This window comes from Schistocerca americana, chromosome 7 (genome assembly GCF_021461395.2).
Source record: "Schistocerca americana isolate TAMUIC-IGC-003095 chromosome 7, iqSchAmer2.1, whole genome shotgun sequence".
In the NCBI taxonomy this organism is placed as follows: domain Eukaryota; kingdom Metazoa; phylum Arthropoda; class Insecta; order Orthoptera; family Acrididae; genus Schistocerca; species Schistocerca americana.
This window is the reverse complement of record NC_060125.1, coordinates 329000696-330154128: the sequence shown is the minus strand read 5'-3', so window position 1 is coordinate 330154128 and position 1153433 is coordinate 329000696. Positions and strand designations below refer to the sequence as shown.

The 1153433-nt window shown below is 42.6% G+C and overlaps 1 protein-coding gene and 1 pseudogene across 1 annotated transcript; one reads left to right on the top strand and one right to left on the bottom strand.

Annotated features, from left to right (window-relative positions):
* Positions 1 to 361565: 361565 nt before the first annotated feature.
* LOC124622915 (protein O-mannosyl-transferase TMTC1-like) lies at positions 361566 to 1036655 on the top strand. Its single transcript, XM_047148705.1, has 18 exons — positions 361566 to 361585; positions 362041 to 362272; positions 362467 to 362681; positions 658229 to 658406; positions 692167 to 692240; positions 808214 to 808345; positions 814929 to 815001; positions 818239 to 818342; positions 831139 to 831328; positions 872805 to 872926; positions 883456 to 883629; positions 900568 to 900681; positions 932848 to 932988; positions 981072 to 981283; positions 1003682 to 1003817; positions 1010226 to 1010373; positions 1027989 to 1028255; positions 1036563 to 1036655. Exons 1-18 carry the CDS (start codon positions 361566 to 361568, stop codon positions 1036653 to 1036655), a joined length of 2625 nt encoding a protein of 874 aa, XP_047004661.1.
* On the bottom strand, positions 433828 to 433945 carry LOC124623504 (annotated as a pseudogene).
* Positions 1036656 to 1153433: the final 116778 nt, after the last annotated feature.

Here is a 1153433-nt window from a genome sequence, read left to right as displayed (position 1 = left end):
CACTTTCCCCACTGACTTTAGAAATTCTGATGGAATGTTATCTATTCCTCTCACCTAATTTGATCTTAAGTCTTCCAATGGACTTTTGCATTCTGTTTTTAATACTGAACCCTCTATCTCTTCTATATCGAACCCTGTTTCTTATTCTATCGCCTCATTAGACAACTTTTCCGCTCATGAGGCTTTCAATGTACTCTTCACAGCTATCTCCTCCCTCCTCTGAATTTAGCAGCGGAAGTCCCATTGCACTCCCAATCTACTACCCTTACTTTCAATTGCGCCAGTAGTTGATTTGATCTTCCTATATCCTGCGTAAGTCCTTCCAACAGTCATTTCTTTTTCGATTTCTTCACACTTTTCCCGCAGCCATTTCGCCTTGGCTTCCCTGCACTTCCTGTTTATTTCATTCCTAAGTGACTTGTTTTTCTATGTAATCACTTCTTCTGTTTCCCATTGTTTCTTTGCAGTTACCTTTCTTGTACCTACGTTCGTCTCCTTTTCTAAGGATCATTCCTCTTCGCCTTAACTACCCACTGAGCTATTCCTTATCGCAGAATCTATAGACTTAGGTAACTTCATGCGTATCTCTTCATTGATCAGTACTTCAAAACCCCACTTCTTTGGGCATTGATTCCTTTTGATATTGTCTTAAACTCTAGCCTTCTCTTCATCACTACTAAATTATGGTCAGAGTCTATATTTGCTTCTGAGTATGCCTCACAATCCAGTATATGATTTCGTAATACCTGATTTCGGAATCTCTGCCTAACCACATTGTAACGTGATGTGATGTACTGTGTTTGATTAGCATCGGTAAGAGTGGGCAGAGAGTGTGGGGAGCAGAGACACAGTATTAGGGTTAGGAGCGGAGGGAGGTAAAGGCAACTTCGTACAAGAAAGAGGAGAAGGGAGTGGGTGTCAGCTTTGTATGTGTGTTTTCCAACAAGAGAAAATTCGTTCTTGTGTTTATATCTAATGTTACACTGAGATCATAGTTAACTTTAAAATATATATACATTCCTAGTATTTACTGTCGTTTTCTTCATTATTTGTAATGTGAGGACCTGATTCCTATTGCTTATCCTAAACGTCTATCAGATGGAGGAACTATCTATCTGGAACTGAGTCCTATTGCTTATTCTGAACGTCTATCAGATGGAGGAACTATCTAACTGGTACCTGATAATCGCTTGTTTTGCCTCTGTATGTGAGGATTTGGAACTGCGTCAGGTCTGTGTATTTTAGCCGTTCTCCTTCTTCGCTGTCCGTCTTCGTCCCTTCACCGCATGTGTTCCTGTTTCTATTCGTTTGGGTGCTGATGACCATGCTGTTTAGCGCCCGAAAACCTCAAATCACACACACACACACACACACCTGATAATCAAGCCAAACACCACACACCGTTGTTCTGCGGGTTGCCGCCCTTTCAGGTCCCTGCTTTCAATCCTCCTCAACTTCACTGTGACATCTGTTGCAGTAACCAGGGCACCACGATCACCGGACACAGCCGGCGCGAGCCACATCCGTGGACCCCGTGCCTCCAGCCATCTCCTCCGTATTCATACGCCGGAAGGCCCCTATACGACCGCCGCCGGTCACTCGTGACCAGTGAGAACCCGAGTGCAAATAGGAATGTGAGTCTGCCCTCAGTCATAATGTGACTACGAGTCTCCAGATCCAGCGCTATACATGAGGAACCGAGACTACACAAGTGTAGCCGGCCGCAACCCTGCCTACGGCAGTGTCTCGCTATTACGACGGACTGCGTGTTAGAGTTGCACCTCCACAACTGCAACGTTAAGTGCTATTTCCTCTGTTAGATCAGTATGATCTTCGTGTTCCTTTCACTGGGAACCTGTTTCTGTAGTTTAATGCATTTGTATGCTTCTTTGTACAAACAAGTTCTGTTGTTCATTGCTACGTGGGCGCCATCTTGCATTCTGTGAGCACCATCCCACGACGGGGTACGTTACTATAACTGCTGGGTATACGTCGAAATAATAATATACCGGGAAACATCCAATGCATACTATGATCCAGATGTGGCGTAGCGAATTCATTACCAAAAGAAATGAAAGTTTGCATTTATTTATACAAAACGACGAGACGTATATTAAATAATGAAACGGTAGTTAAAAATTATCACCATTCAGAGCGGATAACAACGGATCTGTTTTATATCACTGCCCTCAGCGATTTCAACACCAGACACACTGCTGTGTTACACATTCCTCCGAAGCAATAATTCTGCTTGCACTGCCTTCGACAGCATCGTTTCTTTCGGGTCGAGAAATGTGCGTTCACAGCACATGTGGGAAAATACTCCGGCGTTGTACTTTTTTTTTTTTTTTTTTTTTTTTTTAAGATTGATCAGTCGCTCTGATACGTAATAATGTACCTCCTCTCACTCCGTCGAATGGGTGATTCCTTACGACAATCAAATACTACAATGAATTTGTCAACAATATCTTACCCACAATAAAACTGGGCAACATGGATTTCATGAAAGACTGCCTTTTCGAAGATGTATAACAGGTTGGTAGTGTATTGTTAGTCTTATCTCACACATTGGTGAAAAATTAATGAATTTTAGTTGCTGTGACATCAAGAAACCTCAGTAAAATGCAAAACATTTAACACTGAGGATATGATGTTAGCATCGTAATGCTGGAAGAAAAATACTGTGTTACAAATTCTGGCTATGTTGCAAACTGCCGCATTAACACGTAACTGATGCCTAAACGCCGCATAACAAGACCTCAGTCGCTGACGTGTGAGGAAATGTTAGCAATATCGATGAGTCACCACATACCAAACGATCCTCGATGTAGGTCGATGAATGAAAGCAAGTGAGACTGAAGTGATGCCAAATGGTTAAATGTTCATCTTTATGATATTCGTAGACCTTCAAAACATTTTATATCCACATCTATAACCAGCAATGAACCTTACTGTGTGTGTTCGACGTTACCTCTGGTATCAAAATAGTTTCCCCTTTCATTTTCCAGTCGCGAATAAAGAGCGCGAGGAATATCTGTTCGGGAGCCTCCATGCGAGCTCGAGGCTTCGTGCCAGGTCGTCGCGCCTTAATTTCAGCCCTAAAATATTTTCGCAAGCGATATGGAAAAGCTATGTTGGTTGCCTCTTACGGGCTATACGCTCTCAGATGCGGAGTAAATCGCATCGTTGTAGGCGCTGTCTCTCTTTTATCAACTGTAGTTGACGTTGGATGAAAACCTCCGAGACAGCTTCGCGCTTATTATACCCAAATAGGGGCGAAATGTTCTGCCCTTTTTTGTATTCTTCCTGTTTACCGTGTTACTTATTAATGGTCTCGGTCCGAGAAACAATACCAAAGTATTGGTCGAAAGTAGGATTTATAATCTAGTTCCTTCCACGGCTGCCTACACTTCCTGAGGTATCTCACGATGAATCACAGCCTACGCCTTTCTTTCCTAAAGGCAGTTGTATATGGTTTTTTTACTTTCAATGACTCGGTACATACAGTTCCAGATATTTAACAGGCGTAACTATTAGCAAAGTTTGAGGGGAATTACTGTATCGACACAAGGGCGTTTCTTTCCGCTTACTTATGCGCAATAGTGCAATTTGTTTTGTTGATGGTCAGCTGGTAATTCTTACTCCAAAATCCAATCCTATGTAAGCCTATTGTGATTACCCTATTGAAAATAAAAATAAAAATAAATGAAAGAAACGACGCATCACTAAGGAATTATCTAAATGGGAAGGAATTCGGTAGATGTGCTGTACATGTACAGACAAACAAATGATTACAACATTTGAAAATGGATGATTGATTCCAGAAAAAGAGCTTCACAAATTGAGCAAGTTAGTAATGCGTTCGTCCATCTCTGGTGCTCGTGCAATCAGTTCCTCCTTGTGGATATCGTGCCAAGTTTTGTTCAGTTCGCGTCCTACGCCGTTCAAAATCTCGAAATGGTTGGTGGGCCCTGTCCATAACGCTCGACGCATTTTCAACTGCGGGCAGATACAGTGAACGTGTTGGCCAGTTGGCGACGGTAGGATTTGGCATGCATGAAGACAAATAGCAGAAACTCTCGCCTTGTGCTGGCGGGCATTATCTTGCTGAAACGTAAGCCCAGGGAGGCTTGCCATATAGGACAACAAAACGGGCCGTAGAATATCGTCGACGTACCGCTGTGCTGCGAAGCTGCCGCGGACGGCAATAAAAGGGGTCTTGTTATAAAATGAAATTGTGTATCATAGTATCTCTCCTTTCGGACCGTACGGGGGGGGGGGGGGGGGGAGGGGGGCAATCAGGTTGGTATTCCAGCGCTGTCCGGGTCGTCTCCTGATAGGTCTTCGCTCGTTATCTCTATTGCATGTTTATTGCATCAAAATATTGGAGGACTGAGAAATAAAATGAATGAATTAATTATCTGCATAGGTGAATTAGAGTCCTCAAACCCAGCTGACATTATCTGCCTCTCTGAAAATCATGTTACCACTGGTATAGAACTCTTAAGTGTTACAGGGTTTAGGTTGCCACCTCACTTTTATAGAGCAGAAATGGAGAAAGCAGGAGTTGCCACATTCATCAGGAACTGTCATAAATTTATGAACATAGACATTCATAAGTTTTGCCAGGAACAGCATATGGAAACATTTGCTTTTTTTTGTTGACATCTCATTTTTCCCTATTCTCTTATTTGCTTAGTTGCTTAGCTCTTATTCGTTTGTGGCTCATACTATTGTGCTCTCTTTCAGCCATTCTGATTATTTTGATTTACTCCCAATTTAGAAGTGCTCATTTTGGCATTTCACTTTTGCATATTTCTCATTTTGCTACTAATATGCTCCTTAGCTCTCATGTACTGTTTGTTCATCTCCCCCTGTTCATATTTTGATGTTCTGTAAATAGTGTAATAATTATCGGAAGCATTTCTTCCCTTAAACTTGTGTAAAGTATTCTCGATGTAGCATATGTTCTGTGATACAGGTGTAAGGTTTTGAACATAAATTATATACGAAACTGTGATTTAAAGGGAATTTAATTTTTCAGTTTGTGCTACGTCAGACGACAGTTTTGTGATATGAGGGAGAAATTTGAGCGGCGAACCCATGGAAATAGTCTTAAGTGATCCCCTTTAAAAATAAAAATTTGTGTGACACTGAAAGACGTGACACAGTAGGCACCGAAAATTTATATATATAAAGTAGAATTTCACAAAAAATCCTTCATAATATAAAGTGTATAGCGAGTGGCTGCAGGTAACTTTAATCTGCTCATAAACCACTTTGAATCTGTACTGGATTATTTAACAACCAAAAACAAAGAAATAGTGGTTGCTGGTGATTTCAATGTAGATTTCCTTAAAGACGCTCCCAATAAGAACTTATTTGAGTTAGTAACACTATCATTGAACTTAATTCCCGCTGTAAAGTTCCTCACAAGTGTAGCCAATTGCTCACAAACAGACGTTGATAATATCTTAATAGAAAAGTCCAATGAACGAAATTATATTACAAAACCAATTGTCAATGGCCTCTCACATCATGGTATGTAGTTCCTTCTGTTAAATGTTAATATTGAACGGGATATAAAATCTGTTAAATCTGAGCTGAAGAGGGTAATCAATAAGCCAACAATTGGTTATTTTGGGAAACTCATCATAGACACTCACTGGACTTATGTTTACAGTGCTCATGGCGTGAATGAAAAATATAAAACTTTTGCTAATAAAGTGCTTACGTTATTTGAACACTGTTTTCCCCCAAAACTAAACAAACTTAGAGCTAAGTCTACAAAGAAGCCCTGGATTACTTGAGGAATAGAGGTATCTTGTAAAACAAAAAGAAAACTCTGTCAGTCCGAAACAGCTCTGATGTTGATGCTAAAACATATTACAAGAAATACTACAAAATATTAAAGACTGTAATATGAACAAAAAAGCAAATATATTACAAGGAAAAGATAGTCGTATCAGATAACAAAGTAAAGACAATATGGGAAATAGTGAAGGAGGAGACCTGTAGAACCAGACATGAAGAGGTACAAATAGCATTAAGCGTGAATGATACATTGGTGAGAGATGTGTATAGTGTTGCAGAACATTTTAACAAACATTTTATAACTGTTACTGAAAAGATGGGGTTGTCAGGTTCTGTAGATGTTGCTATGGAATACATTAGACCAGACATTTCAAGTAACTTCCATAATATGAATTTGACCCTCATTACCCCATCAAAAATAATGTCCATCATAAAATCTTTGAAATCAAAAACATCCAGTGGGTATGATGAATTATCAACAAAGTTCATTAAAGAATGTGATTCTGAGTTAAGTAACATATTGAGGTATCTGTGTAACCAGTCGTTTATCAGTGGAAAATTACCAGAATGGTTAAAATAGGCTGAAGTTAAACCACTATTTAAGAATGGAGATAAAGAAATAGCATCAAATTTCCGCCCATTTTCACTCTTGTCAGCATTATCGAAAATTTTTGAAAAAGAAGTGTACAATCGGCTTTATAACCATCTTATCTCAAATAACACAGTTCGGATTTCTAAAGGGTTCTGATACTGAGAAAGCTATCTACACTTACAGTGAAAATATGCTTAATTCCCTAGGCAAAAAATTGCAAGCAACTGGTATATTTTGTGATGTGTCAAAGGCATTTCATTGTTTAAATCACAACATTCTTTTAAGTAAATTAGAATATTATGGTGTAACCGGAAATGCTGCAAAATGGTTCAAATCTTATATCTCTGGCAAGAAACAAAGGGTGTTATTATGAAAGAGACATATATTAAGCTATCAGGCATCATCCAACTGGGAAATAATTACATGTGGGATACCACAAGGTTCCATTTTAGGGCTCCTACTTTTTCTTGTGTATATCAATCACCTTTCATCAGTAACATTACCAGATGCCAAGTTCATTTTGTTTGCCGATGATACAAACATTAAAATAAATAGAAAATCGAGTGTAGTCTAAGAAAGATCGGCTAATAATTTGTTTGTCGACATTAATCACTGGTTCCTAGCCAATTCTTTATCCCTAAACTTTGAAAAAACACACTACATGCAGTTCAGAACTTGTAAGGGATGTCCCACTAGTATATACTAACATACAATGAGAAGAAAATAGAAGAAGTGGATAGTGTTAAATTCCTGGGATTACAGCTTGATAATAAATTTAACTCAGAGGACCACACCACAAAAGCTGCTGAAGGGTCTTAACAAATCTCTATTTGCAATGCGAATTGTGTCAGACATTGTAGGTATAAAAATGAATTAGCTGTCATACTATGCTTACTTTCATTCCATAATGTCAAATGGAATTATTTTTGGCATAATTCATCAAGCCAAGCTAAAGTTTTCTTGGCACAAAAACGTGCTGTAAGAGTTATATGTGGTATGAACTCAAGAACAGCCTGCCGAAGCCTGTTTACGGAACTAAGGATTCTAGCTACTGCTTCCCAATATATTTATTCCTTAATGAAATTGTCATTAAAATATATCACTTTTTCAAATCGACAGCTCAATTCATGGAATCAATACTAAAAATGAGAATAATCTTCACAAGGATTTAAAGTCACTTACTCTAGTACATAAAGGTGTGCATTATTCAAGAACACACATTTTCAATAACTTGCCAGCAGCCATAAAAAGCCCAACAACCAATGGCAGTCAGTGTAAGAGAAGACTAAAGGATTTATTGGTGGCCAGCTCATTCTACTCCACTGATGAATTTCTCAGTGGAACCAACTGATTTCTGAACCATTGCAGTGCAGTAATGTGTTCATTGTAAGTAAGTATTGTAGAAGTTCTATTACATGTTTATTGCCTTATAAACAAAAACAACCTTTTTATTTTAAATTCAATGCATTAGTGTTTGTAAAATGATTCTTTCATGTAGTGTTCATTAGAGAAAATGACGATCATTCCACTTGCGATGGTACATTAGGTTATTTGTTTCAGTTGTAAATACTTGTCATGTATTATCGCTTTTCTGACATGTTCTACATCCTGGAAGACCTCCTCACCACGGATCAATTGGAATGAAACTAAATCTAATCTAATCTAAACACATTCTTACAGTTGTGACTGCCACAAATTAAAATGTGTCACACTTAACATACGTACTCGATAGGTGACAACACAAAGGAGTATATGATTAAATGGGGGTGTCGAGAATTCAAATAAGCGTGTAAAACTAAGTAGTAATTTTTGGTGTTTGTGGTAGAGGTGTGTTCTTTGTTTGCGATGAAATTATAGCACGAGTACTGAAGAGTGTGCTCTCAAGCGGTAACTTAACCCAGTACTTCTGAATATTACAGTTTACTTTCCGACGATACAAAGACGTACAATTATGATTTCAGATGAAGATACTCTAAAATGTGTTTTGAATACAAAAGGTAAACGGACTGGCGCCTACAAAAGCCAAATTGATTGTAGTATATGATATTGTGAAAGACAATTCCGCATTTGTGTTGGAAATTACACTGTTAAAAAAATTAGAAATAACTTCGCTGTCACTACAGGGAGTCATAGAGGGGGAAATCTTAGGGGAAGAGCGAAGTTGGAATACAAACAAAAAACGGATGAAAAGAGCTGTGGATAGAAAACTTTGACTGTATAACCAGTGGAAAGACGAAAATAAAAATAAATAAGATCAGAGGACAGTATTCTGAATTTATGAGTTGCTGTCACAGTTATTGACTATGTTGTAGGAGGACAGCCAAGCCTTATCACTGATCAGAGCTACGAAGAGGCAACTCAGCACGGCGAATACCCTCTTCCCTACCACAAAAAAAGAACTCTCGAAGCATATGCTTTCAGGGAGATACCTGGATTCCACAGGGGGAAGGGGGAGGGCGGTAAAAGACGTGTTTCTTACTAAAGTAGCTCAGAAAAGCTCCGAACTTTGCCTTTTAGGGGAAGCAGCTTCCTAACACGGGCTAGGGGCACTGCCCCTCCACCCATCGACCTGATCTCATATCCTGGCCCGTACTCCCGCGTTGTTACCGTTGCAAAATATATACCAAGTGAGTGTAGAGGAAAAAGCTGAAACACGATCAAATGTGCGTATCATTAATGGCCATCATCTAACGAGTGACGTTTTCCATTTCGTAATTCGAACAAAAGAGTTTAATCGTCATCTCTCAAATCCAAACTCAAGTTATTCATGTTCTGTTATTTTGAAACATTACTACCCCTCTTTTGGAAAAAACTTGCAACTTTAAAATTATAGATCTGAAGTACTGAACACTTGCAGGACTGATGAAATTATTCAACGCAAAGCTGCACTGCAAGTTGATAAGCTTAGGCTGCCAATTGTCCCACACATATTTCACATTTACAGTACATCAAATTGACTTCTTCACCTGCCGTATTTTGCATACTGCCTATTACTTTATTCCACCTACAGTATGGAGTTCCTACAGTTCTTCCTCCTCTGAATTTATAATTGACAGTCTTTGATATGAGTATCTCTCCTCCTGTATGGCCTACCATTTCTTCCGTTAACCCATATTTCCTTTTACTTTTTGTTTGGTTATAGATTCTCAAATTCCTCTTTATATCCGCATTTGTTGTATGATTTTTTTCTTGTACATTAATCCATTCCTCGTGGAAACCTCATTCTGTAAGTTTGTATTCCACTTTCTTGCTGTATTGCTTCACGCATGCTTTACTTCCATGCTATGATTTTGTAAAATTCCGGCTGGTTACCTTTCTTTGCTTTATCCTGCAAGATTTCTGCAAGGAGTTCCACTTATGGAAGTATATGCACTTAATTTTTGGTCCATGTCAGAACTGTGTTTATATGTGATGTCGCATCCTGTATATGTAATACGTATAACTTCCTCCAAGATTTTGTCATTGAGGACTAATTTTGAACTTTCTGTTCATATACACTATAATGCCATCACTATCGTTATATCTACAGAAATTTTTAGGTTGTATTCTGAGACTCTGTGCTGCAACATGCAGACTGTCATCTGAGGTTCACCTTAAGTCTCTGAAATGGGTGTTGAGTCAGCAGCCTGTAGCCTATGTCATGACCAAAAATACTCCTTTCGTAATTGGAACTTTCCATTTACTAATAACTCCTTCTGTGTGCATGTTGAAGAGTGACAAGGGAAAACCTTGTCTTACCACTTTGTGATCACTGGCTTTGTAATTATGTTTCCACATCTAGGACAATTTCGGAGTTTGTTTATAGATTTTTAATAGAATTTACTGCAGGCATGGACTGTGCGCTGGTCTCAGCGGAGGTTCGAGTCCTCCCTCGGGCACGGGTGTGTGTGTTTGTCCTCAGAATAATTCAGGATAAGTAGTGTGTAAGCTTAGGGACTGATGACCTTAGCAGTTAAGTCCCATAGGATTTCACACACATTTGAAAATTTAATAGCATTTATTAGGAAAAATGCATAACCTTGTTCGACAATTATACTCTATTGCGTTTTTGTGTTCACATTATCAAATTCTTTTTCATATTCTATAAAAACAAGATGGATATCCCTGATAATTTCTCGCATCTATTTAGGAACTTTTTATAGGATAAAAGTTATTGTCAATAGTCGATAACCCTTTTCTAAAACGTTAGTTTTTCCATAATTCTTTAGTCTGGCGTATAATTTATATGATAAATCCAGGAGACCTTTACCTCCACGGTTACTTAAGTTAATTTATATTACTTTTTCTAAAAACTAATATTCTTTTGGCTCTTAGCCAGTCTTTTGGAGCCTTTACATCTCACCGAAGACTTTCGTCGTCCAGATTTCCTAAATTCAATATTAACAGCACATACCTTTCAAAGCTCCGTCTGTTCTCGCGCCTGGAATGCTTTTATGTCATTCAATTCAGGTGACGTCTAATTAAAATATCATTAAATTACAAATTTTTATAATGGTCAGTCCGTTTGTCCTCTCCTACATTGACGACACGTATACAGTCCTCATCTTGTCTGTGCAGTGTTCTCATCAGTTTATAAGTGATCGTTTGTAAGCCATGTAAATCAAGTTCTATATGGTTGATAAACCTTTCCCTCGATCCTATGTCTGTTTTCCGAATTTTGTGTTTCGTATTTTTTTTCTTTTTCCCTTATATCCGTTATCATCTGTGGTATTATTTACATGGGTCTTGAGGGCTTCTTTTTTTTTTAATGACTGTTTCCGTTTTTTGTGTACAAATTGTTACACCTCTACGGTTCCTGTACTTCCGTTTCTTCCCCAGAATCTCATTACATCCCCCTGTTCTAGCTATTTTTAACTTCCGAGGCTTCTACGGTTTTTGTCATCAAAGACTGATACAGTTGTAAACAATAAGTAATTTTTCATTCAAAATCGTCTCCCCAATAAACTCTGGTATCTCTAAACGGTCGAGGAAATCTCTCGTTTATCAGTGTACGATTTATAAGAGACCTAGTTCCTCTTGTTCATCAGGTAAATTTGTGTGTGTCTTTTTCCTAATGAAGCTATCGGTAAATTTTAAGTGATTAAAGGTAGTAAAGTCACTTAGCAATTTTTGCCCGTAAATATGTTTTCAACTGTAACTACATGTGTGTACTGTCACGACATGATCTTTTTCAATCGGGGTCTATTGTTGGTTTTTCCATTGCATTAATGGTTTAATAATCTTTTATGGATAAAAGTTTTTGTTTCTTTCTGATGAAGACACTCGTAGTTGGTGTCGAAATCAGGTCCAGTTAAATCTCGTTGCAACCGGTTGGCTGTATTATACAAAACATACGCTGAGCAGCCGTCTTAGGCTGTTTGCAAATGACGCTGTCGTTTATCGACTAACAGAGTCATCAGGAGATCAAAACAAATTTCAAAACGATTCAAACAAAATATCTAAATGCGGTGAAAATTGGCAGTTGACCCTAAATAACGAAAAGTGTGAGATCATCCACATGAGTGCTAAAAGGAATCCGTTCAACTTCGTTTAAACGAGAAATCAGTCAAATATAAAGGGCATAAATTCAACTAAATACCTAGGAACTACAGTTACGGACAACTTGAATTGGAAGAATCACATAGAAAATGTGCGTTTTATTGGCAAGACAGTTAGAAAATACAATCCTGGAAATGGAAAAAAGAACACATTGACACCGGTGTGTCAGACCCACCATACTTGCTCCGGACACTGCGAGAGGGCTGTACAAGCAATGATCACACGCACGGCACAGCGGACACACCAGGAACCGCGGTGTTGGCCGTCGAATGGCGCTAGCTGCGCAGCATTTGTGCACCGCCGCCGTCAGTGTCAGCCAGTTTGCCGTGGCATACTGAGCTCCATCGCAGTCTTTAACACTGGTAGCATGCCGCGACAGCGTGGACGTGAACCGTATGTGCAGTTGACGGACTTTGAGCGAGGGCGTATAGTGGGCATGCGGGAGGCCGGGTGGACGTACCGCCGAATTGCTCAACACGTGGGGCGTGAGGTCTCCACAGTACATCGATGTTGTCGCCAGTGGTCGGCGGAAGGTGCACGTGCCCGTCGACCTGGGACCGGACCGCAGCGACGCACGGATGCACGCCAAGACCGTAGGATCCTACGCAGTGCCGTAGGGGACCGCACCGCCACTTCCCAGCAAATTAGGGACACTGTTGCTCCTGGGGTATCGGCGAGGACCATTCGCAACCGTCTCCATGAAGCTGGGCTACGGTCCCGCACATCGTTAGGCCGTCTTCCGCTCACGCCCCAACATCGTGCAGCCCGCCTCCAGTGGTGTCGCGACAGGCGTGAATGGAGGGACGAATGGAGACGTGTCGCCTTCAGCGATGAGAGTCGCTTCTGCCTTGGTGCCAATGATGGTCGTATGCGTGTTTGGCTCCGTGCAGGTGAGCGCCACAATCAGGACTGCATACGACCGAGGCACACAGGGCCAACACCCGGCATCATGGTGTGGGGAGCGATCTCCTACACTGGCCGTACACCACTGGTGATCGTCGAGGGGACACTGAATAGTGCACGGTACATCCAAACCGTCATCGAACCCATCGTTCTACCATTCCTAGACCGGCAAGGGAACTTGCTGTTCCAACAGGACAATGCACGTCCGCATGTATCCCGTGCCACCCAACGTGCTCTAGAAGGTGTAAGTCAACTACCCTGGCCAGCAAGATCTCCGAATCTGTCCCCCATTGAGCATGTTTGGGACTGGATGAAGCGTCGTCTCACGCGGTCTGCACGTCCAGCACGAACGCTGGTCCAACTGATGCGCCAGGTGGAAATGGCATGGCAAGCCGTTCCACAGGACTACATCCAGCATCTCTACGATCGTCTCCATGGGAGAATAGCAGCCTGCATTGCTGCGAAAGGTGGATATACACTGTACTAGTGCCGACATTGCGCATGCTCTGTTGCCTGTGTCTATGTGCCTGTGGTTCTGTCAGTGTGATCATGTGATGTATCTGACCCCAGGAATGTGTCAATAAAGTTTCCCCTTCCTGGGACAATGAATTCACGGTGTTCTTGTTTCAATTTCCAGGAGTGTATAACGGATCTACTAAGGAGGCTGCCTACACTACGCTTGTCATTCCTCTTTGGGAATACTGCTGCACGGTGTTGGATCTTTACCAGATAGAACTGATGGAGTACATCGAAAAAGTTCAATGAAGGACAGCACGTTTTGTATTATCGTGAGATATGGGAGAGAATGATACAGGATTTGGGCTGGACATCATTAAAAGAAAAATGTTTTTCGTTGCGACGGAATCTTCTCACTAAATTCAAATCACCAACTTTCTCCTCCGAATGCGTAAATGTTTTGTTGACACCGACTTACTTAGGGAGAAACGATCACCACGATAAAATAGGGGAAATCAGAGCTCGTGCGGAAAGATTTCCGCTCGCTATACGAGATTGGAATAACAGAGAATTGTGAAGGTGGTTCGATGAACCATCTGCCTGGTACTTAAATGTGATTTGAAGAGTTTCCTTGTAGATGCATATGCTGGCTGACAGCCACGTTAAAAATTTTATTCGTTTCCTTATGAGGTATGCGAAGACTTCCACATTTATTATCCGTTTTATTTTCAGCAACCTGCTCTACCCCACATCTCAAACGCTTCAGTCCTTTAATTCAATGGATTTGTCACGGGCCATGATTCATTTATATACAATTATGTGCTCCGAACGTACATTCTCTAGAATTTGTTCCTCAACCTAATGCCTATGTATTATACTAACCGACCTTATGTGGTGAAATATGGCCTCTTTGCCTGTAGTATTGCGCCTCTCACATCTTCCTTGCTCGGATCATTATTATTTATTTCGTTTCCAAAATAGCAGTAATCCTTACGTGACTCTGTTATGTGGCCTCCAATACCGGTGCTACGAATGTCGCTAATCTCATTAATGCTGCTGCTTAATACTTTGATTTTTCTTTTGTCTGCTCTGAAATCACATTCTACCTTCTCACTTGCAGCGTAGGAGAACAGAAGAGGTTGTGAATTTATAGTTAGTACAGCTCGGTACCTGCGCGTTTAGTGCAAAGGATTAGTAATCGAAGGGACCCAGGTCGTGTCAGAGGCTTCCTCCGCTCAGCATTGGTACCCATTTAATCTGCAGCTGACCAGTTCGTTTCGTGAAGAAACAATGCACCCATCCAAGAGCACAAGGTTTTTCCACATCTTCGAATGTCGAGGAGGTTAACACTCCTTATCATTGCTAATTGTAGGTATGAAACTGTTGTAATGATATAACAGATGGCAGTTCAATAAGTACTGCAACACATTTTTTTCCTGAAACAGGGGTTGTTTTATTCAGCATTGAAATACACCAGGTTATTCCCCAATCTTTTAGCTACACAACACTATTTTTCAACGTAATCTCCATTCAGTGCTACGGCCTTACGCCACCTTGAAATGAGGGCCTGTATGCCTGCACGGTACCATTCCACTGGTCGATGTCGGAGCCAAAGTCGTACTGCATCAATAACTTCTTCATCATCCGCGTAGTGCCTCCCACGGATTACGTCCTTCATTGGGCCAAACATATGGAAATCCGACGGTGCGAGATCGGGGCTGTAGGGTGCATGAGGAAGAACAGCTCACTGAAGTTTTGTGAGCTCCTCTCGGGTGCGAAGACTTGTGTGAGGTCTTGCGTTGTCATGAAGAAGGAGAAGTTCGTTCAGATTTTTGTGCCTACGAACACGCTGAAGTCGTTTCTTCAATTTCTGAAGAGTAGCCCAATACACCTCAGAGTTGATCGTTTGACCATGGGGAAGGACATCGAACAGAATAACCCCTTCAGCGTCCCAGAAGACTGTAACCATGACTTTACCAGCTAAGGGTATGGCTTTAAACTTTTTCTTGGTAGGGGAGTGGGTGTGGCGCCACTCCATTGATTGCCGTTTTGTTTCAGGTTCGAAGTGATGAACCCATGTTTCATCGCCTGTAACAATCTTTGACAAGAAATTGTCACCCTCAGCCACATGACGAGCAAGCAATTCCGCACAGATGGTTCTCCTTTGCTCTTTATGGTGTTTGGTTAGACAACGAGGGACCCAGCGGGAACAAACCTTTGAATATACCAACTGGTGAACAATTGTGACAGCACTACCAACAGAGATGTCAAATTGAGCACTGAGTTGTTTGATGTTGATCCGTCGATCATCTCGAACGAGTGTGTCCGCACGCTCCGCCATTGCAGGAGTCACAGCTGTACACGGCCGGCCCGCACGCGGGAGATCAGACAGTCTTGCTTGACCTTGCGGCGATGATGACACACGCTTTGCCCAACGACTCACCGTGCTTTTGTCCACTGCCAGATCTCCGACATTCTGCAAGCGCCTATGAATATCTGAGATGCCCTGGTTTTCCGCCAAAAGAAACTCGATCACTGCCCGTTGTTTGCAACGCACATCCGTTACAGACGCCATTTTAACAGCTCCGTACAGCGCTGCCACCTGTCGGAAGTCAATGAAACTATACGAGACGAAGCGGGAATGTTTGAAAATATTCCACAAGAAATTTCCGGTTTTTTCAACCAAAATTGGCCGAGAAAAAAAATGTGTTGCATTACTTATTGAACTGCCGTCGTACTTATGTTCGTATCGTGATAACTGACACTCCACTGCTGACGTAATTGTGTATGTGTAACACAGTAATAATTACTGGAAAGACGGTTCTGAATCATTTATAACTTCATTGCAATTTTGCATCTGTACAGGGCTACGCTCTCTAGAAAACGTATGAAGGAAATCATGGTCCGTAGCGGGTTGTATTGTTTTTAATTTTTTTATTTTTAGTAGCAGAAAAATGAAACAATTCAGGCTACTGCGGACTTTGCCTTCTTTCATCAAATTATAACTGCGTTTAGTTCTGTACCATCTTAAGTTTCTTAAGGACTGTGAGGTTACTTTAGTGCTGGTAGTACTGGATTATGTCTCCAACGAAACTTTTTTGGTATTCTAAAAAGATATGTTAGGAAGATTACTACCATGAGATTGTAAATTGTGTCAATATATCTTAAAAGTTGATGTATCGGTTTCTGAAATCAAGTATTGTGAATTTATTTACCAGAAATTACGAATTACGGAGAATATGTATAAATTGAGGGAAAATACGCCGAAATGAGTAAAATTGACAGACTACTTGCATGTCCTCTGGTTGGTGCAGAACAGTTTCTGTACGACAGCAAGAGGATTACGAGAAAACGTCGACATGGGAGCATTTTGAATGAGGGGAAGAGTCTCTTTTTTTTCATGAGGCAATATTCTACTGTATGCCTGTTGAAGTAATAGTGATACACGCTAGGTGACTGCTGTCTTTGACGCTTTCCTGCAAAAAAGAGAACCATCTGCCTCTAAACTTACTTGAATACGCGTTAAATGATGACAGAGAGTGGATGTACTGATCGGTTGAGATGGAGTTGTAACGAGGGGGAATATAGTAGTAGACTGATGATGCATTCTAGAGGGAGAGGGACATATTGATGCAGGTCATTTTACCATTTTTTTCCGTTGTTCTATCGGGATGCATCAGTTGTGTGGCATAACCTGCGTTCGACTCGCATACAACCACGTGTTACGTGTGTGACTTAGAGCTCAGTCTAGTTGCGATCGTTAACAGCAAACCTCTCGGTCATCAGAGGACTTCCGTCCCAGTGATGAAACATTACGATCCTGCTTCAATACATTCCTCTAGACAAACGAGGGTTCATCCGACGTGCTCCATTTCCCTTCCGCATATTGGGCATAAAATCGAGTCTTCAGTTCCATAACTACAGTGGTCCTAAGTTAACGACGGGTGTTTGTGAGGTTCTGCAATCCTCTGCTTGACAGATGTCTCGTTTACGGAGTTAGTGGCGGAACGATGTGTAATTTCACATGTCAAACACCGCTGATATGCGTTCGTCTCTTTCTTTGTAAGAGGCATTCTCTGTTCCTAACTATCATTTTATGTAGGACTTATTCGAACGTAGTATAATTTCTGAACCGTGATCGGATGTGAACAGTTGGCGCTATACACCTCTGGATGCTACATTGTATATGTATCACAAGGAAGCGATGTTTTAAGGAAGTAGTTTTTCATTTTACATTTCGGCATCATATTTTATCGTAGAGAAACCTGCAAGGATTACCTCCATGGGAATAGTAACAGCGTTCCATTCAACACGAATAATAGGTTGGAAACCGCAACAATCTAACATTGTAACACGTTTCAAGTGCAGAACCCTTTAGCCTTAGAAGTGCACGTGTTTATGCTATCTCTTACCCATACCTCTTGGTACTAATGCAAGACACTAGACCAATAGTTTAGAATTGATAGCGCAATTGATTTACGTAAAATGCTTCAAACTCCGTCCATCTGGAGCTCCATCATATATAAAAGCCACCCGGTTCTTAACCATCTGTTATATCATTACAACAGTTTCATACCTACAATTAGCAATGATAAGGAGTGTTAACCTCCTCGACATTCGAAGATGTGGAAAAACCTTGTGCTCTTGGATGGGTGCATTGTTCCTTCACGAAACGAACTGGTCAGCTGCAGATTAAATGGGTACCAATGCTGCAGGGAGCGTTGGTGATAGACAATGCAAGTTCTTTCGGACTCTAACTTCAACCTAAGAATGCTAGAATACCCTGTGACTCACTTCCACGTAGAGAAAGATGTTAAATTACGAACTATGATCGAATTGCTACAAGTATGTAGAACTCTGTAAGGTATACTTTGATGTATACGTTCGAGAACTAATAATGAATGAACATACTGCACAGTCATCTATCTTCATTCACAATGGTACTCGCAAAGTAGTGGAGGGTCTGTTTAGCGATGATACAGAAATTGGGAAGCATTCAGCGGCGTCAGTGGTCGGTGTTGAAATTACGGGGAAATTGTCTGCAGTATCAACTGTGATGCTTATTATTACAGTACATCGACGGTGTCTTTTCTGTCCCATCCATCCACAGGTACACTGTTGGTACCACATAATGACTGACTGACAGCGCTTGTTTGAGATGGAGAAAGGGTCTTGGTGCCTGGGCAACACCTTCTGCGGATGGCTACCACCGAAACAGTAATTGTGTAGATGACTGCAATATGAGAATTCAGTCAAAACGGAACACAGTGTCATCCGCTACCTGGCCACTGTGAATGGTGAGTTTAAATTTAGAGGTCATTAATTACCTTCAGACAGCAGTTTGGAAACGCTCCGCAATGCCTCAAAACACTTATAGTTTCCTTACATTGCGACTGTCTTCCACTTCATTCACCCAGTGTGTGTTGTGGGAGCAGCTGTTACAACATAGTTTACACCATGCAATGTCTAGTTTTCTGTGAGAGCCAACGGATCAAAACGTGCTAATGACCGTTTAGAAAATGACACAAACCTCGATGTCGTGGTGAAAAAAAAAAATGAATGGCACTGTACAAAGCATGTTACAGTAGAAAGGCAGTTTGTCGAATCACAAAACAGGGGCACCCATGGTGGGATGTGGTCCTCATACAGTACAGGTGATGAAACTTTAGATTGGTTGTCGCAAACGACTTCGATCCCCCTGGCCACCTGCTCCAGTGGATCAATAACTGTATACTTGCATGAAGTTAGTCGAGCTTTTATAGTCAATAGGTTTTCTCTGTCGGTGCTCTGAGGCATCAAGGGATCACCAATTTAGTATTGAAAGGTAGGGTGAATGGTAAAAATCGCAGAGGGGAACCAAGAGATGAATACACTAAGCATATTCAGAAGGGTGCACTAATTACTTGGAAATGAAGAAGCTTGCACAGGATGGAGTAGCATGGAGAGCTGCATCAAACCAGTCTCTGGATTGAAGACCACAACACGGCAATGTTACTTCATGAGTCTCACATGTTAGTAATAAACACGTGATCATCTGTGATCAGCGGCGGTGCACTTCGCTGGATGTCGCAAAATAATCTACATCTACATCTACATGATTACTCTGCAATTCTCATTTAAGTGCTTGGCAGAGGGTTCATCGAACCACAATCATACTATCGCTCTACCATTCCAATCCTGAACAGCGCGCGGGAAAAATGAACACCTAAACATTTCTGTTCGAGCTCTGATTTCTCTTATTTTATTTTGATGATCATTCCTACCTATGTAGGTTGGGCTCAACAAAATATTTTCGCATTCGGAAGAGAAAGTTGGTGACTGAAATTTTGTAAATAGATTTCGCCGCGACGAAAAACGTCTTTGCTTTAATGACTTCCATCCCAACTCGCGTATCATATCTGCCACACACTGTGAAACTCGGACTTGTGTTGCGAAGTGAGTACCTAGGTGCAACAAGAGCCTTAAATTGAAAATTAAATATTGAGACAAAGGGCCTAAAAGTTTTGAACGTGGAGCAATCATTAACTACAGCACTAATGCACTGAGAGACAGCGTTACTATCAAGAACTGCTAATGTCTAATGTTTTGGCGTAACTTGCAATCATTTTTAATGATACCATTATAAATATTGACATTTATAGAAACTAAAATTATTGCATAAAATATATACTGTTCAGCTTCTTTGGTTTACAAAAGTTCTAGCTCTAATATTTCTATCGTTACTGCACAATTTTTAGTCCTCAGATTTTGGTTCAAAATCAGCATGTTATTTGTGACATCATTAATCGCACATTCCGAGTTTGAAACACAAGTAAGCCACTCAAAATTTCGCAGCTTCTAAAATTTACATGATGATAATAAATTTCTTTTTTAGCAAGATATAGTCCCAGTTTAGACTCATTTCCCAAATTAAGGTAAGTGGAACTTAGAAAATGGGAACTATAATTGAAAATAGTAATTTTTCGATATACTGGAATATATGAATGTGATCCTCACGCCACACCCGTTCGATAGTAGTGTTGTTGTTGTTGTGGTCGTCAGTCCAGATACTTGTTTGATGCAGCCCTCCATGCTATTCTATCTTGCACAAGCTTCTCTATCTCCAAGTGACTACTGCATCCTACATCCTTCTGAACCTGCTTAGTGTATTCATCTCTTGGTCTCCCTCTATGGTGTACCCTCCACGCTGTACTCCAATACTAAACCGGTGATCCCTTGATGCCTCAGATCATGTCCTACCAACCGATCCCTTCTTTTAGTCAGGTTTTGCTACAAAGCCCTCTTCTCCCCTATTCTCCTCAGTACCTCCTCATTAGTTGCGAGATCTACTTCTTCTATAGTCTCACGATTCGAAAGCTTCTATTCTCTTCTTTCCAAAACTAGTTACCGTCCAAGTTTCACTTGTGTGCATGGCTACACTCCATACAAATACTTTCAGAAATGATTTTCTGACTCTTAAATCTATGCTGGATGTTAACAAATTTCTCTTCTTCAGAAATGCTATTCCAGTCTACATTTTATACCCTCTCTACTTCGACCATCATCAGTCATTTGCTCCCCAAATAGCAAAGCTCATCTACTACTTTAAGTGCCTTATTTCCTAATCTAATTCCCTCAGCATCACCTGATTTAATTCGACTACACTTCATTATCCTCGTTTCGCTTTTGTTGATGTTCATCTTATATGCTCCTTTCAAGACACTGTCCATTCCGTTCAACAGCTCTTCCAGGTCCTTTGAGGTCTGTGACGAAATTAAAATGTCTTTGGCATACCTCAAAGTTTTTATTTCTTCTCCATGGATTTTAATTCTTAGTCCCAATTTTTGTTTTGTTTCCATCACTGCTTGCTCAGTGTAGAGATTGAATAACATTGGGGGTAGGCTACAACATTGTCTCAGTGCCTTCCCAACCACTGCTTCCCTTTCATGACCCTCGATTCTTATAACTGCCTTCTGGTTTCTGTACAAATTGTAAATAGCCTATCGCTCCCTGTATTTGATACCTGCTACCTCAGAATTTTAGAGAGAGTATTCCAGTCAACACTGTCAAAAACCTTCTACAAATGCTAGAAACGTTGGTTTGCCTTTCCTTACTCTGTCTTCCAAGATGAGTCGTGGGGTCAATATTGCCTCACGTGTTCCAGCTGTAGCGGTAACACCGTTTAAGATAAGAAAAAGATGTAGTGCAATATTTCTGAGTGCACAAGTCACAGCCAGGTATGGGCCTGTTGACAGTAAGTTATGCTTACCAGCGGTTGCGAAGTTGAATGGAGGCCACAGGTCCGGAGAACCGCTGGAAAGAGTAAAGGCAGTGGTTGGCATGGCGCGAGTGACAGGCAGAAAGGGCCCACTGGCCTACCTAGGTGTTATGAGCACATGACCTAGAGCGGTACGTTAGAAAACAGAGGTGCACAGCCGTGGATAAATAGGTGTCAGTTTTCTAACGAGAGGGATTCAAGTGTGGCAGCTCTCCTAGACGGTGGGGCGTCTCCAACCACCGGCTACACGCAGCAGCAGATAGGGCGCCAGCGATCCTGTCCATGGCGGGTCGCTGTTTCGACCCTCTGAGCCCGATGTGGGGTCATTTGCCTGTCAACCAACATATGCCTGGGGCGAAGGCTGCTGATGCGGCTGCCGGCTCATCCAGGCGTCGTCAAAAAACCGTGGCTGTACATGGCTGGCACGCCGCAATACATTGCATGGGTCGCTGAGGTAGTCCTTCCGTACCAAGCTGGTTTGCAGACAGCAAAGTGGCGTCTTCGGCTTCGTGGGACCCTGTGATGCAGACAGAGAGGAACACAGTACTGTAGCTGGGAATGATAAAGCACTTAAAGATCATAGTCGAGTTTTAATACGGCTCATCCTGACAGTTTCCATACTCGTTTAACATTCCTCTTCACAGCATTTCTATGGAGTCTGAATTAATCCTCCCCAAGGTAGGCTTCTACCAGTTTTTCCATTCATCTGTAAACAATTTGTGTCATTATTTTGCAGGCATAACGCATTAATCTGAGAGCTTTGTAATTTGGACACCTGTCAACACCAGATTTATTTGAGATTGGAATTATTTTATTCTTTTTGAAGTCTGAGTTTATTTCGCCTTTGTCATAAATCTTGCCCACCAGATGCTAGAGGTTTGTCTCCCAAGGCTATCAGTAGTTCTAACGGGATGTTGTCTATCCCAGAGCCTTGTTTCGACTTAGGTCATTCAGTGTTCTTTCAAATTCTTCACGCAGTATCGTATCTCCCATTTCATCTTCATCTACGTCCTCTTCCATTTCCATAATATCGCCCTCAAGTACATCGCCCTTGTATAGATCCTCTATATACTCCTTGCACCTTTCTGCTTTCATTTCTTTGCTTAGAACTGGTTTTCCATCTAAGCTCTTGATATTCATACAAGTGGTTCTCTTTCCTACAAGCGTCTCTTAAAATTTCCTAGGGCAGTATCTATCTTACCCCTAGTGAGATAAGCCTTCCTGTTGAGAGTAGTGCAGGCGACAGTATTTCTGAATGCTAAATCTGTAACCGTTGGCATGTGGGATCCAGAAAAACATTGGAACGAGAGCCTTTGACCAATCCTTTATCAGAGAAACAGCAATAATGGCATTGAATGGTTTGGGGTTCTCTCTACATTCTTCCATCATTTTCACATATTCAGTACGAAATTCTATATTTTCAACCCTTTTCATCAGCGATACATATTTTCCTAAATTTCGGTCACATTTGTTGTAGGAGTGACCCCTAACAGGGAAGATATGTTCAGGTTCAACCTGAAGATGTTTGGACAGCCATGATGAAAACATAATGACAGTAATATTTTTGATCTGTCCACCACAAGAATCGGAAAAAGAAAACAATTTTCTTCACATTCACATAAATGGCTAACATTTTCTGAATAAAATCATGCAAACATGAACATACTTACTGTGGGTTTTCTCTTTCTTCTATTTCCAAGAAATAGTAGACAGGGTGGTACCATCATTATGGCAATGAATAATAAAATTATACGAACAAAGAAGTCGTGTGTAAAATTGCGAAATTACATTTAATTTCGCTACAGGCAGGTTCTGAGCATAATCAAATTCTGGAAAAAAAAATTCTATCGTCAGAAACAGATTTAATTTCTTTCATTAAATCAGCCTTCAAAGACTGATACAGGTTGGCACATGCCTTATTTGGGTTATAGTTAACTTTACATTGGTCATCTGGATATTTTGCCAAAATCACATCTCATTCAATACAAAAACCACACCGATGTGACCTCGGTTGCCTAAAAGAAAATTGACTATGTTCCCTCTAATATCTGTGGTAACTGCTCCACTTCATTTGAAGTGTTATCTCCTGTAACTCATTAAAATCCTGTATAAAGCATGTATAAAATTTATGAAAAGTTATTTCAGGATTATCAAAATACATCCTTTTGATTCTGGCACTGCTGTAGTGGGACTTATAATGAGGGAACTGGGACCAATGTTCTTCAGCAATATGCCAAACTTATTGCGCCAATTATGGTGTTTACCCCTTTTGTCTTCAGGAATAGCACTTGGAACGTAGCATGAACATAACAAATAATTTTTATTGAATCCGATTATTGGTGAAAATATTACAGACCTTAAAACAATATTTGTGACATCGATCAGTCAGTGTCAACATAATATAACTATCTTTATTCTCAAGCTCATTTCACAAATCTGCAGCACAGATCATAAATATTTTTGGCAAATTATTTTTACGAATCCATTATATTTTATGGCATACAACCAATTATAGTTCCTTTTTAGTGCTTCAGAATTGAGAGATGTAGTTTATATTTCTTTTTTTTTATATGTACGAGGTGCAACAATAAAGTAATAAGACTGACTTCCTTTGCAAGATGTTGCAATCCTGCAGACTTGTGTAGGCACAATATCTCTGACCCTGGTCCATAAGCTGCTTCTAGTCCAAGTGGCAAATCGATTAAACTGCTCAGTCGTGAGTTGTGCTGTAATACGTTAACGCGTGTTTGCGTCTCTTGTCATGGAAATGGAACCGCATAATATTTCGCAATGGTATGTCATTTTTTTGCGTTAAATTGGGTGAAAACGCGACAACAACTTACAGTAAGCTTCTGAAGGCTTTTAGAGAGGAGGTTGTGTCAAGAGCTCAAGCTTTTCGTTGGCATAAAACGTTTAATGAAGGCAGAACGAATATTGAAGACTATTGTGGACTACCATCAACCTCAAGGACGGATGTCAACTAGGCCAGAATGTGTGAACTCGTACGATCTGATCGAAGATTATCTGTGAAAAAGATTGCAGAAGAATTGAACATCAATCGAGAAGATCTTGGTATGAGAAATATTTGTGCAAAAATGGTCCCATAAGGTCTCACACCACAACAGCGAGAAACACGGAAAAAAAGAGGCAGCCAATCTGTTAGAGCAAACGGAAATCAATCCACAATTGTTGAGCCGTGTTATCACTGGTGATGAAAATAGACTTTTTCGGTACGATCCAGAGACAAAACGACAAAGTTCGCAGTGGTGCTCAAGGGGATCGCCCAGACCAAAAAAAGCTCGCATGTCAAAGTCAAAAGTGAAATGCATGCTTGTGTGCTTCTTTGATTCCAAGGGAATTGTTCATAAAGAGTGGGCGCCTCCTGGGCAAACAGTTACTCAATGTTACTACAAAGAAATTTTACAAAGACTTCGTAAAAGAGTTCTTCATGTCCGTGCCAACATTGCTGATAATTAGATTCTGCATCACGGTAATGCACTCTCTCGGTACAGCAATTTTTAACCTTAAAATAAATTTCAGTACTACCACAGCCACCTAATTCGAAAGACATCCCTCCGTGCGACTTATTCCTATTTCCAAGAGTCAAAACGGCTGTCAAGGGACACCATTTTCAAACATCAGAAGATGTCTATAAAGTTGAGACGAGGGTCTTGGAGGACATTACAGAAGATCAGTTCCATAAATGTTACCATCAATGGCAGAAACGCTGGAAAAGGTGTGTGCAATCAGAAGGGAACTACCTTGAAAGAAACAACACACATCTTGACTAAAACGGTAAGCATCAATTTTTTTCACATCAGTCTGATTACTTTATTGTCGCATCTCGTATCCCATCAAGATCGCATCCTGACATACTTCGTCAGTAGTATCCCAAAATGCAACAAACAGTTGCTTCTGTTGATCGATTTGAGAACTCTGACAGCACCTAGAATAGATTGCAACAAATATAGACTATGATACAAAAATAATCAGAACTGTATAACACTAAACTTTGTCCACTTGAAGATATTGCAGAGAAAAATGAACAAATAAAGTACATACCTCTTCTTGCAACACGATTCAACTGGTTTGGACGACTTGTCTGGTATTTTCTTTTCTGTGCATACAGATACATAAATTTTGGTAGAATTTCATAGTTTATTAGCAACACTATGTTTCTACTCTTCCGCATTGCGTTGTCCTTTTAACTCTACACCATTACCGCCATTGTCATTAACGATAATTTCTTTTTCCATAGTAACAGATTTATCGTTAGCATCCATCATCACCATGTGACGGCGCTGCGCATGTGAACAATGAACGGACATGGGTGCAAGGAAGGCATTGCAAGTGATCTTCTTCCCAAAGAGCTGCTGCCATCCAGCGACGTCTTATCGAAATCATTGCTTTAAAGTCGATAGTCGGATGTTTGAAGAATGGAATGAGCGCATTTCCGCAGTAACAGCGTTAGCAGTTATCACTCTAGTTGCACCTGTGTACTCAATTGTATCCAGATTTGAACGTAAAAATTATAATGATTTTGCTTATAAAACTGTACTGTGCTTATTTTCGTGAAAAGAGGACGTATATTATCGTCGCTACTGTGTTTTCCTTTTTCAATAATTGCTTTATTTTAGGAATCGCATTGACGTTAAATAAAATGTTAAATTCCAATGCTAGGACTGGCGTTGTGGCCTAGTGCCGTAAGAGGTCGTGGCTGTCTCTTAGACAAACAATCCGTGGTCGGGGTAGCCTACGATTATCGCGGTTTTGTTCTGAGGGATGATGGCTTCGCACTGTATTGCATGTGTAGCTTTTCTTGGCATCTATAATACTGACCACCCAGCAGTGTGCTCTGCAGGGTGCATTGTGTTGTAGACCCTGTGGTGTAAGCCTTTGGTCGGTTTAGGTGGAAGGCTTCTTGTTTCCAAAGCAGCTGACTTTCGAAAAAACCATCTGTTTTGTTCTCTAGAACTTCGTTGTTGTTGCAGAAGGGTGTTGTACAGGTATTCTGAGAAATATGTTTAACATTTTGCAAGAAAGTGTTGCTCTTCATCACAGAACTGTTGGCTGCTTGGGGCGAGTGTGACTTGTTTACCGGACGCAGTCACTCTCTGACCAGGGGGTGGTGTGTGGGAGCTGTGTCGCTATGTTTACGATGAACAAGTTCCTCTTGAGGTGGAATATACATGCTATTGTGTTGGTGTTGGACCATCGTCTCAAGTGAGACAATGGAAAGCACATGCCGTGTGGCGTTTGGTGGAGCAGCTGGCCATTTACAAAGCCTGTGTCTTCCTTGTAGGTGGATGGATGGAGGGCGGCAGGCAGGGGTGGTATGAGGGGGGGGGGCTGGGTAAGAGCGCCTTGATTTTCGGCAGTTGTGGACGCTTCTCAAAGAGAATACATTTTCAATTACCACCCCCTCTGCAGTCTTTTGGGAAGACGATTTTCCCTAGTACCTGTTCATTATGAGTGATAGTTTTTTCATTATAACTTTGAAGTGTAATTAGAACTGTGATGCAGTCCTTCCATCAGTTGTTGTAGCATTTATTGGTTTCGGTTATGTGCGTTGCAGGGTGGTTTTTGAGCAGGCGGCTGTAGTGAGCTCTGATGTCAAACAACGATAGACACTACGAAATTGGAATTATATTAATACCGTTAGCTGCGCACTGGCGTTGATATAGATCAACGGGGACAGGTGAATATGTGTGCCCCGTCTCGAACCTGGGATCTCCTGCTTACATGGCAGAAGCTCTATCTATCTTAGCCACCGAGGGCACAGATGATAGTGCGACTGCAGGGACTATCTCGCGCACGCCTCCCGCGAGACTCACATTCTCACCTTGTATGTCCACTCACTACATTCGTGTGGTAAGTTCTTTTGGGATGAAACTACTGAGGTCATCGGTCCATAAGATTACACAGTACTTAACGTAACTTAAAGTACCTTACGCTAAGGACGACACCCACACACCTATGCCTGAGGGAACACTCGAACCTGCGACAGGGGGCAGCTGCTCAGACTGTGACAAGACGCCTTAGACTGGGTGAAGGGTAAAGTTCGAGTGTGTCTGTCACTAGTTTCAGGCGGTGGTGAGAAATTTTTTCCCATGATGATAACACCAAATGTATGGTAGCATCCACTTTTAGCTGTATTGAGATCTTAAGCTATCTTTGTGTAGCACTATATATGTCGTTGTGTAATCAAGCCCAATCTTCATGATTAGTTATGCAATGAGGACCTAACCTTACTTCATTTTTCCAACCAAAATAAATGAAGTACACTATCCTAACCTTTTCCGGTCGGGGAGGAGTGCCGGTCCGCGACACGAATACGCCCGGGGGATTTGTGTCAAGGTCCGGTGAGCCGACCAGTCTGTGGATGGTTTTTAGGCGGTTTTCCATCTTCCTCAGCAAACGTGGGCTTCTCCCCTTATTCCGCCTCAGCTACACTATGTCGGCGAGTGCTGCGCAAACAAGTTCTCCACGTACGCGTACACCACCTTTACTCTACAATACAAACATAGCGGTTACACTCGTCTGGTGTGAGACGTTCCCTGTGGGGTCCACCGGGAGCCGAACTGCACAATAACCCTCGGTTTGTGTGGGGCGGCGGTGGGGTGAAGTGGACTGCGGTAGTCGTCGTGGGGCTGTGGACCACTGCGGCTGCAGCGAGCACTTAGCCTCTCCGTCGTTTCTAGATCCCCTGCTACCATAACATAACATAACATCCTAACCTTCCTCTCCTGCATCTAGACAGTTTCCATGTGTTGGGGGCAGCACTTGGGTTTTCTATCTAGTAGAACAGGAGTTTGAGTCCCATTTTTAATTTCTAGCCAGTTCCAAGCGCCTGTGGTGGTATAGTTGTGTTAGGGGGTGCACTTGGGCTTTCCATCCTGGAGGACCAGGCTTCAGATCCCAGAAAGGGCATTGCCGATTTTAATTTCTCGCCAATTCCCGTGAGGGGGTTGGAGTGGGACGTCAGCACAGCCCTGTGACAAGGAAATTTCCACCAAAATTCGAAGTTCCTGCCAATAAGGTAGGTTGTGGGAGGTGGAGGGCGGTGGGTGAGGGGAGAGGGGGGAAGGGGGCTGGGGGCCCACATGCAAGATGAAAAAAAAAGACGTGATATCATCCAGGGGTGGGGAGGGCATGGTCGGCGGCGGGACAGGGCATGGCCGGGGGCGGGAGAGATTAATTCATCAGTTTAATTAATTTGATTCTCAATTTGGATATCAAAAGTGTCTTCATGGCGCAATCTCCCAACTACTAAGACTTATACACATTCACAACAAACTGTTGCGTTTGGTGACAGCATGTGCTAAGTAATATCTTCCAAAACGTCACACATATATACATAAATTTTCTGGGGCTCATATCTTGGGTTATATTCGTGATAGAATGGTAGGGTCAAGTGATTTGAATAGCATGTGGGCAATGGACCATTTGTATACCTAACTGAAGGATCCTCTTATTGTGCGTATCCTGCAGTACAGGGTCAAAGTTTGAATATTTCACATTTCCTGCAGATTAGGCAAAAGGAGCGAATCAATTGGTTAGATGTATACTTTAAGGGGCTTGTGGAGGCGACATTTAGTTTATAAGTCGTTCCTGAGAAAATCGGAAAAATGTGTTTTCCGCCAGTTTTTCACCGTCAAAAGCGGATATATAAATAACTAACCGCAACCAACTGTTTAAATTTTAAGTGTGTGTTCACTAGGCGCTTGTCTTGAATTGAGATCTTCCGGTTTTCAGAAATCTGCTCAGTTATCGAGAAACGTCCCTTAAACTAGGTTTTTATATATAAAATTCGAGCCGCGGGTTCCAAGACGCTATGCACAGCAAAATCCAGTAATTTCTACAAAATATTCCTAAGATCTCGATCTCGAAAAAAAACCAAAATTTTCTTGATATCTTTATACGTTTCAGAGATTCATAGCTTCAAATTTACCCTACTTGCAGACGTAAAATACATACGTAAAATCCAGTGTGAGGCGGAAAAATAGTTTATAAAGTGACGTAGCACGTAGAAATGTGTTATAAAGTGCCTATGATCTATCGGAAGTACTGAACCATGTGCAAAATTTTAGGGCGCATAAAATTCGGTGTAAGGATTAAAATTGGTTTTGAATTTTTTCTGAGCCGTACATTTCTCTTCATATTAGTGAAATGGTCTACTGTAGCAGAGAAAAGAAGGGACCCAGCAGATGAAATGTTCCTATCAGCGTACAGCAAGGTAAGTAAGGTCCTCTTCAAAGGTCTGTGACTGAGAATCATGTTACCGGCTGCCTCATTCTATCTTCCCAAGCTATTTTAAAACTTCTCCCAAAAATTTGGGTATGCGACCATATTCGTGATTTTTTATGCTGAGGGAGGAGATAGTGATAGTGGGAAAGAGACGAAGAAGTAATAAATACTGGAAGATAGTAGACTGTAAAGAAAGAACGAAGCGGTGGAAGTATGAGAGAAAGAGAGGGACGCAGTGGCCGTCGAACTTAGCTGACTGTGGCGGGGTAGTTCTAGTGAAAGTGGCAGGGTAGTTCTAGGAAAAGAATGAAGTAGATAGTGACTCTGGAAGAGGAATAAGGAGAAGGAGAAACTGGAAGTGGGTAAGAGTCAGTGATAATGGCACTGTCTGTGCGTTACAACGAGGAAGAGAGAGATATGACAGTGAGAAGAGACAGCAGCAGTGGGAAGGAATGAATGAGATAGTAGCAGGAAGAGAGAGTGTGAGGGAAACAGTGGCAGTGAGATGTGACAGTAGTAGCAGGGCAGAACGTAGAGGTCTGTTGCTGTGGCACAGGAGACAGGGACAGAGAGATACAGACAGCTAATTACATGAGTGTAGCTGATGCATGAATGAGAAAATGCAACTGGGAGTGGATGGGTGGGAGCGACTTACAGCCACGAACAAGTGCGTATGAGCCAGTTACAGTGAGGAGAGCTTGTGGCAGTGATAGGTGAAGTGCATGTTAGAGTGTGAGTATGTTCGAATGCCAAAATTTTTGGGAAAATTTTTGAAGTTACTGAGAAAGGGAGAATGAAACAACTGGTATTCCACTTTTCAATCAGATTCTTCCAGAGAAGAACATGTTCAGCCGGCCGGTGTGGCCGTGCGGTTCTAGGCGCTTCAGTTTGGAACCGCGCGACCGCTACGGTCGCAGGTTCGAATCCTCCCTCGGGCATGGATGTGTGTGATGTCCTTAGGTTAGTTAGGTTTAAGTAGTTCTAAGTTCTAGGGGCTCATGACCACAGATGTTAAGTCCCATAGTGCTCAGAGCCAAGAACATGTTCACAATTTTTGTGCTTGGAAAGGAGCGTTGCAAACTTATAATCGTGATGTTACATTTTCATTGTTTATACCACTACAAATATCAGTAGATATCTCTCATTAGGGAGACTAGCCGATGCTTTTTAGAAACACACACAGTTTTCAGAAGTTAGTCACGTAGTTAGCTTCAGTCGCGAGTCGAATGTATGAATTGCATAGGTGATTGTGTCTAATCATCGTTTCTCGTAACACAATCGTACGTTTACTATGTGAAACAACTATACTCGTTTTTTGATATATTGAAAGTGTTCTGTAAAATACTTCTCTTTTCTTGGAGCACATTCACAAATCTCCCAAGTTCCAAGTGTCTATCACCTCAGAAATAACATCACGTAACCAAATAACTCTTAGCTGCTACTGGACGAACGTTCCCGCCTCTGTTTGCTCGTCCTGAAACTGCTAGCAGTTCACAGTCAGAAGTAAGTGTCGTGTTGTGAATCTTCAGGTTTTGGCGGTGCAAGGACTTTTCCATGCCGGCCGTGGTAGCCGAGCGGTTCTAGCCGCTTCAGACCGGAACCGCGCAACTCTTACGGTTGCAGGTCCGAATCCTGCCTCGGGCATGGATGCTTGTGATGTCCTTAGGTTAGTTAGGTTTAAGTAGTTCTAAGAATAGGGGACTGTTGACCTCAGATGTTAAGTCCCATAGTGCTCAGAGCCATTTGAACCATTTGACTATTCCATTAAGTTTAGAGTCTGCAGCCGCAGGAATTTTCCTCCTTCTTCTAATATTTCGGCTGTATAGCGTTCAGCCATTTTCAGAGTGAGCCGTAAGACTGTCAGTCTTGCGGCTCACTCTCAAGATGGCTGAGCGTTATAGAGTCGAAATATTAGAAGAAGAAGGAGAATTCTTGTGGCTGCACACCCGAAACTAAATGTAACAATAGTCGTGTTGTTTGGCTGATATTAGAATAGCAACGCCACAGTCATCAGAACAAGCAGAGTCTCGGGGTGTTTGTTTCTTATCCGTCTTGTCATGTTTTTCGCACTATGTTCCGTCTGGTCCTTTCTCTGTTAGTCTGTTTCTTCTCTGTTTTACTGAGTTTAATCTATGGCAGTATCTCATCCTCCGTTAAGTGCAAATGTAAGACAGTGTCATCTCTTCAGAGACAGTGCCATATAGAAGACAGGTAACACATCAAAGAACTTTATCAAATTAACAATCACCTTGTGATGTACCAATCTGTGAAGCACTTCTTGATGGGGACCCCTCAGCAATTTGTCTCACAGAAGCACTAATGAAACATGCTCCGTAGCGATAATTTCCGCAACACCTGCTTCTAAAAACTGTAGAGTCTATAAAGAAATTCTAGCACCGAAGCAACCCCGCACTACCGGATCCAGGATAATTTATGCGGAACAGGAAGTTCTCGCTTCCCTTCCTCAGAGGGGTAGAAAGAGTAGCGGGAGCTTCAGGTGCACCGGTTATGAGTTTGAGGGTGGTAAGAGGGGTAGTGGGAGTGGATAGAAAAGGGGTGAGGCACGGCATCTGTAGAGGGAACTTAGCTGTTTAAATAATAGACACACTATGGCTTGGAGGAAGTTAACGATGGATGCGCGGGTGAATAGGGCTTTAGAAAGCTACAGAGTGAGAGGGGGGGGGGGGGAAGGAAGGAAACGGGTCCGCATGGGACCTAGGAGGCGGGCAGGAAGCACCGAAACACAGCATACAGCAGCACATGGGTGTAAATTAACAGCAGCGCCCGCTGGTCGCTGTTGCCACGCGTAGTAAGTGAGAATGCGGTGAGGGTAGCTTTTCGACGAGTATCCGAATATTCCGGCCCTTGTCGGGTGCAGTTTACTGGGCAGGGACGGCGGTGGTCGCGGCGCGGGTGTGGATCGGGACACTCGTTCCAGGCGGCAGTCGGACAAAGCCTATTATGAAGGCCCGGCTGGTTGGTTGGCGGCCGCGGCGCATTGTGCCGGCCCAAACAGAGCTATTCTGTCGGCGAACAATGCCCTGTCCGACGCGCTAACGAAGGAGCGCCCAGCGGCGCAGGAATGGCCGGACCTGCACGGAGGGTGGCAGCAGCAGCCCTGCATGTCTCAGAGGCGCAGCGGGCGACGCCCGCAATCGAATCCATTACCTCGGCGCCGGCTGCCTCCGCGACGCCGGGACCTAGCACTGTGTTCTCAGCCTGTCATCAGACAAGATCCCTTTGTCGACAACGGGACACACGTCTATTGCTAAGGGTGTTGAGTTATAGGAGAAACTGCAATGCATTATTTCTTTTACTCGCATTCGCAATGCAGTCTACATCCAGGTATACAGCGTTAATATAAGTACCAGTGTATTTCTTAAAGTAAAGATTCACCGTACGATAGAGGAACAGAAGAGTTTGACGAGCAAGTTGGCAGCATTGGTGTTAACCTTGAGCCGTTAGCTTTCTCCTCGCGATCGTTCGGCAATTGAACGTTGCTTCTGGTTGGGGTAGGTCGTGTTTAAAATGGCTGCGCCGATTCAGAATCCCGCCAACGGCGAAGTGCGCTCCGTCGTACGGTTTCTTCATGCAAAAGGTCAGCGACCAGCGGATATTCATAAAGAATTTGTTTCTCTTTATGGGAACATTATGAATCGACAAAATGTAACGAATTGGTGTCGTCATTTCTCTGAAGGTAGGACCGATGTTCATGATGAACAAAGAACATGTCGGCCACCTGTGATCTCTGATGCCCTTCTTTGGAGAACGGAGGAAGCAATTCGTGCGAATAGACGTCTCACATTGAAAGAATTGCATCAGATCCTGACGGCCGTGTCAGTGACAACTCTTTATGACGTTGTGACTGTCAAGTTATGGTACAGGAAATTGTGTACGTGCTGGGTTCCAAAACTGTTAACGGAAGAACACGAAAAGAAAAGGATGGGCTTTGCACTCGACTTCCTCACACGCTATGCTGAGGTAGGTGATGAGTTCCTTGATCACATTGTGACAGGTGACGAGACGTGAGTTTATCACCATACACATGAATCAAAGCAACAATCAATGCAATGGCGCCATTCGAATTCACCAAAAGCCAAGAAATGCAAAACGTCGATTTCAGCGAAGAATATCATGGCCTTTGTTTTTTGGGACAGACAAGGCATTCTTCTGTTGGAATTTATGCCTCCTGGAACGACACTTAATGCTGCTGCATACTGCAGGGCTTTGAAACGTCTTCGAAGGGCAATTCAAAACAAAAGCAAGGGAATGCTGACAAGTGGAGTCCGCTTGCTTCATGACAGCGCTTGGCCTCACACAGCGTTCGTAACCAAAGCACTACTCAAACATTTCAATTGGGACGTATTGGACCATCCGCCATGCAGCCCGGACCTTGCGCCCACCGACTTCCACGTCTTCCGTTACCTGAAGTCACATCTTGGTGGAAAATCATTCCGCGACGATGAAGAGGTCAAAGATGAAATAGAATTGTGGTTCCGACAACAGGTGGCAACCTTCTATGACTGTGGGATACAAATGCTTGTGCACCGACTTAGCAAATGTTTATATAACGGGGGTGATTATGTCGAAAAACAACAAATAATCCAGTTAATAAAATGTAACTGACGTTTTCTGAAGAAATGTTCTATTTAAGGACTGCGAGCCATTGTATCTTTAGTTTTCGAAATGCCCTCGTAACTCATTAGTTTTCAAAATTACGCACACAAAGACGACAGACGCAAACAAGATGTTTGGAAGTGCCCGTTAAAAACTTCTAGGACTCGTAGAAGGGAGTGAGCAGATAGTATTTTGAATTGGAGCAAATGTGCAGAAACCATCTGAAAAAATGATTAAAACGCGTCCAGTTTTACAGAAGGAATTACACGCATTGGCTGAAGGTCGATATTGATTGAAATAAGTGGAGAAAGTTAAAAATTTGTGCCAGACTTAGAGTCTTTGGACATGTCCGATATTTGTGTAAATGCACATCAGGCTCAGACTCTTGCGGGAATCAGCGAAACGCTGCAGGTAATAAGGATAATGAGCAAGGGTCACTACATCACTTGCGTGTAGACTAACTGAGAATTTGGCACTGACGGGAGGCGTGGTAGGGTGTCCGTGCACTTGCAATGACCATTGTATCTGGATGGCTTAGTGGTCAACTGCAGGAAGAGCGTTCTCCAGTTTTGGACATGCGAGAACGAACGACACTGTATCATTGTCTGTAATCCGAAATACAGGCAATACTATTCCATGTTTCTTTAGAGTGCTTTCTACGTTCAGTCATGTAGTGGTATATACATACATTGAGCAGCTGATTTGATCTGATGCTTTATTTTTGGACCGAAGGTAACCGCTTATCTTAGAGATGTCTTGCATGGATTTCTCCACGGCTACCAGCGGCTTCACGCACTTCAGTCCACGGTTTTCTTTTCTTTTTTAACCCTATAGAAAGCAATAATTCCAACACAAGAGAAGCAACAAGAAAAAAATACTTCTTCTCTGTTATATGCACAAGGTACCCTCTCTCCCCTTTGCTTACCTTCTTTCTTATTTTAGGTACAACTTATGGGATGCTCGCTGTTAGCGGACAACGCCTGATGTGGCAGAGATAATATTCCGATCTTTCAAGAGTCAAAGTGGCGGTGGCCAATAGATATTTTGTATGGGTCCCTTTATAAGCAGGAGAATGAGAGAGGAAAAAAAGTGGGCAGAGTATCTGCCCAGAGCACCTGCCTAGTAAGCAGGAGACTCGGGTTCGAATTCTGGTCTAGTACAAATTTTCAGCTTTCCTCAATTTCTTTCAGTCAGTGCCCACTCGCAGCCAGCGTCCTTTGTGTCATAACTGAAAAAGGCTGCTGGATCAAAATTATGTTATTTCGGACATGTCCGTTTCTGAAGATGGGTTCCTGTTCAAAATACTATGTACTCACTCTACTCTGCAAGTCCTACATCTTTCTAACGAAAATTTCTGAACATCTTTCAGAACGTAAACTCGCCGAGATTTCATTGTGCCAACCAGCTGACGTAAGTGTTGTATCTGGCGTGGTCGCAACAGCAATTCTTAGACTAAAATGCAGGTAACAGACCAGACCAGCTGGACACACCACAGTGACGCGTGCGTGGCTCGTGTTGGTGCCATATCTCATTTGACATCCTGTTTTTACTCATTTGCCGTCTTGCCCGCCCGTGAGCGACAGCAACGGCGCTTATCGATACAAGTCCTGGCGTATCATCTTCGCTGACTGCTATTACCTCCTGGTTGTCGTGTGTTCGGGGTTAGTTCGGATCTGCCGGTGAATTGGGAGGCCCTAGCAGTGCAGTTCAGACCTAGCAGTGTTAGAGTTAGGACGCGGCAGAAGTTCAGTCGGGTCTCGACAGCCATGAACTCGCCCGTCGTTTGCCGATACATATCACTTGAGTGCGGACCACCTTGGTTGGTCGTCGGTCGGTCGTCTTGTCGGACGACATGTATGTTGGCCGGCGATCGCTTATGGGATGCCAGCATGTGCCGACTCGTGATTCCTCCATGTTATTGCACAGTCGCTGCCGTTATTATTGTCTAGTCCTTCGTGCAAATGTTCGTGAAACTGTGTGTAGCTTGTGATGCCGACTGGACAGTTATTTTAGTGCTGTCTCCGTGCTGATGTGTGGGAGTCGGTCGGTTGGCGTGGAGCAGCTAGGAAATCTCCGCGGACCGTAGTTTGGCCGGGCCCTCTGGCGGTCTGTACGCAGTGTCGGAGTGTGTGGAGGTGTTCCCACTGCTCGAGGTCCGTGGCTCACCGACCCTGGACACGAATTTGGATCTAATTTATCAGAAAGTCAAGACTGTTCACATTGTGCTGTCTGGTTCTCATTGTTGCCTGTTGGGACATTCCCGCGAGCAACAATTTGTGTGTTCGAGTTGGCGAAGGTTTAGCCACCGTCCGGTGAAATCTATTTGCAATCGAAGTGCATCAGCGGAATTTTCTGCCTTGTAACCGCTAACGTTTCGGTTACCTGCCCTGGCCGTTGACTAAATTTAGGCAGTGCCCTTTTCTCACCGTGTTGTCGCTGTCCAGCACGGTGTGTAATTCGACAGCTTGATGTATGCTTGGTTGTGGGCGTCCATGCCTTTTACATTAGCATTGAACTCCCGGTTGTGTGCTGGTCGATTGGAGCGCAAGTTACCTTGTCGGTGGGTTGTCATCGGATCGAGAATGTTTGGGCCGACTGCCTGTCTCACCTAAGTGAATGTTGGTATTTCAAGTGCTGGCCGACCCCCGTGACTTCTGAATGCCGTTAGCTGCACTGCCTTTTCTTATTTTCTGTTGTGTGTATTTGTATGGCTCGTAGCCGATGGTTTTGAATTTTAATTGAATTGCTTTTAATGCTGTTTTAAGTCATGGGCCTTCAGCCATTTTAAAATTAAAGATTTCTTGATTGTCATGTATTAGATTGTTTAGGCCTTCTGCCTAATAAATATTATTTTAGTTGTCTTTTAAATCACGAACGTTTAGCAGTTTTTAAATTAAGGATCTTTGACTTTCGAGCATCAGACTGCTTTTGGCCTTCAGCCTAATTGAAAATAAGGCGTTCTGTCTTGTGTTTTTTATTTAATTTTACCTTGAGTCTTAAATCATTGGCCTTCAACCGTCTTTAAATTAAGGTTGTTGCTTTTCAAGTGTTAGATTTTGGGCCCTCAGTCTAATTATAGAACTCACTTAACTTGTGGCCTTCTGCCTACTAAATATTCTCTTTGCAGTTTGTATTTTGAGTTAATGGCTTTTAGCCATTTTTTTTAATTAAAGTGGTTGTGACCTTAAAGCATAAAATAGTGCGGCCTATTCAGCCGATAACTAAGTTCAGGACTTTTTACTGTAATGTTTGGTCAAATAACTAAAGTTATATCTGTTCGAGTGTAGCTGTCAGCCGCTCATTTTGGCCCCATTCCACAATTCCAACTACCTGTACTGTCCTGCGAGTTCAGCAGGGCGTTTCACACAGAATATCAATAGACAATGACATAACTGAATAAACAATTTACTGATCTTTTGAGAAGAAGTCACGTAGAAGTAAAAAGCATTTCCTGTGTCTCAATAAAATCTTTTGTCAGTTCAACAGTAAACTACCTTTTCGGCTTCGCTGGTTCCCTCTGAGGTGTCGAACTCAGAAGACAATCTGCGCTCGCGAACATAGAGTATAAATATCTATGGAGTGAGCATTCGGATGCGCAGAACGAGAAATCTGTCCGCACCATCTCCTGCTGCTCAAGCCACTTGGTACTGGGACGGCGCATTTTAGTCCGTATAGCGTTTAGCGTATTTTGAGTGTTATTACTTCTCTAGAACAGATAGATCACAGTGAGATGTATCCTGAAACTTTGTATATGCGTTTCATAGTCATCTTAACAATTTTATACCTGGAAATGAAATAATTTTAAACCTGTTAAGAGCAAGGTTATTGTGCTCTTCCACCACAGTATCGAAGCTCAGTTCCACTTTACTTACTTTTTTTCGGGTGCGGGAAATGAAGGGATAGCCTAAAATACCTTTATAGGTTTTCTGTTGCACTTATTCATGTTGTCAAATCTCCGTTCTCATTAGTTGCATCACAATAACACTGTATTGGGCGCCGATGCATCACAGGAAAAGGGGAGACGGAACGCATTTGTAGCAATGAAATTGTTGCTGTAAATAACAATATAAACTACACGCTTTATTTATTTGCCGGCCGGAGTGGCCGAGCGGTTCTAGGCGCTACAGTCTGGAACCGCGCGACCGCTAAGGTCGCAGGTTCGAATCCTGCCTCGGGCATGGATGTGTGTTATGTCCTTAGGTTAGTTAGGTTTAAGTAGTTCTAAGTTCTAGGGGACTGATGACCTCAGAAGTTAAGTCCCATAGTGCTCAGAGCCATTTATTTATTTAATAGACAACAATATTTTTATAGGTTTTCTATTGCACTTACTCATATTGTTGAATCTTTGTTCCAATTAATTACGTTACAATCACACTGTACTGGGCGCCGATACATCACAGGAAAAGGGAAAAACCCATTTGTAGCAATGAAATTGCTACAGTAAATGAGCAGTTGACACCATCTCCCTGCCTCACATCAGTATGATATTCACTATTAGAGATTAGTTGTACGTACCTATGAAAAGTAACAGGTCCTCCTTTCACGTACTTCTCTTTACATCCGTAGCGACAACAATATTCCACCATGCCTGTTATTACTACTAAAACGTATAGAAACGTATGTAGAAACATGTGAATACATATAATATTAACGGTTCACTGTTACCACAAACTTCAGACAAGCAGCGACGTCATAATACCACGTGAGAAGCCCGCTTTGAAGTTGAGAACAAGCGCAGTAGGCTATGCTCACTGCATAGATATTTACACGAACTGGCCCCCAGGCGCAGCCATCGGAGGCCTTTACGCCGGCGCCGAGGAGGGCATTGGTGTCTTGTAGTCTTCCGTGAGAGAGGACGTGTGGCGCCGGATTTGCGTGTACTGCCACGCTGACGCCATTTCTTGGGGTCCGTAGCCATTGACGTTGGCGCTGGCAGGCTTTTGACGGCCAGCACACGAGTGACGTCTCACGATGGCACAGCAGTAACGAATGCAGTTCCTTGAGAAAATGGTGAAAAAGCAAGAAAATAGTTTCCATATGTTGGAATATGCGAGATACTGCTCTGTTCCTACAGTGCAGCATGCACCCATATGGGACTGTGGATAACAATCACTATATTAATAGAGCATTGTTCATTAGTATCGACAATTTAGGGGCACTATCTGTCCCTGTAAACCAAGAAGTAGTGATCGACCATGTGTGCCGGGTGCAACCGTGGAGAGAGCGAGGGAAGGTTTCGTACGCAGTCCAAATGATGAACGACCATTGATAGCCACGAATTTAGAATACCGAAGCAAATTGTTTGGAAGATTTTGCAACGGCTGCTGCTTTTCCAACCGTACCGTCAGCATTTTATGCATGAACTACAACCGAATGATTATGGCCGGCGCCTTCTTCAGTCTCGCACCACAATGCAGGAAGCACTTTAGGATGAATATTAAGCCTCTAAACTGATATTCAGCGGGGACAGAACCTTACGTGGAAAGGTTAATCACGACTACGGGAGTGAGTGGGAAGCTGAAAATTCTCATGAATTTTTGGAGCATGAACGATATTTGTCGAATGTTAATTTTTTCAGTGTAACGTCACAGTCGTTGCCGTTTGGGCCGTTTTTCTTCTGTGAGCAGACTTTGAATTTGTGTACATTCTGTGTATGGATATGGATTTGATTAATTACGTAAGAAACATTCAAGGACAAAAATATATTCATAATTTTTTCCAGTGTTACCATATGAGATAATGAAGAAATTATACATTCATTACAATAGATTGGATAGGTTCTCAGGTGTATGGCTGCAGTAAATCGATTACACCGATTTCCTAACATCACTATGCTACCGCGAGGACAAACAGCAAGTAAGCAGTGATTGAAAGGCAAGAGGTAAGTGAAATACGTGAAGGTAAGTATATTACTGGGGCAGGGCCACCGATAGAGGGTTCACTATATCCATAAAGTCATCTAGTTAACACGCCTGTCCACAGCGTCACCCCTAGGAGGCCCTTCTTCCCTCTTCTTCTCCTTCGAGTATGGATTTAAAGTCTCCTCCCCCTGTCTACGGAGCTAAACCTGTTACTATTGTGGCTGTCTGCACAACCGGCGGCTGACTACGATAATTTGCTGTATAGGGTGCGGACCAAAAATGACACCGCTCGGAGGTGTGTTGCGTGATCTGAGAGGCACTCGTGGAGGGAAAAGCAAATTAACTGAGTTCACAGTTCCGTTCACGCATCAGGTACATTTGTAGACGTAGTAGTTTGGAAGAATATAGAGCTTTGGAAACGAATGAATCATTTATACTACACCACGAGCCCTGCATACACCACAAGCCATTGTACTGAATATAGAGGAGGCTATGTGGTACAAATTTTATCGACTTGACCGTCGGCAACACAAAAAAACCAGTGCATCAAAACAAATGCTCAGTTCCTAGTGCTGCGAAATGTGGGAAAAAATCCGGAGATGGCATTTATGTGAAGAGGCACGGTACCAAAAATGGAACAGAAGCGTAATATGTAGAAAATCGTCCACGCAACCTGCCACTAACGATGCCTTGCACAGAATAAAGGCTAAACGAGTACGGCACGAAAATTGTGATTCATTCAGTTGTAGTCAGACGGTCCAAAAAGTAAAACTTTCAACATACTGTGACATTCTTGTTAGTTTCGATGTGACATCGTTATTTACTAACGTCCCAGTATCAGATACAATGGAGTTCATAAGGGAGAAAGTTGCTCCAGATATTTGTGACTTAACTAAGTTACGTCTTCCTTCGAGCTGCTTTAAATACAATGGTGAATTCAATGAACAGGCTGACGCCTTGCTATGGGATCAACCATATCGCCAGTTGCAACTGACATTTTTATGGAATATTATGAGCAACAGGCATTAAGTAATGCTCCTTTGAAGCCTTCTCGTTGGTTCATCTATGTGGACAACACATTTGTTATATGCCCACACAGCAAAAAAGACCTTCATGCGTTCCATAATTTCTTAAATAGAAGTCACCCCAAAGTCAAATTCACCTTGGATGTTGAGAGTAAGGTCGCTCTCCCGTTCCTAGACGTGTTGTGAGTTTAGCCAATAACGCTCTAGGTCACACAGTGCGTAGAAAGCTGATCAACGAAAACAGGTTTTTAGATGACACTTCCCACCACCACCCGACCCAGAAGGAAGTACTGCTCAACACTCTGTCTTCACGTGCCGTCCGTATAAGTGATGATGACAACCTGTAATCGGAACCTGATTTTTTAAAGAGGTCAGTGAAGGCAAATGACGTGACAGTTGTTCAACCGACAGGGCTTTTAGACAGAATATTAATGACGCTGATAACAACGACGAGTAACCGCCTTCTCACTTCGTTAGTTTATGGCTCGTTTCTTGAGTCACTCACCCCCTAAGCAGAATTCTAAAGAAAAATGACATCCCGACAAGATTTTTTCCAACGAAAAACGGATGCACCTGATTGCCTCCACAATGCAGGCGCCTATCAAGTGACTTGTGGCTACGGCAAAGTGTATATAGGCGAAACAGGAAGAACTGTTAACAAACGCATTAAGGAACAGGAACGGCACATACTGCTAAAACAAACCGTAAAATCAGCAGTAGGGGAACATTATGAAAACTGTTGCTCTGACATCGATTTTAATAACGTACGTGTGCTTGCTAAGAAAACCAACATTAATGGAAGAAAGGTCCGAGAAGCTGTTGACATGTCCAAGATTACATTTCATTTCAGTAGAGAGGACAGCTATAGGCCTCTGCCGTCGTGGCTACCCGCCATCAAGGAAGTGAATATGCGGCCGCGGTGTGCGAGCAATACAAACAACGCGCTGCAGGTCAATTCGACGTACAAGTATATTTTGGGTAAACATTCCCCCCTCTCTTGCTGTGTCTGTTTCGCATCTAGCCAATGATGATGGCCAACCAATAGCAGTAGGAGGAATTACAAGCAATAACCCTTCGCCAGCGTAAGTGTGGAATAGTGTCTTTCTATCCAATGATGATTGCCAACCAATAGCAGTAGGAGGAATTACAACCAATAGCCCTTCTCCAGCGTAAGTTTGGAATAGTGTCTTTCTATCCAATGACCATGGGCTCCAATAGTGCACATACGAGTTTAGCCAATAACGCCCTTTATTCTTCATCAGCGCGGGAACATTAGCCTATGACGGTGGCCCACCAATGGTATTCACAAGAGATTTAACCGATACTCCCACTTATCCAGAACAAACGTGGGAAAACTCCCCTTTATAAGAGAACGCGACACTGGCCTCCTACAGTGTTGCACCAATAGTGGACACCAAAAAATCCTGAAGAAGATCCCAGCAGAGTAGTTAACAACCCAGAAGATGTTACAACGAAAATCAAAATGTGTTGTCAGTGGGATGTGACCACTGTAGTAGAAACAGTCTTATCATGACTTAGCCTTATTTATTTGGAGTAAGACACCTGGTGGTGACATTGAACGTTTCATTAGAGCTGACAGATAATATTACACATACTGTGCGGAGATTGTTGGGTGTATACATTGTGCAACAACACCAACTGTTAATCCCCTGGTTTCCATGGGCTATGGAATCAACTCGCACAAGCACAACACAACAATAACATTTTAAGACAATGCACAAGCCTTAAGCCTTATATAAACTTCCTAATATTATAAGCAGCACTGAGAAACAGCATTGTAGTAAAATGGTCTACATGAAGTAGAAGGTGAAATCTCATGTCCATACAGTGATATTTTTGATAATACGCAGAAAGCATGAGAAATGTTTGGTAGAGAAGTAAATGGCGTAAAGCCGATGGTGAAAAGGGAACCAGCTACGTATTTCATTTGAATTCGTTTTTTCTAAAATGAAAATTTTGGCAACAAATGCTCGAAATTTCTGTCTCTAACTTGGTTACAGCGTCTACGTCATTGAAGAAATGATTGCAGCATCCTCCGAAAGTTCGTGACGTATTGCACATAGTACTGCCGGACCTTAGTCTGACAAAAAATGTGCTGCTGGACGCACCCAGATACTTCCACTTAAGAGACAAACTTCTGCCCACACATCGCCGACTGACTGTTGTTCCATGGTCGTAGCTGCACACAGCTGGATGTCAGACCTGTTTTTGTTTGTAAATGTTGATGGTTCGACGTATTCCTGCACTGCTCTGACTTTATCAGCGGATGTTCTTCTCCAACTCTGTAAGCACTGTACTCTCTCTTACCCCATGATCACTAGGTCACTAGGCGAGATGATCCTACGGTCCAGGCTACCGATAACAAGTTCTTCGAATAAAGCTTCTCTAAATTCACCTAAGAGAACTTCGCATGATACACCGTCTTTCTTCCAAAGAATTCCAAATTTATTTTCCGATAATCCCAGTTACACTTTCCTGTAGGCTATGCAGACTTGTTGCGATATTAGATCGCTAGATGTCTGTTGCCAGGCCTACTTAATACGTTCCTTAAACAATGGAACAATGGAATTGTTCACACTATCAACTTTTACGCAATTTCTTTTACATTTCAATATCCCGAAGTCTTACCAACAAATACAAATCTTCAAGTCATTAATACCGATTTCACTTGATCCTCCCATTTCACGATGTTTTTTGTGTTAAACACTAAATAGTACTAATAGAATGTGACGTGCTCAAGTTGTTGACCACAAGGTTTATAATAGGACACTGCAGGTTCTTTATGACTTTTATATGCAACTTACACTTATCCACATTGTAATAATATCTGAAATGCAGACGTCATTAAAAGCCAGGATGGCCTCTATTTGTAACTTCACATAACTCCCAGAAGCGTGCTTGATTTTTGGGAGTGCGCGTATATTATAGGCAGTGGTTCTGGCTCAGCAGAACACTTTGCCACAGTGTATGTGAATAGAAAAGTCATCGTCGGATGCCCACCTTCGAAACCAGTAGCCCTAGAATCACCTGGAACGCCTCACAAAGAGACCCCAAAGGTCATCTTCTTTGAAGGCTCCAGCACCAGCACGAGACCCATTTCCATCCCATCTAGCGGTGTCTTGCTCGCCTGTGGCTAGGCTGATAACGCTGCTAGCCCGGCCGACAATTTGCTTTGATCCCCATCGGCTGGCGTGGAGACTGGTACGGCGTCGGTTGTAGTCGGAAGTTCTGGAAGCTGTCGCAGGGGGAACAACAGTGCTTCTAAGAGTAGAGTGACTAGTATTTATAGCAGCTATGCGCAAAAATGTTCAGACCGAAATCCATTCCCGGTCAAAAATATGTGACCACACAAGTGTAGTGCTGTGCCAAGGCTTGCGGAAGTCCGACCCGGTATTGAGCGGTGCTGTGTCAGAAGAATGTTGGCACCCTGTAGTACAACTTGTAAGGTGTCAGGAAAATCCAACACCTTCCATGAAAACTCTAACATGATAAGCAAATCCAGTAGTATGTCACATAGCTCCGAATAAATCGTGACATTAAATTAACCAAAGTAATACGAGTAACGAGTGATCAAATGGAATACCACAGACTAACACAAGAATGCCTAAATGCATGTCATACCTTCTCACGGTGGCACAGACGCAGTTCCGAGGGGTGAAACGAGAACAGAAGCCGAGAGCAGAACCGTGTTAAGCTAGAAGGCCCTACGATAAGGAACGGACACCCACGTCGCCAGCAGCCGACAGGACCACCCCCCAGCCCATGTTAGAAGCTAGAGCCCTCCAGAAGAACAGAATAGATCTTACGATAACACTAAAAGGGCCACACCAGCCGCAAGTTTTAGCGTGAGACTTTTTCGCGTCTCTGTTACGCTGCAAACTTTAAAAACATTGCCCCACCACGAAAAGTATAACGTTTCTCATTGGATAGACAGAATTTTTGTAGGCAGAGCTTAAGGTTAACATTGAGACCCTGATTGGTCAGATGAAAACACAGCCAGATAGTTTTTTTTTTTTTAAACTAACTTCGGTAAATTGTAGTAAGGGGAAGTTAGGAGAGAGTTGCTTCCGAGACGGCGAGATGCATGGAGCTGCGCCGGCCGTCGCACCCTGACGAACACCGACAAGGTAATGAACGCACGCGAAGCCGCATTTTTGAGCGCATAAGGCTTCACTCACAACTGCAGAAGTCTCATCTGTTCCATCCCTTTTTTACGTAATACTAGTGTCGATCGTCAATTGAAGCTCATGGTATTCACATTTGCTACGTAAGTTAAAATCTGAAACGCGATGATTTTTCTGTTATATAATTATTGAGAAGTCACATCAGCCACTGTAATTTACGACAAGTTAGATAAGTAATTAAAGATAATTGAGGGTCACTGTAGACCATTTTGATAGTTTTCTCTTTTGTGAAACTTCATTTAAACCTAGATTATAGATGTGATATGGCATAGGTCATCCTTCGATCCATTGTAGAACTTGGAAACCCATTCAGGGAATATTCGTTCACATTTTTGTTGAACGCAGTTGGTTTTTATCATCCCGTATTAAAATATTTCCTTTTATCAGTAGTGCAATTTATAAACAATGTTTTGTGAGTAGAATAAAATTTACAATGGTAAACTTAACTGCTTTTTCGACGTTATTTTACCAGCTAACTAAAAATAGGAATGCCTTGAACCCTTACCACTAAATTTAGTTAATATTAAGATTCTTTTACGGGGAGTGCAGTGGAGCTGACGCTGATATCATTAAGTATTTGATTATATCATCGCTAGTCTCACTGAACTCTTCTGAACTCTACATGTCATGTGTGGTCTGGCGTCTCCTTACCAGCAACAGGTCCCAGGTTCAAACTAGTCAATTCCCTGAAAAACACGCTCAGAGTGTCGTTGCGCGAAAGTGGTAGGGAGACACGACATAGAACAAACGGAAACCACTCAAAATGTTAGAAACTGCGTATTGTCACGTCCCAGCACAGTTTTGTAGTGGAATAGGAACGTTGACGACAATCTGAGGGTTGTTGGGGTGTCCACATTCTTTGTTGGAAATGAAAGGGAGAAAGCTCTCCGTGGTGGAATTGGGTGGTTATTGGTTGCCGTGGTAGTCTTTTAGGATTAATGGCAGGATGGATATGCTGAAGAGTTCAGTATTTATTTAAGTACTTCATTTATTATCTCTCTCATAACTCATAAAGGGAGTGCCAGTTCCTAGCCCCTTCTTTAATAAATGTCACACTCAATTTATTCTTATGAACAGGCTTCTCGTCTAAGCTAACAAGAGACAGTTACTATTCCGTAAACAGTTCTTGTTAATTACGAAACTACTAATGCCATCTATTCCTTGAGACTAAGACATATCGTCTATGTTCAAAGCTATTCCCCAGAATAGATAATGATTACTTATATTGCAGTTCATCTGCGTGTCACCAGATCTGATCACCGACTTCTCGCTGAGAAATATTCTACATTCTTCTGCTGCTGCTGCTTGGCGTAGCTGCACGGTGGCCCCTCCACTCATTAGTCGATCATACAACTGCTCTCTCAATCCTCCCTCAGAATTTCTTGCTTATATACCGTTCTAAGTCGAGGCTGACCTTCCTTAATAGCCGTTAGGAATATATCCATCAGCTGGATCCTTCGACAAGTAAACACTTTAATGTTCGATTTCTCTTATAGTTTTCCACTAGATGTTACTACTTACATATACTGGACAGCGTGCTTTAGCATCAGGGCTTGTGTCTCTTGGCGCAACCTCAAACAGGTCCATCACGTGTTTAATCCGTGATCCGACTTGCTACTTGATGTCCCTACTTTACGTAACATGTGGTAAAATCCTGTTGACTTCTCACTGCAGTTCAGATATTGTCTTAATGCACGTGTAGTGATCTTACGCGTCTTATCTCTCTTCCCTTCACAAATATCCTCTACTATGGTTTCCCAATTCTTAAACTCTGATACTTCTAATTTCATGAACTTACAGTTTTTCTCCTTTCATTTGATCTGACAAATATTGCTTATTAAAAAATTTTTGGGACTGGACAGTATGCAGCACGAATGTATTCCTCAGAACAGGCTGTAAAAGCTGAACTGCAGCTCTTGCCACCACTACACTCAGTCACACTGAAAATAGCGCACCAAGCGGGGAGCATTGGATCTACATGAGATATATTAGACATGATTTACTTATTTCTAAATCAAGACATGTAAACAAATAGAGTGAGTACAAGCAGACAAATGCAATGAGATGACAAAAGCCATAAAATACCCGCTAATACCATATCGGAGTCCCTCTTGTTTGATGTAGTGCAACAACTACAGTGTCTCGAAGTGGCAAAGACTCAACAAGTCTTTGGAAGCTCCTGCTGAAATATTGAGCCATGCTTTCTCTATAGTCGTTCATAACTGCGAAAGTATTGCCAGTGCAGAGCTTTGGGCACGAATTGACCTCTTGATTATACCCCATACATTTTTCGACAGGATTCATGTCGGGTGATCTGGGTGCCCAAAACATTCACTTGAATTGTCCAGAATATTCTTCAAACCAATCACGATTAATTGTGGTGCTGTGTCATCCACAAAAGCTCCATCGTTGTTTGGGAACATGAAGCAAATGGTCTCCAAGTAGCTGAACATAGCCATTTTTTGCCAATGAGCGCTTCAATTGGACCAGAGCACTGAGCCTATTCCATGTAAACACAGCCCACATGAGCCACAACCAGCTCGCAGAGTGCCATTGTTGGCAACTTGTGTCCATGGCTTCGTGTGGTCTGCGCCACACCCGAAACTTAAGCATCAGCTCTTAACGTCTGCCGTTGGGACTCAGCTGACCAAGCATCGGTTTTACAGTCATGTAGGATGTGTTGAGCCCAGGACAGGCGCCGCCGACGACGTCCTGCTGTTAGTAAAAATATTCGTGCCGCTCGTCTGCTGCCATAACTCGTTAATACCAAATTTCACCGCACTGTCCTCCCTAATACGGTAGTCGTACCTTCATTCCTGCAGTTGTTTCACGTAATATTGCTTGTCTTTTGGGACTGGCAACTCCACGCAAACGCCGCTGATCTCGGTTGTTCAGTGAAGTCAATTGGCCACTGTGTTGTCCGTGGTGAGGGGTAATGCCTGTTATTTTGTAATCTCGGCACATTCTTGACGCTGTGGATCTCGAAAAATTGAATTCCTTATGAATTTCGAAAATCTAATGTCCCGTGCGTCTAGCTCTAATTACCATTCCGCTTTCAAAGTCTGTTAATTCCTGTTGTGTGGTAATAATCACGTCGAAAACCTTTTCACATGAAGCAGATCCGCCAATTCACTGCCCTTTTATACCCTATGCAAGCGATTCTATCGTCATCTGCAGATGTGCATATTGTCCCATGATTTCTGTCACCCGAATGTAGAATGAAACCTTGGTAATTCGTTCGACCATCTATTACTGCAATAGACACGCGGTGCGGTACCTAAATGATTAGACGTCGGAGGCAAATTCACGCGTATTTCTTTAACAACAACGACCAAATTAAATATGAAGGGACAAGGAAATTTTTGGTGTTTAGCTGGTTCCACACATACTCTGTAGGGGACAAGTTAGGGGAGCAGACCAGGCATGTAAGAATCGGTACGTGATATAGGAACTCGGCCTTTATGCAGACTATCATTATCTTGTTGGAAAAGTACACTGGTAGCTAATGTAGGAAATGACCCATATGAGATCGAAGAATGTCATCAACATAACGCAGGTCCGTTAAGGTTGCGTATGCCACAAATAGACAGGACTACTGGCAGTCGGAGGCTATGGAGTGCGACAACGTACCTGGAGCTATACTATTCACCATGCAGCCTTCACTCCCGTTTGCGGTTATCGTCCGTCCCCAAAGCGAATTGTGATGCATCACTAAACACCAACTTTGGTCAATCTGCAGCAGCCCACGTCGTTCCGGTTGGCACTATAGTTGATGGAGTCAACGATGCCTCGGTGTTAACCGACGGGGCGTGGATTCCAAACTCGTATCCGCTACGTCTCTGGAAATGGTATGTGAAACAACTGGAACCCATGCATCTTCTTGTAGCGTGAAGCGAGAAATTGCAGGATCCTGATAGCCTGCTGCACAGTTCTTCTACCCTCTAGCCTCATCGTCTACCTGATCGGTTCAGACACGGGTGTCGTCTCGTGTCCATTGCTCCCAACATCGTTTGACGGAACACTTCGAATGATCGACCTGGCGAACCACACGGCGTGTCGACCAGCTGCGGTTTTGGTCTCTCTCAATCTTCCTTAGGCGTGAGAAAGTTCGCGTAAGATGTCTACCTGATTTTCTTGCACCTATTATCCTCCTCCTCGATTCTGGATGTGATGGTACGAATGGTACGAATGGTTCTGAGCACTATGGGACTTAACTTCTGAGGTCATCAGTTCCCTAGAACTTAGAACTACTTAAACCTAACTAACCTAAGGTCATCACACACATCCATGCCCGAGGCAGGATTCGAACCTGCGCCCGTAGCGGTCGCGCGGTTCCAGACTGAAGCGCATAGAACCGGTCGGCCACAACGGCTGGCTGGATGTGAATGTCACATGTATGACGCACTATCCGTCTTTGAAATAGGGCTCTCTACCTGATAGAAATGCCCTTGTGGATCTATGGGCATACGCATTGGCACCAAACTTGGAATATTGCATATCTAATCTACACGTATTGGCGAAAGTTCGCGTTTCGCTCTGGGTGCGCTATTTTCAGTGTTCTTTAATGTGTATTTCATGATAACTGCTCTTCATTACACGAAGTGAAAATTTTTTCCTCGTATTTCCGTTGTTCCACATAATCATCCTACGACGTTATTCTCATGTACACAAGTGCGTCGCCAGTGAATCGTCTTTTAGTGCTGGTGATCGTACCTGGTACATGGTTATGAAACCTGAGAGAATTTGCAGTCCTCTTCCACACATTTGGAGCACATTCAGTGTCATTTTCTCTTCTGTAGAACGTTAACCATCCAGTATAACGCACTCGGTTCAACTGATGAAATAATAATCGTGTCAGTTACATATTTGCGGATATACTGGTCTGTAATCGATGAGGTAGTAAACTGTGGAGCACTTTTGGTAATATCAGCAGACATCATTGCCTGATACTAATGTTTCTGGTAATTTCAATAAGTACAATGAACTTTTCGAACCAGGTTAAGAAGGGCTAAGGATTTCGTGGAGCACATTAATGTTATAGACAATGCGCAACCACGATTTTACCAAGCTTGGGCTATCCCCGATGCAATACGTGAGCAGGCTGCTTAGGAACTACAACGATGGAAAGACTATGGGGTGCTACAACCAATTTCTGCAACTCAGTGTGCATCCCCTTTGCCATTCTCAAAAAACCATCATGAGATTTACGTATGTGTGCTGAATTCACAACAACCATAAACAGACAAACAATCATGGAATGATCTCTCCCACGACCGGAGGGAGTAATGGACCGACGGGAACAGTACACGTTCTTACCTAAATCCCATTTACCTTAGCTATACCCACAGTTACCACTAGACAAGCAGTCAGTTACCACTAGACGAGCAGCTCAAGCAATATTTTGTGATCAACACTAACTTGCAGTTACTCCACTTTCAAAGACTACCGTTTGGAAGTGCTTCTGCTCCTGCTATTTGACAATGCTACGTGGAACCATTTACAGCAAATGTACCTTCATGTGCAAACTCTCTGGACGATATTGTTGTCATGGGTTGTATCGATGCTGAACACTTGACCAACAGTTTAAAGTGATTTCAGCAGCTGGCTTGAAGTACAACAGGAAAAAGTGCTTCTTCTGTCACGAGGAACCAGAACCTTTAGGACATATCTTAAACGCGCAAAGCATTCACCTGGCTTATTCGCACTTGTCTGCGATACAAGATATGCTGGTGTCCCGTAAAATCAACGAGCTACAGGGCATCATGGGCTAGCTCACAAGTTATGTTAAGTCTCTTCCAAATTCTGCGCAGATAGCTGTTACGATGAAGGAAATGTGTTCCTTTTGTGTGGTCCCAAGATTGTCAGGGCGTATTTCAACAGCTAAGTCTGGTTCATTTTGATCCAGATAAGCCTCTTTTGTTAGCAGTGGATACATCTTCTTACGAGATTGAAGCAGTGCTCTCCCACAGAAATATTTTAGATGATTGATCCATTTCTTTTGCCTCGAAAACTCTAAACAAAACGCAGTGCAATAATTGTCAACCTAACGCAGTGCAATAATTGTCAACTTGAAGAACAGTCGCTTGCCGTTATCTGTGGTGTTACCAAGTCCCACTAAAATGTGCACAGTCGAAATTTCTATTAGATTACAGATCATTGGAATTTAACAGCTTGCGAGGAGCTGAGGTGGAGAAGAGTTTGTACCTCTTTAATTCCGGCGAATTTTGCATGAGAACTATACATGCACTCTGGCCCCTCCTTACCTACTAACTAATCTATTATGTGCACAACGGTAACCAAAGGAACTGATGGTGGACATTCACAATAATTTAATAAAAATCACTATTACTGAGTAAAGGAAAGGAGAATTTTATCATAATAAGCTAGAGGAAATGGTAATCTGCATCTGCCTATGAAATGATATGCGGATTAAATATTACAATGTGATTTATTATAAATCAGAACAGAAAGGTACTTGATTGTCAATAAAAAGAGTAGGCTAAAGGGTAGGTTACACTCAACTATTATGAGAATAAGAGTTGGCTCGAGAACAAGGGGCTCCTACTCTATGTGATTCAATGGACTGACGATAATGACTGGAGGTCCTAATGAATTAAATATTGCTCCCCCAACGATAATGCAGTATTGTGATTAGTAGTGAGAGCTGAAATGGGATCACATTGGGAAACAAGCATGGTGGTCTTGTAGCAAAGGAAGCGCCCGTGCTGTTGAGGATTTCAGTATAAAAATGATAGGTCCTACACTACCGGAGTCGTAAAATACTGTACCAGTTCTGAAACTTGCAGCACTTCGTCGGTACGCAGCGTTCTGATGACGTAGGCGCCGACTTCTGCTGTGCAGAAACTCTGTTTCAATGCCTGGCCTTGAAGGCAGTCTGAGGATTCTAAGTTCTGGCGAAAAAGTGCGACTAAGTTGCAAGACCGTCTGACTCCAATGAAGATCAGATCCTGGATGTCCTGCGCCCACACAATGCAAGAGCGCTGCCAACGTTACTCAGCTCCCCACTACCTCGAAAGCCGCGAATCAGCATTCAGTGCTGAGTCCAAATTCCCCCAAACTATCTCAGAACATCATTCCTGCCAATAGCGACCGTTCCCTTTAATTTCGAGCAGGGCTTTATGACGCCAACTGGCCTAAGTTTAAGTTGACCAATCATGCCTTTGCTATTTAACTTGGGGCACTGAACTTGCGGCTTAACCAGCTACGAAAATAACGTGCCTAGACTACCGGCGACCTGGCGCCAGACACTCGTGCCCAGCAGGGCAGGGTCCACATGTATTCTCAGAATAATGAGGACAATGCAGTCAGTTGGCGCCAGCAGTCCTCGTTCCAGACGCTCCGGAATGGTAAACACATAAACTGCAGTGATACTCAGACAGCTCGCATGTCGTTTCGCCTTGCCTACAATAGGTGAAACTCGACCTAAGTCTGTAGTTCCGCCGGGCACTCAAGCCCACTGACGTACGACCATCTCAATATCTGCAGAAGTGCAGCCACCCCCCCCTCCCCCTCCACCGGAAATGCAGTGTGCTGCGTCTCCTCCAGTGCTCACTCGTAACAGGCCACCCAGGGAAAAACAGAGAAAACTAAAGGCAAGATTACATACAATTCCCAACTTGCATAGCAATCAAGTGAAAAGTACTTTGAGCTCTCAGTACAAATACTCTTATTGGAGTAACATTATTCGGCTTTTACCACCGTGCAATGACATAAAACATTAATAAAATTGATTAAAATGAGATGCGACATGCAAAAGATGGCATGGAACCTCTCAAGCTTTATTTAATTCTTCCTAAACTGTAGCACTATGGACAGCACAAAAAATGCAGTGTTTGCTCTGTTACTGTCGAATCGCCAATGAGAGTTGTGAAGGTCCCCTGCACAACGTTCAAACACTGACTTGTAGCCACGGTTACTAATCAGTGCCAAAGCAGCATTCGATTCATCTGGGGAATTAAGTCAACAAACCGATACATAGAATACTGAAGTTCTTAAAAATTTTCCACTCGGTTTTGACATACTGCTGGAGCAACTATTTCTCGCCCAGCTCTCTGGGTAGTTTTGTATTATGTGGACCAGGGGTGACCATGTTGTTTTAAAGAAATTTTGTATCCAGTGGCACGTTGCTATTATCGCATTGAAACACAGTGTTTATGCAGTCACTTGTTCTGCTGTTGCACACAGAGAATAACGGTGCACAGGCTGTGTTCCTACTCCATCCAGCGCAGAGTTTTGTCATTGTTGAATCGAGGTCATTGGGGAGTACTTCGCAGAAAGAAGCTCAACAGACTTTGTTGTACTTGGCAGCACATGGGCGCCCAGAATCAACAAATGACCCCTATTTGCAATGCTTGAGCACGGCATCAATCCGCGCCGCCGCAATGCTTCTCTCAGTAGCCAACAGAACATGGCGGCGCATCCATATCGAATTTGCGGGTCGTTTCTGGAACACTCGATGGTACTCGGTGATGAATGCATACAGTACATTTCCTTTTGTAGTACCAATGACATCAACTATTACTGCAAGTACAATATTGGCTTTGTCTCCTATTTTTGGGCTTGCAGGACGCAGGACATCCTAAGGTCATTGCGTAAGAGAATGAGCAGTTCTTCAACAGTTTTGTGCTAGTAAATTATGAGAACATTTCTCAGGTAGAATGCCAGGTGTCTTAATGAAATGTTTTAAAACCGCATGGAAACAGCCTTGAAGACAACGAAATATTTATTGAAAATGGTAACTGGTTCCTGTCATTATGGCCTGAATATGGTCACATTTTAAATGAAACCGCTTGCCACTGACAATAAATATTTTATTGTGGTCACGACTGATTTTAATTCGGTTTTGTCATATGAGGTAGTCCGAGGCACGATCTTAAGTCGAGTTTCAAAAGATACTATTTAGCGTAAGTAAAGCGTTCGCGTATCATTCTGCAAGTAAGTGTCTGCTAGTCCCTACAAATCATGTGTTATAGACGTAAATGCAAATAACTTTCGCTACGTAATTTTGGTAGTTACAGAATTTTTAATACAAAGAAAACAAAAAAGACGCAAGCAGCAGAATTTTTAGCTGCTATTTGCGTTACTGCCTACTGTCATTTTTAAGCACGATTTGGGCGACTGAATGAATGTAACAACGCAAACTGTTATTTTCAATACATTTAATCTGTCATAGATAACGCGCGTTTTATTAAATTACAAAAGTACAGACAGAAACACAAGCAGTTTTGTGCTAGCAAATGCTCGTGTAATTAACACTCAGTCTGACATGACAGTTTTAATGCGCCTCGCCGATATATCAGTCGTGTCGTTCAAATTTTCTGTCCCATTATTATTTAATTCTCTCCTTCGAAAATTGTCGCATAACATTTAAAACAGAACGCACGTGTATCGTAGTGGATTCAATATCGTACTTTCCTTCACACGAGAGTTCACTTGCTCTTATTAAGAGACAATAATGAGTAGGGAAAGAACTTTTACGTAAATATCTTTTTTTATTTCTAGATAAGGAACTGTAACAGAGATAAATTCCCGAAACAACACACTCAGTGGTATACAAAACTTTATTTCACAAAAGAAGTCATATTTATCTATCATTTTAAGCAAATAAATATTTTAAAATATTTGCTAAAACACATAATTTGTCTCTTTTCATTGTTGTAGTTTATAAATTCACCAAAAAATTTCCTAAATAGTCATATTATGAGAACGGAATCTGAATAAATTTCTTTCGTAGACGTAGTGAGTTGTCTCCTCTGGATGTTCTGCCCTGTTATAGGAAAGAGGCATTCCTTATTTATGATGTGGACGGCTGACGCAGTGTACAACAGTCTTCAATCATCGCTCTCGTCATGTCTGAAGCAGAGCGTTTACACGGTACGATATCTTATGTGAAGTGATTGGCGATGTATTGCCGAAATAAAGTGTTCATTCCTGTTTGCAACAACATGTTGCAGGATTTAGAGCGATCTTTACAAGTGATGGAAGAATTCTATTTTGCCGAAAATGTGGGAAATCAGTAAACACATGTAAAGAAATATTAGTATAGAATCATCTATGAATGACTCGCATATTCAATGAACATCTGCAGTTGTTGGACTGAGGTGAAATTTGATAGTTTTTTTCCCTCTTTCTTACAGATGTTGCCTCATTTATGAAGAAGCAGCCGAAGGCCTTTCTGTAAGCTTTCCACAAGTTATATACCTAACTTCTGAAGTACATGTTTCGCATAGAGCGTATGAGCGGTTACAAACACTGTATCCTGAAGTAAGTTAATTGATCGCTGGTGGCAAAGCGGTATTTGTGAAAACGCAGACAAGAACTGATTTGCTGAGAACCACAAATGTAGATCTGACATCCCGCCAGAGGTCACGGTTGGAAGCGGCGGTGTATTATGAAAACAATTAAAAAATTTTAAATCAATAATAGATGAACTGAATAAGGATGTCGCTTGTTCAACTGAAAATCTTGAGAGCTTACTCAACTGCAGTACACTAGAAAATGAATTGTGTTACAAAAATAAAAATTTCAATTTTTTGCTTAGCTCTATCGTAAAATTAGAAACGTCAACCAGCTTTTTTACTGACACATTGAATGAAGTGCATGACAATGAGAAAAAAACTCATTCACTCATAAATCCACCAGTGGAAGCTATTAAGTAGAAATTTCAAAATGTATTAGAATAAATACGGATTTCAGACAGCGCATAAATTTGCCAAGAATTTAGAAATCGAAAGAGACTCTGGCGAAACGGACAACGTATGTGCCAGTGACATTACTGTGGTGAAATATTCAATACTATCACCATGTGACGCTGAAAGGTCCTTCTTCCGGTATCGTGCATTGTTTCGGACAAGTGACACTGGTTCGTGACGGAGAACTTGTAGAACGTTTGCTTCGTTCATGCAACAGCGAGTTGTTTCAATCTACCACTGCATTAGCATGACTGGTGATTAATTTTGTATTTTTGAAAAGAGACACTGTCGCATTTTTACGTATATTTTCATATTTTTCCTACATAAAAAATTATCTTAAGAATTTAGCACAGAAAAATCTACTCTCCAATGATGAGTGAGTAACATGTACGAGGAAGTAACGGGATAAATTGCTAGTATGAATCCTTCTCGAGATCGGACTTTTTATCGTAATACGTATTAGCTGAAACATGCTCTGTGGCTCTTTCACCACCAAGCAAATAGAATACAAATCATAATTTCGTGCTGTGAATTGTTTCTCAGTGCTGCGACTATTATCAACATAATTAATAGAAAAGGTAAACTGATTTTCAATTAAGTTGTAATGTGTGCGTGGGGGCACACAATACTCGTTAAAGCCTGTACCATGGTAAGTGAGCGGGGTTCATCTCATGAGAAAGGATTTTCGTATAGATATCGACCGCGTGTACCTGAATGGTGGCAAATCAGACTTACACCCACTCTGTAATAACAATGATCCGTCAAGCAAGTCCGAAATGCAATTACACGTCAGTATGGACCAAAAGCAACACTGAAGATGCTACCAATTTGATAATAATACGGTCGCCAGCCTAATTAGGCATTAACTGACTTTCTTCCCTGTACAAGTTGGTATATATTCATGCAAAACAATAAGTTGTAACACTGCATAATATAGTAGAATTTTAGAACCAGAAAATCTATTGAACTGATAGTTTCATGTTCTGTACTGATATGGAAAACCATGAATACATAACACAACACTATAATGTATACTACAAAACTTTATACTGTCTATTAATCTGATTAAAATCGGGTATAGGTTACTCTAGAAATTGCGCTTTCATGCCACACACAAAATGTCAATTTTGATAAAGATAAAACACTGATAAATTTTGACTTTTATATTGACTTTAACTTTTGCTGGTCAAACCAATTTAGAGCACTTCAGAATTCAAATGAAAAAAAGGGGGGGGGCCTGAAACTGTTATGATCACTTTATTAAAAAAATTATTACTGAATTTATTATGCGTTCAAGATTTCCAGTATATAAGTTACTACTCTTTTCATCTTATTTACTGCTCATTTAAATACCTTTATATCTGTCTCGAAATAATGAAACTTCATTACTATATCAATATTAAAGTTATCTTTCAACTTCGTTAGATCTTCGTTATACATTTACTGGTTCATTAACAAAACACTTCTTTAAACACCATTCTAACATAGCTAGCACTGCAAATATTTATTATTAACACAAAATTTAATTTTCATTTTGGGACACTGAATTGCACAACATTTGGAAAAGACCCTGTCTAGGTTAGTTGAGGGGATAATTAAATGATGGGAAAGTTCTGGTAAAATTTAGGTTATTGTTGCACAGTTCACTCTCTGATCCATACGCATACAGTACGAAAAGTTTCAACCTGCTTGTATCGATGCGGTGGTTGGCGGGCGGCGAGATGGCGAGGCACAGAGCACACATGCAACCACAGCTATGGCTCTTGACGTATCGGCACTTTAATTCTTCTTAGCGTCGCAATACTTTTCCATATAGTGCCTATGGAATTTTGCCATGCTGTGTGGGCGTTGGAACAGCATACCCGAGGCTCAGTGAAACTACGTCTTCCAGGAGAGCCTCCTCGCTCCAGAAGGTGTTGCTCAGACCAATGCCAAACTCCACCTACTACTGCTGCTGAGCCCGTTGTGCCGTGCAGTGCCCGCGTGCATTTTCCCGCGCTCGCCTGCCATCCACCTTTTACCGCTCTCTGACAGGCCGGGTATTCACCCGAGGATTTGTATTCTACATATCCTAACACGTTGCCTACGTATGGACCAGATCCACAGTTACAATTTTAAACATCTTACAACAGTTTCAACATTTGTTACATTTCAGTTCAATCACAGTATTACTTGACATTTTACATAAACATTAATATTCACATTGAAACTTGTTTACAGTTTTCTTAACATAATGACATGAAACAAAAAAGAAATGAAATCAGAACATCAGTTATACAAGTTTATCGAAGAATCAGAAGAAAAAATTACTTATATGTACAATAGTACAGCGTCGTTGATGTTACAAAGTGACGCCAAGGCTGGCGTTCAAGTTGGCATCGAAGCACACCAGCAAAGACTCTTTACAGACGATAAATTTAATTCTCTAATAATGCATGGCCATTCGTTACTTATTAAATTTATTGTCATACAATCCCTGAAATACCTGAGGTAAATTTATATATAATACCTCATAACATAAAGAAGTGACTGAATATTCTCTCAGATTTCGCAGAAATATGCATAAAAGCGGTACATGTAGCCCCCAATACTCAGTAAGTCGCAGCTCACAACCACTTTAACAAACAACGACACACAGGAACTCGGGAAGTAAACCACAATTACAGACACACATTATTATCTTCGCTATGATACTACATTCATACCTAACATTAAAATACTACACCTAACAATAACTTTTGAAATGAATTTTAAGCTAAGGGCTCAATTTCTATTCCGTAATATTAATCAAGTGATCAAGCAGCGATTATATAGCGCTTCTCCGAGCATCTGGTACTTTTAGAAAGTTATTTATATACAAGATCTTAACGATATGAAAGTAAGTAAAGCGGCCTTCAGTTCAAAGTTTGTTTTGAACGCTACAGTGATTTACTAGGTATGGTCGTGTTGCAGATGGTATGCCGTTGCTTTCCTGCGACGTTTGAACTGATTTACCAGGCGTAAGAGAACCTACAATTTCAAGTGGATTCCAAACTGCGAGCCTACTCGTTATTTGTCACATCAGCAAATAGTTTCAGAGGTGAAAGAATCGGTATGTCAATGAGAAGAATCCTAGGGTTGATCTGGGGTCGAACCCGAGACATTTGTTTCTCTAGTCTGACCTTTTGCCACATTTTTTGTCTTGTTTCTGTAGTTTTGTTTATTCTACGTTTTTTCAACAGTGGTTCTCGGCGGAATACCACTGATACACCGAATTATAAATCTGCGAATGAAGTACAAATATCAATTTCATTTGACTACCTACTAGTAGGCAAAGTGCGTGTTGCTTCTGAAACGAGTGTAGCAAAACATTTGAGCAGTCTGTTAAGGTACGCCAACGTCGGGTAAAAGGTATTGCATATTACCAGCAATACGTCCCAATAATGTTGTCCAGAATCATTTGGGCGAGAGACATTGCAGACACATGTACTTCAACATTACCAGCCAATGTTGTCTATCTATGTTTGCAGCAAAAGGTTTCCGGGCTAGATGTGGCCTGTGATGAGATCGTACGGCAAGGAATTCCCGAGGGGATACCTGAAACCAGTCAGAAGACTGATGACCTAAATGAAAAATCGCATCCATGTTGGTAACATGTTGACACTGTAATGGCGTCATTAGTGTTGCATCGCTCTTTACAGCCACTAACGTAACTTCTGGTTGTATTTATGATGCGCTCAGCGTTCGGGAACATCAGTGTCTTTAATAGTTCGTATGAATAATCGTTGAGATGTTTTAAGCCACAAAATGTTTTGACGTCCGAGTCAACTGAGAGATCGTCAATAAAGCTTGCAGTTATACCTCCACATATACACGGTATTTAAAAAGTAAATATCCCATTTTCGTATGGGTGATACTACTGGTAAGAGGTAAGAAAAAGGTCCCATAATGATATATCTGAAATATGGCTACAGAATTCTGGCAAGGGCATTCATCCACAAGCGTGGCTCCATCAATTCTCTCATTTTTTTTCCTCCGAACTGGTCATTAGAGCACAGATTAGAATTTATGTGTGACTACTTAGAGAATGAACCAGTTGAAAGACATATGGAAAAGTCTCATCGTAGATATCTTTCAGGTTGTAGACAATATGAGAGGTGCTCAGTATGGTTATTACTCATTTCTGTACACCAGTCCTTCGCAAATAATGCTTCGTTGCCTTAAGACATGGTACATATGTGGGGCACACGTTCCTGTAATGTAGGGACTATGTATTTTGTCTATGAACGAGGATTTCCAATGCCTTTCGCCATGCCTTTTGCCGGCCGACCACAACCGGCTCGGGCTTGACATGCCTAGCGTTGCGGTAAACACCCTTTCCACGTCCAACGAGAAACCAGTGCTAAGTAAACTATTGCTAAGTGCTGTCAGCAATGTTTTCAAGTCTCACATACGATAAGCAAGCCCTTGTCATAACGAACAATGTTATACCAGCGACAGGCGTGACAATGTTGTCGGTATGATCACAAACATTTAGGCAGGAAAGATCATGTATTCGCGCTTGTACAAATGCAGCCACAAAAGTGAAGGTAGTTTTTCCAAAACCTTGTAAGTAGGCTGTTTAGGTTTTTATACTGGTAACGCCACGTAGTGCTCTGTATGAAAATCACTGGCTGTGCTGTGTGCTGTCTGCGGCTAATTCGCATTGTTGTCTGCCATTATAGTGTTGGGCAGCTGGATGTGAACAACGCGTAGCGTTGCGCAGTTGGAGGTGAGCCGCCAGGAGTGGTGGATGTGGGGAGAGAAATGGCGGAGTTTTGAAATTTGTTAGACTGGATGTCATGAACTGCTATATATATTGTGACTTTTGATGACTATTAAGGTAAATACATTGTTTGTTGTCTATTAAAATCTTTCATTTGCTAACTATGCCTATCAGTAGTTAGTGCCTTACGTAGTTTGAATCTTTTATTTAGCTGGCAGTAGTGGCGCTCGCTGTATTGCAGTAGTTCGAGTAACCAAGATTTTTGTGAGGTAAGTGATTTGTGAAACGTATAGGTTAATGTTAGTCAGGGCCATTCTTCTGTAGGGATTTTTGAAAGTCAGATTGCGTTGCACTAAAAATATTGTGTGTCAGTTTAAGCACAGTCTTATATAATTTTCCTATGGGGACGTTTCATATGTCGACCCTTAGCCGAGGATACCTCACTGGAATTTTCTGATTTTTTCTTGTAGTTTGTGTAATTAGTGTAGCTATTGCTTATTGCTAGCGCGTAATCATAGAGAGAATTTCCTTTGTAGTTGTAGTTTTCATTCTTGTACAGTAAGACAGTTGTGGCATGCATGTAGATTTGCACCAAGTATTTCGCAGCTGCGCTTGCAATTAACGAGGTATTATTTTCAATGGTAAGTTAATGTGTTTTCTTATTTTGCTCTTCAAATTGTGCTTTTCTGTGTTGTCGTGTGAAATATTGTGACAATAATGGCGTGTGAAAAACGTAATACTAGGCTCCAAAGTAAACTGAGAAATGACAGTAAAGACGAAAGCAGTGTGTTAGCGCCACCGTGTAATGAAGTAACTAATGTTCAAAGCAGTAATTTGGTAATTGTACATAGGGAAATGGAGCGGGCTGCAAATAATGGTGTAGGCAGTGAAACAATTAGTGAATCGATCGGTCGGCAACAGCTTGCCTCAGGAATCCGAAATGACGGGACACAATCTTCCAAATACTGTAGATTCAGGTTTTGCGTCCTCGCCGTTTTCTCAAATAAGTCAAGACACATTTTCTGCTTTTCAAAATATGAATATTAGCTGTTCAAATGCATTGCCGAATAGCACTGAGGAACACGTTTCAGACACCAGTGCATTGTTATTACAATTAATGCAACAAATGGGACAAAAGCTTCAAAAGTTAGTCACAATGGAATAAAATCTTCAAAATTTAGACACAATGGAACAAAATCTTCAAAAGTTAGACACAATGGAACAACCCCAGAGACAAACACAGCAACAGTTAGACACAATGGAACAACACCAGAGACACAAACAGCAACAGTTAGTAACAAATGAAAAAAATCAAGACAAACACAGCAAAAGCTTCAAAAGTTAGACACCACACTTGAACAAACAAGTGAAGATTTAACTGCTGAGATACATAACATTGAATTGAAATGTCAAAAAGTCTATAATGACGTAAAAACACAAATTAGTGAGCATTTTCAACCTATTTTTTCGCGGCATCAAAATGCATTGCAGAATCACAAAGCAGCCATAAAAGAACTGCAAACCATTGTTCATGAAAATCATAAGACCTTGTCGGTTTAAATTGACTCAGTTGCATCTACCGATTCGGTTACGCTACTTGCAAAAACTCAGGAAAACTTAAAGAACACAGTAGATACGATTTCAACACAAATGGACACTCTGAAACTTGGTTCAGAAAAACACACTGAGGAAATATGTAGACTATCGGAGAAAGTAGCCGAACTTTCGGATCAGTTCACTAACTTATCTGCAGAGGTAGATGATGATCTGAATGACACAAGACCTGTAGCCATCACTGACACAGATGAGTATGAACAAATTAAAGAATTGAAACAAAATCAGAATCAAATTAATACGCAATACAAAAGAGAAATTCGGGAAGTACAAGACCAGTTGGCACAAGTGATTCAAAAATTACATATTTCAGAGGAAACTCGTGCTCCAAGACGGGAAGAGGAAAACCCACAAAATAATAACACAATGCATTTCGGAAATTATGAAAGAGTTTGGCAAGGTGCACCGAATTTTGAGATGGAACCGCCGACACGACGTAACAATGACCGATATGCTACTCGCCGACACGATGATTTCGACTATAAGCTGTTCATTACTACACATAAATTCAAAACATTTAAGAATTCTGGCAAGGGCATTCATCCACATGCGTGGCTCCATCAATTCTCTCATTGTTTTCCTCCCAACTGGTCATTAGAGCACAGATTAGAATTTGTGTGACCACTTAGAGAATTAACCAGTTGAAAGAATGCGATCGGTCATTCACGATTGTCACAGTGAAGGAGAATTTTATCATGCCTTCCTCTCGGCATATTGGTCTCAAGCTACACAAGACCGAGTAAAACATATCATCATAATGATGAAACATTTCCAACAATCTGAATTTTCCAGTCTTGTGAAATATTTTGAAGACATGTTGCACAAGAATCAGTACCTGTCAAACCCATACTGCCCCTCAGAACTCATCCGCATTTGCTTAATCAAACTACCTGAACATTTACGACATATTATTTTGGCAGGACGTTGCAAAGATGACATTGAAGCTTTTCAGGGACTGTTACAAGAATTGGAAATTGACGCTGAAATTCGCGGTACGCGAAAACAGGAACACAAGAATTACAGGTCACATCCGTCACAATTCCACGATCACAGAAATAATAAATGGACACGTCAAGGCTATTCTTACAACGTAAATCGTGAGCAAAACAGACACCACCCATATGACAACCGTTGGCAGAGTAGTAATAATTACAGGGAAAGATCACCTATCCGCAGTAATGACTATCACAGAGACAATCAGAGAAACAGACAATATGGAAACCATCATTATCTAGGGAGACAGAATAACTTCAGACGCAACAGTCCACCTCGCAGTTACGATTCAGGGAGAAATTCTCCACCACTTAACCGACAAGATGGAAACTACATAACTACCGACATGACGACAGACGATATAATGGTAACGACAGACTTGAATTGCATCAGAACTGGTGAGATTCAAACAGAGCAGGGCACTCTCGACAAGGTGAATTTGTAGAAGTTAGGTCTCCTAATCCCAATACCGACGCGTGCCAACAAAGAGACAATAGGCAATGACTCATACCGCTGGCAGCCACAAAACGTACTTCTGAAACTGACGACGCAGCTGCCGTAGCTAGTAATTACGTAAAAATGGAAGACATTAGGGACATCTTACTCCAGGAACACGACGTAAAACATAACAACATTGCATATCCTGTGATTCACATTACAGTAAATGACGTAAAATTTACGGCAGTACTTGACTCTGGCAGTCCCATTTCAGTAATTAGTGAAACAGCCTTTAGCAAATGCAACAAATCGAACGATTGCCCCACACTTCCCTTACGTAAGATTAAATTACAAGGTGCAATCTTTGGAAAAACTGTAGATGTACGCCAACAAACCAACTTAGAATTATTTTGTCAAAGCCACAGCTTCTCTATGAACTTTCTTATTGTTCCAATATTGTCGACGGAAATTATATTGCGAGTAGACTTTTTGAATGAATACAAAGCAATCTGAACCTTTCACGATGCTGAAATAAGGTTAGAGAAAGAAGGTAAATCAATAGGTTTGAAATTTGAAGATTGGCTCTCAAACCATGACGAAGAAATTAATCGGCTTTACCTCCTGTTAGACAACAGTTCGGAAGTTTCGACGGAACTTGACGCTAATAATCACTCTGCAAGTACTGACAGGGATGATTTGACGCCGCATTTGGTACTATTGAGTTAATTCTGAATAAAATTCAAACAATTGAGAATTGTAATGACACTGATAGGCAAGACCTTTTTGAGATTTTACAAGCACATTCCACAGTTTTTACTCAAGAAACAGGAACAACCAAGGGATTTCAATACCAATTTCGTGTTCGTGAGCATACTAAATTTTGTGTTAGACTATACGTAATTCCGGCGCATTATAGGGACCGTATTAGAACAGAAATACAATCTATGCTTCACGAGGGCATTATTGAGCCTGCAGTAAGCTCAGACAACAATCTATTACATGTTGTTGAGAAGAAAAATGGATCGATCAGGCTTGTCTTAGATTCGAGGCAAATCAGTACTATCATCATTCCTGAAACAGACAGTCCGCAAACGTTGGAAGAACTTCTTCAAAATTTTAATTGTGTGAAAGTGTTGTCTTCTATTGATCTCAGATCCAGCTTTTATCAGATCGAACTGCATCCAGAGTGTAGAAAATACACAGCTTTCCTTTGTTTCGGCGTTTGTTATCGGTTTCGGAAACTTCCTTTTGGTTTGAACATTTCTTCGGCAGCATTCATTCGCGGGCTAAATTCCATTTTACCTAAGTGCTTAAAACGTCACATCACCTTATATGTGGACAATATTCTGATAGCAGAAGCCTCATGGGAACAACAGCGTGTTACATATTTTTGCAGAATCTAGAATTACAGTTAACTTGGAAAAGTCTGAATTCGGTAGGACAAAGGTGAAGGCATTCAGCCGGATCCTGAAAAGTTAGAAGCAATCAGAGCCATTCCAGTTCCATCCACAAAAAAAAACGAGTCCGCAGTTTTCTAGGTCTCGTAAATTTTTACCGTCGTTTTCTGAATATGCAAATTCTAGTTACACCAAAACTTTGTTCTCTCACTGGAAAAATACTATTTGGAACTGGGACGAACAAGCAAGGTTGGAATTCAATTCTTTGAAAGAAGCGTTACTTAACGCGCCAATACTAGCTCATCCAGATCTGTCACAAGATTTCTGCCTTAGCACGGATTCTTCTAAAGTCGGTCTTGGTGCCCATTTATTTCAAGAAGCCATAGAAAATGACACTACTTTTCAGAAAACCATTGCTTTTGCTATCAGAGTGCTAACAAAATCTGAAAAAAATTATTCCATTACTGAATTAGAAGCTTTAGCTATCGTTTGGGCATTTAACAAATTCCGTTTCTTTCTTTCCGGTAAGCACGTAAAAGTATACAGTGATCATCGTGCATTACAATTTCTTATGTTTTCAAAATTAAATCATGACAGGTTAAAACGTTTCTGCAAGAATTCCACTTCACAATAGTCTACATTCCCGGTAAGGAGAACATTGTTGCGGACGCACTATCACGTGCACCGGCTGGGCTTGAGAAAAGTAACACAGAAGGCAACTTCGAGAAAAATTTCAGTATTCTTTACATTCAGAAAGTCGCCTTTGAAAACTTCATCTCCACATCTTTAAAGGACATTGCTCATGAACAAGATAAAGATCCGATTTGGAAAGACATCAAAAGCAAATGGCATGAAAAGACACACACACAGATTTGGCATTATTATCTGGTTAGAAATAACATACTGTTAAAACGCTGCACTGTTGATAACAAGCTATGGGTACTTTGCATTCCTGACGATTTTGTTAATAAGCTCATTTGGTACATTCATTTCAGCTATGCACATTTTGGCCCACGAAAATGTTATCATATTCTTCGGACGACTTGTTATTTTAACAATATGGAAAAGAGAATTCGAAGAGTCTTGTCTATTTGTAAACTTTGTCAAAAGGTGAAACCATCTACTATCTCACATCGTGCTCCGTTGATTCCTATCATTCCTTCTAAATTAAAAGAATTTGCTGCTGTTGACCTCTTGGGACCCCTTGTCATAACATCGAATGGATTTTCGTACGTTCTAGTCGCTGTTGAACTTACTTCAAAATTTGTTTCTTTCACTCCGTTACATAAAGCCACTGGACGGTCTGTATCCAACGCCTTTGTTAAAAATTTCTTACGTGAAGTTGGCCACGTTGCTAAAGTCATTTCATATAACGGACCGCAAATCAGATCTGCTGTTTGGTCACGCATGCTTTGGAATCATAAAATCATACCTGTGTTTATTTCATTGTACTCACCACATTGCAACCCCTCCGAACGGATTATGAAAGAAATCAATAAGCTTTGCAGACTTTATTGTCACAGAAAGCATCAGCATTGGGGCAGATATTTACACTTATTTCAAAACGTGCTGAATGAAATGCCTCATAACTCCACTGCTTTACCACCTACTCTTGTACTGAAGAATGAAGAACCACCGAAGAGAATCAGAGAGCATGTACCTTTCCCGAATACACGTAGATTCGACACACAGCATAATTGATTTGGCTATTAAAAATATAAAATCTGCAGCAGACAAAAGGAGAAAACTACACGGTAAAGCAAATGCAAAGAAATTATATATTGGTCAGAAAGTTCTCATTAAAGCTCATTCATTGTCACATGAGAAGAAACACTTGAGTCACAAATTCTTTCTAGTTTACAATGGACCTTACAGAATCCGACATATACCACATGATATTTGCGTTGAAGTTGAAACTCTGCGTACTAGGAACAGTAAAGGTTTACACCACATTTCACATGTAAAACCATTTGTTGAAAGATAATCTGCTTTTTAACTTTGTCTTTGCCATATAACGTTTCTCTTTACATTACTAGTATGCTTTGTCAGACTTAGAACATTGACAATGTTTGAAGTTAAATATGCAGTCAAGAACCAAGAGAACTTATTTCAACAGAAATTAGGAATGCATTGTTATAGTGAACAGACGACACAGTGTTATTGTGTGTGTGCATTCTTGCTTGTTAGTTGCACGATTACGTAAGGACTATAAGGCTCACGTACTCAGAACATTTACCAGTACTGCTAATGACATTTTAATGCAAAATTTTGGTTTAGTTGATAATACATTCTGGATTTAAAGTACTTTCTGTGAGATACCAGATGACACAGTGGTTAGTTTATGTGACAGCTACATGATTTTATCACGACACTACTAATGACTGACAATTTACAATGGTGCTTTTGCGGTGTTTCTGTTTTATATCTGCACAGTGTTTCTGAATTATTCCGGAAAGTAAAACATGTTTTAGTAGTAACTTTTGTGGTGTAGCTATAATGAGACAGCCTTTTCCGTAGCACAACAATACGTTACAGCACAGGACTTTCTTTATCACGGCAATAAGCGTAATAACTAAGATATCTATACGCAAAGCATTTCACATTTCTTTATCATTAGGTAAGTACATTGACTTTTGCAGAACTTAGCTTTCGGACGACGATAACTGCGACACTTCCACAGAGATTATCTTACAACAAGACGCACAGTGTAGCGCTACAGTACACGTATTTGAGTGATTAATTTAGTACTTAAAACATTTATTTTTAAAGATATTTGAAGTACAGTGATACAAAGGTTTTCAGTGATACATTTGATTCCATTGCTGTAGTCTGTAACACCTGAGGGTATTATTCATTAAACCTCAGGAGGTACACGCCTACATTGTGTACTATGTGTCTGGCAAACACAAGGAGCCCTAGCTAATATGGTATTTGCTTATACAACTTTACACATCGGTACCATATTTCTGTAACACAGATTACACAGCTATCTGATCACTTAACTGAGAGAAACAAGCATTTTTCTTACTACGTCTGTGACAGATGTTTACGTAATTACACAGTTGGATAACTTCACACTTATGAAATTGTATTTTGTCTGTACTTTGTGAACTGTTCGAATTTGTTTTTCGGAACCATTCTGATACTATGAGAGCTATATATATTTGGTATGGGATCACAATTTTTAAAGTACGTTTGAGGTAGATGCCACTATTGAAATGAGCAGAGAATTTTTTTTAGGTTTTGAAATTATTGCAGAAAGCTACGACGTTTTTGAGATTTGACTGAGGTGTTATGATATTATTACGACGACGATGTGCATTATGCTGTTGAGGTATGTTTATGATCAATAAGCTGATGCTATATGAGTAATTTGATTATGCTATGTATTTATTATGATGAAATATTGAAGTGTCGTCGCAAGATTGACGTGTCGACGAATATGTACACGTGTAATCAGGTAAGGAGTAATGAATAGGGGTTAGGGACTCTGACTTGTGAAAAAGGATTTTGGAAACCTAGAACCGTACTTTAAGAGTTATGAAATGTGTGTAAATGCTTGAATGTATCACAATGCCAGCGAAAATTTTTTGCACACTGTTATGTTCATAGGATTTTGTTTCTACACATTTGCAACGCAAATTCTCGACCTGTGAAATTTTTTATATGAGACTGTCACTGTAGTGCAAACTTGCGTTGTAAATATTTCGGTAAGAAAGTTAAGTGACCTTCATGTAATGCGTCGTGGGCACCCAGCTGCGTGACAATAGCCTAAAAAATGCCGTTAGTGTGTGCCTTTCAGAGGCACAGGTGGAGAAAAAAGGAGGCTATTATGCTTGCTATTGACATTTCTTTGTAGAAAGCATCGCAAATACGACACGTTCAAACTTGAAAATATATGAATACACTGTGGAGCTCTTAATTTATGATATTTACTAAAATTCCTAATGAAATTATGAGAAACAATTTACATCTATTGTCTTTCTAGTTGAGAGATTTTTTTTGACTTTGGAGACGCCATTTGCCTAGTGAATGACGTTTCATAAGTTGTTTTATATATATATTTGCTCACTTCGTTTAATATTTAGTTTCTAGCTGCACTGCAGCATTGGTTAAAATAAAATTTAAAAGATGTACTAATATAGATATTTTATGCCTACAGACCCAGTAAATAACCATTTTATGATCTACTTCCAAAAAAAACGAGGGAGCACAAAAAGACATTTCCCTTCACAAGAATTGCGTACATAATTTTTGTCAATGATGGGTAACTTACATCGTAGATAAATCAAGATGATGCATCACTCTAGTGTTAAGATGTGACATAGGTATTAAACATGGCCATTTTTACTGTAATATTTTTTCTGCTTGAGCTTTTTCATGTTTAGATATAAGTTATTGCATTTGCTGCTGCTGTTTGCCAGGCATAGTGCTACTAAAATTCACTTTGTATTACTCTGTTAAGCTAGTTTTACTACAGATTTATTTATCTTGTTCGCTGCACAGTGTCTTATGTTAGTTGTAATGTGGCATTTGCTGGGTAATTTAGATTTACTGTAGCTTGCTTTGCCAATTTCCATTTTTTTTTTTTTTTTTTTTTTTTGTCACTGCTCTTGTGTTAATCGTTTCGTGCTGCTGCATTGCCTTGTCCCTTGGTTTAACATCTGAGCTCAGTAGATTTAAGTTAGCTTAAGATGGGGTAGGCTATATGTGAGAATGAGTTGTGATGAATTGGAAGAAATGCATTGAGAAGCTATAAGAAAATGGTTTGGCCAAAAATAGAATTTTGAAAGAGGATGTGAACAGAATATAGAAAGCATGCTTGGATATGATTTTTTTGGTGGAAACAAATGTTGAAATAAGAGGAAAGATCTACGGAATGAAGTTTTGGGTTGGACTGCAGTACCAAATGTCACACTGAAAACGAACCCTGTCTTTCCTTTTGTATTACTCCACTATGTGTTTATGTACCCTTGTGTATTTGTCTTTTTCCTGTCTTTAAGTGTTTAGCTAATAAGATTTATGTTGCAAAATTTTTCAAATAATATGTTATTTACTTTGTAAAGATGTTTAGACATTATATATTCTGTTTTGTTTTAAAGCTCATGTGTGTGTTTCGAAAGTTACTCTGACCTTTTATGTATTTACTTATGTCATAATTCCTATAACACTGATGTATGTGTTTATTTCTATTCTTTTGTAAAGCCTGTGTTATTACAAATGTTATCTGTATTGTTATGTTCTTTAATGATGTATTTTGTACTTTTGTAATGGTATTCTAATGTTGTAAATTTATAATTGTATAGACACCAGTTCCTCAACTTAAGTTACATTTCACTGCACACGTTTCTGTCGGTCATAGTATATGCACAATATGTGGGAAGTTGGAACTGTTAGTGTTTGCACGTGGGTTAATAATTCAGCAAGGGACAGGGTAACAGCATTGCTGGTTCTAAGGACAATTCCAAAAACTTTGTGTGCGCAAGTGGTGGTTTATGGACTTGCTATATTCTCCGAAAGACTCTTCGATGGTGATTGCGCACCTGCACAGTCGCAACAGATGGCTGCTAGCCATCTCTACAAGGACTACAGTGGGTCTACACCTTTGATGACTCACCAACACCATTATTTCTACAAGGACTGCAGTGGGTCTGCACCTCTGGTGGCCCACCAATATCGTAATCTCCAACAAGACTACAGTGGTCTGCTCTGTGATGACCTACCTACCAATATTCTTCATAACTTCGACTGACTCTGCTGTGGGTTTGCTCTGTTGTTGCCCATTCCCTGTCTGCATGTCAAGGACGCACTGTCTTTCCGTTGGAAGGACAACACTACTTCTTCAAGACTGCATGAAAATCCACTACTTCCGTGTGCATTTTCTTTTATTGCTCAGACTTTGAGATGAATGATCAGGACTGCCTTTATGGACTGTGAGAAAATTTTAGCTTTTGACCAACATTGTATCAATAAGTGTGGGCATTTGATTTCTTTGTTATTGTAATTATGTAAATTTTTTTAAAATCTGTATTGGCCACTGCCCAAAACAAATTTGTAAAATTTTTTGTGGGGAGCATGGGGGCTATGTAAGTAGGCTGTTTAGGTTTTTATATTGGTAACACCACGTAGTGCTCTGTATGAAAATCACTGGCTGTGCTGTGTGCTGTCTGCGGCTAGTTCGCATTGTTGTCTGCCATTGTAGTTTTGGGCAGCTGGATGTGAACAGCGCGTAGCGTTGCGCAGTTGGAGGTGAGCCGCGAGGAGTGGTGGATGTGGGGAGAGAAATGGCGGAGTTTTGAAATTTGTTAGACTGGATGTCATGAACTGCTATATATATTATGACTTTTGATGACTATTAAGGTAAATAAATTGTTTGTTGTCTATTAAAATCTTTCATTTGCTAACTATGCCTATCAGTAGTTAGTGCCTTCCGTAGTTTGAATCTTTTATTTAGCTGGCAGTAGTGGCGCTCGCTGTATTGCAGTAGTTCGAGTAACCAAGATTTTTGTGAGGTAAGTGATTTGTGAAACGTATAGGTTAATGTTAGTCAGGGCCATTCTTTTGTAGGGATTTTTGAAAGTCAGATTGCGTTGCGCTAAAAATATTGTGTGTCAGTTTAAGCACAGTCTTATATAATTTTTCTAAGGGGACGTTTCAACCTGCTGGTGTAAACAGTGTTGAAATACAACCTAATTCAGTGTTTAAATCAATGTCACAGTTTCCAACATCACAGAACTCATCTCTCATTCACAGGCAGCGTAATAAGTTGTTTTTGTTACTAAACATTTTACATCAGGAAGCGTGGATGCAGCTTGACACCGAAGCTCCTGTAACAATTTTGCACAGATGCACTTATGAACGGCCAGGTCGTCCTGTACCGTATGAATCACAAATAGTGTTGTTGACGTTTAACAGAGAAGACATTCCGGTGCTAGGTTTTTGTAGCTTTGCAGCAACATACACAAAAATGTGACAAAAACAGTTTCTTTTGTACTTCTTCCGTCAAAATACGGTGCGAACATTTTCAGTATGCACGCATTTTATCTGCTTGACTTACAGATACAAGATATTTGTTATCAGTATACGCTTTACTGTCACTAAACGCTTTTGTGGATGATGACTGTGTTTCTCAATTTTATAATGAGTTTAGTAAACTAGTTCAGGACACGTTAGGCAAGGTAAACTATTTTTAGGTGCATACAACTCTGAGAGAGAATGAGCAACCGAAATTCTTTCGCGCCAGGCATGTGTCATAAGCCATAACAAGCAAAGCACGAAGATAACGGGAGATGTGGCAAGAGCAAGGTGTTATTCGACCAGTCGCTGCAAGCCAATGGGCTTCTCACCTGGTAATTTTGACCAGACCGAATGCAGATTTACACTAATGGGCAGATTTCAAGTCAACTGTAAGTCTTCAGGCGTTTGTTGGTTTCCAACCCCTTATGTGGGCTGGAGGCCGCTGAAAATGTTGAAAATGAATACAGGTGACATGTTAAGTCAGATGCATGGGTTCTAGGGCAGCACACACAAAATGAAAGTAACACAGAATAGTGAATGTTAAAATATATCACGCAACTTTGGTGACTGTGGTAGAGCAATTGTAGAACGCACGTTTAGCCCATCTGTCCTGCGTTGAGTACAGTTCCATCAACATAAACTAAATAATGCTCTCTGAACTAAAGTCAAAAGAAAACTCATATTCGGTGATGTACTAATCGAAGAACGGTTCCAAACCAACGGTACTCAGTTAAATCTCTAGACAGGCTGTCTCTGTCCATACACGACCATTCTATTCAATGTTCTCTTTCTACTGTGGACTAACCACTGTCTATCTATTGGCAACTGTTTCCAACCCAGTAGACAACTTGAAGACTGGAAGACGAGACGAACGTTCAGCAGGGACTCACTAGCGAGATTCGGAATGATTTACAACTTGCCACTGACAACCCGCACGTCTCTCTTCGTGGTGGCACTACAGCCTCTGGGCCGTGATTCTCGCTGCGGAATGATTGGTTTGGTCGCAGCCATGTTCCTGCTGTGGATGGACGTCCACGTTAGTTTTGGTACCAGGCGACACAAACTCTTCTTTTGTGATTTCTCAGTACAGCACATGTCTAAAGCCCTGTTCATCTGGGAATATCCCTAACTTTACTGTCATGTTAAATATTCAAACTATACGCTTTAGAACGTAATACATTTCTTTGAAAAAATGGGATAGTGGGAATACAGAGTATTCTCCTCAATGTAGAGCATGTTAAGTGTTCCTTCATCCATTAACGTTTGGCAGGCATTCATGAGCAATTTTCGCACTTATTAAATGCAAAATACACACTAACCGATCAAGAGTATCCGATATCCCAGAAAAACGTATGATTTTCATATTAGGTGCATTGTGCTGCCACCTACTGCCAGGTACTCCGTATCAGCAACCTCAGTAGTCATTAGACATCGTGAGGGGGGAGAATGGGTGATTGGGTATCACATATTTCATACACCTTTACGCGAGATTTCACACTCCTAAACGTCCCTAGGTCCACTATTTCCGATGTGATAGTGATGGGGTACTTTAAGGGACATGTACACCAAGGAAGCGTACAGGCCGACCTCGTCTGCTGACTGACAGAGACCGCTGACAATGGAAGTGGGTTGTAATATGCAATAGGCAGACACCTATCCAGACCATCAAACAGTAATTTGAAACAGCATGAGGATCCACTGCAAGTACTGTGACAGTTAGGCAGAGACGCCTCGCTGAGTGTAGGGAGCGTAAACATTGGACGATTGAATTGTAGGAAGACGTTGTGAGGGGTGACGAATCACGGTACACAATGTGGCGATCCGATTGCAGGGTGTGGGTGTGGCGAATCCCCCGTGAACGTCATCTGCCAGCGTGTGTAGTGCCAACAGTAAAATTCGGAGGCGGTAGTGTTATGGTGTGGTCGTGTTTTTCATGGAGGGGGCTTGCACCCCTTTTAGTTTTGCGTGGCACTATCGCAGCAGGGGCCTACATTGATGTTTTAAGCGACTTCTTACTTCCCACTGTTGAAGAGCAATTCGGGGATGGCGATTGCCTCTTTCAACACGATCGAGCACGTGTTCATAATGCACAGCCTTTGGCGGAGTGGTCCTATAGAACATCACTGGGATGTTTCCGAACGCTGACTTCGTGCCAGACCTCACCGACCAACATCGATACCTATCCACAGTGCAACACTCCGTGAAGAGTGGGCTGCCATTCCGCAAGAAACCTTCCAGCACCTGATTGGACGTATGCCTGCGAGAGTAGAAGCTGTCGTCAAAGCCAATGGTGGGTCAACACCATTTTAAATTCCAGCGTTATCGATGGAGGTTCCCACGAACTTGTACGTTATTTTCGGCCAGGTGTCCGAATACTTTTGATGATATAGTTTACTAATCGCGTTTGCATACAAACAATCTGATTCCCTAACGTAACTTTTCCTAATTAATAAAACGTATCTCAGTAAGGAAATGAAAGAATTATCCAAGGAGATATACAACGGGTGGAGAAAATATGGAAATGTCAAAAATATAAACACATTATGATGTCTATTACGGTGTAGGAAATCCGTTGCATTCAAAACAGCTTCTAGTTGCCTCGAAATGGATAAATATTCATGTGTGATTTTTAAGAGAATTTTATAGCATTGTGACAAAATAAAACCATTCATCCTGCGAAATAGAGGTACGTTGAGGTAGCAACGATGGAGCTGGATAGCGATCACGAAACCTTGTCTCCAAAGCTAACCACAAACGTCCAACAATATTGACACCTGGTGAGTAGGATGGACAGGGTTTTGTGAACAGGGTTCGTGTCGTCCTGGAACACAGATCACGATTGAGGAACATATATTTTTTCATGGGATGGAACTGATCAGGCGAACGAGTCACAGAACGCGACCTTCCGGACTAACTAAGGGGTCCGTAGAATACCACTGTGTGGCTGCGCAAATCAGTACCAAACCCCATCCATGTTTCACTAAAAATTGTTGAAATGGCTCTGAGCACTATGGGACTCAACTTCTGAGGTCATCAGTCCCCTAGAACTTAGAACTACTTAAACCTAACTAACCTAAGGACATCACACACATCCATGCCCGAGGGAGGATTCGAACCTGCGACCGTAGCGGTCGTGCTGTTCCAGACTGTAGCGCCTAAAACCGCTCGGCCACCCCGGCCGGCCATGTTTCACTCCTGGGACGTAAACTCGGCCAGAATTTGGAAACGTTGGGAAACATTACTGATCCGACGACATTTTTTAGTTGTACCATAATCCACATTATGTAACTTAGATACCCTGTTTTCCTATTGCGGGCATTTGCTTTACCGACGGGAGGTTTTAGGATTCCAGCTAGCCGTGCAATTCCCTACTTATGGAGCTCCGTGTTAATTACATGCCGACATGGTTCAGGTGTGCCTCTTGAAGCACTAAACACTTCAGCTACCTTGGTTACGGAAGCCTCCACCGTATGAATCTACGTTCGATTTCACTTAGCTCCGACATAATGCTCTCACAACTAGACAGAATATTGTTCAGACCACGACTGACGCTTGCAACATTACACAGATGAATTTCGTGGTTAAATAAAACAGTACTTCCTGCAGGCTAGTCTGTCATCCGCACTTCCAGTCAAGCACACATTTCTCGCGGTGTTTTCGTGTTTTTCCCCGACTCCTGTATGTCCTGTATGTCGTTCAGAGCGAGACAGTAACTCGCTTACGCCTTCCGATTTGGCCATTGAGGGGTATTTGTAATATTTCTGGGTTTTTCAGGCATCATATTAGGCTCCAGAAAGCTATTCCCAGGGCAGCGGAGATGCAAGAAGCATAGAGATGACGCAATGTGGTATGAGGTACCGGTGACAGGTGTTAGATTCGGTACCATTCCCGTGAGAAAGACCGCCTGCATGATACTGCTGCTCTGTGATTGGCTGCTGTGTTCGGCGGTAAGGCGCCTAAACGTTAAACTTTAGTTGCTATTATTAATTAAACCTGTCATCCAAACTACTTCAGTTTTTTTGAATAAACATCTCTCAACAGCCAGCTATCAATCAGCCATTTCAAAATTATTAAAATCAAAGTATTACTAAAACAAAAGACTGACGATATAACTGCCGATGCACTTCGGTGGAGTCCGGGTCACGCCTTGCTGGCTTGGAGCGTGAAGTGTCTCGGGCAGTCCGGCTCTCCAGTTCTGACCGTTCCAGTGGACAGACATGTTGTCTGTTATAGCAGTATTTGTTTCATGCAATTTTATTTACTACAGTTCCAACCGTCGCTAGGTACAGACATGTTGTCTGTAATAGTAATATTTGATTCATGTAATTTTATTCTCCATCTCTGATGGTTCCAGTAGACAGACATGTTGTCTGTGGCAGGATGTATTTCACGTTATTGTAGCTAGATATAAGGACTGTGGAAATATATGTTCAATACGTTGTGATCAAGAACAGTTTCTCGTGTCTATATCAATAAAAAACGAGAGTGGCATCCCAAATTAGTTATAGTTTATTCGTAGCAGCAGTTCCTAGCGAAGTTAATTTCAGCCTCAAGAAAAAGAATCCACGACCTGCGTGCTGTTTTCTGAGCTGGGGACATCATCATCATGAAGACAGCAGGTTAGTGAAGTGTACAAGAGCTTATGTATTCCACACAGGGCAGTGGAAACAACTAGGCACCTTACGTGTACTGCATGCACAGTACAAAGGTGCTCAGTGACACGTCATCTGCAGTAATGCAGAGGAGGTAAAGAAGGATGAAAGTATTAACACTATCTCTCTTTTATTCCTTTTTGCTTGCCGTACACTTACGGCTTCTGTCTCACACTGGGGACAAAACCATTTTTTCGTTCGACGAAACACTTTTCAGCGATAATAGTCGGAAACAAGATGAAGGTGGGAGAGGAAATAAATAATTGAGTGAAACTGACAAGTAACATTTAATAACGCTCTCGCCGTTTTCAATTTCGATTCTGGATTAGCTGGTGAACGTAATTAGCAAAGGCTCGGTCCAAAGATCGGGGGTATGGTATTATGAAGGAGCGACGTGAAGCTTCACAGAGAGTGTGAAAAACATGTACGGGCTCAATATGTGCCTATTGGGAGCTGTCAGGGCCCGTGGAGCTCGTGTTCGCAGTTAATTAGCAGAGCCCTGCGTCCGATGTCAATTTTGCCCTCTCCTTTCGTTGTGACCGCCGCTCTCAGTGCCGCAACATCCGCTCCCCCCTCGAAACCCCTTCCGGCAACGCTTCAGCCAGTGTTTGCGTATTCAGCGCTGTAGACGGACAGGGTATTCTGTCCTGCAGCCGTAATACTGTCGGGCCGATTGGTGAAAAGGGGGAGAGGGGTAGAGGGGAGTAGGAGGGGTGAAGTGCGGGGTGTGACAGCGCAGCAAGCGGAAAGAGGGGACAGGTGTGGCGGTTAATTGTGTCTGCTGGTGGCTGTCGCTACGGAACTGGTAGTATTCGTGCCGGCACCGTTCTGTTTTATATCCGCTGACACAATGGGACTGTAGCCATATACTTAGGTCGTTGGCGAGCAGTCAGACCATAAGCGACATCGTAAAAGAGACCTCTAGAGTCCTTTGTGATGCACTCCTTAACGTATATATGCTGTTATAGCTCGTTCAATGTGGAATTATGGTAGTTACATCAGGTGGTATTTTAACAAGAGCGCTTCTCGACAAGTCAGTTACATTACGACAGACTTAAGGTACTAACATAGTAATCGCCTGTTATTGCCACCTCGTTGAAGTGGGTATGCACTACAATATGGTGTACTGGACGCTCGGTGTTTGATGCGCATTTTCCGCCAGCTTTTGGCCAGCTACAGGTGATCAGAGGTTTGATTAGGGTTGCTAGATACTGCAGTATCACGTTACCTCATTTACAGAAACGTTTCAGAGTCAAGTAAGTGACTAACGATATTAATCAAGTTTCTCAGAGATAACCGCAGTTTCTCTTTGAAGCATAACGAACAAGAGATGATTACATCATGCATGTTCCCTTTTTTCATCGACTCCGGCAAGTAGCTCATTCAGTTTGGACACTGGTGTAGCAGCACAGTTTTGCTTTGTATAAAGAAAAATTTAAGAAGATACACTGCTTCTAACATTATGAAGTTTGGTCAGAAACTGAATTTCTATATTCGGATTTATGTAAACGTATGTCTGTGATCTGTAAAGTGTAACGATATACATGTGTTCCAAACTTTTAAGATCAGGATGTAGTGCAACGGTATCCTACTCTGAGTAGTTTGAAATGAGAGAAGAAGTTTTCTGAAACGAATTTTCAAAGGAGAGCAGTGTCTTGAACCAACTGGACGGTGCATGAGAGTCATGTATTTCTTAATCCCTTATGTTTCTGCATCGACGTTTATACAGTTATCGAGAAACAGAATACAGCGTAGTTTCTGATGTGTTAATTTTGTATGTTTTCGAGCGGTTAGATGAGGTTCTCGACATTTAGAACCTAGTCGGGGATTGTAAATCTTTCGCTTTCTATCAGCCCTATAATAGAACTTTAACAGATTTTCCTAATCCACCTTTAAGTGTAGTCATTCACTTCTTACACGCTTCAATCTTTTTCTACAATTACAGAACCTATTCCACATAATTAACTTTTTTCCGAATGCGGACACGTGTTCCAAGGTACAACATGGTCATGTGCCTACGAACAGCTATTCTACAAACTTTACAACCATTGCAGTATAGAAAATCTTCTCATTACTGTATTTAATCGTCTGTGTGTTATGATACTACTCTAATACACACCAATCACAAATAAATTAAATAAAATTAAGCAGCAGTACTGTCAAAAACCAGTTACAAGTGAAATTCATTTTGAAATAGAAGCACTTAAAAATATCTCAAATTTCCATTTTCAAGGCGGATAAAATTGTTAACACATTAAAGATACGCTTTTCATTTGCAAGAATCACGTGTTCGATGCTGAAAGACTTTGTTTCAAGATATGATACCCGACTGACGAAGTATGTATTAACCATCACATTACTCACATTGTTTTAACACACACACGCACACACACACACATATATATATATATATATATATATATATATATATATATATATATATATATATATATATATATATATATATATACGTCGACGTCGCAAGCTGAAGATGAACAGATAGAGAAAGTGTATGAGGATATTGAAAGGGTAATGCAGTATGTAAAGGGGGACGAAAATCTAACAGTCATGGGCGACTGGAATGCAGTTGTAGGGGAAGGAGTAGAAGAAAAGGTTACAGGAGAATATGGGCTTTGGACAAGGAATGTAATAGGAGAAAGACTAATTGAGTTCTGTAACAAGTTTTAGCTAGTAATAGCGAATACCCTGTTCAAAAATCACAAGAGGAGGTGGTATACTTGGAAAAGGCCGGGAGGTACGGGAAGATTTCAATTAGATTACATCATGGTCAGACAGAGATTCCTTAATCAGATACTGGATTGTAAGGCGTACCCAGGAGCAGATATAGACTCAGATCACAATATAGTACTGATGAAGAGTAGGCTGAAGTTCAAGACATTAGTCAGGAAGAATCAATACGCAAAGAAGTGGGGTACGGAAGTATTAAGGAATGACGAGATACGTTTGAAGGTCTCTAACGCAATAGATACAGCAATAAGGAATAGCGCAGTAGGCAGTACAGTTGAAGAGGAATGGATATCTCTAAAAAGGGCCATCACAGAAGTTGGGATGGAAAACATAGGTACAAAGAAGGCAGCTGCGAAGAAACCATGGGTAACAGAAGAAATACTTCAGTTGATTGATGAAAGGAGGAAGTACAAACATGTTCCGGGAGAATCAGGAATACAGAAATACAAGTCGCTGAGGAATGAAATAAATAGGAAGCGCAGGGAAGCTAAGACGAAATGGCTGCAGGAAAAATGTGAAGACATCGAAAAAGATATGATTGTCGGAAGGACAGACTCAGCATACAGGAGAGTCAAAACAACCTTTGGTGACATTAAAAGCAACGGTGGTAACACTAAGAGTGCTACGGGAATTCCACTGCTAAGTGCAGAGGAGAGAGCAGATAGGTGGAAAGAATACATTGAAAGCCTCTATGATGGTAAAGATTTGTCTGTTGTGATAGAAGTCGATTTAGAAGAGATAGGGGTTCCAGTATTAGAATCGGTATTTAAATGAGCTTTGGAGGACTTACGGTCAAATAAGGCAGAAGGGATAGATAACATTCCATCAGAATTTCTAAAATCAATGGGGGAAGTGGCAACAAAACGACTATTCACGTTGGCGTGTAGAATATATGAGTCTGGCGATATACCATCTGACTTTCGGAAAAGCATCATCCACACAATTCCGAAGACGGCAAGAGCTGACAAGTGCGAGAATTATCGCCCAATCAGCTTAACAGCTCATGCATCGAAGCTGCTTACAAGAATAATATACAGAAGAATGGAAAAGAAAATTGAGAATGCGCTAGGTGACGATCAGTTTGGCTTTAGGAAAAGTAAAGGGACGAGAGAGGCAATTCTGACGTTACGGCTAATAATGGAAGCAAGGCTAAAGAAAAATCAAGACACTTTCATAGGATTTGTCGACCTGGAAAAAGCGTTCGACAATATAAAGTGGTGCAAGCTGTTCGAGATTCTGAAAAATGTAGGGGTAAGCTATAGGCAGAGACGGGTCGTATGCAATACGTACAACAACCAAGAGGGAATAATAAGAGTGGACGACCAAGGACGAAGTGTTCGTATTAAGAAGGGTGTAAGACAAGGCTGTAGCCTTTCGCCCCTACTCTTCAATCTGTACATCGAGGAAGCAATGGTGGAAATAACGGAAAGGTTCAGGAGTGGAATTGAAATACAAGGTGAAAGGATATCAATGATACGATTCGCTGATGACATTGCTATCCTGAGTGAAAGTGAAGAAGATTTAAATGATCTGCTGAACGGAATGAACAGTGTAATGAGTATACAGTATGGTTTGAGAGTAAATCGGAGGAAGACGAAGGTAATGAGAAGTAGTAGAAACGAGAACAGCGTGAAACTTAACATCAGGATTGCTGGTCACGAAGTCAATGAAGTTAAGGAATTCAGCTACCTAGGCAGTAAAATAACCAATGACGGACGGAGCAAGGAGGACATCAAAAGCAGACTCGCTATGGCAAAAAAGGCATTTCTGGCCAAGAGAAGTCTACTAATATCAAATACCGGCCTTAATTTGAGGAAGAAATTTCTGAGGATGTACGTCTGGAGTACAGCATTGTATGGTAGTGAAACATGGACTGTGGGAAAACCGGAACAGAAGAGACTCGAAGCATTTGAGATGTGGTGCTATTGACGAATGTTGAAAATTAGGTAGACTGATAAGGTAAGGAATGAGGAAGTTATACGCAGAATCGGAGAGGAAAGGAATATGTGGAAAACACTGATAAGGAGAAGGGACAGGATGATAGGACATCTGCTAAGACATGAGGGAATGACTTCCAAGGTACTAGAGGGAGCTGTAGAGGGCAAAAACTGTAGAGGAAGACAGACATTGGAATACGTCAAGCAAATAATTGAGGTCGTATGTTGCAAGTGCTACTCTGAGATGAAGAGATTAGCACAGGAAAGGAATTCATGGCGGGCCGCATCAAACCAGTCAGTGGACTGATGACCAAAAAAAAAAAAGAAAAAACAGTACTCCTCACTTTGATAATTTATCTATAGAAGTGTAGCTTGTCTGTGCCTTCTGCATACTCGGTTACCACCAGTTTGTTGAACCACACATTAACGAATTCTTTAATTTCATCATCACTTCCGTATCATTCTCAAAAAATCTTTTAGTTTGGGGAACAAGTGATAATCACTTGGAGCTAAGACCAGGCTGTATTCTGGGTACTGAACAGTTTCTCACAGAGACCGCTGAACCAAGTCCTGTGTCACTCCATTTGCACGCTGAATTGCATTTTCGTAAAGGACGAGGACTCTATCAGTTAACATTCCACACCGCACGTTTTTAAGGGCGTGGCTAAGCCAGCTGCTTTTATGACGTCACCTATAGGCATGTGGTCGTTCAGCGGGACAAACTTACGATCCCAAAACACCGTACCGATTATGTTTACGGAGCTCAGAATCCGTTTTCCATTTTTCGGTCTCCTTGGGGATTGCGAATGATGTTATTCCATTGACTGGAACTTGATTCTGGTGCGAAATGTGATTTCCTAATCTCCTCACCAGTGACCATGTGAATCAAACATTCATCATCACACTTTTTATAGCGACTGAGAAATGTCAGCGCAGCTGCCATTCGTTTGGTATTGCGTGCACCTGACGAAGTTGAGGAACCTACCTGATATAAATTTTACCACAGCCAAATTCTGCAATAAAAATCTCTAAAAATGTCTTGAAAGAATGAGTGCAGTCCATTAATTGTGGACTACCTACCTTCTTGGATTTTTGTTTCAATTTTAAAGGCACAAAGCCAAGCAGTAGGAACTAAGCAACCGTACTCTTACGTAACTGCCGCCAAACAGAAGCGGATGAGTACCAAGGTCAGTGGTCTGTTTGCGGCGGTGTTGGTGGTGGGGAGACACTGTTACGTGTCAAAAGAAAACGTTTTTTACTTTTCAAATGACCCCTCTGATAAGTCAAATACCTGACGAATTTGGTAGAAACTACTGCAGAAGTTCCTGCGTTATGCTTTTCATTCTCACCCCTGTGATATGTAGAGGGTTCTTAACCTCCAGTGTTTCTGTGTAGTTAGTAAGTAGCCAGTAAAGCCCGGTTTATTTAAAGAATCCTGATCCCCTACATGAAACACCTACAAATTTCTTATTAGAAATGAATTAAGGTGTTAAATATTTGTCTTTAAGCAGGTAAGGGAGGAAAAGGTCTGAAAAGGTTTAAAATTCTATTTAAAATTTGTTGAAGTTTGCTAAGTGCTCTCATTATCAAACACTGAATGAGTTTAGTCTGAAAAATTGGGTACCGTTTAAAGGTGAAATAATTTTGCATCCACCTCAGAGTTTATGACGCCATATCTGCTGAACAACGTGTCATAAAATTATAAATCCAGTGGTATATATGGAAACTGTATGCCAAATGTTTTGCGAATCTATTTAGTAGTGAAGGAGTAATTTTCACTCGTTCCTATGTTTACGATGTCACATCTCCTGACTTGTGTGTCGTACGGTGATACAATTTTGTAGACATGTTTAGTGGTCCACGTCGATAATTTCTGCCAGAAGAAATAAATCAAAATGCTACAACTGATTATGTTGTTGTATTGCATTAACAACGCAAATTTAGTAACTGATAACATTTCTCCCTTTAGTTATATTGTGGCTGGAGGTAGCAAGAAAAAGTTTAGAAAAAGGTCTGAAATTATGTTTGAAGGTTGTTACAGTCGCTAAGTGGCCCAGTTCTTAAATACTAGATGAATATAGTCTGAGTACTTACGCGCGGTTTGTTATGCTTCTTTATAGACACCACCCCACGACTTTGAGAGGTAGGGGACTCTTAACACCAAAAATCCTTCACTCCTGACAGCAACTCATATGTGTACCGGTCAAGTAGCTTAGAAGGGACGTGTTGAACATACATAGATACACTATGTGATCAAAAGTATCCGGACACCCCCAAAAACAAACGTTTCTCGTATTAGGTGCATTGGCTGCCATCTAGTGCTAGGTAATCCGTATCAGCGACCTCAGTAGTCATTAGACATGGTAAGGCAGCAGAATGGGGCGCTCCGCGGGACTCACGGACTTCGAACTTGATCAGGTGGTTGGGTGTCACTTGTGTCGTACGTCTGAACGCGAGATATCCACACTTCTAAGTCCACTGTTCCCGATGTGGTAGTGAAGTGTACACGTGAAAGGACACGTACAGGCTGACCTCGTCTGTTGACTGACAGCGACCACCGAGTGTTGAAGAGGGTCGTAATGTATAATAGGGATACATCTATCTAGACCATCATACAGGAATTCATAACTGCATCAGAGGCCACTGCAAGCATTATGATAGGCGGGAGGTGATAAAACTTGGATTTCATGGTCGGGCAGCAGCTCCTAAGCCACACATCACGGAGGTAAATGCCAAACGACGGCTCGCTTAGTGTAAGGAGCGTAAACACTGGACGATTATACAGTGGAAAACATTGTGTTCAGTGACGAATGACGTACACAATGTGGCGATCCGATGGCAGGGTCTGGGTATGGCGAATTTCTGGTGAAAGTCATGTGCCACCGTGTTTAGTTTAAAATGGTTCAAATGGCTCTGAGCACTGTGGGACTCAACTGCTGAGGTCATTCGTCCCGTAGAACTTAGAACTAGTTAAACGTAACTAACCTAAGGACATCACAAACATCCATGCCCGAGGCAGGATTCGAACCTGCGACCGTAGCGGTCTTGCGGTTCCAGACTGCAGCGCCTTTAACCGCACGGCCATTTCGGCCGGCACCGTGTTTAGTGTCAACAGTAAAATTCGGAGGCGGTGGTGTTATGATGTGGTCATGTTTTTCATGGAGGGGGCGAGGGGGAGGGTGGGGCGGCACCCCTTTTAGTTTTTCCTGGCACTCTCACAGCAGGGGCCTACATTGACGTTTTGAGCGCCTTCTTGCTTCCCACTGTTGAAGAGCAATTTTGGGATGGCGATTGAATCTTTCAACATGATCGAGCACCTGTTCATAATGCACGGCCTGTGGCGGAGTACTTACACGATAATAACATTCCTGTAAGGGACTGACCTGCACACAGTGCCGACCTGAATCCTATTGAACTCCTTTGGGATCTTTTGGAACGCCAACTTCATGCCAGGTCTCAACGACAGACATCTATACCTCTCCTCACTGCAGCAATCCGTGAATAATGGGCTGCCAATCCCCAAGAAACTTTCCAGCTCCTGATTGAACATATGCCTGCGGGAGTGGAAACTCCCATCAAGGCTAAGGGTGGGCCAACACCATATTGAGTTCCAGCATTACCGATGGAGGGCGCGACAAACATAAGTGATTTTTCAGCCAGGTGTCTGGATACTTTTGATCACATAGTGTATACAGGTAGATATATTTTTATTTATGTATGAACATATAAATTACTTTGAATAAGGAACTGCAAATCTAGTAACTAGTGGTATTATTGAGTGGTATGAGCCCTCACCTTTATTAGAAAATTTTTAACATTTAGCTTCAATTTGGTTAGGTTTAACCTTCAATCTCCTTTCCCGGTGACCTATAACCTATTATATATATATATATATATATATATATATATATATATATATATATATATATATAATGTAAGAAAACTCCTATTCATGAAGCATTAAGGTAGAAAAGCTGTCAGAAGCTTTCTCTTGATTGTCTACAAAACAGAATAACAGGTACTTCCCATTAATGACATAATTAACGACTCCCTTCCTAGGCCATATCGTAAGTTCTTTGTTAGCGGTTATTCAGATTCTTGCAATATGGCTTCCATTTCTTCTATGTCAGTGTATGTATTGATAATCTACTATGGTATTTCCATAAACAATACATTCTAAAACTTACTTTAAAATTCTGTGTGATTGACATTGAAATGCTGAACCAAGGTTAAAATGAAATCGTCCTGGCATTTTCCTGTGCCAAATTAAGAATTCACGCCGTCAAATTCTGGCACAGAAGCTGAAATTAGGAATCTAGTTTACATCCAGTTTATACTGTAATCTTGTAATTTCAGGTTTACACGATTTAAATTTAGTAAACAAATCTGTTAAATAAGCAATGTCTGGTTTCCATCTCTTAAATTTTCTTTTAAATTGGTACCTGTGGCATTTAAAAACTCTTAAGCAACCCAAAAACATGAGAAAAATCTTGTCAGATATAAGTCTTATGACAACAAGTGGTGTGAAGGAGCTGTGTGTATGAATAATCGAAGTACCGGTTATTTTCTTCACATGACTGTGCGAATCACCTAGAATTCTAAGCGATGCCTCGAAATTTGGTTACTGCATTAAAGCCTTTTAGAAAAAACTGGAACAACAGTTTTTCAGCAAATGGATGTTGTCGATGGATGACGGCTTGTACTACAAACGTCCCTTGTACATTTTTGATTAAATAACTTATACACACACGATATTGCCCAAACATAGTAGATGCTCCACCTGCTGCTGGTGATATTATGCTGGATGAAGGCACTGCGTTTTCCAAGAAATAATCCATCAAAACAAATGTTGATCATCTTTATCTTCTTCTGTTGCCGCTCTTGCGATGAACGGTATCCTGGTCCATAATAAAATGAAAATATGGCAGTAATAATTCTTCATCAACTGAGAAACGTCATTCATCCATTGCTATGGTGAAATGGTCCGTTTACGGGAAAGTACACGAAAGGCTTTCAGCATTATAGCTGACTTCACGAATAAGACTTTGAACTGTTTTATAAAACAAAGGACTTCTTTAGACGATATTATAAGAAAGTTTGTATAGAACAGTTTTGAAAGCCTCTTCAGTGGTTTGCAAAAGTAATTTTTCCCCGATAGTATGAGGTTTTCAAGATTCTGCTCAAGTAGCGAGATATCGTAAGACATCCACAAAAGATCATTATCTCCTTGTGACATCGAAGCGAACATACAGTCCAGCGTGGTTCTCTTTTCAAGTGTGTCTTTAAGTATCTGAAAGTATTTCACTTTCTTACCTGTATTATCGGAGTGACACCTCATACGATGCTGTAGCTTGGATGGTTTCGTAGCGCGATTACTTAACATTTTGTTGCACAAAATGGACATAGGTAACTGTTTGTTCAACAATGATGTAATGAAGCCAAACTCAAAATAAACCACATTGTATTGTCTACGGTTCCTTCTAGATTCGGCAGTGTTTAAAGGCAGTTATCTGTCGACCAAAATTATTCTATTTAAGTGAGTATGATGAAATGCAGCAGTCAAACCCAACCCTCTGAAGCTTAGGTGACGATCGGCGCATCTGTATCCAATGAAAGGGACCACAAAAAGAAAATATGACAGAAAATACATCTCTCATTTTTCTGCAGTACACCTGTATGACATGAAATTGAATCACTTCAATTTGTATGGTAACTAATTATAATCCATTCGCAAACAGATGAACAAGGGTATTTTAGTTCTGGATCGACAGCAGTCAGTCAGTTGCGACCCGTTCATGTTCTTTGTCCGGCCGCAGTTAACCTCAACGATGTAACACAGAAGGCTGCGTATGTAGCCACTGCAAAAAGATAGGACTTCACTGCCGTCGTCATGGCAACGAGAACTACCCAGTCGCTCGGCAGTTCCCATCTCAGTGCGCGGAATTGAATATAACCGTATCCAGCGGATTCGTGGGTCTGACGCCCACCAAATTTGCAGAGAGGGCTCCCCATTACGGCGTGAACTTACTGCCGTCTGTGGCGTCTAGACCCCGGCGGCTCTCCGTTAGCGGCCCATCGTAAAACGCAGCAGTAATGCGTAGATATTCAGGCCTGCAGGTTAATGATTCTGGTCTGTTGTACCTCCTGATCCAGACAGCATACTCCAATTTACAATATCGGCAACAGTTTTTCTAAACTTGATCTAAGTATGGCGCCCCTACGTTGTCATAAAATGCAGTTCAACCTAATTTATATGAGACAGAATGAAGGTAGTGGAACACGTCATGTGGACGTATGGTCAAACCCATTATCAAAGATAATTAACTTTGTAAAACTTATTACTGTACTGAATCACAGACATATTGTGACAGTTGTATCAGCAAGAGTTATTACGTACCATTTTTCTATATAAAGAGAGAACAAAGTGCGCTCCATTCTCTTGTTCACCATCTGTCTTGTTCTCTGGTTCTCTTAGTCTAGTAGATACGATAACAGCTTACGTAGAAATATCAGATTGAATTTAAAACTTTTTTATTTCCAGCAGCGCTCATATCAGTGCAACAAATACTAATACATTCTTTCACGATACTAGTCGGACCTGGCTCAGCCTGTATTTCCAGTAAACAGGCGAAGGAAATTTTTTTTTGAAAAACTTTATTTACTTTGATAGCTGATCTTCATAGATTTTTATGAACTGAATCCAACTCTAGCCTTAGTTTTTTTTGTATGAACCTTAGTTTCGGAGCAATATGCTTTTTATTATATCGTATAAAAAGCCTATGCTATACGGTAAAAGGGGCTGTTTTCTTTGAAGCTTCTTGTGTAGCTTTTTCTACGATGAGTCGCAGGCTGAACTTCTCGGTGAAGTAACCAAAAGTAGTCCCCCATTATGCTGGTGTTCCAGCGTCCTTGGCAGCGTTTTCGCATCACTTTAATGTCCTGGAGGAAACGCTCTCCTTGCTCCTCACTATCATCTCCCATACTGTCCGGGAAGTAATCAAGGTGACTGTTCAAACAGTGAACTTTCAGGTTCATTAAACATCCACAGGTTTTAAACTTCTTTACTATTGTAGGTATAAAAGAAACAGATTATGGGTCTTTTTAATGCTCTAAGAACATTGTAACGACTTGCTTGAATGGTGGTCAGGCTTCTTTTTCATTAAGGGTCATTGTGGGTTCAGAGTTAACATCAAACATCAATTTTCTAATATCAGGTCCGGCAAAGACTTATTGCTTTAGTTTAGCTTCTGAAAGGTGTGGAAACTTTTGGTAGAGATACTTAAAACACGGTCCATCTTTGTGTAAAGCCTTTACAAACTGTTTCATTAGGCCTAACTTTATATGTAGAGGTGGTAGGAGTAGGTTTCTTGGATCTACGAGATTTTTGCGTAGAATGTTCTCGCCAGGTTTTAAAGACTCTTTCACAGGGCAGTCCTTTCGGCACCAGTGTTGATCCCTAGCCCTACCGTCTCTTTCACACAAGAAACAAGGAAATTTGGTAAAGCTACCTTGCTGACCAAGGAGCATGCATGTTACTTTTAGATCGCCATATATCATCCAACCATGAGCAGAAGTATTTTTTTATTTAGCACTATTTCTTTTAAGCTAGAGCCAAGCAATTCAAAATTTTCTTTCGTTAAGCCAAGATACCTAACCAAACCGCTAAGCTCGGTCCGGGTGAACAATTTGGGCTCTAGACTTTCTGTATTATAATGGAATTCATCACCATCTGGTTCATGTAGATCAGATGGTACATCAGAAAATACTTGTGTTGGAATAGAATTTAATCAGGTGGTTCTGAAACTGGCAAATGTACACCATGCCCTACTAGTCGGATGGGAGACGGAAGGTTATGGTAGCTTATAACCCACTCGTTTTTCGAATTATGGCTAGTAATATTAACACTGCAAAGGCAGGAATCATTGGAATGATGTCTTGGTTCCCTCCATATCACAGAAACAGCAAATCTAAAGGCTTTTTTCTATTTTTTGGGCCATTTTCTCAGATCTCCAACACATACATAACATACCTTATGTGGCACCCAAGATTTATCTCGATCAGCAAGTTTAGATCCAAAGTACGATAGATAAACCTTTTTCAAAGTCTGTAACGTTTCTTTGGTGTCTTTGAATCACAAATTCACCACAAATATAACAGAAACTGTAAGCAGAGATTTTACAACCACGATTAGACATTGTACTGAGCATATGGACAGGAAATGGGAAAGTGAGGTTAGATTGCCAGTGAACAAAACACCATCTGTTAACATAAAAATAGAATAGACCTTTTTTCTGGCAAATGTTTTTCAGCAATGCTACTAAAGTCCTCTACATTCATTACACCTCCTTTTAAATTATTTCAACTATATAAAAGCTGTTAAATGCTTTAAAAATCACTTAATTTAATAAATTTATCTGTAAAATGTGAAGAAATGGTGGGTGATTCAGTTTTTTAAGCATCATATTACGATTCCCACCCTAAAAAACACAAGAATAAGGTTTTTTCAGCAAAAATGTTATTGCATCGTTGGCCTGTGTAATTTTTGGCGTCGCTGGCCAGGTTATTGTAACGAAGAGTCATTGTAGTTATTTTCTCAGCTAAATAGTATGAGAGCAACTAAATGAGAACTCAAGTTAATCCAGACTGTTTGCTCTTTAATTTCGATGAGACAGTTCACATGAAATTTTGTGTTATAATATCTGTCTGTGTTAGGACTAGCCGCAGATGTGTGTCAGATGTGTGTTACCCTCTTATGCTAGCCAAAGCAGAAAGTAATAATTACAACAATTCAATAAAAGAGTCGGTGAAATAATCCTTTGGCAAGTTAGTAAACGGCATGTTACGTATATAAACACGAACATAACGAGAATAGGCCGCACGGGATAGCCGAGCGGTTTGAGGCGCCTTATCACGGTCCGTGCGGCTGCCCCCGTCGGAGGTTCGAGACCTCCCTCGGGCATGAGTGTATGTGTTGTCCTTAGCGCAAGTTAGTTTAAGTTAGACTAAGTTGTGTGTAAGTTTAGGGACCGATGACCTCAGCAGTTTGGTCCCATAAGACCTTACCACAAATTTCCAAAAAAATTTCCTACCAAAGGACTTCATCTGCATTTTCTATTAATGATGTTTAACTCATAAAAACTAAAGTGCTAAATAATAACCAAAAGCAATAATGAATAGAAATTAATATATTCTCTAAATAACAATAACATTTTAGATGCATTATATAAGCCAAAAATTACGTTTTCTTAAGTAGGCAAAATAAAATGTTTTTCTTACTCACACATGCTTCGCAAAAACTAACCTTCTCTTTACATCCCTAAGTTTCTATTGCCCTCTGTGATTTATACAACTGAGGTAGCAAAATTGTTTCACCTGCTCAGTTTTAACGTCATCAATTTCTACATTATATCATTCTTAAAGAAACAAGTTTGTCAAGATCTCTAGTATTTCCGTTCATTACAGTTACCGGTTTTCACTTATCTATCCCGTCGTCATCGGATCTTGTAATATTATTAGATGTACAGATTTTTTACAAAACTGAAATTCACTTAGTGATCTTGCATCTAATTGTAATAAAAAGTGACAGGAAACATCAGTTGTGCTGATGTCTCAGCATGCACTAATCACCTGATACCACGGTTGCTAGCGATCTTGACAAACTTGATTCGTCAAGTACGATAAAACTTTCAGAGCGGCAGCAACGGCTGACGTAATTCCAAAAGCTTACAAGTTTGATTGTGGTTTTAATTTCTTCCATATTTTTCCGTACTATCATTACGTTCGTTTCTGGTTCATTCACTTTTAACTCCATAGGTTAAGAGCGTCTGATATTACTCGCAACATTCTATTCACATCTTTTTCGGAATTTGCAACTATCACGACGCCATGAGCTAACTTCATACAATGCATCCTTTCACCACTGGCTTTTATTCACTTTGCCTTGTCCAACATCATCTGAACTGTTTCTCAATGAACGCGTTAAATACTTATGATGATAAGGGACATCCTTGTCTAACTCGTTCTCAACCGGCAAACATGTGAACATAGTTGACAGAAAATCCCTTCCAAATCATTTTCATGAGGTACGCTGTTAATAGAAGTGGTAGTTGGATGAATTGGAAAAGAATCGACTTGGACCTGCTGAAATGCAGATATGGTGGAAAATGAGAAGAACGGGCTGAATGGAAAGCAAAAGCGACTTGGAAGCCAACTAAGAGAAAAGATTGTTAGAGGAAATAGGAAAGAGAAAAAAAAATTATTTTACATGTCATCAGACACAAAATGTCCATAAATTAAAATTCTTGAAGGGAAACCAAGAAAGAGGATGGCCCGCGATGAACACTGAAGGATGTTTTCACTTCGCCATATGCCCAGTCGGTTCCTCTGAGAACCATTTGTTTTTCAGTTTCTTCACATTTATCATGCAACCATTTCGTCTTAGGTTCCCTGCACTTCTGGTTCAATTCATTCGTCAGAGACGTGTATTTCTCTATTCATGAACATTTCTGTGCCTCCTTATTTCATTCAACCAACTGAAGTATTTATTGCGTAACCATGGTTTCTCCACAGGTACTTTGTTTGTACCTACGTTTTTCTTTCCAGTTTCTGTGATTGTTCGTTTCAGAGATGTCCGTTCCTCTTCAAATGTACCACCTACTGAGTTATTCCTTATTGCTGTATCTATAGCCTTAGAAGACTTCAAGCTTATCTCATCATTCCTTAGTACTTTCGTATCCCACTTCTTTGCATATGGATTCTTCTTGACTAATCTCTTAAAATTCAGTCTTCATCAATACTACATTGTGAGCTGAGTCTATATCTGCTCTTGGGTACAACTCACTATCCAGTATCTGATTTCGGAATCTTTGTCCGACCATGATGTAATCTAACTGAAGTCTTCCCATATCACCCAGCCTTTTCCAAGTATAACTCCTTCTTGTGATTCTTGAACAGAGTATTCGCTATTACTAGCTGAAATTTATTACACAACTCAGTTAGCTTTTCTCCTCTCTCATTTCTTGTCCCAAGCCCATATCCTCCTGTAACCTTATCTTCTACTCCTTCCCCTACAACTCTTTTCCAGTTCCTCATGGTTAATAGATTTTCACCTCCCTTTACGTACTGTCTTACCCCCTATAGATATCCCTTTTAATATACTTTCTCTGTACCTCCATCTTCAGCTTGCGACGTCGGCATGTACACCTCAACCATCGTTATCGTTGTTGGTTTGCTGTCGGTTCTGATAAGAACAACCCTATCACTGAACTCTTCGCAATAACGCACACTCCGTCCTACCTTCCTATCAATAACGGATCCTACTCCTGTTATACCGTTTTCTGCTGCTGCTGATATTACCGATACTCATCTGACAAGAAGTCCTTGTCTTATTTCCACTTCAATTCATTGCCCCCTACTATATCTAGCTAGTTTGAGCCTTTGCATTTCCCTTTCCAGATTTGATAGCTTCTCTACGACGTTCAAGCTTCTGACATTCCACGCCCCGACTCGTAGAACGTTATCTTTCAGTTGATTATTCAGTCTTTTTATCATGTTCACATCCCGCTTCGCAATACTCTCTCGGAGATCCGAATGGGGGACTATTCCGGAATTCCGGAATCTTTTGCCAATGGAGAGATCATCATGACACTTTCTCAATTACAGGCTATATGTCAAGTGGATACATGCTATGTGTCTTTAATCCAGTGGTTTCCGTTGCGTTCTGCATCCTCATGCCATTGATTATTGCTGGATCTTCCACCTTTAGGGAACTTTTCGAACGCCAAGGACAAGAGATTCCCCTGAACCTCTGTCCGCTCCTCCACCCTCTTTGACAAAGCCGTTGGCAGAATGGAGGCGTCTTCTTACGCCGTAAATCTTCGGCTGCCAATGATGATTATTAATCAAAATTTAAACAGTGGCACTTTTAGAACTCGGGACCGAGGACGTATTGCTTAACAAACAAAAACGCAATCCCAAGAACACAAAGGCATATCTGTTTTCTCGCTAGTTACTCTTGAAACTTTATTTCTTTTTGCCCTCCCTACCCAAGAAACACGTCCCCCTCTAACATCTATAACACTGTCGTCTCACCACTTGCGGTGGTGCCCTCTCCCATGCCCCATCCCTTCTGTTTCTTGTCAGCCCAGGCATTCTTTTCCTGTAAAGGAGAAGAATGAAGCTAGTTTACTCTGACGTACTTGTAATATTCCTAAGAATCAAATTGATATGCTTCCCCGTAGCAGACATAAGCAGTATTTGTAATTAAACGTAAACTCTCTTCACGGAGGAGTTCAAGTGAGATCAATCATGGTGTCCCAGAACAGACACAAATCTTACACTTACACCGTTCAAGCCTGACACTATCTTTTCCAGTTCTGTTGAATACTTAGAATATCTGTCTGTGGCATGCTTAGTATCTCTGCCCTGTGACGATGTCCTGTAAATGATCTTGTATTCTCAACTAAGACCAGAACTACGTTTAAATATGTTTGTGATCTGATACTCTGCATCAAGATAATCCTGAAGCAGTTGCTTAACATTTCTATACGGTGAACTTACTAAAGCGCTCCGAAATGATAGATTGGGAGTTGAGTAGGATTTAGAAATTTTCAATTGTTGTTGCAGGATGTGTGCATTACAGGTCAGTACACAACACCCAGGCGGAATGTCAACAATGAAAGACATCTGATGTTATAAATGATACGGCGAAAATTCATTGCTACACACCATAAGAGCTGGGTAACCAAAGCAGCAATAGAGCAGAATAGCATTATAAACAGCATAGGATGTTGTCACTGTTTTGATCACATAGAACGAAGTAATAAGGCATAAGTCAGACACAAGTACTGTTATTCAGAGTACTGACACTGCGGAATACGTCCACTACTGCTTCTGAAAGGCAAAGATAAGACACCTTTCAGCTGCATCCAGAGAACTTAAGTCATCGTCGCCTTGTAATAGCGGAGTATGCAAGACAATTCCTACGTAAATATTACTGCGGTGCTGTCTATGATGTCAGTGAGAGAGCTCTGGTAACCGTCTATCCTGACCAAAAAGGGCTGAGACAATTGGAAAACTGCAGACTGACCTGCAATCAACATACCCTTGTGTCGCAACTCTACCGCTGTAGCCGAGACATTGCAGTGTGCACAGGTGGCAGTGCACTCTGGCGTGGTGAGTGCCCACCTGGCCGCCTCTACTGATAGCAGCCATAAATGAAGACAAGAGTATGTTTTGTGACAATAAATGCTTGTTTGTTAATGCAGTTTTATTTGCCACTTCAGGCAATGAGAAGGTCCTACGGTTCACCCATACACAAGGGGTGACGCTGCAGGCAGATCCTGACTCTGACAAGCTAACACTGTCACGTAACATAGTGTACAATCTCTGGGTGGAACATACAAAATGATATTTTTCTTTCTAATTAAAGCTTTTTCTAACCTATTCCTTATCCAATTCTTTTTGAGAGAGTTTATTTCTCACAGGGGCAACTGCTCAAATAAATTTTCCACAATAATGGCAACACTGAGAGAGTCTTCCGCCTGATAGCTCTGTTAGTAGTAGCCACTCCACCTGTCTTTAATGTTCTCCCTTCATAACCTGTCCAGGTCATTCCTCGTCTTCTCTATTTACACTTGAATGGTTGCAGTCTTGGCCCACTGTTTCACTATTTTCTGATCACATCTACATTGCCTAGAACAATACTGCAGATGGTAATTTATTTTACCCTTTGCTACGCCGCTACAGTCACCCTAACGGATATAGCTACAGCAGCTATCATACCACAGACCACAATTATGGCACGTCAAGCGCTTCCCACTAATGGAAAACCACGAACGTTTTTGTGGGGACTGCTGGGTACAATGTCTTAATAAAATTAACATTCTGCATGTGGCTGTGAAAAAATTGTACTTTTTGTGATTGCAGTTTCTACACGTAGTCATCTGGAAGCATTCTATAAGCAGTCACCATACATAACACACCAGCGTTAAAAATGAGGTACCAGACCAATAAAACTGAAAACATGAGAGTACTTGTGTGAGGATGTTAAAACTCAATCTGAAATATGTGGCCACCAAGGTAATTCAGTTTTCCTATCTGCTTAGCTGAGTGGCTACGTGCTTGCCTACCATGCAGTGGGCCCAGGTTCAACTCCCGGCCTGGTTGGAGGCATTCTCCACTCTAACACTAGGTGTTGTGTTGTCCTCATCCTCAGCTCATCACGAACGTGCAAGTCACCCACTGTGACGTCATCTGAATTAAGATTTGCACCTGTCAGCTGAACTCCCCTGAGTGGGGACTCCCGGCCAACAATACCGCACGAACATTATTTTTGCTATATGTGGTGTCAGCTAAGATTAGATGTACGTGTACTTATGTCTGTAGGTATACTCACTTTTATTTACATTCTTGGTTTATTTGTTTGCTCCTTTTAAATTCACATTCACATATGTCACATTTGTTCTTTTCACGTACACATTCTGCAAACCACATGGTACTAACTTCATATGCTAACAAGTTTTTATTCTCATGCTCATACTCTTTTTAAGTTTACATCTTCGTTATTTTACTGCCACTGTAATCCTTCCACCATTTTGGGTAGACGACCTTTGGAGTTCTGTGGATATTCTGAATATTTTAATTACTATGGTATTAGCTGTACGCTGTTACTGTATTATCCACATGGCGTACTCGCACATGGTGAATGTGTGGAAAAATTTATACTTCCTTATGTGTTGGGCTTCACGCTGCTATGAACTATGTTCCCGCATGTGACAACTTAGTGATATAGATTGTGTTTCAACACGTCACGTAAGCTCTGTCAGGCTATGTGTTTCATATACAGGCGTATTACTTAATTTTTAACCCTAGTGGACTTTCTTTGATATTCATTTGCTTTCAGAAAGCTTGACAGTGTGTATCGAAATTACAATCGCAATACAAAAAATTTAATATCCACATGCAAAACCTCTATATTAAATAATTATTCAAATATAACTAGGAAAATTTGACAGAGAACTGAATAAATTGGGAAAAACAATAATTTAACCTAAAAATACGAAACAATTAAATTTTCTGAGTCTGGATATGTAAATTTTAATTATGTCCTTTACATTTCGTTCCATATTCAATGGTTAACACTATTTAGTTACTATGAACTGAATACGGAAGAATCGAGATGTAGTTTTAAAGGCTCGTTGACAATGGTTTGGTTGTTTTCTCATTTGAAGATGAATGCCAGAAATATACTGTGTCTGATCATATCAGTGGAGCTCCCAGGCATTTACTTGAAGTAATTTAGGGAAAATAGCAGAAAACAAAGCACCATGGATAGAGAGACAGCTGAATGCGGTTACTGGAACTACAGACACCTCTATCTATAGACCCTACATGAAATTTTGTTAGACTGCTAGATATTATTACAAGCGAACTCCTTCTAATTGCTTTTTTTCCCTTTCCTTTTTTTTTCACTCATACATTTCCCTCACGTCACTGCAAACGTTAAGATATTTTCATGTTACACACCCCGTAAGAGAAAGCTAGAATGTAGCAGCTACATCGTGAAATGAGAAAAGTTTTTCGAGACGTTCCATGGAGCAAGAGAATATGTGCTTTTATGCTTTTATTTTAAAACGCGTAAGGAGCTCACAAAACGCGAAATTAGGTTTCACCATGGTTTCTAGGTATATCTGAGAAGTCACTCATAAATTCACTATTAATTTCGTGGTACCGCAGTTGTGCAGGAAATTAATAGTGGAGAATAACTCCGTATAAAGTGATATTATACTAACTGTGAAGTCGAACACATTACTTTCTAAACATTTCCCTGAACTATCATTGTTAGCAACATCGACGGCTAGGTACTGCCCGCGAAAACTTGTAATCGGTGTTGGGCTAGAGCTGTGTAGTTTGCAGTGCTCTTCAGTTCGTTGACAGAGCGTATGAAACAATATGTAGCATAGCATGTGTAGTGTACTCCACAAGTTCCATACATATCTCACAAACATATATTTTTGTTGGACACGTCACGCATCACCCATTACAGTACACTGAGCTACTATCATAAGCCTGAGGAAACTATGAATCCATCATTATTGCATACAAAACAGTGAGCAACTGTCTACTAATATCTGTTTAACTGTCAGACAGTCAAAATGATCATGTAACATATTAGGTAATTCCAAGTATAAACCTTAAAATTTGGTTGGAGATTTAGTTTTTGTGCGTTTTCTGAAGGAAAGGATGGTTGGTCAATAACGTTTGGCGGAATCTAAGTCAGTACAGACTTACTACAATCTAGGAAAAGCGTTCTATGGGGAATGAAATCAGTGCGTCATTTACAGATTAAAGAGGACCCCATTTACTAATATCAGACCTCGCAGCGTGGCCACCACTCTCCTAGATTTCCTCTTGAAGCAGCAGCTCTGGTAAAACTTTAAGCTACTTTGCAATGATCATTATCTGCGTTACTGGCCAGTAGTAAGAGCCTTCGTGTTTCGAAAAATGGACAAAAGTCTATTCAGCATCTTCATTTGCCCGATACTTGTGATGAGTTCATTTCTCAGCAACATCAATTGATACAATCCATCTTCTTCGGCCAAAACAATCTGCCTCTTCTTCTCTTTGATCATCAGTCTTTTGGTTGGTTTTACAAAACTTGATAAGTTATTTCTTTGGATAAATTTCAATCTCTTTCGTGACGTAGAGTTTTTGTCCACTGCTGCTCTTTCTAGTGCAGAAGTTATTTATTTATACCTTAATTTATTTACTATGTTCCTATCCTTTCTTGTAGTTGCTCTTTTTCACATATTCGTTTACTCGGCGCTTCTGCAGAGAGCCGTCTCGTTTCTTATCTCATCAGTCTATATAAGTTTCAACGTCCCTCTGTAGTACCAAATATGAGACGCTTCTATTTCTTATGGATTTCCCAGTCTCAAACGAAGAACTACTTTTTATATTAGTAGAATGATTTTAACAAGGAACGCTCTCTTTCACTGTGCTCGTCTGATTTTTATGTCTTCCTAGGACAAGAGAATCTCCGACAACGAAAACGTATCGGCACCTTCATGGTAATAAGTGTAGGCTACAGTCAACTAAGTAATAAAATAAATGTAATAGCACTTAAATTATAAATATGTGTTACTATTATTCACAGTATAAAAATATATGTGACAGAAACCTTCACAAAGAGACAATTCACAAAAACTCAGTCTACGACAGAAAAAAGTCTCACCGCGAAAGAACATTCCAAATAGAGTGGAAATTGTAGATGTGATGAACATGTGCAGACAAACAAATAATTTCAGTTTCAGAAAGATTGGATGGTTTAGTCGCAAGAAAGAGCTTTACAAACCCTACCTTGGCCAGCAAGGTCACCGCATCACTCCCGAACTTGTTTGACTAATGTTTTTACTGCTGATATCAACTGAGATACTGACGTAAGTACATTTTTTGAAACTGAACCGTATACTTCTTAAAAACTCATTCGATTGCTCTTGAGAAGGCTAGATATAGTTGTTTACAATGTCGACGTTGAGACTTTCCGAAAAAATTTCGAGGAATATCCAAGAATTAGGGAGCACGATGGCAGGAGTCGGCATTACCGGTGCAAATACTGCCAAGCAGACGTCTCGGACCAGGCTGCGTAGTTGTATACCGTAAGGTAGACATGCACTACGAGATTAGAGCTTTATTTCCCTTGGACCAAGTTACGACCTAGATGCAGATTCACCTACGAATGTTGTATGTGCATATTCGACATATGCTAGAATGTAGCGTATCACAAAGCGTTTAGGAAAACTATTTCACATTTATTTGTCCTCCCAGATTACGAGAGCCGAAACAGAGAAATCAGTTGTTCATTTTTCAAAAATAAAAAGGCCTTACACACTGCAAAATGCAATTACTGTATTAAATAACTAAATATTAGAAGGAAGATTTGACCTCTCTTTTTGTGTACCTGTCTACGTTATTCTTAAACGTAAAATACATGCGGTTCTACACTGTTCTAAATTACACTCCTGGAAATTGAAATAAGAACACCGTGAATTCATTGTCCCAGGAAGGGGAAACTTTATTGACACATTCCTGGGATCAGGTACATCACATGATCACACTGACAGAACCACAGGCACATAGACACAGGCAACAGAGCATGCACAATATCGGCACTAGTACAGTGTATATCCACCTTTCGCAGCAATGCAGGCTGCTATTCTCCCATGGGGACGATCGTAGAGATGCTGGATGTAGTCCTGTGGAACGGCTTGCCATGCCATTTCCACCTGGCGCCTCAGTTGGACCAGCGTTCGTGCTGGACGTGCAGACCGCGTGAGACGACGCTTCATCCAGTCCCAAACATGCTCAATGGGGGACAGATCCGGAGATCTTGCTGGCCAGGGTAGTTGACTTACACCTTCTAGAGTACGTTGGGTGGCACGGGATACATGCGGACGTGCATTGTCCTGTTGGAACAGCAAGTTCCCTTGCCGGTCTAGGAATGGCAGAACGATGGGTTCGATGACGGTTTGGATGTACCGTGCACTATTCAGTGTCCCCTCGACGATCACAGTGGTGTACGGCCAGTGTAGGAGATCGCTCTCCACACCATGATGCCGGGTGTTGGCCCTGTGTGCCTCGGACGTATGCAGTCCTGATTGTGCCGCTCACCTGCACGGCGTCAAACACGCATACGACCATCATTGGCACCAAGGCAGAAGCGACTCTCATCGCCGAAGACGACACGTCTCCATTCGTCCCTCCATTCACGCCTGTCGCGACACCACTGGAGGCGGGCTGCACGATGTTGGGGCGTGAGCGGAAGACGGCCTAACGGTGTGCGGGACCGTAGCCCAGCCTCATGGAGACGGTTGCGAATGGTCCTCGCCGATACCCCAGGAGCAACAGTGTCCCAAGTTTGCTGGGAAGTGGCGGTGCGGTCCCCTACGGCACTGCGTAGGATCCTACGGTCTTGGCGTGCATCCGTGCGTCGCTGCGGTCCGGTCCCAGGTCGACGGGGACGTGCACCTTCCACCGACCACTGGCGACAACATCGATGTACTGTGGAGACCTCACGCCCCACGTGTTGAGCAATTCGGCGGTACGTCCACCCAGTCTCCCGCATGCCCACTATACGCCCTCGCTCAAAGTCCGTCAACTGCACATACGGTTCACGTCCACGCTGTCGCGGCATGCTACCAGTGTTAAAGACTGCGATGGAGCTCCGTATGCCACGGCAAACTGGCTGACACTGACGGCGGCGGTGCACAAATGCTGCGCAGCTAGCGCCATTCGACGGCCAACACCGCGGTTCCTGGTGTGTCCGCTGTGCCGTGCGTGTGATCATTGCTTGTACAGCCCTCTCGCAGTGTCCGGAGCAAGTATGGTGGGTCTGACACACCGGTGTCAATGTGTTCTTTTTTCCATTTCCAGGAGTGTATTTCTTGTGGGATACATTCGTTGATCTAAACATTTCGTTAAAAATACTTTGGTAACAACCTGCGCATCGCAAAACAAATATTCTTCTCAACGAAACGTCGTTTCATGCTGAACGTAGACGCTTAATGACAGTGTTACCACCTACGTCCAGTACACACTATCGACTTAACTGACATTGCAATGCAATTTAGTACACAGGAAATGAAGTAAATAGTTTACTAACAGTGATCTGGTAGCCACTCAAATCACAAAACATAAATTTGTCTACGACATAAATAAGTTTATCCTTTTTTTAAGCGTGTTTCCAAACTGTTGACCATCGACTGAAAGACATATTTTCAATCGCCGTTCGAATGAACGATGAAAAAGTCATTAAAGTGAATGTTGCGATAAAGCATCCACCAGCGATTCCACGGCACATGTCGTCTGGCGTAGTGGGTTGGGGCTTTGTCATACACTGCTTCTTTGAGTGCTCCCAAACAAGGAAATCGAGATGAGTCAAATCACCAGGCCTCGCAGGCCATTTGACAATAGAATTTCGTCCTACCCAACATTCAAGAAAGTCCTCAGTCAGTATTTGCGTTGCAACACGGGACGAGCGAGCTCGACAACCATCTTGTTGCAGCCACTTGCACTACCTAATATGCAGTGGTACCTCGTCTAGAAGAGCCAGCAGAGCGTTCGTCAGGAAGTGTGCCCACGAATGTCCATTTACAATGCCTGAGATGAAATACGATCCCACAATGTAGTTTTCTATGGTGCTGCACCACACGTTTACATTCCACGGCCGTTGATGCTGCACTTGACGAAGCAACTGCGGATTTGCGGCTGCCAGTAGCACATGTTATGCTCATTTGCATTAAAATGGCTAGTAAACGTTGCTTCATCAGTAGAGACCACACAACGGAAAAACGCAGGGTCGACTCTCAGTTAATTAAGGACAAACGGACAAAATTCTGTACGATTTTCGAAACGACGGTCGTCGAACGTCTGACATAGAGGCAGGTGAGAGGGATGACAATGCTGTCGACGCAGGGAGCGAATGAAACGTATGGCTGATTCCACATTCCTTGGCAATATTTTTCGTACTGCTGTGCGGATTCATTAGTGTCGAGCCGGAAGAGCTTCTTCGTGTTCCGTCATTTACAGTATTCTTTCTTGTTCTATTTTTGATGTTCAAGCGGCCTATCCGCATTAGCGTCATAATAATTCGGGTAAGTGCACTTCGGACATTGGCGATCCGGATAGATCGCCCTGCACCGCTGTACTCCTTTTACGGCATTTCTGTTACATTCACCATAAAAAAGTAGCATATTCAATTTCTCTTCATTGGTTTACAGGTCTGCACGCAACGAATGTTGAAGAAGAAATCAGCAGCTTGCAGTTTAGACAAGTACACAGGCCAATCTGTCGACACATTGTGACACAAGGTAGCGCGAGAGTCTGCTTGGCGATGTTTGCACCGCAACGACCGATTCCGGTCACCATGCTCTCTAATTCTAGGAAATTTCTCGATTTTTTTTTGCGATAGGTTTCCAGGTATATAAAAAAAACTTTATGTCTTCTCAGGGGCTATCTAATGCAGTTATAATGGTATACGGTTCCATTAAAAAAAATTTACTTCCTTCAATATCTCTATTGATACCAGAGGTAGAAGTATTAACCCAACAGAAAAAAATGTGTACCTGGACGCTTGAAGACTGCGTTTCTATATGTATAATCATCCACGATATAAAATGTGTATATTACATAAAGAAATTATTTTTCATCTGTAGTTTGTTGGGAATGCTACGGAGGGCCGGAAGTGCCGTTCTTCTAGTGGTCACGACAGCGATGGCTCTCCCACCTGCACACTGGAGTTTAGTGGGTTGGCAAGGGCTGCGAGAGTCAGTCGGAGGTGAAGGTGAATGCTCTGAGACAGACGGCGCACAAGTAAACACTTCATTACTCAAACTATTTCCTGCAGTTACAGGAGTGCGCTCCCACCCGTAGGTGCAGTCCAGCATCAATTCAGGGCGTCCATGTTCCACGGCCGTGGTCGGGCGTCGATTTCGCGGACTACTGGGGAGAGAAGAGGTGTCATAAGAGAACGAGCGGTGATAGCTACAGCCCAAGCCTCTGAGTAGTCGGCTTACCTAGGTAGCTCTGCGTCTGATGTGGCGGCTTTATTTTGATACGCTGCCGGCTAGGTAGGTGTGTCTCGCACAACTGAGGCGAATGTAGAGCGCGGGCAGGGTAATCTCGATGACTGGGAGAACATCGGTTCGGCCCTCTCTCCCACTCGGCGGCGGCCTGCAGCAGTCAGAACGTTAGTAGCCAAGTTTCGGAAACCACAGACAACAAACGCTGATCCGAAGGCTGGCTGTGCCGACATATCGGCGTGGCCGGATGGTCAGATTTTGTGCAAAATGTACGCTGTCCGCCAGATGCCATCGAAACGTCTCGAAAAGCCGGTTGCTATCCCAGCACTTGGGACGCGATTACAGAGCTGCTGGCATGGCGTAACAGCTGGCCTCGAGGGTGTGGACGTGCCTTCTGATTGCGGCGTCGGGTCCTGTCTGCTGCATATAATTTGTGTTGTTACACTCTGTCACATTCTTAATTACATTATTGAATTCTTCTACTATTTTCTAAAATATTTAGGATGCTATTAGGTAGGCTTCATTTTATAACCAATATGACAACACACATCAAAATATTCGTTAATAAATTTTAAAAGTCATTTGTTTTTAAGTGCATGCACAAATTTATTTTAAACTTCTTGCACAAGGTTTTCTCCTTTAAGTGTATCCTACATGGCGACATTTGGAGTCATTTTTCGCCTCTGTATACTGGGGATGTTTATGAACGTGTTTCAGGTCTTAAGGGATGGGAGAGACCTACTATTATTTAACACCCATGTTACAACGGTGCACCATAAACAAAGGGAGCTTCATTGATTCAAGAGAAGTCAAAACCTACCCGACAAACAAAAGCTGAACGAAGCGAAAATGACAATTAAATTTTGCTTCACATATTTGAATCTGAACTTTATTTACGATAATAATAGAAGCTCGAGAAATTAAATAAATTTGTGCCATGGCCAGTACTCAAACTCGGGTCCCTTTACTTTTTAGGCATTTTTCTTAGCCATTACACCACCACAACAGCATACCAGATAAAACTACATGGACTAGCCTAGTCCATTGCTCTCCATAACACTAACTTCAATTCACGTCTTGATCGTCTTCTCCCCTCCTTTAGATAGTCAGTATTGCCGAGACTCTCCGGTGCTGGAATAGCACCCCAGCGTTGGACGTAATGAGGAAATCCCGTCTGTACCTCAGCCAATCGAGTTTCGTCTTGTCTGCGATAATGACAGAAGCTCGAGGTCTATAGATCACCTACACCTAGGGTACAGGCAGAATTTGCCCATTATGTCCAAAGCTGAAGTGCTATTCAAATACCGAAGTGTGTCTGCAATACTGACGATGTGAATTCAAGTTGTCTTTGGGAGAGTGTTGGACTAGCGTACAAGATGTCTTAGTTAAGCTAATGTGGTTCTATTACGGTTGATACACCTGTCCACTAAGCAAGGAGACTCGGGTTCAAGTCCCGGCTGTATCGAAACCTTTGATTCATTTCCATAGTTCTATCATTATCATAGAAGCGAAAATGAGTGCATGGAGAGGAATGCCAGACTCATTCAGTGATTTTAAAAGTAAAATCTGGTTAATTAATAAAAACACTAAGAGATTTCGATGTTACGTAAATCAGTAAGCGGTTCAAAATCCCCCATACATTCACTCAGTGACCACAAAGGCACCGAAATGCAAGATAAAGAGAGAAAGTCGAAATCCTGAAATCGGACTCCTGCGGTGGTAATTAATTGGGCTCCTCCTTTCAATCAACGAACAAACGTCGACTTGACTGGTATTGAGATAACCAAACGCGGAATAGAAAAGCAATTACATTCGCTTGAAGTAGAAAGGAATCAGGACCAGATGAGATACTCTTAAAATTCTGAAACGATTATGAGAAAGAACTTGCTTCCATTCTGGCAGCAGTTTATTGCAGATCGCTGGGGAAACGAAGAGTACCTATTGACGAGAAATAAACGCCGGTCTTTCCGTTTTCAAGACACATATAATGATAGGGCTGTATCGCTGACGTCAGTCTGTTATAGAATTATGAAACATGTTTAGGGGCAATTATTATCACGTTTTTGGATTCAGCAAACAGACATCTCACTATTTCTCCATGAGATCCACAGCGCTGTAGACAACGGTGCTCTGGTCCATGCCGGCCGGGGTGACCGAGCGGTTCTAGGTGCGCAGTCCGGAACCGCGCGACTGCTACGGTCGCAGGTTCGAATCCTGCCTCGGGCATGGATGTGTGTGATGTCCTTAGGTCAGTCAGGTTTAAGTAGTTCTAAGTTCTAGGGGACTGATGACCACAGCAGTTAAGTCCCATAGTGCTCAGAGCCATTTGAACCATTCTGGTCCATGCTGTGTTCCTTGACTTTAGGAACGCATTTGACACCGTCCCGCACTCTGCCGTTTAGTGAAAACAAAAATTACGAGCTTTCCAAACATCAGACCTGACTGACTGTGGGTTCAAGATTTGCTTGCAGCAGACAGAACTCAACATGTCTCTGTCTTAACTGAACAAAATCGACCGGTGTAAAGTTAATAACCGTTGTGTACTGTTTATAGTGCATATAAATAAAATAATATAAATGATGTAGTAGAAAGCTTCAGAAGCTCTTTAAGACTGTTAGCAGATGATGCGGCTATCTATAAGAAAGTAAAAATAGCAGAAGGCAGAACATATTTGCAGAGTGACCTGCAGAGGACTGCGGAATGGTGCAGGCTGTGGCAGTTGACCGGAAGGTAAATAGATATACTGTGAATACATAGGGAAATAAATCCAAAACTCCACGACTAGGAAACTGACGAAAAGGCACTGTCTACTATAAACTATAGAGGATTAACTATCCGGAACGAATTTAAATGGAAAGTCCACAAAAACAAACAGTACGAAAGGTAGAAGCCTGATTGCAATTGATAGCATGAATTTTCCGGAAGTGAACACATCCCCGAAGAAAGTGGCTTACGAGACTCCTGTTTGGCCGATCTTGAGTACTGTTCATCAATCTGGGCTCCTTATGAACTACATCATAGAAGAGATGGAGAAGATCCAACAAAGTGCAGGTCATTTCGTCATGGGTTCGTTTATTCGCTGCGAAAGCATTGCACAGATGCTCAACTAATTCCAGTGGTATGTATCACAAGAGAGGCGTTGTGCGCCATGGAGAGGCATATTTTCTGTGAAAGTTCAGACAACATATTTTCTCCCACATACGTCACGCGAAATAACCACAACGAAAAATGCATTACCCTCAAAAGATCGCAGCGCCGCAACAAAGACCACTTCACACCGATTTCACCGAAGATAGCAATGTCTCGTTAGTATTAGGGTATTGGGGTTATGAGCACGATTTTGATATCAAATTGATAAGAAAATTAATTTAACTGATCAATTAATCATCCCCACCGCACCACCCCCGCCCCAACCAACCCCGCCTCTGTCCAAGTCCGCCCCTCCCCCATCCACGCCCACCACCACTCCCAGATAATATCACGTGTTTTTCTCACTGTGCATGTTGGTGCCAGTCCCCTTCCCCTCCACCACACCATCGTCACTCCCCTGTCCCCCAATCTACCCTATTAGCAGGGAGTTTGAATATTGGGGGGAATTTCGAATTTTGGCGTGTATTTCTTCGGCGCATGGCGGTTTCGACGTCCCACCCCATCTCCCCGCCCGGAAATTGGCGGGAAATTAACACTGGTTGTGCCCTTTCAAGGACTCAAACCCTGGTCAGGAACGGGGCAAGCGTGGATGGGGACAGGGGTCGTCGGGGGTGTGAATGATTCGTTGATCAATTTAATTAATTTTCATATCAATTTGATATCAAAATTGTGCTCGTAACCCCACTAACCTACTACTCTCGTAGTGCACTGCAACGAAAAATGGCATGCACTGGCACAGCCACATCCTCTCTCCTAGCTCCGCAGCACCATCAAACGGCGGCCGCTACACAGCCAAGCTGAAGAAGGCAAAATACGTGACCTCTGATCAAGAAGACAACATCGTCTAGTTAGGACACATGTGTTACTCATGTCTTAGATTGATCTCTCATTCTGAACCTCATGGACGTTGTCCTTGAAGGGAAGAGTTGAGTAAATATGTGCATCAATAGATGCTTTAACATTCAAAGACAGTGCTAAATATACAATACATTCCCAAGGCGATCGATTGTATAAGGTTCAGTAAGTACTTTTATGGCTGTTGTAATAAAGGGAACTTATATTTCATATGATGTCATTCCACTCCACCATCTCTCGTAGCAGTGAAAGAACTCATAGTTACACTGGACAGTTGTAGCTCCGTCAGGTCATAACAAGAAAACTCAGCAAGCTGGAGCTAATACGAAGGCTTACGGACAATCATCCTTCCAACAGAGCATTCGGGTGGAGGACAGTGTAAGGGCAATCAGTTACTTGTACTAGAACGACACACCGCCACACACACCATTAGATGGCTCATGGTGTATGATGTAGATTTCCGTCATCACTTTCGATATTTTTTTAGGAAAGCATGCAACTGTGTCACTCACGATTTAAATAACTAAAACTGCACCAGTTATTCAGTTTTTTATGCTTAGTACAACGCGAGTTGCGAATTTATCCTCACATGCAAGTGCATTTGTACGAATTAATATTTTGGGTGATGAAACGAGGTACTGCCGGAAGTACAGCTGTGAGGACGGGCCGTCAGTCATTCTTGGGTAGCTCAGATGGTAGAGCACTTGCCAGAGAAAGACAAAGGTCCCTAGTTCAAGTCTCGGTCCGGCACACAGTTTTAATCTGCCAGGAAGTTATATATCAGCGCACACTCCGGTGCAGAGTGAAAATCTCATTCTGGATTTTTGGTGATGTTGGCACGTGTAGTTTTCTGGCCCTCTTTCGTCGTGTTGAGGCTATACTGCAATCAGAAAATAGCAAAAACAGAGTCACACCGTATTTTAAAATGTTAATATTAGAAATGGTATTTTTTTGTCTACATACAGGTACAGAGACTTCTCCATCATACACAATATCAGACATACGCAAATCAATTCTCAGTTTGTTTTAGTAATCAAAATGTTCTAAAAATATTTTACGATAGTATGGTTTGACGAAGTGTTTGTACCCAGTCAGAGGTGTTACAGTGGTTTTAGATGTCAAATATCAAGTGTTCTGACTACTGAAAAGTGCTGAAGAAACGTTTTGTAATTTTATAATTGACAGCATTAATATACATGTAAAGCAATTTAAGAGCACTGTAACGCCTATGACTGTACAAAAACAGTGTCAAACCTCAGTGTCCAAATACCTTTGTAGCATGCTATGAATATTAAAACAAACTATTTAACATGATTTGCGTGTGTGTAATAGCCTGTATAATGAAAGAGGCACAATACCTGTAAGTAGAAAAACAGAAATACTATTTCTGACATTAGTATTTGCAAATATTTGCAAAAATCTTCAGAGAGATGCAAGAGAGGTGGAAAATCACACATGCATACAGCACTATAAACATTCATGTAAAGTAATGCACTTGAAAATGAGAATACATTCTCGAACCGCGTTGTGCTAAGCATGAGAAACAAAAAGTAACTTATTCAAATTATGATGCAAAAGTTGTGTAGGATTTAGCACACACGGTCTAGGGTAACGCCTTTGATTAGGAACCTGGGACCTGGGTTAGAACCTCGCCACTGCCTAAATTTTATATAAAGGTAATCAGCAATGGCGACAAAACCTTCCGGTGTAAGAAGTCACCCTCGTTTTGCCAAAGAGAGAGGAGGAGCGGAAAGCGGTTCAGAATACCCTCTTACCCTTGGTGTGGGACACTGCCCATAAATGATGGAAGTATCATCAATAACAAACAGCACAAGGATGCAGAACGCACTGGAAAGCAATGCATTAAATACACATAATGTGTATCAACAGGATATGTCGCCCGAAACCGAAAAAGTGTGATGATGATCTTTCCACTGGCACAAAATTACGGACTAGTCTACCGTTCGGATCTTCGGGAGGGGACGGCCAAGTGGAAGGTGACCTTGAGAAAGAGACTGAATAACCTACGAAATAGAAATGTTTTGCGAGTCGATGCATGTAATATCAGAGGTGTCAACGCGGTAGGGAAATTCGAAAATCAGGGAAGGGAAATTCTTAGGCTTAATGAAGAAATAGTGGGGGTCAGTTACGTGAAATGGATAGAATACATTTTTTGTCAGACGTATACAGGGGAATGTCAACAGCAACGGAAATTTGTATAAAGACAATGGGACTCGTTTTGAATAGTAAGATAAGGTGAAGAATGAGTTACTGTAAACAGTTCAGTGAAAGAGTGGTTCTCATCGGAACCTAGAACAAACCAACATCGACAGTAATAGTTCAGGTAAACACGCTAACGTGGGAAGCACAAGACAGAGAGATAGCGAAAGTGTATGAGGAACTGCACGGGTAATTCAGTGTGTAAAGGAAGATGAAAATCTAATAGTCAGGGCGGACTGGAACGTAGAGGAAGGAGCAAAAGAAAGGGTAACGGAATGAGAGTGGAATAGGCTAATTCAATTCTGCAGTAAGTTTCAGTTAGTACTAGTGAATACTGGTTCGAGAATTAAAGGACGGAGGATATGGGAAGATTCAAGTTAGATTAGCTCATAGTCAGGCGCAGATTCCGCTGTGAGACATTTTATTGCAATAATTATCCAAGAGCAGTTATACTTGGAGCACAATTTGGTAATGATGAAGAGTACGCCGAAGTTTAATAAAACCACCTGAAAGAAGTTTAAGAGACTGATTAGGAGGAAACAATCCTCAAAGAAGTACGAAACGGAAGTTCTAAGGAAAGGAGGCATACCCTTGAATTTTTCTGAGGCTATAGATATTGCGATAATAATACCTTAATAGGTGATGTGTTGGTAAATGTGCCAACACCTTGTAGATAGAGGCGGCCTAAATGCACGCTATCTAACGCAGACGGGCGTGAATTCTGGAACAGGATAAGTAGTGAATTCTAATAAGTAAAGTATGCAGCTCCTCGAATACTTAACTTTATTCTATCCTTGTGGTACATCGCTCTTGATAATACAAATAAGACTATCTTCAGATACGGTTAATGGCGCCTTGCTAGGTCGTAGCCATGGACTTAGCTGAAGGCTATTCTAACAGTCTCTCGCCAAATGAGAGAAAGGCTTCGTCAGTGTAGTCGCTAGCAAAGTCGTCGTACAACTGGGGCGAGTGCTATTCTGTATCTCGAGACCTGCCTTGTGGTGGCGCTCGGTCTGCGATCACACAGTGGCGACACGCGGGTCCGACATGTACCAAATGGACCGCGGCCGATTTAAGGTACCACCTAGCATGTGTGGTGTCTGGCGGTGATACCACAATAGGCAGTTCAGTTGAAGAAATGTGGACGCTTCTGACAAGGGTGATAACAGAAACTGGAAAGATCGTCGTGAGTACCGGGAGAATGGCTTCGAAGGGACCGTGGGTACCAAAAGAAATACTTCAGTTGATTGATGAGATAAGGAAGGATAAAGACGTTCAGGGAAATTCCGGATTACAGAAATAAAAGTCACTTCGGAATGAAACGAAAGAGGAGGGGCGACGAAGTTAAGGCAAGATGGCTGCATGAAAAATATAAAGAAGTCGAAGAAAAATAATTGCCGGAAGGACTGACCCAGCATATAGTAATGTTAAATTAAAAGCAATGGCCTTACCATTAAGTGTGCAATAGTAATTCCACTGTTCAATGCAGAGGAGAGAGCGGATAGGAGGAAATAGTACTTTGAGGGCCTTTATAAGGGGGAGACTTGTCTGGTGATGTGACAGATGAAGAAACAAGACTGGATAGGGAAGAGACAGCGTATTCTGTATTAGAATTAGAATTTGAAAGAGCTTTCGACGACTCAGGATCAAGTAAGACAGGAAGAATAAATAATATTCCATCGTAACTTCTAAAACTATTCTGTGCGGCTGGTCCCGTCGGAGGTTCGAGTCCTCCCTCGGGCATGGGTGTGTGTTTGACCTTAGGATAATTTAGGTTAAGTAGTGTGTAAGCTTAGGGGCTGATGACCTTAGCAGTTAAGTCCCATAAGATTTCACACACATTTGAACATTTTCTAAAACTATTGGGTAAATGTCATCAAAACGCCTATTCACGTTGATCTGTAGAATCTACGAGACTGGCAGTGCGCCATCAAACTTTCTGAAAAACAATTCCGAAGATCGCAAGAATCGACAAGTGCAACAATTATCGCACAACCTTCTCCCTTCTCAACACATCATATATCCAAGATGCTGACAAGAATAATATACAGAAGAATGGAAAAGAAAATAGTGAAAAAGTTGGATGACGGCTAGTTTGGCTTTAGTAAAGGCAAAGGCACCAGTTCTAACGTTGCGTTTTATAATGGTAGCAAGATTGCAGAAAAATCAAGACACATTCACAGTATTTGTGAACCTGAAAAAAGTATTTGACATTGTAAAATAGTGCCAGGTGTTTGAAATACTGAGAAAATTAGGGGTAAGCTATAGAGGAAGACGGGTAGTAGACAAGATGTACAAGAACAAAGAGGGAGTAGTATGACCGGAAGACAAAGAACGAAGTGCTCGGATTCAAACGGGTGGAAGGGAGGCATGTAGTCTTTCTTCCCTACTGTTCAGTCCACACAACGAGGAAACAATGATGGAAATAAAAGAAAAGCGCAATTAAAATTCAAGGTGAAAGGATATCAATGATACGATTCGCTGATGACATTGGTATCCTCAGTTAAAATTAAGATTTTCAGGATTGGTTAGTTGGAATGTAATGGGTACAGAATATGGATTGAGAGTAGATCGAAGAAAGACGAAAGTAATGAGAAGTAGCAGAAGGGAGAACAGCAAGAAACTGGTGATGCCGAAGTAGTCAAAGATAAGGAATCCTGCTACTTAGGCAGCAAAATAACTCAGGACGTATGGAGGAAGGTGTACATAAAAAGCAGATTATCCGTGGCACGGGCCATTCCAGGCCAAGAGAAGCCTGCTAGAATCAACATAGGCCTTATGTCGAGGAAGAAATTTCTGAAACTTTGCATTCGGGACAGATTACTGTGCTGTAGTGAAAAAAGGACAGTGGGAAAACCGGAATAGTAGAGATCCAAAGCATTTGACATATGATGCTACAGACGTATCTTGAAAATGTAGTGGACTGATGAGGTAAGGAATGAGGGACTTCTCCTCCATAATCGACTGGGATAAGAGTATGTGGAAACCACTGACAAGTTTAATGGACAGGGTAGTAAGACCTGTGTTCAGATATTAGGGAATGACATTCATGGAAGTAGTTTTAGATTTTTGGATGGCCTCTGACACGATACTTCATTGCAGGCTGTTAACGAAGGCAGGAACATATGGAATAAGTTCACACTTGGGAGAGTGGCAAGAAAACTTCTTAAGTAATAGAACCCACTATGTCGTCCTCGACGGCCAGTGTTCACCAGATACAAAGGAGTGTCCCAGGAAAGTGGATTAGGACCGCTGTTGTTATCTATATACATAAATGCTTTGACGGGCGGGGTGGGCAGCTACATGCAGTTGTATACTGATGATGATACGGTGTACGGTAATGTGTCGAAGTTTAGAGATTGCAGGAATATACACGACGACTTATACAAAACTTCTAATTGGTGTGATGAATGGTAGCTAGCTCAAAATATGGAATAGCGTAAGTTAATACGGATGAGTAGGAAGAACAAACCTTTAATGCTCTGAGACAGTATTACTAGCGTCCTCCTTGACAAAGCAAGTCGTTTAAATATCTGGGCGTAACGTTGCAAAGCGATATGAAATCGAACGAGCATGTGAGAACCGTGCTAGAGAAGACGGTTGGTTGACTTCGGTATATTGGGAGAATTTTAGAAAAGAATGGTTCACTAGTATAGGCGACCGCTTATGGGACACTGGTGCGAACTTAATACTAGAGTGCTTGATGTGTCGACAGGAGTGCCGACACAGTGTGGTTTGAGGAGACCGAAATGCACGCTATAAGCTCACGCAGGATGGCGTGAGGTCTGAAACAGGATACGTAATGAATGCTATAAAGAAAGGTACGTAGCTTCTGGAATACTTAACTTTAATCCATCATTTGTATACATCGTTCTTGATGAGACATGCTTCATACGATAACTATCAATTGCTATGGCGCCTTGCTATGTCGTAGCGATTGACTTAGCTGAAGGCTATTCTAACTATTTTCTCTGCAAATAAACGAGGCTTCGTCCGTTGCATCGCTAGCTAAGTCGTCCGTACAACTGGGGCGAGTGCTAGTAAGTCTCTCGAGACCTGCCGTGTGGTGGCGCTCGGTCTGCGATCACTGACAGTGGCGACACGCGGGTCCGAGATGTACTAATGGACCGCGGCCGATTTAAAGCTACCACCTAGCAAGTGTGGTGGCTGGCGGTGACACCACAGTGCTACTCGAGTGTTTGGGATCCGTACCAGGTCGGATTGAAAGAAAGCATCGAAATACACTCCTGGAAATGGAAAAAAGAACACATTGACACCGGTGTGTCAGACCCACCATACTTGCTCCGGACACTGCGAGAGGGCTGTACAAGCAATGATCACACGCGCGGCACAGCGGACACACTAGGAACCGCGGTGTTGGCCGTCGAATGGCGCTAGCTGCGCAGCATTTGTGCACCGCCGCCGTCAGTGTCAGCCAGTTTGCCGTGGCATACGGAGCTCCATCGCAGTCTTTAACACTGGTAGCATGCCGCGACAGCGTGGACGTGAACCGTATGTGCAGTTGACGGACTTTGGGCGAGGGCGTATAGTGGGCATGCGGGAGGCCGGGTGCACATACCGCCGAATTGCTCAACACGTGGGGCGTGAGGTCTCCACAGTACATCGATGTGGTCGCCAGTGGTCGGCGGAAGGTGCACGTGCCCGTCGACCTGGGACCGGACCGCAGCGACGCACGTATGCACGCCAAGACCGTAGGATCCTACGCAGTGCCGTAGGGGACCGCACCGCCACTTCCCAGCAAACTAGGGACACTGTTGCTCCTGGGGTATCGGCGAGGACCATTCGCAACCGTCTCCATGAAGCTGGGCTACGGTCCCGCACACCGTTAGGCCTTCTTCCGCTCATGCCCCAACATCGTGCAGCCCGCCTCCAGTGGTGTCGCGACAGGCGTGAATGGAGGGACGAATGGAGACGTGTCGTCTTCAGCGATGAGAGTCGCTTCTGCCTTGGTGCCAATGATGGTCGTATGCGTGTTTGGCGCCGTGCAGGTGAGCGCCACAATCAGGACTGCATACGACCGAGACACACAGGGCCAACACCCGGCATCATGGTGTGGGGAGCGATCTCCTACACTGGCCGTACACCACTGGTGATCGTCGAGGGGACACTGAATAGTGCACGGTACATCCAGACCGTCATCGAACCCATCGTTCTACCATTCCTAGACCGGCAAGGGAACTTGCTGTTCCAACAGGACAATGCACGTCCGCATGTATCCCGTGCCACCCAACGTGCTCTAGAAGGTGTAAGTCAACTACCCTGGCCAGCAACATCTCCGGATCTGTCCCCCATTGAGCATGTTTGGGACTGGATGAAGCGTCGTCTCACGCGGTCTGCACGTCCAGCACGAACGCTGGTCCAACTGAGGCGCCAGGTGGAAATGGCATGGCAAGCCGTTCCACAGGACTACATCCAGCATCTCTACGATCGTCTCCATGGGAGAATAGCAGCCTGCATTGCTGCGAAAGGTGGATATACACTGTACTAGTGCCGACATTGTGCATGCTCTGTTGCCTGTGTCTATGTGCCTGTGGTTCTGTCAGTGTGATCATGTGATGTATCTGACCCCAGGAATGTGTCAATAAAGTTTCCCCTTCCTGGGACAATGAATTCACGGTGTTCTTATTTCAATTTGCAGGAGTGTAGTTCAGCGGTGAGCTCCTATATTTGTTAGAAAAGGCATTTGAAGTCGACTGTTGTAGATTCGAAGGACAAACATGTACGGGGTGTCATCCGCATCTGATAGGAATGACGCAGTACATCGAAAAACTTCAGAGAAGGGCAGCTCACTTTGTATTTTCGCGAAGCAGGGGTGAGAGTGCCACGTATATGATACATGAATGGGGGTGTAAATCATTAAAACAAATGCGTTTTTCTTTGAGGCAGGATCTTGTCATGAAGTTTAATTCACCAATTTTCTCTTCAAAGTGCGAAAATAGTTAGTTGGCACCCAAGTATTCAGGGAGAAATGATCACATTATAAAGTAAGAGAAAGCAGAGCACTTATTGAAAGACTTTTTTTTCTCGACCGCAGTTTGAGAGCGGAACGGCAGACAAATACCTTGAAGGTGGTTGATGGATCCTCTGCCACGCGTTTCATTGTCAATTGCAGAGTGCCCATGTAGATGTAGATGTAGACTTGGATGTAGATGTGAAATCACGAATTGAAGAGGCCACTGATGACTGACTAAGAACTGAAAAGCGGGCGTGACACTCCCTGTGTGACCCGAAACTGAAAAATAGTATAAAAGAATTTCGAGCGCTTTTATCCGTAACGACTTAATTACAGAGTTGAATATTTTACCTACCATCCTGTGAAGCATACCGGATGACTCAGCACTTTGAGTAAAAGTTCATTAGCGTTTCCGAGTGGTATATATTTAAAAAATACGCAGAATTTTACTTTACAACCAAAAAGATTGAGTTGTTATGAAATTTATGTTTGCTCAAAGACAAGCTCTCTCGCTGTACGGAATTACACCGAGGATTGTTATTTCAGAATTAAGCGTGCGTGCGCGCGCGTGTGTGTGTTTTTGTGTGTGTTTCTGTGCTTGTGTGTGCTGCCTTTATTTCCTGAGCAGCCACTCTTGTTGCATCGAGTGAGCACTGCATGTGGGACAGGTTACATTTGTGTGACATACTGCGCAGTGCGTGTCGTATCTCTGATTACCTTTGACATCGATATCAGCAACGCGAATCAAAAATGTCTGCTGTATGGTAATGCCAGCCGCCACAAAGGGTACACGAGTGGAGGCTTGCCCAGTTTCGGAGGTGGAGGTACATCGCTGCAGGTGGTACTAGCCGAATCGACAGTGGTGAGTGCTCGCGTTGACAATGAAAAACTTCGCTGGAGTCTGACATCGGAAATATTAGCCTCTTGTCAAAGGGAATCGCAGCAGTAAATTCAGTTGCCTCGCACAATAGTCCTGGGAAAAATAAAGCGAAAAAATGATTGTAACGCGACAGAGCTAAGTACTGGGTTTACTGACGTGATTGATAAACAGCTTCACAGTAAAGTGATTTTACTGAATTACTGTGTATGTGTAACACTCCATGTTGTACTAAGTAATTCTTTAATTTTTAAATCTAGACAAAAGTAAGCTAATTGATCTGAAATGATAGACGAATTAGGTACGATTTGTTTCACATATGCCACACGGACGAGTTCTTTAAAACACACCCCTACGTTCGCACACGCACACGCAGACACACACACACACACACACACACACACACACACACACACACACCACAAATACAGACACTAACTCACTTGCAATGACGAACTGTTTACACTGATATAAAATGATAGCTGCAGTTTGGTCCAACATATTCCTTTTGCTTACACTTAGTAAATTGTTTACTATGACGAGTTAAAGACAGTTAAGTCACATTACAAAACATTCTTACTTACATATCAGATGTGCAGTGCAAAAGGTGCTTATACGATGATTATGTTAAAGTTTAGTTTATTTAACTATAAGAAACATTCTTTCAAATATATGTTAAGGTGTCCCCTGCAACCGAAAATTCCGCACTGGTTCTCCTGCAGACTCGTCGTGTCTAAAGCCTCTGGAGAGAGCTACGTTTCCTGAAATTAGAAGTGATTTCAAACGGCTCAATCTGTAAAATAAATAAATTAATTGCCCTATTGCATATATCTGTCAATGCTCTGGTAGACCTGGTGGATGGCATTGAAACTGAAAGCAGCCGTTCAGTTTAGAGGATCCATAATTAACCTGTCACGAACATTGGTTGACGCGAATAACCCAGGCTATTTAGGTTATTTTAGAGCTCAATCTGTTATAGAGCACAGTCGCAGGAGAATGAAGTAGGGAGAGCGATGGCAGTTCCCAAAGGGAACTATTATGGAGGGTGTTCCCTGTTCTGTTGTTTGCCTTGCAACCAAAATGAAGCTCCAGAGAAGAACGAAGAACTGCTATTTTAATTATGGCAACGAGAAATCGTCACGTTCAGCAATACATGAGCGTGGAAACATTCGATACGGATTTGTCATGCCTTAAATTCTGTATAGGTTTCAAAACCGTATCACGACTTAAGCGGTTGCCATTAAATTTTGACAGTAACTTTACATTATGGTCTTAACATTTCACCAAATTATGTATCCTAGTTTGTGTGCATGTAGCTGTTCTAGTCAGTGCTGATGACCTGTTCGACATGCACTGAAGTGTACTTGCCTCTATGACTTTTTCCTCACGTCTTTCCTCTAGAGACGGAACTACTTCAATTCTTGATTGAACATGCACTAAAGGCACACTTAAAATAAAGCCAGTGATATTTACTGCATTATTACCATGAAATAATTGTTTCACGATAATAATGCAAAGGCATTCCATTCTTAGTTTGAAGGAAGGACTAGAGGGACATGTTGGATCAACAAGTAATAATGTTCTCATCTAGAAAATAAATGAAAACCGACACTGTGATGTGGTTTGTTATTGAAAATAAGGACTTCCAGTCCTTGTAAAGAACTCCGCGGAAGACCACGAGACCGAAAACTGATGCGTTGAGGACGGGCTGGTTTGTTATTTCTGGCCGTCATTGCAAGGGGTGAACAAATTTTCCAGTTATCCCTGACGGAAGAACGAAGTCCCAACACAACGTGCTCTCTGTATCATCCGTCACAGTAGAACTTCCCGTGCAGCCTACCTGAGATGCATCAAGTTCATTTAAGAGACTCCCAATAGAGACGATAGTCTAGCTGCTCTTAAAGGAAAATTAATTATCCGTTGTTTTATAAAACTCGAGAAAGAAACAGCTCAAGCGAGGTCGGACGATGAATACTGAGGAAGCGCCCCAAGCAGTCGCATACTATATTGAACAGAAAATTGCCATTCATACGAGAAAGTTTCTTTGTGCATTTTACAAATCTGGAACAGTCACCAAAAGGCAGACGATCAAAAGGCCACTTTTAGACAAGCCAGCAGGTTACAGAAGGGATGATATGAACTGCAGTCAGAAGAAATAACGTCTGCCTAAACATGACATAACAAAAGAAAGGTGACAGAAAGAAATTGTGTTAATGCAGAATTGCTAAAATACCAAGGAATGAGGCTACAACTATGACTGCTACATCTCTTAATGGAATGTCAGAAGAGCAATTGTGTTCACAAAGACTGGAAGATGGCTAGTGTGTTACCAGTTTTGAGCAAGGAGATAATAGCCTATGCAATAGCTACAGAGCAGTAAGTTTACTTTACTCATATTGGAGGACATAAAACCGTAATGGAAGTAGTGCCGCATGAGGAAAAAATGCGTTTCAGGAAAGGACATTCCACAGTAGATAAGGTTTTTACTTTATGGCAGATCGCACAAAACCCACACATTATAATAAATAAATACACATCGTTTTTGTTGATTTTTAAAAGATTTTGACAATGTCAATAGTCAGAAAGTTTGGCAGATAATGACGAATCACAGCTATACGAAACGTCTAATACATGTGATAAATAGTTTATTTCAGGACACGACTATAGCTCTAGATCTCAATCGGAAAATGGGTAATGAGATACCAGCTAACAAAGGAAGAGACTGCTGTACCTCCTCAAATTTGTGCGACATTTATGTAAATGAAATGATGAACATAAGAAAAACATAATCTCAAAAAGCTATGTATCTAGACATAAGAAATTTTTGAAGTAACTTACTATTTGCTCATGATTCAATGATCCTGGCAGACAAAGATGATGACGTTAGAAAGTGAGTAATTTACAGAAAGAAATATCGGGAAAATATGACATGGAGGTCTTGTAAGGTGCCAAACAGATAACACTACTTACATAGAATTCCTGATACATTTCCTGTTAATTCATACGTCACATGATATTGTTATTAGGAATTGAACGAATGTTATTAAAATGCTGATGTAATAAGTAATCCAGCATTTCGTGAATATAAACCAGTAACACTCACATTAGTAATTGGTTGCAAGTAATTTCCCTGACCTGAGCTACGAGATGCAGTTCTGAGGGAAAGAGAATTTTACTACGGAAATGGCGATCCCACGTAGGCCGACAAGTTTTGCCGTGGGCATCCAGTGGACACAATGAGACGCCCATCGCCACTACGCAGGATGTCGCCAAAAGCTGACCATTGTCCCTGCTTTTAACGATGACCCTACGGAAAGCGTTTTTACAGGAACACTGCAGGAGGTGCCAGATAAAACGTCCAGAGACCCCGAGACATGGTCATCAACCATCTTAACTTTAAGGAACCATATAATAGTTAGGAATTACGCTTCACAGTTGTGAGTGAACACCAAATATCAAAATTTTACCATCCTGTATGTAATTTTTCTAACATTGCTATGTCATGAAGTCATACTTAGAGTAAAAATAAACCATAATAACGAAAGTCTAAGATTTTCCTTTCTTGCTAACATATATTTACACATGAACCCAAACACTAATTTCTGTTAGCGATAACGTTTCCTTTACAGGGAGTGTAGTGGAACCCACATAGAGATGATTGTCTGATTACATCACTGTCCATACTACTGCACTCCCCTGGACTCTGCATGTGTGAGAAGTTGTGTTCCTACCTTGCAGGCTGTAGGTTCAACACCAAATTCCTAAACCACTCGCAGAGTGTCCTTGCGCTACTTTCAGAACCAGTTACACGTGTGTTAGAATCTCAACAGAAAAAACTAAGACAATGACCTTCACGTGGAAGGAACACGTGGGCTTGGTTGGATGTGTTAGTAGAGGCGAAGCAGCGTATTACGGTTGGACATTAGAGAGAAATCAACGTGTTAAATGAAGTCGAGATCGCCTATGGTGTAGGTTGCTCGCAGGTGTTCAGTGGGAGTGAAAATAGGCGGGAATTTGATTGAAATTTGATGAGCTGGTAAAAATCCATGTAGGAGAAGGTAAACGAACGAAGAAAGAGAGGAGGACTGCATGATATTCCACAATATGGGGGAGGGGTAGGGGACTTATAGATATGCGTTCAGCATCGGCATAGGAGGGGATGGTTCATATCGACGTTTTGTAGCTGTGGAGGGCAGATGAGTGATGCAATCTCACAGTTTGACCTTTTAGTAATTTTGTTGTATTGTGAACATTCTGCTGGCTGATTTGTAGGTGAAGTTTCCCTGTAGGCACCAGTCTATGAGTCTAAGATACACTCATGTTCATAAATTAAGGATAATGCTGATACATGGTGAAACAACGCCCTGGTGACCGGTTTGAAGGTTTAAATCACCTCAGGGTATGACATTCGTTGCATTTGACCTGCGGTTGTGACACGGTGGCGCTCGCAGTAGTCCACATACGCAGAGGTATGTTGGTGCATGTCAGAGTACGGTGCAGCGAGGAAGTGTGCAGACGATTTCAGACGTGCTAATGGTGACTGTGTGTTGAAAATGGCTCAAAGAACATATAAGTTGATGAGTGGTAGAATACCAGCGCGACTGGTGGCTGGTCAAAGACAACAGGTCGTAGCACGGGCCCTCCGTGTGCCACAAAGTGTGATCTCACGATTATGGCAAAGATTCCAGCATACAGGAAACGTGTCCAGGTTCTACAGTACGTTACGTCCACAGTGTAAAACACCACAAGAAGAGTGATATATCACCATCAGTGCCCATAGACGGCCACGGAGTACTGCAGGTAGTCTTACTCGCAACCTTACCGCAGAAACTGGAACAGTTGTCTCCAGACACACGGTCTACAGGCAACTGAACAGACATGGTTTATTCGCCCAGAGACCTGCAAGTTGAATTCCACTGACCCCTGCTCACAGGAGAGGTCGTACAGCCTGGTGTCTACAACACAGTAGATGGTCATTGGAACAGTGTTCCCAGGTTATGTTCACAGACGAGTCCAGGTATAGTCTGAATAGTGACTCCCGTTGGGTTTTCATCTGGAGTGAACCAGAAACCAGATATCAGTCCCTTTATGTCCTTGAAAGGGACCTGTATGGAAGTCGTGGTTTGATGGTGTGGGTTGGGATCATGATTGGTGCACGTACGCCCCAGCATGTCATTGACAGAGGCACTGCAACACGTCAGGTGTATCAGGACGTCGTTTTGCACCATAATGTCCGGCTTTTCGGGGTTGCACTGGGTCCCACCTTCCTCCTGATGAATGATAACGCACGGCCCCACCGAGCTGCCATCCTGGAGGAGTACCTTGAAACAGAAGATGCCAGGTGAATTTAGTGGCCTTCCTGTTCTCTAGACCTATACCCCATCGAGCACATCTGGGATGCTTTCGGTCGACGTATCGCTGCACGTCTTCAAATCCCTATGACACTTCAGGAACTCCGACAGGCACTGATACAAGAATGGGAAGCTGTACCCCAGCAGCTGCTCGACCACCTGATCCAGAGTATGCCAACCCGTTGTGCGGCCTGTGTATGTGTGCATGGTGATCATATCCCATATTGATGCCGGGGTACATGCGCAGGAAAAAGTGGCGTTTTGTAGCACATGTGTTTCGGGACGGTTTTCTCAACTTATCACTAATACCGTGGACTTAAAGATCTGTGTCGTGTGTGTTCCTTATGTACCTATGCTATTGGAGCCAGTTTTGTGTACTGCCACACATTCTGCAATTATCCTTAATTTATGAGTATGAGTGTATTTTATTGTGTTAGCTAACTGGATAGGACAGTCGTGAAAGGTAGGCTAGAAGTCATGGAGGAAGAAGGTGTGAGTAACTCGTTGTGTAATTATCGCCTTGGTTTTGGAGATGTTGGTCCTAAGGAGCCTTTGGTTAAATTACGACGTAAACTAAATGAGGTGGAGAGATCACTGGGTGTTCTGGATTGTAGGGCACAAAGCAAGGAAAGTGGTGTTATCATCATGTCATCATATTAAGCTATTGAATGTGATTTGAGCATATCGGCAGTATGGAGGTGCTAAATGAACGCACCTGTAGTGGAATGCAGGGTCTGAGAATTGGTACTATTAATAGTGACAAAGGATAAGTGGCTAGATAGGAAATGTGTGATAAGGGGGGCATAATTAACTGGGACTGTGTAAGTCTGGAGACTGAAAAGGCAATAGGAATGCCTTAAATGCTCGTAGACCTTCTTTGTGTCGAAGAAGACGAAAACAGGTGATTTATGGATATTGATGAGATGGATATCAGATGAGAAATTGGGAAGTAAGCCACATTACTTAATGGTGAGAATGTCGAGGTGGGTCACTTGTTGATGATTGCGTCTGCAGAGAATGGATTCTAAGACGTTTGTGTGTTCATGATTTGTAGGGACCAGGGAGTAATCGAAATGAGGAGCGTCAGGAACTGAGAAAAAGTCAGAGAGGTAGGATGCGAAGTGGTCAGTTACACTCTTGTTATCAGGTAAGGGGTGGATGCTGTGGAGAAATGCTATGATGGACGGATTATCTACCACTGAGTCGAAGGGATGCTTTCGAGTGCTTAAACGAGGTAATTAGGAATTTAGCGTTTAATTAATTCCTCATATACATGTTAAATTGCTAGTGACACATCAGTATATCCCAGTCAAAAGTCTATATACACTCCTGGAAATTGAAATAAGAACACCGTGAATTCATTGTCCCAGGAAGGGGAAACTTTATTGACACATTCCTGGGGTCAGATACATCACATGATCACACTGACAGAACCACAGGCACATAGACACAGGCAACAGAGCATGCACAATGTCGGCACTAGTACAGTGTATATCCACCTTTCGCAGCAATGCAGGCTGCTATTCTCCCATGGAGACGATCGTAGAGATGCTGGATGTAGTCCTGTGGAACGGCTTGCCATGCCATTTCCACCTGGCGCCTCAGTTGGACCAGCGTTCGTGCTGGACGTGCAGACCGCGTGAGACGACGCTTCATCCAGTCCCAAACATGCTCAATGGGGGACAGATCCGGAGATGTTGCTGGCCAGGGTAGTTGACTTACACCTTCTAGAGCACGTTGGGTGGCACGGGATACATGCGGACGTGCATTGTCCTGTTGGAACAGCAAGTTCCCTTGCCGGTCTAGGAATGGTAGAACGATGGGTTCGATGACGGTCTGGATGTACCGTGCACTATTCAGTGTCCCCTCGACGATCACCAGTGGTGTACGGCCAGTGTAGGAGATCGCTCCCCACACCATGATGCCGGGTGTTGGCCCTGTGTGTCTCGGTCGTATGCAGTCCTGATTGTGGCGCTCACCTGCACGGCGCCAAACACGCATACGACCATCATTGGCACCAAGGCAGAAGCGACTCTCATCGCTGAAGACGACACGTCTCCATTCGTCCCTCCATTCACGCCTGTCGCGACACCACTGGAGGCGGGCTGCACGATGTTGGGGCGTGAGCGGAAGACGGCCTAACGGTGTGCGGGACCGTAGCCTAGCTTCATGGAGACGGTTGCGAATGGTCCTCGCCGATACCCCAGGAGCAACAGTGTCCCTAATTTGCTGGGAAATGGCGGTGCGGTCCCCTACGGCACTGCGTAGGATCCTACGGTCTTGGCGTGCATCCGTGCGTCGCTGCGGTCCGGTTCCAGGTCGACGGGCACGTGCACCTTCCGCCGACCACTGACGACAACATCGATGTACTGTGGAGACCTCACGCCCCACGTGTTGAGCAATTCGGCGGTACGTCCACCCGGCCTCCCACATGCCCACTATACGCCCTCGCTCAAAGTCCGTCAACTGCACATACGGTTCACGTCCACGCTGTCGCGGCATGCTACCAGTGTTAAAGACTGCGATGGAGCTCCATATGCCACGGCAAACTGGCTGACACTGACGGCGGCGGTGCACAAATGCTGCGCAGCTAGCGCCATTCGACGGCCAACACCGCGGTTCCTGGTGTGTCCGCTGTGCCGTGCGTGTGATCATTGCTTGTACAGCCCTCTCGCAGTGTCCGGAGCAAGTATGGTGGGTCTGACACACCGGTGTCAATGTGTTCTTTTTCCATTTCCAGGAGTGTAATACGAAGAGTAGAGCTTGTGGGAGAAGGGTAGTATATGATAACTGCAGGATTGTGGCTGAGTGTAGCGTCTTGCGAGGTTTGATGCAGAAAACAAGAGCATAGAGAATATCATCAGATTGCTGTCAGTTTATGGAGTGGTTTTCAACATCGGTATGTATGGATGCCCAATAGACATACTTGTTTGTGGAGATGTATCTTTGATAACTTTTCGAAGCAGACTTGGATAGAATGCATGGGGAGCAGATATTATGGAGGAAATTGTGCTGAAAACAGGAATGTGGTCACTTGTAATTGGATCAAAGACTGCTACACCGAGGCGTGCAAAGAGGTTGGGAGATTTTAGGACGACATCTGGTGTTGGTTTCAGAATGGGTGTGCTGTGAGTCAGAGACAGTTTTACCTTCAAGAGTGGCTGCAAACTGACGTAACTGGAGGTTTTTCTGCTAGGCTTCTATTATGGATGCTATGGTCAGTGGCTAAAATATAGGTGGAAAAGATGATGTCCGTGTGGGTGAGGATGACAAAGGGTATGAGTTGACAAGGTTAGAAGTTGATGGTGACATGAGCAACATAAATTTTTTTGAAGTTGCGTGTGGGGATAAGATGTTTACGTGGAGTATTGTGTATTGTTGGTGGTCGACTGCGGTGCAACATACAGATAGAGGAATGGGATTATCTGTTTGGTGGAGGATATAGGGAGATGTTCAGATGGTGTCATAGGGTTGGAAGAAAGGTTTCATTATGGATGAAGGTATGGATGTTATGTTGTGAAATGGCATACATTAAAAGAAGCCAGAGATAGTGAGTAGATGTTTAGACACAGAATGGTGTATTGCTGTCACACCATAATGAGAGGTTAGGGAGTGTTCTGCATATGAGAGACCCTGAAAGGTTTTAAACAAGGAAGATGTAACTGGAGAGTAAGAAGTGAATTTATTTTTGGGGGTAGGTGGCTTGGATATTGAAGTGGAATATGGAGTGGGCAGCAAGGGAGATTTGTTGCAGGGATTGTGGTAATTGAAAGACGTAGATAATTTGGAGGATGATGATATCTTCAGCAGTGTGAGGTGGGGAGGAATGTTACTGAGATAGACAGGTTTATCTGTAGGTTGTACAGGTACAATTAATTTTGCATGGTCTTCGTGTTGCATTTAGCGGTATAGTTAGGGTGTATATTGTTACTGGTCTTTTAGGTAAGAGGGGAAGTGAGATTTGGAAACTGAGGAAGCAGGTGGTACAACGAGCACAGTTGGGTAGATTTTTGCAATTGGGAGTGAGGTGGTCATTTTGAAGGATGTACTTTTGGCACTTGTTTGATTGGGGTAGGGATCTGGAGGGTTCGACTTCGTCGCAGTGGTAGTAAATCTTGGCTCTCACTGTAAGGAAATGACTGATGGTATGAGAAGATGAAGTGAAGATGCACATGAGGAGAATTGAGCGGATTGCAGAGTAGGAATCCATTTGAGAGACCACATATCTCAGCACTAATCTTCATTATCACAGAATTGAAGCTGGGAAGACATCGAAGAGGTATTTTGGATAGAGAGGCAGTGTTGAAAGGAGGTATGAGGGCTGAAAGGGATGTATGACATTTTGAGAAGAAGGTCTGACTGAAATATGGAGTTCATGGCTTTAATGGGTGAATCTTTGTGGAGTACGATTTGGGCACTGTGGTTGTGTCTGACATATTTCTTTGGTACCAAGGAATTTGCAGCCGGCCAGTATGGCCGAGCGGTTCTAGGCGCTTCAGTCTGGAACCGAGCGATCGCTACGGTCGCAGGTTCGAATCCTGCCTCGGGCATGGTAGTGTTTGATGACCTTAGATTAGTTAGGTTTAAGTAGGTCTAAGTTCTAGGGGAGTGATGATCTCAGATGTTAAGTCCCGTAGTGCTCATAGCCATTTGAACCATTTTTGAAGGAAATTGCGATCAAGGCAGGATAGGATGAAGTTGTGAACATCGTTATCCGTCTGTTCAGCTATTTTGTACATTTGTCCCAGCGGGAGAAGATGGTACAGCATCCTGCTGACAGAGTGATACTTCTGGCATCGCCACAGTAGCACAGCGACACGCTACCGTAGCTGGCGATAGAGCACAGAACTTGGTCAGTGTGGGATAATTCGGAAGTGGGGGATAGAAAAGGAAATGATGGAAAGTAGAGAAGAGATTATGGTAATAGTAGGGAAGAAGAAGACTGCAGGTGGGTATAAGGCTCAGGGAGGGGATCATGGTCACAGGGTAATAGATAAGAGGAAGAGCTCCATGTAGTGATCGTGGGAGCAGGGATGAAATGGCATAGGTGGCGAAAGTACGTAGTAGCAGTCGCTACATTGAGGTTAGCGGACAGGGAAAAAGCTGGTGGGTGATGATTACCAGCGGCGAAGTGTCGCAGAGGTGATGGTAGATGACACCAGTGATGCGACGGTGACGACAGACACTAAATGAAGGCGGCTATGGCTGCGTGTAGACAACTGCAGCAGAGGTGGTGAGATGACTACTGCAGTGGAGGCGGCGAATTGGGGGCAGCGAGACGACAGTCTGCGTAGCATGTGGGTGTGTGAATAACGAGCTATTCATCTAGCACTAGAGAGTAGCCTGGCCATTCTAGACAATACTCAATGTGGGTGAGAGAATCCAACAAACAATAGAGTTGCCTCTATTGTACCGATTCTTAATTTGAATCACTGCTATGAAATTAGTATCTCGCTTAGTGCGGTCAGCATGAACTGTCCCTTTTGGGACCTTAGGGTTATCAATGAGCTCTGAGTGCTGAGGGACGGATCGTTTGATAATGTGTTTATTGCGCTGTAGTTTTTATCTACCTTGTGAGGAAGACAATTATAGCTACAGGGTAAGCGGCAACATTATGTTTAATTTATGGTTGAATATACACTACATAATCTTAGTTTTCAGACAGTCATGAATCTTTATTCTGTGTGATTCGTTTAAAGGAAACTGACAAACAGAAAAGGGAGAAGATTCCTACGATATACCTTTATAAGTTTCACATATTACACCCGTAAAATTTGAGAAACTTGCTCGTATAGTGAGCTTTTAAAATGAGTTTATAATTATTAGTGTAACTTGTTATAAATAATGGGGTGAACTTTCTAATGTCTTCTTAAATATTTAATTAGTAATATTTATTTTGTATTACAGTATGGAAAGTTAAGAAAGAGGTTAAAGAAACTGAAGCATTGATAAATTACATTTATTTGTAACAGTAAAATATCCTTAAGCCAACAATTAAGAGGCATTCTCAAAATAGAATGGAAAACGCAAATCAAAATATAAAAATTTTTGGCCATAGCGTTTTATAGCGAACTGATTCCATATTTTTAGGTATCTAGAAGGCTTTCGACACCGTTCCTCACAAGCGCCTTCTCATCACATTGCCGTCTCAGTTGTGCGATTGGATTTTTGAGTTCCTGTCAAGTAGGTCACAGTTCGTAGTAACTGACGGAAAGTCATAGAGTAAAGCAGAAGTAATACCTGGCGTTCCCCAAGGAACTGTTATAGGACCTCTGCCGTTCCTGATGTACGTGAACTGCGTAGGAAACAATCTGAGCAGCCCTCTAAGATAGTTTTCAGATGATGCTGTCATTTATCGTCTTGTAAAGTCATCAGATGATCAAAATCAACTGCAAAATGATTAAAACAACGTCTTGCATGGTGCAAAAAGAGACAACTAACTCTAAATAGTGAAATGTGTCAGGTTATTCACATGAGTACTAAGAGAAGTCCGCTTAATGTTGGTTACATGATTAATCACACAAATCTAAAGACTATAACTAAATGCTTAGGAATTACAATTATGAATAACTACAGCTGGAACGATCACACAGATAATGTTGTGTGTAAAACAAAGCAAATACTGCGGTTTATCAGTAGAACTCTTAGAAAATGCCACATATCAACTAAAGAGACTGTGTACAAAACGCTTCTTCGGTCTCTTCTAGAGTATTTCTGTGCAATGTGGCATCCGCGCCAGATGGAACTGACAGAGGATATCGAAAAATTTCAGCTCGTTTTGTATTATTGCGATATAGGGAAGAGAGTTTAATGGACACGATGCGTGAATTAGGGTGGCAGTTATTAAAACAGAGGCGCTTTTCGCTGCGGCAGAACCTTCTCGACAAATTTCAAGCACCAACTTCCTCCATCGAACGCGAAAATATTCTGTTGTCTGACACCTACATAGCGAGAAATGATTATCATGATAAAGTAAGAGAAATCAGAGCTCACACAGAAAGATTGAAATGCTCGTTTTTCCCTCCAACTGGTAGAGGAGGAACCGTGCAGAAATACATTGAAGGTGGTTCGACGAACCCTTTGCTTCGCACTTAATTGTGAATTGCAGAGTACTCATGTAGATGTAGACGTAGAAGTTGGAAATGAGTCCAAAAGGATATTCTTACATTTGAGACATGACTTTCGGTTTAAGCAAGTTGGACAGAAGAAAAGTTGCGTTCGACATCACAGAAAGGTACGGATATCTCCCTAATTTCAATGCATAAGATACCATGCCAAGCCAAAAGTGGGCAGAAGACCTCAATCCAAGAAATTTCTTCGAATCCGAGGGAAATGGTGAAAGTTCCAAACCATTTTGGAAGTCTAGCCAAAGAACCATTGAGGTGAGATGCGCTGCATGCTAAACACATGCTAACCGAAGAAATGGTTCAAATGGCTCTGAGCACTATGGGACTCAACTGCTGTGGTCATAAGTCCCCTAGAACTTAGAACTACTTAAACCTAACTAACCTAAGGACATCAGACACATCCATGCCCGAGGCAGGATTCGAACCTGCGACCGCAGCGGTCGTGCGGTTCCAGACTGTAGTGCCTTTAACCGCTCGGCCACTCCGGCCGGCGCTAACCGAAGACAATGAGAGGAAATCTAGAACTACAGGTCTGCCTGTCATAAGGAAATGCTTTTGAGACCCTGCGAGGAAGCTAACACCGATAACGCAATCGCAAAACAGCTGGATGATTAGCGATTTACGAGTGGAAAATGAAATGCAAATATGGATTCATAGAAAATGTGCAGGAGTGGGGAAAGAGGGAAAAAGGTATATGGCAGTTAGTTCAAATAGTGATGTAAGAACCAAAACTAGGAACATTACTAAGTGCAGAGTCTTAATTTTTCTAAGAATTTTAAGCATTTACATTATTAGGTCCACAAATTTGCTTCCGCCGTTTTGCAGTAGACGGCCTTAGTGGAAAGTAGTGGTGCATGTCGTTGGTCGTAAGTGTCATACAGTAATCTTACGAAATTAAGAACATAACGCCATCAGAATATTAGTCGATTTTTGATTGCATCTTAAAGTTATTCTCGGCTGAATATGTAATCCTTTGAGCCCAATTATCGTCATCTGCGGGAGGATTTAATTTTCTGCTTTCATATGAAGAAATCTGCTGCTGAGGCTCATAAAAAGCTGGGTAAGATCTATGATGGGACCCACGATAGTGACAGAACTCAGCAGAAAATGGTTTCCACGCTTCCAGAAAGTTGAAGGCCATCATGGCTGTGAAAGAGAAAAAGCTTTCGAAGCTACTGCAACCGACAAGATCAATCACATGAGATCGTTATCGAAAGTAATTGATGTGTTTGAGCCGATTACTGAAGACTAATGGCCACAGTACAACGATATACACGAAAAGACGATTTTGCCGCATGACAGTGCTCGACCCCATCTCCTAAAATCCGCCGTAACATACCTGGAGACGATGAAATGGGAAGTCCTACCCCACCCACCGTACTCTCCAGACATTGTTCCCTTTGACTATCAACTTTTCAGTTCAATGGCTCACGACGTAGCTGACCAGCACTTCCCGTCATATAAACAATTGCAAAATTTAATCGCTGCATGGATCTTCTCGAAAGTCGTCCAGTTCTTCCACCACAGGATTCGTATGCTGCCCGAAAGATTGGAGAAAGTAGTGACCAGCCGTGGCTCACAATAAAGCTTCGAAGTTTGAGAAAAAACGACGGAAGGAAATTTTTAGGCCCAGTAGGTGCAATAACAACATCCAGAAGTTGAGGTTGGCATTGTTTAAATTATTTTGTAACTTATTGTTTAGGCAATAATATAAGAAGCTTTCAAAAAGTGTCCGTTCGAGGGCCGTACAGCCCAGAATCGGTATGCCAATGAGGCAAAATCATTGAGATAATCATCCCGACGATGCACCAGGTTGAAGATACCCTTTTGATAAAACACCGTGTCCCGATGCTTGAATAAATCCCTGGTTGCTTGCTTAACATCCACTTCCGACGCCAATCGTCGACTAAGCAACGCCTCATTTTTAATTGACGGAAGGCTTGCTAGCCGCATGATGAGAGTTGTAGGTTATAGGTTGGGTGCTCGAGTCTCTCTCTCACTTGAGTTGGTGTAAATTCTGTGTTACGGCATTTGCGATATGTGGACTTGGGTTACCATGAAGCTGCAGCACCCCTTGTCGCCCGCCACGCCATTCCACAACGGTGATTTTCGACGGACATGGTGCCCCATACTGATTCTTCATTCTCCGATATATGTCTACCGGGATTTGTCCTCCGTCAGCCAAGAAAAGGACAACAGCTCATTTGGTCCTGTTTGGACGAATTTGGTACTAACTTCGCTATGGTTCACGTTTCTTCCTTTATTACACGCTCGTCGGAAAGAGGAGAAAGCCACACTAGTGCTTACAAGTCGGTGCGTATATATCTGCATTGGAATCGCGTTACGTTTCATATACCTCCCAGCAGCACACTCTGATAGGAACTTTTGATTGCCCCTTATAAATGAAATCTCTAAGATACATCACCTCAGTCAACTCTCCGCTACAGTCATTTTGATAATGCTCGTACAGGCAGGAGAATAAGGCTCCTCCCTGTAGTTAGCTAGAAAGTTAGCTGGCAGGCCAACAGTTACATACATGTAAAGCCAGAGCTCAGGAAAGCTGAACTTCGTCTTAACTTAGGCAGTATCAGCCTTTTCCTGTTAGTTTTATTCCGCAACGCAATTTGTTGTTTCATTTTTCACCTACTACATAATCCCAACCTAAAGGACTGATCTACATTACTGCTAAGAATAAGAGTCGTAATCGTAATTTGTAAAGCAATACGCTCCAGGAGACGAGAAAGATACGGCCAATGCCTTTGCTACAGACACATTAAAAGGATGAAGAAAGCATGTGTTACCTTAAAAATCTGAGGGATGATTAATGGAGGACACGTATTTTTATGGATGAGGAAAGGTAAAGTATTTTAATTTCAGTCGTCGAGGATTCCAGCTAAATGCCATCATAATCGTCCGCAACTGAAGCTCCAGACGGATAACTGACTGACACAGCTGAGAACGACAGAGATAACTTGCTAAGCATTGCTCCCTTTTTCTTATGTGTCATTCGTAGTGTGTCATTAGTTGCCTGTCTAGTTGTCTAATTTGGATACATCCATTTTATTACTATCCATGGCCTCACCTTCTGGGATCATAATAAAATAAACCTAAAAACTATCTTTACTACATAAAAAGCAGATGTTAGAATAGTTACGAGTAGTTCTACACTCATACCTCCAAATAATTATTTCAGTTTTACCCCTACGTACAAACAGGTATAATTAGTGCAAAAAGGACAATTGAAAGCCTCAGAGCTAACTCAGAACGTTATTATTACAACAAAGGTATGCGCATGCATCAAAGAGGAGACAAGACTTTGTCACAAGAAGAAACAAAAATCCAGTGTACTAGACTGTACAAAAAATTTCTGACACAGGTAAAAGAACCAATACAATTTTCTTCATTTAAGAAATCAGTACTCAAATGCTTAATGACGAACTGCTATTGTAGTGTAAATGGATGCATGCAACAAACCACGTACACTACATGAAATAACTTTTTCATATGTTTTTGTAATGAATCCCATGCAATGCATGTCGTTTCTGTACGGATAAACTACTATAACTATTACAAAAGTTTCTCATTTTGCACTCTGTCACGCGAGTGATAAGTTGTTTTCCACCCACAACAGGACTGCCATTAGGGGTGTGTGTTGGCTAGAAGTATTTGTCGTATAAGTTGCAGAAGACGCCACTGTAGAAGACGGATCCAAACTGAAAAAAAAGAAACCTCTGAACAACACAACAACACCGAACCGAAATTAATTGGCGTCTACAGTAAGAAATTCAGAATGAAAAATGAAAGTTGAGCTATGGGGCGTGATTTTTCGACGAAGCATGTGCTCTTTATCGGTAAGTGGATCTTCGGTGGTTGTCACCAGGAGGCAGGTGGGAGATAAGGGATATAGCGGCACGCATCCCGGGATAGGACTCTCTGATGGCAGTGTTTTTGTAGCGGTAATAGGTTGTAGTGCTTTGGGATACGATTTTGGAGTGCCTGTGTTGTTAAGAATGATACGGCCGAAGGAACAGGCATTGCGGCGCAGATGCGAATACGGACAACCATCAGCTGTATAATGGAATGATGGCATTGAATATTTGTGTCGGGGCACTCGAACCCAAGTTTCCGCTTTATGCCAGCAGTAGCCTTAACCACTTTGGCTATCAGGGCGCGGCTCACGCAAGATGAAAACAATGTATGGAAGTTTGGGTGAGGCTGTGAGTCATACACGGGTAGCCAAATTTGTTGAGGCGACTGTTAGCCTAAAGCGAGAACATCTTCTAGTCCCGGTCAGACACAAATTTTGGTTGTAGTCATTCCATTACACAGCAGATGGTTGTCCGAAAAAATGGCTCCAAGCACTATGGGACTTAACATCTGATGTCATCAGTCTCGTAGACTTACAACTACTTAAACCTAAGTAATCTAAGGACATCACACACATTCATGCCCGAGGCAGGACTCGAACCTGCGACGGTAGCAGCAGCGTCGTTCCGGACTGAAGAGGTTAGAACCGCTGATCACAACGGCCGCTGGTTGTCCGAATTCGTAACTGCGATTACGTTTCATTTTCCTTCAGGTTGTGCTATGGATGAGCACGATTCACGGAAAGAACAAACAGCTGTGTTTCCGGGTTTGGCCTAGTGCAGGGGATTAGTGCAGCGTGGAATGCTGTTGATAATCGGCAGTGCGCAACAGAGCTCAGTCTCCTGTGAAGAGATGTTATTTTCCACTGGGTACGTACATAGCGGACGGGTGTAGCTATACCGCAGTGTGCCTTGGGAGGAGCCGTTGCTAGTACAGAACGCCATTTGGGCCGTATATTAAAAGTAGCAATCGGTCTGACTGTGGTTCCATCTACGGTATTTGATCCGATTTACTTTGAGCGGATTGCGTCTGTGTTAGTATGTTGAGCATCTGTCTTACTACGTTTTTCAAGGAGTTACCTTATTGGTTCTAGGGAATCCACCATATATCATCCTGTTTTCCAATCTGTTTTATTGTGTTACACTAAGAGGTCACTGACAGTTGAGCGCAATTTAAAATAAAATGTAATATCAAGTAATATGTTTTCTGTCGCCTTAGACGTAAGAAATCGTTGTTATGTATCATAAAATTGCAGTATAACTCTGATTTGACTGACAGGCGAGTGCTGTCGTTATTTAATGATTTTCCTTTGCTGCGGAGCCACAGACATATAACGCTTTTTGAAAGATGTAAACATCATTTCACTGTAGAACAGGTTTCGTTGCACATTCTAATTTCCGTCTTAGGCCACTTACTACAAAGTGTTACAACTATCAAAAAACATTAGACTTGAGCAAAAAGAGACGTCACCGTCAAAATATGGATTTCTGATTATATGAACGAGTTTTGTCAAAATCCGAGAACATTTTGGATAATAGGCTAATTTATTAGCGGTTAGAATGGCTTCTTCACTTGATATGGTTGTGGAATAAAATAGGTAACCAAATCACAGATTTTATACTTTCGCTATACTGTGTCTAAGCAGCCGCTGAGGAAAACACTACACGGAGAAGGGGCAGGATGATAGGACATCTGCTAAAACATGAGGGAATGGCTTCCGTGGTACTTGAGGGAATTGTAGAGGGCAAATACTGTGGGGGAAGACGGAGATTGGAATACATCCAGGAAGTAGTTGAGGACGTAGGTTGGAAGTGCTACTCTGAGATGAAGGGATTGGCACAGGAGAGTAATTTGTGGCAGACCACATCAGACCAGTCAGAAGACTGATGAATCAAAAATAAAAAAGCCTGTAAACCTGTATTTGGTTTTTAGAGGACGTGTTTAGAACGTTTATTTATTATTTTACAGTTTATGCACTGTTAGCATCTCCGGCGGTAATCCGGAAGGATACCACCCTTCGATTGTGCCTTTCCGGTTCTAATCCAAGCGACAGGGTTACGGTGCCAGCCAGCCAGCCAGCCAGCCAGCCAGCCAGCCAGCCAGTCGAACAGCAGCAGTCCAGACGAGCAGCAGCAGCAGCAGCAGCAGCACCGGCAGCGGTCCCGACCAGCAGCAGAAGTCCCGGCCAAAAGTAGTGGTCCAGCCAGCCAGCCAGCCAGCCAGCCCTCCCTCCAGCAGCAGCGGCAGCAGCGGCCCCGGCCCCGTCCGCAGCAGCAGCAGCAGCAGCTGAGGCGTTCCTGCCAGCCGTCGCCAGCGCCAGCAGCGTGGGACTCTGGTTTTCGCCCGTCTTCGTTCGTCCCCAGTTTTTTCCTCTCGTTTTCGTCCTGTGCTTTTTGTTCATCCCTATCGTCATGTCAGCCGCCACCACCACTGCCACTACTACCACCACTGCCATTGAGTACACGTCGCCGTCCGCCGCCACCACCACCATTACATGGTGTGCCCAGTCACCCCCCCATCTTTCCATCCCTCCTCTTCTCACTCTCCCTTCACCCTCACTCTTTGTCGCCCCCTCTCCAGCTTCTTCCTCCCGCTCCTCTCCCTCTGATCCTTCCCCCCCCCCCACTCCCCCAGCTTGTCATTGCAGCTCCAGCTAGGGTGGTGGGCCGTTGGGCCACTGCCCATGCCAAACTCTCCCCATCGCCTTCGCCATCACCGCGACCACCGTCGCCATCGCCGTCGCCTTCACCGTCAATGTCACCATCTCCGCCGGCGACTGCAGGGCCCACAGCGGGGCCTGCCACTTACCGCCACCTTCCTATAGCTCACGTCCCTCATGTCACCACCCACCCTTCTGTCGCCATTAAACGCTCTAGTGGCACCACCACCACCTCCGCTCCCAAAAAGGCCCCACCCCATCCTCCTTCCCCCTCCCCCCCCAGGATTCCATGGCTGTCTCCCCGCCTGGCCCTACTCCCTCCGCCTCCTCCTCCTCCTCCTCTTCCTCTTCCATCCGGAACCTTCCCTTCTCGAGGCCCGGAATCTCTCCCTCCTTCTCCGCCAACACTTCCCTGGTGCCCCCATCTCACTCCTCACTCCCAGACGGGATTCAGTTCTCATCTCCTCCCCTAGCCCCACCCTCCATACTGACATCCTCTCTCGCCTCCCCATCACCCTGTTTGGCCCCAATGCCTCCCTCACCCCTGCTCCTCCTCCACCTCCTACCCACCAACACCCACCCCCATGTCACCCGCCAACCCCCACCGCCATGATCACTTGGCTTAGTCTGACGATCACGGAGGAGAAGGTTTTGGTGGAGCTCAAGGTGCATCCCATGCTGGAGGTGCCACATTCTTAACACAGCCAGCCCCACCCGCCTTATGCTAGTTTTCTTCCGAGGACACCCCCTCCATTGACCATCTCCTGAAAGAGGGTGCCCTCCTCTTCAACCGGCGCTATAAGGTCGACCCCTCCCGTTCCCCTCCTCAATCCCTGCGCTGCCAGAGGTGTCTGCACTATAACGCGCACCCAACAGCTGAGTGCCGTGAGGCCCTCACCTACCCGCATTGTAGGCAAGTGCACTTCCTCCAGCAGTGCCATAGCATTCAATCCCCTCCCTCCTGTAATACCTGCAATCTCCCCCATCCCACCTACTCCCAAAAGTGTAAAGCTCGACCCCCTCCGACCACTCCTGAACTCACCATCCCTGTGTGTCCTCTGGACGCCCCCACCCCTCCTGGCAATTCCCTTCGTCCCCCCCCCCCCCACTGCTGAGGACATCATCAGGATCCTCACCATTATCCTACAAAACGTCCACCCTTTCCAGCGCCCTCACACCCTCCAACAGGTCTCTCTCACCGCCCGTTCCGTCTTCCACCTGAAAATGTATGCCACCTACTCCCACAACCAGGCCCATTTCACCTTCTCCCGTCTTGACACCCACATCTAAGTCTCTGTCATGGCGCAGCAGCACCGTATCCTTTTCAACAACATTCACTCCCTTCCTGCCAACTAGAACCTCTTCCTGCACACCCTTGCCACCCACCGCGTGGATGCCTTCCTCCTCAATGAAACCTTCCTCCTACCCCACCACACCGTCCACACGTTGGCCTACCTCCTTCACCACTCCGATAATCCCTCCCGATTGCGCGTGGCAGAGTTGCCATTGGTCATGACCGCCAGATCCCAGTTCGGCTCCAACTCTCCTTCCCGACCCCACCAAACACCTGATCTTTAGTTTCTTCTTCCCCGGCCTTACCGGCACCTGCACCACCCACTACGTCCGCCCTAACGCCCCTATTCCCTTCAACTTCCTCTCCCACATTGACCGTACCTTCTCCTCCTACGTGATCGCCACCGACCTCGACATCCATAGTCGTTCCACCGGCAGTTATGGCGGTGGCATTGGTTCCTCTCCTCCCTTCAAGGCACCCTCATCCCCATCCCCCAGCACACCTGTCCCAAATCCCACTCCACTCCCGATGTTATCCTTTCCTCCCCTAACCTCCTTGGCTGCATAACGGAGCCTATTGGTAGCGATCATCTTCCTATCCTCCTCACCGTTTCAGATGGTCGTGGCCCCCACCCCGACCCTCGTAATGACCCTCCCCCAAAGTACGTCCATGACTATTCCCATGCCAACTGGAATGCCTACCGGGATACCCTCTCCACCCAGGTCGATAGCCACCCCTTCACCTACCACCACCCTGGCGATGTAACCCATGCCACTTCCTCTCTCCAACAGACCTTGTCTGAGGCCATGGAGGCCCACATCCCTACTGTCGCCATCCACCCCCACCATCCTACGTTACCCCAACAGGCCGTCCTCCTCCTCCATGAATCCTGATCTCTACCATGCCTTCCTCCACACGCGTGATCCGGCCACACTACGACGCCACCGGCAACTCCAGCGACACATTCGAAATTTGCTCGCAGCTAAGATGCGCCAGGACTGGCGACAGACATGCATCCATTTAAATGCTACCCTACCTATAAACTCGTCCAAGTTCTGGTCAGCCTTCCATTGCCTTACTGGAACTAAACCCTCCCCACACAATACTCTTCTCCTTGATGATCACCCCTTCCCTGATACCCTTAGTAACGCCAATCACTTTGCTTCCCACTTCTTCGATGTCTTTCCATACCCGATGATCCCCAGTTCGATTACTCCCTCTTCCCGGATGTCTGCGATCGAACTGACACCTCTGTCCCTCCCCTCGCACCTGGTTTCTACTACTTGGACAACATTGCACACACAGAACTCAATGCCCCTATCACGGAATCTATCCTCACCTGCCGCATCCACCAGCATCTCCGTCAGCACCGCCTCCTTCCCGTTACCCAGTGTGGCTTTCGGCTGTCCTTCTCTTGTGACGACCTACTCCTTCACCTCACTCATATTCTTTCCGAACAGCTTAATTCCCGTCGCTCCGTGATCTTCCTCTCCCTAGACCTCGAATGTGCTTATGACCATGTATGGCATTCCGGTCTCCTCTTCAAGCTCCAAACCTTCGCCATCCCATTAACTATGTCCGTCTGATTGGCTCCTTTCTCTCCCACCGTCCTTCCTACGTCACCATCCATAACATGGATTCCTACACCTTTTTTCCATCCGCCAGTGTACCCCAAGGCTCCGTCCTCTCCCCCCTTCTGTACCTTTTATATATGGCGGACGTGCCGCCGCCGTCGCCGCCCTGTTCATCTTCTCCAGTTTGCCGATGACACCGCCTTCCTTGCCCGTGCCCCCACCCTGCAGCGCTCCCAACACCTTCTCCAATCCCATCTTGACTCGTTTACCACTTGGTGCAACCAGTGGTTGCTCAAGGTCAATCCCTCCAAAAACAGGCGATTATTGTGGGCAAAACCAACCCTTCCTTCCGCCTCCTTGATTTCTATCTCACCATCTATGGCCGTCCAATCGCCCTCACCCCCACCCTTAAGTACCTTGGCTACACCATTGACCGAGGCCTCTCCTGGACCCCCCATCTCCGGACAATCCAAGCCAAGGCACGCTCCCAACTCTGTCTCCTCAAAATCCTTTCCAGCTGTATGTGGGGTCTGGACCCCTCCACCATACTCCACACCTATAAATCCCTCATCCGCCCTATCCTATGTTACGCCCATCCAGCCTGGATCTCCACCCCCCCTACCTTTTATAAATCCCTTTAAATCCTTGAACGCCACGCTCTCCGTCTCGCCTATCGCATCCGTCTCCCCTCCCGCACGCGGATCCTGTATGATCATTCTGTTCTCCCACGTCCTCTTTTTCCTTGAAAGGATACGGATCCTGTACACCTCCCGTAAACTCGATCCTCCTCACCCGCTTGTCTCGCCCATCCACTCCCACCCCCACCTGCTGCTGTGCCTGTATTCCCACGTCCCACTCGGTCTCCATCTCTCCACCCTCCTTACCCTCTCCCAAGGTGGCTTCCGCCAGCTCCCCCTCCCTGATGATGTCCTCCTCCCCTCCATCTACCCCTCCTACCACCTTTGATCCTCCCCTCCCATATCCTGTGTCTTTTCCTTTGGGCACCCTCCCTCCCTTCTCTCTCCTTTTCCCCCCATCCCCCTTCCTCCACCCATCTTCCCCCAGGCTTTCCCTCCCCCTTCCTCCCTCCCCCCCTATCGCCCCTGCCCATGGCATCTCTGCTCTCCCCGCTCCCTCTCCCACCCCCAATCCTCCTCTCTTGGCAGGTCCCCGGAATCATGCATGCTCAGTGAACATTCGCGCGCCGGAGATCAACGGCTCGTGTTTCTGTGTGTGCCGTCGTTTGTGCTTAAGTGGTTCAGTGTTGTTCGTTTTGTGCACCTCCGTTCGCGTGTGACAGTTTTCGTCTATGGATGTGTCCAAGTGTCTGAACAAATTTTATCTTGGACTCTACGCCTGTGAACGGCTACATGTATTTTAAAAAGTGCTTATCTCCGTTTATATGTCCACCACGTTTTTCTCTAATTGTCTTCATTTGTCACTTTTGTGTTTCTCTATGGCCAAAGAGCGGCGAAGTTTGCTGCTGCTGGCCTGCCTGTAAACAGGTTTAAAATAACAATAAAGAAAAAAAAATGCACTGTCATTTTCTGCAGAATTTATTTAAATACCATAAGGATTTTAATAGTAAGTTTGAGAAGTGGCATGCCACTCCCTCACTAGTACGACATTGTCAGTAACATTAACTCTCATGTTTTGGATCATGATATCAGTATTCCCTGTTACTACACTGGGAAGGTGTGGCTTACGACGTCTTAACGTGGGGAAATTGTGATTAGAATGTTCTACCAATTCCATGTGTCACCAGCAGAGAACTGATACCGAACAGGCTGGAGTGGAAATGACGGAGAATAGGGAGAGGGAAGGATTGGGGGCCATAAACACTGAGTGCAGCGACCCGGCTGCCTAAGTACTTCTGGGAAGCAGCCCTCAGTGGATTGTATCCACAGAGGGAGTTATAAGCAAATCTCTCTCCTTGTTCTGCTTAGAGTCAGCCAGGAGGCCGCCAGTTGGCAAAACTTTTTACCGGGGACATCTGTCAGTGGGTCACGAAGGGGGTAGTTGATGGAAAGTGGGTGGAGAAAGGCATTTAGGATAGACTACTGTAAACGGAGCTTTTGTGAAACGGTGGTATGGTCATAGAACTACATGCATTCACATGCTAGAAGGTAGAACAATTCGGACAGAGCGGATGGTGTATGTGTTTAGTGGAGGCAAGACTGTATCACGTTCCTCCCTGGCCCCAGGAACTCATGAATGTGTTGTAGCAAGTGGCGAAAAAAGATATTTCACAGGCATAACTTGAGAGGTGGCATGAGCCCCCTCTCATATTTCTATCTTACGATTTTCCTCTCTAATTGCATGCAGTGAAAAGTTGCTATTCCTTCACACGCGGACTTCCCCCGCAGCGTCTCTCGTCACCCGGGTGGTCCGGTGACAGGTGGGCTCCGCTCATCTGGAAAAGGTTAAGCCGACGGGTGTGAGGAAGTCGAGTGAATGCTTTGCAGACGCCGACATTGTCAAAAGACACGCCCGGAGGGGTCTGAAGTAGCAGCTGGGCTAGAGGTTCCGTTACTTCGCAGAATCTTAGCGAAAACACTTTCTGGCGGGCTACCAGAGAGGCGTGGGAATGACTAGTGTACCCAGGCAGTAGTGGCGGGAAAATTCCCGCACTTTCTGCAAAATAGTAACTGTGATTGGCTTGCTCAGGGCATAGCTCCGTGACGTAGCAAAATCAGCGCAGAAATTGGCGCCAAGAATCTCCATTGGTGGAATGGTAGTGCTCCAGCAATGGAGTGGAATTTTCCGCCGGTTTTCGAGTTGCTGATTGGAACGTTTAACCACAGCCACTGTCGTGAGGGCGGGAATGTTGTGTGTTCGGCCTGTACGGGTGCTCTAGGTAGTCGGCTCTCGCCTTTCAGTCGAGGACGTCGAAGCAACCAGCCATCGCCTCTGGTACGGCAGATCGTGTTCTGCCAGTTAAGAAGACAGTTTGGTAATGAATGTCGGCAGCACCGGCAGATAGGGATTTTCCTAGGTGATAATCAGAGCTCAGCAGAGCGTGCCATTCGTCTTTTTATAACTTTGTTCTGTCTTGAGTAGCAGCAATCAATGTTGGGTTAGCTGTGTGTCTCTCTTAAGATTTGAGTGGCAAGGAATTGGCTCCACATACCACTTCGTCATGAACCTCACAATCTAGCTTAGGGACAACTTCACCTTCACAGCGTTTGTTTGAGTATCCAATTTGAGCCAATTTGATGTATTATAAATGTTTCATGTGTTTCTGTTTATTATTTTGTGTTTAGTCTTAATAAATCATATTGTTATTTTGGACAGAACTTTCATTCTGTTAATCGGTAGAGCAACCCATCATTTCTCACTACGTTAATGAAACCTTCCTTTATTTGACTTATTTATCAAATTAAATTATTGCAGGTGCCAAACTCTTTTCTACTCCACTTGCAGGGTTGATTACAGTCAGTTCGCATATATTTTTACTCCATGTGCAACAGCAAAAGTCGGAGTTAGAATAGGGGGGGCTTAGAGCATCATTTACATATGTAGATTCTAGAATAATTTAGTGTTAAATACACTGCTTGCCCTGGCACCTCGCATAAAATGGCGACCCTTAGCCTCGGGTCTTTCCTGTGAATCTTCTGATAAGCAAGCAATAATATTAGTAGGGACACTCAGAATTTTTTTTTTGCTTAATTTTTTATTGATTAATACCCAAATTTTTTTCTGGTAGTTCTGCATTTAGTTTTAAGAAGCGGCGCATGATTACAGTTTTTGTTTTCGGTGTATATATTCTTTTGTTCTTTGTTTTTGTGTTCCTTTGATGGGGTGTCCGTATCACATCCCACTTTGTCGGGTTTGTGTGCAGTTTCTGCACCACAACAAATCGTGCGTATAATTACAGCGTTGGAGAGGCGCTGTTGAAATTTTATGTCTATGTGTAAAAAATATATGGAGTAGGTTAATTTTATTGTGCCTTTTAGATAAATTTGTTTTTTCATGAATGATCACGAGGAGTAAGGCACGACTATCATTGAGCGAAACTGAAACAAAAGAGAATAGCATAATGGATAAAAGGCAGGTTACTGACGAGGATGGGTTCGGAGATGAGATGGGCACGTTTTTAGCAGCACAGGACGACAGGGTCATTGATGAGGAAGGTGATTTGGACGCGATCTTAGAGCAAAGTCGCGACCATGATAGTGAGGTAGAGGATGAAACGGCGACAGGCACACAGGTCGAGACGGCAGCAGAAGTTTATTATCAAACGAACGAGTGCAGACAGAGGCCAGCTCGGTCACGTCAGAGCTCTAGCGCCCAGGTGTCCAGAGTTACATCACCCATGTGTGACGAGGATCAAAATGATGACCTTAACCCAATACTGAGCTTCTTACGATCAATGAAAGAAGAAGCTGACGAACAGCGTAAGAAGGAGAAGGAAGAAGATGAGAAACAACGCAAGAAGGAGAAGGAAGAAGCTGAGAAACTGCGTAAGAAGGAGAAAGAAGAAACTGAAGAACAGCGTAAGAAGGACACTAATTTCGCATATAGGAGAAATTCGAGGGGAATTACTAACAATAAAGAAAGAATGTTGAGAAGCAAAACAATTGTCAATGGTAGCACAAAAAGTAGCAGGCCTAGCCAAAACGGCAGCAACAGGGGCAATGAAAATCGCAAAAGTTACTTCTCAACTTGCAGGTGGCTTGCGACGTGCGACACAAGCCCACTCAAAATCCCTAGCGTTCTTAAAAACCCAAGGTAATATTGCGCTTACGAACATCACGAAACGAATGAAAGAAGTAGAGAGTCGGATAGCAAAACTAGAACGAAACGGGCACACGAGAACTGCGCGTTCGGATACCAATGATGGAGTACACAGAATTGTGTCTCCGAGGAAACGCCCGCCGTGCTCTAGCCCAGTGACAGAGTGCGGAACTAACAATGCACACGCAGAAACACCTAGTAATAGCTCCAATAATTGTAGCCCCCTTAGGAGAGTGAATTCTGAGTTCCACTGCCACTGTGATACAGAGGTAGCACATCACAGTTATCAGCAAGATAGATCAGGACACTCAGCAGACGTGCAAGTATCGGAAACGAGTGACAACACCAGTGCGGGGATCGGACAGGATTTTAATCACAATCACTTCCTGTCGATACTAAAATTCCAAAAGTTCAGAGATAATGGAGGGTCGATGCGTCCCAAGAGCTGGGTGATGCAGTTTACAAATTCATTACCGTCATCATGGCCAACCCTGGCAAAATTAGAATTCATGTGTGGACACATCGAAGGCCAAGCCGCGGAAACGATGCGGGGTGTGGCAGCGACGTGTCAGACTTATCAGGAATTTGTTGATGCGTTCCTGGGGATCTACTGGTCAAAGGAAACGCAAGACAGGATTAAAGAGGAAATAATATTTTGTCCTGAACTGGATGTGTCCGGGAAAAGGAGCGCAACCAAATTTTTTGATGATTTACTCAAGAAGAATCAATTTTTAGATAGTCCATATAGCAAGGGAGAAATCATCAAATTTTGTTTTTCCAAATTGCTTGTTAGGTATCAACAGACACTTGTCGGCAAGTGTGGATCTGACATAGAAGCATTCAAGAGTCTATTGCGCGAACTCGAAGTAGTCTTCGATAAACAAGACGCAAAGGACAGGAAGAAGGCGCAAAATAACAAATACCACGGGCCAGCAAGGGCAGACGACAACAGATCGCATAATCGCGCTCGTCAGTTAGGAAACCAGGGTTACGGAAATCAAGGTTACGCAATTCAAGATTATGGAAACCAGAGACACGGAAACCCGAACGTCAGGGAACAGGGTCAATCTAGACAAGGAATCTGGGACAGGAGGAATAACGAACGGCAAAGCGACCGTAACTGGAGAGAGCGAAATCAAGGACCACAGAAGAACCAGGAGATTGAAATTAGACCTGCAAATCCTAATGCACGTCAGAGGAGGGGGAGTCTGACAAGGGATTGGCGCTAGTCCATAGGACTCCACCACATCTCTCACACAAAGAAGTTCGTGAAATAATAGTAGTTTAAGTGGTGTACATAATAGAATAGGCAAATATATGAACCTTTCTTCGGGAAACAATAATCGTTGGATTAATAGATTAAGATTGTTAAAGTATTAACACGCTGCGTTTTCTCGCATAAGAATTTACTGCTGTTAACTTTTTTTTGTCTATGTTCGGGATCTCCTCTGTCGTTGCGATAAGAGGCACTACCTTTCCATGAGCAATGTTTTTGTTCTTTCCTATCTGGTGTACATGTTAAGGGATAAAGATGAGTGACGAGATGTCGCACAAACGGGCGCATACAAGAACGTGCTCTTAGAAGCGTTCTGAGAAGTCGTGATACGCTCCTTAGCGGCCACAACCAGTTCGTGAGACGTTCATACCAATGCTTGCAGGCACGCGTCAATGCACTGCAAGATTGTGGTATATTGCGTGATTTCGAGGATGAATATGGGCAGTATAGTTTTTTGCAGAGCTGCGCCCGCATCGTTGTCTTGCAAGTCGGGGTGAACCTGTGAGCGTTTGACTCCAATGGTGCCCTAGACGAGAGAAATGCGGGCATAAAGCCTACCATGCCAGTGTGCTGGTTGGGGCTTTAGCGTGCTGCTCGTGACTGTCACAGATGAATAACCAGGGACTTATACTTGGATATTCGTGACATACTGTGTAGCTGGCGTGTGTTGGGCGACTGAATCCTCAACAGGAACCAGTCCTGGCTTGGTCATATTACATTGCCTCTGGAAAGGTGTACTTTGATCGCGATAACCGCATCACATAGAGAAGGAAGTTGCAACTATAAATTTATTGTCGTGTATAGCCATGGCTAACCCAGTCTCTTTCAGTGAGGCGTAATGAAAACTCGGAGGTCATGTCGTACGGCGCGCAGATCACTATCGTCAATAGCGGCGAGCAGCGAGACATCTCAACGTAACAGGAATTATGTAAGAGTATTGTATAAGGTAAACAAACAAAAAAAAAGGTACGATATACTAGGATAAGTTAAACTGTAGGGTTTAACAATAACTAGATTAATATTGTGGGGGTTTTCTACCACAAGTGTTTGGCGCGCGCCTGTTGGGATGTTATTTTTCAGGTCATCAAATCACAAACCCAAGATGGAGGGACGACCGGCGAGCGAACGTAGAATAGTTGCTTGTTCTTCATAAGCTCAGTAAAACTTCGACCTGCATAATAACATAATTTATTCAAAAGACATAGAATGTAGATCGTTGGCAAATGGTAGTTAATTCTTGAGCATGTCTACTGTCGATCTATATAATTAATAGTAATATTAGTGCGGGCCCGCACATTTAGCTGTTCATCCAGTGTAGCGTCACACACCATGTACAGCAGTGAGACCGGTCTCTACACAAAGATCAAGATAAATTATTTCCATGTCTAAATTTGATACACCAAGATTTTGTTAAAATGATAGCCATAGATTAATAACTATAAAAGTAAAATAAGAGTGTCTGAAATGACAGACCATCAATGTGTCATTATGTAAATTTATTATAACATAGAAGGTCATGGGAAAAAGATAGGCATAAGATTTTTGTCAGAACTGTGCAGATGACGGGTATCGTGGCAATGCAGAGGCCAGCCAGCGCAAAAACAAGAGGTCTTCGGCTACCTGCAAGAAGGCGAGCGCCCGGTCCTGCAAGCTGACAGTCACCAGGCCGTATACCTGCGGGATTAGGCGGGATCCTCGCCGGGCCACAAGCGAAAGTGAGGCTGGCCGTTGACACTGACACGCGACCCACACGCGACAGCCTGCTAGCTCTCCGGACGCGGCAGCCGTTTGGAGGGATTCCCTGCGGCAGACCACGTTGTCGTGAGTACACGAAGAAGATCACATATCGTGTCAGAACCTGCGCCTCATGTGCCTCAGGACAGAAAGGGACGCTATATACTCACCTGTTTCGGTTTTTACAACTCACTAGCATTGGCCGATCTGCATACACAAAGCAGTATTGTGCCACACTAACAAATGAATGGTCTCATTTCTAACTTCTCCTCTCTATTAGAGAGCAGTTTTAGCAATCGTCGCACCTAGTTCGATCCTGTATGGATGACCTCACACACTTGTGGAGTCACTCCACGTGCCATCATCCCTCGTCGAACTGCAATATTGGGAAACGTAAAGTACTGTCCAGCGAGAGAAGAGACCTAGACTAGTGATGAATCCCAATAAGTAGACCTCAGAGACAATTAATCGACGTGAGGAGAGCCTATCACTGTGTCTTCCTACTGTACTGCCGTGATCATATGCGCGGGTCTTGGTGCGATCTCAACAGGGTACTGCAGATGCTCCAGCACACCCTATTGCCGTTGCAACAACGTAGCAACAACACCCGGCGTTTAGCCCTATGTGATGTCAGTACTGTGGAATTTGTGAAGTGCTTCGAATATTTCTAACAATGTGATTTAGTGCCTCACTCTCAGAACAGTCGTGAACTTTCTGCAATGTGCACGCACAACTTGATGCCCCATGAATCTTGTTTTTTTTTTCTTAAATTTCTTTCTCTTGTGTTGTTTTTGTAATGTATGTTATACCTTGTATGTGTTTGTGTTTTACACTGCAATTCTTATTACAAATTACTGTATTGTTCTCCACACCGTGTTTTTCTTGTATTTTGTATTTATTGTTGTGTGTATGCAAACAGTATGCCTGAAGTCCACATAAACTGAAGCAGATACCACCACTGTCATTGTGAATGGACCATCAGTTCAGGGAACATTTTGTAATGGCAACCTGATGCCCCATGAACCTTGTTTTTTTTCTTAAATTTCTTTCTCTTGTGTTGTTTTTGTAATGTATGTTATACCTTGTATGTGTTTGTGTCTTACACTGCAATTCGTATTACAAATTACTGTATTGTTCTCCACACCATGTTTTTTTTTTGTATTTTGTATTTATTGTTGTGTGTATGCAAACAGTGTGCCTGAAGTCCACATAAACTGAAGCAGATACCACCACTGTCATTGTGAATGGACCATCAGTTCAGGGAACATTTTGTAAAGGTTATTCTCGATGCAGGGAGACAGAATGAATTGGAGGTTGTAATTAGATTCTGAATGCTCACAAAGAAATTGTTAACTTAAAATAGTATCATGTGTGAGTGAGTTCAGGTTAGTTTAATGATTAAAATTGTTGTAACATCTTGGGCATTTAACTGCGGAGCACTCCAACTCTGATTGTAAAGAATAAATTGCTCCATATTTGGCTCACATGCCCGGGCCATTTTTAGAGAGTGAATGTCTGTGTGAATCGGTGTTTGGAAGGGGCTCCCTGGGTATGGATGTGTGATGTGAGTGTTAGTGTTCCATATTAAGAAGATGAAGTTGGCTACATCATAAATAATCCTCCCTCTATGAGCTGCATTTTTCAGTTGCAGTGATTTTCTTTATAGAGTGCAGCATGTGCAGCCAGTTTGCGAGATTGTTCTTGGGCGATTGACTCACTACCTTGCTCCTAAGTGAGCCAACCGCTCACCAATTACAATCTAAAATGCCGTAGGGGCTATGAGAGGTGGCATGAGCCCCCTCTCATATTTCTATCTTACGATTTTCCTCTCTAATTGCATGCAGTGAAAAGTCGCTATTCCTTCACACGCGGACTTCCCACACAGCGTCTCTTGTCACCCGGGTGGTCCAGTGACAGGCGGGCTCCGCTCATCTGGAAAGGGTTAAGCCGACGGGTGTGAGGAAGTCGAGTGCATGCTTTGCAGACTCCGACATTGTCAAAAGACACGCCCGGAGGGGTCTGAAGTAGTGGCTGGGCTAGAGGTTCCGTTACTTCGCAGAATCTTAGCGAAAACACTTTCTGGTGGGCTACCAGCGAGGCGTGGGAATGACTTGTGTACCCAGGCAGTTGTGGCGGGAAAATTCCCGCGCTTTCTGCAAAATAGTAACTGTGATTGGCTTGCTCAGGGCATAACTACGTGACGTAGCAAAATCAGCGCAGAAATTGGCGCCAAGAATCTCCATTGGCGGAATGGTAGTGCTCCAGCAATGGAGTGGAATTTTCCGCCGGTTTTCGAGTTGCTGATTGGAACGTTTAACCACGGCCACTGTCGTGGGGGCGGGAATGTTGTGTGTTTGGCCTGTACGGGTGCTCTAGGTAGTCGGCTCTCGCCTTTCAGTCGAGGACGTCGAAGCAACCAGCCATCGCCTCCGGTACGCCAGATCGTGTTCTGGCAGTTAAGAAGACAGTTTGGTAATGTATGTCCGTAGCACCGGCAGATAGGGATTTTCCAAGGTGATAAACAGAGTTCAGCAGAGCGCGCCTTTCGTCTTTTTATAACTTTGTTCTGTCTTGAGTAGCAGCAATTAATGTTGGGTTAGCTGTGTGTCTCTCTTAAGATTTGAGTGGCAAGGAATTGGCTCCACATACCACTTCGTCATGAACCTCACAATCTAGTTTAGGGACAACTTCACCTTCACAGCGTTTGTTTGAGTATCCAATTTGAGCCAATTTGATGTATTATAAATGTTTCATGTGTTTCTGTTTATTATTTTGTGTTTAGTCTTAATAAATCATATTGTTATTTTGGACAGAACTTTCATTCTGTTAATCGGTAGAGCAACCCATCATTTCTCACTACATTAATGAAACCTTCCTTTATTTAACTTATTTATCAAATTAAATTATTGCAGGTGCCAAACTCTTTTCTACTCCACTTGCAGGGTTGATTACAGTAAGTTCGCGTATATTTTTTAATCCATGTGCAACAGCAAAAGTCGGAGTTAGAATAGGGGGGGGGGGCGCTTAGAGCAACATTTACATATGTAGATTCTAGAAGAATTTAGTGTTAAATACACTGCTTGCCCCTGCACCTCGCAAACTGTCTGGGAGCTTAACATCCTTCTTTCGGAAATTGGAAGAGGTTGACCCACAAAGATTGGGATCTCTCTGTAAATGAGGGACTATGGTCCCATGTAAGTAGAAGTTTGTTTGATAAAACGTGGCCATGCTTACTGTGGGAACAACGCCTCCCCGGTCTAAAATCTTCTTTTTTCAGTCAAGAGAGTTGTGGAGTCGCTGATTGGCTGCTCTCCCAGCGTCGAAACCCTGGTGCTGCGTCTGGAATAGCTATGACGCCAAAAGAACAGTTAAGAGCAGACATTGAATGAGTAGAGGATAGTACAATTGGTTTGCGCAATGTGGGAACAGTTTTGATGTTGCTAATTCGGCTCCAGTACTGGCGGCTAGTGGAGAATGGTTGTGTTTCTTTGCCCTCTTCTTCTGGTCCTCCCCTGGTAGAGAACAATAGGTCTTTTTCTAGGGGGTGAGAGTTCTTGTCTGTAGCTTGAGTTGGTCTAAGAGCCAGTGGGAGTTTCCACCTGTACTGACACTGGTACTGCGTATCTTCTCTGACATATCTAGTGTAACGAGGGTGAACTTATTCGCCCTGAGTCGGTCATTTGACGTTCGACAATTCCAGCATGCACTGTCGTGCCTGTGTGTCAAATTGGTTTGATCAGACCAGTGAATGGGTGCACCTAACAACGAAATCTGCCGGTTTTTGGGGGATTTTATAGGGAAGTTTCCTGCGTTCTGATAATCAAAACGAAAGACGGCGTAGATTTAAAATTTTCGTAGACGCGTCAGAACATTATAGCTGCCGCAAAGCGCCACTCCTCGCCTCAGCGCACCGTTTTCTGCTGCCGCCTGAATCAAGGTGTAAGGGTAAAATACAGCTGACCCGATGTAGGGCTGTTAAACGATAATAAAGCCTCCTGTTCTAAAGTGAACCCTAGTTTGTGGTATACTTGGTCGCAGAATAGAGTTCGGCCTCACAGTGGATACATGTAAACAAAGTCATATTGCATTGTAAAAGGGATTAATTCAGGGAAAGGTTTATAGAGCTTCTACCTCAAGGTATTCTTTGACAGTCAGACACCATTACTTTCCTAATCTTTGTTTGTCATTTCTGTGTAAGATTTATCAGCTAGTCGTGGTTACAAAAATATTAATAAAACTTCTCATTATTTTGTAAACTTAAATACGTTACTGTTCTCATTCGTTCTCCCTCAACTATTCTCTGTTTTTTATTTTATTGTCCTGGTACATGGGTACACCAGATGTTCACAAATTAATTTCAGTAATCTGATTATTAATTTGAGTGTCATGAGTAAATTCACAAATTTTTATATTAAAATTTAGGGTGTAGCTCACAGTGTGAAGGTCAGTGAGAAAATAATACTTTTTTGTGCACAAATAATAACATTTAGCATCACCCAGACATATGTTTATGATGAAAGCAAGCGATGGCTTACAAGTTTAGCAACTGCTGTTAGTTGTAGTTGTTTGTAATTGAATACATTCTCATCAAGATAATTTTTTTATATTGTATATGGCGGACGTATTTTACTTTATTACCAAACAAATTTTCAGATTGTTTCTACACTCTGGGATTTTAAATACTGAATAAATATTTGGTTTCTATTAAGATCCAGCTCCTTGCCACTGTACCACTTAGCTTCCTACCACTTCAAAAGTCTTTCGTCAGACCAATGTGTGGAACTCACTTACAGTTCAAACTCTCTACTGAAATTTCCACTTCTCGTATCTCTTCTGCTTGTCTTTTTTTTCCCCAGTTTCCAGCGTTCGTCTGAAACGTGTTTGGTTCTAATGACACAGACGCCCTTGGGCGATACCGCCTAGCCACGTGGCTCGAGAGGAATGCCCTCGAAAAAGTAGGTGAGCAAAAAGTCCGGAATGCCGTGAAGCGGCTCCGAGCGCCCGTCTGGCGCAGCCTTGCCGGTACGAATGCAGGGCGCATTCCGCAGCCGGCAGCACGGAGCGGCTCGGCGCGGCGCCGACTTAAGAACTGCGCAAGCATCATCAGCCGGCAGCTCGTTAGCCTGCGCGCGCCGCGCCGCACTTGACACGGCGGAACACACACACACACACACACACACACACACAAGGCAACAACGCTACCCGCCCTCTGGCTCCGTCCGTATCCAGACTGCCAGTGCGCTGCTTCGCCTGCCCCGTCTTAACGTCACAGCTGCAGTACCAATAGTAATAAGACAGACGACGAGATATCATCTCCGCTCGGCGATCAGGAATGCGAGTTAAAGGCTCCGTTTGTGCACTGGCTGGTCACGATATTTTGATCATCTTGCTAGGTGTGTGTTCTTCGTCGAATAATTCATTAATTTTGACATGTAGTATCCACTGGAAACTCGGATAAATACAGTAGTTACTTCATTCCGTACATTCGTTGCGAGCAGACTTTACAACCCGTTACGAGGTAGAGAGGTAGCTGCCTGCGTAATTCTGCTACAGAGGCCGGAATATTGCTGAGCAGGTGTGGTACAGGGACTCGGTCTGCCGCAGTGGCGAGCTGATTACCTCACAATCAGTTCGACGCCATTCTTACTGTCACGGATTGGAGCAGTGCACTGGTAAACCTGGAGAAGCAGAAATGTTGTTGCAATAATACTAACCACTGTGTGCTAAATATACTGAAGTCAATCTTCCAGGCTTGAAGTCAACGTAAAAGTGTCCAGTTCTTATGTATCAAGGGACATTCTGGTAACTCACGTAATGATTTCACGAACCAACCTTACCACACTTGCCTTCCACGTAGAGATTTTTTTTTCTTGCTGGCGTAAAGAAAAAGTCCATCAAGGATGGTCACAGACGTGGGAGAACTCGCAACAGTCCAAAGGAAAACATTTTGCTGCAATACAGCAGCAGATGACGAAGAAATTGAAGAAATGTATGATGAAATAAAAGAAATTATTCAGATTGAGAAGGGAGACGAAAATTTAATAGTCATGGGTGACTGGAATTCGAGTGTAGGAATAGGGAGAGAAGGAAACATAGTAGGTGAATATGGATTGGGGCTAAGAAAGGAAAGAGGAAGCCGCGTGGTAGAATTTTGCACAGAGCACAACATAATCATAACTAACACTTGGTTTAAGAATCATGAAAGAAGGTTGTATACATGGAAGAACCCTGGAGATACTAAAAGGTATCAGATAGATTATGTAATGGTAAGACAGAGATTTAGGAACCAGGTTTTAAATTGTAAGACATTTCCAGGGGCAGATGTGGACTCTGACCACAATCTGTTGGTTATGACCTGTAGATTAAAACTGAAGAAACTGCAAAAATGTGGGAATTTAAGGAGTTGGGACCTGGATAAACTGAAAGAACCAGAAGTTGTACAGAGTTTCAGGGAGAGCATAAGGGAACAATTGACAGGAATGGGGGAAAGAAATACAGTAGAAGAAGAATGGGTAGCTTTGAGGGATGAAGTAGCGAAGGCAGCAGAGGATCAAGTAGGTAAAAAGACGAGGGCTAGTAGAAATACTTGGGTAACAGAAGAAATATTGAATTTAATTGATGAAAGGAGAAAATATAAAAATGCAGTAAATGAAGCAGGCAAAAAGGAATACAAACGTCTAAAAAATGAGATCGACAGGAAGTGCAAAATGGCTCAGCAGGGATGGCTAGAGGACAAATGTAAGGATGTAGAGGCCTATCTCACTAGGGGTAAGATAGATACTGCCTACAGGAAAATTAAAGAGACCTCACAAGATAAGAGAACGACTTGTAGGAATATCAAGAGCTCAGATGGAAACCCAGTTCTAAGCAAAGAAGGGAAAGCAGAAAGGTGGAAGGAGTATATAGAGGGTCTATACAAGGGCGATGTACTTGAGGACAATATTATGGAAATGGAAGAGGATGTAGACGAAGATGAAATGGGAGATATGATACTGCGTGAAGAGTTTGACAGAGCACTGAAAGACCTGAGTCGAAACAAGGCCCCCGGAGTAGACAACATTCCATTGGAACTACTGACTGCCTTGGGAGAGCCAGTCCTGACAAAACTCCACCATCTGGTGAGCAAGATGTATGAAACAGGCGAAATACCCTCAGACTTCAAGAAGAATATAATAATTCCAATCCCAAAGAAGGCAGGTGTTGACAGATGTGAAAATTACCGAACTATCAGTTTAATAAGTCACAGCTGCAAAATACTAACGCGAATTCTTTACAGACGAATGGAAAAACTAGTAGAAGCCAACCTCGGGGAAGATCAGTTTGGATTCCGTAGATACACTGGAACACGTGAGGCAATACTGACCTTACGACTTATCTTAGAAGAAAGATTAAGGAATGGCAAACCTACGTTTCTAGCATTTGTAGACTTAGAGAAAGCTTTTGACAATGTTGACTGGAATACTCTCTATCAAATTCTGAAGATGGCAGGGGTAAAATACAGGGAGCGAAAGGCTATTTACAATTTGTACAGAAACCAAATGGCTGTTATAAGAGTCGAGGGACATGAAAGGGAAGCAGTGGTTGGGAAGGGAGTAAGACAGGGCTGTAGCCTCTCCCCGATGTTGTTCAATCCGTATATAGAGCAAGCAATAAAGGAAACAAAAGAAAAATTTGGAGTAGGTATTAAAATTCATGGAGAAGAAATAAAAACTTTGAGGTTCGCCGATGACATTGTAATTCTGTCAGAGACAGCAAAGGACATGGAAGAGCAGTTGAATGGAATGGACAGTGTCTTGAAAGGAGGATATAAGATGAACATCAACAAAAGCAAAACAAGGATAATGGAATGTAGTCGAATTAAGTCGGGTGATGCTGAGGGAATTAGATTAGGAAATGAGGCACTGAAAGTTGTAAAGGAGTTTTGCTATTTGGGGAGCAAAATAACTGATGATGGTCGAAGTAGAGAGGATATAAAATGTAGACTGGCAATGGCAAGGAAAGCGTTTCTGATGAAGAGAAATTTGTTAACATCCAGTATTGATTGAAGTGTCAGGAAGTCATTTCTGAAAGTATTCGTATGGAGTGTAGCCATGTATGGAAGTGAAACATGGACGATAAATAGTTTGGACAAGAAGAGAATAGAAGCTTTCGAAATGTGGTGCTACAGAAGAATGCTGAAGATTAGATGGGTAGATCACATAACTAATGAGGAAGTATTGAATAGGATTGGGGAGAAGAGAAGTTTGTGGCACAACTTGACCAGAAGAAGGGATCGGTTGGTAGGACATGTTCTGAGACATCAAGGGATCACCAATTTAGTATTGGAGGGCAGCGTGGAGGGTAAAAATCGTAGAGGGAGACCAAGAGATGAATACACTAAGCAGATTCAGAAGGATGTAGGTTGCAGTAGGTACTGGGAGATGAAAAAGCTTGCACAGGATAGAGTAGCATGGAGAGCTGCATCAAACCAGTCTCAGGACTGAAGACCACAACAACAACAACAACAACAACAGCACAGCGAGTATTCCGCAAAATGACTTATTGTCCAAATCAACCTACCTAGACGTTATACCACTACCATAACGCCCATCCCGCTTAGTCGCGGCTCTTACCATTCATGTCTTTATAGGATGAAAGTGCAGCCATGTGCGTACTGCGAAGTCCACCCAACCGAATTTGCAGATATTGACCATATGACACTAGGATGTTCATTTTATGACACACAACGCCCAAATTTCTCGTGGTCTTCATCGGGCCACAAATTTGCCAACCTACTTCTGTGAAAAATATATTTCGGCAACTGTCTACAACAAACTGTGTCAATATTGCCCCGTTTCTGCTTGAAGCGGGGAATCCAGTTAAAGTCAGAAACAAAAGATTCAGCGGGAGAAGTTGTGAGGTATGGGCTGTGTTGAGTATGTAAATGGATAAAGTGTACCATGGAACTTCCTGGCAGATTAAAACTATGTGCCGGACAGAGACTCGAACTCGGGACCTTTGTCTTTCGCGGGCAAGTGCTCTACCAACTGAGCTGCCCAACCACGACTCACGCCCCGTCCCCACAGCTTTACTTCTGCCAGTACCGCGTCTCCTACCTTCCAAACTTTAAAGAATCTCTCCTACGAAACTTGCAGAACTAGCACTCCCGAAAGAAAGGATATTGCGGAGACATGGCTTATCCACCATGGCGTTTAACTGCTATTAATGTAATTTGCAATGCCTGTGCTATATACATCATGTTGTGCACCACATCTGTAATTACTCGCTTCTCAGCTGATACTATCAATACCAAAGGCCGATAAATAAATAAATAAATAAATAAATACGCTATCTCATCTGTAGCCTGACTCCCCTATGTGCCCAACGGAGGAGCCCGACTCCTCCTACATTACCTAATGGATTTTCTGCTGAGTTGTAGTTTTTGTAACAAGCATTCCATAACAATAGCGACTCCACTTGATGTTGCGCGCTCGTTAGGTAATTTAGCTATACATGGCACTGTTTAATAAGTAAAGCCCGATAATATGATAAGGTCAAGCCGTACGTGTCTGCTTTCATTCCCAGGAGCTAACTCGCTGCAAATTATAACATGTAGCTATGATCCTACAGCCAAATAGTCTATGTATTTCGTAGAATTACGAATTAATAAAATAAACAGAAATTTTAAATAAAAGATAAATGAATAAAACGGACTCTATTCTGACGTCAGTAATTGATGCAGACAACACCATAGAATTATGTTTAATATTGTCTATTGAAGAATGTAGATCTGAAACAAACAGAAAGTGATCCTAAAGATACCAGTCATAAAAAAAAGAAAGATATTAAATGCAGTAAAGTTACATTGAGAGATTTCTGAGTGGTAAAAGTCTCCAAACGAAACAGTCATCCAATATGAGTGAAAAACAAAGTCCATTTCGGGATCGCAGTACACTGAATATTCGTCAGCTGGAAATAATTCAAAATTCAGCATGACGATTGGCACAATAACACGTGAGAGACTGGGACATAACGAGTCGTAAATCATGCTCTGTCTATTTTCATTTCTGTAATGCATGCAGAAAAGTAAACAGTTTTGACTGGAGGACAGGCAGATCTAGTGACAGTTTAAGTCCTTTCGAAACTTAAGTAATAGTAGGGATCGCTGACCACCCAGAATCAATCACCCACACGATTGAATAGCCCACGTTATCACCGACAGGTCATAAGTTAGATTAAGTAGTGTGTAACCTTAGGAACCGATGATCTCAGCGGTTTGGTCCCATAAGATCTTACCACAAATTTCCAAAAATTTTGGCACTCTTTTCAACGATGGCACCAACAAAGGTATACAATTTACCACTTCTAAAATTATCATGGGTTTTTATAACGACTGTAATTATAACTAAAGATACTTGCAAAACAATAAAATATTTAGTAAATTAGTACACAAGTATGAAAAAATGAGAGACTCATTCTGCATTCATATACTGTGTTACTGTGGAGGGTATAAAGTTCTGACAAATCAAAAAGGACTAAAAACGTTATAAATAAAAAGTAAACTCGGTACAGATACGTAATTGTTAGTTGGTTTTAGTGCATTACTAGCATCTGAGATATCGTCTGTTGAAATCGCATGAAGTGTTTGAAAGTTGTTAATTGTAAGGATAACTGTGGGAATATTTAGTCACCATAGAGTGTGAATTCTATAGTCCTTAAGATATTTAAAATAGTGTTTCATGGATGCATCTCAATTTTCTGAGAACGCAGGTGTATTATTTCATTCGCTCTACTATTTAAGTGTGATTTATTACATATTTTTCTAAGAGATGTAAAAACCTGTATTTCAGACTGCCTTACAGTTGTTACGTTATATATATATATATATATACAAAATAATTATGAATTTTTCTTTTGTTAGAGACTGATTCTTTCTCTCAGGGATATTATCTTTTCTTATGACTTTTATTTACGTGCATAAGTAAATACGACACGGATTCTTGAAGGGTCGCTGTTATTCATGTACCAGTTTTGAAGGTGGTGACCAAAATATAGTTGCCGTTATCTGAACTGAATGTAATTTTTGTCAATTTCTATTTATTGACTGCAAAGCAAGGCTCGACAGAATTTCGATTGTTGCCGTTGAGCGGCCAAGATAAAACTTACTGAACTTATGGAAAAAATGAACTTTAACGTAAATTAATTATTTGTCGCAATTTAAAAGGGTTCTTACAATGAAATCTCTCGCATTTACAGTTACTGTTAACGCTCTGCAAGATAAATTAATACTTCGGAGCGTAATGGTCGACCAGAGGCTGCATCGGAAGATGAGCTTCCCGTAGCGCAAATTACTGAGAAAAATGCTTATTAAAATAATTAGCCGCTGCGACCATTTGAGGTGACAACTATTACAAAGAAATTCATTTTGTGATAACAATAATTAGTTTATTTTAGTATAATACCGATTAACTTACATAAAATATGTGTAGCCGCTCAATGGCTGCCTTCAGTATCACGAAACAAAACAATGTGAGTACCATAAAGTACGTCCTTCCTCCTCGGCCGTACAATCGCGTCTCCTTTCGATCCTTTTTTTTCGTGTTTTAAATAAAGATGCTACTTTTACATTATCGCTGCATTGTTTCAAGAACATTAACTGTATCTTTTATACTAATTATGTCACTAAAATACTTAAGTGTTTACAAATAGTTTTTAGTTCACCCTTCACAATTCACAATATTGTTCACTGTTTACAACCGATAAAAATGTCAATATTTATGTGACGTACCGTCACACACTCCACCATTTCTGGCGCATCGTTTGCTCTTTGGCTAAGTGATCAACTGTCGTCCACATTCCCCACAGTCAGTTTTACCCATTTCTGGCCATCACTGTCCACCTACGTAGGTGGGCAGGCAGGTACTGGTCACTTTGTTGGGTCGGCTTGTAGTCAACCGCTCAAACATATTTTCCTTACCTCCTACCTATTCTAGCTGACCGAATAACTTGCTTGTACACGCTTAACGCTGCAGCTCTAACAAAGCGGGACAAATCAACTAAAAATTCTCGCCACTGCAACCTAGCAGTACGCTAGTCTTCGGCTACTGCCGACGATGCGACATCACAGCAGCCAACGTTCCGGCATGGGCCAACCAGTTTCGCCTAATGAAGCCGTAAGCTACGGGCCTTTGAGCTGCCGTCGGACGAGATGATTCCTGGGCTTCAAGCCATAGTGCGGGAGGTGCCTCTAGGGTGACTTTATCTGGTCCATGGGCACATTCAAGGGTTCTTACGTTCAGTCTTTCCTCCAGTCCATCTCACACCTGACCAACTGTCCGAGCCACTGCCTGTCTAGCAAACTTCAGGTTTAGTACTGCATCTACATCTACATCTACATCTACATCCATACTCCGCAAGGCACCTGACGGTGTGTGGCGGAGGTTACCATGAGTACCTCTATCGGTTCTCCCTTCTATTCCAGTCTCGTATTGTTCGTGGTAAGAAGGATTGTCGGTATGCCTCTGTGTGGGCTCTAATTTCTCTGATTTTGTCCTCATGGTCTCTTCGCGAGATACACGTAGGTGGGAGCAATATACTGCTTGACTCCTCGGTGAAGCAGCTCCTGAGCGTCTCTCCTGCAGAGTCTTCCACTGGAGTTTATCTATCATCTCCGTAACGCTTTCGCGATTACTAAATGATCCTGTAACGAAGCGCGCTGCTCTCCGTTGGATCTTCTCTATCTCTTCTATCAACCCCATCTGGTACGGATCCCACACTGCTGAGCAGTATTCAAGCAGTGAGCGCACAAGCGTACTGTAACCTACTTCCGTTGTTTTTGCATTTACTTAGGATTCTTCCAATGAATCTCAGTCTGGAATCTGCTTTACCGACGATCAGCTATATATGATCATTCCATTTTAAATCACTCCTAATGCGTACTCCCAGATAATTTATGGAATTAACTGCTTCCAGTTGCTGACCTGCCATATAGTAGCTAAATGATAAGGGATCTTTCTTTCTACGTATTCGCAGCACATTACACTTGTCTACATTGAGATTCAATTGCCATTCCCAGCACCATGCGTCAATTCGCTGCACATCCTTCTGCATTTGAGTAGAATTTTCCATTGTCACAACCTCTCCATATGCCACAGCATCATCCGCAAAAAGCCTCAGTGAACTTCCGATGTCATCCACAAGGTCATTTATGTATATTGTGAATAGCAACGGTCCTACGACACTCCCCTGCGGCACACCTGAAATCACTCTTACTTCGGAAGACTTCTCTCCATTGAGAATGACATGCTGCGTTCTGTTATCTAGGAACTCTTCAATCCAATCACACAATTGGTCTGATCTGCCAGGTCCACACATTCACGTCCAGAAGGCTGGTGATGCAACATCCTAGGCTAAGGCTGCTTGTCAGGCCTCCAGCCATGTCCCATCGCTGCCAAACGCAGCACCTCATCCTCCGCTGAGTCAGACACTGCTGCTAGGGACAATGCACGCCTTGGAGTCGCTGCCGTCAATATTGCGTGAGTACTTTCGTCAATAAAGACTGTATTTTTCATTTCAATTCTACTTTTTCCGTGACTACCTCTTTCGGTTTTCTGCAATCCACCATCCGGCATTCAGGGTTAATGATAGCTGTCCTGGCGAATGATCATGGTTCACATCATGCAGTCCCATTGCGCTAAACACACTTTGGATTCCTACTCTAGAAGGCTAGGAGTGGGCCAAGAGATTCCCACTTACCTACCGGAAGATCTGAGTTGAGGAATTTGCCTGATAACTGAGGAAAACCTACCAAGAACTCCGGTCGGATAGAGTGAACTCGAACCAGTTTTATTTTATTTCTTGGACAATATCCAATATTTTACAATTCAAAAAAGTATATCTGAGTTTTGGTGTAAGATGTATGTTTTGTTTTTGTTTCCCTTGTGTTTCTATGCAGTCATTTCTGTGTGTGCATGTTTTCCTTTGTACGATACTTGGTGGTGAGTGAGGTGTAAGGCTAAAGTTCTTCTATCTTATTGGTTTATTTTAGGCCATCAGTCTTCTGATTCGTTTAATTATCATCTTAGACCAGGAATTGCACCTGACATCCTGAACTATTTCTGATATATTCCAATCTCTGTCTTTCTTTAGAGTTTTTACAATATAAAACTCCCTTGTCTACAACAAAAGTTTCTCCATGACATGTAAACATACGTCCTATCCTCCTGTGCCTTCTTGTTAAAATTTTCCGCAGTGTATCTCATTGCAGATTAAGCAAAAACATTATCATTTCTTATCACTCCAACTAACTCCCAGTAACTTTCTATAGCATCGCATCTCTAACGTATCGATTCTTTTCTTTTTCAGCTTTCCCATAGAGCTTTCAAACAGTGCTGTATTTCAAAAGCACATTTCTAGAAATTTTTTTCTCAAGTTGAGGCCGAAGTTTGATATTAATAATCTTCTTAGCTCAGGAATGCCGTCTTCGCCAACGATAATCTCCTTTTCATGTCCTGGGTAATTTGTGAAACAGGATGAATAAAATCTGCTCACTGTCTGTGTGTGTTGACGAGAGCTGTCAGGCTTCCATGGCAGTAACTTAAAAAAAAAAAAAGCACTGTGGCTCGACTAGTTCTTAATGCGACGTAGCGTGTGAACTCACGCCGCTTTTTGTTTATTGCCTTGCTACGTAAACTGTTTAGGGTTTAGCTCACAGTGTTGAAGACTTTAATCTTTATTTAATTCAAAACATTCGTTCTGATGATGCTTGAGTGCCTATGCGTTTGTTATTTAACTTCTGTCTCTACAGTTCTGATTTAAACTATTTAAGCTGAGGCCGTGTGAGTGCAACTGTATTCATTAAAATTGCTAGGGTTTGAAAACAAATTTTTGCTAGGTGTTTCCTACATACCAGATTTGTTCAGAAATTTAAAGCGAGCGTTCCAGCTCTAGTCTCCAAACCGATTGATAATAGTGGTTAAAGTGTGTAACCTGCACGTTGTTTGAACAATTGTGCCCTGCAAAAGAAAATCTTTGGACTTAGTTGCAGTCAAGAATAATTCAGTTTAGTGATCTATTTACAGTGAATAAAGTGTTAATTTTGTCTATTGTTATTGTATCTGTTTCAATGCAGTTTTACGTCTGTGCCTTAGAAAGAGATAATGTCTGAATTCCTTGGCCAGTCTAGCGTCCCGATTAACTTACCTTTTAGATCATGGTTAATTTCTACTTTGGGAAGGAACTTGCTGATGGAATGAAGAGTATTTAAAATTTATTTCTGTCACGAATAGTGTCAAACCCATCTTTGCCCGGAAATTCAAAATTAATTTCTCTCGCGAATAGTGTGCAACCCATGTTTGCCCAGTCGTTCCATCCCCTAGGCAGCCAGGAAGGAAGGCGTATTTGCCCTGTCTTTTCCTTTATCTTATACACACATTCCTTAGAATATGAAATACACTGAACTAATTTACATTGTCTAGTAGTTTATCTTACAGTACTCCGTGTGTTATTCCTTATTCTCTCTTAGATGATGTAGCTCATACCTGCATAGCATAAGTAGAAGCCACCCAGTGTCTGAGATCTATTGCAGTGATGTTGTTTCGATTACTTTTTTTGTGACAGTGCATTGTTATATCAGATATATTTAAGGCACGATGTGATTACTCTAAGCGACGTTATCGATCCCTTTCGTTTATTATTTGGTTTTTTAAATACTCATTGTATTGATTCTCACTATGTTAGACTATTTTACGCCTCATCACAATTTGCCATTAAATGTTGCAGTAATGAAGATTTACTCTAAACCGCAGTAGTTTAGGTCACCGCGACGTGATCTCGGTCATCCGGACACAATTGGACGTATATCTGGTGGTAGCTGACGTGAGCTTCAAAGTTAACTGGCGTTTTGTACAGTTACATTTCGAACATCAATCACTAATCAGCCACACTAGCCACGATGCAGACGTCCGCGTACTGAATCGTAGTTGTGCAGTGTCGGATCCGCTACCAACTGTTGACGCGCCTCCGAGCGTTCTGATTAACAGCGTGAGCGTCAAACCCCGCCCGTTGTGGAGACAAAACCCGGTCTTGTGGTTCGCACAGCTCGAGAGTCAGTGTGAGCTAGCCCAAGTCACCGCTGATGAAGCCAAACACAGTTACGTTGTCACCGCGTTGCATGAAGACATTGATTTACCACCAGCCATCGACCAGTACCCGACGGCGATGAACTCTCTGATCATTAGCATCTTGCAGCCCGAAGCAAAGCGTTTACTGCGTACTGTGGAGTTAGGTGGCCGTACTCCCTCGAGGTTACTGCGCCAGCTATGGACTATAGGAAATAACCTGTCGAAGAAGAGATCCTACGATGAGATTAAACTTACCGTATACTCCGGCGACTTTGACACACTTGCACAATCTGGAGACCGTGTTGCAGAAGTATGCCCGTCTGTAACACGCCCGAGGGTACAAATGGCGGGGGTCCCTTAAACTGGAATCTCGCTTCTGCTTCCAACCGCTTCTTAACCGTGCGCCCTGTCCACACCACGTACCTGATAATCCTGCGGCGGTCGTACTGTTCTGCTCTACACTGCTGCTGGCTCGTCTGAAATCATGTATCGAACTATGCAAGCGGGTTTAGGAGAGCCACACAACGTTAAAATACAACACTGTCCTGCGTCTTGTATGAACAACTATATTCTGAGACGATAAAAGAAAATAGCAGGTTGCAGTGTTTACATTCTAAGTCATAAGTGTTTATCCCAATTAATGAATGATTACCAGTCCACAATATCACTCAAACGAGCGTACGCGTAACCAACACGACGCGGTTGATAGTTGAAAGATACGGAAGTCGAAAGATCGGACGAAAGTTCTTACGCTCGTTACGCATACACACATATTTGGTACCAGTCCTCCTTGACACTAGTAATTAATTTAACACAGTTCACAAAGTTAAAATCTTCAGTTCTCACTTCTTCGAGCGTGCGCGTAACCGTCGCGGCGCGACTCATTGTTGAGCATGCGTAAACGCTGTGCCCAAACGATCGTTCTCACGCTCGCTACAAGACACTGGCACTTGAATGCTCTCTTTTGCGGTAAACAGTATTACCGATTAACATTAGTTCATTCTGGGAAACTGAACACGGTGTGGATGATTGATGTTGTACTTCAGGACACGCAACGAGCGAATATTCGATCACCTTATCGGTGGCACTGCTCATATTTCATCACTACTTTGCGACTCTTTTCACTGCATTCACTCCTATATATCATTACTTCACTGTAATAGCACTTGAACTTACATAATAATACATTTTCATGCAGAGTTACTCCCAACACAACATACCAGTTCCGTGTCCCGCGCTCGACTCTATGCAGACGCGGCTGTCCACAAAGGCACTCCACATCTAATCCAGCGATATGACAGTCCACTTACACGTCCACAGGCGTAGCAACTAATGAATCGGAGTCGGATTACACTATCGATTCATCACAGGGGCAAATTGCTGAACTCATTTCGCAAATCGCTACTCTGAAAACACAGCGTTCCAGAAGCCAGACACAGCGCCGCCTTTCACCGAGAACTCAACCGAACGCCCTCAGCCTGGAATTTCTGCTGGTACCACACGCAGTTTGTCTTTAAAGCGCGGAAATGCAGTCCTCTGTGTGAGATGGGAAACACACCCGGAGATCAACTAATCACTGTTTTTCAAGTGAGTTCAGTACGAAACTCCAATCCTTAATGGACGCAGCATCCGATGTGTCAGTCTATCTATCTCCCCATCTGCCTCGCTGCAGTAATGATGACTGTCGTACCTTTGCCGCCAACGGTTCAGCAATCCAAAAGTATGGTTGCGTGAAACTGTCGCTAAACCTAGGCCTACGCTACAAGTTTGTGTGGCCTTTTATTGTGCAGATGTGCACCCTATTCTTGGGGCCAGCTTCCTGTGATTTTATAGCCTACTACCAGACGCTCGTCAGCATCGTCTCCTCGACAACACCACTGATTTGGTCAGCCATGGAACTGTGCAAATGATCTCTGGTGATTTTCCATACTCATAACTTCTTACGCAGCTCTCTTCGAAATTATGACGGTAGTGGGGGTAAAATACAGGGAGCGAAATGTTATTTACTGCTTCTACAGGAACCAGACGGCAGTTATGTGGGTCGAGGGTCATTAAAGGAAAGCAGTGCATGAGAAGGGAGTGAGATAGGGTTGTAGCCTATCCCTGATGTTATTCAATCTGTGTACTGAGCAAGCTGTAGTGAAACAAAGGGATAATTTGGAGTACGAATTAAAGTCTAATGAGTACAAATAAAAACTTAGAAGTTAGGTGAAGACATTTCAGTTCTGTCAGAGACAGAAAAGTGCTTGGAAGAGCAGTTCAATGGAGTGGAAAATGTCTTGAAAGGAGGACATAAGACGAACATCAGCAAAAGTAAAACACGGATAACGGAATGTAGTAGAATTAAATCAGGTGATGCTGAGGGTATAAGACTAGGAAACAAGAGACTAAAAACAGTCGATAAGTTTTTGTATTTGGTAAGAAAAGTAACTGATGATGGTCGAAGTAGAGAAGAAATAAAAAGTATACAGGCAATGGCAAGAAAAGCGTTTCTGAAGAAGAGGAATTTGTTAACATCGATTATAGATGTAAGTCTCAGGAACCCTTTTTCTGAAGTATTTGTATAGAGTGTACGTATTTGTATGTAGCCATGTATGGAAGCGAAACATAGAGAAGGGAATAGAAGCTTTGAAGTGATGTGCTACAGAAAAATGCTAAAGATTAATTGGATAGATCACGTAACTAATGAGGAAAGGTTGAATGGAATTGGCGAGAAAAGAAATTTGTGCCACAACTTGACAAGAAGAAGGGATCGAAGGATCGGTTGATATGATACATTCTGAGACATCAAGGGATCAACTGTTTGGTACTGAAGGGAATCGGTGCAGGGGAGAGGGGAGAAGGGAATAGTGGAATGAGGCTGAGAGATCCGTACAGTAAGCAAATTCAGAAGCATTTTGATTGCCGTAATTATTCAGAGATGATGAGGTTTACACGAAAAAGTATACCACGGGGAACTGCGTCAAACCATTCTGCAGTCTGAAGGCTACAAGAACAGTCACTTCCTGGAGATAAGTTGCATCTAACTACACTATCGCCGGTACGACATTTCGCAGTACATAACATACAACATCTGGGCAGCCAATTCGCGTAGGAATTCGTCGCCTAACACTAGACAAGTTGAATTTCGCGAAACAAGAGTTTTTATTTACGTTTGCGCAAGATATCTGCCACTTGTCAAGCGGTAGCTGGGCCTCAGTGCTACTCTTAAATCCTAAGACGACGTATGGATGGCATCCATGGGGTGATTACCGGCATCTCAGTGCTAGAACAATTCCTTATAATGCCTTTTGGACTATGCTATGCTATGCAGTCGTGTCAGCGTTTTATGGATGAAATTACAACAGATCTTCACTTTTGTTACATGTATAATGAGAATGTCTTGGTGATGTCCAGATCCGAAACTTAACACTTGGAGCATATATGCGACATCTCGCTTCCATTCGAATGGAGTACTCATATATCCGTTAAAGTGCATCTTTGGGGCATCCCAAATCTGCTTCTGTGATACAAAAACAAGGCCCGAAGAAAGTAAGGAGCCTAGGGTATAGGACGTTTTTAACTGTTAATCAAAGCCCTAGCTAACCTCATGTGGGCAGTATATCCATTACTTTTCTTACGAGGCCTAATGGACTGTTACTGTAGTCCTCGTATGTAAATGAAATCACATCCCTATTGCCTTTCTGTAAATAACGGGTGGGCTTAGTTCTTAGATAGGTGTTACTTTTAATGTAAATGCGTTCCCAAAAGTGGCATAATCCAGAAAATATTGATATCATCTATAACTGACTGCTAATAATTGGGAAGATCTTTTACTATCTGATCAGAACTGAATCAACACTGATGTCCTAGAACACTTAATCTTAGTCTTCTTGATGTTTCCGCCATCTACCTAATTAGAAAACACAGAAGAATCAGGATGTGCTTCTCAATAGTACAGAAAACATTGGCACAACTCACTCTAATATTTATGCACTCTCTCAGTATCCCATTTCCTTAGAAAGTACGGTTGCTTCAATACCTTTTGCGTGAGTTACACGTGATATGTCTACTAGATCGTTCTCTCAATATCGACACCTTTTTGCACCCAAACGAGTTGCCTGTAAACTCACTACAGTACGACACTTTCCCATCCTTATAATTTCCTCCCAAATAGCTAAGAACAGTGGCATAGTTACCCTTCTTTGTATTTTCAATATTTAGCTACCAACGCTCAACTTCATGCCCCAGTAAACTATAGATATTATTCCATCCCCCAGTAAATTATAGATACTATTCTACCCCTTACAAACAACTATAAATCGTAGTAGGTTTCTTTCTGATGTAGGTCTTACTATTTTTCTATTCCCATCATCACCATTAATAAATGACATAGTTAATGCTCAATGTATCACCTTCAGCTACATTAGATTTAGGAAATGGGCTGATACATTACGAACAGCGCCTATTGCTACAGTCTTATAGACATAAACAAACGAAATTAAATAAAATTTAAGCAACGCTTAGTATATAACTCTACTTCGGAAAATCATACGTTAAGATTAGTCGGGATTAGAGTGACAAATTTCTAATGCTATAGTGTGTAATATGAAAATTAAAATTTGCATAATAGAGAGAATGGCAGCTGCACGACCTTTCAACCAATTTGGTTTGTTTGCGTGAGCATAAAAATGTAAAACACCGTTTGAGAGGGTGCACTGTATTGAAAACAAAGCTGAAAATTCTGATGATGCGCTTTATCCTACTTGCGATCATGAATATATTACTTTACTTTTATCTAAACTGTTTGTGTGATAAATGAAAATTGCAAAATTTATCATAACATTCGCAATTTTTAACACAATAAATATTGCAATTTTTAGTACTCTATTCTTAGTGGTGCAATGAATATTTTACCCACCATATTTCATTGTTTAAGATCAATTGTGAACATACTGTTTCTTATTTACCATTTGAAGTTTCTTTCGCATCAATGAGAGTTGAGATTCAAACTAACAAATTTGTTTTTTAGATAACTTTCAATTGAGCTCACTCTAACAACTTTGTTCTCAACTCTCAGACGCCCAGTTCTCAGGAACAACTGAACGTATTTTCTATCTGGAATTCCTTAGAAGCGTTTTAAATAAGATTATTTCATGAATGTAGGGGACAATATTCTTGTTCCTATTTCTCTGTTTTGCATTCTTCGTTGTCTGTTAAAAACAATGAACGTGCGAATCGTAACTACATTAGCTGCACTACATTTCACTTCCATTAATTTTCGACCATTGTGCTTTACTTCGACGGCGCTTAGTGTTTCACTACATTTTTGCGGTCAGAAACAATACACATGAAGCATGTATTAAGGTACTTTATATCAGACATCAAAGACAGGGGCAATAATTGCTGTACTGGGCACGCAAGAAATATTCTTCTATGCTTTTCGTAGACGTAATTTTCTACATGTTTCATTTTAGAATATATCTGCTATCAACCCTCGCTGCAACACAAGAGCTGCTAAGCATATTTACCAAGTTAAGCATGTAGTACGCCAAATGGTAACATCGTGTGCAGCATAAAGCGTGAAGGATCAAAGTAGAAGTACGCGCACTAAGTAACCTTTTAGACAGTACTGAAAATTACTCTGCAGTGGATAGCAGCTTATCTGTAGTGATGTCCCTGCATAATCCATAGAAAGAATGACGTTTGCGGATTGTGTTCTTACAGGGACTCCACATCTGTGTTTGTATGCATCGGCCCCCAATCCAGAGACAATGGTCGTTTGAGGGAAGCTCCTCTGTCAAGCAACGACGCGTAATCAATATTTCACAGCGTTGTCAGAGCGTTTTTGTATACCCGTATCAAAAGGATTCTCTAATGTCGTCATGATTGCTGTTGCGTGGCAGAAACCGAGGAATATCGTTGGACATTGCTCGTAGCCAATGCACAGAGGAATCCTTAGGTAGCACCAACCAGACGCTCCACAACAAACAGTTTGAGATATTGTGGTACAAACTTCCCGTAGCTTCAATATTTGTACATGTAACAATCTGAGAAAATGGCTTGATTGAACAACAAATATTCCTATTGAAAGATGTAGCTGACCTGTTAAAGGAAAAGATCAGAATTTGTTATGGAGTTAACGTTCTTTCTCCTCATATTTTTTCTGTAGTCATATATTTCGGTACTGTTATATCTCCAACATCTCTCTCAGAGTAACACAGAAATTGCAATATATCTAACGCTGAAGCAGTGTCCGAGAGAATATTCGGAAGTTTGTCTTTGATCATTTGTATACTTCTGCATCTACATAGTACTGCGCAAATGAGGGAAATTTATATAATAACTATCCACGCCTGATAAAACTGGCACTGTCTTGTGAAATGGAGTGTTATAATCTACACCTGGTAAGTCTTCGTGAGTGCTCTGTCTCACTAACATTACCTTCCTGATGCAGATAGCAAGCCGTATATACATTAACTGTTCTAGGAACGTACAGTCTAGGAGTTCGAAGAGCAAATCACACACTGATATAAACTGTCTCTCGTTCATTGTCTCGCACTGGAGTTGGATGAACATCCCTTCGACGCTTCGGGGGATACCGAACCAATCAATGACAAAACGCGCTGCTCTGTATTGCACTTCTTTCAGTTCCCTGTATTCTGTCTGGCAAATGCCCCAGACTAAGGAGCAGTACGCAAGTTTTGTCGAACGAATGTTCTTAAAGCTATCTCCTTTGTGGATAGGCTTTCCTGACTGTTCTTTCTATGATTTACTGAGTGACGTCTCCCATTAGTACGATCAATGTTATGTGGTGGTTCTACTACAAATCGGTCTGTTCTCATAATTTCTAATATTTTATGGATATGACTGCTTTCGGTGATGGTTTGGAAATCGTCTAACCATATAATAACTGAGCTTTCTTCCTGTTTACACCCAGTGGATCACATTTATTTATGTTGAGGGAAAACTGTCAGTCACTGCACTAAATGATGATAACTCTGTCAGGTCAGTCTTCCTGATCCAGACCTACATGGATTCAAATATACGGGTCATGATTGGTTCCTGGATGCCATTTCCTCCATGTGTTAATTTTCAAGATCAAGCGATCTGTCTAAATACTAAGATACGGTAGCCACTTTTGGGAAGACCGAGGTACAGGTTGGGTTAACATATTTCCAAGAGCCCTTTTCTTAGATTACTGTAGTTTGTAACACTATATCATGCAATTCAGCCGAAATGCATTGCAGTTACAGAAAGTACTCCATCGTATTATTTAACAGCTATTTTCATTTTTGTTTTGTCCATTCTTTTGCCTGAAATACACTACTGGCCACTAAAATTGCTACACCAAGAAGAAATGCAGATGATAAATAGGCATTCATTGGATAAATATATTATACTAGAACTGACATGTGATTACATTGTCACGCATATTTGGGTGCATAGATCCTGAGAAGTCAGTACCCCGAACAACCACCTCTGGCCGTAATAAGGGCCTTGATACGTCTAATCATTGAGTCACACAGAGCTTGGATGGCGTGTACAGCTTCAACGCAATACCACAGTTAGTCAAGAGAAATTACTGGCGTATTGTGACTACCCAGTTGCTCAGCCACCATTAACCAGACGTTTACAATTCGTGAGAGATCTGGAGAATGTGCTGAGGTCGTGCATTATCCTGCTGAAATGTAGGGTATCGCAGGGATCGAATAAAGGGTAGAGCCACGGGTCGTAACACATATGAAATGTAACGTCCACTGCTCAAAGTGCCGTCATTGCGAACAAGAGGTGACCGAGACGTGTAACCAATGGCACCCCATACCATCACGCCGGGTGATACGCCAGTATGGCGATGACGAATACACGCTACCAATGTGCGTTCACCGCGATGTCGCCAAACACGGATGAGACCATCATGATAGTGTAAACAGAACACAGATTCATCCGAAAAAAATGACGTTTTGACATTCGTGCACCCAGTTTCGTCGTTTCGTCGCAGGCGCTCCTGTCTGTGATGCAGCGTCAGGGGTAACCGCAGCCATGGTCGCCAAGCTGATAGTCCATACTCCTGCAAACGTCGTCGAACTGTTCGTGAAGATGGTTGTTGCCTTGCAAACGTCCCTATCTGTTGACTCAGGGATCGAGACACGGCTACACGATCCGTTACAGCTGTGTGGATAAGATGCCTGTCATCTCGACTGCTAGTGATGCGAGGCCGTTGGGATCCAGCACGGTGTTCCGTATTACCCTCCTGAAACCAGCGATTCCATATTCTGCCAACAGTCATTGGATCTCGACCAAAGTGAGCAGCAATGTCGCGATACGATAAACCGCAATCGCGATAGGCTACAATCCGACCTTTATGAAAGTCGGAAACGTAATGGTACGCATTTCTCCTCTTTACACGAGGCACCACAACAACGTTTCACCAGGCAAATCCAGTCAACTGCTGTTTGTGAATGAGAAATCGGTTTGAAAACTTTCCTCATGTCAGCACGTAGTAGGTGTCGCCACCGGCGCCAACCTTGTGTGAATTCTCTGAAAAGCTAATCATTTGCATATCACAGCATCTTCTTCCTGTCGTTTTAATTTCGCGTCTGTAGCACGTCATCTTCGTGGTGTAGCAATTTTAATGGGCAGTAGTGTACTTCCTGTTTGGGTTGCAGGGAACTGTAGAGAGAAACAGAACGATAGATCTGAACAATTTTCACTTAGCCTGTGACAAAACCCAGCGTAAAATTCAAAGCTTAGAAATCTAAAACTGTGTTTCAGTGGAGAAGCAGATCTGCCAACCGGTACACGGTATACGTTTTATGCAGTTTCTCAAGCAATCACTCTACAATCTGTGGGTAGTAATGTAGGTCAGTAACAGAACAAAGCCAGTCCTATGACAACCAGCACTGCTGCCAACTCAGCCCCTTACTGCTATAATTTATGAATCATATTGCGATAATATATTACCCATTTATCTTCCAAGGAGTTGAGCGCTTAATGCCTTGCATGATGATAGATTTAAAACTTAAAATAAATTCAACGTATATTCATTCAGGAATGTTTCTGAGGCAATTTAGTAGTATTATATTGAAAAACCTGCTGTAGAGTTTGTGAGCACTCTGCTAAATATGAAATGCAAGGTACTTCAGATCGTATGAAGTACTATAATATTGTAGCATTGTTAATTCAGAAGACTTTTAAGGAAACACAACCACTTTGCCTGCAAACCCGAACATTACCACTAAACATTAAACGTTTTCTGAATCATCAGTCGAACGTTGGATGCCGACCACCGACAATCCATAAGGATTGTCTCCTCAACAAGCCTTTGCTACACATCTCTCATGGTACGCCAGATATGACCACACTATATCAACTGACTCCGTCGCCCCCTTCCCCACCCAGTCGCCTATATCACCCTATTCATGTCCAAATACTTATACAGAGCATGTTCTTCCTACCATGAGACGGCAGCACACCACAAATACTCTATAAGGAAATCAATGCTCACATGGAAAAATGCAACTGTTTAAGACATGAATTCTCTACGTAGTATGTACTGTATACCAATATCAGCCATTCTCCATCTTGAATTGCACAGTTAAAACTAACAGCCCTTCATGGGTGAGATTAGGGAAGAGATCACAAACTCAGTCGGAGTATGCGACGATACTGTTATTTAAACAACTGGCGTGAGAATCAAAATGTGTCATTATTGAACAGACATATAACGGTCACTAGGAAGTGAATTTCTGCAAAGGTGAGCGATTAATTTATTACCTAATTATTACTCTGACGGTTGCCATTCTTTTCCAAGGCCACAAAACAGAATCTCCCTAGGTAGCGAATAATAGCCTAGAGGCTTTAGTTGTCACGTGGATGGGATTAATGGGCACTTGTCTGGTATACAGGCCAGCGTAAAGTTCATAGGCAAATCCTAGGTTGTTTTCAGGTCCCTAAGTAACAGATGGTATTGCATTATTTTACCGTGTCGCAAAGACCCATCCAGCGCACTTTAAACTGTAAGTTAGATCAGCAGTAGTGCTGTGCAGCCTCCATCTGTTTAGTAGGAACATAAATGTGATTTCATGAGAGTAAGACAATGTAGCTCTCGTGTACAACTTGCATGAGAAGGAGATGATGTAGGGTGCATCACAATCGCCACCAGACAGTCAACAGACGCACTCTATGTAAGATATTAAATTGCTATCGGTATTTAAAAAAATATTTTACAAACAAACCCATTACATATAATTAACACCCACCCACCCACACACACACACACACACACACACACACACACACACACACACACACACACACATACACATTGAAAGGCAGACGGTACACAAAATTATGTCCTATGTATTTAATGTCTTTGGATTCGAGTACATCTAGCAGAACATTGTTCACTTGTAGGATAATTGGTGGCTTCTCCTTGAAACCATGTCTTGAAGGGATGTATAAATTACCACTTACGTAATTGCTAAAGGCACAACAACTTTTCTTTTCGAGAAAATGCTATTAAATGTGTACCACCCCAGTGCCACGTTACACTGTGTGGTGCAGAGTACTTGCATCATTCAACATCAGTTTGTGCTCCAGCCGCGTACGACATGTGTAGTATCGCTTGTTGGTAAACTTTGGAATTAGCTCTAATTTTTCGTACTTGGTGCCGAGTACTTGCGTCGTTCAACATCAGTCTGTGCTCCAGTTGCGAATGACACGTGTAGAATCGCCTGTTGGTAAACTTTTGAATTAGCCCTAATTTTTCGTATTTCCTTACCGCAGTAATTTTCCAAGACGTATATTGGAGAAAGTAAATGTTGCTTGAAACGTAATTTCTCTCTCTCTCTCTGTCTCTCTCTCTCTTCCTTTTTTTAACGATGGCCTCATAACCTACATCTGAGGTTGGCGTCTTAGACTAGTAATCACACCATCTTGTGTCCCGTTTCGAACCCAACCAAATTTTGAATAGAATTCATCGGCAATCGTAGCCGAAAACTTCCAGCGTAAGAAGTCACCCTAGCTCTGCAAACAGCAATGACAAAGAGGAAGGAAGATGGAACACAGGTTCAGGGCACTTATTTGTGCTTGGGCTCGGAATCTACTCTAAAATGACGTAAGATTCAGCAACGATAAACTGCCTGGAGACCAGTGCATTGAAGACACGTAGTGTGTATGCACAGAACCTGTGAACTGTATGAGAAAGAGTGTCATTATGATCTCTCCATTTGCAAAAGATTCCGGATTAGACATTCATTTGTACCTTCGGGAGGAACGGCCAAGTGCCTCGTGACTATAAGAAAAAGATGGAATGCACAACGAAAGAATAACATTCTACCAGTCGGAGCAGGGAATGTAAAATTTTGAAGGGCATACAAAAGCTAGAGAATCTGAAAACGGAAATTCATTGTTTAATCAAGATTCAGCATCGTTGAAGTAAAACAGACGAGTATAGGGTAAAGTCAACAGCAGCAGAAAATGATGTAACAGGCGTACCATTCATTATGGATAGGCAATAAGGGACGAGAGTCATCTACTGTGAACAGTTCAGTGATAGAGCTGTTCTCAACATATTGCACTGCAAACCAGTTAGTGTGAGTAGTTTCTTGGCGGCACACGGACACTCGTGCACTTAGTTGTTTGATGGTGGTGGCACATTAAGAACGTGTTATCGGAGTATATGAGTATATGAGGAAAAGCCTCCTCAGCTCTTAGTAACAAAAGCTTAGTACTAATATCTATAGAGACTAAAACTGCAAAATATTCGGAAAATTCTCAGATCGAATGAGAGTAATTCGTTTTCTTTTGCGTAAGAACCATTCTAACCTTACTAACGAAAGGAGGTCAGTAGGATGTTACAAAAGAATTTAATCAGGACAAATTAGTATATTTGAGACACTAGATACGTGTTAACGATTAACTTAAATGAAATACCAATGTATACATAAATAATACATCGTTAAGACTGAGTAAAACGACATATCTTTGCCTGCTTGTTTATATTGTTAAGTAAGAAAAGACAGAGTCAAGCTATTCAGTTTTGCGGCAGCGGGAATAAGCAAGAAAATCGTTAACATTAAAATTCAGCAATCACTTAGCGTTTTACACCCTAAGTTACGGAGTCTTATTTTTATGTGTCTTGATGGCTCGTCAATTTGATTTCGAGTCATATACATAGTCAGTGATGTAAAGCTTAGTTCACGACCGATATTAAGACAACTCTTACCTACTGTACTTACTTAGGCGATCAGTGGTTGACTGATAAGTATTTGTAAATGGTAAAAAAATAATAAATTACGGAGAATGAATTTCTGGAAAAGGTATATCAAAGATAATAAAATTATGTGCATTCGGTGGCCAACAAAGCCTGAGATTCGAACTTACGTAGATACGTTGTACTGCGGTGCTATATTGAAATACGAATACTGATTTACTAATTGAACTGACACACAGAGAATATCTTTCATTACCTTTAGACTAACAGCAATGACAAAAGAATTTATACCAAGCCATGAACCATGGACCTTGCCGCTGGTGGGGAGGCTTGTGTGCCTCAGCGATGCAGATAGCCGTACTGTAGGTGCAACCACAACGGAGGGGTATATGTTGAAAGACCAGACAAACGTGTGGCTCCCGAAGAAGAGGAGCAGCCTTTTCAGTAGTTGCAGGGGCAACAGTCTGGATGATTGACTGATCTGGCCTTGTAACAATAACCAAAACGGCCTTTCTGTGCTGGTACTGCGAACTGCTGAAAGCGAGGGGAAACTACAGCGGTAGTTTTTCCCGAAGGTATGCAGCTTTAAGGTATGGCTAAATAATGATGGTGTCCTCTTGGGTAAAATATTCAGGAGGTAAAATAGTCCCCCACTCAGATCTCCGGGCGGAGACTACTCAGGAGGACGTTGTTGTCAGGAGAAAGATAACTGGCGTTTTACGGATCGGAGCGTGGAATGTCAGCACCCTTAATCGGGCAGGTAGGTTGCAAAATTTAAAAAGGGAAATGGTTAGGTTAAAGTTAGATATAGTGGGAATTAGTGAAGTTCGGTGGCAGGAGGAACAAGACTTCTGGTCAGGTGAATACAGGTTTACAAATACAAAATCAAATGGGGATAGTGCAGGAGTAGGTTTAATAACGAATAGGAAAATAGGAATGCGGGTAAGCTTCTAAGAACAGCATAGTGAACACATTATTGTGGCCGAGATATATTCGAAGCCCACACCTACCAGAGCAGAACAAGTTTATATGCCAACTAGCTCCGCAGATGACGAAGAGATTGATGAAATGTATGATGAGGTAAATAAATTATTCAGATACTGAAGGGAGACAAAAATTTAACAGTCATTGGTGTCTGGAACTCGATAGTAGGAAAAGGAAGAGAAGGAAACGTAGTAGGTGAAATTGGAATGGGAGTAAGGAATGAAAGAGGGAGCCACCTGGTAGAATTTTGCACAAAGCATAACTTAATCATAGCTAACACTTGGTTCAAGAATCGTAAAAGAAGGTTGTATACATGGAAGAAGCCTGGAGATACTGGAAGGTCTCAGATAGATTATATAATGGTAAGAAAGAGATTCAGGAACCGGGTTTTAAATTATAAGACATTTCCATGGGCAGACGTGGACTTTGACCACAATCTATTGGTTACGAACTCTAGATTAAAACTGAAAAAACTGCAAACAGGTGGAAAATTGAGGAGATGGGACCTGCATAAACTGAAAGAACCGGAGGTTGTTGAGAGCTTCAGGGAGAGCATTAGGGAGCGATAGACAAGAATGGGGAAAGAAATACAGCAAAAGAAGAATGGCTAGCTTTGAGAGATGAAATAGTGAAGGTAGCAGAGGATCAAGTAGGTAAAAAGACGAGGGCCAAAAGAAATCCTTGGGGAGCAGATGAGATATTGCATTTAAATAATGAAAGGGGAAAATATATAAATGCAGTAAACGAAGCAGGCGAAAGGAGTACAAGCGTCTCAAAAATGAGATCGACAGGAAGTGCAAAAAAGCTAAGCAGGGATGGCTAGAGGACAAATGTAAGGATGTAGAGGCGTTGCCCACTGGGGATAAGATATATACTGCCTACAGGAAAATTAAAGAGACCTTTGGAGAAAAGAGAACCACTTGCATGAATATCAATAGCTCAGATAGAAACCCAGTTCTAAGCAAATAAGGGAAATCAGAAAGTTCGAAGGAGTATATAGAGCGTCTACACAATGGCGATGTTCTTGAGGACAATATCATACTACTGGCAGCCTTGGGAGAGCCAGGCCTAACAAAACTGTACCATCTAGTGAGCAAGATGCGTGAGACAGGCGAAATACCCTCAGACTTCAAGAACAATATAATATTTGCACTCCTAAAAAAGCAGGTGTTGGCAGATGTGAAAATCACCGAACTATCGGTTTAATAAGCCACGGCTGCATAATACTAACACGAATTCTATACAGACGAATGGAAAAACTGGTAGAAGCCGACCTCGGGAAAGATCAGTTTGGATTTCGTAGAAATGTTGGAACACGTGAGGCAATACTGACCCTACGGCTTATCTTAGAAAATAGATTAAGGAAAGGCAAACCTACGTTTCTAGCATTTGTAGTCTTAGAGAACGTTTTGACAATGTTGACTGGAATACTCTCTTTCAAATTCTCAAGGTGGCCGGGGTAAAATACAGGGAGCGAAGGGTTATTTACAGTTTGTACAGAAACCAGATGGCAGTAATAGGAGACGAGGGACATAAAAGGGAAACAGTGGTTGGGAATTCTGTCAGAGACACCAAACAACCTGGAAGAGCAGCTGAATGGAATGGACAGTGTCTTTAAAGCAGGATATAAGATGAACATTAACAAAAGGAAAACGAGGATAGTGGAATGTAGTCGAATTAAATCGGATGATGCTGCGGGAATAATATCAGGAAATGAGACGCTTAGATTAGTAAATGCGTTTTGTTAATTGGGGAAGCAAAATAACTGATGATGGTCGAAGTAGAGAGGAAATAAGATGTAGACTGGCAATGGCAAGGAAAGTGTTTTTGAAGAAGAGAAATTTGTTAACATCGAGTATAGATTTAAGTGTCAGGAAGTCGTTTCTGAAAGTATTTGTATGGAGTGTAGCCGTGTATGGAAGTGAAACATGGACGATAAATAGTTTAGACAAGAAGAGAATAGAGGCTTACGAAATGTGGTGCTACAGAAAAATGCTCAAGGTTAGATGGGTTGATACATAACTAATGAGGAGGTACTGAATAGTATTGGAGAGAAGAGAAATTTGTGGCACAAGTTGACTAGAAGAAGGGATCGGTTGGTATGGCATATTCTGAGGCATCAAGGGATCAGCTATTTAGTGTTGGAGGGCAGTGTAGAGGGTAAATATCGTGGAGGGAGACCAAGATATGAATACACTAAACAGAGGCAGAATGATGTAGGTTGCAGTAGGTACTGGGAGATGAAGAAGCTTGCACAAGATAGAGTAGCATGGAGAGCTGCATCAAACCAGTCTCCGGACTCAAGACCACAACAACAAAAACACCCTACCATTCCAATATGTAAGATATACTCTGATTATGGCCATTATACAGCAAGTCTTTGGACAGAGTCTGTCTCAGTATTAGAGAAAGATGACGATATCTTTATGGCATGCTATCGTTTTTTATTTTAATTTATTTCTGAAACTTTTGAACTGAAATCACTTGAACTGGATACTGCTGTAGATACGTTGTTGCTGAAGTGATAATGACCGCTTGGCAATAATCGGTATTTGGGATGCACTTCACTTGTCGATTAAGGGGAAAATTCACTTTCTTCATATTTCTTGATTTTTGCATAACGGTACCCTGTCATGATGTATTCTTTGACACAATTACAGAAAGTGTTGGCCACTTACGAGATTTTACAAAGCGACAGGGTATGCGTATGCCCGTCGCGTACTTCTGTATCATCTAGCGATTAGGCAACTCTCAATCACCTGAGCACTGATTGTTAGGAAGGACGCACATGACTCCATATGTAGGCTGTTCTATTTGGTATGATTATTTTTGAATATTTTTGTAGTACTTGATGAATTTGTGTAGAAAGCATGTACTTATGACTTTCTACTTTTCTTTATCACATGTTCTGAAGATAGGCTGCGTCCAACATGCGTCAACATAAAAATTTTTGAACAGCAAGTGTTCAGGTCATTTACAATGACCTATTCAGCATTGACACGAGTCTTCTCAAACTTTTACGGCATTGTGAACTTGTGTTCAGCGAAGGAACAGTTCGAAGACGATAACTGAGGAAGTTACTCCTTACAGTAATTATTAGTAACTCTAATGAAGGATCAGCTCAACAACATGTGGATAAAACAGTATTTAATTTTCACTCCTTGTACGACTGACTCGGTTTACGTTTTAGAGGCAAGCTTTTTACATGGATATGCAAAGAAGTTTAATTACCATGAAATTATGGTCCATCGGACGTTCGGGTCATCGTTACTCCTTGGTGCATCGCAGACGTCTCTTTGCTGCCTTTTGGGTGACATCAGGCGCAGCTCCACCAAACTTGGCGTCGCGCGAAGCCAATAAGGAATACCTCAGAGAGGCAGACCACAACAACAACAACAACAACAACAAAACGTAATATCAAGAAACTACGATCCCAGCCAGAGGTAAATTCGCTACTCTTGCTTATTTCTGTGTTACTACAGTACGTGACTTTTCCCATCAATTCATTACATCCATCAGAATTATTGTTTGATAAATCTTGTGGCCTCACGACTTAAGTGATACTATTTCTCCACAGACAGAAACTTAATTGAAAATATCCCAAGTGGAATCCTAGCTTTCATAAAGGCGAATAGTGGACTTACCCGACATAAATTTGCAGTAACAGGTGTCTCGAATACTTCTCATCATATGTCGTACGTCCACGATTTTATCTAAGTGCAGCAAATATCCTTTGGTCGTGCAACAGTTAACTCCTGCGCTGTGGGAAGAGTAAAGCTACGAAAGTAGCTGCCGCGTGATCCTATCAAACAGTACGCCTCTTTTAACTATATACAAAAAATGTATTGGTAATGGTCTATTTTCATTCCTCGCTGAATACTTTTTGTCAGCAGTGTCAACTAGCACAATTGGTAGAGGAGAATTCATTTCGTCCGCTTTCCCATCGGCGGCGGTACAATAGAATAAGATGTCGCTGAGTCGGAGTGTGGGCGAGGAGGAGCTACCGACTAGCGACCGGCAGCTCTTTAATTAGTGTCGCTGTCACCTGATGAAGTTCACCGGCTCTCTTCAGGCAGCGGACCGGCGAGCACCGCGCTGGAGGCGCGGACGAGCCAGTAATTTTGGTCCTCTGAATTATAAACTACAACCGCCGAGTAGACTCCGTATCCTCTCTTGTCCGAATAACGCAGTGGAAGCCTCTCGTGACTCGGTAATATAAACGGTAAAGGATTTCTTACAGAAAAGGCATCTTTAATTATGAATACTCCGCGACTAGTTGAGTCTAGAGGACTCATTTATTAGCGCTCATTGTGAAACGCCACTTACAATATGAAGCCATTAATTTATCTGCGAATTTATCAAGTTGCTAGACGTGTGCTACAGTCGCAGACTGAAGGCAAAAGTCTTGTTTCCGCAGCCGAGTGTTAAGAGCGGCTGGTTGCTCTACTGGAGGTCCAGGTTCGATTCCCAGACACTTCGGACATTACATCCGCACGAGGACTCTGCATTGTGTTCCGCTCATTATCATCTCATCATCAACGACATACAAGTAGTCAAAGTGGGGTCAGATATAAAGACTTGTACTAGGCGGCTGAACAAGCCCATATGCGGTGTCCCCGCCAACAATACTGTATGATAATTTTACTATACTGAAGGCGAACTAGTCTTTAATATATTTCGCTCATCTGTGTGAAATGTGTTCTGATGTAAAAGCAAAGAATAAGCCCCTAGAGGGGCACTGCACAGTAATATCTCTACTGGTTTTATGGCTGGAAACTGACTACTGAAACGCCTATCACTATGTCTGTTTAACTATTTGTTACACCGTTCGCGTTCTTAGACCCACGTTCATCTTGAATGCTGTAGCGATACATTTCCTTAAGCCACACATCGGAAAGTGAATTAGTATTACTCAGAGCTATTTGTTGTGAAATGACTGCACTGTTGTGTGACAAATGCAGTTATTAATGATGAATACAGTGTTGTGTTCCAGTCGCAGGAATTTAAACAGATTTCCTTACAGTCATTTTATTTTCTAAAATATTGCACTATTTTGTTACCAATCTGAAATTATTAGAAGGGTGTACCAACCTATTTTTCGTATTTTATTAAAAATATACATACTCTGCATCCACCAAGTTATTGTACTTAATAGTTTGTTAACACTTCTTTTCCAATATTAATTAATATTTTAATACTACGTCTTGATATCGGTTACAGAGAAAGTTCCTTTACTCTTATCACCTTTCCTTTGCACTAAAAAGGAAGCAACGATCTAGTGACATTACTCTAGTCAGAGATAAATCGCTCTATATCCGGTTTCTGCTGTACAATGTTGTTTAGTAATATACAAGATGATATTTCCTTACGGGAAATTATTTCTTTTAACTAAAGAAAAGCACTAGGTTTGTATGTAGGTGCATAACTGTTTTCCACTATTATATAAAATAATAATCCTCGTACGATACTTCAGTTAATACATCTAAAGTATAAGTATCCCATTTAAGAGGGGAGTGAAACACACATTTTGTTTATTTTCTTTTATAAGCAAATATCAAATCCAGTGTACTGTAAGAACAAATGCAGTTAACTCGACACACTTTTAGATTTTTATACCAAAAGCGAATATGCTTCTCATTTGCTTTGCTTTCGTGCACTTGGTGCCCTTGAGTCGATACTGTTCTCCGCATGAACCTATTCTTGAGCATCCCACATAATTAAAAAATGAACTGCTGTTTACAGACAGCTTAGCTACTATTATCAGATTCTGCCTGACACCTTACAAGACAATGATCCGTACAATTACTTACCGAACCACTTTCCCATTAACATGTTGCGATGTCCCTTGACGACGTTCTCAGCTTCACGATAGAATTAGAATCAGTATTTTTCCTTAATATAGTATATTTTACGCAGATTAACATACTTGTAATAAGTAATATCCTTGCTCACCTCTGTCCGAATCTGACGTAAACTTAAACGGAAAACTACATTAATCGTAAATAAACTAATGAACACAGCAAGAGGAACACATTTCCAGTACACCCCCACTTCCCCTCAAAAAAATGATTCCTTGTTGCCATTTGGATGCTCATATTTCGCCAACCAACACAGAGACTCCGACAAAAGACTCAGCAGTTGTAAGGAAAAAAATTCTTGTCCTGATCACGAAGTATAAATAAGCAAAGAAACCACGTTATTTTCACTTTTCAACAATGGCTGATGATTAATGATTTTACAGCAGCCTCCTTCGATGCCGAAGACATCCATTGTCATTCACGGCGCATGCTCTAGGACACTTGCATCATTCACCGTATTTTACAACCGGGGATTTCTCCCATCCCCTGTTACGTCTACAACGTTTTAATAAGATTTTCATTTTAATTCACAAAACAAGAAAAAAAATACACTTAAGTATTGGTAGGGGGTCCATTAAACGACTTACATTTATCTACCAGTCCATCCTCGAAGAGCAAGCAGCAAATACAAACCCTTCAATCTTTCTATGCGAGCTTTGACTTTTCTTATTAATTTAATTGATCATTTCTTACTGTGTAGGTACGGATCAACACAATATCTTTCCATTCGGAGCAGAAGATTAGTGACTGAAATTTCGTGAGAATATCGAGGCAAAACGTATCAGGCTCTTGTTATAACGATTCCCATCTCAAGTAAAATATCTTTTGCTTTCTCTGCCCTATACAAAACGAATATCTTTTTTGAACTTTTTCGATACCACCAGTCAGTCCCTCAGCTGATAAGGATCCCATAGCGAGTAACACTGCTCAAGAAGAGGACGGACAACCGTGGTACAGGTGGTCTCTTTGGTAGATCTGTTACTTTTCCCGAGTATTCTTTGGGAAAATGCAGTTCTTGTTCCGCCTTCCCCATAATATTTTAATGTGGTAGTTCCAATTTTAGTTATTCATGATTGTAATGCAAGGTATTTAGTTGAATTGAAAGAATTTAGATAACCTGAAAAACAGTTTTTGTATTACTATCCAGTCTCACACTTATCTGTACGAAAGGCCTTAACTTCATACTTATTGCTCATTTTAATCAGTCAAAGCAGCCTCCTTGGAAGCAATCCTCAATGCGCTTGAATGCTATGTAGTTTCTCAAATATCTACAGGTAACGTGTCCTGCTGAGACATTACTTTGCAAGCTGTTATCAAATAATCTCCATTGTACTGTTTGCTTTTGACCTTGGTGGCAGAGACACACGCTGGTTGCCGTCCCGTCCATTGCAATGTACAATATTCGCCATTAAAACTGCTACACCACGAAGATGACGTGCTACAGACGCGAAATTTAACCGACAGGTAGAAGATGCTGTGATGCTGTGATTAGCTTTTCAGAGCATTAACGCATGGTTGGCGCCGGTGGCGACACCTACAACGTGCTGACATGAGGAAAGTTTCGAACCGATTTCTCATACACGAACAGCAGTTAACCGGCGTTGCCTGGTGTAACGTTGTTGTGATGCCTCGTGTAAGGAGGAGAAATGCGTACCATCACGTTTCCACCTTTGATAAAGATCGGATTGTAGCTTATCGTGATTGCGGTTTATTGTATCGCGACATTGGTGCTCGCGTTGTTCGATATCCAATGACTGTTAGCAGAATATGGAACCGGGGGGTTCAGGAGGGTAATAGGGAAACCGTGCAGGATCCAAAAGGCCTCGTATCACTAGCAGTCGAGATGACAGGCATCTTATCCGCATGGCTGTAACGTATCGTGCAGCCCCGTCTCGATCCCTGAGAGAACAGATGGGGACGTTTGCAAAACAACAACATCTGCACGAACAGTTCGACGACGTTTGCAGCAACATGGACTATCAGCTTCGAGGCCATGGCTGCCAGTACCTTTGACGCTGCATCACAGACAGGAGGGCCTGCGTTGGTGTACTCAACGACGAACCTGGGTGCACGAATGGCAAAACGTCATTTTTTCGGATGAATCCAGTTGTTTTTTACAGCATCATGATGGTCGCATCCGTGCTTGGCGACGTCGCGGTGAACGCACATTGGAAGCGTGTATTCGTCATCGCCACACTGGCGTATCACGCGGCGTGATGGTATGGGGTGCCATTGGTTACACGTCTCGGTCACGTTTTGTTCGCACTGACGGCACTTTGAACGGTGGACGTTACATTTCACATGTGTTACGACCCGTGGATCTACCCTTCATTCGATCCCTGTGAAACCCCTTATTTCAGCAGGATAATGCACGACCGCATGTTGCAGGTCCTGTTCGGTCGTTTCTGTATACAGAAAATGTTCGACTGCTGCCCTGGCCAGCACATTCTTTAGATCTCTCAGCAATTGAAAACGTCTGGTCAATGGTGGCCGAGCAACGCTAGAGTGGCGGCTATTTTCCGAAACGCCCTACTATGTCCTTGGGTTTGTCGGTCTCCTGAACATCTCAGAGTCTTTGTACATCAGTAGATAAGTTGCAGGTTTATCGTTTCTCGAAAATTCCCTTGTGGTTGATAATCTACATCTACATCTACATCCATAGACCGGAAGCCACCTGACGGTGTGTAGCGGAGGGTACATTGAGTACCTCTATCGGTTCTCACTTCTATTCCAGTCTCGTATTGTTCGTGGAAAGAAGGATTGTCGGTATGCCTCTGTGTGGGCTCTAATTCCTCTGATTTTATCCTCATAGTCTCTTCGCGAGATATACGTAGGAGGGAGCAATATACTGCTTGACTGTTCGGTGAAGATATGTTGTCAAGACTTCAACAAAAGCCCGTACCGAGCTACTGAGCGTCTCTCGGGCAGAGTCTTCCACTGGAGTTTATCTATCATCTCCGTAACGCTTTCGCGATTACTAAATGATCCTGTAACGAAGCGCGCTGCTCTCCGTTGGATCTTCTCTATCTCTTCTATCAACCCTATCTGGTACGGATCCCACACTGCTGAGCAGTATTCAAGCATTGGGCCAACAATCGTACGGCAACCTACTTCCTTTGTTTTCGAATTGCATTTCCTTACGATTCTTCCAATGAATCTCAGTCTGGCATCTGCTTTACCAACGATCAACTTTATATGATCATTCCATTTTAAATCACTCCTAACGCCTACTCCCAGATAATTTATGAAATTAACTGCTTCCAGTTGCTGACTTGCTATAATACAGCTAAATGATAAGGGATGTATCTCTCTATGTATTCGCAGCACATTACACTTGTTCAACACTGTGATTCAATTGCCATTCCCTGCACCATGCGTCAATTCGCTGCAGATCTCCTGCATTTCAGTACAATTTTCCATTGTTACAACCTCTCGATACACCACAGCATCATCTGCAAAAAGCCTCAGTGAACTTCCGATGTCATCCACAAGGTCATTTATGTATATTGTGAATAGCAGCGGTCCTATGACACTCCCCTGCGGCACACCAGAAATCACTCTTACTTCGGAAGACTTCTCTCCATTGAGAATGAAATGCTGCGTTCTGTTATCTAGGAACTCTTCAATCCAATCACACAATTGGTCTGATAGTCCATAAGCTCTTACTTTGTTCATTAAACGACTGTGGGGAACTGGATTCAACGCCTTGCGGAAGTCAAGACACGGCATCTACCTGTGAATTCGTGTCTATGGCCCTCTGAGTCTCGTGGACGAATAGCGCAAGCTGGGTTTCACACGATCGTCTTTTTCGAAACCCGTGCTGATTCCTACAGAGTAGGTTTCTAGTCTCCAGAAAAGTCTTTATACTAGAACATAATACGTTCAAAAATGGTTCAAATGGCTCTGAGCACTATGGGACTTAACATCTATGGTCATCAGTCCCCTAGAAGTTAGAACTACTTAAACCTAACAAACCTAAGGACATCACACAACACCCAGTCATCACGAGGCAGAGAAAATCCCTGACCCCGCCGGGAATCGAACATAATACGTGTTGCAAAATTCTACAACTGATCGACGTTAGAGATACAGGTCTATAGTTCTGAACATCTGTTCGACGTCCCTTCTTGAAAACGGGGATGACCTGTGCCCTTTTCCAATCCTTTGGAACGCTACGCTCTTCTAGAGACCTACGGTACACCGCTGCAAGAAGGGGGGCAATTTCCTTCGCGTACTCTGTGTAAAATCGAACTGGTATCCCATCAGGTCCAGCGGCCTTTCCTCTTTTGAGCGATTTTAATTGTTTCTCTATCCCTCTGTCGTCTATTTCGATATCTACCTCTTTGCCATCTGTCCGACAGTCCAGAGAAGGAATTACAGTGCAGTCTTCCACTGCGAAACAGCTTTGGAAAAAGACATTTAGTATTTCGGCCTTTAGTCTGTCATCGTCTGTTTCAGTACCATTTTGGTCACAGAGTGTCTGGACACCTACCACTTTGACATAAGACCAAAATTTCTTAGGATTTTCTGCCAAGTCAGAACATAGAACTTTACTTTCGAATTCATTGAACGCCTCTCGCATAGCCCTCCCCGCACTACTTTTCACTTCGCGTAATTTTTGTTTGTCTGCAAGGCTTTGGCTATGTTTATGTTTGCTGTGAAGTTCCCTTTGCTTCCGCAGCAATTTTCTAACTCGGTTGTTGTACCACGGTGGCTCTTTTCCATCTCTTACGATCTTGCTTGGCACATACTCATCTAACGCATATTTTACGATGGTTTTGAACTTTGTCCACTGATCCTCAACACTATCTGTACTTGAGACAAACCATTTGTGTTGAGCCGTCAGGTACTCTGTAATATGCTTTTTGTCACTTTTGCTAAACAGAAAAATGTTCCTACCTTTTTTAATATTTCTATTTACGGCTGAAATCATCGATGCAGTAACCGCTTTATGATTGCTGATTCCCTGTTCTGCGTTAACTGTTTCAAACAGTTCGGGTCTGTTTGTCACCAGAATGTCAATATGTTATCGCCACGAGTCGGTTCTCTGTTTAACTGCTCAATGTAGTTTTCAGATAATGCGCTTACAAAAATTTCACTGGATTCTTTGTCCCTGCCACCCGTTATGAACGTTTGAGTCTCCCAGTTAGTCGTTGCTGACTAAATCATCGACTTTTAATTTCACTGTACATCGATGAGTAATCTTCATCTTATTACGAACAGCAGACCAAAGCCTGTGTTCTTTCAAATCAACAGGTCTCATGTTAGTTATTCTGTTTGTTCATTTACTGTACTGATTTACTAGGTCGTACACTATCAGCTCTGTTACGGCACAAAGTAATAGGGCTCCAAGTTATAAGATTTTTAACGGAGTTTAACCACCTAGACGTAAGATAGGATAATTATGCCACGATTAGCGGCGTACAAGGAAAGCACGGTGATGCCAGACAGACGGGCAGCACAGTCGGCAACTCTGCAGTAACTGAGTGAGAAAGAGCATACGCAGCGGGAAAACAGAAAAATGGTTCAAATGGCTGTGAGCGCTATGGGACTTAACATCTGTGGTCATCAGTCCCCTAGAACTGAGAACGACTTAAACCTAACTAACCTAAGGACATCACACACATCCATGCCCGAGGTAGGATTCGAACCTGCGACCGTAGTGGGCTCCCAATTGCGACTCCTTCTGTTTATTCATAGTATGCTCCATTAAAGAGAAAATACGCGCAGGTCGGAACGTGTTTGAAAAGGTCGGTCATCTTCTCGTCAAATTTCTATGCAATAAGCTCAACTGACTTTCGAAGAGGCACCCTGGTGAAAGAAGAAACAAAGTCAAAACTCACCAGGACATCTGAGTCTTTCAGCTTGAAGTTATCAGGACGTTTTACGAAATCCACAGAATTACGAACGTGATTAGGGCATTTACCCACATAAGGGCTTAGTAATTCTGTCAGGTACTTGGTCAGCAAATATGTTGGTGCCCTAATGTTGATGACAACTGGGCATCACGGCACCCCTTCTTTGTGGACTTATGACGAATATTGAGGAAACACCGAGTAGGAACTTTTTACCCACCAAATAAAAAGCGAGCATTATTGGTAAGTGTCAAAGACGATCTCGGTTTCCAGAAGGGCGGCATATATCAGATTCCGTGTCAATGTGAGAAGACTTACATTGGACAGACAGTGCGCACCATCAAAGGTCGTTATCGAGAACATCAGGGGCAAACTTGACTTGGGTACCCCAACAAGTCGGCGGTCGCAGAGCACTGTTAGTCCGAAAACCACGAAATGGACCACCAACATACAAGGGTCTTGGCACAGACATCTAGATACTGGGACAACGTCGTTAGAGAGGCTATCTAAATTCGTTCCAGGGACGGACTCAACAACCAAGATTGCGGCTACAACCTCAGCATGACATGGGGACCAGCATTGAGTCTAATTAAAAAGACTCTAAGCAAAGGAAACGAGCGGTCGACTAGGGCGGACGAGGCAATTACACCGACGCCATCACAGACGCCGACGCCAGCGTCTCACCTACAGCAGACGCGAGGGCACGGACCGCGGATAGAACGCCTCGCGAGAGGAGGGGATTTAAGATGGCCGCCCGCCCGCAGGAGCTCAGTTCGTCAGCGCACCTGGCGATGGTGACATGTCTGATCGCCAAAATATTGTGCCCGTTAGACACTATGAACTGGTAGTACACCTGTGGACTGTTCGAGCAAGAAATATGGCGAGAGAAACAGAAGATTCAATCTTATCTTGGATTTTGTTATTACTTCTATAAATTTGTGAGGGGTTTTTCTGAAATTAGCGGGCTTTCAAATAAAAAATTTACCCTCAACTACGTACCCTCAGACTCAGAGTTGAGATATGACAGGTTTTGGCTGGTTTCGTTGTCTAGGGAATGGGATTCGTATTTGCCGCATTAAAAGCCAAATACTGCTGATTCTACAGTATATAATGTTAATGTACACATGAACCAAATGGTCCAAGGTTCCTATAACTCGGCAGTTACGAATTTTGAATGTAACTTAGAAAGTTATAAATGTAAGATTGCAGTTAAATAAAAACTGCAGATACTATTTTAACGACTTTAAATGATGTGTACAATAGCAGAATTACCTTTAAGAATGCCGTTTATTACTGCAAAATAATTACTGGTGTCGATGGTCCAGCAAATAAATAAAATGTAAGTTCAATAACAAGGAAACCATGTATTCCTAGTTCACGTAATTAGTTATGAACAACAACATAGCTTGTAAGATACTCACTTCTAAACACATACTACGTCTTCACCGCAGATGCCACGGAAATCTCACCAGTGCACAAGTCGACACTACGAAATATTTCTGTCTCCCACGACCAAGCGCAAACTGCCCAATTTTCCAAGTATTTCTCGCCATCGTCCGTCTTGCCTTCCCGTCCAGTACTCCCACATGTCCTGTGCGACCCAAGTTCCTCCCTTACTTCCATACATTCTCTCCATCCTTCGGTAGTCACCTACCGTAGTAACGAGCGCTGTGATTGCCTAGAGCGTTCCCACGACGTCTCCAAGCCAACACACACTCACAAACATAATTGAAACACATATTAAATACTGGATTTATTTTTAAATAACTTGAAATTAAATAAATATTCCTACGGCTAGACCATAAACACGCTCTAACACACATTATTAAATATATAAATAAATAAAATAAACATATATCCAAGCTATAGAAATAATAGTAGGCTAGTAGCCTAATGTCATAGTGTATGTCGGATATAAACAAAGACATAGACGAATAAATTTATTTGTAAGCATGCTGCTACCGTTTTTTTGTGTAACTGTGGGGTACTTATTGCCTGACGTGATCAATAGTAATCAGCCTCTTTGACTATTCAAGTTACTTGCCTGTAATTCATACCAATTTAGGTTTACCCTAATAGCTTTCTAGAGACATGTCGACCGAAAAAATTTGATGAACCGTTTAGATTTAGGAAATTCGTTGCTGGGTGTTACTTGTATAATTCACAGTCAGATACTAAACTCTGAACTGATAAAGGTGTTGAAAACCAGATTACACCATCAGAATTGTCGTGCAAGTAATGGTAATGTACATGTATCCTTTTAAGGTATCATGATGCCTCTGGCTATTATTAATTTCTACATGAACTGTGAAATGTTTGCCATTATGGTTTTACAAATTCTGCCATCTTCGGCACTCCCTGCATACAAATCTCCTTCATCGACACAAAGCACAGTCCTCAGCACAGGGTGAACATGGAATTCCCGGCCACACGGTCGGCCTGGATCGTGCCCTGGGGCTACCCTCCTTGCTCCGGCTAACCTTCGGCACCACGTGGTCGTTGACGAGCCCCAGCTTGCGGAGCAGCCCATGCAGCCACGCCAACTCCGAGCTTAGAATATTTTCAGGGCGCTACATCTCGCTAGTTACCTCAAAAATTGCGCGACCATTAATCAGGTTGCTTAAGAATGGAGTTGGTGTCCAGTAGTCACCACAGCTTCAAGATGGTTTCGAGAAACTTAAGAAAATTTTAATGTCAAAACCTGTGTTACTGTTTACTGATTTTGAATGTCATTTCATTTGCCTTGTGAAACATCTAATATAGCGCTGAGTTGTGTATTAGGTGAAAATATAGATGGGAGTGAACATCCAGTGGCGTATGCCTTCAGTTTGTTAAATAAAGCAGAAACAAATCATTCCACAAAAGAGAAGGAAATACTAGCGGCTATACATGGCATTTCATACTTTCTTTGTTATTTGTATGGATGGAAATTCAAAGTCGTTACAGACTGTGCTTCTCTCATATGGTTACTAGTGTTGAAGGACCCATCAAGCCGATTGGCGAGATGGGTACTGAAATTCAGGGAATTTGAATATGAAGTGATTCATAAATTGGGCACTTCAAACAAGAGTTCTGACTCATTAAGCAGAAATGTCGCAGCTTTACAAGTAAGAGGCTTTTTTTTTTGATTGCCTGGATAAAGGTACAATTCTCTGACAGGGAGTGCCATTGTTTCACATGCAGCCACAGTTGAAATACAAGACTGTTTGCTGTGCAGAACTACTAAGAGTGGACCATGCATTGTTGTTCCTGCAGCGCTCAGACAGGCAGTCTTATGTCAGGCTCATGACCATTTTTATCAGGTCATAGAGGTAAACATACAACAGATCGAGGAGTAGCTGAAAGATTCTGGTAGTGGACACATCGCAGTAATGTAGTGCAATACGTAAAACACTGTGTTCTGTGCACACAATGACCATATTTAAGGCATCAAACGATTGAAGCAGATAGACCGTTTTATTTTTTAGAATTAGACATTCTGAGACCATTTAATAAAATATCTGCTGGGAACTAAGATGTTTTAACAATTTTGGGCCTATTTCATTTTATTTCATTATCGTAGCTATTCCTGATCAGAAGGGTAGTACAGTAGCACAAGCAATGGTGAAAAATTGGCTATTGAAGTACGGTGTACCTGAAACTATCATTACAGACCAGGAAAAAATTTTGCATCCGAAGTACTGAAACAACTATATTGGTATGCGATCTAACACCTATGTTGGTTATTACAAATTAAGGAGTTACGTACCAGTCCATTTCATCCCCAAGCAAATGGGAAAACTAAACGGGTTCACTCTATGTTATCTGAGATGTTGAGCCATTACAATGACTCAAAAAATTTAAATTGGGACATCTATTTGAACCTAGTCTTCTGTGCCTACAATGCAAGAGTTTATTCTGGAACGGGTCTCTCGCCATACAAAATTGTATATGGTGAGAAAATGTTATTACCTTCTGGTGTGCTCCAACATTAAGTGGGTCCACAAGGTAAACCAGTGAAAGAACTTCCCAAAACTTTAAAAGGAATTTGGAAAATGGTGAAATGCGCCAAAGTTTCAGGAAAACAAGAGCATATTTCGCAAAGAACAAGTAAACTACCACAGTATAGAATAGGACAATGATTATTGTCAACTAATTCTTACACTCTGATGGTCCAGACTAAGAAATTTTTTTACTAAGTATCAACGACAACACCAAGTTGTTGAAACGACTTCACCGGTCTATGTAAAATTGCAGTTACCAACAAGGACTTTGATAGCACTTGTCAGGTGAGTCAAACCATTTAAGGGCGTAGCTGAAGCATTGCCACAAATCTCTTCAACCAATCCCGAAAGATCAGATGGATGAAAGCAGCAACTACCTAAGAAGGACATACCTTATTCGCTTTGATATAGGAGTAAAGTAAAGTCGGATTCACCAATGTAATCCAAGTATCATGATTGTTGTTACTACGTTAGTATCAGTTTTTCTTCTATTATACTGTTTTGTCTTTAGTTAGTTCATTAAAGCAGGGAGGGTGTGATGATATTTACCTTTCTCTCAGGATATGTGCCGAGATGCCGGCCAGAAAAATTCTTCTAAGCGTAGCACAGCTATATTGCTGCAAAGGAGATATACAGCAGCATCAGCCACTGCACAATGGTATCCTGTTCGTTAGAAAAGCAAATGTCCTACTAACAAACCACAACGGTTCAGGTCAATGGAAACGATGGAGTCCGTGTCGACGACATTCCGTTCCATGACCATGTTGTTGTCTCAGATGAACTAGCGCAGTACCAGCCAGTCGCGGAGTGCCGCTGAGCTACACTCAACTATCGAACTTCATTCTGTGTCACTCCAACCACTACTGGTGGGAGAGCTGATGAACTACCATCAGCAGTGCAGTACCAGGTGCTGTACTCTCTGAGTGTGGGACAGAAGGTGACGACCGTCCCGTACGCCTAAGCGCCTCCGGATACTGGGCTTACCAAGCCGGCAGGACTGGATTCAAACCCTGCCTCCTACACCACGCCGCAGATGGGGTGGTCCACGGAAGAAGAGGCATGGAGTGGGATCGAGTATACTCCCTCGGCCGGTAGCAGCTATGCATGCTGCACCAGACTGGTCTAAGCATCAGTAGCGACCCAAGAGGAACGACTTATCGCCAGTACGCAGGCGCACGAACTGTCGCAGCGTACGACACCGAGAGTCTGTCCGTCACCAGGGTAGGAGGAAGCTATGGCCAGCAGTGCGCCACCCTTTGTAAAAGTTCACAAAATAAACGATTCACTGAATAATCATGTTTTCTTAACGCCACGAGCGCTTCCAGACTATTTTTGACATCGTGTGAGGCGTCATCCCCTCGGCTATGCTGTAATACATTTGAATGAACCTTTTGCAGTGAAATGTTTAAACAGTTTTCGTTTAATAGTTATATTTAATAACTCCACCACTGAAGCTTTGAAGCTGCAAGACGATGAGTAGCAATTAGCCTTATGTTTACTATTAGATACTTGAACTGGAAATGTAAAATTCCTTATCTAGGTCCTTTCACAAATGGTTTGGATTACTATTACCTCTTCAGAAAATTTTTTTCTGAACGCACCTATTTTAGTCTTCAGAGCTACAACCTTTGCATATTGGGATTACAGATCACTAATTATTAATGAACTTTTATAGCCTGAACTTTATTTTGAGCATGCAACCTTGTTAAACAAATCAGATGAAGGTCACCAATTCCTTTCGTAATAACCATTCGCCTCAGTTCAACTTTGTGTGTTTGGCGGAATAGTCCTCTCAAGGCAGTAACAAGAGCAATATCTCGTCAGAATCATGTGTCAACAACAATGCGTTGCTGTATGTATTATGTTACTAGAGAGAAAAAACAGGGAACAAAGAAAAACATCTCTGGTTTAAATTTTATTAGTTAAAAACATTCCATTTCATTCATTGTTCAACCAACATCTGGCTACTGCTGATGGGCATAAAATAGGGGATGTTTGAAGTTACTATCATGCCACCTATGTACCAACAAAATTACGTTTAACTCCATAGGAAATAGTTCGTATTTGTTGACATGCGTTTTCGAACGGAATGCTATAGGTAAGCTGCAGCCCTTGTTCTCAGTATTATGTACGTCATATTCTGGCAACAATTCTCTAATCCACTAAACTTTTCCAAGCTCTTTGCGTGATCAGGCGACTCAGGCGGAATTACTGCATGAGTATCATTCAATACCATCTAAAACAGTACACCAGCTGAGCTCATTCTGCGATCGTAGTGATATTTCTTTGCAGAAGCTATATCGAACTGATACTGGGACATTGTCCACTCTAGAATGAAGCAACCAGAAGCTACCTCTTTAGATTGAATACCACCCATCAGACGAAATGCAAGTTCCTTTGGAACAAATCTATTATCTGTGATGCGTTACCCTTGACAGCAAAGAAGACATCGTCAGCGGTTCCCGAGAACCAAAACCTAAAAAAAGTAATGAGTAAAACCATGAAAAATCAAACTCTCTTCCTAAGTATTAGAGACTTGTTTTCTTCTTACCTTGAGTAAGATGTCTGAAAAATTAGAGATCATTTTTGGCTCTCAAAGCAAAGTACATACTCTTAAGATCCAAGATGGCGGCATTTCCGAAAACGTGACCGTGACAACACTCCCGATCGAGAAAATTGCGAAACTCTTTTCATAAGTACAGTATTAATCTACCATATATGTGTATGCCTTGCTGAAATCGTTGAAATGTTTATAAATATAATACAGTAGTAAATAACCATGTAGTATGGTATCATATTTTTTTTGGAACGGTGACTTTGTTCACATTTCAAATCTCGTGTGAATTATAGATGACTTCAGTGCCTCTTTATATTGACGATAATAGTCGACGAAATTTATGGGGTACATCTGGAACTCTGTATGATACATGATCGGATTTTGCCATAGTTCTTTCTCCACAGAATGGTGAATGAAAATAACAGTTCATTTCATACACTAACGGAGTATAAATTGACTGAATAGTTCTCTTCAGGATATTTAGATGGATTCAGGTATACCTTCAACTCTGTTATATCTATTGCATAGAATATACCGCAGTCATTGGAAACTGAAAAGCCTTTACACTAAAACTAAAATTTCATACGTTGCTGTTTCGACTGCTGTACTGAATTTACCTTACCACGGTCATATAATAATTTCTGATGCAAGACATTCAGCTAAATGTCAGTGAAGGAATGCTATAGTCAGGCTTACATTATTTCTTAAGATGTTCTACAGTGATCTCTCCTCTTGCGCTGACATTGTTTCAACAGTTCTTGGTAGAATATTTTATACCTTTTGAATGAAACACGCAAAACCCTAAGTAATATTCTACAATATTTTGCAGATATGAAAGATGTTAATGTTATAATCCTATAGTTAACATTTATCAAATCTGTAAATGGAGATACTCTGTAGACGCACTAGTTTAAAACCTTAGATTCAACAAACTTTGAGCACACCACATACTTATATTGGCACCTGATGATGGTATAATAGCCGAAAACCGGTACTGTGTAACAAATAATAAATATTGTAGAATGTTACACCAGTATTGTATTTGTTTAGTTCACTGTAGCTGGTCCTTCTTGGACACTCTTATTTCTGACATTTCCAGTAATTTTTTTCAATCACAGCTTGCCCATTAGTGTCTGCATTATATAAGGAAATACGTTTAGCAGGAGATTCCGGTTACCGATCAGTTTGACTTGCTACGTGAAATAGGAAAAGACCATCAATCAATCATTCGCCAATTAGAGGGCAGCACGATCGTAGTAATAACTTTAACGCTAGATCGGTTGAAAAGTCAGGGAGAAAGAAAGAAATTCTGCTACTACGTGGCAGTCACAGGAAAGGAGAACACCAAATTGTACAGGAAATCTAGGTGCAGAGAACGAGCCCACAAGCACCGTGAAACCTATTGCCAAGCTTAGCCGATCATAGTGGCTTTGTGCACAGATTTTTAACTAGAGGATACGGTACTTATAGTGGGGCAAGGGGGAGGGAGTGTTAGAGCAAAACACAGCTTGACTACCATGCCAACTCAGGGTACAGTAGTAAAGGTGACCTGGATAAAAAGGTGCAGCAACAGCACAAACTGGAGTGGGATTTGTGAAGTGACGTGACCAGTCAGGGGTTAACTCAGCCATCAGCCGTGTAAAGAAAGAGCTGAGTAGACTGTTTTCGACCGCAACGAAGTCTCGTTTCTGCGCTGTATCTTCTTCTGTAGTCAGAAGTGCAGGATACAATAGCCATGGCCTGCACCTCAATAGGAGGGCGAAGAACATATTAGCTGAGAATCTTCTAAAATGTGTAAAAGGGTGGAGGGGGGGGGGGCACATGCAACTAGAAAATTCTTGTGTTTACTGGACTTAGGAGGGGCACATTATTTGAGTAAAAAATCAGACTATAGACGCAGTCTCGAATGGAATTAGAAAATAACATGATCAAAATATACACAATATATGTAAACATAACATATATAACATATTTAATTATTGTTAGGAAAGTAAAATTTCTTTCATTTATAACGACATTGGGGGCTGAAGAACAAGATAATGAATTTCATGTATAGCTAGAAGACGTGAAAAATTCTGAATTATGAAGGCAGCAGAGGATGAAGTATGTAAAAAGATGAGTGCTAGAAGAAATCCTTGGGTAACAGAAGAAATATTCAATTTAACTGATGAAAGGAGAAAATATAAAAATGCAGTAAATGAAGCAGGCAAAAATGAGTACAAATGTCTCAAAAATGAGATCGACAGGCAGTGCAAAATGGCTAAGCAGGGATGGCTAGAGAACAAATGTAAGGGTGTAGAAGTTTATCTAACTAGGGGTAAGATAGATACTGCCTACAGGAAAATTAAAGAGACCTTTGGAGAAAAGATAACCTCAAGAGCTCAGATGGAAACACAGTTCTAAGCAAAGAAGGGATAGCAGAAAGGTGGAAGGAGTAGATACAGGGTCTATACCAAGGCGATGTACATGAGGACAATATTATGTAAATGGTAGAGGATGTAGATGAAGATGAAATAGGAGATATGATACTGCGTGAAGAGTTAGACAGAGCACTGAAATACCTAAGTCGAAACAAGGCGCCAGGAGTGGACAACATTCCATTAGAACTACTGACAGCCATGGGGGAGCTAGTCCTGACAAAACTCTACCCTCTGGTGAGCAAAATGTATGAGACAGGCGAAATTGTTCAAATGACACTGAGCGCTATGGGACTTAACATCTGAGGTAATCAGTCCCCTAGAACTTAGAACTACTTAAACCTAACTAACCTAAGGACATCGTACACATCCATGTCCGAGGCAGGATTCAAACCTGCGACCGTAGCGGTCGCGCGGTTCCGGACTGAAGCGCCTAGAACCGCACACCGGCCGGCACACGCGAAATACTCTCAGACTTCAAGACGAATATAATAGTTCCAATCCCAAAGAAAGCAGGTGTGACAGATGTGACAATTACCGAACTATCAGTTTAATAAGTCACGGCTGCAAAACACTAGCACGAATTTGTTATAGACGAATGGAAAAACTGGTAGAATCCGACCTCGGGGAAGATCAGTTTGGATTCCATAGAAATGTTGGAACACGTGAGGCAATACTTACCCTACGACTTATCTTAGAAGATAGATTAAAGAAAGGCAAACCTATGTTTCCAGCATATGTAGATTTAGAGAAAGCTTTTGACAATGCTGACTCTCTTTCAAATTCTGAAAATGGAAGGGGTAAAATACAGGGAGCGAAAGGCTATTTACAATTTGTACAGAAAGGGACATGAAAGGGAAGCAGTGGTTGGGAAGGGAGTGAGACAGTGATGTAGCCTCTCCTCGAAGTTATTCCATCTGCGTATTGAGCAAGCAGTAAAGGAAACAAAAGAAAAATTCGGAGCAGGTATTAAAATCCAGGTAGCAGAATTAAAAACTATGAGGTTCGCCGATGACATTGTAATTCTGTCAGAGATAGCAAAGGACTTGGACGAGCAGTTGAACAGAATCGACAGTGTCTTGAAAGGGGGATATAAGATGAACATCAACAAAAGCAAAACAAGGATAATGGAATGTAGTCGAATTAAGTCCGGTGATGCTGAGGGAATTAGATTAGGAAATGAGACACATAAAGTAATAAACGAGTTTTGCTATTTGGGGGGCAGAATAACTGAAGATGGTCGAAATAGGGAGGATATAAAATGTAGAGGGGCAATGGCAAGGAAAGCGTTTCTGAAGAAGAGAAATTTGTTAACATCGAGTATAGATTTAAGTGTCAATAAGTCGTTTCTGAAAGTATTTGTATGGAGTGTAGCCATGTATGGAAGTGAAACATGGACAAGAAGAGAATAGAAGCTTTCGAAATGTGGTGCTACAGAAGAATGCTGAAGATAAGATGGGTAGATCACATAGCTATTGAGGAGGTATTGAATAGAATTGGGGAGAAGAGGAGTTTGTGGCACAACTTGACTAGAAGAAGGGATCGGTTGGTAGGACATGTTCTGAGGCATTAAGAAATCAACAATTTAGTATTGGAGGGCAGTGTGGAGGGTACAATTCGTAGAGGGAGACCAAGAGATGAATACACTAAGCAGATTCAGAAGGACGTAGGTTGTGGTAGTTACTGGGAGATGAAGACCACAAAACACCAGCAACAAAGCAGAGATGGTGAAGTAAATATCAGAGATTGTAGACCAACATTATTTTATTGCAGAGTTTTTATGGAATACCGAATTACTGAAACAAATAATTTTTCTTTACGTCATAACCTATAGACATGTTGTCGTGAGTTGTTCCGACAGAAGACTAATAACTGTAGTAGTCTGCAGACCTTTATAGGGAACTTTCAGCTACATTATTGAGCTACCTGTCAGGAAAGAAAAGAACTGAAATCGTTATTTGGGTATTTCAATCTCACTCTAGTAGCTAGGCTTACAACCCAGTGCATCAGCACAGTTATGGACAATGCTCAGGCTGATACGATCATGATTTGCCCAATTGTTAATGAAGTAACTGACATCATGCACAATTAATGGAAACAAGCAATGTTGCTCTTCTCAGTCTGGAGACAGGTTCGTAAAAGCAGTGATTCTTATCAACGAGACATGATATAATATGAGGTAAATATGGAAGTAGATGCTAATCTCAAATTCAATTTGTGAGTTTCCTAAACCTATCCAGATAATCCATTAAATAAGCAATCCACAGACAAGTAACGGAATTGAAATTTCATCTAAGAAGCAAAGGGAAATATTTATATGAAAGTCACATCTGGTATTACTTGCATACTATAACAGTACTATAGTATTTTCGGAAAAACATTAAAATGTCCAGAAGCATACACATCGTGGCGGAAATAAATAATACAGAAAATAATATTAAAACTGTATGGGATAATGTCAAACAGATGGTGGGACAGGCAGTCAGTGTACAAGTTACTGTAATTGTTATTATCGAATGATGACTAAATGAAACCCTCAGCTGCCGTCAGGTGTAGTCAACATACCTCGATGTGGACAGCTGAAAATGTGTGCCCCGCCCGGGACTCAAACCCGGGATCTCCTGCTTACATGGCAGACGCTCTATCCATCTTTTTTTTTTATCGATTAGCTCAGTTTTTTTATTACAGAGGGCTGCTAACCATCTGACCGAACACGCTTTTTTTTTTACCTTTGCCTTTCGCGGGCAAGTGCTCTACCATCTTTTTTTTTTTTTTTGTAATCTTTATTATTGAACAAACGGAGAGTACATATATATATATACACAAAGCAAAAGTTCTTCAAGGTACCAGTTAAACTTATACAAATGAGTGTTAGGTAAACAAATTATTAGAATAACATGAAATACAACAAATTAGAACATATCCTGTTTTCCTTTTTTTTTGTTTTTTTTGTTTTTGTTTTTGTCTAAAATTTGTATTGAACAAACTAAAAGTACATATATATTCACTATGCAAGAGTTCTTCAAGGTACCATTTAAAAATATACAAATGACTGTTAGTTAAACAAAAAAAATATTAAAAAGGAAAAACATTAAATACAACAAAATATAACATATTCTGTCTTCTTCCTTTTTTTTAAAAAAAATTGTGTTTATTTTTGGTCGATGCATGAGAACGTGGATAAGGGTGTTGCATCATGTGACAGGTAGGCATGGTACACCCCAACTTTGAGGGGGGTCAAGGAAGACACTGCGGAGATAACCGGCAAAAGCTTGTCGGTAAGATGGTTTTCGGGTGAGGGTGCTATGCGCAGTCACAACTTTGTACCAGAAGTCAAGGACTGTAGGTGGACCACTCCGAACGAGATATTCTAAGGCCTGTCCTCGAAACCAGATTAGGGTATGGTGCTTAGCAAGAGGGTAGTGAAATGTCTGGGGCAACAACAGGAAATCCGGGGTTACCGTCGTTGGCGGGGCACGGAGGTAAAAGCCCACGATTCGTTGGATGAGGAGCCATACGTTTTGTTTCAGGGGGCACGTAAGACGGTGCTCGTCGGTGTCTTCGAGGTGACAGTCAGGGCAGAGTGGGGAGGTGGCCAGTCCTATGCGATAAAGTCGACTATTAGTCGGGAATTTTCCATAGACTAAAACATACCAGAGTGCAGACACAGACGACGATAAAAAGGGTGCATGCACACACCCCCAAACCGTGCGCCAGTTAATGTCAGGATGCTGTAGCACCATGGGGTCGCAAGGGGTGGACAGCATAAACAAACGATAATAATCTTTTGTACGGGGAGGACGGGTGACTGGAAGATCGGCCCGAACGTAGCTGAGTTCTATGAAACAATTGGCGACGTAGTACAACAATGGAGAAATAGGTGCCACATTGATCGGTGGATCGAGAGAAGCTGGTTGGAGGATATCTAAGAGACTGCGTGTTAAAGACGGGACCGGCCCCTGCCAGTGCCGCAACAGAGTGTGGACAAAGAGTGCAGAAGAGCGTGCCCGCACGTTGATGAGTCCGAGGCCACCTTTTGCAGGAGGCAGTGTTAGAGTGTTGTAGCGGACTTTAAAAAGTGCCCCTGCTGACACGAAATATCCAAAGGCTGATTGGATGCGGCGGCCAAGGAGTAACGGCATTGGGAGGATCTGGGCGACGTGTACCAGTTTAGGGGCGACATAGATGTTGACATAGGACACACGTTGGAGTTGGTTTAAGTTACGGTGCACTTGACCGCGGACATGGTGCCGAATCGACTGCAAAAGCCGCCGGTAAGCCAGGGCCACTGTGCGGTGTGTGGAGCTCGTAAATTCGATACCCAAGTAACGAAGGGTGGCACTAACTGGGAGTGGGGTCGGCACCATAGCCGGGAGGCCGCGCCCAATGTGCATCATAGTCGATTTACGGACATTAAGAATGCTACCAGAAAGACGTCCATACTGGTGGATCCATTGGATGGCGTCATTGAGTTCCGTGGAGGAGCAGGTGAGAAAGAGGAGATCGTCCGCATAAGCCCTACAGTGAAAGGTGTGGTCACGCAAAGTGAGGCCCTGCAGTCTAGAGGTAAGTCCAGTGATGAGGGGCTCAAGTGCAATGGCATATAGTAAAGTAGACATAGGGCATCCTTGACGCACAGAGCGGCGTATAGGAATCGGTCCTACAAGCATCCCATTGACTTGTACCATCGAGACCGCGGGAAGGAGTAACCGGCGAATGGCATCGACAAAAAGCAATGGGAACCCCATACGTGTCGCCACCATGAGGAGGAATGGGTGTCGAACGCGATCAAAGGCACTCGTGAAATCGACGGATACCAGTGCTGCACGAAGGCGACAAACTGACGCCAGTGCAATGAGGTCACGGCATTCTCCTAGGGCTGTTTGTAAGGTGGCCCCAAAACCACGTGCAGTCTGCTCAGGTGAAAGGACCGTAGGTAAGACGGTGCGTACGCGCGCTGCTAAGAGGCGTGCATAGATTTTATAGTCTGTATTCAGTAGTGTAAGGGGGCGATATGCAGAGACATGAGACCCTCCATTCGGTTTAGGCACAGGTAGAAGAATGCCAGTGACGAATTCAGGTGGAATTGGGAAGGACGGAGTAAAGAGTTCCTGAATCATTTCCGTCCAGCGAGGAAGCATTAACGTGGTGAACGCCAGGTAAAACTCCACTGGGAGACCATCTGGTCCGGGTGATTTGTTCTTGGCCCCTTTGTTGATCGCATCGACCACCTCTTCTGCGGTGATTGCAGTCATCATGGACGTTGACTCCGCTACGGTGAGGGTCCGATCAGGGGAAGGACGGAGATCATCAAGAATAGGCGTCGCCATTGGTTCATCATCATAAAATTGGCGATAATGTTCAGCAAAGGCGAACACGACCGCCGCCTGTGTTGTGTGGTGAACACCATCGGAGGTCGTGATGTTGGGGACGAAAAGCCGACGTCGACGACTATGGTCGGATGCGGCATGGATTGTGGATGGGGTTTCGTCGTGGAGGAGGTCTTGTCGTCGGGAACGCACCAAGACACCATGCAGTCGTGCACGTTGAAGAGAGAGGAGACGAGCTTTAGTACGTTGTCGATCCCTGTGGGTGTCAGGTGATGGAGGGAGCGCATCGAGCTCACGGAGGACGGCGTAGTGAAAATTTGTGGTGTCTCGATGCCATGCCGCTGCTTCCTTGCCACATTGTATGAAGGCCTTTCTGATCGCAGGTTTGGCACATTTGAGCCACCAATGGAACGTGGATGTGTACTGCGGAAGGCGTCTTTCGAAAGACGCCCATGTAGTGGCAATACATTGTCGGCAGTGTGGATCATTAAGGAGGGAGGTATTAAGCTTCCAGTAGCCTCTGCTGCGCCACACTGACTGAGGTGGCAGAGCCAGGGAGCAAATGACGGCGCAATGGTCCGAAAATGCAAGGGGCCATCGTTCAGCTTGGGCGACTTCATTGCCGAGGTGAGCAGAGACATAAAACTGGTCCAGTCTGCTCGCAGAATGTGCTGTATAATGGGTAAAACCGGGGGTATTGCCATGAATTTTCTCCCAAATGTCCACTAGATGAAAATCTTCGATTAAGGTGAGCAGCGCCGGGCGTGGCGAAAACCAGGTACTTGGTCCTACGGATGGAGGACGCAGTTGAAATAGCCTCCCATGATAAGGCGATCATAGCGTCCAGAAAACAGGGGCGCCACGTCATGTCCGAAGAAAGTGGACCGCTGCCGACGGTTCGTGGAGCCAGACGGAGCGTAGATATTGATGACGCGCGTGTCGAAGATGGTAACAGCCATGCCTCTTCCACAGGGAAGGATTGTCGTGTCCGTGAGTGGGATTCCTTCGCGTATGTAGAAAGCCACTCCACGCCCTGATTGATCACATGTGGACGTGTATGAGTCGTAGCCGTAGACTGGTGGTAGTGTGGCAACGCGTACTTCCTGAAGAAGGGCGACGTCGACGTCAGAGGCCCGAAGCATGTCACATAGGAGTTGCAGCTTGGGTGCAGTGCCGATCATGTTGATGTTCAGTGTGGCAAACCGGTATGTTTGTTTCAGTGGTGGTGGACGCGCATCTACCATCACCAGGGGAAGTAAGAGGATGGCACCGACAGGAAGTCCCGTCCCATCAGCTGCAATGCCTCACTTTTGATGTTAACAGGCAGCCTCGTCCGGCGGAGGTAACTCATCTGGAGGAGGGGGCGTACCTTCCTCAATGTCGTCGGCCCATGCTCCTGTGCCGTGGGTCTGTCCAATGTCCATGGGAATTGCGTCGTGGTGAGAGACATCTGGAGTTGTCGGCGGGGATACAGGCGTCTCAACCGGCGCACCGATCGTTACATTGTGCGTGGCGACCTCCATAGTGGTCCCGTCCTGCGAAACGTCTTGTTCATCGTGAAAGTTGTCCGCCGACCTCTGCGTGGAAATGTCTTCTGCTTGGGTGTCGTCTTCGTCGTCGCGGGTGGCAACGCTCTGAGAGCCCGTGGGTGAACGGCGACGGCGTTTGCGCCTACGTGGCGAGCGTTGTTTGCGCACGTGTTCCTCAGTGTCGGACAACGGCAAGGAGGAGCGTCGACCTGGTTCGAAGGCGTCGGTGGGTACAATGAAATTGTCAAACAGGTGTTGTGAACATGTACTGGTCTCCTCAGCGTCCGGTGCGGGAGCCTGTTCGGCGGCAAGGTTGTCAGGTGGGACGTCTGTACCGTACGTTGGTGACTGGGACGGTGGGACGTGCCGATCGGAAGGACCGGGCGACGGACTGGACGAAACTGTAGACGTGGCAAGAGCCGCTGCGTAAGTGACCGGTAGGGCGGTCATCGTGGGTGTGACGGACGCTTCCGACAACGGGAGCTGCGCGACACGTCGTTGAATGCATTCAGACCGTAGGTGACCTTCTTTCCCGCAACCGGAACAGGTCCGAGGTTGGCCGTCGTACATTATAATGGCACGGCAGCCTCCGATACGTAGATAGGAAGGCACGTGTTTCTGCAACTCGATGCGGACCTGTCTAACACCGTTTAAAACTGGATAGGTCTGAAATTGGACCCATCGTTCGGCAACATGTTCCAGAACGTTGCCATAGGGACGGAGCGCCTAGATGACGACGTCTGCAGGTAGTTCGAACGGCAGTTCGAAGATCCTTATCGTCCGTGTGCCGAGACCTGCGTGATCGACGGTAACGGGTCCGGCGTTGCCGTCGGAATGACAGAAGCGCAGTCCACGTTTTGCCTCTTGAAGCACCTTGTCGCACGCCGCATCGTTGATCATTTTGACGTAGACGGTACTGCTAACTATGGACAAGTGGATACCAGTTAGATCCGTTGGCGGTATTTTAACTTCATCGCGTATAAATCGTTCTACCTCCAGGGCCTTGGGTCGGGCGAAGTCAGAACAAAAGTTGAAACGTAATGTCTTCTTCCGATAGTTGTGCGCCATGGTGGTCTAGAAGGAAAACGGCACTTACAGCGGCCGAAGTAAACACAAACACACCGTGCGCGCCTCGCCCGCGGCGCTCTGCCCATCTGAGCCACCGGGGACACAGATGAATAGCGCGACTGCAGGGACTTATCCCTTGCACGCTTCCCGTGAGACTCACATACTCAACTGTCCACAATTCTACATATGTAATGTACCTTATAGACATTTGCCCATTCACTCATTACTCGCGCACGCTTTGGCGATCATCGTAACAATTTGGGCAACTTGTGCGCATTCGCACAGATGAAGGTCAATGGCTGGGTACCCTTTAACTATATATATGTGAATACAGTAACTGTTCTCGAAAGAACAGATTACTGTTGTTGACCGTGCAGCTTTTCCCTGGAATAAATTATGACTAACTGAAACCCTCAGCTGCCGTCAGGTGTTGTCAAATGTCTGTAAGGTACATTACATATGTAGAATTGTGGGCAGTTGGGAATGAGTGTCTCACGGGAAGCGTGCAAGGGATAAGTCCCTGCAGTCGCGTATTCATCTGTGTCCTCGGTGGCTCCGATGGATAGAGCGTCTGCCATGTAAGCAGGAGATCCCGGGTTCGAGTCCCGGTCGGGGCACAAATTTTCAGCTGTCCACATCGAGGTATATCGACAACACTTGACGGCAGCGGAGGGTTTCAGTTAGTCACCATTTATTCCAGGGAAAAGCTGCACGGTCAACAACAGTAATCTGTTCTTTCGAGAACAGTTACTGTATTCACATATATATTATTATTATTGTAAATGACTATATTGTGATTGGTAATTCACAAATTGGGAGTATTTTTGTCAATCATTTTCTAAATATAGCAGCAAGAAAAGTATTAAACAGTTGAGCTGAAGGAACAAAAGAATATATTGAAAATGTCATTCCATAAATCTTTAACCAAGTAGAAGTTGCGCCAGTATATTCACCGAAATCAATAGAAATACAAAATTTCTGAGAAACGAAAGCTAATATGTGTTGATGGAATTTCGAAGAGAATTATGAAAAGTTGTTCTAACTTACTATCTAATGTCCTTAGTCACATATGTTATGCAACTTTAGCACAAGGAATTTTTCTAGATGCGTTAAATTAAACGGTTGTTAAACATCTTTATAGGAAGGGTGATAAAATGTCACCAGTTAGAGTTTTTTGGAATCTGTAATAATTGTTAGAATTCGACTTCATTGCAGTAATTGTCATCCAGTTCCTTAGCGACATACTTTTCCAAAATATTCCAAAAAGTAAAGTATTCAAGATAAACTCAAATTTAAGTAGAATCAGTTTAATTTGCATATCGCAAATTGGATTTCAGAAGTATTGCTCGACTAGTAACGCAATTCATATATTCACCCACCAAATATTACGAACCTTAAATAATAAAATGTCACCAGTTAGTGTTTTTTGGAATCTGTAATAATTGTTAGAATTCGACTTCATTGCAGTCCTACACATAGCTCAGCTGGGGCCCATCTTTTCAGAAGATGTGGCTGACAGTCTTATCAAAACTTAGAAGACCAAGATGTATAGCTTGACCAAGCCAATACGAGTAAAACCCTTTATTATAAAGGTTACGTAGACGATACTTCTTTGGTTACTGGCTGTTCCGATGAAGACGTTGCTGATAAAGTAAAAAAGTTCGCCGTGGGGCACAAAGTTGACACTAGTGTAGAGTTTTCGATTAGCACATTAAAAAGCACGGTAGTAAGCACATAAAACCGACAACAACCGATACTGTGTTTCGTAATTGTTCATTCCAGCCACAGGCTTATGCAGAAGGAGTCTAGCCAACAGGGAGATCAATACATTAATGAGCAGGAAGCATAGAGTGACGGCACTAAATAACATTAACGACAGCGGCTAACAGAGGATGCAAAGTAGATATCATTAATAAATTGCAGTGTGAAGGTAACAACCCCAGAAAGAGATAGATGAAAATGATTAGAACGTTGTCTATGGACTAAAAGATCGCGAACATTTTTAAACTGCACTTTTAAAGCAGTATTCTAGACAAATAATCTACTGAGATATAATCTGAAGTAAGATGTCGGTAAAAATATATACAAGTTTTAAAGCTTTGGAGATAACAGATTCATTGTGCGTTCTGGGATGCAAATTATACTGAACAGAGAAGAAGAAAATTTTCATTCTCATGCAAGTAATATAAACATGCATTCAGATTAAGTCCTGGCAAATCAGCCATTGCGATATATAAGATACAGGCTATCCTGTTAAGAGAAAGGTAGAGGAAACGTTGCACATCGAAAAGAAAAGAAGGACACTCGACTTCCTAGAAGAACTGGGGATGGTCGTTCATGAAAAGATACATGGCATGTTCTAAACACACAAGTGAACGACAACGAAAAGAGTTTTCTTTCCGGCTTTCTAGAATTATGTAAAGGCAAATAAAGAACGACAATTTTGTAGTACCTCCTTGACGAAATAGTTTGATGCTGACGATTGTAACCTTAGGAAATGAGGAAAAGGCGACCAACAGAACAGCATTGTGGATGACTCAACAGCTGCAGTTATACAGTAGTACCATGCACGTGTCACGTCACAACAACTGCCAGACATCTGAAGAAGCGTCAACCTCACATTATTCGAGAAGTCAGGAGAGTAGTAGGATGCGGTCCGATGTTGTGAGTGGTGTGATATGAAATTGAGTGATTTCGGCGATTTTAATGTAAGACGAAGACTCATAGTTCAACGTGTTCTTGTTCCACTTTATCTTAAAGACGCCATTATAGTTTTTGATTGCGGATTTTTTTTATAGTCTAACTTCATGAGCTATGAGTTTCCTTTAATTTACGTCTATGGTCATAAGCGTTTTGTTAACAGATTGCCAGTTTCAGTCTATAATGACCATCATCAGATCTCTTTTTCAAAACAAAGTCCTAATGTACTGCAGCCATTGTGGCATCGTCAAATGTTAAATGCAAAAACAGCCCAAGCATTGTCAAATATATTTGAATAATATCATGAGCTACGTTTCCCAACGTGATAAGAGCACTGCCTCTCGGAACGCGTTGTTGAGCTGTGTGTACCACAGAAGTACGGTTAAATGCTACTATAGAGGTCCGGTCCCAGTGACCTACAGTCGTCAGGATTGTGCCGAGCGATGCGCGGTGATGAGAATCGTTTTACGCTAGAATGCGACAAGAAAACATTACTCACAGCGACATATTTAGCGTTCAGAAATATAGAATTGTCGTCCCAGAGTGCTAGCAGCTCAGTCGGGCGGGTGATATATGGACCCTATCAGCGATAGCAGGCACGCGTCCACCTGGCAGTACTGCTGCGTAGTGGATGGTTCATGTGACAGCCGTTACGTCATGGTCGGTGGGTTGCCCCCCGCTGTCGCACCTGGCGCACCAGTGCTGGACAATGATGGACAACAGCTCTGCGAGCTGATCTCCGAAGCGCTCTCGTTGATATCAAATACTTGCGCCCAGGAGGCTCGCCCTCCAGCCCAGCCTCCAGTGTTCGCATCACTGTAGATATCGACCTGCAGCCTCCAGTTAGAAGAGAGAGGCAGGCAGCATCAGTGTAGACAGCAGACAGCTAAGATGGCCCCTTTCCATGATGGCTAGGAACTAATTACACGTGGCATCCCACAACATTCCATCTTAGGGCCCTTGCCTTTTCTTGTGTGTATCAATTACCGTTAATGAGTAACTTTGTCAAATGCCAAGTTTGTTTTCTCTAGCCCTCGCCTCCCACCGTGATACACACATAGCAGCAAGTAGCAAATCGCGTGTAGTCTTAGAGTGATCCGCTAATAATAATTTCACGGACATTAACAAATGGTTTCGATACAATTTTCTGTCACTAAAATTTGAAAAAACACACTACTTGTTGTTCAGAACATGCAAGAGGTTTCCCACGGATATGTGCCTTCAGTATGAAAACAAACAGATAGAAGAAGTGGACAGTGTTATATTGATGGGATTACAGCTTGATAATAAATTCAATTACGAATGTTACATCACAGAACTGCTGAAGCACCTAAATAAATCTCTGATCACAGTGAAAATGTTGCCAGAAATTGATGACATACAAGCTTTCTTATTTTTCAACTTAATATACACGAGGAAAAACTATATCAGATGTAAAACGTAATCACGCAAATGAGCCTTCTGTAGTAGACAATCTGTTTCTCACAAACCGCTTAATTTACTCCTGCCCCTCTCTTATCACCTCCATGCCATCACTTGCTCATCGTGCACTTTATTTGCGCATGGCGCCCCGATGGCTCGGTGACTCCCAGCGTCCATCTTTGGTTACGAACATACTCAATGGAAAGAATTTCCACTTGCTCCAAATTTGATGTCGGCGTAGCACAAGTAGCCAATCTATAGACCTCCGCAAATTCCCCATTTCACACAGGTAACCACTGTGTTATATCTTTGAATTACAGCATTAAGGAATTCCAAAAGATGTCCAATCGGACCCCCCCCCCCCCCCTTTCCCCTTCTTTCAGTTGAGGCACATATCTTTCCACTTTCTAGGCGGAGGCTGAGCCAGAAACACAGAATGCCACAAAAACACAGTTTTGCTGTGAAATCTTACAGGACACCCGGAAGCAGTTACAAACAAGGGGTCGGCACCCACAAATAACACAGGCTAAGAGTCAGGCTGGGTGCACATCCAACAAGAACTTGTTCACACTATGCTCACCACAAACTGTAGACATTCCGGCCGAACATCCGCTTGCGGTGTCTGCCAGAAGGACGAGGCAACCAACAGGCCCACGCCGTGGTTCTCACACAGGCACCTCAATTTTAACAAACATCTAGGCCATCACCAACAGTTTATATGAAATGCCTTCCAGGCAACCAGTAAACTCCGCAGGAGTTTCACGATTAGCAAACAGCTCCAGCGTAACAGACATCACACATTTGCTTACGCCCGAGCCACAATTCAGCCAGTCTCACCGGCCGCCCAAACCGAATGCCTCTCGCCGTCTCGCGCACCCAAGCCGAAAACGCAAATATGCTCATGCCCGGGGACGCGCCAAAGATAAAATCCCGATCGCTGATGATCGACCAGCGATCTGGCTCACACTGTTCAATACGTTGTGCACCAGCGGTCATTCGAAACACGGGCGCCCAACCACTGGGAGTGCCGTTAACTGCAAACAGCTCGAAATTCAAATACATACATACAGCAGACCTTAAGAACCTGAATAATTCCCACCGGTTGATTGTGTAGCATATTCGATTGCAAGGTGAGACATTCGAAAGCCACTTTCACATGTTCACTTCGCTTTGCAGTGCAGACGAGATCGACGCCCTCTCACTAGACACCGTACACATTCCCCGACCGCAAGCACGCCTCCGTACGCAGCCCCACTGCCCACGTGACAGACATAAGCCGAACATGCGCAAAGAGCGACCGCCGACAACCAGACTACACATCGGAGCGCCAACAAAACCACCAAAACCAGCGCCCTGCGCTTAAATAGCCTTAAAGTGACCGAAGAGGAAAACCACGGCCACGCGATACAGAGTCGAACGCAGATCTTAAATGAATACAGAGAAGCGACTGGCGCCAACAGCGCCTCGTATAAGCCATTTTCGATTGTTTTATAACGATCTGAAACTGGGTCTCGGCCCACTACTAGTCACCGAATGAATAAAAAGTAAAAATTTCGGACATGGACTGGTTTTCTGTGTTACTGGACCACCATTGGTTGTTCAACTAGCACCACTCCGTGCCACACTATCATATCCCAGTGAACTTTCTTGAGTGCTGGCCGCCAAACGACGCACTGCTGTCCACTTGGTTTCGTGCATGCAACTCCACCTTAGACCTCATTCACCCACCAAAAATGAGTCGAGGCAGCGTCAAATACGAGAATAGGTACTGACCAAAGACCACTGGACCGCATGCTCCGTGGCTGTCGGCGGCTGCTTTCGTTGTCAGAGCCGCATCTCCCAGTCTGTTGTTAACATCTTAAGCCCCATCGTACTTCCAGAACCTGGGCCATATCCCAGTCTCGTTTAGAACCCGCATTGCCCACCAGTGACACCCTCAGACTTTCCAGGCTCTCCACCACGTCCCAAGCCCCTGTCCCAAAGAGCTATTGAACACTGGTAGTGGAACTGGTCTCTGACTTCCTCCACCTCGCACCACGCCAGTTCACCTTGGAGTGGCACTGCCTGCAACTTAAACCATCACTACCGCACTACTGGCGCCGGAGCAGTGTTGCCATCCTACTGGCTGTCTGGGCGCAAAGGCAGAACAAATTGGCGCGACTTAAAATTCACAACATAAATTATAGGAATTTGTGCTTAGAAATCAAACGTACTAATTCGCTTTTCTGTTGAAACAATTCTTATTAGGGAGTTACATGTATTAAAACGAGATTTGAACCGTATATGATACTCACTAATAGCTAACTTTTTGTTTGTTTGCAACCTTCTTCGTGTCATTGAATAATGAATGAAATATATTATCAGTAGTATATGACCTCCTCTTTATGTTCTAATGAGTCTCAAGTGAGTTTGCTATAGTCTGTGCACGAGCGATGTGACACAGCATCTCCGAGGTGGCGATGAAGTGGATATTTTCTCGTACGATAATTTCATGTATGCACCATGAATTTGAGGAATCAGGTAAAACTTCAACTCTCGAACATAATCCATGTGGGCTTTCGGAGCCGAAGGCCCACTCGTGTACCCTTGATGACTGAATGGCACAAGACAACATCTCGCCTGGAACCGGCAACACCGTCACTGGGCTGTTGATGACTGGAAACATGCTGCCTGGTCGGACGAGTCTCGTTTCAAATTGTATCGATCGGGTGGACGAGTACGGGTATGTAGAAAACCTCATGAATCCATGGACCACGCATATCAGAACGAGACTGTTCAAGCTGCTGGAGGCTCTGTCGCGGTGTGAGGCGTGTGTAGTTGGAGTGATATGAGATCCGTGGTATGTATATATACGACTCTGACAGATGACATGTACCTAAGCATCTTGTCTGATAACCTGTATTCATTCATGTCCATTGCGCATTCTGATGGACTTGGGCGTTTCCAGTAGGACACTGCGACACCCGATACGTCCGGAACTGCTACAGAATGGCTCCAGGAGCACTCTGAATTTAAATACTTCCGCTTGCCACCTAACCACCCAGACATAAACATTGTTGAGCATATCTGAGATCCCTTTCAACGTGCTATTCAGAAGAGATCTCCACTCTCTCGTGCTCTTATGGACCTATGGACAGCCCAACAGGGTTTTTGTGTCAATTCCTCCAGCACTACTTCACACATTAGTTGAGTGCATGCCACGTCGTGTTGCGGCACTTATGCGTGCTCGCAGGGCCCTACACGATATTGAACAGGCGTACTAGTTTCTTTCGCTCTTCATTGTAAACGTCACTCTATATAAATGTGTCGAAATGTACAAATGAGCTGTCAAAACGTTACTGCTATGCAGAGTTCCTATTAAATAAGCAGCAGTCCCTGCTGTAATAGGCAAAGATGAAAACTAGCGGATTAATGCTCCTGTCGGGGACCGTAAAAGGCGAAAAGTCCCTCTTTAAAAAAACGCTGACAGACATGGGTAAACCAGCCGTCTCAACCTTCATTCCGCCTTCTCACAAAACAATTGGAATGCGAACATATCTGCAGTTTTTTGTGCTTGAAGAGAGTAGCAGAGAGACAGTGATGGCGGGAGAGAGAATTTGGCAGTGGAGGAGGAGAGATAAATGAAAGTAACAGCAATGGGAGCCGAAGAGGGAGAGGACAAATTGATAGTGAGGCACACTGGCAGTAAGTAAGAAAGAGAGCGGAATGGAGATAGGAGCAGTGGGAGTAAAAGAGAAAGGAGACACTGAAAATGAAAAATACACATTAGTGGAGACCATATGTAAGGCGAGTGGGTCTGGAGCCTCCCAGAGTGGCAAACTTCAACACGTAGTTGTAGTGAAGAGCACATTATGGACCGAAATATTAAACATGTGCTTATAGGGGAAAATATGTTTGACCTCCCATAATGTTTGAGCTGCCAGGGTATAGTAGAGAAAGTAGCAGTGGGAAAGAAAGGAAAAAGGAGACAGTGTAAAAGAAGACAGTAGCAGCCGGAAATCCTGTAAATCAGTGGGAGAAAATGGAGAAGCGAAAGATACATATATATAGAGAGAGGCAGTCAGAGGGGAATGCTGAGTATGAATGCTTAACCACAAAAAGGGACTAGGTAAAAGAATTTAGAATGTTTTGAATTGAAAGAGCCTCAGTAAGCTCGAATGCCGATATGTTTGGCGAGGAAATCTAAAGTCTGTTTTACAATGTACACACATGAAAGAAGAATTCCATCACCTCGGTTCCGAGAGTTCGGAACATGTACAGTAAACTGGAATGGAGATCGACATAAACTTCATTTCCGCCCTTTTTATTGCTTATGAAAACCACACATTGCATGTTGTACCACCATATTTCGAGACGCTCAGAGGCGGTGGTCCAGACTGCTGTTCGCACCGGTACCTCTAAACCCAGTAACACGTCCCCCTAATGAATGCCTGTATTCGTCGTGGCACTGTTCGTCCAGATTGTCCCGCTCCCCAACATCGATTCGGCGTAGATGCCTGAGAATGGTTGGTAGGCCACTCGTCCGCAAACAGCCCTTTTCAATCTATCCCAGGCATGTCGATAGGGTTCATGTCTGGAGAACATTCTGGCTACTCTATTCTAGCGATGTCATTATCCTCAAGGACGTCATTCACAAGATTTGCACGATGGTGTCGCGAATTGTCATCCATGAAGATTAATGCCTCGCCAAGATGCTGCCGATATGATTGCACTATCGGTCGGGGGACGGCATTCACGTATCGTACAGCCGTTACGGTACCAACCGCGGCGTACGCCGGCCCCACATAATAACAATCCTAAACAGCAGAGAACCTCCACCTCGCTGTACTGGCTTCACAGTGTGTCTAAGGCGTTTAGCCTGACCGGGTTCCCTCGAGACACGTCACCGACGATTGTTTGGTTGGAGGCATATGCGACACTCATCGGTGAAGAGAAATTGACGTCAATCCTGAGCGATACATTCGAACATGTTGTTGAGCCCGTCTGTACCGTTGTGTATGGTGCCGTGGTTGCAAAGATGGACCTCGCCATGGATGTCGGGAATGTAGTTGCACATCATGTAGCCTACAGCGCACAGTTTGCGTCGTAACACGACGTCCTGTGGCTGCACGAAAAGCACTATTCAACATGGCGGCTTTTATTGTCAGGGTCCCTCCGAGCCATAATCCGAAGGTAGAGATCATCCACTGCTGTAGTAGCCCTTGGGCGGCCTGAACGAGTGCTGTCCTCGACAGTTCGTGTCTCTATCGGCAGCATCTTGGCGAGGCATTGATCTCCTCCATGTTCGAACAAGATCGCTTCCCTTGTTGAGAGCCCTTCCTGGCACAATGTGGACGCGATCGAACAGCGGTATTGACAATCCATGGTTGAACTACAGACAACACGAGCCGTGTACCTACTCCCTGGTGGAATGACTGGAACCGATAGACTGTCGGACCCCCTCTGTCTAATAGGCGCAGTTCATGCATGATTCTTTACATATTTGGGAGGGGGGGATTTAGTGACCTCTCTGAAGAGTCAAAGGAATTGGGTCTGTGATAGAATATCCACAGTCAACGTCTGTCTTCAGGAGTTCTGGGAACCACGGTGATGCAAAACTTTTTTGATGTGTGAATATTACGTAAAGGCATTTGATATCAGGAGAACTAAGTTCCATCCGAACAGGCCTCGAAGCATTAATGGGCAAAATTGGGAGAAGATCCTTCTGTAAGCTTCCATTCACGTCGTTCACTATTAAAAATACAGTGAGTTACAGGATTCCGCCAAAATAGCGCCAGAATTGGCGATTTAGTTTAGTCCTAACTGTCAACTATTTCTCATTTGATGAAACATCAGTTATGAGAAAAGACTTCATTCCTCTTGTTGACGGGTTTGATTTTCCTTTCTTTGTAAACGGATCAAACTTACCCTGAAATCGTCAAACAGTGTGTTTCATTGAAGGGCAATATGGGACTGGGGTGGTCAATAGCTTCTGGAAAACCTCATAGTGTCGGTTTGCTGTAAAATAAGATCAGAAATATCACTTTTATTTTCATACTAGCAAATTATTTTCAAGAGTTGTCTTAGACTCTTAAAAATTACAGTACTAGATAGAAAAAATAAAATAAAAGCCACTACTTTCGCTATCTGGCAGTAGATTAAAAAGTTCTTTACGTTAATCATATAACAAAATACTCTCCTTTTTGCATGCTATCACGTGCGAAAATGTCGTATCGATATCTCTAACGGTTTAGGAGTTGTGAAGCAAGTTATGAATATTTCATTCCTGTTCGCGGGCGATCGAAGTGAATGCGCTACATAAATTCCGTTTTCTCGAGTTAGGAGACAGATAGAGACCTCCTCTCAAGTCTAAACAAGAACTCATCATCTTAGCTAAGTTTCATTCGCAGTAACATGTGATGTAAAATACACCAAACGCAAAATCTCAGGGACCCATATTTTTCATTGCAAACGTCTTCGAATTCCGCGCAGCGTCGTACTTGGATGCGAATATCACGATAAGTATTACCATCAACCAAATTCTGGGCACTTCATCACGAAGATCACATCTAAATGAATAAGAAACGCAAAATCAATTTTTTCACCAAGTAGTTGCTGTAAAATCATTTGAGAAACACTGCAGGGCGTGCGCCTCATTGTTTCAGCGCAACGCGTCGTCAACCGTTGCGCCGAAAGCGGGTGTAACATGTCTCATTCATTCCTGCTCGCCGGCAGAGGCGGGCATCACACGTCTGCGCCGCCACCCAGCTACCAACGTGTGTTGCCTTTTTTAGATAACAAGGGAATACTTGGAGCGGTGTGTAAAACCGTCTCGCAGTGGAACCCCTGCGCAGGAAACCCGCTTTATTCCTTTGCGCACCATTACTCCCGTGAGCATTCGTCGCTATGGGGCGAGCTTGGCACGGGCAATCCCCTGGAGATCGAGGAACGATTCCGTCTGGGGTAGAAGATGGTCCTTTGAGGAGGAGACTGTCATCGTGCCAGGACGCTTCTTCCGAATGAGTTCGGTGTTCGTTCACACATTCAGCGAGCACGCCGGGCGTGTGGAACGAGAGGGCAGAGTGCAGGTGGCCGAGCGGAGCAGCACGGGGCGGTCCACAGGGGCAGTCCGCCCTCAGCAGCCGAGGCGTCTTTTCCGTCTGAGCATGGACACGCAGTCTGACTTGTCATCGGAGTGTTGCTGATTACATCGACGCCTAGAGCACACCAGATCAGCAAGTCCCGTCGTCCGAGGCGAGGACGGGCGTTCGCGTTGGGAACACCTGTTGGAGGAGGGAATCAGCAGCTGTGAGAGACCGGCAACCATACCTATGCGAGTCGGCTACCATCGGCAGGCCCTTGCCAAAAGACTGCAGCGGGTGAGCGCGATTTTGAAGTGATTTAAATTACAGTCACTCGGCTGTTTTCGTGTGAACCGGAATGAAGTAATTATGGGTTGGTATATAGTTTTGGTGGGCGTGCTGTGTGACTGACATCAAGCAACTTTTCAGAAGTGCACCCTTGTTTCAACCACGTCAAACTGCGACTCTAAGTGTTGCTTTGCTAAGTCAGTATTAATTTTAAAGGAGTCAAAGATTTAGTGTTTTGATCAATAGCATTCCTCAATCTTCCGTAGTGCAAGTTTGTTAATGAGTTTTATTCTTGTTTGCTATGTTTAATAATAGTTTCTTAGGGTTATACAAGTTGTGTTACCATTCTACGCCAAATATTAATTTCCCTTCGTTGTGAACCATTACTTCTGGGCCGAGATTACTTTGTGTGCTATTAATGATATGTTCCGTCAATGATGGTCTGCTGCTTGACCAGCAAATTGTGACAACATTAAGAAGTTATTGTTCAAGTTTCAAAATGGGGCTCTCCACAGTAGTTTGGATCATTTCGTGCGTTTTGATGTAATATCTCTTTTTACAAAGGTACCTGTCGCTGAATCCTTTGTACTACTTGGTAAACAATTTATCTGTATCTTTATCTACATGGATACTCTGCAGATTACTTTGTGTGCCATTAATGATATGTTCCGCCAATGATGGTCTGCTGCTTGACCAGCAAATTGTGACAACATTAAGAAGTTATTGTTCAATTTTAAAAGTGGGGCTCTCCACAGTAGTTTCGATCATTTCGTGCGTTTTGATGTAGTATCTCTTTTTACAAAGGTATCTGTCGCTGAATCGTTGGTACTAATTGGTAAACAATTTATCTATATCTTTATCTACATGGATACTTTGCAGATAAATTTAAGTGCATGGAAAAGTTTCATGAAACACCTTCACAATAATTCTCTATTATTCCAGTCTCCTATAGCGCCCGAAATACGATCAATTCTATCGTTTGGTGCGGGCTCTGATTTCCCTTATTTTATTATGATGATCGTTTCTCCCTATGTATTTCGGCGTCAACAAAACTCTTTCTCAATCGCAGGAGAAAATTGGTGACTGAAATTTCGTGAGAAGATTCTGCGCAACGAAAAACGCCTTTGTTTTAATGACGTCAGCCCCAAATGCTATATCATTTCAGCGACAATCTCTCCTTTGTATTGCGATAATACAAAACGTGTTGCCCTTCTTTGAACTTTCTCAATGTGTTCCATCAATCCGATCTCGTAAGGATCCCACAACCCTCAGCAATATTCTAAAAGAGGAGTGACAAACGTATTGTAGGCATTGTCCTTAATAGATCTGTTACGTGTTTGGTTAACCTTCGCCACAACATTTTCTAAGTGTTCCGTCCAATTTAAGTTGTTCGTAATTGTAATTCCCAGGTATTTAGCTAAATTTATGGGCTTTAGGTTTGACTGATTTATCGTGTAACGAAAGTTTGACCGTTTCCTTTTAGCACTCAGGGAAATTACTTCACACTTTTCGTTATTTGGCGTTTATAGCCAATTTTTGCACCATATAGGTACCTTTTCTAAATCGTTTTCTAATTTGTTTTTGTCTCCTGATATATTTACTAGTCGATAAACGACAGCGTCATCTGCAAACGACCTAAGGCAGCTTCTCATATTGTCTCCTAAATCGTTTATACAGACAAGGAACAGCAAAGGACCTATAACACTATTTTGGGGAACGCCAGAAATCACACCTGTTTTAATTGATGACTTTCCGTCAATTACTGCGAACTGTTACCTCTCTGACAGGCAACAACGAATCCAATCACATAACTGAGGCGATACTCCTGAAGCACACAATTTCACTACAAATGGTTCAAATGGCTCTGAGCACTATGGGACTCAACTGCTGAGGTCATTAGTCCCCTAGAACTTAGAACTAGTTAAACCTAACTAACCTAAGGACATCACAAACATCCATGCCCTAGGCAGGATTCGAACCTGCGACCGTAGCGGTCTTGCGGTTCCAGACTGCAGCGCCTTTAACCGCACGGCCACTTCGACCGGCCAATTTCACTACAAGCTGCTTGTTTTGTACAGTGTCAAAAGCCTTCTGTAAATCTAGAAATACGGAATTCCTCGTCAGTAGCACTGAACACGCCATGTGAGTAAAGAGCTGACTTCTCTCTTCGAGGTAATTCATAATTTTCGACCACAATATACGTTCGAAAATCTTCCTGCATATCGACATTAATGATATGGTCTTGTAATTTACCTTTGCATAATGTTGGTGTGGCCTGTGCAACTTTCCTGTCTTCGGGTACGTATTTTTCATTGAGCGGACATTTGAATATGATTATTACGTACGGAGTTATTGTATCAGCATACTCTGAAAGGAACCTACCTGGTATACAGTCTGGACAGGAAGACTTGCTTTTGTTAAGTGATTTAAGTTGCTTCACTACTCTGAGGATATCCAGTTCTGAGTTACTCAAGTTGGCAGCTGCTCTGGATCCTAATTCTGGAATATTTACTTCGTTTCCTTCGGTGAAGGAATTTCGGAAGGCTTTGCTTAGTAACTCTGCATTGGCAGCACTGTCGATAGTATTCCCATTGCTATCGTACAGACAAGGCATTGATTGTGTTTTGAAGTTGGCTTACTTCACATACGAGCAGAATCTGTTTGGATTTTCTGCCAGGCTTGGAGACAATGTTTCGTAGTGGAAACTATCGTAAGCATCTCGCATTGAAGTCCGCGCTCAATTTCTATCCTTTGTAAAAGATTACCATTCTTGGAGATTTTGCGTCCGTTTAAATTTCGCATGTTTTATTCGTTGTTTCTGCAACAGTGCTTTGACCCGTTTTGTGTACCAAGGAGGATCAGCTCCGTCGTTTGTTAATTTAGTTGGTGTAAATCGGTCAATTGTTGCCGATATTATTTCTTCGATTCAAGCCACATCTGGTCTACACTTAAATTGTTAATTTGGAAGTAGTGGAGATTTTCTTTCAGGAAGGCGTCAATGAATTTTTATTTGCTTATATTGAATAGGTATATATTTCGTTTATTTTTGGAGGGTTTGTGGATTACAATATTCAATTTCGCTACGACAACCCCGTGTTAACTAATCCCTGTATCCATTATGATGCTTGTTATCAGCTCCGGTTTATTTGTTGCTGAGAGGCTAAGTGGGTTTTCACAGCCGTTTACTATTGGCATCGGCTCATTAACTAAGTGCTCAAAATAATTTTCAGAGAATGCAATTTGCGCAATTTCAGATGATGTTTTATGCGTACCTTCGGATTCAAACATGTATTTTCGCTAACATATCGAGGGCAAATTAAAGTCACTACCAACTATAATTGTATGAGTCGGGTACGTGTTTGAAATTAAAGTCAAGTTTTCTTTGAACCTTTCAGCAATTGTGTCATCTGACAGGGAGGTCGGTAGAAGGATCCATTTATTATTTTATTCCGGTTGCCAAGATTGACCTCTGTCATACTAACTCACAGAACGATCTATTTCAATTTCGCGACAATCTACTTCTAATAACAACAAACACGCCACCCCCAACTGTGTTTAGCTTATCCTTTCGGAACACTGTTAGAGTTTTCGCAAAACATTCGACCGAACTTATCTCCGGCTTTAGCCATCTTTCAGTGCCTACAACGATTTGAGCATCAGTGCCTTGTATCAGCGCTTGGAGCTCTGGTACTTTTCCAACACCGGTACGGCAATTTACAACCGTTATACCGATGGTTCTGTATTTACGTGATTCCTGAGTTCGTCCTGCGTCCTTCATGACTGAAGCCCTTTTTGTGTTTTCCCGAGACTCTCCAACCTAAAACACCGCCCAGTCCACACCACATAACCATTGCTACCCGTGTAGCCGCCTCCTGCATATAGTGGACTCTTCACCTATTCAGCGGAACTTCACTGTTTCGTTTCGGCACGCTCTCTCCTCGACATATTTTATTGTTAACCAAGAATATTTTGAACATACTGATGGCGCCGCCATGGGCAGCCCCTTGTTTCCTTCGGTGCTAACCTTTTTATTGAAGATTTTGAGGATGGAGCACTAGAATCAGCAGTTCTTAAAGTATCTGTTTTTTTGGAGGTATGTGAGTGATATTTTCATAGTGTCACCCAACACAGAACATAAATTAATGGAGTTTTTACACATTCTTAACTCCATTCATGATAACATTCTATTTATTATGGAACTGTAGAAAGATGATGTTCCTCCATTCCTGAAAGCTTGTGTTAGACAGAAGCGTGACGGCTCTCCGGGGTATTCTGTTTGTCGTAAGTCGACTCACCCTGATTTGTCACGTTACCATCACCCATCTAAAACCATGAGTGTTCTTAAAACGTTTGTACACAGAGCCCATAGAGTGTCGGGTCTAGATAGTTTGCCTACGAGCTCGCACATTTACAGTCATTGTTCCGAGAAAATGGATACTCTACCTGTCTAATTAATACAGCTTTCTGACTAAAACCAAGAACCGGAAACTGAATAAAGATGAGAATGCGCCAGCAAAGTCCCTAGTCTTCTCTTTCCTTCATTCGAAATGTTCCCTTCAAAGAAGCAAGAATCATTAAAAATTATCAGTTGAAAGCGATTTGCCACGCACCATCTAAAATTGTGGACCTGCTGGGATCAGTAAAGGATAAATTGTTATTACGGTAGGCGGGAATTAACAAAATACCTTGCAAGTGTGGTGTGGCCTTAGGACAACAACACTCATAGTGGAGGGACGCTGCACAGAACTTACACCTTGCATTCGCCTTCTGCAACCCAGCAAATCGGCAGTTGTGGAATATTGCGTCTCCAACTGACGGTCAATAGAGTATGACAAAACGTTAATTTTGGCAACAGTAACATCTTTTGGGACTCCATTATAAAAATAAATCTAATGAACCGTGGCAGCGGCTACCACATGGATAATGTGTGTGATCCCGTCATCTACGAGATTTGGTCCAGATGAAGATGCCAGAAATCTCCAACGACCTCGGCGAGTGACAACGGCGAAGGCAGCTGATCTTTGCTGTTCCACCAGCGAAGGCGTTGCTGCCGGGTGGTGTGCTCCTTCTGTCACTGTAACTCTGACCCATGAGCGAAAATACAGTCAGCACGCCATGTCAGGCGGTGGGGAGACTTCTTCGTCAGTGTTGTGTGGCTCACCAGAAGATGACTGGTAGGTGTCCACTCGAAATATCGTAGCGCGAAGTTGACGACTATCGGCTGCAATCCCTAACTCTCTTCGAATATTCAATTCACCTGCAAACTTTTAAATTTCACAGTGTTACCATTAATGAACACATCGTTATTTTATTCCTACTAATTTTTTTCTGGGGTATGATTCTTCTGACTGGTTTGCTGTGGCCCTCCACGAATTCCTCTCCTGTGCCAACCTCTTCATTTCAGAGTAGCACTTGCAACCCATGTCCTCTATTATTTGGCGGATGTATTCCAATCCCTGTCTCCGTCTACAGTTTTTGCCCTCTACAGTTTTGCATTCTACAGTTCCCTCTAGTACAATGGAAGTCACTCCCTAACGTCTTAATAAATGTCCTATCATCCTGTCCCTTCGCCTTATCACTGTTGTCAACATAAGCCTTTCCTCTCCGATTCTGCACAGAACCTCCTCATTCGTTACCTTATCACTCCACTTAATTTTCAACATTCGTCTGTAGCACCACATCTCAAATGCTTCGATTCTCTTCTGTTCCGGTTTTCCCACAGTCCATGTTTCACTACAGTACAAAGCTGTACTTCAGACATACGTTCTTAGAAACTTCTTTCTCAGATTCGGGCCTATGTTTGATACTAGTAGACTTCTCTTGGCCAGGAAAGCCCTCTTTGCCACTGCTAGTCTGTTTTTGATGTATTCCTTGCTCCGTCCGCCATTGGCTATTTTACTGCCTAGGTATCAGAATTTCTTAACTTCATCTACTTTGTGACTGAAAACCCAGATGTTAAGTTTCTCGCTGTTCTCATTTCTGCTGCATCTCATTACTTTCGTCTTTCATCGATTTACTCCCAATCCACATTCTATACTCATGAGAGTGTTCATTCTGCTCACCTGATCATGTAATTCTTCTTCAGTTTCACTCAAGATACCAATGTCATCAGAGAATCATATCATTAATATCCTTTCACCTTGAATTTTAATTCCACTGCAGAACCTTTCTTTTATCTCCATCATTGCTTTCTCGATCTACAGATTGAACAGTAGGGGGGAAAGACTACATCCCTGTCTTACACCCTTTTTAATCCGAGCATTTCGGTGTTGGTCATCCACTCTTATTATTCCCTGTTGGTCCTTGTACATACTCGTACGTATATTACCCGTCTTCCATTATAGCTTACCCCTATTTTTCTTAGAATTTCGAACATCTTGCACCATTTTACATTGTCGAAAGCTTTTTCCAGGTCGACAAATACTATTAACGAGTTTTGATTTTTCTTTAACCTTTCTTCCATTATCAACCGCAACGTCAAAATTGCCTCTCTCATGCCTTCACCTTTCCTAAAGCAAACTGATCGTCTACTAGCGTATCCTCTATTTCCTTTTCCATTCTTCTCCATATTATTCCTGTCAGAAACGTAAATGCATGAGCTATTAAGCTGAATGTGCGATAATTCTCGCAGTTGTCAGTTCTTGTACTTTCCGGAATTGGGTGGCTGATATTTTTCCGAAAGTCAGATTGTACATCGTCAGACTCTTACATTTCACACACCAACGTGAATAGTCGTTATGTTGAGACTTCCCCAATGATTTTAGAAATTCTGGTGGAATGTTATATATCCTTTCTGCCTTATTTGATCTTAAGTCGTCCAAAGCCCTTTTAAATTCTGATTCTAATACTGGGTCCCTTATCTCTTCTAAATCGACTCCTGTTTCCTCTTCTATCACATAAGACTATTCTTTCCCCTCATAGAGGCTTTCAATGAATTCTTTCCCCCTACCCGCTCTGTCATCTGCATTTAGAAGTGAATTCCCGTTGTACTCTTAATGTTAACCCACTTGCTTATTTTATTAACACCGAAGGTTGCTTTGACTTTCCTGTATGCTGAGTCTGCCCTTCCGACTATAATTTCTTTTTAGATTTCTTCACATTTCTCGTGCAGCCATTTCATCTTACCTTCCTTGCGGTTCCTGTTTATTTCATTCCTCAGCGACCTACATTTTTGAATTCCTGAGTTTCTCGGAACATTTTTATGCTTCCTCCTTTCATCGACCAAATGAAATATTTCCTCTGTTACTCATTGTTTATTCGCAGTTACCTTCTTTGTACCTATGTTTTTCTTTCCAACGTCAGTGACGGCCCTTTTTAGAGATGTCCATTCCTCTTCAACAGTACTGCCTACTGAGCTATTCCTAATTCCTGTATCTATAGCCTTAGAGAACTTTAAGCGTATCTCGTCATTCCACAATACTTCTGTATCCGACTTCCTTACATATTGATTCTTCCTGACTAATGTCTTAAACTTCAGCCTACTCTTCATCACCACACAATTGTGATCTGAGTCAATATCTGCTCCTGGGTACGCCTTACAATCCAATATCTGATTTGGGAATCTCTTTCTCACCATGATGTAGTCTAACTGAAAACTTTCCGTATCACCCGGCCTTTCCCAAGTATATCTCCTTGTCTTTGGATTCTTGAACAGAGTATTTGATATTACTAGCTGAAACTTGTTGCCGCGCGGGATTAGCCGAGCGGTCTCGGGCACTGCAGTCATGGACTGTGCGGCTGGTTCCGGCGGAGGTTCGAGTCCTCCCTTGGGCATGGGTGTGTGTGTTTGTCCTTAGGATAATTTAGGTTAAGTAGTGTGTAAGATTAGAGACTGATGACCTTAGCAGTTGCGTCCCATAAGATTTCACACACATTTGAACATTATTTAAATTTTTTTTTTTATACTTCTTGCAGAACTCAGTCCTTCTCCTCTCTCATTCCTTGTCCAAAGCCCATACTCTCCTGTAATCTTTTCTTCTACTCCTTCCCCTACAACTGTATTCCAGTCTCCCATGTCTATTACATTTTCGTCTCCTTTTACGTACTGTATTACCCTTTCAGTATCCTCATATACTTTATCTATCTCTTCATCTCCAGCCTGCGACGCCGTCATATATACCTGAACTATCGTTGTCGGTGTTGGTTTGCGGTCGATTCTGATAAGAACAACACTGTCACTGAACTGTTCACAGTAACACAATCTCTGCCCTACCTACCTATTCGTAACGAGTCATACTCGCGTTATACAATTTGCTGATGCTGTTGATATTACTCTATACTCATCTGTCCAGAAATCTTTATTCTTTCCATTACAATTCAATGATCCCTACTACATCCACATTGAGCCGTTGCATTTCCCTTTTAAAAATTTTCTAGTTTCCCTACTAAGTTCGAGCATCTGACATTTCACGCCCCGATTCGTAGAGTGTTATCCTTTCGTTGATTATTCAATCTTTTTCTCATGGTAATCTCCACCTTGGCCGTCCCCTCCCGGAGATTCGAATGTGGGATTATTCCGGAATCTTTCTCCAATGGAAATATCATCATAACACTTTTTAATACCAGGCTACATGTCCTGTGGCTAAACGTTACATGTCTTTTCATTGCCTTCTGTATCCTCTTGCCGTTGACCACTGCTGATTCTTCCGCCTTTAGGGCCAGTTTCCTACGACTAAAACAAGAGACTGCCCTGAACCTCTCTCTCTCCTCTCCCCTTTTTGAGAAGGCCGTTGGCAGAACGAGGGTGACATCTTATGCCCGAAGTCTTCGGCCGCCAATGCTGATTGGTGTTATGCTATTCAGTCCAGGGACTGGTTTGATGCAGCTCTCCATGCTACTCTATCCTGTGCATGCTTCTACATCTCCCAGTACCTACTACAGCCTACATCCTTCTGAATCTGCTTAGTGTATTCATCTTTTGGTCTCCCTCTACGATTTTTACCCTCCACGCTGCCCTCCAATACTAAATTGGTGATCCTTCGATGTCACAGAACATGTCCTACCAACCAATCCCTTCTTCTAGTCAAGTTGTGCCACAAGCTCCTCTTCTCCCCAATTCTGTTCAATACTTCCTCATTAGTTATGTGATCTACCCATCTAATCTTAAGCATTCTTTTGTAGCACCACATTTCGAAAGCTTCTATTCTCTTCTTGTCTAAACTATTTATCGTCCACGTTTCACTTCCATAAATGGCTACACTCCATACATATACTTTCAGAAACGACTTCCTGACATTTAAATCTATACTCGATGTTAACAAATTTTTCTTTTCAAGAAACGCTTGCCTTGCCATTGAGAGTCTACATTTTATATCCTTTCTACGTCGACCATCATCAGTTATTTTGCTCCCAAAATAGCAAAACTCCTTTACTACTTTAAGCGTCAATTCCCTCAGCGTCACCCGAATCAATTCGACTACATTCCATTATCCTCGTTTTGCTTTTGTTGATGTTCATCTTATATCCTCCTTTAAAGACCCTCTTCATTCCGTTCACCTGCTGTTCCAGGTCCTTTGCTGTCTCTGACAGAATTACAATGTCATCGGTGAACCTCAGAGTTTTTATTTCTTCTCCATCGATTTTAAATCCTACTCTGAAGTTTTCTTTTGTTTCCTTTTCTAATTGCTCATTATACAGATTGAATAACATCTGGGATAGCCTACAACTCTGCCTGACTCCCTTCCCAACCACTGCTTCCCTTACATCCCCCTCGACTCTTATAACTGCCTTCTGGTTTCTGTAAAAAGTGCATATAGCCTTTCGCACCCTGTACTTTACCCCTGCCACCTTTAGAATTTGAAACAGAATATTCCAGTCAACATTAAAAAAGCTTTCTCTAAGTCTACAAATGCTACAAACTTAGGTTTGCCTTTCCTTAATCTATTTTCTAAGATAAGTCGTAGGGTCAGTATTGCCTCACGTGTTCCAACATTTCTACGGAATCCAAACTGATCTTCCCCGAGGTCGTCTTCTACCAGTTTTTCCTTTCGTCTGTAAAGAATTCGTGTTAGTACTTTGCGGCCGTGGCTTATTAAACTGACAGTTCGGTAATTTTCACATCTGGCAACACCTGCTTTCTTTGGGATTTCAACTATTATATTCTTCTTCAAGTCTGAGGGTATTTCACCTGTCTCATACATCTTGCTCACTAGTTGGTACAGGTTTGTTACGCCTCGCTCTCCCTAGACTGTCAGTAGTTCTAATGGAAAGTTGTCTACTCCCTGGGACTTGTTTCGAGTTAGGTCTTTCAGTGGTGTGTCAAACTCTTCACGCAGTGTCGTATCTCCTATTTCATCTTCATGTACATTCTCTTCCATTTCTATAATATTGTCCTCAAGAACATCGCCCTGGTATAGTCCTTCTATATACTCCACCTTTCTGCTTTCCCTTCTTTGCGTAGAACAGGGATCCCATCTGAGCTATTAATATTCATGCAAGTGGTACTCATTTCTCCAAAGGTCTCTTTAATTTTCCTGTAGGCAGTATCTATAACACTCCTAGTGATATACGCCTCTACATCCTTACATTTGTCCTCTAGCCATCCCTGCTTAGCCATTTTGCACTTTCTGTCGATCTCATTTTTGCGACATTTGTATTCCTTTTTGCCCGATTTATTTACTGCATTTTTATATTTTCTCCTTTCATCAATTAAATTCAATATCTCTTCTCCTAGCCAAGGATTTCCATTAGCCCTCGTCTTTTTACCTACTCTCCCTGAAGCTCTATACAACCTTTCAGTTTTCCATGTCCCATCTCCTCAAATTCCCACATTTTTGCTGTTTCTTCAGTTTTAATTTATAATTCTTAGCAAATAGATTGTGGTCAGAGTCCACATCTGCCCCTGGCAATGTCTTACAATTTAAAATCTGGTTCCTGAATCTCTGTCTTACCATTATATAATCTATTTGAGACCTTCCAGTATCTCTAGGCTTCTTCCACGAATAAAACTTCCTTTTATGACTCTTGAACCAAGTGTTAGCTATGATTAAATTAGCTTTGTGTAAAATTCTACCAGGTGGCTTCCTCTTTCCATATTTCCATATTTACCTACTACGTTTCCTTCTCTTCCTTTTTCTACTATCGAGTTCCAGTCACCCATGACTATTATAAATTTACGTCTCCCTTCACTATCTGAATGATTTCTTTTATCTCATCATACTTTTCATCAAACTCTTCGTCATCTGTGGAGCTAGTTGGCATATTAACTTGTACTACTGTGGTAGGCGTGAGCTTCGTATCTATCTTGGCCACAATAATGCATCCACTATGCTGTTTGTAGTAGCTTACCCGCATTCCTATTTTCCTGTTCATTATTAAACCTATTCCTGCGTTACCCCTATTTGATTTTGTATGTATAACCTTGCATTCATCTGACCAGAAGTTTTGTTACTCCTGCCACCGAACTTCACTAATTCTCTCTGTATCTAACCTTAACCTATCCATTTCCCTTTTTAAATTTTCTAACCTACTTGCCCGATTAAGGGATCTGACATTCCACGCTCCGATCCGTAGAACGCCAGTTTTCTTTCTCCTGTTAACAACGTCCCCGAGTTGTCCCTGCCGTGAGATCCGAATGGGGGACTATTTTACCTCCGGAATATTTTACCCAAGAGCACGCCTTCATCATTTAACCATACAGTAAAGCTGCATGCTCTCGGGAGAAATTACGGCTGTATTTTCCCCTTGCTTTCAGCCGTTCGCAGTTTCAGCACAGCAACACCGTTTTTGTTAGTGTTACATGGCCAGATCAGTCAATCATCCTGACTGTTGTCCCTGCAACTATTGAAAAGGCTGCTGCCCGTCTTCAGGACACACGTTTGTCTGGCCTCTCAACAGATACCCCTCCGTTGTGGTTTCACGTATGTTACGGCAATCTGTATCGCTGAGGCACGCAAGCCTCCCCACCATCGGCAAGGTCCATGGTTCATGGATGGGGGGGGATGCTTATTATTAATCAAAATTTGGGCAGTGGCGGTATTCGAACAGGGGTCGAGGACGTTTTCCTTTCTAATCCGAGACGCTACCCCTTTTTTTCCCTCTTTGGTTGATCTCAGTTTGTTCGCAATGTTCGCAGTATTTGTTCGGGGCGGACGTCCCATGACCCTTGTTCAAGTGCATCGTTAGTCCATTAACTCAGTTTTTTTATTACAGAGGGCAGGTGACCCTCTGACCGAACAACCCCTAGACAGCGGGTGCGACTATTCCTGCTCATACAAATACACATGAAAATAAATGTTTTTACCGGCTGCTAGTTTTCAGATCGGAAGTTTTACAACTATTTCGCACCCTGTCCAACAATTAGTGTCATTGGGCAAATGATTAACGGTTTTACTGCTGCATCTTGAACTCCTCTGTGAGCCACTGACAGCTTTAACAATGGATAATAAAGGCCACTATACTCTCGTGTGTTGTTGGTATGTACACCACTGTTCTTCCCAACTTGCGATTTAGTAGATATGACGAATTTCGCTAGTGAAAATATGTGTTATGAAGACGAAATTAAAATACCTAGCTCCTTGAAAGAAGTATCATCATAGCGTTCCTGAGTGAACGCCACACGCTTTTTCGCTCACTTTTTCGCAATCAGTACTTCCTTTCTATGTGGTGAGCTACTGCAGAAAATTATTCAGTACGACATTATTGAGTGAAAATTTGAGAAATATGTCAGGAGGTTGATAGCTTGTTTTCGAAGATTAGCAGTTATACGAAGAGCAAAAGTGGCTGAACTTAATTTCTGTTGCTTTCTCTGTAATGGGATTTATTATAATATTAGTATCGTCTGCAAACAGTACCAATTTTGTTCGTTGAGTGTTAAGTGGAAGATCATTCACATACACAGGGTGTCCATTGATCGTGACCGGGCCAAATATCTCACGAAATAAGCGTCAAACGAAAAAAACTACAAAGAACGAAACTTGTCAAGCACGAAGGGGGAAACCAGATGGCGCTATGGTTGGCCCGTTAGATGGCGCTGTCATAGGTCCAACGAATATCTACTGCGTTTTATTTAAAATAGGAAGCCCCATTCTTTATTACATATTCGTGTAGTAATTAAAGAAATATAAATGTTTTAGTTGGACCACTTGTATCGCTTTGTGATAGACGGCGTTGTGATAGTCACAAACATATGGCTCACAATTTTAGACGAACAGTTGGTAAAAGGTAGATTTTTTAAATTAAAATACAGAACGTAGGTACGTTTGAACTTTTTATTTCGGTTGTTCCAATGTGATACATGTACCTTTGTGGACTTATTAATTCTGAAAACGCATGCTGTTACAGCGTGTTTACCTGTAAATACCACATTAATGCAATAAATGCTCAAAATGGTGTCTGTCAACCTCAATTCATTTGGCAATACGTGTAACGACATTCCTCTCAACAGTGAGTAGTTCGCCTTCCTTAATGCTCGCACATGCATTCAATGCGCTGGCGCACGTTGTCAGGTGTTGTCGGTGGATCACGATAGCAAATATCCTTCAACTTTCCCCTCAGAAAGAAATTCCGGGACGTCAGATCCGGTGAAAGTGCGGGCCATCCACTTGTCATGAAATATGCTACTCAATACCACTTCAACCGCCCGCGAGCTATGTGCCGGACCTCCATCATGTTGGAAGTACATTGCCATTCTGTCATGCAGTGAAACATCTTTTAGTAACATCAATAGAACATTACGTAGGAAATAAGCATACACTGCACCATTTAGAGTGCCATCGATAAATTGGTGGCCTATTATCCTTCCTCCCATAATTCCGCACCATACATTAACCCGTCAAGGTCGCTGATGTTCCACTTATCACAGCCATCGTGGATTTTCCGTTGCCCAATAGTGCATATTATGCCGGTTTACGTTACCACTGTTGGTGAATGACGCTTCGTCGCTAAATATAGCGCGTGCAAAAAATCTGTCATCGTCCCGTGATTTCTCTTGTGCCCAGTGGCAGAAATGTTCACGACGTTCAAAGTCGTCGCCATGCAATTCCTGGTCCATGGAAATGTGGTACGGGTACAATCGATGTTGATGTAGCATTCTCAACACCGTCGTTTTGAGATTCCCAATTCTCGCGCAATTTGACTGCTACTGATGTGAGGATTACCCACGACAGCAGCTAAAACAGCTGCTTGGGCATCATCATTTTTTGCATGTCGTGGTTGACGTTTCACATGTGGCTGAACACTTCCTGTTTCCTTAAATAACGTAAATATCTGGCGGACGATCCGGACGCTTGGATGATGTCGTCCAGGATACCGAGCAGCATACATAGCACACGCCCGTTGGGCATTCTGATCACAATAGCCGTACATCAACACGTTATCGATCTTTCCGCAATTGGTAAATGGTCCATTTTAACACCGGTAATGTATCACGAAGCAAATACCGTCCACACTGGCGGAATGTTACGTGATACCACGTACTTATACTTTTGTGACATATACAGCGCCCTCTATCGCAAAGCGAAAAAAGTGGTCCAACTAAAACATCTATATTTCTTTACGTACTGCACGAGTATGTAATAAAAATGGGAATTTCTATTTAAAAAACGCAGTTGATATCCGTTAGACCTATGGCAACGCCATCTAGCGGGCCAAACATAGCGCCATCCGATTTCCCCCTTCAAGCTAGACGAGTGGCGTTCTTTGTAGTTTTTTCGTTCGATGCTTATTTCGTGAGATACACTCCTGGAAATGGAAAAAAGAACACATTGACACCGGTGTGTCAGACCCACCATACTTGCTCCGGACACTGCGAGAGGGCTGTACAAGCAATGATCACACGCACGGCACAGAGGACACACCAGGAACCGCGGCGTTGGCCGTCAAATGGCGCTAGCTGCGCAGCATTTGTGCACCGCCGCCGCCAGTGTCAGCCAGTTTGCCGTGGCATACGGAGCTCCATCGCAGTCTTTAACACTGGTAGCATGCCGCGACAGCGTGGACGTGAACCGTATGTGTAGTTGACGGACTTTGAGCGAGGGCGTATAGTGGGCATGCGGGAGGCCGGGTGGACGTACCGCCGAATTGCTCAACACGTGGGGCGTGAGATCTCCACAGTACATCGATGTTGTCGCCAGTGGTCGGCGGAAGGTACACGTGCCCGTCGACCTGGGACCGGACCGCAGCGACGCACGGATGCACGCCAAGACCGTAGGATCCTACGCAGTGCCGTAGGGGACCGCACCGCCACTTCCCAGCAAATTAGGGACACTGTTGCTCCTGGGGTATCGGCGAGGACCATTCGCAACCGTCTCCATGAAGCTGGGCTACGGTCCCGCACACCGTTAGGCCGTCTTCCGCTCATGCCTCAACATCGTGCAGCCCGCCTCCAGTGGTGTCGCGACAGGCGTGAATGGAGGGACGAATGGAGACGTGTCGTCTTCAGCGATGAGAGTCGCTTCTGCCTTGGTGCCAATGATGGTCGTATGCGTGTTTGGCGCCGTGCAGGTGAGCGCCACAATCAGGACTGCATACGACCGAGGCACACAGGGCCAACACCCGGCATCATGGTGTGGGGAGCGATCTCCTACACTGGCCGTACACCACTGGTGATCGTCGAGGGGACACTGAATAGTGCACGGTACATCCAAACCGTCATCGAACCCATCGTTCTACCATTCCTAGACCGGCAAGGGGACTTGCTGTTCCAACAGGACAATGCACGTCCGCATGTATCCCGTGCCACCCAACGTGCTCTAGAAGGTGTAAATCAACTACCCTGGCCAGCAAGATCTCCGGATCTGTCCCCCATTGAGCATGTTTGGGACTGGATGAAGCGTCGTCTCACGCGGTCTGCACGTCCAGCACGAACGCTGGTCCAACTGAGGCGCCAGGTGGAAATGGCATGGCAAGCCGTTCCACAGGACTACATCCAGCATCTCTACGATCGTCTCCATGGGAGAATAGCAGCCTGCATTGCTGCGAAAGGTGGATATACACTGTACTAGTGCCGACATTGTGCATGCTCTGTTGCCTGTGTCTATGTGCCTGTGGTTCTGTCAGTGTGATCATTTGATGTATCTGACCCCAGGAATGTGTCAATAAAGTTTCCCCTTCCTGGGACAATGAATTCACGGTGTTCTTATTTCAATTTCCAGGAGTGTATTTGGCCCCTGTCACTATCAATGGACCACCCTGTGTAAGGAACAAGAGTGGATCCAAAATTGAACCCTGTGGGGCTCTCTTTGTGATTTCGCGCCTTTCTACCATGGTGACATGGTCTGAATTATTCGGTACACCCTTTTGCATCTCATATTTTTTTAATTATTCGATATATTAATAATGTGAGTTGAACCATGTATTCCATTAGTTGTATTTCTTTTAGGATACCTTTACGAATGTGTTCCAGAAGAGCCAAACGCTTGTGTTACCTGTCCAGTGTCTGCTGTAGTGCGTCCATACAAGAGGGCGACGTCTGGGTTTGAAACAAGCCTCCTGATGTGTCACTGGGGAGTGGGCTTGTTGCACTGAAACACCTAGTCCTTGTAATCAGATTTTCAAAACTGTTACCAACAATGGAAAATCTAAAAACTGTGTTATTTTTAAAAATGATTCCAGGTTCCCTAATGCCTGGTCTTTCTACTCCCCAAGTAACCACTAATTGTTGGCTGCGTATCATCATCCACAGATGCCACGTTCGTTGCCCACCAGTTGGTGTGCCGGCTCATGCAAATGTAGACAAGTGTGACGAGTATCAGTGTTAAATCAAACAATTATTCACTTTTCCGCTTTCGTAAGGAGACACTTCTAAAGAACCAGCAATAGTTTTAGTGTTCAAAGCTAATAAATGCCAATCTTTGAATATATCGAATTTTGCAAACTGACATGTCATTGAATTTGTCTCCTTTAGGCTATGACACTAGCAGCAGAAGCTGATATCGGTATCACTTTTAGTTAACGTAGCTACGAAAAGAGACTACCTGTATACGCCGTCCAGTGAGGACATTTCACAGGTTATTTGGTGAAACCTGAAGTACGATATATTAATCCTTATATTAACCCATTTCCGCCAGTCGAGCCTTAATAGTCCCATCTATCTTCTACAGTTATAGAACAGCATGGAATTGAATTCATAAAACTTTTGGGACTTCTGTGTACCTCTTTCGTAGCAAAGGATACTGCTTGGTTGGGGCAGTTCAATGCCTCTGCCCACTGAGGACAGAAGAAAAAGCATCGTACCACTGTGTTTTTTATTTCGTTAGAACACTGATGTGGCCTGATGATGTGAAGGGTCATTAATGCGATTGTTTTGATCTTCGTAATCTGGTTTCGTATTGTTTTGTGTGTGTGTGTGTGTGTGTGTGTGTGTGTGTGTGTGTGTGTGTGTTTCGCTTTGGTAGCATTCTCCCCAAATATTAAATCCTTTGGTTCAGGTTTCCTTAGTTTGGGAACAAAAGCATTAAGCACTTCAACAAATATCCAATGATAACTAACTTAGGTTAGTTAGGTTTAAGAAGTTCTAAGTTCTAGGGGACTGACGACCTCAGATGTGAAGTCCCATAGTGCTCAGAGCCAATTTTCAGTACGTATTTGTTTTTGGGATATATTATTATGGGATCGTTCCTTCCAGTTTTAACAAGTGCTACCTTCTCTTACTGAATGCCCCATCTACCTGCTTCTGTGCGCGTCGTATAAACCAAAATATGATTTAAGAATCTCCGTCTGATTACAATTATTACAATTCATTTATTTATATCGACTACCAGCTATCGGTAAAGGCACGAATCACTCTTTATTTATAAGGGGCAACCAGAAGTTTCCTTTCGAAGGCCTCTGTAATGCCTTGTCTACATGTCGATGGTTACACATCCGCATCGGATCTGCTCTGGGTTGCATGTATGCCGCAACAAAGACCGCAAATGGAAGCTTTTTGAGGCTCCCAGTGCAAGAACATACGAGGTTCCAGTGAAACATTTGCCAAAAATTTAGAACGCTGTACTTCATTGCAAGTAAGCATTAATGATTTTGTCCTAACTACTGTAAGAACCATTCTTCGTTTTGTGTAATATTATGTTTAACTTAGAAAATCGAAAATTAGGCACCTTGCAATGGACTGTCAAGCGAAATATTATCCCGATGTTGTTGTTGTTGTTGTGGTCTTCAGTCCTGAGACTGGTTTGATGCAGCTCTCCATGCTACTCTATCCTGTGCAAGCTTCTTCATCTCCCAGTACCTACTACAGCCTACATCCTTCTGAAACTGCTTAGTGTATTCATCTCTTGGTCTCGCTCTACGATTTTTACCCTCCAAGCTGCCCTCCATTACTAATTTGGTGATCCCTCGATGTCTCAGAACATGTCCTACCAACCGATCCCTTCTTCTAGTCAAGTTGTGCCACAAGCTCCTCTTCTCCTCAATTCTATTCAATACCTCCTCACTAGTTTCGTGGTCAACCCATCTAATCTTCAGCATTCTTCTGTAGCACCACATTTCGAAAGCTTCTATTCTCTTCTTGTCTAAGCTATTTATCGTCCACGTTTCACTTCCATACATGGCTACACTCCATACATATACTTTCAGAAACGACTTCCTGACATTTAAATCTATACTCGATGTTAAAAAATTTTTCTTTTTAAGAAACGCTTTCCTTGCCATTGAGAGTCTACATTTTATATCCTCTCTACTTCGACCATCATCAGTTATTTTGCTCCCAAAATAGCAAAACTCCATTACTACTTTAAGTGTCTCATCTCCTAATCTAATTCCGTCAGCATCACCCGACTTAATTCGAGTACATTCCATTATCCTCGTTTTGTTTTTGTTGATGTTCACCTTATATCCTCCTTTCAAGACAGTGTCCATACCGTTCAACTGCTCTTCCAAGTTCTTTGCTGTCTCTGACAGAATTACAATGTCATCGGCGAACATCAAAGTTATTATTTCTTCTCCATGGATTTTAATACCTACTCCGCATTTTTCTTTTGTTACCTTTATTGCTTGCTCAAAATACAGATTTAATAACATCGGGGATAGGCAACAACCCTGACTGACTCCCTTCCCAACCACTGCTTCTCTTTCATGTCCCTCGACTCTTATAACTGCCATCTGTATTCTGTACAAATTGTAAATAGCCTTTCGCTCTCTGTATTTTACCCCTGCCACCTTCAGAATTTGAAAGAGAGTATTCCAATCAACATTGTCAAAAGCTTTCTCTAAGTCTACAAATGCTACAAACGTAGATATGCCTTTCCGTAATCTTTCTTCTTAGATAAGTCGTAGGGTCAGTATTGCCTCACGTGTTCTCATATTTCTACGGAATCTACGGAATTCCCCGAGGTCGTCTTCTATCAGATTTTCCATTCGACTCTAATGATTTCGCGTTACTATATTGCAGCTGTGATTTCTTAAACTGACAGTTCGGTAATTTCCACATCTGTCATCACCTGCTTTCTTTGGGATATCAATTATTATACTCTTCTTCAAGTATGAGGGTATTTCACCTGTCTCATACATCTTGCTCACCAGATGGTAGAGTTTTGTCAGGACTGGCTCTCCCGAGGTTGACAGTAGTTCTAATGGAATGTTGTCTACTCCGGGGGCCTTGTTTCGACTCAGGTCTTTCAGTACTCTGTCAAACTCTTCACGCAGTATCATATCTCCCATTACATCTTCGTCTACATCCTGTTCCATTTTCATAATATTATCCTCAAGTACATCGCACTTGTATAGGCGCTCTATATATTCAAAATGGTTCAAACGGCTCTGAGCACTATGGGACTAAACTGCTGAGGTCATTAGTCCCCTATAACTTAGAACTAGTTAAACCTAACTAACCTAAGGACATCACAAACATCCATGCCCGAGGCAGGATTCAAACCTGCGACCGTAGCGGTCTTGCGGTTCCAGACTGCAGCGCCTTTAACCGCACGGCCACTTCGGCCGGCGCTCTATATATTCCTACCACCTTTCTGCTTTCCCTTCTTGGCTTAGAACTGGGTTTCCATCAAAGCTTTTGATATTCATGCAAGTGGTTCTCCTTTCTCCACAGGTCTCTTTAATTTTCCTGTAGGCAGTATCTATCTTACCCCTAGTGAGATAAGCCTCTACATCCTTACATTTGTCCTCTAGCCATCCCTGCTTAGCCATTTTGCAGTTCCTGTCGATCTCATTTTTGAGACGTTTATATTCCTTTTTGCCTACTTCATTTATTGCTTTTTTATATTTTATAATTTCATCAATTAAATTCAATATTTCTTCTGACACGCCAGGACTTCTACTAGGCCTCGACTTTTTACCTATTTGATCCTCTGCTGCCTTCACTATTTCATCCCTCAAAGCTACCCATTCTTCTTCTACTGTATTTCTTTTCCCCATTCCTGTCAATTGTTCCCTTATACTCTCCCTGAAACTGTACAACCTCTGGTTCTTGCAGTTTATGCAGGTCCCACCTCATTAAATTCCCACCTTTTTGCAGTTTCTTCAGTGTTAATTTATAATTCTTAACAAATGGATTGTGGTCAGAGTCCACGTCTGGCCCTGGAAATGTCTTACAGTTTAAAACATTGTTCCTAAATCTCTTCTTAGCATTATATAATTTATCTGATACCTTTTAGTATCTCCAGGGTTCTTCCATGTATAGAACCTTCTTTCATGATTCTTAAACCAAGTACTAGCTATGATTAAGTTATGCTCTGCGCAAAATTCTACCAGGCGGCTTCCTCTTTTATTACTTAGCCCCAATCCAAATTCATCTACTATGTTTCCTTCTCTCCCTTTTCCTACTCACGAATTCCAGTCACCCATAACTATTAAATTTTCATCTCCCTTCACTACCTGAATAATTTCTTTTATCTCATCATACATTTCTTCAATTTCTTCGTCATCTGCAGAGCTAGTTGGCATTTAAACTTGTACCACTGTAGTAGGCGTGGGCTTTGTGTCTATCTTGGCCACAATAATGCGTTCACTATGCTGTTTGTAGTAGCTTACCCGTACACCTATCTTTTATTCATTGTTATACCTGTTGTGGCGTAACAAGCTTGCTACGCCACACTGGGAAGGGAGCCGAAAGAAAGGCACGCGTACACACACGCCGACAGGCGTGAAGTCTGGAACAGGATAACTATTGAATGGTAGCAAGAAAAGTACGTAGCTCCTTTATACTTAACTTTTAATCATTGTTGTATACATCGTTCTTCTTGAGACATTTATACGATAACTCTCAAACTAGGTAAGGCTAAGGGCGCCTTGCTAGGTCGTAGCCATGGACTTAGCAGAAGGCTATTCTAACTGTCTCTCGGCAAATGAGAGGAAGGCTTCGTCCGTATTGTCGATAGCAATGTCGTCGTACAACTGGGGCGAGTGCTATATGGTATCTCGAGACCTGCCTTGTGGTGGCGCTAGGTCTGCGATCACACAGTGGCGACACGCGGGTCCGACATTTACTAAATGGACCGCGGCCGATTTAAGCTACCACCTAGCAAGTGTGGTGTCTGACGGTGACACCACATTCCTCCCCCGCAAATCGGCGAACGGTCGTGTTATAAGGCTTCCGCCCGCCGTGGGGAGGACCCCATGTTGACGTATGCGATGAGGTGGGGAGCCTAACAACAGGCGAGGCTGTGCCACCCGCACCCGGCCATTCGGTCCGAGGGGAGCTAGGAAACGCCTGAAAACCTAGTCCAGGGTGCACGTCAACATGCGGTGTATGCGCCCGTAAAGAGACAGGAGTGGCCGAAGGGTCGACCTCCATTGCGTCGTGGTATCCGACGTGCGATGACGTCATGTGGTCCGGAGCGGGCGGGAGTTCCATTGCGGAGGACGGCTGGTCACGGGAAGCGATCGGCGGCGCGTGACCCAGGGAGGCGCTTGGCGGCTGCAGCGAAGCGTCGAATGCGGGCGGCGCCGGCGGGAGAACAGGCGCCGGCGGCGGCGGCGGCGGCGGCGGCGGCGCGTCGCCATGGGGCAAAATGGAAGGCATCGTCGGTAACACCTGGGGATGAGGCGAGCCAGTAGATGGGTCCCCAGGGCGCTGACCGGACAGCACCGTCGCTGAAAGCAGACGGGGAGCGGCAGAACCCGTGCGACGACAGAGGCGCAGCTGATTGAGATGCCGACGCACCTTACCAGAGGCCCCCAAAACCAAATACATCGCGCGGCCGAGGCAGCGAAGGATGCGCCCTGCGAGCCAACGCCGTGAACCTCGATAGTTGCGATAAAATACAACGTCGACTGGAGCAAAAGCAGGAGTCTGCCGCTGCACAGGAACCTGATGCGGCGGATGCAGCAAAGACATCAAGGTTCGATGAGGACGACCGTGGAGCAACTCAGCTGGCGAGCGACCATCTCGGGGTTGAGAGCGATACGAGGACAAAAAGAGCAACAACGCGTCCTCCCGAGAATGCGACTCTTTCAACTTTAACCTCTTTGACTTGAAAGTCCGGACCAATCGTTCAGCGGCACCGTTTGACTGAGGCGAAAACGGCGCGGATGTCAGATGTTGAATACCACTGGCCTGGCAGAATGACTGAAATTCTGCGGACATGAATTGTGGGCCATTGTCGGAAACAATATTCTGCGGAAGACCTTCAATGCAAAAGATAGCAGACAACGGTTGGATGGTGGCAGAGGACGTCGTGGAAGACATCCGGACAACAAAAGGAAAATTGCTGAAGGCATCTACCAGAACCAACCATCGAGCATTCCAGAACGGACCAGCAAAATCAATGTGCAAGCGTTGCCAAGGGGAAGTGGCTTTTGGCCATGCAAAGACTTTCCACGGCGGTGCGGATTGTTGTTCGGCACACGTCATGGAAGAAGAACACATATTCGTAATCGCAGCATCGATTCCGAACCAAGTACAGTGCTGACGAGCAAGTTGTTTCGTTCGCACTATACCCCAATGTCCTTGGTGAAGAAGCCGTAAAACAGAGGACTGTAACGAACGTGGGACCACGACTCTGGACTGATCATTATCAGAACGCAACAACAAAACACCACGTCGAACAAAAAGTCTCTCCTTGTGAGCAAAAAAACGGCGAACCAACGGATCCTCGATCCGAGACTTTGACAAAGGCCATTGCGTAGCAACAAAACGCAAAGCGGTAGCAAGGACAGGGTCAGCAGCTGTGGCTGTAGCGACACGACAAAAATCAATCGGAAACGATTCGACCACTTCATCGGTTTCCGAATCAATGAACATGCAAGCAAGTTCGGAAGAATCGAATGCTTTATCCTCAACAACAGGCAAACGGGACAACGCATCGGCGTTTCCGTGCTTAGCAGCGGACCAATACAAAATATCGTAGCGGTACTGCGAGAGGAAAATAGACCAGCGAATGAATTTCTGCATTGTACGTGGAGGTACAGGCTTGGTCGGATGAAAAAGCGATGTCAAAGGTTTGTGGTCTGTGATGATGGTAAAGTGACGACCATACAAGAAATCATGGAACTTAGTAACACCAAACACGAGAGCCAAAGCTTCTTTCTCTATCTGGGAATAATTTCTTTGCGCAGACGAAAGCAATTTTGACGCAAAGGCAATAGGGCGATCATGCGAGCCAACTTTGTGCGCAAGCACAGCACCGATCCCGAAATCCGATGCATCTACCATCAACAAAAAAAAGGGGTTTCTGGGGATCGAATGGCGTAAGGCAAGTATTAGAAAGCAACGCCGATTTCAACTGGCGAAAGGCGCGTTCGCATTCCGTCGTCCAGACGAACGGAACACCTGTACGGCGTAAGCGATGAAGCGGAGCTGAAAGGAAAGAGGCATTGCGCACATCCACTCACACCTCGTGATGCTAGATCGTTTAATGTTCTTGCGACCTCATCACGCAATGCGTGGGGAACATTGCGTGCTCTGAAAAATTTCGGTTGCTCGTTGACTTTCAGTTCCAAATGTGCTTCATAGTTTTTAGCGCAACCTAAGCCCGGTGCAAAAATGTCTGCAAATTCGTCACACAGACGAGAAACACTGTCTGAAGGCACAGTTTGATTCACTGATAGGACCTGATTTACAATAGACATGTTAAACAACTGAAATAAATCTAAACCAAACAAGTTCACTGCAGAAGAAGAACGAAGAACGTAAAATGACACAAGTTTTGTTTGTCCCTTGTATGTTGCAAGAAGGCTGCACTGTCCTAACACAGGAATTTTCTGTCCTGAATATGTGGTTAGCTTAACATTTGCGGAACGCAACGGAGGTTTGCCCAGTTGTTTGTACGTGTCGTGATTGAGCAATGAAACAGCAGCTCCGGTATCGAGCTGGAATGGTATGACTTTGCCATTAAAGTCCAAATCTACAAAAAGTTTATTGTCCTGCTGACGACAAGAGCGACTGTCTCGTGCAATTTGAACAGACACTGGTACAGAATCACTTGCTAATTGACGTGATTTCCGGCGACGTCGACGCACAGTTTTTGTGGGACGAACACAGGCACTGTTAGAGAAAGTGGCACTGGACGGGGTGGAAGTAACGACATGAATGTCCATGGGCGAAGGTCCACGAGCCTGACTGTCCTTGGTTCGATTCCGGCGCGAAGCAAAGGGCCTGGAATGGTTGTGATTGCCTGATCTGAGCTTTTTCTGGCAAACACTTTGAACATGTCCTTTCCTATTGCAGAAAAAGCAAATAGCTTGGCGTGACGGGCAATGTTCACGCGAATGTCTAGTAGCACACCGCGGGCATGATTTCACTGCATTTGTGTGCTGGCGCAGCATACCTGGTTTAGAGCGCGGCGGCAGCTGCGTCGAAGTGCGCGAGGGCCGGTTACCTGGCCGCGCAGCGCGTCCGGCGAGCCGGTTAAGGTGACACACGGCTGGCGAAGTTTCAAAAGATTCCTGAGCACAGTCAAGTGTGTCTTGTCTATCTAATATGTCTATCATTTGTTGAAGGGAGGGATTAACTAGTTTCAAAATTTGCTCCCGTATGCGAACATCAGAAACGTTCTGTGCAATTGCATCACGCACTATTGTATCTGAATAAGAAAGGTCACAGTCAAAGGCACAGTCCCTAGTAAGTTCTTGCAACGTTGCTACCCACTCCCTATTAGTTTAACCGGCCGTACGTTTTGTACGAAAAAACGTATACCGTTTTGCAACCACATTAACTGTTTCCTTGAAATAGGCATCTAAAGCAGACAAAATTTGTTTGTAGGACAGAGTTGCTACGTCGCGTCGGGGAAACAATTTCACTATCACACGGTAGGTGGACACACCGACACAAGAAAGCAAAAACGGCTGCCGCTCATTACCTTGAATTCTGTAGGCGGCTAGATGAAAGCCAAACTGTCGGGACCATTCCGTCAAAGTCTCGTGGTTTTGGTCAAACTGGCAAAACTGCGGTGCAACTGCATGTTGTGGCTGCGGTAGCGGTGAAGCGGCGGCTGCCGCATCGGTTTGAATGGCACGTTGACCCTGGACGAGCTGTCCAAGGGCATCCAATAACGCCTGCGTCTGCTGATTCTGCAAGCCATAAAATTCGGACAGTACATCTGGAGATTGTGGCGAAGCCATGACACAAATAAATCAGAGCAATCAGAAAGAACACTTCTCTCGTCGCCAATCTGTTGTGGCGTAACAAGCTTGCTATGCCACACTGGGAAGGGAGCCGAAAGAAAGGCACGCGTACACACACGCCGACAGGCGTGAAGTCTGGAACAGGATAACTATTGAATGGTAGCAAGAAAAGTACGTAGCTCCTTTATACTTAACTTTTAATCATTGTTGTATACATCGTTCTTCTTGAGACATTTATACGATAACTCTCAAACTAGGTAAAGCTAAGGGCGCCTTGCTAGGTCGTAGCCATGGACTTAGCAGAAGGCTATTGTAACTGTCTCGGCAAATGAGAGGAAGGCTTCGTCCGTATTGTCGATAGCAATGTCGTCGTACAACTGGGGCGAGTGCTATATGGTATCTCGAGACCTGCCTTGTGGTGGCGCTAGGTCTGCGATCACACAGTGGCGACACGCGGGTCCAACATTTACTAAATGGACCGCGGCCGATTTAAGCTACCACCTAGCAAGTATGGTGTCTGACGGTGACACCACAATACCTACTCCTGCATTACGCATATTTGATTTTATATTCATGACCCTGTATTCACCTGACCAGAAGTCTTGTTCCTCCTGCCACCGATCTTCACTAATTCCCACTACATCTAACTTTAACCTATCCATTTCCCTTTTTAAATTTTGTAACCTACCTGCCCGATTAAGGGATCTGACATTCCACGCTCCGATCCGTAGATCGCCAGTTTTCTTTCTCCTTATAACAATGTCCTCTTGAATAGTCCCCGCCCGGAGATCCGAATGGGGGACTATTTTACCTCCGGAATATTTTACCCAAGAGGACGCCATCATCATTTAATCATACAGTAAAGCTGCATGCCCTCTGGAGAAATTATGGCTGTAGTTTCCCCTTGCTTTCAGCCGTTTGCAGTACCAGAACAGCAAGGCGATATTGTTTAGTGTTACAAGGCCAGATCAGTCAATCATCCAGACTGTTGCCCCTGCAACTACTGAAAAGCCTACTGTCCCTCTTCAGGAACCACACGTTTGTCTGGCCTCTCAACAGATACCACTCCGTTGTGGTTGCACCTATGGTACGGCTATCTGTATCGTTGAGGCACGCAAGCCTCCCCACCAACGGCAAGGTCCATGGTTCAGGGGGGATTATTCCGATATCAGATAGAAAATTATCCCGATATCAGTTTCTATATTTAAAAACCGCTAAAAATAAAGAATTACGCAGTCCCTTTCGAGCTTCACATAGAGTTAAGGAGAACTGGATAATCCTATTAATACGTCGCAATAAGGTAACCTGAGCAGAAAATTCATTTATTTCATCTGAAGTCTATTTGCGTATGCTAAAACTATACACGAAAGTAGCATTTTAGTATTTCACCAAGAAACCTTATGCCAAAGCTTGAACACAGACCAGAAATACTGTTTGCTATCGTATCACATTGAAAATGCCGAACGCACCGGAAATTTGAGAGGAGTTTGAAATATCAAGTGAGTGATTTCTCTGCAAGCGCAGCGACCGCTGAAAATATTGTTGTGCTTGGCGAACGAATACAATTTCCTGCAAGAGGAATAAATTTCCGGACAAATTTCTGGAATGAATACCGGCGGCTGTTAGCAGTGAAGGCGTGGCGCGCCAGCCGCCCCAGGTTCGCTTTGTAGTGAGCTGGTCCCGCTGGTGGAAGGAAGGAAGGAAGGAACGTGGGGGTGTGAGGGGTTAGGGGGAAAGGTGGGTTTGGGGGTGGAGGACTGGAGCCAGAGCTGACTACTCGCAAACGATGTATGCAATATCGACGCTGGACTGTAACTCGGAGACGCGAGAACCAAAAGTCAGGAAATACTTCCCCATATCCTGATTTATTTTCAGACCTAATCATGTGTGTGACATATTCACGCTGCATCTACACTGCCAGAAAAAAATGCAAAACTACCAAGAACAGGTCATTTCACTGACGAATGAGGTGACAAGTAATTCATCGTCGTAGGAATATGTGATGCATTCAGACCGAATGAAGCACAAATGTTACAGTAAGGGATGCCTACACAGTTCTATCAATACACAGTGTAACCTCAACACCCATGTGGTGGCAACGAGGACGTGTATTTTCACAGGCAAACTATCATAAAAGTGGCGAATGGCATCCTTCAACAGACAGTCCCAAAAATGAAACTTCCTGGCAGATTAAAACTGTTTGCCGTACCGATACTCGAACTCGGGACCTTTGCCTTTCGCGGGCAAGCGCTCACCGTAGAGCTGATAGAGTCATTGTTCGCGAAAGGCAAAGATACAGGGTTCGAGTCTCGGTCCGGCACACAGTTTTAATCTGCCCAGAAGTTTCATATCAGCTCACACTCCGCTGCAGAGTGAAAACCCCTTCTAGTTCCCTACGTCGTGCACCGTTTCTTGTAAATTCGGCAATACTTCTAAGAGGCTCTGGAAAACGGGTAGGGTCTTGTTTCGTCATGCCCCTAACATGTTCAATTGGCGTGAGATCTGGTGATCTGTAGCCGAGGCAAGTTGTACTCCGTTGGGAAGAGCTCTGTGCTTTGTGGCAGCTGTATATGAACGTACACTGCTCTGCTATGAAAGTACATTACTTGTGCGCAGAAGAAATGCCACTAGCTTGGGTATAACGGACTGTGCAATACAGCGGGAATTAGTTACTTTACCCTGCGGAAACACCAAGCGTGACCACGAGTTGTAACTGATGGCGCCCACACCTTGAAGCTAGGATTGGGCTCTCTATGTTGTGGGCGAATGAATTCTGGAATAGGCCGCTTTCTAACTCTCCGCCATACATCTGTACGTCCATCACTCGCATACAGATAGAACCCACTCTCATCAATGAACATAACAGATCTCCATTCCACTCCGGTCAGTTCTTTCACCACACTAGAGTAGCTATGTTTGGCGGTGTCGTGATGCGAGTGGTAGCCTGGCCAAAGGTGCATGTGAACTTAATCCTGTTGTAAGTAGACAGTTCCCAGTTGTCCCCAATGACACACCAGGTGCAAAATATGTTCCGATATCGTCTCTGGACGCTTTTCGGTAGACCAAAACCGCTCTCAGTATGCGTAAATCTTGACATTCGTATGTATTACACGGAGGTCCAGAACCAGGTCTACAGGTGTGGGAATGTTCCACAGACCACTCCTAAAAGCAGCGACTCAACACCGAATAACCGTTCGCAAGATTTGCAGCCATCCGTCAATATGTCCATCCAGTTTCCCGCAGGCCCACAAACCAACACCGCTACAATGGCTGGAACTGCTCAAGAGGAGTGTATACACATCAGTGAGGCGTGGTTGTATTCTAGAGTGAATTTTGCAAACACTTTTTACCTCTAAACTCAGCACATTCACTGCCAGCAGAGTCAACACCGGGTACGAAGATAGGTCTTTTGAGCGCCAACTGGTTGTCGGCTACGAAGATAGATCTTTTGAGCGCCAACTGATTGTCGATGACCGCGACAAACGAATCACTGAAGCTACAACCTCTCAGTACGCGTATATAATACTGTGGTACCACTGAAGAGGCCTTGATCGTGTTGCATTCTTTCGCCAGTGGTGTACATACGAGTACATACACCACAATGTGCGTGGCAGAGGACACCTGACAATGTACCACACAGGGTTTCTTCCGTCTCCAGTCGAGCGTGGAGCTCTGTAATTAATTTTCGCAGTGCCTACGTCAGTGATAGATACGTGATTGTAGTAAAGTGATCGCGTGAGAGTTGTTATATATCTTTGAGTCACTGTTAGTTCAGTTTCTTGAGCACTCTGGGATATTCTCGCATGAGACAGATGAACTTGTCATTTGAATAGTCATACTTCCGGCGTTCCATATGCAACTGGAAAAGAAGGAAACCTTAAAATCTGATACATTTCCAGGTCCTTCTGCAATGCAATTATTATTCATACACCACTATATCCATGTGTTTGTACCAACTGATTGATACAAGTAGTAACTCTGTGATACTTTTGTCACAGGATACTACATTGGTACATATTAAATTTTACATTTCTGCCGATTTAAAGCAAGTTACTGATGTCTGTTCCAGTTTGAAATCGTATTAACGTCTACATGGATACTCGTGTAGTACTTTTCAACTAACATTTGATCGTAGATAACTGCATCTTCTGCAGAACGTCTGGGGTTAATATTGTATCACATTAACTGCAACCCACATCCGTCGGAACCTCCTCACTGTAGAAAAAACTTCGTCACACTCTGCAATCGAAACACCGACACTTATCTACATTATCAGACTGGTGATTCCTTGGCCCTAGGGATGTGTCAAAATAACAAATCCCTATTTCAAGTTAAGTTATACCGTACATTCCGTTTCCATCACTAAGATAGTACTTCCTCATTACTCATTCGATCTCTCTGTTAATCTTCAGTGGTCTTCTGTAACACCACATTACAAAAGCATCTATTCTCTTCTTGTCTAAACCGTTTATCGCCGACTTTTAATTTCCATGCAGGGCTGCAGACAAGATAAACAAGACCAAAAAATTTACTCATATTTAAATTTGAATTCACGTTAACAAATTTGCCATTTTCAGAAAGGTTTTTCTTGTTATTGTCACTATGCATTCTATATCCCCTCTACTTCCATCGTCATCAATTATGTTTCCCCCAAATAACAAAACTCATCAACTACGAGTACTTTTATATTTGATTACATTCCATTATCCTTGTTTTACCTTCATTCACATCAATCATATAACCTTTCTTCATGACATTAACTCCATTCAGCTGTTTTCCCAAGTCCACTGCCTTCTCTGACAAATCGTTAATGGCCATAACTAAATGTATGAGAGAATATGTTACATATAACTCGATTCTATAATAGATCGACGTCATTGGTATTGGGCTCCAGTTCTGTGGATCGCTTCTCCTACCATTACTGTAGGCTGGTGTTATCTGTACTTACTCCCAACCACTGGTCACAGTTTTTTAATCAAGGATTCACCTGCACATTATGGTCACAATGGGAGCTAACTCAGCAGAAATTTTGCATAGGATCTAACAAGCATTCCATCGAGCCTTGTAGCCTTGTTTCAGTAATTTCAGCTCCCGACGCCATTGTCAATAATATTTATACCACACCAGTCTCCACTGCAGCGCTAATTAAACTGTGGCGCTACTTCTGCATCTTATCTAAAATGGAATATTTGAATACCGAATTCAGCATTTGGAGACAATTTTCTTCTTATTTTCTTTTACGGTCATTATATGGCCACACAGCGTGTCATATTTTGTCTTGTTGTCCTTCTCATCGTATCAATTTTACTCCGTTGCTAGAGAGCCTATAGACTTACACTTAAAAAAAAAATGGTTCAGTGTCAACAGCGTAAATCTGCTGAAATATATCTCGGTAGAAGAATACTTCATGGATTGCATAATCAGACGAGAATATAGGTCCTATAACCATACAACAATGAATGATGGGTCTAAGTTCAAATACAGCTAACAGCATCGCGCTTTGCAGCATTTTCTGAGTTTTGGAACTTTCGTGTGTCCTTTAAGAGCGCATTATAAATCCGTACAACGCAGTTACGGAGTGAGCAGTCAACACACACCTCTTGACAGCCACTACACATATGATACAATGAATAACCCAAAGGGCTACTTTTACTCCGAGGTTCCTTAACTTGCATTTGAAATTTAATCTTACTAGCTCAGGACCAAAATAAATCACAGAACCCGCCCTTCCTAAGTCTCTCACGTCAACGGAGAGTTGAAAATAAGGTTTCAAGATTTAAGTATACGTATCAGAACGTGTACACAATTGGGCTAGTATCAGGCTTATAATTACTCCGTGCTCCACATTACTGGTCCTGTTTAGCTGAGTTCATCATTTCTGGATGTGTTAGTCGCGACTAGATACGACTACAGAGTACTGGCATAGGAGAGTGGCATAGTACTTATACTCCTTACGCACTTCGTGAGGAACAGGTTTGTTGAATCTTATTTCTTTGGTTTTCATAAATATTTTAAGTTGAATTCAACAAGGTTCTAGCTGAATCTGAAATCGCATTCTCTGGAACGTTGTCGTCGACCAGACGTTAAATCTTAACATTCTTATGTTTCCTAATATTTGCGCGCAGCGTGGGGTAGCCGAGCGGTCAAGGGAGCCTTGTCACGGTCCTCGCGGCTCCACCCGTCGGGGGTTCGAGTCCTCCCTCGTGCATGGATGTGTGTTGTCCTTAGTTTAAGTTAGTTTCAGTTAGATTAAGTAGTGTAAGCTTAGGGAGCGACGACGACAGTAGTTTGGTCCCATAAGACCTTTCGGCAAATTTCCTTTTCCTAATATTTGCGTCCCTTCCTCACAGTATCGTCTATTTGCTACACGTTTTGGATGTTGGGACATTCATTCAGATTTAATTCGTCTGGCTGTAGTCCTGGGAAGAAGACTCCGGCAGTGAAGCCGAAGAGTCATGAGTGGACATCAAGGGCTGTACTCGGGCAAAAATATGCCTAGAAATTGTTAATTGATAATAACAGCGGAAGCCTCAGTTTAGACACGCCAGTCCTTTCTGTGCGAGTTAAAGTCGTTTCTAAGGGACACGAAACCAGTAGTGTCTAAGTCGAAGACTCTTTGTTTACATCAGAGAATCATGCCTTACATAGCGAAAGCTAGTTCAAAAATGGCTCCGAGCACTATGGGACTCAACTGCTGTGGTCATAAGTCCCCTAGAACTTAGAACTACTTAAACCTAACTAACCTAAGGACAGCACACAACACCCAGCCATCACGAGGCAGAGAAAATCCCTGACCCCGCCGGGAATCGAACCCGGGAACCCGTGCGTGGGAAGCGAGAACGCTACCGCACGGCCACGCGAAAGCTAGTTCACTTTTGTCCGTCTTATGTCTGCTATCCGTCCCCAGAGGGGCGTATCATGACTTGATGGATGTGATATACCGTTCGGAATACAAACTGCTAATAAGTTATTATGGATTGTACCTTATACCCCCTTTGAAGTGGATTCGAACTGTTTAGAATATGTCCCGCATCTGCAAACAGTAGTGCTGTTGTGTATCGTGTTTATACGATGCAACAAGCAACTGTGAGCGACATGTATATGGACATAGCGTGTTGGACAAGTTTCTTTATGTTCTTAAATATTTTAGCGATGACAAACCTTTGATAATATATTGTTTTTATCCACTTTAAATATTGTGCATCAGATAAGCATAAAATGAACTTGTTTTACAAGGAAAAATAATAAGATTTGAAGATGACTGCATAGTCTGTTCAAACCAGTTGTTTTAACTAAAACTAATACTTTTTGCGATCTTGGTTTTTTAATGGTTTTCAACAGTGAAAAGATCGCCCTTCAGTTCTCTCAAAATGAGAAAATTCAATCATATTATTGTGGCGCCTTCTTCAAGGATCTTCGTAACAGCTGGTTGGCTCTGAGCACTATGGCACTTAACTTCTAAGGTCATCAGTCCCCTAGAACTTAGAACTACTTCAACCTAACTAACCTAAGGACATCACACACATCCATGCCCGAGGCAGGATTCGAACCTGTGACCGCAGCGGTCGCGCGGTTCCAGACTGTAGCGCCTAGAACCGCTCGGCCACCACGGCCGGCTAACAGCTGGTATTCGTTGGTTGGTTACACGTCATTCACCATTACAGCATATCATAAAGTTTACTACAATACTCAATTATGTTTCTATGATCACCTAAGGTTGAAAAAAAGTAAGGCTACAGTAAAATATAATACAAAAGCTTGCTAATATTAGTATTACTGAAAGTGTGAAAATTGCCTACATCACCCTTGCTATAACAGTGTCTGATGAACCAAAATATTATAATAATTAGTTTAATTGCCTGTTAGTCAACCTTTAGAAACCTGTACAGCAGCAATTTCACACGGTAGGGATTTAGTAAGTCCTTAATAAATTTCCAGAAGTATGTAGCACCACATATCTGCACACTATTCAGTTATTTCTCTTAATTACGGGACTCCGGTTTGTGGGAGCGGGGATAGCACGCAATAGCGTCCCAGATGCTTTCCACTCGGTTCAAGGCAGGAGGATTTGCTGGAAAAGAAATGACTGTAAATTCACAACCATGTTCCGCAAACCACTATCCTGGCCTTGTGACACTATGACACAAACTCATACGTGCTGAAAGCGGCCATCGTTATCAGGGAAGACGTCAAACATCAAGTGATGCCGATGCTTCGCAGTAAGGCTGACGTAGTCAACAGTTAGTCAACAGTCTTGTGTCCGTGGAGGAGTTCAGTTTTCTACCAGCAGCTCGTCAACCACATTCACACACGACCATCAACGTTCTGTAACATTAACATGGTAACCTAAGAAAATGATACGTTACTATTGTTCAGGGGCCCAATTTCGATGTTTCTGTACTCACTTACGCGCAGTTGACAATGTCGTTGGGTCAACTTGGCAACACGTAAGTTTTGTCTGCTGCGGACCCGCATGTTCAACAATGCTCTCTGAACAGAGTGCTCCGACGCTCTTGCCTGCACCAACAATATATTCTGACGTAAGATCTACCACGGACCGCTCGCTGCCCACCTAGCTTTACAGAGAGGTTCTACCTGCGACCTCCCCATTCCGCACTGAGATGTGGACGTCTTACAGCTTGTCGTCAACTCATTATTTCACCGTCCTTCAATTAATTTACATAGATGCTCCAGCACATAATTGGGGACGTAGGTTGCAATTCTCTGAGACTAAGGGGCTGGTACAGGATAGGAATCCGTGATAGATCGCATCAAACCATTTGGAAGACCGATGACCCAAAATACGCTCACGTCAATGACTTTGCCTTAAACAAGAGGATCGTTACCAGGCGCGCGGTCAAGAAAAATCGGGCTCATCTCAAAATTTGCGACATTATCTTCGATGCAATGATTCCTCATTCTTCACCACTCCGAATATCACTATTCTTACGATGGATAGTTACCAAAAGTTGTCATTCCTGTAGAGATCAATTATATTCTTCAACAGTTATTTCATAAAATATTTCTCACATTCACTCTGTGGCACAGCGTTCTCTAGCTGGACTACGAACTCTTCGAGCAGTGCTAAGGACCTAGAGTGAGGCTCACGTTTTTCTCTGTATTTTCCATTTCCAGGACACATTTACCTATTCCTTTGGCACTTTCGCATCATCTCTGCATGATAATCCATATCCGGATTACTTCAATGGCTATATTGTTCCAGCACAGCACCGGGTGCAGTTGCCTCCCGTGCTTTTATGTTTCCAGTGCCAACAATACTGTCTAGGATCTGCCAAGTAGAATCTCCTTAATATTTGGTGCTCCGTGCTGAAGTATCTGTTGTCACCCATTGTCATAGATTTTGCATTCCAATATAGGGTGTCCTGGAGTGCCTTTAACTCCAAAGTCAAACGCTTTTTCTCTTATTTAGGTGCAATCGAGGCATAACCTCTTCGACAAAGCCTGGTGTGCCAAACAGACAACGCACGTGTCTGTCATAGACAAATTCATCCATATAAAAGTATCTTAAACCACATGATGACGGTCTGACCATCGAAACGTATTTTGGTGATAAAAATAAAAGTGACTAAAGCAGTTGACTTTCTTTATCTAACAAGTCACAGCCCATTCCGAGCAGTCCATAATGGTTGCCATATTTCTCACTGAGGCTAAGTCGGTGCCGATATCTTGTACGTCAATTTACTCAAAATTTGCTGTTACATCCATTGTCGAATTATCTGGAATAATCTGTGAGTGACGAAGCGATTACAGAAGCCGCGCTTGCGGATTGTGTTCTGCCATTTTTCAGCATTTAATCACTTTCAAATAAAAATCACGGCAGTGTATTACAGAAGCCCCAGTGGCGCACTATATTTACAACAAAGAAAAAGTACCACTGCAGTGCTGAAATGTTGAAGGAAGTTTACAAATTTCATCAGTCTTGGAAACTCTCGCGAAGTATTTTTATGGCTTGCTTTTAATATGATATACGCTCCGTGCCACAGGCCGGTACTTAAGACTGTGGAAAGTCACTCCCCCTCACCACGTTGAGTGTCACCCCTGCGGCAATGGCTTCGCTGCCCACGCCAGAGCAGCCGTCGTCGTGGCTTCTGCGGTGCGGCATGGTGCGGCACAAACCGTGTACAAATATTTTAGCAGCGCGAGCTAATTGAAAACACAACGGCGCCGCACTTTCGGAAGCTCCAGTCGTAAAGTTTACTGCCGCCCCTCTGCACCCCAATCCCTGCGCCGCCCCCCCCCCCCCCCCCCCCCCACGCGAGCGGGCCATAACACGCTGTAATGGAGACCCGGCCTCCTTACGCCCTAAGTCCCGACACGGCGCTCCGACACATAAATAAGATAATTTTCTCCCCTGGCATCCTTCCTAGATGTCGTGCCACGGGGGCGTTTCTCCTTACTCCCTCTCCCCACTCCCCTCCATTTCCTCCCTCCCTCCAGGCGCCCTGCCACACGTATTGCGAAGTTGGGACGTCTGCGCTTCTCCCCCTCTCCGTGGCCCATCTCGACGAGGGTTGTACTCATTTCTTCTTTTCACAGCTGCTCATAAAGTATCTAAACAGCCTCCTAACACTTGTGTAAGTTACGACTGCTCGTTAAGTAAAATACAGCGCTTACTGTCTACGTCACACCGGCTACCTGTAATATAACACTCCTCTACGGTGAATCATAGCAGGGCAAACTTCAGATAACCCATTTTGATGTTCCTGCCCTTCTGCTGACCTGCAGTGACTTTATCGTCCGCTTCCTCCGCAGGTCATTACCTACAGTTACCTGTTTCTCCCTTCAACACGTTTAACGTCGTTTCAGCGCCTTTCTAGTTCATCTTTTTGACTATGTGCGTCTACGCCTAACGTTACTTCTGTTACAAATTCCTCGAACGGTTTTGCAAATCCCAATGCCAAATATCCTACTAGAAAGCCCAATCTGATAATAGCTTACTAAATGGATACTAATCGAGCAATCATTGTACACGAAATTAGAGATTTCATCTAAAGGAATGAACATAAGTATAAGTTACCCATAGGGTATAAATAAAAGTTAACAAATCCTTATATATCCTACCAGAGAGCCCCTTCTGATACAGTTTCTCACTAGATAAATACTAATCGAGCAATCATGGCACACGGTATCAGACACTTCAGCTTAATACAGGAAATGAACATAAGTTTAAGTTGCCCATAAGGTACAAATAGAAGTTAACAAATCTCTAGATATCCGCATAAAATTCCTTTCAGATCTGCTAGCATATTGATTTACTATATGTAAATACTGTTTTGTATACACGCACTTGCAAACACGCTAGTTGTAATTAATACTTCTCATTGACATTTATGCACTAAGCTTTCTACACTAAGCGCAAGACATAGCAGTCCCACCTGCCCCCTCTCTCTCTGACACACACACACACACACACACACACACACACACACACATACTCACACACATAATTGTCGTGGACAACAGAACCGTGGAAACACTCCTGGTTTTATAGTATATTTTTCATGCTTTTCCATTTGGCTGCCTGTAAAACGAGGCCAGCTGTACTCTATACTAAATCATACTGATCTTAAGAAAGGGAGATCAGCTTTAACGAGCACAAGGCTTGGGCCTAAAATTTTCCAGTAAATTTGTGATGCTATGATAGGAAGACGTACAGCGGTGTTTTCCTATTCATTAATGTTTAATTTTTGCCACCTCTAGCTTCTCTTCCAAAAATAGTTATTTCAAATATAGAATATTTTATTTAAAAATTACAGATTGTTGGCCTTTGAAACTGTTGGTTTTCATTACATCCTTGACTTCCTTCAGTAACTTACTGTGGAGTTTGATTACCTGGTATAAAGTATTGTTTTAAATTAATTGTTTAACATTTTTTTAATCAGTGTAATTCGACAGATATTTTCGCCACGTATTTTAATTATTCTCTAAAGTTTTTACATGCTGCTTTATTGCCACATTTATAATACAATTACTTCTTCTTATATCATGCTTACAATGACCACATGATCAAATGTTTATCATCAGCAATTATTCCGTAATTATTAATTTTTAAAACTAATTAAACTCTTCGGAAGATGAAATTTCTTGTTATCTGAGCTATATTTCTGGTAAATAACCTTAAGTTACTATGGTAGTCTGATGTAATTTTTTTGTCCTGTACCGGTTGTGTGTTCCAATTGTTTTCATGATTAGTTAATAGTTTCCACATCAGAATACAAAGGCTCATCCCAAATATAGGGGATTCAATGAAATAAAAAGAGCAGATGAAGATATTTGATCAGATCAATACACGGTAATATGGGCAGCGTGCGGAAAACAAAAATTGAGAGTAAGAAGGTTGAGCAGAGAGCGAATTACTGTGAACAATTCATGGCATGGTTGTTCAAATCTAAACTGACAGCAAATCACTATCAACAACAATATTTCAAATGTACATGCCGTCGTCGGTAGCAAAATATGGCCCTGTATAGTATATGATGTCACTGAACGGATTAATCAGAATGTAAATGGCGATGAAAATCTAATAATCAAGCTGAATCGCAGTAGTAAGGGAAGAAACAGATGACAGAGCTATCTGGCAATATGGACTCTGTACTTGGAATGAGCAACTGAAAAACACCTCGTGAGATCTTAAATGCATGTCACGCGTAATTAATATTCTATTTTATATTGTAAAAGTAAAAGTACAGTGTGGGCGCCGCTGAAACTCAGGACTATCGATGGAGTTATGTGGTGTGGTAGACCTCTATCCCCCATCCATGAAGAAAGTTCCTGTTTTGACATGAAGGGCGTATTTTTGAGGAGATCAGGGCTAGGAAGTTTCACCCTCTATAGATATTTAGACCATTCCAGAACATACAAGAGTATTTGAGAAAATTCCGGGTTAATCGAGAGTATTATAGAGCTTTCCACAACATTCCAAAATGTTTCGGAATGTTCCACAATGATTCGGGATGTTCTGGTGTCTTCGGGAACAGCTGGATGATTCGTAAAAATTTCACAATTTTCTGGAACTTCCCGGAAATTTCTTGATCATTGTAGAATATTCCAGAACACTCTCGAATGTTGTGGATCGTTCGGGATCATTGTGGATCATTCGAAGCCTTTATGATGTGTTCTGGAATTCTGCACTGGTTGGACTACCCATTGGTAGGGGTGCGTAAAGGATGACCCATCGCGGTTTCGAACGTCAGTTTCTTATGAGTGAAGAATGGAGGACCCGAAAAAGTAGTGCAGTGAGTAAATAAAAACAAACAGTGAAGTGCGGGTAATAAGGGACACAGTGACTGAATATACGTCGAATACTTAGTCTATTCGTTAATGAAAAGGTGATTTCATTTATATTTTAGACATTATCCAAATTTAAAAGAGCAGGAGATCTCGCCATTTCCAGAGCAACACGGTGAAAACAAAGCGAACAATGAAAATACGAAACAGATGAAGAGCGCGAAGCTTTTTTAAGTTCCCAACGAACGACAATGAGCACCGTGAGAAGCGAACAATAAAATGAATGGATTTAAAAATCAAGAATTGTGATACAATCTTACACCAAAAGGCTGCAAACTCAAACTAACCATGAAAATGTCTCCGCAAGAGAAACGCGGACAAGTAAACAGTCTAAACTAACAAATGAAGTATTCCTATACGACCCGACGAAAGAATATAACAAACATCGAAATTTGTAGAATGTATAACATATGTCAATTTGCAACACGAAAAAATGTAGTAGAGAAACCCCAGGATTTTGTTGTATAATTGGAAAAATTCAGTTACCACCACTGGAATTACCTACGCAGAAATTTGTAAATTACATCACCGGAGAAACTATAGAACCGAAGCACTTACTTAAGCACATTAAAGTATACAACGCCTGCTTCCAAATGACGCGTTTCGGTGTAACTTCAATTAAGAGAGATGAAATCGATTTTTTTTCCATCCAAGAAATATCTGTCACAACATGGGATCATTACTACCACAACCCAAGGAAGATTATAAATTTCGGCAACTGCATTTCATTGGAAATGAAGAAACACAGATTAATCAGCGATAAATAAATATAAGTGGATTGAAACGAGAAATAGTCCTAGATGTACAGAGGGTCTCACAAAAATGAAGTCAAATGTTTCACATATTCAAAAGAGCACTAGACCGAAAGATTTCTGCTAACTATAAAGTTAAAATTAGAGCTAACAAAAGGAAAGCTGGGAAACACTAAGGTCGATTTTATGTAACTCAGATGGACGAAGTCGCCATCGTATTGCGGACAAAGAGACATAACTGTACAATGAATACGAGGAGGACTACAACGTATTGCTCAGCCACACCGTTCATATGATGCCCTCCAGTATCCATTAACATTTCTGCACGGCAAGGGTGGATACCATTTTAACGTGAAACACATCCAAAATTACCGCTTCATGATCTATGAAAATGAAACATTCTCAACACGCGTTGTTGATTCCAACAATTACTTGTAGATATATATACAAAAACTGGAGCGGAACGGATGCTTTACATCATACTGAATCAGAAGAAACTATTTACGGAAGAGTACATTCGTCATCGACACGCAGTCATGAATGACGGAAACATTGACTATATTGCAATCGAATGGCAAAAACGAGGGCTGTCTCACTCACACAATCTCATAAGGCCACATGACAGAAATAATGCCACGGATATCGACAAAATCAGCCAAGCTGAATTCCCCAATAAACAAGCAAATCTGAAACCGTACGACATAGTAGTGATTCGCCATGAGTGATTGATGGAAAATGTGCAAAAAAAAAAATTACCCAAAACCACACTTGGACGACATACAAACAGGAAATTAATGTATACCCAAATACTGAAGATCACCCAATAACGGTGGCTTCACAGCAAAAATGCGACTACGAGGCAGCGACGAACTGGAAATGGATAATCAATGGCTACTACCATGTACGAGGACAGTTCAAAAAGTAATGCAACACATTTTTTTTCTCGGCCAATTTTGGTTGAAAAAACCGGAAATTTCTTGTGGAATATTTTCAAACATTCCCGCTTCGTCTCGTATAGTTTCATTGACTTCCGACAGGTGGCAGCGCTGTACGGAGCTGTTAAAATGCCGTCTGCAACGGATGTGCGTTGCAAACAACGGGCAGTGATCGAGTTTCTTTTGGCGGAAAACCAGGGCATCTCGGATATTCATAGGCGCTTGCAGAATGTCTACGGTGATCTGGCAGTGGACAAAAGCACGGTGAGTCGTTGGGCAAAGCGTGTGTCATCATCGCCGCAAGGTCAAGCAAGACTGTCTGATCTCCCGCGTGCGGGCCGGCCGTGCACAGCTGTGACTCCTGCAATGGCGGAGCGTGCGAACACACTCGTTCGAGATGATCGACGGATCACCATCAAACAACTCAGTGCTCAACTTGACATCTCTGTTGGTAGTGCTGTCACAATTGTTCACCAGTTGGGATATTCAAAGGTTTGTTCCCGCTGGGTCCCTCGTTGTCTAACCGAACACCATTAAGAGCAAAGGAGAACCATCTGTGCGGAATTGCTTTCTCGTCATGTGGCTGAGGGTGACAATTTCTTGTCAAAGATTGTTACAGGCGATGAAACATGGGTTCATCACTTCGAACCTGAAACAAAACGGCAATCAATGGAGTGGCGCCCCACCCACTCCCCTACCAAGAAAAAGTTTAAAGCCATACCCTCAGCCGGTAAAGTCACGGTTACAGTCTTCTGGGACGCTGAAGGGGTTATTCTGTTCGATGTCCTTCCCCATGGTCAAACGATCAACTCTGAAGTGTATTGTGCTACTCTTCAGAAATTGAAGAAACGACTTCAGCGTGTTTGTAGGCACAAAAATCTGAACGAACTTCTCCTTCTTCATGACAACGCAAGACCTCACACAAGTCTTCGCACCCGAGAGGAGCTCACAAAACTTCAGTGGACTGTTCTTCCTCATGCACCCTGCAGCCCCGATCTCGCACCGTCGGATTGCCATATGTTTGGCCCAATGAAGGACGGAATCCGTGGGAGGCACTGCGCAGATGATGAAGAAGTTATTGATGCAGTACGACGTTGGCTCCGACATCGACCAGTGGAATGGTACCATGCAGGCATACAGGCCCTCATTTCAAGGTGGCGTAAGGCCGTAGCATTGAATGGACATTACGTTGAAAAATAGTGTTGTGTAGCTAAAAGATTGGGGAATAACCTGGTGTATTTCAATGCTGAATAAAACAACCACTGTATCTGAAAAAAAATGTGTTGCGTTACTTATTGAGCTGCCCTCGTAATACACTACCTTCCAAAACAGTCAGTGACACGGCAGTATCTCAAATAGCCAAAGACAGCGAACAACAAAACAGAAACGACAAGATCCTCAGCAACAGTAACAAAGCCGCGTCCCGGATTTTCGTTTTTCCCACGCACTAACGGGAAGCAACAGTGTATCATCTAGCAGTACATTTGGAGAGTGGATAGAGAGTTTACTTCTTAAAAGACACCGCCAGAGAAATTTCTAGCGAACCGCCTCAGAACACAACGTATCAGCATCGTACCAACTGTGCCAAACGAATCCATAGGCTAAAACATTACCATAAGGCGACATCCCTACCTACTGTATTATCTTGAAAGACGAAAACAAGGAATTCTTGTAGAAGATCGTCCAAGAATCATGAATACTGGCGCACTAGGCCGATACATCAGGAGAACACCGAATGTTTCTATCTCCGCATGCTACACGAAATACGGGGACCAACACGTTTCACAGATCTCAGGACTGTTGACGGCTGTCTGTGCTAGAAGTCCAGAGAAGCATGCCAACCCATAGCACTCCTGGAAAACCACTATCACCGGGAATTAACACTACAAGGTGCCAAACCTGAACAAACGAGAGACTTATTCGCCGTAATTATTGCAACACGTAGCCCACCGAATCCAAAACAGCTGCGGGACTCCTCCAAAGAGAGTGTGGGTGATGAGGTACTATACCAAATCCGACAAGCTCATCCTGAACTCAACATGTAATTTAACATTTTCAATAAAACACTCATTCACCTAGAAGATAAAAATTTAGCAATGAACAACAAGCCTTACACAACTTGAGATGCAAGCACCACGAAAAGTCGCAATTAGTGTGTTAAACTTCGAAATTATAAAGGATAAAAGCTACAACATCAACGAAATATTTCAATATAATGCTCACAACAAATCACTGCTCAACGGCAACCGAAAGGAAATTTGCAACGTTATCGTTGACCGGATCGACAACAGTACAACCGGAATTGTTCAGTTGGACGCAACAAACGGCATTTTGGTGGTACAGAAAAGTGTTGCAAATTATGTGGAATGACAAGGTAAGGAATGAGGAGGTTCTACGCAGAATCGGATAGGAAAAGAACACATGGAAGATACCAACAAGAATAAGAAGCAGAATGATAGGACACATGTTAAGGGGGGTAGGACGTCAAACGGGCCGACTTGGAGCAGGAGAGGCACCACAGGACATTTTAATTTCCACTGTCTACACTTTTATAAATAAATTCATAAAACTTTGTCAGTATGACCAGGAAGGATTCAGCATTGACTCTCATACCAGTGGAAGTTCAGAAACACCACAAAATAATTTTTTTTTTACATGTGAAATTTCATCATTATTTCGCTTACAATTGGCTGCATTTGTTGCTGTAGGCACACTTTTCTTCATAAGTAAGAGAGATTCTTCGATGAATTTTGCACAGCATACAAACCGTACTTACAGGTGTCTGAAACTCTACAATTTATTTAATTTATGAAAAAATGAATGGGTTGTTACATTTTAAATTTCACGTATAGAAAAAACTCAAATTTCATAGTTAATTATCACGATTTTTACCACAGTTTTTAATAGATCTGGAAAATTCTAGAGTTTCATACACCTGTAAGTATTGTTTTCATGCTGTGCAAAATTCATCGAAGAATCTCTCTTACTTACATAGAGGAGTGTACCTACAGCAACAAATGCAGCCAGTAGTAAGTGAAAAAATGATGAAATTTCACGTGTAAAAAATTTATTTTGCTTTGCTTTTGAACTTCCACTGCTATGAGGGTGAATCCTGAGTACTTCCTGGTCATGCAGATAAAGTTTTATGAATTAATTTGTAAATGTACAGACAGTGGAAATTAAAATGTCGTGTGGTGCCTCTCATGCACCAAGTCGGCCCGTTTGACGTCCTACCACCCTTAATACGTAAGAAACTAACTTCTATGGTACTAAAGCGAGTTGCGGAGGATAAAAGCTTTAGAGGAGGACAGAGATTGGAGATCATCAAAAAAAATAATTGTGTGTTTACAGTGCTGGAGATGAAGAGATTAACATAAGAAAAGAATTAGTGGCGGGTTGGATCACACCAGTTACAAGACTGATGGCCGAAAAAAAAAAAATTCTTACAGCAGCATCTAACTTGTGACACCTGATCACCATCATTCTCCTTGATATACGATATACTGAAAAGCAGGACATCAAGCAAGCACAATTTTTCTCATTCATCATTCCTGAAAACTAATAGTAAGACAACTCTTTCAACCCGACATGCTACGTCGAATCAGGAAAACTGTCGCAGGCTGTGGTACCAAAACTGCCTTTTTATTAACTCACTCCTGCGAAGGACTCTCGGCGATGGCCACTTCACTTGCGGTAGACTTCCAGTGCAGCGGCAGACCGTTCGCCGGCTGTACCTATGCCGCAGGGGCTGACAGATGGGAGCCGGGCAGCAGCGCCGGCTGATAAATCAACGCCGCCTCTGGCCGGCGCTACGTCTTCCGAGCGGCTCGGTGGTCTGCGTAGGAGGGCGCAGCCACCACGGCCGCCCATCGCTCACGGCCATGTACGCTTGTTCGCCGAGGAGCATCCGACCTTCTACCTCAGGTGCACGCTGGCACTGATCTGCAGCTGCTCTCCCTGCGGTAAATGGGGGAAACAAGACCTAATTCTCAAGACAAATGGCACTTGCTATCACCAGAAACCTTAACAATGACTACGGCTATCAAACAAAGTACTGTGATAATAAAATCATCGGAATCTTAAGTGGTGTCATATTCGTCTTCAAACTTCCTAAAGGTCGAAGTTTTGACATCCTCCACTGGGAATATTATTTAGGGATGAGCCGATGTTCCTAGATATCTGAAAACTTTCTAAAGACAGAGTCGCCTTCACTAATAAATGGCTATCTTCCCGAGTTTTCCCAGAGGAATTACAGGGTACAAATCTTCAGATTGCCATAGGTGGGTCGCCGTCATTGAGTAAATACTCAAAGGGGGGATTCAAAATATTGTTCTTGTTGCATCGCATCGGTTGTTTACTCGTACATATTTATGTCACTCGTTCGTTGTACCTAGTTTACTTAAGATATAACGGCTAGTCACGAAGACAGAAGACTATAGCCATTATCTACATTTAAATTGTACTCATTGTCGGTATTCCAACTGGTTCCCAGACTTGCCTTTTAATAAGTAATGGTTTTTATGTCTAGCATTCACGTGTTCTTAAAATTCATGACATGACCTCATTTTTCTTGGTTCTCCTGTACTCATGACTCATTACGTCCCGGACGTAAATTTTCAGGAAAGTTTAACTTCCAAGATCTGCATCTGATAGGAATAGAGCTCGATCGTAAAGCAAAACATTTTTCGCTTGGTCTATCTACTTCTGAAGTCTTTCTTATTTCCATCACCTGTACTTTCGGTAATCTCAATATTGTGTCGTTTCAGTTTTGATATCAAGCAATTCGTAATTTCTCTTAGTACTATTTTCCATTTTTACCCTTATGACATATTCTGTCCCACGCAAGCTGTAAATCTCCTTCAAAACGTGCTTGAGGTACCTCCTTTTTCCAGCCGGAAATGGTCTGTGTACTTCTGCTATGTGTAGTTCAACATTGCTCTTTTTTTCCGTTGTACTTACCTTATCCCCCGAAATTTTCATTAATGCTTTCTGACTTACAGTTTACTTAACCACTCTTATAATCTGAGATTATGCCTCATCCAATTCTTCTGTTGTAGATTACTAACCTGCCTCTGCATCTTAGCTCTTACCCTCTAGGCTTGTGAAGATCCGTTTACATACTTATCCGCAGCTGTCCCCTATGGTAATGTGAAATAATGGTTAATGATAGACATTTGATATCAGCTGAAACAGGATAACGTTGATTTCAACACCTCTCAGAGATTTCACTAATTCCGAAGATGCGTCATCGACTTCTGATGAACCGTTTGATCTCAGATGGTTGAGCGCTATATCACACTCCGTCTACCTTACTTCGGTGCCAAGTTCTTCCATATTAACTTCTTTCTTCTCCGCTATTACACTGCAGCTTTCTCTTGCCATTACTTTACGACATAACGGAAAAATTTAGGAAAAGTATTCCTCATGAATTGTAGATAAGGGGTTTAAAGACGGATGTATTCGATTCATTTACGCAAAACGCGTGGAAATAACGCGGCAAGCTTCACTGGAGCTACAAGTAACGTGCCACTGGCCGAAACTCAAAACTCAGTACCGGCCGAAGTAGTCCATTTGCCTTGACGACAGGGAAAATTTTACCAACACTTTTCTAGAATTTTGGTAATTATTACGAAAAAGTTTTCCACACGAACATACGTAGACCTATTCGTGGTTTCCCTGACCTTCTTCGATTTCTTCGGAAAGCCTTGATGAGGGAACTCAGAGAAATTTTTTCCATGAACTGGTGCACTCTTCGATTCCGATTTTACAGTACTGCCATCCATACTAGATTGGGTTGTCGCGTTTGCCATGAAAAGTTTGAAAATAACATACATCATGACGTTCTACGTTCATTAAACGCTCAACATCATATTTTCACTGACTAATCCAGCTACGTGATTAAAAATAGTCCAAATTGTCCGTTATAACCAGTCTGAAGTCCATATCCGGATGTTGGGTGTCCAAAAGTCTCACTTTCCGCAAAGGTGTCAAAATCCAAGTCTCTCATGTTCTATCTCAAGGCCCGTGCTTGGTGTTATATTCCTCTCGGTCTTTCTCCTGGACGTGTAGCAAGTCAGCTTACTTGCTTCTTTGGTCGTGGTTATAAGATATTTCATATAGTGCTGGGTATAGTCCAGTTGAAAGGGAGCGGTGTAATCGCCTCGCAACCGCGGAGCAGAAAGAACTGTATGAAGAATGTAGAACCTTGTTTCACTGATTTGTATGCGAATATCGCGAGGGCATCTCTGTAACCCTATCTCTCTGCCCAACACCAACGTACATCGATAGCATGTCTACCAACGTCTTAATAACGCGTTCTGTCAGGCCGTTCACCTCTGTCTAGTAGGTAGTTGTCATCGTGTGGGTGATGTCACAACATGAAATTAAAAACTTTAAGTGGCTACAAGCTCTGTAGGATTTAACATCTGAGGTCATCAGTCCCTTAGACTTACTATTTAAACCTAACTAACCTAAGGACATCACACACATCCATTCCCGAGGCACGATTAGAATCTGCGACCGTAGCAGCATCGCGGTCCCGGACTGAAGCACCTAAAACCGCATGGCCACAGCGGCAGGCTAACACGGATTTACCTTCGATACTAGTCTCGAAAATATTTCCACAATCTAAGACTAGTAAACGGGGTGCTACGTGATTCAAAACACTGTCTTCTAAGAAGAACTTCTCGATTTACGGAGCTTCAACAGTCGACACATCTCTGGTGACAACATACAGGAGTTAGTGAGTTAGATAGTGAAGATTATTATTTGTCAGTTCCAGTTTGTCGACTTCAGAGATCTCCGCCAGAGGTCGATTCCAATTCGGTGGTTTTGGCTGCGATGGGTACCAGATGCCTATAAGGTAACTGTCACTTCTGTTCCCGACGTTGGCGGCTCTTACAGAGACTAACAGTGTGTACGATAGGATGATAGTTCCTCTTATACAATGTTCCATTTGTTAATTGACATTATCCTGTGGCCGGTTCCTCGTCCTTCAAGGCACCCATGGTTATTAGTAGTGCTGGGTTTTCCCCTTGTTCAACAGCGGTGCCACTTAGTAAATCAGTGACTAATATTGATTTTGTTCCAACAAAAGATTCGTTGAAAGGCAGTTAGCTTCCTAGTGTTTGTGTACATTTTTGTGTACGACAGTGGCGTCGTCCTCCTGAAGTATTAATGCCTATCTCGCCAGTCGACCACACACATCCTCCTGGCTAGTCAGCCGGCACACGAAGTGGTGGTCCATAACAACGGTGAATGGTTTGCCAAATAAATACGGCCCGCACTTGCTGATGGTTCAGACAAATGCATCAAAATCTTTCTCGGTTACAGATTACCTCATCTAGAACAAGGAGTAGGCTGTCATCTTTACGGCACCTTCCTGAATTTGTATTAGAATGCAACTGTCCTCTATCAGCTAGCGTCGGCGTTCAGTTCTCGTCACACTGTGCGATACGGGGTTGACAAATATATGAAAGCACCACATACAAAACACATTAACATCCTGTAAACAGTGCACGAAAACCGTTGGCATTCAAAACAGCTTCCAGTCTTGTCGGTACTTTGGCATTCAAAACAGCTTCCAGTCTTGTCGGTACGGATAGATACTGATCCTCTATGGTTTTCAAGTGATCTTATACCATTATTTCAGCAAAACAGTGGCAAGTTCAAGTGATGATGAGGGATCATGCACTCGTCTCCACAGAGCAATCTACATAGGTTCAATAATGTCATAAAGGCGTGGCTAAATTTTGGGCGTTACTAAATTGATGTAACACTATGGCAGTCATGTGTGAGGCAGGTAGGCTGTCGCAGACGCGCCTGATATGCAAGTTCATATTCGAGCAATTACCTACTGTTAGGGTGAATCGTAGAGAGGCTTTGCGACGATGGACCGGCCTGTAGTATACTTCCACACTCTTGGAACATGAAGTATCGATTTGTACGTGCTTGAAAGCAGTACAACGGCACAACAAGTGTGCTACTAATAGCTATAAGTACAATCTGATTCCAGCACAGTGATTCACAGTCTGTCAGCGCCCTCCAAGGCATTGGGCCCAAGTCAGTTTCCAGCAAACCTTGGGCCAGCCAAAGGTCAACGAGGGTCTAGGCAGCCAGCAGCACTACACTAGCTCACGATTCTGCCGACCACTGGAGACGTACACTATGTGATCTAAAGTACCTGGCTGAAAATGACTTGCAAGTTCGTGGCGCCCTCCATGCTGGAGTTCAGTATGCTGTTGGCCCAACCTTGGCCTCCATGGTAGCTTCCACCCTCGCAGGCATACTTTCAATCAGATGCTCGAAGGTTTTTGGGGAAAAGCAGCCCATCCTTTACGGAGTGCTGCAGTGAGGAGAGGTATGGATGTCGGCCGGTGAGGCCTGACATGAAGTCGGCGTTCCAAAACAAACCAAAGGTATTCCATAGGATTCAGGTCAAGACTCTGTGCTTGCCAGTGCTTTACAGGGATGCTATTGTCGTGTAGCCACTCCGCCACAAGCCGTGCATTTTGAACAGATGCCCGATCGTGTTGAAAGATGCAATCGCCATCCCCGAAATGCTCTTCAACAGTGGGAAACAAGAAGGTGCTTAAAACATGAATGTAGGCCTGTACTGTCGTAATGCCACGCAAAACAATAAAACGGTACAAGTCCTCTCCATGAAAAACACGATCACACCATACCACGACCACCACCGAATTTTACTGCTGGCACTAAACACGCAGGCAGACGTTCACGGGGAATTCGCCACACCCACTCCCTGCCATCGGATAGCCACACTGTGTGCCGTGATTCTTCACTCTACACGACTTTTTCCACTGTACAATCGCCCAATGTTTACGCTACTTACACCAAGCGAGGCGCCGTTTGGCATTTACCGGCGTGATGTGCGGGTTATGAGCAGCCGCTCGACCATGATATCCTAGTTTCTTCACCTCCCGCCTGTCATAGTACTTGCAGTAGATCCTGAAGCAGTTTGGAATTCTTGTATGATTATCTGAAAAGATGTTTACCTTGTACACATTACAACCCTCTGCAATTGTCGGTGGTCTCTGTGGGTCTACAGACGAGGTCGGCCTGTACGCTTTTCTGCTGAACGTGTCCCTTCACGTTTCCACTTCACTATCACTTTGGAAACAGTGGACCTAGCGATGTTTAGATGTGTGAAAATCTCGCGTACAGACGTATGTCATAAGCGATACCCAATCACCTGACCACGTTCTAAGTCCGTGACTTCCGCGGAACGCCCCATTCTGCTCTCTCACGATGTTTGATGACTACTGTGGTCGCTGATAAGGAGTACCTGGCAGTAAGTGGCAGCACAATGAACCTAATATGAAAAGAGTATGATTTAGGGGGTGTACGGATACTTTTGATCACGTTGTGTAAGTAACAATGAGGAGTCATCGCACAGGAGCCATAGCAGCAGTGAGCATGTGCCTTGTAGGGCAACGTTTCGCAGCCAGGATGGTATTTCCGCCATCCCTTCACACCAGCACTAGTTCCTAAACTAGTAGCCTTCGCCACCAGTGGGTATTACGTGAATGTACCCGTCGCTGTCTCTGCTGACTCCGAGACGCATACTGCTCACCCAGGCACATGTCTAGATGGAAGTAAACAGTCAGCAATGCAGGCGCCGACGTCAGGCAGCCATCACACCACCACAGCTTTCTGTTGTCATGGGCATCGACCACGGACCTGCAGAGATCATATCGATCACTCTGACGTTGTAGTCGAAAACGAATAAAATATGTTCTATTTTGAAATGGAGTTTCCCTAGCCACCCCTGACCAGCACTTCAGCCTCCAGATCTCAACACTCCACCATCTCTGGACCATAGCAGCACCATTCACTAACTGGTAGCTATAAGACTGAGATGTGATGACTGTGGTGGTCAAGGAAGATACGACAATTCATGCTTCTACTCACGAAACTAGTCCAGGATAACGAGAGATGTGTGGACGGGGCCCTGTCATGTTGAAAAACAGCATTACCATAGCAAAACAAATATTGTACCACGGGATGTACTTCATCAGCTGAAATGGTCGCGTAATCCATGGCAGTAATGTGACCTTGCAAAGTAAATATGGCGTTCGTGGAGTACCATGATACGGCTGCCCATCACTGAGTCCTCGCCGCGTTTCACTCTTGGGACATAAATTCTGTCAGAAATTTGAAACAATGTGAAACAACACTTATCCGATTAAATGAATAATTCCTTTCTCCTCCAGATTTTATGGCTTTGTCATGACTTTTTTCTGTGTCAAGCATTTGCATCATTAACGAGAAACTTTGGATTTGCAGCTCGCCTTACAATTCCCTGCTTCAATAAAAAATTGCCCCTGTTACAGCAACAAACAGTGACAGGTTTTCCTGTGTTAAAGCAAGAAAGATTGCTAATTGCTCAAAATTAAAAAAAAAAAAGAATGGGCATATCTTACACCAATGTTGCAACACGCTGCGCCATTCAACGCCATTTGTGCTTAGATTAGTATGTGTGCAATGTGAATATAAGCTACAATTTTGCTGCAACCTGAGGCAATTTATGGTAGCTTTACTGTAACATGGAGCCAACCATTACACATTTTGCTGTAGCATGAGGAATTTTGTTAGGCTCTTTACTGTAACATGAAGCAACATGTTTCAATTTTTGCTGTAAAGAGGCGTAATTTGTTATAATTTTTACTATAAAAAGGGGATATTTTAGGAGTTACATTGGGCAGTTTGTTACCTGTCTTTTTCTGGAATTTAAACATAGATATAACATTGGGACTCTAATTTGATACTACACAATCACATATTGTACATTAGTTTTGGCAGATACGGGCACATGAGTGTTCAAGCGAGTGTGTGTGTGTTTGTGTGTTGTCTGTGTGTGGATGAAAATAACATACCGACACGGTATCTATGATGTATTTTTGTTTGGCTCACGCACTTTTTCAGACATTTGGACGCTGAATTAAATCTTGGTAATCATCGTACAGCTATTTAGACATGGAGGTATTTAATTTGACGGTATGTTACATCAAGTACGGTACAGAGATCGAACTGTGGACATTCATAAGCGTTGCTACGTCCATGGCATTAACATGTTCTGTGTTGTGACTTGGCAAGACAGCCAAGTCACAATGAGAGGAAGCCGAAAGGCACGCGTTAAGCTCACGCAGATTGGCGTGAGGACTGGAGCAGTTAAAGGAATTAATAGTAGCAAATAAAGTACGTAGTTGAAGTAATACTTAACTTTAATCCACAATTGTAGAACATTTATCTTGACGGTACATGTTATAACCACAATATAAAATAATATCAAATGCTATGGCGCCTTGCTAGGTCGTAGCAAATGACGTAGCTGAAGGCTATGCTAACTATCGTCTCGGCAAATGAGAGCGTAGTTGTTAGTGATCCATCTCTGGCTAAGTCGGCTGTACAACTGGGGCGAGTGCCAGTACGTCTCTCTAGACCTGCCGTGTGGTGACGCTCGGTCTGCTATCACTGACAGTGGCGACACGCGTGTCCGACGTATGCTAATGGACCGCGGCCGATTTAAAGGCTACCACCTAGCAAGTGTGGTATCTGGCGGTGACACCACATTCTGTATGTGTGTGTATGTTTTGCTGACATATTTTAGATGCGGAAATACTGCGAGTTATATTATTTATGCAACTTATTTGAGAAATACAGTAACTTGCACAACTTGAGAGGGCTCCAAGAATAATGGGTGATCGTAGGAATATGAATTTCTGTGGAAACGTTTGTAAGGACATGCGGAGGAGAAATATCACATAATCCATTGAAAGAAGCACATTTTAATCTCCACGTGAGATTTGTTAACTGCATACCAGAATTAGATTTAAGCGTAGAACCGTTTCCCACTGTGATGACCATCTGCATACACGACTGCCTGGGACTGCATTAGAGATTACGCTACCACTGCCCGAAACATCTGGCTTGGAATCTAGGCTACCTCCTTTGCTATGCTGATCTTCAACCTCCAACATGTGTTAGTGTTCCACTGATAAACCCCGTCTTTCAGGTAGTCCCACAGCCAGAAATCAAACAGGTATAGATCTAATGATCTTGGCGCCAATGCATTTTGTAATGATCAGCCGATCATTTGGTTCTGTACTGTAGTAACTGATTGACCTCGTGAACAGTGTGTCGTGAGTTCTATTGTGTATCAAAACGGTCGAGAGCAAAGCACTTCTCCCCCATACAGGAGAGTCATTAGTAGTTGCAGCAGATCACATTAACGTTTGCCGCTCACGCTCCTTGGGATTAGAGTTTCTCAAAGAAAAATTGACCATGATCTTTGCAGTAAAGTCACACCACACAGTCATGCATTCACTAAGCAGGGGAACATTATAAATGTTCGTAGGCAGTGACGATCGCCAAGTGGGACCATTGTAAGTCTTCACGGTTCGTTGAGTATGAAGCGTGCTTCATCACTCCACAAAATATCTCAGGGCACCATGTCGTCAAATTCGACCCTGCCAAAAAACCTAAGAACAAAGCATGCTCGAATGCCCGTGTCACGTGACAGAATTTGGTGACTAATATGAAGTTTGTCTGGATATCATTACACAACCGTTCGCATCACTTTCGAACGATGGACCATAGAATGTTCACCCATCGTGACGCTGTACATGCACTGTTTAAAGATGACACACTGTGTCCAGAATTCTCAGCCATTACGGCTGTCATTCTTCTACAGCTTGTGTGTAAATTGGTGGTGAGCCTCACCAAGGAGCAATTCCAAAATCGCCACTTCATTCGAACTTGGAAATCACATTCTTCAACGCCGGTGTGTAAAGAGGACCTCTCCGAATTCCTTTAATGCGTCAATACTCGCAGAGGGCAGCAGTACTATTGCTGTTGTTTTGATAAAACAGCTTTACGTGCCTGATTCACCTTTTCCACGCGACCTGTGTAGACCGTCTACAACTCTAATGTAAAGCAGTGCTTATGTTTCAACCATACGTTGCTGTACCAGTACTGGAGCATATTAGGGAGTCATGACGTTAGCATTACCAACAACGCATATACTACAGTGCACAGTATCAATATCTTTCCTGTGAAGTTGGGTACTAATACAGTTAATATTTTTCCGTATACGTTGGCCCAAGAAGAGATTGTTTGGTTATAACAACCGTGCAATTTTTGACATAGTGCTAAAATTCGAATCGTTTGGATACCTTTGAACGTGGTGCCAATTTCCGATCATTCAGATATTTTTGAACAAGGGGCATATTATAGTCATTACAACTCTGGTCAGAATGCAATAAAAAATTCCGATTGTTCGCACCCTTTTTAGCACGACGATAAAAATACAGTTTGCCCCTGTACTTCGCAACAAGGCGCTAATTCGATATCGTTTTTGTATCTTTGAACATGGTACCGTAATGGCTGTTAGCACAAGTGATCTCTAGCTGGCGTCTTAGTTTTTTTTAAAACGTTTAACGTTGATTTGAACATATATTTCATTATTTTATTCATTTACTGCCACCCCGCAGTTTTTAATTCCCCAACAGTGCGACCTTACAATTTTAAATTTATGAACAGTGTAATCTTGGGTTCTCCGCAGTTTCCTGTGTAGGATTTTCGAATTTCCTGCCCCCACCATCCACTGCAGCGCGATGACTGCAGCGCCGTGTAGCGGCTCAAAAGGGACAAGCCGATGCTACTGATGTTAACTCCGGTGTTCTGTTGAATTACGTCATTGCTTCTGCATAATGCAAATTAACGCTTCAAAATGGTGGAACACTTAAGTGGCCTCGAAATTTCATGTTGTTTGGGAATCTGCAAAGGCACAGTTTGCGATTTTCTTGAAGCTGCCTTGATCTGTTATCATAAGTGGTTAATGGATGTCTCGGCACTATAAACCGACAAACCGCACAAACGTTACAAACACCCATTATGAGGGACAGATCTGGTTACTGTAGGAGAGGGAATTGAGCTTCGTGGGATGCACTTTGTCTTTTGGTAGTATGTTACCAGCGATCTCTGTCGCATTGGAAGCAGACAGTAATTCTGAACGCATTCCACACTACTCATTGTTCACTCGGTAAACATCATGGATTGAAGTTATTTTAGACATTCGGCCCATCCATAATGATGCTCATAATTGGTTCTGTAAGTCACTGACAAATACGGTACGATAGAATTCGCTCCACTAATCATCAGCGACCATATCGATGGCTGGACAAGACATGGTACTTTCAATGAACACAATTATTGACCGTTCAGATCCCATTTAACGACTTCCTGTACATTAACAGATGAGGGTTAAATGGAAGTGAGGGGTTCTGAAGAGCAGCACACACTTTCCAGTCCCAGCTCCCAGCGACTTGAGAATCACAACTGTCGCCCTGGGAGTAAAACTGCTACCAATCTGTGCTGTGGCCGTCATTTGACCAGGAACTGCAGCTAGGCTGCCGTAGTCTAGCACTCGTGCAAAACTCGAAACTTCTCTCTAAAATACTGAGAAACCACACAGACTCCAGCCTGTCGGATTCCTAAGATACAACAACGCTGAAAAGCAACTAAAAGCAGGAACAGAGATACTCGGTACCGTTCTGGTAAATCAATAAAGTTTTCTAAATCACAGATCACTCTTTAAGTGAATAAAATAGATACGATGTAGATTATGCAATTTTAACTCACACATCCACACTTCCCTACAGAACGAACAATGAAAGTAACGCAATCTAATTTAATCTAATGCTCGTTAGGTGGTGCCTGCTACATCCTCACCACAGTGTCCTGAATCACTGCTTGCACCGGACTCAGTGTCCCATGCAGATGGTGCATTCCCACGTCAGAGCTTTAGGGCGTTCGCGAACAATTTCATAGTGTACTGGCATATATCGTACAACACATATATCGCTAGTTTCTCCATTCTTTAATAAGACATGATGAAAGCGCTGAAGTGCAGATGTGTAACTGATAAATGTAAATGGTATACTATCAAGCCAAAATTTCATCATTTCACTTCCAGTTATAGAAAGACGGGAGAAACCAACGCGGTAATTCGAAATGTCGATGACTTGACTATATGTCAAATACTTCTATGAAAGTAAGTGACACACAAAAAGTAAAAGGATTCTAGAATTAGAAGGCAGTCTTGTGCTTTTATTTAGGCAGCTTATGGTATGAATTTCTGCTGGAGGAGAACTTTCTGGTTTCGTCCCTCTGTTAGTCTTGGACATAAGTGCACTGTTGGCCCTCTCTGTCCCTCAAGAAAACCTGACTAATACATTCTGAGATATGTTTTCCGTTTACTGACCTTACCACTTCAGCGTAAAGCTGAAATTTGAACGCTTCGATTTTTGTACGTAGTATGCGGACTCTATTGTGCACGCTCCATGGTCCAAAATAAATTTTAAATTTTCAAATACGTATAACCATGATAATGAACTGCTTTGGACAAATGATAAGGAAAGCGTGCATACTCGGAAAGTACGATTAAACAACCGGCCGGAGTGGGCGAGCGGTTCTAGGCGCTACAGTCCGGAACCGCGCGACCGCTACGGTCGCAGGTTCGAATCCTGCCTCGGGCATGGATGTGTGTAATGTCCTTAGGTTAGTTAGGTTTAAGTCGTTCTAAGTTCTAGGGGACTGATGACCACAGCAGTTAAGTCCCATAGTGCTCAGAGCCAATTGAACATTAAACAACAAACAGAAGGCAAAAGCATAAGTGTTGACAATTATGTGGCAAACTGACCGATTAGAATAGATGTCGTACCAAGAATCAATCGAACAGGAAAGGAGTACGTGGTTGTGGACGAAAGAGTTCAGCTGATATCTGTCTTTTGATAGATTTACGTACGATGATCACGATACATGTTTGCATAAATGAGTTCCCATTCAGAATGTTAAACTGTACGCTGTGGGTTTCTATATCGAGTAACACAATGAAGCTAAAAATACGACAATATCTGGGCGTAATAAATAAAAAATCATGTTGCTCTATTATTAACTGAGCATCCAGCTTTCGTTTTAAAACGAGGAAGTGCGTGTCCTATCTCTCCTGCACGTGTGTGTGTAAATGAGAGCGAGAATGGGTGAGAGTGAGTCCCAGAGTGTGTTTTGTCTGTGTGTATGTATGTGAGTGCACGAGGGCAAATATGCGTTTATATATCTGCGAACAGGAGGCACGTGGACAGCTAATGAGGTCCTCAGAGATAACAGTCTGTTCTGTATCTGTAAATATTTGCAGTACACGTTTACTTCCACTCGCAGTTCCACCGAGTATAATTATTTTGTAATGAAACGCAAATAATAATTCAAAAAAACATCTGGAAAACAATAACACGGAACTGCCTGCCTCACTACGCAGTGTAATACACCTAAATCAGGCAGTTAACCTTTCGCTTAGTAATGTCGGTATCGCAGAAGTGACAACAAAAGGACACTTTACTGGACGTTTATAATGAAGCCTGTGAGGAATTAGCTCCTTCAGGATGGAAAGAAGGAAAAGCCCAAAATTAGTTTTGCTGTTGTATGACCAAGAGTACCAGTATCCGTAAATCTTAATTTACTGTGTTTGAAATCTCTGCCTCTCGCTAGCTAAGAGGCTGCAAATTTGTTTAAAACAAAGTAAAATTATATTTGTCTTTACTCGTGTTGTTCATGAAGTAAAAAACCCTAATCTCATAACTATCCAAAAATTATTTTATTAATATCGCACGAAATATATCAGTGTATTACGGCTCATCTACTGGTGCTTCTTAACTACATTCGGCCTTCAGTAGCGTGATTGGTGTCAGTGTTATACTTCTGTGGTATTACAATACGACACAAATAGATTACGAAGTACTGGTAAGTGAACATGTCACTTCCGGCATGTTATACCTTCATTCCAGACTTTCTATAATCATCTGTTACGCAGCGACATCGAGAGAGGTTTTTTTTTGGGCTTTAGGAAGACAACGTTCTTGAAATCTTCTATAATTCGACTTGTAAGTGTCAGTGTTATATAGGCCACTTACGAGTTATTTAAGAATGATTATGTCTTAATAAGGTGCAGTGTGTTATTTAATTTCGGAACAACATATTTTACGTTGCGCACAACCACAGGAGCCCTGAAAATTGTTCGTGATGTGGCTTGCTGGTATTAGGAGTTGAAGATAAATACTATTAACTGATGTGTCGTTTTGTTCCTGCAGAACTGTTGCCGTGGGGCGGTGGTTAGGCTTATCAGGGTAAGTGAATGTACCGTGTATATTGAGGGCGAAAATATTGTTTTCAGTTGGTTTTCAGTTAGGTTGTTATTTTGGAGGTCTGGATTGCTTAGAATGAGACAGTAGCTTGTAAGCCGAGTTTATGGGTAGAGTAGTAATGAGTTTGTTGTTTGTCTGTCATCAGCACCAACTTTTCTGTTCTTTGAGCAAATTACGAACGTTCAGCTGTTGTGAGTTTTTTGGCTGCTCCTGAATGCTTTCTGCAGAATTCTAAAGTAAGCGAAGTAGGAAGAGGAAACAGAAGAGTCGTTCGGCTCCAGGAAGCGTCCAGAACCATCTATGTGTAATACCTACAGGGCGCCCAAGAAATGTGAGCGGTTCTAGAGGGTGTCTTGAACACATATACTATAGGAGCAAATGACCGGATGCATCTTCCAACAACGCTACAGAGCTTCTATGTTACAGGAGCTGACGCCATCCACTTGGCTACCTCTTTGGCAGCAGACGTGACTTTATACGCTGACGTAACGTCGGCGGAATGTCTCGTAATGTTATTTGTTGCCGGCCGAAGTGGACGTGCGGTTAAAGGCGCTGCAGTCTGCAACCGCAAGACCGCTACGGTTGCAGGTTCGAATCCTGCCTCGGGCATGGATGTTTGTGATGTCCTTAGGTTAGTTAGGTTTAACTAGTTCTAAGTTCTAGGGGACTTATGACCTCAGCAGTTGAGTCCCATAGTGCTCAGAGCCATTTGAACCATTTGTTTGTTATTTGTTATTCAGAGATCGCGACTGATTCCCTCGATCGCTAGTGGGGAAAGAAGAGCTAGCTGCTGAGTAGAAAGGTTTTTATCTCCTATGAATGCTACGCTCTGTTATTTCAGTGGATGACGGTCTCGGACACGGGCTTCTATCCTGTAGGCCGAAAAGCACAGAAGATTTTAGAGAGTCTCAGGGGAAAAATAAACTTCGTAGGGTAACCCGTGTCCGAAACCATAATCCGCCAAGGCAGCTGGTGGCCAGCGGAACTATTAAGACCCAGAAGAGTGTTCCTGGAGCCACTCTGTAGCATTTCTGGACATGTAGGGTGTCGCATTGTCTTGTTTGAATTTCCAAAGTCCGTCGGAATGCATAATAGCCAAGAATGGATGCAGGTGATGAGACAGGACGCTTACGTACGTGTCACATGTCAGAGTCGTATCTAGACGCATCATGTTTCCCATATCACTCCAACTGCACGCGATCCACACCATTACAGACCCTCCACGAGCTTGAACAATCACCTGCTGACATTCAAGGTCCGTGGTTCCATGAGGATGTCTCTATACCCGTACACTTCCAACCGCTAGATACAATTTGAAACGAGACTCGTCCAACCAGGCAACATGTCTCCAGGCGAGGCGTAAAGCTTTGTGTCGTGCAGTCATGTGTCGTTGAACGGTTCGCACGCTGACACTTGATGCCCAGCATTGAAATCTGCTGCAGTTTGCGGAAGAGCTGCTCTTCTGTCACGTTGTTCAGTCGTCGTTGGCTCTGTTCTTGCAGAATATTTTTCCGGCTGCAGCACTGTCTGAGATTTGATGTTTCACCGGAGTCCTGATATTCACGGTACACTCGTGAAATGGTCGTGAGGGAAAATGCCCACTTCATCACCTGATGTGCTGTGTCCCTCGCTCGTGCGCCGACTTTAACATCAAGTTTAAACTAACTTAAACGTTTAGAAACTGCCATTGCAGCAGCAGTAACTGACCTAACAACTGCGCCAGACACTTGTTGTCTTATATAGACGTTACCAGCCGGCCGATATGGTCGAGCGGTTCTAGGCACTTCAGTCCGGTATCGCGCTGCTGCTGCGGTCATAGGTTAGAAGCCTGCCTCGGGCATGGATGTGTGTGATCTCCTTAGGTTAGTTAGGTTCAAGTAGTTCTAAGTCCAGGGGACTAATGACCTCTGATGTTAAGTCCCATAGTACTAAGAGTCATAGGTGTTACCAACCGCAGAGCGTATTCTGCCTGTTTACATAGCTCTGTATTTGAATATGCGTGACTATAACAGTTTCTTTGGCGCTTCAGTGTAGCACTCAGGAGACGCAACGAGTCTACTACAGAGACTGCTCACAGTACGCTGCTAGAGTAGAGTATGGTATCTTACGAGATTGGATTTGAAATGTCACCATTCAAGTCTGCAGCTTAATGAAAGTCAAGCACATAAAACGACTGGGTCAGGGTTCTATATACACATCATTCACCATTTAACAAACTTTATTATCGATAAAAAAAAGCGCTGTATATACGAAGAGAAACAATTTCTGAGCTCAGCAACAATTACTTTAAGAGGTAGTTAAAAGGGGAACAACAGCCTTGATACACTGTTGTTATAATACGAAATAGTGCCACTTATCAAATTGTAACTCTTTATAGACAGCCGTATAAACCGTAAACTTTTAATGTGAAAATACTTTAAAAATTTAGCCACGTTTAAAAACGTGTTATTTTTTATTAAACAAGGGGTACAAAACTGACATGGAATGACTGTCCGCTTAGGCCCTTAGAATGACAGAAGCAGCAGTTACATAAAAGAGTTGCTAGATTACAATTACGTAAGTTAGCGAGTGGCAACCTCCACAGACTGCTTAGGCCTTTAGAATGAGGAAAATAGCAGTTGCGTGAAACAGCCAACATATTACAATTATGTAACTTCACTAGCGGAGATCTCCTCGGCGATGACGGTGCAGGTCGGCGTGGCATTTAGAAACAGGGTTTCGAAGGCACTACGATCCAAGAGGCCTATAAGGTGGCATACCACACTATACGTGATGCTGGAACAGGTTAAAGAGCGTCTTAGTTCATGTCACCACTGGACGCTCAATTCTGTCGCAGTTACAGAACTCAGAGAGATGCACACGCATTCTGGGCATTACAAAAGATAGTGCAATAGAAAATAATTCCAGAAGTGCCGCTGGGAATTGGCTAAGAAATTTTCAACTCAACTCGGCTCCACTCCTAACTCAAAAAATGGCTCTGAGCACTATGGGACTTAACATCTTAGGTCATCAGTCCCTAGAACTTAGAACTACTTAAAGCTAACTAACCTAAGGGCATCACACACATCCATGCCCGAGGCAGGATTCGAACCTGCGACCGCACCGGTCGCGCGGTTCCAGACTGAAGCGCCTAGAACCACTCGGTCACACCGGCCGGCCCACTCCTAACTACAAAGGCACTGGAACGAGGCAGGCAGATTTCTTACATGGCGGCGAAACTCGCGCTCACTTGTAAGAGTTCAGTTTCCCTTTTCAGACAGGAAATGGTCTTCTCGGAGCTGAAATTCACAGTAGACGATCAAGCAACAAGGAGGTTTAACTCTGCGCTCACAAATCAGCTATCAGTAGCAACTAGATTACTACATGGCAGATTAATCAGTTCCGGAAGACCTGAGTGAGCTTTACACTAAGAACGCCCAAAGTCAGTCTGTCCCGCTACAAATTCGAGTTGCGTAACCCCCTTGACACCGTGATCGGAGGATGTCAAGCACTCACTTGTCGCCGTGGCAGCGCCCCACTTGCCGTGTCTCAATTCCATCACCCCGTCCCCTACATATACAGCGCACTCCTTAGCGCGGCTGCGAACTCATGCGAACGAGGAAGGCAATTTGTACAAGGAAAGATTGACGGAGACACGGACAAAGTTAAAAAAAGACAGATCGTTTTGTATTATCGCAAAGTGGGGAATGAGTGTAACGGATATGATTTGCGAGCTGGAGTGGCAATCATCAAACAAAGATGTCTTTCGCTGCGGAAAGACCCTAAAGCGAATTATTATCTCCAACGTTCTTTTCCGAATTCGAAAATAATTTTTGACACCCACACAGGGAACAATTATCACTGCAATGAAATAAGAGAAATCAGAGCTTGCACGGATGGATTTAAGTGTTTGTTTACTAGCGCACTGATAGTGGAACGGTAGAGAAATATTGTGAAAGTCGTTCGATGTGCTCTCTGGCAGGGCGTTAAGTGTTAATTGCAGAGTAGTCAGTAGATGAAGACGCAAATGTAGAGGAAACTTACGCAAATTAAGTCAGGTTATGGTCAAACGAGTGGATTTGAGGTTTGCTGTTTGAGCAGTAAAATAAATAATGTCCGTGGTAGTAAACGTTAAGACTGGCGCGACTAGTAGGGGTCCGGGGAAATGTTCCTCGCTCATCATTTGATAGCAAGCTGAGCGAACCTGGGACCGTCCTGCAGGAACCGAAACGAGGAAAAGTCGCCAAGCCCATCCGGCTTTTAAGCCGAAACCTATAGGGCCGGAGTCAAATGCTCTACACGTTAGGACACCAAGCCACTGGTCCGAAGCAGAGAGGATATAAAATGCAGGCTTCGTATAGCACACACATCATTTCTGGAAAAGGCGGCTTCGCTAATATCAAATATAAATTTAACGTTATGAAATCCTTTCATAAGAAATGTGGAGTGTAGCGGTTAACGGAAATGAAAAGTTTACGGTAAGTATGCCAGAAAAAAGAAAAGATTACGGGGTAAATCACGTAAGTAATGAGAAGGTAATCGAACTGGGAAAGAAATTTATGGCATAATTTGACTGAAAGAAGTGATGGGTTGACAGGAAACTTAGTGAGACATATGAAGGAATTGTCAAGAGAAATGTGACGGATGAAAATTGTCGACAGAGGACACGTAATTGCAATTAGCAGATGCAAGTGGTCGTGGATTGCGGTTGTTATTAGGAGATAAAGAGAACTGTACAAACTAGCCCTTGGATTGAAGATCACAATTAACTGACACGGGGCCGTTGTCTTCTGGAATGAGTACATATTTACCCACTTCATTGTGATCTGTTAGTTGAGAAGAGCACAAAAGATGAAATAGCGATAGTGATTTGTTAAACGCATTTAATAACAATCTATACAGGAAATGTTGTTCCCTATGGAATTCTTTCACTTCCTCCACTACTGAGTCGTTCTCAAGCTTAATCGGAGGTAATTCGTTACTCTTCTTCCTTTGCAGAAACATAAATTATTTTCTTTGCTGCCAATTCGTTTGAAAATGCCTCCTAAAGAGTGCCCAGCGAATGAATCCCTGACTTTAAATTTAAATATCTCGAAAACTAAAATCGATAGACTAGTACAATAAAATGTATGTTAACAGAATCTTCCGTGGGTTCTTGGTAGAACAACATTATAATAATAAATGAAAAGCACCAGGTGCTTTTCATTTATTATTAAAACGTATGTTTTTTCTGAAAGCTTTGCATCTCGTACTGTATCAGCGTGCATAAACTAGGCGTCTGTAAGCTGTATTTCTAATCACATTACAGTCTTTTCGGAAAGGTCGCCAATGGCAGTAGGGAGGTGGCGCAAACGAACAATGAAACATGTCATCTGAACGGAAACGGATTCGGATGCCACACAGATGGCCGATTCTAGCTCGTCCACCATGATGGGACGGTTCCCATAGACGGTGCCTTCCAATGTTCTGCGAAAAATTAGACACAAGGATTCAGATCCAGCGAATACGGAGGACAGGCCACCTATATGAGAATAAATTTGCAGCCGGCCGGTGTGGCCGTGCGGTTCTAAGCGCGTCAGTTTGGAACCGCGTGACCGCTACGGTCGCAGGTTCGAATCCTGCCTCCGGCATGGATGTGTGTGATGTCCTTAGGGTAGTTAGGTTTAAGTAGTTCTAAGTTCTAGGGGACAGATGACCTCAGTAGTTAAGTCCCATAGTGCTCAGAGCCATTTTTGAATAAATTTGCAAAAAACCAACGCAATCACTGTATTTCCGACGTAATCTAGAAAGCCAAACACATGTTCGGTGCGGTGCGCTTTGGCATCTTGCATGTACCAATCGCTGCCTGGTCCACCTTCGTACACCACCTGTGTGGCGAAAAATTGTTCCACAATGCAACGTGACTTCCCACTAGTGATCGTTTCTCGTATGGAAGGAAGATCAACAACCATATCGTAGCCCAAACAGAAACTCCTGGGGAATACAGTGGTTTCGCTTCACACAAATGGGTATTTTCAAAACACCAAAGTCATCAATGTTGTTTAGGCAATACTCTATTCAAGTGGAAAGGTGCTTCATCTGTGAACCAGACGAAACCAGCAACAGATCTCTCATTATGAATCACTGTGAGAATCTCGTTCGTAAATTCAGCCCTCTGTCGCATACCTCGTTCAGATATGGCCTGATGGCTTTGGATTTTGAATACAAACATGGTTGGGTTCTGCATCAGTATTTTTGGCCTCACTCTCACGATTTTCTGCGTGCTAGATCGCTTCAAACCAGCCTATGATGCAATTCTTTGGACGTATTTCCATGGATTTTGCTGAATAACTCAAGGAAGTAGGTACAGCTTGCCTGGGGCGAACATTCCCCGTTGGATCATCAGCTAAGCTGCCCGTCTGTTGAAACTTGGTGAACGGCTTGGGAATGGTGATAATTAAAGGCGAAGGGTCTTCGCAACGAGTTCTTTTAGAACACTAAATTGAATTAGAAAACTGCGCCGGCAGCTATAGGACTGTGTTCTAACCCGTGGTATTACAGTAGCAGAAAAACACGTCGCTCAGTGTAATATACTGGGTGTTACAAAAAGGTACGGCCAAACTTTCACGGAACATTCCTCACACACAAATAAAGAAAAGATGTTATGTGGACATGTGCCGGCCGCGGTGGTCTCGCGGTTCTAGGCGCGCAGTCCGGAACCGTGCGACTGCTACGGTCGCAGGTTCGAATCCTGCCTCGGGCATGGATGTGTGTGATGTCCTTAGGTTAGTTAGGTTTAAGTAGTTCTAAGTTCTAGGGGACTGATAACCACAGCAGTTGAGTCCCATAGTGCTCAGAGCCATTTGAACCATTTTTTATGTGGACATGTGTCCGGAAACGCTTAATTTCCATGTTAGAGCTCACTTTAGTTTCGTCAGTATGTACTGTACTTCCTCGATTCACCGCCAGTTGGCCCAGTTGAAGGAAGGTAATGTTGACTTCGGTGCTTGTGTTGACGTGCGAGTCATTGCTCTACAGTACTAGCATCAAGCACATCAGTACGTAGCATCAAAAGGTTAGTGTTCATCAGGAACGTGGTTTTGCAGTCAGTGCAATGTTTACAAATGCGGAGTTGGCAGATGCCCATTTGGTGTATGGATTAGCACGGGGCAATAGCCGTGGGACGGTACGTTTGTATCGAGACAGATTTCCAGAACGAAAGTGTCCCGACAGGACGACGTTCGAAGCAATTGATCGGCGTCTTAGGGAGCGCGGAACATTCTAGCCTCTGACTCGCGACTGGGGAAGACCTAGATCGACGAGGACACCTGCAATAGACGAGGCAATTCTTCGTGCAGTTGACGATAGCCCTAATGTCAGCGTCAGGGAAGTTGCTGCTGTACAAGGTAACGTTGACTACGTCACTGTATGGAGAGTGCTACGGGAGAACCAGTTGTTTCCGTACCATGTACAGCGTGTGCAGGCACTATCAGCAGCTGATTGGCCTCCACGGGTACACTTCTGCGGATGGTTCATCGAACATTGTGTCAATTCTCATTTCAGTGCAAATGTTCTCGTTACGGATGAGGCTTCATTCCAACGTGATCACTTTGTAGATTTTCACAATCAACATGTTTGGGCTGATGAGAATCCGTACGCAATTGTGCAATCACGTCGTCAACACAGATTTTCTGTGAACGTTTGGGCAAGCATTGTTAGTGATGTCTTGATTGAGCCCCATCTTTTTCCATCTACGCTCAATGGTGCACGTTATCATGATTTCATACGGGATACTCTACCTGTGCTGCTAGAACATGTGCCTTTACAAGTACGACACAATATGTGGTTCACGCACGATGGAGCTCCTGCACATTTCAGTCGAAGTGTTCGTACGCTTCTCAAAAACAGATTCGGTGACCGATGGATTGGTAGAGGCGGACCAATTCAATGGCCTCCTCGCTCTCCTGACCTCAACCCTCATTCACTTATGGGGGCATTTGAAAGCTCTTGTCTACGCAACCCCGGTACCAAATGTAGAGACTCTTTCTGCTCGTATTGTGGACGGCTGTGATACAATACGCCATTCTCCAGGATTGCATCAGCGCATCAGGGATTCCATGCGACGGAGGGTAGATGCTTGTATCCTCGCTAACGGAGGACATTTTGAACATATCCTGTAACAAAGTGTTTGAAGTCACGCTGGTACGTTGTGTTGCTGTGTGTTTCCATTCCATGATTAATGTGATTTGAAGAGAAAGAATATAATGAGCTCTAACATGGAAAGTAAGCGTTTCCGGACACATGTCCACATAACATATTTTCTTTCTTTGTGTGTGAGGAATGTTTCTGAAAGTTTGGCCGAACCTTTTTGTAACACCCTGTATATTCTTCAAAAAATGGTTCAGAATGCTCTGAGCACCATGGGACTTAACATCTGAGGTTATCAGTGCCCTAGACTTAGAACTACTTAAACCTAACTAACCGAAGGACCTCACACACATCCATGCCCGAGGCAGGATTCGAACCTGCGACCGCAGCAGGAGCGCGGTTTCAGACTGAAGCGCCTAGAACCTCTCTGCCACAGCGGCCGGCTACATACTTCTAACCACATCATTCAGTACCCTAACGTCCCTTCCTATTTCAACGGTGGTAACGATCGCTCTCAGCAGCGCCACACTATTCATAGGCACTACGTATTGTATTTACAGCGCAACCTATTAGCAGATTTTTCGAATCCTCTGTAGAAAACGCTTACAGCTTTCACAATAAACGTACCGTCCACTGCACTCATCCGTGGTCGGCCCCAGAGGGCGCTGCTTTCCTTCCGCCGTGTAAAACTCGCCGCTTGCTGTGCTACGTTCGAATTTCAATGTACTTTAATAGTTGTGGTAAACTGCAGTGGACATCGAGCGATGTGTACGCATGCATATATAATAACACTTCTATTCGAAATGAAATAACTGGAAGCTATATCAGCGGAAGGGTACCTTTTCTGCATGGAGAGTTATTAATCGGTCGTGGAAGAGCTTCCGTGGAGGTACGGCGCCCGGTATGAAGGAAGCTCGTCGTTGCAGCGAACTGTGTCGGCCGTTGTTAACAGCACTGGGCAGCGCCGTTGTGTGGGTCGCATAGGTGGTATACAGTGGATGCTCAGCGCCTTTAGTTGGTGTCACATCGGAAGGTACTTTACCTGGTGGGAAGTCAGTGTCATATCGGAAGGTATTTTACCTGGTGGGAAGTTACTCTATGAGGTTGAATAAACGTGAACTCCACTTGGCCGTTATAAGGGTGACCACCTGCAAGACGGCCGGAGTGTCCGAGCAGTTCTAGGTGCTACAGTCTGGAAACGCGCGACCGCTATGGTCGCAGGTTCGAATCCTGCATCGGGCATGGATGTGTGTGATGTCCTTAGGTTAGTTAGGTTTACGTAGTTCTAAGTTCTAGGGGACTGATGACCTCCGAAGTTAAGTCCCATAGCGCTCAGAGCCATTTGGACGATTTGAACCACCTGCAAGTCTATAAAACATTGCCCACCGCCAGTGTGACCTAATCGTTCTAGTGCATTTCGCCGTATGCCTAATAGCACTGGCATCTATTACATGTCTGTGAATTTTGTATGATTTCTTTATCAGCCGATGTTTTAACTGGACCTGACAAATAGGTTTTTTTTATTATATTCCCTGTTAAAATAGTTTCAATCTATTTTTTAGTGATATAAATTTTACTATACTATCTTAGGTGGTGCTGAACTCTTAGTTAATTACTCCTACTTGCAATCATAGTTCCATTAGCTTGCGCCAGTAATTGTTCGCAAAATATTTTGCTGCTGGACGGTTACAGCTAGAATTTAATTTCTTACAAGCAAATCAACTGTTGAATAAATATTGCGTCACCATTAACTTATACCGTTAAACTTTTATTTAAAGTTCGTTTTAAAGATATGTAGAGCTTTTTCTTGTCCATGAAAGTATTATTTATTAATAACTGTTGTAATGTTTCATTACCGTTCCAGAGAACGGTTGGGTTGCAGGGTTTTAAAATATTTGCATTTTGTTGTTGTATGTACATTACTTTTTTATATTACAAATAAACTGTATTAATCTGTAACCAGACTTTTCATGACACTGCAGGCGGCCGCTACTGGCATAATATGGGACCTCTTATGTTTATGATTGTTATTGGGCTGCATTTTTAGTTGATTGTTGTTCAGTGTCATATTAATAGAGATACGAACCTTAGTCTCGAGGAAATATTACATTATGATGTTCTACTTTGCTGATGAAAATTTGGGAGGGGGGGGGAGGGGTGGAAGGAGGGAATTTCAGTCATTCGGTCTCAGTTTTCGATGTATTTAATTCCGAAATCCGGTACTCCTTCGCTGAAAACGCTGCATGTCTTCCGTACGTCTGGCCTTAAATAGATACGTCGTCAGCAAGCCTAAGCACTAGCATCTGTTACCGTTACATGTGTCTCGTGTTTCCACGGGAGTATTTCAAGTTTCGCATCTATACGCCACGGAAACCTTCAGGCTGTACACTGAGGTGAGGAAAGCCGTGGGATATTTCCTAATACCATGTTTGTCCTTTTTATGGCCGACGTAGCGCAGTACCTCGAGGTCGCATGGCCTCACCTACTCACTGGAAAACCTTTGCAGAAGTAGTGAGTCTTGCTGCCTCTGTTGTCATGGATATTGCGAACGTTTTGCCAAGGGAAGATGTTGTGTGCCATCTGACCTCTCTAAAATGTCCCATAAATTTTCGACGGGTGTCTTGTTGGGCGATCTGGGAGCCAAGTCTTCCGCTCGAATTATCGAAAATGTTCGTCAAACCAATCACGAACAATCGCGGAATGTGACGTGTCGCCCTATCATCCAAAATAAATTCCATCGTTGCTTGTGAACGTAAAGTACACAAATGGCTGCAAATGGTGTCCAAGTAGCCGAGCATAGCCATTTCCAGTGCATGATCGGTTCAGTTGGACCAGAGGTTTCAGTCCATTCGATGTAGGCACAGCCTACAGACAGTCGCCACTACTTTGCACAGTGCCTTATTAACAACATTTGTTCATGGCTTCGTGGGGTTTGCACTACTCTCGAACTGAATCACCACCTCTTACCATCTGAAATCGAGACTAATCTGACCAGGCCACGGTTTTGCAATAGTATGGGGTCCAACTGATATGGTCATGAGCCCAGGAAAGGCGCTACACGCGATGTCGAACTGCTAGCAAAGGCACCAGCGTCGATCGTCTGCTGCCATAGCCGATTAAAGGCAAACATCGCCGCACTGTCCTAACGGATACGTTGCTTGCTGAGGTTCTTTCACGAGGGGTTGCTTGTGTGTTAGCACTGACAACATCTAAAGAAACGCCGCTGCTTTCGGTCATTAAGTGAAGGCCGTCGGTCCCTGCGTTATCCGTGGTGAGAGGTAATGCCTGAAATTTGGTATTTACTAACGATTTCCAAAGTGGAATATCCCATGCGTCTAGTTCCTACTGCCATTGAGCGTTCAAAGTCCGTTAGTGCTCGTCATGCGGTCATAATAACGTCGTAATCCACACATGAATCACCTGAGTACAAATGACAGATACGCGAATGCACTGCCCTTTTATACTTAGTGTACGCGATACTAAAGCCTTATGTACACTACTGGCCATTAAAATTGCTACACCACGAAGATGACGTGCTACAGACGCGAAATTTAACCGACAGGAAGAAGATGCTGTGATATGCAAGTGATTAGCTTTCCAGAGAATTCACACAAGGTTGGCGCCGGTGGCGACACCTATAACGTGCTGACATGAGGAAAGTTTCCAGCCGATTTCTCATACACAAGCAGCAGTTGACCGGCGTTGCCTGTTGAAACGTTGTTGTGTAAGGAGAAGAAATGCATACCCCCACGTTTCCGACTTTGATAAAGGTCGGATTGTAGCCTATCGCGATTGCGGTTTATCGTTTCACGACATTTCCGTTCGCGTTGGTCGAGATCCCATGACTGTTTGTAGAATATGGAATCGGTGGGTGCAGCAGGGTAATACGGAACGCCATGCTGGATCCCAACGTCGTCGTATCACTAGCAGTCGAGATGACAGGCATCTTATCCGCATGGCGTAAACGGATCGTGCAGCCACGTCTAGATCCCTGAGTCAACGGATGGGGACCTTTGCAAGACAACAACCATCTGCACGAACAGTTCGACGACGTCTGCAGCAGCATGGACCGTCAGCTCGGAGACCATGGCTGCGGTTACCCTTGAAGCTGCATCACAGACAGAAGCGCCTGCGATGGTGTACTCAACGACGAACCTGGGTGCACGAATGGCAAAACGTCATTTTTTCGGATGAATCTAGGTTCTGTTTACAGCATCATGATGGTCGCATCCGTGTTTGGCGACATCGCGGTGAACGCACATTGGAAGCGTGTATTCGTCTTCGCCATGCTGGCGTATCACCCGGAGTGATGGTACGGGGTGCCATTGGTTACACGTCTCGGTCACCTCTTGTTCGCATTGACGGCACTTTGAACAGTGGACGTTACATTTCAGATGTGTTACGACCAGTGGCTCTATCCTTCTTTCGATCCCTGCGAAACCCTGCATTTGAGCAGGATAATGGACGACCGCATGTTGCAAGTCCTATACGGGCCTTTCTGGAGCCAGAAAATGTTCTACTGCTGTCCTGGGCAGCACATTCTCCAGTTGTATCACCAATAGAATACGTGTGGTCATTGGTGGCCGAGCAACTGGCTCGTCACAATACGGCAGTGACTACTCTTGATGAACTGTGGTATCGTGTTGAAGCCGCATGGGCAGGTGCACCTGTACACGCCATCCTAGTTCTGATTGGCTCAATGCCCAGGCGTATCAAGGCCGTTATTACAGCCAGAGGTGGTTGTTCTGGGTACAGATTTCTCAGGATTTATGCACCCAAATTGCGTGAAAATGTAATCATATGTCAGTTCTAGTATAATATATTTGTCCAATGAATACCAGTTTATCATCTACATTTCTTCTTGGTGTAGCAATTTTACTGGCCAGTAGTGTGTATATCGCTTACCCATGGATCTTGCCACATCAGCGTATATAGTTTCAGTTGAAAGCCTCACTTACCCCTCATATCGAACTCCTGCATCCGGGAGTGTACGAAAGGGTCCCAACGAAAGGGGCGCAGGGGCTGGCCCTGTGTGAGGAACGTAGCGGCGGAGATTTGGGGGCGAGCCGGGAGCGATAATGGCGGTAATGGTAATACTGCAGGCGTCGGCTATCTGCTATTACACGGCTAATTCTGCGCGCGCATATGTCACTGATCCTATCGGCCGGGGCGGGGCAGGCAAGCGGAGCGCTAGCTAGCACGGAGCCGCCGTAGCGCTCCGCGGCAGCCGAGGCGAAATAAAAACCAACAAGGCCGGCCTGCCCTGCCCTGCCTGCTGTGCCGGCGCAGAGTGCAGCTCAAGAGGGGGAGGAGGCCTGAGCCCGCGTTTGGGGGGGATCAGCGAGATAGCCTGCATTAACATACGTAGTCCGCGCAGCGCCGTGTCCACCTGCGTACGGTCGTACGCCTCTATTTTATGCGCGTGCACAGTCTCTGCTCTGTTTCCTTTCTGGCTGGAAGACCTGGTATTTTTCTTTTAGACTCATTCCAGTCCCCTTCTTTGCATTTCCCAGAACGGCGATACTTTTCTTTTAACCCAGTAGAATACCGTTTTACATCTAGGTATAAGAAATTTAAAAATAAATATTGTGTATGTGACAACATAACAATATATGGAATGTAACGGGTATAAGTCATGATATTTTTATATGTGACACCTTAATAAGCACATGCATCATTCTGTTGGTCGTTTTTTTTTCTCTCTGTATCGAACAGTCGACCCACAAACACGTTACATAATTTACTATCTAATGTCCTTTCAACGATCGTGACTGCATCCGGAAGTGGACTAGGCCTGTCAGTACAGATTTTCGGTTTTGCATCCATGTATCTACGCTTTAACATCTGACTTGTTGCCCACGGAAAATGAAGCCCTAATGGCTTGCGCTTGCCAAATATACTTGGAGGTAATAAGTGATCCGAGGCTTTCCCGGCGAGTGAGCTGTATCCAAGGTTCTCGGGTGTCCAGCCGGATCCGATCGTCGAAGTTCCACGATATTTGGAATTCCATCAGCACCACCTGATAATGGCGGAACGGTTACTCGCCATATATCGTGGAACTTCTACGATCGGATCCGGTTGGACACCCGAGAACCTTGGATACATACTTAGAGGTACGGTACAACCTAATAACACACGGCTTGTAGTAGGTATAATTATTGGTCTGCAGACTTCGTAATTCCTAATGTAGTGTTGTTCACTACATCGTCGGCAGTCACTAGTAACAACGTGTATAACAATAAATAACTGTCGCATTTTCCTTTTGAAAATTAGACTTCCATCAGATCGAATTTGATAGTCAAAATAAAACGAACACACTCATTATGATCTAGAGGGTGTTCTTCTAATTCGGCCGGAGTGGCCGAGCGGTTCTAGGCGCTACAGTATGGAGCCGCGCGACCCCTACGGTCACAGATTCGAACCCAGCCTCGGGCATGGATGTGTGTGATGTCCTTAGGTTAATTAGGTTTAAGTAGTTCTAAGTTCTAGGGGACTGATGACCTCAGAAAATAAGTCCCATAGTGCTCAGAGCCATTTGAACCATTTTGTTCTTCTAAATTGTAGTTAGTGAATATTGAATGGACGAACTTCACGTTGTGATTCCTGGCAGGAAGAGGAAAGAAGAAGTTCATTTCACTGTACATTGACTGACAGAAATAGAGAAGCGCCCAGGAGGAGTGTGTAGGGGAAGGAGATAAAAAAAAAATTGTGGTAAGGTCTTATGGGATCAAACTGCTGAGGTCATCGGTCCCTAAGCGTACGCACTGCTTAATCTAACGTAAACTAACTTACGCTAAGGACAACACAAACACACCAATGACTCGAACCTCCAACAAGGGGAGCCGCGCGCACCGTGACATGGCGCCCTTGACCGCGCGGCTACCACGCAGGGCGGGGGGAGATAAACGACATGAGACTTCATCGTTGTCTCAATGTTTACAATATCGAGTCAAATGTACAAAGAACTTGACAGTATGAGCGAAATTACCAGCATGCCTTTCCACTTATTTTGGCCTGGATGTATGGACTGGTGACTACGGAAAGTGTGACACAAAGCCATTGTATCTTTTTCTTTGGCAACCTGACCCACAACTGTTGTAATCGGTCATTGATATTCTGGTTGCTGCAGCACAGACAAAGTTTATGCCCAAGCTGGGTCTCATACATGTTGCACTGGGGGCAGATCTGAGAATCCTGCGGGGCACCTAAGTACCTCAACATTAGACAATGCCGTTCAGTGGTCGCGCGGTTAGGGGCACAGTGTCACGAATTGAGCGGCCCCTCCCGCCGGGGGTTCGAGTGCTCCCTCGGGCATGAGTGTGTATGTTGTCCTTAGCGTAAGTTAGTTTAAGTAGTGTGCAAGCCTAGGGACCGATGACGTCGGCAGTTTGGTCCCTTAGGAATTCACACACATTTGAACATTTGAACGTCAGACAGACAGTTCATGGAGAAAGGGCCTTGTGTTGACAAGCATTGTCCTACTGAAAAATGGAAACACGGTACTATGACATGTGAGGAAACACATGAGGATACAGGATTTCCGTGACCCCACCATACACCATTATATTTTCCTCAATCACTTCCGTCTATGACCTGAAGTCATACCCGATGGCTACCACCACCATAATGCGAGGAGTAACACCGTTCTGCCTTTCCAAAATATTGCAAGAATGGAATCTACCACCAGGTCGGCACAATAAGCGTAGTGAAGAACAGTGAATCATCGTTGAACACAACGCCACTCTACTCATCAGCAGGTCATGCTTCGCAGTAATAGCACCACTATAACGCATATTTTTGTGTTGTGTTGTTAACGTCAAACTAAGCATGGGACGGCAGTTCCCTAGCCGTCTGCCGCTTGGCTCCGTCCAGAGCTGCATATGTGATCAAATTTGAATTTAAAATCGTTTGCAGTAACGTGTAATAACAAATATGTACAGGTATGAAGAATACCCGTTTGTGAGGATGAATGTTTGGGTCTGAAAGATTGTTGTGTCCTTTCTATGAGTTTTATATTAATATAAGCATTGTTAAACTGTTAGATGACACTAGTGACGCAGAGGAGGGAGGCACATGGAGCTGCAGATGGAATGTGACACAGGGCATGAAGAACGAATAACAAATGAGTTACTTAATGGTCTGATGCATCCCGTGTGGCATGAGAAACTTTTCCGGTAGGGCACTCAGTAGTGGCACATGCCACGGTACCGGTCGCTGTGTGCTAACCCAGGCAAGCCACCCCAAGGACAATGTGGGCTACCAGTTCACCACTAATCTTGCAGGCTGTGAACCCGTCACTACCTCACCATGAGCGAGCGGCCAGCTGGACGTCTGATCCACAAAAACCTCAATACAGGCCTGCTCCAGCAGTCCTGCCTACCTAAGTAAAATCCTGTGCTGTCTGCATGTAGTTACTGTCAACGAACCACTCTGTGTTGCCCGTTTGCTGAATGGACTTGTTGAGTAAAGAACGAACTCTGAAACAATCACAAATATACTCACAGTTCTATAACGAAGTACACGAAAGATACGTGCATTTCATTTTAACATATAACATTTTGGATAAAGCGAGAGGAGATCCCAACTGCTCGTCAAAAGAACGCTAAACAAGACTCAGGATGTTAGGCACCAAAATGATACTAAAGCACTCAACTGGGGAGACACTATCAAGTTAGGAGACGTCATTATACATTGTTCTTACACATGTACCCAAAACATAAACAAAAAACAGCTTTGATAATGACAAGAACTTGAACTCTTTTAAGCCAGATTACAGTCACTGTTACTGTAATCAGATGAAACAATGATTTCATATGTATGTGCAACCCAGACAATAAGGAGAAATTTTATGTTGAGAACAATCTTGCATTTCATCCAGTTCACCTTCTTATCAAACAAATATTTGTGATTCACGACAAACTAGACTCATAACAGTGAACCTTACCCAGAAACTAATTCTGTACCTCTTCTACCAAACACGTGACCTCGGCTGTATTGTGTGATAAACTTGTTTTATACCCAATACCAACAACTGTCTTACATCTGCTTTTTTCAGTGTAAATTGATGTTAAATCTAGGATTTAAATAACCGAGACTGTCCTGCAGGTCTTCGTCATGAACAATGAACACTATTGAGATGTTTGCTTTGGTTGAAAGCTAATATCTGACAATATTGTCATAATCGTAAGTATTTTGAATGTAAGCTGTAATATTCTTCTTTGTTTCGAACTTAATATTACTTAATATTTGATCATGCCCTTTGTATCACTATTTATAGATGTGTACAACACAATGTGAGGTCTACATGAAAATTTGAAATTTTGTGGTACGTATACCTTAAGTTAAGAAGTGTATTGTGCTATGTGTGCTCCTGCATTTATATGTCTTTGGTTTCCTATGTATTTTCTGCAACGTTTGTTGTTGCGTGATGATATACTTTCATGTGTGTTTTACTGTGTTTACAGGCCCTAATGAATATATTTCTAAAACGGAGTGGATGGGTTAAATTTTAAAACCTTTGTTTTTAAGTGATAGTTAATAATTAATCGATACTTTAGAAAAGAATTAGAAAAGTGTAATAGTGCTTAAGACATCAATGAGTGGTTAAGTAATAAAAGCAATAATGCATCGTTTTGTAAGGACAGTAAGAGAGAATTGAGGTTAACACAAGAATAGAAATTTTCGAATTCATTTTAAAAGGGAGTAAGTGGGTTCATAGCTCGTACCATAAATGAAAATCAGTGTTCAGAAAATTAGCTGAACCTCTTACGCCAGCAAGGAAATCCGTGAATGTATTGTGGGTTATTAGACCGACAAGGAATGTAGTAAATCATGTGTACCTTTGGCAGAATCCTCTCCTTCGCTAAACAGTGAGTGACACTTAAAGGTATATTTTCTTTATGTGCTTACACATTTAACAAGACTGAATTCAACTGCATCTGCATAAAACTAACAACAGTACGTAGAAGTGAAGCTACAAAGCCGTTTTATCCAAACTGTCCCAAAACCTATGTAAAACCCATAAGAAAAAGCCAAATCAAACCGGAATAAACTAATCTCACCTGGTTAAATAAATGATGATTAGTACCAGTGATTATGAGTAGTTAGCTACTTAGACTGAGATTTCCCAAGCTAAATTGCTTGCATATATAAATGAGAAGCCACCGTGGAAACAGACTGGACTCTGTGAAGAATAAGAGAGGCGCTGTAGGACCAACAAGAATTTGTGTCCCAGCCATATTTGTGGAATCGTCATTTGTATTCCACGCGACGGGAAACGGTAGGCAGGTAAAATGTGGGGTCGGAATACGTTTTGTGGAACAAAAATTGAAAGAAAACCACACAGGCGCCGAATATATGACGTCAGACTGTGCTGATTACCTCTCAGGGATGTGCTGGACAACAGATTTTCACGAGCAGCGTGCCCCTGAACGGGAGAGTCCCAGATCAACTGAAACTGTGTACGTTATTAGTTGGCAGTCAAACTCGGCTGAAAAACGCGGGCTGTTAACATCTTAGAACGTAGAACAAGAACAGAAAGTTTGGAGCTTCTTTGAAGACAGTGTTACGTCGACACCTGCCCATGTGGCAACAAACCGAATCTACAAAGTAATGTAAAACTGGTTGTCACTGGTTCACATAAATTATTTAAAAGTGGGAGTATGGAGTGCAACTGTGCTTTCAATGGTTCTACCGTACTGGCCAGCGTAGTGAAGTGTGCAGAGAGAGAGGGAGAGCGAGAGAGAGAGAAGAAAGAGAGAGAGAGAGAGAGAGAGAGAGAGAGAGAGAGACAGAGAGTAAGTTGGACACATTTCAGAGCGCCTAGACTATAAAGTTTATTAGCTGATTAACCATATGAAACTAAAGTAAGGCAGGGAGACCAGTGCTTTGTATCATAACTTTTTGCTGGTCGGTAGTCACAGGAATTAGTATGCAGTCACTCAAAATTTCACGGTGCCAAAAGACGCAGAGTAAAAAGTTTCTCATTGCCAGAAGACCTCTACAAACGCTCACTTACTAGCCAGGCACTTTCCTCATGCAGGCATCTTGACAGGTTTGGATCTCCATGGGCAGACTTCACTTCTAGACGTTTTCTCCACATCTGTGCTCATATTGGATGAGAGGCTCTCATCTTGCTGAGCTAAACTTAGTGGTAGACAGAGAGGGATTGTTGGCACCGAGCCAATGACTGATCTAGCAGCCACTTCAGATGCCACTTGTAGAATATGTGTATGGTGTTATTTAGCTGTAACAGTGAAGAGAGCCATACAGAAAGGTGAATCATTTGTCAAGATTATCAGTAATTTCACTCTTCACTCCGAAGATACGGTTGTAGTTATAGATCAACATGCTTGCAACTTTGCAAATAGATGCATATACATATCTTTCTGTAGTACTTTCTGTCTCTATGCACTAACCTTAGCCTGTTCACAACATAACTTCCACAAATAAAATGTTTGGTGTACAAATTACTGTACACTTGAATGACATTCCAGATCTCCAATGGAAGTTAGCCAAGGTATTAGTTTACTCATTTCAGTAAGCGTTAAATTTGTTTCTTGTGAACTACATTAAGTACATACAATAAATTGAGTTCACTGAATCTATTTTTAATTTCGTTGTCAGGTGAATTCCTTTATCATTGATCTGGTGTGCAATAATTTACTTATGATGAATGTTACAAGGAGAAATTAGCTGATTTAATTAAAGATTCCGTTTAAGGTAATCCAGTCATATTTTAGGTATGCGTTAAAAACAACTGTAAATTTACATGGCAACATTTATCGATATCCGCCATTTTAGCGCCACATGCTTAGCCGGTGCTTGGTAACTGTGCCTTGGGCGCCACACTAGGATCTAACGACCTAGAACTCCATGTGTATAAAGAACCACGCATGAGTTACAGCAAGGCTGTTGGTTGAGCATCGATTGCAGTACTGCGACTTGTGGGCGACATTTTGCTTACTGATCCTTGTAACGGCGGAGTGAATGGCTGGCTGTTTGGGTCCTAGTCGTCCAGCGGATAGTCGCGGACTGGATCCCGACTTTCTGAATACGCTGCTTTGCCTGATGGACAGGAGGGCGCTTTTAATTCTACCGAGGAATAACGTGGAAATTGCGGCGCGCATCTGCTTTACAGCCATCGGGTGTTGGGGAGGGGAATTTTGGAAAACCCTTTTGTTCTGCTTTAAGGTGACACCATCATGTTTATCAAGACATATTGCGCTGTGGTGTTATGCGTTTCCAACCTGTGTCGGAGCCTTAGTTCATTTACATCTACATCTATATGGATACTCCAAAATAACATTTAAGTGCCTGGCAGAGGGTTTTCGAACCAACTACCCAATAACTATTATTCCTAACTTGTTCATCGCGCGGGGAAAGCGAACACCCATATCTCCCTATGTAAGTCGGCATCAACAAAATATTGGAGATTTAAATTCTGTCAGAAGACTCCACCGCAACAAAAAAACGCCTTCGTTTTAATGATGCCCAACCCAAACACAAGGTGGTCATAGCGGGATTTAATATTGTAGCCCCCAAATTTCCCAAAAATAAACGAAAAATTTACTTATTCAAAGAAGCAGATAAAAATTCGCTTCACGCCTTCCTGAGAGACCATCTCCACTCCTTTCCAATTAATGATATAAGTGTAGACCAGATGAGGCTTGAATTCAAAGAAATAGTATCGGCAGCAATTGAGATATTTATTCCAAATAAATTAACAAACGACGGAGCTGATCCTCCTTGGTACACAAAACGGGTCACAACACCGTTGCAGAAACAACGAAACAAACATGCCAAATTTAAACAGACGCAAAATCCCCAAGACTGGTCATCTTTTACAGAAGCTCGAAATTTAGCGTGGACTTCACTGCGAGAAGCTTGTAACAGTGTCCACAACGAAACTTTGCTCGAAACCTGGCAGAAAATTCAAAGAGATTCTCGTCATACGTGAAGTATGTTAGCAGCAAGAAACAAATGCCTTCTCTGCGCGATAGCAATGTTGATACTATCGAAGACAGTGATACCAAAGCAGAGTTACTAAACACAGCCTTCCGAAATGCCTTCACAAAAGAAGACGAAGTAAATATTCCAGAATTCGAATCAAGAACAGCTGCCAACACTAACGTAGAAGTAAATATCCTCGGAGTAGTGTATACCAATTAGGTTCCTTTCAGAGTATGCGGATGCGTTAGCTCCATACTTCACAATCATATGCAACCATTCGCCCGACGGAAGATCCGTACCCAAAGACTGGAAAATTGCACAGGTCACACATATATTCAAGATACGTAGTAGGAGTAATCCACTTCATTATAGGCCCATATCATTAACATCGATGTGAAGCAGGATTCTGGAACATATATTGTGTTCGAACATTATGAATTACCTCGAAGGAAGCCGTCTATTGGCACACAGTCAGCATAGGTATAGAAAACATAGTTCTTGTGAAACACAACTAGCTCTTTATTCGCATCAACTGTTGAGTGCTATTGACAAGGGATTTCAAATCGATTCCGTATTTCTGGATTCCCGGAAGGCTTTTTACACTGTACATCACAAGCGGTTCATAGTGAAATTGCGTGCCTATGGAATATAGTATCAGTTTGTGACTGGATTTGTGTCTTCCTGTCAAAGAGGTCACAGTTCGTAGTAATTGACGGAAAGTCATCGACTAAAACAGAAGAGATTTTTGGTGTTCCCAAAGGTAGTGTTATAGGCCCTTCGCTGTTCTTTATCTATACAAACGATTTGGGAGACAATCTGAGCAGCCGTCTTAGGTTGTTTGCAGATGACGCTGTCGTTTATCGACTAATAAAATCATCAGAAGATAAAAAAAATTGTAAAACGACTTAGAAAAAATTTCTGAATGGTGAGATTATTGGCAGTTAACCATAAATAACAAAAAGTATGAGGTCATACACATGATTGGTAAAAGCAATCATTTCAGCTTCCGTTACACGATAAATCAGTCAAAAGGAAAAGCCGTAAATTCAATTAAATACCTATTAATTACAATTACGAACATCTTAAATTGTAAGGAAAACATAGAAAATGTTGTGGGAAAGGCTAACCAAAGACTGCGTTTTATTGGCAGGACACTTAGGAGGCTGCCTACACTACGCTTATTCGCTCTCTTTTAGAATACTACTACGCGGGTTGGGATCCTTACGAGACAGAATTGGCGGAGTACATCCAAAAAGTTCAAAGAAGGGCAGCAAGTTTTGTATTATCGCGAAATATGGGAGAGAGTGTCGCTGAAATGATACAGGATTTTGCTGGACATCATCAAAAGAAAGACTTTTTTGTTGCGACGGGAACCTCTCACGAAATTCCAATCACCAACTTTCTCCTCCTAATACGAAAATACCTTGTTGACACCGACCTACATAGGGAGAAACGATCACCACGATAAAATAAAGGAAATCAGAGCTCGTACGGAAAGATACAGGTCTTCGTTCCTTCCACGCATTATACGAGACTGGAATAAAAGAGAATTTAAAGGTGGCTCCCACAAGCCTCTCATAGTTTTTTCTTTTGAGGGAATCCAGCAACGATACGTTTCCTGATTTTTAGCAAATACATCCTACTTTGCATTTCTGAAGAACCATCTAGGTCGTGGAAAGGATGAAACGAGTGGGATATTTCTCTCTATTTCTTCTATTAAGACTGAACGTTGCTGGCTGCGTGGGAAGTCTTGTAACACGGACCGCGAACTTTGGAGAGGTAATTTATTTTCATTACTTGTTACAAAGCGTAGATCGGGATTATATTCCTGACTCCAAGCTGCTGATGCGAACGTTCCTTTATCCTTTGCATCAAACACCAAATTTAAACTAATCTGTCTTCTACCCAATTTACAATGGCTTCATCATTTCCATCACTTCCCTTATACTTCTATTGTGTATGAAGACTGCTAAGATCTTCGAGGTAAACGGCGGAGTGTTGTGGCACCGGGATGACCTGTGGAGGCCAAGAGGTCGGTGGGAGTTTGTATACGTTAATTACCGTTAGTTCTCCTATTTTTACTGTAACTTAGTTAATGTCATTGAAATCAGATACAGAAACAGATGCCCATTCTTGACTGATGATTGTACGTTTGTTGCCACACAGTAAGCACAGAGGTACATTGGTCCTAGTGTTTCAAAGCCGGGAGTTTTTCCCCTCTTGTTCATTTGCTCTTCATTTTCAGTATGCGTTTCCTGAACAACAACAACATTGATGCTATATTTTGACAAAATCTTCTGTAAGGCCTGCATTTTGATTTACTTATGCCTTCAATGTTGATGTGACGTATCTTTATGACGGATCCGAAGTTTTTAGCTGGAGGGTCCTGAAAAGAACCTAGAGAGTCCATGTCTTGTGAAAAATTCATTTTAGTCAGGAGATCCTTCAGATTATCTGCTTGTCTCTGCTGCTAGGGTTTAGATATTTCCCTTGATGCGATTGTTCTTTAGCGCTATCCAGAGGACAAGTGTGACTTGCGGTACATCACGGGACGCGAACAATCATTGTCTCCCAGTACTAAGATACAAATATTTGACATGATACTCTGTATGACCCCCCATGAACCATAGACCTTGTCGTTGGTGGGGAGGCTTGCGTGCCTCAACGATACAGATAGCCGTATCGTAGATGCAAACACAACAGAGGAGTATCTGTTGAGAGGCCAGACAAACGTATGGTTCCTGAAGAGGGGCAGCAGCCTTTTCAGTAGTTGCAGGGGCAACAGTCTGGATGATTGACTGATCTGGCCTTGTAACACTAACCAAAACGGCCTTGCTGTGCTGGTACTGCGAACGGCTGAAAGCAAGGGGAAGCCATGGCCGTATTTTTTCCCGAGGGCATGCAGGTCTACACTATGGATAAATGATGATGGCGTCCTCTTCGGTAAAATATTCCGGAGGTAAAATAGTCCCCCATTCGGATCTCCGGGCGGGGACTACTCAGGAGGACGTCGTTATCAGGAGAAAGAAAACTGGCGTCCTACGGATCGGAGTGTGGAATGTCAGACCCCTTAATCGGGCAGGTAGGTTAGAAAATTTAAAAAGGGAAATGGATAGGTTAAAGTTGGATATAGTGGGAATTAGTGACGTTCGGTGGCAGGAGGAACAAGACTTTTGGTCAGGTGAATACAGGGTTATAAATACAAAATCAAATAGAGGTAATGCAGGAGTAGGTTTAATAATGAATAAAAAATTGGAGTACGGGTAAGCTACTACAAACAGCATAGTGAACGCATTATTGTGGCCAAGATAGATACGAAGCCCAGGCCTACTACATTAGTACAAGTTTATATGCCAACTAGCTCTGCAGATGATGAAGAAATTGATGAAATGTATGATGAGATAAAAGAAATTGTTCAGGTAGTGAAGGGAGACGATAATTTAATAGTCATGGGTGACTGGATTTAAACAAGAGTAGGAAAACGGAGAGGAGGAAACATAGTAGGTGAATATGGATTGGGGCTAAGAAATGAGAGAGGAAGCCACCTGGTAAAATTTTGCGCAGAGCATAACTTAATCATAGCCAACACTTGGTTTAAGGATCATGAAAGAAGGTTATATACATGGAAGAACCCTGGAGATACTCTAAGGTTTCATATAGATTATAAAATTGTAAGACACAGATTTAGCAACCAGGTTTTAAATTGTAAGACAATCCCACGGGCAGATGTGGACTCTGACCACAATCTATTGGTTATGAACCCTAGATTAAAACTGAAGAAACTGGAAAAAGGTGGGAATTTAAAGAGATCGGACCTGGAGAAACTGATGGAACCAGAGGTTGTAGAGAGTTTCAGGGAGAGCATAAGGGAACAATTGACAAGAATGGGGGAGAGAAATACAGCAAAAGAAGAATGGATAGCTTTGAGGGATGAAGTAGTGAAGGCAGCAGAGGATGAAGTAGGTAAAAGGTCGAGGCATAGTAGAAATCCTTGCGTGTCAGAAGAAATATTGAATTTAATTGATGAAATTAGAAAATATAAAAAAAACAATAAATGAAGCAGGCAAAAAGGAATACAAACGTCTCAAAAATGAGATCAACAGGAAGTGCAAAATGGCTAAGCAGGGATGGCTAGAGGACAAATGTAAGGATGTAGAGGCTTATCTCACTAGGAGTAAGATAGATACTGCCTACAGGAAAATTAAAGAGACCTTTGGAGAAAAGAGAACCACTTGTATGAATATCAAGAGCTCAGATGGTGAGAAAGATACATGAGACAGGCGAAATACCCTCAGACTTCAAGAAGAATATAATAATTCCAATCCCAAAGAAAGCAGTTGTTGACAGATGTGAAAATTACCGAACTATCAGTTTAATAAGTCACGGCTGCAAAATACTAACGCGAATTCCTTACAGACGAATGGAAAAACTAGTAGAAGCCGACCTCGTGGAAGATAAGTTTGGATTCCGTAGAAATATGGGAAGACGTGAGGCAATACTGAATCTACGACTTATTTTAGAAGCTAGATTAAGAAAAGGCAAACCTACGTTTCTAGCATTTGTAGACTTAGAGAAAGCTTTTGACAATGTTGACTGGAATACTCTCTTTCAAATTCTGAAGGTAGCGGGGATTAAATACAGAGAGCGAAAGGCTGTTTACAATTTGTACAGAAAGCAGATGGCAGTTATAAGGGTCGAGGGACATGAAAGGGAAGCAGTGGTTGAGAAGGGAGTGAGACAGGGTTGTAGCCACTCCTCGATGTTGTTCAATCTGTATATTGAGCAAGCAGTAAAGGAAACAAAAGAAAAATTTTGAGTAGGTATTAAAATCCATGGAGAAAAAATAGAAACTCTAAGGTTCGCCGATGACATTGTAATTCTGTCGGAGAAAACAAAGGACTTGGAAGAGCAGTTGAACGGAATGGACTCTGTGTTGAAGGGAGGATATAAGATGAACATCAACAAAAGCAAAACGATGATAATGGAATGTAGTCAAATTAAATCAGGAGATGCTGAGGGAATTAGATTAGGAAGTGAGACACTTAAAGTAGTAAAGGAGTTTTCCTATTTGGGGAGCAAAATAACTGATGATGGTCGAAGTAGAGAGGATATAAAATGTAGACTGGCAATGGCAAGGAAAGCGTTTCTGAAGAAGAGAAATCTGTTAACATCGAGCTTAGATTTAAGTGTCAGGAAGTCGTTTCTGAAAGTTTTTGTATGGAGTGTGGCCTTGTATGGAAGTTAAACACGGACGATAAATAGTTTGGACAAGAAGAGAATAGAAGCTTTCGAAATGTGGTGCTACAGAAGAATGCTGAAGATTAAAAGGGGAGAACACATAACTAAGGAGGAGGTACTGAATAGGAATGGGGAGAAGAGGAGTTTGTGGCACAACTCGCCTAGAAGAAGCGATCGGATGGTAGGACATGTTCTGCGGCATCAAGGGATCACCAATTTAGTATTGGAGGGCAGCGTGGAGGGTAAAAATCGTAGAGGGAGACCAAGAGATGAATACACTAAAAAGATTCAGAAGGATGTAGGCTGCAGTAGGTACTGGGAGATGAAGAAGCTTGCACAGGATAGAGTAGCATGGAGAACTGCATCAAACCAGTCTCATGACTGAAGACCACAACAACAACTCTGTATGAAGTTCTTTTATCTGATACTGTGATGTCCTACCTTCAAAATACATAAATAAAAACAGTCTTAACAAGGTAGCTGTTGTCATTACTGGCTACAAAGGTTTTTCAGTTTGTTGCTATGCGATGAGTCTCACATCAGAGAAACCATTTTTTTTTGCCTATTAACCACGCTTTTAGCTTCCTCTTGATCGGGTGTGGAGAGAGGTTGGTGAGTGGTAAGGCGCTGGATCAGGTGAAACGAAACAGTTTTAATTAGTTTATTTAACAATAACATCAAACATAAAAATCCACAGAAAACTTTTTCTCTCTGTGTTCTAGGTGAATGCATTATAAAAGCACTGGAAAACAGGCCACATGTAATGAAGTATGAAAACCAACTGCAGCTATCCTTCACCTAAAAGTCAATAGAATAAAGAAACGCAGCTATTTACTAAGCGCCTTCATCGCGACCAATGTGTTTAAATACAATTTTAAAACAGTTGCAAAATTACCTCGCCTTTGTCGGCAACCAAGACAAGCAAGATATAATAAAATGGCCTTTAGAAAGTAGGAGTGACACAGCAAGATTAAATTATCAAAACAAGGAATATTAGAGTTCAACTAAATGCCTCTGGTAGCCAATAACGTTTCCAGTGAGTTACCAAAACTTAGACAGCAGCTCCGGAACAGAAATCTTCACGAACCAAAGCCATCCACTGGGCTATGTTTCAAGACTCTGAATGCCTTACAATGACAAGACTGCCTGAAACACACCAGATATCTTTAAACTTTTAAATAATACTTTGAGAAGCAGACAGAATAATATCTGAATATAAAATACACAAAGCAGATCAACTATTTAGTCTTCAAACCGTAAAACAAAAAATAGAATTTACACCGAAGGTCAGTCACCAAACGGGCATCAGTCTGAGAGTCCACAAATATAAATATCAGTTGATGCCAAAGTGTCATAGAACAAGCGGAAAATTAAATAACTGTAAACGTGAGCAGTACTTCTGCCAGTGCCACCAGCTTCACTCAGTTTTATATACCATGTAAACACAAATAAAACAGATTATATACGGACAGTCTCCGATCGCAAGCCTGCAGAATGTATACTGACAAGCCAAACATAAGACAGAACTTTAAAAAAAGTGTAACAAGATAAAGCACTTGCTTGTTACAAGAACAGAGCACCATACACAACCGTTCCCTTGACCAAAGAGCCGTACTCAAAGGCTTGAAAAAGTAGCACAGGTCACACCAATATTCAAAAAAGGTAGTAAGAGTAATCCACTAAATTACAGGCCCACATCATTAGCGTCGATATGCAGGATGATTTTGGATCATATATTGTTTTCGAACATTATGAATTACCTCGAAGAAAACAGTATATTGACACAGTCAACACGAATTTTGAAAATATAGTTCTTGTGAAACACAACTAGCTCTTTACTGACACGAAGTGTTGAGCACTATTGACAAGGGATTTCAATTTGTTTCCTTATTTCTGGATTTCCAGAAGGCTTTTAGCACTGTACCACACAAGCAGCTTGTAGTGAAATTGCATGCTTATGGAATATCGTCTCAGTTATGTGACTGGATTCGTGATTTCCTGTCGGAGAACTCTTAGTTCGAAGTAACTGACGGAAAGTCATAGAGTAAAACAAAAGTGATTTTTGGCGTTCTCCATGGTAGTGCTATAGGCCCTTTGCTGTTCCATATCTATATAAACGATTTAGGAAACAATATGACCAGACGTCTCAGGTCTTTTGCAGATGATACTATTGTTTACCGACTAGTAAAACCAAACAAAATGCAAAATTTCATCTGTCCTTTCGGGAACAGATACTACCGTCATATATAGTTAAAATATGGCGTCCCAGCCATCGACCTTCTTGCGCGAACGCACACGATATGCCTGAACTCGTAAGGGACTTGGTAGATTAATCTGCCACGAGTAATGAGTATGATGGGCAAACATCTATTAGGCGCACTACGAATATAGTGGTGTGGACATGTTGGTAATGTGCATCTCATCAGGAGCGTGCAAGGAATACGTCCATGCAGGCGCACTATTCTCTGTGCCCTCGGTGGCTGAGGTGGATAGAGCGTCTACCATGTAAGCAGGAGATCCCGGGTCCGAGTCCCGGTCGGGGCAAATATTTTCAACGTGTCCACAATGAAGTAAATCAACGCTTGGTTGCAGCTAGGGTGTCCATTTAATTATCATTTAAAATTGCAAAACGATTTAGAAAAGACATGTGTATGACGCGAAAATTGACACCTGTCCCTAAATAACGAAACGAGTGGGATCATCACATGAGTGCTTGAATGAATCCGTTAAACTTCGGTTGCACGATAAATCAGTAAAATCTAAAGGCTGTAAATTCAACTAAATACATAGGAAACACCTAGTATTGTCTAGAGTGCGTCAGCACTCTGTGTACTCTCCACCGCTGTGGCCTACCTCGCGGCTGTTGCTTTGTGAGAGCTGTCCTTCCGCAACGCTGTCACTGCTGGCAGCCAAGACGCCGGAAGTCGCTACCCGCCCTCTCTATTAATGTTGTCGGGTCTCTTGATTGTTTATATTGCCTCTCCAATCTAATGATTATAAAGAATTCGCCTCGATTGCAAATAGAAACTGGATTTTGACGTAGGTTTTGGCGCGGATAACCGCTCCTTCTTCGGGGCACACCAAAACTACAAACTGCCTAAAGGGGCATTGTCCATCATATGCAGTTTGTAGTTTCAGTGTGTTCCAAAGAAGGCGTGGTTATCCGCGCCGAAACCTAGGTCAATATCCAGTTTCTATTTGCAATCCAGGCGGATTCTTTATAATCATTAAATTACTCACGATTGCTGAAGCCCTGCAATGTTAAAAGTTCCCTCTGCAATCTTCCTCCTCAAACTAAATGGCTGTTTCGCCAGTACGCGGGCCTCTAGAATTCGATCTTCATCCTGCACTGTTCCAGGAGTTCTGCCACTGCTGATTTGTTGTATTGTTTGGTGAGGATACATCTCTCGTGTTCAGATAACCTTGTGCTAATTGGACGCCCAGTCTCACCTACGTACACCTGTCCATATTCGCACCCGACTTCATAAATTCCGGCATCACGAAACTTATCAGCTGCATTTTTCGTCGAGCCCCGGGCTTCTTTTATTTTGTTGTTGCAACTAAAAGTCGGCTTAATACCTGCCCGACGGAGAATTTTTCCCATACATTCATTAATCCCTTGTACTTATGGCAGCAGGACGGTGTTCCGTGCTTGATTCTGCATTTCCCTATTACCCTCCTCCTTCGGTGCCATAGTTTCAGGTATCATCCTCATGTTGTAGCCGTTAGCTCCAAAACTGGACCTTAGGTTCTGCTGTTCAGCTTTGAGACTTCTTTCATCGCTGATCCAGTAGGCTCTCTTGCAGAGCCGATCCCATTTGAATAGGATAGTGGTGGGAGGATGCATGCAGGTACCTGTCCGTGTTCGTGGGCTTCCTATAAACTCTGTGTCCAAGCTTCCCGTCAGGCTACCGGTAAACTTCCACGTCGAGAAAAGGCAATACCCCGTTTTTTTCTATCTCCATGGTAAAGTGACGACAAAGGTGTCGTCAACGTATTGTAGCCAGCATTGTGGACGTAATTGTGCTGACTGAAGTGCTGTTTCTTCGAACGCTTGCATAAAAATGTCTGCTGCGACAGGCGATAGAGGGTAACCCATAGTTACACCGTCCGTCTGCTCATAGAAATCCCCTTTCCAGCTGAAGTAGGTAGTTGTCAAACAGTGACGCACTAGCTCGTAGATATCAGGTGCCATGCGTTCCTCTAAGATGTTAATGGTGTCCGTCACGGGTACGTTCGTGAATAGAGATTTCTCGTCAAAACTGACCATCAGATTAGCAGTACGCCCTGAGGAAGGCATCTTGCAATAGTCGCCGAAACGTCGGTTTTTGTAATTGACAATGAGCTCTCAAACCCAGAAGAATTTAGTTGACATCTGCTTAATCTGTCTAAGCCGAAGACAGAGATCAAGGCGCTGAGCAGTATAGAAATCCCTCATCAATATTTTTATAGCTTCAAGGGAGGGAGGAGGTATTATTGTCAAAAGGCAGCTGTTGATACCTTCGATAGACTAAGCTATTGCGGCAATTATAATGTCCTGGATACCGACCGAATGTTTAATCAGCCTGTTTCTACGTATTTGGCTTACGTCCCTAAACGCTATTAATGATGTTTTACTATAAATATTTTTGTTCACACTCAGCAGAGTTAAGCGCGTCGGAGATCGATGTAATTACTGGGTGAGTCACTGCATTAAATTGCACCTCGTTGACCGATTAATTCATGTCCATTTCATTTGAAATGTCCTTTAGCATTGTAACTCACAGTATTATATCAAAGAACACAGCTCTTCATTTGCTTGGCAATTAAATAGGCGTTAAATGCACCTAATAGCATAGACACAGGTAGCTGAGCAAATGCGGTAATTATTATGGGAACGAGTCATATTATTTCTAAGTCCTAAGCGATTAGTTATTTGGTGAGGAGTAATCAGGCATATTGCGCATCACGGCCACTGAGTCTCCCGCTATTTGTGTGAGTGCCCGCTCACTTGTAGCTTTGAGCAAACCATTAAAAGAGATAAAAACAATTTCACTACACTTAGTTTAGCATAATCTGTACATTTTTTTTCTCGACATCAGTTTGTAGGTATTGTTTACAATGAAGGCCATGTAAGTTTTTCCCTTTAGAGTCACACCAACAAGGAATATTAAGTTTAAATTTAGCGAGGTTCCCTATCATGTCAGGTTTCCTCATTACGGGAAACAGTTTCTAAATATTAAATATTAATTCTTAAGATGGTTTTATTTTTTTGGAGGACGTTTTCCTACAGTTACTGCAGGTAGAAACATCCCTCGTCTTCAGTAAGTTGCTCTTCAATAGTGTACACAATTTGATCGACGTAGATATGTGCACAACTGCATCTTATTTTAAATATTATACTCGATGTGATTCCTACATATCCTACCACAGACCTGATAAATAGTAAAATTTAGACTTAGGTCAAAAGACTGGATTATGTGCATCTTTTTTCAGAAGCAGAATAATCTTTTCGATAACTGAGTCGTATGCTAACAAAGGTGTAGTCTTGTCGTTCTCAGAGGAGTTCTGCTTACATTTCTTGGTGAATTGGCTTGTGAAATTAATCGACTAACGTAACGGTTTTCCTGAATATTTCCCGTATTGGCTCAGGTATTGTGACAAGTTACCGTCAAACGGCGGAAATATCGTTCTAAAGTTCTCTATGACTGTGTTTCCCAACGAAGGAAAAATAATTAGACCACGTAGTGGACACGAGCATAATTATCATGGTCGTTATTCCCTAGTGTCTTAAAACATGCCCTATCATCCTGTTTCTTCAGGTTGTCAGCGTTCTCTTTTCATCGCCGATTCCGCTGAGAAAGTCCTCATTCCTTATCTTATCAGACCACCTAATTTTCAACATACTCTGTAGTATCACATCTCAAAAGCTTGGATTCTCTTCCTTTTCGGTTGTCTTACTTCCTTGATTTTGAGGTGTGCTGTTACGAAAGATCGTGGAAAATGAGGTGGTCCGAAAAGATAAGGAATGAGGAAGTTCTCATGGTTCACTAACATACAAAGGTAGATTGTAAGAAACATCTTCCTCAGATTAGATTCTATGTTCCACACTTGGAGGCTTCTTTTGGCTAGGAATCCCTTCCTTCACTGTGGCAGTACGCTTTTTATATCCTTCTTGTTTCGCCCTTCGTGTGTTATTTTGCTTCCAAGGTAGCACAATTCCTGCAGTCTTACCTGTACTAATGATTAATTTTGGCTTTATTCAGTTTGTTCTGAGTGCGTTACTAGACAACATTTTCTTTCCTAGTTTGAAATTGCGTAACAGTGCTTCAGAGACTATGCAGTTGCAGTTTTAATGCAAGACATCTGACAGGAGCCTGCAATAGAAAGTCATACAGGTTCATAATTATTCCTGGAATTTTTCAAGCTCCAGTTACAACAGTACGTGCAGCCAGAGTATGGGAAGCAAAGGTGAAATCGTGACTGGAAATATAAATTAACAGACGTCATTGGCTTGCATATGCTCTCTTTTATTTTTTAAAAGAAAAACTTCGTTTCTTGCTTTTGCATTGCTAGCTAATGTTCCATTTGGAAGCTACCTCTAATAGAGTGAAAAACGGCAATCACATATCTCATCTTCCGTGTGGAGGAGGCCGCATTTAATGGTATCGCTAATTACCATCTGATCCAGTGTTCACTCTTGCTACTGACCAGGAGGTTACACGCATTTTAGCCCAACCATCGCCCGACGACATTCGACATGCTAGTACAGCCGAAGTCTCCTGGGCTATAATGCATTCCGCTGCTAGGAAAGTCCCTGGTCATGATGGCATTCAAAACCATGTCCTCCAGGAGTTCACGGATAAAGCTACTAAATACCTAACGCACATAACGAATGCCATACTAAAACACCAACACTTCCCCGCCTTTTGGAAGACGGCCAAGGTCCTGATGTTCAGGAAGCCGGGAAAAGACCACAGTCTCCCACAAAATTACCGACCCATCAGCCTTTTGAGCTCGCTCAGTAAGATTGTTGATAAGGTGATTCTCAAACGCATCACTAGGCACTGCATAACAAATGACATCCTGAGACCGGAGCAATTTGGCTTCAGGAATCACCACTCCACAACACAACAACTCTTACGGGTCGTTGAACATTAACACATGGCTTCAACACAAACAAAGCAACAGGGGTGATGTTCCTGGACATCGAAAAGGTTTTCGACCGTCTATGGCACAACGGCCTCATTAGCAAACTCAGCGACGCGGGATTCGCCGACGGGCTGGTGAGTCTAATACACTCATACCTCACAGACAGGAGTTTCAACACTGACGTGTAGGGAAAACAATCAACACGACACGATATACACGCAGGAGTACCCCAGGGAAGCATTTTAGGGTCCCTACTGTTTAACCTCTACATAAACGATCTCACAACCACACACAACACAACGATGGCAATCTAGGCGGATGACACAGCCATCCTCGCGCAAGATTGGAAACCATCAAACATTACGTCACGCTTACAGACTGCACTCAGAGTGGCTGAGCCTTGGTTAGAGAAAGGGCGTGTTAGAGTAAACGTCGACAAGTGCGAAGCCGTTCTCTTCACTGTAAGACCGAAGCAACTGCGCAAACACCGATACTGCAGACCAATAACTCTACACGCACGCCCAATACGTTTCCGTGAGAAAGTCAAATACCTCTGTGTCTGGCTGGACCGGAAATTACTCTGGGGGGACCACGTACATCACATGACCAACCGAGCAAGCGCGAGACTCAAACAGCTCTAGCCTATGGTCAACAGGGGTAGCACACTGAACATAAGGGTGTCGAGGTCCATGTACATGACACTTATTCGACCCCTGATGACGTACCCCGTTCCTGTCTGGGGATACGCTGCGCCTACACGCCTGCGCCGTCTGCAGCTCGTACGAAACAAAGTACTCAAAATCATGAGCAATCCTCCACGATACACACACATCGCGGACCTTCACCGGGAATACTGACTTGAGACTCTCACGGAGGTAATCCACAAACTCACTACAAGTCTATACAGAAACTCAAGACATTCGCAGAACCCGTTTATTCTGAATCTGGAGAACTACGACCACAACCATAGATGGAAACATAAAAGACCAAAAGACATACTTGTGAGGACCTAACACCTATGGCCAATCACACGTAAACACAACGGTACAGGTGAGCCCCTGTTAATCAGACGCCATTACTGAATATCCAGCTGGAACACACTCCCGAATAACTGGCACCACGCAGGGAAGCCGTACCGTCCACTGCATGCAGACAAGATCCACACACCCCGCACACAGTGAGATGATCTATGGCCGATCTCCCACTACGATATAACGATCTTGATTGTTCTAGGAATGTATCGGCTGCAGCAAATGGGATACATCGCCATCGCTTGCCACGGTAATGATGCATGATACCCATACTAACAAATCCAACCTTGCATGAACTATCGCAGCTAGTAAGCCACTACTGCTCTTACTACCCATCCCACTGTCGCAGAGGGTTTTTTTTTCCACTGCTCTTCAAATTGCTACCCTCACTCGTGTTTCGTCCACTATCTATCACCTGATGGACCGTGTTAATGCGTAGTCTTACCCAGACGCACGGATAACATCACAGCCCAGCATCCTGTGATCCACTTACTAGATAACTAACATGTTGACGGAGGTGACAGTAGAGCTTTTGCTCTGGTCACCACGTTGGTGCGGGCGTGGAGGGGCCCTATGTCTATTTAAGTAGCGCACGGAGATTGAGGGTACCCTGTTGCCCTTGGGGTGGGAAACTGCCCCCAAAAGTGGAACAACGAGCAATGATCAGTGAGCTCAGGATGCAGAAGGCAATAGAAACGAGTGCATTAAAGACACATAATGTGTATCCACTGGATATGTGGCCTTATAATTAAAAATATGTCACTATGATCTCTCCATTGGCAAAAGATTCCGGAATATTCCCCCTTTCGCATCTACAGGAGAGGCCTGTCAACGGGGAGCTGACCATGAGAAAATGATGGTATAATAAATGAAAGAATAACGTTGTACGTGTTGAGACGTGGGATGTCAAAAGCTTAACGTGATACGGAAACTAGGAAATCTGAAGCAAAGGCTCAATCTACATACAGTGGGGGCAGTGAAGTGAAATGAAAAGAAGAGAAGGATTTCTGGTCATATGAGTTCAGGGTAGTATTAACAACTACAGAAAACGATATAATGGGAGTAGGTTTCGATATGAATAGGAAGGTAAGGCAGAGAGAGTGTATTACTGTGAACAGTTCGGTCATAGTATTGTTCTCACCAGAATCGACGGCAAACTAACACCGACAACGATAATTCAGGTATACATGCAGACGTCGCTAGCTTAAAATGAAGAGATAGAGATACCGTATGAGGACACTGAACGGGTAATTCACTACGAAAAGGGAGTGAAAATACAATTGTAATGGAGGAGTTGAATGCGGTTGTAGCGGAAGGAGTAGATGAAAGGGTTACGGGAGAATATGGCCTTCGTACTATAAAAGAGAGAGGATGAAGGCTAAGTGAGCTCTGTAATAAATCTCAGCCAGTAATAGAAAACACTCTGTTCAAGAATTACAAGAGGTGGAGGTATACTTGGAAAACCCCGTGAGATACGGGAGGATTTCAATCAGATTAGATCATGATCAGGTAGAGATCCCGAAATCACATACTGCATTTTAAGGTGAACCCAGAAGCAGATATAGACTCAGATCACAATGTAGCAGCGACGAAAGGCTGAAGTTTAAGAGGTTAGTCAGGAAGAATCAATACTCAAACAAGTTGATTACGGTTGTACCTAGGAATGTCTTCATCTATAAGCTTACAGACATTGTAGTAAAGAACATCTCAGCAGTGAGTAAGGATGAAGAAGAATGGACATCTTTAAAAAGTGCAGTCACCCAAGTAGGAGAGAACGACATAGGTACAAAGAAGGCAACTGCGAAGAAATAGGGGTACAGAAGAAATAATTCAGTTGATCGATGAAAGAATTAAGAATAAAAATGTTCCGAGAAATACTGGAGTAAAGAAATATAAGTCGCGGAAGAATGAAATAAATAGGAAATTCAAATAACCTAAGACGAAATGGCTGCATGAAAAATGTAAAAAATGTAAAAAAACAGAAAATGTAAAAAAAAAACAGAAATAAAAATTACTGATGAGAGGACTGACACACCATACAGAAGAGTCACAACAATCCTCGGTGAAATTAAAAGCAAGGGTGGTAACATTAAGAGTGCAAGAATACAACGGAGGTTCCACTGTTAAATGCAGAGGAGAGAACAGACAGATAGAACGTTTACTACCTGAAGGCCTCTATGAGGGTGAAGATTTGTCTGATGTGATAGAATAAGAGACAGTTGTTGATTTAAAAGAGATAGGGGATCCAGTATTAGAATCAAAATTTAAACGAACTGTTGAAGACTTAAGATCAAATAAGAAAGAAGGAATAAACAACATTCGAGCAGAATTTCTAAAATCATTGGGGGAAATGGGAAAAAAAACTATTATTCATCACGTTGGTGTATAGAATGTATGAGTCTGTCGATATACCATCGGACTTTGGGAAAAATATCATCCATACAGTACTGAAGACTGCAAGAGATGATGAGAACGAGAAATGTCACACAATTAGCTAATCAGTTCTTGCATACAAGTTGCTGACAAGACTACTACAGAGAACAATGGAAAAGAAAATTGAGGATGTTTGAGATACCGGACAATTTGTTTTCAGGAAAGGTAAGGCACCAGAGAGACAATTCCGATATTGAGGTTGATAATGGAAGAAAGACAAAAGAAGAATCAAGACACGTTCATAGGATTTGTTTACCTGGAAAAAGCGTTCAGCATTGACAAATGGAGCAAGATATTCGAAATTCTCAGGAAAATAGGGATAAGCCATGGAGAGAGACGGATAATATACAAGAGTCAGAGGGGGCAACAAGAGCGGAAGATAATGAATGAAATGCTCGAATTAAAAAAGGTGTAAGGAAGAGATTCAGTTTTTGCTACTACTGCTCAATCTATGCACCGAAGAAGCAATGAAGGAAATACAAGAAAGCTTCCGAAGTGGAAATAAAATTCAGAGTGGAAGAGTATCAATGACATGATTCGCTGCTGACATTGCTATCTTCAGTGAATTTTAAGAAGAATTATATGATCTGCTGAATGATATGAACAGTCTAATGAGTACAGAATATGGACTGAGAGTAAATCGAATGAAGACGGAAATTATGTGAATTAGTAGAAACGAGAACAGCGAAAACTTAAAATCAGGATTGATGGTCAGAAAGTAGATTAAATTAAGAAGTTCTGCTGCTTAGGCAGTAAAATAACCGATAATGGACGGAACGAGGAGGACATCAAAAGCAAACTAGCATTGGCAAAATCGATATTCCAGACCAAGCGAATTGTACTGGTATTAAAAACAGACCTTAATTTAAGGAAGAAATTTCTGAGAATGTATGTCTGGAGCACAGAATTGTATGGTAGTGAAACATGGACTGAGAACGAAGGATTTGAGATTGTGTTGAAAATTCTGTGGACTGATAAGGTAGGAGATGTGGAGGTTCTGCGCAGAATCGGAGAGGGTAGGAATATCTCGAAAACACAGACAAGAAGAAGGGACGGGATGATAGGGCATCTGTTCAGACATCAGACTACATGGTACTAGAGGAACTTGTAGAGGATAAAAGCTCTGCAGGAAGACAGAGACTGGAACACATACAGCATACATTTGAGGACGTAGGCTGACGAACATCTCAGGGATGGAGAAATAAAGAGGAAATTATTCTTTTGAGAACAAATACATTTATAATGTGCCACAGAAAATCCCGTTGCATCCTCGCAACCCACGTGTTAACATACCTCTCTGGTAAAGTACAGTGTGTCTTAAAATATTCATGCACCTTGAAAGTTGCCTCATCATTCGGAGCTTCACATCTTTAGAAAGTGTGGATGACTATGGAGGAGACATGCCTCAATAGTTCTACAGGGGACCTCCAACGACAAATTGAAGCAATTCCCCTTCAATCTGCTGCACTACGGCTGGTAAAAGAAAGTCCGACACGATATTAGAAGGTATCCCACAATTTCTGTCACCTCACTGTATTGGAGGTGGTCTACGAAGAGGCTGCCAGCTAGGCATCGAACGCGCGGCTAATGCCTCCTGTTATGGCCTGCAATTCAAAGTGGCCTCTCTTTTGTACGCTGCCGATACAAGCCATGCTGAAAATGAAAATGTTGCTGAAATGAAAAGACACTGGGAGCCATCAGCTGTGATACTGATTGGATGTTTTGCAATCTATGCTCCCTGATTTCCTGAATCTTAGTGACAAATCTGAAAGGTTAATTCCTGATTATTCTGAGGGAGCAGCTGGATGAAGATGGCGTGGGTTTCCTTATCATTATGGGCCTCTTCCAATTCTTCATCCACAACGTCTGCACCCAAGAAGAATTCAGAGCCCACTGCAACACCGTCGGTGACTGATCTCACTTCATATCTAGCAATGTTTCTTCTGAATACTCTTCATACTGACATATAAACTACTTTACGAAATTGAACAATTGTAGAAACACTATACTTGTCACTGTTTGGCCATTATTTGAGCATATACCACAATGAATAAAGTACCTTACTTTTCACTGTGGTGTTTTAACGTCATTCATATACTTTCTCCAAATTAGATACCTTACTGCAATGAGTGGCTTATCAGCAAGAGAAATAGAAAGTGGAAAATTTGTTTCCTTCTTTGTCAGAGTATCGGACGCTAGTTGCTCCAAGTAGGGGAAACTTTCTTGACTCATGCCGTTGAATTCGTGGAATTAGTGTTCGTGTTAACATATCTAACAAGAAACGACAATCGAATTGTGTTTGATATTTATAGCATTTTACGGGTGCACCCATACCTCCTTTAATTTCTAAGTTTTTTCAGCTTCAAATAATGGTAAGCTAAAATACCACCGTCTTCAAAAGATCTCATGATTTCATCTGAAACTGAAACAGGAAAATTAGTCATGCTGTATTGTTGCTTGCCGTTTCGTGACTGGCATCGTGTGTCGTGTCGCACAGTGGATCGCCCTAGTGAGAACACATGTGTTGCATCGACAAATGTAGCGTCACGCTGCCTTTACTGCAGTGCATCATATAGCATTTCATGAAACTGATTGGCATTTGGAAATCCGGATTGACGTCAGCTGTTTGTGACAGGTGAAAAGCTGTGTCTGACCGGACTCAAACCACAGTTTCTCTCTTAACGAGAGTGGCTTCCTTAAGCACTTCGGCTATCCGAGCTCGCTTCTAACGCCAACCAAAAATTCCGTATGCCATGAGCCCACAAACCTTACACTTACACATTTCGTGATCCCGCACAGGGAGAAACAAATGTTTTGTCATTTTAGACCGTCGATGGACAGATAATAATTTGTTCCTCCCAGTCGAAAATCAAGATTTACAGGGTGATCCACTGATCGTGACCGGGCCATATATCTCAGGAAATAAGCGTCAAACGAAAATTCTGCAAAGAGCGAAACTTGTCTAGCTTGAAGGGGGAAACTAGATGGCGCTATAATTGGCCCGCTAGATGGCGCTGACATAGGTCAAAAGGATATCAACTGCGTTTTTTTAAAAATAGGATCTCCCATTTTTTATTACACATTCGTGTAGTACGTAAATAAATATGAATGTTTTAGTTGGACCACTTTTTTAGCTTTGAGATAGATGACGCTGTAATAGTCGCAGACATTTGGCTCACAATTTTAGACGAACACTTGGTAACAGGTAGGCTTTTTAAATGGTTCAAAAATGGTTCAAATGGCTCTGAGCACTATGGGAGTTAACATCTGTGGTCATCAGTCCCCTAGAACTTAGAACTACTTAAACCTAACTAACCTAAGGACATCACACACATCCATGCCCGAGGCAGGATTCGAACCTGCGACCGTAGCAGTCGCGCGGTTCCGGACTGAGCGCCTAGAACCGCTAGACCACCGAGGCCGGCGGTAGGCTTTTTAAATTAAAATACAAAACGTAGGTACGTTTGAACATTTTATTTCGGTTGCTCCAATGTGATACATGTACCTTTGTGAACTCATCATTTCTGAGAACGCATGCTGTTACAGCGTGATTACCTGTAAATACCACATTATTGTAATACATGCTCAAAATGATGTCCGTCAACCTCAATGCTTTTGGCTCTACGTGAAACGAGATTCCTCTCAACAGCGAGTAGTTCGCCTTCGGTAATGTTCCCACATGCATTGACAATGAACTGACGTATGTTGTCAGGCGTTGTCGGTGGATCACGATAGCAAATATCCTTCAACTTTCCGCACAGAAAGAGATCCGGGGACGTCAGATCCGGTGAACGTCCGGGCCATGGTATGTACTTCGACGACCAATCTACCTGTCATGAAATATGCTATTCAACCGGATGCGAGCTATGTGCCGGACATCCAATCTGTTGGAAGTACATCGCCATTCTTTCATGCAGTGAAACATCTTCTAGTAACATCGGTAGAATATTACGTAGGAAATCAGCATACATTACACCATTTAGAATGCCATCGGTAAAATGGGGGCCAATTGTCCTTCCTCCCATAATGCCGCACCATACATTAACCCACCAAGGTCGCTGATGTTCCACTTGTCGCAACCATCGTGGATTTTCCGTTGCCCAATAGTGCATATTATGCCGGTTTACGTTAACGCTGTTAGTGAATGACGCTTCGTCGCTAAATAGAACGCGTGCAAAAAATCTGTCATCGTCCCGTAATTTCTCTTGTGCCTAGTGGCAGAAATGTACACAACGTTCAAAGTCGTCGCCATGCAATTCCTGGTGCATAGAAATATGGTAAGGGTGCAATCGATGTCGATGTAGCATTCTCAACACCGACGTTTTTGAGATTCCCGATTCTCGCGCAATTTGTCTGCTACTGATGTGCGGATTAGCCACGACAGGAGCTAAAGAACCTACGTGCTCATCATCATTTGTTGCAGGTCGTGGTTGACGTTTCACATGTGGCTGAACACTTCTGGTTTCCCTAAATAACGTAACTACCCAGCGAACGGTCCGGAAACTTGAATGATGTCGTCCAGGATACCGAGGAGCGTACATAGCACACGCCCGTCGGGCATTTTGATCACAATAGCCGTACATCAACACGATATCGACCTTTTCCGCAATTGGTAAACGGTCCATTTCAACACGGGTAATGTATCACGAAGCAAATATCGTCCGAACTGGCGCAATGTTAAGTGATACCACGTAGTTACACGTTTGTGCCTATTACAGCGCCAACTATCACAATGCAAAAAAGTGGACCAACTAAAACATTCATATTTTTTTAAGTATTACACGAATATGTAATAAAAATGGAGGTTCCTATTAAAAAAAAAAAACACTGTTGATATCCGTTTGACCTATGGCAGTGCCATCTAGCGGGCCAACCATACATAGCGCCATCTGGTTTCCCCCTTCAAGCCAGACAAGTTTCGTTCTTTGTTGTTTTTTCGTTTGACGCTTATTTCGTGAGATATTTGGCCCGGTCACGATCAATGGACCACCCTGTATGAGAGTAAAAGTTGTCAACTCCGTGACGTATAGAATTCTGAATGTGTCCGGGAGATGTTCTCGGGTAGCAGAGGTTGTTAAGGCGACTGCTCACGGTAAGCCAGAAATGCGGGTTTGAGTTCCGTTCCAGCACAGATTTTGTTCCGTAATAAACAGCTAACGTAAATCAAAATTTGCAAATGAAAATCAATTTCGTAATGTTTATTACAGCTTTAATCGTCAGAACAGTATCTGTTCATTGAGAGTAGCATGCATGCATGGATGCATGCCTGACGGACAATGTGATTTGAAGAGAGAGACATTTTATAAACACAGAAATTTTAACTATCAATTATGTATCGCATTTTTTTATTGCCTCAGTGAGCTCCCCGATCAATTTTACATCTTTCGTCTTGAGTTTCGACGATGTAAGCTTGATCGCCTACCTTAAGGTGCATGAAATATCCGCTGGGGGATTCTTAAATAGACAACAACTTCTAAAGCTTGTGTTTATTTTATCAGACTGGTTAATCCTGAGAAAGCCTACAGCCGGAGAACTTCCGCGTGCCCAGCATATTCATTGCGTTACGTAACCTGTCTATCGATTAGGCCACCAGTGATTCCGTGTGGGCAGCGCGCTCTACAGGGGCGGAAGCTTGCGGTTGCTCCGAGCGTGTCTGGTGCCCGCGCGGCGCGGCGCAGCGGAACTGTTACTGCGCTGAGTGCCCCCGCGGATCGTTGGCGCGTGAATAAACAAGGCGCCGGCTAAATAAGTGATGGGCGCGCAGCCACGGCCGGCGCCGCGACGCCGACGCCCCCGCCGCCAGCTGCCGCTGGTATCGACTCGCTGAATAGCGGCCTGACACTCACCCGCGGCAAGTGCGACCGAGTCTCTCTCAGTCGCTTCCTATCTGCGACGTACACGGCGAGTTTCTGGCGAGCGACGTCGCTAAGCAACACGAGTCGGTCGACAGCACAGTGGTTTCAATAAGCAAACACAACACACACTGCGACAATCGCGTCCCCGTGCCAACGGAGATTGAACTGAGCGTTTCTGGAGCTCGCTGTCCTTTCAACGCGCATTACAGAACGTTAGGATTTCGTGCGTGACACAGTCTGTGGTGAATAAAAAAATTTAAATAACTGCGCAGTGCTGTGTATCCTCGTAGACGATGGTAAGGAGAGGTCGGCTACAGATTAGTGGATCAACTTTTATCGTAGGTTCGAGTCCTCCCTCGGGCGTGTGTGTATGTGTGTGTGTGTGTGTGTGTGTGTGTGTGTGTGATTGTCCTTAGGTAATTTAGGTTAAATAATGTGTAAGCTTAGAGACTTAGCAGTTAAGTACCATATGATTTCACACATATTTTAACATTTTGTTATCGCAGGAAAGCTGGACAGGAGTAAAAATTACTATCGAACAAGTTATCACAATAAACATTATAGTGTAACGTGATACAGAGTCCAGCTATCAGTGTCACTGGGCTAATCTTGAATCATAGTGTTGAAGCTGAAGCTATGTGGCATCTGCGTAGCTTCAAGTGCTGAAGTGGCTCAATCGCGAATGAGCTGTGTGTCTGCCGGCTGCCGTTCTTTACAGACGTGACAAAGGGCACTTGTAGTCCAGAGCCACCGGGAGCGTGGCTCAGCGGATGTGATCCATTTGATCAGCTGGATTCCACATGGCCGCTATCGACATTGGATGGAAACTTGCAATTCTGCGATACACCCGTAGTACGGTTTCGATACATAATACCACATCCCTCCCCCCCCCCCCCCCCCCCCCCCCTATCCCTCTACCCCACCTCAAACCTACTCATCATCAAAAGCTACAACATGGTCTCGAATAAAGCAGTGAGCAGTATATATAATAAATTTCCTTTACTTCACATATATGGTCACAAATTTTTTTGTCATCAGACTACCGGTTTCGGTCTATAGTGACCAGCATCAGGTGGTTTATAAGACCGATCTTATGATGGTCGCTATACACGGAAACCGGTAGTCTGATGGAAAAAAGTTGTGACCATAGAGATGAAGGAAAGCAAATTTACTCATCATCGTTGCGTAGTGCAGAAGAGCAAACGACGATGGCGGGGGGGGGGGGGGGGGGAGGGGGGGGGAGGTGGAAGAGGGTTCTGGATGGAGGTGGTAATCAAGCGACCACATGAAATATGTTGTTTTCGTATGTTAGTCTATTGTTTCGTGACACAGAACGCAATTACGAGTACGTGTATAATTTAAAGATAATCTCAGTTGGAACACTTAATGCAGGACGACGATATGAATAATGACAGGGAGAAAGCGTATGTTAATATCCCAAAGAAAGTATGTGAGGTAATTGTGAATATATGGGACTGAACCACAACTGACTTCTGTATAAAGCGTGATACTAATTAATGCAAACGATTTAAAATTCCGAGTTTACGATTGCGTCTTTCCTCGAACTGGGGTCAAAATTTACATATGGCCCACATTTAAGCGACGCACGACATGCATGATGCAGAATCAGCATATTTTGTTAGTGATATAAGGCGAAATTTAATGCTCCAATATGGCCCGAGATTGACATGGACTTATACCTCGGCTCACCCGATCACTTGACCGCAATCGTCTTGATTCTTTTTGCCTCCTCAAAGAGAAATATCCAGCATTTTCGTTGATACAGTCGGAGAACTGGAGCAGCAAGTTGTACAATATTGTCCAGTTTTACAAGATGATCTGCGGGTGTTTGAAACTAATTGAAATTCACTAAGAGGCAAATGCAGTATGGGATCCAAATGCGATGACGACACATAAAACATTTCTTCTAAGAGATAAGAGACAACACGAAACTTAAATATGTAATGTGCTGATTGAGAGGTATATCTCTTGTGAAAGTAGACCATGGGTGAAATTTGAGTCCAATTACTCGTAAATGGGAACTTAATCGAAAAGTTTGCGTTTCGAACACATTTGTACAGACAGGATATATATTCCATACGGAAAGAGGCGGCTCATAAACACGCATTTGCAGTTATATCGCAAACGGTTTGTTTGCCTATGCATGTTTACTGGAAAGTTTATTCTTCAGTTACTGTAACTTCCGTCAATGTCAGTGTTCGCTATTAAGTATGATGCATCCTGTATATTTAAGAACAGTAATCACTGTCAGTGATTAGACGCAGAGATTACTAAATTGGACCAGAATTGAAATCCGGGTCCAATCATCCAGATTTAGGCTTTTTGTTGTTTCCTTAAGGCACATATAAAGATATGTGTGTATCATATGTCATACTCAGTCGGAAACAGAAATGTTTAGTTCAATAAAGAAACATTTTGTTGTACCGATCACAGTGTTGCTCTAGGGAGATCAGTGTCAGTGGTGGCCATATTTTAGATCCAGTAGGTGGAAATAAAACTTCTTTTGTCACTCGTAATTGGCGTCTAACATCCCTTTACCTTATACCAACATCTTGTACATACACAGAGAAGTTCTTTGCGGTAGGTTGTTGATGCAATGTAACGTTATTCACATTAGAACTCTGAAGATTACAATGAAGCCAGGAATGGTCTCTCGCCAGAGGGCACCATGCTGACACACATGGGCAAAGCGACACAAGTGGTCACGTGGGTGTGTTCAGTCTACTGGTACCCCCTACAAAAGAGGGCCACTGGTTTTGTTTACTTCTCCACGGACTCAACGACCACGAACCCCACACATAGTTACAACTGTTGACTATAACCTAGCTTTCAGACTGTGTTGACAGAAGTTACACTGTTGAAATAAATTGGTATTGTACGCTATTAATTATTGTGGATTGTGTTACGGCTCAAGCAGTAAGCAGGTAACATAACCAGCTGAGTTGTATGCAGATCAACCACAGTCGCATTCCTCCAGCTGTACACGTTAGTAATGCTATCGAAACCCGTCTTCATATCGGCAGAAAACCAGCATCGCTGAGTTCTGTAATCTTTCGCGTTCCGTATTGGAGCGCAGCGTCGTGTTTCCACAGCTGAGTATCTGATAGGAGCCTACCTCTTGCGACAACACATCCACTTGGAGAAAGTGTAATTATATCTGGCTCCACTGTCAATTTAATTCGGCGTCCTACATTCTACCTGCGTACTCTCATGGCCAGCCAATGGTTGAATGTATCTTAACCCTGAGTAGTTCTTACTGGGCAGTGACGTCAGTGAGTCGCAAACTAGCCTAATGATTGTAGACTGCGAAAAGGCTCCACTGGGGAGAGTTGCTCCGTGAACACCATCGCCTGACACTAGCCAACCTCCGAGGGCCATCTACACATGACACCCGCGCGCCTCTGCCAAGCACCGCAGGACGCAGATGGCTTATTCCACGTGGATATGCCATACTACATGGTTAGCAACGGTGGAATGCCACCAGCCACTTTGGTGCAGCTTCAGCGTACTGCCATACTGAAGTTGCACATCGGCCCTGAGGCACGCGGAGCAGCTCAGCTGGTATCTCTCTGTAGTGACTATCTAGTAATCGGTCAATAAATGATGTATGGATTACTATTGCAATCCTAACTTGGCACGCAATACGGTACTGTAGAATCCATCCTTCACACAGCCCTGAATTAAGAAATGCCCATCTAGTAATGTTTGTATATGAACCGTTAATCGTGGCTATGTTGAGACGTTGCATTTATGAATAAAACTAAAGAAGGAATGGATGTGTTGGTTAATGTTTAGTGCGAATCTGTGTTCCAGACGGTTTAACGCATGGGCTCTGCTACATAGGATTGTCTCTCCTAATAGTTGTGACGTGAGGTTCCTCTGATGCTCCAGCAGATAGTAACAGTTTCAGCTTTACATTTTGTTGCTGCGTCAGCCCAGACAAAATACCTTTCATAATGTCTTTAAGCGATGCTCTGTGTAGACGGAAAGAGTCGGTCTACTATCCGTTATAAACAAAATAATTTCTAAAGCGGAATTTACTGTTTTACCTCTACAGAGCGGTCTCACATTAGTCTAGTGTGACGTTTGTTTTATCGGTATGTATCAAAAGGACGGGAAAAGGCGAAGGATAATCAGTACTCCAGCAGCTCCATGGCCGTCGCTAACTACTACTGCCGAGCATGCAGCGCTAGTGAGTCGCTGCTGGAGTAGACTAACTGGACTAGACTAACTGGGGAGCCTATATCGAATGGGTACTTAAAATTTCGACATAAAAATAACACTGTTTGTAATGGAAATAAACCGATGCTTCCTGTTGACATTGGGTGACGCATCAACGACGTAACGGGCAGTAATTATTTCAACTGACTCCAGCTACACAATGCCAAAACGAAATTGCAAATATCCGCAGAAACACCAGAGAAAATGCGCCCGACAACTTCTAGGAAAGACGCCTGGTATAAGTGCCATGTTCCGCACGTTACATGCATGCTCTTGATGCAGTCCGAATACGAAATACCTTGATTATATTGTTACATTTAGAATTTTTCTATAAATGCATTTGGTTTCACGTAGTAACACAGAGTTTAAAATGTTCAAATGTGTGAAATCTTACGGGACTTAATTGCTAAGGTCATCAGCCCCTAAGCTTACACACTACTTACCCTAAATTATCCTAAGGACAGGCCGGCCGAAGTGGCCGTGCGGTTAAAGGCGCTTCAGTCTGGAACCGCAAGACCGCTACGGTCGCAGGTTCGAATCCTGCCTCGGGCATGGATGTGTGTGATGTCCTTAGGTTAGTTAGGTTTAACTAGTTCTAAGTTCTAGGGGACTAATGACCTCAGCAGTTGAGTCCCATAGTGCTCTGAGCCATTTTATCCTAAGGACAAACACACACACCCATGCTCGAGGGAGGACTCGAACCTCCACCAGGACCAGCCGCTCAGTCCATGACTGCAGTGCCTCAGAACGCTCGGCTAATCCCGCGCGGCAAACACAGTTTAACGAATACCTTTGTGTTGATGTTCACAGTTGCTTTCATGCTCTCGTGGGTTTGTGTTTAGTGCGCTGCCGTTGAAGTTCAGTCGTATGAGTGAGACATGGAATACATATTCTTCGCTTACGTTATTGATCACATATCATACTACATCTCGTCATTTTCGGTGAACATCGCAGTGGCTATCTAATGCCGGTTCTAACGTTCATTTATGTCATGTTGATTCAATGCACCTTTTAGGTCTTGCTGTCAGCAACAGACCTATTAAAACTAACTTCAAGCGCATTCATCGTAAAAGAAGTTGATATGTTCCTTAAGAAGTAAACGGTTGGCTGACTTAGCTATCTTTGTTCCATCCGAGATTATGCTCTGTATTTAATGACCTGGTAGGTAAGGGGCCTTCTTTTCCCAATTTTTATCCATTTCTAAGAGTTTCTGAAGCAACGTGAATACTGACTGGAGTTGACGACAGAATCCAATGAGCTTTGTCACGAGGTGTGTGTCATTAGGCAATCACAGTTTGGTATAGCAACATACTGACGTTTTGTGATATAACACGGTGAAAATGTAACAAGATAACATACAATTCACTAGAAACAGCTCATATTGAGCACTCATCACCTCATTTTTAATTTCTGTAATTATAATTGTTTTGTGTAACAAGTAACATTAGTGCGGTAGTCCAGCTTCTGACATTATAATCAGTCTTTGGAGAGTTGTGTTTCTCCATTTCGGTACTCTTTGACAGATTTATTTTGACTACTTCTAGTTGCTTAAGGTTTTGTGGAATGGCTTTTTTAATACAGTCTCTTGCTTCTTTAACTGAACCATTTAGTCCTATATTTACAGCTACGTTTAGAAAATTATTGTTAAAAGTACTTACCACTTGTAGAACTTACAACTTGTGAATTATCAATCACAATATTGTTATTTAGTTTAATTGTTATGGAATTTTGTACAGTGGCTGGCCATCCTTTCTCCCATTTGACAGTGACCCATTTAATTTTAATCTTATTATCTGTATTATTTATTTCTGTCAGGACATGCATACTTCTGGACATTTTAATGACTTTCCTTAAAACACAACAGTATTTTTTGTATCGTACAAGCAATGTCAGATCTTGATTTACTCTGGCCATTACATAAATTTCCATCTTCCTTTTACATCAGATTTGAACTGCCTTAGCTATCCATAACACCAGAATGAGATACTACTGGAAACGATCGGATTGATTTTACCAAGGGAAAATTCTCCGAAATGTGATTTTTACTCACTAACAGAAGACCTATAAAAACCGGGATATCTTCCTAAAATTCGTTGAATTAGATGTGCACATTTCTTATAATATTGGGTCTAAATTACAGGGATACCTACAAAACGCAGGTACGAATAATAAAACTCGAAGAAATATTTAAATCATCGCAGCGTTGCACCTTGTTATGGCTGTTTCTACGTAGAACAAGGAAAGAAGCAATTAAAAGAGCATTTCGAACGGGAAATAGAAGTGCAATGATATCAAAAATGACTGCTGAATTTCACAGACAAAATAGCCTTTTGGTAGAATATGTGGGTGAATTAAACCTATTTGAAAGATATGGGCATCTCTCGCAGCACAGAACAACAGAACATGGCTTAAAGGTAAAGAAAGCAACGTAGAAGGTGATGAGTAGTAGTAGAAAAAATAATGAAATGTCTAGTCCCTTGCGACGGGTAGACCAGATCGCCTGGTGCAAGTCTATGGAGGTGACGGCACCTCGGCGGCTTGCTCGTCGATGAGAATGAAATGATGATGACGACGCAAACGTCCAGTCTCTGAGCGGAGAAAATCTTTAATACAATAGGGGATCAAACCCGGGTGTACGGCAGGCTGTCCACTCAGCTACGGTGGCGGACAGTAGCAAGAAGAAAGATAATGAGCTTCGTATCAGTAGCAGGAACAATCAGTAGTGGAAGAAATAAAAGAATGTTTTATCTAGAAAGGAATGTTATACTGTAGGGCAAATGGCAAAAGCAAACATTAGAACTAGATTGGCCCACGTGAAGAAAGCTCTATCCAGTATAAAACCTGTAAAATTATCGTTAATCAATATGGTACTGAGAAAGGCGTTGAAAATTATCGTCTTGATCACTGAATAATGAAGTGAGAACATTCTGATATGTGGGGAAGCAGAAACAGGATCCGTTTGAAATATACTGGGTCCTCCGATCCAACGAAATCGATCAATGACTGGAAATGCTTATGTTCAGCTACTTGGAGACCGTTTGCAGCCATTCACAGACTTCATGTTCCCAAACGACGATGCAATTTTTATAGATGAAAAAGCGCCATGTCACTTGGCCACAATTATTCGCGATTGAACATTCTAAGGTTAATGATTCGGCCAGCCGGATCTCCCGACTTGAATCCCAGCGAACATCTGTGGGACATAATCGACAAGTAAGTTCGTTCGCAAAATCTTGCATCGGTATCACATTTATGGACGGCTATAGAGGCAGTATGTCTCGGTATTTCTACAGGGGACTTCCAACGACTTAGCTCAACTTGAGTAGTTCGTGCAGCAATGCTAACGATAGTGCTGCGATGGTGCAATGGTTAGCATTTCTACCTACCAAAGAGACCCGGGTGCGAGTCTCGGCCGTAGTATCAATCTTAATTCATTTCTTCTGCTTCAATCATTATCGTTCATGCCATATATTCAGTGGAAGGTAAATTTTAAAAATAGTGGGAGCCCATTACAAAACAATATGCTTTACTCACTGCAGCTTTCAGATGCCTAATGGTTTTATCCTAAAATTAAAAGTATGTTAAACATGTGTCCAGTAAATGGTATAGGTGTACAGACAGTGTGATTCATGAGCTGTAACATACAGTGATTAGTGGAATAAATCGATAAACTGTAATACATGGCAATTAGCAGAATAAACAAATATTCGGTATTAAAATATGTATGGAACAATAACAGCTACTGGCGAATATTGGTTCAAAAGGTAGGAACCAAATCAAAAAATTAGTTAAAAACTTAACTGAAGAAATATTTAATTCTCTGTGATAACAACTTAGTACCTCAAAACAAGAAAAATTAAAGTGATAACTGACATTACTACAAGGAGCTCATATTTCTTGACAATGAAATAGCAACTAGTTTCCAAATTCCTAGGAGCAGAGATCAATTCAGAAAATGTTCAGCAATGATATCTGGAAACTGTGAGGCCAAACCTTAGGAAAGCTTGTTACACATACATTTTCATTCACACGTCATTAGCAAAGAAAAACCGCCAGATAATTAAAAATGATTAATAATAATTCCAAATAAATAAAAATCCAGATCCAATTTTAATGTTACCTTACTACTAATAATCACATTATCAAGTTCTACGTTCGAGTCAACTGATTATTTGCTCAACATGGCAGCAATCATTAAATTCATAATACATTTGAAATTGCTGCAAAAGTGGCCGTTTCTTCACGGCTGGAGTCAAAGCAGGATAGGAAACTCTGTGCACAAGAGCCAATCTCTGTTATCTAAGTGCCATCCGGCAATACTTTTCCTGCTGTTGGTAGTAGCCCTATTTTTTGAAGTCACAAGCTCACCATCATGCGACCGTTCTGAAGTCATAATGACTTAGGTCGCAGCCACTCCAGTCTCCGTTCACCAGGTTTTCTTCGGACCAGCAGTCGCAGCAGGAAGATTCACATATGCACCCAATGTACTCTCAGCAATTTTCGCCTTGGGTCAGGTTAAAGTTTGCCTGATCACGTGTTTGAACAAAATATAGGTATGTCGTTCACATACAGGCGACCACGTCTACGTCGCGCCTTTGCAGTGTGGTGACACCCTCTGCCACTTGCTACGCCATCATCGCGACTACCCCTTGCCTTCTGAGTTCTCATGCCGTTATCACTTCTAATTCTTCACGTTGCTTCCGCGCCAGAACTCTGTGGTGCAGCGTACTGAATTTAAACTACACAGGAGGGGAGGGATACAAATTCAAAGGTAGGAAACGATGTTGTCCGAGACAGAATTTATTCTAGATAAGTAAATTCAGTGGAATGAGCAAGTAATACGATCGAAGAAGAAAGGCTTACAAGGTATTAAAGGACTGGATCCGTAATTCAAGACGGAAAGGAGCAGTGAGCACGCGCTAATTCTACACAGAAGATACCATTGTTTATGAGAGAGAAGATATTGCCTAAGAAGTATGCAGCAATAAACAAGAAAAGAAAAAAATAATTACGATAATTATATGGTTGTTGTGGTTATTCAGTCTGATAACTGGTTTCACTCGGCTGTGTCAATATTATCACCTCCCAATAGTACTGCAACCTGCACCCATATGAACCTGCTTGTCTCTCTCCAGTTTCAAGTAAAAGGTACACTGATGTCTCAAGGTGTGTCCTATTAACCAATCCCTTTTCCGAATCACGATGTGTCTTAAACTCTTTTTCTTTAATTCTCTTTAACACTTCTTCATTAGTTACTTGATCTAATCTCCCAAATTTTTCTGTCGTGCGTCATAAGAAAAGCTTGAGTTTTCTTCTTTACTGAATTGCTTGTTCTCCATAGCCCACTTCCGTGCAATACTACACCCTTAAAAAAATAAAAAATAAAAAACCCATACCTTCCGAAAATACTTCCTAAAATTTAAATTTTTAGGAAGTAAACCAAAATATGGAAACACAACAATCACAACATACGAGCGTGGCTTATACTGTGCAGGAACCATGTTGGCAATCAAAACAGCGTCGTGTCGTTCTTGTGATAGCTAAGTATACAGGTCCTGTATTCCTCTCGCAGAATAGTAGCAAGATAGGAAAACAAAGATGGAGATAGACAGCGTTCGCGGACCATTCACTCAAAAGTAGGCCCCAAACGCTCAATAATATTTAGATTTGGTATCTGTGATGACCAGGAGAGCTGCGATAGTTCATCTCCTGCTCACAAAACCAATTCTAGACGTAGCAATCCGTGTTAACAGGGGCCTCCTCTTCTTCACACACACAATCACAACTGGGGACCAACCAATTGACCATAATCAAATAAAAGTATATAGTGCCAGAGCCCCCTCCCCCCCCCCCCCCCCCCGCCCTCCATGAACCATGGACCTTGCTTGCCGTTGGTGGGAAGGCTTGCGTTCCTCAGCGATACAGATAGCCGTACCGTAGGTGCAACCACAACGGAGGGGTATCTGTTGAGAGGCCAGACAAACGTCTGGTTCCTGAAGAGGGGCAACAGCCTTTTCAGTAGTTGCAGGGGCAACAGTCTGGATGATTGACTGATCTGGCCTTGTAACACTAACCAAAACGGCCCTGCTGTGCTGGTACTGCGAACGGCTGAAAGCAAGGAGCAACTACAGCCGTAATTTTTCCCGAGGGCATGCAGCTTTACTGTATGGTTAAATGATGATAACGTCCACTTGGGTAAAATATTCCGGAGGTAAAATAGTCCCCCATTCGGATCTCCCGCCGGGGACTACTCAAGAGGATGTCATTATCAGGAGAAAGAAAACTGGCGTTCTACGTATCGGAGCGTGGAATGACAGATCCCTTAATCGGGCAGGTAGGTTAGAAAATTTTAAAAGGGAAATGCGTAGGTTAAAGTTAGATATAGTGGGAATCAGTGAAGTTCGGTGGCAGGATGAACAAGACTTCTGGTCAGGTGACTACAGGGTTATAAACACAAAATCAAATAGGGGTAATGCAGGAGTAGGTTTAATAATGAATAGGAAAACAGTAATGCGGGTGAGCTACTACAAACAGCATAGTCAACGCATTATTGTGGCCAAGATAGATACTAAGCCCACGCCTACCACAGTAGTACAAGTTTATATGCCAACTAGCTTTGCAGATGGCGAACAAATTGAAGAAATGTATGATGAAATAAAAGAAATTATTCAGATGGTGAAGGGAGACGAAATTTTAATAGTCATGGGTGACTTGAATTCGTCAGTAGGAAAAGGGAGAGACGAAAACGTAGTAGGTGAATATGGATTGAGGGTAAGAAACGAAAGAGGAAGCCGCCTGGTAGAATTTTGCACGGAGCACAACTTAATCATAGCTAACACTTGGTTCAAGAATCATAAAAGAAGGTTGTATACATGGAAGAATCCTGAAGATACTGACAGGTTTCAGATAGATTATATAATGGTAAGACAGAGATTTAGGAACCAGGTTTTAAATTGTAAGACATTTCCAGGGGCAGATGTGGACTCAGACCACAATCTATTGGTTATGAATTGTAGACAAAAACTGAAGAAACTGCAAAAGGGTGCGAATTTAAGGAGATGGGACATGGATAAACTGAAAGAATCATAGGTTGTACAGAGTTTAAGGGAGAGCATAAGGGAACAATTGACAGGAATGGGGGAAATAAATACAGTAGAAAGAGAATGGGTAGCTTTGAAGAATGAAATAGTGAAGGCAGCAGACGATCAAGTAGGTAAAAAGACGAGGGCAAGTAGAAATCCTTGGGTAACAGAAGAAATACAAACAGAAACAAACAGAAGCAATACAAACGTCTCAAAATTGAGATCGAAAGGAAGTGCAAAATGGCTAAGCAGGGATGGCTGGAGGACAAATGTAAAGATGTAGAGGCTTATCTCACTAGGAGTAAGATAGATACTGCCTACAGGAAAATTAAAGAGACCTTTGGAGAAAAGAGAACCACTTGTATGAATATCAAGAGCTCAGATGGACACCCAGTTCTAAGCAAAGAAGGGAAAGCAGAAAGATGGAAGGAGTGGATAGAGGGTCTACACAATGGCGATGTATTTGAGGACAATATTTTGGAAATGGAAGAGGATGTAGATGAAGATGAAATGGGAGATAAGATACTGCGAAGAGTTTGACAGAGCACTGAAAGACCCGAGTCGAAACAAAGCCCCGAGAGTAGACAACATTCCATTACAACTACAGACAGCCTTGGGAGAGCCAGTCCTGAAAAAACTCTACCATCTGGTGAGCAAGATGTATGAGACCGGTGAAATACCCTCAGACTTCAAGAAGAATATAATAATTCCAATCCCAAAGAAAGCAGGTGTTGACAGATGTGAAAATTACCGAACAATCAGTTTAATAAGTCACAGCTGCAAAATACCAACGCGAATTCTTTACAGACGAATGGAATATCTAGTAGAAGCTGATTTCGGGGAAGATCAGTTTGGATTCCGTAGAAATGTTGGAACACGTGAGGCAATACTGACCCTACGACTTATCTTAGAAGCTAGATTAAGGAAAGGCAAACCTACGTTTCTAGCATTTTTATACTTAGAGAAATCTTTTGACAATATTGACTGGAATACTCTCTTTCAAATTCTGAAGGTGGCAGGGGTAAAATACAGGGAGCGAAAACCTATTTACAATTTGTACAGAAATCATATGGCAGTTAGAAGAGTCGAGGGACATGAAAGGGAAGCAGTGGTTGGGAAGGGAGTGAGACAGGGTTGTAGCCGCTCCCCGATGTTATTCAATCTGTATATTGAGCAAGCAGTGAAGGAATCAAAAGAAAAAATCGGAGTAGGTATTAAAATACACGGAGAAGAAATAAAGACTTTGAGGTTCGCCGATGACATTGTAATTATGTCAGAGAAAGCAAAGGACTTGGAAGAGCAGTTGAACGGAATCAATAGTGTCTTGAAAGGAGGATATAAGATGATTATCAACAGAAGCAAACCGAGGGTAATGGAATGTAGTCGAATTAAGTCGGGTGATGCTGAGGGAATTAGATTAGGAAATGAGACACTTAAAGTAGTAAAGGAGTTTTGCTGTTTGGGGAGCAAAATAACTGATGATGGTCGAAGTTGAGAGGATTTAAAAAATAGACTGGCAATGGCAAGGTAAGCGTTTCTGAAGAAGAGAAATTTGTTAACATTGAGAATAGATTTAAGTGTCAGGAAGTCGTTTGTGAAAGTATTTGTATGGCATGTAGCCGTGTATGGAAGTGAAACATGGACGATAAATATTTTGGTCAAGAAGAGAATAGAAGCTTTCGAAATGTGGTGCTACAGAGGAATGCTGAAGATTAGATGGGTAGATCACATAACTAATGAGGAAGTATTGAGTAGGACTGGGGAGAAGAGAAGGTTGTGGCACAACTTGACTAGAAGAAGGGATCGGTTGGTAGAACATGTTCTGATGCATCAAGGGATCACCAGTTTTGTATTGGAGGAGAGCTTGGAGGCTAAAAATCGTAGAGAGAGACCAAGAGATGAATACTCTAAGCAGATTCAGATGGATCTAGGTTGCAGTAGGTACTGGGAGATTAAGAAGCTTGCACAGGGTAGAGTAGCTTGGAGAGCTGCATCAAGCCAGTCTCTGGACTGAAGACCACAACAACAACAATAGTTCCAGAGACATTTTCCACTCTCAAACATCTATGTTGTATGTATGCAAACTGGAACGACGAACGAAGACTGGTACTGAGGGTGGGATTCGGAACGGAATCTCCTGCTCACTAGGCAGATGTGCTAACCACTACGCCACCCAGGGATAGTGATTTGCACAACGGCACGGATAACCCTAGCACGCCTCCCCCCTCACTCCAAATTCCCATTCACGTCTCAGCCCACTTGTGTTTCCCCTAAACTCAAACACCATTGCCTGGGATCCCCAACTATACTGATATAGTACCTCAGCATCGACTGAAACGGGAATCATGCCTAAAACACTGGCATGGTCGGTTGGTTGATTGTTTTGAGGGGAGGAGACAAATGAGATCATCGATCTAATCGGACTAGGGAAGAATGGGGAAGGAAGTCCGTCGTGCCCTTTCAACGGAACCATCCCGGCATTTGCCGGCCGAAGTGGCCGTGCGGTTAAAGGCGCTGCAGTCTGGAACCGCAAGACCGCTACGGTCGCAGGTTCGAATCCTGCCTCGGGCATGGATGTTTGTGATGTCCTTAGGTTAGTTAGGTTTAACTAGTTCTAAGTTCTAGGGGACTAATGACCTCAGCAGTTGAGTCCCATAGTGCTCAGAGCCATTTAGCCAGCCATCCCGGCATTTGCCTTTAGCGATTTAGGGAAATCACGGAGAACCTAAGTCAGGATAGCCGGACGCGGGATTGAATCGTCGTCCTCCCGTATGCGAGTCCAGTGTGCTAACCACTACGCCACCTCGCTCGGTCCCTTGCATGGTTCTTGAATCAGATAAAATTATATAGTTCAGGAGACCTTTCCAAATCTCAAATAAAACTTGAATGGGAATTTGTATAATTTGTATTGATGAACGTGACATGCTATGGTAGTCCATGCAATCTCGCAGAGTCACTGTGTCAGTGTCGTGTAGTAGTTAGTGCATCTGTTTTGTGAACAGTTCGAATCCCAACCTGGGTGCAAATTTTCATTTACTGTTTCAGACAGCATAGGTACACCCCAAACATACCATCGGATGGACCTAATCAGCCAAAGTGGTCACAACATCCTTAGCAGTATTGCAACATTGTAGAGTAACCATGGGGCCAATGGAATGCCGCGATATGGCTGCCCAAATCATCATCTAATACCCGCCATGTTTCACTCTTGGGACGCACACTAGGCCAGAAGTTGTTAACAGTTTGACACAACACTCATCCGACTAACTGACCCTCTCCCATTGCTACAGATTCATGGTTTTATGACTTAGACTTGCAGTTTTCCTGTTTCGGACAGTCATACTCAATGACTGGCTGACACGATCATTCAACACAAATTCTCGTTGGCGCTGCGACTTAGCGCATGATTTTCTTCCGCTTTCTCTGTATGCGGTTTCAATCTGCGTTTCGGTGCATCTTGAAACACCAAACAATTCGCTCACCGCCAGTACAGAAGTACCCACTAAACGAGAAACAACAATACGCCCACGTTTGAATTTATCTAGCTCCGATATAACCCACTCACAACAACACAGAAAATGGTTCTGACAACGATGGACACTTGAGACGTATCTGGGTTATTGAACAAGTGGCGACCGGGTCAACAGTAACAGTGAAACCTGCAGACTTGGGCAGCATGATCAATTACGCACAAGCGTGCATATCTTGCACTGTTTCCATAATTTCGGCCAACCCCTGTACATTCGATGATAACAAATCCCTCCTCTTCGGAAATTATTTTCTTGTACTTTCCACTCTGCGTTTTATATCCTCTCTTCTTCGGCCATTTTTATTTATTGGGCGAGCCAAATAGCAGAACTCATCTACTACTTCCAGTGCTTCAGTTCTTAACGTAATTCCATCAGCGCCGTCAGATTTGATTGCTTTACCTTCTGATACCCTTATTTTACTTTTGTTAATGTTCGTCTGAAATACAGTTTTTAAGACGATATCTGTTGGTTATAACTGCTCTTCGACGCCATTTGCCATCGCAGACAGAATTGTAAAGTCATAAACGCCTCCGAAGTTTTAGTTCTTCTCCCTGTTGTCTTGCACCTTTCCAAATATCGCCTTGCTACCCTTCACAGCTTGCAAGCCTCCGTCACTCCTTTCTCCACTGATAATGGAGAGAAGAGTGGGGAGTTGAAGCTGTAAAGGGAGATCATGGTTTGACTGTAGTAAGCAGGTTAAAACGAATGTAGGCAGCGACAATTACGCATGGATAAAGAGGCCTGCAGGGGATGGGGGAAGAGATTCATCACATCAGTCTTCTGACTGAAAATTGCAATAACAGGAACGTAGACTTTGGCAGACAATACAACAAAGATGGTAATAAATTTATCGTCTTCATCTGACAGAGGAAATTCACTCAGGCCTTCACTCCGCAAGAAACTTCACAGATGTTCAGTATTCCATACTGAGTATTGATTTCCTATCTTAAAATAGGGCTTCGTATCCTCTCCCGTGTTACTGGTATAGTGTAAGTAATGAAGTTCATTATCACACAAACTTAGTCACTGATTTAGAATTGTAGTGTGACGTCTGCCTCAAATTACACAAGATACTATCTCACATGGGAACAGAAAGGGCAGTAAACTTTTAAATAAAAAGAGATCTCAGCCTAAAGTAGAACTAAATAAAATAATAAGTTACTGACGTTGTATGACGAAAATAATTAGGAGAATCAACGAAAACTTGACACGTGAACGCCGTCAACAATATTCTGGAGCCGTATAGCGCTTCTTTGTCTATAGCTTGAACACTAGACGTAAACTGCTTGTTGACTCATGTCTCCCATTTGAAATGCCAGCTTTTTCATTAAAATTTCGACCGATTGCAGGGCCAACTTGTATGTCTCCTAGGAAGGTGCTTTGACGGCAGGATGATTTTCTGTTGGCTGCGTTACTTGCCCCATCAATTAAATTAATGCCCTCCTTTCTCGTTGTGTCACTAAGCGTAATCATGAAAAGTGCTTTTCACCATTGCCGTGAGCTTAACTGTTGTGTTTAGCGCCTGTCACTCTCCCCTTTTGTTGTTTGTTGCATGCTCACGGGCTTCCACTGCCCGAGCCTTTGAAAGCGGGTTTGAAACCAAAAGAAAACGTATTGGTCACATTGGCCAAGACCAGGTAACTTACAAACACTATGAAACACAAAAAAACTTTTGAAGGTTATGTTTATCTCTACTTGTACCTGTGATTTCCTCTTTCGCGTGCAGTCAGTCCCTGAAGACAATGAACTTGTGGCGTCCTATTTAGTAGGACGTTTTCCCTGCAATTAAAGTGATTTTTCCCCCGAAGTGACTACTAGCTTGTTTCATGAGTGTCAAATTACCGGCCTAAGGTGAATCTATCTAATAATGACCCACCTAATAACGAATGATTGCGGTGACATATTACGACAGACATTCACAATAACAATTTTACGTTCTCCGAGGAACCACCAAGTAATGGAGCTATGACGTAAGTAAAGCTCTGCAGATGTTGTCAGTTCATGAATACTGTAGGTGTAACAACTAAAGCGCAATCTACAAAAGCAATAACGTGCTCCTTTGTGTTCAGTATTTCTGTAGTTACATGATAAATCTTAACTTCAGTCAACAGATGTGTTTCGGTCTTCTCAATTCTTCAATTTCCTCACACAAAGTATCTTCCTTCACTGAATTTTTAATCTCTTTCAATGCACATGAATTTTTATTGTTTTGACATGTTTCTAGTGATACTGCTTTATCGATAATCGCGCTCACAATGTATTTACACGCATCACTGACTTTCGGGTTCCGTGACGTGAGGGCGGGGGAATTAAAGGGCCAGAGCATACGTTGGACCGGGAGAGTGCTGCTCATAGGACGAGCACGCCAGCGGACGGACGCTAAGTGAAGTCAGCGGACTGGACACGGCAAGATGTAAAGTGAGGCTTGAAGTCTGGCGCACGATGAAGGCATGCTCGAGGAATGGCTCTGAGCACTATGGGACTTAACATCTATGGTCATCAGTCCCCTAGAACTTAGAACTACTCAAACCTAACTAACCTAAGGACAGCACACAACACCCAGTCATCACGAGGCAGAGAAAATCCCTGACCCCGCCGGGAATCGAACCCGGGAACCCGGGCGTGGGAAGCGAGAACGCTACCGCACGACCACGAGCTGCGGACGTGCTCGAGGAACACAAGAGGATTGTCGCCGATGGTGGTGTGTCCGGGAATGATCGAAGAAGAGTGTGTGTGTGTGTGTGTGTGTGTGTGTGTGTGTGTGTTCCCTGCCACTCACCTCCTGGTGCGCCAGCACATATGGACTTCAGTTTTAGAAACGCTGAGCATCCTTGTGTAATTGAGTTCAGAATTTCTTGACAGTGTGGCAGCTAGTCATCAGTGATGTGTGGCTGTTGAGCTATCAAGCTAAATGACATTGCCGCCTTTCCGTCTTCGCCGGTAGTCGAAGTGTGCTAAGCCAAGGTTACAAACTCTTGCGGCTTATTATGGTTGAGACTTCTAAATGCTGTTCTTTTACAACGTCCTCAATGGCATTGTCCTTTAATTTTTCAAACATGGAGCGCTTCTCGTATGGTCACTAAATAATGTGTTCATTTTGTCAAAGAAGTTTAATGCTTACGGAATATTGATAATTTTTACTTTAAGAACCGTCTGACAGAAAATGAATAAAACACAATTTTAGTGCCATACACGTTTCGCCTTCATTTTCTGCAAGGCATCTTCAGTGACAGGTTGCGTGGACGATTTCTTACATATTACGCTACTATTGCATTTTTGATGTTGTTGATCTTCTTCTAAATGCCAATTTGCGCTTTTTTTCCCACATTTCACAGCACTATGAACTTGACACTTGTTTCGATGCAAACATTATATCGAAACAAGTGTCAAGTTCATAGTGCTGGGGGGAAACGTGAGGGTGGGTGGGGGGCTGGGGTGTGCGTAAACCATAGAAGAAAGCCCAGAGATGAATACAGTAAATAGATACAGAAGGTTGTAGGCAGCGGTAGTTACTAGGAATAGCTCTGAGCACTATGGGATTTAACATCTAAGGTCATCAGTCCCCTAGAACTTAGAACCACTTAAACCTAACTAACCTAAGGACATCACACACATCCATGCCCGAGGCAGGATTCGAACCTGCGACCGTAGCGGTCTCGCGGTTCCAGACTGTAGCGCCTAGAACCGAGTTACTAGGAGATAAAATGGCTTGCATAGAATAGAGCAGCGTAGAAAGCTACATCAAAGCAGGTTTTCCACAGAAGACCACAACAACAACAACAACAACAACAACCCTGAAACTTTCTTGTATTTCCGTCATTGCTTCTCCGCTGTCCAAATTGAACGTATTTCTGTCATACATCTTCTCTAATGCGATAGCTTTATTCCTGTTGCCACTTTCTTTCTCTCTTGATTATTGCATATATTGTAAATAAACCGTATTTTCCTATGGTGTACACCTATTTTCCTGAGAGACTGAAACACTCAGCACTCTTTTTCGTGGTCTAACTCTTCACATAGATCGAAAAACTCAGAAAGTGTCCTGAATTTTTTTATTCTCGATTTCAGGCCTTACTCTAACACGCCTATAGTAAACTGTGAGGTTCAGAACAATTCTGTAATGATTTCAGTTTTGCTACATTGAATTAAAGATTTAAAAATTTCGATACCGTCATTAAATTGAAAATAACAGTAAAATTATTAGCTGGTGGCAGAATTAACCAGAGTGTAACGGATAAAGCTACAAACGAGACATGGAAAGAGCAGAGGATAGCCACGTCGAAACAAAACCTCCGCCACGTCAGTCGCAGCGCTTCTGTGACAACAGACCACACTTGCTGCCGATACGTGAGGCAGTCTGTAGGAGTACTGCTACCTAATTACGAAAGCCATAGGTCTCCAAAACGACGATCGAGACAGCCCGTCGTCATTCAGCCACCTGGGCAGTATGTGACGTTTGGTCTGTGTGAACTCCAGACATCATCGCCACCGGTTCGCGAACCAACGAACGCCGCCTGTCAGCCAACGCCGGGCAGCCAACGCACACCAGCAGCCCGCCCCTGCTCTCCAGTTGCCACTCCTTACGTCGACCCTAGGCAACGCCATGGCGGTGCCAGCAGGATCTCTGTGCCCCTATGAAGCCACGAGTGGCATCTCCATCATCGTCAATAAATCACCCCTCTGAGGAATCACTCCAGTGCGTAGACAGCTTGTCCTTCTCTGATAATTACCATACGACATGGACTGCAAATGCAACGCCGAAATGTTACGTGAAGAAGGACGCGCACCGCAATCACTTTACTAACCGAAAGAAATAATTAAACACTTGTTCTTGTCTTGGAGGAATCCAGTTGTATGATTAAATGTGAGACTGAGTACACGTCCTCCATAGGTCTGTCTCCTGCTTCTACACACGTCTCCCCTGCCTCACAAACCAGCTAAAGACAATAAAACGCCCACAGGAAGAGTCGAACCCACCCAGACAAGCAAAAGATACTCATGTTTAGCTTAGATTTTCGCACAGGTTCCCAACGACCTAGATTCTGCTTCGACCATCATCAGTTATTTTGCTCCCCAAATAGGAAAACTCCTTTACTATTTTAAGTGTCTCATTTCCTAATCTAATACCCTCAACATCACCCGACTTAATTCGACTACATTCCATTATCCTCGTTTTGCTTTTGTTGATGTTCATCTTATATCCTCCCTTCAAGACACTGTCCATTCCGTTCAACTGCTCTTCTAAGTCCTTTGCTGTCTCTGACAGAATTACAATGTCATCGGCGAACCTCAAAGTTTTTATTTCTTCTCCATGGATTTTAATACCTACTCCAAATTTTTCTTTTGTTTCCATTACTGCTTGCTCAATATACAGATTGAATAACACCGGGGAGAGGCTACAACCCTGTCTTACTCCCTTCCCAACCACTGCTTCCCTTTCATGTCCCTCGACTCTTAAAACTGCCATCTGGTTTCTGTACAAATTGTAAATAGCCTTTCGCTCCCTGTATTTTACCCCTGCCACCTTCAGAATTTGAAAGAGAGTATTCCAATGAACATTGTCAAAAGCTTTCTGTAGGTTTACAAATGCTAGAAACGTAGGTTTTGTTATGTTACAAAATAAAAGTGATGTTGTTATTCAATGGAAAGCTGGAAATTGAGATTTAGCTTACTGTTTTATCAATCACAATTGGCGTAAGAATCATGGATTGACCATTGTCATAAAATATTGCATTATGAGATGTGATTAGTTTTTACTTGCAGTTTCGCGTGGCTTGTGGCAGTCACAACTAGCGTGCTATTGATTAAGAAATCGCATTATCGTCTTTCTAATTACTTCATGATCGTAGATACGATCATACCCGGGAGTGAAGTTATTGTTATGACAAAACAATTTCCTAAGGGACCAGAAAGTTCTTAAGGGCGCAAAAACAACTGTAACATCACACAAAAGGGAAATTCAATATTAAAGCTGATGCAAGAAGACGACAAAACAGTTTTCTTTTTATCAATGTAACACGCACATTGGACTGCTGATCTCCGTGTCTGTAATCTTAGCAAAATGCATAATTAAAATGAAAATAATACTGAGGAGATGATAGGAATGAGCACTGCTAAATGATTCAGTATTCCCAGAACAAATATTTATTATAAACTAAAACATATATCGTACCTTAAGCTTAGTACTACAATGACGGTAGATTTTTATGTCCGTATCATGTCCATTGAGCGCTCTTTTATATAGCCATTGTCTTCTTTGAGTCGCTCGTGCGTCGTCACGGTAAGTTATAACAGTTCTTTACACTTCACTCAACTCAGACATACACGTTTTTATACATTTAGTAAAAATTAGATCAGACTGCCAGTACAAGTCTTTTTAGCGCTCAAGGCTTCATTTGTTCTCCAGCGAACAAAATAGTGAAGGATCGCATATCTATCCGTATTTTTCTGTATATATTGCCGCCCAAAGACGACGAATTACATTATTTAGAGAATTCCACCGTCGCCATGAGACGCCTCATTACGCATTAATCATTATTTACAAACAAGTATTTGCCTTCTGGCTGAAAGTATTAACTACTCGTATTTGCTATTTTAATGAAGTCAAAAATAGCGAATATCACATTGCCTCCCATGAGGAGAGAGGGAATGCCGAAGGATTACCTCGATCCTCATGTCCTCATGAGATATTCGTGATTTTTGGTGTGACATTTACATAATGTTACTGGCGTACTATGTACATAAATTGAAATTACATTTATAAACATATATCAGATATTTATCATTTCTCAAAATAAAGTTTTTCATTCTTTGTTCATCAGTCACTTCATTCCATAATACCAAGATTAACATTTATGTGCATATTTAAGTTTTGTTCATATTTGCTTATAACAATAAGTGAACGTTCATTTCGCTCTTCATGGGATAGAATTCAGAAATTACTTTCCCTTGAGCTTAACAACTAATACGTGAGTACAGTGAGTGCTTATTTTCACTAAACTAGAGTGGACAATGTTCGAGCATCTGTTGACTCATTGTGGTTCAATTACAGTTTAATAACGTAGCACTACACTTCGTGATGCTTTCACTTTCTGTGTTAGCTGTCTACGGCGTTCATCATGCAGTACATCTGTCCTTTCCACTGTGGTGCCAGGAATTCAAGTGGCTTCCCGGGTTTTTATTTACAATATGAAACAGAAGAAGTGGAAAATTATTAGTATAACTTACAACTTATTGGGTACATTTGTTAAGGATCGGGACTGGTCTGGAGTTTAGGGTCTTCCTATAGTGCACATTCATTTTCTTTGTCCATCAAGAGACAGGATTATAATTCATTTTAGCAGTGTTCAGGAGTGCCGGTATTAATGGCTTTAAGGTCTGAGTAATCTAACAATCTACTTCTTACTCATCTTAACTTCAACTCAAGAAAATTGCTTAATTTACGTATGAAGATGTAGTCACACAAGTGTACAAATGTCTTTCCTCCAGTATGTACGATGGAAGTCATGGCGGTTAGCAGTTTAAAGTTTGGATTGTTTCGTCACCCACACGTCAGCCACTCACAGCGGCTGCACAGTGTTGCGTGAGCTCCAATACTCAGTATCCGTTCGCGCTCAGGCTGTAACAGAACTGCTAGTCGTCGATTGCTCCTTTTTTTTGTGAACTTCGTATCACACGAGTGCATCGATACAAACACCTCGCGCGCGTTTTCCATCGGAGGAGCCGGACACTGAAGCTGCCTCCATACTTCTCTGTCAACTGCCTCCCATGAGGCTCACAGGTAAGTGACGACGAATGTTTTAGCTGTCGCTGCACTTAGAACAACACTGAACTTTGCGTTGCACCTGTTGTCGTAGCCTTGACTTCTTTTTACACTTGCAGTACAACACTACCACTAATATACAGTGAACAGTTATTTTTATGATGCACGTCGCACTTTAGTGTGCATCTTCACACAGCATTCGTGCTTAGTTCCTTCGCCGATAGAGTTCATTTACACAACAATCAATTTTGCAGGTTTCCTCCATTGGTACAGAAAGACTTATATTCTACTATTTACAAATGATCACTTACGAGCTAATATTTACAATTAATGATCACTCCTTTTGTTAAGTCCAGTGAACAACTGCTTTATGAATGGACTTTATATCTCAAGGTTTACTTTCACTAGTGAACCTAAAAATATTCTTTCAAACTTTCTTTTAAGGGCTCATCTCCTCATTACGAAAACTACAGGTTTCGCAACACTCGTTGCATTTATTCTTTAGTGCACCCAAGATCATTTTCTACTGCCACGCAGCATATCTACTACTTAACGAGTACGCATTTAACGCTGAATCTTTTTTTTTGTGCTTTCCTTTGTGCTTGCCAATTATTTTTTTTTTTTATTTTTTTTTTTTTTTTTGTATTTTAGGGCAGACTGGATAACAATACGTCTCCCTCTTCGCTTCATGTACTCAGCAATCGTTCTCTGTTAAAAAAAAAATAGGGTAACGCGTGTCTACTATTTTTCGCATGAATAGAATTACCGACAGTTCTGGGTTTACGCAACCGGTCCATAACAAACATTACCAAAGCTAGCGAAGTTCATCACGCTACGTGTCTCATTTCTCAGAAGCATTGCTTTGCCTCGAAGCACACGTGCCTTTTACAAGACGACCCTTGGTCTGGGTTAATGAACCAGGATCAAAAGGAACGGGCACAAGGAAAATGGATTTCATAAGAGGAGTGTCTTAGGAGACAATTTTGCAATTAAATCTGCACGTAAATAAAATTATCATAATAAACATAGGCACATATATAAATTCAACGTCTTTCATTACAGCATGCTTTGCTACTTCTACGTCTTACTCTGGTTATAGTCAGTATTAAGTTTAAATATCACTGCATTGCTTGTTCTTTAGATTAGCCTTCTATTAGGGTATTGAATGGTCGCTAGATTACACTACAAATCTTCTGAAGATCTTTACTTGGACTTATTTATGATACAGGGGGCTTGCTGTGTGGTTATTTAGTACCTTGATTCTACTGAAATCAATTCGTCAGCTAACATTCCTCATACACTTTTTACATTGGGCTCAGATCACAGGGAAATAGTTTACTTTCATAGCAATTAATGGCCTCGTGGAGTACTTACGCTACATTATTGATGCTTCATGGTTTGCCTCTATTTGTACTGTATTTTACCTAACTTAGTTTACTACAGCTTATTGTCTCCTTGCGTGAACACATGTGGGTTACCACTTGTTTTTCTATTTAACAGCACGCTTTAACTGAACTTTAAGCTATTTGTTCTACTCCTGCCCACTGTCTGGACTGTTTGAACATGTACCCTTTTTTTTAAGCAGGTAATTTGGGCTTTTACAACAGAACTTCAAGTACTTACATTACTAAAAATAAATCTATAAATCTTCTTGTACCTTGAGAGAAGTGCTTATTTACGCATCCTCCTCCATTTCTCACCTTTACATATTTATATAGATCCTGGCAATCACCTCGCAAGCACATTTTTTTTATACTAACTTAAAGCTAAATAGAAATTCTTTCTGCAACCTTAATTTCCTGCTTCAGCTTGTTGAAGAAATATCAGTTCATGTCCATCACTATAAACAATTTTTTCATACATAGCATGTAATACTTAAAGTTTACATGTAGTAGCCGTTACCATGTAGTCAGTGCGCTGTTCAACACAATACTTATCATTAACAGTTCACACAAGGAAATTTCCAGTACGTAAGAAGCAAGAAACCGAAACAGATTCTATCTGCAGTTGAGGCTGCGTCTGTAAACTAACTCTCTGTTTCAATGGACCAATCGCTCCCGATATGGAGCAGCCCTGAATCGGCAATGATAAAACTTGTGAAACAGAAGACACCTGTCTGAAGAGACATGGTGACATGATATTGATGTTTGCTCCTGTATCAACAACGGCTGTGAAAGGAATGTTGGCAATAGAAATCTTAATCGAAGCCTGGACCTGTTCATCATAAATGTCGTTAATGTCTTGAGCTTCTTTGTCAGGTGCAAGGTCATCTCGTAAGTCGGTCTCATGGTCGTACCGTATCGCATTAACATACTCAGAATCAGAGTATTCGTTAGTACCCCCACTGGAACCGGCAGCGACCTCTAGGAGGCTGAAAGGCGCTGCCTCTAATTTTCCGCAGGATGTTTAACCTGTTTGTCATTCATGGCCTTAAGTGTTTGTTCCGTTTCATATTGGTGCTGGTTATGCGGTACAAATGCCGGTGTAAAGGGGTAAAATCCACTGGGTGCATTCACTTGTGAATAGAAAACTTGAGACGGCTGCTGTCGCCCGATCTTTTGGTTGCCGGCAGAACCATTTCCTTGTGAAGGAAAGTTCGCATTTGGTACCGTTTGAATATTGTTCCGCGGTCCTGTATCCTGTGAAAAGTTGTTCTGATGTGCTGGGTGGCCTCCACCTTGCCCATGCCACTTGCTATTTTTCGACCTATAACTTTGATTGTACACTGGCCCATTTGAAAAATTACCACCAGTTTGTGGAGAATTTCCATGCTGCTCAGGCGCAGAATTAGAGGGTGGGTTTCCGTACTGATGTTGTACCTGGTGGTTGTAAATTGGGTGGTATCTCTGCTGATTACTGTAATTGGTTTTCTGCTTCCATTTAAAGTTATTGCCGTTTGCGTTTTCATAACGGCTGGCAGGTTGGTAACAGCGGTCGCAGTATCTCGCTCTCTCCTTCGGCGCATTGTTGTCCGCGTGCGATGCATTCTGCTGGCTGCGAGGGAAGAATTTGCCGCTGCCAACCTTGGAGCGCACATCCTCGCTAATTAAATCTAAGGAATCCAGCACAGAAAGGAATGCATCCGTATCTTCTTTGGACACATTTACTAGTTTCTCTCTAATAGACACAGGGAGTTTGCTTTTGAGAATCATAATTATGTCCTTGGAAGAAATCGGAGAATCCCAGAATTTAATTTTTGCTAGATACTTCTCGAAGTATCGCTGGAGACTTCCATGCTTCTCATTGAAAATTTCCGCACCATACACCTCCTTCCTTAATCTTTGCTGCACCCCATTACTCCAAAATTTTGCCAAGAACATTTTCTCAAACTCTTCATAATTCCTACACGTGTCTACCATTTCCGTTCCCCATAATGCTGCATCACCAGAAATAAAGCCAGTGACGAACTGAATACGCTGTCTGTCTGTCCAGCTCCTGGGAAATATGCCGGAAAAATTCTTTAGGAACACGATGGGGTGTATTTCTCGCTTCTGCGGATGAAAAACAGGAAAAGTGCGATGCTTAATCACACTTTCCTCTTGCATTAAACTCACGATTGTGGGCGGATCATTTATTTTCCCTACTCGGGACTCAACAGGACTGTTGTTTTGCATGTAATCAGGCGGTGAACGATAAGGAGTTGACTAACATTCGTCACCGTCTAAAGAGTTGTTCCCTATAGTTTGCGTATGCGTGTGCGGATTTTCTACCCAGTTTCTCAGCATTCTGACTTCGTCCACTACTTGCTGCTTCCACTCGGGAAGATCCCGTGTAAGTGTCCTCCGAATCTGTCCCAATTCAGAAACCACTGTGTCTCCAGACTTACCAGGAGCAGCTAAGATTTCATAAGTTACATCCTTGACAGTCTCCCTAAGCTCCTCCCTGACCATCTTTTCGATAAAAATATCTTTACCCTTTATCCATTCACCGTAGTGTTCCGACAATGCCTCCGCGTGTGCTTTCACGGTGCTCTTAACCTGTTCTTCAATATTGATTGAGTCTATCTGCCTCGACAGATCCTCCACTACACCTTCAATGTCAGATACTGCATTTCTAACTGAGTTTATTTCTTTGGTAGGTGCCTGAATTTTTGTGTTTAATGTTACAGATACTTCAGCTATTTCACTTTTCACCTGTTTCTGCATTTTCTGAATTTGATCACTGATCTTAGTTTGCACCTCACCCAAATGGGTATTTAATTCAGCCGTAGTTTCATTATGGAGATCTGTTTTGATTGTGCCTAGCTGTGTTTTTAATGATTCGCTTACAGCATCTAATCGGACGTTAACAGCCTCAATTTGTGTTTTTACTGATTCGCTTACAGCATCGAATCAGGCGTTAACAGTCTCATTTTGTGTTTTTACTGATTCGCTTACAGCATCTAATCGGGCGTTAACAGTCTCATTTTGTGTTTTTATAGTCTCATTTACTGCGTCAAACTGTTGTTTCAGCATTTCAATTAACGCGCCGAGGTCATTTGTAGCTGCAGCGGTAAGAATTTGGACTTTAGGGTCACTTTCCCCTGTTACAGTCGGGAGGACGACGGTTCAATCCCGCGTCCGGCCATCCTGATTTAGGTTTTCCGTGATTTCCCTAAATCACTCCAGGCAAATGCCGGGATGGTTCCTCTGAAAGGGCACGGCCGACTTCCTTCCCAATCCTTCCCTAATCCGATGAGACCGATGACCACGCTGTCTGGTCTCCTTCCCCAAACCAACCAACCCTGTTACAGACATGGTTAGTCCAGTTTCCACACGGGAACCCACCGTTCACGATCGTAAAGGGTATGGAATACTATTAACGTCTTCACTCCCGTCTCCTGTTGTCACCTGTCTCTGTTTACTATCTGCCATTTTCGTCAGTAAACCACGTGCTACCCAAGGCTTTCGTCGTTTTTCAGTGACGTGGTGAGTCCGCTAAGAGCACCGCTCTCGCGTGAGCAACAAATGAAATTCTATCTGGCGAGAAGACAAGATGGAACCTAAACGTTTCAGACAAATGAATGAAGATGCTCTTCACTGCAAATTGCACACACTATCCACCATGTTGAAAATGTAATACAGCTATACTAACAATGGGGGAGAAATAATTTCTATCATCAGACTACGAAGAATTTTACTTTGAAAGATAAAATAAAGCAGATTTTCTATAGCGGGAAGGAGATAGAAAGCATGTGGATCGACTTGGAAAAGCAACGTTGCTACTGAAGCACTACACTGCGTATGCAAAATTCTGACTTACTTTTTGATGGCTTGATTACCGCTATGTTGTCTCAGCAAATTCACGTCTCTTTTCTTTTCTTTTCTCTCGGTAATTAAACTGCGTTATTGAACAGCATATTTTCCGTCATTCTCACAGAGAGGCGATGTGTACATGAAACGACAGAACATTTATTAACACAAGCACATAGAAAATTTTCCAAGAATTTGAACTAATATTTGGTCAGGTCCCTGTTCGGGCGCCAAGTGTGATGTTACAAAATAAAAGTGATGTTGTTATTCAATGGAAAGTTGGAAATTGAGATTTAGCTTACTGTTTTATCATTCACAATTGGCGTAAGAATCATGGATTAACCATTGTCATAAAATATTGCATTATGAGATGTGATTAGTTTTTACTTGCAGTTTCGCGTGGCTTGAGGCAGTCACAACTAGCGTGCTATTGATTAAGAAATCGCATTATCGTCTTTCTAATTACTTCATGATCGTAGATACGATCATACCCGGTTGTGCAGTTATTGTTGTGACAAAACAATCTCCTAAGGGACCAGAAAGTTCTTAAGGGCGCAAAAACAACTGTAACATCACACAAAAGGGAAATTCAATATTAAAGCTGATGCAAGAAGACGATAAAACAGTTTTCTTTTTATCAATGTAACACGCACATTGGACTGCTGATCTCCGTGTCTGTAATCTTAGCAAAATGCATAATTAAAATGAAAATAATACTGAGGAGATGATAGGAATGAGCACTGCTAAATGATTCAGTATTCCCAGAACAAATATTTATTATAAACTAAAACATATATCGTACCTTAAGCTTAGTACTACAATGACGGTAGATTTTTATGTCCGTATCATGTCCATTGAGCGCTCTTTTATATAGCCATTGTCTTCTTTGAGTCGCTCGTGCGTCGTCACGGTAAGTTATAACAGTTCTTTACACTTCACTCAACTCAGACATACACGTTTTTATACATTTAGTAAAAATTAGATCAGACTGCCACAAATCTGCATCCGTCTTACTTGAGAAAAACAGTACAAGTCTCTTTAGCGCTCAAGGCTTCATTTGTTCTCCAGCGAACAAAATAGTGAAGGATCGCATATCTATCCGTATTTTTCTGTTTATATTGCCGCCCAAAGACGACGAATTACATTATTTAGAAAATTCCACCGTCGCCATGAGACGCCACATTATGCATTAATCATTATTTACAAACAAGTATTTGCCTTCTGGCTGAAAGTATTAACTACTCGTATTTGCTATTTTAATGAAGTCAAAAATAGCGAATATCACAGTTTGCCTTTCCTTAATCTTTCTTCTAAGATAAGTCGTAAGGTCAGTATTGCCTCACGTGTTCCAGTATTTCTACGGAATCCAAACTGATCTTCCTCGAGGTCGGCTTCTACTAGTTATTCCATTCGTCTGTAAAGAATTCGTGTTAGTATTTTGCAGCTGTGGCTTATTAAACTGACTGTTCGGTAATTTTCACATCTGTCAACACCTGCTTTCTTTGGGATTGGTTTTATTATATTCTTCTTGAAGTCTGAGGGTATTTCGCCTGTTTCATACATCTTACTCACCAGATGGTAGAGTTTTGCCAGGACTGGCTCTCCCAAGGCCGTCAGTAGTTCCAATGGAATGTTGTCTACTCCGGGGGCCTTGTTTCGACTCAGGTCCTTCAGTGCTCTGTCAAACACTTCACGCAGTATAGTATCTCCCATTTCATCTTCATCTACATCCTCTTTCATTTCCATAATATTGTCCTCAAGTACATCGCCCTTGTATAGACCCTCTATATACTCCTTCCACCTTTCTGCTTTCCCCTCTTTGCTTAGAACTGGGTTTCCATCTGAACTCTTGATGTTCATACAAGTGGTTCTCTTATCTCCAAAGGTCTCTTTAATTTTCCTGTAGGCAGTATCTATCTTACCCCTAGTGAGATAAGCCTCTACATCCTTACATATGTCCTCTAGCCATCCCTGCTTAGCCATTTTGCACTTCCTGTCGATCTCGTTTTTGAGACGTTTGTATTCCTTTTTGCCTGCTTCATTTACTGCATTTTTATATTTTCTCCTTTCATCAATTAAATTCAATATTTCTTCTGTTACCCAAGGATTTCTACGAGCCATCGTCTTTTTACCTACTTGATCGTCTGCTGCCTTCACTATTTCATCCCTCAAAGCTACCCATTCTTCTTCTATTGCATTTCTTTCCCCCGTTCCTGTCAATTGTTCCCTTATGCTCTCCCTGAAACTCTGTACAACCTCTGGTTCTTTCAGTTTATCCAGGTCCCATCTCCTTAAATTCCCACCTTTTAGCAGTTTCTTCAGTTTTAATCTACAGGTCATAACCAGTACATTGTGGTCAGAGTCCACATCTGCCCCTGGAAATGTCTTACAATTTAAAACCTGGTTCCTAAATCTCTGTCTTACTATTATATAATCTATCTGATACCTTTTAGTATCTCCCGGGTTCTTCCATGTATACAACCTTCTATCATGATTCTTAAACCAAGTGTTAGCAATGATTAAGTTGTGCTTTGTGCAAAATTCTACCAGGCGGCTTCCTCTTTCATTTCTTAGCCCCAATCCATATTCACCTACTATGTTTCCTTCTCTCCCTTTTCCTACACTCGAATTCCAGTCACCCATGACTATTAAATTGTCGTCTCCCTTCACTATCTGAATAATGTCTTTTATTTCATCATACATTTCTTCAATTTCTTCGTCATCTGCAGAGCTAGTTGGCATATAAACTTGTACTACTGTAGTAGGTGTGGGCTTCGAATCTATCTTGGCCACAATAATGCGTTCGCTATGCTGTTTGTAGTAGCTTACCCGCTTTCCTATTTTCCTATTCATTCTTAAACCTACTCCTGCATTACCCCTATTTGACTTTGTGTTTATAACCCTGTAGTCACCTGACCGGAAGTCTTGTTCCTCCTGCCACCGAACTTCACTAATTCCCACTGTCTGTACTTACACTGCTCTAAATTATATCATGTAGGATACATTCATTGAACTAAACATTCGTTAAACGTGCGTTGGTGAGCACCTGTCCATCACTACATAAATATTTTTCTTAACGAGACGCTGTTTCATGCTGAACTCAAGGGCTTAATGACAGTTTTACCAGTTACGTGCAATACGCGCTGTCGACTTACATGACACTGCAGTGCAATTTCGTACACACATAAATGAAATGAATAGTTTACTAACAGTGATTTGGTAACCACCCAAATCATAAATTTTGTCTTCCAAGAAAATAACTTTATCATTTAAGAATGTGTTCGAAATGTTGACCATGGCCTGAAACGCAAATTTGCAATTGCCGTTCGAAAGGATATGAACAGACGTAATTACAGTGGATGATATGGCTAGACCACCCACTGGCAGTTCAACGACACACATCGTCTGGCGTAGTTTGAGCTTCTTTGAGTGCTTTCCAAAGAAAGATATAAAGAGGAATCAAATCGTGGGACTTCGCAGGCTATTTAACAACGGAATTTAGTCCTATCCGAAGTCCAGGATATTTCTCATTCAGTATTTGCGTTGCAACACGGGAGGAGTGAACTGAACAACGGTCGTGTTGTAGCCACATACACTGACGAATATCCAGTGGTACCTCTTCCACAAGTGCCGGGAGAATGTTCGTCAGAAAGCGTGCGTACGAAAGTCTATTTAGAACGCCTGAGATGAAGTAAGGTCCCACAATGCAATTTACTATTTTGCCGCACCATACGTTTATGGTCCAAGGCCGTTGATGTTGTACCTGACGAATCCAGTGGTTCCTGCTATACATATTTACATTAGCGTGGACAGTAAACGTTGCTTCATCGGTAAACAGCACTCGATGGAAAAATGTAGGTCTTTCTCTCAGTTCCTGTAGTACAAACCAACAAAAATTTATACGACATTCGATATTACGGTCATCGAGTGCCTGATGGAAATGACAGATGATAGGGGTGGAAATTCTGTCGACGCAGGATGCGAATGACACTCGTCTGGCTGATTCCACATTCCTTGGCAGTATGTCTGGTACCACTTGACGTATTTATCAGCACGTAGCTACAGCAGCTTCTTCGTGGTCTCTGTAACTTGCCGTCTTCCTTCCTATCCTCAAAAAAATGGCGCTGCGCACTATGGGACTTAACATCTGAGGTCATCAGTCCACTAGAACTTAGAACTACTTAAACCTAACTAACTTAAGGACATCACACACGTCCATGACCGAGGCAGGATTCGAACCTGCAACCGTAGCGGTCTCGCGGTTCCAGACTGAAGCGCCTACAACCGCTCGGCCACACCGCGTGGCCCTTCTTGTCCTGCTTGTGACGTTTAATCAGCCTGTCCGAGCAAGCGTCTTTAATAATTCGTGTAGTAGCATGGCGCGTCCGACACTGGCCATCCGGACAGACAGCCCTAAATCGCTATCCCGGTTTTACGGAATTTCTTTTGCACTCACCATATAAAAGTAGTTCATCCAACTTCTCCTCCTTGGTGTACATGCCAGCACGCGATGAACTTTCAAAAAGAAATGAGTGGCCAGTAGAGCAAACAAGTAAACTGGCAAATGTGTTGACACTCTGACACATCGTCGCACGAGAGTTCTGCTTGGCGGTATTTGCACCGCTAATGCCGATTGCAGCCACGGTGTTTTCAAATTCTACCACATTTCTCGAATTTTTTACGACAAGTTTAAATGTCCACATTAACAAATGCAATTTCACTGTAATTTTGTTCGCAAGAGTTATCGAACACGCTATAAAAACTGTACGGTTTCATTTAAAAAAGAAAAACGCACTTGCTTCAGTATCTCCGTTGATACCAGCCCTAAAAACAGTAACCAAACAAAAAAAAGTTCCCCTCAATGCTCTAACATTTGCCGAAATCCGCAAATCGATATGTGTAACCGTTCACGAAATAAAGGTGGTTTCATCTCTAATGTGACTCGCCCTGCTTATGAATTGGTATTGATTAAATGTTTTAAGATGAGAAACATCGTTAAGAGCAATCCTCATATTAGTAATAAGAGATATCTATAATGTAGGTTTTAAGGTCATGGCTAAGCCAGAATTATTGGGAGACGTACGAGTCGTGCTCCGGTAGTCTAATGGTACTAAAGGTACGGCGATCATTCACGATGAGCGGGAAATGCGGGTTTGAATCCCCGTTCTGCACAAATTTTCATGGTTGTCAACTCATTATGCAGCTGATGATTGTTCGTATTCACAACTGAGAATTCATTTCATGTATTTCACAAATACTGTAGTCGGTGCAGTGCCTGCTGCTTCGGACATGCATGCATATCCGAAAGGACATTGCGTCGTAATTTGGAATAGCACAGACAATGTACTACAGTATTTATCCTCCGTCACCGGGCAACCGACTTTCACGGAAAAATGTCTCTCCTCTACGGGAATATTCACAGTGGATACATGAATACAGATTTTTAAACTTATGGCTGACGAAACATGAAATTCTGGATTCGGACGTGAGTCGTGGTCGGATGGCAAAATGGATCAATCTCGCGATTAGCACAAAATCCAGGATCGAGTCAGGGTTCTGCAAAAAGTTTCATCGTCGTCATTCCGGTGGTGCAGCTGATGGTTGATCATATTCACAGTTGCGACTTAATTTCATATATGTTTAATTCTAATAAAGTGCAACTGTTTCCGTGGTAAATTTGAGTGTTTTATGTTGAATAGTAGGGTTTCTGTCTGTTATTCGCGTCATTCCTGCACGATATTTGGACTGAGTGACTCGCAGTCTTCTTCAAGTGCTGTCTTATACTCATTTCAGAGTGGAATGTGTCCGGTATTTATGCCTATGTTGTGCTAGGCGCTCCCTCTGCGGTCCGCGCCGCGTCAGCCGACCAATAGCAGCGACTATAACGTTTTCTTCTAGTCATCGCTTTTCAGCACTCTGTGCGCTTGTTTTATTTTGTTCGGACTCACGACCTATTTCTATTTCTGCGAAAATGGCATTACATCGGTGGGAAGCCATATATCAATGGTGTACGATTTTCTATCGAATGTTAGACTCAAAGATGTTTTCGAGTACACTGCGAGTGCAACAGTGTATTTGCAGCTGTGCTCTGGTTTCACTTCCTTTTGACGATATGAACTATTCACCGTCTTTGAGTATGACCGGCTGCTCGTTTTATGGAACTTTATTTTTTCACGGCTAACTATTATTTCAGTTCTGTACGGTTGTTTGTGTTAATATGAAAATCTCAGACTATCGGCAGCACAACGGCCCACAAAGGCGAAAAGAAGTTGTGTGGATGATGCAGCTGTATGTATAGTTTGCCCGTGTTGTTGGGGCGATCTCGTGTTGTAATTTATAATATTAGAAGCTGATATCGCTTAATATGAAATACTTTATGTTACGACTAGTGTCAACGATATCCATCTATTATCCACAGATTCTCAGATCTCCCAGAAATATAATTACACGTTAATCTCGTCGAAGTACTCAGGACTTGTTCCTATTATAAAACTGGAGCTCAACACGGATACATCTTGAAGACAGCAATGTGGAGTTGTGTTATTATAATTGGAGCACTTTATCAGTAAGTCATCAAGAATAGTGGGTATATATATGTCTCGGGGATACGAGAATCTGAGGCTGACGGCAACCGAGATCTTACTCCACTGTCTTCTAGGAAGCAGGCAGTCGGACAAAAATCATTCATAAACAACTACGCTTTGACCGGACAACGTGGCTTGTTAATGGCAGTATCCTCACACAGCTAGGTTCTCGGCAGGGCGCTTGAAACAACATCATCACATACCGCACAGGACACGGCTAGCGGAGAAACGTGCGGACGCCGACTGCCAGGCGTCTGTTTTGACGACGCGTAGCCAGCGGCTGCTTTCGATGACCAGACGGGAAACTTCCCCTCGCGCTTTCTATGTTGACAGTCGGGCTGCGCTCCCCTGGGGACACACAGGGGGACCAAGTCAGTACCCTAAACCTCTCCCCGATCATGGCCCAGCTAAAAGGTGCAACTACAGAAATACGCAAAATGCAAGCTATCACCAGATCGGAGCAAATATTAATGTAGGCCGGCCGGAGTGGCCGAGCGGTTCTAGGCGCTACAGTCTGGAACCACGCGACCACTGCGGTCGCAGGTTCGAATCCTGCCTCGGGCATGGGTGTTTGTGACGTCCTTAGGTTAATTAGGTTTAAGTAGTTCTAAGTTCTAGAGGCTGATAACCACAGCAGTTAAGTTCCATAGTGCTCAGAACCATTTGAACCATTTGAGTATTAATGTAGGATTTATCGGGTTAATCCTTGCAGTCACTAATATTATTCACAATCAGCAGGAATATCACTCAGATTGAGATGAACTGCATTAAACGCGATGAAATATGGACGGATGCGTTTCACCAGACGTTAAAAAATTCCAAACAGCAATCCCGGTAAGCGATTACACTTCTTGTCAGGATATCCGCAAACGCGTCAGACTGTGAAGGAACCGAGAGGTACTGTGAATCCGAACGTAATGATTTTGCTGGAAGTTGCTCTCAATGTATCAGCGCGTGTTACGGAAAAACCATTCGTATAAATGATACCTTATTCTTTTTTTTCTCGCGATAGGTAGTAAATTGCAGAACCAGCTAAACAGACATCGTCTTCCTCAGTTTCCGAAAGAATGATAATGTAGATACACTCTCAGATACCGGTTGGACAACGACGTTAAGCTCGACTCTCCTCTTGCTGCTATGCCAGAGGAGTAGGCGAACTGCCATATCGGCTTTCACCCTCTCCTTTATATCTAACCTCTGTCAACAAGACAAAAACATTAAAACTTTATAAACACTGAGTGAATAACACACGTCTTGAAGACTTTATTCTGACATTTCGACAACATAAAATTTTCGTAGTACACGGAGGAATTGCCAAATCACGCGACTAAACAATACCATTCGATTGATCGTTTCTGTCAGCCCCTGAGAAGTTTGCGTAAATTTGTTGCTACAGTACTACCTAATCTAATACTCGAACAGTTTTAATGATATTTAGATAACAAACCTATATGATAGAGTAGTGAACTGAACAGTTTGCTGCAAGACAGTTCGGGTTTCTTACAGACGAAATAGTGCGGACCGGGGGCTCCGTAAAAAGCTTAATTATGTATATGGTTAGTTAATGTACCCCACGAATCGAGAATCTCGAAGATTTTTGCCTGTTAGCGACGTCGACATGGGCACGATATAAGTCTACCCATTCTTGAGGAAAAGGGGTCTTAACACAAGGCTAGACAGATAGCCGGATTATGGTTAAAACTGTATTCGTGTGGTATATATTAGTTATTTTAGGTTTTCTACCCTTACTAGTACTACTTGACAAATTTCTTGATTCTAGGTCGACGAGAGTATTCTATAGGTTTTGATGAGATAGTGCCTGAGTATTGAAATATGTGACACAAGTAGCCGTAACTGTTGGTTCCATAGACTCAGAAGGTTAAATCCTGTACACCGTCAAGGGACCGTAGAACTTAATATGTGTCACACATTTCAACTAGATATGTTCATATGTCATATGTCCCTGAGGTAAAGGATTCTTAAAAGTCAGATAGACCAACGGTTGTTTAGCGTGATGCAGTTATAGATTAAAAGTGATGTAAATGGTTGTATATATTTATTGCATTCATGTGGAAGTTAACATTTTGACACCGCAAAGGTACCGTAGACATTGGTATTTAAGATAAATTTAAACTTGCGGCAGCCCGTTCCACAGGAAAGCGGGTTTTAACAGACGGCCAGCAAATTAGAAACAAATTTTTTGGTCATATAACTACATATTAACAAATTTCGGTTTTCTTCCATTACTTGCACAGTGAAAGCTTGCTTCTTGCCAAATTTCATGGTTCTAAGTGAACGGGGAGTGCCCTATAGGTGAGTGAGTTTGCAAGCATCAATATACGTGACAGAAATGGTTGTATCATTACTTTGACGTAGAAACTTCAGTTTTAACACCGCCAAGGGATCGTTGACTTTCGTGTCTCACGTAAATGTGAACCTGATTGATATATTCTTTCCTGACAAAAAACGAATTTTACAGTCGGACAGAAAGGCAGACGAACGGACAACAGAGTGATGTTGTAAGGGTTCCATATTTACAAGTTGAGGTACGGTGCCTTCAAAACGAATTTTATTTTTATTGTGCAGTCGCCTGAAACTTCCTGACAGATTAAAACTGTGTGCTGGACCGAGACTCGAACTCTGGACCTTTGCCTTTTTTTGTGATTATCGCTGTATTTGTTCGGGGTGGACGTCCTATGACACTTGCTCAAGTTCAGCGTTGATCGATTAACTTTTTGTTTTTTTTAATTACAGCTGGCAGCATCTCAGTTACCCAAGCACGACTCACGCCGCGTCCTCACAGCTGTACTTTTTCCAAACTTCACAGAAGCTCTCCTGCGAACCTTGCAGAATTAGCAGTTGTGAAGTCGACTGTTTGCTTACTATAAGTGATGGAAATTTTCAATTCCGTTTGGCATACGGTAGAGCTAGTTCCAGCAATATGCGGATTAGAATACTCATTTACTAATTCTGTCATGAACAGCAATGGGGAACGCGCTCTTCCGGTAAGCGTTAGCTCAAATTAGCTTCAGCAGCGAGATCTGGGACATTATTAAGTTCCTGAACTTACGTTCTGCGAATTTAAAGCATTATCCTTCACAAGATGTAGAATGTGCATCCTAATAAGTAGCTTATTAGAGTTTTCTGAGAATTTTCCTGATGCTGGTGTAACGTAACAGTTCTCGTGAGAATGACCGACCTCGTAAAACATCCACTAACTCCTTTTCTTAAGTTATATGCACCAGGAAAGTACGATTTGTTAACTTTTATCATTATATTTACAAAGTTTTTTTCAGAATTTGAATAAAAGGAAGGATTTATACAACTAAATATAAGAAACATGATAACTGACAACTCATTGTTGCATTCTGAGATTTTCAGTATATTGGAATGGAATTAAAGAATGTTTGTAAATGTCCTAGGGGCTGTCTGATTGCATACCAAATGTAACGTACTTTAATGCCACCCACCGGACCCTTTCCGCCTACGTACCTTACAGGGCGTGATCGAAAAATATAAAAGTCTTAAAGCAGCGCTCTGAGCAGATTTGGCGCGCCGATGACGCCTCATCCTACGATCTTTAGAGACTAACAACGGTCTATCGTTCATACAGAAAGGATGATCAGTCTGATGCACTGGATAGATGTATCCTTTTCTGATCATTATACATAGCATGACATTTCTCCAAGTGTAGCTCTCAGTCATTGTTCGTCCCCTATCACAATACTGCATTATGTCTCGCCTGGTAGTGTGAACCACTTCCAACTCTTGTCTATATCCTCATCATAAGATTGTAACTCCCATTGGCTACAAAAATGCTAAGCCAATTAAATTTTTCGTGAACAGTGGTCAACAAGTTGTACCACAGCTCGCTAGTGGGAGCGGGAACGGTATTAATAAAGTGCACAACGACTGCTTAGCATTTATTAATTAAAAAGATTACATTGACGAAAGAATCAAAATTTAAATAACTGCCTATCACAACACTTGAAACAATAGACAGTCTACAATGAATGGCTTGTTTCACTCATTTTAAAGAACGTTCGTCCACCCGTTACAGTCAGTCAATATTTACGGTCATTCATAACCACTCATAAAACATTATATATAACGGTTACTCGGATGATCTGCAAAATAAATGATATTAAGGTTTGTCGTAGCCGAACATTATATGATATATCGACTGACGAAGCATTCACACTTGTGGCAGTTGAATTCCTTCTTCCCACCTTGTTAAAATAGTTCATATGTTAACAACATACACCAGACTAGAAGTTTTAAGGAAAGATAGCATGCTAGTGAACAACCAAATATTATATCATAAAAAGATAAGCCCGTGTAGGAGAACATGGCCTTAAAGAACACGATCCTGGTTCAGAGTTTAACTCGCATAAAATAGCTAGTATGTAGAGGTACAGTAACTTTCAGTCCCTCAAAACAACATCATCTATCATTTATAACCTGTCACATGTGTTTAATAACAAGAACTAAATATTTAAATTGAAGACTAATATAATACTTACTCGCCAGACCTGCAGCTCGAACTTTTTATGTAAGTTTAATACAGTAAACAACAGGTTAAATGTTCGGTCGATAGACCACTTCTTACGATGGATCCATGTCTCATTCACTCAACATAGCCACAGCAGCAACAAACACCAACAGCACTGACGCTAGTCCCCACTTAGCCGGGTAAGTGATGATTATAACCAAGCTGATTGGCGCCGGCTGCGATCAGATCTAGTTCGCTTCCCCAAGCCAAAACACCAAAAATCTATAAACAAACACTGGGGATACACTGGCAGTCCCAAGCGCACAAGCTTTGGGGAATTGGGAAACACAGACTACAGTTAAGAAGTCCGCAGTAGACTACAATGAGAACATACTGCTTAAATCTGCATTTCGTTGAGTATAGTGCATCTATGCACAGCAGCCGTGTGAGGTAGCCGCGCGGTCTGAGGTGCCTTGCGACAGTTCGTGCGGCTCCCCACGACGGAGATACGAGTCCTCTCTCGGGCATGGGTGTGTGTGTTGTCTTTAATGTAAGTAAGTTTAAGCTAGATTATGTAGTGTGTAAGCCTAGGGAACGATGCCACCAGCAGTTTGGTCCCATAGGAACTTACCACATACCTATCTATGCACATGTTTCTTTCTGGAAATCCTCGAGTAGATACCTCAAGGTTTCGTTGAGAAGCTCGCATCGGAACATCCACAGGGCGGACGCTAATCCGAATACAGGACAGAAGAAAACCAATCGTCTGCGGCAATTACTGTTGCAAACAGTCACGGTAGTGCAACGCTGACTTCATACACATGGTTTCCATATTAACTGAAGACACTGAAATATCTCGGAAAATTACATGACTCAAATTCGTCTGCCTCGGAGGATTAGATCCAATTATAGCACACTCGACCCCCCCCCCCCAAACCCATCCCGTGTGTAGGTGGCGGGGTTACGATTCTGAGGCAAAATCTGCAAATGTTTTGTCTGAAGCATTTACCTCGTTTCGGCACAGATGGCGCGGTAATCGTAGAAACAGAAATGGGTACACAATCGTATCTTACGACATTATGCTCAATTGCCTCCAATATGCAATGGCACGTTGGACCTCACCTCCATTATGCGAGGGTAGGACAGGTCGGTATTTCATAGCTTCCGATTGGAAACTCCATCCGCAGCATGTATTCCCCCAACACATCGAATAGGGGACTACTCGACGGGCCACTGCGGCCGTGGCTCGAGGAGAACGCTACCCTACTTTTCCAATTACAGTAATCGTTCATACGTAGTACCAACAACTTCAAGAGAGTGATCCGTTTTTCAAATGACCGTACACAGGATAGAAGCATATCGGCGGGAATGTCAGCATAGGCCTTTCTGATGCGGTCGACCATTTCTTCTTCACGGCGTGTTGACTTTTACTGGTACACCTTATCTTTGAAATATCCCCACAGAAATAAATCCGGCGGCGTCAAATACGGCGACCTAACGGGTCAATTAACAGGGCCATCTCTGCCGATCCACAGACCAGTGCAACACGGTCTAGTGCCTCCCGTGCTTCAGTTGGGTAACGCACTGGGCAACCATAATGCTGAGATTACATACGATGTCGAATGTCCAGGGCAACATCTTGCAGTAGTACTGGTAGTTCCCGTTCGAAAACGGTTCGATATTTGCCACCATTCAGCGTGCCGCCGATAAAATACAAATGAGTTTGTTCCCCATGATACCACACCATACCTTAACCAACCAAGAATGTTGGTAGCCAACTTTCCGTAACCAGTGGGGATTGTCTACTCTCCAGTACTGCACGTTATGCCGGTTAATGCTACCGTGAGACTCAGCGGAAAATAGTACCTCGGTTAAGAACGTGGGGGTCGTTCGTGTGTGTTGACGTGCCCATTCACAAAACATTGCCTAGTTATGGAAATCGGTGCCATGAAGCTCTTGATATTGTGATGCGTGGAATAACTGATACTAATGACGATGCGGTACGGTAACAGTACTACCTACGCACATACCAGATTCGTGGTGCAATTGCTGGGCGCTTTACCCTTGGTTACGGCGCACTGCCACCAGTATAGCTATTTCGTTAGCTTCTCTTGTAACATGTTTGCTTCGTTTCCATTTGCGGTCTGTACGCTACCATCAGACATAAAGGCGTTCGCAACTGCGCAAAAGAACAAACGAGAAAGAGCTCGACATAAAAGGCAACAGCACTCATCCTGTTTCCTACGTTCTCTGTGAATCGGTATCATTTCCCTTTTTTCTTCTGTTCTTGCAAGATTCATCGTCCATTTGCACGTCTGTCCTCTGAATGATAGGTAGGTGTGCAGGCAATAGACATTGCGCAAGTATTGTTAGCTTAGAGCCGATATCGGTTCCACGTCTGGGCGGTACGTGAGCTCCTGTCGCAATACACTGAGTGTCACTATAAATCTTAGTTCACTACACGACCCCAGTGGCGCGTCGAATAGTTCCGTGTTCGATATGGTGGAGGAATACAACGAAGTGAATGGGGTTTCCAATTAGAGGCTATGAACTACTGGCCTGTCCTACCTTAGCAGCATGGACGTGGTGTCCTGCGTGCCATTGGATGTTTAACGGCCATTAAGTAGCATGTCGTAAAATACGATCATGTAGCGATTTCTATTCCTCCGATTACAGCGGTCTCTGTGGCGAAACGGAGAAAATGCTTCAGACAAATTGTAGTAGATTTTGCAGCAGAATCGTAAGCTGCAATAAAAATCTGGGGTTCACAATGAAGATTTCAAAGTGTTGCCCCGTCACCTGCGCACGGTGTTGGGTGACGGATCGAGTGTGGTATCGTTAGATTCGCCCACCAAGACAAACTAATGGCAATTATATTTTTTATTTGATGTGCAGTTTTCGAAATATTTCAACGTCTGCAGTTAAAATGAACATTCTGTATAGTACAATAACACTCGGAGCTTACCCTGCCGACTCCAGCAGTCAGTTTACTATCCCCTTCATCTTCGTGGACTCACAACCTATTAAACCTAAGTGTCTGTGTCAGGTAATAAATCATAGTTGGTGGAGTTGTAGCTTGACGCAGTAGATGGTATCAAATTCTGAGGATGGATCGTGTCCGTAACACGACTGTAAAGTACTTAATGAAAGTGCTTTAGCTCTATGGTTGGTTGGTTGGTTGGTTAGGGGAAGGAGACCAGACAGCGTGGTCATCGGTCTCATCGGTTGAGGGAAGGATGGGGAAGGAAGTCGGCCGTGCCCTTTCAGAGGAACCATCCCGGCATTTGATTTAGGGAAATCACGGAAAACCTAAATCAGGATGGCCGGACGCGGGATTGAACCGTCGTCCACCCGAATGAGAGTCCAGTGTCTAACCACTGCGCCACCTCGCTCGGTAACTCTATGCTTTCAGGCGTTTATACTAGTTGTGAATTCCATTTAATAAGTCATGGAGAGAAAATCTGAGATATTTAGTTATTTAGTGTCCTGAAGCAGAGCTGGGGGCGCGTCCAATTAGCTGATGTTCATATTACAAGAAAACCTTGTTGGAGAGAAAGTCACAGAGGAATTTGTTAATATTTTTCAAAGAGATGTGAGGTGGTGCTCTGAAAACTGCCTCTCCCTTAATTTTGAAGAAAGACACTATATTCAGTTATCTATAACAGACCGAGCGAGGTGGCGCAGTGGTTAGACACTGGACTCGCATTCGGGAGGACGACGGTTCAATCCCGCGTCCGGCCATCCTGATTTAGGTTTTCCGTGATTTCCCTAACGCGCTCCAGGCAAATGCCGGGATGGTTCCTTTCAAAGGACACGGCCGACTTCCTCCCCCGTCCTTCCCTAACCCGATGAGACCAATGACCTCGCTGTCTGGTCTCCTTCCTCAAAACCAACCAACCTTTCTATAACAAGTAGTCATACCATCAGCTGATGCAGCACGTAGCTAGGAGTCACTAAACAGAATAGAATGTTCCAACTTTGTCGCTCCTTATTAAAGCTGTCAGTTACTGCAAAGGAAGTTCAGTATCCTTCGACAAAAATTTTGGTCGTTGTACCAATTGTAAAAAATGGTTCAAATGGCTCTGAGCACTACGCGACTTAACTTCTGAGGTCATCAGTCGCCTGGAACTTAGAACTAATTAAACCTAACTAACCTAAGGACACCACACACATCCATGCCCGAGGCAGGATTCGAACCTGCGACCGTAGCAGTCGCTCGGTTCCAGACTGTAGCGCCTAGAACCGTACAGCCACTCCGGCCAGCCTACAAATTGTACAAGTAACACAAAATGGCTGAAAGACAGTAAAGAAAATTTTAAATATGTTACACAGAAGAAGTTTTATTTAATAACGGGCACCCTGTGAAAACAAGAGGTAACCTAATTTTCAGTCTGAACAGGACTGAAAAATAATATAATCTCTAATATTAAATTTAGAATCTCGTTAAAGATCAGTGTCTAGCCATGCAAATAAACTCATGATGTATACTATCCTGTAAACTCACTCGTTCTGCATGATTTCAATAAAAAAAATTTCAAATCATCTATGGAACGAGAGCTATGTTTTTATTAAGGCCCGATCGGTCGTGGGAAAGAAATCACAAAGAAATTCGTCTGAAGATTTCCAGAGATGTGTTGGTTGGTTGGTTGGTTTGTGGGATTGAAGGGACCAGAGTGCTAGGGTCATCGGTCCCTAGATGTGTTGGCCACTGTCTCTAATATACCCTTGGTAGAGTCAAATCGCGCTTTTCGTTACTGAGCGGACAGTGAGAATGTAAAGTTGCCTGGAAAGTAGAGTTTCCCGCCGAGTATAAGTGCCTGCTGAGAGATCCCGCCTGATTTCATGCCCTCCCACATAACCTAACTGTCATGCATTTCCTTCTGGATGATAATTCTCGTCCGCGCATTGCAGAGTAATGAAGATATACCTGCAGGGTTTTCGATGGGAGTGTTTGAGCACCCACCGTACAGGCCGGATTTAACTCCCTCTGCTCACGTAAACAACTGGCTATGGCGACAACTTCTTGACACAACGAGCTGCACACCGGCGAAGACACGTGTCGGAAAACATGTGCCTGCTTACTATGACGAAGTTATCGGAAAATTGGTACAAAAAAACGGCTCTAAGCGCTATGGGACTTAACATCTGTGGTCATCAGTCCCCTAGAACTTAGAACTACTTAAACCTAACTAACCTAAGGACATCACACACATCCATGCCCGAGGCAGGATTCGAACCAGCGACCGTAGCTGTCGCGCGGTTCCGGACTGAGCGCCTTAACCGCTTTTTTTTTTTTTTTTTTTTTTTTTTTTTTTTTTTTTTTTAATCTCATTTTGTTCGTTGCATTTGCTCGGGGCGGACGTCGTAAGACGTCCATTGAAGTTCGTTGTTGATCGATTAACTCAGTTTTTTATTACAGAGGGCAGCTAACCCTCTGGCCGAACACGCTGAGCTACCGTGCCGGCATTGATATGAAACTTCCTGGCAGATTAAAACTGTGTGCCCGACCGAGACTCGAACTCGGAACCTTTGCCTTTCGCGGGCAAGTGCTCTACCATCTGAGCTACCGAAGCACACCGCTAGACCACCGCGGCCGGCGTAGAAAAGTAACCGGATGTTGTAGCTAATTGTTCGAAGTAAAATATTTTTGTGGTTATCTGATACGACCGATCAATGCATTTGTATTGTAGTCTTCTTTTGAAGGCTAATTTATTAGCTAGGATAGCTATGATAACACTAGTACTGGATTATTAGCTGCAGCAAAATGTATTTCCATCCTCAGATCTACAAAAAGGAAATGTGACGTGGTTACAGGCTTAAAGTAAAAATAAAAATGTAATAAGGCATACACAACAGTACAGTGACAAAAATTACATACTCATAAAACTGGGCAGTGGTAGTTACATCATACAGTGCTTACCTAAGTCTGTCAGAGAGTGGTGTAAGCATTGTGTGATGTAACCAGAACACCACTCTTTCACATGGTTTTGTAAGCACTGTGTGACATAATTTCTCCTGCCCGGTGTTATCGGTATGTAATTATTATCACTGTGCTGTTGTACATACGCCCCTCCCTAAAAAATGGTTCAAATGGCTTTAATCACTATGGAACTTAACATCTGAGGTCATCAATTCCCTAGACTTAGAACTGCTTAAACCAAACTAACCTAAAGACATCACACACATCCATGCCCGAGGCAGGATTCGAGCCTGCGACTGTAGCAGCATCGCGGTTCCCGACTGAAGCGCCTAGAACCGCTCTGTCACAACGGCCGTACTCTCTTACAAACAATATTTTTATTGTGAGGCTCTAACTTCCGCATATTTTCTTTTCATATATCTGAATACGGCAATACGTATTGCCGAAATTGGTAATCCAGTAATCGTGCTAACATGGTTATTTTGCAAATAAATTTGTTACCAAAAGAAGACTACAATACAGAACATTGTCGATTTTCACTGTGGGTTCCATACTGCAACCGATCGGAGCTTAATAAATGAACAGCCTCGAATTAAGGAACGAACTTATTCGTGTAGTGGTCACAATCTCCTGTTCGAGCTTTTGACGAATACTGCTGATGAATGTTCCTGTCTGTATGGTTTTTATCTTTGTGTTGTTTTTAACCTCGTTCCTGACGTTTTATCCTGAAATGCGTCGGGTATCTTCAGAGGCGCACCTGGTACCATCAACATCCCCGGAACCAGACTAACTTCTAAAAACGACCAACTCAGGTCTTCACGGATCGTCAGGAACGAAAATATTTTCTGCACCACAATCGCTCAACCCGGAGATACACATGAAACAAAAGCCAACCTGTCCTGGAGACTATATATAAAGGTATGTTCGTCAGCCTTGACCAGTTAATTAGGAAACATGCGACAAATGCCACATATTATATTCAGAATGTAAAGTGATGATACTGACGATTTTTTCGAAAAGGCTAAAGTACAGAGCAATTTGTCACTACACCATGTTTTCTTTAACATCAAATTCGTTGGCTCCGCCAACTCACAACCCAACTGTTACCCTCGAATCTATCTTACGCCTTGGGCTAAGGTTCTGTTCAGTGTCAATACGACCTGTTATTTTACTTTTTATTTTTATTTTATTTATTTATTTAAATTCGTTGACATCGGCAGCTAAAAAAAAAAAAAAGACGGTGAATGTATGCACGAAATACACGTGAGAGCAGGCATTATAATTACGTCACTCGTCAGAATTGACGACTCATATCGAGCATTCCTGCTGACCAGAGAAGGCCATCAACACGATCGCGAGTGGAAGACTCTACTGAGGGATTGTGTGTGTTCGCAGCAAGCCGCACGACCAGTGCGAGCCGCCGGTCGGCGTGGGTTCGCCGGCGGAGGCGCCGCTAGACTGCCGGGCACCGCGGCCGCCACGGCGGTGGGAGCGCCGCGGCGCATGCTCCGTGGCGCCGGCCCTCCGCGGCTCGGCTCGGCCCGCGTCCCGCTATAAGCGGCAGCGCCGGCGTCCGCGGGCCGCAGTCCGCAGCTGGGCAGTGCGCGACGCCGACGGCGACGGCGACGTCGGTGCCGAGCCGAGCCGATCCGAGCCGAGGCGAGGCGAGCCGCGGCGACCCGTGCGCTCCCAGGCCGCGCCATGCGAGGCGGCGGGGGCTGCCACCCCCGGCGGCACCCGCGGGCCTCGGCGCCCGCCCCCCTGCACCAGCCGGCCCCCGTTGCCGCCCCCGCCTCGGCCCCTGCCTCTCCCGGCGCCAAGGGCTACGCGGCCGTCGCTGCCGTCGCGCTAGCCTCCTACGCGAACGCGCTCGGCGGAGATTTCGTACACGACGACATCCCGGCGGTGACGCGCAACAAGGACGTTCTGGGTCTGACGCCGCTGCCCGACGTCTTCCGCAACGACTTCTGGGGCACGCCCATGGCGGATGCCTCCAGCCACAAGTCCTATCGGCCACTCACCACTCTCACTTTCAGGTTCGTTACTGTTGACGCGGTCACCACTATTTTACACAAAAATATGCTTATCATTCAGCTATATGCCGGTGTGTCATTGCTACGTAAAGCTGTCAGTCCGAGACACGTAGCGGAAAGAAGAAACCTTACTTTTGACGTAACAAAACTGATCGAAAATCCCGAATCATCATCTCTGTGCATCTAATCGCACTCTCACACCACAAATGCGCAGTCAATTGCTGGAAGGTGATATGAAACAAAACTCCTAACTGCAACTACAGAAGTGTACAGTTTTCACTTCCCTTTCTCATCGATATTTATGAAATGTTCCCATACTTGAAACAGCATTTAAAACCTACGAAGATGGAGTGTCTAGACAATTGCTGAGGAGTACTACAAGTAACACCGTTCTCTTGTTTCAAATGCAGAGAACTATATCCAGTTCTGTGCACCCACTGCACGAACTTACACTCATCATTTCAGACACGTAACGCTCCACCACCTTGCATGAAGGAGTCTGTTCCATGCAAGTGACTGAAAGAAGAATCTTAATGCCCGCAAACTCACTTGTTCCAACAACCCAAATCACCGACGCTAGCCACATCGTCACGCATTTGTACTATAAAGCAGGAAGCTATTGTGCAGCCAGTCGCTAAGGACCAACCGTAACTATAGAAACATAGGTTTGGAGGCTCAGTTTTTTCGCCGACATTAATTTAATAATCATTCTCCTGTCTCGTTCAGCATTTAGAAAACACAAGCTTTCTGTTTCATTCACTCGTGTCACTATAAAAAAACTGACGTAGTCGCTACACATTTGCTAAGGAATACTCCTGGGATGGTTTCAAACTTGAAAAATTTTTCTGAAAAATTTTGGTTTCTAGTTATCTCCAACTAAACGAGTTTCTGCTATTTTCGGAAAGTTTTATGCACCACGCGGTTCAGATGAGCTAAGTGTTTATTCATTCAAAAACAATACCATCTCTCATTTTTTGAGGGACTTGTATGTCATTTAACTGTCTACATTAGGTTATATACACTAGTTATTACGGGAAGTTTCTCTAGTTACACACTGGTATCATCATCTTTAGATCTAAAAGCGAGACTAAAAACGTCACAAACACTATTTTCCTCCAAGATCAGGACTCTTAAACAAAACACATCTTGCATACAATCATCGAACAGTAACATTCCAAATAATAAAATGACAGAAGATATTTATACACAGAAGATACTTATACACAAGAAACACTCATTTCTTATTTCAGTAATTTTCTCACCTTCATTTACTAGCATGAGATCGAATTTCAAGGTCCTCTGTTAACTATAGAAACCTCCCTTCCCCTACCTCTCTTCTACTTACATTCATTTACGTGGACATATAACAAATAACTGTCTCTGTACTCTGTACTCTTTTACTTCTATTTATTCTAGAAATTCACTTTTTGACGGAATTACTTACCAACTGCTAACACATGTGAAACTCCAGGTAGCAATAAAATACCTCATTGCTACAACTGTAATTAAAGTCATTAATAAACAATAATTTGTCCTTAGAAATTACCTCTTTAGGACGTATAAGGAAACGTCACGCTGCGCTGAAGATATTTCAAATGGAAAAATAAATATACACAAGACGTTTCGTAAATTTGGCAGGTGATCTGACGCCTGTGCCCACAGAACTGCTCAGAGTTCGTTGGTTTTCATCCCCTTTACGCCGTAATAGGTCTGTAGCGCTGATGGGCGCCCCGTAACCACAAATCGTCCAATAATGACGCTATAATCGACCAAGTTCGTAACACGGTCCTCTACTACGACGGAGAGAGCGTAGACGCAAGTGAAGGGAATTTCGAAGTACTTTTCTTTGTGTTTTACGACAAAGGAATGACACGGCGGGTAGAAAACGATTCTGCTTATATAAAAAGGCGTGCGAGCATCGTACCATCAGCACCCGTGGCATTATTCGATGTTTACTCGACAATCGTAATTTATTTTGTTACAACGCACCATTCCGAAGGTTTTGTATTTTTGTTGCTGTACGGAAAAATATCTACGATACTCGCTATTGGTATCAGATGCAGCTGCGCACTGGAAACAACTGTGGTTCTTTATTTGAAGAATTATTTTCTTATTCTAAAAGAAATGTAAATTTATGTGTTTGTTGAGGACATTACAAGCAACCTCCGTTTTATATTTTGTCGAATACTCATCATACAGCTTCAAAGTGAAGCCAACACTGTGTTTCTTTTTTAAAAAAAATCTTGTCTGTTTATCTTGATTTTTTGGGAAGCTGGAGAACATGTCGAAAACAAGCCTGAACAGCGTTCGCTGTTTATGTTGCCAGTAGTCCATACTGAGCTGACACGCTCCACTGATGACGAAGAAAATTCAATTTCTGATCTCCCTTTAATCTTATCTTATTTGAAATAGTGCCTATTAAAAAAAATAAACTTCATCTTGGGACTATGATAACGAAAGTTTTGTTGTTGCAACTCTGCTGGTAGACGAAAGAGAAGTTAGCCCTACATTAAAAGCAGATGCAATATTCAATTGTAAACTACTTTTTCATATGAACAATGCACACAAGTTGTAATTGGCGATGAAATGATTTTAAATTTAAATTGAAATTGTTGCCAAACACAGTAGTAATATTTCATTATGTAGTACTAGTAGTACAAAAGTAGTACTAGTGCCAGGATTATCTGATTGTGCCATAGTCAATTTTCCAGTACTACGTAATAAACGTTGAATGTAATGTGGCCCATGAGTTCTGTTCAAAAGTCGCTGAATTATTTTAATTGTAGCCAGAACGGTTTAATAGGTATTATGTTGAGGAATTTCTTGCTCATATAGCTGTAAGGCTAAGTCACTAGCGCAGCAAAAGAAACCCCGACTTTATTCCCCTGTTCCCAAGTCGTTCGCATTTAAATACGATTATGTACAACCGTTGTTGTTTTCCACATCCCACTAGATGAATACTGGGCTGGTCCCCACTTCCCGACTCAGTTACACGACTCGCAGACATTTGAAAAACTTTGGCACTGTTTCTTGGCTTACACTAGACGAGACAGCTGGGATACACTAATTCCGTTCCAGGGGGTATGGGGTGGCGACAGGAAGGGCATACGACTTCACTCTGACACTAACATCGCCAAATACGTAGTCACAAGGCAGACCCCGCGTTGCAATGGGACAAAGGCCCAAAGAAAATGATGAAAGAATTATATGGACAACCGCTGTTCTCCTGTAATGTTGGTCTCGATGTGTTAAATATGTAACCAGCTTACACTAATCAATTGGCCTGAAGCTGAGATCTAGTTTTTCACGGTGACATTCCTGGATTAAGTTTTCTGCGTTTTCTTGCATTATCCAATTCGAGTGATAAAGTTCAGAGGACTTCTTCCTTCGTTTTCTTAGGATTAAACTATGGTGACTGTTGACTGCCAATAGTAACTTAATTTGCACTTTTACCTTCAGTAATTGTTGAAAACATACAACGACGTGCTGAGAAAGAATGCCCTCCGAATCATTTATTCTGTTCTCAATATCTGCTGAGGTATCTCAAGTTGCATTCCTCTGCTGCTAAAAGGCTCCAAATTGTAGCTTTTAACCTGGCTGTGTATAAAATTATAACATTGGTGCCTGAGGAACAACATGCTATAATCGAGTTTCTAGCCGCAGAAAGAGTTACTCCATACATGGGGCATCCTCTCTTCCAGCGTGACAATGCCATACCAGACCACACACGGCGCTGCTATGTCTGCAACAATCGGACGCCTGGAGTTCACTGTCATCGGTCATCCTCCATACGATCCCGACTCGGTCCATCCGATTTTCATCTGTTTCCAAAACTTACAGAACATCAACGGGGACTTCAAATTGACAGTGATGAAGCAGACGTGAGGCTATGGTTCCGTCAACGTTGTAAGACTTTCCTCAGTGACGGGCTTAACAAACGTGTCTCTGGTTGGGAAAAACGTGTTCATCGCCAAGGTCACTACGTTGACAAATAAATATGCAGACGTAAAGAATATAGACATAGAATGTTATTGAAGTTGGTTTATTTAAAAACCTTTAACAGTTTTCACATAAAAAATGAGGAGGCATTACTATTCAGAACACCCTCGTACGTTCGATACTGAGATGGTACAGAAGATTCCAGTGAGTCATTCTTCTCCATTGAGACAGGTAACGAATTTGGAATACCTTTCATGCAAGATCTCAGTATAATAAATTACTAGACTATTGCATGACGTAATCACTGTCTCATTAAAGTGGTTGTTAGACAGAAGATATCGGAACACCAGTTATATCAGTCAACTGGCGATGGCGACGAAGTTGGCCTCCGATAGCTTGTTCCTGAAAGTCACAAGGTCTTCGATGGCTTCATGAAATCAGTTTTATCATTCAGTTTTTATACGTAAACGATGTGCAGTGTACACAATGAAAGTAAAAAAAAATGTCGTGGGGCTACGTAAAATAGTGGCGATAAAAATGCGTTGAAAACAGAATAATAATAGGAACTTGATAATACTTCGCACACTTTCGGAAATTTATCAACGAAGCATCGATTTAATATGGTTGATTAAATATCAACCTTAAATTTAAACGTTTAACTGTTCCCAGTAACTTTAACTGCATAGTGTTACTTATTTGACATGGGAAACTGGTATCAGTCAGCCGATATCAGTAACAGGTAGCACCTAAGTCCAAAATTTCATCTGTATAAATGGGGGCAGAGCTGTCATAGAGAACTGTAATCGTATAAACCGTGAATGAAGAGGCGGTATCTGAACATGCCCCACTTGAAAGCCCGTATATTGCATTATGATGACTTCACGTTCTTTGCCAGCAACACGTTCATTTCATTAAACACAAAGTACTTTCAGACACGGATTGGGCCGCTTTTAGCGGTTTATTTGACGCTCGCATTCCGTTCCATATCAGCGACTGTGTATAAGGTCACTTGATTTTCCCCTAAACGGGCCCGCTTTGAATGTTTACCAAACTTTCGAAAACAAAGTCAACTTAACAACAGTATTAAAAATATCACAGTACAAGCGCCATTGTTCACACGACAAAACGTTTACGGTAGGCAACTGGTTTTGTTTACAAACTGTAATATGTTCAAATATTGACGACGAATTGGACAAGAGCATCAGGATCCCGTTAGCCTATTATTGTAATTTGTGAGGTAGTGGGAACGAAATTTACGAGAGTGGTGCTGTTACAAGCCTCATTACCTCCTAATATTCTGAAACAATTCTTTACAAAACGTTGCCATGCTTTCAATTGTTTATAGACTTCTGCTATTCCGGCTTCACTTAATATAATCATTTTGGATTTCTTTCAGTAACTCTTTTTGAAACGTATTTCACTGGTTAAAGCATGTAGCTTCATAGTTGCGGCTATAGCAAAAAGGTGAGTGCCGTAAAAATGTACCTTTGTATATTTTCATCTCGTGTCTTCCTTTCCTCTTCTCATGGGTCGAGTACAGAAAATCTGTTTATTGACCTGCAATTTTTTTTTAGTATTAATATCACAAATACTATTTCCGTTAGTGAAGATCGTGGTGGTGCTTACGATGCGTTAATTAATTATAGCTACGGTAGACGTTAATAACTAATACAATTAAAGAACTTACGCTATTCACAAGGAAATATTCGGGCGTCCAATTAGTTAACAGCTATGTAGACCAATCACTCACATTCTTACGGTAATCTATACAGTATTCGGAAATGAAAAATGAAAACCTGCTTCAATTACATACAACTTAACAATTAACCTATACATTTCCAAAAATCGCAACGCTTTGTTAACGGGACATTGCATCTTCAATAAGCAATATAACTGAGCAATTTCTATCTTAGTGATAGAAAGTATATGGATCAGAAAAATGGGTCCGAACTTATTCGCCATCAGAACAGATGTGATCTAGTTAATACCACCTTGTATGGATAATATTATCAGATTGCTTTAGAATTATACTGTTGGATAACTTATCACTCTCATAATAGCACTTGTACTTCATAGTGTATCTCAGGACGCTATCTGAACACGCATCGCTGTAGAAATGATTTAGATCTATATTTTATTTATAGCAATGACGACAACTGAAAGTAAACGTGTCATAATGAAGATATCCAAAGTAAACAATTTTAATGTTAATTTTATCAGACATGTCAGTTAAGGTCAATAACGAAATTAAAAAATTAATTTCGAAATATTTGAATGTTTTCCTTAGAAATTAACATCTACCTAACAGCTCTAACACAACTGTTTGTAATTATACTGGCGCCAAATGCTAAATGTTAAGTTATAATTCATTGACCACAATGACCTTCGTTAGGACTCACAACTTGGCGGCCGAGGCTACATTTACACGATATTTGATCGTTTATTCTATGTGAGTCAGTGTAATTACAAGCATGTTTCAGTTTTTTCTAGCGGTGAATAGCATCAACAACTGCGAAATATATATGCATTTACTAGCTTTTGCTGCACACTTAGTATAATAACTCTTTGCCGAAAGTAATTAAATACTTAGCACCTCTTGTAATATCGTTTGCTTCAGAAAGGTGTTCATTGAAGAATATGATAAATTCGCCAGCACTGATATACTATTTGAGATGTGAGTCTTACTTTTTCTCTTTTTTACATTGTTTGGTACATGTAGCGAAGTAGAATTTTACCTAACTAATCTCCCGACTAATAAAGACCGTATTCACGGAAAAATACCGTAAAATATCATTTCATCTGGTAAATAAATACGGAATCTGGAGAGTGAAGTTAAAAACAGAGAAGAAATCTCATTACCCCTCAATGAAGCGCGCACAAAATGCGTCATACATAAATATGATACACTAACAAAGCATCGTCGCAAGAAGATAGTGGCTCTGGAATGATGCAATATAATAAGTTCGTATAGAGTAAAGAAACTTTTTCAGCACGCTACTGTCGAAATTAAAGCTTTCCCTCTTTGTAAACGTTCTACCAATGAATATCTATCCACTCTGCTCTGATTGGTTGAAGATGACTATCGTAATGGCGAAAACTTTACGACGCACGTGTTTTGCTAACAATTCAATAGCAGATGCAGAATCTCCCCATACGTACGAAAGAAAGAACAACACTCACAAATACCGCTAATGACAATTTTCATATATTAACACTCAACAGATCAAAATAAAAAAGGACAATTCTAGCTACTGCAGAGAGTCGAGAGTGACTAGTTCCTGAAGTGGATAACAACAATGACTAATCATGCATGTAGCTTCATCAATGATAAATAATTTCAGATAAATCAATCGTGAGAGGAGCCTTCCTAACAGTTCTAAACTTTGGCCATAGGAACTAAGCTGTGAGAAACGCCAGTCTATGTCCCACGCTCATGACCCACACACATATTCCAGTAATTGTAATCCTTGTTAAATAATTCCACTGTAGCTTTCCTCTTGAAGGCGATACTAAGAACTATATATAATAATCATATTAAATACCTGGTCGAATATAGGATACACAGGTCAGAATATGTAAGAAATTTTAAAACCGGTTCACTCAGTAAATCTGCCCTTTTACAGACATTGCTTTCATATTCCTCCATGATATAAATTAGTTCACTATAACAGACTCATCGGCACACTGTAATTTTAACATGGCAGTCCACGTTGTGACTCAAAGTTCCGTTAATAGATGATTGTCTGCGCTACTCACACGTAATTTTTGTGATACTGAGTGGGAAATTAATCCAGGGTGCATTTAATTTAAATACAATTTGTCCATACTTTCTACATCCCACAATACAGCGGTAAACAGTCTACTTGTCGCAATTACAATTTGTCCGTCCATCGTCCGACAGCTAACTTTTCATAATTACTCCCGTCCTTCCTTTGTCATATCAAAGCTCACTGTTTACTGATATGCATCTAAATCCTCAATCTGCGTAATATTAGCACTATTAAATCCTATTAAAAGTTTTCAGTTTAAACGTACACAAATGATTTGAAGATAAGCAAAATGTGTTAAATAGGAAATAGTAAAAACAGCAAAATTAAATCCACTGATTGTTCAGCAGTCACAGAGATTATACAAAATGTGATACATTTCATTATGGGCAAAAAATCAAACGTATACTTCCAGATCCATGGTTTTATCTTCATAGTCTCAGGCAAACAGAAAAACACAGCCTCCACCACTCTTTTCTATCATCATCTGACTACTGCCAAGCGTAACGTGCTAAATACTTCAGAATATAATATTATCTGTTCAGAACAGATATTTATACAGTTACTTATCGCGGCTCAAAACCAAAACTGCAAACAGAATTATGAGAAGAAAAACTTTGAAACTTTGTCCATAAGTAAAAGAAGAAAAAATACAGTATCATCTGACGCGCTTTTGAATTATGTTTGAAATCACATACTGCAGCTGAAACGCTCACGCGTTAAGGCTATAAGGAGACCACTAAGTGAAATCTCATGAGACAGATGTGCTCTAGTACTTAAGGTCTTAAACATTTAATTTTAAATTCTTAATCGGAACCTCGTTTGATGTACATGATTTAGCGCATTCATGCAACATCGAGTCAAATGTTTCTCTTTTAAACGAATCAATCCCCAAAACACTTAAAATTTTCTTTCTCAGAATTTATATTTTATTTTCAAGTTTTGTTCAGCAGGCATTAAATACAATATATTTAAGTGTCGATTCCATTAGTATTGGGAGTATGTAGACGAATAAAAAGGAGATAAGTTTCTATAACTAGCAAAGCTGCTCATGAAGGATTTCATTTTTCCTTCAGGTCACTAAATACAATTTCTTGATTACCAAGATAATTTTCATGCAATTAAGTATGTCCAAACAAAACTGGTCAGTTTGATAACGAATTCGCCCATTTCTCTTCGTTAGTCTGGCTACCCATGAGAAACTACGTTCCTGTGAGTCATGCTTTGAGTGACTCGGAGAAATCGTGGGAATAAAAATGATGAAGTCGGGAAAGAGATGCTAATTTCGCTCCTTGTGTTCAAACTGCGCCACTAGCTCAAATCCAGCATAAAATATTCAGTTGCCATTCTTGAGTTCATACATTTATTTTTAAATTACTGCATCCTCACCATTTATTTATAAATAAGGAGATCAGCAACAGAAGTCAACTAAGTGATACCGTATAGATTTTTTTCTCGCGGTGCGTAGAAAACTAGCAGAAGGAAGAAGAAGAAAAAAGAAAATTACACTATTGACCATTAAAATTGCTACACCACGAATATGACGTGCTACAGACGTGAAATTTAACCGACGAGAAGAAGATGCTGTGATATGCAAATGGTTAGCTTTTCAGAGCATTTACACAAGGTTGGCGCAGGTGGCGACACCTACAACGTGCTGACATGAGGAAAGTTTCCAACCGATTTCTCATACAAAAACAGCAGTTAACCGGCGTTGCCCTGTGATACGTTGTTGTGATGCCTTGTGTAAGGAGGAGAAATGCGTACCATCACGTTTCCGACTTTGATAAAGGTCGGATTATACCCTATCGCAATTGCGGTTTATCGTATTTCGACATTGCTGCACGCGCTGGTCAAGATCCAAAGACTGTTAGCAGAATATGGAATCGGTGGGTTCAGGAAGGTAATACGGAACGCCGTGCTGGATCCCAACGGCCTCGTATCACAAGCTGTCGAGATGACAGGCATCTTATACGCATGGTTGTAACGGATCGTGCATCCACGTCTAGATCTATGAGTCAACAGATGGGGACGTTTGCAAGACAACAACCATCTGCACGAACATTTCGACGACGTCTGCAGCAGCATGGACTATCAGCTCAGAGACCACGGCTGCGGTTACCCTTGAAGCTGCATCACAGACAGGAGCGCCTGCGATGGTGTACTCAACGACGAACCTGGGTGCACGAATCCAGGTTCTGTTTACATCATCATTATGGTCGCATCCGTGTTTGGCGACATCACGATGAACGCACATTGGAAGGGTGTATTCGTCATCGCCATACTGGTATTTCACCCGGCATGATGGTATGGGGTGCACGTCTCGGTCACCTCTTGTTCGCATTGACGGCACTCTCTAATTTTACATTCGTGACCTCCTCTGGAGGTATAAATAGGGGGAAGCAATATATTCGATACCTCATCCATTGCATTTATGGCACTTTGAACAATGGATGTCACATTTCAGATGTGTTACGGCCCGTGGCTCTACCCTCCATTCGAGCCCTGCGAAACCCTACATTTCAGCAGTATAACGCACGACCGCATGTTGCAGGTCCTGTACGGGCCATTCTGGATACAGAAAATGTTCGACTGCTGTCCTGGCCAGTACATTCTCCAGATCTCTCACCAACTGAAAACTTCTGGTCAATGGTGGTCGAGCAACTGGCTCGTCACAATACGCCAGTCACTACTCTTGATGAACTGTGGTATCGTGTTGAAGCTGCATGGGCAGCTGTACCTGTACACCCCATCCGAGCTCTGTTTGACTCAATGCCTAGGCGTATCCAGGCCGTTTTTACGGCCAGAGGTAGTTGTTCTGGGTACTGATTTCTCAGGATCTGTGCACTCAAACTGCGTGAAAATGTAAGCACATGTCAGTTCAAGTATAATATATTTGTGCAATGAATACCCGTATGTCATCTGCGTTTCTTCTTGGTGTAGCAATTTTAATTGCCAGTAGTGTAGTTGATAACGCCAGAGGATTATTAGTTAAGTATTAAAAAAGACGATAAGTATTTTCAATAGGCAGTTAATTCCCGTCCACATTTTAGATCTTCGGGAAATCATTCACTGGCGAACTTCGTGACTACTGAGGCGTCTTAGGAGCGGGAGAGCTTAGGCGTACACGAGGAGAGGAGCGTGCAGACACTGTGAGACCCGCTGCAGAGACGGCGCGAAAGCCGCAGACACGCGGGCCGCGCTCACCGGCCTGGGTCGCAACCGCGGCGTGGCGCGGCAATCGATACCAGTGGTCAGCGGCCGCCCAATTCTGCGAGGCAGAAGCAGAAGCACGGGGCCGAGCCAGAGGCCAAGGCGCCGTGATCCACACTCTGCCTCGCCGAGGTACCGCCAGGGCACACGTACTGCCACCACAACCCATCGGGCTCGGCCAATACTTGGACTAGGAGGACAAAGCTTACAGCTGTTGGTACAATTGTAAAACTACCGTAGGCTACCATAAATACGCGTAGATTACGGTAGTTTTCTTATAGTTTCGGTCAGCTAAAGTTCTGCCAGTGTTACCTGTACGGTAGGCTTATTGCGTATCTAACGGGCGTTACCTCATAACGATCGCTTTCTTTACGCATGCGATCATTGATTTGCTGGAATCGCCTGAAAATCGGAAGCGGTCAACCACCTAGAAACTGAGTGAGGATTGTAAAGGACCGGATAACCTATGGAATATATTTGTTCTACATAGTTATCCTACTGTCTGCTACTTAAAACTAGACAGTATTTATAACAAGATTGAAATGGTCAATGTTTAACTCAGATTTTGAATTGTTCTGTGCACGAGAGAAATGTTACAGTATAAAAAAGGGAAACAATACAGACTTATCATATAGAGCTAGAATACGCAATTTCCTCACCAAAAACGTAAAATTAAAAAAGCAAAAACAAAAATATATCAAACATTGCTCCAATATTTCGCCAAAATTATACAAAACAAGTGTCTGTTATTCATAAACAACTTCCACATTTGATATACAGGACATAAAATCTTTTCTGAGGCCTGCGATAATTTTTATGTTAATAATTGGCAACCAATGCTGTACAGTCGCAATAAGTCATGAGTTCTTCATTTGGCTCTTTTATTAGAACATGTTACGCGTTTCGGGATCACACCCATCTTCAGACATCACAAACTTCAACTTGTTCCTAACCAACCAGGCGTACAGCCCTGACAACTCAAAGGAAGTGTCCAATAACATATGAGTATAATTGCGACACAAGCAGTCTTGTGTATACGCTATGCTGTTGAAGATTGTGATGTCTGAAGATGGCTGTAATCACGAAACGTGTAACTTGTTCTAATAAAAGAGTCAATTGTACATCTCGTGACTTTATTGCGATTGTACAGTATTGCTGTTGAAGTTTGTGATGTCTGAAGATGGGTGTAATCCCGAAACGTGTAACTTGTTCTAATAAAAGAGTCAATTGTACATCTCGTGACTTTATTGCGATTGTACAGTATTGCTGTTGAAGTTTGTGATGTCTGAAGATGGGTGTAATCCCGAAACGTGTAACTTGTTCTAATAAAAGAGTCAATTGATCATCTCGTGACTTTATTGCGATTGTACAGTATTGGTTGCCAGCTATTAACTTCCACATTTATCAATAGTAACAGGAGGGAGAACGTTCTATCGAGTACAAAACAACAACAATAATTACATTGTTTGTATTTTTTTAAGTTTGTGTATGAAAATTGCATTTATATCCAAAGTAATTGCTTTGGTTACGTAAAAGCGTAGAAGTTACGTGATTGAAAAATATTTATTTTTATAGAATACAATTTATATTCTGTAACGATATTAAATACACAATGCACTAACACTGAATAACTTGCGCTTCCAGTTATGCAGAAAACAAGCAATAAAACAAACAGGTAAACAGAGAGAAGTGCTAGACTTCCATTTTGTCTTCTACAGATTAATTTTGCTTCTTCCCCGCTACTCGTAATAGCATCCGAATCGTAGTTTGGTAGAACGCATTTCTAGTTGTTGTTCGTGGTAGCAGACAACGCCGATACAAAGAAAGCGTTAATGATGCTATGCTGGTACACGTTTCAAAATAGCATAACCTATATATTTTTTAAAATTAACAACATGTTTATTTAAACAGTCTCGTGTAACTTGATCATTTTGATAAACCGGATTGCAGCATCTTTGTATACTTCTTGTATTCGGTTTCTTGTCCACGTAAATTCACTAGAAGAGGTACCAAGTTCACCAAACCTTTCTATTTCTGTGCTCCTTCTAGATTTTAAAAATCTCGCCGCACACTACTGAATAGTCCACATATACTGCAGCGTCGTTACACCATGCAACAAGCACTATCATCCGTTTCCCAGCCTCTCCTATTCCTATTCAGATCATTATCACGTGCCTAAATTGTTCTTCGGGCAAGTTGAGAACAGATATAGTTGTAGTACGAGTATCTGCTAACAGAGGAGAGAAATGACTTCCGTAGCCTTAAAACGCCTGCGAGTACAGTGGGTACAAGTGAACTCGACTCGCTCAGGAAGGAGAGTAAGTACCGGCATTCCTCATAAATAAGTTACCATTCTGAAAGAGGTTTCCGCCGTTAAACTGTAAATTACTATTCTTTATTTTCATACAATCATGATTTTCGTTTTATAGCCATTCTTAGGTGCAGGTTGAAATGTCACAAACGTCCGACCAGCCTAAATGACAGGAGCAAGTAATATACCAGTGCAACGTCTGATAAGTTAGCAGTGTATATTGTCCTGTTTATATTTATATTTACATATATAAAACTTTTTCGAAGACGCCTGTAAATTTGTTTCAAAATTTAATATCTATTCAGAGAACTACGTTGGCATATACACACTTTCGAGTCGTTACCGAGACTGTAAGGAGAATAAGGGAAAACATGATGTAAGGAAGAAGTGCAATTTCACAGCGTTGATTAATTATTAAAATAGATATAAAAAGATAACCAACTTGCTGTTAGCCCAAAACGCAAGTTGCCATGACCAAACGAATACAGAAGGAACGCGCTTTTCTGCCTCAGGGATGCAACAGTGCCGTTGTTCGGGTCCCACTTTTCGACTGATGCAGCACTATGCCTTCTCATGGTGAAGGTGGAATAGACAAAAGTACAACTATTTTGTTTGCATTCGACCAAATTTGTATGTTTTGCTTCTGAGGCGTGGACTACAGTGAAAATATTTTTAGATATCAGTCCTCCTCTAATGGAAGAAATTTGCAATTCTGCCATTTAGATCAGTCAATTTTGGTCTTTTACCCTCCAAAGATTCAAAAGACACAGGTTCGTTAAGGACCATCTGATTCCGACAGTCGGTCAATTCGTCTTGTCAGTGCAGCATTACAACAGCAAGGTCGTGTACTCATTTTCCGCATAGACTATAAGTCAGGACTAGGCTTACTCTATCACGCTGCAGTATGAGACAAAGAGTCGACGAGTACTAGGCGACCGCAGCGCCACAGATCTCACAAGGGGAATCCAGGACGTTGGGATCACGGATTTAATTCAGATTTTGTATGTCTGCAGCACGCCATTAAAACTTCATATTGCGCAAGTAGTAAGGTGCTCTATTATGGCAATTCGAGAAAATTGCAAGAGATGTTTGACGCATCTATTATGTAACTGATATTCCTGCAAGTACAGGGTGTTTCAAAAATGACCGATATATTTTAAACGGCAATAAAAACTAAACGAGCAGCGATAGAAAGACACCGTTTGTTGCAATATGCTTGGGACAACAGTACATTTTCAGGCGGACAAACTTTCGAAATTACAGTAGTTACAATTTTCAACAACAGATGGCGCTGCAAGTGATGTGAAAGATATAGAAGACAACGCAGTCTGTGGGTGCGCCATTCTGTACGTCGTCTTTCTGCTGTAAGCGTGTGCTGTTCACAACGTGCAAGTGTGCTGTAGACAACATGGTTTATTCCTTAGAACAGAGGATTTTTCTGGTGTTGGAATTCCACCGCCTAGAACACAGTGTTGTTGCAACAAGACGAAGTTTTCAACCGAGGTTTAATGTAACCAAAGGACCGAAAAGCGATACAATAAAGGATCTGTTTGAAAAATTTCAACGGACTGGGAACGTGACGGATGAACGTGCTGGAAAGGTAGGGCGACCGCGTACGGCAACCACAGAGGGCAACGCGCAGCTAGTGCAGCAGGTCATCCAACAGCGGCCTCGGATTTCCGTTCGCTGTGTTGCAGCTGCGGTCCAAATGACGCCAACGTCCACGTATCGTCTCATGCGCCAGATTTTACACCTCTATCCATACAAAATTCAAACGCGGCAACCCCTCAGCGCCGCTACCATTGCTGCACGAGAGACATTCGCTAACGATATAGTGCACAGGATTGATGACGGCGATATGCATGTGGGCAGCATTTGGTTTACTGACGAAGCTTATTTTTACCTGGACGGCTTCGTCAATAAACAGAACTGGTGCATATGGAGAACCGAAAAGCCCCATGTTGCAGTCCCATCGTCCCTGCATCCTCAAAAAGTACTGGTCTGGGCCGTCATTTCTTCCAAAGGAATCATTGGCCCATTTTTCAGATCCGAAACGATTACTGCATCACGCTATCTGGACATTCTTCGTGAATTTGTGGCGGTACAAACTGCCTTAGACGACACTGCGACACCTCGTGGTTTATGCAAGATGGTGCCCGGCCACATCGCACGGCCGACGTCTTTAATTTCCTGAATGAATATTTCGATGATCGTGTGATTGTTTGGGCTATCCGAAACATACAGGAGGAGGCGTGGATTGGCCTCCCTATTCGCCAGACATGAAACCCTGCGACTTCTTTCTGTGGGGACACTTGAAAGACCAGGTGTACCGCCAGAATCCAGAAACAATTGAACAGCTGAAGCAGTACATCTCATCTGCATGTGAAGCCATTCCGCCAGACACGTTGTCAAAGGTTTCGGGTAATTTCATTCAGAGACTACGCCATATTATTGCTACGCATGGTGGATATGTGGAAAATATCGTACTCTAGAGTTTCCCAGACCGCAGCGCCATCTGTTGTTGAAAATTATAACTACTATAATTTCGAAAGTTTGTCTGCCTGAAAATGTTCTGTTGTCCCAAGCATATTGCAACAAACGCTGTATTTCTATCGCTGCTCGTTTAGTTTTTATTGCCGTTTCAAATATACCGGTCATTTTTTAAACACCCTGTAGGTGCCAGACGTTAAGAGTTCATGATGGTCAAACGTTGACGTCAGTGAATTTGGATTACAAGCTGTTCGCCTGCATAATTCGTGCTCGCGCCTCCTCACTAATATCAAATATGCCGTTCATGCCAACCAAACATGTGTGATTCGGGGTGGGGGGGTGGGGGGTTTGTCAGCACTATACACACAACGATAAGCTCTTGTAGAGAGTGGTGACGCTCAAGTCGGCAACAGTTGAAGAGGGCCGTAATGTGTAATAGGCAGACATCTATCCAGACCATCACACAGGAATTCCAAACTGCATCAGGATCCACTGTAAGTACTATGACAGTTAGGCGGCAGGTGGGAAAACTTGGATTTCATGGTCGAGCGGCTTCTCATAAGCCACACATTACGCCGGTAAATGCCAAACGACGCCTCGCTTGGTGTAAAGAGGGTAAACATTTGACGACTGAGCAATGGAAAAACGTTGTGTGGAGTTATGAATCACGGTACACAATGTGGCGATCCGATGGCAGTGTGTGGGTATGGCGAATGCCTGGTGAACATCATCTGCCAGCGTTTGTAGTGCCAACGGTAAAATTCGGAGGTGGTGGTATTGTAGTGTGGTCGTGTATTTCATGGAGGAGCCTTGCACCCTTTGTTGTTTTGCGTAGCACTGTCATAGTACAGGCCTACAGTGATGTTTTAAGCACCTTCTTGCCTCCCATTGTTGAAGAGCAATTCTGGGATGGCGATTGCGTCTTTCAACATGATCGACCAACTGTTCATAACGCACGGCCTGTGGCGGAGTGGTTACACTCCCATAACATCCCTGCAGAAGACTGTCCTACACAGAGTCCTGACATGAATCCTACAGAACACCTTTGGGATGTTTTTAAACGCCGACTTCGTGCCAGGCCTTACTGAATGACATAGATACGTCTCCTCAGCGCAGCACTACGTGAATAGTGGGCTACCATTCCCCAAGAAACCTTCCAGCACCTGATTGAACGTAAGCATGCGGGAGTGGAAGCTGTAATCAAGGCTAAGGCTGGGCAAACACCATATTGAATCCCAGCATTACCGATGGAGAGCGCCACGAAATTGTAAGTCATTTTCAGCCAGGTGTCCGGATACTTTTGATAACAAGGTGTACGTATCGCTACATACTTAATGTGATCCGCAAGTCGGTCTCCACGCCTTTGGAACACTTGATCATACGGGTACATTTTGTCTCCCTCGAAGACTTAATCATTACACACGCGTTCTCACAATGACAGCTAGGGTTGCTATCAAATTCCAGGCGGCCTTAGGATATTTCGTCAGTGACGGTAGGGTGCTTAAAAACAGGCGGCATTGGAATGGTAAACGTTCGTCAATAGGGCGCTCTCTCTCTTCCTACGGTCGATGCGTCGCCTACGTAATTCGGACAAGAACATCCTCCCTGACACATTGACTGAGGAGGTGGCGTTTCAGTCCCTTCAGCCGCTGATTCCTGTTGGACATATCGCGCCAGCAATGTGTCACATTCGCACCTATCTGGTCGACATGAGTTATCTGTTGGATGTCCTATCGACAACGTGGGATATTAGAAGCAAGGACTTCTACCGCTGCATTCAACGGGCACTGCCTGCTAATCTGAAGCCGATATCCGGAGGTTGGCTATAGGCTGGTGTGAATAACAAACACTTACCTTTCTTTCCCACCTCAGTGTGGGCTCTGTGGTATGTGATAACGAGTGGAAAATTGCCCGTCGGGCAGCTTTTGTACATTATAAATCTGGCCGAGGATACTCTTTGCCCAAACAAGCCGCTGTCGACACAGACATGTACCGTTTCGTTTATGATACGCTGACGACTGCTGGCACCTCACACAGCGCATGTTGGCATTGTTGCTGCGACGGACGCCTCAGTATGTAGAGCCTACCGAACTGATCCACCCCGACGTCACTTATTACCCTGCTACTTGTCATTACGCCACGGTGTGTGTTAAGGATATGGTACCGTCATATTGTTTTAGTGAGAGCGTTGAAGGGTTGTTAGATTTTTGGCACTATTTAACGAGCAACTACACGGTTTTACATCTCAAGGCTCGCTCGTTGCGAATTACATGATGCCGTTGTTTAAGCGCCCTCAAGACCATTCGGGTGTATCAGGTGTGAGATGAGATTGAGATATAGCTCATGATGGACTGATAAGAAACATCAACGGTAATTATAATGTGTTTAACACCCATTGAACGAGAAGACGACGTGGGTATCACGCCGTCTGGATGCTATGGACACCCTCGGAAGAAGATAAGAAACCAAAGATAAAAAAATTACAGATACCAACATAACAACTAAAAATGAAATAATCTAATACAAGTATTGTACCCTTTTCTTTGGACTTTTCTTTTCGTAACAAAACATTCAGAGGAGTATTTAATTTTCTTTTCGTGGGTTGGCCTGAAGTGGTGGCAAACAACCGTCCGAGTTAGCTTTTAGGGTGAAAGTGGCGGTGAAACTAGGTTTGTTTTCGTTTTTAGGATAGATAGGTTTTGATGGTAATAAGAGTGACAGGGGCCAAAGTCTGCAGTGGAAGAAGTCTATGGGAAAAGTGGTTAAAGTGACATAAAAAGAAGTGGTTACCGTTCGAGCTTCATAAGAAGGGCGTGCGTGGGACGGAAGTTTCGACTCCAACTGCAACCCTCGTTTTCTTAGTCCTATTGCATATTCGATGATATTCCTAAAATCCGCATTTACACTATTCGTTTCTGCTGCACTAGAACCTGCCAGGGTAGCAGAGCGCGCTAACGCACTGCTTCCTGGACTCGGTTAGGTGCGCCGGCCCCGGATCGAATGCGCCCAGCGGATTAAGGACGAGGGCCGGTGTGCCGGGCAGCTTGGATGTGGCATTTAGGCGGTCTTCCACATCCCGCTACGTGAATACTGGGCTGGTCCCCACGTTCCACCTCAGTTACATGCGTCGCAGACATATGAAATACGTCCGCACTGTTTCACAATTTACACTCGATGCAGACAGTTGGGGTACACTGATTCGATTTGCGGGGGTACGGGGTGGCGGCAGGAAGGGCATCCGGCAATCCCTAACACTAACATTGCCACATCCGTTGTAACCCCGCCGACCCTGCGAACGTTGCGGGACTATGACGTAAGCGAAAGAAAGAAAGAAAGTTCTTGCTGCACTAGCTATGTCTCACCGCTATGTAGCTTGATTGCCAAATAGGGCCTGCCTCTGTGTCTGCAGCTCGAACCGTCGAGCTGCAAGGTGGTTCCGGGTAGCATGTTTAAGAGATTTCGCAGATCGCTACAGATGTAAATTTTCAGGAAAGCTCTATGCGGCTCTTCATTTACTAGCCGACAGTTATAGGTATGTGTCTTCTGATATGACTAGTGATGAAAAAAACAAAGATTGAAACTTAAGCTTCGGCAGGAGTCGAAACTTACCCTCATACTGTACTTGTTCGTCGTACGTAGCTCAAACGCTAACCACTCTTTTTTTTTTCATTTTGGTTCCTTGCATTTGGTGCGGGCGGACGCCACATAGCACCCATTCAAGTTCGTCATATATAACGTCACCAACATTGCACGATGAATGCTGTCCAGCACCTACGCCTTGATAGATCAGTTACGTGATTGGTGCGTTAAAATCCTCTTACGACTTTCTCGGAACTGCTAGAGTACTGCGCCTTACTACTTGTACACTGTGTTGTTTCAGTGGCCAACTAGAGGTGTACAAAGTTTGAAGTAAGGCTGTAATCCCAGCGTCGTAGTCTTCCCTTGTCATACTTCTGGAAATAGAGCGGGAACAAAGGAAGCCAGATAGCAATGACGTAACATCAGCGTCCTGATTTGCGAAATATGTAACCCGAATATTAGACTCATATAGCTATGTTTCTGACCTGTGCCTGCTACCTCACTTACCAAATCTGACGCCCTTTGGCTTCCACCTAACAGCACAACTGAAAATTGCGGCAGGAAAACGTCTCGTATAATGGTCTAGGTTGCTGCGGAGGGCTGTTTTGCGATAATTCCGTAGGCACTTATAAAGGGCAGAATCTGTTTACCCTTGCACAAAGTGCGTTGATACAAAAGGGGAGCCGGCCACTGTGGCCGAGTGGTTGTAGGTGCTTCAGTCCGGAACCGCGCTGCTGCTACGGTCGCAGGTTCGAATCCTGCCTCGGGTATGGATGTGTGTGATATCCTAGGTTAGTTAGACTTAAGTAGTTCTGAGTTTAGAGGGCTTATGACCTCAGATGTTAAGTCGAATAGTGCTTAAAGCCATTTGAACCATTTGAACAAAAGGGGAATACAAAATATGGAGAAACTAAGAGGAGTTAACTGCTCCGAAAGAGTCTCATACGTGTTTCAGAAGTCAGCCTATGTTGCGATTCAGATAGTGTCATACTAGGGAGTCGTATGGATGGTGGTTACCGCTGAAACAACAGGTTTTTGGGTCCATCGGTATTTTTCATCTACTGTTGAACCTGACTGTTAACACCGCTCAAAGCAACCGGTTCTTGAAATGGTTCTTCAAATAACTGATTTTCTGTTTTTTATAGCCATTATTTCCAACTGTCTCAAAATTTTACGTTACAAGTTTTAAGATACATGGAATCAAGATATCAAATAAAAATTGCAAAAACAGAAAACTTACTCCGTTCAACATTCACTGCTTTTCACGAAAACAAAAGAGGGTTTGAATATACCACAAAAAATTAACCAGTATTCTCTTATTGATCCTAATATTGTGACTATTTGTTAAAAATGAGGTTGTAGTCGAGGATCGTATCACTAATTGCCATTACGAATAGTCAGTGCCAAAGAGTGTAAACTAAGTTTGGATAACTCTTTTCTTCATGTTACGATGTCCGTTTCTAAGGACTGCCAAGCGGATAAAGACATGTTATGTAGACACAGACACCAGATTTGTTAATTTCACTCATTATAAGGGGCGATCTAGAAGTGTCAGTTTTCAGGTGTTTCTGAGCTTACATACAACCCAGTGCGAGTCCGATGCTGGTATATCAGCACCCACTTATGAGTAAATAGTTAATGCGATATTCGAAATGAAACTTTTTGATCGTTCTTCAGAATTCTTAAATTTTTAATTTGCTATTTATGCCACTACTTCTTCTCTTTTTTACTACTTCATAGAAATGGAAGACAGATAGTAAGCTTTCATGTAAAATATGTATCGTTCTTTTTCTCTACTTCGAATAAAAATTTATTTCTTTGTCGAAGATATATATATTGACATTTCAATGGAAGTTTGAATACAAATGATATGTTTCTGATAAAACCAAAAATCCTATTTCAAAAAATACAAATGAACTCTTTAGATAGAGCGCAAAATATGGCACTTACCAAGAACCGACAATAGTTAAAATTCTAATAAGGAATTAATCCATTGGTGAATGTTTTCTGTCGAATCATTGAAAAATTGGCCTACTCGTTTCATAATGTCTTGATCAGTAAGCTGACTCCTTTCGTCAGAAACAATATCATTCCAAGACAATATCAATTGTTCAGAAGCCACAGAACACCCTAAAATCTCGTTTTTTAAAACTGTATTTAGAACCGTAAATTTCAGCACCACTGCTGCGGCAAATTAATACAACGCTTTTGTACATGATTATCAGTACAAAAATAAAAGTATCCATTATAATCTAGACCTAACATGTATTGAAAAATGCCGATTATTCAGACCCAAAAACCTAGTGTCTGTTTTAACAGGTCTGTTTTTCCCATCTTCACTGCCTCGTAATATTCCGAACTAGCGCTGTTACCTTCTCCTCGACGTTCGGAGATCCGAACGAGGAAAGTTTCTCAGCAGGCAGCGTCGCAGTTTCAGAGTCGTCGATCAACAGACGCGAAAGTGAGTTTTATAACCCACAAAGAGCTTATCTCTGCTCTAAAAAAGAAACACAAATGACGCATTTACTGTCATTGATTTTTGTCTCAAAACAGTTTCGGCTCCTCTACCACATACAGAACCTACGCTTAAAATGCTTTACACATCATCTATACACGTACGATATCGTTGGAACTACCGGTGATGTAAGCAAACAGTTTAAGTCTCCCATAAATACGACCAAGAACATCACTGTGATCGGTAATTGAAATTTCTCCACGTATAAACAAGACCTTTCGACATATCTATTGCAGAGTGCTACGTCTAAATTTAACAGTCACAAGGTATTCATGAAAACTGCCGTAAGTCATTCACCGTTATAAGTAATAATCGTCTTTGATAGAAGAGAGTAATCTAAATATTTGGCAGTGAAAATTTATATATTTCATTAGGTACAGAAAGGAAAGAATCTTCACGGAAGCACAGCAAAAGGGTACATTTTACACCCGATGGAACACATTTTAAAATATATTTGACTACTGCCTGATGTTTAGGTACATAGAATGGATATGAAGGTAAATTTAACAACAGAGATATATTGCCAGCTGACCTCGAGTTAAGCCAATGGTCCGACGTCCGAATCACGTCGCGCCTTTTGTATTCCGTGTCCATTTCGATGCAGGGCACATTCGGCTTTCAGAATACAGCTGCGGTCATCTTGAGGCTGCTGAAAGTTGTGTCTGCTGACGCAGCTTACTGCCGCAGTACCATAAGCAGTTCCATCGCTCCGTCAGCTGTCTGCGGTAACCGATGGGCCTCGCGAGTCTTGTGGCTACGCGGCTTTGAGAGCAGTGCACTTGCAACACTTGTTTCTGTGCCAGTTAATGAAAAAATGTCGTTTACAATTGTTGAAGAAAACAAACTGCTTCGAAGTCTGCGAGGATCCATGAACCTTTCTTGTAGGGAGACCTGTTCGAATATCTAAAAGGCGTTATTTGGAAGGAAACTGCTGAATTCGGCCAGGTCTTTGTTGATGGTAGAAGTATTCTACGTTATTTGGTTACGTGTTTTTAGCAGTGTGTCATGTAGTTACTTCATACTTAGCACAATATAGTACAGGTATCCTAATGAGTCCGTTGCTACCTGTGACTTTACAGATATGAGCCGCCCATAGTGGCTCGTCTTGATGCATTCTTTTTTATTTAAAAAAAAAATTGTGACTGAAGCCCTTGTGACCCGTTATTTATTTTCTACGTGACATATAAGTACTGTCTCTGTCTTTTATTGGTAGTCAGTACTTACACTTTTATATAAAAAAATTCTTTTCCCGTAAATTTGTAATTATGTTATAGGCCACTTCAAACATTTAAATTCTGATGAAGGCGCTCTTAGAAGTGTTGAAACCTGATTAATAAGACTAAAAATTGTGACCGAGGCTTCATTTGTTTCAACTTTTATCTCCCTCAGAAAAAGCGTAAGTATTGCAAAAGCCAAAACTCCCACCAAGTGTTATTATATTTTTGATGGTAGCGACCAACGAACAAGTGTAATCCAGATTTTTGTTTGTTAAAAATGTTTGTTGCTACTATCTAGTACAACACCTTTACGACAATGGTGCAGACAAGGTGCTATATTTATTTAAGCCCTATGGGAATCAACACACAAAAATATACTGCCGGCCGTTAAACTGTAACACTATTAACGATAGCAAATAACGAAATTTGAATTATAGTGCGTGTACATTATTATAGGAAGAACAGGCGATTAAATTAGTACGCGATTTGGGAAAAAAGAGAGCGGAGAAATTACTTCACAGCGGTGCAAGTTTGCAGGATATAGCAGTTATTCGGAGATGAGTGGAGTGGAGAGCTGCATCAAACGTTTTTAGACTGAAAATCATATCAGCAACAACACCCAGATGCACCTATATCCGCTACAACGGCTCTATGCCGGCTGTGCGGTCGAGTCGAACTGAATATAACTAAAAGTTACGATAATGCATCACATGCTTCGGCAACTCCGTGTTGACCATAGTGGCTGATGGGTGGTGGTGTACCAGTCTCTCAGCACTTCATACCCTGATACTCTCAATACGGTACAGATCTGCAGACTGTATTAAGTAGGGCAGCAGTCGAACAACCTCTGAGCTGAGGTAGGCCAGGACAGCACTGGCAACAAGTGACGTCCCATCCCTGCAGTGGAAATGCTGGTCGTGGGGTCTTTCAGAAGCGGCAGGTCTAGCACTGTAATGCTAATATTTGGAGGAAATCGTCAATTGTTTGAATTGCAGTGAATAACACACAATTTGACTTTTTTTTAAAGTGATGCCATTTAATGATTGCTGTGGTTCTTCGCATCACATTAGTTGTACACGTGTACAACCTAGTAATCTATTCTGCAATTTTAAGTGACTATAGGCAGATTACACTTTAATTACTTCCGTGTCCTTAACCACTTCCGACACACTTTATGTGACCGCTCGATTGATAGGTCCATGACTATGCAATTATGAATATTTTAATCAAAATTTTAACTAATGACGAGAGTCTCAATCTCCAAGCCCGTTCTCGGTAGTCCTTTCTGTCGGACTGCCGCTACCAGGATTACCCTTGGGCCTGCCGAAACGAGAGAATCTCTGCGTAGTTCGTTTCACTCGATCCCAACGATGCAGTTTTCGTTTGGCTAGATTTATTGGGGCCTAGCTCAGTCGCAGATTCCTGACGTGGCTGACGCTATAAAGCCGGAGCACGTCACCCAGGTGCCTCGTCCGAACCTCTGAGTCAAGACGACCAGTATAGTCCTTCTATGCATACATGTTACTTCACAATCTTATGCAGTCCCAGATGCCTATCGTCGAACATAAATGTTACAAGCACAGTCGAACTTAATACAAGTAGTAAATGTAACACCTGCCACACAAATATCTGGCTATTCAAATCGGAATAAATCATGTTATGTACCCAGTGACAGCCCACGCCACCACGCCATTTGGTGTCTCAGTAGGCTTACGGCATATGCTGTCTGGCAATGTTCGTTGTCCTCAGAGCCTCCACAAACGATACATCTATTAGGACTATTTTGAAAAAGACTATCTGCGTGCTCCTTTCTGCTGTGATGACAATCCTTGGTGATCAACGCGTCATGGCAGTGTCCATGTGGGTACTTGTAGTGCTGCAAACAAATCCATTTCCCCACTCCAAGTACGTGATTTGGCTGTACAATCTGGCACGGCTGAGCAACCGTCTGCTCTCTTGTGCCCTAGTTGCGTGGGGACACTGAACTCGCCTGCATGCCGTTGAGTATGGCCCTCCTGTCAGTTCCTTACCCACTTGAAAATAGTCTGATTACGATCATCACAATAAACTACATTCTCAAGTGGCTTCTATGTGGCCACATGAACAGGGACCTGAGCAGGAGACTGGTTAAATGTTGAGAAGAGTGGGACAAGAGAGAGAAATTTTAAATGTACTGAGAAAGAAGAAACACGGCTGGCTTGGACTTTCGATGAGAAGAGATTGTTTACTGATTGATGAATGGAGAAAGAAGAAGAAGAGGACGCAGAAGATATATTATCCACTATTTCATTCTGTAGGGATAGAAAACCGTCATGTGAAAATGGAAGCAAATGACAGGAGTGCATGGAGAGCTACATGTAAAGATCTGCAATAGAGCAGAGCACTAATGTCTATGATGAACAGGCAACGATCTACCTACTGCCGAATACCGATAGCTAGGAGCTTTTTCTTCTTATATGGGCCATAACAAAGCCTTTTGTTAAATTATGGATACTCATTTGAGATTCGGACCATGACACAAACTTCTCTTAAATAAAGAATACTCATTTGATATTTCTGATTGAGAAATGCGCTTTTATTACATGCAGAGTGTATACGATGTTGACTGTACCTGCTAAAATTCTTATCATTTATATGTCAAATCACGCAGAAAAGCTCACGTCAGTTTGACGTTTGTTGCTTGAGACTTCTACGGTCTTGTGATTTGATTGTCAGTGGTGTGCTTCACATAATTAAAATGAGGTGTTTCCAGTGCGAGAATCATTTTGTAGCTGTAGATTTGGTTCTCAGGCGCGACGTCGGATGTCATTGTGAAATTGCCAAAGTATTTCATCGGCGCAAGTGACCAACGTCTTCAGGTACGGGGAACACGCTGCTGAGTCTGTGACCGAAGCCTTCTATTTACTCCAGTCTTAGAAAAGCCCGTCCGGCCGCGAACGCGGCAAATTCGGTGATCCATAGCGCAGATATCCTGATCGGTAGAGAGAGGGACAGCTACGGCACCTGTTAGGCGATGAACCAACAGCCTCGAAGCACGCGCCAAGGCTGTCAGTCATATTGTGCGCTACCGTCGGACACCTCAGCGCGGACTGCATGGAGAGCGACAGAGAACATTGTAAATAAATAGTCCGTCAGGAACGCCTCAAACAAAACATTATGTAGCTGTCGACACACGCAACTTGCTGGGAAAAGGATATCCTCACGTTTGCACGAAGAGCAGCCAGCACTGATATGATGGGTATGGTATATATAAACGAAGTGCCTTTACTCAAACAACAGAGACGTGGCACGGCACCCTCTCACTTTAACAACATTGTCAGTGAGATAAGCATTCATATTTTAGGACATGGCCTTGATGTTCCTCAGTAATACATTTGGTTGTGTGGTTTATGACATTTTACGTGGGAAAATTTCGGGGAGAATGTTCTTACAACTGCATTTGTAGCCTGCGGAGAACTTTTGCGCAGGGGGCCGTAACGGAGATGACAGAAAACAGAGAGAGAGAGAGAGACGAACCGGTGACCATAAATAATGAGTGCGGCTACCTGGCTGTGTGAGTGATAAGGAAAGCAGCGGCCAGCGGATTCTACCTGCAGATGGACTTCTGGCCGAAGCCCTCTCCTCCTTTTGCTTAGGGTCAGACAGAAGGACGCTGGCTCGCAAGACATTGCACTTGGGTCAGGCAGCAGTCGGTCGCGAAAGTGGAAAACAAAAATGGTTCAAATGACTCTGAGCACTATGGGACTTAACTGCTGTGATCATCAGTCCCATAGAGCTACTTAAACCTAACTAACCTAAGGACATCGCGCACATCCATGCCCGAGGCAGGATTCGAACCTGCGACCGTAGCGGTCGTGCGGTTCCAGACTGTAGCGCCTAGAACCACTTGGCCGCTCCGGTCGGCGCGAAAGTGGAAACTGGTTGGAAGAAGCCATTTAAGAGAGACTACTATAAATTGGACTTCTGAGCAAGGTAAAGTCGTAAAACTTCATGCATTCTCATGTTAGAAGCTGGAACGTCACAGACAAGGGAGATGGTGTACAAGTACGTGTTTAGTGGAGGCTAGGAATTAGTCAGGTTATTTCGGCGGGTGGAAAAAACATATATTTCATGGACAAGACTGTCTGGGAAATTGTCGGCCCAGAAAGATTAGATCTGTCTGTGAATGAGAGACCGTAGTCCCATCTAGGTAGATGTTTTTCACCAAAACATGGCCACGCCTACCATGACAACGACGCCTCCCTAGTCTAAAATCAGATAGATTGATTTGAGTCGCCGATTGGCTCCTCTCAATATATGCAAAGTGAAGGCCTGCTCCCCTAATGTGGGAGCCCCGGCGCTGTGTCCATATCTGCTACCAGGCTAATAGAACTGTTAACAGGGGAAATTCAATGAGTAGAGGATAATTCGATTGGTTTGTGCAGTGTTATAGAAGTTTCATTTTTGGTAATTCGGCTTCTGTTCCGAGGTTTGGGGGAAAGTAATTATGATTTCTTGCCTTCTTTGTCTTTTGATCCTCCGCTGGTGGAGAACTTCAGGTCTTTCCCGAAGGGATGAGGCGTATCGCCTGTATCTTGTGCTGGTCTAAGAGCCAGTTTCCAACTCTGCCGGTAGTGGATAATCTCTGACATATCGTGTGTCACTAGAGTGAATTTATCCGTCCTGAGTCGGTAATCTGACGTTTGACAATTCCAGCACGCACTGTCGTGCCTGTGAAGCAAACTAATGTGGCAAGGCTAGAGAACAGGAGCACCTCGCACTAAAATCTGCTGGGATTCCAGGGCTCTAATAGGAACATTTCCGCTCTTACTATAATCAAAACTCCTGACCGCGTAGTTTGCAATATTTTGTGGGCGCTTCAGAACAATACAGCTGCCACAGCACACCGCCCGTTTCCGACAACTCGCCGTTCTCTGCTGCCGCCTGACTCAAGTACTGTAACGGTGTAGGATTCTTAAATGGCATTCACAGCTCCCTGTTCTCCGGTTAACCATATTTTGTGGTGTACTTGGTCGTAGTTGATTTGATTTGAATAGAATTGGGCCTCACACTGGATTCATGTGAACAAAGTCAAATTCCATTATAAAAGGGATTAACTCAGCAGGGGAGAATTTGTATAGCTCTGCCCCCCCTCCCATCCCCCCCGCCAACAAATGCTTTGCCAATGAAGCACCATCGCTTTTCTGATTTGTGTCTGTCATTTTTTAAACATTTTTCAGCTCCTTGTAGTTATAAAAGGATGAATAAAACTTGTCATTATTTTTTAAACATAAATACGTCACTGTACTCACTCATACTCCCTCAACTATTCACTGTGTTTTGCTTCATTGTGGTGATACATGGGTACAAAGCAGTTGAAGGTTGAATCTTTTTAAATCATTTAGTTTGAATATTAATTTCAGTTCTGAATGGAACCAGAGGCACAGGTAACAAAAGTACCGTGAGTAAATTTACTCATTCATATACAAAACTTGAGGGTGTAGCTTACGATTTGAAGATTATTGGGAAGATACTGCTTGTTTTATGCCAAAAAAATATTATTTAGCATCACTCAGACATCATTATATCTATGATTAAAGCAAGCGATGGCTTGCACACTCTCGATTAATTGTCTAAATACTACTGTAATTGTAATTACTTTGTCACAAAGCAAAGCGAGTCAGAGATTTGACTAACGTTTAAAAAACTTATCTTTTCACAGGCTGATTTCCTCAGAAATAACTAAGAACAACTACAGTATTTTTCAATTATGCAAGAGGAAAAAGAGAGGTTTCTTTCGTGATATGAAATAGGAAAAACTAAATACTTAAATTAATGTAGGCTTGCATCGCTTATGTACTGATGTTCTAGCTGCAAGTAAATCAGAACACTCGATTCCTTCATGCTCACAAATTCGTCCACGCTCGACTATTAGAGCAAGCCGCTTCAACGGCCTGGGAATAGCATCTTCGCTGAATACGCTTTATACTCCAAAGGAAGAGCCCGGAGAGCTGGAAATTTTCAGGCCTGAGTTGTAAAAGGCTGCCTGAAACCCGTAATGAGGCGTTGCCGTGTAAACAAAAACAAAATTGCGTTACCTAATTGGTCGTGGTTGGCAGAAGAAGCAGCAGCTCCAAGCTCAACCGAGCGTAAGGTCTCTGCTGTCGTTTTCCCGATTACACACAATTCAGAAGAATTTAAGGGGAACATGAGTGTCGGTGTCTACCATAATCGGCCAATAATTTAGGGCTGGATATAATACCAAAAATACACTTTCACCACCCGCAGATTATACACACAGCAAGTCATAATTAGATTCCCGAGTGTTTGCACGAGAATGAACTGAAATGTCTCACAGGTGCCGAAAACGAAGTGTAAACAACCATTCACATCATGATCCTGGATGCTTTATATTGGACGTCGACAGCTTCAGTAACGTGCATATCCTCCGTGAGCTTCTTTCACTGCATGATACCTATGTGGTATGGTTCGTGTATGTTAACAGAGGTCATCCTGTGTTATCCGCTCCTACTTTTCAGTGAGAGCCCATGATAGTTCTAGGTGCCCCTGTGGTGGAACGGGACGACCACGATCACGTCTGTCACGCATGTCCCACGTATGCACGTTGGAGCTTAGGTCGGGAGACACCACCGGCCATACCATTACTTCAACATCCAGGCTTCGCAAGACATCAACGCTGACGTGTGCCCATACACCCTAGCATTAGAAGGAATTCAGGGCCACCACCGAATGCTGCAGCCACCACATGGTTGAGCAGGATCTGTCTGATATACTGCCTTGCTTTAAGGTGACAATGGACTAAGACAAGATCCATATGGCTGTCAACACTGAAGCCTCCCCACAACATCGCAGAACCTTGGAAATCTGTTGATTTCCTGGACCACATTTGGCAGCTGTCGCTCACCACTCGTCTCCGCGCAAGATGACGGCCATCACCTTGCACTCGTCTATCAATAACACATTTCACCAGTGACGAAGTTGCCACTTGACATGGGAACGGCAGAATTCAAGGCGAGCTGCAGGTGTTGTCGTGTAAAGCGTAGTACTCAGATAGGACGTCTGGTTCGCAAGATCCTTGATCTGACACAACCCTTACAGTGGCGTTTGTGAGATCGTATTGCAGTGTTCTGGTGGTATCCGTATGACGCCACAAGGGAGAGATTGCCTTACATCGGTCTTAACGCGCGGTTGTAATGCGGAGGAGACCTTGTCTACCTCGCCTTCTGTAGTGACCTGTCTCCACGTAACGTATCACAACCTACAGAAGACACATGGAGGGGCACTGGAATCTGTAGCAACACGACCGAAATTCCATCATTGTAGAATCAAACAGACCGCCCTTGCAGCTTTTACTCAATTAATACGTCGCATTACATGGGCCTGGTTGAATACAACGTCCACAAATGGCTACTGCTCTCTGTATACCTCATTAGAAGCAACTGGGGCACTGGTACTCACTTCCTTCTGAGGGGTCACCTGACACTGTGTTACATAACGCAGCGAATGATTTAAATTGTTGCCTACTTTGAAAGCGAAGATCTCAAGTCTTGCAGTAAGACCATAGGTACCACATGTATCAAAATAGATTTAACTTACCGAACGTTCTTACATGTGTTCTCCTAATTCTTTTAAATAATATACGTAGTTGCGACAGATATTGCAGGTTTTTTCTGTTTCACGTATATTATTATCATTATAACGCGGGATTAATAACAACCCTTTCCTCTTTTCCTGTTACTTTCTGCCAAGCTCCTCTATTCAGTACATCATCCTTGTGCACTTTGCGATGCACTAATATTTAGTCGCCGTCCTTCCCAATAAGTTCGTGGAGTGTCATGTTTCGCGTGCCAAGTAGTTTCCATTGAAATACACTCCTGAAAATGGAAAAAAGAACACATTGACACCGGTGTGTCAGACCCACCATACTTGCTCCGGACACTGCGAGAGGGCTGTACAAGCAACGATCACACGCACGGCACAGCGGACACACCAGGAACCGCGGTGTTGGCCGTCGAATGGCGCTAGCTGCGCAGCATTTGTGCACCGCCGCCGTCAGTGTCAGCCAGTTTGCCGTGGCATACGGAGCTCCATCGCAGTCTTTAACACTGGTAGCATGCCGCGACAGCGTGGACGTGAACCGTATGTGCAGTTGACGGACTTTGAGCGAGGGCGTATAGTGGGCATGCGGGAGGCCGGGTGGACGTACCGCCGAATTGCTCAACACGTGGGGCGTGAGGTCTCCACAGTACATCGATGTTGTCGCCAGTGGTCGGCGGAAGGTGCACGTGCCCGTCGACCTGGGACCGGACCGCAGCGACGCACGGATGCACGCCAAGACCGTAGGATCCTACGCAGTGCCGTAGGGGACCGCACCGCCACTTCCCAGCAAATTAGGGACACTGTTGCTCCTGGGGTATCGGCGAGGACCATTCGCAACCGTCTCCATGAAGCTGGGCTACGGTCCCGCACACCGTTAGGCCGTCTTCCGCTCACGCCCCAACATCGTGCAGCCCGCCTCCAGTGGTGTCGCGACAGGCGTGAATGGAGGGACGAATGGAGACGTGTCGTCTTCAGCGATGAGAGTCGCTTCTGCCTTGGTGCCAATGATGGTCGTATGCGTGTTTGGCGCCGTGCAGGTGAGCGCCACAATCAGGACTGCATACGACCGAGGCACACAGGGCCAACACCCGGCATCATGGTGTGGGGAGCGATCTCCTACACTGGCCGTACACCACTGGTGATCGTCGAGGGGACACTGAATAGTGCACGGTACATCCAAACCGTCATCGAACCCATCGTTCTACCATTCCTAGACCGGCAATGGAACTTGCTGTTCCAACAGGACAATGCACGTCCGCATGTATCCCGTGCCACCCAACGTGCTCTAGAAGGTGTAAGTCAACTACCCTGGCCAGCAAGATCTCCGGATCTGTCCCACATTGAGCACGTTTGGGACTGGATGAAGCGTCGTCTCACGCGGTCTGCACGTCCAGCACGAACGCTGGTCCAACTGAGGCGCCAGGTGGAAATGGCATGGCAAGCCGTTCCACAGGACTGCATCCAGCATCTCTACGATCGTCTCCATGGGAGTATAGCAGCCTGCATTGCTGCGAAAGGTGGATATACACTGTACTAGTGCCGACATTGTGCATGCTCTGTTGCCTGTGTCTATGTGCCTGTGGGTCTGTCAGTGTGATCATGTGATGTATCTGACCCCAGGAATGTGTCAATAAAGTTTCCCCTTCCTGGGACAATGAATTCACGGTGTTCTTATTTCAATTTCCAGGAGTGTATATTCTTTACCCACCGATGATACAGCATTAACAACAAACTTCCATAGTAGTTTAATGGTTTTCTTCAATCATATCACTGTTTAATTTGCGCTTATTCTAACTCTTGCTTCATCAACAGTCTTTTCACGGTTGTTGATATTCTGGCGCACATTGGCAAAAAAAAATTATTTCGACGGTTATCAGTCTATAATAACCCTAGTCCTCATCCACAGCACAGGACAGGTTCAATCATTAGCCTATCTACTCTTTTCTTGAGTAAATGTTCTTGTTCCATAAGAAAATATAAGCTTTCTGCTTTGTTGTATTCTGGATTTTACTTTTGTAATAGACAATCCACTTCTGCCGACATATGCCCCTATATAGGTTACAGCTTACAGAAAAAATGAGGAAATGCGGAAATGTAATATACTGCAACTTCATATTCCTTTGGTGATAGGTAAGATGGAAAAGCGTGTATAACAAACGAAACCGAAGATATTCATTAGTACTATTTCGTATGGGTCTCTAATAATACAGTAGTCGTATCACAAGTTTCTGGTAGTGCTGAAATAGATTTAGTACAATAACAATATTTCACAATTTCGCCAGTACCACTGATCCTGTAAGAGTGTTAACAGGGTAAATGATTTACATGACGTCATTTTGCTACGTCTGAAACTGGTCGTTTAGGTTTTGTATTGACGCTACTTCTCTAGATTTTGTTTGTCATGAAATTACTGCATTTTGGGGCTGATTGCTTGTAATAATAGTAACTCTAGAAGAAATTCTGGGTCTACAACGGTCTTTTGGCATTTCGTGCGTGCATTTTTCATGAGACTTTATCGGCGGAAATACAATTTCTGGAAGCAAACAGCTCGTAGTTATAGAAGTAGTTGTCACTTGTGGAAATCGATGGAAACGTTTCAAATTCAGCACGTCGTTTCCTCATTGGAATACCATTCAGTTGTATTTTGAAGTCTAGTGAAGACGGAGGTCACGAATCCAGATCGAGTGTGGGCTCAACCGAGAGTGTTAATGTGACCTGCATCGGTCAAGATTTCAATCCACGTGTGATGACTGTAGAGAAAATCATACAAGACACGTGACTGTTCGCTTATTACGAATTAATGGGCTGTATAGCCCAGAAGCAAAAATGCAGCGACTGTTCGTATAACGTATGCCGACAAAAGGTATAATTCTTACTATGTCTGACAGAACAGTATTAGAGATGCTTGAAAATTATTTCCTATTTCCTGTTGCACAGACAGCGTGTTGCCTGTCATGCTGAAACTGGAATCCATTAATACATTTAAGCTTCTCTGTACCAAATCACACTCAGTATTTCTAAAACGATTCTTGTTGTAATCCATTCGACGTAATATCTTTAACATAAGCCACTTTGAAACTTGATCGGTGGTCAATTGAATGTTATGACATATATGTTGTCACCTGTCATTATTCCGTTGGCTGGTAGCTTTTCAGCGTGCGGTGCCAATCGGATCCATTAAAACGGAACGATAACTCTCAGACATTCTTCTCGCTCTCTCGGTGACAAGCAACAGACAAAATAAACGGAGTTGCGTAATTCAATTTGCCACTATGACCCTAATGCATTAAAAGCATTACCTAAATGTAACAGGAATTCACCAAATCTCTAGGAACTTCGTGCGCCGGTAAGCTAGGCACATTACAGGGATTAGTGACTCGTCGAAAAAGTGACTCATTGATGGAGGAGTCATTAGAGACCGTGAACAAGGATGGAGGAGGAAAGTAATGTGCTCACAGGAACCATCTATACATTCGCCGCAATTAAATTAGGAAAACATTGAGAAATCGAAATCTTCACGCTCGGATTCATCTCATTCTCCATAACGCATCGAATCAAATATAATTAATTCAGTTGGTCATGACTTATCTCGGAAAGTAATGACACACTCACGTGACATGAGACTACGTACACTTTCTTCTCGGTGATCGAAAGTAATAGGTTGGCGCATAAGTTCCTAGCGGTTTTGTTTTACATACTTCGGTTCCAGTTGGCTATGGCTTTGATTCTCTATTGCTATTTTTTATTTGCATTTAATGTTTGCTACTGAGTAAACGTATTTTCATTTGGTCACTTTGAAATTGTTAGTGGAGGTGTAGACGTTAGAAAATAGATTGCTAAGTGGAGGAATCGGAACATTTCTGACGTATTCTTATGTCTGCGTTAAGTAGAGGGGTGGCAGCAAAGGGGACAGACAGAAACATTTGCGCCGGGCGTGGCACAATGCCACTGTAGAGAGGAAGGCTCATGTTAACGAGGATCGTTATGACATAAGGGACTCTTCTCTGGTCGTGCGGTAGCGTTCTCGCTTCCCGCGCCCGGGTTCCCGGGTTCGATCCCCGACGGGATCAGGGATTGTCTCTGCCTCGTGATGACTGTGTGTTGTGTTATGTCCTTAGGTTGGTCGGTTTAAGTAGTTCTATGTTCTAGGGGACTGATGACCATAGATGTTAAGTCCCATAGTGCTCAGAGCCATTCCAACGTTTTTTTTTTTTTTTTTTTTTTTTCTCTTCTCTTTCAGGAAGACCTACGGGGTTGATGAAGATCGTTTACCCGCAATAGTTGACCATGATCCACGTCAGTGTTGTCTAAAACTGGCAAATGTGCTGCACTTTGATCATTTTGCCATCGTGCGAGATATGCATGAAACGGGGAAGGTTCAAAAATCTAAGCCCAAATCACAAGAATTAGCAGGTGGATATACATGCGTCTCTGCTTCTTCGTCATCAATTGTGTTGTGAACGACACCGATCAATCCTATTCTGGCTCATTACTGTTGACAAGAAATGGTGTACTTATGCTAACATAAGGAAAAGAATGGTTGAGCCCAGACACAGCAGGAACTCCCCGTACAAAGATCTGCGAATATCTACATAATATGCAACTGGTGGAACAGTGACTGTGTGCTATACAACGAATTGCTTGCTGAGGTGTAACCATCACTGCTGACGTTGTTTCTTAGCAACTGAGACGTTTTGCAGACGCAATCCAAGAACAACGACTCGGAAGACTGCGTGAAGTGATTCTCCACACTAACCCCCCCCCCCCCCCCCCGTATCCTAAAAGACTGGCAAAAACACAGTACAGGAGTTACCTTATTCACCTTGTCTTGCACGGTCAGATTTTATCCTTCTATGCTCTCTATCGAACAACATTCAAGAAATTTCCTTTCCGGATGAAAATGCGCTCCGAACATGGCTCAAAACCACGTGATTACTAGTCATCGAATCTAAAAGTTACCAAATACACAATGAACGAAACATTGAAAATACCCTGTAAAAATTTAGAGCCATGGTGCCTCTACAGCCCTCCATAACTTTGAAAGTGTTGTCGGTGCAGGATTTTGTGCACCATCTGAACTGTCGATTATATCCCATATACGTTCGATGGGATTCATGTCGGGCTATGTGGGTGGCCAAACATCATTCGCTCGAACTGTCCTGAATATTCTTCAAACCATTCGTAAATAATTATGGCCCAGTGATATGTCACATTGTCATCCATACAAATTTCATCGTTGTTTGGGAACATTAAGTCTGTGAATAGATGCAAATCGTTTCCAAGTAGCCGAAACATAATCATTTGCAGCTGTGATCAATCTACTCCATGTAAACACAACCCACACCGTTGTGGATCCACCACCAGCTTCCATAGTGCCTTGTTGACGATCTGTTTCCATCGCTTCGTAGGGTCTGTGCCGCACTCGAACCCTACTATTACCTCTTACCAACTAAAATCGGGACTCATCTGACCAGTCAACGGTTTTCCAGTAGTCTAGGTTAAAACCGATATGGTCACGAGACCAGGAGAGAGGGTGTGGGCGACATCGTGATGTTAGTAAATACACTCAGTCGTCCGCTGCCATAGCCCATTAATGCCAAATTTCTCCGCGGTGCCATAACAGATGATTTCGTCTTACATCCCACATCGATTTCTGCGATTATTTAATTTAGTGTTGCTTGTTTGTTAGCACTGACAACTCTTGACTTGTTAGTCAGGAACCTTCTGACTGGTTTGATTCAACCCTCCACAAATTCCTGGCTTGTGATAACCTCTTAATCTCAGAGTAGCACTTGCAACCTACGTCCTCTATTATTTGCTAGATATATTCCAATCGCTGTCTTTGTCCACAGCTCTCTTTAGAATCATGGAAGTCATCCCCTGATGTACTCACAAATGTCCTACCACCCAGCCCCTTCTCCTTGTCGGTGTTTTCCACATACTCCTTTCCTCTCCGATTCTGCACAGAACCTCCTTTTTTGTTTCGTTATCAGTCCACCTAATTTTCAACATACGTCTGTAGCAGCACATTTCAAATGCTTCGATTCTCTTCTGTTCCTGTTTTCCCAAAGTCCATGTTACAATTTCGTACAATGCTGTGCTCCAGACGTACATTCTCAGAAATTTCTTCCTCTAATTAGGCCTTCGTTTGATACTAGTTGACTTCTCTTGGTCAGGAAAATAATTTTGACAGTGCTAGTCTGCTTTTGACGTCCTCCTTGCTCTGTCCGTCATTGGTTATTTTGCTGCTTAGGTAGCAGGTCTCCTTCATCTAGTTCGTGACCATGAATCCTGATGTCAAGTTTCTCGATGTTCTCATTTCTGCTACTTCTCATTACTTTCATGTTTCTTCGATTCACTCTCAGTTACTATTCTGTACTCATTAGACGGTTCATTCCATTCAGCAGATCATGTAAGTCCACTTCACATTCGATCAGGACAGCAGTGTCATCAGCAAATCTTATATCACTAATATCCTTTCACCCTGAATTTTAATTCCACTCCTGAATTTTTCTTTTATTTCCATCATTGTTTCTTTAGTGTACAGATTGAACAGCAGAGGTCAAAGACTATATCACTATCTTGTACCCTATTTAATCCGAGCACATCATTCTTGGTCGTTCACTCTTATTATTCCGTCGTGTCTCTTGTACATACTGTGTATTACCTGTCTCTCTCCCTATAAATTACCCCTTCTTTTCTCAAAATTTCTAACATCTTGCACCATTTATCATCGCCGAACGCTTTCTCCAGGTCAGCAAACCCTATGAAGGCGTCTTGATTTTTCTTTAATTTTGCTTCCATTATCAATCGCAACGCCAAAATTACCTCTCTGGTGCCTTAGCCTTTCCTGAAGTCAAACATCGTCTTCCAACACAACCTCAATTTTCTTTTCCATTCTTCTGTATATTATTTTTGTCAGAAACTTGACTGCATAATGTGTTAAGCTCACTGTACGATAATTCTCACACTTATCAGCTTTTGCAATCTTCGGAGTTGTGTGGATGATATTTTTCGAAAATCATATGGTATGTCGCCAGACCCATATATTCTACGCACCAACGTTAATAGTTGTTTTGTTGCCATTTCTCCCAATTGAATGTTATCTGTCCCCTCTGCCTCATATGATCATAAGTCCTCCAAAGCTCTTTTAAATTCTGATTCTAATACTGGACCCTCTATCTCTTCTAATTCGACTACTGTTTCTTCTTCTATCACATCAGATAAACATTCCCCCTCATAGTGTCTTTCAATGTATTCTTTCCACCTATCCTCTCTCTCCTCTGCATTTAAAAGTGGAATTGCCGTTGCACTCTTAATTTTAACACCCTTACTTTTCATTTCACCGAAGATCATTTTGACATTTCTGTATGCTGAGTCAGTCTTTTTGTCAATCATTTCCTTGTCGATTTCTTCACATTTTTCATGCAGCCATTTCGTCTTAGTTCTTCTGCACTTCCTGTTTCTTTCATTCTCAGTGTCTTGTATTCCTATATCCCTAAATTTTCCTGAAAATTTTTATACTTTCTTCTTTCATCGATTAACTGAAGTATTTTTTCTGTTACCCATGATTTCTTCGCATTTCACTTCTTTACGTATGTTTTTCTTTCCGACTTCTGTCATTGCCCTTTCCAAGGATGTCCATTCCTCTTGAACTGTACTACCTATTGAGCTATTCCTTGGTGCGGTATCTGTAGCCTTACGGAACTGGAAGCATAAGTTCCCATTCCTTCATAACTGCGTATCCAACTCCTATGCGTACTGATTTTTCCTGACTGACCTCTTAATCTTCAGACTACTCTTCATCACTAATACATAGTGATCTGAATCTATACCTGCTCCTGGGTACACCTTACAATCCAGTATCTGATTTAAGAATCTCTGCCAGACATGTAATCTAACAGAAATCTTCCCGTACCACCCGGCCTTTTCCAAGCATACTTTCTCCTCCTGTGATTCGTGAACAGCGTTTTGGCTATTTTTAGCTGAAATTTATTATTTAACTCAATTTCTCTTTCTCCTCTCTCATGTATCGTCCCAAGCCCATAGTCTCCTGTAACCCACTTATCTATTGCTTCCCCAAAACTGCGTTCCAGTGCCCCATTCCTATTATATATTGAATCACCTGTTCAGTATCCTCGTATACTTTCTCTATCTCTCCCTCTTCAGCTTTCGACGTAGGCATGTACATGTAAACGATCGTTGTCGGTGTTGGTTCCCTGTCGGTACTGATAAGAACAACCCTATCACTGAACTGTTCACAGTAACACACTCTCTGCCGTACCTTGCAGTTCATAACGAATTTTACTCCCATTATACTATTTTCTGCTTCTGTTGATATTAGCGTATAGTAATTTGACCAGAAATCTTTTCTTTCCATTTCACTTCACTCACTCCTACGATATCTACACTGAGCCTCTGCATTTTCCTATTAGGATTTTCTTGATTCCCTACCACGATCAAGCTTCTGACATTCCACGCCCCGATTCGTAGAAGGTTATCCTTTCCTTGGTCATACACTCTTTTTCTCATGGTCACCTCCACTTTGGCAGTCCCCTACCGGAGATCCGAATGGGTTCTTTTCCGGAAATTTAGCCAATGGAGGCCATTTTTCAATTACGGGCCACGTATCCTTTTGATACGCGGTATGTGTCTTTAATGCAGTGGTTTCCATTGCCTTCTGCGTCCTCATTCCATTGATCTTGGTGATTCTTCTTTATTTTGGTGTAATTTCCCACCCAAAGGGCAGAAGAGTGCCATGAACCTCGGTGCCCTCCTCCATCCTCTCTGACAAAGCCGTTGACAGAGTGAAGGTGACTTCTTATGCAGGATGTCTTCGGCCGCCAATGGTGATATTAATCAAAAGTCAAGCGGTGGTGGGTTTGAATCCGGGACCAAGGATGTTCTAATTACTAATCGAAGACTCTAACTCTAGACCATGGGTGTATCGCATGCAGTTAATGCCTGAAAGTGGATATTCGCGTCACTCTCCTGACATTGTGGATGTCAGAAAATTGGATTCCCAAACGATATCCGTATTGGGATGTCCTATGCGTCTAGCTCTACTACTCCGCGTTCGAAGTCTATTTATACCCGTCGTGCGGCCATAAACTCGTCGGAAATCGTTTCGCATGATTCACCCGAGTACTAATGACAGCTCCGCCTATGCACTGCCCTTTTCTGTCTTGTGTACGCAGTACTACAGCCAACTGTATTTATATTTCCATTCCAAAACTCTTCACTTCAGTCTCATTTCCAAATATTCAGTGACAATTCTGTTAAAGCCAGTGAGTAATAACGAAAATGTACTTTGTTTGTCAAATGTGTTTACGTATTGTGGCAGTCCTGACAATAATCAGGAAGTTAAACTGTCAAAAACAACGGAAATTATCGCATAAGCGTTACTTACTCTGAATGTTTACCGTTTGGAAATCAACGCTCCAATATTACGTTCTTCCAACTGCAATGCAATTTCAGTAGATTTGTTTCTGGGTACGAGTAAATTGCTGTAATTGCGGTCATTAAAGGGTCGTCTCTTTTTGCAATACAGAGCTTCGCACACAGTTAGCGAACATCCTCTGCCCCTGATTTATTTATAGTTTTCTTCCAAGGAGACGTGGTTAAGTCGTACGGAGATGATGTAGTCGAAGGGTTCGTCTTTCATAAGGCCATTTCCTCAGAAGGGAAGCAGATGACAATGTAATCATCGTAGATGTAATTCGTATCTAACTTTTAAATTCCTAATTCAAAATCTCCCTTCTTTCTGATATAGCAATATTCATATGCAATATCATCTTTCGTAGAGAGTAAGTAAGGCAGTAAATTTACGCTTATTACTGCAATTCAGATCAGTCACTAATACACTGACGGAAAAAATAATTCGCAGCACCAAAAAATCATTAACGTAGATAATGAAATTTCGGGAATACATTTGTCTACGTAACACAATTAAGTGATTAACACTCGAAGATCAAACGTTAATATCAGAGCTAAATAAGAAATTGAAAATTTATAATGCTTGTACATTAGGAACTAGCGTAACAACTAGAGTGCTGAATGCAAGCATACTAATGTCATGCATTGTCTTGTACAGGTGCCCGATATCAGTTTGTAGGATGGAGATCAACGCTTGTTGCACTTGATCGGTCAGTAGTGGGATGTTTAATGTTGTTTGTGGGTGACGCTAGATTTGTCGTCTGATAATGCCCCATATGCCTCCTATTGGAGACAGATCTAATATTCGAGCAGGCCAAAGAAACATGTCGACATTCTGAAGAGAATGCTGAACAGCGGTGTGTGGGCGAGGGCTGTCCTGTTGGAAAACGCCCTCTTGGAAGCTGTTTATGAGTGGCAACACAAGAGGTCGAATCACCAGATTGACGCACAAATTTGCTGCCAGGCTGCGTGGCGTAACCACGAGTGTGCCTCTGCTGTCACATGAGATCGCACCCCAGCTCACAACTTCAGGTGTAGGTCAAGAGCCTGCAGACAGTTTGGTTGCAGGCTCTCAGCTGGGGTCGTTCTAACAAACACACGGCCGTCATTGGCAACGAGGTGAAACCAGCTTACATCAGACATACAACATATCTACACCCTGTCCTCCAACTAACTCTTGCTTGACACCACTGGACTCACAGATAACAATTGTTTTGGGTCAGTTTAATGCAAGCTAGGAGCGTCTGGCTCCGAAGAGTAGTTGGAGTAACCGATTTGTAACAGTTCTTTGTGTCACTGTGGTGGCAACTGCTGCTAAAGTGCTGCTGCAAATGCAGTACGATGTCACAGAGTCACACGGCAGACACGGTGGTCTTCCACCTCAGTAGCGCCACGTGACCGCCCAGAGCTCGGTCTTCCTTCTACCGTACATTCTCGTAACCACTGCAGCCAGCAATCATATACAGTGGGCACATTCCTGACAAATCTTTCTGCAATATCGCCGAAGGGACTTTCAGCCTCTCTTAGCTCAATTACACAGCCCCGTTAAAATCAATGAGGTGTTTTTGTCACCTTAAAGGATTTATTGAATAAGATCAAATCACCTTGTCCAATCTCAAAGGTACCTAACTTTCAGGAGCGTTTGTGTGTTTCAAGCAAACCTGATGTTCAGAAGCTACTAGTGCCACTCTTACGTTACTGACGCGAAATGTGAATAGGCATCATCTTTCAAATGTAGAAACAAGCCTACAAACTTTCATTCATGTCGTAAAACTTTTGCTTGTCAACGCGAGTGTTTACCGCCAATGTATTACTTTTGGAGTAGTATCCTTTTCTACTTAAGTACAACTGTCGGAAATTCGGTCATCAGAGTATTAAGCAATGATGTGTAAGTTAGTCACGATATTCAGTTTTTTTATGTATCTTGAGAGCATACTTTTTAGATGCAATACACAAAGATGAGGACAGCAGTAATGGTTTGTTACGGCGGCCGCGAAAGCACTACTCTGATCGCGACCCCTGATCGCTGAGACTACTATTAGCACTTCCATTCAGTTCCTTGGGAATTTTGGAAACGTAATAATTGCTTAGCTATTAACGTCACCAAAATTTGGCAATGAGGAATGAGTAGCCTATTATAGGGCCAATAAACTTCCAGAAGTATGACGATTGACTCCGATGGTAAGCAATAAAGGAGGGCATCTTTCCTCGGGTCAAACCAACCTTTCCCCGAAGCAGGCCGTGGTAATACTGGTGAAACGTTGACTTCATAATCAAAATTCTTCTGGGTTTGAGGCCATTAAGAATACACCCTGAGGAAGGCGCCTTGCAACTGTCGCCGAAACGTCGGAATTTTACACATGACAATGCGGCCTCGAACCCAGAAGAATTTTATTGACTGTCACAACGGCCGCCCGCGGAAGCCTACGTTAACATTTAGTCGATTTTATAGTTTATAAAATTTTTAAAGACTTTATATTTCTACAATGACGTTGTAAAACACCCAGAAGAAATTGAATCATAAGTGCTAAATGTATTTAGGCAAAGCTCGTAGATATGCTGTGCAACACAAACAGATGCATCTACTACAATAACTAAGGGAAACTGTGGCGTATCGCGATTTTAAAATATAGTTTTCTTCAATTCTCCAAAACTACTGGAAAAATGAACTTAAAATCACAAAAACTAATGGAAAGTACCGTAACCAGTCTAAGACATGAGAGACTTCACAACTTATACCTTTGTTTCCAGCTTTCGTGATAGTAAAAGTTTAACTTCATTTTGCTGTTTGCGATACGAGGGAAACTGTTTAACCGTTTCTCCAATATTTAAATCGTGTAATTCTTCCTCTTTCCTCCTCATTGCTCTGTGAAATGATGATCATAGTGTTTCTGTGGGATTAAAAACGCTCTCAGTGCTCTACTCGTGTGGCATCAGAAGTTGATCAGCGGCATCAGTCAGAACTTTCTGTAGACTTACAGCAACCTTTGTGTCAAGTCGACTACAAGTACTCATATACGGGATAGGAGACAGAATATACGAATATGATTGTCACCCCCTGAAAAGTAAAGGTATCTGAGATTTCCTAAGTTTACACTTAGAAACCAGCCCTTGGAAAGCCCAAAAAATAAATAAACCGAAAGCATTTGAAATATGGCTTCTGTTTGAGAAGCAAGACGTTCATCCAATATATAGGATATTAAATTCGTACGTGTAATTAACAGTTGAGATATATGGTAAACCCTTAACAGAAGAACAGTTACGTTACAGGGCTATGACTTAAGGCACTCGGCAATAACTATATTCAATGCATAAGTATATGGGAAAATTTTTAAGGGTGAACAGATATTAGAGAGATAATACAGTGTAGACGCTGTGTTGAGATCAATTTAAGGAAATAAAATGTTAATGTAAGACGGATGTCTTCTGAACTTCGGAAAGGACTGAAGTACGACTGTAATAGAAAGTGTAACAGTATTAATAATAACGCAGGTCAATTAAGTGCTTAAGATTTTTATGTGAATTGTTTCTGAGTTTACTTTATTCTTTTATCCTGTTGGGAAGTATTATTCGGCCACTGAACACGAAGCCACAGATCCAGAAGGCAGCCACTGATGCGAACCGCGGCGCTTGTTAAACATACCGTTGATTCATCGGCGTATAATCCATAAATTCAATGTTTTCCAGTTTCAGCGGCTTCGTGACATGCATACGGCGTGTCGCCGCCGGCTACTGCCGCGTGATAATAAATTTTAGTAATGCAATGGTAGCACATGAAACATGTATGAGGCGGGCGGAATTATCCGTAAATATGATGCACAGGCAAACGTGTTTCCATTCATACAGTGCAATTCATGTGCGCTACTGACATAGCGGGATGTACTAACGTATTTCATTCCAAAAGCGTCTGAAAGAGAACTCAGGAATGACTAAATTAAGTGCTTTTCTTTTACCGAAGTGTATCAGGTATCACACAGTACTGTTATTGTACGGTCCAGTCACAGTAATGTGGCCACCTATCAAAAGACTGTGTAACCAACATTTGCAGTGCGGACGTGCAGAAAGAAGGTCATTGAGGTTCTGGAAGGTATCGACAGGGCTGTGAAGTCATGCCGACTCCAAAGTCGAGGTCAACTGCCCCCAGATTCCTTGCGAACAGCGCGATAGATATGGTAAATGTGACAAAGAACATCAAGCCTATAGCTGTAGGTGTTTCATTCGATTACGTCCAAAATATTTTTATTTTTATACCACTTTTAGTGGTTTATTTTGAAGGGCCAGCGTGTCTTTTGGTGAGAGATTCCAACCTCTTTTTCGTAGGTCATTTCCCATAGCCCCTGACGTGAACCTGGTCAACACCTTTTAAAGATCTTCTTTGTCATGTGAAACTATTACTACATCATTTACATAAAGTATGAGTGTTGCTTAGTTGTACAAAACCGTCTTTGTGATGTCTGCTGTTATGACGTTGAACAGTATCGTGCTGAATGGGTCTCCTTGTACTACTCCCATTCCTTATGTTAAATTATTGGATAAGGTTATATCACTAGATACGAAGATGTGGTTGTATCTTAGGATGTCTGACAGTACTTCGTCATTTGTTATGTGTTACGAATTAAAGGGCTGAGTTTTCAAATAATGTTAACAATGTCAAAGAATTTGCTAGAGTCTAAGACTGTAAAATACTTTTTCCCTGTATTTTTTAGTGTGTTTTGAGCTTGCCCTATGAAGCAGTTCACTGTATATAAGGTTCTTATTCCCTTTATAAAACCGAACTGGATATTTGGTATTTGGGAATCTACTTCGCCGGTAAGCCTAGAGGTAAACGTTTCCTTGAAAATTTTGGAAGATGTGTTTTCGAAGGCTATACTTCCGTACGAGTCGGGGTTACGAACTACTTATTCCTCTTTCAAAGGGGATTTTATCGTTGATGTTTTCCATTGTTGTCTCGTTTCTCCTGAGTTCATGCAGTTGTTGAAGAGTACCATCCAGTAGTCTTCTGTCATGTGGTAGCATTCCTTGAAGTTTTATGTATATGAAGCTTCTCGCCCTGCTTTTTATCTTCGGTATCACTTGATGTATTTCTTGTCTTGTTATAGGGATGTGACTTTTTGTTCCTTGCGTTGTACCGTCTTCGTGGGCTCTTCCCTTCTGTTGACGGTTAGGGTGATTTCAAAACGATTTTCCCACGTGTCCATGGACTTAGGGACGTTGGCTTTCTGAGCGCTATGCCTGAGCCTCTTTGAGCGCTTTCTGATCGTCATCTAGCCTCTTCTTCTATGTCATCTGCCTCCCTCTTCTTGAAAAGTATACAGGTTGGGGCAAATGAAAGTGGTCCGGAGAACTAAGTTCCATTTACATAGAAACACAGCAGAGGAAAGGAAATACAGTACTAACCTGACAACTGCAGATGTTAAAAGTGGCCTCTATTCGTCTCTTCGCACATTTCGGCCCTGTTCAGCAAGTCTCTGAAGGGAAATCGAAGCTAGACTGCCGGAGTTGCCACAGTCTTATCCGGAATTTTCTGCTGCAGTTCTTGAAGACTATGAGTGCTTTTGCGATATACCTTAGACTTGAGGGCTCCTTACACAATGTGATCGCACACTGTCAGATCAGGTGATCTGGGTAGCCAGCTAGAGCCACGACCAGACCGTCCTCAGCTAGCAACTCTACCAGTTGTGAAGACTGTGTAAATGTGCTCCAAAATTCGGCCGTGGCGTACATGCGATGTGCGCGTTACGGGATGTGGTTGTATGCATACGTTCACTTCCAATCCTATCCATTCGTCTGGGCCACTTTTTTTTGCCCCTCTAGTGACAGGTCATACTGTGAATTGCCATTTTGGCTCGGAGTAGTACTGTCAGCGTCTTCTGCCGTTCATCACAACATTCCTTGTTGATACATGTTTCGATTCCCAATTTCTTTTAAATTTTTGTTTGACACTATAGCAGAACCGTTGTGCACAGTTTCAATGCTCCCACTGCTTGTATTACACGTTTACATTTTTTACTTGTCCTGGGTTCTTTCAATTTCTATACGCCTAATTTCCTGGACTCCCTGATTGACTTGGGCTTTGTTGTTGGAAACGGATGATTAAATTCAAAAGCTATTGTGACTGTTGTGTGTTTTCTGATATCGCTGATCTACAGAGTGCTTTCTGGTTAATTGCCTTTACGTTTTTGCCTCGGAATAATTTGAGGTCTATCGCTCTACGTCCTACGTTGGTTTACGGTTCAGGTTTGTTGGTGAGGCTACATCCTCCTTCCAGCATTTTCAGAGTCAAATCAGTTTTAGTGTTTCACTTGTCTATCCTTGTGTTACAAGACAAAGTGGCATTTGGTTTGATTGTGGACATTAATAGATTGATTACTAAAAACATAAAATATATCGGTGTCTCATACATCAAACCCATTATCCCCTCCACACAAAAAGAAAACGATAGGTCAGCACCATCTCTCTAACGATATCCATTATACCATTGCGCCGGCTTCGGTGGTCTAGCGGTTCTAGGCGCTCAGTCCGGAACCGCGCGATTGCTACGGTCGCAGGTTCGAATCCTGTCTCGGGCATAGATGTGTGTGATGTCCTTAGGTTAGTTAGGTTTAAGTAGTTCTAAGTTCTAGGGGAAAAATAAAAAATCAGTCCTGAACCAAAGTACTTTCAGCCTTGTATTAGTTCAGTAAGAGAGTCAGTGGACTAAGTGCGACCAGCTCTCATGAAACTGATTGTGCCACAGTAATCAGGCGCACTCAATTTCCGAAGATTTCTGAACGTGTCAGACACAGTCGATTGTAAACTTTTTGCTTCGACGTGTTGAGGACAACTACCACAGTTCGCTCGTGGAAAAAACTGCAACAACTTCAGCTTAAAGTAGTTGACGATGACATCAGTGATACGTATGAAACTGCTGTTCGCTCATGAAAAAAGTTGTAACCTCTCTGAGGTTGGGTTTGAGATTACAGCTGTACGTAAAGCGAGATTGCAACACGGCTAAACAAACATATAAAACAAACTTCTGGTTCATGTTGTTTTGCAGGGCATTTTTTCAAAGATAATTCCGCTCTGGATGCATGAATGAATTTTATTAAATCTGCGATCGGTTTCCCACCACTTATCGGTGCATCCTCAGGCAGTATACTCTTTTTATAACACACTAACGTTGAACATTTTCACCAGGTGAAGGTATACTGGACGTGAACGGTGGGGAGTGGCTACAGGGCAGTTTTCAACGTTAGTATGTTATAAATAGCGTATATTGCCTGAGGATGCACCGATAAGTGGTGAAAAACCTGTCGCAGATTTAATAGACATCATTCTTACAGCCAGAGCGGAGGTTTCTTTGGGAAAAAAAACCTTCTGGTTGTTAATATGTAGATGACTAAACATCCTTGAAAGGCTAAATAGTGATGCCCATGAACCGGGATTTGATTAGCTAAATGAAGCAGACGTAATGAACTATGCCTCTTCGGTAGAGGAAGACGCCAAAAACGGATGTAGCTATTGAGAAACCAGTTATCACGCACACCGAGGCACTTAAATGTATTCACGTGTTACTAGAGGCTGCAGAAAAAAAAATCCTGAAATTAAACAGAAAGCAAATGACAAGAAATACAGTATGTCTTAAGTGTAAATTTTGATATAAGTAATCATTTTCCGACGAGTAAAGTGTGGCTTATGACATGTAACATGTTATGTCATACGACAATAGAGTAAATAGCTCTTGCCGTAAACAAGCGCACTTTGGATCATACGTGATTTTCGGTTATCCTTTTCGGTTTCTTTCCTCGTATATTTTACAGGTATTATAAATAACAGTTTTAAATTAGGAATTTTAGAGAATATGTACGTAATTAACCATGGAACATTGACCTGAATGTAACTTATTAGTACGTTACGTTGTAATTTAAATGAGATTTTCTACTATAAAACCTAAAAAGTGCTATATTAAGTCTCCATTGCATTTGAAATATCTTACAACTTAGATTTTTCAGCGCTATTTTGAATGAGGAAAACAGAAGTCTGTACAGATTATTTGTAATTGTTTATGCAATCATTCGAAGATAATAATATTTCAGAACTGCCGAATTCTGCTGATGAAATAAATCTTTATAATTTTACCGTTTGGATCATCTGATCATCTTCAGGTATCGTAAAAATGTTCACACCTGTCTATGCGGTATTTTTGTTACTATGGTGCCACATAAAGTAAAAACAACCTCGTTTCACTCTCATCGGTAGTAACATCAATAGCAACATCCACTGCTATAGAAAACTAATCTTCACACACTTTCAAAATCAGCTTCCAAACTTTTTTGTGGAGTGAACCTTTTGTTTCCAGGAATTTAACCACTAGGACACATAATTCAATATAAATACTATTTAGTTGCACGCTGCAGACCTTCATGAATGCAAAATTGCTAGTTGATAATTTTTCAAAGCTCTGCTACAATCTTTCTGTTTATGTATGTAAAGGAGAAGCCTGTTGCAGTTGTTATACGAAGCTATGAACTACGACGTCGGAGAAATACCGCATTCATAAGGTTAGAGGTCATCGGCGAATTTTTCACCAATGGGCGTTGTTCTGGCGGATTTTTCGACAGGACTTGTCAAGTTGGTAGAGGGAACGAGCGTGATTTCATCACTCATGGCGAGTCACATTAATAGTTCAGTAATGTGTCCCTGCGTAAGTACTCAGCTATGCGACTGGTTCTTTTTAGATGGACTTCTCAGTGAAAGATTATACTTTGTATCTATAATTCTTGATCACAAAAAAAGGTACAGACCTATGTATTCACATGAATTAAAATTTGTCATTAATATTTCAGCAATACAAGAGAGAGAGAGAGAGCGAGAGAGAGAGAGAGAGAGAGAGAGAGCGAGAGAGAGAGAGAGAGAGTCTTGTTATACAAGACACTACTTTTTCTACGGCAGCCTAATACAATGTATAGTTCACATTACATATGGAGGGAGTGGCAGACAAAACAGATGAGCACCTGGTGCTTGTCTTGATGCACTTAGGAATGATTGTTATGTAAAAATCATTATATGCCTAGCGTGGGTAAAATGGATATGCCCAGCCAGGACATTATTATTGGCTATGTGCGTAAGTTCCTAGCGTTTTTCCATAGGTTTAACAAAAGCAACAGATACACGCCGAAGAGGCATTTGTCATTAATAATACATACTCCTTCTCTAGTTACAAAAGTCTGCCAAAGCTGGGGTAAATTTTCGATTCAGTGACCGTAGAAATCACGTTGTTTTGATGCGAAGGACTCGACGAGACATGTTCGGAGCGCTTCCGGAAAGCAGTTCTCTTGAAGGTTGTTCGACAGAGAGCGAGAAAGATGAAGATCTGAGGGCGCAAGATCAGCGGAATAAGGTGGGTACGGAATAAGATCCCATCCCAACTCCTGTGTAAGGTTTTTTGAGTCTAGCAGAATGCAGGCGGGCGTCATCGTGGAGTAACTTTACTTTGTGCAGTCTGCCTGGTCCTTGTTCTTGGACTGCGTCTGTTAGACTTCTAGATTGTTGACAGTAAATGTCAGCAGTGATGGCTACATCTGGGAGAAACAATTCATAATACCTCACCGTCTCTGTTACACAAGATACATAAGATTATCTTCGCCACACGGGCAGGTCTTCGTTCATCCCAAAGGTGTTCTATGGGATTCAGGTCAGGACTCTTTGAAGGCCAGTCCATTACGGTGATGTTATTCTCGTGTAACCACTCCGCCACAAGCCGTGCATTATGAACAGGTGCTCTATCGTGTTGAAAGGTGCAATCGCCAGCCCCGGCTTGCTCTTCAAGAGTGGGGAGCCAGAAGGTGCTTAAAACACCAATGTAGGCCTGTGCTCCTGTGCTGACAGTGCCACGCGAAACAACAAGGTTTGCCAGCTCCTTCATGGAAAATACGACCACACCATAACGCCACCGCCTCCGAATTTTACTGTTGGCACTACACACAGTGTCAGATGACGTTCACCGGGCATTTCCTAAACCCAAACCCTGCCATCGGATCGTCACATTGTGTACCGTCATTCGTCACTCCACACAACGTTTTTCCACTGTTCAATCATACATTTCTTATGCTCTTTACACCATGCGACGCGTCGTTTGTCGTTTACCGGTGTGATGTGTAGCCTGTGAGCAGCCGCTCGACCATTAAATCCAAGTTTTCTCACCTCTCGCCTAACTATCATAGTACTTTCAGTGTATCCGGATGCAGTTAGGAATTCCTGTGTGATGGTCTGGATAGATGTCTGCCTATTACACATTAAGACCCTCTTCAAGTGTCGGCGGTCTCTGTCAGACAACAGACGAGGCCGTCCTGTACGATTTTGTGTTTTACATGCACCTTCAGGTTTCTACTTCACTATCATATCGGAAACAGTGGACCTAGGGATGGTTAGGAGTTTGGGAATCTCCCATACGTACGTATGACACAAGTGACTCCCACTCACCTGACCACGTTCGAAGTCCGTGAGTTCCGCGGAGCACCCCATTCTGCTCTCTCACGATGTTTAATGACTACTGAGGTCGCTGATAAGGAGTACCTAGCAGTAGGTGGCAGCACAATGCATCTAATATGAAAATCATATGTTTTTGGGAGTGTCCGGATACTTTTGATCACATAGTGCAACTGGATCACGCTGCAATTTCGTACAGTTACACATCGACAGCTATGTAAATGATTAGCGATGCTAAACTCTGCGACATGTAAAACGGCCATCTAAGTATGTTAGTGCTGTCAGTGTTTGGTGTTGCTTAGAGGCCTGACTGACTTTATGAGGCGTCAACGGGGTTAGATAGTAATAACTGTCAAAATTCCATTTACTCGTGTGAGGCAGTGTTATGAGCACCTAGCAGAGGTTATTAGAGGCCCCATTGTGGGTTCCTATTTGGTCGGCCAGTCTATTTTTGGAAACTACAGATCTGTGCGGCTTTCAGATGTGACAGTCGCCCGCATCTGGTTACCACTAAGGAGATTCTACTGGGCACCAAGTACATCGTAATTGCTTCACATCTGTGTCTGCCTTCCAGGATCAAGTAAGGAACTTCCTGTAACATTCTGCGTAATCTCATACCACTAGCCGGAGACTAAAAGCAACCAGACTAGATAAATGCAAATATTATCGAATTATAGGAGATATGAAATTCCTGGCAGATTAAAAGAGTGTGCAGGACCGAGAATCGAACTCGGGACACTTGCTTTTCGCGCCCAAGTTCATTGCCAACCAAGAGGTTCTGTTAAGTTTGGAAGTGAGGAGATGGGGTACTGGTACACGTACAGCTCTAACGACAGATTGTGAATCGTGCTGGGGTGTCTCGTTTAGCAGAGCACTTGCCCGCGATGAAAAAGGGTACCTAGACCGAATATCGGTCCGGCACACACTTATAATCGAAACTAAGTTTCATGACAGTTTACACTCCGCTGCAGAATGAAAGTTTCATTGAGGGATCATAGACTTACCGGCCCATATGTAACGACCTGTTAACACCCTAACGCAAACGGCACCGTATGCAATGGTGCTGTGACCGGAAAACATGGTCTGCTGTGTTGCACTGCGTTCAGCGATGAGTCGCGACTATTTACTAACCCAGATGACTATCGTCGGCAAGTATGGCGGGGATCTGGGGGTGGGTCCACTTTTCCAATGTTTTGGAGACGCACGGCAGCGCGATGTTCTCTGTTGTTATAATAAATAAACATACACTGTCTGTGTCAATTATTTTATTACGACTAAGAGTTTCAGTCCACGCTGCAGATCATTAGTAGAAAGGGCGAACAACAATAAACATTACAATATTACGAAAGTGTGGCATTAGAAATATAGCCATCAGAGACAGCACAACCAACAACAAAATATTATGAAAATCTATACCTATTTGGCCCCTCAAAGTGCAGTTCGTCAACCAACGTAAAATAGAAAGGTTGTGGGCAGGATAAAAACTTTTGTAATTTCATTTGTAATTTCACTTGGTGTGTGCTTATGTCATAGGCTACAAAAATTTATATAGCCACGTGACGTGTGTATAGGACGTAGGCCATTATATTACAACAGTGCCAATGAGATTACTCCGTCAATAAATCAACAAAAATAGAAAATGAAATCTAGCGCTGAGAAGTGTAATGATTAAACATATATCAGTATGCATGATGCGTCACACAATAAAAGATAGAAACAAATCTCAAAACAATGTCAGAATACGGTGTGCGTCGTATACTTTCATTCTGATTTGTGTGCTTTAAAAGACAGTGTAAAATTAACATTAATTCCAACTAGCCGGCCGTCGTGACCGAGCGGTTCTAGGCCCTTCAGTCTGGAACCGCGCTGCTGCTACGGTCGCAGGTTCGAATCCTGTTTGGGGCATGGATGTGTGTGATAGGTTAGTTAGGTTTAATTAGTTCTAAGTCTAGGGGACTGATGACCTCAGATGTTAAGTCCCATAGTGCTTGGAGCCATTTGAATTTTGAGTTCCAACTAGGTTTCAAAAACAACCAAGTCGCACTTTTTTATCGGCCGGTTTCGCTCTTCAAATGAACAAGAGCATCATTAGCATATACAGTTTAAAGTTGGCTGACAACATTAAAGATCACAGCGCCGTAGATGAATTTCACTCTTGGCGTTGTCAATATCAATGTACTGATTTACTACTGTACTTTAAACGTAAGTTAAACGTAAAGTGAAGTATTATAGTACAGCCAGTTTAATCTTCAGAGCTGTCAGCCAATTTCAAAGGCAATCTTTAATGGTGTCAGCCAACTTTGAACTGTATATTGTGATGATGCTGTTGTTCATTTGAAGAGCGAAACCGGTCAATTAAAAATATAAAGTGTGACTTGTGGCTGTTTTCGAAAACTTAGTTTTAACCGTCGCTCACCCTGCAGACAATGCCTGCTCTTGGCAAATTCGAACTAGACTTGAAGATTATCTGCATCACAGATTGAAACCAGTAGAAGGTAGTAAAAGAACTGAACCAGACGGTGTTTGCTTACTATTGAAAAGATATTTCCGTCAATTGCCTATAAATAATGTGTTTCTTTAACAAGTCACATGATTTTTGATATTTTAATATTCGAAAATTGCCCACGGGTGAAATCTAAATAATGATATAAACACACTCTACGCAGTCAAACGGCGGAAATATCTTTCCCTCAATTTTACATGCCTGTGGCTCCGGAAAAAAATCGTCCGACGTCAGTTTATTTATAACATAATTTGTGAGAAGCTTCCAATGGAAACATGTCAATCCCAGGGAATAGTGTCTGAAGTTATAACCTAACCCCTTGTTTGCTTGTCTCTATCTGAGTGAATCTTCCTAAGACTTTCCACCAAAACTTCCCAAATATGATCACCAAACAAACTAATTCCTAACTTAAATTCAGGTATCATGTAAAACTCTTCCTAAAAATGCCTAATAAAACTTCTCAAAAATTGTTACTTGAAAAACGAATTCCTAACTTAAAGTCGTGTACTGTGCAAAACACTGTATTGAAATATACAAAGACTTATTATGATTTATTGAACACTGTCTACAAATTGAAGCTGTTTTTATAACAATGTACTGCTACCCTGAATGTATCCTGACTTCTGAAATAAAAAATACACTGAACGTACAAATATATTCCGGGCCTTCAACTGTATTTTCACTTTCCTCGCGTGTTGACACACATTTATGCAGATTTCTCGAAAGCAGCGCACAACATACAGCAGCAAAGTAACATAAAATATTACGAGTGAAAATTTCGTATCACAAAGTGCAATGTGCGTAGGCCTACGTACATAATAAACTGATCCAAGGGTGGGAATTGTAATTGGTAGAAAATGGCTTCTGACAAAATTCAATGAAACTTTATATTCGAAAGTAATGCTTTAAAAATCAACTCTATGTTCACAGTAGAATTTTCATAACGTCACTTTATGAAATAACTTTATGCAAGGAGAATCTCCTCTTCCTATCAGGGCAATCAATATAGTAATCTTACTATCTGAGCTTCGTGCCAGTAACACAAAACAATGCTACGTACCTGTGCGTGTGCTTCAGTCTCTCAATAGTCCAGAAAAATCACAAATAATCTCCTTAGCTTCTCTCTTCATAACTGCATCAAAAGTATTAATACTCCGATTCCACCAATCTCGTATCACACTTATGAAGAAAATTTCTTCAAAATATTTGCTACTCAACACTGTTCAGTTCAGCATGCGGGTAAATTTGCTAGTGCTCTCAGGTAGAGGCGGTGTAGCAACACAACACAAAGATATTGTAACAGTATTCAAAGATTATTTAGCTTCATGGTTTTGTTCTGCGTGAGCTATGAGTATCCATAAAATGAAATGAGCGTATGAAATCGTTGGCTGGGAGGCGCCGTCCGGGCCGCCAAGTGCAAGTCTTATTTCAGTCGAAGTCACACCGGGTGACATGCGCGCCAGTGATAGGGATGAAATGGTGATCATGGCCACACAAACACCCAGGCCACGAGCCGAGAAAACATCCAACCCGGCCGGGAATCGAACCCGGGCCCGCTGCACGGGAGACAAGCACGTTACCACCTTTTTTTCCCTTTCCAAATTGATTTATTTGTCGCCGCAGATTACGGCATAATACCACATATTAGAAAACTTTCAGTAATGTAAAACATGCATATAAATTGTATCGTGGCCAAAGTACAACTAGTTACAGTATTAACATTCAATCATTTATATATTACTCATTTTGGCTCTATGAATACTCATAATTGTGTCTCTGGTACCTAGCGCCGCGAGTTTCAAATCCGCGCCAAACGGCATGGATTTCGATTACCACTGGAGGTCTCTGCAGCCGTTTTGCCGTAAGCCGTGGCGGCGTGTGCTCCTGGCCCGCAAATAATGTGAGGGCGCCACTGTGGAGCACGTGGTCCTAGCGGGCAGTAGCGACTTACCCTATCATGTATTTAAGCGCCAGCCTCTCACTCAGTGAGGCAGTCTGATACTCGCGTGGGTCTCTCGATATCGCGCTTGCAGACTTCGCGCTTACTTTGCTTGTTTCCATATCCGAGTGGACGTTGTTGATTTCTTGAGGTTTTAACTTGTGACCAGTTCGTCCGTCTTGTTTGTTCGCCGGTCGCTCCCGTTCGGTCCCGCTGCGCTTTCGTTCACGGCCACTCCGCAACCGTTCCGGTCGCGGTTACAACAGTCTCATGCCACGTAAAGGCTTCAGGCTCCTCCTTGCCTTGACCGCCGCCCAGGCGAAGATTCAATACAGTGGAGGCCAGCTAAGCAGGACGACTACATATTGATATGTACGTAAGAAACAGAATTTACAGAGTGACCAAAATAATATGCAGACTTCATAATGTTACCACAGATGCCGTCACATTTGCATAACAATCGATCGTTTCACTCAACTATAGACAGTCATTTCGTGAAAAACAGTTGAGAATCAGAATCGAAACGTTGACCTAGAAAGTCGGCATGCAGAGGACGAACGTTCGATAGCCCTTATTTGCAAGTGGAGAACCTGTGTCACGTCTAGCGTCCCACTGAAGACTTAGGCGGCTCAGTAGCGAGTTTTATTAGACCTGCGGGCGTATGCGCGCTCGCTCAAACTTCCTCCTGGGCCGCGCTGCACCGCGCCCCGCAGAACACAATGGCCGGCGGGCGCGAGGAAGCCGTGGGGTGGGCGACCGGCAGTGACTTATTTTAGCGCAGGCGCCACCTGGACGAGTGCCAAAAGGGTCAGGCGCAAAATGCGAGCATGCCCCGATGGCCGTGCGGGGCCGTAGTTTATCCAGGGTTGCCCGGGGATGTCCCCTATATCCTCCGCGGTTACGGCGCTCGCGGTGCGGTGCTGCGGGACGCGTCGAGGCGTCGCCGTATCGACTGGGGGCTCACATGGCGCTCCAGCGCGGGCTCAATTAGACCCGCACTCGCTCACCTGCTCGCCGAGGCCGACGGTCGGCCCGATCATCGCCCGCCGCTTCCGGAAATAAAAAGGGACCAGGGCGCCCGTAAACCTGCACTGCCGGCTGAAAAAAAATACACCTGCCTGCTCTCTCTGTCTCGACTAACCACGCACTGCGACAGTGAGCCTGGGGTGGTCGCCTGTCGGAGAAACGTATGGGTGCGGTACACGGGGTGAGAATCAAAGGCAGATAAATGTAAGAATTATCGAACAATCAGGCAAACAGGACACGCTTAAAAGTGGCTGACAAGATAATATACAGCGGGATAAACAAAAAAAAAAAAAAACTTGTGGCTATCTTAGGAGACTAAGGTAGAAAAATGAGATCCTACCTTGATGTCTGTTTACGACATGATATTTTACACTTATGGCTCTTCAGTGGATACATTGGCTCGATGTGTATTTCTCATTTTCATCTTCTTCACTGCTGACAAATCTATGTGCTCACACGGTATTATGAGTGGAACGCATTTCCGCTATGTGATTCATACGTATGCACTTTAAATTTCCGAAGATCTGAATCGTCGTACCCAGTCATGATGAAATAAATAATATTTTAATATCATGACTTCATATGACATTTCTTCCTATTAAATCGACAGCCCGCTCCCATCACACGAACAAGTGTAACTTACATGAAAGAATTTCACTGCCACGAATGGTGACCTAAGTCACAGCAAGAAAGAATTACAGGACTTTTTGAATGGATTGGAGTACAGGGAACGGAATTTGGATTGAGCGTAACTGACATCAGTAGGGAACATAAGATTAGCTATTAACTTACCTTGGAGACAACAAAGTAGCCCCAATGAAGGAATTCAGTTACCATGGAAGTAAAATAATGTATGACTGGCGAAGCAAGTACACAAAAAGCGGGGTAGCCCAGGTACGGAGGATATTCCTAGCCAAAAGAAGTGTGAAACTTTCTCAGTTTTAACGAAGAATTTTCTGAGAATGTATGTATGGAGCACGGCATGGTTTGGACGTGAGTCCTGACCACAGTCGTCATCTTCAGGTTGTTGCCTCAGGGTGTACCGGTGGCGGAGAATCTGGCGCGTCGAAAGGGACATCTCAGGTGTCGCTTGTTTCGCCCAGGGGCTCTGCTGCTGAGGCATCTTGCAACGTACCTGACTCGAGAAGGAGAATCAAAGTAGAGCCTAAGCGTCCCCCATACATCCTGTGAGTGGACAAGTGACCGCTCCTTCAGCCGGGTCTGAGGAGGCACACGGGGACTCTTCGCTAGTTATCGTGAGATCCCGTCTTAGGCTCGTTGTGGAGTCCCTTAATGAATGGGGCTTATCCGAGATTTGAGAGAGACCCTGCTTGCGGCTATAGAGCGTGCAGAGTGCAGACCTCTGCAGGTTGCGGCTCACGTCGGCACTAGTGGCGTTTTTCGCTTGTGTTCTCAGACAATTCTCAGTCACAGTGGGCAAATGCCGGAATTGGTAAAGGCAGCTGGACTCACTGCCAGGTGCAACCAGAGCTCACAATTTGTAGCTTCCTACGCAGTGTTGATCGGTGTCCTTTGGCTTAGAAGTGAGTGGAAAGACCCAACAAAAGACTCAGATGATTCTCTGATGATCTTGGCTGCAGGTATTTGGACCTGCAGCATTGTATGGAGAATTTTAGAACTCCCCTTCGAACTTCAGTGGTGCACTACGCAAAGGAAGCCTCTACTCCTTAGCAGGGTACTTCTGGAGAGCATGTAACAGTTTTATAGGATGGGCAATAGTTTTAGGTCCTCTGGTGAATGCTCACCAGTCGATAGGCAGAGAGCGAAATCAGACGCGTACAAAGTAACCAAAATTTAAACACTAAATTGTCGGAGTTTTCGTAACAAAGATCTTGAATTTGGTGCCTACCAGGAAGTTATTTTAGGGACTAAGAACTGCCTCAAACTCAAAGTACACAGCTCCGAAACATTTAGCGAGGCATGGAAAGCATACTGAATAGCCAGATTAGGTGCCATTGGAGGGGGAGTGTTCACTGCAATCAACATAGGTATTGTGCTCATTGAGGTCGAAATTGAGTGGAACTGTGAAGCTATCTGGATGAGAGTAACAGCCGCAGGTGAGGCATCAAGTTAATTATCGGATGTCTTTACCAGCTACCGATTACACGTTGACATAAATTTAATAAAAGTATATGTCCAAATAGTAGTGCTGACAAATCCATATCACGCAATATTTAGTCTGGGACGTCTATGAATTCACTGTAAGTGGTACGGCAGACTATCTTGTGAAGTAGTTTTTTCTTCTAAAAATGGTCTTGAGCAGGTAACCTGACGGCTATGTTACCCTATGTACCTACAAACAGGCGTAATCTTACCGACAGTGCCAGTATAAGAGCAGGGATTAATGGTCATGATGTCAACACTGCGATAAGTTAATGGATCCATCAAGAAGGAGAGGTGAGTGTTTTTGATAGAAAGAATAGATAAGCAGTTGTTAACACCTCACTCAGAAAAGGAATAGACCTCATTTAGTTCCAATGTGATTGACTCAGAGTAGTTATGGACAAAGTCTAAAATCACGCTCTGGAGAAATGTAAACCGAGTAAGTGGATTAATGACGGTAACGACCCACAGCAGTTTAATAAAAAAATCGGAAAGAGTTGAACAAGCAGAAACTGTTCCACTCTCGGTTCAAGAAAGAACTCCCAAATGACGACAGGCAAAGTTACGAGTTCAAAATGGCTCCGAGCACTATGGGACTTATCATGTGAGGTCATCAGTCCCCTGGAACTTAGAACTACTTAAATCTAACCAACCTAAGAACATCACACACATCCATGCCCGAGGCAGGACTCGAACCTGCGACCGTAACGGTCACGCGGTTCCAGACTGAAGCGCCTAGAACCGCTCGGCCACTCCGGCCGGCGAAGTTACGAGTTATCCGTGCGTTTGTAAAATGATCGATGCGTAAAGCGTACAACTACTTCCACCTTAATACTTTAATAAAAGATCTTGCGAAGATCCCGAAAAAATTCTGGTCTTACGGAAAATCGCTCAGCAGGTCGGAGGCTTATATTCAGTCTGTTGACGAGTCCGATGGGCCAAGAGAAGACGACAAAAGTAAAGCTGAAGTATGAAATTTCATGTTGAAAAAAATCATTCACGCAGAAGTTTCATATTAACATACAGTCGTTTGACCGATACACTGATTCCTTTCAGGAGGACATATTAGTAAGCATTCCTGAAATAGAGAAGTATCTGAAGGAGTCGAACCCAATATGTCGCCGTGGGAATGATTTCGTCTGGATTAGTATGTTATGTGTAGCTGTCTGCTTCATATTTGGACATAGGACCTATGCCATCAGTTTATATGGAATTCGGTTGATAATAAAAGTATTTCGATAAATATGGCTGAACTTCTTTATGGTATCGTTAACCTACTGTTGCTCCTTTTAAATTATATTTTTGAAAATGTGTCATATTCTCTGTAGTGTAGATCCGGATGTTATAGTTTGAGAACTATCAAGTATCTGCCAATCTAGTGCAGTGTGAAGGAAATTATTTTCAGAAATAACACGGTGAGTGTGGTTCAAAGTGAAATCATACGGCGAACGTACTTCTAGAAAGTGAAATATGTTGTCAGTGTTGGATAAAACGTTTATTGCACTTTCGTCATTCTAAACATCAGAGAGGAAAAATATTTACTAATTATTCCTAATTATTATACTACATAACATGTTCTCAATTTAAAATTGATATTATTTTTGCTTGACATTAAATGTCCCCCATGTCAGTCAAAGGAAATGAGGGAGGTTAGGACATCATATTTTGGTACATCTGTTTCGTGAAATGTAGTTTATATATTCACAAAATCTTCAAGATCAAGACACGTCGAGAAACTGATTTCTAGGCGAAACTAATGAATCATCGGAGCTACTACATGTGCTGCCAGTTACAGGAAGATTGTTTCGGCAAACAGTCAGAAACGTCGCAACGGATGGTTCTAAAGAAATCTTTCGATATCAGTACCCGCTCGAATTACTATTATAATTGAAAACAGCAGCAGGGTGTCTATTTCCTTTACAGCTTCAGATTTAAGTCCTTTAGTGCGGTATTAAACAGTAATAGCTGGTTTTCGGTTGATGGTAATATAATATATATGGTTTGGTTTCTTCATTCATACATGTGAATGTGTGCGGCCCTACTGGCTCGGACGACATCCAACGACATCGAGTCGGTATCAGTTTCTCTTGATGTTCCGTACGTCTATAACATTAGTTCGGTACACCAGACCATTTATAAAATCCCATAGGAAGAAGTTTATTGGTGTGATGTCAGAAGATCGTGGCGAACACAGAATCGGGCCACTTCGTCCAATCCACCTATCCGGAAACTCATCATCCAGAAATATAAGGCCGTATCAAATCACACTGGAACGTGAGGTCAGGTTTCAGATGTTCCAACTGTGGCAGAGTAGCATGTTTGGGTTAATACCACTGTCAACGATAGACTCGCTGTAAAAGAATGGACCTGTGATGCAAATATTGAATACAGCGCACTGCACACTGACCACGTGATTATTTCTATCCTCATTTGTAATGTTAGGTTACCCTGATCAACATGTACTAATGTTTGTTCATTTTTCTGCGTACATTAAAATTTCATCATTGGAGAAATTGATTTTTTCCAAAAGTCATAGTGTACGTCAGTTTCTGCTAGCATATGCTCTACAAACTCTTCGGGCTGACGTTAATCCTTCAGCTTTAATATCTTATGCAGCTGTAAGTTGAAGATATAAAGAAGTAACCTCTAATGCTAAACTTCTCAACTTTTCGGGCTTCTTGAAAACACCTGCCGTACTTCGCCCACGTGGGCAACTTAAATGAGACACCCGACTCTTATTTGTGTATATCACTCTCTGTTTCCATAAGTTACGAGTGCCAAGCATGAACAGTTGTTCGGGATGGTGTTTTCCACCCATTCATTGTCAGAATGTTTCGTAGCATTTGGTTGCTGGACTTCATCTCTATAAACGCAATCGCTTTTTGCAGAGGAGTCACAATCTCTGACATTCGTAAAAACGAAAATTAAAATTAAAATTTTGCTTTCTCGGTTACCTTGTCAATTTGTTGTAAGACATTTGTTATTATCTAGTATGTTTTCAAAAACAATAGAGTCTAAAACTGTAAAGGTAATTTATGGACATCCTGTATAATATAAATGTGTGACAAAAAGCAGATGTATACACGCGGACAAGTAAAGGCGCTTGAGATGTGAAACAAGGAAAATGCCACAGGTAACCTCAGAAAAAGCACCTATATCATCTGCATCAGCCAAACATTTTGCGTCGACTGTTACTAACTGTTGACCTCTCATTTTTGGACTATTCAATGACATTTATTAATCGAAACTGATCCGCATCTATTTGTATCACACGAACGAGGGAATAAAATCATAAATACGGTTTCATTTGTATTTTAAGAGTTAACTTTTCATTTCAGTGCACATTTTGAAGCTCTAGGTACTTTGTTAATAACAAGCGTTCTCCCACCACCGAATGAAAATCGATCATCTGGCCACACGACTTTAATCCTGTACGAATGGTATCAAAAAGTTTAACGTTATGCAACCTTGTTAGTGCTGTTAGCTACCGCAATTAGTGACCCTTGTTTGGTAAAGGCGATGTTTGACGTGGACAGGTAAAAAGGCTTCTACCCTTCCAGAGTATTCCTCAGCTTACGGTTAACTTAAACGCTTCAGACCTGAATTTTTTCTGGAGGAAGGAAAATTTTCATTATGTGGTAACGCTCTTAGGTGATTATAGGTGCAAGATTTATACGAAAATATGTACCCCATTTCAAAACATACTTTGACACTTGGCTTCATTTTATGAAAAATAACTAATCACAAAATATTCTCTATTGTAATAAACAGTACAGTGGCAATTCAATAATAATCATGCAAAATAACGATAACAGTATTCAATTACAGAGTGGAATATCGGGAATCAACCACATACATGTATTCTGGTGGTCATGAGCTGCTGCACACTGGTACATTGATATTGTTATAGTAGTGCCCAACACAGTTGGTAGAGCTTTTGCATGATGAAAAGATTCACCTTTCACAAATGTGTACATCAACTTTCCATTGGGAGAAACACATCTGTTGGAGCTACGACACAGTAAGAGTTAATGTACAAAATTGTAGCTAAAGAGCCTGAAAGGCTTAAAGCATTATACTGAAACTGTAATTACTTAGATTCCTTCAGTTACTTAATTCAAAATTATTCACTATTAGGAGAAGTGATAAAAGTAAGTAGCCTATATGCACTGTCACAAAGTTCTATGTTTGGATATCAGGAAAACAAAGGCAGAATAGCGAAATCTGACGCCATCAAATAAATAAATAAATAAAATTAAAAATAAAAGAGAGAGAGTGAAAATGCAAATTTGAAGCGGCCCGCCTCAGAAGGTGTCGAAAATCTCTTTTTTTGGTTTCCTTAAACCAAACAAGATAGCGACAGAAAAACTGGACATGGGACGGTAAGAATCAAATTCGACCCAAAGACTAAGCAGTATCATCTACGTAATACAAAGTAGCTCCACTCTCGGTGTACAGTTTTAAATATTATTGTGTTTACTTCTATTTTGCCCTGACAGCAAATAGAGGACACGGTTTTATCGATGTTGTAACCATTCCTCCAGAATTCATTAACCACTCAAAGAATGAGGAAGCACTTGCTCTTATTTCGTGCAGAAGGAGTAAATTCCCACGTATCATGTTGTGAAAGGTATTTTGAGATATCTTTTTGTACAAAGGCTTTCGAAAGTATCTGAAACTGGTGCCATTGAATTTTACAAACTTGGGCATCCTAGGTAGCATATACATCAACTGCATTTTAGTTTTGAAAAACGTAACATGCTGCCATCAAAACATCTTGCGACCTAACACACAGGTTTCAAAGATTGTCTTACAAAAGAAATGTTTTAGGCGTCCATGAGCACTATTAACTTATTTTCATAATTTCATTTTCATAAAACAACAGAAATTCAAATTTTTTGGTTGAAATTCCTGCACCATTACTAAAAAATTGATTTTCACATGTTTTGTTTACTAGTTCAGGCATAGGCATCTGATGATGACAACGAAGTACGAAATTTCAAACAAAGTAAAAGAGAAAAATAAATGTGGTCAAAGAACGTTTTGGATTCTACAAGTTTTAAAAATAGGTTGATGTACAGGTCGTCCTACAATTTGATAATGTCTAGCTTCAGCAATAGAAGTTCTTGTCCCATAAGCAACACTGATTTTACAGAGGTATCAATTTTTGTGCTCGAATGGTGCTGCACTAAACGTCTTGCTTATTTCGTCGCCTTTGGACTCCGAAAAATACGAGTTAGCTGATTTGTCACACACAACACTTACCACAAGTGCTATCACAATCTTTCCTCTTTACTGTTCCTGAAATGTACAGTTACGTATTTGTGATCGTCTCCCTGCATGTTTCAATAACATTTATTTTGCTCGCTTCGTTATATTTTGAAATTTTCCTCTTTATATGCAAAAGGTACTATCGCATGATACAGAACGTGGATACTCAACTTCGTACTGTTCTCACTATTCCACGTTAGTTCCAAATATTTATCACCTAGGTTCACTACTCCATCGTAAATGATCTGGCACGTTGAACGAACAGCAAGCTTCGAGAAATAGGCGAAACTTTTCCTCCCATTAAACCCAAGTACTTCGTAGTGCGGTGCTAATAGCAGGTCCAAAAACGTACGGCATTTAAAGTTTACTTCACGCTGGCGTGAGAGGAATGTATTTGAGCTGTTTCCCACACCACTTAGTTAATTCCGCGTTGGTACCGCTTCCGCTTAAGCTGCAGGCTACGGAAGCAATTAAATGAGAAAAGCAGGCACCACACAATATGTTTAACATGTTTGTATGAAACGCACTCAAACAATTCTCCCTCTAGCCAGGAAAGGTTGTGTTAGTACCGAATGTAATTAAGAAAGAGGTTTTTACCGGTTTCAGAGAAACTGTACTTTTAATTAAAGTAATAATCTGTTTTAGAGATATGGACACTTCAGCTACTTGCGTGACAGGTTTCGTAAATGTTAAGTGGCCAGTGATTGTAGCCAATTTGTGGGTAATGTAGCGTTGGCCTTGTATTTAACACACTGCCTGGCAGAAAAAGTGAGGCAACCAGAAGAGAGGAGGAAAGGAAATAAAACCACGGATTAGGCGATTACAACTTCGAGTCAGCGTTATAAAGAGCTTGACAATATGAGCCCACTTATGCATACGATGTTGTATCTTGTGTAGCCTGGATGCATAAACTGATGCGGATGGAAGGGGTGTCATAAGCCGTTGACGCAGACTGACCCAGAACTAGTGTAACTGGTCTTTGATATCTTAATACTGGCACTGGGAAGGAATTTACGTCCGAACTCCTCCTACACATGACCTCCCAGAGACAGAACTGGGGATCCTGCTGGCCAGAGAGTTTCTCAATAACAAGCGAACGTGTGGACGAAAATTGTCCTCTTGAGAAATGGAAACAAGATGCTGTCGAATGAGAGGTAACATACGACGATGCAGGATGTTCGAGGCAGTTCCCTCAATCTGTACAAAGACTGACGCGATGGTTCCGCATACGCCAGGAGTACAACGCTGTGTCTCTCTTACGGGGGCGGGGAGAATGGGACCTTTCCTCAGGTTGCCACTTTACTAGTCGACGATGGACAGCCAGGATGGGCATTGTAATCATTGCCCAATACAACATTTCGCCATTCATCAGCAGTTCATGCTTGCTAGTCACTCAAAACACAGGCGTATGTGTGGTTGTGGTAACGACAGCCGAAGTACGGAATAAGTAACAAAATGATACACCTACAGTCATTTACTGTGTGGCTACCAGTGTCGGTGCTTCAATGCACCATATTCAGGCCTTAGCTGATGCCAAGAGGGTTAACACCATCCATAAATATGATTGTTTTTGCAGATGTTGGCCTGCGAAAACCAGTTATAGGAGTGTACGGATGGTGTTAATCCTAAGGCCTGAAGATGGTGCAATGAAGCACCGAAACTAGTAGCCGTACAACAAACGACATCGTAAGGATGGCTGTAGGTGTTTCATTTTCTTACATAAGTGTAGGATAGTATTTGCCTAGTTTGGCTACTGCCAGTCTCTGACCAGTAGTCCTCGATGATACTGAATGTTGCAGGGAACCCATTAGTTGTTCTGGAAAGCTAGGCGCAGCTATAAAAGAGGTTATGTTGTACTCTGTGCACAATGCTGGAATTTAATGCTGTTTAATACTGTTTTAACAATAATACTTAGAATTCTGAGTACTTAGAATTTACTACTATTTTAACAAATTTATTAGTGTAGTTCTTTTGCATATGATTTACTGTATATACCTATAATTTAACACTGTTTTGACAAAATAATTGTGTAGGTCTTTCGGATAAGATTTATAGTATTTTTAAACTATACATAATTAAAATGCGCAGCTATAACACCCGACTGGTCAGTTCACACAATCGCCACAAAGTATGTAAAACTGTGATATACTTAGGAGTCTAAGTGCTTAGAATTTAACATTAATCGTCTGTAGAAAAACAATTCAGAACTTCGTTCATTAGATATACTGTACACAGACTATGAAAGTCTGGCGCAAACGAGTATAGACTTTTGCACAGCACGATTCGAAGTGGTTTGCAGCAAACAAGCAGCTGGGTTTTACCTTCTGCTTCATATCAGAAGCCAGGTCCATGAGACTGTCTTCTGGCATTTGCTGGAAGCCGTCAGAGTAGAGGCTGATAGTGATATTGTTGAGAAGGATATAGCAATTCATGGTGTTCATTTCTGCTTTTCATCATATTCAGTGATAAGCCTAAAAGCTATGACCACTTTCCACATCGACGTGGTACAAAATAATATAAAAGGAGCAGATACGAATGGGGAAACATACGGGTCGCAGATGGGTAGTTTGACAAAGGGTACCTTGTTAGCGGTTAAAATGCTGGTCCTACAGAAAATATCCAATCACCTTGCGGTGATTTGTACTTCTGTAGTCATGTCCACTCGCCTGTCATGTTACGAGATGAGTGCTGATGGAAACCTGTGGCGGAAACTAGCCGCAATATACTTTTCTACCAGTAGCAGCAAATGTTTCCTCAGTATGTTAGCCAAGTGATTACTTGAAAGGGTAGTTTCTGAATGGAATCGTCGATATATTGCCACTTGTTTAATACAAAGCCACTGCGAAGCCCGTGTTAAACCTACGTTACAGTTCTGACTCTCATACGCAACTACAACCACTCGTACTAGACATCTTACGAGGAAGGGATTACAAAACGGATTATCTGTGACAGAATGCTAACTAAAATATTGCATTAATTGACAGTTACGAATATTCTGTTAGTGGTCATGACTTGTATAACACGCCACGCAGAGTTTAGTTAATTCAAAAGTAGCAGTTTACGCATAAAAACCGGAGTTTCGCGTTTTCGTTCTTCACATGCGGTCGCGTTCACTTTGTGACACCTTTTTCTCATCACTCCGCAAAATTATTACATCTGCTCAGTGCTCCTAATGTACATGTCAGAACATGATAATGGCAGAGCTCCGAACTGAGCTTTGCACTTTAGGAAGCTCACAAAACAAGTGCGAACATATTGTCCTCTAATTGGCTGAAACACATCGCAGCCACTTCGATGTCAGTATTAAACAGCATACCATGTCTTTTATATTTGACCAATCACAATCTAATAGCTTTTATGGAAAATTTAATAAATGAAAAAATTTTGAAGATTTTAAAAATATCAACATGAAGCTCTCATTAAATAACTGAATGATGGTAAGGTGTTTCTTGTCTCCCCAGTCCCATGAGCAGGCTAGCTGCACTTTGAAAATTTACGCTGAGAGCATGATTCACTCCCTGTACAGACACAGTTATCACGCTACTATACACACAGTTTATAGACATAACTATATTCATTTATTACATTACTGTCCAGTCACACAATCATTGATACTAATTAAACTTATTAAGTCAATAATAATTAACAGCAGGCGTAATATTCACGGAAGATACTGTCTTGTTTCCAAAAAATACTGCATTAACTACATACGTTTCAAGTCCATAAGAAGTCGACACATTTCGGCCACAGCCGGAACCACTTACAACTGCTGCTCTATCAGAACGCACATCTGCCGAGCTACAACCGTGACTCATATATGAAGTTGTCTGCTCGCTACTGTCCGACTTACATACAGTGTGTGCAATACAGGACGCTACGCCTCAGTGGCCCGGCACCTCGAAAACAGGTAGTCAGAAACGGCGAAGCTGATCGTTTATGCACGTACTACACTCGCTGGACTCTATGGAAAGTGGTTAAGAGACGGTAAAACCACAAGTTAGCGAAAATGAGTGTCCACACCTAATCAATGGTGCAAAGGGCGGAGGCTTGCCAGCAATGTGTGGCAGATATGACGACAGAGTACAGTGCTTATTCAGAAACAAAGGTTTCGTAGTACCCAGTACAGTGCACAGTGTTGAACACTGGGCTTCGTGTTCCACGTTGACCCAGTAACAGTGTCAGTTAATTTTGCAGTAAGCACAGGATCACAGAGATCAATAGAAAACTGCCGCCTATTGGGATGAATCATGTTCCTTGTTACACCAGGTCACTGGTAGCGACCGGATACGCTGTCATACAGCTGAACAGCTGCTGGAAACCACTAATGCGCCTCGGACGCAGGCAGGTGCGGGCAGTGTTGTGCTATGGGGTACATTCACCTGTACTTCCATTGGACCTCCGGTAATAATCGAATGCTGAATGACGGCCGTGCATTGCGTGAACATTATTGTAAAAAAAAGTAACAACATTCAGTTGCCATTCAAATTACCGTAAAAGTTATAACAATTAAAAAGTAAAAAAATGATTGTATGATGGTGCTTTATACGTAACTACCAGATACACATAGGTAAAAATGCATCGTCTGGTTTATAATGATTACATTTCCATAATGTAGATGGACAAATACCGAGTTCCAGATTTCTTGAACTTATCCACGTTAAGAATCAAATGACAGTGGGGGGTTATCATAATAAAATTGAGTACGCACAAAAGATATTGTGCCGGCCGATGTGGCCGTGCGGTTCTAGGCGCTACAGTCTGGAGCCGAGGGACCGCTACGGTCGCAGGTTCGAATCCTGCCTCGGGCATTGATGTGTGTCATGTCCTTAGGTTAGTTAGGTTTAATTAGTTCTAAGTTCTAGGCGACTGATGACCTCAGAAGTTAAGTCGCATAGTGCTCAGAGCCATTTGAACCAACAGATATTGTCAGCATGACTGCTGAATCTGCCAAGCCGGATAACATTCCGCACAATACATTATAAGATCCGGTAGACACCTAATGCATATTATCAATTAAGTAAAACTTAAAACACCGTGTGGTGTGCGTACTTCCGCCTTCTTACCAACAGGTGGATATGGTATAAGAAGCCTATGAAGGCTAGCAGTACACTCGACATCGGACCGTCTGCAATACGCATCTTTGGAAACAGTTCATCATTCTATACTTTTTATAATTTTATTGACAACATGAATGGTTACTGACAGTTAAATGTTGAGTGTTGTTGACCTCCTCAGAAAGTTGTTTGTACTATTGTAGACCGCGGGCATACATTCATGCTTAATCTTAACCCCGACGGCGATGGCACCTTCCATCATGTCTATGTCACATGACCAGAGTCTCAGGTGTCTTGGTCACCAGAATTTCAGATACCTTCGTCACCAAATTCACCTAATCTGAGCCGATGGAATATATATGGGACAATGTCGGGTACCAGCTCCGAAGTGAAAATCTGCCGGACTGTATTTTGTGAGAAATGTGTGAATTGTGCATAGACATCTGGAAAACTATCAGCGAAGTTGTCGAATCGATGCGACGCATCTATGTTGCGTTCCAAAGGAGCACCAAAACGTAATTAAGCTGGTGGTCGTAGTGTTTCGCCTAGTCACTGTGCATACTGTTTCCATCATCGTAACTTTACCTTTTTCAAGGAGTGTAGAAGACTGTAGATAGTATCCTGTTTAAATTGCCTCCGTTTCTAATATCGCTCCGTAACCTGAGCCGCTGGTAAAATAAGCACAACCAGAGCTGAATATTTATATTTTTGCTCCAGTCCATATTCAAAGAACTCTCTCTTCTCAAACTACGCCGTCTAGTCACATTAATGTGACTACCGCCTACGTTACACGTCAACGTGCAATAACCACTTACAGTCGGCAGTTGTAGGGTCTACAAAGTGTGCGCAGGGGTACACGGAAAACAGTGCAGTCGTTGTCGTAATGCGCAAACGGAGCGATTTACCTGTAACCCTATGATCCTTGGTTTCCGCGTCAAGGGTGAAATCATTTCCGAAACAGCTAGGTTCGTTGACCAATCACGGGCAGCCGCGGTTAAAGTATACTGTGCATGGCTATTCAAAACCGACGCCGAGGCAGTTGTGGTACGCCACGGGTTATAGTATGATAGCAGCGAACGACGGCTGCGGAAATGTGTATGGGAGAATAGATGTGTAACTTTTAAGCAACTGACTACTCAGATGAACCAAGTGTCTGCCAGCTCGGGCTCCTCAATGACCGTTCAATGAACGTTGCTGCATAGAGCCTCCGCAGCAAGCACCTGCTTTATGCACCTACGCTGTCTGTTGTTAATCAGACACTAAGATTGGAATTCACACGCCATTACCGAAACTGGACGTTCACTGAGTGGCGACAGGTGGGTTTTTCAAAAGAATAACGTTTTATCTTCCATCGGACAGATGGCCATTGGCATGTTCAACTGTTCAGTCTCCGACAGGGTTCAGGCCAGAGGAGGGAGCTTTCTGGTTTGTGGAATGTTTTCGTGGCATTCCATGTGTGATCTTGTTATTCTAGACAGTACACTGTATCAACAGAAGTGTGCGCCTATCCTTGGGAAACGTGTCCAGCCTACATGTGATTTGTTTTTCCTCGGCACGACGGTATCTCTCACCAGGACAATCCATCGTATCACACAGCTCGCAGTGGACGTGCCTGGCCCGAAGTGCACAAGGATGAGCCTACCACACTCCACGGGGCACAAAAATTTCCGAATTTAAACACAATCGAGAATCTGTGGGACCATCTGAATCGGGTTGTTCGCGCTATGGATCCTGAAGCAGAACACCTATAGTAGCACGGATAGCCACTGCGGCCTGGTTCTACACATCTGTCGGAGTGTTCCAGAACCTCATCGACTCTTTCCCTGCACGTCTTGCGCTGCAAAAGGTGGTTATTCATGCTTTTGACATGTGCTCACATTAACGTGACTGGGCAGAGTTTTTCTAGCGACGAATTCTGACACCGTTGTTGTCGCTAAAGTTTCCTTCTTTCTTACTGTTTCCTACATTTCATCAGTCTCAATATCGTTAGTCATATTAGCCCTTATTTTATCCTGTAAGAGACTCGTGCAATTCGAATGCAACCTCCTGTGGATTTTATACCGTTACGCTAAAAGCAGACTTTATATTTCGTATCGAATCACTCCTGACGTGCGATGTAGTGCAGTAGGAAAACTTTGGACATATATTCAGAAAGGCAGTGGTCGAAATACAAGCCATCCTATAAAAATTATGTTTCCTTTGCTTCAAACAGCTTAAGATAAAATCTGAGCAGGTTTCAGTGAATAGAACATAAGCGATTTTCTTCGCCAATTCGAACCTGTTCTCTACTAATATTTTCATTCTCGGGACTTAAAACTCTTTTCTCTATTCCTTGAATCGCTCGTATGTATATCCGCACATTCATCGTCTTGCAGCTCGTGAACTTTTACGTACACTGTTATTCTTATCGAGCAGCTTCCGTCACCCGTTACTTTTTTCGGTAAATAACTACTTGACTGCCAATCAGAAAATGTGTTCTCACGGCAACGAACTACTTCATATAAGACATCTACTTTGAATCTATCAGAAAAAGTCTCGGAAGAGCCACCGTGTTGTTCTAGAGGCGTCACCTGATGCGGATATGAAGGGACGTGAGGCCAGCAAACCGCTGTCTCGGCCGTTTTCAGTTTTCGTGACCGGAGCCGCTACTTCTCAGTATAGCTCCCCAATTTGCATCACTAAGGCTGAAAGCAGCCCGGCTGCCAACAGCGCTCGGCAGACCGGATGGTCACCCATTCAAGTCCTAGCCAAGCCCGACAGCGCTTAACTTCGGTGATCTGACGAGAACCGGTGTTAACTCTGCGACAAGGCTGCTGGTCCATTAGAATACGCCACCTTCTTATATTCTATTTTTATGAAGCTTCGTCTGGCGTGCTATTTCGCCATTGTATCTGTAGCCTATTGATCTGCTTGCTCACATTCACGGCTGTTTGGGCTACATGAGTGTATCAACATGAGGTCTTAGAGGCCCGGGTGGCTTCGGCCATAGTTGCCTCACATGGCTTGCCGGTTTGGACGATAAACAGGGCGTTCTGCTTTAGGTTGTTCCATTTGAGCTGCTCTGAAGCGTTCTGCGTGTGTTTGATATGGGGTATCAACGAGCACCATTGTATTGATATGCATTGAGCGAGACGGGACGAAGCATGGAAGAAGCAATGGGTTTATATTGACACAGTGATTATAACAAGCATTTACAGCTCCTCTCTCTGCGAGTGTTCTGCAACACAAGGTGGTGTACTTCTTTATTTTGCAACCTTCCAAGTCCTGCCGAGCTGTATTGAAACAGTGTATTTTTCATTCGATTAGTTGGGAAGAGCAGTTGAACGGAATGGACAGTGTCTTGAAAGGAGGATATAAAATGAACATCAACAAAAGCAAAACGAGGATAATGGAATGCAGTCGACTTAAGTCGGGATATGCTGAGGGAATTATATTAGGAAATGAGACACTTGAAGTAGTAAAGGAGTTTTGCTATTTGGTGAGCAAAATAACTGATGATGGTCGAAGTAGAGAGGATATAAAATGTAGACTGGCTATGGAAAGGAAAGCGTTTCTGAAGAAGAGAAATTTGTTAACATCGAGTATAGATTTAAGTGTCACGAAGTCGTTTCTGAAAGTATTTGCATGGAGTGTAGCCATGTATGGAAGTGAAACACGAACGATAAATAGTTTGGACAAGAAGAGAATAGAAGCTTTCGAAATGTAGTGCTACAGGAGAATGCTGAAGATTAAATGGGTGTATCACATAACTAATGAGGACGTATTGAATAGAATTGGGGAGAAGAGAAACTTGAGGCACAACTTGACTAGATGAAGGGATCGGTTGGTAGGATATGTCCTGGGGCATCAAGGGATCAGACAACAGGATTTAGTATTGGAGGGCAGCGTGGAGGGTAAAAATCGTAGAGGGAGACCAAGAGATGAAAACACCAAGCAGATTCAGAAGGATGTAGGCTGCAGTAGGTACTGGGAGATGAGGAAGCTTTCACAGGATAGAGTAGCATGGAGAGCTGCATCAAACCACTCTCAGGACTGAAGACCGCAACAACAACATGTTTTTTAAATCTACGTTGTGGAGCATGCGTTTGTGTGCTGTACTGAGAGCACAAACAAAATCGTGTGACATTAATCTGATAGTTCTGTGTAGATTCCTTGTGCCTTTTTGGATCAAATAATAAACTGGATGTTGAAAAAAAATCTCATGTCTTTATTGTTGTTCCGTTCCATTTGTCATTTTAATTTGATGGAGCATTACTTTGCTAAATAGTAGAACTGAATATTCAGGAGGATAGCACTGATGAATTACGCAGTGATAATTACATATCTATTATTGTGTTTCCACCAATTGTTCAGTTTGGCTCACTTCTATGAAATTAATTAAATAATAAGGTCTATTTTGCATTATTAACTTATTTTAAGATTGGGGAAGGTAAGTTTGCCTCGACAATTTGTGGACAGCAGCGGTTTCGTCGTCTCTTATTATGTAACAACATCAAATTCATGCAGAAGGAAGGTCAGCATCGGTCGTAATATCGTCTGCCTTTTTTATCGCATTGCAAATCTAGGACTCAACTGACTGTGCAGCTATTATCTGTGCGTTGTAAGCAGTCATGTAGACTGAACGTAATTATCATGACACATATTCTATTGTAACTCATGCATATACAATTATTAATTGGACTCGTACGTGCCTAAGTTAGATTCAAATATGTATCGTTGTAATTGCGTTCAGCCTGCATGACTACTTGTAATTCAGTGAAGATAGCTGCACCGACAGATGGCATTTAGATCTGCGATGCAATAAAAAAGGCTGCTCATATTACGAGCGATGCTGACCTTCTTTCTGTCCAGATTATATCGTGGTATGGGGGCACAGCCACTCCCACGTAATCGAACATAATAACATTACATTAATATGTCGCCATAGTCATTAAATCATTTCAGAGGCCAAGAGAATATTTGCGTAAGTGTGCCAGTGATAAGTTATTCCGGAGAATAGTGAGTCAGCATAATAATATTATTTCCTCTGGGCCCCGCTCACTTGAAAAACAGAGTAACTTTAATCAGGGCAGTTGTTGAAGTGGACCTTTCATGATCATTGCTACTAGAGAAGTCACAGCTAATTTAACAGACACCATACAGCATGACCTGCAAGGATGCTTAATTTTCAACAATAAATCGTCGTAGTGTGGTTAAACACGTCTTCTTATTGCTCGGCATGGAATGATCAATGGAAGTGGCATTGAGTCTGAGTTCACAACTGTAGACAACTGCTGTTAATCGCGAAGAAAATCGAGATGTAACCGAAAAATTTGAGGTTCACTCGCATTCTTGCTTCAGACCTCGTGTCAGACACGGATATTTAACCCAGGGAACCTTCACCGTGATATCACTATGTTCATGGCAACCTGTGGAATGAACAACGTTGCTGTGACCTCCACATAGCGAAAGTAGGGTCCTGTTGAACTAAGTGCCCTATAGCTCTTCAAGGAAGAGGACAATATATGTGTAGAATGTACGAACAGTGGGGAGTACGGCAAACAAATGCAGATCATCTGTTAATGACGACGATTGATATAAGCCATACCGATGCACAATTTAATGATAGTTTTTGACCTCGTAAGACACTACTGTTAGGCAATTAATCTGCCATCTGATTAGATGGCAGGGGTATGAGGAAATCTTGTGACATATTCTTGTCTAACTTAATGCCAAAGGGCTTATCACAATAGTACCTACCATTTGAAAGTTATAAGTTTTCTCCATAGAACGAATCAGCAATGAAACAGCTGTCCAGAAAAATTTTGAGCATTTTCACTTCATTAGAATTAATGTCTTGCCTCCTCTTCAGGCAGCATAAGGCAGTATTTTGATACAAGCAGCTAACAGCGCTCGAATGTGACTGACAAAATACAACTTCCGATCAAATATTTAGCCACTCTACATTTAATTGAATCGATGAGGGACTACTAATTAAGGCTATCATGAACACACACTTTTACAGGTCTTTTTTCAGATGCGTCGCTGAAGGAAATCTGTATGTCTGGAAAACGTAAGTGAACGAACTGTTCAAAAATATTCACTTCGGAATAACTGAGTGTAGAATCGATAGGTACGATGCCACGGCGTAGGTGCAAGTTCTTAGATTAGCACTACGACAGACGCCGACGACAGCGCCCTCTAGCCGGCGGTACAGTTTAAGCCCATTTGATTCCGACGAGACGACCAAGCAACATGGTTTCTATTTCATAGTGGGCAAGCCAGTACAGATTTTGCCTTTGTAACTTCTAGCCGCTGATAGATTTGATGGATGAACGGCTTTGCACCTACGTGCTCATCTGTACGCAAAGTTAAGTAAAAGAGTTATAACCTAATTGCAGTACAAAGTGTTCTGCGTCACCTGCTCCTCCTGACTTCCTACATTCGGCCTACCCTTCAGTTTTCAGGAGCAGACCCACTGCGACCAACATCTAATGAAATGAATGGTTCTTTAAACTTCTTATGGTAGTGGACGTAAGGGAACGGTAGTGTCAATTTGTCACAGAAATCGCAAAAGATATTTAAGTATGAAATGCAAATTTCGTAAATGCTGCCCACCATTGTTCGTATAGCCTAGAGAATGCCTTGTGTGGTAAATGCTGTAGAGCCACAGTAAAGATATTTATTTCGTGGCAGGCATATCGTTTACTCATAACTCCACAGAAAAAATGACGAACTCTATTAGATTTCATATTGTTGCATGAATTACATCTGATTTCTCTCTTTTATGTGCATAAAAAGAGAGATCATTAAAATCTGGTATGTACCTTTAACTGTGGCGGCTTTTGCAGCTATACTGACAGGCGGTCAGTATCCTCTTTAAAAGAAACGAAATAGAATGTTAACAGAGTAAATGCTCTGGCTTTTTTCCGGTTATTTGAAACTGAATTTGTGAAAGAAATAAAGCAGCTATTAATTGCCGTAATCCGATTCGGTGGTGAGTACAGCGTCCTGCCGCTGTGGTCGCTGGAGTATTGTTAATCCGACTCCCTCCACTCACATGAGTGCATGTGAATACAGTCCAGTTATATCTGACAAGATTCGTTGTCCTCCATTCGTTCTCTTCTGTTCCGTCAGACGTTATGTTAACTGTCTTTTGAATTTAATATTTTGCTTTACCATGATTTTAGTCACTGATTGGGTACGGCTAACGATTACAATGCAAGGTAACCCTCTGTGACGTTTGAACTGAACTTTCTCTTACGTTAGTGTGTGTGTCTGTGTGAATGTCTGTGTCACTGTATATACGTAAACATCTCTCTCTGTCTCTCTCTCTCAATATACGAAATATTTCAAAAGTATTTTCGATAAACGTCTGGAGGTGACAGATCACTTCATGGGGAAAAAATTATTGTTTGAGACAAAATATTTGCCGGCCGCTGTGGCCGAGTGGTTCTAGGCTCTTCACTCGGGAACCGCGCAACCGCTACGGTGTGAGGTTCGAATCCTGCCTCTGGCATGAATGTATGTGATGTCCTTAGATTAGTTAGGTTTAAGTAGTTCTAACTTCTAGGGGACTGATGACCTCAAAAACCCATAGTGTTCAGAGCCATTTCAACCATTTTTGAACAAAATATTTTCTGATGCTTCCAGATGACAATTGGTGCTGCTATAGAGTGGTTATGCTCCTCGGAGGCTGCAATATTTAGGCGCTCTTCTGCCTTCATATGCAGTGTATCTTTATCCGCTTAGACACATTCTTCCTTATGGTTTTCTTGTTGAAAATCACTCTGTCAATTTACTGACATGGGTAGCGTGCTGAACAACTTGTTAGTCGGCCCAGCTAATTCAGTGTAACCTCGTCGATTCAGCGCCGGCAAGTACAAAGAATCAGTGAACATATCGTCCCTAAAAAAAGTTGATCTCATGACATGATGTCTCACACACAGATGTTCGTCGCAAACACTTTGACACACGTTCCGCATACATCTACGACGTTTACGTGTTATGCATAATGTCAGAAAATGTGTCCGCCTTATAGGTGACAGCCAGAACAGCTTGGTTTCCATCCCTGTTTCCTACTGTACATCCAACTGCGACATTCCTTCTGCAACGGTTGGTACACACATCTCTTATGCTCCCACAAAGTATACCCGTAATTATAACGTACAAAAATTTCTACATAAATATTCATATTAGTTTAGCTTCTATATCTAACAATAAACTTGAGGAATTTAGCGGCGAAACCGTTACACCCTGTTCCATTATTAACATGTGTGTGTGAACTCTTATGGGACTTAACTGCTATGGTAATCAGTCCCTAATCTTACACACTACTTAACCTAAATTATCGTAAGGACAGACACACACACCCATGCCCGAGGGAGGACTGGAACCTCCGCCGGGACCAGCCGCACAGTCCACATTATTATCATCGTCATAATCATCATCATCAATAAAAATAGGAACTTGGCGTTCGCTGTCGTATTTAATGTTGTAATTCGACTCTAAATCTTCTGTGGTTGTCACTTTGATGATTTCTCTGGAGTTTTGCGTGTGCGAGTGGCCGGCGTTATCGAAGATACGCCTTGTTGGTGACATGAGTAGGAAACTCCGGATCCGTTATGTGAAATAGGTAACATAATATACCCTTTTAACACAGATTACACAATGACTGTCCATGGAACGCACGTTTGCTATTATTCTGAATGGAGTTGCGCTGAAGGGTATATTCACTTCACTATACTACAGTTTATGCTTAGCTGATACTCTCGAAGTTAGCTGCGTTCTCATCTTATGCCACAGGTCCGCTTTGTACAAAAAAACATTCACCGATGCTGGGGTGCGGAAAGTCTGGTGAATCACTGTCTACGAAATGAAAAATATCTGAACATGCATTCACTTCCATAAAATGTCAATTTCAACTACAATACTTTCTACAGCATCACAAAACACACCTCCTCGTTATGTGTATAAACACATATTACAAAGATAGCATTTGAAACAGAGAGATTTACTTCGCTGTCAAAGACATTAGTTGATAAACGTTTTTCAAAACGTGTTTGATTTAAATATATGTGTTTTTGTGTTAAAATTTCAAAAATTCATTCTGTACACATTAGGTGTTGAAGATTAAGCCAGAAATAATAAATTTTAGTAAGTATAGTTGTACACAAACTTGTAATAAAATCGATACCCGATGGTATTGAAGTTTTCTGAATAGTTTCAGGGTTGATTGCACCACAGTACATCACATTTCACATAATAAGCCATACAATACTTTGCAAACATAAATGAAGCAATGTCTTCACAGTAAAATCCACACAATACTTTGTAAAGAGAAAAACGAGAACCCTTTCCGATGCTGCCACATGAAACTCACGATAAACAGTATTTGTCTGAGCTGACTGTGCCTGCACAACTTTAAAGCGAAATTAGAAGTATCGATGATGTTTCAGGACAGGCATCCAGTACACACTATATAATGGAGGTCGATGAAAGTAAATCGTACTCTGAAATGGCGAATGTGTCAAAGGATGAAACGTTCCTTTCATCCGTGTCTTCGAACTTACAAGGCATTAAATAACAGTCGTGGCCGTGGGTAGGATCGTCGCATTCTTGGCGATGTGCAACGAACGAATTTGATTACACGACGTCCGGTTCCACAGATTTAATCAGGAAGGTATATGTGTGCGCTCGGCTGTAACGTGTGTAAAATCATTCTAAATAAGGGTCGCCAAACTCAGTTTGGTCCACAAAACAGTGTTAGGCTTCCCTCCACCCCACAGTCAACAGTTAATGCCTCACTGCAACACCGCTCTGAAATTTCCACGAGAACATAATTTATTTTCGTTAGTGGAAATCAATTCCGTCTCGTTCACTAAACACCAATGTCCAGCCAGCTATTTGAACCAATACGAAGTGTCTCCCTATTGACCTTGTGCTCACCTACTAAATGTCAACAGACGTCTCTAAAACTGAAGTAACACAACCTGGAAGGGATCTCCTTCTCTCGACTTCACACTACGAAAACACATGTGCCCCAGATGGCCGCCACTCCAGACGGCTTTACGAAAATATTCAACACTCAGAATTTTCGCACAACCAGACTAAGTTGTCGTATGCATGCAGTTTCATTAGCCGTGTCCGGCTCGCGCTAGTTTTCCCACTGCAAAATAGTGCGTCCTGTTGTGGCTTTACAAGCGTTGCTAGTGCTTGGAAACACCAACCATACTAGGAAAGTTATTCGTCCTACAGACCCCTTAAGAGGATGAGAGACAGACAAGCCCATCATGTCAAGACCAGAGAAACTTCCAATACCATGATACTGATTATCGTGCAGACAAGGCAAGAGCACACCAACACTGTCTGGAAATTGTATTTTACGGGAATATTATAGCGTGGTAGGCTGATTGAGACCAGTAGTTCATACAGGTCACCATAAAAGAAGAAATTATTTAACGACTTTCCTAGCTTTCTCCTTCAGTTCCTCTGAGCATCTCAGTATAATGTTTTCGGTCAGAGTATGCTTAACGAGCACACGCCATGCCACAAATCAGAACACCTTCCGAAGCTGCCGATTCAGTAGTCAGCGAGAAGTGTTTAAAGATAAGATTGGCGATGTATTATCTACATTTACACTATACAGAAGGACTTAAGAAGTATTCATATCAGATGTCAATGGACCCTTCGCGTATCGAAATGGCGCTCTGTTCTCGACGGAAGAGACGTCAGGTTAAGGATACTGAACGATGAGAGCGAAGTTACCATTGACCTAACGTCCAAATGACGGAAGGGAAGGTACTTTCACCTTTGCGGAACTACAAATTGTAGCAGAGTTAATTGATGGTCGACGCAAAATTCATAATTTGTGCAGTTTAGAAGTGGTAGGTGCTGCAAGAATAGGAATAGTACCGCCCAGATATGTAAAATGATTAGCATTTATTAAAGTGCAACATGGTCACATTTGGTTATAAAATTATGTACTTAAAAAAACTATCGTTTCGATTTCGGCTGTGTGTCATTATCAAGTGGAATGCTGGGAAATAGTACATCATCAAAAGGCTATCCTTAAAAGATACTCGAGATAGTTCGTTTCCTTATGTTGCTTATGTAACGCTGTTATACTATTTTACATGAACGGTACCAACATTAAATACCCAACACGTCAAAACGTAACGATGATATTTATGTACGTCACATATTTTTAAGGTCTGACAAGTGCTGATGCACGATTTCGCACTATTTCAGTTTATAATGGACACGCGGCTGAAATTACAATAGAGGATTTTTTTAAACAGGAAGTGTTTACAAGCAATGACGACCATGGTGTCCTCTCAACCAGGTAGTGAGAAGTTAATGAACATTTGTATCCACCTTACGAAAAAAATTTCAATCAGGAAGATAGGACAACACGTTTACGACCGGCCGCCACGTCGTCCCCACCTGGTCGCGTCATTCGGATGCAGTATGGAGGGGAACAAAATCTACATACCGCTCTCCAGCAATTGTCGGTTTTCCAGTCCCCGGAGCCAATACTTATCATTCAAGGCTGAATTTACTCCTTTCCAGCCATCCCACAAAGCAATAGTTCCTGCAGTGCCGGGAGCTGAAAGTGGGTCTTCCGTATGGTAGTCAAATGTCCTGAACCATTAGCAAAGGAAGCGTCATCACAATTTATATCCTCAAGAAAATATATACGTACAATATAGTTAGAAGATAATATATATGGCGTCTTTTTACTTCATTATTTGCGTTTCTGTTTCTTTCTAAATTTCAAAATCTATAGAAGAAATTAAATTCCCCTCAATAGAAAAATTGTCCGCCGCTGACACAATTGTTACTAAAAACCATTTCCTCTGTATCCAGATATCCTCGTATAGTTTTTCGGTTGCAGGTTTGTAATCAGTATTGTGGACGAACATTTGTCAGAAGAGTAGAAATCAACCTTCGCATGTGTCATAGAATATAGCAAGCGAGAAAACGAGATTTTTTTTTTTTGTTTACCTGTAATATTTCCGGAAGAGCAATTTCTTCCACTAGCGATGTTATTAAATGTACTTATTCACTTCGTTCGCGATTTTGTCCTACTGCTTTCATGCGACAGCTCACTACGAAGGGCGCCAATGCATATCGTTCGTTGTAAGAGGAGACTATTTTGGTGTGAACCACGTTTACATATTCCTTGCATATAGTAAGTCACAATTACGCTCCTATTTTTGTAGTTCTCAGATACACCTGGTGGACTCACAGCCGATATTGTGTTCGCGGATGACAAAGAATTGATAGTAATTGTTTAATGAATTGCTACGTTCTGTTATTAATTACATCTTCTTAATATGCATGCAGGACATGTAAACAAGATGTGCAAGGATACAGTGTCCTTTCTAAAGTTAATCATCACGCATTTGATGATTAGCTATTACTAGATAACAGCATAATAAGCCGTCAACCGAGATCATGGTGTATAAATACATTCAACAACCGTAAAGTTAATGTCAGTGGCGCAAGCCCATGACTGGACTGTAGGCAGCACTACGGATAAAGTACTTCCTTTCGTTTCATTGCGGATCTTGGAGGGAGGTGGGTGGCGGGTCTCTCTGTTTGGACGCGTCTTATCCACGGGAAAGATCCCCAGTACTCTTCTCTACCGCAGGCTGTGTGGGCCTCAGACTGTCCTTTTTTTTCTTTTTTATTACAGAGGCCAGCCAGCTCTCTGACTGAAGGGGCTGAGCTACCGTGCCGGCGTCCTCAAAGGAGTGGAACGAGGAAAAATTTCTGCCGCTCCCTGGGACCGAACCCAGAATCTTCACGGCCAGAGTCTGGCACTCCAATCGCTAGACCACAACGCCCGTGTTTGACGACAGACGAACCGGAAAATTTTGCCTTCTGCAAAAGGCATGAAAATAGGCGTAATAAAGAATTGGAAAAGTGCAGTCAGTTAAACGTTTTGTGAAATTGCGTTTTAAAAGATGGAAAAAATAAAATAGAAAAACCTTGACGCACCTCATTTGCTGTACATGACTTCAAGCTCCATTGAAAGGTGCGTAAGATATTTCTCCAATCTGTTTTATTTCTTAATTTTAGACAAATCATTTCACAAAACTCTTGTACGATTTTTCATTTCTTTCTTTTTATTCTAAAGTTTTGTTCGGAAAAAATGATCTTATTGCCAAACCATTTGCTTTCCTGGTGCCTTCCGTCCTCGAAATGTCCTGAATTTAGAGCTTGACTCGAAGAAAACAATTTTCATAGTCGAACATGACACTAATATAACTTAATGTTGTATGGAAATGTGGATCTGCCTTGAGAAAAATCAGTTTTTCTTGATTTAGCAACCAAACACGTTTCATAGAAGTTCCTCTGTCTTCCGTGGGTCAATTTATTCCCTTTTAAATAACATATCAAGAATTTATACATTATAATATGTAACAGTTTTTGAGGCTATACAATTTACATTAATAAAAGTGCGAACAGAAATGTTAAAAGAAAAAAAATGTGTACCTTAGTATTGTACATTGATGCACACAAGTCTGTCTGATATTTGCAGCACAGCTACAATTATTGCCTTCCATTATGTCATCTGCAATTATTAAGTGGTGTTCTACGTTCTGTTGCGTAATACGCCAAATTTTAGACCCATATGAATTTGTCGATGTATTAGTGAACCTAAAAAATCGATAATTTCATACTAGCCCAAACATTTTGGAAAATTAGGTAACAGAAATTGACAAAGCTTTTACTTGCAGATGCACGTATCAGACAGCCACGTGAACACCAAGGCACATTTATTTTTTCCTGTTCATATTTCTGTCAGTATTTTTATTAATGTAGATGCTATAACCTCAAAAACTCTTTTGTGTTATAATGCATACATTCTTCACATGTCATTTAACAGAGAATAAAAAAAAAAACAGTGAAAGTAGAGAAACCAAATAGGATAAGACATGAACTTACAGCAGTTACGACTGTATATCATAGTTTTCTATGTAATATCTGCAGCTAGTGAAGAAGACCAATACGACTCCACAGCAGTAACGGCTAACATTATTAAGAAAAATTTCGAACCATGAAAACATGCTTATGATTCGTAAGTGAAGTAGTAGTGCTGCCTCCAGTATGTGAACAGATGAGAGGAAATGCAGATGCCCCAAAACCGAGAATAACTATCCCACTGAAGATGTCTTAAAGTAAAATGCGAAACGGGCCCGGGAGAGATAAAACACATTATAGAGGCAAAGTGCCTCTCATTTTATAAAAAAATGCAGAGAAACTTCTCCGAAACATATTTGAATATTAAAACAAGAGAAATTGTGTTTTCTCAAGGCGGAACCACTTTTCCTTATTGCACATAGGACAAGAAGGGAGATTCAGCCATAACATGAATACAACCTTATATGACCAAATTAGGTAGTTCTTAGAAAGACAAAGTTTTGGGCACCAAGTTTATCTCCCTCGTGTCTGCTGTTCTCTAAATGTCGTAAATGTATTTAATCAGAAGGAGTCCATTTTAAAAACGAGGTATAGCACAAATGGACAGTTTTTCTTGCGCATTGAACAGATAAACTATTTGATAACTCATTTTTCTTGGAGTTTCCAAAATTTTGTATTTGATTCAAATTAAGTTTTTTAATAGGTAAATATTTTTAATAGTAACAATATTAGATCTCGAACACACGAAATTTTTGACGGTTTACGTAGTTAGCAGCAGCTCTTCCTAAAATATTTACATTTTCCCTCAGATATTAAGTTTTTCTCAATACCCTGATTACTTTCAAGCAATAACATACTTTTTTGCAAACCTAGACCTGACGCTGGTCAATTTGGTACCCCATTTGTCCATCACACACTCCTCGTTTGGCTATGAAAATTTGGAAAACAATTCTTTGGCCGATTTTATCGCTCAGTTCTGTGATTAATTTTTACTTAATAATCCTGATTACTGTCGGTGAATTTATCCGTTTTCTGCAAAACTAGACCTACAGTTTGATATTTCATTCGTCCATCTCCCACTCTTCGTTTGTTTACGAAAATGCAGGCATAAAAACTATTTTGTAAGCTATAGGAAGATTTACGGAGGATATTTGACTCAGAATGACGAAAGTACAAAATCCTATTGTTATAACAGCAGCGAAGTCACCGAAGATTGTATCAATTTCCGATGTTAGCACACAGAGTCGCCTTCAGCATTCAACTTGACATTAAAACAGTCCTGGCGAGTATCCTTAATGGTGATTCCGTTGCTCTGATGGTCTGTGAGAATAACGCATTTTGAAGTACACTGTGGAGTGTTTACATCATTGATGTTTACCATATTTCTGTTTACACAGTGTATCTTCACAATACAATATCCCACAGACATAATGCAGCTCTTAGGACTTTGTATTGTGAAAATACAGACTCTATATAAACATAGACATTACAACCATTAATGATGTACACATGTCTCGAGGGGCTACATTGACGATACAATATTTGTCTTCCAGTGTGGGAATCACGAACTGAGAGGGAAGAAACTTTGTGACAACGCGACATATGAAAGTTGTATTAGTCCTGCAGGGCTGTTTGAATAGCCGAAGTGGTAAATGCGATAGGCGGCGAATCAGATTCCCGGCCTGGCACAAATTTTCATGTGTCGCAAACGAGGCCTACGAGAAAGACGCCGCGGCGCGTACGTCACGAAGGTAGTCCTGCGCTCTCTCGCACGCTCAAATCAGCAGACAAAATACGTTTCTACACCTGTTAACTCGTAACTAGGCGTGTGCGTACAAATGAAAACTGAATCATCTACTGGAATTCGCCATTATGGAATCTTACTGTTATTAGCCTTATAATGATGGGAAGTCCATGGGCCTACTTATAATTTGATACGGCTGTACTGGCGTACAATAAAATAAAATCATTCTAAAATGATTATAAGTTGCATAAGGCACCACTTCCAGCATGTAATGAGTACTGTTATGCAGAAGAGACTAAATGCTATAAACAAGCCGTTATACCATTTATATCAAGTATTGATTTTCAATTATATTTTACTGTAATACTGTTAATCAGTATGACTTCATAATAGCAGATTGCAGTGGAAGATTCAATTCTCGTTATTACTTACACGTTCTAACAAAACTACCACAACAAAGGTCAAAAATTAATTATGATTGTTGTGTTGCTCACGCTGCTAAATATTGCATTTTCTGGCAACAACAAAGTTATATTATGTCGCAGGTGTCAGTAGCGCACAGTTAATAAAGTCATTTCTTGAAATAATGGATAAACTAGGCACTCATCTTTTCGTGTTTCCCACGCTAGTCTCGTTGTGAACTCATGGCTCATTCGTCGAAAATCTAGGTAGTGATGAGTCCAAGCTCAGATGCAAAGAGGCCTAGGTGTTATTTTGCGATATTCAAAAGTTTTATAGATGTGTTTCATAAACGATTCTTGATGATAAAAATTTTGCAAGTTAGGACAATGGTGATGTAAAAAAGTAATCAGCACTCCGAATTTAAGTTACGCTTCTTTTTTATTACTTTTGTTGCAATATCACGTAACTCGTTCCAAAACATCACTTCACAATATCAAACATACTTGAAAATATCTTCCTCACTGTTAAAGCTCACATTTCATAAACTGACTACAATTTGCGCCTTTTTAACATGATGACCAAAGCTTGACTCTCTAATAACCGCTTACTCGCCCCAAAATCAAAGTTACAAGTACGTCAATGATCAAAGTGACAAAAGAAAGAATATACATAAGAATAATATCATTGCAATACAGGGTGTTACAAAAAGGTACGGCCAAACTTTCAGGAAACATTCCTCACACACAAAGAAGGAAAATATGTTATGTGGACATGTGTCCGGAAACGCTTACTTTCCATGTTAGAGCTCATTTTATTACTTCTCTTCAAATCACATTAATCATGGAATGGAAACACACAGCAACAGAACGTACCACCGTGACTTCAAACAATTTGTTGAAGGAAATGTTCAAAATGTCCTCCGTTAGCGAGGATACATGCATCCACCCTCCGTCGCATGGAATCCCTGATGCGCTGATGCAGCCCTGGAGAAAGGAGTATTGTATCACAGCCGTCCACAATACGAGCACCAAGAGTCTCTACATTTGGTACCGGGGTTGCGTAGACAAGAGCTTTCAAATAAATGAAAGTCAAGACAGTTGAGGTCAGGAGAGCGTGGAGGCCATGGAATTGGTCCGCCTCTACCAATCCATCGGTCACCGAATCTGTTGTTGAGAAGCGTACGAACACTTCGACTGAAATGTGCAGGAGCTCCATCGTGCATGAACCACATGTTGTGTCGTACTTGTAAAGGCCCATGTTCTAGCAACACAGGTAGAGTATCCCGTATGAAATCATGATAACGTGCTCCACTGAGCGTAGGTGGAAGAACGTGGGGCCCAATCAAGACATCACCAACAATGCCTGCCCAAACGTTCACAGAAAATATGTGTTGATGACGTGATTGCACAATTGCGTACGGATTCTCGTCAGCCCACACATGTTGATTGTGAAAATTTACAATTTGATTACGTTGGAACGAAGCCTCATCCGTAAAGAGAACATTTGCACTGAAATGAGGATTGACACATTGTTGGATGAACCAATTGCAAAAGAGTACCCGTGGAGGCCAATCAGCTGCTGATAGTGCCTGCACACGCTGAACATGGTACGGAAACAACTGGTTCTCCCGTAGCACTCTCCATACAGTGACGTGGTCAACGTTACCTTGTACAGCACCAACTTCGCTGACGCTGACATTCGGGTTATCGTCAACTGCACGAAGAATAGCCTCGTTCATTGCAGGTGTCCTGGTCGTTCTAGGTCTTCCCCAGTCGCGAGTCATAGGCTGGAATGTTGCGTGCTCCCTAAGACGCCGATCAATTGCTTCGAAAGCCTTCCTGTCGGGACACCTTCATTCTGGAAATCTGTCTCGGTACAAACGTACCGCGCCACGGCCATTGCCCCGTGCTAATCCATACATCAAAAGGGCATCTGCCAACTCCGCACTTGTAAACATTGCACTGACTGCAAAACCACGTTCGTGATGAACACTAATCTGTTGATGACACGTACTGACGTGCTCGATGCTAGTACTGTAGAGCAATGAGTCGCATGTCAACACAAGCACCGAAGTCAACATTACCTTCCTTCAATTGGGCCAACTGGCGGTGAATCGAGGAAGTACAGTACATACTGACGAAATTGAAATGAGCTCTAACATGGAAATTAAGCGTTTCCGGACACATGTCCACCTAACATCTTTTCTTTATTTGTGTGTGAAGAATATTTTGTGAAAGTTTGACCGTACCTTTTTGTAACACCCTGTATATACATATCGATGTATCGAAGTACCTCTATATTAATGAAATCAATCTGAATGTTGTCACAGAAATATGTTAACTATTTTACAGGAACACAGTAGAATATTGCTGGTATCGAGAGGTTGAGGTGAGGTGCCGTAATGGTTACGAAATTCATGTACCATTACGACGCCCAGCTGCCAGTTAACGGGTTTAGAAACGCATTTTGTCTGCTTAGCTGAGCGAGCGAGCGAGTTTAGGACTACCTCCGTGACGTACGCACCGCGGCCTGTCTTCCTCGTGGACCCCGGCCGCAAATAGCTAACGCTAAAGCACAGCTGCAGAATAGGAATCGATTTCGTAGTGGAATGCCTAAACTTTCCGTTACGTATCGACCAGTACGAATCGAGCTTTACCAAACGCTACCGGAGCGTCCGAGGGGACGGTGAAGACACCTCGAAGTAGCGCCTGCCGCGGTGTGGAGGGGACGCGCGGTTTGGGTGGCATTAACAGGTCGCACGCGGCGCTACCGCGGACGTGGCTGCGGTATGTTGCGGATGCTAATCGATAGCGGAACGGGAACGGCTGGCCGTGCAGGGCGCGCGGCAGCGACGGGTCCGCGGGCGCCGGCCGGACACGCACGGTGCACAGTGCGGCGCGGCGCGCCGGCCCACTTCCTGTCAGTTAGCGGGGCGCCTGCTAATGCGCAGCTTCCGGGGCCCCCAGCGCCACCAGGCCACTCCGCGGACGCGCCTCGCATGCACCACCTGCGTGGACTCCGTTTCTCCAAAACGCTGACCTGTCGGATCGTTTCGCTCGAGTGAAGGTTCGACACTTCGAGACTGGATTGGTGACGATGAACGTACATGACAATTCGCGTCAGCGCATGAAATTTCTTCGCATTCGCATATCAACTCCGTTAGCCACACTACTGTGCGTTGTAAGGTATATAACGGTGCTGTTTTTGTTTGTGATAGTCAGCTCGAGGAAGTTTGCCTACTACAAAATGGCTGTGAGCACCATGGGACTTAACATCTGTGGTCATCAGTCCCCTAGAATTTACAACTACTTAAACCTAACTAACCTAAGGACATCACACACATCCATGCCCGACGCAGGATTCGAACCTGTGACCCTAGCCGTCACGCGGTTCCAGACTGAAGCGCCTAGAACCGCACGGCCACACCGGCCGGCGCAAACTACAACCAACTGAACCTGCTTACAGTATTCATGCTCTTGTCACGGTTTTAAACTTTTGTCCCCGAACTCAGTGGCGGCTCGTAGATATTTTCTGCGTGTTCACAAAATTTTTAAATTCAGATAAATATGAGAAAGGGAAATTAATAGCATTGGCTGTATAACAGCTATCCTCATCAACATATTTGTACAACATGAACTCTTGTCATTAGTAGTAATAGTAATGGTTCAAACGGCTCTGAGCACTATGGGACTTAACTGCTGAGGTCAGCAGTCCCCTACAACTTAGAACTAGTTAAACCTAGCTAACCTGAGGACGTCACACACTTCCATGCCCGGGGCAGCATTCGAACCTGCGACCGTAGAAGTCGCGCGGTTCCAAACTGTAGCGCCTGAAACCGCTCGGCTAACCCGGCCGCTAATAATAATATTAAAAATAATAATAATAATAGTATGCATAACTTGTCTGAAAAAAGGAAGAATTTTTTTTTGTGGAATTTTGTTGTTTTGTACGTAATTAAGTGCAGTTTATTTCAAGAACGAAATAATGTTTAAGCTTTCGCTACTCTCCATGTCTCATATTTGTGTAAGTGGGAGTTCTTGTTGCCTCTAATTTTTTTTTTTTTTTTTTTTTTTGAGAAATGTTCAAGATCCCAAATTCATGTATTATTTAACGAATTATGTTCTGGGCTCAAAATCACGAATTCTTACGTTGCACCCACATAATGACTTAAGCTTATACACTTGTAGTCACGATCATTAGATTTCGTCACTTTCTCAGACAAAGAATTTGGTCTGCGTTCTTTGCTGCTAATTCTTTCTGGTACGTTTCTTTTCTGTTAGCGATTAATACAGGTTCAACAGAGCTCATGTTGACACTCCACAGGAAAGCTGGTTCCTGCACAGAAGACAACCAACTTCCAACATAAACTGACGTTTGAGGAAGTGATTAAATTGAAGTATTATCTATCAACACGGTCACTTGACTAGAATACAAATGAGGCGCCGAGAGAGATAAGAGCCCATCGGAACCATCCAACCGCCGTGTTATCCTCAGGTTAGGATGCGGATAGGACGGGCGCGTGGTCAGCACACCACTCTCACGGTCGTTACGATGGTTTTCTTTGACCGGAGCCTCTTACTTAGAAAAAATCTGCAAATTTGTGGTGAGGTCTAATGGGACCAAACTGCTGATGTTATAGGTCCCTAATCTTACACACTACTTTATCAAACTGAAACGAACTCACGCTATGAACAACACACACATCTATGCTCGAGGGAGGACCCGAAACTCCGACGGGAGTATACTCGCGAACCGTGAAAAGACGTCTGAGACCGTGCAGCTACCCAGCTACCCCCCCCCCCTCCCCCCCCCCCCCCCACTCTAGTTCCTCTAGTTAAGTGAATATCAGAGAAACCAGTGAGACAGTTCTCCGTGAGTATTCAAATATATTACAATGTGGGCCTACAGTACCGATAAACCACAAGATCAACAGATACCAAAAGCACGAATAAAAGCTACAGTTTCACAATCGACGATGTAGTGCTTTATGGTTCTCAGCGCTCCAAATGGATTACACTACGATAAAATCGAAAATTTTGTGTGCCATATCACATTCACAATCCTACAAAATAGGTTTTTCTCTCTCTGTAATTATAACATATACTGAAAATATCAAAGCACTCCGTCTTCAGGCCGCAAGTGGCCCATCGGAACCATCCGACCGCTGTGTCATCCTCAGAATAGGATGCGGATAGGAGGGGCGCGAGGTCAGCACACCACTCTCCCGGTCGTTACGATGGTTTTTTTGACCGGAGCCGCTACTGTTCGGTCGAGTAGATCCTCAGTTGGCATCACGAGGATGAGTGCACCCCGAATAACATATACTGATGTTCCATCTAATTTTAGTATATAGTGTGTACTTTGGCATATCTGTAGAGAGTGCTATCACCTAGAGTGGATTTACGGCGAGCGTAGATATAGAAGTCTGTTGCAGTGTGGTACCACACGGTGGCATTGACGTAAAGCAGTGGTTGAGTGGTAAGCTAGCAATGCACGCTATGAACCGTGCATATTGTTTATCAAATCCGTATGTACTTCACCCATAAGGCTATCCGTATGTACTTCACCCATAAGGCAATTGCGTAATGTCAGTTGCACATGTGTAGAAGCTCGTTAAAGAGTGCACAACTGAAGGTGTGCTCACGTCCCTGATGCCAAATTTCGCCGAATCTAGTGGAGCAATATATGGCACAGCGCAGTACGTTTAGTGCTTTGTATTTCGAATTACCGCATCTACATTACGTTTAAACAGCGGTCAAAGGAAAATAACCATCAAATCCACAATGTGTCAAAAGTTAGTATGTTCATGTGCTCTTGTGCTCTCACACAGCAGCCACCAATGCCCATACTTCAATCCATTGCCAAATTGAAGTTTCTTCATGTCTCAGGATCCATCCTATCATCGAATTCCTTCTTACAGTCAAGGTTTATTGTTTTATTTCTTCCCCAACTCGATTCAGATCCACCTCATTACTTATTCAATCTACGTGTATTATCTTCGGCGTACCTCTATAGTACCACATTTCTAACTCTTATCTACTCATCTTGACTCAACTGCTAATACACGGCCAAGTCACAGTAATGTAGCCGCTGTGGCCGAGCGGTTCTAGGCGCTTCAATCCGAAACGCGCCTCTGCTACGGTCGCAGGCTCGCATCCTGCCTCGAGCATGATTGTGTGTGATGTCCCTAGTTTAGTTAGGTTTAAGTAATTGTATGTCTTGGGGACAGATGAACTCAGATGTTAAGTCACATAGTGCTTAGAGCCATTGCAACCATTTTGAACCAGCCTACAACGTTCGACATCTATAATCAGTGGTGACCATCCAACCGCAGAACATTTGCTCCTGGTTTCACCTTGGTTTTCCCTTGTGTGAAGAAACTCACAACAGCACTCCTCGAACACCCGACAACTCAAACAAACAAACAAAACTCGTGACCTTTGGTTCAAAATTGGTTCAAATGGCTCTGAGCACTATGGGACTTATCATGTGAGGTCATCAGTCCCCTAGAACTTAGAACTAGTTAAACCTAACTAACCTAAGGACATCACACACATCCACGCCCGAGGCAGGATTCGAACCTGCGACCGTAGCGATCGCGCGGTTCCAGACTGAAGGGCCTAGAACCGCTCGGTCACAGCGGCCGGCCCTGACAAGTCGGGCAGTGGCCGAAATGGTCGTGCCATCTCAATCTGCCCTCGGTCAAACTCAGATAGATTACACATCTTCCCCATTCTACACACGGACAGCACGCTCACTGATACTATATGTACCGTCCATGTGTCCAACTAGCAGTCATTCCTCGCCAAGTGACGCTGCTATGTGCTGGATGCGTTTATACGGAGACCACTGTTCATCGCAAACAAGGGCTGAAATTTGCATACCAGTACTGTAATTTGATTTCCAGTGTGTGGCGACAGGTGACTTTTGCAGATGACAGATGACCACTGGCGTGTACGGCGTGAAGCAGATGGAACCAAATATGCTGCAACAGTTGTCGGAAGAGTCCAGGCAGGAAGAGGAAGAATTTTGGTCTGGCGAAACTTTTCGTGGTATTCACTGCATTATCTGGTCTTTCAGAAAGGCGCAATGGATTAACACTAGTATGCATTTATCCTTGGGACCATGTCCACCCGTACAAGTATTTCGCTTTTCCGCCGCATGAGGGTATCAACATTAAAAACATCGGGGGCGTAAACATAGGGAAGTGTTTGCTACAGGATTTGCCCTCGAAAAATAGATAACCAATTTTTTTTTTTCGAGTCCTACACTCTCAATTTCCGAAATAATTACCGCTTTTGTGTTCAGAAATTCTTGAACCCTCAACTTTGCTTTCAGGAAACAACTGTTAGCCTTGGTTCCTTTACTGCTTGCTCGGTGTACAGTTTCAATAAATGTAGGCTAGGCTGCAACACTGTCTCTGTCCCTCCTCAGCTACTGCTTCCGTTTCACGTCCTTCTACTCCAACAACGCAGTCTGGTTGATGAATAGATTTATAATAATGCGTGAGACTTCAGAGAACTTTCTATTCGTATCATTATTTTCATCACATGTTCCATGCCCGCAAAATTAGCACAAAGTGCTTTTTGATATCCACACGACCATGTATCCCGTCTGTCGACAGACGTAATATTTTGCTGTTTCATCGTCAATTAAAACTTCCGATTCTATCTGTATGGTGCTGCAACACTGAAGTACCAGTCGATTACGAGACTTCACAAAAATTGTACTCTTCTGTCATTCCCATGCGTTTAATTGTAAAGGCTTGTGACTACAGATTGCTAGACGGCCTCAAAAAAATGGCTCTGAGCACTATGGGGCTTAATAGCTGTGGTCATCAGTCCCCTAGAACTTAGAACTACTTAAACCTAACTAACCTAAGGACATCACACACACCCATGCCCGAGGCAGGATTCGAACCTGCGACCGTAGCAGTCGCGCGGTTCCGGACTGCGCGCCTAGAACCGCGAGACCACCGCGACCGGCTAGACGGCCTCTTTTTGTGCGTGTAACCACTGGAGCTGTGAACTTCTTTTATACCACAAACAAATAGCGAAAGGTAAACAATGCTGACACAACTATTCCGTTCAAGTGAAGAATGTCACGCTGACCACACCATGTCGCACAGCATTCCGAAATGCGGACGCCCGTACCGAGAGCTTCCGAGAAGGACCTAGAAAACCCGAGACAGGCAGAACGTCGGTCCATACCAGCGTGCACATTGTGTTCGTGGTCGACACACATTTATTACAATGTTATAATACTGTACCAACTGCCGTTATTTTGATATCGTTTTGTTGGGCAACCAGTTACGACGATCCAATCACGTCATCTGGAGGCCTGTCGCATGAATGACACCAAGTACCACTCACGCATGTTTACGTCGATATCCTAACTTCATAGCTTTTTTGTTCTTCACACATGTGGCAGCAACTTCTTGAGTAATGAAAATACACTAGTGGCCATTAAAATTGCTACACCATGAAGATAACGCGTTACAAAGGTGAAATTTAACCGACAGGAAGAAGATGCTGTGAAATGCAAATGGTTAGCTTTCTAGAGCATTCACACAAGGTTGCAGCCGGTGGCGATACCTACAACGTGCTGACATGAGGAAAGTTTCCGACCGATTTCTCATACAAAAACGGTAGTTGACCGGCGTTACCTTGTGAAACGTTGTGATGCCTCGTGTAAGGAGGAAAAATGCGTACCTTCACGTTCCCATCGGTCGGATTGTAGCCTATCGCGATTGCGGTTTATCGTATCGCGACATTGCTGCTCGCGTTGCTCGAGATCCAATGACTGTTAACAGAATATGGAACCCGTGTGTTCAGGAGGATAATACGGAACACCGTTTAGGATCCCAACGCCCTCGTATCTCTAGCAGAGACGACAGGCATCATATCCACATGGCTGTAACGGATCGTGCAGCCACTTCTCGGTCCCTGATTCAACAGATGGGGACGTTTGCAAGACAACAACCATCTGCACGAACAGTTCAAAGACGTTTGCAGAGCCGGCCGGCGTGGCCGTGCAGTTCTCGGCACTACAGTCGGGAACTGCGTGACCGCTACAGTCGCAGGTTCGAATCCTGTCTCGGGCATGGATGTGTGTGATGTCCTTAGGTTAGTTAGGTTTCAGTAGTTCTAGCTTCTAGGGGACTGATGACCTCAGATGTTAAGTCCCATAGTGCTAAGAGCCATTTGAACCATTTTTGACGTTTGCAGCACCATGGACTACGATCTCGGAGACCATGGCTGCTGTTACCCACGACGCTGCATCACAGACAGGAGCGCCTGCGACGCTGTACTCAACGACGAACCTGGGTGCACGATTGGCAAAACGTCATTTTTTTTCCGATGAATCCAGGTTCTGTTTACAGCATGATGATGGTCGCACCCGTGTTTGGCGACATCGCGGTGAACGCACATTGGAAGCGTGTATTCGTCATCGCCATACTGGCGTATCACCCGGCGTGATGGTATGGGGTGCCATTGGTTACACGTCTCGGTGACCTCTTATTCGCATTGACGGCACTCTGAACAGTGGAAGTTACATTTCAGATGTGTTACGACCCGTGGCTCTACCCTTCATTCGATCCCTACGAAACCCTATATTTCAGCAGGATAATGCACGACCGCATGTTGCAGGTCCTGTACGGGCCTTTCTGGATACAGATAATGTTGGACTGCTGCCCTGCCCAACACATTCTCCAGATCTCTCACCATTTGAAAAGGTCTGGCCAATGGTGGCCAAGTAAATGGCTCGTCACAATACGCCAGTCTCTATTCTTGATGAACTGTGGTAGCGTGTTGAAGCTTCATGGGCAGCTGTACCTGTACACGCCATCCAAGCTCTGTTTGACGCAATGCCCAGGCCTTGCAGGGTCGTTATAACGGCCAGAGGTGGATGTTCTGGGTACTGAATTCTCAGGATCTATGCACCCAAATTGCGTGAATACGTAATCACATGTCAGTTCTAGTATAATATATTTGTCCAATGAATATCCGTTTATGATCTGCATTTCCTCTTGGTGTAGAAATTTTAATGGGCAGTAGTGTTGGTTCAAATGGCTCTGAGCACTATGGGACTCAACTGCTGTGGTCATCAGTCCCCTAGAACTTAGAACTACTTAAACCTAACTAACCTAAGGACAACACGCACACCCATGCCCGAGGCAGGATTCGAACCTGCGACCGCAGCAGCAGCGCGGCTCCGGACTGGAGCGCCTAGAACCGCACGACCACCGCGGCCGGCGGCAGTAGTGTAAATATCAAAATAACACTGTTCGTATAGTATTATTACGTTTCATCGACCAACCGTTGTAACACGCTCCTGAACCCAGGATGCCTTACTAAGTCTATAGACTGTGCTCAAGCCTTCACTACAACCGTTTAACTCTGAAGTTCTTCGAGCATCTATGTGACACTCACATGCTGACTAAACAAGATCATTAAGAATCGTGCAGCTCTAATGCATGTGGTTCATTAACCTTAGTAAGGGTTAAGGTTCAGCCAAATAAGGGTTTTCTACGCCACTAATTTCGCAAGGGAATTGCTCTTGCTAAGGATATTTCCAAGTATCCGCATGTGCTATCTTGCCTCCCTGCTGCTAGAATTAATGGTCCACCGCAAATCTCCCCGAACTCTAAGATACTTGACACCTGTATTAATGTAATAAACTTTGACTAAATCTTCTGGACATGAAGAGTAGGCCGTTAAAAATTCTTTGAATGGGCATTTAATACTGGATGATATGGCACAACCATCCTGTCACTTTCTTTTCAAATCTGACTTATCGGCAAGATTGAAGTATGCAAACTTTTAGATGTCTGTGTGATAAATTATTACGTCCAGAATTTCCTACAAATTACAGTACTCCCATTACCAATTTCAGTATGTGAGTTCAGTCTTCAGACATGTTAATTCGCTAATGATTTCGCTGGGATATACAATAATTCCAGTAGTGCATTGTGAACGTTATGAAGTCTTATGAAATATGTCAAAGAATCCATCATATCGTCTCGTATTAAAGGAAACTGATATTAAGATCTGTGTGCTATTTATATTGCTTTTATGGAAGTAAATCAAACGGCACGGAATCATCGAGTTGGACACCGAATTAATTGGAAATGTGTCGCCTTGTGAATTACGTTTCTTGATACACCAGAATCATGGTCGTATCTGAATACACCATAATCGGACGAAGCGCTTTTCGAAACATGTACGTCGCCACGTACGCAGGCTGGTAGGAGCATTCACTTCTTCGTCAGAGGGGCCTGTACTAGCAATCGGAGAGACCGTGTTAGCTGTAGAATATGTGAGCGGACTACCTGCTTCCCTTCAAGCTCGGTTTTTTTTCTCTAAAGGCGATGACGTATTCCAGCAAGGTAACTGCCCACTTCAGACGACCAGATTCTCGGCAAAGTAGTTTGAGGAGCGTGGTAGTGGCCTCACTTTGATGATCGTCCTATAACCTTATCTCCATCCAATGGAATACATCTGGGACGCTGTCGAGTACAAGCTCCACCCAAAACAGCCGGTCCGTAATTCGCGGGAAATATGTGAACATAATGTAGACATCTGGTGCCAATACCTCTGGAATCGTACCAAGGATTTGCAAAATTTACGCCACGCAGAATCGTTGTATTGTATTTCGAAACTTGACATCACTGTATTAAGCTGAAAGTCGCAATGTTTGTGCTTATAGGTGTATCTCTGTCTGTTGTGTTCACTTAAGCTATGTAGAGGGTACTAAGAAGACATCATAGCAAAAGGTACGGTTTGAATTTTCCGGAAAATCCGAGAAGCTGTTGATATGACACCACAATAGGCTTTTCCTCCAGACACATTGTTTACTGATATCTTCATTATCAAAAAGATTTCTCCTTTCATCCCCTTATGTTGCTCTCCACTTCAAAGAGACACTACCAACCTTCCGTATCAAGCCCCCTGTTCAGTAATGATCTGTTTATAACGATCTCCCCCAAGACAATACACAGAAAGCCGCAAAGAGGAAAAACGGAGACGAGCAAAATATAGACGAATTGCAATAGTCGGTGAAATGTGAAAAATATACATGCCCACACTCCCAGATCCCGTCTCTACAGAAAAAAAGAACAAAGGGAAACGAAGCCTTTTACCAGTTTACTTCCAGTTATTGCACGCTACAGGTTCCGTCCGTTATTGATCACGACATTGATATCCCCACTGTGGTATTAAATCGGTTCGGTCTCAGTGCTTGAATCTCATCTAAACGAAAACCAACAAAGAAAAGTCTCAGTGCTTGAATATAATTTTTAAGGAAAAATAATATCCTAGCAACAAACAAACATCATTCTGGCAAAGGTAAAAAGTTTGTAAATAAAAAGAATGAGGCGGTTGTCAGTGTGTGTCAAGAGGCAGAACGGTGGGATTTAGTTACTGAAACCGCCAGCACGTTATCAACTTCAGAAGAAACTAGTTTTCAAATCGATTCACATTAGTGGAGTTTCAACTCGACGGAAGTATATTTCTGACTGACTTTCCAGCATGTTGAGTGGTACGGGTCAGACGTCAGCCTCTCTCGATGGTAACATACTCACTACGTTAGGCGTTGTGCAGGTACTGGCTGGTTATAATTAAAGTGCAACTACTCACGGAGGTTCAGTGTAGATTGTAGTTTTTGTGCTGCTGCGGAACTTGGTAGATATGCTAATGCATTAATGCGGAACGATTTACGCTGAAAAAGAAGTAATTCCAGTATTGGCCACCTGACTCAAATCTGGCGCTGCGCAGTATGTTGCCCGTGTCTCCGGTGCTCATATTGATCAAATAACTGTGTAAGTGACGGTTAATAATAAACTCTACACCATGACTTTGTCGATTGTTTGACATTTTCTCCCCCTGTTCCATTCTCAATCCATTAATGTTAGAAACATTCCTATATGTCTTTTTGTATTCATAGAGCTGGGTTTGCACCTGATGACCTAAATTAGATCTATTTTTCTTCCAGCGTAAATCGGATCCGTAGTAAAGCATTGCAATAGCAATGAAGTTTCGCTGTCACACTATTATTACAGCCCACAATGGACCTCTGTGAGTAACTGCAAATAAATTGTCAGCGTCTAGTTCACGCAGTGTAATATGCAGCTTTACGCCGGTAACACTGACACCAACCTCTAACTCTTCCGCCTCCTCCACAATCACACAGTTATTATATTCAATTTGTACTAAAATCTCGTCCAGCAATGTATTCCGTTGTTAAATGTGAATGATCGGAGGCTGATATAACTGTAGCGAATTTTGCCAAAATATTATGTGACCATAAACACGGAAACGAACCAGATTATTTCCACACACGCATCCATTCCCTAAAGGATGCTTGGGGTAAGTGTTGGAAAATCTGTTTCAGGAAGCATAAACCCTAATAATGTAAATAAAATAACTTCCTACATTATCGAAAAATAGGTAATCTAAATGATCGCAAACTTACACCTACTGATGTTTCACGTACGGGCATAGTTCTCATCTAAACCATTGGACTGATACAAGAAACAGAAAGATGCAAAGAAGAACAGCACGAAAGCGCCCAGCAAATGCGTATCCTACCCCAGTGGCAGACGCTTCTGGAGAGCCATAGTGCATCACAACGTAGTTTATTGTTAAAATTCTTAGAGCCTATCTTCCTAGAAGACTCAACCAGTTCATTGCTCTTATGTATATCACCCGAAAATGCAAAGTTAAATTAGATTTTATTGCCCACATGGAGACCTGCAACCAACCGTTTGTACCACGCATTATCCCATCAGAACAGGAAAGACAGGTAGTACCCCGCTCCAAACACCATAAAGTTGCTTGCGGAGTACGTAAGTAGATATAAATGTTAATATAAATCAAGAGAGTACACACCAATGAAGTCTGATTAATAGGGTCCTCTTTCTTCGTAACAAAACATTACATACTCCTGTTTACTTTAGTTCATACAACTGACTACATAAAGTCTGTAAATGAGACCGTAATCATTTTATGGCAATTTCCTTGTAAAGGTCCGTGTTGGGCTCAACATTTTTTTCTTCAACTCATAATTACCGGTTTACGCTACTGTTGTCTTCAGATCACAAAATTTGCTGATACAGGTATCAATGTCAAAATCTATATACGCAGTTACATACACTACTGGCCATTAAAATTGCTACACCAACAATAAATGCAGATGATAAACTGGTTTTCATTGGACAAATATATTATACTGGAACTGACATGCGATTACATGGTTCAAATGGCTCTGAGCACTATGGGACTTAACATCTGTGGTCATCAGTCCCCTAGAACTTAGAACTACTAAAACCTAACTAACCTAAGGACATCACACACATCCATGCCCGAGGCAGGATTCGAACCTGTGACCGTAGCAGTCCCGCGGTTCCGGACTGAGCGCCTAGAACCGCTAGACCACCGCGGCCGGCTGCGATTACATTTTCACACAATTTGGGTGCATAGATCCTGAGAAATCAGTATCCAGAACAAATACCTCTGGCCGTAATAACGGCCTTGATACGCCTGGGCATTGTCAAACAGAGCTTGGATGGCGTGTACAGGTACAGCTGCCCATGCAGCTTCAACACGATACCACAGTTGTGACTGGCGTATTCTGACGAGCCAGTTGTTCGCCACCATTGACGAGACGTTTTCAATTGGTGAGAGATCTGGAACATTTTTCTGTATCCAGAAAGGCCCGTACAGGACCTGCAACATGCTGTCGTGCATTATCCTGCTGAAATGTAGGGTTTCACAGGGATCGAATGAAGGGTAGAGCCACGGGTCATAACACATCTGAAATGTAACGTCCACTGTTTAAAGTGCCATCAATGCGAACAAGAGGTGACCGAGATGTGTAACTAATGGCACCCCATACCATCACGCCGGGTGATACGCCAGTATGGCGATGATGAATACACGCTTCCAATGTGCGTTCACCGCGATTTTGCCAAACACGGATGCGACCATCATGACGCTGTAAACAGAACCTGGAATCATCCGAAAAAATGATGTTTTGCCATTCGTGCACCCAGGTTCGTCGTTAAGGCGCAGGCGCTCCTATCTGTGATGCAGCGTCAAGGGTAACCGTAGCCATGGTATCCGAGCTGATAGACCATGCTGCTGCAAACGTCATCGAACTGTTCATGCAGATGGTTGTTGTAAACATCCCCATCTGTTGATTCAGGGATCGACACGTGGCTGCACGACCCGTTACAGCCATGTGGATAAGATGCCTGTCATCTCGACTGCTAGTGAAACGAGGCCGTTGGGATCCAGCACGGCGTTCCGTATTACCCACTTGAACTCACCGATTCCTAATTCTGCTAACAGTCATTGGATCTCGACCAACGCGAGCAGCAATGTCGCGATACGATAAACCGCAATCGCTATAGGCTACAATCCGACCTTTATCAAAGTCGAAAACGTGATGGTACGCATTTCTCCTCCTTACACGAGGCATCACAACAACGTATCACCAGTCAACACTGGTCAACTGCTGTTTGTGTATGGGAAATCGGTTGGAAACTTTGCTCATGTCAGCACGTTGTAGGTGTCGCCACCGGCGCCAACCTTGTGTGAATTCTCTGAAAAGCTCAAAAATGGCTCTGAGCAACATGCGACTTAAATTCTGAGGTCATCAGTCACCTAGAACTAATTAAACCTAACTAACCTAAGGACATCACACACATCCATGCCCGAGGCAGGATTCGAACCTGCGACCGTAGCGGTCGCTCGGTTCAAGACTGTAGCGCCTAGAACCGCACGGCCACTTCGGCCGGCGACTCTGAAAAGCTAATCATTTGCATATCACAGCATCTTCTTCCTGTCAATTAAATTTCGGGTATGTGGCACGTCATCTTCGTGATGTAGCAATTTTAATGGCCATTAGTGTAGTAAGTGCACTATTCTGTTAAAAATATCAACGTCAAAATCTCTATACCTTGTTAAACATTAAGTGCACTTACCTCAAAATATTTTATGATCTGTAGATGGTATTAGTCGAAACTGGTACTTGTGAATTGTAAAATTTGTATGATCAGGGCAAGCCTTTACAAATAAGCGTGGCATCCCAAGTAAGGGTTTATTTATTGCATCTTTAAAGTACACTTCGTGTTTGTCCATTCCCATGACACGGCTATAATAAAAATACTATACTAGTACTACTATTCAGCACGTGTTTCGACCCTTGTGCAGTAGGTTGTAAGGCTTTATTCCTGTTCTCCATATTTGATGATATTTTCCTAATGCATGCTAGTGGTTTCAGCTTAGAATTTTACGTAGATCTATGGTAACTGAATTATACAAGATTCTTTTCATAAAGACATATTTGTATTACTCTCATAATTGTCAGTTTAAGAGGAAATGAAACCATTAGATTATTGGCAGCCGTCATTGTTTTCAATAATCATTGGCTAGAAAATTGTGTTTCAGTTGCTGTAGTGTATCACCCAGAATAGGTAAATATGTCCGTGAGAATAACGCCGGCATACGAACTTTGAGTGTCGTACCTCATCCTGCACTGATCTGTTGCTCTTTGATGGGTGGTGGGTGATCCATATTCTAACGGTGAAAGACATTTTTGGCCATAACTATCTGGCCAACAGTGGGAAGAGCGGAGTACCTATCATGATCACCTGGGTTAAATCGAAGACCTTCATGCACTGTCATTTGTGACAGCAGGTGGTTTGTCTACTGGACAAAGACGTTTTGTTCCGTGACCCACTTGGTATTTCTTCAAGAGCTGACAGCAATGCAATAAAACTATTTTACTTTTTATTCTCTTGATCCTGTACTCACTCTCGGTAATAAAGATAGATTATTAGTCAACCACTGAAAGTAAAACGTTTTTATAATAACATACTTGTGCTTTAGGTTTAGCACTTCGTAGAACATCAAAATAATTACGCAGCTATAAGAAAGAAGGGATTAAAATGGTTATTTTAGGAAGAAATAATAGTCTCTCTTACCGCTATAGCTTACTTGAGTGATAGAATCCTCCCACTTACATATCTCTGCACTAAGCCTCACTAACGTGTATGCCACATACAACAGGCGTACCGGCGGTATCACATTTGTGCGTAACGAACATTGGGTTGAGGCACGAAACCGTGTGTCGATTAAAACCCTGCAGTCCGAATGCGATTACGTAATGTTCCAGAACCATCGATTCGTGAGATTAAAACGCCTCGCCTTCACGCGCAGCAATAACATGAGTAGCGTTTAATTCAGTTTACACATTTGAGCACTCGATGTCATTCACATATCTCCTGTTGTGTTGGGGAGGGTACTTTAAAGTAGATGTAATCTGCATCAAAGAATCAATGAACAACACAGAGAAGATATATGGTCTGATAGTGAGGGATGGGAATTTCGATTTTGGAAATATCACATAATTTAGTCTAAATTTCTCGGCAGAAGTTGATCTCTGCTCTTAAGTAACTGTGATGTCATGTGTTTACGTTTAGAAATTGATAAACTTTTATAGCTATTCACAAGAGTATGGAGGCAACCAGCTGACATAACATGTAATTTATGAAAGCCGCTTGTACTTATAATAACACTGACTGAAATGTGTGTAGAACGTTGTTACGTGACAGATAGATTTTCTCATCCATTAAAAAAGGATTGACTGACATTTGTCCGCAAGAGAGGATACTGTTTAATACTCCACCCACGCCCAGATCGTTGTTATAATATTAGTTCATCTGGATAAACACATGGGAAAACAGTGACATAGTCACATGTAACTAAAGAGATTCACAGAAATCACCTTACTTTTCAGTTGCACTCATTTGTGCATACTGTTCCACTGAAATATTAAAGGAATATAGAGTTTGTTTCCCATAATAATTAATTCCTCACTGTGCCCAATATATTCTCCACTCATATACCAGCAAGATCAGCAACATTGAAACTCGTTGTATAAAAAGATTAGTAACTTCCTCCGCCGAGCAGCGTTTTCTTAATGTTAGTAATTGTTATTCAATTGCTAGCGTCATGTGAAACTAATAATCGTACGTAACGTCTTCTTTCTTTGAACTATCAGCTCCGCAAACAAAAGATCTTTATTCGTTCACATATACGGACAAAATTGCAAGTGAATTACGACCACTGACGTTCCTCGTTGCGTTCGGATGCAAGAGGAATACGCCCTTTTTTTCTAAACAGCTGAAAGCAGCATTATCCCCAGTCTACAGACCTTCATTCTTCCTTTCGAGTCTGCGAAGGCATTAATCCAGCACTGAAAGAGACTAGCATTTATATCTGTATGTGTTGTGTCTGTACTTTCGGACATGTCCGAAAGGGCAGAGTTCATATCCGTTTCTCCTGCTTATAAAGCAGATGCGTTAACAATCTACGCCACCTTGGGACAGTAGTTAGTCGCAACTGCTCTAACTATCCCCCCATTATCCAAGCACCCATTAGCCGCACAGTACGTAAACAACATGCCCTGACTCTTTTTCCTTTGTTTGCTCGTTTCGTCACGCAAAGCCCCGAACGAGGACGGTCGAAGAGTACTATGCACCGAATAATCATATTAGCATTCACGACATATGCACACGCATCAAAAAAAAGTTTTGCATCACCCCGGTTCCTAGAACTCCAGAAGTCCCTTTGACTGTTCTGAAATGTCACTAAACCCTCCCAAAGATGTAAATAACCATGCATGAGCAGCGCCTATTAGACGCAGAGGGCCCGACAGCCAATCAGTTCCAGTCATTCCAACAGGAAAGAGGTACACAGCTCGTGTTATCTGTATTCAACCGTGCCTAGACGGTCAATACCGCGATTCGATCGCGTCCACGTTGTTGCTTTACGCCAGGAAGAGCTCTCAACAAGGAAAGTGCCCAGGGGTCTCGGAGTGAACCAAAGCGATGTTGTATGGACATGGAGGAGATGGAGAGAGACGGGAACTGTCTCTGACACGTCTCGCTCAGGCCGTCCAAGGGCTACTACTGCGGTGGATGACCGCTACCTACGGATTATGGCTCGGAGGAATCCTGACAGCATCGCCACCATGTTGACTAATGCTTTGCGTGCGGCCACAGGACGTCGTGTTACGACTCAAACTGTGCGCAATAGGCTGCATGATGCGCAACTTCATCCCCGGTGTCCATGGCCAGGTCCATCTTTGCAACCACGACGCTTTGCGGCGCAGTATAGATGGGTCCAGCAACATCCGAATGGACCGCTCTGAATTGACTTCACGTTCTCTTCACTTAGTGAAGTGTCGATGAGTGTCGCGTATGCCTTCAACAAGACGATCGTCGGAGACGTGTTTGGAGGCAATCCGGTCAGGCTGAACGCCTTAGACACACTGTCCAGTGAGTGTAACAAGGTGGAAATTCCCTGCTCTTTTGAGGAGCATTATTGTGAGACCGATGTACGCCGCTAGTGGTCATGGAAGGTTCCGTAACGCTTGTATGATAAGTGAGTGCCGTCCTCCAGCCGATAGTGCAACCATATCGGCAGCAAATTGGTGAGGCTTTTGTCCATGGACGACAATTCGCGCGCCATCGTGCACATCTTGCGAATGACGTCCTTCAAGATAGCGACATCGCTCGACTAGAGTGGCCAGCATAATCTCTAGACATGAACCCTATCGAACATGTCTGGAATAAACAAGAAAGGGCTGTTTGTGGATGAAGTGACCCATCAACCACTCTGAGGGATCTACGCCGAATCGCCGTTGAGGAATGGGACAATCTGGACCAACAGTGCCTTGATGAACTTGTGGGTAGTATGCCACGATGAATGAAGGCATGCATCAACGCAACAGGACATGCTTCTGGGTATTAGAGGTACCGGTGTGTACAGCAATCTGCACTGCCACCTCTGAATGTCTGACTATATGGTGGTACAACATGCAATGTGTGGTTTTCATGTGCAACAAAAAGGGTGGAAACTATGTTTATGTTGATCCCTGTTCCAATTTTCTGTACAGGATACGGAAATCTCGGAACCGAGGTGATGCAAAACATTTTTTGATGTGTGTATATGCGTCGTGAAAGCTAATATGGTTGTAGAGACCCTACAGATGTTTACACTTTGCAGCTGAAAGCTGTCAAAGATACTGCCACGTGTCAGGGACTTCTTTAAGTCGGCTGTAGGAGTATCCTAGTACTAATAAGCAATTGTATTAGACCTTTACGCGTGATGCGGAATTTTCCCCCGTATCCGAGTGTTTACCACGTCATATTTCCTGAACTATTGTAGGTAGGTGGTTCTTACCCCCACAGCGATTGTTGCCTGACAGTAAGTAAACGTGTACCAAGTTTGATTGAAATCGGTCCAGCGGTTTAGGAGATGTGAAGAACACGCACACACACACACACACACACACACACACACACACACGCATACATACGCCCATTTTGTAATATGTACGTATTGCCTGACTGTCAGGGACGTATTTGAAATAAGAAATGCTCAGATGAGAACTGCACGATTTGTCGTGGATGCCTTTAGTGGGAGTGAGAATATCACAGAGATGGTTAACAAGCAAAAATGCAGATTTTTCGGAATGTGAGTTAACGAGCATTGCGCTGTCGTTTAAATACATGGCCGAAAGAGTCAGCCTACGGGAATTATAAAACGAACCCTGTTGTCGAGGACCGTGTGCCACAAAGGGCGCAGATTCACCACAAGATGGTGAAACTCACAGGCGTCTGTTGTCTATTGAGGCCTGAGCGCTGTAGTGTGCGAGTGAGACAAACGAGAACCTACGTCATAGGGAAACCCAGTAGAAGCCATTTGTGGCTGAGGAGACGTAGCAGTGTTAAATATGCGGTCCTAAGGTCGGCCATTAAGGGAAACATTTATGAAAACTATTTAACTCTGTAGTGATGCAGGGAATCAAGCCACAGGAATTTAAATGTGCCATCCTCCATAAATTCTTGTGGTGATCCCAAAACAACTAGAATATTGACCATATCTATAACAGTTTAGGATTTACTTTTAAAGTGAAATTCACAAGTTTTGTAACAAAGATCTGACTGCTAAAACCTGAACGCTTTAGTCGATCTCAACGATCGACATTTCATGTAGAAGGGCATCATTAAAATGACAAATGTGAATATCAACTCTGTGACTTCATTTGTTAAAAGATATAGTAAATTTAAATTATCAGTATCCTCAGTTAAGCATCAGATCATCATTTACTCCACACGAAACACATTGAACGATGGCAGCTTGACACCTTATTGAATCATTAGGTAATATAATATTTGTTGTAAAGTTTATTGCCTAATAGTTACTTTTGTTCTTTACTTATTTATCAGAAAACACATTGGTGCAAGGCTAGCGGCCGTGACATTCAAAGTTAAGAAGGAAATTGTATTGGTTTTATGTAAAAGAATGTAACGTTTATTATCTACTGGATGTTATTGTTAATTTATTAAGAATGTGAAAGTGGTCTACCTTTGGTTATTTAAATATGTTCAAATGTTGAATAAGCTGTAGCCAATCACATGGGCCGGCCGCGGTGGTCTCGCGGCTCTAGGCGCGCAGTCCGGAACCGTGCGACTGCTACGGTCGCCGGTTCGAATCCTGCCTCGGGCATGGATGTGTGTGATGTCCTTAGGTTAGTTAGGTTTAAGTAGTTCTAAGTTCTAGGAGACTAATGACCACAGCAGTTGAGTCCCATAGTGCTCAGAGCCATTTGAACCAATCACATGGACGGCTTCAGGAAAGCCAACTGCCCTAATCAGCTGAGCGAGGATATTCGGCGCGCGGGAAAACGCGGACGGGAACGGGCAGAGAGAGTGCTGATGCAGACGCGAAAGCGGATAGTTCGGCTGGAGACACGAAAGGGTACAGTTTGGACACAGAGGCCAAAGCGGGCGGTCGGTCTTTAGGCTGCTAGGAAGTCAAACGACTTATAAAATTTTGCGTTGTGTGGTATCGCGGACTTAGTCTCTGAGCGGTGAGCGGCCGCGCGCTTGGTGTGAAATCTAACTTTTCGCGTAGATAACTTGTATTTCGCGATGAGATTGTCAATGGTCGAACTGTGTCAAATGAATGTGAGCCCGAGAGTAACTCTAAATACGACGACTTTCGCTATTAGTTTGCTTTCTGAATAAATATTATTCTAACCAAATCGCAACTGTGTAGGCTTCATCGTTTATGGGACGATAATTTAGTTCCCGATCTTATTATTACTGTTAGTATATGTTAACTCTGTATTTCGCAAACTTGCCATCAGCCAGACAATTTAATAAAAGGGTCACAAATGTCTAAATTAGGGCGTGTAATGCGACACGTGCGGTTCAACCCCTAGACGAGTTTGAGCAAAGACATTTCGACGACGAGAAACCGCATGTGTGCCCGAACATATTTGGGATGTTAGCTCGCAGGATGGATATGGTGTATCACGTGGAACATTAAAAAACTTCAAAATCCGTCGAGTCTACTTATAAACGAATGTACTTTTACAAACTTTCTGCATCATATATATATCAGGCAATTCATATGAAGCTAAGTATAGTTAAATAGATACAGGGAGTATTTGCCGGAGTTTGTTGCGGCGTATGATATGTTCATGACATAGTATGGGTAAGGAAACATGGAAGTTGTGTACTCTCCGACATACAGCACACGCTGGCTTGCAGGGTACAGACAGACCCAGGTTTCCACGAAAACACCAACCTGTTTCCTGAAAAGGGCAGGCGTACTAGCAGGCAAACACACATGCCGTAGACAAGACCCGTATACGTTATACACGGACACGTCACCTAAGGGAATGAGGCCCTTGTGTGTATGTGTGTGTGTTTGTGTGTGTGTGTGTGTGGGTGGGTGTGTGTGTGTCTGAAAGGGACAAGAGAGAGAGATAGAGAGAACAGTGTGAATGCGACAAAGCAAGTACTGGAAACGAATGTGTAAAATGTAACTGACTAGGATGCTAGATGAGAAGAGACTTTATAATACAGGCTTCATTAGAAGGAATGGTGGAGAAAAAGACCAGAGAATGAATCTGATGCCAGCAAACAGACGACATCAAAATATACACTTCATATAAAGCTAGGAAAAGAAAAATTGTGAGGATCGGAGAGTTCTGAGTCTGCAGTAAGAGATAATTATCATTATCATCTTTTACTTTATCAATAATTCCACTTGTTTATTAGCGCCTCTCAATGATGTCTCGCGTCGCCTTTTTATCAGTAAAATGGACATCTGATATTTCGTAAATTCCATTCTTTCGAAGCAAACCATAAAAACTTCCATGGTAGTGCACGTTCGTGAAATAATTGCAGTCAGGCGTTAGTGCACCTTCAGTTCTAACACGGACTGCACTAATGAAGAGCCTAAGGAGTGAAAGGGGAGGTTACACTGCGGCAGCCTGCTGCTACATACATTCCCTAATTGGTTTATTAATCATCCCGAGCATTAAGCCCCTCCGATGCTCATGGCGGGATGACGTCGGTAATGACACGAGCGAGGCGTGCATGTTAAACATATCGCAGTACGGTTACTGGAGAGCGTGTACGTGAGAGATGTTCGGCGCGAATTTGCCTTGTAGGTTCCTCTCTGTAATTCGATTAATGGAACCGATATAGCCTTCTGAGTAATAGCAGAGCTCCATGTACCAACTTCGGTGTGCCACGAGAAAAACTGTAGGCTACTTAATGTACTGTTACGTTCTTGACACATTTATACATAAAAGTGGCCACCCGTCGAAAACCTGAATAACTATCTTTTGCTGCGCGGACCCTTGTGAGACGTGCAGAATGAGCATCAGTTGAGGTTCTGGTAGCTAGCGACAGGGATTTGGAGATATACAGACTGCAGAACTGTGGCCAGCTACGCAAGGTTTCTCGGTTGTGAATCTACGAGACGACCAGTCCGGTCGAAATGGTCCCACAGGTTCCGACTGGGTTGGAATCAGGGTAGTTGGTTGCTAGGAGAGTTTATTAAACTCATCCTGGTGCCATTCTAATAACGGAACTACACTGCGAGCTGTGTGACACGTTGCATTGTCCTGTCGTCGTGGACGTTGCCCCCAAGCATAGATGCATACTTGTGTCTTCCAGAATGACGACATAGCACAGGGAACGCCACAAAAACATTCTGCCGACAACAACACTTTTTCCTCCAAGCGTGCACCCTTCCGACTTTCATGCCCAATGGAGCGTAAAATAGGTTTCGATTGGCAACATGTAACCGTTCAATGGACGTCCAGTTACTGTACTGGCGACCAAATACCAGGCTTCGTCGCCCATCAGGAGCAACTATCAAGGGTGCATGGACCGGACGTCTGCTGCGGAGCCCCATAGGCAGGACTATTCGCTGAACGTATGCCGTTCGTAGTAGCTCCTTGGTTCTTCTGAGTGGTTAGTTGCTATCCACGCCTACACATCTCCGCAGCCTTTCTCTCATCAAAGGCCTATGATACACCACAGTTGTCACGGCGCATGTGTTAGGTAGTGCCATTGTGCCTTGCACGGTACGCTTTAATCACGGAGGCATGCGAACAGTGTACAGACTTAACCGTTACGGAAATGTTTCCACCCTTGACCCAAAAGCCAAATATTTTGCCGGTTTTGACGTTACATGAATTTCTCCGTTTCCGCTTTACGACAGCGACAGCATAGTCTTCCGCTTCCCCCGACTCGTTTTATGTACCCTCGGTTGCTAGTGCTGTCACCTACTGTGATTAGTCGAAGCTTAGTAGGTCGAACACAGTTGCTGTTCACTTCAATGTGACTGTGTATTTTCATGTACCGTAACTTATAGTGCGTCTTGGGTTTAATTAATCATTTGAATCTACGAGTATGACATAAAAATTGAAGCATTGTTTAACATGTTTGGTGAACTCGCCGTGCCCTAAGGCATATTTATTATCTTAACGTTTCGTCTACTAATTTGAGTAAACGCATTTAGAAACTACTAAAGGAAATGTCAATAGTCATCTTAACAAAATCAGTTCTCATCAGGGCAAGCTACACTAGTCAACCAGAACATTATGACCACCTACCAAACAGCTGGTATTTCCACCTTTGGAACGGATAACAGTGGTGAAGCCTTGTGGCATGGAAGTGAAGAGGCCTTGGTAGGTCGCCTATTCACGTTAATTCTGTGAAGGAGGAAATGAGCTCTGATGTCACATTCAGTCGCATGCCAGAAGTATCCGATCGGGTTCAGATCTGGCTAGTTTGGCATGGGTGGGGGGAGGGAGGGTAGGGCGGGGGCATCATACCAATTGGAACTCGCCACTGTATTCTTCGCACCAATCTATCACACTCCTTGCGTTGTGACTTGGCGCACTGCCGTCGGGAAACATAATAGTCATGAAGGGATGTAGGTGATCCGCAACCAGTGTACGATACACCTTGGCACAGCGACATGCCTTAGACCACATCCAATTGTCCATAAAGTAGAAAACACCAAAGATGTAAGTTGAACCTGCTGCTCTGGAGGCGAAGCTCGTGCCTGGAAATCGAGATGCCATGGGATAGAATGAATACTAGTCTGACCACGGAAATTTTGAGTCTGCCTGTAACCTAGCGTTCAACCTTCAAGAAACTGACGAGTCGCCAGAAACGACACTTGGTTCAAATTCCGTTTAAAAACGTAACTGAGGTGGATTAAGAACGCGCAAGTTTCCGAAGCGGTATCCAATTGTAATATTTCCAATCGACATCTGGGCCACATGCAAGGAATATTTATGTGTCGCTCTTCAGAGCTTGCTTCGTATGGACAAATGAGAAGCAGTGTTATACAAAGCTTTTTGTAAATTTTTTTCTGAGATATTTGTTCAATTACGATTGCCACTTCTTATTCTGACTTTATATTCTATAACTGACAAATTTTCTGAACATTTCTGATGGAAATATGTTACTCATTTCAGCAACAAGCGGTGCTTAAGTATTTTAAGGTGCCCTCGTGCTACGTAAACCAAGATCATTGAGTAAGATGAAATTGCAGCAATAATAGACACCAAGGTACAAAGGGCTAGAAGAGTAAACAGAGGGCTCACGTGTGAAGAAAGATGTATAAAGGTAAGGTTAGTGCACTTCAGAGACAAAAGCTATCATCAATTGATTCCGGTAATGAACAAATAATGGAATTACTGTTTAAGTGTTAACGAGTAGCCGTCCAAGCTATTGAAGAATATAGAGGAGAATTAGTATTCGTTTCAGTCTATAATCGCAGTTTCTCCTTTGTGCCTACTGGCTAACAGTTTCGGGACACAGTGCCACTCTCAGGCAATCCTTTGATCAGAAAATCGCAGTAAATATTTAAAATAATAATATAAAAAACGTTAACAAAATAGTTTACCTCTGTAATAGCAATCATGCGTTTTAAAGTGCCATATCAGAATATGTAGGAGCCCCTTAACGCTTGCTTTTCAAATAAATATGTCAGTTACTAAAATTAAACGCATTGACAAGCTGTAACTAGACACATACTGCGGTCAGCAGTGATAAGAGTGCCTCCTATGAACAGAGATTCTTTGCTTGTCTTCCTAAAAAAGAGTAAATCAATGCCCACTGTAATAAAACACTGAAAGTAAAATAGCAAACCATAGTAGCCACTTCTACGTTCAGCATTTGCAAACGGTTTGTATCAGTATAATTCACCGATAGGGTCATTAATCAGTTAATTAAGTAAGTCTCCTCATAATAATAGCATTATATACCGCTAACCCGAACTTATTTATTAACTGAAAAGATCTCCACTATCCACAGGGAACAGCAATGTAGTGTGGGTAAGCACTACTCTTCAACTATCAGCTGAAGATCTTTGGCAGCATTTCCTGCTTCCTGTTTCTATCGGCAGTGCCCATATATATGCCAGGGTTCTCAGCGAAACGGCTTCATTTTCGTTCACGCCGTGTCGCAACTCATCAACCCACAAAGGCCCGAGGCTCACAAGAAAGACTGGCCGTGGTGCGTGCGTCACGGCACGTGACACTGCAGGTCTTACGAGCGACAGCAGCCGTCTACAGAGAGAAGCAGGTTACTACTTCAGACGAGTTTAATAACATTTAAGTGTCCGTTTAGGCGTTTAAATGAATGCGGTCTCTCGATAGCAACCGACAACATTAAGATCCTTAGTGGATACCTTTACATTGACATATTGAGTTCCCGTGGGCTCTGTACAGAGTCGAGTGTTGACCATGTATGGCTGATAAGGGAACTAGTGTGAGGTCACAAGTTCGTTGCGTGGCCCGTATTTCTCGTGGACCTCGCCCATGGCCGTGATGACCACTGCTCAAATATATCGTACAGTTGTGAACGTTACATGGTTGGGGTTTCGTATTAGGAGACGGCCACAACACTAATTCATACAACCGTGCCGTGCTGTGGATGCGACTTTTTGATCTTAGTGTGGGTTGAGACTGTGTACCAAGTCCAGTAACGACTAGATTAAATGAAAACGTGTGACTATAGACTGAAATAAACATTTTTATGTGTAGATAGTTGTTCAAACAGTCAGTATGTCGGGATTTTTCTACTTTTTTTTTTTCATCAGTCTTCTGACTGGTTTGATGCTGCCCGCCACAAATTCCCCTCCTGTGCCAAGCTCTTCATCTCAGAGTAGCACTTCCAACCTACGTCCTCAATTATTTGCTAGATGTATTACAATCTCTATCTTCCTCTACAGTTTTTGCGCTCTACAGCTCCCTATAGTACCATGGAAGTCATTCACTCATGTCTTAACTGATATCTTATCATCCTGCCCCTTCTCCTTATCGGTGTTTTCCACATGTTACTTTCCTCTCCGATTATGAGCTGAACCTCATCATTCCTTACCTTATTAGCACACTTAATTTTCAACATTCGTCTGTAGTACCACATCTCAAATGCTTAGACTTTCTTCTGTTCCGGTTTTCCGAAGGTCCATGTTTCACTACCATACAATGCTGGGCTCCTGAGGTACATTCCCAGAAATTTCTTCCTTAAATTAAGGCCGATATTTGATTTTAGTTGACTTCTCTTGGCCAGGAAGGCCCTTTTTCCAGTGCTAGTCTGCTTTTGATGTCCTCCTTGCTCCGTCCGTCTGCCTAGGTTACACAGACTTCTTTAACTTCATCTACTTCGTGACCATCAACCCTGATGTAAAGATTCTCGCTGTTCTCATTTCTACTGCTTCTCATTGCTTTCGTCTTTCTTCGATTTACTCTCAGTCCATACTCTGTACTCATTAGACGGTTCATTCCGTTCAGCAGATCATGTAATTATTCTTCACTATCACTGTGAACCTTTTTCTTATTTCCATCACAACTTCCTCGACATACAGATTGAACAGTAGGGCGAAAGGCTACATCTTTGTCTTACACCCTTTTCAATACGAGCACTTCGTTCTTGGTCGTCCACTCTTATTAGTCCCTCTTGGCTCTTGTACATATTATATATTACCCGTCTCTCCCTATAGCTTACCCCCACTTTTCTCAGGATTTCGAACGCCTTGCACCATTTTAGATTGCCGAACGCTTTCTCCAGGTCGACAAATCCTGTGAACGTTTCTTGATTTTGCTATAGTCTTGCTTCCATTATTGACAGGAACGTCAGAATTGACTCTCTCGTGCCTTTACCTTTCCTAAAGCCAAACTGATCGTCATCTAGCGCATACTCAATTTTCTTTTCCATAATTCTGTATATTATTCTTGTAAGCAACTTGGATTCATGAGCTGTTAAGCTGATTGTACGATAATTCTCGCACTTGTCAACTTTTGCCGTCATCGGAATTGTATGGATGATGATTTTTCAAAGGTCATATGGTATGTCGCGAGACTTATACACTCTACACAGCAAATCTGAGCAGTCGTTTTGTTGCCACTTCCCTCAATTATTTTAGAAATTCCGATGGAATGTTATCTATCCCTTCTGCCTTATTTGATCTTAAGTCCTCCAAAGCTATTTTATATACTGATTTTAATACTCGATACCCTATCCCTTCTAAATCGACTCCTGTTTCTTCTTCTATCGCATCAGACAAATCTTCCCCCTCATGTATTCTTTCCACCTATCCGCTCTCTCGTCTGCATTTAACAGTGGAATTCGCGTTGCTTAATGTTATCACCCCTGCTTTTAATGTCACCGAAGGTTGTTTTGACTTCCCTGCACTTCCTATTTATTTTATTCCTAAGCGAATTGTATTTCTCTATTCCTGAGCTTCCCGGAACATTTTTGTACCTCCTCATTTCATTGATCAGTTGAAGTAGTTCTTCTGTTACCCACGGTTTCTTCGCAGTTACCATCTTTGTGCCTATGTTTTCCTTCCTAACTTCTGTCATGGCCCTTTTTAGAGATTTTCATTCCTCTTCAACTGAGCTGCCTACAGAGCCATTCCTTATATCTGTGTCTATAGCCTTACAGAACTTCAACCGTATCTCGCCATTCTTAGTACTTCCATATCCCACCTCTTTGCGTATTCATTCTTCCTGACTAGTGTGTTAAACTACAGCCTACTCTTCGTCACTAGTATATTGTCAACTGAGTCTATATCTGCTCCTGGGTACACCGTAACTCCAGGATCTGATTTCAGAGTCTATGTCTGACCATGATGTAATCTAACTGAAATCTTCCCGTATCACTTGGCCTTTTCCAAGTGTACCTCCTCCTCTTTTGATTCTTGAACATAGTATTCGCTATTACTAGCTGAAACATGTGGGACAATAACTGAAGGTCGAAGAAATATCCATCGGTAGGGAGCACTATTACGATACTTTTGAAGAAACAGCGCCCACTGCATAGTAGCTACACAACGACGCATAAGTCCACAGACCATATCATCATAATGGGAAAAGGCACGGCTACAACATGTTCAGATCAACTGACGCTGGAGCATGAGGCGGTCAATGATGTTTCGCCTTTAACAACGCGCGCAGTCTGTCTGTGGCAGCCACATCTGTGTGCACGCTTACCCTTAACATTCAACATCCAGTTCGCTGAGCTGAATCCCAATACCGTAAGCACTTCAAGGAACACCCACATGCAGGTAAAGTGACACCTGTTTGATGCTGCCCCCGTATTTCAACGAAAGCTACAGGATGTGAAGTGTGAGTCCCAAAAATCCACTTCTACGTCATGTGTTACGTACGGATCTCAATGTTTAATGTGAATACAATGCCTAATTACGTTAAATTTAAATAAACAGTATCAATTTTTAAAAGGCTGTAATACCCAGCTGGATACGAAAAGATTAACCAGAGTACAGCCGTTGCCTCATCAAGCTCATAGGAATGAAGTTTTAGCGATACGGTAAACGAATCTGATCACAAGGGGAATGGAACCACAACAGACTTAAGACTTACTACGACTGGATACTGTTCTTAGTAAGAATGTTTCTATGTAATACAGCTTGCGATGAATGCGTTATCCAGTATTCCGTCAGCGTCTGTAATTTTTTCGAAGTGTCCCTGACACGATCGCCCTCCCTCATCTCCCTCGTCCTCCACTCCCCTCTCACAACATTGGGATGAGTATTATCTCAACAAACAAACAAACAATAACGCCCTAGCTGCCCATTGACAAAAAATTGAAATTCAGTGGAAAAACGTGATGCGCAGTGGAACACTTGGGGCGCAGGTTGTAAGTTTAAGCATTTTTGTTTTATGTTATAAAATAGTAATATATCAAGAAATAAAACGGGCCTGACATAACGAACACACATTATCTCAGATCCGGCTGCCCGTAGTGCGAGAAACGAAACTGGGTCGGTTATTCCATCCGCCGTTTCGCTATGAAAATTATGCCGATAATCGAAATGATGAGAAAGCTTTTGATATGAGTTTTCCATTACATAAATTATAGGTAGGCAACTGTTTTATTCGTTGTTATTGTGGTGTCACCGCCAGACACCACACTTGCTAGGTGGCAGCCTTTAAATCGGCCGCGGTCCGTTAGTATACGTCGGACCTGCGTGTCACCACTATCAGTGACTGCAGACCGAGCGCCGCCACACGGCAGGTCTAGTCTAGAGAGACTCCATAGCACTCGCCCCAGCTGTACAGCCGACTTTGCTAGAGATGGTTCACTGCCTACGTAGGCTCTCATTTGCAGAGACGATAGTCTAGCATAGCCTTCAGCTACGTCATTTGCTACGACCTAGCAAGACGCCATATTCACTAATTAGAATGAATTCTGAACAGACAATATTGTGAATCATGTACCGTCAAGAGCGACGTTCATCATTAATGGATTAAAGTTAAGTATCAAACTACCTACGTCCGGTTTCTGAATTCTAATTCCTTGTCATGTTCCAGACCTGACGTCAGTATAGTTCTTCCCTCCTCACGCCTGCCTGCGTGAGCTAATACGCATGCCTTTCGGCCTCCTCTAGTAACAGGGTTTTGGCTCTTCTGCCAACACACCAGTTATTCCTCTCCCTTTCTGTGTCAGTTGCAATGACAATTTGTGTTAATGGTGACTACTTTGGTCCGTAGCTCGTGGTCGTGCGGTAGCGTTCTCGCTTCCCGCGCCCGGGTTCCCGGGTTCGATTCCCGGCGGGGTCAGGGATTTTCTCTGCCTCGTGATGACTGGGTGTTGTGTGCTGTCCGTAGGTTAGTTAGGTTTACGTAGTTCTAAGTTCTAGGGGACTGATGACCATAGATGATAAGTCCCATAGTACTCAGAGCCATTTGACCCATTTTTGACTACTTTAAAACCTTTCCATTCATTATCGAACCATTACCAGCACTAAAAGCAAATCATTATTCAAAATACGAACCCAAATATTAAAGTACATAATCAATGTCTCGCACTGTTAAATGTACATTGTAAGTCAAAACGTAAAGTGAAAATATTCCACTGAATGAACAGTTCTTCGGTACTTTGTACACTGAAATCACGATAGTTCATTATAATAGCGACAACAAGTCTCACTGCCTCTGAAATGATTAATGTAATAACATTTGTAAATTTTGTCCCATACACAACGGTTCCACTTTGAAGACTGTGTGTCCTTAATGTAAGTTCGTACTGTGTATTGAGTCACCTGTTGCTGGAATGTGCAAAAGTATCTGACAGCCGACATCTCTGTTTATTTCGAATTCTTGCGCATTTTCGTCACAAAACCTACTACTACGCTTCGGCTCCCACTGAATGATGCCCATTTGAGTTCAACATTCGATATTTGATAATGACATTTATAGACATGTTTTATGTAGCTCTTGCACTAGATTCAAATGTATGACAGTAGACATGTTTCTCACAGTATCTGTTAAGTTATTCAAATAACGCTATTTTGTCAAAAAATGACATTTTGAGCTGTGGCTGTGTACAAAACTTTGGTGGACTCTTACGCACAAGATAACAGCAACCAGCTACTTTTTAAAATACTATTTACTTATTTAAATAGCGCCGCTACCGGTTTAGAACCGATAGGTTCGTCTTCAGGCTGCTGGTTCAAGTTTTACATTAGCTTTCGCCATTTATTTCCGCAACTGACGAAATTTCCTTGGGATGGTGGAGCCGATGAAAAATCCGGGCCATTATGTTCCATTGCAGACTGCTGCAAAATCAGAATCAGTCTGCACTGGAACATAATAGCGTGGATTTTTCATCGGCACCACTACCCCAAGGAAATTTCGTTAGTTGGGGAAAGACCAAAAATCGAAAGCTAATGTAAAACGTGAACTATCTGTCTGCAGATGAAGTCGAAACCGGTAACAGCGCTGTTTTAATAAGTAAATAGCTTTGTAAAAAGTGGCTGGTTGCTGTTATCTTCTATGTAAGAATCAACCTATATATTCTAATAATCTCTAAAATCTTTCTAAAAGTCACAAAAATAGTTTTGAAAACTTTGTAAAAAGCTGATTTTAATTCTGTATATTGTGTTACAAAGCCATTTCGAATTTCATTCATTATATCTATTTTGTATTGAATAGAGTCGCGTGTGTTGTTATGGTTGTTAATAGTCTGCAGTGCGCTGCGTCGTGCTACAGCCACCAGCTAACTGTTTTCGTGAGTAACATCGTTTCGTGAAATGAGCCAAAAGAAGCTATTGTAATTATATCTTGAGTACTAATTTATTCATTTTTTCAGCTCCACTGTTTTTAATTCCAAGTGCCTGCTAACCTTGAGGATCTGCTTCGATAACAACGATATTGCAGCAGACTGCAGAAGACAGTTGAGTTATTAGTACTACTGCAGTAGAGCGTGTGTGAAATCGTTCGGACTTTTCATAGCCGCATGTTATAACAACGATATTGCAGCAGACTGCAGAAGACAGTTCAGTTATTAGTACTACTGCAGTAGAGCGTGTGTGAAATCGTTCGGACTTTTCATAGCCGCATGCGCACACTGGGAACTGTGTAGAAGTAAGATATAGTTCTGTGTTATGGCCTGACCAATGGGACCCAACTGTCAGTGTCGTAAGTGGCGTCATCGGATGTGGCGTGGAAGGGAATGTTGTCAGCACGCAGCTCTTCCAGTCGTTGTCGGATTTCTTGATCTTGCAACCGTTACTAATCGTTCGGAGTTCGGCGATTCCTCTCACGAGAGCCCCTACAAGTCTCCCCGAAGGAAAAATCACAGGCTCTACGGGGAACCGAAACAGGGTTCCCCGCATGGTAGCCAGCCAGGGTGACCAACCAGCTATGGTGGCGGATTATACTACAGAGAATTTTTCGTGAAGTATCCGCAATTAAAGGTCATGCACGTTAGCGTTTTCTTTGAAGCAGTCTGGGTATGCTCAATTGTCTTACAAGGACACGTACTAGTAGCGAAATGTATTGCTTGTTTTAAAAGGATGTATCCAGTATCACAAGACTATGTCCTCAACATGCATGTAGACACTTGGGGTCAATTACAATTTCGCAAAGGCCTCCAGAGTTCTAATTTTCAAAACAACCACCCAGTTTTTAAGAGACGGAGTATACTTTCAACTTTTGAAGTACTGTCTAGGATAATTTTTGCATTCTCGTTTCACAAATGTTCAGTACTCCTTCCACCGGAAATACTACCAACATCCAGGCGATAAATTTATTGCACACTTTTGCGAGCATGTATGGAGTTACAGAATTCACTGTTGGCAGAAGTTTAACGGGGATCCATATAGACGGAATTTTTTAAAAAAACTGAAGAATTTCATATCTTTCTGGGTGCCGTGGTGGAATGCACTGAGCTGCAGGAGGCCTATAGCACCGTTGTACATGAATAGCGCTTATTTAGGCCGAGAACACTAAATGACTTGTGTTGTTGTGTTATCGACCTCTCTACCCTACGACCGATTCGTATGAGACGAGCAAGAGTAGTCTAGCAGAGCCAGAGAAACCCCTACCAACAACTGCATCAAACGGAAACTTACAACTCTCGCCAAAGAAAAATAATTATTTTCGATGCTTAAGTTAAAATCTACTTCAAGTCTCTATCTTCGTTCACATAGAACATGTAGTTATGTGAAATCGTATGAATCTTTTTGAAACAATGTGCTGACCTTTTCCGTAAGCTGCCACCCCCCTCGTCCACCTCTCATTTCCAATCTCCCCACATTTGGAAGACTGCTGTCATTCTTTGGTCCACACTTCGTTCTTTAAGTTTCCAGAGGAAATATATAGCAGGCATTGCGTTATGAGTAACTTTTTCCGTGCCATAATGAATTTTCACTCTGCAGCAGATTGTGCTCTGATTTGAAAATTCCTGGCAGATTAAAACTGTGTGTCGGACCCAGAGTCGAAAGCAGAACCTTTGCAAGTAAGTGATCTACCAGCTGGGGTATCCAAGCACGATGCACAAACCCATGACTGCTTCAATTCACTAGTACGTCATCATGTGTCCCGGTCCAGTATACGGTTTTTATCTGCCGAGAAGTTTCATTTCATTCATCGCGAGAGGTTTTCTCTGCCGAAACAGCCACCTTTCCTTAACGTGAAGATATACTTTCATCCGACAGACGCTGACCTACTCACGGTTGTCGGATAACGATTGCACACACTGCGTGTCGTACGCAACAGAGTAATTATGGCCGTCTAGCCCCATCAGGAGATTAAGTGCTCATCTGAAATCCGCTAATTTGATGACCATTTCCTCCACTTACTGGCAATTAGAGTTGAGAGGCTGCAGGAACTGGTGTTAAATAACAGCGTCCGGTGCACATATAAATTTCATTCCATTTGACCGGTGCTCCGCAGCATTCTTGGTCAAGGGACAGCCGATCTACATGGGCCTGACGCTGCTAGTTTTGGAGTTGTGATTACCTACAACACTGTGATTGTTCCCGTGCGAAAAATCACCTCAAGTGAGATTCGAAGTGTCAAACGATACTCTGGTAGCTATGAACACGGCAATAAATGCACGGGGCATATCTTATTCCGGTGATATGTGAAACTGTATGCTTAAATTCCTTCCACCTCCACTCCAACCCCTACCTAAAGCCTGAATCTTACACCACCCTAGAATTTAACACGCGCTAATAGGTCTCCTTCGTATACAATGTTATCTTACTATACTGAGCTCTTTCCACAGCCGCTGTTGCACTGAAGAGCTAAAGAAACTGGTGCACCGACCGAATATCGTGTAGGGCCCCCAAGAGCACGCGTGAGTGCCGCAATATGACGTCCCATGGATTCGACAAATGTATGAAGTAGTGCTGGTGGGAACTGACACCATGAATTATGCAGAAATGTCCATAAATGCGTAAGAGTACGAGGGGGTGGGGATCTCTTCTCAAAATCACGTTGCATAGCATCCCAGATATGCTCAATAATGATCATGTCCGCGGAGTTTAAACTCATGAGAGCGTTCCTGGAGTCATTCTGCAGCAATTCTGGACGTCCACAAATCGGTCGGAATGCACAATGTACATGAACGGATGCAGGTGATCAGACATGATGCTTATGTACGTGTCACCCGTCAGAGTCGTATCTAGACGTATCAGCGGTCCCATATCACTCTAACTGCATACGCTCCACATCACTACAGAGCTCCCACCAGCTTGAACAATCCCCTGCCGACATGCAGGGTAAACGGATTTATGAGGCTGTCTCCTTACCCATACACGCCTATGCGCTCGACACAATTTGATACCAGATTCGTCCGCCAAGGCGACATATTTCCAGTCATCTACGGTGTTGAAGGGCCCAGGTGAGGCGTAAAGCATTGTGTCGTGTACTCATCAAGGGTACACGAGTGGGCGTCCGGCTCCGAAAGCCCACATCGATGATGTTTCGTTGAATGGTTCGCAAGCTGACACTTGCTAATGGCCCAGCACTGAAATCTGCAGCAATTTGCGGAAGGGTTGCACTTCTGCACTTCTGTCACGCTGAGCGATTTGGTTCAGTTGTCGTTGGTAACGCTCTTGCAGGATCGTTTTCCGGCCGCAGCAGCGTCGGAGATATGACGTTTTATCGATTCCTCATATTCACGGTACACTCGTGAAATGGCCGTACGGGGAATATCCCAACTACTTCGGAGATGTTGTGCACCGTCGCTCGTGCGCTGATTATAACCCCACTTCCAAACTCACTTAAATCTTGATAAACTGTCATTGCAGCAGTAGTAACCGATCTAACAACTGCGCCAGACACGTGTTGTCTTACATAGGCGTTGCCGACCGTAACGTCGTATTCTGTCTTTGAATACGCAAGCCTACACTAGTTTCTTTGGCGCTTCAGTGTAATTTCTCTACACGATCTTTTACCTGCGTAAGAGATTCTTTTTTCCGAAAGATAAAATGTAGATAATAATTTTAGAGCGATTGGGCATTTGCAAGCTATGTCACACTAAAATGGGCCTTAAATTCACAGTGTGTTATTATCGACGGGCAGCTAGGGAGAAAATAACATGAGGTGATGTCTCTTACAACCATAGAACATACTAGCATAAATATCATATCTGAATTCCATTGATAAATTGAAAAAACACTTTGCAACGTACACTGGAGAATTGACTTGTAGTAACTACGTGTGTGACGTACAGATAGTTCTCTTTCGTCGGTAGGACGTTCGTTGGCGGAGATATCTTGCATTGAAGAAACTTCCATAATTACGCTGTGCCTGCAATTGTCACGGAGTCGCATGTTGAATGAAAAGCCATACCAAAGAAAAGGCAGCATTAATCAAGTTGCTGACGTGCTAAAACTAGCTACGATGTTGGTCTGCACCGCAACTGACTCCGACTTGCAATCATTTTATGTTTTGCTCCTTTATCACGATTTTCATTGTGCAAAAAAATGGTTCAAATGGCTCTGAGCACTATGGGACTTAACTTCTGAGGTCATCAGTCCCCTAGAACTTAGAACAACTTACACCTAACTAACCTAAGGACATCACAGACATCCATACCCGAGGCAGGATTCGAACCTGCGGCCGTAGCGGCCGCGCGGCCCCAGACTGTAGAGCCTAGAAACGCTCGGCCACTCCGGCCGGCTTCATTGTGCACATTCAACCAGAGTGTGTCGTCACCGAAACCAATTTCAATTGTTTATGGAACAGCGGAAGTAATATGTGATTCCTACCCATGATCTAATTTAAAATTTTTAAAAAAATGTAGCATTGAAGCAGCATTTGGAATTTAAAACTGGCTGGTATACATGGTGGCTGAAGTAATGTTAAGAATTAGTTGAATCTGTTGAGCAAATGATTGTCTATAACCTATAATAGGAAGTCAGAGAGAGTTGTGAAAAACTAAATAGTCTGCTTATTATTGCAAAATAACGGCCATAACTGTTAATACAGGGCTATTACAAATGGCTGAAGCGATTTCATAAATTCACTGTAGCTGCATTCATTGACATATGGTCACGACACACTACAGATAGGTAGAAAAACTCATAAAGTTTTGTTCGGCTGAAGCCGCACTTCAGGTTTCTGCCGCCAGAGCGCTCGAGAGCGCAGTGAGACAAAATGGCGACAGGAGCCGAGAAAGCGTATGTCGTGCTTGAAATGCACTCACATCAGTCAGTCATAACAGTGCAACGACACTTCAGGACGAAGTTCAACAAAGATCCACCAACTGCTAACTCCATTCAGCGATAGTATGCGCAGTTTAAAGCTTCTGGATGCCTCTGTAAGGGGAAATCAACGGGTCGGCCTGCAGTGAGTGAAGAAATGGTTGAACGCGTGCGGGCAAGTTTCACGTGTAGCTCGCGGAAGTCGACGAATAAAGCAAGCAGGGAGCTAAACGTACCACAGGATGGTGCTCCACCGCACTTCCATCATGATGTTCGGCATTTCTTAAACAGGAGATTGGAAAACCGATGGATCGGTCGTGGTGGAGATCATGATCATGTCATGGCCTCCACGCTCTCCCGACTTAACCCCATACAATTTCTTTCTGTGGGGTTATGTGAAAGATTCAGTGTTTAAACCTCCTCTATCAAGAAACGTGCCAGAACTGCGAGCTCGCATCAACGATGCTTTCGAACTCATTGATGGGGACATGCTGCGCCGAGTGTGGGAGGAACTTGATTATCGGCTTGATGTCTGCCGAATCACTAAAGGGGCACATATCGAACATTTGTGAATGCCTAAAAAAACTTTTTGAGTTTTTGTATGTGTGTGCAAAGCATTGTGAAAATATCTCAAATAATAAAGTTATTGTAGAGCTGTGAAATCGCTTCAATCATTTGTAATAACCCTGTACATTTATCGGACTGTGAGACAAGATGGTCTTTGCCTTCATGGGAAAACGTTTGCTATTGCCTACGGAAGAACGATTACTCCCGCCCGCCCAGATGTTGCCATGGTTCCTTCAAGTACCGAAGATGAATACGCCAGGGTACAATTGCTACTACGTAGATAATCGTAGGCAGTTTTCCATGAAGGCATTGACCATTTTGTCTCACACTGAGGTAAGTGTACAGTTATGGCGATTACTTTTGAGATAATAAACAGCGTACTTAAGAGGAGCGTTCAGTAGCAATGCAACATAACTTTTTCTCGGCAAATTACGGTTGAAAAATGTAGAACTTGTTTTGGTATATCGTGCAATATTCCCGTTTCAGCCACTATATGTTTTCGAAGGTATGAGAGGGAACGGCGCTGTGCGTAACCTTCAAGGCGACGTCTGTAACGAAAGTGCTTTCCAACCAGAGAGCTGTCACAAACTTTCCTTTGATGGAGAAACAGAGCATCGCATATATTCAGAGGCGCTTCCAGAATGTTTTGGAGACCAGAAAGTGAACAAAAGGACGGTGAGTCGTTAGACGGAGTGTCTGTTATTACCTCAACAAGGTAGCGCAATGTGTCCGATCTCTCGACCACATACAACTGTGACTCCTCCAACTCGTGCACACTGTCATTCATGTGATCAATGAATCACAATCAAAGAGCTCGCTCCTCAATTGGACGTCTCTGTTGGTAGTGATGATAAACTCATCCGCCAATTGCGGTACTCAAGGTTTTGTGCCTCGACAACTAAAAGATGATCATAAAAAGCAACGAATGACATCCGTCGAATTGCTTGTGCGTTACGAGGCGGATCGTGACAATCTCTTATCGAGCATCGTCACTGGTGAAGAAGCATGGGTTCATCACTTCGAACCCAAAACAAAACGGCAGTCCACGAAGTGGCGTCACACCATCTCTCCTTCAAAGAAAACGTTCAAAGCCGCACCCCCTACTAGTAAACTTACGACGACTGTCTTCTGGGTCATTGTAGATGTTATTCTGTTTGGTATCCTCTTTTATGGTGCAACGATAAGTTCTGAAGTGTATTGTGCCGCCCTCGGGAAATTCGTGAAATGACTTCAGCGTCCTATTCACCACAATAATGCAAACATACTTCTTCTCCATAACAAAGCAGGGCCTAACACAAGTCATCGGAACCGAGTAGAGCTCACAAAACTTCATTGGACTGTTTTTCCTCACCCACGATACAGCCCGCATCTCGGACCTTCCGACTTCCATCTGTTTGGCCCAATGAAGGATGCAGTACACGGCTAAAGAAGTTATTAATACAGAAAGACGTTTGATCGACCGGACGTCGACAAACAGAGTGGTATCATGCGGGCATACGGGACCCCCAGTAAGGTGACGTAAGGCCGTCGCACTGATCATGTTTTGTTGAAAAATAGAGTTTTGTACCCAAAAGATTGAGGAAGAATATGGTGTATTGAAATTCTGCTTTAAGAAAAAGTGTATTGCTTTCTTTACTGAGCACCTCTCGTACTTTATTTCCACCCATCTCGTTCCCATTTGACTGCCTCATATATATCTGGATGATCTGATGGGGTTTGAGAAGTCGCCTTCTAATGTGAGACGTCACATTGTGACATGAAGAGAGGCTATTTATTCACAGGCGTTTTGCAGCTCCTTTGTGCCCATTCCGGAAGTAGCAATCTGTAGTGTCAGTAGTTTCACGAGAGTGCCAGAACACGACAAGAATCCAAGACTGTTCCGCCCTCGATGCTGTTTTGGCACCGGCGGGTTATCGAGCCCAAAGCTTCCACGTCGCACCGCCAGGAGCGCCGCTCTCGCCGGCCGCAGTGCGTTGGCTGGCGCGCCGCCGCATGCGTTGGCGCCAGCAGGGGCGGCCGCACCCAATCAAAAACGCCAGCGAGTGCTCCGCTAATCGCCGGCGGCGAAGGCTGCAGCCCAAGGGATTCCCGCCCCTTGCAAATTACTCCCCATTGTCCAGAGTCTTCATCCTTTATGGCTCCCGCGGACGATTTCACGCCGCCTATCACTGCACCAATGGGAGCGCAAAAAAAGGTAACCCTGAAAAATCGCTCGGACGCGCAGCAGCACTTGCTTTATTAATTTAATGGGTTATTGATTGTGAACGATTGTCACTTTTTTTTCGCGCTCCCTCTCACGGTCTTCCTCGCCGTGACGTATTGACTTTGCCGTTTAATGAAGCAATTCCGTTGCAAATAACCGCGTTATTAAAGGATGGTTCCGCCCTCGTCGAATCTTAATTAATTACGTTGCCCACTGGAGAGCAGACAACTCGTAGCTGCCCAGCGGAAGCCATAAAATTCTTCGTCGTCGCCGGCGCAGCGTCGGAGCCAGCTGCGATGCGGGTGCGGTAGCTCACGCACTGCCCTCCTACTCATCTCTCGCAGGACGCGTGCGTCCAAGCGCGAGGCGCCAGTTAAGGCCCCGCAAATAGCGGTCATTACTCTTACGAGCTGCTGGTACTTTTTGCAATTTACTTGTCGGTTAAGAGCACACAGCTAAAACAAAAACACCAAAATTGGAATGAAATGTTGCCAACTTCGGTGACACTTTTTCGCTGGCTACCTAAGAATAATCTTTCTACACAAGCAGTACCGCTTTGCAGTACCGCTTGAGCGCTTTACCACTCCTTATGGCAACGCTCCACAAATTCATTACATGAGATTTTCACATTGCAGCGGAGTGTGCGCTGATATGAAACTTCCTTGCAGATTAAAACTATGTGCCGGCACACAGTTTTAATCTGCCAGGAAGCTTCAGAATTGAATTTTGTTTATGAATACAGGAAATCGATAAGGTTGAAGGAGGCGATCTTTAAATATAGTGTTGTGGTCTTCTTCTTTACAACATCTCTAGGGGGAATATAACGATTACTTGTTTCGACCAGTTAAATGGCCATCTTCAGATCACCGAGCGAGGTGGCGCAGTGGTTAGCACACTGGACTCGCATTCGGGAGGACGACGGTTCAATCCCGTCTCCGGCCATCCTAATTTAGGTTTTCCGTGATTTCCCCAAATCGTTTCAGGCAAATGCCGAGATGGTTCCTTTGAAAGGGCACGGCCGACTTCCTTCCATATCCTTCCGTAACCCGAGCTTGCGCTCCGTCTCTAATGACCTCGTTGTCGACGGGACGTTAAACACTAATCACCACCACCACCATCTTCAGATCAGAAAGTTTACAGAAGGCTACAGACCAATGTTGATAATACCAAGAAGAGACGAAATTAATTGTTACGTTGTAGTTTTTTTAATTATTAGAGTTCGGAACGAGGCTGCACTGCAAACTTAACAGTGGAATGTGATTTCCGACGATACGAAAGTAAGGACAGAACAACACCCAGTACCAGTCGGCTGGGGTGGCCGAACCGTTCTAGGCACTTCAGTCTGGAACTGCGCGACCGCTACGGTCGCAGGTTCGAATCCTGCTTCGGGCATGGATGTGTGTGATGTCCTTAGGATAGTTCGGTTTCAGTAGTTCTAAGTTTTAGAGGACTGATGACCTCAGATTTTAAGTCCCATACTGCTCGAAAAAAATTAAAATAAGAAAAAGGCGTTGTGTGCCATAAAAAAAGTATATAGACACGTTTCTACATCCGAAAGATGATGTCTACTAAAATTTGCGACATCGCATAAGATTGGCGCTAGTAGCACCACTATGAGGATGCACATGAGATTTGGATTAAGTACACGCTGTAACGGTCGTGCGCCTTAGTTATCTTTGAGATTTGACGTGGTGATTGACGTTAGACAAAAATATGTGTAAGGCGACAAGGACGCCGTCATCAACACCTCAATTAGTATGAAGCTGGGTGCTCCTTATGCCATTTTTCTGAAAGACAGCAATAACGTAGCCACTATACACGACTGCTCGCAGCGGTTGTCACGAGAATGTACAGTCGCAAAAAGTCTGGACTCCGGACTGCTACGTGACACTACAGGGAGGGAAGACCATCGTGTCTGGCTTACGGGTCTGGGGCACCGTACTGCATCTGCAGCAGCAATAAGACAAGCAGTTGGCACCATAGTATCAGGTGGATTGTTACAAATCGGTTACTTGAAGGACAGTACCGAGCCAGGCGCAGTGTAGTGTGTATTCCAGTGACCCCAAATCACCGCCATTTGCGACTTCAGTATTGTCAAGCGAGACCAGTGTGTGTTCGCTGATGAAAGCTGGTTCTGCCTCGGTGCCAGTGATGGCCGTGTGTTGGTTAGGAGGACGCCAGTTGAGGACCTGCAACCATACTGTCTGCTGTTAGACACACTCGGCCTACATCTGGAGTTATGATCTGGAGTGCGACATCGTAGGACAGCAGAAGCACTCTCGTTATTATTCTAAGCACATGGACTGCAAATCTGTAAGTCAATTTGGTGATTCGACGTGTTGACATTTATGAACGGTGTTCCAGGTTTTTCTTACAACAGGATAATGCTCGCCACATACCACTGTTGTAGTCCACCATGTTCTACAGAGTGTTTCCATGTTACCTTGGCCTGTTCGATTATCAGACGTGTCTCCGTTCAAGCACATATGGGACACCATCGGATAACGACTCCAGCATCGTCAACATAACGGATCAACCGTCGCTGTATTAACAGACCAAATCAAACAATCATGGAATTCCATTCCACTCTCTGACGTCCGACGCCTTAACAACACAATGCGTGCGCGTTTGCATGTTGTATTCAACATTCTAGGGGTTACATGGGTTATTAGTGTACGAGTATTTCATATTTGCAATGGCTTATCTCGAGCTTACCTGTGACCTCGCAATGTTAATCACTTAAATTTGATACCTAGATAGAGTATTTCCGAAATTTAATTAATGTAGGTTAATTCTTACAAGGAAGAAAACAGCAACCAGCCACTATTTATACTGCTACATATTTAGGTAAATAGCGCCGTTACCGGTTTCGAACTGGCAAGTTCATCATCAGACGGTTGTTCACATGATTTTCAAGATAGACTTTACATTATCGTCCGTTTTCGATTTTTATTATTCCGAAAACGGACGATAATGTAAAGTGTATCTTGAAAATCATGTGAACAGCCGTCTGATGATGAACTTTACATTATCGTCCGTTTTCGATTTTTATTATTCCGAAAACGGACGATAATGCAAAGTGTATCTTGAAAATCATGTGAACAGCCGTCTGATGCCAATTCGAAACCGGTAACGGTGCTATTTACCTAAATATATAGCAGTATTAATAGTGACTGGTTGGTGCTTTCTTCTTTGTAATAATTAACTACATTAATTGTACACAGCCACGGTCTCACCATGTCAGTTTTAGACAAAATAGTGAAATTTAATTACTCAACATCAATTATTTTTTGGTGCGGAATTCTTTTCTGTCGGTGTAGTTGTATGGGTACATAACACATAACAGACAGCATCACAATAGTAATAGATGTAGACACTGCTTTCTATTAAGTGATACATACAACATAAAATCTTGATTTGGTGGAAGTTCATGCCAGAATTTCTTGTAAACACTGAAATACCCACACCACAGCACAGCAGCAAGCTGCTAGAGGATACAAATGAGGCAGTCCATTGATACACTCCTGGAAATTGAAATAAGAACACCGTGAATTCATTGTCCCAGGAAGGGGAAACTTTATTGACACATTCCTGGGGTCAGATACATCACATGATCACACTGACAGAACCACAGGCACATAGACACAGGCAACAGAGCATGCACAATGTCGGCACTAGTACACTGTATATCCACCTTTCGCAGCAATGCAGGCTGCTATTCTCCCATGGAGACGATTGTAGAGATGCTGGATGTAGTCCTGTGGAACGGCTTGCCATGCCATTTCCACCTGACGCCTCAGTTGGACCAGCGTTCGTGCTGGACGTGCAGACCGCGTGAGACGACGCTTCATCCAGTCCCAAACATGCTCAATGGGGGACAGATCCGGAGATCTTGCTGGCCAGGGTAGTTGACTTACACCTCCTAGAGCACGTTGGGTGGCACGGGATACATGCGGACGTGCATTGTCCTGTTGGAACAGCAAGTTCCCTTGCCGGTCTAGGAATGGTAGAACGATGGGTTCGATGACGGTTTGGATGTACCGTGCACTATTCAGTGTCCCCTCGACGATCACCAGTGGTGTACGGCCAGTGTAGGAGATCGCTCCCCACACCATGATGCCGGGTGTTGGCCCTGTGTGCCTCGGTCGTATGCAGTCCTGATTGTGGCGCTCACCTGCACGGCGCCAAACACGCATACAACCATCATTGGCACCAAGACAGAAGCGACTCTCATCGCTGAAGACGACACGTCTCCATTCGTCCCTCCATTCACGCCTGTCGCGACACCACTGGAGGCGGGCTGCACGATGTTGGGGCGTGAGCGGAAGACGGCATAACGGTGTGCGGGACCGCAGCCCAGCTTCATGGAGACGGTTGCGAATGGTCCTCGCCGATACCCCAGGAGCAACAGTGTCCCTAATTTGCTGGGAAGTAGCGGTGCGGTCCCCTACGGCACTGCGTAGGATCCTACGGTCTTGGCGTGCATCCGTGCGTCGCTGCGGTCCGGTCCCAGGTCGACGGGCACGTGCACCTTCCGCCGACCACTGGCGACAACATCGATGCACTGTGGAGACCTCACGCCCCACGTGTTGAGCAATTCGGCGGTACGTCCACCCGGCCTCCCGCATGCCCACTATACGCCCTCGCTCAAAATCCGTCAACTGCACATACGGTTCACGTCCACGCTGTCGCGGCATGCTACCAGTGTTAAAGCCTGCGATGGAGCTCCGTATGCCACGGCAAATTGGCTGACACTGACGGCGGCGGTGCACAAATGCTGCGCAGCTAGCGCCATTCGACGGCCAACACCGCGGTTCCTGGTGTGTCCGCTGTGCCGTGCGTGTGATCATTGCTTGTACAGCCCTCTCGCAGTGTCCGGAGCAAGTATGGTGGGTCTGACACACCGGTGTCAATGTGTTCTTTTTTCCATTTCCAGGAGTGTAGAAGGAGCGTCATCCGGTAACTCGTTTTGTGTAATTTGAAAGCTGGATTCCAATTCTGAATCTGAGTCGAGGAAAGTAACAGGTTGCTCCAATATCTGATAAAAATCACGATAAAAATTAACGCAGAACAAACTTTTCTAAACCGCAAATGAAATTACAATCTGACGCTGCGACTCTGGAAGTACCGAATAGTGTTGAAGACTGTATGGAGCAATATATGTCGCGTGACAAAGTAAATACGTAGTGAGTTGCTCAGAATTTAGATCGCGCTATTGCAACTGTAACACTTCGATTTCCCCAAAATCAGCAAACCGTGTGCCTATTGGCACCTAACGGCGGCCAAGAGCTGAGCGAACCCTCACGGTGGGCGGCGATTGAATGACCGCGAAACACGGATCTCTCTTCACAACACTCTGCTATTAAGAAAAACTCTATACTGGGCGTAGAAGGTGAGCTATTCAATGCCGTATCTAATGTGACAGAAGAAAATATTGTCTATTTTATGATAAAATGGGGAAAATGGGCAGCAATTTTTCATTCATGGCGTATAAAATACACCTTAACCAGAAAGAGGCTGGTACAGGGAAGCAGCAATGTTTCATCAATTGGTCAGCCTCTTCGCGCCAGGCATGGTGGCGGGGCTACTCAATTCGACTTTAAACATCAGATTTTGGAGGCAGTACAACATAGCTCCCACGCTGATCGGGAGACAACTCTGTGTCCCGCCCTTTAAGCAGAATAGGTGAAATTTACGTGTTCAGTTATCTACATCCACATACATAGACCGCAAACTACCGTACGGACCACGGTCGAGAACACCTTGTACCACTACTAGTCATTTCCCTTCTTATTATAGTCGCAAATGGCGGAAGGAAGGAACGTCATCCCAAACGCCTCTGTAGGAGCCCTAATGTCTCCCATCTCATCTTTATAATCCCTATGTGAAATGTACATTGGCAGCAGTAGAACACTTCTGCAGTCGGTCTCAAATGTCAGTTTGCTAAATTTGCGAGAAACAACATCGTCTTCCCTCCAGGGATTCCCATACTCCAGTCCGCAGCTCGTGGTCGTGCGGTAGCGTTCTCGCTTCCCGCGCCCTGGTTCCCGGATTCGATTCCCGGCGAGGTCAGGGATTTTCTCTGCCTCGTGATGACTGGGTGTTGTGTGCTGTCCTTAGGTTAGTTAGGTTTAAGTAGTTCTAAGTTCTAGGCGACTGATGATCATAGATGTTAAGTCCCATAGTGCTCAGAGCCATTTGAACCATTGAACCCTCACTCCATAATACTTGCATGCTCGCCGAACCTACAGGTAACTGTACCTCTGTAGGTGGCAATGGTGCCACAGCGCCTTCTGCTCATTGGGAGGAAAGCACAAGGCAGGCTGCAGACTTATCGAAGTGAAAATGTCCAGCTCCCATGGGACATTCGCCTTTACTTATGAGATTCACTGACCACCTCGTCACCAAGAAGACCGAGGGATCACAACGAAGGACCCGCATCCCCCCTCGCAAACGTGCCCAATACGCTCCAAATTACATTAACTACGTGGCAAAAATGAATCTCAATCGCTCAGCGTTATCTGACTCTATTGTCACAATCATGTGAATAATTGCAAAAGTTGAGGCCCTGGTGTTTGACACCAGTGTATCAAAACCGAGGCGTTGAAGAAGTGGAAATCAGTCATGGCTTACTTTCCAATAACGTGCAAAACTTTTTGAACACGACAAATGTCGTCGCACACTAGGTTCCACTGGTCTTCTACATCGCAGTTCGTCTGCATGAGAACATATGCTGCCACTTTGGAAGACCAAATTTTAACTCAAGCCATCCTGACAAGGTACACAGTGACTGCTTTTTCTGTTCTTGAATGAAGAGATGACAGTGTGGCGGAAATTTCCAGGTAGTGACGAGTTGCATTTCGAGGTGGAACATTTCGTGAAAAGACAATCTTAAACAACCAAGTTATCCGCAAAATCATCTTTTGTTGAAAAGATCTGTCGCTTTGGAGGGTAAATAGGGAAGGACTGAAACCATAAGTAGGCATTCATGGTCGCAGATTGATATTTTAAAGATGGTAGTTATTACTTTACGACGATTGATACAGTAAGTATCGTATTGTCCGCTGGAGACAGGTAACCAAATATACCAACACGCTGTTTGCACACATTTCCCATAGTAGTGACTAATATATGGTAAAATTTATCACAGTTGCAGAAATAATGGTAATCTGCTTTCTGGATAAAGGGTTCGATGTTAATCAAATCTTGAAGTTTACAGGATGTTCATGTTTCTCTACGCCAAGAGGCCAAATGTAATATGAAGAGCTATAGAGGGAAGGCCGACCTCCACGTGACATTGATCTCAGGAATAAAACTCAAATAACCCCGTATGTTACGACGATTTATGATTTTGATCGTAATTGAAGTCGTTCCGTTTAGTATTTAGGCCAGTGGTCTTCCAATATCAGCACACAAAACACACACATATACACGTACACACAAGTACACACAAACACACACACACACACACACACACACACACACTCACTCACACTCACACATGCTACCATGGGAGCATAGGTTTGGCTACGGATTATCATTTTTGTCCACTTGGTACACTGGAAAAAGAGATATGGGAAATTTTATCCGTAGGGTTGAGGCCCCAACATAAAAAAAACATCCCAATGGTCTGCTTCTCTACTAGACAAGTCTGCAATGCGAGAGGACTGATGGAGGAGCTATCCAGTCTGCCGCGAATTAGGCGAAGAAAAAATGGCGTTAGAGAGCGAGCTAACAGGTTCATCTTGAGCTACAACCTTGTACGTAGTTGCTTTTATTCTAAGCTGCCTTCCTCCAGACGCGACCGTTTCATCTGCCACTGTTAGGGACCTTCCAATTTGACGATACTGTCCTCCACTTATCAGTAGATGGAAACGACAAGACTGTGTCGGTTACTTTGGAACAGATAAGTAGGAAGCGGCAAACGTGTCTTTAGCAAATCAGTTCAACCAGCTTTGATGCACATGGGACATCAAAGCCAATTGATGGTTTTTGTATTGTGCTAACAGAGATTCAATGAAAGAATGAATATCAATAGTTCGACATTAATGACCGAGGGATCACAACGAAGATCCCGCATCCCACCTCGCAAGGATGACGGATTCGTGTATATTATTCGTGTTGCAACTTAAGGCTTATTGATGTTAGGAATCCGTGGGTAAAACAATACGAATGTGTTGGTTAACTAAGAAGTAGGAGTGGGGGAAAAGTTCCGGTCTTCGTGAGACAATCTAGAATCACATATCTGTGTGAAAGGCAACATCGACTAAAATTCGGATGAATTATTCATTCAATTCTGCACTTTTTCCCAGGCACACCATCACGTTACAAAAAATGAGACATCTTATGATGATTAATCCTTTTTCTGATAAGAATTTACTAATTAACAACCTAAAACAATAGTAAAAACGAAACAGAAATTTTAATAGGTCTACAATTACATGGCATAAAATATCCTATCATGTGATAAAGAGTAGGACTTAAATGAAATTATAACAAGAGCATTAATTTTCCTGAGGAGAAGAAAAGAATATTGGTTGTGAAGTTGAAAATATCGTTAATTTATTCATCAATGACGAGCGTTTCATCTAATTCAGGCCATCTTGAATTTGCCGATAAATGTTGATTCAGTACTGTGTAACTGATTGCAGGATGCAGAACGACGTTTCCAGCATATTTACCATTGGCAGATTGTAGAGGCCTGATCCTGCTTGTATTGAGTGGACCACATTACGCGTCACGGCAAGGTTATATTAAGTTACGGTTTTAATACATGACGACAGCATATATCCACCTCTTTCTCTCTTCCCCACCTTCCTCTCCACTTCAACTCTATCTCCTCTACCTAGCTCTCTCTTACCCCGCTTTCTTAACCATTTCACAACTCACTCGCCCTTTCCCACCTTCGCATTCACTGTTCGCTCATTCCTCCTACCCCCTTTCTTCTCTCCCCACCTACTCACCATTTAGATCAATAACTCCATGACTACCTCTTCACTATACTTACATATTAAATGAATATATAGTAACATAATTAAATGAATCATTACATATATGACCAACCTCAGAGGAAGAGAAATGTTTTAGATGAAGTGAAGGTTAAGTTGGCAACACCATCGACACGGAAACACAGAGGGAAATGTTTAGCTTCGAAATATGCAGGGAAACAATACTGGTACTACATTGCTTGTTTCACCAAAAAAAGTAAAGTGCTGAAAAGCTATGTCGGATTAGGCAAAACACAGCACTGCCAAACGAGGTAGAACACTATGTGCAAGTGTACGACAGTTTGAGATGTGACTAAGACTTGAACAAGCAAACGCTATATATTTTGTAACGAACTGTTTTTGGAGCTAGAAAGCATGCGAACTTGTAAATATGTTTCATCAGAGACAGCTGATGCTATTTTTCATCAATAAAACGAAATGCGTTTGTTAACAAAAATATCCATTTTCTTTGCAGGAACAGATTGAAAATACCTACAATAACCACAAAAAACTGGCCACACAGTTGAGAAATTCAAGTGACATTCGTATTGTATACCTGACAAGAAGTACTGGGTGAAAATAACAAATTCTACAAATCTTTTTTTTTACATCATTTTAAAATAACGAGTTCTCAAAAGATGTACACCCCGTTGCTATTTATTCGTTCGGCATATACAAGGCAAATATTACAGTGTCATTACATTCCACCAGGAAATTACAACACTACACAATGCTACTTGTAGTTTTGAGCCAATCTATGGCTAGGTCAGGCGAGTAATGTATGTCCTTCAGTTCACCACTATATCCTACCACTTCACACACCAGTAGGTGGTCCATTGTCTGGATTTCACCACATTCACACACGGGACTCTCCGCAAGTCCCCACTTATTCATTAGATGTTTGCATCTTTCCACGCTTGTTCTAAGGCGATTTGAGGCAACCCAGAGCTTCCGAGGGAGATCAAAACCTTTTATCTTCTTGCTGGGGTCATCGATAAGCTTTTGGTTTTTGTGTGTCCCTTTGCGCCATGATTCCCCACAGGCTAGCTTTGGGTCGAAGTCCTGGCAATCTTCCAAACGGGGGACCTAGATTTTAGCCTGTTGATGGGTGATAAGTCTTGGTGTATAGGGAGTTCTGGATTGTATACGATCTTCCTATATATTCTGGAGAGCCTTATATCAGGGGGTTCTATGTTGGCTAGGACTGGGAGCCAGTCACATGGGGTAGCCCTAAGTGTGCCTGAGATAATTCTCATCGTCTCTTTCAATTGGGTGTCTACTTTATTTACATGCACACTTTTCGCCCAGACTGGTGAACAATATTCAGCCATGCTGTACACGAGGGCTAATGCTGACGTCCTTAGTGTCTTAGCTCCACACCCCCATGATGTTCCGGGGAGTTTAGACATAATGGCATTTCGAGATTTTAATTTCTGTTTGGTGTCTTCCAGATGGGAGCTAAACGTTAGTGTACAGTCTAATTTTACTCCCAGATATTTGGGCTTATCTTCATGTCTGATATGCCGGTCATTCAGGGAAAGCTGTAGTTTCCTGCTTGAAGCTCTGTTATTAAGGTGCATTATGGTACTGGTCGTTTTATTGGGGTTGGGACGCAAATGCCACTTAAGGTAGTAGGTGTTCAGCACTTCAAGGTCCGCATTCAATGTTTTTTCAAGATGTTCGAAATTTTTGCTTTGGTATGCGATGGCCAGATCATCCGCATACGCAAATTTATGGGACCTGGTGCTCGGCATATCAGATATGTATAAATTAAAAAGGGTCGGCGCCAGGGCTGACCCTTCGGCAGGCCATTGTTAATGACCATGCTTTTGCTGCTCTTTCCATGGAGATAGACCTTGATCTTCCTGGCTGTCAGCATTTTTTTTAGTAATGTGTATGTCTGATTGCATTTGATAATTCGAGTAAGCTTGAGCAGTAGTCCTTCGGTCCAGACAGTGTCATAGGCTGATGTAAGATCTACTAATGCCAGGCCCATTTTCAGCTTGTTCTGATAGCCTTTCTCTATATATGTTGTAAGGGACAGAACTTGTTCACAGTAGTTCCTTCCCACACGGAGCCCTGCTTGACAGTCCGGGAGGTTCGCCTCAATGTATGGTGCTAGTCTGACCAGTAATATTCTCTCAAATAGTTTGTAAGAGGGACAAAGCAGTGAGATCGGTCTATAGTTTTTGGATTATCTCCATCATTACCTTAGCTTCTTTCCATAACTTCGGTAGTGCAACTGATTTAATGCATTCCGTGAAGAGCTTGGCCATCCATTTCCTCCCAATGGGTCCCAGTTCCCTCAGAAATTCTGGGAGGATTTCGTCGGGTCCGGCTGCTTTCCTGCTTTCATTAGTGTTAGGGCCTGGGTAATCTCCTCGGCGTCTACTGCTTTGACAATATCTAGATTAGTTGGATTATTGGCTAATTCCTTGGTTAGGTTCCTGGAGATCCTTTTCTTCTCCTCAGTCTTCAGGCGTATTTTGGATGCCTGTTTCATGGCAGTCGCTATTTTGGATGGGCCCACACCCGCGGCCGATCTTCGTGGTGTTGTGGCACCACTCAGTTTCCGTAGTAGACCCCAGCTCTTCCTGCTAGAATGGGCAAAGTCCAGATTCTCCATTGCCATCTTCCACCTGTTCTCACGTTCCTCGTTCATACTGCTCTAACAATGACCCGCACTCCTCTGACCAGAAAGGAATGTATTCCCTCCAGGCCCCTCGGGGGATAGCCTTTAGGGCCCCTTTATATATCAGGTTTACAAACTGATAGTTCTCTAGACTTGGTGGTATTCGATTTATTGTCTTGTCAATAAAAGATTTATATTTCCCCCAGTCTGCTTTTCTCAGATTCCACCGTGGAATCGGGGGGCTCTGTATGATCGGGATGGAAAGGCCGATCTCCACAATAATCGGGAGGTGTTGGCTCCATGGGAAAGCTTCGAGGACTCTTCTTGTAGCTTGCATTAGTACGCCCGTTGCGCCGCGTGTGACAAAGGTCAGGTCGGGTGTCGTCTTTGTGCCCCATACTTTTGAATTGAAGGACGCTCTGTCCTTGGGATCAAACAGGAGGTGTAGGTCCCGGTTGTCAGCCCAGTCACTTATCCCACGCCTTCCGGAGTGGATCTCTGTTATCCCCATCTGGTGTGCTGGGAATTAAAGTCGCCGGCATAGATTGCTGGATGATTAGCCTACGGTAAGATTCCTATAGGCCATTGCTGTGAGGGTGGTTTGTAGACATTGAAGATTGTCATCTCTCCCAGTTAATGTATATTGCGTGTGGAACCGATTCCACATTGATCTCGAGGTTTCCTAGAAGCTCATTTTTCACCAGGGTCGCCATACCATGTTTGTCGTCTCCTGAGCATCCCACATTGGTGAATCCTGGTATGCATAATCATTCGATGTTTTCATCCGTCAGGTGTGTCTCCTGCAAGAGTACAACACTTACTCTTTCTCTTGTTACAATTTTTTCAAGGATTTCTCCTTTCGCCCTGGTGTAGCCTTCTATATTGAAGTGGCACACTCTCACCATCTTCGTGGAGTAATTCCGCTGCTAAATCGTTTGCCTTCTTGTGGGCCGGGAGGCATTTGAGCGTCCGGTCGCCGGAATTGTGTAGACTTTTTGCCGTTGCATTTTACTGCAGCGTTGCCCGGGGTGCACCATCTTGGATGTTGTCTACACGTCGCTCCCCTCCCCGTAGCAATAGGTTCAAAGTAGCTGTTATTCTGTACTCATCACTTCGAAAAATCATTCGTGCAGATCCACACGCTAGCCTACTCAGTGCAAATCTTTCATAGATCTATTGTAATTCACGTACGGGATTAAATTTTGGTTTTATATTCGCGTATTTATTCTTGATCTCCTTTTCCACTTTAGGGTAAATCACAATAACAAGACACTCCCGACTGAAAAAAATTTAGCTGTTTTCGACCACACCCAGTACGCGCTTTGCCTTTGTATTGCTTTTCTTTTGAAAAAGGTACCGATAAGGAAACAGTAAGCTGCCAGCATTTTTGTAGCTGTGCACGAACTAGACTGTAAAAATTTATTATTAAAACAAGTTGGTAATGATCTTCCTCTAATGCTTTGCTGTTACGTCGCAATCCTTTTTCTGTCTTTATTTTGTGCGAGAAGATTACACAGTGGGGAATTAGCTTCTCATTAACAGCTCTCCCCTCTCCCTACAGCTTACCGTACAAGTAAGATTTATGGCGAAGCGCCGTGACGGTTTACGCTGTTTTCTCGCGTGTACTGGCGCAGACGTCGCGGCACTTAATCATCGTACTCGCTAGTCACAGGGTGGGGGGGGCGCTGCGTTTCTTTCCTTTTCTGCCGTCCTCACTTCAGGGAGAGACAGCCGCCCTAATCACCTCGTCGAAATGCAAAGCGACCGCCGACGGCGCGGCGGAGGCGGCGCCGAATGCGGAATTGGCGTAATTCGCCAGAGGCGTCGTGCTCCGGTGCCGGTACCGGGCGAGGCACGAGCCGGCCGGGGGTGTTTAGCTGCTGGGGGCGGCTGGTGTCGGGGGTGGGGATGCAGTAGTGCAGCAGGAGGGTGGAAGGGAGGGAGGGGTCACGTGAGAGCACAGAGGGGCCTTTGTGATCACAGCGGCGTACCAGGCGAGACCGGCATGGCTTCAGCCCGCTACTCAACTCGCATCCACTGGAGATGGCTTCTCAAGTGGTATAGAATTAACCTGCTCCCATATCTGCTCGCTTTAGGACACGGCTGTGGATTGATTGTGCTTGTACTAGGGATATCCATTTACACACCGCGTTTTGTGAGTTAATATATCTAGAGGTCTCAGTTGTGCAATTGCACGGAGTACCAATGGTGCCTACACTCGAAGCTCACTGTTGCTGTAGTCGTACAAGTTAACGAGAAACTGATCCGATGTAATTACATTTTCTTGTAGATATATTGAGTCTCAACTTTATCTTCAATAAGGATAAATGGTGAGGTAATATTGACACAAATTTTAATTCATTAGTTCAGTTTCAGCCCATATCGAAGATAAAGTTAATACTCAACATGTCTCCGGGAAAATGTAAATATATTAGACCAAGAGAACACCTGCGGCTGAGGTACAAGCAGGATTTCCCCATTGCGTACAAAGCGGGTTGCTATTCTAGATCAGAGCCTCTGTGAACTCACTATTTAAGAAGGAGAAAATCAAGATGGGCTGACGAGTGAATTACTTTTTTTTTCTTTCTTTCTTTTTTTTTACCCACGCTGTACCAGCTTCGTCACCTCAGAGAAGTAGTATTAGCAACCTGTACCATGGAAGTTATTCTCTAAAGTCTTAATAAATATCCTAACATCCAGTCCCTTTTGCTTGTCAGTGTTTTCCATATAGCCGGCCGCTGTGGCCGAGCGGTTCTAGGCGCTTCAGTCCGGAACCCCGTTGCTGCTACGGTCGCAGGTTCGAATTCTGCCTCGGGTAAGGATGTGTGATGTCCTTAGGTTAGTTAGGTTTAAGTAGTTCTAAGTCTAGGGGACTGATGACCTCAGTCCCACTGTGCTTAGAGCCATTGGCACCATTTTCCATATATTCCTTTCCTTGACGATTCTCTGGAGAATCTCCTCATTCCTTATCTAATCAGTCCATCTAATTTGCAGCCTTTTCCTGTAGCACCACATCTCAAATGCTTCGATTCTCCTATGTACCGCTTTTTCCACAGTCCACGTCTCAAATGGTTCAAATGGCTCTGAGCACTATGGGACTTAACATCTTAGGTCATCAGTCCCATAGAACTTAGAACTAGTTAAACCTAACTAACCTAAGGACATCACACACATTCATTCCCGAGGCAGGATTCGAACCTGCGACCGTAGCAGTCCCGTGGTTCCGGACTGCAGCGCCTAGAACCGCACGGCCACCACGGCCGGCAGTCCACGTCTCACTAGATTACAATTTCGTACTCCAAACGTACATTCCCAGAAATTGCTTCCTCAGATTAAGGCCTATGTTTGATACTAATAGACTTCTCCTGGCCAGGAATGCCCATTTTGCCAGTGCTAATCTGCTTTTGACGTTCTTCTTGCTCTATCCGTAGGTAGCAGAAATCCGTAACTATTTCGTGGCTGTCAATACTGATGTGAAGTTTCTCACTGTTCTCATTTGTGCTACTTCTCTTTACTTAGTCATTCTTCGATTTACTCTCAATCCATGTTCTGTACCCATTACACTGTTCATTCTGTTCAACGCATACTGTGGTCCTTCTTAACTTTCACTGAGGATAGCAATGTCACCAGCTAATCTATTATTGATACTCTTTCAACTTGAACTTTTATTTCACTATTGAACCTTTCCTTTATTTCCGGCATTGCTTCTTCGATGTATAGATAGAACAGTAGGTACGAAAGGGTACATCCCTGTGTTACACTGTTCTTAATCCGAGCAGTTCGATCTTGGTCTTCCATTGCCTCTTGGCTCTTGTACATATTGTATATTACCCGTCTGTTCCTATAGCTTACCCCCATTTTTCTAAGAATATCGAAAATATTGCACCATTCTGATACTGTCGACCCCTTTTTCCCGGTCTAAAATATCTATGAACGACCCTTTGATTTATCTGTAGTCTTGCTTCCGTTATCAACAGCAACGTCAGAACTGTCTGTCTGATACCTTTACCTTTCCTTAAGCCAAGTTGATCGTCATCTAACACATCCTCAGTTTTCTTTTCCATTCATCTGTACATTATCTTTGTCAGCAACTTGAATGTATGAGGATCCTATCTGATCGTGCAATGGTCGTCGCACTTGCCAATTCTTACAGTCTATGGAATCGTGTGGCTGATGTCATTCCAAAAGACAAGTGATATACGCCAGACTCATATGTTCCACCCATAGACGTGGATAGTCGTTTTGTTGCCACTTCCGTCAATAATTTCAGAAATTCTGATGGAATGTTGTGTACCCCTCTGCATTATCCGACTTTAAGTCCTCCAATGCTCTTTTAAATACCGATTCTAACACTGGATTCCCTATTCTGTATCGTTTTCTGTTTCTTCTTCTATCACGTCATCAGACAAGTCTTCCCTGTCATAGAGGCCTTCAATGTACTCTTTCCACATATCAGCTCTCTCCTCTGCATTTAACAATGGAATTCCCATTGCACGCTTCATGTTACCACCTTTGCATTTAATTTCACCGATATTGTGTTAATGAGCCATTGGACGCGGGTGTTCCTTGCAGCTGCAATTGCCACAATGCCATTGTGGTGTAGTAGAAACACATCTACCCAGGAAGCAGGGAACCAATTCCCAACCTTGACATAAAGTCTAATTCATGACTTCAGCTTCTTTTCTTATCGAAGAAAGTTCAGTAAGTATCCTCTTTGAGGAGAGATGTCGCCACTTTCGGAAGCAAATGTCAAAGTGTGAAGAGAGAGTTCTTAACACTAGAGGATATTACGAGGCAGCCATCCATGCTTCCGTACACATAATAATCTGTGTTAGTGATCAGACGTGCACAAAAGCTAGAACTTAAATTAAATACGAAAAAAATGGTTCAAATGGCTCTGAGCACTATGGGACGTAATTTCTGAGGTCATCAGTCCCATAGAGCTTAGAACTACTTGAACCTAACTAACCTAAGGATATCACACGCATCCATGCCCAAGGCAGGATTCGAACCTGTGACCGTAGCTACCGCGCGTTTCCAGACTGTAGCACCTAGAACTGCTCGGCTACTCCGACCTGCTAAATTAAATATGGTGTTGTACCTTAGTGTAGTTTCGAGTGCCTCAGCTGGGCGAACAAATTGTCGTCATGTGCAAGAAGAATTACGCTTGCCTCGATGCTCTCTAGTTTGTTCTTAATATATTTTAGCAGAATCTGTAACGCACAAAGCTGACTCTCCACTATATCAAATTACTCCAACACGCCAAATTGATGATTTGAATTAGCAGTGACTACCAGCGCCTTATATCTGCAACACCCGTCTTTTTGACAATTTCTGTGCTTGTTATGCCGAGTTTGGATGTTTGCTGTCAGATAGGTACGTAACTAGCGTACGCTACATCAGCTTCGTCGATTTCTTGGTGGTTACGATGTGTAACAGGAACGTTGACAGCATTGCTTCCGATGCTCAGTACAGTGATGTTATTGTTCCTTCTTAGTATAAATACAGCACAATACTTCCAGGATAAAGAAGTACAGGTGGTTAGTTTTCTCTCCCTTCGTCTTCTCTCAGTTATGCTCTTTTCTCTATTCGTTTCTTGCTCACGCAGTTTCTTTCACCCTCTCTTGTTTAATTGATTCCTACTACGTTCCTGTCTCTTTCCCCTGCCTCTGCCTCTGCCTCTCTCTCTCTCTCTCTCTCTCTCTCTCTCTCTATCTCTCCCTCTCCCTCTCCCTCTCCATCTCCTACCCACTCTCCTCGTGTTTACTGCTACTAACGCCTTCAGTTTAAATACACCAAACCTTTATCTGCCTTTGTTGTACCATTTCTCTTGAACTAATTCCGCTTGGTTTTCTATACATTCCGCAATTTATGTAATAGTGTAACTGTTCTGTCCTTTATGAGGTATAAGTCTACGTCTGATATCTGTAATTACGGGTGCCCTCCCAGCCCCAAGATGTCTAGCCGGGCTTTCACCTTGGTTTCACCACGTGTTGAAGACACTAACCACAAAACTCTTAGAACGCCCGACAATTCGTGCAGTTTCCGAAACGCTCGTGCCAAGCCTCCGGGCCATCATAATCTGCCCTCAGTCAGACAAGATAGATCGCACACCATCTCCATTCAACAGACGGACAGCACGCTCACTGATGCTACGTGCACTGTGCATGTGTCTGACAACAGGCCGTCCTCGTCAGGTGACCCTGCTATCACCTGGGTGGGTTTGCATCTACAGTAGGTCGGTGCACATAATGTTCTGGCTGATCAGTGTATAGCACTATATTGTTCACTTAGTTATATCAAAATAGAACACTTCCTCACAAAAAATCTTGCCAAGAAAGTCTGATGCAGAAATCTGTCTTCACGATTAATATGCGATACGTTTCTCGTACTGTTAGTATATGCCCGTGTGGCAACTTTTGAAGACGTTAAAATGGGGTCTGAAGTTGAAATAAAATAATTTTTATACAGTTTTGTAACGAGACTGACCACGGAGTGCCAACTGAGACAACCCTCAACACAATATTTTGAAATCTATCTAATAATGGCTGCACATTTACTTTGTAGATGTAATGTAACTATCGCAGGATATTAATTTTCGCTGAAGTCCTCATGTCCTCACCAGAGAGACCTTTTTTGACATAAATTGTGGTGGAGCACGCCATGTTTGTTGCCGAGCAAATCGTTAAACCATCACAAATTACATTCTGGCTTAATGAAAGCTTGAAAAAATGCGAAATATATTGTGATAAAGCATTGAAAATTCGATAAAAAGGTTTCAAAATTCTCTCCATGGACCTGTTGTTTCTAAATGTGATTTAGTGAGCACTGAATATGTTCTACACAGCATAACATACTTGTGTAGACACACGAACGTGCTGCTGAAATCGGTCATTTCAGACTCAATTGGTAATGTCATTGGTACTGAAAGTTGCCTGCAACTTAAATGAAATTCTTAAGAGTGCTAGCTGTGCACAACCTGGATTCCACATACAGTGCAAAAAAAAAAAAAAAAAAAAAAAAAAAAAAAAAAAAAAAAAAAAAAAAAAAAAAAAAAAAACTGTGACGCATGAGAATAAATTTCTCTAAGATATCTGTAATGTATATGGCGTTAATTAAGGGTAGAATGTCTGCATTCGTAGCGGTATCTACACAGCCATCGACTTTCCTTCAAGAACGGAGTTTGGAAATGTATTGGAAAAATGTTTTCTATTTATTTCCATCAGAACACAGAACAATTATAACTGAAGGCAGACAGTAGATGTACAAAGATACCGGATGTGATGTCTGACCATGCGTCTGTTAACTGACTCATTTACTAAAGTTTACACTCCACTGAACAGAGCCACACTGAAGTACAAAGCCCAGCGCAACAAGGTAGTAATTATGGGGCCCATGAATAGAACGCAAGGACGTCAAACTTCAACACGGTAGAGTAAGAGGCAAACAGATTCAGCCGTTGGTGCGGTGGATCAATGCGAGAACATTAGGGGCACTTTCATTGCTAACGGCAGTGGATGTCCGCGTTTCACAGTACTTCAGTGTTATACGAAGTTTAGTACACACGTTGTGTACCAATCAAGAAGGAACAATAACATCACTGTAATGAGCATCGGAAGCAATGCTGTCAACGTTCCTGTTACACATCGTAGCCACACTATAATCGATCTCCGTAAGAACAGCAACGAAGGGGAAAAGTAAGTAACAGGCTCGTTAATGCCTTACCGATGCAGGTTCATATGAAAATGAAATGAACAGAGGAACTCTATAGGTGTGAAAAGACATAGAATTAAGTAAGATATTTCTGGGCGAGTTCTTCACTGAATGGAAAATAGAACACACCGTAGGAGAAACTGCAATCAGTTAATAATTATTTTCGGGTGAGTATGAATAAATAGTGAATGGGTGGGTAGAATGTGAAGAATTACTATGATGAAGAAGTGGAGACGGAAATCTTAAGAAGAATCTTGCTAAGAGGAGGTGTTGGTTGAACGGATGTATAGTAAAACTCTGCAAGGTGCAACTGAACAAAAAATGGACTACGAAATAATGGCTCCACGTAGTGTCAAATAGAGAAATCTGCGACACCTGAATTACTGAAATGTCTAACATCTGCTCTTACATCGACATGTAGTTTCGTTGAAGTTCTTAGTAGCTCCAGATTATATGAGCTGTAGTGCAGCCAGCAATTTACGGCTGCTGAGTACAATTACTCACGGAAACTCTACACAGAACCGCAAATGACTAATTGCTGTGCTATTACGTTGTGTATTAGAGCGAAACCCGACAGCAGAATAAACTGAGCGACATCAGACTAATCAGAGACATTTCAACATAACGTTATTGCAGTAGGCTACGAATTCTATAAGTAAGTGGAAACTGAAATCGCTGTACCATGAAGACACCACACAACAAACCTCTGAATGGCTTGAAGTGTACTACATGCTCCGATAGGGAAACTGTTAACGTTTCTGCTCAATCGCACAAAAGAGCAATTCTGTTACGTTGTCGAATAGATTAGTATGATTTTGGTTTTCATATTGGTATTCCACTAGCTATGGGTTTGTTTATGGATTGTCAGTTTTAATTTGTAGTTCACTGTTGCTGTTTGAGTATACATATTGTCATTTTGCCACTTGGAGATAGTGAATGGAGCTGCGGACGCTATAAAATGGAGCGCCAAGTAGATAAGTCGAAACGTTTCCGACATATTCTTCTGTTTAAGATCTGTGGTGGGGTGACAGCAGCGGAGGCATTCTGAAACATTTGCGCCGTGTGTGAGGATAAACTCACTGGACAGACCACAGCAAGAAAGTGGTTTTATCTTTTTAAGGTCAATCGTTCTGACGTTAACGACTCTCTAAATTCGGGAAGGCCTTCCGGATTTGATGAAGATCGCTAAAACACATTAATTCAGAGTGGTCCACGTCACTGTATTTGAGGACTGGCAAATCTGATACACAGTGGTCATTCCACCATCATACGACAATTGCATATTGTGGCGGAGGTTCAGAAATCGGGTTCTCTAAACCAAAATCGCAATATTCAGCGGGCAGCCGTACGTTCGTCTCTACTTGCACGTCATCAGTTGGCTCGTGAATAACGCTGTCCATTCCTGTCCTGTATCGTTATTGGTGACGAGAAATAGTATCTTGATGCTAACGTAAGGAAAAGAAAGGAATGGATGAGCCCAAACAAAGCAGCAACTCCCCGTACAAAGACATCGGTGCATCCACAAAAGGTAATGTTAAGCATCTGGTGGAACAGCGACGATGTGGTGTACTACGAATAGCTTCCCCGAGGTGGTATCCTCAGTGCTGACAATTATTCTCAACAACTAAGACGTCCTGCACACGCACTCCAAGAAAAATGACCAGAAAGACTGCGTGAAGCGATGCTACTCCACGATGACGCCCATCCACCTTCTGCTGAACCGACAAGCTACTATACAGGAATTTGGATGGGAAGTCATTCCGCACCCACCATATTCACCTGATTCTGCATTCCAGATTTTCAAATTTGTCGCTTTCTATCGAACAACTTTCAACGAACTTCATTTCCGGATGAAAATGCCTTCCGAACGCTGCTCGACGGATTCTTCTCCTCAAAACCACATGATATCCACAGTCGCGGACTCTAAAAATTACCCCAGGGTTGGCAATTGTTGTAATTAGTGAAGGAGAATAACTTATTGATGGCCAAAGTCTTTTTTATGTGTATCTGTTGTGTTTAATAAACTTATGGGAAAACGCTATGAACCTATGCGTCAATGTACTGAAGGAACGATTATGCAGCAGGTTTCACATCGAGAATCCGGATATTGCTCTCGCATGGGCCGTATCTCATGCACATCACATTATAGAACCGATGGGTTCAAGGAGGTTATATACAACACTACGTAGGAGCCCAACGTCCCCACGCTACTAGCGCCCAAGTGGACAAACATAGTGTTCGAGTGGACGCACAGGACCTTATAGCCACGTCACACACTTAGAGTTAGGAAATTTGCTTGTTAGATTAGATTAGATTAGATTAGCTTAATACTAGTTCTATGGATCATGAATACGATATTTCGTAATGATGTGGAACGAGTCAAATTTTCCAATACATGACGTAATTAAGTTAATTTAACAACATACTTAAGTTAATATAACAACTTCTTTATTTTTTTTTCTTTTATTTTTTTTCAATTTTTTTTGTTTTTTTCCTTAATTTATATCTAAAAATTCCTCTATGGAGTAGAAGGAGTTGTCATTCAGAAATTCTTTTAATTTCTTCTTAAATACTTGTTGGTTATCTGCCAGACTTTTGATACCATTTGGTAAGTAACCAAAGACTTTAGTGGCAGAATAATTCACCCCTTTCTGTGCCAAAGTTAGATTTAATCTTGAATAGTGAAGATCATCCTTTCTCCTAGTATTGTAGTTATGCACACTGCTATTACTCTTGAATTGAGTTTGGTTGTTAATAACAAAATTCATAAGAGAGTATATATACTGAGAAGCTACTCTGAATATCCCTAGATCCTTAAATAAATGTCTGCAGGATGATCTTGGGTGGACTCCAGCTATTATTCTGATTACACGCTTTTGTGCAATAAATACTTTATTCCTCAGTGATGAATTACCCCAAAATATGATACCATATGAAACCAATGAGCGAAAATAGGCGTAGTAAGCTAATTTACTAAGATGTTTATCACCAAAATTTGCAATGACCCTTATTGCATAAGTAGCTGAACTCAAACGTTTCAGCAGATCATCAATGTGTTTCTTCCAATTTAATCTCTCATCAATGGACACACCTAAAAATTTGGAATATTCTACCTTAGCTATATGCTTCTGATTAAGGTCTATATTTATTAATGGTGTCATACCATTTACTGTACAGAACTGTATGTACTGTGTCTTATCAAAATTCAGTGAGAGTCCATTTACAAGGAACCACTTAGTAATTTTATGAAAGACATTATTGACAATTTCATCAGTTAATTCTTGTTTTTCAGGTGTGATTACTATACTTGTATCATCAGCAAAGAGAACTAACTTTGCCTCTTCATGAATATAGAATGGCAAGTCATTAATATATATTAAGGACAACAAAGGACCCAAGACTGACCCTTGTGGAACCCCATTCTTGATAGCTCCCCAGTTTGAGGAATGTGCTGATCTTTGCATATTATGATAACTGCTTATTTCAACTTTCTGCACTCGTCCAGTTAGGTACAAATTGAACCATTTGTGCACTGTCCCACTCATGCCACAATATTTGAGCTTGCCTAGCAGAATTTCATGATTTACACAATCAAAAGCCTTTGAGAGATCACAAAAAATCCCAATGGGTGGTGTTCGGTTATTCAGATCATTCAAAATTTGATTGTCATTTTCTGTTGAAAAACCTTTCTGGAAACCAAACTGACATTTTGTTAGTACTTCATTTTTACAGATATGATATTAGTACTTCATTTTTACAGATATTTTTACAGATATTTTTACAGATAGATTTTTACAGATATTTTGGATAAAGCTGTTAGAAGGGAGATTGGACGGTAATCGTTGACATCAGATCAATCCCCCATTTTATGCAAAGGTATCACAATAGCATATTTCAGTCTATCAGGGAAAATGCCCTGTTCCAGAGAGCTATTACACAGGTGGCTGAGAATCTTACTTATCTGTTGAGAAGAAGCTTTTAGTATTTTGCTGGAAATGCCATCAATTCCATGTGAGTTTTTGCTTTTAAGCAAGTTTATTGTTTTCCTAATTTCAGAGGGAGAAGTGGGTGAGATTTCAATTGTATCAAATTGCATAGGTATGGCCTCTTTCATTAACAGCCTAGCATCTTCTAATGAACACCTGGATCCTACTATATCCACAACATTTAAAAAATGATTATTAAAAATATTTTCAACTTCTGACTTTTTGTTTGTAAGGTTTTCATTCAATAATACTGTCTTCCTGTGCTCTTGGTTGACCTGTTTCTCTTTTGATAATATTCCAAATTGTTTTAAATTTAATATCAGAGTTGCTGATTTCAGACATGATACACATGCTTGTGGATTTTTTAATAACTTTTCTTAATATAACACAGTAGTTTTTATAATGTTTGATAGTTTCTGGGTCACTACTCTTTCTTGCTGTCAGATACATTTCCCTTTTCCGGTTACAAGATATTTTTATACCCTTAGTAATCCATGGTTTGTAACAAGGTATATTTAACTATTTTCTTGGGGAAGCAGTTTTCAAATGCATTTACAAAAATGTCATGAAATAAATTATATTTTAAATTGGCATCAGGTTCACGGTACACCTCATCCCAGTCTAACTGCTGTAGGCTTTCCCTGAAATTTGCAATTGTTAAATCGTTGACTGAACGTACTACTTTGGAGGACTGTTTAGTATTGCTGAATGGAGCTATGTCATATATTGTAACTAGCTGTGCACCATGATCAGAAAGACCATTCTCAACAGGCTGAGCATTTATCTGGTTAAACTTATCTTGGTCTATAAAGAAGTTATCTATCAGTAAGCTGCTATCCTTTACCACCCGAGTAGGAAAATCAATAATGCGTGTCAAACTGAAAGAAGCGAGTAATACTTCAAGGTCATTTTTCCTATTATCCTCTTTCAGAGAATCTACATTGAAGTCCCCACAAATAATAATTTGCTTCCCCCGGTCTGACAGATAGCACAACAAGGAGTCCAAATTTTTCAGAAATAGATGAAAATTTCCTGATGGGGACCTATATACAGTTACAATTATAAATGTGCCTTTATTTAATTTAAGCTCATAGGCACTGCAAGACACGTATTCACACGGATGATGCGATGACGTATGGAGGACCATGGATGTTACCATGGCGATCGTTGTTGAGCTTTCCTCTGACGTGGCAGAAGAGGAAGGTGCGCCGAAAATGGTGCGTCCGACGAGAACGCACGACACAGAAACAGAGCCACACTGTCTTTTCCCCATAATACGAATACGTGTGATTATAATAGGTGGTTATTACATTTCTAACCTTGGAACACCGGTTGCTCTGCCCACTCCTCCACGTCTCTGTGACGTTGCCTTTCGACAATAAGCCGGCCGATGTGGCCGAGTGGTTCTAAGCGCTTCAGTCCGTAACCGCGTTGCTGCTACGGTCGCAGGTTCGAATCGTGCCTCTGGCATGGATGTGTGTGATGTCCTTAAGTTAGTTAGGCTTATGTAGTTCTCCTAGGGGACTGATGACCTCAGATGTTAACTCCCATAGTGCTCAGAGCCATTTGAACAATTTGAACACAGTCGTGGATTCTCTTGAGACTGACACGCCACCATACGTCAACTATTACACCTCATAAATACAGACGTAGAGTTTCAGCAGCATAGATTGACGTAAGAATCTATCATCTAGAGATGGCAACTCTCTACTAGGAATGGCTGTGTCGACCTTTTTTTCTGCCATATCAGCTCTTTTCAACACCAGTATAATATGAGTCTTCAGACAGCTCAACATACGTAACAGTTTCTGAAATAAATATTTTCGGTTTTTTATTCCTATTACTTCCCGTATTAACCGTAGCAATCGAATAAAGATTGAAACTTTTGACTCCTTCAGTTTCAAGACACGTAGACCCAAATATTAAATAGGCAAGAAACAACTTTCCCATTTATCATTCGCTGTTCGGTAAGTGGTAAGTGAATGTTGTTGTTGTGGTCCTTAGACCAGACACTGGTTTGATGCAGCACTCCATGCTACTCATCCTGTGTTGGCTTCTTCATCTCCGAGTAACTACTGAAACCTACATCCTTCTGAATCTGCTTTGTGTATTCATCTCTTGGTCTCACTCTACGACTTTTACCCTCCACGCTTCCCTCCAGTACTAAATTGTTGATCCCTTGATCCGTCAGAACGTGTCCTACAAACCGACACGTTGGGCCACAAATTCCTCTTCTCCCCAATCCTGTTCAGTACCTCCTCATTAGTTACGGGATCTACCCATCTAATCTTCAGCATTCTTATGTAGGACCACATTTGTAAGGCTTCTCTTCTTGTCTAAACTATTTATCGTCCAAGTTTCACTTCCATACTGGCTACACTACACACAAAAACTTTCAGAAAGAACTTCCTGACACTTTGTACTCGATGTTAACAAATTTCTCTTCTTCAAAAAAGGTTTCCTTGCCAGAGGCAGTCTATATTTTATATCCTCTCTACTTTGACGATCATCAGTCATCTTGCCCCGCAGATAGAAAAACTCATCTACTACCTCAGCTGCCTCATTTCATAATCAAATTCCCTCAGAATCACCTGATTTAATTCGACTAGATTCCCTTATCCTCGTTTTGCTTTTGTTGAAGTTCATCTTATATCCTCCTTTCAAGACATTGTCCATTCTGTTCAACTGCTCTTCCAGGTCCTTTGCTGTCTCTGGCAGAATAACAATGTCATTGGAAAACCTCATTTTTTTATTTATTCCTCATGGATTTTAATTATTACTCCAGATTTTTATTTTATTTCCTTTACTGCTTGCTCAGTATACAGACTAAATAACATCAGGGATAGCCTACAACCCAGTCTCACTCCGTTTCCAATCACTGCTTCCCTTAGATGTCCCTCGACTCTTATAACTGCCACCTGGTTTCTGTACCTTCAGAATTGTAAAGAGAGTATTCCACTGAGCATTGTCAAAAGGTTTCTCTAAATCTACAAATGTTAGAAACCTAGGTTTGTCTTCCCTTAATCTATTTTCTAAGATAGGTCGAAGGGTCAGTATTGCCTACCGTGTCCCAACATCTTTACGGAATCCAAACTGATCTTCCCCGAGGTCGGCTTCTACCAGTTTTTCCTTTCATCTGTAAAGAATTCTTGTTAGTATTTTGCAGTCATGACTTATTAAACTGGTTGTTCAGTAATTTGCACACCTGTCCGCACCTGCTTTCTTTGGTATTGGAATTACTATGTTCTTTTTGGTAGAGTGTTGTCGTGACTGGCTCTCCCAAGGCTATCAGTTGCTCTAATGGAATGTTGTCTACTTCTGGCGCCTTTTTTTTGACTTAGGTCTTCCAGTGCTGTATCAGATTCTTTACGCATTATCATATCTTCCATTTCATCTTCATCTACGTCCTCTTCCATTTCCATGATATTGTCCTCACGTACATCGCCCTTGAATAGACTCTCTGTATACGCCTTCCACCTTTCTGCTTTCACTTCTTTGCTTGTAACTGGTTTTCCATCTAAGCTCTTATTATTCACAAAGGTGGTTTTCTTTTATTCAAATGTTTCTTTAATTTTCCTGCAGGCAGTATCGTTCTTACCCCTAGCGAAATATGCCTCTACATGCTTACATTTGTCCACTGGCCATCGTTGCTTAGCCATTTTGCGCTTCTTGTCGATCTCATTTTTTAGAAGTTTCTTTTCTTTTTCGCCTGTTTCATTTACTGCATTTTTTTTATTTTCTCCTACATACTTCCAAAAATCACCAATATTCTTCTACTAATTTTTTTTTGAAACTATGCTCAAATATCATGTTGCAATCAAGGATCGTACCACTATTTGGGCTTACGAACAGACAGTGTTAAGGACTGAACACAGAGGTTGGAGAATTCTACTTTTCGTGTGGCTCCTCCTATTATTAATCTTTTAAAGCAAAAGGGGCATTGTATTTCAGTGAGATGGCACCTGGTAAAATGCTTCTAGACCATCGAAGGCGCAAGTCTGTAATACATTTAACGTCCGACGATGACAGCGTCAAACTGACATGTAGATGAGGTGGGGCAAGTGACGCACATTTGCATGTTCAAGCATACCGTCCAGTAGGCCATACCACATGGAAACGGGTCAATATTGTCTCAGCAATGCTTTACCAATTCTTATGTCGTGTGTTGATTTCTCGCTTCTGTCGGCGTTGTTAAGAAAGCAACACTTGCTTTTGACATTACGTATAATAAAACAGTATTTCAAAGTAAATTTATGGAAAAAATTTACTCGTTTTTTAAAACATAGGTTTCATTAAAAGCCAAAATAATTTAGTACTCCTGCTATGATAAACTGATATTTTGGGTTTTTTGCCTGGTTATTAGTAAAATATCCGTTGTTCTGAACTTTATCTATTTTAACTACCTGTTTTTCAGGGACCTTGTATGCCACTAAATCTCCTTACATATTTAATCACGTGTCCGTATTGTACTCCGTACGTGGAATAAGCGAAATATAGTCATCTGCTATCCTCCCGGAGTTTCAGCAGCGAAACGTATAAATGATTTGTGAGATGTTGCGGCCACATTTTTAATGCACTTAGTAAGTGTATTAGTCTTCACCGCTGTATTCATTAATCTTATTCTGGCTCACGCATTTCAGCCTTTCAAAAATGGTTCAAATGGTTCTGAGCACTATGGGACTCAACTGCTGAGGTCATTAGTCCCCTAGAACTTAGAACTAGTGAAACCTAACTAACCTAAGGACATCACAAACATCCATGCCCGAGGCAGGATTCGAACCTGCGACCGTAGCGGTCTTGCGGTTCCAGACTGCAGCGCCTTTAACCGCACGGCCACTTCGGCCATTTCAGCCTTTCGCTGTTTTCAAACGGTATAAGTGAAAATAATCTGGTACGTAAAACGTTCTTCGTACAAATGGGAGGAACAAGCACTCAGTCATAAACATTGATAAAATACTTGAAATGCACATCGTGAAAAACGAAGAGAGGTAGAACTCACTAAAAAATACATACCCATTTCGGATAAAACGAAACTGATTTTGTCAAATACGGATAAAAAGTATCTGGTCAATATTGCTGACATCTGAGTGCAAACTGATTCTCTGTACACATCGAAGTATCAGGTGAAGACGAACCTGTAGCTGTTCAATTTTACTACCCATTAATACCTAAATAAAAACATTAAAATGGTATACTGGTATTCCTATCATAAGATAAAACAAAATTTACAAATTTACTCGCAATATTACTCCATTCATATTGCATTTTGCATAAATAGGCGTCAGTGTATAAAATTAAGTGCAAAATGTAATCTATCTAAGGCTAAGAACACACCACATGAGCGTGTAAGATACAGCTGAAGATATATAGTAGAAATCAATATCTGCCAACTCTTGTGACACGCACAGTGTGCAGTTTCCTATTCAATGTTTGTGAGCTATAGTACCATTAACAACCTAGCAGTGTTGTGTAAAAATATTCCCGGAGTATACAATTATAATGGCTAACGGTGTTGTAACGTTTCGCAGCATGGTGTGCCAATAGAACTAAATTACTCATATTCTTTTTACTACCGAAATGGTTATTAACTAGGCCGGAAACAAAAGACCAGCGCTGAATACAGGCATATATTCGCAGCGGCCAGCAGAAGAAATTTCTGTTTTTTCCATACTTCAGCCTCATACCTGCATGAGCGGCCCAAAGTAGGATCATTGGCGAATGAAAAGTTAAGACAAGGTTACTTTTCTGATTCATGTCATGATCTCAGATTGACAGCACTATATATTTAAAGAAAACGCAGAGATTCCTTAAAATTAAAGTACAGAGGCAAGCAATAGAAACTGATCGTGAATCAGGTTTTAACAGGGACAGAATTTTTGTCTTCCAGTACAAATAAATTGTGGCTAGTAAATGATCCACATGTTAATTAATATGTGCAACAGAATTTTTAAGTACTTTCCTCACGTGTCACAGTTCAAACACGAGACGAAATGACTATGTAATGTGTCCGCTATGTCTTAGGAAATTATTTCGTTCGTTGAAGATAACCGCTGCCTATAAATATGCCATTCGGTAGCATTTATCTGGTTGCTTTCTATAAATATAACCCCCTGTCGTATTTTCTCCACGGTGTATATTTTCTCCACTGTTGAGGATTTACTTCCCGCCATATACTTCACATGGTGAAGTAATTGTATTTATGTGCGAGCAATGATTTGAGTCCACACAGTGAACAGATGTGTCGTGCAGGCCCTATTCTTGCTGCAAAGGCGAAAACTGATAGGTAGCATATCAAACCACTGAGAAAAGCATTGAAAGTGTCTTCCTGTTCGGGCACGTGGAAAACATTAATTTCACTGCAAGAGGCCCCGAAAAAATATTTTACACGATTTCTTACAGCAGCGTCACATACTCTTTTGGAGATATCAACGATTGCAAAGATCACAAATCCGTGAAGCCACTTTATGTCAAGGGACTATTGGTTTCTTTTTCATCAAGATCTGCAGTAAGCCATATGGTGTACTAAATTCTCAGTTTCTGCAGAAATGTCATCGCGGTACTTACTTGACATGTTACTGGATACAAACGAGAAATTACGGTAGCGTGCAAAGAAAAAAAAAATGTTGAGTGGCTACTCAGTCGCCACAATGGACTCTAATAGTAAATGGTGCGAGTTAACAGTCCAGTGGTGTTTCTCAGCTTAAGCTCAAACAAAAGAGACGTTCATTTTCTTGCACAGACAAAGCTCTAGAGATCAGCACCGAACTTTCGAGGTCGTATTTGTTAATCAAAAGGCCTTTGTAACCATTCTCCTAATAAATAGTTGGATGTAATAAAGCGTGTTGTTTTTGTTCGAATTCAAGAATTAAAAGAAAAGAGAAATGGTGTCGGAGAATTTCAACTGGCTATGGTCGTCAAATTAACTTAATCAACTTGTTTTTGTTCTCTAAGTTATTACGATTCGAGTTGGAACAAAGTGTTGTTTGAAGAACTAAGGTGAAAAATAACTAAACTATGCGGCAAATTTACAGTGACATTGCGGTATCCCAACTCGGTAGAAACTGAATCCAGATCGTTAGGGAATTGTCTCCATTTGACTCTTTTATTCTTTGTTATATGGATTGTCTCATAAATTCGTTCATTTTGCCCTCGCGTTCCATATATAGTGCCATTAAACCCTGCAGTCGGCGTGTCCCCCAGAGTAACAGAGTCGCTTACTACCCCTGGGACGTAGAGGTCAACAACATGACACGCCATTGAATATGTCAGTGTCTGTTTGTGCCTGATGTTGGATGGAACAGCGTGACCGTGTGCTTACAAGCTATGGAAAGCAAGAAGGATCATTTCCGACATCTGAAGCTGTTTCACTATCGGAAGGGTAAAATTCCCGTAGAAGACTGTGCTGTATATGGGGACGATGCAGTAACGGCTCTAGAATGCCATAAGTGCTTTAGTCGATTTCGGGCGGCGAATTTCGCCTTAACAGACAAGCCTCTGTCTAGACGGCCAACGGTTAGGGAGTGGAACTTCCTAATAACATCATGGTCAAGGGTTCACGAACGACAAAGAGAGCGTTAGCATTGGAGCTCAATGTCGGTCGTGCTACTACCGCCAGGAACTTGAAGAAGTTGGGATGTGAAAATATTCGAGATGAATGGGTTCTTCATGAACTTAGTGAAGCGAATATGATTCAGCATGTGTTCATCTGTGACTTCTTACCGAGACGTAATCAGAGTGCTCGTTTTCTGGAATGGCTGGTAACTGGGGGTGAGAAGTGTCATGACACTGGGACATAACTATTTCCGATTGGCTTGAAGAGCATTTGGACAGGTCGATCGAACATTTTGACCACTCAGGTCGCCAGACATCAATCATGTCGAATATGTATGGGACGGAATCAAGAGGTTAGTTCGAGGACATAATCCTGCACCGATAATACTTTCAAAGCCATGGGCACCCATAGAGGCAAAATGGTTCAGTATTTCTGCAGGAGACTTCCAACGACTTGTTGATTACATGCCACGTCGAGTTGCAGCACTATGCCTGGAAAACGACGTCCGACACGATATTAGGAGGTAGCCCTTGAATTCTGTGGTCTCAGTTTATGACAGAGACTACAATACATACAAATTTTATAGCAGTTGTACAGATTAGGAACCAGTATAATGTAGGCAACTGTCCCCTAATTATTTTCAAAACAATTAATTACAGTGCGTCTGTAGATTGTCTGATACGTCATTACTTACAAAAGACACGACACTCCTAAGATCCAGACACGTAAAGCGCGACATTTGCTTTTTGTATCAACGAGGGGAATTATTGAAAACATAACCTAGTTCACGTTTTCGTCAGTCGCGCTTTATCTTCAGAAATATATTCGCTGTATATAGAATAGTTACAGAAAATATCATTTTACTCTCTAAGGAGTGAACTGTTGTTCGTCTACCGAAGAAGTTCTAGGAATAACGCTGCCTCTTATGCCATATGATGTATTTTGTTATTACATTACTATTACATTACAAAGGCTGAATAACTTTTGCGAGGATTAGCTTTCCTACGTCTAAATATTAAATACTGTGTGGCAGCTACCAATGTCCCATTACGTAAATGGTACAACATTTGAGTAGGTTATTAGTATTAAAATCAATGGAGAAGAAATAAAAACTTTGAGGTTCACCGATGACATTGTAATTCTGTCAGAGATAGTAAAGGACTTGGAAGAGCAATTGAATGGAATGGACAGTGTCTTGAAACGAGGATATAAGATGAATATCAACAAAAGCAAAACGAGGATAATGGAAGGAAGTCGAATTAAGTCGGGTATTGCTGATGGAATTAGATTAGGAAATGAGACGCTTAAAGTAGTAAAGGAGTTTTGCTATTTGGGGACCAAAATAGCTGATGATGGTCGAAGTGGGGAGGATTAAAATGTAGACTGGCAATGGCAAGGAAAACGTTTCTGAAGAAGAGAAATTTGTTAACATCGAGTATAGATTTAACTGTCAGGAAGTCCTTTCTGAAAGTATTTGTATGGAGTAGCCATGTATGGAAGTGAAACGTGGACGATATATAGTTTGGACAAGAAGAGAATAGAAGCTTTCGAAATGTGGTGCTACAGAAGAATGCTGAAGATTAGATTGGTAGATAACATAACTAATGAGGAGGTATTGAATAGAATTGGGAAGAACAGGAGTTTGTGGCAGAACTTGACTAGAAGAAATGATCGGTTGGTAGGACATGTTCTGAGGCATCAAGGGATCATCAATTTAGTACTGGAGGGCAGCGTGGAGGGTAATAATCGTAGAGGGAGACCAATAGATGAATACACTACCCAGATTCAGAAGGATGTAGGTTGCAGTAGGTACTGGGAGATGAAGAAGCTTGCACAGGAAAGAGTAGCATGGAGGACTGCATCTAACCAGTCTCAGGACTGAAGATCACCACAACAACAACAACATTAGAGCAAGCTAGCAAAAAAGGAAATAAAAGAAAAATACTACCCATTTCTGTGACGTATCCAACCGTTTTGTTTCAGTATGTGTTTCCTGAGGGACTACGAGACGGTACTTGGATTTTAATGTCTTGTCGACATTGAAATGCGTAGAGACTAAGCAGAAGCAGAGACTGGACGCGGATGGAACACGTAATTAAGTAGTAAGTGATATGAAATGTCACGGGATTCGCCACAGAAAATCTAAACGGAATGACTAGACTTGGCTTCAGGCCCGCTACGTCAGAATGAAACAACACTTGCTTATCTATAAGACTACCATTCTCAGCAGATTTAGCTGTAGCGCCGCTGTGAAAACATTAGGATTTTTGTGGTGCTGTCCTACAGCTCTAGAATATCCGTGTTAATACTTCCTGACAGAGAAATACTTCAAACGTTGTGTCGAAAAGTCATTAACACGTGATAAATTTGAGGGTTTATAGCGTTTGTCGTGTTTTTCCCCTTTGTGAAGATTCAGTTTCTTCACATCCGATGTGTTCTGGCTTTTTTAAACGCATGAAGTTCGAAACCTCACACCATGCTAAAAGGGCAACATGAGTCTGAATAAGGACACAGTCAATCGTGCGGCTCTTAATTGCCACAGATATTAATCACATTGCCGCAGTGGGTTGACCGCCAATTAGATTACTTTATGTGCTTTCCAGTTGCATGAACTGGAGTGCTTTCAATTCTGTCGGCCGTGCCTGTCGCCACTGACAATATAATTTCAGGCATCGGGGAAACCCAAAACTTCAGTCTGATACGATAGTAGAAATTGAGAAGCACGATTTATCTCTCTGACAGAAGGCAGTTGGATATTCGGTAAAGCCAAACTGCGTGGCTGTAGTGCAATTTACTGCCGTATTGGTGATTGATTTCTCTGACTCATATAATTGATTATACTTCTGTACGCAGATGACCACATGTAGTCGACAATATAGATCACAAAAATAAGCTCTGTTAAAATCTGAGCCGGCTGCAGTGGCCGATCGTTCCTGGCGCTTCGGTCTGGAACTGCGCGACCGCTAATATACATCTCAAAAATAAACTCTGTTAAAATCTGAGCCGGCCGCAGTGGACGATCGGTTCTGGCGCTACGGTCTGGAATTGCGCGACCGCTACGGACTCATGTTCGAATCCTGCCCCGGGCATGGATGTGTGTGATGTCCTTAGGTTGGTTAGGTTTAAGTTGTTCTACGTTCTAGGGGACTGATGACGTCAGATGTTAAGTCCCATAGTGCTGAGAGCCATTTGAACCATTTACCATTTTTTAAAAATTCTGCACAGCTTTAAAGGGCATAATATCTACAGTTTTTTTTTTCAAGTCCAAGATAGCGAGTAAAGATTTTACGCAGAAAATGAGCATGAAAACACTAAAACTGGTTAAGGATTTCGTCATTGACTATCAAAGAACCAACACGTTTGTGTAAACTTTATACATCACTCCTACGGCATTTGTACTATAAGTCGATCTATTGCTGTGCTTGTGAGTAATTCAGTTTATTCTCCTTCGTACGCTACCCAATCGAGTGCGACAAACAGCTTTAGAACTCCACCCCTGACTATGGTATAGTTGAATTATTTTCACCCATTCTTTAGTAATATTTGAATGAAGAAGGGAGCCCTGACCTAGGAGAATTTGTAATCCAGTTTAATTATGATAGTTGAGAGGTAGAAGCAATTTCGAACATGGACAAATTTTTGTAAAGGGAGATCGCCAAACAGCCGTAAGAATTTGAGAACAGAGTTGTTGTCAAGTCTTCGAAGGATGCATTCGAATAACTAATTCACGATATCCAGACACTGATGGCTCCAGTATACCACTATGGGAACATTTGAATATCTATAAATTAAGTGCATATGTGGCCTGAAGATGGCGTACTGAAATACCGAAACCGGTAGTCATAATAAAATAAAAGAACTTCTCAGATACGTATGACGATCTCCCTTGATCAATATTTGACCAGCTGCTGTCCAGGGCCAACAACGAACCAACAGACATGGACGACTTTGCTCCAGTCATAAAATGAAAACTTCATTCATGTTCTTGCGGCTTTCTCTTATAAGATAAGGTCTAGGATTTGTTCCACTGGGCGTACCTGCTGGCACACTGAAGTATTACATTTACTTGATTTTCAATTTACCTTTTGTGGTAGGTGAATTCCTACTCCCCCACTCGTTCCGATTCCCCATCCCCCCCCCCCCCCCCCCCCCCCCTCTCACGTCACAAGGCTCCTCTCATTCCTGGAAGCTTCCATGAAGCTTCGACTGTCTGACATAGGAGATGAAAGAAATGACTTACTTCCATCGCGAACGAATTAATGATGTAGTGTTAATGAGCGACATCGTTCACGGGGTTTTAAAGAACCAACTACTAATGAAACAGTAACTTCTGTCTTCACTGACACTGCAAAATTTTCCACTGGCAAAAGACAATCGATCAACAAAGAATTTTAATTTCAAAATTCTTATAGCTTAAATCAGTTCTTAGTCAAATATGAAACTGTGAAGAAACGAAAAGAAGCGTGTTTAATTGCTGTTGGATGATTTAAGAAAATATTGGTCCTTCCGCATTTTCGTGTTGGAACACAAAGTACGCAGCATAAAATTTGTAGTTAATATCAGCTGAATGGGTTCAAATCATATCATAGTACAATGAGATGCCATATTACATTCGCCCAACTGGAGCGGTATCTGTTACTCGATCAAAATCGCATGTGAATGATGGAAAGAGAAAGTATGTGAAACTACCAATAGTCGACGTGGCAGACATGTGAAGTGGTATCAATACTGAAAAGTAGGAGTTTTGTGTGATTGCCGAATGAAGAACTATTGAAATGGACTAGGCTAATAACTTCAGACTCTTGCATATGGTTCTCAAGAGAGAGGCAACTGTTTCAGAAATAATAGCGAGAACTCTGAATGTTATCCTGCGAGGTAGAAAGTCGTGACTGTGTGCATTGCCTTCTGAAATATGCGTAGGTTCCATACAACGGAGTGACGAATATAAAGTTATGTCCATCGAATGCAGCAAACTTTGCCTCGACAGGTTGGGGGTGTTACACAGTTGTTATACCTCGTAGTCATGTAAGACTTTTGCATCAAGTTACGGCATGTATATCATTACAAAACTGAAAGAAATAACAAGTAAAATGTATTAACAAATAAATGTATTAACGTATACTTCTTCCACAGGCCCCTACCGGAAGCCGTGTCATCGTCTGCCATTGCGGACATTGGAGGTGGTATGGAGAGGTGCACCACTCTCCTGACGGTTGTAAGGTTCCGTGACCTGGTGCTTCTACAACTCAGTCACATTGTTTCTCAGTTGGCCTCAAAAGGTTGAGTGCATGCTGCACCAGACCACTCCCAAAGGAAAAACCCTTGCCAGTACCCGGTGTCGAACACGGGTCCTCTGCATGGCAGCAATCCACGCTGACCACCACCTATACAGGTGGACAACAAACGACAAGTATTAAAAAATAAAACCTAGATAATTTATCGCAATTAATTTCACTTGTTTTCAATAACTAGGTAATACTAAGCTACAGCAAGAAGAAACAAAGTTTAAGAAGATGACTAGAAGGAAAAAAGGTGAATGGGAAATATGCTGCATTTGAGGGAAGAATTGTTGAAACTTTCATCCTAGTCGCCAGAATAGGAGCGTCAGACTCTTACAAATTACCACAACTAAATCTGCCTCTACAATCCTTTTGGAATCCACTAAGGAGGCCATCATAGTCGTAAAGGGGACTTTTACCTCTCTCATTTCAAGAACGCAGTCAACACAGTGGAATAGCCTCTGGACAAAGTGTATTGACATGAAAGGGGTACACGAAATACAGTCGTCGACCGCTATATTCAGAAATTTATTCCTTGGCCTCATTGAAGAAGTCGTTTCGAACTGAAACAGGTAACTTTATGGAAGACACGTAACAGCCGGATTTTAACATGCGTCGCCAGTACCATAATTACAGTAACAATGTGAATAGGAACTGCCACATTCAGAGGAACCATCCTAGCATTCATGGAAACGACTTAAAAACCCTTGGACGTCTGGACATTGTTTGAACCCATTGCTCACCAATGCGAGACAAGTAACATGACCACTGACTCACGATAACTTTAACGAGTTCCAGAAAACGCAAAATCCAAGTTAAGTTACTTTGCAGAAATGGAGAAATCTCAGTGATAGAATGTTAAGAAATGAGATCGGTGGAGAAGAGAAATCTGTCGTACAGATTATATGAGATCGGTGAAGAAAAGTACAACAACATGTTTAAAGACACGCGAATTTTTATCTTTCTTAGTGATGTCAAGTGGTTTGGGACATAGCGTTATTATTAATGGACGACGGCGTTTCTTCTTACAAGTTTATAGATGTTTATATCATGCGTATAGTGGCTTCTAGGTGCGCGGGTGTTATGATGCTCTTGGAATAGAAGTTACTTCTATTAGTAAGAAGACAGTTGATTTTCTGCACTCTCACATTTGATCTGGTATCGTGGAAAATAAATAAAAAGAAAGATAAATAACCATTACAGCACAGCGAAATTTAGCGATGATGTGTAGGAAGTGTTATTTTTCACGGACAAGTTCCTTCGAGTTACATACGCACAGTTTATACTTTGGACTAACGTCAGGAGTTTAGCAATTGTTTCCATTAAATAATCACTTCAATATTAATGACTAGGAGTGTTAGAAAAGGTATTAGTGCTACCAGTCTTATACAAGAAACAATACCTTTTTGTAACTTTTATTTCTTCTAAGCAGAACTTCGTAGGAATACAGGATTTTGTAACAAAAATTGGAAATCAATACTTGCTTGTAAAGTACAACGATATCGTTAAGCTGCAAGGTAAATTAAATAACCGATCATTCTAAATAGTTTTATTGTATTCGTACATAATTGAAAACGTTTCCTGGAAGCTCTGGGGGGAATTCTGCGCATATTTCGTCACACCGTGCGGGAGACGAAAAAGCGATTGCGAGACCTGTAACACCCTGTTGAATCCCGCGGAAAGATGCAGCAATTCACGATTCACAAGGCGCTTCCTTTTGATGCGCGCAGCGTAAATTGGATTGAAAATTCCTTGTTCGGAAGTTCTCTTCGACGCAGTCGCTGACAGAAGTTTAAAAGCAATTTCACTCTAGCTTTTGAACGTATGCCAACGCTTTAAATTTGCTTTCTTCTCATAGCGATGTAATTACTATTCAAATTAAATTTTTCTTTGCCGCAGAAATGAAATCCTTAGATACACATAGACAACTACATTAAAATGCAGAGATCCCACATATCGAGATGCATACAAATAACGCACGAGAGCGCGCGCACACACACACACACACACAAACAAACAAACAAGCTCTTCAGCTTGCTATCGCACACGGAAACAAGGACCACCATTGAGACTCACATTTTAGACTGTAGTGATTGTTATTCCTGAAGGTGTAATGCGTAGTGCTGTAAGACAGACTCGTGGCGGAAGGGTAGTGACCTGTTATGATTCATATCGGGACACCACGTGTAGTCGCAAAAAACGGAATTATTCTGTTGATCGCTTCAGTCTCGTTTTAAGTATCCGTTTTTGAGATGTTTCGTATACAAAATGAAAAAAAATCAGGTCCGAGTGGGACCCGCGGTCTGAGGGTTCCGCACAAACTTAACTGTATATACAGGCAGATCATCCTTCCTGCGAAGCGAGAATCTCGATGATTTCTGCCTGTTATCGACATTGATACTGGCAAGACGTCAGTCCCAGCAGTTGCAAGGTATTCGCGAATTTTAATATTGTGTGTGAACTCAGATGGAAAATGGCAAAAATAGTTTTTTGTGTGATATACATACAAATTCACAAAACGCTACTTCTTGCCAAATTTCGTGATTATAGGTCAACGGGAAGTACGCTACAGGTTTTGATGAGCGAGTTTGCGACCATAAATGTGACGTACATGGCCGTATCTTCTGAGTAACTGACTTAGAGGCTTCAATTTTTTACACCGTGTACGAACCGTAGGCCTTATAATGCAGTATAAATTTCAACTTGGTACGTCAAACCGTTCCCGAGAAAAACGGTTTTTAGTCGTTGCACAGACAGACAGAAAGACAAACAGTCATTAATGTATGACTGCATAGGCTTTCGCGACCAGAGCCAGTCGACATAAAAGTTTTCTAAGCACGGTACCGCGTCATCTTGCATAAAACTACTGCTGGAGCCAACGTTTGGGTCACGATTGCAGCGGCCCTCTTCTGGGTCTTCTAGACATGACGCGGTACCATAACCAGAAAACCTTTACGTCGATAGTCAACAAAATGATCCTATAAGGGTTCCGTTTTTACCGACTGAGGCATCTATCCTAACTAACTGTGATATTTTGTCCACACTATTTAAAGGATATACAGGCCGACCTCATGTACTGTCAGTAGCGTGAGCTCGAAGACACTTAAAATGCAATATAAAAATTTTGTATCTCTAATAATATCCTCACTAGAAACTGTTTACCATTTACAAATCATATTGTTTTTAAAATGCCAAAAGCTTGACGTCATAAAGAACACTTTCATCTCACCCCCTTGTTGCAATAATGTTCTTCTACAAACTCCTTAATACGTTTAGTAAATGAGTTGGAAATCATCTACTTTTCGTAATGCACCTGAGTGTTCCATTCGTAAGATTAGAAACGAATTCGGTGTTAATAAATGAAAATTAAGTTTTCGAGTTATGCCATTGTTGGCTGGAAGACCCCGTGGTCCAGGTTAAGTAGTGTAATTGAAGGCATTTTCTTTCTTCGCAAACCGTATTGCATATCCCTCGAGAAATGTGAGTACTGAGTCTTGCAGGATGCGACGATATTTTAGTCTCGTATGTGTTTCAGATGTCTATGAGAGTGAAGGGACAAGGTTAAAGATGTTACCGGTTGATAGTACCCCTCTGAATTAGTCCCTACGGGGCCAGCAGTGGTCAACGTCCAAAACTGCTGTAAGGTCATTATCAATAGTGTCACATGTCCTTATTCCATGAGTTACTACAGGGGGTTGGATACACGATGTAAAAAAAAGTATCCAATATTTTGAGAGGTCGTTTTACTCACCAAAAACAAAAAAAGAAGTCTAGTAAATATCGGCTCTAAAATGCGTACCTTAAGAGCTATGGGCACTTGTTCATCTTCAATACTATGAAACACAACTATTCTATTGAACAAGTGTTCATAGCACTTAAGATACTCAGTTTAGAGCATTTGTTTACTGAACATTTATACTTTTTTTGGCTGACAGTATCTAATCTCAAAGATGGAAAGCAAAGAACCTAAAGTAGAAGAAATCTCTTTCATATTGCAGAAGATGAACCCGTATCAATAGATCTTAAGGAATCCATTTTAGAGCCCATGTTTACTGGACTTGCTTTCCTGTTGTGGTGAGTTCTATCACCTCTCAAAATTTTGGACACTTTTTTAAACGCATTATATATATACAGCAAATTTCAACGAACAGTTACAAATTATTACTGACAAATTTGAGCACTTTTGGAACGCAGTGCAATAGAGGCACTGATTTGCATGGATTCTACAAGACCTAGTTAGGTGCCTAGCGGTGTAGCACCAGAGGTCTACAGCCAAGTCACGCAATTCCCGTAAATTGTGGGCTGATTGTTTGTAAGCGTCTCAGATGCCGCAAGGCGTCTCAGATGCGTTGCACCGGGTTCAGATCAGGCGCATTTAGTGGCACGGTTCCAGCGGCGTGACATTGATGATCTTTTTTGTCAGGGAAGACATGCGGCATGAACGTATACAGATGGTACACAGTAACGTTAACGTAGACACAGATGGCAAGGCGCCTTCGATTACTAAAACGGATCTCGCAGAAGCCAGCAGTTGCACTGGTAGACCGTCGATGCGACCCGACCACAGACCCTTTTGCTACAAGATACGGCATTCTTCCGAACAGACCTCACATTTTCATTGAATAATGGCCCATTGTCGATGATTCCGCGTTCACATCAGTCGTTATTCATGGTATAGTTGGGTCAAAATGGGAACTCGTAGAGTAACATAATATGTTCAACAAAGTGCGCTGAACTGACATTTGTCAGCACCAGCATTGCTCCCCGTCGCCATCTCTGCCGCAGCCCTTCGCTTACCCTGCTTGCCAGAGGAGGCAATACTCCGACCTCCACGTTCAATGATGATGAGTGGTTGTCCGTCACCTTGTCAGCTACTCGTGGTTTCACCGTCCTTTAATCACTTTCCACACTTGCTCGCGACAGTAGCACTCGAACGACCCACCAGGTTCATCTTTTCCAAGATGCTCTTTACCAGGCATCGATCCATAACTACCCGCCCTTTGTCAAAGTCGTCCAACAGGACACCACGTGTACCTTACAAAGTCGCTTATGTCAGTGGATTGGCTAATTCCTGGCCGGCTTCGTCGCTGGAATGAATCTCCGTTCGCCTCTGCTAAGCTATATACTTTCCACGGCCTGTGCCCGCTATGTCACCACCATGTGTCATTCTATATTAAGGTGGAAACTGATCATAATGTTTGGCTCACTATTGTAGTGCACATTACAAATCGGCAGTCAGTGCCAAAAATTAAAGTAGATACTACTGGAATGTGTTCAGTTCCATTTCACGGTTACACAATCAATTTTAGAGAATTAGAAATCTATTCCGTCCTTGAGTGGAACCAGGCTCTTAGACCTCAACGTACCTGGCCCCTAGCGACTATTTAACCAGACATGCAATGGTCCAGTACATGTTTGAGGAATATCTAACCCTCTCAGATCCAGCAGCAAAATACGCTTTTAAAACAATTCTCCTGATCATACGAATCTGCAGGAAGTACAACAAACATATAGAAATATCTCTATTTATGTGTCAGAGCATCCGAAGTGCAATATTTCTCCGGCCGGAGGGGCCGAGCGGTTCTAGGTGGTACAGTCTGGAACCGCGCGACCGCTACGGTCGCAGGTTCGAATCCTGCCTAGGGCATGAATGTGTGTGATGTCCTTAGGTTAGTTGGGTTTAAGTAGTTCTACGTTCTAGGAGACTGATGACCTCTGAGGTTAAGCCCCATAGTGCTCAGAGCCATTTGGACCAACATTTTTTTTAATTTTCTTTTTGCAATATTTCTCGCCTTGTTAGCTGCAATAAATGAGAATATCCAGATGGTCGACTACCGTTATAATGAGGTTGGAGAAAAATTTTCTGTGTGTTGGGTGCAGTACTCTGCAGTTAGCAGGGATAAAATACAGGGGTCTAAATATCTGTGGCTATTGGAGAAACCATACAGTAGTTACAAGATTCGAATTATATTAAGGGAAAGAAGTAGATGAGAAGGCAGAGAAACAGGATTGTAGCCCATTCCTAATATTACAGAATCCACACATTTAGCGAACAATAAAGGAAACCACAAAGAAAATTATTTGGGCAGCAATATTAGGTCCATGGTAGAGTCAATGTAAATGAGACGACTACAGGGAACAACAAGCGACGCATTTTTGAAAAAGATAAATCTGTTAACATCGATTAATATCAAGTATGAGGAAATCTTTTCTTACGACATTTTTCTGGAACGTGAACAATTCGCAGTTCAGACAAGAACCAAACAGAAGTTTTTGTAATGTGATGCTACACATGAAAAATGACAGTTAGGAAGGTAATCATGTACTGAAGAGGCTCATAATCGAATTTGGTTGGGGAGGGGGGGCCGGGGGCTATGGGGAGGAAATTTGTGGCACACTTGACTAGATTGGACATCACCTGAGGTATCGAGTAACAGCTCATATAACAAAGGAGGGAAATGTGTTTGTGTATAGAGGGGGGAGGGGGAGTGCGATATTTCTTTTTTTTAGGGGGTGTGGGAAGTAAACTGTAAGGGGGAACCAAACCCTTGTTTCAGCAAGCATGTTGAAAATGTGCATTGTTGTAGTGAAGCAGAGATGACTTGCGGGTGGAACTGCATCAACACAATCTTCGCTGTGATGAAACAAAATTGTCACAACATTTTCAACGAGCAGGCCTTTAAAATGTCTCCACCTGTCAAAAATAATTTTCTACCACCAAATATCTCAGTTTCTAAAAGACTAGTCTGAATAGCAATTGACATAGTGATATGAGCATTTTCATGGACCAACCGGACAGAAACACATATCTTATCATCCAGTTTAAAATGTGATTAGTCATAACTGTTTCTTAGACAGTACTTCTTTAGCTATATTGGAAGAATATCATAGCACTGTTAAGATATGCTATTGTTCCGGCATGTAAGTAATTTATTTCAAAAAATCTGTTATGATGATACTCATTAATTAATATGTATTGAGTAGAAGTAGCCCCTGTCCTGATTATTTTCTTCCCTAAAATAAATTTCCTGAAAACATTAAGTTCCCCTACATAGGATACGACAGATATACCATGTTTTGCGGGAAGAAACAAGGACACACCGCCTATTTAGAGTCTCTTATAGTAATATGTAGCCGAGTATATAGGGCTCATTAAAAAGTAAGGCTACTTGAATCAGCAAGCATCGATGAAATGTTATTACAAATTCGTAAGTCATTGAAACCTGTATGACAAATAGTATCCCCACGATAGCATTTCATGCAATAGTAGTTACAAAGTAGTTTGAAATACATGACGACCAATATACTAACTTCTGGTCTAGTGTGTTTACTTCTTTTCTTTCTATACCCGTATATCGATTGCTTCCAAAGAAAGAAAGAAAATAAATAGAAGTAACGTGGCGTAAAAATATAGGTGTTTAAAACAACGAACTGTGAACAGTGAAGTGAGAAGGAATGACAGTGAATCTTGCCAAAACTTTAGTTTCTGCTGCACCGAATTTTCCTTTCCGTCTCGAGGCAGAATCGTGTTTGAAGTTTCTGGAATCTAGCCAGGTCCATTGATCTTCTGAAGCACTCAGTTCTTCTGAACTTTGCTCTAACAATATTACAACACGGCGGAGGGCGTTTGGGGATAGTTCAGCCCTGGGGAAGTCCCGCCCTCTGGCGCCAGGCTGGAGTTTGTCGAGGGCTTTGTTTGGCTTGCTCTCCTTGGCCGGCGCACCTGTTCTCCCCTCTGCCCGCGTCTGCGTCTGGAGCAACTTTACTCGCAAACGTCCCGTGGCCCATTCAGCCAAGTAGGCCAGAGCGGGGACCACAAACAAATTATTCATACTGGACCGGAGTACCAGCTACTGTGCTCAACAGTTGACCGAGCTGCAACTTGGCAATATCATTAACTGAGATTCGTCGTGCGGAAGAGACACTTAGCACAGCGTTTGAGCTTTGATGTCTCAATTATGTTCATGTTTTTTGAGTGTAGAGCCCTCTTCAATGAGTTGCTGTGTACGTAAGAGATGTACATTTTCCTTAGCCGCTTGGGGGAGAACTATTGTCAGCGAAAACGCAAAAAATTAACAAGACACTGTAAATGGCCCAGCTGGAACAGAACGTGTTTCTATGTGTTCAGGAAGTTTATGTTTTACAGCTACCTGCCTTCCCTACCTACCTGCCACATCGAGCATGGGACTGCTTCATCCTCTGAAACACTGTTCGGACAGCGTTGCTGAAATCTATAGTACTGCATAAAATCAAGTCTTTGTTTAACTTTGTTACCAAAAATTCAGATCTTTGCAACACACTGGACTGAACATCCGGACGGCCATTAAGGTTGTTACCAAAAATCTCGAAACATCTTATCAAATTTACTTCAAAATTTTACACGATTTTACAATGAAAATCAGGATATATATATTAGCCTATGTACATTCGAATTTTCACATATGACCAGTTTCCTTCCAATTGTATAATTTTTGAGTTATATATATAAAAGTTGACACAAATGTTGAGTTCCTTGACCGATTTATTTCACACGTTTACACAATGATCAAAAAATCTTTCAGACGGACATATGCTATATATATTATTTAAAATAATAGTGTACAGGTTTTCTGTTGAAACCGACTTCCAGAAAGAAAATGCAATGCTGTGCTCTCCTGTGAAAACGTATGATTTTTATTTTCTTTCTGACGGTCGGTTCTAACTAGGATAACAGGGCATTTAAGTCATTATCTAATTATTTCTCCCATACATTTTATTCTCATTAAGTATATCTTTAAATAAACGTTTCTTTCTTGCAGTCGGTTATCGCTGAAAACACGACAGTTGGAACTGTCTTACCAGCTTTAGAATACTACCACACAATCGGAATTTGCAATAACAACAAACTAGGCTCAAGGTCAGACACAGTGGGAAACAGGTAACGGAGATGGTGGGGGGGGGGGGGAGGGGGGGGGGAAGAGGAAATGGACTGAGGGCGAGGGAAAAAATCGACGTAGAGAGTGGGACGGAGGAGATATAGAGGAGGAAGGAGGAGATGGAGAGAGAGCTGAGGAGGAAGCGATGGTCAGAGGGAGAGGAAGAAGGCGGACAAAGAGAGGTCAGAGAGGTCAGAGAGAGGGGCGAAGGAGATTATGAAGTATATCAAATTTCCTTAAATGTTCAGCAACTGTGGAGCATTGCTGGATTCACTGGTGTTAAGTAAGTACAAGGTTCGATATTCAGGGAGTTTGTGTGTACTACAGGCCCTACTACCAATAATTCGACATAGCTATCAGTATAATCACAAATAAACACCACGCTGTTATACTCTTCCCAAGCTGCTTTTTACACGTTGGTTAGAATCACTTTGAGAACCAAATTTCCTGTCTGCTGATACACTGTTCACTACATCCGTCCACGCGGCACGACATATGTGCGCGGATGTGAACATATATCATGTACGATTTGGCTTAGCCTTTTGTTTCCCTTGAATCATTGGCACTGTCACGAGACACTCGTGCATAAACGCACGTCAGTAAGTATTTTTACAAGCAAATTTCAATCCTTCACGTCACCTTCTGGGTCTTGGCTCTAACCAGTGACCAAGCCAGCAGCATTCCTTAAGAGTACAGCCCAACTCTTACTACTTTATGTGTCAGCAGCTACGGCTTCCTCACCAAAACAACAGCAAGGTTAAGGGAGATGCTCGACTGTCGATATCGACAATATATGCAGCTAACAGCATGTCGTGGTGAATGAACCAGTACATTTAATGACCGCTGATAAGTGAAACATTGTTGGATATAAGGTCTTCATACGCCTATACAGCAACAGAGTTCGAGCAAAGAGTCTGGGATATGGTCGTCATTGAAAATAAACTAAGTAAAAGTTCTTTAATGATAAATTTCGAATTATTTACAGAATGCTTGCAGGGCAATAACTTCCTTAAAAATGTAACAGTATGTAATAATTATAATTATCTAGAATCGCATACAAAATTAATAAAATTTTCTAAACCTTTCTGTTTCCTCTCCATAATCGTTGAAATCTTTCCGTAAAACATAAAGGAACGAAACATATAAATTTAATCTGGCAAATTATCATGCAAGCCACAGGAGTGGAAATGTTTCTTGTCCAGCATTTGAAGCACGGTGGTGCAGTTTCCACAACTGCGGCATTGATTTGGAATAAACTGACAGTCCCTGTTATATTACTATTTTTACATTAACAATCACATTTGATTTCGGTCCCCAATGCCATGATCCCTTGTTTATCTAAGTAGTATTAAGGTCAAAGTACAATAGATTTATATAGAAAAAAATGTGTCAATGTGCACCTCAACAGTAGGCTTGGTAAAATAAATAATGTTGAAAATCTATTCGTTCACAAACATCACAAAAACAGCATATTAAAAACAAACAATGCTGTATTTACTCGTCAAGAAACATAAGACAATAGTAAAATAAAAGATAATGTATAAACATGTCCACAATTTTAGAAATAGATACGAGTAACATGAATTTACGTGTCAGACGTTCTGTGAGCACAGGACGACTTTTCGCGTATTGTTCTTGCCTTGTGGAGGACTCAAAAGCTTATGTAGAGCAACCCAGACTGTACTGCAATGCCAAATATGAAGTAATCGATTGTGTCTAAATTTCATAGACAGTAAACGTCCACTTCAAATGAAACACTGTTATTATTCCTAGGACCACTGCAGATTGTTCTAATGTAGTTGGAACGTCCAGATTTTCCATAAGCGTTTTTATTCTCTCGAAATACTCGTGCAAATGGCGTAATTCGAGTTGAAAATACTCTCAGTGTACACGATTATCTTCTATACTACTTACCCTGGATTCCCTAATTTAACGATTTCTCAGAGTGCTCTAAACCCGAATAACTATGTGTACAAACTAAAATGATGGACCACCTTTATTAATTACAGAATGGGAAGTAAACGCAAAAGCTGAGTAGCAGAGTAAAATGTATAAAATCAGATGATCTTGTCTGGTAACAGTATGGGTAGTCTGACTGTAGTAACAAACTTTGACATTAATGTGAAAGAGGAACTGAATCGACTTTGTTTCCCTCAAAACGTCACACTGGACCGATTCTGTACAAATTTCTTATAGAAAGCGTTATCTCTGAGGTCCTTCGACCTGTGTAACACACTTATGGGGAAGCTAAGTAAAGTAATGGTTGAAGGGAGGAGGAAAAAATAGCAGAAAAAAACGTGAACAGATGACAGAGCATATATAGTTAAAATCAGTATTGTCTATCAACATAAATTTAGTGGTAAGAAGAGCACTGTTACGGAATTATTACATTTTTTTAAATAGGAGAAGCGAAACATACGAATTAGTAACCTCCTGACATATTTTGCGTCTTTAACTCAATATTGTCCTACGGAATAATTTTCTGAGTATCTCATCACTTAGAAGGAAACAAACTTTAATTATGCACACCCGGTATATTCGAAGATGAGATTTGTCACGAATATTCCATCACAATTTGAGAAGAACAGTCTGTCACTGTACAAAAGCAAGCTGTAAGAAACATATAGGGCGCTGACACTGAGGCGCTCACCCACAGGCACCATGTAGTAGCCTCTTCAATGAGTAAGCATTTTAACTGAACCGTCAGAATTCATAATTGAAGTTCCAGTTTGAAAATGCTATTGAAGGAGGGCCACTGCTCAGAAGGACATCCAAATTGTGCGATATATTATTGACGCAGGAAAAATAGAAAAACAAGACTTGACCAATAAATGGTGCTGTATACGTCAGAATATGCACACAGACAGACGAGCTGCACATGGAAGATCTTCAGTTTGCGTCGGAGATGCACAACATGACTGTCTCCATAAAAGGTCGCAAGCTGCTGGTAAAGCTCTTTCACAAGGGCGGTGACTGTGGATCAGCAGCCCTGCTTTAAGTTCCGTAAACTCAAAGGTACCAAAAAAGACAATGGCCTGATGTCTTAAAGGTCTGGCGAAAACGATTGCAAAATTGGAAAAGACAGATTCTTTTCAAATGAAATGTAGCGGAGGGAGAAAAGTGATCCGACTTCTGTCGAAGATGTGGTCTTAGCACTGCGGGAGGTGCCAAGCGATGGCGCGCAAACATGCAGAGTAAGGGGAACTGCCCGGGTGTTGGACGTACCTGCGAGCACTGTACATAAAATCCTTCGAACATCCAGCAGTGCTGTCCGTACAACGTTACCGATGGTCAATAGTTGCTTCATGCTTACCTGCCAGCAGGACAAATATTCGCTCAGGAATCTAGTGCTCGCCTGGAACAGGAGAATGAATGGCCATATGAGCAGTCTGTGGACAGACGAAGCCCATTTCTGTCACCAAGGACAGGTCAATACGCATAGTTGCAGAACAGGGTGAACGCAGAATCCACATGCAATTCAACCGGTACCATTTAATTCTGCGAGGGTGACTGTGTGGTGAAGATTGACAGCATCATACATACCAGGGGCGTATTTTTTCGAGGGATGAGTCCTGTACCGGCACTAGTAAACACTATGTGAGTATTTGGCGCACCAACATCATTTCAACCTGTCAACGGCGTGGATGTATGGGTAGGATAATTTTTATGCAAGATGGCGATCCTCCGCACATTGTGCAACCTACGAAGTGGCTGCTGCAAAGGCACGTTGGGCGTACTACAATGATTAGACGCCACTTCCCTACAACTTGGCCGTCCAGGAGGCCTGATTTTAATCTGGCTCCTGGCTGTGGGGTTATCTGAAAGACGTTGTGTTCAGTGCAGTCTCAACGTGATCTCCGAGACACCCCGATTTGTTGTGGAATGTGCTGTTTCTCGATTTCAACTTGCGGCAGAAAACGTTGGACAGTATACTAAACACGTATTCCGCCAGTCTCACGACAGTTAGAAACCGATGTCATTTTGCGTCTTGTGCGCTTTTTGGAACCAGGAGAGTTAAAAACCGATGTCACTTTGTTTATTTTGTTTTGGCCTCAGGACAATTAAAAACCGGTTTCTACCATCCTATGTCATATGACCTCGCCACGGTGGATGGGATTACCTAAATAACTGGGCGACAACTGCTGACTGCCGAATTTGTGCTGTCATGTACATTGAACAGTACGGACTGTGTAATATGCCACCGTATTGGGACTCCTCTATCATTTGTAGCAAACACATTTTCGTTATATGAAAGCATGGTGTCTGTTCTTTCGGTTATGTCCGAAGAACAGACAGCACGAATTCATATAACTGATAAACGTAGGAGGACAATGGATCCACCTTCTTCAGTGTGGATGCACAAGCACGATCGACCTCCAGGAGGAATTTCAGAGTAGCTGGAACGCAGGAAGGTACAGAGACTGCGGATAGGTGGAGCAAAGTGGGAATGTGGGTTTGCCGTGAGTTGCTCAGAAAGCGGTTCAGTACGCAGAAAAGCAAGATTGTGTCTTTTGTCCAAAATACAAACGCAAGAAAGTAACTTAAAATCATTTCTCCTGGACGACTCCTCCTATTCCACTGACGAATTTCTACTTTTTTTAAAAAAAAGAAGAGACTTGTTCTTAATCTAGTAGTAGGAGTAAGCAGTAATGTGTTCATTAATGTTAACATTAAGCATGAATAAATATCCTCTAAACTGACTTGTTCCATACCGTTTCGATGAAAGAGTCGTTCAAATGACCCATGGAACATGTAACTAACTGACTAACTAAACGTGTACTGTATAGAAGAAAAAGAAAAATCGTTAAGCTAGTCAAACACGAAATATCAGTGGGGTGTTAAAACTAACCTCAAATGTGTGTCATTCCAGACGCTGGAGTTCAAAACATTTCATGTGAAAAAATATACTATAGAACATAACAGAAACAAAAGATATCGTAAAGGCATCCCAAAAGCTGTAGTGTATATCATCTAATTATTATTATAGAGCCATTGAAACATAAATGAAGTCGTGTCTTCCTTTTCATGTCACCCAAGATAAGATGTTCTCGGTGCGAATGCGGGTTTGAACATCGAAATGTTTCCCTGGCATCGTGCTATTGAAGGTGGTACTCTCTTAGCTCCTTCTGACCTTTTAACTGAATTACCGCAGTAGTTTCAGTGACAACGACTATTTAATGTCGATTGCAAACGTATCGACAAGAGATCGGGAAGCAAGCCTCAATGGCAAATTGTTCAGCGGCGTCTTTCAGAAAGCAAGTTTCAAAGTTTCAGACGGACAAGTTTCAGACGGCAAAGTTTCAGACGGACAAGCAAGAAGAGACTCAGCCAACTGTATCTCATTGAATACGTGGGGCTTCATTGCGATGTAATGGCAGAATATCGTTGTCGGAATCTTCATAAGCAGACCCTCCTCTTTGCTCTGTGTTTTCTGTTCCAGTGACAAAGAGTGAAAACTTGTCGCTTCATAATGAATACCTCGCTTCTGTCACGGTAGTTCCGTGAATTTGATGTGGTACGTCTTCACAACACAGCAGACGTACGTTTTAACAGGCACTCCACAATGTTTACGGCGGGACGTAAAGAAAACTGGAAGGAAACGGCCATGAGAAATCGATGCGGAAGAGGACGAGCTCACGGAAACCCCAGACTTTAGATGAGAGCTCTTGTAGTGTACATCTACGCCTCACCTAGTTCATAAACATGCATCCATTTACCTTCTTTCATTCACAGACACTTCAAACTTAAAAATATTTTCTCCTCTAGATGATTCAGGTATTTGCAGTCATTAAAGTAATAACAAAACCATGCAGTGTTAATAATATAGTTAAATGCACGTATAAAACATCAGCCCATCAGTGAATGGAGGTTTCACTGCTCATATTTCATACAACTATTGAATTTACTGTCATTTAATTTGTACAGTAACGTAAGGGTGTTAGAAAATTTGTTTCACACTAAGGAAAAGGGGTCTAAACGTGGACTCTAGCGTCTTACACTCGGCTAACTTAAATCATCGCAGACATTCGTTCATATCTAAGTGTGTGTGAAATCTTATGGGACTTAACTGCTAAGGTCATCAGTCCCTAAGCTTACACACTACTTAACCTAAATTATCCTAAGGACAAACACACACACACCCATGCCCGAGGGAGGACTCGAACCTCCGCCGGGACCAGCCGCACAGTCCATGACTGCAGCGCCTCAGACCGCTCGGCTAATCCCGCGCGCACATATCTAAGTAACACATACCAGAAACTGTTAATATAACAAAATCACCCTGTAACGATTCAGTAAGATTTTCATACGTTAGTAACGATGTGTTTCGAAGACTTATCTACACATTCAAATTATCTTTCTCAGTTCATTAGTATATCACCCTCAGTATAACATCACAAAAGGTTCCACAGTCTTATGTTATCTGCGTTTTGTGTTATTTTGTGTCGGAACTCGATATTTAAACTGCTGAAAGAACGTATTTGTGAAGACAGCTGAGCCTATCAATACGTGTACTAACAATTTTAGTTAAGTAATTTCCGATTTGAACACATTACTCTCGCGTGATCGTGCAGGCCTTTCAGTATAGAGTTCAGCAGTTGAGCAGAGGTTAACACTTAATGCTCTTATCATTTGTACGAAGGTTGCTCTTGTCATTTTCATACATCCTGTGTTGTAAAAAAGCTCAGTCTGAATCCAAGGAAGTCACATTAGTTCTTATTGTCTCTTTTGATATTAAATCTAGGTATGTGTGTCGTAAGACAACAATAAAGCACGGTTGTTCTTCTTATTACAGAAGTTTATTCGCCCAGATCGCACAAAAATACGCAATGGTTACTAGTTTCAGCGAAATTAAATCATCATCTTCAGATCAATCACATAGACAAAATTTTTGCAGGGCCAGTCCATTTCGTCGACTGTTCACATAAATTCAACACAACTTAGAGATACGATATTCAATAGTGCCGTCTCTCGTCATACAGTCATACAGTAAGAGAATAGCTATGCGAACAGTGATCAGTAGTTACGAATGACATGCTTAAGACTTGTATAAAATATTTTCCTGTTGCGTCCTTGTTAATATCTGACAGAAAACTAAACAGTTTTTTTATCAGAAGTCAATGTCAATGTCCCATTGCTTACAACGTGAATCATTATTTTATTATTTTTGAATAGTGACTGAAGTACCGTGAAGGGTTGGAACCGCCATTTCCCATAGTGATTGCCATATCGTTTCTTGCTTTAACTTGTCAAACGCCTTTCCAAATCGATGAAAGCAGACCCAAATATCGTTATTTGCGCCAAAGTGAAAAGAGACCATGTTATTTCTCTGACACTAGTGCATAAGTGTATTAATAACACGTTTATAATATTAACAGAGAGCTTGTAAAACAAATATAGCAGACTGATTCCTCGGCAATTTGCCGTCCGCGGTGGCCGTGCGGTTCTAGGCGCTGCAGTCCGCAACCGCGGGACTGCTACGGTCGCAGGTTCGAATCCTGCCTCGGGAATGGATGTGTGTAATGTCCTTAGGCTAGTTAGGTTTAAGTAGTTCTAAGTTCTAGGGGACTGCTGACCTAAGATGTTAAGTTGCATAGTGCTCAGAGCCATTTGAACCATTCCTCGGCAATTTGCGCACTTTCATTTATTGTCTTTCTCGCAATAGAGAATACCAAAGCTTCATTCCATTAATCTGGCGCATGTATGTTCAGTCAACAAGCATTCATTAAAATTAGCAATCATTCGTTGAAAAGATGTACATTTAATCAGCACGCTGTTTATATTATTAGTATATGCCGACTTTTTTATTTTTTTGTGACGTTTCGCAGCTCTTTCACTGTTACCAGATCTGCAGGGCCATTGGTATTGGTTGTTACTTCACGTTCCTGTTCGTTATAAGGCCATATATATTTAAAGTAATTTAAAAGCTGTATATTGAAAATCTTTATTAATCAATCTTTCTAGTATAAATATTTTACTGTTTACTAGTTACAGCTAATTATTTAGACATCTTCACATAACTTTTTTTGTGTGTGTATCACAATCTTGTGAGCCACATCGTCATAATTTTCCTTGAGCTGCATTAGCTCTTATACGGTTTTCCGATATTTATATAGTATCCATTCGCCTGACTTAGCAAATTTAAAAATTAATACTGTTATTGTGTTAGTTAAATTAGAGTGAAACGGTCTTTGTCAGATCTTCGTACTGACTGTATCAAATAACAAGTAACAACAACGCCAGACAAATGGGGACGATAAAAAACATTTTAACGTTATGTAACAACCAATGAAGCTTAAACAAATTTATGACGATGTATGGTGATGAACACTAAATAAAAATTTCTTGTGGACCGAAGATGGTTAATTAATTAGCCGGAACTAATAACCAGTAAAAATTATATTTGCGATCTTGAACGATAAACCCTTCATTTCTTAATCCACAACTTACAATAAACACAGATCCCTTATCTCCGAGTTGATTATGTCAAATAACGTAAAATACATGACTGTTACCTTTTCGGATATTATACTTATTTTTAAAGTATCTCACTTCGCGACAGACTGATCAATCCTTTCCACGAAGTCATAAAATGGAATCACGTTAAAATCTGGACGCTATAGTAGACTGGAGCCGTCTCAAAAAAGGTCGATACTGCCGGCTTCGCCGCCAGACGGGAGAGAAGGGTGAGGCGCGTCGCGCGGTTGCCTACCTCTGTGGCGGCGACTCTGGCACGACCTGGAGCGATGAATGATACGGGCGCCCAGTGCCGCGATCTCAAGATTATTCTTTAATATAGAAGGCGGTGGCGCCCCAGTCGCCACCGACTCGCCCGCTACTCTCCGGGCAAGCGTCTTAGTGGCTAGGAATTTCGAATCCAATACTACGCCCGGCTGCTCGGCCGATTCCAATACACATACTTATTGATCTTTTCATCGGCTTCGGCGTACCCTTTACCGCGGTCCTAGATTCCGTCCGCGTAATATAAGGCGGGTTTAATACCACCACTCTGGTCGAATTCCGCACATATTGCCGTCCCCACGCTAGATATTGAGCAGTTCCACTTCCCCGGTCTCTCATGGAACGATTATTGTTCTTCGTCATTTGTCCACGGTGCCATTGGGACCGTAGTCCTCTTTTACACCTTTCGTCTCGAGATACCCACACGACTGTACACTGTCACTACTTTCATTAACAAATACAATTAGAAGCTCCTAATTCGACTGTTACTTGTCTAACGTTCTCAACGTTGACGGAGCGTTGAGAACATCCCTCGTCAGGAACATTTTTTTGAAACGATAAAAAGTCAGGCACCAAAGTTAAATCTATTTAAAAAAAACACCACAGGAAATTTCAGCGACCAAAGGATAATCTTTGAAAATAGTTATAACAGTTTAAATTTCAAGGCACATTTATTCAAAGGTGACTCGTTCCGTTCACGGCATGATCCTCTTCAGATTTACAGTAATACTGATGACAATGGTTGTGCATGGAGTAAGAACCACCGAATAAAGATAGTCAGTCACTGAAAAAGTGAAAATAATTTATTTCTTTTTCTGTTGTGGAGAAATTCTTCACGGAAACTGTAGCTGCTCTTATTCATTAAGCAATACGCCCATCAAAACTGTGTGATGATACAAAGATACGCCTAACACTTATGAATTTGATATCTTCCTACATTTACTAAGTGTAGTTAGTAGATACCGTTTATTTTCATTTGTTTAGCAATAGGCCTTTTGTGTTCTCTGGTATGTATGTTACACTATCATGAATGGAGAGTACAAAATTTTGATTCATTGTATATTATTTAACTAAAAAGCATAAATTCGTCGAGACCTAAAAATAGACCTTTTCGTAATGGACAGTTTATTTCACTTAAGGTCACATACAGGTGTTTGTAGAGAATTTCTAAAGTAACATGTAGCACATACTTTTGTTGCCGTCATCTCCTTCGGCAGACTAACGTAAATAAGACCTCAGTCGAATGATGTTCATGATTTAGTTGGACGTGGAATCTCTAGAGTTACCTGGAAAAAAGGAAACACCGAACTAGATCAACTGCTATTTTTAGTTCTACGTATAAGACAATTACAGTACTTTTAGAAGGAAACAGTGAAAGTACAGTTATTTATATGTCCAAATGGTTGTTTATTTTATGGCACTATAATGAGAAGTGTTTCCTTCTATATTGGTCTTATTTCCACACTCAAATTATTTCATCATTAACAATAATGTAACAATACAATACCCTCTTTCGCACCAGAGCATCTTGCGCTTAGTAGCCGTGCGACTGTGCTTCCCCCCTTCTCTCCCCCGCCCCTCCCGGTACACAACTAGAGGCACATATCTCGGTGCGTAAATCTTTCTCAGCACGTGCACATGAATGATCCCATTCACTCCTAGACGAAACCAGCCATGCTACTCCAAGATAAAAAGGCAGCTGCAGGTTAAATTTGGTCTTACGACTGGTCAGTGGACAGTGGTTTCCTTTAGTCTGAGACAGCCATGACTTCTGCCGCTGTGTAACCGGCGACTGCAGTATAAATAAACGATTCTCTCTAAACATTTGTTTACATTTGTATTGTGCTGGTAAACAATATTAAAGAGCATTTATTTTATTTACCCAACAAAACGTTTAATCGTTGTTGCTGATTCTAAGAACCAGGAAACTAAATATTAAGAAAAAGTACTATTACTAAAACAACATGGTTTTAAAGTTCTTCATTTTATATCACTGTTAGATATTTTAGGTGAGTTGGAGAGATCATAGTCAGAAGCTTCACAAAGTTATTGAAAGATCTGGAGATTTTGTTGTTGCTTTGATAAATTCGAGTCGGTGTCTAAGTCGGATGTACTCTTTCATATTTGTGAGTCCAAAGCTGCTGCAGATTGAGGGACGTCAATGACTTGCGTAGGCTGCTTTTATTTATGAAATAAACACTTTATTTAATGCTTTTTCGCTATTACCTAATTATGCCCCCTGGGTGTTTTCACACTACCTCAGTCATATTGAATACTGTGTTCAAATTTCTTATCTTCCATACACTGGCGTGGAGGAAGCGTCGTCTAATGTATCCCTAATAAGAATGGTATGTCTAAGATTACTTAGGAACGTGGCGATAACAGTCACAACGCAGATGCGAATTCTATACATAAATTTATCATGTGGAAATGCATCTTTGTTGTGCTCATTACCACCACATTCGTAAGTAACATTTATTATAGATAGTATTAAATGGGCCTTCCTCTTCACAAATATGTGTAAGAAACAAATAAGATCACTTTTTTGAATGTCACGAAATAGTTTGAAAATGCCCAAGCCGGCAAGATTACCTAACAACGAAAAATCAGGAAATACAGCGTTTAATTCAAAAATAAATGCAGCCTACGTAGGCAGTGACTTTCAACAAGTAAGCTGGATGCATTGGGAGCAGAAATTGGTGAAATATAAAGGAAGCAATTTCTACATTGTATGGATCTGAAACATACAGCTATTGCCTGGCGGCTAATAAAGAAATACCAAGCGGTATACTTCGCGTTATCGATTCTATCTGCAAATCTAAAACAACTTTATGGATTCGCATTTCTAGTAGAGATTTCAGTACGCTTTTATTTTCTCTGGTCGACGCAAACTATTCATGAACCAAAGCGGCTCGCTGTGGAACCAGGACGGCTTCGGTGCAACAAGAATTAAACAATCAGTTCAACACTTCTCTGTAAGTACGATCGAAGGCTTTATTTGTTGAATTTTGCCATTGCTGTTGCCAGATTGTTCTTATTTGTGAGGAACTGCAGACACTTATTTACTTTTACTGTGTCTTTGTCATCCATGGAATTAATCAGGTTGAGAAAAGTAAGCGTATGATAATACTGAATTAACAGTGAGACGTAGTGAAACGAAGTAGCAAAGAGACATAAACTGTGAACATTGAAGACTATTGCACGCGTCTCCTATTGCAGGATGGGGAGACTCTTGAGGCTTTGCATCGATGTATGGGCTTCCCTGTCTCTTCATGCACATAGTTTGCACGGGTAGTTAGTTGCACACGTGTAAACGCACTTGTCGTGGAATTACTACTAATAACTTCTTCCCATTACTATATTCAAACCTTCTGTACGTGCATACTACCTATAAAAAAGTTCTTAATAATAATTTATGTAGAGATAACTATTATAAACAATTTATCAACGAGATCATGCACAGCGGATAACTATCTCTGTTTTCACTCGTGCGTTTGTGCTTCCGTGATTACTAGTAATTTGCCCTAAGCTGTCGTATTTCTTTTCCTGTGAAACCAGTAAGAAGAAAATAGTCTCTATCATCTGTTGGTTGACTTGTGCTAGGCTGCCCGTTTCCTGGGTACGTAACGCGATGATCGATCATGTCTTACTAGCCTATAGCCAGATTAAAATGTCGCTACTGCGCCGTGTAAAGCTGCACATTTGACACACCGCTACCTGTATCGAGTCACCAGGCAGCTTCCGCTAGCGCCCACAGCGAGAGGGTACTTGCTATGCACTTCTATGCTCGATACGTCCTCCAACTGCATGACGGAGCGAGTGGTAGTTCGAACCTGAGCGCTGTGGAGCCGGGGAACATGTTTGCAAAGTCAAAATGATCAGTGCCAGCGTGACTAACCTGTATGTGCACATTGTCTGCTAGGAGAGCTGACAGTGTCTTCTCCTAGTGTCCAGCACGAAATGTCAGTCCACAACCTGGGACAAGGAACTTTGGAGAGTTTGGTTATTCAACAAGTTTGCGGTGTACCAATTGTTATGCTCTTGTAACTCACATCCATTGGCGGGCAGTTGACTGTTTTTGGTAGAGTAAATTATAGTGGAGAGGTTGTCAAACGTGGTGACATCAGCTGATGTCTGTAGCAGTATGTTCAAACATATTGACACTATTATAAGTTTAGAAGCGGAATTTTTGTACGTCAAGGAGAGGCTGTAGCACATCAAGGAGCTACATTTTAATATTTTAGCCCCTACAGCTTCGTTCACAAAGATTATATGGTCTGCAAAGACATTTTTATATTAATTTTGTTTTTTTTTTTTCATCTAATATGTGCGGTGTTAGGCCAATTGTTCGTGTGTAAATCTGCACACTATAAAAGAATTAGTGAATCTTTACATGACAAACAGTCTTTGTGTAAGTGAAGTGGCCAACGGGTTTAATTTAATTTCATATAGTGAGCTAAGAAAGAGACAAATCTGAAAAGTGGTCCTAGAACTATTGGCGACAATCTTACACCCGGTACTGAATTCTCTCATCTCAAAAACGTTGTTATCAGTAAAGGTTCGCTTGCATAGTATTTCCATCAAAGGTAAAGTTATAGACATAAATTAGAACTAATGAAAACTTAATGAATTAAATATTTGTTTCTTTTTATTTCCATTCCAACAAAGACGATTTTTCCTGGTGACTGTTACATAGCTTTCTTTGATCTAATTCACAAACTGCCTTATGAACTTTTCACGCTAATTAAGGCCATAGGAGCACAGACATTTCCAAATGTACTTCTGAACAAACAGCGATTCTGCTTCCATAATAAGATTTTTTCATATCAATTTTCAGCACCCATTTCACCTAGATAGGGGCTGAATTTCCGAAAGTGGTGGAAACCGTATTTTTTTAAATTTCTAATCGAAAAACCAATATCAGTTTCGTAGTTGTAGCTTTGAAATTATTTCGATTGCGACCTATTTTCAAAGGTTTAATCCTCAATGTCACCCTATATTATTATAACAAATTACTTTCGCAAAAATGGTTATCTCCTACTTCATCCACTTAATAGTAAAATTTACAAAAACCACAGTAACACGCATATTTTCATTTGAAACCGTGAAGCCAATTTTTATAAATTTACCTTTCAAAATGCTTTCATAATGAGGTTTTTGCTTTTTTCTTTTTCTTAGATTTACTCTCAATTCCTTTTCTGTACTCATCAGACTGTTCACTTCATTCCACTGATCGTGTCTTCTTCTTCACTTTCACCGAAGACAGCAACGTCATCAGCGAATCGCATTATTTATATCCTTTCACCTTTTATGTTAATCTCACTCCTGAACATTTCTTTTATTTTCATCGTTGCTTCTTCGATGTATACATTGAACAGTAGGGGCGCAAGGATATATCCCTGTCTAACACCTTTTTTTAATCCGAGCACTACGTTCTTGGTCTTCCACTCTTATTATTTCTCTTGGCTCTTGTAAATGCTGTATATTAGCCGTGTCTCCCTATAGCTCACCCTCTTTTTCCTCAACATTTCGAACATCTTGCACCATCTGACATCGATTAATGCATTATCCATGTCGATAAATCCTATGAATGTGTCGATTTCTCTTCAGCCTTGCTTCCATTATCAACCGCAACCTCAGAACTGTCTCTCTTGTGCTTTTATCATTCTAAAGCCTAATTCATTGTCACCTACCACGTCCCAGATTCATGAGCTGTACATTGACTGTGCTAGAACTCTCGCACTTGCCAGCTCTTGCAGTCTTTGGAACTGTGTGAACGATATTTTTCCGGAAGTCAGCTGGTATATCGCCAGACTCATACATTCTACACACCAACGTCGATAGTAGCCTTGTTCCTACATCCTCCAGTGGTTTTAGACATTATAGTGGAATATTACGTATCCCTTAAGCCTTATTTCATTGTAAGTCTCCCAATGCTCTTTTCAATTCTGATTATAACTGTAAATCTCCTATCTCCTATTAATCGACTACTGATTCTTCTTCTATCACATCACACAAATCTTCCCCCTCTTAAAGGACTTCAGTGTACCCTTTCCACCTAACCCTCTCTCCCATTCTTTTAGCAGAGAAATACCCATTGCACACTTGATATTATCAGCCGTGCTTGTAATGTAACCGAAGGTTATTTTGACTTTCCTATATGCTGAATTAGTCCTTCGAACAACCGTTTGTTTGTCGGTTTCTTCACACATTTCATGCAGCAATTTCGTCTTTGCTTCCCTGTGTTTCATATATATTTCATTCCTTAGCGACTTGCATTTTTGTATTCCTGTAGTTTCTTGAACATTTTTGTACTTCCTTGTTCCATCGATCAACTGAAGCATTTCTTCTGTTACACTTGGTTTCTTCACTACTAACTTTTTTGTCCCAATGTTTTTCTTTCCAAATTCTGTGGTTTCCTTTCAGATATGGCCATTCCTCTTCAATTGTACTGCCTACTGAGCTATTCCTTATTGGAGTATCTATAACCTCAGAGAACTTCAAGCGTGCTCTTCATTCCTTATAACTTCCGTCTTCAGTCACATCTCTTCATTCCTCAGTCCTTCGTGTCCCACTCTTTGCGTATTGTATGATGTCATCAAACTGAAATATTCCCGTATCTCCCGGCCTTTACCAAGTATACCTCCTCCTCCTGCGATTCTTGAACCAAGTACTGACTATAACTAGTCGAACTTAGCTACAGAACTCAATTAGTCTTTCTCCTGTCTCATTCCTAGTAATAATCTCAAACTCTTCCGTAACCCTTTCTTATACTCCTTCCCCTACAAACGCATTCCAGTCCCCCATGAATATCAAGTTTTCATCTCCCTTTACGTACTGCATTACCCTGTCAATATCCTCATGTACATCCTTTAACCCTTCATCTTCAGCTTGCGACGTCTGCATGTATATCTGAACTACCGTTGTCTTTGTTGGTTTGCTGTCGATTCTGCTGAGAACAACCTTATCACTGAACTTTTCACAGTAACACGTATCCTACTCCCGTTATACCATTTCCTACTGCTGTTGATATTACCCTACACTCATTTTACCAGAAATCCACGTCTTCTTTCCATTTCACTTCATTGATCATCACCGTACCTAAATTGATCCAATGCATGTCCCTTTTCAGATATTCTAGCTTCCCTACCATGTTCGAACTTCTGAAATTCCGGGCTCCGACTCGTGATATATTTTCATAAAGCATTTCAACCCTGTTTCACACCCTCGCATGTCAAATATCGAAAAGTACTGTTGAAACGCTGCCTATAGTGTAAGACTAACACCCTTTCCAAATCTGTTTTTGGCTGTTTGAACTGTTCGCAGTGTAACAGTGAAACAGGCAGGACATTTTCTATTATATACAGAGATCGCATTTTAGCTATTTTACCCATGTAAAAATCGTGATTCAGCCTTTATATTATTGCCATAAGTTTTCTGTATTGTGCGTCTTTTCTTGTCAGTATAATACGTATCTGCGTGTAATTTCTGTAGCATGTTTGGCAGTGTGTGGATTCTGATAGAGTGTAGCTCTGATCTGTGTCAGTTGCTCATTTTAGTTATATTGTGTTATTCTGTGTTCACTTCTAAAGCTATTAAGGGCTGATATTGTGATTTTTTTCTTGACTGATGCCCATTTATTTGTCGCCAGAACCGATTGCCGTTATTGTTGAGGAATATTAGATTTCCATTATGATAATTTGGTACTATTATTATTGCTATTTTGTTAAAAACTGACATTTTGAGCCCGTGGCTGTGTACAAAATATAGGTTAAATCTTACACAGAAGATTACAGCAACCAGCCACTTTTTACAATACCTTTTATTTATTTATTTAAACAGCGCCGCTACCAGTTTCGAACCGATAGGTTTATCTTCAGACGGCTAGTTCACGTTTTACATTAGATTTTGTATTTTGTTTCCCACCTGACGAAACTTCATTGGGGCGGTGATGCCAATGAAGAATACGCACCATTATGTTCAGTGAGGGTTGATTATCATCTTGCAGCATCGAAAACAGTCTAATTCATTTTTTTTGGTATATATATGTGTATATGGACATAATGTAAAGCACCAATCACAAACTTAAAAGTTTCGTCATACTTCTAAGTAAAGTGCATTATACAGTTTTCGATGGTGCAAGTCGATGAGCTACCTGCACTGGAACATAATGTCGTCGATTCTTCATTGGCATCACCAACCCAAGGAAGTTTCGTCAGATGGGGAAGCAAAACACAAAAATCTAATTTAAAATGTGAGCTAGCCGTCAGAAGATGAAGCTTTAGGTTTGAAACCGGTTACGGCGCTGTTTAAATAAGCAAATAGCATTAAAAAAGTGCCTGGTTGCCTTAATCCTCAGTGTAAGAGTCAACCTATATTATTATTATTATATTCTGTGCAAATTTGAAACAATATTCTTCGCCAGAATACTGGTTATTTGATTCTTAAACTGTAGATGATTTTCTTTTGACATAGTCTGAGCCTTTATGTTATGATATGTGGTTGCTAACATAAATTAATTCAGAATGCCTCCATGCTCGCACAATCCTGCAACCAAACAACACTCAGGACAGATCTGTGCCACACTACAAAATAATGTTTTGTTGTTGAACAATTCGCTCTACACGGCTTCTGTGAAGATAAAATCTCAGAAGGGTGATACACAGACCAAGAATCTTTCTCACATTGCATGACATACAGCTATGTTATTCGATCTATGCACTGAGTTAGCTCTAACGAAAAATTTAGAAAAGCAATAAATTTCCTGGAGAAAAACGTTCGGGTTAGCCGATGACCTAGTAATTCTGTCAAAGATGGCAGAGGACTTAAATTGAATGGAATGCACAGTATCTTGAAAAGGAATAATAAGGTGAACATGAAAAAAAATTGAAACAAAGGTTTTGGAAACTGTCGCATTGTATCAGGTACTGCTGAGAGTATTAGATCAGGAAATGAAACACTCAAAGTAGTAGATCAGTTTCGTTCTAGCGAGGTAGATTGATGATCCACGAGGTAGGGATGATATAAAATACAGAGTGTCTATAGCAGGAAAAGCATTTCTGTAAAATAAGGAGTTCAGACAAGCCAAAAAATTGAAGTGTTTGAAATTGGTTTCCGGAGTACATCATGAGGCATTATGCTTGGCTTTCGAAAGAAGAGGGTAAAATTTGTAGAGGGAGACGAAATCTTGCATACATTAGGCAGGTTCAAGTGAATGTAGATTGCAGTAACTATAGAGACATGATGATTCTCGCATAGGATAGACTGGCATTGAGGGGCATTGAGCGCTCCATAGAAACAGCCTTTGGACTGGAGACAACAAAGCAACAACTCAGTCTTCATTCATAAACTTTTGCATGGCAACCAGTTATTGGCAATCTTCGTATTTAATTTGGTATTGGTTTCCTGCAAAACGATCTTGCCATAAAAATAACACGTGTTAAGCTGCAAAAACTAACGTTCCAATTTCACATCATGTGCACTCTGATTTTTCGAAATCATGTATCACAATTCAGTTTATAGCATACGTATTACTTGTCTACATCACTACACATTGGCCTTTCACAGATTAGTAAACAATAGATTGGATTAACCTACCATGAAAGGAGACACTAACACTAGAGGTTATTCATGTTACTAATAAAACACCCTGGAATTTCAGAAACAGAGGACAATTTGTTTGACGTTTATATTTTTCATGCTATCAGTATTTGATTAAAATTCGTCGTTAGATCAGTCTCTGTATATTTAAAATTATCCTTGGTACCTTTCAGGAAGGTTCCTTTGTTGTATTATGGATACCAAAGTATAGTCACTGCATAGTGATAACTTTCAAGACACCTAAATCTTAAGTGATTAGTCCTTCGACCTGAAATCCACAACCTGCAAAAAGTTTATTAACGCGTAACCATGACCACTATCAGTAATTACATGAAAATAAGATACTGGCAGAAGTCAGCAGAAAATGTATTACGTCTCAAATACAAAAAAAACTACGGCGTGGAGTGAAGGTCATTTCTTGTTGCAGTTTTTCTCTGCTGAAACAAATATTCTTTCGTAATTCAGTATGACAGATTATACGGACATTTTCTATCTCGCTATCTCGCATCCTAAACTATTTCACCTTTAGTTCATCAAGTTCAAATAACCCTATTCAGGGAGACTCCAACAGTGGCGTAAAAAATCGACTGTTACCTTGAGAGGAAGCTAAAATTGTATCCAGACAAGAAGTCACGTGAAAAAATACATATTTAAGACAAATTCTAATAAATAATTAATAAATGTTTGCCTCACTGAAGTTTAAGTTTGACTCTACCTGTATTGAACAACGAATGGGTATAACATTTCCACTGCTTTTACAAGCGAAGTGGTTACTACGAGCTAAAAGAATCAAAGAGGAAAGAACATAGTCTGAACCTCAACGCTAATGCAAAAGTATCCTCCGACGTTTCACGTAAAAGTAGAATAAAAATTTCGTTATAACGCAGAGTAATATTGTGCAAGGACTGGGAGCGGTGATGACGCAAATCCCAATGTTAGTGGGTAGCAGCTGCAAGGGACTTCGTGCAATTTTTCTAGTGCTTGTTACATGCGCTGCACAAAAGCTTTCGAGTAAAAGAGCAGAGGACGTCAGCGGTAATGTACGATGGCACAGAAAACATTAGTTCATCTCAGCGTCCTGGAACAACGAAAGTGGATCTAATTTTCATAGCATCGAGCACAATTCCCAAGTAACACGTTGGAAATTTAAGATGTAAGAATTATTTTCATAAAGGTATATTATTTTAAGAATGGTATTCACTATGCAGAAGCGCACAACTAGTTTTCTACTGCATGAAGCATATAATATTTGGAATGTCATAATTATTTATTAATCACATCATCCACCCCCGTTGGATGTCATAAAATTTTGTTTCAATAATTATTTATGACAAAATTTTTCACGAACAGTGGTAAATTGATTGCTTAACAACATATTTAATTGTCACAAATAGGTAGAACCTTATGCATTTCAGAGAAATAATTTGACTTCTCCAAGCAATTTCACGTTAATACCATTTAACACAGGGTATTGCATTTATAATATTCTACGTTCAGTCAGGAATGGAGTCCAGAACATGTTTTCAGTAGTGCTATATACGACCGAAGAGGCTTGTTGATGAGTAGATCCTGGAAAGCTGCGAAATTTCGAAGATGTTCCAAACACTGTATCCAGTAGATGCTCTGCATTGGAGTAAGATCGGATGCGTTAAAGAACCAGTCGAGGTACAATAATATGCCTTAGGGTTTGGCAAACGAGGAAAGTGTACATTCAGCCCTGTAAACAATGCTGCTGATGTCATTTCCAAATAAGGGAGTATCAAAATAATCAAGATCAGGAAAATTTCGAATCGAGTGCAACATTTAGTCATGGAGAAAGCTGACTGAATTATCCTCCTACTGAAGATATCATAAATGAATCAGGAAATGATTTGGTACCGAAAAGTCTTCTTAAACATCACGAAAGCTTCTCAGGCCTGAACTATTCGATTGGTGCATAAGTTCGTAGTGTTTTCCTGTAAATGACCCCTAACAGAGACTTTAGTCATCTATAATGTAGTCTCATTCACTATTTACAACAGTCTGCCAAAGCTGGTTTAACGTTTCGATTCTGCGACTGTAGATATCACTTGGTTTCGAGGCGAAGAACCTTCGATCCATCTTCGGAGGGCACTTTCATCCGGAAAGGAAGTTCCTTGAAGACTGCACGAGAGAGGGCGAAAAAACTGAAAGCTCTAAGAGCTCTACATCAGGTGAATAAGGAGGGTGCGGAACGACTTCCGAAACAAACTCCTGTATGGTGTGTTTTTGGCAGTCTGGCACAGTGTGCGCCGGCGTTATCGTGGGGTAGCATCACTTCACGCGGAATTCCTCATCGTTATTCTTGGATTACGTCTGCAAGGCGCCTCAGGTTTTGAATAATAAACGTCGGCAGTGATTTCATTTCATTTATTTATTGGTCCATTTGATTTATTACATATTTAAACAGTACATTGAATATAGAACAAGTCCAAATTGCAAAAGGAGGAGAAACTCACACACACACACACACACACACACACACACACACACACACACACACACACAGAGAGAGAGAGAGAGAGAGAAAGAGAGAGAGAGAGAGGGAGAGAGAGGGAGAGAGAGAGCATGACAAAATTAATTACAGATAAGAATCATAAATTACAAGTGACAAATATAGCCATTTAAATTTAACCACTATTACATAATCATTATTTACAAGGCTATTTTTTCTAATTTAAAAATTCTTTTACAGAGTAAAAACATTTTTCCACTAAAAATGACTTAAGATTATGTTTAAAAAATTTTTTATGTTGCTGAGATTTTAAATCACTGGGTAGGCTATTATATAGCTGAACTGTTATCTGTGATACACTTTTTTGGTACAGTGCTGTTCTACACTGTGACATGTGGATATTATTTTTGTTTCTTGTGTTGTGACTGTGTATATGCTTATTTTGTTGAAGATGTCCAGTTTGGTTTAAAAGATACTCATTTGCGAACAGGATACACTCATATATGTAAAGGCTCGGTAGGCTCATTATTTTCATCTGGATGAAATGTGGTCTACACGTTTCCAGGTTTCTTAGGTTGCAGATAGCCCTGATTGCTCTTTTCTGCATCCTAAAGATATTTATGTTGGTGGCTGAATTTCCCCAGAAGATTAGCCCATATCGTAGTAGTGCATGGAAGTATGCACAGTACGCCTGAATAACTGTTGACTTGCTTGCACTTTTATTTAACACACGCAGAGCATAGCAAGCTTATGAAAGTTTTTTCTGAAGTTCTTTTATATGACAGTCCCATTTTAAATTATCTTGTACGCATATGCCTAGAACCTTAGTGTCAGTAACGGAGTGATGGTTACACCTAGGGGCAGAAATTCATAATACACAACACCTTCACCGTTCCACCAGATATATAACATTATCTTTTGTAGATAAACGCAGGACTTTATACGGTGAGTTGCTGCTTTCTTTGGGTTCAGTCATTTCTTTCTTTTCCTTATGTTAGCATAAAGACACAATTTCTCGACACCAGTAACGATACAGGATAGGATTGTTAGGTGTTGTTCACGAGCCAACTGATGATGTGCAAGCAGAGATGCACTTATGGTCACCCTGTGATTTTGGCTTAAAGCATTCGGTACCCATACACGCGATTTCTGACCATAGTTCATCAAATTTTGTAATTCTCGAATACACTGGTGTGAGTCATTGTGGATCAATACCTTTTAACGATCTTGATCAATCTCCGAAAGTCCTCCTGAGCGTGGAGAGTCACTAACGTCAAGAAGATAATCCTTTAAAAAGGAAAACGATTTTCATGCCGTTCTCTGTCCAGTGACGTTATCCCCATACACGGTAAAAATGGTTGTGCGTGAATCCACTCTTGTCACCCCACTATGTAATTCAAACACAAGAATATTCTAAAACGCTCCGATTTTTCTACTTGGCCCTACATTTTCTAGCGTCCACGGTTCCACTCACTATCTCCAAATAACAACACGACAATATGTGAACACAAATAGCAACTACAAATAAAAATGACAATCGACAAATAAACACGTAGCAATCGGAATAGCAATCCTCCTCACACTGCGGACTAAAAGCCATGTTGGGAAGTCGGTGTTCTGGAAGTCTTGCGTCATTTCGCTGAGCATAATGCACCTCTCCAGTCAGGTAATGTGTTGCCTGGCCCGTTTGGACTTTAAATCCATTGTCGCAAGCAAGGCGTGATACAAGTCTGCAGTCCGTTTCGGTTAGGGTATATTTTTGACACCGCTGTTCTTACGCTATGTTACATCGAGTGGCACACCATTCCTTGCAGACAAGTTCGACACTCCGCTCTGATACAACAGATCGTGTAACTTCACTCACGGACGCGTGCAAACACGATTACTTCCTCGTGCTATTGTGTCATTTCTCCGCCTTCTATCTCGCGTTGATTACATACAACTGACTGGGACATACATACGATCACACTGATTAATATAATCGGTGGAAAGTCACATGACCTCCTCTTAACCGAGTGACTAATATTTGGTCCGATGAATTTAAACTCAGTGAACGTGGCCAACAATGCATTAGGGAATATTTTCCTTTGGCCTGTTCATTGTATACTTAATAATGGATGCTCACAGTAATATACGAGGTCCTTTAAATAATTAAAGAGAGAATGTGGTCTGGTGAAAAACTGTTAGTAGGGCAAGTTTGTTACTTTCATGGCTTTAAGTTGGCATTACTGAGATGAGCCCTGACCTGCTGATACATCAGCATTGTTTTGTAGCCTCAAAAATACATTTCAAGATGACGAATCCGCTTCAAACTTACACATTAGTTGAGCAACGTTCTGTTATTCGTTTTTCACTTTCTGAAGGCGAGAAACCAGTGAATGTAAACTGTAGAATGTCTAAAGTTTTTGGTGACGGTTGTATGAATGGTGCAAATTTTTACAAGTGGGTGGAGCAGTTCAAAAATGGTCGTGACTCAGTAATTGACGAACATAGTTCTGGGCGACCAGTGGCAGTTTCAACTCCTTCACTTGAAAGTCGAATTGATGACATTTTTCGTGCCGACCGCCTTGTGAGTGTGGAAAGGTCAAGTTCGTACTGGTAAAGTTTATAACATTATCTGTAACAAGCTGAAGTACCACAAAACATACGCAAGATGGGTCCCAAAGAAGTTGACGCGGCTACAAAGGAATCAAGGTTGAGAGTGTGCACAGAGCTAAAGGAACGTTATGAAAAAGAAGATGAGCACTTCCTCAACAAAAAGACAAAGCATGGAGTCTAAGCATACCAATTCACTTGTCAAGAAAATATTCAAAATCCAAGCATCAGCGGGAAAATTCATCTTTACAGTGTTTTTGGGATGCTGAAGGTTCAGTTTTTTGTGATTATCTCGAAGAGCTGCGTACAGTGAACAGCCAATACTACTCGGATTTGCTTTTAAATAAGGTGAAGCCAGCCATGAGAGAGAGACGTTGTGGATCTCAGTGGAGAGGTGTGATTCTGCAGCAAGACAACGCACGTCCTCATATTGCTCAACTAACCCGAGAAACCATGGACAAAATGGGCTGGGAAGTACTGCCTCATCCCCCTCACAGTCCTGATTTAGCACCTAGTGATTTCCATTTGTTTGGTGCACTGAAGGAGTCATTACGTGGGAAGAAGTTACAGGACAACGAGGATGTGAAAATGTTTAGGGGAAATTGGTTTAAACATCAAGATAAAGAGTTCTTTACAATCGGAACAGAAAAGCTTGTAGCCCGTTGGAACAAGTGCATAAATGTGCAAGCGCATTACATCGAAAAATCAGAAAAAGTATTGTTTTCTAGGAATAAACGCTTTCTTCTCCAGATCAATTTGTCTCTTTGATTATTGAATGACCCTCGCATTAAGTAATCTGTTGGAGTAACGTCTTCCGAATGATAGCCGGCAGTCAACCATAGGGATATACCATTGTCTTAACGCATTCTCTCTGAAGACAGCATTACACGTAGAATCATTATGAAGACGTTGTAAGCGCTCTGCATTAGCGATTCGCAAATTCTGACGTTCAGCAAGGTGGTGTAAAGCTTATTTTAACTCTGATCAAATAGAAAACATCATGTAACTGGAAAAGGAAATGGTAACTGCCATCTGGATAATGTTCTTTTCCTTCTTCAGCGTAGGGAACAGCCTCATACTCTGTTCATCTTCGCAAAAGTCTCATCTTCTTTGGTTCTCGTGTATCTCTTTCCTTTAGGTCTAAGTCTATTACGTGTGTGACTATTCTTTCTGCCCATCTTCTTTCAACCTGCTTTTCTCAATTTGTTATCCGTACTCATTTCTCTCAACCATGTAAAATGTATTTAATTCTTTCCATATTTCAGAATTCTTTATTTGGTCCCTCAGCATACATCTCTTTCCTTTTCTAAAAATTTCATTTAATCTGACTGTATCCTTCTTTATTCTAAGTTACTTTCCGGATCTCACTTCCGTATGTGAGCACAGGTGTTGCCATTACTTTGCAAAATTTTGTCTGACTGTCTCTGCTGGTTTTATTGACTAGTGTACCATGCATAGGGCTGCATATGACTTGATACTTGTTTAATTTATTGGTGGTAATATTATTATTATTATTATTTATAATATGTATCAAATCCTAACCACTGAAAGTAAGGAACCTGCTCAACTTATTGTCCATTTAGCATTGTTTCAGTAGGTACTGGATATTTTCCTTTAAAAGCCATAAATTTGTGTACACATTCTGATATTTTCGTGTTACAGAGTTTGCCTATTAAGCCCAAGCGATGTAGGGCAACTTATAAATCATACTCCGTGTGATCAGTATTAATCAATTAATTAATATTCATCTGAAGGTAAAGCGACTATTTAACTAATTTTAGTTGAATTCTTCCCACAATGTCCTTGAGAGGAAGATGTAAAAGCGTTGGCTGTAGCAGCACAGTGGTGCGCTATGGAGAGTCTGTTTTGGTTAGACAGCTTAATAAAATTCTGTGTCATTACAAGGACGAACTTCAAAATAAATTCAGCAGGTGTTGTAACGCGTCTGGACGCATAACAGTATGTGAAATTCAGATGAGTAGATAACAAATGCGATTGTCTTACAAAGTCGTGGGCTCGACATAAGAGAACGGCTAATTAGACTCCGACCGAGTATGTCTCGGAAGACCCACAGGTACAAACCTACGGGGGTGGCACGGCAATCTCAACGTACAGGCGTCACTGAATGAGGATGTGGAGGGCCATTGCGGTCAGAACACCACTCTCCCGGCGTGGTCAGTTTTCATGACCAAAGCTACTTTTCAATCATGTGGCTCCTCAATTGGCTTCACAAGGGCTGAGAATGACCCGCTTGCCAAGAGCACTTTGCGGATCCAGACGGTCACCCATCCAAGTGTTAGCCAAGTCCGACAGCAATGGTGGGAACCGTTGTTACCACGGCGGTAAGAACTGAAGGTGGAGAACGACGGGGTGACTGAAAATAAATTTGTGGCTTAGGATTATAAAGGTGTCAAATATTATACGAGTTAAAAACAGTAGACGCGAGAGAATCAGTCGTTGATTTCTGTCTAATAACTTGTAGCATGCCCATTCGTGCTAATGACCGCGATTAATAATTGTCACGTCAACATCACCAAATATCTTGTGCACAGGTAATGCGTCTCGGTCCACGGGTTCTCGAAGGGTATCAATTATCATACATCTCGCACAATGGTGTCTGATGTGTGGTCAATAGGGTGTAGATAACATGGCCTGGGAAGCACCCACCGAACTATAATAACTCAGTTTGTGAGTGGAGAGTTAGTGGAGTGCTAATTACAGGCATCCCGTAGGCAGCTGTTCACCTACGAAGATCGGACAGATCCTGTATCGCAGGCTGATGTGAACCAACAGCAGACATATCGATGATTCCGTGACGAATTTTATAGGCGCTTCCTTTACGTAACTGTAGGGAGAATATTCTCTTTGCTATAGGGTTCCTACAGCTGTATGCATTCTATGTATCTGTCACCATCGGCTTTCATCTCGTCAAAATCTATACCTCTCTTTTTAACGGCCTCCGTTACCCATTCAACCAGGCAACCTTCGGCCTTCATCGTTCTCTCTGAGAATAGTACATTAATGGCTTCTGTGGCCATCTACCATCTCTCATTCACGTTAAACGTTCTTATCAGGTGAGCTGCCGTTCTACTATTCTGTGCTTTCCTAATCTTTGTATTTCTTACACCTACATCTATATAGATACACTGCAGTGCCTGGCAGAGAATACCTCGCACCACTAGTAGTTATTTCCTTTCCCGTTCCACTCGCCAAGAGAGCGAGAATATACGACTGAGTATTTGCCTCCGTATGAGCACTGTTTTTTCTTATCTTATCTTCATGATTCTAATGCGCAACATTTGCTGGAGGCAGCACCATAATTCGTCACTCAGCCTCAGACGCCGATTCTTCAGATTTTCTCAGTAAGGTTCCTCGAAAATCATGTTACCTTCCCTCCAGCGATTCTCATTTGAGTTTCCGAAGCATATCCGTAACTCTTGCGTGCTGTTCGAAACTCTCAGTAACAAATCTAGCAGACAGCATCTGAATTGCTTTGAACTCATCCATTAATCCAACCTGGTACGGATCCCAAACTCTCGAGCAGCACTCAACAATTGGTCGCAGTAGTGTATTCTATGCGGTCTCCTAAACCACACATTCGTAGAATTCTTAAGATAAACCGACGTCGTTCTCCCTTCCATAATCTTCACATGCTCGTTCGTTTCATATTGCTTTGCAACGTTACGCCCAAATATTTAAACACAGCTTCTGTGTAAAGGTAACTTCTGCTACATTCCGTGTTCTCTCTGAGAAATTATACACGACCTGAGACTGAACTTTTCTAAAATGAGTTTGTTTTTATTTTTTCCAGGCATTTCATAGCACTCGCATCCATACATTGTTACAGGCTACACAGGACGTATACAGAGCAGCTTATTTACTTTCAAACTTGCGTTAAAAGATCATGAAAGAGGGTTTATTTTCCGGATTGATTTCTTCCCATGGGAAACCAGCAGCTGTATTTTAAATTACTAGTTGTGTCTTCTAACAGGAAGCTACCCAAAATTTTAAGTTTTTTACATGCTTTGATTACGCTGGCCGTCTACTATTATGCCTCCTACATATTCTCCATTGCGAGGGAATTCAGTCTTCCGAAAATCTACTTTCATTCTCCACTTACCGCATCATCTAATAAACGATAAAACGAAAGAAAAGAACATTGCAAAAATATGAAAAACGAAACTTGTAAGATGTACGACCTGGTAACAGTTCTATAAATTGCCAATAAAAAAATCATCTAATAATTTTCTTAGCACAAAGTTGATATCATCCTCTTCATTAGCCATCACTATGTGACCATCTGCCTGAAGCCGGCCGAAGTGGCCGTGCGGTTAAAGGCTCTGCAGTCTGGAACCGCAAAACCGCTACGGTCGCAGGTTCGAATCCTGCCGCGGGTATGGATGTTGTGATGTCCTTAGATTAGTTAGGTTTAACTAGTTCTAAGTTCTAGGGGACTAATGACCTCAGCAGTTGAGTCCCATAGTGCTCAGAGCCATTTGAACCATCTGCCTGAAACAATATGTACATACATTGATCCGTTGTTCTTTGAATGCCCAATCCTGCAAATTTCCTAATGCTAAAGCCTAACACTTGCTGGATGCATGTTTTCAACAGTGTATGAGACAAGCAGGACCCCTGCTTCTATCTTTTTGTAAGTTTTGACAGTACTGCAGTTAGAATGTAAGGGTTAGAAATTTTACTGCTGACTAATATTATTCACATTAACGAAAGTCACTTTTTATAGCGGAAGAAACGATGTTGCCTTTTACAATATTTTGTGGCACTTTAAATGCCTCTCTCTAAGTAAATAGTCCAGAATCCGAATAAAAAAAAAAACCTGCCAACATGAGGAACTTAGAGGTAGATATCCTCGGGATAATGAAGCAACATAAATCACTCCATAAAAGTAAGTCTTCCGGTCCAGGTTTTATACCATCTAGATTCCTTTAAGAGTATGCTGATGCCGTACTTAACATTTATATGTAATCGCTCGCTCGACGAAAGATTCGTTCTCAAAGACTGAAAAGCTGCACAAATCACATGAGTATTCAAGGAAGGCAACAGGAGTAGTCCACTGAATTACAGGTCCATATCATTAACGTTAATATGCAGCAGGATTTAGGAACGTATGTTGTGTTCGAAAATTATGAATTACCTCCTAGAGAACGCTCTATTGACAAACTGTCAACACAGCTTTAGAAAACATTGTTTTTGTGAAACACAACTAGCTCTTTATTCACACGAAGTGCTGAGTAATTTCGACAAAGAATTTCAAATCGATTCATTATTTCTAGATTTGCAGAACGCTTTTGATACCGTACCTCACAATCGGCTTGTAATCAAATTGCGTCTTTATGAAATATCGTCTTAGTTAGGCAACTGGATTTGTGATTTCCTGTCAGAGAGGTCACAGTTCTTTCTAACTGATGGAAAGTCATCAAGTAAAACAGAAGGGGTTCCTGGCGTTTCCCGAATTTACGTTATACGTCCTCTGCTGTTCCTTACCTATACAACCAATTTAGGAGACAATCCGATCAGCCTTCTTCCGTTCTTTGCAGCCGATGCTGTCCATCGTCTATAAATATCACCAGAAGATCAAAACAAATTTCAAAGCCACATAGAAAAGGTATCTGTGTGGGGTGAAAATTGGTAACTGACCTTAAATAATGAAAAGTTTGAGTTCATCCGCATTATTGCTAAACGGAGTCCGTTCAACGTCGGTAACACGGTAAATCAATTAAATCTAAAGGCCCTAAATTCAACTAAATACCTAGGAATTACAGTTACGAAAAACCTAACATGGAAAGAACACAGAGGAAATGTTGTTGTGAAGGCGAACCAAACGCTGCATTTTATTAGGAGAACACTTAGGAAATGTAACGGATCCACGAAAGAGACTGCCTACTCTACGCTTGTCCGTCCTCTTTTGGAGTACTGCTGCGTGGTGTGGGATTATTGAAAAGTGGAATTTATAGAGAAAAGAAGGGCAGCAAATTTTGTACTATCGAGAAGTAAGAGAGGGAGTATCACGGACATGATACAGGATTTGGGGTGGATATCTTTGGAACAAAGGCGTTTCTCGTTGCGACAGGAGAATCTTCTCACGGACTTTCTGTGAGCAAGTTTCTCCTCCTAATGCGAAAATACACTACTGGCCATTAAAATTGCTGCAACACATAGGTGATGCGATAGACACGCGAAATTTAACCGACAGGAAGAAGATGCTGCGATATCCAAATGATTACCTTTCCAGAGCATTCACGCAAGGTTGGCGCCGGTGGCGACTCGTACAACGTGCTGACATGAGGAAAGTTTCCATCCGATTACTCATACACAAACAGCAGTTGACCGGCGTTGCCTGGTGAAACGACGTTGTGATGCCTCGTGTAAGGAGGAGAAATGCGTATCATCACGTTTCCGGATTGTAGCCTACGACGATTGTGGTTAATCGTATCGCGACATTGCTGCTCCCGTTGGTCGAGATCCAGAATATGGAAACGGTGGGTTCAGGAGGATAATACGGAACGCCGTGGTGGATCCCAACGGCCTCGTACCATTATCAGTCGAGATTACAGGTATCTTATCCGCATGGCCGTAACGGATCGTGCAGCCACGTCTCGATCCCTGAGTCAACAGATGGGGACGTTTGCAAGACAACAACCATGTGCACGAACAGTTCGACGACGTTTGCAGCAGCATGGATTATCAGCTCGAAGACCATGGCTGCGGTTACCCTTGACGCTGCATCACGGACAGGAGCGCCTGCGGGGGTACACTCAACGACGGACCTGCGTGCACGAATGGAAAAACGTCATTTTTTCGGCTGAACCCAGGTTCTGTTTACAACATCATGAGGGTCGCATCCACGTTTAGCGACATAGCGGTGAACGCACATTGGAAGCGTGTATTCGTCATCGCCATACTGGCGTGTCAACCGGCGTGATGGTGTGGTGTGCCATTGGTTACACGTCTCGGTCACCTCTTGTTCGCAGTGGACGTTACATTTTAGATGTGTAACGACCCGTGGCTCTACCCTTCATTCGATCTCGGTACCTCTTGTTCGCAGTGGACGTTACATTTTAGATGTGTTACGACCCGTGGCTCTACCCTTCATTCGATCTCTGCGAAACCCTACTTTCAGCAACATAATGCACGACCGCATGTTGCAGGTCCTGTACGGGCCTTTCTGGATACAGACAATGTTCGTCTGCTGCCCTGGCCAGCACATTCTCCAGATTTCCCACCTTTTGAAAAGGTCTGGTCAATGGTGGCCGAGCAACTGGCTCGTCACAATACGGCAGTCACTACCCTTGATGAACTGTGCTATCGTGCTGATGCTGCATGGGCAGCTGTACCTGTACACGCCATCCAAGCTCTTTTCGACTCAATGCCCAGGCGTATCAAGGCCGTTATCACGGCCAGAGGTGGTTGTTCTGGGAACTGATTTCTCAGGATCTATGCACCCAAACTGTGTGAAAATGTAATCACATGTCAGTTCTAGTATAATATATTTGACCAATGAATACCAGTTTATCATCTGCATTTCTTGTTGGTGTAGCAATTTTAATGACCAGTAGTGTATTTTGTTGGCTCTGCCCTACATACGGGGAATCGTTCATCATAATAAAATAAGGAAAATGAGACCTAGCACAATAATATATTGGTGTTCGTTTTTCCTGCGCGCTATTGGAGTGTGGAATTAAAGAGAATTATTGTGACGGTGTTTCGATGAATCCTATGCCGGGCACTGAAGTGTCATTTACAGAGAACCTAAATGGATGTAGATCTTTTCCACAAATGGTCAGCATTTAGGGCATCCTTATGCAAGTGGTTTTACATGTAACGTGATACAACGAAGAGACTCGTGTTCGAGTGGCTATCAGCTGGCTGCACGGCCTTTAAACGATAAGTCATAATAAGTAAATATGTAAAAAAGTTGCTATCGTTTCACAATCTGTGATCCAAACGAATTCGGCGTTAATCCCCACCGCGCTGCCACTGCTGCTGGAGGAGCAGAAATGTAGGCCAGTAAACTGTTGTTGAGTACCCCGACCCCGGCGGCGACCGGTCATGGGGGCGTGGACGGCGGCTCTCGTGCCGTGCAGCGTCGTGACGCTATCGGCCACAGATAGTACCGAATTAACGTCGACACGGCACGGACGTCGTATTCGTCGTCGCCGTTGCGACCCGTGCCTTCGAAAAGCCAATGCCGAATGTTGCTCGCATACACCATCTATTCCGTAAGTATTTGGAACGAGCGTTATTATTGTCAAATAGCTCCAAAATGATCACACCCCTTCAGCAGAAAAATACTAGCTAAAGCCGTTTGTAGCTTATGAAATTACTTCTACCAAATGTAATGGAACACTCGCGTTCAGAAAAACAGGACACCTTGAACGACTAGAGATAGGACCTGCATATTCAGAGGACATGTACACTGGTATGTTCTGCTGAAATGATTATCATTTCAGTCACCTTGGTCCAGCATGTGTCCTGTTGCCTAGAAGGCACAGGATCCGCCGTGGGCTCTGTTCATATGGTAATATGGTGGGCCACGGCAAGAGGCTGGCATCCCATGACCCAGGAAGGCACGTGTTGGTGCAGCAACATTTGGTAGTGCATTGTCTTGGTAAATAATTGCAACTGGGATATTATACCGAAAGCGTATGGCTATAGAACCCAAAATGTCATTCACGTAGGTCGCACCCGTCACACTGCCCTGGACACACACCAACTGTGATTTGTGGGTATACCCAATGGCACCCCACACCGTGAGGCCTTGAGTCAGCGCTGTATGTTTTGTGTGAATGCAACCACTGTGACGCCGCACACTCTGTCTGCGGTGAACCTAAATGCGGTCATTATATTGAAACAAATACATCCTTGAATCGTCTGAAAACAATATGTGATTCCATTCCTGCCCCCATGAAGTCACCCCGTAATAGTACAATACCCTGGCGTGTGGCTAGGGCCTCCCGTCGGGTACACCGTTCGTCTTGTGCAAGTCTTTCGAGTTGACGCCACTTCGGCGACTGGCGTGTCGATGGGGATGAAATGATGATGATAAGGACAACACAACATCCAGTCCCTGAGCGGATAAAAATCTTCGGCCTCGCCGGGGTCGAACCCGGCCCGTTAGGTACGACAATCCGTCGCGCTGACCACTTTTTTTTTTTTTTTTTTTTTTTTTTGTTGAACAAACGGAGAGTACATATATATATACACAAAGCAAAAGTTCTTCAAGGTACCAGTTAAACATATACAAATGAGTGTTAGGTAAACAAATTATTAGAATAACATGAAATACAACAAATTAGAACATATCCTGTTTTCCTTTTTTTTTGTTTTTTTGTTTTGTTTTTGTTTTTGTTTAAAAATTTGTATTGAACAAACTAAAAGTACATATATATTCACTATGCAAAAGTTCTTCACGGTACCATTTAAAAATATACAAATGACTGTTAGTTAATCAAAAAAAAAAATTAAAAAAGAAAAACATTAAATACAACAAAATATAACATATTCTGTCTGCTTCCTAAAAAAAAAAAATTGTGTTTGTTTTTGGTCGATGCATGAGAACGTGGATAAGGGTGTTGCATCATGTGACAGGTAGGCATGGTACACCCCAACTTTGAGGGGGGTCAAGGAAGACGCTGCGGAGATAACCGGCAAAAGTTTGTTGGTAAGATGGTTTTCGGGTGAGGGTGCTATGTGCGGTCACAACTTTGTACCAGAAGTCAAGGACTGTATGCGGACCACTCCGAAAGAGATATTCTAAAGCCTGTCCTCGAAACCAGATTAGGGTATGGTGCTTAGCGAGAGGGTAGTGAAATGTCTGGGGCAACAACAGGAAATCTGGGGTTACTGTCGTTGGCGGGGCACGGAGGTAAAAGCCCACGATTCGTTGGATGAGGAGCCATACGTTTTGTTTCAGGGGGCACGTAAGACGGTGCTCGTCGGTGTCTTCGAGCTGACAGTCAGGGCAGAGTGGGGAGGTGGCCAGTCCTATGCGATAAAGTCGACTATTAGTCGGGAATTTTCCATAGACTAAAACATACCAGAGTGCAGACACAGACGACGGTAAAAAGGGTGCATGCACACACCCCCAAACCGTGCGCCAGTGAATGTCAGGATGCTGTAGCACCATGGGGTCGCAAGGGTTGGACAGCATAGACAAACGATAATAATCTTTTGTACGGGGAGGACGGGTGACTGGAAGATCGGCCCGAACGTAGCTGAGTTCTATGAAACAATTCGCGACGTAGTACAATAATGGAGAAATAGGTGCCACATTGATCGGTGGATCGAGAGAAGCTGGTCGGAGGATATCTAAGAGACTGCGTGTTAAGGACGGGACCGGCCCCTGCCAGTGCCGCAACAGAGTGTGGACAAAGAGTGCAGAAGAGCGTGCCCGCACGTTGACGAGTCCGAGACCAACTTTTGCAGGAGGCAGTGTTAGAGTGTTGTAGCGGACTTTGAAAAGTGCCCCTGCTGACACGAAATATCCAAAGGCTGATTGGATGCGGCGGCCAAGGAGTAACGGCATTGGGAGGATCTGGGCGACGTGTACCAGTTTAGGGGCGACATAGATGTTGACATAGGACACACGTTGGAGTTGGTTTAAGTTACGGTGCACTTGACCGCGAACATGGTGCCGAATCGACTGCAAAAGCCGCCGGTAAGCCAGGGCCACTGTGCGGTGTGTGGAGCTCGTAAATTCGATACCCAAGTAACGAAGGGTGGCACTAACTGGGAGTGGGGTCGGCACCATAGCCGGGAGGCCGCGCCCAATGTGCATCATAGTCGATTTACTGACATTAAGAATGCTACCAGAAAGACGTCCATACTGGTGGATCCATTGGATGGCGTCATTGAGTTCCGTGGAGGAGCAGGTGAGAAAGAGGAGATCGTCCGCATAAGCCCTACAGTGAAACGTGTGGTCACGCAAAGTGAGGCCCTGCAGTCTAGAGGTAAGTCCAGTGATGAGGGGCTCAAGTGCAATGGCATATAGTAAAGTAGACATAGGGCATCCTTGACGCACAGAGCGGCGTATAGGAATCGGTCCTACAAGCCTCCCATTGACTTGTACCATCGAGACCGCGGGAAGGAGTAACCGGCGAATGGCATCGACAAAAAGCAAAGGGAACCCCATACGTGTCGCCACCATGAGGAGGAATGGGTGTCGAACGCGATCAAAGGCACTCGTGAAATCGACGGATACCAGTGCTGCACGAAGGCGACAAACCGACGCCAGTGCAATGAGGTCACGGCATTCTCCTAGGGCTGTTTGTAAGGTGGCCCCACAACCACGTGCAGTCTGCTCAGGTGAAAGGACCGTAGGTAAGACGGTGCGTATGCGCGCTGCTAAGAGGCGTGCATAGATTTTATAGTCTGCATTCAGTAGTGTAAGGGGGCGATATGCAGACACATGAGACCCTCCCTTCGGTTTAGGCACAGGTAGAAGAATGCCAGTGACGAATTCAGGTGGAATTGGGAAGGACGGAGTAAAGAGTTCCTAAATCATTTCCGTCCAGCGAGGAAGCATTAACGTGGTGAACGCCCGGTATAACTCCACTGGGAGACCATCTGGTCCGGGTGATTTGTTCTTGGCCCCTTTGTTGATCGCATCTACCACCTCTTCCGCGGTGATTGCAGACATCATGGACGTTGACTCCGCTACGGTGAGAGTCCGATCAGGGGAAGGACGGAGATCATCAGGAATGGGCGTCGCCATCGGTTCATCATCATAAAATTGGCGATAATGTTCAGCAAAGGCGGACACGACCGCCGCCTCTGTTGTGTGGTGAACACCATCGGAGGTCGTGATGTTGGGGACGAAAAGCCGACGTTGACGACTATGGTCGGATGCGGCATGGATTGTGGATGGGGTTTCGTCGTGGAGGAGGTCTTGTCGTCGGGAACGCACCACGACACCATGCAGTCGTGCACGTTGAAGAGAGAGGAGACGAGCTTTAGTACGTTGTCGTTCCCTGTGGGTGTCAGGTGATGGAGGGAGCGCATCGAGCTCACGGAGGACGGCGTAGTGAAAATTTGTGGTGTCTCGATGCCATGCTGCTGCTTCCTTGCCACATTGTATGAAGGCCTTTCTGATCGCAAGTTTGGCACATTTGAGCCACCAATGGAACGTGGATGTGTACTGCGGAAGGCGTCTTTCGCAAGACGCCCATGTAGTGGCAATACATTGTCGGCAGTGTGGATCATTAAGGAGGGAGGTATTAAGCTTCCAGTAACCTCTGCTGCGCCACACTGACTGAGGTGGCAGAGCCAGGGAGCAAATGACGGCGCAATGGTCCGAAAATGCAAGGGGCCATCGTTCAGCTTGGGCGACTTCATTGCCGAGGTGAGCAGAGACATAAAACCGGTCCAGTCTGCTGGCAGAATGTGCTGTATAATGGGTAAAACCGGGGGTATTGCCATGAATGTTCTCCCAAACGTCCACTAGATGAAAATCTTCGATTAAGGTGAGCAGCGCCGGGCATGGCGAATAACCAGGTACTTGGTCCTGCGGATGGAGGACACAGTTGAAATCGCCTCCCATGATAAGGCGATCATAGCGTCCAGAAAACAGGGGCGCCACGTCATGTCCGAAGAAAGTGGACCGCTGCCGACGGTTCGTGGAGCCAGACGGAGCGTAGATATTGATGACGCGCGTATCGAAGATGGTAACAGCCATGCCTCTTCCACAGGGAAGGATTGCCGTGTCCGTGAGTGGGATTCCCTCGCGTATGTAGAAAGCCACTCCACGCCCTGATTGATCACATGTGGACGTGTATGAGTCGTAGCCGTAGACTGGTGGTAGTGTGGCAACGCGTACTTCCTGAAGAAGGGCGACGTCGACGTCAGAGGCCCGAAGCATGTCACATAGGAGTTGCAGCTTGGGTGCAGTGCCGATCATGTTGATGTTCAGTGTGGCAAACCGGTATGTTTGTTTCAGTGGTGGTGGACGCGCATCTACCATCACCAAGGGAAGTAAGAGGAGGGCACCGACAGGAAGTCCCGTCCCATCAGCTGCAATGCCTCGCTTTTGATGTTAACAGGTAGCCTCGTCCGGCGGAGGTAACTCATCCGGAGGAGGGGGCGTACCTTCCTCAATGTCGTCGGCCCATGCTCCTGTGCCGTGGGTCTGTCCAATGTCCATGGGAATTGCGTCGTGGTGAGAGAGATCTGGAGTTGTCGGCGGGGAGACAGGCGTCTCAACCGGCGCACCGATTGTTACATTGTGCGTGGCAACCTCCATAGTGGTCCCGTCCTGCGAAACGTCTTGTTCATCGTGAAAGTTGTCCGCCGACCTCTGCGTGGAAATGTCGGCTGCTTGGGTGTCGTCTTCGTCGTCGCGGGTGGCAACGCTCTGAGAGCCCGTGGGTGAACGGCGACGGCGTTTGCGCCGACGTGGCGAGCGTTGTTTGCGCACGTGTTCCTCAGTGTCGGACGACGGCAAGGAGGAGCGTCGACCTGGTTCGAAGGCGTCGGTGGGTACAATGAAATTGTCAAACAGGTGTTGTGAAGATGTACTGGTCTCCTCAGCGTCCGGTGCGGGAGCCTGTTCGGCGGCAAGGTTGTCAGGTGGGACGTCTGTACCGTCCGTTGGTGACTGGGACGGTGGGACGTGCCGATCGGAAGGACCGGGCGACGGACTGGACGAAACTGTAGACGTGGCAAGAGCCGCTGCGTAAGTGACCGGTAGGGCTGTCATCGTGGGTGTGACGGACGCTTCCGACAACGGGAGCTGCGCGACACGTCGTTGAATGCATTCAGACCGTAGGTGACCTTCTTTCCCGCAACCGGAACAGGTCCGAGGTTGGCCGTCGTACATTATAATGGCACGGCAGCCTCCGATACGTAGATAGGAAGTGTTTCTGCAACTCGATGCGGACCTGTCTAACACCGTTTAAAACTGGATAGGTCTGAAATTGGACCCATCGTTCGGCAACATGTTCCAGAACGTTGCCATAGGGACGGAGCGCCTCGATGACGACGTCTGCAGGTAGTTCGAACGGCAGTTCGAAGATCCTTATCGTCCGTGTGCCGAGACCTGCGTGATCGACGGTAACGGGTCCGACGTTGCCGTCGGAATGACAGAAGCGCAATCCACGTTTTGCCTCTTGAAGCACCTTGTCGCACGCCGCATCGTTGATCATTTTGACGTAGACGGTACTGCTAACTATGGACAAGTGGATACCAATTAGATCCGTTGGTGGTATTTTAACTTCATCGCGTATAAACCGTTCTACCTCCAGGGCCTTGGGTCGGGCGAAGTCGGAACAAAAGTTGAAACTTAATGTCTTCTTCCGATAGTTGTGCGCCATGGTGGTCTAGAAGGAAAACGACACTTACAGCGGCCGAAGTAAACACAAACACACCGTGCGCGCCTCGCCCGCAGCGCTCTGGCGCGTGACCGCCTCGCAGCACTGCCGGCGGCAGCCGCCCACTGAGCTACCAGTGACGGACGTCACTCCATATATTGTCGTATAGCATGTTTCTGCACAATCGTCAAAGGCAGGCGGAGAAGTGGACCACCCTCACATAACCCCTGTCTTAATAAACGGAGATTGACTGTCACCTACACTGCTCCATTGTTGCACCAGAGCTGAGGCGGACACGGATCTGTCTGAAATGCCATTCGGATGAGGTGTCAATCTTCTTGGGTGATACACATTCACCGGCCGGGGTGGCCGAGCGGTTCTAGGCTTTTCAGTCCGAAACCCCGCTGCTGCTACGGTCGCAGGTTAGAATCCTGCTTCGGGCATGGATGTGTGTGATGTCCTTAGGTTAGTTAGGTTTAAGTACTTCTAAGTTCTAGAGGACTGACCTTTTGCTCCGCGAATCGATGTTGTCCTTGAACTGTCTGACCGACATAGTTCAAATGCTAATCATTTCTGCCGAACATACTAATACACATGTCCTGTAAATATGGACCTCCTATCCCTACACGTTCAGGGTGTTCTGCATTTTTCTGAACATGAACGTATTGCAGTGATACATTATGGTACTTATGGTACATATGCTGATGAGCAAAACCTTTCAAACCTTTCGCTCCTACATACGTGATCTTTGCATTCCATGCTAAGGCTGCTTTTGTTATGATTGTACTGATGGCCAAATGGTTGTTCCTCCGCTGAGAGACGTAGTTTCGGCATATATGGAACAGATGCCATCAAATTTTTCGAAAACTAAGTAAAAAAATTTGATTTGTGCAAATCTTGTAGTCTGATATCTTCACTCAATCAAGTAGTTTTTTTGTTATCCGCCACACTTACTGTGCTACATAAAATTAAGTAAAACACTGTAAGAAATTGTAAAGAGTTTACAGAGGTAAAAACGCGTTGTGTAACTTTTCACATGGTCGATTGTTTTAGCACGTACATTATAGTGAAAGAAATGTGGATAATATATTGAAATTTTATTCAAAATCGAACCGGCCGCTGTTGCCGAGCGGTTCTAGGCTTTTCAGTAAAGAACCCCGCTGCTGTTACGGGCGCAGGATCGATTCTTGCCTCGTGCATGGATGTGAGTGATGTCCTTAGGGTAATTAGGTTCAAGAATTTCTAAGTCTAGGGGACAGATGACCTCAGATGTTAAATCCCATAGTACTTAGAGCCATCAAACATTCAAAATTGAGATCATAACAGTAAGTCATTGGGTTTTATACCCAAGAGACGGTCGCACAGACGCACCCATTCACGTCCTAGTGCATGGCGAAATATTTTCGACATAGAATTTTGGAACACGTATTATGATCGAGTATAATGACTTTTCTGGAGACTAGAAAGCTAGGAATCAGCATGGGTTTCGAAAAAGACGGTCGTGTGAAACCCAGCTCGCGCTTTTCGTCCACGAGACCCAGAGGGCCATAGACACGGGTTCAGAAGTGGATGCCGTGTTTCTTGACTTCCGCAAGGCGTTCGATACAGTTCCCCACAGTCGTTTAATGAACAAAGTAAGAGCATATGGACTATCAGACCAATTGTGTGATTGGATTGAAGAGTTCCTAGATAACAGAACGCAGCATGTCATTCTCAACAGAGAGAAGTCATCCGAAGTAAGAGTGATTTCAGGTGTGCCGCAGGGGAGTGTCATAGGACCGTTGCTATTCACAATATACATAAATGACCTTGTGGATGACATCGGAAGTTCGCTAAGGCTTTTTGCAGATGATGCTGTGGTGTATCGAGAGATTGCAACAATGGAAAACTGCACTGAACTGCAGGAGGATCTGCAGCGAATTGACCCATGGTGCAGGGAATGGCAATTGAATCTCAATGTAGACAAGTGTAATGTGCTGCTAATACATAGAAAGATAAATCCCTTATCATTTAGCTACAAAATAGCAGGTCAGCAACTGGAAGCAGTTAATTCCAGAAATTATCTGGGAGTACGCATTATGAGTGATTTAAAATGGAGTGATCATATAAAGTTGATCGTTGGTAAAGCAGATGCCAGACTGGGATTCATTGGAAGAATCCTAAGTAAATGCAAAAACAAAGGAAGTAGGTTACAGTACGCTTGTTCGCCCACTGCTTGAATACTGCTCAGCAGTGTGGGATCCGTATCAGATAGGGTTGATAGAAGAGATATAGAAGATCCAACGAAGAGCAGCTCGCTTCGTTACAAGATCATTTAGTAATCGCGAAAGCGTTACGGAGATGATAGATAAACTCCAGTGGAAGACTCTGCAGGAGAGACGCTCAGTAGCTCGGTACGGGCTTTTGCTAAAGTTTCGAAAACATACCTTCAGCGAAGAGTCAAGCAGTATATTGCTCCCTCCTACGTATATCTCGCGAAGAGTCCATGAGGATAGAATCAGAGAGATTAGAGCCCACACAGAAGCATACCGACAATCTTTCTTTCCACGAACAATACGAGACTGGAATAGAAGTGAGAACCGATAGAGGTACACAATGTACCCTCCGCCACACACCGTCAGGTGGCTTGCGGAGTATGGATGTAAATGTAGATGTAGATTTTGTCATAACAATCCTCATATATATCATGAGCCATTCAGCATGTGATAACAAGGTTTTCTGCAAATTACAGCGCTGAATGAGACTTTGTGTTGTACGATAAATGCGCGGAACATTTTTATTCACCGAGATACGGAAGTAACTAGTCCACAGCCATGAGAGGTCGGCGGAACAGGACGCATTCAGACGTCCATGCAGCGTCCGTATACACGTCTAGAACACTTGTTAACGACATATCAGTACGTGTACACACGCTCACAGCAGCGAGAGGGTTAATACCTATTGGTTGGCACACAATACACAGCTGCTCCTGCGAGGTCTGGATTCGGAAAGTCCTTGGTAGTTCACCAGAGTTATGGCACTGCTGAAAAGTCACGCATTTCCCGTAAATTACGGAGAGATGCGGAGCTAATAGCGTTTCCCACTATGATCGTATCAGGCAAACGTACTGACCACTTTCACTATCATATTACTCAAACCGCTGTAACACTATGAAACGGACTGGTGCCCTACTGGAAGGTGCCATCAATATCAAGGAAAACATGATATGTGAAGTGATGCACGCTCTCAAACAACAGTGACCACGTCGTCCTCAATGGTCTACATGCCTTCTATTACTGCCACAAGTCCCATGGAAGTACATATGAATGTCCTCCTTTGCACAATACTGATCCCTGGCTCCGTGGACAGCCACCGATCGCGTGGATGGCTATTGATCTGGTACACTATGCATCTAACCGTGCGTACGTTTCTTAAATCTCTAGTATTCAGCGGGAAGTAGGGGTATTGGCTTTGGCCAATCTCTTGCGGACAGCTCACACAACGTAGATTCAATCGTTACCTGGACCATTGAAGCATAGAGCATTGCATATTTGAAGTCGAGCATTTTTTGGAAACCACGATTCTATGGTCACAGTTCAACCTCATTTTCATCGAAATGTTAATGTCGAATGCTGAGGTGTACTCCAGTGGTTCATGCGTGCTGAAGAAAACACTACCTGTTCTTCACTGAGTCCAAACGCCAGAATATGTAGAATGACGGTTCTTGTTCAAACGAAACGAAGTCTGTTAGGCTGGATACGGCACGTGGTTCGATTCATCGCATCTTGCATGATGATCACAAATTTCAACCATACAAAAAATGACTGTCCAGCAACTAAGTGAAAGGGATTTTATGCAGTTCTGTGAATTTTGTGGCATAATGAACGCCACAAATTTCTGTCGTCCTAATTATCATGAGTTATGGAGCCCATTTCCATCTGGATGGCTTGGTCATTGTACAGAATTGTACTGGGGTTGGAGAACCCACGCGGAATACACTGGACACGTCGCCATAGCTCAAAAGTAAGAGTGTCGTGCGGTGTCAGAAAACTAGGCATCGTTGGTCTTTACTTTTATGAACAGATTGGATATGTAGTTACTGTGAGATCAGCGCATAACATCTAAATTTTAAACGCCTTCCTGCAATCTAAAATGGAAAGGCATCAGATGAGTGTGATACAGATGTGGTGCTAACAGTATGATGTCACAGTTTACATGGTAGAAACGTTCCTGGAAGTGGTTCGACGAATGTCTCCTGGAAAAGTCATTTCAAAACTCGGCGATGTTACTTTGTCCGCAGGTTCTCCTGCTTTATCGAAATGTGACATCTTTTTTGTGGGGTTATCTGAAATCAGGAGTGTACGAGCACTCCACAATCGATAGCCTGAAAATTTCCAGTCGTCAAGAAACTGAAGGTTAGCCAAATGAAATGTTGGTTCAAGCCATATGCCACTTTTGAGTAGAGGCTATGAATTTGGATCCAACAAGAAAGACTTTCAACCTAGTGCACTATTTTCTAAATCTAATTAATGTATATAAATCTCAAAAATTCTGTAAAAATAATTTAGACGAAAAACTTTATTTTTTGGAACTACAATAGCTGAAGTTATTCTGTGGTGAAAGATATGCATTTTCTCTGCCCCCTCCTCTACAACGAGGATAGTCTTTCATGTGACCAAGGCCACTTTTCCGCTGGTCGGCTGTCCAGCTGCGATGATCCTGTGCCCACTGCAATTGCTATTGTATGATCTTGGGAAGACGATGATGATGTGTTTTAGGGGCGCTCAACTGCGTGGTTATCAGCGCCCATACAAATTACCAATCTTTACACAGCCCATTCTCACCACTTTCACGAATAATGATGAAATGACGAGGCAGGAGAAAATCCACAAGCCTGACAGTAATCGAACCCGCGTGATCCAGGGGTAGCAACGCAAGCAACTAGACCACGAGATGCGGACCTTGGGAAGATGGAGGGGCCGTCTCCTGCGGAACCTCAAGTTCAGCAAAGTGAGCTGAAAGCGGTGTTCCCAAACACCGCTACCTACATCAGCACTGTACTCTGTAGTCATATCGACAGCAGATCGTCACCTTTTCTACTTTATAGAGTAGGCAAGTCTCCGACCTCCGCGTTCTTCTCGCCTACTACCGTCCTTCATATTTCATAGATACTCATAGCAATAGTCTCGTTCCAATGTGTCGGCAAATGACAATGCTCTACTTGTCAGAGTCGATTTCTCCATTTTTGGGCCATATAGTTGCAATGACGGTTCCCAATCAGTCTTTGCTCCGCTAATACACTATGTGCTCAAAAGTATCCGGGCACCCCTAAAAACGTACTTTTTTCATATTAGGTGTATTGTGCTGCCATCTACTGCCAGGTACTCCCTATCAGTAACCTCAGTAATCATTAGACATCATGAGAGGGAAGAATGGGGCGCTCCGCGGTACTCATGGACTTCGAACGTGGACAGGTGATTGGGGGTCACTTGTGTCAGACGTCTATACGCGACATTTTTAAACTCCTAAACATCACTAGGTTCCCTGTTTCCGATGCGATAGTGAAGTGCAAACGTGAAGGGACACGTACAGCACAAAAGGGTACAGGCCGACCTCGTCTGCTGACTGATAGAGACTGCCGTCAGTTGAAGAGGGTCGTAATGTGTAAAAGGCATCTGTCCAGACCATCACACAGGAATTCCAAACGGCATCAGGATCCACTACAGAATAAGGATCCTACAGAAGACCTCTGGGATGTTTTGGATGTCCGTCTTCGTGCCAGGCATCACCGACTGACATCGATACGTCCCCTCAGTGCAGCACTCCGTGAAGAAAGGGCTGCCATTCCCCAAGAAACCTTCCAGCACCTGAATGAACGTATGCCTGCTAGAGTGGAAGCTGTAATCAAGGCTAAGGGTTGGCCAACTCCATATTGAATTCCAACATTGCCAAAGAAGGGCGCTACGAACTTGTAAGTCATTTCCAGACAGGTGTCCAGATACTTTTGGTCACGTAGTTTATATAAAGGGCAATCGAAAAGTTCGAATATTGTACAATCCCGCATCGGTACGACAATCAGGCAAAATCAGCGTGAGCAAAAAACAGACATGTTATCGACGCACAAGGTTGAAGACACCAGTTTGGTTAAACACCGTGTCGTGGTGCATGAAGATGACTGTAAATGCCTGTTGCACATCCTCGTCTGATAGGATTTTCGATCTTTCAAGGCCTTTTTAAGGAAACAAAGGGGTGATAAACGCATGGGGAGATATCAGGACCATAGTTCGGGTGCTCGTCTCTCAATTGAGTTCGTGGAACTTGTACGTTACTGGATTTACGTCTTCTGACTTTTGTCGCATTGCCACCAGCACAGAACTTGGCGTTCCATTGCGGAACGATGATGTTCAAGACATGCCGCCCACACACATTCTTCAGTCTCCGATCTATGTTTACCAGTGTTTGCCCTTCGGGAGCCAAGAAAATAATAAGAGCATGTTGGTCTTTTTTGGATGAATTTAGTAATAAAGTCTCCATAGCCCATATTTCCGCATTTACCGCAAGCGCGTCGGAAAGACGTGAATGTCATACAAATCCCTTGCTTACATGTTGGTGCTTATACGCCAGACTGACTCGCGCTGCGTTCCATGAAACATAGCCCTTAGAAAAATTTGTGAATTGCAGTGCTGGTAAACCTCTTACGTTATATGATTTTCAAACAGCTGAGCAGAACTGAACGTACTCAGACATTTCGCCCTTCACTTATTCTGATCAACACTAAACTGACACAATATTTTTAGCGCAACGAAATCTGACTTTCAATAATCCCTACAAAAGAATGGCCCTGACTTATAACTTTCATCAATCACTTACCTCACAAAAATCTTCGTTACTCGAACTACTGCAATACAGCGAGCGCCAATACTGCCAGCTAAATAAAAGATTCTAACTACTGAAGGCACCAACTACTGATAGGCATAGTTATAAAATGAAAGATTTTGATAGAGAACAAACAATGTAATTACCTTAATAATGTTCCAAAGTCATTTTATATATATATATATATATATATATATATATATATATATATATATATATATATATATATATATAAGTTCATGATATCCAATATTACAAATTTACTCTTTCTGATGGACGCACGTCCAGATCGTCCGCTCTCAAAATTCTGCCGTTTCTCTCCCCACATCCACCACTGCTGGCGGCCCCCCTCCAACTGCGCAACGCTAAGCGCTGTTAACATCCAACTGCCCAACACAATAATAGCGAATTCCAACAATGCACACAGCACAGACAGTGATTTTCATATAGAGCACTACGTGGCGTTACCAACATAAAAACCTAAACAGCCTACTTACATCTAAACAGCCTACTTACATCTAAACAGCCTACTTACACTTATACGCTTCAGCAACGCCCTGAAACCGAAAAATTTGGACGGGCCCTCGTACTTTCCGTACAGATTCATGCACCTGCAATGCCACCAGACGGCAATAAATACTGATACGAACAGTGAAAATTTAGCCTCATCGGGGTATATGCTAGAAATACTAATAAAACTACGAAGTATCGAAACCACTATAAAACAAACTCTTCTATAATTCCAGGGAATACCCAAAGAAATAAGAAGTTAAAATGATGTGTCTCTATACTGGTGACAATCAAGGGAAGAACAAATGCAAGAAAGAAAGGCGGTTTAGGATTAACGGTCTGGCGACAATGAGGCCATTGGAAAAAATATCGGATGGGACACGAATGAAAATCCTCTTTGTCCTTTTATCTGCAACCATCTCAGTATTTGCCTGGAAAAGCACTGAGATATATATTTAAAGAACGTCTTATTCACTGAAATAAGCTATTGGTTGGACAAATGTTTACGGTTATGTTAAATCACAAATATATACCATAAAATGTAGAGTGCAAATACTTAACAAGCCGTTATGCGATTGCCGGTAAAAACAGAATGCGGTCCCGTTATAGTCGTACAATATAACAGATTATCAAGTATCACGTGTTCGTAATAAATTGTCAGCAGCGGGGAGTATTAAAAATCACACCTATTATTGTCATCAGAGATCGAATCCGGCACGTAATCCGAGTGTTTCACAGACACTTGATGAAAAAATGCCGTTTCGTTCATATTCGGGTCACGCAATAACAAGAAAGGGAAATAAATTCAGATGAACCATATCTCTTTTTTTTTTTTTTTTTTTTTTTGCCATCATCCACGTAGCATTAGATAGTGCTAAACCACGTTCGTGTCAGGGGGAGAGACCAAACACCGACGTCATCGGCCTCATCGGATTAGGGGAGAAAGTTTCACGTGCCCTTTCAAAGTAACCATCCCGGCACGTGCCTGGAGTGATTTAGGGAAATCACGGATAGCCGGACGCGGGATTGAACCGCCGTCCTCCCGAATGCGAGCTATTCAGTGACTTTCACTTAGCCGCGGACGCTAACATAAGTCGTCCAGAGAGTAAAAAAAAAAAAAAAAAACAGAGTTTACTCCATCCCCACCCGCCGAATTAGTATTCCTGATCGAATGACCTCAAAGTCCTACGATAGTTGACGTTTGAACTCTTTTCCGTTTTTAACCTAATTGGTCCAGCAGTTGAGCATAAAGCATCGGTCCCATGTGGCGTAATGAATGTTTGTCTAAGGCCTCGCTTAATTAATTCATTGTCTTCATTTCGTACACAGGAAGCCGATTACAGTATTGCGTGACCTACGACGTCCTGCGTCCACGCCACCACTTTAAATAGCCCCAAGCTAACGACACGTGCGTGGGATAATGAAACGGCGTCTTAAGTTGTCAAGCAACGTTTTATGGTGTTATATGCCCTCGCTACTTCCGGCTAGCAAGGCTCGTGTTATACAGTACACGAGTAATGATACCCCCTGGAAAAAAGAAATATTCTCTTTACTCTCCATAGACGCACAGAACGTTCCTGAGGCTAATTTTCTGTTTCGTTGGGTAGTAACAGAAACCATTGTTTACTTGGTTACATGGATAGACAAATTGTTTATTAATATTTATGATATGGGAGTGACTTTTCATTTTAGTTTCTGATTCGCATATAACTACCAAGTCAGTAATGTATAGCGGAGCAGGATCTGTGACTACGATGCATCCCTGTATAAACTTAATAGTTTTCCCAGGTAACTTAAACAAGTGAATTTAGCGTCAGCTAAAAAGTAATTAAATTGTTGAATCATTTCTCAGCTATTACAAAAATAGCATTCTCTTAAGATTAATTTTGGTTGTGAAGTCTGGAGAGTTCGGTAGAGGTACTGCAATGGCGGGTGGTGAGTCGTTCCTAAATAGCTCAGTCGGTAAGAGCACTGCTCGCGAGAGAACAGATTTAGGGTTCGGGTCCCCGTGCGGCAAACAGTATGCCAGGAACGTTTCACAACAGTTACTCTTATTCTGGAAACGATTCTAGGCTGTGGGCAAGTCATTACTCCGCAATATTCTTTCTAGAAGCAGTGCTGTCCACAGAGATATGATGGAGAAGTGTGATGTTTAGAAAGTAGGGAGAGATACTGGCCAAAGGGGATCCATGAGAGAGATTGTGAGTCGTGCTTGCATATCTGTGTTGATTAAGAGGCGAGGCTTCATTTTCAAGTACCGATGCAACACGAAGTTTAAGAATGACAGAGAAACTGACATGCTTTGTGTAGGCCACGCAGATATGTAAAAAGGAAAGACGTCTGAAATAATATTCACCACCGTAATTTTACCGCCATGTAAAGGATCTGGTTTCAGTTCCAGATCTTGCCAGTTAATTTTTCCTAATGCTAGTCCGTGTGATAGGAGAATGAGAAGTACTGGTTCCCGACCTGCGTAACTGTGTGGAGCACTGACAGAGGCCTGAATAGAATCCTGCCGATCCCAGACCACTCTATTTTGCGTGTAAACGACACCTAATGGCACACGGTGGCGCGGCGGTCGGTCGGAACCGCGTTTCCCTCTGGGTCAGATCATGGAGTTTCTTATTTCAGCTTTTGTTTTCCTGGAGGTTATAGCATCACAGTAGAAATTATTACAGCTCACAGAAAATATATACAAATGGATCTAAGAAATTGTTTACAGGATGTCTAATAAATAATAAAACAATTCCTGAAAACTGGAACAACGCGTTGTGTTTTATTGTTTACCCTCACAATAGATGGAAGAGGCAAGAGAAATGATACACTTCCAGCGCCCTCTTCATAAAGCGCAAGATATTTCTAAAATTATTGAAAGTTTAAGGTTCGAATCAGGAAAGTGACCAGGATAGATTGAGAAGTCCATTGCTCAAGGAACTGTTTCGTTTCTTGAACGAAATTATGGAAATATACCACGAGTATTAATTAACACTTTGCCCAGAATTATTATTTACAATGAAAAATTTTGAATCAGTTTTCTGATATCAGTACCCGCATTCGATTAGTTACATGGTATTGATTCGGTCTACATTACTCAAGAATACGTACTTCAGTGCTAGTGCTTTTATTAGATTTCACCAGTATATTATTTATGATTCTTTGTGCAAATTTAAAGACCTCTTACCTGATCTTTTAAAACAGGTCGTACATACTAAAGTCTTCGTATCTTCTTTCTACTTTTCGTTTTGTAATTGCCTGCAACATTTGACACAAAATAAATAGGTTTTCGAATTACGCATAATTTGAGGTTGAAATGCACATAAAATGTAGTTGTTTTAAGAAAAATTAGTAAAGACATGACAGAGGACAGGTTTGTTAGTGTCATTATCAATTATGAGTAGCCGTGAATACCTCGGAATGATTTCTTCACGCTGTTGACCGTCAGTGACAACAAGTACTTCATAATTATTAGTAGAGAAATGGTATTTATAATCCTGTGCATTAACATTAGGTATTCATCCATGTAAGGCATTAAGTGGTTTCTTGGCTATATTTCCAGCACCTTACATTACGATTAATCTAGTATTCGCTATTCTTAACTAGTGGATAAATCATACGTATAATTTGTCATCGCGTTTTGCTGTAGTATGCCTGATTCATATTTCTGGGTGTTACTCATCAAAGATGTAACTGTTTGTTGTATTCTGCTGTAATATTCATCAGGATCGGTAAAATTTCAGATCTTCGACAGGCGTAACGAAAGGGAAGGTGGTAAACTGTTCAATAAGACATGGAGCTTTTGAAATGTGGTGGTGTAAAAAATGCTGGAAACAATTATTGTAGACCGAATAACTAATTAAGTACTCAGTCTAATTCCAGAAAAATTAAATATCTGGAACAACTTCACTAAAAGAAGAATTCAGTTGACAGTGCGGATCCTGAGGCATCGAAGAATCTTCAGTTTGGTGGAGGGGAGAAGTGTGGGGGGGAAGGAATTGTAGAGGGAGTCTAAGGCTTGAGCATAATAAGCAGATTAAGATGGATGTTGCATGCAGCGGTTATGCAGAGACGAAATGACTCGCATAGGACATACGAGAGTGAAGAGCTGCATCAGACAAGTCTCTGGACTGAAGACCACCGCAACAACAACAACATCGTTCCCTGGTGGACTCACTAGCACAGGGGGAACTCTAGATTATTAAGACGTAACAAATTCTTTTTTATTGATATTCATATGTATCTCCAGGGCTTCAGTAGTTGTCTGAGGGAAACCTACAAGCCATAAAGGAAAATGACATACGCAGTGTCCTAGTACGAATGGTCAGCAGCCGCGGACATGACAGTACGCTCACTTGAAGGGAATAACTTCAATGGACATATGCCATATTCCGAATGATTTCCTAGATAGAACACATTTATTGTACAGTGTCTTCTTTTGTGCACTGATTTACATATATGCAAATGTACCACAGTAAACATTGCAACACGCGTTTTACAAAGTATCAGTTGCATGATACGCAAATGTAACACATTCACCTCTAAACTCCTGTCCGGTACACTCTCAAACTCTTCCAATACTTTACTCGCAACACACCATGAATGGTTACTGGATCAGCGGGCGAGTTTAAGGGCAGAAAGGGATCTAGTGCAAAGAGGTTGATAACAACGAGGTAGGTTGGGCTAAAATCAAATTTCTTTGAGGTTGGGTGGGTAAGACACACACGTGTTCGGCTCTATCCAGAAAACAAGTGGACACTAAATGTTTCCTATGCCAGAAACAATTCGGAATGGGGCATATGTTCATATGAAGTTTTGTGCTTCAAATGAGTGTTCCTATAATACCCCTGAATATTCACTACTGCTCCTGAGAAACGCTGTATATCAAAGGATGGAGCATTTATCATGCAGCGATTCGTAACACACGCCATCGCGTAGCTCCAGAGCACGCCACTGTGGAGGCAGACGTGTCCCAGCTTGATGTATAACGGAGAAATGTGCGGATTTAGTATACTGCAATTCCCTAAATGTGAAGCAGTTGTGAAGTTCAGTGATGATTTTGTACCAAAGAACATGTAAAATCTCCATTAAATCGTACAACCGAGCATTGTGCAACACGTTCAGTGAGAGGGAGTATGCACGTAGTTCGAAGAAAACACGTTATGCAGGACTAGCCGCAGAGAAGCTGGAGTGTGTGTGGGAAACATTTGCCAGGACCCTGAAGAAATCAACGACACGGTCGAGCTCGGAACTGCAGACAATGCAGTCAACTGTCTGGCGCATACTTCGTAAAAGTCTGAGTTGTTGCGTGTTCTGACTACTCGGTGCAATGAGCTTCTTTCTGGATTTCGCAACGATTTGCCGCCGCTACTGGAGGAAGACACTTTTCTGTGACAACACCTCGTTTGATGCATCTGGAAAGGTGCATAATCATAATGTGCGAGCATATGGAATAGAACATCCAAGCAAGATTCTGACACATTCATTATTCAGCCAACGTTAACGTCTTTTGTTTCAAGTCTTCTCCAGATGTTTATGAACCATTTTTCCTTGTGGAGGAAACTGTGACTGGTTTCGTGAACCTGGATGTGCTGCAGAAATTATTTATGCCACAGCTGCATAAAAGAGGAGACTTAATCCTGGAACGAGATGGTGGTTGAGCTTAAATAGGGTCCTGTGATTTCGGTTTTACGGGGTTATATGAAAGACCATATGTTCTCGGCTCCACTGTAACTTGAAAGAGTTGTAAGAAAAAAAAACTAATGCCTTCGCTGATACTGTTCATTATATTTTGGGAATTGTATGACAGATTTTGACTATCGTCTTGATGCCTCCTGACTCACAGAAGGCGTATGTACACTATATACACTACGTGATGAAAAGTATCCGGACATCCCCGGAAAGATACGTTTCTCATATTAGGTGCATTGTGCTCCTACCTTCTGCCAGGTACTCCATATCAGGAGACATTAAACATCGCGAGAGAGCAAAATGGGGGCGCTCCGCGGAACTCACTGACTTTGAACGTGGTCAGGTGATTGGGTGTCACTTGTGTCATATATCTGTACGAGAGTTTTACACGCTCCAGAAACATACCAAAGTCCGTGGTTTCCGATATGATACTGAAGTGGAAACGTGAAGAGACACGTACAGCACAAAAACGTACAGGCTGAAATCGTCTGTTGACTCACAGAGACTGGCGACAGTTAAAGAGGGTCGTAAAGTGTAATAGGCAGACATCCGTCCAGACCATCACACAGAAATTCCAAACTGCATCAGATTCCATTGCAGTTACCCTGACAGTTACGCGGATGGTGAGAAAACTTGGATTTCATGTTCGAGCAGCTGCTCATAGCCCGCACATCACGCCGGTAAATACCAAACGACGCCTCGCTTGGTGTAAGGAGCGTAAACATTGGACGATTGAACAGTGGATAAACGTTGGGTGGAGTGACGAATCACGGTACACAATGTGGAGATCCGAGGGCAGGGTGTGAGTATGGCAAATGCCCGGTGAATGTCATCTGCCAGCGTGTGTAGTGCCAACAGTAAAATTCGGAGGAGGTTGTCTTATGGTGTGGTCGTGTTTCTCATGGAGGGTGCTCGCACCCCGTGTTGTTTTGCGTGGCACTGTCACAGCACACGCCAACATAGATGTTTTAAGCACCTTCTTGGTTCCCACTGTTGAGGAGAAATTCGGGGATGGCGATTGCATCTTTCAACATGATCGAGCACCTGCTCCTAATGCACAGCCGGTGGCGGTGGTTACACGACAATAATATCTCTGTAATGGACTGGCTTGCTCAGCATCCTGACCTGAATCCTATATAACACCTCTGGGATGTTTTGGAACGTCAGCTTCGTGCCAGACCTCACCGACCGACCTCGATACTTCTGCTTAGTGCAGCAATCCGTGAATAATGGGCTGCCATTCCCTACGAAACCTTCCAGTACTTGACTGAACGTATGCCTTGGAGAGTGGAAGCTGTCATGAGTTCTAAGAGTGGGCCAACACCATACTGAATTCCAACATTACCGATGGAGGGGGCCACGAAAGTCATTTTCAGCCCCGGATACTTTCGACCAAACAGTGTAAGTTTAAAATTTGTAAATTTTCTCTATCGAATGGCCTGTGTCTGTTGTTTGTATGTATTCATACAGGTGTATTCTGAGACCTCAGAGGTACATGTAAATAAGTCTGTGCCTATATTTAGCGGCACGTGGGATAGTAAAGGTCTTGGCCTGCTAGGCAGCAGACAACAGAGCTGGTGGCGTGATACCACCGTGACAGAAAATGTTCGAAACTTCCAAGTAGTCGAATACAGTTGAAGGGAGTCCGTTGTGGACAGGGAGTCAGCCACACTTGGAGGTAGCACTGGATCCTTTGGACATCAATGGCAGGACAAACTGTTGATAGCAATGTTGGTCCATATAAGACGCAATATTCGGTGTTTATTACACCTTGAAGTGATTGGTTCCTAGAGTTGACAACAAGCAGCGTCAGTTCTCGTATCAGAGTAGAACCTGTGAGGTGAGTCTTGGTAGCAACTGACAACATAAGCAAGTAGTCTCGTAGGTTAGAATCGTTGGCTGGCCTGCACTATTAGGTGATCCAGGAGTTAGTCATGCAAGAGTGGAGCCATGGAATTTGTAGCAGCTGCTTGAGAAGACAAGTCCTAGTTGTCTGCAGGAAATGGGTTATAGTAACCCTCCACTATCATGGGAACAGGAGGAGTTAGTCATTCCAGGGAGAGTTAATAAGGAAGGACAGCAATAAAGCACCTGAGATGGGTGTGATCAGTACATGTGGAGCTGCAAGTTTAATGGTCAGCTGAGAGGCAGCCTGAGCGAGGGGCTAGTGGCAATTGTTATCAACATGCTGACATCTGGGTGGGTTCCATGGTGTGTTGATTCCTGGGAAAGTTGTGCTGGTGAGACACACGTCGATGGTACCAAAGGTGTGTACTGTGGAATGGAGATGCACAAAAGGAGATTCGTGCTGGTGGTGATCAGAAAATCGGCTGATTGTACAGCCGCCTGTGCTCTGGCTGAGAATCACCTTAATCTGTGCTAGAAGTTGATGGTTCAGTGTTTTCCTGTTTACTGCTGTCCTAATAGTAGAACCGCTGCAATGCCGAATTGTGATTGGCTGAAGTACGATTAAGTTCTGGATAACTCTATGTAAATTAGACACACAGATTATGCTTCTTATTATTATTAAGATTATATTAACTGGATAACTTGTTTTACTTCTTAGTCGGTTCGCCTAGTGTTTGAATTGTTGAACGTGGCTGTTGATAGGCGTCAGTACAATGTTGGACTGGTACATCTCACGTGTCACTTATAGTTGATTTTATGTCACTACTATAGAATTCTAATCCAGTCAAAAAGTATTTAACGGTTGTAACAACTAATTTCAGTGATTGCTAGGATTCTGAGATCTACTTCTATACTGCTCGTAGTTCCTTCTCTTTACTAACGTCCCTTTTGTATGTCATATTTTCTGTAGTTTAGCAGTGTCGCGAGAGGGGCCCAGTGCACTGACTTGGTGTCTGGTTTTGACCCCTGAAAGTTTCAGCTTGGCTTTTAGAGGAGTGAGATGGGACAAAGTACCGGCTCGTGGTAAATGCATGCTGCAACACAAGCATTATTCAAGCTGGGCATGTGGCCACCCCATTCTGGCGTTATGGGTAGTATGGAGTCCTGATCTATATTCACAGAAGTCGTGTAGCGTAGTGTAAGGAACGCCTTTGTGTACTTAGCATACTAATTTTTTGAAGCAGTGCCATACAGACAAATCCATTTCAGTGGAACTTTGTTTTGTGTCGACGAGTTTCCTTTCGAGAATTCTGCGCAGATGTCAGTAACAGAGATGGACGACCAAGAGTATCCGTAAGAGTTTAGCCAATAACGCCCCTTCTTCTGCGTCAACGCAGGAATGTTAGCCTGTGACGATCGCCCACCACAAGAATGTTAACCGATACCCCCGCTTCTCCAACACAAACGCGGGAAATATCTATAAGAGAAAGCGACGCTGTTCTCTAACAGTTTTCTGGCAATAGTGGACACCGACAAATCCTGAAGAAGATCCCAGCAGAGGGATCGAAAGTTCAATTATTTTAGAAGGAAATGTGTCGCGGTGTAGCAACCCAGATAATTTTAATTTCAGAGATCTCTGCGTTCTGTGAGAAGTGGCTGAGCCACCTTGTGGATATGAATAACTTTTTCCCTGCAAAATGATGGGATAACCTTCTGGCACATACTTACACAGGATGAACAACTTCTTGTCTAAACAGTTGTAAGAGTACTCATCGTCATTTAGTCTTAAATATAGCAAAGAAGGGGTATTCAGTATGTCAGTCTCCGAAAAATGCAGATATGTGGGCTAGTGTATTGGCAGAAGCATGAAACTTAGCTGAAGAGTGGGTGAGCATCTTAGAATTGTTTAGGAACTACATATGTGCGAATTAAATGATTGGTTAACATTGTAAAACTTTTACTAGGCGGGGAGATTGTTATCTTGTTAGCAAAAACATCATTGGACAGCATTTTTCAGAGTATTTTGCATTGGCATATGAGAATTGTGCAAGCATGTACAGAGGAGAAATGTGTTGGTTAGGGACACTTTGGCTGGAGATGCGAAACGATGCACTTGACCGAGGGACACAGAAGAGAGGACAGCACCTGCAAATAAAGCGAAGGCCTATTCTTGCTATAGGCAGCTGACGTGTTGCAGTCTGCAGAAGATCACAGTGGTCACTGAGTTTAGAGTATGGTGAGAAATGGTTGCTTACCTGAGTGAAGTATGAGAATGATCAAGTGTTTCTAAGTGCGCTGTTAGGTATGATTTTTTCCACGAATCTTACGCTTTTCTTCAGTGACTCAATCAATTATATTATTCGCATGTGGTAGATTTTCATTCTCTGGATGATTCAGAAAATCTCTAAGCGCCGTATGGACGTATGGAGATTTTTCTTACTGTATCTCACTAATTACCGTTCTATCCCATCCATTCTTTGCTGGGATACTGAGTCGTTATATTGGTACTTCCCCACGTCAATAATTGTCAGTTTTAGCTCTCTATGCATTTCTTGAGATCGAACACGTGCGTATGTTTGCAGCGAACTTTATAATAATAATGAGGTAATCTGGCCCGTTTTCTCATTTAACAGATAATCACCCTGTTCGTTATCATTTATGACGTACAACAGCCATGACTCACCTTTTCTAGGACCGTCCCTGTCCTATTAGCTATCCGTTGTCTGTCACCTTTTACTAAATGCATATGAATCTGTAGGGAGTCTTTTTTTATTTTTGGAGGGGTCGTCGGTCTTCTCACTACGAATTACTGCCCTACGCCAACCTCTTCATCTCAAACTAGCACTTGCAACCTTGCAACCTACGTCCTCAGTTATTTGCTGGATCCATCTCAATCTCTGTCTTCCTCTATAGTTTTTACACTCTACAGTGTCCTCTAATACCATGGAAATTATTTACTGATATCTTAACAGCTGTTCTACCTTTCTGCCCCATCTTCCTGTCAGTGTCCCTGTATATTCCTTTACTCGCCGAATCTGCGGAGAACCTCCTTACTTTATCACTCCACCTAATTTTTTGCAACTCTTCTGTAGCATCACATATCAAATGCTTCAATTCTCTTCTTTTCTAGTTTTCCCACAGTCCACGTTTCACACAACTCTGTGATCCACTCGTAATTCTCGGAAATTTCTTCTTCAAATGACGGCCTATATTTAGTACTAGTAAACTTCTCTTGGCCAGGAAAGGCCCTTTCTGCCAGTACTAGTCTGCTCCGTGTTCATGGGTTATATACTTGCCTAGGTAGCAGAATTCCTTAACTTCACCTACTTCGTGATAAACAATCCTTACTCGCTGTTATAATTTCTGCTACTTCTCATTACTTTCGACTTTCTTTGATTTGCTCTCAATCCATATTCTGTACTCGACAGACTGTTCATTCCTTCAGCGGATACTGTAATACTTCTTCACTTTCATTGTGGATAGTAATATCATCAGCGAATCTTAGTATTGATATTCTTCCACCTTGAATCTCAATCTTGTAAATTTCTTAATCAGAGCTCTTTGTTTTGTGGATAGTAATATCATCAGCAAATCTTAGTACTGATATTCTTTCACCTTGAATTCTAACCCCAATCTTGTAAATTTTTTAATCAGAGCTCTTTGTTTTTGGTCCTAGTCTTATTGTTGCCTCTGGGTCCTTCTACTTATTGTATAGTATCACGTTTTCTGTATAGATTTACCCCTATTTTTCTCAGAATTTCGAACATCTTGACACTACCGAACCCCTCTTCAGGCCGATAAATCCTATGAGCGTATCTTGATTTCCCTTTAGTTGTGATTCAATTATCAACCACAACATCACAACAGCCTCTCTGGTGCATTTACCGTTCCTAAAGCCAAACTGGTTGTCAACTAACGCATCGTTAACTTTCTTTGCCATTCTCCTGTATATTATTCCTATAAACAACTTGGATGCACGAGCTGTTAAGCTGAGTGTGCTATAATTCTCGCACTTGTCGGTTCTTGCAAACTTTGGAATTGTGTGGATGACGTTTTTCGTAATGTGTGATGGTATATCGCCGGTCTCATACGTTCTACACTCCAAAATGAATAGTCATTTTGTTGCCACTTCCCCCACAGTATCTTGCTTATATCCCACCCCTGTGTACGCTTTTCCTGCGTTGATCAGACTGTCAGTTTCTTGTTACCAATTGTTGATTGGTGGTATTACTTTAAGCTCTAGAGTGTCTTAGGCCAGCTCTCATTTGTATTTTACTTGGGAGTGGTGTCCTGAACTTGTGCCTAACTATCTTCTTTCATAATTGCTCCTTAAGCTTGTATAGTCTATTATTTGTAGGCATCTCGATTTATCTTACTCTCTCCTTGTCCCTGTAAAGTACCATCAAAGTGTTAAGAATGTCATTGAGCTGGTGTTTGATGTAATGTATACAGTTCATGTTTACTTGTTTACTTTAGTACAAGTAAATATTATTCTGGTTTTTGTTAAACACGAACAGTGTGATTAACTGGGTTATATAATTAGTCATTCACAGTGAAAGTGACATGTGTTTCTGCCCCACAATCTGCAGTTAGTTACTAACCTGAACGTATTCTTGCTTCCGCAACCCTTCGCATACAACGCAGTCAACGTTGGTGCCGTATCAGAGCCGACACAAGAGTCGGCCAGACCTGCGCTGCGCTGGTGGGAGCGGCGGCTCGGTCGCGTGTCGCAGATGCCATCTGGGCTCCTAATCCCGGCGGCACGGCTAATGGTCGTAAAGAACGCCGTTACACCTTGTCACTGCGCCAGATACGGCCCCGGGGTTGCGGCGGGCGTATAACTTGTCCGCCGGCGTGGCTTGAAACGCCAGGCCTGTGAAAGAGCACCCGCCAGGGGACGCCCTGAAACACGGCCACATGACGCGTGTGCCGAGTGGCGTCACCTAGTGGGGACCTCCGGTGGCAAACTGTAGCCGCCTGCACAGCACAGAGCCGAATGCGTGCAAGCGCACATGCGGATGTTTTCCTAGCCAGTTAAAACGGGATATGAACAGCACACTGAAGTTGAATGAAGGTTACGTCAGTTTATATTCGAAAAATAAATGTGTGAATTTACCATTCACCTCTCTCAGTTCCTGAACAGGTCACAAAGAGTGCTTGTGTCGGGTTTTCTTGAAAATTAAAACGTTGCTTCGCAACAACCAAAGTAATTTTGTCAAGAATAAAACAAAATAAGTTTCAATGAATGACTATATCGACTTAAACGTCATTATTAAATTGTACTTCCATATTCATGTGCATCAACAAACTTTCTGCTCAGTCAATTCTTTCAGTTTCGCATACCTATACATCAGCTGACGTACACATACAGGATGAGGCACTTAAGACAACCCTCCTATTTTGAGAACACTTCAAGGCATTGAAGAGTTTTCGGCAAAGGATTGTATGCAGACAGGAAGATAATTTTGTCGCTTAATCTCTGTAAATATCTACGCGCTGATTTTCCTTCTGGACATGTATCAAAGAACAGACACCATTTTAATCATTCAACCACTACGAATTAAAGACATTAGATACCAGTGACACTGATTTGTATCATCTGGACACAGCGCTCAACTTCACGTCCTCCCGGGTGACTCTCAATTTTAAATCTTCCTTGGCTACCTAAGGTAAATGGTCCAACAACAAAGGCCCTCTGTTATCTAAAGTTTTTGTTAAGGAAAACGTTACGTCCATTTGTTCCTGTATGTCATCATTTCGTATACTATCTTGCCTCGTTAACTTCACGCGTCTTCTGATAGCGCCCAGTCCCACTGTTGTAATTTTCTCTCACTTTCCTTAGTTTGGGGCTACATCATTGCTCCGTATACAATTATGTTCTGCGCCCGCCTGTCAACTGTTCTTTAGTGTCCTGCAGAATATTAATAGTGTTCCATGCAATGTTAGGTCACTCTATATTACTCCATCCTATCCAATGTCAAGCTATAGTAGCTTTATTGTTCCTAACATTTGTAGCTATTGGAGGGTTTTCCACTTCCTCTGTACCAGTTACTCCAAATCCTCAAATAAAAGATTGTGAACACCATCGTCAGCAGTTCAAACGGTTCAAATGGCTCTGAGCACTATGGGACTTAACATCTGAGGACATCAGTCCCCTAGAATTTAGAACTACTTAAACCTAACTAACCTAAGGAGATCTCACACATCCATGCCCGAGGCAGGATTCGAACCTGGGCCCGTAGCAGAAGCACGGTTCCAGACTGAAGCGCCTAGAACCACTCGGCCTCCGCGGCCGGCGTCAGCAGTCTATAGTGACATAGTGGTTCTAAGCGCCTCCTGATTCACTAGAAGTTAGTATATAGTTGCATTAACCATAAGCGTACCTGATTATGTCGTATAAATCAGGGCAAAGAAGAGAACAAGTTTTCGCACATTTGTGTAGGCTTACATTCTTGCTGCATCTGACGACGGATCCTGGTACGAGGTCTCTAGTTGACCGTGTTTACAGCATCGTAACCAGGTTCCACAACATCTCCCCATGTTTCTCCACAACACGTTGTTGCAATTCCAAATGTTTATGAGAAAAAAAAGTGTGAGGAAGATGGAAAGGCCAAAAGAGTAATTTATTCCTGTGGAAGGCAAAACAACAAGAAAAACTCTACTAAAATTAAACAACTATCGAAAGTGGAGCAGATGGGAATGACACTGAGTGGCTTCACCGCAACAATTTATACTCATGGTTGACTGAAGGTTGGGGGCTAGCGTTTGTGTTATAAATGGGCGCACAACTCTTGTGCAGGAAGTGTCAGTCAAAACGATAAAACTTAACTCATCTGTGAATTTTATGAAATGTTTTATGACAGGCTATACTACTGGGCTCGAATTTTTCAAGAGTTTTCCAATTCCGTTAAAACAAGTATCTCGTTCCACTTAAGAAAAGGATCAAAAGGATGCTTTCCTCAACACTAGAAGCAGAAATAATCATCAAATGTAAGTACCTAATACTGACTAAAGTCTAAGACCACTGGGCGGTAGACAAGAGGCATAATACTGAGATCAAGCAATAATTAAAGACTAAGTACCTAATCAGTCACTACTTCTACAATTTAATTCTAATGTTTGTATTAAAGAAATCTTAGCTTTATCTCCATAAAGACAGCGCCAGAGTATCGTGTAAAGTCGCATAAGTGCATTGTTTGACACTGTAGGTGAGAACCGTAGTTCAATGCCTTAAGAGTAATATCAGTGTCATTTTTTACGTTTTTTCAAATTAGCTGTTTTTGTCCTATGATATAGAGAAATATATTGTAGCAACAAAACCAGTAACTATTGGATAGATTAGCTTTAGTAATAATTTTTGGCGTCTTTGCAATAGAAGTCTGCAGTGACAGTCTCTCCGTGTTCAGGGGTATCTTGAATCATTTCACATACCTGAAGGTATTCTTTGAGGATGGGACTTATAGAACAAAATGTGTGAATCAATAGCTGAATACATGACAAAGAACGAACACATAAATAAATGAACAATGAATGAACACTTTTCTCTAAACCACTGTGCATGGAACATTATAACTCTGTATGGCTCACTTAAGGTAGATTATTCATTCAAAAGCTGAAGACGTTGAAACAAATTTCTGCATAAGTGTTTGTGCCAAAAGTGACGAGGCTTTACTGTATGGTGTATTCTAATATGTTTTTGGCATTAAGCGAAATATCCAATAAAGCAGTCCTTCTAAAAGTTGAGTTTTGTTCTTTGTAATGGAATTCTAGAGCTTCGAAATGAGTACATTCCCAACTGCTTGTCCTGTCTTGCCGCGAAGGGGTTTACAGATTGATTTTTGATGTGAAACTTAAAAGTAAGAAAACATACCATCAAAAGATCAGTGTAGGCAACTCTCGCCTTAAGAACCAATTTTTAATTCTGCATAGGAATTTCACTTTATGTATTTCTCACATTTCCTTTCGTAACTCCTCTCTATTGGGGAAAATTCATTGCCAGTCACAACAACCTTTATTGATTCCCTGCCTCGGGAAACGTGCCACTATCATTTGAATAATTCTGATTATGGGCTACTTTATGCCACCCAGGCTGACCCACTTAAAAGGAAAAGATACGAATGCCTTAAGATACTGTATTTTGCAGTGCCACACTGTTACTGGTAACAAAATTTGGCTAAAACAAAGAACGCGTGATGTTCAGCGATCATCTACATATACACGAATACTTTGCAAATCACATTAAAGTGCCTGGCAAAGGGTTCATCAAACCACCTTCACAATTCTCTATTATTCCAATCTCATTTGGCGAGCGGTAAGAATGAACACCTATATCTTTCCCTACGAGCTCTGTTTTTCCCTTATTTCGTCGTGGTGATCGTTCCTCCCTATGTAGGTCGTTTTCAACAAAATGTTTTCTCATTTGAAGGAGAAGATTCTGTCGCAACCATAAACGCCTTTCTTTTAATGATTCCCAACCCAAATCCTGTATCACTTCTGTGAAACTCTCTCCCCTGATTCGCGATAATACAAAACGTGCTTACTTCTTCGAAGTACTCCCTCAGTCCTATCTGGTAAGGAAGGATCCCACACCGCGCAGAAGTATTCTAAAGAGGACGGACAAGCGTAGTGTAGGCAGTCTCCTTAGTAGGTCTGTTACTTTTTCTAAGTGTCCTACCAATAAAACGCAGTCTTTGATTAGCCTTCTCCACAACATTTTCTAAGTGTTCCTTCCAATTTAAGCTGTTCGTAATTGTAATACCTAGGTATTTAGTTGAATTTACGGCTTTTAGATTAGACTGATTTATCGTGTAACCGAAGTTGAACGAGTTCCGTTTAGCACTCATGTGAATGACCTCACACTTTTCGTTATGTGGGGACAACTGCCACTTTTCGCACCATTCAGGTATCTTTTCTAAACCGTTTTCCAGTTTGTTTTGATCTTCTGATGACTTTATTGGTCTATAAACGACAGCTTCATCTGCAAACAACCGATGACGGGTGCTCAGATTGTCTCCAAAATCGTTTATATGAATAAGGAACAGCAAAGGACCTATAACACTACCTTGGGTTACGCCAGAAATCATTTCTGTTGTACTCGATGACTATCCGTCAGTTACTACGAACTGTGGCCTCTCTGACAGGAAGTCACAAATCCCGTCGCATAACTGAGACGATATTCCATAAACACGCAATATCACTACGAGCCGCTTGTGTGGGAAAGTGTCAACAGCCTTTAGGAAATCCAGATATACGGAATCGATCTGAAATCCCTTGTCAATAGCACTCATCGTCGTGTCAATATAATTATAATGTCTATGGCTGCGGATTCAGCGCGATCCTATGATTAGAGATTCAATGGGGACATATTGTTCCCGTTTCTTTGTGGAACTTTAAGAACGTCAGGACCGAACGACATTCCTTCCTCTGACAAGTTTATTTGATTTCGTTGCCTTCATTAGAAAATAAAATTAATAGTATGCCTTTTCTTACATATATTACAGACTTGCAGCATATGACAAGTTCTCTATTTATGTCCATTTTTATTACAGATTAGTAGCATTAAATGGGCCTTCAATTACTTGTATATTGTTTGGGACGGGGTTTAAGGCCTGCCTGTCTGGGTGGTGCGGAAACGCTTTCCATTCGGAAGGGATTGACCAACTGTAGTTTCCACATCGCTCTAAATTCGTAACCAACTCGACATTGTATGAATTACCTTCCGTTTAAAAGTACAAAACTGAAATATTTCTAATTATTAATTTGATGAATTTTTTTATCAGAAATATTCCCTGAGCAATTTATAGTACAAAACTCCGAAATACTTACCGATGTCTGGATTATGTTTTCTATTTTCTGTTTCTTTTTTAACTATGAAGTGACATTTAAAAGGATTGGAAAAAAACATGGAAACGCCGTAAGAAATGCAGCTTCAACAGAATTGCTAGCCAAGCCTGCAGCTTTCGCTGCAGTCTTTGACCACTAGCAGCACCTGTGCAATGTTCTCTACATGCTGTAAGCGCCACTCGTGATCAGAGCACCGTTCTGTGGGTTTGTGAGTTCATCATGCCGGAGTTAAGTGGCTTCTTATTTGGACACGTTGTTGATGGTCTTATGGTGGATGCTCCGTAACCAAGGTAGCCAAAGTGTTTGGTGTATAAACAGGCCCCTATCGAGGATTTATCCCGCATACAATGAAAGCGGAGAAACATCGTGCGATAGGTAATAAAGTGGACGAAAGTGTGACAGATGGTCATTAAAGGGATTAGTACCCAAAAATGAGAGGACGATACCTGTAAAAATCACCGCAGAACTGAATGTCGCACTCGCAAACCTTGCCAGCACGATGCGAGCTCTGCAAACAGGTAGCTACAATTTCAAAACCACTCAAGAGTGATGCAAAATGCTGTAACACCAAAGAGTGGAGTCGAAGCAGCAAGACCTGGCTTGTGGAACAATGGAAGAAAGTAAATTGGTAAGATGGGTGTTGCAGCAAACTATTGCCAAATTCTGGGCGAGTTTACGCCCCAAGAGTGAAGCATGGCAGGAAGCGGTGATGACTTGGGCATCCATATTGGGGCATTTCGGGGTTGCTTTCCATCTGTATATTAAGCAAGTAGTAAATTAAAACAAAGCAAAAAATTGGAGCAGGAATTAAAATCAAGGGAGGAGAAACAAAAGACGCGCAGAGTGGCCTCGCAGTTAGAGGCGCCATGTCAGAAACGCGCGCCGCCTCTCGCCGAAGGTTCGAGTCCTCCCTAGGGTATGTGTGTGTTGTCCTTAGCGTATGTTAGTTTAAGTAGTGTGTAAGTCTACGGACCGATGACCTCAGCAGTATGATCGCTTAGGAATTCACACATTTAAACCTTTTGAAGAAATGAAATCAAGGTTCCCGATGACATTGTAATTCTGTCAGAGGCAACAAAGAACTTGGAAGAACAGTTGAACGGAATGGACAGTGTCTTGAAAGGAAGATATAAAATGAGCATCAAAAATATCAAAACGAGGGTAATGGAATGTAGTAGAATTAAATCAGGTGATGTTGAGGAAATTAGATTATGAAATGAGACACAAAAAGGTAGACGAATATTTTCTATTTGGGCAGCAAAATAACTGACGATAGTCGAAGTAGATGGGATATAAAATGTAGACTGGCGATGGTAAGGAAAGCGTTTTTGAAGAAGAGAAATTTGTTAGCACTGATTATAGAATTAAGTGTCGAGAAGTCTTTTCTGAAAGTTTTTTATGGAGTGTTGCCATGTATGGAAGTGAAATATGGACGATGAACAGTTTGGACAAGAAGACGATATAAGCGTTTGAAATGTGCTGTTACAGAAGAATGCTAAAGGTTAGATGCGTAATCACGCATCTAATGAGAAGGTACTGAATAGAATTGAGGAGAAGAGGAACTCATGTTACAACTTGTGTGGAACAAGGGATCGGTTGGTAGGACACATTCTGAGGCATCAAGCGATTACCAATTTATTATTGGAGGGAAGCGTGGAGGGTAGAATTAGTTGATGGAGACCAAGAGATGAATACACTAAGCATATTGAGAAGGATGTAGGTTGCAGTAGTTACTCGGAGATGAAGAGGCCTGCACAGTACTGAGGAACATGGAGAACTGCATCAAACTAGTCTTAGGACTTAAGACTACGACAACAACAACATAGTGGTATTTCACGAGCCCCATGGGTACTCTCAAGGTCGCAATACTGTCAAGTATTACGTGACAATTTACGCTGAACATATCCATGACATGATGGCTAGAGGACAAATGTAAGGATGTAGAGGCCTATCTCACTAGGGGTAAGATAGATACCGCCTACAGGAAAATTAAAGAGACCTTTGGAGATAAGAGAACGACTTGTATGAATATCAAGAGCTCAGATGGAAACCCAGTTCTAAGCAAAGAAGGGAAAGCAGAAAGGTGGAAGGAGTACATAGAGGGTCTATACAAGGGCGATGTACTTGAGGACAATATTATGGAAATGGAGGAGGATGTAGATGAAGATGAAATGGGAGATATGATACTGCGTGAAGAGTTTGACAGAGCACTGAAAGACCTGAGTCGAAACAAGGCACCCGGAGTAGACAATATTCCATTGGAACTACTGACGGCCGTGGGAGAGCCAGTCCTGACAAAACTCTACCATCTGGTGAGCAAGATGTATGAAACAGGCGAAATACCCTCAGACTTCAAGAAGAATATAATAATTCCAATCCCAAAGAAAGCAGGTGTTGACAGATGTGAAAATTACCGAACTATCAGCTTAATAAGTCACAGCTGCAAAATACTAACACGAATTCTTTACAGACGAATGGAAAAACTAGTAGAAGCCAACCTCGGGGAAGATCAGTTTGGATTCCGTAGAAACACTGGAACACGTGAGGCAATACTGACCTTACGACTTATCTTAGAAGAAAGATTAAGGAAAGGCAAACCTACGTTTCTAGCATTTGTAGACTTAGAGAAAGCTTTTGACAATGTTGACTGGAATACTCTCTTTCAAATTCTAAAGGTGGCAGGGGTAAAATACAGGGAGCGAAAGGCTATTTACAATTTGTACAGAAACCAGATGGCAGTTATAAGAGTCGAGGGACATGAAAGGGAAGCAGTGGTTGGGAAGGGAGTAAGACAGGGTTGTAGCCTCTCCCCGATGTTGTTCAATCTGTATATTGAGCAAGCAGTAAAGGAAACAAAAGAAAAATTCGGAGTAGGTATTAAAATTCATGGAGAAGAAATAAAAACTTTGAGGTTCGCCGATGACATTGTAATTCTGTCAGAGACAGCAAAGGACTTGGAGGAGCAGTTGAATGGAATGGACAGTGTCTTGAAAGGAGGATATAAGATGAACATCAACAAAAGCAAAACAAGGATAATGGAATGTAGTCTAATTAAGTCGGGTGATGCTGAGGGAATTAGATTAGGAAATGAGGCACTTAAAGTAGTAAAGGAGTTTTGCTATTTGGGGAGCAAAATAACTGATGATGGTCGAAGTAGAGAGGATATAAAATGTAGGCTGGCAATGGCAAGGAAAGCGTTTCTGAAGAAGAGAAATTTGTTAACATCCAGTATTGATTTAAGTGTCAGGAAGTCATTTCTGAAAGTATTCGTATGGAGTGTAGCCATGTATGGAAGTGAAACATGGACGATAAATAGTTTGGACAAGAAGAGAATAGAAGCTTTCGAAATGTGGTGCTACAGAAGAATGCTGAAGATTTGATGGGTAGATCACATAACTAATGAGGAAGTATTGAATAGGATTGGGGAGAAGAGAAGTTTGTGGCACAACTTGACCAGAAGAAGGGATCGGTTGGTAGGACATGTTCTGAGGCATCAAGGGCTCACCAATTTAGTATTGGAGGGCAGCGTGGAGGGTAAAAATCGTAGAGGGAGACCAAGAGATGAATACACTAAGCAGATTCAGAAGGATAAAGCCTGCAGTAGGTACTGGGAGATGAAGAAGCTTGCACAGGATAGGGTAGCATGGCGAGCTGCATCAAACCAGTCTCAGGACTGAAGACCACAACAACAACAACATATCCATCCCATGATAAAATGTTTATTCGCCAATGGTGATGTGTTCCAAAATGACACAGCTCCTCTCAGACAGCCCGCACCTTCCAGAACAGGTTCGAGAGCACTAGGATGAACTCTCGCATCTCCTCTGGCCACCAGTCACCAAATCACAGTATTGTTGAGCCTTTGTGTTCTTTTTGAAGTGAAGAGTGCATGATTACTACCCATCATCATCATTAAGTGAACATGCCACTATTTTGCAGGAAGAATGGTATAATATTCTCTTGAAAAATATGCTAGTTGTGTATTTATTCATTCCTAGACGACTGGAATCTATTTTGAATGCCAGCAGTTCTCATACACTGTGTTGGATATGGTAATGTCTTGTGTTTCTGGTGTATCCTTTCTTTGGTCAATCCCTGTAATTATTGTCTTGGGTTTCGCGGCCAGAGTCAGCTAACATGAAAGTTCACTTGGTGTTGCACCGCGTCATATCGCAAAAAGCTTTTATTTATGAAACAAACGTTTCGGCCATAGTAACCGGACTCAGAGGAAGACCACTGTAACCTTGGGGGGGGGGGGAAATGGTTCAAATGGCTCTGAGCACTATGGGACTTAACATCTGAGGTCATCAGTCCCCTAGAACTTAGAGCTACTTAAACCTAACTAACCTAAGGACATCACACACATCCATGCCCGAGGCAGGATTCGAACCTGCGACCGTAGCGGTCGCGCGGTTCCAGACTGAAGAGCCTAGAACCGCTCGGCCACACCGGCCGGCGGGGGGGGGGGGGGGGGGGGGGAATTTGTGGTTTTTTACCTCACGATGCGTTGCTATACCTAGAAAACTTTCATGCTATGAAGTGACTGTTTGAAACTAACGTACCTTGGCCACTGCCTTCTATTGCCTCAGTTTCACCGCTGCTTCCGGCTCCGCCAGGCAGTTACATCCATATTAGGAGCGTGTGTGTTCATCCCACTACCAGTGTTATATGGAATACGTTATGTGACAAGAAAGGAAGATTAAAGGTTACCGTCCCGTTAACTACAAAAGACTGATTGACTACGTGAGTAATAGGCGTCATTGACATAAATAGCTATTTGCACACTATTCCCAAAACTGAATTGAATATTCCGAGGCATAACAATGAGGTCTCCTAATGCTGGTTCGTAACTAAATTATTGTCTTCAATACTGTATCCCTTTTATGTGGGACCAATATTTACCCCGTAGAGCTAAGAGCACAATTAAAATGTCACATGGAACTGCCGAGACAGGTGCTTGCAAAAACCTGAGGGGGAGGGAATGCTAGGCAGAACCTAAGGAAGAAGAAAAGCTATGAATTAACATACCATCGACGTATACGTCGTTATAGATCGAAAAGTTGCTCAGATGGACAGGACGGAACCAGCGTAGTAATTATCGACGTACCCTACATTTGAAGTTAACTAGAAACACTGTAAGGAAATATAAATCAGAATACCTGAATCCACTGCGACCCGATTGACAATTATTAGCACAACAGTCATATGAAAATCACGTAACGCAAGTTGTGCATATGTTTCCGAAAGGAAAATAACCTCATACTGAATTTTGTTGAAATAATATTACGAGATACACTGTCTTGAGATATATGAAAGAATTCTGTCTTCAGTACAACCCGTCCGTCAACAGTTTCCCTGTTACAGAAGTTTTCAATTTACATCTGAAACCAAAGACCATCGGTCGTACTCCTTGAAAGTCGATGGTTGTTAGAAAATAATGAGATATCTAAACGAGTATTAACCAGGCTAAGGGTATCCGTTATATTCTGTGTTATACTTCAATTAGTTTCAAAGGAGTAAGCAGAAGAGAAAGGATGATGAAATATATTCATGACCTTATACTTGTATATAATTGTAGCAAAAATCATTGCTTGCGTGAATTCCTATGGAAGGATATGAATCAGTATTAAGTGTAAGCGTACCTCAGATTACAGAAGCTCTACACCTAATACAATAAACCACCACTTACTGGGCTTTCCTATTGTTGGGACCTTAGAAAATTAATTCTGATGTAACAGTTCCACTTTAAAATAAAATATAGAAGCATTGAATATGTAACATGAAGTGCTGTTGGTATAACCAAGAGCGTCTTACTTACTTAGCTGGTAAATAGCAGCCGGCCGTTGTGGCCTAGCAGTTCAAGGCGCTTCAGTCCGGAACCGTGCTGCTGCTACGGTCGCAGGTTCTAATTCTGCTCTGGCAGAGATATGTGTGATGCCCTTAGGTTAGTTGGGTTTAAGTAGTTCTAAGTCTAGGGAACTGATGACCTCAGATGTTAAATCCCAAAGTGTTTAGAGCCATTGGGTAAATAGAGATTTATCTTCATATAAGGTATCTGATGTGATTATGTGTTACCGAATCTACCCCGTTAGCAAAACTGTCGCAAAAATATGGCAGCTAACATTTTGAGAGAGATTAGACACATAGAACGGTCGTAGTTCAACAGAAAGCACCTCCCATTTCCAGACATCACGAAGACGTATTGTAATAATCGTAGTGGTGTGAGCATAACTCATGAAGAGAGACTAGCCAGTAACCAGACTGTTACAGTAAATATAGCTTACATATTTCGTGCTATCGCTGCTGAGATACCTAAAATACACCAGTACATTATTCAAACAGATAAATTAAATCAAATAATGCTCATTACCATAAATAGATGTTGAGATCGTTCTACTATATCAATTTCGACTTCCACTTTTTCCTTATTGTGTAATATTTTCTCTGGAGATTTAGAAGCCTTAGAGCAGCACCTTTTAACAAAAGCTTTTTCATCTAAGATAATTTCTTTTAAAAACGATGTTTGCTGAATCAGAAAATTCGAATGCATTTTAGTTCGATGGGCGAACAAGAAAGATGCCAGAAGTGTGTAAATATTCTGGCAGACCAGCATAGCGAAAGAGGAAATAGCTGGTTTTAAAGTCACGATGAGGACGTTGTTACATACGAAGGACATACACAGAGCGAGGCAGAAAGTCGGCCGTGTCGGCTTCAAAGAGATAACCGACATTTTTCTTGCGCCGAGGGAAAAGCACGTGAAAATTAAACCTGTATGGCCGGTATTCGAGTCCAGTGTCTGGTGTTGCCTGCGTTAGTTCAATTTCCTTAACTGTCTTAGTACACGGACGGGAAACACCGCACAGCCTCCAACAGCACGCTGGGTATACACATATCTTGTGCTGTTGGCTGCTAGAGTTACTATTATGTTGATGAGAAACACACATAAGTGTGCCTGCTTCCGGACGCAATATTTTTCGAGGGTCATCGTCTGTTGCTGAACAAAGGCCAACAAGAACAAATTGTAATCGGTAAAGTTATGAAAGTTCGTGATCCGAACAGAGACTGGACACTCGTAATAGATGATGGAAGCATTAACTGAGAAAGGCTGAGAACTTTGCCTAGCCTCACTAACTATTAATCTGCGGCATATATACTATATGTCATAGCATTTATATTCACCAGAAGATGCGACTTACAAGTTGCGAGACCGATTTCTGTGGCTATAACGGACTTAGAGAAATGCAGCTACAGTGGACTTTTGGACTTCTCATTCAGTTTTACATTTTAATAATTTCAGTACCTGTATGTAAATGTCTGTCATACAGTATCAGTTGGGCAATCAGTTATGTACAACGACTTTAGCTGTGGCTGCCATAGTTTTAAAATTATCTGCCGAAACTCTTCGTATGGTCACTCGGCAGAGCAGAATATTTCTAAGCTAATGTGACGCTCTGTAACTGAATGGTATCAAAGAAATATATTTTCTTTCATTAGACACAGGGATTGTTGAACATGCATAGAGAACACGGGTTGTTCCTGCGACTGCTACTCAAGGCTATGAGTGCACGATGTAGAGGCACCGTTATTCTATTATCCACTGTTGTAGCGCGCTTTGGAAAAGTCTGCAGTCGCTGATACTCAGGAAGTATTTTTGGTATGAGGGAAACGGAGCTGATGCATGTCTTTAGACCACTGGATAGCAACTTTAAAATTAGACGAGGGCAGTTGACGCTGGGAGACCGTCTTTTGTGGAACAGTTTCTTTGACGAAACCTGAAGACGAGCGCTTACGTTCTTGAAGTGAAGCATAATTTATGTGGTAGAATGCTGTAAGGAATGTACAAATTATGTCCAGCCCCGCTGATTTACGCCCGTTGACGACAGCATGCTTCTTATCTGAAGTAAAAGGAAACAGCTGCCTTTTTCCCAATCGGATTATTTAAGACCCCGGTCGCCTAGCCGTCTTGTACCTCGAAGGTACAAGATAGACACAGACAACAGAAAAGTTGGAAAAAAAGAAGGGAGTGAAGTAAAAATCCAGCTTTGACAGGAAAAAAACGTGGTCGGCCTTAGACGCAACGTTAGCTTGGGACGAGGAGTGAAAGGCAGCAGAAAGCCAGGAGAGAAAAGCTGGCGGATTTCTTCCTACTGCGAGCAACGCGTATTATAAATCCGGCAGGGATAAAGATGACCTGGCGCCTGAAAGGGCTTTGATGTTAAACTGGTCGAGAGGGGGCGGTCCCCGTGACTTTTGTAAGCAGAGCTTCTTCCGGAAAGGAGGGAAGGCCGGCCGCCGTGTGTGAGCGGACACCTGCGGCAGCGCTGCGAGCTCGGGGCGCGACATTATTCACGAGGCGGCAGCCGCAGGGGCGGAGGTGGCGTCGGCGGCGACGGCGGTGGCAGCGGCGGCACACAAGAGCGCCGATGGCCCGGTCGATACCCGAGACCCACGGGCGACAGCAGTTTCCGAAGGCCCTTGACTGAGACTTCAAGGAGCGGAGCCGCAACTCGAGCGTCACCACCGGCGCGCGTAGCGAAGGGTCAGCACCAGCGGCCGAGAAATAGCCGACGCCTCGCGCCGCTCTGATGTAGGGGAGACCGTGGCAGGTTGTCACAATTCACGATTTTCAGTTTTTTGCGAAACAGTGTTGTGCCAAAGGCGAAACATATTCTGCGTCCTATTAGCAGAACACTTAGAAAGCGCAATGAATCTACTAAGCAGACTCCCTAAACCACGCTTGAGATCCTATTCTGCGCGGTTTACGACCCTTACCAGACTGGATTTACCGAGAACATCGAATATTATTTTAAGGTGTTGCCCCATAGCTCGTAAATATTCGAGGAACGTCACTTTTAGCTTGGTTGAAAATAAATAAATCACCAGCTCCTGATGGGATTCCTATTCGGTTTTACAGAGAGTACCCTACTGAATTGGTCCCTTACTTAGCTTGCATTTAACGCGAATCTCTTGCCCAACGTAAAGTCCGGAGCGACTGGAAAAAAGCTTAGGTGACGCCTGTATATAAGAAGGTAGAAGGACGGATCCTCAAAATTACAGACCAATATCCTTAACATCGGTTTGTTGCAGGATTCTCGAACATATTCTCAGTTCAAATATAGTGAATTTCCTTGAGACAGGGAACTTGCTGTCCATGCATCAGCACGGCTTCAGAAAGCATCGCTCCTGCGAAACATAACTCGCCCTTATTTCGCATGATATCTTGCGAACCACGGATGAAGGGTAACAGACTGATTACATATTCCTTGACTTCCGGAAAGCGTTTGACTCGGTGCCCCACTGCAGACTCATAATTAAGGTACGACCATATGGGATTGGTTCCCAAATATGTGAGTGGCTCGAAGACTTCTTAAGTAATAGAACCCAGTACGTTGTCCTTGATAGTGAGTGTTCATCGGAGGTGAGGGTATCATCTGGAGTGCCCCAGGAAAGTGTGGTAGGTCCGCTGTTGTTTTCTGTCTATATAAGTGATATTTTGGATAGGGTGGATACCAATGTGCGGCTGTTTGCTGATGATGCTATGGTGTACGGGAAGGTGTCGTCGTTGAGTGACTGTAGGAGGATACAAGATGACTTGGGCAGGATTTGTGATTGGTGTCAAGAATGGCAGCTAACTCTAAATATAGATAAATGTAAATTAATGCAGATGAATAGGAAAAAGAGTCCCGTAATGTTTGAATACTCCATTAGTAATGTAGCGCTTGACACAGTCACGTCGATTAAATATTTGGGTGTAACATTGCAGAGCAATATGAAGTGGGGCAAGCATGTAATGGCAGTTGTGGGGAACGGTTCATTGGTAGAATTCTGGGAAGATGTGGTTCATCTGTAAAGGAGACCGCTTATAAAACACTAATACGACCTATTCTTGGGTACTGCTCGAGCATTTGGAATCCCTATCAGGTCGGACTGAGGGAGTACATAGAAGCAATTCAGAGGCGGGCTGCTAGATTTGTTACTGGTAGGTTTCATCATCAAGCGAATGTTACGGAAATGCTTCAGGAACTCGGGTGGGAGTCTCTGGAGGAAAGGAGGTGTTCTTTTCGTGAATCGCTGCTGAGGAAATCTAGAGAACCAGCATTTGAGGCTGAATGCAGTACAATTTTACTGCCGCCAACTCGTATTTCGTGGAAAGACCACAAACATAAGATAAGAGAGATTAGGGCTCGTACAGAGGTATATAGGCAGTCATTTTTCCCTAGTTCTGTTTGGGAGTGGAACAGGGAGAGGAGATGCTAGTTGTAGTACGAGGTATCCCCCCGCCACGCACCGTGTGGTGGATTGCGGACTATGTGAGTAAATGTAGATGTAGATGTACCTCTCAGAGCTTCTGATTGAAGTTATTTATTGATTGAAGTTATTTATATTTCAGTACGTGGTCCATCATCAGTTTCATGATACTAGACGTTGAAATCAATGGTGCCAAGTAATAAAACCCGTGCATTCGTTATATAGCATAAATTACACTGTCAGTCATAAAAGTGTGCCAAACAATGCACTTATTCTTAGCCGGATTAGGCAGAGCATTATGATCACCGACCTACTATCGAACTAAGCCCGTCCAGATGATAGCAACGTTACCTGCCGGAGAATGATTGCTAATCAGACACACGTACGGCGCATGTACGTGGGGGAGTTAGAAAATAACTTTCCCCTGTCGACTGTGGTCAGAGTTGTTGGTGAAAGGAAAAAAAAAGAGAATGAGACATTAAAGATAAGACATATCTTTATTATTCTACATAATTTCCAAGTACACTGAGACATAAGTCATGGGCTTTATAAGCTTCAAAAAGTCATCCAGGAATAAATCAGGGCGTTGCATACAGAAGAAGCGTTGAACGGCTTGTTTGACGTCAGCACTGCTGCCAAAGCCAAGAGTCTTCTTCAAAGCAGGAAACAGATGGAAGTCACTTGGTGCGAGATCCGGACTGTAAGGTGGATGGTGTAGGCGCTACCAACCAAGAGTTGCAATATGGTTTTGCGTAGTCGTTGCCGTGTGTGGTCTCGCATTGTCATCCAACAGCAAAACGCCAGATCTGAGAAGGTCAGGCCCCTTTTTCGGAATTACCTCTTTCAGTTTCGACAGAGTTGCACAGTACCGCGTACCATTAATGTTTGCATCATCCAGAAAGTCCAGCACATAAGCTCCTTTGGCGTCCCAGAAACGGTGAGTAGCACTTTACCTGCAGACGGAGTGCTTTTGAACTTCTTTCGGATAGGTGATGACGGATTTTTCCACCCCATGGATGCGGCCTTCGATTCTGACGTGTAATGGTGGACTCACGTTTCATCCCCCGTCACAATCTGAAACACAAGGTCATTGCCAGATTCATGGGAACGCACGAGCTGTTCCAGGCTTAACGCCGTGCGTTGTTCCATGTGTGTCGGGGTCAGTTGGAGGGGCACCCATTGTGCTGACACCATTCTGTAGCGAAGAGTGTTGTGGATGATCTTGTGAGCTCGCTCACGTCCGATTCCAAGTTCTGCCGCTACTCCATCGATGGTGATACGCCGGTTCGCTTTAATCATGTCATCTACCTTCCTGATATGTGCATCTGTAGTGGCCGTGCGCGTCCGTCCAGGTCTCGGTATGTCTTGCACTTGCTGACGTCCATTAATGAAGTGCTGGCACCATCTCCGCACCATTTACTTCGACATCACACCTGACCCATACACTTCAACAAAGCGGTTATGAATTTCTGTCCCTGATACTCCACGTGCCCATTCATAGCGGATAACAGCTCTTACTTCCGCCTTTGACCACGTCTCCAAAACGCACCTTCTCTTCATAGCTCCGGGAAAAGTGAGCGGCTAGCCTCCGCTTTGCGCAGGTACTGCGACAGCGCCATCTGCTTGATCGCGGACGACCTCTTCCCAATTGTGTATCGGTCCCTTGCACGTGCACGTTCACCTGCCGTGTCGTCGTTCACCCATATCACACAGCCTTACCCACAGTCAACAGAGGATACTTGTTTTCCAACTCTCTCTCGTAGTATCAGTGAGCGTGTAGAATAGGGAAGGCGCGCGATATTTCTGAGTTCGACCGAGGGCAGACTGTGGTGGCCCGGAGGCATTTCGGAACCTCCTCTACGTGTCGAGTTTTCGAGAAATGCTGTGGTGAATGTCTTCAACATGTGGCGAAACCAAGGTGAAACCACGTCCAGACATCGTGGGATTGGTCTCCCTTCCCTTATTATATGTAGGACGGAACTTAAATAGTGGCAACACTGCTGTGGAGACACTATACAATGGAATCTACTATTGTCGCTGATATCACACTTTGTTGACATACCTGCCTTACCTCCGAGCAAAAGGACTCGCCCGTCCCAATTCACCGGCGTGCTCACAATCGAGGGAAACATTGTGACCGAGCGGTCTAACGTAACGGTGTCACTATGTTTTCGAAACAGGAACAACGGAGTTGGATAAAGATTCAATGAGACAGAAGTCGTACAGCATTACAGTGTCATCAAGGTGTTCAACAGGCGTGCGGTGAATCGCAATTGCCATACAGATCAGTGGCACGTTGGGTAAAAGCCATCAACGAAGGTAGGCAAACTGTGGCAGGCATGCATCGAGCAGGTCGTTCTAGCGTCTCTGAAGAAGAAGAGCTTGCTTTTGTCGCGTTAGTGGACAGTGATCGATGCCATACTATTCGTAAGCTCGCCAACATACGACTGTGCTTCGCATCCTGAAGGAATGCCTGGGCATGTGAAAAATTGCATCACAATTGATTCCGAATGACTTGACACAAATCCAGAAAAGGATGCGTTACAAAGCTGCTCGGACGCACATAGAGCGCTTTGAGTGCTAATTAGAGGCTTTCTCATGCCGTATCGTAACACTGGATGAGACGTGGGCTACATCGTACGAGCCAAAACTGAAACGCCGAACCAATGAATGGCGTCATTATGGGTAGCCGCAAAAGTCTAAATTGCGTCAGAGCTCCAGTATGGTGAAAGTTATGGTGAATTCGTGTACTACTGTGATGGTGTTATCATAACGCATTACGTTCCTCCACAGTAGACCGTCAATGTACAGTGTTACTGTTCGTTTTTGGAGCATCACCTGCGACCAGCTTAGCGAAAGAAGAGACGACACTTTCGGCGAAAACCACCCATCATTTTGTACGACAATACACGGGCGGATACAGGGCAAGCTGTGGCTGCCCTGTTTGGTCGATGGGACTGGGAAATACTGTACCATCAACCATACTCCCCGCACTTAAGTCCTTGTGACTTTCATTTGATTCCGAAGATGAAGGAACCACTCAGTGGTATTCGCTTCAGAACTGTTCGACAGACAGTGGACCCCTCCATTCGCACCATAAACAGAATAGGCTCCACTAACGGTATACTACGCCTTCCACATCGCTGGCAATGGGTTCTACACAACACTGGTGACTTTTTTGAAGGACAGGAACAGGTTCAAACATGTAACTATTTTGTGTCGGTTGTGAATAAATAGTTGCCAGTATGTAGGTTCCAACCCTCGTAGATTCTGGACGTCGTAGTCTGAGTGGACTGGTGAAACAGGACAAGCGGTGAACTGTGCCGAAAGTAACATTAGACTTTAATGTTGGGCAGAGAACAAGTGTGTCTGAAGACACATTGCACTGAACTAACAATGGGCCTCCACAACCGAGGACTCACGCACTGCCAATGTCAACTCCACGACGTCGGAAAACGCGACTTTGTTGGGCACGAGAGAATCGGTACTGGACGCCTGCCCAGTGGCAGCATTGCATGGTCCGATGAATCCAGATACCTTCTTCATCACACCGATGGGAGAGAGTGATCCGTCGTCTTCCAGGGCAACAGCGCCTCGGCATCTGTATTGCAGGGCGGAGACAAGCTGGCGGAGCCTCTGTTAGCTCTGGGGAACATTCACGTGGGCATCCATGTGTCCATTTGAGTTCGTGCAAGGCACCATGATGGCCAAGGAGTGTTGTCCACTGATTGCAGACCGCGTACACCCCCTCATGAAGGTCACGTTTCCCGACAGCGGTGGCAATTTTCAGCAAGATGATGCACCATATCGCAAGACTGGGAGTGTCATGAAGCGGATCCAGGAACACAGTGACGAGTTTCAGTTGACATGTCGCCCCACAACTCGAGAGATCTGTGCCCGATCGAACACATCTGCGATGTGCTTGAACGTGACGTCAGAGCTTTTCGACACCTTCCTGAAATTCACGGGAATTAGGTGATTTGTGCTTGTAAATGTGTTGCCATATCATTCCAGCGACCCACCAAGGCCTCATTCCTTCCATGCCCCGACACGTCGGCGCTGTTATCTGTGCCATAAGTGAACATACCAGCTTTGAGGTATGTGGTCATAATGTTGTGGCTGATCAGTGTATTCGCAGACAGCATTAACGTCACGTACGGAGGCATTCTCCACAACATAAATACTGACTGACGCTCAGTAAACTCCATTGCATATTATAGAAGAGAGGCCTTATGTAACAGAGGGGGATTTGCTATTGGAGTTCCTAGTGTAAGTTCCAAAGCGAGTCCTGGAACATATTACCGGTACTTGATCTATCTTACGTTTAGCGAAATTGCCACAGCGGGAAAATTAGGTAAATTAAATATGATACGGACGTTTATTGATAGTTGTCCTTATCATGCACGACTGGCGAAAGGGACACAAGAGGACGGATATGAAATTAGTACCAGAGGAGAACGTTGCAACACGTGCAGTATGTAGGTGTAGGTACAGATGTGACACATTTCCGCCAGCTGGAATTCAGTTTTCAGCTAAACGGCACTCTGATTTATACTGCTGCTTTTTGCTTGGTTATAGTTTTAAGCACACGTATCCATAGCAGAGGTCTCTAACGCACGTTCCTGTTGCACAACGTGTGAGAATGTGACACGGTTGCTTGTGATATGTCTCTTGCTATAGTACGTTAAGCAGTCAGATCTCTTGTTTATAATAAAGAGGAGTGGATCTGGACCAGGATAACAAAGACAACAACACGTTTGCATCAGACGGATCACCACTGCTACGCCACCGGCCCAGATTATCGAAAGCAGGATTATAATTAGCAGTAGAGGTAATGGAGCGATTTGAAAGCGGTGAACAGAAACAGTGACAATGCTTTTCATCAGACTGGTCGTTGCTATAACGGCTGTGCTCTAAGCAAATGGATGCGAATCACTCTGCTATAACTATGGATCGGCATAGTGTGCCACCCTGTTACTGCTCTCAATATCATCTTAATTATCATCAAAATCACCGTCAACATCAACCGTAACTATCAAATCAATATGTCACTATACAACTGAAATAGCATCTCTTTATAGGCATGTGTACCCCTCGGCGGGGCTTTCTGGTACTTGTTTTCAAGCCCTCTCACCGTTTGGCCACCCTTCACTGGCTGTCTTAGGCATAACTGATCTTTCAGTTCACTCAAATTAGGGCTTTGTTGGGGTCACGTGTACTGAAACGTTAATTACTTTTGTTAGAGTCCTGCAAAACCTCCAGTATTTCTGGGGACCACAGTTACTGTAAACAAAAGTAACTGAATCATCACGGACTCAGGAACAGAATGGCTGTAAGTTATGCATCACATATATCTGCGAATTAAAAGAAAAAAATTTTTTTGGTACTTCCCATTTGTTAAACAACGATTCAATGCTTTTTGGCTACAATCCGCTTGAGCCCTACCTGCCTCATTCAAGTCGGGTTCGACTTTCTGCCACCGCTTGATAGATGCTTGGCAGATGGAGATATTCCGTTTATAATGAGGGTTATCCTTGTGTTAACTACATCACGTCTCCCCACAACAACAGCAATCGTTTCTATTTACGTGTGCATCAGAGAGACAGGGTCAAACCATTATGACAAGTGATATCTGAGAGGTCATTATGAATTCTTAATGAAGCAAAACAAATTGCTCGAAAAATAGTTTTGTATCACCAGCGTAATGGCGGATATGAGTGGGGCAGTCTGCTTGAAATTTTGGACATATTTGAAGACAAATTCTGCTGCTAGGTAACAATTAGTATCGTGTTACACCACCAACAGCCGCATAATACGCTTGAATTCTCCTACAATGCTGTCCTCAAGGTAGTCCAGACGATGTTTAGTCCTGAACCGTTGTTTACGGTGGCCCTTCTGAAGACATCCAATCAGCGAATAGCGTTCGGGCGACGAATCATTGGAAGGTTAAACTGGTTCCAAGCAATCTCACGCCAGGAGATACCGCAAGCTATTCTGTTCGGTCGGTTCTTGTCTTCTGGAGGAATGTTTTCACAAGTTGAAAGCGGTGTTTCCGATCATTATTATTCTGAGAGATGAATCCATCGCCAAGATGTTGACTCTGGAGCGAGCAATAAGTTGCAGCAGCTTTTTGCGATACCGCGCAGCTCTTTAATTGCTATATATAGCGAGCGAGAACAGCGGATCAGCGGATCAAGAACAGCGACCAATACGAATAAATAAGAAGTAGACATCTTCGGTATAGTGAAGCAGCATAAGTCACTTTACAAAGGTGAGACATACAGCCGAGATTGTGTTCCGACTGGAATCCTTAAAGAATAACCTAATACAATATCACCGTAATTAGCAATCACACAAAATCACTCGCTCGATGAATGACTCGTATCTAAAGAATGAAAGGACACAGCAGGAATAATCACCTGAATCACCGACGCCGATTTGCAGTACGATTTTGGAACATATTCTGTGCTCCAATATTATTAATTACCTCGAAGAAAACAATCTATTGACAAATATTACAGATTCAGAAAATATCGTTCTTACCTTATGCGAAGTAGTGGGTTCTGTCAACAGATGATCTGAAGCTAACTCCATACTTATACGTTTCGAGGAGGCCTCTCGTTTCGTTCCTCACAAGCGACATTTAATCAAGTTGTGTAACTTTGGAGTATCATCTTAGTTGTGCGTCCGGATTTGCGATTTCCTATCAGAATTGTCACGGTTCGTATTAAGTGAAAGGGTATTTATTTCATTTGTCGTGGTGGTAAGTTACTGAGGGACCAAACTGCTAAAGTCATCGGTCCTTAAGCTTACACATTACATACTTAATCTAACGAAAACTAATTTACGCTAAGGACAACACACACACCCATGTCCAAGGGAGGACTCGAATCTCTGACGGGAGGTGCTGCGCTAACTATGGTAAGGTGCCTTTGACCGCGCGGTTACAAAGGCCCGGCGCAGTATATTTCTAATAAGATCAAAACGAATTGCAAAATGTATTAAACCGAAATCTGTGGTACGAAAAGTGACAGTTGACTCTGAATAAGGAAAACTGTGACGTCATCCACGTGAATACTGTAAAGAATCCGTTCGTTTACGCGATTAATCACACAAATGCAAAGGCTGTCAGTTCATCTAACGCACACGAATCACAGTTACGAATAACTTAAACTGGAAATATGATGTACACAAAGAGGGGAAAGTGAATGAGAGTCTACATTTTATCGGCAGAACACTTTGAAGATGCCGCAGGTCTACTAAAGAGACTTCCTACAACACGCGTGCCCGTCCTTTCCTGAAAAGTTGATGCACGTCACGGGTCTGTATCAGATACGATTGACGGAGGCCACCGAAGAATTGCAAAGAAGGTCAACTCGTTTTCATTATCGTTAAATAGGGGAAAGAGTGTCACAAATATGATAAGTTAGCCGGCCGCTGTGGCTGAACGGTTCTAGGCTCTTCATTCCGGAACCGCGCTGCTGCAACGGTCGGAGGTTCGAATCCTGCCTCAGGCATAGAAATGAGTGATGTCCTTAGATTAGTTAGGTTTAAGTAGTTTTAAGTCTAGGGGACTGATGACCTCAGATTTTAAGTCCCACAGTGCTCAGAGCCTTTTGAACCAGTTGTTTTTGATGAGGTGAGATCTTTTCAAGTAATTTCAATTACCAATTTTCTCGCCGAATGCGAAGATATTTTGTTTCCAGTCACCAGCAACGTGGAAAAATTTCAACGTCATAAAATAAGTCCGAGTTCGCTCCTAAACAGTTAGGTATTCATACATCCTGATTGCTGTTTGACACAGAAATATTCCGAAAGATGGGACAATGAAGTCATGTAGAGAGGTCATGAGGTGAGAGACGTCCGCGATCCTCATATGGCACCGGTCCGAAAATGAATAACCCACCTACGTTCTACGACAACGATCATCTCGCATCAAATTACTTATGCACTAGTCGCTGAAGAGTATCCGGTACCACCAACTCATATCCCATGTTCCGACTGTACGATCGCACCGCGGGGGTGAATGGTTTGTACTGTGTTGGTCGTGGACGGCTAGCGGTAAAACTAATAAGGTGGAGACCGTTTCCCATTGGCCCAGTCGACTCAGACTCCCTCGTTTCCTCGTTTTCACGAGCGCTCAAAATTTGTTGCATCCTACTCGAGACCACTACGAGGAAAAATCTGTAAATAGAAATCTCAAGCTCGTGTTGTTCACCATAGGCGAAATTGCGAAGTAGATTTTGAGTATATCGCTACTCTTCAAACCGGCTGAATGATTGAGTGGTAGATGCCATTACGTCGGGCAACTTATCTTGCTGATACCTCTTCTTGTTGTACAGTGACAAAGTACGCAGAACAGTAGTCAGGTTGACGTAATCCTTGAAGACTAATGGCAGATTGAACAGCTTACACAAGCTGCATTATATCGTCCACGATTATCGACACGCTCATAAACTTCACTGGGAACGCTAGATTTGCTCTTGCCTCAGTCAGATAAAGGGCAGTAAGTAGCGATTTCCTATGATTCAACTAATAATGAGAGCAAGTGATAATTTACCACACCATGTTTAGAGACTACTTTATCACAAAACTAGAAAAAAATGTATACATTGCAATATCAACTATATAAAAATTGTAATATCGTCCGGAAGTATGACATAACACATCTATGCCGGTAAGCATTATCGGACATAAAGCTCAAATGGTTCAAATGGCTCTGAGCACTATGGGACTTCACATCTGTGGACATCAGTCCCCTAGAACTTAGAACTACTTAAACCTAACTAACCTAAGGACATCACACACATCCATGCCCGAGGCAGGATTCGAACCTGCGACCGTAGCAGTCGCGCGGTTCCGGACTGAGCGCCTTAACCGCGAGACCACCGCGGCCGGCTGGACATAAAGCTCATCCCAGAACTTCTCATGTTGGCGTGTTATTCCCTCGGGGCAATGCTGCAAACTAAAGACAGCCGCTTTTACAGGCAAACGTAGAATTTCTGCGTTGCGTTAGAAAGTAGTACGTTTGTGTTCAAACTCTAGCGATTGATCGATGAGAGGATACGGAACAAAATGGGTGTAGTGAACTTATGTCCGGAAATGCATGGTTTCCACGCGGAGACCTTTTCTACATCTACATCTACATGATTACTCTGCAATTCGCATTTAAGTGCTTGGCAGAGGGTTCATCGAACCACAATCATACTATCTCTCTACCATTCCACTCCCGAACAGCGCACGGGAATTTTTTTTTTTTTTTGGTCATCAGGCTACTGACTGGTTTGATGCGGCCCGCCACGAATTCCTTTCCTGTGCTAACCTCTTCATCTCAGATTAGCACTTGCAACCTACGTCCTCAATTATTTGCTTGACGTATTCCAATCTCTGTCTTCTTCTACAGTTTTTGCCCTCTACAGCTCCCTCTAGTACCATGGAAGTCATTCCCTCATGTCTCAGCAGATGTCCTATCATCCTGTCCCATCTCCTTATCACTGTTTTCCACATATTCCTTTCCTCTCCGATTCTGCGTGGAATCTCCTCATTCCTTACCTTATCAGTCCACCTAATTTTCAACATTCGTCTATAGCACCACATCTCAAATGTTTCGATTCTCTTCTGTTCCGGTATTCCCACAGTCCATGTCTCACTACCATACAATGCTGTACTCCAGACGTACATCCTCAGAAATTTCTTCCTCAAATTAATGCCGGTATTTGATATTATGCCTTTTTTGCCATAGCGAGTCTGCTTTTGATGTCCTCCTTGCTCCGTCCGTCATTGGTTATTTTACTGCCTAGGTAGCAGAATTCCTTAACTTCATTGACTTTGTGACCATCAATCCTGATGTTAAGTTTCTCGCAGTTCTCATTTCTACTCCTTCTCATTACCTTCGTCGTTCTCCGATTTACTCTCAAAACATACTGTGTACTCATTAGACTGTTCATTCCGTTCAGCAGATCATTTAATTCTTCTTCACTTTCACTCAGGATAGCAATGTCATCAGCGAATCTTATCATTGATATCCTTTCACCTTGTATTTTAATTCCACTCCTGAACCTTTCTTTTATTTCCATCATTGCTTCCTCGATGTACAGATTGAAGAGTAGGGGCGAAAAGCTACAGACTTGTCTTACACCCTTCTTAATACGAGCACTTCGTTCTTGATCGTCCACTCTTATTATTCCCTCTTGGTTGTTGTGCATATAGCTTACCCCTACTTTTTTCAGAATCTCGAACAGCTTGCACCATTTTATATTGGCGAACGCTTTTTCCAGGTCGACAAATCATATGAAAGTGTCTTGATTTTTCTTTAGCCTTGCTTCCATTATTAGCCGTAACGTCAGAATTGCCTCTCTTGTCCCTTTACTTTTCCTAAAGCCAAACTGATCTTCACCTAGCGCATTCTCAATTTTCTTATCCATTCTTCTATATATTATTATTGTAAGCAGCTTCGATGCATGAGCTGTTAAGCTGATTGTACGGTAATTCTCGCAGTTGTCAGCACTTGCCGTCTTCGGAATTGTGTGGATGATGCTTTTCCGAAAGTCAGATGGTATATCGCCAGACTCATATATTCTACACACCAACGTGATTAGTCGTTTTGTTGCCACTTCCCCCAACGATTTTAGAAATTCTGATGGAATGTTATCTATCCCTTCTGCCTTATTTGACCGTAAGTCCTCCAAAGCTCTTTTAAATTCCGATTCTAATACTGGATCCCCTATCTCTTCTAAATCGACTCCTGTTCCTTCTTCTATCACATCAGACAAATCTTCACTCTCGTAGAGGCTTTCAATGTATTCTTTCCACCTATCTGCTCTCTCCTCTGCATTTAACAGTAGAGTTCCCGTTGCACTCTTAATGTTACCACCGTTGCTTTTAATGCCACCAAAGGTTGTCTTGACTATCCTGTATGCTGAGTCTGTCCTTCCGACAATCATATCTTTTTCGATGTCTTCACATTTTTCCTGCAGCCATTTCGTCTTAGCTTCCCTGCACTTCCTATTTATTTCATTCCTCAGCGACTTGTATTTCTGTATTCCTGATTTTCCCGGAACATGTTTGTACTTCCTCCTTTCATCAATCAACTGAAGTATTTCTTCTGCTACCCATGGTTTCTTCGCAGCTACCTTCTTTGTACCTATGTTTTCCTTCCCAACTTCTGTGATGGGCCTTTTTAGAGATGTCCATTCCTCTTCAACTGTACTGCCTACTGCGCTATTCCTTATTGCTGTATCTATAGCGTTAGAGAACTTCAAACGTATCTCTTCATTCCTTAGTACTTCCGTATCCCACTTCTTTGCGTATTGATTCTTCCTGACTAATGTCTTGAACTTCAGCCTACTCTTCATCACTACTATATTGTGATCTGAGTCTATATCTGCTCCTGGGTACGCCTTACAATCCAGTGTCTGATTTCGGAATCTCTGTCTGACCATGATGTAATCTAATTGAAATGTTCCCGTGTCTCCCGGCCTTTTCCAAGTATACCTCCTCCTCTTGCGATTTTTGAACAGGGTATTCGCTATTACTAGCTGAAACTTGTTACAGAACTCAATTAGTCTTCCTCCTCTTTCATTCCTTGTCCCAAGCCCATATTCCCCTGTAACCTTTTCTTCTACTCCTTCCCCTACAACTGCATTCCAGTCGCCCATGACTATTAGATATTCGTCCCCCTTTAAATACTGCATTACCCTTTCAATATCCTCATACACTTTCTCTATCTGTTCATCTTCAGCTTGCGACGTCGGCAAGTATACCTGAACTATCGTTGTCGGCGTTGGTCTGCTGTCGATTCTGATTAGAACAACCCGGTCACTGAGCTTTTCACAGTAACACACCCTCTGCCCTACCTTCCTATTCATAACGAATCCTACACCTGTTATACCATTTTCTGCTGCTGTTTACTCATCTGACCAGAAATCCTGGTCTTCCTTCCACTTCACTTCACTGACCCCTACTGTATCTAGATTGAGCCTTTGCATTTCCCTTTTCAGATTTTCTAGTTTCCCTACCACGATCAAGCTTCTGACATTCCACGCCCCGACTCGTAGAACGTTATCCTTTCGTTGATTATTCAGTCTTTTTCTCATGGTAACCTCCCCCTTGGCAGTCCCCTCCCGGAGATCCGAATGGGGGACTATTCCGGAATCTTTTGCCAATGGAGAGATCATTATGACACTTCTTCAATTACAGGCCACATGTCCCGTGGATACACGTTACGTGTCTTTAATGCAGTGGTTTCCATTGCCTTCTGCATCCTCATGTCTTTGATCATTGCTGATTCTTCCGCCTTTAGGGGCAATTTCCCACCCCTAGGACAAGAGAGTGCCCTGAACCTCTATCCGCTCCTCCGCCATCTTTGACCAGACCGTTGGCAGAATGAGGCTGACTTCTTATGCCGGAAGTCTTTGGCCGCCAATGCTGATTATTTATCGAAATTTTGGCAGTGGCGGGGATCAAACAAGGGACCGAAGACGTTTTGATTATTAATCAAAGACGCTACCCCTAGACCACGGGCACGAACACCTAAACCTATCTGTTCGAGCTCTGATTTCTCTAATTTTATTTTGATGATCATTCCTACCTATGTAGGTTGGGCTCAACAAAATATTTTCGCATTCTGAAGAGAAAGTTGGTGACTGAAATTTCGTAAATAGATCTCACCGCGACGAAAAACGTCTTTGCTTTAATGACTTCCATCCCAACTCACGTATCATATCTGCCACACTCTTTCCCCTATTACGTGATAATACAAAACGAGCTGCCCTTTTTTTGCACCCTTTCGATGTCCTCCGTCAATCCCACCTGGTAAGGATCCCACACCGCGCAGCAATATTCTAACAGAGGACAAACGAGTGTAGTGTAAGCTATCTCTTTAGTGGACTTGTTGCATCTTCTAAGTGTCCTGCCAATGAAACGCAACCTTTGGCTCGCCTTCCCCACAATATTATCTATGTGGTCTTTCCAACTGAAGTTGTTCGTAATTTTTACACCCAGGTACTTAGTTGAATTAACGGCCTTGAGAATAGTACTATTTATTGAGTAATCGAATTCCAAGGTATTTCTTTTGGAACTCATGTGGATCACCTCACACTTTTCGTTATTTAGCGTCAACTGCCACCTGCCACACCATACAGCAATCTTTTCTGAATCGCTTTGCAACTGATACGGGTCTTCGGATGACCTTACTAGACGGTAAATTACAGCATCATCTGCGAACAACCTAAGAGAAAAGCTGAGATTGTCACTCAGGTCATTTATATAGATCAGGAACAGCAGAGGTCCCAGGACGCTTCCCTGAGGAACACCTGATATCACTGACAGGAAATCACGAATCCAGTCGCAGAACTGAGACGATACTCCATAGGCCCGCAGCTTGATTAGAAGTCGCTTGTGAGGAACGGTGTCAAAAGCTTTCCGGAAATCCAGAAATACGGAATAAACTTGAGATCCCCTGTCGATAGTGGCCACTACTTCGTGCGAATAAAGAGCTGCGTTGCACAAGAACGATGTTTTCTGAAACCATGCCGATTACGTGTCAATAGATCGTTCCCTTCGAGGTGATTCATAATGTTTGAATACAGTATATGCTCCAAAACCTTACTGCAAATCGACGTCAATGATATAGGTCTGCAGTTCGATGGATTACTCCTACTACCCTTCTTAAACACTGGTGTGACCTGTGCAATTTTCCAATCTGCAGCACCCTCTCCTACCGTAGTAACTGGTAATTCACTTCTACTGACTCACCTTGTGGTGGACGTAACACAGCGTTGTACACAATGGTTCTGTGTTCGAATCGAGAAGCTGCCGACATGGTGTTTACTTACGCAAAGGCAAAGGGCAAAGGGCGGCAGGCACCAGGGCTGTGTCAGGAGATCTACCCCGTCGACAACAATCACAGCATTCAGTGTTTGCAACGGCATTTCACCGTTTGTCTGAGACAGGGTCGTCTCAGGACACAGGAAGTCATGAAGGACGTACCCTAAATGTTCGGACACCAGAAAATATGATTAACACTGTGGAAGGCGTCCGCCGTGTCAGTGCCAGGCAGTTGGCCCGCCAGTACAGGGTAAGCCAGATGATTGTGTAGAAAATCCTCCATGACAATTGTTGCTACCATTATTTGTTTCTACCATTATCACAGGGCTTACTAGCGACAGACTTCCCACATCGGGAGCTGTTTTGTCACTGACTTCTACCCAGACAACTACGATTCCGGGATTAAAAATTGTGTCACCCATCCTATTCACAGATTACGCCACTTCTACGCGGAATGGTATTTCCAACTTCCATAACAGTCATCTTTGGCATACTATGTAGAACCCCCAAGGTATGCTGAAAGCGAATCATCAGTATCGGTAAAGGCGGAGTGTGTGGGCTGGGTTAAATGGTGACCGTATTTTGGGCCCAGTTTTGTTCCCACATCATCTAACAGGCCGGGACTATCGGCGTTTCTTGCGGTGACTTTGCCTCCCTTGCTGGAAGAATTGCCATTGATGATTTGAAGGGTTGTGTGGCAGCTACTTGATGGAGTTACAGCCCACTTCGCCGTCAACGTCCGGAGACATCTCAATTGTGTCTTTGCTGGTCGACGGGTCGGACAAGGGGGGTCCAGTTGCATGGCCTGCTCGATCACCGGATCTCAACCCGTGCGATTTTCGATTATCGGGCCATCTGAAACATATCGTGTATGTGGAGCCCAGTCCAGGTGTGGAGACTTTGGAGCAGCGTATTCATGCTGACTTCGACGCTGTTCGTATGCAAGCTGTTCAGTGTGAACGTGTGAGACAGAGTATGATTTGGCGCGTACACGCAAGCGCTGAGGCACGTGTAAACTATTTTCAACAAATACTGTAAAGATTGGAAGGTAGGAGGCGAGGTACTGGCAGAAGTAAAGCTGTGAGGACAGGGCGCGAGTCGTGCTTGGGTAGCTCAGTTGGTAGAGCACTTGCCCGCGAAAGGCAAAGGTCCCGAGTTCGAGTCTCGGTCCAGCACACAGTTTTAATCTGCCAGGAAGTTTCAAATACTGTAACAGTGGCTCCATAGTACAGAGCGAATACGTCAACTCCTAGCAAACTCTGAAAACCAATGCTTCACAAATCTTGCTATGCGCGCATACGTGTGGAATGGACCGACAGAAAATCTAACTCCGCTAATTCGAATAAATTGGTAACTGCTTCCCAAGGAGTTCATCACTAAAGAGAGCACAGAAGAGCATGACATTCCAACAAGAGATGCTCTAGGAAGAGTTTTACCTTCGACAATATGTGTTTCCTGCTAGCTTTACCATTTGACAGTGCCTAATAGCAAAGGACGACATAAATAATTTTACATGGTTCTTAGTTCGTGTAGTATTATGATGTTTTGATTTGATTCCTTGTCTCATAACGCTCGATAATCGGATAAAGTAGTCCAGGAACAAGTTGTGGTGAAAATATCACTCTCTTGAAAATTGGAGTGTAACATTTTCAGTACCGATTCATGAGACAGTTGTACGAGGCTTCCCGAGAGATATTGAGAGTAAGGTTTCCTTGGGCTTCATAGCTGGAATCTTGTGTACGTTCTGTCACAATGGGCGGCACACTCCAATAGTAAACCGCGGCAGAACATAACTAGTCAAAAATGTTCAGATGTGTGTGAAATCCTATGGGACTTAACTGCTAAGGTCATCAGTCCCTAAGCTTACACACTACTTAACCTAAATTATCCTAAGGACGAATGCACACACCCATGCCCGAAGGAGGACTCGTACCTCCGCCGGGATCAGCCGCACAGTCCATGATTGCAGCGCCTTAGACCGCTCGGACTACAAGTCACATGGAACACTGTAACTACAGTCTGACCTTAAAAGATTTCCGGTTTCAGTGATGTATTGTAACACTTCAGTTTAGAGTAATTGAAGGAATAACCTCTTTTACTCTGTGTCAAAGCTCAAGCTCATCAATGCATAGTAGCGGAACATAGACACGATAATTTACAAGGACCCAAAGGTCAGGTGAACGTGGAGGCACAAGAAAAAAGCTCTGTCATACTGACCATTATGGTCAATCCAACAGTCACTTACAGCGACGTCCTACCACACACATGTAAAGAGTGGGGAGGGACTCCATCTTATCGGAAAATAATGTTTCTGGTTCAAATTCCAATGGAGGGAAGAGCCATTCATGCAACACATCTAGATAACGGCAGCTTCAGTGGAAAAACGGACAGTGCGATTAACATTGGACCACAGCCCAGAAAACAATTTTTGCGAATCTCCTGAATATTGTATCGGTTCGTGAGGAAGCTCTGACCCCAGAAACGAACATTATTGGTATGTACCTTCCCAATTAAATCAAACGTTGCCACAGTAACCGCCATGCGAGCGCGAAAATCATTTTCCCCCTGTGACACTTTACCTGCAAAGTTAAAAAAAGCGCCAAAGTCATCGGGCTGCACAGCATGTACCAGTAGCAACCTGTATGGAAGCATGTGAAAAACATTGCATAAAATCTTCCATATAGTCATCTTCGGTAGCTGCAGTTGAAGACTTACTCTCCTAACAGATGTCTTGGGACTACGAAGGTAAGATACTCGGACACGGCCAGTATCCTCTTCAGATAGTTTTCGTCTTCCTGTGGTTTTCCCTTTAGACGCACATCCGGCCGTTTCGAACTGTCTATACCATCATCAGGTCCTTTTGCCTCATCGGTGATCACCATTAAACTTCAAACGAAACGCACATTGAATCGCAATTACAGATTCTCTCTTATCAAACCGGAGAACACAGAGGGTTTTACGCTCGGGAGTCGCCATTTTGCGTATGTGACGCTGCAAGTGTAAGCAGCTTTCGCTTATGAACTTAGCTAAAACTGTTGAGTACCTTCTAATTGTGACATTGAACCAACACTGTTCAGCTCTCACAGCTGATACTATTAAAATCTATCACTGGCACTTTCCTTTATGGAAAACGTGTACTTGGTTCAGCCCATATATCTAACATTCTGTCTCGTTCCTCTTCGCAACATTTATCAAGCAGATGATGCTAGTCAGTTAGGTAACTATCAAATTCCATTGTAATTCGTTACAATTAAGCACTGATCATCCTTCTAAGTGTTGTCATATGAGTACACATTAAAACATAAGATATAATGTTTCTCGTGTCCTGGTTTATTTTAGTTTCACTTTCTCTACGAAATACGTTTTGCAATATACAGTGACTTTCGTCACCAAAACATATGAAACTTTTACAGATTTTGTCGATTAAATGTAGGTCCGATTTTAGGAAATGTAAATTTATATTTCGTAGTTAAGGTAACTCAATGACCTAGCAGAAGTCTTATTTTTGAATTACTGCACTGCTGTTATAAAATACTAAAAATTTAGCTGTGTTAATATCAGAGGAGTATACCATCTTATCAGTTCTGTAGCAAATTAATTAACTGAGGACAGTCAATCTTTATATTCTCTTAAGACGTGCTTTAATCATGCAGATTGAGATTTTTGTTAACGTGTCGTACTGAATCTTCATCCAGTTTACCAAAAGACTAATATCTCGCACATATTGCAGAAGCTAATTCAGCTTCTCTAAGCATTGTAATTTTGTTTATTTCACTGTTTTATATGGTCCTGCATTTTCAATGTTTATAGTCTATGGTACGTCGATGTCATTTGATGTGGAAACTGACGTTTGTTACAGAAGAGGAAACTTGTCTAAAAGTGTGTCAAGTTATCTACATTTCGAAGTGACGCAACCTGCAGGGCTAAGTATTGATATATTCTCGGTAAGAAACTACTGCCCTCATGCAAACGGAAAGAGAGCACGGCGAAGAAATGTCAGAGTGAACTACCGCTCAAGAGCCATGAATTTTTCCTTGTTCTCGGCAACTACATCGATGCCTCTGATCTTGTGCCCAGTAAGCTAAGATCAGATAGTTGTAATTAACGTCTCGTTTCTAGAAGGCAGACCAATTTACGACAGAAAGATTTATGAGTACGGTGCGTGACCCGCAGTGAAGTTTTGATGTTTAAATGACTCGAAATAACTTGAACTCCAACTTCCTGTTCTGTCCAGAAACAGGACCTTCGGAGAAGCAAATCGTTCAGCACGAAGAATAACTAAAATAACAAAAACTGTTAAATGACACTGCCTACTTATGGTGCATTATAACACACGTATTTACATACTGGAAGTACAAGCGGGCTTGTAGTGGAGGTAGTGCTACATCCACCGAGGACGAAACTTCAGAATGTTTTCGTTCAATTACAATTACTGGATAAATAATAAATAAAGGCACTCTGAGGTATACAGTTTTAATATTCCACAAAGTTTCAGGAAACAAGAGGGCTCATAAAAGTATCCGAGTGTTACTATAGATATATATATATATATATATATATATATATATATATATATATATATAGCTGCTGTTTTTTCCACATCTTTATCATCGAATACGGATGTTCACCTGGTCTCATCATTTATTTACTCGATTTGCTGTTTGTGTAGAAATAGGTTATGGGAATGGATTATTCAACTATATTGAATCAACATCTGTCTCTGGACGAAAATTTGGTTTCCATGGGAAATGATCGTCAGTCAAATTACCTTAAACATTCGCTCATCAGTCATTCGCATCATCTTTTAAGGGGGTTAGGACGTCAAACGGGCCGACTTGGAGCAGGAGAGGCACCACAGGACATTTTAAATTCCACTGTTTATACTTTTACAAATAAATTGATAAAACTTTGTCAGCATAACCAGGAATGATTCAGAATTCACACTCATAGCAGTGGAAGTTCGAATATATAACGAAATAATTTACTTTACATGTGTAATTTCTTAATTTATTTCACTTACTAATGTCAGCATTTGTTGTTATAGGCACGCTTTTCTTCATAAATAAAGGAGATCCTTCGATGAATTTTGCGCAGCACACAAAACATACTTAAAGGTGTATGAAACTCTAGAATTTTCCACATCTATTAAAAGCTGTGGTAAGAATTGAGGTAATTAATTATAAAATTTGTGTTTTTTTTTTTTGAACATGAAGTTTAAAATATAACAGCTCATTCATTTTTTCATAAATTAAATAAGTTGTAGAGTTTCATACACCCGTAAGTATGGTACGTATGCTCTGGAAAATTCATCGAAGAATCTATCTAACTTATGAAGAAAAGTGTACCCATAGCAACAAAGGCAGCCATAAGTAAGTGAAAAAATGATGAAATTTCATATGTAAGAAAAAGTATTTTGTTATGTTTTCGAACTTCTACTGAAATGAGTGTGAATCGTGAATGCTTCCTGGTGATGCTGACAAAGTCTTATGAATTTATTTATGAAAGTATAGACACTGGAAATTAAAATGTCCTGTGATGCCTCTCCTGCTCCAAGTCGGCCCGTTTTGCGTCCTACCCCCCTTCAAATATACAAATTAAAGGTATTTCATAGAAAGCGTTCAAGTTCATGCACGTACTTCCTAAAATTCTGACGAGATTGTGGAAGACGTCTATAATCGCGCCTTGAACTGTTCATATACTTGTAAAAATCCTTAACTTTTTATCTAATTTTCTTTCTGGTGGTATTTACTTTACCAGCTATCATTAGAAACGAGGAATTACTGTTTCAGCCTAATATATTTTTCTGATCTTTTGTTTATTTTCTTACATTTTCCATTATTATTCAGTTTTTCGATATCCTCTTACAACGTCTCCAAGATATTTACAAATAAGTTTATTTAATTTTATATCTTGTATCATGTTCCTATTAAAGTGCATGAAACTCTTGCCTTCCGTGAATCATCTACACCTAAATTCTTCAGACATTCTTTTCTTTTACGCTTCACTACTACAACATGCATTTCAGTTTTTACGAGTATCTTTGGTTAATAATTCAAATTTCTATATTCACACTAGCATGATACTGATAAATGACAGAAAGTCTAAATACATGATGGTGATGAGCTGAATTGAAGGTCTGGCAATAAATGAAGAACAATTTCTCACTAGGTATTATTTCAGAACTGAAAGAACTTATGCCGGCCGCGGTGGCCGAGCGGTTCTAGGCGCTTCAGTCCGGAACCGCGCAACTGCTACGGTCGCAGGTTCGAATCCCGCCTCGGGTATGGATGTGTGTGATGTCCTTAGGTTAGTTAAGTTTAAGTCGTTCTAAGTACTATGGGACTGATGACCTCAGGTGTTAAGTCCCATAGTGCTCAGAGCCATTTGAACCATTTGAAAGAACTTATACATTAGTGGCAATCTTCCAGTGCATTATGATGATACATCCAAAAGAAAGCAAGTAGAAAACTTATTAGGCAATTCCCAAATGCAACAAAAAATTAAATAAAGCGATTATAGGCGACTTGACTCTCCTATACCATTTCCTATCCAAATTAAATAAAGCGAGTATAGGGGACATGACTCTTCTAAACCATTTCCTATCTCTTAAGATTCAAAGCAAAGTTAGGTATACTGCCAGAATAAACAGTGTCATGAAGAAGGAAGGCATTAAACTATGGACCGATTTCTTTAAGAAAATATGTTACACCAGACTGACATGAGGCAATCATTCAGAAATTTACGCACACACGATTTCAAGACATGAAAATAGAAACTGTGATTATTCACCGAAGGTACACAATCAAACTCTAAATTATGTTTTAGGTACGAAGAATAAACGAAAAGCAAATCTCGAGCTTGACTACGCAGATTTTGTATGGGAACCGATAGTTTCGACCAAACTGTAACAGTAGCATGACACAGTAAGTAAAATTATACAAAACTATAAGTTTATATTTTCGAGATACGTGACAACGAACACTTTGCTAGTTGCCTCTGAAATTTAAATGTTCTGAAATAAAGAAAAGAGATATCATATAACCAAATCTATTTTCAGATCATTAGTTCAATCAGCTGGAATATAAAAATGAAGAACTTAACAAGAAAGTTTTGACGTGGGACTAAAGAAAACATTTACAATGGAAATAGTGAATAATCAACACACTGAACAGAAAACAGTGCCGATTGAAGAGTAAATCGTAGAACCAGTAGTTGTATTTGGATGTAAGAATGCTGCTAATATTGAAAGGGTTGTCAGAAAGACGAAATCAGACGATTCATAATCGCTAAGAAGTGTTTTTGGTAAATCAGAAAGATTTTCCGTGGCGAACCTATACCGCAAATGAAAGGGCTATGGTTAAAGTGTGTTACCAGTTTCTATTTATGTCACTAATGAAATAGTTTTTATTGCGAAAACCTGTCTTTTTTAGGTTTTTAAGTTCCATGTTAACTGTATCACTTAAACAATAGTGGTACTTCTGAACGTCAAGACAGATACGTCCATAATAAATGCCCTTGTATAAATCTTGGTTCAGTAATTGATTTCCGTCAATATTGCGCAATCTGTCAGACTTCGAAGACTTTCCGAATACGTTTCATTCATTGTGTGGACGAAAACAATTTTACTACGTAGCATTGTCTCTAGTGTGTACTGGAAACGAAAGGAAGACGTAAGTGTAAATTTAACAATGTGGAGGCACTTGAAATGCGTATTGTCGAAAACGTGTTATGGTTGGATGTGTACGATTATGACGATAACTAACAACGCATGTTTACATTTCCGTCATGAAAGAATGTTACTTCAGGTGAAAAATATATTGTGTCTAGCAAAAATTGATTACTTTGTAGCGCCTTTCAAAAACAAACTCTAATTTTCTCCAATTGATCGATATCTTGTAATTTTTGTAAAAAAAAAAAATGCTATCAAAGCTTGCATGTTTCTTACAACCGTGAAGAACTACACTACAGTATTATACTAGTAACCTAGCAAGTTTGCAGATATAGCCAGTTACTTTACTTGATAACATGCTCAACTAGAATTTGCTAGCGTAGAATTTAAGAAACGTGCCGCCGGGTGGATGATTATTTCTTATAAGTCTGAGTATTTCTATAAGAGTCACGGACTGAAACAGAGCATTATCAGTATTAGTATTTCCGACGCGATTCCACTTTACTTCTCAGAACCTCATCTAAAAGTTCGTTTTAGTCCGTGTATAAGTATTTGTCACCTCTAGGGAAAGGATGAATAAATAGGTCACGCTTACTGGTATCATACGCTTGTTTTGAACCGGGACACGGTAATACTTCACCTAGAAAGTATACTGTTGCTACATCAGACAATGAAACAGCTCAAATGGTGTGATTCTCGCATCTGACCCTGTTACTAGCAACGGCTAAGGGGCTGCCTTTCAAGGAGATGGTTCAAATGGCTCTGAGCGCTATGGGACTTAACATCTGTGGTCATCAGTCCCCAAGAACTTAGAACTACCTAAACCTAACTAACCTAAGGACATCACACGCATCCATGCCCGAGGCAGGATTCGAATCTGCGACGGTAGCGGTCACGCGATTCCAGACTGAAGCGCCTAGAACCGCACGGCCATAGCGGCCGGCCCTTTCAAGGAGAAAACGTCACTGCTATTGCCACCCTCTGAACACACGGCCGACCTCGAAATCGAGGTTATTCTATTGGAGCAGGTGGCCTCACTACGCCCGCTCCCAGGCGAATATGTGCGTGCATCTTGATTAACGCTAGGAGGGCGACATTACCCGTTAACATGCGCCCATTACGGCAAACGAAGACGGATGTATCAATCGCAGCTGGAACCGTACCAAGTTTAGCAATCGTTTCGTATGGCGCTGTATTGAAAACTCGTGTTAAAGCAACGCGAGTGCTGTCGTAAATCTCAGTTTTCACCCTCTGCCGTCATAAATTGTGTCGGTCGCTGCTTCCAACCGCAGACTGCAAAACCTGGCCCATACTCGGTTTGTGAGGTTTTGCATACAGTTGCACGATCCACTTCATGCGGGCTCCACAGAAACTTCGGCCAAAGCAGACATTCGTTCATGCGATTTATCTTTTTCTTTCATAGAGCTGCACATGCCGTAAAAAAGAAGTAACAAAAATTTACACAAGAGCTTGCATCAGTGAGTTTCTCTTTACATCGTGTCACTATTGTCTTTCTACAATAAAATTACGTTAGTCACATAGGTTGTTACAAAAAGAGCTGTAGTGGGAGATGATAACGAAAGGGATTGGTGAATAAATGAGATACTTTGTCAACAACAGTTGCTTTGATTATAACGCGTACTATTTCGTACTACTAGTCGATTTTGTTAGTAATCGTTTAAAACACTTTTTTCGTGGGTCCTAGTTCGGTTTGATGCATATAATCTAGAACCACCAATGATACAGAAACACAATACAAAAAATGTATAAAGTGATGATGTGAGATATTCTCATAAGATGTGACATGGCCGGGAATGGATCTAGAAGTAATCTAGAAAGTGTAGAATAAATTTATTTATTTTGCGTCTATGATCACAGACTTGCCAGGTCTTCAGACTATCGGTTCCCATCAGCAGCGGCCATCTTCAGATCTGTTTTAAAAACACGTCCTGATATAACGGAGTCGTAGTGGCTTTGTCAAATGATAAACAGAAAATCTTCGTCAGACTCATTCAAAATGTAGTAGAGTCATCTGGTTGGGCTCTGTTAGCAAGATGACTCTAGTACATATCAAATTTTATATATGGGTGACGATGCTGGAGCTGATTTCGTGTTTATCATTTGACGATGCCTCTATGACTCCATTATATTACATGGTTTTAAAACAGGTCGGATGATGGACACTGCTGACCGAATCGGGTAGTCCCAGGAACTAACAAGTTTGTGATCACAGACGTGAAAATAAATAAATTTATGTGACACGTTGTTGGAGTGCTGACAATAGATTTTTCTTTACTCTGAGGCCATGCTGTTACGGAGCGAAAAGCCGTTTTCAAAAAAAGTATTATTTTAATTGATTGGATATCCTAGTTGTTTTATGGCTGAGCTATTTCTTTAATTAATTGTTCATCTAATGTGTTTCGGTTAGTGAATTATCAGTTTACAACATAAAGCTGTTATGTTGATGAGGCACCTCTTTATTGCGTCTTTCAGCAGAAGATAACGCCACTGAATACGTCTCTATTTTTTCGTTTGGCATATTGCGCTATGCCCCTTACGAGTTCAGTGACGTTGCTCTCGGTAAATGACCCAAAAGCTTCCTTCACAGACACAATCAGAATCCATGCCGCGCGGGGTAGCCACGCTGTGTAAGGCGCCTCGCCATGGTTCGCCCGGCTGTTCCCGTCGGAGGTTCTAGTCCTCCCTTGGTATGGGTGTGTGTGTTGTCCTTAGTGTAGGTTAGTTTGTTACATTAAGTAATGTACAAGCCTAGAGGCCGATGACCTCAGCAGTTTGGTCTCATAGGAACTTACCACAAATATCCAATTTTTCCAAAATCCATTCATTCGCCTTGGTAACAAAGCCACCTCCACCCTCCCCTAATCCGTAAACAATTTATTGACGGAGATTACTCGGGTGACCGTTAAATCAAAACTACATATTCAGATTTATATCTCGCGTAATAGCCTCGAGGAATAAACTGCATGAATTCCAACACGTACGAAGGAAGAAAGGAAATGTGTTTAACGCACCTTTAACGTTTAGAGTATTGCTGTTGATGCACCAGCTCACTCACGGGCAAAGAAGAGGAATGAAATGAGCCTTGCTCCTTTCAGAATAACAGAATTGGCACCGGTCTGAAGCTGTTTTGAAAAAGCTGTGTGCCCGAGCTCTGTCCAAACGAGAGTACAGTTGTTTCAAAAGATGCCCCACCTATCTCGGCGCGTGCACGGGGCTACCAACACTCTTTCTCCCTCACACAAATCGCAACTGCAAAAGAAAGAGCGCAGTACACCATACACGAAACGCTGCAAAATATGCGGCGGTGTTTAGAGTAAAGATGTAGACTTGTAAATGATATTACTGCCTACAGGAGCATCTAGCTGTATTCGAGAAGGATGCACGGTGATTTTTGAAATAAGGCGGTGGGGCGCATAGCAGCAAAGAAGCGCCATCTACCGCGTTGGATGAAAGCGGTATGGCGAGAGGCACTTGCCCCGCTGCCACCGGCCTTTCCAGTGATATTAAAATTTATTCTCGTCAATGTTTCCTCTTTATGAAGCTAAGAACTCTGGAATACCATAATATTAGCGTCCATCTCTTCTTAATACCAGACTTTAATTGCAAAGTCGGTATTTCAAAGCAAAATTAATTCTTTTGATGAATCCTCGGCTTAAAGTCGACGTGCAAATTCCGTATACCACAGTGCTGTTTCTTTTCGATGGTCTGTCACAATCTGCAATGTTGGGTCGTAACCGTCTTAACGATATCGTTTACGTACGTGTCGTCGCTGATACGCGACGAAACGCGACGACATGTTTTAATAAAGGGAATAGATTGCGTTGGCAGTGGAATATCAGATGCGGATCACACTGACAGGGTAGCCATCAGACCCGTCTATCACGGATTTTGATGAAAATATGTTGTAGAGGGACGTGTCCCATGTACTCGGCTAGAATATTTGCATGCGTCGGCCCCTAGTTTGCAAGAAAATCGATGTTGAAGTTTTACGCGTACATGCTACACTTGTAACGTCAGTCTTGCTTCGGTTGAGCGAGCACACCGCAGGGGTTCTTTCACCGTAACCACGATGTGGGTTCTAACGCTGCCCGTGTATCCTTTTTTTCAGTTCGCCATACACAAAGTCACTAAATAGTATATGTCAAGTACAGGTATTCTAAAATAGTCATTTCTGACGTAGTTATCTCATTAATACATCAATCATTACATCACTGAAATGTGTGTTTCGTTTGTTACAAAACAGACAACACAATTGTCCTATTCGTTATCGCTTGCACCGCTAGAACAGAATTCCGCAAGGTACTTGTCACACAAGCAACCGAAACATAAATTCGTAGAGCACCATGCACTTTTAATGTTAGCTGCTGCCTTGCTGGCACAAGGATTTTTCAGAAAGATAGCGCTGGAAAGATGGTTCGTTTCGATTCAGAAAGACTGTTATTCTCTTCGATCAACTTCGATGTGAACTAGGCAAATTTGATCATTCCTGTGAAAGCAGTTGCGCTAAATCGATGAGGGATTAAAAAATGTATTTTTTATTGAACCTTTCCTCGAAGCGATTTCTCTGATAGTCTTTCTCAAGTCGGGAATACACATCGTTAAAATTGTAGCCTTCCTATGAAAGTAAACATCATAGTGTCTGCAAAGTGATGCAGATCGGATAGGATAATTTTGGTGGTGCTGGTGCATGCTTTACTTTCATATACAGAGATTTCATTGCAAAATATCTGATCAGTCTGCCCGACCCACGAAAGAGTAATGTTAAAGAACCTTCCTTGTTCCATGTGTGGGAGTATAACAGATTTTAAAAAATCCTCATGCAACATATCCGTGAACGTCCGTGATTCCATGCTAGTCACATTTTTTTTATTGCATTACGATTCCCCACCCAGAGGGTGGACGGGGGGGGGGGGGGGGGCGCCTGGCAGCAGCGTAATATTCTGCTCTACAGCCTACAGAAAAGTTAAAAAACATAATGAGAATATAAACAAACAATAAAAAGGCGATAAAACGGTGACTTTATAAAAAACTGTAAAATGGCGGAAAGTTGTGGATGTTAAATATAAAAATACCACGACGACGTACGGGTGAAGACAATAAGTAGGTAGGCACAATTAAAAGAAAACAAGGCAACAGTCCCGTTTCTGTTCACAGGAGATAAAAAACACAACTAGCGACAATATGGTGGTTGTTCGCAACACTAACAGGGGACGCGCAACGTTGAACACTCACTTAAAACAGCACTATACAGGTGACATGGTGGCAGATGGGAAAGGGGGGGGGGGGGAGGACCCAGACCGATGAGGGGAAAAAGGGTGGCTGGAGAGGAAAAGAAAAAAGTGGGAGCCATTGGAGGGAGGGGACATAGAAAAGGAGGCAGTGTGGATGCAAGAAGGAGTGGGAAAGGCAGTGGAGGGGTGAGCAAAAAGGACTCAGGGGAGAGAAGGGAGGCAGAGAGAGGGTAGGTGGGGAGATAACAGGATGGAAGGAGGGGGGGGGGGAAGAGAGAGCCCGGCAAAAGGACAGAGGAAGGGAGGGCGAGGTGAAGATCAGAGTTGATAGGAGGGATAAATGGAGAGAGAGAGAGAGAGGGCATCATCCGGGAGGGGAAGTCGATGGAAGCCCCCTTGGGAAAGGAGATGAAGGATGTAGAGGCGAAGAGTAGGGGGCCACAACGGTGAAGGTGCGGCAGAAGGTGGGGGTTGGAGGGGAGAAGAGAGGATCTACCAGGGGATGAGGTGTAGAGGATGTGGATATGTTCAAGAACAAGAAGCACATGGGGGAAGGGAATCAGGTCATAGAGGATCCACATGGGGGATGGGAGGCATATATGGAAGGCGAGGCGGAGTGCATGGCGCTCGAGGGTCTGCAGGGACTAATAGAATTGGGGTGGGGGGGGAGGGGGGATGCAGATATCAAGGTGGGACTGGCATAACAGAGGATGGCACGGATTAAGAATTTGTAGGTGAGGAGGTGGCTGTGGGCTTTGTATTGTAAAGAGCGGAGGTGAGGGATCCAGGTGAGGCCAAAGTAGGTGAGGGTGGGAGAGAGGTGGACAGGATGGGCGCAGATGCTAAGGGAGAAATCAATGAGCTGGAAGGAGCGAATGGTACAACCTACAGTGATTGCCTGGGTTTGGAAGGACTGATTTTCAGGAGCCACTTGTTACACCAAGCGGCAAAAAGGTCAAGGTGATTCTGGAGAAGGTGATAGAACAGTTGGAGGTTAGCAGCGACGGCAAGGAATGCGGTGTCATCGGCATACTGCAGGAAGTGTACTGAAGGGAGTGGTGGCAGTTGGAGCGTATCTGCCGTGTACAGGAGGTAGAGGAGAGGGGAGAGAACAAGGCCCTGGGGACCACGCACAGAGATGTAGAAGGTGTGGGAATCGGCGTTATGGATGGTAAAATAGGAGGGGCGGCAGGAGAGGAAGGAGGCAATTAGACGGATATAGTTGATAGGAAGGGTGAAGGTCTGGAGTTTAAACAGGAGGCCAGGTCGTCAGGCATGGTCGTACGCGTTTTCGAGGTCGTGAGAGACAAAAATGGCTGAGTGACGGGAGCTAAGCTGGAGGAAGAGGTGATGAGTGACGTGTATGAGTTGGCCATTGACAGAGAAGGAAGGTCGAAAGCCACACTGGTGTTGGGAAGGAGGTGGTGTTGGTGGAGGTGGCGATGGGTGCACTGGGTAAGGATGGATTTCAAGAGCTTGTTGAACACCGAGGTGAGACATATAGGGCGACAGGAAGAGGCATCAGATGGAGGCTTGTTTGGTTTGGAGAACATCAGGATATGGGAGGTTTTCCACAGGTCGGAGTAGAAGCCAGTGGCAAGGATTACATTGTAGAGGGTGGCATGGACTGCGAGGATCGAGGAATGGCAGTGTTAGAGGTGGCGGTTGGTAAAGCGGTCATGGCCGGGAGCAGTGTCGCATTTAATACAGTGTGAGGCTGATGCCCTGTGTAGTGATGGGAGTGTTCAGATGATGGTGTGTGGCCCAAGTACTGGAAGCTACGAGTGAGGGGAGGAACTGAGGTGTCTGTATGGTCGATGGCATCAGGGAAGTGTGAATAATCAAATTAAGGATCATCTGGGGCAGAAAAAACATCGGATTGGTGGGAGGCAAAGGGGTTGGCCTTACTGAGGTTGTCAGCAAAGAGATGGTCATCAAGGAGGAGGGGGTACTGGGAGGTAGGGCGGTTCCCAGTAAGGCGGTGGAAAGCAGACCAATACTTGGAAGAGTTTATTGGGAGCTTGGTGTTGAGTCGTGTAGATGTCGGTCGCCAAGCACGGCGTTTCTTCGTAGTTAGCACGTTGCGGACGTGTCGTTGTAATTGCCGATGGCGGATGAGTCGGCGGGATTCACGAAGAAGAAGCACGGCCTGTGGGGACAGGGATGGGCTGTGAGGGTGGATAGCTTTGGTAGGGATATGGGTGGCGACGGCGTCAGACGTCTGGTGCAGGAAGTCAGCGGTGCGGGAGATGTCATCAGGAGATTGGAGGGTAAGGACGTGGCGTTCGACCTGGGTGTGTATGGAGTCTCGGTAAGCATCCCAGTTGGCGAGGGAGTAATCGTGGAGAAGCTTAGGAGGGATTTCAGGGCGACGAGTGGGATGGGGATGGCGACCCTTATAGTGAGGAGGACGGGAGCATGGTCACTGCCAATGAGATCAAGGACATCCATGGTGATGCGCCCAAGGAGGTTGGGAGAAGCGAGGAGCCGGTCACAAGTGGAAAATTTAACTTATAAGGCAAATCGTCCTTTCTTGAATAAACAGACAAGATTTCCCGGATGGTTCTTGTCTACATAAGAAAACAGCAAGGGAATATCTCTCCTGATGTGCATATAGTACAGGTTGATTGTAATTAAACATTCAAAATGCTGTGGAAATAACACCACTAGTCAGAATGACGTCAGATTGCAACGGAATATTATCGGAAATGGGGAAAACCGCATGTCAGAAGGAAAAAATAGTGAGAAAATTGATCACTAAATGCCGCTGTATGTGTCAGAATACGTGACGGAATATTATCGGAGAAGGGGAAAAATGCATGGCAGAAGAAAAAAATAGTGCGAAAATTAATCACTAAATGGCGCTGTATGTGTCAGAATACGTAAATGAAAACACCTGTCATGCGCACGACAAATTGAAGTTGGTATAAACACGCCGAGTACACGGCTTTTAATCCTTTCTCGTCGGCTACGTTCGTCATGACTGTCTCAATGCAGGATCGCGCTCTTCTTCTAAAGCTGTATTACAAGAATGATTACTGTGCACATGTCGCTCTGCAGAAGTACCGGCCAGAGAAGGATTTGAAGAAAAGGAGTTGGTCCGATAACTGCCATGGGCCTGGAGAAAAATGATTCGCAAAGTCGAAAAGGCGGGTTCTCTTTATTTGCTACCTGGTAGAGGCAGGAAACAAATTGATTCGACGTCAGTGGAAACAGTGGCCACAGTAATGCAGGAGGAGACGAGCGGGGGTGTGCAAACGTGTAGTGCACGTACAATTGCCCGAACATTGGAGATACCAGTGACCACGGAGCGTAAAGTCCTGTGAAACATCGTTCTTTGCTCTCCATTCAAAATTACCCACGTGCAAGAGTTAGTTCCTGTTGACAGGCCTGCAAGAGAAACCTTTGCTTTATAATTTCTTGCTCCCAATGATTGGTCGTGGAAGATTTTGTGGACAAACCTGACAGGATATGTCAATACACAGTATTATCGAATATGGGCAACTGAAAATCCACATGCAAATCAACCAGTACCGCATCATCCTGAAACGTTCACAGTGTGGCGCGGGTTTATGGCATCATTAATCATAGGGCTAAATTCTGTCGAAGAGATACATGCTTCCCGTCCTGTTCCTCTAGCATAACTGGTGAGCGCTATGAGCGTGTTTTGCGCAACCGAGTCGCAAGATGACCCACCGCCGTAGATTGCAAATCTAGTTAAGCAGTTGCTGAAATGCCATTTCGGAAGTGCTAGAATTATCAGTCACCATTTCCCTACAGCCTGGCCGTCCGGATCATCTGATCCTAATTCGTGTGACACCTGGCAGTGGGGCTGAAAGATGTTATGTTCAATGTTCCGATTGCAAACTTAGCTACAATGAAGGCACGCATTGCGCTACACATTCTGAACGTTACCCAGGAAACACTTCGATCAGTTGTGGAACATGCTGTTCCTCGATATCGAATTGTTGCAGAAAACGGTGGACAGCATACTGAACATGTTTAGCGCCAGTCACACGGAAATTAATAATCCTATTTTACTTTGATTGATGATATTTATGCGGTTTTTGGCCTCAGGTCAATTAAAAACAGATGCGATTGAAGTTTTTTATACGGTTTTTGACCTCTGGAAGGATAAAAACCGATTTTTCGCATTCGATGTGATACAGCATTGCCGTGGTGGGGCCTACAGTATCGCACCTGTACACCCATGCACAGTGAGTAGTACAGTTTAATGACAAACGTACACCGTAGGCATTGTTGTATGATTCATTTATCATTTGTAGTCGACGACGATTAAATTATTATGATTAAAGCGACATCTATTGCTACATTTTGTAACTATTTATGTTTCTTTTGCCATACGTTTTCCCCTTCTCCAATAATATTCCATAGCAATTTGATGTCAACTGACCAGCGGTGTTATTTATGCAGCGGTTTGAAAGTTTAACTTTAATTATAATCACCCTGTATATTGTCGTGTGAAGAAACGACTAATTTTGTACAAATCATATCTGCCGTACGGTGACGATTTTCGCTCCTTGTTCAGCACCGGAGGGGGAAAAAAAGCTGGATTTGAACCCTTACCGCCAACGTGGAAGTGGCGAACCTTAGCAGCTGCACTACGTTCACTTGATAGAAGCATAACTATCGTTACGGGTACAGGCAATACGCAGGAAACTTCGGGATCGATTTTCTGAGAAAAGCAGCTGCACGAACTGCCGCTAGCCAGGTAATCAGAACACGTCCCTCTACAACATAGGCAACGATATGGAATGCGATAAGACACGTAGCAACAAGGGCCGCTGAAGGCGGCACTCGTGTCCCGATTTGGATGATTCGGTATGCGATACGATAAGCGATGCGACTCGCCATACTACAAGCACCAAGACAGTACAAATCACTTTTCTGTTTTGTTTCACTTGCAGTCATGAACTCCTGTGAAAAGAAAATGGCTCTGAGCATTATGGGACTTAACATCTGAGGTCATCAGTCCCCTAGATCTTAGAACTACTTAAACCCAACTAACTTAAGGACATCACACACATCCATGCACGATGTAGGATTCGAACCTACGACCGTAGCGGTCGCGCGGTTCCAGACTGAAGCGCCTAGAACCTCTCGGCCACACTGGCCGGTTCCTGTAAAAAAGGGCTGTATTGTGCCCTAACGCTAGCAATACCAACGCATTTCCTACAACGACAATTAAAAGATATTGGTGGCGTGGGGGCATGGGGACGGTACTTCATGTCCACCCTTTAAAAAAATCTAAAACGAAACAAATTCGTATATTGTTCTTAACGTATCTAATAACTCACATGTTAGATATGTACTGATGTGGAAGTAGGTTCCAGAACCTGAAAATGTAGTTTAGCACACTCTTAGCACTATCCAGACACTTTCAATAATGTGTACTACCAGCTATAGTATGACCACAAGAGAAAAGGTTTGAACGCAAAGTCCGTTAATTTTTATTCACTCTAAGTCAAAACATGCTTTTTGGAGACATACTGGTGTATAAATACGCTCCTGAACATGAAAATTTGAATTTAACTTTCATTTGGGAAAGTAACAATCAGTACCATGACTTAAATTTTTGTGTTAAGTTTGACTGAAAAATTTAAAAAATTCAGGAAACTGTTAGAAGAATTGATTAACAACAACAAATTTTTTTTTTCAAAATTTTAAAATATAAGAAAAATGACTAGATTGTACTATTTTTAAAAGGTGGACATATAGTAACACCCCCTCCTCCACATGATATTTTGAGGTTCAATGTTATTTATAGTTCAAACAATTGGAAAAGAAAAGGAAGTACTCTGGGCATTCAAATAATGCTATAAAAATAATAGTCCGACTGTGGTTTGCCGTAAGGTCTCTCAACACGAAAATTTCCACGAATTCTACAGAATGACTCCGGACAGTTTCCACCTTTTGGAGCAACTGCTATCAGCTACTCCTAAAAGCGGACACAAATGTTCAACTTGTTTTTTCCGCTACTGAGGTGATAATCATTACAATCACGTAAGATGGTAAAAGTGTATGAATGGCGTTAAAAATTCCACCATGAAAAGACAATTTTTCCACCACCCACTGTCCTTTATTCATTATGGTACATAAACACATAAAAAAAACTTTTTCATCGCCTCGGTTTCGAGAGTTCCGGAACCCGTACAGAACATTGGAATAGAGATCAACATAAACATCATTTCCGCCCTTTTTAATGCTCATGCAAAAATCACAATGCATGTTATATAACAACACAGCGAAACTTTCAGGGGTGGTGGTTCACACCGTTAGCTCTGATACCCAGTAGCTCTTCCTCTTCCGTTGATGGACGCCTGTATTCGTCGTGGCATACTGTCCACAAATTCATCACGGCACTGTTGGTCCAGATTGTCCCATTCCTCAACGGCGATTCGGCGTAGATGCCTCAGTGTGGTTGATGGCTCACGTCGTCCATAAACAGACCTTTTCAATCCATCCCAGGTATGTTCGATAGGGTTCATGTCTGGAGAACATGCTGGCCACTCTACTCGAGGGATATCGCTTTTCTGAAGGAAGTCATTCACAAGATGTGCGCTCTGGGGGCGCGAATTGTAGTGCATTAAGATGAATGCCTTGCCAGTATACTGCCAATATGGCTGCACTATCGGTTGGAGAATGACATTCACGTTTCGTACAGCCGTTATGGCGCCTTCCATGACCACCACCGGCGTACGTCGGCTCCACATAATGCCACCAGAAAACAGTAGGGAACCTTCACCTTGCTGCACTCGCTGGACAGTGTGTCAAAAGCGTTCAGCCTGACACGTCTGCAACGATTGTCTGGTTGAAGGCATATGCGACATTCATTGGTGAAGAGAACGTGATGCTAATCCTGAGCGGTCCATTCGGCATGTTGTTGGGCACGACGTCCTGTGGCTGCACGAAAGGCATTATTCAACATGGTGGCGTTGCTGTCAGGGTTCCTACGAGCCCTAACCCGTAGGTAGCCGTCATCCACTGCAGTAGTAGCCCTCGGGTGGCCTGAGCGAGGCATGTCATGGACAGCTCCTGTCTCTCTATATCTCCTCCATGTCCGAACAACATCGTATTGGTCCACTCCGAGACGACTGGACACTTCCCTTGTTTAGAGCCTTACCTGGTAACAAAGTAACAATGTGGACGCCATCGAACCGCGGTATTTGGTAGAACTACAGACAACACGAGCCGTGTTCCTTCTTCCAGGTGGAATGACTGGAGCTGATTGGCTGTAGGACTCCTCAGTTTAATAGGCGCTGCTTATGCAAGGTTATTTACATCTTTGGGAGGGTTTAGTGACATCTGTGAACAGTCAAAGGGACTGTGTCTGTGATACAATATTCACAGTCAACGTCTATCTTCAGGACTTCTGGGAACCGGGGTGATGCAAAACTTTTTTTTATGATTGTATACAGTGTGTTACAAAAAGATACGGCCAAACTTTCAGGAAACATTCCTCACACACAAATAAAGAAAATATGTTATGTGAACATGTGTCCGGAAACGCTTAATTTCCATGTTAGAGCTCATTTTAGTTTCGTCAGTATGTACTATACTTCCTCGATTCACCGGCAGTTGGTCCAATTGAAGGAAGGTAATGTTGACTTCAGTGCTTGTGTTGACATGCGACTCATTTCTGTGAACGTTTGGGCAGGCATTGTTGGTGATGTCTTGATTGGGCCCCATGTTTTTCCACCTACGCTCAATGGAGCTCGTTATCACGATTTCATACGGGATACTCTACCTGTGCTGCTAGAACATGTGCCTTTACAAGAACGACGCAACATGTGGTTCATGCACGATGGAGCTCCTGCACATTTCAGTCGAAGTGATCGTACGCTTCTCAACAACAGATTCGGTGATCGATGGATTGGTAGAGGCGGACCAATTCCATGGCCTCCACGCTCTCCTGACCTCAACCCTCTTGACTTTCATTTATGGGGGCATTTGAAAGCTCTTGTCTACGCAACCCCGGTACCAAATGTAGAGACTCTTCGCGCTCGTATCGTGGACGATTGTGATACAATACGCCATTCTCCAGGGCTGCATCAGCGCATCAGGGATTCCATGCGACGGAGGGTGGATGCATGTATTCTCGCTGACGGAGGACATTTTGAACATTTCCTGTAACAAAGTGTTTGAAGTCACGCTGGTACGTTCTGTTGCTGTGTGTTTCCATTCCATGATTAATGTGAAGAGAAGTAATAAAATGAGCTCTAACATGGAAAGTAAGAGTTTCCGGACGCATGTCCACATAACATATTTTCTTTCTTTGTGTGTGAGGAATGTTTCCTAAAAGTTTGGCCGTACCTTTTTGTAACACCCTGTTTAAGTAAAAGTTACAGATTAATAAACAATGAATTATTCATTATTGCGAAGTAGTAAATGATCCAACTTGCGGAGTATTCAGATGAAAGTTACTGACCTTACGGATAAAGTCTGCATAAAGGTACACAATGTATTTGAAGAAATGGAAGAAGCTCATGATGATAAGAAAAATCTTGTGTCCTTCTCGGTCTTCGTCAAGCTTCTCATTCAAAAGTTACAGGAATATTAAGACGCCTAGATCTACAGTACAGTTGTCTAGGTCACATGAAAGGTCATACAGAAAGTGAAAAATGACTTTATTGATGTCAAAGAGTGTATGATATGTTTCGGAACTATTTCCTTCTACAGAAATCCAAATGCAAAGGTAGCACAAGGACTTGAGCGTTTGCAGCTGCGTAGTAAAGAGGGTCCTGTTATCTCATGTTACGTACACAACTGGTAAGGCCCTAGTGTTTTGCCACATTTAAGGCTTGAGTTTCTGAAGATGCAAATAATTCCGAAATGCGTAATGCACATTTGTGATCAATAACGTCATTCTTAATCTACTGTATGACATTTTATGCGACCCTAGCAGCTTCAATACAAATCTCCGCATATTTACTAGAGCGGTGGGTAGCCTCCAAAGCGACTTTATTTCGCACCTTTGTAACGAGAGTTCAGCTTTCAGATTCCTTTTACTCCTGTCACAGAGTTTCCGGAAATCATGGAGCACAGACTGTAAAAACATCCAGTCAGCTTCATCAGCTGTCTTTTCATTTCTTTTCATTTGAGAAAGACTTCATTTCCAGCATCAGCCTGTATCGGTGGCATACGAAACGAGAAACACGAGGCATCTCCGCACTCCGCACTGCAGACCACTGCTGGTGAAGGACAAGTGCGTGTGGAGTATAGCTGCCGAACACTTCGCGGACAGACTCCAAAATATCTCACGTAGTTTCTCGAGAACAGAAAGAGGTACCTCTCTTCCACCACCGTTAAAAACAAAATAGATATGTTAGCTATGTATCCACCAGCCTACGATCTGAAACCCACCAAACGTTAACTGGCCAGCGACCCCATTCTTCGCTGCAAACTTTTCAAAACCTGCCCAGTGGCTTACTTATCTGTGACGTATCACAATAATTACGTTGCAATAACGAAAAGTAAATCAGTTCATTATTACAATATGATGCAGGACTATCAGTTATTTTTCTTTTCTTTTTCCTTGTTTTGCCTGAGTGGTTTCCTCGCAATCGAACAGAACGACTACATACGAGTAGCGAAGAACGCGTGCGCCTCCCGCAATAGGGATTTTTAATTTTCTACTCGAAAAGTAAAAGTTTTACTGAGAAACTAAGTACAGAGACGGATGTAGCTTTACTTCATCTACATACAACCCTTTTTTTATGCGCATCGGATGACATTAAATATTCCTCTCCGTATATGACACATGCCGCGCGGAGCGACTAGCACTCCATATTGCGCCTCGATTCCTGGCCGGTTTGGGGATTTTCTCTTCCCGGGAACTCGGTGTATGTGTTGTCTTAATTGTTTCATCATCATCATCACTCGACCACTCGTGATAGTGGCTAGACAGGATTGTGTAAGAAAATTGGACTGTGTAAAAATTGGGACTTTGTATGGGCGCTGATTACCGTGCAGTTGAGCGCCCCACAAACCAAACATCATCATCACCATCATCCTTATTGCTCCGAGCGATGCGACGTACACAGGCGTCACATTTGTTGCACTGTCGCTCCAGTGTGAACCTGTTAAGTCGCTCGAACTCTTTAAGCGCTGCGTCATATCACGAGATGCACCGCGTATCGTATCGCATATCGAGTAGGCTCAGCGTGAATGCTCTATAGGCCTGATATTCTACAAAGTATGCTTGTACGTTACGCTTCGCGCAATGTCTTAGACCTCCAATCCAGTCAGCACTTAGTAATATACGAGGGTGAGTCAAATGAAAACCTTAAATATTATTTTAAATGTTATTTGTTGTGCAAAAGTGCTAGAAAGCTGTATCACTTTTCAACATAATCTACCCCACGCTCAATGCAAGTCCCCCAGCGCTTACAAAGTGCATAAATTCCTTTAGAAAGAAATTCTTTTGGTAGTCCGCGCAACCACTCATGATCCGCGTGGCGTACCTCTTCATCGGAACGGAACTTCTTTCCTCCCATTGCGTCTTTGAGTGGTCCAGACGTACGGAAATCACTGGGGAAAGGTCTGGGTAGTATGGTGGATGAGGAAGACACTCAAAATACAGGTCTGTGATTGTTGCAACTGTTGTACGGGCAGTGTGGGACCTTGCATTGTCATGTTGCAAAAGGACACCTGCTGACAGCGATACACATCGTTTTGATTTGATTGAATGCCGCAGATGATTTTTTAGGAGATCTGTGTATGATGCACTGGTGACAGTGGTCCCTATAGGCATGTAATGCTAAACAATGACAACTTTTTCGTCCCAAAAAAAAGTCAGCCTAACCTTCGCTGCTGATGGTTCTGTTCGAAACTTCTTTGGTTTTGGCGATGAGGAATGGCGCCATTCCTTGCTCGCTCTCTTCGTTTCCGTTTGGTGGAAGTGCACCCAGGTTTCGTCCCCAGTAACTCTTCTTGCAAGGAAGCCATCACCTTCTCGTTCAAAGCGCCGAAGAAGTTCTTCACAAGCATCAACACGTCGTTCTCTCATTTCACGAGTCAGCTGCCGTGGCACACATCTTGCAGACACTTTGTGAAACTGGAACACATCATGTACAATGTGGTGTGCTCACCCATGAGTAATCTGTAAACATGCTACAATGTCATTCAGTGTCGGCCGGCGGTTTTCCCTCACTATGGCTTCAAGTGCTGCAGTGTTCTGTGGAGTCACAACTCGTTGTGCCTGACCTGAACGAGGAGCATCTTCCACTAAAGTCACACCATTTGCGAACTTCCTATTCCATTCGTAGACTTGCTGCTGTGACAAACATGCATCACCGTACCGAACCTTCATTCGTCGATGAATTTCTATAGGTTTCACACCTTCACTACGCAAAAACCGAATAACAGAACTCTGTTCTTCGCTGGTGCAAGTCGCAAGTGGGGCGGCCATTTTTATACTGATACTGCGACGATATGTGTGCATCTGCACTATGCTGCCACCTACAGGCCATTCTGCACACTGTTTGTAGCACGCTTACCAACTTACAGGATAACGCCACGAACCCCCCCCCCCCCCCGCGCTCCCCCCTCCCCTCCATTCCACACTTACTTTAAGTTCTAGTACACAACAAAACAACAAATATTCTGTGTTATAAAATATTTCGAAATTGAGTACTTTTTATACTGTAATACTTGGATATAGTAACACAATATCCACTATGTCGACAAGAAGGTAAAAACCACTCGTTTAGCGGAATGTATCCCATCTATAATTAAAGGAGCCCTATTCATGGATGTACACTGAGGTGACAAAGTCATGGGATACCTCTTAATGTCGTGTCGGCTCTCTTTTTCCTGCCGTAGGGCGACCACTTGATGTGGCATCTAGTCAAAAAGTTGTTGGAAATTCCCTGTAGAAACACTGAGCCATGCTGTCTCTGTAACCGTCCATAATTGCCAAAGTGTTACCGGTGCAGGATGTTGCGCACGAAGTGATCTCTTGATTATGGCACCTAAACGTTCGAAGGGATTCATGTCGGGCGATGTGGGTGGCCAAAATATCCTCTGGAATTGCCCAAAATGTTCAAACCAGTCGCTAACAGTTGTGGCACGGTAACATGGTGCACTGTCATTCATTGAGTCCATAGCTTCATGGGATCTGTGCCACACCCGAGCCCTACTGTCAGCTCTTAGCAACTGAAATCGGGACTTATCCGACCAGGCCGCGACTTTCCAGAAGTCTATAATCCAATCGATCTGGTTACGAAACCAGGCCAAGCGTTGCAGGCGATATCGTGCTGTTAGCAAAGGCACTAGCTTCTGTAGGCTGCTGCCGTAACCCATTAACGACAAATTTCGCCACGCTGTCCAAACGGATACGTTCGTCGTACATCCCTAACTGATTTCTGTGCTTATTTCACTCACTGTTGCTTTTGTGTTAGCACTGACGGCTCTACGAAAACCCGCAGCTATCGATCGTTAACTGAAGGCTGTCTGCCACTGCGTTGTCTGGGGTGAGAGGTAATACTTGAAATTTTGTATTCTCGGCACACTATTGGTACTGAGGATGTCGGAATATTGAATTCTCTAAGGATTTGCCAAACGGTATGTCCCATGCGTCTACCATAGCGTCCATCCCGCGTTCAAAACCTGTTATTTTCCGTCGTCTGGCAATGATCATGCCGGAAACCTTTTCACATGGATCACATGAGTGCAAATTACAGCTGCACCAATGCACTGCCCTTTTATACCTCTTGTACTTGAGATAATACCATCAACTGTATATGTGCATATCGCTATCCCATGACTTCTGTCACGTAAGTGGATATCAGTATTAATAATGTTTAACATGAATGTCGTTCGCACAGGAGAAGAACTCCCTATGGTTCTCATCACACTAGACGGAAAACAGTACCGACTAGTTGACTCAAAAAACGAAGAAAGATGAAAAAAATAAAATAATAAATACAATATTACAAAATTATGGTTCACATCACACTAGTCGGAAAACAGTACCGACTAGTTGGCTCAAAAAACGAAAAAAGTTGACGAAATTAGACAATAAATAAAAAATTACAAAACTACGAAAGTAGGTTTACTCCAGAATCGAACTACGTACGTGTCATCAAGCCTCCCAATTTGCCGACGCCAATTTCTCATCAAGTTATTCTCTAATTGAGCTCGTACTCCGTTTATTTTGTAGAATACATGAGACCGGGAATTATAACTCTCAATTTCTCTTCTCTCTAGAGATACACATGAATATGAAAGTAAAACTTTCCGGGTGGTTTAGTTGTTATCACACATTTCTCCAGACGTATAAGTCCACAACATAAAGTTCCGATCCCTCTGCTAGTTCAGAGTGTGTGTGTGTGTGTGTGTGTGTGTGTGTGTGTGTGTGTGTGTGTGTGTTTGCGTCCGTGTATGTAAGTGTACTTGAGTGTCTGACTGAACTCTAGGTGGTTACCAGATGATTGTCTTTTACCGAAACGCCGTGGCTGGGTACATACTTCCTGGTGGCGGGAAGACACGAAGCTTTGAAGATATAGTTGTCCATTCTGTTGAAATTATACCCATTTTTAGGTGTCTTATCTGCTTCCCGGTGTTTATTTCCTTAAATTCTAAAGTTATCACTGGTTTGTTATTAAAATACGATGACCCAAGACATTCTGACCCTGTCCACCGCGAGACTGAAAACTACCTGGTAGGGCTGCGGGCACGTAAAGTGTTACCAAGGCAAGAGCGAAACGTATTGCTTATAGGATGAACCACGTTTCTTGTGACATCGCTTCGATGGTCTTATCTGGGTACGCAGTGATGGCGGCTAACCATTGATCGAAACAAGCATCGTATCACGGACTCGGACCAGTGTGTACAGTATTAGAGTTTGGGAACATCCATCTGGGCTTTCACGCGATTAGGAAACACAATGAAAGCTGTGGACGTCGTGACAATGTTGTGCACAATCAGCACCTCTTCGCTATTGCTGTCTTCTCTCAGGGTAACTCTCTCTTTCGCAAGACCTGAATCGTGGTGCAGTGGTTTGAAGAGCATGACACAGAACATAACGTTGATCTACGGGGGTTGGACAAAAATATGTAAACACCGCTAGGAATGTCTAGTTGAATTCAGTACAGATGTCGCGAAGACTGTGACCTGTAGCGGTACCTGTGCAGCATCCTTAATAAGTTGCAAGTGGTGGTCATAAAATTGTTGTGTGTAATTGTGAGTGCATTCTGTCCAAGTTAAGTGCATTCGAACGTGGGAAGATTGTTGGTACTGGTTGAGTGGGTGTTTCTGTAACCAAGGTCGCCGAAGTGCTGGGATTTTCAAGAAGCGCCTTGTCGAAGATTTAAAACGCATAAAGGGTAAGCCGAAAAACGTCATCCGCTAAGTAACACCGCGGACGAAAGTTTGTGTTGAGTGATCGTGACGGACGGTCACGGAAGAGCATTGTGACGGAAAATAAGAGGACGACATTTGCAAAAGGCGCTATCGTATTGAACGTGGCACTGACGAAACCTATCAGTACCAAACAACACCAAAATAATGTAAATAATATGGAGCTCCGTAAAGAGTGAATTGCAGGGCGAGCAGGAACTCCATAACCACTCATCAGTGATGCAAATGCCTGTAACAGGGAAATATGGTCCCGAAGCCATAAAGTATCGAAGAACGGCATTATATCGGATGAGTCTTGTTTAACACTGCCTTTAACTTCTGGCCAAGGTCATGCTCCATGAATAAAACATGGCGGGTGTTCGGCTACGATTTGAGTAGGCACATCGTGGTACTAAAAGGGCACCATGTTCACTCTGCAAGGTCACATTGACAAGAATTTTGTTATCATTTTCGCTGATCAGGTCCATCCAATGGTACAATGTTTATTCCCCAGTGGTGATTGTGTGCTGCAACACGATAGCTGGATTTTTGCGAGAAATAGAATGAATTGTCGGATATACCCTTTCCACCACAGTCATCAGATGTTAATTTTACTGATCCTTCGTGGTCTGATCTGGGTAGAAGGTTCAGGCATTTACCACTATTTTGCTGGAAGGTTGGTGTAACATTTTATTGAAACCCACACAGGACGCCTGGAAGCTGCTTCGGTACAGGTACACTATACTAGGCATGGTAACGTGTTATGTTTTTGGTGGTTTCATATTTTTGTCCAACCCCTGTACCGGCTACCAAATTCGCCTGATCGTAATCCGATGGTACTACTATATGACAACATTGGTGCCATCTCCGCGCCTACAAACTACCGGCTAGTAAAACAGGCTGCGTCGCCTGTGCTAAGCCATGTGGTTTAACATAGCTCCGGAAAACTACCAAGAGCTTTTAGTACACATGCAAAGGATAATAGCTGGAGCACTGTGTTTCAATGGGAGGCTGAAATGCTGTTAACGATGTGGTCGTAAAATTTTGGTTCAATGGTGTATATTGTTGTTCCACGCCTGGTGGATATATTGTCGAATTCTCTGTTTCGCTTATACACGATGACTATTCTGCTGCTCTCGCTGTAGTTTCAAGAAAGTTATGCTATAGCTGGACCTGGTAACCCCCGCGCGAGATTTTCATATTCTCTCACTCGCTGCGCGTAAACTATTAATCCTGCAGAAAGAAATGAGCAGGACCCTTTTTTAGATAATTTAGTATAGTTAAATCATACATTGCGACATGTTTTCGCCGGAGATCACGGTTTTTGAGTTATTCATGAAAAACTTACAAAAGTGCCCTTCAAACGCACCTCCACACCAAACTCATAACTCACCATTCAGGATTTCTAGCGTTGCTCGTGGCATTCCCTCCCACTGCTGTACAAAAATTTCCTACAGCGATATCTTTTCAGATATTCGATATTTTTTAGCCTTTATCCGTTGGACTGTTACACCACCAGCACAGTTGGATACTTCGTTAACGTTTTTAATTTATACATGCCCGTGAGGGTAATGAACGAAAAACAACTTTGGAAATCGTTATACTAAATCTAATTACATTGACAATTCGATCGAAACTAAACCCTTACTAGCACAATATCTTCGTAATCCGAAGGCCTGACACCATAACAATATAATTGTTTATTTTATGGTGTTATAAATCACGAAATGGTTAGGTCTAATTTACACAAACATCAATTTTACAATTTGAAGTGCTCAAGTAAGCCGGTGGCATAGTAAGGCCAGTCAATGAGGACCAAAAAGGATATAATGTGGGAAATAATGCGTTTAGTCAAAATTATTCTTACAGTTGTAGAAGTGAGTGCCATGATCAGTATACCAAAACTGTGAGCGGTGGCGCCTGGGAGTGGGAGTGGGGACGCGTTTAAAGGTCACTTTTGTCGGTGCTTCTGGAATAGCTCGGGCACTACGGCCTCTAGTCGAAACATATTCCTGTACAGGTCATTTTTCCTTTAGGGCTAACAAATGGTGCAAATGGCTCTGAGCACTATGGGACTTAACATCTAAGGTCATCCGACCCCTAGAACTTAGAACTACTTACACCTAACTAACCTAAGGACATCACACACATCCATGCCCGAGGCAGGATTCGGACCGGCGACTGCAGCCGTCGTGTGGTTCCAGGCTGAAGCGCCTAGGGCCGCTCGGTCACAGCGGCCGGCTGTTTGCAGTTAAACATATTGGATATAGGTTATGCCTTTTATGCAAAGAAGAAAAAGAAGAAGTTGAAATAAAGAAAATACAGTAAAGAAGAAGAACAGTCTTTTGAGTAAAAGGCGAAATTTATATTCCATAAATTATTCCCTTGTGTCTAACAGATGTCACGTATTCTTGTCAGTGTTTTCCACGCATTCCTCTCCTCTCCGATTCTGCAGAGAACTTCGCATTCCTTACCTTATGAGTCCACCTAATTTTCAGCCTTTTTCTGTAACATTACATCCCAAATTCTAGGATTGTTTCGGTTCCGGTTTTCCCACAGTCCATGTTTCACTATCATACCATGCTGCTCTCCAAACGTACATTCTCAGAAATCTCTTCCTGAAATTGATGCTTATATTTGATATCAGTAGACTTCTCTTTGCTAGGTATGCCAGCGTCAGTCTGATTTTTATGTCCTCCTTGCTCCGTCCATCACCGGTTATTTTGCTGCCCAGATAGGAGAAAATGTTAATGTTGTGTAGTTCGTGATCTTTAGCTCTTATGTTAAATTCCTCGCTGTTCTAATATCTGCTTCTTTTGGTTACTTTCATCTTTCTTCAATTTACTCTCTATTGTCCTTTGGTTCTCATTGGACTGTTCGTTCCATTCAACAGATTCTATAATTATTCTTCACTTTCACTGAGAATGGCAACGTCATGACCGACTTTTATAACTGATATTACCTCACCATGAATTTTAAATCCACTCCTGAACCTTTATTTTATCTCTGTCATAGCGTCATCGGTGTGTAGATTTAACAGCAGAGGTGAAATACTACATGCCTGTTTCACGCCCTCTTTAATCTGAGCTCTTCATTCTTGGTCTTACACTCTTATTGTTCCCCCTTGGTCCCTGTGTACATTGTATATTACCCTCTTTCCATATATCTTGTACTTTTTTCTCGGAATTTTGATCATCTACTACCATTTCATACTGTCGAACTTTTTTCCTGGTCGACACACCATATGAACTATTCTTCAATTTTCTTGTCTTCTGTTATCAGCCGCAACGTCAGAACTGCCTCCCTGGTGCCTTTAAATTTCCTGCAGCCGAACTGATCGCCATCTAACAACACTCAATTTTGTTTTCCTTTCTTATGTACGCATGTACACTGAGGTGACAAAAGGCATGGGTCAACTCCTAATATCGTGTCGAACCTCCTTTTCCTGGTGTAATCTAACAGCTTGCCGTGGCATGGACTGTACATGTCGTTGGGTGTGCCAGCGATATTGTCTCTACAGCTGTCCACAATTGCGAAAGTCCTGCTGGCTCAGAATTTTGTGCACGAACTGACCTCTTGATTATGTCCCATGGTTTTTCGATGGGATTCTGTCGTGCGATCTACGTGGCCAAATAATTTGCTCGACTTGTTCAGACTGTTCATCAAATCAGTCGTGAACCACTGTGGCCCGGTGACTGGATATTTTCGTTCATAAAATTTCCATCGTTGTAGGGGAATTGAAGTCCATGAATGGCTCCAAATGGTCTCCAAGAAGCCGAATATAATCATTTCTAGTCAATGATTGGTTCATTTGGACATTTCGATCCGAGGATCCAGTCCATTCCACAAAACAGAACCCACAGAATACTGGAGCCACCACCCGCATGCACATTGCCTTACTGACGACCTGAGTGAATCGCTTCGTGGGGTCTGTACCACACTTTTCGTCAGGAGCCCACGAGAGGCTTTGCAGTCGATATCGTGCCGTTAGCAAAGGTTCAAAATGGCTCTGAGCACTATGGGACTTAACATCTATGGTCATCAGTCCCTTAGAACTTAGAACTACTTAAACCTAACTAACCTAAGGACATCACACAACACCCAGTTATCACGAGGCAGAGAAAATCCATGACCCCGCCGGGAATCTAACCCGGGCGCGTGAAGCGAGAACGCTACTGTTAGCAAAGGCACGCGAGTCGGTCGTCTGCTGCCAGAGCCCATTAACGCCCAATTTCGCCGCACTGTCCTGACGGATACTTTTTTCGTACGTCCCACTTCGATTTCTGCGGTTATTTCAATCAATGTTACCTGTCTGTTAGCACTGAAGACTCTTCACAAGAGCCGCTGCTCTCGCTCGTTAAGCAAAGTCCGTGGTGAGAGGTAATGTTTGAAATTTGGTATTCTCGGTGCACTCTTGACAATTTGCATCTCGGAATACTGAATTTCCTAACAGTTTCCTAAATGGTGTGTCCCATGCGTCTCGGTCTATCTACCATTCCGCGTTCAAAGTCTGTTCATTCTCGTCGCTCGGCCATAATCCTGTCTGACACTTTTTCACGTGAATCACCCGAGTACAAATGACGCCTCCGCCAACGCCCTGCCGTTCTGAGTCTTAAGTGTGGAACACTACCGCCATCTGTACATGTGCTTTTCGTTATCCCATGACTTTTGTCACTTCAGTATCTACGCTGGATACAATTTGCCAAAAGCCACCCTTCGTAGACGCTTGGAGAGTTTCATGGCGCTCAGACACTTCCGCTGCAGGTCTAAAAAGTAATTTATTAGAACTTACTGAATCACTTTTTCGAAAGTATTTGTGCAATGCAGTTGGTTACTCTAATGACAAATTATACTCCTTGCACTGTGAGAAGCATAAATTCATTCCTCTTGCCTTTTTTTATGCACTATACTCGAGCAACAACCATGCTAGAGGAATTTTACGTATCATAAGTCCCTAGACGGTCAGCTTCTTTCCCTGAGTTATCAGTCATCTGACCGGTTTGCCGCAGTCCGCCACCAATTCCTCTCCTGTGCCAACCTCTTCATCTTAGAGTAGCAGTTGCAACCTAAGTCTTAAATTACTTGCTAAGTGTATTCCAGTCTCTTACTTCCTCTACGATTTTTACTCTCTACAGCTTCCTATAGTAGGATGGCATTTATTCCTGGTATTTATACCGGTTTTGTTATCCTGTCGATTCTCCCGATCTGTGTATTCTCTATGCTCCATTCCTCACGAGTTGTGCGGAGAACCTCCTCATTCCTTGCCTTATGGGTGCACCTAGTTTTCAACACTCTTCTCTAGCACCATGTCTGAAATGCTTCTATTCTATTTTTCCTAGAGTCTGTATTTCACTCCCACAGAATACTGTGCTCGAAACGTACATTCTCAGAAATTTCTTCGTCAAATTAAGGCCTATGTTTGATACTAGTAGACTTCCCTTGGCCAGGAATGTCGTTTTTGCCAGTGGTAGTCTGCTTTTTATATTCTCCTTGCTCCGTCCGTCAACGGTTACTTTTCTGCCTAGTTAGCAGAATTCCTTAAATAATACTGCTGTTTAGTTTCTCGCTGTGTTCCTTTCTGCTGCGTCTCGTTACAATTTTCTTTCTTCTGTTTACTCTCAATCAATATTCTGTATGCATTGACTTTTCATTCCATTCTGTTCATTCCATTCAACAAATGCCGCAATTCTTCTCCCGTTTCATTGAAGATATATACGTCATCAGCAGATCTTATTATTGATATTCTTTGACCTTGAATTTTATGTGATTGCTTCTTAGATCTACAGTTTGAACATCAGTGGCAAAAGAATACATCCCTGTCTTGCACCCTTTTAAATTCGAGCACTTCGTTCATGTTCTTCCATTATTATTGAGCTGTTTTGGATTTTGTACATATTGCATATTACCTTCCTTTCTCTATAATTTACACCTATTTACCTCAGAATCTGTAAAATTTCAGACCATGCTGCATGCTCGAAAACTTTTTTCGTGGTCGTTACTGACAATAAACGTATGTTGCTTTTTCTTCAGTCTTGCTTCCACCATAAACCGCAACGTCAGAAGTGTCTCCGTGCTGCCTTTACCTTTTCTAAAGCCAAACTGTTCGTCATCCAACAGATGACAATCTTTTTGAATTCTTTTGTGTGTTATACCGGATGTCACAAAGGAAGACCGACAAACCGTAGCGACAGGTTCCTTATACAAATAAGTAAAAAGTCTAGTAAGTATGTGCTCTAAAATGAGTACCTTAAGAGGTACTTTTTCATCTTGGATAACATGGAATACATCTCTTCTATTTTGGCAGGAGGAGGTATTGACCAAAAGAAAGGAGAAGTGTCGAGTAATCATGGTCCACAAAAAGCAAACATTAACAGCTATGGGCACTATTTCTTTTTCGGTAGTGTGAAAAAGGTCTTTTCTACTGAAATAGAGATCGTAGCTCCTAAGGTATGCATTTTGGAGGCCACGTTTACTACGTATTTTTATCTTGTTTTGGTCCATATTAGTTCCTTCCAAAATACGAAAAGCAAAGAGCTTGCAGTAGAAGAGATATGTTTAATAGCGTTTGTGCACTACTTATTTTCTTGTTCTGGTGTAAGGAAGCTGTCCTTAAAGTTAGTCGATTTTTTTATGGGACGCCCTCTATATACACTCCTGGAAATTGAAATAAGAACACCGTGAATTCATTGTCCCAGGAAGGGGAAACTTTATTGACACATTCCTGGGGTCAGATAGATCACATGATCACACTGACAGAACCACAGGCACATAGACACAGGCAACAGAGCATGCACAATGTCGGCACTAGTACAGTGTATATCCACCTTTCGCAGCAATGCAGGCTGCTATTCTCCCATGGAGACGATCGTAGAGATGCTGGATGTAGTCCTGTGGAACGGCTTGCCATGCCATTTCCACCTGGCGCCTCAGTTGGACCAGCGTTCGTGCTGGACGTGCAGACCGCGTGAGACGACGCTTCATCCAGTCCCAAACATGCTCAATGGGGGACAGATCCGGAGATCTTGCTGGCCAGGGTAGTTGACTTACACCTTCTAGAGCACGTTGGGTGGCACGGGATACATGCGGACGTGCATTGTCCTGTTGGAACAGCAAGTTCCCTTGCCGGTCTAGGAATGGTAGAACGATGGGTTCGATGACGGTTTGGATGTACCGTGCACTATTCAGTGTCCCCTCGACGATCACCAGTGGTGTACGGCCAGTGTAGGAGATCGCTCCCCACACCATGATGCCGGGTGTTGGCCCTGTGTGCCTCGGTCGTATGCAGTCCTGATTGTGGCGCTCACCTGCACGGCGCCAAACACGCATACGACCATCATTGGCACCAAGGCAGAAGCGACTCTCATCGCTGAAGACGACACGTCTCCATTCGTCCCTCCATTCACGCCTGTCGCGACACCACTGGAGGCGGGCTGCACGATGTTGGGGCGTGAGCGGAAGACGGCCTAACGGTGTGCGGGACCGTAGCCCAGCTTCATGGAGACGGTTGCGAATGGTCCTCGCCGATACCCCAGGAGCAACAGTGTCCCTAATTTGCTGGGAAGTGGCGGTGCGGTCCCCTACGGCACTGCGTAGGATCCTACGGTCTTGGCGTGCATCCGTGCGTCGCTGCGGTCCGGTCCCAGGTCGACGGGCACGTGCCCCTTCCGCCGACCACTGGCGACAACATCGATGTACTGTGGAGACCTCACGCCCCACGTGTTGAGCAATTCGGCGGTACGTCCACCCGGCCTCCCACATGCCCACTATACGCCCTCGCTCAAAGTCCGTCAACTGCACATACGGTTCACGTCCACGCTGTCGCAGCATGCTACCAGTGTTAAAGACTGCGATGGAGCTCCGTATGCCACGGCAAACTGGCTGACACTGACGGCGGCGGTGCACAAATGCTGCGCAGCTAGCGCCATTCGACGGCCAACACCGCGGTTCCTGGTGTGTCCGCTGTGCCGTGCGTGTGATCATTGCTTGTACAGCCCTCTCGCAGTGTCCGGAGCAAGTATGGTGGGTCTGACACACCGGTGTCAATGTGTTCTTTTTTCCATTTCCAGGAGTGTATCTAATATACAGAATAATATAACCTAAATGACGAAGAGTGCGAGGTTATTCACATGAGTGCTAAAAGGAATCCGTTAAAATCCTGTAGAAAGACAATTCAATCAATTCTAAAGGTCGTAAATTCAACTAAATACCTATGAATTACAATTAGGAACAGCTTGAACTGGAAAAAAATACACAGAAAACGTTGTAGGGAAGGCGAACTAAAGACTGCGATTTATTGGCAGAACACTTAGGAGATGCAATAGGTCTACTAGGCTACCGTCCTCTTTTGGATTACTGTTGCGCAGTGTGGGATCTTTACCAGATTGGATTAACGGAGTACACCGAGAAAAGTTCAGAGCAGAGCAGCACGTTTTGTATCATCGAGAAATAAAGCAGAGAGTGTGACGGACATGGTACAGGATTTTGGGTGGACATCTTTAAACCAAAGACGTTTCTCCTTGCGGTGAGATCTTCTCACGAACTTTCAATCGCCAGTTTTTTCCTCCGAATGCGAAAATGTTTTGCTTTCGCCGACCTACATGGGAAGAAAATATCATCATAATACACTAAGAGAAATCAGAGCGCGCATGGAAATATACAAGTGTTAGTTCTTTCCAAGATCTTAGAGAGTGTAATGTTACTGTGAAAGTGTTTCAATAAACACTCTGCCAGGCTTTTAAGTATGATTTGTAGAATATTCATGTAGATGTACATTGAAGAGCCAATGAAACTGGTGCACCTGCCTAATATCGTGTAGGGCCCCTACGAGAACACGGCCGCAACACGACGTGGCATGGATTTGAATATTGTCTGATGGAGGAAATTGACACCATGAATCGTGTAGGGCCGACCATAAATCTGAAAGAGTACGACGGGGTGGAAATCTCTTCTGAATAGGAACTTGCAAGGCGTCTAAGATACACTCAATAATGTTCATGTCTGGGGCGGTATGGTGGGCAACAGAAGTGTTTGATTAAATTAAAAGGAAGGTCAGCGTTGGCCGTAATATTGATGTTTTATTGATAGCAAAATCGATTTTCAATCACATAGTGATCATTTTCAGTGCTGTGGTGTACAAATTAAACTCAGACACAGGTAACAAGTAATCAGTAACCAAAACTGAGGAGCTATCACTCCATGGAGTCGCCAATGAATCAAGAAGTATTTGAACTCCGAACAGTGTTCCTGGAGCAACTCTGTAGCAACTGTGGTCGTTTGGGGTGTCAAATTGTCCTGCTTTAATTGCTCAAGTCCGACGGAATGCACAATGGACATGAATGGAAGCAGGTGATCAGACAGGATGTTTACGTACGTGTGACCTGTCACAGTCGTATCTAGACGTATCAAGGGCCCCGTGTCATCCACTGCACAGGCCCCACACCATTACAAGAGCTCCACCAGCTTGAACAATACCCTGCATACATACCAGGTCCAGGGATTTATGATGTTGTCTCCATACCGGTACACGCGCAACAGGATACAATTTTAAACGAGACTTCTCTGACCAGGCAACACGTTTCTAGTAATCATTAGCCCAATGACGGTGTTGACGGGCCCTGGCGAGGCATAAATCTTCGTGTCTTGCAGTCAAGGGTACACGAGCAGACCTTCTGCTCCGAAAGCCCTTAACGATGATGTTTCGTTGGATGGTTCGCTCGCTGACACTTGTTGATGGCCCAGCATTGAAATCTGCAGCAATTTTTGGAAGGGTTGCAGGATTCTCTTCAGTCGTCGTTGCTCCCGTTCTAGCAGTATCTTTTTTCGGGCGCAGCGCTGTCAAAGATTTCATGTTTTACCGGATTTATGACATTCACGGTACACTCGTGAGATTGTCGGACGGGAAAAATCCCCACTTCATCGGTACTTCGGAGATGCTAGGTCCCGTCGGTCGGGCGCCAACTATAACACAACACTGAAACTCACTTAAATCTTGATAACCTGTCGTTGTAGCACCAGTAACCGATCTGACATCAGCGGCAGACACTTGTTGTCTTATGTAGGTGTTGCCGACGGCAGATCCGTATTCTGCCCGTTTATATATATATACATACAGGGTGTTACAAAAATGTACGGCCAAACGTTCAGCCGTCCACAATACGAGCACGAAGAGTCTCTACATTTGGTACCGGGGTTGCGTAGACAAGAGCTTTCAAATGCCCCCATAAATGAAAGTGAAAGGGGGTTGAGGTCAGGAGAGCGTGGAGGCCATGGAATTGGTCCGCCTCTACCAATCCATCGGTCACCGAATCTGTTGTTGAGAAGCGTACGAACACTTCGACTGAAATGTGCAGGAGCTCCATCGTGCATGAACCACATGTTGTGTCGTACATGTAAAGGCACATGTTCTAGCAGCACAGGTAGAGTATCCCGTATGAAATCATGATAACGTGCTCTATTGAGCGTAGGTGGAAGAACATGGGGCCCAATCAAGACATCACCAACAATGCCTGCCCAAACGTTCACAGAAAACCTGTGTTGATGACGTGATTGCACAACTGCGTGCGGATTCTCGTCAGTCCACACATGTTGACTGTGAAAATTTACAATTTGATCACGTTGGAATGAAGCCTCATCCGTAAAGAGAACATTTGCACTGCAATGAGGACTGACACATTGTTGGATGAACCATTCGCTGAAGTGTACCCGTGGAGGCCAATCAGCTGCTGATAGTGCCTGCACACGCTGTACATGGTACGGAAACAACTGGTTCTCCCGTAGCACTCTCCATACAGTGATGTGGTCAACGTTACCTTGTACAGCAGCAACTTCTCTGACGCTGACATTAGGGTTATCGTCAACTGCACGAAGAATGGCCTCGTCCATTGCAGGTGTCCTCGTCGTTCCAGGTCTTCCCCAGTCGCGAGTCATAGGCTGGAATGTTCCGTGCTCCCTGACGTCGATCAATTGCTTCGAACGTCTTCCTGTCAGGACACCTTCGTTCTGGAAATCTGTCTCGATACAAACGTACCGCGCCACGGCTATCGCCCCGTGCTAATCCATACATGAAATGGGCATCTGCCAACCCCGCATTTGTAAACATTGCACTGGCTGCAAAACCACGTTCGTGATGAACACTAACCTGTTGATGCTACGTACTGATGTGCTTCACGCTATTACTGTAGAGCAATGACTCTCATGTCAACACAAGCACCGAAGTCAACATTACCTTCCTTCAATTGGGCCAACTGGCGGTGAATCGAGGAAGTACAGTACATACTGACGAAACTAAAATGAGCTCTAACATGGAAATTAAGCGTTTCCGGACACATGTCCACATAACATCTTTTCCTTATTTGTGTGTGAGGAATGTTTCCTGAAAGTTTGGCCGTACCTTTTTGTAACACCCTGTATATGCGCATGGCTACACCAGTTTCTTTGGCTCTACAGTGTATGTTTATATGTGATGAAACCCTGAGCAGTGTGGAGGGCGCTGATGTTAACAGCGTGTCTTGGCTCGCGCTGTGCAGGGCGACGTACTGGCTGGTGGGCGCGGCGCCCGCCTGGTTCCACGCGAGCAACGTGCTGCTGCACGCGGCCGCGTCGCTGCTGTTCGCGCGAGCCTGCTGTGCCGTCGCGGGACTGGCGCCCGCCTTCGCCGCCCTTGCCGGCGTCATCTTCGCTGCGCACCCCGTGCACACGGAAGCGGTGAGTCCGAAACGCGAATGCCCTACTTTGCTTTCTGGTGCGTCAGCTCATGGTCTGCTCTATTTGAACTCGTAGCTGGTAGAAACCGGTAGAGACCGTCTTCAAATGTCGGCTTACGTAGTAATGTTTTGCAGCTTCTTGATGCTCATGCTCTACGATGAACCCGTACTCTCGCAACACTATCTGAAAAACGATAAAAATTTGCTAATATGAGGAACATTCAATAATTGAGGAGAAAAGTCGATGTAGGTAAAGAATTTTTACAAAATGAGGCTTTTATTCAAACTTCCTCGCAGATTGAAACTGCGTGCCGGACCGAGACTCGAACTCGGGACCATTGCCTTTCGCGGGCAAGTGCTCTACCATCTGAGCTATCCAAGCACGACTTACGCCACGTCCTCACAGCCTCACTTCTACCAGTAACTCGTCTCCTACTTTCTAAAATATACAGAAGTTCTCCTGTGAACCTTGCAGAACTAGCACTCCTGAAATAAAGGATATTGCGGAAACATGGATTAGCCACAGCCTGGTGGATGTTTCCAGAATGAGATTTACACTCTGCAGCGGAGTGTGTGCTGATATGAAACTTCCTGACAGATTAAAACTGTGTCCGGACCGAGACTCGAACTCGGGAACATTCGAGTCTCGGTCCGGCAAACAGTTTTAATCAGCCAAGAAGTTTCATATCAGTGCACACTCCGCTGCAGAGTAAAAATCTCTTTCTGGAGACTTTTATTACTTTTCAACACAATCGAAAGCAATATTAATACACAGAGCTTAACTATGAACTTGTTTCATTATACCTGACGTAACGAAGGCCTTGTCTTGTTGTTTGAGCCACTTTCCCACAAAATATTTGACCAGGCCTTTGTTACTGAGCTTAATGCCCCCTTGGACCAAACAAATAAAAATGCGAGGGAACGAAATCTGGGTGGTAAGAGGGCGAGCATTGTCGCGTATCAGTACCAAGAATTTCCTTTGAGATCCGAGATGTTTTCCTCTCATATCTGGCTTCACTTAGCTCATCATACGTCTGAGTAATAGGCGTCGTTCATTGTGCGCTAAAAAGATCGTCAACATCACTATTCTCGCTGCTGTTTGCGCTCTGAATCTCTTTCGACCAGATAAGATGGTGTACTTCCGTTACACGCTTTATCTTTTCGACTCTGGTTGAAAATGGCGAACCCAAGTTTCATGCCTATAAAACCTTATTTAGGGTAGGATTACTTTCCCTTTCGTAGCGTTCTTTGACGTCTGTACTCACTTTGAGTCTTACCTCCTTGCCGGCCGGTATGGCCGAGCGGTTCTAGGCGCTACAGTCTGGGATCGCGCGACTGCTACGGTCGCAGGTTCGAATCCTGCCTCGGGCATGGATGTGTGTGATGTCCTTATGTTAGTTAGGTTTAAGTAGTTCTAAGTTCTAGGGGACTGATGACCTCAGAAGTTAAGTCCCATAGTGCTCAGAGCCATTTGAACCATTTCTTACCTCCCTGCCGCGTGGTGTAGCCGCGTGGTCTCAGGCGCCTTGTCACGGTCCGCGCGGCTCCCCCCCCCCCCCCCCGCCCCCCCCCCCTCCCCGCCGAAGGTCTGAGTCTTTCAAGGGTGTGTATGTTGACTTTAGCATAATTTAGTGTAAGTTAGATTAAGTAGTGGGTAAGTGTAGGGACCGATGACCTCAGTAGTTTGGCCACATAAGACCTTACCACAAATTTCAAAATTTTCTTACTCCCTTGTGTTGTCGCGTTAACTCTTTCGGAACGCATTTTGAACTTTTATTGTTGTAATTGAGCTTGTTACTGATAAGACTTCGTAGCCAAATTGTTACTGATAAAGTTGTGAACTTACTGCAACTGTTTTTGATATATATGTTCAACTGTAACACATCGGTATTCACGAATACTGTCGGCAGTCCGCGTTTCTAGTGAAGGAGTTGACACTTTGACTGTCTTGCCAGCGTATTGTTCGCCAGTCACTTAGGTTCGACCGTTTTTAAATCGTAGCGACTTAAAAATAATTCCGCGGTCCAAACGACTCTCATCAAACTGCAAAATCATTGGAGAAATGAATATTGCAGGTTTCTCGCGTTCAGAAATCATAAAACGGATCACTGAACGTTGTTCAACTAACGTGAAAGCTTGAAGTGGACACGTCATCATTAAAAGCAGTATTGAGGCTATAAGAAAAACAGTTTCTATCCGTCAGCTGTTTTCAGCTCATCCCCGTGATGCCAACCTAAAGTCATAACAGTAAAATCTCTTCCTATAATCCCTTTCAGTACTACATCAGTTTGTCTCCAACTACTCGTGCAAGAGGTGGTGGTGCTATTTAAATTATCACTGGTAAAACAACAAACTTTGACTGTGAAACTTCTTTAACTTCCATATTCCTAGGTTTCAAGAAAGCATTTGACACGGTGTCCCACTGCAGACTGTTAAAGAAGGTCCGAGCATGCGGAGTAACTTTCCAGATATGTGAGTTGCTCGAAGACTTTTAAGCAACAGAAAACAATTACGTTGTTTCTGACAGCGAGGGCTGGAGACAAGACTATCGTCAAGAGTGCGCCAGGGAAGTGTTACAGGACCGCTCTTTTTGTCCATATATTGCACATAAATAGCTTGTCGGAAAGGGTGACCGGGAATCCCCAGCTGCTTGCTGATTACGCTGTTGTCTACTGGAGAGTATCGCCGTTGACCAACTGTAGAAGGATATACGACCACATTGGGAGAATTTGAATTGGGTGTAACGAAAGACATCTTGCTCTAAGTGTAGCCAAATGTAAGTTAATGCAGATGAGTAAAGCAAACAGTACTGTTACAATCTTGAAATATTATAGGAGTCTTGCTTCACACATATATAACGAAGCAATGCTATATCAAAAGGAACGAGCACGTAGAACGATAGTAAAGAAAGCGTTTAGAACACTAATGCAGCCAGTTCTTGAGTACTGCCCATTCTTGTTTGGGATCGTAATCAGATCGTATTAAAGCAAGATATCGGAGCAATTCAGTGTCGTGCTATCAGATTTGTGTTCGTAGGTTCGACCAACACGCAGGTGCTACTGAGATGCTTCGTGGTCATATGGAAAACTGCGGAGGCAAGACAATGTTATTTTCACGAAGAACTGCTGCGAAATTTTAGAGAAGCGACATTCGCAGATGACTGCCGAACTATTCTACTGCCACGACTATATATTTCCCTTAATAGCCGCGACGATAAACGAAGTTAGAGCGCATACAGAGGCATACAGACGGCCGTCGTTCCCTTGTTCCATTTTTGAGTGGAAAAGAAAAGGAAATCGTAATTTTTGAAAGCACATTTATAGAGAATAAAACAGCGATCGTAATCGAATATTTTAAATTTGAAATTGAAATAGTCTTCATCGAAATAGAACAACTATAAAAATTGTAACCGGCTTGGGTCAAATAGCAATATCTTCAGACCATATGTACTGAAATGTGAGTATAAAATTGTTTCAGAGAGAAATCTAAGACAAAGAGTTGATGAAGGATAGATAAAATATGACCCAAATTAAAATACGGTGTAGCTCTGACAGCAAGCGGTGGTGCTAAACGGAGCGGTATCGTCGATGTACGGACGTCAATGGCTGCTTATAGTCGAGGGGCTAGGGGTAAGTACTGGATGCTCCGCCCACCGCTTATCACATTATAACGGTAGCAGCCAATCAGGCATACACTAAGTAAATAGCGTTATCAAATTAACGTACACTTAAAACAGTTGTACAAGTATTAAAAAAGGAAGTTGCGCAACATCACAGAAGTATTTGCTATATAAAGGAATTTCTCAGACTACATTTAAATAGATACAGGAGAATAAGTAAATGTGTAGAATGTATGAGACTGGCGACATACCTTATGACGTTCGGGAAAATATCATCCATATAATTCCTAACACTGTAAGAGCTGGAAAGTGCTATAACTATCGCACAGTCAGCTTTACCGTTCACTCATCCAAGCTACTCACAGGAATAATATACAGAAGAACGGAAAAGAAAATTGAAGATGAATTAGATGACCATCAGTTGGGCTTCAGGAAAGGTGAAATCACCAGTGACGCAATTCTGACTTTGCGGTTGACAATTTAAGCAAGACTATAGGAAAATCAAGACACGTTCGTTGCATGTTTCGACCTAAAAAAGGGTTCGAAAATGCAAAGTGGTGCAAGATGTTCGAAACTCTGAGAAAAATAGTGGTAAGATATAGAAAGACGTGTATATACAATACTTAGAAGAGTTGAGAGGGAATAATAAGAGTGGTCGAATAAATATTTAGTGCCCGACTTAAAAAGGGCATAAGACAGGGATGTAGTCTTCGCCTCTGCTGTTCAGTCTGTAGATTGAAGAAACAATGATGGAAATAAAAGGTAGGTTCAGGAGTGGAGTTAAAATTCAGGGTGAAAAGACATCAGTGATACGATTCACTGATGTCATTGCTATCCTGAGTGAATGTGAAGAAAAATTACATGATCTGTCGAATGGAATGAAGAGCCTGATGAGTACAGAACATGGATTAAGAGTAAATCGAAGAAAGGCGAAAGTAATGAGAAGTAGCAGAAATGAGAACAGCGAGAAACTTGACATTAGGATTGACGGTCATGAAGTAGATGAAGTTAAGGCAGCAAAGTAATCGATGACGGAAAGAAGCAAGGATGGTATCAAAACCAGCCCAGCAGTGGAAAAAAGGGCATTCCTGGCCAACCGAAGTCTGCTAGTATCAAACACAGGCAGTAATTTGAGGAAGAAATTTCTGAGAATGTATGATTGGACCGCAGCACACTATGGCAGTGAGACATGGGCTGTGGGAAAATCGGAAGAGAAGAGAATCGAAGGTTTTGAGATGTGGTGTTACAGACGAATGTCGAAAATTAGATGGACAGATAAGGTAAGGAATAAGGAGGTTCTGTGCAGAATCGGAGAGGAAAGGAGTACACGGAAAATACTGACAAGGAGAAGGAACGGGATGACAAAACATCTGTTAAGACCTCAGCGGATGGCTTCCATTGTACTAGAGGGGGCTGTTGAGGCCAAAAACTGTAGAGAAATACATCCAGCAAATAATTGAGGGCGTAGGTTGCAAGTGCTACCCTGAGATGAAGAGGTTGGCACAAAAGAGGAATTCGTGGCGGGTCACATCAAACCACTCGGAAGACTGATGACTCGGAAAGAAAAAAAAAAGTCTATGGCTCACCGTTGATGGCATGTCACAACTTAGCAAACCAATATTTTGAATTGTTGTTCAAGCTTTGTAGCTCATTACATACGTTTCGTCGTAATCTATCTAAAATTTCAATGATTAACAAAATTTCCAGTTTTATTTTCTCTGTACATAATTGTTTCCTGCAGCAAGAATTTAAGACGTATATAGCTGACGTAGAGGCATACTTTTATAGGTACTCTATAAATTTCGAATAATGTGTACATTTAAATATTTAATCGTTTATTTTATTGTGTTACATTCGTGATAGCGTCGTTTAGTAAAGTTTCGTTCTATGTATAAATATTCTAAGCAGAGTACATTGATTCAACAGTGCAATAGTTCATTCAAAAATGTTCAAATGTGTGTGAAATCTTATGGGAGTTAACTGCTAAGGTCGTCAGTCCCTAAGCTTACACGCTACTTAACCTAAATTATCCTAAGGACAAACACACACACCCATGCCCGAGGGAGGACTCGAACCTCCGCCGGGAGCAGCCGCACAGTCTCAGACTGCAGCGCCTGAGACCGCTCGGCTAATCCCGCGCTGCTATAGTTCATTATGCGGGCACTGTTTGCTTGTAATATACTAGACTTGGAAGATGAGCTTCTGCATGTAATTATCTCTTTATAGTTTCCACAGGGCTAAGCTGAAACTCCTTATGAAATATGCTTACAAGTGATCCAAAGCGTTGTCCAACCGGTGACGTTCATGGTTACACTGTAAGAATACGTCCACCGATAGGCTGTAAATCCTTCTAATGATAATCTGCCTAAAGACTGCTACAACATATCTCGATCGGAGTCCAGAGAATTGCTCAATATGTTCGGACTATGGCCTAGACTCTTACATTATACTTGAAAGGTAATTTCCGCGAGGAAAAATTAAAACTTATTGTTCAGTAACATTAAACTACTTCTGCTTTCTAATGGTCAGTGTGTTTCAATAATTTATATAAACTTTCTTTCAGATAGACTGCTTCAAATTTTAGAAGCACATCTATTTTAGGTGAGCGGAAGGTTTTGAGCGTTGGAGCTGAGGACAGCTTGTTCAGTTCTCTGTGACACAAAGAAGGAACACAAAGGAGAGTTCGTGGGGGCTTAATTACCTCGTCTGTGTAAGGTGGAGAAGATTAATTAGAGGAACACTCAGATCAAACTCATGGAAATCTGCACAGCTTCCTCACGCAAGGAGACCCAGATATCAGTCGAATGAGATTAAATTTAGAATTACTATTACGATGATATCACTTCCATTACTATTGCGGCTGCTGTTTTGGAGAGACAGTTACAAATAATAAATAATGTCTGTAAACAGTGATGTCGAGAATATACCTACAAATTGTACGAAGGTAACATGATTGTTCCTAGGAGCATCGTGGCACTAGACTGGTGAGACATAAATACGTGCTTCTACAATCACACTAATATCTAATTTATTACTAGTTCATGTTGGAAACCAACCTTGAAAATTGTGTAATTAATTACCAAGTGCATACATAAGTAAGGACATGGCTGTAACTTCTACCCATTAATTTTATTCTAAGACTTATAGTTGTCTTTTGCAGTTTGTGTCATTGGAATACATACCAATCTGCTGTTTCTGCCACCTCGCAATTTTTGAAATTGTCCTTACATTCGTTGGTATATTTAATTGAGTTTGCTACCGCCTCAATTAGAAATATTTTTCTGATTATTTGAAGAAACTGAATTTTTCCGCACTTTCCCGTTCTTGACCGTAAACCGTTTACACATTCGTTCAGAAGCTCTCGTATTTAATGTGACTGTGGAATGAAATTTAATGTCGATATTGTTCAGTTGAATGTTGGCAACACTTGCTCTGGATCTTTAATACTCTTCTTGTTCTAACCAGGTGCCGGTCGAAGTGGCCGCGCGGTTCTGGCGCTGCAGTCTGGAACAACGAGACCGCTACGGTCGCAGGTTCGAATCCTGCCTCGTGCATGGATGTGTGTGATGTCCTTAGGTTAGTTAGGTTTAACTAGTTCTAAATTCTAGGGGACTAATGACCTCAGCAGTTGAGTCCCATAGTGCTCAGAGCCATTTGAACCATTTTTTGTAACCAGGTGATAGCCGATATTTCGACAGAAGCACACCCTGTCATTTTCAAGGTACACATGTAGCGAGGAAGCGCTGTGCAAGGGAATTTAAATCATCGCTTTGCCGAGCGTTTCCAGAAAGTTAACTTAAACACGCACACACACACACACACACACACACACACACACACACACACGCACACACACACACACACACACACACACACACACTCACACTGTACACAATAGCGCCACCACACAACCAGAGATAACCGACGTCAGAAGTTATCGATAGCGAATATTAATATCCAACAGGTGAGCAGCAATGACTTTATCTTTTTTAAATAAAAAGAGACAGGATTCCGCGCAGAGTTTACGAAAAATCCTCCATATCTGTTCATAAGTTCATCGCTAATTTAATTTCATCTGGTTCCTTAATAAGACTATCGCTGCAGCAGGACGTGCATATCGTAATCCACGTTTTATTGTACCCCATTGACTGACCAATGACAGGGCAGTGTACTGCAACAGCAGATTTTCTCGGCTGTTGTAAGCGTGCATGACACTTATGCTCTGTACAACGTTCCTCCACGGCCCTGATGGTCTGACCAGTATGTCGCATTTCACAATTGCAAAGAATACGACAGACCCCCGCTTTACGCAGAGTAAGATCATTCTTATGGACTCTAAATGTGCCTTAATCTTACTTGGTGGTCGAAAAACACACTTTACATCCTAATCCCTATAAATACTAGCAATTCTGTTGGAAATGCTTCGTACTTAAGGCAAAAAGGTCGTAGACTTTGGTGCTACCTCCGTATTAACGTTACTCAGCTTGTGCTCGATAGATCGGTAGTCCAACGCACGTCTGATCTATCTCTCACTATAACCACCCTGACGAAAGGTGACTTTAAGACTGGCTAGACCAGCTGACGAACATTCAGGGTCTGAGATGCTGTGGGACCTGTTAATCAGTGAAATACGCACTGAGGCTGAACCAGATGGTGATAACTATCTGCTTGTAGATACGAGGCGGTGTGGGCTAGCCTCCTGTACACGGCGTGCTCTAACGTGCCGCAAACCTTCATGCTCACCAACACTTCCAATGAGGGAAGGCAGCCATCCTTTTGTTGCTCTATCATGAAACAAACATTCGGATAAAATGACTATAAATATTTAAGTCCGCACTATCGTGACACCACACGATATATGTGTCGTCTTCATATCTGTAAGAACAGGCAGGTTTCAGTGCCGGCGATCCAAGGCACGTTCCTCGAAGTCTTTAAGAGTGTCAAAGGACACTTCCTGTTTCAGCATATTTTGCTCGTCTTGGTGGGTGAGGGCAGCATTTAGCTTGGCAGGCGTTCATCGTTCCCCCGAATCTCTTCGTCAAAGAAGCCACAAAATCGTTATCATCTAATGTATCTTTCTCGATAGCTTATCATCCTCAGTCCTTTCCGTAGCCAAGGACAGCCTTCTGTTTCCTTGCCCTTTCACAGTTGCTTTACAGGTTAGTGGTAGCAGATATTAGGACAATGCACCTCGTGTGGGGCTATTACAACTCATCCGAATATAAAAAATTCTGGATGCAGATCACATTCCCAGTACCAAAAGACATCTGACGACTGGGAACCAATGGAAATGACCAACATTGTTCCTTAAATGCCTAGAGATAATCACCCGCCGGAGTGGCCGAGCGGTACTAGGCGCTACAGTCTGAAACCGCGTGACCACTACGGTCGCAGATTCGAATCCTGCCTCGGACGTGGATGTGTGTGATGTCCTCAGGTTAGTTAGGTTTAAGTAGTTCTACGTTCTAGGTGACTGATGACCTCAGAAGTTAAGTCACATAGTGCTCAGAGCCATTTGAACCATTTGAACCTTGAGATAATCCAACGAAGCGTGGCGGTGGAAGAGATTTGTCAATAAACTGAGAGGCAGTATGAAATCTGAATGAACAGTCGCTGCTTTCATTATTTCCGATTACTGGCTAAAACTGAAGAGAGCTGATGTCTCACTGTGTATGGGAGAATGTGGCACAGTACAATTAAATTGGGTAACTAACACAAGAATTTTGGCTACTATCCGACTTATTTCAAACGAGGCTCGTAAGAGATGGCTTACTGATATTCAGTGACCGACGTCCTGCCGTGCTTCAAGGTCACGCATCTCATCGAGACGCAAAGCTGCCAGTGCCATCTGTCCAACAATTGTACGACATCTGTCCTTGGGAATATGTACAGTGAATATTTGCTGGAATTGTTCCTGATTACCAGGAGCGACTATTCACTAATCTCCCGCCGACTGCTCATGAGATGCTGAGCTGCGTGCACATAATAATTAATATACAATAAAACTCCGATCCAGACGAAGTGACTCTGCGTCGTGCAGCACAGTCTACACTCCTGGAAATGGAAAAAAGAACACAGTGACACCGGTGTGTCAGACCCACCACACTTGCTCCGGACACTGCGAGAGGGCTGTACAAGCAATGATCACACGCACGGCACAACGGACACACCAGGAACCGCGGTGTTTGCCGTCGAATGGCGCTAGCTGCGCAGCATTTGTGCACCGCCGCCGTCAGTGTCAGCCAGTTTGCCGTGGCATACGGAGCTCCATCGCAGTCTTTAACACTGGTAGCATGCCGCGACAGCGTGGACGTGAACCGTATGTGCAGTTGACGGACTTTGAGCGAGGGCGTATAGTGGGCATGCGGGAGGCCGGGTGGACGTACAGCCGAATTACTCAACACGTGGGGCGTGAGGTCTCCACAGTACATCGATGTTGTCGCCAGTGGTCGGCGGAAGGTGCACGTGCCCGTCGACCTGGGACCGGACCGCAGCGACGCACGGATGCACGCCAAGACCGTAGGATCCTACGCAGTGCCGTAGGGGACCGCACCGCCACTTCCCAGCAAATTAGGGACACTGGTGCTCCTGGGGTATCGGCGAGGACCATTCGCAACCGTCTCCATGAAGCTGGGCTGCGGTCCCGCACACCGTTAGGCCGTCTTCCGCTCACGCCCCAACATCGTGCAGCCCTCCTCCAGTGGTGTCGCGACAGGCGTGAATGGAGGGACGAATGGAGACGTGTCGTCTTCAGCGATGAGAGTCGCTTCTGCCTTGGTGCCAGTGATGGTCGTATGCGTGTTTGGCGCCGTGCAGGTGAGCGCCACAATCAGGACTGCATACGACCGAGGCACACAGGGCCAACACCCGGCATCATGGTGTGGGGAGCGATCTCCTGCACTGGCCGTACACCACTGGTGATCGTCGAGGGGACACTGAATAGTGCACGGTACATCCAAACCGTCATCGAACCCATCGTTCTACCATTCCTAGACCGGCAAGGGAATTTGCTGTTCCAACAGGACAATGCACGTCCGCATGTATCCCGTGCCACCCAACGTGCTCTAGAAGGTGTAAGTCAACTACCCTGGCCAGCAAGATCTCCGGATCTGTCCCCCATTGAGCATGTTTGGGACTGGATGAAGCGTCGTCTCACGCGGTCTGCACGTCCAGCACGATCGCTGGTCCAACTGAGGCGCCAGGTGGAAATGGCATGGCAAGCCGTTCCACAGGACTACATCCAGCATCTCTACGATCGTTTCCATGGGAGAATAGCAGCCTGCATTGCTGCGAAAGGTGGATATACACTGTACTAGTGCCGACATTGTGCATGCTCTGTTGCCTGTGTCTATGTGCCTGTGGTTCTGTCAGTGTGATCATGTGATGTATCTGACCCCAGGAATGTGTCAATAAAGTTTCCCCTTCCTGGGACAATGAATTCACGGTGTTCTTATTTCAATTTCCAGGAGTGTATTTAACTATCTTTTTCAAAGGAACTGACACATTAATCAAATATTTATTTGTTTCAAAGTACGTTGCTTGTTATTAACAGCTTTTGCTTCATGTCATCTGTCTCAAACTCTATAAATCTGGCGATGGTTCAGAGGGCTAGTGTCCGGCCATCGTTCATACAGTTGATGGGCTGGATGGATACTACATAATTCGGCACCAAACATGTGGATAGAAAACCAAAAAACACTGCATACATTTTCACCCAGCGTTAGGTCAGCCAACTACAACCACGTGAATGAAGCTCAAATTGTACTCATTGATTCGCACTATAGTTACAAAAGTGATACCTGATGCATTTGCAACTAATGAATCAGTCAGCATAATTGATCTGAAAACGTGAATAAAACATATGCTTAGCTGCAGAGACATATAATACTCCGTTTACAAAGTCAAAAAAATGTTTCAGATAATAATATATTTGAAAGTCTATACTATTCCCGCGAATTGGAGAAATGTAGTTTTTTACCCGAGATTTAGCTTTTGGTTAGCAACGTTATGGTATGGTTGACTAACATACTGGTGCTAAGTAATACATCTAAACGAATTACGGCACATGTGAATGTCAGACTTTAGAAGGTTCTTCGAGGCTTCACTACGTACTTCTTTAAGTACATGTAATTTAACTGGTGTAACTTTAGAGATGATACCAGTTATTCAGGTCCTCAAATCACTGATGTATTCGTACACGCTTCGGAAATTGGTATTTGACAATTTCCAATAGAAAGAAAGGCACAGTGGTTAAAATTTTCTAAGTCACGACGGAACGTAATTTAAGCACCTTTATTAAATTTCTGGAAACTAGTGATATCGAAATGCTGTTGCTTCTGTGTCTGTTGCATCGCACAGTTCAAGACCGAGCTGTGGATAATATGATTTTGCTTAAGAAATTAGCATTCACGTTTGAACGCTTGCATCAGCTACTACCGCGATATTCACCACCAACCAGATCCTAAATCATGTCAGCTTGAAATAGCTAACGGCAAAGCTACAGGTCGTCGCTGTTACCAAACCGTGTTCAAAAATGGCTCTTAGCACTAAGGGACTTAACTTCTGAGGTCATCAGTCCTCTAGAACTTAGAGCTACTTAAACTTAACTAACTCAAGGACATCACACACATCCGTGCTCGAAGGAGGATTCGAACCTGCGACCGTAGCGGTCGCGCGGTTCCAGATTGTAGTGCCTAGAACCGCTCGGCCACTCGGCCGGCCCAAACGGTGTTGTTCGTTTGCGAACTGTTAACATACAGATGCCCTTCTGATTAGATTCCCAATTTTCTTTTTCCTAGAACTCATTTCCCTGGGCAGCAACATTACAAAACTTCAATTGGTGACTAGCGGAATAAACTTGTTTTACTTTAGTTAGATCCACAGTGAGCTTCTTCTTACATTAGTTGAAGAACACTAAGCCAACCTAAAATAGCAAACCCACTAATAGAAAAAGTACAGTGCTACGTGTTGTACGTATCATGTTCCAAGAGTGAGTCGTCGTAAAACGGTTCTCCAATCTTCTCAAACTGTGAATGGAGCTCAGTCACGCACAATGAATCTGCACCGGAGAGTTGATCGACATTCAAGGAACATCATGTACGAGAGCGTTTAAGCGGATGCTGCTGAGAGCAAACTTGGTCCAAATCCGGCAACAGAACTTGATCCTATTAAAAGTTAACAGCGTCTGCTGCGAAAGTAAACGCCGAAAACAACTTCCCGTACAAAGAATCTTAATTAAATTTAGCTTGAAACTCTCAAGATGGGCGCCGAATCTAGCTTCTTAGTCAAACATCAGTTCACGTTGGCGCCACTGAATCAGTATTAGTCAAAATGTAGGTTGCCTTTAGGAATTTTATACTGTAAATCGCTATCAAGTATAGGAATGCACATTTAAAAGCGTTCAGCTGTCTTTCGTTTTTCCTTACTATTCCTTTCTACACTGGATGAAGCTACAATCATATTAGCTCCAGTCTTTGTTATTCTCGTCACCTCTTCTTATCACCTAAAGTCATAGGAACTGGAATATGTAGACTGTATCACATCAGTTTTTCAGATTAAAATTTAAATACTTATATTTTTATATGATTAAATAAATCTCACACTAGGACAACTAGCACATCATCACCTCCGTACTGACATCAAGGCGCAGTTGCGCTATGGCCTCACAACAGACGATCCGTGAATATACCTAATCGTAGTTGTACTCAGTATCTTCGTCGTGTCATGCTGTTTTTACCTTTGTTGTCTATTTAATGGCCAAGAAACTTTTAAAAATCCAAAATTCTTACAGGTCAGTTGGGCTCCAATTACGACCTTGTAGTGCTTCGCTAACGCACTCCTGTGGCTAACTCTCTTCAAGTATATTGATGAATAACCATGACACTTAACTACCATCACAACGGTTAAAATAATGGTACCAATTTTAGTTAGCTGATGCAAGACTGTTGAAAAATACAAAACGAAAAAGTTTCTAGGGCATGTGTAAATTAATAATTGATGTGTATGGCAACATGCTGGTAATTAACATATTATGACACTTTTTTGCACAGAAAGATTTCCATAAATACAAATAGTGTTTCGTCCACAGCTCCGTTAGTAGAAAAACAACGAGAATTTTATATTCGCGATGAAAAATCATTTGAAGCAGGGAGACCAAAATTATTTCAAATTTTATTGGAAGACGGCCGTTGTGGTATGATGCGCCAGGTTCCGTACTTGTCGCGATTCGACACAAGACGCCGATCGATCTGGGATTCCATTAGTCGTAACGCAGTAGTTACGCCTATTTAAGTGGAAGACGCTCGATCACCGGTGTTATAGTCTTGATCTCCCCATACGTGTTATCACGGCTTCGGTCCCTTAGAAAAGATCTCGAATGATCGGCGGTTCCTGTCGGACGAGGGTGTGAAGCAAGCAGTTACAGACTTCTCCAAGCAGCAGGTGACGCTGTTGTACCAAACTGGTATAATCAACGTGGTGCGTGGGTGGGATAATGCCTCAGAGCTCATGGCGTTTTTGCCTGACTGGTACGTCGAATCTGGACTGTACGGCCTTGGAACGGAATGTTTTTGATCGTCCCTTATAATTCGTGTAGTCGCTAATATTTGAACTGTTTAGGAGCTTGGGGGGGAGGGGGGGCAGGGGGGGGGGAGTGATATGGTGGTGAGGGTGCGTTTGGAGGTCAGATTTGGAGATTGTCTTTAATAATTCGAAATCCATGGTCTCTAGCGAAAACGCATCCCCTCCCAAAAGTAAATCACATTAAATTTTAGATTCAAATGGTCCTATTCATTTTTTTCTCTATGACTAATAGGTTGTGCGAACAGAGCAAGAGATTTCTGAAAATCTCCTGCGAAGCGTATATGCTGCAGCTTATATTGTTTTCCTGGGCCAATTTGAGGTATTTTTTCGATTTTGTAGTCCACTAGTGTTGCTCTAGACGTTGTCTATACCACTGCTTTTTTATTTTTTATTTTTTTGCTGGCAGAAACAACTGAGGTCATAAGAGCCAGTGTCACAACCTTAGAACACTAATAAGTAAAAGAATATAAAAGCGACTGCACGTGAAGCCCAAACAACGGAAGGAAAGAGAGCTAAAAACGAAGGCTTCGTCTTGAAGGAAGGTCCAAGAATACGCCGTAGAGACAGTGGATGTTCCGAAACAAAGATAGAATGTCCATCACCATATTGTTACGACGGATAAAAAAGACGACGCGGGGGATAACTCAGACGGCATAGATACACTGGAACGCAAGCAGTTAAATAAGGGGCACTCAGTCAGGAAATAGTGAACGTCAAATTTTGATGTCAAAGAGCACAAAATGGTGGGGGATCATACTTAACAAATGGCAATGGCTATAGAGGCAGTGCCCAATACGCAAACAAGCTAAAATGAACCCGCAATGAGAGGACCGAGATGAGGTCGGCCAAGCCGCTGGGAGAGGTTTAATTCCCCGGAACTTGTTCCCGTGAAGAGAAGACTAATGGTGATGCCAAAGTGACACCACCCTCCGACAGAAGGCAACATCATTGTCTTACATTGTAAACATTTATCGTTTACACCATGTATTTGTATTTGTGGTCGGAGAGATTAGGACTTTAACACTGGACATCTGTGCGATATCTAATGATTCAGAACTGTACTCCGACACATCTCTTCTCCTTGCAGCACAAATGCTACCGACGAAAATTTATCACGTCCCCATGACTGATTGGTTACCACCTAGTCAGGCGCAGCTGTACAACAGTGGCTTAGCCATCTCGGTTATGATGACCAGTAGTTGGAAATGAAATATATATAAACGATTGAAAGAGAACAACGCAACGCCTCACGAGCCACAAGCTGAAATGTTGAGCGCGTTTAAGGACAGCAGCACAATGTCGCTGGAAGCTGTCACTGCCAGAGATCTCGTCAGCGTGTGGGACGCGAGAGGGGCAGAGGCGCTGGTAACAAGCGATAGACACCTGTCTCCCTCTTGACAGGCGACTCTGGAGAGTCCGGCGGCATCGACCCGTCGTGGTCGAAGTGGAGGCTGCGTCGAACGCCATGGCCGCTTTGACTGAATCTAGGCCAGCGGTGTCATTTGCAAACCTAATAAGACTGACGTTTATACGCAGAGGCTGACAGAAGTATTCGAAACTTACAGTACTCTACATTGTACGTATTATAAAAAAATTCGATATTTATTTAGTAGTGTTGAATTTATAAACGTATAACCGTTACCATTTTGTGCCTCAGGAACAATAAACAAGTAACACTTTTTTTCTCGATCAGTTTCGGTGTTACAACAGTTACGTGTAGGACATAGTGGAAAATTCCCACTTCAGCCTCTGTGCTTTCATTAAGTTCAGTCAGGTATAGGGGTATAAAAGTAGCTTTCACAACTACGGTTGTATGGCAGGTGAGATCCAAGCAAAAGGGATGTCCTCTCTCATTATGCAGCCATCAACTCTTAAGTGTACTGCGCTACCTTCATGAGACTGAAGAAACGACCTCAGCGTGTTCGTCGCCACAAAAAAGGAAATGAACTTTTCCTGCTCCCCGCCAAACCAAGGTCGCGCACAAGTCTGCGCACCACAGACAGAGGCTTCCTTAGACTGTTCTTCCTCATTCACGCTACAGCCCAGATCTCAGATCTCCCGACTACAATCTGGTTGCCCCAGTGAAGGATGCAGTCTGCGGGAAGCAGTACGAAGGTGATGGGGTGTATATTGATGCAGCAAGATTTCGCTCCCACGTCGACGAGTAGGATGGCTCCATGTGGGCATAGAGGCTCTCCCAGCGAAATGGTGTAAGACCGTCACATTGAAAGAAAATTATGTTGAAAAATAGGTTTTGTAGCCAAAGGAGTGGAGAATAATGTTGTGTGGGAATTCCGAATGAAATCAATGTTTTCGTAAAAGAAGTGTCGCATTATCTACTGAGCGCCCCTCCCACACTTCAAATCTCTTAACTGACGTATTCATCACGTAATCGATGCTTTATTTATCCTGCGGTCCCATTTATAGTACGTCATAAGCTTTCAAACATACCCAGACCAGTAGAGAGACGCATAATTCGATTCGTGATTTATGCCCCCCATCATACATTAGTTGTATTCGTACTATCCCTCGCAATAATTGCTCGCAGTTTTGGCGTACTCATGAAAGGGGCATAAAGGTAACGAGACAATGGTGGAAGAGGCAAATATTGTAAATAAATAGTACAAATAACACCAACTGCGACATGGTCTATGTGCCGATGCTGTGCTGATTATATTTGGATGTTTCGATGATGCTGTGCTGATTATATTTCTATGTTTTGACGATTCCATTATGGCCTTATCACTTTATGGTGTAAAAAAGATCTGAGGATGGTCACTACGGACTGAAACCGATCATCGTCTAAGGAATTGATATTGTGATCAAAGACTGGACTAAAAACATTTGAGTACAAATAACACAAATACTTCTCCAAAATCGCAGTCAACAGTAGCCGAGGTAGAGGCTGCGTCAAACTTCGTGGATGCTTTGATTGAATTTAGGGCACTGTTGTCATTTGGAAGCAATCAACCGGATTCTCAAAAGACTTGCGTTGCATACAGATTCCGACAGAAGTATTTAATTCTATAATACTATACATTGTATATATTATTAAGAAGACAATAATTATCCAGTAGTGTTGAATTTTTAAACGTATAAATTTTCCCGTCGTCTGCCTCAGAAACTATACTTAAAATATGATAATTGGTGTATTTCTCACACTGTATGTACTACATTTATCACGCGCTCTCACTTATATAACAACATACGTTTTCCAACGCATCCAGACGAATGGAGAGACACAAGATTTGAGGCATGCTTTTTGCCTCCGCCTCACAGCTGTCATGTCCGTTACATCCATACTGTTCCTCGCAACAGTAGCTCGCTATTGTGGTGTAATTGTAAGCGTCCACAATTAAAACTGGGGGTAAAGGTAATGAGACAACGGCTGAAGAGAGAAATGTTGTAATTGATCTGTACAATCAAAACAAATGGCACTCTGAAATAGCCAGTGCATTCGACAGAAGCTGATCTACGGTGTTCTGCACCATTCAGCGCTTCAAAGAGACTAATAGTGTTGTGAATAAGCCGAACCGTGCCGCTCCTTCTAAGCTTACTACTACAGACAGGAAGCAAATAATAAAAAGTCTGAAGCGAAATCCAAAGGTGATGGCATCTGACATTAGAGGAAGCCTTGAACATATTCCGGCTGAACGGGTCTTAAATAATGCCGGCTACAGTTGCCGTGTTCCTGAGAGGAAACCATGTCAGTCGCGTCAGTCAAAAAACGCAAGTTGAATTTGCTAACTAGTGTGTGATGTAACCAACAAAATTTTGAGATCACGTTCTCTGGTCGGACAAGGGCAGTTTCTGCTTACACAAGGGTAATGGACGTGGTACAGTTTGGAGGCTACCAATCACAGAAAGGTAACCTAAGAACATGGTAGCTACTGTAAACATGGATGCAGCAGCTTGATGGTTTGGCTTCATCAGGCACTGGGGGACCAATATGCATAGATGGGATCATGAGCGAATTTGAATACAAGAGGATTCTCGAAAACGATGCTACGAAGTGTGCAGAGATCCAAAAAATACTGTTGAAATTGTGAGTCTCTGGATAGTGTACAACACTCCCCACAGTTTGGAGACACCGCCCCAGTCTCATTGTCTTTAATTCCAACGCTGGTTCACTTTCTCATATAGGGAAAAACACACACTTAACGAGCATTTAATCATTATCACATCCAGGGGATATTCGATCATGGAAAGTCACGCTGCTGAATTAGAATTTATAATTTCATTCTAAATTTTGATGGTCGTTAATATTGGCCCTAAAACATCGATGCTTAAAACATCGACACTGAATGAATAATTTATAAAATGGCGTAAAATGTAACTTACAGATACATCTAAGATAACACTTATTATTCAATTAATACAGCATTACTTAATATTAAACATCCAACTACTTTCTGTAAATGCATATAACATTTATTAGAGAAATCTATTGCGTTGTTGATAGAGAACATGTTATGATAGGGAGGTCTTTCGGAAGCTGAAGATATTGATACACAGCGCAAAGGTACGAAGCACCAAGCAATCAGAATTGTCCTTCTTTACGTATCACACATTTTAGGTGCAGCTCACTACGTGTAGGAGGTGCCCTTTATCAAATATTTAGAAGCTGCGGAGCACCAACTATTCAGAATTGTCGTTGATGATGTTTGTCTGACGCGTACTTGGCCCTGCTCCAAGCCATATTTCCCTGACATTTTGTCTTCCGATGCTGAAGACATAATCATAGGCTACAATGACTTAGAAAGCAGCTACAATCTCAAACAAGCTCAGCAGGCCGAACTGTTTATACGCATTCATGCAACGATCGGTTCATAATATCATGAGATCGCTGTTTACGGCGTCACGCCAACGTTGACTTTTTGAGCTTGTTTCGTGTAACAGATGCTTTCTAAGCTGTTGTAGCTTCTTCTGATGTCTGCTGCAATGGCAGAGAACTATAACGTGTGCCACGGTCTAATGCCCGTAAAATTCACCATGAACTCAAACACTGGCCGTGAAAGCAGCATTGTATATTTCTCTATTGACTGAAATTGTCTCATTGCATTTTGTCTTAAAGTTTCTAGCACATTCCTTGATAGAAAACAACAAGAAAAAGTTAATTTTTTTAAAAAAAGTTACAGCTAACTGGTCTCTTAGTTTTAATTCAAGTCTTTGTCTTTAAATGATATCCATGACAAAGGGAAAGAACCGAACATTAATCGATTGTGATATTACTAGTAAACTGCCGGAGACTGTCACATCGTCAGATATGACAGCACCGATCATTCTGAAAAAAAACTTACTGTAGACATGGACTCTAAAATGCATACCTTAACAGCTACGAGAATGTTGAATGCATTTCAGAGATCATGCTTACGAAACATATTTTCTTGTTTTTGTCCATACTGCCTCCAACCAAAATACGGAAAACAAAGATCTTGCAGTAGAAGCTATTTGTGTTATAGTGTCGAAGATGCGGAAATGCTCATATGTCTTAAGATATGCATTTTAGTCCACATGTTTAGCACACTGATCCTGCGTGTCATATCCCTAATTACTGATCATTGCACCTGGGACACCCTGTAAAGGGATACTTTGACGGTCAGATTTAGATGCACAAAGAAAACAATGCGAAATGGAAGGAATACACTAGATCCATAACTAAACTGGTTAATAGGAAAATTAGATTACTAGTGAGAATTCTGGGCAGCTGTGTCGAATCCGAAAGGGAACAGCGTGCAGGTATTCAGTTTATATACAGTGTTTGACACTCTTAGCTAGCAGCAAATATGTCAAGTAGGCATCAGATGTTATCAGAGACGCACATGAGTGGCCATGAAAGCTCTGTTCGATACGTCCGAAAATATGGTAAACATTAACTGAAAACTTTAGAAGAAAAGCAGTACAGATTTAAAGGAATAACGTTATAACTCTTATTCGGGAAAGAATACTACCAAATTTTCTACGTTTGTACTACGGCCCACATAAGGGATGTATAAAGACAGGTAACTAGGCGCCCGTGCGTAACGAGGCATGTGAACACTCAGTTATCCCCACATTCCAAACACAGTAGATACTGGATATAAACTTCGAATTACTCAAAATCATGTAACGTAGAATTAGATTGTTTGGTTGTAAACGTAAAAGTAAATTTAATGTCCCCAAGCATATTGGATTCATCAATTCATACGTCATATAACGTATCCTGATTCATGTCGTCACCTTGCAGTGTACATTTTTCGTCCGTCTCCATATTTTATGTATGTGACCCTATAGCGCCATTTCATACTACGCTAGCATTTTCTTAAAGGTAACTAATCTCCTGTGAAATCCTGATAGTGCGGAATTATAGTTTATGATATTGCCTTTTTTTTATAAGTTGGCTCTGACTGCTCTAGGTAACATTAGTAGGCAGTCGACTTTAGCAGCATGAATTCTATTACAAAGCGAATTCGAAATAAATTATGAACTTCGAGTATACTACAAAACAATGATGTCTGATATGCTGGACTCCAGTGTTCGTCCGTACATTTGATGTCAAGAAACCGTCTTTCCTTATTATGTTGATTATACCTGTCACCCTCATCAACACTGAAAACATAAAAATTATCAAAACAATTGATTACAGTGGTTTTAAGGTGTTTCATTTATCTTTGAGAGAGAGAGAGAGAGAGAGAGAGAGAGAGAGAGAGAGATAGAGAGAGAGAGAGAGAGAGGACTGCCTGCAGAAAGCGTCTGTAAAATAACCGTTAATTATTTTGCGCTTAAGTTGAACGTTTGACTGTCAGGTAATTACAAACAGTTAGTTTAACGGATTTGAAGAAATCGTGGGTTTGTATACAGGAATTTTTACATCGCATCACTATGCATATTATGTTTAGTTCTTTAATGGAAATTAACGATTATCAAAAACGACCTTGTATTGCATTCGATTGTACTTTTTTATTTTAACGTTAATAAACACTGAAAATGCTTGTTCAGTCCATATTTTAATGTAAATGAGGCAATATCTCGTCGAAAATGGTATCGTAAATTGTTTCTAACAGGTTATCGTTTCAAAAAGAATTTTATAGATCGTTTGTTTGTCTGCAATATTAGAATATAATCAGATGACATTCGGTACTTAAGTTTTAGCGAACTAAATAACGTTCTTGAAAACAAAGCTTCATTTGTGTCAGGGAAGGATAGAATGCATCTGTGAGACACTTGATCTGAAGACAAAAACTACTTAGAAGATGAGAATGACTAAGCAATTTGGTTCTGACGGACATTAGGTTGCACTTACATGATACAATCGATATTCTATGAACAGAAAACACTGAATCTTGTAGTAATTTTATTAGTACACATTGTTTCCTCAATTGAATACTGCGTAAGTACAAATTTTTTTATTTCGTTGTGTTAAGATGTCTTAGAAACGAACAAAATGTTTGTTAGGAGAGAGTTTTGCATTCCAGTTGATTTCTCGAAATAGCGACTAGATTTGACAGTCTAAATCGAATTATATGAAACAATGTAAGTTGTACGTTAAAACTTTTATCGTATCTTACAGGATCACCAGCTCTTATTCCCAGAGTTCCAGCACCGTTGCAGAATACGCCTTATCAGAGTAATAGACACTTCTCTGACCTGTCATATGAATGATTTTTGAAAAGTCCCGTAATTTTACGGGGTGTAAATGGAAGTTTCGTCGATAAAATAAGCGCGTGTGTACATAAATCCTTGCATTGTTACGAAATCAGAGCTTCGTGTTAGTTTTGGTACCCCTTATAAAGGCTTAGGCTAGAAAATTAGCTCTAGACTGCAAGTCGGTACTTGTAAGGCCATTCGGTTTGATCACTTCATTCGTAAATCCTTTGAACACTCATGAAAGTCTCTCTTCCGTTTGAGCTACATTTATACACATATGTTATGAGTGAACGAGTGACACTACGACTGCATGAACACTCTTCCTTGTATCAATTTGTATTAGACACTAATTAAATAGATACGTTTCTTCTCAAATAATGCGCATAAATGATATAAGTAAATTTACCTATTTCTCGCTAAATTTTTATTCGGTATTCTCAGTGTTTGCGACCGATGTTAAGGCTGGAAATCATCAGAAAAAAGACATAATGACCAAAATTTGTGACGTAGTCCCATACTAGATTGATACGATTGTAAACCACGGCAGTAACCAGTCTGTTCAATTGAAATACTGTTTTAGAAAAAGGCCGCCAGGGACGAATCGAAAAACCAATAATTCCCATAGTTAGGTAACAGCATATTTCTCCCTTATCAGCAACTTCACTGGAAACAGAAACAGCGAATTAAATATTAATGAAGTGGGGAAACTTTCCGGAAGTCTTGACAGGTATATTTTAGCAACGCCAGATATTCATCAGAGGTTCGTGACTGCTACCGATACGTGGAAATTTCCCAGCCAGTAACGTTATATTTTTCCTTCGCAGACGATAAACTATTTCTAACTCTTCTACACAACTTCAGCGGCAGCAAGCAGGACAAATGTTGCTACATACATTGTGGTCAAAAAGTATTACAACTTATCTGTAGTATATGTTTCATTTAAGTGATGAAACAAGCAAAAATATAAGGGTTATTCAGATATTTTACGTCTAATGGCATTGCTGCACTGTATATGCAACACAGCGCGACGCCAGTGCGCGCATATGAGCACCGACATATTGGCAAGTTATTAGTGTGGCATTCGTGTCTTCCCGACCCCCGTGCGGTAAGTGGGGAAACGTGAAAACGGTGATTCTATTACCAAATGCATCCAAACAGAACCAACTTTCTGTTGTAGTCAATATAATTCTTCTTGATTTGAGGCCGCATTGTCATCTATAAAATTCCGACGTTTCGGCGACTGTTGCAAGGCGCCTTCCAAAGGGTGTATAGCAACACCGGCAAACTTCCATCGGAGAATATAGAACGTCTACTCGTATGGGGCAGCATGTACGTCGAAAACGACTGTTCCCGAACGATGAACCAAGTTCATGATAAAACAAGTCCCCATATAGTAAATGTTGCAACGTGGAACTTACGCCAAATCTAGTGGGAGACATTCGAGCACCCGTCCTACAGTCATTATCTCTCACCATTATGATTATCAGACCTTCAGTCACTTAATGAAGGCCTCGAATGGTCGACTGTTCCCGTCGGACGTAGATGTGCAGCAGGCAGTTACAGACTTCTTCACGCAGCAGGACACGGCGTTTTACCAAACAAGTATCTTCAACCTGGTGCGTCCATGGGAGCATTGCCTCAATGATCACGGTCGTTTTGCCTCATCAGCGTACCGCTTCTCGACTCTACGGCCCCTGCACGGCTACTTTCCTATCATACCTTACACTACACATGTAAGGTAAACAACGTTAGTGTAAGGAAAGCAAACATGCAACTCTTTATTTAACAGTACAGTCCAGTATTCACTTCCTTAGAGGTGTACCTAGCTTTAGAAATTTTCTTGGTTTTCGCTTTAGCCTGTTTAATACAAATGTGTCCTCAAGACATGAAATAGAGAGATATGAATTGAAAGTAATAAAACATGACATTCATTTAGAAAAGAGCTATAAATCGGGAGAACGTCAGTTATAGACATTTATTCATGGTACTGTTATGAACTTAAATAGTTACTTCGTACGCTCCTTTGGATAGCCATCTTCCACAGTCGCCATTATACGTAAATTACTATTTTTTCTGTCTTATACTTACTGTAATTTAGGAGAATATTAAACCAAACGCATTTCAAATAATAGGTGATGGTTTTTTGGTTATGGCGTATACAAGACATATTATGTATGCAATATCTGTGGAATCACACTTAAGATACTTTGTCAATAAAAACTAAACACGTCTGGCGTAAAACTGTCCTCAATTGCGTTAAGTATGAGACAGAAAAGGAGTTATATCTCCAAAGTTTTTAAGCAGAGTACGCATATAAATTTCAAACTGCGTGAAGAAAATTCGGGTGGTACAATAGTTTACATTTTTTTAAAGTGTCTTTATGTATGGTCTTTGAGGTAAAATTTAAGTTGGGCGTGTGGTTCTTGAGCAGTGTTATCAACCGGTGTACGCTGCGTGGAACGTTGCGCACCTTTTGTGTAAATCACAATTCTCTTGATAATTTTTTTCATATTATATCTTTTTATATTGCAGTTAAAGATACAGTGGTGGCACATTTTCCTTCATTTCATTTTTTCTTTATGATACGAAATTGGAGAATAAAGTGTTTCACTTGCTTTACTTATGAAGCATCTTCAGGTGCGGTTTTGCAGATAAAGTTTACAAACTGCGAAACCGGAGCAGCTGCTGCTGTATTGGAACGTATGCGGTCAATTATCTTAAAGGTAGTAATCTCCCGTCAGAGATATTAAAATTACAGTCCTTGCATGTCTGGTGTAGGCAAAGCGTTTCACATTTCCCTCTTGTAGATGTATAGCACTATTATCAAACCATTTTCAAGCAGTTAGATAAACGATTGAAGTTAGTTCGTAAATTAGTCACTTGTTCCATGAAAAATCTCCACAACATTTCGTAATGCGGGGGAAGGAAAAAATTTACGAGTTATTAACTTAATTTGCATTTAAAAATAACTCATTTCTGGCCATTTACAGACGATTTCACACAACAGAATATTGAGTTTCGTAACAAAAATGGATACACATAACTTTTTCAGTAAATAAGCTCGTGCGATTAATTAAATTTTCCTGTTGCATCACAGCAGGGTAGACCATTTGTCAGTTTTATAGTTCCACTGTTTATCAAAACCATCTGGGACGTACATGTTTGTATGAGACAGCACAAATTTCGGATCTCGATTGATTCGTGTATCGTATAATGAGGCCATCAGTCCTCGAAATCGGTAGCGTTCAGAACTAAAGCCAATGGGCACATCTAAAATAAAAACAAAGAAAATTGCTCGTCGTAGCTGAGGCTAGTATACAGGGAACCTCAAAATGCTTAATTCGATTTCATGTGACTATTTTTTTTAAGATGAATGGAGATAAAAACTTGAGGTGAATCGTAGCATACGCTTCGGAAATAAAGGGTTGCCTCGGCACTAATTTTAAATTGCGTCTTCATACGGTTGTCAACGGTCATGCGGCAGTGGGTGTGCCGGTTCCTATCCCATCACCAAAGTTAAGCACTGCTGGGCGTGGTTGGCACTTGGATGGATCACTATTAGGGCCACTATGCGATGTTGACCTACTGCTCTGCTCTTATCCTCGCGATGCCAGTTAAGGAGTTATTTGACCGAGTAATAGCGGCTCCCGGTTACGAAGACTGCCAGCTGCCGGGGGACGGTGTGCTGATCCCACGCCTGTCCAGGGGCCCTTGTCGACTGAGGATGGCACGGCGATCGGTCGGTACCTTTGGGACCTCTGCCGTCTATTCGGAAGGAGTTTCTTATGGTTGCTTACAGGGGTCTCCCAGATGTAGCTAGATCCCCGTTCGTTTATTACCCTGTGTTCGTCACTTTGTAACACTGGTAACGTAACAACAAATTGTGTTTTGCGTCATCCGTTTCAACAGGTTGTATTTCAGTTAGTACTCCGCGACGTGATTTGCATCTGGACTACGGCACTGTACCTACTACAGCGCAGGAGGCGTATGGGTATCGCATTGCATCGATGGCCTCCAATGGCGCCTATTTTCACAACAAGTATTACTTTCCTTTTTTGGGGGGGAGGGGGTGGGGGGGAGGAAAAATTCGTGTAATCTCCTCCCTTGCCAACAACTCTGGTGAACTGCAACGCCGAATAGCCACTGCAGATAACTCGGTAGCTCCAGACACACTCGTAAAATTATGGAATGAACTGGTCTATCAACTATTAAGTATATTTCAGTAAAGGTTCACACACATTATTTCATGGCTACAGCCGTTTTGACAACCTAGACATTATCAATTGGCACAGGTTTCTGGGACAATATGTGCGTCAGAGCTATCGATCAAGATTTATTTATGGACTGTTGATCATGACTAGGCTGTAGGAACAGCAATAGCCCTTAAACGATGTGTGTGAATCTTTACTGAAATATTGTTGGTAGTGGAATGTGATGTACTCATTGATGGTCTCCGACATAAGGCACGACAAATGTGTACGAGTTGTTGACGTCCGTGTGGTGCACGTTTAATATCTAAAAGTTAAATAAAAACTTTGATCCCAGACTGATTTCTGAAGTTATACATAGTTAATTGACAAGTCATACCGTATACCATAGATGATGACATACAGGTGTCAAAGCTATGATGGTATAAAACTAAAGGAAAAATCCAATAGTTCCCAATATTTGTATTTGAAGTTCGTTAGAGTCTCACATAACCGATTCACAACTTTAATGTTGTATCTTCTGGTGTATATTCATAGAGAATTTTTTTATAAAATAATGCCTTGATAACAGAGTAATGGGGAATTTATGAAATGTTCTCCAACGTTGCATTCGCATGCACACGAGATATTCACCTTTAAAATTAGACACTTATTTTCAAAATAAAAGCTTTGTAGTCCTTTGCATAAGTTGGCACTGACTTCAAGTTTCTTCTTTCATTCGTGTATACGAAAGGGTACAGATATCGACACCGCTACGATGTATCGAATCTTATCCTTAGCGATTTCCCCTGGACCAAAAACCCCATATAGTGCGGGGTTCCCCGTCGATTAGGGAGAGGCGTGAGCGTTTCTGGCTCATGCAGGAAAGGCAACCGTTTCTCCTAGAGGGCGGCTGGTTGGGTGAACGCGTTCGAGTCGGGATCTGCAGTAGGTGGTGTAAATATGACAAACATAATTTATTCCATGGTTGTTGTCCAGTACCGGTTAGAGAAAATTTTTCCCGACTAGAGACATGTCATTTCGGGTCTCCTCCTCTGTATATTCATATGAATTACTTATAATTTGCCACCACCCTCCGCTTTCAGTCTCTTCCTCATGCTTTAGCTACCATTCCTTGGGCTCTAAATCCAGTACAGTGGAAATGACATGTTGTCGCTACTAACGTGTTACACTCGGCGTGCAAATTTTACTGGGGGTGCCTCTGGCGCCCCATTCAGCTTATCAGCCAAAGCGAACACTTCTGCCGCTCCATCCTTAAACCGACCCAGTCCAATGTGGAACAGTAAGAATGTTATCACGGTTACCGAACAGGATCAAAAAGGACAAGGAATACTCACCCGAAAATATTAATAATGTGTGTGGTCATGTATTCTCAGTAGAGTTTAAATCGGCATGGAGACTTTTTCTTGAAGGCAACACATAATTAACACATTGTTAACCTCAAGTGAGACTGCTAGTCATACATTCACTCATCAAATAATAAAAGCCTTATGTAACAAGATATCACCAGTTGGTATATAAATCATATTAATCTCTTAGAAAAACTCAAGTTTTCTGGAAATGGTGATGCACTGCTAGTTTGAATCATACTTAAAAAAACGAATGCAAAAGGTTGTGCGAGTAATCCAGATAATGTCAGGAGAGAAAATTTTAGTACCTGGAGAGAAATTACAAGGGTACACTCTCAAGGTTAAAGTTTGGGTCCACTCCGACTCCTCATTACGTCACTGATGTTCCACTTAACATTCAACAAGCAGTTTTTTTTTCAGACAGCAGTGGTGTTATAATAAATTCCATTAGGGACAAAGCTACAGAAGAGATTGTTAGCGAACATTTTCAAAATATTATTAAGTCATTCTCTGAAAATATATTATCCCTAAATTAAAAAGAAAACACAAACATTATATTCCATTCGATGGAACAGATAGATTCATACCAACAGTTGACGTAGGACATAAACAGTAGTCAACAAACGGGGTAGAATGCTGCAAATTTTTGGGTGCCAATACTGATGAGACCTTGAATTGGAAGAAGCGTATACTCAGCTTCAGTTGAGTTCAGCTACTTCTGCTCTTCGTGAAATTTGTACTCTTGGAAACAAACAAATTAACATCTTGAGATATTTTACGTATTTCCGCTCAACGAAGTCTTGTGGTATAGCAGCCTGGTGTAAGTCATCTCTTCGAAACCAAGTTATAAACAGTACACAAGCGAGCAGTAGGAATATTATACGGTGTTCCCCTGCAGTCATCATGTACGAACTTCTTCAAGCATTAAAGCATTTTAGCTGCACTATCACAACATATATATTTGCTAATGAAATTCTTCGCAAATTATCTACTACAATTCGAGGACAACAGTGATGTGCACACCTAAAACACTAACGGGAAAAACGATTTTTAATAGCCATTATTAAAGCTGTCAGTGGGTCGGAAACCACTTCAGTATGCAACAGCAAAAATCTTTGATCTTTTACACAATAACATATAATGCCTGACAGTTAGCAAATCAAGTTTTGAATTTAAGCTACAATCATTTCTCCTGAGTAACTACTTCTCCTTCATTTCTGCTGAAAAACTGGTAGCTAGTAAATGAAATTCTTAAGTATTGTCACATGAGTAGAACTAAAATGAAAAGGTGTTTCTTGGTTTTAACATTATTAAGCCGCGCGGGATTAGCTGAGCGGTCTGAGGCGCTGTGCGGCTGGTCCCGGGGGGTTCGAGTCCTCCCTCGGGCATGGGTGTGTGTGTTTTTCCTTAGGATAATTTAGGTTAAGTAGTGTGTAAGCTTAGGGACTGATGACCTTAGCAGTTAAGTCCCATAAGATTTCACATACAGACATCCATTAAACAGACTCGTTCCACATCATTTCAATATAAAAAAAACGTTTAAATGATCTATGAAACATGTAACTAACTGACCAGATTCGTCAATTTACGCTCAGTCCGGAACCGCGCGACTGCTACGGTCGCAGTTTTTAATCCTGCCTCCGGCATGGATGTGTGTGATGTCCTTAGGTTAGTTAGGTTTAAGTAGTTCTAGGTTCTAGGGGACTGATGACCACAGATGGTACGTCCCATAGTGCTCAGAGCCATTTGAATCATTTTTTGTTCAATTTAAAGACCACTTTTCAACATATTACGTTCAGTGAGTCAATTATACTGAAGAGTGACAGCAACATACTGAGAAGACACGTATCACATAGGTACACGCCCATGATAGTTATTGCACTACCGAGATACTCGTGCGTCGGGTAACGCTGTCTACAAATAGTCCGATGCCGAATCAATACGACAGAAAACAACGGGTAAAAAAATTTTACTGACTTAATTAACAGTTCATTAAATCGTCAAACCACGGGGCAACGTCCATAGAAGATATGGCGTTATGAAATAACATGACTACTTTTGAAATACTCTGTATTATGAATTGGCGTACTTCATGCCAGCGGGACAGTCGGCCCTTCACTCTCGGAACAGCGGGAAGCCTTTATTCGCTCCTGATACGAATGCGGATCCTCCACCAGCACTCTCGGTGGTAATGAGTCAAAGTTCTTTGCCAGCGCCCCTGCCGGATGCCCGTCTAATGAGGCGCCACGAATGAAGGCGCTAACTGGCGCCGTGTTCCAGAAATTAGGCCCATTTGAGATTTGCATGCGCCGCATGAGATTACCATATAATAAACATCGGGGCGGCACGCTACACCCATCTCGGGCAACTTGCGCCCGCAATCGAGAGCTCAAGTGCCGCCCGCTCGCCCGCTCGCCCTCTGGCTCGTTGGCGGTGTTGGTGTTATCTTTACGGCGGAGCCACTCGGCACACGCCGCGTCTGCCGCTAATTCCTCGTCGACGATAGCGTCGATGCTCACACCAGTCGTGTTTCGCCCGTAGCGGTGTCGTGATCACTGGCGCCATTGTCACGCTTCAAGAAAGCTGGCGCGCCCAAACAGAAACAATTCACACAGTTGAATCTCTACACTCACAGCCTTGTGGAAACGAAAAACTTTAGTTCACTGACTCCAATAAATTCTAAACACTATCAAATTTAAAATTACATTACTGTACTCCATAACGCCTCAACAGTACGAGTCATAAAAAGCATGGTTTAATAATTAAATCATAAATAGTACTGCACATTTCATTTGGTGGTTCATATTGGAGATAATTCAAGATAGTGGGATAGGAAAATCTGCCGTAAATCCAAAGATATACAAATTAGGAAAGGGAATACGAGGGAACACAAAAGACTTGAATCAAAAGTGCGTATCTAGACAATCAAAAATAAAGCAGCTCAAAAGGCAGTAGAAAAACAGAAAAACAAATGATTACAATTACAGAAAAAATTGATGATCTATTCAGGACAAAGACCTTGAAAACTTGGTCAAGTCATTAACTCCTGGCCCTAATGCAATCAGTTAATCGGCTTGGAAGTTATTGTTAGATCTGTTGGACGCTCCCCTACGGATATCGGGCCAAATTCTGTCATTCTGGATCGTTAGATCGCCAAAAGCCTGAGTAGGTAGGACGCTCCTGCCCATAATGCTCCATATGTTGTCAACTAGGGAAAGATCCGGTGACCTCGCTGGATACGATTTTGCAAGTATCAAGATTATTAACAGAAACTCTGGCCGTGTACGTGTGAGCATTGTCTTGCTGAAATATAAGCCTGGGATGGCTTGACATGAGGAGAATAAAATGGGAGTAGAATATCATCAACATACCGCTGTGCTACAGGATGCCGCTGGTGACAACCAAAGGGTCTTGCGATGAAAGGATATGGTACCCGAGACCATCACTCCTGGATGATGTGCCGGTGGCGGGCGACAGTCAGCTTGGTATCTTGGTGCCCCACAGCTGTCTCCAGATGTGTATTCGGCCTGGAATCCCATTGCCTGGAGTAGAACTGTCTTCATTTACGAGTCCCGCTTCGAACTGTCCCGATTACCAGCGAAGACGTGTCTGCAGACGCCTCAGACAATGGCTGGATACCAACCTTATTGTAGCCTGCCATACGACAGGATAACCAGGACTGACGGTCTGGGGTGCTATATCGTTCCACAACAGGATCTCTTTGTTTGTTATCTGCGACACCCGTACAGCACAGCGGTACGTCGACGACATTCTACGTTCCATTTTGTTGCTCTTCATGGGTCATCCTGAGCTTACCTATGAACAATATGACTGATGTTCGCTCGTACACAGCGAAAGTTTCTACTGTCTTCGTGCTTGACAACCTGCCTATTGGCTTCTGTGTCGGGTTCTTCGCCCGACGTTCATCTAATGATTTTTCTGACGTTTCGCCAGCACGAGTGGCTGGCATTGTCACAGCTTCACCCTCCATTGCCGGTGGTGAACTGGAGCCGAGCTCGTGGCCGCAGACTGTATGTACCTGGCGCGCCAACGTCCGAGGGCTTCTCCGCGGTGATTTCCGGTGCAGTTCTCCTCTTGCTACCTGCGACGGTCGTTCGCTGCAGTACGGGAAGCCAGGATCCGTTTACCTTAAGGCTTTCCTCTTTCTTGTTCAAACTGTTCGCGTGTTTTTGTATTTCTACAGCTTCTCTGAACATGCGCGTGTGATAGTGCGTCTCTACAGCCAGAACTTCCGTATCAGCGAATTTTATTACGTGGTCGGTCTCATTCAGTGCGTGCTCTGCCACTGCCGATTTCTCCACCTGCCCCAACCTGCAATGTCGCTTATGCTCTTTAATCCTGGTGTTAATGGATCGTCCAGTCATTCCGACATAAACTTTTCCGCATGTGCATGGTATACGGTATATTCCCGACATTGCAAGTGGGTCTCTTTTCTCCTTCGCCGATCTCAGACACTCTTTGATCTTCCTTGTCGGTTTGAAAATCGTCTTTACGCCATGTTTGCGCAATATACGGCCGATTCTGTCCGTCACTCTGGGAATGTATGGCAGAAAGGCCGTACCCGACATTTCTTTTTCTGGTTCCTTACTTCGCCGAGTGTTTGGCTCTGTTACACTTCTAATATAATTTGTGGAGTACCCATTGCTCCTCAGGACAGTTTCCAGGTGTTGCATTTCTCGTTTGAGGTGTTGCGGCTCACATATTCGTCCTGCTCTCGTTACGAGCGTACTGATCATGCCTCTTTTCTGGCTCGGGTGGTAGTTTGACAGTTTGTGCAGGTATGGGTCCGTGTGTGTCGGTTTTCGATACACGCTGTGTCCCAGGTTTTCGCCGTCCCTTGTGACCACCACATCTAGAAATGGCAGTTTCTTGTCCTTTTCTACTTCCATGGTAAATGTTATGTTGGCATGGAGGCTGTTCAAGTGTCTTAGGAAGTCACCGAGCTGTTCTTCACCATGGCTCCACACCACGAAAGTATCATCGACGTACCTGTACCACACCTTAGGTTTGCAAGTCGCCGAGTCCAGTGCCTGTGCTTCGAATTGTTCCATGAAGAAGTCTTTTTAGTGACCTCGCTGCCCGTGGGACGAGGATATTTCGCTGAACTAGCAGGGTCTGCTGACTGTATGCTACCTACGCCAGTAAATTGAGCAAGTTATTTTCAATTAGGAAATCCTAACAATGTCTCTAAGCAGAGAAATAGAAGAGTCAGGAGGTTTATTTTGCTTCACCCATCTCCTTTCACGTGGAAAAGATGATTGGAATATAGATAACACACACTGTGTACCTGCTACTGGTCGGGGGGCAGAAGCAATAATAATACGTCTAGCGTCAGCGTCTCTAGCAAAAATTGTTCCCCATGACTTGATTAATCACCTGTAATCGTTGCAGTTAAAGACTGTGAAACACCCTTTGTATTGTTTCACTCACCCTGAAGGACAGAGCAAGCTGCTTGACTGTGAGAACCGAATTCATTCAGTTTCTTCTTAGGTTAATAATTATTTTACAATGTTATTCAGCTTTTCTTCTCATAATTTATTTCCCTTAAATCTCGCACATTTTGTTATATCTGTCCTTCCGACTGTACTAGTTCAGCTGGCAGCGTGTATCTGTTTTCATGTGCGATGACCAACCTGACATGTGAAGCATATTTACCTTTATTTTCTTAGCTTCTGCGGCAAAGGGTATACTGGGTAGTTCGAGATTTGGGTAGTTCTAAGAACTTGCTTTCTTTCTTTATTTCTATTTCTTTTTTTCTTTTCTTCCAGCCAAATATAACGTGAGCTGGTAGTACAGCAGAGTAAATCACTATTAGAAATGAATATCTCTAGATTACCAATATTGTTATTTGTCTTGGAACAAGGATAATCCCCTGAAAACACTCATGGGAATTAATGTATTAGTATCATTTTTAATATGCTTTTGGACAAAATTAAAACATTCAGCGTGGGTGTGTACTCTTCTAAAGTTACTCATTCGGAAGCGAGAACTGGATATTCACGTATGCGAGACCGACGGAGTACCGGAATATTCGATTTTCATCTAATATCCTGTTTTACAAATACGTTTGTGGGAACAATCTTTGTAGGAATAGAATTTTACATATGTATCATTCGTTAAATACTTAAATACACATTACTGGGTTATAGTAATAACAATAAATGTAGTGAAATGAACTCTCATTCTAAATAATTAAGTCTTTAGATACGTTGTAAATTAAGCATACGAGAGCGGAAGTTTCAACATATTCTTCTTCAATGATAGCGCAATGAGATTTTTTTAATGATGTCTTGCTGCAGCAACAACCAAAGAAAAATCTTTCGTTAGCCATTATAAAAGTCTCTGTTTTCTTTGCAGGTGACGGGGATCGTGGGTCGCGCAGATGTGCTGGCTTGTGTTTTCTTATTATTGTCGCTGCTCGCCTATCACGGGTGAGTATTGATGGGAAATCTTTAACTGACATTTGTTTTGTAAATAATTTTCCTGCTAGTTCTGGGCCACTAAATATCTCGATAATATGAAGGTATTATTTACTCTGAAATTCTTGTTCAAATACTTCCGTAACAACAGGTAATTCTCGTACAAACGTTCATCATATAACGTATTTTCGACATACTATCGGTTGGAACAGTGACTAATAGACTTAAGAAATAATATGTGTTTTAGTCTGCAAACGCACTCTTCTTTTTTTTTCGCCTACTAGCTACCAGTTTCGTAACGCAGTTTCATCGTCAGACCACACCTGCACCATGAGCGACGATTGCGTCGTCCCAGGGGATGGCCTGAGGATAGTACTGTATAGCAAAACCGGTAACAGTAGGAAAAACAGAAAGACAGTTTCAATTATAGACTACTACATGTACAGGGTCATTTAGCTTCCCCTAACAATGTCTTTTTACACCTGGCATTCAAAAACAGCGTGCGAGAGTTTCGTAATCTTTCACTCACTACTCTTTAACTGTTAGTCCTACAGGAAGGAGGAACAGGATTTTTTGTAAGAAAGTCCACAAAGAAAAAGTTTTTATAGAGGTATGTTTCCCTAGAGTCCGTAGTTTTCAAGCTATTGATAGAAAAGCTGCAAAAATTACGTGCAAACGCGCCCCAACTCCCACATTCAGCTCCCACCGGTCAGGATTTGTAGTATGTTGTTCATGGCACTCCCTCTTATCACAGTAGAAAAATTAGCGACTGCACTAGTTGTTTCCCACATACGACCTTTTTTGGTCTTCATTGACCAGCCATGTTACTCCTTAGGCGAGCACTTACTGTAAAGCTGATGTAAGTGTAAGATTTGCTTAAACTTTTTTAAAAATTTTAACATCATACAGTAAACAATTCCTTCGTTATTCGTAAGGCCTGCTGACCACGAAACTAGTGTGTTTGTAGTTTTCACGTAATTTTCACGTAACATTTACGATAATCTTTTTTCTGTCATTAACCTCACGGGCACGTTCAAGTTAATAACATTAACGAAATAGGCGACCATGCTGGTGGCGTAATAGGTCAGTGAATAGAGACCAATAAAGTTAAAATTAACGTGAACAGTTCGCGTCGTCGGAAATTTTTTAATAGCGGTACGAAGGAGAGCGACGAACAACATAGAATAAATCCTGCCTGGTGAGGCTAAGTGTAGGAGCGGAGTTGCGTTTGTAGGTCGCTTCTGTACGTTTTCCTCGAATAACTCGGAAACCGCTGCCTGTAGTGAAAACGTATACTAGTACTAAATGTAACTACTTCATATTTCTTATAAAAATACCCTGTTCATTTTTTCTGTAGCACATACAGTTTGCACTTAGCGAGCGCGAAAATATGAAAATCTCGTGCGCGGTATTGGAATGTCATTTTTAACATTGCGGGTTGCATAAAACAACATCGATGGGGACAGCTGAATCGACCTGTATTGTTGATCACACTCGTCTCAATGTTTAGGGTGTTAGAATTTGACGAATGCGTTTAAACTGACTGCTTCGAAGTTTATCACAGTACTTGGGACATTCACCCACGGAGACTGTGCTTGTAACAGAAAACTTCTGAATATCGTACACTCGGATAGACTGTTTTTCTGAACTTTCATTCGAAGATAAATATCAGAAAAGATGACGCCAATTTGTTCGAAATATTCTGTTCTTCAGCCGGTAACGCGGTTCCATCAACGTAAGGGAATGCGACCACTGTAACTTAAACGGACATGTTGAGATCTAGACGGCAGGGGCCATCTTCAACTGGAGAGGCTATACACTCTTTTCCAACAAACTTTATTCTTTGCCCTCCCTCCGTTAGTGAACGAAATTGAATCTATTCTGTTTTATACAACATATACTTAACTGCGGGCTATGTACATAGAAGCGGATGTAAAAGATCAACAAACTCAAATCAGGATACTCATTAACTATTTACAAACTTCCTAACGATTAGTAACTGCTTGCCGGAGCTGGACTCGGATCAGCAGTCCCTGACATTCCAAGGCAACGCTTACATGGACACAACAATCTTACCATGTTTCATTAACCGACCCAAGAGCTTTGATATTACGAGTACTCTCCTCGTAAATTTACGAGTAGTTCAGCGGGTTAACGAAAGGCAATCGACATGACAGAAGTGATGGTTTCAAAACGTAAACCTCACTATGGTCTTAGAGAAGTAAGTCTTCTCCTCTATGAACAAGGTCAAATCTTAGTATCTCCGAGTTCGGATTTTGCTGGTTCCGCGACTGTTGTTCAATTAATTAAAAATTTTAAAAATTAATGAAAAGCCACTCCAGTTGCTGAAAGAAACTTTCGGCCTGTTTCGGCCTTTATATCAGTTCATTATCAAGTATATTTGAAAGTTATGCTGTAGAGGAGCACGTCAAATGATTTGACATTGTTTCTCCACATCGTAACCTTCGGATACGCTTCCTGACGGCCTAATACACTATCCAGCAAATTAATGTGATCACCTGTGAAAAATCTGATTAACCACGTTTCACAGTGCGGACGGTTGCGAGACGTGCAGGAGAGTTCTGGAAGATACCGACCTGGGTATGGAGCCACGTCGACTCCAGTGCGGTGGTCAACTCCACTGGGTTTCTCGGTTGAGGATCCTTAATGCGAACAGCCAGATCGAGGTGCTCCCACAGATTCTCGATCAGGTTTAAATCCGCCGAGTTTGGTGACCAGGGGACTACGGTGAATACATCCTGGTCCTCAATGAACCACACACGTGCACTGCGAGTGCGGCGACTCATTGCATTGTCCAGCTGACAGAAGCCATCGTGCCGCGGAGAAACAAACTGGACGTAGGGGTGGACATGGTTGCCAAGGATGTACACACACTACTATTAATCCACTGCGCCTTTCAGAATGACTAAACCTCCCACGGAACGCCCTGCGACATCGACGCATACGAAGATTCTTGAGTCCGCATCTCGTGGTCGTGTGGTAGCGTTCTCGCTTCCCGCGCCCGGGTTCCCGGGTTCGATTCCCTGCGGGGTCAGGGATTTTCTCTGCCTCGTGATGACTGGGTGTTGTGTGATGTCCTTAGGTTAGTTAGGTTTAAGTAGTTCTAAGTTCTAGGGGACTGATTACCGTAGATGTTAAGTCGCATAGTGCTCAGAGCCATTTGAACAATTTTGAAGATTCTTGCAGGGTATTTGCTTCTCCGATGAAGAAGAAAACATGATTGATCTGAAACGGCCACATGTAGCCACTCAGTCTTCAATTACGGTCCTGGCGAGCAAATTACAGCGTTTGTCGCCAATGATCAACAGTCAGCATGTTGCATGAACAAGCTGTGTGCTACGGAGAGCAGTACGCAGCAGCGTTCGCCAAACGGTAGTTGAAGAGTCTCTGTTGGAAGTCTGCTCAATCGTTGCACGTCTATTCGCCAGTACACATCGCTCAAGCAGTCATTTACCCATGTCATCTATAACTCGTCGTGGACCTCAGTAGCCTCAGCGGTGGTTTTGGATATCACCCTTTTTTCATTCACGTTATACTTTAAAGATGGCGGCACGCGAACAATTTACAGAATTAGTCGCTTCGGAAACGCTTCCATCCTTGATCCGAAAGACTCTTTTAGACGTCAGCTAACTCACTCCGTTTCCACATTACAACAAAGACTGCACTGTTTTCCGAGTCAATCCAACATGCCTTTTATACCCTCCAGTGCACATGCGTTCTGTGATTGGTTACTGCACGCTGACGTCTAACATAGGTGGTGGTCACCTTAATGTGACTAGATCGTGTACAAAGGCCGAAACCGGTCCTGTCGACTCTGTAAATTATAATAAAGCAACTAGAGCGGGTTTTCATTTAGTTTCAGAAAGAAAAGAAGGGTACTTCGGGAGACATTTTCTGTGGAACGGGATGGGGGGGGGGGGGGAGGGGGGCGGAAGGCCTTAAGCCTTCCAAACACAGTACCTTTCCGCTTTTGGCAAGTGAAAAGGGCAAGTACTATGATCTGAAAACACCAGAACATACTCGAGAGCTTACAATAGTCGTTGGACAAGCAAGGTGAAAGTATTTAAGAGAAATAGTAATATCATTTTGTTTCTCAGTGGGAAAATGATTCGAAACATATTGCATAAATTCTTCAGAATAAGTTTTCAGCAAAATTTACTTTCAACTTTTATTAGTTTGTAAGGTGTCAGGCAAATCCAACACCTTCCATGAAAACCCTGACATGATAAGCAAATCCAGTTGTAAATCACATAGATCCGAATAAATCGTGACATTAAATTAACCAAAGTAATACGAGAAACGAGTGAGCAAATGGAATACCACAGACTAACGCAAGAATGCCGAAATGCATGTCATACCTTCCCACTGTGAGACAGACGCAGTTTCGAGGGGAGAAACGAGAACAGAAGCCGAGAGCAGAACCGTGTTAAGCTAGAAGGCCCTACGATAAGGGACGGACACCCACGTCACCAGCTAACCACCAGGACCACCCCCCCAAGCCCATGTTAAAAGCTAGAGCCCTCCAGAAGAACAGTATAGATCTTACGGTAACACTAAAAGGGCCACACTAGCCGCAAGTTTTAGTGGGAGACTTTTTCGTGTCTCTGTTACGTTGCAAACCTAAAACAATATTGCCCCACCACGAAAAGTAACCGCTGGGACTACCCCCCAGCCCACGTTAAAAGCTAGAGCCCTCCAGAAGAACAGTATAGATCTTACAATATCAGAAAAAGGGCCACACCAGCCGCAAGTTTTAGCATGAGACGTTTTCGCGTCTCTGTTACGTTGCAAACTTTAAAAACATTGCCCCACCACGAAAAGTATAACGTTTCTCATAGGATAGACATAATTTTTGTAGGCAGAGCTTAAGGTTAACATTCAGACCCTGATTCATCAGATGAAAACACAGCCAGATAGTTTTTTTTTTTTAACCAACTTCGGTAAATTGTAGTAAGGAGAAGTTAGAGAAGAGTTGCTTCCGAGTCAGGGAGATGCATGGAGCTGCGCCGGCCGCCGCCCCCTGACGAACACCGACAAGGTAATGAGCGCACGCGATGCCGCGTTTTTGAGCTTCACTCTGAACTGCAGAAGTCTCATCTGTTACATCCCTTTTTTACATAATACTAGTGTCGATCGTCAATTGAAGCTCATGGTATTCACATTTGCTACGTAAGTGAAAATCTGAAACGCGATGATTTTTCTGTTATATAATTATTGAGAAGCCACATCAGCCACTGTAATTTACGACAAGTTAGATAAGTAATTAAAGATAATTGAGGGTCACTGTAGACCTTTTTGATAGTTTTCTCTTTTGTGTAACTTAATTTAAACCTAGATTATAGATGTAATATGGCATAGGTCATCCTTCGATCCATTGTAGAACTTGGAAACCCATTCAGGGAATATTCGTTCATATTTTTGTTGAACGCAGTTGGTTTTTATCATCCTGTATTAAAATATTTCCTTTTGTCAATAGTGCAAATTATAAACAATGTTTTGTGAGGAGAATAAAATTTACAATGGTAAACTTAACTGCTTTTTCGACGTTATTTTACTAGCTAACTAAAAATAGGAAAGCCTTGAACCTCTTCCACTAAATTTAGTTAGTATTAAGATTCTATTACAGGTAGTGCAGTGGAGCTGACGCTGAAATAATTAAGTATTTGGGTATATCATCACTAGTCTCACCGATCTCTTCTGAACTCTACATGTCATGTGCGGTCTGGCGTCTCCTTACCAGCAACAGGTCCCAGGTTCAAACTAGTCAATTCCCTAAAAAACACGCTCAGAGCGTCGTTGCGCGAAAGTGGTAGGGAGACACGACTTAGAACAAACAGACACTACGCAGAATGTTAGAAGTTTCTATGGCTTTAATACTAGAGTAGTACGTTGGCAAGTAATGCACATAGACGCTGTAGAGGGCAGCTTTCATCTCACTCTGTTGTCGGCAGAGATATGTTTTGGATTGGTCAAGACTAGATACTGACAGTGTTGAGGAGTCAATCCAATCCAATAGAACTGAATCGTCGTCTACGCTCAAGGAGATTGGTCGGAAAATGGTCCAAGACTGGTGGACTATGCTTGATGGAAGAAAATACGTTCTAAGCAGGAGTCCGTACAGAACATTCATGTCTGAGGTGCTTTCTTAAGTAGCACGTTGAGAGTAGGGAATCATTTTACGGCATCACTCCGAAAGTCGGAGCCCTAGGAAAGAAATCTGGCTAGGTTGTCTATATCTATTGCTGCTAATTGATTGTTGTTGTGGTCTTCAGTCCAGAGACTACTTGGATTCAGCTCTCCATGCTACTCTATTCTGTGCAATCCGCTTAATCTCCTAGTAACTACAGCAACCTACATCCTTCTGAATCTGCTCAGGGTATTCAACTCTTGGTCTCCCTCTACGATATTAATCCTCCACGCTTCCTTCTAGTACAAATCTGTAATCCCTTGACGCCTCAGGATGTGTCCTAACAACCGATCGCCTTTTCTAGTTAAGTTGTGCTGCAAATTCCTCTTCTGCTCATTAGCTACGTGATCTACATATCTAATCTTCAGCATTCTTCTGTAGCACCATGTTTCGAAAGCTTCTATTGTCGTCTTGGCTAAACTATTTATTGTCCATGTTTCACTTCCATGCATGGCTACACCCCATACAAATACTTTCAGAAAAGACTTCCTTGCAGTTAAATCTATACTCGACGTCAACAAATTACTCTTCCTCAGAAACGCTTTCCTTGCTATAGCCAGTTTATATTTCATATCCTCTCTACTTCGACCATCATCAGTTATTTTGCTTCCCTAATACCAAAATTAGCCTACTACTTTGTATCTCATTTCCTGATCTTATTCCCTCAGTATCACCTGATTTAATTCGACTACATTCCATCATCCTCGTTTTTCTTTTGTTGATGTTCATCTTATATCCTCGTTTCAAGACACTGGCCATTCCGTTCAACTGCTCTTCAAGACCATTTGCTGTCTCTGACAGAATTACTACGTCGTCGGCAAACCTCAAAGCTTTTATTTCTTTTCCATGGATTTTAATTCCCACCCAAGGTTTTTCTTTTGTTTCCTTTACTGCTTGCTCAATATACATATTTAATAACATTGGTGGTAAGTTATAAGCCATTCTCACTCCTTTCTCAATCACTGTTTTCCTTTCGTGCCTCTCGATTCTCATAACTGCCAGAAATGTAGAAATTGTAAATAGCCTTTTGCTCCCTGTATTTATCCACTGCCACCTTTAGATTTGATCGTCAAAAGCTTTCTTTAACTCTCCAAACGCTAGAAACGTAGGTGTGCCTTTCCTTAACCTATGTTCTTAGATAATTCGTAGGGTCAGTATTGCCTCGCGTGTTCCAACATTTCTACGGAATCTTAGTTGATCTTGCCCTAGGTCGGCTTCTAACAGTATTTCCATTCGTCTGTAAGGAATTCGTGTTATTATATTGCAACTGTAGCTTATTAAACTGATACTTCAGTAATTTTCATAACTGTCAACACTTGCTTTCTTTGGGATTAGACTTATTATATTTTCCTTGAAGTCTGTCTCATACATCTTGCTCACCAAGGATATCAGTAGTTCTAATGGAATGTTGTCTACTCCTGGAGCCTTGTTTCGACTTAGGTCTTTCAGTGCTTTGTCAAATTCTTCACCCAGCATCTCATCTCCCACTTCATTTTCATCTACGTCCTCTTACATTTCCATCATATTGCCCTCATCAACATCGCCTTGTATAGACAATCTATATACCCCTTCTGCCCTTCTGCTTTAGTTTTTGCTTAGGATTGGTTTTCTATCTGAGCTCTTGGCATTCATATAGGAGGTTCTCTTTTCTGAAAAGCTCTCTTTAATTTTCCTGTTGACAGTATCTATGTTGTCCCTTGTATTACATGCTTCTACATCCTTACATTTGTCCTCTAGCCATCCCTGCTTAGCCATTTTGCACTTCCTGTCGACCTCATTTTTGAGACGCTGGGTTCCCTTTCGCCTGCTTCATTTAGTAGATTGTTATATTTTCTTCTTTCATCATTAAAATTCAATATCTCTTGTGTTACAGAAGGATTTCTACTAGCCCTCGTCCTTTTATCTACTTGATCCTCTGCTACCTTCACCATTTCATCCCTCAAAACTACCCCATCTCCTTTTATTGTATTTATTTCGCCTGTTCTTGTCAATCGTTCCCTGACTCTCTCTCTCTGAAACTCTCTACAACCTCTAGTTCCTTCAATTCATCCAGGTCCCATCTCCTTAAATTCCTACCTTTTGCAGTTCCTTCAGTTTTAATATACAGTTTATAGCCAATAAATTGTGGTCAGAATCCACATCTGCCCCAGGAGATATCTGACAATTTAAAACCTGGTTCCTGAATCTCTGTCTTACCACTATCTCAAACCTCTCAGTGTCTCCAGGCCTCTTCCACAGATACAACTTTCTTTCATGCTTCTTAAGCCAACTGTGAGCTATCATTAAGTTATGAACTGTGCAAACTTCCACGAGGCCGCTTCCTCTTTCGTTCCTCACCCCTGTCGGTATTCACTTACTACTTTTCCTTCTCGTCCTTTTCGTACTATCGAATTGCAATACACCATGACTATCAAATTTTCGTCTCCCGTTAACTCTTTGCATAATTTCTTTTCTCGCATCATACATTTTTTCTATCTCTTCAACATCAGTGGTACTAGGTGTCATATAAATTTGTGCTTCTGTGGTAGGCGTGGACTTCGCGCCATTCTTGGCTGCAATAATGCGTACACTATGCTGTTCATAGTAGCTTACCGGCGCTCCTGTTTTTTTATTCAGTATTAAACCTACTCCTGCATTACTCCTATTTGATTTTGTATTTATAGCTCTGTATTCACTTGACCCGTAGTCTTGTTCCTCCTCCCACCAAACTTCAGTAATTCCCACTATATCTAACATTAACTTACCCATTTCCGTTTTTAAATTTTCTAACCTACCTGTCCGATTAAGGGATGTGACATTCCAAGCTCCGATCTGTAGAACGCCAGTTTTGTTTCTCCTTATAACAACGTCCTCCTGAGTAGTCCCCGCCCGGAGATCTGAATGGGGGCTATTTTACCTCCGGAATATTTTACCCAAGAGGACGCCATCATCATTTAACCATACAGTAAGCTTGGATACCCTCCGGAAAAATTACGGCTGTAGTTTCTCCTTGCTTTCAGCCGTTGGCAGTACCAGCACAGCAAGGCCGTTTTGGTTGATGATACATAGCGATATCAGTCAATCATCCAGACTGTTGCCCCTGCAGCTACTGAAAAAGGCTGCTGCCCCTCTTCAGGAGCCACACGTTTGTCTGGCCACTCGCCAGATAGTCCTTCGTTGTGGTTGCACCTGCGGTACTCTTCTATGTATCGCTGAGGCACGCAAATGCCCTTAGCAACGGCAAGGTCCGTGGTTCATGGGAGGGCGGCTGATTAATTATTGATTGATATAATGACTGGTTAGTGACAAACTGATTGATAATAACGACCTCCTCCTTTCACCCTCCTACTTCTTCCATTTATTTCTGCCTTCTCTTCTTTATCCGACCACCACCAACAGTACTACGTCCGCTACTACTAATAGTACTAATTACTGTTATGGCTTTCTCGTGGACGTAATTGTTAACAGCTTCTACTGCAATAATTTAGTAGCGGTGTCCATGTCCGTAGTGACCCGTGTCGAAATTTTTTTTATGAAAATGTCTAATCTACTCTGTGTGTTTCGGTGGAAAGCATCACTGGTGACGCAGGAGAACGACGTGTGGCGCCCTTCATTCTCATGTGAATGGTGGAATGTATCTGCTGAATGTAAATAAATATCACCACGCACTCCACGTTAAACATGGTGACGCAGGAGAACGACGTGTGGCGCCCTTCATTCTCATGTGAATGGTGGAATGTATCTGCTGAATGTAAATAAATATCACCACGCACTCCACGTTAAACATGGTGACACAGGAGAACGACGTGTGGCGCCCTTCATTCTCATGTGAATGGTGGAATGTATCTGCTGAATGTAAATAAATATCACCACGCACTCCACGTTAAACATGGAAATATCTTAATAAATATTTTTAACATAAACCACACGCGTCAGCGTCATGCGTTGCACGTTGCGCTCCAGTGCCAAGCGTCACTCTTTCAGCCGAAAATTTTAACAATTAAAAACTATGTATGTCAATGGAATTAAACACCACCAGGCGTCACTAATGGGGTGGGAGGGGGAGGAGGGGAAGGTGCGTCGCTACCGCATTGCTGTGTGAGCAGCTGTTATTGACTATGACAGAATGACAGAAAGTAAATAGTAGAAAGAAGAGGCCATGCATGAGGAGGAGGGGATTACATTACAGATTGAGAGTGGAGTGAGGCAGGCTTGTAGCCTACCCCAATGTTGTTCAACTTTACATTTAACAAGCAGTAAAGGAAACCAAAGAAAAATTCGGAGTAGGAATTAAAGTTCTTGCAAAATTAATAAAATTTTGATGTTTACCAATGACATTGCAGATCTCTCACAGACTTGGAAGAGCAGCTGAGGGGACTGGATAGTGTCTTGGAAGGAGGATACAAAATAAACATGAACGAAAGCAATACAACGATAACAGAATGTAGTCGAATTAGACTAGGATACGAGAATTTAAGTTTGTCATTTGAGCAGCAAAATAACTGAAGCAGAGATAATATAAAATGTTGACTGTCAATGGCAAGAAAAGCGCTTCTTAAGAAAAGGTATACGTTAACATCGAATATAGACTTAAGTGTTACAATATCGCTTCTGAAGGTATTTATGTGGAGTGTAGGCTTGTATGGAAGTGAAACATGGACGATAATAGTTTAGACAAGAAGAGAAAGAAGCTTTTGAAATACGGTGAAATTAGGGGGTACTGAACGGTAAAGGGGAGACAAGTAATTTGTGCCCCAACTTGACTGAAATAACGATCAGTTCATAGGACACATTCTGAGACATCAGGGGATTACAAGTACAGTATTGAAGGGGAATTGTTGGGGGTAAAAATGGTAGAGGGAGACCAAGAGGTGATTACAGTAAGCAGCTCCAGAAGGATGTACACTATGAGAAAAAAAGTATCCGGACACTCCCATAAACACACGTTTTTCATATTAGGGGCATTGTGCTGCCACCTACTGCCAGGTACTCCATATCAGCGACCTCAGTTCTCATTGGATATCGTGAGAAAGCAGAATGGGACACTCCGTGGAACTCACGGACCACGAACGTGATCAAGTGATTGGATGTCACTTGTGTCATACGACTGTATGCGAGATTTCCACACTCCTACACATCCCTACGTCCTCTGTTTCCGATGTGATAGTGAATTCGAAGCCTGAAGGAACACGTACAGCACAATAGCGTACAGGCCGACCTCGTCTGTTGACTGACAGGGACCGCCAACAGTTGAAGAGGGTCGTAATGTATAATAGGCAGACATCTATCCTGACCATCACACAGGAACTCCAAACTGCGTCAGGATCCACTTCAAGTACTATGACAGTTAGGCAGGAGGTGGGAAAACTTGAATTTCATGTTCGAGCGGCTGCTCATAGGCCAGACATCACGCCGGTAAATGCCAAACGACGCCTCGCTTGGTGTAAGGAGCGTAAACATTGGGCGATTGAACAGTGGAAAAACGTTGGGTGGGATGACGAATCACGGCACAAAATGTGGCGATCCGACGGCAGGGTGTGCGTATGGCGAATGTCCGGTGAATGTCATCTGCCAGCATATGTGCTGCCAACAGTAAATTCGGAGGCGGTGGTGTTATGGTGTACTCGTGTTTTTCACGGAGGGGACTTGCAACCCTTGTTGTTTTGTGTTCTACTGTCACAGCATAGGCCTACATGTATGTTTTAAGCACCTTCTTGCTTCCCACTGTTGAAGAGTAATCCGGGGATGGCGACTGCACTTTTCAACACAATCGAGCATCTGTTCATAATGTACTGCCTGTGGCGGAGAGGTTACACAACAATAACATACCTGTAATAGAATGGTCTGCACAGAGTCCTGACGTGAATCCTATACCACACTTTGGGATGTTTTGGAACACCGACTTCATGCCACGCCTCACCAACCGACGTCGATACCATTCCCCAAGAAACCTTCCACCACTTGATCGAACGTTTGCCTGCGGGAGTGGAAGCTGTCATCAAGGCTAAGGATATGCCAACACCATACTGAATTCCAGCATTACCGCTGGAGCGCACCACGAATTTTTAAGTCATTTTCAACCAGGTTTCCGGATACTTTTGATCACATAGTGTAGGTTGCAGTAGTTATTGTGAAATGAAGACGCTTGCACAGGATAAAGTAGCGTAGAGATCTGCATCAAACCATTCTTTGGACTGAAGACCGCAACGACAGATTAATAATAGGTTAATGAATGAATAATCAATCAGCCTTTACATTGATCAATATCGACATGCCTTTTGGCACCAGCATCTAACCAAGAGAGTGGTCTGAGGGGATGGGTTGAGGGGTGTGCCTTCACCGTTATTGCTATCCAACTCAGGAGCGATTGGAAAATACACGCACAGTGCGTCGATGTAATTTGAAAAACAGATAAATCTGATCGTACACGAATTTTCTCCCGATGATCCACTTATCAAAACCTGCGTCACATGGAAATATTTCAGTCACCCGAATCAAAATTGCATAACCGTCAAGATGAAACCTTTCCAACTCCTTGTCTTTTTACAACAAAGTGCTAACACAATGACCAGTCAAGGACACCTTTCTCCATGAGTCGAGACTCGAAAGGCGGTGTTTCTGCACCCAAGCTAATTTATACATTTAGTTACCTGGTTCAGTAGGAGATATGATATCTGAATCATTTAGCGAAGAGCATGTTCTGAATAACGAGGCTGCATACCGGTTGTTGGCACCCGTAATGAACTGGAGACCGGTTTGTTTCCCCTATGGCCCACCTATCTTGTAAAACAGTACATGAAACGCACCTCTCACAACCTGGCAAAAAATGTAGGAATATACTGATATACGTAAAGGCAAGGAGTGGATTCAAACATACCATCACTGTGGGATCCGTTTGGAGCTAAAGCTGAAGTTATTTGACAGAAAATACAAGTATGAAATTCCACATTTTGGAATTTATCAACGGAAGAGGCTACTGCTGTACAGATATTTTACCGCCGTACAGACTCACAGAGCATAGATATTGGGTGCCCTAGAGAAATATTTTTATAATTTTTTCACTTGATTTGTGGTTTCGTACTGTGTTGGCTGGTTGGTTGCTACTTTGCTGTCAGTTTACCTCTTGAATTATAATTGCGAGAGAAACCAAATATATCTGCCAGCGAGTATACAACATTATATGGATGTGTGATTCAAAATTGTTCAAATGGCTCTGAGCACTATGGGACTTAACATCTGAGGTCATCAGTCCCCTAGAACATAGAACTACGTAAACATAACTAACCTAAGGACTTCATACATCCATGGCCGAGGCAGGATTAGAACCTGCGAGCGTAGCGGTCGCGCGGCTCCAGACTGATGCGCCTAGAACCGCTCGGCCACACAGGCCGGCTGTGTGGTTCAACAATGAATCCTAACTACACACAACTGCAGTGCCAGTAACTAAAAATATTACTTCGTTCCTCTTCATAGCCATATCCTTACATCTAGTTCAATTCTAAATCACTAATCAAATCCTTCCGTTTCACAATATTCAAAGGCTACGCGAGGTAGTCGCACGGTCTAGGGCCTCTTGTCACGGTCCGCGCGGCTGCCCCCATCGGCGGTTCGAGTCCTCCTTTGGGCATGCGTGTGTGTGTTGTCCGTAGTGTAAGTTAGTTTAAGTTAGATTAAGTAGTGCGTAAGCTTAGGGACCGATGACTTCAACAGTTTGGTCCCATAAGACCTTACCACAAATTTCTAATTACTATTCAAGGAAATCATTTTACTTAAACACAGAAGCACTTACGTCTACATTACCATGAGTCCTCCTCTCGGCGTCTTTCTGATTACTACCCTAACTATAGAACTCCCGGGCTCCTCGCTGCCTAGCAGCTACGACAAAAGAAACACATCTTACAGTGACACAGCTGCTCTGACTAAAGACTGCGCGCGAATAATTAGAGATTCAAAATTGTCGCTTAGCCTTTGAGACATCCAAAGTATGTACAAACTCCAGAAATGCATATAACAGAATCCAAATACAGCTGTTTCACTAGTTACTGCAAATCAATTAATGATTTTGCCCACAGTTGTTAAGCATCTGCTGTGCGTTGTCGTTTCAACAAAATAAATAAAACGTAATGTGAACGAAGCAGCAGTCTTTACGGTGCTGTGACAAAATTGTACTGTAAACAGCCAGCAAAATTAGCATCTTCTACAGCTTATATCTAAAGACAATCCGTCCCGTAACAATTGGTCCAACATGACTACAAAGGAACGCAGATCACTCCTGAATACAAAGAGGATAGAAGACTAGAAGTATAGCTATATTTGTTGGCGGTAGGTTAGACCAGCATGCTAGTATTACGGACATGCTTCGGGAACTCAAATGTGAATATCTGGAGAAAAGGAGACGTTCTTTTCGAGGAAGACTACTGAGAAAATTTAAAGAACCGGCGTTCGAAGCTGAATGCTGAACGATTCTACTGCCACCCACGTAATTTTCTATGCTCAAACAGTATGACAGTCATCGAGGGAAAAAGGGGTCATATCAAACAGAGCTTGCTTTATTGAAGTCCGAATTTTAATTAACAGTAGTGGTAGATGAGAGCATCTACCAATGTTTCCGAAAAGCGTTCGGCACTGTACGACATCGTCGGCTACTAACCAAATCTTATGGAGTATCTTCGATAACTTATCACTGTCTCGACAGACATTTGAGTAGTAGAATTTGTGAGGCGGACCGTTTTTTTTTTTGGCGGGGGGGGGGGGGGGGGTACTTTTTTTTCAAATTTTGTGTTTATCGAATCTCGGCATATGGCAGAAGTCAGTTCGTTGCATTATGCAGCATTGCAGAGTAATTCGACAATGAACGGGAAGCTGGTTCCCACAAAGGCAGAGGTAGCCACAGGTGAATTTAAAACTTCCGTCCTGATAGACCGTGATCGATGCCCGGACGTTTTAAGTGAAGTCAGCAACGGTGGTGAAAGCCTACATTGTATGATAAACCACACCATACGTCGCGATGATGAATCATCAGAGTGAGAAGGGAAACGCGAGCCTTGAAACATATGCAGTGGAACTATTAGTGTTCGGGTGCGAAGTGACGACTACGCATCATTAAATATAAATAACAAAATGGTTCAAGTGGCTCTGAGCACAGTGGGACTTAACTTCTGAGATCATCAGTTCCCTAGAACTTATAACTACTTAAACCTAACTAACCTAGGACATCACACACATCAATGCCCGAGGCAGGATTCGAGGAGGAGGAGGAGATTAGTGTTTAACGTCCCGTCGATAACGAGGTCATTAGAGACAGAGTGCAAGCTCGGGTGAGGGAAGGATGCGGAAGGAAATCGGCCGTGCCCTTTCAAAGGAACCATCCCGACATTTGCCTGAAGCGATTTAGGGAAATCACGGAAAACCTAAATCAGGATGGCCGGAGACGGGATTGAACCGTCGTCCTCCCGAACGCGAGTCCAGTGTGCTAACCACTGCGCCACCTCGCTCGGTGCAGGATTCGAACCTCCGACCGTAGCGCTTACGCGGTTCCAGACTCCGGCCGGCTATTAATAACAGAATTCTTCTTTTTGACATGACAGGTGCTAGGACGAACCTGCATGTCATCAGGCCTTCATCGCAATAATACCGCTATGCAGTAATCTTATAAATTCAATAAAAAAATCAGTATTATTAACTTAAAGAAAATTAACAAGAGTAAGAAGTATAACGAAGTGAGTGAATGATTTCGCTTGCAAGCCAAGCTCTCCTGTTCACATGCGAGAGTCAGCGATATAATGCAATCCGATACTGTTCGCATGTATATTTGGAGTTACCAAACAGTGACCTTGTGAAAGAAAAGGTCCGCCACCCAATGAGGTAACAAAGGCCGTGGTATACAGATATGCACATATACAGATGGCGGCAGTATAGCATACACAAGGTACAAATGGGTAGTCCATTGGAAGAGCTGTCATTTATAGTCAGGCGATAAGCCTGAAAAGGTTTCCTACATGACGGCACACTACGGGTTTTAACAGACTTTGAACGCGGTATGGTAGTTCGGTAAATGGAGTTGGAAGCGTCTGGCACTCCATTTCGGAATTCGGTGGGGAATTCAATATTCCGCAAGCAATAATGTCAAGAGCGTGCCGAAAATACCTTATTTCGGGCATTACCTCTCACCATGGACGAAGTAGAGACCGACGGCCTTCACTTGGCGACTGGCAGCAGCAATGTTTGCGTGATCTGTCTGTGCTGACAGACATTCATCACTGCGTGAAATAACCCCAGAAATCAATATGGGACGTGCGACGAACGTATCCGTTAGGACAGTGGGCCGAAGTTTGGCATTAATGGGTTATGGCAACAAACTACCGACGCGAGTGCCTTTTCCAACAACACGACATCGCTTGCAGCCCCTCTCGTGGGTTCTTGGCCATATCAGTTGGACCGTAGACGGCCGGGAAACCATGGCCTGGTGAGATGAGTCTCGGTTTCAGTAAATAATAGCTGATGATATGGATCGACTGCTGCGCAGATCCCACGAAGCCAAAGACCCTAGTTGTCAACAAGAGACCCTGCAATCTGGTAGTGACTCCATAAGGGTAAAGCTCTCGTTTACATGGAGTATACTGGGCCCTTTGGATTTTCGGCTACTTGAAGAACATTTGTAGCCATTCATGAACTTTATGATGCCAAACAACGGCGGAATTTATATGGATGACAGTGCGTCAAGTCTTCGGACCACAATTATTCGCGACTGGTTTGAAGAACTTTCTGGACAGTTAGAGTGAATGGTTTGGCCAACCAGATAGCTCGACGTAAATCCCGTCGAACATTTATGGACCTAACGGGGAGGTCAGTTAGTGCATAAAATCCAGCACCAGCAACACTTACGTAATTATGGAAGGCTATAGAGTCAGCATGGCTCCCCATTTCTGCAAGGGCTTCCAACGAGTTCTTGAATCCATGTCCAATCGAGGTGTTGCGCTATAGCGGGCAAAAGAAAGTCCTACACGATATTATGAGGTTGCCCTTGAATTTCTTCACCTCTGCGTATTAAAGTGTCAACATTTTACGGTGTTGGCAAATAAATACATCGTTATGGCATCCTGGAACTTATTTCGTAGAAACTAGAATGAGATTTTCACTCTGCAGTGGAGTGTGCGCTGATATGAAAGTTCCTGCAGATTAAAACTGTATGCCTGGCCGAGACTCGAGCTCGGGATCTTTGCCTTTCGCGGGCAAGTGCTCTACCATCTGAGCTACCCAAGCTTGACTCACTCCCCTTCCTCACAGCTTTACATCTGCCAGTACCTCGTCTCCTACTTTCCAAACTTTACAGAAGCTCTACTGCGTAGCTTGTAGAACTAGCACCCCTGAAAGAAAGGATATTGCGGAGACAGGAGAGCTTCTTTAAAGTTCGGAAAGTAGGACACGAGGCACTGGCAGTAGTAAATCTGCGACGACGGGGCGTGAGTCGTGCTTGGGTAGCTCAGATGGTAGAGCACTTGCCCGCGAAAGGCAAGATCTGCTTTTCGGGTCATCATCTACGAGAACTTCGTAGAGGTGTGGGGAAAAAGTATATGCCGATTCACTAAGGTAATCCAAGGAAGGATCATATAAATTAACGTAGCCTCTGCTTGGAAAGATTGACCCGTATGCTGTACGTCACCTATACCACTTTCTATGCAATGCCAACAGAACTGAGAAATTTGTATGGAGGTTCAAATATGCGAGGGGAGTTTCTAGTCTCCGTACACCACACAGCGAATTTTCCACAGGAACGAAAACCACATCGCTTGTGCCCTAATTAATCATTATGACGTCCAATAGCAAAATGTAAGCAATCGAAATTGTCATAGATATTAAAATACTAGATGTTAGATGCAGTTGCAACAGTATATGACTAGCTTTGTTGTGAAGAACGATGGTGAGTAAGTAAGCTATTGTACGTGAAATAAAGCTATAATGTCAGGTAGCCTCACGTGTCTGCCTGTTCAGGATTGCACAGCTGATGTGTATCTCCCATTCCCCTACCTCCCGCCACCAAAATGCGCAACCCACGACAACAGGACAGGATCACGGGATCTATGACCCATGCTACTGAAGTTATTACACAACGGGTAAGTTATGGATAATTTTAATAACTTTATAACGTAGTACATGTTCATTGACGTAATAAAATATGTTTCAGTAGTAGTAGTAGTAGTAGAGGGGTTTTGTGGGCGCACGACAACAAGGTCTTCAGCGCCCGTTCAGTATCATAGTGAGACGGGTGTCATGAAAAAAAAAGAAACTCAGAATATTTACATAAAACGGAACATAAAACACGGGAAACAATCATCGGAAAAGATGTGCTCACCCAGACCGAAGCGTGGGATGAAGCAGGGCGTCAGCAGTAAAACATGGACAACACAGGAAGAAAACGAGAGAGGGGGCTAAAACAATGTAGCAGATGGAAGTGGCCGGCTGACCGCAAGGAAAAAAAGGGAGGTGTCAGCCACCCTGCAATACACTAAAACCTCCAGCCTAAAAGTTTAGGCCAGAGTCCAGACACATCACAAAACTTAAAAACCCTAGACACACACGTCTCATCATTAGCTAAAACACAGGGCAGATCACCATCAACTTGTGCTTCTGCCCTTGCATCACGGTATAAAATGCAGTCTGTTAAAATGTGGCGGACAGAGATGTGCACACCACAAGCATCACAAAACGGAGGATCCTCCCGCCGTAATAAATAGCTATGCGTCAGAGGACAGTGCCCGATCCGAAGACGTGTGAGGGCCACCTCTTCCCGCCTGAGCAACCGACAGGAGGAACGCCACGGCCGAGTGGTTGACTTTACCGACCGCAGTTTATTGGCCGTCACCGCCAGCCATTCGTCCTCCCACAACTCCATGCACTTCCTGTGGAGTGCAGCGATGACTGACTGTAAGGGGATAGGACACTGGACCACGTCCTGCTTTCTGCAGGCCTCCTTGGCAGCCCGATCATTGCCCCAGATGCCGACATGACCAGGCACCCAGCAGAAGGATACCTCTTGACCCCGCTGTTGGAGCAAGTACAGTTGGCTATGTATCAGCTGGACCATCTCTTCAGTCGGGTACAGGTTCTGCAGCGATTGTAAGGCACTAAGAGAATCGGAGCAGAGAAGAAAGCGATCGCCCCGAACTCGATGCATCTGCTCCAGTGCCGTCAGGATCGCTTGGAGCTCCGCTGCGAAAACGGTATATTCAGCAGGGAGGCGAATCCGGGTAACATGGTCAGGGAACACCACAGGACAGCCAAGGAAATTCTCCTGTTTGGAGCCATCAGTGTAAACGACAGTGAAACCGGGATGCACATCTAAAATGTTAAAAAAAAGTGACTGGAATGTAAAATCTGGCGTGCCATCCTTCTTAAAACGAGTCAAATCTAGAATAAGTTTGGGTCTCCGGAGGAGCCAAGGTGGAGATCTGCTCCAACCGCGACGTAAAACACGAAGACCAGCCATAGACATTGCAGCGAGGCAATCCTGTGCGCGAATCCCATAGGGATGCGTCGCACGTTGCCGGTTATGAAATAACCGTGCCAGAGGAGGCTGAGCAACGGTATGGTATGCAGGTGTGTACGGTGTGGACAAAGTTTTATACGCCTGGCGTACCGTAAGTAGCCGTCGCCGCATATGAAGTGGCGGTTCACCAGCCTCTGCACAGAGGCTTGGTATGGGGCTAGTTCGGAATGCCCCAGTGGTCAACCGCAGCCCTTCATGGTGGACAACGTCCAAAATCTTTAAGTACGAAGGCCTCGCTGACCCATACACCGTGCACCCATAATCGAGCCGAGATCGCACAAACGCCCTGTAAAACTGGAGCAGACAAGTCCTGTCAGCTCCCCATGTACTGTGGCTAAGACATTTTAAAATGCTTAAAGCCTGAAGCGACCGCCGTTTCAGGTCTTTAAGATGAGGTAACCACGTGAGCCTCGAGTCAAAAATAAGACCCAGAAATCTCACCGTGTCTTTAAAAGAAAGAATAGTGTCCCTCAAGCGCAACTCAGGAAAGGTGAAAATCGAACGAGAACGGTTAAAAGGAACACATACAGACTTCTCGGTGGAAAACTTAAATCCACTCTTCAGCGCCCAGTCATCCAAACGCCTAATCGTAAGTTGCAACTGACGAGTTGTCGTTGCAAGGCTTGAAGAAGAGCAGAACAAAGAGAAATCATCCACAAACAAAGAACACTGGACAGGACTTTTCACCACGGACGTAATGCTATTAATAGCGATGGCAAACAGAGTCACACTTAAAACGCTACCCTGAGGGACACCATTCTCCTGCTCAAAGCGATCAGACAGGACGTCACCAATTCGGTATCTAAAATATCGTGGCGAGAGGAAAGACTGAATAAAAAGAGGAAGACAACCACGAAAACCCCATTCGTGAAGCTGCTCCAGGATGAGACGCCGCCAAGTGGTATCGTAGGCCTTCTCGATGTCGAAAAATACACCTATAAGGTGATGACGGCGTAGGAAAGCTTGTTGGATAGCCGCCTCCAGGAGGGCAAGGTTATCGAAGGTGGAACGAAACCTCCTGAACCCACACTGAAAGCGACTAAGTAGTTGCCGGGATTCTAACATCCAGACAAGGCGGCGGTTGACCATCCGCTCCAAGGTCTTCCCTATGCAACTAGTGAGGGCAATACTACGGTAGCTACTTGGGCTCGAGCGGTCTTTCCCAGGTTTTAAAAAAGGGATTAAAACTGCCTCACGCCACGCGTCAGGAAAGTGACCCGACGCCCAAATGGCATTAAAAAGTGCGAGGAGGATTTCTTTGTTGCGCATTGTGAGGTGCCATAGCATACTGTAATGGATCCTGTCGTGACCAGGGGAAGTGTCACGAGCTCCAGACAATGCAGAATCCAGCTCCCACATAGAAAAAGGGCAGTTGTAAACTTCATGAGAGGTGGGCTGGAAGTTCAGACTACACCTCTCAGCAACCGCTCTATGGCGCTGGAAACCTGGATCCTGACTGGTTGTGGCAGTAACTGTCGCAAAATATGCTGCCATAGTCTGGGCAATGTCTCGCGGATCTGTGTGGAGAGTGCCGTTATTCAGTACAGCAGCTATGGGGCACCTCCCTCCTCTGCCAGAAATTCTCCTAATGGTCTCCCACACAATGGAACTTTTGGTGGAACGATTAACGGTGTTCAGGAACTTTTGCCACGACCTCTTCTTGCTCTCACGAATAATGCGGTGACATCTCGCCCTCATCTCATGTTTCAGTCCCTGTTTCAACGTCTAAGGGTCCGAGGGTATATATATATATATATATATATATACAGGGTGAGTCACCTAATGCAACTGCTGGATGTATTTCGTAAACCACGTCAAATCTGCCGGCCGAGGTGGCCGTGCGGTTAAAGGCGCTGCAGTCTGGAACCGCAAGACCGCTACGGTCGCAGGTTCGAGTCCTGCCTCAGGCATGGATGTTTGTGATGTCCTTAGGTTAGTTAGGTTTAACTAGTTCTAAGTTCTAGGGGACTAATGACCTCAGCAGTTGAGTGCCATAGTGCTCAGAGCCATTTGAACCACATCAAATACTGACGAACCGATTCCACAGACCGAACGTGAGGAGTGGGGCTAGTGTAATTGTTTAATACAAACCATACAAAAATGCAAGGGAGTATAGTTTTTAACACAAATCTACGTTTTTTAAATGGAACCACGTTGGTTTTGTTGGCACAAATGGTTCAAATGGCTCTGAACACTATGGGACTTAACTTCTGAGGTCATCAGTCCCCTAGAACTTAGAACTACTCAAACCTAACTAACCTAAGGACAACACACACATCCATGCCCGAGACAGGATTCGAGCCTGCGACCGTAGCGGTCACGCGGTTCCAGACTGTAGCGCCTAGAACCGCACGGCCATCCCGGCCGGCTGGGCGTTAACAGAGAATGCGTTGCAGTTCTACCCGTTTACCGATGAAGCGGGTTTCACAAACCACGGGGCAGCCAATCTATGGAACATGCATTACTGGTCCGTGGACAATCCTCGCTGGCTCAGACAGGTAGAGCGACAGCGACCGTGGACTGTAAACGTATGGTGCGGAATCATTGGCGACCAACTCATTGGTCCTCACTTCATTGCAGGGGCCAAAACAGCTGCAACATACATCGCGTTTGTACACAATGATCTGCCAACGTTGCTCGAAAATGTCCCACTGGAAAATGGACGACGTATGTGGCATCAGCATGATGGTGCACCTGCACATTCCGCAATTAACACTAGGCTGACCCTTGACAAGATGTTCGACGGGCGTTTCATAGGACGTGGAGGACGCATAAATTGGCCAGCCCGTTCTTCTGATCTTACGCCTCTGGACTTCTTTCTGTGGGGTACGTTAAAGGAGAATGTGTACCGTGATGTGCCTACAATTCCAGAGGATATGAAACAACGTATTGTGGCAGCCTGCGGCGACAGTACACCAGATGTACTGCGGCGTGTACAACATTCATTACGCCAGAGATTGCAATTGTGTGCAGCAAATGATGGCCACCACATTGAACATCTATTGGCCTGACATGTCGGGACACACTCTATTCCACTCCGTAATTGAAAACGGAAACCACGTGTGTACGTGTACCTCACCCCTCATGGTAATGTACATGTGCGTCAGTGAAAAAGACCAATAAAAAGGTGTTAGCATGTGGACGTAATGTGCTGTTTCAGTCTCTTCTGTACCTAAGATCCATCACCGTTCCCTTTGGATCCCTACGTAATTCGGTGCTCTCCGATACACACGATTGAACAGCGGAGGTGTGGTACTCAAGCGTCAACTTTAGGTTACAGTATCTCCGGATGTAATTAACATTTTACAATGCAACAAACGGTACTGATTACGTATTTGTTTATATGTTCGGATGTTCTAACAAAACTAACGGGGTTCCATTTAAAAAAAACGTAGGTTTGTGTTAAAAAACATACTTCCGTGTATTTTCTTATGGTTTATATTAACCAGTTACACTAGCCCCTCTCCTCACGTTCGGTCTGTGGAATCGATTCGTCAGTATTTGATGTGGTTTACGAAATATGTCCAGCGGTAATGTTAGGTGACTCACCCTGTATATATATATATACTTTCTTAAGTAGCCTCCGTTCTTCCTCATTGATCAGGCTATCAACAAACCACACATTTCATGGAAATCAGTTTAGCGATTTAATCGTGGATATAAATGAGACAGAACTTTCACATTTAATACTATTCGTCCAGATGCAAAGATTCAACTTGTTGACGACTGTGTAAGAGTTGTATCGATCACAGTGAATCGTATTACGCACAGCTTTTCAATCAATAAAAGCATTTTCACGAACATGATGAAGTTCAAAAGTCAAAGAGTAAAGTGCTTCTTCAAAGGGTTATTATTTTTTCTACTCGTGTTGTATTTCTGAAAGCAGTGACCTAAACTACACACTTTTTAAAGTAGCCTCTGTTCTTCCTCAGCGTTCCAGCTATCTCCACACCATATTTCATCAAAATTGATTCAGTGCTTTAGTCGTGGAAAGATAACCGAGGACAACATTGTAGCGATCAAGATTGCTGTCCCCTGCGTTTGTGTTGTGTGTGTTTGCTTTTGTAGCAGCAGCCAAAATATTTACACGCCAGCCGCCAGTGGTGCTGTGCTTCACTATCGACAGTTTCCGGTCTTTCTTTGACTCTTGAGTTCATCCTTCTTTATTATCAATACTGTAAATAATTACGCGTTATTCTTCCGTAGAGACGGTTCTATTCATGGGTAAAGCTTCTCTTAAGATATTTTCCTTCTGAGTTGTGTTAAAAATATCCTTGCTCGATGTGCACGACTTATATTTCGTATACAAGCCTGACTGAATATTACGACATGCTAGATTAAGTTGTTTTTCCAAGGTTCAAACACAGTTTTTCTGAAGAAATTTTCCCAATTACAAATAAGAGACACAGAAACGGTTACAAATGCCTAATATCGTGTAGAGCCCCATCTAGCAGACAGAAGTGCCGCAACGCGACGTGATATGAACTCGAGTAATGCCTTAAGTAGTGCTGGAGCGAATTGACACCATTAATCCTGCAGGGCTGTCTATAAATCCGTAAGAGTACGAGGGTCTGGAGATATCTTTTTAACAGCACTTTGCAAGGCGTCCCAGATAAGCTCAATAATGTTCATTTCTGGGGATTTTGGCGGCCAGCGGAAGTGTTTAAATACGGAAGAGTGTACTTGGAATCACTCTGTAGCAGTTTTGAACGAGTGGTGTGTCGCAGTGTCCTGCTGGAATTGCCTAAATCCGTCGGAATGAATAATGGACATGAATAGATGCAGTTGATCAGACAGGATGCTTACAGCTGTCAGATTCGTATCTAGATGTATCAGGAGTCCCATATCACTCCACCTGCACACACCCCGTACCATTACAGAGCCTCCACCAGCTTGATGAGTCCCCTGTTGACCTGCAGGCTTGATGGATTCATGAGGTTGTCTCCATACCCGTACACGTCCAACCCTCTCGATACAATTTGAAACGAGGCTCGTCGGACCAGGCAACATGCTTCCAGTCATCAACAGTCCAATGTTGGAGTTGACGGTCCTAGGCGAAGCGTAAATCTTTGTGTCCTGCAGTCGTCAAGGGTACACAAGTGGGTCTTCGGTCCCGAAAGCCCATATCGATACCGTTTCGTTGAATTGTTCGCTAACTGACATTTGTTGATGACGCAGCACTGAAATCTGTAGCAGTTTGCGGAAGGGTTGCACTTCTGTCACGTTGAACGATTCTCTTCACCCGTCGTTGGTCCCGTTCTTGCAGGATCGTTTTTCGGCCGCAGCGATGTCGGACATTTGATGTTTTACCGGATTCCTGACATTCACAATACACTCGTGAAATGGTCATGCGGGAAACTCCCCACTTCACCGCAAACTCGTAGATGCTGTGCCTCAGCGCTTGTGCGTCGACTGTAACAGCACGTTCAAACTCTCTTAAATTTTGATAACCTGCCTTTGTAGCAGCAGGAACTGGTCTAACAGCTGCGCCAGACCCTTGTTGTCTTATATAGGCGTTGCTGACCGCAACGCTGAATTCTTCCTCTTTACATATCTCCGTACCTGAATATATATGCCTATATCAGTTTCTTTACCGCTTTAGTGTATAATATTTGTATGAATTACTGGCTGTTACGCCATGATCGAGTGAATTTCTTATTTAAACCAACATTTCATCCCCGATTACGGAGAACATCTTCAAGGCAGTTGTAGCTTTTTCGAAGTCCTATGCATATTTCGGATCGTTGGTGACTGAAGTAAACTTCCATTGTCGCGTGTTCCTGCACAGAGGCGTGAAGTTACATGTTTTGAAAACCCGAGTGCCATAGTACGTTGTCGGTTGCTGTCATTCGCTATTGCTATCTCCACATGGTGGGAGACTAGTACGACCCTCCTCAACACTGAGATCCAAAACCGTTTTCCTCAACACCCCCTTCCTTCCTTTTAAAATTAAGGAGGCCCACCTACATAGCAGCAAAGTACATAATTGGTAGTACCCCGGGCCACAAAAACATATCACAGTGACTACGTAAGGGAAAAGGAAAAGAAAAGTTAAATAATTTTCGTCACACACATTCGTTTTATTTAACAAATGTAATTACAAAATCTATTTTTAAGAAAACAAACTTTAAACAATTTAATTTGAAAGGTGACTCCCCACTGATTTCACAGTTGCTTTGCTTTTGGGTCATATTTTTTTTTTTTTTTTTTTTTAGTTTATGAGAAATAGTAGTCAGAGGGGCGGGGGCGCCACTAGAATCAATAACGGACAGCGTATGGCCCGCGGGCCGCGGTCTCTACATATCAGCTAAGATTACCAAACATAAAAAATAAAGTATATAGTCACTCCTCTAGAAATCATTGCAAACATCATTTAATACTGTGTAATTCCGCCCCTGGACATGATAACCGTTTGTATTCGTTTAAGACGTCGATCCACCAGGTTCTGCAGGTACGCAGTATCCAGGTTAAGCCACTCGCTGAGTATTTGATTACAACTATACACTAAATTGCGGGGATGCTGATATGCACCAAATAGCGGAGATGCTCAGTTTCATTCACCCGCTTTTCCAACATGTACAAAAGATTTTCCGTGGGGTTCAAGTCAGATGATTTTGCAGACCAGTCGAGAAGTGATAGATTTGGCGGGTGATCAGAAACCGCTCACATATTCTCCCAGCGCGGTGAAGTTTTCGGCTGTCGTCTTTATGTGTCTTTGTGTGCCTTGCGAGGTGATCAACTCTAAATGTTGGCTGCATTCAGTTCCTGTCGCAATGTTCTCTCGCTAACAGGTTGGCGTGGAATTCCATTCACTGAATGCAGCAATTACTATCGGGTTTCGAAGAGATTTTGATTCCCGAGTCGTGAAAGCCGACTCTGTTCCCTTCCACTAGTAGAACACGGCAAGTGTGATAATCTGATTTTCCAGAATCATTGCTCAGTGGAAGAGGAGCCAGAATAAGCGAACACACGCCTCGGGGTATCGGTAGATACTAGACCGTTTCTGAGAAAACTATGGTCAAAGTTTTCGATGTAATAAATATCCCGTTCGGCACAGATGAATCACACTAGCTGGTGGCATCGTGGACAGTAGTTTCGGTCTCTCACTTTATACGGGGTGTGTTCAAAACCCGTTTATTGTTTTTATTTCATTATTATTTATTTATTTTATATTTTCATTCACTCATATCAAACCACGTAGAAAGATACAGAATGAACGAATGTTATCAAGTTAAGGGACACACGGTCGTCATATTAATTGTAAAGTTAGAACTCGGTATCACATTAAGTGTCACATTCATTATACGAGATTATTGTTGTTGTAGTCTTCAGTCCAGAGACTAGTGTGATGCAGCTCTCCGTGCTACTTTATCCTGTGCAAGCTTCTTCATCTCCCAGTACCTACTGCAATCTATATCCTTTTGAATCTGCTTAGTGTATTTATCTCTTGGTCTCCCTCTACGATTTTTACCCTCCACGCTGTCCTCCAATACTAAATTGGTGATCCCTTTATGCCTCAGAACATGTTCTACCAACTGTTCCCTTCTTCTAGTCAAAGTGTGCCACAAACTTCTCTTCTCCCTAATTCTATTCAATACATCCTCATTAGCTACGTGATCCACCCATCTAATTTTCAGCATTATTCTGTAACACCATATTTCAAGTGATTCTATTGTCGTCTTATCTAAACTATTTATTGTCCATGATTCACTTCCATACATGGGTACACTCCATACAAATACTTTCAGAAACGGTTTACTTACTATTAAATCTATACTTGATGTTAACAAATTTCTCTTCTTCAGAAACCCTTTCCTTATCATTGCCAGTCTACATTTTATATCCTCTCTACTTCGACCATCATCTGTTATTTTGCTCCCCAAATAGCAAAACTCCTTTACTACTTTAAGTGTCTCATTTCCTAAAATAATTCCCCCAGCATCACCCGATTTAATTCGACTACATTCCTTTATCCTCTTTTTGCTTTTGTTGAAGTTCATCTTATATCCTCCTTTCAAGACACTGTCCATTACTTTCAGCTGCTCTTCCAGGTCCTTTGCTGTCTCTGACAGAATTACAATGTCATCGGTGAACTTCAAAGTTTTTGTTTCCTCTCCACGGATTTTAATTCCTATTCCGAATTTCTCTTTTTGTTTCCTTTACTGTTTGCTCAATATACAGATTGAATAACATCGGGGAGAGGCTATAACCCTATCTCACTCCCTTCCCAACCTCTGCTTCCCTTTCATGCCGCTCGACTCTTATAACTGCCATCTGGTTTCTGTACAAATTGGAAATAACCTTCCGCTCCCTGTATTTTACCCCTGCCACCTTCAGAATTTGAAAGAGAGTATTCCAGTCAACATTGTCAAAAGCTTTCTCTATGTCTACAAATGCTAGAAACGTGGGTTTGCCGTTCCTTACTCTATTTTCTAAGATAAGTCGTAGGGTCACTACTGTCTCACGTGTTCCAACATTTCTACGGAATCCAAACTGATATTCCTCGAGATCGGCTTCTACCAGTTTTTCCATTCGACTGTAAATAATTCTTGTTAGTGTTTTGCAGACGTGGCTTATTAAACTGATAGTTCGGTAATTTTCACATCTGTGAACACCTGCTTTCTTTGGGATTGGAATTATTATATTCTTCTTGAAGTCTGAGGGTATTTGCTCACCAGATGGTAGAGTTTTGTCAGGGCTGGTTCTCTTAAGGCTATCAGTAGTTCTAACGGAATGTTGTCAACTCCTGGGGCCTTGTTTCGGCTTAGGTCTTTCAGAGCTCTGTAAAACTCTTCACCCAGTATCCCATTTCATCTTCATCTACATCTTCTTCCATTGCCATAATACTGACCTCAAGTGCATCACCCTTGTACAGATCCTCTATATACTCCTTCCACATTTCTGCTTTTCCACCTTTGCTTAGAGCTGGGTTTCCATCTTAGCTCGTGATATTCATACAAGTGGTTCACTTTGCTCCAAAAGTCTCTTTACTTTTCCTGTAGGCAGTATCTATCATACCCCTAGTGAGATATGCCTAACCATTCTTACATTTGTCCTCTAGCCATCCCTGCTTAACCATTTAGCACTTCCTGTCAACCTCATTTTTGAGACGTTGGTATTCCTTTTTGCCCTTTTCATTTACTGCATTTTTATATTTCCTCCTTTCATCAATAAAATTCAATATACCTTCTCTCATCCAATGATTTCTACTAGCCCTCGTCTTTTACCTACTTGATCCTGTGTTGCCTTCACTATTTCATCCCTCAAAGCTGCCCATTCTTCTTCTACCGTATTTCTTTCCGTCATTCTTGTCAATTATTCCCTAATGCTCTCCTTGAAACTCTCTACAACCTCTGGTTCTGTCATTTTATCCAGTTCCCTTTTTGCAGTTTCTTCCGTTTTAATCTACATTTCATAACTAACAGATTGTGGTCAGAGTCCACATCTGCCCCTGGAAATGTTTTACAATTTAAAACCTGGTTCCTTAATCTTTGTCTTACCATTATATAGTCTATCTGAAACCCTCGAGTATCTCCAAGCCTCTTCCTTGTACACAACCTTCTTTTATGATTCTTGAACCAAGTGTTAGCTATGATACAGTTAAGCTCTGTGCAAAATTCTACCAGGCGGTTTCCTCTTTCATTTCTTACCCCCATTCCATACCCACCTACTACGTCTCCTTCTCTTCCTTTTCCTACTATCGAATTCCAATCACCGATGACAATTAAATTTTCGTCTCCCTTTACTATCTGAATAATTGCTTTTACCTCATCATACATTTCATGAATCTCTTCGTCATCTGCGGAGCTAGTTGGCATATAAACTTGTATTACTGTGGTAGGCGTGGGCTTCGTGTCTATCTTTGCCACAATGATGCGTTCACTATACTGTTTGTTGTAACTTACCGGCTCTCCTATTTTTTTATTCATTATTATACCTGCTCCTTCATTACTCCTATTTGATTTTGTATTTATAACCCTGTATTCATCTGACCAGAAGTCTTGTTCCTCCTGCCAGCGAACTTCGCTAATTCCCAAGACATCTAACTTTAACCTATCCATTTTCCTTTTTTAATTTTCTAACCTGCCTGCCCGATTAAGGGATCTGACATTCCACGCTCTGATCCGTAGAACGCCAGTTTTCTTTCTCCTGGTAACGATGTCCTCCTGAGTAGTACCCCTCCCCCCCACCCGGAGATCCGAATGGGGGACTATTTTACCTCTGGAATATTTTAGCCAAGAGGACGCCATCATCATTTAACCATACAGTAATGCTGCATGCCCTCGGCATAAGTTACGACTGTAGATTCCCCTGGCTTTCTGCCTTCGCAGTACCACCACAGAAAGGCTGTTTTGGTTAGTGTTACAAGTCCAGATCATCAGTCATCCATCCAGACTGTTGCCCCTGCAACTACTGAAAAGGCTGCTGAACCTCATTAGGAACCACACATTTGTCTGGCCTCTCAACAGACACCCCTCCGTTTTGGTTGCACCTGCTGTACGTCTATCTGTATCGCTGAGGCACGCAAGCCTCCCAACCAACGGCAAGGTCCATGGTGCATTGGGGAGGTTTATATATTATGTGTGTGCGTAATATTTTCAGGGCTTACAAGCTTCTTAAATTCTCGTATTCTTATGTTTCATTCCTATATCAATTCTTAATTCTTATATTTTGTTCTTATATTTGTTCCTCGGGACGATTTGGCGCATTCATTTGGATGATACCGATCATGGAAACATTCGAAACGTAAAACTGCGAACAACACTAGCACCGCACGAAGGCAAGTTCGCCACAGCGACGTTTCTTCGTATGAATCTCACTCGGGAAATATAAGTCGTTAACATTGCTGAAGATATCACGGGTTGATAATTTCGCTGCAGACAATGCATAATGGATCGCTTTTACGAAAACTGGCGCTTGCGATTGATTATGTATCAGGATACACTACAAGAATCGCACCGAAAAACGAGTTCAAACAACTTTTCCATTCATTTATTGTTTTTTCTTTTTTTTAATTTTTTTTCAGCAGTGTAGTTAGTACACAAATAAGGAAAACGTTATTTCAATATACAATGAAAACCATTCGTGTAGTTATCTTCTATGGACGTGGGTAATGAAAAACAAAATAATAATTATTATAATAATCCGGTATAGAGCACGGGGTGCAAACTTGTGGAATCACTCACTGCACTAGTCACTGTGCTACCACAACTGTTCGACCGTTTATGCGCTAAAAGGCACATAAATTACCGCACAAACTTTGATCACTGTTTTCTCAGAAAAGGTCGAATGTTTACGGATAAGCCGAGAAAAGTTTTCACTTATTTTAACCCCAGTTACACTGAGTGAAGTTTCTGGGAAATCGGTTTATGGCACTTGTAGTGTTCCGGCCGCTATGGCCGAGCGGGTCTAGGGGCTTCAGTCTGGAACCGCGGGACAGCTACGGTCGCAGGTTCGAATCCTGCCTCGGGCATGGATGTGTGTGATGTCCTTACGTTAGTTCTAGGAGACTGATGACCTCAGATGTTAAGTCCCATAATGCTCAGACCCATTTGAACCAACTTGCCTTGTTCTTCTCGTGAGTGAGGATCTTTCTCGGACAACAATTCTGACGCTGCGTTTCGTGGCCTCGTGTTAGACCATTGGTTTTAGACACGCTGAACAGTCCGCTGCGAAATTAAGAAATTCACACGCTTTGTAGCAACGTGCGCGGCGAAACACTATTACCCCTTTTTGCCACTCTGTTACGTCGATACATCCATGTTTAAGCACAACGTTTGCTTGAAACATAAATGTCTCACTGATCGCTGCTGCCTTATGCTCACGCGGAGACACTCGGCGAGCGGTTGAGTACGTCGCTCGATCAATGCGACACCTGCGAAGGCTTAACGATTCATCTGTGCTTGAGCACTGGTGCGACTAATTTTTTGTCTGGTGAGCATATATAGTCTTTCAACTGGACTAATGTTGGCCGTATATACGTTATAATGTATGGTGTGTCTATATGTAAGATATCATCCTGCAGCATATACTGTCGATAGCACATCCGACAATTAATCCTATATTCCCCTCATATTATGGCATATAGCTTATTATTGGATTAAATAAACGTCTCTTCATTGATGTTTGACTTGGGCTTTCCAGGCTTGTCTCTTTTCCTTGAAATCTCTGCCTGCAAATCGAAGGGTTCAGGTGAATGGCAGTTCTTGGTAACTTACCCGACTGGAGGTATAAGGGAATTCGGAAATCACGACTGGCGTACATTCTGAGGAAACTTTGCCTTTGGTCGTTTACTTGTCGATAGTTACAAATACAATATCTGTTGTGATATTAAAAATTAACAACCATGTAACATTGGAATTTCACTAAATATTGATGCATATACAAGCCATATTACCTTTGAAATGCATAGCGCATGAAATAATATGACTGTTGTTGAAAAAATATGAATTACAAAAAAAATCGTGGCTTGAACGCTAACCATATAAGCGCCGCCAGCTGGTGTTCAGACTTACAACGCACCGGTACATCTCACTGACGCGTCAAACTTTTGTTGCGATTTTTTCGAAATCGCCTGAGTAATACGACTTGCTACTCGCACGTTACGTTATCTACTGGACAACTGAAGGGCTTATTTCAATAGTGGTATAAGTCGATTACCTCCACTTTTCTGCCTATAATGCCTCTGACATGAATAATCCAAACAAACAGAAAGAAAGGTTCATCTCTAGCAAGAAGCCATATGCTTGAATATTTCTGGTATCTCAACTGCAGATTTTTAAGCGCTCATTTAACTTTAGGACTCTGTATCTCAAAATGAACAAAAATGGACTTGTACCACTATTGAAATAAGCCGTTAAATTAATGGTCTACAAAGTTTGAAGTAAATCCATGACCCGAACGTCGTGGCTTCTGTTTGCCAGTGTATTTCCGACCACGAAGTTTCTCCCGTAAGTGCCCTTGAACAAAAGCACTGATTTTACGCGACCTGGACATCCGACTTTTCCTGTCGCAAAAGCAGCTGATTGATATTCACATGAGTCTCTTTCCATAATTTGCTACTTTGGATTAAATGTCTTCAGATTACTATCCATTTCATCTCAAGGAGGGTGGCACACAATAGCGCATTGTAGCCAGAAGCGAGATGAAGGAGCAATATACATTCTTGCTCGTAAATTAAGGATAACTGCAGAATGTGGTGCCACACAACGTGGCACTACACAAAACTGGTGCCAATAGCATAGGCATATAAGGAACACGCACGACGCAGATCTGTAAGTCCACGGTATTGGTGATAAGTTGAGAAAACCGTCCCGAAACACATGTGCTACAAAACGCCATTGTTTCCTGCGCATGTAACCCGATGTCGATACGGGATATGATCATGCACACGTACACAGGCCGCACAACGGGTTGGCATACTCTGGATCAGGTGGTCGAGCAGCTGCTGCGGTATAGTCTCCAATTCTTGGACCAGTGCCTATCGGAGCTCTTGAAGTGTTGTACGGATTTGAAGACGTGCAGCGATACGTCGACCGAGAGCATCCCAGACGTGTTCGAAGGGTTTTAGGTCTATAGAACAGGCAGGCCACTCCATTCGCCTGATATCTTCTGTTACAAGGTACTCCTTCACGATGGCAGCTCGGTGGGGCCGTGCCTTATCATCCATCAGAAGGAAGGTGGGACCCTCTGCACCCCTGAAAAGACGGACGAACTGGTGAAAAATGACGTCCGGATACACTTGACCTGTTACAGCTCCTCCGTCAAAGACATGCAGGGGTGTACGTGCACCATACATAATCCCACCCCACACCATCAAACCACAACCTCCATACAGGTCCCTTTCAATGACATTAAAGGGTTGGTATCTGGCTCCTGGTTCACGCCAGATGAAAACCCGGCGAGAATCACTGTTCAGACTATACCTAGACTCGTCCGTGAAAATAACCTGAAACCACTGTTCCAATGTCCATGTGCTGTTTTCTTGACACCAGGCTTTACGGGCTCCCCTGTGACCAGCGGTCAGTGGAATGCACCCTGCAGGTCTCCAGGTGAATAAACCACGTCTGTTCTGTCGCCTGTAAACTGTGTGTCTCGAGACAACTGTTCCAGTGGCTGCGGTAAGGTCCCGAGCAAGGCTACCTGCAGTGCTCCGTGGCCGTGTGTGTACACTGATGGTGAGATATAGGTCTTCTTGTGGTGTTGTACGCTGTGGACGTCCAATACTGTAGCTCCTGGACACGTTTCCTGTCTGCTGGAATCGTTGCCATACTCTTGCGATCACAATTTGTGGCACACGGAGGGCCCGTGCTACGACCTGCTGTGTTTGACCAGCCTCCAGTCGCCCTAGTATTCTACAGCTCATAACGTCATCAATATGTGTTCTTTGAGCCATTTTCAACACAACAGTCACCATTAGCACGTCTGAAAATGTCTGCACACTTACTCGCTGCACCGGACTCTGACATGCACCAACGCACCTCTGCGCATGTGGACTGCTACCTGCGCCACCATGCGACGACCGCAGGTCAATTGCACCGCGTGATCATACTCCGAGGTGATTTAAACCGGGGAACTGCCCACCAGAGAGTTGTTTCACCATGTATCAGCATTATCCTTAATTTATGAGTGTAGAAAATAAAAATTGACTTTTTCACGTTGTGGTTTCTTTTTCATACGGAAATACATTTTCGCGCCAAAAGAAAAAAGAACTGCTCTTTCGTTATGACCACCCGGTACATTTCTTTTGAAATACTGAAGGGAAAGAGTATCTTTCGCATAACGTGCCACTGCCAAGTATCAGAGCTCATGGAAATTTGGACCATTGCTGCTACAGTGTAGTACACAAGGTAACTAAAAGAGATACGCAACAAGACGATTGATTATTGAAAGAGAATACTTACACCGAAATCACTGCGATTAGTGATGGTCTGCTGGACATTACAAAAGGCGGGAAATGACACTTAACACTGTATGTAATCAACACGGACAACAATGCACGCTTTGCGCAAAAAAATGGCTCTGAGCACTATGGGACTTAACTTCTGAGGTCATCAGTCCCCTAGAACTTAGAACTACTTAAACATAACTAACGTAAAGACATCACACACATCCATGCTCGAGGCAGGATTCGTACCGGCGACCGTAGCGGTCGCGCGGTTCCACCCTGGCCGGCGTACGTTTTGCAATGGCCACAAGGTTGGCAAGGATTTCTTACGGTAGGGCGCTCCTTTCATCCACCAGCATGGTTGACTGCTGCTGGATGGTCGTTGGTGGAATGAAATGGAAATGAGCGTTTGGTGTCATTGGCCGGAGGCCTATTATGGGGCAGGTCCGGCCGCCTTGGTGCAGGTCTTATTATATTCGACGCCACACTGGGCAACCTGCGCGCCGGATGGGGATGAAATGATGATGAAGAGAACACAACACCAGTCACTGGGCCGAGAAAATCCTTCACCAAGCCGGGAATCGAACCGGGGCCCTTAGAACCGCAGTCCATCATGTTTGACCATTCAACTATAGGGGCGGACGTTGGTGGATTGAAAGTGCTTCAGTAGGTCTCCAAAACGCATCTTACACTTCCTCGATGGGATTTAAGTCGGCATAATGGGGAGCATAGTCTATTCTCTGAATATCCTCAAAAATGGTTCAAATGGCTCTGAGCACTATGGGACATAACATCTATGGTCATCAGTCCCCTAGAACTTTAGAACTACTTAAACCTAACTAACCTAAGGACATCACACACATCCATGCCCGAGGCAGGATTCGAACCTGCGACCGTAGCAGTCGCGCGGTTCCGGACTGTGCGCCTAGAACCGCTAGACCACCACGGCCGGAGAATATCCTCTCGGTCCAACAATAACTCCCTGTGCACCGTTCAATGGGGTCGCGAATTGTCATCCATAAAATTGAAGTTAGGGCCGAATGCACTCCTGTGACGAAGTACACGGTGAAGGAGTACTGTGACTCAATAACTTTGACCGGTGAGTGGACCGTGTTCAGAGATTTGGAGGTCAGCAAGTCCATGGCACACTATGCCTCCCGACACCACTACACCTGGACGACCAAAATGGTCATTTTCGACGTTGTTCCTGGGTCCGTTAAGTGTTGTTATCTCTTGCCATATGAGAATACATCCAGAATCAATAATCAAACAACTTTCTCTCATCCGAGAATAATACATGACTACTCTTCGTTTGATTAGTCACTCTGCTCTTGGTACCGTCGCAAAAGGCACCGCCGATGCGTTTGTGTCAACGGAAAACAATGTACTATTCGTCGGCGAAAGACGCCACCCCAGTGTAGTCATCGTGCCACTGTAGAGCGTAAGATTGCGTGCATTGTAGTCTTGTTAAATGTGATTGCAATTGCACCTTCTGTTTGTCTTCTCCAAAATGTAGCGGTTGACCGTGGTCAACAACTGCCTGTCCTTCGGGGACCGTGCGTGTTGTTAGGACCACTCCCCATGCACGTGGAACAATGCAGCGAGCACTCTTCGTCCTCCTTCAGTTTCCCGGTGATTCTTCCCCTCGTGGAGTCATCCACAGTACGTCTCCAGGACATGTCGAAGAGAAACCACCACACTACACCATAACTGCACGATGATTATCAAAGGCTGTCTTTTCCCGTGTCCTGAACTGTCTCGTGTTGCGGGGCCAGTTCCATTTGGCCCTATACCCGTGCTGACATCACGTCACGTTCCACTTTCTCTGCACAACTGGAGGGATCTGGCAACATGTTACTTTACCTAGCTCTTTCTTCAGTTTGGCACACCAACGAACTTGTCAATAACAACATTTATTCTCTACAATACTTACCTTACAACGGTTTGCCATAAAATAACAATTGTCTTAAAAAACACTTCTAAGGCGTCAGGAAGTTGATTGTTTACTTTGGAAGAGTTATGGCTTCTGAAATGTGTTGCAAATTAAGACAAAAGCTGGTCATCCCTGGTAACCTCGTTGTGACATAGCAGTGCACTACACAACGAAGTATAATTAAATGAAAAGGATGACGAGAAGTAGAGAAAGACACAAACGTAGAAGAACTGTAGTTTAAAAGCTGGGAGCTCATACGAATCTAGTATGAAGGGAAAAATATTCAGCAAAGACGTTCACTAGAAGAGACGAATTAAACTGATCTTTTGAAATGTACCGTGGAATGTGTGCCATATGTTTCTTGATCTAATGGGCTTCTAACTGAGTCAGATTTCTTCTTAGTTTTTCTAGTGGAACACATAGGACAGTGGCTGATACCTATGATATTCATTCAGTACATTGCTCTACAACCTACAGCTACTCTAGTTTCCATACATCTGCCAGACTGATCAGTCATAAATGTATTGTAAACTTATGTCTTCTAAACCTAAAGTTGAGCCGGCCGGAGTGGTCGTGCGGTTCTAGGCGCTACAGTCTGGAGCCGAGCGACCGCTACGGTCGCAGGTTCGAATCCTGCCTCGGGCATGGATGTGTGTGATGTCCTTAGGTTAGTTAGGTTTAATTAGTTCTAAGTTCCAGGCGACTGATGACTTCAGACGTTAAGTCGCATAGTGCTCAGAGCCAAACCTAAAGTTGACATATCAAATTAAACAATACTGTAGGACAATACAAGTTGATATTTCATTAAAAATTATGTCGCGAAGCTAATATAATGTGAGCTGCCAGTGTTCCACAGTTCTTGAATGATTCAGAAAAGACGTCTTAAAAGTGTCAAATTCTGTTATATTAATTTTTATTGTGTTTGATTAATTTCAGTCTCTTGTCATCGCAAGGTAGACAATTAGTATCAATGTAACTTGGAGAACGTTCGGTTGATGTCAAAAATACTCTTGAGTTCTGCGTTTGCCGTTTGTGTCAACATTGTGTCCTAGGTTATGCTAATAACATTTATTGACTCAAATGTAATACCGGTGCTAGACGAAAACAATAACAAATAATATAACATTTTACAGGAATTTTTGAGATTTGTTTTCTCTTAAGAGCCGTAGCTTCCCTGTGAAACTGCGTTCTTCGCTCTGTTCGAAGACCGTGGGGAAAGTGTTTTTGTGAATCACATCAGTGAGTATGCCAACGCCACTTTTCTGTTGTATCTGTCAAACATAACTGAAACTAAAGCAACTCTTTTTCCACAAATATGGTTCAGAAATAGATTTAGTACATAGAAATAGGGAAATGGCTATTTGATTTGGTGTTGTTAGAATAATTGTTGCCACTACAGATTATTTTGAGTGTGCAAATTTTACCTTGCGGTGTGGTAGACTCTGAGTAGATATTATTCCCTTCGAAAAATGTTTCTTATAACGTAAGTTAAATTTTTAGTACCTTACCTATTTTTTTGATCTATTATTTAGAATTTCAGCGTGTAATCATGTTGGATTTAAAGTGAGATATCGTAAATTTTAATTGATTTGAAGTTCTAAGTTTGTGTTTTATATCGGTTTCTACAATGTGACGGCATATTGTAATGAAAATATCCTTTCACATGATACATCTGCATTTCGTCTGCTCTAATTTTGATATTACTGGCTACGCAACACACTTGTGTTTATATACCGAATACAGAACTATTCCATCCAATCAATCACGTCGGAACCATACAGACTACCTATTCTACGTATGCAAACTATCTGAGGAGCCACCATTTGCGTTACGAAAGTGCTCTATGTTTTCACAGTCAGGAGAATAGATTGACACAATGAAAGCTGCGCGATCGTTATCGGCTTGTAAAAAGGAATTAGATAATTTGTAGGTCTTCTTCTGACGTTTTCCCCTTACCCGTTCAGTAATACGTGTTGACACGATTCAATAGAAAATTGAGTGGATACAGAATGTACTTCATAAAGTATTAGTTCCACTTGCAAACAAAAATCGCAAGGGCATTCGAAATCCTGGAATAGGAGTTCCCTTCCTTCTGTAATATATTGTATTGGGTACGCAGCATGCGGGTCAGTTTATCGTCATAAACGTGCGGTTTGTGTGAAGTTGCTACAAAGTGTGTCTTGGCACACAACTGAAAACCGCAATTTATGACCATCCTCTTTGTTTAGGAAACTGCTGCACTATCGGTAGCTCCTGTATAGCCACAGAAGATGAAGTACGACACCAGGAACGGAACTCGTTAATTTGGTTTCGAAGAGGAACGTAGTTGTTCAAGATTAACGACGCGAAATAATTCGTTGTACTCACTGCTGACGTTACTACAAATTAGCGTCAAATTTGTAAGCGCCGTTATGTAACTGTTTCAGTATTTAAAATGTTCACTCGGGCTAACGTAAACTGGGCGAGTGAAAAAAGAGTTCGTTACAAAATATATAAAAGCGGCTATTGAATTTAACAGCTTCCCTAGATCAACGTTGTCATTTTATCCTTTACGTACAGGAAACTGTAATTTTATTATCAGTGATAAAACCCACTACAGTTGTAAAAACGATTTAGAGGATGTTATCATTGATGATGAGTAACAGTTGTGGATGCCCCGTCAAGAGAAACGTGTACATTTCTGTGACTGTTATGAAACGATAAACGTCACTCCTTTCTACCCTAGTTTGTGTGTTCACTAGTAGCAAGTTTATCGTCCCTCACCAGTCTCTCTGTCTAACATTACTCCGTCTCTTTAAACAATTTCAAGGTACGACTATTTCAGTAAGATAATTAATTCATCAAAATTTTTTCAGGACTACCTCTGATATTCATGTTTTCAACACCGTCGCCTGAGAAATTAGTTTGCCGTGTACTACTAATAACGATTTACGAATTACTTCGCGACCTTCAAACTGTTCATCACAAACAGCTGCACAAAATTGTTTCCCACAAATATTCAGCCACTGTCAGGAGTCACTTATTCTCGTCACTTCCAAAATATTTATAAGATCCCAATTAATTCTATATATTATACACTGACGTTCAGAAAAACAGAACACCTTGAACGACTACAGATAGGACGTTCGTACTCACAGGAGATGTATATTAATATGTTCTGCAGAAATGATTTTAGCCACCTCGGTTTAGTATGTGTACTGTCGCCTAGTAGGCACAGGGTCCGCCATGAGCCCTGATAACTTGTTTTATGCATGACAACATTTACGCTTGTAAGGCGCGAATGGTGTCCTCTGGTATAGCCATCCATGCTGCTTTCACCTGATTCCAAAGTTCATTTATGTGGTTCGCACTGGGTGTCAGCGTTGCACCGTTTCACCATATCTCACACATTTCCGATTCGTGACAAGTCTTGTGACGTGGCGGGCCGGTGCAAAAGTCTGACCTCCTGTGACACCTGTGACACCAAGAAGGCACGTATTCTCCAGCAACATGTGGTCGTACATTGTCTTCCTGAAAAATGGCGTCTGCGGTGTTGTGCAGAAACAGTATAGCTACGGGTGGCAGGACGCCATTCAATAGATCACACTGGTCACTGTGGCCTGGACAGGCACCACCTGTGATTTGTGGCTGTACCCAATGGCGCCCGACAGCATGAGGCCTTCAGCTGGCGCTGTATATTTTGTGCTAATGCAGTCACTGCCATGCCGCTCTCCCTGTCTGCGGTGATCCAAAATACAACCCTCATTTTCAAACAAATAGAACATGGATTTTTCCGAAAACACTATCTTATGACGTTCCTGTCCCCAGTGACGTCGTCCCATACACCATTGCCGTCTAGCATTTTTCTGCACATTCGTCAAGGGTAGGCGGGCGGCCCGCACGTAACCCATGCCGTAATAAACGGCGACGTACTCTTATCCCTAATATTGAGTGACCTGTTCCACTGTTGTGCCACGTATGAGCAGGATGCGGATCTGTCGTGCAATGCCATTCGGAAGTGGTGTCGATCTTCTTGGAGGTGGTCTGGGTGGTGCAAACAAACCCGTCATGTCGTGTTCTACGGCCTTCCATGAACCATTCTGCACACACCTTTTGCACAGCCGAAACACTTCGTCCCACACGAGCAGCAATTTCTCGAATGGATGCATCACATTCTCTCATGCCAATAATGCGCTCTCCTTCAGAATCACTGATTGACGGTATGGTTCACGTATACGTCTGCGAGGCATCCTGGACATCTGCTCAAGTCGCACTGATGCATTACCTTCGGTTTATGGCGACAGAGAGAGCTGCAGACACGTTTTACCAGTGGGTGGTGTCGCGTTACGATGTCGAAGTTGACGTTGAATCAGCGGGCCAACGTGCGTCATATGCTAATCACGTCTGCAGAACATACTAATATACATCTACATGACTACTCTGCAATTCACATTTAAGTGCGCGGCAGAGGGTTCATCGAACCACAATCATACTATCTCTCTACCATTCCACTCCCGAACAGCGCGCGGGAAAAATGAACACCTAAACCTTCCTGTTCGAGCTCTGATTTCTCTTATTTTATATTGATGATCGTTCCTACCTATGTAGGTTGGGCTCAACAAAATATTTTCGCATTCGGAAGAGAAAGTTGGTGACTGAAATTTCGTAAATAGATCTCGCCGCGACGAAAAACGTCTTTGCTTTAATGACTTCCATCCCAATTCGCGGATCATATCTGCCACACTCTCTCCCCTATTACGTGATGATACAAAACGAGCTGCCGTGAATATGAACGTCCTACTTATAGTCATTCAAGGTGGTTTGCTTTTTTCCTGAACATCAGTGTATGTTCAAGAGACATATATGAGAAATCTGTCTAGTGAGCAGAAAACACATATTCGAATTCTGATCTTGGTACAAATTTTAGTTCATTACTTCGCACTGGATTCGTTTTCATATTCAAAATCAATCTTGCGTCCACCCAGTGCGACTAGCATCCTTGACCATTAGCCAGCGACTGACTCACTTCAACTTCTCACTACCATCAAGCTCTCTAACTGGGATTCCTCGACCGTTGGGGCGTAATTGTACCTTCTAGGATATATTACAACATCAGCTGCACAACAGCTGTAGAACGGGTATCGATAACGGTAACGGTACGGCTCAGTTACATTATAGAACCTCAACCGAAAAGTCACATATCGCGGTAGGGGCTGCTTTGAAATTCAGTTCTGCTTCTGACCGTCTAAGTGGTAAATATTTTGTGTTGGCTGCTGTTAACCGATACTACAAGTCAAGATTTCATATTTTCACCCCTACTAACACAGCTGATACCAAGGTAGGTAACCTGATTCATGGATTATTCGTTGCACAACACATCCAACTGCTGGACGATACAGCGTCTTCAATTTTTCTTTGGATTTTAGTTTTGTGAACTGTGAGCATTCAAGTCCCACAATAAATGAGGATCTCGTCGTCCAATCAGATAGAGCCGAGCTTGCCTGGGTGAGTCGTAAAACCGAGTTGCGACAGGTTCCCCAGACTGACGCATCTGTAAGCAGCAAAACTTGAGATTAGGGTTTATGTTACTGAGGTGTGTATGTAATTTGAGATCCCTACGGTTAAGATGAGACCGCCACATCCTGAGAATCACAGCCTTCCACCATTTGACGTCATGGTGGTAGCTGAAGCATTCCGAGTGTTTATGGTGGTGCACATCAGTACCAACCGCAGGGTATGCCGGGTCCCCAGACCCACATCCAGACAAAGAAGTCCGGGCACCATGATTTAGTCGCCGTTTGGCATGATTCAGGAGGTAGGTCTATGTATAGCTTATGGAGTGCTATGGACTGGGTCAGTTCCCCCTTCGAACGCTTTGGCTGGAAAGGTGGAGACAAATAAAAATATAAAAATAAAAATACACGATTCATTCGCATTATGTGTGACCACCATCTACGTTCGACGTCTACATGCGATAAACACACGGTAGGTCACATCACTATCAGTGGAAAGGATATGAAGCGTACCCGTCAGGCCACGTAAAAGGAGTGCAGTGGTTGTCGTAGTGTAGAAAAGGAGTGATTTATGTCCAGAACGGCATGATAATTAGCTTTCAGGCCAAGGATGGAAGCATCTCCGAAACGCCTAAGTCTGTAAACCGTCGCCCGTCGCCGTCGTTAAAGTATACCATGTATGGTTAAATAAAGCTATCCAAAATCGTCGCCTTTGGTGAACGACAGGCTATAAATGACATGGGTGAACCACGGCTGCGGAGATGTGTACTAGTGAAGAGACCTGTAACTGTGGAACAACTGCTCACCAGATGAAAGAAGGAGCTGCCATCTGTGTCTCCTCAACGACCATTCAGCGGAATGTGTTGCATACGGGTGTCCGCAACATATGCCTGGTTGGTGCACCCATGCTGACGGCTGTTCATCAGCGATAAAGTTTGGAATTTGCGACACCAATACCGGAAATGGACGACCACTGAGTGGCGACAAGTGATCTTTTCACAAGAATCATGTTCGTGCGCCACTGGACAGATGGCATTTTGCGTGAGGAGGACTACGCGAGAGGCGTTCAATGAATTCGAAACTAAAGTTCTATGTACTGACTTGGCAGAAAGTCCTAAGAAATATTGGTCTGATGTCAAAGCGTTAGGTGGATCAAAACAAAATGTACAGACACTCTGTGACCAAAATAGTACTGAAACAGAGGATGGCAGACTAAAGGCCGAAATACTAAATGTCTTTTTCCAAAGGTGTTTCACAGAGTGAGACTGCACTGTAGTTCCTTCTCTAGTTTGTCGCACATATGACAAAATGGTAGATATCGAAAGAGACTACAGAGGGATAGAGAAACAATTAAAATCGCTCAAAAGAGGAAAGGCCGCTGGACCTGATGGGATACCAGTTCGATTTTACGCAGAGTACGCGAAGGAACTTGCCTCCCTTCTCGCAGCGGTGTACCGTAGGTCTCTAGAAGAGCGTAGCATTCCAAAGGATTGGAAAAGGGCACAGGTCATCCACGTTTTCAAGAAGGGATGTCGAACAGATGTGCAGACCTATAGACCTATATCTCTAACGTCGATCAGTTGTAGAATTTTGGAACACGTATAATGTTCGAGTATAATGACTTTTATGGAGACTAGAAATTTACTCTGTAGGAATCAGCATTGGTTTGGAAAAAGACGATCGTGTGAAACCCAGCTCACGCAATTCGCTCACGAGACTCAGGGGGCCATAGACACGGGTTCCCAGGTAGATGCCATGTTCTTGACTTCCGCAAGGCGTTCGATACACTTCCCCACAGTCGTTTAATGAACAAAGTAAGAGCATATGGACTATCAGACCAATTGTGTGATTGGATTGAAGAGTTCCTAGATAACAGAACGCAGCATGTCATTCTCAATGGAGAGAAGTCTTCCGAAGAAAGTGTGATTTCAGGTGTGCCGCAGGGGAATGTCGTAGGACCGTTGCTATTCACAACATACGTAAATGACCTTGTGGATAACATCGGAAGTTCATTGAGGCTTTTTGCGGATGATGCTGTAGTATATCGAGAGGTTGTAACAATGGAAAATTGTACTGAAACTCAGGAGGATCTGCAACGAATTGACACATGGTGCAGGGAATGGCAACTGAATCTCAATGTAGTCAAGTGTAATGTGCTGCGAAAACATAGAAAGAAAGATCGTTTATCATTTAGCTACAATATAGCAGGTCAGCAACTGGAAGCAGTTAATTCCATAAATTATCTGGAAGTAGGCATAGGAGGGATTTAAAATGGAATGATCATAAAAAGTTGATCGTCGATAAAACAGATGTCAGACTGAGATTCATTGGAAGAATCCTAAGGAAAGGAAGTAGGTTACAGCATACTTCTTCGCCCACTGCTCGAATATTGCTCAGCAGTGTGGGATCCGTACCAGATACGGTTGATAGAAGAGATAGAAAAGATCCAACGGAGAGCAGCGCGCTTCGTTACAGGATCATTTAGTAATCGCGAAAGCGTTACGGAGATGATAGATAAAGTCCAGTGGAAGATTTTGTAGGAGAGACGCTCAGTAGCACGGTACGGGCTTTTGTTGAAGTCTCGAGAACATACCTTCACCGAGGAGTCAAGCAGTATATTGCTCCCTCCTACGTATATCTCGCGAAGAAACCATGAGGATAAAATCAGAGAGATTATATCCCACACAGAGGCATACCGACAAGCTTTCTTTCCACGAACAATACGAGACTGGAATAGAAGGGAGAACCGATAGAGGTACACAAAGTACCCTCCGCCACACTCCGTCAGGTGGCTTGCGGAGTATGTATGCAGATGTAGATGTAGATGTACGGCGTGAAATATATGAAAGAAAACACCCCACAACAATCGTCGGAATGATCCACGCCTGATGGCATTCCCTGGATGACCTGGCGATTCTGCAACTACAGTGGATCAACTTCACTGTGCACCAGTTCTTGGGGACCATGTCCACCCATGTCTACCCCTACATGCAGTTGTATTTCCTTGGCGCGATGGCATCTACCAGCAGAACAATGCAACGTGTCTCACAGCTCGCGGGGTGTATGTGCATGGTTCAAAGAGCATAAGGATGAATGTGCCGAACTCCCTTGGCCATCAACATTTCCGGATTCTAGCCCAGTCGAAAATCTATGGGACCTCCTCGATCGGGTTTATCGCGCCAAGGATCATCAACCGAGAAACCTAAAAAAGCTTCTCACGGCACTGGTGTCGACTTGGCTCCATATCATGTCAGTACCTCCCACCACCTTACTGACGCTCCCTGCATATCTCGCAGCGGTGCGAACCGCAAAAGGTGGTTATTCAGGCTTTTGGCAGGTAGTCACCTTAAAGTAACTGGATAGCGTATTATCTAACAATTTAGGGAATCACCACAATTCACCATATTCCCAAGCACTGATTCAGATGCTCACGGTAGATGTATCTTTTTCACCAATGGCGTATATCTAAAGATCAACATAAGTTACGCCAACGAAGCATTAATCACGGAAGAGCGTCACGGAACTACTGATAAAAGTGAATTAGCAGGCGCTTGATGAGGTATGCTATTTAGATTGCGAAAATTTACAGTGTTTCCGGAGCCAATATTAAAAAAATAATATAATTATACTCCTTAGCCTCGTAAGTAGCGTAGCCGTAGCGGTCACGATGACAGGAGCAGGGAATTAAGGCGCTCACAAGGAGATTCGAGCAGTCATTCTCCAGCGTTCACTACGCACGAACCCTATTATTTGGAGTAATGCTAAGTGCTCTGCTATAAACTTCATAGTGGTGAGCGGAGTACTAATGTAAACAGAGCTGCAAAAAGAAATACTAATATAATAGGAAAGCACACGTGAATGACGATAGAAACCATTCTACTTTGACAGTCTGAAATAAAAGTAAGACGGTGTTCTATTGTTTAAACTAATCGTAAAATTATCGAATACAAAGATAGTAAATGACACTGGTAGACGTTTATTAGGTTCTGTAGAAAGCTGCTATAACAGCACCACACGAAGAACAGGAGTATATGGATATTTAGTAATAGATATCCTGAGTTACTCGCTGGAATGAAAGCTCGCAATTTCAAGTGATTGTACACATACAGCTACTGTGACACTTGGGATTTGTGAGTTCCGGTGTTATACATATTGAGCTAATGGGAGGTAATTGGTTATCTGGCCAACCACAATTACAGTTCCTGCTCTGTTTTCAGATAGAAGGACAAATGCTACCTATCGATTCATGTTGATGTTGTTACACTGTGGCTGCGTACGTAGTATTTTAGTCACTGGTCAGATTTATAATTACTGAACACTTGTAATCTGTTCAAGAAACCACACCATTAGTGATCACTGAAAGTTGTTAAAGTTCCGCTCTGAGAGTTATTTGCAATAATTAAATGAATACCCTGCTAAGCATTCCTTATAAAAATTCCGCTGTCTGCAGAACAGACATACGAAACGTATTCAGTGCAACAGAGTTAGCTGAAATAAATTATTGAAATCTGACTGAATGGAGTTTTCGTTACAATTTATTTCTAGCGTAAACACGCTACAGTATGATATAGCAACAAAAGAAATGTTACAAGCTGTTTCTAAAGGTACACGTATACTGCAAAAATATTTAACGAAACAGCATATTTATTCGAAGTACTCCGATCTGAATGACAACCTATTGGTAATGGGAGCAATAACAAGTAAGTGCGGTACTCCGGCTGGTGAAACGTACTTTGGGGGAGTGTATATTTCAAAGAAAAACGATCATTTAGACGTAAAACGTATTTCGAATTGTTGTAGTGACGGTAATCATAAATGTTTGTTTCAATTATGAAATGGTCTTATTATTAACTTCATGTTGTAGTTAGTACTAGCTGAGTAAGTATTTCTTCTGTTTCCATTATCCCATATCCTCCTTACCCCCTCTCTCACCATCTCCTTCACCGTCCTCTCGGTCCACCTCCTTCCCCTCTCTGTCCATCTCTTTCACCCCATTGCCTATCTCCTCTTGCCCTCTCTCTGTCCATTTGCTACTCAAGTCGTTCTTTCTGAACATCTGCTTCTACCAACTGTCTCTGTCCATCTCCTCATCTGTTTCTTTACCTCCTCCTCCCCCTCTGTCTATCCATCTCCGTCTTCCCAATTCACTGTAAATTTCCTCCTTCCCTTCCTTCTCCTCCTCACTCCAATTATAGCCTCCTATGTTTCTCTCTATCCATGTCCCCGCCCCCCCCCCCTCTAGCTCTTCGTCTGTCACCCTCTCACTCACTACACATAATCTTCCCTTTCTTCGTTTATTCCCTCCTCCCCGTCTCTCTCCTTATCTCCTCCTCCACTTTCTGTTAGTCTGTCTCCACCTCCTACTTTCTCTGTTTATCTCCTCCTCTTTCCTTCATCTGTCCATCTCCTCCTTTACCTCTCTCTGTTTACCTTCTTCTTTAGCCTTTTTCTGTCCATTTCCCACTTCCCTTCACAATGTTCTTTCACGTCCGACATAGATGTGACCAAGTCGTCTTTCACCCCCTCTGTCTGTCCATCTCTTACTCCCCCTTCTTTCTCCACCTTATCATCCCTCCCCGATATGAGGTTGCTGGTAGTTACCACCACTGTATTTTTTGCCAATAACTTGTGTACCACTTTTCATAGATGTCGATCCAGAGGTTTAGGAGGAGCCTTTTAGCCCCGGCTTTGCCAGAGTAAGAACATGTCACAAATATTTCATACATATTTAACATATTTCATACATATTTGTACACATATTTTACCTGAATGTGTAGCTAATTTAGTCCTGCAGTTTCGATTTAACACAACTCAATCTCTATGATGTTATATCTTTTGAACAATGTGTCAAACAATAACGTAATGTTGCGAGTACATTAATTGGTATACTTTAATACTCAGACATTAAAACGCCATACATGATGCTGGAGTTTTTCACGCATCTCGCTGTTCATGACGTAATATTTCCTCAAATCCTATCGTACGATGATATAATTTTGCAGGTACATTCTGTGATATATGTGGATACCATAAGCGAAATGTGTTGCGAGCAAAGTCAAGAGCAGAGAAGTAATGAACGCACGATGCTGCATTTTTATTGCATGAACAGCGAAAACGTAGTAAGCGATAAAGTTTTTTCCTTTCACAATTTTGTCTGGTTTGTCAGTAACAGAGCGTTTGAAATTATGTGTTACGTTTGTTACAAGTCACTGAATGTTCTCATTCTCTAACACTGGATGAATAACTTCGACCAATTCAGGTATTGTTATCTACACTACTTTTTCATCGTCACACCTATTCCTGTAGTAGGTAGGTGGTTCTTACTCCCACAGCAATTCTCCCCAGGCAATAAGTGATATGTGTAGTAAGTTTGGTTGATATCGGCCCAATCGCTTAGGAGGGGATGTGATACATACATACATATGCATGTACCAGAATGAAAATTGCTCTTTCAGAGCACAAAAAGGCCACTATGGACTGGGCAGCGTTAGCGCTCCAAAAGAAGGGAACTACCTTTTCGACTTATCTGCAACTTTAAAGATATCTAAATCAAAACATCTTGACATATTCAAGCTTCTTTTTAGTTGTTACTGTTAGTACCCATGTCATGTAATACAATGCACCGTGTCAAGTAAAATAACATGATACATGACGCCATGTCGTATTTCATGACACATGCCATCCGACATGACATTCGTCATGTCATGGAATATGACACAACGTGTTATTAGAGTTTAGGATGTATGAATTCCCTCTCTGGGGCAATTCCTATTATAAATGTTTTCCACTCTCTAGCAGCCCATTAATTTTTTTGTATTTGTTCTTACACACTCACCATCCATATAACAGGTGGTGAGTTTGGGGGAGAAGTGCTAGGCAGATGAAATTAAATCGCACCCCCGCCCCTCCAATCCAGGATTCAAATGAATGCTTTGGCGTACCCTCCACCCCCAAGAAACAAATCCACCCCTAGAAATTTTGTCCTAACAGAAAACGTTTCAGCTATTACATGTATACTCTTCAGTTAAATGATATTGTACATTGCTTAGCGAATCTTTTGCTTTTGGGCACAGGATGAGGGACTTTAGCCTATAAAATGCAAGATGCAGGAGTTCCAACACCTTGCTGCTAAGAGAATTCTCGGGCTCGGGAAGTACGGTAACTCGTGAAAAAGTGCAAGTATGTCAAGATGTTTTGATTTAAATGTTTTTAAAGGTGCCAGATAAGTCGAAAAGCTAGTGCCCTTCTTACTCACCTTATTTTTCTTTTGAAGGAAACATTATCATTCTGGTTCCGAACATTTACTCGACCATAATTTTGCCGTTAGATGGTCATAGCCTGATAAGCGATGTCCAGCTTTTTTGACTCCACCGATGACTGATTCAGTATAGGTTTTTTTTATTGTTTTACGTACCATGCTGCTTGATTTGCGCTTCGTTTGACTGGATCCTCTACTGTTGCCTTCCTGTTACGATTGAACCTGTCCAGTATAGTATGCTGTCTTCTCAGAGCGTACAATCCTCAAGCCCATGTCAATGTTACATGTTTGTTGGTGGTTTTTTGTTTCTTTTTATTTTCTCATACATTTTATTTTTTTATTTTCCCCTTATTCTGTTTTATATTTTTTATTTTTAAAATTTCTATTTTTGTGTATGTTACAGATACACAGATTTTTCTTATATAAAGCTACGCATAAGGGTGTATGCTCAAACATGTGGAAAATAATCAAAAATACAGAGCCCAGAATAATAGTAAACAAAAATACCACACCAAAAGAAATATTATACACTGTGCGATGTTGATGATAACAATGTACGTGAAAATTGGAAATTTGTGGTAAGGACTATGGGACCAAACTGCTGAGGTCATCGGTCCATAGGCTTACGCGCTATTTATTCTACCTTAAACTAACTTACACCAAAGGCAATACACATAACAATGCCCGAGGGAGGACTCGAATCTCTGACGGGGGGAGGGGCACGAACCGTGACTAGACGCTCAAGACCGCACGGCTACCCCGCGCGGCTAATGTACGTGATGGGTTTACATTACGTAGATAAACTTACGACACGACCATATTATGGATAAACTTATGATACGAAAAAGAATGTAGAATGTTAGAACAAAAAAAAAAAGAGAAAGTCGTGGTTACATGGGTCATGTGAAGTAGTAGCTTCGAAATTTAGGATATTGTGTAACTCTCTCTGTGTCCACATACTACTGTTAAAAATGGCCACTTGTTAAATTTTGTCTGGAAGGTGAAAGGCTTTCGCCTAATTTAACAGCAGAACGAGACTGTACATTATTTTGCTTCTTAAAATTAGTAGCAAAGTAGCCCGCCATAGCCAAGTGACCTACCACGCACTGAAATAGCACGAAATAATTCATAGAAGAAGTTACAGAGGACCATTATGAAATGTGAAAGTATGTTTGCAGTGAATCACGAAATGAGCGCAACAATGTGCTGGGATTGGCTGGCTCTTCGATATTCACAGGTCTGATGACCAGTAAGAAGAAGCATTCTAGACACACAAAAAACGAACTGACGTTTTAATTAATTTGACTCATTAACAATCCACTCAGCCATACAACTAAGGATTTAAACTGTTGACAAATTAACTAATGGACCAAAATATGCCCAGCTTATTGGGAACCGTACCTATCTGTCGTTAAAAATAACTTACCTATCATCTGAACGAATGTAACGACTCGAAATATTTGAAAATTTCCCGAATGATATTGTAAATGAAATGTTGCACATGAAACTGTGCAATGAATCATGCATTACATGAACGCGGACCGATTCACGCAATAAAAAGTAAACTGTCGAAAAGCATGCATGTTACTTTCTCTTAAAATTCCTGCCATTGTTTAAATAAAGTATAGAGTAACAAAAACTACAGATTAAGAAAACGCCGCAAGAAAAACTCACTTGAATAACTTTGGCACAAAATGTTCCAATAACCAATCTGAATTATCAGTACGTTTGGCTGAAATAAGCAGGGAAACTGCGAAACGATGTATGCACGACAAAATACTATCAACTTGTCACTCCTGTTCGAAAATTGACGAAGCTTGTTTTGTTCAACAATAAATTCTCACTAGATAGCGTAGCAGTGTTTTGAAGAAAAAAGCGATAAAACCTGTTCTTCTATTGATCGGAAGTTAGGTGACCCCTCTTCTTACAATTATTTTTACAGCAGAATTCAGGTTAGTTTAATTTTCTGCGTGGTCATTGACAAAGCCTTACATGCTGGATCAAACAGTATATCATCTCGACAACGGATAAAGATTATTAGCTAAAAAAATTGGTTTCAAATTTATAATTTATCTACAACTGCGCAAAGTTCGTTAGTTTCGTACAAGTTTAAAGCACAGATGTGGTGCGCTTCAAAAAACTCCCAGAAAATTGTGTTTTCCCCACGTAAAACCCATAGGATGAAAGACTTTTTCAAATAGCTAAAACTTCTCTTACACCTACATCTGATACACAGATAAACCAAATTTGAACTGTCAGACTGTCTCTGTTCCGAAAGAATTTCAGACTAACAGATTTTGCACGTAAAATCCGAACTGTGCACATACATATGGTACCAGTTCCTGAACATCACTTTCAGCCGAAGTAAATGCTTTTGCAAAAGAAACTAGCCCATTTGCAAAATTCTTCAGAGCGACAGCTCTGGTTTGCCCTTAAACTGTAACACAGCTACAGCTTATATTCGAATGGATATATAAATGACCGCTGGTCCGGCCTAGAACGAAAACTTTTATCCAAATACCCCATGTTCCCAGCTCACGTAGCAACCGAGCACTAATTCCGCGCCCCTCTTTCTCATACTACTTGCTGCAGAGCTTCCGCGCTGTAAGATACATATATGCTTACACTAATTTCTATAAGTTGTATGGAATAGTGGTGAACTCTACAACTCACCGAAGCACAGGGTGACAATAAATAAAGTTAAATTTTCAAACTGCTGTAGAAGTAACACAACTGGTCAGAATGATGTCAGATTGCAACGGAATAGTGTCGGAGAAGGGGGAAAACACATGACAGAGGAAAAATAAATAATTCCAAAATGGGACAATAGATGGTGCTGTAGGCACCATAATTTGATAGTGGTCGACTAAAAATGACAAATGATCAAACAACAATGCCTAAGGTGTACGTTTGAAGTTAAACTGTGCTACTCAGTAGGCATGGGTGTACAGGGGTGATACTGTTAGTTACGTAAGACCATTCACCACGGCAAGATCATATAACATCGGATGCGAAAAATTGGTTTTTGATTGTCCTGAGGCTAAAAACTGCATAAAAAGCATCACTCACATCAGTTTTTAATTGTCCTGAGGCAAAAAACCGCGTAAGAAGCATCAATCTAAATCAAATCGGATTATTAATTTCCGTGTGACTGGCGCAAAACATGTTCAATATGCTGTCCACCGTTTTCTACAACAAGTTGAAATCGAGAAACAGCATGTTCCACAATCGATAGAAGTGTTTCTGGGGTCACGTTCTGAATGTGTTGCGCAATGCGTGCCTTCAATGTAGCTACGTTTGCAATAGGAACGATGCACAATACATCTTTCACATAACCCCACATCCAGAAGTCACACGGATTAAGATCTGGTGATTAGGATGGCCAGGCTGTAGGGAAATGGTGGCTGATAATTCCAGCATTTCCTAAACGGCGCTTCAGCAGCAGCTTAACTGGATTTGCAATGTGCGGAGGTGAACCAACTTTCATAAAAATGATCCCATTCACACATCCACGCTGTTGAAGAGTTGGAATGACGTGCTTGCGCAAAAGACACTCATAGTGCTTACCAGTGACGGTACAGGTAACAGGACCGGAAGCACCTTCTCTTCGAAAAAATATGGCTCTATGATAAATTATGCCTTTAAACCCGCACGACACAGTGACATTTTCAGGATGAAGTGGTAATGGTTGTTTTGCGCGTGGATTTTCCGTTGCCCGTATTCGACAATTCTGTGTATTGACAAATCCTGTCAAACGGAAGTGGGCTTCGTTTGTCCACAAAATCTTCCACGGCCAATCAAAGTCCAGTTCCATGCAAGCAAGAAATTCTAAAGCAAAAGTCTCTTTTGCTGGCAGGTCAACAGTAAGCAACTCGTGCACATGGATAATTTTGAATCGATAGCTCACGGGCATGTCCAGTGTTCCGACAATTCTCCGTGCACCGAATCAATTCGTTTACTCCCTGTAACAGGTTGCCCACCAAAGGAACCCGTCTTTTAGAACTTCCGAATCGTGTTCCCCGGACCCACAGCAGTCATCGGACCAACGTCTTTTTTCAAATCCCTCAGTGTCCGGGACTTCTGCATAACGATGTGTGCATAGTCACGATTCTTGTAATACAGCTTTACAAGCAGAGTGCGATCCTGCATTGAAACAGTCATGGCAAACGCCGGAGACGCGAGAGGAGCAAAAGCCATGTACCCGATGTGTTTTCACCAACTTTAATGGATCGTGCGGACGACAGGTGTTTTCATTTACGAATTATGACACATATGGCGCCATCTATTGATCAATTTTCAGACTATTTTTTTTTCTTCTGCCATACGTGTTACCTCTTCTTCGAAAATATTCCGTTGCAATTTGACGTCATTCTGATCAGTCGTGCTATTTCTGCAGAGTTTTGAAAGTTAAACTTCAATTATAATTACTCTGTTCATGTTCAGTGGTGCGGAGGATCACAACAAGCTTGAGTAGCTAATAATCAATTCTAAACTTTCACTAGTCATGAGGGATTAACATCGATTCATCTCTTTTTCATTACTTTATTTTTTTCTTTCTTTTTTTTTTATTTGTAATCCACTCATTGCTGTTGCATACGTTACTGACCCTGTGAGTGTGATTTTGTACTTGAGGCAGTGGTTTCCGAAATACGAAACTTAAGAGGGGCCATGAGTGTGTACAAGTTATTGTTTGTAACACAAAACAGCAAAACAGAGAGTGATTTAATGCAACTGACCCAAAAAAAAATTTTTTTAAATTGTGACCAAAGAAAGCTAAATAACTGCCAATAAGCAACCATTTCGATATTAACACACACAATAATAACACGAACGCTTACTGAAATTGTACTTTTATATAAATCAATTGAAATTCATGTACGCAACTTAGGCATGCGCCAGTGGGCAGTTTTGCGAAACACTCGAAAATAACTAGTGTTCTCAAAAATATTAAATTATTATAAAACACTGAGTGTTGGACGCAGTTCATGTGTGTTTGAAGTAATGAAGTTGCTTCGACAGTAACGTAGAAGTTGTGTTGCCGCATAGTAACGTTTTCTTCGTTTCAGTTTCGGTATATCTAATGAATGTCTGTATAATATGAATTCAGAACTCACTGGACATTCGGTATTACGGCGTAAAATTTAATGTTGCTCATTTCAGTGTATACCTTTGATTCATTTTAAAGGCAGCAGGGCCCACGATGCAACCTATAAAGCTGTTCACTCACATTTCCATCTTTCTTCTGGAAATTTCGTCTACATGTAGCCTCATAAACTTTTCATGCTGTCAGTGTTAGTTTCTATTCTATAAAAGTAGCAAAAATGTTTTGTCAAATTTGTTCACGAGATGCTGACATATACCTCATCGGAGTGTACAGAAGTTTGTAAAGTTACTCTTTGAGTTGCTTTCCACGCTCACCTACTGGCCATCGTTTACCGCTTCGATAGTTCAATCGCCACACTCGGTTAGCACTGCTTCTCCTCGGGAGACGACGGCACTGTAAAATGCCGGGCGCGGTGGTCTAGTGGTTCTAGGCTCTCAGTCCGGAACCGCGCGACTGCTACGGTCGCAGGTTCGAATGCTGCCTCGGGCATGGATGTGTGTGATGTCCTTAGGTTAGTTAGGTTTAAGTAGTTCTAAGTTCTAGGGGACTGATGACCATAGATGTTAAGTCCCATAGTGCTCAGAGCCATTTGAACCATTTGAACCTCTGTAAAATACACCAAAATGACGTGGATCTGTATTGTATTCAGTTCATCTGCTCACTTTCGTAATCTCTGCACTTAAATTTGATTTTTATGTACGTACGATATTATTTGGAATTTCTACATACTGGAATACTTAGATACAAATTTAAGTAAATTTTATGTCATTAATTTCTTGTACACTTTATTCCAAAGCTTCAGCCTGATGATAAAATTTTGAAACACATAACGCTTAATAAAAACTAAGCCATGAAGATTTTTCTGTATTTCAAAGTTGTGCACTATCAGAGTAAATAAGTAAGTAAATAAATAAAAATACTAATTATAAGATTCCTTCACGCCTCGGGATATGTCCTATGAACCGATCCCTTTTTTTGACAAATTGTGCTATAAATTTCTTTCTTACTAAATTCAGTTCAATAACCCTTAATCAGTTTTCGTGCTAGCCGTCTAATCGAAAACATTTTCCTGTAGCACCACATTTCAAAAGCTTTTAATATTTTCTTGTCTGAGCTGCTTTTAGTAATCGTTTCCGTACTAGTCTCCGCTCCACAGAGACACTTTCATAAAAGACATGATGACACCGAAATTTGTATTAGGTAACAAATCCCTCTTTCAGAAATGCTTTTCCTACAGCAAGTCAGAATTTTACACCTCTCTACCTGGACTATCATCAGTTGCTTTGCTACCTAAATAGGAAAAATTTTCAACTACTTTTAGTGCCTCATTCCCTAAACCGAATCCCTCAGCATCGCCTGATTTCTTTCGACGATGACCCATTACCCTTGATTTACTTTTACTGATGTTCACCTCATAACCACTATTCAGGCACTATCCATTCCGAGCAATTGCTGTTCCACCTCCTTTGCTGTCTCTGGTAGAATTACAGGAACATCGGCATACCGCAAAGCACTTATTTCTTTCCCTTGACCTTTAACTTCCTCTCCAAATTTATCCTCGATTTCTTTTACTGATTGCTCAGTGCAGAGATTGAATAATATCGGGGAATAACCTCGAGGGATAGATTTCAAAATTAAATTGTACTCACTAGTACAGTAAAAAGCTTTAACTTGACACCGACTGTAACAGGAAGAGAGAACAAAACTGAAACTCGACAGAGTTATGGGAACAACGAATGCAAATTTTTTAATACCTTTCACGATTGAAAGCGTGATCTTGATGTGTTCTGATATCTTTAAATCAGACTGACTGTAGCATGTAGTGGAAAGAGAACTCCTCTTTTCCACAACACTAAGGAGAAAACACTGCTTGAAAGTAACAATTGATTTACGTATGCTACTTCTTTCTTCTGATATTTGGTGAGAAGCTTATCTTTAACACATATCTGGTATGTACGGAAAAGTGTTGGTATATATCATTACCTAGGTAATTACCAGCTTACTGTTCAGGTGAAAATTCCGAAAATAGTAAGAGGTATTAATTTCGAGTTGGAAGGAAGGAGGGGTAATGAAATTAGCAGTTTACGTCCCGTCCACGATGAGGGTCATTAAAGAAGGAGTAGAACACTGGAATGGGAATAGTATAACATAGATATCAGTTGTTTCCTTTTCAAACGATTCATCCCAACTTTTGACTTACGAATTTATGGCAGTCACAGTAAATACGCGTTTGGGTAGGCGACTGAAAGCCTTGTGTCGTAATTCAGCACTGTTTTGCTCGATAAATTGCAGGTTGGAGTGCAAGACGGTACTATCCTCACCTTCCAGCTTTTACAATTGCACCGTCAAATTGATGGCGACGTGAGATTTCCACAAAGTTGTCCCAGGTTAGTTGTAAGGAAGGTATAAATGTGTTTACCATCCCGTTAGTGACTAGGTAAGGCAAGAAATACAAGATCGCGTACTTAGGAAGTCGGTCGACGTCCTTCCAAAGGAACAATGCCGTTATTTGCCTTGTACGACGTAGTAAAACCGTAGGGGCTAGTTGTGGAATCACTGTGAATGACTTTGATAATGTGTCACTGTTTAGATCAACTGCTGCTGGAGATAACTCATTCACGCTGGACAACCGAGTGCTCTTTTTTCCAGTGTATTAAAAACTCCGGACAAAAAATGCATCCATCCGGAATTCAAGATGTGGAAAGAGCTGAAAGCGTACATGGTATCATATCTAGATGATCAGTAGTGGTGAATGAACATAAACGGCATTTTCAGCGAAGCCGTGCACATTGAAACATATATCTGATGCTTCACTCTGGTGCAGTTGCAGTGGATTGCACACATTCTGCAGCAAGAAACAATAGTCAACGGTAATTCAACTACACGTTTTCATCGCAAAAGAACAATCGCGCGAATATGATAGGTGGGCAAGATAAGATGCGCACCCCGCTAGTGGCAAAAAGAAGGAATGTTCGTGAGATATATTCTACCTTGGAGATAGGTCGGATATATTATTTACACAAGATGAACATTTCTAACGTTATAGAACATTGCTTGTCATGCACTCCGCTGGTCATATAAAGAGGAATGATTGTTAAATATTTCCTAGCGTGTAAGATCACAGATTCATAGCACTTTCAAAACTGTGAGATTTACTTTGGTTCCAGATTAAAAAGCAACAGGAAATTTACGATTTGTTTCCTAGAAACCTCTTTTTCGATCTAAATTCTAACACTGAATTACAAATATTAGTAATTATGACTGCATATATCTGAAGAAGCGCTGTTAGTGTAGAACATATCCTTTCACAAAAAAAAACAAAGTGACACAGAATGAAGCTGGAAAATAATTCTGAACATGGAATCACAATAAAATGAGCTCATCATGAATCGTGACTGCAGAACTCTTTTCGATACTAGAATCATTTCGTTCCTGCTTGCAACAGACAGAATCTCTATATTTCTTACTCAATGACTCTTTACTGCTTTAACACTAGGGGATAGTATTCTACATGGCAACTCTTTGCACTTCCGCCACAAGTCAGTCCTGTAATAGAAATTTAATACAGTTTCTTGCTCAATATTTAAACTATAGCATTTAGTGTCGCGGGCTGCAGTCTTTTCCTGAAGTTACAAAAATTACTCTAGAAAAGAAGGGGTTTCACAAATATTAAAAGTGCTCCAAACTACAATATGGTTCTGTACCTTGGAACAAATATTCTATTGAAATTTAAAAGTGCTGCGCCAGCCGCTGTGGCCGAGCGGTTCTAGGCACTTCAGTCTGGAACAGCGCTGCTGCTACGGTCGCAGGTTCGAATCTGCCCCGAGCATGGATGTGTGTGATGTCCTTAGGTTAGTTAGGTTTACGTAATTCTAAGTCTAGGGGACTGATAACCCCAGATATTAAGTCCCATAATGCTTAGAGCCATTTGAACTATTTTTTTAAAAGGGCTGCACTCGAAACAGTCTTGTAAGTAGTGTATTTAATGTTCTATCTGTTACATAATTACTCCACTAGACACCAGTAACCAGTAAGTGAAATCTAATTAAGCAGAAGTATTATAAAACACCAGTTTCAACTCAAATACATTCAAGAATGTGAACTATGGTATTTTCAAGGCGAGTGAAATTATTATAAGATTAAAGAAACTCGTTTCATTTACCAATGTCACATTCATTCATTCGTTTCCGTGTCTGGTCAGCATTTCCAAAAATTTGAATGGAGACCGGTTGTGAATGGACCTGCCGTCAGTGCGCATAGTAGCGTCTTCTGACGTCGCCCAGGGTTCACCCGATTGCTACTACTAATGTCACATGTTCCACAGTCTTTTTCCGCCTCCAGGTAATATATGGTGCCTTGCTGATGAATTATGGCTTAACCAACCACTCATGGTATAACTAATTTTGACAAACGTGTAGAATTCTACTCAGCATAAAATTCTGTACCTGAAGTAAGTATATGTCCGAAATACCTTTAATGTATTATACGGCACTTAAATTTGCAGAACTCAAACCATTTATAAAAGGTGCAGAAACAGCAGCCTTATGGCTAACAACAACAAAAACATTTGAAAATGACTCTAGTGGACATTCCTTGATGTGATCTTAACTCGGTAACTAGATTTAAACATCAACCAGGAAACATCATGTGTTCCTTGGTACAGTATCTTCAATGTGTAACACTCTTCCCTACTCAAAAATTTTAAAATCCGTTTCACTGAAAACACCATTGTGTGCTGGATTATCGAAATGACTTGACTGGGTGACATCACACTGTGGGACCACTGACAATGGTCCTGCCGATCACTTGGTCCAGGAAGCTGTAGTGACAGACATTCAATCTGGACTGCAGTCCCAAGTATGGATTCTCGGTATGATCTACACAGATACTTGACAGGAAACCATAGAAGACTAGCTATAGAAATGCATGGAAATAGCAAGACACAAAGGCAACAAGTACACAACAATTCACCCATTGGTATACTACTACATGAAATCTCATACAAATTCAGCGCCTCTCTAATAGACAGACTCAAGCTTAACCACTGACGTTTCCATAAACGCCTTCACAGCCAGCACATTATGGAGACACCTTTCTATGTGACGGTATTATTAGCAATATGGTTCATATAATTTTCTGTATGCTGTACAGACACACTGTTGTCACATGTATCCACATTTGAGACCAACTTATCACTGCCAGTGTAATGCACAAAAAATTTCTATAATATTTGGCTTTATACCTTATACCTTACTGGTCTATCCGGAACTATGTATGTTCTGTCTACAATGTGTGTGTGTGTGTGTGTGTGTGTGTGTGTGTGTGTGTATGAGTGTGTTTGCAGCGAATACTGATTTTCTATCTCTATATTGAAGCTAAAGGCCAATAAATTCAATCAGAAATTTGTCATTTCTGCAGAATAATGACTGATGCGGTAGCTGTAATATCTATATGTATATGACCACTATGTTGCTCCCGTTTACGTGAATGGCGGAAGGTTCAACAAACCATCTCAAGGCTATTTCTCTACTCTTACACTACTGAAGAGGGAAATAAGTCAACGTAAAATTTTCTGTGAAAGCTCTGAAGGCTGTTATTGTATTAATGTGTTCATTTCTCCCTACGTAGTTCCGTATTCTCAGGAGAATGCAAGTGACTGAAATTTCTTGAAAAGGGCTCGATGCTACGAAAAATGTAATTCTTTTAAAGATTACAACCGCAGCCTGCTTATCATATCCGTGACACACTGTCCCCTATTTAGCGATAATATTAACGGAGCCGCCCTTCTTCGAACTCTCTCAAAATCCTCCGTCAATTCCATCTGGCAAGGATCGAGGAAAAGACTGACGAACATATTATGGACAGTCTCTGTAGTAGAGCTGTTTCATCTTCTGAGTGTTCTGCCAGTAAAGAACAATCTTTCATTTGCCTACCCCACATAATATTGTTTGTAACGGTAACTGTTCCACCTTAAGTTGTTCGTAATTAGTTGAGATATTGATTTAGTTGAACTGACAGCCTTCCGACTCGTGTGATTTACCGTGTAATGGAAATGTAACGGATTTATTTTAGTACTCACGTGGATGACCTAATACCTTTTATTATTTAGAGTCAATTGTCACTTCTCGCACCATACAGATATGATGTATAAAATAATTTTGCAATTTTTTTATCTTCTGGTAACTTTTCTAGATACTAAGTACCAGCATTCTCTGCAAACACTCTAAGAAAGCTGTGCAAGTTTTCACCTAAATCGTCTATACAGATGCAGTACAGAAGAGCAACCACATCACTTCGTTGGGAAAAGCCAGATATTATTTCTTTTTTTTTTTTTATGACTTGTGTCTCTTGCTACGAACTGGGATTATTTTGACAGGAAATTACGATCCTAATCTCATAACTGAGTCGATAGCCACAATATTTCATTAGAGAGGAATGATGTCAAAAACGTAGTAGAAATCTAGCAATATGGAATCAATTTGAAATCGCCTGCTCGATAAAAATCATTACTTCATGAGAACAAGGAGGTTGTTGAGTTGCACAAGAACGATATCTTTTGAACCCGACCTCACTATGTGTAAATAATCCACATAATGTCTGAATACAATATGTGTTCCAAAATCTTAATGCAAATCGACGTCAGTGCTATGAGTCTGGAATTCAGCGGATTACTCCTATTTCCTTTCTCGAACTGTGCAGCATTCCAGTGTTTAGCTGCGTATCTGCGTATCTTCCGTTGAGTGAGCGGTGGCATAAAGTTACTAAATACAGAGCTACAGTAATAGAACACTCTAAAAGAAACGAAATATTATCTGAACCGGAAAACTTGCCTTCATTAAGTAATTTCAGATGGCTGTTTCTTGTAATTTACTGGCTTTCGGGCCCAACCAGCCATCTCAATAGTAACGTCAATTATGACGATACGAATGTAAGGACAACACAGCACCCCTGCGCTTAGCAATCCGCTGTGCTGAACATTTTAAGTGGCTTCGCTACACTAAATATATCTGCAAAGTTACTGTTCTCGCTTTGAATTCTGGAACATTTATTAAGTTTTCTTTGGTGAAGGAATTTCGGAAAGCCGTGTTTAGTAACTCCGTGACAGAGACTCTGTCAACGGTAATAATACAGTTGCTATCGTACAGTGGAGTTATGGATTGTGTCTTGCCGGTGGTATACTTTAGATACGACCAGAATCTTTGTATTTTCTGACAGTGTCGAGAACGACTTTCAATCTGGGAACTATTAAAAGCATCTCGCATTGAAGTCCATGCAAAATTTAGAATTTCGTAAATCATCGCCAATAACGGAGATTATGCGTTACTTAAAACTCGGCATGCGTTTTTCGTTGGTTCTGCAACAGTGTTCTGACCAGTGATCAATTTCGTAACTGATTCATTTATTTAGTAAAAATCTTTCAACTGGCCTCGAAACTATTTCTGGGAATGCAAGTCACATCTGGTCTAAGCTTATAGAGTTTGGTGCACTTGGATATTACATTATTCATTTTCACCACAAGGACCTTGTCATCACTAACCCATTCATCCATCATGATGCTCCGTATTTGTTCATAATTACTTCTAGCTAAGAGATCAACAAAATTTTTGCACTAGACGGTTCATAATCCGGAACGAATGAAATTAGCTCCGTAGCTTATATGAACTGCAGTGAGGAAAGGGCGTCAATGAGACTAATTCCTATAAATCTGTCATAGTTGGGAAGCCCAGACATGCTTCTATAAACGGCTTTACACGTTCAATCGTTGAATCGACCAGATGTCGACTGTAGTCATAAGGCATGTCATTTACGATTAGTTTTGAGTGTATGACTTAGCTCATTCACATGATTGAGATGGCGTTATGTGATATACTATCTACAGGGTGTCCATTATTATAGTTCCAGTTCCAAAATGCTATTGAAAGAGAACTATTTGCTCAGAATAAAGTCAAAATTTGAACGTCATATTATTGACGCAGGGGGAACGTCATAGAACAAATAAAAAATTTAACGAAAATTTTACCAATGCTGTAAGCGTCTCAACCTAAATGACCTCGTCTGACAATAGGAAATAACGGCTATGGTTTGAGTCGTACATTACACCATCCGTACTGTTCAAAGTACTTGACGTCACAAGTTCGGCAATCGACACTGGTACTGTTAGTTAGGTAAGCCCATCCCCACGTCAAGGTCGTACCAAATTGGATAGAAAAAGTCGTTCTTTAAATTACCTGAGGCCAAATGACCACATAAAAAGCAAAATGACTTTGGTTTTTAATTGTCATGGGGCCAAAAGCCTCGTAAAAAACAGAATGACATCGGTTTCTAATCGTTAGACTGGTACAAGAAATGTTCAGTGAGCTGTCCACCGTTTCCTGCTACTAGGACAAATCGAGAAATAGGACGTTCACCAACAGATCGGGGCTCACGTTCAGAATGCGTTGCTCAGCGCGTACCTTCAGTTCAGCTACGTTAGTATTTGGAGCACTGAACACAACATCCTTCAGATAACCCCACAACCAGAAGATCAGGTGCTCTGGACTACCAATCAGTAGGGAAATGACATCTGATAATTCTAGCATTTCGGAAATGACTCTGCAGCAGCCGCTTCACTGGCTGTGCAATGTGAGCAGAAGCGTCATCTTGCATAAAAACGATCCTAACCACAGACTCACGCTGATGAAAGGTTGGAATGACGTTGGTGCGCAGAACACAACTCTCATAGCGTTTACCAGTGCCCGTGCCGGTAACAGGACCAGCAGGACTTATTGTCTCGAAAAAATACGGCCGTGTGATAAACGATGGCGTTAAACCGCACCAAACAGTCACCCTTGCAGAATGAAGTGGTACCCGTTCATTAGATTGAGGATTTCAGTTGCCCCTATACTGAAGTTCTGCGTATTCGCTTGTCCTTGGAGATGTAAATGGGCTTCATCTGTCCACAGAATGTTCATTGTCCGCTTCTACGCGAGCAAATAATTTCAGAGCGAACGTTTGTCTTGCTGGCAGGTCAACAGGAAGCAACTCCTGAACATGGGTGATTTTGTATGGATAGCAATGCATGATGTTCGTAGCTTTTTAAACAGCAAGCTGCCAGGCATGTCCAATATTAGGGCAGTTTCTCATGTACTGCATATCTGAATACCATCCCTTGGCGCTTTCTGAAATGCTGCGGCCGCATCTTCAACAGACGTCGGTTCAACTGCTTTCCTCCCTCTGCAGCATTGCATTTCAAAAGAACCTGTTGCAGCGCGGCACGTTTCTTTTTACCACCCTGCGAGTGTCCAGCAATTTTCATTTGTCTAGCTAAAAGCTGTAGTATAAAATACTAGATCACTACTGTCTATTGCAGGTCGCAACATACATAGAATTGCCCGGAAAACGGGATGTGGCTAGCTACTGAAATAAAAGTTTTAACTTGGCAATGTAAATTTTCAGGTGTATTTTTACGATAAACGTCACAGTTAATACTGCCAAGTCCGTACTAAGTGGCAACACAATGCAAAGTTCACACGCACACCACAATCACACACGTAGTCAGTTTATGGTATTTACACCCGTTACCGAAGTGAATAGAGTTCACTGGGTCGTTTAGTTATGAAAATGCTCGCTCAAATGTTGTGCCCTCTGCTCTACACGTAATACCTGTTCCAGTCTTAGATCGCACAACACGCCACGCGGTTTTAACTAACAGTCAAAAGCAATAACTTTGATATTTTGTCCGAAATTCCACACGACTTCCACTATACCGTTCACTTAAATACACATTGTACTACTTCGCGAACTCGTAATTAGCATTTTTCAGCGATTTTACAGTACTTTCGTCGGAGCTGCTTTCAGTGAGATGTTACTAGTTCGAACCCTCAGCCCCGACCAACCTAGATCACACCAAAGGCCTTGTTCCCAGCATAGAGTGGCGCGTGCCTGCATTTTTCTGATTGGCTGATATCACAAACAGCAAATCAGGATGCAGTATTATCCCGCGCTAACCCGCGCTTTACTTCAATGACCAATCATAGTAAAATACTTCTTTCCATGGCAATTGCTAAATAAATAAATTTAGAAAAGTATCAAATATAAAATTACTCTTTCTGAAATTACCGATTAATTTGTGTTCTACTCAAGATTTATTAGTACCATAAACTGACTGCACATTTAATTTTATTAAATCCCCTGTATAGTTTAACTGGTACTTCGTGAATAAACAAAACAGTTTTCATTTACATCTCTTCTTCTTCACTCATACAACACTCACACTGTTAATTACTACACATGTAAAACAATTATAATTATGCAAATACATTAAATATTAATCAGTCATAACTTTACAACATTGTTTTGACTACGACTGCTAGCACTGTCTGTCACCTGCTGACCTCTGCTGCCTTCTAGTACAACTACGTGCAGCTCTGTAACTCAGGTCCATGTCAGCTGGTGACATCTAACGATGACTCATGCCTATAACGATATCATCCTAACAAGTGACAGGAGCGATGCGAAGGCGCTACGTCTCACTGTCTTTTCGGTTTTTGTAATCATTTGCATCTGATGCTTAGCAGACAACGGACAAACTTATTTTTTCATACCCTTTAGCTTCCGGAACTTCCGCAGGTCATCTGGGACACAGTAACCTTTCTGGTAAAATATTTTTATCAGCAGCGCGTGATTCTTCATTAAGTTCGTCATATTGCACTCCAAGGAGGAAACTCTGCCGTGCGCCTGTTGTGCATATTATGACGCCTGGAGCGCCACACTTTGATCACATTTTCGGTAATTTTTCCATGTTGTTTCTTCCCTGCTTCAACTATAAGTTGTTCAAATTTGACGTCATTCTCAACAGTGGTCCGCTTTCTACAGCGTTTTGAAACAGGAACATTAATGACGTACATCCTGTAATGGTTCAGGCTGAATCAGCAGTATAAGCAGCTCAACGTTCTCGTTCTGGCGAATCATCCCGTGCTGCCAATAGTGCCAAGTGGATGCAGTATGGTGGTATAAGGTCAGCTGAATACTCTCCAGGACACTATCGCATTCTCAGTGCTTATAGCCTCTACGTCCCACTCAAGTAGCAGCTCAATTGACACAAATGCACGCTGTTGCAGTCTTCCCATCAAGAAAACAGCTTTAGAATAACAGACATTTGAACCTGTCTGCTCCGTACACTATTCAGGCACCGACTAATCAGCTGCGGAGGTAACAGGCTTTATCATATTGACGGATCATTTCTCTTAACACAATTCGATAGATGGAATGGCGCGCTGTGCCATCTGGACAGTGCTGTAGGCGAACAAGTGGATGGACCGTGGCACGTGTAAAGCGAAATACCCTCACAACCTAGGAGAAGGAGCGTAGCACGAGGCGGACGGCGTTGACCTAGACTCGTACAGAGGCGTTGGTGCAGCTCGTGTTGTTCGCTTTGCGGTAGACTGTCCCTTTGACAGCTAGTACAAAATCTGACATCAGAGGCACGTGGCATGGCGGACTATTGCACCCGCCGTAGGAACAGCTATTATCTCTCTGCAACACAATAGGTATCTCTAACTCAGTCCCTCACGAGAACACGGCACTCGTGCTGACAGACAACAGTGGAAATGCACAAGTCTTCCACCGCTGAAGCAACTTTACAGCTATGGCTTCCAGTCGCTAAAAGCCACGATGCCGAGGAGTGGGACATACCTTAATGGAACTAAATTTAAGGGTGTAATGTCCAGCTTACGATCCAAACGGCTCTCTTCATAAATTCCTAATCTGAACGCGACAGGAAAAATATTCAAAGCTGTTCAGGGATGTTTCTAGATATTTCTGCATAAGGGACCCTCATTCTCCAATGACTATTCACAGACTAATTGAATTTCATTTAATTTCTTGCCCACATGATTCCTTGTATCTGTACTGCATTGTAAATATCTCCAGAACAGCGTAATGTCAACGTTCTGAGTCTGTGGCAAACAGTTTTAACCCATTTGCTCGTAGTACTTGCTGTTGTCATTATTAATACGCACGTTACTGTAGGCCGCCAAGATTCTGTTCGGCACTGTTTGTTATCCTGGCAGTGTTAATTGCACAACGTTGATACACAGTAGGGTTTGCTGATGAGAAGTTGATTGACACGACCCTCGTGTATGGGGTCAATGAATGCAATAGAACACTGGCAGAATGGCGCTATGGTGAGCTGATTATCAGTGACGACAATGACGCTACAATAAGTCTGCATCTGCGGATTGTTGCATTAGTCTGCGTTTTCGGATGTTGATATTTGTTATTGCATATTGGAGGCTCTTTCACTGCTGCGAAGGTATTATCACAGTATAAAGGCAATATTTGGGCTAACAAACATTATAACGCTATACTGAGCTACGCAGGAACCTCGGGTATCCTACACTAAAATACTCAGAAGGCATCATCAAACTACATGCCAAATTTTATGTGTGGAATTCCGTTTTTTTATACATTAATTTCTCCAGTTGGATTTGACCCTACAGACTGAAATTACGACGTAGACGATGACTCCACCTTCGTGTTCAATTATCTTGACGCCAATGACATTTAGTTATTCACAACGCAAAGTTCTTTACTTAGTACCAAAATGTAATTCCATTTCTTTCATCTCGTATTTCCTGCGTTGAATTTCCCATAATTTTGATAGATGCTGCAAGTTTCCTTCATGAGACTGTATTAATTCGAGGCTGCACTTAATTAATTCATTATAATGATAGAAAATCTCAAAACTCATGAACGTATTGCAATGGGACACAAGCCTCCCTAACATTACTCTTATCACGAACGACAATCTTCACGTAAGAAATTTAGATATAACACTAACTGTTATATCACTATGAACCACAATTTGATAAAAAAATTATAAAATGGACAATACTTGATTCACTATTATTGTAAGATCTCTAGTATTTAAACTTGGAATAACAAAAATCGTAATAATTTGGGTGTTATCAGAATTCACTGAATATTGCACTCCCTCTGATAGATAGAATTGCTGATATTCACCGAAACAGGGAGCTAACGATTCACAACGGCTCTTGAATACTATTGTGACGAGTTGTGAGGTGCAAACGAATTCTAGCCAACATGTACTTGTCAGATGTAAAGTTTTCAAGCAGTCTAAATGCTTCACCAAAGAAAACTCCCTCATGCTTTTGTGTCTGGTTGGACTCACCTAATGTTATGGCACACACTGTACGACACACATATTTTACTAGAACACTGCATAAAACGTCATGTAATTCGACATAAAACAGGAATAAACATCCAAAATAAATGAGTAACAAACACAAATGATACAAATTTATGTCACATATTTAGTAAAAGGTGGACAATACATAAAATGATAGGTAACAAGTTGTAAACGTAACTTCAGCAAAGGCATATGGTTTTTACACAGTTATTTTTGTAACGGACTGCGATAAGGAGATTTCCTTCATTTAAGGGGAGATTTGCTAGGAAAAATACTGTTTTCTCGTAGGTAGCTTTCTGCAACGAGTTATATTCCACTAACATAAACTGTAGACATTGGTAAACGCTATTTTGAACAAATCACAGAAAACTTTGTACATTTTTCCGAATTAGAAAGATTAGTGTGGGAAATAGTCCACTGATATTCAACATAATTTGTATTGAGGGCAATACGTATTGATCATTCAGTACACTGCAACACCTGAAATTATAATTTGCGACCCTTACCTCTTTTCTCAAAACAGTTAGGGACACTTAACTTTATGTGGTTTTCATCCTAAAGGTTTGTGACAGCCTTTACTATCGCAGTGTCAATACATTCAGTCAAGAAAATCAAGTTGTGATACCAATGTTTTGTGTAAATGAGGAGATGGCTCTGTGACGGCGTTGAACTTTCTAAGAATTTCATCAATTTAGTTTGCAGTGTAGCAGTGTTCGGTGTAGGTTATATTTCTACATTATTGGACGCAAGGGGGTCTGCACTTGGGAAGTGGCGAGTAGTCGTTCTCAGAAACAGGCGAACGTGAGGCGGTATATACCGCGGCAGAGGGCTCTGTATCCGAGATCAATGGTAGAGGAGGCCACGTTCGTGAAAGAATCTGTTGGGAAGAAATACTGTAGGGCGGGAAACATATTTGGTGGGGGATATACACGTACAGTGTTCAAGGGAAGGAGGACAGTATAGCCGACTGCGCCCGATAAGTAACATCTCCATGGCATCTCTTTCTGTCTTGAAACGACTTCAACAGAATCCATACGTTCAATAGTAGCAACCTACGTGGAACCTTCTCAAGCGAGTGTCTTGAAGTAGGAAACTGTGATGAGTAAGAGCGCCAGACATGAACTGCTGCTTACTCAGTTTAATTACAAACAGAACTAGTACTTACGTTAGACAGTAGTCACCAACGATGACTTCAAGAATTAACAAGCCTCTGTGAGTGCTACATATGCGATCACGCCCAAATGCACAAGGTGGACACTGGGTAATCTAGGATAGGAGAGTCTTGGGAAAACTCAGTTGAAAACATTGATGAAAGGGCAACTCCTGACTTACAACAATGTTAAAATGAACGTCACAGTTTACGTTCATGGTAACCTAGGACCCAGTCGAGAAACATCCCAAAAACCTTATAGGATCATGTCTTGCTTGCACTACACCCTCCAAACACTCCGAGTTAAACGCTCGTTCTACCCACCGAGGATATTAGTCTTTCTGTGTTGCTGTGAGAAATGGTCTTTTATAATGTACACGACCAAAAATGACCACTACGCGCAATACCCCATGCAACTTCCATTCCCTTAGAGCAGCAGTCGGATTTGAATGCCCCATTCAATCAAGACCAAAACAGATCGAACAGGGAGGAGAATCAGATAGTAGAAAATCCTTGTGCGTTGGTAGGAGGGAGTGCCATGAACATCATTCTGAAAATCCCAGAAGATGGGGTTGGTTGGCGGTGCGGAAGGGGAGGGGAGGGGGGGAGGCCGCGTTTAAAGTTCACTTTTTCATTTTTTGTGTAACTAGAAAACAGTGACTTATAGCGAAATTGTTTCCCGGAAAAAAATTAAACTGCATCAAATTTCCTACAAATAAAATCGTAACTCTCGCATTGCAGGGACGGAAAACTTCGCAATTATGTAAAAATATAGCTTTAATGGTGTAAAATAAATGATTATTGTTAAATGAAGTGCGTTATTAAACGTATGCACCATGTATAAGTGCAGTAGGTCAGTATCAGCTACAATATACATAATGATCGACTGTAAAGAAAATGAAAAGCAGACATTATCTTCTTTAGATTAATTCTATTCTTTTAAAATTCTTTTCTCTAGATAACTTACTTAGCACTCGTACTGTGAGCATCGTTTAGTTTTTGGCTGTATGTGCTTTTAGCACAAAATAAATACCAATGAATTTGCTAAATCGTGAAAAAAAATCACGTCTAACTCTCCATGCGAGAAAACAGGTTGTGGTAAATACACTCCTGAACTTTAAAGCGTCTAATCTTGTGCTTTACTGACAGTCATAGCGAAGGCTGCTTTTACTGGGGATTGTCTTCTTAGCATTGGAAATGTGTGGTTGGATCACAAGGCATTACAAGTATGAGCATAGTTTTTCGGATTAAATAAATTCAGCTCTCATGAACTACTTTCATAACTGAGTTACAACTTTTCTTGCAACGTTAATGAACCTCTGATTTGCGTTAAGCTTTCTAATTACACAACAATAACATTTTTCTTTAAAAACATATGATGACATGATAAATTAGATAGATTTAAAGAGTTCAAAGGCTCTACAGACTACAGTCGTACTATGTTTATATCATCAAGTTGGACAGTGTCAGTACTGAGATAAAACTTTGGCACTCTAGCTAACACATTGGAAATAACGTATTCATTATGTGTTGTACGTACAATCATCATTTTTGAACATGGAATCGCAGTTGAATGGAACAGCGAAACGTTTCGTTCATTGATTTCTGTGGCACTTAATGTGGTGGTAATAAAACTATCGTAACTACAATAACAATAGTCTTGACGAGTTTGCTGCCGAATCACGTTGTGCAAATTCCACAAATTTCCTCGGAGCAAGTGTCCGACATCTTCAGATGGTTCAACCTTGCTGGTGGCTAGGTGCGTCTGACGGTATCTCCACGTTGACGCCCCGTTTCTAGAACACGTGCGCGAAGAATGCGCAGACGGGGAAATCAAGGCATGCGCAATGATTTGCAGATAGATGGTGCCATACTCAAACACCCTCTGCCGACAATAGCAGAGCGGCTCACCTACGCGTGCTCTGTACTCTGTTTTTACTGACAGTGGTACCAGGCATTACTCACTAAATTTCCTCGCGCTCCTGTAATGTGATTCGTTACTTCAGAGATTTGCAAACTAAAGAGGGTGCAAGCGAGCCCCCTCTGTTTCTACCTGACAAAGTCTCGAGAAGTAACTACAGTGTGTTTCCGCAACGCGTCTTACGTATCACTGGTGACGCAAAGTGCAGACATGCCTGGGGGGGGGGGGGGGGGGGGGGAGGGGGAGGAGGAGGGTGTTCATTACCCGTAAGGTGCGTCAAGAGCATATGGAACTCAGCTATATGTCACTAATAATACCAACGCAAGAAATGTATATGGAGAGAATCTATTAAATCTTCACAAGGCTTGACACTAATCTCCGATCGCTGATGGTTAGCATATTTTTACGACTGATCTTACACCATATGATAATATTGCTAGTGCTACACTATTTCTTGGTACACACATTAAGGCGTTGGTAATGGGAACATGGCACTACATCAGCATTGTTTGGATAAGTTGAGAATATGAACAGTGTTTCACCAAGCATTCAGAACGCTTTATTCAAGGTGCGATCGCTGGAACGTCCAAATACGATAGCTACTTTCTGCGATTTTATTTACCTATTGTTTTTTTTTATCTGTTGTAAGTCGCCACTCCGTATTATTTATTGATTTACACTTACTTATTACTTGCTACACTGTGGCTGGTTGGAAAATTAGGCTTCGCATATTAATAAGTAACCATTTCTGGAGAGCGTACTTACTCCCAATGTACATGCTCCGACTAAATTTCTGACACTGTGCTTAGGAAGCATGCCTCATCTTTCACCCACTTCACAGATCACTCAGTCCCTTCCATAAAACCGTCGTCTCTGTCTGTTTGTCTTTGAACACGTTAACCTCCAAAACTAATAGATGGATTTCTATAGGGTTTTTCACGTAACTTCAGCCTAGCTTAGGTCCATATTACAAACTTTACTTCATAGATCGTCGTTTAAGGTTTTACCAAAATTTTCAATTATTCTAATAATAATGAGGTTGCGATATATGAACACTTTTGTAGGAAGCAGTCAATTTCTTTCATTGTAATTTCTAGTATCACGTCCGTGCTTGTTTTGATCGTATTCACACTACTATTAAAATCACTCTTCTATCACGATCTTACATTAGTTCACCATTGCCGATTCATTACAGTAGGGTGGCCGTTTTATTTTATAGTATTTTATAGCAGCTTCCCTAAGAGCAAATTAATCCGGTACTTCAAAATTACTACTTAAACAACGATTGCTTTTCTCAAATACGTACACGTCCCAGTAGCGTGATAGCTGTGGCACGACTGACTCACTCCCTCTTGCCAAACGATCTCCATGCGCCAACCCGTCCGTCTTGGAACTACAAGGCATTACCGTCAGCGATGCCGCTGCATTGTAGCAAACAAGCGTATGGGTAGATTCGATCCGTCAAGTACACAAGCGATATCTGTATCATTACTGAGTTTCTGCTTGATATTTTAACACATGTCCTGTCACCCGGTCTCTTCTTCTTGACAAAATGATGCACATGTTTTTCTTCAAGCGGCAACATCCTACGGAAAGTTTCCTGCGTTGGCATTAGTACAGTCTAGAGATAAGGTGGTGGGATGCCTCGACTACCTCTGAGGCAGCAAGAATTTTATAGGTGAAGACTGCAGTAAATAAACTGCCTATTGGCTTCTGTCTCGGGTTCTTCGGCCGACGTTCATCTAATGATTTTTCTGACGTTTCGCCAGCACGAGTTGCTGGCATTGTCAAAGCTTCACCCTCCATTGCCGGTGGTGAACTGGAGCCGAGCTCGCGGCCGCAGACTATATGTACCTGGCGCGCCAACGTCCGAGGGCTTCTCCGCGGTCATTTCCGGTGAGGTTCTCCTCTTGCTACCTGCGACGGTCGTTCGCTGCAGTACGGGAAGCCAGGATCCGTTTACCTTAAGGCTTTCCTCTTTCTTTTTCAAACTGTTCGCGTGTTTTTGTATTTCTACAGCTTCTCTGAATACGCACGTGTGATAGTGCTTCTCTACAGCCAGAACTTCCGTATCAGCGAATTTTATTACGTGGTCGGTCTCATTCAGTGCTTGATCTGCCACTGCCGATTTCTCCACCTGCCCCAAACTGCAATGTCGCTTATGCTCTTTGATCCTGGTGTTAATGGATCGTCCAGTCATTCCGACATAAACTTTTCCGCAGGTGCATGGTATACGGTATATTCCCGACATTGCAAGTGGGTCTCTTTTCTCCTTCGCCGATCTAAGACACTCTTTGATCTTCCTTGTCGGTTTGAAAACCGTCTTTACGCCATGTTTGCGCAATATACGGCCGATTCTGTCCGTCACTCTGGGAATGTATGGCAGAAAGGCCGTACCCGACATGTCTTTTTCTGATTCCTTACTTCGCCGAGTGTTTGGCTCTGTTACACTTCTAATATAATTTGTGAAGTACCCATTGCTCCTCAGGACAGTTTCCAGGTGTTGCATTTCTCGTTCGAGATGTTGCGGCTCACATATTCGTCCTGCTCTCGTTACGAGCGTACTGATCATGCCTCTTTTCTGTCTCGGGTGGTGGTTTGACAGTTTGTGCAGGTATCGGTCCGTGTGTGTCGGTTTTCGATACACGCTGTGTCCCAGGTTTTCGCCGTCCCTTGCGACCAGCACATCTAGGAATGGCAGTTTTTTGTCCTTTTCTACTTCCATGGTAAATGTTATGTTGGCATGGAGGCTGTTCACGTGTCTTAGGAAGTCACCGAGCTGTTCTTCACCATGGCTCCACACCACGAAAGTATCATCGACGTACCTGTACCACAACTTAGGTTTGCAAGTCGCCGAGTCCAGTGCCTGTGCTTCGAATTGTTCCATAAAGAAGTTGGCCACCACTAGACTGAGAGGACTACCCATGCCGACGCCTTCCAGCTGTTCGTAGAAATCGCCATTCCACGTGAAATAGCTCGTGCTGAGACATGCATGGAAGAGCTTTCTGATGTCTTGCGGGAAAATGGAACCGATGTGCTTCAGAGCGTCACTGAGTGGCACTTTCGTAAATAACGAAACAACATCAAAGCTGACCAGGATGTCGTTTGGTGCACGTTTCAGTTTCTTCAGCTATTCAATGAAATGTCCTGAGTCCTTAATGATTGTGTCGGTCTTCCCCATGTGTTGCTGGAGCAGAGAGGCCAAGTGTTTTGCCACTGTATACGTCGGTGAGCCAGGAGCGCTAACGATCGGTCTCAGTGGAACGTTGTTCTTATGGATCTTGGGTAATCCATACAGCTGAGGTGGTAGGGCTTCTGTGTTGCGCAGGTTTCTCTGTATGTCTGCCGGCAGAGAAGACGCCTTGATTAATCGATTCGTATTCCGAATGATACGATGCGTCGGATCTGCGCTTAGTTTTCGGTACGTCGTCGGATCTAATAAGTCTCGGATCGTTTGCTCATAATCTTCGGTCTTCATTACGACTGTCGCGTTCCCCATATCGGGGAGCCGCAACACCTCGAACAAGAAATGCAACACCTGGAAACTGTCCTGAGGAGCAATGGGTACTCCACAAATCATATTAGAAGTGTAACAGAGCCAAACACTCGGCGAAGTAAGGAACCAGAAAAAGAAATGTCGGGTACGGCCTTTCTGTCATACATTCCCAGAGTGACGGACAGAATCGGCCGTATATTGCGCAAACATGGCGTAAAGACGGTTTTCAAACCGACAAGGAAGATCAAAGAGTGTCTTAGATCGGCGAAGGAGAAAAGAGACCCACTTGCAACGTCGGGAATATACCGTATACCATGCACCTGCGGAAAAGTTTATGTCGGAATGACTGGACGATCCATTAACACCAGGATCAAAGAGCATAAGCGACATTGCAGGTTGGGGCAGGTGGAGAAATCGGCAGCGGTAGAGCACGCACTGGACGAGACCGAGCACGTAATAAAATTCGCTGATACGGAAGTTCTGGCTGTAGAGAAGCACTGTCAGACGCGCATGTTCAGAGAAGCTGTAGAAATACAAAAACACGCGAACAGTTTGAAAAAGAAAGAGGAAAGCCTTAAGGTAAACGGATCCTGGCTTCCCGTACTGCAGCGAACGACCGTCGCAGGTAGCAAGAGGGGAACCGCACCGGAAATGACCGCGGAGAAGCCCTCGGACGTTGGCGCGCCAGGTACATATAGTCTGCGGCCGCGAGATCGGCTCCAGTTCACCTCCGGCAATGGAGGATGAAGCTTTGACAATGCCAGCCACTCGTGCTGGCGAAACGTCAGAAAATTCATTAGATGAACGTCGGCCGAAGAACCCGAGACAGAAGCCAATAGGCAGTCTGTCAACAAGTGGCCACGAGAGCCCTTAACAATTTTGTACTGCAGTAAATGCTGCTCAAATGATTCAGTCGAACGAGAGCTGAACGTTTCCGCAGCGTCATCCACACGCGCTTCCCCGCTTACCCTTCGTGTGGGGGACGCACGTGTTCCGCTAGTTATCAGAGTCGCGTCATGGCGCGTCGCGCCGCTGAGGCCCCTGCGAGGCAAACGCGGTGATTTGCGAACAGCCATACATAAACCAGCGGCCAACTTGTAATAAAGCCGTCTTTACGAGTCTCCGCGGGCGGGTGCCCGCCGCTTAGAGCAGCGCGTAATGCTGGCGCCGCCAGCGCCAGAGGTCCACTAAAGTTCATATATTTCTGGCGCTGTTTATGTGCCGCGTCATTGCGCCATTGTGCGCTAATAATTGATAACCCCGGAGGCTTGCGGTGAGCGCCCGTGTCACTCCGACATCCCGGCAGTCATTCGCACTCGTTTATATCTCCACACACGTGTGCGCACGTCCACCATCGGAATATTTTCAGCGGCTCTTCTCTATTTCCACGATTGTGGATTACATTGTGATTACATTGTTCTATACACACAGCCTGCCACTAAAATTGCATGAAGATGAAGGATATCGGAAATGAAATTTGTCTTTTTCTGGATAAAAAAGTAGTAGGATGACTGCATGATGAAATTTTTAGATGATCTGAGGTACAATTGTTGCAACATCTAGCAGAGAGAGCTGACGGCTCCAGCTCTAGCCTCTGCTGCGTATCTAGTCGAACTGAAATAGCAAATACTAGATGTCTTCAATGGCAGGAGAATGGAAGAAAAAGCCAGAAATGGGGTGAATTCCCTCAATATCGGGGTAGGTCATAAAAGCAAGAAGAACTTTCAGTATTGGATTGTCACGTAGCCGGCCGCTGTGGCCGAGCGGTTGTAGGCGCTTCAGTCCGGAACCACGCCGCCACTACGGTCGCAGATTCGAATCCTGCCTCGGGCTTGTGTGTGTGTGATGCACTTAAGTTAGTTATGTTTAAGTAGTTCTAATCTAGGGGACTGATGACCTCAGATGTTAACTCCCAAAGTTCTTAGAGCCATTTGATTATCACGTTGAAGCATATCAAGGCCCCGAAGGCATGGCATAAAAAGTGGGCTTTTCTTTCGATCATCAGTCGTATGACTCGCTTGATGTGGACCCCCGCGAATTCCCCTCGTGTGGCACATTTTCACCACATAGTAGCACTTGGAACCAAGGTCCTCAATTATTTGCTGGAACTATTCCAGTTTCTGCCTTCCTCTGCACTTTTTACACTCTACAGCTCCCTCTAGTAACATGAAAGTCATTCCCTGATTGTTTAAAATATGTTCTATCACCATGTTCCTTCTTTCCCATATTCCATATTCTTTACCATACAATGCTCTGATCCAGGCGAACAGTCTAAGCAATTTCCTCCTCAAATTAAGGCCTATGTTCTACACTAATAGACTTCTCTTCACCTGAAATGCACCGCCGGCCGGAGTGGCCGAGCGGTTCTGGGCGCTACAGTCTGGAACCGCGCGACTGCTACGGTCGTAGGTTTGAATCCTGCCTCAGGCATGGATGTGTGATGTCTTAGGTTAGTTAGGTTTAAGTAGCTCTAAGTTCTAGGGGACTGATGACCTCAGTAGTTAAGTCCAATAGTGCTCAGAGCTGTTTCAACCAGTTTTGAAATGCACCTTTGCCAGTGCTAGTCTGCTTTTTACGTCCTCCTTGCTCCGTCCGTCATGTTTACATTCCTCCTTAGATAGCAGACTTCCTTAACTTCATCAGCTGGCTAGTTACCAATTATGATGTCCAGTTTCTCACTGTTATCATTTCTGCTGCTAGTCATTAGTTTCGTCTTACTTGGGTTTACTCTCGAATCATATTCTGTACCTATTAAACTGTTCGTTCCACTCAACAGATCCTGTAATTCTTCTTCGCTTTCACTCAGGACAGCAATGTCATCAACGAATCTTACTATTGATGTTCTTTCACCTTGCACTTTAATCCAACTCTTGAGCCTCTCCTTTATCTTCGCCATTGCTCCTTCGATGTATAGACTGAACAGTGGGAGTGGAAGGCTACATCCCCGTCTTACATACTTCGGAATCCGTGCACTTCGTTCTTGGCCTTCCACTCACTGGTGGTTCTTGTTCATATTGTATATTACGCGTCTTTCCCTAAAAATTTTCCCTACATTTCAGATAATTTCTGACATCTTGCGGCATTTTACATTGTCGAACGCTTTTCCCAGGTTGACAAATCCTATAAATGTGTCTATAATTTTTCTTCAATCTTGCTCGCATTATCAATCAAAACATCTATTCTTCTCTGGTGCCTTTACCTTACCTTCGGCATCTAACAAATCCTCTTATCTTTTCCATCCTTCTATGCACGAAATCTTGTCAACAACTTGGATACATGAGCTGGTAAGCTGATTATGCGAAAGTTCTCAAACTTGTCGGCTCTTGCAATATTCGGAGTTATGTGGATGATGCTTTTCCGATTGTCCGATGGTGTATCGCCTGTCTCATACATTCTACGTACCAACGTGAATAGTCATTTTGTTGCCACTTCCCCAGCCATTTCAGTAATTCCGATGGAATGTTGTCCATCGATTCTGCTTTATTTGGTCTTAAGTCTTCCAAATATCTCTTAAATTATGATTCTAATATTGGACCAATATCTCTTCTCTATCGATTCCTGTTTTCCTTCTGTGATCAGTCAAGTCTTCCTCCTTATAGAGGCCTTCAATATATATTTTCCATTTATACATTCCCTCCTCGGCATTTAATTCCCTTTACACTCTTAATATTACCGCCCTTTCTTTAATCTCACCGAAAGTTGTTATGTCTTTTCTATTTACTGAGTCAATTCTTAAGACAATAACTTCGTTTTCGATTTCTTCACTTTTTTCATGCAGACATTGCGCCTTAGCTTTCCTGTATTTCTTGTTTATTTCATTCCTAAGTGAGTTGTATTTCACTGTTTCTCAATTTCTCTGAACATTTTTGTACCTCCTTCTTTCGTCGATCATCTGAGATACATAGACTCAGACCAGAATTTAGTTATGATGAACAGTAGGCCTTAAAAAGTCTTAAGTGTAGTAGTTGCATTAGAAATTGACTACTGTACGATACAATGTGATCGAATTGAAAGCAATGTAAAAACGGTTGTTCATTTTGCAGTCTCCACACAAGATTACCTCCCTAATGATCCTAAATGTAGAACTGCGGCTCATCTCAAAATACGACATAGCAACACTACCACCGAATAACGTAAACACTGTAACTTCCCGGCGGATTAAAATTGTGCGGCCGACGGAGATTCGAACTCGAAACCTTCTCTTTTCGAAGGTAAGTGCTCTACTGACTAAGCTTCCGAACGAAACTTCCTCACAGTTTTACTTTCGTCAGTACCAGGAGGTGTAGTTCTGTAAGTTTCGCAGGAGGATTTCTGTGCAGTGTGGAAAGAGGTGGGGGGTGGGGTGGGGGTGGGGGGGGGGGGGGGAAGGAAGGAAATATGACACTGGCGCAAGTGAAGATATCAGGACGCGTTGCGTCTCGTTCTTGGGGAGGGCAATCGGTAGAGAACTTGCCTGAGAAAGGCAAAGGTCCCGAGTTCGAGTCTTGGTTCGTCACACAGTTTGAATACGACAGGAAGTTTCATATCAGCGCATACTCCACTGCTGATTGAAAGTTAGTACTGGAACGTAAATACTGCCCACCACTACGAACGTCTACACAATGCAAATCGTTGTGAAGTCTACCTCAGTTGACACACTCACGTTTACCACTCGGCTTTTCCCACTCTGTTAGTAGTGAATTGTATTTCATGCACCAGTATACACTTGCAGATGACGCAAGAGGAGGAGATAGGCATATTTCGGTAAACTGTTTGGGTGAAGGCGTCAGACTAGGTGCGATGACATATGGCTGGACACCACATACAGGTGGCGGACAAGACATGGAAACACGGAAAACAGAACACGTTACCATCCATAATAAGGTGTAGGAAAGCTGTTGGCATTTAAAAAAGCTTCCAGTCCTCTCGGAATGTATAAATACAGGTCCTGCATGGTTTTCAAAATAATCTTATACCCTCCTTCTTGCAAAATAGTGGCTAGTTCGGGGAACGATGATGGAGGTGGATAGCGATCTCTCCGAGGTAGACCACAAAGACTAAATAATATTGACACCTGCTGACTGTGTTGGGCAGGGAAGATGTGACAATTGATCATCGTGCTCACAAAACGATTCCTGGATGTTGCGAGCTATGTTAACAGGGGACACCACATGAGCGTTGGGGAGCAAATATTGTACTGTAGGATGGAACTTATCAGGCAAAACGGTTACATAACTCTTGGCAGTAATGCAACGTTGCAGAGTAACTAATAAACATGTATGCCATGGAATACCGCGACACATCCGGTAGGTATGGGCGAGCGGTTCTAGGCGCTTCAGTCTGGAACCGCACGACCGCTACGGTCGCAGGTTCGAATCCTGCCTCGGCCATGAATGTGTGTGATGTCCTTAAGTTAGTTAGGTTAAAGTAGTTCTCAGTTCTAGGGGACTGATGACGTCAGATATTAAGTCCCATAGTGCTCAGAGCCATTTAAACCATTTGTACCAATACCGCGACATGGATGCCCAAATCATTAGCGAACACCAGCGATGTTTCACTCTTGAGACATAGAAGCAGTCAGAAGTTGGAAACGGTGTGAATCAAGACTCATTCGAACAAAAGATTTCCTTCCATTGCTCCATAGTCCATATTTTGTGGAATCAGCTACGGGAGGTTTCAGAATTCCAGCTCGCACTGTAATTTCAGCTCATGGAGCTCCCTTTGTGTTGATGCTCGAAGGGTTCGCGAATGTAACATTCAGTTATGCAATGAACTCACCACTGCCGTTTTCTTAGTTTTCGTCACAATTCTCTCCAATGACCGTCCGCATGATCATTCGACACACACTTTCGTCCACTTTGTCACTTAGCGAAAGACATATCTTCGATGCGATGCATCTTGAAATACTAAAAACTTCCTCATCCTTGGTTACGGAAGCACACACCATTCAAATACCAACAATTTCGTCACGTTAGAATGCACTGAGCTTAGAAATAATGCACTATCGACTGCGCAGACCACTGTTCTGACCACATGTGGAACTTGCAACATATTGACAGTGCAGAGGTGCCGTTTTTTGTCAACTGCAGCAGCAACATACAGGCTTTACTAGCATCTGCATACAAATTGTTAGGACCTCTATGGAAAAATAGGCACCACGTATATAATTAAGTGCAGTCACGGACTGTGCGGCTGGTCCCTGCGGAGGTTCGAGTCCTCCCTCGGGCATGGGTGTGTGTGTTTGTCCTTAGGATAATTTAGGTTAAGTAGTGTGTAAGCCTAGGGACTGATGAACTTAGCAGTTAAGTCCCATAAGATTCCACACACATTTGAACATTTTATATAATTAAGGCGTTGGTGATGGGAAAATGGTACTACACCAGCATTGTGTGGATAAGTTGAGAATATGAGTCTAGCAGTAGGCGCGCTAAGACAGTCCATGCAGTGGCGAACACTATTGTGTGAAGATGCTGCAGTGATCGATGCATCAACCTAGTAAGCAGGAGACCTGGGTTCGAACCCTGGTCCGGCACAACATTTCAACTTTTCCCATTGATGTAATCAATGCTCACTGGCAGCTGATCTCATTAATTGATTTGTCTCATAATTTTGTTTCTCTTCTCGGCTTGTACGAAGTACTAGATTCGCTAAAGTTGTTCAAAGTGTTATCCCAAAGCTTATGTGCAGGTACGAAACCTCAGTTTCGTACGAGCCACTCATCAACTCTCTAGAATGTGTGCCAGGAAATCCTCTTCAACTTCAGGAGGAGTCTCGTTTATGGGACTACCCGCAATGATCCCACAACCAGAAATGAAATTGGGGTTCGCACCATATGAATAACTTGGCTGTGAACAAGAGCCTCCCTTTCCTCTCCACATTTTAGAGAAAGTAAGACGCATATATTCACAAATTTACCTACACTACGATGTTACTAACAACGTACGCAATAAACGAAATTATTATTGTACAAACAGCGATTAGTTTGTTACGGCTCTCCACTGGCAACTTCGCAGTTGTGAACTAAGTTGCTTTCGGACCAGGAGGATGATTTGATGCAGCTCTTCATATGCTACTTTGTTCTTCCCAAGTCCATTCATGTCTGGATGAGCGTAACTACTCCATCCTCCACCCATTTGCACCTGTTTGCTATAGTCGATTCTTGGTCTCCCATTATAATCGTGGTCCCCGTGCTCCCCTCCGTACTCTTCAATGTCACAGAATGCATCCCATTAACCCACCACTTCTTATAGTAAAGCTGTCTTACACTCATTTTCTCTCAAATTCTTTCTAATACATTGGTTATCCCACCTACCTAAACTATCTTGCATCCCATTAATCCACCACTTCTTATAGTAAAGCTGTCTTACACTCATTTTCTCTCAAATTCTTTCTGATACATTGGTTATCCCACCTACCTAAACTATCTTCAGCATTCAAAATATTCTATACCGTGGTTCTCTGTCAAGTTTGTCATCCCATTTTACTTACATTTAAGGCTATATTCCACATACTCGATACAAATAGTTCTTCAATTAGTATTCGATCTAGTTTTTCTTTTTCAGGAAAGTTTTCCTTTCTAGTGGCGGTCTTCATTTTATAACAAATTTGCTTCTGCCGAAGTCAGTTACGTTAATTCTCAAAATAGCAAAACTGGTCGGATTTTCTTGTCTACTTTCCACATCTAATTCTCTCATTGTCGCTGGATTTATGTTGACTGCTCTTCATTGCCACTATTATAATGGTATTGACGATTACATTCATACAATATTTGCAGCTCTATCCATTCCATTTAATTGACATTCCAAGTCCTTTTTCGTCTGACAGAACTACAATGTGCTCTCCAATTACTTCTAGAAATTTGTCCTTAATTTGTTTCACTGCTTGCTCAATATAAAACTTAAAGGCCAAAAAAAAAAGGTTACAAATCTCTCTCAACCCTTTCTCAATTACTTTCTCGTTGGAATGCGGTTCGAATAACTTTACCACGGTCTGTTTTCTATAACAGTTATGGATAAGGTTCTGCTCCCTTTATTTTACACGTGCGAATCTTCATCCAAATAAACGCAGTCTGCAGTAGAAAATAAAACAAAAGGAATGAAGCAGCGGTATTCAATCTGAAACTGATACAGTAGCCCTGCCCATCTCTTTTATCGTTGTCACGGACATTTCTTTGTATTTATGCATTTTGCTGAAATAGAGAAAACTGTGATTTGATGTACAGTAAACGGCTGCATTATTAGTTTCCAGTACACGGATAAAGTTGTAGCACTGTTGACGCGAGGTTTACGCTAGAATTCATCCCCACTTGACGCTTGAGTACCCAATGCTAACATAATGAGTGCAGCCCGTTGTAATTTTCACGATGGCTGTTCAGACTGAAAATCTGCTGTTATATTTGCTACAATATGAACTGCTCCTCGTACTAAATAGCACATTGGTGCTCTGTACGTCAGAATTAAGAAACATACTGAGTACTCACCTTACGCAACGCACCACACTTGTACCCTTACACAAGCACCGGTTGTGGAGCTATGGGAAACAAAATATGTTTACAACGACATTTAAGTTTTCTCAAATCGATTATCATCAGTGACTGTACACCAATTAGTTTCCTTTCAGAGTATGCTGGTGCATTATCTCCATACTTGACAATCATATACAACCGTTCGCTTGACGAAAGATCCACACCCAAAGACAGGAAAGTTGCACAGGTCACACCAGTATTCAAGGGAGGTAGTAGGAGTAATCCACTTAATTGCAGGCCCATTTCATTTACGTCGATATGCAGCAGGATTCTGGAACATATATTGTGTTCGAACATTATGAATATCCTCAAAGGAAACGGTGTATTGACACAAAGTCAACATGGGTTTATAAAATATCGTTCTTCTGAAACACAACTAACTCTTTATTCGCATCAAGTGTTGAACGCTATAGACAAAGGATTTCATATCGATTCCGTATTCCTGGATTTCCAGAAGGCTTTTGACACTGTACCACACAGGGGCTTATTGTGAAATAGCGTACTTATCGAATATCGTCTCTTATGTGACTGGATTTGTGACTTCCTGTTAGAGAGGTCACAGTTCGTAGTAATTGACGGAAAGTCGTCGAGTAAAACAGAGGTGATTTCTGGCTTCCCCAAGGTTTGGTTATAGTCTATTGTTATAGGTCCTCTGCTGTTCCTTATCTAAATAAACGATTTGGGACACAATCTGAGCTGCAGTCTTAGATTGTTTGAGAATGACGCTGTCGTTTATAGACTAATAAAGTCATCAGAAGATCAAAACAAATTGCAAAATGATTTCTGAAAGATATCTGAATGTTGCGAAAATTGGCAGTTGACCTTAATTAACGAAAAGTGTGAGGTCATCCGCATGAGTGCTAAAAGGAATCCGTTACACTTCGGTTACACGATAAAACTCTCATATTTAAAGGCCGTAAATTCAACTAAATAACTAGGAATTACAATTACGAACAACTTAAATTGGGAGGAACACACAGAAAATGTCGTGGGGAAGGCTAACAAAAGACTGCGTTTTATTGACAGGACACTTAGAAAATGTAACACATGTACTAAGGAGACTGCCTGCACTAGGCTTGTCCATCCTCTTTTAGAATACTCTTGCGCGGTTTGGGATCCTTACCAGATATGACTGACGGACTACATCGAAACAGTTCAAAGAAGGGCAGCACGTTTTGTATTATCGCGAAATATGAGAGAGAGAGTGTAACTGAAATGATACATGATTTGGGCTTTCTCGTTGCGACGGAATCTTCTCATGAAATTCCAATCACAAACTTTCTCCTCCGAATGCGCTAATATTTTGTTGACACCGACCTACGTAGGGGAAACGATCACCACTATAAAATAAGAGAAATCAGGGGCCGTACGGAAAGATATAGGTGTTCGTTCTTTCCGGGCTCTATACGAGATATGAATAATCGAGAATTGTGAAGGTGGTTCGATGAATCCTCTGACAGGCACTTAAATGTGATTTGCAGAGTATCCGTAAATATGTAGGTACATGTAGATGAATATATGCAGACTGAAGCGAAGAATGTGAATTTGTACCAAAGCGAGTTTTCGAACGCGTGTCTGTTGCTCACGAAGCAGATGCCCCAACCACTATGCCATATTAATACAGTGGCTTTGGACAACTGCACAGATTACCCTAGTACGCCTAACTCCTCAATTAAAATTACCATTCACTCGTCAACCACCTGGTATTTCGCCTAAATTCAAATAACATTTGCATCCGTTCATCCATATATCTATGCTGACTCAATCCAAATGCAATGTTATTTGAGTCTGAACATATGCGTGCTTTGCTGTTTGGATTAGGGGAAATACCAAGTGGCCTAAGGCGTGAATGGGAATTTTGGATTGAGGAAGGAGGCATGCTATGGTAATCTGTGCAGCTGTGCAAAGCTACTTGCCAGAGTGGTGTAGTGGATAGCGCATCTGACTCGTGAGCGAGAAATACCGGATTTTAATCCCGGCTCTGGTAGAAATTTACATTCGTCGCTTCAGTTTGCATACGTGCATCATAGATGCTTAAAACATAAAAAAAGTATCTAGCACCATATAGTTTCATTTGATTATCGTCAAAATTTTCGGGTTACAAACTTCTTTGTAAGCCATGAACGTGATGTCATAATTCATTCAAAAATATTCCTCTGTAGATATACTTTCATTCCAATAACTGCATCGCATAGCCGGATGAACTGGATTTTTTTGGATTGAGAACAGCAGTTGTAAAACTTTTCACATAACATCGTAAGTGGACATTAACTAACCACATTGTATTTAGAAGCTTGTCTTATTATCTGGACATATTTTGTGATGAAGTGAGAACCAACCTTAGCTCGTAGTAGACTGTCCTCCGTATTAGGAATTATATGCCATCAGCAGCATTAGAAAAAAGTGTTTATTATTCTACAGATGAGGATAGGTGCATTATTCTTCCGTGACCAAGCTATGCCCTCATGTCTTCTGCCTCCTGTGAGGAATGTAGTAAATGCAGCAGAACCGGCAAACATGCAGCTAATCTGTTATGGTGAGTTACGTTGTTGAGTCAGAACGTTATCGTCTCAACAACCCCGGGACTGAATATCCCCAGACGGCGTAGACAGCACGTGTCATAAGTAAGATGGCAGGTAATACACCAATGGCGCTAACGTGCATGTTTATAGAGATAAGTGGCATTTATAGCGCAATAAATTATTGTCTGAATATTTAAGCGACAACACAATAGAGATATTCGAAAATGGGGAAATCCACAGAAATAAATCACTTTGACAATAGGCTAATTGTTAAGGCACGGTGAAGCTGAACGGCTATTTGTGTGGCACTGTTGTGATCGTCTATAGAAAATGGCTGAGGGAGGATGGAAACGCTAATAGGCGACTAGAGTGCTCGAAGCCCAAGCTTCATAGACAACGTGAAGGTTTGCTTGCTCTGTAAACTAGGGTGTCGGCGATCAGTGGGAGATCTGACGACGGGGTACAATGCCAGAGGACACTGTTTAGCGTACATTCCCGAATACTGGGCTCCAAGAAAGACAGTCACCACGTCTTCACACGTACACCCAACGACATAGCCATTTACGATAGCATCTGACACGCTATCATGGACATTGGACCACGTATCAATGGAAGCTTGTCAACCTGTCCGAGAACCACGTTTCTTGGAACACCAGTTCGATGATTGTGTCCGGATACGCAATATTCTAGTCGAACAGCTGCTCAAACATGAAACGTGCATCTGGTGCAGATCAGTGGATAAACTATTATTTTATTGGGGATGTTTACTTGTTCTAAGCACGTGTGATAGCAACCGAAGGCACCATGAACGGGGGACCACGTGCATTATTGTGGACCACCTGAATCCCTTTCTGTTTGATATTTTTACCGACTGCGATAGTATTTTCCAGTAGGATAACTATCCATGGCACATGATCAGAGTCGTGCTGCACTGATCTGAGGAGCATGACAAAGAATTCTCGTTCATGTTTGGCCATCTTATGTGCCTGATGTGAACCCGAAGGAACACAACTGAGATCCTCTAGGGAGCCAGCTCTACGGCACAGACCGACACCCTACAATTTACGGGAATAGCTTAAGTTGCGTGAAGACATCAAAAACCTAACAAGGGCATGTTGATCAACACCACACAGACCAGGTACTGATTTCTTTTTTTTTTCCTTGAGCCACCAGTCTGGTTTGCTGCGTCCTGCGACGAATTACTCTCCTTCGCTAATTAATTCATCCAAGAGTAGCATTTTCACCTTGCTTCCTAAATTTGTTGGATGTATTCCACCAGCTACCTGTCTCTACATTTTTTACCCTTTACAATTCCTTCTAGTACCACGAAGATTATTCCATCGATCCTTAACGCAAGTCGTATCATCCTTCCCTTATTGTAGTCAGTGTTTACCAAATGTTCCTTTCTTCACCGATTGTGTAGGGAACCTCCTCATTACTTATGAGACCACCTGATCTTCAACATTCGTCTGTAACACACGCCACAAACCCTTCGATTCTCTTCCGGTTTTCCAATTGTCCATATTTCATTACCGTTCAATTCCGTGTTACAGACGTAAATGCTAAAACTTCCTGCGTAAAATTGCGTTTGACATCAATAGATTAATTCTCTTGGCCAGGAAAACTCTCTTGGTCCCTGCTGTTTCACTTCAAATGTCCTTTATTTGATTGCCCAGTGTCTGTTCCTTCGAAAGAATGTACACCACGCAGATCTAGCAGCTGTGAAACATGTGTAGATTGAAGGGGTATCACTGCTATCAGCTGCAGGGAGACGTCAAGCAGAATCAGCGGCGACGATGGAAATGTGTACCGAACCGGGATTCGAACCCTGTAGCTCCTGCCTACTAGGCAGGAGCCGTAACCACTGTGCCATCCTGGACACAACGTTATCGTCGCCGCTGATTCTGCTTGATGCCGCGCTGCAGCTGATAACAGTGATCCCCCTTCAATATATATATTATATGTCCTTCTTACTTCGTCCGTCATCGTATATTTTGCTTCAAAGGTTGCAGAAATCCTTAATTCGTCTAATTCGTGATCACTACTTCTGTTTTTAGTTTTTCGCTGTCATTTCTGCTGATTCTAGTTGCGTTAGTCTTTTCCTGGTTTATTTTCAGTTCATATTCTGTACTCCTTAGTCTGTTCATTCCATTGAACACATTCTTCTTCTTCACCTTCACTGAAGACAGCAATATCATCAGCGAATCTTATCAGTAACGTCCTTTTACCCTGAATTTTAATTCCACTCTAGAACCTTTCTTTATTTGCATCATTGCTTCTTCGATACATTCGTACATATTGAAATGTAGGGGTAAAAGACTGCATCCCTGTCATGCATCGTTTTTAAACCGAGCACTTTGGTCTTAGACTTCCAATCTTTTTGCTCTATCTTGGTTCTTGTGCATATCGTACGTCACCCTCTTTGCCTGTAGCTTACACGCATTTTTCTCAGAATTTCGAACATCTTGCACCATATCGCACTGTCGAATGCTACTCGTAGACTGACAAATCCTACGAGCGTATCTTGATTTTCTTTCAATTTTGCTTCCATTATTAAGCACAACGACGAAACTATATCTTCGACGGCAGTACCTATCCTAAAGCGAAGCGTATCGTCATGCAACAGATCTTTAGTTTTCTGTTATATTTTTTTCGCATATATTCGAGACAACAAAATATCTCTAAGACGTTGTAAACGATAGTTAACATTAGCTTAGGGGCATCTGACTGTGCTACAACTGACTTTCTCCGAATATCCCTCCCGCATGGGGAAAGGAGTCAAATTTGTTATTTCAAATGGTAACTCCTCCATTTTTGTTGCATATTCGATTTGTACGTCCTTTCCTCTCACTATTTGGGTGCTTGATCTAGATGAGTCACCACGTGTGTCACCATAACCGCAATTAACAAGAAATGCTCAAATCGTCGAGTACCATTTCGATAGATTCATTAATACCTTAGTGGACTGTATGTACACAACGTAAATCCGTTGTGAAATACTATTATCAGAAGAGGCATTGGAACTCATCGAAATCAAGCACCAACATGGTGTGAGGCAAGGGGACTAATTGATATTAAGCATCCAAATGGATACAGAAAACTATTACATCGGCATCGAAGTTCCCTGAGCACGTTAAACGTATTTCTAGACATTGAAGCGTGAAACGTCCCCTTAGAAAAATGAATGAATTACTGTGCTGATAAACGTCTTACATTATTTGATTTTCAAACAGCTGTGCAGAACTGAACGTACTCAGACATTTCGCTCTTTACCTATTCTGATCAACACTAAACTGACACACAATATTTTTATCGCAACGCAATCTGACTTTCAATAATCCTTACAAAAGAATGGCCCTGACTAACATTAACCTAGACCTTTCACAAATCACTTACCTCACAAAAATCTTCGTTACTCGAACTACTGCAATACAGCGAGCGCCAATACTACCAGCTATATAAAAGATTATAACTATTGATAGGCATACTTAGCAAATGAAAGATTTTGATAGAAAACAACAAAGTATTTACCTTAGTTGTGTTCAAAAGTCATTATATATATATATATATATATATATATATATATATATATATATATATATATATATATCAGTTCATGACATCCAGCCTTACAAATTTACTCTCTCTCTGATGGACACACGTCAAGATCATTCGCTCTCAAAACTCCGCCATCTCACTCCCCACATCCACCACTGCTGGTGGCTCACCTCCAACTGCGCAACGCTACGCGCTGTTAACAGCCAACTGCCCAACACTACAATAGCAAATTCCAGCAATGCAAACCAGCCACAGACTGCACACAGCACAGCCAGTGATTTTCATAGAGAGTGCTACGTGGCGTTATCATCTTAAAAACCTAAACAGCCTACTTACATAGCCCCCATGCTCCCCACAAAAATTTTTACAATTTGTTTTGGGCAGTGGCGAATACAGATTTGAAAAAAATTTTCATAATTACCTTAACAAAGAAATCAAATGCACACACTTATTGATACAATGTTGGTCAAAAGCTAAAATTTTCTCACAATCTGTAAAGACAGTCCTGATCATTCATCACAGTAGTAATTATAGTTTTTTTCACAAAGTCTCATTAGTAAAAGAAAATGCACACAGAAGTAGTGGATTTCCATGCAGTCTTGTAGAAGGAGTGTTGTCCTTCCAACGGAAAGACAGTGCTGACTCTTGACATGCAGACAGGTAATGGGCCACAACAGAGCAAACCCACATCGGAGTCAGTGGAAGTTTTGAAGAATATTGGTAGGTAGGTCATCACAGAGCGGACCACTGTAGTCCTGTTAGAAATTACGGTATTGGTGGGCCACCAGAGGTGCAGACCCACTGCAGTCCTTATAGAAGTAATGGTATTGGTGGGCCATCAAAGATGCATATCCACTGTATTCCTTGTAGATACAGCCAGCAGCCATCTGCTGCGACTGTGCAGGTGCACAATCACCATCGACGAGTCTTGCGGAGAATATAGCAAGTCCATAAACCACCACTTGTGCACTCACAAGTTTTTGGAATTGTCCTTAGAACCAGCAATGCTGTTAATCAGTCGATTGCTGAATTACTAACACACGTCCAAACACTAACATTCCTTCTTTTTTCCACATATTATGGAAATACTATGACCAACAGAAATGTGTGCAGTGAAATGAATGCTTACAAGTTACTTAATTTAATGAGCTGGGGTCAATTACAATTTTATAATATGAGAATACAATAACAAAGGTACAGAAAACATCATTAAAACATAGTAATACAGATAAAATTTGTAGTAATACAGGCTTTACAAAATAATAGAAATAGACATATACATCAGTGTTACAGGAATTATGACATAAGTAAATATATAAAATAATGAGAATAGTTTTCAAAACATTAATTTCACACATGAGCTTTAAAACAGAACAGAATAAATAATGTCTAAACATATTTACAAAGAAAATAACATAGTATTAGAAAAGTTCTACAACATAACTCTTATCAGCTAAACACATAAAGACAGGAAAAACACAAATACACAACGATACACAAACACATAGCGGAATAACAAAAAAGGAAAGGACAGGGTTTGCTTTACTGCAGTATTTTCCAAACAAAACTTTCTTTACTTCTTGGAGATCTCCCTTCATTCATCATTATTTCCAAAAAGTCCTACCGATTATTCTACTCATATCATCATTCAAAATAATTATTCTTCATTGTACAGTACCCTTTTTTTACAAACTTTTTTCCTATAACTTCTCAATGCATTTCTTCCAATTCATCGATACTCATTCTCTTGCATAGTCTACCCCCTCTTAAGCTAACTTAAATCTACTGAGCTCAGATATATATATATACTAAGGGACGAAGCAATGCAGCAACACATAACAAATTAACACAAACAGCAATGACAAAAAATACAAATTGACAAAGCTAGCAGCAGTAAATCTAAATTAGCAAAGCAATTACAATATTACAACTAATATAAGGCACTGTGTAGCAAACAAGAAAAATAAATCAGTAGCAAAACTGGCTTAACAGAATAATACAAAGTGAAATTCAGTATCACTATGCCTGCCAAACAGCAGCACCAAATACTATAACTTATATCTAAACATTACAAAGCTCAAGCAGAAAAAACAGTACATTAAAGACAACAGTGCAGATAAGGGAAATGTCTATTCAAATCTTAATGTCTATGTAATTAAAGTGGTGCACCACAACTTATTCTACAAAAGAAATTACCAAGTACTTGAAAAGAAAATTATGTATGCAGTTACTGTTATTAGTCCCTTCCTATTGTTCTTTCCTTTCCAAGTGCTCCTTTTTCGAAGAATGTGGATCATAAAATTATTATTTAACAGATCTGTTGACAGAATGTTTTCATGTTAGTAAATGCATTTCATTTTATTTTATAAAACCAATGCTGCAACACAGCTGGAAACCAGATATCAAATGAAATAAGCAATTATGTAAAGCAAAGAGTAAAAACATCATTCAGTAGTCATGTGGCATTTCATAAGTTAGTAGAAATTCTCTCGTAGAAAGACACTTTTCATAATCAGGTGTGCAGATGTAAGAATATTTCCCATCGATTTATAAGCATTTCAGCAAGTAGCACGAAGTACGGTATGTTTCCAAGTAATGAACGTGTCCTATTTGCGATGCTTCCTAAAAAGGAATGTCAATAGTGAGGTTAATGATCTCTTTTTTCCTCCACCTAATGGCTTTTTCTCCAGGCAGGAGGCACAGCTGGGCGCCCACGCCTCATTACGTGAAGGTCACTTAAATTTCCTAACGAAATATTTATGACAGCAGTGACAGTCACATATAAAAAAATTTCACAGGTCGAAAAGTTACAGTAGAAATGTGTAGAAACGAAATCTTATGAATAGCAGTGTTGTGATACATTCACACATGGACAAACAACTCATAACTCTTAAAGTACGATTCTTGGTTTCCAACATCCTTTTTCACAAACCAGAGTTTTATTCATATACATATAAACACGTAATCACGTTCCCCATATACGGTAGCATCATCTTATTGATCGTAAACATACCTCAACAGCATAATACACATCGTCATCGTAATAATAACATCATAACAGATCAATCACATCTCAAAATCGTCGCAGCTTCTTTCAATAATTTCAAGACTTTCAATAAAGTCATCTACCTCATACATACTTCAAAAATCATGATCCCTTACCAAATACGAAATTCAAAGCCCTCATATCATCACAATGGTTCCGAAAAAATATGAACAGTTCACTAAGTACAGACAGAACACAATTTCATTAGTGTGAAGTTATACAACTGTGTAATTACGTAAACATCTGTCACTGATGTAGTAAAAAAATGCTTGTTTCTCTGTTAAATAATCAGATAGCTGTGTAATTCTGTGTTAGAGAAATATGGTTCCAATGTGTAAAGTTGTATAAGCAAATACCAAACTAGCTAGGACTCCTAGCGCTCGCTACACGCTTAGCACACAAAGTAGGCGTGTACCCTCTGAGGATTAATGTAATTATACCCTCAGGTGTTACCGATTACAGCAATGGAATGAAATGTATCAAGGAAAACTTTCTTTGTAATTCAAAAATGTTTAAAAAAAAGGTTTTAAGTACAAAATTAATCACTGAAATACGTGTACTGCAGCGCTAAATTGTGCGTCTCGTCGTAACATAATCTCTGTCATTACTTAAGGGTAAAAAATTTGCCAAGTGTCGCAATTATCGTTGTCCGTATGCAAAGTTCTGTGGAAGTCAATGGACTTACCTCGTAATAAACAAAAGCGAAATGCTATGCGTATAGATATCGTAGTTATTACATACAGTACCGTGATCAAGAGAGTACTACACTGTAACGTATTGTTGCGCTACAAACAAGGCTGTCTCATTGTAGCTATACCACAAAAGTTACTACTAAATCATGTTTTACTTTCCAGAAGAATTCAGAAAAACTGTGCAGATATAAAGCAAATACAGCAAAAAGGCAACAATGTAAATCGTGTCACACATTAGTAGCCTCGTGATATAATATTGTAGCTGTCAAACAAACCAAATACTAAGTCGTCTTTAGTCTCAGAGAAAGTACTTCAAATAAAGAATGTCTTTTCAACTAAACCCAAATGTTACATTAAAATCTCATTACCAGTAGATGTTGTATGTATGTAAGCCTTATAGTCGTTACATAATCGTGCAACTAACAAGCAAGAATGTACACACACTGTGACACTGAGTCCTCTGTCGTCGTATGAAACGTCCCCTTAGAAAAATTAATGAATAACTGTGCTCATAAACCTCTTACATTATTTGATTTTCAAACAGCTGAGCAGAACTGAGCGTACTCAGACATTTCGCTCTTTACCTATTCTGATCAACATTAAACTGACACATAATATTTTTATCCCAAAGCAATCTGACTTTCAATAATCCCTACAAGAGAATGGCCCTGACTAACATTAACCTAGACCTTTCACAAATCACTTACCTCACAAAAATCTTCGTTACTCTAACTACTGCAATACAGCGAGCGCAAATACTACCAGCTAAATAAAAGATTCTAACTACTGATAGGTATGAAAGATTTTGATAGAGAACAACAATGTATTTACCTTAATAGTGTTCAAAAGTCATTATATATATATATATATATATATATATATATATATATATATATATATATATATATGTATCAGTTCATGACATACAGTCTTACAAATTTACTCTCTCCCTGATGGACACACGTCCTGATCATCTGCTCTCAAAACTCCGCCATCTCATTCCCCACATCCACCACTGCCGGCGGCTCACTTCCAGCTGCGCAACGCTACGCGCTGTTAACAGCCAACTGCCCAACACTACAATAGCAAATTCCAACAATGCAAACCAGCCACAGATTGCACACAGCAGAGCCAGTGATTTTCATACAGAGCGCTACGTGGCGTTACCAACATAAAAACCTAAACAGCCTACTTACAAGCGGATAACCATATTGTACTCTGCGATCAAATTTGCAACACTTAACTAAATTTCGAACATAAATATGAACCGATAGGACAGAAAAGTTTACATTTACATCGCAAATGAAACTCAGAATCGCATGCGTCGCTTCTTAACTGCATAATCAGGCACACTTGAGTTTCGTCGATTACAGCGCCAGCTACCACGAATAGAAAACAATGGTCTGAGTAAACCGTACATTCTTTTGCCGCAGCATCCGAATATTGGAAAAAATGGTGGGAGGGGGGGGATTCCATTAGAAAAAACAAAGTTGACCCCATCCACGCGGGAGAGTGGTTATGATGTAGCCAGTTGTAGCTCAGACAGATGTCCTTTCTATTCGTTTCTTTTTGCGTCGTTTGCGAGATATTCAGTTGCCTCAAATTAAAACAATCACCCTGTATATGTTATTATCGGCAGCTTCAATGTATAACATCTTAAGCTGATTGTGGGAAGGTTTCTGCCCTGGCTATCTTCAGAACCACGTATATCATATTTTTCCGAAAGTTTGATGGCACATCGCCAGTTTCAGAGATTCTACTCAGAAAACTGAATAGTGTTTTGGTTGCCCATTTCCCCCAATGATTTTGAAAACTCAGGCGTAATGTTATGTATTCCTCCACCTTTATTTGATTTCAGTTCTGCGAAAACTCTGATTTTTATACTAGAACCGCTATGACTTCTATCGACTCTAGTTTGTTCTTCTATCATTTCATCAGATAGTTCCTCCTCTTTATAGGGACCTTCAGTGTACTCTTTCCATCCATACGCTCTTTCCTCTGCGTTTATAGAGGAATTCTCGAAGCAATCTTATTGTCACCAACCCTGCGTTTAATTTCACCTAAGGCTGTTTTGACTTTTCTTAATGATGAGTCAGTCCTTCCGACGATTATCTCTTTTTCGATTTGTTCACATTTTTCCTGTAGCCATTTCCTCTTGCCTGCCCTCGAGTGGCTGTTTGTTTCATTCCTAAGTGATTTATACTGTTATGTTCTTGAATTTCCCTGAACATTTTTGTACTTCCTTTTTTCATCGATCAACTGAATATTTCTTCTGTTAACCAACATTTCTTCATAGTTACCTTCCTTATACCTATGACTGACTGCCCGACATTTGTGACTGCTCATTTTAAAGATGTCCAGTCCTCTTCAAGTGAACTGCTTACTGTCTTATTTCTTACTGCAGTATTCAAATACTTAGCAACCCTAAAACGAGTCTCACCATTTCTTATAGTTCAGTAATCCACTAACTTTCACTCTGATTATTCCAAACGATTCTCTCAAATTTCAGTCTACTCTTCATCACTATTAAATTGTGATCTAAGTCTACATCTGAGCATGGGTGCGCCTTTCAATCCTATATTTGACTTCGGTAATCGTTCTGGAATCATCCCGTGCATCTCGGTCTTTCCCAAGGCAAAGGTCTCTACATGAGCAACAAATCAAATCAAATCTTTCCCAAGTAAACTCCTCCTCTCGTGATTCTATTAACATCTGAAATTTATTGCAGAAGTCAATTAGTCTTCCTTCTCTCTCATCCCTTGATGGAAGCCCATTTTGTCCCGTAACCCTCTCTTCTAGTCCTTCCCCTACGACCGTGTTTCAATCCCCCGTGATAATAAATTTTCATCGCCATTTACATAATGAATTACCAGCAGTACAGTATTTTCATATATCTTCTCTGTCTCTTCATTCTCCGCTTGCGACGTCGGCATGTATACCTGATCCTTCGCTTTGGTTTTCTGTCGAATCTGATGACAACAATCCTACCACTGAAATGTTCACTGCAGCTCTTTCTCTGCCCCACTTTCCTATTCATAGCGAATGCTGCTCCCGTTATATCATTTTCTGGTCATGTTGATATTACCCAATACTCGTTGGACCAGAAATCCTTACCTTATTCCATTTCACTTCACTGACGTTACTGTATCGTTGCTGTACTGCGTTCCAGATATGGACCAGCACTCTATTAAGCAACTGGTAAAAGTTTTTAGTTTATCAGAATAAGTTAAACGCTTTAGCAGTACGTATAGATAAAATTACTATGTTCCAACAGACAGTCGAGGTTACCTCCTAAAGGTAGTAGTTTAGAAGAATGTGACTGATAATGGGTTGCACTTAAAAACGTTTTTCTACCCTGTTGGACTTCAAACACCGCAATTCCGAGACGATGGACGACTGGGATAAATGGTTCAGAAGAGGGTAAGAACTGAGACGAGGAGATTTCGAATTCAATAGAGGAGCTCCGAAAGCTGAATTGGATTCAGTGGGTCAAGGAAAACCAATAGAATAATTAGTGGTAAAGTAAAGGATTCGTTTACATTTTCTCAGTACCATAGAGTAATAACATGAAGTGGTGATAAACGATACGAACACATAAAGTTAGCAGCAGGGAAAGCGATATTAAGAGTTAGATTGATTGAGATGACTCTGGGTAAGTTCCATGCACTTGCAAAGCAAACAGCACACGAAATACAGTGACATTGCTCCAGCGTTTAGATTCCTTATCAAGGAAGCTCGACAGACGATATTCACAGAATTCAGAGATATCGCAATGTTGTTATTATTGATTTTTTATTGGTTGTAGGACTTTTGCCTCTACCATCTTCCATGCACACGTTTACATAAAACGTACACTTAAAATATCAATAGTAATCCAGGAGATGAACAGCTCATATGATAACAACGATTGAGTAGATCAAAGTTTTACATTAGTAATAGAAGAATTATTGTTAACATATCATAAATATTACAATCATAATTTTCTATTCACTGACGTTAAATTTTTTTGGGAACGTATATAGGTACTTTTCTTATCATGAATATACCTTATATTTATGAATTCCTTTAGTTTCGGTATTTTATGACATGTCATTGATGGTAACTACTCCTGTGTCTAAACGATTGCAGTTGTACATAGGGAGAGGTACATTTATCCGCAACAGATTCTTCTGTAGTTCTCCTTGCTGAATCCTCAACAGGTCGCAGGCAAATAGAAGCTGGTTCACATCGGCAAATGCTTCATGTTAGCATTCACAGTCAGGTTTCTCTTACAAAAACCGTTCGAAGCGTTAGGAATGACTTGGAAAATTCCTCTGGTCCAGCCCATATGAAAATGAGTGGGCAATGATCTAAAGGGTAATCTAGTTGTCACAGAACGAAAACATTTACGGAACCGTAGTCGAGTCAGACTGTACAGTAGCTGTTCTACTTCAATCTTGTAACTCGCGTACGAATCACCACAGAAATCTGAGAGAGATTAAGTAGCGTATCAAAGCATGAAGCCATTTTTCCCACAACACGTTAATGAAACAATGCAGTTATTCGCTAATACTGCCACATAGTAGCCTCCATCGTGCACTAAACATTGATTTGCTATGTATGTACATTTAGATGTAGAAATCAGGCTTCGCTGGGCCACTAAATATACTTTTAGATACAGATATCAGGCTTCGTTGAGCTACCATGGTTGATCACGTACCGGCACTGTTCAGTAGAGTGCTTTGTTCATGCGGCTGCTGTCTGATTCCTAGTAATCTCTGATTAAGAGGGTGAATAGGAGATATATCAAATCTTTTTTTTGTTTTTTACAATGTCTGCCAGCACAATCCCTGATATCGAGCGTTGCATGGTCACGTTAAAGGAAAATCATTCAGCTGAAAGAAGCTCGCGCCTTGCGGTCTTCTGCATCTCACAGGTGCCGACCGAATTGGCTGTCATAAGTAACACGCAGTACCCATGTGCTCCATAAACTACGAGCACTCTGCATTATTCCGAATACATAATATGTTGCTAAGTTGCTCTGCACCTTATCTCATTATTTCTTAGTTTTTAGGAAAAACATGTTCTCCTTTATGCTCTATTTGTTCTTCGAGTCACAAATTTTGGTACTAGGATGCTTATATTGAAAGCGCACTCTGGCACGTTTTTTAAAAATCGGAGAACAAAACTATACACTGACATAATGCTTTGCTCTAGCTGTAGACTATACATTATAATGAAAATAGGTGATCTTATCAATTGTGGTTATATTCGTTGTTTTCTCGATGAAATCTGACGATTTTCCGTTGTAAACAAAAGCTTATTATGGCTTTACAGACTTTTTATTTATATATTTATATTTATCAAGTTCATCCTAGTTTGACTGAATACCTCATTTCAAAAAAAGTACTTGAATGTTTTATTCATTCACTTAGATGTAAATACTTGCACATAACACATACCGAACGTTACCCAAACGTAGCTGAACTATATAAACAACCGGTTAAAACTGTTTTACAGACTTTAATACAAGCAAATTTCTATGGTTCGTTTGTACTCGTAGCACATTCGAACTGTCGCTGTGCTAAAACTAAACAAGTAAATTAAAAACATTTCATAATCATTCACAAATGCATACAGTGGACTATAATGAATGATAGTTACAATGACAGTTATCTTTAAAAAAAAGTGCTGTGCGACGTCAAGGCGGTGTTGGCTTATCCGACAGGGAGTGCCTGTCTGGCATTATATGCATTTGGACCTTACCATCTGAAGGTTGAACTTTTATTTTCTGGAGAGATTTACATATTCCTGAAATGATAAGGAGCTAGGATCTGTGAGTGGTAAGGTGCTGAGCAAAAGGAAAATAATCCTTTTAACATACTTACATTCTACAGGGGCCAAATATAACATCAGCATAGATAAGCAGTACTTTTTTACCACAGACGCCAAATTTGATGTAACCAATTACGCACCGTTTAGCTCACGGGAAAGCCGCAAGTAAGAATAATCAAGTTATGGTTTCTATACTTTTATACAAAATTATTTCTGCAGTAAGCAAAACCAAACTCTTTGAACTTTATAAATACTAGAAAATCGCCCTAGAGACGCTTACTGGATTTAACAGTAGCTTTGGCTACCTGGAAATCGATATTATCAAAGACCACAAAGTACGTACATTTAAAAAACTTTTAAATGTTTTGAAGATAACATAATACGACACTTCTATGCAGGCTTTAAAATATGACAGAGGCCGTAAGCATATCGATAAGCTTAAGCGGCTATTCACAAGAGCAGCCGAGGACAAATACAAAACAAATAAAGGTACTCAAACCCGTGGATTATACAAATCTCGGTAACCAGCTTGAGCTCGGCCAACGCTCCGAACAGGTTGCTCGACTCAGCACAGATTCTAAAACATACACACTTGAAATAAATTAAATTAGCGCAACATACGAATGGCAAACAGCACACCGACCTCCCTTCGTGACCGGGAAAATGAGAGCAGAAAACTGAGTTCGTTTGACATACAAGTACTTGGAGTCAACAGAGTAGAGTTTACATAACAAAATAAATTACAGCACACACATGGGCATTTTAATCTTAACTGACTATGAAAGAAATTGTGATACTATCTAAACCTAGAAAACACACGCAGCAGTAGTGCGGGTAAAAACATTTCTTTCTACACCAAGTATGCACAAACAGAATAAGATGACAGGGAAGCCCCCTTGCAATCGAATAAATATTTGTTAGAAACTGTCCTTATTGTCGGGATGCTGATCCAGGTTAAGGCCTTTAGACGAGCAAAGGCCAAAAGTATAAATCGAATCAACTTACTGTGAAAACATCACCCAAAATTCTGTAAAAGCACAGGGCTTTCTCGCACACCCCGATGGACAACTTACCACATATAAGAAATGGTCCTCATCGTTATTCTTGTATCAGACGAGGAGTAAGGTCGGCATACACGTATGTGGCCACGTCTACCAACCAATCCGCGATACAACCCTAGTCAATCAGTCAATCTCCGCAGTATGGCCCGCTACCGCACAGGCAGAGGAAAGCAGTGACACTCCAGCAGGTGTCGGTACGTTCCTGAAAGTAAACATACGTCATATAGACGTGCTGGGTGGACTTCCACAGCTAGATAAACCAGGCCACGATCGAGTGAGACTCCTTCGGACACAGTCAACACCCAGCAGATGGCTCTCTATTGTGAGTAAGCCCGTAAATTCCACTCGAGACGCTGAAAGGCTGTCACCTACGAAGACGCCAGAGAAACCGTTGGTTGATAACGAAACCCAAAACGTTTCGCAAGGATAGGTATCAATATTTGCGCACACACAGCTAAATTTCACTACTCTTGCGTGATGATAGTTTAGCAAGGACAGTGAATAATTCGTTTGTTTCGGGCTCTGCCCACATGAGATGCCACCAATCGACCACACAGATGATGTTTGTGCTCATCTACATCTATCAAGAATTACAGAACACCAAAGTACTTAACATAAACTTTCTCTCAGATCTCCAAGACTACAAATCAGATAGTATCAAAAGTATCACTCATTTCCATTAGTTTCGTTTTCAATTAAGTTTTCAAATGCAGCTGAAAATGAACTGTTGGTAGCCTTGAACTCTCAGATGAGCATAAAATGCATATTGAACATACTATGTAAAAAAAATTATATAGAGAACATAAAACCACGTCTTTGACATGAACATGGAGAAAGAGGGCAACACATTGCACACCGTCTCAAGACAAGTATCGCCTATTGTAGGGCAGGGGGTTAGTAATAAGAAATAAGAAATAATGTTCGCCGTCTTTTACGAGAGCCTGAAAACTATTTCTAGGGTCATCCAGAAAGCGATGGAGACGCGAAGCGAAGCGCAGTAGTTGCAGGGGCAACAGTCTGGATGATTGCCTGATCTGGCCTTGTAACACTGGCACTGACCGTAGTTTCCAGTCTACAAGTCCATATTCTTCTTTTGTTCACTGAAAGAAATGTTTCTACTGTTTGCTCTTCGGGATCAGGAACTACAATTGTAAATAAAAGTTTTTAGTTATAATTGATTCAATTAATTTAAGAAAAGTTCACACACGAAACATAGTAATTTTGCTGATAATAATAATGACTAACATAAACAGCATTGTGAGCAATTCAGAGACGACCTCTACGGTAAGTTCCCATTAAATGGTCTTTCGCTCTGGCTTTTAAATGATCAAAGTTACTTGCTCGCCACAAAAGTGGAAAATAATATCACCACTTTCTGCGCCATATCGGTAACGTTACTGGTGGCACACAAAAGGAGGCTACTTCCGAGCAATCTAAACGATCCAAGACGGTGTACAGTCCGCGAGAGTTCACTTCCTATTTGTACCGAGAACATGCGTTTAGTTGCAGCCTGGCTGCGACGTCATTCGAGGCAGCGCTTAAGCAGACGTTTGACTGGCTGCGACAGACTGATGGCTCGGCGCGAAGTGAAGTGTGCCACTGGCTCTCAGGCTTTGTTCATACGAGTATATAGGCGCAGCGGACAGCCGATGGGAACACCTGTCGTCATCCGCTGTATGCCCCGTTAGCAGACTGTAAATGACCGTTTTCTCCGACACATATTATTTTATAACTCTGTCATGAATCAATTTAGAATCTTCGTAATTTTGTATAAAAGGCTTTAAATTGTCTATAATCACCGAAAGAGCATGCTTGCGTTTAAACTGTGCCGTCTAGAATTTTGAGAACGGAACTGCAGTAGACCATGACCTCTGAACGGCATCTTTTAGAGACCTCGTATTCTCTGGCATTAGCATCAAAGTCCCCCCCCCCCCCTTCCCCTCAATCATGGACGTTGGTGTTGGTGGGAAGGCTCGCGTGCCTCAGCGATACAGATATCCGTATCGTAGGTGCAACCACAACGGAGGGGTATCAGTTGAGAGGCCAGGCAAACGTGTGGTTCCTGAAGAGGGGCAGCAGCGTTTTTCAGTAGTTGCAGGGGCAACAGTCTGCATGATTGCCTGATCTGGCCTTGTAACACTAACAAAAACGGCCTGGCTGTGCTAGTACTGCGAACAACTGAAAGCAAAGGGAAACTACAGCCGTAATTTTTTCCGAGGGCATGCAGCTTTACACTATGGTTAAATGATGATGGCGTCTTCTTAGGTAAAATATTCCGGAGATAAAATAGTTCCTCATTCGGATCTCCGGGCGGGGACTACTCAGGGGGACGTTGTTATCAGGAGAAAGAAAACTGGCGTTCTACTGGTTGGAGCGTGGAATGTCAGATCCCTTAATCAAGCAGGTAGGTTAGAAAATATAAAAAGGGAAATGGACAGGTTAAATTTAGATATAGTGGAAATTACTGAAGTTCGGTGGCAGGAGGAACAAGACTTCTGGTCAGGTGAATATAGGGTTATAAATACAAAATCAAATAGGGGTAATGCAGGAGTAGGTTTAATAATGAATAAAAAAATAGGAATGCGGGTAAGCTACTACAAACAGCATAGTGAACGCGTTATTGTGGCCAGGATACATACGAAGACCATGCCTCCCACAGTAGTACAAGTTTATATGAAAACTAGCTCCGCAGATGACGAAGAGATTGATGAAATGTATGATAAGATGAAAGAAATTATCCAGATAGTGAAGGGAGACGAAAATTTAACAGTCGTGGATGACTGGAATTCGATAGTAGGAAAAGGATGAGAAGGAAAGGTAGTAGGTGAAAATGGAATGGGGATAAGGAATGGAAGAGGAAGCCAACTGGTGGAATTTTGCACAGAGCATAACTTAATCATAGCTAACACTCAGTTCAAGAAACATGAAAGAACGCTGTACACATGAAAGAGCCTGGAGATACTGGAACGTTTCAGATAGATTATATAATGGTAAGGCAGAGATTTAGGAACCAAGTTTTAAATTGTGAGACATTTCCAGGGGCGGATGTGGACTCTGACCACAATCTGTTGGTTATGAACTGAAGATTAAAACTGAAGAAACTTCAAAAATTTGGGAATTTAATGAGATGGGACCGGCATAAACTGACAGAACGAGAGATTGTAGAGAGTTTCAGGGAGAACATTAGGAAACGATTGACAAGAATGGGGGAAGTAATACAGTAGAAAAAGAATGGCTAGCTTTGAGACATGAAATAATCAAGGAAGCAGTGATCAAGTACGTAAAAAGACGAGGGTTAATAGGAATCCTTGTTAAGAGAAGAGAGATTGAATTAAATTGATAAAAAGAGAAAATACGAAAATGCAGTAAATGAAGCAGGTGAAAAGGAATAAAAACGTCTAGAAAATGAGATCGACAGGAAGTGCAAAATGGCTAAGCAAGAATGGCTAGACGACAATTGTAAGGATTTAGAGGCGTATATCACTAGGGGTAAGATAGATACAGCCTACAGGAAAATTAAAGAGACCTTTGGAGAAAAGAGAACCACTTGTATGAATGTCAAGAACTCAGATGCAGAACCAGTTCTAAGCAAAGAAGGGAAAGCAGAAAGGTGGAAGGAGTATATAGAGGGTCTATACAGGGGCGGTGCTCCTGAGTACAATATTATGGAAATGGAAGAGGATGTAGATGAAGACGAAATGGGAGATATGACACTGCGTGAATAGTTTGACAGAGCACTGAAAGACCTAAGTTGAAACAAGGCCCCTGGAGTAGACAACATTCCATTAGAACTACTGACGCCCTTGGGAGAGCCAGTCCTGGCAAAACTCTGCCATCTGGTGAGCAAGATGTATGAGGCAGACGAAATTCCCTCAGACTTCAAGAAGAATATAATAATTCCAATCCCAGAAAAACGGGTTTTGACAGATGTGAAAATTACCGAACTATCAGTTTAATAAGCCACGGCTGCAAAATACTAACATGAATTCTTTACAGACGAATGGAAAAACTGGTAGATGCCGACCTCGGGGATGATCAGTTTGGGTTCCTTAGAAATGTTGGAACACATGAGGCAATACTGAACCTACGTCTTATCTTAGAAAATACATTAAGGAAAGGCAAACCTACGTTTCTGTCATTTGTACACTTAGAGAAAGCTTTTGCCAATGTTGACTAGAATACTCTCTTTCAAATTCTGAAGGTGGCAGGGGTAAAATACAGGGTGCGAAAGGCTATTTACAATTTGTACAAAACCCAGATGGCAGTTATAAGAGTCGAGGGGCTTGAATGGGAAGCAGTGGTTGTGAAGGGAGTGGGACAGGGTGGTAGCCTATCCCAGATGTTATTCAATTTGTAAATTGAGCAAGCAGTAAAGGAAATAAAAGAAAACTTCGGAGTAGGAATTAAAATACATGGAGAAGAAATAAAAACGTTGAGGTTCGCTAATGGCATTGTAATTCTGTCAGAGACAGCAAGGAACCAGGAAGAGCAGCTAAACGGAATGGACAGTGTCTTCAAAGGACGATATAAGATGAACATCAACAAAAGCAAAACGAGGAAAATGGAATGTAGTCGAATTAAATCGGGTGATGCTGAGGGAATTGGATTAGGAAATGAGACGCATAAAGTAGTATATGAGTTTTGCTGTTTGGGGAGGAAACAACCGATGATGGTCGAAGTAGAGAGGATATAAAATGTAGACTGGCAATGGGAAGGAAAGCAATTCTGAAGAAGAGAAATTTGTTAACATAGAGTACAGATTTAAGTGTCAGGAAGTCGTTTCTGAAAGTATTTGTATGGAGCGTAGCCATGTATGGAAGTGAAACATGGACGATATCTAGTTTGGACAAAAAGAGAATAGAAGCTTTCGAAATGTGGTGCTACAGAAGAATGCTGAAGATTAGATGGGTAGATCACATACCTAATGAGAAGGTATTGAATAGAGTTGGGAAGAACAGGAGTTTGTGGCACAACTTGACTAGAAGAAGGGATCGGTTGGTAGGACATGTTCTTAGGCATCAAGGGATCACTAGATTAGTATTGGAGGGCAGGGTGGAGGGTAAAAATCGTAGAGGGAGACCAAGAGATGTATACACTAAAAAGATTGAGGAGGATGTAGGTTGCACTAGGTACTGGGAGATGAAGAAGCTTGCACAAGATAGAGTAGCATGGAGAGCTGCAACAGACCAGTCTCTGGACTGAAGACCAATACAACAACAGTATTAAAGTCTAGAATCTTGTTATAGCTCTATTAGTTAATGGGTTTCATCAAGTATTATAATCAAAACTTTCTATTATTAGTGTAAAGATGCTTGACCTAGAACAAATAAGGACGTTTTCGTTCCAAATTTAGTTTTGAGAGGGAGCTAAATGGGGTCACAGAGTAACTTCAGTCTTTCTAAGTCTAATATTTAGAGCCTTCAATTTTTAGTAAAAACGCTGATCTTTACCAAAAGAATTTTCTGGTAAAGTTGAAAGCTGAAACAGTTGATTCTGACATAGATTTGCACATTCTGAACAATTTTTAGCTTCCTTGCTTTTTTATTTCCGGTCTCGTAAACTGACATACGGCATGGAGAGCGGTGCGCTGTCCACGTGCCTCTCCGTATACGCATCGAGTGACGCCTGTGGTCTGAGGGTGACACCGTGGCCGTTCGGAACCGTTGGGCATTCCGAGGCCTGCTCGGATAGAGTTTAGTTTAGTTTTAGTTTTGTTATTTAGCGCTATTTAGTTTTTGTTTAAAACGATGTATTTAGGGAAACATATTTATCTGATCACTCTGAGATTTAACAATTTGAACATTAACATGCTGAAACATATGTCGGCAAAGTTTGGAAAAGCTACTTTAATTTTTAATTTCATCCATAGATTATGACGCAATATTTGTACGGTACGCACAGACGTGTTATGGTGACGTGGCGCTAGTAGCATTGAACCGGTATAAGTCCCGTCACTTTCGCTCCCCTCTGTATCTCTCAAATGATAGAGCGCTTTTTTCGCCATACTATGTAACGCGAAACTCACCATTAGATATCACGAGAGGCAGACCAGTGTGCGTACAAGGTGGCTGGGAGTGTTGTGCTGTCACTAGAGAAGCAAGAACAGCAGAATGGGTCACTCAGGCAGCTAAGAGACTTCGAATGAGCTTATACGAAATTACGAAATTGCGGAGAAAGGGAAGGAATGGGTGGGAATTCATTACTTCCAGCCGCGCAGAGCATTATGGTAATATAGTGGTGAAAATTGAAAATCATTTGTAGAAAGTTCTTTCCAAGACGAACTTCCCTCACTATTGGTAAACATTTTAAGTATCGTCGTTTGTAATGTATCTACCTGTTTTGTGAAACATGCTATAGTCGATAGAAACACTTTTTCGTTCATAACGACTAACACTGAATTTCTTTGACAAGAGAGGTACATGTTAGGTAAACATACTTAGCTGTTAGGTTACGAGGTGATTAGGACTAAAATTCTGTGAAGCTGCAATAACTTTTTGTCGTCTCGGCTGTGCATCCTCTGAATTTTCAGTAAATAAATAAATGTCATGTGGCTAGGGTTTCCCGTCGGGTAGACCATTCGCCTTTTGCAAGTCTTTCGAGATGACGCCACGTGCCGATGGGGATGAAATGATGATGTCACTGATGGTGTTTTGTTTTCACTCATCGGTCTTCTGACTAGTTTAGTGATATCCGCAGCGAGTTCCTTTTTTGTGCCAACTCCTTCATCTCAGAGTAGCATTTGCGTCCAACGTCCTCCACGTAATTTCAACGTTATTCTGCAGCACTACATCGCAAAAGCTTACTTCACTTCTATTCCGGTTTTTCTTGAGTCCATGATTCACTATCACATTATACAGTCATCTAAACTTACATTCTTAGATATTTCTTACTCGAACTAAGACTTACGTACGATAGTAGTACCTTTTTATATGGTCAGAAATTTTCTCTTTGTCTGTGCTAGTCTGCTTTTTATGATCTCGCTGCTTCATACGTAACTTCGCTTCCGAGGTAGAAGAACTGCTTAACTTCGTTCATTTCATGGTCAACAACTTTTATTTTAAGTTTCTCGTTATTCTCATTCCTGCACACATTAGAGCACAGGTTTACTGGAAATTTCTTTCTTATTTTGTGCTACACTAACACCTCTCAAAATATTGAAAACAAAGAGCATCCAATAGAAGAAGCTTCTTTCACGTAATTGAAGTTGAAGAAGGGCTCATAGCGCTTAAGGTATGCATTTTAGAGTCAATATTTACTAGGCCATTTGTTTCGGATGATCATTCCTGTGATACCCACAAAGATTGCCTAAAGATTGACCATTGCCTCTGAGATGCCGTGTATGTTGTTATTTTCAGTAGCTTCGATGCATGATTTAACCTGATTTTGCGGCAGATCTCGCACTTATCTGCTCTTGCTATTGTCGGAAATGTGTAGGTGATGGTTTTACGAATGTCTGATGGGTTACCTCCAGTCTCATGCACTCTACACACCATTTCGAAAAGTAGTTCACACTTCCCCCAGTGCTTTTAGAAATTCCGAAAAAATGTGTTGTATACCTTTTGCGCTATTGATTCCTACTCTTCCAAACCCGTTTTAAGTTGTGATTATAATACTGGATTCTCTATGCCTTACATAATGACTCCCATTTCTCCATCTCAAAACCTCCACCTTCAACATATTCCTTCCATCTAACTGCTCACTCTCTCTCTCTCTCTCTCTCTCTCTCCCCTCTCTCCTCTTTGTTCGACAGTAAAGCACCCTTTGCAATATTAATGCTGCTGACTTATTTTTATTTTGGCTCTGAGCACTATGGGACTCAACTGCTGAGGTCATTAGTCCCCTAGAACTTAGAACTAGTTAAACCTAACTAACCTAAGGACATCACAAACATCCATGCCCGTGGCAGGATTCGAACCTACGACCGTAGCGGTCTTGCGGTTCCAGACTGCAGCGCCTTTAACCGCACGGCCACTTCGGCCGGCCACAGTTACTTACCATTGGCTTCTCTGCACTCCCTATTTTTCACCTATATGTGACTTTTGCAGCTGTATCCCTTTGTTTCCTTTACGGTTTCTTATTTTTGTTTTGTTTTTTACTTTCCTTCGTTGACCAGCCGAAGTATTTCTTGTGTTACCAAAAGTTTCTTCGTAGCACCTGTCTTGAACTTATGTTTGGCTATTTAACTCCTGTAACTTCCTTTTTTTAGAGATGTCCACTGCCGGCCGCGGTGGTCTCGCGGTTCTAGGCGCGCAGTCCGGAACCGCGCGACTGCTACGGTCGCAGGTTCGAATCCTGCCTCGGGCATGGATGTGTGTGATGTCCTTAGGTTAGTTAGGTTTAAGTAGTTCTAAGTTCTAGGGGACTGATGACCACAGCTGTTAAGTCCCATAGTGCTCAGAGCCATTTGAACCATTTTTAGAGATGTCCACTCTTCTTCTGCTGAACTGCCTACTGAAATATTCCTTATCGCAGTATCTACAGCCTTAGAGAACTTCAAATACATCTAATTGATTTTCAGTCGGTATGCCACTTGATTTTTCCGGACGTTTCTCTTGATTGAGGATTCAATGAGACATGTACGAATATGTTACGTTCACCACTAGATTTTCATGAGTAACTGTATGGTTCTGACTAATGATATTGCAAGGAGTAACATAGGAATTACCATTTCCGTTAACAACACTGTCATACTAAGTCTAAACAATCTGCCACATCACAAGCTATTGCGAGCCAAGAAATTGTTCTCCCATTCGGAAGCTTTTCTCGGAAAACGTGTGAGCCGAGACGACGGTCCCGGATTTAATCGACCGCTTTGAGCAATACAAGGGCCGGGAAAGACAATAAGAAGGCGTTCCCAAGGTTCTTGAGGCTTTAACAAAGAGGGATGTTTGAGAACAATCAAATGATAGCGGAGGAGCCGCTTCATTCTGTGTACAAGACACACATAAGTATCCTCCCCTTATTTACATCGACCTCGGTCAGTACAGATGACGTTCTACTAGATTCTCAATTCCTGAATGGCAGAAGTGACCGTTATTCAAGAATTTTAATGAGCTTTCTATGGTGGTAACACAATAAACATACGAAACATTTTCAGTCGGTGGTGCGGACGGTATGGTGCCAGACAGAAGACGACTGCTAGCCGTCTAGCCTAATGAACGAATGCTTTGAAGTTGCGTTATCTTGGTCCTAATGCTTTCTCTAGGCTCACATGATGGACTGCAAGTGAAAAACCATTCAACGTATTTTCTAAATTTGTTCACTTGAAACCAGTGTCTGTCTTAGGGTCACCCACAGGGACTATCTTAATTGGGACCAAAGCTGACCTCAACTTGAAGATTAGTTTGAACACTGCAGTGTTTTACTCGTCAAGTACTTATTGGACATCCTGTTACCTCCAAAACCTGGAACTGATTTAATCAGCTACTTTACAAATGCCTACAGTTTAGCGTTTACTCCGAACAACGGAGCGGCTTAACATTTTTCATATTAGAAAATGATCACCAGCGATGATACTAGCAGTACGTAACAAGAAAATACTAGGAGTGACTACCGACTGACGCCAAATCCTATTGGTGGTCTTATTAACGTGCCTAGTTGAGATGCGAGCTAATTTCCCAAGAACTTAGATAGTGACTAGTTCAGCTACAATGGACAGCCTAGTTGCACCAAATCCGGAACTCGAACCCATGTCTCCTGTCCACTACGTAGATGATCTGACTACAACGCCGACCCGGGACAGTGACTTTGCACAAATTCAGAGACCACCCTAGCACACTTCCCCCCCCCCCCCCCCCCCCCAATTCAAATTCCAATTGGCGCCTCAGCCCACTTCGTATCCCCTCTAAACTCGCACAGGATTCATCGCTCCAATCTGCATAAATGCATCATAGATGTTTGAGACTTGAAAATGTCTCTGGAACCATATGGTTTGAATTTATCAAAGCAATTGTGCTTGGGTTTAAGGCAGGATCCCTCGTTTCGTTCGAGGCTGAGGTGCTGTTCCTATACAGTTGGGGAGCCATTACAATGCTGTTCGAGTTTAGGGAGAAAAAAGTGGGCTGAGGCACGAATGCGAATATGGATTGAGGAGGAAGGTGTGAGGGGTGGGGCGGGGGGGGCGTAGTGGTAAGCCCTTTTGCCTAGAGAGCAGGACATCCGGGCTTGAAACTCGGTCTTGGTACAAATATATTTCGTCTCTTTGGTCTGCATATATACATCATAAATCTTTGAGACATGCCAAGGTCGTTGAAACCATATAATTTCGTTCGATCAATTCAGTATATTATCCATCTGTGTGATCTCGAATCCCTATTTTCTGGTAGAAATGCGCGGGGACGAAAACGACACTTATTTGTTCGTCAGCCGTTAAAGATAGGTATGACATTTTCTAACAGGTGATTACAAGAGGGTTTTCTTACGTTTTGAGCAAATGAGTGAGTACTTCCAGCACCATTGCCTTTTTGTATGGCCATACGGCGCCATTAGCTAGTCGTTATACGTCTGTGACTAAGACTGAGAATTTTCTCTGGTGGAAGACTGGCAGATATTGTTTTCCACATGCTTTTAAAAAGTTGTTATGATTCTTTTACTCTCGTCTATATAGAAGTGTAACACACTTTCATTGTAACCTACTTAAGGCGCACAAATTGCAGATCTTATTCGGAATGAATATAATTCAATAATGTTAGAGGGGGCTATTAATTAGTGTGTAGCTTCAGTGTGTTCTAAATATGAAAATGTGTGGAGAAGGCCACAATTACTTACACTATATTTAACCTGTATGCCTGTCTTATATGTCACCAGCACAATATTATTGTCAAGAAAATCCAGGCATTTGTGATTTTTCTGCTAGAGTTGCTACAGATATATTTGTAATAAGGCTGTTCCGAAAAGAAGGTACTTGTATTTGTACAGTCCAAAACATTTGTTAGCTACTAAACTGTATTTCTGAGCCTTCTGTAACGGAAGTTGCTACTATGAACGTGACGTATTTCACTTAGGGAGATACTGTCCTTCCTGTCTCAGTGTGTTCTCTTTCTCTGGTGCCTGCTCTCCCGGTCCATGATGCCTTGCTGGACGTTGTCCCCTTCCCTCTTTGAACACTATTCAGTTAATTTACAACCGTTATGGCCATGATATTTCTTCCACTTCCTCGGGTCCAGAGACCAGATAAATATCTGCTTCTGGCTCTGCATTTAAAGAATATTTAAAATATCCGTAGACACAAAGTGAATATGACTTTTTAATTATAACTTGGATGGAGGGGGGTGGGGGGGGGGGGGGGTACTGAAGGAGAGGTACTGGCGAATCGCGCAGTCGTCCAACCTAATAAATATATAGGACAAATACTAAGTTACAAAGTGTCATACCCTAGAAAATAGTATGTTAATGCTATAGACAATCTAGTAAATCGTAATATGAAGCATTCCAGTTCGATTTTCGATGTTTTTAGAAGGGTCTACTGAATTGGTCGAGTGTGGAAAAACTGGATGTAGTTCAGTTTTGTGATATTTTACGGGGCTGCGTATCCCATTGCCTCTCGAGGCCTGATCGAAAATGTGACAGATGCTCTTTGCGCAAGTACTTCAGAACATTACTGTGAAGTAGCTTCTGAGACTATAGTCCCAGAAAACGTGTATGTAGAAAGTAGGCTTTCAGTAACCTGTTGGCAACTCTTAGTAGCTTAGCTGTTAAGGGAATGTGGTTTAAGAATAGCCTAGAAGATTTATTTGTGACCAATTGCGACGATGGATTTATTAACTGAAACAAATGATGTATTAAGCAGGAAAAATGCCATTTAACTAGAGATTAACGTTGTCTCTGATGCTGAACTTGCTTAGGGGAATAGCACTGTTTTTCTGCATTTTTGGCTTCAGAAGAAGTTGTGCAGTATAATATTGTGCATTTATGTTATTGTATTAAATTTTTACTATTTAGTAAATGGCAATAAATTTAAATTTTTTTTGTTATTCCGCATTCTTCAGGAACAGTTCATTAAGGACATGTGTAAGGTGCTTCAGTATGCTTACACTTGCGTAAAAATGTACTGCACATTTCTATTTCACTGAAACCTTCCATATTCTCGAGGACGTAGCCGGAGGTTTCGAGAGCAGACAGTACACCTAAGCCATTAATTTGGAAGTGATTGCCATTAACACACACGTGTGAACGAGAAGACAGAGATCTGTGGTCTGGAATGCTATTCACCCGCTCTTGGTAGCCTGAGGGAGCAATTACTAGAGTCAAATTGTAGCACAAATATGTGAAAGACGAGTAACCCGAATTCCTGCTCGGATGTTATAAAATGATTCACCTTTCTTTTGAAATTAGGTTTCCACACAGGACAGCAACCACAAGAAGTCGCAAATGTAACTTTCTTGAAGCTCTCAGCTACAATTGTTTCTTTCTTGTCCCATACATATGTCGTACCTGTGGAAGAATCACACGCGCTGTATGTAATCGATTAAGGGCTAACCAATAACTCTCAATGGCACTCAAAGTTGGACCACAATTGAAACTTACTAATAGGCAACTGTCAATAACACATGAATGGTGTCTGATGTATGACTGTCGTTGGGTGAGAGTTATTTATACTCATTTAAACTTCCCTTTACACTGGTTGCTTATGTCTTGCAGTGTACATATGGATCTTTTTTAATAATATTTACAAATTAGTGAACGAAATAGATTGAGACCGTCCATCATTCTACGTAAGTTTGCGAAGCGCACTGCTGGAAGCAGCTTTCTAAACATATTCAACAAAGTGATTACCGTGCTCTTTGTGATTTATCAGTGAAAGTGTCCCACTTCTATCTCATGAGATGTAACCGTGTACGTAGAAATACTATGTAGTTAATAGATACGTCTGTTACATATTGATGACAGAACTCTAAGCTTACGAAGGTTTCTAATTAATTTTATACCGTGAATTACATGTGTCACTGCTCTTAAATTGTTAAAGTTTACCAACAAGTGTCAGTCAAAAAGCACTGTTATCAAAATTTGTAAGTGCTGCATTTTTATTGTCAATGTGCGAAAATACAATCTCTGTTATGAGTCATTTAATATTAGGTAAACATTTTGGTTATTGAACGTGGTACTGCGCGTAACTGAGGCTATATGGCTTTATTATGAGTGAATACCTCTATGCAATGTGAAGTTAATTTCAGTCAATGCTCACATAAATCCTTCAGTAGCTATATCTGTTTCTACTATTCATTTTGAATATCTCATATAAGGGGTGAATCAAAAGTCACGTCCCATAGGGAGAAGTCTACACTGGTGATTCAATAGTCATGGCCCATGCGAAAAATTGGTATTCAGGATATACAGGGGCGATCAATCGATGCAAGGCGCTAAAATGCATACTTCAAGACCTAGGAGGACTGCTTCATCTTCTATGCTGCACCACAAAACTCTAAACTCTTTGCTTTCCATATTTTTGGAGGAGACAGAGTGGATCAAAAGAAGGAAAAAGTGCCAGTGAAATAGGCTATAAAATACACACCTTAAGAACTATGATTACTTCTTCTGTAGGATAGATGCGTTTCACGGAAGCGATGAATAACAACTCATAAGCAATGAAACATGTAATCCATTTCATAAAATAAATTTGAAACTTTAGCGTTGGTCACTCTCATTAATCAGTAAAAGACAAAGCTTATTAATCAGTATATCTATTTAGACACTGTCTGTAGCTATGGAATTGTTGTGGGTGGCGCGGAGGAGGCGGAATGAAAGGGGGGGGGGCTTATGCAGTGACAAACTGCAGTAACAAACCATTAGAACAATAATTAAAAGCAGTAACCGAGCTCCCTGTAAAGATTTTATTAAACGGCTGGGGATGCCTGCTACATCATTTGAGAATATCAACAAATCCATTATGCACATCGAAAAGAGCATCAGCATAATGTCACAAACAGCAACACTCTTAGTCATCAGACAACAGCCAGACTAAACTTACATTTACCGTGAATAAGCGAACGAGAAACACAAAACAGCGTTTTCTACGAGGGGATAAGATGTAGACTCAATTTCTCTATGTGATTAAGGCGATAGCTAAAATGTAAATATTTAAAAAGTGAGCTGAAGTATACCTCTTAAACAATTTATATCGCAAAATCAGAGTCTACTTACATAACAGAGTGGAGAATAATAAAAATTAACATCATTTAATAATAAATAACTGTCGTTCTACAGCAAATGCTAACAGTTTAATGAATTTTACCGTAAAGTCCTATGCCCAGGACGTAATATGGGTAACTCATAAATTTTCTTGAGCTTAAATTCTCTTTTTGAAGAAATAACTCAGCTCTTAAGAAACGGGTCGAGGGGACACTCTTCATGCCAGTCCAAAACAAACCGTATCAAAATTAAAATCACAACGTGGTAACTAAGACCTGCGTTATATTACTGTATGCATGAATTACTTAATTTTTTAGAAATTGTTTCCTTTTTCACTTAAGATGACATCTGGTATCTTTTTGTAAGTTATCTAAGAATGAATAAACAACCAAGTGACTAAGAAGCACAGGTACATAACTCAGCAGAAGCCCCCTAATATGTCAAAACGAATACTGCATAACATTGCGATGCACAATTTTAAATTAATTTAAAAAGGTAACTGAAAGGTAACGGGGCGAAAATCCTTACGTACACACACACACACACACACACACACACACACACACACACACACACTGTTTAACATATACTTAAACGCTTCTTCTGCCACTCCATGACGTCGCGAGCGCTACATCCGTTACCACAAATGCCACCGTGATTTTTCCTTCTCTGGTTAACGATCATGCTCTCGGTGACCTCAGTGGTTGGCAGGGGGTTCCCTTATATCTTTGAAAAATATTAAGCTGTTTTACGATTTCTTTGTTGATCTCGACCTGTCCTCTATATGCATTGCTATTGATTAAAAGACATCTTTATGTATGATATCACTTTCGCTTTATTTACCACTAGGAAAGAATCCTTTTTCTTTAATATTATTACCATTCCGCAGCAAATATTTATCCATTCACAAGCTTGGCTTCTGTTCTTCAACACCACCTCTTCTCCATTGCTCCTACGGCCTGCTTACCATATACTCTGAGGTGATAAAAGTCTTGGGATAGCGATATACACAGGTACAGGTGGCGGTAGTAACGCTTACACAAGGTATAAAAGGGCAGCACATTTGCATAGCTGTTATTTGTAAACAGGTGATTCATGTGAACGTTTCCTACCTGATTATTCCAGCATGACGTGTGTTAACAGACTTTGAATTGGAATCGTAGATGGAGCTAGACGCATAAGACATTCCATTTCGAAATCATTGACCAGTTTAGTATTCCGCGATCCACAGTGTCAAGAGTGTGCCGAGAATACCATACTTCAGACATTACTCTCACCAAGAACAACGCGATGGCCGACTGCGTTCACCTAATGACCGAGACCAGCGGCGTTTGCATAGATTCGTCATTTGCTAACATAAAAGCAATACTACGTGATACTATCGCAGAAATCAATGTGGGATGTACGACGGACTTATCCGTAAGGAAAGCGCGGCGAAATTTGGCATTAATGGGCTACGACAGCAAACGACCAAAGCGAGTGTCTTTGGGAATAGCACGACACCTCCTGGGCTAGTGACCATAATGGTTGTAGGCTAGGCTACTAGAAAACCACGGCCTCGTCAGTTGAGTCCAGATTTAAGTTGATCCCGTTGAAGCAATGGACCCTAGTTGTCAACAATGTATTGTACAAGCTGGTGTGGGCTCCATAATGGTGTGCACTGTGTCTGTTTGGAGCCGACCAATGTGGCCGAGCGGTTCTAGGCGCTCCAGTTTGGAACCGCGCGACCACTACGGTCGCAGGTTCGAATCCTGCCTCGTGCATGGATGTGTGTGATGTCCTTAGGTTAGTTAGGTTTAAGTAGTTCTAAGTTCTGGGGACTGATGACCTCAGATGTTAAGTCCCATAGTGCTCAGAGCCATTTGAACCATTTGTGTCTGTTTGAGATGTACTGGGTCCTCTGATCCACCTGATCCGATCGTTGACACGAAATGGTCATGTTCGGCTACCTGGAGACCATTTTCAGCCATTCGTGGACTTCATGTTCCCAAACAATGAAGCATTTTTTATGGATGACAATGTCCTATGTCAGTGGGTCACAGTTGTTCGCGATCGGTTAGAAGAATATTCTGGATAAGTCGAGCGAATGATTTGGGCAACCAGATCGCCCGATATAAATCCCACTGAAAATTATTGTCACATAACCGAGAGGTCAGTTCCCGCACAGAATCCTGCACCGGCAACACTTTCGCAATTATTGTTGGCTTTAGAGGTATTTCTGCAGGCTGCGAATGACTTGTTGTGTCCACGTCACATGAAGCTGCTGCACTACCCCAGGAAATAGAGGTCCGACCGACATTAGGAGGTATCCCACGGCTTTTGGCATCTCAGTGTACAAGGCAAGACTCTCGCACACCAGAGATTTCTACTGCTGGAGTGAGCGTGCCTCAGAATGAGCTACAGTGTCACTGGTCTCTTCCCGAAATTGAGCTCCAAAGAGCTCCAAAAGCAACGCACTCCCCCCTGTGAGCAGCGAGTGAGGCGTGGTGTTTGCCCTAGGCGTGAGCAGCCGCGCCTGTGGACCAGCGTGCTGCTGGCGGCGCTGTCCATGCTGGCCAAGGAGACGGGCGTGGCCGCCCTGCTAGTCAACCTGCTCTTCGACGCCTACCGCTCCTGGAGCTCCCTCAAGAAGTAAGTACCCCGACTATCTTCAAACTCTCTAGAGCACTAGCATTGGCCTACTGAATTGTCCCGTGAAACGTAAAATTTTCTAGTAGCATTCTTGAGAACGTTTGCTTTGACCAACTTATCTTACAGTCAACCAGCACTCCTTAAGATTTTTGTAGCCATCCTCAATAGTCATTTTTAATAATTGTGCAAACTTCTTCATGTATACTTCATTGTCAATTATAATATGCGTCGTATATATTAATGAAATACTTTAGTGAATATAAAATATTGTAAGTTGCCAGACCGCCTCACGATGCACTAGAAAGTTTTTTTCAAATGGAGACGTTTCGACTCCTCTGCGGGGTTCATCTTCAGGACTTCTCTGGTGTCCCGAGTAATCTGAACTCCATCGAACATCAATGTTCCGTCCATAAGCAGAACGCTTTATATCTTCAGGGTAACATACGTTGACCTTCCACATGTTCTGTTAAAGCCCTGGAACCGGAGGCTCCTGAAGAAGATGCCGACAGAGGGGTGTGAAACGTCGATAGCTAAAGATGAAATATTTAGAAAGTAACATGACGCGGCCTAATAACCTATACAATTTTACCTCCAGAGACAACAGTTACTGAAATCGGGCGACTTAAATAAAGTGTTTTATTATTTGTTTCCTGTTCTGGCTTTAACCGTCTACAGAAGCGGTTATTGTCCATAATATCGATGTGAAGAAAGCAATTCAGCTCAGGTTAGGTATTGCTAGTGTACCTCATTATTGTACGTACCTTTTCTCAGAACACTAATCGAATCTGAAGATGGATTGAGTACAAATGGGTAACTAAGCTATTTTGACCAAGGAGTTTACTACAAATAATCCTTCCATATCTCACAAGACATTATGTCAATCATTATTTTCACAGTTTAAAATTTCAGCTGGACCCTGTAAATGTGTCATGGTCCTTGTAGGGTGTAATAGCGTTTATAACACCCTTTCATCTGAAGAGGTTTTCTTCCTTTCATTTGATAATCAATTTAACTTCCAATAATCATCTTCGGGTACGGTTACGCAACAAACGAAAGAGTACATAATAATGGTAGGTCGTGTACCATGATTATAAATTATTAGAAATAGTATCTACATACAACGTGAAAAAACTACGACACGAGTACAATAAAATCGTTGTAGAGCAACATAACTATGTTAACAAATAATAAATATTATAATATTTTGTCTAGATAAAAGAGTCATAACAGAACACATGATGAAAAAGGTTAAAGACTCTGTGTGAGCGGTGTCAGCATCGGCACACTGTGTTTGCAGCTACGGCACAAGCAACGGCAAAAGATTTGCTGCTGAGGTGTCTCTGTCTGCATACACAGTTTACTAACGCATATATGACTTTTAGGAAGAAACAGTTATGCAAAGGGGTTTAACAAATTAACCGTAAGTGAAGAGTTCAGTAAAAAACTGAATTGCCCAATAAAACTGACCTATATGGTGGCGATCAAAGGCTGGTATAGAAGATACATTTAGTCTTAGAGCGTGCTAGTCTGAGTTCCCAAGAGTCACAATAAGAGTTGTCCCAATTGAATATGTGCAGTATATGCGGCTCAATTTTTCCGACTGGGAGTAACGTTTGGCGTCACTGTACACACAATAGCCTTGCAGTCTGTTACAAGCAGGCGCGTTGCTAAAACGTAACCGCGCAGTTAACCGACTACACAAGTGTGACGATTACTGATGTAACTCTCATGGGCATGGCCTATAGGAGATTATACCACGATTTCGTGCCTGATAGGTTAACAGTGTCCCTGGTCGACCTTCAACAAGAATTCAGAAATAATGTTCCCACACTTGTAAAATGCTGCATGTGATGACCATCACGTTTGACGATCGGACTTACCGTAGCGTACGCAGTTCCGCAAAGGGAGATTTGCAGTCTGATAAGTGTCAAATTTCCGCTGATTTAAATGTGCGACATCGGAAATACGTTATATCAGGACTCGACAGAAGCAAATGTGTTCCATGGTCTTTGGTAGCTACGAATTATTCTGCCGCCACTCACTGTACAATTATTGTACATTGCTTGACACTTTTAAAGGATAAATTGACACTTCCTAAGGAACGTGGACGTATTGAGCACAAAAAGGCAGTGCGAGAACGCCTTCTATGCACTCGACAGTTCACGGAGTACGGTGTTTGGCTCAAGTTGTTGTGGAGCTGATTAGTGGGACATTCCGTGTGGTACGACAACATGTCTGCAGGACATCATTTTGAGTACATACGACCTTGGGAAAACTGCTGGATGGCTCGAAGCCGATCGAACCGCTGGACGGCTCGAAGGCGGTCGAAGCGTCGCTGCTGTGGCCGCTGTAACGGGTATGTCATAAAGTGTCACCTCGTGAATATAAAAGACTGTTGAAGGCGGAAATCCCATGCGAAAGCATGCCGATGGTCGTAGGTGATCGATACGTAGACTTAGTGGCGAAAAGGAGAATACGTCCAAGGTAGATCGCAGCACACCTTTCAGACACTACCGGTACATGTTTCTATGCCAGAACATTTTTTTGAGGATTAAATCAGGCTGGTTTGCGCGGTCGGAAAATTGCTACAGGCACCCCTCTTCCACTACGCCATCGTCGAGAAAGAGTTCGTTGGTGTAGGGAGCATGTCGGTTGGGGCCACCAACAGTGGAACAGTGGTCCAGTGTGTTCTCCGACGAGCCTCATTCACACTGTGGCAAGTTATTTTGGCCAGCAATTTGTGTGGCTAGAGACGGGAAGAAGTTACACACAACAGAACGCTCATGAAATTCATCGGTCTAAGCGTTATCGTGTGATCAGGCATTACGCGCAATGGCAAAAGATCGCTGCATACCTCAGAGTGAGGCTTCGTCACAACACAGCGGATTGCAGCGAAATCATTCTGAATCATTTTCCTCTGCTTAGGGTTGCGGTACGTCCCGACTTTCTGTTTGTGAACAACAATGCCCACTCTCAAAGCACCGCTGAGCTGTCGGACGCACTGGAAAGTGAAAATATCGAATGAATGGAACGGCATGTATACTTCCTGGAACTATACCCTACGGAGCATGTCTGGGATGCTCTTGGCAGACGTCTCTCTCAACGAACTCCCCCTCCATGAACAGTGAAGGAACTGAAAATTGTCTTATGAGGGCCGTGGGACAACATCCCCCAAGGACATCATCACAGTTTAGCAGGTAGCTGAATAACAGGTGCAAAACGTGCATTAGTGCCCAAGGAGGGCATTTCCTTACTGACAGTATGATATCGACCTTAATACTGGGAGTGTCACCTGAGTCAAACATGAAATGGCTATGTCTGTTATCCTGCTTTCACATGTGGCGAAATTTGTACCAATTTGTTATATACCACGCCACCTCCATTTTGTATACACCGTGTCCCATATTGTCCACCATCCTGTCCTTGTCAAATGTCAAGCAGTGTATTTTCATCGTAACGATGCGTCTTTCACGAATAGGATTCGCTTTCGGGTGCATGTCGGTTCGAATCCACGTCGGACCAACCAACTTTAGGTTTTCTGGGCTTTCCCTAAATCCCTCCAGGCAAATGCCGGCATGGTTCGCGCGAAGAGGGCTTAGCCAGTATTCTTCCCGTCCTTTCGTAATCCGTGATTCAACTCCATCTCTTCCCTTCTAATAGGATATTCAGATCCAACTCTCGTACATGTTCTGCCTAATATGTCATTTGTCATTTTGTGAGTCAGCTGTGGTGTGGTGGTCTAGCGAGTAGGGTACTACTCTGCGGCGCTGCAGCACCCTGGTTCAGTCCCGCTTGGGAAGGGGACGGGCTACGATTCTTCGTTCCAGTACTTCCAGGACCGCCTCAGGTCCTTTCGTGATCCGTGATTCAACCCCATCTCTTCCCTTCTAATTGGATATTCAGATACAATTCTCGTATATGTTCTGCCTAATATGTCATTTGTCATTTTGTGAGTCAGCTGTGGTGTGGTGGTCCAGCGAGTAGGGTACTACTCTGCGGCGCTGCAGGACCCTGGTTCAGTCCCGCTTGGGAAGGGGAGGGGCTGCGATTCTTCGTTCCAGTACTTCCAGGACCGCCTCAGGTCCAGTCAGCCTGCTGGCACATGAGTATCGGCGATCTTTCCCGGGGGCAGTGAGCCTGTACCCCTCCACCTCATAATGCCGGGCCGAAGAAAGTCTGATCTTGATCTACAGTCACGCCAGTAGTCCGGTAACAGGCTGTGCGCCACACTCTTATCATCACTTAGTTACGTTCGCAATTACTGAAACAATTTTCCGGTGCCACATTTTTGAACAGTCTTTTGCTTTAAAGACAGCGAGATTGAAAAGTAGTTGTAACGTTAGAGGGGGTGATGAAGTAAAAAACATAATTAGCAGAGATTGTTCAAGACTCACTAAGAAATACGTATTCTAGGGTCCTACTGGCAAATTTGTTCATTTGCATGCATCAGTTTAGCAACTAAAATTTTGTACATAATGATTATTGCCGACTAATGTACACAACAAGACAAAGGAAGTCCCTTACGGTGTTTTCATAAACTTATGTAGTTTCAACCTCTTCTTATTAAACATTAATTTCAGTTAAGGACCGCCTGCTTATCAGAGCTAAGGAGATATGACATCATAAATAATAACATGAATGGAAAACTGCCACATCATGCTTGACATTTAAGATTATTACTTCCGTGGTTTTATACACTGTCTGTTTAGAACGGCGACGAAATCTCCTGTAAGGCATCGTGGCGGCGTTCAATGCAGTTGCCTGTGCTGCAGCAGCAGCGCGAATGAGCCTCTGCGCGGCTCTCGCTTAATTTTAGTATTGATATTAATGATTCTTTTTCTCATGGTAATGGTTGGCTCCCTGTAGCAATTGTACGTGGAGGTACTGGAGTTCTTAACGTACCTGGACTTGAAAGTTCTGTTGATAGGGACATTATTGCCTATCGTACCTATCATATGGCTGCTCTCTACTCGCAATAAATGGCGCAGACAATATCTACTTATGTAGCTAAATACGTCTACAAAATTATATCGTGGTACCACACGTAGTTCAGAAGATATGACGTCATAAACACTCGGTTTCGTGAAAAACTGCCCCATTGTCTGTGATGCTAAAATTTGTTACTTCTTTGCTACTAACTCTAATCACAACGCATTTTCCATATGCCACTGATTGTACCTACAGAAACATTTAATTTTACGACACATTGTTCAAAAGATGACTGCATAAACACTTGAATGTGTAAAAAGTGCCGCATCATGAATTATTTCTTAATATTTTATTTTTTATTACCAACATACTCTACAGTCGAGTCAACTTAAGGAAATCCCTGACACCTGGTAGCGCTTTCAACAGATTTCAGATGCAAAGCGCAAATGGCTATACGGGAGGTGTCGCCATAGAGATGTTAGCACATTCACGTCGTAGACACTCGAAGCAGATGCGCCAAGCGTACAGAAACCCTCCGGGACATTGCACTGCAAACACAGTTCATTTGTTTTCGTTTCTAATAGAACATTAGCAAATTGAATATCCGGGATATGCCAGGTTCGCCAGCTAGTAATAAATATTTACGCTCACGCTGTACTTAGGTGTGAGCTGGTTTGCCTTGAAACAAAAGCAACAGGATGTCGACAACGGCCTCGTGATAGCTCAGAGGTGATGCTGCTGTTTCCATTTACTTTATATTTTACCTACAGCACCCCACTGAAGATACTACAAACGAACTAAGTACTATTGTTTCTAAAGAAAATTCTGAACAATTTTATATAACTTTCATTCCAATTGAAAACGCTGGTTTTCAGATAAAGTATTAAATATTATAAAAATTAACATTAAATTCTATAACTACCGCATGAATACAACCTCAGACTGTACAATATTACTTACATTTTGAATATCATTTGAGAATTTTACTTTGTGTAGTTACAGAGCTACGGGCCTCAGAATCATGTGATTTTATTAAATTACAGTAACTTGAACTCTTAAAAATACGGAACACTGGCTTATCACCGATGGAAGGTTTCAAAAGATATTAATTAACCGTCTCCTTTAAATTGCAGAAAATTTAGCCTTCACAAAAAATGCATTGTTTCCTGCATTCTGAAATGAAACGGAACTGCCCGTATACCGCTTGGCTTTGTTTGTCTGTCAATACGTATACGCCACACACAGCCTTTCGGTTTTCAATCACGAATTTCGCTACATTCACGGTCCCATTCTCGCTCAGTTTTCATTATTATTACTGACGTAAACTTGGCATGAGGGATAGGTATTTCGTACCTATACGACATCGTGTCACTCAGTACACCGAGAGCGAATAACAAATTCCACTTTCTAGGCTCACGATACAAAGGAACAGTTGCTGCCCCTTTTCAGGTACAGTGTTTTCCATGACAGCTATACAAAAATGCTTGGTATAGTCATTTCATAAGATCCAACTAGCCAGGGCGAGAATTCGTCGACCAAACGAACAGTAGGCTGTATGGAGGTACATTAGAGAGGAAAACATACCTGTCTGTAGCTAGGCGCAAGGAATCTTTTCAATTCCGCCGTTTTTGCCATAAATCTGTTACTGTTTTAGGAGCCTGGTGGAGGCGCGCTGCAACACCGAGACGGTACTCTTTAGTCGAAGGGCAGCCAAATTGCTGATGGCGGTAAGTAATGTGCGCGTACCAGCTCCTTGGCCCGTCATTCCAAGTATCTCTTATTTTCGTCACTGTCAACATCCCTCTGCAGATCACGTTTAAGTGCTTCCATGTTCTCCCTTAAGTGATATCCCATGGTCCACGTTTCCAAACTACACAGTGATGTATTCAGCACAGACATTTCGAGAAACATGTCACTCAGTTACGAAACAATATATTTCACTAGAAGAGTTCCTTTGTTAAACAAATGAGTAGTTTTGTTTACGGGTTTTTCAGCTGAGCTTTTTAGTTTGAAAGAGAAACTCAGTAGGCACAAAAATCAAAACGCATTAGAGAGAAACAGTTAAGAAAAACTTGGATATCCCGGAAGTATTGCCGCAAGCAGTGTATAAAGCCGTTGTATGGTGTGGTAGGTGGCAGTTGACGCTAAATAACGAAAAGTGTGAGGTGATCCACATGAGTTCCAAAAGAAATTCTTTGAAATTCGATTACTCGATATATAGTACAATTCTCAAGGCTGTCGATTCAACTAAGTACCTGGCTGTTAAAATTACGAACAACTTCAGTTGGAAAGACCACATAGATAATATGGTGGGGAAGGCGAGCCAAAGGTTGCGTTTCATAGGCATGACACTTACAATATGGAACAAGTCCACTAAAGAGACAGCTTACACTACACTCGTTCGTCCTCTGTTAGAATATTGCTGCGCGGTGTGGGATCCTTACCAGGTGGGATTGACGGAGGACATCGAAAGGATGCAAAAAAGGGCAGCTCGTTTTGTATTATCACGTAATAGGGGAGAGAGTGTGGCAGATATGATACGCGAGTTGGGATGGAAGTCATTAAAGCAAAGACGTTTTTCATCACGGCGAGATCTATTTACGAAATTACAGTCACCAACTTTCTCTTCCGAATGCGAAAATATTTTGTTGAGCCCAACCTACATAGGTAGGAATGACAATCAAAATAAAATAAGAGAAATCAGCGCTCGAACAGAAAGGTTTAGGTGTTCGTTTTTCCCGCGCGCTGTTCGGGAGTGGAATGGTAGAGAGATAGTATGATTTTGGTTCAATGAACCCTCTGCCAAGCACTTAAATGTGAATTGCAGAGTAATCATGTAGATGTAGAAGTAGGATAGGTCCTACAAGTGATAGTTTTACATTAGAAATTACGGACAGCAAATTTGGTTTGTAGCACACCGACAACTGAGTGAAATGGGTAATACAATGACATCCGATTTACCTGTAGTAATTGTTAATTGAAACCACGACCGGTTTCTAGATGTTAAAACCCCATTTTCTTGTGTGTCGTTACTTCATTTGGTCATGCACAATATGCGGTGAGACCAGTCAATGTTCCAGACCACTACATCTCAAAGGGTCGATTTCAGCCTAAGGCGCAGTGACTGTCACGGCCGCATATTACGCATGACAAAACACAACAATTTCATAACCTAAGTATGGGATTTTAATAGCCCGAAATAATCATGGTTTGAATAAATCATTACTACAAAGGAGCAGCAGTCATTCTGTTACACATAAATCACTGAACCTGGGTCAAATATATTACACAAAACAAAATGCAAAATTACTTCCAGAATCTCCGAAGAGTGAAACTTTTCCCAGAGCACCATAATGCATATCTGTTCATTTCTCCAAGAAAGGAATTGTAACCTACTGATGTTACAACTTCCAACAGACTTCATCAGAATACAGCATAATATGTAGTGGGCTAAGGATTTAGACAAGATGATTCCATACCACCAAGAAGGATGTTCAACAGGGTTTCAGGAACTTTCACTTCCTGAAAGTGCGAAACAGAATAAATGCGCGTCAATGGAATATACCGGAATTAACTTCATTGTACTATTTGCATTTTAGTGTATATATTCTTCTACAGACATGGAAGCAAGTTTTAAAGTAGACCCAAAAAATAAGCTGTTAAAATAACATAAAAAATCGGGTCGTCGATAATAAAGTAGCAGAAATGAATAACGAAACCACACAACCACTTAATGAGTTTCTCTGTTTTCGAAATTGAAGACAGTGACTGTTTCAAAAGTTCCACGAAACACACAATTTTGCATTTCTCAACGCTGAGACAAAGTCGTCCGTTTTTGTTTGGGGCAGATTTTCTCAATGGGCTCAGGTCTTTGCTGCAGAACAAATTTTAATATATCTTCGGTTTCTATTATTAAGCTGAAGAAGACTAGTTATTTCTTTATTGGTTGTTCACATAACACATTTTACATAACACTTATTCATATTACATCTTAAACATGCAACTACATCAATTCTCAGCGTCTGTAGTCCCGACACAATATTCAAAATTGCGATTCACATTTCTTTCTTCATTATTCGCGATCTGTATTTTGTGTTCAGTACCACCAATGCTGAAAAACGTACCTCTCATGAGTAGGATATTACTAAATGTATCAAAAATTACTGATATTCTTAGTTCATCAAACTACAAAATTCAAGCTGTAATGACGAAACCATGTTAGGTTTCAGTGTGTGGTCTGAAAAAGTATTAATAAACAAATTTTGTTTTCCAGTGCTGACTATTTATGGGAGTTCTGTATTGAAATAATTTTGATTCAATTGTGTTAATCAACTTCTTTTGGAAAGTAATTCAGAAAGTAATCGCTGAGTTCATTTAAATGATCCACAATGGCTCTTCACTCAACTGAACGTCATTGTCTTCTAGACCGAAATCAAGAACAGGGAAACGTAAAGTATATCTTCAATACTCAATTTTTTCTTTCACTTTACTAACCTGCCATTCACCATGCTGCTATAGTAACAACAGTTACTTGTCTGTTCGCTAGATATCACAACTAGTGCGCAACTTGATCCTTTACTCAGGAAGAAAATAGACTAAATCATCATTTTTATGTAACCAACGCCGCGGTCCGCCTAGGAACCGTGACGCACAGATTGAAAACACCTGTACTGAACAATAAACGTGTCAGACCAATGTGGCCTGCTACCAGCTGAGAACAACCTAACCTCGCAGCCATATTCCCACACAGCGACTCTCTCTCTCTCTCTCTCTCTCTCTTTCACACACGCACACACACACACACGCACACACACACACACGCACAACACTATCTGCACGTACACAACGGAGTATAATTTAGTAAAGCGCTTGAAGTCCCACATGTATGGGGACATTATGCAACAAATCGACATAAAATTGGCACATGTGAGATACAGCTCACAATGTGTTGTTGCTGTTCACAGCTGAGCGCGCTGCTTGTGTTCCGTTTGGCGCTGCTCCAAGGTTCGCTGCCACGCTTCTCCAGCCAGGACAACCCCGCTGCATTCCACCCCAGCAGGCTCGTCCGGTGAGTACCAAGACCATTTGGTCCCTACGATTCCAAGTAGTCACGTGATTCGTTCAATTGAAGGTCGTATGTCTAAATCGATGAAGTTGACAATTACTGTTCTCCATTCCATACTGTAGTTTAGACTCTCCTGACAGTCAGACGATTACAAGACCTTCGGAAAATATTTTTAAATTTGATATGCGACTGACGATTTTCACACTTGTATACACTGCCAGATTTGGACAGTCATATCTTGGGAACCACACGGTTTAGAAGGCCGTGAATTTCCCTCTTTTTGATGCAACTGTTACCTACCAGAAGATGCCATTACGACTAAGCAAATCAGTGCTCTGTTTCTGGTACAAGATTGTTTGAAAATACTGTTATGTCTCTTCCTTAGGCAGTAGTGGAGGCAATCAAACATATAAACACAGATTTTTCAAATATGGAGCTACCAAATGAATGTTTGCTGGAAAAGACACATAATGTGAACAATTCCTTCAATGACGTTGTGTGGCGCCGTTTATTTAAAAATGTTTTTTGGCCTCTTGATTTTAAGGTTACCAGTGCCTGATGCTGATAAATATGGGGACTATAAAAGAATGAAGCTTCAGTATAAGTTAGGGGTGAGATTGTGGCAGAACACAGCACGAGGAGTGCGAGAACTGGATGTGCTTCATGTACGCTAAGCAGACTTTCATGGTCAGCAAATGACACAAGAAGCAAGAACGAAAAGAAGAAGGCAGGCAATAGGTAATTGCGACAATGAATAGAACAAATAATATGAGCCTGAGCAGTTCTAGTGCGTGAAAGAATCAGAACTGTACGTGTATGTGAAAGATAGCAATTAAAAACTTCGAACATCAGCATCTCGGAACTAGTTTTCTGCTATTCATGACCAATCATCTCAAAAAGTACTGAATGTACAAACATGAAATTTCTGCAGCGTTCCAAGGATAACGTTCAACACATACGCAACTAGAACAATAAAAATTTCTTGTGCTCTTTATTTATGTGCTCAGTTACAAACAAAATTCTCCGATAAAATCGAATGTTTGAAAAAAATGACAAATTTTGATATTTTAACATTGTCACCCTAGGATGTACAATCACTCCTTAAAAGATTCTGCATAATGGGATAAATTTTGCTGTGCTAGTCTGTCTGTGAATCCGTTCGCTCGTGACTGTTAGGCAGTTCACAAAGGGAGCGACTGAATTGAAACACGTTGGTGTCGCGAGTTGGTAACCGGTTACTTGAGATGACTTCCCGTGTAGTTAAATATGGCTCCGAAGAGAGCGCGACTGCACGGTGACTCACCAATAAATCGCTTTCAACGCGTTACCGAGCTGTTGCTAGCGACTCGACGCCCGTGTTGCCAAGCGATCTAAGTTGCGCATGTCCAGCTAAAAAGTGAGGTATGGTGGTCTCGCTGACCCCTATTTAATGCCTCCCATAAAAACCACACAGTTGATAAGAGTAGAGTTATTTTTGATTAAGTGGCCAATATAACTGGACACTTTTACAGTAGTTTTGAAGTTAATGACAGTGAATTTAGCTTGCAGAAATAAGGAACAAAAACCTTATTTTAAAAAGTTTCACTATTTGACGTTAATTACTACCTTTCAAATCAAATGACAGTCTGGGGGAAATACTCTATAGCTGAGGAACATCATTACGTTGTCGTCATCCGTCTTAGCTGGTATATTTTCCTCTTGTTTCTTTCTATTGATTAATTACAGGCAATATATCGTCGTTCCTTGAGGGTTGGCACGACATTAGGACCTAATGTTTTTTACTTGAACATGTAGCTGCAATTTTTTAAAACAAAATTACTTTTGATTTTGTAATTCAACTTGAACGGGAAGCAGCTTTCTAATTACATCTTATAACCAGTACAAGGAATTGACAAATGTTGTTGCCTTAGTACGTTGTAAATATTCAGCATGTTCATTAGATACAGCAGGATGTTCTTTTGTGTAAACGGTGTATCTTTTAACTAAACAATACATAACTTGGAAATGAATATTTTTTAAACATCCACACAAAGTAAATATGCACTCGAAAAGGAAAATTTAACTGAGGATGAACAACCAAGCTGGAATTATGGTGTTCGAAACACAAAATCCTTTTTTTCCTAAAATAAGAGATTTCTATACAGTATTTATGTATAGCGTCCTTCACATGTGTCTGAAGATTTTTAGGGGAATTCCATCAATAGATATTTCTGGTAAAAATCAGAAAGTGTATGTGACTATTTCCCTTGATACAAAACAAAAGAAAACAGCATAATTTCTTTATACTATTACGAAAACACCGCGCTGTCGGCAGGTAGCCCCATATATTGAAGCGTGGTTAAAGTACCTTCAATACTGCGGGTCAATGGTTGACAGTACGTAAATACTGAATGACGGTACAACAATCTCAACTTTAATTCTTCTACTTTAATATTATTCCACTTCACAGATACGTAAGTATGTGCCACTGCGATTAATTAGAAATGTGTAGACCATACGTCGTAGTTTTATTGAGCCCTTCTTCGTACAACATTAACAATTTAAGTAAAGCTCGCGCATTCGGCATTCTAGACGTCGAGGTAGTCTGTGGCCTACACTATCGCGTAGTAGCAGCTTCTTAACGATACAAACTGGAATTAAAAACAAAATTGCTCCAATAAATTTGAGTGGTGAGAAGGCTGGGGGTTCTTACAGAAAGAACAACCAGTATCAGCGAAATGTTCTAACTAGCTGTGTCTCTTCTACACACGATTACACTGCCAAACAACTTTTCACGAATCATTTGACTGCTTTATCTACGAGAAGTTTCTTCCACAACGTATCACACTGTTTCTGTGAAGTTCCAGACTACCGATAATACTCATCTGCTTTTGTTGTATCCATGTTTCTACATTATCTCGCAAAACATATTCTGTTTACGAAATCGTAAACCAAAGGTTTCCGCAACTTAGGCTATTCTCATTTGTTCTCTTTATTTCGCCGTCATTGTCGTTATGAGATACAAATTTCCAGAAATCTATTTTTTCTTCAAGTGAAATATGATTGACATATTACGAGTTCTTCGGCTATTAAACTGAGATATTTTGAACCTCTTTCTAACTCTGACGAGTTAGTGGAGGGCAACAACTACGAGTGTCTCTAAAACCAAGACTTCGGTCAAAAGTTAAAAAGTGATGTTTCGTTCTCTTCAGAGAGTAATGGCTGTAACGTCACACTCAAAATAGGAAGGCATCTCCACAATGAAAACGTTGTAAGGTCACACATAAATACGAAAACTTTCCAAATAAAATGTACAGATTTCACGTATGGATGTCTTTCCCAATATTCCATTGGCCTGTTATTTATGGTAAGAAGATCGCTGCAACTAAGGTGACTACTTTAACTAAATATCAGTTTCAATAAAGAAGCAAGATAAAAATATTCTAGCGGAGACTAAACAAAACATTTACGTGAGAGGTCAATACATTTGCCTAACAACTACAAAAAGTAACAAAAGATTTGGTCTGTGCCAATGGTCACCCGTGTAATCCACTGACCTCGGGGAACAATCAGACAGGAAAACTACTGCTAAAGCTGACTTCATACGGGCCGTGCGTTCGAACGTTGGGCGTTGAGCGTACCGCATTTCTGACGTCATAGACCGGAAAAAGTATGTTGGGAAATATTTCCGAACCTGCAGGGCAATATTTAGCGTGTCGCGTAACTGAATGTATGTTTAAACGTAGACCAGTGAAATGGAAAAACAGCACCTACGTCGCATGAACGCCATCTCTCTTCAGCATAGAGTGGTGATAAGGCATCTTGGCTTTCAGTTGAAGCCCACATGTATTTATGCCGTTCCCTCAGCATCACAAAATTATTCTCTCCCAAAAACCCGACGTTAATTATGTGATTTGGTGTGGTAAAATGAAGAGAAGTCGTACTTGGGGTTAAAGAATTATTGTAACCTGTGTATTACGAAAGCGTACATTTCAAGGCAACGGAACATTGATGATTCATCCAAATCGCATTGTTCTTGGTAAAATTTTTTTATTAAATGTCAGTCAATAATATTCTATGATTAAAGCTTTCAGTAGAAGGTAAGATGCAAAGTATGGTCGTAAATCATTCACGGTGGGGGTAGCAGAGTCGCATAATTGTAAAACATTCCGTGAGTTGTTGCTGTTTCGCGTTTTTCTGGATCCAAAAATTTTTTTTTAACCTTTGTGTTTTCTGATGCTTTCTTATAAAAATAGGTTCGTTGTGATCAATGCTACGTAAATATAAGTGTGCTCTTTTTGAGGAGTGATTTAGTGCGAATGGCTTAATCTACAGAAAAGCTACATATTTTGCATTTCCTTGTTTTACGTGTAATATTTCACATGTTGTAAGGATTCTGAATGGACATAGTGCTCACGTAAGAATGACCTTAGGGTGAAGAACCAGTGTCCGCAGTTCGTGGTCGTGCGGTAGCGTTCTCGCTTCCCACGCCCGGGTTCCCGGGTTCGATTCCCGGCGGGGTCAGGGATTTTCTCTGCCTCGTGATGACTGGGTGTTGTGTGATGTCCTTCGGTTAGTTAGGTTTAAGTAGTTCTAAGTTCTAGAGGACTGATGACCATAGCTGTTAAGTCCCATAGTGCTCAGAGCCATTTGAACCATTTGGAGAACTAGTGTTAACTTGTATAGCTCTATTTTTAATGGGGCTTGTGTAAGCTGATGTCCTTATTGACTAGGCATGACACTTTCCCTTTTACCCTATAACATGTTCAAGGACACTGAAGCTTTCATTTATGTATATCCCTGGCAATAGAACTAACGAAGAAATTTTAGTGTCGGTCATTTTGCAAAGGGTGTAGTTTGCGAGCCAGATACAGCCGACAACTGTCTCTGGACCCGGTGCGATATCATATACCACTTTGAGGAACGCTTACCACATGTTCAAGTCGTTTCTGAACGTTCAGCAGCATGCTGAACTCGGCACGCTCGAAGGTGACGTTCCAAAGCAAGGTTCCAAAGCAAGGTAGTTATGTTAGACAGTAATTAAAGGCATCACCTCTACTGCGGCAAAACAACAGTGGTTAGGTCAGTTTCTGCCAGAAACTCTCGTGTCCCTGCAGTAGATTATACCTCCTAATCTGGCCGTCCTCTGGATGTGGTGAGAGAATACGAACATCGCCCGAGTTACTTGTGATAGTGACGTCGCGTACAGTTACGCCGCGCAGCGAGTGCGTGGAGAGCGGGCCAGTGAGAGCGGAACGGACGGCCGCCCGCTGACAGAGCCGCCGGCCCTCCAGCGGAGTCCCTGGCAGCGGCGCTGCGCGGCGCGGTGCGGCTGCTCCAGCGCGCTATTGTGCCGGCCCGCCTGCCTCTGACAACTGTATTATGGGGCAGATATCTCTCGAAGCGCTGCGCGGGCTGCGAGCCGCCGCTGGAATTAAATAACGATTCCTCCACCCCCGATCCCAGCGCGGGCCTCCCGCCGCTAAGCCGTCCGCCGCGCCCGCCTGCTCTTGGCTTAGCAGACACCCCCGTTCCACACTTCCACACCCCTCCCTGCCGCCTCCTCCTACCCCTCCCCCCCTCCCCCCACCACAACCAACCACTCACCTCGTCTACCGCGCCGATCCTACCCCACTTGCTACCCCGTAGAAGGCGTCAGCAGAATCTCTGACCGAGAACGAGCTGGGGACACGCGATAAATTGGACTTCCACCATGGTCGCGCCTATACTCCTCCGTTACAAGTGGACCTGAGGCATCAATTCAACTTACGAGTTTTCCCAACGTCCTGCGTAAGTTGACGAGATTGTTGTTTTGCAATTGTCCGCGACTGAATTCTCGCAGTCATCGTCCTTGGGGAATCTTATATGCAGTAATAATAATAATATCTTCTGTAGTAACCGCGCGGGGTAGCCGGGCAATCTCAAGATTCTTGTCACGCTCCGTGCCGCTCCCCACGTCGGAGATTCGAGTCGTCCTTCCGGCATCGGTGTGTGTATTGTCCATAGCATAAGTTAATTCAAGTTAGCTTAAGTAATGTGTAGGCTTAGGGACCGATGACCTCAGCAGTTTGGTCCCATAACACCTTACCACAAATTTCCATTTCCTACAGAAAAATTCATGAGTTTTTATTTATTTGTGATCATTTTCGGTGATACTCTCCACAATCCACCATCTTCAGTCCCTAGATACTGCAAACATTGCATTTATTACTGTACAAAAAGCATGATTATAGTATCTGTTTTTACAATTTAAATGATGAAATTTTAATCCATTAGACTAAAGCAGTTTTAATTATACAGGGTTTTACAGGTATAAGTAGATTTTTTTATATGTGATTCATTAAGACATCCACACATCAGTGTGCCGCTTCTTTTCTTCCTTTGCCTCAAATATTCTTCATATAAACACATCACAAAATTACTACCTCGTGTTTTCCACGTGGTCGTAACTGAACCGCAAATTGGACCACGCCTGCAGTAAATACTAACAGTTTGGCATCCACACTTCAACACATGACTTGCTGCCCAGGAGAAAGTAGGAATTAATGGCTTGCTCCAGCCACATGTACTTGGAGATACTAACCAAGCTAAAATCATACTCGTAATACCTACAATGATTAGTCTACAAATGAAGAAACTACTGATGTGATATTATTGAGTACATTGTATTCTGTCACTAATGAAAATTTCTGTATTTGTACCCATAACACACTTTCAATGTGTGTGTGGCCAGTTAAGTACTAAAACTGTAAAGACAGTGCCTCCACTGTATCAAATTTGTAACAGTTATTGTGAAGCCATATATCCTATACTGCACTCCTTAACAGTCTTAGGAGCAGAATAGTATTCCTGTATGACACACATAAAACTGTCAAATTCTGTTATGTACAATGTTTCATTTGCATGGTAAAAGATTTAATCATATAACTGAACAGTTGTAGCTAAACTGGTTAAAATTGAAATCTAATAATGTATTATACAATGTATTACGATTTGAAGATACATCTAACGCGAAAGTGTAACAGGATTACTCCATTAATGCCTGCTTAACTATCCCATATGTTCCTATTACATACCATCTAGTTTCACAGCTAGAAACCAAATCGTATGTACAACCACAGTACACCATCTGAACAGATGTATTCGCAGATAATATCTTTACCGTAAATGGAAATGACTTCTGCCAGATGATTCACTCTCAAACAACTATTACATCTTTATATCCCATTCCATACCAATGACACACTGTACACCACAGAATTTGACGGCTTCTTGCGACAGAGGCATAGGAATACAGTTCGCTTCCGTAGCCTAAATAGGTTCAAAAATGGCTCTGAGCACTATGGGACTTAACATCAGAGGTCATCAGTCTCCTAGAACTTATGACTACTTAAACCTAACTAACCTAATGACATCGCTCACATCCATGCCCGAGGCAAGATTCGAACCTGCGACCGTAGCAGTCGCGCGGTTCCGGACTGAAGCGTCTAGAACCGCTCGGCCACCACGGCCGGCCCAACATAGGTTTAAGACCCCATAAAAGATACAGGGTAAGCTATTTCGGTTTCCGATACCTATTACAAACTTTACGATGTCTTTGAAGTTTTAATACTATAATAGCCACACACACACACACACACACACACACACACACAACCACACACACACACACACACAGATAACGAAAATTTGTTCAATATAACGTAGTTAACCTTTCATCATTTAACAAAGTATGTGTAGGTATTATGATGTTGTATTTTATATAGCATGATTAATGAATTGTTTGCTCTATCTAGGGGCCTGAACATGGATCACATCACCGAAACCAGTCACAGATATGTTACATATAGTACATACAGCTTGAGGTGTTATCATTATTGCCCATAAGTACAACAGCTGCTGTCCCAGTAAAAATCAATGTATGTACGGTAATCGGAGATCTTTGTTTTATGCGCCTTAGGCTCAGGTACGACCATATTTCTGTGCCTAAGGTGTGTCTCCCAAAGCTGAGAACATTGTCAGAGGCTATAAAGACTCAGATATCACTTTCAAACTTATGCAATCTAAGTAATTGTGCTACCACGCAGTGTCTGGTAGTGGCGTCATCAGATTGTTCCCCGAATTTGCAGAGTCGCTCCGACATGTGATATTGAGCTTGCAATGGGAAAGAGTTGACATATGCTATATTTTTTAGCACAAACTCCCACAAAAGTCTAATAACATATCTTCTCCCTTTCTGTTAACTTTGTTTCTGAGCTTTAGAATTTCCGTGACCTCTCCTTACAAACCTAGCATAGCTACTAATCGACATGGATAAAACTGTAATATTGAAGAAACGAACTGATGATTCCCTTGCCCCAGTTATTCCTGATTTGCGATGTCTCCCAGAAGGCATTTGCTCTTGTGTTACTTAAACCGAGAGTTAATGTTCCTTATTTTTTATTTCCCATGTGCGCTTTACAGTATGTACAAGAGATTTTATGTACTCCTGCTGTGGCAAGCGTATGGACGCACCTTTCTTGTTGATTTAAACACTGTGTGAACGCCATATCTCACCGATACGATCTGTGGCCGTTTTTACAAATGGCAGTAAAACTTTCCTTTTCATACGATTCACATAACTTCCTTTCCGTTGGTTCTTTTCCACTAGAAGCACCAGTACTTTTCGGGTGTGCTGACCTACTTCTCTCCTTGATTTTTAGCCATTTCTAATGAAAGTAATTCTTAACGATCGAGCTTTTCCTCCAAGTACAGTGATTCACTTTTTATTTAGTCCAGTCCATGAACTTTTGATCACATTTCCTTTCTGATTGGAATGGTGGCTGATATTTTTCTATAGGTATTTTTTCCGGTTTCGATCGTAATGCCTCATGAGAACACCAGCCAAATAAATCATAATCGCTGTGAAAGTACAACCACAATGTATAAATAACAGAAGAGCAAAAATATTTAAACACATTCACAATTAAATTTAATACCATATGATATGACTTTATATACAGGGTGTTACAAAAAGGTACGGCCAAACTTTCAGGAAACATTCCTCACACACAAAGAAAGAAAATATGTTATGTGGACATGTGTCCGCAAACGCTTACTTTCCATGTTAGAGCTCAGTTTATTACTTCTATTCGAATCACATTAATCATGGAACGGAAACACACAGCAACAGAGCGTACTAGCGTGACTTCAAACAATTTGTTACAGGAAATGTTCAAAAAGTCCTCCGTTAGCGAGGATACATGCATCCACCCTCCGTCGCATGGAATCCCTGATGCGCTGATGCATCCCTGGAGAATGGCGTATTGTATCACAGCCGTCCACAATACAAGCACGAAGAGTCTCTACATTTGGTACCGGTTATACGTAGACAAGAGCTTTCAAATGCCCCCATAAATGATAGTCAAGAGGGTTGAGGTCAAGAGAGCGTGGAGGCCATGGAATTGGTCTGCGTCTACCAATCCATCGGTCACAGAATCTGTTGTTGAGAAGCGTACGAACACTTCGACTGAAATTTGCAGGAGCTCCATCGTGCATGAACCAGATGTTGTGTCGTACTTGTAAAGTCACATGTTCTAGCAGCACAGGTAGAGTATCCCGTATGAAATCATGATAACGTGCTCCATTGAGCGTAGGTGGAAGAACATGGGGCCCAATCAAGACATCACCATCAATGTCTGCCCAAACGTTCACAGGAAATATGTGTTGATGACGTGATTGCACAATTGCGTGCGGATTCTCGTCAGCCCACACATGTTGATGGTGAAAATTTAGAATTTGATCACGTTGGAATGAAGCCTCATAAGTAAAGAGAACATTTGCACTGAAATGAGGATTGACACATTGTTGGGTGAACCATTCGCAGAAGTGTACCCTTGGAAGCCAATCAGCTGCTGATAGTGCCTGCACACGCTGTACATGGTACGGAAACAACTGGTTCTCCCGTAGAACACCCCATACACTGACGTGGTCAACGTTACCTTGTAAAGCAGCAACTTCTCTGACGCTGACATTTGGATTATCGTCAACTGCACGAAGAATTGCCTCGTCCATTGAAGGTGTCCTCGTCGTTCTAGGTCTTCTCCAGTCGCGAGTCATAGGCTGGAATGTTCCGTGCTCCCTAAGACGCCAATCAATTGCTTCGAACGTCTTCCTGTCGGGACACTTTCGTTCTGGAAATCTGTCTCGATACAAACGTACCGCGCCACGGCTATTGCCACGTGCTAATCCGTACATTAAATGGACATCTGTCAACTCCGCATTTGTAAACATTGCACTGACTGCAAAACCACGTTCGTGATGAACACTAACCTGTAGATGCTACGTACTGATGTGCTTGATGCTAGTACTGTAGAGCAATGAGTCGCATGTCAACACAAGCACCGAAGCCAACATTACCTTCCTTCAATTGGGCCAACTGGCGGTGAATCGAGGAAGTACAGCACATACTGACGAAATTAAAATGAACTCTAATATGGAAATTAAGCGTTTCAAGACACATGTCCACAAAACATCTTTTTTTTATTTGTGCGTGAGGAATGTTTCCTGGAAGTTTGGCCGTACCTTTTTGTAACACCATGTATAGTATATATATTTCCCCACATGTATATTCTCAGAAACATATTAAAAACAGTTGAAATCCCCCGACTGAAAGCAATATCTTTCTATAATTACGTTGATTGTTAAAAATTACCGAAACCCAGAAATCCCTTGTAATTAGGTATAGAAGATTAAAGGAACACTATTTTATATGATAGTAGTGCCCCAGAAGCACCACTTTCGTATTTCCATTCTTCTGATTGGAGGTTTGAGAGCCTCGGCCGTTCACACCTACAGCCGTCCTTACGATGTTATTTATGATACGGCTACCATATAATAAATAACATCCTAAGGATGGCTGTAGGTGTTACATTTCATTACGTTTCCCGCTATGTCGCTAGCCATATTGACAGACAGTTTTCAAGCCGCCATGAGATAATTATTGTTTTATAGATGTTGTTGTGACAGAAAGGTCTGTACATCACCTGTAGGCGTTGCTATAGATCAGCTCCTATAGGCGACGCTGTAAGGTAAATATTTAAAACCGAAGTTGCTACGTGTCCTGTGGTACTGTCAGCTCAGCAAAATTGACTAATAGTGGACATCTTCGAAGAAAATGGAAATCCCAATATACCAACACAAGTTTAGTAATTACGTACGTTCTGTCTATCAGCACAAATAGCTGTGGAACTGAGAGTACAAGTGACATTTCTGAAGGAATGATGTAAGCCCAAATGTTTTAAGGTTAAGTTTGGTTCTCTTCAGAGTATACTAAGTACAAGCTATATGCGGCGTAGATCTGCGCTCTGTGATGATAAGGGTTAGACTCTAAGCGAAAGCCTGGACCACATTTGGAATACCACTACCCCGTCAGATATTCGGCGCAAAATGACTGACTGACGACGAGAGAGAAATGTCTAATGTCTTTCCTTCAAAAAAATGTTTAAGGTAGTAACTGTCTTCAAAGACTTCAGTCGTTCCGTTCCATTGATGAAATTGTTGACGGTGGGACCAAACGAAAGACCGTTGTCGCTTCTAACGTTTCTTAATTCGCATCAGTTAGTGCTTCTGTTTCCGCATCTCGGTTTCTTCCATATTAAACCTCAGGGCCGTTGCAAGGTGTCCCCCCCCCCTCCCCCTCCTGGAAGAGAATTCAAAAACGAAAACTCCTCTCTTTTACAACATCGGTTAGCCGGCGTCCCGCCCCTCCACAGATCAAACGTCACAACAATGCAGATCTATTATAATTTTAATTTCACTTAATCAGAATAAAATGTTACATGGCATACAGGTAATCACACTATGGTTGAAGACGTCTGAGCAAAAGTGCTCTCGTCAAACAGAAATTTCACAGGAATAAAAACTGGAACCAGTTGACAATCATGTTATACTTTTTCATTTTAGTTTTAGTTTTTAGTTTTCCTTTGAAATTTTTGTTTGGCGAGAGCACTTTTTCTCAGACATCTTTAACCGTAGTGGGATTACATGTATTCCATGTACCTTTTTATTCTGAAGAAAATTGCCCTAGTGCAGTCAAGACCATGGTCAATTGACAAATACTTTGTGCAACCGATGTGGCTGTAAACAGATCCTGTAAATAATTTTAATTGTGAAATGAAGCTGATCTGACGTCCTCATTTTCTTGGGATACTCCTCAGTTTTCATGCTTTGTCTTCATTTCTCTTAAAAAGGACTGAGGACAACAAATGTCCTTATTTTTTTTCCTCTATTTCCAAAAATAATGGAAGTAAGAAGAATTTGCTGAATATTCAATATAAATGACGCGACAAACAAGTGGGAACGCGATCGCAAGCGAGCACACGTGCCTCCGCTGCAGCGCTCGTAAAAGATGAGTCAAGGTCACGTTTGTTCCCACTCCGTACGCAGTAGCGGCTGCTTTAGTTTTGAAGCAGGCAAGGCACTATATTTATTTTCGTCCAGGTAAGTAAAGACTTATCAACTAACTGTTCCGAAGAATTTTGAAAAGAGACCAGAATTTTAATTATTCCTCTTTTTCATTTTTTCTTTATTAGCTGAATTATTTCGCTGTTGGATTTAAAATTAATTTTTTCTCCTTTGCCGCCCCTAAAATGTTGCCACTCTTGGAGGCCCCCTAGTGTTGCCTAATAGTAGAAACGACCCTGGTCACACCGATGGTTGTTGGCGCAGATCAGAGCAAAATTATAACCCATTCAGTTGTACACATTTTCCTGTTGGCTGATTTTAATGCAGCCTTAGCTCCTTGTACGCGTGGGCGGGCAGTAATCGTGGCGGTGCGCAGGTTCCTGACGTTCTGCTACCTGGCGGCGTTCAACTGCTGGCTGCTGCTGTGCCCGGCCACGCTGAGCCACGACTGGCAGATGGGCTCCGTGCCGCTCGTCACCCAGCTGTCCGACTCGCGCAACCTGGCCACCGCCGTCTTCTTCCTCTGCAGCCTCGCCGTCGTCTACCGCGGGATCAGCGACCTCGAGGTAAGCACCACAACCCTCAGCGTGCGGCAGTGCCACAGCATTAAGTGCATCACTTCACGGCTTTACACCACAAAACAAGGGCATTCCAGACACCAAATTTCTTAAAATTAAACATTTAACTGGGAAAACAACGTCGTAAGTACCATCACATCTGTACCGGATCTCCCTCAGCCTTGATGCACTTGGTGCATCTTGTTCAAGCTTCCTGACTCTGAGGTGGAAGAATCATGCAGATTCACTGCTTCATCATTCCACAACCTCTTCACCCGACAAAACAAACTTAGAATCATCTGCATCAGACATTAAAGGTGGAAACCTCTTTCTCTTATGTGAGTACTGAACGATAGGTGCGCCAACAGATAGAATTCAAAATTTTGAGTATTGTTGGTAACTGAGAATCCTCCTATCTGACATGGTGACTAATGAAATCGGCCAACGTTGAGGGCCAAAATGTTCTGAATCCTTCACTAAACTTTCATATTGCACAGGATGCCAATACTTAAGCGACATCAGTAGCCGCGCGGGATTAGCCGAGTGGTCTAGGGCGCTGCAGTCATGGACGGCGGAGGTTCAAGTCCTCCTGCGGGTATGGGTGTGTGTTTGTCCGTAGGATAATTTAGGTTAAGTAGTGTGTAAGCTTAGGGACTGATGACTTTAGCAGTTAAGTCCCATAAGATTTCACATACATTTGAACATTTTTTTCGACATCAGTAATGAAGTTAAATCAAAAATCAAAACCTATGACATAAGGGAGGGATTAGCGAATGGAGCAGACTGTTTATATAAATACAAAATGAAATGACTGCATTTATTTCAATAACTTTTATACGCAAAACAGAACAAGAAAATTGAAATCTCAGAGCTGACCTGACTGGGCATGGACACGAGTCAGTTATTAAGGGAAATGAGGGGAAAACGAATCATCTCACGATTTTTCGTATTTTACGTTCAATGCTGAGGCGCTGTTACAGAACATGGAAATTCTTGGCGATTCCACTCATGTGTAGATTACAGTGGGACGGCATGGAGAATTTGGATCGAGGAGGGAGGCGTGCCAGGGTAATCCATGCAGCTGAGGGACCCACTGTGTCAAGGCACCTTGGTGACTAACCCATCTGCCTAAAAAGCAGGAGACCCGGGTTCGATTCCTGGTCTTGGTACAAATTTTCACTCGCTGCTTCAGTCTATGTACATAAAATCGTAGCTTTATGAGACCAGCAAAGTCTCTGAATTTGTGTTATTTCGTTTCTGTAAGTACCTGCACTTTGGTTACGGACTGGGTCTCCCTTTTCGTTCGATGCTGAGCTGCTATTACAGGAACATGGGGAGCCTCGTCAATTCCGATCGTGTTTAAGGGCAAATATAAGATAGACTGGAATGGCAGTGAAAATTTGGATCGAGGAGAAGCGTGCCAGGGTAATCCTTGCAGTTGAGTGAGCAGCTGTGCCAAGGTGACTCAGTGGCTATCCCAGGAGACCCGGTTACGATTCCTGGAATTGGTACAAATTCTCATTCACTGCATTAGTCTATGTGCATAAAATCATATCTGTATGAGATTAGTAAAATCTCTAGAATTGCCTCTTTTCATTTGTATTTTTCGTATTCGTCTGTGTGGTGATGACCGGCCGCTGTGGCCGAGCTGTTCTAGGCGCTTCAGTCCGGAACCGATCTGCTGCTACGGCCGCAGGTTCAAATCCTGCGTCGGGCATGGATGTGTGTGATTTCCTTAGGTTAGCTAGGTTTACGTAGTTCTAAGTCTAGGGGACTGATGACCTCAGATGTTAAGTCCCATAGTGCTTAGAGCTATTTGAACTATTTTATTTTATTTTTGTGTGTGTGTGTGGTGATGACGGTGGCAGGTGCTGTATCTGGAAGGCGTGTCGCCTCGTAGCTGTGTGACGCGATTCGGCAGCTCTACTAGGTGTGCCGTGCCTGCGCAGCGGGTCCCCGAGCGGTCTCCACGTTGACCAGTTGCCGCGTGTTCCCGTAGCCGAAGCAGCGCATTCCCGGTGTCGGAAGGTGGATGCTTGGTCGAAAAGCCTCCATGTCCTCTCACTTCCGTGCCGTCTCACCGACCCACTCTCTCTCCTTTTTCCTCCATCTCCAGCCCAACGATTCTCCTCTCGACGTTATGCATTGCCGGGCTAAATTGGCAATGCCGCCATATGACTGATCACTGTTTCATGACCACGCCTACCAGTGCCGGGTGGATGTTTCCTAGCAGCCACATAACAATCCTTCGTAATGGCTCTCTCTGTGAGGGGCCTGAATAGTCTCGTGTTGAATCTTCTGGCGTTCGTGAACTGTAATAAAGTCCTTCCTGTCCAGAGTACGTCATTTTAAGCACGCTGACATCCATCGCAGTTCTCTAGCTTCACACACCTCCCTCTGTGAATTGTTGGCGTTTTGTGTATGATGCTTTCCAGTGTCTGTTAGATGTTGGAACCGTCAACACGTTCTGGCCTTCTAAGACAGGTAAAAGCGGTTGCCGCGAGCAGGAAGAATTCACACGTCCCAGCGGGTGCATTCTTGACTCTCCGCTCCAGTGATTGGAGGGGTCCATAGTTTTTAGCACGCTTCTCCTTGTCTGCCACACTGTTTCCAAGGTGTCCATTCTTAAGTGAGGCGTGAGCATCCGACAGGCTACCCTATGTATGCTTGCGAAATGGCTCAAACATCTGCGTTTCTGGTGCTCGCCGCATGGGCTACGCGTCTCTCCATTGCCCTGGGTGGCTGCATTTTTGAAGAGGCGAAAGTGGCAGCTGACAGAGGTATATTGTATATGCTTCCACCTGTCAAGCGAAATCACACATTTCTTTGCTGAATTCTCGTCCTTTTTTTGGTTTTTGGCGCCATATTTCGCTGTACCTCACACTGTCACTATTAACATTTTAGGAGTGTAATGAATCAGCAGTAGAGTTCTCTTATGAAAAAGCACTGTCATCATGAACTCCTCTACAGAAGTTTCACTTTTGAACTGTTTTACCGTAGGAGAAAATTGACACTTACACTGTATTTTATCGACTATTACTAACAGGAAACGTTAAATGTGATTTTGGAATTTCCGTAGGTAACTCATTGTCTATGTTGCTAGTTGAAGTGGTACCGAACTTCGTGGTAGCTAAGAGACTGAAGAACAGTTGCAAATGCTAAACCGTGGCGAATATGCATGTAATGTCACCTATAGTGGCCCAACGATCGTCGTGGATCATTCACATACCTGCCTCGACATTCATGTTCGTTTCGAAGTGTGGGCCGGGGGGGGGGGGGGGAGAGAGAGAGTGATACCCGACAAGTATCTGTTGCTGATAATTATCCACTTCGAAAAAAAATTATCCTCCCGAAAGTTCCAGTTCTCTCTGCGGCTGTATTCAGTAAATAATCTCCACAGCTTCAGTCCTTTCAGAGAGTGCAAGAGAGCTATTGACACAGAGTCAATAGGCTGTATGATGGAAAATGTGGTCCTCACGAAACACTCTACACTAGCCTCGAATAGAACAATGAACCAACGAAGCCAACACCCAAGAACAACAGCGAGTTTAGGGCATATTGCAGCAGTGTCACGTTGTCTACCTATGAAGGAGAAAAAATACGCTTTACTTATTAACTTGCCCTCGAAGGGGAAAAAATACAAAGTGATGACGTGCCAGAAATAACAGACGACAAATGAGTAGTCAGATACTTTTCTAATTGTGATGATCACCAACTTTCAGATGTTGAAAATCTGATTATTGCCCTATCTGCTACTACTACATATTCTAATTAGAATGTCACAAATCACCACCAAGTCCATGAGGGTCTATAGTTACCATTGCTGAGGTCGCTTACATTCGTCTGTGCTGTGGGGATCATCCTGGAGGTATGCAGTTCGTGCCCTGGGGGTGGTATTCACCTACATCCGGAATTAAAATCTAAACCTCTGCACAACAAGTCCGTTGGGTATGCTGACCTCGTCAATAACCTTGATGCTATCGAAGTGGAGTAGATTCCCCTACGTACCGGCAAAGGACTTCATCCTCTCCTTGTCTCATCAAAATAATACAGATAAATGATACCATTCTATACCCACATTCTGTACACACACATATTTTACTCACGTATTTTCAACAGATACACTTAATAAAGGGGTCATTGCGCGCGAACATTCCCCTCTGCAACTTCCGGCAATAACACACATTCTTTACAGGAAGCAGGGGGCAAGTGCTCTACCATCTGAGCTACCCAAGCACAACTCACGCCCCGTACTCACAGCTGTACTTCCGCTATTACCTCGTCTCCTACCTACCAAACTTCACAGATGCTCTCCTGCGAACCTTGTAGAACTAGCACTCCTGAAAGAAAGTATATTGCTGAGACAGGGATTAGCCACAGCCTGGGGGATGTTTCCAGAATGAGATTTTCTCTCTGCAGCGGAGTGTGCGCTGATATGAAACTTCCTGGAAGATTAAAACTGTGTGCCGGACCGAGACTCGAACTCGACCGCGAAAGGCGGTCTCGGTCCGGCACACAGTTTTAATCTGCCGGAAAGTTTCATAAGAACAACTATCACTTAAATAATAAATATGCTAAATCAGTAATAGCAGCCCACATTACGGACACTGGCCACCCACGCCAGTTTATCGCAGTTGTTCTTTACACGTTACGTAAATAGGACCACGAGTGGGCTTATTATAAATTGTTATTTTTTATTATAAATTTTTAACTTATGGCTCAATAAAAGGTCTTGCTTACTGGTAGACTAGAAACTAATAATGTAAAGTTTTTCAAAAGAATCTCCATTGCGGAATGATTGTTTCATTAATATTATAGGTACTTTGTTAATTTAGTAATATCAAAGTGAAATAGCCGTCAGCCGCAGTCTCCCTGAAATTTCAGCGGATATTTGTATTGCGTGTTTTTGCGATATATTGCTGTATTCGACCAGAGGAGTATTGCTTGTCACGTCTTCCATGGAGAGCTTAATGCCAGCGACTGATGAGCGCTTCTGCATGGCGGTAGCAGTGAGCACGGGCCAGGGCGGCGCCGTTGCTGCTGGAATGCTTGCTGGTCTTCGTGTTTTAATGTCCCCGTTAACACGCAGCGACAAAACAAATATCGTACTAGACTGATTTTGGGCCGCTCTATTATAGGAACGTAAAACTCTGATGTGAAAAATCATTTTGTTCGTTAATGGAAATAAATCTACGCATACCGTCGCACGAAACAGTTGAAGAAAAGTATCTGCTTGGGATGACTAGAGATACACATCGCAAAAACGAAATCGCTATACATGTGTCGAAACAGCAGAGAAAATGCCCCTGACGACTCTTGGGAGAGGCACCTTGTGTATATTCTTCGCCATCGATCACGACATCGACCACGCCATCGACTACCGGTCCGCCTCACTGTCAGTGACCATAAACTATAAAAGGTGTTCTAACAACGCCGAGTAGGGTTTATATAGGGTGTATCTCCTACAAATCGTCAGACGCTGCAGTCATTCCAAACAAATAGTCCCCATTACGTCTTTCATGCCACGCCCAGTGTCGACGTAATGTGTTTGGTGTGTTCCCTATTGCAAAGAAAACGCCTTTAAAGCGGAATTTTACGTTCCCATTCCATAGAGAATTCCTAGATTATTCTAGAGCGATATTCGTTTAATCGATATGTGTTAACAGCGATAGTACAACACGAAGAATAACCAGCACTCCAGCCAAGACTTAGCACTGTTCTGGGCCCGCCGGTACCGCCAAGCATACAGCGCTGCTGAGTTGTTGCTGGATTGAAATTTATTCTTAGAGTCTTACTGTCCCTGTTAACATATATCGATAAAACGAATATCGGGCTACACTAATTTTGGAGCAGTCTTTGGAATGGGCACACAAAATTACGAATTAAAATTAATTCTGTTTGTAATGAGAAACAAACCGATGTTTTACGCTGAGTTAACAGCTCATGGGATAGTTCCATAAGTAACTAAATGTGTGAGGTCATCCACACGAGTGCTAAAAGGAACACGTTAAACTTCGGTTACACGATAAATCAGTCTAGTCTAAAAGCCGTAAATTCAACTAAATACCTAGGTATTACAATTACGAACAACTTACATTGGAAGGAACACATGGAAAATGTTGTGGAGAAGGCCAACTAAAGACTGCGTTTTATTTGCAGGACACTTAGAAAATGTAACAGACATACTAAGGAGACTGCCTACACTACGCTTGTCCGTCCTCTTTTAGAACACTGGTGCGCGGTGTTGGATCCTTACCAGATAGGACTGACGGAGTTCATCGAAAAAGTTCAAAGAAAGGTAGCACGCTTTGTATTATGGCGAAATATGGGAGCGAGTGTCAAAAAAATGATACAGGATTTGGGCCGGACATCATGAAAAGAAAGAAGTTTTTCGTTGCGACGGAATCTTCTGACAAAATTCCTATAATCACCTTTCTCCTCCGAATGCGAAAATATTTTGTTGACACCGACCTACATAGGAAGGAACGATCACCAAGTTAAAATAAGGGAAATCAGAGCTCGTTCGGAAAGATATAGGTGCTTATTCTCTCCGCGCGCTATACGAGATTGGAACAATAGAGAATTGTGAAGGTGGTTCGATGAAACCTCTGCCACGGACCTAAACGTGATTTGCAGAGTATCCATGTAGATGTAGATGTAGATTGTAATGGACGTTCTTGTCCTCGGCTCGATGTGGCATGGGCTCAACAAGTCTTGGGAAGTACATCGCAGTAATAATAAATCATGCTGCCTTTATAGCCATCCACAGTCGCGAGAATGTTGCCGATGCAATATTATGTGCATGAACTCAGCTCTCGATTATACCCCATAAATGTTTGATGGGATTCACTTCGGCAGATATGCGTGGCCAGATCATTCACTCGAACAATCCAAAATATTTTTCAAATCAATCGCGAACAATTGTGGACCGGTGACATGGCACATCGTCTTCCATAAACATTCCATAACTGTTTGGGAACATGAAGTCCATGAATGGCTTTAAACGGTCTCCAATAAGCCGAAAATATCCACTTCCAATCAATTAGCGGTTCAGTTGGACCAGAGGATCCAGTCCAGTCCATTCCATTTAAACTCAGCCCACACCATTACCAAACCACCACTAGCTTGCACAGTGCACATTGGGTCTGTGGCTTCGTAGGGGTTTGCGCCACACTATAGCCCTGCCATCAGCTCTCATCAACTGAAATGTTGACTTAGCTGAGCAGGCCACGGTTTTCCAGTCGTCTAGAGTTCAACCGATGCAGTAACAAGCTCAGGAAAGGCGCTACAGAGAGTGTCGTGCTGTTAGTAAAGGCACTCACGTCGGTCGATTCCTGCCATAGTCCATTAACGTCTAATTTCGCCGCATTGTTCTAAAGGATAGGTACGTCAGTCACACATTGATTTCTGTGGTGCTTCTCTTTTAGCAAACGCCGCTGCTCTCGGTCTTTAAGTAAAGGCCGTCGGCCACAGCATTGTCTGTGGTGAAAGGTAATGTCTGAAATTGGTTTTTTTTTTCGGCACTTTCTTGACACTGTGGGTCTCGGAATGTTGCATTCCCTAATAATCGCTGAAATGGAGTGCCCCGTGGGTAAAATTCCAACTACCATTCCTCGTTCAGAGTCATTTAATTCCAGTTTTACGGCCAAAATCACGTCGGAAACCTTTTCACGTGAATCGCCTGAGAACAAATAAGAGCTCCGCCAGTGTACTGGCCTTTTATATCTTGTGCACGCGGTACCATCGCTGTCTCTGTCCATATCGCTATCCCGTGACTTTTGTCAGTTCAGTGGATGTTGACACTGTGGGTCGCATGAAAGACGTGACGAGCAGTTATTATCTGGGCTCACCCCAGATACACATTACAAAAACTAAATTGCCAATATCTACTGAAGCACCAGCAAGAATGCACATGGCGACTCTTAGAGGAGATATTCGGCGCATGCCGCTCGGCGAAAACAGAACACAAGTTTATAGTTCATGATCACTCGTACTGGCAGCGATCCAGAGACCAATGGTCGATGATGGTGATTACACGAAGTGAAAGCTAGCTAGTAGTCGAGTCTTGACTGTGCGTAAACAGCCCAGGAAGCGATTCGAGTCAAAAAACGCAAACACGGGCCAGCTGGCCACTATCAGTGGTGTGTATCGAAGGCCTCGGATAACAGTTAAGGCCGAAGGAAAAGTTCTGGATCGCGGTATTTGCGGATACGGTCGCTCCAATAGACCGACCCCCCCGACATGTTGCGACTGTGACGATATTCTCCGCGAAGAGCATCCTGCTCTGACCTTTCCCCCACATCGATACTCGTCCTGGGCGGAATCTGCAATTAAATATTCATGTACACGTAATTTTAAGGCAACTGATGACGGCAGCATGCTGCCGAAACGCTTTATGCCAAAATCAGTGACACATTTTTACGCAATTACGCAGTTGGATAACTTCACACTTATGAAATTGTATTTTGTCTGCAGTTTGTGAACTGTTCATATATTTTGGAACCATTGTGATACTATGAGATCTTTGAATGATGTATTTGGTATGGGATCATGATTTTAAAGTACGTTTGAGGTAGATGAGAATTTTTTTAGGTTTTCAAATTATTGCAGAAAGCTACGACGTTTTTGAGGTTTGGCTGAGTTTTTATGATGTTATTATTACGACGACGATGTGTGTTATGCTGTTAAGGTATGTTTATGATCAATAAGCTGATGCTAACGTATATGAGGAATGTCATTACGTGTTTATATGTATTTGCAAATAAAAGTGACAGAAGCTGATAAGTTAATTTATAAATGTAATTTCACTGCTCAAAAATGTAATCGATGAGGGGCAACTGACAGCTGCCTTGCGGCTATGAGATGATGCGTCTGCTCGGCGGTGAGCCCCGCGTGGTGCAGAACAGCTGGTGGGGACCAGGCAGCAGTGGCGGCTGCGGTCTCTCTGTGGCGGCACCTCAAAGGGTTCCCCCAGTGCCGACCCCACCCACCGCCGCGAGCGGTTTCCGATAGCGCCCAGCGCGGCAGGTAGTCGGCAGGGCGCGCGCGCCGCCGGTACCGCGAAAACACGGCGGATCAGCGACGGCAAAGCTCTAATGGCAGTCCGCTTAACTCTGCAGCAGTCTGCGGATGTATCAGCGAAGCAGTGATAAACCGGCGGTCAGTGCGCGATATTGGCGATAGTTGTTGGAGATGCCAGCGCTCCAGTGCGGCCTTCATACACTTGAGCAGTTTTTGCTTAACCTTCATGTCGTGAAAATTTTTTGCCCCGATGTTTCCCATATACGTTCACTGTAGAACGCAGGGTGACTCCTATTCACGTTTAGAAGGCCTTGAAGTGACGTAGTTGACGCTGAGAGAAGTAATTCCATGTAAGAGACGTGGGGACACAAATGTCTGGAAGTACCGGGTGATCAAAAGTCAGTATAAATTTGAAAACTTAATAAACCACGCAAAAATGTAGATAGAGAGATAAAAATTGACACACTGCTTGGAATGACATGGGGTTTTATTAGAACCACCCCATATTGCTAGACGCGTGGAAGATCTCTTGCCCGCGTCGTTTGGTGATGATTGTGTGCTCAGCCGCCACTTTCGTCGTGCTTGGCCTCCCAGGTCCCCAGACCTCAGTCCGCGCTATTATTGGCTTTGGGGTTACCTGAAGTCGCAAGTGTATCGTGATCGACCGACATCTATAGCGATTCTGAAAGACAACATCCGACGCCAATGCCTCACCATAACTCCGGACATGCTTTACAGTGCTGTTCACAACATTATTCCTCGACTACAGCTATCGTTGAGCAATGATGATGGACATGTTGAGCATTTCCTGTAACGAACATCATCTTAGCTTTTTCTTACTTTCTTATGCTAATTATTGCTATTCTGATCATATGAAGCGCCATCTGTCGTACAATTTTTGAACTTTCGTATTTTTTTGGTTCTAATAAAACCCCATGTCATTCCAAGTATGTGTGTCAATTTGTACCTCCCTATCTATATTATTCCGTGATTTATTCAGTTTTCAAATTTATACTGACTTTTTGATTACCCGGTACCTAAAAGTGGACGACAGATGTTGAACATGTAACGTCACCATATGACGCATCTCGCCGCACGTCAGCGGTTAGGCTTGTCCATCTTACCCTCACCGGTATGGAAGAGTGCTACAAATCGCCACGATAGGCTACTCTGTTTTCGTTCTTGCATTGTCCGATGTGAAACGGTAGTGTTCGCACATAGTACCGACGTATAAATCATTTCATGTGCTCGATCTTGCTGATGAAATCTTCTCGGGCTTCCAGCCGAGTAGCTGCGTCGAAAATCCGCGACGTTTCGATGAGTGTCATTCTCATCAAAAATGGTTCAAATGGCTCTGAGCACTAAGGGGCTTAACATCTATGGTCATCAGTCCCCTAGAAATTAGAACTACTTAAACCTAACTAACCTAAGGACAGCACACAACACCCAGACATCACGAGGCAGAGAAAATCCCTGACCCCGCCGGGAATCGAACCCGGGAACCCGGGCGTGGGAAGCGAGAACGCTACCGCACGACCACAAGATTTTCGAGGCAGCTACCCGGATGGAAGCCCGAGAAGATTTCATCAGCAGTATACACCGGGAAAGCCCACATTCACATACGTTAGATCTTGTCTGATAACTGACCATGGTTTCAGAAGACAGAATTTTCGGCCCTGTGTTACCTTCCTACAGTATATTTTTTGCCTCTAGTGTTCACTTACTTACAAGGTCCCTGTTCCACGCATTCGCCATTCACAGATGAAAACGATTCGAGAGAAGGTAAACACGCTATGGAATTTCTCCGAAATACGTAGTGATGCAAGCGCATTGGAATTAGCAGCAGCATAACACAGATGCATGTCTGCAAGCTTGTTAAATGTAAACCGTTTCATAGCAGTCTTGTACGCTCCGGTATCGCTAGCACTACCATATCACATCGCATAGCGGAAGAATGGAATCTGAGTAGCCCAGCGTAGTGACCTGTAACACTACACTCTACCGGCAAGAGTGGGACCGACAAGTCCAACCGCTGCTCGTGTGACAAGGAACGTCATCTGGTAATCTCATATGATCAACATCTGTCACGTACTTTTGTGGTATTTCCTGATAGTTTCACCCCCGTGTGTCTCATATTAAATGATTTGTCTCGGCCTAATCTGAGTTGATTCAAATGGCTCTGAGCACTATGGGACTTAACTTCTGAGGTCATCAGTCCCCTAGAACATAGAATTGCTTAAACCTAACTAAAGTAAGGACATCACACACATCCATTCCCGAGGCAGGATTCGATCCTGCGACCGTAGTAGTCTCGCGGTTCCAGACTGTAGCCCCTAGAACCGCTCGGCCTCTCCGGCCGGCCCATCTGGGTTGCTTCAGGGCTGTTTCAAATTAGTAAGAATCACCTTGTGTTGCTGTCATCTCCTTAAGACAGCACGCTGGTTGCTACAGACCGCTCGTTACAGGTTGTCATTAAAGTGAAGAGTTGTATGTGTGCCAGTCGCTACAGTCTGCCAATGCATGAGCAAAACAGTGAGAAACCGACAGCCAGTGTGCGGTACTGGCGACAGATGTGCGAGTTTCCAGCAGTCCTCTGTGCCTTCTCACACTCGTGCAGTTTAACTCTAGCAATGACAAAAGGGTAGAGGGTGTACTTTATGCCCAAAAACAACAACAAAAACATACACTGTCCGAACAGGCCTTGAAGGTTCAACGGTACCGTCCGACCGCCGTGTCATCCTCAGCCCTTAGGTGTCACTGGATGCAGATACGGAGTGGCATGTGGTCAGCACACCGCACTCCTGACCGTTGTTAGTTTTTGTGACCAGTGCCGCTACTTCTCAATCAAGTAGCTCCTCAACTGTCCTCACATGGTCTGAATGCAACCCGCTTCCTATATTCTTCAAAATTTAAAAACATATTTACTGTTTGTAACAAATTCTTTTACCGTATTTCATTGTGTTTTAAACTTTTTAGTTAAACATCATCCAAAAATTTAAGTCTCAATACGAAATGCCACTTTCCACAGTGAATATCATATTCAATATTTCGAGATCAGGTCCTTACTTATGCCCCTTTAACTGTTTAAAAAGTTTGTTGAGAGTAAAAGTCAAAACTACAGACGAAATTAACTTTACTTAATTCTTTTGTGGTAGTCATGAAAGTCGGTGCTAGCGGCCCCAGATACTTGGCGGAGAAGATACGGCTCCGGTAACGAAAACTGACAACGGTCGAAAAAATAAGTGTGCTGACCAGAGGTCTCCCCAAATTCGCAACCAGTGACGCCTGTCGCCTGAGGATGACACAGCTGTCGGTCGGTACCGCTGGGCCTTCCGAGACGAACAGTTCATGAAGTCGGTGCTACACGTTGATATTGGTAACAGAGTGCTAAAGGATATTTTCAGTTTCTGGACTCTACTTACGTATTAGTGCCTCTTTGACAAGTGTGTTGTTGACATAATTCAACAGCAATTAACGGCCTTTTTCAATTTCTTTTAGGGTGGGCAGGTCGCCGTGGTACTGCACGTTATGGAAAACGCCTTGTAACTCTCTTGTTCGTATTCGCAACTGCGACTACATTTCCTTTATTTCACAACGACTGTAGTCGTCGCAATGCCGGTTCCTTTTGCAACGCATGCATGTCCGAAGGAAGACTGCACCATCCTACTTAACAACGCAGGAACTACAATTTCTTGTTTCTTCTTATGATCTGAAGATGCCCAGTGACATGCAAAACCATTTACATATTTTAAATGTGTTGTGACTATAGTGCATAATAAACTAAATGGAAATTTGTTGTTGAAATTAATTAGTTACTTGTTCCATCGATTGCATTCACAACGAAGATAACAATGAAGAAAAAAGACATTTAAGTGGCTGCGTGTTGTCTGGTTACAGGTTTTGTGCTGCAACATGTAAAAAATTTCTATATAGTATAAAGAGTTTTTAAGGAGATACGCCCTCAATGTACTTCTGAAAAGACTTTTCAATCTGTCAGATGTTTTTGCCGTGGGTAGACTGTCAAAGTGTTTTATAGCTCCATATTTCAACCCATTCTGTGTCGAAGTTAGATTAATTATAGTATAGTGCTGATCACTTTTCTTTCGAGGCTCGTAATTGTAAATATCAATGTAACTCTCAAACTCGATAAAAGTTTTCGTAAGTCAAAGAAAGTAACGTGATATTGTGTTGCTTACAGAGATGCCTGTAAGATGTATGTTTGTCAGTCTCACACGTATGTGTATGTAATTTCTTTTGTGCAAAGAATACTATTTGGGTAAGTGAGGAATTATCGCCTAATGTTATCCCGTAAGACATCAGTGAATGAAGGTACGCAAATTAACTTAACTTCTTCGCTTCCATATCTTCAAAGTTGACAGTCATTCTTATGGCATAAGTTTCGGAACGCATTGAGCAAATCTACTATAAGGTCTTTTGAGTTTAATTTTTCATTAATAAGAACAACTGAGGACTTAGAAACGCTAGCCAGTTTATTATTTGTTAATTGCAGGTGGGATATTTTAGATAGTAAAGCATTGGACGAGCTGTATTTGTTCAAAATTTCGAAGCCTATCCACTCGTGAAAAACCTGTCAGTACCTATCACAAGAACTTTATTCAATCCTTACTCTGCTGACATTTCTTTGTTCGATTCTGTAACAAAAAGGCTGGTATCATCAGAAAATGGGACTAATTTTTCCTCCTCGTGGGCAAATTCTTACCCGAAATTGAAATCAAACTGCAGATCATTAGCATAAAGCAAATTCGACAAAAGTCGAAGCCTATGGGATACCCACTGTAATGAAATATTATTGTGCGTAAACCTATACCATTTCTAAAACGATAAACACTAACTGCCATCTTCAACACGACCACTACGTCGTTTTCTAAATATAAATTCAAGCTCGAACAAAGGCGTACATCCAGACTATCACCTGCACCATCAGTGAATGGAACTCGAAGAAACTTTAATGTGTAGTACAATAAAAAGTAAGCTCTGAGTAGGAATTTATAGCGATATTGTGGGTGTTGGATGCGCAGGTACATAGTATCATGCTTAGCGATGTCGTTACGTGCGTTATGTGTTAGACACGTCAAGAATCTACTAAGGAGGATCACTGGCTGATCCATAAAAACTCGCACAAAGGATGTATGAAGCAGTCAGTATCCTTGTCAACTACAGCAGGTAACATCTATTCATGCTATACAGGCCAGTTACAGAACGAAGCGCCTCAGGGAGATAGTATTCTTAGTCGCACTATTGCCCGGAGTCACAAGTCGTAAGAACAAAGACATGTCACGTTAAAAATATTACAAGAGGCATGTGCAACGGTGAAAGAAGGTATCAATTTATTCAAAATATTATGCTATAGGGCTTCTTGGTCAACAGTTTGATATGCACAGCTCGATATATTCTTTCTCATTCCCCTCAAAGTAGTTTTGTTTTATTCCATAACCGTCCATAGTGATCCTGCATGTTTCCTAATGTCATCTAATTTCCTTTCGTTCTTTTATATATCTCTTAGAATCCATCAAAGAACTTCACTAGCATATCTGCCTTCTGACTACACTCATTGCCAAACTTCATTTTTTTTTTTTAATTCCAGTGTAAAACATGTAATAGTTCTACATTTTCTTCAGTAGTGCCAAACACAAAATCTCATCAACGGGTTCTATGTCTTCATTGTGAATTAATACTGTTTTCTGACGAGTTTGTAGATTACAAATTATTTCAGTACCGCTATCATTGATTTTCAGACGTCAGTTCACGTTAGTAATATTTGATACGGCCAGTAGTAGTAGCAGCTTATTGACACCACACGCTCACTTTTCAGTACCACCAGAAAAACGGAAATGTTCGATTTATGGACGTCAATATTATTGCATGGACGACGGACTTAAGCTGATGACATATATGAGAAAAAGTACCACCACAGATGTGTCTTGAGTATGTCTTTATTCCATCACACGACTTTTTTTGGCGGCACATTACTGCCACCCTCAGACCATGATTACCGAAAAACAATAACACAATGCCAATATTTGAAAACTAAACAATTATAAAACAACAAAAACACTAAACTATGGTACTAAAGTGTATTAGTTGAAGTACCCTTAAGATAATATTTTACGAAGTAGCAATAGAGGACATTTGTCTGTATCTGAACTCATTATCAAAATTACACCATGATGGTAAGACAGGAACCAGCAAAATACCACATAACAGGTGGACAAAATAGTAACAATCGTGAATCATTTGGTATTTTGCTTGTTCTTGTCTTACCATCACTGTGTAATTTTGATAAAGAGCTCAGCTGTTATTTATATTTTACTAGCCGTTGTATCATAATTACTAAGGATACTTGTTCCGTAACACATTGTAAGTTCCTGAGTTCGTATAGGGTTTTTTTAGAGTTAGTAGTTCTTCTCATGGCATGCCGCTCATGCTGCTAGAATAATGGGCTGGAACCACTGTCAAGTTGTCTGTGCCTGGGTTAGTCTGCCCATACTCTACTTCTTACTGCAAGATACTTGGCGGTTTGGTATAATGGAGGTCAAGGTCTAGTTTAAATTTCTTTCCCTTTGACTCTATATACATTACATCGGTATATAAAAGCATGTGACGTTTCAGGTATTGTGGTTTACAGTCTTGGTAATAAGTAATGGATGTTTCAGAACGGATTGTACCACGTTTTTGTATTGTTGTTACACCTTACCTGACGGTGTGCTGGCCCGCATGTTTATTTATCGTGTATGATTAGAGATCAGAGGGTACCAGATTGTCTTAGGCACCCATGCCCAACACTGAGATAATTAAGTTGTAGTAGTTGGCTTGTAGATATCCAAATGTGTTTTCGGCTTACTAGGTTTTATTTCTAGAAGGGTTTTTAATATGGAGGGATGTACTGTTTAAATTGGGTATTTTAGTTTTGTTTCTTGCGGTTAGGTGTCTGTGATTATCACACAAGGGTGCAATGGTGAACATAATATTTGAGACCTGGTATGTATGGTTTATTTAAGGGTACAAAATTGTTAAAGGCTTTGAAAGGGGGACCTTTACAGTTCTTGAAGATAGGTTGTAACAAAATTTTATGGTTCATTTACAGTTCCAGTGGGTCCATAGTTGACCAGCACCAGGTTGGCTGTACATTTGCCGTTAGGTGCTTACATGAGGTATAGGCCTTTGGCATAGGTCTTTAACAATAACGAACATTTTTAGATGGATCTTTCATACCCGATATTTGGGACTCTTTATTAAATTTATAACCGTGCTGCATTGTGTTTTTTTTTTAATAATTTGGTTTGTAACGAGCGAAAGTTGCCTTTTTAGATGTCCTTTGCTTTTACACATGACGACAGTCGTCCGTTTTATGACTGTGATTCGGGTTTATGTTTTACACGCTTATACATCTCTGGACTAGAACAGGACGAAAAAAAAGGAGATACTGACATATGTGCTCCACTGATACTTCGTAGAATATTGCCTCAAGGTTACTTCATTTAATACATTAAAGTACCATAGTTTTATATGTTTTTGTTTCAAAGATTGCATGGGGGCTTAATTAAAAAGAATGCAAATAATTTAATTTTTTTTTTTTTTTGTCGCTCTGACTGGTATTTGTACGCAATCTGACTGCATAGAATAACAACAAGAAATGAAAGAAAACTTCCGTTAACACAATTAATTAATTAAGTCCCCAGCAACTACGAAAGCTACGAAACAACAAGGCACAAGTGTAGCTGTTCTGTGTGTGGAAGTGTGATTCAACGTACACATCTGGCACGGTTCTTCCTCAAAAAGACAAGATATTTTAAATACCATTTACACTGAATTACTTAAATAAAACTGAAATACTATACTTGCACGCAGAAACCAGAATTACACTCTAATACATGAACACAAGCCAGATGCTTTGTTGACTGAACCTGTAACCAAGAGGCATTGTTGTTTAAGACATTTGAAATAAAAATAAAAAAATTTTCCTTACCTTCATATATATTGACGAAAAGTACACTCTGATCATTACAACATCCGCAATCGAACAGCATCGGCTGTCTAGCCCATCAGAACAACTGCACACAACATGCTCACAACTAGTCACGGCTACATCAGAACTCCGACTGCCCACTTATCAATAAATACTCTCCACGACGACTTCTCGACAAGAACTCTCCACTACCACATCTCAACAAGCACTGCCAGTGGAGGCGGCGGAATAAAACTCTTTGGCGCAATCTCTGGCGCTGTGAACCCAGTGTAGCCACCTTTCATATGCCCCTTCTCCACGGGCTAGAATTTGATGGTATTTTTGCCAGCATTGGTGGTGAAAATACCACAAAATTCGTCGAAAAAAATACAGACAAAAATAAAAGATAATATTAATAAGTAAATGTCACATAACTAGATAAATTTTGGCTTGGCACTGACCCTTCAAAACTTAATATATAAAATACAGTAAGGAATACAAATGCTTGCATACATGTGATTTTACATAATAGTTTACACAAGTATCATTCAATAAGTAGCACCAGTAATGACGAATAGGTGTAGGTAAGAGTCTCATAACATTTCACTAACAGTAAATACACAAGAAATCAGTTTATACAAATATTCACACAAAATCTTGTCAATAGTTCAATAAACAAGTAGTTGACAGTTCCAGCAGTAGCACCCAGCAATGGTCAACAGGTGCAAATAGCAGTCTCATAACATTTCATCAGCATTATTTAAACAGCTCCAATAGTGGCACTCAGCAACGGCGAGCAAGCGCAGACACCAACAAGTGACATCATTTCAGTAGAAGCAGTCCATCAGTGGCACCCAGCATTGTGGAACAGGTGCAGACACCAACAAGTGACTTCATCAGTAGTAGCAGTTCCATCAGTGGCACCCAGCAATGTTGAGCAGATGCAGACACCAACAAGTGACATCATTTCAGTAGAAGCAGTTCCATCAATGGCACCCAGCAATGTTGAGCAGGTGTAGACACCAACAAGTGACATCATTTCAGTAGAAGCAGTTCATCAGTGGCACCCAGTAATGTTGAGCAGGTGCAGACACCAACAAGTGACATTATCTCAGTAGAAGCAGTCCATCAGTGGCACCCAGCAATGTTGAGCAAGTGCAGACACCAACAAGTGACATCATTTCAGTAGAATCAGTCCATCAGTGGCACCCAGCAATGTTGAACAGGTGCAGACACCACCAAGTGACATTTTAGTAGAAGCAGTCCCACCAGTGGCACCCAGCAATGTTGAGCAGGTGCAGACACCAACAAGTGACATTATCTCAGTAGAAGCAGTTCCAACAGTGGCACCCAGCAATGTTGAACAGGTGCAGGTAACAGTCCATAATATTCACTATCACTAATCAGACAGTTCATCAGAGTTTATCAGCAGAAATTAAACATCTCCTAGTGGCACCCATCATGTTGAACAAGTGCAGGTAACAGTCCATAATATTCACTAACACTAATTAAACAGTTCGTCAGAGTTCATTAGCACAAATTAAACATCTCCTAGTGGCACCCATCATGTTGAACAAGTGCAGGTAACAGTCCATAATATTCACTATCACTAATTAGACAGGTCATCAGAGTTCATTAGCCGAAATTAAACATTTCCAAGTGGCACCCATCATGTTGAATAAGTGCAGGTAACAGTCCATAATATTCTCTTTCACTTATTAAACAGTTGATCAGAGTTCATCAGCAGTAATTAAACATTTCCAAGTGGCACCCATCATTGTTGAACAGGTGCAAGCACGAACAACAGTTAAAATGCACACACACATTGCTTTTACAAAATTATTATCAATGCTCTTACACTAAATATACAAATTATAATAAACACCCAAATGATATCAGATAATTGTCATATTAAATATTACAAATACACAAATATCAGTAAACCTATAATATTTATGGGTGTCAGTGCAAGCCACAACAAACAAGTAAAATAATATTTAGGAGATAGGTCGGTAACAATTACTTGGGATTAGGAAAGGAAAACAACAAAACACACTCACTCATCTTTCATCCACATTAAGTACTACTGTGTAATTGAATAGTGTTCACTGTGTAAATGCAATTCTGTCCAAAATTTTATGTTCAACTTGTGTATCAAGTAGTAGTGGCAGCAGTGTATAACGGTCAATAATAGTTAGTCAACGTCATAGTCATCATGTCAAGACCAATGTTTGCCAAGCCAGATCAAAATGTAATTGCTGAACAACTGTCCTTGTGCCAAGAAATACAAATATTTCCTCTCTCCAAAAAAAAAAAAAATATATATATATATATATATATATATATATATATATATATATATATATATATATATATATATATATATACACTCCTGGAAATGAAAAAAGGAACACGTTGACACCGGTGTGTCAAACCCACCATACTTGCTCCGGACACTGCGAGAGGGTTGTACAAGCAATGATCACACGCACGGCACAGCGGACACACCAGGAACCGCGGTGTTGGCCGTCGAATGGCGCTAGCTGCGCAGCATTTGTGCACCGCCGCCGTCAGTGTCAGCCAGTTTGCCGTGGCATACGGAGCTCCATCGCAGTCTTTAACACTGGTAGCATGCCGCGACAGCGTGGACGTGAACCGTATGTGCAGTAGACGGACTTTGAGCGAGGGCGTATAGTGGGCATGCGGGAGGCAGGGTGGACGTACCGCCGAATTGCTCAACACGTGGGGCGTGAGGTCTCCACAGTACATCGATGTTGTCGCCAGTGGTCGGCGGAAGGTGCACGTGCCCGTCGACCTGGGACCGGACCGCAGCGACGCACGGATGCACGCCAAGACCGTAGGATCCTACGCAGTGCCGTAGGGGACCGCACCGCCACTTCCCAGCAAATTAGGGACACTGTTGCTCCTGGGGTATCGGCGAGGACCATTCGCAACCGTCTCCATGAAGCTGGGCTACGGTCCCGCACACCGTTAGGCTGTCTTCCGCTCACGCCCCAACATCGTGCAGCCCGCCTCCAGTGGTGTCGCGACAGGCGTGAATGGAGGGACGAATGGAGACGTGTCGTCTTCAGCGATGAGAGTCGCTTCTGCCTTGGTGCCAATGATGGTCGTATGCGTGTTTGGCGCCGTGCAGGTGAGCGCCACAATCAGGACTGCATACGACCGAGGCACACAGGGCCAACACCCGGCATCATGGTGTGGGGAGCGATCTCCTACACTGGCCGTACACCACTGGTGATCGTCGAGGGGACACTGAATAGTGCACGGTACATCCAAACCGTCATCGAGCCCATCGTTCTACCATTCCTAGACCGGCAAGGGAACTAGCTGTTCCAACAGGACAATGCACGTCCGCATGTATCCTGTGCCACCCAACGTGCTCTAGAAGGTGTAAGTCAACTACCCTGGCCAGCAAGATCTCCGGATCTGTCCCCCATTGAGCATGTTTGGGACTGGATGAAGCGTCGTCTCACGCGGTCTGCACGTCCAGCACGAACGCTGGTCCAACTGAGGCGCCAGGTGAAAATGGCATGGCAAGCCGTTCCACAGGACTACATCCAGCATCTCTACGATCGTCTCCATGGGAGGATAGCAGCCTGCATTGCTGCGAAAGGTGGATATACACTGTACTAGTGCCGACATTGTGCATGCTCTGTTGCCTGTGTCTATGTGCCTGTGGTTCTGTCAGTGTGATCATGTGATGTATCTGACCCCAGGAATGTGTCAATAAAGATTCCCCTTCCTGGGACAATGAATTCACAGTGTTCTTATTTCCATTTCCAGGAGTGTATAGTGCTTATTGATTTAACAGAGTGTGTGTGTAGACAATCTTCTTTCCACTTGAGTGTTCTAGTCTGCTATCTTCATCCTCCTTGTTCCATACAAACCAACAAAAAAAATATGTTCCTCACTTACTTTACCTCTTATCCACCAAAACTCCAATAATCATCAGCATCACATAATCTCAATACTTCAATAATACCTCTTACGTTGATACACATAAACCTTATCATCAATATCATTTACCTTATCTCTTGTCCACCAAAAATATAATAATCATTAACTTCACACAATCTCAATACCTCAATAATACCTCTTCAATACGACGACACATATAAACCTTATCACCAACATCATTTCACTTCCATAACAACTCTTTCCTCTAGTCAGTCTCCTCGAACAAGTACAGATAAAATCCTAGTGCAAACTTCAATTCACCATCCCATACAATCTGAAGACGCAATGTCCACACACAACCTCTGTGTAATCCATCTGACCCAAATCTTCTACTCATTATGAATCATAAAATACATTTTGGTTACCTTGTCCATCATTAAATAAAAGAAATGCATACACGACCTCTTACAGCGTTTAGTTTGAATAACCTTCAGTAAGTAAGTACGAGTACGGAGTGTGAATGATCGTAATATTTGACAGTGTGTACACCACTTCACGAATCATGGCAAAACAGAAGCAAAGATGTGGAGTATTTCTTGTGTCAAGTGTCACTTGCTATTTCAACTGCTCATGAAGAATGCAGTGTAATAACTGTCAATGGTCTAAACCTAGTGTTGGTATGTCATGTCGTTAGCTTCCTTCCTATTAGCACAAATTTATACAGCTTCACAGCTTCCATAAAACCTCCAACCCATGTGACTTCAATGAAGTTTCTTGTACCAATGTCGTTCGTAAAATTATAGCAGTTCATTTTCTTATCTTAAAAATATAAGGCACTGATCGTAAGCAAAACATGCAATAGCGAGTAAATATACCAGTAGAGAACAGAATGTCAAGCACAATCCCTACAACGAGGCTCTGCCAAGCGAACAATCTATAATTAATACCATAGTGTGACCTAAGCTCCATGTTTGTACACCGCATATCAGCATTTATATATACCAAATTAAAGAGTAGTTATGACAACAAAACAGAAATGTGTAAATATGCAATCCATACGCAAAGCAGCAAATATATATCTTATAAAATAAACAGTTCATTAGCATCATATCAGCATAAGCAAATAAATGTTCATATGTAATCTTAATAAGTAAACATGAAGGCGCAAGCAGATAAATCACAAAGTGTAACTTACATACATAACCATATCAGCACAACTAATCGGGTGACAATTATAATTTAAATAAATAAGCACAGCAGACACATAATGAAAAAAAAGTGACATCAGTGAAACAGCAGCGCAGCCAAGCAATGCATAATATACATAATTAACAACCCTGATCATTAATCAATCATTGTCAAAATCAGTTAACACAAAGTATAAATCACGTAATCGCGAGCAGCAAATTACGTCTAAAGTACGTACCTAAGGGGAAATATGTTACCTGAAAAATAAACTCAATTAATAGTTACCTTTTTAGTTTATAAGTTTCTTCTTCGAAATTACATTCTTCCTGAAAATTTCTCGATAGCAAGTCCTCTTAACGTCGGACACACACAGAATTTACCTGAAGGTCTTAAATATTTCATACAACCGTATACTGAAAAATACTGAACGTTAATAACATAATTTATCAAGTCACTATAGCTTTATACTGAATTTATTCGGAGAAATTAGACTGTGTATTTGTTTACGGCTGTCAGTGCATTCGCACTGAGCGCTCGATCAGCTGTAGGTCCGCGTGACGTAGAAAGTAATTGTTTGCGGTCAACGACTGCCTTGTGCGGCGCGCAGACTTGACTGTTGCTTTGAGTACGTGCCGCCGCCGGAACACGGTGCAGTATGCTTGTATTCTCTGCATGTTTACGTATAACTGTTGGTTTCTCGAAAGTATGTCATTCCACAAAAATTTTAACGTTCGATATGTGATGTGTTCCCTTAGAGCGCCGAGATTTAAGAGTTTCTACTTCGACAGTGTTATCATGAATGATTTTGCGAACTCTATATGGACCGTTATAAAGCAGAAAAAATTTGCGGCACAAGCCTTTTCCTTTGTGAGACAAACGATGAGACTTAATTAACACCTTTTGACCAACTGACTAGGTTTTTAAACGACCAGGACGTTTAGCTGATTTCTCTCTTCTAGCAGCCGCAGATGCAATATTTTGCAGAGCCAGGTTCACAACTTCAGAATGCCGTAGTTTCCGTGTAGGCAGAAAAGGAACGATTTCAGAAATGCGATTTGTCGGTGCTTTGTTTTTTAATATCAATATAGGCGGTAAAGAAGTTGAATCATTAGGGAGTTCATTCAGAATGTTTTGAAAAATATGAAGATACTGATCCCACGTTCTGTGATTCTGATGACAATAAAGTCGACACAATTTATTGATTTCCTTCATCCATCTCTCTGAAGCGTTAGATTGAGGGTGAAAAAGTGAAATGAAATTTGGTTTAATCTTACGACGGCGTAGAGTACGAAGCCAAATTTTAGAGCGAAACTGTGATCCATTATCTGATATAACCTTATCAACGTGACCCACTTCTTTAAGAAAATGTTTGATGAAGGCATTAGGTACTGAACGAGCTGTTGCTTTGCGTAAAGGTGTAAAACACACATATTTTGATGTCAATTCCACTGCTACCTAAATGTACGCAAAACCATTAGTAGAACGAACCACTGGACTGAACAAATCGACTGCAGCCATCTCCTTTAATTTCGCTGGAATGATACGAAACAACGGTGCTCTTGAGAAATAGTTCGCGGCTTAGCCTTTTGACATAATTTGCATTTGGCAAGAACAGTTCGAATACGTTTTTCCATATTACTGAAGTAGCAGTTTTCTCGTAATTTATGAAAGCATTTTCTGGGACCAAAGGGTGCATAACTGAAATGTGTGTACCAAATCAATTTATTAACCCACTCATCAGGAATGCAAACTAACCAAACAGAGTTGTCGACCGATTTTCGTTTAAAAAGAATGTCATTGCGAACTAAATAATACTGTCTAATCGCTACGCTTTCCTTTCTCCTCCACTTCTCCTAAATGTCCTTCCAGATTGGATCCTTGTTTTGCTCCTTAGCGATGTCCTGGAGCGAAGACGAAATAAAATTCTCAAACACAACACCTTGAATATACATCAAACAATAATCGTTTCCTTTGCAATCCTCCTCAGCACTTTGTTTCAAACCCATAGGTGCACGTGATAAAGCATCAGCAATAATATTTGAAGAACTCAGTATGTAAACAATACTAAAGTCAAATTCCTGTAGATACAGCGCCCATCGTGACAATCTTCCATGAGTTAATTTTGTTGACATAAGAAATTCCAGAGCTCAATGATCGGTGTAAACCTTAGTATGTCTCCCATACAAAAATATGCGAAATTTTGTGAAAGCCCTAACAACAGCCAAGGCTTCAAGTTCCGTAATCGAATCACTCTTTTCTGATTTAGAGAGAACACGACTTCCAAATGCAATAGTTTACTGTACTACAGCACCGTTTTCTTCTATCTCTTGAAATAAGTGTGCATCTAGGCCTTTGTATGATGAGTCTGTCGCCAAACAAAAATCTTTTGATAAATCCGGATGTGAAAGAAGTGGAGCAGCAACTAAAGCATCACGAAGTTGTTCAAATTCTGACTGAGCTTCCTCATCCCAACACCAATTAGAATTCTTTCCAGATAGTTCACATAAACGAGGTGTGGCCAAATTGTCCAATCTAACAAAGCGTCTAAGAAAATCACAGACACCAAGGAAACTACGAACATCACGTTTTGTAGTAGGAACAGCATAATTACGAATAGCGTCTAGTTTCTCTGGATCAGGAAGAATACCTTCTGTAGAAATAATATGACCAAGAAATTTCACCTGACAAAGACCAAATTCAGATTTTTCCAAGTTCACTGTAATGCCAACTCTTGCAAAAATATGTAATAATGAATCCAAAATTTTGCTATGCTCACTCCAAGAACGTTTAGCAATAAGAATATCGTCAACATATGAAGTAATATTATCACGAAGATAAACAGGTAAAATTTCATTTAAACTACGTATGAATGCTGCTGAAGATACATTAAGTCCAAACGGTAATTTCCGAAATTGGTAACAGTTACCAAAGGCTAAAAAGACAGTGTATTTTCTACAATCAGGGTGGAGTTCTATTTGCCAAAAACTTGAGCGCATATCAATCGTGGATAAAACTTTAATTCCATATAAATGTTGAAGAAGTTCATCTAAATTTTGTGGGCGGTCAGTTTCAGGAATGATGATATTATTTATCTGCCTGGAATCCAGAACCAAACGAATTGACCCATCCTTTTTAAGAACGTCGTGTAATGGGCTGGTATAAGGACTGACTGCTGGCTCAATAATGCCTTGATCTAACATGTATTGAAGTTCACTCTTAACCTTGTCTCTGTAAGCCAAAGGAATAGCGTACGTTTTCCCCCGAAATGGTGTGTGTTCTTTTACTTTAAAATTATTTTGTAAGCCTTGTATAGTTCCTGTGTGATGGCTAAATACTGTAGCATGTGAAGTCAAAATTTGGTGCAGTTCTTCTCTTGCAACGTCATCTGGCACTTCAGCTTTATTAACCTTTTCATTAATTAATTCTTCGCTATTAATTATATCATCCATCGCGTCTCTGTATCTATTGTCGTTGTCATGAATGAACTCATTGTCGTCATAATACTCAGCAAAAACATCAGAAGTAAGAAACCTTAAACATTTTGTCTCTGATTCAGATCTTGTTAAACACTCGAAAAATTTCAAACATTTCGGCATTCCGGCAACAGTCAAATTCACACTTCCTTCTTTAAAGTTCAAAATTGCTTTATGTGTGTTAAGAAACTCCATACCTAATGTAATTTGTGTACTGAGTAATGGAACAATAATAATATTAGCAGAAAATTCGTATCCTTGACAAATGAAATTTAGGTTGGTCTGTTGTTTGACTTCCACACTTTTTCCAGAAATAGCTCCTCGAATTGTAGTTTTAGATACAGGTAACACAGGACAAGCAATAGTTCTTACACATATACGAAAAACTGATTCGCTAATAACATTCAATGGGCTCCCAGAATCTAAGACCGCAGTAAACTTATTCTTACCCACACATACTTCAATAACAGGATGTAAAAATGCGTCTACATTATTTTCCTTTTCGTCTAGCAAAATGTCTCTCATGTCTTCCAGGCGTACGTAGTGTAAAGTCGTAGTGTCATTACTCTCTGAACCGTCTATATGGCTCCCAGAAGCCGAAGCTACAAGTCATTGTCGACTGTTTGCGTCACGTCTTTGAATATTCGCGTAATTTCGCGGATCAATTTCTACGATTTGCACTTGTCTCTCGGAATTTATGTCACGCGGAGGATGCCAATTAGGTCCCTCCTGTCTGTTAGATGTAAATTCTTGATTGTGTCTGTTATTAAAATTTCTATTTTCCTGTCTATCTGCATGACTACTTCTTGTGTAATTTCGACTGTCGCTTCTGAAATTATTGCTGTATCTACTACCCTGATTATTTCTGTAGTAAGAATTTCTATTACTGTATGAATAATTTCTGTCTTGATGATACCGATTACTGTTTCCGTATGATTGATCATTCCGGTAGGAATTTCCGTTATTATAATTGTCTGTGTAATTTCTGTTAGAACGTCTGTTATTGTCATAAGGCTGGTATCTATTGTCCTGTCTGTTTCGTCTGTCATTCTCAAAATTACCCATCTAACGTCCGTTCCGATCATTATCCCTTCTCTCTGAAATTCTATTGTGATTACCGTCACTGGAAAAATTACAAGAAGTCCCGTCGTCGTTGTCATACTCAAGTTCTTGTAGCAAAGTCTTAAAAGTCTCAATGTCGTCTTTACATCTTCCGGCTAAACCAATTTGTCTTATGGATTTTGGCAGCTTACTTAAACAAATGCGAATTAATTCAGTCGGGCTATAAGGGCTGAAAAGGAACTGATTCTTTCGAATCATGTCTTCAAAGTATTCTGCTGGCGTGCGGAACTCAGACTGTTCGAAATTACGCTGCATAATAAGACTATGTTTGACCCTGTCTTGCGTGTTTTCGGACCAATATGCCGATAGAAATGCATGATAAAAATCATTTAAATTATTACAATCTCTAATAAGTGCGCGCATCCGCGTCGCCGGTTCGTTTTCTAAATATCCACACATAAATTCCAGTTTGTGACTTAGTGGCCAATTTGGTGGACGTGCGTACATAAATTGATCTAACCATGAATATGGATGTATGTCATTCTTAGAATTGCGAAAGATCTTAAATTTCCGAACAGTTAAAAAAGTATTTATAGTCAAAGTTTTCGCCTCGTGGCGACAAAGACCTACCGCGTCTGTCCCAGTCCGAATTTAGATTATTGTCAAGTTCGCGCGCCTGGCGCTCTCTTGTTACATCTCGTAAATGAAACAAATTATTTTCTTCAAAACCCGCTGCTATCTGTGATTCTAAATTTCTTCTACTGTCCTTTCCTACGATTTCGCTTTCCATTTGTTTGACTTGCTTTCGTAACGCCTCAAATTCCCTTTTAACGCGTTCACTAAATTTTCCCTGATTTTCAACATTATTATTTATGCTCTGGTACTCTTCTGTTTCTGCAAATGGCAATGGAGCTGTATCACCTGAATCCCTGTCCCCATTTAAACTAAGATTTTTCAATTTATCTGAAATCTCCTCAACTCTTTCCGATAAGTCACCTATTTGTTCTTTCTGTTTATTTACGTCTTCCGTAAGAGTCTCGACTCGGGTTTCAGTATTGACACATTTGGTAGTTAACTGCTCATACTGTTGTGTTAGGTTATTTATTCTGTCATTTGGTACGGATTCCTCGATTCTTCCAAATATTTCTTCCTTATCGTGTGCACGTTGTAAATTTAACTCTGAAAATTTTTGTACTATCACGCGATCTCTTTCTTCCTGTTCTCTATCCTGTTCCTTTTGTCTAACCTCTATTGCAATTAATCTATTATTGTGAGAATTCAAAATCGGTTGTACTTCTTCTCTAATTTCTTTCTTTAATTCATCTTTCATGTTTTTGAGACATGTCCCTATTCGTGAATCTAACCGTGTTTCCATTGTTCCCATATTAGTTTCTAACCGTGTTGCCAAAGTTCCCATCTGTGTTTTTAATTCAGATCCTAACTGTGATCCTAGTGAGTCTAACCGTGTTTCCATTGTTTCCATCTCTGTTTTAATTGTTCCTATTTGTGAGTTTAACCGTGTTGCCACTGTATTTAATTCAGATCCTAACTGTGATCCCAGTGAGTCTAACCGTGTTTCCATTGTTCCCATCCGTGACCCCAAATTTAATATAGCACCCATCAACTGCTCCATATTAACTGGTTCGAAATTCTTTTCGCCCCTAACATTTCCCGCAAAACCAGCTTCCTTCGTCATAGCTGTAAAGCTATCTCTGTTCGATACTATTCCAGAATCTTCTGTCGTTAATCTCGTATTCTGAAAATTTTTTGATTGTGAAAAGTTTTGAGCTGGTTCCGGACTATTTTCCCTGCTTATTAAATTATTTTCTACTTCATTATTCATCATACTGTTCTCCTGTGATGGCGAGTTCGCCATGTTAACAATTTCGTCATTCTGACTATCCATCATTTTTGCCTTTTTCATCGATCGCGTAATCATTTACAAAACATACAAAACTCGTCACTATACGAAAATTACAAACAATATGACACTTTATCACCAACAATACCATTCACACGAAATGCTTCCCGACAAACACGATTAACGAACAATTGAAATCTTCATAATTGCACAAAATTGTCACACGCGTATACATGACATCAAAAATTAAATTCTGCAAAAATACCATTAGGAGAATGACAGGACAACTACAAATGTTCAGTTAGCAAATCTACACATGCAATATTCTATTACTACAAATTACTACAACAATACTACTGTCTGCTACTTTTACTATCAAAAGAATTCCAAGGGACGATCCGAAGCAGCGGTCGCCACGTGCATGGGGGCTTAATTATATAAATATAATGCAAATAATTTTAATTTTAGTCGCTGTATGTCCGGCTACGAAGTCTCGTAACCGGTTGGCCCTGACTGGTATTAGTACGCAATCTGACTGCATAGAATAACAACAAGAAATGAAAGAAAACTTCCGTTAACACAATTAATTAATTAAGTCCCCAGCAACTAAGAAAGCTACGAAACAACAAGGCACAAGTGTAGCTGTTCCGTGTGTGGAAGTGTGATACAACGTACACATCTGGCACGGTTCTTCCTCAAAAAGATAAGATATTTTAAATACCATTTACACTGAATTAATTAAATAACACTGAAATACTATACTTGCACATAGAAACCAGAATTACACTCTAATACATAAACACAAGCCAGATGCTTTGTTGACTGAACCTGTGACCAAAAGGCATTATTGTGTAACACATTTGAAATAAAAATAAAAAAAATTCTTTACATTCATATATATTGACGAAAAGTACACTCTGATCATTACAACATCCGCAATCGAACAGCATCGGCTGTCTAGCCCATCAGAACAACTGTATACAAGATGCTCACAACTATTCACGGCTACATCAGAACTCCTACTGCCCACTTCTCAATAAACACTCTCCACGACGACTTCTCGACAAGAACTCTCTACTACCACATCTCAACAAGCACTGCCAGTGGAGGCGGCGGAATAAAACTCTTTGGCGCAATCTCTGGCGCTGTGGCTCAGTGTAGCCACCTTTCAAGATGTTTAGTTTTCAAATATTCGCATTGGGCTACTGTGCTTTTTTAAACAGGGCCTGAGAATGGCGGTAATGTTCCACCATAACTAGTCACGTGACAAAAAAAGGCATTCTCAAAATATAGGTGTGGTGGTACTTTTTCTCATATAAACGGAAATGGCTTAGACATGTTCCATTAAGCATCTGATAATAGTCTGTGCCGCCTAAGAGTAGCTTTCTAATATGGACTCTCATTGTTTCTTTTCTCTGTCGATGCAGAATTTCCGATTACCCTGAGGATGAGATGTGGAAGTTACAGCTGTGGTGTATGTTTATATTTTTCAGTGTGCTAAAATAGGTTGAATTAATTACTCGGTTATTGAAGGCCATTTGCAAATATTTAGTGTAAAAAGTGTTTGACAAGCGTTTTTCCGGTACTTAGTACCCATTACCGTCTTCTAGTACTTTATCTGATGAAAAGTATCTGGGCACCTAGAATTCGACGTTAATATTATGTGTGTGCCCACCATTTGCCTTTATGACGGCTCGAAATCTACTGGAGATATTTTCAGTGATTGAATGTGTGTATGTCTGTGGAGGAACGGCACGTCGTTCTTAGGCCTGCTCAAGACTCGATATCAGGCAGGTAGTGATGTTGGACGCTGGGGGTCTGGAGCGAATTAGACCTTCTAACGCATCCAGAATTATTCCTCTCGATTAAGATGTGGACTTTAGAAATGGCAGCCATTATCAGGTGTGCTATTGTCAACAAACCATTTGCTCGCATATCCTGCTACATGGCATAGAGAATTGTCCTGCTAATATGGTCGTGGATTCTGTTGTGTTGGCAGAAGAGCCAACACCGTGTTACTAGAGGAGGCCGAAATGAACGCGTTTTAGCTCACACAGGCTGGCGTGAGGAGGGAAGAACTATACTGACGTTAGGTCTGGAACATGATAAGGAGTTAGAATTCAGAAAGCGGACGTAAGAAGTTTGATAGTTAACTTTAATCCATTAATGATGAACGTCGCTCTTGACGGTACATGATGCACAATATTGTCTGTTCAGAATTTATTCTAATTACTGAATATGGCGCCTTGCTAAGTCGTAGCAAATGATGTAGCTGAAGGCTGTGCTAAACTATAGTCTCTCCAAATGAGAGCTTATGTAGTCAGTGAACCACCGCTAGGAAAGTTGGCTGTACAACTGGGGCGAGTGCTAGGGAGTCTCTAGACTAGACCTGCCGTGTGGCGGCGCTCGGTCTGCAATCACTGATAGTAGCGACACGTGGGTCCGACGTATACTAACGGACCGCGGCCGATTTAAGGGCTACCACCTAGCAAGTGTGGTGTCTGGCGGTGACACCACAGATTCTGAACTGTTCTTCTGCTATATGCATAAGGCAATGTTGTAAAATGAGTTCATATTCTTCCGGCTTTAGCGTTTTCTCATGCGCAAGAAGGTGACCACAGCATAACCACTAAAAACACCTCCGCACTGAAACCCCACCTACCTCCGTACTTCACCGTTGGTCGCATGCACGATCGCAGGCAACGTTTTCTAGCCATTCACCAAACTGAAACTCTTCCGTAGAACTGCCTTAGGATATGTCGTGATTTTTCGCTTCAAATCAGTTGTTTTCATGTATCCATTGTTTGGTGGCTTCGCTTTTTACACCACCTAAAGTAACATTTATTACAGAAATATGCAACTTATAAGAAGCTGCTTGACCATTGCACCATCTTGTTTTTGGCTCCCTGCTCTCAGCAACTGTGTTAGCTGCACTGCTGGTACCACTTTGCAATACACCATCCGCAACGCTTGATCGTCCTTGCCCTTCAGGACATGTGGTGTGTCTGGTCTTGGTTTAAATGTGGTTGTTTCCTTGCATTTCCAGTTCACAAGCACCTGGCTAACAGTCGTCTTGAGTGGATTGAGAAAGGACTAAATGTTCAAAATGGTTCAAATGGCTCTGAGCACTATGTGACTTAACAGCTGTGGTCATCAGTCCCCTAGAACTTAGAACTACTTAAACCTAACTAACCTAAGGACATCACATACATCCATGCCCGAGGCAGGATTCGAACCTGCGACCGTAGCAGTCGCGCGGTTCCGGACTGTGCGCCTAGAAGCGCGAGACCACCGCGGCCGGCAGGCCTAAATGTCCATAATGCGCCTGTTACTCAAAGTGAAACCCAATAATGAATTCACATTCTTAATGACTGAGCCCTCCAGAAGATCCCTATCTGCTGTTCGTGCTTCTTTACCGGCAATACAATACGTCCGCCTTCTTTTATACTGGCGCGTTCATCTATTGTAACATCTAGTGAACATTTCCCCATTACGTGGGCGTGTTCGGATACTTTTGATCAGATAGTGTTATCCGCTCACAACTTGAAAATGGTCCATTCTACTGAATCAATTAATAAAGACAGACTCTTCCTTTCTAGACGTAAGTTAAATGTTTCTTCTACGCTGATAGTAATACATCTAGTAAAGCCAAGTTCATCATACAGCTGAGGTCTGGTTTTGGGTAGCTCTTTTCGTGTATAGACAGTCCATACAAATATATACAATAATTTTATTCGAGAGACGTTTTCTTTCATTAATTTCTTAGTTAGGCTGTTGAGAAAGCTTTTCACAATTTTTCCCATTCTAAGGTGTACGTTCCGACAGAAAGTAGTCATCAGTTATTTACTTAGCACTTTCCAATGTTTTACACTGTTTATTTATAACTGTCACAGTTCTCAGCTATCTGTTTTTGTCTCACATGGATAACAGTGACCTGGAATATCGTATTAGTTGTGTGGTGTGCCACAGGTAGAATGCTGATTGTTTAACATGTAGAAATTTCAATCTGAAGGCGTCAGGCTTCGTTCACAACCAGTTCATCTCATGAACTGCATACTTATTCTCATCTCAAGAATTCTGAATCAAATATCTGTTACCCTAGCTCTGAAGGCAATCACGTCAGCTACTGCAACAGGAGTGGCACTGGTGGTATCGTTGCCACTGAAATAATTTGATTGCATGCCTGGCCCATCGTAAGATTATCACGTCGTTGGATTTATGTTAGTTTACAAAACGCGTCCCATAATCTACAAATCTGTAAAACAAATAACGTTTCTTCTGCATCCAGCTGATGTCCTATAGAAAAATAATTGTATCTGTTTTCCATTTGCTGAACTGTAAACAGCATAGCTCTCCGTCCGATGCCACCTAATAACTCGACTTCATTTTAATCTGCAAATATATTAGTCATAACTACATAATTGCGACCATTACATACTGTAAGCTTCTTGCATGATTCATGTATAATTTATATGCAAATTAATACTAGAGAACTCATTACTGTTTTCATATTCGGTCACAACCAAAATTAAAATACTTTTCCTTTGTTTTAGCGCAATTATTGTTCCGCTGGTGACAAATAAAAAGTCGTACACGAACCCATATTTACAATGTTCGAGTTTTATCTCCTCTCAGTATCTGATGCATCCGTTCGTTTATTTTATCAAATTGATAGTTCAGATGTGACTAAAACCAGCTATAATCCATGAGCAGCATCTTCCACAGTTGTTGGACTCTGTGTCTTGTAGTGACGTACATGATTTATCATCATAGAAATTTTCTGCAGTAAGGAAAAGAAATTGTGTTGTACATGCTAAACTCATTTGTACAGGATAAGCTTACTAGTATTTCCACTTTTAAATTTAATGCATTCGCCGTGGTGGCAGATGTTGTATCACTTACTGATTATGAGAGGATAGTCGTCAATTACTTTCAAAGTTTCTCTCCGTATGTTTGTTCATTACGTACCCACAATACAAACGCCGGAGAGTTTTCCGTCATTAAAACATATCAAATATTCCCAAAACATCGTAGTATTTAGTTATGAATAAATTCTCAAAATCGTCTTGAACACTAAGTACTGTCAGAACGTGTATAATAAATAGGAGTAGGAGGTGGGTTCAGAACGTGGAACTTGGGATATTTTACTCACATCAGTGACTGCACGCCATGTTATATGCTTCGCCGCTGTGCTGCTACAGTCAATGCTATACAACAGACAACTATTTTTTCCATAAACGTATCGTTGTTTACTGCTACATTTCATACAAGAAACATTTTTATATAGGGAGGCCTTGAACTCAATCGATACAATTTAGAAGGCTCTTCACGAATATTTTCAGAGTTTTTTTGTATAAGGGACTCGTGACCTCCAGTGGACAGCGACAGAATAATAACGCAATTTTGATATATTTGGTTTGTAGCGCCAGTTACCTTTGATCCTGTGACAACACCTTCGCAACAGCGGTAAATCCTGTAATACACAACCACGAAAAGCAAAAGATAAAACAGAGAGTAACGCGAATACCCTCTCCCAGATCATGTATAGCGTGATGCTGTCACTGCAGGAAACACTTCGGCATAGTGTCATTGTGACACACTTGAGTTTACTGACCTCACGCATTGGCGAATTTTACAGTCCGTACTGCTGTGTATCATTAACCTGTATGAATACTGCTGGAAAAAACAAACCCGAGACAAGACCCAGCAGTACACAACCACGAGAAAGGAGAGTAAAGTGGACATTACTATTGTCAACAGCGTTTACTGTGAATGACTGGAACAAATGTGTTCCAGACGAGACACACAGCACACACCGTCAACCTTTCCATTGTTGTGCAGGTATTGTCAGTGCAGTACCGAAACAAAAATACCTGGAGGCAATAATTATAGGACAGCGTTCCCAGTGGTGCAGTGCAGGCTGAATATATTGCAGGACGCTCGAACGTCGCAGGTATGTCCATTAATACTTACGCTCTCAGAGTATGCACCAAAAAAATAATAGTTCCAGGTGAAAATATGGTGCTGTAAGCCGTCAGAATGTGTTCTGGGTGTAGGATAAAGCGAGGAACAGTAAAGCACAGGATAACGGCCGCTCTGGCACGTTTGTTAGGATATGGTTAGAGATGATGAGGTCTTTACCGAAGGTGTCTCGAAGCAGATCTTTCACCTTGTAAGCAGCAAGAGGTGTTGCCCCGTCTTTCATGAAAACAGTGGAGTAGACACAGTTGTATTACTGCAAAGCTGGAATCATATGTTGCACAGAAAGGTCCTTGTAACGTCTTCTCGAAGATAAATGGACCGAGAATAAAGGAGGATGACACACAATCACGGCACCACACAGTCACATAAGCTGGTAGTAGTGGGTGTTCTTGCACAACATGTGCCTCAGTAAAACCTTATATGCGCCAATTATGTGTATTCACGGCACCACACAGAGTAAAATATGCCTCGTCCGTCCAAAGAATATTCCCTAGCCACGGATCATTCGTTTCCGAGCGTGCCAAGAAACGATTGGCAATGTCATAGCGTTGTACCATATCTTGCGGCTTCATTTGGCGCACTTCCTGCATATTCAAGGGACACGGCAAAACCGGTTGAACTGTTGAACTGACGAAAGACGACACCACTGAGACAGCTACAGCATGGTCGGCTATAGCTACAGTAACTCCATCAAGAACTGGTATGGGAATGGGCCGTCCCCCCTCTCCCTGCTGCACCACCTAATTCACCTATTTATTCTAAATTTTTCATCATATTCTTCAGCCCATTTACTGATATGGAGCCTCTTCGCAACTGTTTCTGTCGGCTATGTCCCTGCATTGCCACGGTGCTATTGCTGCGGTTCTGATGATAGAACTTTACCAGCAGTGCACGGTCCCACTTGTCAATAGCCAAACGGTTTCGCATAGAAAACTTCAACCTCCTTAACCTTATACACCAATAGCCAGATCACAACATGCATCGCCAAGCGATATGCAGTATAGTAAAGTTAAAACACGGCATATTTCACATTCTCACTACTTACAGCACCATACTTTCACCTTGTGGCAGAAATAGGACCTATTATTAATGAAGATACGTACAATGTTTCAGCATCCTGCCCGATGTAGGCAACCAGAACTGTAGCACTTAGAACACCATCAGTTTAATTGTTACCAAAGAGTAAGAAATTACTCTCCAACCAGCCATAGGAGGTCCCGGGCCGCTTACAACAAAATACGCCGAACGTATGGCTGCAGAATCGCCGAAATTTTATGCTGAAGTTCTGATTCACCCTTTATAAGAATACTTCAGCGAGTAGAGGACAGTGAACCGCACCTCTTCCCTTTGGCAGGTCCCCGGCTTTGTGCGTGAACAGTGCATCTTCATGCGCCGGAGGTCGTCGTCAGTGCTCGTGTGTGTCTTCGCGTCAGTGCTTCAGTGTCTCTCCGTTTGTGCTCCTCCGTTCACGTGTGTAAACTCGTTCTTCGCTGTTGCGTGCTGTGATGAACGTTTTTTATCCAATCAATACCCCCGTGAACGGCTTCATTTATTTTTACTGTCTCTGTCTCTCAAATTTTTCCAGCATCTTTGTTTCTTTTTCTGTCTTTCTGTTTTCTGCATGTGTTCACTGTGGCCGAAGAGCGGCGTAGATAGACCGTTCCTGGCCTACCTTTATTGTAAAGGTATTAGAATAATAATAAATAAAAAAATAGGGGACAGTGAATAATCGTTTGCTCTCGGGTGTGTCACCAATTTGTCTTTTCCGATAGTAGTAGGGTAGTGGGGTTTGTAGTGCAATTCTGATATCAAATTGATATGCAAATTGATTAAATTGATCAATTAATCACCCACGTCACCGACATAGCATCGCACTGATAAAAGCACCCTGTCGTACAGCACTAACAGCTACGTTCTCTTGAATTATAGCTTCTTGCTGTCAAACGTTAAATGAATTTTTTTCCCCGACATGTGTGCCAATGGCGTGAAAGACTGTCTGAAATACACACGAGCATGACAGTTTATTTACAGACTCTGAACGCGAGAGACAAGCTGGAAGAATTTGCTAAGTAAAGATTTTTTTTTCTTTGGAGTTTAAATTCTCGCTTTTCCTTTACTCCGATGACGGTTTCGAAATAACAAGGATATTCTGCGGTGTTCGGTAGTTCTTGCATAAAAACAGTCGAGGTTCCTTTTTATTCCTGATACGTTGAGCATGTGTCTGCTGACCATTTGTGATCGGTGGCGGTACACCTCCCTGGACGTCATAAAATAATGAGATGCGACTGCAGTCGAACGTAAAGACTATACCAGTTTTGCTCATGAAACTAAAAGAAAATGGACTTCCCTATGTTCGTGGAAAGAGGATATTTGTTATGGTCGCAATTATGTGTTTTTTTTTTTTTTTTTTTTTTTTTTTTTAAATAGACGCTTGATATAGATGCCCTGATATACTGCGGTTGTGGAGAGTAGGTAATCGGATGACCTTGGAAAGTAGTTGAAAGTATTGTGACCCCATTTTCGTACCTATATGAGCTTTGCACCCAGGAGGACCAGTGTTCGAGTACCATAAAGAATACCGGCAATTTTAATTTCCCGCCAATTCTCGGGTGGGAGGTGGGGTGCGATGTCACCACAGCCCTGGGACAAGGAAGTTCCCACTAAAATTCGAAATTCCCGCCAATAGGGTAGGTTGGAGGGAGTGGGGTGGGGTTGGTGGAGGGGGAGGAGGGGGCTGGGCACACGTGCAGCTGAGAAAAACACGTGACGTCATCCGGGGCGGAGCTGGGTGTTGTCGGGGGCGGGGTGAGTGGGGCTGGGTTTAATAATTGTTCAATTTCATTAATTTCAATATTAATTTGATATCGAATGTGTGCTGATGCCGCCAACTCCTTACTACTTCCCATTTGTGCACAGTATTTCGACAACAGCCCAGTCGTCTTCTTCAGGTACTGCGAGTATGGCTGTTAGATGTAATAGCTGCTTGCGACTCTACCGGTCTTTGAGGTACTGTTGGTCTCGCGACTTAATGACAGCTAAGTTCGATTACCGACGCCCACAGCGCCCTTTCATACACCTTTGTTTTTCAGAGCAGGCATTGTCATTCCGTGAAACGTGAGGTCTATCAGCGTTTCCTATGTCTGGTGACGGTGGTCTAAGGTGAGATCTGAACAAACTGAGTGCTGTATCCCAGATCTGCTTATACTGACACCTCCGTTTTAATAAGGTCTCAAGCGTCATCATATTCACCAGAGCTGGAAAACGCGGAGATAATCTGCGTACCACAGAATCTCTGAAGAACAAAAGAGCATCGCAGTGGGCGTTGGGAATCGAACTCACATACAAAGAGCAGCGCGAGACCAAGTGAAACTCACAGACTCGTCGGAGATGATACAGCGAGTGCACATAGCAGAAAAACCAGAAGCACTTGAAGAAACTCGGACGAAGACCTAGAAGTACACCACAACAGAAAAGTCTATCACAAGCTTCGTGAGCTTTATACTCAGAGCAATGTTAACCCCTCGACCGCATACAGCGAACTGACAAGGGAACCTCTCCAACGCACACTCCTCAGATTTAGTGGGAAGATGATCCAGTGGACAGCCTGTCAAAACTGAACACAGATCAAGCCCGAAAACCAGAAAAAGGTGTACTAAACTGCGAAAAAAAAGCATAATCGAAACATTGGACCGCCCAAGCTCAAGATATGCAATATTGAGCGCAACTGTATAGCGGCGGCGTCGTAGTTGTGTGGTTACGGTGTTGGACTGCGGATGGAGAGATCTCTGCCGAAATCCCTCGCGCTCCAATTTTTTTTTTTTTTTTTTTTTTGTCACGAAATTGCGAGCTGTCCGCCCAGTCATCGATGTGACTGTTCGCTGTATGCAATTTTGTGTCTGTGTCATGGCTTTACGTCCGTTTGCAACAGTGAGGTGTAAAGAAGGAACTTCCACACCCAGGTACCTCCTATTTGTCTTATACAGGTACTACATGTTACGAATCTTGCGTTCCGTTTTGGAAGTTTAAACTCCAGAATTTCTTTGTTATAAAATAGTTCACATCCATTTTCATATCTGTGAGAGCTCTATGCGGAATCTCGCCTGCTCTCACTTTTCGTTACATTTACTTGCGACAATAATATATTCTTACCACAAGACTCATGTTCTATAACCAATCTATAGCATGACTACAGAAGGAGTCTGTTCGACACGTTAATGACTGGGTGGAAACTTGAGAACGTTGCGAAAAAAAATATGTATAGAGAGCAAAAGGAAGATTTGAACAGGGACCTCCAACTGTGCTTCAAGCCCTCGGGAGAAATTACGGTTGCTGTTTCCTCTTGCTTTCAGCCTTTCACAGGACAAGCATATCAAGGCCCTTCTGATTAGTGTTACAAGGCCAGTCAATCTTTCATACTATTGATCCTGAAACTAGTGAAAAGGCTTCACAGTCCAACACCATAACCACACGACTACGGCGCTGTGGTTCTTATCATTTGCTCGGTATTTTATTTGTTGATCTTGGCTAGCTCACTGTTTCTGTTTTGCTTCTTTTTTCACAGTTCAGTACACCATCTTCCTGTTTTCGTGCTTGATCTGTGTTCAGTTTTTGACAGGGTATCCAACGAGGGATTTTAACACTAAATTTAATGGGGGGGGGGGGGGGGAAGGGGGTGCCAAGAGGAGTTTTCCTAGTGAGCTGGGGCTGCCTGGTGGCGTAGCGCTGCGTCCTCGATGAACGGCGCTCGGGTCCGCAGTTAACAATATTCGAGAGGCTCTACATTGTGTATTTTGAGTTTTGCACCAGCCACAAGGATCCATTCGATATTTTCACACTAGATTTTGACGATAAGTTGTTAACGATATAATTAATTAGATACAAAAGTTCTGATTAGTTTGTAAGTTCACGTGTAGGTACATTGAAACAGCAATCGTATGTGCACAGATGGGTACCAATCAACATTCTGATTTCTATTCTTTGTTCGCCATGTTACTTCTACAAGGCAATGTTCGGAAACCCGCTCTGGGAATGTGTTATTGAAGGAAAGATATTATTGAAACATATGTTATCCGAAAGGTATAGCATACGCATTTACTTCTTGAGACTGTGAAAATAAATCAGCTGCAACGTGCTTAATTTCATGGTACGCATTCTTGTTGCCAAAAGCTTCAAACTGTTGACAACATATAATCGCACAATCGCTTCATTTGAGAAAAGTGCACCGAAACTGCGGAAAGCGCCGCGAGATACGGGAATAATTATACGTGTAGGAATACATAGCCGCGCAAGGAACAGCCCGGTCAAGGACTTAATAAAGATACCTGTACGTATAATAAGCATTATCAAAGAAAGTCAGAGCTGCCAGGAAAAGGAATTTTCTATTAACCATAGGTTTAGGGCATTTGACTCCCTTCAGCTATCATTAAGTTATTTACAACAGTCTATACAACTGCATTGAGGCCGTGCAGGTTTCGGATGAGGGTGCCCCCAAAATGATCACTGATGATCATTCCCCGGAATTAATGTCGGTCGGAGGGAAGTATGCGCCACCCCTCCACTCCCTAGTGCCATGACGAAAAGGAGGGATGTACTGTATCTGCAATCGGACGGTGTCGGGCCAGCGCCTTTGCATTTATAGAGCAACTTTACACTGTGACGTCAAATAAATAAAAGCAATCTAGTGTCACTGCTGTATATACATTGATCGGCCAGAACATTATGACATCCTAGCAAATAGCCGCTAATTCCATATCTGACACAGATAACAGCAGAGACGCGTCTTGGCATGGATGGAACGAGATCTTGGTTGGTCGCTGGAGGCAGTTGGCACCACATCTGCACACACAAGTCAGCTAATTTCCGTTAATTCCGGGACCCCAAAATCATTCACATCCAGACGTATTGAGATCTGGGGAGTTGGGGGGCTAGCACATCAAATGGAACACACCACTGTGTTCCTCGAACCACTCTATCATACTCCTGGCCTCCCAATATGGCACATTATGTTGCTGAAAAATGCCATTGCCGTAAGGAAACATGATTGTCACGAAGGAGTGCACGCGGTCTGCATCCAATGTACGATACTCCTTGACCGCCATGTTGACTTGCACTAATTCCACTGAGCCCGTGGATGCCCAAGTGAATGTTCCCACAGCATAATGGAGCCACCGCCACCTTGTCTCCAACCCTCAGAACGGGTTCCCCTGAAGGACGACGGATTCGCGCCCTCCCAGTGGCATGATAAAGAAGGTATCAGGTTTCATCAGACCATGCAACGCTCAACCACTGCGCTAACCTCCAGTGCCGATGGGCACGTGCTCTATTTCAATCGTACTTGTTGATGCCGTGGTGTTAAGGTTAACACATGAACTCGCCTAATGCTGCGGAGGCCCATCGCTAGTAGCATTCGGTGCACTGTGTGTTCAGACGACCCTGTACTCTGACCAGCATTAAAGTCTGATCTTAGTTCCACAGTTAGCCGCCTGTCCAATTTTACCAGTCTGCCCATCCTACGACGCCCGAGATCTGTAATAACACATTTACCACAGTAGTCCTCGAATACCCGACATGTTGTGCTCGTGCTGAGTCCCTGGGCCATCGCAATCTACCCTCTGTCATACTCAGATACATCACGCCCTCCACATTCTACACACGGACAGCACGCTCACTGATACTACATCCACAGTTCGTGTGTCTGACTAGCAGTCATTCCTCGCCAGGTGACACTGCTATCGCCTGGATAGGTTCATATCCATAGTAGGTCGGTCGTCATAATTTTTTGGCTGATAGGTCTAGCGGTGAGAAGCAGGCTTTGAACTTATTTGAAGCAACAGCAGATGTTGTAAATCCATATATGATGACTGAAGATGATGAGATTGTCGAAGCTGGCATTAAGAAATTATTAGCATTTGGAGATGTTGTGAAATATGAACCAATTTTTGGCAAATAACTACGAGCTGAGGGGCACCACCGGTGCAGAGTGTCTTACGTGGGCGCCTGTCTGACTTCCGGCAGCACCAGCGGCCTCCGGCGGTCTTCCTGAGCGTGCTGCTGCTCGCCCTGCCCTTCCTGCCCGCCACCAACCTGCTGCTCACCGTCGGCTTCGTCGTGGCGGAGCGCGTCCTCTACATGCCCAGGTAAAGTCTACAGCCGCAACGTTCTGCGGACCTCACTTGCTTCTGGCCGTAGCAGTAGTCAAGATTATCTACATACATAACTTGACTTTAATCATAGATTTTCGTTAAAAGTCGCTGTTATTCATAATGACGTGATACAATAAGACTTTTAGGCATGTGTACTATATACATCTAGCAGGTGAAACGCAAAATTTCTTTTCTCCGTCTCAGCAAAGCAATTTCTAATATTTAGAAAGACCGTGGATGAAAATATGGGGAAAATAACAAACACAACACATTGGCTTGCCCAATACGGTGTAGGAAACAGATTCCAGTCTTCTCGGAAAGGATAAATTGAGTTCCTGTACGGTTTTCGAGGGAACCCTATCCCAGTCTTCCTGTGATCAGCACGCTTCTCTTCAATAAAGACCACGGAAATAGCCACACTAAAAAGCTGAAAAATTTATTTGTCAGTCACTTCAACATAGCTGCCAAATAACCCCTGCCTCGAGGGGTAGCCGTGCGGTCAGGGGCGTCTTGTCACTCTTCGCTCGGCTCACCCCGTTGGAGGTTCGAGTCCTTCCTCGGACATGGTTGTAGGTATTGTCCTTAGCATAAGTTAGGTTAAGTTATATTAACTAGACCGTATGCCTAGGGACCGATGACCTCAGCAGTTCGGTACCATAGTTCTTACCACAAATTCGCAATATACCAAATAACCTTGGTAAAGGCGCTAGGAGGCAGTTCTGACGTTGCGGCTGATACTGGAATCAAGACTAAAGAAAAATCAGGACACGTTGACGGGATTTTTCGACATGGAAAAACCGTTCGATAAGGCAAAATAGCGCAAGGTGTTCGAAATTATAGAAAAAAATAGGGCTAAGCTATAGGGAGAGAAGGGTAATATACAGCATGTTCAAGAGCTAAGAGGGAACAATAAGAGCGGAACACCAAGAACGTAGTGCTTGGATTAAGAAGGGTCTAAGATAGGGACTTAGTGTTTCGCTCCTACTGTTCTAATTGTACATCGAAGAAGCAATGACAGAGACAAAAGAAAGGTTGAAGGGTGGAAATAAAATTCAAGATGAAAGGATATCAATGATAAGATTCGCTGATCACATAGCTATCGTTACTGAAAGTGAAGACAAATTACAGAACATCTTGAGGGAATGAACGATCTAATGAGTATAGAATATGAACAGAGAATATGGACAGAAAAATAGAAGAAATACGAATATAATGAGAAAAATGGCTCTGAACACTATGGGACTTAACATCTGAGGTCATCAGTCTCCTAGACTTATAACTACTTAAACCTAACTAACCTAAGGACAGCACATCCTTGCCGAGGCAGGATTCGAACCCGCGACCGTAGCAGCGTCGCGGTTCCGGTCTGTAGTGCCTAGAACCGTTCGGCCACAACGGCCGGCCGCTCTGCGAGTAATGAGAAGTAAGAGAAATGAGAAAAGCGGGCAGCTTAGCATCAGGATTGGTGATCACGAAGTAAATTAAGTTGAGGAATTCTGCTACCTACGCAATAAAATAACTGAAGACGGACGAAACAAGGAGGACATAAAAAGCCGACTAGCACTGGCAAAACGAGTACTCCTGGTCAATAGAAGCCTACTAGTATCAAATACAGGCCTTACTTTGAGTAAGAAATTTCTGAGAATGGACGTTTGGCGCACAGTATTGTGTGGTAGTGAAAGATGGACTGTGGGAAAACCGGAACAGAAGGTAACAGAAGAATTTGAAATGTGGTGCTACAGAAGAATGTTGAAAATTAGGTGAATTTACAAGGTAAGGAATGAGGAGGTTCTCCGCAGATTCGGTGAGGAAAGCAACATTTTGAAAACCACTGACAAGAAGAAGGGACAGGATCATAAAATATCTGTTGAGACATCCGGGAATAACTTCCATGATAGTAGATGGAGCTCTAGAGGGGCGAAGTGGTAGCGGAAGACAGAGATGTGTATTCATCCAGCAAATAATCGAGAAGGTATGTTGCTAGTGCTACTCTAAGATGGAATGGTTGGCACTTGACAGGAATTCGTGGCGGGCGAATCAGCTTTAAGTGAGGAATATGGGAATACACCAGAACCATCAGCTTATCATTCCCGTAAGTATCGCAAGGGCCAGATTAAATTAGTTACATCGAGCAGAGATAATTTTAAGCAGTCATTCAAACCTTGAGTCAGACGCTAACAGAAGGCGTTGATACTGTATGTAGTGCTATTGTGTAAAGTATCCTTCTCTTCGCGCTTCAGAATGGTTTGCAGAGCATGGATGTACTGGAGGTGGACAAAAACATGGAAACAACAAAAACATAACACATCCCCGTGCCTAATACGGTGTAGGAAGCTCGTCGGTCCCAGTCGTCTCGGAATGGATAAATTTAGATCCCGCATATTTTTCAAAGGAATCTTATACACTTCTTCCTACAGATAGAGCCACCTTCAGGTAACGATGATGGAGGTATGTAACGTTCATGTAGCTATCTTTCCAAAGTAGACCGCAAAGAGACAATAATATCGACATCACAGTTGTGACCCGCGAATTAGCGACAGGTCATCCTCGTGCCAACAAAAACAAATGGTTCAGATGGTTCTGAGCACTATAGATTTAACATCTGAGGTCATCAGTCCCCTAGGACTAAGAAGTACTTAAACCTAACTAACCTAAGGACATCACACACATCCATGCCCGAGGCAGGATTCGAACCTGCAACCGTAGCGGTCGCGTGGTTCCTGACTGAAGCGCCTAGAACCGCTCGGCCACAACGGCCGGCCCAGCAAAAACCGTCCTGGGCGATACGAGCTGTGTGAACAGGGGACCTTTCGTCTAGGAGCACAGTGTCACAATTGAGGAACAATCAATGTATCATTGGTGCGTTATGATCAGCTAAAATGCGCACATAATCCTTGGCAACAATGCAGCCATGCAGCATAAACATGGGGCCCCTGGAATACCATAATATGGATGCCAAAGTCATCTCTAAACCTCCGCCATGATTCACTCTGTGGTCATATAGACGTCCTGAAGATAATGTGAAACAAGTCTCAGCCGACCAAATAACTTTCTTCCACTGCTCCACTATCCAGATTTTGTGGCATCGGCGTCCGGTTTTACTTTTCGGAGCCTTTTCATCACTGATGAGTGGTTCTGGAATTCCATCTCGCCCTGCATTTTCCTGATTGTGGAGCTGCCTTCGCGTTGTTTTCATACTGACAGAGTTCGCGAGTGCGGCATAAGTTCTACACTGACATTTGATTGTGTCATCCTCTTAGTTTTCGTCACTGTGATCGTCAATGACCGTCCTTCACAATCACTCAACACACAGTTTCGTCCGCTTTCTGGCTGAATGGTTGACGTTTTTCAACTTCCCCACACGCGGTATGAATCCTCGATACGGTGCCTCTTGAAACTCTAAACACTGCGGCTCCCTTGATGACGGGAGCGCCCACAATTCAATAAACAAGAATTTTACCATTTTCGAACTCAGTTAGCTCTGCGTTAATGCACTCATTACAACATACTGTGGATGTTGGACATTTGCCGTTCGTGGTCAAATGCAACAGCACAGCATCCAAGCTTGGCTACCATCTTCATTAAACTTTATGCATGCATTTCACGTGGTTTTTCCATATATTTGTACAATCCGTGTACGTTCGAGTGCGTGTTGTTTTCCGTGCTGTTGTTGTTGTGATATTATTGTTATTGTAATCGTGAGTCTTCTCCATATGCATGAACAATCTGCGCTTATGGTGAGCAGCAAACTGCGGCTGTTTGCTAATGCCCAGCAAACAGGAAAGTATCGTTATTGATTGACTGTAGGAGACGCAGACACATATGAGTAGGACAAATGTAAAGCAACTACTTAATTTTATATAATCAAATAAACTTTTTCTTTTTAAAACCTAACCTAATTAAAGGACCACAAAAGAGGTGTATCTGAAATAGGAATCCTAGTCAGAAAATGATAACAAATTATTCAATACATTTGATCTTCGAATATAATACTAATGATATAATGATTGACACAGTCACATCTGCTATGTATCCAGACGTAAAGGTGCAAGGGACATGAATCAGATCGAGATCGCAAGGTGAGTAGTAGGAGAGGTGAATGATCCATTTCGATACATTGGGAGAATTTTAGGAATGTGCTGCACATCTATCTGTAACAACGCATATAGAACAGTACATCTACATCTACATTTATACTCCGCAAACCACCCAACTGTGTGTGGCGGAGGGCACCCTACGTGCCACTGTCGTTACCCCCCCTTTTCTATTCCAGTCGCGTTCCTTTCTTGAGTACTGTTAGAGTGTTGGGGTATCCTGATCAGGTAGGACTAAAGGAATAGTTCGAAGCAATTCAGAAGCGTCCTGCTATATTTGTCACCACCACTTTCGACCAAGGTACTACGGAGATGCTTTGTGATCTCTAATGGGAACCCATGGGTGGAAGACAGTGTTCCTTCCGCGAAGCACTGTTGAGAAAATTAAGAAAAGCGGCGCTTCAGCTTACGGCTGGACGGCCCTACTGCCACAGGCGGGAATTTCGTATAAGGATCAAGAGGACAAAATGAGAGATATTAAAGTTCGTACGAAGCGGTATAGCCAGTCGCTCATCCTTCGCTGCATTTGAGTGTGGAACAGGAAAGGGAATGGCTAGCAGTATTTACAAGGTACCGTCCCACATACGGTAGTTTGTAGATTTAGGTAGTCGGAAAGCCCAAATTATCCCGGATCATATTCTGTCGAAACTGTAGTAGTAAATATCTCACTGATAATCAACATCTGTCTTGTAGCGTCTGCTACTGGTGTTCGTTGAGCATCATCGTAAAGCTCTCTCATTGACTACATGATCCGTGACGAAATGTACAGCTCCTCGTTGGATCTTGTCGAACTCTTATATTAATCCAGCCTAACTGCTGTAAGTCTACTCTGTGCACGTCTATTCATCACCCCAAAGTTCCTACAACCGACGTACAATTAAATGTTCACTGCTGTCGGGCCATGATCTAAATCTACAAGTTTTTACCTCTGTTACCAAGTGAACTATTCTGTGATGCCTCAGGATGTGTCCCTTCATCCTGCCCACATTTTACTCCAATTTTGCCTTAAATTCGTTCGATCATAACAATCAGCTGTTTATATAATCTTCCCTTTAAAACACCATTGTCCCTCTCCCAAATTACTCAAAGTAGTGAATACTGGGAGGCACTGACAATGTCACTATGCCAGCGTTCTTTGCCTAAAATAACTTAGGAAAATGTTCTGCTACGGCTACGAGAATGACGAGATAAGGGTAGTTATCTGGGAAGCAAGTACTCAGAGAATCCCACGGAAAGCAGAAGCATACATTTAAGGAAGATGAAAACTTTTAGTTAAATGTTTAATAAAAATGGAGTCCAACTACTAGATGTCGCCTTGCCGCTCGGCGTTTCAAGATGTTGAACATTCTTTTCCGTCTGACATTTGTCGTCTTTCCGTAGGTCAACAAATTAAAATTTTTCTTCATTAGTCTTCCATTATTAAAATGATCACAAATATATTTTTTCCAATAACTAGATCAATTCTGTCAAATAGATCCTCGTCAAGAATGTTTCCAACTTAAGTTTGACAATAATGCGACTTTGGCTAACACCTCTGCTACACCACCACCGTGAGAATTCCGTTGTTTTAAAAATTCTTACAGTAATCAGTACACAGTACATCGTCCAAAACACGTAAATCATTAAAAGAAGTCATATCGTGAGAGTATAGCATTGAGGCTTCCACTTTTAGCTGTAGCTTTCTTGCCGCAAGGAGGGATAACGATCAGAAAATTCCGATAATGAAGACTGATTTGAATGAGCTCTTGACTTCAGCACCAATGAAAGTGACAAGTGAAAGTTATGTCGACAACAACCTAATTCTGTGACAACATCCATTATAAGTGTGATCGATATCTCGCGTTCCTTTTCGTTCGTAGATAAAATCTCACCCTTCAGAAGACTTCATGAGCTGCAATCAGCGGACGTGAGCACTGCGACGACAGGAAATATAATCACCTCCATCGATCGAGCATTCAAGCTACGAACTTAGTTTTCAGATGTCACATGTGGCATAGTGGGACGGCACTATATCATTTTCAACTTGTTTTATCTTTTTCTATCCCTATAGCGTGCTTGTAAGCTAATTTGTACTAGTGTCACAAAATTACCATTACAACTTTGCCTTATATCTCTAATGGAACCGTTGTCGTCGTCAACAGGACATAAAATTGCAATTTTCTAGACAGCCTTGCGTTCGATCTTCACTTTCGGTCGGACTTACTATTTGATTTGCAAACTTGGCTATCTTTAGGCGCAGTACGTAACCTAGTGAGGCAAATTTAGTTTAGGATACTATCTCTCACTTCGATATCAAATGTTATACATGCATTCAAATTAACATTTAACAGTTATAAATAGTACAACAGACATCAGTACTGAGCATTGATGAAGACAGAATTCTAAATACGTATGCTACAAGCAACTACTCCGTACTATCTGTTGATTAATACTTGATTATTACTTGCAGAAGTGAAGCGACACGACGTGGCATGGACTCGACTAGTGTCTGAAGTAGTGCTGGAGGGAACTGGCACCATGAATTCTCCAGGGCTGTCCATAAAACGGCAAGAGTACTAGGGGATGAAGATTTCTTCTGAACAGCACATTGCAACGCATCCCAGATACACTCAATACCGTTCATGTCTGGGGAGTTTGGTGGCCAGCTAAGTGTTTAAACTCAGAAGAGGGTTCCTGGAGCTATCTGGACGTGTGGGGTATCGCATTGTCCTGATGGAATTGCGAAAGCCAGGCCTAATTCACAATGGACATGAATGGATGCAGGTGATTGGACAGGATGTTTACGTACGTGTCACATGTGAGAGTCGTTTCTAAACGTATCAGCGGTCCCATATCACTGCAACTGCACACGCCCCACAGCATAACAGCGCCTGCACCAGCTTGAACAGTCCTCTACTGACATGCTGGGTCCATGGATTCGTGAGGTTGACTCCATAACCGTGCACGTCCATCCTCTCGATCCTATTTGAAACGAGTCCCCTCCGACCAGGCAACATGTTTCCATCCTGTCCGATCACCTGCATCCATTCATGTCCACTGCCAATTAAGCCTGCCTTGGGCAATTCCATCAGGACGATGCGATACCCGACACGTCCAGATAGCTCCAGGAACACTCTTCTGAGTTTAAACATTTCAACTGGCCACCAAACTCCCCAGACATGAACGGTATTGAGCGTATCTGGGATGCCTTGCAACGTGCTGTTCAGAAGAGATCTTCACCCCCTAGTACTCTTACCGATTTATGGACAGTGTCTGAGTTTAATCTGTACAGCACTGAAGATGATCACTATGTGATCGAAAATTGATTCTACTATGAATAAAACATCAATATAATGGCCAACGCTGACATTCCTTTTAATTCAACATCTATGGTCGTTGTGCACACAGCATTCCATGGAGTCGCCAATCATTGTTTCCTGGGCATCAACAGTCCAATGTAAATGTTGACGGACCACGGCGAAGTGTAAAGCTTTGTGTCGTGCAGTCAGAAAGGGTAAAAGAGTGGGCCTTTGGCTCCGAACGCCCACATCGATGACGTTTCGTTGAATGTTTCTCACTCTGAGACTTGTTGATAGTCCAGTAATAAGATCTACAGGAATATGCCGAAGGGCTGCATCACTTCTGCCACGTTGAACGATTCGTTTCAGTCGTCGCTGGTACCACTCCTGCAGGATCCTTTTCTGCGCACAACGATGTCGGAGATTTGGCTATTTGAAGCAACGCTGGACATAAGGGTGAAGTCACAGGGCCCCACGTTTCCGAAGGCAATAAGCCTCTTCTAATTAAGTTTCACACTTCTGCGCCACAAGGGAGAGAAATGACGAGGTTTTAAAAAAAGTTACCCTTTGATTCTTTTCCGAAGTGTAGATAATATAACTAGTGGATCACTACAGCCACATTTAGAGTTGCGCCCTACCAAGACTACGGTTCGGTCGTTTTGGCAGATACGAAAATAACGTAAATACCAACTATGTCGCAGTTGATAAATAACGTAGTAAATCTTAGGATTACCGGTAGTGGTGGTAGCATTGGTAGGGAAAGGAACGTAAATGAATCTATAAGAGAGAAACTGGGAGCTGGCTATTTCTCTTTGCTTTATGTTTGTGGTTCACATAATTATAACCGCACATCATCAACTGTTAGTCCATTCTGTATTCCATAATCTTACTAAATATGAATTGCATTGTGTAAGTAATAAAAGTAAGTTAATCGTATAACTTCAGCGTTTTCATAGAACCTAAGCAATTATTCTTGATATTGTTCCAGTTTACGTGTACAAACTTCAAAATATCTTTATTACTAGAACATTCAATAACTAGTGCTACAAATTTTTCTTCTGGAAGCAGGTTGGTTTTATTCAGCATTCTAACTCACCATATTATTCCCCACTCTTTTGCCTACAAATCCCTGTTTTTGTACATAATCTCCGTTCAATGTGACGGCCTTACTCTACCCTGTTGGGATGGCCTGTATGCCCTCGTAGTACCACTCTATTTGTCTGAGCCAAAGTCTTGGTGCATCAATAACCTCCACAACATCCACGTACTGCTTCCCGTGGAGAGCATCCTCCATTAGGCCAAACAGATGGAAGTCGGTAGGTGCGAGAGCTATGCTGCTGCATGGATGAGGGTGAACAGCCCAATGAAGTTTTGCGCCCTTCTCTCGAGTCTGTCGGTCGGAGTGGGCGAGCGGTTCTAGGCGCTAGAGTCTGGAACCGCGCGACCGCTACGGTCGCAGGTTCGAATCCTGCCTCGGGCATGGATGTGTGTGATGTCCTTAGGTTAGTTAGGTTAAGTAGTTCTAAGTTCTAGGGGACTGATGACCTCAGAAGTTAAGTCCCATAGTGCTCAGAGCCATTTGAACCATTTGAAACTGTCGAGTGCGCAGGCTCGAGTCAGACCTTGCGTTGACTTGGAGGAGAGAATTTCGTTTGTATTTTTGTGGAGACGAACACTATGAAGCCGATTCTTCAGTTTCCTGAGGACAGCACAGATGTGTGCGGCTGGCCGAACTGCGAGATCGTACTAGTTTGCGCGACCTCGCCCAGCGACGCACCGGGCTTTTGTTCACTGCCAGTCCCCGTAGACATTTTCTACAAGCGCCTATGAATATATTTTGCGATTCTCTAGTTTTCCACCAAATGAAACTGAATGGCAGCTCTCTGCTTGGAATGCATTAGCCTTAATGGAATTAGGCATTTTAGAGGCTACGTATAGCGCCGCCATCTATCAGAATTCCATGGAACTATAGCGGCTGAGGCGGAAATATTCCACACAGTTCCACAACTAACTCCGCATTTTTTCAACCAATGGCCCTAGAAAAAAATTTGTTGCACTAGTTACAGAACGGCGCTCGTAGTATTGTTGTTTTTTCTACGAAATAGAATATTCTTCCTCATCAGCAATGCGAGATTCATGTTATTATTGATAAGAGCGAAAGTGGTTTATGATCAACAGAAACATGTTTAGAGAACCAGCATTTGAGGCTTACTGCAGTACAATTTTACTGCGGCCAACTTATATTACGCGGAAAGACTACAAAGATAAGATAAGCGAGATTAGGGCTCGAACAGAGGCATATAGGCGGTCATTTTTCCCTCGTTCTGTTTGGGAGTGGAACAGGGAGAGAAGATGCTAGTTGTGGTACGAGGTACCCTCCGACACGCACCGTATAGTGGATTGCGGAGTATGTATGTAGATGTAGATGTAGATATATAAGCTCTGCGAAATATTGAAACGATATTTTTTTGGGTAATAGCGTTTTCCAGCACAATATGATAAATATGCACCGATCTATTACTTTTACTACAACATCCCTATGTTTCACGTTACAATTTTTGAATAAAACGTGTATTGAATATTGACAATTTCATTTTGCTATAAATGCTGTTTCAGTAACAGACTGGAGGATAACTGCGCAGAACAATAATGTTCCCTAGGTTATGTATCCTCAATCAAATATCAGGCGATTCATCGCTTCCGGTTTCCACGGTAATCTGGTAAAACACTGGTCGCTTACGAAAACAAAGCGATCGAAATTACGTAACGCCCGATAGGTATGCAACACACCTATGGTACAGGTACTACGGTCACAATGATAACTGCCCAAAGCTACCAGGAAAACTGCTGCAGTCTACGCATACTTGAGAAAGTCTAGAAATTCAACGGCAGCATGACACAGAAGCAAGTTAATCGAACAATCCTGAACTGCTAGACACACACAAACACATTCACTTACTGGAAAAGTTCCATACGCTGGTCATTGTTCGGCTGTCGTTTTGTGGAGGTAGTTCCCCAACGACACATTTAGCACCTGTGGTTCTATTTTACTGGACTCGACTGCCCCTGTTGTCGCTTGCCCGCCCTCTAGATGTGAGTGCAGATGTCGCTAGGCTGGTGGTGTCTGACACCCGACTCGTGCTGTGCGCAGCCTGGGCGCGGTGCTGGCTGCCTGCTACGGGGCGCAGCTGCTGTGGGCCGGCTGCGGCGGCTGCAGGGCGCGCCTGTGCGCCGTGGGCGCCGCCTCGCTGCTGCTGGCCGCCGCCTTCTGCGGCCGCTCGCTGCTCAGGAACCGCGACTGGGCCTCGCGGGAGACGCTCGTCAGGTGAGCATGCGTCTGCGCGACACTACTGAGAAAAAAAAAAAACAGGTACTGAACAAATGTGGGGTGCTGTACTAGTGTCAGTCTGTAAATTACAAGGAAAAAAATAGCTTACGTCTCGGAGAGGATTCAGCACAAAGTCTAAAGTAACCACGTGACATTTGCAATATGGGCGTTCAGTGCGCAAAAGAATCAGGTTCACATTAACAAAGTTATTTTACATTGCGGGCAACCACACTGAGATTTCGACATTTTGAATGAAATGGTCCGCACTTTTAATAAAAATTCACGACCCGTTTTGCGTCAGTTGAAGACGCATCCTCAGGTGATCTGTACAAAATTAAAAAGGAAACATTTCTTAACGAAGAACTCTTAACAATAGTCTGAAGAATAAATGTAACACTGGATAGTGGTACCCACAGAGATTCTTTTTAACAACTCATAGAGGATAGGTAACTGCCTTAGAGTCACTCCGCATCATTCACATCAAGTTACAAACAACTAGCCCACTAAACGCAATAGACAGTAGTTAAAATTAAGGCCGGTCACAGAACCTGTATAAATAAAATCTGATTAAAAACCAAACTGGCCAAACGAAGCTTAGACTAGGAACGCACATAGGCAGTATCAATCTATGAACCCCTACAAACAAGAATAGCGTCACAGTGCCATGTGGAGAGAGCTGATTGAGCGGTAGCAGACAGGACAGTACTGATGGCTCTGCAATGCGAAAAAATGTTCACGGATGCTCCAGCGGCTACGAGAACAAAATCGTCCCTAACGAATGCGTGAAAGTGGGGCGGGGAGGGAGGGAGTTGCACATATCCAAAGCTACAAAAATATGTAACGCAGTAGAGAAAAAATTAAGTTCCTTTCATAAGAGTACCAAACGTGAATGGTTAAAATGAAAAATATTCATACAGCCTGAGTGATGACACAAATTCTTTCTTTGACTTTATCAGTATTTTAAATTTTAGCTGTCCACTTTAAATATACCGATAAACGGCCTCGAATCTTAACTACACTGTATTACATATCGTTAATAGTTCAGGCTCCCATCCTTTGCACCTTCTATAGCGAAGGTTTTGTTTCCGTCGCCACTGGCGCCATCAGTCTTGCTCATTGCAGAGCCATCAGTATTGCCTTACCCCCTCCCGCAGGAGGTTCGAGTCCTGGTTCAAATGGTTCACTATGGGACTTAACATCTGACGTCATCAGTCCCCTAGAACTTAGAACTACTTAAACTAACCTAAGGACACCACACATCCATGCCCGTGGCAGAATTCGAACCTGCGACCGTACCAGCAGCGCGGTTCCAGACTGAAGCGCCTAGAACCGCTCGGCCACACCGATCGGCGGTTCGAGTCCTCCCTCGGGCATGGGAGTGTGTGTTGTTCTTAGCATAAGTTAGTTTAAGTAGTGTGTAAGTCTAAGGACCGGTGACCTCAGCAGTTTGGGCTCTTTGGATTTCACAAACATTTGAAGATTTATTGCCTTCCCTGTTGCCGCTCAGCCACCTACCAGTTCATTTTGTAAAATGAAGAAACCGCACAACAATTGATTAATCCACCATGTTTTGTGTGTACCTGACCGATTTCGGAACACATAAGGTTCCAGCATTTGTTGTAACTTGTAATAATGAAATTGTTGTGTTACACGAGAGTGGAGGAGGATCCTCTAGTCTGAAACATCAGATAAGGAACTATGCGGCTAAAAGATTCTGTATTAAGCTACTGTTCAGTGGTTTCTTCATTTTACACAAAGAACTTATAGTGTTACGACTGCCCTCTAAGAAAAGTTTTCGTGCACCTTCCTGCTCGTGACATGGTAAGACTCTTCTCGTTTATGGGGTTCATACAAAGAGGTCGTCTAGGTGCAGTGTTAGTTAGTCTACAGCTTTGTTTGGCAACTTTGGTTTTGATCCAGGTTTTCTTTCTGTAGGTTCTGCTATCCCCTTCATTTTAACTACAAATTGCCGCTTTTAGCGCGCTATTCGTTTATAACTTGACGTGAATGATGCGGAGTATATTTACCTTTACGCAGTGCAGTTACATTTCCGCTATGACTTGTTAAAAGGAATCTCATTGAGTCTTCTCAAGTATTTTTATATAATACTACTTTTCAGACCATGGTTAAAAATTCTTTGTAAGAAAACCCACATTTGTACAGCTCATATTAGGATGCGTCTTCAGTTTATGCGAATCCGATCATAAATTTTATTTTATTTTTTACAGGCAGTGTGCATCATTTCATTCGAAACAATAACCAAGTTCTGAAAAAAAAAAAAATTAGAGAAGAAAGTTTACGCCATTTTAACATTTGTGAATGATGGAAGATATTTTGTATCATGTATTATCACACAGAAGAAGGGTAACTGTAAGTGCTTTATAAACTACCAGGAATAGGAAACTAAACTTTTGAACTCTACTCTTTTCTGTACTGAATGTACCGTAGTTGCGTATTCATCCATATACTACTCTCAAGATTTTACTAAGGAAACAGTAAAGAAAGTACATTACTTGAATATATAATTATAATTTTATTTCCTGTGACTGCTTACAACGAATATTTACAAACAGGGACTTGTGCAAGTCAGATTCAAAGAAAAGTCTATTCACTTTCATTTGTTCGTTCTTGCAAAGCCAAGGAAGCTGTTGTGACAGTGTGACATGGTAGGTTGCTGAAACAATCATGTATAGGGAGAGTATATTGCAGTAAATCCTCAATGTTCTTTTTCTTCGCTTTTGGTAATGCTCGACGTTTGGTATCAGGATAGATGTAACAAAGTATGTCAAGAGATGACTGGGCTTATTTGTTATGTCAACTTAGTCAAATTCTGCATTGGTATTCAGAGTCTGCCTCAACATTACAGCAAAAGAAGATTGTATTTCACAATGAATCCATCACTTGGTCAGCCATTTGGGGCCACAACCATCAAATTTTTTCTTCATGTTACGGAAGTTCTGGTCTTACGTTAAATCAGTAAGTGGCTCGAAACAGCATATCCAGACACTCCGAGATGATGATGGCATTGAAACAGAGGATGACACGCGTAAATCTGAAATACTAAACACCTTTTTCCAAAGCTGTTTCACAGAGGAAGACCGCACTGCAGTTCCTTCTCTAAATCCTAGCACAAACGATAAAATGGCTGACATCGAAATAAGTGTCCAAGGAATAGAAAAGCAACTGGAATCACTCAACAGAGGAAAGTCCACTGGACCTGACAGGATACCAATTCGATTCTACACAGAGTACGCGAAAGAGCTTGCCCCCCTTCTAACAGCCGTGTACCGCAAGTCTCTAGAGGAACGGAAGGTTCCAAACGATTGGGAAAGAGCACAGGTAGTCCCAGTCTTCAAGAATGTTCGTAGAGCAGATGCGCAAAACTATAGGCCTATATATCTGACGTCGATCTGTTGTAGAATTTTAGAACATGTTTTCTGCTCGCATATCATGTCGTTTCTGGAAACCCAGAATCTACTCTGTAGGAATCAACATGGATTCCCGAAACAGCGATCCTGTGAGACCCAACTCGCTTTATTTGTTCATGAGACCCAGAAAATATTAGATACAGGCTCCCAGGTAGATGCCATTTTCCTTGACTTCCGGAAGGCGTTCGATACAGTTCCGCACTGTCGACTGATAAACAAAGTAACAGCATACGGAATATCGGACCAGCTGTGTGACTGGATTGAAGAGTTTTTAGCAAACGGAACACAGCATATTGTTCTCAATGGAGAGACGTCTACAGACGTTAAAGTAACCTCTGGCGTGCCAGAGGGGAGTGTTATGGGACCATTGCTTTTCACAATATATATAAATGACCTAGTAGATAGTCTCGGAAGTTCCATGCGGCTTTTCGCGGATGATGCTGAAGTATACAGAGAAGTTGCAGCATTAGAAAATTGCAGCAAACTGCACGAAGATCTGCAGCGGATAGGCACTTGGTGCAGGGAGTGGCAATTGACCCTTAACATAGACAAATGTAATCTATAGCGAATACATAGAAAGAAGGATCCTTTATTGTATGATTATACGATAGCGGAACAAACACTGGTAGCAGTTACTTCTGTAAAATATCTGGGAGTATGCGTGCGGAACGATTCAAAGTGGAATGATCATATAAAATTAATTGTTGGTAAGGCGGGTACCAGGTTGAGATTCATTGGGAGAGTCCTTAGAAAATGTAGTCCATCAACAAAGGAGGTGGCTTACAAAACACTCGTTGGACCTATACTTGAGTATTGCTCATCGGTGTGGTATCCGTACCAGGTCGGGTTGACGGAGGAGATAGAGAAGATCTAAAGAAGAGCGACGCGTTTCGTCACAGGGTTATTTGGTAAGCTTTACGGAGATGTTTAGCAAACTCAAGTGGCAGACTCTGCAAGAGAGGCGCTCTGCATCGCGGTGTAGCTTGCTGTCCTGGTTTCGAGAGGATGCGTTTCAGAATGAGGTATTGGATATATTGCTTCCCCCTACTTATACCTCCCGAGGAGATCACGAATGTGAAATTAGAGAGATTCGAGCGCGCACAGAGGCTTTTTGGCAGTCGTTGTTCCCGCGAACCATACGCAACGGGAACAGAAAACGGAGGTAATAACAGTGGCACCTAAAGTGCCCTCCGCCACACACCGTTGGGTGGCTTGCGGAGTATAAATGTAGATGTAGATGTAGAATTCCCCAAGTTTCTGGTGGATAGTAAGTCTGAGAATTGCATTCCAATTACCTGAAACCTAAGGTGCATTTCCTATGCTTTTCTAGCGATAAACATGAAACGTGCGAAATTTCCTCACTGGGTTTTTCCACTAAACCGAAATCAATAGCATTAGCTAAGTAAGAATCTCTTGAGACCAGGAATTCGTTGTCTATGGCTGAAACTTGACGTTCGGATCTTGACATAAATTCGTAAGAGACAGTAATATTTTAATTATCCTACTTTGGCCGATACAACAGTTGGAACACGACATCACTTTGTTGTGTATAGAGGTTCAAACCTCAATCCAATCCTTAAGAAATATTTGAAGCTAATGCATTGAAAAATTCCAAAGCCAACTCTTTTACGATACCTCATAAACGGATCAGACTGAAAAAGGCCTCGAAAGTAATATTTCGCCCATTGTAATTACGGAGTTGCTACAAGGAATGAAATGCGAGGGTTATTCGGAGAGTAGAGAACTATCGGCCGCGAAATGGAAACCACAGAAAGAATCCGATGAAGCTTTGCATAGATGCACTCTGCAATTTTTCCAGCACTTGAGTATCTCCACTTACTGTCAGTTATATTGATTTGTGTTGGCAAGGTGTCACCAACACAGATTAATCTCAGAACATGATGGTCTTTTCAGATTTTTCCCATAATATTTGATTCCCTGGAGAGGAGTAAAAGTGAACCGTTTGTGATTTCGACGCTCTGTAGAGCTTGCATTATTTCAGTGAGATCCCAGAGAGTTGGAATTGGTTCAGACGATTTTCCAGACGCGATTGAATGGGAGGCGATTTCCACATAAGAATTTCCCTTGGTTTATCAGGTAGATATAATTTCCTACATATACCCCAAAATCTCCTGAATTTATGACGAGTACTGTTTATTAATTTCTTATCCCACTCTGGGTTACAGCAGGTTTATGCTGGAGAAATACAACCAAGCAGAGAGGATTATGAACTGATTCCCTATCGGAAATATGTTTTAGGTGATTACCAGCCCCGTTATCCCTGGATCCTTCCAACAAATTTCTTAGGAAATGAAGGTTGGAGATAATTTTACTTTCATTATGGGCCTTTATATCCACAACAGAAAGTCGAAAAACTACTACAAGTAAAGAATAACGACGATGACTGTCTCGACACGTACAGCACTGTGAGCTCAATGACAATGAACACAAACGCCCTTTTTTCCCATTCCACGGCTGAAAGTTTGTGGCAAGTTTGTAATGCGGCCCGATGTGTGACATCTGTTTGGAAAGTGAAGAAATCAGCACGTAAAGATGCCTAGAAAAAATTCTCTCTGCCATGTGTGGCTGCCTGCCGACAGATATACCCCCGATTTCATGCAACCCCACTTAATGTAACTGCCATGTAGTTCCTTCTTCGTGATACTGCAGTTCTCGGCCGTACACCGCAGTGGCAGTGAGGACCCTGTTGCAGCCTTTTCGTTAGGAAGTGTTTGATCACCCACCATACAGACACGGACTTGGCTCCCTCTAGTTCTGATCTCTGCGCAAATGAACCGCTGTTTATAAAGACAATATTTTGACACAGACAACGAGCTGCTGTCCAGCGTAGAAAATTGCATAAAAGCACAGGACACTACCTTTCGCAATCAACTTTCAAAGTCGCCTTCTTATTCTTTCCCTCCCCTCTTCTTAAGGCCGATAGAGTCATTGCAACTTGCGGCAGTGGGTGTTAGCAGAAAGGCTTTTAACTCGTACTTTCACGCACTTTCTTGTAGCATCCTCCTGCCCACAGTTCCACAACTGATGCCTAGTATTCCGTTTCCATTTCTCAGGATGCTGAAATGTCTGCTTCCTCCGCTCATCGTTCCTTCTTGATTGAATATATAATTTCAACTGCTGTAGAAGCACCACCTTCCTCAGCAACGGTGTCCTCTCCTGCATTGGAAGAAAAATGTGCTAATACAATACACAACAACTGCGAAAGTACCATAAAATATTGTTTTTATAAATTGAAGCTCAAGAGCTCGATCTGGCTGTTAACTCCTTAGGTGACTCGCACTTGTCAAACTGGGAAAGTAGTTATTAGCTTAATGCGCTAGAATGCTGATATTCCGATGTATTCCATATCTTCAGAAGCATTACTCATAATCATCATCAGTCTGCTTTGGTAAGACCTCACATACCGACAAAAAAGCCATGGAAACTGTGGCACTGGAAATTCTCCCTTTGTGCTTTGAACAAAAGACTGTTTCCTTTCATGCTGAATGATATTGTCAATAATATCTGGATTTGAATCTTTTGTACTCTAAAAATAGTACCTAAAACTGGGATAAGTCCAGAATGACAAAAGATGGACTTCATTCCTTTGTGCTCTGAGTCCCCGAATGCTGTTTTCAAAGCAATCCAGATTAATAGCCCGGCTTTTCTAAGTGACCTTTTAGTCATTGGCAAAGACGTGAAATGAGCTATCACCCAAATAAAAGTTCTCGGATGAAAGATAAAGCAGCTCCACGACGTTCGACATCCAAAGCAGCATAAAATATCCCCCAATCACAGAAAACAGGTTTCAGAAACGACAAAAAAGTTCAAAACATTAAGTACCTCGGAGAAATCATTCAAGCCTATGACTGATCAAGGAAGGAAACATAAATTTTAGACAGAGATGGCACGTCAACTCTCCAAGGGCACATACAAAAAAAATCAATCATAACTTGAAAACCTGACACTGCTAAACAACTATAAAATTGAAAGCGCTGTATGCAGCGGAATGACTACCAATCTTAAAGTAGGAGACATATCGAAATAGCGAAACAGGAGAAGATAATCAATCGAAACTTCTGGTACCTACCTTAGAATAAAATGGCAACAACAAATTTTTAAAAAATCTCAAATTCGTAGATGAGGGTGTCACTATAGCTGGAGGATTGGAGGATGGCACTACAAGAAAGAGGGATGAAAATTAGCAGGACAAAGTCAGAATATTTAGCACTGAAGGATAGGCAGATGAGGTCTTGCAAGATTCAGGACGATGAGCTGAAATCGGTCTCCAAATTTAAATACGGGGGTTGTAGATACAGAGGGACGGAGGACTGGAAAGCGAGATATAACACCGAATAAATTGCGGCTGGAACAACTGGAGGAAAATGAGTGGAATGTTGTGTGACAAGAAGGTGAGCATTAGGTTGAAAGGGAAAGTATACAAGTCGGTGGTAAGGCCTGCTATGATATACGGGACAGAGGCATGGCAACTCATAGTAGCCCATGAAAGGAAGATGGGAGTGGCGGAAATGAGGATGCTGAGGTGGATGTGTGGGGTAACATGGAAGGACAGAATTAGAATGAAGAGCTGTGAAAGTGAGACCCATGGGGAAAAAGATACGAGAGAGCACACTAAGGTAGTACGGACACTTACAGATAAAAGGGGAAGAGTATCTTGGAAACAGAGTTGAAGATATAAAGATAGAAGGAGCGAAAAGGAGAGGAAGACCGAAGAGGAGGTGGAAGTATATGGTATCCGGGGACCTAAGAGAGAAAGGATGGAAGAAGGAAGAGGCAATGGATAGAGTACTATGGAGGAGAAGGATCCAGAAAAGCAACGCCTACCCTACGTGACGTGGGACAAGGCGACGATCAAGAAGAAGAAGAAGAGGCACAAGGTGTCACTAAAGCCGAGTTACTAAATACAGTTTTCCCTAATTCCTTCCTGAAAGAAGACGAAGCAAATATTCCAGAATTCGAAACCAGAACACCTGTTAGCATGAGTGACACAAAAGTAGATATCTTAGGTGTTGTGAAATAACTCAAATCGCTTAAGAAAGGCAAGTCTTCCGGTCCAGATGGTATACCAGTCAGGTTGCTTTCAGAGTATGCAAACACAATACCGCCTTTCTTAGCAATCATATACAACCGCTCACTTGACGAAAGGTCTGGTCATAAAGACTGGAAAGTAGCACAGGTCACACTATTATTTAAGATAGGAAATAGGAGTAACCCACTGAAATACAGATCCATATCACTGACCTCCATTTTCAGTAGGATTCTGGAGCACATACTGTACTCGACCATTATGAATCACCTAGAAGAAAATGATTTATTGATACGTAACTAACACAGATTCAGGAAATATCGTTCTTGTGCAACGCAGCTAGCTCGTTATTCCCATGAAGTAATGAGTGCTGTCGTTAAGGAATCTCAGATCGATTACATATTCCTAGATATGCAGAAGGCTTTTGACACCGTTCCTCACAAGCGACTATTAATCAAATTGCGTGGATACGGAGTAGTGTCTCAGTTGTGTAACTGGATTAGTGATTTCCTGTCTGAGAGGTCACAGTTCGTAGTGATAGACGGTAAATCATCCAGTAGAACAGAAGTGATACCTGGCGTTCCGCAAGGTAGTGTCATAGGTCCTTGATTTACATAAATGATCTAGGTGATAATGTGAGCAGTCTCCTTAGATTGTTTGCAGATGTCGCTGTAATTTACCCTCTAGTAAAATCACCAGACGATCAATTCCAACTATAGAATGATCTAGAGAGAATTTATGCATGGTGCGAAAAGTGGCAATTGGCACTAAACAAAGAAAAGTGCGAGTTCGTCCACATGGGTACTAAAATAAATCCTATTAATTTTGGGTATACGATGAATCGCACAAATCTAAGGGCTGTGAATTCGACTAAACACCTAGGAATTACAATTACGAGCAACTTAAATTGGAAAGACCACGTTGATAATACTGTGCCGAAGGCAAAACAAAGGCTGCGCTTTGTTGGCAGAACACTTGGCGTATGCGACAAAGTCACTAAGGAGACAGCCTACATTACATTTGTCCGTCCTCTGCTGGAATATTGCTGCGCGGTGTGGGTTCCTTACCAGGTAGGATTGACGGAGGACATCGAAAAAGTGCAAAGAAGGGCAGCGCGTTTCGTGTTATCGCGCAATAGGGGTAAGAGTGTCACTGATAAGATACCCGAGTTGGGGTGGCAGTCACTGACACAGAGGCGGTTTTCTTTGCGGCGAGATCAATTTACGAAATTGCACCAACTTTGTCTTCGGAATGCAGTTTTTTTTTTTTTTTTTTTTTTTTTTTTTTTTTTTTTTTTTTTTTTTTTTTTTTTTTTTGACACCCACCTACGTTGGGAGAAATGATCATCATAATAAAATAAGAGAAATCAGAGCTCGAACGGAAAGATTTAGGTGTTCCTTTTTCCCGCACGCCATTCGAGAGTGGAATGGTAGAGAAGTAGTATGAACATGGTTCGATGAACGCTCTCACAGGCACTTAAGTGTGAATTGCAGAGTAACCATGTAGATGTAGATGTAGATGTAGACGCAGTACTGAAAATGCAGGTCAGTTTCTTTAGACATGTGAAAATAATTGAGGACAATAAATTAACTAAAAGAAACTTCCAATAATTTTCAAACAGAGATACGAACCATCAATAGAGCAAAGATGCTCTTTAATACTTACGAGAAATGATCGTAACCGAAGAAAACATTCAAAACATAAAAAATTCCGTTGTAAAGTAAGAAAATTCAATAACCATCAAGAGAAAGACAAGAAATGTGGAAAACTCTTCACCAAGGAACATAACCAACAGCAGAGCAATCGAGTGAAAAAGTACTGGGAAGATAGGGAGAAACAATTGCTATAGGTAATTCTTTTACATTGTCTACAGTTATCCAGAATCGACGTTAGAAGATGACTTCCCAAAGCAAGCGTTAGAATGATATACAGCGAAAGCGTAAACATCGAAAGAGGAAGATAACCTGAAAATCTCATGCATTAAAAAAGAAAAAAAATTAATGAGTGGCATCGAGACAATGAAATAAATGAAAAACTTGGCAATATAAGAAAATTTAGCAATATTTGCAAACATCAGCAAAAATCACAGCTACGTGTTTTTGGCGGAGTGATCGCAGGAAGTTCTTTACGAAATAACTAACAGCCTGGTGACGAAGCTGTGACTTGAAAATACACAACGGTAAGGTCACGAGTGCTCGTAGGTATCGATTATAGAGGTCGATGCGCCTGCGTGCACTGTGTCAGTGATGTTAGCTTTACGGTAGTCGTGTAATGGAAGTCAATGGTGGTGGTAGAAACACAGAGGCTGTGCGGTCGCCCTCAGCGCGGCCAGACCCTCAATAATAGCCGTAATCAGAATTTGTGCTGGCTTACATAACATGCAACACTGCAGTGTGTCTTGGACTGCAGTGCTGCATGTTACGTGGGTCACCAGTGTGAAGAGTATGAAGATTAATATTTGACTTTGACCCATGTAGAAATTACCCCTCATTAGTTTTTTGAGACGAACAACTGATTGTCTCACATTTGTGTTAACAAATAAATTCATTTGTCTATGTTAAAACACAACACGGACTTTTAGACCCATGCAACCTAAATTCCTACCGTTTGGCATGCAGCCCACTAATACAGTTGTAACATTTATAATTCCGAGCCTATCACCCTTATCCACTTGCCACGGTCATGTACCAGCTTCAAGCAGATTTAGGTATTTCAATTAACAGTGCCAGAAAATCTGTAGGAACAGGTACAAAACGCAATTGAAAATTCATAAGGCTATTGTTTATTATTAATACAAAAATAAAACAGCTAAAAGGAAATATAAATGAAGGAAAGATAACTTAGTTTCAAAGGGAGAATATTAGAGGTGAACGGATACAAACGACAATATCTGTGAAAATGAAGAAGTTTTACAATTTTTGTTGAACGGATAGTCTGCTGATCAACGAATATGAAATTCGAATAAACTAGAGAGACGAAGTAGAAATAAGGAATCAGTGATAAAATTCCGATGCTCTTTTGTGTTAGTTGTGTGCTGGCGTGTAAACCGTTGTATCAGTAATATTTCATTTGTTAAAAGTTTCGAGCATAGATCATACATGACATCGTAAAACATGTATTCGGATAGTGACTAAAATAAATGGATGCAATCGTGTTTAGAGATGGTCTCAATTCGAAGACTGGTTTGATGGTGCTCTCCGCTCTACTCTTACCTGTGGAATCTTCATCATAACTATTGCATCTTACATCGATTTTAATCTGCTTTCTACAGTCAAGCTTTGGTCTGTCTTTACAAATTCTACCTCCAATTTTCCATCACAGTACCGTATTAATGTTACTTGATGAAAAGGAATGCGTAGCATCAACTGATCTTTCCTTTTACTGAAGTTGTGCCATAAATTTCTTTTCTCCCAGTTTGATTTAATATTCCCTCAATAGCTATAAGATCTGACAACCAAGTCTCCAGCATTCATATCATCTCAAACGCTTCTATTTTTATTTTATCTAAACTGTTCATCGTTCACGTTTCATACGCGAAGAGCGCTACGCACCACACAAAGACCTTTTGCAAACACTTCCTAAGACTGAAATTTGTATTCAGATATATTTATCTTTTTCAAAAATGCTCTCATTTTGTACTCTCTCTACTTCATCCATCGTCGGTTATTATGGAAACTGATCTATTAGATCCTGATATGACTATTAGATTCTCAGTTGTCACATAGTATTACAAATATGTCATGGAAAGTCAATTTGTAGTTATCGCAGACATATGTGAGCCACAGGAGCCCAGTGGATTGAGCAACACGATGCCATAAATACTTCAGTTACAAGTATAATGCCTTTAAAATTTACGTCAGCGATAATATAAATGGTAGCACTATCACAGACAATGAAACAACTTTTACCTTGTATACGTAGGCAAACGTCGGAAACCAGTGAACATGTTTGCATGCTTAATTAAAACAGAAGTCAGTTATCGACAGGTTGTAGTGAGCATATGTCAACGCCAGGTAAACTTGTAAAGAAGGTCTGCGGCACATGTTTACAGCGTGTGGTCAGAAATACATCGTCCGCCCAAAAAGTTCCCAAACTGGTCTCATTCTTGGGGCACAAGCGGCAGCAGCACGTTAACTACGTTGGCGACTTGAATTCACAAAGCCAAACAACAGATGTGCATTCGAAAGTGGCAGTCAGTGATAAGTAGTGGATGTGTGGCCGTAGCGTGTCAGCGTCGTAGTGTCACAAATCTCAATGCAGTAACATCACTAAATCAAGTTTTACAAATTACAGAGTGTAGCAATCAGTCGCCCTATTTTAGATTTTAATCACAAATCCAGATTTCGGCTAGTGGCTAGCCATTCTGAATGCACTATTTGCTATTCTAAATGCATGGAAGTCCCTGTTTTTCGGGTGTCAGTCATATTTCTTTGAATACTATTCAGTTGGATAATTTCAGTGCTGTGTAACTTGGAAACGGTTTCGAATTTTTCTTTAGACTGTTATGTCTCAGCACAACCTACCCTGCAATGCACTTAAAAGATTTTCAGACTGTTTCAGATCAACATGTGTATGTATATTTGGGACGTACGAAGGAGATCTAAATGCTCTCTGTGATCAAGACACAGTGAATATGAGTCACAGAAAATTTAAATGCATAGAAGGATGTTAACGACAGAGTCTCTCTACATATAATATGCGTTACAGTGCGTAGCGAAATAAGATACAATTGAAAATATACGACAGTAGATGGGATTATTTTGCGAAATCATTAAGCATTGAAACTACAAACCAGTACTGCCTTCAGCATAAAATATTGGCCTAGGTAATACAAATTTATTTGAAATGTTACCCTTTCGATTAAGTCCGCATCTAATATGTCTCAAATTTCATAAGTGGCCTACCTTGACAAACAATGATCGAGCCATTTTTAACAACCGTAGGCTGTTAGTTTTAATCCTTTAATAGGCCACGCATGTCAGTTTCGACCTTAGGACCTTGTTAGACCTCTGCAATATAATACCGGAAGTACAGTATATAAGTAAGATATTAGTGGGCAAGAGGAATAAAACTACAGCCTATGGTGATTAAACTAGTTCCTTCATTTAAACGATCCATTGAGGCCGTAGACCCATACATGAAAAAATTATTGAGGAGAAATGAAACAGACTTTTAGAGCGTTGTGTGTTACAATTAAATGCGCACCCCTAAGAGATAAACGAGGTGTTCCACATTTGGATGCAATAATGAACTTGTGTCGACTGTGAATTACGATTTCTTTCAAACGTTCGTGGATTGTTACGTAAATCTAGACAAGCCTGTATAATTTGTTCCTCCAGATTGTCCACCGTACGAACGAAAGTCCTGAGCACTTGACATTTGATATGACACCAGGCAGAGAAATTCATAATATTTAATTTTGACGATTATAGAGTTCGAGGAATAAGCCACGATCGCCATATAGATTTTGTACCGTACTGCTGCTGTAGATTTACATACACAGTAAAATTTCCCCGTATCCCGCCTTGCACCTACCACACGCCCTGGCCACAGACCAAGGGCTAAATTTGTTACCAGTTAAAAGAAGACGTAATCAAAAGAAATTCCATTAACTAAGGCTACAGCAGAGGCTCATAACCACCCGTCAACAATTGTCTCGTAAACGGTTCGTTTGTGGATTCACATTTAATGAATTGTTTTCTATTTATTATTGCGTACTATGACTGGTAAGAGTTTTCGGTTTTATATGTGATACATCTTCATACAAAGTGATTCAGAATTCCTGTTACATGTTTGTAGGGATTGTGGAGAGGACTTACTATGTGAGGATTTGATAAGAACCCATGTCTGAAAATGTACCGCTTGGACGTAAAATCAGTTTGAAGATTGGATCACTTTTAAATTTCTCGCATCGAAATACGCGCACTATGGGCATAATGCCTTTTGAGTACTTGCCCTCGGGTGTTCTTCTACGCATCGAAGGAGCACCACAGCCAAACCTCCTAGTTTCGAACATACCAATTTCTCGTAGCCTTTGTTGTGGTCAGACGAAGATGTTATGTGATGTCATAACTACATGAGGGACTAATGATGGTGCCCTCTTCTCAGATTGTGTGCATAGCGTATAGTGGCAGAACTGAAAGTGATCCAATATCCAAACTCATTTATATCCAGGAGAGAGAGGGGTTCCTTATCAAAACTTCATCTATTAAGTCTCTTCTATAACCCTATAAACCTGCAACAGTAATTTTTAATCATCCTGCGTACTGAGTGTTAGGGTTACAAATCGAAGTATTTATATTAATGACTGATACCAGTGAAAAATTTGATAGTACCACCAAGTGTGAGGGGCACAAGCAAGCCATTAATGGTTCTTTCGACTGACCAGTAGACCAGGTAGTGAAATGTGGATGTGCAGAAGCAACACTGTATAGTCTATACTGATAGGCATAGTCCACCTTATGGTGCAGTTACGACCGTTCAGAATGCAACAGATAGTACATTATGTGTTGGTGCGAAGACTGTCAGACGCGGAGAAAAAACATGTGACACTCTAAAGTGGTACACATTAAGATACCAATGATGACAATACCTGTACCTAGGCTCATAATACCCTGAATACCTAGCAATATCAGGAGTTGCCACCAGAAATAAAGAGGAGCATCTTCTGTACAGCTGCTGGAAAACTGAGCGTTATGTTGGCAAATATTTATTTATTTACTTCTATTAACTTTGAGTTTTAGGCACTATAATACGTCATGTTACATCTACGATTGCTACTTTTATTTTATTCTATATGTGTTTGGTCAATGGAATTATAATAAAATCCAGCTCTTACAATAATGAGTCAGTAACCTTCTATTACGTCTTATAGTAGTATGTTTGTGCCTCACAACGTTACAGCTAAGTTGGAATTAACTTATAATGTAATACAATTACTTTGGATATGCTCTGTGGTATACGTTTATGGCATTGTTATACTACTTACTATTATTGTATCAAATTACTATAGCTATTCGACCATGCCTCGCGACAGTAATGAGTCAGAAAACGAGAGAGCGTATGCAGATGTTTCTACATCTAGCATTCAGTTTCAGTTTCCAGCCAGGATACACGGACAGAGTTCCTGACCCTTGGAACCAGCACTTGTTACTGTGCTGTTACATGGCCTGTGAGATGATCACACGAGAACACGTACATCTAGCGCTGAGCCAGAAATCACCATACACTCTTTCTCTCCATGCAGCGATCCACTTCACTACCTTTTCGCCACAAGCTACCATCCTGTACCACCATACTCTCCATCTCCTTAGGTTTCGAGGGCAGAATTCCCAGAATTGCCCTTCTGCAGACCTCCACGACCAACAGTAGTAGTTGCATATATGGCGAGATACAGCATTTTTCGCTTCAGGTTATGTTAGTAGATATTAGTATGCGTTGTGTCCACCCTTCGTCTTTATGAAGGCTTGAAATCTGGTGGGAACACTTTCATTGATGCTTCTGAGTACTTGTAGAGGTTTGGAAACCCATTCTTGCCCAAATACTGAACCAGAGAAGGTTTGATGCAGGGGTGTCTGGTATGAAGTCGACGTTCTGATTCATTCCAAAGGGGTTGCATGCATGTCCGAAGGAACACTGCATCGTTCTTCTGTGACAACACAGGTACTGCAGTATCATATTTATCCGCCGATACCGGGAAGTGACTTTCAACATAATGTCTTCCCCTGTATGGGGAATACATAATGTGTGTACGGTTACAGGTTGTGGCGCAGGAACGACGCCATATGGAAGTTTGGGTCTGGCCGTGAGTCGTGCAATGATAGCGAAAGAGCTTTACGCGACCGCTCGTGTAAAGCAGGATATCTAGGTTCGAGTCTCTATCCTAATTTGCATTGTCATCACTCCATTGGAGAGCTGGTTCTCGTTCGTCTTCGCAGTCGCGCATAAATTTAATGCAATACAATACTATCTTGTTTAATCATTCCCTTGGAAAATGTCACCAAAGTTTTTTGTATTGCAGGCAATTTATTTTTCATCTCTAAAACCTTGTGCTAACATGGCATGTGTTTCTTCTATACTTATCTAAGTTAAATAGTTAGCATTTTATAGAAATAATTCTTATCACTTTAGTCTTATAACGAATGTTAGTTACTGTCATGTTCGACCGACAGTTTAGAGATACTTAGGATGCACCATTTTTAAATCGTTCTCCCGAAATCCACAACCACGGATATTTATCTTTGTACCAGATAACAGCCGAAAAGCCGAAAACTGATTAGTTAAGGAATAATTATTGTAGAGTATTTCCGAGTGATTTTTAATCATAAACAGTTTGCACTTATGGGGTGGGATGGACTTTCCAGCAATTGTTAATATATCCACGTGTGAGACGGTAGGACGCAGCCGCTGGTGGAGTGTGTGAGGGCCAGGAGCTGAGCTGGTGTGTGCTATCGGTTGCAGGGCCGGCCTGAGAGCCCTGCCCCATAACGCCAAGATGCACTACAACCTGGCCAACGTGCTGCGGGACGCCGGCAACGCCGACCTGGCCGCCGAGCACTACCGCGAGGCTCTCAGGTGAGTGGCGCCGCATCTCCGCAATTAGTCTGAGCCACCGACGGGCACGGGCCCCAGCGGCCCCCCCCCCCCCCCCCACTGTGCCGTAAAGCTGTGTCCTACAGGACAGGCGCGTTAGCTAGCGCTACTTGTGCTTCGTGAAATTGTTCATTTTTACCATGCTGCTGTCCGAGGGCAACAGTGAGCACATTACTTTCTGCTATAAGGTTAATCTTCGTCAACAGTTTTCACAAACCTTTATGGTGGATATTTCGGTTTCGCATTAACTGAAGCATTAGATGCCACTTCTGAGCTCACTACTAAATTGTCAGCTTTCTTACTAACCTAGACCTCGGGAGGTCATTCTGTCACCACAGCCTTCCTTCTAAATCTAATGTAAACAAAAAAGAAATATTTTCAGTCTTCTGTTCACTTTCTTTTGTTTATGACGTCACATAAATCCTCGACGTCATGTTAGGAGATGATAACGATATATGATATCGATAGGTTCCTTTTATGCTTTGGACTATGTAAAAATTACCAGTAACCCACCGAAAATAAGAAATATGACATCACATAAATCGTCATCGTTACGCTACGAGATGAAGCCGACTTCTGGTATCAGTAGATTCCGTTGACACCTGGTTTCGATTGTCTAGACATTACGAAGAGTCCTATAAAAGTAAACAGTACTATGCAGGTACGTGTATGTCGCTATTACAGTTACAAATTATAAAATGATTTTTAAATTTAAAAATAATACCATAAATATTGCATCAAAATATGCTGTACATCAACATTTCCTGGAGGCTGCTACTAGAGGGCTGACTGGGGTTAGCCGCTATAAGTCCTCGTACTCACAGTCGTAGCTGTAGAAGCTAAGTTTTGTTTACATGGGGGGGGGGGGGGAGTACATCATGCCCATGTTTTGGAAATATGATGATGCAGTCATGTAGATAGTTAAATTTTAGAATTACGATAAAAATTATTGTTTTTACTGATTGATTCTGCCAGATTCCGTAACTGTTTGAAAATTTTCCGTAAAACTTAACCCAAAAACGTAAGTATTAGTGGTGAATCGACTTTTCACAACAATGGTCATATTCATGTTTTCAGGTTCAACACCATTATTTCACATCAGTATATATATTTAAGAGGCACGTTGTGAACAAACCTCAACGACCATGAACGGAATTTGATTTTTTAATATTTTTTGTGTTGGCCGTAACCCCTCCCCTGAGCCAGTTACACGTTATTGAAAAGTCGTTGGTATTGCTAAGGGTGTCTGAAAAACTTTTCACTCTCTGTGCCATATTTATACTTTAGTATCGGCTTAGAAAGTATGTTGTTAATAAAACTTAACAGCAATTAAGTATTTTTTTGGTGGGTATGAATTTCACCTCGAAACTTGACTAGTAGAAAGGATCGGTTCGTTGGACACGTTTTGAGACATCAAATGATTACCAGTTTAGTACTGGAGGGAAGCGTGGAGCGTAAAAATCGTACAGGGAGGCGAAGAGATGAATTTACTAAGCAGATTCAGAAGGATGTGGGTTGCAGTAGGTACTCGGAGACGAAGAGGCTTGCAAAGAATAGAGTAGCATGGAGACCTGCAGCAAATCCGTCTTTGGACTGAAGACCTGAACAATAACACAAATTCCAGCTCTCTCCTCCCCCCCCCCCCCCCCCCCCCCCCCAACCCAACCGGTAGTTACAGAAAATGCGTGGCGTTGCTAGGGTTAACTCTAACGTAAAACAATAACCCTAACGTAAAACAACGCATGAATCATTTACGATAATGTAGAGGTGTCACGGTTGAAGAGCGTATTTCAACAGCTATATAGCGTCGGCAAATGTGTAGAGATCGTAGCCACTGGCGAGTAAAAAGGTGACGTGTTTATAGGCAAAACAGGTGTCGTAAGATCGGGTCTATATGAAAGAGTCAGCAATGTATTCAGTGAACGTGGTTAGCATCAGTCGGTTAAAACGCACGAAAAATCAATGCTGGCTGGGCCGCATATTGTTGCTGAAACTAAGTTTACTAGGGCTCTAAAACTTGCTCATTCCCAACAACATGACGCACTATTTTTTGCCACACCCATTGTAGTCAAATGCTCGGCAAAACTGCCAGCCACTGATGACCGACAAAGCTTGCGACAGTAATTTCCGAGGCAGAAGTTTTTACGCGGACTTCACTATGGCCACGAAAAGTGCGACAGCAGAAAAGTAGAAGGGAGCGCGGCTCTTCTGGATTTCCATTCCACGAGAAGGAAAGGTAACAAGAAAAAACTTAATCGATGTTAGTCAATGCGTTCTCTTTAAGTAGGAAACTACCTGGAAACTAACACATGTGCTGGTACTGAATACATACTTTTTACAAAATGCTGAAACCTTGTTCGAGTATTGATAATACCAATCACAGTTTTGAATCTCCTTACAGAAGTTGGCCACAACGCTTCAGTTTTTGCCTACTGGTGATTCACATAGAGGTTTTATGTAGCACTGTGAAAGTGCACTTCTCATCGAGATGCCTCTTAATACCAGAATGTTTGTAACGCGTTAGTGGAAAGAACCTAGAAATTCATTACATTGCTATGAAATTACAATGAGATTTGAATGTTTACATGTTATTGTGTTTCACCAGTATAGTGGTAAAGCTGTGACTGTCACAAGTACAAGACATGTACGACTGCCGTTATAGGACATGAAAGTATTGTACACAATTACCGTAACTAAAAAGAGAGAACTGGCAAATTGCTGCCCTTGGACAAGAAGACAGTAATTAAACTATAGAAATGTTTTGAAATCGTAAGAACCTGTGTAGAAGAAAATTTGGGCTCACTATTGCAGATCTTTGTATACATTACTACCGGTGTTCCAGAGTTCTGGTAGTGATGAGATAACACATAATTATATGGAATCCATTGTTGTCTCGTTTACACACCCCCACATTCCTGTAGACAACAAAAGTCGAGTGCCTCCAAGTATGCACGCTTACTTTCGAACGAAAGAGAAATAATACTATTACACCGATCAGATTAGGTGACGTCTCATTGCGGCATTCCAGGCTCAGACAGAGAAAGAAGCATTTACACCCAAGGCCATATGGTCAGACGGTGGACAACAGCAAGACATCGGGAATATGCTTTCAGCTGAACGCAGAAGCCTCCTCCACCACCACCTATAATGGCCGCCTGTAGCTCAAATTTTCGTGTATCGCAGCAACATTGCTTCAATTTTGATGGAAACATTATTGCAGCCACACAGTGCCGTCACTTACGGCCCCTGTGAACGTACCTAAAGTGCCAGTTGTGAGGTAACGGCCGAGTTGTGGCGCCCTGAAAATATTCTAAGTTCGCAATTGGCGTGGCCACACGGCAAGCCGGGGTTCGTCAGCCACCGCGTGGTGCCGAACACTAGCTGGAGAAGGAGGGATAGCCCCCGCGCGTGATCCAGACCGACCACATGGCTGAGAATTCCATGCTGACGTTGTGTCGAGGACTGTGTTTTGTGTCAATGAAGGATATTTGTATGCCGGGAGTGCCAAAGATGGTGGAATTTGTGAAACCATAATGGCAGACATTTCACAGTTCATGTAGAAATTAATAATATCCAGAGAACATAAGTACTGCACAGTTACACGAAAAAACAGTAGCAGCATGTTTATAAATATATTTATTTGTGTATGTCTTTGTTTATATCCGATATATACTATTCATGAAGAAATTGGTCAAATACTTACTGTGTTTTAGAAAGCACAGAGACATTAGGCTACTGGCCTACTTTTGTTTCTATTCCTTTGATATATGTTTATTTCATTTGTTTATGTATCTAATAATGTGTCTTAGAGCATGTTTATGGTCCATCCGAAGGAATATTTATTTAATTTCAAGTTATTTAAATGTAAATCCAGTATTTCGTATGTTTTTCAATATGTTTGCGAGTTTACGTTGGCTTGGAGCCATGGTGGGAGCTCTCTAGACAATCAGAGCGCTCATTACTATGCTAGGCGACTACCGAAGTCAATGGAGGGACTGGATGGCAGTGGGGGAGGAGCATCGAGTCGCACAGGAGGCAGGGAGTGCTGGACAGGAAGGCGCAACGGACAGTCACAGGAAATACTTGGAAAGTGTTGAGCAGTTTGTGTGTGGTCGCGGGATATTACGTAGTGCCGACTTGTGCACTTGTGAGATTTCGATGGCTTCTGCATTGAAGACGTGAGCTACTTTGTAGCTCATAACTAATTACCTGAAGTAGGAATCTATTGTTTCCCTGATATTCAACTTATATTTTATTTAATTGCTCGGCCTTCGACACCAATAAGTGTTTTACAGTAAGAAATGTCTTTCTTAAAGGTACTCCTGCTACAGTACTCATCTTTTAAAGTCGTTAAAATAGTATCAGCAGATTTTATTTCATTGCAATCTTTCATTTATAAATTTCTATGTTACATTGAGAATTCGCAATTACCGAGTGAAAGAAACCTTCAACCATTCGATTCATGCATATATTCATATTGTATACTGTAGACTCAGCCATACTTTGCCTGTAATGCAGCAACTACTTATCCCATCCCCTAGACAACGAAACCAGCCAAAACTTTTAATATTTCAACTCTGAGTCAGAGGGTACGTAGTTGAGGGTCATATTTTTATTCGAAAGTCCGCACGGTGCTGCCACCGATGCTTTTTACTTTGATGAAGTTGCCAAGATTCAGAAGTTCAAATGGTTCAGATGTCTCTGAGCACTACGGGACTTAACAGCTGTGGTCATCAGACCCCTAGAACTTAGAACCACTTAAACCTAACTAACCTAAGAACAACACACGCATCAATGCCTAAGGTAGGATTCGAACATGTTACCGTAGCAGCCGCGTGGTTCCGGACTGAAGCGCCTAGAACCGCTCGGTCACAGCGACCGGCGATTCAGAGTAATTTATTTTGTATCTTCTTTTAACATGCCAGACGGCAATCACTGGTTTTTTACATTCACAGTTACCTGTATTAGCAGTGATTTACTGACCTCTCCATATTACATTTTGCTGCGAACAGCGATTGATTTCCATTACACAAATGTAAAACGACAAATACATACTGACATTCTTAACTAAAATACACATGCATAGGCAATGTTGTGATCACCACTCAGTGTAATAAAAGAGGGAAGTAGCACTAATAGTGGCTTCAGCATCAGGCATATTTCGTGAGACGTTTCCAGTTCTACATCTGCTTAGTCCTCAGGAAGCACTAGACATGATAGTTGTTTAATGAAGATTAATATACTTCGTGTGGCGTACCACAAATTAAAAGAACAAAACTAGGTACAGTCAAAGCACTGGAGGTTTCACTCGGTCGAGGTACAGAACTGATATAGCGCCTTTACAGTGGCAGAGGTAGCTGTTGCACGAGGACGAAGGGCGAGACCAGCGCTCTCTTGCACTTTTTTGTATCAATACAGTAGCGAGTGTGTGTCTCTGTACACAAAGAGACGTCACTTAGGCGCCCAAAACGGAAGACACGAATCACATCTGCTGTCTGTCATGAGGCGAAACCATGACAAAACGGAATGTGATGAATCCATAGGAGCTATAATGTTCACCAATACTACTTGGTGGTTACGTAGGTAACAACTTCCAGAGACAATAAAAATTTGATTTTTTCAGTACTTCTTATAATTATTGAACATAATTAAAAACTTAAAATGTTTGATTGAGAGGTATAAACTGTTCACTTTATCATCGTTGTTTTAGATGAGATTACTGCCAACTGTAACATGTTCTGCTAATTTTTATTTCGAACGACGCAGGAGCAGTATAACTGTGCTGAATCAAAATGTATCATATTTTCTGAGTTGACTTGGTGTACTTGCAGCAGACAAAATACATTCCATAAACACATTCTTTTAAGGAGAAACAATCTAAAAGAACAACAAGAAAATATAAATGTTTGTTCACGGTCGTACAATGCAGCTGTGTGCGTGTGTGTGTGTGTGGGGGGGGGGGGGGTCAATGGTACATTGGCTTTTAATATAGTGGGTGAATCACCTAAAACTTGCATCGCAAATGCTGCGGGCATAGAAAGTGCTTTTCACAGAATGGATTGGCAGTCAGTGGCTCGCACTGCTACATAATAAACAGATCGTAGTAATTGTGGCGTCTTGCCTACTCGTCGCGTATAGGGTGCCTAAGGGATGCTGCGTTCTCGGAATCATCGTCGTCGTTGGCTGACACTCGTATCCGAGTTTTCATTTCCCTCCTGAGATTTCCTTTGTTCAGGCGTGGAAGTGTCGTTGATCGCTTAGCAATCCAATCATAGCGTGGAACAGGTGGCCACGGACATTGCAGCTGATGGAAGGTGGAGGACGTGGCTGAGCCTGTAGGAGTTTACGTCTCCGGCGTTTGTCATTCTCCATTCTTCGACGTTCCAGCTCAAAATTTTGAAGAGCATTTTAGGTAACTGAGTGCCAGCCACTTCGATCTTCTGCTATTGTGGACCAGTTACTCGGATCGATGTTCAAGTTTTTTTGATTTTTCTTGTACTGATCTTTATAACGTTTGAGAGGGGCACCTTGTGGCCTTTTACCTGTGCTCACTTCGCTGTACAGCATTTGGCGTGGAAGTCTGTCATTTTTCATCCGCTGGACATGTCCGACCTATCTGAGTTGATGCCCAATGATAAGAGCTTCCATGCTATACACTTTTGCTTTCTCAAGAACAGCCGTGTTGGATATAAAGTCATCCCATTTCAGGTTCATGATATATCTTACCTTCTGTTGCTTGAAGCGTTCTAGCTTCTTCAGATCACAGCAGTATAACGTTCAGGTTTCGCAACCATATAGCAGGGTGGAAATGACTACAGCTGTGTACACCATTAGTTTGGTGTACAGTGTTAGGTCTCTATTCAGGAAGACACGCTTTGTAGGACATCCAAATACTACACGGGCAGCACGTAATCTATTCTCCACATCTTTTCCAGATGAGCAGTTGGATGACAGTATGCTTCCTAGGTAGAGGAAATGGTCCACTTGTTCCAAAGGTGTATCATAAATGCCGGCCGCGGTGGTCTCGCGGTTCTAGGCGCGCAGTCCGGAACCGTGCGACTGCTACGGTCGCAGGTTCGAATCCTGCCTCGGGCATGGATGTGTGTGATGTCCTTAGGTTAGTTAGGTTTAAGTAGTTCTATGTTCTAGGGGACTGATAACCACAGCAGTTGAGTCCCATAGTGCTCAGAGCCATTTGAACCATTTTTGTGTATCATAAATGGATATGCTGAAATCAGGAACGGAGGAGTCAGGAGTTGGCTGCGCCATCACCTTTGTCTTTGGGATATTGATGGAGAGACCAAATCGTTCGTACGCCCTGCTGAAGGAATCAACTGACAGCTGCAACTCTGCAGATGAATGAGCTGGAGAAGCAATGTCATCAGCATACTTCAGCTCTGTCACACGAGTGGTACCGGTGAACCTTTCTGAATGGAGTCTGGACTGGTTGAATAATCCTCCATCGAACCTGTACTTTAGTTCTATTCCAGCATTATTTACGAATGTCTCGTAAAGTATGCATCTCGGAATGCTATACAACAATTCAAGCTAATAACATTACTAGTTTTATTTCAGTTAAGAAGATTGACAATACTTAAACTGGAACTGACAATGGTGTCGCAAGCGATGGGCGGCATGCAACATAAATCCGAGTCCTTTGCTATATACAATGTTCATGCAAGATTACACACAGTTTGTCGATCACTAATACCTGCTATTGTAGCGTTCTCTGCTAGGCCTGTCCGTATGATGTCCGAATGCTGAGCAAACACTGAGCGCCCACGGCTGGCAGGCGCGGCAATTATATTCTCCTCTTGTTGAGGCCGTTGCTGCACCATTGGCCTACGTGGTTTCACCGCCTTCTCTTCTCTTGCGTTCTTCGTTCCGGCGCTTATGGGTACGCCTGATCATTCCTCCCCCCCTCCCCCCCCCCCATCACCCCTGCCCCCAAAAGCGATGGTCCGTCCGCGTGCAGGGAGTGTGGACACTGAGGGAGAAGCAGCAGTGTGGGTGCATCGCCGGGCAGGAAGCTGTGGCTGCAAGGAACGTCAAGCTTCCGGCCGTACCCCGCCATCCAGCCTGCGCTCTGGCGGAAACGTCCCCTGGAAAATGACCAGAAGGGTACGCGTCCATCTGCTGCTGTCATGAACCAAATAAAGAACACGTGGCTGCTGCGGTGTGGGCGAGTCCATCTCCATCGGTAGGACGAGAGGAGGCGGTGGAGGCGAAGGCTCCATCTCCATGGGGTCGACCCGCAGTGTCGTGACGACACCCTCTGGCGGCTGCTGTGGCCGCGCTGTTCTCTGGATCCATGAATCTGGGGGAAGAGGTATTGAAAGATCAGACAGAGGCGAAGTTGATTTAGATGATGGCGTTGCAAGCCATCGGAACCTGAAAGAAGATACATGCAAGCGCCAAGTCGACGGACGATCTCGACTCGCGCCCACCGTCTGCTGCCGCTAAAAACCCTATAAAAAACAGTACCATGCTGCGCGAAGCGATACGTGCGGCCTTCCATTGGTGCCTGATGCCGAGGATGGTGGAGCAGGTAGAGCAGTGTCCGATGGGGGCGGCCGTGAAGCAATTCCGCCGGCGATGGTCCATCTCTTGGGAGCGAACAATATGAAGCTAGAAACAGCTGCGGTGCTTGATCCCTGGTGTGTGCGGAGCGATGTTTGGTCATCTCCTGCTTGAAGGTTCGAACAAAACGTTCCGCTTTGCCGTTTGACTGTGGATGGAACAGAACAACAGTTAGTTGCTGTATGCCATTGCGTTTACAGAATGTTTCAAATTCATTCTACGTGAACTGAGGTCCATTGTCTGACACTATTACTTCAGTGGCAAAAAATCGATGACAATACCTGAATTGTGCTACGTTACGTTGTCGCGTTCATTGGCACAGCAAAAGGAAACTTGCTGCACCAGTCAACTACAATCCACCAGTGAGTGTTCCATAAAGGTCCCCCAAAGTCTATGAGCACTCGTTGACATGGCGATAGCGACGCAGGCCAAGAAGAGAATTTTTGTGATGGAGCAGACTGATTTTCCGCACATGCGTGACACTGTAACGTCATTTGTATTATTTGGGCGTCCATACCCTTCCAAGTACAGTGTCGACGCGCTGTTTCGTACGAACAATCCCCCAGTGTTCTTGATGAAGTCACTGCCACACTTCCTTTTGCAAAGATTTAGTGATCAACACACGTGACTGTCCACTATCATTCTGGACAAGAATCACACGTTTCTGTACGGGCCATACCGACAGGCAGAACAAGATACGCAAATGTATGTTAGCAAAATGTTCGAGTCCGAATCAGCTTCCATGGCCTGTACAGTTTTCTTATAGTTCAGCTCAAAATTCTGAAGCAATTCAAAATTCTGAGCATCGATGTGACAACATGATGCAGCAGAAGCGTCAAAGTCTGTATCAGGGCCGGTCGGAAGACGTGAAAGCGCGTCCACAGAGGAAGCGTCAACTTGCAGCACAACTGGCTTGTCCGGATCAAAGTTAACTAAGCATGTTGAGCTGTCGGACGCTACACAATCTCGTACTGGTATTGAGATAACAACAAAGTCCATCTTTGCAATTTTTGGACTGTTCGTACAGGAACCGGTTTTGTCGGATGAAACAAGGACTGAAAAGGTTTGTGACCCTATACTAAGTAGAATTTTCTGCCATACAAATAGTGGAGAAATTTGATGACAGCATACACAATAGCCAAAGCCTCTTTCTCAATTTGTGAATAATTACACTGAGCATTGGGCAACACTTTTGATGCAAAAGCAGTAGGCCTTTCTTTATCACCAATTCAGTGAGAAAGCAATGCACCGAATCCGCAAGAGGAATCGTCAACTTGGAATACAACTGGCTTGTCCGGATCATAGTGAACTAAGCATCGATCACTGAGCAATGCATCTTTAAGTTTTTGAAAAGCTACTTAGACTCATCTGTACAAACAAAGGGGACGAAGCAAGCGATGCAGTAGAGGTACGATTTGTGCAGCATTCGGTATGAACCGAACATAATAGTTCATTTTCACTAAGACTGACTGCAATTCTGTGACGTTGCGAGGAACTGGAAAATCTCGTATGGCTAACAAATACGACTGAAGAGGATGTACACAGTGACTGTTTATGACAGGACCAAGATACTACAACTCAGGTTTAAAATAAAATCACACTTGTCCAGTCTACACTGCAGTCCTGCATCAGATAACACACGAAACAAAGCACATAAATTTGCAATATGTTCTTCAGGAGTATGACCAGCTACTACAATATCGTCCAAATAGTTTTAAAAGGTTGGCGCTTGTGCAGTCAGCTGTTCCAAATACCGTTAGAAACTGGTGGGTGCGAAAGCATTGCCAAAAAGCAAACGCGAATATTGAAACACGCCCAAATAAGTATTTATTACACAATTTTTTTGAGATTCTTCATCGAGCGGTATTTGAAGACAAGCGTCGCGCAAATTAGTATTTGAAAAATAGCGTACAGCGCTTAATTTCTCCATGAGATCCTCACAGTTTGTGGGTTGACTGGAGACTTAAAGTCAATACAGAGGCGAATGCGAACTGAAGGTTTGGGGAGAAAAACCTATGGACTTGCCAATGACTAGCTGATATGAGCGCAATAACCCCACCATCTGGCAATTCTTTAAGTTAAACTGCAACTTTGTCCCAATAACGCAATGGGAACAGTTCTGGCCCGGCAAAATGTCGGCTGAACACAACCTTTCAACGTAATATGTGCCATAGATTTGTTAGCTTTGCCTAAACCTATAGGAAAGAGTTCTGGGAATTCTTTTAGCTGGCTGGCTAGACTGTCTTCTGCATTGAATGAAGACACTGACAAGACATTGTCCTGAATATTAAAGCCAAACAAATCAAAAGAATCAAGACCGAATATGTTCCCACATTCGTCTGATTATAGCACTGTTAAAGTCACTGTTCGCGTATGCGAGCGATACAAGGCAGGGAAAACACGTGTTTCAAGAGCGGGAATGTCTTGTCCATTATAATCCGTCAGTTACGTGCTAGTTTGAGACAGGCGTGGGGAGCCTAACAGTTCATATTTGTGACTACTTAGCAATGTGAGAGAGGAACCCGTGACGAACTGAAATTTCACACGTTCCCCACGAATAAGTAAATGAACCAAAAAAGTTCAAATGTTTGTAAAATTGTATGGGACTTAACTGCTAAGGTGACTACACTACTTAACCTAAATTATCCTAAGGACAAACACAAACACCGATGTCCGAAGGAGGACTCGAACCTCCGTCGGGACCAGCCGCGCAGTCCATGACTGCAACGCCTTACACCGCTCGGCTAATCCCGCGCTGCGTAAATGAACAAAAAGTTAGTTTGACTGGCGTATCATTGTAGAAACTGCACCCTTCCCTGTTGCGAGCTTGGATTATACTGCATTAATGAAAGGGGCCTTGCGACTAGATTTTTGTCTGTGGGCCGAATTCTTATGTATATTCCGTTGCAAAAATACGGATTCTACATGTTCTTTCTTGAGACAGGCGTAACACTGGGCTTATCGGGAGAGGCAGTTTTGTCGACTGTGCCATGAATAACACTTACGGCAAGTCTTAATTCTGCGCGCCTGTGTAGCCGCTTGTTTAGGTAACTGTGTACGTGGCGTGAAAGGTTGTTTACTCGGTGTGGCTAGCGCGAGCCGCCGGTGCGGAATGGCGTGATCGGAAGCAACCCGACAAATAACTGGCTGCTTAAATGTATGAGCCGACAAGGCACCGGAATCATACTGATCTAGTATGTGCAAAACCTGCTGAAATGGTGGATCGGACTGTTTCCAAATCTGTTCTCTGAGTTTGACATCAGATACATTGTACATGATCGCATCACGCAACATAACATCTGAATATAAAGCATAGCAAGCACATTTGAATTTGCGTTTTGGAAGTCGTAATTAAATACGTCGTACATTTAACTTAGGACTGTGTTCTCCTACAAATATGGCGGTTCTTACATTGTAGCCTGTTGTATTTGCTTTAGGTTTCCGTACGTCAATCGGCAAAAACGGAAATCTTATGGCATCATTTTATCAAAAAAAAAAAAAAAAAAAAATGGTTCAAATGGCTCTGAGCACTATGGGACTTAACATCTATGGTCATCAGTCCCCTAGAACTTAGAACTACTTAAACCTAACTAATCTAAGGACATCACACAACACCCAGTCATCATGAGGCAGAGAACATCATTTAATCGTCCAGCTCTCTGCCCACCTGCTAACGTCCACTTTTCTGAGGAAAGTTGATGCCAAATACTAATGTGTGCAGTTTCTTGTCGTTGTGAAAATTTTAGGCTTCAAAATCAACGCAGTCACACATATTCTGATCCTCGTCAACTCACTCTTTAAGACTTATCGATCACCTTTAAATGTACATAGAAAACGGCCTTACCACAGTGGTAACACCGGTCCGCATCACATCACCAAAGTTAACGCTGTCGGGCTTGGCTAGGATTTGGATGGGTCACGGTCCGAGTCTGCCAGGTGCACTCAGATCTTGCGGCGCCAATTGAGGAGATACATGATTGAAAAGTAGTGGCACTGGTAGGGAAAACTGGCGCTGGCCGGCAGAGCGGTGTGCTGACTGTTTGCTCCTCCGTACCTGCCTAATGGGTGAGGATGACACGGCGGCCGGTCGGTACCGTTTGACCTCCAAGGCCTGTTCGGACGGTGTTTGTTTCTCTTTTATCTATTGAACTTAATTACATATACTTGTATATACGTACCCCTCAGGTCGAGTGTCCTAATCGATGTTCGCATTCTAGAATATATCTCACCGGCGACCTTGCTAAGAGCATGATATGAATATTTGTTGTTTCAGCACCGTTTTCCATACTACAATCACTCCTCGCAATTACCTTACACCAACGAGTGTGCTTTGTTTATTCATACATCGACTTGTCAAGATTCAGGACCAGCGACATAATCGGAACTCGGTACAGTCTTACTGAGTTTACTTAAGGTAATGCGTTATCGCCAAACTATTATATCTGCAGTGCTATAGCAAGCGAAATGTAAGGCTAGCATACTGGTATGTGGGGCAGTCGTCATTGGAAGAATTATAAGGTAATGTAACTCAACCACGAGTGGAGCAGTTTACACTTATTTCAGTGAGACGCAGATCCACGTTTCGGTTCCGGGAGCAGTGAGAGGGGCGGTGTTTAGTTTGTTACTCTGTCTCTCCTCATGCCCCACCCCACCCACCGCGCAATTTTTCTTACCACAGTCACAGTTTTGGCGGACCGTAATTGCCTACGATTTTAATGTTACTAATAAAACATGTAAATTTTAATGTATATATTTTACGTGGAATCACAGGACTTGTGGCCTGTAATTAAAAAAGTGTCATGATGATCAATCTATTGGCTAAATATTCCGGAAGAGTCCTCCATTCAACTCCCGGAGGGGACTGCCAAGGGGGAGGTGACCATGAGAAAAAGACTGAATAATCAGTGAAAGGATAATGTTCTACAAGTCGGGGCGTGAAATGTCAGAAGCTTGAACGTAGTAAGGAAACTAGAAAATCTGAAAGGGAAATGCAAAGTCTCAATCTAGATATAGTAGGGTCTGTGTAGTGAAATGGAAAGAATGCAGGGATTCTCGGCCAGATAAGTATAGGGTAATATCAATAGCAGCAGAAAATGGTACAACGGGAGTAGGATTTATTATGAACAAGAAGGTAGGGAAGAGAGTGTGTTATGGTGAACAGTTCCGTGATAGGGTTGTTCTTATCAGAATCGATAGCAAACCAACACCGTCAACGATAGTTTAAGTATACATGCCGACGTCGCAAGCTGAAGATGAAGAGATAGAAAAAGTATATGACACTGGAAGTGTAACACAGTACTTACGATGAGATGAAAATCTAATAGTCATGGTGAGTGGAATGCAGTTGTAGGGGGAGGAGTAGAAGAAGAGGTTACAGGAGAATATGGGCTTGGGACAAGGAATGTGAGAGGAGAAAGGTTAATTGAGTTATCTAATAAATTTCAGCTAGTAATAGCGAATACTCTGTTCAAGAATCACAAGAGGAGGAGGTATACTTGGAAAAGGCAGGGTGATACGGGAAGATTTCAGTTAGATTACATCATGGTCAGACAAATATTCCGAAATCAGATTACGGATTGTAAGACGTGCGCAGGAGCAGATTTAGGCTCAGATCACAATACAGTAGTGATGAAGAGTAAGCTGAAGTTTAACACATTAGTCAGGAAGAATCAATACCCAAAGAAGTGGGATACGGAAGTAGGCCTACGACGGAATGACTAGATACACTTGAAGTTCTCTAAGGCTATGGATACGGCAATAAGGAATGGGTCAGTAGGCAGTACAGTTCAAGAGGAATGGACATCTCTAAAGGGCCATGACAGAAGTTGGTAAGAAAACCATGGTTGACGGAAGAAATACTTCAGTTGTTGGATGAAAGGAGGAAGTACAAAAATATTCCGGGAAACTCAGGAATACTCGAAATACGAGTCGCTGAGGAATTAAATAAATAGGAATTGTAAGGAAGTTAAGACGAAATGGCTGCAAGAAAAATGCGAAGAAACCGAAAAGTAATACTTTCGGAAGGACAGACTCAACATACAAGAAAATGAAAACAATCTTCGGTAACAATAGAAGCAAGGGTGGTAACTTCAACAGTACAACGAGATTTCACTATTAAATGCAGACGGGAGAGCAGATAGGTGGAAGGAATACAATAAAATCCCCTATTGGGGGGGGGGGGGGGGTTATTTGTCTGATGTGGTAGAGCAGTCGATTTAGAAGAGATAGGAGATCCAGTATTACAATCAGACTTAAGATCAAATAAGGCACAAGGGACAGGTAGCATTCTATCCTAATTCCTAAACTCGTGAGGGAAAGTGGCAAGAAAACGTCTACTCACGTTGACGTGTACAATGTGTGAGTGTGGTGACATACCATCTGACGTTCGGAAAAATATCATCCACACAATGCCGAAGTCTGCAAGAGGTAACAATTGCAAGAATTATCGCACAATCAGCTTATCAGCTCATGCATCCAAGTTCCTGACAAGAATAATAGACAGAAGAATGAAAAAGAAAATTGAGAATGTGTTGGATGGCGTTGTGTTTGGCCTTAGAAAAAGTAAAGGCACGAGAGAGGCAATTCTGACTTTGCGGTTGATAATGCAAGAAAGACTAAAGAAAAATCAAGACACGTTAATTTGTTTTTTCGACTTGGAAAAAGCGTTCGACAGTGTAAAATGCTGTAAGATGTTAGAAATGCTGAGAAAAACTGTGGTAAATTATAGGGAGAGACAGATAATATACAATACGTACAAGAGCCAAGAGGGAATAATAAGAGTGGAACACCAAGAACGAACGGAATAAAAAGGGTGTAAAACAGGGATGTAGTCTTTCGCCTCTACTGTTCAATGTAGACATCGAGGAAGCAATGACGGAAACTAAAGGAAGTTTCAACAGTGAAATTAGAATAGAAGTTGAACGGATATCAATGATAAGATGGCACTGCTATCACTAGTGAAAGTGAAGAATAATTACATGATTTGCTGAATAGAATGAACAGTGTAATGAGTACAGAATATGGATTGAAAGTAAATCGAAGATAGACGAAAATAATGAGAAGTATCAGAAACGAGAACAGCAAGAAACGTAACATCAGCATTGCTGGTCACGAATTAGATGAATTTAAGTAATTCTGCTACCTAGGCATTAAAATAATCAATGACGCACGGAATAAGGAGAATCGAAGCATTTGACATGTGGTACTGGAACAGAAGAGAATCGAAGCATTTGAGATGTGGTGCTACAGACGAACGTTGAAAATTAGATGGACTGATAAGGCAACGAATGGGGAGGTTCTGCGCAGAATCGGAGAGGAAAGAAACGTGAGGAAAACCCCGATAAGGAGAAGAGACAGGATGGTAGGACATCGTTAAGACAGGAGGGAATGACTTAGATGTTACTAGAGGGAGCTGGAGAGGGCCCTCAGAAGAATTATGACCCCGAAAAAATTACAGAAGTTTCACGCAGTAGAGATCATATGGTAAAACGGGTGAAACTGATGAACATATAGCTGAATGCAAGCTCGTTAACCCGTTAACCCACTAAAGCTGTATTTATTAAAGTCTTTGCACCGGTTTCGCAACATTTTTAATTACATCTTTTGGTGAATCTCTGTATAGAAATTATCATTACAATTATAACAGCGAATAAATAGACACGTGATAGGAATGAAATAATTATGGACGGACTAATTTAAAAAACAGGACATGCATTAACCAGAGTAATAATCTACTTAATATTGAATAAAGGGGTTGCATTGTGAGCCTCTGTCATTGGTATGAAAATTTACTGGCGTGTTGCGCATTTACATTGCAGTTACATGTAATCATTGCACTTTACGACTGGCAGTGTGTAATGGTCGACGCCTAGCCTCTATGTCCTGAGCAATTATGAATGTTAAAACATAGGTGACCACCTTTGTTGAATGTGTCGTACAGACAGGAGATCCCACAGGGTGATAGAAATGACATGCTTTGTTGTAGGTTTCTACGACTTATTCACCCGGAAATTAATTAAACTTACCTTAAAACCAGCAAGTGAATATCAAAAGTGCTAATGTCGTTTACGAAAAGAACATCACTCCTATAGTTAGTAAATGTTTCGTCCTGTTCACGTGAATGGCCCTATAATAAAACTTTTTTTGTGAAATGGCATCTATTGCGGATAATGTTCTATTAGACACGTGGAGCAGGATTAATCTCTGAACTAGCGAATAAATGCAGAAATGAACGTACTGATATCCGGTTCTGTGGCGAAAGCCTATTACATCAGCTTAATTAATAAAAATGGTTGCGACGGCTGTCCCAGAATATTAATATGCAGACCATGTCAAACTGGCGATCTGTCATGAGGGCGCAGAGTCGTGTACCTCTCGCAATAGTTGAGCAGACTGAGCAGCGGTTTCGCTGAAGGGTTGCGACGGAAATGCGAAGCATTAAACCTAGATTCCAGTAATACATGACCGATTAAATTAACTAAGAAAACTAAATACAGTGTAATTAGAGTAACTAAATCTGCGCTGCAGCTGATAACCAAATTGGCTGAAAGTAACTTGCTGTGAACTATTAATATGCTTTTTACATTGAAATTACAACTGCCATTATTTTTATAATGAACATGAGTGTTATTGTAAAAGCAATTCAATGGAAATTATAATACTGCTTGAAAGTTCTGTAAACCATGTGTGAGTATTTTAGCTGCGGTTGACCTTGGTTTAAAATTTTGTTTAATATAATGATAATAATAAATACTCTACACATTACTTCATACAGCGCTTTATCATAAAAGTCAAGGGAACAACATGGGCCATGGGATTAGTTTAAGAATCGTAATAGTGAATGCTAAGAAAGCCAAGAAACTCTGAGATCGTTATAACTGACACAATACGAAACCGAAGTGTTCACTCCCCGTATCAGCATTTCACTTAGCACTACAGATGGAAAGGTGTGGGTATGTGAGTGTGTAAAATAGAGAGATGTGAGTGTTTTCAGTCGTTTGAACGTACGTTCGGGAAGTCAGTCGTTCCGTTTACTTTTTGTAATTGAGACGTCGTTCATTTTCTGTCTTGCCTTACTTCCCGTAGTTGTCGGTTTTGCCTGTGGACAGACGAATGGTGTCGACATTGCTGTCGATAACAGGTATGGTCAAACAAGAAGTGTGTGCCTTCACCAGACTGGAATGTTACCAGTCAGGTTGTGAGCCCACGTGGGCAGGGTCTCAACGAGCACTATCGAAACGTATATTGCCCTAAACGTAGACGGTGGTTGACAGACTAGAGACTCAATTAGCACGTTACATTATTCTCCGAAAATTAATAGTGAAATGGGGAAACAGATATACGCCGATTGGCTAAAACATTGTGATTGTTCACCGCGAAATTTTTATGTGACCTTGTGGCGTTACAGACTTGCGAAGGCCGCTGTGGCCGAGCGGTCCTAGGCACTTCAGTCCAGAACCGCGCTTCTGCTACGGTCGCAGGTTCGAATATTGCCTCGGGCATGGCTGTATGTGATGTACTTCGGTCAATTAGGTTCAAGTACTAAGTCTAGTGGACTGAAGACCTCAAATTTAAGTCCCATAGTGCTTAGAGCCATTTGAGCCAGACTTGTGAAGCGATAAGGAAAGAATGTAGATGGGGCAGTGACAAAGAGGGTGGCATCCACGTGTTTCGGCAACAACTGCAGACCAGATTTTGGACAAAGGCTGCTCTTCCGTAGCCACCTACGTGACAAGAGGCGGCCACCTGTTACAGAATAGCTGGTCAGAGCGATTGTAAATACACGCCGCTCAGCCACTGACAGCACTAGCACTTTGGTGTGCTTCTCGGACTACAGCCGATATCATGACAGTTCCCACACCAGCGGTCTGTTCGTTGTAGCGCCGAGCAGCTTCAGCCTCACCAAGCAGCGTCATCACTTACCTGCTGACCAACGACCTGCCGCCACACTAATTGCTCTGAGTCTCGAGCCAGTGCAACCAAGTGATGGCCACGTTTCGGGTGTCTTTGTATAGCATTCTGAGTAGTTCCAAGAATCTTCGTTTCGGCGAAGGGCCTCTGCACGCCTTACGTGATGTTGAAAACTACCTTCAGCGTAAGCTTGCTAACTGCTGGATGGCGTCTTCCTTGATTCAGCACCTCGCCGGCCGCTCATCTTTTGCTGAGGTGACAACCCACTGCCTGACGTTCACACCCAATGCGGTTGGGTCAAGCACGTTTTGAGGAGTTACGCCGAAGTAGCACTCCGCTGCTTGGATGATCACACAAGCTGCTGGAACGCCGAAAGCCTGTTCTATGAAAGTTGTGCTGAATGAAGAACGATTATACTGAATGAGCTTCCCTGACTACGATAACAGCGGAACTGGTAGAACATAGCCACGCCACTCTGAGCAGATGCGATGTCCTGGCTAATAGCAATGACAGCATCGCCGATGGCATTACACTAGCTACGTTCGTGGCAGCAAAAGGGGAAACATGCTGACAAAATGGCAGATTGTTACGACACAGCACTTAGGAACGAGCAACTCGGATATGGTGAACCTAGTCGTGTTTTCCTGTGCTTCTGTGTTGAGCATCTACGGAAAATGATTGTGCCTATGTAAACACCAATAACGCTATTAGCTCATTCCTATAAGTACGATGCTGGTCGCTGATGGCACAGCTCCATAGAATCGACTAGTCTAGAATACAGCAGATTAATGGAAGACCGTGAAATGCAATTTATGTTACAAGGTATCCCGAGCAGCCGGACGCGGTAGCCGAGCGGTTCTAGGTGCTTCAGTCCGGAACCGCTCGACTGTTAAGGTCGCCGGTTCGAATCCTGCCTTGGGCATGGATGTGTGTGATGTCCTTAGATTAGTTAGGTTTAAGTAGTTCTAAGTTCTAGGGGCCTGATGACCTCAGATGTTAAGTCCCATAGTGCTCAAAGCCATTTGAACCATTTTGTATCCTGAACAAGGTACGAGGGGCGTTCAGTAAGTAATGCAATGGCTTTTTTTCTGAAAGCAACTTGGATTTGTTCTGGCTTCCAATACACATTTTATTCTCCAGTCTTGTTGTTCCAAAACCCTATTTTCCAACATAATCTCCGTTCATGCAACGGCCTTACGCCACCATACACGGAGGGCCCATATTTTCGCAGGCTACTGTTCTACTGATCGCCATCGGAACCAAAGCCTTGCGGCTTCTATAACTTCCCCATCATCAAGGTACTGCTCCCGCAAAGTAATTCCTTCTCTGGGCTAAACAGATGGAATCTCCGGGCTGTAAAGTAAATGAGGAAGAACACCCAAATGAATTTAATGAAATTTAACACCTGCAGCCGTCGATTGGATAATATTTATTACTTAGCTACCAGTTTCGGTGATTCAGTACACCATCTTCAGGCCTTAACCGACGCTGAGGGGTGAACTCTAATCGTATACTGGTAGTTGACGGTTGTAGACACAGCATCGCTGTTGCAGTTGTCTAAGGAAGCTTGTTCTTAGATGTTGGTCACTGACAGTTTCATGTATACAATTGGAGTTCACCCCCTCAGCCTGAGACCTGAGATGGTGTACTGAATCACCAAAACTAGTAGCTATATAATTAATGACATCGAAAGGACTGCTGCATCTGTTCCATTTTATTATGTCCCTCAAAGCTTCTATCAGAAGGATGGTCGAGGAAAAACAGTCCACTGAAGTACAGGCTTGTGTGAGGCGATGCATCGTCATGGAGAAAGAGAAGTTCGTTTGCATCCGTCGATCATCTCGAATGAGAGTGTCCGCACCCTCCGGCACTGTAGGAGTCTCCGCCACGTGCGACCGGCCGGCACGCCGGAGAGCGTACAGGTATGTGCGACCGTGCTGCAACGACAGACGCCTCGCCCAACGACTCACAGTGCTTTTTTTCACTGCCACGTCTCCGTAGACATTCTGCATGCAGCTGTGAACATGTAGGATGCTCTTGTTTTCCACCAAAGGAAAGTCAGTGAGAGCTCTCCGCGTGAAACGCGGTTCCGTTACAGATGCCATTTTAATGGCTGCGCGTAGTGCCGACACGAATAGGGACTAGGTGAAACAACTGAAGCTGAAGCGAAAACATTCCGCGATGTACTACAACAAATTCTCCGTATTCTTAATCGGAATCTCCCGAGAAAAAAAGCATTACAATTCCTATTGTATGCTCGTCGTACAAAGATGATTTTAGAATGTTATTAAGATAAAACACAGTGCAGGTTGCATTATAGTACGGTCAAACTTTCTGGTTTTCATTCTTGATGCTTGGTCATTAGGAATAAACCTATGAGAAATATCAAAAAGCGCACACTGTTCCACCAACATGACTGTCTATTTAAAATTTCCACGCGATAACTTTCTATAGCCTACTGTTCGTATGTACAAATAGAATTTGAGGCTCGACTTTAAATCCTTATGATTCTGGTGGAAACTTTCGTAAGTCCTGTCAGTAGCACAACATCCAAATGTCGGGAAATAACATTTTACCAAGATTGGTAAGGACCTACTGTAATTCATGGGTGCATCAGTGTATACGGGAAACGACCTTTGCTCGATGACGCCTGTAGTAAAAATAAAACGGCCCTTTTAACTTTCATACTGATTTGTCGACTGACTGCCACAACAACTGTGGATTACCTCTTTTGTGCGTTTAAATAACAGTGAATAATGCTTGAATGTCGTTGTCAATAATATCACACTTAATAAAACCTCCTGCCAGCCACTGCTTCGCCAAAATAGTTCGGTGTTAACAAATGCTTTCACCAAACCAATGTGTGGCAAGTCTTACATGTTTTCTTGCTTATGAAAAATAGTTTATTTCCACAAAGATACTCACATCGATATTTACATGAAACAGGTACAAATATCAAATACAATACTTTTCATACATCTATTTACATCAATAAGTTACTCGTCCGTTTTAACTGAATGGTCATGTATTATTTCAGCTATATTTTATATGTAAAAGTGGAGATCAGATGGAAATGGTAGCATAAAGAGTTTGTCATAAAGTTATGATCGCAATGCAGGAAATCATGTCTGTCAGCTATTTTTCATTACCATATGTTTCCATGAGATAGTGGAAACAGACATGTATTTACGGAAGGTAGGGTCTGTTTGGATATTTTGCTATTCTGAATAACCATCTCTATCCTTAATATCTTTTGCTGATGCCTATCCCTGGTTAATGGCCGTACGTTATGTTCAGTTTAAACACCCACTGATGCGACGAAAGTAATGGCTGCCACCAGAAAGATGTAACTACCGCCTCACGTGAGAGGGGCAACGACGTTGCCGCAGTGGATTCACCGGTTCCTGTCAGATCGAGGAAATTAAGCGCTGTCGGGCGTGGCCGGAACTTGGATGGGCGACCATCCAGCCGCCATGCGCTGTTGCCACTTTTCGGGGTGGACTCAGCCTCGTGATGCCAACTGCGGAGCGACCCAACCGAATAGTAGCGGCTCCGGTCAAAGAAAACCATCGTAACGACCGGGAGAGCGGTGTGCTGACCACACGCCCCTCCTATCCGCATCCCAAACTGAGGATGACATGGCGGTTGGATGGTCCCGATATGCCAATTGTGGCCTGAAGACAGAGTGCCCTGCCTCACGTGAGAGCTACCTTCTTCCAGAAGCTGTCTATCGCGGTAGACTGTACGGCGTCCAACGCTCTGCGGTCCACAGGGAGGTGGTAGGTTGGAGACGAATTCTCACTGCAAACTCTCAAAATCAAAAAGAAATCACACTTCTTACAAACTGGTGTTCTAGAGATTAATGTGATGACATGAACATTTCAGGTAAGTTGTAGAGATGGGATTTCATTGGGTTATATATTAAACACACTGTTTTTCGAAACAGTGTGATTTGACCTATAAAAAATCTACTCACCAAGCGGCGACAGGAGAAAATGCATATAAAAGTTGTGGAAATGTGCAAGCATCCTGAGCAGTTCTTCTGGCAGAAGGACTGAAACCGAAAGAAGAGGGATGAAAGAAAAGGCTACCGAGTTCTAGGAAACTGGGAGTTTTCGTGTGCAACAATGGACACTGGCTACTGTAGATCACAACTCTGTCATTCTCTGATAACGACTGATCTCTTCTTGTACTTTCGATATGTTGATTCTTCGTATCGATAAAGTTCACTTCTTTCGCATCAGTCTTCTGATGAAGTTGAAATTGTCAAAATTTTGCTTCTTGCATCTTCTTTCTCTTCTGTCTCCTCGTCTTCAGCGATGAATTTCGAAAATCATGGTCTCACCTCAAATTTTGTGATCTCACTGCAACAGTGCTGATATAATTTCCTGGCAACTTCGACTCTGCACTCGCCTCTGCAAGCTTAAACGGGTTTTGCTGTGTCAGTATTATAATTACCTCTCCACGTAGCATCTTCTGATTATTATAACGGAAAAATTACCACCTTTCGCGAAGTTAGCACTGTTTAGTACTAACTAAAAGAGGAGCCCATTCTGTCCTTCCTTACATAGCCGCGTTCAAGCTTCAACTAAATTCGCATAAATATATGGTGTTCTCTTTTGCACATTACACCGTTACTACTAAAAATGCATCTACTTTTCACAAAAAACGACAGATTTTTTTTTACTGGCACATACCTTCCGTCCAACGTTGCACATCCCCCTCCCGGTATCAGCTATCCATCAGCAGTTGTCACTTCCCTTTTAACAGTTATTTTCTAGATAACATTTCTCCTATCGGCCGAAAATAGTTTCGTTCTCATGCACATTACATAGAAATCGTACAGAACACGAGACACAAACATTTATGTTACATAGAACACGACAGCATAGCGACGGAATACATAGGAAACTTCACGTTTTATATATTACATAAAATTATAATTTCATGTACTGTTTATCATTGAAACTCTTTCGTTGTCATAAGAGAGCTGAGAATAACTCCTGTGATCGTTGCATAACGCACCTTCGGGTTCCGGAATTGCGGGAGACAAGGGAAGACGCCCAAATACAGACTGAGACGAGGATTTTTCCATTCTCTAATAAATTTACACCAAGTAATACAATATATTTGTACCCTTCACTGTGACCTGTTAACTGTATAATGTACTAAAACAAATCCTGCTCGCCATCACTCTAATACTGAATCTGCATGTAATGAAATGAAACGACCGTATGGCATAACGCCTCCATTAGCGTTGTTCGGCCTGCTATCACTCCATCTGAAGCCACATTTGCGCATATTTGGGTTGAAGATGAGATCAAATGTTTAGGACAACACAAACGTCCAATCCCCGAGCGAAGAAAATTTCCGACCGTTCAGGTTATCGAGCCCAAGAGACGGCAATCGAACGAAAGCTACGCTAAGCGCTACACACGAGCTGTGGATTGTATGTGATGAATGTATATCTAAAATTCTGATCCTTTCGCGATAGTTTCTGACATTTCATCACTTGTTGTACTGATGTCACCATGTCACTCATTAAATGAGTTTTATACTATTCAAGACGGGTTGAAAGAAATTCCAAACCCATAGCGCGTCTGGCTTGGCAGCTGTATTCGGATGTTGTTACTGCGGAGGTCGTCCGCGAAACGCGTTAGATGTCGCATCGCGTTACGTCACGCTTCCTGTTTACAATTCTGACAGTATTTCGTAATAGAACGCCACCCGTGACAGACACATGCAATTTCCGGCTTCCGCGTGTTTCGCTCCTCCCCTGGACCGTTCTCTCCGCTATCCCTTACACTCCACCTCCCGCGCCATCCACCCCCCCCCCCTCTCTCTCTCTCTCACTCTGTGTGTGTGTGTGTGTGTGTGTGTGTGTGTGTGTGTGCGTCAGGCTGCCCGAGGCACGGTCATTACTTACGGCTCCACCACAGAGGCTATTGTTCGCCGGCACTTCAGTGAGCGCGATGTACGCCGCGTGTCGCCGAAGTGCAAGGGCGCAGTTTATTATGCGTCCTTTCTTCCCCGCGCCAGGAAATACGGTGCACGGGGTTCCCAAACAGCTGACGCTTCGCCAAGAGACCCGACGCCTCTTGTGGCTCAGCGTTCTAGTCTCCCAGAAGGTACCAGACACTGTCGGCTTCCTGTCAGTTCACTATAAACGAATGAATCCACACCATATCTCCCTAGTTACGGGAAGGTTTCGAATCTGACGACACCTCAGTCTGTTGCTGTTCCACGCCGCCACCTAAATATATAAGTTGTCCTCTCCTCAGTTTAAAAGCGTCATAATTGCCCGAAACTATAGTAATAATTAACTACATGAAAAATGTCTAAGATAGTAATTATTTATGTATGACAGACCTCAGGAGAGGACTTAAACACTACTTCCAAGTAATATCACTTCAGAGAAATATCACTTCAGAGAAATACTTCACTTCAAAATCTCTTTCCAAAGTAAACATGTGATGCAACTGACATAAGAGCTCTACAGCAACAAACTGGAGCAACTCAACACCATCATAAATTGCATCATAAAAAAGTACTTGTGTATCCCATTTTATCTTTATTTCATTGATGTTCTTATTGTTGTCTTCAGTCCTAAGGCTGGTTTGATGCAGCTCTCGATGCTACTCTATCCTGTGCAAGCTTCTTCATCTCCCAGTACCTACTACAACCTACATCCTTATGAATCTGCTTAGTATATTCATCTCTTGGTCTCTCTCTACGATTTTTACCCTCCACGCTGCCCTCCAATTGGTGACACCTTGATGCCTCAGAACATGTCCTACCAACCGATCCCTTCGTCTAGTCAAGTTGTGCCACAAATTCGTCTTCTCCCAAATACTGTTCAATACCTCCTCATTAGTTATGCAATCTACCCATCTAATCTTCAACATTCTTCTGTAGCACCACATTTCAAAAGCTTCTATTCTCTTCTTGTCGAAACTACTTATCTTCCATGTTTCACGTCCAAGCATGGCTGCACTCCATACAAATACTTTCAGAAATGACTTCCTTACATTTAAATCTATACTCGATGTTAACAAATTTCTCTTCTTCAGAAACGCTTTCCTTGCCATTGATAGTCTACATTTTATATTCTCTCTACTTTAACCATTATCAGTTATTTTGCTCCCCAAATAGCAAAACTCCTTTACTACTTTAAGTGTCTCATTTCCTAATCTAATTTCCTCAGCATCACCCGACTTAATTCAACTACATTCCATTATCCTCGATTTGCTTTTGTTGATGTTCATCTTATATCCTCCTTTCAAGACACTGTCCATTCCGTTCAACTGCTCTTCCAAGCCCTTTTGCTCTCTCTGACAGAATTACAATGTCATCGGCAAACCTCAAACTTTTTATTTCTTCTCCATGGATTTTAATACCTACTCCGCACTTTTCTTTTGTTTCCTTTACTGCTTGCTCAATATACACATTGAATAACATTAGGGAGAGGCTACAACCCTGTCTCACTCCCTTCCCAACCACTGCTTCCCTTTCATGTCCCTCGACTCTTATAATTGCCATCTGGTTTCTTTACTTTATTTCATACGGAACTATAACTGAGAAAACATGTGTGTAAACTATCCAATCGCGTAAATAGTGGGTATGCTGTTTCTCTGAGTTACTAAGCTACGATTTGTTCGTAGCTTTTAATGGGGTGTGTTTCCTTTCCTGTCTTCCTACACTCCATTTCCTGTAGCTTGCTGTTCTACAGTTAAATCACGAAAAGTGCCGGGTTTATTGCTGACAGCAGATATGGTCACCCTATAAATGTGCACCTGTTCAACTCTGTAATGTTATCAGCCGTTGTCTTTATTAACCCCAGCACATGTGAACTATATTAATTCACTGAACCTTGATAATTCATGAGATACATACAAGGGCCGTTTTTTTCCAACCTCCGATCACTTACTATAGAAGCCACGCGAGCGACAGTAAGTGGACATGAACTGTAGGCTACTGCGCAACTCTCGCGCTACACACTCCGTTATTGCCGACCTCAAGGCATCAGACTGCGTTGCTTCCATCAAGTGTGAACTATGAAGTGTAATTCGGTTTCTGAAAGCAAAAGGCAGCAGAAGTTCATCGGAGAATGAGCGGTGATAACCCCATGACTGATGGTGTTGTGCATGAATGGTGCCCAATGTTTAAAGATTATCGAAATGACGTGCATGATGAAGGGGGCCAAGGACGTAAGTCTGTCGTTACAGTCGACCCTGTTGAACGAGCTGACACAATGGTTACAGAAAATCGTAGGTTCACCATAACTGCTTTGTCTATGGAAATTCCGGAAGTTTCAAGATCTGTCGTACACTATGTCTTACGGACCATTTAAACTACAAAAACTCTGTGCTCGTTGGGTTCCAAAAATGTTGACGGTTGCCCACAAAAGTCACCGAATGGCGTCAGCTTTGAATTTCCTTGACCGTTATCACGATCAAGGAGAGAACTTTTTGAAATCAATTGTTACTGGAGATGATGCTTCGATCCAATATGACACACGGGAAACAAAACGAAAACCGCAACAATGGATGCATCCAAATTCACCAAACAAACTAAAATAACTCAAACATTCAACATCAGAAAGGTTATGGCTTCTGTGTTTTGGGACCAAAAGGGGTGTTGCTTGTAGAGTTTATGCAGTCCAGAACAACTATCAGTGCAGCTGTTTATTGTGAAACATTACGACGTTTCTGGAGTGCCATTCAAAATAAACGAAGACGAATGCTGACTTCAGGAACTGTGTTCATCCATGACAACACTCGTCCATACACTGCTGGCACAACCCAACTGCTCCTTGAACAATTTCAGTGGGACATTTCCGATCATCCGCCGTACAGTCCTGACCTGGCACCCTGTAATTTTCGCCTTTTTCCGTAACTGAAGACGTGGCTAGCAGGGCAGCACTTTCAACAAACGAAGATCTTCAAAATAACGTCAATGCCCATTAAATATCATTGGCGGCAACATTTTTTTAAGAGGGTATTGCAAAGTTTGTCCACAGGTACGATAAATGTCTCCATTTTCTCGTGATTATGTTGAAAAGTAACCATAAATGTACAAAACATTTGGTAATAAAATAAATATTTTCGATGAACTTGACTTTTATTTATAGCCTATCGGATGTTGGAAATAAAACGGCCCTCGTAATTCGCTATAGCAGGGGACATTATGCTAATATAGCGCAACACCACCATTAGCCGTAATAATGACCTCAAGTCAAGCATGAAGAGCCCAAAGGTTTATTCAGATATTACATATGCGGCTGAAGCCAATTGCGGTTCATGAGGTCACATACAGTTACTGCGCTGCTGAGTCACGTTAATGTGACCGGCTGGCCGGAGTGTCCGAGCGGTTCTAGGCACTACAGTCTAGAACCGCGCGACCACTGGGGTCGCAGATTCGAATCCTGCCTCGGGCGTGGATGTGTGTGATGTCCTTAGGTTAGCTAGGTTTAAGTAGTTCTACGGTTTAGGGGACTGATGACCTGAGATGTTAAGTCTCATAGTGCTCAGAGCCATTTGAACCTTTTAATGTGACCACCTGTCATAAGCCTGAACTTTTGCATCGTGGACCGCTGCGAGACCTGCAGGAAGAGAGTCAGTGGCGTTCTGGAAAATACCGACAAGGATATGGAGCCACGCCGACTCCAGCTGCCGTGGCCAGCTGCACTAGGTACAGCGACTGGACGTCCACTGAGGGGCGACAAGTGGTCTTTTCAAATGAATCATGTTTCTCGCTCCAAGGGACAAATGGCCTTGGCGAGGAAGCGTGAAACATCTGAAACGTATCCCTGCAACAACGTTATTGTCGGGGAATATTTTCGTGACAGCCCATGAGTGATCTGGTCATTCTAAAAAGCACAATGGATCAACGCAAGTGTGCATCTATTCTTGGGTGCCATGTCCACTCCTACATTCATTTTATTTTTTCCTCAGCATGACAGCATCTACCAGCAGGACAATGTAATATGTCACATAGCTCGCAACACACATGATGGTATGGAAGAACATAAGGACGAGTTTACCAAACACCCCTGACCTCCGAGCTTTCGGATTCAAATATATTCAAAAATCTGTGGAACCACGTCGATCGGAATGTGTGAGCCATGGATACTCAATGGAGAAACCAAGTGCAGCTCGCCACGCAGTCAGCATGGGTCCATATCCCTGTCGCTATAAAGCTGGGTTAATTTTGTGCGTAAGTGCCACAATTACACATTAAACTGCCAATTTAATTTTGACATTTCGGCTGAGCAATTTAGCATATTCGTGAAATGACAGAGCTCCCCATAAGAGCATGAAAATTAGAAGACAGCAGGGTCGTGTAGTGGCTTATCAAATGAAAAATATTAGGGGTGACCAAATTAAGCATTAAGTTTTGGGTGGTGCGCCTCGCAGACACATACTGATAATGAAATTCATCGACCTATGAAAGGAAACAAAGGGTCTCTGTAATAATCTACTTTATTACTAAAAGACGTCGAACTGTTTTAGTCATTCAATCAAGAATACAGTCATTTATCAAGTGGACAGGAGACTGGAAAAGGTGGGTAGATTCGGGATATAAAATGGTTCAAATGGCTCTGAGCACTATGGGACTTAAAATCTGAGGTCATCAGTCCCCTAGAACGTAGAACTACTGAAACCTAACTAACCTAAGGACATCCGCCCGAGGAAGGATTCGAACCTGCAACCGTAGCGGTAGCGCCGTTCCAGACTGAAGCTCCTAGAACCACTCGGCCACTCCGGCCGGCGATGCGGGTAGAAACGACATAAAAAAGTGTTGCCAATAAGGCCAATGATTGTGGAAAGAAGTTAATGAATTAAAGAAGTGTCCCGAAAAATTAGGAACAAACATCAGTACCTTGCGTAAGATTATGATGGGTTCATCTAGCTGGCTGTGATAATAAGAACAGCAAAACGAAAAACTGATGCGAAATAAACGATTTTTCAGCCTCCTCGCTCTGTGAATGAAAATACATCCCGTGATTACGACTCTAAATATGTACTACAGCAGAATATTGCCGCGGTAGTGGCTGAGTATTCTAAGACAGCACCAGCATTTGAGTTCTGCTCTCAGTCAGACACATCTCGCTCTTCACCTGTAAGACGTTCCTAGAAGAACTTGTCTCTACAGCACCCCCGAAGCAACTGTATTCTATGCCACCCTGAGTGTCCTTACTCTCCTCTACAAGCCTTAGCTGGTTCTGCCAGCGTCAATATGCCGCCGGACAACTGCGACAGACCTTATGAGTTATGACCAACGATAATTTAATACGATATTTCAGTGTCTCTGTTATTCCTATCTACGATGCAATGTTCCTTTGGACATGCAATCCTACGCAGACCAAGCGACTTTCAAGTAAAATGTCTCATCTAAACGGGAATATGAATAATGGTTGTCCGAATACAAGTTGTTGACACATTGTTGACGACGTATGGAAGTCTAAGTATAGCCGTGAGAAGTCTACGGACAGGCAGATTATAAAGCTACCGCTAGCGATAAGCGGAAAAACTAGGGTTTGAGCCCCAGTGAGGTACAAAATTTTCATTGTCGTCATTCCATTCTGCAGCTCATGGTTGTCAGTAAGGTAATTTAATAAACGTACAAATAAACATCCTACTTTTATTGATTTTGCCATGCTGAACCAATGATGCATTTTATTCTTTGGTGTGGGCAGGAAGGCAGAAAATGTCACACATTATGTAACATATTTCTATTAATGGCCAACGAGAAGGCATTCATGTGCTTACGTGTGGGACATTCCCCCTGCTAACAATTACTCTCAGCCAATCATAGAACTCCTTACTTAAATTTGACAAATATTCCAGCTCGCCTTCTGGCCATAACGCTCGATCCGTCCTTATTAAATTTGAACCGATAATCCAGATGACCTCCTGTAGGGATAACACAAGGTCTGTCCTTACTTAAATTTGAACAAATATTGTAGCTGACCTCCACTGAACGTACTGGCTGGTCCACCGTCGGAGCTATGTATTGTCTCCTGTCCTTCAGATTTATAAGTCTGATAAAATGGATTCTTTTTGCCTCATGCACATTGAAGCTTAACGTTAGGTTCTCTGCCCCCGCTAGCTGCTCCTGATCTGCTCGACGGCCAGACTCCTTTCCTCTGCATTTTACCTGCACAATACTCCACTCTGCCTTACAATAGAAATATCTTTACAACGCATGCGGTTCCCCCAAGTGATCATACGCTGTCGCCAGCCTGTTAAAGGCCACAAGACTGTCGTAATTACAAGGCTTCTTCAATATATCAAAACAAAAGGCATTAAAACCATAATGTGTGTAAGCTGATAGTTAATGAATAAATATTTGGGTGACGTAAAATCTCTACATATATCATTCAAACATGGCAAACAACATGACCGAAAATATAGAAGGCCATCGTTCATAGTTAAAAATACATTGTCCTTAAGGTGGAAAGTCGTGAATAAAAAGTTGAGTGAATGAAAACATCCCAAACCATGTTTCACCGCCTCACTCTGCACTTGCCGATGGTTGCTGCAGGTCTCATTGGTGGCTGCATGTTGTGCTGAATATTGTTGGTGCATCCTTGTTACATGGCACTGGTTGTCTCCACCACTCACCTTGTTATTCATTGGTCAGTCGCCTATGGACATTATGGTTTTAACTATGAAGGTTTGGCCTCCTATATTTTCCGACACATTATTTATCATGTTTTGGTGTTTATCTGCACCTCAACATGAAGCTATACATCACGAATCCAGTAGTGCCTTTACAGAATTGGTTCAAAATAGGGCAGTTTACGAAGTTCTTGCCAAAATTATTGCACTTCTAATTTAATTCTAGTTCTTGCCAAAAAATTAACTGTTACAGCTGAGGATGATCCTACCAAAGACTCGTTTGTGAAGAAATGTAATCAGTGCCAGCTGTTATTATTGCTTGCAATTTTCAGGCAGCGTTAGTGGTTTGACTTGATTGACTAGTGTGATATGCAAACTAGATTTTACAGAAGATCAAATGACAGTTCCTGGGAAAAGCTACCTCATAACACAATGTAAGTTCGCCAAAGCAGAGCCCTATATAATGTGATCCTAGGTACAGACACAAAGATTAACGAACGGACACTGCCTGTGCAGTTCAAACATTAAAATTCTGGAGCGACCAAGAACAAAATCGAACGGAACTTTTCAGCACAGTACACTTTTTCTACAGCTGCCGGAAAAACTCTTCAAGGTCATCCCATCTGCTACCTCCTCGACAATGGTTGCATTATCTGCCGTCACCTTCGACATTCCCAACGACCTTTCGCCAGAAACGAGAAAACCTCCAACTGAGGACATTGAAGATTTTACTGTGCCACGATTATTACTGCACAGTTTCCAGCGATATTATGCCAATCTTACAATTGTGGCCTCTATTACCCGTAGCTTGTTAAAATTTGCTGTGTCTGTATGATGGCTTTAGGGGAGTCCATTTCTCATTTGAGTGTGTAAGTACCCTGGAAAATGAACCACTGCCTGCTGTCTGTCGTGAAGACAGGTACACTGACGAACTAGTGTGAGTGTGTGTTTGTGTGTGTGTGTGTGTGTGTGTGTGTGTGTGTGTGGTGGATACCTCAGCGTTTCAATAAGCAGACCTGTTCTGTGCTGCCCACAGGCTGTGGCCAACGTATGCGAGCGCGCACAACAACCTGGGAACGCTGCTGCGTGCCGACGAGGCGGAGGCGCACTTCCTGGCCGCCATACGGCACGCGCCCGGCCACGTGCACGCCCACTACAACCTGGGACAGCTCTACCGGTGAGTGCCGCGCCTGTTAGCGGGAGCAGGAACTGCCAAATTAATACATTCTGCTTGTGTTACTGATTGGGTGAAAGGCATAAGTGTAAAATTATGTAATGGAGCGGCTTGGGACTACGGAATTCGTAGATTCGCCGGCGACCCATGTGGGCTGGCGAAGTCGTGTTCCCTCTGGGCGGAGATGGTGCTTCGGTTACGTAGTCCTGAAAGGGAGGGGGGCAAGTGATACGTTGTGATCAACCAGGTTACTTACTGTAAAGTGTATCTCGGCTCGAAATGAGGTTACTGATCGTTATTTAGATTGATTTGATAGTGTAGGAGAGCAGAGACTTAATTGGAGCCAGACGAAACTCGGTTCCGGTTACACCCGCGGAGCTGTAAGGCACGTAATTTGTCTCGCGTTCTGCAAATCACCAAGTGTGCTTGGGTTCTGGCTGCAGCCGCGATTGGAACATCGTATGACGCGCTTCAGAAACTTTGACTTATGGACGAAAGGAACGTTTCACGGTTACGAAAACTCACTGTGAGTTTAAGTGCGAATCAGTGGAGGGAAGGAGACGATCATATCCAGAAACGTTATTGACCAAGTACAGACAACTAGAAATTTCAACAGACAGGAGAAATTTTCAACTGCTTCCTTCTTGGACCGATTTGGCATCGCACAATTACATACACATTCACTTCTTTCTACTCGGAAATGGATTAGGAAAGGGAATGACAGTGACATAAAGTGCTCTGTACAGTGGCCAGACCAGTACATATGTTGCATAGGGGCCGCCCCTACTCGCTGTCGCCGATTTCGTCCAATCTTACGGCTTATGTAATGTTTGGCCAGCAGTGAAAGTGACTGAAGTCTGAGAGCTAGAACGCCACAGTTTTGGCACCAAACTATTATTTTTGGTGTGGGTAGGGTGAGGTGTGAGCCATTTATGTTAGATTCCAAGCAACGGATGGCACCGCGAAAAGAGCACGGAACGGTAATCCAAGGGCCGTTGCGTCCAGTCTCTAGCGAGATCTTATTTATATTTTTTTAATTTTTGCGTTACCTACACTGCAAATAAGCCTTAATTTTCCCAATAATTCATTTCTTAGTATCTTCACAAAAGGCATAAAAGGAAAGGTAAATGAAAATTTCGGATAGAAAATAAATATTCACGAACGTATTTTAATTACAGCGTCCATGGCGACTCGAAGAAGGAATTGTGAAACGCCCCTTAGAAAAATTTCTGAATTACTGTGCTGATAAACCTCTTACGTTATTTGATTTTCAAACAGCTGAGCAAAAGTGATCGTACTCAAACATTCGCCAAAGTGACACACAATACTTTTAGCGCAACGCAATCTGAGTTTCAAATATCCCTACAAAAGAATGGCCCTGACTAACATTAACGTATACCTTTCACAAATCACTTACCTCACCAAAAATCTCTGTTACTCGAACTACTGCAATACAGCGAGCGCCACTACTGCCAGCTAAATAAAAGATTCAAACTACTGAAGGCACTAACTACTGATAGGCATAATCAGGAAATGAAAGTTTTTGATAGAGAACAAACAATGTATTTACCTCAATAGTGTTCAAAAGTCATAATGTATATATCAGTTCATGACATCCAGTCTTACAAATTTCAAAACTCCGCCATCTCTCTCCCCACATCCACCACTGCTGGCGGCTCACCTCCAACTGCTCAACGCTACGCACTATTCACATCCATCTGCCCAAAACTACAATGGCAGACAACAATGCAAACTAGCAACAGACTGCACACAGCACAGCCAGTGATTTTCATACAGAGCGCTACGTGGTGTTACCAATATAAGAACCTAAACAACGTACTTACATAGCCCCCATGCTCCCCACAAAAAATTTTACAAATTGTTTTGGGCACTGGCCAGTACATATGTGGTAAAATTTTTTCACAATTACAATAACAAAGACTTCAAATGCACACACTTATTGATACAATGTTGGTCAAAAGCTAAAATTTTCTCACAGTCCATAAAGACAGTGCTGATCGTTCATCACAGTAAAATTGCAGTGTTTTTCTCAAAGTCTGAGCAGTAAAAGAAAATGCACACGGAAGTAGTGGATTTCCATGCAGTCTTGAAGAAGTAGTGTTGTCCTTCCAATGGAAGGACAGTGCTGACTCTTGACATGCAGACAGGTAATGGGCCACAACAGAGCAAACCCACAGCTAAGTCAGTCGATGTTTTGAAGAATATTGGTAGGTAGGTCATCACAGAGCAGACCCACTGCAGTCCTGGTAGAGATTATGGTATTGGTGGACCGTCAGAGGTGCAGACCCACTTCAGTCCTTGTTGAAATAAGGGTATTGGTGGGCCATGAAAGATTCAGACCCACTGTAGTCCTTGTAGAGACGGCCAGCAACCATCTGTTGCGACTGTGCAGGTGCACAATCACCATCGAAGAGTCTTGCAGAGAATATAGCAAGGCCATAAACTACCACTTGTGCACTCACAAAAATTTTTTTTTTTGAATGTCCTAAGAACCAGCAATGCTGTTATCCAGTCCCTTGCTGAATTATCAACACACGTGCATGCACTAACAGTCCCAACATCTCACATACTGTGCATATATTATGACCAACAGAAACGTGTGCAGTAGAATGATACTTAATTTGAACTGGTGTCTATACAATTATAAATTTACAATATAAGAATACAGTTACAAAGGTACAAAATACATCATTAAAAACATAAGAATACAGATAACATTTGTAGTAATAGGGGCTTTACAAAAGAATAGAAATAAACATATACATCAATGTTACAGGAATTATGACATAAGTAAATACATAAAATATCAGAATAATTATTGAAACATCAACTTCACACATGAGCATTAAAACAGAACAGAATTAATAGTGTCTAACATCTTTACAAAGTAAATAACATACTATTAATGCAAATTATATTTGAAGATAACAGTATTCCTCATCATAGTTCATGTAGCTGAGTACTAGAAAAATTCTACAACATAAGTCTTATCAGATAAACATATAAAGACAGGAAGAACATAAATACACAAGGGTACACAAACACATAGTGGGATAACACAAGGAACGGACAGGGTTTGTTTTACTGCAGTATTTTGCAAACAAAACTTTCTTTACTTCTCGGAGATCTCCCTTCGTTCTTCATTATTTCCAAAAAGTCCTATCTATACCTGCTTTCTGTACTTTTCTCGTATAACCTCTCAGTGCATTTCTTCAAATTCATCGCAACTCATTCTCTTATAGGCTACCACCTCTTAAGCTAACTTAAATCTACTGAGCTCAGATGCATAAACTACGGGATGAGGCAATGCAGCAGCACAAAACGATTAACACAAACAGCAATGACAAAAAAATGGAAACTGGCAAAGCAATTGCAATATTACAACTAATATAAGGCACTGAGCAGGAAAAATAAATCCGTAGTAAAACTGGCTTTACAGCGTAATACAAAGTCAAATTCAGTAACATTATGCCTGGCAAACAGCAGCAGCAAATGCAGTAACTTATATCTAAACATGACAAAGCTCAAGCAGAAAAAATATTACAGTAAAAATGGCCATGTTTAATACCTATGTCACATCTTAACACTAGAGTGATGCATCACTGTAACTTGCTCTAGCAGACAAGTTACCAAGTCACTGACAAAAATTATGTATGCAGTTCCTGCGAAGTGGAAATGTCTTTTTGTGCTCCCTCATTTTTTTGGAGTACATCCACCACAAAGTTATTTTTTACTGGATCTGTAGGCATAAAATATTTATATTAGTACATCTATAAAATTTTATTTTAACCAATGCTGCAGTGCAGCTAGGAACTAGATATTAAACAAAATAGGCAAAGCAAGGTGTGAAACGTCATTCTCTAGCCATATGGCATTTCATAATGCAGTAAACAATCTTTCAACTAGCAAGACAACAGATATGAAATGTTTCTCATCATTTCATTTCAGTAAATATCATAAATTAAGAACTCTACAGTGTAATCATGTTTTCAAGTTTGAGGGTGTCGTATTTACGATGCTTTCTACAAAGGAATGCCAATAGCGAGGATATGGCCTCTTTTTTTTTTCTTCTCGACCTGTGCCTCTGAAAGGCACACACCAATGGCTTTTTTCCAGGCATCTGTCGCACAGCTGGGTGCCCATGACGCATTACGTGAAGGTGGTCACTTAACTTTTTACCAAAATATTTACGACAGCAGTTTCCACTACAGTGACAGTCTCATATAAAAATATTTCACTGGTCGAGAATTTGCGTTGCAAATGTGTAGAAACAAAATCCTATGAATATGACAGTGTTGAAAAAGTTTTCGTCGGCATTGTGATACATTCACGCATTTACACACATTTCATAACTCCTAAAGTACGATTCTTGGTTTCCAACATCCTTTTACACAAATCAGAGTCCCTAAACACTACTCATTATTCATATACGTATTCGTCGACACTTCTTCAATATTTCATCATAATAAATACGTAGCATAATAAAATTCCTCATATACGGTAGCATCATCTTATTGATCATAAATATACCTCAACAGCATAATACACGTCGTCGTCGTAAAAATAACATCATAACACCTCAGTCAAATCTCAAAAACGTCGTAGCTTCCTCCAACAATTTCAAACCCTAAAAAATATTCTCTGCTCATTTCAATAGTGTCATCTACCTCAAATGTACTTTAAAAATCATGCTCCTTTACCAAATACATCATTCAACGCTCTCATAGTATCACAATGTTTCCGAAAAAATATGAACAGTTCACAAAGTACAGACAAAATACAATTTCTCAAGTGTGAACATACCCAACTGTGTAACTGCGTAAACATGTGTCACTGATGTAGTAAAAAAATGTTAGTTTCTCTATTAAATAATCAAATAGCTGTGTAATTTATGTGTTAGAGAAATATGGTAACGATGTGTAAAGTTGTATGAGCAAATACCATATTAGCTAGGGCTCCTTGTGCTTGCCAAACACATGGTACACAAAGTAGGCGTGTACCCCCTGAGGATTCATGGAATTGTACCCTCAGGTGTTACAGATTACAGCAATGGAATAAAATGTGTCAGTGAAAACCTTTGTATCATTGTACTTTAAATATCCTTAAAAATAAATGATTTAAGTACAAAATTAATCACTCAAATACGTGTACTGTAGCGCTAAACTGTGCGTCTTGTTGTAAGATAATCTCTGTGGAAGTGTCATAGTTATCGTCCTCCGAAAGCTAAGTTCTGCAGAAGCCAATGTACGTACCTCATGATAAACAAAAGTGAAATGCTTTGCGTATAGATATCTTAGATATTACGCTTATTGCCGTGATGAAGAAAGTACAGTGCTGTAATGTATTGTTGTGCTACGGAAAAGGCTGTCTCAGTGTAGCTATACCACAAAAGTCACTACTAAAACATGTTTTACTTTCCAGAAGAATTCAGAAAAACTGTGCAGATATAAAACAGATACACCGCAAAAGCAACATAGTAAATTGTCACTCATTATTAGCGTCGTGATACAATCGTGTAGCTGTCACATAAACTAACCACTGTGTCATCTGGTATCTCACAGAAAGTACTTTAAATCCAGAATGTATTTTCAAGTAAACCAAAATGTTGCATTAAAATCCCATTAGCAGTACTGGTAAATGTTCTAAGTATGTGAGCCTTATAGTCGTTACGTAATCGTGCAATTAACAAGCAAGAACGTACACACACAATAACACTGTGTTGTCTGTTCACAATAACAATGCATTCGTAATTTCTTTTTAAATAAGTTCTCTTGGTTCTTGACTGGATATTTAACTTCAAACATTGTTGCGTGATAACAGATTCTAAGTCTGACAAAGCATACTAGCAATGTAAAGTGAAAAGTTATATGGCAAAGGCAAAGTTAAAAAGCAGATTATCTTTCAATAAACGGTTTTACATGTGAAACGTGGTGTAAACCTTTACTCTTCCTAGTACGCAGAGTTTCAACTTCAACGCAATTATCATGTGGTATACGTCAGATTCTGTAAGGTCCATTGTAAACTAGAAAGAATTTGTGACTCAAGTGTTTCTTCTTATGTGACAATGAATGAGCTTTAATGAGAACTTTCTGACCAATATATAATTTCTTTGCATTTGCTTTACCATTTAGTTGTCTCCTTTTGTCTGCTGCAGATTTTATATTTATAATAGCCAAATCAATTATGTCTTTGTGTCGAAGTTAACGTGTATTTGGGAAAGGTACAAGCTCTCTGATTCTGTTCGGTGGTTCTTCATTCTTCAGTACAAGAGTAGGTGGTAAAGCAATGGGGTCATGAGGCATTTCATTCAGCACGTTTTGAAATAAGTGTAAATATCTGTCCCAATGCTGATGCTTTCTGTGACAATAAAGTCTGCAAAGCATATTGATTTCTTTCATAATCCGTTCGGAGGGGTTACAATGTGGTGAGTTCAATGAAATAAAAACAGGTTTGATTTTATGATTCCGAAGCATGCGTGACCAAACAGCAGATCTGAATTGCGGTCCGTTATCTGAAATGACTTTACTAACATGTCCAACTTCACGTAAGAAATTTTTCACAAAGGCGTTGGATACAGACCGTCCAGTGGCTTTACGTAATGGTGTGAAAGAAACAAATTTTGAAGTAAGTTCAACAGCGACTAGAGCGTACGAAAATCCATTAGAGGTTCTGACAAGCGGTCCCAAGTGATCAACAGCAGCAAATTCTTTTAATTTAGAAGGAATGATAGGAAACGGCGGAGCACAATGGGAGATAGTAGATGGTTTCGCCTTTTGACAAAGTTTGCCAATAGACAAGACTCTTCGAATTCTCTTTTCCATATTGTTAAAATAACAAGTCGTTCGAAGAATATGATAACATTTTCGTCGGCCAAAATGTGCATAGCTGAAATGAATGTACCAAATGAGCTTATTTACAAAATCGTCAGGAATGCAAGGTACCCATATCTTGTCATCAGCAGCAGCGTTTAAACAGTATGTTGTTTCTAACCAGATAATAATGCCGAATCTGTGTGTGTGTTTTTTGATGCCATTTGCTCTTGATGTCTTTCCAAATCGGATCTTTACCTTGTCCACGAGCAATGTCCTTTAAAGGTGTGGTGATGAAGTTTTCAAAGGCGACTTTCTGAATGTAAAGAATACTGAAGTTTTTCTCGAGGTTGCCTTCTGTGTTACTTTTCTCAAGCCCAGCTGGTGCGCGTGACAGTGCGTCCGCAACAATGTTCTCCTTGCCGCGAATGTAGACTATTGTGAAGTGGAATTCCTGCAAAAACAATGCCCAACGTTTTAATCTGTCATGACTTAATTTTGAAAACATAAGAAATTGTAATGCACGATGATCTCTGTATACTTTTACGTGCTTACCAGAAAGAAAGAAACGGAATTTGTTAAATGCCCAAACGATAGCTAAAGCTTCTAATTCAGTAACGGAATAATTTTTTTCAGATTTTGTTAGCACTCGGCTAGCAAAAGCAATGGTTTTCTGAATGGTAGTGTCATTTTCTATGGCTTCTTGAAATAAATGGGCACCAAGACCGACTTTAGAAGAATCCGTGCTAAGGCAGATATCTTGTGATAGATCTGGATGAGCTAGTATTGGCGCGTTAAATAACGCTTCTTTCAAGGAATTGAATTCCAACTGTGCTTGTTCGTCCCAGTTCCAAGTAGTATTTTTCCAGTGAGAGAACAAAGTTTTGGTGTAACTAGAATTTGCATATTCAGAAAACGACGGTAAAAATTTACGAGGCCTAGAAAACTGCGGACTTGTTTTTTTTGTGGATGGAACTGGAATGGCTCTAATTGCTTCTAACTTTTCAGGATCCGGCTGAATGCCTTCAGAAGAAATAATATGTCCCTCACCTTTGACCTACCGAATTCAGACTTTTCCAAGTTAACTGTAATTCCAGATTCTGCAAAAATACGTAACAAACTGTTGAGGATGCGATTATTTTGTTCCCATGAAGCTTCTGCTATTAGAATATCGTCCACATATAAGGTGATGTGACGTTTTAAGAACTCAGGTAATATGGAATTTAGCCCGCGAATGAATGCTGCCGAAGAAATATTCAAACCAAAAGGAAGTTTCCGAAACTGATAACAGACGCCGAAACAAAGGAAAGCTGTGTATTTTCTACATTCTGGATGAAGTTCTATCTGATAAAAGCTGGATCTGAGATCAATGGAAGACAACACTTTTACACCATAAAAATTTTGAAGAAGTTCTTCCAACGTTTGCGGCCTGTCTGTTTCAGGAATAATGATCGTATTGATTTGTCTCGAATCTAAGGCAAGCCTGATCGATCCATTTTTCTGCTCAACAACATGTAATGGATTGTTGCATGAGCTTACTGCAGGTTCAATAATGCCCTCATCAAGCATAAATTGTATTTCTGTTCTAACACAGTCCGTATAATGTGCTGGAATTATGTATGGTCTTACACAAAATTTAGTATGCTCACGACCACGAAATTGGTATTGAAATCCCTTGATTGTTCCTGTTTTGTGAGTAAAAACTGTGGAATGAGCTTATAAAATCTCAAAAAGGTCCTGCCTATCAGTGTCATTACAATTCTCAATTGTTTGAATTTTATTCTGAGTTAACTCATTAGTTTCAAATATGCCGTCGATATCACCCTCGTCAGTACTTGCAGAGTGATTGTTAGTGTCTAGTTCCGTAGAAAATTCCGAACTGTTGTCTAACAGAAGGTAAAGCCGATTAATTTCCTCGTCATGGTATGAGAGCCAATCTTCAAATTTCAAAACAATTGACTTACCTTCATTCTCTAAACTTATTTCAGCATCGTGGAAGTTTAAGATTGCTTTGTATTCATTCAAAAAGTCTACTCCCAGTATAATTTCCGTCGACAATAATGGAACAATAAGAAAGTTCATAGAGAAGCTGTGGCTTTGACAAAAGGATTCTAAGTTGGTTTGTTGGCGTACATCTGCACTTTTTCCAACGATTGCACCTTGTAATTTAATCTTACGTAACGGAAGTGTGGGGCAATCCTTCGATTTGTTGCATTTGCTAAAGGCTGTTTCACTAATTACTGAAATGGGACTGCCAGAGTCAAGTACTGCCGTAAATTTTACGTCATTTACTGTAACGTGAAGCATAGGATATGCAATGTTGTTATGTTTTACGTTGTGTTCCTGTAGTAAGATGTCCCTAATATCTTCCATTTTTACGTAATTACTAGCTACGGCAGCTGCGTCGTCAGTTTCGTAACTATGTTTAGTGGCTGCCAGCGGTATGAGTCATTGCCTAATGTGTCTTTGTTGGCGCGCGTCGTTATTGGGATTTGGAGATCTAACTTCTACAAATTCATCTTGTCGAGTGGCCCCTGCTCCGTTTGAATCCCGCCAGCTCTGATGCAATTCAGGTCTGCCGTTACGATCATACCGTCTGTCGTCACGTCGGTAGATTCCATAGTTTCTTTCTTGTTGGTCACGTGGTGGAGAATTTCTCCCTGAATCGTAACTGCGCGCTGGACCGTTGCATCTGAAGTTATTCTGCCTCCCTTGATAATAATTATTTTGGTTCCCATATTGTCTGTTTCTCTGATTGTCTCTGTGATAGTCATTACCACAGAGAGGTGATCTTTCCCTGTTGTTATTACTACACTGCCAACGGTTGTCATATGGGTGGTGTCTGTTTTGATCACGATTTGTGTTGTGAGAATAGCCTTGTCGTGTCCAGTTATTATTTCTTTCATCGCGGTTTTGCGACGGATGTGACCTGTAATTGTTGTGTTCCTGTTTTCGCGTTCCGCGATTGTCAGTGTCAATTTACAGTTCTTGTAACAGTCCCTGAAAATCTTCAATGTCGTCTTTGCAACGTCCTGCTAAAATAATATGTCGTAAATGTTCAGGCAGTTTGATTAAGCAAATGCGGATGTGTTCTGAGGGGCTGTATGGGTTTGAAAGATACTGATTCTTATGCCACATTTCTTCAAAATATTTCATAAGACTGGAAAATTCAGATTGTTCGAAATGTTTCATCATTATGATGCTATGTTTTACTCGGTCTTGTGTAGCTTGAGACCAACACGCTGAGAGGAAAGCATGATAAAATTCTCCTTCACTGTGACAATCGTGAATGACCGATCGCATTCTTTCAGCTGGTTCATTCTCTAAACAGCCACACATAAATTCTAATCTGTGCTCCAATGACCAGTTGGGAGGAAAACAATGAGAGAATTGATGAAGCCACGCTTGTGGATGAATGTCGTTGTCAGAATTCTTAAATGTTTTGAATTTATGTGTAGTAATGAATAGCTTATAGTCGTCCGCCGCTCGTGGTCTCGCGGTAGCGTTCTCGCTTCCCGAGCACGGGGTCCCGGGTTCGATTCCCGGCGGGGTCAGGGATTTTCACCTGCCTCGAGATGACTGGGTGTTTGTGTTGTCCTCATCATTTCATCATCATCCAGGAAAGTGGCGAAATTGGACTGAGCAAAGATTGGATAATTGTACGGGCGCTGATAACCACGCAGTTGAGCGCCCGACAAACCAAACATCATCATCATCATCACAGCTTATAGTCAAAATCATTATGTCTGCGAGTCGCATGTCGGTCATTGTTACGTCGTTTCGGCGGTTCCATCTCAAAATCCAATGCGCCTTGCCAATTTCTTTCATAATTTCCGAAGTGTCCTGTGTTATTATTTTGTGGTTGTTCCGTATTTCTATGTCCCTCTTCCCGTACTGGAGTGCGAGTGTCCTCTGAAATATGTAATTCTTGTATTACTTGTGCCAACTGATCTTGTACTTCCCGGATTTCTCTTTTGTACTGCGTATTGATTTGATTTTGATTTCGTTTGAATTTTATAATTTGTTCATACTCTTCAGTGTCCGTGAAGGCTACCAGTCTTGTGTCATTCAGATCATCATCTACCTTTGTAGATAAGTTAGTGAACTGACCTGAAAGTTCTGCTACTTTATCCGACAGCGAAATTATTTCCTCTGTGTGTTTTTCTGAACCAAGTTTCAGAGTGTCCATTTGTGTTGTAATCGTATCTACTGTGTCCTTTAAGTTTTCCTGAGTTTTTGCAAGTTGCATAACCGAATCGGTAGATGCAACTGAGTCAATTTTAGCTTGCAAGCTGTCGTGATTTTCATGAACAATAGTTTGCAGTACTTTTATGGCTGCTTCCTGATTCTGTAATGCATTTTCATGACGCGAAAAAATAGGTTGGAAATGCTCACAAATGTGTGTTTTTACGTCATTACAGACTTTTTGACATTTCGATTCAGTGTTATGTAACTCAGTAGTTAAATCTTCACGAGTTTGTTCAAGTGTGGTATCTAACTTTTGAAGCTTTTGCTGTGTTTGTCTCTGATTTTGTTCAAGCGTTGTGTCTAACTTTTGTAGCCTTTGTCCCATTTGTTGCATTAACTGTAATAACAATGCACTGGTGTCTGAAACATGTTCCTCATTGCTATTCGGCAGTGCATTTGAACCGGCAATATTCGCATTTTGAAAAGCAGAAAATGTGTCTTGATTTATTTGAGAAAACGGTGAGGACGCAAAACCTGAGTCTACAGTATTTGCAAGATTATGTCCTGTCATTTCGGAATCCTGAGGCGAGCTGTTGCCGACCGATCGATCGATAATGCTTCCCTGTTCGCTAATTGTTTCACTGCCTACACCATTATTTGCAGCCCGCTCCATTTCCCTATGCACAATTACCAAATTACTACTTTGAACATTAGTTAATTCACTACATGGTGGCGCTAACATACTGCTTTCGTCTTCACTGTCATGTCTCAGTACAACAATGAAAGACTGCCACTACAATGGAGATTCTCTCTACAATTATGCACTAGCAATAAACAAAATCTACACTAATTACACAAACTACAAGAAAAAATCAGAATATTCCAGTGAGGTATCCTGCTAGATTCGCCATATGAAACGTCCCCTTAGGAAAATTTCTGAATTACTGTGCTGATAAACCTCTTACATTATTTGATTTTCAAACAGCTGAGCAAAACTGAACGTACTCAAACATTCGCTAAAGTGACACACAATACTTTTAGCGCAACGCAATCTGAGTTTCAAAAATCCCTACAAAAGAATGGCCCTGACTAACATTAACCTATACCTTTCACAAATCACTTACCTCACCAAAAATCTCCGTTACTCGAACTACTGCAATACAGCGAGCGCCACTACTGCCAGCTAAATAAAAGATTCAAACTACTGAAGGCACTAACTACTGATAGGCATAATCAGGAAATGAAAGTTTTTGATAGAGAACAAACAATGTATTTACCTCAATAGTGTTTAAAAGTCATAATATATATAGCAGTTCATGACATCCAGTCTTACAAATTTCAAAACTCCGCCATCTCTCTCCCCACATCCACCACTGCTGGCAGCTCACCTCCAACTGCTCAACGCTACGCACTGTTCACATCCATCTGCCCAACACTACAATGGCAGACAACAATGCAAACTAGTAACAGACTGCACACAGCACAGCCAGTGATTTTCATACAGAGCGCTACGTGGTGTTACCAATATAAGAACCTAAACAACCTACTTACAATTGTAATTAAAGTGTAAAAGACATCGTATTCCATTAGTTTCATTTTGATCTTCGAGCAACGTTGCGTACATTTGCTACGAACTGTGCGATGTGAGAAAACCTTTTATGAACGTACAGCAAGTTTGGTTGTCTAAAGAAAACTTAAAACAACACTGTTTTGTGAAAATGCAGCGTTTATAACAGCTGCAAGATACCAAAAGACAAACTGCTTCCCGGGTTTCACGGTGAGTATAAACCCAAGACTTGTAAATCATTAACTGGAGAATAATAAGAGGAACTAATTTTGTATAAGAACTACTCGTGTACTCCTCACATTCTTTATCTGGAATTTTATATGCAGAGACTTCTTGAATTTATAACAAAAATCCTTTCTTCGAAATTTATTTATCATTATAATCTTTCATTTACCTTCCTTTTTGATGCCTTCTATAAAAATATTAGTAAATACAATAAACTGAGGATTATTTTGCCTTATTTTCAGTGTAAGTTAAGTAACGTAAAAATCGAAATTAAATGTTTTTCTGGGTACGAACCTGATTCCATAACGCTCGGATTACCACCCCGTACTTTATCCGCTGCGTGAGCCGCTGCCTGGAATCTATGCTGACAAACATGGCTCATCCTTCAGCCGACCCGTGATGTATAAGCTGGGCCATCCCGAGCTTCCACGACTGTCACTTTCATTTCTGGCCAAGACCTAGACAAACCATAAATTTTGACGAAATCGCTGATAACTAGCAGGAAGGGTCCCCTAGTCAGATAGAGAATGGAATGCAGGAAGGTAAAACCCTGCGCCGACTCCACCCCATCTCGAATAGCACCGACGTGGCTGTCAAGCTTGTCCTCAGCCGACTGGTGGATAATCGTCAACTTTCATATGCCATCACTTCAGATACTGGCCGGCCGAAGTGGCCGTGCGGTTAAAGGCGCTGCAGTCTGGAACAGCAAGACCGCTACGGTCGCAGGTTCGAATCCTGCCTCGGGCATGGATGTTTGTGATGTCCTTAGGGTAGTTAGGTTTAACTAGTTCTAAGTTCTAGGGGACTAATGACCTCAGCAGTTGAGTCCCATAGTGCTCAGAACCATTTGAACCATCAGATACTGATTTGGAATTTAACCCTGGACATGTGAGCAAAATTTTGCGATCGGGGTCATGAGGCCCCCATCTTTCACCCCTCGTCGTCAAAGTAGTAGTGGTGGTCAATTCTTCCACCTTCAGGAGTCTGACGTATTAAGTACGATTCCAGCACAACAGCAGCTCGTTGTGGTGGCCTCGGTTTTGGATGCTGGTAGGCTCCGTCCCTTACCAGAATAAATCTTCATCTCGATATCACACACGAGGGAGAGGATTCTTTGTATGGTCTCCGGTTTCCGTTCAACAGAATACGGGTATTCTGCCCTCTGCGCTGTGTTTCAGAGAGTAAGGGACTTCCATGAAAAGCTACTGAGGCGTACAGGACAAGTAGGATACTGTTAGATCTTTGAGTAAGTGACACTGTGAAAAATTTGATTAAGGTAATCCGGGGAAAGTGATCTTTATAATACGATGACCGTTCAGTCAATTGATTAATACTACAGCAGATTCCCTTATGGTGACACAAACCACTAATTGTTGTGTAATCGGGCGAACATAATTTAATTTCAAAAGATTTTTCTGCTGTTGTATTGCTATCACATCCGTGTTTTCTGCAGATACAGTCAGGTATGAATCTGCTAATTTCTTCTCTTACAAGCAACACGCTCTGCATAGGCATGTCTTTAGACGGGACCGCAACATTATTCTAAGGATTTGTGGAAAAAGTTAATGTTATAGGTTTTTTTACAGACTGACACCTTCCCCCGAAACTGACGTAATTCCATTGAATACGCCCGATCCCAGGCTCCATCAAGCTTACGGACTGCACCTCTGTTAATGAGGTACCCGGCGGCGCGCCAGTGGTCTCTTATATGTATCGGAATCCTAGGAGAACGAGGCGGAGGACTTCAGCCTTCTCTTTCGGTGTCACCATTTCTTGCGCATCGTCTTCGTTCTGTAATTGATTTCTAGATGTGACCGCTGAAGTCTGAGTGTTTGGTAGTCTCATTAACAGGAATCCTACCTCTCTGCTTGAGAATGAAAGAGGTCTGACGCTTTCACTGCTGAAAGCACTTTTCGCGGTAGAGAAGCAATCGATGGCAGACGGTTTTGACTATTTCAGAACGAACACTCGGCTCTTTCATACAACTTTCCTGTTCCTGAGTAACCTGTTTCACAGAGTAATTTTAGCCTACTTGTCTGTTGTTACAGGTCAGAATAGAGACAATCAGTAGCGATTGTCTGAAGATGGCGAACAGCCGTTTATATAGATTCCGTATAACTCTTGCTCTCGAGTACATATAAGTGTTGTATTATTGATTTTGGTTTGTCATTGTGAGCCAATATCTTTGCAATATGTTGTTGAAGCTGAGAATGCCACTCCTAGACATCAAAGATACGAACATATGTGAATTCGAGAACGAATATTATACTCAGGAGCGGAGTGTGCACCATTCTGAAATTTCCGTTCAGTTTAAAATTATGTATCGGACGGCAGATTTGCCTGGAACACTGACCTTCCGCAGGCAGCGACTCGTAAAATAAAAGAAAATCGTATATAATAAGTTCAAACTAAGAAGGATTTTATTGAAATATCTGCACGCCGAAAAAGCCTACTATTAATAAATTTTACAGGCAGGAGATGAGCAACACTGTACAGAAATTAGCAGCTGTGGAGTGTCAGTTCAGAGTTTAAGCATACCCGTAAGATTTTATAAGCCTGGTCCCTGGTAACCTACAGAGGAGGCAAGCACCCCAGAAAACGATACAAATTTAACAAGAATGGAAATTTGGCATTGAATGAAAATTACTAGGGGAGCCTCCAGTAAATGTGAAAGTATGGGTACCACACACACGAATATATTAATGAAAGAGCCCATATACACTCCTGGAAATGGAAAAAAGAACACATTGACACCAGTGTGTCAGACCCACCATACTTGCTCCGGACACTGCGAGAGGGCTGTACAAGCAATGATCACACGCACGGCACAGCGGACACACCAGGAACCGCGGTGTTGGCCGTCGAATGGCGCTAGCTGCGCAGCATTTGTGCACCGCCGCCGTCAGTGTCAGCCAGTTTGCCGTGGCATACGGAGCTCCATCGCAGTCTTTAACACTGGTAGCATGCCGCGACAGCGTGGACGTGAACCGTATGTGCAGTTGGCGGACTTTGAGCGAGGGCATATAGTGGGCATGCGGGAGGCCGGGTGGACGTACCGCCGAATTGCTCAACACGTGGGGCGTGAGGTCTCCACAGTACATCGATGTTGTCGCCAGTGGTCGGCGGAAGGTGCACGTGCCCGTCGACCTGGGACCGGACCGCAGCGACGCACGGATGCACGCCAAGACTGTAGGATCCTACGCAGTGCCGTAGGGGACCGCACCGTCACTTCCCAGCAAATTAGGGACACTGTTGCTCCTGGGGTATCGGCGAGGACCATTCGCAACCGTCTCCATGAAGCTGGGCTACGGTCCCGCACACCGTTAGGCCGTCTTCCGCTCACGCCCCAACATCGTGCAGCCCGCCTCCAGTGGTGTCGCGACAGGCGTGAATGGAGGGACGAATGGAGACGTGTCGTCTTCAACGATGAGAGTCGCTTCTGCCTTGGTGCCAATGATGGTCGTATGCGTGTTTGGCGTCGTGCAGGTGAGCGCCACAATCAGGACTGCATACGACCGAGGCACACAGGGCCAACACCCGGCATCATGGTGTGGGGAGCGATCTCCTACACTGGCCGCACACCACTGGTGATCGTCGAGGGGACACTGAATAGTGCACGGTACATCCAAACCGTCATCGAACCCATCGTTCTACCATTCCTAGTCCGGCAAGGGAACTTGCTGTTCCAACAGGACAATGCACGTCCGCATGTATCCCGTGCCACCCAACGTGCTCTAGAAGGTGTAAGTCAACTACACTGGCCAGCAAGATCTCCGGATCTGTCCCCCATTGAGCATGTTTGGGACTGGATGAAGCGTCGTCTCACGCGGTCTGCACGTCCAGCACGAACGCTGGTCCAACTGAGGCGCCAGGTGGAAATGGCATGGCAAGCCGTTCCACAGGACTACATCCAGCATCTCTACGATCGTCTCCATGGGAGAATAGCAGCCTGCATTGCTGCGAAAGGTGGATATACACTGTACTAGTGCCGACATTGTGCATGCTCTGTTGCCTGTGTCTATGTGCCTGTGGTTCTGTCAGTGTGATCATGTGTTGTATCTGACCCCAGGAATGTGTCAATAAAGTTTCCCCTTCCTGGGACAATGAATTCACGGTGTTCTTATTTCAATTTCCAGGAGTGTAGCTACAAAAGAAAGATCCTGGAAAAATAAATAACGTATAAAATAAGTAAGAACACCAGAAGAAACTCCAAAGTGCACGACCGAAGCTACGAGCTGGCTGCAAACGTGAAAACTTCTGTTAAACACTGTTTAAGTAAGGTAGCCTTGCGTCTCCCGCGATCCGGTGATTGTATCACCAGATCATTTTTACCAGTGCTATATGGTGTTAATGCAGAAGATTGTGGCAGTAACGGCTGGAATTTCTGAGTTCCGCTGCGCTCTGCACTCCGTTCTAATACGGAGAAATCGTTCTGTGTGACACTTCAGCAGCAAGGATGTACTCATCAATCTCGGTGCAGCAAGTCTCTTCTGACCTAATTACTCCAAACTTGGTTGCTTCTGCCCATGTGGGAATCTCATCGGCCAGTTGCATCAGACCTGGTGATTTCCAACCAATAATATCTTATAAATAAGTTTAACAAACACCTACACTGCAAATTTCCTCATGATTAAACAGTGATGGTCTGTAATGTGGAGGGAGCCAGAAAATCTCTCCCACTCCATGACAGATTTATAAAGCTGACCAACTAAAGGGATTACATGTAGACGCATATGGGAAAGTGTGCCTACTAAAAAAATAATTGTTGTGACCCAGTTAGAATCACTTTTACTATGGTTTTAAATGAATATTATCTCATGAAATGACCGCATAGAATTGTACAGGCTCACATCTCCCTGTTCTGGTCGCGACACTCGCTTTTCATCACCTTTTCAAAAGGATTTCTTTAAGCATCTTACACAACAGAGTGTTACAGCAGTTTCGGCATTCCAAGTCATCCACTGTGATGAGGTGGGACAAACTGAATTCTGCATCTCCTGCCTTCTAGGGTGGACACGTTTAAGCTCTGAACGCATTTATGATGCTCTCTGATCCTCCTAAGTAAACTTCTATATTGCACGAGCTATCTTGAAAGGGATCCTGAGCCTGGAGGAAGTAAGAGTTCCCTATCACTATACTGAGGGGAAAGCAAGAAAATAAGTAATTACTTAACCAATCATTATCATTATTTGAATATTGTCAGCAGTTACAATGACGCATTACATGATCGACTACTTTGACTATTGGGAAGTGCAAGTTACATTATAAAATATGTTATGTGACAGTTTGGTGTATAAACTGCCACGTAACACAGTGCTCAAGAAACAGAATAGTAAACTGCTACATGCCGGACAGGTATCTATATTCCTACAATATACTTAAATTTCTCCAGATAAGCATCAGCCTGAGTTCCAACAAAGCGAAGAGCACATGTCAATGGCGTAGCTGAGACCTGCTACATGATGTAATTGAATGTCTCTGCAGTAAGGCATTTACTTGGGGCTGTAGTGCCTGCATCTATTCTTGGCTAAGAAAGGGAGTGCAGTGGGAAAAAAATCGACAAACCAATACAGCTACAAGTGCAATAGATATGAACTTTGCCTGGCTACCACTACATGACCACAGCAAAATCCCTGTCCTGCACACTTTACAAGTGGTTGTGAACACTGCAATAATACTGTCAGTGACACAGCCATAAGAGTGCTATCCAAAGTACTCGTCAACGCTGGAGCTCTGTTAGGTACACACAGAATAAATGATCAATGAAAGCCTTTCTCTGAGAAGTACCCTGGGCAGAAGCAGAGAAAATAAGACTAGAGACTGTCCTGTGGTATGTACAATGCCGCACCAAGGTAATGATGAACAACGTGCAAAGTTAGAACTGCGGAATAGTCGCCACTTTGTAGCGTTACTACTTTACGTGGGTAACGCTTCAGTCATTATTAACAGAAAGACAATGACAAAGATGAGTTAGACAGAAGCAGTCTCTAATCAAGGAGTCACAGGTACAAGAGATTACATGATTAGCTCAACATGCTACGCAAACATCACACTGGAGACAGTAGGAAACAAAGACATAACTGACGCAACCATGAAATACAGATTAATTAGTTACGTCAATAAATACAACATTTTTAACGAGGCAAGGTTGGGTTTCTGAAGTGAGAGAAGTACAATATCGCCCATTACAGAGTTAGTGGAAGTGGTACTTGAAGCTCTTGACATGAACGACTGTTGAACACACATTGTATGTATGTATGTATGTTAATCGGGGACCTAGAAACGACGGAGAGGCTCCGTCCCCGCCGCAGCCTCAGTGGTCCATAACACCACGACGACTACCGCAATCCACTTCACCCCGCCACCGCCCCACACCGAACCACTCATTCAGGGCTATTGTGTGGTTTGGCCCCTGTTGGACCCCCACAGTGAACGTCTCACACCAGACGAGTGTAACCCCTATGTTTGCGTGGTAGAGTAATGGAGGCGTACGCGTACGTGGAGAACTTGTTTGCGCGTGAATCGCCGACATAGTGTAAATGCGGCGGAATAAGGGGAACCAGCCCACAGTCCCCGAGGCAGATGGAAAACCGCCTAAAAACCATCCCCAGACTGGCCTGTTCACCAGACCTCGACACAAATCCGCCTGGCGGATTCGTAACGTGGACCAGGCGGTCCTACCCGCCCGGAATGTCGTGCGTTAGACAACACGGCCAACCGGGCGGCCCTCAGTGGTACAAGCATGGTCCTAGAGCTGTCCGAGGCTTGCGACACTGTTGACCATAAAATATTACTAAACAATCTACAAGCACTAGGTGGAAGAGGAATAATAAATGAGTGATTCCAGTCTCCCCTGGAAAACTGAGTACATAATCTAGAGGTAGTTGACTCTTCTGCTGATGATAAACATTCATTGCGTTTGAAAGTATATTTTGAGCTATCTATTTTCATTGTATTATAATGACGAATCCTAGGTCATTCTGATACGTTCACTTAGTGATCAAATAAATAAAATCAGATCAATCAAATTTGGATGAGGTTTCACGTGACTGTGGCCGCTACATCAGGTACACAACGCACCGCGCCATCTTACAACAGATTCGCTGAGGACAACCAATGAAAACAACAAATCACTCAACAGTGGCCCTTCACCTTCATCTTGTCACCAAATCAAAGCCAAAACACCAGCAGTTTCCTCTTAATAAACAAAAAGCTTCAAATACGAGAAATAAGTAGTGATCCTGACAAACGCTACCTGCAATAACAGGTGGCACATTGGTTGTCTTATCACATCTACTCCAGTCACACATCCCAAACAACTTATTGATGTAACTAGACTTTCCACCGCTATTTCACCAACTTATGCATTCTACACCCGTGGCCCATGGGTAGCATTTTTGATTAGAAATCAAAGCATTCTCGGTCCCGAATTCGATCGCCTCTGCCGCTTAAATTTAGAATAAAAATATTCAGATTTGGAATTCAAAGACTTCCAGCATAAAAACTCACCCTCATTCTGCCAACGGCCTTGTCAAATAGGATGGGTGAGCGGACCGAGCTTCGCGGCTGTTTCTTCCCTTGGGGTGGTGAACTGCCCCAAGAGTTGGAAGAATCACCAACGATCAACGGTATGGGGATGCAGAATTCAATGAAAACCGCTACATTAAGACATATAATGTTTTTACACAGAACATAAGGCCTGTAACTGAAAAAGTGTCATGATGATCTCTCCACTCCAAAAAGATTCTGGAACAGTCGCCCATTCGGAACTCCAGGAAGGGATTGTCGCGGGGAGGGTCACCATGAGAAGAAGATCGAGTAACCAAAGAAAGGATAACGTTCTATTATTCGGGGCAGGGAATGTCAGAAGCTTGAACGTGGTAGGGAAGCTAGAAAATCTGAAAAGGGGAACGCAAACGCTAAATCTAAATAAAGTGGGGCTCAGTGAAGAAAAAATGTAAACAAGACAACGATTTCTGGTCAGATGAGGATAGGGTGATATCAACAGTAGCAGCAAATGGGATAACTGGAGCATGATTCATTATGAATAGGAAGGTGAGGCAGAGAATGTCTTTCTGTGAACAGTGTAGTGATAGGGTTGTTTTCGCCAGAATCGCTAGCAAACCAACACCGACAACCATACTTCAGATATTCATGACGACATCGCAAGCTGAAGATGAGACAGAGGAAGCATGTCATGATACTGAATGGGAAATTCAATATGTAAAGGGAGATGTAAATTTCATAGTCATGGGGCACTGGAATGCGGTTGAAGGTGAAGGAGTAGGAGAAAGAGGTAAGGAAAAATATGGGCTTGATACTATAAAACTTAATAGAAAAAAGACAAAGTTCGTTCTGCAATAAATTTCAGCTAGTAATAGCAAAATACCTTGTTCAAAAATCGCCAGAGGAAGAAGTATACATCGAAAATTCCAGGAGCAACAGAAAAATTTCAGCTATGTTATATCATGGTCAAGCAGATATTCTGATGTCAGATAATGGATTATAAAGCATACCCAGGTGCAGACATAGATTCAGCTCATAATTTTGTAGTGATGAAGAGTAGGCTAGAGTTTAAGAGACTCGTCTGAAAGACACAATATGCAAAGAAGTGGGACATTGAAGTACTAAGGAATGAAGATACGGCTTGAAGTTCTCTAAGGAGAACAGCAAAGGTTCATTAGACAGATCAGTTTAAGAGGGATGGACATCTCAAAGAATGGCAGCCGCAGAAGTTTTAAAGCAAAACATAAGTTCAAGAAAGGTAACTGCGAATAAACCGTGGGTGACAGCAGAAATATTTCAGTTGAACGATGAAAGAAGGAAGTACTAAAATGTACAGGGAAATTCAGGAATACAGAAATAAAAGGAATGAAATAAATAGGGAGCTTTGAGGCGAAATTGTTGCATGAAAAATGTGAATAAAGAGAGAAAGAAACTATTGTCGGCAGGAATGAATCAGATAAAATTAAAAGCAAGGACGGTAACATTAGTAACGCAATGGGGATTTAACTGTCAATGCAGAGGAGAGATCAGGTAGGTGAAAAGAGTACATTTAAAGCCGCTACGAGGATGAAGGCTTGTCTGATGACGTGGTAGGAAGGAAAGAGATAGAGGATTCAGTATTAGAATCAAAATTTAAAACAGCTTTGGACGACTCAAGATCAAATAAGTCACAAGTGATACATAACATTCCATCGTAATTTCTAAAATCATAGGTGGAAGTAGCAAGAAAAGGACTATTCACGTTGGTGTATAGAATGTATGTGGCTAGTTCCATACCATCCGACTTTCGGAAAAGCATCGTCCAAACAGTTCCGAAAACATCAACAACCGAGAAGTGCAAGAATTATGGCATAAACAGCTTAACAGCTCACACACCCAAGCTGCTGACAAGAATAATTCGAAGGAGAATGAAAAATCAATTGAGGATGTGTTAGATGATGATCAGTCTGGCCATAGGAAAGGTAAAGGCACAAGAGAGGCAATTCTGACGTGTTTTGATAATCGAAGCAAGACTAAAGAAAAATCAAGACACGTTCATAGAATCTGTCGACCTGAGAAAAGCGTTCGACAGTGCCAAATGTAGCAAAATGTTCGAAATTCTTGAAAATAAGGATAAGCGTTAGGAATACAATATGTACAAAACCAAGTGAGAGTAATAAGAGTGTAAGTAGAAGAACAGAGGGCTCTTATTAGGGACAGGTAACCAGTCTTTCGCCCCTGCTGTTCAATCCATACACCGAGGAACCAATGATGAAAATGAAAAAAAAAAACAGTTCAAGAGTGTAATTAAAAATTCAGGCCGAGAGGATATCAAATGGTAAGATCCACTGATGAAAATGTTACCCTCCTGAATGGAATAACCAGTCTGAGTACAGAATATGAACTGAGAGTAAATCGAAGAAAGACAAAAATAATGAGAAGCAGCAGGAATGAGAAAAGCGAGAAGCTTAATACCAGAAATGATGGTCACGAAGTAGATGATGTTAAGGAATTCTGCTACCTAGGCCGTAAAATAACCAATGTCGGACGGAGCTGGGAGGACATCAAAAGAAGATTTGTACTGGCAAATAGGTCAATCCTGCCAGAGATAAGTCTACTAGCATCAAATACAGCCCTTAATTTGAGGAAGAACTTTCTGAGAAGATACGTTTGGAGCACAGCATTGTACAGTAGTGAAATATGGACTGTGGAAAACCTGGAACAGAAGAGAACCAAAGCATTTGCAATGTGGTGCAAGAGACGAATGTTGAAAATTAGGTGGACGGTTAAAGTAAGGGATGAGGAGGTTCTCCGCAGAATTGGAGAGGAAAGGAATATATAGAAGACGCTGACAAGAAGAAAGAACAGAATGGTAGGACATCCGTTTGCACATCAGGGATTAACGTCCATGTACTAAAGTAGTTGTAAAGGGTAAAAGCTGTAGAGGAAGACTGATTGCAACACAATCAGCAAATAATTGAGGATACAGGTTCCATGAAACCAATCAGAAGACTGACAACTGAAAAAAAGAAATGTTCTTGACAAAGCTATTGAACGCACATCCTCCTGCCCATATCTGTGTCACTTCTTCCTTCCTTTGTCTGCCACCTCATCCTCTCTCCTCTATCTGTGCTTCTCATCCTCCCAACTCTCCCTGTTTTTTCTTCTCCTTCTCCCCTCTCTTTGTCCATTTCCACGTCCCTTTCTCTATATCTTCCTCCCTCTCCCTCTGACTATATTCTCCTGTCACTCTTCCTCTCTCTATTTGCACCTCTTCCTTTCCCTCCTGCCCAATACTTGTTTACGCCTTCCACCTGCTTCAGGCATCTCCCTGTCCTCCCCTGTCTCTGTCCATTTCCTCCACCTCCTCACTCTATCCATAATCTCCTCCAGTCTTCTTAACATGTTTCCAAATTTGTTCATCAGCACATGTAGCCCTTCAATAATGTTTAATGAATCAGACCGATACTACTCCCAAGACATGCCTGTCATGCATTGCGAGGCTACAAACCGAGCGCTTGAAAGTCACTTATCTACCCCTAATGGCATCATGCAGGCCACTGTGCAATGTGGGTCGATAATGCAGGCTGATGCTACTTCAACACAAAGCAATTGTTAAACTGTTTAGGCCCCAAGAACCATTTCCAACTCATGAAATATAGGCTGCGAAGCAGAGCAATTCGATTTGGCAGGCCACCACAGTTCGAATACAACAAGCCTGCAGTGAAGGGCAGACTATACAGGAGGGACTGAAAAAAACACATTTTTGGTTATAACTCTGCTTCACTTGGGGCTAGGGAGTTACGAGGCCTGCTGATCCAGTGCCAAATTTGGCTGACATTGATCCAAGTGTTCGAGCGGAGATCTTGGACTTAACATGTACACTCATGCGCTCTGCTTTATATACATAACAGGGTTATAATTTTATGATTCTGAACATTATTTATTTTAATAGATTCTTGAAAGAAATTTAAGTACACAGGAAACAGAAAAATAGTTCGCAACACAGTGTTGTGGTGCAGGGATCTAATGGCAGTGGTAAGCATTGGAGATCATGTTGGCGTAACTTCTAAGGAAAATGTAATTCCATTTATAAATAGATATGAACAATCTGGAGTACACGCAGAATAAGCAACCACCGAAGAACCCAACACTCAGAAAAACAAATAAAAACTCACGAACTAACACAGATAAAGCATTTTAATCAACTTTCCGCTATAAAACTCAATCAACGTTACGATATGAGGCCACAAATGAGTATACAGTTGAACGACACATTACAAAAATAAGTAGAATGCCAATAATTCAGACCCTTCCAGTTCATTCATTCGAGACCAAAATGTCGACACACAGTGAAAGCGTACGAGACACTCAATAACAGATCTAATCCTCAAATCGAACTTCAAAAATACCCAACCAAAGTTCACACCGTACTTAAAACTAAGCAGACAAACACAAGTGTCTGTATACTCCGGTGCCCACGGAATTTCAGAATGGCAAAAGAATGAGATCCAACAGCGACGAGAATTAAAATTTATTAGGTACACTTCCTTCAGATAGCACCCTTTCCGTTTAGTACACTAGACCCACCACGTAACCACTTGGCAACTTACCACAGTAACTAGGCCAGTGCCTCAGCCGTTTCCACTACAGCCAGCATTCACCACAGCAAACACATACTTCTCTACCGTGCAGCCACAGCAACCAGCCTTTGGTTTCCAGCTGCACGGCATTCCTTGGATCCACAAAGCCCAGGGCCGTCCACTGCTCCATCCGGGACGAAGTTTCTTGTTGATACCAGACGGCTACCAGCCTCGGCCGGCCACCCACCAGACTACCTCGCTGCTCCGCCACAAGTTCCTGTTTCGTCACTACAAAAGGATAGCAGGAAGAGATTAGTGTTTAACGTCCCGTCGACAACGAGGTCCTTAGAGACGAAGCACAAGCTCTGATTAGGGAAGGACAGGGAAGGATATTGGCCGTGCCATTTCACAGGAACCATCCCGGCATTTTCCTGAAGCGATTTAGGGAAATCACGGAAAACTTACATCAGGATGGGCGGACGCGGGTTTGAACCATCATCCTTCCGAACGCGAGTCCAAAAGGAAATCCTCGACCTCCATGTGTCTAGCAGTTTGCCGGCCGCTGTAGCCGAGCGGTTCTAGGCGCTTCAGTCCGGAACCACGCTGCTGCTACGCTCGCATTTTCGAGTCGTGCCTCGGACATGGATGTGTGTGATGTCCTTAGGTTAGTTAGGTTTAAGTATTTCCGAATCTAGGGGACTGATGACTTCAGATGTTAAGTCCCATAGTGCTTAGAGCCATTTGAACTTTTTTTTTTTTCCTGCTAGCAGTCTTCCGTTCGCTGGCCAATTATCCTCTCCTCCGCCCCACCATGGGTGCCTGTCGCTGGCCCGTTGTGGCGCTCCGACCGTTTGCCGTGCTGTGCCCGCGACCTCTCGCGTGCCCGGCCGCCAAATTAATTTAGATACGCACTGCCAGCGCCGAGGAAGACGAATGTGTCACAATTCACGGCTCACCATCAATGATTTCAAAGCCGTTTATGTGGCTAAGGAAATGATTTTAAATTTCAGTTACTTAATAATGTGCGAGGGAAAGCTTGTGCAGTGAAAAGACTCGGTACGTGGCAGACCGCCACTGGCCGCTGTTAACAAGAAGAAGTTGGGGCCATGTATTAGACCCTGTCCGGATGGAGCTTTTAATGAGTTTCGGCTCCTGAACAAAATTGCTGCGATCGAAAATTCCGAGAACCCAAGATGTTGCAGGAGGGCGAATAAAACATTGTCAGGACGGAGATGTAAATGAGTCAGAGGTACAGCACGAATTCACTGCAATGAAGAGTTTTCAGGTAGCAAATACGTTGCAGGCTCGCATGTAACACCTTGACCGCACAGAGCTCTTAATGCACAAGTGGTTCGAGATGGAATTCTGAGGAAGGGTATTTCAGTGACAAGTCACGAATGGGGCAGATTTATTTTAAATTACAAAAGTTTCAGCAACAGTGATAAAGACGTTATGATAAAAACAGACAAATTTTTTCATCTGAAAACTCATTTTACTATTAGTCAATAAAAAGTGTAATGTGGTCCAGCGTGGAATGTATTATTCGTTTAACAGGTACGACTCGGGAGCAATGCTATTTTGATACAGTGGTGAGCAAAACGCAAGAAGAAAGTAGCTTTGTCGCTGCCATATAACATGTCGATGAAACTTGGACAATATTTGCTACAGCGTAGAACAAAAGGTAACTCAAAGCAATAGCCAATGAGGCTAACAAAAATGACACTTTTACTCAAGGAAAACGATTACAATGACGTGACAGCGATTAATATTGTTTCTGTGGTCACTAAAAAGGTGGGGCATGGTTCTTAATATGTTGTGTGATCACCGCGGACGACAGTGTATGCTCTGTAACGTTCTACGATTCTGGCCACAAGTCTGGTAAGGTGTTCCTTTGCTACAGCGTTCCGTTCCTGCTCTGGCTCTGCTCACACTGTTGGATTGTCACTGCTGCATCTGGAAGAGTTGCAATACGTTTCCCCGCTGCAACCTACATGTGCTCGATGGATTTAAGTCGGGAGAAGGCGTAGGTGATGATCGATGCAGTGGCGGATTGTCAACCATAACACTGAAGGCAGGGCCGACTGCACCCCTGAACAGATCCACGTGGGAAAGGAATACATATGTCACAATAACTTTGACCAGTGAATGTACTGTGTTCAAAGATGTCGACGTCAGTAAGTCCATGCAGCATTACACCTCGCCACACGATAATACCTGGACCACCAAATGATAATGATCGATAATATTTTCTGGATCCATTACGTTTTCTCATCTCTCACCATACGAGAACTCGTGCAGTAGTGTCGCACATAATCATTTTGTCCGCATCTCGTGGTCGTGCGGTAGCGTTCTCGCTTCCCACGCCCGGGTTCCCGGGTTCGATTCCCGGCGGGGTCAGGGATTTTCTCTGCCTCGTGATGACTGGATGTTGTGTGACGTCCTTAGGTTAGTTAGGTTTAAGTACTTCTAAGTTCTAGGGAACTGATGACCACAGATGTTAAGTCCCATAGTGCTCAGAGCCATTTGAACCATTTTTTAATCATTTTGGCGCTCCAAATATTTGACCATGGTATACTCAGGAGTCAACGTTGTTGTGACACTGTACTCCTTCCACATGTGTGTCTTCTGAGGGGTACACTCAGCGCTGACATTTTTTGTACCCATAACAATGCGCGACCGCATTGAATTGCGCAATTTGAGGAGCTATTGGAACATGACGATGATCCACAAGTGACCTGATCAGGCCATTTCCCCGACTTAAATCTTATCGAGCACACATGGGATGTATCTATGAAACATACTGCAGCCCGTCCACATACACTCCGGCCCTGGATGTCCAGTGTTTAATCCTCGATAGGGGCGGGAAGCTTACGCCATTCCAGTCCGTCCAGGATGGCCCCAGCACCACCTTGCTTGTTATTAAATGAGTACTGGGGTTTTTTCCCAGTGGTGAAAGCCTGCCGGGGCGATGAGCTCACCACCCTGCCCTTCCTGGTGCCGTGGCGAAGTCTGCACTGTTCCGGCAGTCGGGCTAATAGCCCGGTTATGGGCTTGCACCATGAGCTTATATATCGAGAACATGGTCCAAGAATTATTCCACAGGGACGTAGGCGACTATACCGATTTGGCACATATTGCAATTTTGGGAAAGTCTTAGTCGATCTGTCCTCCATTAAATGCTACACAAGTAGAAAAATCATCGTCAGATCTAGGATACAGATGTATTTTTAGGCTCAACAAAACTAGCACATTGAATTTATACTGTAGTTCAAATGGTTCAAATTGCTCTGAGCACTATGGGACTTAACTTCTAAGGCCATCAATCCCCTAGAACTTAGAACTACTTAAACCTAACTAACCTAAGGACATCACACACATCCATGCCCGAGGCAGGATTCGAACCTGCGACCGTAGCGGTCGCGCGGTTCCAGACTGTAGCGCCCAGAACCGCTCGGCCACCACGGCCGGCCCTATACTGTAGTACAATTCTCATTTCATAAATACATGAAATGGTAGTATACTCACATTCATTGAATTCACAGCTGTAGACTACCATATGCAGCATTTATTAAATGAAAATTGTGTTCTGCTTGCAGTCCACGTGCAGAAGTTGTTTTGTTTAGCCTAAAACCAGAAGTACATCTTAGTCTGACAGTGATTTTGGGAAAAGCATAACATGCAATTTAGAATGCTCCATTCAAGACTTTTCATAAATCCAGTTCGTGAAAGGCTTTACTTTACCATTCCGTTTCGCCCAGCTCTATGTGTGTACACCGAGCGAGGTGGTGCAGTGGTTCAAACCCTTGTCCGACCGTACTGATGTAAGTTTTCTGTGATCTCCCTAAACCGCTTCAACCAAATGCCAGAATGGTTCCACATCCTTCACTAATCCAATGTCATCGCTGACCTCGCTGTTTGGTCCCTTTCCCTCCCGCTGCCTCCCCCCCTCCCCACCCTCCCATATCAACCTAACAACCAAACCTATGTGTAGGTTCTTGTGCCAACTTTTGTCAGATACTTTAGCAGTTATGACACACACAGTGGTTACGGTTACTACAAGCCACACCACAAGTTGGGAAACGGGGCCAAATTTCTAGTAGTTTACTGTCGAGTTGAGATTTTCACAAATTTGTTATTCGTATCTTACAGAAACTAGCAGTAAGGCAAGAAACAGCCTTTTAAGCACGCCGCTAACGGCAATCAAGAAATTTGTAGCAATACAACAATTTAAAAAAATATTCTTAAAAAAAACACAGAAGCTTGCAGTACGGCAATAAACTACCTTTTAAAACACGCCGCTATCGCCAATCAAGGTAATTTATAGCAATACAACAATTTTTTTAAAAAATTAAGGAACATTAGTAAACAGGCTACTAAAGTAAATACAGAACTTTATTAATAAGGTACGGTGAGGTAGTGAAGCTACCAACACAGCCATTAAAAAAATTAAACAGGTCTCAGAAAACACACCATTAATGGCAATAAAAGGAATTTACAAACTTGGAGGAATTGAAAAAAAACTAAACAAAAGTGTCCTGGAATATCATTAGAACATAACAGATATGACGGACCCGTGTAAGGCGGCCACAAATCACCCACTCAAGGATGCTCAGGCTAGACAGAATACCGGCCAATTTAAATACGCCCGTAAACACAACTGCCACTCTCAGGCTGGTCACTGCGCCTACTTTTAGCCCGCAAAAACCTGTTATAAGATGGCTTAACTTGCTGACAGAATTAGAGCTAGCCTCGTGCAAGGAAATATTACACCACACAGTCCTGAATGAGCGACCACATGGTCAACCAACAAGAAGCATGAATTTACTCAAAACCCACGACAGAATACCGAAACAATTAAACTGCCAAAACTACACCTCCCATCGGACAGTAATGAGAGAAGGAGGAAAGGTCACCGGTGCCAGGGACAGGAAACCCGGTCGCCGGAGGCCACAAGGCAGAAGAGACGCTGGTTACACAAAATTATTACTTAATGATTAGACCTCCCACGAACTTAACTTGCAATTATGTTCGAAGAGGCAGTACCCGACCTCCGATGGCAAGGATCCACTCATCTGACTGCGCACGCGTCGCCAGCGTACCCACCACGCGACGGTCGCGCGACAACACGCTCTGTCACCGGAGTTCACGTCTTCTCTGCAACGCTGACGGGTAGTGACCGCTCCTTCATGTTAGGTGTCTCCTTTTAAACTCCAGTGTTGAAACGGAGGATTTAAAGAAGCTTGCTAACGTCCCACCAAGGCGAAATGAACAGAAACTACTCGTGGGGCGATTCTGTATACAACCAACACATGGGAAGCTCTTCCGTCAACTCGACCCGCTCGTTACACACCACTGACATACATGACGTGGCGACTCGGTACAAACGACCACGCCTGCTTCGCGCTGGAGAGCTACACTGTCCTCCCGTGTCCACCACACTCTCTGCGCACAACACCCCTACTTCCACGCCACCACACGATGTTACAACCGGTCAAAGATCTCACTTCCTCCATAGCAGTTTCCCGGAAGCAAAAACGCAGACATCGATAGCAGAGGGAAAAGACAACCAAGCAGCCACACAATGACAGACAACATATCAAACAAACATGGCAGGGGAAGAAAAGGAAAACCAATGCAATCTATACACAAGGTGTAGCACGAGTCTATACACGGCTCAGTTAGAACTCGAACACCGGAGACGGAATGGTGTGAAATGACGCACTGCTGGCAGCTCACTCCCAGAGCTGCAGGTTCAGACACTTTGCAGCGTCCTACATTTAGGCTGGGGGGGGCGGAGCGCGGTGGCGGTGGAGGGAGGCGTAGCTTCCGGCAGCTGATAGCGGGACACCCTTCCGCTTCGCTGCTTTCCCCCCCCCCCCCCCCCCCCCCCCCCACGCGGGCACCAATATATCTGCGACGCGGTCCGCTGCGCCGCGCCGCCGTAATTAGCTAATCAATTAAATGCATTGTGGGGCCGCGGCCGACTGCGCGCGCACCAATTGAGGCAGCCAGCAGGCGATAAATCCACCCTGGCCGCCTCGCAATGAACGATGCGCACTCGAGGGAAGGAGAGCAATACGCCAAGAACACGTCGTCCCGCGACTACGTAGCATCCATTCACCTGCTGCTGGGAATGGTCTCAGCAGTTTCACTGGCATATCGTAGTCTCAGCTCCCTGAAAGAGGAATTACTCATGATAGAGTTTGGCTGAATGTTAGTGGAAACCAAGCATTATCGTAGCCTGTGACAACGCACAACTCGTAAATTGCGACCCGTGTCATCGAAGAATAATGTTTCCAAAGGAGTTAGTAGTGAGGAAGTAACACATTGGAACGTCATGGCTGATGGCGAAATTTTACTGTATAAACAGCGGAAATGTTTAAGAGAGAATTTTTCTTCCATTCATCAATATGTGCGAGGTGTCACAGGAAACAAGTTTTGAAAATGATTTGGAATCAGCTGTAAAGTGTTTGGGAAATCACTAACTACTCCCAATTTTCAATACTGGAAGAATGTAGTATGGATAAGTTCCGCGCTGTGAGTTACACTGCTCAAAATACAAGGTAATTATAAGCCACTGAAGCGACTTCATAACTTCACTGTATCCGCGTAAACTGACATTTGATCATGAAACTCAACAGTCATAGAGAAAAACTGAAAAAGTTTCTTACTGTTGCAGCTGCACTTCACATTTTTGACACTAGAGTGCACCAGTGAGCAGCTAGGTATGATGGCGACAGGCACTGAGAAAGCACATGTTGTGCTTGGTATCAATCTGCCGTAACAATGCAATGACGCTTCAGAACGAAATTCAGCAAAGATCTACCAACGCTCAGCTCCATTTTCCATTCGGCAATCGTACGCGCAGTTTAAAGTTTCAGGATATCTCTGAGAGAGGAAATAAACAAAAGTCGGCCTGCAATGAGTAAGGAAATGTTTGAGCCCTTGCGGCCGAGTTCAGCACGTAGCACACAGAAGTCGACGAACAGGGCAGGGAAAAAGCCGAACATATCACAACAGGCAGTTTGGAGTATCTTAAGAAAATGACTGAGGCTAAAGTCTTACAGCTGGTACATGCCCTGACACCGTATGACAATATCAGTCGCCATTTTCGGCACAACTACAACGGCGTATGCAAGAGGTTGGGTTTTCAGAGAATCTTATCAGTGCTGCAGCAACATTTTTTGTGTAAGAGACAACGTTCAGGCACAGTGTGCGAATTTGTAGGAGAGTGATTCCTCACGATATCGTACAGCACCTTCCAGATTCACCAAAAGTTAATGTGTTCTGTGTAGTCTCACGGTTAAAAGTTTATGGTCCCTTTTGCTTATGCAAAAAGATCGTAGCAGGACACGTGTATCTGAGCATGAGGGAAAACTGACTCATGCCAAAACTGGACACTTGCACTGTGGACTTCATCTATCAATACGATGGTACTCCACATCACTTCCATCATGATGTTTGTGAATTCTTAAACTAGACAATGAGAAACTGATGGATTTTTTATGTTGTGATTGATGATCAGTAATTCATTTAATGGCCTCCACGCTCTCCCGACCGAACCTGTTGCGATTTTGATTTGTGTGTCGGATTATGTGGAAGGTTCAGTGTTTACGCCTCCTCTACCAACAAATCTACTGTGAGCTCACATCAACAGTAATTCTGAAGAAATTGATAGAGACGTACTGCGCCGAACATGGGACGAACTTGATTATCGGCTTGATATCTGTAGAATAAATAGGGGGCACATATGGAGTATTTTTAACACGTGAAAAACCTTTTCCAGTTTTTCTATGTTTGCGCGGCGCACTACAGAATATATCGAATAACATAACTATATTGAATCTGTGTAATTGCCTCAGTCATTTATAATATCCTTGTATATACACAATTTCAGCTTTAATACTTGTCTCGTTATGTTAAACATTAAATGTAAGATCGTACCTCTCAATGACTGGAATACGGCAGCATTTCAAATTTTTTGGTTCGGTCAACTATTGTATGAAATCTGATAACCAAATCTTTGTTGCTCCTGGAAGCCATTAGACAGGAAACCTTCCACTGAAATTTGGTGTTTTTAGCTGGTTGGGTATTATAGGGTGAACCAGGATTCAATCGGAAAAATTTCGGAGTTTGTTGAGGAAAATTTTCTTAGTATTTTGGTACAAGAGACCCGTGGTTTCCGGTGACTTGTTACAGAGTAATTATTTATACAATGTGGCACCACAGTTACCTCTGTTTATAGGGAAATACCTTCAAAACAGTGCAAAAATCTGTAATACTTCAACACAAAGCACAGAATAGTGCAACAGTTCCCAAACAGATGCAAAAGAAGTATTATGGGGTTACCGTTGATGGAAGAAAATATGAAAACATCCGCGCTGTGTGCCCTTCCACTGCATTTAGTGAACCCATACACGAGATGCACTTTGACCAACTCTCCATCAGTAAATCTATCTGTACTGTTCAGGCGAAAAAAAGAAAAAAATATCAACGTGACTGTACCGACCAATACTGAATGCAGTCTCGAAGATCAAGAGTAAAGTGGATTTTACTCTTGTTAACGACAGATACTATGAGTGAATGGAACAAATGTTTCAAAATAAGAAACACAGTGCATACAGTAGACGTATGCACCGTTATGGAGATATTTCTAGTGCAAAAGAGGTTCGTAGATAAATGAGGGCAAGGAACCAGACGAAATGCAATTACCCTGTAACGAGCCATCGGAGACCACGGTCCCTTATACCAAAATACTTAGAACGTATACCCGAACAACCTCTGAAATTTTGTGGGTGGAGTTCCGGTTCATCCTATGGACGTAATTCACTAAGTCAATGAGTAGAGGAAAATTCTTCTCGGTGGCACTGACATCTAATAAATTAGGAATTTTGTACAGGAATGAAATCGGGATGTGCCACTTAACATCATCAATTTCTTGGATTCTAAGTACGATTATTGCTATACATGATTAGAAAATCATACTGATGTTCCACTGCTGCAATGGTCCGGTGAAAGTCATATTAATGTTGCTACACCATCAATTGCTACTATACATTTTGTTTAAGGCACTGTTAGTTTTTGTCCATAATGGACCATCTTCTGGCGCTGGTGGTCAAAAGTTTGTTACAGTATGCATAAGATATTAGCATCAAGTTTAACAGGCAAACGTAAGTGTTGTTATTTCATGTCACTACCACACTGTTCTATTAGTGACATGTAATAACAGCAATGAACCTTGCCTGTTTAACGTAGGGATACTGAATGTAATGCATCAGAACGCAAAATCCTATAACGAAATCTTTAACCACCACCAGAAGATGGACCATGTACAGCCCAAAATGAATAGCGAGTTTCTAATTTTTGACAGCAGCTTATGGTGTACCTACATAAATATGACTTTCACAGGAAATCATAGTTATTTTCCTCCCTTAAAACTGCTGCTTCCTTTGATTGGCTAGTCGTGGTCTAACAATGACTGCAGTAAGTTTTCTTCGATATGATTGTCAATCTCTTTCAGAAGCAAACTCCTGACGATGATCCAGTCTTCCCCACTGGTGATACTACAATGTATTTAATTTACATTTTAAATGAAAAAAATTACATGTTTCACTCACTTTTATTTTCTTCCTCGGCGCGTTTCGAGGGATCACACACTGTACTTCAGATTATCGGTGGATAATACTAAAGTTTCGGGTTGTCTCTTCTACCCTTAGTTTTGCTCAAATAACTTGTTATGTGACTTGCTATAATAATATGGCATGGAATCATACATTACATGCAAAAACATTCCAACTTTATAACTAAAGTGATGATGATGAGGTCCCATACTCCGAGGAGCGTAAGGGATGTTGCGGGAGACCCATTCCGTGTCTAGGCAACGTCTTAGCGGAGATGCGTTGTCATTTTCTTCCTTCGACCGTAATGGGGAGGAATGATGATGATGAAGACGACACAACAACAAGCAGTCATCTCGAGGCAGGAAAAATTCTTGACCCCCACTGGAAACCGAACCCGGGACCCCGTGCGTGCGAAGCGAGAACGAAGACGCAAGCCCACGAGCTGAAGGCATAAACCAGTCATCTCGAGGCAGGAAAAGTTCCTGACCCCGCTGGGACTGAACCCGGGAACCCGTGCGTGCGAATCGAGAACGAAGCCGCAAGCCCACGAGCTGAAGGCATGACAAAAGCACCTGGCAGATTTTTCAGAAAAAGATCCCTAAATATCTTTATAAATATTCATCACGTTTGAATGTGCTGTTGAGTGCTACTAGTGTGTTTCTGTAACAAGTGAAGCCCATGGAAATAGATGAAGTTCCGTGTGCCGTCTAAACTATTGATCTCGATGCTATTACAGACTTGTATCAAGCAGTGAACTATAACAGCTAATAATCGAATTTAATAAGGAAGCCAGGATGAACAGAAGTGTGGGTACGGTAGTTATGAAACGAGAAGAGTTCAAATTTAAATTGGTGATTTAAATATATCGAGCAGGAAAGATTTTCATCTATACAGCCAAACAAGCTTGTTTTCTAGTAATCAGTAGCAATTATCATCCAGTTTCACTGGTAATTAAAATCCTCAATGAAGAAAAGGTTATGAAACGAATAACATTTTATGTTTGGAAGACACAAGTTATTGCAATCACTGATGTTGCTATGTCGCATCACTGCTCACATAAAGTGGAGGAAAGAGACACAAATAGGGGAAGTCTTTCACAAGGCCCCGTCCCCCCTCCCCCCTCCCACGAAAAACAAAAGAATCAGAATACGGAAATATTGTGCAGCAAAGATCACTTGATATTTTGTTTTAATTTCACAATGACCGGTTTCGACATAATCCTTGTGTCATCAGGATCTTCGGAAAATTGTTATTAACACGCATATATGTCACGAATACAATGGGAACACTTTCGGCTCTCGGGAAACTACACCACGTTGCCTTGTCAAATACATAAAAAGAATATATAAAATATCCATTGCACCAACTCCGTGGGTATTTTATATACTCTTTTTTATGTTTTTGACAAGGCAACAATGTGTCGTTCCCTGTGAGTGGAAAGTGTTCTCATTGTATTGGTGGCATTTATGCCAATCAACAAAATCTTTCCGAAGATCCGGTGATGACAGAAGGATTCTGTCGAAACCGGTCATTGTGAAATAAAATTAAAATACCAAGCGATCTTAGCTGCAGGAGATTTCCTATTCACCAAAGGCGTACCGCTCTCTACGAAAAAAACTACAGAAAAGAATCACATACAATGAGATCAGGAATCCTTGGAGATTGTGGTGAAATAAGAGAACCATACTGCCCTTACGCTGCGGCAGGTGGAGCGCCGTAATGTCGGTGGAAACTACACCACATAATTGAAAGAGAATGGTACCTGTTGGAACGGGGAACGCGAAACAACTTACAGTTGCTGCGTTGTCGCCACAATAGGATTCTCATTGGCTAACGAGCGAGAGAGCAAGCTACACTACTCGCCATTAAAACTGCTGCACCACGAAGATGACGTACTACTGACGCGAAATTTAACTGACAGGAAGAAGATGCTGTGATATGCAAACGATTAACTTTTCAGAGCATTCACACAACGTTGGCGCCGGTGGCGTCACCTTCAACGTGCTGACATGAGGAAAGTTTCCAACCGATATCTCATACACAAACAGCAGTTCACCGGCGTTGCCTAGTAAAACGTTGTTGTGATGCCAGTGTAAGGAGAAGAAATGCGTACCATCACGTTTCCGACTTTGATAAAGGTCGGATTGTAGCCTGTCGCGATTGCGGTTTATCGTATCGCGACATTGCTGCTCGCGTTGGTCGAGATCCAATGACTGTTAGCAGAATATGGAATCGGTAGGTTCAGGGGGGCAATACGGAAACCCGTGCTGGATCCCAACAGCCTCGTATCACTAGCAGTCGAGATGACAGGCATCTTTTCCGCATGGCTGTAACGGATCGAGCAGCCACGTCTCGATCCCTGAGTCAAAAGATGGGGACGTTTGCAAGACAACAACCATCTGTAAGAACAGTTCGACGACGTTTGCAGCAGCATGGACTATCAGGTCGGAGACCATGGCGGCGGTTACCTGCTTCACAGACAGGGGCACCTACAAAGGTATACTCAACGACGAACCTGGGTGCACGAATGGCAAAACGTCATTTTTTCGGATGAATCCAGGTTCTGTTTACAGCATCATGATGGTGGCATCCGTGTTTGGCGACATCGCGGTGAACGCACATTAGAAGCGTGTATTCGTCATCGCCATACTGGCGTATCACCCGGCATGATGGTATGGGGTGCCATTGATTACACGTCTCGGTCACCTCTTTTTCCGATTGACGGCACTTTGAACAGTGGACGCTACATTTCAGATGTGTTACGACGCGTGGCTCTACCCTTCATTCGATCCCTACGAAACCCTACTTTTCAGCAGGATAATGCACGACCGCATGTTGCAGGTCCTGTACGGGTCTTTCTGGATACAGAAAATGTTAGACTGCTGCCCTGGCCAGCACATTCTTCCGGTCTCTCACCAACGGAAAACGTCTGATCAATGCTGGCCGAGCAACTGGCTCGTCACATTATGCCAGTCACTACTCTTGATGAACTGTGGTATCGTGTTGAAGTTGCATGGGCAACTGTACCTGTACACGCCATCCAAGCTCTGTTTGACTCAATGCCCAGACGTATCAAGGCCGTTATTACGGTCAGACGTGGTTGTTCTGGGTAATGATTTCTCAGGATCTATGCACCAAAACTGATTGAAAATGTAATCAGGTGTCAGTTCTAGTATAATATATTTACCCAATGAATACCCGTTTATCATCTGCATTTCTTCATGGTGTAGCAAATTTTAATGGCCAGTAGTGTAAAATCTCCATGGGGTCTCCTACCGGCAGCCACGTCAACAAACAACTTCAGTTAGCACCAAAATAAACCTTTAGTTTCAAGGCTTAAATTAAGATTCATCTCAATTCTATCTTCGTTGAGGTTGGAGATATAGTCTTATGAAAGCATACAAATCTTATTAACCGCTAGGTCAATTGTTAACGTTGACACCCTTCGTAGACATTACATGTAGGCAGCTCTAGAAAACTGACAGAAGGAGGGCTGAGTGATCACAGTGCGTTCGATTTAAGGATTCCTTTCCAGGAAGAAATGAGCACGCTGTGTAGTTAGTACCATGTAGAAGTACAGAGAGATGTAGATTTTCTTTTGTCCACCGTAAACAGAAGTTCCTAAAAAAGTACGTTACGGGCGACCTCTACAATTCTGTTAAGTTAGTGTTACTTGGCTTCTCCTACAGCAAACTTCCCGCCAACTGTGATATCCTTCTGTTCATATCATCCTCTTTCATATAAAGGAAACTGTCTGTCACCATTGTCTTCATACAAACCAATAATTATAAACTGAAATATACTGAGCGGGAAAAACATGCAAAAGTACTTGTGCGCGTAACTTCAAATGTTATCAAATGAGTCCCTCTTACAAATAAAACACTTATAACCTCATGTTGGCTATTTTAGTATTTATTTCATTTTTCTTTTTCGCTGAGCATAAGTCACACCCGAATCTCCAATGTTTCCCATAACGTTCGCCTGCATCGTTTAATTCAAGAAACGTGGTATTACAAATCCTTTCACAGCCCGCCATCTGTCACTGAGAACAATAACAATTTGATTACCCTGTTAATGTACATTCGGACGAGATTCTCCCCCTATACGAAGCTCTGTTGCTGATATGCACGATTGGACATCAAATTGCCGTCTTCATGTTACGTGCATCAAGCCTTACTAATGTCCTTCACAACTTCTGTTAACAGAACGCACACGTGTAACTATAGGTAATTTAAACATGATAATTAGCCAAACGCTACGTAAGCCGACTTCATGTTACCGCTTATTTAGTACTTGCACACACCCGTCTGTAGACAGAGTGACCTTTACAAAGGATGCTGTGTACAAAAGGTTTCTCCCGGCTAACAGCCCTGTAGCAGTCAGTAAATGCGAGCTATCCATTTGCTGACAGTGTTCTTTACAAAGCAGTGCTCTCGACTAACAGTGGCCATACATTGAGTCCGCCACAGCGATACAAAACCTCTACCAACGTCACTCGAATTAAGTGGGTGGATTCATGAGCTCCATCACAACAACCAGGGAATCATTCCTCTTCTCTTTTGAGAGGTCGCATTGCGCCGTATTGAAGAAACTCGTTTCTGGATGTGAAAGGAGGCGCCTTCAAGACGAAGAGTAAATATTTAAGGAGTTTGTCGATCTGAGGGAAATGTTTTGTGCACCTACATGTATACAAACCTATAGGTGACAGAGGGATTTCAATGCTGCACATTAAATGCTCGATACAGCCATGATGTACGGGCTCCCATGCAATCCATGAATTCCGAGTTTGTCTGTGTGGCCATCCTCCGCAGCAAGCATACAAATACTTTTTTTGTAAATAGAACTGCCTTTTCCTGCTGCAGCAGGAAAAGGCAGTTTTATTTACAAAACAAGTATTCAATTAATTCCAGTTTTAATGAGTCTTCCGAAATTCCACTTCACTTCGTCTCCCTTCACAATGTATGAGTACTTACTTTTCAATCAACTTGCTATCTCCTTAAATATATAAGAATACTTCCAGTCAGTGACAATATCTGCATACGTATTTTTTTTAGCTGCAGACATCTATAAAGCATATAAATATATGGAGAAAGGTGTCGCCTAGACCAACGTGCATTAAATATTACAACTGTGGTAGTGCATTGCCAGAATGTTTTAGGCCCAGACATAGTGAAAGAATTTTTCAGAGGAAGGGAAAAGTAAACAATGAAAAACGTTTTAGTTACACAGCGGAAGTTGTTAGCGGGTTCTTAATCAATCACACGTGTACTGAGAAAAGCATTTTAAATACATGCTTACAGTGATCTCAAATTAAAACTGCCTCTGAAACAGGTTTCTCGATTATGGAATAAGGAATATAACATTGTCTGCTTCACTGTGCTCTGTCATGAAACGAAAATAAATGAAAAAAAAACAGAATCATTGCGTTTTTTTAAAAAAAATTTAGGCATATGGACAAGTGGATTTCTGTAAAGTCAGCGAACTCGCCAGGACTAGAGATGGTGTCTCGACTGTCACCGTCCACCAGAAGAGTAGGATAAACGTAATCTGTTTTCTGCGCAGTGCAACTCGTTCCTGTCACAATGACATTCTAACTAAAAGACATTGTACAGGGTGGTCCATTGATCGTGACAGGGCCAAATATCTCACGAAATAAGCGTCAAATGAAAAAACTGCAAAGAACGAAACTTGTCTTGCTTGAAGGGGGAAACCAGATATCGCTATGGTTGGCCCGCTAGATTGCGCTGCCACAGGTCAAACGGATATCAACTGCTTTTTTAAAAATAGGAACCCGCTTTTTATTACATATTAGTGTAGTACGTAAAGAAATATGAATTTTTTAGTTGGACCACCTCTTCTCTTTGTGATAGATGGCGCTGTAATAGTCACAAACATATGGCTCACAATTTTAGACGAATAGTTGGTAACAGGTAGGTTTTTTAAATTAAGTTACAGAACGTAGGCACGTTTGAACATTTTATTTCGGTTGTTCCAATGTGATACATGTACCTTTGTGAACTTATCATTTCTGAGAACGAATGCTGTTACAGCGTGATTACCTGTAAAAACCACATTAATTCAACAAATGCTCAAAATGATGTCCGTCGCCCTCAATGCATTTGGCAATATGTGTAACGACATTCCTTTCAACAGTCAGTAGTTCGCCTTCCGTAATGTTCGCACATGCATTGACAATGGGCTGACGCATGTTGTCAGGCGTTGTCGGTGGATCACAATGGCAAATATCCTTCTACTTTCCCCACAGAAAGAAATCCGGGGACGTCAGATCCGGTGAACGTGCGTGCCATGGTATAGTGCTTCGATGACTAATCCACCTGTCATGAAATATGCTATTCAATATCGCTTCAACCGCACGCGAACTATGTGCCAGACATCCATCATGTTGGAAGCACGTCGCCATTCTGTCGTACAGTGAAACATCTTGTAATAACAGTGGTAGAACTTTACGTAGGAAATCAGCATACATTCCACCATTTAGATTGCCATCGATAAAATGGGGGCCAATTATCCTTCCTCCCATAATGCCGCACCATACATTAACCCGCCAAGGTCGCTGATGTTCCACTTGTCGCAGCCATCGTGGATTTTCCGTTGCCCAATAGTGCATATTATGTGCTGTAGGTGAATGACGCTTCGTCGCTAAATAGAACGCGTGTAAAAAATCCGTCATCGTCCCGTAATTTCTCTTGTGCCCAGTGGCAGAACTGTACACGACGCTCAAAGTCGTCGCCATGCAATTCATGGTGCATAGGAATATGGTACGGGTGCAATCGATGTTGATGTAGTATTCTCAACACCGACGTTTTTGAGATTCCCGATTCTCGCGCAATTTGTCTGCTAGTGATGCGCGGATTAGCCGCGACAGCAGCTAAAACACCTACTAGGGCATCATCATCTGTTGCAGGTCGTGGTTGACGTTTCACATGTGGCTGAACACTTCCTGTTTCCTTAAATAACTTAACTATCCGGCGAGCGGATACCGAACAGCATATATAGCACACGCCCGTTGGGCATTTTGATCACAATAGCCATACATCAACACGATATCGACCTTTTCCGCTATTGGTAAACGGTCCATTTTGACACGGGTCATGTATCACGAAGCAAATACCGTCCGCGCTGGCGTAATGTTACGTGATACCACGTATTTACACGTTAGTGACTATTACAGCGCCATCTATCACGAAGCGAAAAAAGTGGTCCAACAAAAACATTCATATTTCTTTACGTACTACACGATTATGTGATAAAAAATGTGGCTTCCTATTTTAAAAAACGCAGTTAATATCCGTATGACCTATGGCAGCGCCATCTACTGGGCCAACCATAGCGCCATCTGGTTCCCCCTTCAAGCTAGACGAGTTTCGTTCTTTGTATTTTTTTCGTTTCATGCTTATTTCTTGATATATTTGGCCCGGTCACTATCAATGGACCACCCTGTATGTGACAGTACAATAAGCGGAATGGTTATTAAACTGAAGAAGTCTGACGATGTTGCACGGTGATTCAATACTACAGAAAGGCGGTGGAAAATCTCTTGCAACTGAGTGTGACTTCAGTCAGTATCCGGCGGGAAGTGCACCCCGTGTATTCCTTCTTCCATGTTACCACAGGTAACACGTAACAGCCTCATCTATTCTGGGAATGCAGGACGTGTGAGGGGCCCATTTTTACTCTGTCGCATGAAAGCAGAATACGGAGCAGTCCACCCATCCGGTGTCCTCTAAAGATGTCAGCGCGTAGAAGTGCGCAGGTAACAGACGCGTAGTTCGTGATGTGAGACTGTAAGAATTGCACCAAGCTGGCTTAGTATTTATATTCAACTACATGAATATTCGAATTCAAGTGAGATGCCAATGGCATTAAATTGACAAAGCACGTAGCAGATAGTCATGAACGGCTAACAAACAAATTAACGAAAATACGCCTAGAATGCCACAAATAACGCAGCCGAAGTTCGTAAAGTTTAAAATTCTTGTGCATTATGTACGAGGTACAAATTTTAGTCACAAGTCATCATATTCTCTATTTCTCTTTGCAATCCCCGCTGATTTGGGATTTGTTAAGAAAATATGTACCTGTATACATGGAGCACGTCATGGAAATTAATCGTGCGGTTCCTAGCTTGCAATCGAACTGTGTTTCAGCCGAAAACAGTTCGCTCGGCATGCGCTCTTGGCGGGGGCCGAAGACGCACGTAGCGCTTCGTCATCGTATCATAGTTCTATTGTCAGTAAAAATGCCTTAAAATGAAAGCTGAATTGATTGATTGAAAACTTACTACTGAGAGAAAAGCTTCTGTAAATGTCAATGAAATTAGAATTATTTTTTAAAGAAATATTAATAAACGAAAATTCTTCCGCACCTCACTCCATTTCATGAGTCATTCATCAGATAATGCTTCCTTTGTCAGCTACGAAGTGAGGCTTGGGAGTGGTCATAATGGATCCAAGAGCAATGTATGTAACGCTTTGCTGGATGTAATAGGCACAGAATCAGAACTGTTTGAATTCAATGAAGAGATGTTTCAAATACGTGATATGTAAAACTACTTTACCTGTGAAACGGCAGTGATTCTTAGGGGGATTTAATTGTCTAATGAATGGAGGTAACATTTGTTAAATGAAACTTGTGAATTACCCGAAGTTTTTCGGAATCGAAGTAACTAACTTCGATGGTTTTATATTGCTTTGTGAAAAGCTGTAAAGAAACATTCGTATAAAGATAATTCCTAAGTTAATCCGCGGAGATTAGTAGCAAGTAGATCTAAATTTTACAGAAACTATTACATACTTATTATTTAGTAAATAGATGAACTGCATCCTGTTTGTTGATGTTTGGGTAATTATTTGTATACGCTGCGAATAGCTGTTAATTATGTGGTAGAGGGAGTCGGTTTGTACAATATAATTATGGTTTCACCGTGTTCATTTCACGATTTAATGGTGTAAAATGTGTCTACTTGCAAGTCTCTTTGCGAGCTGTAATTTACCGAACTTCATATTCGCGGTATGTATATACTGCTACATATTGTATCTGATAGCCGGCCGGAGTGGCCGTGCGGTTCTAGGCGCTACAGTCTTGAGCCGAGCGACCGCTACGGTCGCAGGTTCGAATCCTATCTCGGGCATGTATGTGTGTGATGTCCTTACGGTAGTTAGGTTTAATTAGATCTAAGTTCTAGGCGACTGATGACCTCAGAAGTTAAGTCACGTAGTGCTCAGAGCCATTTGAACCATTTGTTTGTATCTGATACGAGTCGTACATCATGCGTTTGATGCACGCAGCACACGGTTTATTTCACTTCTTTCAAATACATGTACAAATTTTACGGTATGCTTCTTACAATTTTCTTACATATAAAGGCAAAGTTTTTCTAGAATGTTCTTCTCTTAATTCTGTTCTCAGGTACTTGAAGGTTACACTTAACTACAACTCGTTTTAGAATTTTTCTTTTTTGGATGTGTCTTACGTATAATGAAGGCTGTATTAAACCACACGAAGAGTGATCGCAAACAGTGTTTTGCAGACAATATCTTCGTATTCTAAAGTTCACGCAATTGATGTTCTGGGACTGGAGTCTTTGTAGGTATGTGTTACAGTAATTGCTCAAAGGTGACGTATACCAAGTGTTCGTGGGTCATAATCATGGGTAATTTCGCTTCCAGCTTGCTAAACATAAACAGTAATTACGTCAATTTCTAGTTATTTGAATCACTATCTACCTTCATGACGCCCCTTCCTTCCGACTTGCGAAAACGTGGTGGAAGCTTGTTAAACTTTTTTCACTCTGGTAGTAGTGTTGCCTCTCTATGGTATTCTGTTCCTTTCACGCAGCTCCATCACTGACAACAACAAAAAAAAGGTTTCATAATCTGACTGGGCATATATCAAGGCAAGCGTAGCTGAATTATATGGTTACGTAGTCCCATGCTGCTTCAGATGTATGCCTAGATCATCATTCATAGTGGATGGTGAGTGGTGACGTGCTGTTACTCGGCAGCTCAAGACAAAATGTTTTCAGTTGATGAGACATCTAAAGAAGGAGCTGACAAGGACCGCTTGGAAACATCCTCTGTTTGGAGATTCACCAAGATGGCATGGTCCACGTGTGGTCTTGTATTAGACCATAAAACATTAGAAACATAGAGGCTGCTGAACAGAAGTGGAGAATATCGTGGGTAGCAAGTGACAGTCGATACGACAACGCCCATATGATGATGACTAGTCTGGCAAAATATGTTCTTTTCGGGGCCTCAAATTTGGATAATTCCGTCATGATGCAATATCTAGAAACGGGACTTACCTGAAAAGATGTCCTGGTGCTCATCTCATGTCCGCTGGTCTTGTTGAGAGCTAAACTGTCAGCGCTACGTGTTTCCCTGTGAGAGGAACAACGATCGCCGTACTGACAGTCCGTGGCGCTCCACACGCCGTCGCGATATCCGTGCAGATACGCGTCTTGCACCAAACAAGATCTTTTCTTGACTGACGCTGTCTGACGTCGCTGTATTATTCTGGAAGACCGAGTGAACAAAATGTCCATCCTGTCAGGTGATAGTTGCGCGAAGCTGTTGAGATTCTCCGTGACGCTGAGTACGGCACTACTGGACCCACCGATTCCATGTTTGCACAATAATCGTGGCTTGCTGACCAACGCTAGAGAGTAATATCGTGGTATTACGTAACGGAAATCTCGATAAACAGCTTCCGACATTGCTGGTCGACACTTCTTCTTATCACAAGTGGCATAATACGATCTTGTTACGGATATCCAACATTCAAATGCGATTTTTGTAAGAAAACCGCTGCATAGTTTCTCCTTAAGTACATAATATACTCCTTGCTACTTTTTCGGATGACGTTGAAAATGATGTTAATTTCCACACCCAAGCAAGTCGTACATTTCATGCCAGTTTGACATTTATTGCATTACTTCATTATGGTGTTACAATATGAATGACTAGATACGTAATCTACCTAATAAATGACTCAAAAATGAACGGCATCATCTCCAAGTCTTATAGTTTTATTTCATAAACATAGTATAACAGTCAATTACAATATTTCTCGAAATAGAAGCAAATTTCTGGGCAAAGTAAAATCTACCAGCGAACTAAATGGTGCAGATTAAGCCTGTGCTAGGAATTCACTAACCCAGACATAGATTTAATGCGTCGGCCAGTCTTAGAAGCTATTTTATGTAATTCACGGTATATCTAATCATCATACAGGATGGTCCGAAACACCCTGGAAAGCTTGTAAGATGTTGCAGGGTAGGCCGTCCTGAGAAATAATTGTTAAGATAAAAATTTGATACGTTGGACCGTTTCCGAGATAATTAGAACTGAAGAAAGCCAATCAGGTGAACTGCCCGCCAGACACATTTAGTGACAGTTTATCTCGTAGGGTGGATGATAACGCACGAGACAGCTCAGCCTTTGCCTGGGGCACGATTCTTACTACCGTTTCATATCCAATTTTGTATCGCTCTCTTGATCGGTTTTGGGAAACCAAACGAAGTAAACATTTAGCGATACCGTCTCTGAGAGGCCGCTTGAATTTGCGCACAACGGCCTGCTGGGCTAACTTCAATCTAATAAACTCGGAAGCGACGCAAGGAAAGTAATTGTTTCTTAACAGTTATTTCTCAGTACAAATTACCTACAACACCCTTACAAGCATTTGAGATTGTTTATAACCACCCTACATACTAATACCTTATATGTGCTAATTGAAGTCACAAACTCCGGAACCGCGGGACTGCTACGGTCGCAGGTTCGAATCCTGCCTCGGGCATGGATGCGTGTGATGTCCTTAGGTTAGTTAGGTTTAAGTAGTTCTAAGTTCTAGGGGACTGATGACCACAGAAGTTAAGTCCCATAGTGCTCAGAGCCATTTGAACCGTAGCCAAGTCACAAACAGTAATTTGATCTGGTGTTCGAGATGCAGAAATTAAGTATAATTACACTATAACCGCTTTTAATCCTACAGAAATGTTCGAGATAGTCGCTTGGTCATCATGATTATAGTTACATAATAACTTGTTGTGACACAGTTGACATGATTTCATCATTGTGAAAACAATGTAAACCGTTGAACCGCTATTATGATCCAGAATGGTCTCACTTTGGAGACATCCCCCAGGCTGTGGCTAAGCCATGTCTCCGCAATATCCTTTCTTTCAGGAGTGCTAGTTCTGCAAGTTTCGTAGGAGAGCTTCTGTAAAGTTTGGAAGGTAGGAGACAAGGTACTGGCAGAAGTAAAGATGTGAGGATGGGGCATGAGTCGTGCTTGGGTAGCTCAGATGGTAGAGCACTTGCCCCCGAAAGGCGAAGGTCCCGAGTTCGAGTCTCTGTCCGTCACACAGTTTTAATCTACCAGGAAGTCTCACTATTATGATGCTTTGAACACCGCGTAATCCTGTAAGACTCACATCGAAATATAGCAGAATTAGTTGAAGATAGACTATCCCGATTTTAAGCATTTCGACGAATCTGGAATAAAGCAGTATTTTCCAAGGAAATGGTGCAAGACTCACTCTTCAGAACACATTCCCCTAAGTGCAATGCACTGATAGAACCAGACTGATGCGATGTTTTCCAGATTTTCCAGAAGCGCTAGACGGACTCTGTGTGTGGGAAAATTACCTGCAATCGGGTGTACACTAGATTTCAACCTAAAATACTATAATAGGAAACATAAAATGCATTTCGTTGGATAGCCTGAACGGCATACTGTGGGAAGCTATTAAAATGTTAAAAAGTCTTTGTAAACTAGGAGGAGAGGCGTCTGCAAAATAAAAAGACCTGAAGAAGGGTGATGGGGGAGGCAGAAGGAGGCCATGCACAAGCAAGCAAACGTGATGGGCTATGCAATGAGATAATCAAACTTAGCTAAAATCGATTTATTCGATTTATGTTTCAGTTCTATGTGTTACTAGGAGATGGCTTTAAGGCACGGTAAATCTCTAGTTCTTCCAGAAAATTGACAACATTGCCCTTACGTCCCAAGTCAAAACTGAAAACCGATTAGAACCGAGACAAATGACTGTGCCTTGAACCTGACCTAAAATGGTCCATCCGTCTGGTCGATATACGTACACGGGCAGGCATTACAGGTAATTCATCAAAGACTCGGAGACTTGAAAGGATCACCCTTCATTTTTTCACTATGTATGAACCTCACCCCATTATGCCTGGGAATCAAATATGCCGGAATAATCTTGTATGTCGAAAGTTATTTGCCAACACGGCATGAAATCCTACCATGTTATGGAACTCTAAGATACCAAGTTGACATCCCTTGTATTCAAGATTGTCACTTTCTCTTATTATTTTACGACAGGGCCTCATCTGATGATGTAACCAAATTGGAAACATATCGTGCTTTGTAATAAAGTAACCATGCAGCTGCAGTGGTATTTTTATTTAACATCTGTTCTTTCTCCTATACTGTTTACTCGGAGTTACTAAAATTTGCAGTTTTAACGAACAACATGCTGAATTCTAAGGACTTAGGTGCTCCAGCAAAGATGTTGTGCAGTAAGTGTATTGCGCATGTGCAGGAGGGACAACCGCACGGAGGACGCGGCCGTGATGCTGGAGCGCTGCATCCGGTTGGACTCGGGCTACACGCCGGCCTACCTGCTGCTGGCACGGCTGTACGCGGGCGCCGGCCTGCAGGCCAGGGTGGGCGAGCTGCTGCGACAGTTGGTACGCCTGCAGCCGCTGTCAGCCGACCGGCTCGCCGACTACGGCGATTGGTTGCTGCAGCAAGGTAGGCAACCCACGTGTCTCCAACATTGTAACATCTGCTTCTTCTCAACAGAATCAGGGCACAGTGCGACAGACGTTTTTGATGTTATGAAATAGGTTTCCGCAGTAGAAGTCAGTTTACATAAAAGATTTTTGGTATGGCACATGTAAGTAAGTGGAAAATAGCTATCACTGAATAAAACCAACATTTCGGCAACAATACAGCGACCTTCATCTGCGTCTATTTCTCTGCCAGTTCTCCCTGAAAACGACAATGTAACTGCGGTCGAAACGTCAGTTTCATTCAGTTAATAGTTCTCTCACAATAAGATGCAGTAGCATGTACAGCCGCGTGGAGTGGCCGCGTGGTTTGAGGCGACATGTCACGGATTGCGCGGTCCCTTCCTCTCGAGATCTGAGTCCCTCCTCTGGCATGGGGTTGTGTCTTAGTTTAAGTAGTGTGTAAGTCTCTTAGGAATACACACTTTTGACCATTTAGCATCCACACAAAACTTTCATATAAAGAGATGGGTTTTACATCAAAAATCTCCAATATTTGTAGTGACTGGACGGTGTAAATCTGCTGATGCGAGAATTATTACAAATAGCGAATTAGAGATAAGAATGATTTGCTTTCGCCAATTTGGAAAGTCAGCCCTAATTTAAAACCTTGAAATACGTATCACATTTACTGATCACAGATTTCGTGGCTGTGGCTTCGGCATACGAGTCTGTTACATTTGCACCCGAAAAAGATTTGTTGAAAGGTGGGTACAGTTAGTATCCCACTTCCTTTTTGAAATGTATGTTGTCTTTTACTTTTCCCCTGTGACGGAAGTCATTAGTCTGTGCCTAAGATCTGTCACAAATTGCGAAAAATATATTGATGATTGAAATAAAAAGTGATGATACGAAGTGGTTAACGTGATGTAGGGTCTATGGTGGCGAGATCTCTTTATATTACTTGTCACAAATAGTATGGCGTGAGGAGGGGGGGAGAGTGGGGGAAGGGGGCGGGAGGTATCTGGACTCGAATGTGGGATCGGGTAGATGCTCCTGTGAAATTAGTCAAATGGATGAATGGGAAGGAACTGACGGATAGAATATCGGTATTGTACAAAGTTTAGGAAGGAGACTATATTTGGAAAGTGGATGCCTGTATTTCGCATCGAAGAGCAAAGATTATGCTACAGCTGGTAGCATTCCTAAGTCTTAGGAGTGGGGGAAGCGGATGTGGTTAGAATTACATGGGAAAATACATGATTGATTCACAATTCATACACCAGACAAGGGTTTAAATATAGGTGTTAAAACTATTAAATACAAAACTGAATGAAAAGTCCAGTGGTCCGTTGTAGGTGTATTTACTTAAGTCGATTATACACCCACACTACCGGTTTCGCAGATTTTAAGTTGCATCTTCTGGTTTATATAAACACTGTGTCACGTGGGAGTTACAGAACGACGCAGAGTAACAGTTGGCGTGGCTGGGCAAAGTTCTCTGCTCTCCTCAATTGATGGAAAACCATCATCAATGACTAATGTCATGCCTGTGTTAAAATGACGAACTGTTATCCCTTTACCGACTTTACGGACTCTTCAATGAACAGAGAATGCCATCATAGATGTTACAACGGAAAATAATTGGTCCAAAAGCCAGTACTCGTACGTGCTCGTTATCAACACAGCAGCTGACAACACGAGCTACGAGCGTCCCGTGCGTAGTCGAAACGTGTGCTATGGTGCCATCCGGGTATCAAAACAGTGACAGAAATTGACATGGGAAAAGCATGTCGAATGTGAGGAGATGCAAAGAAGGTCTGAGGTACAGGTAAGTACGTGTCAGCACACCATGCATATGTAGAACATGGGTACAGTAAAGCACGAGCACACTAATTTATGTCATTTACTTTAAGGTGTTGGAGGTGTGTGACTGATCTGAGATTTATTTGTACTGGTACAAGATTTTGAAAAGGAAAAGAAATTTATACTAGCAAGAGAGTACTCCTTATCCAAGGAGTTGGAGGAAAATAGTCAAAACTGCTACACTTTTCACGTCCTAAAGAATGCCCATAATCCTTATTTTTCAGTGCATGAAGAATCTGCATTTGGCTGTCTACGCTTCTGTTATCCAATGCTTGAAGAACCTGCATTCCCTTTCTTAGGGTTCTCGTGTCCGTTTAGCCTAATGTATGCGTCTGACTCATTGTTACCGTCGCTAGTAGTTGTATCTTCCCTAAAACTTTCACTTTTCTTCCTACCCATCTGACCGACAGTGAATTTTGCACATGATCCACAGTCAATTCTACTAATACCTGAATGCAAAATAACAATGATGTCGTCAAATTTAGGATTCTTTATTTCCTCTCTACGTACATTATTTCCCTTCCCTAATTCTTCTTTGGTTTCTCTTAATTGCTTGCTCAATATACAGATTTTTCCAACTACTATTTCCGTCTCATAACTTTCGACAGTTATAACTGCAGTCTGATCTTCGTTCAAACTGTCGACAATCTCCTTCCCGTATTTTATCCACTGTGCCATCAAAATTTCGAAGTGTGTATACCGGTTAATATTGTCACATACTTTCTCTGAAGCTGCGAGTGTTATAGACATAAGTTTCTCTCTCTTCAACATATTTTCTAACCTAAGTAATAGGGCCGGCGTTACCTGGTGTGTTTCTCCGAAACCCAAACCGATATTCTCAGAGATCGTTTATCAGTTTTTCCGTTCTTCTGTACGTAATTAGTGTTTGGCAACCAGACTTGTGTGTTATATTTCAGTAATACTGTCAAGTGTCTTCTCCTGCATTCTTTGCAGTTTGAATTAATACATTATTCTTTACGCTTGAGAGTATTTCGCCAGTCTCATTTATTTTGCACAGAGATGGAATAGTTTCGTCGTGGCTGGACGTCCCAAGGGTTTCAACTATTCTGTAGGAAAGTCGTCTACGCCATGAGCCATGCTTCGATTTAGGGCTTTCGGTGCTCTATCGAATTATTCTCACAAATCATATTCTCATTCCATCCTCATCTGCCTACTGTTCCTTTTTTAGAACGTTGTATTCAACTTTATGACAGTATAAATTATTTTTATATATTTGTAAGGTGCACTGCTCTGGCAGTTCCGAGAAAATCGCAAGAGACATTTTATGCGTCCGTATGTAACTGATGTATCTACGTTTGGGTGATGGGCGTCAGAGGTCTTGGTGGTCAAGTGGTAACGAGTGAACAGATCGACGATGAACTTGAATGGATGTCATGCGATGTCCGCCTCGAACAAATGCAGCAAGCCTTAACGAACGAAATCAGATTTTAAAAAAAGGCCCACTGAGGGTTACTTTTTGATCTGTACTTCTTTCATCACTGGTCATATTATTTCATTTATATGATATATGAGAGGTAATATAATTTAAAATGCAACGTGTGTTTCTATGAACTTTGACTGAATTTAATGTTTTTTGACTACATATATATAATTAAATTTAATTTTTAGAACAAACATATTTATAGCTAGCGACAGGAAAATTAAGAAACACATAGAGTTTTCCTGAAAATGTATGTCTGTCGTGATTTTTGAACGCCCTCCTAATACATGCAGTTCGCAAGGTACCCAGGATTGTTTTGCGCCCCAACGCTCTCAGCTGCAGACTCAGAGGCGGGCCCCATTTGGCAGTCAACCTGCTTTTCCGTGAGACGTTGCTACGGTAGCAAGAACGAGTAGTGTAGGAGCAAATTTTTCGAGTATCACACAATTTTAACTTGTACTACAAAAATGAGGGTTTGAAGAGGAGTCAAACTGTCGCTTTATAAACGTTCGTCTGTGGAAGATCGAACACTAACCACTTGACTACCATGGACTCGAACGGCGGTATCTATGCGCAGTTACATCAGTTACACCGCAGACGCGTAAACATTCTCTTGCGATATTCTCGGAACTGCCAGAGTAGTGCAGGTAATATACTTTCACATTATGGTGTTTTAATGGCCTGCTAAAGGTGAACTAAGTTTGAAGTATATCTGTGGTCCCATCATCGTAGCAACGCTTTGTAAGATGTTCCCCACTCAGCCTAGGTGCCAACCAAAATCAAGATAGGTGTTTCTTATATCAAGGCGCAGTTTTTAAGCGAAAGCGGCCTTTACAATTTCCAGCGTTTCGCCATTTTCAAGAAATTACTTAGTTCTCTTGATGACCGTATCAAAGATCAGATCCTTTGATCTGTTTCAGTGTGTAAGCTATCTGGCTATAATAGTCTCTTTATTTTTCAATTCTTACTCGACAAGGAAATCTGCTTGTAAAGGTATACAGACACCGAAAAGAAATTAATATTAAGAAGTGCGACACAGTCTATTGTTAACTTAAACGGTAAGGAAGCAAGGAAGACACCTACGTTCCGGTCAACACCTCACATGACATCACGAGGTTACGTGGACACCTTTCCAGTCCACTCACCAAGGAAAAATCAATGGCAGTACCGAGAATCAAGCCCGGGTCTCCCTCTCAGCCGATGGCGTCATTAGTGTGTGGTATGGAGGAGCGTGTAGGGAGCACAACACTCCCCCAGTCATTGTCAGCTCTCCAGATATCGGAGACGCTACTTCTCACTCACGTGACTCCTCAGATGACATCACGAGGTTACGTGGACACCGTTCCAGTCCACGCACGACGGAAAAATAAATGGCAGTGACGAGAATCAAACCCAGGTCTCACCCTCAGCAGATGACGTTATCAGTGCGTTGTATGGAAGGGCGTGTTGGGAGCACACCACTCACCCAGCCATCGTCACCTCTCCGGAACTCGGAGACGCTACTTCTCACTCACGTGACTCCTCAGATGACGTCGCGAGGTTACATGGACACCGTTCAAGTCCACAAACCAAGGAAAAATAAATGGCAGTACCGAGAATCAAACCCAGGTCTCACTCTCAGCCGATGGCGTTATCAGTGCGTTGAATGGAGGGCCGTGTTGGGAGCACACCACTCCCCCGGCCATTGTCACCTCTCCGGAACTCGGAGACGCTACTCCTCACTCACGTGACTCCTCAGATGACATCACGAGGTTACGTGGACACCGTTCCAGTCCACGCACCAAGGAAAAATCAATGGCAGTAACGAGAGTCAAACCCAGGTCTCACACTCAGCCGATTGCATTATCAATGCGTTGTATGGAGGGGCGTGGTGGGAGCACACCATTACCTCAGGCATTGTCAGCTCACCAGAACTCGGAGACGCTACTTCTCACTCACGTAACTCCGCAGATGTCATCACGTGGTTACGCGGACACAGTTCCAGTCCACGCACCACGGAAAAATCAATGGCAGTCCCGAGAATCAAACCCAGGTCGCACTCTCAGCCGATGGCGTTATCAGTGCGTTGTATGGATGGGCGTGTTGGGAGCACACCACTCACCCGGCCATTGTCACCTCTCCGGAACTCGGAGACGCTACTTCTCACTCAGGTGACTTCTCAGATGACTTCACGAGGTTACGTGGACACCGTTCCAGTCCACGCACCAAGGAAAAATCAATGGCAGCGCCGAGAATCAAACCCAGGTCTCTCTCTCAGCCGCTGGCGTTATCAGTGCGTTGTAAGGAGGGCCGTGATGGGAGCACACCACTCACCCGGCCATTGTCACCTCTCCGGAACTCGGAGACGCTACTTCTCACTCACGTGACTCCTCAGATGACATCACGAGGTTACACGGACACTGTTCCAGTCGACGCACCAGCGAAAAATCAATAGCAGTACCGAGAATCAAACCCAGGTCTCACTCAGAGCCGATGGCATTATCAGTGAGTTCTATGGAGGGGCGTGTTGGGAGCACACAACTCACCCGGCCATTGTCACCTTTCCGGAACTTGGAGATGATACTTCTCACTAACGTGACTCCTCAGATGACATCACGAGGTTACGGTGACACCGTTCCCGGCCACGCACCAAGGAAAAACCAATGGCAGTACCGACAATCAAACCCAGGTCTCACTCTCAGCCGATGGCATTATCAGTGCGTTGTATGGAGGGGCTTGTTCGGAGCACACCACTCCCCCAGCCATTTTCACCTCTACGGAACTCAGAGACGCTACTTCTCACTCACGTAACTCCTCAGATGACATCACGAGGTTATGTGGACACCGTTCCAGTCAACGCACCAAGGAAAAATATATGGCAGTACCGAGAATCAAACCCAGGTCTCACTCTAAGCCGCTGGCGTTATCAGTGCGTTGTATGGAGGGCAGTGTTGGGAGCACACCACTCCACCGGTCATTGTCACCTCTCCGGAACTCGGAGACGCTACTTCTCACTCACGTAACTCCTCAGATGACATCACAAGGTCACGTGGACACCGTTCCAGTCCATGCACCAAGGAAAAATCAATGGCAGTACCGAGAATCAAACCCGGGTCTCACTCTCAGCCGATGGCATTATCAGTGCGTGGTGTGGAGGGGCATGTTGGTAGCACACCACTCCTCCAGTCATTGTCAGCTCTCCAGAACTCGGAGACGCTACTTCTCACTCACGAGACTCATCAGATGACATCACGAGGTTACATGGACACCGTTCCATTCCACGCACCAAGGACAAATAAATGACAGTACGGAGCATCAATCCCAGGTCTCACTCTCAGGCGATGGCATTATCAGTGCGTTGTATGGAGGGGCGTGTTGGGAGCACACCACTCCCCTGGCCATTGGCAGTTGTCTGGAACTCACAGACGCTACTTCTCACTCACATAACTCCTCAGATGATATCACGAGGTTATGTAGATACCGTTCCAGTCCACGCACCAAGGAAAAATCAATAGCAGTACCAAGAATTAAACCCGGGTCTCACTCTCAGCCAATGGCGTTATCAGTGGGTTGTATGGAGGGGCGCATTGGGAGCACACCACTCCCCCGGCCATTGTCACCTCTCCGGAAGACGGAGTCGCTACTTCTCACATAACTCCTTAGATGATATCATGAGGTTATGTGGACACCGTTCCAGTCCACGCACCAAGGAAAAATTAATGACAGTACCGAGACTCAGACCCAGGTCTCACTCTCAGCCGATGGCGTTACTAGTGCGTGGTATGGAGGGGCGTGATGGGAGCACACCACTCCCCCGGCTGTTGTCATCTCTCCAGAACTCGGACACGCCACTTCTCACGTAAGTCCTCAGATGATATCACGAGGTTATGTGGACACCGTTCCAGTCCACGCACCAAGGAAAAATCAATGGCAGTACCGAGACTCAGACACGGGTCTCACTCTCAGACGATGGCGTTATTAGTGCATTGTGTGGAGGGGTGTGTTGGGAGCACACCACATCCCCGGCCATTGTCACCACTCCGGAACTCGGAGACGCTACATCTCACTCACGTGTCTCCTCAGATGACGTCACGAGGTTACGTGGACACAGTTCCAGTCCACACTCCACGGAAAAATCAATGGCAGTACCGTGAATCAAACCCAGGTCTCACTTTGAGCCGATGGCGTTATCAGTGCGTTGTATGGAGGGGCGCATTGGGAGCACACCACTCCCCCGGCCATTGTCACCTTTCCGGAACACGGAGTCGCTACTTCTCACGTAACTCCTCAGATGATATCACGAGGTTATGTGGACACCGTTCCATTCCACGCACCAAGGAAAAACAATGGCAGTACCGAGACTCAGACCGGGCTCTCACTCTCAGCCGATGGCATTATCAGTGAGTTCTATGGAGGGGCGTGTTGGGAGCACACAACTCACCCAGCCATTGTCACCTCTCCGGAACTTGGAGACGCTACTTCTCACTAACGTGACTCCTCAGATGACATCACGAGGTTACGGTGACACCGTTCCAGGCCACGCACCAAGGAAAAACCAATGGCAGTACCGACAATCAAACCCAGGTCTCACTCTCAGCCGATGGCATTATCAGTGCGTTGTATGGTGGGGCTTGTTCGGAGCACACCACTCCCCCAGCCATTTTCACCTCTACGGAACTCAGAGACGCTACTTCTCACTCACGTAACGCCTCAGATGACATCACGAGGTTATGTGGACACCGTTCCAGTCAACGCACCAAGGAAAAATATATGGCAGTACCGAGAATCAAACCCAGGTCTCACTCTAAGCCGCTGGCGTTATCAGTGCGTTGTATGGAGGGCAGTGTTGGGAGCACACCACTCCACCGGTCATTGTTACCTCTCCGGAACTCGAAGACGCTACTTCTCACTCACGTAACTCCTCAGATGACATCACAAGGTCACGTGGACACCGTTCCAGTCCATGCACCAAGGAAAAATCAATGGCAGTACCGAGAATCAAACCCGGGTCTCACTCTCAGCCGATGGCATTATCAGTGCGTGGTGTGGAGGGGCGTGTTGGTAGCACACCACTCCTCCAGTCATTGTCAGCTCTCCAGAACTCGGAGACGCTACTTCTCACTCACGAGACTCATCAGATGACATCACGAGGTTACATGGACACCGTTCCATTCCACGCACCAAGGACAAATAAATGACAGTACGGAGCATCAATCCCAGGTCTCACTCTCAGGCGATGGCATTATCAGTGCGTTGTATGGAGGGGCGTGTTGGGAGCACACCACTCCCCTGGCCATTGGCAGTTGTCTGGAACTCAGAGACGCTACTTCTCACTCACATAACTCCTCAGATGATATCACGAGGTTACGTGGATACCGTTCCAGTCCACGCACCAAGGAAAAATCAATAGCAGTACCGAGAATTAAACCCGGGTCTCACTCTCAGCCGATGGCGTTATCAGTGTCTTGTATGGAGGGGCGTGTTGGGAGCACACCATTCCCCCGGCCATTGTCACCTCCCCAGAAGTCGGAGACGCTACATCTCACTCACGTGACTCCTTAGATGACAACACGAGGTTACATAGACACCATTCAATTCCGCATACCAAGGAAACATCAATGGCAGTACCGAGAATCAAACCCGGGTCTCACTCTCAGCCGATGGCGTTATCAGTGCATTGTGTGGAGGGGCGTGTTGGGAGCACACCACTCCCCCGGCCATTGTCACCTCTCCGGAACTCGGAGACGCTACATCTCACTCACGTGTCTCCTCAGATGACATCACGAGGTTACGTGGACACCGTTCCAGTCCACGCTCCTAGGAAAAATCAATGGCAGTACCAAGAATCAAACCCAGGTCTCACTTTCAGCCGATGGCGTTATCAGTGCGTTGTATGGAGGGGCGCATTGGGAGCACACCACTCCCCCGGCCATTGTCACCTCTCCGGAAGACGGAGTCGCTACTTCTCACATAACTCCTTAGATGATATCATGAGGTTATGTGGACACCGTTCCAGTCCACGCACCAAGGAAAAATTAATGGCAGTACGGAGACACAGACCCAGGTCTCACTCTCAGCCGATGGCGTTACTAGTGCGTGGTATGGAGGGGCGTGATGGTAGCACACCACTCCCCCGGCTATTGTCATCTCTCCGGAACTCGGACACGCTACTTCTCACGTAAGTCCTCAGATGATATCACGAGGTTATGTGGACACCGTTCCAGTCCACGCACCAAGGAAAAATCAATGGCAGTACCGAGACTCAGACCCGGGTCTCACTCTCAGACGATGGCGTTATTAGTGCATTGTGTGGAGGGGTGTGATGGGAGCACACCACTCCCCCGGCCATTGTCACCACTCCGGAACTCGGAGACGCTACATCTCACTCACGTGTCTCCTCAGATGACGTCACGAGGTTACGTGGACACAGTTCCAGTCGACACTCCAAGGAAAAATCAATGGCAGTACCGTGAACCAAACCCAGGTCTCACTTTGAGCCGATGGCGTTATCAGTGCGTTGTATGGAGGGGCGCATTGGGAGCACACCACTCCCCCGGCCATTGTCACCTCTCCGGAACACGGAGTCGCTACTTCTCACGTAACTCCTCAGATGATATCACGAGGTTATGTGGACACCGTTCCATTCCACGCACCAAGGAAAAACAATGGCAGTACCGAGACTCAGACCCGGCTCTCACTCTCAGCCGATGGCGTTATTAGTGCGTGGTATGGAGGGGCGTGATGGGAGCACACTACCCACCCGGCCATTGTCATATCTCCGGAACTCGGAGACGCTACTTATTACTCACGTGACTCCTCAGATGACATAACGAGGTTCTGTGGACACCGTTCCAATCCACACACCAAGGAAAAATCAATGGCAGTACCGAGAATTAATCCCGGGTCTCACTCTCAGCCGATTTGCGTTATCAGTGCGTGGTATGGAGGGGCGTCTTGGGAGCACACCACTTCCCCGGACTATTTCAGCTCTCCCGAATTCGGAGATGCTACTTCTCACTCACGTGACCCCTCAGATGATATCACTAGATTACGTGGATACCGTTCCTTTCCACGCACCAAGGAAATATCAATGGCAGTACGGAGAATGAAAACCGGGTCTCACTCTCAGCCGATTTTGTTATCAGTGCGTGGTATGGAGGGGCGTGTTTTGGTCACACTACTCCCCCGGTCATTGTCAGCTCGCCGGAACTGGGAGACGCTACTTCTCACTCACGTAACTCCTCGGATGACATCACGAGTTTACGTGGACACCGTTCCAGTCCACGCACCAAAGAAAAATATATGGCAGTACCGAGAATCAAACCCAGGTCTCACTGTCAGCCGATGGCGTTATCAGTGCGTAGTATGGAGGAGCATGTTGGGAGCACACCACTCACCCAGCCATTGTAACCTCTCCAGAACCCGGAGACGCTGCTTCTCACTCACATGACTCCTCAGATGACATCACGAGTATACGTAGACACTGTTCCAGACCACGCACTAAGGAAAAATCAATGGCAGTACCGAGAATCAAGCCCAGGTCTCACTCTCAGCCGATGGCGTTATCAGTGCGTTGTATGAAGGGTTGTGTTGGGAGCACACCACTCGCTCAGCCAATGTCAGCTCTCCGGAACTCGGAGACGCTACTTCTCACTCACGTAATTCCTCAGAAGATATCACGTGGTTACATGGACACCGTTCCAGTACACGCACCAGGGAAAGATCAATGGCAGTACCGAGAATCAAACCTGGGTATCACTCTCAGCCGATGGCGTTATCAGTGCGTTGTATGCAGGAGCGTGTTGGGAGCACACCACTCCCCCGGCCATTGTCATCTCTGGAACTCGGAGACGCTGCATCTCACTCACGTGACCCCTCAGATGACATCACGAGGTTACGTGGACACCGTTCCGGTGCACGCAGCAAGGAAAAATCAATGGCAGTACCGAGAATCAAACCTGGGTCTCACTCTCAGCCGATGGCGTTATCAGTGCGTTGAATGGAGGGGTGTGTTGGGAGCACACCACTCCCTCAGCAGTTGTCAGCTCTTCGGAAATCGGTGCCGCTACTTCTCACTCACGTAACTCCTCAGATGACATCACGTGGTTACGTGGACACTGTTCCAGTCCATGCACCGAGGAAAAATCAAAGGCAGTACCGAGAATCAAACCCGGGTCTCACTCTCAACCGATGGCGTTATCAGTGCATTGTGTGGAGGGGCGTGTTGGGAGCACACCACTCCCCCGGCCATTGTCATCTCACCGGACCTCGGAGTCGCTACTTCTCACTCTCGTGACCACTTAGATGACATCACGAGGTTACGAGGACACCGTGCAGGCCACGCGCCAAGGAAAAATCTATGGCAGTACCGAGAATGAAGCCCGAGTCTCACTCTCAGCCGATGGCGTTATCAGGGCGTTGTGTGGAGGGGCGTGTTGGGAGCTCACCACTCCCCCGGCCATTGTCACCTCTCCGGAACTCGGAGACGCTACATTTCACTCACGTGACTCCTCAGGTAACATCACGAGGTTACTTGGACACCGTTCCAGTCCTCGCAACAAGGAAAAATCAATCGCAGTACCGAGAGTCAAACATGAGTCTCACTCTCAGCCGATGGCGTTATCAGTGCGTTGTATGGAGGGGCGTGTTGGGAGCACAACACTCCCCCGGCCATTGTCACCTCTCCGGAAATCGGAGATGCTACATCTCACCCACGTGACTCCTCAGACGACATCACGGGGTTACGTGGACACCGTTCCACTCCACACACCAAGGAAAAATCAATGGCAGTACCGAGAATCAAACCCAGGTCTCTCTCTCATCCGATGGCGTTATCAGTGCATTGTATGGAGTGGCGGGTTGGGAGCACACCACTCCCCCGGCCATTGTCACCCCTCCGAATCTCAGAGATGCTAATTCTCACTCACGTTACTCCTCAGATGACATCACTAGATTACGTGGATACCGTTCCATTCCACGCAAACCTGGGTATCACTCTCAGCCGATGGCGTTATCAGTGCGTTGTATGCAGGAGCGTGTTGGGAGCACACCACTCCCCCGGCCATTGTCATCTCTGGAACTCGGAGACGCTGCATCTCACTCACGTGACCCCTCAGATGACATCACATGGTTATGTGGACACCGTTCCAGTCCACGCACTAAGGAAATATCAATGGCAGTACCGAGAATCTAACCCGGGTATCACTCTCAGCCGATGGCGTTATCAGTGCATTGTGTGGAGGGGCGTGTTGGGAGCAGACCACTCCCCCAGCCATTGTCACCTCTCCGGAACTCGGAGACGCAACATGTCACTCTCGTGTGTCCTCAGATGACGTCACGAGGTTACGTGGATACCATTCCAGTCCACGCACTAAGGAAAAGTCAATGGCAGTACCGAGAGTCTAACCCAGGTCTCACTCTCAGCCGATGGCGTTATCAGTGCGTTGTATGGAGGGGCGTGTTGGGAGCACACCCCTCACCCAGCCATTGCCACCTCTCCATAACTCGGACACGCTACTTCTCACTCTCGTGACCACTCTGATGACATCACGAGGTTTACGAGGACACCGTGCGGTCCACGCGTCAAGGAAAAATCTATGGCAGTACCGAGAATCAAGCCCGAGTCTCACTCTCAGCCGATGGCGTTATCAGTGCGTTGTATGGAGGAGCGTGTTGGGAGCTCACCACTCCCCCGGCCATTGTCACCTCTCCGGAACTCGGAGATGCTACATCTCACTCACGTGACTCCTCAGATAACATCACGAGGTTACTTGGACACCGTTCCAGTCATCGCACCAAGGAAAAATCAATGGCAGTACAGGGAGTCAAACATGGGTCTCACTCTCAGCCGATGGCGTTATCAGTGCGTTGTATGGTGTGGCGGGTTGGGAGCACAGCACTCCCCCGGCCATTGTCACCCCTCCGAAACTCAGAGATGCTAATTCTCACTCACGTTGCTCCTCAGATGACATCACATGGTTACGTGGACACCGTTCCAGTCCACGCACCAAGGAAAAATCAATGGCAGTAACAAGAATCTAACCCGGGTGTCACTCTCAGCCGATGGCGTTACCAGTGCATTGGGTGGAGGCGTGTGTTGGGAGCACACCACTCCCCCAGCTATTGTCATCTCTCCGGAACTCGGAGTCGCTGCTTCTCACGTAACTCCATAGATGATACCACGAGGTTATGTGGACACCGTTCCAGTCCACGCACCAAGGAAAAATCAATGGCAGTACCGAGACTCAGACCAGGGTCTCACTCTCAGCCGATGGCCTTATTAGTGCATGGTATGGAGGGGCGTGATGGTAGCACACCACTCCACTGGCTATTGTCATCTCTCCGGAACTCGGACACGCTACTTCTCACGTAAGTCCTCAGGTGATATCACGAGGTTATGAGGACACCGTTCCAGTCCACGCACCAAGGAAAAATCAATGGCAGTACCGAGACTCAGACCCGGGTCTCACTCTCAGCTGATGGCGTTAATCGTGCTTGGTATGGAGGGGCGTGATGTGAGCACACCACTCCCCCGGCCATTGTCATCCCTCCCCAACTCAGAGACGCTACTTCTCACTCACGTTACTCCTCAGATGACATCACATGGTTACGTGGACACCGTTCCGGTCCACGCACCAAGGAAAAATCAATGGCAGTACCGAGAATCTAACCCGGGTCTCACTCTCAGCCGATGGCGCTATCAGTGCATTGGGTGGAGGGGTGTGTTGGGAGCACACCACTCCCCCAGCTATTGTCATCTCTCCGGAACTTGGACACACTACTTCTTACTCACGTGACTCCTCAGATGACATCACAAGGTTCTGTGGACACCGTTCCAGTCCACTCACCAAGGGAAAATCAATGGCAGTACCGAGAAATAAACCCGGGTCTCACTCTCAGCCGATTTGCGATATCAGTGCGTTGTATGGAGGGGCGTGTTGGGACCACACCACTTCCCCGGCCATTTTCAGCTCTCCCGAATTCGGAGATGCTACTTCTCACTCACGTGACCCCTCAGATGACATCACTAGATTACGTGGATACCGTTCCATTCCACGCACCAAAAAAATACCAATGGCAGTACCGAGAATGAAAACCGGGTATCACTCTCAGTCGATTTTGTTATCAGTGCGTGGTATGGAGGGGCGTGTTGGGATCACACCACTCCCCCGGTCATTGTCAGCTCTCCGGAACTGAGAGACGCTACTTCTCACTCACGTGACTCCTCAGATGACATCACGAGTTTACGTGGACACCGTTCCAGTCCAAGCACCAAAGGAAAATATATGGCAGTACCGAGAATCAAACCCAGGTCTCACTGTCAGCCGATGGCGTTATCAGTGCGTAGTATGGAGGAGCGTGTTGTTAGCACACCACTCACCCAGCCATTGTAACCTCTCCTGAACTCGGAGACGCTGCTTCTCACTCACATGACTCCTTAGATGACATCACGTGGTTACGTGGACACCGTTCCACTCCACGCACCAAGGAAAACACCATGGTAGTACCGAGAATCAAACCCGGGTCTCACTCTCAGCTGATAGCGTTGACAGTGCGTTGTATGGAGGGGCATGTTGGGAGCACACCACTCCCTCAGCCATTGTCAGCTCTCCGGAACTGAGATACGCTACTTCTCACACACGAAACTCCTCAGATGACATCACGTGGTTACATGGACACCGTTCCAGTCCACGCACCAAGGAAAAATCAATGGCAGTACTGAGAATCAAACCTGGGTCTCACTCTCAGCCGATGGCGTTATCAGTGCGTTGTATGGAGGAGCGTGATCGGAGCACACCACTCCCCCAGCCATTGTCATCTCTGGAACTCGGAGACGCTACATCTCACTCACGTGACTCCTCAGATGACATCACTAGGTTACGTGGACACCGTTCCAGTCAACACACAAAGGAAAAATCAAATGCAGTACCGAGAATCAAACCCAGGTCCCACTCTCAGCTGATGGCGTTATCAGTGCGTTGTATGGAGAGGCGTGTTGGGAGCACACCACTCACCCGGCCATTGTCACCTCTCCGGAAATCGGAGACGTTACTTCTCACTCACGTGACTCCTCAGATGACATCAAGAGGTTACGTGGACACCGTTCCAAACCACGCACTAAGAAAAAATCAATGGCAGTACCGAGAATCAAACCTCGGTCTCACCCTCAGAAGATGGCGTTATCAGTGCATTGTGTGGAGGGGCGTGTTGGGAGAACACCACTCCCCCGCCCATTGTCACCTCTCCAGAACTCGGAGACGCTACGTCTCACTCACTCGACTCCTCAGATGACATCACGAGGTTACGTGGACCCGGTTCCAGTGCACTAACCAAGGAAAAATCAATGGCAGTACGGAGAATCAAACCCAGGCCTCCCTTTCAGCCGATGGCATAATCAGTGCGTCCTATGGAGGTGCGTGTTGGGAGCAAACCACTCCTCTGGCCATTGTCACCTCTCCGGAACTCGGAGACGCTAATTCTCTCTGACGTAACTCCTCAGATGACGTCACATGGTTACGTGGATACCGTTCCAGTCCACGCACGAAGCAAAAATCATTGGCAGTACCGAGAATCAAACCCACGTCTCACTCTCAGCTGATGGCGTTATCAGTGCGTTGAATAGAGGGGCGTGTTGGGAGAACACCACTCCCCCGGCCAATGTCAGCTCTCCTGAAAACGGAAATGCTACTTCTCACTCACGTAACACCTCAGATGACATCACGAGGTTACGTGGATGCCTTTCCAGACCACGCACCAAGGAAAAATCAATGGCAGTACCGAGAATGAAAACCGGGTCTCACTCTCAGCCGATGGCGTTATCAGTGCGTTGTATGGAGGGGCGTGTTGGGATCACACCACTCCCCTGGCCATTTTCACCTCTCCGGAGCTCGGAGACGCTACCTCTCTCTCACGTAACTCCTCAGATGACATCAAGAGGTTATGTGGCCACCGTTCCAGTCCACCCACCAAGGAAAAATCAAAGACAGTACCGAGAATCAAACCCGGGTCTCACTCTCAGCCGATGGCGTTATCAGTGCGTTGTATGGAGGTGCGTGTTGCGAGCACACCACTCCCCCGGTCATTGTCAGCTCTCCGGAACTCGGAGACGCTACTTCTCACTCACGTGACTCCTTTAGATGACATCACGAGGTTACGTGGACACCGTTCCAGTCCACACACAAAGGAAAAATCAATGGCAGTACCTAGAGTCAAACCCAGGTCTCACTTTCAGCCGATGGCGCTATCAGTGCGTTGTATGTAGATGCGTGTTGGGAGCACACCACTCCCCCGGCCATTGTCACCTCTCTGGAACTCGGAGACGCTACTTCTCAATCATGTGACTCGTCAGATCACATCACGAGGTTACGTGGTCACCGTTCCAGTCCACGCACCAAGTAAAAATCAACGGAAGTACCGAGAATTAAACCCAGGTCTCACTCTCAGCCGATGGCGTTATCAGTGCGTTGTATGGAGGTGCGTGTTGGGAGCACACCACTCCCTCTCCATTGTCAGCTCTCCGGATCTCGGAGACGCTACTTCTCACTCACGTAACTCCCCAGATGACATCACGTGGTTACGTGGGCACCGTTCCAGTACACGCACCAAGGATCAATCAATGGCAGTACCGAGAATCAAACCCGGGTCTCACTCTCGGCCAATGGCGTAATCAGTGGGTTGTATGGAGGGGCGGGTTGGGAGCACACCACTCCCCTGGCCATAGTCACCTCTCTGGAGCTCGGAGACGCTACTTCTCACTCACGTTACTCCTCAGATGACATCCCGTGGTTACGTGGACACCGTTCCAGTCCACGCACTAAGGAAAAATCAATGGCAGTACCGAGAATCAAACTCGGGTCTCACTCTCAGACGATAGCGTTATCAGTGCGTTGTATGGAGGTGCGTGTTGGGAGCACACCACTCCCCCGGCCATTGCCACCTCTCCGGAACTCGGAGGCGCTACATCTCACTCACGTGACTGCTCAGATGACATCATGAGGTTACGTGGAGACCGTTACAGTCTACGCACCAAGGAAAAATCCATTCCAGTACCGAGAATTAAACCCAGGTCTCACTCTCAGCCGATGGCGTTATCAGTGCGTTGTATGGAGGTGCGTGTTGGGAGCACACCACTCCCTCTCCATTGTCACCTCTCCAGAACTCGGAGACGCTAATTCTGACTCACGTAACTCCTCAGATGACGTCACGTGGTTACGTGGACACCGTTCCAGTCCACGCACCAAGGAAAAAGCAGTGGCAGTACCGAGAATCAAACCCAGGTCTCCCTCTCAGCCGATGGCGTTATCAGTGCGTTGTATGGAGGGGCGTGTTGGGAGCACACCACTCCCCTGGCCATTGTCACCTCTCCGGAGCTCGGAGACGCTACCTCTCTCTCACGTAACTCCTCAGATGACATCAAGAGGTTACATGGACACCGTTCCAGTCCACGCACCAAGGAAAAATCAATGGCAGTACCGAGAATCAAACCCGGGTCTCACTCTCAGCCGATGGCGTTATCAGTGCGTTGTATGGAGGTGCGTGTTGGGAGTACACCACTCCCCGGCCATTACCACCTCCCTGGAAATCGGAGACGCTACATCTCTCTCACGTGACTGCTCAGATGACATCATGAGGTTACGTAGACACCGTTCCAGTCCACACAACAGGGAAAAATCAAGGGCAGTACCTATAGTCAAACCCAGGTCTCACTCTCAGCCGATGGCGTTATCAGTGCGTTGTATGGAGGGGCGTGTCGGGAGCACACCACTCTCCCGGCGATTGTCACCTCTCTGGAACTCGGAGACGCTACTACTCACTCACGTGACTCCTCAGATCACATCACGAGGTTACGTGGACACCGTTCCAATCCACGCACCAAGGAAAAATCAATGGCAGTACCGAGAATTAAACCCGGGTCTCACTCTCAGCCGATGGCGTTATCAGTGCGTTGTATGGAGGGGCGTGTTGGGAGCACACCACTCCCCTGGCCATTCTCACTTCTCTGCAGCTCGGAGACGCTACTTCTCACTCACGTAACTCCTCAGATGACATCCCGCGGTTACGTGGACACTGTTCCAGTCCATGCACCAAGGAAAAATCAATGGCAGTACCGAGAATCAATCCCAGGTCTCACTCTCTGCCGATGGCGTTATCAGTGCATTGTGTGGAGGGGCGTGTTGGTAGCACACCACTCCCCCGGTCATTGTCACTTCTCCGGAACTCGGAGACGCTGCTTGTCACTCACGTAACTCCACAGATGACATCACATGGGTACGTGGACATCGTTCCAGTCCACGCACTAAGGAAAAATCATGGGCAGTACCGAGAATCATACCAAGGTCTCACTCTCAGCCGATGGCTTATCAGTGCATTGTGTGGAGGGGCGTGTTGGGAGCACACCATTCCCTCGCCCATTGTCACCTCTCCGGAACGCGGAGACGCTACTTCTCACGTAACTCCTCAGATGGCATCACGAGGTTACGTGGACACCGTTCCAGGCCACGCACCAAGGAAAAATCAATAGCAGTACCGAGAATCAAACCCAGGTCGCACTCTCAGCCGATGGCGTTATTAGTGCGTTGTATGGAGGGGCGTGTTGGGAGCACACCACTCACCCGGCCATTGTCACCTCTCCAGAACTCGGAGACGCTTCTTCTCACTCACGTGACTCCTCAGATGACATCACGAGGGTTACATGGACACCGTTCCAGCCCACACACCAAGGAAAAGTCAATGGCAGTACCGAGAGTGAAACCCGGGTCTCACTCTCAGCCAATAGCGTAATCTGTGCGTTGTATGGAGGGGCATGTTGGGAGCACACCGCTCCCCTGGCCATTGTCACCTCTCCAGAGCGAGGAGACGCTACTTCTCACTCATGTAACTCCTCAGATAACATCAAGAGGTTACGTGGACACCGTTCCAGTCCACGCACCAAGGAAAAACCAATGGCAGTACCGAGAATCAAACCCGTGTCTCACCTTCAGCCGATGGCGTTATCAGTGCGTTGTATGGAGGGGCGTGTTGCGAGCACACCACTCCCCCGGTCATTGTCAGCTCTCCGGAACTCGGAGACGCTACTTCTCACTCACGTAACTCCTCTGATGACATCACGTGGTTACGTGGACACCGTTCCAGTCCACGCACCAAGGAAAAATCAATTGCAGTACCGAGAATCAAACCCGGGTCTCACTCTCAGCCGATGGCGTTATCAGTGCGCTGTATGGAGGTGCGTGTTGGGAGCACACCACTCCCCCGGCCGTTGCCACCTCTCCGGAACTCGGAGACGCTACATCTCACTCACGTGACTCCTCAGATGACATCACGAGGTTACATGGACACCGTTCCAGTCCACACACCAAAGAAAAATCAATGGCAGTACCTAGAGTCAAACCCAGGTCTCACTCTCAGCCGATGGCGTTATCAGTGCGTTGTATGGAGGGGCATGTTGGGAGCACACCACTCCCCCGGCCATTGTCACCTCTGCAGAACTCAGAGACGCTACTTCACACTCACGTAACTCCTCAGATGACATCACGTGGTTACGTGGACACTGTTACAGTCCACGCACGAAGGAAAAATCAATGGCAGTACCGAAAATCAAAAATGGGTCTCACTCCCAGCCGATGGCGTTATCAGTGCGTGGTATGGTGGGGCGTGCTGGGAGCACACCACTGCCCTGGCCATTGGCAGCTCTCCGGAACTCGGAGACGCTACTTCTCACTCACGTAACTCCTCAGATGACATCACGAGGTTACGTGGACACCGTTCCAGTGCACACACCAAGGAAAAATCAATGGCAGTACCGAAAATCAAACCCGGGTCTCACTCTCAGCCAATGGCGTTATCAGTGCGTGGTATGGAGGGGCGTGCTGGGAGCACACGACTGCCCTGGCCATCGTCAGCTCTCCGGGACTCGGAGACACTACTTCTCACTCTCGTAACTCCTCAGATGACATCCTGAGGATACGTGGATACCGTTCCAGTCCATGCACCAAGGAAATATCAATGGCAGTACAGAGAATCAAACCCAGGTCTCACTCTCAGTCGATGGCGTTATCAGTGCGTGGTATGGAGGGGCGTGTTGGGAGCACCCCACCCACCCGGTCATTGTCCACTCTCCGGAACTCGAAGTCGCTACTTCTCTCTCACGTAACTCCTCAGATGACATCACAAGGTTACGTGGACACCGTTCCAGTCCACACACCAAGGAAAAATCAATGGCAGTACCGAAAATCAAACCCGGGTCTCACTCTCAGGCGATGGCGTTGTCAGTGCCTGGAATGTAGGGGCGTGTTGGGAGCACACTACTCCCCCAGCCATTGTCAGCTCTCCCGAACTCGGTGACGCTACTTCTCACTCACGTTACTCCTCAGATGACAACATGAGGTTACGTGGACACCATTCCAGTCCACACACCAAGGAAAAATCAATGGCAGTACCGAAAATCAAACCTGGGTCTCACTCTGAGCCGATGGCGTTATCAGTGCGCGGTATGGAGGGGCGTGTTGGGAGCACACCACTCCCCCGGCCATTGTCAGCTCTTCGGAACTCGAATACTCTACTTCTCACTCACGTAACCCCTCAGATGACATCACTAGGTTACGTGGATATCGTTCCAGTCCACGCACCAAGGAAAAATCAATGGCAGCAGTGAGAATCGAACCCGGGTCTCACGCATGGCAGTGAAGTCGACGATCCCGTTTGCCATCCTTTTCCATCTGGTCTTCGTCGTTTCTCTTATGCATCTCTTTGCGGATAACGCATGACATCTGTCAGGTACCACTGAAGTAAACTTTATCGTTATTCTATTGCAAACGAGCTGCCGTGTCGGCTGTAACTCAGCTACGTAGGCAGACGTTAAATGAAACTAGGAAATCAGTATTCCTTAGGAATATAATCTTAATACAATTAATTGGTGCACATTTCTTTGTTATTTGACCTCGCACGAACATTTTCGTGCTCATTTTGACACGTGGCGAGGCTGGTTAGTTTTATACTATCACAAACAACCTGGACTCAGTTGTAGGAAGCAAAACATTATATAGAACAGTCTTGATCGCATAAAAAGAAGACTTTTAATCATAAGTGGTGAGCGGTTTCGAGTCGATATAGATCATCTTCGGACCATGCTCCGTAATTTAGAGTACAATAGAATAGAGGGAAAAATTTAATATACTAAGAAAAAAATAAATTATTAGATGTTATAACCAGTGCTGACTTGAGGAGACGATGTCATGGAGCGAAAACTGTGGACACCACCCTGTAATTTAGATACAACTTGTATCCAACATAGTATCATGGTTTATGCTACTGCCGTATCGCGCCAATCACCGAAGTTAAGCGCTGTCGGGCTTGGCTTGCACCTGGGTGGCTGATCGTCGGGATTTGCCCATTGCTGTTAGCAAGCGGGGTGCACTCAGTCCTTGGGAGACCTACTGAGGAGGTACTTGATTGAGAAGCAGCGGTTCCGGTCATGAAACTAACAATGGCCGGGAGAGCCGTGTGCTGACACCATGTCCCCCCATATCCGCATCTATTGAAGCTCAACGGCTGAGGATAACACGGCGGTCGGACGGTACCGTTGGGTCTTCAGAGGCCTGTTCGGACGTAGTTTACTTCAGACATGTGTCGCATACGTTGTATCCTATTAGCTCCAGATGACTTATGATGACAGGGAAGAAGAGGGCTACCAGCTGTTGAACTTCATGGCACCGCCACATAGTCACCGACGACAGCAGTGACTGGTATCCACAGATCCTGCTCCGTGTTATTGTCTCCACACGCCATTACTGCTTATAATGTCGCATACAGAATTTATAGCTTAATGCTCGTTACATGAAATATTTCCCTCTATTCTGTTGCACCCTAAATTACAGTTCGAAGGTGATCCATGTCGGGTCGGAACCACTCACAACTTCCGAATAAAAGTATTTTTATGTTGACAAGACTGTTCTATACAGGATTTTATTACAGTTCATTGTGATCGTTGCTATGACCAATATGTTTACAAATATGTTGTGCGCAAGGTGAAATCTGTTCGTGTGTGATAAAATCTGCATGACCAGATAGCTCCATGCCTGCTCAGTATTGAGATGGACGGAGTGGAACTTGCAGAGCGTGTTGTTACTGTGCCGGCAGGTCGGCGGCTGGAGGCGCTGCAGCTGTACCAGAGGGCGCTGGCCGTGTCCTGCACGCACCGGGCCGCGCTGCTGGGGGCGGCCAGGATCCTGCGCTCGCAGGGCCAGCTGGCGCGCGTGCACCAGCTGCTGCTCAGGTGAGGACACCTGACCTCACTGTGCATTGAAAATCAGAGATGTTGCAGTCCGTACAAGGGATGTCGACCAATGCCCGTACTTGGAAGAGAGGTCTTTGCCCTGTATTTCGTATTGACGGTAGCGAACAAAGAGTAGTGTGCCTGTCTCGTTCCACAGGTATCCAACACTTAAAAGTAGCTTTTTGGTTCACAGATCACTTGATCGAGTTTGTGGCATTTGTGACAGACAACGAATTTCTACTGTGACCCATTCGGGCAAGCGAGCGCATTGTTACACCGTTTCGGCGTTCGGCGAATCGCACCAGCCGCCTTATCCACCTGCCCGAATACTCCCGGCGGATTAACGACGAAGGCCGGTGGCCTGCCAGCCTGGTCATGGTTTTTAGGCGGTTTCTCACATCGCAGCATATGATTACCGGGCTAGTACCGACGTTTCTTCTTAGTTACACGATCGGCACACATTTAGAAAATGTTCTCACACTTTTACATGGGTTAACACTAGACGCAGACAGCTGGAGTGCACAAATTCCGTCCCAGAGGGGAGACGATCCCAGCAGCAAGGGATTCCGGCCACCCTATAGCACGAACGTTGCCAAATCCCAGTTAACATGTACATCCCGTGAAGATAAAGAATAAGGCCATGAAAAAGAAGAAGAACCAATTTCCACTCTAAATAGTCGTCGTGAGAATCTTATCTTCTTACAACAGTAGAGTGTCAAGTCGCTGTCGAGCGCTGGTACATAAATATTTAATCAAAGGCACACATTATTTGAATGAAATTTTCGTCATCTGACTGTAAAACATTTTTTATTTCATATTACGATCATGAGTTCGGCCTTAAGGCTTTATCAAGTACAGCAATATTGCTTACAATTAGACTTTGTTGAGTGAAGTCGTCGATAAGATCTACTGAGTTGGATGTCGCAGCGTTTAGATAAGTACAAAATCAAAGGAATGTATGGCAGACAGGTAGCAAACATGTTTTGCAGCAGTAAAACAATTGAAAAATTGGCTGGAAAACATGTTTTCTACCTGCTTGCCACAGAGTTCCTTCATTTTGTAGTTATATACTCGCTGGGACACCCAGTTCAATAGATCTTGCCGATGACTTCACTTAACGCGATTTATTGCAGCTGATAATGGCTTTAGGCCTAAATCGTCATAGTAATATAAAATAAAGAAGATGTACAGCTAAACAGCGGAAATATGGAAAAGCACACTTAACGGAATGCAAATGCAACTAGGGGACTTAATTTAACGTTACCATTAGCGATGTTAGGTAACAGCTGTTGTATATTTACAGATATAATAGGTAGAATTTAGTTGTAATATTTGTTCTACAAACAGTTCAGCAGAATGTTACAAGAGAGAACGCTCTCGTGAGGCATTCTGCCTGCTAAGCACTACTTAAATCAACCACATTGACGAATAACTTGTATATAACAAATTAAAGGTTTTTCTGTACTAAGTAAATCACAAATACCAGAGGTTGAGAATACCGGTTCAGTTGTAAACTTCTTTTATCATCACACAACGGGTTTCGGTCTGTTATAAGTCCATCTTCATTCAAGTGTCGTAACTTGTTGCTATGACCTCCGAGCTCCGCGGTGGATGTGTACTAGGTGCGGTGTGCTACCTACAAACGTAGAACAGGGACTCCCTGTTCTGCGCTCCTAGGTAGCACACCGCACCTAGTACACATCCACCGCGGAGCTCGGAGGTCACTGCCACAAGTTGCGACACTTGAATGAAGATGGGCTTATAACAGACCGAAACCCGTCGTGTGATGATAAAAGAACTTTATAACTGACGCGGTATTTTCATCCTCTAGTATAATGCTCAGTTGCGGATGTTCCACCAACAGGATTGTTTGTAATTGCAAATAGTATAAACTTTCCAACAAAACTGAAAGTAAAATGAAACCTGGGAATATAATATCTCGAAAACGAAGACCGTTAGATATGTGCAATAAATTGTATGTTAGTGTGAAAGTTGTATGAATTTTATACAGGTATTATATATAAAATACAAAATAGTCCATAAAGCTGATAACAGATGGCACTGCAGTCGCAATACGTATTGCCTACAAATACTGCACCGCAGTTCAGAAAGGTCAGTTCCACCATTAGAACGCGAACGGAGGGTAAGCGTGCAGACCGATGTGGTTTAAATGATGTATTCCATTGAACGACGAGATTTTCTGCTACTGAATTACCACCGGTTACTACACAGTTCTGCGGCAAAGGCGTAGATCTCAAACACGATTTTATGTTCCAAAAGAATCCGACGGGAAAATCATTCGCAGTCTCGAGGAGAAATATCAATGGGCAGGCAGCGTGGTTGATGATCCAGCAGGGAAACCTGGCCACAACCAAACTGTAGTTACAACTGAAAATGTCTTCATTGTTTCTGGAATTATTCAGTAATATCCAAGGAAACCCATCTGAATAATTGCAACAGAGACTGGTTTAAAGCGATCCAGCACGCATAACATACTGAGACAGGTCCTAAAAGTGCTAAGATAGAACCTACACATATCTCCATTCAAAATCCAACGCCATAAGGCTATACCAGCACGAACTATGCGACAGAGGACTGACTTTGCGAAATAGTTTCTCAAAATGATTGATAAGAAGGATTCGATGGTGGCTGCATCTCATTCATAGATGAAGCACACTTCCGCCTGAATAGAGTCATTTGTACATAAAGAAACCTAGCGATTTTGGGGTATCGACAATCCCTATTTTTCTGAATCGAAAGCACTATATTCTCCCACAGTTACTGTTTGAGCTGTGGTGTGCTGCTGAGAATAATAATGCATTGTTGGTCCTTTTTGATGTGAGAAACGATCACTAGTGAACGTTACGTTGGATTTTTGGAACGATGTGCCGTCACACAGCTAGCGCTGGAGACTGGGCCAGCTGCTGAGTGCTTTATGCAAGAAGGGGCCACAGCACATCGCACCAAACAGCTGTTTCACTTTCTTGATGAAGAATCCGGAAATAGAGCCATTACGTTGGTTTATAGCAAAGTTACTGACTCAAGGTAGATTGTCTTCCATATTAGCCCGACGTGACTCCTCGTGAGTACTTTTTGTGGGGCATATTGAAAGACACTGGTTACTGGAAGCATTCCACCACGCTGGACAAGCTTGAATAAACGATCTGTGTGGCATCCTTTTCCACTGAGCCATTAACGCATGTGATGACATATTTCATTGTTCGTTTGCACGACCTCCTATATGCTAGAGGTAGATATTTCTAATAGCCTAAGATATGACTGCAAAAATTGATTGCAGAAGATGAGTTTAATTATGCAAGTTGATACTGTACGAGCTGCACAGCGTACCACGACATCTGCTAGCAACTTTTGAAGTAGTTTCGAAACTTCTGTATAAAATTCGTACAGATTTAACAATCAACATACCTTTTGTTGCATTCATAAATCGATCGTAGTTTCCGAGATATTTAATTTTGAAACTGGGGGCTCCTTCACTGCATACCTTTCTGATGTATGGTAAAAATCAGCTTTTCTTTGCTTCCTGTAAATAACATAGGTGACACTCACGGATTGGGACCTACACCTGTTCCGACTGGCCGTCTGCTCCCTACAGGGCACTACGAGAAGCGATCTATGAACGTGCGACATGCGAGCGGCAGGTCACCAATCCCTCCCCTCCCACCATTAGTGCCAGTAGATAAATCCTAATACTGCCACTGTTTCTTTATTCAAATAGCTCCCTACGTCAGAAATAAATACGGGGGAATCCCGGAATCGAACGCAGGCTTTCCGCTGCGAAGACAGCGACACTAAGCCTTCCGCTACGGAGACAGTGCTGCACCGCGTAAATAATTTAATAGTGCGTCGACGATTACATCAGGACATAAAGACTAAGAGCTATAAGTATTAGTTGAGAAAATGTTCCTAGGCGAGAATTTCTGTTCTTTACTATAATTATCCTAAAATCACTGGACAGCGTCTGCCGTAAACTATAAAATATAGATTTTGTTTTACTTAAAATAATGCTTTATTACAGTTATACTGTGCATTTTCTTGCTCTGAGAAAAGGAAATTCATTGGTTATGTTACTGACTACGATTGGCGGCAAAGCATACTTTTGTTACACCGGGAGTCAGCATACATGAACAGATTATACAGTCTCTGTCTTGTTGGCACAACAGGTACATATTAGTTTTCAGCCACAGAATAATTATTCTGCAATACCTTTTTTATTTTCGCAGCAAATCGTACCAGTGGAAACATGGGCGAAGTTAAAGACTAGCCAGAGGAGCAAGTGCAACTAAAGCACACATCATCCAGCCCTTTTTGCTTCGGCCCTCGACTCTCACTCCAGTCCTCATTCGGAAGCAATCGACGAACATTTGCTGCAGCACCTAGTCGCAGAACTTTGATGTTCTATGATATCGCAGCGAAGTTGCATCTTTTGTTGAAGATCAGTGAGCAAAGAAGGCAGCAGATGTAGGGACTTGGAACACGGTTCCGAGATAAGCTACTTACACTGTTCGTAAGCAGTCGCTTTTATGATGCTTATTACGAGGAGAACACGACGAATACCATAACCTGACTTCCCAGAAACGTCGCTCACTAAGAGGTGTCAAAATAGGAACACGTGTCTCTGCTTGTACACAGATACTCGACCGTTTCAGAGAAAAGGAGTTCAAAGTCTACGAGGTATTATACGTTATGTTTCTAGCGAGTAAATGAGTCAATCGAAGTGGTCGCACAGTGGCTAGCGTCGCGACTTCACATCTGTCCTGTGTTCGAAACTCGATTATTATTTTTACTTTTGTTTTTCATTTACCCACCTATGTTCATAGGAGATTAGTACACGAATGTTTTTCAGTGTATAATTAACTAACGTTGCCCTTTCTCGTCTACTGATTGTATGTCTGGGGAAATGAATCAAGAAAAAATTAATGAAAAATTATTTGAAACCGTTTTCAGCGAAATTCATGTAGAGTATCTTGATTCATGATCAACTGCAAGTGCCAGTTTTCGCTAAAGGGATCTGTTATGCATGGTTGGCAGCGCGGATTTATTACCAACGTGCGAAATCTTCAGCAGCGTTAACGACGTTTCTCCGCGAGTGAGATTCTTACTATGAAATATCACTTTGGCAAACCTGCCTTCGAGCAATGCTAGTAATGTTCGGAATTTCTGTTTCGAATATTTCTACGGTTGGAAACATTCAAGGGAATGCATCAAGTCTTTTTGAAGAATAAACATAAGAATAAAATATAAGAATTAATGGATGATTGAGATACAAGATTATGAGAATTTAAATTGTTTGTAAACCATGAAAATACCATACAGACATATATTATATAATAAATTTATGACATTCATGAAACTTTGGGTCGCTCATGCAAGGGTGGTTTGGATAGCCGAAAATGTTAACGTGACCGTTCGTGAGAAGTAGGGAGTCTGGGATCGAGTCCCGGTGCAGCAAAAATTTTCATGTGCCATCAATAGGTAATATCTTCATACCTAGTGTAGCTAAAGTTTGAAAGGTATCGCAACTACGAATGAATTTCATAAATGCAGTGAAGCTGCAAGGTCGTCCCTAATGTCTGTTTCTTCTGACAATGAAAAAATGTCTGTTTCTTCAGACAATAAAATAATTAAAGGAAAAAAGACTTGTTGTGAAAGCCAGTCGTAATTTTGCATTTAATATGAAGCCCTTCTAACCCCTAACTTGATAAGAGACATTTTTGTAGCAATCTTGTGCGGACGTGAGTAGACATAAGAAATAAAATAAAATAAATGAAAACAGTAATCAGGTTTCGAAGGCTGTGCGGAAAAGTGAGGTGCCGCGTCACTAACTTCTTTGGCGCGCTAAAAGACATCAAAATTACATCGAAAACTCTGACTGTCTTATTTTCAGAAACGGTCGTTTATCTTCGGATAAGCCGAGACATATATTTGCTTATTTTGTCTCCTTTTCCGCTAAGCGAATTTTCTTGGATATCCGATTATGGCACATGCCGTGTTCTCCTCGTTAGACGAAATCATACTAGAAATGACGCTGTGACAACAGCATGCATCTTCAGTCGCAAGGGCCGAGGGGAAAAGGGTTTTCTTCGTGAGCGGGTGATAGAAACACAAGAGAAACGAGAACTCATGTACATCTTTTGCTTGTCCTGCTTTCTAGTTTGTATTTTTTTTTTACAGTCAGTATTGTGCGCCCCTTGGTTCCTGCGCCCTTGGTAGCGACCTAGCTCACCACCTCCTCTGTATGGCCCTGGCTGTTAGGTATTCATGGTATTTTAAGACATTTAAAGTCACTCTAGTAACAGAGCAACGTTTCGGCATGCATCACTCTTTTGACAACTGAATGGTGCAGCACTGTGTAGCAGAAGGTAAGATGTGCGGCGGTTTGCTTCGCAGGAGCCTGGCGATGTCTCCGCAACACCGTGGCGGCCTCGTCTACACGGGGGACCTTCTCTTGCGGTCGTGGCAGCTGGGCTCCGCCTACCACCAGGAGAACGTCCCTTCTCATCCTCCTAGAAACGCGGACGACACTTACAGGGAACATGTGAGTGTCTGCATGGGTTTCTTCTCCGACAACGAAAAATGTGTACACTATGTCTCTATTGATTAATGATCAGCTATCTGAAAGAGTGAAGGTCTTTCTTTCCCTTTTGTCCAGCAGGCATAACAGAAATGTGGTGATGATAATGACTCGTAGATAGACCCCTTGTGATATAGAAAAACAGGCGATACGATATGCGACACAGCACGTTGAGTTACGAGCAGGCAGTGTTAAGTAGTGGAAGTATGGCCGTAGTGTGTCAACGTTATTGAGTCACAAATCGCAATGGAGCAATGTCTCTAAATCAAGTGTTCTAGACGTCCTCAGACTAAGAAGATAAACGTTCATGGTAAGTACATACAGCACACCTTGACTGCCTAGAAAAACGCCGACGTGTGGACGCCCTCCATAACTTGATTGACATGAAAAACCTGGACAGTTCTACGGAAGTCGACGCTTGGTAGTGTCAATAAGAATCTACCACAATACGGCAACGTGCAGAATATGTACCTTATGGTTTGAAAAGATCGAAGAATTTAAGAATGTGACGCACGAGGAGGACGAAATGCCGAAGAAGGACTCTTATGAAAGTTTCACATGGTTATACGAACTTTCTGTGGGGGAGACTAAGTGAGACACCTGAGGCATTAAACCGGGTCTTAACTTTGATTTATTTTTTTACTAATCCAGCCTCGAAAATTTTGGTACTCACGGGGTATATCTGACAGACGCGTAAGCCCGTCTGTTTACTTCTCTCCCAAACAGTGTACAATGTTTCTACCTTCCATTACTGTTAATAATCGTAAGTGGCCCGACATTCTTCCAACTGAGAACAATGAACTTTCAGGTATGTACAACATATCGTGCCGCTGGCCAAGAATTAAATCTTCCCCAAGACGACGTGCATTCGAAACTTTCTGTCGCTGATGCATCTAATAATGCCCTACTACAGCAATTGCACACATTATTTGCAATTGGTCCAAAAAGAGGTTTGGAGAAATACAGATATTACATGGGTAAAGACGATCTACATCGTTTGCGAACTATGAATGTGAATACAGACATTCATTTCACGTCAAACGCGTATAATGAGACATTGGTTTCAATTGAGGGCGTATGTTTGGCAATCGTTAACAAAGCGCTGGTACAACTAGGAATGGGTGCACCGATTCGGTTTCATATGACCTTTAAGATCACTATTTGCAAAGAGAAAAACGCACTTTGATGACGAATTGGTTACACTTATTCACTCGAATCTTCCTAAACTGCTTCAAGAACAGCGCATAGCCAATTATTGAATTATGCACGCAATTAAAAGACAAAGAGACGGCCCTTATATCCTAGACTCGTCCGACAGCATAAGCAAGACCTACGTCATTTCGCTTACCCTGGCAATCATTAGATCACGAAAAAATGTAGCACTGCCAATCTCATAATCTGAATTTGCTGCAAGGATTTTGGGTGGAATTGCCACTGAATATGTTAATCATATTTGCAGTATCAACAAAAATTCGGGCATGGATAAAGTTCTGTGTCCAAGCTCCTGATCACACAACAGAATATTGAGAAGAAATGAACAGCTCTTCAAAGAACTCTACTTGATACATCGTATTTAACAGCCACTGATGAACCTAATGCATATCAAATATCTTCGCTGTTAAGGTGACTCATACAGAAATTGACTCTGAAGACCAACGTAAATTGACAACTACAACACGATGGATCCATTGAGAGTTTCGGAAAACCATTGCAGGATACTGCGAATGGGGAAATGGAAATCGACTAATCCACACAACGTATCACATTGTTAAAACTTCTATAAAATGAGAGCAATAATAGATGAACTCATTGAAAAAGTTTTCGCAAATATCGCACCGAATAACAGAACTCATCCGTGGCTAGCGCATTTGTTATATTACCATCCGAAAACAACAATGTCATTGTCTTAAATTTCAGCATTCAAAACTAAGTACCAGGTGAAGTTGTTGTTGTTGTGGTCTTCAGTCCTGAGACTGGTTTGATGCAGCTCTCCATGCTACTCTATCCTGTGCAAGCTTTTTCATCTCCCAGTACCTATTGCAACCTACATCCTTCTGAATCTGCTTAGTGTATTCATCTCTTGGTCTCCCTCTACGATTTTTACCCTCCACGCTGCCCTCCAATACTAAATTGGTGATCCCTTGATGCCTCAGAACATGTCCAACCAACCGATCCCTTCTTCTGGTCAAGTTGTGCCACAAACTTCTCTTCTCCCCAATCCTATTCAATACTTCCTCATTAGTTATGTGGTCTACCCATCTAATCTTCAGCATTCTTCTGTAGCACCACATTTCGAAAGCTTCTATTCTCTTCTTGTCCAAACTATTTATCGTCCATGTTTCACTTCCATACATGGCTACACTCCATACAAATACTTTCAGAAATGACTTCCTGACACTTAAATCAATACTGGATGTTAACAAATTTCTCTTCTTCAGAAACGCTTTCCTTGCCATTGCCAGCCTACATTTTATATCCTCTCTACTTCGACCATCATCAGTTATTTTGCTCCCCAAATAGCAAAACTCCTTTACTACTTTAAGTGCCTCATTTCCTAATCTAATTCCCTCAGCATCACCCGACTTAATTAGACTACATTCCATTATCCTTGTTTTGCTTTTGTTGATGTTCATCTTATATCCTCCTTTCAAGACACTGTCCATTCCATTCAACTGCTCTTCCAAGTCCTTTGCTGTCTCTGACAGAATTACAATGTCATCGGCGAACCTCAAAGTTTTTATTTCTTCTCCATGAATTTTAATACCTACCCCGAATTTTTCTTTTGTTTCCTTTACTGCTTGCTCAATATACAGATTGAACAACATCGGGGAGAGGCTACAACCCTGTCTTACTCCCTTCCCAACCACTGCTTCCCTTTCATGTCCCTCGACTCTTATAACTGCCATCTGGTTTCTGTACAAATTGTAAATAGCCTTTCGCTCCCTGTATTTTACCCCTGCCACCTTCAGAATTTGAAAGAGAGTATTCCAGTCAACATTGTCAAAAGCTTTCTCTAAGTCTACAAATGCTAGAAACGTAGGTTTGCCTTTTCTTAATCTTTCTTCTAAGATAAGTCGTAAGGTCAGTATTGCCTCACGTGTTCCAGTGTTTCTACGGAATCCAAACTGATCTTCCCCGAGGTTGGCTTCTACTAGTTTTTCCATTCGTCTGTAAAGAATTCGTGTTAGTATTTTGCAGCTGTGGCTTATTAAACTGATTGTTCGGTAATTTTCACATCTGTCAACACCTGCTTTCTTTGGGATTGGAATTATTATATTCTTCTTGAAGTCTGAGGGTATTTCGCCTGTTTCATACATCTTGCTCACCAGATGGTAGAGTTTTGTCAGGACTGGCTCTCCCACGGCCGTCAGTAGTTCCAATGGAATATTGTCTACTCCGGGGGCCTTGTTTCGACTCAGGTCTTTCAGTGCTCTGTCAAACTCTTCACGCAGTATCGTATCTCCCATTTCATCTTCATCTACATCCTCTTCCATTTCCATAATATTGTCCTCAAGTACATCGCCCTTGTATAGACCCTCTATATACTCCTTCCACCTTTCTGCTTTCCCTTCTTTGCTTACAACTGGGTTTCCATCTGAGCTCTTGATATTCATACAAGTCGTTCTCTTATCTCCAAAGGTCTCTTTAATTTTCCTGTAGGCGGTATCTATCTTACCCCTAGTGAGATAGGCCTCTACATCCTTACATTTGTCCTCTAGCCATCCCTGTTTAGCCATTTTGCACTTCCTGTCGATCTCGTTTTTGAGACGTTTGTATTCCTTTTTGCCTGTTTCACTTACCGCATTTTTATATTTTCTCCTTTCATCAATTAAATTCAATATTTCTTCTGTTACCCAAGGATTTCTACTAGCCCTCGTCTTTTTACCTACTTGATCCTCTGCTGCCTTCACTACTTCATCCCTCAAAGCTACCCATTCTTCTTCTACTGTATTTATTTCCCCTATTCCTGTCAATTGCTCCCTTATGCTCTCCCTGAATCTCTGTACAACTTCTGGTTCTTTCAGTTTATCCAGGTCCCATCTCCTTAAATTCCCACCTTTTTGCAGTTTCTTCAGTTTTAATCTACAGGTCATAACCAATAGATTGTGGTCAGAGTCCACATCTGCCCCTGGAAATGTCTTACAATTTAAAACCTGGTTCCTAAATCTCTGTCTTACCATTATATAATCTATCTGATACCTTTTAGTATCTCCAGGGTTCTTCCATGTATACAACCTTCTTTCATGATTCTTAAACCAAGTGTTAGTTATGATTATGTTGTGCTCTGTGCAAAATTCTACCAGGCGGCTTCCTCTTTCATTTCTGTCCCCCAATCCATATTCACCTACTATGTTTCCTTCTCTCCCTTTTCCTACACTCGAATTCCAGTCACCCATGACTATTAAATTTTCGTCTCCCTTCACAATCTGAATAATTTCTTTTATTTCATCATACATTTCTTCAATTTCTTCGTCATCTGCAGAGCTAGTTGGCATATAAACTTGTACTACTGTAGTAGGTGTGGGCTTCGTATCTATCTTGGCCACAATAATGCGTTCACTATGCTGTTTGTAGTAGCTTACCCGCATTCCTATTTTCCTATTCATTATTAAACCTACTCCTGCATTACCCCTATTTGATTTTGTGTTTATAACCCTGTAGTCACCTGACCAGAAGTCTTGTTCCTCCTGCCACCGAACTTCACTAATTCCCACTATATCTAACTTCAACCTATCCATTTCCCTTTTTAAATTTTCTAACCTACCTGCCCGATTAAGGGATCTGACATTCCACGCTCCGATCCGTAGAACGCCAGTTTTCTTTCTCCTGATAACGACATCCTCTTGAGTAGTCCCCGCCCGGAGATCCGAATGGGGGACTATTTTACCTCCGGAATATTTTACCCAAGAGGACGCCATCATCATGTAATCATACAGTAAAGCTGCATGCCCTCGGGAAAAATTACGGCTGTAGTTTCCCCTTGCTTTCAGCCGTTCGCAGTACCAGCACAGCAAGGCCGTTTTGGTTATTGTTACAAGGCCAGATCAGTCAATCATCCAGACTGTTGCCCTTGCAACTACTGAAAAGGCTGCTGCCCCTCTTCAGGAACCACACGTTTGTCTGGCCTCTCAACAGATACCCCTCCGTTGTGGTTGCACCTACGGTACGGCTATCTGTATCGCTGAGGCACGCAAGCCTCCCCACCATCGGCAAGGTCCATGGTTCATGGGGGGGTGAAGTAACGATACAATAATGAATAGTGATGAAGTTGTCGCTTACACAACTGAACTGAATTCACTGCCTTGCTTTACCAAACACGCCGCCGCACTATTCAACAATGAACATCCACATGCTTGTCATTCTTCCTTAAAACAGAAATTCACCATGACATTGTAATGGTACCAGGCTTTTAGTGAAAAATATAATGAACATCATGAGGGAAGTTACAATATTAAACGGATAATTTACAAACGAAGGTACGCTGCCACGCATCCCAAAGATTCCTGCATACGTGTCATACCAGTTCGAACGCTTCCAGTATCCGATGAAAATGACCATCACAAAACACAGTGTCAATCTTTACAAGTGTGTGGTCTATACTCGTATTTGGAAAATCTCTGATTCTCCCACTAACGCATCGGAAAATCTTTTGATTTATTCCTCTACAAACCAGTTGGAGAAAAAATGGTACTGTGTGTCCAAAATCACTTACGTAAACAAACTTCAATCAGAAATACTTCCTTTCTTTGAGTGGCATTGCAATTCAAGTCTTTTACTAGATAGTTATGTAATGAAATTCACATCAACATTCGTCTGCGAATTAGTCATTGCTGTTCGTAAGGTTTAGACTCCCAGCCTCCACGTCAGAAAATTATGCCCTTGTTGCTAACAACGCCAGTTTTCATTTTTATGAATTACAACGTCAGTAAGGCATCACATCGGCAACAGAATATCAAGAAATCCCAACCTGCGACGAGAAATCAACAAATCGACGCCGGTGAATCCAAACCGATATTTGCGTGTTACAGCCGAGGAAATGTCAAGATAGCCAGATGTTAGGATTCATATTACATCCAAAACAATACATCAGGATTCATCCCATGAGAACAGTAGTGACCCACGACTTTGATGTAATCCAGAACAGAAAGGAGATCCCGTTCGGGAATCCTGATTTAGGTTTTCTGCGGTTTCCCTAAATCGAATCAGGCAAATGCCGGGATGGTTCTTCTGAAAGGGTACGGCCAAATTCCTTCCGTATTCTTCTCAATCCGATGGGACCGATGACCTCGCTATTTGGTCCCCTCCACCATATCAACCAACCAACCAGAAAGAAGATCACTATCGGTCGTAATGTTTTATGTATGTTATTGCCGATCTAGATATCAGCTGACTACCTGCAACGTGTTGATTATAGCAGATCTCCATTAAAATACAGATGACATTACGAAAGATACGACCTTTCTTCTGCCTTGGAAAGATGGCTCTGAGCACTATGCGACTTAACATCTGAGGTCATCAGTCGCCTAGACCTTAGAACTACTTAAACCGAACCTAAGGACACCGCACACATCCATGCCCGAGGCAGGATTCGAACCTGCGACCGTTGCGGTCGCTCGGTTCCAGACTGTAGCGCCTAGAACCGCACGGACATTCCGGCCGGCCCCTGGAAAGCGATACAGCGGTCAACTACTTATATGATTCAAACAAGCCAGAACATGGACCTTGACAATATGGTATGGCTTTCATGTTTCGACACTGATAGCCCAATCATACGTGCAGTCACGTCGAAGAGGTGTACGCAGAGGGAAACCTAACCAGTGTTTTCTCAACGTATTTCAGTAGTTTCAGGGCAGCAGTCTGGATGACCGACAGACCTGGAGTAACAGAATTAGCCATTGTGATATTTATATGCAAGCAGAGATATCAAGTGAAAGTAGTGTTACTGGGTACTCACCGCCACTCTCCGCACGGTGGATTGCGGAGTATCTACGTAGATATAATTGTAGACAAAGTTTTGATATCAAGACGCATGATTGGATATGAAATAAGTCTGAAGATCGGATCACTTTTGGATCTCCCGCTCAGCAGCAAGCACATAGGGTAGACAATGAGCTGTCACCTGTATGCTCTACAGGAGCTGCCACACGCAGCAACCCTGCTGTTGGTTGCACAAGGTGTATCGGCAGCCATGCTTACATACACCCTGTTCACAAACTATGGTGCGCGTCCGTGTGGCACCTCAGACAACCATCTCTCTTGATAACGTACTAGTGTCTCACAGCAGTTGTTGTAGACGGACGGAAATGTTATATGATGGACGGAGCTGATTCTGAAAAAGTTCTCACAGATACGTTGTGCAGCTCTACTATTACGTACCGACGTTAAATGGTAGGTTCCAATGCGATCAGATTTTCAAATTTATTTTGTATCCAAAAGATACATTTCCGGACATGTATCATTACCAGAACTTTAACTACCAAGTCCCCTCAGCAACCCCTAGGGCCTATGTGAGGAATTTTGAAACATGCTGTAGGAAACAACAATGAACTTTGTGTAATGGTTTTGGACAGGTAAATCAAGACCTACATTAGATGACGCATACTTGTCGCAACATTTCTGCGTGAATATAAAAATGCAGTACCTTGTATTTTGCTGATGGTGGAGTTTAAAAAAACCCTCCAAAATAAAATTTATTATATTAGGTTACTAAAACTCTCCATTCCAATACAATCATGCTGAGGATATCGTAGAGAATGTACAACGTTTCATAAAACCAAGAATACACAATAAATATTTACACAGAAAACTAAATACCCCAATATATCTTCCATAAAAACCATGCGATGTAGTCCTCATGGATGGGGAAGAAGTAAGAAGAAACCTCACACTTATTGTCATTGAAAAGGTAATAATTAACAAAACATGTCGACGTCAGTACCACTAGGTGCATGTGATAATTCAAAAAATATTTAAACGTGTGTGAATTCCTAAGGGGCCAAACTGCTTAGGTCATCGGTACCTAGACTTACACACTACTTGAACTAACTTGAACTAACTTATGCTAAGAACAACACACACACCCATGCCCGAGGGAGGACTCTAACCACCGGCGGGAGGGGCCGCGCAGTCCGCGACATGATGTCTGAAACCGCAAGGCCATTCCGCGCGGCCATGTGATAATTCTTAGGCTGTTGAAGCCATACATCCTCATCCGAAAAAATTCATCAGTGCAGTATAACGAGTTGTTCACCAAAAATTCCTGTAGGATTACTCTTACACTGAACATTTTGTACTTAAACATTTTATTACTGTGCGTTCATGAATAATGGATACCTTTCTGAACCAAAGTAAATGACTTCAAATCGTTATAAAGATCATTTTTATTTCTAGTATTGATACCGTGAACTAATATTTTGGTTTGAAAAAGAGGTACAGTTTCAATGACAAATTTCATTGAGGAGTGAATATACTGGGCACCTGTGACAGTATCCGTAGTTCCCTAAACAGGCGTTTGCGGGATGCTCTTGAGCTCACATCACAAAGAACTATCATAACATATTTTTGGAGCTGGTGAACTTTAGCCCGTTCCCCCTCAAGAACAAAAAGTGCCATACTGCATTATAATAAAATTATAAACAGCCGACCAGTTGCAATGGATAAAGAAATTCTTTACTTAGGTTTCAACAAATATAAATTTGTCTTCTTCAGAAGGTAGCAATTTTACATTAGTAAGGACTAATTTACCATCGCCGTCCTCACTAATGTAAAATTGCTACCTTCTGAAGAAGACAAATTTATATTTGTCGAAACCTAGATAAAGAATTTCTTTATCCATTGCAACTGGTCGGCTGTTTATAATTTTATTACATGAAACAGTTGCTGTTGTACAGCTATGTTTGAAATATTGATACTGCATTATCTAAGCACAGTATTCTATAACATATCTCTAACATATCTGTAACATCCTCCTCCCATTTGGGTTAATTATGAAGTTCGAATCCCAAGAATATGATTCTCTCAGCTTCTAAATACACGTAGTGTGTAGCTTAATAAATCTCTCTTTCCTAATGATATCTTTGATTTCGCCAGAGATATAGGATCTGAACCATTTTGAAGCATTCCCTGTTACTCAGTAATATTCTAAATTACTTAAAAGTGTATTGTGATTTACGTAATGAAATAACTTTGACGGAAGCAAAATATACCATCAGCCTATAATTTATTGTCTAAGTAATTAAGTACATTTTCGCCATATGTTTATATGACATTCTCACTATCCGCACCCTTTACTTAGATGATGATGATGTTTGGTTTGTGGGGCCCTCAACTGCGCGATTATCAGCGCCCGTACACATTCGCATCCTTTGCTCAGTCCAATCTCGCCACCTTCATGAATGGTGATGAAATGATGAGGAAAACACAAACACCCAGTCACCTCGAGGCAGGTGCAAATCCATGACCCCACCGGGAATCGAACGCGGGACCTCGTGCTCGGGAAGCAAGAACGCGGCCGCGAGACCACAAGCTGCGGACATTTAGTTTGAAATCCGATTTGTATCTAAAATACATTATTTGTTATTTTATGATTGTCTATGTGACCATCCAGCCACCATACGCTGTTACCATTTTTCGGGGTGCACTCAGCCTCGTGATGCCAATTGAGGAGCTTCTCGACCGAATAGTAGCGGCTCTGGTCAAAGTAAACCATCATAACGACCGGGAGAGCGGTGTGGTGAGCACACGCCCCTCCTATCCGCATCCTCAACCTAAGGATGACACGGCGGTCGGATGGTCTCGATGGGCCACTTGCGGCCTGAAGACGGAGTGCTTTTTTTTAATGATTGTCCATGTGATCGGTCTGCAGCTGCGATGAATCTTCTGAATGATTTTGTGATGGCATAAGCTACCAATCTCTTTATTGCATTACGATTATACATTTTCAGCCTTAGGCAATTGGTCAAAAGTAACGTGCTCCTAAAATAGTACATGCAGTCATGGGAGATAGGACATGCATGGCGCAATTTATCACTAAAACGCGCTCATAAAAGACTTGAAAGTGGCTCCAGAACGAAATTATACAGCTGGTCGGTGTGGCCGAGCGGTTCTAGGCGCTTAAGTCTGGACCCGCGCGACCGCTACGGTCGCAGGTTCGAATCGTGCCTCGGGCATGGATGTGTGTGATGTCCTTAGGTTAGCTAGGTTTAAGTAGTTGTAAGTTCTAGGCGACTGATGACCTCAGAAGTTAAGTCCCATAGTGCTCAGAGCCACTTGAAACATTTTTGAAATTATACACAATTGTTTATGAAATAAAGAGAATGGCAGCTTGAAGGCATCACGAAATCATTCAAAAAAACATTGTCTGTTGTGAGGTGCGTCTCGAGCCATACCGCATGATCTGAACAGAAAATTCGAAGTCTCGCGCAGACACAGGCACGCGCCAGCACCATTACGCCGTTAACATATGCGGAGAATGGAAGAATCGGTACTTCTCACTGCGCGAGGGGGAAGAAAAAAGCGCTGCTCGGAGACAGCCAGCCGTCGCAATCAGGCGGCGAGGGGGCGGCGTCATCTGGCCGAGGGCGCCCTCCACCGCATTCCGGCACGGCGCGCTGGAGCAGCGAGTACCGGCCCATCCGTTCCCCGCCGCTATCCAATTAGGCGCTATTCTCGGAACGACCCGCATCTGCTTCCCCCGCAACGCCGGGGAAGTCCCGAATTCCTGCCGGCGCTCGCCGCCCGCATGCCGCGCCATTTGCTGCTCCTGCAGTTTGTCTTCTCTTCAGACAGTCGGCGCTTTCGCACGCGCCTGAATTCTTTTGTGCGCGCTCGCCTCGCCCTTAAGGCCCTCCCTGCCCGGGGCAAGGAGTTGCCGCTGGTGCGTCCGGCGCGGGGCCGCGGTCCACCCCCGGCAGCCTGCGGGAGCCTCCTTTCATCTTGCGCACACTAATCAAGTTCCCCACATCTCTTTGTGTCTGGCGCGTGTCCTACGGCTGCGCGAGCAGCGACAACGGCGGGACGAGACGAGCTCTTCTGCGGCACCGGGGAAATATTAATTAAATACGGGGTGGTGTGGGGAGGAGACACTGCGGCAGAGCGGAGTGCGTCGGGTGACGCGAGGGCCGTTTCCATTCAGGAGCACCGCCAGAGAAAATTCGTGTGTCTCGGGGCGTGCGTTACTGTTACCACCGTGCGAAGTCTGGCAGTCTTAAAAATTCACACTGTGGGGAACGGTAAGCCAGTGAGAAAGTTGGTGCATAACGTTCAGGCTCTCTGACCTAAGTTTAATATGCTGTCCTCAAAAAGATCAAGGCAACTCCTTCAGGGTTCGTTTGGAACAGGAACTTCCGGTTCCCTTCTCCTACACTGTCCAAAACGGACTGGAACACCAAATCTAATATCGTCGTCAACGACACGCGAAAATTAAATCTTCGATTGTTTTCAATCCTTTTAACGTAATTGAACTGCTTGTATCATCTTTGATATTATTAGATTTGGAGAATGACTGCGAAAAGGAAGGTTCAGACAAGGATCCAGGTTGGGGTGGGGGGGGGGGGGGGTCAGCAGTTACTGGTTCTATGCGGTTCACCATGAACTCCTTTGCTGTGTCAACGGCTTCACCTCGCAGTAGCACTTGAACCTTGCATGAGTCTTACATCTTCAGTTCTTACCGCCCTTTAAATGGGCAACACCTGCCTATTATTTTAATAATGGAAATAGACTATGTAATAAACGATCTGAGTGGTTCCATCTGACGTTGTCGTTGCAGCGTACATGCAGCATGATGCAGCTCCAAAATATATATATATATATATATATATATATATATATATATATATATATATATATACTGTCATGTGGGCAAGGGATTAGAGTGGCATGCATTCAAACAGGACCAAAGTTCTGTTATTCTTTTCTTGACTGCTGGCTGCTCAAGGACGAGCAACACGACACATTAATTACAGAATGAAGAATGCGTATGGAGCAGCATGTCTTTCGAACGCCACCATTGTGGAATGGTCAACTGTGGTCCTGAAAAGGACCAAGATGATGATTCTGGTGTGAAACGATCAGCCACCAGAGAAACCTGACGCCCAGGGTACGACCGATTCCAAGTCTCATCTTGGTCGGAAATCATTGCAATCTTCGTTGAGGCTCCTTTTTCACTGCAAGAACACCAAAATGAAAATCTCCGCTCGAAGCAACCTAATTCGCAAACTAGCGGGGACACAGTGGGGATCACATCCACAAACTATTCGCTGTTCTGCAATGGCACTGTGCTTTTTTACTGCTGAATATGCTTCTCCAATCTGGTAAAGGCTATTTCATGCCAGACCAATAGACATTGCTCTCAACGAAACCTGCAGGTTGATCACAGGCTGCTTAAGTCCTACCCCAACTGATAAACTCTACTGTCTGGCTGGAATAGCGCCATCATGGGTACCCAGAACAGCGGCTGCCAACAAGGAGAGACTGAAAGTGGAACAGGACAGTGGCCATCCACTGCACGGGCATAATCCACCACAGCAATGGCTGAGATCGTGAAAGAGCTTCCTGAGAACATCCGAGAAGCTCACCATTTCACCAGAGAAGGCAAGGCTGGAGTTATGGAAGAAGTCGACACCTCGCCTGCAGACGCCAGAAGCTGAAGAACTACCACCTGGACACAAAGAGAGCTGGCTGGTGTGGAAATCTTTAAACATATCTTCTGGTAAAACTTGCTGGATGTAAGGTCGTGGTCCATGAAACTCTTCAGCTCCTAACGTTTCGTCCAGTGCTTCGCTGGACATCTTCAGAGGGGTGTTTCTCCTCCGGTGAGTCTCACCGGAGGAGAAACACCCCTCTGAAGATGTCCAGCGAAGCACTGGACGAAACGTTAGGAGCTGAAGAGTTTCATGGACCACGACCTTACATCCCGCAAGTTTTACCAGAAGATATGTCATCCGGTCGTGAAAGCCTTCATACTATAATCTTTAAACAGATTACGATCAGGAGTTGGACGATCCAGAGACTACCTGAGGAGATTGGGCTTTATAACAGAAGATATATATATATATATATATATATATATATATATATATATATATATATATATTGATGTGTATGGCTACTGTAAAGTTGTATGTTTCTGACTCGAGAATAAAAATTGTGGAATGGTGCGCCAAGTTCAATTGCTGATCACGATTTGACACAAGACGCCAGCCGACATAGGAGTTACGCAAAAGTTACACCACCTCAAGTGCGAGATACTCCAGCTCTCGCCTTATAGTCCTGATCTCTCCCCATGCAATTATCACGCCTTCGATCACTTAAAAAAGGACTTGAAGGATCAGTGATCCCCCTCCGGCGAGGATGTGCATCACGCAGTTATAACCTTCTTCACACAGGAAGATATGTGGTCTTATCCAAGGGGTACCTTCAACATGATGCGTCGTGAGACGATTGCCTCGAAGCCCACGGCGACTTTGCCTGATCAGCATACCGGTTCTGGACTGTACAGCTTTCAAAATTTTTTATCACTCCCTATGCATGTATTATAATATAACGCCAATAATTGGTTTATATCGGTGACTGACACATTACTTTATTAGAAATTCAGAGAAATACATCATTTGAAAGGCATGCTTCCAAAAGTAAGAAGAGATACATTATTCATCAAATCAGTTTAAGGTCTGTAATAGAAATAAAGTGTAACGACCTTAGCAACGTTGTATTTTGCAAAATGTGAGATCATAGCATCGACTGTTGTCGGTATTCCACTAAGGTCTAAGGCTTTGAATATACGTCTGATGACTCTGGTTATGCGAGCATGTATGCTGTTTCTTCCAGTAGTTTCTGCCCTCGTTCCAGATGTATTTTTTGTCCTATTGGAAGGTCTTCCGCCTCTAAGCTGTTTATGGCTTGTCGGTTCTGTCAGTGGATTCAAGCACTGTTGTTTGCTGCAACCTGGAATGGGAGTATGAATAGTTTCATGCAACAAATCCGAAATGGCTGTATAACATTAGATTGTGACTTTGCTTTAATAATCTGGAATCAGAGGGTATGAAAGCGCTGCGTGCCTGCAGGGGCCTAGTACTACTTCACAGGTTGTCTCTGAGTTGGCACACTTTTATAATTCTTAGTAAAGATGGGCAGCTGTCATCCCGAGTTTTACCAAAAGCTTTATTCACGCATGTGTCATGACCCCACCCCCCACTCCCCACCACACACGATCATTATCCCACAGGAGAGCACAAAACAGAAACACTGAAAAAGCGTAAGTACCGTTTGCTGCTTTGGATAGTGTTCGCATCTCGTCTTATAGTACTGAACGGTTCCTAATGGTTCCAAACTGTACATGAGAGCATAATTTTTGGCTTCACTGCAAGGGCGTGCGATCACTCTCAATGGGTATGCAGTCCCACATGTCCTTAGAGAAGGGTCTAAGTGTCCGTGGGTGTCAGCAGAATCAAATGTTGCTAAGAACGTTGACCTCCTGCTCTTCTAATAGCTAACCGTCATATTTGACCCCGAAATGTGTGGGGAATCAACGGTCCAATGAAAGGATTGCCTCATTGACGAACTTCATGCCACACTTTGGAGCCTTTTCGTGTAGATTCCGACCAGTTGTGTGTCTGAAAGGCTTCCCTCGGGCAACTGTATGAAAATCGAGTGTACTGAATGATGGACGTGATCTCCATCGTCTAATATGAGTGTTGCATCTGAAAAACTTATGTATTTTACGTAGCATCCTCTTAATGTGAGCATGTGTGCAAAATGTGAATACATACCAGCACTTCGATACATACCAGGATTTTCGCTATGCCACCCTTAGTTATATATTACGTGATGCAATACACATACACATATGTGACGTCATACACGTAAGATTTTCAGACACAGTTTTTAGATCTTTTATCCCACAGTTTATTTTGGTATCTGAGGGGCCTTCCTTGAAACTGTAAATCTGATCTTGCCACAAGCTGGAATGACCTGCTGAATCACATGATATTAACCCCACAGAGAATGTCTGGGATTACTTCGAACAGTGGGTGGTTATTAACAGTTCACATATCGATAGTTTGGTAAGCCTTTGGGACCTAATTATAAATGAGAGACTTCAACAGGATGTGGCGCACCAGACTAAGGCCATTATCAAGAATAGACCTTTAACTGTTGTGAACAAGTTAACTCGTGATGCTCCACCATTTACAACGTGCTGAGGAAGTTGACAGAAAGACAATCGGCCACGGGATTTTCCTGAAGCGCTGTTGATGTGGTTCTACGTTCCGCCTCGCCGACATCTCACTGCTGTGGACGAGTTACTTCCATATCTCAGTGAATTTAAATGTCTTCAGTATTTATTGTACGACTAACATACCTGTTTGCGTGCTGCCATTTTCAGAAAACGGTGATTCGATATCTTGAACCATTTCTGAAATTTGAGGATTTGTATAATCACATGGTTCCCGATGTGCAAGGCCAGGAATGGGCGGGTTGCGCGCACCTGTCTACCGGATAGAAAGACCAATAACTTGAGAACGAAATGAGATATCGTTCTGCTCTCACTTTTGTTCTAGATCTTATCTTCATTTCATACACAGCAATATACATTGCGGAGCCAAAGGAACTGGTGCACCTGCCTAATGTCGTGTAGGGGCCCTGAGAACACGCAAAACTGCTGCAACACAAAATGCCATGGACTTGACTAATGACTAAGGTAGTGCTGGAAGGGACTAATACCATGAATCCTGCAGAGCTGTCCATAAATCCGTAAGGGTACGAATGGCTGCAGAACTCTTATGAACAGTACGTTGCAAGGCATCCCAGATATGCTCAATAATGTGCATGTCTGGCGAGTTTGGTGGATAGAGGAGGTGTTTAAACTCAGAAGAGTGTTCCTGGAGCTTGTCTGTTAGAATTATGGACGTGTGGTGTGTCGTATTGTCCTGCTGGAATTGCCCAAGTCCGTCGGAATGCACTATGGACATGTAGGGATTCAAGTGATCAGACAGGATTCTTACGTACGTGTCACCTGTCAGAGTCGTATCTGTACGTATCAGGAGTCCCATATCGATCGAACCTCACACGCTCCACACAATTACAGACCCTCCACCAGCTTGAACAGTCTCCTGCTGACATTCATGGTTCATGGACTCATGACGTTGTCTCTATACCCGTACACATCCACCCGCTTGATACAATTTGAAACGAGACTCATCCGACCAGGCAAAATGTTTCCAGTCATCAGTAGTCCAGTTTCGGCGATGATGAGTCCAGGCGAGACGTAAAGTTTTGCGTCGTGCAGTCATCAAGGGTGCACGAGTGGGCCTTCGGATTCAAAAACCCATATCGATGATGTTTCATTGAATGTTTCGAACGCTGACACTTGTTGATAGCACAGCATTGAAATTTGTAGCAATTTGTAGAATTTTTACGCTTCTGTTACGTTGAACGATTCTCCTCACTGCCGGCCGTTGTGACCGAGCGGTGCTAGGCGCTTCAGTCTTGAACCATGCTGTTACTACGGTCGCAGGTTCCAGCCCCGGGAATGGATGTAAGTGATGTCCTCAGTTTAGTTAGGTTTAAGTAGGTCTAAGTCTAGGGACTGATGACATCAGATGTTAAGTCCCGTAGAGCCTAGAGCCAATTGAAGCATTTTTTCTCTTCACTCGTCGTTGGTCCCGTTCTTGCAGGATCTTTTCCCGGCCGCGTCGTTGTCGGAGATTTGAGGTTGTACGGGATTCCTGATACTCACGGTACACTCGTGAGATGGCCGTACGAGAAAATCCCCACTTCATCACTACCTTGGAAATGCTGCGTCCTGTCGCTCGCGTGCCGACTCTAACACAAAGTTCAAACTCACTTACATCTTGATAAGCTGCCATTGTAGCAGCAGTAGCCGATATAACAATTGTGCCAGATACTTGCTGTCTTATACAGGCGTTCCCGACCGCAGCGCCGTATTCTGCCTGTTTTTATATCTCTGCATTTGAATATGCATGCCTATACCAGTTTCTTTACTGCTTCAGTGTATGAGTTAAAATGAGCCATAAGCAAAATTTACACAGTGTGTTTTTACCTCAGCAATCTCTTTAAACTTTTGTGTAATATTTTCCTTGATTTGATGCAGAGCAGTAAGGGTAATGAGTACCGAAAGGAATTTACATTGATCGAGGGAAGATATAAGATCATAATAATTGCAAAAATTTGACTTTTTCACGTAACAGTTCCTTAAAATCGCTTGATAAGTATTTTATAGCAGCCGCAATTGTGTCTCTCAGTGCAGATAACAGCATAACAATGACGTGCTCACCAGGGAAAGGGCTAGAGTCTGTATTAGCGTCATGTCTCCTGTGGTTCCTTAATTCTTTGACACATGTGCTGATGTGGAGTTGTGAAACATGGAATGTGTTGGATAATGTGGGACGATTATTCCCTGGCTTTCTAGGTGAAATTGTTATATCCTTGCATCAAATATTGTCTGCGTTGCTACTGTCAGTTTTCCGTTCATTGGGTCACATGTCAAAAGTGGAACAGTGTCACAAATTTCCGACGCTCCGTTGCAGAGCCCTTTGCTAAGCACTCTGATTCGTTTCCAGGAAGCGGCACCGGCTAGGCAGCCGCCAGAGAGGCCCAAGACGAGCCAGCGGGCCGGCGCGAGCGACAAGTGGCGGCGGCGCGCGCCCAGCCGCAACCGCACGCTGGTGCTGCGGCCTGGCTCCGCGCCGCGGCCCGGACCTGCCGGCGAGGCGGAAGGCGTCGCAGCGGCGGCGGCAGCGACTGGGGCGGCGGCGGCGACGGCCGCTAGCAGGCCGCTCTGGCTGCACCACGTGGGGCAGAACTCCGGCACCGCCGTCTTCCACCAGGCAAGTGTCTCCACTGTATGCCCGTCTGCCAGTCACGTGCGAGGGCTAGTTTTTGTTTTTCCAAGGTCCGATCGGTGGCAAAATTAAAACCACAGTGAAAATCCGGTGACTCTTTGCGCAGATGTAGTGTGCAGTGTCTCTAGCGCGTCCGTCTATGGCGTAACATTGCGCTTTTCAGTTCCGACCGTATACTGAGCAGGTAAAGATGCCTAGAAAAATATTCTTCCTCCAAGTGTGAAGTGCCTGCTCTCATTCAGTTTCTTCGCGCTGAGAGGATGAGCCTCATTTCATGTAGCCCACATAACGTAAATAACATGTGTGACGGCACAGTGAGGCAATGTTGCAGGAACTTCGAAATAGCACGTACAGACGGTTACGATGCTGGCGGTCGGGGGAAGGAAGCGACTGTCGACCGACGATCTTGGTCAGCGAGTGGATCAGGCAACTGGAGAAAGCCGTCTACCAAGGGCAACTAGGGGCGAGCGATGAGGAAAGTCGTCGTCAGCCACTGTCATTCTTCATGAAAATGCTAGGTCGCACTCTGCAGCTGCAACCAAGGCCTTCCTGCAGACTTTCCAGTGGGAGGTGTTTAATCACGTTCCATTCAGCCCCGACTTGGCTCTCTTTGACTTTCACCTCTTTGCTCACATGAACTGCTGGCTGTACGGACAGCATTTTGGCACAGACAACGACCTGCAGACGAGCGCAGATAATTGGTGGAATGCAGAAGTGACTGCCTTCTATGATTAAAACACTGAAAAGTAAGTACAACGCCACGACAGATGTCTAGCTCTGACCGGCAACTAAGTAGAGAAGTAGCTGCAAGATGTAGCGAAACATGGCATGTAAACTGTGATTTCAATTACGCAACCGATCGGATCTTGAGAAAAGAAATACTTTGCCAGTATTTCATCCGACAAGTGACCTCATCACTGCTCCATGTCGATAGGATGGAATTGAACTATGGGAGAGGGTAATACGTCTCCACAAACTGCTTATCATGCGTAGTTTCTGGGTATATATTTAAAGGTCGTGTACACTCACGACCATGCTATATAAAAGCGTTCATGGCGCGTAATTTCAAATTTTTTCTCCTTGCAAGGAAAGTCTACCTCCTTCGGTTATTCAGTTGAAAAAGACCAACGCCATAAACTAGCTATTAGCTCTAAATAGCTCTAATAGATACTTTAAAATTACAGCCTGTTAGGAACGATGTAGTTCCACATCACTGCTGTCAGATAACTGCCTAAATATGGCTGTTATGTATAGACTGCACTGTGGCCTATAGGAGTCGAAGGACTTGACATGGAAGTAACAGAGAGTGGTGACGTGGTGAGAAAAAAAGAAATTTTCGATAACAGCTTGACTACGAGAAGTGCTGAGACACATTTTGAAGCTTCAATAAATCGGTTTCGCAATGGAGGAGACTATGAGTGGCAAAAAATGTAGAGCGAATCCAAGGCATTAATACATTGAACAGATTCAAAAGGTTGCAGTCTGCACTAGTCAAGCAGAGATGAAGACGCTTCACAGGGTATAGTCTACGTGAGAGCTTCAATAAATCAGTCTCCAGACAGACGACCACATCACAAGCTTCATAAAACAATTCTCCAGACTGAGAGACATCATCACAAGCATCGAACAGCTCTGTATATGTATCTCTTCGTGTTAGTGACGCTAGATACTAGAATTTCATGTCTTAATAATATTGCTCCCCGAAGAAGCTGCACAGCATGGTTACAGGTTTTACTACAGTTGACACGTATGCTGCCCTTCTCGTTACTCAAAGGGTTCTCGATTGTTGTACAGTATTAAAGGTGTATCCTTCCAGATGGGTGGCACATTGTTTTTGGCAGTCCGGCAGTAATTTACAATGAATATTCTGCGCTCTCGTGATTTAAGCTGATTATCAACCTATCCTCCAGACATGTTTGAATAATTGTATGTGCTTGTGATAATTATTACAAAAAATCTTGGAAACTATAATGATCAATGTGTAGGTGGAAAATTCACAACTTCAAGTCACGTTTCTCCACCTAACCTCACAGGTGCAACTTTGGTGATACGAAGTGAACGGTAACTGAGGTTGTGTCCGTCCGACCTGTAACGTCATACTGGTGTTGGGTACAAATTTACACTATCATACTAATCTACTTTCAGGATTCTTAGACACCCACTGACATGCAGTCTTATAAGGCTGGTGCTCTTAGCACAACGTCTCTCGCAGTATCTTTAATAGAAAATTTGGTATTATGCACTTCCATAGCTTTACCATCGCCTTATATTGTACCAAAGGAAAGTTGCAGTAAGTTAGTATACAGTATTAATGGATAAGCAAATATTATTAAACTAATTTACAGGTACACGCTCGGACAGTCATTCGTGTTAAACTGACGCTACGGGACTGGGAGGTACGCCGGACACGGATCAAATCCGACCGTCTGATGAACGACGAAGGCTGGGGTGCTGGCCGGCCTAGGTGACTTTTAGGTGGTTTTCTCCGTCCCACTAGCTGAATACCGAGCTTGTAGTCATGTCCCAATTAACGATTCGCAAACATTTAGAAATATTTCGCTCGCTTCAGGCAAATAATGCTGCACGCAGACAATTGGTGTAAACATATTTTGTCCCAGGGAATAACGGGATGGCGACACGAAGGTCACCTGACGACCCATTGAAATTAACGAAGTCAAGTTCGTTCATAGCTTCGATATTGTTTCAAAAATGACGACAAAAAAGAATTGATTGTGATAGTACCGTTACCAACACTTGCTAAGGGCACAGACGTTTGTACGGATGTTAACAAGTCACTGACTGAAAAATAGATTTAAGCAAAGTTGTTTGTACAGCGAATGGTAGTGCTACCCAATATGGTGCGCAGTTTGTTTTCCTTTTTTTTGTTTACTTCATTCCAAGCGCATATTGGACAGTCTATTATTCATTTCATCATTAAACAAGAAGATTTGTGTGCAATGGAAGATTTGATTCTCCTTGATAATATAACAGTGTTATTAGTCACAAAAGTAGTAAACCTTACATCGTCGTAAGCTTCTAATAAAATAGAAAGATCGAAACGTTATTAAAGTTAACTCGGCGTACAACGGCTTACTGACATGCAACAACATTCGTTGTTTGAGTAGGAGCAACGTACATCAAACCTATGTGGATTGTTTGCAAGAAATCAGGCTGTTTTTAAAATATGAGTGCAAAATAATGTAATACTCATAGTTAACTGATGTGCAATACTCATAGTTAACTGATGTTACTTGGCTTACAAGATTGATGTTCTCTGCGGACATGTGCCAGCATTTCATTTCAATGATTTACACACTCTGAATTAAAGCATTAACCCAAATGAAACAATTATTGTTATGATAGCCCACTTTAATAACGATATTGTATCTTAAAACTACAAATATTTCTCAAATTTGGGAAATTACCAATGTTTGATTTTACACGAAAATCCAGACTAGGTAAGAATCACTGAGGAATTTTCTTAACTAACATACTCTTAAACGGAAGAATTTTCGTTGATATTTTCTCAGTTTTAAGTGTTGTTGGAGCTACTAAACTTTTGATGCATGCAGATGCAGTTTCACTGCAGAAACTGAACTTGGTATAAATTATTGGCTGAAAACGTAAGAAATTGAAATACTAGTGTCTGATTTCAAATATGTTTCAAAATGGACTCCAAAATTTATCGAAACAAAAAAAAAAGAAAAAAGAAAAAGGGTTAGATGTAACAAAGTTAGAAGACTATCTGGGAATGTGAGCACAAAATGCTCACATTAAAAATGTAGAAAAGTAGAATTTAATGCAGGCACATATAGTTGTCCAAAGATGCTGACGTTGCTATCTTGACAATATTTTCATCTACCTGTGCCTGTGAGTCATTATTTTCGGAAATGACTAACAATAAAGGTTCCCTAAGGAATCGTGTGTCAGCTGACTCAAGTTTAGCTTTCATTCTGCTAAAAGTTACAAAGTAAGCACCTAATATAAATTATTTGGCATTGAATGTACAAATCAGAAATAACATATGTTATTCTTTCATTTAGGTAAATTAAATATGTTTATTTTATGAGCGCCGTTTGAACGATCTATTTCTGAATGGAAACAAACAGTTGTAATATGGGCGTATTTAGTTTCTTTTTTCGTTGATAAGTCGATACCAGACTTTTGTGAAATATCATATCTTATAATAAGCATCCGTTCATAATGTATCACATGACTAAACACATACAAGATAGGCCAGATAAATAGAGCAATATGCGGTATCAAAATTTAGCTGTACGATTAGTTTGATGGCACGCCATGGCCATATTAAACATTTCTTTGTAGAAATGTATATGTATGAATTAAATGTATATGTATGAAGGCTCGCAATCCCAGAACTAGATGAAACACTCAGATCGCAGTGAGGAAACTAAATTAAACTTCACGGATTGAGAGGACATGGATTTTATTTCTGTGATTACAAAACAGAGTCAAAACTACAAATAAGTTGGCACTATTATCCCACTCATCAGTATGACGGCCGGCCGGAGTGGCCGAGCAGCTCTATGCGCTACAGTCTGGAACCGCGTGACCGCTACGGTCACAGATTCGAATCCTGCCTCGGGAATGGATGTGTGTGATGTCCTTTGGTTAGTTAGGTTTAAGTAGTTCTAAGTTCTAGAGGACTGATGACCTCAGAAGTTAAGTCCCATTGTGCTCAGAGCCATTTGAACCATTCTAACCATTTGAACCATCAGTATGACATTGCATCCCCTCTCACATGGATGCATTCACTTTTACGGTCAGCATGTGTGCCATGAAGCCGATGTATCATCTCCTGAGGCAAGCAGGCCCACAGCGGTTGTAACTGGTGACCGGTCCTTCATGTCCCGTATACCGGCACTGGGACAGAGTACAAATCCGAGATGGTCACACACATGTTCTATTCCGGCCAGATATCGCGATCTTCCTGGCCGTAGGAGTACCACAGCGTCACGCAGAGAGTTCATGGAAACACGTGCCTCGTATGGACGAGTATTGTTCTATTGAGAAATGACGCCACGATACTTTCGCTTGAGCGATAACACAGGAGGGTGCAGGATGTCCGTAACAAGCCATTATGCCATCCGTGTTCCCACAGTCAATACCAACAGTTACCTTGAATACCAGACGGGTCCCTACGTCATCAAACAAAGAGTAACACCACTAAATCTCCTAATATCGTTGAAAGAATGATGCGGGATGGCGAAGCACAGTGCAGGGAGTCCATTCCTTGTTGTTGGATAGCAGGCAAAGATATGAGGGATACGATGTGCTTGGTGCGCAATACGGCGATTCCCCCTTGTGATGGACAGACGTGGTCGCCGGAAAACTAACGACGTGTACGCTTGCCCTCACTTTTCCATACTGTCCAGCAGTGGATCGCTGTTACATCCGAATGCCCAAAAGATCTGGATAACGCAAGATTAAGTGAGCCTGCCAAATGGAGTCTCACAACGACGCCCCTTGCAAACTATGTACCTGGTGCTAATAACGCTATCTCACATGTTTTCTCCACGCAACATATGACGCCTCTTACATACCCTACCAGGTCTGGTAACAACACGAAACACAAAAAATACTTACGCAGACTATTGGCCGTTTTGTGTGTCACAAAATTGCATCTCCAAACATTTTAGTCCTCGACGATTATGTCGGCGAGTAATTACGATTACAGTGGCATATGGCCATATGTTCTTTGTGTTCCACTTTTTTTTATTTCTGACGCATTGTATTTACATTTAATGAACATGAATGTTGACTACTATGATTTATGCAGTGTTCCGAACATTTTCTCTTCTTTGTGAGAATTATTGCGCAGGAACCTACTCCGGACTGCAGTATTTATACATCACTACGTTGAGTCCTTTTGATCCTTAACCGTTTGGCTTTTATTTGCCGATGTCAAACATTCAAGTCTATATGCTTCAGCTTCCATCTGAACTTCACAAAGGGTTTTAATCATTTTCTTCAAGTACATATCTGCCAACGCTGCATCGATTAATCTCTTCGCACTGCCGTGTATCATTGTTAATTCTTAACGAATGTTGCCAGGAAAGCAGGCATACAAAGAGCAACGGAAAAAAATACGTCAAAATTAACCAGAATTGAGCGAGCCGCTCGAGACCACGATCCCTCTAAGGAAAATACTCATAAACTCATAAAACTGTCTCTGAATTTTCTCCGAAATTTTGTCGCTCAGGTCTAGCTTGTAAAATGTCAAAGGCTCTCTCAAGATTGAAATAGTTGTTAAAACAAATTAACTAAAGAATCTCGATTATTTTATGGGTCAACGGCAATCAGATACTGGTTGAAATAATATATGTCTCCGTTCACTGTATAACATTATGCTATATCTTTATTTGCTGTGTGGCAAATTCATCTTCATGGTCATTAGTAAGTCATGAATTGACAACGCTGACTAGAACACGCCTCGGCATTCTTGAAAAAATTTTACTCTTTAACTTCATGTTGTGTCAACAAACAGTAAAAATACGGCCACTTACATGCAAACGCTTGATAATGAAAATGAGGTGACACTGGTCAACCTCCAAAAATAAAAATGTTAGTGTCCGTTTGTACAAAATCTCCATTCTCTGAAAGTTCTTCACCGATTGCTTTGAGCTGTTTACACTGCTTTGAATACGTGTGTGTTTTATGTACCTACTAGAGCGCCACACATAATATATAAATGTATATGGTGTAATTAAAGGGGAAGAGAAATCAATAACAATGTAAATGTTCGTTTGTGAAAAACCTTAAATCTGCTTCAGTTCTTCGTTGAGTGCTTTAGAATTTTACACAATGCTGGACTCGAATATGCGCATGTTTTTCTAGTTTTAAAGTATATATTGTATATAAATAAATCCGTAACACACAGACGGGAAAAATTATTGCCAATAATTTCGAAAAGATCTTGAGCGATTTTCCTTCTCACATTGTTACACAATACTCCAATGAACATTGAGACGGATATATATATATATATATATATATATATATATATATATATATATATATATATATATATATATATGCCAACGGCCTGGCCGCAGTGCTAAAATTGGTTCCCGTCAGATCACCAAAGTTAGCACTGTTGGACTTGGCTAGCACTTGGATTGGGTTACCGTACGGGTCTGCCGAATGCTGTTGGCAAGCTGGGTGCAGTAGGACTTCGACATGCCCACCAATCCACACCAGGTGACGCCTAAGGGTTGAGGGTGACATGCCGGCCAGTCGGTACCGTTTGGCCTTCGAGGCCTGTTCGGATGGTGTTTGTTTTGTGTTGTTGACAAGCAGGACAGTCCCAGTAAATGGCTTATCGACTTATGATTAGACTACAGAATCTGGATAGGCAAAAATAATGAACAAGACTGAAGGTCAGAGAGAGGGGGGAAGGGGGGAAGAGGACATGGACAAAGGGTGAGAGAAAATGGAGACAGAATGGTGGAAAAACGAATGGACAGAAAGATGGGGCAGGAGGAGATGGGGAAAGAGGGAGAGGAGAATATGGACAAAGAAAAGGAGAAGAGCTGATGGACAAAAAATGTTCAAATGTGTGTGAAATCTTATGGGACTAAACTGCTAAGGTCATCAGTCCCTAAGCTTACACACTACTTACCCTAAACTATCCTAAGAACAAACACACAGACACATGTCCGAGGGAGGACTCGAACCTCCGCCGGGACTAGCCGCACAGTCCATGACTGCTGCGCCTAAGACCGCTCGGCTAATCCCACGTGGCAGCTGATGGACATATAGAGAGCGGACGAGAAAGAAATGACAAAGTTAGGAAGAGGTGAAGGTAGACGGAGACAGGGGAGGAGTTGCTGATTGTCATATATATCCATTTCAAAACCTTAAAGATGGGTGCGAAACAGCTACTGTGTAAATCTGGAGTGGTTGAAAGATCAGCCAACCAGTTGCTAACAAAGGTTTATTAGTTCTTTACCTAGTATGTGATGTAACAAGGCCCATTCCTTCTGAAGAAGATATTTTTATAAATATGGAAACCTAGGTCAATGGCTACTAAATCTTTGTTTGCAACTGGTTGGCTGATTTTGCAACCTTTTCATATATCTGTTTCCCTGCGAGTGCTTTCTGTTTTCTTGCGTTTCGTTTAACCAGACTGAGCCACAGGAAGGTGTTGCCGGGAATGGCTAGCAGCAAATAAAAGTATTACACAAAGTTGCAGCCTTAGTTGTAACATGTCTTCATTTAGGGAATTTGAGGTCTGCCTGCTTTTCCCTTACGACGTCCGTGTGTCCTCAGGGCTACCACTACAGCTACTGGTCGGAGGAGCACTTCCCGCCGCTGTCGCTGCCTACGGAGGAGGACTTCTCGACGGAGCTGACCACGGGATGACGCGGCCGGCCGCCGCCGCGCCGCCACCTGCTGTGACGTGGCGCCGCCACACGAGGACCACACTCTGCGACTGAGCCGCCGACGGCACCCCCGCCCCCACCCCTCACCCCTGGACCTCCTCTCTGCCCGCCCCGCCTCTATAGCTCTAGTTTTGGGTGTGTATTCTCACCACTTCAATAACCGAGGAGTGACTCCCTTCTTCTACCCTAAGATACGTAGCGAAACAATCTACGATACATTATTTATGTACACACATATTTAACAAACTCCTGTTCTACTTTTCCATAAATAAACACCTTCGTACATTGTGAGCTTAAAATTCTCCTTGTATACAACTTGTAACTTTTGGTGAAAATGGGGAGAAGTTGTGATACGAATACAAATGGTACAGGCGACTGAAGACATGGTCCAATTGATGGGAGCGAAGGAATATGCCGAATGAATAACGATACTGTCGTATGTGAATGTGTGAGGAACCGAGTACAGTTTTCAGTACCTGTGAAGTTTGGACGTAGCGAAAAACTGTCGCTGTGAGACAACTCCACATCCTAAACATAAGAATTAATTGTTTGTGCCTCCTTATGATTCTACTAACGTATAGAAGAGGCATGCTCTTTCGCTCCTTACATACCCATTTTGTGAAGCGCTTTTTACCCAGACAGGCACCAATTATCTGTTTCTAGAAGGAGATCTGTTGTCCTAATGGCATACTTTTAATTATTTTACTTGAAAGCGTAACGTTTCTGTAATAATATAATCACTAGTTTAAATTTGTAACCGCATTTTTTAGCACGACACCCTTTTTTAGTTTGGTGTACGAGTGTTGGTTACCAAGCACAAGTTTCTCTTCTGCCTCTTAATTTGCACTAAATTCATTCATTAATTTAGCAAATGGCGAAGAAAATTTCCTCCACGTATTGTACAGATATATTAATTAGTTAACGCTCGGTGAGGAAAATTTTTGTATTAAGCGACTATTTTATCCTACTAAATGAATATCATTATTACAGTTTAAGACTATAGTGAACAATTTCCTTATCGGTTTCAATTTTGCTAAATTTAAAATAAAAGTACGCGTTTTTAAGAAAATGAGATGGGGCTGAGAAACGTGGGGCATCTAAGTTAATGCAGCGACGCATTGTAAGATCAAAATCATGTCTGATTCGAAATGAAGGCCAAAGGAAAATAGCATGCCGTCTTGTTTCATAGCAGTCGTTATTATTCAGAATCCCATAGATGTTCCTAAATAATGTGAAATTATTACAAGTAAAATTGCTTTTATAACTTAACCCTTCAGATTATCTTATTGAACACAATGCTTCGTTTATTTGTAAATGACCAGCATTCGAAAATGCACTGTTTGTATTTCATGAAATGCTATGTTTACACAGACAGGAAGCTGACAATAAAGTGTATATTCAGAAAACAAAATGTATTTTATTTGTATGACGTCTCCCTCCCCCTCCCTCCCCCTCCCCCCCCAAAAAAAAGACACACGCAACACTTCCACTGTGTAAACGTAATTTGAGTAATATGACAGGAAATGCATGGACAACAGTGCTCGACATGTAGGACCTCGCCTACCATGAAACTAACTATGTGGTAAGTTGAAAAGGGAATTACCAAAGTACGAAATGACAGAAGTTTTTGAGCTTTCCGGAGAGAAATTGAATGAAACATGGAAGACTCGGCGTGTGGTAAATACGTAAATCGATAGACATCAGAACATACACTCAGAAACTTATAGTGACTATTTTCCAAATGAAATGTTTATTCGTTGGACGTACGGTAGCGTGAACTGTTGTAAGATAGGCATTCTTTCTTTAAATTTTCGTGATAAGGAACGACAATTTTGTCACTTAATGGACTTCACGTAGACCACACAGCGAAAGGTGCAAATAATATGGTTAGAAGTCGAATAAAAGCTTTCGTTCATCAGAAGAGAAATAATTGTTTGCGATGAAAGTATGGGCTCAAGAAGTATGAATAATGTCTGTGGATGTTGATAATAGCAGGAGTGGGGGGGGGGGGGGGGGGAGGGTAGTTGGTAGCTGTTTTACGCCGGCCAGATGGTCATGCAAACATCTACATATACATGGATACTCTGCAAATCACATTTAAGTGCCTGGCAGAGGGTACCCGCTAGAGTGTGGTTTCGTGATCATTTCAGAATTATGTACATGGTATGGCTAGGTGCAGTGAAAGTTACTCAAATGGTACAGAAGAAATTTTAAGCAACGAATCGTTTGCGATGGCTCTGTGTAAACCAATTGGAGAAGAACAGGCTTATATAAATTAGATTTGATTTTGGGTTATCTTCATCAGTAGGAAAAATGAAAATCATTGAGTCCGATAGTTCGCACCTTTTGACATAAGTTGCTTTTACGCTTTTCCCCGTGAAGATCATTGAAATGATGACAAACATTACATCACATGGATCAACGGTACAGGTCTTTCTTTTTACGGAAGTGTCGTTGCTGTTTCTTTTGATTTTCACGTTACTAACCTCTATCCCATGCGTCTAGCTTCAACAGTCATTTGGCATTCAAGGTCTGTCAGTTCCCGTAGTGGCATCACAGTCACGTCGGAAACCTATTCACATGAATCCTTGATGACAAATGACAGTTACGTCAATGCATTACGGCAATGGACTGCTCTTTAACAATTCGTGTACGCGATACTACCGCCAGATGTTCATGTGCATATCGCTATCCCACGACTTTAGTCATTTCACTGGATCTTTAACTTAATGTGCTCACTACAGTCAGTATCAAACATCCGAAGAGCTCCTTTAACTCAAAATTCCCGACGTTATTAACTGCACATATTTCAAGCAGGTATGGAGGATACCACGATGCCACAACAGAGCCCAAAATTTAATGCCTGTTTACAAAAGATGTCAACACAGCTAGGCAAGAATTCCCCAAGCAGACGAACTTCCGGCAACGGTCGGGTAAATTACAGCCAAGTTCCCAGTCAGCGTGCCAATACGATTCTCCAGGCGAGACGGCCACCATCCGTCAATGTTCGTCCAATGCGGAGTACTCGCACGCTCTGAAACAATGTGGACATTCAACTGCCACAGCTGCAAGCTAGTCCCTCAATGGCTAGCCGTGTAGTGGCTCATATCCCCTCCGTCACTGTTTATGTGCGCACTCTTTCGGCGGAACGTCCTCTGCTCCCCCAGCGACGGGCCAGAAATATGCCTAGTGTAGGTAATATCGATACAAGTGCCAATCGCACAGTGCAATCCTCCTCCCCTTCTCCATAAACTGGAACCTGCGGGGATGGGGGGGGGGGGGGGGGGGCAAGGATTGGAATAAAAAAATAGCTAGCATTCTGGTTTCCAGTGGCGACTTAAGCTGGTTAACATGAGCTAACTATTTTATAGATGGAGGGGTTCTGGATCAAGAATGTCACATGACAAGCGGTTTGGACTACCTTGTACTGTCCCACAAGCCTTGGTGACGTTTTAGAAGTGTCTGTGACCCCCCCCCCCCCCCCCCCCCCCTTGCTTTGTGCCCAAAGGTTTTTAAGGTAGACCTTGTCTCCTGGGCGTAGCAAGGTCTGAGACCTGCTTTTGTTACACAAAGGCGGCTTCCCTTCAGTGTTCAAGCCTGCTGTTATTTCTTCCAGATACCGAATTGTTCTTAATAAACTTAAGGACTTTGTCCGCAGGAAGAGCACAGTTTCGGAAGTTGAGAAAATAGGGAACGATGACGTAAGTTTGTGGGGAGTGGTCTTGTGAGTGACATGGACCGCTGTGTTAATGGCAAAAGTGAGATAACCAATCGAATTCCACCGCATCTGCGACTTTGCGTGACATAAGGACTTGAAGATGTGGTACACAAGCTGCGCAGAAGATGGTTGTGGATAGTGGACGGTGGTGATAACATAAGAAATACTTAAATTCACAACGTATAAAACTAACTAGAAATTTTGGGGTCGCAAAGATAGAGAAAACATGATTAAGTTGGCTAATGGAGGATGCTCTACCCTCTCCGAGCAAAGCTCCCCCACCCAGGTATTGGAGATGGATTTTTCTCTCAAGCATTCCTCACAGTGGCCCACTAATTTATGAACATTGTCATTCAACATAGGGCAAGTGAGATGCTCCTCGGTCCACGTAATAGTGTTATACACCCCTTGGCGCCCTCCGCAGAGAGTGACGAAATACCCAATAACCGGAGGGGTCAGCTCCTGGGATAGCCAGATTTAAACCTCGTTGTCATAGCGGGTACAAAAGCAAGGTAATCCCTTCTTAATCGAATTCCCTGGCACTTCTTCCCCTCCCTTAACTGTTAACGTGACCTTAATTTCACATATTAGAGTATCAGCAATATGACTCTTAAACAACCCTCCAAACAGCCCTGGAATCTACCCAAGGGCTGCCCCCATGCAACCTACTTCTTCCTCAAGTTGCGAGGGACCCGCTGCCTCATATCCGTATTGTAACATACAGCTAAACCCTTCAGTCATCCGATTATCCTCCCCGTTTACACGATGAGCATTAAATGTATATATATCTACACAGTTCCTCTGGCTATCCCTTCGGCCTAGGTAGCACGCATGTTAACGCCTGCTTGTCTGCCTCTAAGAGGAACGGCTTATATTCAAGGTGAAACTGGGATGATTCTAATGGAAACAATACGACTAGCGCTTCTATTATTATATAGAGTGTTTGCACTCCACAGTGTATAAAGACCTGAAGACGTCACTGATGGGTTGCCTCCTTCCTTCCTTCTGTTGAAGGGGGACGGCTATGACGCAAGAATTGGAAACGTTTATCCAATGTTAACTTCCCATCGAAGTCATGCCCAGCTAGGACGGTTGCGACAGCCAATGCAGCCTTCAGTGCATCGAAGGAGCCTGTTGAGTATTAGTCGACTGAAAATGATTACCCCTTCTCCGCAGTTGGTTAATGGGGACAGCCAGCTAGACACAACTGGGAATGAATTTGTAAAAAAGCAGTCACCATGCCCACAAACCTAGCTACATCATTTTTCTCCTTGGGTGTGGGGAAGAGATGAATAGTTTCGCTATGGTCATGGTACACACACACATCTCCACTGGACACTACATGACCGAGGAATGAGATCTCTTTCTAGATCAGCTTGACCTAGCAGATTTTACAGTTACTTTGACTTCCCGGAGGTTGTGAAGAACTTTACCTATCTGATCCAAGTGTTATCCACGGAATTTTGTGTCTATAACAACACTGTAACGACAGTATAATGACGGGTTGCCAGAAGAAAAGGAAATTCATTTAAGTATGAAAATTACCTATACACCTTGTAACTTAGGTAGCACAAGCCACATTCTCCAATCCATTAAGAGGTCATGAACTGTGACAAACTGCTGATTTCACGCACACTGATAGCGAGCTCTAACTAAAAAGCGACACACTCACTTCCCATCTCTAAGCAAACTGCTCTAAATGTCGCATACACGGGCCCTCAAACGCCAAGCAAGCGGAGTCCAGCAAGCAACGAAGTCCTGTGATCAGGAGAGTTCTTGCCTCAGGTGACCGACAGCCTACAGGGGATACCAAGTGAGTGGGCATTATCTTCAGTTAAACTTGTTCGCTAATGACTCGCAAAAGGCTGCCTCTACGTACCTCTGGACTAGGATTACTAGTTTCCATTGTATATTTGTCTGCATACAGTGAACAGCCAGATCATTATGGCTACCAATCTACTATCGATATAAAACCGTCCAGGCGATAGCAGCATCACCTAGCGAGGAATGACTGCTAGTCAGACATACGCAAGGTGCATGTAGCATCATTGAGCGTGCTGTCCGTGTGTAGAATGGGGAAGGCGCTCCATCTGTCTGAGTTTGACCGAGGGCTGTTTGTGATGGGGTGGAGCTCAGCATGAGTATTTCGGACACTGCAAGACTTGTTGGGTGTTCGAGGAGTGCTGTGGTGAGTGTCTTCAATACGTGGCGAAACCAAGGTGAAATCATGTCCAGACGTCCTGCGGTAGGGCGGTCAGCCCCCTTTATTTGTACAGACGTCGGACGTCGTGGGTGGGGCAGACTGGTAAAACAGGATAGGCGGAGGACCTAATATCAAAATTTAATGCTGGGCAGAGTACGAATGTGTCAGAGCACACAGTGCTTGAACACTCCTAACGATGGCCCTCCGCAGCCGTAGATCTATGCATGTGCCAATGATAACACTATGCCATCAGCAACTACGACTGAAATGAAGACGTGACCATTGTAACTGAACGTCGGAGCAATGGCCGCGCGTTGCACGGGCAGATGAATCCGGATACCTTACTCATAAAGCCCATGCAGGGGTGTTTATCCGTCTTCTTCCAGGGGAACAGCTCCTTGACAACAGTACTGCACGAAGGACAGGAGCTGACGGCGGCCTAATTATGCTAGTACAAGTGAGCTTCAATGGGTCCAGTGTAGCTCGAGCAAAGCACCATGGCGGCTTAAGAGTATCTTACACCGGCTACAGGCCACGTACACCCCTTCAAGACGATCACGTTTCCCGACGGCAGTGGCATTTTTCGACAAGATAATGCGCCATGTCACAAGGCCAGGAGTGTGATGGTGCGGTTTGAGGAATACAGTGGCAAGTTCCAGTTGATGTGCTGCTCATCCAATTCGCCAAATCTGAACTAGATCGCAAATATATTGGATGTGGTTGAACGTGGCGTCAGAGCCCGCTGTCCCCATCGCCGGAATTTACGGGAAATATGTGACTTGTGTGTGCAGATGTGTGCCAGCTCCCTCCACCGATCTATCAAGGCCTCATTGCCTCTATGCCATGACGTGTCGCCGCTGTTATCAGTGCCAAAGGCGGACGTACCGGCTCTTAGGTAGGTGGTCATAATGTTCCGGATCATCAATGTGTACCTATGTGTGTACGTAGTCTTCATTGTGACGAATTCTTGAAACTAAGAGTTGAACTAGAACAATAGAATCTGGGCGTCCATTGCTCATGGTGTATACCACCAGACACTACTGTGTATACCTGAACCTTTACAAACTTATAAGTTGGGGTGACCGTTTCTTCTTGAAGTTTAATGGAGAATCGTGCGCTTCATTAGCTGAATGGTCAACGCATTGGATTGCCACGCCCAGGTTGGATTCCCGGCTGGGGAAGGAGATTTTCTCCCCTCAGTGACTGGGTGTTGTGCGGTCCTCATCATCATTTCATCTCCATTGTCCACGCGCATGTCACCCATTGTGGCGTCGCAATGAATAAGACCTGCATTAGGCGGCCGAACTTCCCGACTGGGAACTCCCAGCCACTGGCGCCCTACGCTCATTTCCATTTCCCTTGGAGAATCTGGTAAGCCTCATCTATGTCTTTATAAACCATTGCCTGTGTTCTTCTAATTGTCACTGCAAACACATGAAGAAGCAATAAAAAGCAGACCTGTAAGCCAGCGCAGAATATCATTTCCCTATCATCACCATATTTACCTCCTCATATTAATATGAAAGCTTTTCTGTGGTGTCTCCTATGACAATGGGCCGAAAAATCTCAGCCTGACCCCGCCGCCGTTACACTCCTGTAGATAGCCACTCATGTACCAAGAAATGGATGACCTTAGACTCTGCATCACCTCTGAGTATGATCTTCTAAACAAGCACGTCGTGACCCACATCGGGTTAAGACATATAAAACTGTTTTCAGATGTGGCGTCCAGGATACGAAGTCTGGCTGAGTACCTTTACTAAAATATGAGGCAGTAGATCAGGTGTACTGAAAGGGCAGAACATCCCTTTTTATTGTATACCGGGGGAGAAGTAAGAAAGAAGAAAGAAAAAGAAGACAACATCCTTTTCCACAGAATCAACTAACCACAGCGTGCAGCCCACTGCAGTAAACAACAGAAGATGGCTTTTGGAGCAGTTCCGATAGTGGAGATCAGGGCCACCGACACTTCAATCAACGGCAATGTGTGCTGACTGCATCGAATTCCAACGTTACACTTGCACGAGGCACCAGAACAGTCCCGCCACCTGACCAACAAACGTGGTGAACGGATCACAACGTCGAAAGTTATTGAGGTCTGCAGCCGCGAGAAAGGACGAAAAACCATCTAATATGAATCTGGAAGGTACTGAGGTCCCACTCAGAAAATAGTTCTGTTTTACACATTTGAGTTAATTCCATGGGATTTTAACGGAAATGAAGATGAACTTACAGAATTCATAGAGAACTATGACCTAGCAGACACATTCATAGTGTTTTATTAAAATTCGTTAAAACCAGGATTGTAGGTGTACCTCGAAATAAACTACTCGTAAGCGATTTGACAGCAACTTGTGAAAGAAACATTACTGGAGAAACACAAGTCAAAATACAGTTTCGATTAACATGCCCATTTATTTTGCTCTAGTAGGCAGAACGTGGCCGAAACTATGGCACAATGTAGCACAACTTTCGCTAATCCATCCAAGGACTGATGAGGGAATAAAACATTCCCGGCATCCTAGAACTAACTGCGACGTTGGTGTGAGCAGTGTTCGTACATGGAATCAAAGGTGTGAGTATTAAAACAGCGGTGAGGGCAAGATGAGAGGATTTAACGTTAGCCCAATCAGTGACTCAGATCTTCATTCATACATTTGTTCTTGAGATGCAGGAGGGCAGGGTCTTTCCACTGTTCTCTAGAAATTTCTGGCAAGGTTGAGGATATATTATTTTCAAATACTACATTTCCTAGATGATAAAGGCTAAAATGGTTTTCTTCTGGATCTCCTTCCATTCACTCGGCTAGATCAATATGTGAATGTGACAGTGCATCTGCTATGATACTGGTAGAGCCCAGCACATGTGTATGTGTGATCGTAACGACGAATTTCTGGAGATGTAGCAGCCGCTGGGCAAGTTTCCATATGATAGTTTCCGTGTGAGTACGAACTATAACCCTTTCTTTTCAATTTAATCTTTGGTGTTGCACCCAAGTAAGAAGCATCAGAACTTTTGGAAACCCCGTGTAATGATGAGAACTTATAATACTGTAGTGTAAAAATTCTTGTCCATTTTTATGATACTGTGCTCCCAAACACGACAAGTATATTCGTCATGGTTTCACCTTCTCAAATTCGTGAAATAAAACCAGTGCCAAACTAGTTTTGTCGCTACGAATGATCAAGCGGAAATCACGGAATAAATAAGGGTGTTTTAAAAGTTGGGCAGTCATGAGTGCATTTTTCAACAACTGGAATTCGCTTTCGGCTTCTATATCCAACTTCCTAAACCTCTTCTTACCTGTAGGTTCACACAAGTGAAGTGTCGATAAGGTCTCCACAGTAATAAGGGTGTATAGAAGTTAAAATTTAACTACGCCAAGTTATCCATGAATCTGTTTCTTGATTTTGAAGTGAGCTATCAGCGGCTTCGATCTTGCATGAGCCACATGAAATCCCTTGTCTGGTGGTTAGATGTTCCAGGAATATGATATGGATTGTTCCAAGACGGGATTTGTCAACATTTGCAGGGATTCTGTGATCCTAAAGTTCATGGAGCATTGCACTTAGTACTTGGTAGCGTCCTTCCCTAGAATTTTCCACTACTGAGATGTTAACCATGTACTTTGTCACACAGTGCCATAATAACTCATAAACGACACCATCTGAACCACAAATAAATGGAGTGGAGCAAATGTTGAGTCGAAAGGGAAGATGCTTAGATTGATAACCCTGGCTAACAGGAAGGAATATAATGTACTGTAAGCAGTGTCGAACTCGATGTGCCAATAACTAGGGTGCGTATCAATCGCCGCAAAAACTTGTAAACCAAGGAATTTTTGTAACAGCTGTAACAGGTTTCTGGTCTGTCAGTTTCTGGAACAATGATGGTGTTAATCTGGCAAGAATCAAGTACCAGGTGAATTGTGTTATTGTTTTATGCAGTACCTGCAGTGGGTTATTACGGAAGTGGGTTATTACAGAATAAAACGACAGATTTGACCAAGACTTGGACGAGCATTACCCACATCTACTCAAAATTATTTGTTTGTTCACCAGAGGTATCATGTAAGGCTGCACATTAAGCTTTGCACGTTTCTCTACTTCACATTTATAATGGAAGTTCTTTAACACACCCAGATTAAGTAAGGAGACCGTTGAAATACCCTACAAATTTCCGACACCACTCCTTTTCAAGTGAACTGGTGTTTCTAATTGTCTCAACTCTCTCCTGTATTCTTAGTTGGATTTCGTTTCCCATGGGACGTTCATCACCTGGAAGATACACTTACAGACGCAATTAAAAGCTCTCTAACCTTTCATCATTGCGTTCCTATTATAAACATAGATAACTTGTTCCTCGATACAGATGCGTACAGGATAATCTTTTTGCAATACTATTTCACCATTTTGAAGATGTAGGACTATCTGATTTTCCCTCAGAAAATCCACGTCGTAATGGTAGTTTCCTCACAACATCGTACTCAGTCAGGTAGCGATGCCATTCGTGGGTTTTCCCATTTCGATTCTCATGGTATCTGCCCATCATTGCAGTGATGATTTCCTTGTATTAATACAAATTTGTGAATTGGAAGATTGAATGTCAATGATAACAGACTGAGGGCTGGGCCTCTCTTGCTTGTTCAACCCTGGCCAAAATAGGTAATAACAACTTTATTGGTAGTTGTACCAGTTACTTTTGCTCTGTTGATAGGGGAGAAAATATCCCTTATCATGAGATCAGAATCGATTATTCTCATATTCACCGTCATGGTAGAGTGGCCCAATAAAATAGCATATTGGCTCCCAGTGCCTGTCTCAAGCTTCAACTTCTCTCTGGGCGAACTCTTATCTCTCGAAGCAAACGTTTGAAAGGTTCAATATCCTTTTCATCACATTCAGCATGAACACGCTTGTAACTGGCGGGTTGCTTGAGGTAACAGAACCGTATGATTTTTGAAGAAGTGAATATTCCTTAGCTTCAACGATTTTTCGTGAACTTCGGAAATCACATCCTTCAAGGTACTGTCTGATTATTATCTCCTGCTTGATTCTCTTCTGTGGTGCCCTGGACCAGTAATTAGCTAATAATGAATCCTTAAATTCCTTGTATTAGGTGCACTGTAGCACTATTGGTCGCATTCTTGTCACTGTTGCCCCCTTGCAGTATCAACAGAGAAATTCCAACTGATACCTTGACGGCCATAAAAGTTAAAATGTGTGTTCAAACTGTTCAGTTCAAATCTTCGGATTCAATACATTACCAATATCTTTAAATGCTTGAAATTTCCGCAGAGGAAGGAAGTGCTTGTTATCAGAAGATTCTTCTTCTAGTGACCTAGTTCGCTGTGCTTGCCAAATCATCGGAATGTTCCTGTTCACGACTTGTTCCTGGACAAACACGTCCTGTTTCACGCACAAGGTTATCTGAAAGATGCACACAGTTACGTGTGTCGGTCACTTTTCACTAGCCTAACACCTCCACAAACTTTACTTTAAAATCTTCACAGCTCTTTGTCGAAATCTCACTCCTTTGGTAACGTATTTGATCTACGTTTTCCTGTCTCTGATTTAATATGAGAAACTATTTCACTTCTATATTTTCTGCTGTTAACATGGGCCACACACCGTGTGATATTCTCACATATTCCTAACTTCCTGTTGGCCCATCATGCTGATCATAAGCTGTTTGCTCCACAAAGCTGATTTTTTATTTGATGGAGCATCTTACTGAGTCTCCTCTCTATATTATTTAGCACTTCTCCATATTGTCTACAAGACTCTCTTGTTTCCCTTGGTAGTGCTCTACAGTATTAATCTGCTACTGCATTATTGTAATTTGCTCCAGTGGGAACCCAGTTTCGAGAAAATTTACCTCCTATCTACTAAATAACCTTCTTGTCTCTTTACTCTCCTTACTCAGCTCTTCCAGTTTTCATCTGCTTTCTCATCGCCTATTGTGTTACAATATTTTGCCTCCTAAACTCCTTTGTATGTTCATTCATTTCTACTGTGAACTGTAGTAATATATCAAACTTCTTCTTTTCCGTAATGATGGGCAAGGTTGCCTTAATTGAGTGTCTCTAGGTATGGAAAAATTACGTGCAGCAACAGTCTCTAAACAGGATATTTTATGAATCTTTACTGAATCTTAATTTTGTAACACTACCGAATTTTCATTTCTGCCTACGTCGGCACTGTTTTAGGCAGTTCCCCCTTTAGCCTCTGAGTAAAAATTAACTTCTTGCGCACTCACATCTCCTAGGACCACTGTCTGCACTTTGACTACGTGCTATCTCCGTATTTCTTAATTCGCATTCTTTTCCTGATTTTTCCTTTTCCGTACTCTAACTCCCTGTCTGCATTTGTTTGTAGTTCAATGAAAAGGGAAATCTGTCGCTACTTAACTAATCAGTACATGACAAAACAACACATACTCCTAAAGTATCACACACTAGAAACACTTCAAAAATTTTACAACACTGGTACAATGCTGGTAACGAAATCTAAATGAGCCAAAAATACGATAGAAAAAAATACTGGAAGGAAACATGGTTTTCATTAAACGTGCCAGCAACCTAAATTAAACATTCCCCATATTGCAACATCTGTTAAAAGCGTTCCTAAAAATTCGCAGTAAGCTCAGTTCAAGTGAGTCGTAATTAGTGCCACTAACTGTTACGCAATAAACAAAAATTTAGGAAAGTGAATCTGACCAGGTTGCTCTGACAGTTCATCAGAATATCCCAGTAATGAGATTATGTGGTGGATTGGGCAAAAATGAGAGATGTTAACCATTATAACAAGCCTTTCGGCTGCCGTAATAATCAGTACTGGTAGGCTCAAATGAGAAACTCATCGCTTGCCATGAATCCAGATGCAGAAATGAAACAGTCACGAAACTGATATAATGATACAAATAGAGTAGCCCCTATAATACTGTTGGTTCTAAAATAATTCATTAGGGGTTTAATTAATTAGAAAGAGCACATGTGACAACTGAGTTGAAAGACTTGGCCCAACTGAACCCCAGTTTATTGCAATTACTCCTTGAAAGCAGATTTAGAAACAAGAAATCAATAATTACATATTATCGTGGGCATAAATTACAAAGTGAAGGAAATGCCAATAATAAACCTTGAAACGAACTTCAGTCAGAGACAGTTTGGTTTAGCAAAGCCTCCAGCAAAGAAGTGTGATGAGAGGAATCTTTGCTCAAGATGCCTTTCTCGAAGAAGCCTGGATTCAGATGGGTGTGCAGTGAGTGATCCAATCACGAAATGAGGAAGCTTGAAATCTGCATCCAGATGACAAAATATGTTCCGTTGTGGATGAGTCCCTGACTGATTAACCATGTATTAAATCACAGGATTTAATGAAGTTTGGAAGAAGCTAACAGAATAACGCCTAACTGCTTTCCTTCAGGGGTAGCCTGTGCAGAAAGGTAATCTCCCTATAGTTGTTGAGACTGAGAGTCGATTACCACATACTGTGCGGCCCGCTACCAGCCACTAGTCATCCATTAGTTTTCAGCTATAGAGTGATGCAAGCCGAGATTCTGCTCCATCTACAAAGTCAAAACGCCCACTTTCCTACATTTCTAAGGACTTAGTGTCTGGTTACACGTCTCCATCCAGCGGGTCCAAAAAATTCAATCTTGGTCTGCACAAGACCTATGAAAAAAGTACTGCACTAATGAAACACTCCCCTGAACACTGGACAAAGAGATACCCATTTATAAAAGTGGTCCAACGCCCCACCTAGGAAATGTTGTGTAAGTTATCCAATGCATTACTTCCCAGTGTACGCACTTCAGAGAAAACCGAGCCCCAAACACCCGTTTCTCAGACTTCTGTTTATGTCATCCAGTAGGCTGTTTGCCTGTGTCTGAAATTTTTGTAATATGGCACCCTGACCTCACACTCACTGATGTAGTTCTAGATGATACAATGAGCTACTTCCCCGCTAGTGAGAGAGAGACTTTCTTACCCCACATGGAGTGGTCTACCACACTTCCTCCGCAAAAGTGCGAAGAACAAATGTAACAGTAAACAGCCACTAAGCGTCCTACCAGAAATTAGAGATAAATATCTCTTAACTAGCTGGGCACTCCTAACCAGCTGGTCACTCTCCAGTTTTCCAGGAAAAGTGTTACTGGTGAAAAACGACACCTCACCAATGTACTCTGAGGAGAGAACCTTTTTTGTAGAAACAATTTAATCTGCACAGTCTGAGCACGTGACATGATTCATTATACTGATCCTTTTTAGCCAGAATCGGGAATCGCGAAGTATATGGATGGAGCCTGTGGAGTGATGAGCACGTGCTATCGGTGTCAAACCAGACAGTAAAGGGCCCCGTAAATGCCTGCCTGTGAGTCAGTGTCCAGGTCTCTGTCCCTGCGTAGTCCTTGGAAGCTGACTGTTCTGCCAATGGGATTGCATCACAAACACACAGCACATCAAATACAGGACATTGCAATTTACTACAGAGATAGAGGGAAATTGAGACATGTGTTACTGTCCTGATTTTTGCCATGAACTGTTTCACCCGCATTGTCAGCATCAGATAATCACCAACCGGTAGAAACGTGGTGTGGATTATGATGAAGTGAACGAACAGCATTGAAAAAATTATTCCATTCCATTGTGGAACGATCTCCTGCAAAGCGTTTCGAATCATTTCAGAAAGAAACAGTATTGGTTGCGAAATAACGTAATATCAATGAACTGTTTCACCCCTTTGAGACATCATCAGAGTGTGTAAAGTAGCTGGTTATGTAACGCATCCGTCATAAAGTCATATAAAATGGAAAATGTGTGTAACAGTTACTGTATATATAACCATAAGTGATAAAAACTTGTAGAATGCGAGGTAGACCTTGAGCATACCAGGTCTCCACCATAGCAGTACAAAATAGGTTCATGCTTATAAATTTGGTATGACCCGCACATAGCACAGTCTCCCTCTGGCATGCATGCAAATGCTAGTAGTATTTCTGTGCATGCCAAAGGGATAGTGTGCTGTGTGCGGCTCATGCCACTTTTATAAGTGTTTTGTAAGCGTGGTCATATTTTTTACTGCTACAGCAGAGAATGCTGGTGTGCTCATGGTCTACCTCGCATGTCATTTGTTTTTATGGTAGTTCTATTACACATACAGGTACTATTATGTCCATTTACCATTTTATATTGAGAAAGGACAAGTTACTCTCTCTCAAATTTTTCTTGTATGGAAAATTATTAAAGATTTAGTTACAGCATGACGCACCTTCAGCGACACTCTATAAAGTTAACAGCCTGAGCAGATGTTGCTGGAGCGTGGTAGGGCGCTAAAAGCATGAGGTATTTTTATGGTTCTTAGCTCGTAGAAATGCCATGTTGCGAGTTGGAAGAATTTGGCGGCGAGCCTGAACCTCAGTAAATCTTGCCGGACAGGCCAACCGCTATACAAGGCAGAGAGAGCTGCCCCTTCTTCAGACAAGCCTTAAGCATAACAACGCCACAGTACCAGCATTGGCGCCAGCTGAAGGCAGGGGTGGGTCAACGGACTGAAGGGGCGTCTCTACACAGTGGAGTCGTAAACCAGGCATTGTGTGCAGAGCCACACTTCATAAAAATTAACAAGTTTTCGTGTTCGCTGATACTGCAAATAGGCGTGTGACTCACTTCCAGCTGGCCGGAGTGGCAGAGCGGTTCTAGGCCTTTCAGTCTGGAACAGCATGACCGCTACCATCCCAGGTTCGTATCCGCCCTCTGGCATGGATGTGTGTGATGTCCTTAGGTTAGTTAAGTTTAATTAGTTCTAAGTTCTAGGGGACTGATGACCTCAGATGTTAAGTCCCATAGTGCTCAGAGCCATTTGAACTCTCTTCCATTGGCTGCCTCAGTTGTACAAGGAACTCTGGCATCTGAGAAATGTTTAGAAGTAGAATCTTTATTACACCTCATACCTAGGACTAACAAGCTCCAAGGCACCGGCGATTTAGATAAAGATCTAAAAGATAGTATCTGTTTGCTTCTTGCCGTGGGAAGCAACGTGACTTCGGAGACAAACATATTCCCCCTCCGTGAATACTTAAAAAACCAGTAATTGGTGGTTTCTTTTTTTTTCAGGCATGAATGTTCTGTAACTCTTGCCCTGATTGGAAATGTGTTTGTGCTGCCGTGTGGGAGGGGAGGGTAGGTTTAGCGCCTCTAGAGCCCTATGATTGGCTCAAGACGGCGTGAAGCCGGTGTCGTTTTAGCACTTTGCAGCAAAACGGATTTTTTTTCTGAAGAGGTGCGAAGCACTGAAGTGCTGGACTTTGGTCTGAGAAGAGCAACTCCTGGTCGATGCTCTGGCATGTGTGGTTGGTGCTTGCGACCTGTTCTGAGACTGACTTCACTTGTGAGTAGTTTAGACTGGGCAGCCTGTGGTGAAGTTCTTACTGTACCGACAGTGTGACTTAAAACGTCTCAGACTACTCATTTGTCAAGAGCACATTTACATTACACACTGAAATCTACCATGATTTCATGGCTCTGGTAGAAAGTAAATTGTGATCCGTCTGCCTGATCGCCAGATCGTGAGATTTTTTGCATTTCTTTTCTGGCCGCGATCTATTCACAGGTGCCGTCTCACGTATCACCTCCGCCGCACACATCTCTCCAGCTGCAAGTTACATCGCTGCATGAAGCAAACTGGGTAACATACTGCTGCTCCAGCCCTTGTCAGGGCATACAGAGCTCAATCACACCTATATAAACTTCTGTAGATTTGAACAATCAAAGTCTGCTCAGCGTCCGATCAATTCAGATTGCGTTATCCACATTTTTAGGGTCAGAGTACTTGACTCACTTCTGCCACCAAGGATCATTGTCAATTGTGATCTTAAACCACCTGTTAGTTGTTTACGGTATTCAGTCACAACTTGTTTAGCATAATTTATATCTGTCTTTGTTCAGGGAAAATAAATGTTGTCTGTAAACTAAATTTTGCATACGTCCTCAATCATTTTATATAACAACCCCATGGTTAACTTTCTATATTGAATTATGATGGATGGGTTACATATTCGGCAACTCTTATACAATATGATGATGTCCAAAATGCGAAGTGCGTCACTGATATGAAATAATTTCGATTTGCAACGAAGACTGTTATTATTCTGAAACAATCGCAATGATAATGAAGTGTGTCAGTCCACCATTTGACTGACGGATTTAAACTTTTTTCCTGGAGTTTCATGCTTCAATGGTTTTTTCAACTTCCTTTTGATTCTACAACGTTTCCTTAACAGCCTTCACTGGAGTGTTTTTATTTATATTCGAAGCTGCTGCAATTCTACAGATTACCATGTTAATGATGACCAGTTGTCCACCATTAAATTCTACATTCCCGAAGTAGGATAATAACAAGAAAACTACTTCTCATGACTGACATCATACGACTTTCCCCTGGCCAAGAGATAGACGTCGACGTTTTCCACTTACATCTTTCAATGAACTGGCTTGTGATAATGGATGATACAACACAACAAATAATAGGAACAACAAATAAAATAATACCCCCTGCAACTATCTGTCCTGACTCATTACGTGCAATTTGAATTATTTCAAAGAACCCTTGAATACTAACTCCAGTGGTATGGCTATGGGGCTTCTTCCCCATATTGTGCTTTTCAGTGGGTTTGTCAACAGGCAGAGACACATGACATCCTCAAATTACACGCCTTCAGATTCCCTCTAGCTACCCCGTCCCCTAGCCCTGAATCTCACCCCTTCCTCTTCTGCTCCCTACCATCCCTGTAGCCATTCACAACATGGCACTAAAATGAAACGATTAACCAACGACTATGATGGTAAAGAGTACTCCAGTTGTGCTAGTATGAAAATGAAAACACAAACGCCGACACTCCCCTCGCCAAGCCCCTCCAGCCAGTCAGAGGACGTATTACAATGAAACATCCAATGAAATTTGAAGGTGGTGGAACGAGTACAATGGAGCTGATGGGAAAATTTAAAGAACAAGCAAGCCTTGTACCCCCCTCCCCAACTTCCTCCTTTTCCTCACAGCAGTGAAGTAATAAATGGCCCATAAAACTGGTAAATTTGTGCTAAACGCTTTGGCTCTGAATTACGTAAGACACATACACACACAAGTACCTAAAAAGTGTTCAGAAGTATCTGAATGCTCTTTCTGCCTCAAATTCGACAGTATTTACCTAAAATATTATGTAAGCTCACAAATATTCTCCCACAAGCTGCTTAAGGCAGTACTTAACCTGTACGTTATGTAAACACTGGCAATAAGAGAGTTGTGCATGTTTTGAAAGGTAATGCAGACAATTTACAGGTGAAAATACAAAATTTGGAGGTAAATAGAGGTTGCAAAGTATGCTAAATATTTCATATTTCGAGAAATAATACAACTGTTTCGCTCTAATTTTCATTGATATCTGTAGTTATACTTGCATCTTCGATAAGAAGTCTGCGTTAGACCATCTTCTTTGTAGAAGTTCGTTTTCTGTCATCGTCTTTGCTTGTGATGTGTGTCTAAACATAAGAGAGATTCTCGCTGCGAATAACGAACAAAATATTCAGTTTAAGTGCTATATCGCAATAATATTCAACGGACCTTCTTTATTCATTTATCCCTTTTTGATGTGCTGTTCTCTCAGTTTGTTTGTCTTTTGGCTGTGTAGTGCGTGTGTGAATGTGTGTTTACACATTAAACATTTTTATTGGATGGTGTTATTCTGTAGTTGATTATAAAAATTTCTGTTGGTAACTACTGCAGCCTTTGCTGAGAACTTTCATTGTACATAACCTGCATTAATCATAAATAAAGTGTAATAAAAGCAATAATTGTCAGGCAGTATCGTAGGTTACATTTATCCAACAATTGTATATAACCTGCATTAATCATAAATAAAGTATAATAAAAGCAATAATTGTCAGTCAGTATCGTAGGTCACATTTATCCAACAATTAAGATGAACATTATCTTTCTTCCCCTAAAATAGTGACTCAGGACAATTTGGATATGGAATAATTTAATTTGAGGATCTGTTGTGGCTTAAATGAAGAGTAGGCTCAATTAATTACAGTCTTCCTTTAAATCAGACTGACTATTTCTTTATGTGGTTGCCTGCTTAGCTTAGTATTTCAGCTAACCATTATTTGCCGCATTTATAAGCCTAGTCATATTAGTTTCCAGACATCGCTCTGTTACATCTGATTACTGAATCCCTGTCCTTCGTACCGATTTAGGCATGGATACGGCATTGGGTCTCTTTTCGTATACATCGCACCATTTTGCACGATATGGGCGCGAATTGTCGTCCATGAAGACGGTATGCTGCCTATATGGTTGCACTGTCGTCGAAGGATGGCATTCACGTATCGTGCAGCCGTTACGGCGCTACCATGACCACCAGCGACGTACGTCGGTTTCAGATAATGCAACGCCAAAACATCAGGGAACCTCCATCTTGTTGCACTCGCAGGACAGTGTGTCTAATGCGTTCAGCATGACCGGATTGCCTCTGACGATTGTCTGGTTAAAGGCATATGCGACATTCATCGGTAAAGAGAGTGTGATGTCAGTCCTGAGCGATCCATTCAGAATGTCGTTGGACCCATCTGTATAGCGCTACATGGTGTCGTGGTTGCAAAAATGGACCACGCCATGGACATCGGGAGTAAAGTTGCGCATCATGCAGCCTTTTGCGCGGCCTGAAAGAGGCATGTCATTGACAGTTCCTTTCTCTACGTATTTTCTCCATGTCCGAACAACATCGCTTTGGTTAAGATACCTGGACACTTCCCTTGTTGAGAGTCCTTCCTGGCACAAAGCAACAATGCGGCCGCTATCGAACCACCGTATTGACCGTCTGGGCATGGTTGAGCTAAAGACAAAACGAACCGTGTACCTGCTTCTTGGTGGAATGACTGGAACTGATCGGCTGTCAGACTCCCTCCGTCTAATAGACGCTTTTCATGCATGGGCGGTTTTAGTGACATCTCTGAACAGTCAAATGGACTGCGTCTGTGATACATTACCCATAGTCAACGTATATCTTCAGGAGTTCTGGGAACAGAGATGATGCAAAACTATTTTTGATGTGTGTATAACACACACATAATCTTAGAGGGGTCTCAGACGCCCCATTGACATGGTTCCATCTCTGAGGTGTCGGTGTTTCTTGGTGAATCAGGATCTGGATGTCTTGGGATGGGTCATTTACCACGACCCAATACGTTTCTCTTTTTTTGCTGTCGTACAGCATTTATTATTTTTTATTATTTTTTCAAAGTCAAATAAAGAAAGGACAGTACTTTATTTCTTCGGGTTCTATAATAATTTGTCACATCATCAAGAACTTTAATCTTATCACAATCCAGCGCACATTTAACCCGTACCAACACAGACTGTGATTCATTTACTTTACGACGATTCCTCGTCCTAAGAACCAACGGCGTTGTAGACGTATAGTAAGATGTACCACGATCTCTGTTATACAATTCACATATCTTAAATGTGCGATAAGCAATAACTTCTAAGCTGTTAAAAGTTTCGAGCCTTGATACCGTCTACACTTTACCATCACGTACTAGAGCCACAGTAACTCAATCAATACCATGTGCAATAGCATCCGCATTAGAAAGTGTAAAATTCAGCACGCATCCACAAAGCACTGAAGGTCCATGCGGAATAACTTGCGCACCTACTCTATTCTTCATACTGATAGGAATGTTATCAATAGCTTTATATACTGTTAGGTGCGAGTGCCTTCTCCTCCTATAATAACGTGGCAGAGCTAGTCTCTGTCGATGTATAACACACACATCAAAAAGTTTTTCATCTCCCCGGTTCCCAGAACTCCTAAAGACAAACGTTGGCTGTGGATATTGTATCACAGACACAGTCCCTTCCAAAAAGGTGTGAACAACCATTCATGAGCATGGGCCAACCTACTACGATGGTGGTCATGGAAGGCGAGTGTGATACGTGAATGGCGCCCTCCGACCGATAGTGCAACCATATCGTGATGACATTGGCGAGGCATTCGTCTTCATGGACGACAATTCGCGCCCCAGTTGTGCACATGTTGTGAATGACTTCCTTCAGGATAACGACATCGCTCGTTTAGAGTGGCCAGCATGTTCTCCAGACAGAAACCCTATCGAACATGCCTGGGATGTTTATGGACGACGTGACTCACCAACCACTCTGAGGGATCTACGCCGAATCGCCTTCAGGTGTGGGACAATCTGGACCAACAGTACCTTGATAACTTGTGGATAGTATGCCACGACGAAACAGGCCTGCTTCAATGCAAGAGGACGTGCTGTTGGGTATTAGAGGTACAGGTGTGTATAGCAATCAGCACCACAACCTCTGAATGTCTCGATGTATGGTGATACAACATGCAATGTGTGGTTTTCATGAGCAATAAAAAGGGCGGAAATGAATTTATATTGATCTCTATTCCATTTTTTTGGAGAGGTTCCGGAATTCTCGGAACCGTCTTGATGCAAAACATTCTTTCATGTGTGTATCTATGAATATTTACGTTACAGTAATAATGTTGCCTATTAGGTATCTACATAGTGATTCAGTATTACATTCCTACTTTTATTTAACTATTATTCACTCATGAAAAATGTTACAGGGTTGCTTTCAATTCTATTGAGTACTATGTTCCTTACCGTTACATATTTCCACCTAACGAGGTGGATAATCCTGTTATCATCAGCGACAAAAGGATTTGGTAAATACAGATATGTTTCTCACCAGATTGGAAGTCCACATGAATGTCACTGACACCAGGAATTCGCTTTTCCAGTAACGCCGTTACAAGGTACATATCAATCACGCTTTATGCGAGTATGTGAATCAAGTGATCACAATTGGTTAAGGATAAATAACCAGGAGGAAACTATCTAAAAAGAAAAACCCATGTACTAACGTAATTAATAGATGACTTTGAAATTTAAATGTAACAAAATCAATTGTCACACACGTCTGTAGATCATTCCCACAATAAAACTGGCGTTAGTGCAGTCATAACACCTGTTCTATTCACCGTCACCGCCTACCATCAATAAATAAATTTCTTACCGTAAACAGTATTGGTTTCCAATAAATGTTTTTGATTACTGTCGAGACCATTTTTATTACATTTTTTAAAAATGGTTCAAATGGCTCTAAGCACTGTGGGACTTAACATCTGAGGTCATCAGTCCCCTAGACTTAGAACTGCTTCAACCTAACTAACCTAAGGACATCACACACATCCATGCCCGAGCCAGGATTCGAACCTGAGACCGTAGAAGCAGCGCCTAGAACCGCTCGGCCACAGCGGCCGGCTGCATTTTTAAAGCAATTTTATCCAGACCGCTTTTTCTCCTCGACAAATCTCAAAAATTACTCATTCCTACAATCTGGAACTCATTTGGAGAGTGGTAGTGATGGGGATCGCAAGCAGGCAGTCGACAAGGTGTAGGGGAAATGTCGAGCACTGGAGAGAAGTGGAATTCTGAACGAGGCTATGCTTACATTTTTTGTAAGTATTAAGTGCAGCTCCTCAATGCCCGCACTTGCATGGTGACCATCCAAAAAGACATAATGTCACCTTTCCTTTGGTTATTAACTAAGAAGAATTTCGCTGAAAATGCAATAAAATTACCGACTTCTTTTCACCTGCCTAGCTAACGATTTAACTTTCAGAGTAGCGTCATCAGTTGTGAATTTCGAATAAAACCAATATTTCCATGTTAAAATTTGCTCCATGTGCCAAAAAACAGCGGAGTTTACACAATGTCACCTCAGTAACATGTTGTGCTGATGCAATTACCAGAGAATTCTGAAACAGTGGCTTTTTAACTGAAGAACTGATGACAAGTAAGTTCAATATCTTACGAAAAAACGCCTCTCTTATGTTGCTTCAAAGTCCATAGAATTTCTCGTTTCACCAGTTATCACTGACTGCTAAAAATTGCGTTATTTCATCTGTAGTTAGTGGAATAATATGGTATATAATGAAATTTTGACCATTAACAATGTGACAAAATACTCTTCTCTTTGTGCGCTATCATTTATCAGAATTTCTTTTCAGTATTTCGAACCGTTTATGAAATATGAGGAATTTTATGGATATTTCATCCTGGATATATCACTGGCATACACGTTCGCGAATGAAGGTGCTTCATAAGACCAATTTTCTCTAGAGTGGTGACAGTTAGAAATATCTGCCCAAGTCTAAAGAGAAATTCAATATGTTACCAAAAATCCATATACAGCAACATAATATGAAGCGCCAAAGAAACCGGTATAGGCAAGCAAGTGTATACATATACAGAGATATTTAACTAGGCAGAATAACTAGCTGCGGTCGGCAACGCCTACATAAGACAACAAGTGTATGGCGCAGTTCATGAATCACTTACTGCTGCTAAAATGCCAGGTTATCAAGATTTAAGTGAGTTTGATCGTGGTGTTATAGATGGCATACGAGCGATGGGACACAGCATCTCCGAGGTAGCAATGAAGTGTGCATTTTCCCGTACGACCTTTTCACGAGTGTACCGTGAGTATCAGGAATCCGGTGAAACATCAAATCTCCGACATCGCTGCGGCCGGAAAAAGATGTTGCAAGAACGGGGGACCAACGGTGACTGAATAGAATCATTCAATGCGACAGAAGTGCAGCCCTTCCGCAAATTGCTGCAGATTTCAGAGTTGGGCCATCAACAGGTGTCAGCGTGTGAACCATCCAACGAAACATAATCGATATGGACTTTTGGAGCCGAAGGCCCTCTAGTGTACCCACAATGACTGCACGACGAAAAGCTTCACCCCTCGCCTGGGAACGTCAGAATCGATATTGGACTGCTGATGACTGGAAACATGTTGCCCGGTCGGACGAGTCTCGCTTCAGATTATATCAAGTGAATGGACATGTACAGGCATGGAGAAAACCTTATGAATCCATGGACAGTGGATGTCAGCCGGGGACTGTTGAAGATGATAGAGGCTCTGCAGTGGGGTGGGGCATGTGCAGTTGGAGTAATATTGGACCCCTGATACGTCTAGATACGACTCTGACAGGTGACACGTACGTAAGAATCCTCTGTGATGACCTGCATCCGTTCGTGTCCATTGTGCATTCCGACGGACTTGAAAATTTCGAACAGGACATTGCGACTCCCCACACGTCCAGAATTGCTGCAGAGTAGCTCTAGGAACACTCTTCTAACTTTAAACACTTCAGCTTGCCACCAAGCTCCCCAAGCATGAACATTGTTCAGCATATCTGGGATGCCTTACAACGTGCTGTTAAGAGATCTCTACCCCCTCGTAACCTTACGGATTTATGAACAGCCCTGCAGGATTCATGGTGTCAGTTCTCTACAGCACTACTTCAGACATTAGTCAAGTCCATGCCGCGTCGTTCCGGTACTTCTTCGTGCTCTCAGTGGCCTTCACCATATTAGGCAGGTGTACCAGTTACTTTGGATTTTCAGTGTATTATGTGCACCACATGCTAAATCATAACGACCCCTATTTTTCATTGCAAACTTATTCGACATTCGATCAGTTTCTTACGTAACTGCAGTTATCACAGTAACTATGACCATTAAGAAAATGATGGGCAAGTCATCATGAAGATGACATATAAAGTAACAAGTAACACAATAATGAAATTTTTTGCTGAATTGCTTCTGGAAAATCGTTTGAGGGAGACTACTGGACATACGCCTCGATTTTGTCATCACAGTGTGTCGCCGACCGGCCAAAAACGTGCAAACAATGTTGGCCTGCCCTTTCGAACGAAAGGATGAACTCGCCCTGCTCCATCGTATCTTACGCGCACTCTACTGAATATTGTACAGATATATTGATCGTCACAGATCGGCATTGACGTTTTGCGCAGCGTACTGAAGAAATTCATAGTGCTTTTCAAAAATTAACGTCTATCAATACGTTGTACCGTGTAAGGATGGTATTGCGCAGTTCACAACAGAACGTTCCATTCGATCGGAACAAATTTCGGCACTAAAATTCTGAAAAATGTAAATGACGAAAGATCCGGAGTGGTCTGGAAGTTATATATGGAAGCACTGTGCAGTACTTTGGAAAATGAAAATCACTATTGATCAGGACACGATGGGTATCTCATTGCCCAAAGCAGCAGAGGAAACTGACAATCATGAGGTCACGACATTAAACAGAAAGCGATATTTTATTTTTTGCAGTTCTCAGAATTGCCGGCCGGGGTGGCCGAGCGGCTCTAGGCGCTACAGTCTGGAAGCGCGTGACCGCTACGGTCGCAGGTTCGAATCCTGCCTCGGGTATGGATGTGTGTGATGTCCTTAGGTTAGTTATGTTGAAGTAGTTCTAAGTTCTAGGGGACTGATGACCACAGCAGTTAAGTCCTATAGTGCTCAGAGCCAGTTCTCAGAATTGAAGAACAATACGTGTCAGCTGTCAATTGAGCATGCATGTTTACTTTCTTGAAACAAATCTCACAGCACAAACATAAGATCATGTAAGCCTTAAATGAGCATAACTGGTTTCCGTTTCTTTGCAACAGTAGTCAAACCATAGAATAGCAGAGGAAACAGCACTTGCACACAGCAAATTGTACGATTCACTTGTTTAATTTGTAATTAGTTGTTGTTGTGGTTTATGAATGTATACTCCAGTGAATGTGCGCGATAAGTGGTCTAGACACAATTGTCGATTAATCTTCATATTTCTTTCCGGGGTCTAATTGGATTAGAATTAATTTAAAATCATTTCCGACTTACCTGTTGTGATCAACGTATCAGGAGGTTGTAAGAAAAATGTCTGAACTGGAAACCCCTCTCAAACGCTCCCAGATGGTATTCACTTGTACCACATTGCCTGGCATATGGTTGAAAAATTTCGCACACTTTTGGGGTGTTGCGAATAGTAGAAAATATCTCAGAAAAAATCTGAAGTTAAGCGTTTGTTAGAGGGTTTTTATCTATATATTAACGTTTCGGCTTAGCTTTGGCATACAGAATGTATTAAACTACACCAAAACTTATTTACATTGTGATTTGATTAATAAGCAACTTAAAAAATTATAATACTCCATAGTCTACAGTTAACTTCAAACGCAGATTTTAGTATTCATTTTCACATTTATCCACAGAGTAGGAAATATTGATGCCAATAGCTCATTTGTTAGAGGAGATTTGTCTGATGTAGGCCAACTTATGGTATTCTTGATTGTATGCATGCATGTAAATGTGTATGCAGTCTATGTTTGAAAAGGGAAGCAATATTTGCTATGTGAGCTGGTCAGCAATTGCATGTTGACTTCAGCTAGCTTTCTGCAGGTAGGCCAGTAACGGAATTTTGTCGACACCAGACAAATTTCTGAACATGTGTTTGAGAACCTGCTTCCTCGAGTAGTTAAATAAAGACAGTGTCTTCAGATTAGCAACAAACTATATAAATGTTGTCAGTAAGATTTATTTGACGTTTTATCTGGCTAGGTAGTGTCAGACGGCACTGTAGTAGGCAGCTACAGTGGCAGATTTACATCTGGGCCCACTAGGCGCGGGCCTAGGGGCGGCACCTTAAGGAGGACGGCATATTTTGCTCTGTACACAATTCAACCTTTAAAGTTTTAAAATAATTGCGCTTACAAACGACAATAATGTTTAATATTGTTAAACAGCTTGCTGGTTTAAATAAGCCTTAAGAACGAAATTCGACAACACAAGCTTGGAAATATTCATAGTTTACTTGGTGACTGAATGAATATTTACCATTGGGTTCCTGTCTGGTATCATCTTCATGATTATTCAAAATATTTCGAAGTAAGCTGTCAGGACGGCTATATACAATACAATGTTTGAAACGTTTTTATTCCGAGAATACAGTATGGTCCAAAAATCCGGATACACCCTCATAAAATTCAAATGGAGTATCAAACAAGGAAACAGAGTCCCTACACACGAGGAACGGGAAAGGGGAAACTTTATGGGCTATGCCATCAATATGGCGGCCATCTTGAAAGCTCTCATCTTGGATTCAACTCCAAAATTTCAAATGGGAATGTGGTCATTTGACATATCAAACAGATAGAGAATTTCACCATAAAAACATTGCCGTTGTTATTTTAAACATAGCTTTATTCATTCTCGCGTTGTAGCCAATTACATGGGGCAGCGGTGGGACGCTCGGCAGCATGTGTGTTATGTGCGGAAGAGAGATTACGCCGATGTTACACAGTCCCGAGAGGCCACCAACAGTCATAGGAATGGCTCGATATGTCGTCCATTATGTTGGATTGTTAGTGCTATCCTCCGAACCCAGCCCAGATGAACTTTGACCAACACTTCTGGCTGAATTTGACCACACGCATCAACAATGCGCTGCTTTAAATGGTGCAAATCCCGTATTTTCACACAGTGAACCAGTGCTTTGACATGACCCCAAAGATAAAAATCCAAAGGAGTCAAATTTTGTGAGCGTCGTGGCCACTCCACAGCACCCCTACGAGCAATCCACTTTTGAGGGAACTGCAGATCGAGGTATGCTCGCACATTGTGCCTATAATGTGGTGGAACCCCATCATGCTGGATGAATTCCGGAAATGTCACACACCACACCAGACCATTACTTTTTGTGAGTCGACCGTTTTGGAAGCATCAATCCAGTGCGGATTTGTATCGGACTAGTATCTGTGATTCTGCTTGTTCACTTCACCATTGATAAAGTAATTGGCTTCATCACTGAACAGCACCTGATAGGGGAAACGTGGGTTTATCTGCAGCTGCTGAGTCACCCATTCTGCGAACTGTACCCGACGGTCTGGGTCATCTTCGTTCAGGTGTTGGAGCAGCTGAATTCTGTACGGGTGCAATTTGTGCTGCGATAAAATTCGCAGTATGGAGGTACGGCTAACCCCACATTCTTTTGACAGACGACGAGTACTCCGTTGCGGTCTCTTGCTAAATGATGCCAACACGATCACTGTTCTTGCTTCATCGGTGGCGGATTTTGGTCTTCCAGCCTTAGGTTTATCTGCGACAGAACCTGTTGCTCGGAATTTGGCCAAAAGCTTGGCCACTGCGCTGTGAGTGATGGGCTGTCTGGTTGGGTGACGACTGTTGAAATCCTCAGCAATGACCCGTGTGCTTCTTTCTCCTGATATCAAGATGATGTCAATGCCTTCTTCATGTGTTAAGGACGTTTTGTAACCTGTAAATAAGCAAACAATGATTAAAACGTTAGCATGAGTAAATGATACCCAACAGTTAAACACATGTAACATATCAGGCATGGGATAGTCACTTTTCACCGTTTTAGACTCCATTTTACGACTTCTCAGTACGTAATACCTACGCTGCCGAGTGTCCCATTGCCGCCGCCAGTAATTGGCTATAACCTGAGAATGAATGAAGCTATGTTTAAAATAATAACGGCATTCTTTCTCTGGTGAAATTCTCTATCTGTTTGATAAGTCACATGACCACATTCCCATCTGAAATTTTGGAGTTAATCCAAAATGGCGGCTTTCAAGATGGCCGCCATGTTGGTGGCATAGCCTGAAAAGTTTCCCCCTTCCCGTTCTTCGTGCGTAGGGAGTCTGTTTCCTTGTTTGCTACTCCATTTGAATTTTATGAGGTTGTTCCCGGACTTTTGGACCACCCTGTATTGTCGGCTTCTATTTAACCCTATCATACCTTCCCCATGAAAATACCTGGACAGCTGAAAAGATGTGATAAACTAATCAGTAGTTTCTTAAATACTTTGACGTATGTGGGCCTCAGTATATAAAACCTGCCTATATTTAAATTTGTTGTAGAGATTTCAGGGAAGTATCAAAACAACCCTCCAGTACTGTAATTAATGTGACATCTTTGTGGTCTTCAATATCTGAGCTTTGATTTACTGACACCCGTTTAACGTAACACGTTGATACTGAGAATGTTTTACATTTTTAAACACGTCTTTATACGAAAAGAACATAAGCAGAATGACTAATAACGTGTGAAATACACTTCAATAGTTTAAATATTTTATTTATTTATTTCCTTAATTACAATTTTTGGTGAAAAAAGAAGAAGAAGCAAACTTTCGTTTCTCTCATTTTTTGTGCTGCAGCCTGCACGATATCAAAGTTCCCATTCCGTACAATCGAATAGTACGTGGCATTGCAAATTATACAAAACTTCTTTGTTTTCTTCGAGGAATGGTTATTTTTATTTTTTGTTTTTACAAAAGATGCATTTGCGTGTAGACATAACAGCAGTGTTCACACAAATGAGAACACACCACACCAATTGCCAACAAGACTATTTAAACTTCGTAGTCTGTGTTCTCTCCGCACACAAACGGCTAAAATGTTGTAAGAATAATTGGGATAAGAGTCGTACCAGCACACCTCACTGCAAGAAATTGCAAAAATAATTTGCTTTTTTAATTAGAAAGACAATGTCAAGAATATTCAGAACACATTTGCATCCCAACTAAAATTCTGGCGACGCGGGAAACAGAAGCCAAAAAAGGGACTGTCCCGTTTTCTTTACGAGGTGAATTCCAGCCGGCAGGTGTGCTTCTACTGTTCACTGACAACAAAGAAACAGGTGACAATGAAATTAAATTATTTTGCGTTGTCATTCTTTCATAGCACCACAGTACGTCAAGTAACCGGAGTTAGTCAGTTCATTGCTCTGTGTTTAAAGGAAAAATACTTGTTCTCGTGCGCCGTGTTTAAAGTAAAAAGCTTTGTATTCATGTGCGGTGCAGTATGATTGGAAATAGATACAGTCTTTCTTTCTTTCCTTTCACAATTTTTTTTCTTTTTTGACTGTTGGCTGACTAGTTTGTAAGTGCCTTAGCATGAATAACAGTGAAAAAAGCAAACGTGCAACATTAAGTGCGTTGACATTTCGGAAATTATCGCAGGAAAGGCGAGAACGAAAAGCCAATGCTCTACAAACGCTTGGCGGAGTAGATAATTTTTTCGCCTAAAACGTTGCTGGTTCGACTTCCAGTTCAAGTAGTACGGATGACATTTATGGCACTGCAGCTGTTGTAAAAGAACTAAATACAGAGGAAACAAAAGTTAAAAATGTAGAAAACCAGATTGTTCCTGATTTCGATTTCCACGAGAAACTAAGTGTCAGAAGTTAAAAAAAGAAATAAGCTCGTTAGTGATGATCCTGCAGAATGGTATGTCCATGAATCAACAATCATCATTCTCGTACAATGTGGCATTAATCAAAATTGTAACCGTTATTTTTGTAATTTAGGAAGAGCAATTGGCGATAAAACCAGATATTGGAACAACAATGTATTTTACTGTATACTCTTTCACCATGTAAATTGTTCGGAGGTAAGGCCGCGATTGCTACTAATGGTATTGCAGATTGGAAAAATACTTCTATTATTTTATATCATCATGAGAATTCACTCGAACACAAAAATTCTAAATTATCACCCTTTACAAGAAAAAAGTAACTTTGAACAATAGATAAACATTTCGAGTCACATGTTGAGACAGAAAAAATGTACTGGCGCAGTGTGTTGAAAAGGATGTTTGCAGTAGTATAGAAGCTAACAAGTCGTGGACTTCCCCTATGTGGACCCGTTGAAAGATTCCATTCATTACATAAAGATCAATTTATGATGTCTCTTGAACTTATAGCCGAGCAGAGAACACTGAACGGCATGGAAATGCAGGGCAGGGACATACAAGTTATCTTTATTCAACAATCTGTGATTAAATAAGAGAGCTTCTTTCTGAACGAATAAAACGAATTATCTTAAGTGAAATAAAGCAGGCCAAATATTTCTCTATAAAATTAAATTCTACTGCGGACATTTCACATATTGATCAATTATCTTTCATATTAAGATATGTGAACGAGAATGGTGAAGTTGTCGGACGTTTTCTTCTGTTTCTACCAAACCCGGGACACAAGCGCATTATGTGCCTTGTGCAGCACATTCTTGGAATTCAGTCGGCACTAGTGCGTGTTCATTTTTCATTGTAGTGCAAAACCTTAAAAAAAATTTCTCTACTTCTATTCAGCGCTAGGATAAACTTCTTTCTTTCATGAAACCAGGAAGCAACACGGTAAAAAGTATATCAGAAACACGTTGGTCAGCAAGAGAGGAAACGTGTGTAAGTCAGTATGAAAACTGGGAGGGCGTTGTCAGTGCCCACACACATTTTGCCAAATACGTTTGAAAAACCACTTGTGCGAAATGAGGCTTCAGCTTTATTGAAACAACTCAGCAGACTAGAAACAGTATTGATGATGACGGTTAGGAAGGACATACTCCAGAGATTTAATAGCGTAAATCTGAAATTGCAAAGAGTAAATATTGATACTGAAATAGTGCATGAATTATATGAATCACTTGTAGAATTATTGCATCTATTCGTGGCGTGTTCGACTATTACGAAAATAAATGAATGGAGATTGTGACTGATATAGACTATGAATGCACCTGTAAAAGATCACGAAAACGCAAACTTCATTATGACGAAGAAGAGGACTCTGAAGAAGATCGTGCAGCTCACAGCACTCCCACCCAAAACAGGAATTGTCAACTGTGAAGTGATCGGGTAGTAGTTATTATTTAAAACATGTTTTCTCGGAGATGGGGGTGGGCGCATTTAATATGTTGTGCCTAGGGGCGCAAAATGAGTGAATAAGAAAGACAGATTTGACTGTTTACATTCATGTACAGATAACTTTGGTGACCATAAAAATTTACGCCGTTTAGGCGAGTTCGCACCAGAACAGTACCACACTTCTAGATACGACGACGAATCTCCGACGTGGTGCAGGAGTAGACAGTCTGGTTCACACAGAAATGGTGATTTCGATTACAAATTCTTTTTCACAGTACGTAAATTCAAAGCGTCTAGGAATTACAGTGATGAAGTAACCCCCCCCCCCCCCCCCCCCGCTTGGAGTGATATTCTTATATTCTTTACCACCAAACTGGCCGCTTGAACACAAATCAGAATTTCTCTGCGGTTATTTGGAAAATGAATCTGCGCCAAGAATGCGCTCAATAGTTAGAGATTACGATAGTGAAAATGATTTCTGTCGAGCACTTTTGTCAACTTAATGACCGCAGGCCACACAAGATCGAGTAAAACAAAGCATTATAATGTTACGGAACTTTCAACAGTCTGACTCCTCGAGCCAAGCAAAATATTCGAAGACATGGTACGCAGGAATAAGCACTTATAAAAGCCATACAATGCGTCAGGACTAATTCGCATTTGCTCAACAAAGTTGCCTATACATTTAAAACATGTGATTTTGGCGGCAGATGTAAAGATGATTTAGAGGCATTTCAAACGTTACTCCAGAGAATGGAATTGGACAATGACAACGATTTAACGAAAAGACAGAATAACAACCACAACAGGAAGCAGGACACCCACGACGCCTTTTTTACCGCGAGAAAGCCAAAACTATAGGAACTCGCATAACAAACACAACTACAGAATCAATTACAGACATCGTCCATATGACGCCCAATACTCTCAGCTGAATAATGGTTATTGTGATAAAAGTACTTTCCGGAAATGTGACTACGAAAGCAATAACAATTCAGAGCAGCTTTGATATTTTGCATACAGTACCACCACTCACATGGTAATCATACAAATTCTCATTGGTACACTTTACATTCATGAAATCAGCACAGCGACCAACACAACCACAATAATCAACATCTTAATTCAGAGAGGAAAAACTCTGGAAGGGCAATCCCAGCACGACAGTTACACATAGTTGAAGTTAGATTACCAAATCCACAGATTATTAAAGGCGAGGAAGCAAAACAGGACAATGACTCGCGACTCCAGCATCAAGCAGTTCTGTAGATCACAGAAAACACGCCGCTGCTGAAATTTAGAATTTCGTGCGTTTTGATATTAGAAACATTTCACGGGAAGAGACTGATGACAAACAAAACTGTGTAGTAAATGCAATGACAAACATTTCAGTAGACAACACACTCTCCGCTGTCCACGACTCTGGTAAGCCTATTTGTGTGATCAGTGGCACCACATTCCACAAATGTATGACAACAAGAGATTGTCCAACTGTACCATTACGAAAGATTAAAATGCAAGGGGAATTTCTAGAAAAAGTGTTGACGTGAAGCGTCAAACCTGTTTTTCGCCTTTTTGTATCAAGGCCGCAAATTTTCGATGAATTTCTTGATTGTTCCTCTCTTGTCCGCTGAAATAATATTTATTTGGAGTAGATTTTCTAAAAAATATACAAAACTGTTTCTAATTTTAATGACGCCGAAGTAGGAATGGAAGTTGATGGTAAGTCAATTTTCAAGACTCGATCTCGAAATAAGAAGAAGAAATAAATTGTTAACTCATTTTTGACAGATAACGCATAGCAAATTCCAAACGAGTACTTTCGTAATGACACAAGTTCTACACAATCCTTTTACGTTGAAATGAATCAGGAAATCGATATACAGAGTCTCATTCAGCAAAAGGTGAATTTAGTAGAGCAATGTGCAGAAACAGAAAGGATCTTCTCTACATTCTGCGCACACATTCCATTGTTCTTACAGACCTGCGGGAACTATTAAGCGTTTTCAATACATGTTCCAGGTCAAAGAGCAAAACCATACATCATTACAGCTTGCTGTAGAGACAAGGTAAAGGCAGATATTCAATCCATGCTAGAACGGGGAATCACAGAGGCCGCAGTCAATCCATATAACAGTCCATTACGTAGGCCTTGTGAAGAATGATGCATCGATTAGACTTGTATTAAGGTCCAGGCAGATTAACACTATCATTTCAACAGAACCAATGGACAACAAACATTACGAATACTCTTGCTAAATTTCTATGCTGTGCAAATTTTATCTTCTGTAGACCTCAGTGTAAGTTATGGGAAATAGTTACGCCCAGATTACAGAAAATATACTGCTTTCTTATGTTTGTTGTGTTCTACCAGGTTCGTAAAATACCTTTTGGCCTCAACATCTCGTCAGCTGACTTCATTAGAGATTTGAACACTATTTTACCTGACTACTTGAAAAGACGCATAAAATCCTTTGTTTATGACGAACTTATAGCAGAAGAATCTTGGCCACAGCATAACCATATTTTGAGAAGCTTATTGTGCATTTTCAAGGAACCGGGGATCACTGTCAACTCAAAAAAATCTGAGTTAGGAAAAACAAGTGTTAAATTTCTTGGTCATATAATTTCATACGGAGGTACTTGTTTTGCAAACAATACCATCTTTTCTTGCTGCCAACTAATTCACTTTTCCGAGACTCGTATCGCCTTTATCTAACTCTAAGGTATCTTCAGTGGGATTTATAACGATAAAGTTTTATTATTTTTAGATTGTCGAACAGTTCGCGTCGTGCTTTTTTATGTAAATAATTACTTCTTACGTAAATAAGTAATTAATTATTTATATAAAAATGTGACGTGAACTGTTCTATAATCTAAAAATAACAAAACTGTATCGATATAGGTGTCACTGAAGATGCCTTGGAGCAAGAAAAAGCCGAAACACTTCTAGGAAAAATAAATTAATTTTCAGCAAGAAATGGCGGTTTTGTTTACAAAACAAGTGTTTCCGTGCTTGCTGCGGAGGATGGCCGCGCAAACACACTTGGTCATCAGGAGGTATTGAACCAGACCCACAGAAACTTGAAGCAACTGGGGTAATTTCCCCTCCTACCACAAAACATCAAATTCGAAGTATCCTTGGTTTAGCAAGATTTTATCGCCGTTTTTGAAATACGAAAATTCTTGCCACTTCTAAATCATGTTCCATTATTGGTAATTATATGGCGCTGGGATGAACGAACACAGAATTTCAGAGTTTGAAAGATGCACTTCTTAATGCTCCAGTACTTGATCATCCTGATCTATCAGTAGTTTTGTGACTATCAACGGACTCGTCAAAATTTGGGCTTGGCACTCATCTATTCCAAGAATTTGAAAAGAATTATTTAACTGTGCAGAAAAGTATAGCCTTTACTAGTTGTGTCTTGTCTAAATCTGAAAGAAGTTATTCTGTAACCGACTTGGAAGCATTGGCAATTATAAGGCATTTTTAAAATCTCGGTTCTCCTTATTTGGGAAACATACTAAGGTGTACACTGATCATCGAGCACTATACTTTTTAATGTCATCCAAACTAAACGATTATCTTTTGAAACGATGGACTTTCTCTTTACAAGAGTTTAATTTCGCTGTTGGTCACATATCTGTTACTCAAAATGTTGTAGCGGACACATTCTCCTGTGTTGGCTTTGTCAAGAACACTTCTGAAAATGATTTGGAGGAAAACTTCCGTTTGTTGTATGTACGAAAGGTAGCCTTTGCAATTTCATCTCCTCTTCTTTACGAGACAAAGCCCGGGAACAGGACAAAATACTTTCTAGAAGGATGTAAAAAGTAAATGGTATGAAAGATAAACACTCCAATAAAACAGTTTTATTTGTCACGTAAAAACATTCTCTTCAAATTATGTACAGTTAGTCACTCTCTTTGGATTGTGTGCATACCCGATGATTTTGTAAATGAGTTTATTAGGTATTCACATCTGAACTATGCTCACTTTGGTCCGGGAAAATGCTTTCACAAACCCCTTACCACTTGTTACTTTAATAACACGCAGAAAAGAATACAGAAAGTTTTAGCAAAATGCAAATTCTGTCAGAAAGCCAAACCATCAACCATTATACATCGAGCACCACTGTTTCCCATAATTCATTATAAACTAAAAGAGGTGGCTGCAGTAGACCTTTTGTCAATGGGTTCTGAAACATTTTTGAGGCTTTTGAATTGACTTCCAAAATCGATTCATTCACTCCTTCACGAAAGGTTACTGCCCAAACAGTATGCAAAGCCATTGTCAATAAGTTTCTGCGAGAGTTGGTCACATTGATAACGTCATTTCCGACAATGGTCCTCAATTTCGCTCAAATATTTGGTTACGCACTTTATGACGTGACGAACTTAGACGTTTTTTTATTTCAAACCTGTTTTCCTTCAGAACGTATTATGCGAGAAATTAACAAACTGGGCATAATATATTGTCACCGTCAACACCAGACCTTGGAGAAACACATTCATACTTTCCAACAGAAACTCAATGAGTTACCATAAGATTCAACATCGTTATCTCCGCTACTTGTACCCAAAAACCAACAACGACCAGTTCATATCAGGGAGCTAACATTTCCAGATGCGAAAAAGGACTTCATAAGGAAGTAGTAGACATAGCGCTAAGGAACATCGAAAAGGCTGCAGAAAGAAGAAAGAAATCTGAGCAGGGACAAGTAAACACCAAAAAGCTACATGTTGAACAGAAAATTCTGGTTAAATTCACTCTTTACTTTGTAAAAGCAAGCATGTTATTCACAAATTCCTTCTTGTGTATAGGGGACCTTACAGGATTCGTAGAATTGTACACTACAATGTTGTGGAAACTGAAATGATTCGTACACACAAGAGCAGGGGACTTCATCATGTTTTCCATATCAAACCATAAATAGAGTAATCCTATATACTAAAGTTCTACCCAGGTGACAAACTACAGCAGTTAGCGACAATGTAATTGCACCGCTTGCCAGAACAACTCCCGTCATGCAGCAGGCTACTTTTGACAATAATTGAGCGACAATCGTCGCGCAAAAAACCTCATTTATCGCGCAACAACTGGAGCGATTTTCTGTCATGACACATACGCTAAAAATAACTGCTACCAATCTCTAAGTTTCATCTGGAATTCGTATAAGAATAAACATTTCCTAAAGAAACGAACACTGGTAGTATTTTCTAAACCAGTTCTGAGTGCATACATAGGTTATCAGCAATGTTTTGTTCACTTGAGGAATACTTCTGGCTGTAAATAGTGATGATAATACAGAGACATTCAACACTTGCTACTACTTTTTATGAGGTGTGCAGACTGTTAGGATGGTAATTGTGTTGTCTGGAAATACGAGTGTTTGGTATTTTGATTTAAGTTTTTCAGGATCTGTTGTGAGGGAGTGATGCCATGTTGACTGAACTAATTTTTTACGATTATAGCTATGAAATGTTGTTTATGTGGAAATAAGTGGTCGAATACAGAGCAAGGACTTATTATTTGAAGTGTATATTAAGATGAAGATAGTGGATGATTACTATTGTAATATGATAATGAGATTTATGTGGATAAGTTACATGAAATGACAATTATGGGAATTACGATGTGTATTGTAGTAGAATGAGACAATAATTATGATGATGATGATTAATGAAAAGTGTGTGAGTAATGGTTTGGGCATAGGGACCCTATTTCTTGTTATGCCATGTGCATGCATGCCATGTTGATAAGTGTAAATGATAAGTTTTTGAAATAGATACTGGATGACAATACCGAATAAAGGTAATGTGATTTAATTACAACCCAGTTACTTCTTTGATGTCGGGTGTATAATTATCTAATGCAAATAATATAACCCTTTTACTAAACATATACCGCCATTTGTCATTGGACCAACACTTCACGTAAGTTATACGTTACAATAAGTCGAGAAGTGTATATTTTTGTCTCCATTTGTGCACGAAAAATGTTTTGCAAAGATTTGGCTCAGTATTGGTTCTTATTCTGTACTGTGACTCACTCTTCATTCAATTTTTTGTAATTTGTATTTGTGGTAGTTCTATTTTCTTGTTTATTCAGATGAATGACATTGTTTTTTTTCTGATTTGTATACAGCTATACGCACTCGAAATTTAACTATTACTGAATTTTGTAGAACTAATCTGCCTTTTCTTTGTCTAACAGAGAAACTTCACGTATGTATGAAACGATGATGTAACAATCAAGGTGTTCGGAAAATTTTAAATTCTTTGGAGGTGAAGATGCGACTAATGACTCATGAGGTGTGACATGGATATACAGTACACTTAATAAAAGAAAGGGCAAGCAAGAAGTATGTGGGATATTGATGATGATTTTTTACTTTTCAGCTTTATTGTCTTTTGCCATGTTGTAGGATAAGATTGTTTTACATGTATTTTTCTACTAACATGTGTGACATTCCAAACTGTCTTCCTTTTTTTACATATCATGCAATGTAATAACATGCATTTCCTCAACTTACAGAATTTTCAGGTTGTATTTACCATTTACACTACCGTCTTTCATAGAGTTTCTTCACAATGCATCTTCGCTGTGTAAATTGCTGCTATAGGATGTGGCGCCATTGTTACAGTAATTAAGTTACGTATAGTACTGCAGACAGCTCTCGTGAGTCATTTAAGATATATAAGAGATCATGAGAGATGTGTGAGGAGTAACAAAGAGAAAAAGGTAAGAAAGAATAAAGAAACGATTATAAAAATGAAATATGAGAAATGATTAGGTGGGACAATGAAGACAAACGGTTAAGAAGGGCAATGGGTCTAAATGACATGAACTATGAGAATGTATGAAACATAGAAAGAAGCAAAGAGTGCAGTAAACAGTGGTACTCGATGAAAGTTTGTTGATTACGGTATATTGATTATTTTTACTTATGGACGGTCTGACAGCAACTGAATAAAACACAATTTTAGTGCCATACGCGTTTCGCCTTTATTTTCTGCAAGGCATCATCAGTGGCAGGTTGCGTGGAAAATTTTTTACATATTACTCTCCTGTTACATTTTTGGTGTTGTTCTTTTTCTTATGAACGCCAATTTGCGGTTTTTTTCCACATTCCACAGCACTATGCACTGAACGCTTTCTTTAATGCAATGTTTTGGTTTTCTGTTGCCAACTGTCAACTGTCATTTTTTGGTTTTCTGTTGCCAACTGTCAACTGTCATTTTTTTACAGTTGGCAACAGAAAACCAAAACATTGCATTAAAAAAAACGTTCAGTGCATAATGCTGTGGAATGTGGATAAAACCGCAAATTGGCGTTCATAAGAAGAAGAACTACACCAAAAATGTAACAGGAGAGTAATATGTAAGAAATTGTCCACGCAATCTGCCACTGATGATGCCTTGCAGAAAATAAAGGCGAAACGCGTATGGCACTAAAATTGTGTTTTATTCAGTTGGTGTCAGACGGTCCATAAGTAAAAATTATCAATATACCGTAATATTACACGCAACTGAGGAAGACAGGACTACAAAAGTTGAAAAAAGTTTGTTGAAATTATAGTTAACAGCATTAAATGATGCACAAACTAATGGATGAAATATAACTGCATAGAATGCCAATTATTGACCATATTAGGTATGATCATAGACAGACGTTTGGCTGATTGTATAAATATACTTTGATGTGAACCTTGGTTACCGCCTAATCCGTGTTTCCCTAATTATGTATTGTTCTCCTTATTTACGTGTGTGAGACCACTATCTTTATGCGGCTATTTCTTGTGTGTGTTCACTATCCTTGTGTGTCTCTTTCTACCTCACTCATAGTTTTGTGTACTTCTCACGGATTGTATGCATATGTATTTATTCCAATGTATTTAGAATTTTCTGCAGATCATTCTCTACACAAATAATAAGTGTTTCTTATCATTCCTTTTACTGAGCACTGTTTCACATGATTTACTTATTGATGTTTCTGTAACTTATTGCAAAACCATCATGCTTTTTTTTCTTGTGTTTTTTTATGTAAACGTTGTTACCATTTTACTACAACTATATTCCACGTATACAGCTATGTAAAATATTAGTACTGCTATTTTAATACAGGTAATTGTATACTGTAAATGTAAAAAATCGTAACTGATTCACCATTCACTACAAATGGTTGAGACTTGCCAGGGCAGAAGAAATATATCTACTGATTATTTACTGAGATATTGCGTGTCACATGTTGGCATACTTTGCTGACACAAGTCGCAGCTGATTTTCGAAGGAACTTTTTGATAGTACAGTATGGCTTTCGAGTTATCAATCGACCTAACGTCTGCTTTAAGTAGGTACTATGACACTTTTACTGTTTTTGAGTGTGTGTGGTTGTCAGCTGGCACCTGTGCTTATTGTCACTGAGTCTTCTTCCAGAAAACTTGCCACAACAGTGACGTTATTGCAACGAGCAAAAAGAAATTTTGGTCGTTTGTGACAAGGACATTCTTCTACCTAATTTCATTGCGCAAATAACTTCTGCCATAAGCTACAATGCTTCAGAAACGTAGGGCTTGTGTGATATAGATACTCTAACGCACTTCTTGTGTGCTACAAAAACAGTATAGACACCAATACTACTTCAATACAAAATGTGACATATTAACTTTCGAAATAGCCCTGTGCAGAAAGTTCTCATAGACATCATAAAACACTAAATCAATGGTGAATTCTATTGAGAAACCATTCACACGTTCTTGAATTCGGTATAAATATTTTACTTAAAGCTCATCAACCGCTATTCTTGTAAAGCTATCTTTCCCTTTTTATTTGTAACATGTTTTTTATCTTTCTATCAATAATGTTCTCGTCCCATTCCTATTTGAATTGACCCTCTTACAAAATTCTACTGGGGGAAGGTGGAGGATATATAAGATAGTTCTGTCATTTGATTTTTGGAAGTCATCGATGTGCACGTCAGAGACAGATAGCAAGTTAAGACACTGTTAAAAAATCTTTGTTCTTGTCATGGCCCAGTCTTTGCCTCTGCAGTCTCATACATTCTTAGTTTGAGTGTGGTAGGTGATTGTCTGTGTCAGATGAAGAAAGGACAGCAAGGATGAGTGTTTTGTACAATGAAAGGTGAAAGGAATACAAATTTTAAATAATGTAACTGTTTTTGAATAGAAGAAGTTTCAGGTAAGACTGCAGCACTGCACACCTAATGTCGAGATGATTGCTAGTCAACTTGCTCAGAGCCGAGAGAAAGACCACCCCACTTCCCTCAATCATTGATTAACATATTAATTGATTAAACTGTTCGATTTTTGTTGAAATTCTCTGTTAACTTTGAACCCTTTTTAAATTATTGTTCACTTTGTTAAGCAAAGTATTGTTCAGATCAATATTACGTTTGAAGATTACGAGAAGTTTTACTCTGTCCTTCTGAATACATATTTAATTCTAAAATCGCTATCTTGGTTTATCATTTCATAGGAATATTTACTCTCCCAACCCCAATGTTTATCATTACGCCTAACCACATGCAACAGTTTGAATATGTATTTAGAAATAGAGATCTAGTTTAGTCGGCACCTCATTGTTGTTTGCTGTTGTGCTTTCGAGCAATCTGCAATAATCTTAAAAGTGCGCGGGGTAAGTGGAAATTTAGATTAGGGCCAGCTAATTGTCTTACTTCAGTGGCATTCTGATCAGTTACAGTTCATTTCAAATTAGTGTTGTTTAGTCAAAGGTTAGCACACGAATGTAAGTTGGATAACTGTTTATGAACACATAGTTCAGTTAATATGTAGACATTTATAGAGTGGCAGGTAAATTTGTGCTAAATTTCAGACAGCAACTTTGGGGATGTCACAAGTGAACTAGGAGTAGCGTCTTTGATTATTAATCAAAATGTCCTCGGTCCCGGGTTCAAACCCCGCCACCATTTACATTTGGAATAAAAAGCAGTATTGGTGGCCGAAGACTTCCGGCATAACATCCTCATTCTACCATCGGCCTTATGAAAGAGGGCAGAGGAGCACAAAGAGGTTCAGGGCACACTGTTACTTATGGAATGGGAATATCCCTACAGGTGGAAGAATCAGCTACCATCAACAGTATAAGAATGCAGAAGACAATGGAAGCCATTGAATTAAAGGCACATAACTCGTATCCAAAGCACATATGGACTGTTATTTAAAAAAAATTTGTGATGATCTCTTCATTGGGAATATATTCCGTAATTGTCCCCAATTCGTATGTCCGGGAGGGGATACTAACGAGGAGGTTACCATGAGAAAAAGACTGAATAATTCAGGTCAGGATAACGTTCTACGAGTCGGGGCATGGAATGTCAGAAGCTTGAACGTTGTTGGGAAGCTAGAAAATCTGAAGAGCGAAATGTAAAGGCTCAGTCAAGATATAGCGAAGGTCAGTGAAGCGAAATGGAAAAATTACAAGGACTTAAGATCAACCAAATTCAGGAATATATCAATAGCGGCAGAAAATGGCCTAACAGGAGTAGGATTCATTATGAATAGGAGGGTAGGGATGGGAGTCAGTTACTGTGAATAGTTCAGTGACAGGATTCGCTTCACAAACGACTGCCAACCAACACTGACAACAATGCCTTAAATGCCAACGTCGTAAATGGAAGATAAAGAGTTAGAGGAAGAAAAAGAGATAGAGAAAGTGTAGGAGCTTAGTGACCACGTAATTCAGTACGTAAAGGATATGAGAACCTAATAGTCATGAAAGATTTTAATACGGTTGTAGGGGAAGGAGTACAAGAAACGGATATGGCGAATATGATCTTCGTACTGGGAATGAGAGAGGCGAAAGATTAATTGAGTTCTGCAAAAAATATCAGCCAGTATTGGCGAATACCCTGTTCAAGAATCACAAGAGGAGGAGGTATGCTTTGAAGACGCCGGGGCTACTACGGCAAATGCAGAACCGGGTGGTGAAGACACTCACACACAGCGTACGATAGTCATTAGTTCGATTCGCTCGCTGCCTTCCAGCATTCCAGTTGCTGCACACCCACGCCGACCAAATATCAGATGTAATACTAAAAGGTTTACTCTTCTGTAAGTAGCGACCTTCGATCGATTGGGATAGGTAATTAAATATAACAACAATTACTACAACTGCAAACCACTAAAAATTACGACTAAGTTAACTTACTTTTTTAGGTAACTCCTGCGTAATCTACACGATAGAGTGAATAGTTTCACGAAAAGCTAGCCGCTTTTCTCCCAGAGAGGCATGTGTGAAGTATTTGAACACATTCGTGACATCTTCGTACCACCTTCGTAGCCAGCACACATTTTACTCCAGTCAGTCTCCCCATTTAATCTGGACGATTGAAGACCTCATTCGCTCGAGCAGCTGTCAAAAACACTTCATTTATGGTATACTGCTCACACTTTCGAGGTTTTTGTGTGTACTGTTGAAGGTATTCATTTGAGATGGAAGATTCCGGACTCATACCAATAACGCTGTGATCCTTAGATACTTGCTTAATTTCTCTAACTGATACGCATTTTATCATCATTAAAAACAGTTCTTCTCTTTGAGTTGAGATTAGAGACATTGCAAAATTTTTATGATCGACAGTAAAAGACGAGCCTAACATTGTGAGAGGTACTCTGTAAGTCATTTAAAACATGTAATGGGTGAACGATCACAGAAATATTTATAGCTCTTTGCTTCAAAAACAAGTTGCCACCGGCATATACACTGACGGAAAAAAATCTCAACATTAGTAAGGTGGTTGTTGTTGTTGTTGTTGTTGTGGTCTTCAGTCCTGAGACTGGTGTGATGCAGTTCTCGATGCTACTCTATCCTGTGCAACCTCCTTCATCTCCCAGTACCTACTACATCCTACATCCTTCTGAATCTGCTTGGTGCATTCATCTCTTGGCCTCCCTCTACGATTTTTACCCTCTACGCTGCCCTCCAATGCTAAGTTGGTGATCCCCTGATGCCTCAGAACATGTCCTGCCAACCGGTCCCTTCTTCTTGTCAAGTTGTGCCACAAACTCCTCTTCTCCCCCATTCTGTTCAATACCTCCTCATGAGTTACGTTATCTACCCATCTAAATTTCAGCATTCTTCTGTAGCACCACATTTTGAAAGCTTCTATTCTCTTCTTGTCTAAACTATTTATTGTCCATGTTTCACTTCCATACACGGCTACACTCCATACAAATACTTTCAGAAACGACTTCCTGACACTTAAATCTATACTCGATGTTAACAAATTTCTCTTCTTCAGAAAATCTTTCCTTCCCATTGCCAGTCTACATTTTATATCCTCTCTACTTTGACCATCATCAGTTATTTTGCTCCTCAAATAACAAAACTTTAAGTGTCTCATTTCCTAATCTAATTCCCTCAGCATCACCTGAATTATTTCGACTATATTCCATTATCCTCGTTTTGCTTTTGTTGATGTTCATCTTTTATCCTCCTTTCAAGACACTATCCATTCCGTTCAACTGCTCTTCCAAGTCCTTTGCTGTCTCTGACAGAATTAGAATGTCATCGGCGAACCTCAAAGTTTGTATTTATTCTCCATGGATTTTAATACCTACTCCAAATTTTTCTTTTGTTTCCTTCACTGCTTGCTCAATATACAGATTGAATAACATCGGAGAGAGGCTACAACCCTGTCTCACTCCCTTCCCAACCATTGTTTCCCTTTCATGCCCCTCAACTCCTATAACTGCCATTTGGTTTCTATACAAATTGTAAATAGCCTTTCGCTCCCTGTATTTTACCCGTGTCACCTTCAGAATTTGAAAGAGACTATTCCAGTCAACATTGTCAAAAGCTTTCTCTAAGTCTACAAATTCTAGAAACGTAGGTTTACCTTCACTTAATCTAGCTTCTAAGATGAGTCGTAGGGTCAGTATTGCCTCACGTGTTCCAATATTTCTACGGAATCCAGACTGATCTTCCACTACGTTGAGTTCTACTAGTTAATAAGGAGTTGTGCTAGATAAACGAAAGATGGTAGGCGTGTTTTTTCATTTGAAACATAATGTGTTTTCAAATTACGCGGCTGTCCCATAACACAGGCACTAGTAGTGCCACTACCAGCATGAAAATCCGGTTTGCTCTAAATACACGTTGTAGTGTCGTGAGCGTTAGTTACTTTAGAAAGTAGACGTGGTGGGTTGATATTGGTTAGAAGTGTCTTCAGCGTATGACTCCGGTGCATCATACTGATACTGCAGCAGGTATATGAGCAGCAATCGTCACTACAATGACACATCGAACTGTTACAAATCGGTTACTTCAAGGACAGCTCCGAGCCAGACGCCATGTAGCTCGCGTTGCCCTGACCCGGACCCACCACCATTTGTGACTTTAGTGGTGTCAAGCGAGAGTTCACTGGAGCGCTGGGTGGATGTCTTATGTGTTATATGATGAAATCTGGTTCTGTATTGAAGCCAGTGCTGGCCATTTGATTGGAGGCCAGCTGAAAGTCTGCAATCAACCTGTCTGCGTGCTGGATGCACTGGACCTACACCTGGAGTTAGGGACTGGGGTGCGATTTCGTAGGACAGCGGAAGTACTCCAGTGTTTATCCCTGACTGCCAATTTCTACGCCCGTCTGGTGATTCGATTTGTTTTGCTGAAATTCCTGTACAGCATTGAAGGAGATGTTTTCCAGCATGATAACGGTCACCCATGTACCACTGTTTGCAACCCAACACGCCATACAGAATGTCGATATGTGGCCTGCTCGATCAGCAGATTTGTCTCCAGTCCAGTAGATAAGGGTCATCATCGGTCAACAACTCCATCGTCATTCGAAACTAGCATTAACCGCCCTGTACTGACCGATGAAGTTTAACAGACATGGAACTCCAACCCACAGACTGACATCTAGCGCCTGTACAACACAAAGCGTGCTCGTTTGCATACTTGCAGTTTCACATTCTGGCGTTACACCGGTTATTAATGTACTAACATATCACATTTGCTTTGGCTCCTCGTGCTTAATTAACCTGTGACCTAGACAAGTTTATTCCCGAAATTTCGTTACACTACATTAATTATTTTTCAGTGTTAGGACTTTTTCGCAGTCTGTGTATTTTTTTTTTATATTGGCACTCAGTAATAAGTTGTAATTTAAACCGCAGCTTCATCGGTGCTATCTACAGTTGTGTATGCCATAGTTGTCAGAGGGTAAACGAACTGCAAAGGCAAAAAAATCGTTGTCTTCTTTCGTATATAGAAAGATAATTGCAAAGAGCTGCAAATGGGATCGAACTTCTAACGCTCACTGCCTATTAAACAAAATGGTGCGGACTGCCCTCAACCCCCTCCCCCGCAATCATAGCACCAGTACTTCAGTGGGATAAATGAACAGGGGCGAGCCCAATCACTGTTCGTCCCAGTTCGTTTTAAATTACCTGGCTTTGTTTTTAGTAATCGCTAGCCTCCGTATACCAACACTCACTTCCATTTCCGACACAATAAATATTAGCGAGGCCTTTTAAGAGCTTTGTAGCTCATTTGAAATACCAGTTCACGATGGATTTTTTTTATTTCTTTTGCTGAATAATGCGAGCTTTTATTACAGTCAAAACTAATACTCGCAGATTTTAGTCTCTTTCCATTTGTACAGTGTGTTCGGCAAATTCTGATTCAAAAGTCTACAAAAGAAGAAACTGTTCGCCGTAACTGTCGTAATTATCTCATTAAACGGGAACATTTTTCAACATGTGCTTCAACTGGTTGAAGCTCTGTAACGTGACAAGTGAAATGGGTGATATGAAAACTAGATCATAATATTCTAAAACTTTAACACAGGCCCCCAGAATATCGATTAAAAGAACTCTACAGAGATGAAGATCTACACTGTAAGAAAACATCTGCACTACTCCTCAAATATATGGGTAAGTCTAGATAAAAAATACATTTAGCAGGAAAAATCTGAACTTGTGAAGAAATACGGTACAAATATTATGATCACTCCCCAGACCTTTAGACCAAATATCCCAGTTGCCACTTACCTTTCGTGCAGTAGCAATAGCACCAGACAACCGAAATAGGTTTATGAGGAAACCACGCTCGCGTAAGAATGAAGCAAGGTGTATTCAGCTTCAATGAAATAGGAAAAATGGCAACGTCATTAACAGCGTACAGTGTGGATTTTAAAGTGATATTTATGCACAATGATTAGAATTTTGATAACGCCTTGCCCACAAACAGATGCTTGAGCCCTAATATTTATAAAAGTTAAAGTGGCACTTCCCGTGCCAGACACAGAGGTACTTCTGAGCAGAACGTAAAAGTAACGCAGATTCATATACTTTAGATGAATTGTGGTGCAGATCATACACAATCACAGAAATGCTCAGCATTGCAGCACGAAAACAATAGTAGTGTTAATCTTAGGTTATCTATTAAGTTCATTACTGTCTCAGGAAGCAATGTTAGAATTGTCTCGGAGATAAAGACTCGAATCTGTGATCTTGGTTTACATGGTTTTTCAACGGAGTTATGCAGATATGACCCACAGTCCGATCTCAATACTTCACTGGGGCCGGCACATCTCTCGTGCCCTGCCATCTTTACAGAGGATTTTCTCAATGAAATGATTCTGAGTTCTTGAACGTGGCATACGTGACGCAGCTACCGACATCTCAGCTATTATTGCTGCGAGGGCTTCGTCAGGTTTTCAACTTGTTGTTTCTGGTTACTGCTTCGAACATAGTATTCGATTACTGCTGAGTGTACTGGCACACTGTTTCTTGGTTAGGTGACGTGATCAAGTGAGAGGGATGGTTATTGTTTGAAGTACGTAGTGTTAACTTGTAAGGTGACTACTGAACTTAAAGTATACAGCCTATTACTACTGTAACTGAATTCGAACATGATCTGATTTAACAAGTCACATCCTATCATAGGCAAAGTTGTTACAGGTGTAATTAGTTAACAAACGCAGTATGACTAAAGCACACGAATGAAAGTTACAGCGCAGTTTTCGCCTAAGATTAACCGTGCTATGCTAAATAGCAGACATAGATCATCTCTAAGATTCCAGCAATAGTGAGTGTGTTTCAGGAACTCGATTTGTTACTGAACACGCACTGGCAAACGAAACTTCATATTGTGATTATCACAGTCAGATAGGTAACAGCGAAAATACGGTTATGTAGAAAAAAAAATTAGTCCGTCTCTTAGTTGAGAGATTACCGCACCTTCCTGCTATGCGGAGGATCCAGTTTCTCTTTGTGATTTCTTCATGATGCAAACTGAGAAGCTACTTGACCGATTTTTGGCCTCTCCAGTTCACTAAAACTGACAAGTGCACGGAGACAGGTCTGCTGATCCCATGCACTTCCGTAACGCATCGAATGTCGCCATTTACACAGGATGACAAGGCGGTCGATCAGTATCGATAGACCCGAAAGGGCCATTATGCGGGTTTTCATTATTACGGTTTCCTAAATCAATCAATAAAAACGAGACCCTTATAGAATAACTTTCTGTGCATCTGTTCGTTCGTGTGTTTAGACCCAATCTTCTAAGTACCGAGTACAGTACCAGCCAACGGCCTTGCCGCAGTGGTAACACAGGTTCCCGTCAGATCACCGAATTTAAGCGCTGTCGGGCTGGGCTAGCACTTACAAGGGAACCTCCACATCACACCCCCTCAGATTCAGTTATAATTTGGCACAGTGGATAGGCCTTGAAAAACTGAACACAGATCAATCGAGAAAACAGGAAGAAGTTGTGTGGAACTATGAAAAAATAAGCAAAATATACAAACTGAGTAGTCCATCGGCAACATAGGCAATATAAAGGAGCATGTAAACGCACGGTCGTCGTGGTCCCGTGGTCAGCGTGAGCAGCTGCGGAGCGAGAGGTTCTTGGTTCAAGTCTTCACTTTATCGAAAATTTTACTTTTCTTTATTTTTGCAAAGTTATGATCTGTCCGTTCGTTCATTGACGTCTCTGTTCACTGTAACACGTTTAGTGTCTGTGTTTTGCGACCGCACCGCAAAACCGTGCGATTAGTAGACGAATGGACGTGCCTCTGCAATGGGAACCGAAAACATTTGATCCAGTAAAACACGTCTTATATATTCCATACGACACTGGTGACGGCATGTGCGTCACATGACAGAAATACGCTGTGGACCCACCTAACTTGCACACTTGGCGAATGGGTAAAAAGATTCTTCTACCTTGCCCGATTTAGGTTTTCTTGTGGATGTGATAATCACTCCCAAAAAAAGTGATGAAAACATAAGAGTGTGTCACATAAACTGCAACAAATGAATGCAACAGTTTTACAGTCGCACAGTTTCCTCTGTGCTCTCTCAAAACATATGTTTTTAATGTTTTCAAATTTTTCCGTGTGTAGACCTGTATATGTCCAAGGAAATCTGAACATGTCCTGGAATTTTGAAGAGCGAAGTTGATTATGTTTGAGTGCCTGAACTCTGATAATTGCCTGAAAATAAAAATTTTCAGTTGATGGAAGACTTGAACGAAGGACCTCTCGATCCGCAGTTGCTCACGCTAACCACGGGACCACGGCGCTACTGAGCTCGCTACATTCAAAAAGTTGCTTATCTCGCACATGGACTACTCAGTTTGTATACTTTGATTATTTTTTCATAGTTACACACAACTTCTTCCTGTTTTCTCGACTGATCTGTGTTCAGTTTTTCAAGGCATATCCACTGTGCCAACTTATAACCAAATCTGAGGGGGGTGCGATGGGGAGGTTCCCTTGTTAGAAGTGGATGACCATTCATTCTGCAGAGCAGGGTGCACTCAGCCCTTGTGAGGCCAAATGAGGAGATGCTTGACTGAGAAGCTAAGGCTCTGTCTCAGATACTGACATTCGGCTGGGAGAGCAGTGTGCTGACCACGTGCCCCTCCATATCCGCATCCGGTGACGCCTGTGGGTCGAGGATGACACGACGGCAGGTCAGTGCCTTTGGGCCTTCATGGCCTGTGCGGGAGGGTACAGTACTAAGTTGACATTGATGTCAAATACTAAGGTCACGGTCTCTTAGTGGTGTAAGTTCCTAAGTCAATGGAGTCAAAACATACAGCCTTTTACGTTACATACTTTGATACTCGCACTCACTCATCAACACCTATAGATGAACTGATTACAAACATAATTAAGTTTGTACAGAACCCTCAGAGAGCGAGTTCTACCTGTTGTTGATGGGTTTTCTTTACGTACCAGCGTCACAGTTACCTTAATTACTCAACAATTCAGAGACAGATCGGGAAACCTAGCACTAAGAAAACAGAGACCTAACTTTACGTTAAATGAAATATGAATGTATTAGAAAGCATCAATATACGTTGTTGTCGTTGTGGTGTTCAGTCCTGAGACTTGTTTGATGCAGCTCTCCATGCTACTCTATCAAGCTTCTTCATCTCCCAGTACTTACTGCAACCTACATCCATTTGAATCTGCATAGTGTATTCATCTCTCGGTCTCCCTCTTCGACTTTTACCCTCCACGTTGCCCTCCAATACCAAATTGGTGATTCCTTGATGCCTCAGATCATGTCCTACGAATCGATCCCTTCTTCTAGTCAAGTTGTGCCACAAACTTCTCTTCTCTCCAATCCCATTTAATACTTCCTTATTAGATATGTGATCTACCCATCTAATCTTCAGCATTCTTCTGTAGCTTCTATTCTAATCTTGTCCATACTGTTTATCGTCCATGTTTCACTTTCATACATGGCTACACTCCATACAATTACTTTCAGAAATGACTTCGTGACACTTAAATCTATACTCGATGTTAACAAATTTCTCTTCTTCAGAAACGCTTTCCTTGCGATTGCCAGTACACATTTTATATCCTCTCTACCTCGACCATCATCAGTTATTTTGCTAGCCAAATAGGAAAACTCCTTTACTACTTTAAGTGTCTCATTTCTAATCTAATTCCCTTAGCATCACCCGACTTAATTCGACTACATTCCATTATCCTCGTTTAGCTTTAGTTGATGTTCATCATATATCCTCCTTTCAAGACACTGTCCAATCCGTTCAACTGGTCTTCCAAGTCCTTTGCTGTCTCTGACAGAATTACTATGTCATCGGCGAACCTCGAAGTTTTTATTTATTCTCCATGGATTTTAATTCCTACTCCGAATTTATCGTTGTTTCCTTCACTGCATGCTCAATATACAGATTGAGTAACATCGGGGAGAGGCTACAAACCTGAATCACTCCCTTCCCAACCACTGCTTCGCTTTCATGCCCCTCGACTCTTATAACTGCCATCTGGATTCTGTACAAATTGTAAATATACCGTCGCTCCCTGTATTTTACCCCAGCCACCTTTAGAATTTGAAAGAGAGTATTCCAGTCAACATTGTCAAAAGCTTTCTCTAAGTCTACAATTTGCTAGAAACGTAGGTTTGCCTTTCCTTAATCTATTTTCTAAGATAAGTCGTAGAGTCAGTATTGCCTCACATGTTCCAACATTTCCACGGAATCCAAACTGACCTTCCCCGAGGTCGGCTTCTATCAGTTTCTCCATTCGTCTGTAAGGAATTCGTGTTAGTATTTTGCAACCGTGGCTTATTACACTGACAGTTCGGTAATTTTCACATGTGTCAACACCTGACTTCTTTGGAATTGGAACTAAGTGACCAAGGAAACTGAAATAACCAAGAACTTGTGAACACCATTTCATGTAATTTGCTTGTAAAATGAACTAAACAGAATCACACACGCCCTATTGATGCATAACAAGACCTGTTGAGTAAAGTGCATACATGTATTTATTACATGAACAATGTTTCCATACACTACACAGAGTGCTTAATATGCAGAAATGAAGGGAATAGTTATAGAAATGACTGTACAACAGAATTAATCGCTACACTCAGATTTTTTCCTACCTCTCGTAGCTACATACACCACAAAGGAACAAAGAGAAAAGAAACAAAGCGTACATATAGAACACAAGTCTTCCTGCAATAGCGTATATGCCAAGGTGATTTATTGAGAACTTCAAATCTGATAAGATAGCACCAAGCCAATGATTTAACGAAATTACATTGAAGATAAGCAATGCCTAAGCATAAACCCAACAATACGAACCGTTTCACCAAAGCAGCAACTTAGAAACCGCTGTATTCAACACCAGCCAGGCTTCCATATATCAAACTTCAGTCCCAAAGATGTAGAAGAAAGCAAGTGTTTGAAAATCTGCATTACAGTACGAGTTAATGCCAGGCTAGGTACTCACTGGCTTGCTCCTCCAATATGCGTGTGATAATGATTCTGCAGACCCTGACAGAGGACAAGCAACTCTCTCACCTATTTTTCATACTTGGAAAATTATTGAAGATTTTGTTACAACCTTACGCACCTTCAGCGAACTCGAGCAGACGTTGATTGAGCCTGGTAGGGCGCTAAAGGCGTGAGGTATTTTTATGGCTCTTAGCTTGCAGAAACGGCATGTTGGGAGATGAAAAGGTTTTGGTGAGAAGCCCATGCCTCAGTAAATATTGCCGGACAGGCCCACAGCCATACAGGGCAGACAAAGCAGCCCCTTGTCGAGACAGGTCTCCAACAGAATGATGCTGCTATACCAGCACTGGCGCCAGCCGAAGGATGCGCTGGGGCCTACGGACTGAAGGGACGAGTCTACACCAGGCATAGTGTGCAAACCCATGCATAATAAAATTCGCAAGTTTTCGTGTTCGCCGATACTTCAAATAGGCCTGTGACTAACTTCCATCGAATTCCTCGGTTTTTATAAGAAACTATGGCGTCTGAGAAAGTTTAGAGATAGAATCTTTATTACACTTCACAGCTAGGACTAACATGCTGTAAGGTACAGGTGAATTAGATAAAGATCGTTAAGACTGTATCTGTTCGCTTGTTGCCACGGGAAGCGACGCGACTCCAGAGGAAAACATCTTCTCCCTCCATGAAAACTTAAAAATAAAAAAAACAGTAATTAGCAGATCCTTTTTTCCAGTGACGCAGGTTTCTTAACTCTTGCGCTGGTTCGACGTGAGTTTGTGCTGTCGTGTAGGAGGGGAGATCAAGCACCTCTAAAGCCCTGTGATTGGCTCAAGACGGGGTGAAGGTGTTGTCGTTCGTGCACTCTGCGGAAAAACGAATTTTTTTTTTATCTGGAGAGGTGCGAGGCACTCGGGTTCTGGACTTCGGTCTGGAAGGGATCTTCTGGTCGAAGCTCTGGCGTACGTGGTTGGTGCTTGGGACTTGTCCTGAGACAGACTTCACTTGCAAGGAGTCAGACTGAAGAGCCTGTGGTGAAGTTCTTACAGCACCGACAGTGTGACTTCAAACACCTCGGACTACTTGTTTGCTGAAGGCACACTTATTCGTTTTTGGTTTATCAGACTTGACGGTTGGTATCCTAGTGCGCTCTGTCGTATAAGTGAGCCAAATTGGTCCCCTGTACAACCAGCAAAGGGGTGTGTCACACACTAAAATCCACCGTCATTTCAGGGCTCTGGTGGAGAGTAAATTGCGATCCGTCTACCTGATCGCTAGACCGTGAGATTTTTTGCATTTGTTTCATGGCCGCGATCGATTCACAGGTGCCGCCCTACGCCTCGCCTCCACCGCACACATCTCGCCAGCTCCAAGTTACATCGCCGTACGAACCAAACAGGGTAACATAGTGCTGCTCCGGCCTTGTCGGGGCGTACAGATCCCAAACGCCAATTGCTCTCAGCTGCATATACATATCCGTATGTAAATTATCAATAAAAGTCTGATCAATGTCAGATCAATTTAGATTGCGTTAGCTACAGTACTTCACTCACTTCTGTCACCCTGGATCCTTGTCCATTGCTCTCTTAACCCAACTGTTAGTTGTTCACTGTATTCAATCAATAACGATAATTTATGCTGCTTTTCTTTAAAAAAATGAGTCTCGTTAGTAAATTTTACTACATTCTGAATCATTTTATATAGCCAGCACCACGGGTTAACTTTCATTGTGGCATCCCATGCCAGGATAACTTTCAGCCCAACGCATAAGAACCTCAAAGACAGCGAATGCATTAGTCGATCATTGCTACAGAAGCAATATGGCATTAATTCTGAGACAACTATTTCGGGAAACAGTGAAAATACTCACCGTACACAAGCTCTGGTAGGGTCATCGGAATCAACCAACAGCCGCGTCGTCCTCCCCCCAGTTGCATCATTGGCTGCGGATGGAGGAGCGTCGGCTAAGCACACTGTTCTCGCGGTAGTTGTTCGTCTCCTTGATCTGGAGCCACTACAACTGGTCCAGAAGCACCTCACTGTCACCGTGGGACTGAGTGCAATCCCTCCCATTCCCGTCACAAGGGAAGTAGTCCTGGCAATACCGGGAATCGATTCTGAGTGTTAAACAGGGCAGTCACCCACGATAACCACTCAGCTATGGAGGCAGACAAATCAAAATACAGGGGACAGAAAATTGAGCCCTTAAAGTAAAGAATAAATAGCCACCTTTTAATTTTAAATTGGTTGTCATCGACAAATCTGATGGAAGATGCTGTCCTCCCATGGTGTGCAAACGTATTACCCGTTTCCTATTTTCTCCAGTCGTGTACTTAGAACGCATGGTGTCGCGGGGAGGGAAGGGGTATGGTATGGATCAGTAGGAGATGCGGAAGGGGGAGCTGGGCGGCTCCACAATTCACAAGCTCCGCCAGCCCACTGGTGTACTAAATCTGGCAGTCTCCATGTGGATCATGATAAAGAGCTGCTTTGTTGTCACAACAGCCTCTGAATTTTTGCTATTGGAAGTGGTTGCCTAACTAAAACAAGAACTTCTTTAAATTGTGTGGACCTTATAGCTGTGCGACGTAATACTACCACTGATAATACTGAGCAAAATTTGTAGCAAGCAAATTTAGTGGATTCACAATGTTTTGCAGCATAAGAACAGCACATTGACTGGCAGCTGTAGAAATAGTCAATCTCATCTTGTGAGTGACTGCAGTAGTCCAGGCGCTGAAAAAACTAATCCACACTTTCTAATATGACGGTCCAAGTTTTTCTATTGCTTACGACTGGAGCACATTTTTCGTTTTAATCTTGGCCATTTAAAAGGATCACTTGCAATCAGACAATGTAAAACAATCTTTTACTCACAGACAGAATATTCACAAAAAAGTTTCGCTCTGTAAAAGATTTCGAATGTTGCAACTTCGAACAGTCTGAGTAAATAAGAAGCACAGAGGACCAATGTCATATACGACAGACAATTATCTCAGTCGCAATCTTGCCAATTTGGCCCAATCGCTAGTTCAAAGATGACCTTATACCAAAGATAAATAATTGAATATTTAAATCTGAGTAAATGTTCTCTCTGTATTACAAATGTTGCCCCCCAAATTTGTATTCATTCAATAATTTGTTTCATTATATCGTTTCTAATTTGCAAGATACACCTTTTCATCCATTTTCACTTAAACTGATTGTACTAATTATCAGGATCACTGGCTTTCTGAAGAGCAAAGATTCTCGCAGTAGCAGCCTACTGAATGTTTTCATACTTATCAAGAAGGTTAAATAAATACACTGCCCTGTCACATTAATAACCACATTTTGCTGCCTGATTCGCTGTTAAGTGTGTGGGAATGAGAGTCAATGGGATTCTGGAAATTACCGACAGGTATCTAGAAGACCACGTTAAAGTATGAGATTCTTGTTTTCAACAAGCTTTCATAATATTTATTTTGTAGACAATTTTTAATGTGTCCGATATGATTTCAGATATAATACTGAAATTCGCACATTAATTCACTATTGCTATTTCGAAAGACTCCATAAAGTTTCGTGTCTACAGCTATACGGAAAATATATTAGTTCACTGGCTGGTGTGTGAATGAACCGATAATCAAAGCGTTCTTGTTTCCTGACGGGTCCGGTAATGTGCGATCACCGGAGAGATGAGAACTTTCGAGTGTGAACATTTGCTGTGGAAGGAGTCATACATCATCGTACTCGTCAATGCATAACGCTACGTCACATACGTTTGGCGCAGATTAGTGAATGCTAATGAAACCTGGATCCATCATTACATAACAGTGTCATAACGGCAGTCAGAACAGTGTACAAAGGTTGGTGGACGTGCACCAAAGAAGGCGAAGACTATTTTGACAGCTGGTAAGGCGATGGACGCTGCTTTTTCCCCTAAGAAATAATACCCACAAATCACTTGCAAAAAGGCAGGACCGTAAGACTCTACTATGCTTCGTTGTTGGATCGTTAGAAATATACGTTGGCTGAGAAAAGCCCAAGGGTAGCACGCAAAAAAGTACTCTTTCACCACGATGATCCACAATTCCACACATCAGCGATAACAATGGTGGCAGTGCATGGATCAGGGTTTGAATTGGTTTATAGTGCATCCTATGCACCAGACTTAGCTCTAAGTGACTTCTTTCTCTTCCTTAATTTGAAATTTGGCTTGCTGGGAAGAAATTTTCATCAAAGGTGGAAGTGATAGTTACAGTCAACGAGAATTTCGCAGAGTTTGATAGGACCTATTGTTCTGATGGGATGACAAAAGCTGGTGGATCGTTGGACAAATTTCATACGCCTCAAAGGAGACTTATATTGAGAAGTAAGGTGAGACGTTTACGAAACAGACTTTTATATCTTGCTTTCTTGTCAAATTACCATCGTATAATGTGCGACGAGCATGCAACACTAACTTGTAGCATTCCAGAAGTAACATCGCTCCTCACGGTGCCTCACTATCAAGCACTGCATGGTGAGATCTTTTCTAGTGGAAGACTTTGGCCCAGTTTCATATCTGTGGAAATGTGTGATATTGCCCTCCTTCGTTTACAAGGCGACGGAAAGGAAACGTATTGCAGGTCGTGCCTCGCCATCTTCTGCGTGCTGGATTTCATGAATGAAAAGAACAAGTTAAGTGTCTAGAGACCGGTGCGTGCGGAAACCATGCTATCATCTACTTCAGTTACATTAACTTTTTACTAAATGTGATTGTAGTTCCTGGAATTCTTTATATTGTTTAAAAAGTAGAGATGTTTGTTTCTTCTTGGGAACCGACAAGATTTGAAGACTTCATTCGCGTTTAAAGCGGTACAAAATCCACTGCGTCGGGTAAATTGATACTTTTGTGTTGTGTTACTGAAGGTTTACGGACACTAAACAGGAGATTAGTGCTTTTACGCCACCGCAACCTCAGAAACGGGGCGTGTAAATTATAATAACATTTTTTTCTTTAAGTTTCTTTTGTAGTTAGTTTTAGAAGTTGATCTATTACGCCCCTTTTTGCCCACCGACGTATATAAATCCTGCTGAGATTTTCACATCGCAACTTACAAATGATGAATCACGTAAATAATATAAAAGGGGCTGAATATTCGACACGTATGTGAAATGGGAATATCCACATGTCTCAATGGTATGAGCCAAAAAACAACATGGTATAATAATAGTAAGCTGAAGCAAAATTTATTTACACTTGTCTCAACCGGAGGTACTGCAGTATTCATATGGACGAGTAAGTGTCGGCAGTAAGGTATCACGCAACATGACGCACGTATAAGAACCAGACTTTGGTCAAACTAACTGACCTCATCTCACATTTCTAATTTGCATTTAGAGTAGAATGTACCCAGCCTGCAGCCTTTCTGATAAAAAGAAGGGCCTTCTGTGTTTTCACACAAAGATGTTACAGGGCGTACATCCTTCTCTTTTTTATTATCAAAGCTAACTCTACAAATGCACTGCCATTATAAAGCAACATATTTTGGTTTCCACCGCAGCAGATTACATCCAGTTTAAATTTACATGGCGGTACAATGGTACAGTACAATTCACTGCAGAGCGTAGCATAGCGGCTATATATGGTCTTTTATTAGTAAAAGCCAGAGCATGACGATATTTCTTGAAGCAAATAAGCAGGGCGATGTGTATCAACCCAAAAATCTGCTCGCTTGAAGAATGTTATCCGACGATACACTTAAAACAGTTTGCAATGAAGCATACTGTCAAACCCCACCCCGCCCTCCCCCCAAACCCCCACCACCCAAAAAAAAACTTTGTGCAGATGGTGCCCAACAGCTAATAAATATTGGAAGGAAGTCCTATTAAAGAACCACCAAGAGTTTCTCATAAAACAGACCTTAATTAACTGCCAGTTTCGAGCAAACTATCATCATCAGTAAGACAAACATATTTACATCAGCCTGCACGCTATCGTATTTCTTGAGGCATTAGAAACAGCAACACATACCATCCGGTGTTACAATAATCGTCGTCAAGAAGAAAATGCATTAATACATGTTAGTATACATTCTATATCATAGTTAGGCACTCCTCAGAGGACTGCTTGGAACGTGAAGACACAATACGTTCTACGACACCTGAACCTCATAAATACATTTTTCCGTTTGACAGTTGTTTCAGTGGCACAAGACTGATTTTTTACTTAATTCTTTAGGCTACTTTAATAATTATAATATGAAGGCTGGTGTAAATAATTTTATGTAACCGGATAATTGCTTGAGTGGAACTTGTAGCGCATGAAGTTTGTTTCATTAGTAGCAGTTGATGAATCTTGAATAACACTTTCATGATTCACAACCCACTTTATAACACTACTCTCTCTTACTGAATAAGAGACCATTGCGGCAACTGGATACTGCTAAAATTACAGACAGTGGATTGTGTAAATATTTCCGTTGCACAAATTGCCCTGATGACTTGTCAGATGCAGCTCGTCAACGGTACTCGGTTACGAATAGAGAACAATGCGAAGCACAAAGCTACCTGGTACACTTAGGCACATATAAACCCGCGTTGTCGTCTCCAGTCCAAAGATTGGTTTGATTCAGTTCTCCGCGCTATTCTATCCTAAGCAAGCCTATTCGTCTCTGAACAACTGCTGCAACATACATACATTTGAATCTGTTTCCAGTACTCATTCCTGGTTCCTTCTCTACAATTTTTCCCCCCACACTTTCCTCTTACACCGCATTAAACATTCCTTGATGCGACATAATGTGTCTGGTCAATCGATCCCTTGCTTTAGTCAAGCTGTGCCACTAATTTCTGTTCTCGTTCCGATTCAGTACCACCTCAACATTTACACAATCCACTCACATAATTTCCAGCTTCCTACTATGGTTTTATATTCCGGAAGCTTTTATTCTCTTCTCTTCTGCACTGCTTATCGTATACGATGAATTTTCTTACAAAGCTATATTGCAGACAAATACAGAGAAGATTTATTAGCATTTGGATTTATATGCGATGTTAATAAATTCCTATTTTTAAGAAGTGCTTTCGTTGGTATACCCCTTCCTCTCCTGACATCATCAGTTATTTTACTGCCGAATTAATAAACCCCTTTTACTACCTTTAGATTTGCACATCCGAATCTAATTCCTTCAGCATCACTTCGACTACATTCCACCTCCCTGGTTTTACTTTTATTGATGCTTACCTTATAACGCCTTTTCAAGAAAATATCCACTCCATTCAACACTCTTTACAAGTCGTTTGCTGTCTCTGATAGAATTATAATGCATCGGTAATCCTTAAAGTTTTTATTTCCTCGTCCTGAACATAAATTCCTTCACCTGGTTTTTCTTCGGTTTTGGTGTCCTTTGCTGTTCGCTCTGCGTACAATTTGAAAAACATCGATGACAGACCTTGTCTCACTCCCTTCTCAACTACTACTCCCTTTTCCTGACCTTCGTCTCCTTTAACTGCAGCTAGGTTTCGGTATCGGCTGTACATACAAGTGTATTAATCCGAACAGCAGTGACTAATCCAAAAATGGGGTTTGGGGAACACTTGGATTGTGACTGTAGTGTAAATAAAAATTCGGCACTGTAGAAACACATTACGTCAGCCTGAACAACAATGAATGCAGTGGCCATTTAAACATTGTATAATCTGAAAAAAGTATCACTTTATTGTTTTGTTGAGAAATGATATGCAAAAACAATATGAGTTTGATAGGGCACGTGTCACTGTGTGTACGGTTGGAGAGACACTGACGGAGACATTGACGGCTGTTCCTTGGTTATAAGACTGTCCTGTAATGCTGTTATAAACATAATAATTACATGTCAATTAATTTCGACAGCAAACTAATCAGGAAACAAACTTTAACTAGTACTAATATCAGTCGCATAAAATACTAGAGTTCTGTTCAAAAATGGTTCAAATGGCTCTGAGCACTACGGGACTTAACATCTATAGTCATCAGTCCCCTAGAACTTAGAACTACTTAAACCTAACTAAACTAAGGACATCACACAACACCCAGTCATCACGAGGCCGAGAAAATCCCTGACCCCGCCGGGAAACGAACCTGGGAACCCGAGCGCCGGAAGCGAGAACGCTACCGCACGACTACGAGCTGCGGACACTAGAGTTCTGTATCTGCGGAATATTTCATGGTGTCATGCTTCGATAACGTTTCGTCGGTTTTGCAGGCCGCGTTATTTCGAATAAAACACTCGAGCTTTCCTTAACTGCCTCCGTCATCGTCACCAGGAGTTGATATCACTGACTACCGGCGCTGTCACATTGTTTGTTTATATAGCTGTAATGAAAACGTCAGAAACCTTCCTCCATCCCTCCGCGATTTTGCTGTCAAAGAAGTGGCCGAAATTTGATTCAACAGCAATAATAGGGGTGCACACTTGGTAGGGCATAGGGACGGGCTTGACAATTGTAGGGAAGAGGGAGTAGCAGTTTCTAATGTGGCGCTGGGCACCCGCACCATTTGACATCAATCGGTCCCGCGCGAGGCCAACCAAAAAGACAGGTCTGGAGTCGTACGTCACAGCACGTGACACTACAGGTCTTACGAGTCCCAGCAGACGTCTCTGGCAGGGAGCGAGTTACAATTTCAGACGAGTTTCATCATTCTTGGCTGAGTGTTTAAATGCATGCACATTCTCTATAGCGCACGGCAAAATTACGACCTTTATTCGATCCTTTTTTTTATAGGTAAATATTGATTTCCCGTGGACCCGGCATACAGCTGAAGTCTCACATATTGCAGCCGCCAAGCCGACCACTGTTATGTCACAAGTTTGTGTAGTGCCCATGTATCCAGTCGGCCTTAGTCCCACAGTGAGAAGGAGGCGCTGGGTGTTGCACAACTTGGCTTTCACATATGTGCCATGCCAACCTCTGGAAGGTTCCAAACGGTGCCATTACATCTATATAACCTGAAGGGAGTGAGACAGGATTGTAGCCTTTCCCTGATGTTATTCAATCTGTATATTGAGCAAGCAGTAAAGGGAACAAAAGAAAAATTCGGAGTAGGTATTAAAATCCAAAACTTTGAGGTTCGCCGATGACATTGTAATTCAGTCAGAGACAGCAAAGGACTTGGAAGAGCAGTTGAACGAAATGGACAGTGTCTTGAAAGGAGGATATAAGATGAACATCAACCAGAGCAAAACAAGGATAATGGAATGTAGTCGAATGAAGTCGGGTGATGCTGAGGGAATTAGATTAGGAAATGAGACACTTAAAGTAGTAAAGGAGTTTTGGTATTTGGGGAGAAAAATAGCTGATGATGGTCGAAGTAGAGAGGATAAAAATGTAGACTGGCAATGGCAAGGAAAGCGTTTCTGAAGAGAAATTTGTTAACATCGAGTATAGATTTAAGTGTCAGGAAGTCGTTTCTGAAAGTATTAGTATAAAGTGTAGCCATGTATGGAAGTGAAACATGAACGGTAAATAGTTTGGACAAGAAGAGAATAGATGCTTTCGAAATGTGGTTCTACAGAAGAATGCTGAAGTTTAGATGGGTAGATAACATAACTCATGAGGAGGTATTGAACAGATTTGGGGAGAAGAGGAGTTTGTAGCACAACTTGACAAGAAGAAGGGACCGGTTGGTAGGACATGTTCTGAGGCATCCAGGGATCACAAATTTAGCATTGGAGGGCAGCGTGGAGGGTAAAAATCGTAGAGGGAGACCAAGAGATGAATACACTAAGCAGATTCAGAAGGATTTAGGTTGCAGTAAGTACTGGGAGATGAAGAAGCTTGCACAGGATAGAGTAGCATGGAGAGTTGCATCAAACCAGTCTCAGCATTGAAGACCACAACATCAACAACAACAACCTGAACACCGAGTCAATCCCGGTGTTCCATGACTTCATTTCTAGATGGTGATGGCGGAGACAGATTTCATAAGGGGGTGAGTTTCATACGATGTGGCAGGCTTGTAAACCACGAAGATTGTATTGAATATTACAGTTCTGTTTCTTCAAAAAAGTTGATTGCGATATATATGTAAATGAAACAGCTATGAGAAGAGATCATAAATCATTTAGTGAGGACCTTATTTCAGTTTATCTAGGTCAAAAGAAAATTATGATATCTTTAACAGTTCCAGGAGATTGTGAGAGAGTACAAGTTATTCTCACCTAATTTTCGTATATGGAAAATTATTTTTAGATTTTGTTACAAACTGATGGACCTAGAGGGAACCTCTAGAAAGTTAACGGCCTGAGCAGACGTTGATAGAGCCTAGTAGGGAGCTAAAAGCATGAGGCATTTTTATGGTTCTTAGCTTGTAGAAACGGCGTTTTGGGAGTTGGAAGCAAATGGCGGTGAGCCCACCCCTCAGTAAATCTTGCCAGACAGGCCGACAGCTGTACAGGGCAGACAGGGCAGCCTCTTTTTGAGACAGGTCGCCAGCAGAACAATGCCACTATACCTCCATTGGCGCCAGTCAAAGGCTGGGATGGGGGCGACAGACTGAAGTGACGTGTCTGTACAGTGGGATTGTAAACAGGTATTGTGTGAAGAGACAAACACAACAAAAGTACACAAATTTTTATGTTCACCGATACTGCAAATAGGCCTCTGACCCCCATCCATCTGCCGCCTCAGTTGTATAAGAATATCCGGAATCTGAGAAACGTTTAGAGATAGAATCTTTATTACACTTCATAGCTAGGACTAATAAGATACAAGGCACAGGCGATTGAGATAAAGATCTTTAAGATTGTCTCGGCCCGCTTGTTTCCACAGGAAGCAATGCGACTTTGTAGAAAAACATCTTCCCGATCCGAGAAAACTTAAAGAAAACAGTAATTGGCGGTTTCTTCTTTTTCCAGAGACACAGGTTTCTCCATTATTGCCCTGGTTCGAAAGGAGATTGTGCTGTCATGTGGGAGGGGAGATTTACCTCCTCTAGAGCCCGGTAGTTGGCTCAAGATGGCGTGAAGACAATGTCGTTCATGCAGTTTGCAGGAAATAAGTTTTTTTTTCTGAAGAGATGCGAGGCTCTCTCGGCTGCTGGAGTTTGGTCTGGTAAGAAGACATCTGGTCTATGCTCTGGCATGTGTGGTTGGTGCTTGGTTCTTGTAGTGAGACTCACTTCACTTGCGAGTAATTTAGACCGGGGAACCTGAGGTAAAGTTCTTACTTTACCCACAGTGTGGCTTCAAACGTCTCGGACTACTCTTTTTCGGAGGGCACACTTATTCGTTTTTGGTTTATCATTCCTGACGTTTAGTATCCTTCTGCACTCTGTCGTATAAGTGAGACAAATTGGTCCTTGGTACGACTAGCAAACGGCTGTGTCACACACTGAAATCTACCGTGATTTCAGGGCTCTGGTAGAGAGTGAACTGCGATTCGTTTGCCTGATCGAAGACTGTGAAATTTTTTGCATTTCTTTCACATGATTGATTCACAGGTGCCGCCTCACGTCTCGCCTCCACCGCACAGATATCGCCAGCTGCAAGTTAATATGTCCCACGAATCAAACTGGATAATGTACTGCTGCTCTGGCCTTTCCATAGCGCACAGATCTCAGTCACCACTTGCTCTCAGAAGCGCCGGTATAGAGATAACTCTGCTGATTTGAACAGTCAAAGCCTGCTCAGTGTCAGATCAATTCACATTTTTAGGGCCAGAGTACTTGACTTTCTTCTGCCACCCAGGATCCTTGTCCATTGTGTTCTTAAACCACCTGTTAGTTGTTTACGGCATTCTTTGTTTAGCATAATTTGTGTCTGTCTTTGTTTTCGGAAAATAAATGTGGTTAGTAAACCAAATCTTGCATACATTCTCAGTCATTTTATACAGCAGCCCCACGGGTTGCATTTCTATTTGAATAATCCTAAAGATAATTGAGGATGTGTGACTGGTAACTCAAGAAACGTTCCAGGAAATTTGGGTGGGCAATTTAGCTAAATTATTCTTCATGGATTTGGGGGGAAGAAGTGAAAGGGGAAGCCGTCTGGTAGAATTTTGCACAGAGCATAACTTAATCATAGCTAACACTTGGTTCAAGAATCATAAAAGAAGGTTGTATACATGGAAGAAGCCTGGAGATACTAAAAAGTATCAGATAGATTATGTAATGGTAAGACAGAGATTTAGGAACCAGGTTTTAAATTTCAAGGCCGGCCGAAGTGGCCGTGCGGTTAAAGGCGCTGCAGTCTGGAACCGCAAGACCGCTACGGTCGCAGGTTCGAATCCTGCCTCGGGCATGGATGTTTGTGATGTCCTTAGGTTAGTTAGGTTTAACTAGTTCTAAGTTCTAGGGGACTAATGACCTCAGCAGTTGAGTCCCATAGTGCTCAGAGCCATTTTTTTTTAAATTTTAAGACATTTCCAGGGGCAGATGTGGACTCTGACCACAATCTATTGGTTATGAACTGTAGATTAAAACTGAAGAACACACAAAAAGGTGCTAATTTAAGGAGATCGGACCTGGATAAACTGACTAAACCAGAGGTTGTAGAGAGTTTCACGGAGAGCATAAGGGAACAATTGACAGGAATGGGGGAAAGAAATACAGTAGAAGAAGAATGGGTATCTCTGAGGGATGAAGTAGTGAAGGCAGCAGACCATGAAGTAGGTAAAAAGACGAGGGCTAATTGAAATCCTTGGGTAACAGAAGAAATATTGAATTTAACTGATGAAAGGAGAAAATATAAAAATCCAGTAAATGAGGCAGGCAAAAAGGAATACAAACGTCTCAAAAATGAGATCAACAGGAAGTGCAAAATGGCTAAACAGGGATGGGTAGAGGACAAATGTAAGGGTGTAGAGGCTTATCTCACAGGGGGGGGGGGGGGGGGTAAGATAGATACTGCCTACAGGAAAATTAAAGAGACTTTTGGAGAGAAGAGAACCACTTGTATGAATATCAAGAGCTCAGATGGCAACCCAGTTCTAAGCAAAGAAGGGAAGGCAGAAAGGTGGAAGGAATATATAGAGGAATTATACAAGGGCCATGCACTTGAGGACAATAATATGGAAATGGAAGAGGATGTAGATGAAGTCGAAATGGGAGATAAGATACTGCGTGAAGAGTTTGACAGAGCACTAAAAGACCTGAGTCGAAACAAGGCCCCGGGAGTAGACAACATTCCATTAGAACTACTGACGGCCTTGCGAGAGCCAGTCATAACAAAGCTCTACCATCTGGTGAGCAAGATGTATGAGACAGGCGAAATACCCTCAGACTTCAAGAAGATTATAATAATTCCAATCGCAAAGAAAGCAGGTGTTGACAGATGTGAAAATTACCGAACCATCAGTTTAATAAGTCACGGCTGCAAAATTCTAACGTGAATTCTTTACAGACGAATGGAAAAACTGGTAGAAGAGGACCTCGGGGAAGATCAGTTTGGATTCCGTAGAAATGTTGGAACACGTGATCAATACTAACCTTACGACTTATCTTAGAAGAAAGATTAAGAAAAGGCAAACCTACATTTCTAGAATTTGTAGACTCAGAGAAAGCTTTTGACAATGTTAACTGGAATACTCTCTTTCAAATTCTGAAGGTGGCAGGGGTAAAATACAGGCAGCGAAAGGCTATTTCCAATTTGTACGGAAACCAGATGGCAGTTATAAGAGTCGAGGGGCATGAAAGGGAAGCAGTGGTTGGGAAAGGAGTGAGACAGGGTTGTAGCTTCTCCCCGATGCTATTCAATATGTATATTGAGCAAGCAGTAAAGGAACCAAAAGAAAAATTCGGAGTAGGTATTAAAATTCATGGAGAAGAAATAAAAACTTTGAGATTCGCCGATGACATTGCAATTCTGTCAGAGACAGCAAAGGACTTGGAAGAGCAGTTGAACGGAATGGACAGTGTCTTGAAAGAAGGATATAAGATGAACATCAACAATAGCAAAACGAGGATAATGGAATGTAGTCAAATTAAACCGGGTGATGCTGAGGGAATTAGAATACGAAATGAATCACTTAATGTAGTAAAGGAGTTTCGCTATTTGGGGAGTAAAATAACTGATGATGGTCGAGGTAGAGAGGATATAAAATGTAAACTGGCAATGGCAAGGAAATCGTTTCTGAAGAAGAGAAATTTCTTAACATCGAGTATAGATTTAAGTGTCAGGATGTTTCTGAAAGTATTTGTATGGTGTGTAGCCATGTATGGAAGTGAAACATGGACGATAACTAGTTTGGATAAGAAGAGAACAGAAGCTTTCGAAATGTGGTGCTACAGAAGAATGCTGAAGATAAGGTGGGTAGATCACGTAACTAACGAGGAGGTATTGAACAGTATTGGGGAGAAGAGAAATTTGTGGCACAACTTGACTAGATGAAGGGACCGGTTGGTAGGACATGTTTTGAGCCATCAAGGGATCACAAATTTGGAATTGGAGGGCAGCGTGGAGGGTAAAAATCGTAGAGGGAGACCAAGAGATGAATACACTAAGCAGATTCAGAAGGATGTAGGTTGCAGTGGGTACTGGGAAATGAAGAAGCTTGCACAGGATAGAGTAGCATGGAGAACTGCATCAAACCAGTCTCAGGACTGAAGACCACAACAACAACAACAACATCCTTCATGTTGTAGACAGTGCCACCAGATAATTAGCAAAGCATTCACATGTTACTGTAATGGAAATGAGCGTTTGGTGTCATTGGCCAGGGGGCTCCCTACGGTGCAGGTCCGGCCGCCTTGGTGCAGGTCTTATTACATTCGACGTCACATTGGGCGACCTGCGCGCCAGAACTGGATGAAATGATGAAGACAACACAACACTCTGCCCTGAGTGGAGAACATCCCCGACCCAGCCGAGAATCGAACCCGGGTCCCTGAGGACGGCAGTCTGTCACGCTGATCATTCAGCTTTCGGGGCGGACACAAGTTACTGTCAAAAGCTTTGTAACCCTCATTCAGGTCTTCAAATGCTATAGGTGTAAGAGTACCTTTCTGTAACCTACCTCCTAATATAAGTCGCAGGGTCAGTATCGCCCCGTGTGTTCCTGCATTTCTGCGGAACCCTATTTGAACTTCTGCGAGGTCGGTTCCTATCAGATTTTCCGTTCTTCTGTAAATAATTACTGTCTATTTTACAGCCATGACATTCAAAGGTCTCTGTGTACTGCATCACTATAAAAGTACTTATATTACCCACTTGTTCGTTCGCCAGCCCTAAATTAGATTTACATTGAATATATTTTATGGTCCTTGATTTCCATCCTTCTCATTATCGTCTGTGTGAAAGTGCATTCGCAGTTTTCGTTTTTCCATTGGTAGCAGGTAATACGGAACTTGCTGTCTGCTGTGATCAGTCTGGCCAACTTTTGGTGTTCAGTCAAAGCAAAGACACTTGTGCCTTCTAAGTCGTCTTTATCGACAGTGGGTAGGTTGGTACCGGAAGCAACCCCTTTGGTCCGTTCTGGCTCTCTGCGTAGGTTCGTTGTTCTCGGGGGTGGTTAAGCTCTTGATGCTGGGCAGTCGGTGGGAGTGGTCAGTAGTTGAAGACTGAGCTCAGGGTGAGATGTGTAAGTCTTCAGGCTAGCTGAAGTCTTATAGTTCACATTTCATTATAGCGATAGGTTCATAATATGATCCACCGTTGCCTGGCCGGAGTGGCCGAGCGGTTAAAGGCGCTACAGTCTTGAACCGCACGACCGCTACGGTCGCAGGTTCGAATCCTGCCTCGGGCATGGATGTGTGTGATGTCCTTAGGTTAGTTAGGTTTAAGTAGTTCTAAGTTCTAGGGGACTTATGACCACGGCAGTTGAGTCCCATAGTGCTGAGAGCCATTTGAACCATTTTGATCCACCGTTTACGCAGGATAGGCCATGGTGCAATTTACCAATTTTAATAAGTGTCTTCTGGTACTTCCTTTGTGGTACCAGAATTTCTAGTATGCCAGGGTTTCCCATCTAGAGATGCTGACATTACGTTACAGTAGATTTTCCTAAGTTTGTTCGCGTGCATGGTTACATTCTCTTCTGAATGTTTTCATTTATTATTGCAGATTGAATTATTTCGCTTTCACCTGTGATTTGATAAATTTGTCTTTATGCTTTGCTCCACATGGCACGAACTTGGCTTCTGTGTTGTTCAGCGGTAATCAATCGTGTTCCCTTGAGTGAATGTTCTGTGTAATTAATGGATCTTAGAGTATTTTACCGTGTGAAATTTCAAATGGTTAGCGTGCTTGCTTTGTTATTCGGAACTAGGTGCTTGGACGAGCCCTAAGCTCTCCGTGCCCATCAAGGGATAAATTTCTCGCACTTCATTTTATCTCTCTTCTTCACGTTGCGCATGTAATTTAACCGTCTTGTGAAAATAGTCAGGCACCTGGTAAATGTGCTACCTTTTTCTTGTAATGTAGTAGCCACCTGGTCTCCCCCCCCTCCCCTCCCCACGCATCGATTTTATTTACGTGAGAATATTTTAAGCAACTGCATTTGTCGAAATATTACTACTTCGGAAAGCACGAGTCCCTTTCCCTGACTCTTTAGTGAAGGCGTAATGTGCCGTGAGCTTTATTAATTCGTATGGATCTTGCGTAAGTACGTGCATTTATCCTATCCTCGTCCCGGAATTTTCACATACCTTCCCCTTTACATAGTCCGTCACCATTTACCCATTTGAAACAGTGTAAAATTTAACTCAGACAACGGCAAGTGTTACTACAATCTGTTTATTGTTTAGTGTTTAACTTGTGCTTTTGCTTAAAATAAATTGTGTTTATACTTCATTAGCGTCCATCAACGCAGCCCCCCCCCCTTTCCGAAATCGAGCATAGTACATGCAACCTGTCGTTACCAAAGCGCAGTATTCTTGCATGCCCAGATTCTGAACTTTAATTAGATTCTAAACTGCTTTCATTCTGTATGGTCACGCTTTTCAGTAAATTAATTTCAGTGTTCATTTGATGTGAGTGCTGATATCTTTATGGTTACCACTCAACAAGTTAATAATTTCTTGTAATTAATTTATTCCCAACTTTGTTAGATGGCGACCCTAAATAATTTTCTATAAAAGAAAATATCAGAGCACTTATTTGCATCAGCATTCGGTAATCCAGTAAGACGGGGGTAGAAAAGCGGGAGAGTATTTCAAGCCCAAAATAAGTTTAATATTCTAAAATAAAGATACTTTTTGGCTGATGCTGAATTGTTGTGGTTCATACAGTACATTTTATATTGCCCAGTGTCGATGTCGACCAGGGTTTAGCAGTCGGGGTTGCAGTCCGAGCGTGTTGCCTGCCATACTTGCGAACTCAACAGTCAAAAGACCAGACAACCAATTCTTACTTCGATAGATTACAAAAAGTTGTACTCCTCTTACGGTGATAGCTATTCACGCTGCTAAGTGCTAATGCAGCTGTAGTTTCATTGTCAGCAAAATAAAGTTCAGTTAAATTCTTGGAATAGTAAAAGACTCAGCTAACGATATTTATGGCCCTCAAAAATGTCGCCCCATCAGAATGTTGTGGGAGGAAATGGTCGCGTGAGAAAAAGTTACTCTCAAATTACAAATTTACTTCTCTTCAATCAATATTGTTCAAGATGATGTTAGATTGATTTATAATCACCTTCATCAAAAATGTAAGTATCAATATGCGTACAACATCAAAATCGTTTCTTTTTTTCACCAGTGTGATAATCTTCATAAACGGAAACAGTATATCTGTGCAGAAGCCATATCTATAGTCTCTGTAAAACAGTAAATAGAGATGCAAATCACTTTCCAATTCTGGGTAACTCACAAAAGGAGCATATACTGTATAGAATTGACTATTTATCTGAGTATGGTAGAGGACTGTCGATGAAAAGCAATCACATCCAAAACAAGACCAGCTAATCGTGGGGTATGCAGTGCAAAGACACTGCAAACGTTATATGTGACACTTGCTCGGAAACAATTTAAGAAGCACCAAGCAGAAGTGAGGCTAGAAAGCGCCTCTCCAGCGTAGGGACGCGACAGCTACCGTACTCTGGCCCCGAAGTGACTCCTGAGGGACCCTCGACTCTCATACACCTCCAAAAAAATTACCGTAGGACAGGAGAAAATTGCGAGTTTCGCGACAGTCACGACAGTTATTTGCCCTCTCTCTTACTTCTAACATTCTGCGTGGTGTCTGTCTGTTGTAAGTCGTGTCTCCCTACCACTTTCGCGCAATAAAGTTCTGAGCGTGTTTTTTAGGGAATTGACTAGTTTGAACCTGGGACCTGTTGCTGGTAAGGAGACGCCAGACCACACATGACATGTAGAGTTCAGAAGAGTTCAGTGAGACTAGCGATGATATAACCAAATACTTAATGATTTCAGCGTCAGCTCCATTGCACTCCGTGTAAAAGAATCTTAATACCAAGTAAGTTTAGTGGAAGGGGTTCAAGGCTTTCCTATTTTTAGTTAGCTAGAATCTTAATACTAACTAAATTTAGTGGAAGGGGTTCAAGGCTCTCCAATTTTTTGTTCGCTGGTAAAATAAGATCGAAAAAGCAGTAAGTTTACCACTGGAAATTTTATTCTACTCACAAAACATAGTTTATAAATTGCACTATTGATAAAAGGAAAGATTTTAATACAGGATGATAAAAACCAACTGCGTTCAACAAAAATTTGAACGAATATTCCCTGAGTGGGTTTCCAAGTTCTACACTGGATCGAAGGATGACTTATGCCACATCACATCTATAATCTAGGTTTAGATTAAGTTTCACAAAAGAGAAAACTATCAAAATGGTCTACAGTGACCCTCAATTATCTGTAATTATTTATCTAACTTGTCGTAAATCACAGTGACTGACGTGGCTTCTCAATAATTATATAACAGACAAATCATCGCATTTGAGATTTTAACTTACTTAGCAAATGTGAATACCATGAGCTTTAATTGACGATCGACACTAGTATTACGCAAAAAGAGGGTGTAACAGATGAGACTTCTGCAGTTCTGAGTGAAGCTTTATGCGCTGTTATGCGGCATCGTGTGCTTTCATTACCTTGTCGTTGGTTAGGTAGTGTCAGGGGGCGGCGGGCGGTGCAGCTCCATACAGCTCGCCGTCTCAGAAGCAACTCTCTCCTAACTCCTCCTTACTACAATTTACCGAAGTTGGTTTAAAAAAAAACTATCTGGCTGTGATTTCATCTGGCCAATCAGGGTCTCAATGTTAACTTTAAGCTCCGCCTACAAAAATTCTGTCTATCCAATGAGAAACGTTATACTTTTCGTGGTGGGGCAATGTTTCTAACAGAGACGTGAAAAAGTCTCACGCTAAAACTTGCAGCTGGTGTGGCCCTTTTAGTGTTATCGTAACATCTATAATGTTCTTCTGGAGGGCTCTATCTTATAATATGGGCTGGGGGGTGGTCCTGATGGTTGGCTGGCCACGTGGGTGTCCGTCCCTTATCGTAGGGCCTTCTAGCTTAACACGGTTCTGCTCTCGGCTTCTGTTCTCGCTTCTTCCCTCGGAACTGCGTCTGTCTCACGGTGGGAAGGTATGACATGCGTTTAGGCATTCTTGTGTTAGTCTGTGGTATTCCATTTGCTCACTCGTTACCATACGCGACTGGAACAGGAAAGGGAGGTAATGACAGTGGCACGTAAAGTGCCCTCCGCCACACACCGTTGGGTGGCTTGCGGAGTATCAATGTAGATGTAGATGTAGATTACTTTGATTAATTTAATGTCACGATATATTCGGAGCTATGTGACATACTGCTGGATTTGCTTATCATGTCAGGGTTTTCATGTAAGGTGTTGGATTTGCCTGACACCTTACATACTGTATAAAGGGAAAGCCTGCAAAATTTACTTCCCCAGCTCTTATTGTGCTCTCTATTACCGAACTAAAGGTTGACATTAAAGAGACTCTTGCATTATGACTGTCGGAGAGTTGTCGCTGCATGAAAATGCAGTTTGTTGCTATGCTGTTTACGGAAACATAGCAGTGGCTCTTTCTCTGCATCCGCCTCTAGGAAAACCTGTCGGGTATTGATGTTCATGTGATTCACACTGATTTGAAATGCGCTTTTGAAGTACTCTGCCTTAGGAGTTACCCAAGACAGGTTAATCGCCTGTCCACTATCCATGCGAGTTACTGGTGGGAAATCTTCCAGATTTCCGCTATTACCTACCCAACGCCTAAAGATTGCAGCTGCTCTTTCTCAGCAATTGAGTGGGAAAAACACAAGCAAAAACGCCAGAATTCATAGGCCCTGCTCTTACGCTCAAAAGTCAACGAGAATGCAGCATAAAATGATTATATATATTGTCACTTAGCAACATAAGGCACAGCAGTATCGTCACACCGTAAATAACTAAATATTTCTGTTAACTCCAATGAAATTTGTTTATTTAATGACTTAACAACAGGTGAAGAGGCTGTCCTGTTTTAATTGGCTGTACTCTTGAACATAGAGCATAAAAATGAAACAGGGCCGGTTTTGGAAGTAAGATGTGTCACAAAAAATAGTTCGAGGATTCGTGATATGATTACACCTGAGAATAATGGATGGATGGATGATACCGAAAAAGAAATTTGAGACGATGTTTCAATGAGGAAGCTCTCGAAATAGATGGCTGTAAGGTCCGCAAAGTACAGGGAAGAAACAAAGAACTGAGTTGTGTCGGAGGAAGGAACAAAAAAAAAAAAAATCGTAGGAAATGATGGAGTCGTCTGCATTCGCAGATAATTCTGATGTACGGCTTGCTTGACGAGATAAGAATGACATCAGAACCCACCATAGTAAAATAATGTGTCTCCGTTGAAAGTGAAACCATTGCTAACAGAGTAATGGGTATAACAGTTCAGTAAATGATGGCAATGCGACGACCTCATGTTGAAGTAGTGCGATAAGTTTCTATTTTCAGCTGAATAATAATAGACGAATATCAAGCAAAGATATTTGTAATTTTATAATCAACTCGAATATTATATGAATCAGTGGAGATATTAACGATCTCTGTGTATCTGTGGGAGTTGTGGATTTGAGCATCTACTTAACGACAATTCTAACTTTCCTGTTGCTTTTACTCCTCATTAGACCCAGTGACATACTGAAGATGATGCTGTTACTCACCCCGTTTGGATTCCTCACGATCGTTCGGCTTTTTTCATGATTTAGGGGAAGACCGTACACCCACATTACCAAAAACCTACTGTGGTGATCTGCTTTCCCTGTTCGGATGCTCCACTGAAAATCAGTCTTTATCTGAAGAGGTTGGTCTACGACACCATCAGTGCTGTAGCCCAGACTAAATATTATATTTTAAACATTTGTTTTTCTGATGTAGAACATATAGTTAAGCCAGACAAAATAACCCATATCGGCCCTGTGATGGTTTCTTAGATTTACGTCAGATGGAGGCCGAGTTGATAATGTAACAGATACAATTTACCAGAACACTTTATTATAACTCGATGAAGACGAAACGTTCAACATTTTTAACTATTCAATGCCTCATGTTTATTTGTTACTGTATCTAAACACTAACACACCACTTGGTACAGTACAAGATAGTAGACTCTCCTCTCAAAGCACACTTCACTACAGTGTGCAACGTAATTAAACGATCACTTTTCGAAGTTCCGTAATTGTCTCTCTTTGTGAAGTATGAGCTTAAAATTTGGTGCAATGGTGCCTACAACATTCCTCTGCAATGATATGAAAGCGTGGTGAACTGCGACGTCACCCTCGGGCTTGGCGCCGCTTCAAACAGCAAGGTGCCAACACTTTGGAAAAAAAAGACCACAGCATGCATGTGAACAGTAAGGTGTGAAAATGATGTCACATGGGCACAAAATTTCACCAAAATTCTGCAAAACCTCACCGTGCACGTGTCACACGATGGGAAGGTGGTCACACACCCTCTTGCCCACATTTCAACCTCTCTTTTGACGCCGCTTCGATGGAGGTCGGAAACTTGTTACACAGCGTTGAAATCACGCGATATTCTTGTGCGTGGCCAAGGTAAATTACCACTGGGTCGTTGATTCCCACACATTTCACGGTCAAGAACGAAGGATGTCAGTGTGATGAGCAACAGGATGGCTTTCTAAACGAAGTTCGGCACTACTGCCCCCCCCCCCCCCCCCGGGCTTTTCGAACCTATTTAAGGATCACTGGGTCTGCAACCTCACTGAACGTGATCTGACTCGTCTGAAGTATAGAGCGACAGCAAGTTTTGCTCTGGTATACACGGTGTGACCGCTAGGGGCCATTCTAAACCATTCTACGAAATGTAAACGTGGTCCGAAGCAGCAAAAGGTCTCTATTCTTTTTAAGGTCTCCTGTGACATGATCACAAGGGGTGCTACTTTCACATTTGCGTGAATGAAATGGCAAGGGGTTGCTTTAAGACCTCCCAGTTCGGCAACACCTTCGGTGCCACCCACGCACCTTTGTTGAGCATGTTGAAAAGAATCCGCGATACACGTTCAATATCGCGGCTGCACTAGCGCCTGAGGGCATCGAAGCATTACTTAAGGGCTGTTGTAGGACTTACCTGTCAGACGCTAGAGTAGCCCCGAGGCCGATTTGGTGTCTATGTTCCTCACGGGATTATTTTCAACATGTTCAGCAAAGGTGCTTGGGTGGTAGCGCGAGGGTGTTGCCGAACTGGGCTGTCTCAGAGAGACCTTTTTGCTGCTTTATTCGCGAGAGTGTTAATGTCCCTTCCCCCCTATCCCTCCATGATCTCCCCACGGCAGGACACAGAATAGAACGGGCGAAAAGCCAAAACAGCCTCTGCTGCTTTGGATCCCGTTCAGATTTCTGTGACTGGGTTTGAACGGTCCTTAGTGGTACCACCCTGTGTACCCGAGTAGTGACTGCTGTTGCACTACTCTCCAGAGGGGTGAGATCATGTTCAAATGTTCTGAAACGATTTCCTCGACCACCCATAAGAAAACCACGTGATTTAAACGCTGGGTGACTCGTTTCTGGAGCAGCCGCAATCCAAACAGCTGAGAAATCCTCCGAGTGAACGGAAATATTCCCGTTTAGTCATGATGCCTTCACAGTAGAGGCTTCAAAAGAACGGCTGAAATGTGTGTAAGAGAGATTGTGACGATCTTTCCATCGTGTGACACGTTCACAGAGGCTATAGGCAGACTTGTGGTGAAATTTGGTGTCAGTGTGACATCATTAATCCATCTTACCGGTCACATGAACTTCTGATCTGTGGTCTTTTTTTCTCATACGTCGACGCCTTACTGTTTGAGGCGTCGCCGAGCTCGAGGTTAATAACGCAGGGCGCCAAGCTATCGCACCACTACCGGGGAACGCTGCATGCATCTTCGAAGCAAATTTCATTCTCACATGTTGCAGTCATTTACGATGTTTCAAAATAGTGATCCTAAAATTTTGTTGTGCAATGTGTATTCTTTGTTTCATATTCCGCCTGTTACAACTCTCGCGCTGCTGACTAGAAAGACGATGCATTCGTCTTCGACGCGCCGACCTCTCTCATTTTTGACACCAGTAGATGGTGTTTGTCTGGTTTTGCCTTAGCTGTTGTTATGTATGGAACTCCCATGTATAGAAAAGCTTCAGATGTCTGATTACTTTAAAAATAAATTAGTGTGTTAAATATACTGAAATGCCAAAGAAACTTGTACACCTGCCTTGTATCTTGCAGCGCCCCCGAGAGCACACGGAAGTGCCTCAACACTTGCCATGGACTCGATTAATGTCTGAAGTAGTGCTGGAGGCACCTGACGCCATTAAACCTGCAGGTCTGTCCATAAATCCATAAGAATACTGAGCCATAGTAAAAAAAAAAAAAAAAAAAAAAAAAATGCTGTTTAGAAGGGCGCGCCGCAGCGCGTTTTGTGATGCAGTCGCCCTCCGTTTCTGGCGGTGGCTCCACTGTGGTAATCGCAGCTTTGGTGTCTCCCTCTGGTGGGAAAGCGGAAAAGTTGCCTGTTCACGTGCATTTAAGGGGCGCTGTCAGCTCGTCTGGGGTTCGGTCGGAGTGAGGCTAGGTAAGTCGCGCATCACCTGTTGCTGGTCTGTCTCTCGTTTGCATTTGTGCGGCAGTTAGTGTCTGTCTGTCGTTGGAGTGCTACTTTGTCTGTCGCTTGGGTCAGACCTTACAGCCAGAAAATGAGAGTCTTGCCACTGCGCCAGTAACAGAACTCAGCTAATGGTCGCCCGGTCGGGGCTGAGCTCCTGCATCTGAGCCTGCGCGTTACGCCGCCAGGCTGCTCGAGTTTCACGGGCAACGGTCATTAGCGGTTGGATTGGTTCGGTTGGTTGGTCGCGCACTGAGACACGAGACTTGTTCGCCTTGAACGTTGGCGCATGTGAGGTCCCCACGTGAGTCCAGTGGGCAGCGCCGTATAGAAAGGGGTAGTAGCTTCGCGATTCACAAGAGAGCAACAGGAGCGAAACCGCGACATCGGACTGGCCGGGGCGAGCTGCGACACCGTGTGACGGGAGATCGGCGCTCCTTCCTGCGCCCGTTGAAGCGGCTGGCAGCGGACGGTTCGGGAGAGCGTTCGGGGTGCTGTCCCAGGTCTTCGACAGAAATCGCAGTTTATTAGAAGTTAACTGGAGATATGTTGTTTCATTTACTTCTTAAATTCTACTTGTTTCCTTGGGGAGGTCACCAGCCGCTTTGTTTTGGGGTCGTCCCACCATTCTTCTCCGTTTGCCCAACCGCGGGAAGGTGGTTATTGTTAATTGCGTGGTCCGTTTTTCCCTTGCGGAATTGGGAGGTTTAAAGCAATCTGTGGTTCGGGTTGTTTAGTAAACTCACCCCCCCCCCCCCTGTCAATTTGCCTTACGTTAATAGCTGCCTCTGTCGTAGTTGTCGGATTCGGAGTTGACGAATTTATTGCTTAAAGGCCGAATTCCTGAAATATCTTTCTAATTGCTTATCATCTTGCGAGGTGGTATATGTGTAATGTAGAGCACGTTGTACATTTTATGGAAGTCTGCATTTTATGGGTTTTATTTTAATAGTTATTTTAGGTTATAAGGTTGCCACCCTTCCACCGTAAGAGTCCTATAAAAAAAAAGAAAACAAATTGCACTTTCGGTGGCAAATAATTTGAGGGTTTTACCATTTCTATTTCTCATACGGGCTGCATAGTTTACATGTTTGTGTGAGTTGTTAAAAATTGCCGGCCGAAGTGGCCGTGCGGTTAAAGGCGCTGCAGTCTGGAACCGCAAGACCGCTACGGTCGCAGGTTCGAATCCTGCCTCGGGCATGGATGATTGTGATGTCCTTTGAGTCCCATAGTGCTCAGAGCCATTTGAACCATTTTGTTAAAAATATTTGTTTAAAGTAATCTGGTGTGTTGCAGATTTGCACCAGTGTATTCTTTCAGAGATTGTTGTGAGCGGTCATGACTACGGCTGTAGCCGGCCGAAGTGGCCGTGCGGTTAAAGGCGCTGCAGTCTGGAACCGCAAGACCGCTACGGTCGCAGGTTCGAATCCTGCCTCGGGCATGGATGTTTGTGATGTCCTTAGGTTAGTTAGGTTTAACTAGTTCTAAGTTCTGGGGGACTAATGACCTCAGCAGTTGAGTCCCATAGTGCTCAGAGCCATTTGAGCCATTTGAACTACGGCTGTGTTGAAAGGGAGCAGGCAAGCTTCTCAACCCGAAGGCTCCTACTGTTAATATTGTTCTTGGCCTCTAAATAAAACTGTAACTTGATATTTCGAGTGTGTTCCCTGCTTATAATTTTAAATTTGTTTTGAAAAAGCTTTTAGGAATAAATTCACATTTGTTAAAAGTAATTTTCCATCAGTTACTTCCTGGCAACTACTTCCACGTTCACCTAGTGTGATTAAATGTGTCAATGTTCTTGATGAATTGCCAGTAAATGAAGTAAATTCTTTTTTAAAAAAATTTGAAAGTAAATTCACTGTTCAAGTACGAGGGGTAAAGATCTCTTCTGAACAGTACGTTGCAAGGCATCCCAGGCATGCTCAATAATGTTCATGTCTGGGGAGTTTGGTAGCCAGCGGACGTGTTTAAACTCAGGAGAGTCTTCCTGGGGCCACTCTGTAGCAATTGTGGACTTGTGGGGCGTCGCATTGTCCTATTGGAATGGCGCAAGTCCGTCGTAATGCACAATGGAAATGAATGGATGCAGGTGATCAGACAGGATGCTTACATACGTGTCATCATCCAAATCGTATCTAGAGGTATCAGGGCTTCCATCTCACTCGAACTGCATACGCCCCTCACCATTACAGAGCCTCCACCAGCCTGAACAATTCCCTGCTGACATGCATTGTCCATGGACTCATGAGGTTGTCTCAGTAACCATACACGTCCATCCGCTCGATACAATTTGAAACGAGTCTCGTCCGACCAGGGAACATGTTCCCAGTCATCAACAGTCCAATGTTGGTGTTGGCAGATCCTGGCGAGGCGTAAATCTTTTGTCGTGCAGTCATCGTGGGTACACGAGTGGACCTTCGGTCCCGAATGCACAATCGATGTTGTTTCTTTGAATGGCTCGCACGCTGACACTTGTTGATGGCCCAGCAGTGTAATCTGCAACAATTTACGGAAGGGCTGCGCTTGAAAGATTCTCACCGGTCGTCGTTGGTCCGTTTCATGTGGCATCTTTTTCCGGCCGCAGCGATGTCGGATATTTGATGTTTTGACTGATTCCTGATATTCCCGGGTACACTAGACAAATAGTCTTGAGGGAAAATGCCCACTTCATCGCTACCTCCGAGGTGCAGTGTCCCATCCTTCACCCGCTGACTATAACACCACGTTGGAACTCACTTAAATCTTGATAAGTTGCCACTGTAGCAACATGATAACTTGCCATTGTAGCAGTTGTAACCGATGTAACAACTGCGCCAGACACTTTTTGTCTTATACGTGGGTTGCCGATCGCAGCGCTGTATTCTGTTTGTTTATACATTTCTGTATTTTAATACGCATACCTACACCAGTTTCTTTTGCACTGCAGTATATTTGCCTTTAAGTATATAAATGACAAAGAAATAAGTAAAGGTTTGAAATTAGACTTAGAGTTGGTTCGAGGTCGCTGAGTTTCTTCATTGTGAAACACTGGATGAATATAAAATGGGTAATTTGCACTCCATTCTAAACAAAAGCCACTTTTACACGCATCTCCATGTTTATGATGTCATATCTCCTGAACGGTATTCTAAAATGATATAATTTTGCAGGTATTTTAAGTGAAGTATAGAGATACTGTGTGAAATGTGCGTTCCGAGTAGTGTTATTAGTAAATAAGTAATAAATTATTTTTCATGCATTAGGTTGAAGTTTTACTGAGTGCCATTTTAAGCGAAGGCTGTTTTTTCACGCATCTAAATATTTATGACATAATATCTCCTGAACTTTGGGTCGTACAGTGATATAAATTTGCTGGTACATTTAATGGGGGGTAAGTGGGTATCGCCTGCAAACTATATTGCGAATAGAGATTTTTAGTAAAGAAATAATAAAGTAACGAGTCACGCAAATGCTGATAGTTTACGACATAAACCGTGAAAGTGTAGTAAGCGATAAGATTCTTTCTTTCATCATTTTGTGGTGGGTGTCTGCGAGAAAAAGTTTCGTAAAGGTTTGAAATTTTGTGTAAATTTCGTTAGATGTCGCTAAGTGGCCTTTTCTCAAATACTGGATAAATGAGATCCATGTATTTGCACGCTGTCAGAAACACAGACTCGAGACGAACACATTGTTTCTGACCAAAACTGTTATTGGGTTAAACTTTAACATCAGATTATATATCTTAACCAGTGGAATGTGCCAGCGTTTTAAATTTTTAAATCCGGTAGAATTTTCCGTGAAATACTGACAATAGAGCTTTATTGCCCCTACGCTGCAACTGCTACCGCGTTTCGGAATAATTTAGATACTCGCCGCCTATTTTTATACTGGAGGGTCCGCTTCTCATGACATCTACAATTCAATTCCACATCACACTGCGGTGTCGGGGTAGTTTTGACCAGATGTGTTCCTACTGCACATAGTATTGGTCAACACTAAAACAAAAGTTCTTATAATTGTAATTTCAAATACGCACTGATATGTTCACCGTTCTGCTTGCGACGAGTAATGTGTAGTATTTGGTGATGTAGGCAGTCACAGGAGATGGCACAGTAATTTACCAGACGTTTCGACAAATGCGAATCCTTGAGCCGGATCGTTTCAGTATCAGTTTATTGCCACAAATTGTCGTTGATGGACTCGCGGGCCATACACTTGACCAAACAGATTAATAATTGCAGTTTATCTCCGATTTATGCATAAGGAATTAGCAGTATTGCACGTACTACACATTACTCGTGCAGAAGGGCAACGACTGTTGTGTGAGCACTACGGGGCGCCAAAGTATTTTCCACGGATCGTGCGACACTCCTTTACGGCAACATTTCATGGGCAGTGAGGCCATGGAGGTAGTCCGGTAGCACTGCCTCCCCGTACATATGGCTTGAGTCTGTTGGATTTGTGACTTCGGAGACATTTAAACAGTCTAGTGTATGCCCAACCCATCCATGATGTCAGACTTTACAGGACCATATGAGCAGTGCGTGTGACGCAATTCAGATGGTGACAGATTTATTTGGAAGAGCGTGTGATCCATTGCGAAGAAGGTCCGAAGGATATGACAGGATGGGTGGTGACGATATGCAGTTCTGTAGAGTCTTCTTCTACATAACAGGCAGGTCGTAACGGACATATCAACATTGGACGTTTTCTTCTAGTCTTGAACAATACAATCTTCTGTAGGGATATTTGACAGTATGTTAAATAGATCGGAATCATTTCATCCTGCTGCGTGTAGCGATCGTTATATAGACAATGGAGAAAAAAAGCAGCAAGCAATCGTGAAATCCGTCGATTTACAACAGACCTAGATTTCAACAAATACATAGTCACCTTCAGAGCTAAAAATTACAAAACAGGACAATCAAGAAAAAAATTAAGACAGCTGACTCGACATCGTAAGTGCAGATATAGAGGATATTCGGAAAATAGTACGCACTTAGTATTCTAACCACTCTTATCTAGTAGACGAGAAGGTGAAAACAAACTTTTCTTAGATTATTGCTGGTTTATTTGCGAACAACGAACAACATGTATCAGTTACATCTGCATAATTTTTAACATAAACCTTAAAAGTCAACCTATGTGAGATACTACTTGCTCGCATTCTTAGCATTATCGTCTGGAAAGAGTGCGATATGTAGTCAAAGAGACCGCACCAACATACAGCACAGAAAATTTACTATGCCCATCACAAGTTGCGCATTCTTCACTCGACTATTGGGAGCTATTGTCACATTTCATCCAGTCTTCCGTGATACGCTCCTTGTAGACTTCACCACACCCTGGGCAATTCAAGACATCAGGTCCCTCCTAGAATTGTTATTGAGAATGCTGGCAAGTTTATGTCCATATTAGCCCTAGAGATTCTGCGTTGTTAGTACTGGTATTTTGTCTCTTATGGATTTGTCTGGTCTAGCTTGTTTGCCTACTAATGCAGTATTCTCGAATTTCCATGACATTATCTTCTTTGTTGTGGGTCAATCATATGTTGACAGTGGATAGCCGCGCGGGATTAGCCTAGCGGTCTAAGGGCGCTGCAGTCATGGACTGTGCGGCTGATCCCGGCGGAGGTTCGAGTCCTCCCTCGGGCATGGGTGTATGTGTTTGTCCTTAGGATAATTTAGGTTAAGTAGTATGTAAGCTTAGGGACTGATGACCTTAGCAGTTAAGTCCCATAAGATTTCACACACATTTGAACATTTGACAGTGGATAAATACTGGATAGGCCTACAACAATTCGTACACCAGTTCTGCGGAATTCATTTGCGTTACGTTCTTGGTTTTTTTTCCTGGTGACTGCACAGCAGATCATCCGTCACTAAGGAATGGCATTTGTCCATGGGCTCCCGTTAAACTCCTTTGCCTTCTGCTGTTGTCGGAAATTCGGCTCTCTCAGTGGAGTCAATACTTATGTTGTGAAGGCATCCGGATTGAACGGAAGTGTTACCGTTCATTCCGGGGATTTCTCAGCTGTTTGGATTGCGGATGTTCCAGAGTATGCAGCTCGAAACGAAACACATCTGTCTGCCTAATGCGCCTTCCTATATTAGTAACTGTTAGAGACGGAGGGGGGTTATAGATAATCGTGTAGTCTTTCCCACTCTCAAACAGCATTCTCGTAATCGATGCTTCACACAGTTCAAAAAAAGATCACAAAAGCAGTCTGCTTGTTTCCGCTGTTTGTCGTGTTGTGGTTTGTTACTCACAGAACAGTGATCCTTTTGCCAAATAATATTATTTTCTGGTGCATACCTAGATATTGCATACTGTTTACGATGTACAATGTAAAGATTACACAATTTGAAACAAGAACTTATATTTACATGCTACATTCAATAAATCTGTCGGAGCTCTTCAAGATTACATTTGATGACGTCAGCTTGGAAACGGGTGAATGTAGTTTTTCGTTTTCGGCCAGTGTTGCCAATATAAAGAAAATGGCACTGCGAATTCTTACCAGACGCGTATTCTTACCCGAACTTACCCTAAGCACCACACAGTTGCACGCCATATCACAACTGGTGACATTAGTCGAAAGTGTCACGTAGTTAACAGTTTTGGTGTAGAGCTTACGGTAGTCTACATGTACTGAAGAGGTTCCTTAAGTGGTTCAACAGGAAGAAAAAGTGATACCAGAGCCATGTGGCACCCTCCATCGAGACACAGCTGAATAGTTTCTTGATAATAAAGCTATACAATGTTAAATTATTTTTTGATGTTCAGAAAAACAAAATCGCAACTAATGGTTAAACATGGAAAGCAGATCACATGTGTGGAGCCTTAAATATAGCTCTTTCGAAGACAGTAAGTACAGGATAATATGTCATGCATTTTTCAATTATGAACTAATGGCGGAGGATTCATTTACAATTCCATACAACCCGAAAAGTTCATGTTAAAATAATGTACCAAAGTAATTAAAATTTAAAATAAATGAAAATAAAATAATAAAAGAAGATATGCCCTCTCAGGACATAAGCTAATACTCTGCAAATCGAAAAAAATACATTATCGCCATCTCTGGGCTCAGAGTACAAACATGTGGAATGATAGTAAGGATAGCCATCTTGTTCTTTGGCTCGTTTTATGGCTTATGTCATCTCAGAGAAGGCACACGTTTGCAAATTACCGGGTTTTCACTTAATACTAATTGTCTGAACATATTTTATTTCTAATAACTGTGTTACATTCCTTTATTTTACTTATTTGTCCATTTTTTATGCGCCACTGGTTAGCTGTATACTTTTCGATATTTATGCTGTTTTCCTCCACATCTTAGTACTTTGAGCCCAGAGATGGCGCTAATGAATTTTTACGATGTGTGCGACTTTAGTTTAAGAGCAAAGATTGGAAACCATTTTTCATAGTACTACCATCAATCGTTTATTTTACTTTCGTGTTCATTTATGCGCCACTGGCCAGCTTCATACCTTTCAAAATTGTAGTGCTATTCTATACTACGTGATTGTACCATAAGCCAGAGATGGCGCTAACGTATTATTACGAGATGTATGATCTTAGTTCATACCCAGAGAAGGCATACTTTCATTTATTATACTACTTTCATTTCCTTTGAATTTTAATTATCTTGGTACATTATTTTAACACTGAACTTATCGTGTTGCGTGTTATTGTAAATTGCTTCTCTCCCACTAGTATGAAATGCAAAAATACTGTACTTTCTGTCATCGAAAGGGCTATACATATGGCTCCACAACGTGTTTTTCTTTCCATGTTCAACCAATACTTATGGTTTTATTGTTGAGTACATTTTCTAATTTTTTAAAAATAATTTACCTTTACTGTTGTGTAACTATTCAACGACACCACAAGGCTTTGACGTCATGTTTTCATCCTCTTCAACCATGAAAACAATGGCTTCAGTTCTTGTTAGACTACTGTAAGCTCCACAACAATGTTTACTGGGTGACAGTATGGACTAATGTCACCTGTTGTTATATGTCGAAATTAGAATTATATTAATACCTTCAGCTGTTAACGGGCGTTGATGTATATCAAAGGGGACACCGAGGGCACAGAGGATTGTGCGACTGCAAGGACTATCTCACTCACGCCTCCCGTGAGACCCACATTCCCACCTTGTATGTCCACACACTAAATTCGTAGTGTCCCACCCCAAACACGCATTACTAATGGAAGACATCCTTTCCAAGTCCCGTATGAGTTCGGGGAATATGTGTGCACCCGCACAGAAGAAGGTCATGGCCGGTATTGCCAGAACTACATACTTAAATAGATAAGGTGTCTGTTCTTTCGGACACTACGAACGCAGTGTGTGGACATACAAGGTGGCAATATGGGTCTCACGGGAGGCATCAGCGAGATAGTCCCTGCAGTAGCCCTATTCTCTGTGCCCTCGGTGGCTCAGATGGATAGAGCGTCTGCCACGTAAGCGGAAGATCTCGGGTTCGAGTCCAAGTCGCGGCACACATTTTCACCTGCCCGCGTTGATATAAATCAACTCCCGTCAACAGCTGAAGGTATTAATATAATTCTAATTTCGTTCTAGACAGCTGCGGGTCATGTAGAGTGAAATTAAACACTCCTCCACAAAAAGCAGGTGGGCCATGCAAAAACACCTGCCCATCAACATTATGAACATTAATGTCAATGTTGTCAACAGCCTTATAAACTGTGTGGCGTGAACGCCTGCTCTTCCTGTAGTGTATGTCCGAATGAACAGGCACCATATCCATGTAAGTTGTTCTATGGTACTTCAACGTGTGGTGCTCAAGTTTGCTCTTACGATACGGTGTCAAGTATATTTGTTCCTGATTGTCCTGTTTTGTACTTCTTGCACTGAAGATGTCTGTGTAGTAGTTGAAACCTAGCTCTGCCGTAATAAAACGATGGATTTCGCAATCGATTGCTGCTCTTTTCTCCAATTAGTTCATCGGAAGCTTCATGAATGAAACTCCCCTTATTGCAGCGGTACGTCACGAATTCCAGCACACCTAATTAGGCCGTTTCTTTTCCGCAACACGCGTGGGGGCACTTTTTGCGGCAACGAGACGCGGCAGTCGCAAGTGCAGACGCCGCCGCCGTAACGTACAGCCCGTACGGCGCTCCGGCGATAAATCGTGGCTCCTCCTCAGGAGCCGGTGGCGGTGTCAGCGGCCGCCCTATCTGGGGGCGTGTCCCTGAATACCAACGAGGCTGCGCCGTGCCTGATGAAACGCTGCGCATAATCCTAAGTCTGCGAGCGCCAGCCGCGCCGCCAATGAGGGCTGAGGGCGCTCCGTTGTCCGCCGCCTCTCGCCGCATCTCCACTCGCTCAGTCTTCCGCCGGCCTGTCCTCTCTCTAATGTTCCAGTGCGTGTCTTAAACCCACGCATTTTTAATAATACTGTCAAAAAATCCACTGCACGCTAGTGATGTGTCAGTTGGTTAGAACCTTTCACCACCATTATTTCGTCTGACATATCGAAGAGCCGCGCGGGATTAGCCGAGCGGTCTCAGGGCGCTGCAGTCATGGACTGTGTGGCTAGTGTCGGCGGAGATTCGAGTCCTCCCTCGGGCATGGGTGTGTGCGTTTGTCCTTAGGATAGTTTAGGTTAAGTAGTGTGTAAGCTTATGGACCGATGACCTTAGCTGTTAAGTCCCATAAGGTTTCACACACATTTGAACGTTTTGGACATATCTAAGATGCGAAAGAAATTTTTACATCGCAACAAAACCAGCGGCCGCCGTTTCAGCGTCTTTAGCCGTCTGGTGTCGCATGTTTCCGAATATAACAGGTTAGCGACGGTAAATTGTAGACTTTCACGACCGGAAATTTCACAGTTAATAAAATGATTCACGATATTATGCCGCGGTCGACTGGATTTCACATTTAAATCCAATTCTTCGTCCCACTTTGCGTAAGGTGTTTTCAAGGAAGACCACCGCGTAAAAACCCTAGCGACGCACAAGCTCCTGGGAAATGGGATATTTTCCTACTTTTCATTAAAGACGTAACTGACGGCACAGGACAAAAGTGTTGATTAAACGGACCATCGCGGTAATCTATAAATCCACCAGGAACATACTAGGTCGTGTAAAATTATCCAAGGATGCTAGTAAACCACCAAAAAAAGTCGGATTTTTTGGGATTCCGTGTAGCTGTGGGGAGGTGTACATGGTTGCTACAATAAGGACGATGAAGAAACGACCAGAAGCGCACAAGGGCAGTTCCAGAAGGGGGAGATTGGCAGATCAGCTGCTGCGGAGCTTACCTTGCAGCCAGGAGACCTCGAAATTCATTTTGATAGGACTCAGGTACTGTCAGCTAAAAGCGAATACCATGAAAGGCTATACAGTGAGGCCATAGAGATTGTAAAATACCCCAGGAATTTCGTAGGCCTGCCGTTGTGGCCGAGCGGTTCTTGGCGCTCCAGTCCGAAACTGCGCTGCTTGTACGGTGACAGATTCGAATCCTGCCGCGGGCATGGATGTGTGTGATGTCCTTAGGTTAGTTAGGTTTAAGTAGTTTTAATTCTAGCGGACTGATGACCTCAGATGGTAAGTCTCATAGTTCTTAGAGCCACTTGCACCATTTTGAATTTCGTAGGAAAAAGGGTGTGAAATTGAGTGACATTTGAATTCAGACGCTGAAGAAAATGTGTACTAGTTTTCCATCATGGTGTGACCGTACAGCGGACGACGGCAGTCGACCACGGCCGATTGCGTTCAGGTATTTAAATCGTGTGACGTCACGCCACAGCGCGGATTCACTGATTAACGGAATTTTGATGCAGTAATTAGGGTGTGAATCGGACACTCAAAGAAGGTACAATCCTCCCCCCCCCCCCCCCCCCCCCCCCCCCCCAGTAAATATCCTCCGTCGATGGGGACGCAACGTTGGATTCAAATGTGAAATTCGTTCGACCACGGCATAATAGCCAGGAACATTTGATTAATTGTGAGGTTAGGGATTGAACACATCACACTTTAGGTATTCAGAATGAGTATTTAGCTCTGCAGCCAAGAGTGCACCGTTACAGAACTTCATGACAGGTTAAAATCATGTGCCATAACCGATACTCGAACCCAGGACCATGCTTTTGGCAGGTAATGCTCTTAATGACTAAGCAATGACCCACGACACTCGTCACAGCTGAAAGCGGTATGGAGCTGGTCGAGTGTTAAAATAATGCAGCGCAATAAGTTTATTAAAATCTAAACATATCACTTTACTTAAAGAAGCAAACAACTTTTTGTACAAGATGAACTATGAGATAAGTTTAAAACACATCAGATAAGAACAGCACCTGACACCAGAATTTATTAATGAGACTCCAGCAAAAGGCAATTGCTGGCGGTGCAAAATATACTCTTCCGATTTTACGAACGCAACAGTCTGGAATTTTAATACAAACTAATTAATGACATCAGCATTAAGATGGTTTAGAATAATGGTCACTACCGAATGATTAATGAATGGTGAGACGGGAAGCGGCGCGCCGCCTGAACCCACGTACTCAGTCGATGCGGACAGGCTACTCCCGGTGGACCGGTGGATAACAAATAACACCCTGGAGTAGCGCCTCCAAATGCTCGGAAGGCCTGAAAAGTACAAGATAACATAAATCATGGCATAATAATCGTGGAACATACGAGAATGCTCAGACTAAGACAAGAAGCACAACGCCAGCGTGGCCCAAAGTCCCAAACAAACCTTACGTGTAACAACAAGAACTTTACTGCAGGAATTACCATGGATTAACCGGTTAGTCTCACAATAAAATATAACTACTTAATGTAATAATCACTCAGCTCTCAGTCATATTAACTTAAATGGCTTACAAGTTAGCAGGAAAATCTTGGGCTAACGCTGAAACAACTACAATCTTAATCTTATTTGAAGTAATAAACCTTAGTTTTCCTGAAATGGCAAAATCTCACCATAACTGTGGGACTCAGTTTCCCAAAAGAGCCAAGATTTACTGGGCCCCTAGGGTTTGCTTATTACAGCGGTAGGCAATTTTGGAGTTGCTAAATAGGTAGGGGAAGCAACAACTTCCAACGCAAATCAGACTCTATTTCGACCTCAGTGGTCGCAAACACACGTGGCAGCTTAGAACATATGATAGTTAATTTCAGGCGCAGCTGACAAGCAAGCAGACATTGAACAAGCTGTAATCAAAAGAAATTTTAAAATACACTAATGTGGCGCTCAAATAACTTCAAATAGATGCAGCAAGGGTAAATTCAGTTCTCCAAACAGGGAGATGGAATACCACAGGCAATCCAGTGTAACGTGAGAAACTTCAACACGGGCACACATGCGTCACTCAGTTAACGAGTACCTTACTCCCCAAGGGCAGAACGGACGGCATCAGAGAATGAACAGTACTCCAACACCCACACCAGCAACTATGCCTCCTTCCCGCAAGGTAAATGAGCTGCGCCGGAAGGGGTCGTCATGTACCCTCTAGGTTGTAGCCCGTACTGCCGATACCTGAGCTGCACCCTCCCCACGTCGGCGAACGAGTAGATGCCCGTCTCCTTGGGGCATCAGGACTCCCGGCAACGGTCATCCTGCCAGGTGGCACTTCCTGAGGCTGGGTGGCGCCCGTGGGGAGAGCCCCTGGTCGGAGTGGGTGGTATCGGGGCGGACGTTTCGCAGATGAAACGTCAACATGTATCAGGTCGCTCTGCGGCCGAGTCTTTTAAAAAGAAAGGTACTGTCTCTGGTTTTGGTTCTCCTGCCCTTTCCCCCTTGGCTACTCCCTGGGAGGAAGGACAGTCCCGCCAGCTTGGGGCGAAGTACTTCCCCCGCTATGTAGTCTGTTCTCGGACCGATGGGGGGACGTTCGCCACCTCGAAACCCATGCTCAAAGTCCAGCACATCGAGGACATCTTCGGGGAAATCGAGGCTCTCAGTAAAATGCGTTCGGGGTCCGTTCTATTAAAGACCGCCTCCGCCACACAGTCGGCGGCGCTCCAGGCGTGCGACCGACTAGGGGACATCCAAGTGTCCATTGTCCCGCATCTGGCACTGAATAGGACACAGGGGGTTATTTTTCATCGGGACCTCCTGCTGCAATCTGATGAGGAGCTCAGGGCCAACCTGGAGCGACGAGGCGTGCATTTCGTCCGGCGAGTTCAGCGCGGCCCCAAAGATCGTCGCATCGACACCGGAGCCTTTACCCTCGCCATCGAGGGGGGCGTTCTCCCGGAGAAGGTAAAGGTGATGTGCTACCAGTGCGACGTGCGACCTTACGTCCCGCCTCCTATGCGCTGCTTTCGGTGTTTGCACTTTGGGCACATGTCGTCACGGTGTGAGGCTGAGCCCCTTTGTGGCGATTGTGGACGTCCTCTTCATGAGGAACATACATGCAGCCCATCGCCTCGGTGCGTCAATTGTCCTGGCATCCACTCACCTAGATCTTTAGACTGCCCCACGCATCAGAAGGAGAAGAAGATTCAACAATTTAAAACTTGGGATCGTCTCTCTTATTCTGAGGCCAGGAAGAAGTATGACCGCCTCCATCCCGTGACATTGACAACTTCGTTTGCCTCAGTCGTGTGCACTCCTTACACACTATCCTCACCCCTATCCTGTCCCCCCTCCACCTCGTCACCCCATCCGGGGTCTATGCCTCTGCTTCCAAATCCCTCCCTTCCAAATCCTCCTCCCTCACGGCCCCTGCCCCCTCTGCCCCAGGGGCCACCCTTCCTCCTCCTCCCCCTCCGCCGCCTGAGAGGCGATCCTCTTCTCAGGCGTCCATCGGGGAAAGGTTCCGAATCCCAGCTTCCGAGGTCCGGCGTTCCAAAACGGACTCCGCACGTGAGGATCTTCTTCAGGTCCAGCCCACCATCCCCGTGCCTCATCGGACTTCCAAGAAGGCCTCCAAGAAGGATTCCTTATCCCCCTATCCACCCTGGCGCGTTTCATCTGACGCTCCATCCACGAGTCGCTGCTCCCGGCCGTCCTCAGTTTCGCCGGGACGCTCTGCTGCCAGGCGCTCCGCTGGCCTCTCGTCGGCGAATGATGCTGCCCCTCCTACGCAACCAGGGAAAGCGGCCGCAGTTGGCGACGACTGGATGGAACAGGATCCGCCTCCCGCCGGTTGTGGCGTTGTTCTCTCGAAACCTGGCCCTCCGCGGCCGTCGAAGTGACCAGGGAAAGCGGCCGCAGCTGGCGACGACTGGATGGAACAGGATCCGCCTCCCGCCGGTTGTGGCGTTGTTCTCTCGAAACCTGGCCCTCCGCGGCCGTCGAAGTGACCAGCTCTTCACCCGTTTCGTTCCCCCCTTTTTTCTGACTAGCGATGGCTTTGTTACATTGAAACATCAGAGGTATTCGATCTAATCGGGAGGAATTACAACTGCTCCTCCGCCTGCACTGTCCGCTCGTTCTTAATCTCCAGGAAACCAAGTTGCCCCCAACTGACCGTATTGCTTTTACCCACTATACCTCGGAGTGGTCTGACCTCACCCCTGCGGACGGTATTCCAGCTCAAGGTGGGGTCATGTTGCTCGTTCAGGACGAAGTCTATTACCATCCCATTCCATTGATCACCCCATTCCAAGCAATAGCTGTCCGTATTACTCTTTCTGCCTTTACTTTTTCTGTTTGTACCGTCTACACTCCATCGTCATCCGCAGTTAGTTGGGCTGACATGATGCACCTGATTCTTCATCTTCCTCTGCCGTTTTAATTGTTTGGCGACTTCAATGCCCATCATCCCCTTTGGGGCTCTCCTGCATCCTGTCAGAGGGGCTCCCTTTTGGCGGATGTCTTCAACCATCTCAATCTTGTCTGCCTCAATACTGGCGCCCCGACTTTCCTCTCGGACTCCACTCATACCTACTCCCACTTGGACCTCTCGATCTGTTCTACCACACTTGCCCATCGGTTGGAGTGGTATGTCCTTTCTGACACCTATTCGAGCGACCACTTCCCCTGTGTTTTTCGTCTCCTACACCACACCCCATCCCCACGTCCTTCGAGCTGGAACATACCGATAGCTGATTGGGGACTTTACTCTTCCCTGGCGACCTTTCTGGACCACGATTTTCTCAGTTGTGACATTCAGGTCGAATACCTCACGGCTATTATCATCAATGCTGCCGAACGTTCCATTCCTCGTACTACCTCTTCTTCACGTCGCGTTTGCGTCCCCTGGTGGAATGAGGCTTGTAGAGACGCTATCCGTGCTCACCGACGTGCTTTACGCACCTTTCGCCGCCATCCTACGTTGGCGAATTGTATTGGATACAAACGACTCCGAGCGCAATGCCGTAGAGTCATCAAAGACAGCAAAAAAGCTTGTTGGGCCTCTTTCACCAGCTCCTTGAACAGTTTTACTCCCTCTTCTATCGTCTGGGGTGGCCTGCGCCGGCTGTCGGGCCCACTCCTCGGTACCTGGCCTGACTTCAGGTAATGAGGTCCTTGTTGATCCTGTGGATGTCTCCAACGCCTTCGGCCGCTTTTTAGCGGAGGTTTCAAGCTCCGCCCATTACCACCCTGCCTTCCTTCCCAGTAAAGAGGCAGAAGAGGCTCGGCGACCTTCCTTCCACTCGCTGAATCTGGAACATAATAATGCGGGAACTCGAACGTGCACTTGCACTGTCCCGGTCCTCTGCTCCGGGCCAGATGCCATTCACGTTCAGATGCTGGCACACCTTTCTCCGGCAGGCCAAAGCTTCCTTCTTCGTACCTACAATCGCGTCTGGACCGAAGGTCAAGTCCCCATGCGTTGGCTTGACGCAGTCGTTGTTCCTATACCCAAACTCGGGAAGGATAGACACCTTCCTTCTAGCTACCGCCCCATTTCTCTTACAAGGTGTGTCTGTAAGGTGATGGAGCGCATGGTTAACGCTCGGCTAGTTTGGATTCTTGAATCTCGACGGCTACTTGCCAATGTTCAATGCGGCTTTCGTCGCCGCCGCTCTGCTGTTGCCCACCTTGTGACCTTGTCGCCATTCATCATGACAACTTTTTGCGAAAGCGCGAAACGGTAGCCGTGTTCTTCGATTTGGAGAAGGCTTCTGATATCTGTTGGAGAGGAGGTATCCTCCGCACTATGCACAGGTGGGGTCCACGCGGTCGCCTGCCCCTTTTTATTGATTCCTTTTTAACAGACCGAAAGTTTAGGGTACGTGTGGGTTCCGCCTTGTCCGACATTTTCCTCCAGGAGAACGGAGTGCCTCAGGGCTCCGTCTTGAGCGTAGCCCTTTTTGCCATAGCGATCAATCCTATTATGGATTGCATTCCACCTAATGTCTCAGGCTCTCTTTTTGTCGATGACTTCGCGATCAACTGCAGTGCCCAGAGAATATGCCTCCTGGAGCGCTGCCGTCAGCGTTGTCTAGACAGCCTATACCCATGGAGTCTGGCAAATGGCTTCCGGTTCTCTGACGAGAAGACGGTTTGCATCAACTTTTGGCGATATAAAGCGTTCCTTCCGCCTTCCTTACATCTCGGTCCCGTTGTTCTCCCATTCGTGGAAACAACTAAGTTTCTAGGGCTCACACTGGACAGGAAACTTTGTTGGTCTCCGCACGTCTCTTATTTGGCTGCCCGTTGTACACGTTTCCTTAATGTCAGAGTTCTTAGTTGTTCATCTTGGGGAGCGGATGGCACTGTCCTGCTTCGCTTGTATCGGTTCATAGTCCGATCGAAGCTGGATAATGGGAGCCTCGTCTATTCGTCTGCACAGCCATCCCTCTTACGCCGTCTCAACTCCATCCACGCCTTGCGACCGGAGCCTTCAACGCTATTCCCGTCGAGAGTCTTTATGCTGAAGCTGCCGAATTACCATTGACCTACCGGCGCGACGTACTGCTTTGTTGGTATGTCTGCCGGCTGTTGTCAATGCCCGACCACCCCTCTTATCAGTCCTTCTTCGCCGATTCTCTCGACCGTCAGTATGGGTTGTATGTGTCTGACCTGCTGCCCCCTGGAGTCCGCTTTCGTCGCCTGCTTCGACAATTGGATTTTGCCCTCCCTGCCACCTTCAGAGAGGGTGAGAGCCCGACTCCGCCTTGGTTCCAGGCTCCGGTTCATATTCATCTCGACCTCAGCTCGCTTCCGAAGGAGGGTACTCCGGCTGCTGTGTATTGCTCACGGTTTGTCGAACTTCGTGCGCGACTTGCCAGTCACACCTTTATTTACACTGATGGCTCCAAAACTGACGATGGTGTCGGCTGTGCCTTTGTCGTCGGGGCCGTCACCTTTAAATACCGGCTGCTCGACCAATGTTCCAGCTTTACGGCCGAGCTTTTTGCTCTCCATCAGGCCGTTCAGTATGCCCGCCGCCACCGCCATTCATCGTATGTACTCTGCTCTGATTCACTCAGTGCTCTTCAGAGCCTTGGAGCTCCATATCCGGTCCATCCCTTGGTGCAACGGATCCAGCAGTCCCTCCATTCTTTTGCTGATGGTGGCTCTCCTGTCAGCTTTCTGCGGGTTCCCGGCCATGTAGGAGTGCCTGGGAATGAGGCTGCTGATGCTGCAGCCCAGGCTGCAATCCTCCTGCCTCGGCCAGCCTCCCATTGTGTCCCGTCATCTGATGTTAGTGGGGTTGTTTGTAAGAGGCTTGTGTCGTTGTGGTGGGATGCTTGGCCCTCACTTCAAGGAAACAAGCTCCGGGCAGTAAAACCGTTCCCAACTGCTTGGACAACCTCCCGACCATCTCGGCGAGAAGAGGTCCTTCTGACCAGGTTGCGGATTGGGCATTGCCGGTTTAGCGACTGCTACCTACTCTCCGGTGACCTAGCCCCGCAGTGCCCTTGTGGTCATGTATTAACAGTGCGCCATGTTTTATTGTCGTGTCCCCGTTTTAGTCAATCTCGTGTCGTCCTGTCTCTCCCATCTACTTTACAGGATATTTTAGCTGAAGACGCTCGAGCAGCTGCTCGTGTTCTTCGTTTTATTACTTTGACTGGCTTATCCAAAGACATCTAACTCTTTCACTTATTTTATCTGCATCTTTGTAAGAACTTTCTGGTGTCCCCCCACTTGAGTTTTACTAGATTCTGTGTGCTCTAACAATTGTGACTGAGCGCTAATGACCTCAGTAGTTGAGCGCCCTTAAACCCAAAAAAAAAAAAAAAAAACTTCTGCATTTCCAATGGCAGAGTGACCGAGTGTGGCTTTGTTTCCTTTGTAGAGACGTGATTCCACACCTCCTTGGATCACCATCCCAACCCACTCCATTCCTATGTTTTGCAGGGTCACAGCGGTGTTACTCCCGGTATTATGTGACAAGCTATCGTGTTTGACTTCAGGTCACAGGTGGCAATGATTTATGGAACTCTGACGACGCAGCGGCACCTCATGGATATTCTGCTTCCTCTTAAGTGTTACCTCCTACGTGGCAGAATCGCGGATCCGTTTCTTCACACACAATGCACGTCCTAATGCGGCACGTTTCATCGTGATGTCTTCATGATGCTGAGGTACATCCGTGGTCAACAACATTCCCAGATTCAGATAGAACATTGATGGGACCAGATCGGGCGTCAAATCCTTCCCAGTGCCAATATCCGTGATATCTAGCTGTCGGCCAGCTTGCCTCAGGGGAGGATAAAATGGCTTTGTGACAACCTTTCCAACCGATCCTGGCCAAAATGTCTGCAACGTCTTACTGGTGAGCTAATACCACTAGTTTCTTCGTAAATGTGACACTGTATAGCCATCACCGAAATTACACCAGTCCACGAGTTTCATTTCGTTTTTCCCTGACCTGGCTGTTTCACTGTTCTTATCAGGCTGTCGTCATATCTACCTACTCTCGTAGTAACGAACTTGCATTGTAGATCTATTATCTGGTGACACTGTGAATAACGAAAAATATGCTGTAATTCACCAACCTGGAGAGACGCTGCCAGATGTAATATCCTGTTCGAGAACATAATTTTAGAAGCAGAGGTACGGAGACATAACCGGGAAGGAACGAAATACTGAAAAACACAGTCAGTCAAAAACCAAGAAAGTATATGTTAAGGACGTGATTAATAAATACAGAATGCACAGATCTGTTGAATGGTAGTATGAGCAAACAGTGTCTCGGGGGGAAAAAGAACCAAATGTAGTTTGTTGAATTCTCGTGGAAAGGAACCTATTCTGGACATTTAACGGAAGAAACCGTAGTTCAATCCGAAATACACATGTAGCTCAGACACAAGCTTGTTTAGTTATAAGGCAGTAATATTTTTCCTTCGTACATGTAATATTACACCAGTTCGTCTGCATATTTTATTCGATATAAGGTCGCGATTTAGGATGAGTGCTTTTCGTAATTGATCATTTCTCTGATTCATACTGGATAGCACCACGTATTAACATATTACTGTTCTGTTGCATGCCTGGAAATTAATTTGAGGTGGACGCTGAGAGCAGGGAGCAGTGACAGTCATGTATTCCTGTAAAAGTGGCGACCGGGAGAACGGAGATAATAAAAAAGCTTGTATTCACCTGTGATGGATGTTTTACTGCTCTGAAGGGAACAGAGTGAACACAATGTTTTTACTGCCATACTAGCGGGCTCCCCCGTGGCAAAGCTGGTGAGAGGATGCGAGATGCTTCTGCCGCCAAAGAAGTCTGTGAAAACAGCTAGGTGATGGGAGCCGGGGGGGTGGAGAGCAACAGCATCTCACAAGGCAGGGGGGGGGGGGGGGAATCTTTCTAGAATGAAGGAATGCGCGGGGGTCACGAAAAGTAGACTACAGTTCACTCTACGCAGATCTTCTCACGGGAAATGACTAGACACGTTTCATACCAAAAACACAGAAGTGAATTTCATTGTCAGAGTCGTAGGAGGAGTTGTACAATGCTCTAGAACGGTGTTGTATACGGAGCAGGCACTGCAGGTGATCTCTGGCGACTTCATGACTTGTGTATTGGGAAGTAACGCTTTTCTAATGGTTGCAGGGAAGCGTTGCAGGGAGGGCACACGCAGATGTCGGGATCCTTGCTGGAAACTGGCGTATGGCGTGTAATGGAGTTTTCCTGTGAGGGGTGAAACTGGACACATTGCGTGGTTAGCAACTTAGAGACTTCGCGGTCAAGGCGTCAGTGAAGAGCCTCAACGTTTGAATTTCCGAGGTGTCGATTTCACCACTAGAAGAGACTTAAGTCGTGACGATTCTTTGTTTCTCTGTGGAGTCTGAGGCAAGTAGGGCTTTTTATACGAGCGAATACTTGGGCTGAGTTTCCCTTCCTGGCTAAGGAGCAAACAGAAATCGTGACTAATGTTCTGTATTGTACCGAAGTTTTTTCAGCTCTAGGAGTTCTGCCGGTAGTATTTTACGTCCACTGTGCAGACGGATTGTATAGGTATGCAATGTGTATCCTCTGCACGCTGGCCAACGCCACGGAAGACATGGACGCTGCTGTACCACTCCTCCCAGCACTATGATCGATGACATACGCACGGTGGCTCAGCAGATAAAGAAATAATTACAGTAAATGTGTTGAGTTCCATTTGCGTGTTCTCTGAGCTCTGTACTGTCAGTGACAGTCATGGTGGAGGTCTTCTGTTTCTAGGGGGTAATCAGTAACAGCCAAGTTAGTGTGTCCGTCAAATAAACAGGGGCGCGATTTTGGAGAAAGTCACCGCTGTCCTTCAAAGCCAGATTAAGAGTAGGATTCAGCATACTGTTTTCGGTTTACGCACTTTTGTATTTTAGTGTTGTTTGAAAGTAAATAATTTTACTTTATCTAGTCACGTTTGTGCTAGTAGGATATCTAGTCAACATTATCGAGATCCTAATGAAGCTAGAGTAGAATGTCATCAATACTAGAAACTCCATCTGAAGTATTCCTCTGGGCGTAGGTTTTCAATGGAGGGCTGTTTTGAATTCATCTTTCGTACACAATGTTAGGTAACCACTCACACACACGCCGTATGTACACCAACATGGGAGTGAATACATAGCTAATCGTGTAGCTCGCCGAAGGTGACACAGCAGAAGATGCTCGAGATACAATTTTATCAACATTTTACAGTTCCCTTTTGTACCCGGTTGTTTACCCAATTCCACAGTACTTTCGAAGGCTTGTGTCACGTGTTTCCGACTGATAAGTTTAATAACATTTACCTAAAGTAATGAGGAGAATGAACGCTAAAGCCTTTTCGATTAAGTATAGATTTTCCCGTAGTGTTGTATTATTGCTCGTCCGCCATGTACAAGAGCGTGACGAAAAGTAATGCTCCCAAAGTTTTTAATTCTGTTTTCAATATCAGTTGAAGTATTACATATAATGCATAGAAGTCGGTCGAATTTCTTACATCAAAGACCCACGTTTCAATCATCTGCCGCCTGAGGGCTACCACTGTGTTGTGTAACATGGGTGTGTGTAACGTAATTACATCGGTGCACGAGATACAACATAGAAAACTGAAAGCACGTTTTCGAAGAGTTCATCCAGACATGGGGCACCGTCCTCCTTCAGTATGGCAGTCCCAGACCACGCACGAGCGCTACGAGATCTGCAGCAATTGGGAATCTTGCGATCACTATCATCGATCACCCAACATACAGACCCCACTTGGCCCCATCCGATTATCATTCGTTTCCAAATCTTAAAGAACACCTTCGAGGTCTTTCATTTTGATAGTGATAAAGCGATGCAAGATGAGGTAAGACTGTGGCCCCGTCAACTATGTCAAAAACTCTACAGAGATAGCATTAACAAAGTGGTTTCTCGTTGCGAGAAATGTGTTCCTCGCTAGGGAGACTATGCTAAGAAATAAATATGTACACAAAAAGAATACAAATGCAGAATAATAAAGTTTATTTTATACAGGGTGTTACAAAAAGGTACGGCCAAACTTTCAGGAATTATTCCTCACACACAAATAAAGAAAAGATGTTATGTGGACATGTGTCCGGAAACGTTTAATTTCCATGTTAGAGCTCATTTTAGTTTCGTCAGTATGTACTGTACTTCCTCGATTCACCGCCAGTTGGCCCAATTGAAGGAAGGTAATGTTGACTTCGGTGCTTGTGTTGACATGCGACTCATTGCTCTACAGTAGTAGCATCAAGCACAATAGTACGTAGCATCAACAGGTTATTGTTCATCGCGAACGTGGTTTTGCAGTCAGTGCAATGTTTACAAATGCGGAGTTGGCAGATGCCCATTTGATGTATGGATTAGCACGGGGCAATAGCCGTGCCGCGCTACGTTTGTATCGAGAAAGATTTCCAGAAAGAAGGTGTCCCGACAGGAAGACGTTCGAAGCAATTGATCGGCGTCTTAGGGAGCACGGAACATTCCAGCCTATGACTCGCGAATGGGGAAGACCTAGGAAGACGAGGACACCTGCAATGGACGAAAACGAAAATTTCTGTTCCGACACTGACAATGTTGAGTGTTTATGGAAAAAGTTCAAGGCAATCGTAAAATGCGTTTTAGACAGGTACGTGCCGAGTAAAACTGTGAGGGACGGGAAAAACCCACCGTGGTACAACAACAAAGTTAGGAAACTTCTGCGAAAGCAAAGAGAGCTTCACTCCAAGTTTAAACGCAGCCAAAACCTCTCAGACAAACAGAAGCTAAACCATGTCAAAGTTAGCGTAAGGAGGGCTATGCGTGAAGCGTTTAGTGAAGTCGAAAGTAACATTCTATGTACCGACTTGACAGAAAATCCTAGGAAGTTCTGGTCTTACGTTAAATCAGTAAGTGGCTCGAAACAGCATATCCAGACACTCCGGGATGATGATGGCATTGAAACAGAGGATGACACGCGTAAAGTTGAAATACTAAACACCTTTTTCCAAAGCTGTTTCACAAAGGAAGACCGCACTGCAGTTCCTTCTCTAAATCCTCGCACAAACGAAATAATGGCTGACATCGAAATAAGTGTCCAAGGAATAGAAAAGCAACTGGAATCACTCAACAGAGGAAAGTCCGCTGGACCTGACGGGATACCAATTCGATTCTACACAGAGTACGCGAAAGAACTTGCCCCCCTTCTAACAGCCGTGCACCGCAAGTCTCTAGAGGAACGGAAGGTTCCAAATGATTGGAAAAGAGCACAAGTAGTCCCAGTCTTCAAGAAGGGTCGTCGAGCAGATGCGCAAAACTATAGACCTATATCTCTGACGTCGATCTGTTGTAGAATTTTAGAACATGTTTTTTCCTCGAGTATCATGTCGTTTTTGGAAACCCAGAATCTACTATGTAGGAATCAACATGGATTCCGGAAACAGCGATCGTGTGAGACCCAACTCGCTTTATTTGTTCATGAGACCCAGAAAATATTAGATACAGGCTCCCAGGTAGATGCTATTTTTCTTGACTTCCGGAAGGCGTTCGATACAGTTCCGCTCTGTCGCCTGATAAACAAAGTAAGAGCCTACGGAATATCAGACCAGCTGTGTGGCTGGATTGAAGAGTTTTTAGCAAACAGAACACAGCATGTTGTTGTCAATGGAGAGACGTCTACAGACGTTAAAGTAACCTCTGGCGTGCCACAAAGGAGTGTTATGGGACCATTGCCTTTCACAATATATATAAATGGCCTAGTAGATAGTGTTGGAAGTCCCATGCGGCTTTTCGCGGATGATGCTGTAGTATACAGAGAAGTTGCAGCATTAGAAAATTGCAGCGAAATGCAGGAAGATCTGCAGCGGATAGGCACTTGGTGCAGGGAGTGGCAACTGACCCTTAACATAGACAAATGTAATGTATTGCGAATACATAGAAAGAAGGATCCTTTATTGTATGAGTATATGATAGTGGAACAAACACTGGTAGCAGTAACTTCTGTAAAATATCTGGGAGTATGCGTGCGGAACGATTTGAAGTGGAATGATCATATAAAATTAATTGTTGGTAAGGCGGGTACCAGGTTGAGATTCATTGGGAGAGTCCTTAGAAAATGTAGTCCATCAACAAAGGAGGTGGCTTACAAAACACTCGTTCGACCTATACTTGAGTATTGCTCATCAGTGTGGGATCCGTACCAGATCGGGTTGACGGAGGAGATAGAGAAGATCCAAAGAAGAGCGGCGCGTTTCGTCACAGGGTTATTTGGTAACCGTGATAGCGTTACGGAGATGTTTAACAAACTCAATTGGCAGACTCTACAAGAGAGGCGCTCTGCATCGCGGTGTAGCTTGCTCGCCAGGTTTCGAGAGGGTGCGTTTCTGGATGAGGTATCGAATATATTGCTTCCCCCTACTTATACCTCCCCAGGAGATCACGAATGTAAAATTAGAGCGATTCGAGCGCGCACGAAGGCTTTCAGACAGTCGTTCTTCCCGCGAACCATACGGGACTGGAACAGGAAAGGGAGGTTATGACAGTGGCACGTAAAGTGACCTCCGCCACACACTGTTGGGTGGCTTGCGGAGAATAAATGTAGATGTAGATGTAGACGAGGCAATTTTTCGTGCAGTTGACGATAACCCTAATGTCAGCGTCAGAGAAGTTGTTGCTGTACAAGGTAACGTTGACCACGTCACTGTATGGAGAGTGCTACGGGAGAATCAGTTGTTTCCGTACCATGTACAGCGTGTGCAGGCACTATCAGCAGCTGATTGGCCTCCACCGGTACACTTCTGCGAATGGTTCATCCAACAATGTGTCAATCCTAATTTCAGTGCAAATGTTCTCTTTACGGATGAGGATTCATTCCAACGTGATCAAATTGTAAATTTTCACAATCAACATGTGTGGACTGACGAGAATCCGCACGTAATTGTGCAATCACGTCATCAATACAGCTTTTCTGCGAACGTTTGGGCAGGCATGTTGGTGATGTCTTCATTGCGCCGCATGTTCTTCCACCTACGCTCAGTGGAGCACGTTATCATGATTTCATACGGGATACTCTACCTGTGCTGCTAGAACATGTGCCTTTACAAGTACGACACAACATGTGGTTCACGCACGATGGAGCTCCTGCACATTTCAGTCGAAGTGTTCGTACGCTTCTCAACAACAGATTCGCTGACCGATGGATTGGTAGAGGCGTACCAATTCCATGGCCTGCACGCTCTCCTGACCTCAACCCTCTTGACTTTCATTTATGGAGGCATTTGAAAGCTCTTTTCTACGCAACCCCGGCACCAAATGTAGTGACTCTTCGTGCTCGTATTGTGGACGGCTGTAATAAAATACGTCTATCTCCAGGGCTGCATCAGCGCATCAGGGATTCCATGCGACTGAGGGTGGATGCATGTATCCTCGCTAACGGAGGACATTTTGAACATTTCCTGTAACAAAGTGTTTGAAGTCACGCTGGTACGTTCTGTTGCTGTATGTCTCCATTCCATGATTACTGTGATTTGAAGAGAAGTAATAAAACGAGCTCTAACATGGAAAGTAAGCGTTTCCGGACACATATCCACATAACATATTTTCTTTCTTTGTGTGTGAGGAATGTTTCCTGAAAGTTTGGCCGTACCATTTTGTAACATCCTGTATAAACATTCTTAAAAATTACCACACATAAAATTCTGAGGCAATACTTTTCAGCATGCACTTGTACGTCGTTACGCCGGTATCCTTGAGGGGAGTGCTACATCTTTTTCTTTCTTGTGTTAGCAAGTGAGTCTGTCATTATTGACCGCGCTTTCACTGACCGCCTTCGTAAACATGTATCTCAGCAGTATTCTTCGGACATGTATTCTTCGAGCAGACACTGTCGACGACCTACAACCGTATTAGACTGAAGAAATATAACAGAAAATTGCAAGTATAATTATTCGTCAGATGTACAAATGATTAGTGACATACGAACATTTATGCTCAACCGGGACTCCAAGCCGGGTTTCTCGCTTATCGCGAGCGGTCGCCTTAATCAATTTTTGTAGTAGTAATAGTAGTAGTAGCTTTATTCATCCGTAGATCTCTTTCTCATACGCAAGCAAGCTAGCCCCTAGTTTTTCCAACTTAATCACTTCTTTGTAGTTTTTTAACGTCTATGTTTTTCTTGAAACATATTTTAAGAAACAAAAACCGGGTGGTTAAAGTAATGTGCAGCTACTCACTGAGGTCGAGTGTGGGCTGTATTTATCGTACGGCAGTGAAACTTGTTAAATATTCTAATGCGTTAATGCCAAACGTATTTACGCTGGAAAAAATTCGTTCCAATTTTGGCCATCAGGAGAAAATGTGTCGCTGTGAACGTAAGAAAGACATACAGAAATGTTTCCAAATGTAATAGATTAGAGGACGTCGGCAGAGAAAGTCAAACAAATGAGAAAGGCATAATACTGATAACTAACCACATCTTACACAGTTTGTTCAGTATGAGCACCGGAGACCTCGACGAGATGCTGCATCCTTAAAACGACGTGATCAACATTGCTCGCACCGGATCAGGTGAAATGTGAGCAACGTATTCCCGTCTACTAGCCTTCAGATTAGGTAGAGACCGGACGTGTCCCTGGTAAACGTGTTCTTTTAGAAATCGCCAGAGCCAAAAGTTACATGAATTCGGAGCAGGTAGCCTTGAACGCTATGCATTTGGAAAACCTCTGGACACAACACTTTCATGGAATTTTGCGTTAAGCAGAGATTTCACTGCGCGAGCGACAGGAGGTGTTGTCCCATCTTGCATGATGACAGTGGTGTTTCCAAGTACCGCTCTTCCAAAGCAGGAATCATAAGTTGTACATGGAGGTCTCGATAATGTGCGGATATCATGGCACACCTGACGAGTTTGCTTGGTGTATTCTCTTAAAAAAGGAGAGACCGAGAATAAAGGTGCTAGTCAATCCACACCACAAAGTAGCGTATGCCGAGTGCAGTGGCTTATGTTGAATAATATGCGTTTAACAGAACATAAAATTCGGCAGACCTGTGTATTCAGCGCACCCTGTAATGTAAAACGTATCTTTTCAGTCCGTAGAATATTGCCCGGCCACATGTCATCTTCTATCCTTGCCAAAAATCGAACAGTAACTTCAGAACGTTGAGGTTTCAGTTGCTGCACCGTCTGGATCTTGCATAGGTATCAGTGTAACACCGCAACACTTTCCGTAGTCCTGACCGCGGGATGGATAACTATCGTGACACTGCAGGATTACTAGCACTACCCGGAACACGTGCTGCATAATCACCTGCAGTAACAGCACCTTCATCAACCGGTATAGGATGCGTTACTTTTACAGGTGCCACACCATGATCACTAGTGTTTAAGAATTTCGTTATCATCTTCCTTAAACCATTTAATGATACCGTGGTTCTCCTCAGGATTCTATATCAGCGATACTCTCTCAACTCAGTACTGGTCCGCAGCTTGTGGTCTAGTGGGTAGCGTTGGTGCCTCCGGATCACGGGATCCAGGGTTCGATTCCCGGCCGGGCTGGGGATTTTCTCTGCTCGGTTCGTCATTCATAAAATTGGCTAGTTGAACTATGCAAAAAGATTGTGACTTTGTGCGGGAGCTGACGACCACGCAGTTGAGCGCTCTAGAAGCCAAACATCAGAAATGCATTACTGCAATTGCTACCGTTCACAAAAAAAGAAAATACAGTTTCATTAAAAGCGAATGGTCTAACTTCTCACCAGCTATACTGCTCACTCGCTGCGTGACTAATTAAATAAATTTTTTAGATTAAAAATATTTTTAATGCCTAAGCAGCAGTTTCCGTCTCACATTTATGATAGGAAAATTGCTGAATAGACATTAAAAGTTTGACAGTGTCAGACTTCACCACTGTATGATTTGTCAGATGACGACGTCGTTGTCCTGCCGTTATACAATGTGCAGCGCCAGATTTACACCTTGTGACCAAAACTGGAACTAATTTTTTTCCAGTGTAAATCGGTTTCGCATTAACACAATAGCCTATCTACCAAGGTCCCACGATCTGCAATTTAATTAAGACAACTCAGTACACTTCTTCGCTAGACAGTTTAAAATTGTCTTTTCTGTTTCAAACCGAAATATGTCTTCCTTTTGGTGTGACAGCTGTATCACAAAAAAACGAAAATTATTTTTTCTTCGTAAATAATAAATTAAAATGTACATCTCTTCCGTTATAACTAAGAACTTCACTGACATCAGATAAAAGGTTTAAAGAAAGACAACAGTAAAAGTAGCTTTCTCTACGGATAAGGCTGCGAATTACATGGCACTAAAAGAAATTACATTCTTATATCTTTATCTAAGTTATAAGAAAATAAATAACTGTAAGTAGTAACTAACTTCTTTTGATCTATCTTCTGTACTTTATCCAAGTACGCTCCATTCGATTGTTGATGTGTTCAGCTGAATTATACTAGGAAATTTGCGTACTTATCCTTGTGCGTTTTCGTCTTAGCCAACATATGACGTTATGTGGCGAGGTAGATACAGTTTTCATCTTTGGTTTTGTGTCTCACTTTTAAAATAATGTAGTTTGTCCCTTAATCCAATCAGTTGCATTACGTTTTGCAGTTCGAAATGGCATCTCGTCTGGATATAGGAAAGCTGCTGGATTTACAGCGTTTGGGGACGTTCTATCGATGGAGAGGACTTTTTGCTTTACACAGTGACATATTCCGTCCATGCAGTTGCATACAAATCTGTGCTCTTCAGCGTCTGTTAAATTACATATGGAACACGTCGGTGAATCCGCTAAATGTGTGCTGTGTAGTTCTGAGTTGTTAGCTATTTTCCTGTTAATCGAGGAGTCACATAGATTTCGCTTTAGATGGTAACTCACAAGTGTCGCTGTTTTTCCAGATCGATGGCCAATCAAAATCTGCGTGTTTGTGTCTAATTACACTCCTGGAAATGGAAAAAAGAACACATTGACACTGGTGTGTCAGACGCACCATACTTGCTCCGGACACTGCGAGAGGGTTGTACAAGCAATGATCACAGGCACGGCTCAGCGGACACACCAGGAACCGCGGTGTTGGCCGTCGAATGGCGCTAGCTGCGCAGCATTTGTGCACCGCCGCCGTCAGTGTCAGCAAGTTTGCCGTGGCATACGGAGCTCCATCTCAGTCTTCAACACTGGTAGCATGCCGCGACAGCGTGGACGAGAACCGTATGTGCAGTTGACGGACTTTGAGCGAGGGCGTATAGTGGGCATGCGGGAGGCCGGGTGGACGTACCGCCGAATTGCTCAACACGTGGGCCGTGAGGTCTCCACAGTACATCGATGTTGTCGCCAGTGGTCGGCGGAAGGTGCACGTGCCCGTCGACCTGGGACCGGACCGCAGCGACGCACGGATGCACGCCAAGACCGTAGGATCCTACGCAGTGCCGTAGGGGACCGCACCGTCACTTCCCAGCAAATTAGGGACACTGTTGTTCCTGGGGTATCGGCGAGGACCATTCGGAACCGTCTCCATGAAGCTGGGCTACGGTCCCGCACACCGTTAGGCCGTCTTCCGCTCACGCCCCAACATCGTGCAGCCCGCCTCCAGTGGTGTCGCGACAGGCGTGAATGGAGGGACGAATGGAGACGTGTCGTCTTCAGCGATGAGAGTCGCTTCTGCCTTGGTGCCAATGATGGTCGTATGCGTGTTTGGCGCCGTGCAGGTGAGCGCCACAATCAGGACTGCATATCACCTAGGCACACAGGGCCAACATCCGGCATCATGGTGTGGGGAGCGATCTCCTACACTGGCCGTACACCACTGGTGATCGTCGAGGGGACACTGAATAGTGCACGGTACATCCAAACCGTCATCGAACCCATCGTTCTACCATTCCTAGACCGGCAAGGGAACATGCTGTTCCAACAGGACAATGCACGTCCGCATGTATCCCGTGCCACCCAACGTGCTCTAGAAGGTGTACGTCAACTACCCTGGCCAGCAAGATCTCCGGATCTGTCCCCCATAGAGCATGTTTGGGACTGGATGAAGCGTCGTCTCACGCGGTCTGCACGTCCAGCACGAACGCTGGTCCAACTGAGGCGCCAGGTGGAAATGGCATGGCAAGCCGTACCACAGGACTACATCCAGCATCTCTACGATCGTCTCCATGGGAGAATAGCAGCCTGCATTGCTGCGAAAGGTGGATATACACTGTACTAGTGCCGACATTGTGCTTGCTCTGTTGCCTGTGTCTATGTGCCTGTGGTTCTGTCAATGTGATCATGTGATGTATCTGACCCCAGGAATGTGTCAATAAAGTTTACCCTTCTTGGGACAATGAATTCACGGTGTTCTTATTTCAATTTCCAGGAGTGTATATTGCTATCCTTGCCTTCCATTTCTTCATATATACCTCTCGCTCTTTGCCCCTTGCCATTTTCTGGAGTTTTTAGCTGAATGTAGCTATATTCTACGAAGAAGGGTTTGAGATAGAAGAGTGCACTGGATATGTGTTGAACATTAATTGAGGGAAGCAAACTAACTCAAACTATGTGGCTGGACATACACATAGGCACACATATACATATTGCAAACATACTATATAAGGCTCTTGGCTTTTTAAATACTTCGGTGAGGTTTAGTTCTTGCTTATTAACAGCGACTGTTTATGTGTCGCATTTTACTTTAAAAACATGACCCCGGGTCACAAAGCGATTTTTTACGCTACGCTCCGTGGTAGTGGCAGGTTTTCTGCCACACGGTTCATTTTTGTTGTTTTAGCTTCAGAAGCGACTTAATACTTGTCTGTAATATCTAGAGCTGTATATACTTCCGCTACACTTCCAGAAGAGACGTGTATCATCTGCATACGCATTACACACGATTTTTCCCGTCGATAAGCAATACTTGCAATTTTTCCGCTGGAGTAGCAAGCAGAGGTGGGTATCCCTGCCTTAGAGAACTGTTAATCTTGATATCTGTGCTTAGTTGCCCATGGATCATCATTTTGATCGTAGTACTGCATAAAATATTTTTTATGATATTGGTGAATCGTGGGGATCCTACGACGTTCAAGCAAAAATTGATGGTTAATCTTCGAAACGCTTTCTCCAAGCCTATGGGGATGATTGTGAACTTTATTAGACACTATTCTGCAGATGATATTGTCTCTGCATTCGCAAACATTAGTTATCATTTTTCTGGCTCTTCTGGATTCAGCAGCTCGTTTGGTACCATCCTGCTATTGTATCCATTGCGGTTTATAGACTTTTTGCTAAGATGCATGTTTTAGTTTCATGGTAGCCATCAGATAGGCTGATCAGTCTTGATTCCCTATTGTTTTGTTTTCTATTTGTTTGAGCTCTAAGACCGTTATTCCGCCAAAGAGCTCCTTCGGAATCCCACTGTTCAGGTTAACCATCTCATCACAAATGCAAATTAGTTTGGTCTTTATTTCTGGTCCGAATACTTCAAAAATCCGCACGGATACGATACAGTCCAGTGATTTGTTTTTCAGACTTTGTAAGACAGTACCTTCCATCTCGTCTTGACAGATTTCCAAAGTTAGGTTTCCTATTTCCTCGGCACTGAATCTTCATCATAAGTTGCTTGTTAACACTTTCTGAGCACATTAATCAACGAGTTGACCGACCATCATTGCTGTGAGTAGGTTAAATGTAGCTGTCACAGTTTTTCTTTGTTTCGTAAGCGTTGTCCCACAGTTTAGCTTAAGTTCAGTGAATATTTTCTCATTAGCACATTTTCTCCCTCGTATCAGATGGCGTGTAAATGCCCCACCTCCTTGTATCGTATTCTTCATTCTACATCTTACTGTGTAGCCTTCTGTTTGCTGCTTCTTTAGTGTCAATAGTTTTGCTTTTATTTGTTTTATCTTCATAGTTTCGTATTACTCTTACGTGTAACGGAAATGGTTCAGGTCTCTGAGGGACTGGGTGTAGAATTTCGTCGTTTTCCGGCGCCAGAAACTTTTGGCTCTTGAGTATGGCATAAGCATTTTTTTAACTTCAGTTTTGCGTATTCGAGCTACCATTCTATTGCTGAATTATGTTTCCAAAATTTATTCTCAAATTCTGATCAAATCGGATGGAAATCATCGCGACGTTCTGTGCATTGCAGATGTGTGACGTATAGTTTTAACAAATATTTTGCTGAATCTGTTTCTTGTTTCTCCGTGTTTATTGTGGTTATGTATGCAACGTGGTCAGAAAAATTATCGTCCAAAATTCGGACTGTGTAACTGTTTTTTTTTTTAATTTTTTAAGATGTAGACTCGGTTCAGTTGGCTGGTTGTGCAGTCGGTTGGTTGTTACTGGCCATATGTGTGAATCCAGGTTATGTGTCATGCTACAGTTCCCACTTATCTCAGGCGAAGTTCTAGGATTGGACGTTCTGATTCCATGCCTTTATTATGGCTAGGCGTTTGGTCCTTAACTCTGAGCAGGCAAGTATAGTTTTGCGTGAAGATATCTTTTTCTTGGTGTTTTCCGAAAGGAGGAACTTCTTTACCTTCAAAATTCCGCTCCCCCTAGCTTATTAGTGCTTCTAGACGGTGCGTAGATATTGATGGTTACGGTATGGCTGAAAGAACCTGCCGTTCCTCAACTGTTTGGGAGCCGTTCTGTTTCTTTTAATAATATTCCTACTCCTTAGAGAATGACTATCCCATGTCCATCCCATTTCCCGCATTAATTATGGCATTTTAAGCCATTAATTTTTCTAACTGGATACATATTACCTTCTGCTCAAGGGTATCTCAGTTTCTGCGGAGTATAAGAAGTTTTGTAGATTACCTAAGGATAGTGTTGAATGTACTTTATTGGTGTTTCCTGCCGCAGTTCTGTATGCTTGTTGCGAGTTCATGTCCTCTTTCCTGTGACTAGTTGTTAATATTCTTCTTCGCAGAGACGGTTTGGTACTCCTATTGCAGATTTCCGTCTCATAAATGTATTGTCCTCTCTGCTCGTCTCGAGTATACGTTGTTCTGTTACTGCTTCTTCCACTGCTTAAGGGATCTACATCATTTCTGCGTCCTCGCCGCTTTCTTCTGTTTCGTATGTCCACTCTATTGAAGACATGGATTTGAAAATCAATTTTATGTGAACAGTACTGGTAATTTCAAACAGTTATTTTGTACCGAGTAGAACAGTAATTTTTTGTGGATATTCCAAATCAAACACGCAACGTTCATAATGTACGTCGACACTGAGTTTTACTTTAATAGTTTCATTGAGCACGTACTTAACTTCTTTTTGGAATTTAACTGGAATCTTTTTATTTCAGTCTGCATTTCATTAAGTTTAAGGTTTTATTTTATGACACTGTTCACATGCTCAACACAGGGCTAACCAACAGTCAGTTTTATTTAACAGTTGAATACGATACTAAAGTACATGCTACGTGAGGAGGAAGTTTTCGAAATCAATGTCTTCAGTTTTCTCTTAGAAATATAATATTTTATAGAAAAATTTCAAAATTTCTTCTCCATTCATTACAAAATTGCCTACATAATTATGAAAAGCCATGCATTTCTTTCAGGTAATATGTCTTCATTGCAGAGCTCTTCAAGCAACGTAGTATACTTCCACATTACCGGCCGACGCTGTTGTAGCGTCTTCGCCTAAAATTTGAAGTTACCTTAAAGGCGTGATAAAATGTTTCAATGTTTTTTTCTAGACATCCTGTTGTTTGTGTATTGGCTAAGTTTTAAGATAATGGATAAAACCAAAAGATATCTGCAGTTACTATACTGTTACCGTAAACTTTAACCTATGTATTCTTCCGCTTTTTTTGGAAACTCATTGGGTTTCGTTTCACGGGGAGCGAAAGACTAGCTATCTCGGCTACAGACAAGTTGAACAATAAGAATACGTTTTATGCTGTTCATTTCTCGCCCGTCGTCTCAGTGATACACTATGAGATCGATCGTATCCGGACACACCCAAAGACATACTTTTTTATATTAGGTGCATTGTGCTGCCACCTACCGAAAGGTACTCCATATCAACGACCTCAGTTGTCATTAGACATCGGAGAGAGCAGAATGGGGCGCTCCGCGGAACTCACGCACTTCGAACATGGTCAGGTGATTGGGTGTCACTAGCATCATACGTCTGTACTCGAGATTTCCACTCTCCTAAACGTCCCTGGGGCCACTGTTTCCGATATGATAGTGAAGTGGAAACGTCAAGGGACACACGTACAGCAAAAAAGCGTACAGGCCGACCTCGTCTGTTGAATGACAGAGACCGCCGACAATTGAAGAGGGTCGTAATGTGTAATAGGCAGTCATCTGTCCAGACCATCACACAAGAATTCCAAACTACATCAGGATTCACTGAAAGTACTATGCCAGTTAGGCAGGAGGTGAGGAAACTTGGATTTCATGGTCGAGCGGCTGCTCATAAGCCACACATCAAGCTGGTAAATTCCAAACGACGCCTTGCTTGGTGTAAGGAGCGTAAACATTGGACGATTGAACAGTGGAAAAACGTTGTGCGGAGTGACGATTCACGTACACAATGTGGCGATCCGATGGCAGGGCGTGGGTATGACAAATGCCCGGTGAAAAACATCTGCCATCGTGTGTAGTGCCAACAATAAAATTCGGAGGCGGTAGTGTTATGGTGTGGTCCTGTTTCTCATGGAGGGGGCTTGCACCCCTTCTTGTTTCGCTTGGCACTATCAAACCACAGACCTACATTGACGTTTTAAGCACCTTCTTGCTTCCCACTGTTGAAGAGTAATTCGGGGATGGCGATTGCATCTTTCAACACGATCGAGCAACTGTTCATAGTGTACAGTCAGTGGCGGAGTGGTTACACGGCAATAACATCCCTGTAATGGACTGGCCTGCACGGAGTCCTGACCTGAATCCCGTAGAACATCTTTTGGATGTGTTGGAACGCCGACTTAGTGCCAGGCCTCACCGACCGATATCGATACCTCTCCTCGGTGCAGCGCTCCGTGAAGAATGGGCTGCCGCAAGAAACCTTCCAGCACCGATTGAACGTGTGCCTGCCAGAGTGGCAGCTTTGCTTTTATCGAGGCTAAGGGTTGGGCAACACCATATTGATTTCCAAGATTATCGATGGAGGGCGCCACGAACTTGTAAGTCATTTTCAGTCAGGTGTCCGGATACTTTTGATCACATCGTGTAGTTCGGGACCACAGCTTTAGCGCCGGATTTAACTTTGACAGCTTTGGCCAGACAGGTGGTCCAACTGCCCTGCATTGATGCGAACAGTTGCAGCTGAGCCGGCCGGAGTGGCCGTGCGGTTCTAGGCGCTACAGTCTGGAACCACGAGACCACTACGGTCGCAGGTTCGAATCCTGCCTCGGGAATGGATGTGTGTGATGTCCTTAGGTTAGTTAGGTTTAAGTAGTCCTAAGTTCTAGGGGGCTGATGACCTCAGATGTTAAGTCCCATAGCGCTCACAGCCATTTTTTTGAGTTGCAGCTGAGACGGGAAAAATAGACTAACAAGGAAACAACAGACCTTCGAACGTCATGTAATTTATACACAACATGAAATAATATACGGCGAAACTCCGATAATAGCCTTCTTAGAGAACCAGACGGAGAACATAGCATGCTATCATTCTTAGATAACACAGTACTGTGATTAAAAACAGGAGTGATGGAAATTCCTAAATTAAACACCGGGTAATTTTTCTACGCGACTTATGTTTGACGTAAAAGCTTATTGCAGGGATTTCAGCGCACGGTTAAACGTTGACACCACTTAAAGTATTACTTCCAGTCAAGCGCTTAGTAATCTCAGAATCCTTCCATATCCGATTGCGAAGAATGAATTTCAGTACTGGATCTGTCATTAGCTATGTTTGTAATGAGGCGATCAACAACAGAATCGACTACGCTACCCCAGCGTCACATTTTCTCCTCTTCCTTTATGATATACTATTCTGCATCCCACCAGCGTTCGGCAGTGAAGTGTGACAAAGCTTCGTTCATTTGTCCCAGTACGTCCAGCAGGTTAAATGTCTTATTACTTCTCGTGGTAAATCCCTTAACTGAGCTCAAGATGAGTTCAGTAGGGTTCAGATTACATTGGTGCGTTAGTAAGTACAAAAATGTTTTAAACGTATTCGCAGCTGTGAATGTTGACGTTCATCAGCTGTGTAATGGAATGAAAAAATGAAAATTTAAACCCTACTGGGACTTGAGCTCAGAGTTCCCACTTAATACGAGGGGTCACCCTACCACTTTTTTTAAATTAAGAATGAAACCAAGCTGCCCGGCCGCGATTCGAACCGCAACCCTTTGGTTTATAAAATAAATAAAATAAAATATATAAATATTAATTTTTTGTATGTATATGTATGATAGTGATTGGATGTAATTAATATTTGCTTATCTGGAACGTGGATGTTTAATTATTCGGTATCAGACGCTTGACAATGGCTTTTTCGTAAATGTAATGTTATTCGTAGCTGACCGTGAAATAAGACTCAAATAATCGGACTTCGTATTTAAATCGTTTCCAAAGACTGCTGCGGTAGGTGCGGACTCAAATGTAAATCTCAATATTAGAATAATTTGCCAGCCATGTCAATACGTCGTACAGAGGTGACTGTCTACTAAACATAAAAAGTTTACACAGTTAGTTAAATCAGATATATTCAACGAATAAGCCTACAGTTAAATAATTCTACTTGCTTTCATAAATATAAATTCTTTACAGAATCGAGTGCCTAGTAAGATTGCAACTCGCAGTGTTCTTATATAACATCAAATATGGCGGTGTGCCAGTCAATAAAACATACGTGCTTCCCGCACCAGTTGTTGTACAAGACATCTCCTTCTTAATGAAACATAAGAGTATCGTAATTGTGTTTTGTTTTATCAGCGACACAGCGCTGCAGTTCTGTGCCATAGGCTTTATTTATTTGTCACAGATTAATTATTTAATTAAGATTTCGCGTTTCCGAGGAAACTCACGCACGGCATGCAAATGTGCCTTTATATTGCCCCCTGAATTGCGAGGCGAAAGGACACACCTGCAGGCGAGCAATTCACCTAAAGGCACAAAAAAATCCAAGTTATCTACAACTATTTACATGACTTACATTATACTGTATATTATATACAAAATTTGAATGACGCGCGTGCGCCGTAAAAGTTCTTATGTTGGCAAAATAGAGTGCGCGGATGCGCAGAAGCGTCTGTGTGACTCCGGCACTGTCGTTATATCGTAAATTTAGATCACGCGGCACTGTGTTGCAGTTCATATTGTTCGTGTGCGCGCGCATTTCTTAGTCGTTGCACAAAGAAAATATTCCACCAAGATTACATATGGAGACTACATTCTATGACAGGTAACTTAGTTTTAAAATTACAATATTTGTTATAATACAATACAACTTTAGATTGTTGAATGTTCTTAGTTACATAGTATTGCATTGAAATGCTTCAAAGAAAAATGTCTTTTTGTTTCAGGTGCGTTGACCTATACACATCGTGTCGTTATTACAGTTTATATTCATCTGCTGCACAATAATTTTTCACAGGTTTGTGTCGTCGTGGTAAAGTTTTTTGATCACAGTAACATCGCTGTATAACAACGTGATTGATACATAAGCATGTCCATTTCCTATTTCCATTATAGTCGTTGTGATGCAGTTCGTTGTGACAAAAGGCATTGTTTATTACAGATCAGACGTGGCCCGTCGAGTAATTGGTCCATATGCAGTTCGTTTTCGATATTCCGTGGAAGCTTGGTTGCAGAACCTCGGACGGCACATAGCTGGCGTCGATCCTTGGACAGTCCTGGTAAGTGTGTCCGTCACATTTCGAGAACATTCCATTCCCTGAAGTTCCAACCAGAATTCTTCCACTCGTCGTGTTGTTTTCTGGACAGGCACGTTGTGACCATTTAATCCAGTTAACATCTTGAAGTTAGGTACTTTAGTAATGTCACTAGACGATGCACCAATTACTCACTTCACATTTTCAGTTTTTTGCTAAATATAGCTCACATAAATGTTGGTAGTTACTTATCAAAGAAATCGTTCATCGCGTTTACAAAGGTACGATGCATGATGAATGTCATTAACAGTTTCTTTCACATAGGTTTCTGCGTAGTTGCAGACTTAGTAATGTACGTTAATGTCCGTGAACAGTGGTTCACTACGCATTTTTTTTAAGTTTTTCGCATTTTGGCACTCGTTATCGTTCAAATTTTCACATAGTAACAGTTACATTATACATCAGTTAAAAAAAAAAAAAACACGTAAGTAATAATACATATACACGTCACATATTTTCTTGGCATAAACATTATACAGTTACACATTAACATGTTTACATCATCATTACATAGCTATACATTATTACATTGTGTCACATGAATTGCAGATATTTACGTCCTCTTTAACGGTTTTTGCTGGGATTTTATCGATGTTTTTTGTGATGACATCAGATATTAAGATAGGTTAGACACAACATTCATTACATCAGTAGGCAAGACCAGGTGTTTTCACTACTCAATAAATATTCAAAATAATAAGAGACGGAAAACTGTTAGATTCCTCATATTTTGTGCGTGTGTGTATAGTGTCTGTGTGGCCTTGGCTACTGGTAGATGCTTTTCTTGCCGAGAGATGTGCGTCTAATCTATTTCTCGAAATAAAAGATCACTTCACAGATGACGTCTGTCGGTTCGTCAGGTGTCATACCAAGTCAGTGGTACCTACAGTCACAAATGTTCCGTGAAAAATTAATATATCATTCACTGCTACGTAATCATAAATTTTACTTTAATATTCAGTCTTCTCGGTGGTGCCGCGGCGTTGAAAGAAAAGTTCTTCTGTCTTCAACTGCGTCACTGGAACCGCTGAAATGAAAATTTCTATACTACTTATTATGTGTGTTGTAGCAAACAGAGTTTTGCGAGTTGCTTAGCAATGTTTTCATGGGTATGACTTTGACATTATTTAGCATGAAATGCTCTAAGATCTCAGTGTGCGTATAGCCCAATAATTTTGTTAGTTCTAGGATGTTGTAACAGATACGCACCAGGATGCGGTATGTTAACAATTATATAAGGTCCTTCATATAGCAGACGCCACTTAGCATTGCGTCGTTTGAGTGCTACAGATTTATGATGAGTACGAAGTAGTACAAGCATTCCTACCTTGAATTTTTGTTTTCTTTTTATTATGTTTGTGTGATATTTGTTTCGTATCTGTGCGTGATGTGTCAGTGTAGTCAATACTTTTTTTATTTTCTGTTCAGGTGTGATTTCCTTGTCTGACAACTTAGGTAATGGTTCTATCCATTGATCGTTCTGTTTGCAATTGAACATGATCTCGTTAGGTGCGTAATTTGTATTGTAAATATTTAAGTTATTGTGTACGTCTTCGAAAAGACTTAGGTAGGACACCCAATTAGTATGTTTTGATGAAATATAGGTCCTCATGAATCGGTTTAGTTCTCGGAAAAGTCTCTCAGTCGCGTTACATTGTGGACTAAACCTTGAAATAAATATACCTTTAATGTTATTGTCTTTCAAGAAATTTCTCCATTTGTACTCAGAGTAGTATGCTGCATTACCTGACAGAATTGCTTTAGGTTTTCCCACGTGCGTCAGGTAATCACTTGAGAATCTTCGTATTATAGCATTTGCAGTGGCGGATTTTAAAGCATAAAGTTTTACATGTTTAGAAAATATATCGTAAAAAGCTAAGATATATTTGACGCCTCCAGAGCTTGCTGGATGCGGTCCACTGATGTCAGTACACAGAATTTCCAGGGGTTTACTCGGTAAAGTAGAATGGAAATCTGTTTTTGTGGATAAATTCTGAGGTTTTGATTTTTGACATATGACACATGTTTTCAGTTCCCTGTAAATTTTTCTTCTCATATTGCTAAAGTAACAGTATGTGCTGAGCTTGCCAAACACTTTTTCGTCCCATAATGACCCCAAACTAAGTGTGTGTGCCAAATCAAATTACGTTCAGACTCTTTGGGAATGCATACACACCAGTTAGTAGCATTTGAATGTCGGCGATAAAATAACACATCATTGTGTAACTTGTAATACTTAGTCAAAGGATGATTGTGTTTTTCTACCAGTAATGTTATTATCTTATACCAGTGAGGATCAGATTTTTGTAATTTAGCCATGTTTCTGCACATATCAATATAATATTGGTGATACTGCTTGTCTTGCATTAAGAGAGTCCTGTAGTCATTTATATTTTCTAGGTCACTGTTGGTTTCATTCATACCTTGTGGAAGTCTAGATAAAGCGTCGGCAATGGTGTTGTCCTTACCTTTTATGTACTTAATTTCAAAAGAGTAGTTCTGAAGACTAACTGCCCATCGTGATAGTCTAGGATGTACAAGTTTACAAGTTCACAAAAATGTCAGGGCCTGGTGACCGGTATAAATTACTGTATGTTTTCCAAATAAATAATAATTGAATTTCTTGAATGCCTAGACTATGGAAAGTGTTTCTAACTCAGTAGTGGAGTATGTACGCTCACATTCAGTTAGAGTACGACTTGCAAACCCAATAATTCTTATCTGTTCCTTTTCTTTATTCTTTACAACTTGAAATAAGCAACAGCCCAAGCCAGTACGAGAAGCGTCACAAAGTCACACAAAAATCTAAATTGAAATCTGGATGGCTCAATATGTTTGCATTCACTAAAGCATGTTTAATTGTATTAAAGTCATTCTGGCACTGTTCCGACCAGATCCAAACTTGATTCTTTCTGAGTAGATTTAGCAGATGTTTACTGTTCAAAAGTGGTTGTGGTAAAAAACCTCTGAAAAATGAACATAGCCCAAGGAATGATTTTAACTGCTTTTTAGTTCGAGGGCTAGGAAAGTTTCTGATAGCATCTAATTTACTGGGATCAGGACGTATGCCCTGTGAATTAATGATATGTCCTAAATATTTTATCTCACTGCAACCAAATTTTGATTTTCTAAGATTGGCTGTGACTCCAGCTTGTGCAAATTTTTCTAAATTTCTTTGAAGTGTGTCAACGTGTTCATTCCAAGACTGTGTAGCTATCAGTATATCATCTACATAGTGTGTGACTGTCTCAACAAAATCATCGCCAAGCCCGGTATCCAGGGCTGTAATGAATACCCCAGAACTGACATTCAATCCGAA

Bases quoted from the DNA above. Each gene is read 5' to 3' on its own strand.
- LOC124622915 (XM_047148705.1), top strand. From the start codon at position 361,566: ATGTTCGTCAGCCTTGACCA. The intron at 818,343-831,138 runs GTGAGTACCAAG...GGCGGTGCGCAG, and splicing joins CACCCCAGCAGGCTCGTCCG to GTTCCTGACGTTCTGCTACC. The intron at 1,003,818-1,010,225 runs GTGAGGACACCT...TTTGCTTCGCAG, and splicing joins GTGCACCAGCTGCTGCTCAG to GAGCCTGGCGATGTCTCCGC.